Below are 873,002 nucleotides of genomic sequence, written 5' to 3'. Positions count from 1 at the left end.
GAAACTCATATGCTAAGGAGGGAGTTTGTAGGATTCAAAGGTAAATTGAAATTAAACATGATCTTTTGATTTATGGAGCTATATTCTACCTACTATCCACAGTATTACAGGTATAAAAATTGTGTAGAAATTTCCACAAATTTTTTGTGATCACAGTATATCATAATTTCATTATGTTACATTCAGTAGTGTTAATCATGAATTAATATTCATCAGCCAGAAAAAAATACAATACAACACAAAATCATTCATTTATGAAAGAAAGACTGGAACTGTCAAGTTACAACATAAATACTTTACACTCTTTTTGCAGTCCACGTTGCACTGACACGTCAAAAGCTTATGGAAACACCATTTGTATTATCTCAAGAAACTTACTATATGATACATCTTTCAGTCTGTGAAATGAGACACGTAGGGCCACACACTGAGGCAGTAGCGTAGCCAGGATTTCAGTTTGGGGGGGACCCATTCATCCAGAATTTTATTTTGATAGGTGTCCAAACTTCCATAGTTTAGGTGGTGTAGAATACCGAAAAAAGGAAATGGGTGTCCTTGGATCCAAGTAAGAGTGGTGAATTCGTGCGGATTCCGGAAGCTAATAGTAATTTTCTTCTTCTTCTTCTTCTTCTTCTTCTTCTTCTTCTTCCCCCGCTTTTCCCACATCTGTGGGGTCGCGGGTGCGAACTGTGTCGCACATGTGGATTTGGCCCTGTTTTACGGCCGGATGTCCTTCCTGAGCCAACCCTATATAGAGGGATGTAATCAGTGTTGTGTGTTTCTTTGGTGGTTAGTAGTGTAGTATGTTGTCTGAATATAAATATGTTGGGACAAACACCTAATCCCCAGCCAGAAGAATTAATCAGACGCGATTAAAATCCCTGACCCAGCCGGGAATCGAACCCGCGACCGTCTGAACCGAAGGCCTCGACACTGATCATTCAGCCAATGAGTCGGACTCCGTAAGTTAATATTAATGTACATTATATATAAAATGATCAATAAAAGTATATTCGTTAAAACTCCTGGGGTGTCTGGACTTCTTGGACGAACCCCGTCCCCCGCCGTCCCCCGGCTACCTCTGTTACTCCCATCCCAACATAACTTCAGCATTTCATATATTCCGAGTACAAGTGAAATGAATGCAAGAATAAACAGTTTGAGTAAGGAAGCAATATTCTGGTTTAGAATAAATACGGTAATGTTATTATAATAATGGTCATGTGATAAGCAATAAAGAAGTGACATTTTATACAAATAATGCGGCAAAGATATATATACACACACACACGTCGAATACTGGTTTCTCGTCCTTCTTGTCCATGGATAGATGATGAAGGCAAGAGAATGATGGCCCACCGTGACTCGTTATTTCGATATTATAAACAAACCCTAGATGGCACCGACTTCGAATCTAACCGCATCTTAAGAAATCGCACAAAGCAGTTAATCAGAAATTTTAAACAATCTATATATTTTCGGAATTTAGCTAACAATTTAAATTCTAATCGCGCACGGGACCAGCTTAAAGCTCTGGGAATAGGAAAACATCAGCAGAGACAGACAACTCCTGACATTCCATTTGACAAACTGAACGATTACTTTAGTAGAATAAATAATCAACCTACCCAAATTAACCTTACCGACTCACCGCCCTCTCCTCCAGCCAATCCACCATTCACATTTCACAGTGTCACAGAAAATCAGGTTAAAAGGCTTTGTACTCGATTAAATCAAAGACTACAGGTGTAGATGATATTCCTATTACTTTTATACATAACATTATGGGTGCTATCTCGCCTATACTGACGCACATACTGAACTACTGTTTACTAAACGGAACTTTCCCTACTGTCTGGAAAACAGCCAATATTATATCGGTACCGGTACCTAAGAGTTTAGACCCACAATCACCCTCTGACTATCGTCCTATGTCCGTACTCCCTGCGCTTTCGAAAAACTTGGAACGTTTAGTATACGAGGAAGTTCTGGAATACCTAAATAAAAATGCTCTTTTGTACCCTTTACAATCTGGATTTGAGAAGGGTCACAGTACCGCGACAGCACTTTTGAAGGTTACTGAAGACATTAGAAACGCTATGGACAAACGACTGCTCACTATACGTATCCTTCTTGACTTCAGTAGCGCCTTTGACACTATAGTAATTCCGACTATGATAAAGAAAATGGAACTGCTAAATTTCGACCTGGCTGTGCTTAAGGTTTTTAGTTCTTATTTGAGTAACCGTCAACAGCGTGTAACAGTAAACGACAAGGCCTCTAAATGAAAAATGAAACTTAGTGTTGCCCCACAGGGCAGTATTCTACGGCCCCTAATTTTCTGTATTTTTGTCAATGACATACCATTTGTGACAGGAAATAACACACATGACCTCTGTGCTGACGATCTTCAAATATATCGACACTGCAAGACAAGATATTAACAGGAACCTCCGACGACTCAGTGTACTGTATATGCACAACGAAGCTCTCTTATACTAAACTGCAAAAAAAAAAAAAAAAAAACTCAGACAATTATAATTGGATCACGAAAATTACTGCGTTGCTCAAACAATGTCGCAATTCCGCCTATCCTACTGAATCATTCCCTACAGTAAAACGGTTTAAAATCCAGGCGTAATGATGAATGAAGCAGTTGATTGGTCTGATCTCACGAAACAAATACGTAAAAAGATTTTTGGAGTTCTTCACCCTCTTAAACGGCAGAGGAATGTATTTCCAGTTGAGCTACAGGCTAAACGAATACAGACACTCATTCTCCCCATTTTTGATTATTGTGACGTTGTTTTAGTTGACATGACGAGAGAAGAAACACTTAAACTTCAACGAGCACTGAATTCCTGCCTGCGATTTATTTACAATATCGGGTACGATGTTCATATCACCCCGTACTATCAGACTGTCTCATGGCTGATGTCTGATAAACATCGGCAGCTACACACTTTAAAGATGCTGATCAGAGTGGTAGCTGAAAGTCAGCCAATGTATATTTCTTCTAAATTCATCTCTTTATCATCAATTCACAACTTAAATACACGTTCTAGATTCATTCTTTCTATTTCACTGCACAGCACAAATAACATTAATAGATAATTTGTGGTGACTGTTGTCAGATTATGTAATTCCCTGCAAGTTCAGGTCAGAGAAACTAGTTTTTAAAAAATCACGATTTAAGGTCACCTGCCGAGACTAACTGCTGAGGACAGCTGATTGAATGGTTGAAGTATGAATGTGTGCGTTCCTGAGGGTTAGCCATTTTTAAGAGTTTTGAATATTAATTAGTTGTAATATTAATTTAGTAAGTAATTTATTTAAATTTATTTTCAATTATATTAATTTATGTAGTTTTAAATATTTTAAGTATCTCAGTATTTTATTTAAGATTCTGATTAGTATGTGGTTAAGTGTACGAGAGAGCCTGGAGCCCTAACTTCGCCACTGTACTGAAGGCACTAATAAATAAATAAATAAATAAATAAATAAATAAATAAATAAATAAATAAATAAATAAATAAATAAATAAATAAATAATGTAAAGTGTATGGGTATAGATGTTTTGTAAGTTGGTAAAGAAAAATACGCGTTACAACATATGCTATGTAGGGTTTACCTTGTCCTATTAGTTTCCAACGCGGTTAGGGCCACGCAGCTGTGAGCTTGCATCCAGGAGATAGTGGATTCGAACCCCACTGTCGGCAGCCCTGAAAATGTTTTCCCGTGGTTTCCAATTTTCACACCAAGCAAATGCAAGAGTTGTACCTTAATTAAGGCCACGGCCGCTTCCTTCCCACTCCTAAGCCTTTCCTATCCCACCGTCGCCATAAGACCTATCTGTGTCGGTGCGACGTAAAGTAAATTGTTAATTACTTTCCTCGCAAGCCTGGGATACAGAATATAGTAGTATAAAGTTAGATTTTTGTGACGCTAATATTCGTATGTATAATTTTTATTAACGTGTCAGAAACCAACGATACTGAGCTGTTGCCATTTCAACACCGTTTTAAGGGTTACCGATCCAAGCCGGGATTTGAACCTGCGACTCGGACTCAGAAGGACAGAGACACAACCAACTGAGCCACATGAAAAGAAGGTGATTGTAATTATTGTTATAAATAGATGCAGTTAGTATTTATACAAAGGTTTTATGAGGAGCATTTATTAAAGCGTACGTTTTCTTACTGTCCTAAATGCACGAGGCTGGACAGAAGAACTAGCTGGAAGCTAAGGAGCCTTGCAGGGGTGTCGCTTCCTTCTCTATTCACTTTTCCAAACCAAACTCCATAACGTAACAGCCCCGAAAGCGCCATCGCCTACCAAGAAACGGCTGTTAAGCCCGGAGGCCTGCAGATTACGAGGTGTCGTGTGGTCAGCACGACGAATCCTCTCCACCGTTATTCATGGCTTTCTAGACCGGGGCCGCCATCTCATCGTCAGATAGCTCCTCAATTATAAACACGTGGGCTGAGTGTATCTCGAACTAGCCCTCTGATCCAGGTAAAAGTTCTTGACCTGGCCGGGAATCGAACCGGGGCCTCCGGTAAGAGGCAGGCACGCTACCCCTACACCGTGGGGCCGGCTGGTTACTTTTCTGTCTCCTTATTTTCGAATTTTACTTAAGGCATCCTACATTCGATTCCCGGCACTGACAGAGTTAAGAAAGGCATGGGATGGGGAGGATACAACCTTGTTTTGGAGTGCAGTAGAGTTTTCCTTGAGTCTCCCGTAATCGAAATATCTACGGCCTGGAAGGTAGTCACCTTCACGGAGTGTAGTACCAAAGTGGGTCCTTTTTTAAGAAGACAAATTAAATAAAGATTCTACTTCCTCACAAACGAAGAACGATATTATCAATTTTACGAACAGTTTCAATAATGCAGCCGGTGTATGTACAGAAGCTATGATTGTACATGGTAACAATCAAAACCAACAATATCTACTGATGATCCGTCACCGCACTCGGTAGGACCGGCTTTCTTTTTATATCCACCGGGCGAGTTGGTCGTGCGGTTAGGGGCGCACAGCTGTGTGCTTGCATCCGGAAGGTAGTGGGTTCAAACACCACTATCGGCAGCCCTAAAGATGGTTTTCTGTGGTTTCCCATTTCCACACGAGGCAAATGCTGGGGCTGTACCTCTATCAAGGCCACGGCCGCTTCTTCCCACTCTCAGCACTTTCCTTTCCCATCGTCACCTTAAGACCTACGGTGCGACGTAAAGCAAATTCTAAAAAAATAAAAATCTTTTCACAACCCCTTCCAAGGAAGTATCCACACTACTGGACTGGACTTACACCCCACCCACTGAAATTATTTTGTGGGTACGCCACTGCATCCACTCACCATTTAAGGTACAAGGTAAGTGCGAAGAATGGTTGGATACTCAAAATAAGCCACCATAAATGATGCGGTTCTGGCTCAAAAGTGTAAGGAAACGTAAGGGACGGGATGCAGTGTTTTAAGTAGAATCTGTATCAATAGAACGTGACTTCCCATTTTAAAAATGTTTCATGTATCGACTGCGATTCAAGCCTGGGCCGTCCTGATGAGAAGATAGAACCATTGGAACTGAGTTATCACGCCCGCCAATTACAAAATAGTTACCCGCACTTTTGATGGTGCCATTTGAGGTTCTAATCAGTCCCCGGGCATTTGACAAAATATATAGGCCTACCTATCGAACTTAGGCATGACTCCGCGATTGACTTGCTATTTTAAAAGTAACAAAAAACCTTTTTCATAACTTACCGAGGATGCACATAGTGTTGGCTTCTCAGTGACAAAACGGTCCCTCTTCAAAAAAAGTTACTTATATAACACAAAATGAGGAACAAACGTGCGGCTCTCATTCCTCTCACAGTCTTCCCAACGCTGCAACTTAAACACAGCCCATCTCTCAACCACGTTACAACCCGAGGATCCCTAGGACATTGTTGTTTCCTGGAACCGATATTCAAAAGCTGACACGATGTTGTAAGCTTGCAACTGTTTCTGGACGTGGCCCCCCGTTATCTCGGTGGTCACGTTCCGGCCCCCTACTGAGTAATCCCTTGCTAATTGCCCCTTTCTTCATGTCTTGACATTTGCCAACACACGGTTACATTCTCAATACTGAGGCCTCTACAGGGAAATAACCCCGCGCATCACAATCCTAAGTGTCTTCCTTTCATTCAAGCGGTACAAATATGGAGAATTATGTATAGCCCTATTGAGCCCTGCTAGTAGTTTCTTGTCGCTACGTTAACTTAACATTTCGGCGTACGTTTTTAAGTTGTTCGTACCGTACGTAAAACAACGGCTGATCCTCGCTCTAGTTTCAGGAAATATTTTTGGGGGGGGCCGGCCCCACTGCCCCCCCCCCCCTTGGCTACGCCAGTGCACTGAGGAATATTGATATTTGCACTTCTTTTGTATCTGCTAGAGGATGGCAAGTCTCTGGCAGAGTAGTGTTTGAAGAAACGAAGGCATGATAGCACGTACTCTGCTCCTACATATTGCATCAAAACACAATATATCATTCAATCAATCATCTGCACTTAGATAATAAACAATGTCAAGCTACAAAATTGTATGCATTCCATGTATTTACAGTACTTAAAAATGTTCTATTTGATGTGACAGTAAGATATATCTAAATTTCTCCGCTACAAGGAAAAGGATAGTAACAAGAATATGTTTATGGGCTTAAAAGACAAGAAAGCGATTACAGATTCTGTGATTGTTCCCCTCTTGCAACATGCAGGCAGTACAAATAATGCTTCCTTTCAGTCCATCCGCAGGGGAGGAGTTCCAATAAATTGAAAGAAATATGTAGCATCAGGATCTACGTACAATATGGCAGCTGATCCAGCACAAAACAATCCCATGCCACGTCACAAGATAGCTCAACCCATTAAGATCTACATCCAAGGAATTAGTTGCTAATTTATGTATAGTATTATGAACAATATGCTGCTACCTTCCGACATTAGCGCGTGCAAGGGGCTTTACTGTGACCTAGATGAAACGCCAGTCAAAGGCAATGGAAACTCACTTCAAATACAATGCCATTTGTACCTACTGTATATCGAAGGCAGAAATCTGTGTCAGTGGTTGCAGAGTTGGCTAATCCTTGGTCTTACAGCACTGCACTCCGACCGGCCAACCGAATAGAGGAGGGGTGGCCATGGCTCTACACCTCTGCATTTGAGACACAGAAAGAAGCTGTTTCCCCACCACTGGCTGTCCTGAGAATGGTTTTCCTTTTGCCTGCAGTAAGGCGAATGATGGGACAGTTCCTAGTATATGTCAAGGCCACCAAACATCTCGCCTTCACCACAAATCTCCTTGCCTGAGATGATGATGCTTGTTGTTTAAAGGGACCTAACATCTAGGTCATCGGCCCCTAATGGTATGAAATGAGTCAAAATATAATAACAATTTAAAAGTCCAAAATCATCTACTGACCAGGGTTCAAAACACAATGACGAAGAACGAATGGATGGATATGAATTTAGAACAATCAGTGGATCCGACCTGTAATGCCCCACATTCCCAGCAACTAGCATTAAGCAGTAGTATTACTGACCAAGGGACTGCTTCTAAAGCACAATCCTGAATCGATGATACTTGTAGTCTAAAGGGGTCCAAAACCCAGGTCATCAGCCCCTTATAATGGTACTTATCGCTGGGAAAGTAGAACAATATAATCTGAAAACTTACGAACACAGCAAAGAGACTCCATGAAAGAGTATATGACTACATCAGTTGCCTACTAGCACCACCGTCTAGATCCCCTATACTGCCTGCTCTATGCCACTAGTTTAACACAGGAAGGCGCGACCACCAATATTTCTCCAAGTCGCCGTACGAGTGCAGCAGTAGACGCACAATCTTAGCTGTCAGTGAGGGTGTAGCTCTGTGTTATTGGTGCATGAATATCCGTGAAAACCTGTTTATTTCGTACAATGAGTAAACATGTCTGGTCACTTCCGTTCGTACAAGAGATATTTTATGTAGAACTGTGAAATTAATCATGTCATGCTTATAGACGTTTCAAAAGTGATTTTAAGGTGTTGGTACGGTACTTGTTTCTTTCCGTTTGTGCAAGGTATATTTTTCTTAAAAATGAAACTTCAGATTCTTTCCCCGAAATATTCAACTGTTGTGTACCATTTTGCCAAATTCGGCAAGGTGGTTCGCAGCCAGGAAAGATACGACCCCATGGAATACCTTCTAGAAGGGAATTAAGAGAAAAGCGGCTGTCGCCTTTATCTAGGCAAGAAGGCAAGGGCCTCAGATTACACTTGAATCTGTGCCTTTACACCTTATTTCAGAAGGTGATGGAGCCTCCGCGGCTCAGGTGGCAGCGAGCTGGCCTCTCACTTCTGGGATCTGTGGTTCAAATCCCGGTCACTCCATGTGAGATTTGTGCTGAACAAAGCGGAGGTGGGACAGGTTTTTCTCCGGATACTCCGGTTTTCCCTGTCATATTTCATACCAGCAACACTCTCGAATATCATTTCATTTCATCTGCCATTCATTAATCATTGCCCCGGAGGAGTGCGAAAGGCTTCGGCAGCCGGCACAATTCCTATCCTCGCTGCTAGATGGGGGATTCATTCATTCCATTCCCAACCCGGTCGACTGACTGGAAACAGGATGTGGACTTTTTTTTCAGAAGGTGATTAAGGCAGTGGAGGATAGTGGATTCCTTGTGATAAGAATTGTGACGGACAATCACAAAACAAATGTCTTCATGTTTAAACATTTTGGACAACTTCAGATATCCAAACGATAATATTACAATCAAACTAGAAACAGGAAAACAAATCCTAATTGGCGGATACTAAGTTCGCGTTGTTGAAGAGAGGATGGAGTGTGACATTTGTGTCAGCAACATCTCACTGCCTAGAGCTTCGATACCGTTAAATGGAGTTGATTATGCATCAGGACAGAGGAGGAGTTCGATACCCAAAACCTTGTTTTGTTGCTCTGGTGAAGAATCTACAGGAGTTCGTTTAAGCTGTTGTGCCCTATTGTCGAAGTCCTTCAAACGTACGAGCGTAATACGAGGACTTGCGACGTCTTCCCTTTCAGAATACCGGACGAGTCGGCCGTGCGGTTAGGAGCGCGCAGCTGTGAGCTTGCATCCGGGAGATAGTGAGTTCGATCCCCACTGTCGGCAGTCCTGAAGATGGTTTTCCGTGGTTTCCTATTTTCACACCAGGCAAATGCTGGGGCTGTACCTTAATCAAGGCCATGGCCGCTTCCTTCCCATTTCTAGGCTTTTCCTATCCCATCGTCGCCATAAGACCTATCTGCGTAGGTGCGACGTAAAACAAATAGAAGAAAACCATTCAGAATGTGTTTTGTCATAGTGTGAGGTGAAAGAACATCAGCAAACTGTTAGTGATATTATTCTAACCAAGTACGGTACCACTACCTTCGTCCAGGTAAATCCGTAAATTGTGCATGAAGAGGCCAACTGCGACTTCCTGCAGGTAATATTGAAGATATTTAATATTACTGATGTAATTTAAGAGCTTCAGTGAACGTATGACCATACTGCATAGTATTTTGTAGGCTGTCGTCATTAGAATAAGTTTAGAATATTGTGCGTCTGTGTCTGCCATCTAGCGGGGAAATTTTGTCGCAGCGTAGTAGCAAAAAGGCTCGCATAGAGCAGGCAGTATAGGAGGATCGAGACGGCAGTGCCTACGAGATACACAAGGCCGGGAAAGGTGCGCTTGTTTTGAGCATAAAAACCGACTTTGTTCTAGCGCCTGACAATCAGGAGCCAGCATCGGCTAAGTTCGTGCATGATCGTCGTGGCCCGATATTTAGCCACATCCTCCCTCTGTTTGAGTGTTTCAAAACTAAGGATTAACGCTTTCCTCGAGTTGAGTGTATTGTGAACGGAATTGCAGGCTCAGTGATATAATTGGACGCTCACAATGCTATAGCGTGACCATTTTATAATCGGTTCTAATCACTGATCTCTATACATGGATCGCTGATGGCAGGTCTCCGCTGCAGGAGAAAGTACGCCAAGTTGAACGCGCGGTTCGCCATGTTGGCGTACCCATCCTAGAGCTCTCCTTATGGGAAAGCAATGATAATATAGTCAATTTTAAGTCGCAATTAATGGCGCATTGGAATAATTAAAAATATAGAGACATGTTCACTCAAAGCATAAGGACATTGGGATCACTGACACGTCATTCCGAGGTCAGTAAATCTCCGGGATAGCAATAAACATGAGTGTATAATAACGGCCGGCAAATATTAACTTAGGTGCTGAATACATGCAATTAGCGATCGGTAACACAATACGAGTGAAAACCAGTTTCTGGAAACATTGCTGTAAATTGTATACATGTATGCCACGAAATTATGCATTCTTAAAATGATGTACCTATAAACGTAGCTCAATATACAGGCCTAGATTCGACATATCGTAATCGGTGCTTGATAATGAATTTCTGTTTCCTGTTTCCAAGAAATAACGCGCATATTATCAAATTAAAATATCATTGAAGCAAATGTACACATTTATAAAACCAGCAAATATTCAAAACTAGTCAATATATCACATTACCTGTAGCTTAATGTACTATTACAGACCTCTTTAATTAAATTCAGCTAGCAAAGCGATATTGATAGTCATCATCAGAAATATGTAACACCAGTTAAGAGTCCCAAATACCACGAATAGTATAATGGAATAGCCCCAAACACCCACCACACTTTTCCTTCTCCCACCAATCCAGTGTCTGAAACCCATAATTATTACTGATGTAAATAAGGTCTAGAATTCCTCCAGACTTCATTTTCTAAGATTGTTATAAGGTCACGTCAATTATTTCATCGAAACCGTCAGTTTAATTATGAGAAATAAAAAAATATATAAATCTTTACTTGCAGTTAATGTTCAGTAAAATTGAAAACAGTTGGCTGTACATCGCTTCTAAGGTGTACAGTTTGTCCATTTCTATCAAAACAGTCTTCCTCTAAGTGATCCGAGCAGAGAACAGCTGTTTTAGAAGGCTCCCAATTCTCGCGCCTGATACTCCTAATCGATAATCTTAGATGTTCGGGTCTCGAGAAAGGAAACCTACAAAAATTAATTGCCATTTTGCTGCCGGAATATGCGAAATAAGATACAATAAACCTAAAACTCAAAACACTACCCTAGGAAGATTCTTATGTACAGTATAAAACTCCCCGAGCCGGGCTGAGTGGCTCAGACGGTTAAGGCGCTGGCCTTCTAACCCCAACTTGGCAGGTTCGATCCTGGCTCAGTCCGGTGGTATTTGAAGGTGTTCAAATACGACAGCCCCGTGTCGGTAGATTTACTGGCACGTAAAAGAACTCCTGCGGGACTAAATTCCGGCACCTCGGCGTCTCCGAAGACCTTAAAAAAGTAGTTAGTGGGACGTAAAGCAAATAACATTATCATTAAAACTCCCCGATGAAATGATTTCTCCTTCTGCTGATCGGTTCTGTTTGTACATCCATAAGCTGAATACTGCAGTATGTTAATACCCCGTAGAATGTTTCTTCATTCATATTTCAGATAAACACATACATATTTAAATTTAATCTTGTAATTCACAAGCATACTACAAGGCAACGAACCTAAATTCGTAAAATACACTACTATTTACTTTGCAATAACACAGCACAGAACACTCGTGAAACTACAATCAAGAGGCCTGGCGTCACTGAACTAAGCATAAACAAAGCAAGCGCGCTCCTCGTGGTCTATTGCACCATGCGCTCGCTGCCATCTTACGACGCCAGTCATCTTCTATTCGGCTTACTGCTACCCAAGCTACCAGCCATCCAGGTATAGAGATCAGTGGTTCTAATGCAACGTGCTATTTCTAACAGAAAATAAGTGGCTAATATTATTATGAAAGGCATACCTAGTTACAAATATTCATATCATATCGTTATGATGGAGGCCCATATAATATTGTAAGGAGAGCGAGCTGATAAAACATCATTTATTTCATTTGAACTTGTCTTTGCTAGGATGAGACGTCTCTTTCTTACAACTGTATATGGACTGGTCATTTATTTAAACTGGAAAATTATTTATCATAAAAGTAGACTTACCAAATTCGTTCTACTTCTCCAAAAGCGCCGGGAATAGGATTGTTGAAACTCATTTTATTGTTCCTGTCGAACGAACTTTACCACAGTTTCAGCACTTATAGTTTAGTTCGTAATCTTCTTCTTGTTTCCTCCCCTGTGGGTGGGGGCAGTAGAATAACACCCACGGTATCCCCTGCCTGTCGTACGAGGCGACTTAAAGGGGCCTCAGGGGCTCTGAACTTTGGAGCGTGGGTTGGCGACCACGGGGTCCTCAGCTGAGTCCTGGCATTGCTTCCACTTACTTGTGCCAGGCTCCTCACTTTCATCTATCCTATCCGACCTCCCTTGGTCAACTCTTGTTCTTTTCCGACCCCGACGCTATTAGGTTTGCGAGGGCTAGGGAGTTTTTCATTTTCATGCCCTTCGTGGCCCTTGTCTTACTTTGGCCGATATCTTCATTTTTCGAAGTGTCGGATCTCTTCCATTTTTCCCTCTGATTAGTGTTATATAGAGAATGGTTGCCCAGTTGTAATTAAAACAATAATAACCACCACCCGACGCTATTAGGTTTGCGAGGGCTAGGGAGTCTTTCATTTTCACACCCTTCGTGGCCCTTGTCTTTCTTTGACCGATATCTTCATTTTTCGAAGTGTCGGATCCCTTCTATTTTTCCCTCTGATTAGTGTTATATAGAGGATGGTTGCCTAGTTGTACTTCCTCTTAAAACAATAATCACCACCACCTTCTTGTTTTCCTACCGCTTTTCCCACATCTGTGAGGTCGCGGGTGCGAACTGCGTCACATATATATATATGTATGTATGGATGGATGGATTTGGCCCTGTTTTACGGCCGGATGCCCTTCCTGATGCCAGTATCTTAATATCTTGTAAGTTTCAGCCTATTTTTCCCTTCCTTTAATTTCACCAAGTTTTTTCTCCACGCGCAGTCAACATGCCGGAAACAGAAAAGTCGAAACTTGGGAGGAAGCATTACTTTCATCCAGGCATTGTACAACGATGGGGTGGTTGGTAGTGTGGTATGTTGTCTGAATATGAAGAGGAGAGTGTTGGGACGGACGCAAACACCCAGTCCCCGAGCCAGAAGAATTAATCGGAAGCGATTAAAATCCCCGATCCGGCCGGGAAACGAACCCGGGACCCTCTGAACCGAAGGCCAGTACGCTGACCATTCAGCCAACGAGTCGGACAGCTTAGTTCCTAATATCACTTGATATATTTTGCACAGATTCTGTAAATAACTTATTGTTCACACTCAAAATATTAACTAATAAAAATAAGAAAGAAATTTCAATTTATATTAATTGAAATATGAGAAACATATTATCATTGTGGAACAAACTGGGGGAAGATACAACTACATATATTTATACGTGGCTGTGGTATGTAGTTTAGCGGAGTAATAAATTTGCACAGATTATTTCTTGCTTGTCTACAGTAGGTCTTTACAAGGATAAGGCTGTTCTTTGATAATGCCCTTTTTTAGTGGAGAATAGTCTTCTTTGCAGTTGAAAATTTATTCTTTAGAAGAAGATGGCATGTTTCGGGAATGCATACACTACAAGAAAAGAAAGACTCGTGTATAATTATAGAATGTACCGGTAGAACATACTAAACACACGAAGTTACTCATCGCTATTTTAGAATTAAATTTAATGCACTATCTTAATTAATTACTTGTGACGACACGATAGAATTAAATAATACACTAGCTAAATTATTTCAGTCGGAGATTCTCAAAGAATGAAATGTGTGCGGGACTTGTGACGACACGATGCGTTCGGCACTACGAGCCGAGTGACACCGAATGTAACCGATGACGGCTCCTGAGTGTCAGGCGCTAGACTAAAGTTAAAAACCGCCCCCGACCAGGTTCGCAGTACCGCCGCCAGATGTCTCGAAATCGTGCGATAGTTCGAATTTGCTATAGTGCATTAACATATGGAGAAAAGTGTTTTAATATATTTACGTATAGATTTCACTTATTGTTAGTGTTCAAATGAGCCTAAAGTAGATTTCATATATACTATAAACTATGGTATATCGTACTGTAAGTCCAATTCGACAAAGAAAGCAGAACATTGGAGTTTTCAATAGTTTGCTGCCGATCAGTTTTTAAGGAAAAGTGGAGAATTGCTATATCCAGACAGGGGAAAAAATTAGGTTCCCTTTGGTTGCCTGGGACGTCATCCAGAGTCTGTAATTTACATTTTAAAAATTGAGACTTCAGTCTATGGGCTACAGATTCATTAGATCACTTCACTGCCCCCCACTTCCGCATCAAAAGACACTTAAGAATTAAGTCGGCTTTTCGAATGGAGAAACTGGAATAACATCAATCATTAAAGAAAGGCTCGATTACGAAAGCCATGAATTAGACATGCGTGGAGAAAACATTACGATCCCTTATCATAGATGAAATGGCTATCAAGCCAGAGTACACTATAATCGCAATCTTGACCAACAACAGTATTGGAATTACTTGATGAGACGCTCGAATGTAAGCTAACTAATCAATTCGCGATTATTGTATTTTATTTCAGATGTACTATTTTAATAGGCCTAAGATATCTGCAAGTTTCATATTATCTTAGACGCTATTGCCCGGCTTCATGGCTAACTGCTTAGCGTGCTGGCCTTTGGCCACAGAGGACCCGGCTTCGATTCCCGGCAGTGTCAGGAAATGTAACTATAACTGGTTAATTTCCCTGACACGGGGAATGGGTATATGTGTCGTCTTCATCATCATTTCATCCTCATCACGACCCGCAGATCCCCTACGGTGTCAAATCAAAATACCTGCACGTGGCGACCCGAAGTCCTCTGACACATCCCGGCAATAAAAGCCATACGCTACTTCATTTTAAACTCTATTGATATTAAGAATGACACCGTGCCCTTTCTGGGACACCTGTCACTCTGGAGTTGTCTTCCTTGGTCATGGTAGGTGGTTATCTTGTTCGAGTTGCTGAAGAAAATTCCAATTGTGAATCATGCTAGGGACAGATATCCTCGACCACTACTGATAGTGCGCTGATGTGTCTCATTAGGTTGAAAGATCGTGAAGCATTACGCTACCCCTAAAGAAAATTTGTTTATTTTCTGAAAAATATGCTGAATTTTACGCGTCACTCCTTACGTTATCTGGGCAATACGAATTTAGTTTAAAAACCTTAACGTTTTTGTTGTTCCAAAGTTCATTGAGGAATTCAAATGTGACGAGTACTATCAGAGAGCACTGACTGTAATTCTCATTACAAAACTTTTAAAACCAATACTAGACAATGAAGCTCATAAAATTACAGATGCTCTTGACTTGGAAAAGAACTTCAGGACAAAGCATCTAAGTTGGAAGATATTAAAAATTTGAGTGATACGAGCAGTGATCATGATAAGTCATTTTCATGTAGGCCCTGTTGCTATTATTATTTATTGCACTTGACTTCGCCTAAAATAATTCCAAATATAACTTAAATATGCTTTACTTTTCATCCAGTCACTCTAAATCACATTTAGATGGTCCGAACTTCATTATTTGTAGTTTTACGTCCTTTAAAACCAACATGTACGACTAATTGAATGTATTTCACGCGAACAGCATAGCACAATGTCGAGACCTCTAGCGGACGTTCGTAAAAATACTTGCGACCCGCATTTCTATCGGTCCACTTCCCGCCCTAGTATATCTCGTAGGCAACGCTACATCCCACACCGTCGTTGATGCAAACATACGTATTTAAATATTAAATCGTAGGTGCCTTTCGACAAACTACCATTTCATCCAGGGTGAATAAAACTATTTATAGCAGAGACTCCAGAGACTCTACATATCGATTTTCAACCAAGTAAGTTTACCCATTTTTTCATGGGTTAGCTTTGATATGGACTTAACAACAAAAATCAAAATTTATGAAAATATCTGTTAATATAACTGGTATGGTAAAATGTATGACATAAATGATCGTAAATGTAACTCCACATGACTTTAGTTATATAGTATTCATCGACAGGACCACGAATGAAATTGATTTTTGAGAATTGAATTTTACGCCTAGCCCTAAATTACCATTTCTCTCTGTGCAAGTAAAATTATTTATATCCTAGATTGTAGAACATTATTCCCTGATTTTACGTACCGATTTTATTAAATTCTCTTCGGCCATTTTCTAGTGATGACCGTACATACATACATACATACATACATACATACATACATACATACATACATACATACATACATACATACATATTATCTGCGCACTTTTTAGTGATAGATTTTTGTACTCGTTGGAGAAGTAAGAAGGGTTCCGTTAATACTGCCAACGGAATGGAAATGAAATCTGAATTGAATCGATAATATGATCGATCGATATGAATTTTATAAACCTTTATTATTTTAAGCAAACAACTGTGTCACACACACAATATATAATACTATATAACATTTCCCATTGCGAAACGTGTTCCTAGCATGAATTCTATAGTTTGGCTTTGCTGTGTAAACAACAACAGTACGAGTACTTAAAGTGTACGCCAGATGTCGCACAGCGATGATAAGCGATTCTTAGTTTGTGTTTCAAAGGTTGTCAATACGAATCTCGAAGATAACCGAAGTCGACCACTTCAGCACTAGGGTGTAAATCTATCACTAAAAAGTGCGCAGATAATACATACATACATACACATAGACAGACAGAGATGACGGAAAATTAAAAAGTGCATTTACTTGTTACTGTGAAAGCGACCGATGCAGAAATACAATTATTTTTTAATTCCGAGTAATGCACAGACAAATCTCTTATTTTATATGCGGTATATAAAGACTACAGCATGTTGATCATGAAATATTGTTGCACAAATTATATCCGACCGGTTTGGATAATACCTGGATAAACGATCCGAGTTTGTTGAAATTACACATTGTAACAGTAATGGGACATATCACTCTCAGGTGAAAAACATAGACATAGGTATTCCGCACGGTCGTATTTTGGGGCCTGTTCTTTTCTTAACCTAGGTGAATGATCTTCCTCACAATAATGAAGTAGAAACTGCAGTTTTGTATGCTGATGATACAAATATAATTATTAATAATCCTGGCCCTATGTCTATAGAAATCGCAGCAAATGCAGTCCTGTCTAGGTTAGAATCATGGTTCAGGGAAAATAAATAAACATTGAACCTAAAAAAGACCCAATATATGGAATTCAAGGCAACTAACTACCATGACAAAACTGCAAAAAATACAACCTTATAAAATGAAAATGCAATTAAAAATCCGTTGACCACCAAATTGTAGGTGTCCATATATATGAAAAATTAAAATGGGATCATCATATTAAAAAATAGGGAAGTCTCTAGTTCTGTGTGTTTTGCCTTAAGGGTTTTGTCTAATAGTTTTAGTGAAGAATAGGATATTTTCATTCAGTCAACTCTTATGCTATTGGTGTCTGGGGCTGCTACAAATCAAATCTTGATGTTATTTTATATGCTAGCTTCCAAATATAAGATTAAAGATAATTAGTCCCCTCAGTTCATTTATCACAGCTTTAAAAAACCTCCTGGTGACTAGTTGCTTCTATAGTACAGAAGAATACATGATGAAGTGTTGGCAATGATGCAATTACTTGTTAACTTGTAAACGTTCTTAATATCTAGTATATAGCTTTTAAAATGTGCTGTCACATTAATTCTGCACGTATTGTTAACACTACACTCATATATTTCTATTTTGTCTCGTAAATATTGATTATTAATATTATTTATTATTTTTAAAAACTAGGATGTGCTGTCCTTACATTATGGTATTTGGTGTTCTTGTTTTTTCCCTTTTTCTTCTTTTTCAAATAAAATGTTAGTATTAAGAAATCACTCGACAACTGCTACTGTTGGCATATTTAAAAATGTAATTGTACAGTCTATAGAAGCTTCTTCTTCTTCTTCTTCTTCTTCTTCTTCTTCTTCTTCTTCTTCTTCTTCTTCTTCTTCTTCTTCATGAGGCCTCTAAATATTAGCGCGTAATCAGCGTCGACTTCCAAGATCTTTTGCTACCATGTTTTTCCTTCATTCCCACCTAAATATACCTGCTCCCTTCACAAAGCTGCAGGTTGTTCATATTGGGTCTCCTTGGATTTTTTCTCTCTCTTCACCTGGTAGTCCTATAGTGGAGAGTCTGATTCTACCCAGCACCTCAAATTCAAAAAGTATGTGTTCAGCTGATGCCTCTGCTTCATTGCATTTCCTACATGTATTGTCCCTTATTACTCAAATTCTGTGTAGGTGTTTTTTCAGATGGCAGTGTCCTGCCAACAGTCCTACTACACATCTTATATTTTCCCAGCTGAGTTTCAACAGTTCCTTAGTATGCTTCTTGTTTGGTACTTTTATCTGTTCCTTTGCAAGCCTGAATCCTGCATTATTTTTCCAGTTCTCCATTTGTTTCATTTGCACCCATTTTCCTATGTAGTGTCAGGCTTGTCCATAGGAAATCCCGCATACAGGTTCTGGGCCTATAAAATGTGTTTCTACCCCTTTCGTGGCCAGTTTACCTGCTTTTTCATTTCCTTCTATACGGTACCTGCATGCCCTGGTACCCATATTATTTGGCAACGTTGTACTTTGAGACCTTCAGGAGAAGTGAATGGCAATAACAGACAGTTCTCGATATTACCGGACTGCTTCTAATGCCTTAATGGCCGATTGACTTTCCGTAAAAACGAAAATGTTTCTTATTCCTATACTTCATTTTCAGATTTTCTTTCAAGACATGTTGTGATAGCTATCACTTCCGCTTGAAAGACTGTAGTGTGTTTGCCCAGCTCATCTGGATTGATCTCTCAGGTCTTCCCCCGTTGATCCCTCCTCCTGTGCCATCCACAATCTTTTGAGCCATCAGTCCACCATACTATGTCTTCTTCAGCATTCCATTTGTTGATATCCCAGTCTTTGAGTTTTTATCCAGTCAAAATAAAATATAATGTAGCTCAAGTAACACTATCTCAAATAAAAACACAACTTGCACACGAACCATCAGATCAGTTTTTCTGTTTAGGATGTGCGAGATTTTTTATCTTACATCACACACAAGAAGTGAGACTAACAAGCGGCATCCTGAATGAAGCACGTCTGTAACTATCAGGACCAGACAACTTGACAGTGTGAGATATTGTAACGGTTCACTCAGCCAGAAACGTTCGGACGCGTTTGTAATACTATTTCTTTTCATCAATTTTCTCTCATGTATGTTGATCCGGTCATGTATGTGTCGTAATAAGTCACCGAGACGGATCCCTCATCTCCCTTGTATGGACTCTTGAGTACTACTCGCTCATCTTATTATAGACTAGAACCCACAATACCATCTAAACCTTGGTACTTATACCCGTCGGCATGAGCGAGTAGTACTTTGTAACAAAGTCTTTAAAAAGATTTTTCTTAAGCAGGAGCCGAGAACAATGCCACGAAAAGTATTATGGTCTGTAGAATGGAGGCATGGTTTGAGAATCGGGAGTACTTCCATTCTGTGGCAAAGATTGTAGTGCGCAATACATCATTAAAAAATTTAATTCCACATGGTGAGAGCGCTGAGGTAATACCTTCAACATATCATAAGAGATAAAATCAGGTCCAGGAGAAGAAGTATGACTGAGTTGAACTACAGATTCTTAATTCTTTACTCTCAATAGGTTGTAATAGTACAGAAAAGTGAGGAGACGAGCAAGAAGGGTGGGGTGAAATCTGGCACAATATAATCGGGGGTGAGCTAAGTAAGGAAATCTGACAAAATACTCGGTGCTATGACGGTAAGAAAAATGTGATGAGAGGCTCTAGTAAGTGCACGAACGGTATTCCATAAGTGTGATGTGGAAATATGATCATTTAAAGAAATAAACAATTTCCAAGCATATCATCGCCCATTATAAAAGATCTGTCGAGCGTGAGCTATATAACTCTTAAGTCGAAAGAAGTGATACGGAGTGAAAGTTTTCCTGTATATTCGCCTTCTCTTAAGAACGAGCTGGTGACATTCATTATCCCACCACCGTAAACGATGCTGGTGATTTATAGATCGGTAATGAGCTGATTTGAAAGGATGAATATCAAGATAATTGTACAGGATTTGTCATAATTAATGATAATTTAACTCAACAACAGGAAGACTCCACAATTGATGTATAATGAACGAAGTAAAACATTTATTATCAAAATGACGTATTGAACGATTATGGCCAGAGGAGACAGGGAGTGGGGTAGCACGAAGGGGCCGACCAATACCATACGTAATGAGAATGGGATAATGATCACTATTATGCGTATCGGCAAGTGTGCGCCAAGTAGCGACAGATGCATTGTTCGATCGACATAATGATAAATCAACAGCACTCGGTGGTGCTCCTGGAGGTGCTAAACGAGTCGGGGAGTCATCGCTGAGGATAACTAAATCATGATTGTGCGTAGCACGTAGTAAGTGGGAGCCTTGAGCGGTATCGACACTGAACCCCATTGAAAATGGTTTAGATTGAAATCTCCAAGAAAAAGGAGTTTGTGGGCATGTGAAAACATTAAAAAATTGCATCCATTTGATGTGAGTGTTATAAATATGAGGCAGACAATACAGATTAACAATATATGTTTGATGATAATCCCAATAACGTAGGTATTGGGAATGTGGCATTGATTGGGCAAGAGGGTATATAAGCATGGCATGAATAAACAGGGCAACCCCACCGTTACTATTACCATCAAGTCGTTCTATATTAAAATCCTTCAAAGGGAAATCAGTTGCGGGTGAGAATCACGTTTCTTGCAACGCTATTATTTGTGGAGTCGTTTCTTTTAACAAAATCTTTAACTCGTATTGTTTATGGTGGAGACTTCTAACTTTACATTGGAGAATGGGAACCATCATTGCTAAACATGGTATTTACACTATCACGAAGTTGATAGTACGCATGCTTCACATTGGGCTGGTCTCCTAACAACTGATGCAACTGAAACAGTAATTGATTGATACTGCTTTTTAATTGATCGCTGTGAGTGTGAAGAGAAATAGCGGTCATGCGATGGTTTTCTGGATGCGTATATCCAGCCTGCCGTGATGAAGATGCAATAGGATGAACAGCAGATGTAATGAACTGGGGATCCTTTGGCAAGGTTGGTGGTTGAATGATTTGAAGGAATCCAGACCTATCATTGCCAGGTGTTGGAATGGGAGGTTGCTCTTTCACAATAACCTGGGTAAAGTTCCTCTTTGAGGCGTTTCCACGGGTGAAGATATGGTACGTGTGGGGAGTGGGGGAAATTGATGCGCATTATTACAGACGTTAAATTCTGGAGAATGGAGACGAGGGGGAGCTTCGGAAAAGAAAATATTTTCCAAACACATAAGTTTCTTAATGTCAGTTTGTTGTTTATGAATGGGGCACGCAGAGGAACCGGTTGAATGTTCCCCATGGCAATGTGTACACTTGCGGACATTTTCTAGACAATAAATTGTGTTAGGGGGTAGAGAGCAGTTACGACATCGTGAACACGTGGATTGACAATTCTGTTGAGTGTGTCCATAGCGTTGACATTTGGCACACATAATGGGAAAAAATAAATGTGGACACTTCTAAGTATAATTGATAAATAGAAACAAACCTAGGCAATTGTTTGGAGCGAAAGACAATCTTAATGGAGCCGGTGGGCACATGAGTAACCTCACCATCGTGAATTGTCTTTCACGTTAGGCGTTGAACTGATTTGACTTTGACTGGCCTTCTAATATGACGAAGAGTATCAGCTTCCGATAAATCTTTGTCGACACCGCGAATAATGCCAACCCTAAAGATATTCGAACTGGGAATATAGGCTTTTAATTTCTGGGTAGCCAGAAAATGATGCCGCAAGAAAGCATTGGCCTGAAGAGCACTGGCAAATTCAACTTGGATGCGGTTACGCACTTTAGGCATAATCCCCTTTACATGTATATCACTTTCATAAAACATGCGGCCGAGGACCATAGGGTGAAGATTGCCTATATTATTTGATCCATTCCCAGCAACGAATAAAATATATGGACCAGGATGGTTTGCTGGGTAAGTTCAATACCTACGTGAGGAGGTGGTGGAAAATTAGAACCGGTAGACTGCTTGTTACTATTTGGAGGTTGTAAAGAGTCACCTGGAGTAGACCTATTTGACAAGGCAATTTGTAGACCACAAATTTCTTCATGATGGACATTCACATTTGACGCAGGATCCGGCGTCTCATCACCACATTTCCTTACAATACTTCTACAGTTCAACACTAACAATTTTATGTCATCCCTACTTGATTTCCAGTTCCCTGTTCCCTTATCACCGCTCCTTAGGCCATCCCGTTTCCCTGAATGTACCTCCATATTACCCTTCCAAAAATGCCTAACTTATACGTACCGGTACCACTGCGGTTTTAGTGAAGGCCGTCTGAGCGTAGATCCCTATCTCCTACCCACCCATTAGGATCTATAAATGTCACTCCCAGTTCCCACATACCCACTCCATAGTCTCATTTAGATCCCCAATCACCCTCCAGTCAGTATCCCTCCTACACAGTATTCCACTAATAACAATCTCCGCTTTCTTAAACATCACCCGTGCTGCATTTACCAGATCCCACACATCTCCAACTATGTTGCTACTTATATCAGCTTGCCTTCTCCTTCCCGTCCTCCCTCTCTTCTACTTTCCTCAACATCTGCCTCAACCTAATTCCTGGATAACATTGTACTCTGGTTCCCTTTCCTCCACACACTTTCCCCACGTGTCCAACGATGGAATCCCCCATGACCAGAGCCTCAACCCTACCCAACTCATTTGATCCCCTCCCCTCCTGGTCAGTCCCATCTTTCCTGATAGCTGCAGAAGCTACTTCCTCCTCCCTTTTCTCCTTCCATGACCCTGTTCTATCTGTCTTTTCATATCCTCTACTATACTATACTATACTACTACTATACTATAACTCTACTATACTACACCGCTTGCTCGATTCAAGTGCCAAGTACGGCTGTCAACACTACACTGATCTTGTTCGGGTTGACGGATAGTTGTTCTTACCGACACCTGTTCTCCACAAGGTTAAATGATCTTTGCATGAGATCCTGGATAGCACTCATCACCTTACCTCGTACCACATTCACTAGGTCATATGCGTATCGTTGTGTATAAAAACCTTTTTCGTTGAGCATAGCTATGATTTTGTTCACCAGGAGGTTCCATAGCGGAGGAGAAAAACTCTTCTCTGAGCACAGCCTCGGGTGGCCCTAACCGTCAGCGTTTCTCCAAACGGTTGGTTTTATCTTCCTTCCGTTTAACATGGATTTAATCCATTCGACGAAGGTTTTACTCACCTTGCTCTTTTCCAACTTTTTGATCATAGAGTCATAGGTTGTATTGCTGAAGGCTGCTTCTATATCTAGAAATGCCGCCAGTGAAATTTCTTTATATTCTAGGCTTCTCACTAGTTTACAAACCAACTGGTGGAGTGCCTATATGCAAACTGATTTTCATGTAACGTTGAGTTCAGTTGCACCGTTCTTCTGATATATTTATCCAGAATTTTCTCCATCGCTTTCAGCATGAAGGAGGTTAAACATAATGGTCTGCATGCTTTGGCTTGGGCACAATTTGCCCTCCCAGGCTTACGTATGAATACTGCTTTAGCTTGAGGCCGAGAATTTGGCACGTACCCTAAAGAAAGACTTGATCTGAAAAGGGCATTGACGAGTATCTCCCTTACTTCCTGTAGGATTATCTGAAGTATCTCATCTGGTCCCGGAGACTTTATAGGAAGAAACATGTCGATTGTCCATTTTACATGGTTATGTTTTATTATTCTGTTGGCACAGTTCCAGTCTGCTCTTCGAGCTCCGGTCTCTGTTCCAACCGTTTCTTCTTCTGTCATCTCAGCCTCAGGAAAGTGACACATCATTAGTGTCTCCAGCGTGTCCCTGCCCGCCTAAGTAAATGACCCATCTGGTTTCTCCAGTGTCCACACTTGATTTATATGGGTTGTTTCAGAACCTTCTGGAGTCTTGCTGTTTCAGTGTGTTATTCCACTTTATTCCAGAACAGTCCCCAATATTTTCTTTTTGCTTTCCATATCTCTAGGTTATACTCAGTGAGTTTCCTATGACATACGTCCCACATACCAATTCCAGATGATATTCTATACAACATTGGCTGGTTGGTTGGTCCACCACCTTACTTTTTGGTGTTTTTCTTTTCTTTGAGAGGATAGTTTTCATGGAATGTGTCTACAGTGGCCTCTTCTAATAGTCCCACTGCCTCATCCAATTCTTTCTGTTCTCTCACGTTAGTAGGAATGTTTTGTACAGCCTTCCTTGCAACTTCTCTTTACCTGCCCCAGTCAGTTCTTTTAGGGTCTCTGTACATCTCAACCCCACATAGTCTCGCACCTATTGCAAATTGGATGTGCTGGTGGTCTGCCAATGATGGTTCCTCCAGCACCTTCCAGTCTTTAATAAAGTTTGCAATATGCGTAGTGCTTAGTGTAATGTCTATTACATCCCTACGATTTTTATTTATAAATGTAGGCTTGTTTCCGAGGTTTAGTATCGTCAACTCAGTAACAATAATAAACTCTACTAAAGACTCGCCTCGTACATTGCAGATCGTAATGAAATGACGTATGTTTTTTTAGTGCCGGGAGTGTCCGAGGACAAGTTCAACTCGCCAGGTGCAAGTCTTTTGATTTGACACCCGTAGGCGACATTCGCGTCGTGATGAGGATGAAAGGATGATGAAGACGACACACTCACCCAGCACCCGTGCCAGAGAAATTAACCAATGATGGTAAAATTTCTCGACCTGCCCGGAATCGAACCCGGGACTCTTGCGATCAATGGCCAGCTCGCTAACCATTTAGCCATGGAGCCGGACATTGCAGTTCGTGCTGCCCCATGTCGTGTGGTGTTAATTTGCATCTGCTCCATGAACTAAGTGTTCGCCTTTCCTCTTTGCGTTGCAAATTAGGTTCTCAACTCCTTCTGATGTGGGCAGATTGAGTCATTCTATGGAAGCTAAATGAATGAATGAATGAATGCCTTGGAGCTCTAGAGGTGAAGCCGAATACTGGACAGCTTGCGGTTTTCAGCGGGAGAGTTGATAGTATAGTTACCTGCATGGCATGTTTCAAGACCGACTCCAATCCAGAGACTGTAATATAAAAACATGGCGTCCGAAGTAGCCGGATTGCTGGGATTGGGTAACGGGAAAGTATCACGTAGAATAGCGGTAATTTAACATGACAAATATAACATCATAGATAAAACCACTGTTGCATGTACGAAAACGAATCGGCAACGACTACCCATCACATATAATCAAAGATATGTACATTTATTCCACTACCATAAATGGACAACCCCAAACTAAAAAAGGAAGAGCAAGCTGATTGTTTAGAAATTTCACTTAGTCAAATAACATTGTCTCTTAAATTTTAATTCACAGGATCATGGGAAAAGATTATAAAACTGTTTAAATATATTTTAGAACATCATTTTGGGTATTTAAGAATAAATGATGGTGCAAAATTTCTTAGTATGTCAATGTGCATGAGAGCTATGAAAGCATAACTTGTTATCTTTTGCTATGAGAGAATCAAACATTTCAACAAGAAAAGCACAGGGAAGAATATACTGGTAAGGAGGTGGGGCTGAAATAATCCTGGAATGAATCAAGCTGAGGTTTGAAGGTGAATGGAGGTTTTTACGTAAACAAACGTAATGACATTTCCTCATCGTGTATATTTAAGATATTTTTTATCGAAAATCCAGGCATAGCTCCTGCACAGGTAGCTTTATTGAGAGGAAAATCAGACATTTAAGAGAGAAAGATGTTGTGTCAGTATTGCTTGACGAGATTCATGTAAACTCAAAAATCTCATATAAAGCTGTTAAATTAGTAGGACCGGGCGAGTTGGCCGTGCGCGTAGAGGCGCGCGGCTGTGAGCTTGCATCCGGGAGATAGTAGGTTCGAATCCCACTATCGGCAGCCCTGAAAATGGTTTTCCGTGGTTTCCCATTTTCACACCAGGCAAATGCGGGGGCTGTACCTTAATTAAGGCCACGGCCTCTTCCTTCCAACTCCTAGGCCTTCCCTATCCCATCGTCGCCATAAGACCTATCTGTGTCGGTGCGACGTAAAGCCCCTAGCAAAAAAAAATTAGTAGGAATGGCTTAAAATAGCTCAGAATATTATGCAGTGTCTACCATGCAAGTATTTGTGGCTTCATTACTGCATTCTGGTAATAAGATGTAATTGGTCTTTTCCGGTGAAGAATATGAACTGTGAAACACTGCATACAGTCGCACCTAGTGTTACAACACCACAGTATAAGGCCCAACACTACCTTGGTGTCTCCAGAACTTTTCCAAAAGATAGCAGTTGGACAACACTGGATCATTCAAGTAAACAACAGGGGCGTGTTACTTACCTCATAGGTCCAAAGAAGGAGTGTGAAAAACAAACAACTGGGAGTAGAGGCTATATTAATCAAAACAAGAGAATGTACCGACTCTAAAGGAAAAGATCGATTAAAATTTAAAATAATTTTAATGAATCAAGATTTCAATTTGGGTGAACAATGATAATATTTTGGACTTACTATACGATGATTAAACAAAGAGAAGAAAATGACTATTACTTTAAAAAGAAATGATAATATAAGCTGGGTCGACCCTTTGAAAATATAGAAAACAATGTTTTGGATCACAACTTATTCGGCGTTTTAAAAACAATAAGAATTATCAGCAATAAATTAATTGAGTCGCAGTGAATTAACCAACAGTAACTTGAGACTTGTTTCTCCGACATTTCTAGTAAGAATTCAATGAAGTAACGGAACCGTAAATTAAATGTTAACAACGGTTTTAGGTGAAATTAGAAGAAAATACTCAATAAAATTAAGTCATAAGAAAACGGAGGACGCATTTCAATTTATGGGTTAGAATACAGTCGAGATCAGCTTAAATCAGAGTACAATACGTATCGTCATACCGAACCAACGTGATACAATCACCAGCAATCATCTGTTTTCCGTCAACAACTAGGAACTCACATTTATTTAAGACTGTCCCCCAAGGAAACAGGTCACGTGACACGATAAAAGAAAGATAGCTTCAAAATTCTTATTAGATAGTCATCGTCGAAACAACTCTAACTTACTGATTTTCACCAGTGATCCATAAAATAACACTTAACTTGGTGTTACAAGAAAGGTTTTGAAATTAAAAATTTACAATGTACATAAGAAATCCGAGTCCTGTTAAAATGAAACAACCAATTAACGTCAGATAAACGGTTACCGAGCGATCTCAAAATAATTTCACTTGATTACAGTAAATTAAAACACTTTCTCAATTTTAAAAACCTTTTAACAACTCAGTCCTAACGAAGTATCCTTGATATGTTGGATAAATTTCAGTAATAAAATGCAGTCAGGCAGAAACATGTTCAATTACTTACAGTCTTCCAATGAATACATAAAATATAAAAGGCAGCAGAAATCAACCTAGAAATTACCGCCGGTTGGCGAGAAATTCATCCTGGATCGAATATGGACCACATTTTGCCTCTGTTCTTCCTTGTAGTTGAGTTTTTAAATAACTATCTGTGACCAGGTACAAGGGACTTCTTCCACAGACCTCAAACAACTACAAACAAAACAGCATAAAAATATTGTCGTACTCGATCGATAATTCCGCTGGCGACTCAGTAGTTCACTGTACGCTCCCAGATGGCAGGAGAGTGTAGTTCAGATGGGACACACAGTCCGAAAATCAGCGCCCAGCGCTCGTCAACCGTACTGCTAATAGGAAGCTAGCCTCTCACGAATCGTCTACAATGCAATTGCATGTTGAACGGCGTTTTGATAATTTCAAGTTACACATACTCCAAAATACGTAATATATACGCCATACTAGACAGGCATCAGGAGTAGACGTGATGAGTCGCGTGTGCCGGCAGAGCGGGAATGGAGTGAGATCGGTGCGTAGAAGAAGGAAGGCGGGAGTGAAGAGAAAGATGATTGGTGTGGAACAATATCGGTCAGTTATCCGAAGTTGGCAGGGGCGAGGGAAGAAGGAAACAGCCAGAAGTGAAGGAGGTAAAGTGGAATCAAGATTGAAGGGGGAGATGATATTGGCGGCAACGGTGATTATGGTACTGCTAGTTATAGGGGGTGTGGAAGTAAACCCCGGACCGACTCCCAATGGCAACATGAACTGGGAAGATGTGGAGGTAATAAGGAGGGTGGTTAGGGAGATTGTGGAAGAAGTATGCCCATTTGAGCCAATTAAAAATATGATGAAGGAACAAGTGAAAAGAATTTGAGAATATGAGTCGATGGATGCAGGAAAAAACAGACGATACAAGGACCAAAGTAGGAATCAACGAGACAGAAATTGGGTCACTCAAGGAGAAAATAAGGGATATGGAGGAAGAGATGGTGAAGCTGAAGGCTAAAATAGAAAGCAGTTGCCAAGAACGCAGGAAGAAATGCTTATTTATATATGGAGTGCCGGAAGAAAAAAGTGAGGACAAAGTGTTGACAATCTACAAGGTTGTGGAACTCATCCAAAAAAGGATGAAAATTAACTTTAGTGAAGTTGATATAGACAACGTGGAAAGGATAGGTAAAGCACGGGGCGACCGGAAGAAAAAAGTGAGGACAAAGTGTTGACAATCTACAAGGTTGTGGAACTCATCCAAAAAAGGATGAAAATTAACTTTAGTGAAGTTGATATAGACAACGTGGAAAGGATAGGTAAAGCACGGGGCGACAGGCCGATAAAAGTGAAGTTCTTTTAACCCTGATTGCGGAAATAGTGAGAGGCGCGGACAATCTGTGGAGTACAATAATCTGGATTAAAAGAGACATGGGAAGAGAAGAGATGAGGAATATACTGTAAATACCCTAAAAACATTTAGTCCGGGCCATATTTCAAGGGTTAAGAGCTTACATTAAGGGTCAACAACTAGTGGTAACCAATGGCCATTGGACCAGGTTTTGGACAGTGACGAAACTGCGGGATTTGGAAGAGAATATGAAGAGAGAAGAAGAAATGGGTAAGAGAGTGGAAGAAAGGAGAGTTATGGACAGCAGTGTTAGAGAAGACGGACATGGTGATACTAGGGGCCAGACACTGGTATTGAGCCACGTAAATTGGTCCCGAAATCGGAGAGTGATGAATTTGAAAGCATTGGAACAGACCTTGCAGCAAGAAGAAATTAGCAGGACAGAGGGGGACGCGCATACTATCTTCGAAGCGATCGTAGAAGGAGCCAAGGAAGCAGCAATTGAGATGAAGAGGGAAACCAGGGCAATCGTTAAGGAGCTGAGGACGGAGGCCAGTGTGAGGGAAGAAAGGGAGATGCAGGGAGTGAATGTTGGTGGGGAAGCACAAGATGTGCGAAGTGCGCATAAACGAAGTGAAAATACGGCTTGGAGGGAGGAAGCAGAAGCAAGAGGTGCCTTGGCTAAAGGGAGAAGCTTGAGTCTAAAAGAGATGTGGGGTAAGAGGAGTAAATTGGACGAAGGCGTAGTGACAAGAAGTAAAATAACAAACAGCAGCAGTAAGTAAATTGTGTAAGCACATGAGGATAGTGGAGCGTGTGTGTTATTTGTAGCTGAGATAAGAGCTACTAAGTAGTTAAATTAGTAGGCGGTGAAGTGTGTATATTAGTTACTGGCACTGCATTTGGTTTGTATAGTGAGCCGGAGTGGCGACAAACGTATCGAAAATGCAATAGTGTGTTCAGAGTTCTATATTGGAATGAGAGGAGAGATAGTGAATTTAGATGGTATTGGAAGGCTATAATTAAGATGAGTAAGTAAGGAAGAGAGTGATTGTAAAAAATGGGTAGGTTGTAAATAATCACGAGGTTTGGTGATTAAGTTAGTGTGTGGAGATGGATGGTATATGAGCTTATGGTCTAAGTTAATTGTTAGTGAATAAGGTAGTAGAGTGGATGTAAAAGTTGTGATGAGTTAAGTCTGGCGGTTGAAAAGGGAGATGGTGATGTATGGTTGGTGATGTATGGAATGACAAGTGAGATGGTTTCATTTAATTCGGAGAGTGGCCTGAAATTTTAAAAAGAAAATGAGTGTCGAAGAGGTTGGGGACGATATAAATATGTGGTGAACGAATACGACCAGGTGGATAACTTGAGATGGAGGTTGACTAGATAGTAGTATTGTGTGAAGACTGCCAAGAGATTATGTGTATGGAATGGTAAGTGTGTTGGATTAGCTTAATGAGGAGATGGCCCTAAAATTTTGAATGAAACATAGGTTGGTTGAGACTGAAGGAGGAATTGATATATGTTGAAAGAGTAAGACTAGGTGGTATAAGCTGAGGTGGAGGTTGATTGTGAATCTGCGACAATAGTAATGAAACGAAGGAGAACAATTGCACACCGGCACAACAGTGGATGTAACACAAAAGCTGGATTTGCAACTTAAGTAAAGCAACAGAGAGGTCAGTGCCCAGGAAGGTTTGTGCTGAGTTGCGAACCCCGCCGGAAGAGATATGCAGTTTGTTTAAATTACAGATGCCGTCTGCCGACACTATTGTACTCTACACAGTAATATGTTTTTTAGTTTATTATTATCATACTGCCATACTGCCTTCTGCCGTGGCCAATAGAACACCAATAAGGGTTGATCTTGGGCCAGGCGACAGTGTTTATTCTGCCGCATTGCCTTTTTGTTATTATTATTATTATTATTATTATTATTATTATTATTATTATTATTATTATTATTATTATTATTATTATTATTATTATTATTATTATTATTATTATTATTTTGTTCATATGCCTACCTATCTAGAGGCAGTCTTTTCCCTTTCCTTTTGTGACCTGGTCTAGGTCAGACTTGATATATTTCTCACTATTAATGGATCATACAGATATAATGTAGATCTGGAGAAAGAATAAACAAACACTGCATAATCTCACACTTAAGGTTTTAGAATTCATGGTTGAATTAGGTTTTGATGTTGTCTGCTTGATTGCTGATAACCATAGCATCTATAGTGTAACCGTAAAAGCTTAATTTGGCAACTAGCTCTACATAAGACTCGGCCCAGGTTGTGACCGGCCACTATCTGAATGGTTACAGGTGAGAGGGAAGCAAATAAGTATAATGAAGCAATAACTGTTTTTAAAAAAAGTTTATTCATGAAAGAAAATCAGGTTTCAATATCACCTCAATTCTTCAGTTGTAATGGATACCTCTCCCTGGGGTGGAATTGACTCTGATGCATTGTGGGTCAGAAAGTCTACTTATGGTGCCACCATCTTCCGAGCTGGTCTTGAACCTCTGGAAGAACCTGAGTGTCTCGAAGTCCGGATGGTCGAGGAACAACTGTAGTTTTAGTTGTAATGTGGCACTGGACAGGAAATATACCCTAAGTAACTGGCCTGCACAGAGTATATAATGGTTAGTAGTGGTCTATACATTTGACTTCACGGTGGGATCCACTAATAAACATAGTTATTGCTGATGAACTGAACTCAAAATTACATCTGTAAGGTCTCAACCACGGAAATAAATAAGTCACTTTATCAAACTTAAAGATGAAAATTTCGGTGGAATCGTGACGTAGGAAATACAACATTCCACACAGTTCAAGTCCGAATTAGAAACAAATGAAATCAAATAATTTATTCTGGGAGGAATTTACTCCCGCTCTCGATAAATGAAGAAACACTGTCTTTTCTAGAACCATCCTGGGTTCGATACGAAAAATATTAACTATATCAGTTTATTTAACCGCAGTCTTAAGGCTGGAAATAAATCTTAAGTTCAATGGCATTGTTAATTTCAACTACCTGTGTCAGTAGCTTGTAAAAAAACGTATAGTATCACTGTCACTAAATTCAATCACCTGTACTGAATTACGTCTTACTATCGGCACAGGTTTATCACTCGTTAGGACCAAAGACAAAATTATGTACAGTCGAAGTTTCTCGAACGACAAGGTTCTCTCACCATTAGCAGTCAATGTGAAGTTTAAATACTGTCATTCAATTTCTATCATCACTGGTAATTTAAACTTTAAATTACATTTAAGCACTTGGTAACGTAGTATCGTACTAATTCAAATTGCATTGTTCCTGTAAAGAGTTACACGCCTAAATTGTTCGCGTCTTAACTTGTACACAACTCCTATTACCACACGCAAATCACACTGTAATTTTTCTAAGTCTTGGAGATGCGTTCGTAGAATCAAAGTCCACTGATGCGCGAACTTGAACTCCCATCGGAAAGTCGAACTGGCGACGAGCATCATGGTGACAGCAGGACCAACAGCCGATCGACCGGCCTCGATTGTGGTACAAGGTACACTGATCTGACGATTTTTTTTTTTTTTCGGGGGGGCCCCCGAAGCCCGCTCCCCCCGCGTGACCAACGACTCAATCTACTTGGCCTCCGACATGCTATTATTTCTAAGAAGAAGAAAGAGATAGCAGGGAAGAGTGGGAAGTGATACAAGGAGTATCTGCCTGTTTCCATGTCAAACACGCTACCAGGCGATATTGTATTAGGTATATGGTATTGAAGTTTGGTATTGAAGGGTCAGGGAAGAACCACATAGGCAGAAAGAAGAAAGAGCCTACATGTAAAACCTGACATCTTGTGATAGCACATGCAAGGATGTGGGCTGGAAAAAGACCAGAGGTTGTGTTAGTTAGGAACAGGTAACATGCACAAAACATAAACCAATTCCTCGCCATTCCATCGCCTGGGGATCAGTCCGTCTGGGCACTGCTGGGACTAGCGCGGTCCTTGCCGGCTGCGGAGCCATGCGTCAAGTACCACTAGGGCCTGTCGCACGACTCCACCTCCTTGGGGTACCTCGTACCCAGTCTCCGATCCCGGAGAATGAGGCCAAGCCCGCCGAGGCGGGGGCCTCCTGGAATGGGGTGGGTCATGGCGCCGGGCCTCCCTCCTCTCTGCCCGCGCCATGGCCCTGTAGACTGGGCAACTGCGGTGGGAGGCCGGGTGGCCCCCCGCGCAATTGGCGCACACCGGCGCCTCCTTAAGTGTTGCGCAGGCCGTGTAGTGGTGATCACCACCACAGCGGTTGCACTTCACTTGGAGTCCACAGCTAACTTGACGGTGGCCCCACCTCAGACAGCGGAAACACTGCAAGAGCTGCTGAGGGGGACGTTTTACTCTCACCTGACTGCCGCTACCCGCTGAGGTCCTCTCCTGATTGGCTCCTCGGTTGGCTGCTGTCCTGGGAGCAGTCCTGGGTTGCGGCTTGGCGGTCCTCTCCTGGTGAGCCAGCGACGCCTTCTGCTTCCTGGTGCGGCGTCGTCTTCTTCTTCTTCCTCTTCCCGGGGGTTGCTTCTCGGCGGGGGAAGAGGCCTCGTCCTGGTGGCCCTCTTCCCGGCCTGGTGACCCCAGGGTAGTTGGTGGCTTCGCTGCGTCGCCCTCTTCTTCTTTCCCCTGGCTGGCGGTGGCGTCGATCGGTCCCAAGGGTTGCTTCTCGGCGGGGGAAGAGGCCTCGCCCTGGTGGCCCTCCTCCCGGCCTGGTGACCCCGGGGTAGCTGCCGGCTCCTCTGCGTCGCCATCTTCTTCTTTCTCCTGGCTGGCGGCGGCGGTGGCGTCGGTCGGTGCTAACACTCGACTGCATTCCCTGTCCTGGGGGGCGCACATCGAGGTCTGCAACTCGACAGACGTGCAGGCAGGCTGGACTTGGGCAGCAGTCTCAGTACGCCAGGGGGCGTCCTTCTCCACCGCTGTGCTGCTCTCCACCATCACGGGCGCGTTCCTGGTTTGCGCCCGGGTAACAGGCCCTTCCTGGTAGGCCTGCGTCTGCGACCACTTCGCCCTGGTTGTCGCCTTGTTGGTCTGCGTGTACTTAGTGGAGTACAGCTTTCCAACTGGAGTCGCGCCGTCGCGGCGCTCGGGAGCGCCGCCGTCGTCCTCGGTCGTTGGCTCCGTCTGCGAGGCTGCCTCCTGGTAGCCCGAGACGTCCAGGTGCTCCCTGAGTCCTGGTAGCCGGGCAACCTGGAACTGCTGGGACGCGCGCTCCTCGTAGACCCTGAAGCTGGCTGCGTCGTTAGGGCGAATGATAATCGCCCAGGTAGCAACCATAATGCCGATGATCGGCAGGAGTGGCTCTCCGATGTACTCCGCAGTCGCATTCAGGTTGTCGAATACGTGGAGCGTCCCCTGGTGGTCGTCTTCCCCCAGCCGGTTGAACACCACCAGCCCCGGGCGTTCATAGCTGGGGGGATCCATCGTGTCGATCGCGTCTAGTAGCTTCTCGACGGCTCCTTCGTAGTCGTAGTCGACCAGCCTCACTGGTAGGGTCGGCTTCTCCATCCTGGTCCTCCTGAAAATAAAGCTCCTGAAAGAGAAATAGCGAGCACTGAAAAGTGCTCAGCTCTGACAAGCGAAATGCTCGCCTATTTATCCAGTGTTCCCTGGGCGTCGTGAATACCAGTATCTGTCGTATCGTTAAACGGATTTCCATAAAATGTAGGGGTTATAACTATAAAAATCAGGCTATGCAGTGATGTTGTTCATTTTTTAATACCATTAATCTGTCTGAAAGAAATGAATGATGGAAGGAAATGGAACATTCCAACCGACGTAGCACGACTCTGGAACATGTTACTCAGTCGTGACGTTTCACTTCCCCGCTACGCGCAGCTGACATGGCCGCAGGGGAACGAGTTTGGCGGGTAGCATAACTCCGCATTCATCGGGACTTTGAACGAGAACCGTGTTACGGGTATAATAGAAAAATGTTGAGCTTTTATTTGGTAGTAATCACTTGAAACCCCGTATTCAAAATCCAGCAGATCCATGTAAGTCCCTGTTTCTTCTTTTTGACAGTGTACATATTCTCAAGTGTATTAGAAATAATTAGTTGAACAGGTCAGATGAAACATTCATTATACCGAACGTTGATGAGATATTTGCTGTTTTAAGTGAAGTGGTCAATGTTGATGTTGGTACAGAGTCAGTCTGTAAATTTAAAACTACTGAGGTCAATTTTCAGACCTCAAAGAGTTGTTTCACTCAGAGAAGCGATTGTTGTTAAAAATGGATCCAAATATATCTAGAGAGGCTCTGTATCCGACACCAATATAGAGACAAAATGAATCGTTAGCAGTAAAAATCTTTGATGAAAGATAAATATACCAGGAATGAAGAGTCTAGTCCAATTACTGGACCTGATGACAAGAAAATTTCAATCTTTACGTGTTTAAAAACATACATAGACATATGGCACATGTCACAAACAGAAGAAGATTAACAAGCGAAACATATACTGCTTTGACACGCAATTTTACCACAGTGGTAGAACTGTGTAAATATATTTTCAGGAAGTACCGTTGATCTTATGTACTTACTGAAAACTTGCAGACAGACAGTTTAGAGAGAAGATTTGGTGCCTACAGAAGATTAAGTGGTTGCACTTATAATGTTTCTGTGGAACAAATTCTTGAGTCCGAACGAAAGCTCGAAGTGTTAGGAGTATTGAAGATGGGGTCTACAAAACTTGGTGAATTTTCTTTGAAAAACGTTGCCCGTAATGTCCAAAAGAGCAGCCATGACGGAATTATTGATAATTTAGATTCATTAGAAGAACTAGTTCACATCACGGTTCCACTTGAAACACTGTGGATTTTGGTGTGCATTGCTAGCTACACCAGTTTGCAAGTGATTGAAATATTGAGTAACAAGTGTGATGACTGCATTAAAATGTTACAGGGTGAAAATGAATTGCTTGTGGATAGTGACAGTGAAGAGATGATGTATTTTAATCCAGTGAACAAAGGTGGTTTGAAGTGTCCATCATCTATGGGCATGTCCTTGTGTTGTAACATTTTCAGACTTTTCCAGACATTGATTAGTGACAGTTACGAAACAGAATTTCTTAAGTTACACAATCAAAGAGAGGGAGTCGTAGTATTAGAATTTCAGTTAATTAAGTGTAGTGTATGCAACGTTGATGATGAGTGTCAGTGTGGTATGAAATTTAAAACAATGATGATAAAGTGCATTAATGTGATTCAAATGTATTCATCAATAATTATGGTAAAGCCATTGAGGAAAGAAGTGTCTCATAACAACTGGCAAAGTAACTTCAATCCGAAAACTTCAAGAGAAGTACCTGTGATGCTGCAAATGCAGAACCAAGGCAAAAAAGGAAAGCGTTGAATCTTATCAGTAAATGATCCTATTGGAAACGTTTCAGTTTAATTTGTTAAGGATGAAGCCCTATTTTCCAGTATTGACTCGTTCACACTTTTTACATTAGCGCTTAATGAATCCCACAGGAGGTAATCTCTTACTTGAACGTCTGGAATGTGGGTTAGGATATTCTTATCTGTAGTAGGTTCTCTGAACTTGCACACCGTCCTCGTCTATAGAGACGATCCTTGAAATGATTACCGTTTATCACTAAAAATAACATCCTATGAGGACCGGCCCCGTGGTGTAGGGGTAGCATGCCTGCCTCTTACCCGGAGGTCCCGGGTTCGATTCCCGGCCAGGACAGGGATTTTTACCTGGACCTGAGGGCTGGTTCGAGGTCCCCTCAGCCTATGTGATTAGAATTGTGGAGCTATCTGACGGTGAGATAGCGGCCCCGGTCTAGAAAGCCAAGAATAACGGTCGAGAGGATTCGTCGTGCTGACCACACGACACCTCGTAATCTGCAGGCCTATGGGCTGAGCAGCGGTCGCTTGGTAGGCCAAGGCCCTTCAAGGGCTGTAGTGCCATGGGGTTTGTTTGGTTTTATGAGGAATCTCTAATTAAAAATGTTCCGGTATAATAGGCAGACCATTAAATGCTCATCAAGGCGCCTTCCGTAGTTTTTTAAAAATGAGAATAATGATAGCAACTACAATGAATAGTATTACTAAGAAAACACTAGAGATAAAGCAGCTGAAGCAGAAGTGCAGCATGTCATTGAGCTGACTAGGTTGGGGGAGTGATGTAATAAAATGCAGAAGACTTGCAGCTGTTGGGACTCGAGCCAATGAAGGAGTAACAGTTCTGTAATCGCCTCACAATGTATTGTGGAGTTGGAGAAGGCAGAACTTTATGAACGTAAGTTTCAAATTTCATATTCATGGACAAAGTAAGCAAATGTATTTTAAAATATTTAATGTGACTTGATAGAATCTGATGATCTTTTAAGAATGAAGCATGTCATTCTTTGTTTAATAATTTGTTTTCACAGGTATATTATAGTGTAATATTTAGCCTATATTTAACTTGTGTGCTCGACAGATTGAAAAGCTTTTTAAAATGTGTCAGTTTAGCATGTCTCTAATCTTGAGTAGTGTCATTAAAAATAACCTGATGTTCTAATAAATACAACCTTAATTCTATATTTAAAGTACGTCGGGTCTGGTGAATGTGTATTTGTAGAGCATGTTATTTCACTGTCCTGGGTAATTTGTATTTTTCATGTAATATGCCTTTGCTGGCAAGACCTAGTGTTCTCAGTCCACTATGTCTTCCGGTATGGGCTAGAGCAATTTTGCTACTTACATTAACCTGTCTCAATCTCATCCTTGGCCTTGACAACATGATAGTGATGTTGATTCCCATAGGGAACCTGATGGCTTGGCAGGCATCAATTTTTGAAAATGAGACAAAGGCTCTCATAATGCATTGGCACCGCCGGTGGCCTACGCAGTACCTACACGGTATGCACTAGCCATGCGGCTTGGTAAGTGTGCTATTTACTAGGAGATGAGCTCAACTAAGCACACTGGGGCAAAACGCTGGCAACCAGGAATGAGTTAGCTGGAAAATGTATAGTGTCCAATGACGGACCAACAATATTGACCGAGGTATGGGTGATGCTAGTAATACCATTCCTCATGCAGCCAGTCTCTGTCATGGACGGTGTGAATATATTGCTCATAAGGTCAGTCGGTGCGTTCATTTTAGTGAGCTTGGCAGACTGGTACATAATAGTAAATTCTGGCTCAGCGAGGAAAGCAACAGGGAACTACATCACTTTCCGTTTCCCTTGTACGCGTTTTCAGTGACACCTAGGCCACCTCTTACAGCTGATGGTGGAGCTGTTGAGGATCAATGAAATGTCGTATGACTTTTAGTGCTGGGATATCCTAGGACACGTTCGGCTCGCCAGGTGCAGGTCTTTCTACTTGACTCCCGTGTTCGACCTGCCGTTGTGATGAGGATGAAATGATGATGAAGACAACACATACACCCAGCCTCCGTGCTGTGGGAATTAACGAATTAATGTTAAAATCCCCGACCTGGCCGGGAATCGAACCCGGGACCCTCTGAACCGAAGGCCAGTACGCTGACCGTTCAGCCAACGAGTCGGACACATACATACGTGTTGTGTATTGATGTGATTTACCAAATTTTTGGTTTAATTTTGTCATTTTCAAATGTGCTGGCTGTAGGGTTATGTTAGTGAGTCATGTGCATATTTAAAGTAGACTTGGTTGTTGAATTGTTTATTTACTGAGTACGGTATGCTATTTCAGTGCTATGTGTTTTTTCATGTAATGTGTTGCGTGTGCACTGTTGTGTTTTACCAATAAATATTGATTAAATTTTGACATTTTCTAGTGTTGCAGGGTTATGTTACTAAGTTACATGACATTTAAAGTTGCTGAATATCGTATTTGCTAAGCGCAGCGTGTCATTTCACTCTTATGGATGGTGTGTGTGTTTTTGTAATGTGTTGTGCGTGGTTGTTTTACCAACGAATATTAATTACGGCACTTACATTTTGTCATTGTAGGGTTATGAAAGTTGGTCGAATACTCTTTCGATTTTGATATGTTATTTTAAACCGTTTCATGTTTCTAATTGTGAAAATATGATTTATTTCATATTATACTAATTCTTCTTTACGAATATTATGAACGTCATCGGCGTTAATTATATTAGTTAGGAATTAATGCCCAGCTGCGTCCCTCAGCAGACAGTGAGCACAATGTTTCCGCCATGTTGGATTCTGAATTAAGGTCTGATAGGTTGTATTTGGTCTTGGATATTCCAAGGAAATTGTATGCTTTGAACAAATTTCACAGCAATTGAAATGGAACTGTTGAGTACCGCAACAATTACAAAAGTCATGATATCCACCTGTTTTGAAGTTACCTTCTTTGCCCCTTATATTAAGAAATCAAATTACCTACTGGAATGTTAGTGGGACGTAAAACCAATCATATTAACAAATATGGAAGTCCAATACATTCAAATTGGAGAGTCCGCAATGTTAAATGTTATCGCATAACGAATAGAACCACTGGCGTAGTAAGCCTGTCCGCCGCAGCGCAGCGCTGGCTCCGACTTTCGCTTCAAGTTAGCACCAGCGCTTACGAGACTTTTAAACCCTTGCGACCTGTTTTACGTGTTAAAACACCGTAAGAGATCCAGTTAGGTACTATTAAGTTCGACATCTCCACTTAATTTATTGTGCCCAATTATAATTTAGTAAGTCGTCTCCTGTAATAGTCCAGTTTCGACAATGGTATCTTTGTCAGACACACATGGCAACATACATTCAAGATAAAAGTTATCATCTAAAAGTAGGCCTAAACACTACATTTTGGAACCTAAAATAGAATTATTACAACGCGTCAACACACATATACATATAAGCAGCCACATATATTAATCATTCTAAGTTCATTAGAGAAAAAAGGATATCTTAATATATTTCAATAATTCAGGGACAGCAGTAAGACGGCATACAGGTTTTAACAAATCAGAGAAATTATAAACTTATGAGAGAATAACATGTGTAAGAAAAGCTGAGGAGTCATATTCATTCTTTCAATGCTTACCTTTAGTTCGATACCTTTGAAAATTTCCTGGTAGATTTTGATAATTTCCACTATCTAACTTCCTTCCGGAGTTCCTTCATCTTGAAGTATAAACGACACATCATGTAGTGAAAGGTCAGTTTTGGTACAGTCTCCATGACATGTTGTTCATTACACCCCAAGCCTGAAGGTTGAATTGTATTGTTCTCCGTGTTCACAAAGTAATCATGAAACAAGTCATCTCAGAAACCAGAGGGAGATGAGAGATGGGCACTTATTGTATCTTCTACCTAAAGCAAAGACATTAAATAATATCTCTGAGGGTAGCACAAATAGTTTTGTCCCAGTTGAGAGCCATAGTCCCATAAGTTTGTAAAGAGGGCAATTGAATTATTTACTTCTGCTGATGTCCTGATAGCATCAAAACAGAAAGCACACTTCAGAATTCTGGGAACCTGATGTACAATATAACCAGCTAAATAGTAAACCAAAAATTTTTCAACACTAGCGAGGGCACTGAAGGTTGAATTTTCTCCCTGTACTGAAAGACTTTCAGAACAACCTTCAAAAACAATCTTTTCCTCTAAACTTCCCAACACTGATGCTTTTATGTCCCAATTTTCCTTCTAAGTCATCTTTGCCAGAATCTGGTTGACATATGATGTCCCTCCTGCGACGATTACGTAGCTATTGGGTATCCTAACTCTCTTCTGCTTAGCCCACGTTGGCGTTCAAGAAAATCCGCAGCTAACGTCAGAGAACATCTCAGGGATTATGTTATACAAGATTTTTTACGTGATTTCGACTGAGAATTACTTTTCATCTCTCCTTGATTCACGATATATAAATTTAAAGGGCCATTATGCCATAAAGAACCAACTGTAAATTCATATACTAATTATCAAATAAGAGATTACCTTAAATCAATCCTATAACCTACAAATAATAATAATGAATTAAAATCTGAATTACTAATATTTATTCAGAATAAAATATAGTATACTTCAGATAAGTTAAATCTATTATGCAAATATTTTTACTACTTACATTGATATTTCTTTGAAAGTATTATTTCATAATTATTCTCTTGATCTTGCCTTTTTTAGTTCGCAATCATGAAATATTCTATCATCTTCCAAGGATTTGACTTCGTGAATAAAAATCTTTCCTCTCCTTGAAGTCTATTCGGATTGAAACTACTAAAAGAATTTATCCTGTCCTCTCAAAAATTACAATTATAATCTCCTATGCCTCATAATGAAGAATAAAAATTCAATAATTCGTTATGTTGACATTAAGAAAATAAACAATTCAATTAACGTGCTTGAAAGTATAGAAATCATAAAATTAAAATAAAATTCTTTGGGATTATGAAATTCTTAAGGACTACCAAGAATGTTACTTTAAAGAGAAGATATTTCATTCGTCTTTGATGTATGCGAATGAATTATTATTTAAACATACGCAGAATAAGAACGGTTTCACCTCTGTAGCTTTCAATGGCTACCTATCATAATATTTAAATAATATTATCAATCATGACTAGATATATTCAAGATATTTCCTAAGAAATAGGTAAAAATTTCCTAAATAGCTTCGACAAGTTTGTTAACAAGTTGAATTTAAGTCATATCACTTCATAAAATTCAATCATATGAATGTAAGTCGATAAGGAATACCATAGATGAAACTTACTAATTCCTTAATAGTGATAGGCTAACATAATGAAGACACTAAGATCGTATCTGCCATCAATGATCTGCTATTTCAGCTTAAATCAGCTTAAACCTTAAATAAAATATGAAATTCTCTTTGAAATTGCCATCAGAGTCTTAATTATAGGTTACTTGAAATTATTTTTGATGACCATAATCTATTATTAACGTGTAAGTCAATTATCACATTGCCATAAATTCATAATATTGGTTATCCCATATTTTACATCATTACTATCATCTACGAGGTGTGTTCAAAAAAAGACCGAACTTAGTCAATTACGCGCAAACCGCAACATTGAGCGAGTTGTGACTGTGACGGCGCCTAGCGGCAACTTCTGACAACAGACCGCTGCTTTCCGCATTCCATTGCCTGCATTATCAGTTGAGTTAGAGCCTCTGAAGTGATTGCGTGTGTCACATGTTCGTCGAATTGTATAATGAAACAGCTTGAGGAACAACGCGTGTGCGTGAAGTTCTGCTTCAAAGTTGGGAAAACGTTTGTGGAAACATTTGAAATGTTGAAGACCCTAGGCCTGGGCGACCTTCCACATCAACAGACGACCGAAAAAAGCACGAATAAGTCGTTCAAACATCAAGGTGATGCTGATTGTGTTTTTTGATTGGAAAGGCATTGTCCATCACGGGTTTGTACCCCGAGGCCAGACAGTGAACAAAGAACTGTACCAGAATGTTTTAACGCATTTGAGAGATGCTGTGCGAAGGAAGAGGCCTGAACTGTGGGAAAACAAATCCTGGATGTTGCACCATGACAATGCGCCAGCACATGCCTCTCTCTCTCTCGGTCCGCAAAACACCAAATTCCTGTTATGCTCCATCCGCCCTATTCTCCCGACTTGGCTCCAGCAGACTTTTTCTTATTCCCCAAATTGAAACCCACCTTGAAAGGACATCGTTTCCAAGACATTGACGAGATCAAGGAGAATGCGACGAGGCAACTTCGCGCCATCAAAGAAAGTGCAAGAAACGTTGGCAACACGCTGTTGATAGTGCAGGGGACTATTTTGAAGGGGACAGTCTGTGAAATGATGTAAGCTACATAATAAAGTTTTTCTAGCCACAGTTCGGTCTTTTTTTGAACACACCTCGTATTATAACCTTGATCCATATTTGCGTTACTTAATCTTTCATTAAACAATCTTACATAAAATTATTTCCTCATACGTCGTCATATTTATCATATTTCCTCAACTACATTATCCAAGAATATTTCTTATTCATTAATCTCACATTCCTTACCTCATATTTTTATCATAATTTTATATCCCGCATATGCAAATATCATTTAATCAATTCAATGTACCGCTCAACTAACATAACTCCTCAACTCAGTAACTTTAATATTTTATGGATCATCAACTACCATATTCATAGCAATATGTACTTCACATGACAAAGTATCCCCTTATTTAACCTATATTGACTTACGTTTGGCAATATGTTGTCGATATTTATGACCTCGGTAACCTATAACTTGATATGCATCAATATCGTATTTCATATTCATCAAAACACACTATCTTTAGTATAGCTCTTTGAGAATAAATTGAAATATTGTTAGCATAACACTTCATTGACGTACGCATCTTTTCCTACACTAGGATGTGTTTACGTATTTTAGAAGACTACCTATAACCTTCCTTAAAACATCACTATTAGTACACTGGCGTTGAAACTACATATTTAAATCACTTCTCGAAGATATTACAACCTATTCCTTATAAACAACACAATCAATAACTCACTACAATATAATAAAGACATAATTAATTTGTAATATAATTCGTAAAACTTATATTATTCTGCGTGTGTTTTGGGCTGGGATAGTTGTTGCTTCGTCCTTCCTCATGAACGTTCATCTGTGGACTACGGCTCTGTCATCTCCGAGTCTCGGCTGTATGATTAGTATTGTGCCCTTCAATTTTGGTTATATTTTATTCAGAAGTAATATTTTATTATATCAGTGGGTAGAGGCAGTATTGCAACAGCCAGGACGGAAATTTTATCATTTCCGTGTCGTCGAGAGGCGAGGTACTTGGAGCTGGATTTCCCGGTCGAGCAGGCAAGGTGTGAGTTGGGAATTTTTTGTGTCTCCTTCAGTCAGCTGTGTACCACGTGACCAGTGGGGGAGAGCAGGAATGTCGATCGATAAACCCAAGGCCGATTCACGTTTAACTGTATCAGCCAATAAAAAGATAACACCCGCCTGAATGCAAGTGATCAACCAATCCAAAATGATTAAGAAGGCACACCTCTGTCTCGAGACAATTATATTGCGGTATTTCCGAAAGAATTGATTCTTCTGAACTTGGACTCTGACTGCTTCGTTTGCTGCTTTTTGACGTCTTCACTTCACTGGGGAACTTTACTTAGCCGACATCCTTGAATATTAAATACTTGGCAGTTCAGACTAGTTATAAAATCTGTCTACAAATTTTAGAAGAATATCAAAAAGTTACGTATTCCACCCAACTTATTAATCATCGAGTGTGGTTTGAACATATTCTAAGGCTTGTTTGTCAGTGTCAGCTCATTTTACTGGAGAAATAGAAGAGGAAGTCTACTTGGAGTTCGACAATATTTCGAGATGCCAGTACACCTGCAAGCTGAAATCCACCGCTGTTTCCTGTACGTCCTCGCAGCTCCAATGAGTTTCTAAACATGTGAGGCATCTTCAGACATGGAAAGGGACGCAGTTCGATAGTGGGTGACTTTACCAAGTCCTAGGTCATCCGCCAAAATCCAGTCTTCAACATTCACTTGAGTACCATATTTAAAAATTACTTTCTATCTATTTCTGTACACTTACTGTAAACATAGTCCTTTCTTATTCATTTACAGTAACTTCTCGTAGTATTTCAGTAGTTAGAGACTTCATTCCTTCTTTCCGTGGTGCAAGGTAGCTTGTGATGTGTAAATGTGTATTGGATGCTATTAGTTAGTTAGTTTGAGTGAATGTCTTCGAGATTATTCATGACTGTCCCAATTCAGCATAATGGGAGCATTAAAATTAATTTGACCTCTCCGATAATCTATATTTAATTTTAAATGATATTATAATTAATTTGAAGTCAGATGGGACAGTATACAAGTGCATTTCGTTACGTTAGATTTCCCTCAGTGGTACTGCGATATTTTGAAGAGTTTATGACATACTAGAGTCATCTAAAAATTTATCGTACAGTAGCCTACACGGATGTGACCATGCACGGTCAATAATAATAATAATAATAATAATAATAATAATAATAATAATAATAATAATAATAATAATAATAATAATAATAATAATGAAATAGCCGCAAAAACCGGACTTCAAATTTCATTTGAAAAGACGCAGTTTATGGAAGGAACTAAATCAAGATTCGACAATCAACCATTAATCACCAATTGTGGAATAATTTCCCAAGTAGACAAATTCAAGTATCTAGGTGAAATTATTCAGCCAGCAGGGTTAAATCAGGAAGCTAACAAAGAAAGAACTGCTAAACTGCAAAGGGCTTACAAAATCACATGGAACAGATACAACAAGAGATGTATATCAAAAAATGCAAAATTACGACACTACAATACAGTCATCAAACCAGAGGCACTTTATGCATCTGAAACACTGATCATTGGCGGCAGGTCACAAATGAAAAGCATTGAGAAACAAGAGAGGAAAATTCTCAGAAAAATCCTAGGACCAAAGTTCGAAAATGGAATTTGGATGAAAAAGAAACCACATGAAATTTTTCAATTCACAGAAAAAATCACAGATACCATCAGAAAGAGACGACTAAAATTCTACGGACACCTACACAGAATGGATAACAACAGGCTGACAAAGAAAATTCTAAATCTAGCTCTAACCCTGAAAATCCGCAACAATTGGTTAGCAGAAATTCATGAAGATCTACAAGAAATGGGTATTAAGGACGAAACCATTCAAGATAGAATGAAATTTAGAAGCTTAGTAAACAAACATAAATTTGCAGAGAAACCAACAAGAAAAAATACAGGCTGGACAGAAACACGCAGAAAGGAACACAGTGAAAAAATGAAGAGATATTGGGAAGAAAAGAAGAAGAAACATTGTGCAAAATAAGTTCAAACGCGCTCCACAGCTGGGCACAACGAATCAAATAATAATAATAATAATAATAATAATAATAATAATAATAATAATAATAATAATAATAATAATAATAATAATAATTCAACCTTCATTACGGGTTAAAATATTAGTAAGGTCATGGGTGTAAATATTATTTATTCTTGTATAAGATTAATGTGTGCTCAGATTATGTAAATGTGAGCCTGGAACATGGCTGTATCTTGACGGATCATTATTACATTCACTGCACTGTAATATTATTTTGGACTTGGAAATGGATCTATTATTTGAGGATTATTTGTAAATCCATTAATTGAGTCTAATGGGAAGAGAGTATGTTGCCCAACATAATTTCTTCAGATGGAGCACGTATTAATTGAGAGCCATAATATTTAGGGAGTAATAATAGTGTCGCAACTCATGGACCGTAAGCGCGTAGGCTTAATTTTGACCTATGTTATAGGCGTTTTTGGAGGATATTTTTCTGATGATATCTATCATCAGCATTCTCTTGGACATCGTTGTGAACTCAATCTCATCTTTGAAGTGACAATCCTGACTCTATCACATTCCGATTCGTCGCAATGTAATTTAGCCGATACCGTCATCATAAAATTTTCCTTGACTTAGATTAAAATCTAAAATAAAAATCAAGGACTAGTATTCGTGATAAATATTTGTTTAATATTACCGTGTATCCTTGTGTGAGTGTTGTGTGTGATTTATCCATATTTTGTGAATTGTAATATTTTTCATGTCGTCATTTGACGTGATATCCTTTCCGCTGCGTGCGTATTTTTGATCGATTTTGTGTCATTGTGTTGTGGTCATAATTTATTCAGTTATGAACCTGTAGTGAATTTTATTGAAAAATAAGCTAGAATAGGATCTTATTTCTTAAAAAAATGAATAAGTAAGTTCCATGACCGTGGATGGGAATCACTAACTGAGTATTGTTAACCTTACACAACCATTAATTTTGGAGTCAAATTACGCAAATATTGAGGAGAATTATTACAAAATAATTTTATTTTACAATTACTGATAGAAAGTGATAATTCGATTATTAATAATAAATGAATTACAGATGAAGTTAATTTAATTTTCAAAATAATTTTATTTAATTTGAGAAAGGTATTCTCAAAAATTTATTTGATTATTCTACCTAGTCAAAGTAGGCTAATACTTGTTCATATATTTGCAGATTCGCATATCTGCTGTTTTTTCTCAAGAAAGGAAATTCCATTTAATGAGACCAAGAGAGAAGACAATGATCGAAAAAGAGAAACCCCGAGATTTTGTAAAATTTTAATTTATTTGTGGAGAGTGTTAGTTGTAATAAATGTTAAAAACTTACTTTTAGTGTTTCTTTCATTTGTCGCTAGTACTTAAGCTATTCCTGCTCTTAAAAATATTTGCACAGCCTGAAAGCGAACGGTCTACCTCTGAGACTTTCGCTCTCCGGCTGAGCTGCCCGGCAAAAAGGGGGCAGTATTTACGGGACGAGTCGGCCGGATTCCGCCATTCGCCAACCCCATCTCCAGTTTAGCAGGCCTTTATGACGTGTTCAGACATATGCATGAAAAACATATCCAAAGATAACGTCAATTTCGTCGCCTTCTTAGTTACAAAGCCTTCTTGTATTATTACTACGTTTTGAAAGGTAGAATATGACGTCAATAGATTTGCTATAATAGTATCAATGATATTAAATTGTAGCTCAATATCGTCTTATTTAACGTTAAACTGCTTTAAATGTTAGCGTTTTCTTAACGACTTTCCTAGGAAACTCTTGTTAATCTTCAATACAATCCTAGTGTGCGCTCCTTCTGAATATCTCGCTTGAGATCTCGTATATTTGAGATGCACAGCGTTAAAGACTTCGTATTACGATTAGCTTTATCTATTAATTCTAGAATTTTCTTCTTGAAATCCATTGTTTTCTTCTCGTAAATTGTCTCTCGTAATTCACCGTGGCTTATTTAATGCAGTGTTCGATTGTTCTCTCTGTTAATTTTAACATTTTGAAACTAAAGATTCATCTCGTCACGGTCACTTTGATTCCGGTGGTCTGTATCTTTTAACTCGTATTTTCTGCCGTTTGATACACGAAACTTTTAGCGTTATTCACGGCAAATGACGACTATAACATTCCGTTTTAAGTAGTCAGGGCAATGAAAAGGTACACTCTTTTTGATAAAACATTTTTATTGAAACATAAATAGATTGCAACATGTGTAAGTTCAAAGAAATCAACTGTCGAAGGATGGTCTTCACAAGTCAGTGATCGCAAGATGCCAAAATGTCTCTCTAGTGGATAATTAAATTTGACTGTTAATAAATAGTTTAAACCTTGACCCCACAAATAACAATTTTCAGTGAGCTCTGAATAGCAACTCTCAATGATTCTAATGTATTGTTGGAAGCAATGGTACTACCTGAATTATTTAGAATCACAGACATGTCTAGAAAAATTTGATAGTGTTTCGAATCTTTCCTCAAAGCACAGGATGGCATGGTGGAATTTAAAGCATCAGACATATAATTCAACACCTGCATGAATCTTTCAAACACTTCACTGTCTTCTAAACCTGGAATGCCAGTTTCTCTAAAAAAGTAAGGCTTTTTTCATGCTAGTGCTAAATAACTGAAAGGCAAGTTGGGCGTTCCTTCGCTGGAAGGAGGTTGGATGTATATATGCAAAAGTCAATTTACTGCTTGCCCTTACACCAATCAATTTGTGGTATTACATTTTGGTGGTGTCTAGTATTTTCAAACAAGGACAATGGACTCAGATGAAGAGGATTACCGGGTGAGTTGGCCGTAAGGTTAGGGGCACGTTGCTGTGAGCTCGTATCCGGGAGATAGTGGGTTCAAATCCCACTGTCGGCAGTCCTGAAGAAGGTTTTCCATGGTTTCCCATGTTAACACCAGGCAAATGCTGGGGCTGTACCTTAATTAAGGCCACGGTCGCTTCCTTCCAAATCCTGGGCCTTTCCTATCCCATCGTCGCCATAAGACCTATCTGTGTTGGTGCGACGTAAAGCCACTTGCAAAAAGTAAAAAAAGATGAAGAGTATTTGGCCACTATTGCTTCTTGTTATCATTTAGAAAGGCAGTTTTACAGTTATATTGTGCCATTTCACAGTTCCTTATATGAACTGATCGGAACAAAAATGGAGTCCAATATATTAAAATGTCAAAGTTAAAACATCTAGCGTGAATACGAGCTGAAATGATGATCTTTTCATCAGGCATTTACCGAAGGAACCGTACATACAAGCCGGTGGAAAAAGAATGACAAATGGAGATTATTTAATCCTATTATTAAAATGAAGACTTTCATCTGAATAGCATTCTTTCAACTGACCTTCGGGAAGTAGCCTAAGACATAATCGAGTACGGGAACATAGATCAGCTTATCGGAATTAAACATCAAGTATTGACGGAAAGTATAACTCGCGGCAACACGCACGACAGTAGCTGCAGAAGTTAAATCGCTGCACGAAATTAAACGTCCTGTGAAAAGAGCTATTAAGATTGCTACTGCGATACGTCACAACTGGCCTTAGACGATATATATTTACGCGATACTCCCTATTACAAACAGCTGTGAGACTGACCAGCTGACCAGTGCTTTTAAAGAGAAGAAAACATAGAGAATCATTTTTGCTTTCTAAGCGAGATAAATAACCATTACCTATCCCATTCTATTTAAGACGATCTTATTGAGATAAACTGTCCCATAACAAAACCTGCATATCGTAGTCACTCCAAAACAGATATCGACTGTAAGATGACGGCATTGAGTAATATTTTTATTATTCTAATCCACATGCACGAACCACCACCATGATGCTGTAAAAGGAAAAGGCGATACTGCTCAGATGATGGCGGCGTGGAGCGATGTTGATGATCCATGATGGCTAGGAATCAGCTGAGAGAAGCAACTATGTACCCTAATTCCTAAAGGAGAGCCATGGAGCGATGTCCGCATATCCCACCTAGATGCGAGACGGCAGCACGGTTCCATAAGTAAAGTTAAGTCCACTATAAGTCGCAATTGTAAGTAAGAATATTTTTGTTTATTGGCTATGTGTTGTCATAACTTGGTGACAGTGTGAATATGTGCGTAAACGATTATCAAAGTGAGGTTACAGGATGTAGGTATTCTTCTACATTTAATGTCAAGTCCACATGTAGGCGTAGTCAGCCAGTGATAACCGTTCGCAATGTTATCAATGCGATGTGAGAGAAGGTAATTTGTATTTCTATACTTATCAGTGAAGTGCATAGAGTGTGAGATAGATGTTAATACACATATTATGTGAAAATATTACCAAGCTGAGGTAATAAGAGATCGTATATAGGATATGTTTACGGTGAAAATGTGAAATAATATTTCTCAGAATTATGATATGTTTTTAACACTATGACAGTAGTAATAATTTTTGGTAATGTGAGGAGATTATGATGTATATACGTCGTGTTTAATGAAATATGTGCTTATAATGTAAGGAAGTGTTTTCTACGTGAATTATGGAATGATAATTGAGGATTTGGAGTAATTATATAGGATGGTGACCGTTAGTGATGGTCATATTTATTATTCTTCGAGAGGTTGGTCATAGTAGTTTGGTGAGACTACGTTATTGTCAAGTTATACATTCTGAGATAGATTTTGGAAATGTGCTACTTTCATTTCGAAGATATTAACCCGAAATATACTCGAGGTAGCTTAGGATACGATCTCAGCGATATCAGAGTGGGGTAATTATTTACATTTAAGATCATCAAACGAGCCATGATGTTAGCCTGATAATCTAGCCTTCACTGAAATATTTCTAATGATTATAGAGAACTCTCACATATAATAAGTTAATTTCAGATTTTATTTAAGCAGTTCGACACATCACTGGTGACTTAGTTACATATATAAGGATCATTAGTTGAAGATCGTGTCTTCTGACCAAACAGATTTTCTACTTGTGGTATGTTTTTGTAGAAGTTTAGCAAGATATACTCATTAATGCAACTTCTAGCTCAAATACGCACTTTAATAAATTGGTAACCTTGGAATAAGGTGATAGTTTCCTGGAATTTACCACATATGCCATATGATTATGCAATTTTATGTTAAATGTCGCCTTAGAGCGGAGATAGCTTTGCTTATATGGAAGTAAACTCCAAGAAACAAGATGATGCAGATAACATGAAAGCTTACATTAACTATTTAAAGTTATAAGAAATGTGAGATCGATTTTCCATATTCTTTTCTTTGTGTATGGACACATAATATTTAGTGCAGCCCAGGATAAGGTTTTTCGTTAAGCAAGAATGGATTAAATGTTAGCTGACAGAACTTTTAAGTTAATTTGAGGAGCAATTTCGCTCAAGAGGAAGAGATTCCAACCCTTAAAGAAATATTTATCGAACATTCTTAACTGCGTTCTACATTCTCGAGACAACCTCGATCTGAAATATTGTATATAGCAATTAACATAATTTTCTTTTAATCTTTATTTGGTTAGATGCATCTAATGTTTTTGTTGTTATTTAATATATTTTTCTCAGTCAAATACTTTAATTTTATATTGAATTTCTAAATATTTTCCAATATTTAACTTAATTTTCCAATATTTTCATGAGGCCAATAATTTAATGGACCAACATACTTATGGCCTAGGACATTGGTACTCTTTATTAACTCCATGAACCTAACTTTTCTTTTACTACAATTTAGTCTAGTACGAATCTACTGTACTTTTATTATTATTATTATTACTTTATTAATTAATTCCAACGAGCCAACGGCTCATATACAGGAATTGTACAATGCGATTTGTTTAGCGTCTAAAATTAATATGATACATATACATTGGCTGCACATAAATATATAAGTTGTTACAGTGAACGTTACTCTAAATATTTCCTTTACGTTACCATTACACAATGTCTTGTAAAGAGAGTCATCTACTTACTTAGGTACTGATTCCATAGCACTTTCTTTAATTTAATTTTGAAAGAAGACAGATTGGAAACTGATTTTAAATCTCTTGGAAGATGATTATATGATTGAATGGCTGAGAACTTAAAGCTACAGTTGCCATACTTATATGAGTGTATTTGAAAGAGAGCTATGTCACCTGTTTGTCGTGTGTTATAATTATGAATATCTGAATTCAGGGTGTAGTTACTATCGTGCAGGACACTGTTTAGTTTAATTTTGTGAATTAATATTGATGATCTAAAAGCAGTGCACATAGATAGGGGCATAATTTTAATATTAGCGTATAGAACTCGAGTGGGTGTGTCAAAGGGAAGATTATAGATATTTTTGATTGCTCTATTTTGTATTACCATAAGTTCATGAAGGACTGTCTTTCTGCAACGAGACCAAATTACGTTTAGGTATTGTAAGTGACTGTGGATGAGTGAGTAATATACTGTAAGTAGAACTTCCCTACGGACAATATATCTTAATCTTCTCAAAAGCCCAGATACTGGAGCTATCTTTTTTGCAATGTAATCAACATGCTCTACCCAGCTTAAATGTTTATCTATTATTAGACCCAGATATTTAAAGTGATCGACCTCACCTATTTCCGCGTTGTTAATATATATCTTTGAATGATTAATATTTTTTATACTCGGCTTAGTCATAATCATATATTTAGTTTTATTGACGTTCATAGTTAATTTATTGATACTGAGCCACTTGTTTATTGCGATGATATCTTCTTGCATATTTTTGATCACCGAGTCCACTTTGTCACCAGTGTAGAATACATTTGTGTCATCTGCGTAAAGCATAATTTTACCCTTTAAATTTAGAATATTTATATCATTTATGTATATCAGAAACAAGGTAGGGCCCAAAATAGACCCTTGTGGAACCCCACATTTCACCTCCTTGTCCGGGCTCTGATAACCATTGACGGAAACAAATTGCTTTCTTCCGCTAAGGTAGCTGCGGAACCACTCTAATGCAACACCACGAATTCCAGCGTCTTCTAATTTAGATAACAGAATTTCGTGATTTACCGTGTCGAAAGCTTTAGCGAGATCAATAAACAATCCGGCCGCAATCTGGTTACCGTCAACGCTTTCCTGAAGCATCGACACAAGATCAGTAACTGCCAGTTCTGTGCTGGAATTCTCCCTGAAGCCATACTGGGATCGATAAAAAAATCTGTGTTTGTTAAGAAAAGCCATTAGTCTTACCTTTATAATGCTTTCTAATATTTTGGAAATGATGGGTAGTATGGATATAGGTCTATAGTCCCCTGCGTTACTAGTGTTTCCTCCTTTGAAAATCGGGATAACTTTATCAATTTTTAAAGCCTGCGGTACGACCCCAGTTGCCATGGATTCATTAATTAATGTAAGAAGCTTAGTTATGAGCTGTTCATCAAAACTTTTGATCATAGTAGCTGTAATCCCATCTACTCCACAACTTTTTTTACTTTTTAAATTTTTAATTATGCATTTGACTTCCGTGTTATCTGTTGGATATAAGAAAATGGCCTCAAGCTGGCGGTTACTATTCAGATCTATGATATCATGTGTGGTTATCTGTGATGCAAGATTATCGGCTATGCATGTAAAATATTTATTGAATTCGTTAGCAATTTCTTGTTTATCATTAATTACGACATTCCCTATTGACAGAGCTTTGCAAGTTTCTGAGCTGTGCTTTTTGTTATATATAATTTCATTCAAAATTTCCCACGTTTTCTTAGGATTCTTATCATACACGTTTAATTTTTCCGAATAATAATTTGTCTTAAGTTTTCTTTTTAGGAATGTTACTGAATTTCTACATTTAATGTATTCCTCTCTCAAAGGAATATTATCTTTGTGTTGCCCAATCTTAAGTTTAGAGTGGAGAATGTTCCGTCGCTTAACGAGTTTTATCAATTCAGATGTTATCCAAGGAGTTGCCACGTCTACTTTGAATGCGTTTTTCTCCTTTATGGTATGGTGATTGCCTCTATTTGTGTTTTTTTTGGATTTGAGTAATAAGGGAGTTGTACATCTGGTTCATCTTAATATCCTGGGCAGAATGTCTTGCATTCTCTGGCAGGAAATTAGTGTTATTTAAATTAATTTTATCCCTGCATTTTAAGGGTAAAGTAAAAGTGTTGTTTTGGATATAGCTTCTCTTATGTGGCCATACAGTATATGTGATAAGGATGTTATGATCACTTATGTCATTATCTACATTCGAAACAGTGAAATATATTTTATCTGTGTTAACTGCTACATGATCCAGAAGAGTTGATGATTTGTCAGTCGTGCGTGTTGCATAAATCTTGTTACACAGTGTGAACCCATAGCATGAAAGGATATTTATATACTGCTTTTTTAAATGATCTTCAGTAAAAGTGTCAATATTTGTATCACCAATAAAAAACAAGGAGTATTGTTAGTCTGACAAAGGAAATTTTCCAAAGATGTTAAAAATGACGTTGCATTGCCCCTCACAGGATTGTATCCTCCAACCATATGCAGACTATCTGAATTGGAATTACCAGCTAAGATGTCTCCCCAAATCTCAACCCAGATCAAGCTATGTTTCATTTCACATTTTTTAAGAATTTTAAATTTCCACTTTTTATGGATAAATATCCCTGACCCACCACCCCCTTGTGTATCTCTGCGAACAAACAAACATGAGTAGTTACTTAAATTGTAATATTTGGCCTCGTTGTTTTTAACCCATGTTTCGGATATAACCAAGACATCGATTTAACCTAAGATATGGAGCAGTATTTCTAATTCGTCTAGCTTATTTTTAACACTTCTACTGTAAATATGGAGTATTTTTATCTTATTACAGTCAGGAAGAATGTTATTACTATGAATAGCGTAGTCATGCACACACACAAATTTTAATTCCCTACAGTCGTAGGTATTAGTGTAGATAGTGTGGTCCGTCGGTATCGTCCCTGTCGTCATCGCCGTTTTACCACCAAGGCCATCTTGAATGTCCATGGAGATGTCGTTTCTAGTTGCTGCTAATATGGCTTCCATTGTCTTGATAAGATGTCTTGTTCGTTATTTCGGGTTGGAGTTTGTAGATGTCATCTATGCTGGTAATACGCGTAGTCCTTCCACTGTCGTCCTTTTTAACATAAATTTTGCAGTCCTTCGTCCAAACATACTTAAATCCGTGCTGTCGAAGATCCCTTGCCTTTTTGTGGAGATATTTATTCTGGGATGTCAGGTGTTCACTGATATAAATATTCCGTGACTTAGCTTGAATCCCGGCATCTGTGGAGGTCAACGAGCTAGAATAACATAGAGAGGCGGAAGCGCTGCCTGGGTGAAGCTAATAGAACGAAAGTCCGCCATGTTTCCTGTTGTCACACAAGCAAGGGGGCATGGCCTTTAAATGACGAAAAGTGTAGAAAATACGCATTTTAGAATCACTGGGGGAGAATTAAGGACCGTTGCCGATAGCTTGAAGCATTAAAGCGAATACCGCCACTTCATCATATTGCGGCACGAGGCCAACATCACGATCAGTTGATTGTAGGGTAGTTCGAAATCATCGCACAGTGACATACGAATAGGCCTCGAAATCGAAACAAGAGCGTAACCCTGCTTGGCTGTTGTGGTTAAGCGTAAATTAGAATAAAAACGATGGACATAAATATTTATGACAGGAAGCCTTAAAATCATAGGGACCTACAATAGGTTACAACCTCATTCTGTTCATATTTTCAAATTATTGCATCCTCATGAGTACCGTGTTACTTTCTTAATGTGTTTACCCTCCCGGGTTGGTTTTTCCCACGGACTCAGCGACGATTGAATTCCCTGAAGACGGAAGGAAACGGCCTTGGCGTTAAGTTGGGTCGGGGGATACAAATGTGAGGGAGGGCTGCACCTGCTATGCTGAACAGGGGCCTTGTGGGGGGGGGGGGGGGAGAAGGAAGCGGTCGTGGCCTTAAGTTAGGTATCCCGGCATTTGCCTGGATGAGAAGTGGGAAACCACGGAAAATCACTTCGAGGATGGCTGAGGTGGGAGTCGAACCCACTTCTGCTCAGTTGGCCTCCCCAGGCTGATAAAATCCCGTTCCAGCCCTCGTGCCCCTTTTCAAATTTCGTGGCGGAGCCGGGAATCGAACCCGGGCTTCCAGGGGTGGCAGCTGCTCACGCTAACCAGTACACCACAGAGGCGGCCCATGAATACTTTACCACAATTATCGTTTAGTGTAATTAGTTATTATAATATAGGGGGATATCATGTTTCTCCCATTACCATATCATACTGGGATTAATAGCTGAAAGGTAAGCTTGAAAGTTGTCCATTATGAAGTGTGGCATAGTTTTAAAAACCAAGGCAACAGACACCTACAATAAAGGCTGTATACATTTCATTTCATTACAGTAAAATACTGTATTTACCATACTTAGTGTACGTTTGAACGAAATAAGTGTTTTCTTGTGGTTACGTTTTCTTGGTTGGAAATGTACAGAGCATAAGCAACTGAATTGAGTGGGATACCATTTAACTCTTTTCGCCCTCACAACGCATTGTTCCGTTAATTCCTTGTTCTTTAAACGAAATCTGAAACAAAATTCGACAAATAATTACCGAGGCTATCCGTACTTTCGCTAAGTAAACAATAAAATGGATTTAATTACAAACAGAAATTACAAAAAGGAATCTCGGCTATAATTCAGTAATACTTGCTTAAAGTACGATATATCCTTGGTTTTATTACTCCGATTAGAACAACCATACGCTGAGCTTACGGCTGGCATTCTTGAAAGCGAGAATCTATGTTTTCACTTCTTAAAACTTTGGGAATTAAATTCGCATGCACGATCTCCCTCTCACCTCAACATATGCTCTCGCGCCAATTCGCTTTGTTTTGACAACCGTTAACATGGCTGCCCCTTATCAACTTGCTTCAAGCAGGGAGCGCTGATGACAGGCTTACAGCCCCTCTATGTTATTCTAGCTCGTTGGTGGAGGTCAGTCTTGGTTTGCTTCTCTTTGCTGTTAGTATTTCTTATTTCTTCAAACGACTGCAAAATTTTACCAACAGAGGGGGCGGTAGTTCTGTTTTATTCTGAGGAAGTCTGTGGCACGCGTCAATGTCATTGGTGTTTATGTCTACTCCTAGACACTTGGCAACATCTTTCACGATTTGGACAGGCTTCTCATTGATAACCACAGGCAGCCCATGAATTTCTAGGTTATTTATGCGAACATATTGCTGGAGCTCGTTATTTTCAGATCTGAGCCGCTGTATCTCGTTGTTAGTTACTTCACGCTCGTTCTGAAGTGTTTGAACATGGTTTCGCAGAACAGTGATTTCCGTCATAGCTTTGTTGAAATTATCACTCATTTTGATTAGTTCAGCTTTCATTTCGTCAAAACTTGCGGCACAAAACGATACAGACTTTTGAATATCTTTCTGTTCACACTCGATAGATTCAATTTTAGTGAGTCTATTGTTGATTTGGTTAATCACACTAGCCAGGTCCTTGAGGTTAGGACAGTCACTATTGTTTTTGTCGCTAACACACTCGCTGTCGTCACAATCACCACAATACCACTTACTGGTTTTAGAGGAAATTAGTTTTTTAATTTCTCTTCTGTTAAGTTCGACACAAGTTCTATGATAAGACTTACCACAGAGGTCACATATGATAAAGTCCTCTTTAAGTTGAATATTTTCATTGCAGCTCCCGCACACCGACTTCTGTTTAGACGCCATATTTTTTTATTGAATTAGCTATTTGACAGAGGTCGAAACGACTTTAATTTCAAGTAATTTGAATAGGTATAGGAATTCTAAGAACACAACGAGGTTCACTGACCAATATTACCTGAGTTAATGAAGTAAGTTTCTATGACCAAGTGGTACCTCGTGTTCAATCAACCATATTTCTAGGACTTAGCATAGATGGGTCGCTAACTTGGGAGAATCACATCACAATGCTGTGTGATAAAATAACTCCTGCTATTGGTGTACTCAGCCGATTAAAATACAAAGTTTCTCGTGGACTGTTGAAGAGTATTTATCATGCACTAATTGAAAGCCACCTGAATTATATGATTCATATCTGGGCATGTTGCAGTAAAGAACAATTTGAAAAGATCAGTATCTTACAGAAAAGAGCACTGAAAATACTCTTCAACTTACCCACCTTAACACCAACCGTACAGATCTACCAGTATTGTAATGTGCTGTCACTAGATGGTCTTCGTAAAAAAGCTTCAGCTATTATGTTGTATAAATTGAAAAATGGACAAACTCATTCGAACACACTTTGCAACTTGAATTCTGACATACATTCATACAGTACAAGAGGATCTACTAAAATTCACTGTAAATCGTCAAAGTCTACTAAGTATGGCACTAATTCTTTATGGCATTTCTCTGTAAAGTTTTTCAATAGCCTTACTGAGCATATTCGAGAAGCCGCTAACTTACCCATCTTTAAAACCAAGCTTGTTAATTTTCTAAAAGTAAAATGCCAAGCCTATAGAGTACTGATTTAGTATACTATATCACTGCTGTTCATATTTGGTTTCTATCACTAGGATACCTTTTTATTATTATTATTATTATTATTATTATTATTATTATTATTATTATTCATTGTACAGTATATTATACTTTTGTCCTAGAAGCTGATGTTCTAAAATCTCATCTTTGTTGCCAAATGTAATTAATATTATAATTATTCATTGTACAGTATATTATATTTTTGTCCTAGAAGCTGATGTTCTCAAATCTCATCTTTGTTGCCAAATGTAATTATTTGTACTGCACCATTATGAGCCTTGGCTCAGGTGCCTCTTTTGAAATAAAAATAAAAATAAAAAATATTTCTTCGTTGTTCACAGAGTGTGATTAATAAATAATGCATTGTGAAACCTCACACTTCTTTCAATGTCTTCTTAGGATAAGCATTAGTTGTAAGCCTGTATTCTTTTATTTTATTTGCGATTTCTCTGGCGATGTTTATGGTATCTAACTGCTAGCGTGTAGGAGACGTCCTTCGGCGTGTGTTGGTTTACCATAAAATTAACCGGCACTTTCTCTAGCGGGACTCATAGCCCATAAACTTTGATCGGCGAATACCATTTTACAATAAGAGCTAGTCTGGATCTTATGCGTCCTTTCCTGGACGCGGGAACGGCGCAATATTAAAGGCACATTTCCTCCCCTCATCCTGCTCATTGCTTCAAAAGCCAACCACTTTGAAGTATAAACGTCGTCCGCTCCCGCCCCCAATTTTTCTGAACTTTTTACAATTCTCGACTATACCGTACTGGGAGCGGAGTGCCGCTAGTGTTTTTCGATGCACTCGCGGGAACAATTATAGATAATTTCAAGTTCCTGAAAACCGTCGACTTTCTTCGCTTTATCTCTGTATTCCTTTGATGAGACATCCCACAAACAAGGCCTTTCTATTATATCATTAATTAAGTCCGGAGTAATCTCCTTGCTCCGCTCCATTTCTGACTATAAATCTTACTACCGGTACAGTGCAGAGAGAACGACATACGTGCGCGTACGGTATTTGTAGGTTAAAACGAAGAGAATGAGTATTGCGGATTGTTGTAACTATAATCCTACTTCCCGAGAAATACGTTGTTTGTGTCGCTTAGGCTATCTGTTGGAATGGAAACAGCACGAAAGTTGCCGAAGCTGTGCCGACATCTCACGAACAACTTATTGACTTGACATATTTTCCACTTGGAGCGGAAAACACGCCAACATGTTAAAAGTGTTAACCTCAACATTCTGAGTTAACATGCAAAGTCAATTGGAACATACAATCACAATATGCAGTTAAATTGTAACATATTAAATTTAACATGTTGGTGTTAAATTTTAATCAGTGGAGACTGGCCTTTATACACAAGTTCATAAAAGCTATAGTCCACTGTGTCTATATCAAACACGACAGCACGCTTGTCATGGAAATGGTTGCGGATACATTTTAAAATATGGACTGCTTCTGAAAAAGCCCATACATTTCTACTTCCATCAACAGAGTAAGAGAAACAACACTTAACATATCCTTTTTTCGTGATATTTGTAAATGTCTCCAGCTCGGTTTGTTTGATTCGCTGCCATCACATGTGAACCCAACCACTTTACACTCTGCATATTGAAGTTGGATTAAAATTTGTATTAATATTTTTGCCCAAATCTCTCCAGGAGTACAATCTTTACTAGCAAAGACACCAACTAGTTGAATCCAATTCTGTAAAAGAATTACAAACAAAAAACAAGGGCATGGTCAGCCAACACATTACACTGGTCTTCAGATGTTACAGTACCGAGGTCCACAATTCCATCTATGAAAAAAGAGGGCCCATTAAACTGTACATCTTCTCTTAGTTTCAACTCATCAAAATGGCAATCCCTGTCTTTTCATCCTCACCCGTTTCTTCAATGAAGTAGTCTTTAGTGGCATCAAGAGCATTTTTATTTATACCATATGAGAATTTGAAACCGTTGAACAACCTCCTCAAGTGCATCTCAGATGGAAGGGGCAGCAAACCATGTTTGAGGCAGTGTCTATAACACTTGGGTGATTTTAAGTGTAGAAAAAATATATCTAAAAGGAACTCACTGGCATACCTCGTATCTTTGGGATTCTTTTTCTGACATTTTTTCAACATAGTGTCCGCAAATTACTTTTCGTTTCCTAGATGGACCTTCTTTGCACTGACAGGTACATTGTCCTGGAAGTTTCTGTTTAATTATACCAAATTCACTTTGCGGAACAGAAACTTTAACGCTCTCCAACTTAACGTTTTGCTCGCCCTACCCAAGTTCCATTTTAGGTTCCTTAATTGTTGTTTAATTTTAATACTTCAGATTTAGAATTATCGGATTTAGGAGCGTTGGTGAACTGGATAATGCTGATATCACAAAAGGATTCAGAATCAAGAAATTTCGAACATTTGGGGATGTCTTTGCCAGAAGATTATCAGACGATTTTCACTTTCGGGGGATTTTCTTATAGTTACAGTACTAGACAAATACTTAGGGAAGTTAGAAAATATATGTGGAACAGAATAGTCCTTCAATCGCCAGTTGGTTCTTGGGAGAAGTACTTCCTTTCCTTCTATCAAAAATGTGTCAAATTTAGCAATTAGATCTTCTGAAAACTGAGCAACACAGATGTTGGACTTTTTAGTAAGTTCCTTATCCTTCCTTGTTATGGCCCTTTTCCACTTGGTAAAATGTTCCTTATCTTTAGTGGATTTGAAAAACCGTCTTACCTCTTTACAGTCCCTATAGCCTGATCTGCATCTTGGTACAAAAGAGCAAGGTATCTTCTCTACTCACATTAAGCACTCAGTAAAATGTAAGGGCTAAACTGCTGTTTACTTGCATTAAATAACAAGAAAATTATAACCCGATGATAATTTCAACACACGGAAAGAAATTTAATTCCCCTTCACTTAATGCTTCCTTCAATAACATTTCAGGTATTAATAATATGAAGTAATGGTGTAAGCACTTGTATATCAACAAAGGTTTGCACAGAACACCACCAAAACACTCCAACCGATTGAAAACCTTCAGATATCGAACATAAACACACGTGGAGATCATGTATCTTAAGTCGTCTGGAGCGCTGCGTAGCGGAGAATGCCAACCCGATCCGTATTCAACACGTGCTATTGATGGAGAAGAGATAACACTTCTTCTTCTTCTTCTATTCATTATGGTTATAGTACAATAAATTTCAAAATTGTAATCTTATGGGTCTGTAGCATATTGGTTACCGGTATCGCAGTCGTCTTGATATTGAAGGACATGAATTCCGAATCCAACAGGCTTTTTCACCGTACGAAAATAATGTTGTAATTCATACGGGGACATCGTAGGTTGAAGAAGTGCAAGAAATGGTCGGCTTGGATGAGTGGACAGAGAAAAGATGAGAACATAATTTAAAACACTAAAATTTGATATTTTATTCCTTTCCTTTCGGTTTTCCGACTTTAAACTCTGATGAACAACACAAAATAACTGTTGAATAGACAAATGGTGAGCTCATCAGCTCTGATCATAACATCAACTCACAATCAAAATTTTAGTTACAAAATGAGCTTGTAGCTCAGAGTTACACTATTTTCAAAGAGCACCTTTGCTCCACTCAATTTACACTCTAGAAGACTGAGCTCCAACACTTACTACAATCTAGCCTCTAAAAGGCACAATTTTCTTATCAAAACACTAGATAAACCGAGAAAACAGAGTCTACGGGTTTTTCAGCTCGACAGTCTGATCCACAATAGACTATGAGTAAGTAGAATTTAAACAGAGGCAATAAGTGCCCATTCCACGAGATAGCAGCGTGATGTGAGTTCACCTATAAAGTTCGGGAAGATCGGCTGTACCGAAGAGGAAGAAGAAGAAGAAGAAAAATCAAAATAATGCACCAAAACAACTGTTCCTTAATTACAGCTTCTTTTTTCGAAATCTTAATAAAGCGTGCACGTCCTTGAGTTATCTGCCCCTCCGCCGCTTTGTTTAGATGGTCAACGCTTTGTGGCCGTTCTCTTTCTTTTGACGATACCTTCATTCTTCAAAGTGTCGTACCTTTTCCATTTTCCTTCTGATTAGTGTTAATAGAGGCTGGTTAGCCAGTTGTACTTCCTCCTAAAACAATAATCACCAAAACGGAAAGGACAGCGTATTGGCCTTCGGTTCAGAATGCTCCGTGTACGATTCCCGGCTGATTGTGAGTCGGATATCTTAATCGTATGTGTTAATTCTTGTCGCTAGGGGCTACGGGTTTGTGTTCGTATTCATACGCATCTTCAAATACATACAACTCATCACACGACAAACAACCACAGAAGCACGCAATAGTGAATATGTCCCTCCACATAATTTGGCGTAAGGAAAAGCATCCGATCGAAAAACTAGAACCCATATATCTGAGATATGGCCAGAAAAAATAGGAGAGTAGTTGTTAATTATTCCTCCTAGAGTGTGGGTGGATTCTCAAACAAATTCTGCTTTAATTTTTAAGACACAGCGAAATGCACGGTTAGAATAACGATCGTTCGGAGGCTTATGAAGGAGGTATTCCATATTTTAAAACGTATATAAAAATATAGTAAAAAAAATCATTTCCACCTTCATTTCGATTTTTCTCATCCATACTCAACTCCTGCCTTACGCCGATTTCGACTACTTCAATCTAGACCTGAATTTTTTACGTTTTAAAAATTGCGCACTGTGCATATACGTTTTCATTTGTTTCCGGTATTGCTCTTTTTACTAATTTTTTTCTCTTCACAACTGTTTTTTTCACGTCAACTGTTCTAAGAATTGTATAGGAGCATAATTACTTACTCAATTATATTGAATTGTATTATATTTATCTATATACTTACTTTCCCGCAACCAAGGAAAATAACTGGATCGTCAAGCTATTCTCCATTTTACTTTGGCTTTTGAAACCACAGTGCCTGATATTGAATGTGTCGCGCTGATCACCGGGAGCTGGCAAGTTGCTTCAATGAATCTGCTCGTCTTCAACTCCTACACAAATATGGACCTTCGTATGTGTTCGATTGTGATGTGACTTTATGCCTGACAGTGTTTAAATACGGTAACTGGCTTTGAACAGTTCTCCGCTATTCGTAATCATTGTGGGACTTTGCCTAGCGCTGCGTGTGCCTTGCTGCCGCTAAGAGAATTGCGCACTGTTTTTCTTTTGAATGACTTGTATTTTACTTCTTCTAAATTTTACAGTGTCTACCCCAGTTCTTTTCCTTTTCATATTGCCTCTTCTACTGATCCTATGCATTGTTTTCCATTTCTTAATCGGCTGATGATGACCTGGACTAGGGTCGAAACCGGTACCATTTCTAATTATTAAATGAGAATGTAATTCACTACATTTCTTATTCTGTGGTATTGAATAGGTGGAATCTCCTATTCAATTATTTCAATTTTAATGGTGATGACATTCATTGACATTGAAAAGGCATATGACAGTGTCCCCAGGACTAAAGTTTGGGACAGTCTGGAGCAAAAAGGAATCGGACAGGGATTACCGGTAATAAAAATGATCATGGCAATGTACAAGGACTGTTGTAGTTGCGTCCAAACCCAAGTTGGCAGGACAAGTTGGTTCAAAGTAACTAGTGGGTTAAGACGGGGAAGTGTTCTATCGCCAATCCTGTTCACAATAGTAATGGATGACATCATGAGAACACCAAAGCAACATATGGAAGAAGAGAAATGAACATCATGTTATTTGCAGATGATATCGTGATTTGGGGAGACGAGAACATGAAGGTTCAAGAGCAGTTGGATGTGGTGAATGGGAAGATCGAAGAATGTGGATTTAAAATAAGTGTAGAAAAGAGTAAAACTCTGGTTATGACTAGAGGGGAGAAAGAAGAAAAGTTCAGGTTAGACTTACAGATAAGCCCCTGGAATTAGTGGAGACGTTCAAATACCTGGGGAGTGAATTCATGGAGAATGCTCGACTGGATGCTGAGATTAGTAAGAGGATTCAATCTGGAAGCTGTTTCTGTCATGTTATGGGATAAAGATGTGCCAATGGAAGCAAAGGAAACTATGTACAAGATGTATTACTTACGGTAGGTACCCACAACAACTTACGGAGCTGAAACTTGGAAAATGACAAAGAAGGATAAGGGTCGAATACAGGCAGCTAAAATGAAGTTCTTGAGGAGTATGATACAGAAGAGTAGAAGAGACAAAGTAAGGAATGAGAAAATCCGGGAAGATGTTGGAGTGGAAAAATGAATGATAGAACAGAGAAGAGCCGAATAAGATGGTTTGGGCATGTAAAGCGAATGAGTGATGAAGGAATGCCAAAAAAGGTGATGGAAATGCAAATGTAAGGAAGGAGAGGCCGTGGACGACCACAATTGAGATGGAAGGACACAATCCAACGCAGTATTATAGAAAGAAACCTGGACTACGACACAGTGGTGGAAAGACCGAAGAAAGTGGAGAGGAACCATATTTGCCCCTCTTCGGCTACAGTCGGATAAAGGGAAATGATGATGACAAACAAATTAAGAACTTTTGACGGAACATTAAATTAACGTAGCAAGATTCGGTAGGACCATACATAATTCTCCATGTCTGTTCTGCTTGAATGAAAGGAAAGCACTTAGGATTGTGATGTGCAGGGATATTTCCCTGTAGAAGCCTTAATATTGGAAATATAACTGTGTGTTGGCAAATGTCAAGAGATGGGGAAAAGGGCAATTAGCAAGGGATTACTCTGCAGGAGGGCCGAATGTGACTACCGACATAACAGGGGCCACGGTCAAAAACAGTTGCAAGATTACATCATCGTGTCAACTTTTGTAAATCGGTTCCTAGAAACAACAATATCCCAGGGACCCTGGCACAGCGTGGTCGCGATTATCGGATTGTACCTTGGTTGAGAGATGTGCTGTATTTAATTTGCAATATTGGGAAGATGGTGACAGGATTGTGAGCTGCACGTTAGTTCCTCATTTTGTACCATATGAGTGACTCTATTTTGAAGATGGACTGTTTTATTATAAATAAGCCAGAACTATGCACATCCTCGGTAAGTTACGAAAAAAGTTGTTTCTTTTATTCTAACAGCAGCACTAGCATGTAGTAGCAAGACATGATCGCGGATGCGTACCTAAGTTCTACAGGTAGGCCTGTCTGTTTTGTCAAATGCCCGGGGGGTGAATGGAACCTCAAATGGCACCAACTGAAGTGCGGGTAAATATTTTTTAATTGGCGGGCGTGATAACTCAGCTCCAATGGTTCTATCTTCTCATCGAGATGGCGGAGGCTTGAATCGCAGTCGATGCATGCAAAATTTTTAAAATGGGAAGTCACGTTCTATTGATTCATATTCTCTTCAAAACCGTTGATTCCGTCGCTTACCATTCTTTAGTATTCTACAGGGGCGGTGCGTGGTATTGTTGCACTGTTGCACAACTCCCAATGATTTTACATATCATTTGTCCTCTTTTCTTCTACATAATGCTTTAGTTAATACAGCTAACATATATTCTAAAACGTGTTCAAATCAACCATTTTTGATCGCTCGCTGCACTAATGCTTCGTAACTGACCAATGAATGCTGCTGGCTTTGAATTAAACTCAGGGGGTTTGCTTTCCTATTGCAACTCCCTAGTGGACAGCGCGGCGCAATGTACCTCAGCAGGGACGAGCCTAAGCCTGTATAGCATCAGGTAGCATGCTCGCCGGTATCGGTCTCAAGAGAGTTGCACGAGAGTAGCAAGTCCCCTACCGAGAAACCGTTCCAAATGTCCCCGATAGATTGCGACACTCTGCAGAGATTATTTCATTCCTACTTTCTCTCCTCTCGCAAAGATAATTTCATTTCCATTTTTTTAATTTACAATTTTAGCCTTGCGTCGCACTGACGCAGATAAATCTTACGGCGATGATGGAATAGGAAAGGGCTAGGAGTCGGAAGGAAGTGACCGTGGCTTGAGCCACAGTATTTGCCTGGTGTGAACATGGGAAACTGCGGAAAACCATCTTCAGGGCTTTTGGCAGTGGTGTTCGAACCCACTATCCCCTGAATGCAAGTTCACAGTTACGCGACCCTAACTGCGTGGCCAACTTGCTGGGTAATTTATTTTGCATGCCATAATTCTGCACTGATCATAATTTAGTCCTTGTCAATACTTGGTTCAAACACCACAAACGACGGCTTTATACGTGGACTAGACCTGGAGACAATGGAAGGTATCAAATAGACTTCATTATGATTAGGCAGAGATTCAGAAACCAGGTGTTGGATTGCAAAACTTTCCCAGGAGCAGATATGGACTCTACCCACAACTTGTTGGTCATGAAATGCCAACTGAAGCTGAAGAAATTGAAGAAGGGAAAGAATGCAAAAAGATGGGATCTAGACAAGTTGAAAGAAAAGAGCATGAGGGATTGTTTCAAGGAACATGTTGCAAAAGGTCTAAATGAAAAGGCTGAAGGAAACACAATAGAAGAAGAGTGGATAGTCATGAAAAATGAAGTCAGCCGGGCTGCTGAAGAAATGTTAGGAAGGAAGAAAAGATCAACTAAGAATCAGTGGGCAATTCAGGAGATACTAGACCTAATTGATGAACGACGAAAATACAAGAATGCTAGAAATGAAAAGGGCAGAAAAGAATACAGGCAATTAAAGAATAAAGTGGATAGAAAGTGCAAGGTAGCTAAGGAAGTCTGGCTGAAGGAGAAGTGCAGGGATGTCGAAGGTTGTATGGTCCTAGGAAAGGTAAATACTGCATACAGGAAAATCAAGAAAACCTTTGGAGAAAGGAAATCTAGGGGTATGAATATTAAGAGCTCAGATGGAAAGCCACTTCTAGGGAAAGAAGACAAAGCAGAAAGATGGCAGGAACATGTCCAACAGTTGTATCAAGGTGAAGGTGTAGATAATTTGGTTCTGGAACAAGAAGAGGCTGTTGATACTGATGAAAAAAGGGAGACCCAATTTTGAGGTCAGAGTCTGACAGAGCTGTGATAGACCTAAATAGGAACAAGGCACCTGGAATTGATGACATTCCCTCTGAATTTCTGACTGCCTTAGGAGAAACCAGCATGGCAAGGCTATTCCATTTAGTGTGTAAGATGTATGAGACAGGAGAAGTCCCAGCCGATTTTCGGCAGAATGTTGTTATACCTATTCCCAAGCAAGCCGGTGCTGACAAGTGTGAAAACTATTGCACCATTAGTTTAGTATCTCATGCCTGCAAAATTTTAACACGTATTATTTACAGAAGAATGGAAAAACAAGTTGAAGTTCAGTTGGGAGAAGATCAGTTTGGCTTCAGAAGAAATGTAGGAACACGTGAAGCTATCCTGACTTTACGTCTGATCTTAGAGGATCGAATCAAGAAGGACAAGCCCACGTACATGGCATTCGTAGATCTAGAAAAGGCATTCGATAATGTTGATTGGACCAAGCTATTTAAGATTCTGAAGGTGATTGGGACCAGATACCGCGAACGAAGAATTATCTACAATCTGTATAAAAATCAGTCTGCAGTGATAAGAATCGAGGGCTTTGAAAATGAAGCAGCAATCCAGAAAGGAGTGAGGCAAGGCTACAGTTTGTCTCCCCTCCTTTTCAATGTTTACATAGAACAGGCAGTAAACGAAATCAAAGAAAAATTTGGAAAGGGAATCACAATCCAAGGAGAGGAAATCAAAACCTTGAGATTTGCCGATGATATTGTTATTTTATCTGAGACTGCAGAAGATCTCGGGAAGCTGCTGAATGGTATGGATGAAGTCGTGGGTAAGGAGTAAAAGATGAAAATAAATAAGTCCAAAACAAAAGTAACGGAGTGCAGTCGAACGAAGGCAGGTGATGCAGGAAATATTAATTTAGGAGATGAAGTCTTGAAGTAGATAAATGTTGTTACCGGTACTTGGGTAGTAAAATAACTATGACAGAAGTAAGGAGGACATAAACTTAAAATGCAGATTAGCACAAGCAAGGAAGAGCTTTCTTAAGAAAAGAAATTTGCTCACTTCAAACATTGATATAGGGATTAGAAAGATGTTTTTGAAGACTTTCGTGTGGAGCGTGGCATTGTATGGAAGTGAAACATGGACGATAACTAGCTCAGAAAGAAAGAGAATAGGAGCTTTTGAAATGTGGTGTTACAGAAGAATGCTGGTGAGATGGATAGATCGAATCACAAATGAAGAGATACTGAATTGAATTGGCGAGAGGAGATTGATTTGGCTAATTTTGACGAGAAGAAGGGATAGAATGATAGGACACATTTTAAGACACTCAGGACTTGTTCAGTTGGTTTTTGAAGGAAGTGTAGGTGGTAAGAACGGCTGGGGCAGACCAAGGTACGAATATGACAAGCAGATTAGAGCAGATGTAGGATGCAGTAGTTACATAGAAATGGAAAGGTTAGCACAGGATAGGGTGGCATGGAGAGCTGCATCAAACCAGTCTATGGACTGATGACTCAAACACACCAGACCACCCACAATATTACCAACATCTTGCTTCAATGAATAACTGGAAAGCAAATTTTCAATTCACGTGAAGCAAGAGTAACTGTGCCAAGCTGAGTGGCTAGGACGGGTTAAGACACTGGCCTTCTGACTCCGACGTGGCAGGTTCGATGCTGGCTCAGTCCGGTGGTATTTGAAGGTTTTTAAATACATCAGCCTCATGTCGGGAGATTTACTGGCATGTAAATAAACTCCTGCGGGACTCCAAAAACCGTAAAAAAGTAGTTAGTGTGGCGTATAGCCAATGCCATTATTATTAAGAGTAACTGTAGTTATAGTGTATAATTAGCCTCTTATTACCTGGGTTGTAATTGCCAGATAATTCAGTTTTAGTAGGAATGTAGTTCATTACTTAACGATAATAGAGTCTCTTCTTATTTCTGTAAGCTATAAAAATGTGACACTAAAAATTTTGGTGCAACACCCAGCTCCAGATACCACCAGCCATCACTGGTATTCTAGCCATAATCGCATCATTTATGGTGGTGTATTTTGAGTATCCAACCATTCTTTGGACTTACCCTGTACCTTAAACAGTGAGTGGATGCAGTGGTGTACCCAGAAAATAATTTCAGCGGGTGTGGTATAAGTCCAGGCTAGTAGCATGGATACGACGTTTCCTTGAGAGGGGAATATGAAAAGAAAGCCCATCCTACCGAGTGTGGTGACGGATCTTCAATAGATATTGATGGTTTAGATTGTTATCGTGTAATCATATCCAGCAATCGAAATCATAGCTTCCGTACTCTTAACATAAACCGGTTGCATTATTGAAACTGTTCGTAAAATTAATAATATCGTTCTTCGTTTGTGAGGAAGTAGAATCTTAAATTGTCTTCTTAAAAAAGGAACCACTTTGATACCGGCACTGCGCCCTGCAAAGGTTGTAGATAGTATTTCAATTACAGGAGACTCAAGGCCAACTCTACTGCACCCCCATCCCATGCCTTTCTTAACTTTGTCAGTACCGGGAATCAAATTCTAAAATAAGGAGACCTAAAAGTAAACAGCTGGCCCCCACCGTGCGGGTTTTCTTACCTGTTCCCCTATCGGGCATGTCCCAGGTGGCGGATAGGGGAGCCCTCCGGACTTGTCTGGAGGGTCTGAGGGATATAAAATACCCTCTCGCAGACCAAAAACAGGTACTGCCAGAAAAAGTCTTGAGGCATTGTGATTGTTACTAGCCCAAGTCAAGGCTTGGAAGTGGAGGCCTTGCCCACACATTGTAGAGAGGCATCTATGGTTCCTCTACATGGGTGATACGGTGGTTCAGGTGAAGTGGGGCTGGTGACTGAGGTGACGTCCCACTGCGGGGTGCTGGAACCAACACATCACTTTGCTCTACGTAGTCTGGACAAGTCACGGATTGGGAAAAGGGAGATCCCAACCTAGGAGGAAGGCCATGGCTGTGAACTCAGTCATGATAATGCCAAGTGGAGACCACGTGAGTAGGGGAAACAAACCTGGCGAGGTTTGGGCCAGGAGCGGACCGCTAGATGGACGACTGAGGGGCGCAGTCTCTGCTATGGAGAGCCTGAGTTGCGGGAGGACAATGTCTGGCTGTATGCCTCACCAAGGATGGTGAGAACGACACTCAGGACCCTAGAATGGGCAAAGACCCTATGATTTATTGAAATATGGATGCTTATAAAGAACCAATTTCAAAAACATCGACATCAAGGGAAGCCATGGAAGCTCCAGTAGAGCAGATCCGGGATCAAGCCCAAGATGAAATAATGGAGACAGAAGTCCCAATTGGACAGGCTGTCGCCGACTCAAAACAAGAAATGGCAACAGAAACTCCAGTAGACCAGACTGCTACCACAAGCAAACCAGGAACGTCCATAGAGACAGAACTGAAGACTTCTGCATCAAAAATCAACAGATTTCATATCAACAGTCCACCTCGCAACAGTGCATACTACAAGAAAAGGAAGAGAGTGAGGAAGGAAGCCAAAATAGTGGCTGGAACTTGGACGGAGAAGAAGCCAAGGAACAGGGATCGGCGAGAGGCTATCCCTCCAACAACGCCCAAAAAGCCAAGGTCAGGGGATAGTACGCCATCAAGTTTGGCTACAAAACCGCCCGCCAAGAAACAGGAAGAAGAGATGGTCATGTCCTTTTTCAGAAAGACTAACTTCATTCAAGGTGGCAATAATACCTAAAAACTTTCCAGATGGGAAATTGAAGGAGGAAGACGTGAAGGAACTTTCATCTACTCTGATAGCGCAAATGAAACCACTGTCGGACGGATGCCATCCAGGCTTACTTGAGTCTCCAGGGCTGGAAAGTGGAACATTTTTATTGATCTGTGCAAATCCAAAAACTAAAAGCTGGCTGGAACAGACAGTGGCTAATTGCAACCCTTGGAAAGGGGAAAATTTGGAGGTGGCAGAAGTCTAGAAGGTGCTAAATACTACAAAGGTCATCACCAAGTTTCCTCCTCCATTTGACAAAGTGAAGGTTGATGATGTGCTTGTCAGGATACATCAGCATCAGCATGACACCAAGCTTCCGACAAAAGAGTGGAGAGTGCTGAATGCAACAACTACTGATGATACAGGAAGGACAATTGTTTTGGTCCTTAATAAAAGAGATTTTGAAGAGCTCAAGAAACCTAGCATTGGCAAGGATGGTACTGGAAGTTTTACAGGCCAACCTACAACATAAAAAATCAGCTGTGGCCAATTTCGTCAGGAAGTTCAAGTCCAAGTCTATCAATGTGGCTCTTATATAAGAGCCATGGGTAGTTAAGGGCAGAGTAACAGGACTGGCAGAATCTGGAGGTGAGCTAATGTACAATACTACATCGAATATGCCTAGAACATGTTTACTTATGAACAGAAAACTAAATTGCCTTCTGTTGCAGGAACATTGTTCAAAGGACTTAGTGGCAGCCAAGATAAAACTTGGAAATTGGGAAGGTCCCAGAGAAATAACCATAGGCTCTGCATACATCCCGTATGACTCAATTAATCTTCCCCCATCAGAAGAAGTTGAGAACCTAATTTGCAACGCAAAGAGGAAAGGCGAACACCTAGTCCTTGGAGTAGATGCAAATTCACACCACATGGTGTGGGGCAGCACAAATTGCAATGCAAGAGGTGAGACTTTACTAGAGTTTATTATTGTAACTGAGTTGACGATACTAAACCTAGGAAACAAGCCTACATTTATAAATAAAAATCGTAGGGAGGTAATAGACATTACACTAAGCACTACGCATATTGCAAACTTTATTAAAGACTGGAAGGTGCTGGAGAAACCATCATTTTTTTTTTTGCTAGGGGCTTTACGTTGCACCGACACAGATAGGTCTTATGGCGACGATGGGATAGGAAAGGCCTAGGAGTTGGAAGGAAGCGGCCGTGGCCTTAATTAAGGTACAGCCCCAGCATTTGCCTGGTGTGAAAATGGGAAACCACGGAAAACCATCTTCAGGGCTGCCGATAGTGGGATTCGAACCTACTATCTCCCGGATGCAAGCTCACAGCCGCGCGCCTCTACGCGCACGGCCAACTCGCCCGGTGAAACCATCATTAGCAGACCACCAGCACATCCAATTTGCAATAGATGCGAGACTATGTGGGATTGAGATGTACAGAGACCCAAAAAGAATGAACTGGGATAGATACAGAGAAGTTCTAGGGAAGGCTGTACAAAAATTCCAACTAACGTGGGAGGACAAAGAATTGGATGAGGCAGTGAAACTATTAGAAGAGGCCATTATAGACTCATTCCATGACAACTGTCCTCTCAACGAAAAGAAAAACTCCAAAAAAGTAAGATGGTGGAACAACAAACCAGCCAAAATGAAAAAAAAAAGTTTAGGATGTTGTATAGAATATCATCTAAAAATGGTATGTGGGACATATATCATAGGAACTCACTGAGTATAACCTAGAGATACGGAAAGCAAAAAGAAAATCTTGGAGACTGTTCTGTGAGAAAGTGGAATCACACACTAAAACAGCAAGGCTCCAGAAGGTTCTTAAGGCAACCCATATAAATCAGGTGGGGACACTGGAGAAACCAGATGGGTCATTTACTCAGGTGGGGAAGGACACGCTGGAGATTCTAATGGCGTGTCACTTTCCTGAGGCTGAGGAGATGACAGAAGAAGAAACGGTTGAAACAGAGCCTGGAGCTCGAAGAGCAGACTGGAACTGTGCCACGGAATAATAAAACACAACCATATAAAATGGGCAATCGACACGTTTCACCTTATAAAGGCTCCGGAGCCAGATGAGATACTTCCGATACTCCTACAGGAAGGACGGGAGGTACTCGTCAATGCCCTGATGGACCTCTTCAGAGCTAGTCTAGCTTTAGGGTACATGGCGAAATCATGGTCTGAAGCTAAAGCAGTATTCATACCTAAGCCTGGAAGGGGAAATTATGCCCAAACCAAAGCATACAGACCATTATGTTTAACCTCCTTCGTGCCGAAAGCAATGGAGAAAATTCTGGATAAATATATCAGAAGAACGGTGCAACTGACCTCAACGTTACATGAAAATCAGTTTGCATATAGACCTGGCAGATCCACTGAAATAGCACTCCACCAGTTGGTTTGTAAACTAGAGGAAAGCCTAGAATATAAAGAAATTGCACTAGCAGCATTTCTAGATATAGAAGGAGCCTTCAGCAATACAACCTATGACTCTATGATCAAAGCACTGGAAAAGGGCAAGGTGAGTAAAACTGTCGTAAAATGGATTAAATCCATGTTAGATGGAAAGAAGATAAAAGCAACCCTTTTTGAAGAAACGCCGACAGTTAGGGGCACCTGAGGCTGTGCTCAGGGAGGAGTTATTTCGCCTCTGTTGTGGAACCTTGTAGTGAACAAAATCATAGCTATGCTTAACGAACAGGGTTTCTGTACACAAGGATAGACAGATGACCTAGTGATTGTGGTACGAGGTAAGGTGATAAGTGTTATTCAGGACCTCATGCAAAGATCACTCAACCTTGTGGAGAACTGGTGTCGGGAAGAACAACTATCAGTTAACCCGAACAAGATAACTCTGGTCCCTTTTACAAAAAGGAGAAAATGAGAGGGTGTCCCTTTTACACGAAGGAGAAAATTAGAGGGTAAGAGATCACTGAAGCTCTTTGGGCAAGATATATATATATATATATATATATATATATATATATATATATGGAAGAACAGGCACTGCACCTAGGTGTAGTGTTAGATAAAAATCTAACCTGGAATCCACATATAGAAAGGAACATAACCTGGTCTCTAGAGATAAGTCTGTTTATGATCATGTTAATACAGATACAGTGGCTAAACCATTTTAAAATTATTTTTTTGCAAATCTTTGTTTAAAGTAATTAGCTGACATTACATTCTCATTATACACATGCCACCTGAGCCACAGAGGCTCAGAACAAGTACTGTAGAATGTTAAGAGTTTTTTTCCTGAGAAGGTTGTTAAAATAAGAAATATGTTTGATTGGATATTGCTGAACTACAAGAATGCAAGTTGGGGAGAGGGGAGAGGGAGGAGGAACAGAGAAAAAGAGAGATTTGTGAATACACAAGGTTCAACTAAATCACAATTTTTGTAATCATTTTACAGAAGAAAGTGTTGCTGTAAGATTACATTTCTGCAGTTTCCCAACCTTAATATTAAAGTGACTACACAGGGAGAATGTCTCCTTTGTACCAAAATGCAAAAAGGTGGTGAGAAAAATAACAAAGTGAAAATGTACAGACAGATTCAGTACTGTTTTGTACGACAGCTATATGATTCTAAGAAATTAATGTGCATCCAGGCCTGCATCTGAAGATGTTGGAGCAACTGTCAGTAACACTTGTAACCAGGGGCGTATTATCCTTGAATGCAAGGCATTCATTGCATGGGTTATGATAATGCAAAGAACTGTCTGAAGAACGATTTTAGGTTGTTTCAAATCAAATATTAATGATTTCATCTCTCAGAAATTCAAAAGTTACGCCCAACTGTACTAGTTCTGTTGCTTGACTATGTGTGGTGCTGGTGCAGTCTCACAATCTATTCCACTCTAGAAAGAAAGAGATAGAAAATGGAGGAGTTAAGTATGTAAGGCATTCAACCTTAAAAGTGCATTTGATGGCAGACGTAGTTCCGAAACCCTCCGAATGATGTCGCTGCAATTGAAACTTGGTCAGACTTTGTCACCCCATACACGTGCTACCATCTGCCATCTGTTAGAAACTTGGAGAAGGTCGGCATGTCCAAGTTTACATCGAACGGGACCCACAGATTACCTCCCAGCGAGAACCCAATGTGACAAAACTGACCAATGCCACTAGGGTGACTTACCTCCAGTGCTTGAGTTCTGGCTGACTAGCGAGTTCATTCATTGTGTGTTTTGCCATTTAGTGAGTTCATTCTGTGTGTGCTGTTCCTGTGCAATTCATCGTTTTCAGTGTTTTGTTATATTTTATGCATATGTGGTATTAACGATGGACGAGTCTAAAATGGATAATATTGTAAATCTGTTTGAAAAGCCATTTACTGGCTGTTCGTTTGATGAAAAGATTCAAATAGTTAAAGCCGGGAGACCTCTCCGTTCCCTCAAAAAATTTTAAAACAGAAAACAAGAATTATGTTTGCACGTTCAATCCAGAAACTTATCGTAAAACTGTTTGGCTCTGCAGCTCTGAGTCACTAAACAAAATTATCTGTTGGCCTTGCTTATTGTTTGTTGCTGAAAATTCCCCTTGGAACAGCAAGAAACGTGGATATGCAGATCGAAACAATCTGCACACTGCTATTGCGAAGCACGAGAAATCAGATTGTCATATCCACGCATGGATATCCTTAGGTACCTTTGGTAAAACTAGGATAGATTTGCAGTTGGATAAGCAGAAGCAGGAAAATGTTCTAAGGCACAACAAAGCCATTGAGAAAAATAAAGAAATTCTGAAATGGCTGAAATGCTTGATTGTAAGAAATTTTCATTTTTTCTGGTGATTTTGCTGAAAATTAATTCAGTAAATTGATTAAAGTTTATGGAAAATATTTTGATATAGTACTTAAATCCGAATTGAGGGCAATGTTCACTTCTGAACACTTCAAAGATAAGACTGTGGTTCAAATCCAGAAATTCCTATTGACCAGTGGTCTCCACAGCAGTCTTCCCGAGCTTTATAAGTTGTGCACATTGATTACAGCTATTCCCACTACATCATCATCATCTGTAGAACGTTCTTTCTCGGCCCTAAAGCGAATAAAATCTTTTGTCCGCAATTCTCAAAGTCAAAGTCATCTCTCTGCATTAGGAATGATGTCTATAGAGAAGGATCTTCTTGTTGAGATGAAAACACGTGAGGACTTCCATGGTGACATCACCAAGGAATTCTGCAAACAAAATCACAGAGTCGAGTTCACCTACATGTAATTAGGGCGAGTAGTATTGAAATTTACTTAATACATTATGTTACTGCATGGTTACTAATTGCATGCTTCGGTGCATGCCTTCATGTGCAATTTAAGTGGAAGTGTACAAGACCTTTCCATACTGCAGTCTTTGGGCAGATTCTTTAAGGATGCACCTCCTGTAACAATATCTATGCTGGACCAGGCAGGGAACATCACAGCACTTGCTTGATGGGGCTTTTGGAGACACACATGCAATCTTCACAGTGCTCACTAGAGAATTCACAACACAATGCGCATTCTCCTACAAATTAGATAAACTGTAATTAACAAACCGTAGTAATGTATTGGAGTAGGGATGTGCCACTCGATCGCCTGCTCGAGCAGGCTCGAGTGCTGACGTAACGAACTGATGTGTCGAGCTTGGTCGAGCAGCACAAAATACCCTCGTGACGTAGGCGTGCATGCTCTCTAAGCAGAGCGTGTATTGTGACTCGAGCCATACTTCCGTCTTCACTCATTCTCTTTGGTCTTCACATTCCAGCATTACATTGTAGTAGAGTAATTAATGATCATTCTACAGAAGTAGAGACGTACCACAATTCGTAGTGGACGCATCAGTTTATTAAAACCATATATGCCTAAAATACATTTTTAAAAAAACAAATTTAACTGACTGCTCAACATGAAGATGAGCTCTGCATAGTGATATTTGTGGTTTTCCGGTCGTTATTTGATCGTTACTTCAATTTACGGTTCTTCTGATCATTAGATGTATCATTTTAATAACATATTCTTTTCAGTTTTATTATAGTGCTATGATACTAGCAGTATACGAAGACGTGTTTGGTATGACGGGACCTTCGATATTTAAATTGTACCCATTGAATTTATAATTATTTTGCTGCCGGAAAAGGGACAGGAGGGAGAATAGTAATAATAATAATAATAAGAAGAAAAAAATCTGAACAGAACTGAAGTCCAGAGTCCTATATGATATAACTGAACTTTCAGGATTTTTAAAATTACATCTCACAATCTGTAGATATTGCATGTTGTGAAAATGCATCACTGGATACATAGGGCTGGTATTATGTTCTTGTAATTCTAGTGGATTAGTCATTAATAATTCAATATATTTTGATATAAATTTATTTTATTACCATGAACATGCGGTATTTGACATCAAAGAGCAAAGAAGATTGCCACGCAACTTATTTAGTGCAAGGAAATCACTCATAGGTGGCAGGCCATAATCCTGCTCGAGTACTGCTCGACCTGCGTCGAGCTATGACGTCATCAGCTGCTCGAGCTATGCTCAAGCCCATCCCTATATTGGAGCATGCTTCCTCCTTGTGAATGCCACAGTCATCTCCCTGCATTTTTCCATACAGGAGAGATTCAACCTGTATATGAAGAAGAAAGAACTGGAACACTGTAGCCCATGGCTTGGATGTTCGGAACACTTCCTCTGAAGCTTGACAATTTTAGGATTTGAACATTCACCCTTATTTTTATAAGGTAAAATTTTATAGAATGACTAGCAGTTACCCGTGGCTTAGCTCACATGGATTTCGTAATTTGATAAAAGTAATCATATTTTGGAATTGTACTAAGACATTATCTGAAAATCCCTAAAGTATAAAAACTCACCGAAAAACTGAGTTTCGTTAACCCCAGAAACACTTTGTAAACCACGCTTGTGGTGTTACCTTTTTGGGGTAAGACGACTGTGCGACATAGAACTATACATGTGAGAAACGGTCCTCTATCAAGTCAAAAATAAAAGTAAATACACGTTTCTTTATTATTAAAGGTTATTCCAAATACCTATTCCCACATCTGTAACATCTTCAGTTTTTGAGATGTGTAAGTATCCCCATAAAAAGAATTCAACCCCTTTATCAGTTCTTCCCCACCCACACCCCCATCTAAGTGGATTTTCCAAAAACAAAATCATGTTTCTTTATTTTAAAAGGAGATTCCAAAGACCAATTTTCACATCTGTAACACCTTCACTTTTTGAGATATATCCTCCTAAAAAAGCATTCAACTCTTTTTTCACTTCTTTTCACCACATTAAGTGCCTTTTCTGAGAACAAAAATGTACATGTTCCTGTACTTTTAAAGGACTTCCCAAATACGAAGTTTCTTTTCTGTAACATGTTAAGTTTTTGACATATACTCTAGATATACCGGTACTCATTTTAAAAATTCACCCGCTGTTTCAATTCTTTTCAGCCCCTTACGTGGATTTTCGAAAACAAATATAGGTGTTTCATTATGTTTAATGGAGATTCCAAATACCAGTTTACATTTCTATACGTCTGTAACCTTCAGTTCTTGAGATCTATGTATCCTCATAAAAACAAAAAATATGTGCTGCTTCATATTAAAAGGAAATTCAAAATATCAACTTTCACGTCTGTAACAGCTTCAGTTTTAAGATAAAAGTATCTTCATAAAAATAATTCAACTCCTGCTTTACTTATTTTCAACCCCCCCCCCCCCCAAGTTGATTTTCCGAAAACAAAAGAATATGTGTTTCTTTACTTTGAAAAAAGATTCCTAATACAAATGTTCATGCCTGTAACATCTTCAGTTTTTGAGATATAAGTCTCCTTATAAAAAGAATTCCACTCCATTTTCACCCCACTCCTGCCTCTCCCCTCCAAAAATGCGTGTTTCTTTATTTTTAAAGGATATTCCAAATACAAATGTTCACGACTGTAACTTTCAGTTTTTGAGCTATAAGTTTCTCCATGAAAGGAATTCAATTTTTTCACTTCCTTTCACCTTTCAACCCCCACCAAGTGAATTTTTTGAAAAAAAAATACATGTTTATTTATAAAGGATCTTTCAAATACCAATTACCACGACTAACATTTTCAGTTTTGAGGTATACGTAACCTCATAAAAAGAAACTCCTTTTTCACCTCCCTCACCCCCCCCCCCCCAAAAAAAATAAATTTTCCCCAAAAATGCATGTTTATTTTTAAAGGAGATTCCAAATTCCAATTTTTACATCTGTAACATTCAGTTTTTGAAATATAAGTTCCTTCATAAAAAGAATTCAATATTTTTCACTCCCTTTCACACTCCCACTGAAGTGAATTTTCCAAAAACAATAATACTAGTGATGGGCAACGCTCTCGCTCGAGACTCTCGAGACTGACGTCACAGATCTAGAGACTCTCGTGAGTGCAAGCTGTGCGACGTACCAGTAACTATGACTGTAAACTTGATAGTATATCATTGGCAGTTATTGCATGAAATAACTTTCTCATATGAAAACGTGTGAGCCAATACATTTTGTCAAAAGTTTGGAAAAGTACTGCATATTCAACTATGAACCTCTTAATACCATTAACAAAAGTGAAAAACGAATGTCCGTATCTTAATATTTGGTGTGGCCATCTTAGCTGAATAACCCTGCATAATTTGTGAATAACTGTAGATAGGATGTACACCTACTTGGATACTAGAGGCGTGTATTATTCGAAGTTGCGACGGGGAAGATGTGCTTTGCTGCATATGCAACCCCCATTACACGAGTGGAATGTGTAATCTAAAATACCCGATTTTGCTCCAATTCTTTGCTCTAGAGACCGATTCTCATGTGCTGCGGGCTGTGCGACGTCCCAGTAACTAGGAGTGTAAGCTTGATAGTTATCAGCAGTTTTCATACGGAAACGTGTGTGACGATAAATTTTGTCAAAAGCCTAGGAGCACTGCATGTTTAACTATGAGTTCCTTAATACCATTAACGAAAGTGAAGACAGAATGCCAGTATCTTAAACAGTTCACGAGTAATTTCAGGTGGACTTCTTAGCTGAATAACCCGTATAATGTGTTAACTGTTATTAGGATGTAAACCTACCTGGATCCCTCACAATCGTTGGCAGGGTAGCTTCTTGTTATTCAGACCGGGCCAGAGATGTTCCGAGACTATTGCTCCTCATGTATAATATATGTTTTTAAGTGTTGGATCATCCCAGAAGTTTTTCTGCCAACGTATTTTACTTCTTTTGAACAAGCAACACAGAGGCCTGTGCTATGTGACATCTCTCCAAAATAACCGACATCCACGACTTACGTTGCGTTTCGGACATCGTCTTCAAGTTGTCGCGTACAACAAGTACAATTTCACATTGCACCATCATACATTGAAGTACCTAATTATGACGGGAATACTCTAACATTGTAAGGAATTATTACCTTTGTCACCAAAATATCGGTAAACACAAGCAGTGATCACATGTTATTGAATGTGGGGTCTGATAACGATGTACATCTACCTTGAAATAATAACATTAAGTTATTTATTAGACCACCTAATCAATACAAAATCGTCTTGGATGATTTACATAAATTTGTTAGCTAATAATGGGACATGTTTCGCCTTCCCTGAAGGCATCATCAGCCATAGTCTTAACCTTAAATTAAAAATAGGCGTCTAAATAACATGTAGTAATGAAATGAATTTTAAAAATCTTGAAGAGATTTGAAGTAAAATAAAGTTAAAAATAACAATGATGGTTTGAAATTACAATGTGATGAGATACAATAGTGGAAGTATTAACAAAATTAACATTAGAAGGCTGCTAAAATAAGTACAATGGATAAAACAACAGATTGTTATACAACAAGTAGTAAGATTGCATAAAAGTAAAGTTGATAGTCATGGCGGTTATAATTAGACGATGGCGAAAAATCTTATATAATCAAAGTAAAGATTATATAAGATTTTTCGCCATCGTCTAATTATAACCGCCATGACTATCAACTTTACTTTTATGCAATCTTACTACTTGTTGTATAACAATCTGTTGTTTTATCCATTGTACTTATTTTAGCAGCCTTCTAATGTTAATTTTGTTAATACTTCCACTATTGTATCTCATCACATTGTAATTTCAAACCATCATTGTTATTTTTAACTTTATTTTACTTCAAATCTCTTCAAGATTTTTAAAATTCATTTCATTACTACATGTTATTTAGACGCCTATTTTTAATTTAAGGTTAAGACTATGGCTGATGATGCCTTCAGGGAAGGCGAAACATGTCCCATTATTAGCTAACAAATTTATGTAAATCATCCAAGACGATTTTGTATTGATTAGGTGGTCTAATAAATAACTTAATGTTATTATTTCAATCTAATATCATCAATACGGACCAAAAATGATATTTATTACATGTAAGTACATCTACCTGTCGAAAGAATTGGAGCAAAATGAAGCCTTTTAGATTACACATTCCACTCATGCGTAATTGTGGTTGCATATGCAGCAAGGCGCATCTTGCCTCGTTTCGAGTTCGAATAATGCACGCCTCTAGTATCCAGGTACGTGTACCTACAGTAGTCGCAAGGTTCTGTATTTAACCCACTCATTCGTTTACCTACCAGTGTATACAATGCCAGAATGCGTATCCTTTATAATTATGTTAAACTGCGTCAAAATGGACCTCGGTAGAAATGAACGCCCTAGTCGCTTGTTGACACATGTTTACGAAATGGAGAAGGCCCGTGGTTGGCTATTCGCATACTCGGCACAAACAATGTTCAGCTCCAACACCTGTAGGCCTAACGACATTCTGCTTGCTGCACAATGCGGGGTCAACGCTCTTGTGATCTCTCAAAATTTTTCACGGGAAATTGTGCCTGCGCTAGTCTCGAGAAATCCCGAGAAATTTCGAGACCTAGTCTCAGACTGCCCATCACTAAATAATACATGTTTCTTTATTTATAAAGGAGCTTCCAATTACCAATTATCATGACTAACATCTTCAGTTCGAGATATATGTATCCTCATAAAAATAATCCAACTCAGTTTTCATCTGCCCTTTCCCTCCAAGTTGATTTCCCCTCAAAATTGTGTGTTTCATTATGTTCAAAGGAGATTCCAAATACCAATTTTCAAGTTTGTAACATCTTTAGAACTAATTTTTCGATTCTTTCATCATCCCCCCTTAAGTGAATTTTCCAGAAACAAAAGCACATGTTTTTTTTTTATTTTCTAAGGAGATTCCAAATACCAATTTTCATGTACTCGACATCTATAGTTTTTGGCATATAAGTATCCTCATACAAAGAATTAAATTCATTTTTCAATTCTTTCACCCCATCCCTCCTAAGTGGATTTTTCGAAAACAAAAATTCCAAATACCAATTTTCATGCATGTAGCATCTTCAGTTTTTGAAGATATAAGTATCCTCATAAAAGGTATTCAAACCCCTTTTCCCCTTTTTCCACCCCCCTTAATGGGATTTTACAAAAAGAACAAAAATACATGTTTATTTTTAAAGGAGATTCCAAATACCAATTTTTACGTCTGTGAACTTTTAAGTTTTTGAGATACAGATATCCTCATTTAAAATTATCATCCCCCTTTTCACCCCCTTAGTAATGGGATATCCAAAAATCCTTCCTTAGTGAGCACCTACACTTTTATATAAATGTATTCCCAAAATTTCATTTCTTTAAGTCCAATAGTTTTGACTTGGTGATGATGAATCAGTCAGTCAGGAGATATTTTATATATATAGATTTAAGAGCGTGGAAAATAATGCAAATAACAAAAGAAATAAACATCTTTAAATATATAAAATTTAATATAAAACAAAATTAGAAGCCTATGGACATTTATTACAAAGCACTGCTTTTAATACTCTTCAAATAACTAATTCCTCACTGGATTAGCGATTTAGGCACAGTTTACGTACCATCTATATATGCTTTCATGGTTTAAATCTTTGTTATATACAGTATTATAATACATAATACAGAACATCAGCCTGAGAGAATATAAAGAACTCATTAGACAAGTTAAATAAATAAATGTATTTTACAATATAAAACAATACAAATGTTACCGAGGCTAAGAACTTTTGTTTGAGATTCCATTCTTCAGTAAATATAAGGTATTTGATTCCCAAAGGAATGGGCTAATTATCACAGTAGAACACAAGCAAATATTGTACAACTAACCAAACATTTCCTTTCATGGTAAAAATGTAACAGATGTTCAGATTCATGCAGTTAGTAACAGAGTATGGAAAATATAGATTGAGAAAACATCTTGCACATTTCCTTACATTTAACACTGGCACATAGGACATTGTTCTTACTGCCCTGTTCTACCACCAGAAGTGTGGTATTTTGCATGTAATACCATAATTATTGCTAATGTCCTTAGTTTTCTTGCTCAGCCTTCATTTCGACGCAATTTAAAATTACCACTGCGTATTTCCTCCATAAGTGTGTCTATCAAACATGTTTCTTCTACATGTTTACGATTAATGGAAGATTTTGAAATTTTTCTCTTGCTTTCATTTGCTGTTTGGTTGAGCTGTCGTTGCTTTGCACGCTCTTCCTGCTTACGCCGTTGTTCATTTTCCTGGAAAAGAAATGATGAGCGAGTTATACATCACTTCATTTATAGAAAAACAGGAATACAAAATGGAACACACAATATGAGCACAATGACAGAAGAAAGCTGGATAAAGACAGAGAAAGAGAAGCTACAGTGAATAAATGTAAGTGGTAAAAAACTGAGAATGTAGGATAGAGACAAAAAACTAAAGGATCCCAATGTGACAACACAAGTAATTGAACAGAGCTAAGAAATATCAAATCTTATAAACCTTGGAACACATAATATAATAAACACAACATGAGATCAGTGTTTTTCATGCACATTCTTTTTGTTGCTCCCCCTTATGCTTAGTGAACTTCTGTAGCAATTGCATCTAGAATTACAACAAAATCAGTGCATGGTAAAACCTGGTTAATTCGAACCTGAAGGCTCCAGAAAAAAAAATTTAACTCTTACGCTGCAAAATTTCACTTTAGTCGAATTACATCCCCCCTTTCCCCCTTCACTGCGATATTCAACTTTCGTCTACTTCTGAGGAAATTCTCTATTGTTTGCTTTGTTACTATACTTTATTGCCTGAACCAGATGAACAATATTTTGGCAGCACTGTGTTGTCAACAGGTTGCTTACTAGAGGAATTTGATTGGCTATTAACCCCACGCAATTCCTCTACTGTAATACTGTTTTAGAGTGTCACTGTTAGTTCCTGTTGTTTCTATAACCTGCTCGAAGTAGGACTCCAAGAGAAGGTTCAGTAAGGACAAAAAGCACAAACCAAATTGTTCTGTCTGCAGTATATTGCATGCAAATTGTCAAAAACACAGCAAGGGTGGATGTAAGTAGAAGCAGACTACTACTGTCCCAAGAAGCCTGCCCCCCCTCGCTCTGTGTGTTATTGGTTGTTTTGAGAAATACCACACTTAAAAAGTGTGCAGAGCATCATGTGAATGTGCTGTGTAGTGGAACAGTCCCTTTGTTTGTATGTAGGTCTATGTGTAAGTGAAATATTTAACGTGTTACTGTATCTATATATATATAAAATAAGAGTTTTGTCTGTACATTGCTCAGAATTTTAAAAGAATGGTATTTCTGTATCGGTCATGTCCACAGTAACAAGGAAACGCATTCTTTACTCTTCCGTAATTTCTGTCTGTCTGTCTGTCTGTCTGTCTGTCTGTCTGTCTGTCTGTCTGTACAAGCATCACGAGAAAACTTTGTTTGTTGTGATGTGCTTTTTGTCTTCTGTTTCCACTCATCCCCGATAGGTAGGATTACTGCAGCGTACCGAGGTTGTTTTTAAATTTGCTTTACGTCGCACCGACACAGATAGGTCTTATGGAGACGATGGTATAGGAAAACATTTTTTTTTGGGCCCATAGGGCTTACCATGTTTTGTTCTTTGCGTCAAGGGGCTTAAAATGAGCTTTGTCTCGTCCCTATACGACGAATTCGATTTCGCCTATATTAGCCTGTTATTTTTATATTTTTATATCTCCCCCCATCGCCCGCCCCACCCCTCGAATTGTTTTGAAAATAAAATACAGCCCATGTTACTCATAGGCAATGTAGCTTTCTATAGGTGTCTGTAGGTGAAGTAATTTTTAAAATTGGTTCAGTAGTTTTTGAGTCTATCCGTTACAAATATACAAATTTTTCCTCTTTATAATATTAGTACGGTATAGATTAATTATTTCTATACTAATACACTTTGAACATCTTACATATTTATAATCCTAGTGAATAAAAAGTTTGTACAATGAGGGTCACATCCAGTAACCTGCCTTAACTGTTGAAAATTATGACTTTTTTCAGAAATTAACTCCCCTTGAGAAGACCAGCATTTTGTTTTCAGGATCAAGAAGATCCATTTTAATAATTCAGGCCGTGTACTTTTTAATTGAGTCTGTCATTGTTAGAATTCCTTACAATTAAGTAAGAAAAACATTTTTTCAATTATCCCAATACAGATAAAAATGACTGCCTCTTACAATGACCAATTCAATTATATATTTCATTGTAAGGTTTAAAGTCAATGGGTTAGAGATATATCTACCATCAACCGGATGAGTTGTGCATATGCAAACTTTGTGGTAATCCATGAAACATCGTATAATGACATGTAAGTGCAGAGAAATGTGTCTTGACAAAATTCTGTGAAAGTGCTTAAAATTTATGATTATGTACTCTACTTATGCATATTTTGGGAAAATTAAACTAAAATTCCATGGGTAAAGCCCTTGAAGTTTACCAGTTGTTAAACTATCTTCCTTATATCTCATTTCTTAAGTTAGAGGAATTTACTTTTTATACTTACCACTTGAGCCTTCTTTATTTTGTCAAAGAAGTCTGAGAACTGCTTAAAACAATCTTCTGGCTTAAAAGTTACCGGATCTTCACAGAAGTACTGAGCCAATCTCAGTGAAATAGCCTTCACTTTCTCCAACATGTCAACAAGATCCTTCACATCATTCAGAGCATGCTCCAAAAATTCTGAAAGCAGAACAGGATATCTATTGAGAATGAACAGAGGATAAGCAGAGCAGGATGATGATGACTGTAATTATGATAACAATGCTATGCATTTAGTATCACTGGCTATCCATGGCTTACATCATTTAAGCCAGGTCTGAATACTCTAATAAATATTGAATAATTTAGCATACCTGAAAAAAGGGAGCATATTTCAGATGAACTTTCTTTCAACATCAAATTAACATGTTGGACATCTTCCGATAGAGTTTTAACTTCTCCTTCCAGTCCTTCTAAAGATAACCTGAAACATTAAAAGGTGGCTTCTATAAATAATCCGATTAAATATTAAAATTTTAAGTAGCCTGCAAAAGCATGAATGTGACATACTCAAAACAGAAGTGACTTGTACGGAGTATTAAAGTATTTTTGGCACTCGTACTTTATATAAAAGATCATTTTACTCCCTCAGAAGCCAACATAGAACACGACCTTTACATGCTTGAAAGACAGGAAAGTGAAATAAATTAAACTTGTTCCTTTGAGTAGGAATACAACTTTGAACAGGTGGATTACACCTGGATGGACTGCAGAGGTCTCTTGATTAATTCTCTATCAAATCATGCATAGAGATTGATGTACATTTAGATAAGCTCAAGAGTTGGGAAATAATGTAATTACTAAAACAGTAAGTTTGTGTTAAAATTGATTTTTACTCATAATTTACTTCTTGAAATACAATATTGTAATTGTTCTAGTAATCAATATACAGTACATCACACTGAGAGCTAGGTAATGAATCAGTAGCTTTTCCAGTGCTGGATGTGGTGCTTTCTTACCTCTCCAAACACATCAAACTTATCTACTGTATATATATAAAATAACATGTCCTGACTGACTCACTCATCATAGCCAAACCAAAACTACTGCACATAAAGAAATGAAATTTTGGGGATATATTTATAATACAGCATAGGTGCTCACTAAGGAAGGATTCTTGGATATTCTGTTGGTAAGGGGGTAATTTTTAAAAGGAGTATGCCTTAATCTCAAGAAGTTAACAGTTTAAGGATGTGAAAATTGGTATTTGGAATCTCCTTTGAAAATAAAGTAACACATTTTTTGGTTCTTGGAAAATCCACATAGTTGGGGGGTGGTGGGAGGACTGGAAAGTGGTAGAATTATTTTTGTGGGGATATTTATATCTCAGAACCTGAAGATATTACAGATGTGGAAATTGGTATTTGGAATCTCCTTTACAAATAAACAATTTTTTTCGACTTGATACGTACAGTTCTATGTCGCATGTTCCAGCAGCCTGTCATCATAGCCCCGAAAGGCAATGACACAAACGTGGTTTACAAAGAGGTACTGGGATAAATGAAACTCAAATTTTTGGCGAGTTGTATACTTCAGGGATTTTCAGATAATATCTTAGTGCAGTACCGAGGAATGATTACTTTTATCAAATTATAAAATCCATGCGAGCGAAGCCACGGGCAACAGGTAGTCCTATAATATCCATCTCTATTTGGTGCGGACTTAAAATTAAAAACAACTATTCCATTAAGTGTCCCTGTGCACAGCCTTTTCATCAATTGCAAAGATTGATTTTCCCCTAACAGAAGGATGGCATCTATGTTGTCTGCATTTCTGCCAGCAACATACAGAAAAATAAGAATTAGGTATATTCTGTATTATATAATTTGCATTATATACTGGTTAGAGACAATGGCAACTGTATTTCCCTTCCTTCCCAAAGCATGCCTTCTCAATTGACTGGTGAAGTATTCTATAATCGAGACGGTTGTAGAGAGCCTTTTAAACTACTTCTTAGGATTGTGTACATTAAATGAGGAAAGTAACATTTCAAATGGCAGACCATCTCCTGAATTAAAAGACTTAAAAGGCAATCTCACGAGTTTTTGAAAGACATTTTAATGTATTATGGTATACAAAATCATCGTGGCTGTGCGTATATTTTGGTAACATCTTCCAAAATGATAAACACATTTATCTATATAAATAAAATTGTATCTGTTTGTCTGTTTGTCTGTTCCACCATCACGTCGAAACGGCTGGATAGATCTCAACCAAACTTCATATTTAGAGTATACTCATCCCGGGGAAGGTTTAGATACGCATATCATTTTAAAATCTTTGAATACACGGGGGGGTTTATAAGAAAACCAGAATGGTTTTTCCACCATCACGTCGAAACGGCTGGATAGATCTCAACCAAACTTCATATTTAGAGTATACTCCTCCCGGGGAAGGTTTAGATACGCATATCATTTTAAAATCTTTGAATACACGGGGGATTTATAAGAAAACCAGAATGGTTTTTCCACCATCACGTCGAAACGGCTGGATAGATCTCAACCAAACTTCATATTTAGAGTATACTCCTCCCGGGGAAGGTTTAGATACGCATATCATTTTAAAATCTTTGAATACACGGGGGGTTTATAAGAAAAACCAGAATGGTTTTTCCACCATCACAACGAAACGGCTGGATAGATCTCAACCAAACTTCATATTTAGAGTATACTCATCCCGGGGAAGGTTTAGATACGCATATCATTTTAAAATCTTTGAATACACGGGGGGTTTATAAGAAAACCAGAATGGTTTTTCCACCATCACGTCGAAACGGCTGGATAGATCTCAACCAAACTTCATATTTAGAGTATACTCCTCCCGGGGAAGGTTTAGATACGCATATCATTTTAAAATCTTTGAATACACGGGGGATTTATAAGAAAACCAGAATGGTTTTTCCACCATCACGTCGAAACGGCTGGATAGATCTCAACCAAACTTCATATTTAGAGTATACTCCTCCCGGGGAAGGTTTAGATACGCATATCATTTTAAAATCTTTGAATACACGGGGGGTTTATAAGAAAAACCAGAATGGTTTTTCCACCATCACAACGAAACGGCTGGATAGATCTCAACCAAACTTCATATTTAGAGTATACTCATCCCGGGGAAGGTTTAGATACGCATATCATTTTAAAATCTTTGAATACACGGGGGGTTTATAAGAAAACCAGAATGGTTTTTCCACCATCACGTCGAAACGGCTGGATAGATCTCAACCAAACTTCATATTTAGAGTATACTCCTCCCGGGGAAGGTTTAGATACGCATATCATTTTAAAATCTTTGAATGCACGGGGGGTTTATAAGAAAACCAGAATGGATTTTCCACCATCACGTCGAAACGGCTGGATAGATCTCAACCAAACTATATATTTAGAGTATACTCCTCCCGAGGAAGCTTTCGATATGAATATCATTTTAAAATCTTTGAATACACGGGGGGTTTATAGGAAAACCAGAATGGTTTTTCCACCATCACGTCGAAACGGCTGGATAGATCTCAACCAAACTTCATATTTAGAGTATACTCGTCCCGGGGAAGGTTTCGATATGCATATCATTTTAAAATCTTTGAATAGACGGGGGTTTATAGGAAGACAAGAATGGTTTTTCCACCATCACGTCGAAACGGCTGGATAGATCTCAACTAAACTTCGTATTTAGAGTATACTCCTCCCGGGGAAGGTTTTGATATGCATATCATTTTAAAATCTTTGAATACACGGGGGGTTATAGGGAAACCAGAATGGTATTTCCACCATCACGTCGAAACGGCTGGATAGATCTCAACCAAACTTCATATTTAGAGTATACTCCTCCCGGGGAAGGTTTCGATATGCATATCATTTTAAAATCTTTCAATACACGGGGGGTTTATAGGAAAACCGGAATGGTTTTTCCACCATCACGTCGAAACGGCTGGATAGATCTCAACCAGATTTCATATTTAGAATATACTCATTTCGGGGAAGGTTTTGATATGCATATCATTTTAAAATCTTCGAATAGACGGGGGTTTATAGGAAAACCCGAATGGTTTTTCCACCATCACGTCGAAACGGCTGGATAGATCTCAACCAAACTTCATATTTAGAGTATACTCATCCCGGGGAAGGTTTTGATATGCATACCATTTTAAAATCTTTGAATAGACGGGGGGTTTATAGGAAAACCAGAATGGGTGGTTTTCCTCCATTTTCTCTTATACTATTGATTTTCTGTAAACTTCGTTTACCGTACGTTAAACGGCTCTTCATTATAAACAACTTTCGTTTTGTTCATAATTTACCTTACTCTTCACATGACGGAGAAATTTACAATTTTCCGCTGGTATCATGCTCTGCATTGAGTGACCGACAACGAACCTACAGGTTACCATGGCAACGTCTCTGACTGCATGTCAGCAGGGAAGTAACGTATTGCCATTTTCCTCATCATGCTTTTAAATTCGTGGTTGTTCCTTAGGTAGAAGGCAAGAGAGGCGTCAATCGGCCGATCTGCGGGATATTGGCGGAATATCGTTGGATGTTATAACCGCCTTCGAATAGATTAATTAATAACACCATTAGTCATCTTCTTATTATTTGTTTACCTAGGAATCAATGGACCTAAATTTCTCCTCTGTTACCGCTTTATTATATCCATAACTCACACTAGCATAATTTATTGAGAGGCATTTGATTTTCCAATACATTAACTTGGCATTTACATATTTGTCGTTTTCCGGCTGCCCTCAATTATAATCCATTTTCTATTACTTTCAACTTTCTTAACTGTATTATTTCTTCCTTAATTACGCCGTATGTACGCGAGTGCTACAAACTACTGGATGTATTTCCACCAATACTCATATTTAGAATACACCTGTCCTTGATAGGTTTTAGGGCAAATATTGTTTCTAAATCCCTGAACTGACTGGGGGTTTATACGAAACCGATAGTGTGATTTTGCACTTCCACAAAATATACACAACCAATGTTAATTTAAATCTACCTGCCTCGGTAGAAATTAATTTCTAAACCTTTTTTCTCATGTGCATCATTTCAATACGAGGATTAATAAGGGAGATATCATTAATGGACCGTTTTTTTGTACAAGTCCCATCGGACTTAACACACGAGCGGGTGCGTGTAAAGCTTATTCCTTACAACTTGAAAACTACTGAAGATATTCGAACCAAAATTCATATTTAGCATCCACCTGTCCCAAGGTAGGTTTTAAACGTAAATAACATTTCATGTTCCGGAATGGACTGGCGGTTTATGTATGTAGCTGTCACATAATTATCTGAAAAGTACTGCAATGTGAGATGATCTTACCTACAAAAACTTTACCCTGCTCAACGTTTCTAACTCAATCTGACCCAAGAATAGATGAGATATCAAAGGAACAGTCATTTAGGCCACTGAATCCAGCGTCTTATGGTACAATCCTTTGTCGATATGACGTACGTTTAGCAGCAGTTAATCTGTAAATGAAGGTCTTCAATATTGTAAACACGCATATACTTTCGTATGTCGATCTATATATATTAACTGATGTCCATTTGTAGCGATCGAGAAATGGTGTGTCTGCTATTGTAATCAGTACTCTCCACACCGACTTTGACTGGCAGTTGGTATGGTGTCCTTCTCCAACTGCTGTGTAACTGGCAGTAGTAAAGAAGGCCAACCATTGTAATGAATAGTTCACTTCTCGATTTGACTTGCAGAAGGCAAGGGAGCATGCAGTTTTGTTTAAAACTCCCCTACCCGATTGTGTTTGGCAGTAGGCAAGGGTGTCCGCAATTATAAACAAATGTCCTCATCTAAAATGTGACTGGCATTAGGCATAGTGGCCTGCTATTTTGATGGAAACTCACCAACTTGGTGTGACTGGCAGTAAGCTGTCTGGCAGAATAAAAGGGGCCTGACATTATAATGATAACTGCACAACTCAATTTCGACAGATAGTAGGGTAGTTGCCTGCCATTATAATAGAAACTCCTCAACTGTTATCTGTCTGGAAGTAGAAAAGTGGGCTGCCATTGTAAAGAAAACTCCGCAAATCGATTGTTACCGCGCAGTAGGCAATGGGGCCTGCAATTATAATGTAAACTTCCCAACTCGATTGTGAATGGCAGTAGGTAAATGAGCCTGCCGTTATATCACAAATCCGTAACAAACACTTTACATTGGAAACAGCGTATGGGGGACTTCCCCATGTTGTTTATCGGATAACGCTAAGATACATGCAATTTTAAAACAATCTTATTTACTGTATGCACAGTATTTACTTCGATATTCGAATACAATGTTGAATACCATAGCGAAGCACGGGTACATTTGCTAGTTATTTCTATTCTTATAAATCTGTACATAGGGGATTATATTTGGATTATTTCCCCTTTATTTTCTTCTTTCATAAAACGTTAGTAGAATGCTTGAAAGAACTTTTTCTCCTCGACCGTACCAGTTTTGAACAGGAAACACCCAGGAAATTGTCCCCGCCTCCTCCAAACAAGTCTAAGGCTTAATGTTGAGAATTATAAGAACAAATATTTTGTAAAGTAAGTGGCAAATTATTTCAAATTATAGGAATAAAACCAATTTGAAAGTTCCAAGGTATCATTGTATAGTCTCTCTTAGTGATTATAGCCACTTATATCTTGCATGCTAAAAAAGAAACACACAAAAAGTGGTACCTTTCTTCCTGGAAATCTTTGGTATCATTCCAGTCCCATGTGAAAAAATAGTGATTTTCTTAAGACTGGAGTTCAGTGAATTAATTGTAATTTTATTGATTGCTGGTAGAAAAAGTAATTTGTAATTCTAATTAAGTAAAATAATTCTCTGGTAACTGTAATTCATCCCAATCACTTTTTCTTTGTACTTTTCCCATTGCTGTATATACTTGTACAGTATATGTTAATTGTGTTGCCATCTTCCTTTCCTTACAAGGAACCCATATCACTTTGAGGTTAGGAAGGCAACAATGTCCTCAATATCGGAGGCATGACAATGTCTAGCTTGTGTGTGTGTGTGTGTGTGTGTGTGTGTGTGTGTGTGTGTGTGTGTGTGTGTGTAATATTAGCTGCTAATTGAAAAACCCTGTCTACAAGAGAGCAACAGGAAGTTTATCTTTGAGTAGCAAAATGATCTAGAAGACACACATTTCATAAAATGGTCATTGTCAAAGTTAATAAGATGATTGAAGTAGAATGATCCTGTTCCATGAGTAGCACTGATCACTGAAGTTCACACCATATAAATGAAAAGCAAACTCCTCCGGTGTAGTAAACCATTCATGATGAGATGTGTAACCATACTTAAAAAAAAGTGCAGTTAATCACCACAACTATGCAAATTTGTCTGGAATGGTTTTCTTATTTCACCTTACAATAACGTTCACCATCACCACAATTTGAAATATTTATAGTGATCATATCTCAGAGGTAGAAAAAGAGTATACATTCACTACAAGCCTATTCAACTGGCATCAATCAAATTCCCATAGACTATAGAATTGTCAGGTATGGTACTTATTAACTTAATCAATATTCACATTGCTTTTAATATGACACTTTTCATTATCTTCATATTCCTTTTGATACCAAGAGTACTTCATTGAAGAATCAATTTCTTTAAGTACCCTAACTCTTTGTTACCGATGAAACGTTAATGAAATTCCAAATAGTTTAATGTTTCAAATTACATCAGACACTTGATTGATTGTACTACCTCTCTACTTTAAAACTGTCTCTCTTTTGTCCATTGGACGTAAGCTAGAGAAACCAGTCTTCCACATTGTAATGTCTAATAACTGTTGCTGAAAGCTTTTTGTTCTTGCTTGTGACTTGTCTATATATCAATGGTGAGAAGCAATGCTTGTAATTGAAACTGAAAGTTTTCTCCTGTTAAAAAAAAGAGGAGAGGATTTCAAAAGATCTACACAGACAGGTTTATTTTGCATCATAAAGGAGGGTGCATTAAAGGGAAAAAGAGAATGTATGGTTACATTGGGGCATTAAAGGGAAAAAGAGAATGTATGGTTACATTGGGAATATAGAAAAGTTTACTGATGGGTATTTAATGTCCATATAAGCATAAAAAGACCAATTCTCAGTAGTATATAATTACCTTGACAGCTCTTTTAGAGTCTTGAGTTGTTCAGTAAAAGCAAAGGCCTCCTTGTTGCTACCTTCAGCTACTTCAACAGCATAATGCAGAAAAGTGATCCGAGGCTTATTAGCACGTGTATCAAGGAGTTTAGACAAGGTATTCAGTTTGTATCCAGCAGCATTGCCCGCATAGCTACCCTGGAAAATGAAATATATGGGTTTTAAACTGTATGAAAATTTATTACAACCAACACAGAAAAGCATGTATCAAATTAACTGCACTGTCGCATTGTCACTATGATCAACGTTAGTGCCAAGTGTATATACTTATATGACCATCAAGAATAAAAGTTCTCTGTCCTTGTTCATCACTTTGGTCATATGTCACCAGGCAAAGTCCCAAGCCCCCATTCGATTCAGTTTACTAATGCAGTGTTATAACCTGTTATGATTTGAAAACTGACACATACTAAAATTTGAGTCACACTTCGGAAATCTGTCTCCCGCATATGTGTGTCAGAAGGCTTTAAAATGCCAACAGTCATGGACGGATATCTGGGCTTTGAGTTCTGTTGTCACTTTAAAGGTAAATATCATTGGAGGATGATGAGCTTGGATGATCAACATACATATATTTGTTTGTTTGTTTGTTTGTTACTAGGCCCAAAGACTGGTTGAATCCCAGCTCCACTATCAGCTACCATAGACTGCCTAGATGTCATTAAAGGGATGTAATGAAGAATAACAATTTCCCATTGCTTTCCTCACTGAGCCAGAATTTGCTATGCCAAACCCAACAAAATGTGAATTCTAACCAACCCAATGAGTTACACTTTCACAACATTAACAACAGGGTACATATAAACAAAATATTGAAGAAAGAAAGACCAATTTGCTTGGGCTGATCATCTAAGTAAGTCAAAAAGTTTCCAACATTTTGTATTTCATTGGATGCAGATCAAGTACACACTGAACTTGCAAGTGATTGGAATTTGATCAGGAAACCATTGCATCAGCATCATCCGAGATCTTCGATAACAGACCCAAGATGATCGTAAGTTAACATGAGGAGTCTTCTTGGAATGAGAGAGTAGGGTTAGGTACAATCAAGGAATCAAACAATCAGTTCATCTCCAAGACACAAAATAATAAAGTCAGGAGCCTAACAAAAGTGGGAGTTGAGTGACAAAAACCTACTCTTCCATGTCAAGTCTTAACATTTATTAACCAAAAACAGCAAGTGTATTGTAATGGAAACAATTCCCCTGACACTGTCTATCCCCAAATGGTCTATTTTCTTAGGCTTTCTGGTAATAAGTATAAAATCAATCAATCAATCAATCAATCAATCACTACGAATCTGCATTTAGGGCAGTCGCCCAGGTGGCAGATTCCCTATCTGTTGTATTCCTAACCTTTTCTTAAATGCAGCTTATAAATCTCACATTTTATCCCGTATTGACTCAACACAACTAAGGTTAAGTTATAAGTAGGTTCCCACCTTCCAATACTTATCAATTTCTATATAATAGTTTTTATTAATTACATGATATAAACCAGCTTAATCTCTAGGACATGTTTCGTTCCGATTATGGAACATCTTCAGCTAAAAGATTTGACAAAATGGCAAGACAATTAAGACACATGTGATAGTTATTATGATACAATAAAATGTTGAAATTTTAACCCACATGAACGACAAGTCAGTGTCCAAGTGACGAAGTAAAATTGGCGATAAGGTTCTTCTTTATGTTGGAGACTTGTATATTTGTTAATCTTGAAGATAAAATTAGAGATATACAAGATTTTCTTAACGTATAGTTATCAAGGAAACTCTTGATAGAACAACCTCACGGCATAAGGGAGGACATCAAATATGACACGATCAACTATAAGACTCATTTTAATAGTCCAATTGCAACTCAACTTCAACTACGATTGTTTTAACCAACATGAACGAACATTTTATTTTATCATCATAACTATCACATGTGTCTTAATTGTCTTGCCATTTTGTCAAATCTTTTAGCTGAAGATGTTCCATAATCGGAACGAAACATGTCCTAGAGATTAAGCTAGTTTATATCACGTAATTAATAAAAACTATTATATAGAAATTGATAAGTATTGGAAGGTGGGAATCTACTTATAACTTAACCTTAGTTTTCTTAAATGATCACAAAGAAATTGGAAAATTATTGAACATCTCCCTTGGTAAGTTATTCCAATCCCTAACTCCCCTTCCTATAAACGAATATTTGCCCCAATTTGTCCTCTTGAATTCCAACTTTATCTTCATATTGTGATCTTTCCTACTTTTAAAGACACCACCCAAACATTCGTCTATTGATGTCCTCCCACGCCATCTCTCCACTGACAGCTCGGAACATACCACTTAATCAAGCAGCTCGTCTCCTTTCTCCAAGTCTTCCCAGCCCAAACTTTGCAACATTTTTGTAACGCTACTCTTTTGTCGGAAATCACCCAGAACAAATCGAGCTGCTTTTCTTTGGATTTTTTTCCAGTTCTTGAATCAAGTAATCCTGGTGAGGGTCCCATACACTGGAACCATACTCTAGTTGGGGTCTTACCAGAGACTTATATGCCCTCTCCTTTACATCCTTACTACAACCCCTAAATACCCTCATAACCATGTACAGAGATCTGTACCCTTTATTAACAATCAAATTTATGTGATTACCCCAATGAAGGTCTTTTCTCATAAATTAACACCTAGGTACCAGTACTGACAATGATTCCCAAAAGGAACTTTCGCCCCATCAACGCAGTAATTAAAACTGAGAGGACTTTTCCTATTTGTGAAACTCACAACCTGACTTAACCCCATCTATCATCATACCACTGCCCACCGTCCATCTCACAACACTATCGAGGTCACCCTGCAGCCGCTCACAATCTTGTAACTTATTTATTACTCTGTACAGAATAACATCATATGATAACATAATGAATGTAGGCTCTTGTTACTTTATGGGTGTTCTGAAAATAAAACCTAGGCAAAGAAATAGAGTTATAAAGCATTTCAGGGGATCCAGGCTGAAATGCAACAGTAACCAACAGTAATATTTTAGGTATGGGAATAAATGTGTGACCACTGCATCAGTACAGAAGTCTATTGCATCAGAGAGATGGATTGTTAACATTCTATTCAGCTGAATCTAATTTCATTTTAGTAACATCTTGTATTTAGTACCGTATCTGGTACAAGAAGCACCACATTTTAGGAGGATCTTCATTTTTGAGAGAAATCAGTAACAATACCAGTATACAAATTTTGTAACATCTTCATAGAAGTATAATAAGAATAAACATTTCTGTAGAAGAGGAAGTCATAATGTTTTATTTATTTAGCAAAGCATTCACTTTTTAAACATGGGGGTACTCTTAAGCTGGGAAGCAATAATGAAATCATTACGGGCTGAGGAGATATTGATGTAGAAGAACTATGATTGATGAGGAGATGGCTATTATATGAAGACAGCAAAGTGTGAAGATGTGGAGATTGTCCTTATCCTTTGCATATTTTTAATTTTTTTACAATTTGCTTTACGTCGCACCGATGACACAGATAGGTCTTCTGATGACAATGGAATAGGAAAGGGCTAGGAGTGGGAGGGAAGCGTCCATGTACTTAATTAAGGTACAGCCCCAGCATTTGCCTGGTGTGGAAATGGGAAACCACAGAAAACCATCTTCATGGCTGCAGACAGTGGGGTTCGAACCCACCATCTCCCGAATGCAAGCTCACAGCTGCACACCCCTAACCGCATTGGCAACTCTCTTGGTATATCCTTTGCATTTTATTTCTATTTCACCGGGCGAGTTGGCCGTGCGTGTAGAGGCGCGCGGCTGTGAGCTTGCATCCGGGAGATAGTAGGTTCGAATCCCACTATCGGCAGCCCTGAAGATGGTTTTCCGTGGTTTCCCATTTTCACACCAGGCAAATGCTGGGGCTGTACCTTAATTAAGGCCACGGCCGCTCCCTTCCAACTCCTAGGCCTTTCCTATCCCATCGTCGCCATAAGACCTATCTGTGTCGGTGCGACGTAAAGCCGCTAGCAAAAAAAAAAAAAAAAAAAAAAATATTTCTATTTCCCCTTCTTTCTATACTGACTTGCCATTGTGTTTTTGCTGTTGTGTGTTCCTTTCAATGTTTCTATCTTTCTATATATGATGTAACTAGCAAGATACCCGTGCTTCGCTACGGTATTATACTGAAATTTATAATTGAATGCTTATTGTATTAGATATATAATCCGCCGAAATTCGCGATCTGACTCGTTTTCTGCGAGAATCCACCAAAATTCCCGATCTGACTGGTTTTCTATGATTTTACGGCACGTTTCCTCCCACTTTTAAATCTTCCTTTCCAGCAATCGATTTCGTACTTCCCGGGCTAGGCTCAGGTATTCCTCCCGGTCAGTTGAGTCCGTAAATCTTTGCCATCTTTTCCTATAATCATTTTTAATATGGATAAAATCCTTCAGGAGATCCGGCGTGGTGTCATATTGGGTGCCTTGGCGGCACAGAACCCGCGGCCGGACTGCATTCTTAGTCATTACCCGTCCAGGAGCCGTTTCCAGCGCGGTCCGCACATTTGACGACGGTCCGGAATATTATTATTGTTATTATTATTATTATTACTATTATGTGTTGCTGGAATGGCTGATGATAGGGAAAACCTGAGTATCCGGAGAAAAACCTGTCCCGCCACCGTTTTGTCCAGCACGAATGTCACATGGAGTGACCGGGATTTGAACCACGGAACCCAGCTGTGAGAGGCCGGCGCGCTGCCGCCTGAGCAACGGAGGATCCTTATAAGTACATTAATAACAGGTAAAATCAATTGGTCTCACCTCCTTCTACACCCCACCGCCGTTAAGTTTATTTACCGCCACCCCCCCCAAAAAAAATTAAAAGAATGCTTGTTTCTTTATGTTTAAGGGAGATTCCAAACACCAATGTTCACGTCTATTACCTTCAGTTTTGAGATATAAGTATCCCAATAAAAATAATTTACTTTCTGCACTTCATATCACAATACTCCCCCCCCCCCCCCCCAAGTGAATTTTCCCGCAAAAAATACTTGTTTCTTTAATAGTAAAGGATCTTCTTAAATACCAATGATCACGACTAACTTCTTCAGTTTTTGATTTATGTGTCCTCATGAAAGGAATTCAACTCCTTTACACTCCCGCCCTCCAAGATGGTTTCCCCACCAAAACGCGCTTTTCTTTGTTCTTAAAGGAGATCCAAATACGAATTTTCACGTCTGTAACAACTTTAGTTTTTATTAGATGTATGTATTCTCATACAATTAAGCCAATTAATTTTTCAATTCTTCCCCCCCCCCCCCCCCCTTCATTGGATTTTCCGAGAATACGTGTTTCTTTACTTTTAAAGCAGATTGCAAATATCAAATTTCACGTCTGTAACGTCTTCATTTTTGTGATATCAGTAGCCTAATTAAAAGAATTCAACACCATTTTCAGTCACTTTTACCACCCCCCTCCACCCAAGTGGTATTTCCGAAAACTAAAAACACACGTTTCTTTATGTTTAATAGAGATAAAAAATACCTTCACTTCTGTAACATGTTAAGTTTTTTTTAGATATACTGTAAAAATTCTCATTTTAAAATTTCACCCCTTTTGAGTTCCCCTTACGTGGAGTTTCCAAAAACAAATCACCTATGTTTATTTACATTTACAGGAGATTCCAAACACCCACTTTTTACGTCTGTAACATTTTACGTTTCCAAGATATTCTGTAGATGTAGTCTTTCAAAAAATTCACCCCAATTTGTCACTCCTGTTTAACCGCCATTAACTGGATTTCCCAAAAACTAAGAATTACGTGTTTCTTTATTTTTAAAGGAGATCCCATATACACTTTTTCAGTTCTGTAATATCTTTCGTTTCTGAGATATATGTATCCCCATTAAAGGCATTCAACCCATTTTTCACCCCTTTTACACCCCTCCTATTAGGATTTACAGGAAATAAAAAAAATACGTGTTCCTTTATTTTTAGAGGAGATTCTAACTACCAATTTTTACATCTGTAAATTTTAAAGTTTTAAGATGTAGACGCACTCATTTCAAAAAATTCACCCCCCTTTTCACCCCCCAATATTTGGATTGTCCAAAAACGAAAAAAATATGTGTTTCTTTACTTTTAAAGTAGATCCAAAATACCAATTTTCAGGTCTGTAATATCTTCAGGTTCTGAAATATAAGTAGCCTCATTAAAGGCATTCAACCCATTTTTCACCCTTTTACACCCTTCCTATTGGGATTTTCCGAAAACAAATGAATACGTGTTTCTTTATTTTTAAAGGAGATTCTAAATACCAATTTTTACATCTATAAACTTTAAAAGTTTTGAGATATAGATACACTCATTTTAAAATTTCACCCCCCTTTTCACCCCCTTACCGAAGGAATATCCAAAAATCCTCTCTTAGCGAGCACCTACATCATAATGTGAATATATCCCCAAAATTTCATTTCTTTATGTCCAGTAGTTTTGGTTCGGCGATGATGAATCAGTCAGTCAGTCAGGACAAGCTATTTTATATATATAGATAATTTGTTTATATTATTCAACTGTAACAGGAAGCACCTCTTAAATACCATACGATAGCTTATAAGATTGCCTCTTTCTGAAGAACTAAACTGTAGTAGTTTTCCTGAAAATGGGATAACTTCATCCTTAGTGCCCTGTACATACATGCTTTGCTTTATCAATTCTATTTTAGAAAAAAAGGTTTGTGTCAAAAGTAAAATAATCTCTCTATACAGTAAAACCTTGTATTTTGAGAGACTTGGTCTATGAGTGTTATGCAAGACAAGCAAACATTTTTGATGAACTATAACTTTATAAAAGAACATAGTATCGCACTACTGGTAGTACTGATCTGTCTGCCGAGTGCCACGTAACCACAACTAAGTCCACTTCCCTTCAACAGTGGGATTGTGTGTAATCTCCTGTGGTCATGCTCAGTTAGTATGCTTTGCTCATATGGTCAACATCCATACAAACTGTATACTATGACATGTGGATGTTTTAATAAAGCATTTTCTGTTTCGTGTCTAAGGGTAGCAACTTGTTTAGTAACTTGCTAACAGCTATGGGCCCCATGAGGAGAAAATTTGTAAAGGAAGGCAGTAGGAAGGAGATGTTTATGATGAAAGTCAAGAAGGAAATCTAGAAGTATGAACAAACTGTGCGCATACTCTTATCACAAGATTTTACACGAAGTCTACATCAACTACAGTATTTGCACAATATTAAAGAAGGAAGAACCGAAGTGTCTAGATGCAGCAATAGGAGTCATTCAAATATCAAAGCAAAAGCCTTGTGTTCTAGAAGGTACAGGGAAGCTGCTGCTTATCATATGGGTCATTTTTTATCAATACATATTTTTGGGTTCTGGAGCTAATCATCTGAGTTTCAAGTATTTCTTATGGGGAAAATTCTCTTTGATATAATGAGTGTTTTGGATTACAAATAAGTATGCAGAACAAATTATGTTTATGTTTGCAATCCAGGGCTTTATATGGTAATTGAAATACAGTAATCTCTAATACCACCCGCCACCGTATAAGACCCGCACCCTTATTTTGAAAGAACAAAATTTAAAATTACAATATTTACTAACCACATCAAATGATTAGAAAATACAAATAAAAGTACCTACACAAACATTTCCAGAATGATATCCAACAAGTTCATTCATCATCATCATCATCATCATCATCATCATCATCATCATCATTACCAACTTTAGAACTTTCATCACCATCACCTTCCCACAAAATGTTATCGCTGCCATCCATAGCATTAGAAATGCTACATTTCCTGAAGCTCTTCTGTATGAGGTTTCCAGGGATATGATTCCATGCTGTCAAAATCCACGAACACAGGAACTGAACTTCCGGGCGCTGAATGCAACCAGTTGGCGTCAGTGTGTAATTATCAGCCGCCATCCATTCTGTATAGAGCTGTTTCAAGGCTACTTTAAAAGGACGGTTCACGCAGACATCTAGCGGCTGTAGCATAGACGTCATCCCACCCGGAATGACTGCTAGGTCGGTTTTCCCATCCTTGATATGTTTCTTTACAGCGTCTGTTGTATGGCCGCGGTAACTCTCGAGAACAAGCAAGCTCTTTTGTCCCAATAATGCACCAGGGCGACGTTGCTAGACACACTTTACCCAGTCTTCCACAAGTGAAATGTCCATCCAGCCGGATTTCTGAAATCTGACGATAACACCAGCAGGAAGATTTTTAGGAAGAATCTTTCGCTTGAGAATAATGTACGGCGGCAATTGGGTACCGTCGGTGAGAATACACAACATTACCGTACACTGTTGTTTTTCATTACCACCTGTTGTAATGGTAACACTGTTTGCACCCTTTAACATTCAGTCCTGTCCACTGGCATTTCAGAGTAGACTGGCGTCTGATCTGCTTTGCCAATTTGGGAAAGCAAATATGCATTTTCCTTCCACAACCAAATTACGTGACGCTGAAACGACAATAACTTCTCATCATAGGCACCAGGAAGACACTGTGAAATTGAGTTACTCCTTTGTACGCTCAACCCATTTCTTTTATAAAAATTACAAAGCCATCCTCGGCTTGCCTTGAACCTTTCTGATGAAAGTTCCTTTGCAATCTCTAATGCCTTTAGCTGACACACCATATCCCAATTCCCGCTTTTCTGTCACATATTTATGAAGTTTTCTTTCAATTTCTGGGAACTGTACACTCAGTTCACGAAAAGCTCTACGATCACCACTACGTTAATAGCACATTTTTCTTCTGTCTCCAATCACAAATACATGACTCGTCAATATCGTATTTCCTACCAGCGGCACGATTTCCAATAAATTCGGCTTCCCGAACTATTTTCTGTTTCTCACTCGCAGTAAAAGATCGCAAACGCTTTGTGGAATTCATGTTGATACTCCGAGATCGTGCGCGAGACTCGCACCAAGCGCGGAAGTAGCATATACTGAGAGCGGAGAGATTATTGTTGTCAAGCCGCGCTGGGCGGTGATGCCCAATTTATATGCATTCAGAAAGACAAATTTCCCAAAATTTTAAATAAGACCCGCACCCAATTTTGGAAGAGATATTTTCGAAAAAACAGTGCGGGTGGTATTCAAGATTATACGGTATGTGCTTACAAATCTACACCAGTTTTTCATAATAGTGTTCAGGAAAAAATTATCAATCAAACTTACAGCATTAATGAAGTTTCCAAGCTGCAGAATCAGAAGCATAAATTCTTTAAGACCAACGTTTTCCATGAGTTTTTCTGATGTATCTATCACCGACTGTAGTTGTGGTTTCAGTTCTGCTACTCGTGATGGAAACTCTTCTCTCTGTTAAAAATAATAAGCATCATATTGATGAGAAAACGTTAATTTTAGCAATACAGTGTCTGCAATTTAGTTCTTGCAAGGGATTTCAGTTTTATTAAAAATAGCATGCATTTAAAATTCTCTTCAAGGACTCATGTGAAAACCATACATTTTAAGAAGAATGGTATGCTAATTTTATGTTGTGCATATCACTTGAAATCAAAGACTTCTTTAAAATACCAACCAACTATGCCCAAATTTGATCCCTTAACCCTGAACACAAAAGGGGACCCTATTACAACTTCACTAATTGTCTGGACAATACAATATACTGTCAGATTAGCACATCAAATACTGTTCTTCCAAAAATATATTAAACTCTTGCACACTGACTACAGTATGGTATTCCACACACTGAACTAAATAGTATGAACAATGAATACAGAAAAACTCATAAAACACTAAGTGGGCCTGCATATCATCATCATCACCACAAAGTACGAATCTCACGCTTTGTTGTGTTACTCTTATCATCTCTGTTATAAAGATGTGTGTGTTTGGAATGCTTTGTATACTTGGCAACCTGTTATCGGAAGAAGACAAATGGCATTTCCTGTTGAAAATAAACTTACCAGTAACATAGCTTCAACTCGTACTGCAAAGCCTGGAACTTCTGATAGTTTCAAATAGAACTTTTCTGCAGCACCCAGACTGTTTGGATCACCAGGATGAGACTTTATTAGAGCAAGCTGGAAGAGAAATATATTTAGTCAACAGTGTATATGAAGACAGTATGGTACAATTAAGTAACATGAGGGATAAAGATTTGAATGAATTAGTCTTAGAAATGACATACAGGAAGCAATGTATACCAAAAAAATCTCAGAACATACAAAAGCTCTAAAGCTCTATATTTCAGGTGCTAGAAAATCTTAAGTGCTCATTGCATTTAAATATTTTTAAATATCAACAAACTACGCCATAATTTGATCCCTTAACCCTGAACACAGAACAGGACCCTATTACCAACTTCACTAATCATCTGGGCAATACAATATTCTGTCAGATTAGCACATCAAATAAGGGCATAAGAATATGTATGCTTTAGAGCGACAAGGCGGTTCTGAAAATATACCGTAACTGAAAACATTTTGTAATTGTGCCTGAAAATACCAATATGTAATGATGCTGGGCAAATACTGACCTGACATCTTTAAGAACAAGAATTTTTTGATATTATGTGCACAATATTGAACCTTGACTTCAGTTTGAAACACACTGATCTGTGCATTTATTTTTCTCTTCCAAATATTCATTTTAAGAATGTCAATGTTTGAAATGAATGGATAGTCTTATTTGGATGGTGTTATGCATCAACCGGCTATGCGACAATTTTCAAAAAACGGAATGCTAGTACCATCTATTGCCTAAAGAGTTGATCTAACTGCTCGAATACTCATGGAGCTCTGTTTGAATTTAAACAGTTGTAACAGAAGGAAAACTTAAGCGCCACTATCATAAAGCGGGGTTACAAGTTACGCATCAACTATCTATCCGCCTTATTCAAAGAATTGATTCACCAAGTGGTATTTGGCGTTCTGTAACATCCTCCCATATAACACAGGTACAGTATGTAGTACGAGTTATTGCTATAGGACCTGCAGTGCATTATCATTAGTGCATGCTTGTTTTTTACTGTATCACACTGTAAGTGTACAGTTGGTTGTTTGGATTTAATTTCACCAAGCAGTTTAGTAATGCATACAGCAAGGTCATAAGCTTTCATTAATAATTCATTATAAGTCATCCACTAAGGCCTTGAAGTAGGTGTCCTAGCACAGATGGTAAACGTGTACCCAGAAGGATGTTGGTTCAGTTCCTTGTCAGGTAGTCAGAATTTAGGAATGATACTGCCACTTCCTTCTTTTTCTGCTATTTGTTTTGTGAGTTGGACACTTATTTACCTGTAGTATATGTTTCTCTGAAATTGTTTTATAATCAAATAGTAATAGGTATTTGAAGACCTAATATTCTGTTGCTGGTTCTTCGTTATTATTAACAAAATCGCACATAGTGGCACTTAACTTGTTGTTGCATAACTAAATGTTCCATAGCCCTGAGCATCAACAAGTTAACCGCCGCAGTTTGGTGCCTAGCCGCTTGATACGTATCTTCGGTCCACAAACTGCAAATACAGCTAAGTTAAATTTGAGGAAATCAAGGAAAATATTGCACTGAATGAGATTTCTTCTGAATAATCACATTACGCACACCGCATCACATAACTGTACCAATTATTTATTTATTTTTACTAAAATATCCGTTCTAAGATGGTTTTAAATATGAAAACCTTTCAACGAGTTTTGCTCAAAACTAGGATTTGACGCACAGCCGCTTGATGCATAACACTGTTCATTTATGGGGCAGATGGCATCCATCATAGCCAACAAATTGCCATCATTAGACAAGATGTCAAGTCAGTACATTCTGATGGTAGAGCAATTTAATTGCAATTGTAAATCAGCACAAATCACAAATAAAAAGCACAAATAAAGGCCATTTGAATTAAAAGGGCATCAGATAATTGTCTGACCCACTAATGTGTTCAAAATGTGATTTCAGCAAGTATGTAATGCTATCCTATGGTGTACTCATGGATTCTGCACGATCCACGAAGTTAAGAAACACTGGATGTGGCAACCACTTGAATGGATAGCCCATGTGCTGTTGGCTAGAGGAGAGTAAAGAAATAATCACCATGCTACCTATTGAGTAAATTCCAGCTGAGAAGAGAGCCACTGACTAGGTAGCTGCCAACCAGGGTTAGAAGAAGCTCTAGCTTTGCTTTTTATTACACTGAAAATTTTTATTTAACAAATATTTCTGCAACTACCTTTTGCATTGCTTATTAATTTAGATGTTTATTAACAATCCTCTCCCTAATCATATCCGTGCCCAAAAAAAGTTGTAGAGCAACTCTGCCTTGTAAAGTTATCTCATCTACAATTCAATATTGTGCACATAATATCAAAGAATTCTTGTTTTTAATGACATGTCAGTATTTGTCAGACATCATTCCGTACTGGTATTTTCAGGCACAATTACAAAATGTTTTCAGTTATATTTTCAGAACCCCCTTGTTGCTCTAAAGCATGCGTTATTTATATTTATCTATAATGACTCATCAGATCAGATCAGCAAAACGTTCAAAAATTAAAAGAAGTCATAAAAATCTGTAAAGATTCTCACCTCATGTTTTTCTGGCAAAAGCCTCAGAAGATTTCTCAGTTTTTCTGCACCAATGATGTCCCCTTTAGCTTCCCGAATGGAGTCTATTATTTCATCACTGCTTTTCTTGAACTGTTTGAGAAAGATGTTTACGGCAAGGCTACGCTTGCTGTCAAGAAGATTCACTTCTGCCATAGCAATTGGAGCAGGTGCTGACTTTGGTCTTTTAGAGGAAGAATTCTGACAAAATAATTCTTCCATTCTTATGAAGTCCACAGACAATGTTGAAGGTGTTTTTGGTAATTCTCTCCACATTGAGTTATCTGTAAAAAATAAATTTAAAAAATAGGCATACAAAAAGCAGTATAGAATATTTGATATTTTAAGATTCTGAAATATTTCACTGATAACATTCTAGTTTCCAAAGGCTGCTAATAACTGAATTATTCTATTCTTTAGCTGACTAGTGGTGGTAGTTTGATTTGTCCCTCAGCTTCCAAATACCTGCCTTCTGTTAATTTATCAATGCTATATTAAAACAGTATTCACCCAGTAATGTTTATGCTATATTAGACATTGATACTGTTCCCATATCTATTAGCAAGTCAGTATAACAAATTTCCAAGCAATTTTGGAAAATCTATGTATTATCATTAAAAATCAACTATCTAGGCCTACTATATCCTGCCTGGTGGCCATGATCATTTAAAATGTCAAGTCTAATGAACTGACACTGTGGTTAGCTGGTTTAAGTCCCATTGGTGGAAAAAAATGTCACCATCAGAATGTGAGTCAGCAGCTTAGAAGGGGAGGTGGTGTAAATCTAATTACTAAATTGCATGCGAAAAGCCTATGTTCAATTCCAAACCTCTCCACATTGTTCAGACTGAGTGACTGCGTGTAACTTTGCTGATTGAGATTTGTCTATTGAATGGGGACATTATGTCTTAAGCAGTTCCCTTGGAGTTATTCCACGGGAGAAGGCTATGTGCGAACACGAGGTTGCACCATCTCCCTTCCTCCTCCTCCTCCTATACCCAGATGTGTAAGTCAATCATGGTTGTCAAACAGAAAAATCTGCACCAAGCAAGCCAAACATGTTCTCAAACACTCCTGGTACGAAAAGTCACATACTAAATAAATCTATTCAGTCTATAGTAGCAGACTCCCGCTGGCTCCGTCCACAATGTACAATGTACGGTATGGTGTTGTTCATTATTATCCTCATGGATGTATTTGCAAAGTTTTGAGTTAATGAAATAAAGCACATGATCTGCTGTGGTAATAGAATGTAATATTATGTCAACAAAACACTTGAAAATACATCACACAAAGAAATTGAATTAAACGTTCCTTGGAACAACACTATGCGCCGAACTGTTAAAAAGTCTTTCAAAGATTTTTGTAATGGAGAAAAATGTACTCATAACTTTCCTCCGATTCTACCAATTTAAGTAATTATTGCCTCAAAAGAAAGTGCTTGATCCACTGAGTGTTTTTAGGCCAAAATAAACTGCATACCTCAATTAGAACCAAAGATATGATTGCTTCCAAGAGACAAAAAATTGAAAAAGTCAAATAATTTGAGGAAGGCGGAAGTTAAGTGATTTATAGTACCTGATGACAAATCTGTGCACGAATACCTTTCAGTTTAAAAAAATTGAAGGAAATCGACCAGATAGAATGGCCAGACTGACTGACTTTAGTTTTCATACATTTTTTTTAATATACAGATTTAGTTTTAACTCCATACCATTCAGGTATCTGAATACAACTTTCTGAAGAAAAAAAAATTAATATTTTGATCAACTATGCAACGTCTAAAGCAATAACATCATAATAAGGTGAAAATTGTCAAAATTATCTTAATCTTTGTGTTCTTTTAAATCACTTCCTGAAATCTTGGTAATATTAAAAGTGTGACCTAAATAAATTTATGTGAACAGTAAACTAATTCTAAACTGAGATAAATGAACATAAGGTATCTAGACTGTTTCTTGCACAATTTTTTTCTTTTCCTTTTCGAAAATGAAAGTTCATTTCTACTCCTAATAAGGCCTGTAACCAGCCTTATGATTCAGTGGAGGCATAGGGCAACCTATTGCATCAACATACCCACCCAAACAATAATAACAAGGTAACTAAAAGACTTTGTAAAATGGACACCATTTTTAAATCTTAAGAAATTCAGCTTATTACCAGTATGTATGCATATGTCTACTACAATACCAATTAAATTAAAGAATATACAAAAATAATACCATTTTGCAGTAAAATAAGGTTTTTAATGTTGGAGGTCAGACTGATTTATCATTGGAGACAGTATTATTTCAAATAATAATAATAATAATAATAATAATAATAATAATAATAATAATAATAATAATAATAATAATACATACATACATACATACCAAAATACTAAGGAGGTGAGGACACCTAAGATGGAAGTAGATTTACAACAGGTGAAAAGGAGAGGGGATGGTGGGAAAAGGACTGGGACTCGGAGTACGCGTTTTGTAATTTTGTACAAAGCCATAAATACATACAAGTACACTGTATGTTCTTGCATCCAAATCAAGATAATTTAATATATTTCAACTACATAGGGCAAAAATGACACGAGTAAGGTCAATATTTGTCCTAGCCTCCCTCTGGCTAAAGAAAATAAATATCTTAAAATACTTACCAATGACGCTTACAGGTATTTTATTCCAGTTGAGGGTGCGCATCTTTCGGCGAGGCACTGTATTAAATTTATCAAAGCCACTCAAATCAGCAGGTAATGAGCGACGGTTAGGACATGTCATGTATCCTGACACAATTCTCTTTGAAAAGTTCATTGGTTCATCAACTGAAGAAACTCCTGTTCCAGGCATTCCAGGAGGTGGAGGAGGTGGTGTCACGCCAGGCAGACAAGGAGGAGGTGGTGGTGGTGGTGGTAGATTTCCCATACTAGGCATTGGCGGAGGAGGGGGTGCCCCGATACCAGCCATACCAGGCATTGGTGGAGGAGGGGGTGGTGCTGCCAAACCAGCCATACCAGGCATTGGTGGTGGTGGCGGAGGTGGAGGAGGTAATGTCATTCTTTCTGCTCCAGGCATTGGTGGTGGTGGAGGAGGAGGGGGAATAGTTGCACTGATCATACCAGGCATTGGTGGTGGAGGAGGAGGGATCACTGCACTGTTCACAACAGGCATAGGTGGGGGAGGGGGTGGTGGTGGTGGTGGTGGTGGTGAACCATTCAGACTAGGCAATGGTGGTGGTGGTGGTACCGAGCCAGCCATACCAAACATTGATGGTGGAGGAGGAGGTGGTGGTGGTGGTGCTGCTGGTACTAGGGGCACTTGTGGGAGAGGTTCAGTCTTGCCAGAAAGAGGCAAATGTTCAGATAACACTGAATCTCCTGTAGCTGTCCTTGTTGTTTCTGGCAATAGTTGGGAGTGGGAAACACCAGCAGGTACTGTACTTTCATCTGACTGAACAGCCACGTTCACATAACGAATGTCTGTCTGAGTAGCTACACAACATGTTGGTCTTGCTGTATTTATATCGATAGCATATGTATTAACTGGAGTAGGAACAGTCATGCTTTTACTTCTGCGATATCTCCCTCTGTTCCTGTTGTTGCACTGATTCACGCTTGATTGAATGTACGACTTAGATTTTCCAGGCAAGACTTCTGAAGAGACATCCTCCAATGCTTGCCAAATATGGTCCCTAAAGAAAGTACAGTTGACATCAGTTTATATTGAAAACATAGTGCAAACAAAAATTTAAGGGTGAATAAATATTACAACATTTTACAGAAGTGACCTAAGGGATGGAGGGGGTATCACATTCTACTATGACCCTAATTGGTATGATAGCAAAGAAATAAGTTACATACAAAATATTCCCAATAGAGTAAAATATAAGGGGAACAAACAAATCTAAGAATACCTGTATATTTTAAATGCAGGAGGCTGGATAGGTAGATCAGTTATATAAAAAGGGTAGCAATGACGAATAGGAAGGAACCGGAAGGATCAAACAAGTGACATATCAAATAACAAAGACAGGAATATAATCATAGATCGGAAGAGGAAGCAATAGCAAAAGAAGACCAGGATAAACGTAAAAACACAATGAACTTGTTCCTTTCCATGACTTCTACTAACCCACCAAAATCCTTTTTCACCTTCTGTGTCTGTCCTGTGTTCCTACCATTTTACTAGCTGTACTGATATTTACTTTTTGTATCTTCCCTTTTCCTGTGTTTATATAGCTTTATTTTATTCTATACTTCCCACATTAAGACTGATTATATACTGATATGGACTCTCAAGCATTGAAGTCCATGCTTCTGATGAAGCTGGAAAGCATAAAATAGCTGCTTGCTGAGAAGAAACGTAGTGTGAGCAACTGCAAAATGATTTTGATAATGTAGTGAGAAGGACAGTAGGCAATGGTATGATTGTTAGACGGGGTTAAAAGTCAGGTTGTGAGTTTCGCAAATAGGAAAAGTCCTCTCAGTTTTAATTACTGTGTTGATGGGGAGAAACTTCCTTTTGGGGATCATTTTAAGTACCTAGGTGTTAATATAAGAAAAGATCTTCATTGGAGTATCATAAACGTGATTGTAAATAAAGGGTACAGATCTCTGCACATGGTTATGAGGGTATTTAGGGGTTGTAGTAAGGATGTAAAGGAGGGGGCAAATAGGTCTCTGGTAAGACCCCAATTAAAGTATGTTTCTAGTGTATGGGGCCCTCATCAGGATTACTTAATTCAAGAACTGGAAAAAATGCAAAGAAAAGCAGCTCTATTTGTTCTGGGTGATTGCAAACAAAAGAGTAGCATTACAGAAATGTTGCAAAGTTTGGGCTGGAAAGACTTAGGAGAAAGGAGACGAGCTCCTCGACTAAGTGGTATGCGATATAGATGTCGGTTCCCACAGGGTATGCACTAGTCATGCATCTTGGTACGTGTGCTATTTGATGAGCCCAACTTAGCACACTGGGGTAAAACACTGGCAACCAGAAAAGAGTTAGCTGGAAAATGTATAATGTCCAATAACAGACCGTTTATATTGGTAATACAAGTGTATGTTCCAAGCTGTCAGTGGAGAGATGGCATGGAATGATATTAGTAGGCAAATAAGTTTGAGTGGTGTCTTTGAAAGTAGAAAAGATCACAATATGAAGATGAAGTTTGAATTCAAGCAAACATTCATTTATAGGAAGGGGAGTTAAGGATTGGAATAACCTACCAAGGGAGATGTTCAATAAATTTCCAATTTCTTTGCAATCATTTAAGAACAGGCTAGGAAAACAACCCATAAGGAATTTGTCACCTAGGTGACTACCCTAAATGCAGATCAGTAGTGACACGGTTTGATTGATTGATTGATTGATTGATTGATTGATTGATTGATTGATTGATTGATTGATATGGGTGTGAAAGAACTGGGACTGATTAGAAGAGAGTCCATCTCTATGAAAACAGCAGTGGGGGTTGCCCTTGTGTGTTTTCATATTTGTCCTTTTTTCCGTTTCTCTAGCTAGCTCTCCCCACACTGATCTGTCATTGTGTTTATCACATAATGATGTTACATATGTCCAGAAATGCTTTATTTCCATGTTTGATTTCATTTTATACAACTCTACATAGTACATCAGTCAGAGGAAAAGAACGTACCACAATATCACATGAAACTTTTTCTTACAAAGTGCTCTCCATGAGCATTGATACATGCCTCAACTTGCCATTTCGCTGATGTAACCCTGGAATATTGTGTTTTCATGTATCAATGTTAATAGAGGTCATTTTAAACATTTCATGTAAGAAAGAGTTTCACGTTGTATGCTGGTACATTCTATTCCTGCATGTTTCCCATGATTAATCCCTTAAATGAGCATGACATCTAGACGTTTTCATGCTGTGATTGTATGGTGGGTATGATGGCATAAGCCGATTGTAAAATTTTTTGCTTATTTCCCTTGGGAGTGACAGCATATATCTGATGTCTACCGTATTAGTTGATATACTTTCCACAATATCACTCTGTATATTGTATTGTATAGCTATCACAGCCTCTTAAAATGAATTTGTTTTTGCACCTTGCACGATGCTCCCACACAGCCGTTTGTGTCGAGGAGCATGGATTTCAATCGTAAAGTAGATCAGCTTGATTGTACTATATCTAGAGGTGACGGGTGAAGATGAAGTTGGTTTGTTTTCAGCAAGTGATCATGCAAGTAAAGTAAAGTGATTTCAGATTAACCAAATGATGAAGAAGATGTTCAGAATGTAACATCTGCCTCAGTTCGTTGCGAATGGTGCCCCAAGACTAAGAATTTCTTTTACAGGGGTAAATGCGATAAATATAGTTTTAGTGATGTACAGTGTCTAAGAATACACTGTATTTGTAGATGACCTTGTTTCTGCCTGTATCACAAAGATAGCAATCTACAAAACCTGTAATCGTCTGGTTACATAACCACATAAATAATGTTAGTAAGCCATTACCGATTCCGGCCCCACAGTGTAGGCGGCAACGCGTCCGCCTGTCACCCGGCGACCCCGGGTTCGATTCCCGGTCGGGTCAGAGGTTTTTAATTGTAATGATTAATATCCCAGTCCTGGGGACTGGGTGTTTGTGACGTCCTTAATCTTCCTTTCCTCACACACAACATTCCACACTACCGCCATTCCAATTACATGCAGGTTCATACAATATGGTGCCAGTAGCGGCAAAAGATCCACATGGGCCGACACCCCGAACAAATAGCATTTTAAAAAAAGCCATTACTGATGTATAATAATCACTACATTAAACTAATTGTGTATATATTTTTGCAGGAAATATTTAAATATCACAAAGTGGGGAAAACTGTACCGAGGGCAGGTTACACACATGGAGAACTTGGTACCCAGTTAAGAGGTTAATGTACTTTGTAGAATTGTAGAAAACTAGTTCTAACATGGAAATAAAGCATTTCTGGACTCATGTCCATATAACATTTTATTCTTCTATGCGAGAGGAATATGTTCTGAAAGTTTAGATGTAACTTACTGTTACACTCTATGACTTTATTCATCACTTGTTTGTTCCTTTCCATTACTTATTCACTAGTTACTACATTTGTTAAGAGAAAACTTACGATTTCCGGTCTGCTGGGTCTAGCTGAGACAGATTAAGCAGTAACGCATGAAATGACAAGGCTTGTGGCGACTCCATGACCTGAAATAGTAAACCATGCATATTACAAATGAGCTGAATAATAATAATAATAATAATAATAATAATAATAATAATAATAATAATAATAATAATAATAATAATAATAATAATAATAATAATAATAATAACAACAACATTACAATGGGACACTAAAAAGGAGTACCGTACCTTGTAGAAGACAGTTTCAAACAGCTGCTGGTGTGAGAGATGTAACGGACCAAGTTGCTCCTCATCCCCGTGCTGATTTTCATCAAACACAGCTAGTTGTATGTTCAGTTCCTCATCATCATCTTCTCTCAAGGTGCTTAGAAGTGCATTCAGCCCAAGTCCTATGGCACATAAAATGAACAAAATTATAATTTACTTAGGACTTACACATAAATATATTTGTGAAAAGGACTCTTTGTTCTATAATTTGTTTTTGCACCTTGCACGATGCTCCCACACAGCCGTTTGTGTCGAGGAGCATGGATTTCAATCGTAAAGTAGATCAGCTTGATTGTACTATATCTAGAGGTGACGGGTGAAGATGAAGTTGGTTTGTTTTTAGCCGTTGGTGGGGGCAGTAGAATACATCCATTGTATGCTTTGTCATAAGAGGTGACTAAAAGGGGGAGTGTGGGTTCGCAACCACGGTTCTCCTAGTTGAGTCTGGCATTGCATCCAGTTATTTGTGTCGGGCTCCTCACTTTCATCTTTCCTTTCTGACCTCTGTTGGTCAAATCTTGTTCTTTCCAACCCCAAAAGTATTATGTTTACAAGACCTAGGGAGTCCATTTTCATGCCCTTCATGACCTTCCCTTTATTTTATGGATAGTTTCATTTTTCCAAGTATCAGACCTCTCCAATTTTCTATTCTTATTTGTGTTAACAGAAGATGGTTGCCTAGTTGCTCCTCTTGAGACCACAATTAACCACCACTACCACTCTCATACATATTTCAGGGATAGAATTAGTTTCATCACAGTATAGGCAATGTATTCTATAGAATGTGGCCCTGGGAAGAACTGTTGTAAACAATCTCTGGGCATCTGGATAGTGATTCTTATTGTACAATCATGCCAAGCCACACACAGTTCTATGGTCTAAGAGTTTCTACATGAAAAGGTGACTGAAGCATAAGTAGTTCAGGGTACTTTCAAAAACTGTCAAATTATAGATAGTTCATCATACTGATGGCAAAGAATCTCCATTTTAGACTGGTTATGTCCAGTAATCTGACTTTTTTTTTTCCACCTGTACTATTTCAAAACATCTGTTCTGGAAGGGATTACAAGGAAAAGCCTTCAAAACATTTCAAATTCTTCAAGTAAGAAAACAAACCACAATTGACGGCTTTTTTACTGTTTACAATGTGTAGGTTACTGTTCTTTCTCAAAATACAGTGTGCAATGTTATGTTTATTCTCATGGTTTGTAAGAGTTTTTAATTGATGAGTGTATTTTTGAGTTATGACCCTAAATATTACTGGTAGCGTAGGTACATAGAATATTAAATGAAGAGTGAATAAATTAACCTCTTTCAATATGTACACAGTATTATTAATTTGTTTTTGTAAAACCATAAGTCATGTTCTATAAATTGCAATAATCCAGCACCTTTAGGTGCCAAGAGGACCTGATTACCAAAATTTTACTGTACTGTATTTTATTTCTCACAGAAGTCTGTATGAATGGAATGTGGTACTTTATTCTAATTTCCTAAATCCAGAAGCTACAATCTTGTATGAAATAACTCCCATTACCCACAGCTATTAAATTATTTAATTATGTAAAATTATTTATAGTTATTTTATTTCTTACCCAGCAATTCTTTGCGAATTCGGTTGCGTTGGTGTAATTCACTGCAACCCAGAATTAAACAATTGATGAATGCAAGAAGGGTAGTCTTGTACACTATATTGTCAGCATCTCTCAGCTCATTGATTACAACTTCAAATCGGTAACGTAGTCCGTGAGATACCTGTGTAAAAGAAGAAAGCACATGAGTAAAATGATAACAGGCTCCAAAAGGTTGATTATTCCATTATCTAGTACTCCTTACCCAAATAAACCTATATTTCACCTGACCTCCACCCCACTTCCCTCCACAACCTCCAAATACTTTCCCCATTCCACTTATTCTCTTACCACTTTACCGTGCTGTCAGCGGTAATTGAAATTTGACCCTACAGTCTTAAAGTTCAAGTGCAATTACTAGTGAATGCTCACTCATTTCTAAAATCCCAGGGGCTCACAACTAGTGAGACAAGGAGTGACTATCACAGGACTATCAGTATGGCATTCGTTCCACTAACTTAGACCAGGCTCTTTTCTACTATATTTCCTATTCAAACTCTGTATCAACTTTATTCTCTTCCAACCCCAATGACATGAGGTGTGCAAGGTCCAAATAATTTTATTTTCCTGTCTTTCATGACCCTTCTCTTGCTTTAGACAATTCTTTTTTCTTTTTCTTGTTCTTCTGTGGTAAGAACACAGCTGTTTTGACACACAAACAACAATCAAAACGAAACTCCATGGCGACACAGCCTTGATGGACCTTGGTCTACCAACTGACCACTGTTCAACCCGAAGGTCTGCAGGTCATGAGGAGACGCGTGGTCAGCGCGACGAATTCTTTTAGCTGTTACTCCTGGTTTTCTAGACCGCGGCCGCTATATCACCGTCGGATTCAGATAGCTCCTCAATTGTTCTCACGCAGGCTTAGTGGACCTCGAACCAGCCCTCAGATCCACATAAAATTCGCAACCCGGGGCCTCCCGCTAAGAGCCAGACTCAAACCGCGGGGCCGGCAACACAACAATCGCCACAATCAGTCGCTCTCATCCATCTCCAGTTCCCTCCCTCCTCTTCCTGGATCGGTAAATTTATGTCAACACATCTAAAGCAATATTTTACTAATCCCTTAAGGGTTGCCGCATCTCTCGAAAAATCGAGATTGTGCCGAGAAAAGTGTCCCGCCTAAAATTAAATTACGATTTTAAGTCTACCGCGAAAAGTCGAGAGAAGCAAGACATTAAAATAGCCAGTTGACCTTTTCAGCACGATATCGTAAAATCTATATCTATCTATCTATATATATATATATATATATATATTTTAAGAGTGTTGTCTGTACATTGCTCAGAATTTGAAAAGAATGGTATTTCTGTATCGATCATGTCCACAGTAACAAGGAAATGCATTTTTTACTTTACTGTAATTGTCCGTCCGTCCGTCCGTCCGTACACGCATCACGAGAAAACGGCTGAAGAGGATTTAATGAAAATCACTACAATCTAGGCTATAAATTATTCTATTCACGCTGACTGAAATGGTAGTTTAGGGGAAGGCCTTAAATTTAATTATCAAATATTTATGTTAATAGTGGTCGTGTCTTAATGAAAATCGGTATGCAAAGTCGGGGTAATAAGTCGATATCATCTAGGCCATAAATAATTGTATTCACGCTGAGTGAAATGGCAGTTTAGGGGAATGCCTAAAATTTAATTTTCGAATATTTATGTTATTAGTAGTCGTATCTTAATGGGAATCGGTAGACAAAGACGGGAAATATGTCGCTACAATATAGGCTATGCATAATTGTATTCACGCTGAAAAGAATGGTAGTTTAGGGGAACGCCTAAAGTTTAATTTTCAAATATTTATTATATTAGTGGTCGTATCTTCACAAAAATTGGCATTTGAAGTCGGAATAAGTCACTATAATCTAGGCAATCAATAATTTTACTCACAATGAGTGAAATGGTAGTTTAGGGGAAGGCCTGAAATGTAATCTATAGGCCAATATATAAAATAATTTGTCTGTTCATTGCTCAGAATTTGAAAAGAATGGTGTTTCTGTATCGGTCATGTCCACAGTAACAAGGAAATGCATTTTTTTTTTACTTTTCCGTAATTTCTGTCTGTCTGTACACGCATCACGAGAAAACGGCTGAAGAGAATTTAATGAAAATCGGTATGTAAAGTCGGGTGATGAACCACTACAATCTAGACTACAAATTATTTTATTCATGCTGAGTGAAATGGTAGTTTAGGGGAAGGCCTGAAATGTAATTCTCAAATAAGTTATATAGCCTATGTTATTAGTGGTCGTATCGATAAATACTACATATCCAACATAACTAAAGTTATGTTATAAGTTAGTAGTAGTTAAGTTATGTAAGAAGTTATTAAATCTCCGATCACTTATATCTTATACATTGTTACCGAACCGCATATAATCACACAGATATTAATGAATTTGGATTTTTGTTACTAAGTCCATATCACCGCCGAGTCACAAGAAAATGGGTAAACAGAATTTAGTGAAAATCGGTATGTAAAGTCTGAGAATAAGGAACTACAGTCTACGATATAAATAATTCTGTAAGACGCCCTAATATCACAGAGTCGAAAGAAAACTAATGTGAAGGTGTGCAATATAGAAAGCTCAAACTTAATCAACAATAATATTACATTGACCATTGTTTGTTGTGATGTGCTTTTTGTCTTTGTTTCCACTCATCCCCGATAGATAGGATTACTGCAGCGTACCGAGGTTTTTTTAATTTGCTTTACGTCGCACCGACACAGGTAAGTCTTATGGCGACGGTGGGATAGGAAAGGAATAGGGGTGTGAAGGAAGCGGCCTTGGCTTTAATTAAGGTACAGCCTGGTGTGAAAATGGGATACCACGGAATACCATCTTCAGGGATGCCGGCAGTGAGGTTCGAATCCACTATCTCCCGGATGCAAGCTCGCAGCTGCGCGCCCCTAACCACACGGCCAACTCGCCTGGTCGTACCGAGTGTAACAGCCTGCCTGTATATTGGCGGGAAGTAGCTGGGGAGTTAGATAACTTTCTTCTTTAGCATGCCATTCCTCTGGTTCATACATTTTCTAATATTACTGGTACGTAACACACTGGTTCATCATATCATTCGAGCTATTCAATCCCTACTCTGAGGCACTGATTGGAATGAGTAGTGTGCATATTTAACGGAATAATGACAGAGGAGTGTTCACGGCAGTCTGCGACCTGGTTATTCAAGCTCTGGAACTTTGGACTGTTAGATCGGCACCGTAGTACTGTTCGTCGAAAGTGAGAAAGTGCGCGGTTTTTCATTTGATCGAGTATTTTATATGATATCATTGCTTTCAATCGCTACATTCCTACTGACGTTTTTGTAATGACCTCTGTTGAATTCAGTTAGGAAAACCACCAAGTCAGTCTTTCTGAGAATCCCGTAGCGAAGCACGGGTACATCAGCTAGTAAAAAATATACCGTACTAATTTTGCTAGTTTTTCTGAATAAAGTTGTTGTCAGAGTCTGTTTAAGTCAACAATATATCACGAAAACTCTTTAGTTGTTAGAAAATAAGAACCTTTAGAATTGCATATAACAAAGTCAGACGAATACAATCGGTAGGCATGCTGAATAATATAAGAAGTAAAATAGTTTGTTTATGCTTGTACAAGTATTTAAATGCATATCCCAATTTGTTAGATAACATAGCACAGCATGGACTCCATTTTTACTTTCAGCATGAAACAATCCAGTTTGGGGGCTTTGTGAGAATGACTTTGTCGAGTCATTTTCACTTAACTGAAGACATCGAAATGCCCCAAAATAAACCAATACAGCACTGTGTATCAGTAACGAACTGTTTAGGTATACAATTAAATTACGACCTTGTCGTATGACTCGGCATTAGATTTAATTAACCCTATCCGTTTCGGAAAGATGTGTAATGATTAGGAATGAGCATCCAGAATATTACACTGAAGAGCACCTTTCTCTTCTCGTAATCCGATGCAGAGTTAACTATGAAGGAGGGAAAAAAAATTACCACCCACCTATGTACTTAGATAAGAATGAGTCAACTACACAGCCTCACTGAAATTTACGCCATAAAATATTTACGATCAGTACAAAAGATTAATAATAGATTTTATAGGAGACCTACCCAATCTGATCAGGCTATGAAAGCGGACGCGTGTATTTTATCTTTATAGCTTGATATAAAGAAATGTGTCCTTACCTTGAAATGTTGCAAGGCATCCAAAGCAAGACTATGCCCCCGAGGCGAAGCCATACAAACGGCGCAAAGCAGCTCAAACACCTGCAGCTTCACAGTCGTGTTGTGAGATGTCAGAACTGGAACAGACAACACAGTGTGTCACAGTACAGTATTCTTATCTCGTCCATCAGGATGACTAGTCCTTGCTTGCTGATACAAATAGTGTGACCGACCTTAGGTGAGGGCAATACAACACTTCTGCATTGTCCTTAGACGTCAAGAAGAGAAAAAAAAATAGCATTTCTACTCGTGAGAAAAGAAAGAACGGACAATCTTACCTTAGATAAAACACTATTATTGGTTCATATTAGGGGCTCCGTTTTTGTGGGGTGTCATTACTTGCGTGTAAAAAGTAACTTGTGCTGCCCGATGTGGTGGATATCCCCTTCGATTGGGGGCGGTTAAGTACGTCCGTGGTATATCCAGACTGTCGTATGAGGAGACGTATAGTGCAGTGCTCTCGAGTTGGGAGTGTGGATTAAGCGACCACAGCTTTGATATTGCTTCCAATTACTTGGGGCAAGCAACTCACTTTCATCTTTCCTGTCTGACCTCCCTTGGTCGAATCTTGTTCCCTCCCGATCCTGACTGTACTAGGATTTGCGAGGCCTAGGGTCTCATTTTCAAGCCCCATTTGCCCCTCCCCTGTCTTTTTCAGATACCCCCATTCTTCGCACGGTATCCCCTGCCTGTCGTAAGAGACGATTAAAAGGAAGACCAGGGGCTCTCGACTTGGGGAGCGTGGATTAACGACCATGGTTCCGTAAGAGGATATTGACACTGCTTCTACTTAAGTCAGACTCCTCACTTTTATCTTTCCTATCCGACCTCCTTTAGTCAAATCTTGTTCTTTTCCGACCCTGACTGTATTATTACCCTTTGGGTGTGGGGTAGAATAAGATCCACGGTATCCCCTTCCTATCGTAAGAGGCGACTAAAAACGACCCCAGTGGCTCTTAACTTGGGAGCGTGGGTTGGCGACTACAGGGCCCTTGGCTGAGTTCTGGCATTTTTCCACTTGTGCCAGGCTCCTCACTTTCATCTATCCTATCCGACCTCTCTTGGTCATTTCTTGTTTTTTCCAACACCGACGTTACGTTCGCGAGGCCTAGGGAGTACTTCCAGCTGTACTACCTCTTTAAACAATAATCAATCACCACTACCATTGACTGTAGGCCTATTAGATTTGAGAAGTCTAGAGAGTCGTTTTCACGCCCTTCGTGGTCCGTTATTTTACAAATACCTTCATTCTTCTAAGTGTCGAACCTCTTCCTTTTCCCTCTGATCAGTGTTATGAGATGATGGTTGATCGGTTGCACTTCCTCTTAAAACAGTAATCACCACCAGCATTTTCCATTCTTCCTCTGATTACTGTTAAGGGAAGATCGTTGCCCTGATTCACTTCATCTTCAAACAATTATCACCATCACTAACTTTACGATTGGAACAGGCACCAAGACTAACTAGAGGTTCAACACTGAGTTCGCGGGCGTGAAAGACGAGATTGTCACTGGTGCCTAAACAAGGAGATTGTGGTTCAAATTTCAGCCAACTTAAGTGGGATTTTTGAAACGAAAAGTATCGCTGTGGTTCGGATTCCACGTTACACTGAAGGACCCGTGGTTAGACCACGTAGAACTATGAGCCTGCGTGTTTTAACACTGAGCTCCCCTGTGTTGCGAGTTAACAAGCGAAAAATGTTCAAAGGTACGCTCTCTCCATAGGTAAAACAAATTCAAGGGAATGGCTATCTTTTATTTCTCTCTTTTTTGATAAACCTACACTTCTACCACCACTGATGAATATTTGGCTATATTGCCTCGATCTGTATGTTTCGCGAATTCGGAAAATACAGCTTGATATGTTCTTAATGTAGCGAAGTTAAAAATAATTGATTTTTAATAAATTATAAGTATAACCGTTTTTGATACGGTGATTCATGAGAAATTTTAGACAGAAAATATCACAAAGCCCGGGTCCTAACCTCAATGCATGCAGAATTACATCAATTTAGCTCCCTCTGTGGATCAGGGGTAAAAATGGATTATACTATTCAAATAATATGTAAACTCAAGTGAGTAAATCAACAGAATATGTTCCGAAGAGTATAAACAGCTAACAGAAAACAAGTTACCCACACAGACCTGATACTACAATTACGACAGCCACTCTGGAATTCCCTATTCCGCCCTATGACTTGTTTATGATGGCAATTTCCTTCTTCCATTCACTAGCGTTGAATTGTTGCCCGGCTCCTTGGTTGAATGGTCAGCATACTGGGTTCAGGTACGGGCCCTGGGTTCGATTCCTGGTCAGGCCAGGGATTTTAAATGCATCAATCATCATTGATCTGCTGCCCAGGAGATAGATTCTCTATCAATTGTGTATCGAGTCTTTTCTTAAATGCTTTCAAAGAAATTAGAAATTTATCTAACTTTTCCCTTGATAAATTATTCCATTCCCTAATTTCTCTTCCTACAAATGAATATTTGCCCCAGTTTGTCCTCTTGAATTCCAACTTTATCTTCATGTTATCTTTCCTACATTTAAGAGCTCCACTCAAACTCATTCGTCCAATACCATCCCATGCTATTTCTCCACTGACAGCTCGGAACGCCCCCTAAGTCAAGCAGCCCCAGCCAGCATTTACCTGATTTTGAATAATATTCTCAGAGGAAAAAGCTTCTAAATGCAGATCAATGATAATTGATGGAGTTTTCTTATAATCAGTATAAAATATCAAAGTTCTCTTCTTAGATCCTGGGCTGAACCTGGAATTGAACCCAGACCAACTGGACAAGAAGGAAGTATGCTAAATTGTCCTAAACAACTGTTGTTTTTATGTGCGTAATGTATCATACTTCGCGTCATTACAGGGTGGCTAAATTTACCAAAGTAACACCAGGGCATTTCATAAATTTAGACATTAAATAATGGGACAAAACAGGACGTACATATTACAGAATATTATGAACTAAACAACAATGCTTAACTATCGACAATTGTTAGGGAAGGTTTTAATAAGCAATAACTATATAATATACAAACACATGGACATTTTAACTACTGTATCTACAAATGCGAGTTGCTGACTTCAGAATGAGAAACCGTGTATTTTTCTGATGAGTATATTTCTTTCAACAGTTTGAGATTACTTAATTACAGATTAGGAAATTGTTTACATGTAAGATCCTGAAATGTCGTCCTGACAACAACAATATTGCCGTATCGCTTCTATTATCTCATCAGTCCATGGAGAATTTACAATTAAGAAAGTTCATTTGTGCTTGATATAGCGAATGCAAAGCTAACGAACACCTTTATCGATGTATTCCTTGAATACTAGAATATCAGAGAGAATAGAAAAGGAGCAAAATCACTCAAATAGGTGAATAAAATTGTTGGTATGTTTTTAATCGAGAGAAACGGGACAATTTGGCGTCCCGTTAACAAATTGTCGGGATAGTGGAATATATTACGGAAAGAAAAAAAGACAGTCCCTTTACAAACTTAACATCTGGTCATCCTACAGGTTATTATTATTATTATTATTATTATTATTATTATTATTATTATTATTATTATTAAAAGCTACATTTATAGAACGTACCTGATACACTGAAGAGTACTAGCCATGACCCGAAATCAAAATCATCTTTATTGTTTGGTGTTTGCCCTTCTTCATAAGCATGATATTGAAGTACGTACAGATCAGCTAGAATGATACTTCCAGTCTCCTTGTAAATTATTATTGTTTTTCGAAAAGGTTATTCATTTTAACCTCTTACCTGTCTCGAAACCAAAAGGATATGGGATCAATCTGTATTGATATCAACATACGGTATCTGTTCACATTCACTTACAATAAAACGTCACTGATTGCCAATGTCTCATTTCTGATATCTTGGTGAATAACTCATTTCCATAATCAGCTGATTCATTGATGTTGAAATTACGCTCTTTGAATGTAGTGTGTTGATTCATGGTCAAGCGAGAGAGAAGACACAGAAGTGCAAATTGTTACTATGTTCCCATTTCTTTCTTTTTTTTTTTTTTTTTTTTTTTTTTACTTAAAAGTTAATCGGCTCCGATATTTTCGTAACAAATGCAGTACCTGGAACCGGTTGTAAATTATAGAATAATCAGCGGGAAAACACAATGTGTTAATAAAATACTGCTAAAATTGAGAAAATAATATCCACTTGATAACCGCGAAAAATAAAGACACTTAACGACAAAGAGTTCCAGTTGTTCTGACTGTTCTGTTTGGAGGTACAGTATGTTTAACTTGAGTTCCGTGTTCTGCGTGTGTAAATAGCCTAATTACATGCGTTAACACAGTGTTGTGTTAACCAGTGCGAGGAATGGAAAGAAGGCTGCCGCAAAATTATTTCACAGGAGAAATAATAATAAAAAGTCTCAGTGGCGCAGTCTTTCTGTTTCCAAAATAGTGGGTTCGAACCCAATTTAAGTCAGGCTCTTTGAGGCAGTCTTTCCCTTCTAGCACGTTACAAATTTTTTGTCGGACGATATTTCGACAGAAGAGACATTATTATTATTTCTTTTGCTCCCGCTTTTTCCCCACACCTATGGGGTCGTGGGTGTGAATTGCGTCGCACATGCGGATTTGGCCCTGTTTTACGGTCGGATGCCCTTCCTGACGCAACCCTATATGGAGTGATCTAATCACTATTGCGTGTTTCTGTGGTGGTTGGTAGTGTGATATGTTGTCTGAATATGAGGAGGAGAGTGTTGGGACGGACACATACACCCAGTCCCCGACCCAGAAGTATTAATCAGAACCGATTAAAATCCCCGACCCGGCCGGGAATCGAACCCGGGACCCTCGGAACCGAAGGCCAGTGCGCTGACCATTCAGCCAACGAGTCGGACATTATTATTATTATTATTATTACTTCGAATTTACCATTTAATAAAATTACGGCATTATGAATAATTTTTGGTAACACCTCAGATTCTGATTTCTTCCCAGTATTGCCAACTTGTCCCGTTTCTCTCGATTAGAAACATACCAACAATTTTATTCACGTATTTGAGTGATGATTTTGCTCCTTTTCTATTGCACATTAAAGCCCACCTGGTGACCGTGAGCGTTAAGGCGTATAAACGGTCTGACACTCTGGTTAGCCGGTTCGAGTGCCGTTGGTCGAATAAAGTTTCACCATCAGAATGTTGGCCCGGCAGGTTAGGGGAGGTGGTGGTGGTATACAATTTCTAATCACTAGATTGCGTGCCAAAAGCCTGGATTAAATCCCAAACCTCTCCGCAGTGCTCATACGGAGTGAGTGATGCATATAACGCTGTTGATGGCGATTCGTCCGTCGATGGGGACGTTAAGACTTCAGCAGAGTAGACTATGTGCCGGCACCGGGTTTCACCCTCTCCCTTCCTACTATCATATATCACGTCACGTCATTTCATGTCATTAACTCCCCTGATGAGGTTGACGTCACGAAGGGCATACGCTCATAAAAACCCTCCAAGACAGATTCATCTCACCTCATACCCGGCCTAGTAAAGAAACGGGACAAGGGTTGAACAAACCAACATGCGCTGACGCATACCGATTGTACTGTTTATTAATTTCTGATTGTCAAGGTAACATTTTCACTGAATATAATTTCACAAAAGAGAGTCTCCGTGGCTCAGGTGGCAGCGCGTCGACCTCTCACCGCTGGGTTCCGTGGTTCAAATTCTTGTCACTCCATGTCCATGGACAAAGCGGAGGCGGAACAGCTTTTTCTCCGGGTACTAAGGTTTTCCCTGTCATATTTCACTCCAGCAACACTCTGTAATATCATTTCATTTCATCTGTCATTCATTAATCATTGCCCCAGAGGAGTGCGACAGACTTCGGCAGCCGGCACAATTCCTATCCTCGCCGCTAGATGGGGGCGACTGGAAACAGGTTGTGGAGTTTCATTCATAATTTCACAAAGCCTGAACCACGATGGCTGAGGCCATATGATTTTATATAGGCCTATTTATATGCTGAATATACTAAATTAATTTAATTAATTTAGAGGTATTGTAAATTTGGATCAATAATTGTGAAATATCTCAGATATTCTGGGACGTAATCTATATGATCATATTTCCCTTATGTGTGCGTTCTAAGTACAGTGCAGGTTTGATTATCATTGTAACTTGCGGAATCGGTATGTATGTCTTACGGGAATGACATATTGTGAGGAATCCGAAATTCGGGATAGTCAAAAATAAGTATTTACTATCAAGTATGTCAGGGTTCCTTAATAGACGCTCCGAATGAGAAGCAACTGTTTTATCTTATCGCCCGTCCAAAGGTGGTACAAACACACAAGAGTATTCCTGCTGTATTAATGTCACCTTGTTCGCTAATGTCGGAGCAGATCGAAGTTCCAGTGCAGACTCTGCGTGACACGCTTACGACCAATCAGAGAAAGAACCACGAAAATTGCTCGTTCCTCTACCTTTCAATCAGGGTTACGTAACTCCTGAGGGTGGGAAGGCGGTAGAATGCACCCACAGTATCCCTTGCCAGCCGTAAGAGGTGACAAAGAGGGACCCGATGGGCTCTTAGCTGGAAACGTGGGTTGACGATCACGGGGCCCCTAGCCCAGTCTGCCATTGCTTCCACTAGCGCCAGCCTCCTCGCTTTCACCTTTCCTATCCGATCTCGCTCAGTGAACTTCGGACCACGACGGTATTAAGTTTGCGAGGCCAAGACAGTCATTTTTTACGCCTTTCTTTGCCCTTCCCGTTATTTTGTCGATACTTTCATACTTCGAAAGACCATACTACTAATTCTCCCTCTGATTAGTGTGAAGAGAGTTTCACTTCCTTCGAAACAATCACCACCACCACTACTACCAGGTTTAAGTCCCTTCTCAGCCTCAAGAAACTCGTGAAAATAACGTATTAAAAACAGAGTACCAAAAATATTTGAGTAGTATAGAGGGGAGTACTTTCCATATCCTGCCAAAAATCTGTAGCCTTCCATCAATTTCCAAATATATTTATAATTAAAACAGGCGAGAAATGAAGTTAAGGCTGCTCTATAACTTTCCACTCGCAGGAAACAGGAACTCGCAATGCCGCAGATAATTTCGTGGCCGGAGGTCAATTCATTTATAGGAAGAGGAATTAAGGGTTGGAATAATTTATCAAGGGAAATATTCGATAAATTTCCATGCCCTTTGAAATCTGACACCTGGGTGGCAGCCCTAAATGCATATCAACGACAGATAGATAGACTCATTCGAATTACCACAGCAGAGACCTGAAGTAGGAAGCTGTTACGTGGGGCAAACCCTAAATCTAAAAACCACCTTAGCGACTCAGGAATGCGAGAACTAGCTATTGCAGGATTTTGTTTGCACAGCCCGGAACGTTAAATATGATAAAATATAAAAGTCTATATCATGTGAAACAAAATAAATTTTTAAAGTCTTGGGAAACTTAAAATTTTCTATCAGTCGTCTCGTTTCAAATGGCAATAATCCAAATAACATGTTTAACACTAGGATAGTAACCGTAACTTAATTCATTGCTTTAGACTTAAGTTTTCTTGGTCCTATGTATAATCCTAATACACTTGTTTCAAAATCTGGGGTAAAACTGGAAGTCTTTACTTTCGAATTTCGAATTATTCACCGGTATTAACAATAATTATATTGAAAATTGTTACAGAGGTCATTTCCAGCCAACCAGTCAAGAATTTGCTATAAAAAAATAAAAGCATTTTTCAAGTCTGAAATGCTTACGATCATGTTTTTGTTCAAAATCCAGAACAGATATTCACCATACAAACGTAAACTGCCGGTAACTTTAATTCAATTTAACTGTGGTTGTGATGCGACAGTCAAAAGGTGTAATTTAATTACATTTTCTTTATTTCTTTACGATTTGCTTGAACATTAAGAAAGAAAAACTATTTTATTAGTTGGTTAGATGGCTTTACGGTTTAACATTTATCAATGAAACTGCCCATGCAATTCAATCTCAATGTCACAGAAACGTCTACATATTTTAATGAGAATATGGAAGTTCACAATTACGTACAGGCCCATTAATACAGTAGTAGAGACTTTGACGTAACTGAAGTGTTCGTTCTTGTCACTAACCGGAACAGAAATCAGTGACAATATAATGGGCTATTGAAGTTAATTTCATCCAGGATGAAGTATGGAAGAGCCATGTCATAAGAATGCCTCGTAACTAAGGATATACTGCTATAAGAGTGGATGTCAAGAGGACCTCAATTAATGTACTTACGTCAAAGAGCATTTACATCCCATTTGGAGAATTTCATGACCAGCACGATTATTAACTCACGGAACAGACGTTGACTTGGAACTGTTTACACACACCGGCACTATCACGCACTTTCCGCCTTGCACTGCGGCGCACTCGCTGACTCAACAATGTTGGTCTGAGCAACATGTCGAGCAAGCAACTTCAGACTGCGGGCTAAATGTACAGTTTGTCTCGTGCTCGACTTCCTGTGCTCTACGTCATCAACCAATCTCTTGGAAGATGGGGTGGGGGCTGGATAACGGCAGGGTTGAGTATACACTACACTGTATAGTACAGCGTTAACAGCAACACTCCCTTGTTTGACTACCGAGAAGTGCATTGACATGCAGCCAGGAGCCCGTTTATTGATAAAAAATGTCCCGGTGTCCAAAATTTACTCCAAATGTACCGGTAGTTTCCAAATCTACTCCATATTAAATTTGTACTTATAAGTACTAGAAAATGAAGATACAACAGTTGATAAGCTCAGACGTTATTCTGTAGATATTTCACATGAAGATACATACAAGAAAGCTACTGACTCAGCAAAGGCAATATCACCGGATTTTACTCAGAATGAAGGAGACAAGTTTGATGAGTTTTCATGTAAGAAAACAAATAAATAAATAAATAAATAAATAAATAAATAAATAAATAAATAAATAAATAAATGTGAATGTAAAGTTGAAGTGTGGAGTGATTGAAAAAAAAAGTACGACAAATGATGTGAAGGTTTTGTTTGTGGGACTGTGGGACTTGAGAGAGAAAAAAAGTGCGGAAGTGGGGGTGGCTTCAAAATAGTTACGATTTTGAGAAATAGGATTCAGTTTGAGATTACGAACTCCGAAACAAAAGATGTTTTCTTTTTTTACAGTTGGTTTTACGTCGCACCGACAACGATAGGTCTTATGGCGATGATGGGATAGGAAAAGGCTGGGTGTGGGAAGGAAACGGTTGTGCATTAATTAAGGTACAACCCAGCATTTGCCTAGTGTGAAAATGGTAAACCATGGGAAACTACGGAAAACCATCTTCAGGACTACCGACAGTGGGGTTCGAACCCACTATCTCCCTATTGCAAGGTATAGTGTGCGAAGATGGTTAGGATGACTAAGGATAGATCATTTGATACCTCACATTCAAATAACAAAATACTCCGAAACCCAAAAGAAAAAAGGAGAAACATAAGGGAGGAGGTCAAAATTTGAAGTTTATTATTATTATTATTATTATTATTATTATTATTATTATTATTGAAAAATAGGCGCTTTGGCCATCTAAATATTAATTTCGAACCTTCATGTGGGATACCGTTAAATTCTGTAAGCCTGAGCAAAGCCAAACCCAACAAACACGCCACACAGTCATACGAAGGGACGAAAGAGAGTTTAATACTTACTGTTAGCCATCTGACGGGTATACTCTGGTCGGCCAACAATGTATTGTAGTCCAGACGGGGAATTGATGGCCTCTTTGATACAGGCCACGCATTGGGTCTGTGCGAGAGTATCTGCCACAGAACACGTGCCACGACGCTCGCAGAGTCGTTCCAGACTCTCCAGCAGGACGCCCAGACCGTCTCGCTCCAGGAATTCCAGGCGCCATTTCCTGCAACAAACATAGCGTCAACTTCCTGGACCAGCGTTCTCCTTAAACTGCTACTCGAGAATCAAAAAATATTTATACGTCCAAGTTACAGTTTCTCTTTCTACGCTTCAAACAACACTCGCCATGTGATATGAATGAATGAATGAATGAATGAATGAATGAATTAATAAATCAATTAATGAGATTCTTTTCTCTCCCAATTGCGGTTGACCAACTGGGGTGATGTATTTATTTACTGTAATCGTGCACACGTAAATTAGTTGTTTCTAACACCAAATATTGCCGATATTCTAAAAACAAAATGTTAATAAAATAAATAAATAAATAAATAAATAAATAAATAAATAAATAAATTAAATAACTGTACTGGTAAATAAAACTATAAAGATTATAAGGAAGAACCTAGTATCATATCGGGTTATATCTGAGAAAATTTAATTTTAGGAATACATAGTAGGAATCATAAAGCATAACAGTTACATTTCATTTGTCGTCACGCCATTCTTTCTTATCTTTGTATTTCCAGCTCTTGTTTGTATCAAAAGGAAAAAATCAAAATCAATTGCATGTTAAAGATGACATGTGTTTTGCCTTGCCAAAGGTTGTTGCTATTCCACAGATTCATCTTACTACTACAACAGCATTCTCACCCGAATGAACTTTAAAGCTTCCTTTTACAATAATTGTATTTCATTTTTTCATGATAAAGACTAAAGAACATAGATTTTGGTGACGCAAGGACAAGAAAAGGCTAGGGTGGGGAAGATAGCGGCCGTGGCCTTAATTAAGGTACAGCCCCTGATCGGAAAATGAGAAATGAGGGAAAACCAATTTTAGAATTGCCGATGGTGGAATTCGAACCCACTATCTACCGAAAGCAAGCTCACAGCTACGCGAGCCTAAACCACACAGCCAATTCGCTCGTTGGACAATCAGTTTTCAATAAAATAAAGCATAGTCATCGCCTGTAAAATCGTATTTATATGACTATATATTTTTAGGGAGGGGGTCTATAGGTTTCAGCAGATTTTCGAAGGGGTCTATGAAACAAAAAATGGTTAAGAACCTCTGAATTTAAAAAAATGGACCTAGACATAATAGCAAATAAGATCTTGACTCCTTCGTGGACATATCCTTAATAATTAACTGAACTTTGACTTTTGAGGTATTTCCCTACAATTTAAGTCACAAAGCCTAGGATATCTCAAGGATTTCTTTACTACTAGCTACAGTACATGCATTTTATCGTTAAGGCGTGGAAGTCTGTATGATCTAACCCAGTGATTAGCCGGTTCGAATACCGTTGGTGGAAGAAACAAATCAACATCAAAATGTTGGCCGGCAGGGTAGGAGAGGTGGTGGTATACAATTTCTAATCAGTTAGATCTTAGACTGTGAGCCAAAAGCCTGGATTCAATTCCAAACCTCTCCGCAGTGTTCGTATGGAGTGAGGGGGCATACGACGCTGCTGATGGTTGGAATTCAAGAGGACAAACTGGGGCAAATATTCATTTATAGGAAGGGGAGTTAGGGATTGGAATAACTTACCAAGGGAGATGTTCAATAAATTTCCAATTTTTTTGAAATCATTTAGAAAAAGGCTAGGAAAGCAACAGATAGGGAATCTGCCACCTGGGCGACTGCCCTAAATGCAGATCAGTATTGATGATTGATTGTTGGCTGGAGACGTTGCTTTGACCAAACCCCCTGCTATTATTCAACAGGAGTAGGCTATGTGCCAACACCGGGTTTCACCCTCTCCCTACATCATCATCATCATCATCATCACCACCACCATCATCAGACGCGCAGGTTACCCATAGGTGTCAAATAGAAAGACCTGCATCAGGCGAGCCGAATATGTCTTTTGACACTGCCGGTACTAAAAGTCAGGCGATACATAAATTATACTTTTCTTAGATGTATTTTTACACAATTCTCTGATAGTAGGTATACAGTAGTCTATTACATAACGTTGCTATTCTCCTTCATTTATATTTTCTGTTTAATAAACATAATAGAGTGTCTTTGTCTTCTCTTTCTGCCATCTTTTCGTAGATGTGCCACCTCTATATCGTTATTGAATAAAATGCAATAATTTTTCCTTTTATTCTTGCCTTATAAATTTATTCACTCCCATCAACCACCAAATTATAAGACCTTTGTGGGTCCATGTTGTCATTCTTACTTATATAATTATCCCCCTGTGGGTGGGGACAGTAGAATAACACCCACGGTATCCCCTGCCTGTCGTAAGAGGCGACTAAAATGGGCCCTAGGGGCTCTTAACTTGGGAGCGTGGGTTGGCGACCACGAGGCCCTTAGCTGAGTCCTAGCATTGCTTCCACTTACCTGTGCCAGGCTTCTCACTTTCACATATCCTATCCGACCTTTCTTGGTCAACCCTTTTCCGACCCCGACGGTATTAGGTTTTCGAGGCCTAGGGAGGCTTTCATTTTCAAGCATTTTGTGCTCTTTTCTTTCTTTGGCCCATACCTTCATTTTTCGAAGTGTCTGGTCCCTTCCATTGTTTCTCTCTGATTAGTGTTATATAGAGGATGGTTGCTTAGTTGTACTTCCTCTTAAAACAATAATCAACACAACCACCTTACATAATTATATAAATATTTTTTGAATGAATCAACGACTTGCCGTAATTACGGATTGCCACAATGGGCAAAGTAAAGCGCATCAGGATACATACATTTTTATCATATAGGAATATAGCGGCAATGAAGTTTTTTTAAATATTATGGAGTTCCGAACAAATGAGATGTCAGGATGTGTGTAGATCCACGTTCAATGGTATTCATAGGCAGCTAGAACTTCTTCCAGAATTCTGTGAACAAGGCAGGTATTGTGCCACGAGCACTAACTGTTCTCGTGCTGTTGCATTCTGTCCTATCTTTTCCTTAATCATCTATTGATGATGATACTTCTTGTTTAAATGGGCATAACATCTAGGTCATCGGCCCCCCTAGTGGTACGAAATGAGACGAAGTGCAATGACAATTTAAAAGTCCAAAATTCATCCACTGATTACAATTTAAAACGTGATGATGAAGAATGAAAGGATAAATATGAATTTAAAATAATCAGCGGAGCCAACTCACAATACTGAAAGTTAGAAAAACCGAGCTCAATAGCTGCAGTCGCTTAAGTTTGGCCAGTATCCAGTAATCGGGAGATAGTGGGTTCGAACCCCACTGTCGGCAGCCCTGAAGATGGTTTTCCGTGGTTTCCCATTTTCACACCAGGCAAATGCTGGGGCTGTACCTTAATTAAGGCCACGGCCGCTTCCTTCCCATGTCTAGGCCTTTCCTATCCCATCGTCGCCATAAGACATATCTGTGTCGGTGCGACGTAAAGCAAATAGCAAAATAGCAATAGCAGAAAGTTAAAAATAATTCCAAAATCGACACACTTGCTAGAATTAAAAAAGATGACGATGAACAATGGGTCTGACCCGCAATGCCTCACCTTCTCAGAAACTATATTGAAAAATGAGTATTACTGACCAAGGGACTGCTTACAAAGCACAATTCCGAATCGATGATTCTTGTTGTCCAAAGGGGTCCAAAAACCCGGTCAACGGCCCCTCATAATGGTACTTATCGCTAGTAGAGTAGAACCATGGTATTTCTCAAGTTGCGGTACTAATCAAGAGTAGCGTAGACTCACGGTGTTAAAAACGTTATGGTACTACTCACAAGTATTGTACGTCGCACAGGAAACGCAGACCTATGGGGTTTCTCACATAATGGCAACTCTCGTAGGCAACGCAAACCCATGGTGTTCCTCACATGGTAGTACTAATCACGGGTACTGTAAACCCACAGTGAACCCACCTACTGTTGCTACTAATCACAAACCTATTGTGTACCAAACATAGTGGTACTACTCGCGAGGAAAGGCGACCCATGGTTTTCCCCGCGTGATGGTACTAATAACAAGTAGTTTCATGGTTCTAATTTCAATCATCCCTTGGTCGCCCCTTTTAGTCACCTCTTACGACAGGCAGGGGATACCATGAGTGTGTTCTTCGTCTGTGTCCCCCACCCACAGGAGGTTAATCATCTATTAGAGAGTAAATCAAAATGAAACCTTACACTGCACAATACTATTTACAGTACAATAAAGAGTCATGCAAGGTACACGACAGGTTCGACAAGTAGTACAGATCTGTGGGTGATAATCTTTGTCCGAAATTCAAGCGGAAATATTCAGGTTCAGTATTACAAACATCCTCCTTAAGCGGAAATCCCAACTACACTGGAGTGCAAGGACATAAATGGAGAAACTTTCTTAGAATTCCATCCCTAATATATAGACAGGCAGTGTTTGTCAGAATAACGCAAAAGGTTTGATATCAGTACCCGCTCTCAACAACATGATACAGAGCTGAAGTACACTTGCCTGCATCGAGTCACCTAGTTCTCACATGTATTTGGCCCGGGAAAATCCTTTTTCATAACTCCCTGCTAGCTTACGATCCGCTCTTAGTACAGTTCTATATGAATAATTATTACACAAACCAGTACTGACGCCATAGAGGCGCATAGGTTCTAGCTAAGATAAGCAGCAACAAGATCTCTGAATGTGGAATATACAGTACTAAAAAAGATACACATGAATTATGCAAGTACATTCAATAAGTAACAAATTCGGGATTCGAACCTCGGGTCAAATTGTGCGGTGGACTGAGAAAGATTGTGAGACGAAACGAGACGTAGAATCATTTTTAGCAATGAAACAGTAACTGTACACTCGGAGAATAATATAGCGAAGCGCAGGTTTGCAAGCCACAGGTGACGACTGGCTAAAATGGCATGGACCTGGAGTGAAAATGGGAAACTACGGAAAATTATCTTCAGGGCTGCCGACAGTGCGATTCAAACCCACCGTCTCCCGAATGGAAGCTCTGTGTGAAAAAGTCGAAAAACTAACTAATGTAGTTTACTTACAGTATAAAGCCAGGAATAATATTTTTTTAATGTAATCTCTTTGTTTATTGATTACAATCAAAGTAACCCCCTGCGATCAGTAGTTAGTGAGGAGGAGTCGACATAATTAAAATATCGATTGAATGCATCAGTTTTAAAAATTAATCCGTCCCTTTGATGGAGTGCGCAAAATTTCGTCAAATATAACGTCCGGTTTCTTGGCTGAATAGTCATCGTAGTGGCCTTTGGTTCAGAAGGACTCGGGTTCGATTCCCGGCCGGGTCAGCGATTTTAATCTTAAAATGATTAATTCTCTTGGGTCGGGGACTGGTTATTTGTGCTATCCCAGCATCTCACACACCGCGCGCGAGCGCACACACACTGCCTTCCACCGCAATAACACGCAGTTTCACATACGACTATGATAGACCTGCCTCTCACCCGGAGGCCCTGGGTTCGATTGCCGGCCAGGTCAGGAAATTTTACCTGGATCGAAGGACTGGTTCCATTCAGCCTGTCTGATTACAACTGAGGAACTATCTGACAGTGAAATAGTGATTCCGGTCTAGAAAGCCAAGAATAACGGTTAAGAGGATTCGTCGTTCTGATCACGCGGCACCTCGTAATCTGCAGGTGTTCGGGCTGAGCAGCGGTCACTTGGTAAGCCAGGGCCCATCATGGCTGTTGGGCGAAGAGGCAATAGTAGTGTTTATTCACTCATTGCATTATTTACATATTTTTGGGACTTTGTTTGTATACATAGCTCCTCTAATAACACTAATAATTAATACTTAAATTAAACTCTTAACTATCTCTTACACACATTGAATACATTGGTATGTTCGTTTTTCGCATTCATGGCAGATGCCGCCCAACCTCACCGCAGGCTCTGCCTTATAAGGGGCAACACCAAGCTAGCAATATCCACACGAAATTATTATTATTGTTATTATTATTATTATTATTATTATTATTATTATTATTATTATTATTATACCGGATATATATGCATTTCTCGTTAGTATGAGGAATGTGTATAGTTTACAACTAGAAGGGCTCGAAGGGGGAGGCTGCTACTGTACTGGCACAAAAAGCGGCGCCTCAAAACGCCTGAAATACTCCCGTAATTGAGTGTCTGGGCCGCACGCCGGATGTTCGGAAGGGGAACACATTTCTGACATTCTGAGACCATCTCTGTCGTCTTTTTTCATATTTTTTCTGCATTCCCTTAAAAATAGCTGGCGTCTTTATAATGCCTAAGTGTTTGCTTCCACTTCGAGCCCTCGCCAAGGGCAACACATGCCAGGCATATGTCAACCAACAGCAGGTATTTTTATTTGGGATTGCTCCTCTCATTCACAAGTTTGACCCACTCTATTCTTCACATTCGTTCACCAAGCTCCACAACACAGGTTTATAGTGAAGATGTGAACTAATCAGTTATGAAGTACTGTTCGAGTACTGTCGCATGTTTACTAATGTTCATTGTAGGCCCCGTGGTATATGGGTTTGTGTGTTTACCTTTTACCTGGTGCGCTCGGATTCAATTTGCGGTTCGTCCAAGCGTTGAGGAACGGAAAAGTGGGACTCACTAACTACGTGAAGTCAACTGAAGAGCTGATGATGATGGCGTGTGGCCTCCAGAGAGGCCTGGTGCAGGTCTTTTGATTTGACTCCCGTAGGTGAGCTGCGCGTCGTGATGAGGATGAAATGATGATGAAGAGGGCAAATACTCCCAGTCCCCGTGCTTGGGAAAACAACCAATTATGGTTAAAATTCCCGACCCTGCGGGGAATCGAACCCGGGACCCCTGTGACCAAAGGTCAGCACGCTAACCATTTAGCCATGGAGCCGGACAACTGAAGAGCTGAAATAATAACAGGCAGCGGGTACGGTTAAGAAAGCCAGCAATACGGCTAGGGAAGTCCTTCGTAACTGGGTCCATTGCCTCCCATATCTCATCTCACGAGGTTCAGTGAATTCCGTTTCGTTTTTTTAAATAGAAAAATTGCTTTACGTCGCACCGACACAGATAGGTCTTATGGTGACGATGGAATAGAAAAAGGCTAGGATTGGGACGGAAGCGACCGTGGCCTTAATTAAGTTACAGCCTGGTATGAAAATGGGAAACCACGGAAAACCACCATAAATAAATAACAATACTAATGCTATTGGCTTTACGTCTCACTTACTATGTTTTTACGGTTTCGGAGACGCCGAGGTGCCGCAGTTTAGTCCCACAGGAGTTCTTTTACTTGCCAGTAAATCTACCGACATGAGGCTGACGTATTTGAGCATCTTCAAATACCACTGGACTAAGTCAGGATCGAACCTGCCAAGTTGGGGTCAGAAAGCCAGCGCCTCAACCGTCTGAGCCACTCAGCCCGGCTCACGTATTATTCATAATCATAACGGTCCTGTAGATTGTCAAGCATGTTGTTGAACATAGAAGTATGCTGAAAATCGATTTTTCCGGTCAGATGACCCACGACGAATTACGATAGAAGATGCAGTCATTTCTTGTGTCCTTTCGGAAATCAGTGTTCATCATTATTTTCGACAATCTATATAACCGTTATGAAAAATGCGTTGATACGTGTCGATACACGTTAGTTACAGACACAGATAAGTGTTGCCATCATCACCCTGTGTGTTATCATGACGTAAATTGATGTTCAAAGCATGTTTGTAATTGAATACTGTTTGATTTGTCGCATGCTGTAAATAATTACGTCCACCTCCGTAATGTAACGTCTAGCGTTTATTAGCTGCTGACCACGGAGGACAGGGTTTGATTCCCGGTACCGTCAGAGATTTTAGATAGGAGGGCTTACATGCAACTCATCTACATTGGAACTGTGTCTGAAAGGAGCTGAAAGGAAGACATGAGCTTACTTTTCCTTGTTATAAATAATTTAAAATACATTCTACGTAAGTTTACTCTAGCGAAGCGTTGTGTCACTCGATTAGGCGCCTTGGTATAAGAATTTGCCCACAGGCGAGGTCTGTCACCTTCGTCGTGATGACACCGGAATGATTATGAAGTGGAAGTCTGTAGTTTTATGTAAGTACTGACATCACGACCATAGCCACGGGGCGTTAGTTTTACATGGAGTTCGACCCAAAGGGACGTGACTTTCAATTTCAAAAATTCCACGTGGATTGGCAAGGAAACAAGCCATGGCCGCCTTGATAGAAAGCCTGCAACGATGTCGCTCGGTAATCATAACCCCAATTATCAAGACTTTTTGCTCAAGAAATGTTAATATTTACAAAAAGAAAATTTTTTGGTCCTAAAATTCCTGAACATTTAAGATTACACTCTAAAGATTATTCTGGACTTATGTAGACAGTTTTATCTTTTTTTTGCTAGTGATTTAACGTCGCACTAACACAACGAAGGTTTTTCGGCGACGCAAGGATTGGACGATAGCGGCCGTGGCATTAATTACGTGCATGGTATGAAATGGTAAACCACGAAAAACTATCTTCAGGCTGTCGACGGTGGGATTCGAACTACTCATCTCCCGAATACGAGCTTACAGCTATGCGACCCTAACCGCACGGCCAACTCGCTCCGTTGTAGAAGGCAAACATTGCCGAGAAGTGAAAGATGGATGTATTATGACATTAGATGCCCATAGCTATGCAGTCTAAGATTAGGAACTCAAAGTTGAGTCGTTTCATCATGGCACGCGGCTATCTTGGGCGGCTATCCTAATTTTAACCTCCTCCCTGATTAATCCACATTCATTCAAGACAATCTTGGGATAATCTAGCAGCCCTTTTTCCTAATTCAGTACGAACAAAATACACACACTAGCATTGTCTTTAATACTAGTTAGCGGATGAATTCAAGATTATAGAGTAGAGAGGCGATTGTGACCGTCACGTACCCAGCGCATTTAGAAGTTTGAACCAAGTCTCATTGTCTTTTTTGACGTTTACCATGGAAAACTGAAGGAAATTTTCAGCAATTAGGAACATTTATAAATATTCATGTAAATAACAGGTTGTATAGAGAGCCTCCGTGGCTCAGGAGGCAACGCGCCGGCCTCTCACCGCTGGATTCCGTGGTTCAAATCCCAGCTTCTGTACGCGCACTTTTTAGTGATAGATTTTTGTACTCGGTGAGGAGTAAGAAGGGAGCACTGCCGGTTCCGGTAAATACTGCCAACTGAATGGAAATGAAATCTGAATTGAATCGGTAATATGATAGATCGATATGAATTTTCCAACCCTATATTACCTTAACGCCAACAACTGTGTCACACACACACAATATATAATACTATATAATATTTCCCGATGCGAAACGTATTCCTAGCATGAATTCTATAGTTTGGTTTTGCTGTGTAAACAACAACAGTACGAGTACGTAATGTGTACGCCAGATGTCGCACAGCGATGATAAGCGATTCTTAGTTTGTGTTTCATAGGTTGCCAATACGAATCTCGAAGATAAGCGAAGTCGACCGATTCAGCACTAGGGTGTAAATCTATAGCTAAAAAGTGCGCAGATAGTACTCATGTAAGATTTGTGCTGGATAAAGCTGAGGCAGACCAGGTTTTCCTCCGGGTTCTCCAGTTTTCTCCAATATAATTTCATCTGTCATTTATTCATAATTGAATCAGAAGAGTGCTACAGGTTTCGGCAGCCGTCACAGTTCCTATCCTCGCTAAATAGGGAATTCATTCACTCCATTCCTGACCCGGTCAAATGACTGGAAACAGACTGTGGATTTTCATAACAGGCTGTATGCTGACTGACTGACTGACTGACTGACTGACTGACTGACGGACGTGAATAGGACGAACATTTTGATTTAAGAGATACTGTATTTGGAAAGCGCGCCTTCCTGAACAAGAATATATACTATTTAATTCATTTGTAGATGTATGCGAATAAATAAATAAATAAGTAAATAAATAAATAAATAAATAAATAAATAAATAAATAAATAAATTAATTAATTAATTTTACTTGGGTGCGAGAAAACTGTCTCATTGCTGAAAATAGAAAACGACACTGTGCCAATACAAATTATTAATTCTATTTTAAATCATACTGATTAGCACAAAACAATTTTATTGTTTAAACATTATCATGTTGCACTTACGAGGTATCTTTATAAAAGTGCCATAATATAGGAGATACGAGATGGCGTTGCTGGTGCATTTTAAGCTATTATGTTGGATAACTTGTTGCGTTGTACCCGCAGAATGATTCGACAGCTTCGTATAATCAGAATGAAAAAATAATATTTCAGAAAATTTGCAGTACTAGGTCTTGATTCTTAAGTGTTGATATGAACCTCCACTTGCTATGAATACTTTCGGCCTAGACGACATTAGGTTTGAGAGTCCTAGGTAGTCACTCATTTTCATGCCTTTCGTGGCATTTTCCTTTCTTCGAAGACACTCCCAATCTCCTGGCCACAGAGAGCGTGTTCCCGTTTAGATGGCCCACCCCGTCCCTTCAGGATGGGAAATGAAAATTTTCAATAGGATAGGCGTTTCAACGACGCTCTAACTGACAATTCAATTGACGAGGCCACCTCCACACTGGGGCCAAACGCTAGTAATTTCAAGTTTGAAAGACCCCAAAGGGATATAATACGTTCAATTGCGTTGATATAACATCAACTTAATTTATTACATTGCAGTTAAGAAATCTGCTACCTGGGTGACAACCTCGACTGCGGATCAGTGGTTACAGACTGATTCACTGATTAATTGATTAGAGCATCACATTTTGTATATTTCCGAATTTTCGGTCATTCAACTCGATCTTTCTTCTTCCAGGTTCGATGTATCGAGAAGCTACGCAGTCTTTCAAAGATGATAAGCAACCTTGAATTTGATCAATGAGATTATGTCTCAAACATTATCAATCAATAAGCATATGTCAATCTCTTGTGAAATGTTTTAATCATTGCGATGTTCAGCCATTGTCCTAGCCGCTGCACTCACGTATAGTCAAATACAAAGTTCATCACTATTAATTCCGACGGAAAGGTAGGTAGCTTAGTAATTTACATCACAATGAATTGTAGCTCTCATTGTTTCTCAGTTTTACAACTGAGATATCTGGCGACCTTCGTCAGAAGTTCACAAGGACGTCCAGATAGCTCATAATGTTCTCCTCGCAAGTAAACTGAATCAAAGGAGAACTCCCGTTCCACCTCTAACTAATGGTGTTATCAGTAATATCTAAGTCCCATGGAGGAGATCCACTTGAAACCAATTAAGAGAAACATGATATTACACTTAAGATAATCATTACTTACAAAACAGCACTACCCGAAGAGTTCGTAAACACCATTCAGTATTTAAAAAATATAATTTGTTTGCTTTTTGTTTGAGGTTTATGACCTAACTAATTGCTATCATTCAGATGCTGACTTAATCCGGCTCCTTGGCGGAATGGTCAGCGGTTCAGACGGTCCTAGTTTCGATCCCCGATCAGGTTGGGTATTTTAACTGCTTCTGGTTAGTTCTGACTCAGGGATAGGGTATTTGGGTTTGTCTCAATACATTCTTCATATCCACACAAAACACCACACTACACTACCAACCACCACAGAAACATGCCATAGTAAATATATCCCCTGCTCAAAGGGTTACCGTCAGAAAGGGCATTTGGCCGAAAAACAGGGCGAAGTCCACATTGTGCGACACAGTTCACACCCACGACTCCACCAGGATGTGGGAAAATATGAATAAGATAATAATAATAATAATAATAATAATAATAATAATAATAATAATAATAATAATAATAATAATAATGTTATTTGCTTTACGTCCCACTAACTACTTTTTAAGGTCTTCGGAGACGCAGAAGAAGAAGAAGAAGAAGAAGAAGAAGACGCAGTTGACGACTAATAAGGAGTGTCAATAGTGTGCCGGACACTGATTTTATCTAGCTTTTGCGCAGTTGATCTTCTTCCTGGTCTTTTCCCAGTTTATCAGGGCCGGCACTAGACGTACATTTGGCCCAATTTTATGGCAGTATGCTCTTCCTGACGCCATCTCTCATGCGGGGATGCATACATTATAATATGCTTCCCGGCCGGAAATCAAACTCGGACTCTGAACAGAAGGCCACTATGTTGACCATTCAGTGAAGCACCCGGTCTTCTTCTATTATTATTATTATTATTATTATTATTATTATTATTATTATTATTATTATTATTATTATTATTATTACACGTTAAAGAATCAAAGGACATCGTTTGGAACAGCGAGTTTAAAACACTGATCTAAATTAATGTAAATTATTCTAAGAAGCCATTCACAGCTGTGTGGTGCTTTTCATCAAAGGTTCCATGAACAGTTAAGTGGTACGACGCCAGTGACTCATACTCTCAGTTCATCCTCCCACAATCTACATTATCCTAATGGTCACCACAATGGTCAGCTGGATCTATTATGTTCGGAGAACGAGATGCTATGGTAATTCGCTTAGATCATAGGTTTCCTCGTGGAGAAAGAGATCTTGTTGCTTTATCTCAACAACAACCACCACCACCACCACCACCACCACCACATACAAGGAGATGAGGTTTCTAGCCTGAGGATGACCTCATTTACGAATACTTCATCTTAGATGTATTTTGATGTTCATTCAATATGTGAACCTCCAAGTACGACAGCACTGGCATTTATAGGCCTACAGATCATAAAACTAAGTCCCCGGCAGATGTATGTCTTTGTGCGGTCTAATCTCGAAGACTTGCATTTGCCTGGTGTGAAAATGGAAAACCACGGAAAACAATTTTTAGGGTGGGATTCGAACCTACTATCTCCCAAATGCAAGTTCACAGAATCTCGAAGAATACCGAAATAATTTTAATGCGGATTTTGATCAATCACTCAGGGCTGTCGCCCAGGTGGTAGCAGGTTCCTTACCAAATGTTTACTTTTTATTAAGTTATTTCAAAGAAAGTGCGAATAAATCTCCTCTGGTAAATTATTCGAATCCCTAATTCCTACCAAAATTCTATTGTTGGCACCAAATCGCGGAACACCTCCCCTTAAAGAAGCTAGCATGTTTGCCGCTCAATTTATAGCACCACAGCATAACATCAATGACATGTAAGGTAAACTCGGCTAATTTCGCAGTATTAAAGCCTTTGTTGAATTATTTCAGCAAAAATGTTGTAAGAACTTTCCTTCTGTTTGATAACCAGTCAATCGAAATACCTCGATTTGATGGTGTAATCACTGTCGTGTCCAAGTTCATTTTACCAAGTGCTTTAAAAAGTTGGGTATAAAATACAGTGTTCAAGGAGCTCGGGTAATTTCGCGGTAATACTCAAAGTTTTCAAGATCTCCTTTGTTATTTTATTATCTAGTTTAATGTATGCAAGCAACTTGTTACATAAACGCATTAAAATATATTTATATTAGAAAACTATTTATTTGATTATGGATTAATTATAAAATATTTCACTGATTGGAATATTACTAAACGAATTTCTTTATTTTGAAACGTATGAAAGAAATTAAATTTAAAGCAGAATTAAGTTACATGAAACAAAGAATTTTGTCCCCTGAAATTTGACGAAAGGAAAGAATGAATTCACGAATTAATTGACTGATCTCTATATTAATGAGTTCATCTGAATGGGCCTCTGAGCATAAGCAGTATATGAACTCGGTAAAATATGACAATCTCTGTATTTGTCACTTAGTTTGTACATATGTAACAAATAATGTTAACCCGATAATCTTACGCTTACGGTTTTCTACCATTTTAACTGCATTATGAACTTAAACGCTGTTAAGTAACTTGCGACTCACACCCTGCAGATTCACATTACGCGCCACTTAAACTGTTGTCACGGCAGCAAATGGAAACTATTGCTAAGAAATTTAAAACCGGCAAAAGGGTGTTACGAAGAAATAACTTAAGCTAGAACAACAAAATATAAGACCTCAACATAAAGAGAAGAACGTAAAGAAATAATAATCGCACTTTTGCATACACCGATGATATCTGTCTATAAACAGAACACTGCCTCTCGGATAGACCTAATACATAAAAATCTTACAGCAACAGCTGAAGATAGTGCTGTAAATTCCACTAGAATGCGTTGCGTCTGATCATTCCTTTTGAATCATGTTTTGAGAGGTACTGTTATCGATTGGCGTCTTTTTGAAGTTGACATGAATTCACAGCAAAATCATAATACTGCAAAATTAGCCGATTTTGCCTCATATTGTTTATATGTGTTCAGATAAAACACTCCATTCGGACAACGCACTCCCTAGGGTAGTACAAACAGGCGTGGTGGTTGAAATATTAGGGTACCAGGTTTCCTTCTTTTCTTTTTAGGAAGTTAATTTTACGGTTGTCACACTGATACAGACTATGACTTTCGGAGCTGATGTGCATCATATGAGAAGTGAATGATGCCACGTTTCCTCACTTTTCGCTCTGCTGCCGGCATGAGTGTTTTCAGAACGAAGAGCGGTGCTGCATGCAACCTCAATAGCTGACTCCTTTTTAACTTTCAGGCCTGTAAGGTTGGTAGGACTTCCGAATTAGGGAGTGGTGTATCGTGTGTTTGCAAAGATATCATCACTCCCATTGTCTTGTTATCTTCTATTAGCACTGGCGTTGGCTAAATAAGATACAGCGTCATGTTGTTTATTCTGGTGTTCATAGGGATTTTTACTTAACTTGGCTTCTATTTATATTCTACAACAAGCCTGCCGAAGACCGTCTTCCCCGGTTACACAATGAATAGCAGGAGTCTGGCATATACCAGTTTGACAGCGTAAGTTCGGTACTGAAGGACACAGTAGACTAGCGTGCATAAAGTTTCACACGGTACTATAGATCACCATAAATTGTGCAGTGTTATAGGATAATTCTAAATATAAACCAACATTTAGGAAGTATAGTATTTCTTGTTTGTTCTGGCGGGTTAACCATGTTGAAACACCTGAACACGTGAGATCTCCGAAATTAAGCAACAATGGGCGTGGTCACTGCTCGGATGGGTAGCCATACTCTTGGCTAGAGGAGTGGAAAGGAACCAGTCAACCTGTCGCAAGTAAACTCCAGCTCAGGACGCTTTATCAGTGGTCTTACTGGCTTAGCTGTAAGCAATGACTAGGTTGCTAGAAATAAGGCCGCTCTTACATATTAGACGAAACTGTCTTTAGGCCTACATAGGTGTATTTTAAGACCAACTTCGCTACACGGGAGTGAACCCTGGGTGGAGTAAGGGTATCTCATTCATTAGCCGAATGTAACATGCACGTAGCAAAAACGATTGCATGTGCAGATGGCAACAATGGCAGGAGTGAACTCACAACGAGGTGATGAAAGCTAAGTTAGGAATGAACTCTATAAAAGAAGCCTCGGTGGTTGGATCATGTTAGGCGAATGGAAGAGAATAGGTTGCCTATGAGGTTATTTTTTCTAGTTGCTTTACGTCGCACCGACACAGATAGGTCTTATGGCGACGATGGGACAGGAAAGGCATAGGAATGCGAATGGGAACTAAGCGGCTGTGACCTTAATTAAGGTACAGCCCCAGCATTTGCCTGGTGTGAAAATGGGAAACCATGGAAAACCATCTTCAGGGCTGCCGACAGTGGGGTTCGAACCCACTATCTCCCGGATGCGAGCTCACAGCTGCGCGCTCCTAACCGCACGGCCAACTCGCCCGGTGCCTATGAGAATAATGGACGTGGCAATGGAAGGTAAGAGAAATAGAGGGCTACCAAGGTGACGATGGTTAGACTCAGTTTTTAACGATTTAAAGAAAAAAATGTACGGAAGTAAACGAGGCCACAGAGCTACTTGCAAATAAAGAATTGTGGAGGTGGTTAATTAATTCACAGGGGCTTGCAGACTGTATGCTGAAATGCACAGCATTTTATATTCAAGGTGTATACCAAAGAAAAGGCGCCAAATTTCCCTTTGGGAAAATTAAATCATCATAAATATGTCTTTCAATAAATTAAACTCAAATTGATGACGATTAATTTGTTTGCATTTAGTGAATCTGTATGGAATTTGGAAGTCGACAAGTGTAGGATTCAGTGCTCCGGAAGGGGGAAACTGAATAAGGGGCTACGAAACTACCGCGAATGAAATAGATAGTTCCCTAGAGTATGATGAGATAAGGCCTCTTTGATAAAAGAGTCCATTGTATGTCTCTCAGTCATGGCCATCCATCAGTACTTCACATCACAGCCTTCACGGTTGCTAGGTAACATCCCGTCACACATTTTGTACCGCTAATTTCGTGACGCAAATTTTCAGATGAACCCCAGCCATAAGAAATATTTATGTCAGAAATGTATGAATTCGCCTGCCGACACCATGTCCTAAATTCGTACCAGAACCCAGGCTAACTTCTAGTCCACGATGCCGGGCTGAGTGGCTCAGGCGGTTGAGGCTGGCCTTCTGACCCAAACTTGGCAAGTTCGATCCCGACTCAGTCCACTGGTATTCGAAGGTGCTCACATACGTCAACCTCGTGTCGGCAGATTTACTGGCAAGTACTGGGACTAAATTTCGACACTACGGGGTCTTCGAAAAACCGTAAAAGTAATTAGTGAGACGTAAAGCAAATTATTATTATTATTATTATTATTATTATTATTATTATTATTATTTAGTCCACGACGGAAGCCTCCATGGCTCAGGCGGCAGCGCGCCGGCCTCTCACCGCTGGGTTCCGTGGTTCAAATCCCGCTCACTCCATGTGAGATTTGTGCTGGACAAAGCGGAGGCAGGATAGTTTTTCTCCGGGCACTCCAGTTTTCCTATCATCTTTCATTCCAGCAACACTCTCCAATCTCATTTCATTTCATTAATCATTCACTAATCATTGCCCCAGAGGAGTGCGACAGGCCTCGGCAGCCGGCACAATTCCCATCCTCGCCGCTAGAAGGGGGCTTATTCATTCCATTCCTGACCCGGTCAAATGACTGAAAACTTTTTTCTTTTTTTTTGTTATTTCCTTTACGTCGCACCGACACATATGTCTTATGGCGACGATGGGATAGGAAAAGCCTAGGAATTGGAAGGAAGTGGCCGTGACCTTAATTAAGGTACAGCCCCGGCATTTGCCTGGTGTGAAAATGGGAAACCACGTAAAACCAACTTCAGGGCTGCCGGCAGTGGGGTTCGAACCCACTATCTCCCGATTACTGGATACTGGCCGCACTTAAGTGACTGCAGTGACTGAAAACAGGCTGTGGATTTTCAGTCCACGACAATAGCTCTGCATACAACGTTATTACATTGTGTAACGAAAAAGAGAATTTAAGAATTTAATCATGAAAGCTGTCGAGACTTTAAACAAACAGAATAAGAATAGTATGTGCTGGTGTAGCAGTGTGGGTCATCCATACCTGACGCAGTGATTGTGCTTGACGCTGAGTAACAAAACAGGATCAGCATTTCCTACGCCATCACTGTGACCTTGCTCAATTGTTCTGGCGCCTTTGATAGAGTTGGCACATTACAGCAGCGAACTAGCACATCAGTATTATTACCTGGAGTTCAGGTTGGTTTGTTTTTTTCTTAACCGCATACGATGCAGTACCATCTCAATTTAACTATTAAAAAACGAGAGGAGGAACACATTCTTGAAGAAGGGAACTGTTATCCAAAACGCATTCTTCATCTATTGCGGTTGGTGCACTGTTAAAAAGACATATCCAAGTAGCATTCCTGGGGAAGTCTGTCACATGAAATTACTCCGAAATTGATCATGCCCTTCTCTCGTGTATGAATGGCGTAGTTTCCAGTGGAGGAACGTGTTACTTAGGGAATCCATGTCCAGGGTTGAGACACCAAAAGTATACTTATTCCTGTCTTTTCCTGTTAATTCGTACTGAAGCTGCGCGGCTTGCTGGTTAGAAGGCCTATAGTGGTTTGGCTTTTGGTTTTACACCCAGACGACACGAGGTTCAAATTTTGAAAACAATCTTGTATGTTATACTCGTATGATTGCTGACATTGTATTCATAGCCATGGGACCTCCAATTCAACATAGAATCCGACCAAAATAGTACTACTTTCAATTTCAAAACTCCCACATGCAATTTCCGGGATTCGAACTGCGGCCATTTTTGTGGAAACGCACTGACGATGCCATTCGGCAGCCCCAAAAGTGGTTTCCAAAAGGCTCCCTCAGGTTTCCTATTTCCACGTTAGGCTGTACGTTACTTACGGTCACAGTCGCCGCATTCTCAGGTCTATTCCGTCCAATCCCAAAGTAGCTAATAATCCTATCTATGCTAGGATGACTTATGTCGCTAGAAAGTGGGTTCGAACTGTCGACTACCTACTAGATTACAGAGCCTACATCAGCGGTGCAGAGATTCACAAACATTGTTACAGAAGTATGGTTGTGTACCCATCGTGTAGGTTCTACAATCAAGAGGTCGACAATTTAAACTCATTCCGTAATTTAATGCACGATATCATGCTCTTATTAGGTTGGTAGAGACTTCTTGACAAAATATGAGACGCACATCCTTCCCAATAACCGAAGCGTTGTCAAACTGACGCTCCACAGCATCCAAAACTATGCATTTCCGAACATGGGTTCCCTCTTGAAAAAATACCGATACCGTCTTTTTTTTTCAATGTGCTTTACGTCGCCCCGACACAGAAATGTTTTATGGCGTCGATAGGATAGGAAAACGCTAGGAGTGGGAAGGAAGCGGCAGTGCACTTAAGGTACACGCCGGGCGAGTTGGCTGTGCGGTAAGGGGCGCGCAGCTGTGAGCTTGCATCTGGGAGGTAGTGGGCTCGAACCCCACTGTCGGCAGCCCTCAAGATAGTTTTCCGTGGTTTCCCATTTTCACACCAGGCAAATACAGGGACTGTACCTTAATTACGGCCACTTCTTTCCCACTCCTAGGCCTTTCCTATCCCATCGTTGCCATAAGACCTATCTGTGTCCGTGCGACGTAAAATAAATAAATAAATAAATAAATAAATAAATAAATAAATAAATAAATAAATAAATAAATAAAGGTACAACTCCAGTTTTACATTTTCAGCACTCACAAATCTTCTCTAAAATTCATCTCGTTTTGTCAGTAATGCAAGACTCATGTGATACTGTACTCGGTCCAGTGACGTGCCCGTTGCTCACCCCGCTTTCATCTACCAACTGCGATAAACAAACACTAGCACCGCTTTGCAGAAGTGCAATCGTATTTTGAATATTTAATACCTCGCATTTGTGATGAAGAAATGGCCGACGTCCATTTAACGAATTAATGTGCCAACGTGCGAGATCCCATGATGACCGCTCCAAGTGACGATCAGAGTTTAGTGGGGCTTCAGTTGTATAACCAGGTGAACTAAAAAGGATGTATAATATTTATAAGTGTAAAACCCAAGGTTGTAAATTAATTACTACCTCAAGTATTACATAAAGGTAGATTGCAATGCCCTGTCTGAAGCATGTTATTCATAGTTAACTTCAATATAAAAACAGGTGGAATTTCCGCCGGGATGACCTTGCAGATGTGCAAATATATCTTATAATGAGGATAATATACATTTTTATCTCTCCAGACTATGCGAATTATGTGTGAGAGTAGTCTTAATTGTGTTAGCTAGGCTTTAGGATGTGACCAAGAAGACACTCATGGATGAAGAAATATCACTGTAGGCCTGCAGTATAATGCTTTTAAGTTAGTAAAAAAATTATTTATATTATTATTTTACTGTAGGTATATGAAGCATAAGCTTGAACCATCTGAGCCAAAAGTGGGATTTCTGCAGGTCAGTTATGTTATCAAGCTCTAAGAACGGACAGATTGGTCTTGGAAATCGTGTGACTGGAAGTCACTTGTTGGGCATATCTATCTCGCCCCACCATCTCACCACTTGTTGAGTCACCAACGGAACGATATGCTGAACGGTGTACAAACAACAATAACAGAAGAAAGCAAATATCTTCAGCAGACAGCCGTACAAATCTTGGAACAGTTCTCTTATAATAGCTTGCATATACAAAATGAACAGATATGACTGGGCAAACTTACTTAGAATGTAAAAGAATGCTTCGAGGAGCTATTGGCCTACCAAGCGACCGCTGTTCAACCCGAAGTCCTGTAGATTACGAGGTGTCGTATGCTCAGCACGATGAATCCTCTCAGTCGTTACCTTTGCATTCGAGACCGGGTCCGCTAACTCACCGTCAGATAGTTCCTCAACTGTTCTCACTTAAGCTGAGTGGACCTCGAACCAACCCTCAGATACAGGTAAAAATCCCTGCCCCAGCCGGGAATCCCCAAGGTCTACGGGTAAGAGGCAGGAATGCTACCCCTACACTACGAGGACGGCTATTATTATTATTATTATTATTATTATTATTATTAATTATTATTATTATTTACACTTTTGGGACTCTCGTGGTGACGGAAATTTGTCCCACGGGAGCTCTTTTACGTACCGTACGGCGAGTTGGCCGTGCGGTTAGGGGCGCGCAGCTGTGAGCTTGCATCCGGGAGATAGTGGATTCGAAACTCACTGTCGGCAACCCTGAAAATAGTTTTCCGTGGTTTCCCCATTTTCACACCAGGCAAATGCTGGGGCTGTACATTAATTAAGGCTACGGCCACTTCCTCCCCACTCTTAGGCCTATCCTATTGTCGCCATAAGACCTGTGTCAGTACGACTTAAAGCAAAGTGTAAACATAAAACAATCGATCGACACGAAACTGACGTATTTCACCTTTAAATATCAGAATTTTGGCCGGCAGGATAGGACAGGTGATAGGATACCATTTCTGACCACTATATTGCGCGCCAAAAGCATGTATTCAATTACATACTTCTACACAATGTTCATATGGAGTGAGGGCATAGGACGATGTTCATGGCAACTAGTCCGTCGGAAGGAGACGTTAAGCCCTCGGCAGACCACCTGGTGTTACTCGACAGAAATATGTCATCCTCTCCGTACCCCATCATCATTATCATCATCATCATCATTCCACACTCAGACGCACAGGTCGCCTATGGGCGTCAGGATGTTCCCACCAGGCGAGCCGAACATATTCTCGGACATCCCCGCCACTAAAAGCCATACGATAGATAGATAGATATATAAATCGATCACAACTACGAGCCGTACCCTGTGTCACTAGATATCTTTACATGTGGAAATCTGACAAGGAATGCTGAATGGGCTTACTTCCACCTTACGACATCCGTCAGGGTATTTGTATACAAAGGCCGACCTCCACCATTTATCCTCAGCGATAGCTATTTATCTGTTCTGTAAGACTGAATAGCATTCTGAAAGTATCTTTTAGCCTACGTTTTTGTGACGTCTGCTGTAAATTATTCTAAAATTATAAATATTCCTCACTGCAAAATGTTTGCACCTTGCAATGTTCTGGAAATTAAAAAAAAAACAAAAAAAAAAACGGGGGACTGACAGAAATGACAGAAGTGTCGTACTCAATTAGGAATCTGAAATCTCTGCTCTATCTCGCAATTTGTGAGCCTCTGAAGGAAGTGAGGAATCTCCTGCCGTAACATTTTGTAAATAAAATTGGACACATAAAATCGCATGTATCTAATGCATTTTGCATTTGAAATGCCGTCCTCATTTTGTCAATTTTTACAGCTGTTCGAAACAATGGCTACAATCCACTCTACACACAGAAAACTGTTCAGCTTATAATATAAACATTTCTGGTTATTACACGTGAGAAACTATCAAACATTGGCTTTTAACTTCTGTCAAATTTCATCAAATGTATTCGTATTGTTTCCTTTGTAGGATACCTTGCGTCGCAGGAAATATAACGGGAGATTGCATGAGATTAACAGATTTGCTGAGTTCGGAATACAGCAATGCGAATTGCCACGGTGTGAAGTCGACAGGTGTCACCGGAAATCGTATGGCGCCTGCCTGAATGAATGAATGCAATAGCAACAGGCAGGGTGTGTCTTCCTGGGAAGAGTTCGAAGGGACAAAGACATTCCGTCAAGAATAATCAGTTAACGAGCTGATTCAGATAGTAATTCAAAGGAATTTTAATGCCCGGGCTTCGTAGGAGGTTAGTGCTCTTGGGAGGCTGTTTTATCACCGCTAACGCAGTTTTTAAAAGATGACGCAAGTCTTCTTTCTGTGTGTCATCACAATCCTATTAATTAACTGGCTGAAAAGAATGAGATAAACAGACAATCTGCATAAGGAATATGCATCTTTGTTCGGGAGGAAGAAAGCTTCATGGACATAAAGAAAGTGGCGAGGAAGTTACGAGGGTGACTAAGATCCGGCCGGAGTCGTGATGCCATTGAAGTAAATAGGTGCCGGATGTTCGGTACCCAGCGACACTACAAATGAATTAGACGCGACGAATTATTATTAACCTCCGTACAGAGAAGAAAGGTTAGTACCCGTCATCAGAACTTCGCTCGGGGGTTAATATTTGCATTGCATCATCAGTAGACTGAGTGATAGAGATACTACAGTAGAGCGTTGGGTTCGATCCCAGCTCAGTCTGGTGATATTAGAAGACGCTTAAATACACAGCCTTGTGTAGGTAGATTTACCAGCACGTATTACAACTCCAGCACATTTCAGTACTGCAGCGTCTCCGAAAACCGTAAAAGTAGTTAGCGGAACTTTGATGATGATGATGATGATGACGATGACAATATTATTATTATTATTATTATTATTGTCAAGCTCAATGGCTAAATGGTTAGCATGCTGGCCTTGGGTCACATGGGTCCCGCGTTCGATTCCCGGCAGGTTCGGGAATTTCGACCATAATTGGTTAATTCCCCTGACACGGGGACTGGGTGTATGTGTCGTCTTCATCATCATTTCATCCTCATCATGACGCACACATCGCCTATGGGTGTCAAATCAAAAGACCTACATCTGGCGAGCCGAAGTCCTCGGACACATCCCGGCACTAAAATACATATGCCATTTCATTATTATTATTATTATTATTATTATTAATAATAATCTCGATCGATGAGGTGGGTTTCACACTATCAGCAACCCAGAATATTGCTTTCCGTGGTTTTATATTTTCACACCAAGTAAATGCTTGAGCTGTACCTTAAGGCCACGATCGCTTCCTTCCCTTTCCTAGCCCTTTCTTACATCATTGTCGCCGGTAACCTATCTGAGTTGGTGGGACGTTAAACCACTTACCGCTATCATAGGCTACAGCCTTGGAACCTTAACAGCAGGGCATCGCAAAAGATGAGACAGTGTAGTAAACAGTAAATAAAATTAAAAAAAAAACATCGACTAGATTTTAAAAATTGAAATTGTGATAACGGGGCAGGCCAACATATCAAGACCCTTTAATCGCTTTATCTGAAATTACTATGGAAAAACATTAAGCATTTTTTTAGTATTTAAATAAGTTCTTATACCATAACATCGCATATTAACGGGAGTAATTGCCTCACGATTTAGAGATAGAGCGTTGGACTCCTAATCGTAAGATCGTGAGTTCGATTTCCGTCCAAACGGTCGAAATGTGGACAAAAATCTTGGAAGATTGTCATGGTCGTTGGCATGTTGAAGCACCCAGGGTCCATCCGACAATATGAACTGGCCAATATTAGAAACCGTCCAGTGAATTTTCGCTTTCGTTGCTAGATGGCAGTGTAAATGAAATGCTGAAACCGGTACGTAGACCACCTTACTTAAATGCCCACTTCGCAAAAGTATAATTGAAGCCACGTAATAAATAATAATAATAATAATAATAATAATAATAATAATAATAATAATCAGAAGGGTCTAAAACAAAATCTAGCTGGTGGGTTTAAATATTACAAATCCTTAACAGTGCAATGATTCTTTACACCTGACAGTCTGAAGACAATGGAGTGGCACGATGTCAGCGTGACATTTCAGCGTGTCCCTTGGCTCTCATGATGAGGTCCGCTGCCCTGCTTCTCAGTTGACCCCACGAGGCTGAGAGAACCTCGTTCCTGCCCTCGGTCCAGTTTAAAATATTTGGACGATCAGAGAATCGAACCCTGGCCCCTACACAGGACTGACCTCCTCCTAATTTCTTCTACTATAAGAGTGTTGTGTTTATTTCATTGTTATTCCAAAACTCGTCAGAAATCTACTAGAGTTAATGCGACCTTACGCAACAAGAAAAAAGGCCACACTGAAAAAAAATGCTTGCAAGGAATTCACCAACCACGTGCCCTCTTATCTAGTTTGTGTTCTGATAGTAATGATATTAATTTATTCATTAATCGGCAGAGGCGACCACTTTCGAGCACCTGCCTGAGTATTACAAAAGACACCACCAGGAAATATTTATGATGGCGTGACATCGCGATGTGATTTAGTGAGAAAAGTCAAGACTGCAATAAAGTGTTTTGCTCGCTCGTGAGCAGATCGCTGGCGCCGCACGCGACTGAGGGGGTGTGTCACCACAAAGCCAGGGTAACAAAACCTTGACATTGACAGAGTTTGCACGTTTGGAGTATTTACATTATGTCGTACTGAAGAAACTTACTTCAATCTAGTGTCAAGGAAGGCTACTAAAATGCCAACGACACAAATTTCTATCATGTTCAATTGATTTAGTCGAGGAAAAGCCAACACTTTCTAGGATGATAATTACAGAATTTCCCCTAAAGTATTGCATCACCTAAAGAAAACAAAAAAAAAACTTTATGAAAACTTTTAACAAGCTAATGCAAAAGTGGATTATATGATTGTTTATACATTAGCCACGGTTCTCCTCACACGTAGGGATACGTTCTGAACTGCGGTTTAGCGCCTGGGTAGAGGCGCATGTTATTTAACGAGGCCTGTATCAGACCTCTGGGACGATGACAAATGATTATAAAGCATTATTGGAATTAGACTGATGAGTGACACTAAAGGAAATGTCACGTCTTCTCTTCGCCCAGTGCTAACGTCTAGTCCAGTCAGCGAGATCTGAACACGGGATGCTGAGTTGGAAGGTCGACTGCTTTAACCAGCAGTCATTTGATGACATTAAAAACGAAAACAAAAAACACACAGTATACCTATATACTCTTTATAAAAACCATAAAAGCCGCTAAAGAAGGGGGAAGGAACATAATTTTAAAATAATATAAACATAAATTCGTCTTTACTTAGCTCAAATAATCCTAATAAAAATACATCGAAACAGATCTCACAAGTGAGAGTGACTACGAACGCAAGTATACAGCACAATGACAACACACAATATCATCTCCGTATAAGCTACGAAGACCGCTGCAGGACTTTTCCGCTGCCTGTAATCTGGGTACTAAGAGGGATAGAGTGGTCAGTTCTATGCCTGGTAGAATTAACTTGTACGCAATGCGCAGGCTGAGTAAAGGTCATGTACTGTACTGTACTTCTTCAGAGAAGGAAGTCTCGCTTCTAAATGTTCCGACTTCCTAATGGGAAATCGAACCCACATCCTTTCAGGTGAACTGAATATGTCATTATTGCCTCGGATAGGCAGTCCCTTATATTGAAAATAATGGAGTATATATACGGAGAGAGTTACAGGTTTAGAATATTCATTCCGAGCAAGTAACAATACGAGATATTGTCGTATCCTGGGCGGAGGTACAGAAACATCCTCGGTATCCCCTGCTTGTAGTAAGAGCAGCTAAAAGCGGTGACCCTCAGGGGCCCTCTACTTGGGACTGTGAGTTGACTACCACAGTGCCTATAGGTAGTTAGTGGTTTGTCCGTTCCCATGGTTAGTGCTAGAGATGCTGACACTTGACGCGAAACAAATGACTGTTCTCAGAAAGAAGTAGTATTTACATATCTCCAAGAACTGTTAAGAGTTTCTTACTTGTACAAGGTTTCTTTCTTACCCAACCCCATGGTCAACTCTTATTTTCTTCGCAACCCGATGGTGTTAGGTTTGCGAGACATGGAGAGTCTCATTTTCACGCTTTTTGTGACCCTTACCTTTCTTTAACTAATAACTTAATTCCTAGAAAGATCGGAACTCTTTCTTTTCCTTGTGTTGTTACTGTTAAAAGGTAAAGATTGCCCAGTTATACTTCTCCTTAAAACGATAATCACTGCCACCACAACTGTAGATACTAGCATGTATTGTTTGATGTTTCATTTAACGGCTAAGAACACTCTGATCATAGCCGTACATTAATGTTCTGCTGGTGGTTATTCTATAGTTTATTGTCATTCCGACCGACTAAGAAATGGGAAATGCAGAGGCCATAACTTATGAGAAATATGAAAAATATTTTATGGATGATTGACAGTAAATTCAAATCTACATGTCCCCCAAATTAATGGAATGGCAGCTCTCATTGTCAGTGTCTAGAACTCATAACATTATTCTTGGAGATGCTGACACTTGACACGAAACAAATTACTGTTCTCAGAAAGAAAAGGTACTTACATGTCTCCAAGGACCCTTAGAGTCTCACTTTTGCGACGAGCACGAATTTTACTGAAGGTGACAGTCATGTTGAAAAGTGCCGAGATATCCGATGGCTGCACACTACGTTCAACAATGCTATTTCCGACGAGTACAATAGAACTAAAGCGAACAGTTCATCACTAAGAAACCGGCCGTAAGCATCACTGCAAGTACAGTCACACGCACCGTCCGCATCCGCGTAGTAGGACAGCGAGGTAGCAACTGCCACCCGCACTGGCTACAGCAACACATACACCTCTGGCAGGCGGGGAGCGCACACGGTAGATAAAACTGGCGCGTGGGAATAAGATGGAATAAAAATGTGCGACCTTCATGAGATAAACAATCTGTATTATCGCGCCAAAGGTCCACCAATATGATCTTTCCTACAACCAAGTCGGAGAAATGTATTGCTTGTTAAGATATGATTTCCTCATATTTATCAGAGATTTCCGCCCGCAAATAACTTCCCCATAAATGAAGAAGCCTTCGACTGCAATCCCTTACGTTTGTTTTGGATTTATTTATTTTCTTCCTGTGTCCATGCCATTTAGTCATTTCTCTACATCTTCTGCAGAATTGCAGAATCAGATCAGATAATCACCAGCAAATAATAATAATAATAATAATAATAATAATAATAATAATAATAATAATAATAATAATAATAATAATAATAATAATAATAATAATAAAGTCAGTAGGCGATCATATGGCAGTAGGCTTGCATTCGAGAGATAGCGAGTTCGAATTCCACCATCATCAAGCCTTAAGAACCTTTCGGCAATTTTCCCATTTCCATACCAGGAGATCGATCATCACCAGGAATAAATAGTAATGTTCTTCCTAGCATAATATTGTTATTGATTTTACGTCCCACTAAACTTTTTTACGGTTTTCGGAGACGCCGAGGTGCCGGAATGGTGTCCTGCGGGAGTTCTTTGCGTGTCAGTAAATCTACCGACTTGAGGCTGACGTATTTGAACATCTTCAAATTGCACTGGACTGAGCCAGAACCGAACCAGCCAAGATGGGCTCAGAAGGCCAGCGCTCTTCGCTGAGCTACTCATCCCGGCATTTAATCTTCCTAGCATTTAACCCAATTTTCTGGTGTAGGCACTAATTTAGATTAAGCCAATTTTTACGGCTGGATGCCCTTCCTGACACCAATTATATGGAGGAATGTATTCACTATTTGTTTCAGTGGTGGCTGTGATGTATGATGTAAATGAAAATCTAGCCCCAGAGCTGGAGGAATTAACCAGACGCGCCTAGAATCCGAAGCCCGATCGGGAATTGAAACCACGGTCTTATGAACCGAAGGCCACTACGCTAACATTATTATCATCATCATTGGTTAATTCTGGGGCTGGTTGTATGTGCCGTACCGCCTTCATCATTAGAATTCATCTTAAGAATGGCATCATCTTCAAAGACGCGCAACCGGGCTGAGTGGCTCAGACGGTTGAGGCGCTGGCCTTCTGACCCCAACGTGGCAGGTTCGATCCTGGCTCAGTCCGGTGGTATTTGAAGGTGCTCAAATACGTCAGCCTCGTGTCGGTATATTTACTGGCACGTAAAAGAACTCCTGCGGGACTAAATTGCGGCACCTCAGCGTCTCCGAAAACCGTAGAAGAGTAGTTAGTGGGACGTAAAGCAAATAGCATTATTATTATAAAGACGCGCAGGTCGCATATACGGCGTCAACTTGAAAGACCTCTCCGGAGGCCACATAAGTTACATGGTACGCGTTGTGCAGCTACCAGTTTGCATTTGGAAGAGGGTGGGTTTAAATCATACTGTCGGCAAGCCCTTAGGATGGCTTTTCGCAACATCCAAATGCGAGGCGTGTCGAGTTGCGGTCGTGGAGTTACTCCTTGCTAGACGTCCTGCATTCACTAATGAACTGAGGAGGGAAGTGGGGGGGTCGTGTTGGTAAGAAGTGGAAGTCCCTCCTGAGTACTTCTGTTCTCTCTCTTCAGAGCCGTATGTGGATGTGCGACTGTGACTGTGACTGTGACTTTTCGTGAACTGCAGTAAGACAGCGTTCGTGAAGAGGTATAATCTGGAGGTACTGTATATTGTAAAATGTGAGTTAAAACAGCGTTCGTGAAGAGGTAAATGATGATTATGATGCTTGTTGTTTAAAGGGGCCTACCATCTAGGTCATCGGCCCCTAATGGTACGAAATGAGACGAAAATGACTATTTAAAAGTCCAAAATTCATCCAATGACCAGAATTCAAAACGTGACAATGAAGAATGAATGGATGAATATGAATTTAACTCACAACTCACAACATTGTAAGTTAAAAATAATTCCAAAATCGATCCACTGACTAGAATTCAAAAAGACGGCGATGAACAATGATTATGAACTTAAAACAATAAGTGGATACGACCCTCAATGCCCCACCTTCCCAGAAACCATCTTAAAACAACAGTGTTACTGACCAAGGGACTGATTCCAAGCACAAACCTGAATCGATGATGCTTGTTATCTAAAGGGGTCCCTCATAATGGTACTTTTCACGAGTAAAGTAGAACCATGGTATTTCTCTAGAGGTAATAAAAAGTACTAACGCAGACTCACGGTGTTCCACACATCATGGTACTACTCACAAGTAATGTACGTCGCACAGGTAACGCAGACCTATGGTGTTTCTCACATAATGGCGCCACTCATAGGCAACGCAAACCCATGGTGTTCCTCACCTAGGTGTACTAATCACAGTCAATGCAGACCCACGGTGTCGCTCATACAGTGGTACTAATCACAGGTACTGTAAACCCATAATGAACCACTATCTGCCGCTACTAATAACAAACGTATTGTGTACCTAACATAGTGGTACTACTCGCGACCCATGGTGTTCCCCGCATGATGGTACTAATCACAAGTAATTTCATGGTTCTAATTCAATCATCCCTTGGTCGCCGCTTTTAGTCACCTCTTACGACAGGCAGGGGATACCGCGGGTGTATTCTTCGTCTGCGCCCCCCACCCACAGGAGGTGTGAAGAGGTATAATCGAGAGATATGTTGTAAAATGTGAGTTAAAACAGTGTGGTCAAATGTGGTGGTGCACAAATAAGAATAATTCTGCGCACTTATTTAAGAGAGGGGAGAACAATTTTGTGTTATCTGGGTTCGATAATCATGATCCAAGCATCACGATCCACAGACAATTTATTTCGGAGGATATAAAGACAAAGGTATAGGCCTACGACGAAATCTGCGAACTTTCATATTCAAAGAAAAAGGAAATACTGGCAGCTTCGTAATAGATTGCGCATAGTTTGCTGAGTACGGCAAAACGAAACACTGCGGCCGAGAAACGAAGAAATTCACAGGAAATTCACTACACAAACATAAGATACAATCAAGAGGAAAATATCGTTCTTGTAAATGACATGTTTCCTACTACATCAAATTTAACCATTAAAATGTTGTTGACGACACTGTTCATGACAAGCTGTAGCTTGTTACGACGTTGGGCGTAGAGTTAATCAGATGTCTTTTGACAGTGTTTAGAACTAGAACATTTATCTTAGTGTGTCAAAGTGCCTGCTAGCTAAGTATTTGTTGGAGTAACATAATATTTAAATATTGTTATAATCTGTCTTCTGACCGACTAATAGTAGTTCTTTTGGAATCAGAGAGCAACTTCGACGAAACTCGTTTAAGCACACACGGGGCAGGATTCAGCATTGGAAATTGAATTGCTTTTACAGTATTAGCCCTATTAAACACTACAAAATTATTATGACACGATACAACTACTTTATATTGGTAATATACATGGCAAAGGTAGCTATAGAGTAGTTAATCGATCAAAGCTATAACTACCTTGTTCTGAAGAGAAAAAATTTCAGCTCAGAATTGTCTGTCCATATGGAAAGTTTAAAGTACTGTACCTTTGTGAGAGAAGGGAATTGTTACGAACAAAACATTCAAATAATGTTATAAACTCTTTTATCAGCTCTTCACAATTCACGTGGAAAAGAATGGAAATTACGTGTCACTTCCATTATTTTTTCTTTCTTTTTGTCAGTGGTTTAACGTCGCACCAATCCATCGAGGGTTTTCGTAATGATGGGAAATGGCTGGTAGCGGCCGTGGCCTTAATTAAGGTACGCCGGGCTCAGTGGCTCAGGCAGGTGAGGCGCTGGCCTTCTGACCCCTACTTGGTAGGTTCGATCCTGGCTCAGTCCGGTGGTATTTGAAGGCGCTCAAATACGTCAGCCTCGAGTCGGTAGATTATTAATTTATTATACTCGCACGTAAAAGATTTCCCGCGGGACTAAATTCAGGCACCTCGGCGTATCCGAAAATTGTAAAAAAGTAGTTAGTGGGACGTAAAGCAAATAACATTATTGTTTATTAATGTACAGCCACAGCATTTTCCTGGTATGAAAATCCACTTGTATTCTTTATTATTGTGTATTATTTCATTAAGACATATTTTAGCATTTTCAACCGAGTAGAGTAGCTTCGACTAAGAGTAGCCACGGCTTTACAGCTGTGCATTCAGGAGGTGGTGGACTGGTTCCACCGTCGGCTATCCTGAGTATTGTTTTCCGTGGTTTTCTATTCCTCCTACTAAGGTAAAAGCCGGGACAGTTCCTTTTAAATGCCGCGGCAACTCCCCTCTCACCTTCTTCGCACCTCAAATCATCACATCTCCAGGCCTGGGAGAGGGCGTCGTTCTCTAAGAGGCCCGCCGCACCCCATCAGGATACAGAATGAAAGCATTTTAATAGGTGTTGCATTTTCACATAATCAAACGTGTCGCTGTCAAGATTACTGTAAGCGGAAAATGACTTAATTGCAGTTACAATACGATGAGCGCAATACGATCCGTTTACGGGAGGAGAGGGTAACAGATTCTGCCTCAGGCTACTTCTCTTCTTCGCCTTACAGAACTCGCAAGCGCAACTCTGATACACTTGCAGATACAGGGGTTATGCCTTAATTACGACTATGGACGCAATATTCTCAATCCTAAATCCTTCCAGCTTAGCCGGAAACATATAGGGCTGCTATTAGTAGGTACGGCATAAAGCTAAAACACCAGCCGAGGACTGTGTCGAAGCCATGATCGCAGGTTCCTTCGGACACAGACTACGTCGCGGGGGCGTTAGAAGTGGATGCGCCAATTTTGTGTTCATAAAGCTTTTTCGGCTAAACTCGCATCTCGTTAAGAGAATATATATACACGATTTTTCGCGATTTTACGCTCTTTTAACATTCAAAGACCGAACATTACTGCCTACTGGCCATAGGTACGTATTGCAAGGCGCAAATGTACGGTAATGTGATGGGGAGGGCCCAGGGAAAATAAACGATGGTTGGTACGCGTGGATGTTGACAGGGTGGAAGGCGTACCTTTTGTTGTAGGGCTGTTTTGTCATCTATTAAAAATAACCAAAACAAGGCCTCACTGGTATATGTGTTTGATTGGCTGGTGTGCCGTAAAACTGCCTCTGTCCACAACCTCTATCCATTTGCACAGGTGAAAAGTTGTATGTTGCCTGATGGCAACACTATGCTGTTTTTAAATCTTTTTACAACTTGCTTTACGTCGCACCGACACAAATAGGTCTTACGGCGACGATGGGATAGAAAAGACCTAGGAGTGGGAAGGAAACGGCCGTGGCTTTAATTAAGATACACACCGGGCGAGTTGGCCGTGCGGTTAGGGGCACGAAGCTGTGAGCTGGTATCCGGGAGATAGTGGGTTCGAACCCCACTGTCGGCATCCCTGAAGATGTTTTTCCGTGGTTTCCCATTTTCACACCAGGTAAATACTGGGGCTGTACCATAATTTTTTGCTAGTGGCTTTACGTCGCACCGACACAGATAGGTCTTATGGCGACGATGGGATAGGAAAGGCCTAGAAGTTGGAAGGAAGCGGCCGTGGCCTTAATTAAGGCGCAGCCCCAGCATTTGCCTGGTGTGAAAATGGGAAACCGCGGAAAACCATCCTAGGGCTGCCTACAGTGGGATTCGAACCAACTATCTCCCGGATGCAAGCTTACAGCCGCGCGTCCCTAACCGCACGGCCAACTCGCTCGGTGTATACCTTAATTAAGGCCACGGCCGTTTCCTTCCCATTCCTAGGCCTTTCCTGTCCCATCGTCGCCATAAGACCTATATGTGTCTGTGCGACGTAAAGCAATTGGCAAAAAATTACAAAAAATAATAAGATACAGCTCCAGCATTTGCCTGGCGTGAAAATGGGAAACCATCTTCAGGGCTGCCGAGAGTGGAGTTCGAACCCATTATCCCGCGAATGAAAGTTCACAGCTGCGCGCCCTAACCGCACGGCCATGTCACCCGGTACACTATGCAGTAGAGCGTTAAGGATGGTGAAATATTTTTCCACCAATGGGACTCGAACCGGCTAACCACGGTGTCAGACATTTATTTATTTATTTATTTATCGTATGGCTTTTAGTGCCGGGAGTGTCCAAGGAAATGTTTAGCTCACCTGGTGCAGGTCTATCTGACGCCTGTAGGCGACCTGCGCGTCTGTTATGTGGGATGGTAATGAAGTAGGGAGAGGGTGAAACCCGGTGTTGGCACGTGGTCTACTTCTCTCGTATAATACCTGGGGGTCTGCTGAAAGCTTTAAGTCTCCATCCGACGGAGGAATCACTATCAACAGCGTTCACACCGTACGAACAATGCGGAGAAGTTTTCAATTTAATCCAGACTTTTGGCACGCAATGTAGTGATAAGAAATTGTACACCACCACCTCTCCTACCCTGCCGGCCAACATTCTGATGGTGAAAACATGTTCGACCAACAGGACTCGAACCGGCTAAACACGGTGTCAGACCATATAGACTTCAATGCCTTAACGATCATAGCCACCATGCCAACAATTACACAATAACAATGTTTAAGAATGTGGGATAATTGATATGGAAACAAGACTGAGCTTTTCCCCAGTTCGGATTGATGATGATGATGATGATGATAATGATGATTATATTATTTCTCTAGCGTGTGCAGAAATTTTGATTTGACACTTATTTATGTTGACTGTACTCCAATTTCACCGTTCCACTGAGCGAGTTGGCCGCGTGGCGCGGTTGGAATCGCGTAACTGTGAGCTTGCATTCGGGAAATGGTGGGGTTTGAAACCAGTCGTCAGTGATCCTGAAGATTATTTTCCGTGGTTTTCCTTTTTCATACCAGGCTAATTCTGGATCTGTACCTTAATTTACGCCACGGCCACTTCCTTCCCTGCGCTAATCCTTTCTCATCTTTGCGTCGCCTTCCATGTGTTAGTGCGAAGTTAAATTGCTAGGAAAAAGTCACTGTTCCGTTTGTATAAGAGATTTAACAACAGATGCCCTCTGAAATCGACTACCCCTGCCGAGAATGAGCCCTCAATCTTCAGATCCGGAGATCGGCGCTCTACTACTGATCCTCAGTGGGAAGAGATACGGTTCGTATGCCATCTGGTACAGTAAAGCAGAAAATGGAAATTGACAAGCAGGCATCCACATCGCGTCAAAGTTAACAGTACATGTTAAAGTCCATATTATTATTATTATTATTATTATTATTATTATTATTATTATTATTAAATCTGTTGAAAGAAAGATTTATTGCTGACTAAAGTTGAGTCTGTAGTTCGACACGACGAGCCGCGCTCATGTGACATTCTCATTGTCAGTGTGCGAGAGAGAGAGCAACTGAGTAAACAGCAGCCAGTCGCCAGTTGTTGTTGTGTAGATTGCGCGATCGAATTAGTGCCCTCTAACAGTATGTTTACTTTGTGTAATAAGCAAGGAGCAAAGCATCATTCAGTCACTGAAACATAATATCGTAAAAGACGTAGTTTAATCATGGTTATAAATTGCTGGTCATTGAATAAAATGTCCTTCTTTCATTCAACATGTCACAATCGAGCGGAGTGGTCGCGTGTGTTAACGCGCTACGGCTTAGGAGCCAAGCTCTGCATGCGGCAAACGTGTGGGTTCGAACCCCACCGTCCGTCGGCTGTTCTGAGAATGGATTTCTATGGTTTCCCATTTTCACTTCCAGGCAAATGTCGGGACAGTTCCTATTCATCGGCCATAGCCGATTCCTTCGACCTCCTTACTCAATTCCATTCACCATAATTTATTTTATCTTCATTAGCTCCTCAACTGGGGCTGACGTCAGGAAGGGCATCCAGTTGTATAAATATGCCATATAAATTCATCTCACCTCATCCCCGATCTCGTATCAGAAAATTGTATTAAGGTGTAGACAGACAGACATGGCATTATAAATACAATATTGTGTTTCTCTTAATGTGTACTTTTAGCAGTACACAGTATTTTTAAAAGTTTTCAATAAATTAAACGGTTCCGTTTAAATAACTGGTTTTTTCTTTCACTGAACATCCAGTAATTTGACAGATTTCTATATAATCCAACAAAGCCGGTCCCATATGTGTCGGACTAGAGAGATTCTACTGTATCTCTAAATGCCAACAGCCCTCCACCAACGGGTTTTGCAAATGCAGTACCTATTGTAGATAGGAAAATATAGGGATACAAAGTAAAGTTCCGGCATGAAAGATCCAAGGACGAACTGCCGGCTTTTGACAAGCGACCATTTGAAGAGCTGTTACTCCTGATTGATGAGGACACTCATTACGTCATTGGTTTGGAGATCGTGGAACAATGACAGAGAGATCGTAGATCGAGTTCCGGCCAGGGACCAAGTGTGAAAATCAATCCGTCCACGGATGTGGTCGAAGGTTAAATGATATGGGTCATGTTACCTGTGCTCGCTCTGCATACTGAACCAGGTGACTTATTGTGTTTTGTTTATTTGATTTCAGGTAATCGTGGTCAACAGCTCCTCTCACCCGGAGGCACCGGGTTCAATTTTCGGCCAGGTCAGGGATTTTTACCTAGATCTTAGCGGTGATTCGAGGCAGTAGCGTGGTCAGGATCGGGGGGAGGGAGGTTACAAAACGATGATAGAACAAAATGAAGGTGCTTGTACGTGTGTGGTGCGCGCATGTACGAGTGCCATAAGGACACTGGTACTAGTGAATTATGTTGATATTCAGATTGCAGTACACTACAAAATCTTACATTAAAACACAGAACAAGAACAATATGATCAAGGTCAACAGTTTTACAGAGAATGGTATGTTCAGATTACAATCTAAAATCCAACCTTCGAGGCTTCTTAGAAAATGGATTCAAGAGATCTGTTGGTTTTACAATTATGGCTCTGGGAATGTTCAAAAGAGCCAACACACTGAGTCGACTTTCACTTGTTAATCTCAATTTCTGTTTATTTTCTTGTGTTTAAATTCCAAGGGGGTGGGGGTGGGATTTCTAACCCGCAGTAACCTCCCCTCCCCCGGGCTACGCTCCTGGCTCGAGTTCCACTCAGCCTACGTAAGAACAACGAGGATCTTTCTGACACTGAGATAGAGGCTCCGGTCTAGAAAGCTACGAATAACGGCAGGGAGGATACGTCGCGCTAAACACGCGTCACCTAGTAATCTGCAGGCCTTCGGATTGAAGAGAAGTCGGTTGGTAGGACAATGGCCGTCAGGTGTGTAGCGCAGTGTGGTACCTAGTGTTAGAACTCTGTAAAACAAAATTTATGGCAATTAGCGAAAAGAAAATCACCAACGCTGTTACAATCGCGTTGTTGCCAAATATCTTCACTCTTCCACAATGACTTCAATATATCCTAGAATCTAAAAGAGTATGCAGGTGGTTTAGTTCTCGTTAGTGCTTTTACTAACTAGGTTTTTGGGCAACTGTGTCCAAGTCTATTGTAAAGTATTCTGAAACATTTCCGGATGGACAGTCAAGGGAAAGCTTGACAACAAAGTACTAGCACAGTCTAATATATACAGTCGCGAAGCTCTGATGATATTTTTCATCCGACGCGACTACAGCGTTCCAAGCGGCGAGGTAGAGGCAACTTGCTAGCAGACAACAGGGAACGTATTACCACTACAGTCTAAACTGGTCATAACTTCTGAACCATTCATGCAAATAATGTCCTGACAAAGTTATTGTAATCCTTATGAAATTGTGGAGGATGTCAAACAAGTTATTTCGATGAGGAGTTCGAGGATAATAATATCGAAATATTTATTTAATCTTAAGGAGTTACTTTTCTTTACCGCGGACTATAACATAAAATCGCTTCTAGAGGGCAACCGGTTCGAAATAAGTATATACCATCGAGGACTTTTTTTTGTAGAAGTTTCTATGCTCTACAATTCTTACGCTTACACTTGGGGTCTATCGCTGACGGTGCACGCACGTATGCCAAGGAAGCAAGCGACCGACCGACATCGAACCTGCCAAGTGTCAGTGCGACGCAAAAAAAAAAAAAAAAAAAAAAAACTCTGACCAAGAAGGCCAGCGCTCTACCATGGTCGGTCACTTTCTTTCTTGGCTTACGCTGCCTGAACCGTCAACGATAGACCCCAAGTGTAAGCGTACGAATTGTAGAGCATAAAAACCTCTACAAGAAAGTCCGCGACGGTATATACCTATTTCGAACCGGCTGCCCTCTAGAAGCGATTTTACCGAGCTCGATAGCTGCAGTCGCTTAAGTGCGGCCAGTATCCAGCGGGAGATAGTGGGTTCGAGCCCCACTGTCGGCAGCCCTGAAGATCGTTTTCCGTGGTTTCCCATTTTCACACCAGGCAAATGCCGGGGCTGTACCTTAATTAAGGCCACGGCCGGTTCCTTCCACTTCCTAGGCCTTTCCTATCCCATCGTCGCCATAAGACATATCTGTGTCGGTGCGACGTAAAGCAAATAGCAAAAAAGAAGCGATTTTATGTTATAGTCCGCGGTAAAAAACATAACTCCTTAAGATTAAATAAATATTTCGATATTATCCTCGAACTCCTCATGGAAATAACTTGTTTGACCTCCTCCACTATTTCGTAAGGATTACAATAACCTTGTCAGGACATTATTTGCATGAATGGTTCAGAAGTTATGACCATTTTAGACTGTAGTGGTAATACGTTCCCTGTTGTCTGCTAGCAAGTTGCTTTTACCTCGCCGCTAGAGGTGCTAATGTCGCTCCAGCTATCAAGTGGATGAACCTTCCTCTTATTCGAACTTAGCGACTGTATATATTAGACTGTGGTACTACTAAAGCGCAGGTATGCGGCGTTAAAAGCTTGTAGGGATGTTGTGGAACAAAATCAAGTGTTCTGTGCTACAACTCATACGTGCCAGGTTGGTATCAAGAGAGCGCGAGCTTGGCGACGATGCACCTTGGACGGAAACACAATTTCAAATACCTAACGCAAGAATGAGATCCAGATGCGGAAATAAAAACCATAGTCGGAAATGCAATAAGCGTGTTTATAAAAGCGTCCTTAATGAAATGACTGCATACCTTTCAAATATAGGTGACGTATCGCAGAATGTTTAAAATCCTATGAGTGACCATGTCACCAACTCTGTCGTGCTGGCATATCATGAAAGTCTTAATCCATGCAAAGAAGAAAAAGAAGAAGATATCCTCCTCCCCTCCCCCCCATTAAGCCCAATTTTGCGGCCAACCGTGCATGAGGGTGGTATTTAATAATATCGAATATTTCTATGATTGGTGGTGAGGAGGGCGACAGTCTTCGGCAGCCGGCACAATTCCTACCCTCGCCGCTAGATGGCTTCATTCACTCCATTCCTGACCCGGTCAAATGATTGGAAATAGGCTGTGGATTTTCATTTCGAATTGGTGGTGTGCTATGTTGCGAAGATGTGTATTAAGAGATGCATAAACACCAACTCTGCGACACAAGGGAAATAGTCACGGGCGGCAAAAATACTTCGGTCCAGCCGGGAATCGAAGTCGGCGCCTTCTCAACCGAAGATCACAACGCTGACTTTACACCCAAGAACGACGACGACGACGACGACGACGACGACGACTACCTTTTATTATTGCCATTAAGACAATGGTTGAACTTGAATGTTGCATGATTAATAAATTTGTCTTGTTTCTTTTTTTCCGTTTCTCTTCCCAAAATCTCTTCATTCTTTGACTGTGTTCTTGTTTCCTTTGTTCAGTCCATACTTTTTCTGTTTTTTTATTCTCTTTTACTTCACATTTCGCCTTCATAATTTTATTTCTGAATATGTTTCTTTCATTTATTATTGCCTTGTCGATACCTGCTTTTAGTAGATCATCTATTTCTTTCAGCCAAGTGTTTTTCTTTATTGACCTACTAGCTACATCAAAAATCCTCTTTGTGATTATTATTATTATTACATCATTATAGACTGTTATTCCTTTCAGCGTTCAGTCTGCAAACCTCAGAATTTAATAAACACCGCCACAATGTTATGTTTGTAACTAGTTCTGTGGCGTTTTTAGCCCATAACTCTTATCTTTAAATCGTTAGAAACTGAGTATAGCCATCGACGTCTTTGTCTCCCTATACTTCTCTTACCCTCCATAACCACGTCCAATATTCCCCTAGGTACCATATCCTTCTCCATTTCCATTATTATTATTATTATTATTATTATTATTATTATTATTATTATTATTAGTCTATTATTGTTATTTTAGAATTTGCTTCACGTCGTACCGACACATATAGGTCTTATGGCGACAATGGGATAGGAAAAGCTCAGGAGTGGGAAGGAAGTGGCCGTGGCCTTAATTAAGGTACAGCATTTGCCTGGTGTGAAAATGGGAAACCATAGAAAACCATCTTCAGGTCTGCCAATACTGGGGTTCGAACCCACTATCCCCCGGATGCAAGCTGAAAGCTGCGCACCCCTAACCGCACGGCCAACTTGCCCGGTATTATTATTATTATTATTATTATTATTATTATTATTAGTACTGTGTGCCACATATTAGGTAGGTTACGAAAGAAATTTCAGGTAAATAGTGTCCTAGGGCAATATTATAGTTTTTAGACTATGCTTTCTTTAAAAACCAATTTTTTCTGGAGTAGACTATGTTCGTAACCAACATAACATATTAATGTTCATGGTCCTAATAGGTCTGACAGGACAGTTGTTTCTTTCTGAAATAACAAGGTCAGTTATATTATGCAGCAGTTTGCATTCAGTATGACATAAATGCATTTCAAGGCAACGCGTAACATTATGTAAGATATGATTTATTTACCGGCATTGTGAATTATGGCGTAAGATTACTGTCAGACTGCCAACTACAATACTTGTTTGTGTTCAGAGTTCGTTTCAAAATGTATTTATATTTTGTCAGGTTGCTTACAATTAATAATATATTTTTAGTCAGCAGCGCGCGGAGGCCGGTCGGATCATCGACAGTTCTAGTACCGGTTATCACAGTGACGTACGCAATTGGGGGGTGGGGGGGGGGTAATCGTGTTACCCCAACCCCCTCTTAAAAATCGGAATTTAAAAAAAATGAAATATAACTCAATATATAACAAATGTTATGAAATGAATCTCTTTGTTAGTTTCTTACATTCTAAGTACCAAACGCGACCAGAAATAAAAGCACACTAAATAATAATAATAATAATAATAATAATAATAATAATAATAATAATAATAATAATAATAATAATTGTACCGGGAGGTACACCTCAACTCCGCTCATTTAAAAGAAGCGCATTAAGGAACCCTATCTCTCTAACAAAACGTGAAACACCTACGGCATGAAGTTGGGACATTGACCTGAAGATGTCACCAGTGAATTATTGAGTAATGTGTTATTTTGAAGTTGCCTAAACTGACTGGACTTATTTGTTTTGTTTTGGTTTACGTCAAGAAGTTTAGACTTTTCGCCATAGATGTTATTACAAAACTGAGGTAATGCACTCTGGTGCAAAGTAAAATAATTAATGAATTAAGGAAGTTTTGTGTTATTATGGTTTCTCAACTAAATTAACTTTCATTTATTTTTTTATTTCAAGTTTCGCAATACTTCTTTCTCATTCCACCAGTTTTTGAATCTGACCAATCAGGATTTTTCTGTAATTATTTTTCAACCAATCACACATTTCTTGTACCTTTGGAACCTGCCAGTAAAAATGAGAGGGTGTGTCCGAATTTAGTCCAGAACCCTCTCGAACCGTCCTCTCGCATATATAAGCTGCGGCCTTTCAGGCTACCTTGTCTTTGGATAACCGAATTTCTGAGTTTATGTGTGTTAAGACAGGAGGCCAGGCAGTTCATCAGCCCAGGTAATGGCCAACCGTTATATCTCTCTGTAGCTACCTCCGCAGACTTACACGAGGGGAAGGTTTTAATTTCTAACTATGTAACCTCCTGTTTTCTAAAATGTAAACTTTCTTTCGGCTAATGTAAAATTTCATAAAAATCTTAAACCGTGAATCGGGGATAGAGAGTGCGTTACCCTCGCGATTTCCCCTTCAACTTAGTCCGAGGTGACTACGATTTTGTAACTGTTTCTCTTTTCTGTAAAGCGTAATTAACCTTCATTCTAGTCACCTCAATAGCTTGGGATTAGCCTCTGCTTCATCGAGCCGAGAGCCCCATTTAGGGTTTTATATTTAATTTTTTAGCAGCGCAAGTGTACGCCTCCATACATATTGTGCGCGGGCCAGTAATTTAACCTGTTTTTCTTTTCCACGAAGGCCCAGTAGTTTGGGTGCGAGTTACCCCTGTGTACAAGTTGTAAAATTGTAAGTTGGGCCTAGAGAGGCTAGAAATTTGTAAGATTTTTTTATGTAATGTTGCCTTGAGTAGGCTGTAAGAAATTAGGAGCGCAGTCTCCTTCGTTCAAGTTGGAGAGCATGTAAGCTCTTTTCTGAGATTGCTGTAATATTGAGGAGTGCCTTTGGAAGGCCGTATTTGTAACCTTTGGAGCAAGGTGCTCTTGTTTTGGGAGATTTCTCCTTGTCTGTGTAAACACTAATTGGCGATAAAGTTTAGGGGCTTCAAGCCCAAATCTGCTAAATTCTCTAATCTTGGGTTTTCCAGTTCTTGTTTCAAGACTGCTATTTGTACCTGTCTCCTTGTTATTTCACTCAGTGAAAAAATTGTCAAGTTTGTGACTTGAAAAGAAATGCAACCTTTATTTGAAAGGTTTAATTTAATTTTTGATATCGTAGATAGACTCATTCAAGCCCACACCTTCTTTTACCTCTCTCTGAACCACGGAATCTCCGTAACAACAACAACAACAACAATAATAATAATAATAATAATAATAATAATAATAATAATAATAATAATAATGGCGTGTGGCCTCTGGAGACGCCTGGTGCACGTCTTTGAGTTGACGCCCTATAGGGGACCTGCGCGTCTGTGAGGATGAGGCCCTACATACAATGGATTCTAAGGTTGAAGACGGCACGAACACCCAGCCCCTGAGCCATCGGAATTAACCAATGAAGGTTAAAATCCCCGACCCGGTCGGGAATCCAATCCGGAACCCCTTGGAACAAAGGCAAACACGCTAACCATTTAGCCATGAAGCCGGACACCAGGTCAGATGATGAAGTCTCAACACTATTACTGAGGTACAGAAAAATGACGTATGGTGAGGTGTTACACACGCCTTCCGGCTGAACACGAACGATGATTAAGGAGTGTTCCTTGGGCGAAATTGAGGGCGGAAACCCGACCCGCCTCTACTTCACACAGGACGTATTTCACAAGGAAGTCGCCGATATTCGAACACGGGGCGCAGCGATGAAAGGCCAACGTTCTGATACACGGAGCGTTGTCTCAAGAACAATGTATGTATGTGTGTATGTATGAGTAGTCAGCAACCCCCTGTGGGTGGGGACGGTAGAAAAACACCCACGGTATCCCCTGTCCGTCGTAAGAGGCGACTAAAAGGGGCCCCAGGGGCTCTGAACTTTGGGGCGTGGTTTGGCAACCACGGGGCCCTTAGCTCAGTACTACATTGCTTACACTTACTTGTGCCAGGCTCCTCACTTTCATCTATCATATCCGATCTCTCTTTGTCAACTCTTGTTCTTTTCCGACCCCGACGGTATTACGTATGGAGGCCTAGGGAGTCTTATTTTCACGCCCTTCGTGGCCCTTGTCTTCCTTTGGCCGATACCTTCATTTTTCGAAGTGTCGGACCCCTTCCATTTTTCTCTCTCTAATTAATGTTAAATTGAGGATGGTTGCCCAGTTGTACTTCCTCCTAAAAGAATAATCACCACCATCATCATGAGTAGTCAGCACGATTCTGAACAGCTCCACCATCAGCTATCATGGATGTCCTGGGCGTCATTGAAGATTCGTAGAAGGGAAACGAGGAATGAGGTAGTTTCCCGTTGCTTTCCTCACCGAGCCAGAAGTTGCTATTACACATCAGTCTGCCAAGCCCACTGAAATGTACGCACCAGCCGACCCTATGAGCGACATTTTCGTACCATTCATAACGGAGGCTGGGTGCAAAAGAAATAGCTCATATCTCAGTCACTCCCCCCTGTGGGTAGGGGCGGTAGAATAACACCCACGGATCTCCTGCCTGTCGTAAGAAGCGACTAAAATGGTGCCAAGGAGCTCTCAACTTGTGAGCGTTGGTTGGCGACCACGGAGCCCTTAGATGAGTCCTGGCATTGCTTCCACTTACTTGTGCCAGGCTCCTCACTTTCGTCTATCCTATCCGACCTCACTTGGTCAACTCTCATTCTTTTCAGACCCCGAAGGTATTAGAGCATTCGAGGTCTACGGGGTCTTTCATTTTCATGTCCTTCGTGGCCCTCTTCTTTCTTTGGCCGGTACCTTCAATTTTCGAAGTGTCGGATCTCTTACATATTTTCTTTCCGATTAGTGTTATATAGAGGATGGTTGCCTAGTTGTACTTCCTCATAAAACAATTACCACCACCACAATCTCAGTCACTTTCATATTTTCAAAGCTAAGGTTGAGACCGAGACAGTAAAGTGAAAGTAACAAATTTGTATTTCCCCACACCGGACGAAATAGCGCACTCTAACACTAAGTCTCGTCAGCAACGATAAATAAATAAATAAATAAATAAATAAATAAATAAATAAATAAATAAATAAATAAATAAATAAATAAATAAATAAATAAAAGTAATATTAGATTATCCCTGTCCGAGTTGTTTGTTGTCCCTAAAATGAACTCTTCATTGAACGTATATAATATTTTGTTGGGAATACGATTGCAAACACCACTGATAACTCTGATGATAATATCAGACATATGACAACACTATGTTATCGGTCACTGGAAACTAGGAAGACCGCAGCAGTAAGGTCAAATCACTAGAATTGGAGTATGAGTATAGAACGATTAAGCAGTGAATTACACAGTGTTTGTTATCCTTATCTCCCTCTACGTGTTCACATCGGGTAGCTGCCTTTCAAATTTTCATAATTTGTCGAATTGTGTAACAAGTGATCACAGCAAATCGCACCAAACAACACACTGGATTACTCGCAACGAATGCTTCGAGTTTGACGATATGCTCGGGTGAGTAGTTACTTCACTTGTAGCTAAATGGCCTCCTATTCTTTATAAACTCGTTGTTGCAAATCGTCACAAATTGTATTATGAATACTAACCGCTCGACACATGGGCGCCCACAAGGAAGGGGGGGACAAGGGGGGCGCTTCTGCCCCCCCTCCTGGAATTCTAAAAAGGTTGATGTTTAATTGTTTAATATCATACCAGATCTATACCAATATTATAAAGAGGAAAAATTTGTTTGTTTATAACGAATAGATTCAAAAACCACTGAACCGATTTTAAAAATTTCTTCACCTATAGAAAGATACATTGCGTGTGAGTAACATAGGCTATATTTTATTTTCAAAACAATTCGAAGTGGGGGGCACGGAGGGGGAGATATAAAAATAATAGGCTAACATAGGCAAAATATCGAATTTGTCGTATAAGGACAAGACAAAGCTTAATTTAATCCTCTTGATGCAAAGAAAAAATATCTGTAAGCCCTACGGGCCCGAAAACCATGTTTTAGACCCTAAAACCAACCGTTACGGAGATATTGGCACCACACTACCTCTGCTATAGGAATCGGATAAAGTAATGACCTGCCGTAACCATGGCAACGTCTGCTCCAGGATTCTACAGTAGCGAAATTATATACAATAAAACACAAAAACTTTTAAAAATTTATTCACCTATAGAAAGATACATTGCGTGTGAGTAACATAGGCTATATTTTATTTTCAAAACAATTCGAAGTGGGGGGCACGGAGGGGGAGATATAAAAATAATAGGCTAACATAGGCAAAATATCGAATTTGTCGTATAAGGACAAGACAAAGCTTAATTTAATCCTCTTGATTACGTTACAGGCATGAAAATTGATATTTGGAATCCTCTTTAAAAATAAAAGAACACAAATATTCGTTTTCAGAAAATCCACTTAAGGGTGGGGTGAAAGAAAGTGAGGAAGGAGTTGAATTATTTATAGAAGGATACATATATCTCAAAAAAGATGATGTTACAGACTTTAAAATTTGTGCTTGGAATCTCCTTTAAAAATGAACGCACTCTTTTTGGAAAATCCACTTAAGAGGATGAAAAGAATAAAAAAGCGGGTGATTTTTTTAAAAATGAGTATCTTCTTCTTCTATCGCTTTACCCACACCTGTGAGATTGCGGGTGAGAACTGTGTCGCACATGTGGATTAAACCCTGTTTTACGGCTGGATGCCCTTCCTGACGGCAATCGTATGTGTAGGGATGTAATTTATACTTCTATACTAATATTATAAAGAGGAAACATTTGTATATTTGTTTGTAACGGATAGACTCAAAAACTACTGAACCGATGTTAAAAATTACTTCACCTGTAGAAAGCTACATTGCCAGTGAGTAATATGGGCTGTATTTTATTTTCAAAATAATTTGAGGGGGGAGGGACGACGAGGGGAGATATAAAAATATTAAAATAATAGGCTAATATAGGCGAAATCGAATTTGTCGTACAAGGACGAGACAAAGCTCATTTTAAGCCCCTTGACGCAAAGAACAAAACTCGGTAAATCCTTCGGGTTCGAAAACCATGTTTGAAGGCCCTGAAACCAACCGTTATGGAGATATTGGAACCACACTACCCCTGCTCTAGGAATCGGATAAAGAAACGAACGGCCGTAACCATGGCAACGTCAGCTCCAGGATTATACAGCAGCGAGACTATGCATGTACGTTTGGGCATAGCTGCCAACCAAAACTGATACACATATGACTTACTATCTGGAAAAAATAAACTGTTGTGTAAGACGCTCATAGCACTCCTTTGGGCGGGGATGGAAAAGGAGTGAAGTATAAAAATAATAGCCCTGGAGATCTCCGTAGTACAGCGACCAGCGGTTGCCGACGGGCCTCCGCTTTTACGTACTGGCTTAGGTTTCAGCATTTTGCCGAGTCTGTTACCCTTAGTTTAAACTATTTTATATCAAATCATGGAGTAGTAGGATCACTGATGTTATTAGTGCCAATATTTTGGTCCACTTTTACGATCATTGTAACCATGAAACCTATATACTGTACACAATTGTCAAGATGGTGAAAAAATTTCTCAACATTTATACTCAGATTCATTATATGATGTGCGACATGAGTGACAATCCCTGAGAATTATAATTCTCGATAATTATAGTAGTTTCTTTTATTTATCGCGTATTTCCTTGATCATTTGTAATACTTATGAAATGTCGGATCAAACAAATACATTCAATAATATTTATATTTGTGGCACTATCTGGCGAAAGTATACTTACACTAAAGCTGCAGCTTTGTGAAGGGAGCAGGTATATCTAGATGGGAATGAAGGAAAAACATGGTAGCAAAAGATCTTAGAGGTCGACGCTAATTAGGAACTAATATTTAGAGGCCCCATGAAGAAAAGAAGAAGAAGATACACTATAATTTCAAACATGACAAATAATTTCTACGTACTTAAGTAAATACACCAGTGATATAAATATCTAATGAAGTCAGTCACACCGATAGTACGAGTAACTAAAGCCAGTTTCTGATAACCCGTACGAAGAACGGGTACTTCTGCTAGTTATTTCATAAACTGAACTTACTGACAGTCATCTAGCATCTGTTAAAACCGGTAATTTCTGTAAACAATTTAATGTTGCTGACGTTATATTGGTTTTTATATTCAAGAAAATCGTTAATGTGCCCCGCCCCGGTAAAAATCCTGCGGGCGCCCATGCCCTCGACAGAGAGTGAATGTTGAAGAGGTGGGGTTAGTTCGTCGTAGTAAGCGAGACGCAGAACTGGTCTGTGAAACGTTTCTATCGTCAGTATTCAAAACAAATACATAACAAGAGACAGAAGGAATGAATATTCGTTTCTGTTACTTATTTTGCTGTTTTTCGTTTATTTATTTTTAGCCATAGTCACACTGGAACAAGCATCTTACCTTATTAGGCTTTCAAAATGAGGAATTCTCGTAAGTAGTTAATCGTGCACGAAGGCTGACATTTGTTAAGCGGGTTCCTCTTCATGAATTTAAGGTGCTTATTTTTTAAATAAAAACTGCTCACACATATACGTAAACCCGAATATAGCTGCGATTCAGACTACAAATAACCTGAGAAGTGGGCACTTAGATAGTTCAGTACTTAAACAAATAATCAAACTAGTACATGCTTTGTTATTCTCTAACTCTAATCTTACTTTTACTATGTCTATAGTACGAGGATTTACAAAATGCACGAAATGATTTCAGAAGATAGTGTAATCCCTGCACAGCAAATATCGACACTTAAAAGGTATCAGCAGCGGATCCATTAAGTTAAACGAAGTGGTTGGGCGAGAAAGGGTATGTAATGCCGTCTTACTTCCGCTCGTTCATGTTCAGAGGCATGTCTTGCAAGACCATATTTTGCGACCACTGATATAAATAAATGTGCTCGTAATACAATTGCTTTGTTGAAAGCGACCCCAAGGGTTCTCAATTTGGCAGCGTGGGTTGGCGACCAGGGTACTCTCAGCTGAGCGTGGCATTGTTTCCTCTTGTGCTGGACTCCACATTTTCATCTTTCCTACCGACCTATCTTGGTCACCTGCTCCTTTTCTCGCCCACCCACGACGGCATTAGGTTTGCGAGGCCTAACAAGTCTCTCATTTTCAAGCCCTTCATTGCCTTTTACTTTCTTTCGCAAATACCTTCAATCTTGGAAGGATTGGACTCTGGACGACCACGGGGCCCTTAGCTGAGTCCTGGCATTGCTTCCGCTTGTGTCAGGCTCCTCACTTTCATCTATCCTATACGACCTCTCTTGGTCAACTCTTGTTCTTTTCCGACCCCGACGCTATTAGAGCACTCGAGGGCTAGGGAGTCTCATTTTTACACCCTTCGCGGTCCTTGTCTTTCTTTTGCCGATATCTTCATTTTTCGAAGTGTCGGACCCATTCCCCTTCTCTCTCTCTGATTAGTGTTATATAGAGCCTGGTTAGTAGCGGAGAAGTACGCATGCGAAGTTTTTTCCTACTCTCATTTTTGTTAAAGTACCCCGTCTGAAAAAAATCACTACCACCATCAACCTTGCCTTGGATGCAAATGGACTCTAACCATCAGCCACTAATAAAGTATTATCAGGATTTTACTGAAGTTGGTAGCTCTGTACAACAATGCGATTATAAACGAAATGTCAAAAATAAACAAAGTTGTGATGCTTGAGAAATATCCTCACTGATTGAACACTAGGCATTACCATGTTATGTTCAAAGCAGCTGAGTGTGAGTCACCGGATGAGAGATTGGATCGGTACTGTTGCCAGCGCTAACTTGTTGCTACATACACCCTCGTCGTTAAAACTTTATCTGGATCTCAGTATGAGGTATAACATCAGGGAGATGACAGAAAATAGTGAGAGGGGCAACGCTATTATTAGATTGAACATTAAATCTAGCACAATGTTATTGGAAAGAACAACAACAAATAATGTGATGTTAAAATTTTAAACACTCAACTATGCAGGAAAATTATCTTCATATACTTCGTTTTATTTTACATACATACATACATACATACATACACACATAGGGACGCGCTTCCCTTCGGGAGATAGTTACCGAGCTCGGTAGCTGCAGTCGCTTAAGTGCGGCCAGTATCCAATATTCGGGAGATAGTGGGTTCGAACCCCGCTATCGGCAGCCCTGAAGATGGTTTTCTATGGTTTCCCATTTTCACACCAGGCAAATGCTAGAGCTGTACCTTAATCAAGGCCACGGCCGCTTCCTTCACACTCCTAACACTTTCCTATCCTATCGTCGCCGTAAGACCTATCTGTGTCGATGCAATGTAAAGCAACTTGTGTAAAAAAGCTATCACTCACCACTGATCTTCATTTAGAGCTGCCGCCCGGGTGGCAGATTCCCTCTCAGTTGTTACCTAGCATTTTCTTAAATGATTCCAAAAGAGTTGAACACTCATCAAGCATGCGCCTTGATAAATTATTCCATTCCCTAAATCCTCTTCCTGTAAAAAACATTTGCCCCCATTTGTCCACTTGAATTCCAAATTAATATTCATCTTATGTTCTAGCAAATGTACCCGTGATTCGCTACGGTAGCTATTCTACCATGCATACGGATTTCTACGTAAATTACTATACGCGCAGTGAGTAAGATATATTAAATTGCATGTCTCTTAGGGCTACAGAGAAACGAAACAGGGAGGACGCCATCCGTTGTTTCCGGTGTAAGGTGGGCTTTGGGGAAGTTTTAATGATACCTAATGGTAGACCATATTTCCTACTAATATTCACAATCGAGTTCGGGAGTTCCTAGTATACCAGCATGCCCACTTGTAATCTGCGACTCAAAATAGAGACTGAGATTTTACATCATAAATAAAGGTCCTTTTTTAATGACAGTCACAATCGAGCTGGAGAGATCTGATTATAATCGAGAAATGCAGCGCTATATAACGTAAAAAGAATCGAGATAAGAAAAAAAAGTCATAGGCCCAAAGTTGAAGATCTCTAAAAATTGAGCAGCGATTGTGTAATCCGTTCTGTGATACGACTTACCGTTTAACCAGCAGTTGTCCCTAAACGAAGGTCTGCAAGCGTCGTTACAATTGCATCCGTATTTCGATATTTCCCGGGGCCAAAATGTTATAGTCTACATTTGACCAGCTTAGAATATTTCCTCAAAGAAAAGAGTGTCCAGGTTTCGGGATTAGCACTCACATACACACGGAATAATTAAGGAAGAAAGTAATACAGTTAAGAAAGTTGAGAATAATAGAAAATGGGATTATAACTGAGGAGATCCAGATAGGACAAATATGAAAATATCAAGTGGATGTATTGTGAAGATATGACTTATAGAAATAACACGGCGGAAACAGAGAAGCGCAGGGATTCTTAGGTAAACAGATAAAAATATGATTTATGGTGCTATTATATGTCTAAAGAGGCAAGGAAGAAGCAGGAAATTAAAGCGGAAAACAGTAGAAGAAGAATGCAGTAAAAATTATAGCAATTATGCCTTAGTCGTGGTAATATATTGAAGCGCTCCTTTCATCTTCGTGAAGAAATAAGCACATTTACGAACATGAAACAGAAAGAAGTGGTAGAATTTGGGGACGAAACCTGGATGTGATATTTAGCACCACTCACAGATTTAACGTCCGACTCGTTGGCTGAACGGTCAGCGTACTGGCCTTCGGTTCAGAGGGTCTCGGGTTCGATTCCCGGCCGGGTCGGGGATTTTAACCTTAATTGGTTAATCCCTACGGCACGAGCGCTGGGTGTATGTGTTGTCTTCATCATCATTTCATCCTCATCACGACGCGCAGGTCGCCTACGGGAGTCAAATAGAAAGACCTGCACCTTGGCGAGCCGAACCCGTCCTGGGATATCCCGGCACTAAAAGCCATGCGACATTTCATTTCACAGATTTAACGCAACATTTAAATATTTTGAATAAGGGATTACAAGGGAAAGGCGTGTTTTTAAATGAAGTGTATAGTTATGTGTTAGCGTTCCAAAATAAAATGAAATTATTTCGACAGCAATTAGAGAAGGGCACGTTCCCACACTTTTCATGTTTGAGCTTCAAGAAGCGAACTCAAATAGTTCAGTGCCATATGATCGGTTTATTAAGTTGATTGACCTACTGAAGAATGAGTTTGAAACCAGATTTAAAGACCTTTCTCTGAATGGGAGAAAATTAATTTCTTCGAAAATCCATTTGCAGTTGATGTAGGTGATGCATCTGTGCAACTACAGATCGAATTAATTGAACTTCAGTGTTGTTCCCAATTAAGGGACAAGTTCGCGAAAAGAAAACTTATTAACTTTTCCTCAAAGGAGGGTGTGTCCAGGTTTCGGGATTAGCACTCACATACACACGGAGTAATTAAGGAGGAAAGTAATACAGTTAAGAAAGTTGAAATTAATAGAATATAGGATTATAACCGAGGACAGCCATAAAGGACAAATATGTAAATGCCAAGTGGATGTATTTGAAAATAAAATACCACTCAATAGAGGAGAAATTTACGTGCAGGGATTCTTACGTAAACAGATGGGAAGATGACTTATAGTGTTATTACTTAAGCCTAAAAAGGCTAGGCAGAGGCAAGAAACTAAAGCGGAAATTTTTTCAATTTTTTTTACGTCGCACCGACACAGATAGAATTTATGGCGCTAATGGGAGAGGAAATAGCTGGAAGTGGGAAGGAAGCGGCCGTGGCCTTAACTGAGGTACAGCCCCAGCATTTTGACCGGTGTGAAAATGGGAAACCACGGAATACCATCTTCAGGGCTGCCGACAGTGGGGTTCGAAACCACTATCTCCAGAATGCAAGCTCAAACTGCACGGCCTTAACCTCACGAACAATTCGCCCGGTAAAGCGGAAAACTGAAGTTGAATAGAAATACAGTAAAAATTATAGCAAATGCCAGAAAACACTTTACGGTGTGAAATAATGGGCTACACCCCGCAGTACTGTTCAAATATTAACAGCCACTCTTAGTGCTATTCCAGGACAATTGTAACCTCCAACGGTATTCCGCCAATATCCTGCAGAATGGCCGATTGACGTCTCTCTTGCTTTCTACCCAAGGAATAACCACGAGTTTACAGGAATGATGACGAAAATGGCCATACCGTACTTCCCTGCTGGCAAGCAGTTAGAGACGTTGCCATGGTAACCTGTAGGTTCGTTATCGGTCTGTCGGTCACTCAATGCAGAGCATGAAACCCGCAGAAAATAGTAATTTTCTCCGTCATTTGAAGAGTAAGCGAAATGATGTACACAACGAAAGTTGTTTATAATGAAGGGACGTTTCACATACAGTCCAAGGATTTTACAGAAAATCAACAATAAAAGAGAAAATGGAAGAAAACTGTTTTGATTTCCTATAAAAGCCCTGCCTATTCAGAGATTTGTAAACCATATGGATATCATAACCTTCCCCGGGATGAGTATACTCTAAATATGAAGTTTGGTCGAAATATATCCAGCTGCTTCGCCATGATGGTGGAACAAACAGACACACAGGCACGAAAAATAAAAACCACTGATACGGTCTTGAGTTGACCTAAAACGGATAAATATCTGGAAGACTGGCGAAATAAACGAAATTACAAACAGCGGACCCCTACAACTTTATTTATATAGCTAAGCATGGGCACGTTCATAAGTGCAGACCTTTATTTCAAGAGTTAATGCTTTGAAAATGTATGATATATCGACAAACGAATTTTACCAACTGACGCCTCCTTTATTCTTCTACATGGTTGGTCCTATGACATTTGCTCATATCTCCTATATTTATGGGTTGGATTGAGTAAGAATCGTGAGCCTCCGTGGCTCAGGCGGCAGGGCGCCGGCTTCTCACCACTGGATTCCGTGGTTCAAATCCCGGTCAGTCCATGTGAGATTTGTGCTGGAAAAAAGCGAGCGGAGGCGGGACAGGTTTTTCTCCGGGTGCTCCGGTTTTCCCTGTCATAATTCATTCCAGCAACACACTCCAGTATCATTTCATTTCATCTGTCATTCATTAATCATTGCCCCAGAGGAGTGCGACAGGCTTCAGGAGCCGGCACAATTCTTATCGTCACCGCTAGATGGGGGCTTCATTCATTCCATTCCTGACCCGGTTGAATGACTGGAAACAGGCTGTGTATTTTCATTTCATTGAGTAAGAATCATTGAATAGGGTGAAATTTGGTACAGTTTTCACATATTACTTTATTTTTTAATACTCATGTGACAGCTGGAATCATAACATGACTAACATATGGCCATTGGTCGTGCGAAAATGCGTGCCGAATGTGATGATTCTACCTTTCCTATAAGTGTGTCAAGCGATAACATGTACGTGTAAAATAAACAAAATTAACTTGAAATCGATCAATACAGCTCTATTTAACGTATAAGGGATAGAGATACGACAAAAAATCATAGGACCAAAGTTATAGATCTCTCCAAATTGAACGCTGATTGTGCTTACCTGTTTTGTGATACGACTTGCCGTTTAGCCACCTATTATCCCATTAAAATTGCATCCATTTTTCGATATTTTCCACGGCCAAAATTTATATATTTGAACAGCTTGTATTTTTTCCTCAAAGAAAAGTGTGTCCAGATTTCGAGATTAGCACTCGCATACATACGTATAATTAAGGAAGAAAGTAATACAGTTAAGGAAGTTGAATATAGGATTATAACTGAGGACAGCCTAAAAGGACAAATATGTAAATACCAAGTGGATATATTTGAAAATAAAATGCCCCTCAATAAATTGTGATGGTATGAGTTACAGATATAGGAAGGCGGTAACAGAGGAGATATTTAGGTGCAGGGATTCTTAGTTAAGCAAATAAGATGACTTATGGTGTTATTACTTAAGCCTAAAGAAGCAAGGCAAAGGCAAGAAATTATAGCCGAAGACTTTTTTCTTTACAATTTGTTTTACGTCGCACCGACACAGGTAGAATTCATGGCGACAATGGGAGAGGAAAGGACTAGAAGTGGGAAGGAAGCGGCCGTGGCCTTAACTGAGGTACATCCCCAGATTTTGCCCGGTATGAAAATGGGAAACCACGGAATACCATCTTCAGGGCTGCCGAAAATGGGGTTCGAACCCCCTATCTCCCGGATGCAAGCTCACAGCTGCGCGGCCCTAAACACGCAGCCAATTCGCCCGGAATAGCGGAAAACTGAAGTAGAATAGAAATACAGTAAAAATTATAGTAAATGTCAGAAAACGCCTTATGGTGTGAAATAATGGGCTCCAGTCCGTGGTACTGTTCAAATATTAACAACGCCCTTTAGTGCTATTCCAGGACGATTGCAAACTCCAACGGTATTCCGCCAACATCCCGCAGAATGGCCGATTGACGTCTCTCTTGCTTTCTACCCAAGGAACTATCACGAGTTTACAGGAATGATGACGAAAATGGCAATACGTTACTTTCCTGCTGGCAAGCAGTCAGAGATGTTGCCATGGTAACATGTAGGTTCGTTGTCGGTCTGTCGGTCGTTTAATGCAGAGCATGAGACCCGAAGAATATGGTAATTTTCATTTAAAGAGTAAGCGAAATTATGCATATAGCTAAAGTTGTTTATAATGAAGGGACGTTTCACATACCGTCCAAGGATTTTACAGAAAATCAACAATGAAAGAGAAAATTGAAGAAAACTGTTCTTGATTTCCTATAAAATTTGTAAAAGAGATTTGTAAATCATATGTATATCAAAGCTTCCCCGGGATGACTGTACTCTAAATAATATGAAGTTTGGTCGAGGTCTATTCAGCTGTTTCGCCATGATGGTGGAACAAACAGACAGACACGAAAAATACTAACCACTGATACGATCTTGAGTTGACCTAAAACGGATAAATATCTGAAAGGCAAAACAAACGAAATTACAGACAGCGGAGTCCCTACAACTTTATTTATATAGATCTTTCCTACTGTTAATAATTTCACACAAGCTTATTCGTCTACTAATGTCATTCTACGTCGACTCTCCAGTAACAGCCTGGAGCATACCATTTTATTCGAGCAGTTCTTAATACCTACGCACTTACAATGATCCCCATGGGGTACTTTCACCCCATGAGCACAGTGATTAAAACAGAGTTATTTCCTCTTGGTGAATCTTACAACCTGACCTTCTGTCCAATTCTCAACTTTGTTGAAGTCTTTTTACAGTCGCTCACAATTCTGCAACTTATTTATCATTCTATGTAGTATATCATCATTCGCAAAAAGCCTCTTGATGATTTCAGTTCTTTACTCATATTATTTATATGTATAAGAAAACAAAGGTCCAACAATACTACCTTACGAAACTCCTTAACTCTTAATCATTACAGGATCAGATAAGGCTTCCCTTACCGTAATTCTCTGAGTTCTGTTTTCCAGAAGGTAAGCCACCCATTCGATCAATCAATTGTCTAGTTCAGAAGCCCTCAATTTTGTCAATAGTCTCCCATGATCTATCCTATCAAAAGCCTTGGGTAGTTCAATAGTGATACAGCCCATCTGACATCCTGAATCTAAAATAACTGCTGTAACATTCTGAAATTCTGCAGTTTGAGCCTCACTGAAATGATCTTTCCTAAACCCGACCTGCCTTGTATCAAATCAGTCCGTGATTTCGCAAACGTATCTACTATAATCAGAACTAATACGTTGCTAGAGCTCACACGAACACGTGTCAAGCTGACTGGCCTGTAAATTATCTGCTTTATGGTTATCACCCTTTTCTTTGTACAATGGGGCTACTATATAAACACACTACTCATTTGTTACAGCTCCTTCATGCAAAATAGTACTTTAGACATGGTACTGTATTTCAACCCATCGCCCTTAGCATATTCCCAAAATTCTTAGCAATTACATTTGCTGTTTTAGGGCCGGTATTATAATAGAGGTTTAAACTGTTGGTTGAGTTTAAACTTCGGTTTATCTGTTAGTCGCGTATTATAAAACTTAATCTTAAGTTTAACTAGAGATTAATTTTTACTGCCACCCATCTACCAACTGAAGTTTAGGAATGCATAACCTTACAACATGATAAAACGAATGGATTTCGAAGATATTTTTGAGGTGTTTGAAGAAATATTAAGCGATGATGAAGAAGTGGTTCAAATTATTGAACGACCACGGGCACCACGAGTTTTTGGCGCAAGGGCACGTCACTTTCATATATGGAATGAAACAGGGTTTTTAAATAGGTGTAGGCTTACAAAACAGACTCTCTTAACCTTACTTCAGCAAATTGGTGCTAGAATAAAAAATGCAACGAAAGGGTAAGAATATAAAAATGACTTTTTGAACTATTTGAATGTCAAAAGTGTAAATTCTAGAAAATAAAGTAATTTCCTTCTATTTCAGAAATCATGCTGTAGAACCTCTTAGTCAGCTACTAATAACATTGCGGTTTTATGCTTCCGGTAGTATGTTTAATACAATGGAAGATTTCAGAGGGTAAGGCCACTGTTTCACGGACTATATATATTTTTGTACTAATTGCACAAGCAATTCTATTTCGTTACAAGTAAAATTACGTAGGACTACTGTTTTTATCCGCCATTTTCCCTACAAGAGGTAAACAAAACATTATCGATAGTCATCTTTTCTCGTAAGTCACTGCTACCAAGATCGTATATTTCCTTTTTCACCTCAGTTTAACTTAGGCCGGCCATTATAAGACTCAACATCGGTTTAAACACAAGTTACAGTTTAACTCAATCTTCAGTTTAAATCTTAATTGAAATACCGGCCCTTAGCTTTCAACTTTTGTATCTTTTTTGTAAATATCTTCATTATCATAAGCAAATTTCAATAGGTACTTCGGTAGTATTAGTCACCTCCTCTATCTGGACATTATCCTTATGTCCGACTGTCTTCATCATAGAATGTTACGCCTTTCAGCTTCAGCCTGTCAATGTAATTCGATGGTAAGTGCATATTCCTTCTTCCATGTGTCTGCAATAGTCTGGCACACTGACAGCCATACATTCTTGACAAGGGATGCTGTACAGTAGGTGAAAAGTGGGCATTCATTAAAATGCGTTCACGATTATAATGAAGGAACGTTTCACATTCGGTCCACTGATTTTACAGAAAATCAACAATATAAGAGAAAAATAAGAAAACTGTTTTTGATTTCCTATAAACCCCCTGTCTATTCAGAGATTTCTAAACCATATGCATACCAAAACCTTCCCCGGGATGAGTATACTCTAAATATGAAATTTGGTCGAGGTCTAGATACCGAGCGTGGAAGCAATAATAATAATAATAATAATAATAATAATAATAATAATAATAATAATAATAATAATAATAATAATAATAATTTGAATGCTGATGGTGTTTGGAAACGCCTGAGTACAATGATTTTCTGCTGAAATTAGACTCCTTAATCTGCAATAAATCTTCTGATAAGGGTATCTCTCATCTGTAGGCTAAATATCAACAGGCTGTGTCGGAATTCGATCCCATAACCTTGGACACAGGAAGCGTGCGCCTAACTAGCCATGTCCTCACGAGAGAAGGAAAGGTCATGCGGATTTCATGTGCTAGTTACTAGTGCGAATGAAGATAAACGTACGTTAGGTCAGAAATTAATGTGTTTAACCGAAGTGCACAAAATTTTGACCAAGATAGTTCCAGAATAAACCGGAAGCCAACCTTTAAAAAGTCTTCTTCTTTACTATTTGCTTTACGTCATACCGACAGATAGGTCTTATGGCGATGATGGGATAGGAAAGGCCTAGAAGATGAAAGGAAGAAAGGCCTAGAAGATGAAAGGAAAAAAGACCTAGAAGATGAAAGGAAGCGGCCGTGGCCTTGATTAAGGTACAGCCCCAGCATTTGCCTGGTGTGAAAATGGGAAACCAAGGAAAACCATCTTCAGAGCTGCCGACAGTGGGGTTCGAACCCACTATCTCCCGGATGCAAGCTCACAGCTGTGCGACCCTAACCGCACGGCCAATTCGCCCGGTAAAAACATTCCCTTGTGTCCCGTGAAACTCTATTGCATATAAAATGGTATCTGTCCAACGCAAAAACGAAAAGAAATTACCGGTTCCACGAAAGAATATTGCATAGCCTTGGTGGGGAGGGCAATATGGGAAAATCACAACGGTATTGACTTCTGTTTAGCAGAGGGGACTATCCAATGCCTACTGATTTCCCAAAAACATTAGCCAAAGTTTTGTGATTTATTCTCACACATTAAGATACAAGCACATTTTTAACGTGTTTGCTTAGAATACTACCCTCTACCACCAGCTCAAATTACGTACCTTATTTCAATTACACTCTGTATAATGTACACACACCCCGTAACACAAGTGATCGGCTGACACATTTCTAGCTAGTTAATACAAGAAGGTTAATCTACACTCTGCTTTTAGAACGGGTTTAAAAGACAACATTCACTACAAATTGACCTAAATACTGCGTGTCACAAGTGTACTAAAGAGTAAGACAAGAAATATTTTATTAAACGACCATAGCAGGGGATGAGGTATAGAAAAGTTTGGACCGCTGGGATTAGTGGTGCAGATAGGCCCAAGTCGGTGGGTTTGATCCCGACTCAGTCCAATGCTTAATTAAATACATCAGCCTCGTACAGGTACAGTTACCACACGTAAAATAACTTCTGGTGGACAATATTTCCGGCATCTCGGTGTCTCTGAAAACCTTCAAAGTAATTAAGTGGAAAGTAAAACAAATAACGTTATTATCAAAGTTTGGCGCTAATTCTTCCGTACAAGAATCGGCTCACTTTTTGTGTCTGGAAAAGTATATTCAACCACACCAAAATTGGCCGGCAAAGACATATTTGATTGTATACATTCTTGAAACGCGAGAATATTCGTAAACTGTGGATATCCGGTGGCCGAAGAGATGATACTTGGAATCCTACCACCTGCACAATACGTTCATCCTATTTCAAACAAGATAATTTTGAAAGAAATGTCATCTGCGACGGCCAATGTTTGTGCATTTGATGGCATATACTGTATGTCTCCATATTCTTTTGATGCATGCGATAAAGAATAAGATGTGTGTTGCTTTTGGCTATATCATCAGTTTAATCATTTAGGAAGTTGATAATTAACAAAAATCAGATCAAAGAGTAAATATGTACAGTTTAAACTGGTTTTTATGTAATGCGATCGCGTAGGTTTCGATAAGCTCCGGATAAATAGCTCTGTTATTAGGCTATGCTGTTACGAATAAAACAGCGTCTGTTTTATCGAACTAATTACATTCAGGGTGACCAAATTAGTATACACACACGCACAAAATTACATTCAACCATTAATGAACACACTTCACTAATTGCTGTTTGTTTACAAGTCTCTGTCCTCCTTGCAGTGGGCGGCCAGCTAGGTGGCATACCTAGATGGACTATAGTCCTGACTGATAACCCACCTTCATTCACCTTCATTTCGCCTTGCACTCCCAGTCATCCCACACAGCAGCCGCATGCACACAGGCTGACTACAATAAGACACGACCACTGTTCATTGGTTCCACTCCATATAAGTTCAGTAACTCACAGTCAATTCACGTGATCGCTGCACACAGTGAACTACTCAATACGGACACCTGACCAGCGGTCGCATAATAACACCAACTCAACAGTGCTAACCAGTGCTAAAATGCTCCTTACAACAACGACAATTAACCCTGTTCCAATTCTACTCACGCCACCCGTTCCACACACTGACTAGACGTCGGTACACACGCAGTACTCCGCTCGGTACTCCAAGGCAGTACACACGAATATTCCACAACACTCAAATACGACGATACTTCGACACTGATTCTGCTGGGACACCCACCACACCAGCACTGACGACAGCCATCACTACTTCCGTCGTACCCCAACTACTCACTCCCCCCTATTCGCGGCTAGCCTCAGAATATAAAATCCTGATAATGGAGTACTAGAATGTTCGGAGATCGGCTAGAGACGGAACATTCTCGTTTCATGTTCGAAAAGGAACACGGCGAAACCAGACTAAAGCATCATAGAAGGAGAGGCAGCGGCATATCCTCGGGTGTCTGGACATATGCGGTCACGGACATTTGCGGTCATCACAAAATCACGGACATTTGCGGTCAATGAGATAAACTTGTGCCCACTCACAGAAATTCCCCAGTTGTCATAGGAAATTTGCGGTCACTGCAGCAGGGGTGGGCTTCATTAGTTTAATTTCGGAATATCCCCGCTAACCTGCCTGATCTCCTGCTCGCTCCTTTCAGATCAAAATTTTTCTCTCGCAGGCATTATTTAGAGACTGATACCTTCAGACATAAACATAATTCTTTATCTAAACTTCCTGGTGTAATTATTTACTGTGTGTGCTGTAATGGATTTGACAGTTACTAATGAGGCAAATGGTCATATGTACAGAAAGTATAGGGAAAGTCAACATGAAATCGTCACCTGGGTGTGTCTGAAGGAGAACAAGAAGTCATGTCATGTTTTTGGTAACATACAATTCTGTAGATGATAAATAAATATATACTATTCTATTTCCTATCCGGCCTCTCTTGGTCAACTCTTGTTCTCTTTCGACCCCCACGGTACGATGTTTACCAAGCCCAGGCAGTCTTACATTTTCACGTCCTTCGTGGCTTTTCCCTTCTTTTTCCCTAAAGGAGAGTGGGATCTATTCGACTTTTTTCTGGCTAGTTTTAAGGGAGGATGGTGGCACCGTTCTACTTTCTCACAAAAACAGTAATCACCATCATCACGAAAAGGTCCCGTGGCTACCACGATATAAACATTCCTGCGGATATACCCAGCTCGTATATTATATATTTAAACTCGAATACAACACAAAGTGAATTTGTATATACAAACATCAAAGGCTAATTCAAAAAATATGTTTCCAAATTATTTATCGTGGAATAATTAAAGGTAGGCCAGGGTAAAGGACACTGTTTTATTCCGCCCCCGTCCTTCATTTTTAGAAAAACTTAAGTTAATCCATCGTTAATTAATTAACATTTATTTATTTATGGTAGTCTAACGTCACTAACATATTTTTCGGAGAAAATGGGATGGGAAAGAATTAGAAATGCCGGACTCAGTGGCTCTCACGGTTGAGGCGCTGGCCCTCTGGCCCCAACTTGGCAGGTTTGATCCTGCCAACCCACGCTTCCAAGTTGTGAGCCCCTGGAGACCCATTTAGTCACCTCTTACGACAGACAGGGGATACCGTGAATGTACTCTTCGTCTGTGTCCGCTACCCAGAGAGGATCAAAACCTCCAAACTCGAATACATACAATAATTTGGTCGACAGTAATTTATATGTTTTAAAATGCTGATTAGCATCACACTTTATACAGGCTTTGGACTGGTATAATGATTGTATTAAAATCATTTTGGCGTGTTTAAAATCAGCTGTAACTAAGCTTCGTCAATTATTTTTGTCGGATTTAGGTAAGCATCAAGAGCGCCCATACCCGGGGGCAAGGTGGGGCCGCGGCCCCCCTCTAGCTCTCAGGGAAAGGCAAAAATCTAGTGTAGTCACGTGTTTTCCTTTCAAGAAAATGATTTAAAAGTCAGTATTACGTAAAAGCGGAAGTACCGTCCCCCACCAACAGGCAGGGGATACCGTAGGTTATTTTACCGCAGAATACAAATCGCCATTTATCTTCCAAAATATTAAAATTACTACGTACCCCCAGGTCTGGGCCCCACTCTAGAAACTGTCACATGGGCGCCCATGGTAAGCATCGTTATAATTTTGTTCCTTTGTACATGCCTATTTACATTAGGAATACCTGAAGCAGCAAGAAGATTACGCAAGATTTTCTATGTAAGAAATTGCCTTTAAGCAGGACCTGATGTCGCTAGTTTCTTCATATTTCTTAACAGTTCTTTCAATCCTGTCATCATTCTTCACATATTTCGTCTTCCTCCTCTTGCCTTCAAGACTGAGCTCCAGTTTCAGGTACATGCAGTTCATCGCTTCTGCTTCCTTCTTTAAACAAACCACCAAATCGTCGAATCGAGGATGTGGATTTCCAACTAAAGAGTTGATCTTGTGATGCCATCCCTCTACAGCACTTGTTGTTCGATGTCGCTTTTTATAGCAGCTCCACATAGTGATTGGTTTCTCGCTGTTTTCGAGCCATACATGTACAAAACAGTCGAAGAAGCCAGTAAGTTTTTCTATACAAGGAGCATGACAATGTATCGCCAACCATCCCTCACTGACGTCATCTGGCTTCAAAAATGCCAAAGCAGTGCACATTCGGATGTGGAGACGTATATCTTCGTTCTCCTTGTAGTCGCTCGTCAGGCCAAGTTCGTGTACTTTCCTGCACAAACATTGCTTCATGTGAAAAAACCAGCCACTTAACTCTGCTGACGGAAATACTTCTCGTAGGGATGATATCGTAGCTGATTCGAAGTCAATAGTGATTTTTTGAGGATGCTATTGGGGAACCGCTTCCAAGTTGAGGTGAAAGAAACGAATATTTCTTCCTTTTTGTTAGGCAGGAACGCAAAGACGACTGGATAAACGTTACTTTCATCACTCCGGCCTCCAAGGTCTGCGTGAATGGTATATATCTGGGCGAACTGTTTGCTGCAACTCTCGAATGTACCATTCATAAAATAAAATTGCGCATAATGCCTAAGACTTTCTCTACCTTTTTCGGCACTAAAAATTATAATTCTTTCTTCTATGCCGTCGTCAGCTAAACAAAACGGGCTGCCATTATTCATCATTAACGCCTCTTCATTAAGAACTATCTGAGCACTTGTTTTTGGCTCTACTTGAAGTTCGCGTGCACGATTTCGTTGCCGACACATTGGTCTTTTTAAAGTTTCTTGAGCTGGCATGTCAGTGACAAAGTCAGAGCCACTGTTATGCAGATCACCCAGCTCCTGTACATAAATCTGTGATAGTGGAGCCACTTTTTCTCTTGCTCTCTTTCCATTTTGATTTGCTTTTTCACTGAAGGCCGCTTCTTCAGGTGGTCCACGCTGATGAACGACGGTATGAAGTATTTCTTTGCCTCTTGTCCTCAGTCGTCCTTTACACTTGTTCTTCTCCTTCAGACACACCCAGGTGACGATAACAGGTTGACTCTCCCTATACTTTCTGTACATATAACGTTTGTAAAGTGCACGATTTGCCTGATTAGTAACTGTCAACTCCATTACAGCACACAATAGTAAATATAGTACTCACACCAGGACGTTTCGGTGTAGAATGGTGTTTGTGGCTGAAGGTATCAATCTCTAAATAATGCCCGCGAGAGAAAAATGTTGATCTGCAAGGAGCGAGCAGGTGCTCAGGTAGGTTAGCGGGGATACCCCGACATTAAGATTATGAGGCCCACCCCCTGCTGCAGTGACCGCAAATGTCCTATAACAACTGGGGAATTTCTGTGAGTAGGCACAAGTTTATCTCAGTTACCGCAAATGTCCGGCGACCGCAAATGCCCATGACCGCAATTGTCCGGCAATCTATCCTCGGGCCGGCTGGGAGGTCTCCTGTCTGGAACTCTGGATTACTCATCCCTTCGGGGAAATGCCAAAGTGGCAATACATTATATTTTCTGAGTTATATATAACCGGTTTGAACGTATCTCTTATTTATTCAAACATATTTTCGATCTAAAGGTTGAGTTGTACAAACGTGTATTAGCAGTATATAGAGAAGAAACTGATGCTCAAATCATTTGTGAAGCATGCACATCACGGAATCTAGACGAGGTTGGTACTACAGGACAAATTCATTCATACAGAATGGAATGTTCTCTCCTAACTACCGGTTTCCGCAACGGTAGGCTGAGAGCATTCATTTATTTCATTTTCATTCATTAATGAATACTCTCTTCCCAGTTGGTCGCTATCCGTGAATGGGTGAGAAGAGAGTTTGTTCATTCAATTCATTCATTCATTCATTCATTCATTCATTCATTCATTCATGCATGCACGAGAACAAATCATGAGAATATTCAATCACAAATTAATTCATAGTGTATGTTATAATTGTATAAAGACTTGTGACAAAAAAGTAAGCACCAATGCAACTTATGGAGGGTAATTACTTTTTATTGCAAGTTCATTAGTTATTTTTAGGCATATTTGGAATAAACATTGAGAAACCTTTCAGGAGGTATTTATTTTAATTTTCAATTTTATGTTGAAACTTTCACGGACACTTTTGTTTGTTATTTGTCCAATATTAAATAACTCTATTAACATCTAGAACAGAAATAAACAAACACATTTTAGAAAACTACAATTTAGAAATTGGGTGGAAGCAGTAAAGCAGATTTTTTTAAAGTTCCTTTACGTCGCACCGACACAGATAGGTCTAATGGTGACGATGGAACAGGAAAGGGCTAGGAGTGGGAAGGAAGCGTCCGTGACCTTAATTTACGTACAGTCCCAGCATTTGCCTGGCGTGAAAACGGGAAACCACGAAAAAACGAAAGATGTGTGATGAAAATGCACATAGGAGGAATTGTCAGACCAACGACGATAGGCAAATGCTGTGTGCAATTGAAATATAAGAGTAATGGTGAAGCTGCCCTCAGGCAAGTCTGATTGATTTCCGGAAGAGGCGTACATTCTTCATGCACTGAGAGTAGAACAAGGAAAAGAACTGTTTCTTCTTTCACAAGGAAAATAATAAGTAACAATAAAAAAGAATGTGCCGTACATTGTGTTTATCTAGTGGTTTATTGTGCACTTACCTTTATTTTTGTAAGTGGTATTTTCGTACATTCTTCTGAATTAATTACGGTTTAAAGAAATTTTCCAGTAAAAACAAAAAAATGCATCACGATGAGAGAAAGAATGGTCCATAATAGTGTCAGAATTGCGAACGTACGTCTAAAATCTTCATTACAGTAAGTTTTGTTCTCTAAGAAAAAGGAAACTTAATTGTAAATATTTCTGAGTTAAAAGCCGCTCAAAATTGTTCCTCTTGAATTACGCATAATCCAGTTTCTTTTTATTGCGAGTTCATTAGTTACTTTTAGAAATATTTGGAATAAACATTGAGAAAGAAACATTCCAATTTTCAACATTTTAATTTTCAACTTTATGTTCAAACTGTCCGCCTCCGCAGCGTAACGGTTAGTGTTATTAGCTGCCGTCTTCGGGGGCCCGGGTTCGATTCCCGGTAGTGCCGGAAATTTAAGAATGGCAGGAGGGCTGGTATGTGGTTCAAATAGTACACGCAGCTCACCTCCAATGGGGGTGTGCCTAAGAAGAGCTGCACCACCTCGGAATGAGGACACGAGTTTAGTCCGACTCGTTGGCTGAATGGTCGGCGTACTGGCCTTCAGTTCAGAGGGTCCCGGGTTCGATTCCCGGCCGGGTCGGGGGTTTTAACCTTCATTGGTTAATTCCAATGGCCCGGGGGCTGGGTGTTTGTGCTGTCCCCAACATCCCTGCAACCCACACACCACACACAACACTATCCTCCACCACAATAACACGCAGTTACCTACACATGGCAGATGCCGCCCACCCTCATCGGAGGGTCTGCCTTACAAGGGCTGCACTCGGCTAGAAATAGCCACACGAAATTATTATATATATGTTCAAACTTTCAAGGACACTTTTCATATGATAGTGGTTTGTCAGATATTGAGGATCTGAAGTCTAGTAACAAGGAAGCATTGAGACAGAAGACAAGTCAATTAGCAACATCGCTTCATAGACATGTACGGTTCGTTGCTCTGATTTCTGGCTCTAAATCTTGAGATTTCAGCTATTTCTGTTGCAGGACGGGAAGGCAGACTGAATCCCCTTACTGACAGACAATAAGTGAGGTGTACACAAAGGATGGGTACCCGTACCGTCCGTTTCCGGCTCTAAGAAATACCCAAAAACGAAACAGGTCCCACAAGCAACTGATGTAGCAGTAATCATTGTGGAACATCCGTTCTAGAAGTGACAAACAACAATGTGCACATTTATTTAGGTATAGGTTATGCTTTATTCTCGGTGCGCAAATGTGTGGCTACATATAGCCTACAATGGGCTATGTCACCGGTTATTTTTATGAGCGTACTGAGACAACACATTCTACTTGGGATATGTGATAAAACATATGCCGGAGTATATACATAAATATGGAAGTATTGTTCCGCTGTAACGTAGGTAATGCCGTGGTCTGATGTACTAATGACAGGTCTGCCTTGAACTTGCGAGCGATCACGTAGTTGAATCCCACTGGACGACTCAAATTAATTAATCTGTCTTCTGGCAATACTGTAGTATTTAATGGTGTCTGAAAACTACTGTAAGTCTGCACATGATAGTGATTTGTCAGATATTGAGGATCTGAAGTCTAGTAACAAGGAAGCATTCGTTTAGGTGTTGAGTGTAAATTAGCTGAGACAGAAGATGAGTCAATTAGTAACATCGCTACATAGACATGTACGGTTCGTTGCTCTGATATCTGGCTCTAAATCTTGAGATTTCAGCTATTTCTGTTGCAAAATATATTTTGTCATGTTCGTATTAAGATTTTTGCAATTATTTTCTCTCTGCGTTATTTCCCATGCCTTATTTACCATAGGTATGCATGCATAGCTCACAAACTCCTTGAGGCCAAAAACACGCCTTGGGGCACCCATTCTTTACAGTATGTCTATTACATCTCAGAGATGTAATGGTACATAACATGAAATTAGTAGGTCTGTAGTTCCAATTCACAACGGTCTACCTAAATTCTGACTGCTGGGCTTTGAGTTCTAATTACATCAGACGGTAAGCGTGAACAATAAATACACCTGTGTTGTATGGCTGCGACGATAGGAGGTGGTATTGCAACGTCATGTACTTTGATAAATGGAGGGAGATTCTTTCTGTGTGTGGGTGTATGGTGAACGTGCAGGTTCTGGCAGAAAGCTGATGATAGACACGAAGCATTTCTAAAACACCTGTATTGACTGATTTACAATATGTTAATTAATCTAATAGTTATGATAGAGTTTACTGACCATCTGGAGACGTATGGGTAAAACGTTCTGAGTGTGGATGCTTTAGTTTTTGTTTGTTTTTTGGCTAGTGGTTTAACGTCGCACTAACACACTGAAGAGGCCGACGACCTGGATGTTAGGCGCCTTTAAATACCAAGCATCATTATCATAATCATCATCAACAACAACACATTGAAGGTTTTCGGCGAAGGAGGGATGGGAAAGGGCAAAGATGGGGAAGGAAGCGGCCGTGGCCTTAATTAAGGTGCCAGGTGGAAACCACGGAAAACCGTCTTCAGGGCTACCATCTCCAAATGCTTTTGTTACAGCAACGTTTATGTTCATCATACGATAACAATTGTGGTGAAATGTAAAGACATTATCTATTCTCAGAGACTGTGCAAGCTGATGCAGTAATAACACGAGATCTAACGACGAGAAGGAAGGATAGAACTTGAGAATTTTTTATTTTTATTATTCCTTCAATTGATGTATTTTAAGGAAGGATGTATAAAGGACTTGCGCTGTGTATCAAGGGAAGCTCTTCTCTGACTCTTCAGCACTAACATAGAGCTTTAGTTGTGAACTTGAGATGGTAGTTGTACATATGGTATATAGTAACTCATCATACGCTAAATAATTAAATAAAATTAAAAATATGAAAATAGTGCCATTCTGAAATGTTTACTGGGATGCTTTTAAAACTATTTGAGTCGAACCTTCGCAGAAAATCTCTTCGTATCCATCATATTATCTTTTACGATATTTCGATGTAGACTAAAACAAATTATACTGATTTTTTTTTGCTGCTGGTTTAACGTCGCACTAATATATCGAAGGTTTTCGGCGACGCAGAGATGGGAAAGGGTTAGGACTGGGAAGGTAGCGGTCGTGGCCTTAAGGTACAGCCTGGCGTGCAAATAGGTAACCATTATCATTTCATAGCATTTATCAGTCATTAATAAAATCACTTTGAGAGTGGCGACCCCATCGTACTAAATAGCCTATATCTGCTTCATTCATTACATCCCTGACCCGGTCACAGACTAGAAAACAGGTTGTAGGTTTCATATTATATTGGATTACACACAATACTTCAAAGTTTTTGACAGTAAGTCGCTGGCGCTTTGAGCTCAGTAGATCCTTACATAGCGAGTAACTCCTCTTAACATCTACAGAAACCAATGGAGCAGAACTTCTCAGCACTCGTAAAGGCAGTTCAGTCGAAGTTGCAAAGGTTTCCACGTGTTGATTGTTCTTCAAATTTAATTCGAATTTGTCTTTAGCAAATCTCTAACTTCTTCCACTGTTCCTCCTCCATACCTCCTTCTTCGACATGATTTTGTATTGTGAAAAGTACGCTCTGGTCCGGACTGATAAAACACTAAGAGAGTACACAGTAGATAGGTGGAACCGTTAAATTCATTCCAGGACTAACTGAACTTAGTTTAAACTGTCGCAAAATCACTGTTAAAATTTTATTTTGATTTCACAGCTGCAGATTGGCCATTGTTGCTGGAATAGGAATTATTGGTGGTTTATATAAATTATATTTTAATATCCATTCATTGACTAGTGTTGAGTTCTGATAAAGCAAAATGTTATAAATCTGTTCAAGAAAGGAAAACACAAAGTCTAATATTTAAAAAACGAAGACAAATATCGGGTGAAAGGCGCTGAAACATGAAACGGAAGGTAACAGGTGGCAAAATACAGGGTGTTTCTATATTCCCATTACAGACTTAAGGGCTTGCAGTGGGGACCAAGACGGTTAAGTTTAGCATAGGAACTTGTGTCCGGAAACGCACCGTCTTCCGTCTACCCGTAAAAAATCCACCACAGCACATGTTCAAATCTCACGCATTGTCGCCGCCACTGAGTAGAGTATGTACGTCAGTGAACGATCACGTGATGTCTCATACCCCTACAGGTTTGCTGATATTCCGTGCCATTCAGTTGAGTGTGATCCGCACGGAGACGTGTTGTACCTGCTATTTTCGTTCATACTACAGTACAGCAGTAATTCTTTACTACGTACACAGCAGTAAGCTGTACGTACAGCAGTTCATCTGCACCAAAGATTTCGGCAATAGTGGATAGGTCATGGTGGCCCGATTACTTGGCCCGCACGATCACCTGACTTGACACCGCTAGACAACTACGTGCGGGGTCACATGAAAACTTGATTTACGAGACCCCTGTGGAACCCGAGGAAGACCTACTGGCGCGGGTAATGGCTGCGGCGGGTGTAGGAGGACCAGGGATTGGTGACCGTGTGCTGTGATGGTTTTTGTGCGGATAGCGGGAAGACGGTACGTTTCCGGACTCAAGTTCCTATTATAAACTCAACTGTCTTAGTCCCCACTGCAAGTCTTCTAAGTTTGTAATGGGAGTTTAGTAACATCCTGAATAGTAACCTTACAAAAATGTGCAAAAGGAGCAACAAATTGTGTTTATTTCGCTTCATTTCACATTTCCACATACAGATATTAACTTGTCTGTGTGAAAATAGTTATATTTAAAAAAAGATCCTGCACCTTAATATCCTTCTACTACTAACCCCACTGTTGGCAGCCCTGAAGATGGTTTTCCGTGGTTTCCCATTTTCACACCAGGCGAATGCTGGGGATATACCTTAATTAAGGCCGTGGCCGCTTCCTTCCCACTCCTAGCCCTTTCCTGTCCCATCGTTGCCATAAGACCTATCTGTGTCGGTGCGACGTAAAAGCAACTAGCTAAAAAAAAACTAGTAAGACACCCAGCTGAACCAAGCAATCCGTACCATTACAGGTTGCATCCGACCAACGAACACACCCTACATCATATACCACATCTGTCTCTAAGAAGATCACAATCACTGCTCAGCACGGAAGAAAATAGAGAACAGTCCTCACCTCCCTTCCCATTCTGACAGCAGCTTCCCCGGCTAAACGACTGAAATACAGACACTCTTCTGGGCGTACTGTAATTAATCAAGAGGATAGCTTTTTCAATGTATCAAACGCCTGGTGAGAACAATGGGAACAGCAATCCTCGTTACCGTATCATCACATCATTAAATCCCTGCGAGGGCCCAGATGAATTTCCCTTCCCCTTCCCAGACGACAGTGTAGGACGCTAAACAGAGTTAGGACTGGCCAAGGGAGATGTGGAGCTACCCTGTTCAAATGGGGATGGAAGATTGCGGAGAAGAGGAACAGATAAACGACCACATTGCATGCTATTTTCTTGGCCTTGCGCAGCGTGGTTCGACATTCGAAAGAGCTGAAAGCACAAAATATCCGGCTGTTAAACGTAGTATGACCTTAAGAAGAGGTGGTCTTTTTACATCGTACATGAATTGACCTAAAAAGGTAATCACGCAAATCAGCCCAGGAGAACTCCCTAACGGATTACAACAAATAGCCTACAAGCCTTACGGTATATTTCAAATGAATACACGATGTCCAGCTCATTGGCTGAATGGTTAGCGTATTAAACCCCGGTTTAAAGGGCCCCGGGTTCGATTCCGGCCAGGCCTATGATTTTAACAGCAGATTGTTAATGCCTCTGGCTCGTGGACTGGGATTTGTGCTCGTCTTAATAATGCACGTCTCTTCATCTACATACCATTACTGCCAACGATCACGTAACAATGAATGGGTACATCCCTCTATACACAGTAGGATTGGTGTCAGAAAGGGCATCTAGGCGTAAAATTGGGCCAAATACACACCTAATGCCGACCGTAATAAACTGGGAAAATAGTCCAGGAAGAAGAAGAAGAAGAAGGAGAAGGAGAAGGAGAAGAAGAAGGGTAACACCCCAACAGCCAGTGATGCGTTGAGGCGTGACGGAACTTTATCCCCGTAATAGTTCATTTATGTGCCAATAATATTATTTTAATGATTTTTTAACAACTTGCTATACGTCGCACCGTCACAGATAGGTCTTATGGCGATGATGGGATAGGAAAGGCCTAGGAGAGGGGAGGAATCGGCCGTGGCCTTAAGGTACAGTCCCAGCATTTGCCTGGTGTGAAAATGGGAAACCACGGAAAACCATCTTCAGGGCTGCCGAAAACGAGGCTCGAACCCACTATCTCCCGGATACAAGCTCACAGCTTTGACTTTATCTGACATCGAGCCTGCATTGTGGATTCAGAAAACTATTTTTCAGCCTTGGTCAAGAGAGGATTATTGAGAAGAAAAACGTGCCCCAAAATCACCATATCCTATGAGTGGTATCCTGAGTTTTCCTGCTTTGTTACTGAATTACTTGGCGGCACTTTCTTTCCACACCTAGCCCCCGTGAATTGGAAACACATACCCAAGTACACACATACGTGATCAAACGAAACTCAAACTAACGAGGAATTTCCGAGGTCGGGAAACTCGTTGAAAGGTCCTCACAACGTCTAGTTCGCATGCTCAAATATTAGCTGCCAATAGAGGATCTTGTCCACAGTAGAATTATGGAAAGTTCATCTAGTTTGTGAGAAAACAATAGGACGATGATACCTATAGAAGAAAGGAGTTTCGCAGCGATCGAAGAACGATGAAATGAGCACAAGAGTTCACTCCCTCAAAGTGAACTCTTTCTGTGTGGTAAACCATTCAGTACCGATCGAGTGGCTGCACGGTTTTGGTCACGTACCTATCAGGAAATGGTGGGTTCAAACCCCACTGTCGGTAGTTCTGAATATGGTTGTCCGTGGTTTCCCATTTTCACACCAGGCAAATGTCGCAGCTCTACCTTAAGGTCACGGTCACTTTCATCCCATTTCTATCCCTTCCCTATTCCATCGTTGCCATAAGACCTATCTGTGTCGGTGCGACATAAAGCAAATTAAAAAAAACTTTCAATACAGACAGAAATGTGACCGCTCGTAAAGACCGACTATTGAATCATCTCACTGTACACATTTTTTTTTGTTCTGAATGGTTCATGACGGCTCTTAAAATATATCACCGGGAATTTTCAGTAAATTAGCTGGGCATGACAATTCAAAGATAGGCCTACATGTTTCATGCAGACGTACTGAAGGATTACATCACTGTTAGGGGCAGCTACTAAGATTTTTTTTAAAGTCTGCAAAACATTCAGTTGAATTTAATTCTGATTCATTCGAACGACAATTCACGACTTATTTCATGAAAAAAAACCCCACAGAGAGTAGGCACCTTTCCGTGCAATTAAAAACATCTTTGAAACATTACGTCTTCGAAATAAAGCCCTGAAATGAAATTGCATGGTCCACATTCATCAAACTGAGATTATACTGCTGTGCTATAGAGATTTTCTCTCGCCACAAAACTACGCGTAGTGAAATGTCATGGACTTAAAGCAGACTGAGGCATTAGAAAAAAAAATCGAGTCATTTGAAATGTGGATCTCGAGAAGACTACTGAGAAACATTACGACGGATCGGCAAAGTAAGAGAGCTACTGAACACTGTCAACAGCGTAAAATGGAATATTTTGGTCATATGATGCGGAACGAAGAACGATATTGCGTACTATAGCCCGTGATCAAGGTGAAAATAGGGGGTTTTGGAAATAAAACCTGACCACTCGCTCACGGCTGAGCTAAGGCCGGCTGGCCGGTCGGCTTCCCGCACACCTGGGGCCCACCCAGCTATCTGGTTGACTGCCTGTTCTATCAACACTCACAACACACACTAATGGTGTCCTGAAGATCCACAATGTATACAGAAAACTTTTTTTAAAATAGGGAAATCAGAGTTTGGTGTGCGATTAGCGGTACCGAAATGTCATTTTCACCCCGATTTCCAATGAGCTAAGGGAAGAACAACAATCATATTCTTGGTTTCAACAAGATTCCGCAACTACTCATACAGCAGAGTAGTCCATTGATACAATTACGGAAGTGTTTGAAGATAAGAGTGAGTAGTACTGGTTTATGTCCCTCCCGCTCACGATATCTAATAGTCTGTCATTTTTATTGTGGAGTACTCTGAAGGACAAAGTGTACCAAAGAAATCCACGCGCATTGGAGGAACTTAAGAAAAACATCCGAACTTCAATAAGCAACATTACAGTGGCCGAGCTAAATACAGTACAGTAGTGTCAATCGACATGTGTTTGTTTACTCGGTACAATGCCTGTTTAGCTGCGGTAGGACATTTCCAGCATTTGCTGAGGCAAGGATCTAGTTTAGTTTCTTATACCGTAAATGCAAATTTGCAGATTTGAGAAGCGAAGACAGAGTACAGGCTGTCTGTGGCCAGTTGGGTCGCGGATGTGGTGGAAGCCAGTCGGCCGGCTGGCACAGAGTACAGGCCGTCTGTGGCCAGTTGGGTCGCGGATGTGGTGGAAGCCAGTCGGCCGGCTGGCACAGAGTACAGGCTGTCTGTGGCCAGTTGGGTCGCGGATGTGGTGGAAGCCAGTCGGCCGGCTGGCACAGAGTACAGGCCGTCTGTGGCCAGTTGGGTCGCGGATGTGGTGGAAGCCAGTCGGCCGGCTGGCACAGAGTACAGGCTGTCTGTGGCTAGTTGGGTCGCAGATGTGGTGGAAGCCAGTCGGCCGGCTGGCACAGAGTACAGGCCGTCTGTGGCCAGTTGGGTCGCGGATGTGGTGGAAGCCAGTCGGCCGGCTGGCACAGAGTACAGGCTGTCTGTGGCCAGTTGGGTCGCGAATGTGGTGGAAGCCAGTCGGTCGGCTGGCACAGAGTACAGGCTGTCTGTGGCCAGTTGGGTCGCGAATGTGGTGGAAGCCAGTCGGTCGGCTGGCACAGAGTACAGGCTGTCTGTGGCCAGTTGGGTCGCGGATGTGGTGGAAGCCAGTCGGCCGGCTGGCATTGGCTCTGCCGCTTGCGCGCAGTCAAGTTTTATATGGAAAACCCTGTCATTAGGGGAAGAAGCCCAGACCGTCATCGCATTTCATGACTCATTAATCTACGGCAATGGTTCCGACTATCATCCACCGAACTCTCCACGTGAGCAGTCAACAAGAATAGGATCTCCTTGATAATCACTCTAACACCCGGACCGGACAGAGTCATCAATCAGTGTGAAAGATGTTAAAAGAGATGAGTTTCAATACATCATTAACAAAAACCATCCCCCACTCAACCTGGGCATTTTATTTACATTTTGAAAGCATGCGAAATCGGGAAAACCATGACTTTGATGTCAAATTGATTAGCATTATTGGAGTTGTGATAAACAGTGTCTTATCTCGCGTACGTGAGAGAATACACGGATCTGGCATCGGAACCGCACGATTGACCTTGCGATTTGCTTTTATCTTAAGTGATTGCATGATATAAGTGACCGGCAGGTTCAGAGAAGATGATTTGCCAACAAGACAGCTAGACTGAACTCACTGTTTACGGTAAAAAGCACAATCTCAGACAGGTGACCATATTCAGGCGTACAAACTATAATCCAGAAAAAAGTGATTTGGTTTGCTGTGCTGAGTGGCTCTGACGATATAATATTGGGTTTCTGAACCCAAGTTGGCGGAATCGATTCCGGGCTCAAACCAATAGTATTTTATGATGATGATGATGATGATGATGATGATGTCTTTAAAGGGGCCTAACAGCTAGGTCAATGGCCCCTAATGGTACGTGGTGCAACGAAATCAGACGATAATTAAAACTTAAAAAAGTAGCCTATCCACTGACTAAAATATAAAACAAATGATGATGAAAAAATGGTTGTGAATCCAAAACAGTCAGTGGATCCAATTTACAGTCCCTTATTTTCAGAGATGATACTTCTTGTCTAAAGGGGTCCAAAGTCCAGACCACCGGTCCCTCATAACGGTACTAATCATTGGTAAAGCAAAACCGTAGTTTTACTCCTATAGTGGTACTAACCACAGGTAACGCAGACTCATGGTGTTTCTCGCATGGTGGTACTAATCACAGGTAATGCAGACCGATGGTATGTCACACATCATGGCACCACTCAAGGTAACATAGACCCATGGTGTTCCTCACATAGTGGTACTAATCACAGGCCACGTATACTCACGGTGTTCCTCACATAGTGGTACTAATCACAGGCTACGTACACTCACGGTGCTCCTCACATAGTGGTACTAACCACACGCAACGTATACTCACGGTGTTCCTCACATAGTGGTACTAATCACAGGCTACGTATACTCACGGTGTTCCTCACATAGTGCTACTGGAATGAAATGGCGTATGACTTTTAGTGCCGGGAGTGTCCGAGGAAAAGTTCGGCTCGCCAGATGCAGGTCTTTTGATTTGACACCCATAGGCGACCTGCGCGACGTGATGAAGATGAAATGATGAAGACGACACATACAGCCAGCCCCAATGGCAGCGAAATTAACCAATTAAGGTTAAAATTCCTGACCCTGCCGGGAATCGAACCCAGGACCTCTGTGGCCAAAGGCCAGCACGATAACCATTTAGCCATGGAGCCAGACATAATCACGGGTGATGCACAAACCCGTGGTGTTCCTCACATTGTGGTACTAATCACAGGCAAAGTAGACCCATGGTGTTTCTCATATAGTGGTGCAGACACATTCTGAACACAGTGGAACCAATCCATTCGAGCGCACCTATTCCCGCTAAACACCAGACTGTGCAGCCGAGCGCCCGCTCCCCTGCCCCGGTGGGATACATACGATGGTACTAATCGCAGGCAACGCCCAGACTCATGGTGTTTCGCACATAATGGTACTGCTCCTAGGTAACCTAGAGCCATGGTGTTCCTCACGTAAAGGTACTAATCACAAATAGTCTCAACGCTCTAAGTCCATTATACCTTGGTCGCCCCTTTTTGCCGCCCCTTATGGCAGGCAGGGGATACCGTGGGTGTATTATTGGTCTGTGTCCCCCACCCACAGGGGATGGCGGTGGTGGTGATTATTGTTTTAAGAGGAAGTACAACTGGGCAACCATCCTCTATATAACACTAATCCGAGAGAAAAATGGAAGGGGTCCGACACTTCGAAAAATGAAGGTATCGGTCAAAGGAAGACAAGGGCCACGAAGGGCGTGAAAATGAAAGACTCCCTAGCCCTCGCAAACCTAATAGCGTCGGGGTCGGAAAAGAACAAGAGTTGACCAAGAGAGGTCGGAAAGGATAGGTGAAAGTGAGGAGCCTGGCACAAGTAAGTGGAAGCAATGCCAGGACTCAGCTAAGGGCCCCGTGGTCGCCAACCCACGCTCCAAAGTTCAGAGCCCCTGAGGCCCCTTTTAGTCGCCTCTTACGACAGGCAGGGGATACCGTGGGTGTTATTCTACCGCCCCCACCCACAGGGGGACACCCATAAGAGATAGTAGTACTTGAAGATGTCAGTATCGTGTCTGTAGATTTACCTGTACGTAAGAGATATCTTGCATAACACATTCCAACACTCGACGTCTCCTGCGGGATGTGAAAGTAGTTCATGGGACGTAATACGCGTAACATCCGTTTATCTGTTTGAACGGGTCATGGTACCCTGTAGGTACAGATATAAAAATATTTATTTATTTATTTATTTTGTTTTGCATTGGATCGACTGAGAAAGGTATTTTGGCGACGATGGGGTAGGACGAGAATGAAGCCACTATGGCCATAATTGAGGCACAGCCCCAGCATTTGCCTGGTTTGAGTACGGGAAACCACGGAAAACCATCTTCAGAGCTGAAGACAATGGGAGTTCGAACCCACGGAATGCAAGCTTACAGCTACACGCCTCAAACTGCTCATCCAACTCACTCGATATAAAATATTTCCAAGTTAGCCTGTTGTAGGAGGCGACTAACCTTAAAGGGGCTCTCAAACTGGTAGTGCGCGTTGTCGGCCACGGGGCCCTAACCGAGTCTAGCATTGCTTCTATTTACTTTCATCAACCTCCTCGCTTTTATCTTTCCTTTTCGACCTTCACTGAACAACTCTTGTTCTCTTCCGACGGAAGGCCTATTAGGTTTAGAGAGACTTATTTTAATAAATCACAAACAAAAATCGTACTCCACTCAAATTGCTCACTCTTACAGCCCTTCTCTTTATTTTTGCCAGGGACGTAATAGCCGACTGATAATGTCACCGACTTCCCGTAAAGGCGGCCGCGGTTCGAATCGAGGCCAATGCACAAACAATTTTAAATAGGAAGGTACGTTCCTATGGTTACGATTCTCGTATAATAGGAAATCATGTGGGTATGGCCATGGTATTAATAATAATAATAATAATAATAATAATAATAATAATAATAACTTTGCGTCCCACTAACTACTTATACGGTTTTCGGAGACACCGAGGTGCCGGAATTTAGTCTCGGAGGAGTTATTTTACCTGCCAGTAAATCTACCGACACGAGGCTGACTTATTGGAGCACCTTCAAATACCACCGGACTGAGCCAGGATTGAACCTGCCAAGTTGGCGTCAGAAGGCCAGCGTCTCAAAAATCTGAGACACTCAGCCGGCGCGCCGGTAATGGTATCAACTGCCATGTAAAATTACAAACTTGCTTTTCTTTCTTTTTATCGATACCCTCTCAATCTTGGAGGTGTGATAACTCTTCAAATTTTTCTCTGATTAGGGTTAAGGTGGTCGTGGTGGTGGTGGTGGTAATTATTGTTTTAAGACGATGTACAAGTAGGCAACCCTCTTCTACTAACACTAATCAGAAAGTAAATACAAGAGAGCCATAACTTCGGAGAAGTCCGGCCCCGCGGTGTAGGGGGCAACAAGTCCGCCTGTTACCCGGCGGCCCGGGGTTCGATTCCCGGCCTGGCCAGCGGTTTTTAATTGTAAATGATTAATATCACTGGCCTGGGGACTGGCTGTTTGTGTCGTCCTTAATGTTCCTTTTCTCACATTCAGCCAACGGCCGTAGCCGTGTTGAAACACCGGATCCCGTGAGATCTGCGAAGTTAAGCAACATTGGGAGTGGTCAACATTTGTATGGGTTGCCACGCGCTGTTGGTGGGGGTAAGGGAATGGAGGAGCGGAAAGGAACTAGCCACCCAACCGTACGTAAACTCCGGCTCAGGCACACCTCTGCGGGGGTTCGGACCTGCCTTCGGGCAGAATAAACCCTTACCTTACCTCACATTTAACACTTTATTTCCATTATTTCCAAATACACGCAGGTTCACAACATGTGGTGCAAAGTAGGGACAAAAGATCTCCTTAGATCGACACTCCGATTAAATAGTATTTTATAAAATAAAAACTTCCAAGAATAAAGGTATCAGCAAAAGAAAGGGAAAAGCCACGAAGGGCGTGAAAATGAATGACTTCCTAAACGTCGCAACCTAATGCCGTGGGGGTTGGAAGAGAACAAGAGTTAACCAAAGGAGATCAGATAGGAAATATGAAAGTGAGGAGCCTGACATAAGTGGAAGCAATGCCACACTCAGTTAGAGGAGCCGTTGTCGCCAACACAGACTCCCAAGATGAGGGCCCCTTGTCCCCCTTTCAGTCCCCTCTTACGACAGCCAGATGATACCGTGAGGGGTCATTAGGGTTAAGGTGGGATGGTTACCCAGTGGTACGTCCTCTTAAAACAATGATCACCATCGCCACTACCACCTGCCCACCTACGTAACTGTACTTGTTGCCGTCCTCCGGAGGCGGGATTCGATTCCCGACACGGTCAGAAATTTAAAATTTTCAAGAGGGCTTGTATGGGATTAAACTGGTACATAAAGCTCACCTGCATTGGTGAGGGAGCTGCGCCATCTGGGGACGAGGACAAGAATTTACATTACACCACCACCACCACCACCACCACCACCACCACCACCACCACCACCACGAATGGGACATGTACATGAATAATATCGTACTCGTCCACTAGAGACTAATCGAGGCGGTATCTATGCGGAATAGCAGAAAATTAGAATTCAAATTCTTCCCTCCAGTTTGTGCGTCATAGCAGTTATCGTGCTTTGCTAACAATGTCTTTAGATAGTCTCCTATCTCGTTTACTATGGAAGCTGCCTAAGCGACATCAACGTTTATATAAATAACAGTATATTGTTCCGTACACTTGGCATTTTTGCTCCATACTTGTTTTTATCTCCGATTAGGTATATTCAAGTGGAAAATGGGTTTAATTCAAATTTTGTCTGTCTATTCGTTACGACATCGCGGGACTGCAGCTACACAGAAGTTCTCGAAACTACTGCAAGTTCAGGGATAGCCAGGATAAGCACTACTACATATATTATTTGATTACTATACGTATCGTAGCAATATTAAGGTGCCAAAACATGGAATGTCAAATTTCCCCCGTTAATATCAGCAGTATCGAAAAAATATACATATTAAAAAGTGTATAAAATACAGGTTGTACCGAGTGAGTAGGCCGTGAGATTAGGGTCGCGCAGCTGTGAGTTGGCATTCGGGAGAATGTTCGAATCTTACAGTCGGAAGCCCTGAAGATGGTTTTCCATTTTCGTACCAGGCAAATGCCGCGACTTTACCTTAAGGCCACGACCACTGCCTTCCCAATCCTAGCCCTATTCTATCCTTGCATCACCGAAAACCTTCAATGCAAAGTTAAACCACTAGAATAGAAAACCGAACAAGTATCAAAACTCAACAGCATAAGTTCAGGACTATGTGTCATAGAGAGAGAGAGAGAGAGAGAGAGAGAGAGAAAAAAAAATTGTTGGTGGGTGGGTAAGACAACATGGGTCCGGAAATACTTAATTCCTGGGTTGTCCTACCTTTAGCAACGTTAGTGCAACCTGCCTCTCTCAACATTGTTACACTGAATACGTCCGTAACGCCAGATGGAACACACTGTTCACGTATCAGGTGAAATGTTGAAAACGATCTTCTCCTGCCTGAATAGGCCTATAGGCGTCGCTATTTTTCGATTTCTAATGCTGAAGACAACACACACACATACATACATCCAACCCACGAGCCATCGGAATTAACCAATTAAAGTTAAAATCCCCGACCCTGCCGAGACCCCTTGGACCAAAGGCCAGCATGTTAACCATTTAGCCATGGAGCCAGACACCTCGTTTATAAGAGCGACTCATTGCGCAAAGCGCATGCTAGTGACGCCATCACGGAACAGATTACTCGCATGCGACACTGAGCGCGTGCTCGGAATCAAGAACCGATACTCGAGGTTCCAGGCGTCATTCGCGGTTAAAAGTCCAGGGGATTGAAATCAGGAGAGCGTGTTGGTCGAGCAAAGGTAGGACAACTCAGTAATTCTGTATTTCCGGACCCATGTTGTTATAACCTATTTTTCTTCTCTATATAAAAGGAATCCATTCTTTAAAGTTTGCCGCTGAGTTTTGTTACACCCTGTACAATGTCCGATGTGCTATGTTTCATTTGTGTCGGCCGTAGGGAGAATAACAGCTGAGATAACTTCAGAAAACCATCTTCAGCGTTGCCGACAATGGGGTTCGAATCCACTATCTCCCGAATGCAAGCTCACAGCTACGCATGCCTAACCGCACGATTTGATAGGTTGTAGTAAGGATGTAAAGGAGAGGGTATATAAGTCACTGGTAAGACCCCCGTTTAGAGGATGGTTCCTCTGTATGGCACCCACATCAGGGTTACTTGATTCAAGAACTGGGAAATGTCCAAAGGAAATCAGCACGATTTGTTCTGGGCGATTTCAGACAAACTAATAGTGTTACGAACCTTTTTACAATATTTGGGTTGGGAAGACTTGGGAGTAAGGAGACTACTATAGTTGTTCGACTAAGCTGTATGTTCCGGGCTGTCACTGGAGAGGTGATGTGGAAGGACGTTAGTAGACGAATAAGCTTGAATGATTTGGGCCGATGACCTAGATGTTAGGCCCCTTTAAACAAAAAGCAGCAACATCAAGCTTGAATTAAGTTTTTAAGAGTAAGAAATATAATAATAATAATAATAATAATAATAATAATAATAATAATAATAATAATAATAATAATAATAATAAAGAAGTTGGAATTCAGAAGGACTAACCGGGGCAAGTGTTCGTTTAAAGGAAGAGGAATTAGAGACTGGAATAGTTCATCAAGGGAGATTTTCGATGAATTTTCAACTTCTTTAAAATTATTTAAGTAAAAACTAAGTAAACAATAGGGAATCTGGCACCTGGGCGACTGCTCTAAATGCAAATCAGTTGTAAAAAAAAACACAACGAAAACTCTGAGAATGTGAGGAACAAGGAATAATAAGGGGATGGTGGATTCACAAGTCTTCGTCTCAAATGCCGTAACATCGCAGAACCGGAAAGAAACAAAATATGATGACCGACAATATCTCAAGTCTCTAGAACTTACCAACAATATCATTTCTTTACGTCGCACCGACACACATTCGTCTTATGGCGACGATAGGATAAGAAAGAGCTAGCGTGACCTTTCAATTAAGGTACAGCACCACCACCTTCCTGGTGTGACCATGGGAAACTATGGAAAACCATCTTCAGGGTTAACAATAACATTACACTGTTATTGTTCATTGAGGTGTGTTTTGCCCACGGCCGACTGGATCCTTCGCTGCGCTGGAGCTAGCTAGAGCGACGCATCAAGTCAGCGGTAGTTTTGTCGCGTCTGCTGCCACTTATATCCGTTAGATGGTACTACTTTTGGAGTTACAAAATCTATCCCACCAATGACGGGTGAGATATACGAGGGATTTCTTCACATACCGTTGTAGCCGAGTGGCATCACTACTTGACCTTTTAACCGGCCAATGAACGTGGAGTTTTTGAAATTAAATGGTGAATGTTTCTGTGGTTCAGACTCTACATAAAACTGGAGGTCTCGTGGCTATGATCACGATATCAGCTCTAACAACTATAAGATTAATTGCTTGTTTTTTTTCTTTTCAGTCAGTTTCTGTGATTTTTATTAATGTCTAACTTCAATGAATAAATAGTGGTGGGATTATTGGTTAAACAGGTAAAACAATATTGATAAGATGAGGCAGTGGAAAGCCCACTAAAGTAGAACTGGCCAAGAATTTCAGAGAGACAGCTACTAGCTTGCGTTCGGGAGACATGAATGAATGAATGAATGAATGAATGAATTTAATATTCTTCTATCTCAGTCGCGGATGACTAACTGGGGAGAGTGTATTCATTTATTGTAACAATAATACATTCAGATTATTATTATTATTATTATTATTATTATTATTATTATTATTATTAAAGCCTCCGTGGCTTAGGCGGCAGCGCGCCTGCCTCTCATCGCTGGGCTCCGCGGTTCAAATCCCGGTCACTCCATGTGAGATTTGTGCTGGACAAAGCGGAGGCAGGATAGGTTTTTCTCCGGGTACTTCGGTTTTCCCTGTCATCTTTGATTCCAGCAACACACTCCAATATCATTTCATTTCATCTGTCAGTCATTAATCATTGCCTCAGAGGAGTGCGACAGGCTTCGGCAACCGGTACAATTCCTATCCTCGCCGCTAGATGGGGGCTTCATTCATTCCATTCCTGACCCGGTCAAATGACTGGAAACAGGCTGTAGATTTTTTTTATTATTATTATTATTATTATTATTATTATTATTATTATTATTATTATTATTATTATTATTATTAAACGTCCGTGTTCTCCATAAATGAATATCTGAGCTATCTGAGCACCTGGTGATGATTTCAAGAAATGTCCAAGCTAGATTCAAATCCACGACCTTCTAGACTTCACCACTGGTGCTGTTCACTGTTGCCCAAGCAATCTAAATAAATTAGAGTACGCGATGACAAAACCGAACAGTCATACGTTTCAGTGCAACGATGTATTAAACTGGCCTAACGTTCTCAGTAACAAGTATTAATGACAGCGTCGATACAACCTATTGAAACGATATGCCTAAGTATTTTGATGATACTCTGAGAGCGGCTGCCTGGCATGTCACATGCAGTCATGAATACAGACCATCAATATTAAACACGTCAAGATAACGAGATAATTATTTGAGGGATTATAAAGAAGCGGATAAGTAGCTCTTCGCTTTTGTTTCAATTCAACACTGTCACGCTAGTTAAGCGTTTTATTCTCATGACGGACCTTACCCTCTGAAAAAACAGATACAAAATACACCTGTAGAAGTGTATAAAGGCAGAATGAGCAGGTGATAACATTCCAATGTTAGTCTCTCGTTCTGAGAAGAATTAACGGACCAACTTATTAGTGATATCGCGCTTAACAGCTCTAAGTTTTATTGATCTGCTGAATAACTCATTGATTTATGCCAAAACTTAATTTCCTAGAGGGGAACCATATTTTAATTTCACCGACTGCTAATATTCCTTCAAGCTGTTGACTCCTTGGATGTATGGTCAGCGTCACGATCTTTGGTTCACAAACACTTGGGTTCGATTCCCGGCCAGATTTGGTTAATTAATCTGAGTTGGAAACTGGGTGCTTATCTTAATGCACATATATTCATGTTCACACAACACACACTATTATTAAACACATCAGAAATTCACATTAATGAATAAACCCTCCACATAAGGTTGGGCGTCAGGAGAGGCAACCGGTCGTAAAGCATGGTAAACTTTAATTTACACCCACTACCCTCCGTAGTGTGGGCTATGTGGCAGAAGAAAAAGAAAAGCTATTTTGGCACTGACGCAGACTGGCTTTACGGCGACGATGGGATCAGCCAGCGCCAGGACTGGGAAGGATACAACTGCGGCCCAAATTGAAGTACAGCCCCAGCATTTCCTGGTGTGAAAATGAGAAACCACAGAAAACTTATCTTCAGGGATGCCGACAGTAGGGTTCGAACCTGCTCTCTCCAGAATTTGAGTAACAGCTACACGACTCGGACTAGGTAACCAACTTGCTCGGTCTTTCTGGGCTTTTCCAACCGTGAAATTACCTGTGTTTCCCCCAGCCAAATTCAGGTATTTTGTACCAGATGAAGGTATATACCCGGGCTGAGTGGCTCAGGCGGTTGAGGCGCTGGCCTTCTGACCCCAACTTCGCAGATTCGATCCTGGCTCAGTTTCGTGGTATTTGAAGGTACTCCGTACGTCAGCCTCGTGTCGGTAGATTTACTGGTACATAAAAGAACTCCTTTGAGACTAAATTCCGGCACTTCAGAGTCAAAAGTAGTTAGTGGGACGTATAAAACAATATTATTGTTAGGTATCTACCTTCTGTAGTGCACACGCGCTGCGTATGCTTCAGAGGAGTCTCCGTGGCACATTAATACCAGCGTCTTGGCGATGTATAGCTATCTAAATGATAAGCCCAATATCACACTGAGGCGAAACGCTGGTAATTTCACGATTAAACAAGCCTAAAGATTGTTTACTCCATCGGGGTGGCCTATTCAGTGGCATGGCTACTAGCTTCACACCAAGATAGCAGAGGTTCAGATACTACCCAATCCATATAGATGTTTGAAATAAAAAATCACGACGGTTCATTTCAATAATACATCTACTCATACTCCTTTTACTCCTCATCCTCAAGAAGTGGGTCGTCCAGCATAAGAGTTTGAAGATTTCAGCAGTTCATATTATTATTATTATTATTATTATTATTATTATTATTATTATTATTATTATTATTATTATTATTATGTCCGGCTCCATGGCTAAATGGTTAGCTGGCCTTTGGCCACAGGGGTCCCGGATTCGATTCCCGGCAGGTTCGGGAATTTTAACCATAATTGGTTAATTTCGCTGGCACGGGGACTGGGTCTATGTGTCGTTTTCATCATCATTTCATCCTCATCACGACACGCAGGTCGCCTACTGACGTCAAATCGAAAGCCCTGCATCTGGCGAGCCGAACTTGTCCTCGGACACTCCCGGCACTAGAAGCCATACGCCATTTCATTTCATTGTTTCATATTATTATTATTATTATTATTATTATTATTATTATTATTATTATTATTATTATTATTATTTACATTTTATTTTACGCCGCACCGACACACACAGGTCTTACGGCGACGATGGGAAGGAAGCGACCGTGATATTAATTACGGTACAGCCCCAGTATTCGCCTGGTGTGAACATGGGAAACCACGGAAAACCATCTTCAGGGTTCGAACTCAATATCTCCCGAATGCAAGCAGACAGCTACGTGACCCAAACTGCGCAGTCACTTGCCGCATTTATTTTCATTTTGTATTACAAAGTTTATTCTATGCGTAAAGTAGTGGGCTCTATCGGAAGTATTATTTGTTAGTTCTATTGTGTGGTGGTTGTGCTAGAAATGAAACACTAATTCCTCAGGTCATCAACAAGTTATCTTCCCGGAAATCCTCATTTTTCGGCTGATCTGTTGCGCCTTTTGTTTGTCTTACAAAGATATACAGCTCGGATTCAGAAACACTAAGACGTAAACAATATAAATTTTAGATTTCTAGCTGTATTGAACTGAGACATCGATTGTGTGGTTCGGATTTTACGTTAAACTGTAAATCATGTGATTTAAGTTTACACAAACAACTGCGTGCTTACTCGCTTCTTTCCTTGATTATCCAGTTTAAGTTACATTAAAATTGGGTTCATTAGGCCAATAATAATAATAATAATAATAATAATAATAATAATAATAATAATAATAATAATAATAATAGCTTTACGTCACACTAACTACTTATACGGTTTTCGGAGTCGCCGACGTGCCGGAATTTAGTTCCGCCAGGGAGTTCTTTTACGTACGAAAAAACCGAGCTCGATAACTGCAGTCGCTTAAGTGCGGCCAGTATCCAGCATTCGGGAGATGGTGGGTTCAAATCCCACTGTCGGCAGCCCCGAAGATGGTTTTCCGTGGTTTCCCATTTTCAAACCAGGCAATTGCTGGGGGGCTGTACCTTACTTAAGACCACGGTCGCTTCCATCCCACTCATAGCCCTTTCCTGTTCCGTCGTCGCCGTAAGACCTATCTGTCGGTGCGACGTAAAACAACTTGTAAGGAAACTTAAAAATAAAATTTAAAAAACGTACGAGTAAATCTACCGACACGAGGCTCACGTATTTTAGCGCCTTCAAATACCACCGGCCTGAAAATGTATTGAACCATACTGTTCATGGACTAATAGTATAGATTTTAGTATTGGATATTGGGATTACATAAGCCCACCCACGAAGTCATTGTCTTCTAGTATACTTCATAAAAGAGTCCAGAAGAAGCGTTCTTGTGTGAAGAGAGCTAGCTCGTCATTATGAGAAATCTCCAGAACCTCATTAAAGGGAGTTATGTCCCAAGCCAAGCCTCTTAATGAAGATTGGGGACGCTTCCCGGATCCCGGCAAAACTTACCTTAGGAGGGAAGAAAGAATTAAATTAATATCTTTGGTTACGGAAGAGTTGCATTGGATTTGATACAAGAATTTCAACCTGCATAATTTCTGCTTTATTTTGATATGCATTAGGGCTGCAATCATAAATGTATTCGTTAAATAGAGTACTTGACGTGCGTTGTGCGGGAAAACTTCGAGTCGCGGGCGCGCGTATCCTGCACGCGATCAAGCGGCGTGGTTACGCTAAACTGGATTATAAAAACAAGGCCGCCTGGCATATCAGTCTCATTCTTTGACCAGAAGGCTGCTTGAACGAGCCGTCATACTGCGTGTTGGTACTGAGAACAACGCTTTGTCTTCGAGCTGCACATACAACTAGTACTACTGTATCTGCGAGGAAGTAAGTAATCAACTTGAATATTCAGCCGAATTCTTGATTTTACCTGTGATGATATGCTATGGTGAGATGAGGTACTGCTTGTAAGAGACTGATGAACTAGTAGCTTCGTATTTCTGTGAGTTCAAGTTGTCACTGACGTAATGCTAGAATAAATATAGGCTCAGGGTAGTTCTTCAAGCACTACATGTTGTCCGAGTGAAGGGATGAAATAACAGTGACTAAGAGTAGTGAAGAAACTATTGTGTACCAGGTTTAAAATTCTGAACAAGACTTGGTCAATGTAACGTGTGAGACACGATAGTAGTGGAAACAGGCATCGAATTTGGAGTCTGTAATAAATGAATGTGTTTTCAGTTACCCCTGCATCAAGTCAGAACGAGCTTTCACATCATCATTTCGAGGAAGCCACAACCGGAGCTGAAGCCAACACGACAACGGGCATCGATCCAAGAACGTTGGACGTACGTGATCAGCGCGACGTCGAAGGGGACATCTTCCAACCATCTAAGGAGCTGCACGAAGGAGTCACGCAAGAAAGAATGTCTCCAAGTGGTCAACAGTATCTGATGCAAGCGTCGCAGTCTGTCATGATGTGGTAAATTCAGTGGTCCACAGGGAGGGCCGTTCCGTCATGTCATCAATCACATAAGGTCAGAGCTTTCCAATTCTGTTTCAAGCATGTCATTTAAATTTAGATAGGAATAGGGGGGCCGTCAGTCAACAGATTAGTTATGGTAGGAAAATTTCTTGGTAATAAAGAGCTAGGCCTCAAGCTCGAACCCCGTACATTAGGGTAGATGATTGTTTGTAGATTCGTTGTTGGTGTGTTTATATTTCCTTTGATAGTATTCTATTAGCGTACGTGTTATCTTTATGGGTCAGGTCGAACTCCTTTGGTCATAGTAGGTTAGTCTAACAGGCAGGCACTTTTTATTATGTCGCGTTCAGGCATTTGTCTCTGCAGACGTAGATGTGTATAGTTGTGACCAGGATGTAACCCGTAATTCACCTAGCTTCACTGATAGGGCGAGCGAGTCCGAATATTTGAGAGATATGAGCATTATGCATGTAGCTGACTGTATGTATTGATATGAGAAAGCCCAGCACAGTTGAAAGTACACTGACTGACAGAGCAAATGCAACACCAAGAAGGAGTGGTTCGAAAGGGATGAAAGTTGGGGAAAAACAGAGACGGCACGGACGAATAATTGATGTTTATTTCAAACCGATATGCACGTTACACAATGCGCACGGCATCGACTCAGTAGGATGTAGGACCACCGCGAGCGGCGATGCACGCAGAAACACGTCGAGGTACAGAGTCAATAAGAGTGCGGATGGTGTCCTGAGGGATGGTTCTCCATTCTCTGTCAACCATTTGCCACAGTTGGTCGTCCGTACGAGGCTGGGGCAGAGTTTGCAAACGGCGTCCAATGAAATCCCACACGTGTTCGATTGGTGAGAGATCCGGAGAGTACGCTGGCCACGGAAGCATCTGTACACCTCGTAGAGCCTGTTGGGAGATGCGATCAGTGTGTGGGCGGGCATTATCCTGCTGAAACAGAGCATTGGGCAGCCCCTGAAGGTACGGGAGTGCCACCGGCCGCAGCACATGCTGCACGTAGCGGTGGGCATTTAATGTGCCTTGAATACGCACTAGAGGTGACGTGGAATCATACGCAATAGCGCCCCAAACCATGATGCCGCGTTGTCTAGCGGTAGGGCGCTCCACAGTTACTGCCGGATTTGACCTTTCTCCACGCCGACGCCACACTCGTCTGCGGTGACTATCACTGACAGAACAGAAGCGTGACTCATCGGAGAACACGACGTTCCGCCATTCCCTCATCCAAGTCGCTCTAGCCCGGCACCATGCCAGGCGTGCACGTCTATGCTGTGGAGTCAATGGTAGTCTTCTGAGCGGACGCCGGGAGTGCAGGCCTCCTTCAACCAATCGACGGGAAATTGTTCTGGTCGATATTGGAGCAGCCAGGGTGTCTTGCACATGCTGAAGAATGGCGGTTGACGTGGCGTGCGGGGCTGCCACCGCTTGGCGGCGGATGCGCCGATCCTCGCGTGCTGACGTCACTCGGGCTGCGCCTGGACCCCTCGCACGTGCCACATGTCCCTGCGCCAACCATCTTCGCCACAGGCGCTGCACCGTGGACACATCCCTATTGGTATCGGCTGCGATTTGACGAAGCGACCAACCTGCCCTTCTCAGCCCGATCACCATACCCCTCGTAAAGTCGTCTGTCTGCTGGAAATGCCTCCGTTGACGGCGGCCTGGCATTCTTAGCTATACACGTGTCCTGTGGCACACAACAACACGTTCTACAATGACTGTCGGCTGAGAAATCACGGTACGAAGTGGGCCATTCGCCAACGCCGTGTCCCATTTATCGTTCGCTACGTGCGCAGCACAGCGGCGCATTTCACATCATGAGCATACCTCAGTGACGTCAGTCTACCCTGCAATTGGCATAAAGTTCTGACCACTCCTTCTTGGTGTTGCATTTGCTCTGTCAGTCAGTGTATATTGGATGTATTGGATATGCCTTATTATGGCCCTGTGACTATTACTTACAGATTGTGTCATTGTATTATCAAGGTTGAGCCCATGGGAGGCGGAAGTAAGATTTGTGATATTGCTGGTGATATTGAGATGAGGGCGGATAGCCCAGGTGTATTTAAAAGAGTACTTTTAGCAGCCAGGTTACGTGAGGTGTTTTTGAAAGGCGAGCCAGCTGAGCTCGTAAATTATGTGGACTGTCGCTTGTGAAGTGGTCGGAGGGTGAGGGTTGTTGTGCCTGACGTCACAGTCTTGAAACTTGGTTATATTGCCGTCTGCAGCTTGTCGAGTGTGTTAAGGGGAGGAGACGACCTTGATGTTTTGAAAGCAGGGAGAGATTAATTTTTTAATGCTCTATTTGTTCTACATTAATTTTAACACTGGCCCGTTTGATATTGACCCTCTGGATATGTTGGTTGTGTTCTTTTTATATAGTTTGTATATGAATATTATACGCCTTACTCTTCATGGGACCAGGGTTCGTGACCGAGTCAGGACACTGTACATTATGTGGTTATATTTGTTTGCACCGGGGTTCGATGGTACGAGGCATAGTGAAATTTTATGGGAATTATTGTTAGAGATGTATTTCAGCAGATATCCGTTTTCTAGATTTCGTTACTTACACAATTGTAACATGCTTGTTACAGCACAGCTGTTCCGTGAAGGCAGTGAACTGGTTGTCATCGGCTCAACATTATCTTGACCCAAGCATTTTGAAAGCTCTTTCATTTGTAAATAATTTAAATTTTATGTAATAAATCCCTGTTTGTTAAACTTTGAATGCAGCGATGTTTTCTGTTAGATATTTTTTAAATTTTAATTAAGCTGACTCTTACCTGATTAGTCACATATCCTAGTGTTTTATCTTAATGTTGCCCATTGTCCACCCATGTTATCCCTGAGAAGAGCGCTTTGGAACGGCTGAGCGAGGATATGTGTTCAGGTAAGACTATGTGCACAAGCTCACGTTTGTGAGAGTTCTTTCACTACTGTACTCTGGGTTCGAGACCGGCTTTCGCCTGGCCGGAACTTTAGAGTCCTGTAGGGCACAGTATGGTCGGGCAATCAACAGCAAACTGTCTGCAGGCAATACCTGCTAATTAACCGCCTGCTCTGTGTTGGTGTTGCAGGTTGCATATTACTATTGTAAGTGGGACGAGCAGATTAATAATGTTGTCTATTGCCGCGCCGTACTACACGTTAAACAAGCTTTTGGGAAAACTGACAAAAAATTGAAAGAGAGGAGCCTTATAGAAGTAAATGGAAACAAGATCAGATGCAGATACAGTCTTGAGGTCAATACAAGTATGTAGAAAAAAAATCTAGTCCGCGAGAAAATATTCATTTAACAAGTGCACGTAACGTAATTTAGAGCAGCGACTGAATGGAATCAGAGCTAAACATTGGATCCATGGCCTGTGCAGCATTCAAGATATCGTTCCTAGGTATCATCGCGTCACTCGCGTTACAATATGACACTTTTTCGTTACAAAAATTTTCGGATAACCCCTAGCACTGAAACATATTTATGTCAAATGTGGAGTGAAATTTCCCTTCGGGAAAATCAAATCATTATGTATCTCTCGGCCATGATATTCCATCAACGGTTGCTAGGTAACATCGCGTTACACATTTTGTATAGCTAATTTTGGGTGACCTCTGCCATAAGACATAGCCTATTTATGTAAAAAAGAAAACAGGAGAATGAATTTTTTATCTAATTGTTTAATGTTGCAGAAGGTTTTCGGCGATGGAAGGATGGGAAAGAACTAGAACTGGAAAGATAACGGCCTGGCCTTAATTAAGGTACAGTCCAGCATTCGCCTGGTGGGAAAATGGGAAACTAATTTTTTTTTTTTTTTTTTTTTTTACAATTTGCTTTACGTCGCACCGACACAGATAAGTCTTATGGCGACGATGGGATAGGAAAGGCCTAGGAGTGGGAAGGAAGCGGCCGTGGCCTTAATTAAGGTACAGCTCCAGCATTTGCCTGGTGTGAAAATAGGAAACCACGGAAAAACATCTTCAGGGCTGCCGACTGTAGGGTTCGAAACCACTATCTCCCGAATACTGGATACTGGCCGCACTTAAACGACTGCAGCTTTCGAGCTCGGTAAATTGGAAACCACGGAAAACCATCTTCAGGGCTGTCGATGGTAAGATTCGAACCCAGTATCTACCGAATGCAAGCTCACAGCTGCGCGGCCCTAACCGCACGGCCAACTCGTTTCAGTAAACAAAGAGAGATAAGGAAGAAGAACGCCAGCATGAATTTTATCGAATAATTTGCATGCTGTATTCAGTATAGACGATTAAAAAGGGTATGGAAATGAAATAACATAAACGTTACGTTTTGAAGGTGCAATGGAAGAGTACGGCCGGTGGAAGAATTATCAGCATGTTTACTCAGTCTCAGTGTAATTTACATTTGGAACTCTTCGCTTCGCAGTGTAGTTTACATGGTAAGTTATTTTCCGCGTTTTTTTTTTTTCTCAGCAGAAATTCCTATTTTTAAGTGCAGTTTACTACTGCTCATTCTAAAGAAAGTCGGTGTGGTATTTGTAGGAAGCGTCCAGAACGCTCCCAAAATCTGAATATGCTTGTGACCGACATAAGATACTGTACGTTTGGAGAACACTATAACGTAATAGTTTGGTGCTAGGCGGTCAGTTTGTATATAGCTTTCATCATTATCTATGGGAAATAACAGCTGGCCCAAGTGCAAGGTTGCTAGAAAGGACTACTCTGTCCTGAACAGACAAAGTATGTTGACTAGCTCCACAGATAAAGAGAGAGCGCGGGTCAAGGGCACTACACTGGCTCCGTTCTTATCATACAGTTGGGGGAGAGGACTAATATATCGTCATTTAAAAGATCATTAATACAGATGGACGTACTGTGGTAGCCGAAATATTAATCAGCAACATGCGCAGATGATGTCCGATTCCAGTACAGATAGGAGGCATTTAGGGAAATCGTTATTATTTAATTTTACAAGTTTCTTTATGTCGCACTGACACAGCCATATCTTTTGGCGACTATGAGACAGGAAAGGGCTAGGAGTGGGAAGGAAGCGACCCTGGCATTAATTGGGGTACAGGCACTATCTCCCGAATACTGGATACTGGTCGCATTTTAGCGACTGCAACTATCGAACTCGGTGAAATAATATTATTATTATTATTATTATTATTATTATTATTATTATTATTATTATTAACATCATCATAATTTAAATACATCGCAATTAAGACACATCCCGGTGACAGTGTCTGCTTACTGTAGAATAACAATGAAGTTCAATGAAAACGTAAGTTACGTAACAATTACGTGAAAAGGAGCGTGATTAACTCAGTGGCTTCGCTGATGGCTTTTCACCGGACGACCGAGGTTGGAATCACGCTCGATCCCGGGTTGGAATTTTAATCTGAAAAAAATTACGTGGTGTCACGAAGGGCAACCGACCTTAAGCCCCCGATCAAACCCAAAGTGAGCCTGGGTACCTCCAGCACCCCCAAAATTACCTGGGATAAGCTGAAGAAATTTATTCTCTAAAAGAATTACGTGGAAAGAAAATATTAAAAGACATTTCATTATGATGAAAGAAGGCTAATAAATAACAAAATATAACATTAAAATTACAAATTACTCACTAGTAATGCAGCATACTTACAATCAATCGCTGAAGAATATATACGAAATGAAGAGAATAACTTAAAATATTTCATTATAGGTATAATAATTTAAGAACTACGCAGTCACTCAGGAATTTACTCAAAATTAATAAAATATTCCATTACAAGTAGTAGCCTATACCACAGTATAATAGTTACAATGCAGTAGGGTAGATATCCACAGACAAGTTTAATATTTCCAACATCTTAACACTACGTTTCACCGTACATGTAAATATTTGTACATAATATTGATAAAAAATAAATAAATAAATCTGTAGAATGAACGGTACAATGACTTACTGTCAGTTTAACATTGTAGATATAATACCATCACATACATGATAATAATAATAATAATAATAATAATAATAATAATAATAATAATAATAATAATAATAATAATAATTCATTGGGATTTGAGCACGGGGCGCAAAAGTATGAGGTCGCAGCGAAAGCCATTGCGCTACCGAATCGGTTGAACTTTCTACACTCTAAAAGGCACGTAAAGGACGTCGGAAATTTCGACAATCATTTTTCTGAAACGGTCGAGTGTCTACGGATAAGTCGAAACATGTGTTCGCTTATTTCGACCCCTCTTTCTCTGAGCGAAGTTTCTGGCTAATCGCGTTGTTACAATTGGCGTGTTCCCCTCGTTAGTATCGCGGCGTTCTCAGCTCTTATTACGTACGTTGAACTTTCCCTATCTTCGTTAAATGGGCCACTGTGACATCTTGAAGAGAGATAACTATGTACTCAAGGTGCAGACTAATTACAGTTTATCGTGCGCTGTCTCTCTAGGAACACATCCGATATACAGTAAGATGTTAACCTCTTTGGGTATATTGTCATAAAGAGGAAGATCAGATATTCACCAGGACAACGATATAACTTCATGATTATAAGTCCATGTATAGTCATTCAAAAAAAAAAAAAAGAATGAGCGTACCGATACGGTATTATATGGTTTTTGTTGTGATTTTACAAATGGCTTTACGTCGCACCGACACAGATAGGTCTTATGGCGACGATGGGAAGGAAGCGGCCGTGGCCTTAACGTGCAGTCCCAGCATTAGCCTTGTTTGAAAATGGGAAATCACGGAAAGTCATATTCAAGGATGATGAGAAGTTAGTTTTTGATATAAAAAAATCAAAGGCAGTCATTTATATAAGTGAAGGTACATATCTCCCCTAGCGCACCGTTACTGTATTGTCCTACGAAAGAGGCTTGCAGTAGTGTCTCAATGGCGCACTAGCCGTCAGAGTCTTAGAAAGGTGTGGCAATCCAACTGGCGAGACCACTGACGCACTGGGACGGAACGCCGGTAACTTCATGATTGAAAAAGATGAATAGCTTGAGCGTTTTAATATTAACTGATATTAATTAATTAATACTGATTAGAGAAGCGTGCACTCCCGTGTACAGAATTAATGCCTGTCAACATACTTCGGTAATAGAATACACTTTAGATGAGAATGTAAATAGATTAACTAATGGGTTACGAAATAACTCTTCGGTGCTAGCGTAAAGTACGTCTCCCCGTGACCACCACCAAACGCAGGGCGTGGACAGGCTCGGTCACGATGTGAAGCCAATCAAATGAGAATTTAATTGAATTTGTAACAATATATGAAGCAGAGGGGAGTTATTACTATGCTTCTATCAGCAAGTGATATTTAACTGGCACTCAGTTAATTTGCTTCCCTTAAAGACACCCCGCCCGTACTAATCTTTACTTAGCAAAGGGCGTGGTACCTGCTTCCGTACGACTTTTATTTCTAACATTGGGTTGTGGTTCTACATGAAGTAGCAGCATGCACGTAACGAGAAAGGCGCACAAGTTTTGGACGGAAAAGGTGAGAATTTTGATTTTAACCCTCTGGAAGGATACGAGTTCAAAACTCCATCAACCCTTTATACTACATGCCGAGAGAGCTCCCGGCAGTGCAATATCTAGCGTAATATTTCACGGACTTCCTTTCTGGTCGATGGATCACTCCAGCCCAGAGTTTGAAGTAGAATATTTTATGAATAGGGACAGTAAATCTCTTACTTTATAGAACGACATGTGGCACAATATAACCAATTACATTGGTATAGACTCCCGCTGTTCATAAATTAAACAGCAATAAATGTGCAACGCCAAATAACACCAGGACGATATTAAGTTCCCATAATTTAATTTTACCAATTGAGAATTATTAATCATCCTCGTCTTCAATAGCTATTAAACGGTGTCTGAACTAGTGAGAAGCCAACGGCCGTAGCCGCGTTGAAACACCGGATCCCGTGAGATCTCCGAGTTAAGCAACATTGGGCGTGGTCAAGATGTGGATGGGTTACCACGCGCTGTTGGTGGGGGTAAGGGAATGGAGGAGCGGAAAGGAACTGGCCACCCTACCGTACGTAAACTCCGGCTCAGGCACAGATCTGCGGAGGTTCAGACCTGCCTTCGGGCAGAGTACACCCTTACCTAACTAATGAGAAAAAGGATTCGAACCGACATGTGTGGAGGTCACGGTCGTAAGTTTTAACGTAGGATACTTAACGCATTACAGGTATTGTCAAAATAAAGTGTTAACTTAGTAAAATAAAATAAAATAAAATACTTCCATCCGCTAGTTCCGGATCACCTGAAAGTGGGGAGAGAGTATTCATTTGCTAATTGCTTTACATCGCACCGACACAGTTAGGTCTTATGGCGACGACGGGATAGGAAAGACCTAGGAGTGGGAAGGAAGCGGCCGTGGCCTTAATTAAGGTACAGCCCCAGCATTTGCCTGGTGTGAAAATGGGAGACCACGGAAAACCATCTTCAGAGCTGCCGACAGTGGGGCTCGAACCCACTATCTCCCGGATGCAAGGTCACAGCTGCGCGCTCCTAAGCGCACGGCCAACTCGCCCGGTAAAGTATTCATTTACTGCAATCAATTTCTTCCATACACTCGTTAAATGATCCTTCTTACCATTATATTATTATTACTACATTCAATAGTATACTTAAACCTAATCATGTTTAAAGTCATTCCACAAATTATCATCCCTCTTATTTTCCTTTCTTTTTGTCCTAGATGTACAGTGGACTCTGGTTAAAACGACATTGGATAATTCGAAAATTGGATAATTGGAATAAAAGTTTATTCTGCTTGAAACTCCTATTCTAATCAATGCAAAAATATCTTATTTAATTCGAATTTTCGAAGCTTAAATTTGAATGATTCAAAGTCAGTATTTTATAGTAAGTTAATTTTGTAACCGTATCACGAATTGAAACATTCAAATAATTCCCAAGAATTCTCTATTTTTATTGTACTTTCCTAGTCATGACCAGTTAGTTGCCATTGTTAACAGACTTAAACTTTATCCCCGCAACTGCCAGTGAGTGTAGAATCGGCATGGCCTTGACTATCGCTTGTCTACGGGCATCCGCAAATCGCCATCAGAAATCTTCTCTAAACCTTTCTTCTCGCAATGTGTTCAAAATGTCAAAACGTAGTGCATACAGTACAAACAAACACAAATCACTAGCTTTTCTAAGTGAGCAGTGGCATTAGTGCATTGTTACGTGTGCTAAATTCTATTGTGTTACTGACATTTGTATACAGTATATTTTCGTGCGAAAACTTATCTACAGTACAGGACAACATGACAGCTGTTCAGTTACGGTGGAATGCGTAATACTGGAATCATTATTATTTCCAATGAATTTATTTTTTATTTATACAGTACCGGTACTGTACTATATTTTCGTTACAATAGTCATTCTCATTTAATTCGAATTTTGGATAATTCAATTTTTTTCCGATTCCCCTTGGAGTTCGAATTAAAGAGAGTCCACTGTAGTACAATGGTACATATTTTAGGACAAGCATGTACATTACCCTTCATTCTTTTAGTTAGTGCCTTTTTTATTTCCTTTTGCCACATAAAAATACAAAAAGTGATCTCAGTATAATCCACTCCTTGTTTAATAGTTTAACAATTGGTATAGAATGATTTCTTTCTTTCTATTTCTGTTTTATATGCACTACCAAAATATGTAACTACGTGCGTCAGTTTCCCTACACCCTCTTACATTATTTCTCCCCCCCCCCCCCCACAAAAAAAACAAAAAAACAGGGATTTTAGTCATGCTTCCCTCTCTGACCTTTATTTTTAATTATCTACACCATTAGCCACCACACCATACCTCTTCTAAAGCCTTCTCTACCTATTGATATGTTTTATCAAGTTATTGTCCAGCTCCATGGCTAAATGGTTAGCGTGCTGACCTTTGGTCCAGAGGGTCCCGGGTTCGATTCCAGGCCGGGTCGGGAATTTTAGCCTTAATTGATTAATGCCACTGGCTCGGGGTAGATGTGTGTAACGTATGCAGCATTAGAAATCATCCTAGGTAGATCCCTCAACTTCACAGACATGCAGGTCGCCTAATAGCCCATCTACGAGACAAAGACCCGCACCAGGCCTCTCCGGTGGCCATACGCCATTAAAAAATCAAATTAGTATGTGTTTGATATTTTTCATCACTAGGGCAGTAGATGTGCTTTGCTGGGGTTGCGGTTGAGCGGATCTCTCCTCCCGACACTTGGCCGCCTTAATTTTGAGACTCTTCCAAACAGCATTTTGACGCTCGACTTTGGTGGTTTGGGACTCTTTGGAACTTTAACAAGCCGCTCTATCCTCTCGAATGAGTTTTCAATAATTTTGAAGGCATTTATTGCCCATACTTCGTGAGATTTAGCGCAATAAATTTAAAAAAATCCCTTCTTCGCACCACAAATTTTCGTCAAATGTTCATTATTTGATTTGTGGTTTGGTACCTTGTAGAACTCGCCGAGACAAATCAAGCAAAAACAAGCTTGTTCTTGTAGTTTTACGTGACTGATTACATCGTGATAATAGCGACGGGACTTCCAGTTTTACGTCGAATCCAAACTACAAGAACGTGAGTTTTCATTTATAGAATTCCACATGCATTGACCGTGAATGGAACTACGGCCGCCTTGGTGAGAAGCCAGTGAATGCATCACTAGGCTATCACGTCCTTCATGGGATAAATTAAATGACAATTCACACGACGTGTTGCCATACCGGAGTCCAGAGCTACCGTAATTGGTTAGCCGCACGGCACGGTGATCTTTGTACCTCAAAATGGTAACACTATTGCACTACCGTCTTATGTCATGCCAAGGTCAAACTCTCGTTACTAGATACTTTGGTGGTTCTTCTTTAAAACGAGATATTGGACACTGTAGTCACACGAGTTCTATAGAAGTTTATTTCGATGTTAAATTCAAAATAGTTAACGTTACCCAACTCCTCCTTCCATCATAGCTCCAAACTCAGCTGATCTCTTAGCCGGAGATTGACAATTTGCTTTGCATAGGTCGTATGGCGACGATGGATAGGAAAGGCCTAGGAGTGGGAAGGAAGCGGCCGTAGGCTTAATTAAAGTACAATCCTAGCATTTGCCTGGTGTCAAAATGGGAAATCACGGAAAACCATCTTCAGGGCTGCCAGTAGTGGGATTCGAACCCACTGTCTCCCGGATGCAAGTTCACAGCTGCTCGCCCCTAACCGCTCGGCCAACTCGCCCGGTACTAGCCGGAGAATAGGCGTTACTAACTACATAGCCCACCCCACCCTTCAGGTGGGAAATGAAATCATGTAGAGAGAGAGACAGACAGACAGACAAAACCATATATATAGACAGACATTTCCTTAATATTTTTACTCACTATTTCATCGCCAATCATTATTGGTTAGGTAAGTAAATGCAGTACTAGCTAGGACAAATATAAACAGCCGGCCGGCGTAGCTCAGTAATTAAGGCTTCTGTCTTGTAAGAACTTGCGCTTGCTTACAGGTCGAGTCTTGCATAGGGCACGTATGTGTGTGCAGTCGTTCGTTGTAAATCTATTATTTAATAATAATAATAATAATAATAATAATAATAATAATAATAATAATAATAATAATAATAATAATAACCTGGCAAGTTGGCCGTGCGATAGCTATGGCCTTGCATTCGGGAGATTGTGGGTTCGAATGTCGGCTGCTCTGTAGATGGTTTTCCGTGGTCTCCCATTTTCACACCCAGCAAATGCTGGGGGCTGTACCTTAATTAAGGCCATAGCCGCTACCTTCCAAATCCTAGCCCTTTCCCATTCTTGGGTCGCTGTAAATCTTCGATATGCTAATGGGACGTCAAATCACTATAATAATAATAATAATAATAATAATAATAATAATAATAATAATAATAATAATAATAATAATAATAATAATAATAATAATAATAGGTCTGATTTAATAGTCAGAATGTTGTCACTTCAGTTCATGGAGAGGTAGAACGCGTGTCACTGGTTACACATACAAGACTTAAAAATAAAATAGTAATTAACCGTTCTTATCGCTGTTCAGTGGCTTAGGGAGTGAATCTACGACACCAGTTGCACAGAATACAAATGAAACTCTGGTAAGTAACGGTTCCCCTTTAGGAGCACATCAAGTGACGAATGAATAAGCCTAGTGTCCGAGTTAATACATCGTGAGATGAACTGCTCCATTTTTCCCACCGCTCAAAAGTAGTCCGCTCATCTCTTCTCTGACAGACCAAATAAGGTGCTAAAAGTGTCTACTGTGTACTAATTGAATCCTGTTCCAAATATGAAACTAGAGACGCGTCCAGCAATAGGAACCTAGTCTAACTGATTGTTTATAAAATTATACGAACTGTTTGTTTGTTTGTTTGTTTGTTAAGAAGGAAGCCATACTTTCCAGTGAAGACTCAGTTAAATGCAACTTAAAAACTTTTCAGTCTGTTGAACACACAAGTTCAATGTAAATATTGCACTATAACATACCTGTAAAAAACACACTATTAAAGAAGGAATAAAAATACATACTGTTCTGTTAAGAACGAAACATGTCATTCTTTGTTTATTCCTTGTTTATCTATGTTGTCTGTCTGTTAGGTCATCAGCCCAGAGGCTGGTTGGATCCTCAAATAGCACCACCAAAGGTTATGCGGTTATAAGGAAACCCCAAAAACAAATGGCTGCACCAAAATGAGGCGTACTAGGCAAGATGAGGAGTGAGGTAGTTTGCCATTGCTTTCCTCACTGGGTCAGAAAGTACTATTGCAGTACGACCGACCCTATGAGCAGCACCTTTCATAACACTCAGATGCACTAGTCGTGCTCTGAATGTCATTACTCAGCACTACCCATACCCCAGCAACTTCCATATTGTCACAGCCATGGATGATGACTGGGACTTCGGTGGAAGCTACACTTTACTCTGGCCTGTGCTAAGAGATGGATGCAAAAGTACTGTATCCATCAAGAAATGACAGCAGGCAGTTATCTATGTTATAGGGAAATATTTATATTGAACTTATGTGTTCGACAGAATGAACAGCTTTTAAGTTACATAATACCAATTGTTAAATGATTTACTCTACTACACGTTTCAGAGACTTCACCCCATCGTCAGCTGGAGATGCATTGTTGTTCTACTTGATACACAATTGTTTTCAAAGACATTGAAGACAAGGAACTATGTAAATGATGAATTTATTACCTATGTTGGTTCAACTATATAGGCGAGTGTCATCTCAGAATTGTACAGGTGCTGATAAAGCTTAAGATAGTTTTATATCAATGTTCAAATATATCATTGAGCATGTGTTGTGGATCGATTAGTTGACTGTGCTTTCAGCTCATTTTCAATCTTGCATGGGGTCGTAGGATGAGTGGATACTGAAGATCTCCACGAATTCCTAGAGCACACTGGCTTAGTTTGATTAATTAATTCATTCATCCATTCATACATTCATTCATTATAAATTATTGTCCGACTCGTTGGCTGAATGGTCAGCGTACTGGCCTTAGGTTCAGAGGGTCCCGGGTTCGATTCCCGGCCGGATCAGGGATTTTAATCGCTTCTGATACATTCTTCTGGTTCGGGGACTGAGTGTATGTGTCCGTCCCAACATTCTCCCCATCATATTCAGACAACATACCACACCACCAACCACCACAGAAACACACAATAGTGATTACATTCCTCCATATAGGGTTGGCGTCAGGAAGAGCATCCGGCCGTAAAACAGGGCCAAATGCACATGTGCGACGCAGATCTCAATCGCGACCCCACAGGTGTAGGGAAAAGCTGTAGCAAAAGAAAAAGTTTTTTTTGGTAGTTGCTTTACGTCGCACCGACACAGATAGGTCTTATGGCGACGATGGGACAGGAAAGGGCTAGGAGTGGGAAGGAAGCGGCCGTGGCCTTAATTAAGGTACAGCCTGGTGTGAAAATGGGAAACCACGGAAAACCATTTTCAGGGCTGCGACAGTGGGGTTCGAATCTACTATCTCCCGAATACTGGATACTGGCCGCACCTAAGCGACTGCAGCTATCGAGCTCGGTCAAAAGAAAAAGAAGATTAATAATAATACAATACACTGAATACATCTGAGGTATCCCCTGCCTACAGTAAGAGTTGACTAAAACGAGAACCCAAACGGGTGTCAACTTCGGAGCTTGGCATGGCACTCACGGGTTTCCTGTCGTTGCTTCCAATTACTTTTTCCAGGCTCCTCGTTTTCAAATTTCCAATTCGACCTCCCTTGGTCATCTCTTTGTTCTTTTCCGACCCCGGCGGTATCAAGTTTGCGAGGCCTAAGTACATTTCTTTTCATTTTCAGCCCTTCATGGCCCTTTTCTTTCTTTTGCCGATACCTTCATTCTTCGAATGGTCTTCCTTTTTCCCTTTCTGATTATTGTCAAGAGAACACAAACCAAAGATAACGACTGGAACAGCTTTAACCAAAAACACAAAAGAAGTCCATAAATAAAACAGGAAAGAAATACGGGCATATATGACAAAACAAACGCCTCTTTGTACTTACTGTAGTTCTAAATGAGCTTAGGCTTATTCGCAATTAATAATAATAATAAAAGTAATAAATGCAGATTGTGGAATGACATCTGTGGCAAGGCCATAGAACTTAGAATTAGGGCCTGGCAAAACTGGAATTCCCATCAAACTGATCAAAATAGGCACGAATTTATCAAAATCCAGAATCAAACCTCAAAAATCATCATATCCGACAAGCTAAAACATGATCAAAACAGACTGGCAGAAATCGAACAGCTATTTTAAGAAAAACAACACAGGGAACTTCTACAAAGCATTCAGGAATATCAATAAAATTACTAGCCACTTACTTTCTATTTCAAACGTCCGGATGGGACGCTGGAATCAAATAAGGAAAACTGTAAACACTTAGCAAATAATATCAAGGGGATTTTAAACTATGAATACCACAAAGAACAAGTCACCTTTGAAAAACCCACACCAAATCCAGACTCAGATCTCACCACATTAGAACAAGTCAAAAAAAGAATCAGAGAACTGAAATAGTAAAAAAGGACAAGATGGAATAATTGTCGAAGTGCTGAAAGTAGCCTAAGCGGTAACAAACTGGTCCAAATTATTCAAGAAACCTTGCAAGATATATGGCATAGGAACTGGCATATGCCCAAGGATTGGAAATGTGCATCAGTTCATCCACTTCACAAGAAAGGAAACAGATACTAATAATTACGGAAGAATTTCTCTCATCTTAATCATCTATAAAATCTTCTCTAAAGTCCTACTTAATAGATTAGAAAAACCATACCACCTAATTGGAAATTATTAGGCAAGATTATGAAAAGGAAGATCCTGGAAAGAAGAAATCCTAAACCTTAAAACCATGCTACAAATTCATAAAACCAAACAATCAATAATCACCTTCAAAAAGAAAGGCGTAGAACTTCAACATAGACCGACAGGCGCTGTTCAAAACACTAGAAGAATTCTAAGGCGGGAGTAAAACAAGGGAATTGATCAAACTGATTATAACCAATACAGTATCAAAAGTTACATTTTTAGGAGAAATACGTGAATCGTTCGAAATCAGAACCGGTGTTCGACAAGGAGATGGAGTATCCCCACTGCTATTCAATCTAGTTTTGAAAAGTCACTTATGAATGTCGGGGGGGGGGGGGCGAAAGGGATAAATACTGGTAGACCTCTTACTCACCCTGATTGCTTAGCTTTTGCAGAGGACCTTGCAATCCCTTCCACCAACAGACAAGAAGAAATCCAGCCCTTAGAAAAAAAAATAATTAAATACTGGCAAAATCCGGACTCCAAATTCCATTTGAAAAGACGCAGTGTATGTAAGGAAATTCGAAAATCGACCATTAATCGCCAAAATCAAGTATCTAGCCAAACTTATTCAACCAACAGGAATGAGTGAGGGAGATAAAAGGAGAAAAAAAATTGTTAAACTGCAGTGAGCTTACAAAATCACCTGGAACAGATAAAGCAACAATCTATATTTTAAAAAAAATAAAATATTACTACACAGTTATCAAACCAGACGCACTTCGTGCATCCAAAACCTTGGCAATTGGCGCCTGATCACAAATGAAAACATCAAAAATAAGAGAGGAAAAATCTTAGAAAAAGTACAATGTCCAAAATACAGTTTTTAATTTATTTATAATTTTGCTTTATGTCGCACCAACACAGATAGGTCTTACCGCGACGATAGGATAAGAAAGGAAAGGGTTAGGTGCGGGAAGGAATCGGCCCTGGACTTAAGGTACAGCCCCAGCATTTTCCTGGTGTGAAAATGGTAACCACGGAAAACTACCTTCAGGGCTGCCGACAGTAGGATACAAACCCACTATCTCCCGAATGCAAGCTGACAGCTACGTGCCCCAAATCACGCGGCCATTCGCTCGGTGACCAAAATACGAAAATGGAATTTGGATAAAAAGAAACCACAGAAAACTTATCAAATCACACATACAACATTAAAAAAGGCAATTCAAATTCCACTGACACCTACACAGAATGGACAATATAAACCTAACAAAAAACTTCTAAAACCTACCAGTATCCCTGAAAAACCGCAACAATTGGTTAGTGGAAATTAATGAAGCTCTACAAGAAACCATTCAAGCTGGAACAAAATTTAGAGTCTCAGTAAGCAAACAAATGTTCAGAGAAATCTAAACGAAAATATACAGGATGGACAGAAGAACGCAGGAAAGAACTCTATGGACGAAAATAAGAGACATTGTACTTAATTTCTAACGTGCACATTACTTAGACATAACGAATTAGGTATAATAATAATAATAATAATAATAATAATAATAATAATAATAATAATAATAATAATAATAATAATAATAATAATAATAATAATAAGGGCGTTCAATCACCCTTCCTTGAATTTATGGCTTGTTATGTAGACTACGGAATTAGATAATAATAAATAATTTTATTGAATTTACTTCCCACGAACTACTTCTATTGTTTTCGAAAACGCGAGGAATTCCGAAAGAGTTCTTTTATGTGCCGTAAATCTATCGACACGGGCCTGATATATTTGAGCACCTTGAAATATCACGGGACTGAACCAGCACTGAACCTGCCAACTTCGGCTCAGGAAGCTAGTTCCTGAATCACTCATCCCGGCCTTGGAATTAGACAAATGAAAACAGTGTTCTCTGATGCACTATCTGGGACGGATGTGAACAAGCAAGAGCGCCACTGGTATTCAACGTGAGGAATAAATATTGAATCTAATGTAAATGCGTATAATGCATGTTTATTAAGATGTAAAGGTAAAAAAAACTAACAATGCGATTTAAAAATTTTGAAAATTTGTGGATTATTTTTGGAAATACTTTTTTACAATCTGTTTTATGTTACACCGACACAGATAGGTCTTATGGCGACGATGGGATAGGAAAGAGCTAGGAGTGGGAAGGCAGCGACCGTGGGCTTAATTAAGGAACAGCTCCAGCATTTGCCTGGCATGAAAATGGGAAAACACGGAAAACAAACCTCAGGGCTGCCGACAGTGGGGTTCGAACCCGCTATCTCCCAAATGCAAGAATCACAGCTGCGCGCCCCTAACCGCACGGCCAAATCGTTCGGTTGGAAACAATTGATGTTTAAAAAAAGTGTTCGAAAGTGGTCTCTTCTTTTTGACCTAATTCCCAACTATTCAGGGTCCGCTTTAATGAGCAAAGCCCAGTTTTACGGCCGAATGCCCCTCATAACGCCAACCACTGCATGGACGGATTTACTCATTACCGTGTGTTACTGTGTTGGTTGGTAGTGTGTTGTGTTGTATGTAATGAAGACAAGGGTTAAGAAGACTAAAAGCACCCAGCTCCCAAGTCAGAACTAGACGTGGCTAAAATCCCCACCGTGGCCATGATTCGAACCCACAGCCCAATGGATCGAAATCGACTACACTACGTTGGCCATTTAGGTATCGAATTGGACATGTTCAAAAGCGTACATTCATTTGTAAATTCAAACCTTCGGCTTCAAATTAGGAGAAGAGGTACATAGGCCTACATCAAACTTTTCTCGAGATATTAAAAATGAGATAATAAAGCTGGATAATAGATTTACAGGAGTTTGCAAGGTGAACAGATACAGATACTATTACAAAATTATTTACATTTAGTGTAGAAACTAACAGCTTAAGTGGAAGTGCTCAGGAAGGGATCAAGGTCGAAGGCGTTTCATTATCGCAATTTTCATAGTGTTCAATATTCGATAAATAATCACGATGTTTAAGTTATCTGTCGTAATTTAAAAAGTACGATTGGCACATAAATTGATACGCTATCCAGGTGGAGTGTGAACGTGCCAGGCTTGATGGAAAACAAAGGCATAACAGGTAGTGCTACAGGTATTAAAACAGAGTTTGAATACGTTCTAAAGCAGACCTCGTTACCGAATAATAATAATAATAATAATAATAATAATAATAATAATAATAATAATAATAATAATAATGATAATAACAAATGATAATAACAAATGATTATTATGATGCTAATGCTTATTTAAAGGGGCCTAACATCGAGGTCATCGGCCCCTAATGGTACGAGATGAGACGAAATGAAATGACAATTAAAATTCCAAAATTCATTCATTGACCAGAATTCAAAACATGATAATGAAAAATGAATGAATAAATGAATAGGAATTACAATAACCAGCGGATCCAATTTACAATACTGAAAGTTAAAATAATTCCAAAAACCATCCCCTGACTAGAATTTTAAAAAAGACGACGATGAACAATGGTTTTGAACCTAAAACAATCAGTGGATCCGACCCGCAATGCCCCCTCTTCCCATGAAATAACTTAAAACAATGGTATAAACTGAATCAATGGACTGCTTCCAAAGCAAAATCCTAAATCAATGATGCTTGTCGTCTGAAGGGGTCCAAAATCCACAATGCTACTATTCGCTGGCGTTCTTCATGTAGCGGTACTACTCACAGGTAACGCAGATCTATGGTGTTCCTCACATAATGGCACCACTCACAGATAACGCAGACCCATGGTGTTCCTCACATAGCGGTACTACTCACAGGAAACGCACACCCACAGTGTCGCTCATATAGGGTACTAATCACGGCAACGCCCAGATCCGTCGTGTTTCTCATATATTGGTGCTAATCACAAATAACGCAGACTCATGGTGTTCTTCACATAGTGGTACTAATCGTATTCTTCATCTGCATACCCCATCTACAAGGGGTGATAATAATATAATAATGCATGAAGCTGAGCGTATAAACCAGCCTCGGTGGTGGGGTTACGTGAGGCGAATGGTGGAGGAAAAGTTACCTAGGAGGGTAAAAGAGGTAGAGGGAGGCTAAGGTGACGTTGGTTAGACCTGTTTTATAACGGTTCAAAGGTACGAAATGAGGAACACAACGAGGCCATAAAGCTAACTGAAAATTGTGGATGCATTTAGTTAATTCGCAGAGGCTTGTAGACTGAGTGCTGAAATGTTTAACAGTCTATAGAAAGTACTAATATACTGTAGTTACTTGATGAATCAAATTCTTATTATATCCTTGTAATGGTTAAATATCTGTTAGGCTTGTGTCATTGTTAGTCTAAAAGAAGGTTTCAGAGCTTAATTTACGTCCAGAGAAGTAAATAGCAAGTAAATAACTGCCTTAAACGCTGCTGGTCGCTTTTCTTACACAGTTCATTAGCACAGAGTTATTCGAGAGGTGTGCATTAAAGATTATGACAATATTAATATTACTAAAATGGTTTTACGAAAGACCAGTATAGGATAAAGTATAAACAATTGGATGCCCATTCTTCCACACCGGAGTCTGCCCAATTTACTGTATGTAGGGATGTGTACATAAGAAATGTCATTTGATCACTTTAGATTGTAAGATGTTTACAGTGATTTCGGGAAGCACGAGCGCTAAACGTGAGAAGTGTTAGTATCTTTGAGTGTATGATAAGCTTCGGAAGGATTATCTCACGGCCATTACAAGGCAGATAAATAAGTACGCCACCTAATTCCTGAGATAATCGTTCAAGTTTAATCTGACTGTGGGCGAGAGGACTGGTATTTGACTTCCCGATCTGAACTGTGTGTGGAACGTTGAAAAGAAGTACTGAAGTAACGTAACCGAAATTTTAGAATATGGCAAAATTTAATTAGTATACATTTTAAAAGGAAAAATGAAAATGAGAACAAGTTTACAGCACGTTATTTCTTAAAATAAAAAGGACCTTTACTTTGTTCTTTTATGTTGTCTTGATACCAGAGTTCGAAATTTCGACACCTTCTTCAAATAAGCCAGCTATAGGTTAGACTGAGGGTCTCCAGTACTTTGTGCTCTGACAGTTGAAGATTAAACTCGATCCGGTTATCAGAAATACAGATACAAGTATAAAATGTCTTAAGCAAGCCTCTTCTCAGGATTATGTATTAAGCGAGATTTTCCTCCTACGAGTTCAAGGAATAGGAAGAAAGAATTGGAGAATAGTTTTTGTGCTATTTGCACATTACCTGGGACTGTGTGCATATCGTAATGCTAAATTTAATTTTGTATTAAGATGCATTTGTGCACTGAAAGAAGTTAAGATATACTACGAGGTTCAGTTCCAGAAAAAAACTAATCCATATAAATTCAGACCTGGGCTTTCTATCTTAGGACCAAGGAGGTACGCAACAAATTGAAATTTTCGAGGAATTGAATGAATTACTCCTTAATACCCTAAAGTATCATTGCAACGCTCTCTTAATTATTAGAACACACTCTTGAAACAAGAGACTGAAAGTCTTCGCTGGAAACAATATCGTATAGAAAATCACAGGAAGATATTCGGGGTACTAAGCTGCAAATACTTAGAACCATTTTTCTGGCGTTTTGGTACTTTGCTGGAGTCTATGCGTTTCCTGTTCTCTTCATACTGTGTTGGTATGCCTTTTTTATTTCTTGATGCATCCAATATTTTTGCATCTATTTCATGGTACAGGTCAGAGCAAAATGTAACTTTCAACGAAGTCTCGATAGATTGACTACCAAAATGAAGAATATCCGTTTCTGCGATGTACTGTCGCATTGACGAAACCTGGGCACGGGTGTATGAGGTCGAACTAAAGCGCCATTCGAATGAATGACATCGCCCACGATCGTAACGTCAAAAGAAAATTCGACAGGGAGGGTCATGTTGATACCGACATACAACGCTTAAGTGTCAGCATCCAGACGTGGAACTGTCAACAGAGCGTACTATCACAGTTTCCTTGAGCACCGCTTGCGCTTGACTATGTGGAGGATACATCTATATTTCTTGCGGGATAATCCTCCTTGGATGCAATGACTATGCGCATTGCTATGTTGCGGAAGCAGTGACTATCGTGTTGTGCAGGTGGCGTTAGGAAGATTTGGAACATCCTCCATATATACCTGACATGAGTCCTTGCGACTTTAATTTGTTCCCCCGATTGAAAGAATCCCTCCGAGGCATCATGTTTCCTGATATTACATCAGTGCTCCGAGCAGTTGGACGCGCCATCGCTATGATCAACGGAGACCACCTCGTCAACGTCATCCTACAGCTGGCACATTTGGCAGAAGGTCCGCCGGTGATTACATTGAAATTTAAGGGAGGTAATGGAAATTTGCTGATTACTGCAATAAAGTTTGATCAAATCTATGTTGCCACTATTTTATTTACAACCCTCGTAATATCATTTGTTGTCGGCTGTCGAATGGTAAATCTTTTGATCTGATACCACTTGGGCGACTTCCACGTAGTTTTGAACATTCTCACCATTGCTAATAGGTAGCGCTAATGTATTTACAACATGAAGTGGAAGCTATCACACACAAGTCGAAGGACTTCTGCTGAATGAACGCCTAATTTGTGATATAAATTTTCCCGATTTTTATTATCTATCAGATCTTGGCCAGGCGAAATCTGCATTCTTGGACATTACAAGCTAGCTACATGTCACTGGACCACCAGTGCCTTCGGTAGAAAGGGACGTCGAAATTGACACAACTTGTCCATCTCACATCAAATCAATATTTTGCAATGGAGAGCCGCGGCCGTTCGTTCGTTCGTTCGTTCGTCAGTACAGCGCAATGTTTGAATGTTTCTGAGACTTAAAACCCAACGAAGTAGGCTTCGTTCCAGCGATATTTTGAGCTCGGGCAGATGAAGCAACGAGAAACAGGAACAGTTAACATTTCAGGCGAGCTCAGCGGGTTATCAGCAGTAAAATCTTTGAGCTGCTCCGTTACTTCATCCTGTCAACTTGTTAAGTCTTTTCTTATGGCATCCCGTTTAAATCCAGTTAGGATTACCGAGAGATAAATAACGCACTAACTGGTGCCAATTGCTTTCTATAACAGTCGTGAATATTATCAGAAATTTCCAGGTTATACAATTCTTTTTGATATTTATATACTGTAACAGCTTTCAGTTTAATAATAATAATGATAATAATAATAATAATAATATGGCCTCAGATATCGTGTGCAGGCATTTTGATCTGATACCATTTAGTTTCCCTTCACGCTAATTTCAACGTTCCATTTTACTGAACTCTGTTGGACGATGTATGGCTGAGGTTTTTAATTAATTTAACTAATTTTGTCGGACAAACACCAAACGTGTCACCAGAAATTTTTGCACGCCGACATCGTATGCCTTGGAGTGTCAGTGGTTTTCCACCTTTAAAACATCAGATTGCCTCTGTTCTACAAGATATAGGCCTATATTTAATATCCTTTTCAGATTGGTTGTTCGATGCTTGGCTGTAATGGAGCCTTATTGTAACGTCTGCGATGAGCGGGAAGAGAATACACAATTTTGCATGATCTGAGGCACGTTTGTGGTTTTACATGGCTGTTGATACCGTGAGCATAGCCATGAGATGACGAATTTTATGTGCAGTCCGTACCACAGGGACGAGACGCGTTTCAAAACTCTCATATGCATTGGCCGGGATTCGAACCGCGGCTGACTAGGTGATAAGCCAGTGACAATGCTACACGTCCTTCTGAGGTTTGAAATTTATTATTATTATTATTATTATTATTATTATTTAGAATTTGCTTTACGTGGCACCGACACAAATAGGTCTTATGGAGACGATGGGATAGGAAAGAACTAGGAGCGGGAAGGAAGCGACCGTAGCTTTAATTAAAGTACAGCCTCGGCATTTGCCTGGTGTGAAAATGGGAAACCCTGGAAAACCATATTTAGGGCTGCCGACAGTGTGATTCGAACCCACTATCTCCCGAATGGAATCTGACAGCTACGTGCTCAAACCACGCGGCCACTTGCTTGGTCTCTCCATTATTAAAAAGGTACGTTATGAAGACAAGAATCTTATCTGATAAGATTTACAATGTTACTGGTATGTATGAATGTACGCTGACTGAGCAAATGTCATGGGATAGCGGAGCACTGATGCGCAGGTGTGTTGCCTGTGCACCACACGCCCCCTGTGCCAGCGGCAGTTGTATAGGAGACCTTGTGAGCAGTGGCTGTGCATGTGACAGGTGTAACATGGAACGTCGTCGTGAGCTGATACCGTTCGAACGGGGTATGGTGGTCGGTGCCCGACGGATGGGAAGTGCGATTTCGGAAGTGGTGCGGGAATTCGGCTTCACATGATCGACCGTGTCCAGGGTGTATCGTGAATTGTCGAATGTGGGTGTCACCGTCCACAACAGATGAATGACCGGCCGTCCAGCCACCCTCGATGACCGTACCTGCGACATCTGAGACGGATTGTCAATAGTGACAGACGGGCAACCGTGCAACAAATCACGGCTCAATTCAACACAGGCCATGCTAGACACGTCTCCCAGTGGACAATCCGTAGGAACATGGGTTCTATGGGGTATGGGAGCCGGCGCCGCACAGGGGTGCTACTGTTAACCCAACATCATCGGGCACAACGACGCGCATTTGTCGCCAGTCACCAGGGATGGACAGTGGAACAATGGCGTAACGTGATATGGTTGGACGAATCACGATTTCAACTGCACCATGCCGATGGGAGGCACCGTGTATGGCGCAGACCACATGAAGCGATGGATCCCGCCCGCCTCGAAGGTGTGGTCCAGGGCACTGGTGTCTCTGTTATGGTCTGGGGTGCATTTTCCTGGTATGGAATGGGCCCCTTAGTTGTTCTGGAAGAGACTTTGAATGGTACGCGGTATGTTGAGCTGCTCGGAGACAATCTCCACCCATTTTTGGCCTTCTAGCGCCCAGACGGTTCTGCGGTGTTTCAAGATGACAACGCGCCGCCACATCGCTCCCACGTCGCACATGCAGCGGAGGTCCAACGACTACCATGGCCACCCAGGAGCCCCGATATGAACCATATCGAGCATATCTGGGATGTCCTGGAACGCAGGCTCCGTGCCATGGATCCTGCACCCAAGAACAGACCAGCATTTGCGGCCGCTCTGCAAACGATTTGGTGTCAGCTGCGTCCGGAGGACTACCAGGGACTTGTCGACTCACTTCCATGGTGTCTCACTGCATTTCGCAGGGCCAGAGGAGGCCCCACACGCTATTAGGCGACAATCCCATGACAGGAAAGACAGGAAAGCATCAAGAGAGTGAGCCGGATGTCAATTGGAGTGTTCCAGTGCCGTGTGTCCAAAGTACTTCGGTGGTTTGGATGAGTAAAAAGAATGAACTGGACCGATTACGACACTAAAAAAAAAAAGTTTTAATTCTGAAGCTAAATATTTAAGGCAGTTGAATAGGATTTTATATGTATGTATGTTGTTGTTGTTTACAAGTTGCTTTACGTCGCACCGGCACAGATAGGTCTTATGGAAACGCTGGGACAGGAAAGGGCTAGGAGTGGGAAGGAAGCGGCCGTGGCCTTAATTAAGGTACATCCCCAGCATTTTCCTGGTGTGAAAATGGGAAACCACGGAAAATTATTTTCGGGGTTGCCGACATTGGGATTCGAACCCACTATCTCCCGAATACTGGATACGTATATGTTTCTCACACACTATGATTTACGTACTTTGCTATCTTTTTACATGACTTTTGTAAGGGATAACCACTGGTAATGAATTAAGTTTTAAAATAGTAGTAATAACTCCGTATTAAGTGTTTGATATATAAAATTATATTCATCATTTTCCTTTCTACCAAAATATATTCAAAATCTACGAGAGTCCTGAGGACCCAGGTGTACCTTATGCTTTACAATTTTAGGTATACTAATTACGGGTTAATACTTTAAGTTTTTCAAATACTCCAGCCTCTTCTCAATATATTTCTTCTTCTGCTTTTCCTACCGTTTTTCCACACCTATGGGGTCGCGGGTGCGAACTGCGTCGCACATGTGGATTTGGCCCTGTTTTATGGCCGTCGCCCTTCCTGACGCCAACCCTACATGGAGGGATGTAATCACTATTGCGTATTACTGTGGTGATTGGTAGTGTAGTGTGTTGTGTGAATATGAAGAGGAGAGTGTTGGGACGGACACAAACACCCAGTCCTCGAGCCATAAGAATTAATCAGAAGCAATCAAAATCCCCGACCCGGCCGGGAATCGAGCCGGAACCCTCTGAAACGAAGGCCAGTGTGCTGACCATTCAGCCAACGAGTCGGACCCTCTAGCCAAATATATTTACCGGAACTTAAAAGGACTCCAGTAAGCCGGCGTCTCCATAAAAGTGGTCATTAATTGGTTTACATCCCAAATAATAATAGTAATATCGATGTATTAGTTTTAGTTGTTAACATAAGAACTTCTGTTTTATGATTCCAAGCATAAAAATTAATAACTAATCTAAGCTTATCTCACAATTAGATGTTAAAAATGTGTCAGGATGTTCACCTTAATGAACATTTGCATCAATGTTATGGTGGTCTTGGAGCCCATGACGGAGAAAAAGGGAGGAAATCTGCAGCCTTAGAACGCCACACACAGCATCGTACAGTGCAGTGGGTTGCCTATAGGCAGGCGCTCTGCGGAGCACATACAGTAGTTTTGAAAGATAAGAGCAAAATGACTTTCTATTCTAAATGAGGTAGTTTATAATTGTATTATCCGTATTCTACAAACGTAGATGTTGAAAATGATTTCTCCTAACCTGTTACACTGTCTGAATACAGGGTGAGAGAAAAGTACGACGTACAATGTGAAGGATAGTTTTCTGATGTGAACAGGAGAAATAAAATGGATCCGGAAAGGCTTGGTTTCCGACATATTCGACCTTCAGGTTCGATGGTGTGTTTCAGTACGGTTGGTGGAATGATACACGTTCTATTGAAATTCCTGCAATGAAATATTCAAATTATACACCCATGGTCTTGATACAGCCTTTTAATTCATGGAGTTCCGAGGATGCTCCGAAATTCTTTACAAACTACTCTATACAATATGTTGACTTACGGGCTTCATAATTCACCTACAGATGTTTGTCCAGTATCGTTCAGTTCAGCTTTGTCAGATACACGATACACCGTATCAGGGCCCCGAATTTAATTCCAGAAAACTGACGTATTGGAAGGTACTTAGGGTCTATATCGAAAGTGTCTGTTGGATAGCTATATATAGTTAAATAAATAAATAAATAAATAAATAAATAAATAAATAAATAAATAAATAAATAAATAAATAAATAAATAAAATAATAAATAAATAAAATTAATAATACGGTAAAATGTACTCACAAAATAAATAAATAAATAAATAAATAAATAAATAAATAAAATGAATAATACGGTAAAATGTACTCACATTTCACCCTAGACTATTACGGCCTTCAGCGTTCAATCTGCAAGCTTCTGAATTAACTAAATGTGCTCCACAATCCTCTTTTATAACTACATTTGTTGTCTCTATATCCACAATTCGTGTACCCAACTGTCATTGTTCCCATCTACCGGTACCCGTTATTTTACCTACCTTCACATCTCTTATTTCAAAATTGTCAATAACAAATCGTGGGTCTATCCAGCTTTCACTCATAATAAACATCGGGAAAATTTATAAGATATGTTAGGCGTTCATTCGGCAAAAATACTTCGAGTTTTTCTTCTGTCTGCATAGCTTTCCCTCCATGTCGTAAATACACTAGCGCTACTTGTTAGCATGGGTAGAATTTCAAAATCGACATGTAAGTCACCCAAGTGGCATCAGGATGAAAACATTACATTTCAACAGACTAAGATGATGATGATGATGATGATGATGATGATGATGATGATGATAAATACATTGAATAAATGCTGAGGAGATTTACCTTGACAAGAACTTTATTTTGTTATAAGAAGAAATGTCGTTCACTTACTTGGGTGCGCGCTCGATCAGCTTGCGGATAGCAGCGTAGTTCTGGGCAGCGGGAATACACAGCAGTTGAATGCAAAGATCGGGCTCCCAGCGACTCAGATCATGGCCTTGTCGTAAGTCGCGCAGCAGCTGCTGGCTCGAGGTACGGCGAAGTGTTTTGCGGCTCAGTGGAGCTTCGCGAGCCCTGAGGACAGCGCGAGACCACAGCTCTTGAGAGCTCATGGCCCCTGCAACAGAACAACAGCTGTTGTAACATACTAGCAAGAGAGTTTTCTTTTACAATTTGTTTCACGTCGCGCCGACACAGATAGGTCTTGTGGCGACGATGGTACAGGAAAGGGCTAGGAGTGGGAAGAAAGCGGCCGTGGCCTTAATTAAGGTACAGCCAGAGCATTTACCTGGTGTGAACATAGGGAACCACGGAAAACCATATTCAAGTCTGCCGACAGTGGGGTTCGAACCCAACAGAGATTTAAGAAATGATTTGTGTTCTTTGGATGGGGTCCGTAGAATACTTCCATGGTATCCCCCCCAGCGTTGTCAATTCATTTTCCACTACGCCCCTACAGACCACTCAAAATGTCCCTATATCCATTCTCACGGTCTCTAGCAAAGACAAAAAAAGGTAACTATAAGCATACTGTATATATATGAAGTGAGAGATTTTACTACTGGATGCCCTTTCTGACCACAATGTGAAACCCGGTGCCGGCAAATAACCTACTCCTGCCAAATAGCACCAAGGCGTCTGCACAAGGCTTAATGTCTCCATCCGGTGGGCGAATCGTCAACAGCATCATATGCCCTCACTCCACATGAACACTGCGGAGAGGTTTGAAAATGAATCCAGGCTTTTGGCACGCAATATAGCGATTAGAAAATGTACACAAGCACCTCAGCTACCCTGCCGGCCAATATTCTGATGGTAGCGAGTGAGCGAGTGGCTGCGCGGTTTGTGTCTCGTAGCTATGAGCTTGCATTCGGGAGATACTGGGTTCGAACCCCACTGTCGGCAACCCTGAGGATGGTTTTCACTGGTTTCCCTATTTCATGGGAGACAAATACTGGAGCTGTACCTTAAGTAAGGCCACGGCCGCTTCCTTCCATCTCCTGGCCGTTTCTTATTACATCATCGCCATAAGATCTGTCTGTGTCGGTGCGACGTAAGCCCAGTTGTAGTAATAACATTCTGATGGTGAAAAATTATTTCGATCAACGGGACTCGAAACTGCTAACCACGGTATCAGACCATCTAGACCTGACGCCTTAACAACCACGGCTACCAGGCGGGCTAACAATAAGCACGCTCTATAAGAATAAAAATAAGAATTCTATAACAAGCATCTACAGACATTGATGTATATGATGACATATTTACCTTTTTTTTTTTTTTTTTTTTTGCTATTTGTTTAACCTCGTATTAACACATCGAAGGTTTTCGGCGTCGCAAGGGTAGGAGATTGGGAAGGTAGCGGCCGTGGCCTTCATTAAGGTACAGCCCCAGCATTTGCCAGGTGTGAAAATGGGAAACCACGGAAAACCATCTTCAGGGCTGCCGACAGTGGGGTTCGAACCCACCATCTCCCGAATGCAAGCTCACAGCTGCGCGACCCTAACCACACGGCCACTTGCTCCGTGCCTATTTACCAATATAGAAGCTATGCATTATAGGAACCCAAGTTAACATTCATCAGATTCTTATTTTTTTCTTCTTCTTGCCTGGCTTTCCTACGGGCTCTGTTTTGCTACTCAGTACTTTCAAGTTCTCCCCGTAATTCCCTTTTCGTTTACGGCATTGAAACGATCAAAAGAAACTAATTACCGCTATCATATCAGTATTTCATTAAAAAGAACAACTACCGACTGAAAACTTCGTGTGCCATATGAACTGTTTGTCACACTATTCAATAATACAGCGAATTTAATTCACTACTCGATTACATGACTTTAAAATACTGCAGGTGGAAGAAAATGACTGGATTTCTTAGCATACATTTCTGAACATGATGAGATCATGCCACCAACTTATTCAAAAAAAAAACACGGCAGAGAGTTTGTTTTCTCTACGATGAAATGTATTTTATTATTTCATCACCTATTAATTTGTCTTAGTATTTCTCTGAGAACTCCCTACGTTTGAAGTAGATTCAGAAATCCGTCCCTAACTCCCTGCTTTCTGAAGAAATAGACGAAAGACGGTTGGTAGCATTGAGAATAACCTGTCTGTCTTAAAAGGGCACCGCGGGAGCTATCAATTTGGAAATGAGGGATGTGGACAGCTGAGTCTAGCTGAGTTTGGCATAAGTAAGGAGACAAAATGCCAAACTCAACTACGGCCCCATGGTTGCCAAACCACGCCTCCAAATTGAAAAGTCCCTGGTGCCCCGTTTAGTCGCCTCTTACAACATACTGGGTAGACCATGGATATATTCTACCGCTCCCACCCACAGAGGGTCGTTTAGTTTTTAGAGGGGATAATTACTTAGTGGAGCTTTCCTTCAAAAACAATTATCACCACCACCATGACCACCATTAGGAAATAAATTTGTATCCTTAGACGCGCTTCAAGCATCCTGCAATACAAAGCCTATCTAAAAGTCCCTGCACACGACACAATCTGCTGGGTCCGATCTGAAGGGTAGTTGGCGTGGTAAATCGGGTGCTGCTCGCATACGACCCAATCCAGCAGAAGGCTGGCTCGCTCTGCTCTCTAAACACTTGTCATCATCGCTTCTCCACACTGTTAAAAAAAATGCATTGACTGTCACTAGAGTCGATACGAAAGACAAAATATTAGGCTAAAAATGGAACTAGAACCATTCGATTTCAGAAACTTTCTACGAATGGATAGTGACACTTTCAATGAACTGCTCTATATTGTTCCTTTTATGAGTTGCTGTACGTCACACTGACACAGATAGATCTTATGGCGACGATGGGATAGGAAAGAGCTAGAAGTGGGAAAGCGGCCATCATCCACTATTCGGAAGATAGTGGTTTCGAACCCGACTGTCGGCAGTCCTGAAGATTGTTTTCCGTGGTTTCCCATTTTCACACCAGGGAAATGCTGGCGCTGTCCCTTAATTAAGGCCACGGCCGCTTCGTTCCCACTCCTACGCCCTTTACTGTCCCATCGTCACCGAGGGACCTATCTGTGTCGGTGCGACGAAAAGCAACTTGTAAAAAAAAAAAAAAAAAAAAAGGGAAGGAAGTGGCAGTTGCCTAATTAAGGTACAGTCCCAGCATTTTCCGGGCGTGTATACTGGACACTGGCCGCACTTCAGCGACTGCAGCTACCGAGGTCGATGCTTTATATTGAGGCGCCTTTAGAAGAGAAACAAGGCGCTGTAAAGAAAGAAAGAAAGTGTGAGTATTCAAGAGCGATTAATTGTGACTAAGATTTTAGCAACTGGGGCGAGTTACGAAAATCTGCAATATTATTTTTCTCATTTTCTGACATCGTCTATTGTTAACACCAAAATAATGTACACGTTCCAGGCGACCGCGAGGCAACTGATGCCAAATCGGCCCGAATTGCACAACCACCCAAAACACGACCCAACTTACAGGGTCGGGATAGTGACTTGGGAGTAGAGTTGCTAGGTTTCTGAAATGCCAGTAAGGGACAGGTCACGTCGATACGACATAGGCTAACGACATTTACTCAATAAAACACAGAGATATTATTTAATATATAATTACATTGTAGGCACAAACTTTGTTACAGTATTTTTCTGTTTCATTTTCCGCATAAAAAGTTTAAAACCCGTAATTTTCTGTATTTTTACCCTTTTTCAGTAATAATGAATTTCCCTTAATCGCACATTATAATAACACTAGTATGAACTTTCTTACTCTCACCCCCACCACAGTACAACACAAACTGTCAGCTTTAACAATTTCTGTTAAACAAATGAAACTGAACGAATGCAGAGTTTCGTTAATTGTTGCGTTAACATAAACCAGAGCCTCTGTACCTTGCCCCTGCTAGTCCCTCGCTTGGGCTCCGCGCCAGCGGTTCGCTCGCCTACCACACGTTTCGATCATAGTGCAAAATCCCTAGATGAAGAATAATGAACAGATATGCAGGATCAGTAAATGCTACTGTAAATAAATACTTCTAACCACGGTAGAAGTGAGCTGTTTAAGTATGGAAGAAAAGGGCGTCCCGTATGCTGTTGAAACGGGATAGTACTTCCGACATTCAAATACGGAAAATCTCGTTTAATAGGGGACACCTGACAAGCCTAGTTTGGAGATTGTATAGTCACCTCGACCAACCACCCGACATGAGCTATGTCGACCCGACCGGACCCGGGGTCCTAGCAGATCAGGCCCAGCAGATTGTGTCGTGTGTAGGGGCATGAAACTGATTCCAGTGACACTGGCAAGATAAACTGATGATAGGCTACCAGAGTAAATGTGTCAAACTTCGCTTTTCTTTTTTGCACACATTTTACAGACAGGCATCGAGATTTCAGCTACAAAATAGCATTATCCTCTTATGGGGGAAATAATACAATTATAATCATTCCTTCTCAACTCTTATCAGAAGGAGGAAAAGGTAAGAAAATCGTCTCTTCGAAGAATAAAGCTAACAGCGATTGTGATTGATGACATGTCACGAAACAATGGAGGAGCAAAACAGTGTCCGGTCGTCACGGGGAAACGACCGGTACAACAGGCAGTAAATAATAAAGACCGAAACATTAAGACATGACAACCCGGAGAGTAAAATGCTTGGTCCATCAAGTGGACATCATGAAACATGGTAACTGAGTTAAGGGTAAGGGCAATTAAGGGATCGCAGCTAGTCATTATGATTCATATTAAAGGGGAGGTGAGAGAGTGGGGTTTGAGAGGGTTGTCGGAATAAAATATATCGCTAATATATCCATTAATATCAGTTTTTACAACCTGTTTTACGTCGCACCGACACAGATAGGCCTTAAAGCAACGATGGGATAGGAAAGGGCTAGGAGTGGGAAGGAAGCGGCCGTAGCCTTAATTAAGGTACAGCCTGGTGTGAAAATGGGAAACGACGGAAAACCATCTTCAGGACTGCCGACAGTGTGGTTCGAACCCACTATCTCCCGGATGCAAGCTCACAGCTGTGCGTCCCGAACCGCACGGCCAACTCACCCGGTATTAACATTAGTCTATTAGAAATAATGTGTATTATTAATTCTATAGTAACCCTTGGCTGAATGGTCAGCGTTGAGATCTACGGTTCAGAGGGTCCCAGCTTCGATTCCCGGCCGGCTCGAGGAATTTAATCATACATGATTAATTCTGCTGGCTCGGGGACTGGGTATTCGTGTTTGTCCCAACACTTTCCTCTTCATATTCATGATGATGCTAGTTGTTTAAAGGGGCCTAACATCTAAGGTCATCGGCCCCTCTTCATATTCAAACAACACACTACACTACACTACCAACTACCACAGAAAGACACAGTAAAAATCACATACTTCCACATAGGGTTGGCGTCACGCAAGGCAAACACCCGTAAAACAGGGACAAAACAAAATGTGCGGCACATGCCGCACCCGCGACCCCACACTTATGGGAAAAGCGGTAGAAGAAGAAGATTAAGCCTATAGTATTCGTAATTTCATATGTGCAGGCGGTTCGTTTTGTTCAACAAATGATGAAACGAGGTGTCTTAACGCTGGGTGAGACGTAATGGCGAAGGGTAGAAGATGAGGGTGTCGACTTCGTCGGCTTGACTCCGATCTTCAAGATCGGCAAGTACATTTCAACTCAGCCGAGTAAGTCTGTTGAAGGTTTTATGCTTGCGTTACTGAGTGCAATTGTTGATTGAATTGACCTAGATTGATTACTGCCCCGGTTCTTTTGAGTAATATTGCTGCTAGCAGCTGGGCCGTTGCTTTTTTGAATGGAGCTCAAAGTTTGCCGTCATCCTTTTAACAATTCAGTTGTAATTCTTTCTTCATGCGAAGTGATATTACCACGTTAACGAGTGGTACTACAGGCAGTCCGTCTCTGTGGTGTAGTGGTTACTGCGATTAGCTACCACTCCCGCAGGCCCGGGTTCGATTCCCGGCTCTGCCACGGAATTTGAAAAGTGGTACGAGAGGCTGGAACGGGATCCACTTAGCCACGGGAGGTCAACTGAGTAGAGGGAGTTCAGTTCCCACCGCAGCCATCCTCGAAGTGGTTTTCCGTGGTTTCCCACTTCTCCTCCAAGCAAATGCCAGGATGATACGTAACTTACGGCCACGACCGCTTCCTTCCTCTTCGTTGTCTATCCCTTCCAAAATTCCCATCCCTCTACAAGGCCCCTGTGCTGTTACTGGCCCTCCTCCTCAGTTTCATCCCCCGACCCGAAGTCCCACACTCCAGGACACTGTCCTTGAGGCGGTAGAGGTGGGATGCCTCGCCAAGTCCGAGGGATAAACCAACCCTGGACGGTAAAGGGATTAAGGAAGAAATAACAGGCAGTGCGTAATACAAATGAAATTTTAAGACATGATAGTTTTAAAAAAACATAAAATGACATGTTTCGTCCAAACAAGTGGGCATCTTCAGCTTTCTCAAACCATAAAAAAAATCCCATTGGATATGTGTGCGAATTACCAGGAATTGTAACAAAGGTACGGTTGTCGACATATCTGTATACAATACTAGTATATATTTTCAAATGACTTATCTTTGAAATGATTTGTGAGAGCTGAAGATATCAGCATCGTTGGACGAATTATGTCATATAGTGTTTAATTTTTACAACAATCACAATTCCCTTGCTTAGAAAGACACGCCAAATTGTACAGCGCAGGAGAGAAAGGAGAACGAAGATATGCATTACAGTCGAAGATTCATCGCTTCAAAATACGTTTTTAATTCGCCAGACACATTCTCGCGTAGCAATAAGCCCATTAAAATCCATTGTTGGCAAAGAAGACTTATCCCTAGCGAAATGCACACGTAATTCTTCTGTCATAAGATTTTATGTCATAAGATTTTCCGAACTCCAAGAAGTATTTCATCAGATATGAGTCAAGCACGACATAAGAGATAACGGTAAGATTGATCTTATCGCCAGATAACCCTCACATATGACGCATGATAATCACAGACTGTTTGTCTCCATGGTGCGTGGAACGCACTTCTTAACTGATCTAAGTGTTGTAAAGCGACCGCACGTCGGAATGCGTGTGGACCGAAATATTTTACGCTAAGAGAAGATGGCAAAATGCCGCGCTGAGTGGCTCAGACGACAGGTCACTGGTCTTCTCATCCAATGTTGATGGGTTCTACCCCGCTTAGTTCCAACGAATGCGAGATTACATGCGACTAAGAGGACTGCATTGCTATGGATGGCGGCCGCATGTTGGGAGGAGTAATTTTTTTTTTTTTTGCTAGGGCTTTACGTCGCACCGACACAGATAGGTCTTATGGCGACGATGGCATAGGAAAGGGCTAGGACTTGGAAGGAAGCGGCCGTGGCCTTAATTAAGGTACAGCCCCAGCATTTGCCTGGTGTGAAAATGGGAAACCATGGAAAACCATCTTCAGGGTTGTCGATAGTGGGATTCGAACCTACTATCTCCCGGATGCAAGCTCAGCAGCGCGCCTCTACGCGCACGGCCAACTCGCCCGGTTACGAGGAGTAAATCAAAGGCAGTGATAATGGTACTGGACCATAACTCTGAAGATATTGGGATTGCTATCAATGTTTATAGGACCTTTTTTCCCCTTCGTTTGTTGCGTGCTCCCCCCTCGTAAATAGGTACTGGAACCTTTTTCAAAGGCATCATATATTATTATTATTATTATTATTATTATTATTATTATTATTATTATACAAGTTGTTTCACGTCGCATCGGCACAGACAGTTCTTATGGTGACGATAGGACAGGAAAGGGCTAGGAGTGATGAGGAATCGACCGTGGGCTTAATAAGGTACTGGTATGAAAATTGGAAACCACGGAAAATCAGGGCTGTCGACAGTGGGGTTCGGCCCCACCATCTCCCGAATACTGGATACTGGCTGCACTTAAGCGACTGCAGCTATCGAGCTCGGTATTATTATTATTATTATTATTATTATTATTATTATTATTATTATTATTATTATTTTAAATCTTCGGTGGTCCAAACGCTACTCTTTAGAGCCTGTACAATCCGAGTGACTTTAATATCAATTTCAACATTCCATTCCCAACAACTCACTCTAGAATTCACGTCCGCATTCTCCAGGGTTTAGATTCCAGCCGCAGAGGCGCCATAAGAATCATCATAGGAACAACTTAGCTGAGCACCCACACCAGCAAGAAGGAAGAGTATATTTATATATCGTACGTGTGATGACAGAGTTCATTGATGAATACTGATTGTATTCCAGAAATAGTTATTACTCTATTCAAGGCCAAGGAATGTTAACCGAGTGGACTGTTTTAGGACGCTACTCGCGCGAGATGACATCACACCGTTAGCCGCACCCTTCCACCGGTGATATCATCAGTCGAGGAATTTCACTTCATTCACATGGTGCTCACTAATCAAGTCGGAGGTTGAAGCAGATAACGAGCAGTCCTAGCTGAGCGGATGTACGTACACCTTCGACTCTACAGCTCGGTGTCCGGACATTTCGTACCACGGACATTCCGTACCACTTGATTTTTGAGGACATTTCGTACCACCTAGGTCGTTATCTACCTGCGAACCGTTTTCCCGTAATCCCCAAATATTTACGCTAGGACAATCCGTACCACTTGATGTCAAATTGGAACTCCATTTCCACGCCAGCGGGCGTAATGACCCTGACAGACACGCTTTAGAAATCAGAAACAACAATGATTTACAACATTTGCTGAATAAAACTTCTATATTATTTTAATAATTCTCCTTTAAACTGTACTTATCACTTATGTTTACGTAGATATCAAAAGAAAGTCGTTTCTTGAAGTATAAAGCCTGAAACAAAACAATACAATAGAAATATACATCGTGTTCGGGTGCAGTGTTCCTGACGAGCACAAGGATGGATAATATTACTATAAACTACTGCATTATTTCATTATCAAGTAAGTATAATAAAGGAGTCTGATGAACTGACCGATATGGGCTTGAAGGTGACGCGGAAACAGGAAATTGCTGAAAGATGGAAGTAGCTAAGTCCCCGCGAATGGTGAATGCGAGATAAAAATTAACACGTGTACCAATCAGTTCAGTTGCGCCCGACGGAAGGTTAACATTAGCAGTAGGCACATCGTGCGGAGGCTTCTGCGCCAACAGTGGACAATGGATATACAAATGGATTCATTCATTAAGGAATCGTTTTTACTTCGCAGTACTTCCATTCTCTTTCAAACAGTACGGAATGTCCTCTCCTAAATATTTAACTGGCACTTCGCGGGTAATCAGCCGGTCAAGTGGTACCAAATGTCCGGTGGTACGAAATATCCGTGGTACGAAATGTCCTAGAACCCTACAGCTCGGATGTTGAGGTATTTATAGATCAGAATGAAAAGTTACTGAAGCGAGTAACAAATATCCTCCTATGGGTGGGATTGGTAGAATAATGTCCACGGTATCCCCTGCCTGTTATAAGAGGCGACTAAAAAGGTCCCAGGGGTTCGTAATTGGGAGCGTCGGTTCGCGACCACGTGACCCTTAGCTGAATCCAGGTATTGCTTCCATTTACTTGGGCCAGGCTCCTCCCTTCCGTCTATAATATCCGACCTCTCTTGATCAACTCGCTTTTTTCATTCGGCCTTATGTAGCACTGACACAGATAAGTCCTATGGCGACGATAGGCTACGAATGGGAAAGAAGCTACCATGGCCTTAATTAACGTACAGCCCCAACATTTGTCTGGTGTGAAAATGGGATTCTAACCTACTATTTCCCGAATGGAAGGTTGTGGTTACGTGACCCACACCGCGCGGCCGCTTGCTCAGTCCTTGGTTCTTTTTCGATCGCGACGGTTATTAGGACGCAAGGCCTAGGGAGTCATTTATTTTCCACGCCCTTTGTGGCTCTCGTTTTGCTTTTGCAGATACCTTCATTCTTCGAAATGTCAAACATCTTCCATTTTTCTCCTGATTAGTGTTAATAGATCATGGTTACTTCCTCTTAAAACAATAACCATCATCACCACCACACCACACCACTACCTAGGATACGCTAGCTTGGGCAACAGTTCTGCGATGAGATTTGCATAAATATTAGGGGCCCGGACTATTATAACCCCTAGAAGTTATGTTGCTCTCGCTACATTACGGAACAGCGGGCTAGAAGACACTTGGTACTAGTCAAATTACTGTACATTCTAGCGTATTACTGCCTAAACTTACGGGCTCTTCTGATAACCCATTAGGCGAGAACCTGCCGAAATGTCCGACCAAATTCGGCATTAGTATACTCTCCAAACTGCGGTACATTATGCATCGCTCTTTCACCGAGATGTTCCCTGGCTTGGTCAGTGGGTTTTCGGGAGCATCCCTCATTCTCGCAATTTTTTTCTAAATGTTGTTCTCTTCTGTATCTCTTCCTCCTCGACAAATACTTCTGCTAGATCCTTGTGCACCTGTGTAAGCCACCTAGGCTGTTTTCTTTTTGTTACATTTTTCTTGTAGAAGGAGTATTCTGTTGGTTTATCCTTGATTTATCCTTACGTCGAGAAAATGCCAGTTTATTTTTCCTCATCGTCTTGTTTTCGATGGTGTTTTGTTGCTCCTGGTATCATCTCAACCGAAAAGTATGTTGGTTCTAATGCGACTATTTTTGGACCTAAGATTTCTGAAGGAATCTTCTTTATCTCTTTTCAAGGTCTGATTCTGCCACCTTTGTTAGTGTGTCCGCTCCATGAAGGCACTTCGCTCTGACGACTGGGCAAACATGTTTAAAATTTGGTTTGAATGGTAATGGACTTGTGTCATGGCATTGTCTGTAGGCAACCTCCTCACCCTCTCTGTTAATGCATCCTTTTAATTTCCATAGGGAGTGAATATTTCTCCGAGGTATTTGCATTTAAATTTAGTATTATCAGTATTTTTAAATACAATTTTCCTCCATTACTCTTCACACAATCTTTCGCGGAATTTCAGACGTAGGCTACTGATTTTCCCCATTCAGTAGATGTGTCTACAATATTCTACGAAGTAACCTAAACAACAATCACAAATAAAAATATAACAACAATTAGTCCAGTAACTACCCTTTCCCTACCAAACGTCGTACATACAGACCGTTACGGATCTTGGCTTGCTAAGACGACTGCTACCCAACCGAACAGCCTACAGCTGTTGGATTGTCACATGGTAGCTAATTTGATCTCAGGAGATTGAACGATCTTCGTTCTAGTTCTCAGTCCATAATTTAAATCATGATAGTGACCGGGAATGGAGCCCTGAACCACCAGTTAAGATGTAGGCACGCTACCCCTATGCTACGAGACTGGAAAAGAGGTTCAACAGAGAAAATAGTTTGAAAGACATATTGTATCCAACATGCTACATATACCGATACATGTCCATCTGCAAACAGGTGAATCTATAAGAAAAAGAGGTACGGATATGTGTTAAGAGACAAAATGGCTATGAAACTTGGACCAGTCTTAGCATCAAAATCTATCATTCACCAGGTATATTTTTTATTTGTTAGTTAAAACTGAGACATTGATTTTAAAATTCATTTTCCAAACTTCTGGGTAGTTCTAATTGAAGGGAAGATGAAATACCAGAGAAGACATAACAGTAAACAAAAAACACCACCACCACCACCACCACCACCACCACCACCACCACCACGTGCGAAGATTGTACATAACAGGAAAGGTAACTTGTGCGAAAGCATTTTTTTAAAATCAAGTGTTGCCTTTTTTTTTATTCCTACCGACAATTCACTCCAACTCTCTATTTATAGGTAGTCATAAGATAATGATTATAACAACAATAATTTAATTTACAGAGACTTGTAGACTGAATAATGAAAGTCAATCTATAACGATGTATATTGCGATTGTTTAAATGTGTGTACTACATTCTAGGACGTAACCTAAATATCAATTAACAAATAGAATTTAAATAACAATTAGTCCTGTAACTCCACTTTCCCTACCAAATGTCGTACATACAGCCAATAATAATAATAATAATAATAATAATAATAATAATAATAATAATAATAATAATAATAATAATAATATGTGGCTATCTAAACCTAGATCCTCCGCGGAGGGTGGGCGACGTCTGCGGTGTAAGGCACTGCGTGTGTATAGAGAGTTTCAAGAAAAGCGAAAAAATAAATAGGAAATATGGGATGCTGTACTAAACATTCTGAAGTAGGAAACCTAGGGTCCGAGAAGCCAGCTTAACGAACTACGAACTTGCTTAACGTCGCACCGACACAGATCTTATGGCGACGATGGGATAGGAAAGGTCTAGGAACTGGAAGGAAGCGGCCGTGGCCTTAATTAAGGTACAGCTCCAGCATTTGCCCAGTGTGAAAATGTGGAAACCGCGGAAAACCATCTTCAGGGCTGCCGACAGTGGGGTTCGATCCCGTTATCTCCCGAATGCAAACTGATAGCTACGTGACCCAAACCGCGCGGCCACTTGCTTGGTGTACCACTATTTCCGTTTTCTGTATTATTTACAGCCAATGTTTACAAATATTTATTTTATTTAGTTTAAATTATTTCGAGTTATTGTATGCACTACTATGTTTATGAACATTTATTACGTATTTTTTTACATTATTTACGACTGTAATAGTGACAGACTTGTTTAAACCCGTATCACCTTAAGCTGGAATCTCGGAACCTTTCAGAACTGCTCTGTTTAATTTTCGCATACTTTTACCGGAAAGGAACAATGTGTTGTGCGAACTGTAGAGAGATGCAGAGTCTGCAGACACCCAGCGCTTGAAACTTTAGACGTAACCATTCGTTGTTAAGGTCCCATTGCCCTGCCGGGAATAGACCCATCGGACCGAAGGTCAGTGCGCTACCATTCCTCTAAGTACCCAGACCTCTCCGGACGTAACAATGTCATAAAACTCAATTCTTCATGATCGGAACCAGGATTAGTTGCAGCGTGGGTTTGTGTCCGATAAGACCAGTGCTAGCCGCATCAATGCTGACATGGACAGATCCCATTAAGCTTATTGAAGTACGGCAATGGATTATGCTCTACAGCACGACGCATTTACTGCACAACCAGTCAAATTCCAGACCTCATCCTTGGATGGACCATCTAACAGTAGACTTTCAAACCATACGTTTCAATATCAAACCTAACCTAGTGTTGACAGGTAGCATGCTAAGCATGCGAACAAGTGCAAAGTTCCATAAGTTTCTCATCCTCTCAGCTGTCACGTGTTAGAACTAACTGTATGTCAGAGGCGATGCACATTGAGCTAATCATCATGCAAGGTTTGCGGGCTCTAGAGGTACACTTGAGAGATAAATAAATATTAATATAGAAAATGCTGAAGTGTTGGCAGATTTCGTTAATTAATTAACTCAAAATACTGTTAGGTAGCAAGTCTCCGAGCACGTATTGGAGATTCAGAAAGCACATGTGTGGATTGTTTCCGAGCATTACTGTCAAACATCCCGCACTCTCCAAATTTGTTCCTGAAGGGAATTGATTCAGATAGACCTGAGCTCTCTGCTCTAGAAAAATTGTCAAATACGATTTTTTGATTAAAAAAAAGTGGATACCTCTAGCGGAAGTGCTCTAATATCCTTTTCATGATTCGATATACCGTATATCTAGAAGTTATAAGAATCAAGTTCTTTAACATTCTCATCTTATATCGCTCCCATAACTAACATATAATACGTTGCTCGTGCCGTGTGGGGTTAGTTATAGTTTTTACATGCAAAATTAGGAATTTCAGCCAATTCATTAGTTTGCGTGTGAGATGGTTCTCAGGGCAAGAGTTGCAGTCGGTAGTTACCTGCAGTGGTCATGAGAGCCGGTGGTGCTGTCTCCATCTGGTCAGTGGTATCAGGACATCCTGAAGGCTCTGAGAGGGAGCGGCGTAGGCGAGTATTTGGCTCATCCTCCTCCACGGTTGGGGAGAGTGGCCTCTTCCCTGCGGATTTGCCCTGTATTGCTCGGAACATGGATATCTGTTCAGTGCTGTATCTAGATGTCGACTGTTCAATCTCTTTAGCTCTTGAACCCGTAATTTTGGGCTGCATCTCCTCTGGTGATTTCAAGGGCAGGGACAAATCCTCACTGTTAGGCGTTGAACGTCCCTCTGTCTGGATGCCGGGTGAATTGGGTTCACTCGATCCCGTACTGGCGTCTTCGTGCGGCATTAGAGCTCCCTCAAGCTGGAAACAACGAAGTCTTGGTTGGGACTGGTGACAGGAGTTATACGATTATACCCTCTTCATATAAAATAATAATCCTGATCACCAGATAGCCATGGCCAGATTCTCCCAAATTACCCCGTATCACTTAAGAGACGACCAGGAATTGCCCTCTTAAAAGTTTCATTTATATACTAGGATAGGGGTGTCAAATTCAAGATCTATATTGGCATTTTAAGTGGTCCACGAAAAATGGCTTAAGCTTCTGTTAAATTGGCCCATGAACTATCAAACAATCTGCACAACGGAGGCTGTTGTGCAAACTGACTGATCATGTATGGTAGAGTTTGAAGTCTTGCACAATATTGTGCAAGCTGTGGTGTAAATTCAGACGCCTTTAAAATAATGTGTGCAACAGGTGGGCTTGTACAGCTGACAGCAGCGTGTATGACGAGTTTGTAAAGTTTTGCGCGATTAATCCCCAGTCCAGGTGGAGCTATAATACAGCTAACATCATGGCATGAACAAGTTCCAATAGAGAATTTGGGAGAGATATCATTCACGCTTATCGTCTCTTCTGGAGATGGACCAAGCAATAAGTAACGCTTATAATAATCTTAAGGAACGCTAGTTACGATGTGCTTGCAGAGATTTTAAAAGACATTGACGAATATGCTATTAGGTAAATGGTTCAAAAGAAGATTGGATTTAAAATTCACAGCCAATTTTACCAAGTGAGCTGCAATTGCAGTTTAGAACATCAGGTCATCAGAGATACGCCCAGATGAAAGAAAACAATCTAGAAAATAATCTTACAAACAATCTTTGTTTTTGGCGATACAGGGACTTCCATCATTATGGTTTATTTTTATATTAAAGAGGGTGATAATATCAAATCGTTTATCGAAGGTATCTGGACATATACGTTAATAATTGTTATAGTCAAGCGGTTCATTCAGTAAGCAAATGAGCTAAAATCAGCTCTTTCCTAACCAGTCATTCGCCAAGATCCCGTGTCTCCTCCGTTTAACAGTTTTATTCTTCCCGCCCTCAATACAAGCAATTATAATAGCTACACAAGCTGCTTCAGACGACATCACAAGACAGCAGATGACGAGCAAATAATGTTTGTGCAAATCTGTTGCAACAGGTGTGGCCTTGTATAATAATTTGTACAAGTTGTTTGATCGTGTATGGTCAAGCCTGGGCGTGCGATTAAATAGCCACGAAAACGAAAATGTTGCTGGTATTTATTTCATGGTAAATAATCGTATAATTACTCGTAAATTGATTTAATCGAGGCTACTTGAATTCTGTGATGTTTAGAGATAAAAGGATGTGAGAAACTATTCTGGGATCATTCACTCTTAAGTTTAAGGCAAATAGATGGAGAATTTTACAAGTTTTGATCATAATCCATAAAAGACAGTGTTAAGTGTAACTAGTTTAATGTAATAACTTTGTATTTTTAGCTGGGCCATTCACGAAAAATGTCGAAATTCACTTCGCGCAGGTGATCGGTTTAAACAATGTAAAAGACTTCCGTTAAGGGGGGAGACCCAGCTTAACAAAGGAAAAAAGAAGGTTAATATTCATTTGATTGTTAAATATGCTACAATTGTTGTTGACAATTCCTGCACATATCCCAGTGTTGGCATGCTTCCTGGCAACTGGAAGCAACTTCAATAATGTCAGAATTTTAATAATTTTAATATTTTAAAATAAAATGTTCAAAATTTCCCGCCTTTTTAACAATATATCACTGTTTCCCTTATAAATTCCAAGTTTATAAGAATTTTCGTAGTTGTCCATTTTTAAAGTTTGTATAAAACCTCCAGCTACAAAATGAACCTCAATCATTAACATGCACTGTAATTTGGATTTTTTGTTGGGTTTTTATTCCGAGCACCAGAAAATATTAATATTTTTGTAAATAAATATGTTATATAAAATCGAATTTCAAACCCATTGATCTGAATGAGGTACAGATTGTAGTATAACACTATGGGAGGAAACTCTGAAAACTTCATAATTATCCGTGAAACAGTAAGGGAGTTGTGAAGGAAACCGTTAAAAAGGCGGGAAATTTTGAACATTTTATTTTGAAATGTTGTAATTAGAATTTTGACATAGTTGAAGTTGATTCTGATTGCTCTGAAGCATGCCAATACTGGGTTATGTGCAGCATTTGTCAACCACGTTTGTAGCACATGTAACAATTAAATGAATATTGGCCTATTTTCCCTGTGTTAAGCTAGGTCTCCCCCCTTAACTAAGCTCCTTTTCTGGATCAATAGTTGCAATGGTCTCCAAATTCGAGTTCAAACCAAGTAGGCAAAAGTAGTCAGATTTTGGAAGGGTCGTAAATAGTGTATTTAGCACTCGGTATCGTATGATGTCGCCGTGTGAAAGATCTATGGTGATGTATCCGGTGTTTATTCGACAACATTGATTAAAACTCATCCATAGATCGCACAACAGAGCCCTGGTTTCTCTGCCACTTAAAACCAAATGAAATCCCATGCTGCAACATCCCCGGAGGGTCATGACCTATCAAGCGAGCGCTGCTCAGTCCGAAGGCCTGCAGATTACGAGGTATCGTGTGGTCGGCACAACGAATTCTCTCTGCCCTTATCTTTGCTTTCTAGACCGGACCCACTATTTCACCGTCAGATAGCTCCTCAGTTGTAATTACGTAGGCTAAGAAGACCTCGAACCAGCCTTCAGATCCAGATAAAAATCCTTGATCTGGCCAGGAATCGAACCCGGCTTCTCCTTGTAAGAAGCAGGCACGCTACCCTACCATCTGGCAGAGTAAAACGGAACCTCGAAACCACCATGCAGGCAGTCTAAATGGCTTAAAATAAAAATGCCTGCGCGCGGTTGCATATAATAATAATAATAATAATAATAATAATAATAATAATAATAATAATAATAATAATAATAATAATAATACCGGTAATAATTTCTTAACGGCCCTGCAATCGATATGCATAGAGTCGGGATTTTTACACAGTAGTTTTTTGGCTAGTGGCTTTACGTCGCACCGGCACAGATAGGTCTTATGGCGAAAATGTGGAAACCACGGAAAACCATCTTCAGGGATGCCGACAGTGGGATTAGAACCCACTATCTCCCGGATGCAAGCTCACACCCGCGCCCCTAACCGCACGGCCAACTCGCCCGGTTAAACAGTAGTAGGTTAGAATGCGGAATTGGGTAACAGGTACAGTCTACCCTACACAACGGCTATGTCATGAGACATGCATAAACTTTAGGGGTACGGCCCATCAGAACCCCTAGAAATTTATGTTACGGTCAAGGTGTAGGATTTTTGCCACGGAGGAGTTTTAAACAGGTTGGAAGCCAATTACACGGTGTTGTTTTTTTAAACACCCTCAAACGACTAATGATGAACGCCACCGATCTCAGCAGGAACAGAAGTGCAACGACCAATCCACTGCGCCAGTAGTGTCGGCAAAATAGTCCGACGACGTTTATATTATACCTTTATATTAAGATGAAAGGATTTTCAAACATTCGTTAGCTCAATATTGCCGACTGTAGATGACTACTACTACTACAGAATATTTTTTCAAGGCGTACCCTAAAAAATGTTATGCCTTCTCTGAAGCCAAGCAGATATGAAACGGTGCAGGTAATGTATGAAGAAGATGATGGTGTTGGCTGCCGTGGCCTATACCAGAAACTGTCCTGGCATTCATCTTAGATCAGAAGAAAGGAATACCACGGAAAACCACTCTCAGGACAACCGATGCTGGGGACCAACCCCTCTTCATCTCCTGAATGCAGAACTGTAGAGCCACGGTAAAACTGTGGCCACAGGTAAGCTGAACCCTATTCTGCAGATTTATTCCACATACCGATGTTTTAGAGATCGTGATCATTATTTAGCAAGTTTCGAGGTTCACCTGACTCAATGGTGTCCGTCACGCAGGGCGAACTTAAGATAACAGCTTGATGTAACACAATGAAATCATGAGTGTAACACGTCCTTCCTGTGAACGATAAAAGTTTACCTTGATACCCATCATCCGATTCACCTTACTCTCCATCAGATATGATACTCTCTATCAGTTACAAGTTACAACTTTAACGTTTATTTCTATTATCATGGTACGGGACCAGAAGTTTTAAATGAAACCTGATCTACTGGAAAGTGGCTTTTCACAACAAAAAAGCTTTAACAGGGAATCGAACTGCAATCACGACGGGGATAATTTAGTGGTGAAACCACCGAACCATCATCGCAGCATCCTTTCTATTGATTTCTTTTATGACCTTTTGGTGACATTCTTTGAATTCCTTCTTTGATCCGAATCTTCAACTGTACTGGTTACAGGCATGGCTTGTTTTCAGTACTACACCCTAATGATGAACAGGTTCAATTCATAAAGTGTAGTGACCACACAAATTCGGAAGTTGATAACGAATGCGTGTGATATGAGTGATTTTTTTTTTTTTTTTTGCTAGGGGCTTTACGTCGCATGAGTGATTTTAGTAACCATAGTCCGAAAGATTCTGACTTCAGCTATCTAGGAAATTAGTTAGGAAGGGGAGCCGGCCCCACGGTGTAAGGGTAGCGTGCCTGCCTCTTACCCGGAAGTCCGGGGTTCGGAATAATTACCTGGATTTGAGGGCTGGTTGGAGGTGCACTCAGTCTACATGATTACAATTGAGGAGCGCTCTGACGGTGAGATAGCGGCCCCGGTCTAGAAAACCAAGAATAACGGCCGAGATGATTCGACACCTCGTAATATGCAGGGCTCAGAGCTGAGCAGCGGTCTCTTGGTAGGACATGGCCGTTCGGGGCTGTTTGGCCATCGGGTTTAGGTTCTTTTAGTTACGAAGGGGCTAAGTAATATAAGTATGTACATTAAAATCACAAGTTACACACACACACACACACACACACACACACACACACACACGCACACACTCTTTTTTGTGCACTTTCTCGAGAAGGATACTTGTTTTCATAATTTGCTTTACGTCGCACCGACACAGATAGGTCTTTTGGAGACTATGGTATAGGAAAGGAGTAGGAGTGCGAAGCAAACGGCCGTGGCTTCAGAGTACAGCCCCGGTATATTTGCCTGATGTGAAAATGGGAAACTATAGAGAACCATCCTGAGGGCTGCCGACAGTGGCGTTCGAACCCACTATCTCCCAAATGCAAGCTGATACCTACGTGACTCAAACCGTGCAGCGACTTGCTCGGTGAGGATACTTCTTTCGATCCGTGGCGTGGATGGCAGTATGAAAAAACATAAGACACTTTTCGACACGTCGTAGCTAACGCGTATATTTCAGAAACTATACGAACTGGAGGTAAATGACATACGCCATCGTGTAGAAGACAATTACGCACAAGACAACGTCACAATCATGTCCGCTGATGACGTTAGCACAGCGTAGTCGGGAAAAACAAAATGGTGCCGATTGCAGCGCCGTTTTATTTCAACACTGACTCGTTGTCCGAATGGTCAGCATGTGACCTTCTGTTCAGAGACTTCGGAGTTCAACTCCCGATCAGACCGCGAATTGTAATCGTGTCTGGTTAATTCATCTGGCATTCAACTACATACAACACACCACATTGCCAATCACCACAGTGATGCGCAATAGTGAAACATCTCTCCACATAGGGTTGGCGTCAGGAAGGGCATCCGGCCGTAAAACTGGGCTTAACCCACCATCAAACTTACGCGGAAGACCAGGAAAAAGAACATTTTCTCCACTACACGGAAAAGATGAAGGCCATGGATATATCTTTCTGCTTAGAAGATGAGATAGTGAATTTATACCGACAATTCTATGCTTTTTCTGGTAGTGCTAGGGCCTGTACTAGGTTACAGAAGTGTAAAGGTTCAATGAAGTATTTTTCACGAAGAAATGAGTTTGCGTTCTTATAGCAATGCATATAATATTACGCTACTGAACTAATATATAGGGTCTCTCATATAAATCCAGACCGAACGCACGGTGTTTGTACTCCGCGCTACGGCAGCTGCAGTATGGGAGACGCGCGTGTAGATTTTGACCTTACAAGCAGCCTGCACGTGTTCGACCTGGCAAGCATGAGTCGCCAGTCTGAATCTCAGCTGTTAACATGGTGAGATAGTTATCACTGCAACACCGTATTGTCTTATATAAACGTTTCATCTTAATGGTCGTGTGAACAGTCATAAACTCTCACTATTGGTGTGCAGAAAATCCTAATGGTGGTTTTTTTTTTGCTAGTTGCTGTACGTCGCACCGACTCAGATAGGTCTTATGGCGACGGTGGGACAGGGAAGGGCTAGGAGTGGGAAGGAAGCGGCCGTGGCCTTAATTTAGGTACAGCCCCAGCATTTGCCTGGTGTGAAAATGGGAAACCACGGAAAACCATCTTCAGGGCTGCCGACAGTGGGGTTCGAACCTACTATCTCCCGAATACTGGGTACTGGCCGCACTTAAGCGACTGCAGCTATCGAGCTCGGTCCTAATGGTGTTTATGATGCCCCTCATTATGATAGGAAGATTGGTAGACGAGTAGACAACGAACTTTGGTTGCATTGGTTACTAGGTGTCTTTTCTGACCAGGCTAATTCCAGATAGGCCGGTCCCGTGGTGTAGGGGTAGCGTGCCTGCCTCTTACCCGGAGGTCCCGGGTTCGATTCCCGGCCAGGTCAGGGATTTTTACCTGGACCTGAGGGCTGGTTCAAGGTCCATTCAGCCTACGTGATTAGAATTGAGGAACTATCTGAAGGTGAGATAGCGGCCCCGGTCCAGAAAGCCAAGAATAACAGCCGAGAGGATTCGTCGTGCTGACCACACGACACCTCGTAATCTGCAGGCCTTCGGGCTGAGCAGCGGTCGCTTGGTAGACCAAGGCCCTTCAAGGGCTGTAGTGCCATGGGTTTTTAAATTCCAGATAGACCCCTGCCCAAAAATATATCCAATCCCTTGTGGGTGGGGGACGCACACGAAGAATACACTCACGGTATCTCCTGCCTGTCGTAAGAGGCGACTAAAAGGGACGACCAAGCGATGATGGAATTGGAACCATGATATTTCTTGTGATTAGTACCATTAAGTGAGGAACACCCTGGGTCGACGTTACTTGCGTTTAGTACTATTATGTGAGAAACACCCTGGGTATGGGCGTTGCGTGTTATTAGTACAATCGTGTGTTATTAGTACAATCGTGTGTATTCCACCGAAGCGGGAGAGCGGACGCGCGGCATCACGGACTGGCGTCCGTGCGGGAGGAGCTTCCGTTTGCCACGCTGAATTGCGTTGATTCTCCTGTGTTCAAAATGGGTCCTCGTTACCTATGAATAGTCCTACTATATGAGGAGCACCTTGGGTCTGTGTTACCTGTGAGTGGTGCCATTATGTGTGACATACCATGGGTCTACATTATCTGTGATTAGTACCACCATGTGACGAACATCATGAGTCTACATTACCTGTGATTAGTATCACTATAGGAGGAACACCATGGCTCTGCTTTAACAGTGATTAGTACAATTATGAAGTGCTGGCGACCTGGATTTTGGACACATTTGGACAACAAACATCATCTTAGAATATGAGACATTGTGAATTGGATCCACTGATTGGTTGGCATTCATGGTCATTTTTGTTATCATCATTCGTTTTAGATTTTATTCAGTGGATATATTTTGCAGTTTTAAACTATATTTTCATTTCGATGCACCTCGTGCCATTAGGGGCATATGACCTAGCTGTTAGGCACCTTTAAACAACAACAATCATCATCATCATCATCATCATCATCATCATCATCGTCGTCATCATCATCATCATCATCATCATAATGAAATAAATCCATATGAATACTGCCAAAGTTCCTGCACACATTTGCTCAATCCATAGACCTACGGTTATCATTATCGAACTATATTACACAATCAACTCCCATTTTCTTGCAACTGATCTTATCTCAGTTATTTGGGGTCAGTACATTATATGTATTATGCCTATTTCCATGACTCGATGCCTTTCCTGACGCCAACCCTATGCCGAGGGATGTATTCACTATAGCGAGTTCTTATGGTGGTTGTTAGTGTGGTGTGTTTTATGTAAACGGAGATTTGTATCAAGACCAATAGATATAGGAATTAACCCTACCCGTCCGGTATTTGAACCCGTTGCACCCAAGACCGCTACGCAATGACCATCGTTGTAAACAACCATCTCAGTTAGGGTAAGAGAACAATTAGGCAACTTTTAACACCTTTACACGCCACCGTCAGGAATGTTTTTCTCACCGACAAAGTATTCTTACTCTTACACCCACTGGCTGTAGTCCTCCCCACCGCGTCTAGGAGTGTTGACGCAACCAGGTTCCCTGACACATAGCGAACTGTGTTTACATACACGAGGGAATGCCAGCTATGTCTGCATCGCTACTTCCATGGTACAGTCGCGGAAAATACATACGTAACCTTCCTGTTGGGACATCACTAATTATCTGCACGAGGCTGGAAGAAGGGGAGAGCTTGTGAAGTGACGGAGCGACCAGCAGATGAACGAAAACATCTTAATTACCATCTCAAAGCCGGGGACAGACTAATGTGAGGGACCATATTAGAAGACAAGCCCATTCATTCTCTCCAAACAGCAGAGACTTCAGATTCTCTTTCCGTGTGTGGGAAGTAAAGTGGAATGGAAAGTAATTTGAGTAATTGATTGAAGTCTCTTTATTATCCCAGTCCTAAATGTCCGACATTCTTGGAGAAACAATGTACAGCCTGGTCGGAAATTCTTGTTCTAGCTGACTAGATGAAAACACCAGCCTCGAAAATAGTATATTTATTATGCTCTAGCTCGACATTTTTTTCTGCTTTGGTCAAATGGGGCTTCGACACGAAGTTCCACAAATAAATGGTGGAGGAGGTACAACTGGACAATAATTTCCTCTTAATAACAGTAGAATAGAGATAGAATTATAGAAATAATGCATTTAAGATAATAACCAACCATAACCTGCACAATCATGAAGGGAAGCGAAGACAACTGTTTTGGAGTAATGGTAAATTAGTAATACATACTGAGCAATAACTACGGGCTGCCTGGCCGAGGCGGTAAAGGCGTACTCGGTTCGCCCGGAAGGACGTGGGTTCGAATCCCTGTCAGGAAGTCGTAAAATGAGAAATGAGATTTCCACTTCCGGAGGTGCATATGGCCCTGAGGTTCACTCAGCCTACACCAAAATGAGTACCAGGTTAATTCCTGGGGGCAAAGGCGGCAGGGCGTAAAGCTAACCACTCTACCCCATCACGTGCCGAGGTTAACAATGGTGGAAGCCTTTTACCTTCCACTCCTCCGAGGGCATTCATGGCCTGTACGGAGGTGACTTTGCTTTGCTTTACTGCCCTTAGGACCCATTTCAGGCAAGGAACTGAATGTTGGAAACATTAGGTAAATTACATATCATAAAGTATAAGAATATATTCTTTATTTATTCCTATACATTACAATCGTTTGCCTTTTACTACCACTACGAGCGCTAATGTGAGTCAATGCAGACTTTCACTCAAGCCCTTATAACTACATTCGGTGTGGACATTTTTCAAGAAATAAAAAAAAACTTGAGGTATTGAACCAAAGAACACATAACAGAAACAATTATGTAAATAAGTTAATTTTGCTAGGATTTGAATAAAAAAGAAAACGAGTAGTCCGCCTCTGTGGTGTAGTGGTTAGCGTGATTAGCTGCCACCCCCGGAGGTCCGGGTTCGATTCCCGGCTCTGCCTCGAAATTTGAAAAGTGGTACAAGGGCTGGAACGGGGTCCACTCAGCCTCGGGAGGTCAACTGAGTAGAGGTGGGTTCGATTCCCACCTCAACCATCCTGGAAGTGGTTTTCTGTGGTTTCCCACTTCTCCTCCAGGCAAATGCCGGGATGGTACCTAACTTAAGGCCACGGCCGCTTCCATCCCTCTTCCTTGCCTGTCCCATCCAATCTTCCCATCCCTCCACAAGGCCCCTGTTCAGCATAACAGGTGAGGCCGCCTGGGCGAGGTACTGGTCATTCTCCCCAGTTGTATCCCCCGACCCAATGTCTGAAAACTCCAGGCCACTGCCCTTGAGGCAGTAGAGGTGGGATCCCTCGCTGAGTCCGAGGGAAAAACCGACCCTGGAGGATAAACAGATTAAGAAGAAGAAGAAGAAGAAGAAGAAGAAAACGAGTAAGGAAACAAGCGATTTTAGCCTGTTTTCCGGAACAGCATTTAGACCGGAAGTGATTTTCGAATTGTTCTTAGTTTGATAGAGCTATCTAAGACTCATAATTTAAAACCTTTTCGGGTCTTTAGCCCTTCAACTTTCGACACAATTGAGGAAACTGCGTAATTTTACGTTTTTCGTAGTATGGGGACCCGTGCTTTGTTTGCTAAGAAATTTTTTCTACATTAAAATGTCAGGCACCCTATTTTTTAAAAAAAATATTAAAACATTACTTAGCTATTGAAGTATACTGCACTCTTTAGGCGAATTTCGACTGTTTTCAAAAATACGTGTGCAGGTTTATTTATGTTCATTTAAACATATGATGTTTATGCCTAAGTATTTTTGTGACATTGTGAATTCGGTGCAAGTACGGAAATAAAATTAATTTTGAATTAAATAGTGTTCTAATGCCTGCATAAAATTATTAGTTTTGCATTCTCTAAGTGAATCTTGGCTAACTTCAGAAAGATGGTATACCGTACTGTAAGTAGCTTCGTGTTATGTCAGTTTAACATGTATATACCTAAGGAGAGCGTTTGTGATTTATTCAATTATGTATAAATATAGGTACTGGAGGTAACTAAAAAAATAGCTGTCTGGAAGATGTTGATAAGCTGTTAAAAGGTGCAGTCAAAGAAATTATGTCTCTCCCTGATGACTGTCCAGATGGGACGATCTACCCTCCGAAGCATTTCCGAGTGGGAGGCTCGTATAAAAGACTTAAATATCTGCAGCCATCTCCTTCGTGTTAGAAACGATCACCTTCGCGCTGTCAGAGGCACGGCCAGAAAAGTCAGAAAAGATATTGGAGAAACGAATAATCCATTGACTGGTCGCCGAATTCGAAAACTACGGGAACAAATCTTCCACTTGGACACTATACACTTTAATAGGGAAACCCGTTGAAGTTGATGCTGATCCCTAAAGCAAACTTCCGGATAAGTCACCGGAAAGGACTGCCCAACTCTGAATGGGCAAATGCTCTCAAAATGTCGTGCAACATCTCGGTCTTTTGAGCCGTTCCTGGAAGATGTTCTGCACAATCCACTGACATCATCCCAACTGTGGCGAGAATGAAACTCTTAGTCATGTGTTAGGATACTGCCGCAAGGGAGAATTGCTCAGGAAAACCAGTCATGACAGAGTGAGAGCACCTCAGCACCTGCACTGAAAGATTTTAACTGAAGAGTTTATGAAGAAGTGCACTGTATTTCTCCCATGGGGTCCAACACAAGAGTAGATATTGTTGCCATCCACCAGCAGATTCGGACATTTGTTATTGTTGATCCAACTATCCGGTTTGAAAGAGACCTAGTCCTTCCTTGTCGGAGGGTCTGCTCTGCAAGGGTTGCACCAGGCTATCAACAACCACATGATTTTTTTTTTATTAGGTACCATGTACAAGCACTTTCGTTCGACAATATTTAGGAGTATTTAGATTGTTTTCGTCTTAGACGGATTATAAGGCTGAGGAATTGCAAATCTAATATTGTTCATCTGTACTTGTAAATAGTACGGTGATTAGCTCAGTAGCTTAGCTGCTGGCTTCCCACCCGGAAGGCCGAGGTTCTAATCCCGGGTGATCCTGGGTCGAGATTTTCATATCAAGAATCACGTGGCATCAGGAAGGGCATCCGGTCTTAAACCAAAAATGAGCCTAGGAGGCACAGCAGTAATACATACACCAGTAGCGTAGCCAGGATCAACCGATGGGGGCGGAGGGGGTTATAGTTACAAAATGAAGAAAGAGCAAAATGAAGGTGCTTGTGCGTTGCACGAGTGTCGTAAGGACAGTGGTACAAGTGAATTATTTTGATATTCAGATTGCAGTATCGGTACGTTATTAAATCTTACATTGCAATACAGAACAAGAACAATATGATCGAAGTTTTACAATCTAAAATCCAACTTTCGAAGCTTCTTAGAAAACAGATTCAAGGGATCTTTTACAATTATGGCTCTGTGAATGTTCAAAAGAGCCAACACACTGAGTCGACTTTCACTTGTTTATTGTCGTTTTCTGTTTATTTTCTTTTGTAAAAAAAATCAATTGGGGAGGGGTTCTAACCCCGGGTAACCCCCCCCCCTTTTGTGGCAAAAGGTCTACAGAGGACGACACCACGAACAGATATAAAAAATAAAATTAAAAAACCCCTTGGCTACGCCCTTGACATATACACATCTCTATTATATACTGTTGTGCCTTCCAGCGTTCAATCTGCAAGTCTATCCGAACCAACTTTGCGCCTCTACAGTAGTCTATTTGCAAAATCGCTCTGTTGCCTCGTCTAGTCCAGCACTTCACATCATTAAATCATGAAATACTGAGTATCTACCGTCACCTTGATCTTCCTCTGCTCTTGCCCTCCATACACGAGTCCATTATTTCATTTATTTATTTGCTATTTGCATTACGTCGTAGCGACACAGATAGGTCTTATGGCGACGATGGGATAGGAAAGGCCTAGGAATGGGAAGGAAGCGGCCGTGGTCTTAATTAAGGTACAGCCCCAGCATTTGCCTGGAGTGAAAATGGGAAACCTCGGGAAACCATCTTCAGGGCTGCCGACAGTGCGGTTCGAACCCACTATCTCCCGAATGCAAACTCACAGCTGTGCGCCCCTGACCGCACGGCCAACTCGCCCGGTCATTATTTTATTAAGTAATCTATCATCCTCAACCTGCCTCACATCACCCCACCGCCGAGGCCAGTTAACACGTAACTGTTTTTATATATCGAGTTCATTTCTAATTTAGCATTCACTTCCTCTTAGTGAACGCACTGCTGCTATTCTTCCCTCTTTCTGTGCCAGCTATCATTCTCGCTACGTTAATGTCTGCTACATCCAGATATACTGAAGGCTACCACACAAGGAAAGCTAAGATAAGCTGCGTTATGCTAAGTAGTGCCAAGATAAACTGCTGTTTGAAGATGGCTGGATTAATTGAAGAGGAGGTTTTTTATTGGCTGCTGTCGTCGAAGATGAAAAAAAGAGAAAGAAATTGGAAAAAGGAGAAGCATACATGGTGAATTCCATCACTTGATTCAAACACTGTATGGAAATTATGAAGAATTTGGAAGTTACTTTCATCCGGGAAATAGTGGATTCGAATCCAACAGTCGACAGTCCTGAAGATAATTTTCCGTAGTTTCCCATTTCCACACCAGGCAAATGCTGTGACTGTACCTTAATTAAGGTCATGGCCGTTTCCTTCCCACTACCAGGCCGTTCCTACACTATAGTCGGCGTAAGACCTATCTCTGTCGGCGCGACGTAAAGCAAATTGTATTTTTTTAAAATCATTTATGTATGAGAAATAGGCCCTACAATCAATTCCGAAAGTGTCACATATTCCTTGCAAACACTTGTCTTCCCTGGTTACATCTCTATAATAATTTGACGTTACCGAGCTCGATAGCTGCAGTCGCTTAAGTGCGGCCAGTATCCAGTAATCGGGAGATAGTTGGTTCGAGCCCCACTGTCGGCAGCCCTGAAGGTGGTTTTCCGTGGTTTCCCATTTTCACACCAGGCAAATGCCGGGGCTGTACCTTAATTAAGGCCACGGCCGCATCCTTCCACTTCCTAGGCCGTCCCTATCCCATCGTCGCCATAAGACCTACCTGTGTCGGTGCGACGTAAAGCAAGTAGCAAAATAATAATAATAATAATAATAATAATAATAATAATAATAATAATAATAATAATAATAATAATAATAATAATAATAATTTGACGTTATCATTATACAGATAAGGATAAAGATTTTTGCATGTCTTCAGTCAGTCTCTCTTCTTTCCCTCGGTCTTCCATGATAATTAACAAACACACAAACAATAGTTACTATATTGAAGTAATTTATTGAAATCTACAGATGACGACTGTTTGCTAGATGACGAGAAATAACTGATTGTGCGCATTGCAGTCTGTGGGTGTCATTCCATATAACTTCATTGGAGCGATTTTTTTCCTTGGGTTACGTAGCATGGCGTAGCTCAGCTTAGCTTAGCTTTCTGAGCGTGGAGGCCTCGAGTCTACCCAGCTGTCACTTCCGTACAGCAAAGCTGGTCTGGAAACAGAGCGATGCACCGATATTTTCGTCTGAGAGCTCATTTCGTTCACTGCATTAACTTTGCAAAACCTTGCTTCGGTTTCACCTACCGTGCTATACCATTATCCTGGGAGGATGTACATGCTAAGGACTGGAAAAAATCCATTTGTTCCAATTAAGTGTTCCCTTCCGACAGGAATAATATTGTTAGTTCATTTCGGAAATGTAGAGTAAATATGCAAGTGTCCGACTCGTTGTCTGAATGGTCAGCGTACTGGCCTTCTGTTCAGAGGGTCCCGGGCTCGATTCCCGGCAGGGTCGGGGATTTTAACCTTTATTGGTTAATTCCAATGGCCCGGGGGCTGAGTGTTTGTGCTGTCCCCAACATCCCTGCAACTCACACACCACACATTACACTATCCTCCACCACAATAACACGCAGTTACCTACACATGGCAGATGCCGCCCACCCTCATCGAGAGTCTGCCTACAAGGGCTGCACTCGGCTAGAAATAGCCACAGGAAATTATTATTATTATTATTATTATTATTATTATTATTATTATTATTATTATTATTATTATCATAACATGCAACATTACGGAGAATAGGAACAGACCTACAAAGAAAGACTGGTGATATCATGTTTCTTTACTATCTAATCACTGATACTGGCCACTCTGGACTTCGAAATCTAGCAAGAGCACGTCAAATTAACGAGAACTCGCAAGGAACGTGCTCATTGTCATATCATACTACACCTTGCAGAGTTATTACAATAGAAAGTCATTTACGATAGAAGGTAATTTTAATCTCACAGATGAGGAAAGGTCGTGAAAAGTCTCTAAACAAAGAACAGTGCAAGATGACACAGCTGAATGTAAATTCGTGGCCTCATATACTCTTATAGAGACAAACCCTTTGTAGCTTTTAAACCACATACCAATATTAAATCTGACAGACCTGGAAATCCGATACCCTCTTTCTTCGAAGAATTTGGATTCGTACTTTCTCTCTACTCATTAATAATAATGTTATTTCCTTTACGTCCCACTAACTACTTTTACGGTTTTCGGAGACGCCGAGGTGACGGAATTTAGTCCCGCAGCAGTTCTTTTACGTGCCAGTAAATCTACCCACACGAGGCTGACGTATTTGACCACCTTCAAATACCACGAGACTGAGCCAGTATCGAACCTGCCACGTTTGGGTCAGTAGGCCAGCGCCTCAACCGTCTGGGCCACTCAGCCCGGCTCTCTTCTCATTAGTTAATACTGAAAGACTGCTTTTATATTTAGAATGCCAGTATTTTAAATTGTTTTCTTCCAAAATTAGGTCTTAATCTTTATATATTAGAATGGTTAGCGTGCTGGCCTTTGGTTACATAGTCCCGGGTTCGATGCTCGGCATTTTTACCATAATTGGCTAATTACGCTGACACGGGGATGGGTGTATGTGAAGTCTTCATCATCATTACATCCTCATCACGGGCGGCAAATCAAAAGACCTGCACCTGACAAGCCGAACTTGTCCTCGGACACTCCCGGCACTAAAAGCCATACGCCATTTAATTTCATATATTAGAATGTATTAGGAGAATCAGACCTCAAGTGTCTCATCCAGTTCTCGATATTGGCGACCATTATACCGCAGGAAGACCAGGAGCCAATGATCAGGCATCCTGATCTCGAGTTTATTTACAGTACGGTGGCTATTTCGTTTTCGCTCCTCTTCCAGGCAAAAGCACTTGGCTATTCGCACAACTTCGGAGATCTTCGGTGTTTCAACATGACTACACTGTTAGCGAATATATTAAAAATCAAATTACCGAGCTAGTTGGCTATGCGTTTAGGGGCGCGCAGCTGTGATCTAGCATTCGGGAGATAGTGGGTTCGAAACCCATTATCGGCAGGCCTGAATATGATTTTCAGTGGCTTCCTATTTACACACCAGGCAAATGCTGGGGCTGTACCTTAATAAAGGACACTTCCTTCCCACTCCCAGCCCTTTCCTATCCCATCGACGCTGTACGACCTATCTGTGTCGGTGCGAGGTAAAGCAAAGAGTAAAAAATAAAGAACAAAAATTATAGAATTTAAAATATTAATTTATTGTGTAAATGATCTTCCTATTCAATTGATCAATCAATCGCTATTGATCTGCATTTAGGGCAGTCGCCCAGGTGGCAGATTCCCTATCTGTTATTTTCCTAACCTTTTCTTAAACGATTGGAAAGAAATTGGAAATTTATTCAACATCTCCCTTGGTAAATTATTCCAATCCCTAACTCCCCTTCAAAAAAGAATATTTGCCCCAATCTGTTCTCTTGAATTCCAGCTTTATCTTCATACTGTGATATTTCCTACTTTTAAAGACACCACTCGAACTTGATCGTCTATTGATGTTATTCCACGCCATCTCTCCGTTGACAGCTCGGAACATACCACTTAGTCGAGCAGCTCGTCTTTTTTTTCTCCCAAGTCTTCCCAGCCCAAACTTTGCAACATTTTTGTAACGCTACTCTTTTGTCGGAAATCACTCAGAACAAATCGAGCTGCTTTTCTTTGCAATTTTTCCACTTCTTGAATCAAGTAATCCTGGTAAGGGTCCCATACACTTACCAGATACTTATATGCCCTCTCCTTTACATTCTTGACTGTGGTCGCCTTCACTAATGAATAGGTTCAAGTCCCGCTAAGTACTTTTACGGTTTTCGGAGACACCGAGGTCCTCCTCTAGGGACACTATGATCTTGACGTCGGTGCTGTTGGGGCTTGTGTGTTTGTTGATCCCGAGGGCTGTGACAGCTCACGGTTACCCATGCTGGATTGGCCTCAGTGTAGGGTCAGACTAACAAGGTGTCCCCCGAGTTGCCTGAGAGATGTCTGTGCTCTTTGTTCTTCATAATTATTTCTACCCTTCTGTTCTTCTTAAATATCATTCCTCTTTCTGTCTAGCTAGCCTCTCTGCCTCGGGTAGAATATGTTAGTTCGGAGGTTTTATCCTTCCCCAATCACATCCCGTTGTGGGTGGGCGGTAGACTAACACACACGGTATCCTCTGCCTGTGGTAAGAGGCGACTAAAAGACGCTCCAGGCGCTCTGAACTTTGGGGAGTGGGTTGGCGACCACAGGGCCCTTAGCTAAGTCCTGGCATTGCTTCCACTTACTTGTGCCAGGCTCCTCACTTTCATCTACCCTATCCGACCTCCCTTGGTCAACTCTTGTTCTTTTCCGACCCCGACGCTATGAGGTTTCCGTCAGCTAGGGAGTCTCATTTTCACGCCCTTCGTCCTTCTTTGGCCGATACCTTCATTTTTCGAAGTGTCGGAATCCTTCCGTTTTTTCTCTCTGATTAGTGTTATACAGAGGATGGTTGCCTAGTTCTACTTCCCCTTAAAACAGTAGAGTAATCACCACCACCACCAGACACCGAGGTGCCGGAATTAAGTCCCGCAAGAGTTCTTTTACGTGCCAGTATATCTTCCGTCATGATGATGACGTATTTGAGCACCTTCAAATACCACCGGACTGAGCCAGGATCTAACCTGCCAAGTTGAGGTCAGAAGACTAGCGCCTCAGGCCAGCTGAGTAATGAGCGCACCATTCTGCGGAAAGCGGTTGGAGGTTACATTTATATTAGTGCTAAGCGCGTAAAAACGGGTGTGGGTCATTATTATCATCGTATTATGTTTCCCGTGTTTCTATCTTTTTTTAATATTGTGTAGATTTATGATTCATGTTTATGAAAATCCACAGCCTGTTTTCAGTCATTCGACCTGGTCAGGAATGGAATGAATGAAGCCCCCATCTAGCGGCGAGGGTAGGAATTGTGCCGGCTGCCGAAGCCTATCGCACTCCTCTGGGGCAATGATTAATGAATGACAGACGGAATGAAATGATAGTGGAGAGTGTTGCTGGAATGAATTATGACAGGGAAAACCGGAGTACCCGGAGAAAAACCTGTCCCGCCTCCGCTTTGTCCAGCACAAATCTCACGTGGAGTGACCGGGATTTGAACCACGCCTGAGCCACGGAAACTTTCGATTCATGTTTAGCGGGTTTATAGTTTTTTTTTTTTTTTTTTTTTTTTTTTTTTAAGGATTTGCTTTAAGTCGCTTCGACACATATGTCTTATGACGACGATGGATGGGCTAGGGATGGACTTGGACTAGGACTAGGAAGGAAGTGGCCGAAGCCTTAATTAAGATACAGCCCCTGATGCCTGATGTGAAAATGGGAAACCACGGAAAACCATCTTTAGGACTGCCGACAGTGGGCTTCAAACCAATTATCTCCCGAATGCAAGCTCACAACTGCGCGCCCCTAACCGCACGGCCAACTCGCCCCGTAATTCACATTTCATTTTTCGTCATTATCGTAGTTGTAGGGTCTATTGTATGTTTGTTTCTTTTTAACATTGTGCAGGTTTAGTATTCAAATTTAGTAGGTTATAGGTTTCACATTTCATTTTACGTAGTCTTAGAATTCACATTTCGTATTCATTTATTGTTATATTCTTTACAATGTTCCGTTTTTATTTTAGGAATGTTTGCTCAAAAGGCGCTATTTCCATCACAAGAAAGTTGTGAGGAAAGAACGCAAGAAACGTATAAACAGGCACATTGAACGTACCCAAGATCGGGTATGGTACACATTTGTCTGGATTGCGCATGGCATTCAATAGCATTCAACTACTGCAATGATTCTCGACGAAGTACTAATTTTTATGTCCGTCTCCATGGCTAAATGGTTAGCGCGCTGGCCTTTGGTTACACGGGTCCCGCGTTCGATTCCCGGCAGGAATTTTAACCATAATTGGTTAGTTTCGCTGGCACGGGGGCTGGGTGTATTTGTCGTCGTCTTCCATCATGATTTCATCCTCATCACGACGCGCAGGTCGCCTACGGGTGTCAAATCCAATGACCTGCATCTGGCGAACCGAACTTGTACTCGGACAATCCCGGCACTGAAAGCCTTACGCCATATCATTTCATTTCACTATTTTTTTTTTTTGAAGTGGAAATAGCACCTTTTGAACAGACACTCTTCATTTATAGTAAAATCGTTTCTAATATAATAATAATAATAATAATAATAATAATAATAATAATAATAATAATAATAATAATAATAATAATACGAATAAGAAGAATAAGAATAAGAAGAAGAATCATGCTCAAAGGTTGAAAGTAATGGAGAGACCGCCAATTGTCGGTCTCGATGTTACAAGATAATGAGCCTTAGATGGTTTCTGGCTGTTCTACCAACAGTCAGAGAAAATATCAGGCATATTTAGGAAAAGACGTGTGAAATTTTATGGACATATTCACAGAATGAGTAATCAGAGATTGACCAAAATAATTCTGAACCTAGTCCATAAATGAAAGTAAAACAAGTAAAACAATTGGCTGCTCGAAGTTGAAAAGATCAGGAAATAGGCATCACAGACGACATTGTTTTAGACAGATATAAGTTCAGAAAATTAGTCAACAATCACCGTTTTAAACATCATCCAAGCACTATCACCAACAAAACTTGGTCAGAAGATCGCAAGAAAAGCCACAGCGAGAAGATGAAGAGATTTTGGGAGAAGAAAAAGGCAACAACATCAGCTAAATACATTCAATCGTGCTCCTTAGTTCGGCATACCGAGGAATAATGATAATAATATTGGCTTTACGTCCCACAGTTTTGGGAGACGCCGAGATGCCGGAATTTAGTCCCGCAAGAGTTATTTTAAGGTGCCAGTAAATCTACCGACAAGAGGCTGACGTATTTGAGCACCTTCAAATATCACCCGACTGAGCCAGAGTCGAACCTACCAAGTTGGGCTCAGAAAGCCAGCGCCTCAGCCAAACAGGCCGGCTTTCTAATATTTTATTGAGAGAGGTGATGTGACGACCACGGGTCCTGAACTGAGTCCGACGTTGGTGTCACGTACTTGTACCACGATCACCCTGCAATCCTTCCTGTGCGACCTTCCTTCGCCAACTCTTTTTTTTTTTTTTTTTTTTTTTTTTTTCTTTGCGACACCAACGGTATCAGAGCACTCGAGACCTACAGAGACTTTCATTTTTCCGCAGCACTTCCCTTTTCTTTAGCAATACCTTCGTTTCTCGAAGGTTCGGAACTTCTTCCTTTCTTTTTTTCTTCTTTTTTTTTACTGGTTGCTTTACGTCGCACTGACAGAGTTAGGTCCTATGGCGACAATGGGATAGGAAAGGGAAAGTAGCGACCGTGGCCTCAAGATACAGCTCCAGCATTTGCCTGGTGTAAAAAGGGGAAATCATGGAAAACCACCTTCCGGGCTGCCACGGTGAGGTTCGAACCTACTATCTCCCGAATGCTTCCTTCCTCTTTCAAGTCGTTGTATTTAAGTATCCGATTAGAAGGTCGTGAATATTGTCTACAAGAGCGTGTTGTAAGGCGCACACATACTTGCGGGTTGCTCATAAAATCCCTGCGAAGAACGGGTACTTTAGTTAGTATTACCTATACAACTGAAAGGACGTTTGAAATGTATTTTTAGCAGTCACTACTAAATTAGCCGGTTACTTTAGTTCAGCTCTGCGACTGTATTTAGATCGGAGTTGATGAAAAGATTAATGCGTGAAGAAAATAATTGGAGAGTATGCCGTTAGTCTTTCAGAAGTCTGCTGGAATGTCTCTAATTATGTTTACTCAGGCGGAATTTTCTTGGAGATTGTGCCGGCCACGGAGTTCTACTATAGTAGCTGTGGGAGTCAGATGTAATGAAGGTACTACCATTAGTGTGTCTCAAGTGTCTGTATTGGCACTTGTATTTGTACGCAAAAGGACGACACCTACGTTTTAAACGTTATTCTTTTTGATAACAAACTATGCTCCACTGTTTACTGTTTCAAAGATTTTGATCATTCGCTCATCCCAGGGAATAACAAGACAGGTAAAAAAAAAAAAAATAGTTCTCACGGGAAAATCTTTTGTTTGTTTTTAACACTCCAATGCCCGGCTTTTCCGTTTGCCTTTAACGCCCAACAATCAATTTGACCCAAGCTTTAAAATGCTGGTGTAATGATTTTATTGTTTATATCATTTTAAAATTAAATAACTATTATTTATTGGAGATCCAGCCATGTGGGCAACAATGAGTAGCTTCTTCATAAATTACAATCGCAATATATGCTTATTAGAAATCCTATCAAAAAGTCAGCAAATACTGATTTTACGCCCATAAATTGGAGATAAATAGGGAAAAAAGTAAATTACCATGAAGAGAGAGAGAGAGAAAGATGTCTCTTTCAATTTATTTATAATTTTGTACGGTTCGTGAGTCACATACATACATATCCCTCTGTTATGCATTCCATTTCCTCGCATCTAATGCCTTTGTTGACGGAATAAATGCGGCGAAACGAAGTATTTCACAATCAGAGATGCCAACAATAAAACTTAAATCACTTGTAAAGACGTGAGTCAAAATAACTCGCGATGGGCGTTCTAGGTAAACTGCTATTATTTTTTTCGAAAAGTTCAGTATTTATAAACCCAAGATTCTTTAATAATGAAATACTCGAAAAGTGAATAAAAGTCAAGAAAGAAAGTTCTCATAGATCAACTTCAAAAGATAAAAATAAACTCTTCAACTTCAGCTTGGTAAAACTGACCTAGATTGGGCGTTCTAGTGTTAAACAATACGAAATCACCTATTAGCTAAATGTTGTCAAACCATTCTGCATTTTATGAAACAGTTTTTTGAATTAATGGCTTTGGTTTGATTTTGTTTAATCCAAAATATTACTTCAGTTATCTGCTTTGGATGTTGATGAAAGTGACGGGTTCTATATTGATCAGGCATTATTTTCTGATGTGGACCAGTCAGAACCAAAGTACTGGAAGTCACATTTGTGTAATGATAGCTAGTAAGATTTAATAGCTCTATTTTTTTACAACTGACTTTACGTCGCACCAACACAGATAGCTCATATGGTGACGATGAGATGGGAAAGGGTTTCGAACCCACTATCTCCCGTATGCAAGCTCACAGCTGCGCGCTCGTATTCGCGCGACCAACTCGCTCGGTGCTTTTACTTGTAATCAAAAGAACGACACCTATGTATTAAACGTTATTCTTTGGGATAACGTCTTAAGATACTGGCAATGTTCCACTATTTATTGTTTGAAAGGTTTATTTTGATAATTTAATCCTGGAATGCGGTGCGCTCGCTTATGCAAAGAAGACGCATTTAGAAAGGCCTTCCAACAATAAAATAACAGTAAAAATCCTCTCTAATCTAAGAGTGGCTCGTGCAAGGAAAACCGGTTTACACACTCATCGGGAGAGCGGACAATTTAAGTTCGATCCGGAAGCTGCCATATTGTTAAAGTCATTCACCTTAACCAATGGCCGGCTCCTTGGCTGAAAGGCTGCCGTACGGCTTTCGGTTAGAGCGCCCCAGGGTCGATTCTCGGCCGGACCGGGAATTTTAGTCCCATTTGGTTGATTCCTCTAGCAAATCTTAATTTACACTGAACACATCACGCACCAACCACCACAGAAATACACAGAACTGAAACTTCCCTCCGCGTACGGTAGGCGTCGGGAAGGGCATCTGGCCATATAAACTCAATCGGCATTATTGCCGATCCCAAATAAATGGAGAAATGGCCAGAAAAAAAAGAAAGCAATTTTTTCAGAAAATCTGTTTTTTTTTTTTCATTAAATACTCTGTAACGACTGCCTGCTGTCATTTCTTGATGGATACAGTACTTTTGCATCCATCTCTTGGCACAGGCCAGAGTAAAGTGTAGCTTCCACCGAAGTCCCAGTCAACATCCATGGCTGTGACAATATGGAAGCTGCTGGGGTATGGGTAGTGCTGTGTAATGACATTCAGAGCACAACTAGTGCATCTAAGTGTTATGAAAGGTGCTGCTCACAGGGTCAGTCGTGCTGCAATAGTACTTTCTGACCCAGTGAGGAAAGCAATGATAAACTACCTCACTCCTCATCTTGCCTAGTACGCCTCATTTTGGTGCTGCCATTGGTTTTTGGGGTTTCCTTATAACCGCATAGCCTTTGATGGTGCTATTTGAGGATCTAACCAGCCTCTGGGCTGTTGACCTGACAGACAGACACTCTGTAACGTAAACTATTTAGATATTAATTTCCTGTTTTATGATCGACATTATTTGAAAGGTCGTTAAATAAACACAAACATTCATCAATATATCTTAAGAAATATGGAGTTAATATCATTGATTTATTGATGATGTAGTTAACAACCATTAACAACGAGGTCATCTTCACCGTAACTGAAGAAACAAGAAAAGAGTTCTTACCTAAAAAAATTGAGGTTATTAACTACAGATGGGAAAAGATCCACGAAATATTTTTTTGAACGTCCTCAAATCTAAGTACGAGTTGAACAAGAAATGTTAAATAAATAAATAAATAAATAAATAAATAAATAAATTAATAAATAAATAAATAAATAAATAAATACTAATATTATCTAACTGGTACAATTTGCGGCTGGCAAGATCATCCGTGAAATACGGTGTTACTTATTAGCACGTCGTATATAAGTTCTAAAAAGAACCCATTATTAGAAAAATAAATAAAATAAGTTAAAAGTAAGCAAGTACTAAACAAGTGTTAAGTTTTACAGGAAATTTGAATCATGGGGAGGTGAATGATTTCAAAAATGTTTACATGCTCTGGTCGGAATTCTAACCGCGGGTGTCCAGGTGGGAAATCAGTGGCTATGGCACTCTGCTATCACACCCCCTCCTAAATAAAACATTTTATCATGAACTACACACAATACACCACTCAACTCCACTCCACTTTTTGAGAGAGATTTATAATTCTCCAGACCAGGAGGTAGTCGACCCTTTTACTGTATGGACTGCAAATTTCGGCTGCTATGCATGACCAACTTGAACCTATCTACTAAAAGTTTCCATTCCGTATCCTGATGCTGTCCTAAAAGGTGATGCTAAGAGTTGTATTGTGATTTGAGGTTCGGTGAAGACAAGAGCGGAGTAGCCATGGCCTATAAAAGGAACTGTCCCGGCATTTGTCTTAGTGAGGAGAATGGGACACCACGGAAACCATTCTGAGAACAACCGACGGTGGAACCAGCCCACCGTCTCCCGAATGCAGAGCTGTGGCTTTGAATGTGTTCACATAACCTCATTAAGAACGTTTCGTGGAATGCGAAAGCGTCAATAAGTCTCGCAAATACGTTAAAGTGTTTATAGAAATTGGTTCATAACAGAAATATTTATTGTTCGTCATGATCGTGTTTATCAGGTTTAATCAGGTATGTGCTAGATAAGGTGGAAGTCTTCTAGCGAGATATTTCTTACGAGATGAAATCACGATTAATTTTGCTGGTATCACGAATGTAAGCCAGCCACGAACATACACTGCCATCTACTGGTCGCTCTATGAAGTACGACAGAATTATCGGTCTTGACTTCATGGACTTACATCTGTCATAACCTCGGCCCGGATTTTGATGACGTATCATCTTTTTACTCGTGCATCATACACACTGCCTACTTATATATACTGATCACCCCCCCCTCCCCCCAGATTACAGAAATGCATATTTATTAAATAATGTATTCGTCAACTTTGCCATTTTTAACGTTTAGGTCATTTTTAAAGTTTGCCTCATTATTATGTCATTTTCAACAATTTATTACATTTGAAAAAATCATTTTCTTTGTTTTCCGTTATTATTTCCTTATTTTTATGCATATATGTTGGGTAATCAATAGGTGGTGGTGGTGATTATTGTTTTAAGAGGAAGTACAACTAAGCAACCATCTTCTATATAACATCAATCAGAGAGAAAAAAATATTTCGTTATCGATCAAAGAAAGACAAGGGCCACGAAGGGCGTGAAAATGAAAGACTCTCTAGGCCTTGAATGCTGTAATATCGTCGGGGTCGAAAAAGAACAAGAATTTACCTAGGGAGGATAGATGAAAGTGAGGAGTCTGGTGTAAGTAAGAGGAAGCAATTCCAGGACTCAGTTAAGGACCCGTGGTCGCCAACACATGCTCCCAACTTCAGAGCCCCCTGGGGTCGCTTTTAGTCGCCTCTTACGACAGGCAGGGGATACCGTTTGTGTTATTCTACCACCCCCACCCAGAGGGAGTGGATAATCAACATATCTAAACAATCATCCGAACTTTCAATAAACGATAATACTCAGACATCAAAAGGTTAATTTCGAAAACTGTGAAATAAGGTACCCTTCTAAAACGCTTACCCGTAGGCTTCAAAAATCCACATCCCTAGATTGCGATGAGACTTCGCTTCTAATCTGGATATGCTTGCGATGTCAGGTGGAGGTATTATCACTGTAGTAGGTACAAATTCACATTTCAGTCTGGTGTTGGAAGTACTTACATACATACACTGTACATGCTTGTTAGTTCCATTTTGCACCGTGCAAGCTTTATTTATTCGTGTGCGATTCACTTCAAGTACGTCGGAATGCCAAACATAGTCATCTACAGGACCCGGATTTTAAAAAAAAACTGCATATGCGCATACGCAAATGCATATTTTGAAGGTTGGTGCATATTTTGAACGTAAGTGCATAAACAGATATTTTCCTCTTATGTTGTGATCGATTATCTAATATTTCTGAACGAAATAAAAAATCTAATGAACTCTATATGTTGTATATCCACTGGCAACACGAGAAGCCTTTCCCGATCAAGGAAAGTGTTTTCAGTGTCGCAATACAAGCAGGTAGACGGATATACCCTTTTCACAACAGCTATTTCCGCCGGAACCTGTTCTCACAAGATGGGGAACTTTGTTATCCGCAGTATCATTCTACGAGAACTTAACTCAAGTAAAAGATGCAGTTAAAAGTATTTATGATAGTCAGAGCATATGTGTTTGTGAAGCAAAGTGCGCATTTGAATCTGAAACTGTATATAACTGTATATTCATGTGCATTCTTCAACACTTTAGATGGCGATTAAGGTCCTAGAAACTCGCGGTGCACTCCTACACGAATCCCGTCAGTTAATTCAAAACACCATTCGTTCTTTAAATTGTGTCCCTGGTGAAGCTGGAGAAAAAGTTAAAAAGAAACTCAGTGCGGTGTTAGACTCAAACCCAGGACCGAAGAAGATACGTGGAATCAGACAGTCTTTGCCAGAATAATTTTCCGAGCAGTCAGTACCAGTGTACAAGTGTTGCCCAGTTACGGCCGTCGACGTCATTTTCCGCGTATAAATTCATTCTGTCCGACAACAAAGTCACTGACCCCTGAAAACATTGAAAAACAGTTGATAACCTACTGTTTATCAATTTAACACTGAGTTAAAATTAAATAATGCGTTTGGCATGATTATTTTGTTTTATTTTAGTGCATATTTTCGTGCATATTTTTAACAGTTTAAATGCATATGTGCATGCATATTTTTGGAGTTTTTAGTGCATATCAATCCAGGCCCTAGTCATCTAAAGCTGTCCGTTGAAGGAAAATTATTTCACAATACGGCGAGGATATACTTTCTGCAGATGGTTAGATACCTTTCTCAGAAATATGCGAAGTGAAAGGGGCAGTAGATGAAAGATTAATTATTCAGCAACATGTAGGGCCTACGTCGTGGCAAACAAGTGGTATCCAGAATATCAGTGGATAGCGTAATATCCTAATAATGACGATTTATAGACGCTAAGTTATTCCGCTTGTAAGAAATACATTAAAAATACTGGAATTCTCTCAGGTGTTTCTGTACTTATTATTATTATTATTATTATTATTATTATTATTATTATTATTATTATTATTTTGATTAGTTATGCCCAACTAAGGAGCGCGTGTGAAATTTTCTTCTCGTCTTCCCAAAATCTCTTCATCCTTTCTCCGTGCTTCTTTTTGCGTTCTTCCGTCCATCCTGTAGCTAGTCTTTTAGGCTGATTAGCAAATTTCTGTTCGTTTATGAGATTTCTGAATTTTTTCAGTCTTACAAGATTTCTTCATTTATACCAATTTCCTGAAGATCTTTGTTTATTTCTTAAGCCAGTTGCGATTCTTTACAGATACTGCGAGGTGTAGTAGCCACTTTTCTTTGTTAGCCTATTGCTATCCATCCTGATCGGATGACCATAGAATTTTAATCTTTTTCTGATGGTGCCTGTGATTTTTTCTGTTACGTGACAGATTTCCTGTGATTTCCTTTTTATCCAAATACCATTTTCGCATTTAGGTCCTAGAATTTTCCTGAGAGTTTTCCTCTCTTGCTTTTCGATGTTTTTATTTGAGATCTGCCACCAATTATTTATCAGAGTTTCTGATGCATAAAGGACTTCTGGTTTGACAACTGTGTTGTAGTGTCGTAATTTTGCGTTTTGGAATATAGATTTTAGTTGTTGTACCTGCTCCAGACAATTTTGTATGCTTTTTGTAATTTTGTAATTCTTTCCTTGTTTGCTTGTTGATTTATCCCGTTTGGTTGTATAATTTCGCTTCGGTATTTGAATTTATCTTCTTGGGAGATTTTCCCATATCTAGTGATTACAGGATGGTTCTTAAATCATGATTTTGTACCTTCCATATAGGCTACTTTGTCTTTTCATATGAAATTTGCAGACCCGTTCTTGCCGCTATTTCATGAAGTTTTTCTACGGACTGGAGTGCTTCTTGTTTGTTGTTGGAAAGAATTGCCAAGCCATCTGCAAAGGCGAGGCAATCAAGGTGAATTTTGTTTCTGAGAAGTCTACCAGTATTGATTCCTTTCGTTTCATTTTTCCATTCTCGAACCACTTTTTCCAGAACTAGATTGAATAGTAGCGGTGATAATCTATCGCCTTGTTTGACCCCTGTTGTAATTTCGAATGCCTCTGAAATTTCTCCTAAAAATTTAACTTTCGCTGTTGTGCCCGTTAGAGTTTGCTTGATCAATTCCCTTGTTTTTCTGTCGGCTTTAAATTCCTCAATTTTGTTGAATAGGGTCTGTCGGTCTATTGAATAATAAGCTTTTTTTGAAGGCAACGAAGGTAATTATTGTTTGTTTTGTTTTACGAATTTGAAAAATAGTTCTTAGGTTTATGATTTGTTCTGGGCATGATCTTCCTTTTCGAAACCCTGCCCGATATTCTCCAATAAGGTGGTTGGTTTTATTTTTCTAATCTATTCAATAGAGCTTTAGAGAAAAATTTGTAGATGACTGATAGTAAGGAAATCCCTCTGTAATTGTTTATATCCGATTTATCCCCTTTCTTGTGAAATGAGTGAATTAGTGCACGCTTCCAATCTTCTGGAATTTTATCAGCATTCCAAATGTTCTGTCTGATTTCCTGAATTGCGTAAGCCATTTTATCATCATCTATTTTCAGCATTTCAGCAATTATCCCATCTCCTGATGCTGTATTATCTTTTACTTCTTGAATTATTTGCTTGATTCCTTCTAGAGTGAGATGTTCTGAGTCTGGATTTGGTGTAGGTTTCTCAAAAGTTAATTCGTTTTGTGGACTTTCGCAGTTTAATAGACTTTTAAAGTAGTCTGCAGGAAGTTCGCAGTTTTCTTTGTTATTTGTTTCTAATGATCCATCTGGCCGCTTGGTTGTTTTGGAGTTCTTCTTCAAAATTCTTGTAGTAGTTTCTAGAGTTGTTTTTCTGGAAGTCTTGGTCTATTTCCTTCAGACGGGTTTGGTCTTGTTTTCGTTTTTGTGCTCTATTAATTTTGGATGTTTCCTTCTGTACTTTAAGTAAGGAATTCTTGCCATTTGATTTCAGATTTATGAGAGTTCCATATTTGCCATGTTCTAATTCTTAGTTCTATTGATTTGTCACGTGTGTCATTTCACCATCTGTGTTTCCGTTTTCTAGGCGGTGTGTCAATTTTCAGGGATACCTTGCATACTATATTGTTTAGATTATTCCAGTCTGAGGGGACATTTGATGGCAAATTTGCAAGGAAACTATCAGAATTTAATTTGAAAAATTCTGGGTCAATTTTTGGTGTTTTCAGTGTTCTCATTTTCGACCTGTTAGGCTTAAACTTCTCTTTTACTAAGGACAAGTTATGACCTGAATCGATAACTCCTTTTTTGACTTTAATATCTTGACTAATTTTTGGTTTTGCCTGGCGATGGCTACATGATCAATTTGAAATTCGCCTAGATATTGATTGGGGGATCTCCAAGTCATTTTCTTTCTGGACAGGGCCAAGAAGTGTGTTGACAATAGTTTTACATTGAAGAGTTTTCAGAAGTCTATTAATCTTTCCCCATTTCCGTACATTCTGTTATATGATGGATATAGTCGTACTATGCTCCTAAATTCATTTTCTTTACCAATATGTGTGTTCAAGTCTCCTAACAGTATTATGACATGGTGTTTTTGGTATCTTATTTGAAACTTCCTCCAGCAGTTCCCAGAATTCATCTCCTATATGTGGATCTTTCCAATTGTGATTATCTGTGGGAGCATTTGATGGAAAGGAGTGAAATTCTTTGAGATGACGACGTGAAATTGTCAAATTTGTCCAATGTGTCTGTTTGCTGTTTTAATATGCCAGTTTTAAGTAATGTATTGATGTTTAAGTAGCTATGAAGTGTTTTCGCATCGGTGGAAGAGATTTGAGAAACTGGAATTCATTCCCGCATGATGTTCTCGGTCCTCCAGAATCCGATGACAGAGATAAACTAGTAGGCTACTTGTACTAAGGCCTGGGATAATTGTTTTGTCAACTGATATTTCCATCATGCTAACAAGTTGAAGATAGCGGGGAGATCGATCGAAATCGGTCTCAGGGGTACAACTAGCAACCACTGAGCTACTCAATCCACCGAGTGGCAACTGCGGGCGGAATAATAATAATTATTATTATATGGTGATACTTATTCATTCCATTACGAGTTAAAGGTAATGTGAACAGTGCACATATTTATTATTTTGGGTAAATATATTTTCCTTCATAGTTTTGGGTCATTTTCTCGCTTAATTTAAGTCATTTTATGGCATTTTTTAGGTTATTTCACAGGTCTTTCTTCGGCATTCATTACGCCATCCAAATCCGGGCCCTGATCATAACGCTATAGGAAAATTCATAAATATAGATTGGGAGCCCTCATAACACCGGACAGCTGTGACTTGAAACAGAGCTCTGCATTCATAGGCGGTGAGCTGGTACTGCATTCCGACTGACCAACCGAACAGAGGAGCGGTGGCGACGGCTCTACTCTGGCTCAATTCCTCTGCATTCGGGAGACGGAGAGGGGCTGGTCCGTGGTCCAACAGCTCTGCATTCCGACTGACCACCCGAGCAGAGGAGCGGTGAATACAGGGACAGCTCCTAGTTCCTACTACAAGTCACGACCGCCAATCCTCTCACCTTCACCACAAATCCCCTGGCCCGAGAAACTGCGTTACAGTCTAGGATGCCCGCCTCCCCCTTCAGAGGAGGAATGAAAACATTTAGTAGTAGTATCTTCTCTTGACACGGAGTAGAGTAGGCTTCGGCTGAACAGCTGCTAGCTTTGCAACTCTACATTCGGAAGGCGGAGCTGTCCTGAGAGTGATTTTCCATGATCTTTCCATTCTCCTGAACGAAGTTCCTATTTGAGGCCACGGACGCACCCACCTCAGCTTTTCCGAAAAATCTTAAAAGTGCCACAAATCTCCCTTGGCCCGAGAGACGGCGTTACCCTGTCCGAATATGGAATGAAAACTTTTGCCCACCCATCCCATCTTCTCTTGATATAGTATACTACAACCCGCTATTTGTTTTAGTTCGCGCCGACATAAGAGAGGTCTTTACGGAGACGATGGGATGAGGCAGGGCTAAGAATGAGAATGAAGTGACTGTTCCGTAAAGTACAGCCCCAGCATTTGCCTGATGTGAAAATGAGAAACCACGGAATATCTTTAGAGCTGCCGATAGCGGGGTTCGAACCTACTATCTCCCGAATGCAAGCTTACGGCGTAGCTACTCGCTCGGTATTACAATCCGCGCAAGCGCACCAGTTCTGAGCAACGGTTGATGATCAAAGTTTCCAATTGAGCCTGGAATTGCTTCCACTTACTAACGAGGCCTCTCTTTACATCTTTCGTACCCATCTCCCTTCCCGGGCTGCATAGCTCAGACGGTAGAGCGTTGGCCTTCTGACCCAAACTTGGCGGGTTTGATCCCGGCTCAGTCCGGTGGTATTTGAAGGTGCTCAAACACGTCACCTCGTGACTAGGTTTACTGAAATATAAAAGAACTCCTGAGGGACTAAATTCCAGCACCTCGCCTCTCTAAAAACCGTAAAGAATGAGACGTAAAACCAATAATATTATTATAACAATCTCCCTTGGCAAACTCTTGTTCTCTTCCTCGAGGCCCCGATTGGCTAACTTTCACTTTTCACTCAAGAATGATTACGATTCTAACAAGGGAACGCCGCGACTTTCCCGTTTCAAAACGGGCTTTACTTTTCCCTTCGGAATTACCATTAGTTCTACTGGGTTAGGATCTGCGGTCTTAGAACACTATACCATTCATCCACAGAGGAAGCTAATGAGGTCAATTAACACAAAGGGATTACCTTGAAATTCCCATGTGGTACGTGGCAGTTGGACTAGGTAAGAGAAATGGGCAGCGTATCTCAAATAAAATATCCTCTTGACTTTTTTAAGGGAAAAACTTGAGAAAAATATTGATTGTTATGAACCTGTAACCATAACGTTACCTGCATCTGTAGTTGAACTGTAGCGTGCGCTTGAATGAACTCTGCGATGTCATAGGTAAATTAAGCAGCTGAACCTTATTCATCTTTAAGATGAGAGTCAGTTAGGGCGTAGGACCCGCATTTTCCCTTCCCGACTCGAATTCATATGCATAAATATTACCTATGAGATGCAATGCGGGTAAAGTACGGATATTCAATTTATACAAGCAGGTGTTACAAGAAGAATTAGGTGAGGTATTAACCGCAATAAAACGATACTCAGTCGGAATATTCAGAGTGATATGTTTATATCTTCTTCATCCAACGCCCATGTGTGGGGTTGTAGAATAGATCCACAGTATCCCCTGCCTGTCGTAATAGGCAACTAAAAAAGGCGAATTTCCACCAATGCTATCAACTTGGCGGCATGAGTTGGTGACTCGTCTAGTATTGCTTCTACTTATGCCAGGCTCCTAACTTTAATCTTATGTCACCTCCCTTAGTCAACTCTTATTCTCTTAGTGTGTGACCCTTAGGGGCGTTTTTTAAATTTACATGCCATTCGTGGCCCTTCGCTCCCTTTAGTTAATACCCTCCTTCTTAGAAGGACCTTACCACTTCATTAATCACTAGGGCCCGGGTTAAAAAAAAAAAGCATATGCTCATATGCAAATGCATATTTTGAAGGTTAGTGCATATTTGGAACGTAAGTGCATATACAGATACATTTTCCTCTTATGTTGCGATCGATTATCTAATATTTCTGAACGAAATAAAAAATCTAATGAACTCTATATGTTGTATATCCACTGGCAACACGAGAAGCCTTTCCCGATCAAGGAAAGTGTTTTCAGTGTCGCAACACAAGCAGGTAGACGGATATACCCTTTTCACAACAGCTATTTCCGCCGGAACCTGTTCTCACAAGATGGGGAACTTGGTTATCCGCAGTATCATTCTAACAGGAGAACTTAAATCAAGTAAAACATACAGTTAAAAGTATTGATGATAGTCAGAGCATATGTGTTTGTGAAGCAAAGTGCGCATTTGAACCTGAAACTGTATATAAAGATATCATTTTCATTCATGTGCATTATTCAACACTTTAGATGGCGATTAAGGTCCTAGAAACTCGCGGTGCACTCCTACACGAATCCCGTCAGTTAATTCAAAACACCATTAGTTCTTTAAATTGTGTCCCTGGTGAAACTGGCGAAAACGTTAAAAAGAAACTCAGTGCGGTGTTGGACTCAAACCCAGGACTGAAGAAGATACGTGGAATCAGACAGTCTTTGCCACAATAATTTTGCGAGCAGTCAGTGCCAGTGTACTTGTTGCCCAGTTACGGCCGTCGACGTCATTTTCAGCGTGTAAATTCATTCTGTCCGACAACAGAAAGTCACTGACCCCTGAAAACACTGAAAAACAGTTGATAACCTACTGGCATACATCCTACTGTTTATCAATTTAACACCGAGTTAAAATTAAATAATGCGTTTGGCGTGATTATTTTGTTTTATTTTAGTGCATATTTTAAACATTTTAAATGCATATGTGCATGCATATTTTTGGAGTTTTTAGTGCATATCAATCCGGGCCCTATTAATCACCCCTAATTATTATTAAGGGAGGATGTACTTCACATTAAACCCCCAACCTACCCTCAAGTTTTCACTAACACCCATGGTATCCCCTGCCTGTCGTAAGAGGCGACTAAAAGGGGCCCCAGGATCTCTGAAATTTGGAGGGTGGTTTGGCGACTACGGGACCCTTAGCTAAGTCCTGGCATTGCTTCCACTTACTTGTGCCAGGCTCCTCACTTTCATCTATCCTATCCGACCTCCCTTGGCCAACTGTTGTTCTTTTCCGACCCCGACGGTATTACGTATGGAGGCCTAGAGAGTCTTTCATTTTCACGCCCTTCGTAGCCCTTGTCTTTCTTTGGCCGATACCTTCATTTTCCGAAGTGTCGGGCCCCTTCCATTTTTTTTCTCTCTGATTAGTGTTATATAGAGGATGGTTGCCTAGTTGTACTTCCTCTTAAAACGATAATCACCACCACTACCACCTCAAGTTTTCACGACTAAAAAGTGAAGTGACAACGCTGCTTCCAGAAGTTTATAATATTTTCCAAAGGAGAACATTTCTCAGTTATATTCGGTGTCATGTGTAGCATACAGTAGAGCAGTGCGAAGTTGCTAGGTGACTCCACTAGATTGCACTTACATTCACTTCCGCAATAACGCGTAGTAATCTTACTGCCAAACGTACCGCAGCAATAATATATCTTACGTCGTCCCTGTACCAGAATACAGACATGTTTGAAAACTACATCAAGTCCATGACTGTATTTACAACACCATAAATGTGATAATACCTCATTTCTAAGATGGAGAATCAGATGACAGGTATCTGAATAAAGCTTCAACTCCCACCCCCCACTCAGGGCGCTACAGCGCTGACGTGCTTTGGACTTCCAAACAGTAATTATGTGAACTGACAATACACGGGACGAACGTGACTGATATTTATACCAGTGATACCCCTACAGAAGGAGGTGCCTGTATTCGTATCCTCGGCATTAAGTCAGCTACAGTAGTCAGTTCTGTGGCCGACCACCTTTGTCAGCAGTAATTAACTTGGTACTCATTTTTGGTGCAAGCTGAGTGAACCTCAGGGCCAACGTACCTCTCCAGAAGTAGAAATCTCGTTTTTTTTAAGTCGACGTCATGACGGTGAATCAAACCCACATCCTTTCCAGTGAATCGAGGTCTCCTCTACCACCTAGGCAGCCCCTTGGATAACTGTAGGAGTCCTATGACTACTTCCGTTAGTACTGAGTATGTGAGAAAGGGATTAAGTCGCTGCTCAGAGCTCTTCACACAGAATTTCTTTCAATCATACTCTGTGAATAGTGACTGATATGTCGGACGACTCATTGTTGACATACCGGTTCACTGTATCAGTTCTTAGTGACTAATCAACGTTAAATTATACACAACAAAGTATCCGGACTATCGGAAGTAACTGCTTCTGGGATTAGTCACTGAATTCATTTACCGTATAATTCGACGTTCCGTTCGTACCGATTATTTGTACTAAGCTTACTGCTAGAAATATTAATTCGCTTTCTTTACTTCGTGTTATTCGAGCAGAGAAATTTAAAATTAAATTATTATTATTATTATTATTATTATTATTATTATTATTATTATTATTATTATATGGTGACGATGGAATAGGAAAGGGTTAGGAGTGGTTGAGAAGCGATCGTGGCCCTAATTAACGTACAAACACAGCATTCACTTGATGTGAAAATGGGAACCCATGGAAAACCATCTCCAGAGCTACCGACAGTGGGGTTCGAACGCACTATCTCCCGAATGCAAGCTCACAGATGTGCGCCCTAACCGCACGGCCAACTCGCTCGGTGGTATTAAATTAGTTACAGCCCGGAAGTTTAGGCTGTAATAGGCTAGGTGCAAAGTAATTTGGCTAGTAGGAAGTGTCGTTTAACCCGTTCCTTCGTAAGGTAACGCAAGTAACGTAACTTCTAGGAGTTATAACAGTCCAGGCCCCTAATGCTTATGCAAATCTCATAGCAGAACTGATGTCGCTTCAGTAAGTTTACATCCTAACCAATGCATGCCTAAACATCTGGAATATAAATTATTATTATTATCAATATTATTATTATTATTAATCAGGGTCAATTATTAATTTGACCACATGATACCCAAGACCGTGAAAAATGGCGAGCCAAGATTAGAACAGCGGACCCTGCACCAGCGGGAAAACGCTGGGAAGAAGAAAATTAATTATTATAACAGCCTGGAAGTTAGGCAAAATAGCTTTATCTGGGTGGATATATCGAAGGGTCAATACTTGGCTGAATGGTCAGCATTGATGCTTTGGGTTCAGAGGTTCCCGGGTTCGATTCTCGGCCGCGTCGGGGATTTTAATCTTCTGGCTCGGGGACTGGTTGTTCGTGTTTGTCCCAAAAGTCTCCTCTTCATATTCAGATACCACACCACACTACCAACCACCACAGAAACACGCAGTAGTGATTACTAGAGGCCGGGTTATATTTAATTACATATTCTGTTCTCGTATATGTAGCTACAAGAAAAGCTAAGATGTCGGTGAATCACACTAAAAGGACCATTATTCCGGGAGTTTAGAGTCACATATTTTTACATATTTCGATGCATAATAAATATTTTGATAAATATTACATATTTTAAATATTTTGAAGGATATAGCGCATTTGAAAGAAAACACATTTTTTTCCATCTAATTTTATATCGACTAAAGATTTTAAATTAAACACTTGAAAACAGTTTAAAAAGTCAGTACATCTATAACATCTAAAAATAATGTAATAATAAAAGTGAGGTATTCTGTCAAAGAATCGCATCCCTTAGCTGTGTTGACGGTGCAAGTCTTGGGTCTCTCGAGCTCTGTCTTCCGTTGCACAAACTTTATCACATTGTTCTCCTCTCGGATTTAGTGAATGTTCTTTTGTGATCCGCTCGTCAATCCTCGGTTTAATGTCACGTGTCAAAAGCGCCTTTTCTCTTTCTTTCTTTCTTTCTTTCTTTCTTTCTTTCTTTCTTCTTCTTCTTCTTCTTCTTCTTCGGTTATTGCCCAAGATTCAATTCCATAAAGGCCTACACTCCACACAAAAGTCTTCAGAAACATTTTTTTTTTCTAATAAGCATATCTGTGTTTCATGAGATCAAATTTCTCCTCTCTTAATAAGGACTTCCCTTGCTTGAGTGAGTCTACAATTAAATATTTCTTTGCCGGGTAATTTGAAATCCGCGCCAGTGACATCACGTGAAGCTGAAAGGTCTTCTTCTATATATATGAACACCCTAACAAATAGAAGGCAATCGTTGACTGCAGAAAATTTGGAAAAATCTTTAGTTATGAATTACGCCTCCAAATGAAAATTAAAGTTCAATAACATCTGCACTTTTAACTTTTTCCGGTTTTATTTCCTTACATCAAATACAGCTTAGATATTAAGTTACATATGCTTTATTTATTACTTATTTAACTACATATTTTGTCAATTTTAGCTACATATTTATGTACATATTTATCATTTTTATATTATACATAATCCGGGCTCTAGTGATTACATTCCTCCACACAGGGTTGGTGTCAGGAAGGGCGTCCGGCCGTAAAACGCGGGCAGATTCACATGTCTGATGCAGTTCATACTCGCGACCCCACAAGGTGTGGGGGAGGGGGGGAGGGAAACAGTAGAAGATGATATATCAAAGGGCCAAATAAAAATAAACATGTTTCCGTACATTTGAGAAAGATAGGACCAATTATTAGTTTGCCTTTTTTGCCTACTTTAGCTTCCGTTGCCTATCTAAAAGTTTAATGCCTTTCTTGCTTAGTTATATCTATTTTGACCTATTAATTACATATTAAAATTCATCAGATGAAATAAAATATAATTCCAATGTACTGCATTAAAGTCACCCCATGGTATTGGGGTAGTGTGCTTATCTCTTACCCGGAGGCCCCTGGTTCAATTCCCCACCAGGCCAGGGATTTTTACCTTGATCTGAGGGCTAGTCCGAGGTCCACTGAACCTACGTGGTTACAATCGAGGAGTTATCTGTTTGTGAAATTGAGACCCCGGGCTAGAAAGCAAAGAATAGCGGCTGAGTGAATTTGTGGCACTGACCATGCGCCACCTCGTAATCTGCAGGTCTTCGTGTTGAGCAGCAGTCGCTTGGTAGGTCAAGGCCCTTCAGGAGAGGAGGTATTAATAAAAGAGAACAATTTAATTTTAATTTAATAGACGGAAAATAACATTTGCACAAACCATATTTTCTCATAACACGAATCTTTTCTGGACATTCACTCCATAAGCCAACTGGTCGAGAGGGTTGCCGAGTCCCGTACCTGCTATGTAAGATAAAGTACTAAAATGTGATGCAGGTATGTATTAAATAGCTTACATTAAACCATTTTTATTATTTGAGTGCCCATTTTCATCATTTTAAATGACTATTTTCCTTACTTTACTCCATATTTCCTAAATGAAATAATAATAATAATAATAATAATAATAATAATAATAAATTATTATTAGTATTCTTATTCCCTCCTCCAGATTTACAGGCTTTTTTGTAATTAATTACCGCGCTGCTGTTTTCGTGCTTTTAAGTCGATGATCCACTATCAGTGGGCCACTATGAATGACTTTCGAAACAATGAAGTGATCAGTAAACAATTTAACTGAGGACCCGTTAATGTTTTGGCACAGCCTATATTTACACTTTTACCTGTCAAGGGTAACTACTACAGGTTGAGGGGAGAGGAGCAAGTGGCCTTGACCTCAGCCTCCTACACTTGAGCAAGGCCTGGGGCCTTGGCCCACTCCATAACGAACGGATTTCGTCAAGGTACGGGAGCGGAACAGCCGGGACATTCCAACCACAGGTGGGTGTTAAGCGGTCTAGGAAACACGAGCGATAGAACGACTCGCATTGAAAGACTGAGACAATTAAGCCAAATCTTCGTTGCACCGCTATGTGAAATATTTCGCCTCAGAACTTTGTCGGCAAGTTTTTTGTTATCCAAGGTTCTACACAGTGCGAAATACCTCGCAGAATTCTCATCACATGGCGCCTTTCGCCGACGCAACGACGATATGAGGTTTGATATTATGGAACTTTTCATCTAATTCATCTATCATTAATATTTTCTCAGCGATGAAGTTAATTAGCCTCAAATTATCTTTCTATTAAATATCTCTGTAGTTTTAAGGGATAGGGTAGGGCAATGTGAACGGCTGCTTTGATCGACGTCCTTAAAGTATCACAAATAATAATAATAATAATAATAATAATAATAATAATAATAATAAAAATAATAATAATAACTGACTTTCTCGCATACAGTGCACATATTGCCGTTCACAATTATAGAAATATCCGGTAGTGAATACATCTATCGTCATAGAGTTGGCCTCTGGCAGGGCATTCGGTCGTAAAACTGGGTCAAAAATATATCTACATTTAGCAACCCCAGTACTTTGGGAAAAGGCCAGGAAGTAGAAGAGTAGACTAATATTTGTTATATGCACCATTAACTACTTTTGCGGTTTTCTGAGACAATGAGCTGCGCGAATTTTGTCCCGGAGGAGTTCTGCCACGTGCCGGTAAACCAACAGATAAGAGACTGGCATGTTTAAGCACCTTAAAATACCACCTGATTGAGCCGGGATTATAAGGCAAGCGCTTCTACCACACGAGCTTCACAGCCAGACTGTTTCTTTATGCAACAATATTTTTGCGTCTGTCTCTTGGAACAGGCTGGAGTAAAGTAATGTAGCTTGCACTGAATTATCAGTCTCTTGCATTGGGTACCGTGACGTACACCTTCTCTATGCCAAAAATACGGTAACGGCTCACGTAAAAGAAACAGCATAAGAAGTCCGAGAAAGTCGGAACTAACCCAAACTGAAAGAGAGTAGCAGAATTAAATTACTTGCGGTTCGTAAATTGCCTCAGCTACGGTACGTAAATTGCCTCCTGGTTACATAGACTACGGTACGTACATTTCTTCCTGATTACATAGACTACGGTATGTAAATAGCCTCATGTTTACACGGACTACGGCACGTACATTTCTTCCTGATTACATAGACTACGGTACGTACATTTCTTCCTGATTATATAGACTACGGTATGTAAATTGCCTCATGTTTACACGGACTACGGCACGTACATTTCTTCCTGATTACATAGACTACGGTAAGTACATTTCTTCCTGATTATATAGACTACGGTATGTAAATTGCCTCATGTTGACACGGACTGCGGTACGTAAATTGCCTCATGTTTACATAGACTACGGTACGTACATTTCTTCCTGATTATATAGACTACGGTATGTAAATTGCCTCATGTTTACACGGACTACGGCACGTACATTTCTTCCTGATTACATAGACTACGGTACGTACATTTCTTCCTGATTATATAGACTACGGTATGTAAATTGCCTCATGTTTACACGGACTACGGCACGTACATTTCTTCCTGATTACATAGACTACGGTACGTAAATTGCCTCATGTTTACATGGACTACGGTACGTAAATTGCCTCATGTTTACATGGACTACGGTACGTAAATTGCCTCATGTTTACATGGACTACGGTACGTAAATTGCCTCATGTTTACATAGACTACGGTACGTAAATTGCCTCATGTTTACATAGACTACGGTACGTAAATTGCCTCCAGTAGGCCTATGCATTGACTGCGATACGTAAATTGTTTCCTGTTCGCCCGAGAGAGTGAATGCGCTTTACATAAACGGGAATGTAAATAAAGATTACAGATCTCTTGATACGGCTATGAAGGTAATTAGGGGTTTTAGTAAGGATGTAAAGGAGAGGGCGTACAATTCTTTGGTAAGACCACAATTAAAGTATGGTTCCAGATTACTTGATTCGAGACATGAAAAGAATTCAAGGAAAAAAGGCTCGATTTGTTCTGGGTAATTTTCGACAAAATAGTAGGGTAACAAAAATGTTTGCAAAATTTGGGCTGGGAAGACTTGGGAGTAAGGAGACGAGATGATCTAATAAGCGATATGTTCCAAGCTGTCAGTAGAGAGATGGTGTGGAATAAAATTAGTATACGAATAGTGTGAGTGGTATTTTTAAAAGCAGGAAAGATCGCAATTTGAAGATGGAATCAAGGAGGACAAAATGGGGCAAGTATTCGTTTTTAGGAATATGAGTTAAGGATTAGAATAATTTACCAAAGTATGAGTTTGATACATTCCCAAATTCTTTTCAATTATTTCAGAAATAAACTAACTAAACAACTGATAGGGAATCTGCCACCTGGGTAACTGGCCAAAATGCAGATCAGTGATCAATGACCGATTGATTGCCTGAGAGAGTGACCGTGCTTCCTGTTTATAAAAGCTCCACTGTTTGCAGATTTTTCGTTCCGGTTTGCAGTTTCAGAGCTGTCAGTAAAATAGATTTAGAAAAACTTCGTCATTAAATTTAAAATGTGTTTAAATTAAATACAGACTTCTTTCAACAGACATGACTTAAAAAGTAGCCCTTCTGAACGCATCAAGTAATCTGTTCTTTTCCGAAGTGAAAGTATATTTTTATTCTGTAAAAGTAATTATTTGTGCAAAACAGATTTATTCCTTCTATCCAGACTTCTACGCGAGGTATATGTGTGTTGTTCTGTATCTGTGACGAGACAAGTATTTGGATGGCTGGCGTTCAAAAGACTAAAATTTTCTGTGGAATAACTGATGGTGATAGTTCTGCCCACATCATAGGAGGGAAACTGGCGACTCCTGATATGTAGCTGTCCGGAATCTAGTCTGTGAATCCTCTTATTCACAGCATCATTTCGGCGGATAAAGATGATGATGATGCTTTGTTGTTTAAAGGGGCGTACCATATAGGTCATCGGCCTCTATTGATACGAGATGAGAGGACATGGAATAATAATTTAAAATGTAAAATTACCCACTGACTATAATTTAAAAATTGATGATTAAAAAGATTACGAACTTAAAATAATCTGTGGATCTAATTTGCAATGTCTTGCTTTCTTATATAAGGTTGTAAAATTGGATTAAAATGTAATAAAATTAAATAAGGCATTGCCTTTAAATTGAAATATATTTCATTCAAATTAAAAGTTTATAACCGAGCTCGATAGCTGCAGTCGCTTAAGTGCGGCCAGTATCCAGTATTCGGGAGATAGTAGGTTCGAACCCCACTGTCGGCAGACCTGAAAATGGTTTTCCGTGGTTTCCCATTTTCACACCAGGCAAATGCTGGGGCTGTACCTTAATTAAGGCCACGGCCGCTTCCTTCCAACTCCTAGGCCTTTCCTATCCCATCGTCGCCATAAGACCTATCTGTGTCGGTGCGACGTAAAGCAACTAGCAAAAAAATAGAATATAAAGAACATATTAGAAAAACAGAGATAGAAAAAACAGAATTGAAAGAAGAAAGCATGGTTAACAAGATAAAAAAATGGAAAATTCACTATAAAACAGATCACTATCGCTCATAAAACGGATAATGTGGAAGAACAAGGGGCACCGCGTAAGATACACTCAGTGGCAGACTTAAGATTTGACGTACTAGGCAAATGGGAGGTAATTTACGTGGGAAGCATCATATTTAGCAAAACAGGAGACAATGTATGCGCTGAAGAACGAAGTAAACAGCCCCCATCAGCCCATGGCGATGATGGGGTATGATAGGGAAGGAAGCGACCATGGTGTGAAAATGGAAAACCAACTTTAGGGTGACCGACTGTAGACGTTCGAACCCACCCTCTCCCGACTCAACCTTACAGCTACATGATCTAAACCGATATACTTCACACTATTTGTATTTTTGAACTTATATTTTTCTATGTGAGCAGTCATAACTTTTACCGGTAAATCTTCGTTTGGTGAGCGGAAAGATAGCAGAAGGTAATTCTCCGAAAGATGATAGCCACTACTGTAGTCGCTGGAGCCGATACTCGAACCTATCACCGTACACATGACTACGAAGTTCCAAATGTGCTATAGCTACACTGCTTGATATATTCGATTGTGACATTCCAAAGGCGTTGTCTGGAATTTAAATCCAGGCCACCTTACCGAGAGTCAAGTTGCGAGGTTGTTGCTCTAATACACACCTCTTCACAAGGAGATCCGTTCGTTTGTTCGACTTTCCTCATTAACAGGAGGCCCTCTAGAAGGCATGAGCGAGTTTAGGTTCTTAACGAAACAATCGATTGTCACCACATCTAGTCCTGTTAATTTACCACAAGCCTTGTTAAAGCTTTCAATATAATATGAACGGGCAAGAGTAGCTAGCCTACATTGCACTGAAAAATGAAAAACTGCACTGGGAAAAAGTAAGCGGAAAATTACTTACCATATAAATTGTTCTGGTAAGCGGAAAGTCCCAAATGTCAATGAATTGCCCTGATTAAATATGTTGATACATCTTCCATGGACTGTATTTTTACACTTCACATAGGGAACATAATTGCCATTTCACTTCCATACGTATTGATGATAAATGCTACGATATGAAACGAAATGTAATGATAATTGAAATTTTAAAATTTATCCACTGACTAGAATTTAGAAAAATATACCCTAATGAAGAATGGATTTAAACTAATCAGTGGATCTAATTCGCAATGCCTTATTTCCTTATAAAATTATATAAAAATAGGTTGAAATTAAATACGGCAGTTCCTTTGAAATAATATCATATATCATTCGAATTAAAAGTTAAAATAACACTAAAATATACGAAGAGAAACTAAAACAATATTCAATAGAATAAGACGTAGTTAGCAATAATATACAAATTAAAAACTAATAGAAAATACACGTTATATACGCTAAAACACGCCACTATCACTCATTAAACGGATGACGAGGTCTGATGACTGCTTGACTCTTCCATAAGTATTACCTAGAACAATAATTGTTTCGTAAAAGTTATACTCGCTCCTGATTTTCCTTTATATCTTAATTTATTTTCTATTATTTTGCTTTGGAACGTGGTAAGTGCTTTATAAAAAACGTGAAGTGATACATTTGGTTATGCTCATATGAACTGATTTCGTTCTGAAGATATGTTTCTTATTTAACGTACAAGAATATTATTTCCTGTATGCCAATTTTCAGTGCTATTTGTTTTATTATAGATCTCCATCTGAAAAGACATCAACTCTTTCACCAAAATATAAACAAGTAGCTGATAGTAATTAAAGCTTGCATTGGAGAGTGAATTTATTATGATTAAATCTTTGCCCAGTTCTTTTACACAATTTTTTAATTTAATTTTGTGTGGCTATTTCTAGCCGAGTGCAGCCCTTGTAAGGCAGACCCTCCGATGAGGGTGGGCGGCATCTGCCATGGGGAGGTAACTGCGTGTTATTGTGGTGGAGGATAGTGTTATGTGTGGTGTGTGAGTTGCAGGGTTGTTGGGGACAGCACAAACACCCAGCCCCCGGACCAATGGAATTAACCAATGAAGGTTAAAATCCCCGACCCGGCCGGGAATCGAACCCGGGACCCTCTGAACCGAAGGCCAGTACGCTGACCAGCCAACGAGTCGGACTTTTACACAATGACCAAAGGACATAATTATAATTAAAGATGCTGACACCAAACATACGTATGGACTGCACTGAAATACCGATGCAGTCCTGATGGAACAAACCTCACTTGTTTAGACATTGTTCGATTGATTTATGGGCGTTACAGCCTGAACAAAAGTTTTCACAAAATGCGTGGAAAAAAAAATGAACAGTGCTACTTACATCATGTCGTGTTGGTGACGCAGTGCATTTGCATTATGGATTGTAGACCTCCTGTGTAATTTAAAACCATCCTACATCCTCGTTGGAATTTTTGTCGAGATTTGCATTTTGTTAAATCATTAGGTACAATTCGACAACCTGCCGATAAATGAAGAGAAGAAAACATGCAGAGAAGTTTTATTTCGATCCATCATCATCTCCCTCGGTTTTATCATTCCAGCACTCTCCGCCGAAAAATCTTGTCTACATTTGATACTTGATCCCTGAAATTCTGGTCAATCTGCTCCAACCACTCTATCTCGATGTTCCTTTTGGTCTTTACCCTTCCATTTTGAAGTTTGACTCAATTTTTGAGTAGTATTATCCTCCGTATAGCATAACCGCGGTAATTGGAAAATGACCTGTAGCGCAACAGAAGATTGGGAAGAAAGAGAACAATTTTATAAAGACACTGTACCTAAAATACACACATTTGACATTCCATTTTTCAGACGATCGATTATGTTCAATTTATCGTTCCTCAGAGTATGCGACATCACAACACCTGCACCGACCTGAAGACTTAACTGGGAGATTGTCTGACAAACGCTAAAAACAAACACGGCCACTTGTTTGTAAGCGCGGGTGCAGGCAAACAAGTTTATGCGGTTGATGGGTTTGGGGTAGCGGGGAGTTCACCTTAACTTCACCCTGTGTACACAAAACCTTGGCCAAATTGTTCATGTCCCGTTTTGTCTGTGAATAGACAGGCACGCAGTTTCTAAAACTCCAACCAGTCATCCCTTGAAGTTCTGTTTAGCGCAGAATCGGTAACAGCTATAAATTATAATGTAGAATCAATCTATGCACTTCGTTACTACATTTCTTAAAAATAAGTTTATTGATTTTTTTTTTTTTTTTTTTGGATACATACTTCAGAAAATTTATGTTTCTACGTTTTAAATAAAGTCGAACGTGGGGCTATGTCGGGGTATGAAATGTTATTGGTGATATTTTATTTATTAATTGGAAACAAATTTACACATCGTAAAGACCATGAGTTCCAAATCATTTTCCACCACAGGGGCAGCAGACATGCTCGGCTGTGGCTCCGGCAGCGTGGAACACTCCTCTCGACGCTCGGCCGCCCAACTTTGAGACGCTCTCAATAAGCCTCCTGACGTTCAGCATTTTTGATTTTGGATTTTTTGTAATTCTGATTCTCTCGAATACGTTTGAGGTAATTTTGGAGCGATGTATTTTCCATATGACACGAGAATTTACGAAATAAGTAAATTCACAACATGCATCAATATTTTTGGCCAGCTCCATGGCTAAATGGTTAGCGTGCTAGCCTTTGGTGCAAACGGTCCCGGGTTCGATTCCCGGACGGGTCGGAGATTTTAACCTTCACTGGTTAATTCCGATGTCTCGGGGCGAAAAAGGGGCGGGTGTGCGGGCCGTCTTCAGCATTAGAATTCATCACAGGTAAGGCTCCATCCTCAAAGACGTGCAGGTCGCCTACAAGCGTCAACTCGACATACTTGCACCAGGCCTCCCCGGAGTCCGCATAGCCTATATATACTACTTTGTGATGTTAAGTCATATTTTAAAACCTTTATTCACTGAAATAATTAGTTTTGACATTCTCAGTAATACACCACACGATTTGTTTGCGTTTCCTGAAAAACTTGCAAACGTGGATAAGGCAAGTTTGGCTATGGACTGTCTCAATTAAAAGTGGCGAAGTACGCTACAATAATTAAAGAAACAGGAGGCGTAGAAGTTTGACAAGAAAAGTTCGTAGAATAGAGCATGATAAGCTGAGGTCGACAAATTATAAGCATGTTGTATTACATAACTGTCACTTGCTAGTCACTGCACTACCTAAGCGACTTACTTTTGTGAATGACCAGGGAGCAAGTGCTCGGTAATCAATGACATGTGTTGTAGTACAGATAGGTGGTCACGTTATACTTACCAACTTATATGTTATCTGCTGATAACAGATCGCTAATAGTTTGCAAACACAGGAGAAAGTACAACACAAATTACTTAATGACAGGCGGCTATACCTCGCCCTAGCGCTGTCCGTGGAAAATTGGTAACACGCCTTCCAATCAAGCGTTTTATGAAACATATCATTTAAATCGGTTATAATGAACAAGTATAGGTGTTCTGTCAGAAGAAAACAATTATATCTTAGAATCGGTCGTGACTTACCGACTGCTTATTGCAAATGACGTTAATTTGGGTATTTCTGGAGACACGCGAATTTGTTTATATCTAAATAGGTGGGCGCTCCTTGAGCTAACGGCACGAAGACGGGAAGAATCGAGAACAGCTAACCTCTAATAGTTTGTACTGTAAACATTAGATGGCGATATGCGAATTCAAGGCGCAAGCAAAGCCATAGCAATGTACCTAAAAGTATATTATATTTTCGCAATACAATCGCACAGTTCGTTTGTCGATCCTTGTTTATGCTGTATTCCTAAACAAGCTTTTATGTTAATCTGCAGTACTTCGATGAGTACAGGTAGTAGTCAAGAGGAGTATTTAGTTATCACATGTCAAAATAATTATGTTTTATACGCATAACCTAATGAATTAATATAATTAAACGTATTTACATAGAACAAGGCGTTTGTATACAAAATAACTTATTTTTCCATAATCTAATATTTATTTATTTATTTATTTATTTATTTATTTATTTATTTATTTATTTATTTATTTATTCAGGATCAGCAATAGCATAACGCCGAAATATAAAGATGCGAGCTAGGTACAATAGATATTAATCTAAAATGAAAAATATATAAATATTTACAAAGGACACAAATATACACAATAAAACTGTACAATCATAAATAATACATATTTACATAAACAAGCGAATAGAACGAGATATTATGTAAAATAAAACCGTTAAAAGTTTAAATATGTTTAGTTATGCGCCGCGTCGCTAGATGTAACTGACAAAGGGAGGCTATGGCGCATGAGTAATGAAATGGCGTTTGGCTTTCAGTGCCGGGAGTGTCCGAGGAAATGTTCGGCTCGCCAGGTGCAGGTCTTTCCATTTGACTCCCTTAGGCGACCTGCGCGTCATGATGAGGACGAAACGACGACGAAGACGACACATACATCCAGCCCCCGTGCCAGAGAAATTAACCAATGATGGTTAAAATTCCCGACCCTGCCGGGAATCGAACTCGGAACCCCTGTGAACAAAGGCCAGCACGCTAACCATTTTGCCATGGAGCCGGAAAGGCGCATGGGTGACCGATTCGATCCATCTTTGGTACACATGTAGGGCATGACCAGGAATAACAGCTGCAAGTGGCAAGGCGTAATTGATGAAAACTTGCGGTGGCTTATGTGCAAGCTATGTTTGCGAAAAAAGACACCGAGCTCGTGGCGTACCGAGTTCGATAGCTGCAGTCGCTTAAGTGCGGCCAGTATCCAGTATTCGGGAGATAGTGGGTTCGAACCCCACTGTCGGCAGCTCTGAAGATGGTTTTCCGTCGTTTCCTATTTTCACACCAGCCAAATGCTGAGGTTGTACCTTAATTAAGGCCACGGCCGCTTCCTTCCCACTCCTAGACCTTCCCTGTCCCATCGTCGCCATAAGACCTATCTGTGTCGATGCCACGACGTAAAGCAACTAGCAAAAAAATATAAAAAATTTAAAAAAAGCTCGTGGCGTAGCGGCAAGGGCTCCGCTTCGTAAGTACGGGATTGCTGGATCGAATCCCGTCGATAGACGATTTTTTCCAAATATTTTTCAAAACCCTTTTCTCGCCAAAAAAATAGTTTATTGGAACTGATTCGAAAATGAATATTTTTGAAGTCACCTTAATTTGTGAGAGATGTGAAGTGTTCCTGTCTCTCTCTCTCTCTCTCTCTCTCTCTCTCTCTCTCTCTCTCTCACTTAGCACAGGGCAGAACAAGATGAAGTTTCCTCTGAGGTCCCTCTTTCATTTATGGCTGTGCGAATGTGGTAGCTGCTTAGGTCTGGCTGCTATTAGTGAGTAGTGACTTTCAGATGTGAATAACCTTCAATAGCATTTTCTGGCCTAGTGAGGAAAGCAATAGTAAACTACCTCGCTCCCCATTTAGCCTACCTAGTACGCCTCATCATAGTGCCGCTACCAGTTTTGGCGGTCTCCTCAGAACTGCATAACATTGGTGGTATTATTTAACGATCAAACCAATCTTCACGCCAATAAGACAGCTTGGAATGTACCAATGTGCATTTACCAATCTAGCTAATGTAGTAATTTAGACTTTTCAGCAGCGCAACAGTGAGCGGGTGATCAACTTAAATAAATAAATAAATAAATAAATAAATAAATAAATAAATAAATAAATAAATAAATAAATAAATAAATTAAATAAATAAATGTCATATAAAAAATATCCACGGGGTCTTCATTTTAACGTGGAATCCGAACCAAAGATAAATTACCTCGTTTCAAAAAATCACATTCCATCTGCAGGTGGGAGTGGTGGACTATATACATGGTATCTTCTGACTGTCGTAAGAGGCGACTGAAAGAGAATCCTAAAGGCTTTCAACTTGGGGGCGTGGTTTGGCGACTACGGGTCCCCTAGGTGAGTCTGCCATTGTTTCCACTTATGCCATTCTCCCCAGTTTAAATTTACTATCTGACCTCCCTTGGTCAATGGTCAACTCTTCTACCCCCGACGGTATCAGGTTTGCGAGACCTAGGATGTCTTTCACATTCTCGCCCCTTGTGGTCCTACCCGTTCTTTTGACGATATCTTCATTTTTTTCAGGTTCGGAACTCTGTTTGTTTCCAACTGACTACTGTGAAGAGAAAGAAGGTGATTGCCCATTTGTACTTCCTCTTAAAACAATAATCATCACCAAGTAAAACATCATACATGCATTGGCTGGGATTCGAACCTCGACCGTCTTTGCGAATAGCCATTGACTACGCCACTTAGCTTTCATCCCACTCCACTCCCCACAAATTTTGAGCTTTAAAAAAATACAATTTGGCTTTACGTCGCACCGACACAGGTAGGTCTTACGGCGACGATAGGATAGGAAAGGACTAAGAGTGGGAAGGAAGCAGCCGTGGTCTTAATTAAGGTACAGCACCAGCATTTACCTGGTGTGGAAATGGGAAACTACGGGAAACCATCTTCAGGGCTGCCGGCAGTGGGGTTTAAATCCACTATCTCCATAATGCAAGGTTACAACTGCGCGCTCCTAACCGCACGGCAAATTGAGCTTCTAATGGGCGTTTGTATGCACGTATGCATGTAATCATAGCTAGCATCCAGAGTTATCTAATTTGTCATTCTTAGCAACCTAAATAATGGTTTTCTTCTTAGAAGTGATCCAAAAGATCTTAATTCACAGTTATAAGCGGTTTAATTCACTCCTCGAACTACTCTTCAATGAATGATAATTAAAAGAAATAAATACTTAACAATAACATAACTGAAATGAAATGGCGTAAGGCTTTTAGTGCCGGGAGGGTCCGAGGACAAGTTCGGCTCGCCAGACGCAGGTCTTTTAGGTCTTTTGATTTGACGCTCGTAGGTGACCTGCGCGTCGTGGTGAGGATGAAATGATGATGACGACGACACATACACCCAGCCCCCGTGACAGCGAAATTAACCAATTAAGGTTACAATTCCCGACCCTGCCGGGAATCGAACCCGAGACCCCTGTGACCAAAGGCCAGTCCGCTAACCATTTAGCCATGGAGCCGGACAGTAATAACATAACTAATTCCTACGATGTCACGGAAGTGTAATCATCGATTAAAATATATTCCTTTTCCGTAGAAATTCCGATTTTTCAACACTGATGTGAGATCTATTTCAATTTGTTTATATCCCCTTATCTACCAGAAAACCATCGTATTCCCTTTAAGTAAAAACATATTTACATTTAAAAATTGTTTTTTACTCTGATTCACACGAATTTGAAATATATTTAACATTTCGTGGAAATTTTACTCTTGGCTGAAAATTCGCTTTCGGCGTTAAAATATTCAATTGTACATCAAAATAATATATACATGCCACACAAGGTTAAAATATACTTTTACTGTCGCCATAAGACCTATCTGTGTCAGTGCGATGTAAAACAATATATATATATATAAAATCTCGTGAAAATTATCACCCCTCGGCTGAAAGTTCACCTCGGGAGTTAAATTTTTAACTCAACATTAAAATATTAGTTTAATTTCTATCATTCATTCATTTACGTAACAGTTTCTCTCCACACAGGTACCTAGAAGAAATGGCTAAGGAGGTTAGCATATCCTTATATGAACGAAGGATAAAACTAACGATGTTCGTACAAGAAGAGGAAAAAATCAATACACTCGTCGCCTGAAACTGATTATTGTTTGATTTAGGAGTCTGTCGAGTGATTTGAGAAATCTCATTAAGCTCAGTTCTCTGTTGAAATAGTCAAAGGACGATAAGAAACTTTAACCTGTCACTTAATGAAGAACCCCCATCCAAACGTGTCTGGAGGAACTGACAGTGTTATTTTAGTATCCCTTGTAAAAGGCTATAAAGTCTGTAATGAGTGCTCATGTTTACAACAGCATAATAAACACGCTAGCGCCAGCGAATGTATACCAAGTTACAATGTATAGCTACACCCATAAAGGCTTCTCATAACGATACCTCCAAGAAAAGATCTGACAGCAAACGCCTTGATGATACTGCCGAATAAATTAGTTATTTCGTCCACTTCATTAGATCTAAAAATATATCAGGCTATTTTTGAAAGCCATTGATCTTTCCCGAGACCCTTAGTTCCCCTTTACTGTTATTTAAGACATTCCGTCGTTGGCCTTTCTTAGGAAATGACCTTGGATCATCTCACGGATTAAAAAAATTATATCTCAACAGTAACGTTGAAATAAGTTAGCATGCTTTCTTAATAAACTATTATTATTATTATTATTATTATTATTATTATTATTATTATTATTATTATTATTATTATTCAATGTCCCTCTCAAGTCGCCCGGGTGTGGTTAACAAGCCTCCTCCACTCCTTTCTGTCCTTCCACATTTCCTGCTCCATTACTTCCGCCACATCCAATCCAGCTTCTCTAATGTCCTTCCAAATGTGATCCATCCACCTTCTTCTCGGTCTTCCAAATGGTCTCTTTCCCTTAACTCCTCTTTCCAATTTCCCTCTTGCTACCCATTCCTTTCCCATTCTTTTTACATGTCCGAACCATCTCAGTCTTGCTTTCTGTATCTTCTGTACTAACGGTTCTATAGTTAGCACTTCTCTGATTTTAATATTTTGGATTCTAGCTCTTCTTGTCTTTTTAACCGATGTTCTTAAAAATTTATTTTTTACTGCTTGGATCTTACTATCTTGTCTCTTATTATTTACCAGCGTTTCTAGTCCGTATTGTTATTATAACAACAAAAACAACATGGCCACAGCTACCCGGTTACAAGCCTTGTGATGCAGTGCCGTTTTGACTGTACTGCCATCTAGTCGTGAATTTTTTCGAGTTGATACTGAAAGCGCCACCAAAGGTATTTAGAATGCCAACATTTCGTCGTAGCGCCTAGAAAAACCGCTATGTGATGATATTTCAGCTTAGAACCCCGACCAGAAAGGTTCTGTCATCTTAGGTTCACAATTGCATGAACTACGAAATCAACTAATTTCTTTCGTGATTCATGAGTTGCGGGTTAGTATTCTACTCGCTCAACATTGTCACATAGCCGTATTCCAAGGCGCAACGACGAATGTCAAGATTTTGATCCGCTCTCTCAAAAAGTCGATCAAATATAAACGGGATTTTTGTTCCTGAACATCAATAGTTGGTAGGAATGACCCCACGCTTCTGCTACGCTTACATGGGACCCTTAGAAGTGGGGAGAGCGTGCTGTTAGATACGAGGGCAGATCAGAAAATAAGTTGCACTTCCCAGTTATGGCCATTTATTACAACACCTATACAACAGCAACACGACTATAACGACATACACTGTGACGTCACTTTTCCACATAGTTTCGAAGAGACTCCAAAGGTTTCTGCGAACGCACAACCACCTTGTCGATGCCGGATGCATAGAAATTTCCTCCAGCGTTCTGCAACCACTCGGAGATAGCGGCCTTCACCTCCTCATCGGTCTGGAAACGTCGACCACCGAGCTCCGTTTTGAGCTTACCGAACAGATGAAAGTCATATGGCGCTAGGTCGAGACTGTAGGGTGGATGTTGACAGACCTCCCACTTGAAACGCTGCAGCAGTTCCCTCGTTTGGCGGGCCTTGTGAGGTGTTGCGTTATCGTGCAACAAAATCACACCGGCGCTCAATTTCCTCCGGTGCTTCTCTTTAATCGCTTTACGCAACCGGTACAACGATTGACAATACGACGCCACGTTGATCGTCGTTCCTTTCGGCATGAATTCCACGTGCAGCAAACCCTCGATGTCAAAGAACACTGTCGTCATAACCTTACCGGCTGAAGGTTGAACCTTGGCCTTCTTTCGTTGTGGTGATGAGGGGTGCACCCATTCCATTGATGTGCGCTTCGTTCCGGGGGTGAAGTGGTGGACCCACGTTTCGTCGCCTGTGACGATTCGCCGCAGAAACCCGTTGCCGTCTGCGGCATAGCGTTGCAAAAATGCCAGGGAGGATTGGAAACGTTGTCCCTTGTGCTCACCGGTGAGAAGACGTGCGACCCATCTTTGACACAGCTTACGATATCCAAGGCCCTCGTGAACAATGGTGAACACACTGCCTTCGCGATTTCTCTCAGTTTAATGCGCCGGTTCTGTCTAATGATCGCATTCACACTGTTGACCTTTGCACGGGTCCTGGACGTTGCGGGCCTGCCTTCGCGATGGTTGTCCGTGATATTCGTGCGTCCGGCTTCAAATTGCTGACACCACTTTACGTTACCTTGCCGGGAAATGGCCCGCTCCCCATACACAGCACTAATTTCATGATGAATGTCCGTGCATTCTTCCTTTTGGCCCATAGGAATCAGATTGTCGCACGCACCTCGTATTTGGAGTGAACGTCCAGTTGACGCGCCATTGCATTTGGCCGCTATTCACACAATACCAGACGTGACACCACAGCGACCTGGTGAGTAGTGTCTGTCCCTTTCTCCGCTGTGCCCACGTTTGCGACACACAGCGCGCTGCTGCGGCGCGTTAGTGCAACTAACTTTTTGATCCACCTACGTATATCCCGCCGTTTCGTCAGTAACGCTCACGATGTCGGAGCACCCTTCCACTGCGCAACGCATAATTATAAAATAAAATTATAAAATAAATTTCTTGCTCGTCAAGGTGTTACAGCGGCGGAAATTTGCCAGAGATTGACTGCACAGTTTGGTGATCAAACATTGTCAAGGACGCGTGTGTTTGCCTGGCATAAAAAAGTTCAAGAACCGAGCTCGATAGCTGTAATCGCTTAAGTGCGGCCAGTATGCAGTATTCGAGAGATAGTGGGTTCGAACCCCATGGTCGGAAGCCCTGAAGATAGTTTTCCATGGCTTCCCATTTTCACACCAGGCAAATGCTGGGGCTGTACCTTAATTACGGCCACGGCCGCTTCTTTCCCAGTCCTAGCCCTTTCCTGTCCCATCGTCGACATAAGACATCTGTGTCGGTGTGACGTAAAAGCCAATAGCAAACAAAAAAGTTCAAGGAAGGACGAGAACGTTTGGAAAATCAGCAACACGATCGGCGTCCTCCGACCAGAATTATAGACGAAAACATTCGTGCGGTTAAAGCCATTATTAAGGATGATCGACGGACGAGAGTATAAGAAATTGCAGAACAAGTCGGAATCAGTTATGGGAGCTGTCAAGCAATCATCACAAACGACCGTAAAGTGTTTTCCAGACGGGTCCCCATATTGCAGCTCTAACTGTCTCCAAGCTGCAGGAAATGCTCTGTACTACACTTGATCATCCTCCTTACAGCCCGGACTTATCGCCTTGCGATTTCCATTTGTTCGGACCGCTTAAAGAAGTTCTAGAAGGCAACGATTTGAAGATGATGAAAGTGTGGAAGACTTCGTGCACAACTGGCTGGTGACACGACCCTGTTCTTTTTTACGATGAGCGCATCGAAAAGCTCCACATACGCTGGGACAAATGCATTTCCAAAACAGGAAACTATGTCTAAAAATAAATTGTAATTGCCTTGTGTTTTTCAATAAATGAACTTAAATAAAAAAAATAAAATACCCGTTTATTTTTGATCCCCCAGACGTTATCGTAATCCTTGTAATCTCGAATATCTGAACGGTTCAGTTTCCCACTGCTATAAAAACGTACACTTAACGTACTATGGTGATCATGTTTTTAAGGAGAAATGCAACTACAGCAGTTAACCATCTCCTTTTATTGTAATCAGAAGCGAGAAAGTAAGATGTCCACTCGTTCGAAGAATGAAGGTACCGGGAAAAGAAAGGTAAGGGTCGTGAACGGCGTGAAAACCGAAGACGCAATACTTGCAGGCCTGGAAGGGAAGTAGATTTGACCAAGCGAGGTCAGTGAGGATAGATCAAAATGAGGATCCGGGCAAAGAATCAGCTAAGAACCCCGGTACCCAATTCTTCAATTGGAGAGCCACTGGGCTGTACAACCAAAACATCATGCCAAAACGGCACCACATCAGAAGTCTTGTAAACTAGTAGCTGTGGCCATGTTGTTTCTTATGTTACGGTGATAATAATAATAATAATAATAATAATAATAATAATAATAATAATAATAATAATAATAACAATAATAATAATAATAACCACCACAAGCAAAAGATACCATGGAGATATTTTATTCCTCCAGTCACAGGAGGAAGTACATTTAACTAACTTACTAATGGTTTTTCAGAAAGACAGTTCCAGTTCGACTGTTGGCCAATGCAATGTCGGACTTCCGACATGAAAAGTCGCGTCCCAGTGCTTCGGATCAAACATAAAACAGGAGGTCCCGTGGCTATGATCACGATATTATTACTATTAACGTGCACTACAAGTTTTCCTATCTTAACTACTCGGCTTCGGAAAAGTAGGTAGTACATTACATCTATGAAGTTTCCCTTCAACGAGTACAAGATAATATCCGAAAGTAGTTGTAAGGGGCATTACATTTGCCTTTTAGAACAAGCACGCAATTCGTTAGCAGTCGGCGGCGACTCTGAGTGCACCAATAAGAAACTCTATGAGATAAAGTTACAGGATACTGTACCGTACACATTCCGGTGCATTATGTATGCAATTTTTAAGAATAAATGTCCTTTTAACGTATTACTGTTAAAAATGAAATGGTGTATGGCTTTTTATTGCCGGGAGTGTCCGAAGACATGTTCGGCTCGCCAGGTGCAGGGCTTTCGATTTGAAACCCGTAGGCGACCTGCGCGTCGTGATGAGGATGAAATGATGAGGACGACACATACACCCAGCCCCAGTGCTAGCGAAATTAACCAATGATGGTTAAAATTTCCGACCCTTCTGGGACCTGTGACCAAAGGCCAGCACGCTAACCATTTATCCATGGAGCCGGACATTACTGTTAGATACTTCGTCCTACTGAAGATGTGAACGCTAATTGAGTACTGATGAACTGCAAACTATCGAAATACAGTATATTCCAAGAAATTATGTTTTTATTTCAGGACGTATGATAGGGGCAATACATATTAAAAAGTGCAAGTTATGAATCTTCATGTTAAATGACCCTTGCAGGCGATATTTACCACATTTGAAATTTTAGAAGTCTTTGAAAATGGCTCAAAATGCGAAGTTACTACTTCGTGAAATAATTCTTCGGTAACATACTCAAATCTTACAGCAGGTAATCTATTCCGAAAAAAAAAAAAAAAAAAAAAAAAAAAAAAGCAATGGCACATTCCAGTGAAAATGTCCATCTTTAACATTTTGAAGTAGTATCTTAGAAAAAAAGTTGTTTGTGAGGTTCATTTCTGCATAATATTAGCCTCCTCTCTTCAATTCAATTGTCTTAGTTATATTAAATGCTAGATACAGTGTATTTTTCTGAAAGAAAAATTATCGTAGAAATATTAGGAACAACCTTTAATGTTTAGGACCTTCATTTATTTTCAGTTGTGAATGTAATTTTATATAGAATACAATAATAACTGTATTAAGAACTTATTTATTAACGTGTTCTGGGAACATTACTTAAACTTGACCTACTTCCCTATATTAAAATAACATTTTGAAATTCGCTACGGTTTTCTCTTAAAAGCAAGAGACGGACTGCGTCTGCAAAAGGTTGACGGTCTTCCTGTAATTGTATGATAATGAATATTTACGAGTAATTCTTCAGTTTGTGAAACTTGCGTCTTAACTTTATGGAACCCTGCGACAACTCCGCATCAATGGCTTTCATCATGTTATTATACAATGCGTAAGTACAAAGACGCGTACAACTACGAATTGATTTGTTTTTTGCTAGTGGCTTTACATCGCACTGACACAGATAGGTCTTATGGCGACGATGGGATAGGAAAGGCCTAGGAGTTGGAAGGAAGCGGCCGTGGCCTTAATTAAGGTATAGCTCCAGCGAATTGATTCTATTCAGATTGTCTCGTGTTCTTTTTTTATTTTTAATACATAGTAAATATGCATTTACTTCGAAGCTCTATGGTCTACTAACAGCAAACTGAAGTTACGAATTTAGACTGAACAAGTATTATTATTATTATTATTATTATTATTATTATTATTATTATTATTATTATTATTATTATTATTTTTTTATGAGAAATTTCGTACCATATTAGGTTTTATCCGACCAATTATAATTTATCCCTCTATAAATTTTGAACGTCAGCATCTCGTGCTGACCAGCTCACGGTCAACACAGCATTTATCATATATTGCTTTCTAACTTTATCCCCGTCCCTCTTTCCGCATTAGTATAATCTTAGAAATTCAGTGATTTGTCACTTTTTGTACTAATTCTAAACATGTTTATCCTTTTTCATGAATCACGTCAAGCACTTATACCCTTCCACCATCATAACTGTTCTTATTTTTAATTGCTGATTTTATGTATTCGCGATTTTCTGACCGACATCCTCCAAAACGCTGTACCTGTAACTATTGATTGGTTCCCTTGTCGTCTGTTTAATATACACGTTTATAATCAGTAGAGCCGAACCCTTTGCACCAAAGAGCTGTAACAATTTATTGTCTTCAGGTTGAAATTTCCGTTCAACTTCCAACTGAATATGGTCGTTGCACCTAGAAAACCACCATGTGAAATATGTCATCTCAAAACTCTGCCCAAAAATATTCTGATCTAAGGTTGAATATTGTATGAAATGTGTCAAACATTTCTCGTTCTTTGTTGTAGGCTATGTGCTGCGGGTCGGTATTTCTCGGAAAACATCGTACACGGCGATCTTTAAGGCGCAACGGCGATGTACACTCTTCAGTCAGTTTGGATTGAGCCATAACTTTATGTATAGCCACTCAAAAAAAGAAAATATATATATGATTGCATGGTAATGTACCGAAAGTTTCTCGCAAGTACACTTTTCTAAGAAACAATTGAACCTACCGACAATGTTGTTCTGGGTATCCAAATGATTTGCTACATCTTTCTTTCTTTCTTTCTTTCTTTCTTTCTTTCTTTCTTTCTTAATCCGTTTACTCTCCAGGGTTGGTCTTCCGCTCAGACTCAGCGAGGGATCCCACCTCTACCACCTGGAGGGCAATGTCCTGGAGCGTGAGACTTCGGGTCGGGGATACAACCGGGAAGGAGGACGAATACCTCGCCCAGGCGGCCTCAACCACTATGCTGAATAGGGGCCTTGTGGGGGGGGGGAATGGGTGAGGGGGGGGGGGGTTGGAAGGAATAGACAAGGAAGAGGGAAGGAAGCGGCCGTGGCCATCCCGGCATTTGCCTGGAGGAGAAGTGGGAAACAGCGGAAAACCACTCTAAGGATGACTGAAGTGGGAATCAAACCCTCCTCTATTGAGTTGACCTCCCGAAGCTGAGTTCCCAGCCCTCGTACCACTTTTCAAATTTCGTGGAAAAGCCGGGAATAGACCCGGACCTCCGGGGGTGACAGTTAATCGCACTAACCATTAAACCACAGAGGCGGACCTTGTATCTACATATGAGGCGAATTATATTTTGATAGTTAAAATGAATATAATTATTAAATGCGAGAGACACACACTACCATACGTTCATTTTTTGTCAGCAACTATACATTATTTAGCCTCCAGGTTCATAACGTCTTAAGTATTCATCGTCAATTTTACAGAAAAATACGTATGTACTTCATCGGAAGTAGAGACTCTCCCCAGGAAGCTAAACATCTACGTTCTTTAGTTTAAATGGCACGGTAGTGGAAACATCATTGTTTCGCACCAGGGTTCGTGTTTCGGTCAGTGGATGGAAGTTATAAAAAAAGTCACGTTTCTGTGGTTCACTTTACATTTCCGACCAGGGATCTTTGTGGCCGTAATAATATCAATGCTCATGAGGAGTGTTAAACATGCTGTTGTTTTGCTTAAAATTCTTCTACAATAAAATAAAGTTATTGGTTTTACGTCGCACCTATAATAATAATAATAATAATAATAATAATAATAATAATAATAATACCAAGGGCTTGGAATATCATAGTCAACAGAATCGTGTACTTCTAAGTTACGTTCCCAAGACCAGTGGTGGCGATTTTTTTTTTTTTGCTAGTTGCTTTACGTCGCACCGACACAGATAGGTCTTTTGGCGACGATGGGACAGGGAAGGGCTAGGAGTGGGAAGGAAGCGGCCGTGACAGCCCCAGCATTTTCCTGGTGTGAAAATGGGAAACCACAGAAAACCATTTTCAGGGCTGCCGACAGTGGGGTTCGAACCTACTATCTCCCGAATACTGGTGGCGGCGATTGGGGGGGGGGAGGGGAGAAAAAATTACATTATTCCATTTTAGCCACCTGATTTTCGTAGTTTCAGCAGAATGAAGAACCTAACAGTTCTTAAAAAATCGCCTGAAACTAGGAATTATTATTAAAATAACAATTTGTACAATCCCTATTGTTTCTCAGCTAATTCTTTCCTTTTACTTCTTTCATTATTAAGAAAAATACTTAGCGAAAATACGCACAAAATGTCGTTCGTTACGCCACAGCAAGTAGTGGAGACTCGCGCAGCAGCGTGTAGTACGTGCTGTGAGGAAGGGTAGTAGGGGTATATTTTTGCCAAGGTCATGGACACTGACGAGTAATTCAGCCGCTTGCCGCGCGCATTCGTCAGTCTGGCAGTCTCACACAGTAAATGTGCCTGTGAAGTTCTATCTAGTGTGCTACTTTGCTACTGTGTAGTCAAATACAAAATGGCATTTTAATTGTACATTCACGCAGAACTTCTATTTAATTGCAATACATGCGTAATTGTTGTTCCTTTGGTGAATGTTTTATTATGACGGTAGTTACGTTGGTAGACTATCAACTTTTTTTTTTGCTAGTTGTTTAACGTCGTACCGACACTGATAGGTCTTATGTCGACGATGGGACAGGGAAGGGCTAGGAGTGGGAAGGAAGTGGCCGTGGCCTTAATTGAGGTACATCCCCAGCATTTGCCTGGCGTGAAAATGGGAAACTACGGAAAACCATTTTCAGGGCTGCCGACAGTGGGGTTCGAACCTACTCCTACTATCTCCCGAATACTGGATACTGGCCGCACTTAAGCGACTGCAGCTATCGAGCTCGGTAACTATCAACTTTTACGTCTTTCGAAATTCGCACAGGGAGCATCAGATGATGATAATGATGATGATTGACTGATGCTTGTTGTTTAAAGGGGCCTAACATCTAGCTCATCGGCCCCTAATGGTACGAAATGAGGCGAAATGAAATGACAAATTAAACAACCCAAAATCCTCCACTGACCACAATTCAAAACGTGAGGACGAAGAATGAATGGATGGATGGATAGATGGATGGATATGAATTTAAAACGAACAGTGGAACCGACCCACAGTGCCTCACATGCACAGAAGCTGGCTTAACACAATAGTATTACTGACCAAGGGACTGCCTCTTTAGCACAATACTGAAACGATGATGCTTGTAGTCGAAAGGAGTCCAAAATCCAAGTCATCGGCCTCTCATAATGGTACTTATCGCTAGAAAAGTAGAACCATGGTATTTGTCATGTTGCGGTACTAATCAAGAGTAGCGCAAACTCGCGGTATTCCACATGTCTGTCTGTTAGGTCATCAGCCCAGAGGCTGGTTGGATCCTCAAATAGCACCACCAAAAGTTATGCGGTTATAAGGAAACCGCAAAAACCAATGGCAGCACCAAAATGAGGCGCACTAGGCAAGACGAGGAGTGAGGTAGTTTGCCATTGCTTTCCTCACTGGGTCAGAAAGTGCTATTGCAGCACGACTGACCCTATGAGTAACACCTTTCATAACACTCAGATGCACTAGTCGTGCTCTGAATGTCATTACTCTGCACCACCCATACCCCAGCAGCTTCCATATTGTCACAGAAATGGATGAGACTGGGACTTCGGTGAAAGCTACACTTTACTCTGGCCTTTGCCAAGAGATGGATACAAAAGTACTGTATCCATCAAGAAATGGCAGCAGGCAAATATGATGGTACTACTCACAGATAATGAAATTTGCACATGTATTACAGACGTACTGTGTTTCACACATTGTGGCGCCATTGACAGGCAACGCAAACCTATGGTGTTCATCACCTAAGTGTACTAACCACAGGGACTCGTACTATCCCGTGGTGTTCCTCATATAGTGGGTAGTAATCATAGGCAAGCACGAACCATGAGTTCCGTCATCCCATGGTGTCGCTCATATAGTGCTACTAATCACAGGTACTGTAAAAGTCGTCACGCTCTCGTTTGCTACTAATCACAAACCTATTTGTTACCCAACATAGTGGTACTACGCGCAAGGAAAAGCGACCCATGGCGTTCCCCGCGTGGTGGTACTAATCACAAAGAGTTTCATGGTTCTAATGTAATCATCCCTTCGTCACCCCTTTTAGTCGCCATTTATGACAGGCAGGGGATTCCGTGGGTGTATTGTTCATCTGCGTCCCCCACCCACAGGGGGTAGTGTGTTTGGACCGCGAGAGGTATTTTATTTCCCTCAAGTCCGCCGGCAAGCCGGTTAGGACCCCCCCCCCTGTCCGCCACCTGGGACGCGCCACGTGGGAGTATCACCTTTCCCCCTGCTACGCCAGTGTAGTAGGTTCGTGGGGGAGCATCAGAAATTTACCATTTTGTAGCTACTTTTTAAAAATGTTGTTGCCCCTCCCCCCACCCCCACCCCTCCTCTAAAGCCCACAGATCCAGGTACTCATTGTTATCTATAAATTTTTGTCCCCCCACTTCGAATTCTTAATTGCACCTACTGCCCAAGGCTGAGCGTACCCTATTTCAGACGCTGATATTGTAGCAAATACAGCGCAATCTTCGGAACTGACCCTAGTTCAACCAGGCAGGAAGCTACTCTGATAACCGCTAGACCACTGCAGTAGCCTGGAGATTGTCTTTATTGGTTGGTAACTTTTATAAAAATTCGCCTTTACTACTTCGCCCTTTCCCATACAAAATTAGTTATATTTCTGCATGAACCAATATTCAGCATGGACACTGTGTTATAAAAATAAACAGGAGTGACGTAATCTATTCCTAGGAATGAAATGCAGACAGTAGAGGTTTATCTCGTTGAGCGACATCTCGGGCGAGGTCGCCAGGGTCCCGTGATGTGGGGCGCTGATCTCATGGCTCAAGAAAGACGTAGGCGTCAGGTTTCACTAGCCACGCACCAGAGCCTGCCAAATAAAGGACCTTTACCTGATTACTATTTTGAAGGATTGCATTGTGTAAGAAAGGTATTTTGAATATTTTTTCTTATAACTGTTTCACTTCGCACAAACACACTAGAACGCTGGAATGGAGTCCTAGGACTGGGAATTTGGAGGCTTTGGTCTTACGGTACGGCTCCGGCATTTCCCTGATGTGAAGAAGGAAAACCATCTTCAAAGCTGCCTACTGTGGAATTCATACCCATCATTTACCAAATGTAAGCTTATAGCTACCCAGCGTGTACAGTGCAGCCAATTCGCTGTGTTATTTTGAAAATAAATTACAGTAGAACTTCGCTATAGCGAAATCGTTTTCAGCGACACTTCGTCTATAGCGTCAGGTGCTCTTTGTTCTATATTATGAGGAGTTCCTAACTAGCTGACTAAATTTTACAAATATTATATATATAAAACTGCATTTAACTTGAAAATATGAAATTTCTGCATTTAAAATGGAAATTATGAAAATTAACATTCATTAAATAAAATACACACTCGTCGAACCTTGTACTCACACTTACTTGTTACCTGCTTACTTACACATACGTTATTTGAAGGGCGCCAGCTGTCACTCAGTACAGCAATAATAGAATGAGACTCTTGACTATCTCTAGGGTGTGGGGTAATAAGCTTACTTTTGACAACATACCATATAAGTTCTGGGAAAAGGAGATTGGCGTTCGGTTTCCCCATTAATTTTGAGGTTAAGATATTTTACTGTTAATGAAATAAAACTATGAATTCGTTTGATAGAACAAAATATATTCTTTAAATAATATATAAAAAATAGTGAGTCTTGTTGCGATAAAACAGATGAGAATATGAAATTATGACATTGCAACTGAAAGAAACTAGGCATGAATTTGAATTCTTCTTGACCGGACATTTAACAATTTATACGAAATATTTCCCTCACTGATTCACTTGACTGTACCTTCAACACTTTTAGTGTAATTACGACATATTCCTTTGATCTGGTGTTTACTGTAGATGTGTCACGCCTAACGTGGTGATACATCCTTGAGACTGCTTCTTCTCCATATCATCTGACTTCTTTGTAAGTCAATATGGTATGACCTCTTGGCAGGTCCAGGGTTGCCCTCTCTGACTCCTTGGTAAGCCTTGCGTCCGCGTCTTCCACTAAGTGACGGACCAACCATTTGGTCTCACTCTCTCAATGACCAATAATGGCTCACTGAGTCTTCACCATCTCTCGTTCACACTGGTTGACTGACCAACTAAGGCCTCTTGATCTAGTAGACTACTTCACTGTACTGCATCCGTATAACTAATGACTGACGCTACAATATGCACCCACCTTATATAGACGTTGGTTGACACAACTACGTAATCTCCAGAAATAACAATGACATACTCCCACCTACGCGACAAATATGACATACAGTGGTGAAATAGCCCCGCGGCGACCGAGTCCGTGCGCGCATTGCTAAATAAATACGATGACGTAGCCATCGCGGCGATGACTTGGCAGAATCGCCACTAATCTTGCACAATGTCCCAACGTCACACTCAATCTCTGATATATACAACAATTCTCACTGTACAGGTGTTTAATGATAATCTACACATACGTATATATGCATACATCTAAGTGCAATCTTGCAAGCAACAGGCAATTGCAAAATTGAATAAAACGGATAATTACAATAATAGTAACAATATCACAGATAAAATAATAATACTGACATAATAATAATAATAATAATAATAATAATAATAATAATAATAATAATAATAATAATAATAATACAGATAAAATCATACAATAATAAAAATACAGATATCATCTTGTAACGGGATTTGAACCGTTACAATTACCAACATTTTCCTCACAACCAAAGCGTTTATTAGACATACTAAATACGACAAACGTAGGACCTATATGGACCTATATGTGTCTACTTCATTTTAAAAAAAATTGAAACTTATAATAAATATCTTCCGGGCTATTATGCCGTGGTCCACTCCTCTCGTTTCTTCCAGCCGTTTCGACTATTGCTGCGGAGTGGACCACGGGATAACAGCCCGGAAAATTTTTATTATATTGACACCGGCCGTGAAAGCCTTCATACTTTAATTTTTAAACTTAGTTTGGTTTAAGATTTTCCAAGAATGAGACATGTCCGGAAAATAAAGATACAAAGGTCAATATGTCCACCTCTGTGGTGTAGTGGTTACTGTGATTAGCTGCCACCCCCGGAGGCCCGGGTTCGATTCCCGGCTCTGCCACGAAAGTTGAAAAGTGGTAGGAGGGCTGGAACGGGGTTCACTCAGCCTCGAGTGGTCAACTGAGTAGGGAGGGGGGGTTGGTCGATTACCGCCTCAACCATCCTCAAAGTGGTTTTCCGTGGTTTTCCACTTCTCTTCGAGGCAAATGCCGGTATGGTACCTAACTTAGGGTCGTATTCATGAACGAGACTTTGACTTCGACTTAAGTAAGTTCGCTTAGTTGAGTTTCGTGGAAGTCTGTTTCATAGACGAAACTTTTACAAAGTAGACTCTGGCATAAGTAGACTTTGGTAAGTTACGATGTGAGCAATTAGATATGAAGTTGGCAATGAAAACAATGGAAGAGCAGTGCAGCATCTCCCATCACTCAATGCTTTTTCTTAATAAAGGAGTAGAAGAAGAAGAATTCCAGCTGCTGCCTGCGTTATACATCGCATTGGACTCCTAAACTCAACCCAATCCAGTTAATACAGTTCATTTTTATTTCTCGAGGATGGTTGGAAAGAAAAAGTTGCCAGCCTTCAACAACTATGAAAGCGAGGTGTTACTAGAACTAGTGAGAGAGAAGAAAGGTATAGTTGAAAACGAAATGAATAAACTTCATCTCGTGGTTGACTATGCCCTGACAACTGAAACTAAAAATTCCCTTCCTATTACGGAAAACCTCAGCATGGTTGCCACCTGGACTTATTATTGGTACATGGGTGCAATCAATAGCTCCAACCATTCCAGCGAATCGGGGTCTTTCATACACACGACGGGCATTATTTCGACATTCAGCTTCATTTGGGAACGAAACAAACTCTGGTCTCTTTCGGGCAGTCAGGATCGATATTCTCATTATTCTACATACTGAGGACTGGCTTACTCCTCGTAAATCAGCGGTATCAATTTGGAAGTTACCTGAAAACCATGGAAGTGTGAAAGGCTATTGTATTGACCATAAGAATGCATTAATATATACTGATCATTCCTTAACCTAACTAGATAACATGATGAGTAGAAAGTGCAAAAACTTAGTGCTATAGTAACAACTTTACTCCTACCTGTAGCATAATATCTTAACAACAGGGCGAGTTGTCTGTGCGGTTGGGGCGCGCGGTTGTGAGCTTGCATCCGGGAGATAGTGGGTTCGAACCCCACTGTCGGCAGGCCTGAAGATGGTTTTCCGTGGTTTCCCATTTTTATACCAGGCAAATGATCGGACTGTACCTTAATTATGGCCATGGCCGCCTCTTTCCCATTCCTTGGTCTTTCCTATCCCATCGTTGCCATAAGACCTATCTGTGTCGATGTGACGTAAAGCAAATAGCAAAAAAGAAATAATCTTACCGAAATTAGCAACTGTATTATTGGAGGTATGAGTGATCCTCGATTATTAATATATTTCTGAATTCGTCTTCAAACATTGTTAGTGCATCTAATACTGCACGTTTGCCGAATCGATATGTCGTTTTCTGAACTCATTTTCTGTATAAAATTCAATTGGGTTCCGTGCATCTCTTATAATACGCCGAGGATGAGGCATAACGTACTGAATAATTTCCTGGATCTCTTTAATTTGATCTAAAAAATGAAGTACACCAGCAATATCTGCCATTTTATTATTTTTCTGATCTCAGAGTCTACTTAAGTACGGAACATCGGCGACTTGGAAGTAAAGTCTCCATCTAAGTTTACTTACCTCCAAGTAGCGATTATGAAATGGAAATGGCGACTTACCGCCTTCTAAGACTAAGTCTAAGTCAAAGTCTCCTTCATGAATACGACCCTTAAAGCCACGGCCGCTTACTTCCTTCCTTCCTTCCTTCCTTCCTTCCTTCCTTCCTTCCTTAATTCCTTCCTTGTCTATTCCTTCCAAACTTCCCATCCCCCCACAAGGCCCCTGTTCAACATGGCAGGTGAGGCCGCCTGGGCGAGGTACTGGTCCCCACCCAAGTTGTATCCCTCCGACCTAAAGTCTCACGTTCCAGGACACTGTCCTTGAGGCGGTAGAGGTGGGATCCCTCGCTGAGTCCGAGGGAAAAACCAACCCTGGAGGGTAAACGGATTAAGAAAGAAAGAAAGAAAGAAAGAAAGAAAGAAAGGTCAATATACTGTGTCAATATACCGCACATTCAGATAACGTTTATACATGAATTACTGGTACATACTTGACTTTCCAACATTGTCATTATTGTTGTCGTCCAAGGAGTTTCTTTGGATAGAGAAATAAATTAATATCGTCGGGCACAAGATCACAAACGCCTACCGCTCATGTCCTCGTCAAGAAGATCAATCCTGCCTCCAGAGAATTCTTGACAGCACTTTTCATATTCAAATGTTCCAGTGCGCACCAATAGCCGCCACTGAATTATAGGTGGGTGCTCAAATTTTGCGACAGAGCGCACCTCACATTTGGCGGAATTCAGAAACGGCGTAGCCATTTCCAATACGTGTTCCTCGAACAAGACCACTGCCGGATGAACCCGAGGGAAGCGCAAGTATCACAGTCAAAGACTATGTAGCCACAGCACGCATTAAAAATTTACCATTCGTTCTTCTTCTTTATTTTATTTTGATTTTGGCCATTATGGACCGCGAAATAACAGCTTCAGGATATTGGGTATTCATTCATCTTCTTCCACTGTCCTTGATATTCCGCCAGTATTCTTTCATCAACTACATATTTCTATTCTTCGTCCTTCCAGAAACACCACAGCTTTGGATGTTTCCTTTCAACTTACTTTCGGAGACCGCTGAAAACTGATACCACTCTTCTGAATTTTCTCAGATCCTTAATATCTTCTTTTACGCTTTAATCACCGTAGAGAACACGCTTGATTGGCACGAGGACAGCGTATGGACTTCACAGCTGCAGATCAATGCGCCCTCACACAAGAGTATTGCCGAGAAATTCTTCATTCCATTCTGATAAAGCACAGATATAAAAAGAACCTGCGTCATGGCCCAGTGACCTCACTGTTACACTGATATGACAGCTGTCGAACCAAGTGCGCGCACATACACTAATATGGACGGTAAGCAATGACGTGCTTGTTTTCTGAAGAGTTATCACTTTGAATGTGCCGTGGCCTGAACTTACTTGGAACGTTACAGCACTACAAAAACATTTTCTCTGAAATGCGAGAATTTCCCGGCGATCCAACCACAACGTCCCATTGCGCCTTCTATTCCCATCACTGTGCTCCAGTATTTCCACATTGTTCTGAAAAATGAAATGGAGTATGGCTTTTAGTGCCGAGAGTGTCCGAGGACAAGTTTGGCTCGCCAAATGCAGGCCTTTTGCTTTGACACCAGTAGGCGACCTGCATGCCGTGATGGGGATGGAACGATGAGGAAGACTTCACATACACCCAGCCCCCGTGCCAGCGAAATTAACCAATTATGGTTAAAATTCCCGACCCTGCCGGGAATCGAACCCGGAACCCCTCTGACCAAAGGCCAGCACGCTAACCATTTAGCAATGGAGGCGGACTCCACATTGTGCTACTGCTTCATAGGTAGCGCACTAGTGTAGGCACTCCAGTATATAACACACAACTTCGCGAAGATACATACATACATACATACATACATACATACATACATACATACATACATACATACATACATTATCATTAAAGACTGTTATGCCTTTCAGCGTTCAGTCTGCAAGCCTCTGAGAATTTACTATATATATATGAATTGTACCTTAAAATCCTTTTAGAAGAGAGGTGTGTTCATTACGAATGCCAGAGATCCACTAACCCGCCCAAAAATGTGTATTTACTTTTATGACGCAATGAATGTTTTCACGTGCCATTGACCATTAGCCGGCCAGTTTCGAGCACGGCCATTGGCCGATATGACGTCATTCTCATAATTCCTAACTCGCTGCTTCCGTTACCAACCCGCGCACAATAAAAACACACCAAGAAACACACCAAGAAAAATATGTGATGTAGCTGTAACCTATCTTTCCAAATCCAGGCCAAGCTCTGTCATGAGAACACACTCCCTTCGAGAGGCTCTTAAGTCGCAGCGGCGCATACTGCCCGCACGGCAAGAAACAGTAACAGTTCGGAGATCGCTGGCAGGTCATAAAGGACGCTCCTATCGGCAATCCCGTGAACTAAAAATAAAAGAGCATCACCTGCGACGATGAGACAGGAAAGGGCTACGCGTGGAAAGGAAGAGGCCGTAGCCTTAATTAAGGTACAGCCCTAGCACTTGCCTGGTGTGAAAATGGGAAACCACGGAAAACCATCTTCAGGCCTGCCGACAGTAGGATTCGAAACCACTATCTCCCTCGTACAAGCTCACAGCTGCGCGCCCCTAACCACACGGCCTGCTCGCCCGGTGCAATTAAATAGAAGTACGGCATGATTATGCAGTTAAAAATCATTTAGTATTTGAATACACACTAAGAAACTAACAGACACTAAACGAGACTGCCAGAGTGACGGGTGCGCGCGGCAAGCGGGTGAATTATAACTCAGTGTCCACGACCTTGTCAAAAAAGATATACCCCTACTACCCTTCCTCACAGCACATGCAGTCTCCACTACTTGTCGCAGCGCTATACAATTCGGTTAGCCGCGACGAACGGCATTTTGTGCGTATTTCCACCAATAATTATGTTAATAATTAAAGAAAATAAAGGAAATCATTAGCAGATAAGGCAACAAGACTTGTACAAATAGCTTTTTTAAATAATTCCTAGTTCCAGCTGGCTAAAGTGAAAAAAATGTCATGTTTACTCCAAAAAGTTGGGGGAGGGTGCCACTGTCCCTCCTCGCCCACCCCCTAATCACCGCTACTGTTTGTAAACACGCCAAAGGTGCAGAAAAGGAAATTTAATAACTTATTAATTGATACACGTGTAGACATTCCACTCGATAATAGAGCTGGTTGTATGAAACAAAAACTAATACTGTTCGGTGAAATACGTGTGTAGGGGGCATTGGCCTACGTCTGTTTGGAGCTTCGGCTGCATTCCGACCAGGTTGTCCAGATTAAAATAATATCTGTGTACTTGTCGCTGCTGAACACACTATCCATTGCCGATATGCTGACAGCAAATATAGTGCGGCTGTACTATACACCAGCCTAGAAATATGCGGTGGAAAACGATGTTTACTACTGCAAGGGGTGCATTAGACCTGTAACGCTGAGTAACATGCTGCGAGCGACAGGCTGGTTCTTATCTCTTCATATTCTGACGTAACCTACCCACTGGCATTAGTGTGCCTGTGAAAATCAGTTGGTAGATATCCCATTCATCATTTGTGCATGCGGGACATTTGTTAAGTAGAAAGTACGGCGTTCTTGAGCCACCTGGTATATACTGTATAAAAACCCATACAATCTACTTTTTAGTTTTCACTATTATGTGTGTTTACTTGATAGTAAATATAAGTGAATCCCTCCCAGTTGATGTGACAGCCCTCTGACGAACGGGACAGGTAACTCTGATATGTATGTAAATAGTCGAAGTGACCTATAATTCCTTGGAATTTACCGCCATGTATATAATAAAATATATCGGAGAATTATAAGGAAAATATTAGGTCCTCTAAGAATTGCAGAGTTTTGGAAATTAAGAAGTAACAATGAAATTTACCAGAACGTAGAAAACATATCAGAAACAATAAGAAAAAGGAGATCGCTATTTCTTGGACACATTTACAGAATGGATGACAATAGACTAACCAAACGAATCTTCAAGTACCGGTACCTTTGGGAAAAGAAATCAACTACCTCCTGGATTCAAGAAGTCAAGAAAGACCTGGAAAGGAACAACATACGAGAAGAAGAATTATTGGAAAAAAGATTTTTAGGAAGAAAGTCTTACAAATGGAAGGATTCCAAGGGAGGAAGGAAAAGGAAACAGGCACAAAGTGGACTGAAGACAGGAAAAAGAAACACGGTGAAACAATGAAAGAATACTGGAAGAAAAGGAAAGAACTAAGGAGGAACAATTGAAATTGTAACGTGGTCCTTAGAAGGCCGGAACGCAAGAAGAAGAAAATATATCGGTTTCCAATCATTGTATTCAAGTTGACAATTATCGGACTGTCCCTTTGTCAGTCTCAAGAAACAAGTCTCTCGAAAAGCGAAAAATTAAATGTCTATCTCCCCGTACATGCCAAACGAATTGCTGCGATTTAGCAGCGGGCGACTCACAGACAGGCCGTCGGACTAACATTTCTGCCCGGAATCGTCTCAAGATGATAATACAAATTACATGTTTCACGGTACATAACCTCTGATCGTGATTCACTCCTTTCATTTGAGGTTAAACAGTGATCTCGGCACTTTACACTGAGAGGATGTTCGTGCTATTCGAGTTATTTAAGAAGTATAAATGTAAATGTATTCGTGGGAAGTCAATGGAATTATCTGAAATCTCTTCAACAGCTTTATCGAGACTGCTATGGCTTAGCTTGAAGTTTCGTGCCGTCTTCTGTAGGTAATGGATCAAATTCGGTATGCACATTAACGCTTGAGTGTATTGTAGTTTCGGAGAAGCAAAAGGATGTGAGTCTTGACATCAGAAACATTTCTGAAAGACCATTTAAAATAGACATTAAAAGTAGAATGTCATTTCGTCAAAGACAGTTACAATGATTTCTCAGTATGAAGGCTATGTTCAGTTTTGATTGCAGTAACATATTAAAGAGCCATAAGGGGAGATGTCATCGGAGGATATTTCAGAGATAGTTATTTGCTAGTTCGGTTAACCAGACTATCTTACTGATAAACACTTCCTTCCACAGTTGGAACGTGAAAGTACACATAGCGTCGAAAAGGCTCGGACCGACCCCGACAGATCACCAGCAAGGAGGATCATTAGCTAGAGCCCAGATTTTGATGCAGTAATAGGATAGAATGCAAACTTACTGAAGCGAGTAGCAAATATAGTCTACCTCCACAACGGTTATGCTATGGGGTTTGCATAAACATTAGGGGAACGGCCAATCAGAACCTCTATCATTTATGTCACTCTTGCTACATTATGGAAGAGCGAGTGGCCGACACTTCCTACCAACCAAATTAGTTTGCAATCTAACCTGTTACTGCATAAAAATCCGGGCTTTAATCATTATATTCTGCGACAGGCTGTAAACACTCCACGGGCATCGCTGCACACCATCCACAGACATGTTACAGCAGCTGAGGGTACCTAATACGCGACTAGCAGAGTAGGATCGGTCAGCGCGGCGCCCCTTACGACGTCTACCACTACAACTTGAGCATCGCCGAGCACGCTTGAACTTCTGCCTGGAACGGGCTGCATGGCAGCTTGCGGACTGGCGATGATGATGATCAGCGACGAATCAAGATTCTTTATGGATACAGACAACCGCCAAATTCGAGCGTCGAAACGTCTTGGCCAGAGCAGTGATCCACGCTTCTTTGTAAAGCGGTACACGGTCCCATCTAGACGTACATTGTTATGGGGTGCCATTTCCTACGATTTCCGCTCCCCACTGGTGGTGATTAAATGAATCCTAACTTCGTGGCTATATGTCCACAAATACTGGATGGGAAAGGCGTAGGATGGGTAGGTAACGGCCGTGGTCATAATTAAGGTACAGTCTAAACCAGCATTTGCCTGGTGTAAAAATTATGTTCGAAACTGCCGACGGTGAAATTCGAACCCACCATCCCCCGAATGAAAGCCTCACAGTAACGTGACTCATACCGAATATCCAACTCTTAGTGGTGTGATTTTTTAAGGGAATTAGATCTTGCGCTCCGTATCATAATAAAACTGTAGCCGTGTTGAGGAGAGAGAGAGAGAGAGAGAGAGAGAGAGAGAGAGAGAGAGAGTCCGTAATCCCACCCAGAATAAATTAGAACACCACACTGTTTTTACAAAGAAGATATCAATCTATGCTCTTGCCATTTCCGAGTTTTGGTCTATATCCGATGAAGGTTCGGATCTTATATAGCAACTCCTAGGAATGAACTAAAGCAATTTAGTGTAGTTGGTGTGTTTGTACACTAGGAACTTTGGCTACTATGTTTTGCACCGAGCTCGATAGCTGCAGTCGCTTAAGTGCGGCCAGTATCCAGTATCCGGGAGATACCGGGTTCGAACCGCGCTGTCGCCAGCCCTGAAGATGGCTTTCCGTGGTTTTTCATTTTCACACCAGGAAAATGCTGGGGCTGTACCTTAATTAAGGCCACGGCCGCTTCCTAGCAACGCCTAGCCATTTCCTGTTCCATTGTCGCCATAAGACCTATCTGTGTCGGTGCGACGTAAAGCAACTTGTAAAAATATATGTTTCGTTATTGTCTCTAATTAAGTCTTGCCTACTGATCAATTCCACGACCGGTTTCATTCGACTGATTGAGGAAATATCATATCAAGTCTACAAAAGTGACTGGCCAAAAGTCAGTATTTTTACAGGCAGCACAATTTAAAATAAATGACTGCAAGTTATTCCAACATTCCTAAGCAGAAAAAGGGCATTTAGAGCGGGCTCTCGTAAGTGTTCATTGAAGCCATTTCAATAGCGGTAATTTTTTCTAATAACGTATTGATGATGATGATGATGATTATTATTATTATTATAATAATTTTTAAAACTTCTTTGCTGATTTGGCTGAAGGGCCTGTTCTACCACCTACGGGTAAAGTAGCGCTTAACTTGCCCTCCGCGTAAGAAGATATTTCCGTTCGTCCACTCCTGTGTAGCCCCATCGGCAGCATAAATCGTAGTTACCCGGCGCGTAAGTTATCGGTCACTTCGAGGGCCCGATATAAGACATTACCTGCCGGGCAAGTTTTGGAGATGAACATTATTAGCTATATTTTTGGTGACATACAGCTTAAATTAGCTTAGTATGTTGATAAAAACATGATACCGTGACAGTAATACTGTATTGTAGGATTTTGAACATGAAAGCTCTCTTGAGTTGCAACGGTCACACCAGTCTGTCGCATCTACAGCGTCGGGAGATACACATTATAGGCTATGTCAAGCTTTCGCGAAGAAACTTTACAAAATCAACACCTAACTGAAATTCATCTCAAACGAACTTGAATTTTCCAATTTTTATTCGTCAGTTTTCAGACACTAGATGTAAGTTATTATATGTATGTGGGTCACCCTAAGCGTTCTCACAGCGTAAGAGCTAAGGTGCTTGCTTCGTAATATGAGATAAAGGTTCGAGTCCTCATTATGCAGAATATTTTTATTTTCACAATTAGCTGTTGTACTCAACTGCATGCCTCTTTTCATAGTTCGTTTTTATAATATATTTCACTGAAATGTGTAATCACAATATTATGTCTACCACTGTCCGACTCGTTGTCTGAATGGTCAGAGTATTGGCCTTCGGTTCAGAGGGTCCCGGGTTCGATTCCCGGCCGGGTCGGGGATTTTAACCTTCATTGGTTCCAATGGCCCGGGGGCTGGGTGTTTCTGCTGTCCTCAACATCCCTGCAACTCACACACCACACATAACACTATCCTCCACCACTTTAACACGCAGTTACCTACACAAGGCAGATGCCACCCACCCTCATCGGAGGGTCTGCTTTACAAGGGCAAGAAATAGCCATTCGAAATTATTATTATCTCTACTACTATGCTACATATAGAAAGTGATGTTATGATTAATTCTAGTCATCACTGATCTGCATTTAGCACTGTCGCCCAGGTGGCAGATTCCCTATTAATTGTTTAACTAGTCTTCTCGTAAGCGATTTCAAAGAACTTAGAAATATACTGAACATTTCCCTTGATAAACTATTCCATTTCCGAATTCTTCTTCCTGTAAATGGATGTTTATCCCAACTTCTTGTTCATCTAACAATTGTATCTTTTAAAGTTAAGAGTGAAAAACATCACTAAATGGATGCAAGTGGAACTAAACGAGGTCACAAAGCTAGTTGAAAATATAGGATCGTGGAAATAATAAATTCACAGAAGCCTGCAGATAGAATGCTCTATTCTATAAGGAAGATGTGGTTACATACGTATATGGAAGTACGTAAAGAGAGTCGAAAACAACGGCAAGACATGCAAATAAATTTTACACTTGAATTAAGTCCGCCTCTGTGGTGTAGTGGTTAGCGTGATTAGCTGACACCCCCCCCCCCGGAGGCCCGGGTTCGATTCCAGGCTCGGCCACGAAATTTGAAAAGTCAAAAGTGAAAGGTAAACTGAGTGGAGGGGGATTCGATTCCCACCTCAGCCATCCTCGAAGTGGTTTTCCGTGGTTTCCCACTTCTCCTCAGGCAAATGCCGGGATGGTACCTGACTCTACGTTTCCTTCCCTTTTCCTTGCCTGTCCCTTCCAATCTTCCAGTCCCTCTACAAGGCCCCCTGTTCAGCATAGTAGGTGAGGCCGCCTGGGTATGGTACTGGTCCCCTTTCCCAGTTGTATCCCCCGATCCATAGTCTCACGCTCCATGACATCGCCCTTGAGGCGGTAGAGGAGGGATTCCTCAGTCCGATAGAAAATACGACTCTCGAGGGTATATAGATAAGAAAGAAATTTGAATTTAAATTAAGAAGACGAAGAGAACCTGCGTAGCTTCTATTTTGGAGCGAGCGCCTACTACGGAAATACTTTCCGAAACGCTGCCTTACGTGACAGCTTATAACTGGCATAACAACATTACAATCTCGAGATTATAAGCCCAATTAGGTATTGATTTTGAACCTCGTAAATAACCTCACGAAAGCTTGACATAAATCACTGTCCATAACTCTACGGACTCCCCTTACTATTAGGTTTTTTGTGATAATCAGCAAATGCAAGCACAGGAAAACAAGGCAATTGAAATGAGCTTCAAACATGTAACGATAGATAGCACCTCAGTCTAGCCAACCCCCTATATCGCTTTTTTAGCTTCGGGTAGCTACCTAGCGCTTACGCGGAGATGGTAGCACGCAAGTCAAACCAGCTGATTTAGACCCCCGGGTAGTTTACCTCCCGCATAGCTGCCACCTAGTTTACCAGCAGATGGTTGAACCTGCCCAAAACCGAGTGGTGCTTTATTTCTATATATTTCACATTCTCCACGATAATAACGGGATAGAACCTTCTGTCAAGTACTAGGGCAACTATCCAAATTCTAGCCATGATTGTTACAGTTACAGTGAACACACTTCTATAAGAGACGATTCAATACACTCAAATACACGAGGGTGATTGTCTGTACAGACGTTATCCTCTAAAACAACATTACACTGACTGTTGTTAACTTGAGTGCACTTTGACTCTTCTTCTGCCACTCATCCCCGCTGGATATTATTATTACAAAAATATTTAACAAAACCCAACCTGTCCACGACGGTTATAACTAGTAAATTCACTTATAAAATCGCTGGTATTTGGACTGTCTTTATATTGTCCGTGCTCGGTCATTCTCGCACGATATTAATTGTACTTATTTATTTTTTATATTAATTAATTAGTTTATTTATTTGCTGGGCGTTTGACGTCGTACTAACACTTTAGGATTTCCGGTGACGATGGTATATGAAATGGAAGGGAGGAAATCAGCCATGCCTTAATTAGAAAACAGTCCCAGCATCTGCCCTAAGTATAAATGGGAAACCACAGAAAACTATCCCCAGAGCTTCCAACGGTGGGGTTCGAACCAATCATCTCCGCAATGCAGTCTTACAGGTACACGGTTTTTACCACTTTGCCAACACCGTGATCGTTCTCACTCATAGTCACCCATTAATTACCTTCAAACGACAATCTAAAGCAGGGCCTCTCAGGGTGCATGCGCGTGGTGCATGCACTGTGCACGGTGCAAAAGACGACTTGGCTTGGTTGACCAGAGTGCAGACCCCCCACTCCTCGATTTGGAGCAATAGCGCTTACTCTCTCTTTCCTCACGCCTGTCTCGCTCGCTCCGCCTGCCTCCCTCTCCCCCACTTGCGCCGTAGCGCTCCAAATCCGGGCTGAGTTGAGCCGAGTATAGCCGAGTATAGCCGAGCATAGCCGAGTAGCCCAGAGACGAAGCGTTGATCCGAGCCATACCGAGCGGCACCGATGCACAGTGCACGGATCTCTTGCGCCTCGCTCTGCACGCGCGAGATTTTGGGCGTTTGAGAGGCCCTGATCTAAAGACTTCCTCTTGAATACGTAAACTATACGCTACTATATAGTTGTGTGTGAATGTCTTGAGTGAATATGTAGTTCCCAAATGTTTTATACATTACTCTTATGTTATATGAGTCCGACTCCTTGGCTGAATGGTCAACGTACTGGCCTTCGGATGGATTGCCGACCCGGTCGGAGATTTTAATCGCTTCTTAATAATTCTTCTGGCTCGGGGAGTGGGTGTATGTGTCCGTCCCAACGCTCTCCTCATCATAATCAGACAACATACCACACTACCAACCGCCACAGAAACACGCAGTAGTGATTACATCCCTCCATATAGGGTTGGCATCAGGAAGGGCATCCGGCCGTAAAACAGGGCCAAATCCGCATGTGCGACTCAGATCGCACCCGCGACCCCACAGGTGTGGGAAAATGCGGTAGCAAAAGAAGACGACGACTTATGTTATATGAATTTCACATAGAGTAGTTAATATTGAATTATTATGCTCATTTTAGACTTACGATGATCTTTTAGTTTTAGTCTATATTAAGCTATATTATTGCATTTTATATATATATATATATTAAGATTGAACATACTGTATATAATGTATTCAGTATCAAACCGCATAATGTGGTTAAGTGTAAGAGAGGACCAAGAGCCCCAACTTCGCCACAAATAAAGACATCATTAAATATATTAGCAGATCAGAAGTCAGTGAACACGTATGAACTACCATACTCCAAACATTTTCGGCTAAGGGCTTGCTAACATGATTAATTGAAAGAGAGATCATAGTACTCGGTACATTACAAAGCCACTAGTTCGAGAATAGCTTTTTGCAAGGCTAAATCCTATCATTCTTTAATTCCCCACCACAATTCACACGTTAAACACTTTCGTTTCTCAACCTTGGACTGAAAATACCGCTTTTTGTGCATCATCACTATCTTATCCTCCCGCTCTATTCCCAGGCGAGTAAATATTCAATTACAGCTGAAGCGATCGTTGAATGGAAATTAGTACCTAGGTTAAGTAAGAAAGGGTCTTCCCTTGGCTTAGATTTGAAGACGGATCCACCCACTTGCAAGAGTCGTCCAGTATATTCTATCTGTATCGGCGAACTTCTTAGAAGTTTTGCGCCACTTTCTTTTCTGGGAATCGTGACATCTCCATTCTGCATGTTACCTTTAGGACGTCACAGCACTGTGGTCTGTCAACATCCGTTACGAATCGTTTGTTCAACGCAAATAGAACGACAACTTTCCAGTTTTATATATTCGTATTCTCCAAGTGAAAATAGTAGCAGTTCTCTGGTATTCCACGGGTATTCCGCACTCAGTGATACCAGGTAAACCGGATGTTTTCTTTCCGTGAAATACAACCCATAATCCGGATTGTAGACCCTCTAACGCCCATGTAGCTTTGGCTAACAATGGCCACGGCTTTACCGGGCTTTACAGCTGCTCATTCGGGAGGCGGTCGGCTGTCCTGAGCAGTATTGCCAACTTAACTTTTTCCCCGCTAAATCTAGCTTATTTCATCCAACGTGCCTCGTGTGATGTGGCGTTGTGGTTCACCCAGTATGTACGAAGACTTACTCTCTCTCTCTCTCTCTCTCTCTCTCCTATGTTCCCTTTTGTATGATGTAGTAGCAACAGTTAAATCAGCTATGATCACCTATTCATGGTACCTGACTCAACACTAGTCCAGCGGAACATGGAATGTGCCTGTATGATGTAATATTAAGACATCCCTTTCCATCCTTCACTTTTGATGATTATCGAAGGTCATCGGCCCCTAGTTTTAATAATAATAATAATAATAATAATAATAATAATAATAATAATAATAATAATAATAATAATAATAATAATAATAATAATGTTATTTGCTTTACGTCCCACTAACTACTTTTACGGTCTTCGGAGATGCCGAGGTGCCGGAATTTAGTCCCGCAGGAGTTCTTTTTACGTGCCAGTAAATCTACCGACACGAGGCTGTCGTATTTGAGCACCTTCAAATACCACCGGATTGAGCCAGGATCGAACCTGCCAAGTTGGGGTTAGAAGGCCAGCGCCTTAACCGTCTGAGCCACTCGGCCGGGCACCCCTAGTTTTACTATCGCCCGATGACCTCACAAAACATCCTTACTTGTGCCAGGCTCCTCACTTTAATCTATCATATCCCACCTCCCTTGGTCAACTCTTGTTCTTTTCCGACCCGGCGGTATTAGGTCAAGAGGCTTAGGGAGTCTTTCACTTTCGCGCCCTTCGTGGCCATTGTCTTTCTTTGGTAATACCTTCATTTTTCGAAGTGTTGAACCCCTTCCATCCCCCCACCCCGTCCCGATTAGCGTTAATAGAGAATGGCTGCCCAGTTGCACTTCCTGTTAAAACAATAATCATCACGATCTTCACCTGTCAAGATCAGCTCAGTGTACATAATTAAATGTCCATGGTTTTCAGTTATAGTAGATTGCTAATTTAACAAAACAAAGAGTAATTTCATTCCCTACCCGGTGAGCAGTGCTATAAATATTTGGCTTATTTTCTAATCTTTTCTAGTTCTTATTTAGCTTTTTCTAGCTTATACGATATTGGATGATGATCTAGCTTATTAAATGAAAATTGGGTTGGCAACACTGGACTCCTGAGAATGGTTTTCCGTAGTTGTCCATTCTCCTCACTAAGGCGAATGTCGGGACAGTTCCTTTCATAGGCCACGACCGCTCCTCTTTCACGTTCTCCGCATCTCAAATCATCGCAACACACCTCCTGGCTTGAGAGAGGGCACCACCATCTAGGAGGCTCGCCGCACCCCATCAGGTATTTCATAACGTTGTCTAAGACTAAGACTAAGGCAGCTGTCTAAATGAGTAACGCAGTCATTTACTAGAGGTTATGGAGGGACAGTAGTCCGGATCATTGCCTGAATGGTTAGCGTAGTGGCCGAGCCAGGTATTTTAACTGCGAATGGTTTGCTCCTCTGGCTCGGATACTGGGTATTTGTGTTTGTCTGCATATAGGCATCATACAACACATTACACTCCCAACCACCGCAGAAACACGCAAAAGTGAATACATCCCTCCCGTTCCCGTTTGAGTTTTCGTCGGGAAGGGCACTCGACTATAAACAAGCCATACCGGGCGAGTTGGCCGTGCGCGTAGAGGCGCACGGCTGTGAGCTTGCATCCGGGAGATAGTAGGTTCGAATCCCACTATCGGCAGCCCTAAAGATGGTTTTCCGTGGTTTCCCATTTTCACACCAGGCAAATGCTGGGGCTGTACCTTAATTAAGGCCACGGCCGCTTCCTTCCAACTCCTAGGCCTTTCCTATCCCATCGTCGCCATAAGACCTATCTGTGTCGGTGCGACGTAAAGCCCCTAGCAAAAAAAAAAACAAAAAAAAACAAGCCATAACAAGTGTTAAACCTAAGAATATGGGAAAAGAGCTAGGATGATTAATAAATAATAATGTTATTGATTGCACATCCTATTAACTACTTTTACCGTTTTCGGAGACATCGAGGTGCCGGAATTTTGTCAAATAGATGTTTTTAACGTATCAGTAAATTCACTTACACAAAACTGACGTATTTGAGCACCGTAAGTACCACCAGAGTGAGCCAGGATCGAACCCGCCAACTTGAGCCTAGAAGGCTACCGCCTGACCTACTCAGCCTGACATTATTATTATTATTATTATTATTATTATTATTATTATTATTATTATTATTATTTGAAAACCAAGTTCGCGTCATCGGTGATTCGCATTGATTTCCTAGTAATGGTGGGGTGAAGTGAAGGAGCGGGAGGGGGGGGGGGGTAGTACAGAACATACGACCTCTATTTCCAGACCTGGAGGTCAAGATGTGTAGAGCCCTCATTAGCCTCGTAAGTCTGAAGGAGGAACACTGAACCACACCTAACACTCCCATAGATTACTTAAACAGTGAAACGCACGGTTAGTCATTCGCATCGTTTTTGCGAGGTCGAACTCACTTGAAATAGAGAGGCATTCACAAGTTCTTAAATGCAGGAAGCCGTAGAGGTACGCCTGATTCGATTCCTTATGAGAAAGTCGAGAAATTAAGAAGTGAGATATTATCTTCTGGAATGAAGAATATTTGGAAATATAATTAAGAAAACACTTAATATCCTAATTTATTCTGAAGTTGGAACGATTTATTTTATATTACATTATTATTATTATTATTATTATTATTATTATTATTATTATTATTATTATTATTATTATTATTATTATTATTATTATGGAACTTTGTCATATAACGTTTAAGTAGTTTGATTTTATTTCGTAAGAAATAGGCTACAGATAACCAGTTATTCCTTGAAACAAAGTGGTAACATATTCCTTGGGCACGATTTAGCAGTTACAATATATCCTAACTGAATTTGAATGAACTATTTGGCTCAGACAAGTACAACGTAAACCGAGAGCATAATGAGGTGAAGGCAAGGTTTTCCCCGTCACGGGCCATAACTTCGAGTGTTGAGGGTCAGACTAATCACAATGGACGGTACCTACATGACCTGCAACACGATCTATCTGGACTCTACTGAAAACAAGAATATCTGCCTTCTCAATATTAATCAAAGAAGGAAGAGGTAGTTTCGGCTAAAGAAATGAGGAGGTCATCAAGAACAACCAGCATTATAGTATTGCTCCTATGTGCGTCACTTGCATTTTCTCCAAGGCATGGATGACATGGACACGTTGATAAGAGAAAGAAACTTGTTCTAACCCATACCATGAGATGTAATTCATCTTACAGCGACGGATCTGGGTAATAATAATAATAATAATAATGAAAGGATTCTTTCAGTACCTAGACGGATAACTTACGATACATCAATTCACCAAAGAAAAATCCTAGTGTTTTAAGGTCGCATTAACACATCGAAGGTTTTCGACGACGCAAGGATGGGAAAGGGCTAGGATTGGAGAGGAAGCGGCCTGGCCTTACTTAAGGTACACCCTCAGCATTTGCCTGGTGTGAAAAACAGGACATCATGGAAAATCATATTCAGAACTGCCGACAGTGGGGTTCGAACCCACTATGTTCCGAATGCAAGCTCACAGTTACGCGACCCTAAGCGCACGGTCAACTCGCTCAATACCTAGAAACAATCAAACTACCCTCAGTATTAAATCCTGAAGCATAGAAAAATAAAATCTCTCAATTACAGATAACCTATAGAATCACTTGGAAGAGGTCTAATAAAAATGTAAAACTCCGGAACACAAAAGTACACAGTAATCAAATCTCAAGCATTATATGCATGGGAAACCTTAAGCATTGGAGGCGTGTCACTAATTATAGACACCGGGCGAGTTGGCCTTATACCGACGTTAAATTATTTTTTATTTCATACTATGACGCAATTGCCTTCTTTTCGTACTGAAAAGAGTACCATAAGGAAAATGACACTTCACCGTACTTTACTTTCCGCACTCTTACTAAAAATTGTCCCTGATTAATTGAACTCCGCTTCACAGTAATGCAAACACGGATAGTCACATTTTTAATCAGCGGACACCAAACTTAACCTTGCTGAATTGTTTTTCCGCCTGACTGCAGCACTGTGGTTCCGAGCCCATCTACATTCAAAATGTCGTCTCTGCATTCCTACATATTGTCTAGGTTAATCCATTTCCGACAGATAGATCTCGTATATATCACAGTACATTACTATTCGCTATGATGTGAAAATTACGCTCATAGGGTCGATTGGTGCATGCATTTCAGTAGGCTTGGCAGGCTGATATGCAATAGCAACTACTGGCTCGGTGAGGAAAGCAACGAGAAACTACCTCACTCCTCATTTCCCTAGTACGCCTCTTCAGTGACGCCTAGGCTATCTATTGATAGCTTTCAGTGCAACTGTGGAGGATCAAACCAGCCTTCGGGCTAAATACCCAACATACATACAATACTGTTCGCATTACATTCTTTACCCCAGAACCGGAGGATCATGTGTACGACTCTAGTACCATAGTGGACTTTTCACGACTTCAAATATTAATTTTGATGTTTAATTACAACATAACTCCATGTACACACCTTTCATATATTTCACAACAATAAAAAATACATACAACAGAATAAGAAAACGTCACCACATCGATAGTTTGCGTGTCGACGAATCAAAATTATTTCTACTGTACTTAAGTATTTAATTGAATAAATTCACCGTAGCATGAACTATACGCAACAGCCACTAAAATTGTACGTTTATGTTACTCTTTCGAAATTCGTGAACATCTCACTGGTAACGTGGTTGGTGTATACAGAACTATTTTATATTCCCCCGACGATTAATGCATTGCTTTAGCAATACAAACTCAAACAACTAATATTAAACGACAATCCGTAACCGAGTAATAAATATTTGTACGAAAGTGTAAACATATTTTTACCCTATTACGTGTCAAATTATTTTATTTGACAGCTTTCATTGTTACAATTATCAGTGTTTCATTGCATTTCAAAACTTTAAAATGCTTAAGAGCTCGATTTTATTGTTAAACTAATTTTTCATACGGCTTCTGATGTGTTTCTCAGTAATAAAGACCAAACTACGGAAGAGCTATGTGATCTTACCTTCATTTCTGCGTGCCGAAAGTTCAAAACGGTTCAAAAGCAGGCGGATGGATAAGTTTCTGGACGCTGATACACAGTACTCTCGGAAGGTATCTCACTACTGGAAGATTGATTCCTCACAAACTTGGTGTGCTGTGCTAGTGTTATGTGCAATACTGTGCTTGGGGAATAATGTATGAGTCAAGCAAGCTCCACTGTATTTGCTTTGTAATTGCATGCAGAGCAGTTCATTAGGTTTCCTCGTCGGAAAATCTCCTGTTCACGCTGCGATAGTGATTCACCGTAAGGTAAATAGTGAAATTAGCACTGAACATTAAACCAGTGTGTGCACTTCCTGAGACAAAAAAAAAAAAAAAAAAAAAGAGAAAAGAAAAAAAAAGACGGGCTGAAAAGTTTTAGTTACCGAGTACAACTATGGCCGAAAGGAAAGAGCCAATTTTCATAGACATTTCTTGATTAATTAACACACAGAGGTTAATCTACGCTTTACCAATTAGAGGATGCATTTTTATACTTTTAGAACGAATTTGATAACAACATACGTTACAAACTGCCCTAAGAGCTGCTGGTCACTTTGCTAACATAATCAGGTTTATTGGCGAAGTATATAATGAACATATTGACAGTGATCCTTCCGTGCGAGAGATCGCTCAGTTTTTAACTCACGAACTGTACACTACGTACATAACCCTCACTATTCGTATTTTGCTCGTAATAGGGCGCACAGAATTAAACATTCTTCCGTAGCCAGTGTTTGCGTTAAAAATATATTTTCATGAATAGAGTGGAAGCTTTAATATTTTGCTTTCTTTGTGTAGAGTTTCGTGGGAACTCTTTGTGTGTCCTAGCTAGAAGCATGATATTTTTCGTATTAACAATAAACGCGACAAAAGAACATTTAAAATAATTTAAGGTATATTAATGAATCATCTGATTTTGGTTAAGAAAATAGTGATTTTGTTTCAGCGAATTACAGCGATAATGCGAGTTTAAAGTGAAATTTACATATTTCGCCATTAAGTGCCAAACTACAACTGAATTAATGGAAAATAACAAGCTTGAAATTACGTATGTGAAGAGAAATAGAACACAGGGTAAGTATTTCTCTATTCAACAGGATTACCTGTTAGTTTTAGTATTTTATGGTATGGCCATATAGAGTGAAAGGCAAATTTATTATGTAATGTTTATTAGGGCTATATTATAGCTCTAATCAAGATTACATAAGGAATAATGAATAATTATCAATATCGTTTCTATTTATATATGTATCTTGCAGAAAAACTTGTTTCGCCTCCGCTTTATACAGGACAAATCTCACATGGAGTAACTGAGATTTGAACAACAGGAACCCAGCGGTGAGAGGCCGGCGCGATGCCGCCTGAGCCACGGAGGGTTATTCAAATTTGTTCTCTAAGAAATAGTACTGGAAACTTCTTTCTTTACCAGAATGTTCACGTGGCGAAAAGAAAGAGCAACCAACGACACAAAATCATTATTCTTAACACTGTATTAATATAATGGAGCCATGTAAAAAAAAAGAGAAGATCATTGCTAATTCACTCGAAACAATATTAGAAACTTCGTACAATAAATTTCCTTATGCACTACCACTACAAAAATTAGGTGTTTTCTAAGCAGTTTTGCGTTCGTAAAGTAGGCATTTTCTGGACACTGTGAAAAAAAAAAGATTTTATCGATCATGTGCTATAAAGTAACTACATGGCCTACTGGATTACATCACTGCTTTCACAACACGCCCATAAATATCTCCGTGAAACCTCGTCTCCGACCCTTTTAGCGTGTATGATTATTCTGTTACCCTAGACAACTCACGGCCTTCTAAATACCATAGCCGTCTCCTAGTGCTTCAAAAGTCATGTACTGTAATTATGATACATAAGACAAATATAATATCGTAAACGAAGAAATCTCAACGATAAATTCTAATGCGATAACTTATGGATAATTTTAATTCTTTTTAATATGTTTCTTTCCATAGATTTGATATTTTTCTCGTGGTAACATAATTATGTACGTAACTTGTATGGCGTGAAGTATTTTGCACTCCAATAACTTATCATTTCCATTCATGCAAAAGAGGTCCACTTCACCCACTAATTTTGTCTATGCTCTCTAAAACAGTTGCTCTTCGGACTGAAAGATGGTCCTAAAAAATGTACCTCTAGCAGCGAAAACAGAAAAAGTCGTCATACCAACATTTCAGTGATCTCAAACAAAATACGTCATCATACCGTGGGTTCTATCCCGGCTCAGTCCGATGGTATTTAAAGGTGCTCAAGTACATCACTCGCGCGTTGGTGGATTTATCCAACCACAAGAAAAAACTCCTGTGGGGACAAGATTCTGGCTCCTCAGCGTCTCCAAAAACCATAAAAAGTAGTTAGTGAGATGTAAAATTATTATTATTATTATTATTATTATTATTCAACAAATATAAGCGTGGCATATGTGGTTGTCTTGAAACGTGCTTTCTTTTACATGAGCAACGAATAGAGAACATCATTGACTTAATGTAACATTTTATTTTTAAAACAATTTTAAATTGCTAATGTAATTTATAGAGATTTTACTGAATAAAATAGTCTACGGACCAAATACGCAACAGTACAGTATGCAACAAGCCTAATAATGACATGGAAATTATGGAAATTATAAAACTCGCTTCGCTCGTTTTATTAACATGCTCGTGTCTTAACTATTGCCATTATAGGTTTGTTGCATAGTGCACTATTAGCGGACAACACTGAATTCATCCACTTACGTTTTTTTCCGTATTTTATACATAAATAAACATTATTGCACAGAGTGAGATTTAATAATTAATTTATTAAGCAAAATGGACATACATGATATCGTCCCACCTCTAGCAAACTAACGAATCTGCAAATTGTCAAAAATTTAGGAGAGCTGAAAGTAGTTGTGATTACTCATGTCAAATCAATTTTTATAATTAATTACTGGTTTTATGTGTTAGTCATATAGAACGAACTGCAGATGTGAGACTTTGTCAGAGGGTAGACATTATATAAATAATAAAATCTAGACCAAAACTTCAGAACTAAAGATCCCTAGTTTTTCACTTTCGCTAGTTTTCCATAGCGGGGACGATATAATGTAAGATCTACACAAGCATCGCATACATGTAATACACACAGATACGTAACGAGTCCTATAGCCTACATCATTCACAATTTTTCACCAGTCTTTAGCAAAAGCACTGAGAGGATCCGTTCTATTGACAGTTCATTAGGTGGTAACGAGGACAGAGCAAAGTCGGGATACACAATCATCCCTCAGGATCTGGAATCCATTGGTTAAACATGTATTCCAGAAAAACCCATGGATGCCGAAGGGCGTGTAGGTCTACATGTGAGAAACAGAATTCTGTGAAATATTATTGTCTAACATATATTAACAATAACAATAACAACAATATCATCTCTACAACTCTAGCATATTTTAATTCTTCTTCGTATTATTATTATTATTATTATTATTATTATTATTATTATTATTATTATTATTATTATTATTAGTGTAATGTTTTGTCTGGAGTGCAACTTCCTAGCGAGTCAGTAAATATTAACTTACTATAAAAATAGTTTTCTCAAGGCAAATGGCGCTCCGTAACTTAACACACAGTGTTTGTGCAGATGTGAGTGCCGCATGACGTGGTAACATGAGCACAGTCCCTCAATGTCACGGCGCTTGCAATGCGATCCTCCGTCTTGCTTCGTACTTCCCATCAAGTGGCTTGCGATTCACGGAAATGCAATTGCTAGGATTAATTTAGAACACAGAAAGAAATATGAAATTAGACTATGAGCGAGGTAAAACATTACCTCAGGGAAGAATAACAACAAATTAAAATGGGCTCAGGAACATAAAGGCAATAGTAGTTTAAAGGTAGATAATAGAGATGAAATTCTGCAATCACAGCAAGATGTGTCGGATTGAAAGCACGCGTCGATTATAGTGTTTTCAACCCTAGTATATTTTTCATAATACTATATGTTTTTACTGGCGATTTTAACGATGTACCCTAACACATACAAATTTTCTACAATGCTCAGATGGGGAAGGACTTGGACTGGGAAGGAAGTAACCATGGTCTTAATTAAGGCACAGGCCCGGTGCTTCCCGAGAGTGATAACAGGAAACCACAGAAAACATTTTTCACGGCTATCGACGGAGTGGTTCGAACCCACCACCGCAGGAATGTAAGCTTGGCTACAAGATGACTACTTGCTCGATCCCAGAGTATTATTATTATTATTATTATTATTATTATTATTATTATTATTATTATTATTATGAAAGTACTGAGGAACCGGAATTTCACCCCACAGGAGTTACTTTACGTGCTGATAAATCTACCCACACGAGGCTAGCGTATATGAACACCTCCAAATTACACCGGGCTGAGTTGAGATCGAACCCTGTAACTTGGGATCAGAGGCCAGTGCCCTATTATTTGAACCACCCAGCTTGTCCCCAGAATATTCCATATTTCGTCTTATATTCCACCGGTCTTCTGACTCATTTTGTTCTCTAGACATTTTCGTATGCATTAGACATTTCTTGTAGTATCCATTTTTTACCACACAATGCCTCTCATGCTACCAACAATATCACTGGAAATTTGAGAAAATGATTTTTTACAGCTATGAGAAAACCATAATATCTTAATAAAATTGCCTATAGATTGCTTAATGCAAGCAAAACTGAAGTTTCGCGTGACTATCGATACCGTGATCATAGCCATTGGTCTCACGTTTTACGTGGAATCCGAACCACAGGGATGTGAATTTTTCATCAAAAAATACCATATGCATTCGGCCGGATATGAACCGCGGCCAACTTGATGAGAATCCAGTGACAAGGCCTCTCGGCATTTCCCCTGTCGATTGATTCTATGTTTCCATATCCATACCGCACGTTGTGTTTTCACCTCAAAAAGGGCAATTTCAGTGAAAATTGCAATGATGCAAGTACTACCAAAGAAAGAATGTATTTCAACACTTGCACACACACTTGACATGACAGAATGTATAAAATTAAGCTATATACACACCGAGCTCGATAGCTGCGGTCGCTTAAGTGCGGCCAGTATCCAGTATTCGGGAGATAGTGGGTTCGAACCCTACTGTCGGCAGCCCTGAAGATGGTTTTCCGTCGTTTCCCATTTTCACACCAGGCAAATGCTGGGGTTGTATCTTAATTAAGGCCACGGGCGTTTCCTTCCCACTCCTAGACCTTTCCTGTCCCATCGTCGCCATAAGACCTATCTGTGTCGGTGCGACGTAAAGCAACTTGCAAAAGAAAAAAAGAAGCTACATACACTAGAACCTTAATGTTATTAAATCATGGACTTACATTTGGACTTACAGCTCCGGAACTACAATGCTTGACGGCCCATTTGATTGAAGCCATAGAACATGAGAATAAATGTGACACTTGGTAGACCTAAGTGAAATACGTGGAGGCGGAGGGGAGGTTTGTAACCGGCCCCGCGGTGTAGGGGTAGCGCGCCTGTCTCTTACACGGAGGCCCCGGGTTCGATTCTCGACCAGGTCAGGGATTTTTACCTTGATCTGAGGGCTGATTCGAGATCCACTCAGTATACGTGATTATAATTGAGGAGCTATCCGGTCTAGAAACCCAAGAATAACGGCCGAGAGGATTCGTCGTGCTGACCACACGACACTTCGTAATCTGCAAGCCTTCGGGCTGAACAGAGGTCGCTAGGTAGACCAAGGCCCTTCAGGGCTGTAGTGCCATGGGGTTAGGGTTAGGAGGAGATGTTTAAAAAGTGACTAATTTGAGCGATATTATTTGCTTTGCAATTAATAACTCCGGAAACAAAATCTACATGAAAATAGTTGAGATATCCAATTTGATTCAGTAATGATTAAGAGGAGGGTCCCGCAAGGCAGATTTATTGGACATTTGTTTTCTTATATACAGTATATGATCTGACGAAAGAACTGGAATCAGTGATGATGATGATGCTTGTTGTTTAAAGGGGCCTAACATTGAGGTTATCGTCCGACTCGTTGGCTGAATGGTCAGCGTACTGACCTTCGGTTCAGAGGGTCCCGGGGATTTTAACCTTCATTGGTTAATTCCAATGGCCCGGGGGCTGGGTGTTAGTGCTGTTCCCAACATCCCTGCAACTCACACACCACACATAACACTATCCTGCACCACAATAACATGCAGTTACCTACACATGGCAGATGCCGCCCACCCTCATCGGAGGGTCTGCCTTACAAGGGCTGCACTCGGCTAGAAATAGCCACACGAAATTAAATTAAAATCGAGGTCATTGGCCCCTAATGGTACGAAATGAGACGAAATGGAATGACAAAATAAAAGTGCAAAAGCCTCCACTAACCAGAATTCAAAACATGAGGTCGAAGAATGAATGGATGAATATGAATTTAAAACAATCAGTGGATCCGACACGCAATGTTTCGCATTCACAGAAACTGACATTAGACAATAGTCTAGTATTACTGACCAAGGGACTGCGTATATAGCATAATACTAAATCCGTAGAACAAAGGGGTCAACATCCAAGTCATCGGCCTCGCATGATGGCAATTATCGTTGGGAAAGTAGAACCATGGTATTTGTCATGTTGCGGTACTAATCAAAATTGGCTGAGACTCGCGGCATTCCCCACAGTATGGTACTACTCACAGGTAATGAAATTCGCACAGGGAATACAGACCTATGGTGTTTCGCATACTGCGGCGCTATTTAGAGGCAACGCAAACCTATGATGTTCCTCACAAAATTGGTCCAACCACAGGGACCCGCGCTATCCCTGGGTTTTCCTCACATAGTGGGTACCATGGTGTTGCACATATAGGGGTGCGTATCACATGTACTGTAGAAGCCGCCAAAGTACTCTATTGCTACTAATCATAAAACTTATTTGGTACCTAACATAGTGGTACTACGCGCAAGTAAAAGCGACCCATGATGTTTCCCGCGTGATGGTACTAAGCCCAAGTAGTCTCATGGTTCTAATTTGATCATCCCTTGGTCGCCCTTTCAGTCGCCTCTTACGACAAGCAGGGGATACCGTGTGTGCATTCTTCGTCTGCGTGCCCCACTCGCAGGGGGTTGTGTGTTTGGTCCGCGAGAGGTATTTTATTTCCCTCAAGTCCGCCGGCAAGGCGGTTAGGACCCCCCCCCCCCCTATCCACCACCTGGCACGCGCCACGTGGGAGTATCACCACTCCCCCTGAAGGCTTGTCGCGGATGATGTTATATAAATAAGTTACAGGATTGTGAGCGGCTACAAAAAGACCTTAATAATGGTGTGAGCTGGACAGCGGAGATGGTAAACGGAGTGAAAAGTCAAGCCGTAAGTTTCACCATGAGGAAAAGTCCTCTCAGTTCTAAGTAATGTGGTGACAGTAACTAATGGTGATCATTTTAAGTAGTTAAGTGTTAGTATACGGAAATGTCTTCTTCTTCTTTTCCTACCGCTTTTCCCATGCGTGTAGGGTCGCGGGTGCGAATTCCGTCGCATATGTGGATTTGGCCCTATTTTACGGCCGGATGCCCTTCCTGTCGAAAACCCTATTAAGAGGAATGTAATCACTATTACGCGTTTCTGTGGTAGTTGGTAGGGTAGCATGTTGTGTGAATATAAACAGCAGAGTGTCCCCGAGCCAGAATAATTAATCAGAAAAGATTAAAATCCCCGACCCGGCCGAGAATCGAACCCGAGACCTTCTGAACCGAAGGCCAGTACGCTGACCATTCAGCTAACGAATCGGACTATACGGAAATGTCTTCATTGGGGGTAATCAAAAGGGATCGTAAATAACGATTACGGATCTCTTCAAATTCTTACGAGGGTATTTAAAGATTTTAGTAAGGATGTAAAGACTTCTCTCCAGACTCAAAAGTATAAGGAAAATGACACTTTGTGGCATAGTAGCTAATTTTCCGACACTATTATTAGAAATCGTCTTCGATTGGTTGAACTCAAGTTTACACTAATTTCAACACGGATAATCGGAGAGATTATGAATCAGCAAACACCAAGCTAACCCTGTTTGAATTGTTCCTACTCTTGATTGTAGCACTGTGGTTTCGTACACATCTGTTCCAAAACTGCATTCCTAGCTTCAGCAATCTGCCGCCAAGACCGTCCATAAACGCGCATTTTACGCTCCCACGTTGAGAAATCCTGAGGTCCCGCTGTTAGTGGGGTATTGCGAGAGGCAGAGGATACTGTGGGTGTATTTTAGCGCTTCCACCCACAGGAAGTTACCACACACAGTTTCTATCTGTATAAAAAATATAACCATCAGCAGCCATTCTCAATGCGTGTAAAACCACTGATTAGATGCTGTACTTACCAGTTCTTATTTATTAATATACTTTCTATATACACTGACTGACAGAGCAAATGCAACACCAAGAAGGAGTTGTTCGAAAGGGATGAAAGTTGGGGAAAAAACAGAGACGGCACGGACGAATAATTGATGTTTATTTCAAACCGATATGCAGGTTACACAATGCGCACGGCATCGACTCAGTAGGATGTAGGACCACCGCGAGCGGCGATGCACGCAGAAACACGTCGAGGTACAGAGTCAATAAGAGTGCGGATGGTGTCCTGAGGGATGGTTCTCCATTCTCTGTCAACCATTTGCCACAGTTGGTCGTCCGTACGAGGCTGGGGCAGAGTTTGCAAACGGCGTCCAATGAGATCCCACACGTGTTCGATTGGTGAGAAATCCGGAGAGTACGCTGGCCACGGAAGCATCTGTACACCTCGTAGAGCCTGTTGGGAGATGCGAGCAGTGTGTGGGCGAGCATTATCCTGCTGAAACAGAGCACTGGGCAGCCCCTGAAGGTACGGGAGTGCCACCGGCCGCAGCACATGCTGCACGTAGCGGTGCGCATTTAACGTGCCTTGAATACGCACTAGAGGTGACGTGGAATCATACGCAATAGCGCCCCAAACCATGATGCCGCGTTGTCTAGCGGTAGGGCGCTCCACAGTTACTGCCGGATTTGACCTTTCTCCACGCCGACGCCACACTCGTCTGCGGTGACTATCACTGACAGAACAGAAGCGTGACTCATCGGAGAACACGACGTTCCGCCATTCCCTCATCCAAGTCGCTCTAGCCCGGCACCATGCCAGGCGTGCACGTCTATGCTGTGCAGTCAATGGTAGTCTTCTGAGCGGACGCCGGGAGTGCAGGCCTCCTTCAACCAATCGACGGGAAATTGTTCTGGTCGATATTGGAACAGCCAGGGTGTCTTGCACATGCTGAAGAATGGCGGTTGACGTGGCGTGCGGGGCTGCCACCGCTTGGCGGCGGATGCGCCGATCCTCGCGTGCTGACGTCACTCGGGCTGCGCCTGGACCCCTCGCACGTGCCACATGTCCCTGCGCCAACCATCTTCGCCACAGGCGCTGCACCGTGGACACATCCCTATGGGTATCGGCTGCGATTTGACGAAGCGACCAACCTGCCCTTCTCAGCCCGATCACCATACCCCTCGTAAAGTCGTCTGTCTGCTGGTAATGCCTCCGTTGACGGCGGCCTGGCATTCTTAGCTATACACGTGTCCTGTGGCACACGACAACACGTTCTACAATGACTGTCGGCTGAGAAATCACGGTACGAAGTGGGCCATTCGCCAACGCCGTGTCCCATTTATCGTTCGCTACGTGCGCAGCACAGCGGCGCATTTCACATCATGAGCATACCTCAGTGACGTCAGTCTACCCTGCAATTGGCATAAAGTTCTGACCACTCCTTCTTGGTGTTGCATTTGCTCTGTCAGTCAGTGTATATAACTGAAACTGACCAGAAATTGCTACTAAATTTTATTAATAAAATCCGTTAAAAATAGGCTTTATTTTCAGAAGGCCCCAAAACCCTTACAAACTTTTATCAACTATATTCAATTAAAATACAAATAACGACCCCCCTAAAATCCCAAATATTGACGTCATCGCCGACTGTACAAATGTACACTCTGGGGCGCACAGCGCCGAGCACCAACCACCCAACGCTTACTGCGCGCCTTCGGGCTGAGGAGCGGTCGCATGGTAGGTCAAGGCCCTTCAAGGGCTGTAGTGCCATGTTTTTTTTAAAAAAAATCAATGAAACATCGCAATAACTGGCGCGCAACGTCTTATAAGCAATCAGTCAACACCCTATATCTTGCACCACCACCACCACCACCACCACCACCACCACCACCACCACCACCAAAGACTTGAACTGAAAAATCCATCCACAGTATCCCATGCCTGTAATAAGTTCGTATTACCTTTATTCATCCAGGAATGGAGGACCATGTTTACGACTCTGGTAGCTTAGTGGACAGTTCAATGCTTCAAGTAACATTAATATTAATGTTTTATTACCGCATAACCTCTCATATATTTTATAGCTAGGGTTCCGGTGGTCGCTAACCCACGATCGCGGGATAAGATTTCGCTGAGGTCGCGCTTTTAGACTACGGCGACACTTGCGTGATTTGAAGCTGCGTTACTACGAGGTGGGTGGCCACACTTCTGTTTTGTCACGCTGGATTTCTGTGCGTTGTTCGCGCAGCTGGACGACAGTGCTCGCGACCACATTAGCGTGTTTCCTCGGCGTGATTTTATTACTGCGTTGTATATTGTGAAGCAACAAAGCATCGCCGTTGCTCTGCATACGGAAGGAATTCCGTTAAATAATAACACCGTTGTTGCGTTATATGCTGCGATGGTGGTTCGTCGTCGTCGTCAAAGAAAATATTGGAACCATCCAATAATAAGTGACAAGTTATCAAGTGGGCAATTTGTGCTCCCACTCAATCAACTAAAAGACAAAACCCCATGGCACTACAGCCCTTGAAGGGCCTTGGCCTACCAAGCGACCGCTGCTCAGCCTGAAGGCCTGCAGATTACGAGGTGTCGTGTGGTCAGCACGACGAATCCTCTCGGCCGTTATTCTTCGCTTTCTAGACCGGGACCGCTATCTCACCATCAAATAGTTCCTCAATTATTATCACGTAGGCTGAGTGAACCTCGAACCAGCCCTCAGGTCCAGGTAAAAATCCCTGACCTGGCCGGGAATCGAACCCGGGGCCTCCGGGTAAGAGGCAGGCACGTTACCCCTACACCACGGAGCCGGCCAACTAAAAGACAACCAAGAGATTTTTTTAGTTTTACAGAATGTCCGTGAACTCATTTGAAATACTTTTCTGTTTGTTGAAAAATGCTACCAGCAGAAGAAACACGTCTCCCCCAACACAGCGCCCGTTACTGATAACCAAGCATCTTTCTTCATGTCCCTGTTCTTGGTCCTTTGTATCGTAAAGGCACGTGTACTTTTGTACCTCCATAATTATTAAATGCACTGTCTAATTCCATTTTGCAAAGTGAAAGTACAAAGCGAACGCAGATGGACCACGCGCAATATTCAAACAAGAGCAGAATACCGCAGCGTCTTCATTCCGCAAGCGTGGTCAGGCACTGAACGGGAAAACACGTACACAAAATGGACCTTGAAGACGCGCCTTATCTCGTGTTCCGCGGCGGGAAATCACGCTGTGTGTGGCCGGTCCCGTCCGAATTAGTGCTGTGCATTTTTGACGCGAGATTTCACACAGTAACGTAGCGGGAAATCACGCAAGTATGGCCCTGTCCTCAGTGGTCTCTTACAACAGGCAATGGATATTGTGGATGTATTTTACCGCCCCTACCCATAGACACCATTCCCAATGCGTGTAAAACAGTTACGTTGAGTGCGTCGACGGTAAACACGTATGGGCAAAATGAACTTTTTCAGCCGAGCTGCAGCCCGACACAGAAGTTGCAGATACTCATTTTGTAGTATGATTTGGGTGGCGTCATGTCAAAGTTATTTATAATTTTAAAAATGTCAAATTTCCCTATGGGAAAATCAAATGATTATAAATATGTTTTCCATGTCTCCCGGTCATGGCCATCCATCAACGGTCGCTAATTTCTGATGACCACCAGCCATAAGACATAACCTGCACGGTTGCTAGGTAACATTGTCTGACCATCCAGCCATGCCTTACTTCACAGCCTGCACGGTTCCTATGTTGCACTTCCGTCACACATTTTGTTACATACATCGTTACACAAATTTTCGGATGACCCCAGCTCCAAGACATATTTATGTCAACATTTCATTGAAAATAAACTAAATTACCCAAAGTATGGAATAAAATATCGTACACAACAGCGACTAAAGTGATAAGTTACCACTACTACTTTCGAAATTCCTTCAGAGCGTAAAATACTTTCCGAGGCTGTTGCGTAAATAACTATTTCATACTGTGTTAAGTTCATTAATATTATTTAAATAATATTAAAATGGACACATTAGGTACAGTTCAGGGTAGGGTTGGGCAGACCGGAACAGTCAGTTGTTCCGGAACATTAGGAGCTTGAGGTGGAGTGTTTCAGTACAGTGTGCCGGCACACCGGACTGTAACTGCGCAGTAGAGAGAACTTCGCGAGGCAACATGACAGCTCGGCGTCAGCGGGAAAATGCTGCTGTACCGGACGTGCTGTTTGTAGTTATGACCTGCATAAAGCTGCAAGGAACGTGAAGGAACAGTCGGAACACTGAAATTCGCACCCAATAATCACGTTTAAAGGCTGCTTTTACGGTAGGTTAAGATTTTTCCGGTCAATATGGAATGCACATAACACGGTTACAATGGCAGTACAGGTGTTTAAAAGTAACTAATTCAAGGATATCTTCACCAGTGAAATGTATCGGCCTGTATTGTGAGTAATTAGGGCCAGGATAAAACTTCACAGCACGTGAAAAAGTAGGCGGAACTCTTAATTACGCACCCGAAAGATCGTGTCTAAATGTTGATTTTAGGATAAGAATGTTTTCATTCATTCTTAAATAATCCTGTCACAATTACACTGGCAGTAGATGTGTTTACAAATGTCACAACGTTATTTTCACCAATTAAAAATATACTCGCACACTTGAAGAAACATTCGTCAGTACTCTATTTACGTACCGAATATACAAGCGGAACACGAAAATAAAAATTAACCCATACAAGCAAAACATGAAGACAAAAATTAAACACTATATACAAGCGGAACAGGAGATTAAAAATAAAAATAAACAAACAGAACACGAAAATGAAAATTGTGGGATGTTTAAGTTTGAAATGTATTGTCAACGTCCTAAACAGGATCCCGGTGTGACATTATGCAAAGTTTACTGTCTTTTGTACGGTTATATAACTAGGCTTCAATGAAAACACTCTTACAAAACAGTTGAAAACAAAACAGAACAGAACACGTTACGATATTCGCATGTACCGAAGGCCAGTTGCCGGTGCAACAGAACTCACAGAACAAAGAGGATATGACAAAACACGGAGTACTTCAGCACGTGGCGGCATACAGCCGGTATCGACAGTCAGCTAGTAGGCGAAGGGCAGTGCATAGTGGCGCAGCGGACGGGATAGCGAGTCACTATCTCGGTCTCGCTTGAGAATGTTTCGGAACAATTGACACACTGTGTTCCGAAACAGCAGAACACAACTGTGCGCCGGCACAGTGTGCCGAAACAGGGACATAGTGCTCAACCCTAGTTCAGGGCCTATCATTTAAATAGTCGACGTCATTCATGAAAGGATCTATATCATTAAAGAATCAGTCGATAGGTGTATTGACCCTCCCACACGCCGCAGTGTGGCCACTGGTATCTAGGCAACTGCTTTATAGGCACTGAGAATGGTTTCTGATGGTACCTTCTTATACTGGTAAAAGCTGGGCGCACTAAGTAACTACGGCATCCCCTCCCTCTGGAGGCTGTAAAATAGAGCCACAGTATCCCCTGCCTGACGTAAGGGCTCACTAAAAGCGGGACACCAGGAAGTCAGGAAGTCTCAACTTGGGATCGTGAGTTGGCGACCACCTTGAGGCTAGGAGGTCATATGAAAATTCGTGTCGCGAAATTAGCGATACAACATGTGTGACGCGATGTTACCTAGGAACCGTGCAGGCTATGATGTGAAGTATTGATTGAGACTCATACAGTATTTATCTAAGAGGGGTTAGAGTACAGATGTTCGATGTGATCTTGAAGGCTGTGATGTGAAGTATTTATGGATGGCAATGTCTGAGAGACATATAAAAGGCTCTTCTACCACCACACTCTAGATAACTGATAATTTCATTCGTGGTAGTTCCATAGGCATTGAGTCAGTTTCTCCCTTTCAATGCACTGAATCCTACACTTGTCGACTCCAGATTACATACAGAAGTCTCTCGAAAACGAGTCTATAGATGCAAATTAACTAATAGTTCTCGATTTGAGTTTCATTTAACATTTATGTAAATTTGATCTTCCCAAAGGGAAATTTGACACCATTTTTTCTACTGAATAGTGCAAGTCTCCTTGCTTTCATCATTTTTTATCTGACCTTCCTTGGTCAACTCTTCTCTTCCAAACCCGACAGTATTAGATTTGAGAGGCCTCGTGAGTCTTTCATTTTCACGATCTTCCTGGCCCTTCTCTTTATTTACCAGTAGGTTACGTTCATTCTTCGAGGAGCCAATCCCCTTCCGTTTTCCCTTCTGATTAGTCCTAGGGAGGATGATTACCCAGTTTTAATTCCTTTTTAAAACCACCACTGTCATAAACTTCAACTTTCACTTCCATATTATTTTAAGGAACGTTGACATACACAGTTCGACTTAGTATGAAATAAAATAATTTAAAACAAAACCAAAGTATAGACGTTGACGGTGTCGAGAGTAGTCACGCTTGTGCCACACGAACTTTAGCAGTCGAGTTCGAGCCTGGCACAGAAGTCGCAGATACGCATTTTGTAGTATCTCTTCCTTGGAGTCACGTGATCGCGTGATTCCTACTCGATATTGCGACGCAAATCATTCCTTACTTGAACAGTCATGAGAAGAGAATAAAATAGCTCGCCAATTACTTGCCTCTTCCTCTACTAAATGCTTTGCCATTAACGACAAGACATGACGTGTGATGATGCCGGTTTCAGGATGACTTGGAATGGAATTTCCCTCACCACTGGTGTAGTCTAGCCTTACAGACCCAGGTCGCCGCAGATGATGATGGTGAAAATAATAATAATAATAATAATAATAATAATAATAATAATAATAATAATAATAATAATAATTGTAACATCCCCAACGCCTCCGAAATAAAGGTGGCGATTCTCTTATATTTGTAATATGTTTTTTCACGAAAAAATTGAAAAAACCTAAAGAGTTTGAATGTTTTTAACATTTGCAAAAATTGAAATTAAACTATGGTTTCTTCCTGGGAACTTATTATTTTATAAATAATATGTAGTCTAGTGCATCATCATCATCATCATCATCATCATCATCATCATCATCATCATCACCTACTACTGATCTGCATTTGGGGTTGTCACCCAGGTAGCAGATTCCTCATCAATTGTTTACCTAACTTTTTCTTAAGTCATTTCAAAGAAGTTCCTAGTTCCTCCTCCATACAAGAATATTTGTCCCAATTTTTCCTCTTGGATTCCATCTTTATCTTCATATTACAATCTTTCCTACTTATAAAATCTCCATTCAAGCTGACTTATTATGTCTATTAATGCCATTTCAAGCCATCTCTCCACTAATAGCTCGGAATACATCACTTAGTCGAGCACTTCATCTGTCTCCCAAGTCTTTCCAGCGTCGGCAAAGTAGCCAGCCGAGTGGCCTCCTAACTCCAAGTAGGAGACTTATTTTTTACTCTTTTCGGCTTCCTCTCTCCCAACTCACAAAAAAGAAGCAAAACGTTAAAATTGTCGCAAGCATCAGGCAACAAAATTAAATATTTTTCCCCTGTGAATATTTCCTGAATTTCATGATAGATACACATTTGAGAAAAGCACGCCCAAATAGGAAGCACTAAGAGAAAAGCCCTGTTTAACAATACTACATATCGCACAATGAACTTCGTACACATGGCGTTACAGCATCCTCGTTTTATTGTTCTCACTGCCTTCGAGATAAATGCCTAATTAATCCCGTGGCTCTATCGGTCCCGAAAGGTCTTTGGCCTATCAAGCGACTGCTGCTCAGCCCAAAGGCCTTCGGATTATAAGGTGTTCGGTACGACGAATTCTCTCGGTCGTTATTCTTTCCTTTCTAGACCGGGACAGTCATCTCACCGTCAGGTAGTTCCTACATTGTAATCACGAAGGCGGACCTCGAGGCAGCTCATATTCACGTAAAAACCTCTGACCTTATATCGAACTCGGGGGCCTCTAGGTAAGAGACAGGCACGGTACCCCTACACCACAGGGCTGATATCGCCTATAACTATCCGTTTGTTCAGTTCCAGTCAGTCAGTCACTGACCCATATAGCGAACAGATCAGTGGTCGCAGTCAATCGATCAGAATATGTTTTACGGCCGGATACCCTTCCTGACACCAACCTCATTTCAGGAGCTAATGAAGATTAACTGAATGGTGCTGAATGAAACTGGGTAAGGAATCACCTGTGGCCTATGAATAAGAACTACCCCGGCATTTGTCTGGAAGTGAAAATGGGAAACCAAAGAAAACAATTCTCAGGACAGCCGACGATGGGGTTCGAATAGACGCGTCACCCGTGCTTGGCGCCGTAGATGTAGCGCGTTAACACGCGTGTCCACACCGCTCGATAAAAAAATGTTTTTAATCTTAATATACTTCATTAATTTATTTTTAACCTGTTATTCACCACACGAATGCATTACGCGAATAGAGTACAAGGGTATAATTTCGTTAATGGTCATCACTATCGCTAACGTGAAACAAAGATGCAGGAACTCACGGTTTCAACGCCCAACCACTAAACTACGTAAAATACTGAATGGCATTAGTTTATCGCCCACACAAGGATATGATAGCGTCTGATAGCCCTAGCCCATGGACAATTAATCTCAACGAACTAGAAAACTAAAATTAGCGTTTTCATGCTCTCTCCCCCCTCCGCCAAGCTGAAAGCCCCTGGATGTTACCCACTTTAGTCATCCCTTGTCATCCCTTACGTCAGGGAGGGAATACCCTCCCCATCCCCACCCAAAGGGGCGGTATGTGTTTCATATTGTTCATAAACGTTTTATATATTCCACTGTACATTTATTCTATTACTCTTCATGTGCATCTTACATTATTTAAATTTTGAATCCATAATTGTTCATAAAATTATGAATTCCTTTATTCGAATTTTTTGCCCATCCCGACAATCCCTAGTACTAATATATTAGTCCAAATAATAGATTTTCTACTGTTCCGGCAAAATAAAACCAAGGACACTAAAGAGTGCTGTAAAAAATGAGAATCCGCAGGCCTCATCAACCTTTTACTGACCGCGTCGTAAGAGAAGAAGAGTTGACCAAGGGAGGCCGGGGAGGAAAGATGAAAGGCAGGAGGTTGTCACAAGTCACATTCAGATAGGGGCCCACCGAGCTCGATAGCTGCAGTCGCTTAAGTGCGGCCAGTATCCAGTATTCGGGAGATAGTAGGTTCGAACCCCACTGTCGGCAGCCCTGAAAATGGTTTTCCGTGGTTTCCCATTTTCACACCAGGCAAATGCTGGGGCTGTACCTTAATTAAGGCCACGGCCGCTTCCTTCCCACTCCTAGCCCGTCCCTGTCCCATCGTCGCCATAAGACCTATCTGTGTCGGTGCGACATAAAGCAACTAGCAAAAAAAAAAAGATAGGGGCCCAATGGTCACCATTCCATGCTCCCTCTCCATCCGCCAAGTTGATGATTATGATGATGATGATGATGCTTGTTGTTTAAAGAGGCCTAACATCTAGCTCATCGAGCCTTAATGGTACAAAATGTAATGGCAATTTAACAGTTCAAAATCATCCACTGACCAGAATAAAAAATGTGATGAAGAATGAATGGATGGATATGAATTTAAAACAATCAGTAGATCCGACCCAGGAACTATCATAAACAATAGTACTACTGACCAAGGGACTGCTTCTAAAGCACAATCCTGCTGAATAGAGGATGCTTGTTGGCTAAAAGGGTTCAACATCCAGGTCAACGGGCCCTTATAATGGTACTTATCGCTAGTAAAGTAGAACGATGGTATTTCTTATGTTGCGGTACTAATCAAACGTAGCGTAGACTCACGGTGTTCCACATATTATGGTACTACTCACAAGTATTGTACGTCACACAGGTAACGCAGACCTATGGTGTTTCTCACATAATGGCGCCACTCATAAGCAACGCAAACCCATGGTGTTCCTCATCTAGGTGTACTAATCACGGGCGCCGGTATTCTTGTGGTGTTCATCATATAGTGGGTACTAATCACAGGCAACGCCCAGACCCGTAGTGTTTCTCACAATGGTACTAATCACGGGTACTAGAAACCCACAGTGAACCACTCTCTGCTGCTACTAATCACAAAGCTATTGAGTACCTAGCATTGTGGCAGTACTCGGAAGTAAAGGCGACCCATGGTGTTCCCCGCGTGATGGTACTAAGCATAAGTAGTTTCATAGTTCTAATACAATCCCTTGGTCGCCCCTATTAGTCGCCTCTTACGACAGGCAGTGAATACCCCCCACCCATAGGGGGCGGTGTTTAACGCCCTACCTACACAGACGGGTTTCCGGTGGTTCTGAGACAAGGGAAGGCTAGAACTGAGAAGGAAGAGCCCCAGTACAGTCCCAAATTTGCCGGTGGTAAAAATAAGAAACTACGGAAAATCACTTTCATGGTTGCCGGCAGCGGGATAGGAACCCACCATCACTCGAATAGAATTATACTACCCGTATCGCGTAGCCAGTTCGTTCGACATTTAAACATTCTAGTGGAGAAACTTCCAGTGCTGGTCTGATATCCTCGATCTCCTGTTGTCTTTTCCAAGGTTAAGATCCGGTTCTGATACACCAGTTACATTCAATGAACTGACGTAGGAAACTACGGGTAGAAAGCAGCTGAATCACTCATTCCAAGCGCCGTCCTTGAACCAAGACCTAATGATATTAGTTTCCTGTTATGTAACATATCGTCACATTTAATACCAGTTGTTACTTATCGGAGGGACTACTCCGGGAGACACAACCCAAATTACACGCATGGCCCCTGAGAGAAGGATGTACCTGCAGAGGACACAAGGACATGCGTCTGGCAGGTAATTATGAAGGCTTGGATGTTAAGCGAAAGTTATATTTCTTACCTGCGCTTATTTTACCCGAAATCTGAAAAATAATTGAACGATTGGTCCCTGACCTAGTTTAAAGCAAGCTTATGTTGCACATACTGTGAATGCATATTTTTATGGTTTTTGTCATCTTTTTCTCATCATAGTGATATTTCATATTTGATTGAAAATGAAAACACCGAGCTCGATAGCTGCAGTCACTTAAGTTCGGCCTGTATCCAGTATTCGGGAGATAGTAGGTTCGAACCCCACTGTCGGCAGCCCTGAAAATGGTTTTCCGTGGTTTCCCATTTTCACACCAGGCAAATGCTGGGGATGTACCTTAATTAAGGCCACGGCCGCTTCCTTCCCACTCCTAGCCCTTTCCTGTCCCATCATCGCCGTAAGTCCTATCTGTGTTGGTTCGACGTAAAACAACTAGCAAAAAAAAAAAAAAAAAATGAAAACCTACAACCTGTTTTCCAGTCATTGACCGGGTCAGGGATGGAATGAATGAAGCAGATATAGGCTGTTAAAGCGATGGGGTCGCCACTCCCAAAGTGATTTATTAATGACTGATAGATGCTATGAAATGAGAATGGAGATTGTTGCTGGAATGAAAGATGGCAGGGAAAACCGGAGTACCCGGAGAAAAACCTGTCCCGCCTCCGCTTTGTCCAGCACAAATCTCACATGGTGTCACCGGGAGAAGCCGACGCGCTGCCGTCTGAGCCACGGAGGCTCATATTTGATTATGTTTTTAAAATGTTTGTTTTAAATGGGACGTCGTTTTTAACAAGGCATATGTTATATGTGTCCAGTTTCAAACACAGGATTGCAAAATACTGTAGTAGATGGGGTTTTTTCCGTTTCCATAAACAGGTTTAGAAAGACATGATTCCGAGAAAGAGATGCTGTTCGCCTACGCCGATAGATACCAGAAAGCATGACAGCACACGGTTTTTTAAAGGAAAACAGAATGAGAACTGCACCTCAGGGCTGATAATGTATTAAGGTATATAGTTTTAACGTACCTACGGTAGCTCTGTCAGTTTGCATGATTAAACGTGTCAGCTCAGTAGCGTCGATTGGGAATTAGAAGTGGGAGGGGGGAGGGGGGCAGAAAAGTTATGAAAAACAAAATGTACCGGTGCTCTGGGGAATATAGTGCGGGGTAGACATCAAAATTGAAGGAAAACAGCTGCAAAATGATAAGGTTTGGTGCTATCCGAGCGGATTTCGACAGAGAAGTAAAGTTTGGCATCTTAACTCTGATAATAATAGTTTTGTGACATTTTGATTCAATTCTATACAATAAAACTTTCACCGAATGAATAATTACAAATGTGCGCATCTAAGGTTCTGTGCCATCAGATAGTGATCAGATCACGCTTCTACACAATAGAAGCTGTACAATCCTATACAACACATATTTACATAAACAAAGGAAAATACATTTAAATACAAGAGCAGAAACAGGAAAGAACAAGTAGGAAAATTAAGATATATGAGTATTATCATGACAGAAGGGAGGAAACGATACGAAGGTGTCTAGGTTCTGCGTATTCCTACTAATTTTTAAACTGGGTTCGATTCCGACTTCAGTCATCCTCGAAGTGGTTTTCCGTGGTTTTCCACTTCTCCCCCAGGCAAATGCCGGAAGATACTTAATTTAAGGACACGGCCGCTTTCTTCCCTCTTCCCCTTCTAACCGTTCCAATCTTCTCATTCCCTCACAAGGTCCTCGTTCAGCATAGCAGGTGAGGCCACCCACTTGTATACCCCCAACCCAAAGTCTCACGCTCCAGGACACTGCCCTTAAGGCGGTAGAGATAGGATCTCTCGCTGAGTCCGAGGGGGAAAAACCAACCCAGGAGGTTAAACGGATTAAGAAAGAAAGAAAGAAAGAAAGAAAAAAAGAAAGTTTAATATTTACAGAAATCAAAAATAATTATGTAACAGACAACAGGGTTTACATACCATTTCTTTTTTATCATTCCTTGTTTTAGGTGGCTAAAATGGAATAAAAATGAAATTTCTCCAGAAACTGAGAGGGGAGGGGGGCGACCCGCCGCTGCTGTGTCTGCTCTATTATCACTTTTCACTTTTTGGCACGTTTAACGTTAGTAATCCTCTAATACTTACTACCTATTCCTAAAATACTTAAGTCATATTTTACCCTTTTAGGTCATATTTAGCTAGTGTTTGGGGCACATTTGTTTTCGTATTTACTTCTTCAGGTGATAAACTTCAGAACCCTAGTAATTGTCAATGTCTAGCTAAACTTATTTCTACAAAATAATTAAAAATATCCTCACTGGATTGATGTATCATTTAATATGAATCTAGTTTTATTTAAAGGTGTACTAAGTTGCATGAGTATGGGTCATCAGTCCACGGATTGGTCTTTTACAAAGTTATGTGTGCATAATTACTCCAATTTTGACATACTGGATTAAAACCCCCGAAATTCGAAAATCTACTGATATAGAACGCTGTGGATTTCACTACTTCGTCTTATTATTATTATTATTATTATTATTATTATTATTATTATTATTATTATTATTATTATTATTATTATTATCATCCCATAGTGTGTAGCCCTCTTTTATTGTCTGATGCACCTTCCTGACCCAAAACCTATGTGCAGGGGAGCATTCACTACTGCGTGTTTCTGTGGTGGTTGGCAGTATGATGTGTTGTGTGTAAATGAAAAGAAGTGCATTGGGATAAACACAAACACTCAACCCTGAGACAGAGAAATTAAACAGAAGCAGTTAAAGTCCTCACTCCGGCCGGGAATCGAATCCGGAACCCACTGAACTCAAAGCCTCAACGCTCACCATTCAGTCAAAGCCGTGGATTTCACTAATTTGTCAAAATAATTCCATTCTTTACATCGGTAGTAAAGTCATAACAAGTATAAGCGCGCGCGCGCACGTGTGTGTGTGTGTGTGTGTGTGTGTGTGTGAGAGAGAGAGAGAGAGAGAGAGAGAGAGAGAGAGAGAGAGAGAGAGAGAGAGAGAGACAGACTGTCTGACTCTGTATTTCTGTGCATGAGCGATGAACGAATGTGAATGGCCGATGCTATAAAAGGCCATCGATGCTTTTACTCCATAATTTGTTGTAAAACCATTGAAGAATGATGATGTTTATGTCATCAACCCATAGACTGATTTGATGCAGCTCTCCATGCCTGTGTTAAGCTGTCATTTCGACACAACTACTAGATCCTATGTCCGGCTCCATGGCTAAATGGTTAGCGTGCTGAACTTTGGTCACAGGGGTCCCGGGTTCGATTCCAGGCAGGGTCGGGAATTTTAACCATCATTGGTTAATTTCGCTGGCACGGGGGCTGGGCGTATATGTCGTCTTCATCATTTCATCTTTATCGCGACGCGCGGGTCGCCCCGGCACTAAAAGCCATACGCCATTCCATACTATACCCTATATCTACTCTAATATCTCTGTCATATTCATACCTGGGTTTACCCCTACCGTTCTTACCACCTACTCTTCCCTCAAAAACTAACGGAACAAGTCCTAGGTCTCTTAAGATGTGCCCTGTCATTCTATCTCTTCTTCCAGTCAAATTTCGGCACCAGTTCGACTAATTAATTCTTAATTTGTGATTCGGTCTAACCATCTCACCTTGAGCATCCTTCTGTAACACCACATTTTTCAAAAGATTCTATTCTGTTTCTATCTGAGCTAGTTATCGTCCATGTTTCATATCTATAAAACGCCGCGCTCCAGACGAAAGTATGCAAAAACATCTGTCTAATTCCGATATCAGTGTTCGAAGTGAGCAATTTCTTTTCTTAAGAAAGGCCTTCTTTGCTTGTGTTAAAAATGTATATAGGTTAAATTGTTCCTACTATTAATAGATTGAGGCGCTAGTTTGTAAGTAATAATTTGTAAGGAATAACTTTGTTTCATTCTGAACGTTGTTTGGTGTATTATCTGTCTTCATCTTCCGATAGGAATTATAATTTAAAATTATTACTACTAGAATCCTCTCTAAATTGGCAGGAATATTATCAAAATTCCTCTACAAAACGTATATTTTCAGAAGTTTCAGTGGGAACGATCACCCATTTCCATTTGATAAATACAACAATCTCGCTTTGAAAATCATACACTATCTTAAAATATATTTTTGAAAATTCCAATTGTTTCAAAAACTTTGTTTCATTCTGAACGTTGTTTAGTATATTATGCTCGTATGTGCATATTCTATGGCTAAAATGTATATCAGTGATATATGATGCTTGTTGTTTAATGGGGCCTAACATGTAATGTCATCGGCCCTCAGTGATTTGTACGACAGGCACAGTAAATATGTGACACACCGACCAGGTAAATCAACTACCGGCTTGAGGGTTAATTAGTGTTGCCTACCCGTTAGCAAAATAATTGGTCGTTAGAGTAAGGACGTTTATTATTTTAAGGTGGAAAACAGCATGGTTTTCAGCAGGCCACTGCATTTTCTAGAGGTGTAAGTTTTCCGATCTTTCTTAGAATGAGAGCATTGGTCAAATGAATAGAAAGATTATGAAAGGCGGGAAGAAGAAAACTGTCTCATACTATACTTAGCAAACTCAATGCCATTAGAGATGGCGATGGGTCGAAGGGAAATTGTACGGGAAAGGGAAGAGTATAGCATAAGGAAGTCCAAATGTCAGACTCAGCTGGAACACAGTGATTACGCTGTCATGTTCGCAACAAAGATATTCATATCAAACGGAAATTCATGAAATGGCAAAGGACATTAATTATGCGGATTAATTATTTGTGTAATGAAATTGCAGTGGACCTCAGCGGTTCACAATGTAGCTTGTTTGATACAGACCGAGGCAAGTGTTCATATGTGTCAACTACATGTCGCTGGCTTCTACCACGTTCAAGGAACTCCCGTGGAACAAAACTGAGACATCTTAGTGTCTCTTAAAATTTGTAGCGATTGAAGGGGCGTTAAACAAATAAAATCTCAGTTGAAAGCGAGGAGGACCTAGCCACGCGGGTCGTATCCGAGAAGCGCCGGGAATTTTCCAAAGAAAACACGAATCAATGTTGGGTAGATGTGAACTGTGAGACATTTCGAAAATCTGCTCTGATGTACTGTACGTCTGTCATTTTTCATTGTCTGCAGATAAAATGTAAATAAAAAGCAAACAGTGTGGTGGAGAGGTTGGCAGTCGATCTTAAATCTGTATCCCTTAATTATTCCCGTTGGGTCAGAGAGACCCGAGTGAATGTTCTCTTATCACATTGATACATTGTATTATAAAATATCGCCAGCACTATGCAATTTCATCTGCTCTTGAGTTATTTGTCATACTGCAGTAGGGGTCATTATCGACAATCATTTCTTGCCTATCTCCTATTGTTATGAGATTTGACCCGACGCGGCTGTGTGTTCTGCTAGAAGATATAGGCCTACGAAGAAATGACTAGAACATTAGTTAGCGGGTAAACAGATTTTTGTTTAATTTCGCGTGTATGTGTTACGTTATGGTGCGGCTGCATGGTTTAACTGGTTAGCATTCTGGCCTTTACTCCAAGGGTTCCTGAGTTAGAATCCCGCCTGGATCAATGAATTTGACCTCCATTGCTTATTTCCCCCAGCTCGTGATATTTCTCCGCATATCTTTTTTACAAATTTTACTAGATTAAAGCCAAAATGTGTCTTATTCTTAATTTCCCTTGCTTGTTTAAAGATAGTTTCAGTGATACTTGCAAACTAAACTCATGAAATATTAAGTGGAATGAATTTATATGTAATGCAATCTAATACCTGAGTTAAGTCAAAAGGAAGGAGGAGGGGAAGGGGGTTGCATATGATGACTTAACGGAAAATTACCGATAGCTCACTAATAGACAGGACCTTAACTGATATACTAGACGGAAAGGTCTGCCATCCATCATCTAGAGTGTGCACTATAATACCACCACACGAAATTTCAAGGTCAATTTCCCAGGTTTCTCATTGTTAGTTTATTCTAAAAGTAATATCCACTGGAGGCAGTAAGACTCTGGAGAATAACGTAGGAGTATTCACCCAGTAACAAGGTATGCTCTGTTTAAAACTGATTTGCTGAGACTGAAGACATGGCTTCAAATTATTCTACAATGATTGCACAATGCTGGAATGGCCAAGGAAACTTCCTTTTCAATAGATGATGTTTAGTGTGGGCGAGGCTCACAAAGATTAGTTTACAAACAAGTGGGTGTGGTCGCTGAGAGTTAAAGAATAGAATCGAATAGAATAGAATGATCACGAAGCAAACGAGAGAAGAGGATGGAGAGCAGGCGTGTGTGTGTCGTTGACAGGGCAGCCACTTAGCACGTGGATGATTACATTTTTGTCCCTCATGTCCTTCATGATATTCTGATGCACCTTCGGGTTCCCTTTCCAACACATACCCAGCTGTTACTGGCAGCCGGAGACATACGTTGTGTACAATATAACTGCGAATAATACTAAGACTAAAAGTGGTGTAAATATCTAAAGAAACAAGTGTGGTCTTTTCTTTCTGTTTCGCTCTGTTCTAGGCCTTTTCTGTCAATCTACATGTATTTTACCTTGTTGTCCAATTTCTTTCCCTTTTCAGGAACATTTTAATCACTGTACATTGTTGATGGTCAAATGTAAGTAGGACGAATGCCATATTTAAAAAAAAATGCTATTCTGAGGCACAAAGGTTAGCATGCCTCCCGCTGTCAGCGGCTTGTCGTGACGTTCTCGCTGCCTGGTTCCCTGTGGCCCTTCGCAGTTTAGTGTTCTTTTTGAATTACTGCTGTTCTTGATTTGATCTCTTCCTTCCCGCAAAGAAGAAAACATGTATCAGGTTGATATTCAGAAAATACAAACGGATGTAAAAAAAAAACATTAAATCGTTGCCGGGACTATCTCATCAGATACTTTCTACTGTATAGAGTTAAATGGCTTCACACGACTACCACTGATATTTTCCCGCATTTTTTCAGAGTATCGGAAAAAAAGGTATAGAACAAAAAAGATTCTAACATTTTACACAAACATCTCGTAGAGCTGGGGGTCATCCAAAAATTTATGTAACGAAATAGTGTATGTAACAAAAATGAGTGACGTGGTGTTACCTAGCAACAGTACTTTGAGAGCTCTACAGGCCGTGGATCTGTACGTCATGGCCATCCATCAAAACTTCACATCGCAGCCTGCACGGCTGCTAGGAAACACCACGTCACACATTTGATTAAAAGACGTAGTTATGCTATTTATTTTCCCAAAGGCAAACTTTATTAATTTTTGTAATACCGGTAACCTATTTCCAAATAACCTCTCCCACCCGCCATGACACTACAGCCCTGACGAGCCTTGGCCTATCAAGCGACCGCTGCTCAGCCTGAAGGCCTGCAGATTATGATGTGACGCATGGTCAGTGCGACGTATCCTGTCGCCCGTTGTTCTTGGTTTTTGTGACCGGGGTCACCATCTCACCGTCAGATAGCTCCTCATATTGTACTCAGGCAGGCTGAGTGGACCTCGAACCAACCCTCAGGTCCACGTAAAAATCCCTGACCTGGTTGGGAATCGAACCCGGGGCCTCCGGGCAAGAGGCAGGCACGCTTCTCCTAGACAAAACCAACTGTAAAACAGATGCATCGAATTTCAAATTTCAGCAACCTTCTGATAATTTTCTTGAACGACTCACTGCTAAGACCCTACTTACTCTTATCTTTAACTTCTGTACCAGGTTTCATGAAACTCCCATCCATACTTTCCCGAGCTGTGTGTTGGGAACAGAGTGGTCAGTTCTTCCTGACCTCAATGACAAGTGGAGCGTGTAGTTACGGATCGCCGATGAGCATGTGTGCACACACACGAGGTGTTGAGAGATACTGATTACCTACTCTTGATTATTCATTAATACTCGGAAGACTAAGCTGCTTACTTGTTACACTGGCTGCTTTTATCCACTTCAAATTTAACATCGATGCTGTAGAGTTAGTCCTTCTCACTTACAATCAACAGCGCGATAGTGAGTCTCCCTACTGTAGAGGCGGAAAACTATCGATAGTTATCGATATCGACCACTATCGTCTCACATCGATAGTCAGTTGCCTATTATCGATAGTCAACGATAGGTTAACCCCCTTACTGGCTTATTTTTCGCGCTAACAGAAATTGTACAGCTGTTTGCAGTTAACTGGTGAGACAAGGGCGCCCGCAGAATCTTTTCATGGGGAGGGCACATTAACAATTTTCTTGAATATAAAAACCAATATAACGTCAGCAACATTAAATTTATTGTTTACAGAAATTTCCGGTTATAACAGATGTTAGATGACTGTCAGTAAGTTCATTTTATGAAATACTCGGGTATGATATTAAACAATTGAACATCAACTTTTTTTTAGAATCCCATGGGGGGGGGGGGGGGGCACTTTGCCACTATGCCCCCCTTGCGGGCGGCCATGTGGTGAGGAGTTTGTTCGAATTCATAGGTGTGCATTTAAGTATCTCTGTGTACCTACAACTTCAGTGCCTAACAATAGCTGAGTTGATGCTAATACGGGACAAAAAAAAAAGATATGTATAAGTTGTCAGAGATTGTATGTAGGCGAGGGAAGATAAGGCACATTTTAGGTCAAAGACTTCATGAAAGCAACTGAAAACTTTCCTGCCATCTGTTCAGAATGCTGTAAAACATTTTTCCAAAGACTTTACAATACCCGAGAATATGTCGGGCGATCGCAAAATAAACACTGCAGCTGAACGGGAATTTCTCGGGCGGTCACGTTATGGGAAAGCGCGTGCAGTGCGAGAATGTCTCGGACGTGCCAGTGAAGAGATTTATGAGTGATTCCGATCTGAATTTCAGAAGAAATTACATAGCATGAAATAGTTGTGCTTTCTACAGATTGTTTGTGGATTATGTTCAATAATTGTTCTACTGTATTTTCAGGCATAATGATATGATTCGTTCCACTTTTTGAAAACTATCGATTACTATCGATAGTAGAGCTCATAATATCGGAAAATATCGATGGCGATTACTATCGATAGTTTGAGGCCTCTACCCCACTGTATACATTGTACGAGGCGACTACATTACTATATGAAGGATTCAAGAATTTCCAACAATGATTCCCCTCATACTTCAGTCTGAAGGACTCCCTGTATTTCAACAAAAGTACGAACTTCTTATATTTACACCTTCCATATTCTTCTTAGCATGCTTCGTTACTAACAATGTTTCCATCAATGAAAGTCTATCAGCCTTTCTCAATACAACACGGCCCAATTTCGTTCATATCTCCATTGACGGATCCAATACCTCAACAGGCGTGGGTTATACATCCTTTTGTGTTGCATTTTAGGTGTCAAGAAAGCCCCGTCCAGATATGCCTCGAGCTGTTCATTGTTCATTGCACGTTATTTACATTAAAATCAGTCTACGGCCGTATGGGGTTCCACATTTGAACTGAGAAACATAGTTCCTGTTTATTTATATCTACAATACACTTAAGAAAATGGAAATTGCAACACAATGAAGGCATTGGTCGTTTATGTTGATTTTCAAGATATGGAACGATGCCATGTAGGTATGTAAACGATCAGAGTTTCAGACCCATGGGATTGTTGCTACAGGTCTCCCCACGTGATTGGTCGCGGAGGAATCAACTCCAGTATACGGACTCTGGTGTAGCGTAGTTGACTTGCAGTCTGTGCAGTGAAGTGTTCCCCGTCAAACATGCCTCGACGACAGAGAAGAGCACGCTATCAACAACCGTCGCCGTTTGAGAGGGCTCGGATAATTGGGCTGTGTGAGGCTGGATTATCGCTAAGGACTGTCGCTGCACGTGTTGGCCGACAGGCATCTACGGTACAACGTGTATGGCAGCAGTGGTCAAATGAAGGTACCCACACTCGTAGACCTGGCACAGGCCCAGCGCGACAGACAACTGTGAGAGAGGATCGCCGCATCATTCGCATGGCCCGAATGGAACCCCATGCAACGGCAGCGCAAATTCGAGCAGCTGAGGCACCCCACGTTACACAACAAACAGTTGGTAATCGCCTGCGTGCAGCTGGCTTACGAGCCCGTGTCCCTGCAGAAGGTGTTCCATTGACCCCAGAGCAGCGACGTGTAAGGCTGGCCTGGTGTCGAGAAAGATCGACGTGGGTCGACGAATGGCATAGGGCCATCTTTAGTGATGAATCGCGCTTCTGTCTTGCCTGCGGTGATCGCCGGAATCGTGTGCGCCGACGTACCGGGGAGAGGGGCCGCCCAGATCTTATTGTCGAGAGGCACACAGGGCCAACACCAAGCATTATGGTCTGGGGAGCTATTGGCTTTAATGTGAAATCATAATTAGTGCTTGTTGAGGGCACTATGACTGCTCGACAGTACGTTGATAGGGTACTCAATCCAGTGGTTGTCCCTATGATGGCGAACATTGCTAATGGGATGTTTCAGCAGGACAATGCCCGGGTTCACACTGCACGCATCTCCAGAGAAGCTCTCCACGACATCTCAACCTTAGAATGGCCTGCCAGATCCCCGGACCTCAGTCCTATTGAGCATGTGTGCGACATGATGGGTCGACAACTGACCAACCGTCCTCAGCCGGGAACAACTGACCCGTGCAGTGCAGCAAGCATGGGCCACAATTCCTCAGGAAGCGATCCAGGGCCTTATTGACTCCATGCCTCGACGAATTCATCAATGTACAGCAGCTCGTGGTGGGCACATCCTGTATTGATTGTTGTCCAAACTTGCGGTCAGAGGGACCTGAAAGTGTAATCATCGAAGCACAACCGAACACTCGTCCTGCATGTTCAATTGCAGCAATGTAGCACCACTACTTCTGGGTGTTGCAATTTCCATTTTCTTCAGTGTATTTCCACCTCATAGGCCTTAGATATAGAAGCATTCCGCCATACCTAAATTTTATTCAGCGATTTATATTCACGATTATTTTAAGCTGACTCTGCAGTTTATGAACCGTACTTGAATTAAGGTGCAAAAATGTTTTAAAACACAAGCTATTTTATTAGTGTAAATCGCTCACCAAATGTCCACAGGGACATGAATCAACTTGAGAACTGTTATTCAGCATTCAGTATATGTTTGACTCGCAAGTCTTTAACTTGTTCAGTAAGGTTTCATTATGTGCCATTGTTTTTAATAAGGTTAATAAGGTTTTTATATCACGTACAATTCAATATCTATCATTAGTTTTATATAATTTGCCTATTTTCCGATTTCTTTGTACAGCTGAGTATGACGCAAAAATGCGTCGAAACTAGTACTGAATGTAATTAGAATGTTGTAATTACAGCTAAAAACAACATTATTATTGTATTGAATAGGTGGACATTAAAAGTTTAATCATTGTAATTCTCAGTTCAATACGGACAAAAAAATAAATTCTTACGTTAAGAAAGTACACCTCAAGAGACGTCTATCGTTGCTGCAGAAATTTTAGTTATCCACTCAGCCATTAGCTACGGAATTCGTCACTTCCGTAAGATTCTAATACTTTCTGACTCACAATGTGCCCTTCAAAAGCTACACCGAGCTCGATAGCTGCAGTCGCTTGAGTGCGGCCAGTATCCAGCAATCGGGAGATAGTGGGTTCGAGCTCCACTGTCGGCAACCCTGAAGATGGTTTTCCGTGGTTTCCCCATTTTCACACCAGGCAAATGCTGGGGTTGCACCTTAATTAAGGCCACGGCCGCTTCCTTCCAATTCCTAGACCTTTCCTATCCGATCGTCGCCATAAGACCTATCTGTGTCGATGCGACGTAAAGCAAATAGCAAAAGCTACAACATTCACGTTGGGACCTGTCTACTCATCAGAATGTATTAGATATTTTGAACTTAATCTATACTGCCCGAAAAGCAACTCAGGAAGTACTTCTATGGACCGCTCAGTCTGAGCACTAGAAAACGTCACAGCTTGCAAGAGAAAAGCACTATGAAAAAAATCAGTCCACCATCCCGACGCATGTCTGGTTCAAGAAATTCAAACTAACACGAAGACACCTTTCACCTTTAATTAGAATGCGTCTGGGTCATGGATGCTATCCGAGTAATCTCCACAAGATCAAGGTATTGGACATCCCTCACTGCAAAGAAGACCCTGGAGAAATAGCCGACTTGAACCACATCCTACTGCCATGTAAGAAGTACTCCCAACAGCAGAACCATCTATACCCAAGACTTGTACACACTTAAAAAAATAATTAAATGAAAACAATATTGTTTTAAAAGGACAAATCATTCATGTTAATAAGGCCAAGAACAATCTAAAACTAGGTGAAAAATAATATATTAAATATTGTTTAGATATTTAGATAAAGATAGTGAAGTTAACTACCCCACTACCAATCTCGGTGTTTGGTTCTGCCTTTTTTTGCTAGGGGCGTCGACCTATAGAGATTTTGTGCCCCTACGTCCACTATATGGTATGAACCTGCGTGTAATTGGAATTGCGGAAGTGTAGAGTGTTGAACGACACAAACACCCAGTTCCCAGGCCATGGATATTAGTAATTTACAATTAAAAGCCACTGACCCGGTCGGGAATCGAACCCGGGGCCGCCGGGTGAGAGGCGGACGCGTTGCCCCCTACACCGCGGGGCCGGACTGGAAGGGCTATAGTACTTCGCCTATAGCAGTAGAGTAGACCAGGAGTTTTCATTTGCTGTAGTTTTCCCATCGGACCACTTCGGAAAAGTTATAACGATAAGAGGGCCATACTTATTCAATACAAATAGAGTTTTCTCTCTCTCTCTCTCTTGTACTTTGGGTGTTAAAAACAGAAATAATATAGAAATCATTGATATGTTTTTGGTCTTAGAATACAAGAGACCGAGTACACATTCTTTGGTTGTTCTCCTCTTAATATTAGATTAGGAAGTAAGATAACTAACGATGATAAAAGCAAGGACGACATAAAATGCAGACTAGCACAAGCAAGAACGCCCTTTCTCAAATATATATATATATATCTCACTTGAAACATTCATATAGGAATTAGAAGAATGTTTGAAGACTTTCGTCTGAAGCGTGGCATCGTATGGAAGTGAAGCATGGGCGATAACTAGCTCAGAAAATAGAATAGAAGCTTTTGAAATGTGGTGTTACAGAATAATGCTGAGGGTAAGATGGATAGATCGAATAACGAATGAATAGATACTGAATCGAATTGGTGAGAGGAGATCGATTTGGCGAAATTTGACGAGAAGAAGAGATAGAATGATAGGACACATCTTAAGACACCCAGGTATTGTTCAGTTGGTTTTTGGGGGAAGTGCAGGTGGTAAGAACGGTAGGGGTAGACCAAGGTATGAATATGACAAGCAGATTAGAACAGATGTAAGATGCAGCAGTTACGTAGAAATGAAAAGGTTAGCACAGGGCAGGGTAGCATAGACAGCTGTATCAAGCCAGTTTATGGACTGATGACTCAAACAAAATCATTATCAATCAGCCCTATGATGGAGAGGTAGCGTGCTTGTCTCTTTATCCAAGGCCCTGGTTCGTTTTCCGGCCAGTTCAAGGATTTTAGTTCTGGATTGAGGAGTAGAACGGGGCTAACTTGATAAGAGATGTTCTCAACCGCTTAGTTATAGGAAGCCGGTCTCGCGGAGTAAGGGTAGCGTGCCCAGAGACCTCGGCTTCGATTCCCGGCCAAGTCAGGGATTTTTCCCTGGATCTCAGGGCTAGTTTGAGGTCGACTCAGCCTACTTGATTACAATTGAAGAGCTACTGTATCTGACGGTGAGATGGCGCCCCCGGTCTAGAACGCCAAGAATAACGATCGAGAGGATTCGTCGTGCTGACCACACGACAACTCGTAATCTGCAGGCCTTCGGGCTGAGTAGCGGTCGCTTGGTAAGTCATGACCTCTCGGGGCTTTTGCACCATGGGAAGAAAGCACACAGTGAGAAGATGACGCTACTGACCTAGTATACGTAGAAGAATACTGGTTGCCACGGTTACAATGGCGCCGGGAAATTCATTACGCTAATTCTAGATAGACCCCCAGCCCAAGATACGATTTTCTTATACTTCACCTGAATAATGACGTAAATTAATTGGACAATAATTGCTAAATACTGTATGTTTTGCTTGTTAGTAACTTGGCAGGCTGGGGTTCGTACGATGTCAAACAACAACATTATTATTAGCCAGCCCTATAATGGAGAGGTAGTGTGCTTGTCTCTTCTCCCAAGTCCCGGCTCGTTTTCCGGCCAGTTCAAGGATTTTAGTTCTGGACCGAAGAGTAGAACAAGGTTCAACTGATAAGAAATTTAAAGATGTTAGAATGGTTCAGATTTGTATTAATATTGGCCCCAAATGTGAAGAAAATTGCGTTGCATTTAATACCTACTGTAAGTGCGGGTAAACGTATATTTGTGAGTCGCCATTTTCCCCTCATGAGAATTGTTATAGGAAGCCTCTCCCCCCCCCCCCCCGGTCAGATAGCTCCTCAATTGTAATCAAGTAGGCTCCGAGTCGACCTCGAACTAGCCCTCAGATCCAGGTAAAAATCTCTGACCTGGCTGGGAATTGAACCCGAGGTCTCTGGGCACGTTACTCCTACACCGCGGGGCGAGCTTCCTATAACAGTTCTCATGAGGGGAAAATGGAGATTCATAAATATATGTTTACCCGCACATAGGTATTAAATGCAACGCAAATTTCTTCATATTTGGGATCAATATTAACACAAATCTGAACCATTCTAACTTCTTTAAAGCGATCACTCAATACAGATTACTATTTCAGATCAGTTACTTGCAACTGTTTTCAATGCTCTGAGGCAGAATTTGAAAGTATTTTCTTTTTCAGAAAAATGTTATTCCTCAAATTTGAATGGATTTCTTTCTAACTTTTTTCACCTCTTGGAAGAGGGTACTTCAGAAAACTGATGATCAATGGAGAAATGTGCTGCTGTTTTCTCAAACATACGGTAATATTTGTAACAAATCCATAATTTTGTTTGACTCGGTACGGTACTTTTGGAATTCCGTTGTTGGGAGCACTGTTTGAACTCTTCGTTTCAAACGCCGAAACAGGTAAAAGTGTGCCACTGACTGCAGTGTCCGACTCCTTGGCTGAATGGTCAGCGAACTGGCCTTCGGTTCAGAGGGTCCCGGGTTCGATTCCCGACCGGGTCGGGGATTTTGACCATAATTAGTTAATTTCAATGGCTCGGGGGCTGGGTGTGTGTGTGGCGTATTCAACATTAGAAATCATCCTAGGTAGGGCCCTCATCTTCACAGATATGCAGGTTGCCTAATAGGCCGTCTACTAGAAAAAGACCTGCACCAGGCCTTTCCGGAGGCCATACGCCATTATTATTACTGACTGCAGTGTGCAGGTTTTAGATATAATTACTGCATGCATAATTTGAATTAAGAACTCCGAAGGTAGCTTGACTGAAGTTTTCTCTAGTTGTATATGAAGAAAAAAATGTTGCTTACACTAGTTTATCACACCGAAGGAGTTTGCTTATAACTTAGATTGAGTGATCTTGTGTGATATATGCAGTAACTTGTCTGTCGTTCACTGCTCATGGTGTAAGTAAAAAACTTATTTTGATAATTTTGTGAGCTCTAACGATGATAACTATGTGCAACTTTCAAACCCCCTATCACCCACAGGTACAGGTAATCTTCCTAATCGGAACCAGATACTTTTCGAATCACCCGAAGATGAACTTTCCACTGTTCTCTCGTGAACAAGGTTTCCCATCAGCAGCTGATATGTTGCATGTGGACTAAATAATGTGTGGCACGTTCAATGATATCTGTAACACTGGGCTTTGCCGATCTTGAAGAGCTATGACTTCTACATTAGAAATTAAATCCATCGACAAGAACGTTGGTCAGTTAAGTATCTTCCAGTGTATTCCATTATTACTAGGCCAATGACACCAAATGTGATGCTGCGACCGGCAGAAGTGACAGGGCTACTTGAAATTTCCAATGATAGAACGGAAAAAGAAAGTTCCGACCTTTCAGTGGAGAGATTGGTTCAGAACACTTACCCAGAGTGACACTTGCATGTAATCAGCTCCATTCCAAGCGACCTTGAAAATCTCACATATAGGATTGTGACACTTGCCCGGAATAAAGAGAAGCAGTGTAAACCCCAGATTATTAAATTATCTGTACAAAGCAAGGGAGCGTTGTGATTAGATTAGATTTGATCCTAACTCCACTTGCTGCGACATCTGGGACAAAAATATGGAACTGCTCTCCTACAACTGTATTATTTATGATCGAAACTCACCCTTAGCAATTTTTTTTTCTCCTCATAATTCACACAGCGCCAGTAAGTGACATTGTTCTTGTTCCTGTAGTCTATTATACAATAAAGGAAGGTCGAAAACAACGCGAACCGGATATATGAGCGTTAAAGAGTTGGTCGTACTGATAAATAATTCGAAAACAAATCGATATCTCGCGCAGTTGTCAATTTATCAGCTGCTGAAAAGAAGTACAAGATCAAGTCGGTAGTAAGACAAAATCATAGTGGTATCAGTTCGTGAGAAATGACTGGACATTTGGACATGTGTTACCGTCCAGTGTAACCTACAAATCGCGAATTTACAAAGACATGCAAGCAGGTGATAATTTTTTTGAAATTCTCTAAAAAATGTTCCAAAGAAGTACTTGCGACGAAAAGGAAAGGGGGGAAGAAAAAACTGAACTCTATTAGGCGACCTACTGCAAAGTTTTAATAAATTCTGTCGCATAAACACCGAATATTTTATCAGAGAACTCTTACATGTTGACATTCTACGACATGAAGTCCCCAAGTACTGCTGTGTCTGAAGCAGTGATCCTGTAATACAGTGTTCGACATTCCACTGATCCACAGAGGGAAATAAATAAATAAATAAATAAATAAATAAATAAATAAATAAATAAATAAATGTAATCGCCCTTGAATTGTTACAGATTTTAAAATACTCCGAGGCGTCGAAATATCGTGCCACAGTGATTTTTAACGAGCTAAAAGCCAACAATATCGATTTATCACATTCAAATACATTCCACAGTTGCCGAACTCAGATAGGGGATGATGATGATGCTTGTTGTTTAAAGGGGCCTAACATCCAGGTCATCGGCCCGTAACGATACGAAACGAAATGTAATGACAATTTAAAAGTCCAAAATCATCCACTGACCGGAATTCAAAACATGATGGCGATGAATGGATGGATATGAATTTCAATCAATAAGTGGTTGCGACCCGTAATGCCCCACATTCCCAGAAACTAGCGTTAAACAACAGTATTAGTGACCAAGGGACTGCTTCTAAAGCACAATCCTGAATAGAGGATGCTTTTTTTTTTCTATTTGCTTTACATCGCACCGACACAGATAGGTCTTATGACGACGATGGGATGGGAAATGCCTAGGAAGTGGAAGGATGCGGCCGAGGCCTTAATTAAGGTACAGCCCCGGCATTTGCCTGGTGCGAAAATGGGAAACCACGGAAAACCATCTTCAGGGCTGCCGACAGTGGGGCTCGAACCCACGATCTCCCGATTACTGGATACTGGCCGCACTTAAGCGACTGCAGCTATCGAGCTCGGTGCTTGTAGTCTAAAGGGGTCCAAAATCTAGGTCATCAGCCCCTCATAATGGTACTTATCGCTATTAAAGTAGAACCATGGTATTTGTCACGTTGCAGAACTAGACTCGCGGTATTCCACACATTATGGTACTACTCACAGGTAATGTAATGCGCACATGTAACACAGACCTAGGGTGTTTCTCACATTGCGGCGTCATTTACAGGCAACGAAAACCTATGGTGTTCCTCACGTAGGTGTACTAATCATAGCCAAGGCAGACCCATGGTGTCGCTCATAGAGTGGTACTAATCACAGGTACTGTAAAACTCACCCTGATTCACACACTGTCGCTGCTAATCACAAACCTATTGTGTACTTAACATAGTGGTACTACGCACAAGTAAAAGCGACCCATGGTGTTCCCCACGTGGTGGTACTAATTACAAGCAGTCTCATGGTTCTAATTCGATCATCCCTTGTTTGCCCCTTTTAGTCGCCTCTTACGACAGGCAGAGGATACCGTGAGTGTATTTTTCGTCTGCGTCCCCCACCCACAGGGGGATGTGTATGTGGTTCGCGAGAGCTGTTTTATTTCGCTCAAGTCCGCCGGCAAGCCGGTTAGGACACCCTATCCGCCACCTAGGATGCGCCAGTAGGTTCGTGAAACTCAGATAGGATCGAACCCGTTACCTTTAGACGAGGTCTATGAAGAGATGACTGCCCCACTGAGGCTTTTAGTAAATACCTGATAGCTGAAGATGTATTCACCCTGTGAGAATATCTACGAACAATACGGTCTTTTCTTGCAAACGACTTGGGGGGAGGGGGTGAATTTTTTACGAAGGGATTTGTCAGGCTAATATTCCAGCATTTCAGGTAGAATTACCTTGAATTAGAAGGTCCTCGGAAGTAACAATGATACGAATCTCTCGTGCCATTTCCTTGCTTTTAATGTTACGTTGTACCTGGAGGTAAGAAAGGAAACTCCGAGTTAAACTTGCTCATGAAAAGAAAGAACTGCAAACCGAAGTCCTCGGATTGGCCTCGAACCAAAGTCTATCAGCGCTATCGTTTCACGTGCCGACCGCAATTACATCACTGGCCTCCAACCCGGCACTGGTGTGGGTAACATTTATTTTATTTGCCTTGTTCTGCTTGCTGTAGTTAAGGCTATGAAGCCTCCTCTTACACTAATCCAAGATTAACAAATACATGGTCCGACTCGTTGGCTGAACGGTCAGCGTACTGGCCTTCGGTTCAGAGGGTCCCGGGTTCGATTCCCGGCCGGGTCGGGGTTTTTAACCTTAATTGGTTAATTCCAATGGCACGGGGGCTGGGTGTATGTGTTACCTTCATCATCATTTCATCCCCATCATGACGCGCAGGTCGCCTACGGGAGTGAAATAGAAAGACCTGGACCTGGGGAGCCGAACCCGTCCTGGTATATCCCGGCACTAAAAGCCATACGACATTTCATACATTTCAATAAATACATGAAACAAATACAATAATTTACAGTAAGCAGGAAGTAATTTTTAAAATATTCTCTGAAATATCCCAACTAATCAGACAGTAAATATTTCTTATAATGGTTTTTGAAACAGGATCAGGACGTGAGACTCCATAACATGGAGTTCCAGACCCGCGCTGTGCCTACCGTGAAGGAGTGTGTTTTTTTTTTAATTTGCTGTACGTCGCGCCGACACAGATAGGTTTTGTGGCGACGATGGGATAGGAAAGTGGGAAGGAAGCGGCCGTGGCTTTAATTACGGTACAGCCCCAGCATTTGCCAGGTGTGAAAATGGGAAACCACGAAAAACCATATTCAGGGCTGCCGACAGTGGGGTTCGAACTTACTATCTCCCGGCCGACTTGCCTCGGTAGTGGTGGTATCGTTTGGTGGTGTGTGCAGTCAGAAAGTTCCTCTTGTGAGAGCAGGTGTTTAGTTGATGAGTAAGGTTCGGATAAGGAAAAGTCATATTTCTTTCCTGAGGCCACTATACGCGAAAGATAACTGTGAATGATGGGTCCCTGACCCCGCTTAAAGCAATTTTATGTTGCTTATAAATGCATATTTCGGCCATTTTTATTGCTTTGGTAATATTTTGCTAATTTTAGTGATACATATCTGGTCATATTTTGCTCATTTTAGTGATATATATCTGGTCATATTTTGCTCATTTTAGTTATATATATATCTAGTAATATTTTACTCATTTTAGTGATATATATATCTCGTAATATTTTGCTCATTTTAGTGATATATATCTAGTCATGTTTTGCTCATTTAGTGATATATATCTAGTAATATTTTACTCATTTTAGTGATATATATCTGGTAATATTTTGCTCATTTTAGATATATATCTGGTCATATTTTGCTCATTTTAGCGATATATATCTAGTAATATTTTAACTCATTTTAGTGATATATATCTGGTCATATTTTGCTCATTTTAGTGATATATATCTAGTAATATTTCACTCATTTTAGTGATATATATCTAGTCGTATTTTATTCATTTTAGTGACATATGTCTGATCATATTTTGCTCATTTTAGTGATATATATCTGGTAATACTTTGCTCATTTCAGTGATATATATATCTGGTCATATTTTGTTCATTTTAGTGATATATATCTGGTAATATTTTGCTCATTTTTGTGATATATACCTGGTCATATTTTGCTCATTTTAGTGATATATATCTGGTAGTATTTTGCTTATTTTAGTGATACATATCTGGTAATATTTTGCTTTTTAATGATTGGTATCTGGTCATGTTTGTGCATTTTTGTTTAGACTGAGGCACCGTTTTTAACAAGGTAGGTACGTGTTATCTGCGTCGAGTGTCAAACAAAGGATAACACTGAATTTCAAATGACTGAAGTAGATGTATTTTTCTTTCTTTTCCCGAAACAGACAGGTAGCAGGTTTAAAAGACATGATTCCGAAAACAAAATGAGGCGCTGTACGAACGTATGCCGACAGATACTAAAAATAATGCTAATACTTCGTTTTTCTTGTTTTTTTTTTTAAGGAAAACAGAGTGAGAACTGCGTCTCAGGGCTATGATACTGAATGAGTGTGTAAAGTTTTAACGCACCTACGGTAGCTCTATTAGTTTGAATGATTAAATGCGTCAAACTTACTTTATCTTACGATTTTACGAGCACAAATGTTTGTCATCAAGAATTTTAATGAACAATTCACGTCAGTTTTATTGACTATGTGACTTGAAACTTTAACGAAGTTTTCAAATATTTAATTTTGAATATCCTTGAGTATAAAAGTCTATTTTAATTTGTCTTACCTATCTACTAATGTAATTTTTGTATGTGATGTATTGTGTGATGTGTTCTAGCTGATGATGCCCCTTAGAGGAAGAAACATCTACTAGATTTAATAAATGATATATGTACAGAATAGGCGGACCGCTTAAATATAATAGTTACGTTATAGTCAATACGGATTTTTATAAAAAATAAAGCTTTTAAAGCTTGTCACATGTAATACATTGAAGTTGACACAATTTAAGTTTCTACTCTTACTTTACCTTTTAGTACTCGTCCAAATGTTGCACACATGCATTTATATCGCTAGCTTTTTTTTTTTTTTTTTTTTTTTGCTAGAGGCTTTACGTCGCACCGACACAGATAGGTCTTATGGCGACGATGGGATAGGAAAGGCCTAGGAGTTGGAAGGAAGCGGCCGTGGCCTTAATTAAGGTACAGCCCCAGCATTTGCCTGGTGTGAAAATGGGAAACCACGGAAAACCATCTTCAGGGCTGCCGATAGTGGGATTCGAACCTACTATCTCCCGGATGCAAGCTCACAGCCGCGCGCCTCTACGCGCACGGCCAACTCGCCCGGTGCATTTATATCGATGGACGTTTTTTCCTTATCATGTCATCAACAGATAATTCGCAACCGAAGTAGCTACAAGTATAGATTTGTTCTATAATGGCGTAGTTTATTTATTTAGCTTATGGCGTAGTGAATGACAGGAATGGCTGTCATTTTTCAGGTTCTTCATGCATGCGTTTAGTTTTCTATGACTTCTCGCACGCCGACCTCAATGGCACACTTAGTCACCGTTCTTTTGTGTTCCTAAGACAATAGTTTCGATCCTGACTAAGATTGATGGCATTTTATTTGTGACAACTTCGTGTCGTTTGCGTCCTGTACGATCAAGAACTGTGGAACAAAATTTTGACTTCCTGGCGTTTGTTAAAATCAAAATTATTATTATTATTATTATTATTATTATTATTATTATTGTTGTATGTCACACCATCTACTTTTACGATCTTCAGAGACGCCAAAGTGCCGAAATTTTGTTCTGCACGAGTTATTTTACATGCCAGTAAATCGACCGACACGAGGCTGGTGTATGTGAGCACCTTCAAATTACCATCGGACTGGGTCAGGATCGAACGAGGCGACTTGGGCTCAGTAGGCTGGCACTTCCTACCTGCTAAAAGCTTTCATTCCGCACCCTAACGGGCCTTCTAGAGGGTGACACCCTCTCTTACAAGGGGAGGCCACGACGTTCGGATCACAGATTGTCTTCAAGCTTTGTACACTTCTACTAGTACAGTAGTAAGGCGTACTACTTAGGCGTTCTCGAGAAAATCCCAAGAGAAGTTTTCGCGTTGAATACGTACCGATGCGTTGTGATCATGAGCACGAGATGGTGGCGGTCGAGTGGTTAGCGTTCAAGCTGTGTAATCGCTGGATCGAGTCCCGCTCATAGTTCTTTTTCAACACGGGTCATATTATTTCACATACATCACAATTCAGAGGCAATATAATGATAAAATACGTGTATTTGCAATAACTTTTATTGAATTTCCAGTGCTATTTGGCTGTTTACTCATGCATTATCATTACAAACATATGTTTTTCTTTCTTAATTTGTTTACCCTCCAGAGCTGGTTTCCCTCTCAGACTCAGCGAGAGATCCCACCTCTACTGCCTCAAGGGCAGTGTCCTTGAGCGCGAGACTTTGGATCGGGGGATACAACTGGGGAGGAGGACTAGTGGCTTCACCTGGCATGCTGAACAGGGGCCTTGTATGGGGATGGGAAGATTGAACGGAATAGAGAAGGAAAGGGAAGGAAGCTTCCGTAGTCTAAAGTTAGGTACCATCTCGGCATTTGTATGGAGGAGAAGTGGGAAACCACGGAAAACCACTTTTAGGTTGGCTGAGGAGGGAATCAAACCTCCCTCTAGTAATACCTGCCCTTAAAGCAACCATCGCTTGGAAATTGAGTTAAATGCGAAGATAATTACATACTTCATGATGTCACTGCATACTTCATACGTCAATAATAATAATTCAAAATGAAACATCGCAATTTATTTTCGACGCAGTTGTAGCCTGTTTTTAACTGTCCACACTGACATTGTGTCCTGCCCCATGGCTAAGTGGTTAGCATGCTGGCCTTTGGTCACAGGAGTCCCGGGTTCCATTCCCGGCAGGGTCGGGAATTTTAACCATAATTGGTTAAATCTCCTGGCACGGGGACTGGGTGTATGTGCAGTTTTCATCTTCATCACGACGCGTCAAATCAAAAGACCTGCACCAGGCCTCTCCAGAGGCCACACGGCATTTCACTGACATTGTTCTGACGCAGTTCCGATCTTCACCGCTAGGCTGTTACGTTCCAATTTTTTTTTTAAATAGCACTGTAGCGATACCGAGATCAACTGTACAAAGCACACTGAGGAGCTGGAATACTGTTGCCGTGTCTGTGGCCAGTGCCGGCAGACTTATCACAGCTATATCCATTAAGCCTTTCCCTTTTCTAGGTTAACGGTAATGGACACAAACAGAACGATAAGCCCGCACGGCCAGACGAGTGTTACCTGTGGTAAGTCAAACGCTTTACCTCGATAACACGCTGTTTCATATGACAAAAACTCCGAGCAGGGTAGGCTTCGACTTAACAACGGCTAGTTATGGGTAGCTTTGCGGCTCTACACTCGGGAGATGGTGGACTGTTCTCAAAATGGTTTCCCCATTCTCCTGCACTAGGGCAAGTGCCGTGACAGATCCTTTCATAGGCCACAACCGCTACTCCTTCACCTTCTGCGCACCTCCAATTCACCTCTACTAAATCTCCTTGGCCTGGGAGAGAGCGTTACCCTGTAAGAGGCCCGCCGTACCCCTTCAGGGAACGAAATGAAAGCTTGATTTAAAAAATGACAAAAATGGCACAACAATCCGAGATGGCGTTCAACACGCAATACCTGATAAGGTGATACTAAGAGAACACATCATACATCTAATTAAATCTAATGAATGCTGCAGTAAGGTCTGTAGATGTTCGAAGAAATTTTCGACTTGCAAATAAGCTACCATAAGGCTTCCGCGGCCAGTGTCAATTGACAAGTGGTGGTCTATTTTTGGGATGTTGGTCGCGTTGACGTTGTAAAGGGCTACTGATCGGTAGTTGAAACGTCGACCGATATATTTAAAACCTATTGTTGTACCTGTCATTGTTGAGTACCTCTTTACACGTTGCAAAAAATGTATCTTCAAAATCACTTCAGCAATAATGCAATAATGGCAGGAGAAGAGACATAACACGCTTCAACTAACAATAGTCAGGATGCCGTTATTGTTAGTTTCATGGGTTTAGGACACTGTAGGTCACCATCCCCGCGAACGTGAGTGTGTCATGGCTCATAAGCGGAATTCCCGATTGTTATTATTATTATTATTATTATTATTATTATTATTATTATTATTATTATTATTATTATTATTATTATTATTATTATTTGTACCTTTCAGTGTGAAAAATATCAAACCGTTTTGAGCAGATATATCAGTAATGCGTCGTTTTACCAGAAAATGAGTTGACATAAGGAAGGTTCAAGGTATTTTTCGATATTGCCTTCATATATTTTTACGAAAAAAATTGTTGAAATATGTGTAAAAATGACATTTATGAATATTGCAATCATTTGTAGCCTATTTTGTTCCAGTACATTTTGCTCAGTACTTCACCAAACAAATTAAACCGAAGGTGAAATTCTTCATTGTACACCTGGTTCAAGAAATAACGAAATATTAGTAAGAAAATCTAATAGAACAGAGGAACTTATAGATAAGAAAGAAGAAGATGCAAATATCCCGAAAGCAGATCATTGTAAGAAAGCTATTGTTGGCTTTTGCTGGGGTAGTGCTGAATATTGTAGCAAAGGAGCAAAACTATGGGACTGCCATGTCTTAATTTTATTGACAGGAAAAAGAGGGAGAGGTCTGACTGTTGGAAGAACAACGAACAGATGGGTCAAGAAAAGGAATTGAAAAACACCATCTGTCTTACAAGCCCAATACCATCCACGCTGTATGGGAATAATTTGACCAAGAGAGGTCAAACAGAAGCGACTGAGAGAAGTGCCTTTGGCGCTCGTCGCTAACCGTAAGAACCCAATTCTGATGGTACTTACTCTAGTCCTTTCCAATTAGTGGCAGAGCCGGGAATATAGCCAGGCTATAAGCTACTATGTTAACCTCTACGTGCATCACGACATGGATTCTAGGAATAGGCTCTTAACCTATCTTTGTTAATATACGTCATATCATCCTTAAGAAATCGTGTCTCAAGACGCTTACTTGACCTAAATACCCCTGAATGCATTTTAGTAATAGAAATATCATGATTAAAGGTAAATTTTCCATTGTTTAAACCTTACCAGGTATCATGCTTTGCATGTTCCTCCGAATACGCCATGTGATATTCCCTTCAGTCACGTCATCACCTTGCAAGAGCTCCAACAAACCTGCTAATTAGGAGCGTTCTGTAAGTCTAATTGTGTTTTCTAATTATATAAATTCCATATAAAGAATCTCAACACTTGCTTATTTTCTAAGAACAGTGGAGGGGTGGCGGTTACTGTTTTAAGAGAAAGTACAACTGGACTTATTAGAGAGAAAAATGAAAGAGATTTGACAATTCGAAAAAATGAAAATATAAGCAAAAGAAAGGGAAGGGCCACGAAGAGCATGAAAATGAGACTTCCCTGTCCTATTGTGTTATTCTGGTCATAATGTTACAGGCCTCGAAAACGTAACACCGTCGGCGTGGGAAAAGAACAAAAGTTGACCAAGGAAGATCGTATAGGAAAGATGAAGGTGAGAAACATGACAAGTGAACTACGGTCGCTAACCCACGCTCCCAAGTTGAGAGCCCCTTGTCCCCCTTTTAGTTGCCTCTTACGATAGACAGGGGATACCGTGGATGTTATTCTACCGCCCCTAGCCACAGTGCCTTTCGTCCCGCGGGCAGACGGCACGAAAGTGGGACGGCGAGCGATCACTGTATGCGATCACTGTTGCAGCTACGTCACAGGCCGTCATTGTCAATGAACGGTGAACTATTCTCAGAAATTCAGTGAACAGGTAAAGTCACACATTATTATAACACTGTGAAAAATCAAGCATTAAATATGTTGAAGTATGTAAATATGTTTTATTGAATGCATAACATGAATTCTATTTTTCTTAGTGAAAATTCTGCCATTCCCATCCAAGAAATTCTAAATCGTACCTACCACGGTATATTTGTAAGTTGTAATACGGATCTTGTAACGTGTTAGTTTTCTTTGAATGTTTAAATAGAGAAAAATGAAACAATGTCTATTAATATCGAGCGCAGTATAGATCAAACCCGAATATTTTTAAAAGATTCCCCTTGCGATTATAGTGTCTTTAAAAAAATACTATCTTTCAACATTTCATTGATGGTGCGAGGAGAGCTTCGTTGTCACTGTTTAAGTCACTGCTCTTGTCCCGTGCCGATTGCGTTCGCTCTCTCGCGCGTGATGCGTACTGTCTGCATTTCGGAGAACCGAGCCCGGCCGCACTGGGCTAGCCTCAAAGCTGAGCAACTCTTTGCAAGAATATGGTACTCCGGATTGCTTTGGATTCCACTCGGCAAGCGGATGACAAGCAAGTACCAAACACAACCTCTATTGTTAGCAAGAAGCCACGGTGCCCCACAAGGCAAGTCGCTAAACACATTTACCTCGTCTCTCGGGCCAACAGGCGCTATTTTCGGTGTTAAAGGTTATGTCTCAGCTCCTACCGAACAGATGCATATAAAACCAAGTGTAGGGAAATTCTGGGCGTTTTTACTTATTAAAGTAAGCCAAATTAGGCGACTGGCGAATACTGCCAAATTTTATGAAAAGTTCTTGCGCTTATGGAATCTAAGCCGACTGTCAGGCTCAAAAATGATGTATGTCATCTCCCCGCTGTAGGCTATATACTATTGTCAACCTTCTCAAAATAGTTACAAAACTGAATGTACGTACAGACACTACATTATTATTATTATTATTATTATTATTATTATTATTATTAATATTATTATTATTATTATTGTGTCTTCATCTATTCAGTCTTACAACTGGTTTGTCCCTACGACGAGTCTTCTCCAAAATGAATCTACCTTGTACTATTCTTTTAACTTCTTCATAATTTATTAGAACAGAACAACTGAAGAACGTCTTCATAAATGTGTTTCTTGGCAACCCACGAAGGCGTTTTCCAGGTATATTTCCCCCTCATGTATTTCAATTATTTAACCCCCATTTCGCAACCGGCGCTCCAGCTATATTGATATTTTGTTGATTTTATTGATTAGCCGACGCTTCTCAATAACTCACTCAATTACATCCACACTGGTCATCATCTCCACCCAGCTAAATTTTCCCAAACATCGCCAGCCTCACTTCTCAAAGGCTTCTAGCCATTTTATGTCACTTTCGGTCAATGTCCAGGTTTCTACATAACAGATCGCAACTGGCCACACGTAGGACTTCACAAACATTTTCCTTAAAGTGAAGTTGCGTCGACATTTCAGTGACTGTTTGTCGCTGGTTATGCGAATTATTATTAGGTGTTCAGATAAACCGTTGCTTTTTCAAAGCTATCCATTTATGCGATTAAAAATGCCGACTATGGCGGCAGGAGTGGCTACAATAAGCAGGAGTTGTCCTGGGCGTCTACGGCACAACAATTTGTAATGAATTTATATTAAATTATTGTCATACAGAAAATGAAAACTGAAATATGCATCAAGATAGAGGCAACAATAAAATAAACAATAGAAAATGTGTACACGTACAGTAGCATACAAGCATTGTATTTTATTCGGATATTTAATGAGTAATTAAAGACAGGAAAGCTAGTTGTTCAGTCACAACAGCGCATCTAAATGGCCTGAAGCGGTCGTGGAAAATGTCACAATGCGAAAAACCATATTCCCCTCACACACAAATCTTGGTAGATGACTATAGAAAAAAGTAGTTACGGTCATGGTGTCTTATCTCGAAAATGTGCTGACAGGGAATGCCTATAGGGGCATGAATGTGGATCTGTCCCGAGAGATTAGGACAGTCTATTATGCCATTGAGGAGTTTATATAGAACTGACAGATCAGCAGTCATTCCCTTCTCAGGTAGAACTGTCGAAGGGCAAAATTTGCTTCAAACTCAGAAACAGGAATATCCGAAAATGCTGATGAACCTTCGCTGAATGGACTGAATCTGGCCAATATGACCTCGCTGGTAAGGTAGCCATATTCTAGAGTTTGGTGAACTAGAGACTTGTATAAAATAGTTAAAGAAGTATTGCTCATGCCATATTTTGCGGAGCGGAGTATAAAAACAATCATTTGAGAGGCTGTATTACATAACGATGGAATATTTATTTAGATTCCACAATCTTTAATATAGTTGCATCCTTCAGTAGACACTTCAAGTGAGAACGCAGTGAGAATAGGATCAATCTTCCTATCATAAGTAACATATTTAGTTCTATGTTGACTTTCGTATATACATTTTCTGACACCACTGCCCAAGTCGATCAAATGCAATCTGAAGGTTGCAGATGTCATCAACAGAAAATAATTTCATTAAATTATTCCAAATCACACAAAAATTTTAAAAAATATGTCTAAACATTCAGCAATATTATTGAACAAAACCCGTCCCAAATGAGTTTCTGTGGTGTTATTCACCTCGGAAAACGACTAATTCATACACACAAGCGTTACGCAGTCGATGTTGTTATTTGAGCACTTGCGACCTATCATTGGAGCGGCACATTCGAGGACTATCTACTAGGATATCTTGTGTACGCAGCTGGGTGTACAAAAAAAAATCTCGAACATACTTTGAACACTGCACTTTTGTCCCTCGAAGCTAGTCCGTTACATAAAACTCACGCAGTATTTCTCAACCATGCCTATTTTGTGGGATACAACTACCGAGCGAGTGGCTGCATGGCTTGGGTCACGTAGCTGTCAACTTGCATGGGTTCGAACCCCACCATACGCAGCCCTGAACATGGTTTTCCGTGTTTTCCTATTTTCACACCAGGCAAATGCCGGGTCTGTACCTTAATTAAGGCTACGGCCGCTTCCCTCCTACTCCTAGGCCTTTCTTTTCCCATCGTTGCCAAAAGACCCATCTGTTTCGGTGCGACGTAAAGCAAACTGAAAAAAACACAGTTCTGATTGTTTCCGATTTTCAGTGCAATATATTAGCCTAATAGAAAAATCATGCATTGAAAAATGGGACTATGAACACGAAATAGGATAACTACAATGACAGGGAAAGAATGAGTCATACACTGCCGACGTCGCATAGATGGATTCTCTCATCATCAATGAAAATTCACAGCCTGTTTCCAGTCATTCGACCGGGTCAGGAAATGGAATGAAGCCCCATCTAGCGACGAGGATAGGAATTGTGCCGACTGCCGAAGCCTGTCGCACTCCGTCTCGCCTCCGCATTGTCCAGCACAAATTTCACATGGAGTAACCGGGATTTGAACCACGGAACTCAGTGGTGAGAGGTCGGCGCGCTGCCGCCTGAGCCACGGAAGCTCTCTCTCCATCATCAATCTCTGGTCTAAATTAATTTATTCTCAGTCCCTATGAACTCTTCTGATTCCCGCACGATTTCAATACAGAGCGTTAAGCCACTTGCAGCACTTAAATGGCGCTTTATTTACCTAGTTTGTGTAGGTATTATAACAATTTCAATATTTGATGAAGATTGAGAGTTCACAAAACCTTCACTTGAAGATATTACTTGTGTAACGCACCTTTAATAGTTTTAGATTTTAAGAGAAGACATAATAATAATAATAATAATAATAATAATAATAATAATAATAATAATAATAATACCTAAAACCAACAACGACATTTTTAGTTTTTCGGAGACTTCGAAGTGCCGGAATTTTGTCCCACAGGAATTTATTTTACGTGCCAGTAAATCTACCTCCAAGAGGCTCGCTGAGTACTTTTAAGTTCTGAATAGGGATCTAACTATAACTTTATGGAGCGTCATAGACGAAAGTAGTTGTCACTGGCTTCTCTCCGAGATGGTCGCGGTTCGAATACTGGTAAACGTATGTGGGATTTTTTAAACGAAATGTTACGTCTTTTTGTTTCAGAATCCGTGTAAATCTGGAGGTCCCACAGTTATGAACAGCAGGCATATCAAACTACAATATATTAACTACTTCTCTTCCGTATGGAAATATATAATTTTTGATATGGAAAGTTACTATGCTGGTGTCAGGAAAGGCATCCGGCCGTAAAAAAATATGTCATATAAATTCACCTCTCTTCATTTCCAACCCCTTATCAGAAAAGGGAACTAAGGGCCAGATATACACTGACTGACAGAGCAAATGCAACACCAAGAAGGAGTGGTCAGAACTTTATGCCAATTGCAGGGTAGACTGACGTCACTGAGGTATGCTCATGATGTGAAATGCGCCGCTGTGCTGCGCACGTAGCGAACGATAAATGGGACACGGCGTTGGCGAATGGCCCACTTCGTACCGTGATTTCTCAGCCGACAGTCATTGTAGAACGTGTTGTCGTGTGCCACAGGACACGTGTATACGTGTATAGCTAAGAATGCCAGGCCGCCGTCAACGGAGGCATTTCCAGCAGACAGACGACTTTACGAGGAGTATGGTGATCGGGCTGAGAAGGGCAGGTTGGTCGCTTCGTCAAATCGCAGCCGATACCCATAGGGATGTGTCCACGGTGCAGCGCCTGTGGCGAAGATGGTTGGCGCAGGGACATGTGGCACGTGCGAGGGGTCCAGGCGCAGCCCGAGTGACGTCAGCACGCGAGGATCGGCGCATCCGCCGCCAAGCGGTGGCAGCCCCGCACGCCACGTCAACCGCCATTCTTCAGCATGTACAAGACACCCTGGCTGTTCCAATATCGACCAGAACAATTTCCCGTCGATTGGTTGAAGGAGGCCTGCACTCCCGGCGTCCGCTCAGAAGACTACCATTGACTCCACAGCATAGACGTGCACGCCTGGCATGGTGCCGGGCTAGAGCGACTTGGATGAGGGAATGGCGGAACGTCGTGTTCTCCGATGAGTCACGCTTCTGTTCTGTCAGTGACAGTCACCGCAGACGAGTGTGGCGTCGGCGTGGAGAAAGGTCAAATCCGGCAGTAACTGTGGAGCGCCCTACCGCTAGACAACGCGGCATCATGGTTTGGGGCGCTATTGTGTATGATTCCACGTCACCTCTAGTGCGTATTCAAGGCACGTTAAATGCCCACCGCTACGTGCAGCATGTGCTGCGGCCGGTGGCACTCCCGTACCTTCAGGGGCTGCCCAATGCTCTGTTTCAGCAGGATAATGCCCGCCCACACACTGCTCGCATCTCCCAACAGGCTCTACGAGGTGTACAGATGCTTCCGTGGCCAGCGTACTCTCCGAATCTCTCACCAATCGAACACGTGTGGGATCTCATTGGACGCCGTTTGCAAACTCTGCCCCAGCCTCGTACGGACGACCAACTGTGGCAAATGGTTGACAGAGAATGGAGAACCATCCCTCAGGACACCATCCGCACTCTTATTGACTCTGTACCTCGACGTGTTTCTGCGTGCATCGCCGCTCGCGGTGGTCCTACATCCTACTGAGTCGATGCCGTGCGCATTGTGTAACCTGCATATCGGTTTGAAATAATCAATTATTCGTCCGTGCCGTCTCTGTTTTTTCCCCAACTTTCATCCCTTTCGAACCACTCCTTCTTGGTGTTGCATTTGCTCTGTCAGTCAGTGTACATGGAAAGTTGCTATCTGTTTATAATATCATATCGAGATCCGTCAGTATGGCTCTGGGTTGAACCAACTAATGATCTCACATGGTCCAGCTCCCAAGCTAAATAATCAGCGTACTGGCCTTCGGTTCAGATGGCCTCGAGTTCTATTCCCGGCAGGGACAGGGATTTTAACTATGGTTAATTTCTCTGACTCGGGTATTGGTGTTCGTCTCATGTGTTTAAGTTCATATCATCATCGTTTCACAATTAATGTATATAGTTAATAAACATACAGAGCTGGTCTAACAGACCGAATGCTGATATTTTTTAAAAATCCACAACCCGGCCGAGAACACAATCCGGGCACTTCGGACAAAAGGCCAGCGCGCTACCACACAGCCACAGGCTTCTCTTTAAATTTAAACATGTAAACACTAAAAACGTGTTTGCTGTCATATTTTGAATATCTTTGGTCGTTAGTTCTGTAGTGCAAGGTAAATATAATAGTAAGAATTGGAAATGGGGATAGATGCAACAAGACTTAAAGAACAATACTTAAGCATTTCTCCGGAGCGGAAGAGAGAAAATCACGCTCAAAATTATAGCCGCCCAAAATTACTGTCGTCCACAACCGAGCCTCTCGCCTCAAGTGAGAATGGCTGATTTTAAAAGGAAACCAATTTTAAAGCCACTACCTAATCCACGGTATAGACAAATTGAAGTACGCCTACAAACTATAGGCCCTATATTTCCATAAACAAAACTAGAAGTAGCAAGGTTATAGGATATGTTAATTATTCGCTCGTAAGTGTACAGGAATTCAAAATGAAGGGTATCTTAAAAATATCAAAACCGAGCTCGATAGCTGCAGTCGCTTAAGTGCGGCCAGTATTCAGGAGAGAGTAGGTTCGAACCCCACTGTCGGCAGCCCTGAAAATGGTTTTCCGTGGTTTCCCATTTTCACACCAGGAAAATGCTGGGGCTGTACCTTAATTAAGGCCATGGCCGCTTCCTTCCCACTCCTAGCCCTTCCCTGTCCCATCGTCGCCATAAGACCTATCTGTGTCGGCGCGACGTGAAGCAACTAGCAAAAAAAATCAAATATATGGTATGTGCTTGTGTTACATTAGGAAACAGCAAAATAGTCATTTTCTCGATGTTGGGAAAAAACTCATTTTCCCCAACTTCCTCTTATAGACGTCAAAATGAAATCTGACGTTCTGAGAAGGTTAATTGTTTCTTAAACGTTCGCTTATTTCAATATGAACACTGGTAATACGAATATCGAAATTGTCCTCCAATGTACACATCGCACATGAATGAGTTAAGCTTCAGAGTTCAATAACGAGTCTTCGTTTAGCACACTCAATTATGTAAGTTCGTCCATTCAAAATAAAATACTTGAAGATTCCAAATTACCGTCCAGAAACATAAACAAAACTAGTCATCCGAAAAGAACAGTTTCTTCTGACAACTGCTACATTCAGAATTGCGGTCTTTTATCATAAGAAAAACATTATCGATCATAAATAAAACTGACAATCGGCACAGTCTAACTTCACAGAAGGATTTGTGTCACCGTAGGTTTGAGGAAATACAAGACCATTGAAGTTTTATTACAGTGCCAGCTTCCAAGTACGAGCAATTTTCTAATCGGATACGCGAGAACGTGCAGCAAGTGCGATCAGTAATCAGATTTTCACATTTTACCCACCAGTTTCATTTCTTAAAGCTAGCATCATCAATTAGACTAATATTTTCATATAACACTTATTATCTTAAAGGAAATCCATTCTGGATTCATGACAAAAATCTTGTTTTACCAATTATACTGCCGTATGACTTCAGGACTTTTTCGAGAACTTTTAAGCATGCGAGGACGTTTCTGTACTATAAATTTACAATGTGCAACATCGTCTCACTTTCCTCATTATAAAACGACGGCGAAAGTACATACTGCGTTGAACAACGCAATGAAATAGAATACAGTACGAGATAGTTGGAAAGTTACGTGAGGAAGATACATACTTCATGAGTGAAGTGTACGACTTAATTTGAAAAAAAAAATAAACACAATGTTTTCACCTAAGAAATAAATTGCCAGTTCTGGAAAATTGTTGAAATATGGATATATAGGAAATAAACCTGCGCAACGCACGTGTTAAGTTCATATGGCAGTACATAGCCTATTAAGTAACATTAAAGGATACTTAAGCAGTTTATGCGATCCAAGCTCTATTGAAGTTATACCTTGCGTGAATATAAACATAGAAGATAACGGGTCGTAAGTTATGTTAAGAAATCTTAAGGACGTAAACATAAATACATTCGAGATTCAAATTAGTCCGAAATCACTTTTGAAGGTATATTTTCGGTTCTTCAAATTGCATTTTTAAGCCAAATGAACTTTTCTTTGAGAATATTGTACAGTAATTTGTCGATCCTCTTTCCTTGGCGCCATTTGCCCAATGTAAACAAATGAGTTATCGTTGCATAAAAGCAAACATGTGCTGCAGAGCGACTGAAGAATAATAAGAATCTCCAGCCTATTCATCGTAAGGAAGTAGAAGTATTGAACTCACCGAGTTGAGGACTCCTGGTATTAATTTTGCTAGGTACCGGTCTGCAGACCGATACACGCGTCTAGAAACACTGATGCACTGGCACTAGCACGGCTCTACACTCCAGCACTAACAAGTGGCAACTGTTGCTCGCAGCGTGACGGACTGGCTGCCTGCCTACTGGGGCAGTCCCGCACCTCGTGACGTCAGGATGCTACAACAGGGTCAGTTCCGTTGTGTTCTTCGAACTCTCGGCTTCTCCTCCCAGTTTCCTTTTCTCTTTAATTTCACGTTCAACAATGTGCTTTCCAACTATGCTTGTTCACACTGAGAGCCTTGTACCCGTACCTAACTTCTCTGCATAATCTAAACGTAGGCTAATTGTGAAAGGAGATCTTTTATTGATCCGGTTATAATGAAATCAAGTAATTATTATTATTATTATTATTATTATTATTATTATTATTATTATTATTATTATTATTATTATGCTAGTCGCTTTACGTCGCACCGACACAGATAGGTCTTACGGCGATGATGGTACAGGGAAGGGCTGGGAGTGGGAAGGAAGCGGCCGTGGCCTTAATTAAGGTACAGCCCCAGCATTTGCCTGGTGTGAAAATGGGAAACTACGGAAAACAATCTTCAGGGCTGCCGACAGTGGGGTTCGAACCTACTATCTCCCGAATACTGGATACTGGCCGCACTTAAGCGACTGCAGCTATCGAGCTCGGTATTATTATTATTATTATTATTATTATTATTATTATTATTATTATTATTATTATTAAATCTATTCCTAAATTCTGCTCCTTTCAATTGGAGGGTGCTATGAACAAAGCACACAAAAATTCCGAGAGTACTGAAAGATTAATATTTTTAAAAACAAATGAAAAAGAACATTTTTTCTAAATGATCCATTTCCTACTAAGTGCCATACAAATGATTCTTCAGAACTGGAAGTGACCCTCTGAGAGTATATAGAGCCATTCGCTTGATAAACGAATTGTTCATTTTGAAAATGAGATGGAAACTATTTTGTCCCCTTGGATAAATGATCAGCGCAGCGGCCTTCGTTTTTTTTTCGCTAGTTGCTTTACGTCGCACCGCCACAGGTCTTATGGCGACGATGGGATAGGAAAGGCCTAGGAGTTAGAAGGAAGTGGCCGTGGCCTTAATTAAGGTACAGCCCCAGCATTTGCCCGGTGTGAAAATGGGGGCCTTCGGTTTAGAAGGACACATGTTCGATTAACGACAAATGATGATGATGCGTGTTGTTTAAAGCGGACTAACATCTAAGGTCATCGTCCCAAGATTACCGACCAAGCCGGTGATTTTAGCCATTTCTATTTAATTTCTTTGAATCGAAAATTGGGTGCTTGTGTTAATCGTAAGGTTACAGACCTCTTCATATGGTATTTAGGGGTTGTAGTAAGGATGTAAAGGAGAGGGCATGTAAGACCACCATTAGAGTATGGTTCCAGTGTATGAGACCGTCTCCAGGATTACTTGATTCGAGAACTGGAAAAACAATCCAAAGAAAAGCTACTCGTATTGTTCTGGGTGTTTTCTGACAATGACTAGTGTTACCAAAATATAGCAAAGTTTGTGATGGGAAGACTTTGGAGTAAGGAGACGAGATGCTCGACTAAGCAGAATGTTCCGACCGGTCAACTGGCATTAGTAGACGAATGAGTTTTACTGTTCATGAAAACTGAGAAACTGTGGCATGTTTCATTTTATCGGGCATTTCATATGAGTGTTTTTTAAAAAGTAGGGAGAGATCACAATATGAAAATAAAGTTGTAATTAAAGAGAACAAAGTGGGGCAAATATTCGTTTATAGGAAGAGGAGTTAGGGATTGGAATACTTTACCAAGGGAGATGTTCGATAAATTTCCAAATTCTTTGAAATTATTTAAGAAAATACTACCGTCGGTAAAAAAATTGTAGGGAATCTGCCACCTGGGTGACTGCTCTAACAGTAAATCAGTGGTGACTATATTTATTTATTTATTTATTTATTTATTTATTTATTCCGCAGGTATACTTTTCTCAGAAACAATAACCTGCAGATATGCAGTAATATTCGCTGTAGGTATTCACAGGGTTTGTATCGACATGGGAGGTGAATTATATTTCGATAACAATGAAAATTTACCTGATAAAATATTAAATGCGAGGTACCTAAAATACTGTCCGCCTCCGTAGCGTAACGGTTAGTGTTATTAGCTGCCGTCCTCGGGGGCCCGGGTTCGATTCCCGGTTCTGCCAGAAATTTAAGGATGGCAGGAGGGCTGGTACGTGGTTGAAATGGTACATGCAGCTCACCTCCATCGGGGGTGTGCCTGAAAGGAGCTGCACCACCTCGGGATGAGGACACGAGTTTACTTTACCTAAAATACTATGCGCCCATTCTTTTCTTGAACGCCTATACATATCTCCACTGGTAACTCCTAATTACTCATTGCTCCTTATCGTGTGGCATTCCAGGTTGAATGTTTGAATACGAGCACAGCATTTAACATGCCATAATTAAAAATGATATGAAGAAAAATATTTCCCGTAGAATATTAACAGCAGTGGAAATGTATAAGCGGAGATATAGGTACACAGTAAACACAAATATACACATTCAAACCGGTAGACATTTATTTTAAACCATACTATGATTGTTATTCACATTCAACTATGTTCGCTTCCGCGTTCATCTTCTCTTTTGACTTATATTTTTATTCCTGTTAGTCCATGGGTTTCCCGAGGCCTCCTGTTTGTATACAGAGGTATCCTGCAGAAGAACACAGCCACTACCCTCCAAAATTTAAAAATTCCGTTTCATGACGTAATAATAATTTTGTATGGCTATTTCTAGCCGAGTGCAGTCCTTGTAAGGCAGACTCTCCGATGAGGGTGGGCGGCATTTGCCATGTGTAGGTAACTGCGTGTTATTGTGGTGGAGGATAGTGTTGTGTGTGGTGTGTGAGTTACAGGGATGTTGGGCACAGCACAAACACCCAGCCCCCGATCCACTGGAATTAACCAATGAAGGTTAAAATCCCCGACCCGGCCGGGAATCGAACCCGAGACCCTTTGAACCGAAGGCCAGTACGCTGACCATGTAGCCAACGAGTCGGATTGTATGACGTAGAAACAAACCTTATTACAGACCGTGAGAGATCCTCTGCAAATTATACAGCTGAAATCGTATTTTCTGGTTAACGAATTTTCCAGCAAAAGTTAAGTATAATTTCATTATTATAATTATATACTGTTGTCATTGATGCTTTCACGGTCTGTAATTGTAGATATGATAAAGGCTTTTAGGGCTTATGCCGTATCAAGAAAATGATAAATAAGAATTTCGCCTTATTTTCTTGGCACGGCTTCAGTCCAAAAATCCTTTATCATGTCTATAATTATATGCTGTAAGTTATGGTCACCCTCACTGGAGGACGGATGATTTATTTCTAATATATCTGCTCACCTTTTCCTTAATATTTGTCTTACGTCGCATAGGGATAGACAGATTTTTTGTCGACGATGGGATAGGAAACGGGTAGGAGTGGGGAGGAAGCGACTGTAACCTAAATTAAGGGACAACCGAGCACTTTCCTGGTGTGAAAATGGGAAAACCATTTTCAGGGTTGCCGTCAGAGGGGTTCGAACCCACTATCTCCCGAATACAAGCTGACAGCTGCGTGATCCAAAACCGCGCAGTCATCTCATTAAGGGCCTTTTCCTGCCAAGACGACTGCTACCCAGTGGCAAGCATGCTGTCTCTACATCAGAGAGCCGACTTATCTGTAATACAGCAACATGATCACATTCCAAAGCCAATTCCCTGGGACCTAAATTCTTAACAACCCCAGGAATAGTTAGACATTGAGATTTATGAATATCTCTTTCTATATTCTGGCTCATAGTTGTTTCGATTCTAGCTCAGTCCAGTGCTTAAGAACAAACTTCGTATCGCTAGATATACTAACACGTAAGAGTACTCAGGTGGGTTGTAAAAACATTATTATTATTATTATTATTATTATTATTATTATTATTATTATTATTATTATTATTATTATTATTATTATTATTATTATTGTATACTGTACTTCTTAAGGGTGTATTCATTTTGCATGACAGCTGTTAAACTCGCGCTTGACTTCTGTACGTAAAGAGCAAAACAATCTCTCAATAGGGCTTCTGTTATTCGTAACATGGTCACTGGAACGCAAATTTTGTATAGGTTGAGTGAAACCTGGGACCACGTGCTTCTCCATAAGTGGAAGTCCTGTTTCTAAAATTGTCGTCTTCCCGATTGAAAATCGAACCCATGTCCTTCCGGGTGAACCAAGCATGCCTCTACCGTCTCGGATCACCAGCCCCCGCCTTATGTACGGCCAGGAACATAATTGATCCATTGTAGATGCACCTCTCAATTGAGCTAACATCTTGTCCTTCACTTGCTTGAATGTACAGATGCTGGCTCCCATACAAACAGCAGCAGGCAGCATGTTACGAGGTTACAGAAACTATAAGGCACTGGAAGAATACTACCAGTCAGTCGTGCGATTGAAAATATGTCATACACGTCATTTACTAAGTACCTTTTCTATAATTTCCATTCCTTTTAAATCTAATAACTTACGACAAAATGAAGGTAAGTTTGTTTCAAACCTCGAGAATATAAAGTAAACAAGATTCGGTTATTTCTCATTGGCCAGCTATAAACAGATATTGTACCAAAAAATGTCAAGCTGAAGTAGAATATTTAAAATGCAAATTAAAAGCGTTTAAAATTTTACAACATGTGACTTCAAAATTAATGCAGAATTTTTCTGAAATTGATTCAATTTAGAAAGAAAAAGCAGTGGCCGTGGCCTTTAAGCCGCTATTATTAATAGAAGCGTTTGGCTGGAGGCAGACTGAAGCATACTGCATCTTGTGTGCACAGCCAGGAGCAAGTACTGTAGCTGCAAGTGCTCCCCATACTGAACGGCGACTTCTATGCCTCATTTTGTGCAGCACGTTTATGTATGTGATTGAAATTAGGTACACCGTTTATTTGTGATTGAATGTAAGGTAGAAACTAAAATTTGGCAGTACTGAATTAAACCAAGCGAGCTGGCCGTGCGATTTGGGTCGCTTAGCTGTAAGCTTGCATTCGGGAGATGGTGGGTTCGAATCCCACCGTCCGCAGCCCTGAAATAGGTTTTCCGTGGTTTCGCATTTTCACACCAGGCAAATATCAGATTTCCGGCCAGGCCAGGGTATTTTTGCCTGGATCTGAGGGACGGCTCGACCTCCATTCAGCCTACGTGATCATAACAGAAGAGCTATCAGACGTTGAGATAGCGACCCCGGCCTAGAGAGCAAAGAATAACGGCCAAAAGAATTCGTCGTGCCGACCACCCGACACCTCGTAATCTGCAGGCCTTCGGGTTGAGCAATGGTCGCTTGGTTAGGCCGAGGCCCTTCCAGGGTGCTGCACCATGGGATTTGGATTTCACTTTTAAATACATACACACCTGGTGGTTTTAATTAAACTTTCCCTACCTAACTGTCTCTATGTGGAAAACCAGCGGTTATATGAATATGAAAACTAATCCAAACATCGCCAGGAACATGTGGAAGAGAGATAAGGCATAAGAAAGTCCAGTGAAGAACTTTTAATGCGTTACCACATCAGGCAATATGACTGGTTGTTATGGACGTGTCATATATAAGACTACAAAGTGTGCCCGAAATTGTATTTATTACTGCACGGGGCAGACTGAAAGCGTAGGAGATCATGCTGCAAGACTGCGTGAAACATCTCCATGGGTATGCCTGCTACCTGTTAAACCCTGCCTTTCAGGTACGGTGAACCATGAAAATCGTGTAGCCCATAATCTGGAAATTATTCTTACAGAGTTTGATACGCGTACTATAGTTTCCTGTCTAGAGTGGATAACTACGAAATTTAACTGTGACGACCCAATACAGAAGAATATCATTGGAATCACCAGAGGCTAACAATCGTAAAAGCATGGTTACTGAAACAGCTTCTCTCATTTTAGTATCCTCTTTCTCTATGTATGGTACAATCAATTGTACCAGTAGCTCAAAATCATTTGCTAACATTCTTGTGGTGGTGGTAGTGGTGGTGGTGGTGGTTATTGTTTTAAGTAGTAGTATCACTGGACAACCATTCTCTATTAACACTAATCAGAGGGGAAAAATGGAACGGGTCAAACACTTGGAAAAATGAAGGTATCGGCCAAAGAAAGACAAGGGCCACCACGGGCGTGAAAACGAAAGACTCCCAAGGCCTCCACACTCAATACCGCCGTGGTCGGAAAATAACAAGAGTTGACGAAGGGAGGTCGGATAGGGAAGATGAAAGTGAGGAGCCTGGTGCAAGTAAGCGGAAGCAATATCAGGACTCAGCTAAGTACCCCGTGGTCGCCAACCCACACTCCCAAGTTAAGAGCCCTTGGAGGCGTTTGAGATGTGGTGCTGGAGGGGATGAAAGTGAGCTCGCGGACAGCAAAGCTTACAAATGAAGAAATTATAAGAATATATTTTAAAAAAAAGATCTCTACTACCGACAACAAGGAAAATAAAGAGACCATATAGCTGGCCTCTATAGACACAGTAGTTCTATAGTTAATGTAATAGAAGGAATGATTCGGGACAAGAGAGGGAGACCTAGAGTGCAGTACTCTAGACAGATCAGAGATGATGTAAGAGCAGACTCATATGAGGAAAGGAACTAACGGAGAACGAACTGAGAGAAATGGAGGAGAACTGTTGCTAACCAATCTTCGGATTGGGCCGATGACCTTCGATGTTAGGCCCCTTGAAACAACAAGCATCAATCTTCGGATTGAGAATTAAGATTTATTCTGGCCTCGTGATGGGAACTCCGTTTTTTAATCCGATATCTCAATAAATATGACATCCATTGTTTACGATTAGGTTTAGTTCGCTTTCAAGAACTGTAATAGAAGTGGTAGTGATACCCGCAGCTTTGAAGCGATTTAGAAAATATTTTCTTATAGTTCTGCGTGCGCCTGAGGCATGAGGAAATATGCGTGTAACTTTTGCAACTTGAAGCATGCAGTGTTTTATGCAGACAGGCACGAAAAGATGCCCGTCTGAACGCGACTTGAAAGGTACAGCGGCAACATTGGCTGGTGTAAAAATGGGGAAACCTCTGAAAACAACCTTCAGGGTTTCGAACCCACCATCTCCTGAACGCAAGATTTTAGCTATTACCCAGCCAACTCGCTTAATACATGTTATTCCTTAAGTCGGTTCAACGTTGTATGTATAGTCACTCTTGGTATTGAATGTTCCTGGCATTTAACATGTTTATTATTATTATTATTATTATTATTATTATTATTATTATTATTATTATTATTATTATTATTTAATCAATTTACTGTCCAGGGTTATTTTTTTTCCACGGGCTCAGCGAGGGATCCTACCTATACCGTCTCAGGCGCAGTGTCCTGGAGCGTGTCACATTTGGTCGGGGATACAACTGGGAGGAGGACCAGTACCTCATCCAGGCGGCCTCATCTGCTATGCTGAACAAGGGCCTTGTGAGGGGATAGGAATATTAGAAGGAATATGCAAGGATGAGGCAAAGAAGCAACCGTGGCCTTAAGTTAGGTGCCATCCCGGCATTTGCCTGGAAAAGAAGTAGGAAATTACGGAAAACTACTTCGAGGGTGGCTGAGGTGGGAATCGAACCCTCGCTACTCAGCTGACCTCCTGAGGCTGAGTGGAACCCGTTCCAGTCATCGTGCCACTTTTTAAATTTTGTGGCTGAGCCAGGAATCGAACCCGGGCCTGCGGGGGTGGTAGCTAATCACACTAACCACTTTACCACAGAGGTGGACCTTAACTTTATTTAGTATCAAAATATAAGTCACTTTCCTGCCACAGTAAACATTTAATGTATATATAGTGTTAATTGTTTCTGTGAAATGTGTGCTTACGAAGAACTCATCCAATACCATACACTCATTCTGTATTTGAGCGATTGTAAGTCCACGGAAAACCACAGATCAGAGCTTCCTTTCTTGCAAACTGTAAATAAAGATGTTTATGTCATTAAGTCGACATATTCATCATCTTCCAACATCTGTGGTCTATTTCGGGAAATATTACGAAATAGTTTTATACCAACCGCTGGAATTACAGAAATTAAACATGTGATCTAGTACGACGAATGAAGTTTAAAGAAGTATCATTCTTGCTTTTTACGCTGCACTGTATGTTTACTCTTAGTTCCGTTTCCAGATACGGCCTCAGGGATGAAGTGAGATTAAATTATACGCCATGTTTAACGATCGGATGCTGTTCCTGTCTCCAACCTCAGTAGAGGAGCTTATGAATATGAAGAATGATTGTGAGTGAAAGTTGGTAAGGGGGTGGATGGAATCGGTTGTGGCCTATGAATAGAGAGCCCTGCGCGGATATACAAAATATTATCCGCATCCGTTCCGCAACCGCTAGTTGTTATCTGCGGATATTGCAACTGTTCAACTATATTACAACCAAGGTATTGAAACGGACTGATCTATTAACATAATGCAACAGCCCTGATACCTGGCACCAGTCACCCCACAGTGACAAATTTATGAAGAATTTGCTCTTTCGATAACTACGGGCATATTGGGTGGTTTTCTTTCGTAATCTATGTTCCTTCCTTCCATTAATTGCAGACAGGAGCCAGTTAGGCTTAGGTCAGATTTACGGCTTTTCAAAGCTCTCGTTCGAGGGTCGTCTCACCACAATAAACAAAACAATAACTGCATAAAATGTGTGGAAGACTGACTTGTTAACATTTCTATAGTATACCTGAGTAAAAATCAATAAACATAATTATACAGAAATTATCAGCAAAATTATCCGCACTGCCATGCAGTTTGCATCCGCCAAGACACTAACATCGCAAAGAAGGAGCCGTGGCCTTCAGTTGGGTGCCATCCCGGCATTTGCCTGGAAAGGAAGTGGGAAACCACGGACAACCACTTCGAGGATGGCTGAGGTGGGGATCGAACCCCTTCTACTCAGTTGACCTCCCGAGGCTGAGTGGACCCCGTTCCAGCCCTCGTACCAGTTTTCAAATGTCGTGGCTGAGCCAGGAATCGAACCCGGTCCTCCGGGGGAGGATGTTAATCACACTAACCACTTTACTACAGAGTTGGACCATAATTTTATTTATTATCAAAATATAAGTCACCTTTCACCCACAGTAACATTATATATATATATACACCCTGTCAATTTATCCGCGGATATCCGCATCCATGCAGGGTAAAACTGTAGGTAAAAACTGTCCCGGCATTTCCCTGAAAATGAAAATAGGAAAGCACAGAAAACTATTCTAGGAGAGCCGACGGTGGGGCTCGAACTCACTAGTCTCCCGAATGAAGAGCTTAGCTCCATAGCCGTAGCGCGTTACTACTCACGGTCAGTCATCTCTGTGCCCTTTATGCCGCAATGAAACGGAGAAACAAAGGCCACGGGTGAATCTGAGATAAAATCTTAGGCGTGTAAAGAACCTGAAAACAAAATATTCGATAGAGAATGTCCCAAGAGCTCTAAATACGAGTCACTCTCGTTATCAAAAACCATACTTCGTTCACGTGTTTCACGTGCCATTAAATCTTCCAGCACGAGGATAGCGCATTTGAAAAGCGAACTGAGCCGGGATCGAACCTGCGAACTTGGTCTCAGAAAGCCAGCGCTCTACCGACTGAGCCATTCAGTTCAGCAGTTTGTAATTTCACCCAGTCTTCAACAATTATCTCTGTTCAACAGAACTGCGAGTTGTACTACGGTAGTTTGTAAATCCATCATCCATCCACTTGACCAACTGGCTGGCATACTCCAGAGTTTCGGCCAGAAATTTCAGCAATGTTTCCTTTTTTCTAGTGCCTTGACATGAAAGGAAGTTGCCGTCGCCTCACTTAAGGAACAGCCTCAGAATTTGCCTGATGTGAACATTGGAAACAACAGAGGAATATCTCGAAGGCTGATGACTGAAGGTTCGAACCCTCCATCTCCCGATTTCAAACTTACAGCTACGCGGCCCGTACTACCATCCAGCAATGTCTTTGATATTTAAGGGTGCTAAGCTGTGGGAGACTTTTTCTATTAGATTTATTAGAACGGTGATAAATAATTTCCAGGATAAAAGTACTGGTATCCGAGCATCTCTCAACAGTAAATAATAAAATAATGTTATTTGCTGTACGTCTCACTAACTACTTTTGCAGTTTTAGGAGACGACGAAGTGCCGGAATTTTGTCCCACAGGAGTTATTTTACGTGCCAGTAAATCTACCGATACGAGGCTGACGTATTTGAGCACCTTCAAATACCACCGGACTGAGCCAGGATAGCCAAGTTCTTTACCATCCATTAATAAGACACGCCTGAGTGCCAGAATTTTGCCTTTAGACAAGTTATTTGACGCGTAATTAAAACCGACAACATTCACATGTTCTTTACTTGTAGAGTACCAAAACGGCAAAATCATAATTATCATTGGATTCCTTAACATTACTTTCTTGTAATAAATCAGACAATATCATAGGCGTGTCATGAGTTTGACTGTGAGTTATTTTGTAAACCAAGGAATTAGAAAAAGAAATTTGATGTATTCAAGAAGTGGTGTTCACTGGTAGGCAATGCGAGGAGGAAATACGAAGTTATTTGATGGAATACGATGAAATTACACGCAATGCATAGTTGTGCTAAATAGATATAGAAACAAAAATGCAACTTATAAATTTCGAAAATTTGTATTTTTTTGAAAGGTTTACCAGAAAAAAGTTCAAAATTGTTCATTCATTCCTAATATAAACCTTCAGCTTCAAAACTGAAAAAGGGCAGGTAGATATTATATACTGTATTTCTCGAGACAATTGAAAAGATAAACAGTAAGAATTATAAATTTTCAAGTCAAATAGATTGAAAATTTAAGTAAGAGAATCTGCAAGATCGGCTGGCACTCATCGGTTATACTGAGGAACAGTGGCATCGACTTTGGGGAGGCAAGGCGTCTCCCCCCCCACCAAATGATCTTAGGGTGGCAGAGTGCCATTTTGCTGCTGCCCCCACATTCTCCTTCTAGATGTTAAGTCCCCTTAACACGTGGAGTTTGATAGTCTTCCGAGACTGCTAAATCTGCAGAAGTTGGTAGATGGTTTTATATCAAGAAATGAGATAATAAATCGGGAATTCCTTTAGACAACTACATTTCCCAATGGAGACTGTTCAGACGGTAAATCTAGTGGTAGAGCTTTTCACATTTCGCACCATAAAATGCACAATGTATAGTAATAGGACATTTATTAAGAAAATGTATTTATGAAGCAAGTTTTTTTTTTCTTACTTGTGGTTTGATAGCTATGTACATAATACGTTCCTTCAAAATATTTACTGTATTTATGAATCAAGTTCTATGTTTCTGTTTGCTTGTGAATATTATTGAAAACTCCTTTTATTAGGGATGTTTATAGTCGCTTTAACTTCAAGGTCTTATCGCGACTCTTACATATGATTACAGAATAATAATAATAATAATAATAATAATAATAATAATAATAATAATAATAATAATAATAATAATAATGCAATTATAAAAAGTATGAGGAAAATATAAATAATTATCATGCAATTTTGGAGTGCAAGCCAGTGTCCTTGAGGAAGTTGATGGATGACTTGATGACTCAATGCTGGAAAACCCAGTGTCACTTCCATTTCCTTAGGTATGTTGTGGTGATGGCGCCAATGGTGATACCGTTGATATTCGGAGATGACATGCTTGTCAGTGAGAGAGCAGTTGCATTTACTGCAGGTGGGAGGTTGTTTTTCTAAGAGATAGTTGTGGGTAATCTTCGTGTGTCCTATCCTTAGTCGGGAGATTAAGACTTGTTCATATCTGGTGAGGTTTTGGAGGGGATATATTCTCGTAGATATCATTTTAGTTTTTTGGAGGTTGCTAGTGGAAGTTTTAAGCCAGTTCATTTTCCATTGTTCGTGTAGTTTCATTTTGATATAAGCGATGATATGAGAATGTGGCGTGGCAATTTGACGGTCGTTGATTGGAAGACTAGTAGCCTCTTTTGCTGCTTGATCAGCTGATTCGTTGCCTGGCATCCCTCTGATAGATGGTATCCACTTAAAAATGACTTTTTTTTTCAGAAATCTTGATCTTGTGGCACAGCAGTTGAATTTCTTTAACAAGGTGTGTTGTTGATTGATTTTGTATTAAAGTGAACGCACTTTTGGAATCAGAGAATATTATGAATGAGTTATTGTAGCTTGCTTTTGAAATTTGTATCATGGCCTGTTTAAGAGCATACAGTTCACTTGTAAAAACTGTAAAAAGATCTGGTAATCTGTATAGCTTACCACAGTCTTGATATTTCACCGCATAACCATTTCTCTCATTGAATTTCGATCCATCAGTATAAATTGCACTATATGATGAGTATCTATTGCAAATTTCATGAAATAACTGTTGCGATTTCGCTGTGTCAGTTTGAGCTTTAAGATTGTTGTTCAATTCCCAGTTGATTGGAGGCAAATGAGCTTTCCATGGAGGGGTACCTAGGGAGTTGTGTGGAAGTAAAATAGGTGGAAGACTGAGGTTTGCTAGGGAGCTTTACGTCGCACCGACACAGATAGGTCTTATGGCGACGATGGGATAGGAAAGGCATAGGAGTTGGAAGGAAGCGGCCGTGGCCTTAATTAAGGTACAGCCCCAGCATTTGCCTGGTGTGAAAATGGGAAACCACGGAAAACCATTTTCAGGGCTGCCGATAGTGGGATTCGAACCTATCTCCCGGATGCAGACTAAGGTTTAGTTCTTTGAGAAGATTGTATATTCTGATGTTAAAGGGTTGGGGTTGAGATCCAGTTAGTTTTCCTTTATGTTTTTTGAAAATAGGTGAGATTTTAAGTATTGGTTACTTGTGCCAGCTATCTTGAGTGCGAATGTCAGACTCAGCTGTTTACGTCTGATTTCAAGTGGTGGTTCGTTGGCTTCAATCTCGATACTAGCTACTAGCTGTTACCCACGGCTTCGCTCGCGAGGACTTCGTCATTTGATAAAGAATAATTCTTCTTCGGTACTGCATTAAAATGTTATCTGAAAATCCCTAAACAATAAAAACTCACCGAAAAAACTCACCCCAGAACCTCTTTGTTAACCACTTTTGTGGCATTGCCTTTTGGGGCTAAGATGACCAGGCTACTGGCAGAGCTGAATCTGGAACATGCGACATGGAACTCTACATGTAAGAAACAGTTCTCTTTTAAGTCGAAAAAAAAAAGGTTTCTTTATTTCTAAAGGTGATTCCAAATACCAATTTTCACCTCTGTAACTTCTTGGTTTTTGAGATATAAGTATCCTCATAAAGAGAATTCAACTCCTTCTTCACTTACTGTATTTTCGATGTACAGCTTAGTTGATTTTCCGAAAACGAAAAGTACGTGTTTCTTTATTTTTAAAGCAGTTTACAAATGCCAATTTTCACGTCTGTAACATGTTAATTTTATGAGATAAACTGTAGATATACACATTTTAAAAACTACCCCGCTCAGTGGTCAGCGTTGAGGCCTTCGGTTTACAGGGTTCCGGATTCGGTTCCTGGGTAGGTCGAGGATTTTAATCGCGTGTGATTAATTCTTCTGGCTCAGGGACAGGTTGTTTTTGTCCCAACACTCTCCTCTTTATATTCACACAACACAACACATTACCAACCACAACAGGAACACGCAATAGTAATTACATCCCTACAAAGAGGGTTGGCGTCATGAAGGGCATCCAGCCGTAAAATAGGGTCAAATCCACATGTGCGCCACAGTTCTCACCCTCGACCCCACAGGTGTGGGAAAATCGGTAGAAGAAGAAGATACTCATTTTAAATATTTGCCCCTTTTTAATTCTTTTCACCCCTTAAGTGGATTTTCCAAAAGAAACGTGTGTTTATTTGTTTTTAAAGGAGGTACCAAGTACTAATTTTAACGCCTGTAACATTTTCAGTTTCTGAGATATACGTATCCACGACTTCTTGCTCACTTCTTTTCACCCCCTCACCGCTCAAGTGGATTTTCTGAAAACAGAAATTTGTGTTCTTTTATTTTTAAAGGAGATTCCAAATACTCATTTTCATGTCTGCAACAAGTTAGGTTTTCGTGATGTATTGTAGATAATCTCGCTGCTGTAGAATCCTGGAGCTGACGTTGTCATGGTTACGGCAGTTAATTTCTTTATCCGATTCCTAGAGAAAGGTTAGTGTGGTGCCAGTATCTCCATAACGGTTGGTTTTAGGGCCTTAAAACATGGTTTTTGGGCCCGTATGGCTTGCCGAGTTTTGTTGTTTGCGTCAAGGGGCTTAAAGTGAGCTTTGTCTCGTCCTTGTACGACAAATTCGATATTTCGCCTATATTAGCCTATAATTTTTATATCTCCCCTCGTGGACCCCCTCCCTCGAATTTTGAAAATAAAATACAGCCCATGTCCCTCAGGGATAATCAATATTTACATTAGTAAAATAATTTTCAGAATCCAGTAGTTCCTGAGATTACCCATTACATACAAACAAATTTTACCTCTTTATATAGTAGTATATACTGTAGGTAGATGGGGCTGGTGCGATGGGTTCCTAGGGCAATTCGAAGAGCTGAGGATTAGATGGTATCAAGGATCTTGAGAGTAGATGGTCCGGCAGAACAATACACTATACTGCCACAATCCAGTTCGTCTCTTAATAGTGGCTATGTATGTGTTAGGACTTGGTAGTCTGCTCCCCAGTTTTTTGCTGAGAGAATGTTTATGATATTCATTCTCTGACACTCGTCTTTAAGATTTTTAAGGTATGGGGTCCAGGTGAGCTTGTTATCGAATATAAGTTCTAGAATTTTAATAGTTTTAACTGATTCAATTTTATGGTCTTCCATATATTATTCAGGGTTAGGGATGGTATGTTTATTTTTGGAGAAGAGAATACATTTGGTTTTAGTTTTAGAAAATTTGAACCCTGTGGTTTTATTAGAGTTTTGAATATTTACAATTGATTCTTGTAATAGGAGTTGAGACATAGGACTCGTTCAAAAATGTAGGTGAGAAACAAGCTCTATTATTGATCTGTTTTTTTTCTATTTGTTTATGAATATTGTTATTATATAGGAATGTTTGCATTGATAGTTCTTTCTCATTTCACATGCCTGTGTTCATTTTAATCATGTCCTACTGGAATTCGATTTTAGAATCCGGAATATGGAGGTGTACGCCTAATATTCTGCACGCCTGTCGATCCAGCCAATGAGAACAGACGCACTAGTATAGACACCACAGCCGACCGATGAGACAAACATAACAATCAATCAATATTCCAATGTTCCAAGCCACTGAAACTAAATAACAGCAACAACAACAAAAGCTGAACTTTGATGTGGTTTCTCTCCTTCTGAGTATCATAAGAGAATGCTTGCATGTACACGACCATGGCCTATTTTGTGAACGTCAGAATTCTTGTGAAAATGACTGAGGGAAAACACAGAGTATAAGCGAGTTATACGTTAAAACAGTCACATGATCTTGACCCCGAGGAAAACTGGTGTAACTTGCGGTTTCCTGTACCTCTGACGCTTTCATCATTGCAACGCACCAGAGTTCGGCGGAAAGCTTCGTACATGCAAAGGAATTAGCACACACTGCAAAATCTGTTCGTCTAGCCATGATCTACTCTCGGTCACGCAGCCGGTTGGTTCAGCTACAAGAGAGTCGTGCCGGGTTGTAGCAATAGTGCTGGCCGTTCTGGGAAGTCCGGGCGCCGACATACTGAGATAACACCGCCTGATAGCCCCTGCCTTAGGGGAAACAAGTTCATGAATCCTTCTATTTTCTTCATGTTTAAGGTCAACGTATTTTTATTTGTAAATACAAATTTCATAGACACAGGAAATTTGTCAATTAAATGAGTACTTTATCTATTAACGTATCCTATTCCGCAGTAGTTTAGGACTCATATAAAACGAAAAATATTCCATGGTCTTAGCAGCTTGTGTGGCGGCTGCGGCGGTAGTGGTCGTGGGTATTATATTTTTGCTAGTGGTTTAAATTCGCACTGACACATCGAAGGTTGACGGTGTCGCAAGGATGGAAAAGGGCTATGATTGGGAAAGTAGTAACAGTGGTATTAAGGCACAGCCAATAGCGTTCCAATTTAGCCACCTGAAACTAGGAATTATAGAAATTATTTTAAAAAGCAACTCGTACAAGCCCTGTTGCCATATCAGCTAATTCGTTCCTTTATTTTCTTTAATTATTAATAAACACGGGTACTTTTCCTTGTTTGCACATTTTTGCACCCCCCCCCCCCGCCCCTTTCACTTCCAATTCCCAACAGCTCCACCATTTGCCTGGTGTGAAAATAGGAAACCGCGGGAAACCGTATTCAGGGCTGCCGACGGTGAGATTCGAACCCATCACCTCCCGAATGCATGCTCACAGCTAGTGACCCTAACCACATGGTTTTTAGTGCCGGGACATATTAGGCTCTTCTGGTGCAGGTCTTTCTGTTTGACCCCCATGGGCGACCGGTGCGTCTGTATGTGGGATGACTATGGTAATGAGGTAGGAACTGAGTAAAACCCAGTGACGGCACATAGCCTACACCTATTAAATAGCACCAAGGGTTGTGCTCAAAACTTAACGTCGCTATCCGACGGACGAATCACCATCAACAGCATCATATGCTTTTAACACTGCGGAGACGATTGGAATTGAATCCAGGCTTTTGGCACGCAACCTAGTGATTATACATTGCCGTCCGAAGGCTGGTTGGATCATCAACAGCTCTGCCATCAGCTGCCATAGATGGCCTGGGAAACGCTGAAGAGGGTTACAAGGGAAATGAGGAGTGAGGTAGTTTCCCGTTGCTTTTCTCATTAAACCAGAAGTTGATTTTACATTTCAGTCTGCCAAGCCTTCTGAAATGCTCACATCTACCTACCATATGAACGACATTTGTGCACCAGGACTGGCTGTATAAGAAATGGCATTATTACCATCGCTCATACCTCAGTCACTTTCCTATTGTCAAAGTCAAGGATTAGACAGACAGGTCCATGAAAGAAACAAATTTGTTCTAGGTCATACCAGGACAACACTAGGGGCCGAATTCATAGACAGCACTTACACATAAGTGCCCCTTATAAGCCAGGTTTCAATCTCACTTATGATGGAGCAAGATGGAGGATAATGATTTTGCTGAATATATTGCATTTCATTCACAGAATGCTTTCCGTGCACACAGTAGAGATGGAAAATCCTGTCGAAATGTAATGTGACCAACAATTTAATGAAGGTTTCGTTTTAGTAAAGTGAGAGTTATGAATATTCTTGTTCCTTTGATTGAGAGAGTGTACATAACCTCTAGGGGACTCACTATCTCACCATTAATGAAGATATTCTATAGAGATTTTATGCCACCTCTTAATTTCAGGTTATTGTTATTATTATCATTACCATCATCATTACCGGTATTTCGCTTAATTAATTGGAAACGTGTTACAAGTTGATAAGTTATCAAGACTGTAGGCCTACGGAATAGTAAAGAACTGTACTGAGTTTTAAGAAAAATGAACGTGTTGCACTACCACCATTTATTTTAAGGTTAATTTGTGCTAATTATATCAGGTTAGTCAACGAATCGTTTGCAGGATTATATCAGAAGTTTCTGAAATTATGGCATCACACATCAAAACATACTATTTACATTTTATCGGGGAAGTAATTAGGCCTATTACAACGTAACGGCTTCAGATATACTTGTCAAATCATTAAAAGCGTTGTAAGGCTAGATATTCTACATTCGGATGAATGTTTGTATAGGTTCGAGTATCTGGATAACTATAAACACATTAAGAAGAAAGTTAGGCTCCAGGCATTTTCGTAGTTAGCATTGCCCACAAGTTTTTCCCACGTCATTCATATTCTGATGAGAAACAGTGTCCGTCTGCTTGTTCTATATTATGCACAAGTTCTTACAGGTGTCGTCTCAGCTCGATGTTTTGTTATCCATTCTGATAACCAAATGCAATATAGACGACCTTTTAAGCTCAAATATTACGCGCGCTGTCGCGCGATGTCCTTCGATAAACAAAACACAGTAGATCATCTCACTATTCGGTAGCCAGAACTTCACGATCCAGGAAGCATGGGTATAATATACAGTATTGCCAAATCTCCAGTGATATTGTATCAATGAGTGTGCTCTATAAGTGCTGTCTACGAAATGTAAACTCATATAACTGAATACTTATTATAAGTGATCCCTTATTACTTAAGGGTTCCACTTATGTATATGACTATGAATTCGGCCCTAAGTCTCACCATCAAAGGTAGATTGTAACCATGCAGGGTCCATTAGACCTTGACCATGCCCTCAGCAACTTACACAGTGGTGGAGATGCGCGTCTGTGAGGATGAAGCCTACCTATGATGAATTCTACTGATGAAGACGGAACAAACACACACACACACACACACACACACACACACACACACACACACACACACACACACACCTGAACCATCGGAATTAACTAATGAAGGTTAAAATCCCCGACCCGGCCAGGAATCGAACCCGCCGTATCCCCTAGAACAGAGATGGCGAACCTATGCCACGCCTGCCACTAGGTGACACGCGAAAACGACTGTGGCACGTTAGAAATCATACTAACATATTTTAATGTTTTTAACATGTAATAAATATGTCGGAAATCTGGCAACATAGGATATTTTAAAGCTTTAATCAAAGAAGTATGTCTCAATTAATTCTATGGCCATATTTTTTTACAGGTTTTATTAGGTTAAAGCATCCTTATTCTTAAAATTTAAGCGATTTTAAAATGTAATTTTCAGTGATGTTTGCAAAATAAAATTGTAAAATATTCAGCCGACTGAATTTATGTGAAATGCCAACTAATACCTGAAGGAATTCAGGTAATGGGTTTCATAGTGATTTGAAAAGAAAATAACAGATCGCGCACTAGACAGTAATGAGTAATAAACAAGACCTTAACTGACACGCTAGTCGGTAGAGATTTGCCATCCCTGTCCTAGAACAAAGGCCAGCACCTAACCATTTAGCTATGTTAAGAGGAGAAATTTAACGATTGTTCTCTCTGAATTTCAATCGAAACCCCGCTGTGAGGCAAGGATTCGATATATCCACGGTATTCCCTACCTGTCGTAAAACCGACTAAAGAGACCGTCCCACCTCCCGCACAAGGGAGAATGAGTGATAATTACGAGTCTCCTAGATGTGTTCTCTTACTTATGCCTCTCTGCTCACTTTCATATCCGATTTACGACCTTCTTTAATCAACTCTTATTATTCTCTGAATTACAGAATTAGGTTTGCGAGGCCTAGAGCAGACGTCATCAAGTAGTTGCTCTAGGGAGCGAGCGCTACTTGCTCCGCTCGGGACGGCTGGCTGCCTCGTGAGAAGAGAACAACAGACAGGTGGGTTGCATACTGTGGCGGTACTTGCAGTAACCGCACGGACATGTTACCAGATGAACAACAGCAATAATAATAATAATTTGGAGCACGAATCATGCGGAACGAACAGGACACAGATTATAGAGTATAACAGGGCAAGAAAACTATTCACCGACAAAGGAAACATACAGCAGTGTGCAGTATGATCTGAATAAATAAAATTTCACTATTAAGTACCGGTAACTAAAGTTTTGGGATAATTGCATTTATTGAAAGGAAACGTGGCCTTGAAAATCTTGTGGTGTAAGAATAACGTGTATCCCCACTGTCTGTCAGTACGTATTATGTCATGCTCTGTCCGGCACCATGGCTAAATGGTTAGCGTGCTGGCATTTGGTCACAGGGGTCCCGGGTTCGATTCCCGGCAGGGTCGGGAAATTTAACCTTAATTGGTTAATTTCGCTGGCACGGGGGCTGGGTGTATGTGTCGTCTTCATCATCATTTCATCCTCATCACGACGCGCAGGTCACCTACGGGTGTCAAATCAAAAGACCTGCATCTGGCGAGCCGAACATGTCCTCGGACACTCCCGGCACTAAAAGCCATACGCCATTTCCATTTCCATGTCATGCTCTCATGTACTTCTCCTCAATGCTCGCTCAATTACTATCGTTCCTCAACAGCGGGGAGCAAACTGGCTCCGAATTCGTTTCGTTCTGAGTAGACGCTAGCTGGCCTAGGGAATCTATTATTTACATGCTTTCATGGCTGTTCTCTTTCCTTTACCAATGTTTCCACATTCTGCCAGCCTCTTTCTCTTTCCTTCCTATGCTTAGGATTATTTATTTTATTGGCCTTACGCTCCTCTATCTACTCTTTTAGAGACGCCGAAGTGCCGGAAATGTGTCCCACAGCAGTTCTTAAAGGTGCCAGCAGCCACCGAAAAGGATTTGTTGTTGTTGTTGCTGCTGTTAGAGGTTTAACGTCGCACTAACTCGGATAGATTTCCGGTGACGATGGGATAGGAAAGGACTAGGACTGGGAAGAAAGTTGCCGTGGCCTTAATTGAACCTGATATGGAAAAGGGAAACCACGGAAAACTATCTTCAGTACTGCCGATTTTGAGGTTCGAACCTACCATCTCCCAAATGCAAGCTTATAGCTACGCGGTGCATACCACGTAACCAACTCGGTTGATCGAAACGAACTTGCCCCATTCAAACACTCTTATATGCCACCAACTTTGGCCGAGATCAAACCAGTTATCGTGGGAACTGGGGGATAACAGCTAAACAAATACCGCAGTAAGGTCGGCTTCCAATAATGTACATTATAATGTGTCCGATTAATTCCGCTCGGGGACTGGGCGTTTTTCTTAATACATTTTTCATAATTTACATACAACACTATCAACTACTGCAGAAACATTATTATTATTATTATTATTATTATTATTATTATTATTATTATTATTATTATTATTATTATTATTATTATTATTATACAAAGAAAAATCTCAAAATTCAATGGGAAAATTACTCGTTATAGCCACTGAATTACGCTGTAATCTGGGAGAGTGAATGTTACCTTCATACTCAGTGTTTTCTTATGTGTGGCATGATGATGAGTCCGCCACCCACGAAAGATGTAATAATTAAGTTACAAAGTAAGTGGTGACTATAAACTATAGACTATAGAAAGATTAATCTTCCTTAGAAGTATTGTTCTTAAAACATCTCAGAATAATTTATATTCAAATGTATGATGAAATAAAATTTTACGCTGCTCTAGTCCTTGCAAGTGCGCATGCCGTATTGAACTCGTCGGTATATTAATAACACGATTACTTTCCAACTCTCTGCCTGATTTTCTGCAATATTGCACGCCCATCGTGACGCAGCTATCGACTGCAAGTGAATTTCCATTCGAGAAGCCAGTTTGATCTCAAAAATAGCATTACAATGCGATCTCTTCAAAGGGACCGTATTACTCGCTCTCTTGAATCAACCAGACGAGTTGTCTACAGATATATGGTGAGATACTTGTAACTGAAATTCAGGAGAAGGTGGATTCGCCTTGAAAATAGCTTTCCAATGTTCAAAAACAAACCAAATTCATGGTATTACAGCCAATGGGCCATGGCATAATAAGCAAACGCTGCTCCGCCCGAATGCCTGCAGATTACGAGCTGACGCGTAGTCAGCGCGACGGATCCTCTCGGGCGTTATTCTTGGTTTCCTAGGCCGGGGTTTCTATCTCACCCTCAATTGGACCTCAAATCAGCCCTCAAATCAGCCCTCAAATCAGATGCAGATAAAAATTTCTGACCTGGCCACATCAGGGGGAAAAGGCTAAGGCTGGACCTTAATCAACGTTAGTGCCTACTAGCTTTTCAATCTAGCCCTTTCCTCTTCCAAACCAATAATAATAATAATAATAATAATAATAATAATAATAATAATAATAATAATAATAATAATAATAATAATAGGGTGTTTACGTTCCCTCTGCCACACTGGGGAGAAACGCTGGTAATTTCACGACTGATAAAGCCTAAAGAGTTTGAATGTTTTTAATACAAATTGTTTTTACTTCATTTGAAAGCCGGGCCGAGTGGCTCAGACGGTTAAGGCGCTGGCCTTCTAACCCCAACTTGGCAGGTTCGATCCTGGCTCAGTCCGGTGGTATTTAAAGGTGCTCAAATACGACAGCCTCGTGTCGGTAGATTTACTGGCACGTAAAAGAACTCCTGCGGGACTGAATTCCGGCACCTCGGCGTCTCCGAAGACCGTAAAAGTAGTGGGACGTAAATCAAATAGCATTATTATTATTATTCATTTGAAAGTTAGATCGGTTGCAATTACTAAAGCTTTTTGTATCAAGCAGTGTTTATGTATGATGAAGCGTATGTGTCTCCTCTTCCTTTGTACATATCCTTTTCTCTCTCTCCATCCGTGCCTAAGTAGTCTCTCAAATGTTGCCTCAAGTCTTTATTTTCGTTACAAAACTCGTGTAAACCTGTCTTGTTAAAACATTCTACGACATATGCAGGATACCTAGGTGTGAATTCCATGCTAACTTACAGCATATTGTGATTTGCCATGAAGGACACTATAGTACAGTACTGCGACTAATTGAGGTAGGAGAAGAAGAGAGGAATTAGGGACAATGATTACTACTCGTAGTTTTCCATCGCTAGAACGTTATAATCTGCTGCACAGAAACGTGATCTGGAAACGTGAGCTTGTGATCTGACAGTGATAGTAATATTCACGAAATACCGATGCGTACAGTACTCGAGCCTCATTGGCTCAGGCGTCCGACTCGTTGGCTGAACGGTCAGCGTACTGGCCTTCGGTTCTGAGGGTTCCGGGTTCGATTTCCGGCCGGGTCGGGGATTTTAACCTTAATTGGTTAATTCCCATGGCACGGGGACTGGGTGTATGTGTTGTCTTCATCATCATTTCATCCTCATCACAACGCGCAGGTCGCCTACGGGAGTCAAATAGAAAGACCTGCACCTGGTGAGCCGAACCCGTCCTGGGATATCCCGGCACTAAAAGCCATACGATATTTCATATTTCATTGGCTCAGGCGACAGCCTCTCACCGCTGGATTCCGTGGTTCATTTTATCCGTCACTCTATGTGAGATTTGTGCTGGACAAAGCGAAAGAGGGACAGGTACATCTTTCATTCCATCAACACTCTCCGATATCATTTCATCTGTCACCTATTAATCATCGCCCCTGAGGAGTGCGGCAGGCTTCGAATGACTGGAAATAGGCTGTGGATTTTCATTTTCACCGATGCATAGTAACTTATAGCAGACAGTTAGCACCATCTGCGGATCAGTGGTAGAGTGTCAGTCTCCGTATCCCGAGATCGTCGGGTCAATCCCGGCATAGGTAGGCCTAGCTGGACTTTTGAAAGAAGGAAAATAGTGTAGACCATTCGACACTTCTTGTGCCTACGGTGTGGGTATGAAAAAAGATCTCTGGTGGCATATTTGGTGTACACCTGAGAAAATGTATTATGTCTCTGCCATAGATCGCACGACAGAAACCCGCTTCTCTGTCCTCTAGCAGGGGAAAAAGAAACGAAAGTCGAAAGTGGCATGAGGTAGCTTAAATTGCATCAACTCAAAACGCCTGTACACGGTAGCTGAGGCAATATGACTTTTTCTTCTTTTTTTTTTTTGCTACGGGTTTAACGTCACACTAATATATGGAAGATTTTGCGATGACGCAAGTTTGGAAAAGGGCTGTGATTTGGTAGGTAGCGATCGTGGCGTTAATTAATGTACAGCCTAGCATTTGCATGGTCTGAAAAGGGTAAACCACGGAAAACCATCTTCGAGGGCTGCCGATGGTGGGATTAGAACTCCCGAATGCAAGCTCACAGCTATGCGACACTAACCGCACAGCCAACTCGCTCGGTATTATTATTATTATTATTATTATTATTATTATTATTATTATTATTTAATTAAAGCCCAGGTCTATTTCTGGCGTGACAACAGTGTTTATAATGCATTGTATCTTCTGGTACCGTATAGGCTAGAACACATTTGTTACTCTAATTCGTCTGTCTCAGCCTCATTCTTGGCTTCGTCAATACGGAAGCGACTAAAGTATACGCTATGCTAGTAATACCATTCTTTATGCAGCGTGATATCAATAGTGTGAAAATATTTCGCATACGGTCGGTTGGTGTGTGCATTTCAATGGGCTTGGGAGAGTGATATGTAATAGCACATTTTGGTCAATGAGGAACGTAACGGGAAACTATATCACTCCTCATTTCCTAGTACTCCACTTCAGTGTCACTTAGGCTATTTATTACAGTTGACGGCGAAGCTGTTGAGGATCTATCCAGCCTTCGGGTTGAAGACTCAACATACATTTTGTAGTTCACGTCCTCTCGATTGTTGAAGGCCTCATTAGATACCGGAGTGTCAGAATTTTGCACCAATAAGTGTTTATTTAAGGTGCTAGTAAGCTTTAACACTCAATAATAGACTGCGGCGAGATACGATCCTGCAACCTTAGAATGAGTAGCCAGCTTCTCAACCAATCTGTGGTGCTCATCTGATCAGTCTGTCTTGAAATAGGTTCCTCAATTGCGTGCCCCTAACAAAGGGAAGTGTTGGAGTAATGCCTAACATATCAAAGAAACATCTCGATGACCGGGCATTGAACCATAGCATCCTTGAAGTATAATACTTGTGTTTGTTAGAAGTCAAGGTTGCTCAGCATGTTTCTTTTCCTCGGTATTGTATGATGGTTAGAGCCGCCACAAAAACAGAAGCTAACCGTAGGTCCTCAGCAGCACACACGTTAACATGTAGTACTACTTAACCCTCATATCTTGAGCTCTGTTCGGTTGGTTATTCAGGACAGACAGTACCTGAAATTGAATCTATCTCTCCACACAGTAGGATACAAACACTTTTAAAAAATCAAGTAATACTTGTATTATCAAGGTCGTGATTAGCGGAGAGGCTTCGGTGCAGACGTTCCGGTAATAATAATAATAATAATAATAATAATAATAATAATAATGATAATAATAATTTCCTGTGGCTATCGCTAGCCTAGTACAGCCCTTGCAAGACAGACCCTCCGACGAGGGTGGATGGCATCTGCCGGGTATGGCACATCTGCATGTTATTGTGGTGGAGGATAGTGGGGTGCGTGGTGTAGGAGTTTTAGGGATGGTGGGGACAGCACGAACACTCAGTCCCCGAACCAAAGGAATAAACCATTTAACATTAAAATATCTGACTCGGTCTGAAATGGAACCCAGGGCCCTCTGAACCGAAGGTCAGTGCTCTGATCATTCAACCAAGAAGCCGGATAGGCTTTTCGGTGAATGTCGCACATTGGCCCAGTTTAACGGCCAGTTGTCTCCTTCCTGATGCCAACCCTAAGTACTCTAGAGGGATGTACAGTACTGAACTGTTACGAGTTTCTGTGGTGATTGGTGGTGTGCTGTGTAAGGAAAGGGTGGGTATTAAGACAATCACAAGCACCCAGTCCCCGAGCTGAAGGAATGAATTTAGCACGGCCCGGGAATCGATCGTGGAACCCGAATCAGAGAGATTAACTACTACCGCAGGGAATAGATCGTGGAACCCTCTAGACTGAATGCTACGCTGATTATTCAGAGGACGAAGAACCAGGCACTTTGGTATATATGAATATTTTAGTTATATATTTCTCATAAAAGTCTGACTCCTTGGCTGAATGGTCACCGTTGAAGCCTTGGGTTCAGAGGGTCCCGGGTTCGATTCCTGGCCGTGTCGGGGATTTTAGTATCGTGTGATTAATTAATCTCGCTTGGGGACAAGGTGTTAGTGTTTGTCCCAACACTCTCCTCTTCATATTCAAACAAGACCAACCACGACAGAAAGAACGCGATAGTAATTACACCCCCCCATACAGGGTTTTCCATCTGTTGCATGATCTTAATTTTAAAATTTACTAATACATATCTGTTTCAATTTTACAGAAGTTGATCAAGCTTCTTTTGGCATTTTGAAGTTAACAAGCTCACGGGACAAGAGCAGAACATTGACAAACCGGGCTGGTTAATGCTTTGTCTCTTAAACGAGGGATTGTCATGCCTATAATTTTTCTCTGTCTGACTCAAAGGGATATTTACTACTGTTCAAGTTACAGCCACATACTTGTAAATCTCCCGTTGTTTTCTCAAGGAATTCACATTCAGAAATTCTTTTCGTATTAGCTGATAACTTTTATCTGCACTGCCATACTTTCCGTCACTGAAAAGGAGAAGAATTCTAGTTGTCTTTACTACAGATGAAATATATGTATGAACATTGCATTGAAACGGCTAAATATGAAATAACATTTATTTTCAATATTAATATGTACTAAATACGGAAATATGGAAAGAGCATGTAAAATGAATTTGTATAATTTGTATTAAAAATTGAAAATGAAAACCTACAACTTGTTTTCCAGTCATTGACCGGGTCAGGGATGTAATGAATGAAACATATATAGGCTGTTATTACAATGGGGTCGGCACTCCCAAGGTGATTTATTAATGAGTGATAAATGCTATGAAATGATAATGGAGAGTGTTGCTGGAATGAAAGATGACAGGGAAAACCGGAGTACCAGGAGAAAAACCTGTCCCGCCTCCGCTTTGTCCAGCTCAAATCTCACATGGAGTGACCGGGATTTGAACCACGTTATCCAGCGGTGAGAGGCCGACGCGCTGCCGTCTGAGCCACGGAGGCTCCTTATTACAAATTGATCAAGGTAATTTTTAAAACATTATTATTATTATTATTATTATTATTATTATTATTATTATTATTATTATTATTATTATGTAAATACTCGCCATGGCCATAACAAGTAAAGCTATGACACATTTTTGGGATATTCAGTCCTTCAGGGGTAAAATAAGTTGGTAAAGACACAAAAAATAGAAGTTTCGCAGTAGTAAAGTCGCTTGCTTGCTAGCGATCATTTTTCGAAGCAGGATGATTATATTAAGAGATGGAACAACTGGCTTTCCTGTTTCTTGTTTTAAGTTTTATTCTGTTGATTGAAAGTGAATGATTTTACGCGTTTCATAACTAAATAAAATGTGATCAACCATTATTGAAATATATCTCTGGAAAACTGATCGTACCAAATAAATGACTGGTCCTCTGTTACTCAGACTAGAATTTTACATGCGACATTCAATTATACATTGACCGGCAAAATCAATGGATCACTTGAATGTTCAAAGGAAAAATCAGGTAACATTGTGAAACATTTGCTTTATTATTTACATTGATTATTTTCATCAAAAAATATCTAAGTAATGCTATCTGTCTGTTATTGTTACCCTTAGTTACTTAAATACAGTTTTCATGAAAATATCAATATAAATAATAAAACAAAAGTTTCACAATTTAACATGCTTTTTGCTTTAAAAATTCAAGTGATCCATCAATTTTGCTCGTCAGAAAAAGAAGAAAAAGAGGTGTATATTGAACGTCGCACTGACTCAGTCACGTCCTTGATGACGATGGCATAGGAAAGCGTCTGTGGCCTGAATTAAGGCAGAGCTCCAGCATTTTCCTGGTATGAAAATGGGAAACAACGGAAAAGCATTTTCAGGGCTGCCAAGTATTGGGTTCGAACCCATTATCTCACGAATGCAAGCTCACAACTATGTGACTTAAATCACGTAGCTAACTCGCTAGGTCATTCAAATATCTACACTCGCAACGTCTAAGGAAGTTTTGCATCAATTCTTAGTCCGTATACCACATAACCAGTTTTCTCGGGCACAGCAAAGCCAAACAGAGCAAGACAGTCAACGCAATCCTTATCTCCAGACCCGTAACGTACCAGTCTGTTGACAGGTAAGGAAGAAGTCTGGTGGCGCCAGATGTTTTACTGAGTCACAGGCGCCTTGCTACCTACATTCTGTCACAAACTGCACACCCCGTCGCTTTATTTCGGCCTACTGATTGTTTAATGAAACAGCAGACAAAGGAACAGCCAACACAAACTCATTATCTTGCTTCTTCCACTACAACAACAGAAAGGTTCCATTCCGTCCCTGAAGGGGACGGCGGGCCTCCTAGACGGTAACGCCTTCTCCCAGGGCCAGGGAGATTTGTAACGGTGACAGATTTATATTGTATTTACAATTAGCTTAACGTCGCATCGACACAATGGAAAGGAAGCGGCCGTGGCTTTCATTAAGGGACAAACCAGCATTTTCCTGGCGAGAAAATGGGAAACCACGGACAACCATTCTCAGGACAGCCGACGGTGGGGACCAGCCTCTCTCCGTCTTCCGAATACAGGGGAGTAGATCCACGGTAGAGCCGTAGCCACTCCTCCTTTGCTCGGTTGGTCGGTCGAGTACGGACCAGCCGTGACTACTTGTGGGCCGAGACCCACTCTGCATCCGCCGTCCCTGCTTGTTTGCAATACTTGAAGATGTATTTGGTCATCAGAGTTGGGAAATATTCGAGTGAAAGTAATGGAATTACTTGTAACAGTTACTATCTCCCGAATACTGGATACTGGCCGCACTTAAGCGACTGCAGCTATGGAGCTCGGTATATTTTTCCTCTCAAAAGTTAACATATCCTAACTCGCGTTATGTGAAGTAATTGTAATTGTAATTTGACTGATTACTTGTTGAAAAAGTAATTTTTACTTTTAATCGTTACTTCTCACAAATTTTTTTTCACGTACGGTACTTTTCTTGAAATTAATTTGAAATCGATATCCATCGCATCAAGAATTTGGCAACTTTGGAGCCTCAGCACTCCCAGGGCTTCGCGCCAAGCATACAAAGGATACGACGCACATTCGTTCATTTACTCGCATCTTGCTGTGGTTACTGGTTGAGAGTTAGATAATCGTGTACTACGTGCTCGATAATAGAACCAGAATAAACATGTGATAACCAAGGGGGTTAAGGAATTCCATTCCCTCTTTGAATAAATATTTTGAGAATTAGTTAGCCCTGAAAATAATTACAACCCGAATATGATCCGTAAACTTTTCTTGGGATCAATTTCTGAAAGTTGGTTTAGTTTTACTTACCGTACTGACAATAGCCACTTACAGTCGCTGTGCTAAAAAGCACAAAATGAAGTATAACATTTTTCCTTGCAAGTTGCTTTACGTCGCGTCGACACAGATAGGTCTTACGGCGACGATGGGATAGGAAAGGACTAGGAGTGGGAAGGAAGCGGCAGTGGCCTTCATTAAGGTACAGCCCCAGCATTTGCCTGGTGTGACAATGGGAAACTACGGAAAACCATCTTCAGGGCCGCCGACAATGGGGTTCGAACCCACTATCTCCCGAATACTGGATACTGGCCGCACTTAAGCGACTGGAGCTATCGAGCTCGGTATTTTTTTCCTCTCAAAAGTTAGCATATCCCAACTCGCGTTATATGAAGTAATTGTAATTGTAATTTGACTGATTACTTGTTGAAAAAGTAATCAGTACTTGGGTAAAATATTTCTCAGGTAATTGGAATTTATCTCAATTCTTTTATTTTGTAATGTTCCCATAATTCTTCGTCATATGGCAAAATATCTTCCGACTGTTTGAAAAACACTTGTCGTGCTTCCTCTCTTTAGAAATGTTGAATACTGAGCGAGTTGGCTACGTGGCACGTATCGCTGTGATTGATGTTGGTGATTATTGTTTTAAGGGGAAGTAAAACTAGCTTATCATCCAATCTCAGCTATACTTAGATCCGATTCCATGGCTCTGAGTGGTCAATGAATTGGCTTTTGTTCATCGAAAACCTGTGTTCGATTCCCTTGACTCAGGTACTGGGCGTTTGTACTCTCCCCGATATTAATTCAACTCACACATCACACACAGTACTATTCTCCACCAACACGCAGTTTTCTGTACACGGCAGATGCCACCTAGCATCGTCGGACGGCCTGCCTTGCAATTGCTGCACCAGGCTAGCAACAGCCACATGAAATTATCATTATTATTATTATTATTATTATCAGAATAAGAAGAGAAAAATGAATAAACTCGATCCTTCGAAGAATGAAAATATGGGTAAAATATAGAGGAAACGAAGGACATGAAATTCAAAGTCTCTCTTGGTTTCACTAACCTAATACCGTAGATCGCAGCCTGGTAAGAGTAAGTGGAAGTCTCCCTGGACCTCGCAAACCTAGTACCAATGATCACAGTCTGGTAAGAGTAAGTGGAAGTCTCCCTGGACCTCGCAAACCTAGTACCAATGACCACAGCCTGGTAAGAGTAAGTGGAAGTCTCCCTGGACCTCGCAAACCTAGTACCAATGACCACAGCCTGGTAAGAGTAAGTGGAAGTCTCCCTCGACCTCGCAAACCTAGTACCAATGACCACAGCCTGGTAAGAGTAAGTGGAAGTCTCCCTGGACCTCGCAAACCTAGTACCAATGACCACAGCCTGGTAAGAGTAAGTGGAAGTCTCCCTCGACCTCGCAAACCTAGTACCAATGACCACAGCCTGGTAAGAGTAAGTGGAAGTCTCCCTGGACCTCGCAAACCTAGTACCAATGACCACAGGCTGGTAAGAGTAAGTGGAAGTCTCCCTCGACCTCGCAAACCTAGTACCAATGACCACAGGCTGGTAAGAGTAAGTGGAAGTCTCCCTCGACCTCGCAAACCTAGTACCAATGACCACAGGCTGGTAAGAGTAAGTGGAAGTCTCCCTGGACCTCGCAAACCTAGTACCAATGATCACAGCCTGGTAAGAGTAAGTGGAAGTCTCCCTCGACCTCGCAAACCTAGTACCAATGACCACAGCTTGGTAAGAGTAAGTGGAAGTCTCCCTGGACCTCACAAACCTAGTACCAATGATCACAGGCTGGTAAGAGTAAGTGGAAGTCTCTCTGGACCTCGCAAACCTAGTACCAATGATCACAGGCTGGTAAGAGTAAGTGGAAGTCTCCCTCGACCTCGCAAACCTAGTACCAATGACCACAGGCTGGTAAGAGTAAGCGGAAGTCTTCCTCGACCTCGCAAACCTAGTACCAATGACCACAGGCTGGTAAGAGTAAGTGAAGTCTCCCTCGACCTCGCAAACCTAGTACCAATGACCACAGGCTGGTAAGAGTAAGTGGAAGTCTCCCTCGACCTCGCAAACCTAGTACCAATGACCACAGCCTGGTAAGAGTAAGTGGAAGTCTCCCTGGACCTCGCAAACCTAGTACCAATGACCACAGGCTGGTAAGAGTAAGTGGAAGTCTCCCTCGACCTCGCAAACCTAGTACCAATGACCACAGCCTAAGTGGAAGTCTCCCTCGACCTCGCAAACCTAGTACCAATGACCACAGGGTGGTAAGAGTAAGTGGAAGTCTCCCTCGACCTCGCAAACTTAGTACCAATGACCACAGCCTGGTAAAAATAAGTGGAAACAAACAGACTGAGCCAGGATTCCCCTGGTCGCCAATGCACTCTCGCAAGTTGAGAGCCCCTGAGATCCTCCCTTTTAGTCGCCTCATACAACAGGTAGGAAATACCGTTGGTGCAGGCCGTTCTACGTTCCGAACACTCACCGAAAGGAACCCCCAGGTGCTACAAACTTTTACATTCGAATAATATCTTTTTGCTAGTGGCTTTACGTCGCACCGACATAGATAGGTCTTATGGCGACGATGGGATAGGAAAGGCCTAGAAGTTAGAAGGAAGTGGCCGTGACCTTAATTAAGGTACAGCCCCAGCATTTGCCTGGTGTGAAAATGGAAAACCAGGGCCGCCACAGTGGGATTCGAACCCACTATCTCCAGGATGGTTCAAACATCAATCTGACAGTCAGCCGGATGGCCATAGTCTGATACCATGGTTGACCGACTCGAGTTCCGTTGGTGGACACAAAAAAAAAAAAAAAAGAATGTTCACCATCAGAATGTTGCCCGGTATGGTAGGAGAGGAGTCGGTGTAGAATTTATAATCACTACATTGCCTTCCATAAGCCTGGGTTGAATTTCAAAATCTCTCCGTACTGTTCATGTGAAGGGAGGGCATATAACGTTTTTGATAGTGATTCGTCCGTTGGATGGGGATGTTAAGCCTTGAGCAGACCCCTTGAGTTATTCGACAGGAGTAGGCTATATGTCGGTCGACAGCGCGTTTCATACTTCATTATCATCACTCTCTCTCTCTCACACACACACACACACCACACACAGATGCGCAGGTTGCCCATTGGCGTCAGCCAGTAAGACCTAGGGCAGCCCTCTCCGGATGCCACACGACATCATCAATATCTGACTGTTATACATCGTCAGTGATACAGTGGAATACTAATTATAGTTAATCAACATTATATTTGTGTGTAATGACATCATTCGGTAGTGTTAAAACCGCAAGGAAAGAAAACCACAATTCCACGTACCGTAGTGTAAACTATTCCCAAGAGGCCACTCGGATGGTTTCCGTCTTTGGACCATAATCCTGAGGAGGAAACTGTTCTGTATTTTAATATCATTCTCCGTATCATATAGCTCATGAACAGTGGAAGCTGAAAAAGAAGACGTAGACCGCCGGAAATGTGGTCACGATAGCAGAACTTTCCTCGAACACGAGTGTTAAAAATGACATCCTTCATTAGAGGATGGGAAACGTCACGGCAGTCCCCGAAATAAACCCTACGATTTGACGCATCCATCACGAGGCAAGGAGGAACTGACGTACACACTTTTGTAATCATAGGAATGTGTTACGATGCAGCGTATCAACTATAGGTCTACTGATAATGAAAATACAGCAGGAAACGATGTTTTTCCATTTATTATTATTATTATTATTATTATTATTATTATTATTATTATTATCTAACCGCGCGTTGAAATTCCAATTAATGTATTTAATGTATTTATTTATTTATTTATTTATTTATTTATTTATTTATTTATTCCCAGTTAGTACACAAATTCAGGCAAAGTGAAAGCTCTTAATTACGGGATCGGCAACAGTAAACAAAGAAGCTCTTTCAATGAGTTTATCTTGAGACAGGAAAACAAATGGAGCTCGCTGTATAGAAACTGTATAGAACGTGCATTGAGCCAACAGCACCCAGCTGAACTTCGTGTTACTTCCTTTTACTTGTATCAGTCTCCTCACACAAAGTATGAACTCTGTACTATGTTGGGTAAGACTTATTTAGCAATTTCAGATTTGATTGAATATCCCCATTTGTTGGGATACTCGCGAGAATTTTCGCTCACCAAGTATTCCTGCAACCTCACGCCAGGAGCTATCAGCATGCAAGCTTCCTTAGTCTTCTAGTCTTTGAGAATTTTAACATAGATATGTTTTGGGCTGGGGGTCTATCTGGAAGGAGCGTCATCAATAAAGGACAATTTTGCGTGGCGTGGATAGAAAACCGACACCATTCGTAACCAGGCAACCATTGTTCGTCATCTACCTATATTAAGTGTTCGTCATTTTCTTTCTCACGTTATTACCGTGTGGCAAAACTCTGAGTTCTATATGCATTAGTTGCAAATAACGCCGTGTTTTAAACGAGTTTCCATTGTCTTCGACTGGCGTTTTCGTCTACATCACAGCAAAGCCCCTTACACACGCTAACGTCACCGAAGGCAGCAGAATTTTTCTCATATACATATCTTGTGAATATTTAAGGCCATGAAATTGTAGGTATGCTAAATCAGCAAACATTTTATTGGACGTAGTACTTGATAGGTGCGGCTATCTTGTGATATGGCATGGGAAAGTTGTGTGTTGTATACGCTGCCATATTGTTGGACGTAGATGATGTTTTATATTATTTCTTTCAATTTACCGGAACTCTTCATCTACCCTGTGGGTAGAGTGAAAGGGTACATTATCTGTTTGCCCTACTTGTCGTAAGAGCCTACTAAAAGGTTTTTTCGTTAATTTTCAAAATCTCTCGCCATTCCGTCCCAAATGAATTCCTGATTCTAAATATCCCACATACGTTTTTTCTGCTTCCTTAAAATAGTCAATGAGTAAAAACTCATAACGATAACGAAAAATGTTTCTATTGTTATTTCATTTCTTTCGGAACAATTGTCCTTTTTTGAACCCTGCGGAAATCTTAGACCACCAAGTATTCCTGCGCCCTTGTAGGTTAAGGGCTACCCGCATACAAGCTTCAGCTAACAGCTTCCCAGACCGTCTAGTCTTCGAGATATTTTTGACTGGCCAATTTCCTTTCTACGCTTTTTCTATGTATATAGTAGCACCTCACCGCTTGTGTTAGAATTTAGTTCAACCAGTTCCCTTGTGTGGTGAGCTTTAGCACTCGTTCAAGGTGGCTCCTGCACTTGAAGGCCACCAAATGCAACGTGTTGTTTAACAGTTTCTGTACAGTGAGAATGAGACCGTGGGAAACATCCATAAGAGTTAGCAACAATTGTATGGAAATGATGCTGCCAACTGCAATACACTAAGTCGCTGAGCATAGAAACTAACTGATAATAGGAAATACATCAAGATTCAAGATTCCCCTTACAGTGGCAGGCCGCGCCGCACATTGTGTAGCATGTTAACAACATGGTTATGGACAACAAACGTGTAACTGTGTAACCATCTGGGACTTGTGGAAGCAAGTGCAGTGAAACCTGCTTAAACGGCTACCTTCACTTAACGATCACCTCAATAAGGAACGATTTTTCACTGGAACAGATTATTTTCCCCCATAAAGTGTGTATTAATATCCCCTCGTTTAAGCGGTCACTTCACACCGCGGTCAGCGGCCAGACACATTTCACGGACTGACCTGAATGAATCGGCCGGTCGTAACCGCTCCGAATACGTTGTTTATCCCAGAGACAATCATATAGCTGGGAGTTCTACACCCCTCCCCCCTTCCTCGTGGAAATATTACAAAAAAAGAAAGTAAACAATAAACTACAGTAAATAAACATTCCCAGAAATAAGTGTACAACCAACAGACCTGTTGAATCTACTTTCTAAGACGCCTTGCAAGCTGGATTTTAGATCGTAAACTGAACATACCATTCGCTGTAAAAATCGTATTGTTCTTCTTCTGAACTTTAATGTAAGATTTTGCAATCTGCACATCAACATAATTCACTTGTCAGAGTCCTTATAATGACAAGCCATGCATGCGCGCACTACACACGCACCTTCATTGTGTTCTATCGTATTTTTTTAACTATACCTCCACCTTCCCGCCCATCGGCCGATCCTGGTTACGCTACTGGTCATATAGTAATTAAGTTCACCTCTTTCACATCTGGCCATACTGTAGTTTTTCTTTTCTGGGGTACAATACATACTGACGTCCTTCATTCTGTCTTCTCCGTAGCCTGCCAGTAAACAAAGCTGTCAATTACCCGTGACTATGAATAGGGCGACGTGATTGAACAAGCCGACAATATGCGAACTCGTTTAAAGATGTTTTGGGTTGGAATAGTGTTTGAATAAGGTGCACAACTGTAATGCTTATTGGCAATACGGTGAGAATATAGTCTCGTATCTGAATAAACTTTTAGAATCTTTTGAAAAGTGCGCCGCTAAAATGAGACGTGAAAAATAGCACAAAACAAAGCACAAAGAAGGATGTTATTGTAAATCACCTGAATTAAGAAAATATCATTCTACAGTACATTTAAAACCTCCCACTCAATATACAGAACGATACTGTACTCCCATTGTTTAGTATAAGGGTTCTATGTTGTTCTTATCATAATTTACACAAATTGTATAAGGTAGGGCCTATATAACCGTCAGTGCATATGTATGTAACTTTAAATATAATGTAGCCAATCATTTGAAGAAATACCCCGATTCCAAAATTTCGTAATATTAGTTTAACGACCAACTGTACTAACGGCCATTATTCGTAAGAACGACTGCTGGTCTTTTGGGCAGGTTTCGCTGTATGTTAAGAATACTGAAATAGCTGGGGTTGAAAAATATGTACAATTTATTTATTTATTTATTTATTTATTTATTTATTTATTTATTTATTTATTTATTTATTTATTTATTTTGCTGCTTGATTAATATCGCACTAACACATCGAAGGTTTTCGGACGGAGGGAAGAAAGAAAGAAACGAAGGAAGGAAGGGAGGAAGGGAGGAAGGGAGGAAGGAAGGGAAAGGTATCATCCGTGGCCTTATTTAAGTTAAGCCTCGGCATTTGCCTGGTGTGAAAATGGGAAACCACAGAAAGCCATCTTCAGGGCTGCCGACGGCGGAATTCGAACCCAATATCTCCCGAATGCAAGCTCACAGCTGCACGACCCTTAACGCTCGCGGAAATCGTTCTGTTAAAAAAAAGGGTTGCTCCGAGTGGGTTCATAGGATGGACACCCGTCTTACACTTCAGTTTGGTAAACTGAAGGACTCGCTTCGCGGAAAGATTTTTGACGATAAGGACTCCTTCGTGATGGCTGCTGCACAGAGACTTACGCGTCATGCACAATGAAAATTAAACGTAAACATAAAAACTAGTATGCTATGTGGTACCTTTCACAATGGATCACGTAAACATAAACGTTCAGTTAAATGTCAACATACAAGCTTCTGCGCTTAAGAACGTAAAAGCCTGATTAGATGTTCGCAGGTGGCGTCTTTGGATAAAAGGCTGTTTGAAATTTATCAGCAGTGGTGTATACTGAGGGCTACCAACGCTATCAGTGAAGCCCAAACCTCAATTGAGAATTATGAAAGTCTAAAGCACATTTTAATTTCTTGAAAGCAGCGAGAAAAAATGTCGCATGTATTTCTGAGAGCTTGGCATCGGAGACTGATATTGCAGCCCAGACTCTCGCCCCTCTCCCCTCGTCTCGCCAGTGCTGGTATTTAACAACATCCTTGTAGGAAGACACTGCAGGGCTGCTGTTATAGGAGCATTATAGTTTTCTTTTTATTTGTAGATTTGCTCTTTTGTTGGTTGGAATCGAACCCGTGTTCATGGGTCGGACCCCGAAACTGATCTTCCGAGGAAGCTAACTAACCAGTGAACGATGGGTACGACCGATGTAAAATTCAACATTTTTATTTAAACTAACCCCAAGGCGCTACAGCCTCTGAAGGGCCTTGGCCTACCAAGCGACCGCTGCTCAGCTTGAAGGCCTGCAGATTACGAGGTGTCGTATAGTCAGCACGACGATTCCTCTCAGCCGTTATTCTTGGCTTTCTAGACCGTGGCCGCTAACTCACCGTCAGATAGCTCCTCAATTCTAATCACGTAGGCTGAGTGGACCTCGAACCAGCCCTCAAATCCAGGTAAAAATCCCTAACCTGGCCGGGAATTGAACCCAGGGCCTCCGGGTAAGAGGCACGCACCCTAACCCTACACCGCGGGGCCGGCCAACATTTGTACTTACTACTACTACTACTACTACTACTACTACTACTACCAATAATAATAATAATAATAATAATAATAATAATAATAATAATAATAATAATAATAATAATCATAATGGGTCATGGCATCTGTATAGGCTTCAATGAATGGCGAAGACGTCATAAACACCCAGCCCCAAGTCAGGGGATAAACAGTATGAGGGGGTTGATTCTGTAAACTGAACCGGGGCCATCGGACCAAAGGCAAACATTCTACCCATTTAGCCACAAAGCCGGACTTTCATTTGCTAAACATCAGGCTACCATCCCCACTGCATTGGCAGTAGCAGAAGCCAGGGCACTAGCTTGTGAAGCAGCCTTGACAACACAGCAGACTTCGCCGTTGGCTACTGGCTGCAGCTGAAAACGCTGAAGGCTTGACGTTCACGAAACCAACCATCGAAAAGGGGTAACCTAAGTCTAGTGGTAGCCCATGTCTTGATCCCAGCATACGCCACTGTTTATCAGACTCATGCCTGCATGCATGACAAGAAGAACAGACCATACATGCAATGCTGAAACCATCAACTCTACGTAAATTCAGTTGTGGAGGAAAGTAGAAAATGTATTAATGTACGTACATATCGTTATCTGTGTTGTAACCAAGGTTGAAGTTTACAGAACACAACTTTTATTTGCTTCACTTTATGATATTTACACAAATAACTGAAATTTATTTTGAAGCAAAAAGGAATATTGAATCTTGAGAAAAGTCTGTCTTTATACAATATGTACAGGTTTACAGTCTTTATATACACTTCTATCTTGAAAAGATAGTCTTTGTGAATTGACACGTTGATAGTTGAGAACTATCTGGCACACTAACATAAATGTCTTTGAGAGTCCTTGTTTGTTGAAGTGCCTGAATTCCTAAAAAGCAAGTTCAATTGATTGAAGAAATTCCACCTAGCGAAACTAAGGGAGCTTGCATAACTTAGGGAATGAAAATGGCTTGTAAAAGAATTACGGAACATAGGCAGCGGAAACAGGTAAGGGAGCGGTGACCAGAGGTGAAACCTCGTACTTCCAGAAATTCAGTCCACCTGGTCGAAGCACATTTTCAAGAGGAGTAGCCTCCGTGCTCGACGTAGGGTGTATTCTGGAGCTGGACACCGGGGCAAGTGGGCGATTGAGCAGGCAGGGAGCTCCTATTTATAGTACACTCGATGGTCAGGCACGCGCACTGAGGGCTGCGCGTCGAAGCTAGCAGAATGATACACAGGCGCGCGTGCAGCTGGCTTGCGGAGCGAGACGGGAGCGCCGGACATACAACACCCTCCCCTCCTAAATACGCCGGTACGGCGTGAAACGGCGGCGGCGCTGGCGGCGACTGCGATGCTGGGGCGGAGCTGCTGATTTCTCTGTTGTATTGTCCGGAGCTGGAACTGGGCGGAGTGGCGCTGTCTCGTCCTGAAAGGAACCCATTGTTATTAAATGATCTAAAGCTCGTTCAGCAATAGATTTATCAGGTTTAGCAATAGCATCAATAACTGGACAGGGGCGGTAGCGCAGACGTATCTGATCTTGATGGCGGCAGATACGTTTCTCCGTAGTCTGTATCTCGTATAGACGATGACCCAAAGATCTGCAGATGACTCCAGGTATCCAGAGTGGGTTGGATTTGAATGTCCTGGTGTAGACCTTGTCGTTGAGGGAGAACTTCGTTGGTGAGGTCTTATGCTGGGCCGGAAGAGGCTGTAACAGAGAAAGTAAAGTTCTGTGAGGTCGTCCATGGAGCTTCTGTGCAGGAGTGATATTATCAGCGCCGGGTAGAGTTCTGTAGTTGTTTAAGAGTTGGAGCAAGGCTTGGTCTTTAGTTAAGCCTGAAGAGACAGCTTTCTTCATACTTCTTTTAAATGTTTGCACGAAGCGTTCAGCTTCACCATTAGATTGAGGGTGAAAAGGTGGTGCTAGGATATGACGAATGCCATTATGTGTACAAAAGTTCTGAAAAGCAGTAGCTGTAAATTGAGGTCCGTTGTCTGAAATGAGTACTTGCGGTAAACCTTCTGTAGTAAAGATTTTCTGGAGAGCACGAATGGTAGCTTCGGTGGTAGTAGTCGAATGCATATCTACGACATATGGAAAGTTTGACAGTGAATCGATGACTATTAACCACATGGAATTGAGGAAAGGACCTGCGAAATCGATGTGAACTCGTTCCCATGGAGTAGTAGCAGGAGGCCATGAAGCAAGATCAGAAGACGGGGCGTTCTGATTCGTTTGACATTGCTCACAATGACGTATTAGCTTTTCAATGGCGGCATCAATACCGGGCCAGTAGCAGTGTTGACGGGCGAGTTGCTTTGTTCTGGAGATACCCCAATGGCTTTGGTGTAATAATTCGAGAACTTGTTTCTGTAGGCTAAGTGGGATAACCACTCGGAAGATGGTGCCTGCTTCTAGTAATACAACTCCGGCACGAGTCGTGAGACGATGCTGCATACGATGATAAGGTGCCAGGTGGGCAGGAAGTGTGCTCTGAAGAGGCCAACCGTTGCGGATGTAAGTACGTACAGTAGCAAGTGTACTGTCCTTATCCGTAGCTTTAGCTATGCAGGTAGCATCAATAGGAAAACTGGATACAGTATCTTCAAGTTCTATGTCCAACTGAAGACATTCAGATTCTTGAGAATCGAAGGCAGTATCAGGACCAACGGGTAAGCGGGAGAGGGCATCAGCATTACAATGCTGGGATGTGGCTCGATATACAATCTGATAGGAATAATCAGAAAGGAACATGGACCATCTTTGAAGCTTTCGGAGGGAATTCTCTGGGATCTTATTACCAGGATGGAATAAGTGTACGAGAGGCTTATGATCGGTAATGATCAGGAAATGGTTGCCATAGAGATATTCATTGAAACGGCGAATACCAAAGATGATGGCTAAAGCTTCTTTCTCTATCTGTGAGTATCGACGTTGATGGTCATTAAGTGTTTTCGAAGCGAAGGCGATGGGGCGTTCTTGTCCATGACGATCCTTCTGGGAGAGAACGGCACCGACACCGTAGTCTGAAGCGTCAGTAGCTAGCGTGATGATCTTGTCGGGCTGAAAATGAGTGAGTTGTATAGCTTGAATTAAGGCGTTGTTGATTGTTTTCCATGCCTGTTGGCATTGCGGAGTCCACTGAAACTTAACACCTTTTTTACGTAGAGCGTTTAATGGAGCTGCTACTGTAGCGAAGCGGGGAATGAACTTATTATAATAGTTCGCTTTGCCTATGAAGGACTGAAGCTGCTTGAGGTTCTTAGGTGCTGGCATGTTTACTATCGCTGAGACATTCTGTGTACTAGGACGAATTCCATTCTTATCAAGTATATGTCCTAGGTAGTGAACTTGAGGCTGAAAGAAGGTACATTTAGCGAGATTCGCTCGTAGGCCATTGTCTTTCAATTTCTGGAGAAGGAGGCGTAGATTGGTTAGATGTTCCTGATGATCTTTTCCAGTAACAATAATATCATCCAGGTAGTTAGCACAACCGGGAATGGAGGCGGTGAGTTGAGCCAAATAACGCTGAAAAATAGCCGCTGAGGATGAAACACCGAATGGGAGCCGCTGGAGCTGGAGCAGTCCGAGAGGAGTGTTGAGTGTGAGAAATTTCTTAGATTCTTCGTCTAAAAGTAGCTGGAGATATGCTTCTTTAAGATCAACTCGAGAGAAGAATTGTCCACCAGAGAGACGACGGAATAAGTCTTCTGGACGTGGAATAGGAAAGATATCTGTGTCGAGTTGTGCGTTGACTGTAGATCGAAAATCGCCACAAAGTCGAACATTACCATCAGGTTTCTTGATTACCACGAGTGGAGTAGCCCATTGACTAGAAGTAACTGGTACAACAATTCCAGTTTGTATCCATCTTTCTAATTCTTTCGTGACCTGGTCTTGAAGTGCTAGGGGTACTGGACGTGATTTGAGGAAGCGAGGCTTAGCTCCGGATTTCAGCTGTATGTGAGCTGTATAGTCTTTGGCTGTTCCGAGCTGAGAGTCGAAGACTTCAGGAAACTGCGCTAGGAGAGCGGTAACGTCAGAAGTAGGATGCAATGTAGATACGACGTTAATGTTGTCATGTATCTGGAAACCAAATAAGTTAAAGAGATCCATGCCCATAATGTTTGATGCAGTGTAGTTGTTAACTACGAGAAGAGGAATGGCTTTCTGAATTCCTTTATAACTAGCCTGAAGCTTGATTTGACCTTTGATGTCAATTTTCTTCTTGTTAAATGTCACGAGCTGGATGTCAGCTGGAGAGCATGAAGGTGAACCTAATTCGTGGTAGGTAGTCAGGTTAATAATAGAGACAGGTGATCCAGTGTCTAATTGAAAATCGACAGATCGATCAGAGAATGAGAGAGGAATGATGATTTTGTGAGAATCCTTTGTGGGAAGAATAAGATTGATCTGATCAACTTCCATGTCTTGGCGGGGCTGTATATGCTTCCGGCGTGCTGTAGTAGTCTTAGCAGGGCGGAGCGAACTTTGACAGACAGTCTTAATGTGTCCAAGTTTATTACATCGTTCACAAGTAGCTTTGAAAAAACGACAGTCACGACGTTCATGATACTTGAAACAACCTCGGCAGGAAGGCAGGAGTTTCGAGGTGCTTTTAGAAGTGTGCTTCCGTGTAGCATTACGAGAGGGAACCTGGCGAGAATGCTTGGTGGAGAGCGCCTTATCCGTACGGTTCACTGTAGCAGAGGACTTGCGGGCCTGAGGCGAGACTTGTGCAACTTCGTGTGGAGAAGCTATGGCTGCGGCAGTCTTGGTAGTGAGCTCATAAACCGTAGCAATACGCTGGACGTCTTCTAAAGAAGGGTTACTCTGCTTGACAGCGTCAAAACGTATTTTGTCTTCAGGAGTATGTAAAATTATCATGTCCCGAATGAGAGAATCAGTGTAGGATGAACCACAACCGTCCTTGGAGCAGATGAACTGGCAGGGTTTAGCTAGACCACGCAATTCAGTTATCCATTCAGTATGTGTCTGATGGGGTTGCTTTCTGCTCTGAAAAAATTTATAGCGAGCAGCCACTATGTGAGGAGCTTTGGCATAGTGTTCCGTGAGACGGGCCAAGAGCTGCGTGAAGGGCACCTCAGATAAGTGTTCTTCCGGACTTAATTTACGTAGTAATTCACACGTAGCATTGCCAACCGAACTAAGAAATAGTGCGCGGCGGCGTTGATCATCTGTGACAGAATGGCAGATGAAATGCTGTTGTAAACGGGCTAAATAAACTGACCATTCTTCCTTAGCTGGATCAAAAGCAGTGAACGGAGGAATAGCTGATGGCTGTGTAGAGACAGAAATAGCTTGAATAGCCTGAAGTAATGCTGCCTGTTGTTGTTGCATAAACTGTTGTTGTTGCTGCTGTAAGGCTTGGAAGATCGTAGTGAGTTGTTCCGCAGTAGCCATTGCGAGATGCGTGCACGAAAGAGTAAGGTAAGCTGTGTGTCAGAACTGGTTGGAGTGTCGGTGTTGTTCAGCACGTCGCCGTAGAGTTGACAACTGGGCCTGTTGAATTGTAGTGTCGTGGTTACCTCGTTACTATAGAGTTGGCGATTGGGGCTGATGACGTGTAGTTTGTTGCTTTGTACCTCGTCACTATAGAGTTGGCAACTGGGGTCGAAGAATGGTAGTGGTGTGCTTTTTTTTACCTCGTCGCCATAGAGTTGGCGACTGGGGCCGAAGAATTGTAGAGTTGCTTTTTTACCTCGTCGCCATAGAGTTGTGTTGTAACCAAGGTTGAAGTTTACAGAACACAACTTTTATTTGCTTCACTTTATGATATTTACACAAATAACTGAAATTTATTTTGAAGCAAAAAGGAATATTGAATCTTGAGAAAAGTCTGTCTTTATACAATATGTACAGGTTTACAGTCTTTATATACACTTCTATCTTGAAAAGATAGTCTTTGTGAATTGACACGTTGATAGTCGAGAACTATCTGGCACACTAACATAAATGTCTTTGAGAGTCCTTGTTTGTTGAAGTGCCTGAATTCCTAAAAAGCAAGTTCAATTGATTGAAGAAATTCCACCTAGCGAAACTAAGGGAGCTTGCATAACTTAGGGAATGAAAATGGCTTGTAAAAGAATTACGGAACATAGGCAGCGGAAACAGGTAAGGGAGCGGTGACCAGAGGTGAAACCTCGTACTTCCAGAAATTCAGTCCACCTGGTCGAAGCACATTTTCAAGAGGAGTAGCCTCCGTGCTCGACGTAGGGTGTATTCTGGAGCTGGACACCGGGGCAAGTGGGCGATTGAGCAGGCAGGGAGCTCCTATTTATAGTACACTCGATGGTCAGGCACGCGCACTGAGGGCTGCGCGTCGAAGCTAGCAGAATGATACACAGGCGCGCGTGCAGCTGGCTTGCGGAGCGAGACGGGAGCGCCGGACATACAACAATCTGACCACAAGCAACCATTTTAAATCAGCTGACCGAGCTGGACAGCTGCAATCGCTTAAGTGCGGCCAGTGTCCAGTATTCGGGAGATAATAGGTTCGAACTCCATTGTCGGCAGCCCTCAAGATGTTTTTCCGTGGTTTCCCATTTTCATGCCAGGCAAATGCTGGGGCTGTAACCTTAATTAAGGCCACGGCCGCTTCTTTCCGACTCCTAGCCCTTTCCTGTCCCATCGTCGCCATAAGACCTATCTGTATCGGTGCGACGTAAAGCAATACATATATTTTTTAATCAGCTGTTAGCTGTCGAGTATGGACCTTGCATCGGTAGCACACAGTCGTACGTCAGAGACTCAGGCCACTTCATAGAAAAGCTGAAGAACATTCAATTAGAAGCCGAAGACCTGCTTGACAGCTTTGACGTGGTCTCACTCTTCACTAAGGTACCTGTGAATGAGGCCCTGGTCTACATCGCTCAGATTTTTCCCGAGGACATTACCGACCAGTTGGCGTAACATAAATTCTAGGGGTTCTGATGGGCCGTACCCTTTAAGTTTATGCAGGACTCATAACATAGTCGTTGTGTAGGGTAGACTGTACGTGTTACCCATTTCAATAACTTCTCATTCTAACCTACTACTGTCAAAACCGGGCGAGTTGGCCGTGCGGTTAGGGTCGCTCAGTTGTGAGCTTGCATTCGGGGGATAGTGGGTTCGAATCCCACTGCCGGGATTCCGTAGTTTCCCATTCTCACACCAGGCAAGTGCTGGGGCTGTACCTTAATTAAGGCCACGGACGCTTCCTTCCTACTCCTACCCCTTTCCTATCTCATCGTCGCCATAAGACCTATCTGTGTTGGTGCGATGTAAAGCAAATTGTTTATTTTTAAATGTGAATGGGGCCAACCAGACTTTACAGTGCAGACATGCATGTGCTCGTTCCGATAGGGCGCAAGGCAGTTGATAGGGGCGAAGATAGTGTAGAACAGTGACGTTGTATGCCTAAAATATGTAACAATATACTGGAAACACAACAATGGTGCAAAATAAAAATCTACTCTCCATTAGTTTTTGAGTAGAAGAGTTTAAGTATTTGGGAGAACTGATCCAACCCAATGGACTAGACAAGGAGGCAAACAAGGAAAGAGCTAGAAAACTGGAACTGGCCTACAGACTGACACAAAACAGGTACAATAAACGGGCAATATCCTACAAAGTCCCGGTCTAGAAATCCAAGAATAACGGCCGAGAGGATCCGTCGTGCTGATCACACGACACCTCGTAATCTGCAGGCCTTCGGACTGAGCAGCGGTCGCTTGGTAGGCAAAGGCCCCTCAAGGGCTGTAGTGCCATGGGTTTTTTTTATCCTACAAAGCCAAAATTAAGTACCACAACGTTGTTGTAAAACCATAGGGGCTGTACGGTTCAGAATGCCTTATCTCAGAAAAGGGAAACTGAAAGAAATCGAGAAGAAGGAAAGTAAAATTCTGAGGAAAATTCTTGGACCTCAGAAAATGACGGATGGGACATGGAGGAAAATGAGAAATAAGGATCTCTACAAGTATTCCGAAAAGATCACGGACACAATGCGAAAAAGAAGACTGAAATTTTACGGACATCTCGTCAGAATGAATGACAACCGCCTGACCAGAAGTATATTTAAATATATAATTGGATTGAGGAGGGCAACGAAATGGGTGGAGGAGGTTAAGAAGGACGCACACGAAATTAAAATAACACCAGAATTGATCCTCAACAGAAAGAAGTTCAGAACTGGAGTAGATGACCACAAATTCCATGAAGAGCAGCGGAATAACAGGGCCAAATTTGTAATATCTGAGTAGCAGAAACAAAATAAAGAGTGAACGAATGAAGAAGTTCTGGGAAGAGAAAAGAAGAAGACTGGCCAGAAAGCATTAAGTTTCACGCAGTCCACAGTTGGCCAAATTCGGAAGCAAGAAGAAGAAGAAGAAGAAGAAGAAGAAGAAGAAGAAGAAGAAGAAGAAGAAGAAGAAGAAGAAGACGTTTTTGAGTGACCCTAGTACACGATATTTAAAGATATAAAATATGGTATAGCAGTTAATCTATGGTTGGAAATACTGATTGATACTCTGAACCAAAGTGGTGTAATATGTTTCTACTCTTCTACGATTGGAGTGCGACTGTATAAACATCTCACACGTGCTTCGTTTGAAAGATATCAGAGCCAGGTAACATATAATGTCAATACCATCAACAGATTCCACATTGACTTGAGGAAATATACTTGTTTGTTGCTAAACCAAACAAACAGTGTGACAGAAGTTAATGAATAACCAAAACAGAGCGTCCCCGTGCAGTCTATAGAGCACACAAGGCTGCCTTTTAGAATAATCAAATGTAGCGGCGAGCAGTGTAGATTGTCAAATATGGAATAATTATGAGTAGAAAACAGTAACAAATTTGTTAGTGTGCAGCGAATGTTAAAGTGAGAGCAGACAGGAAGAGTTTATCGTCGACACACTAGAATGTCTTGAAGAACTACAGAATGTGTTTATTTTCTCTCATCTCTTTTTATATTTCCTCTCTAACTTATTCTTTCTACAGAAGATGTCTTCCAGAACCTGGACATGTTGAAGAGATAAAACATGTTAATAATTTGTATCATCTATATAATTTATATTAAAAATGAAGTCCCCGGATAGTGTATGTGTGTGAGGGGGCGTGGGTAATCTCAAGAACCACGGAACGGATTATGATGCGGTTTCCGCCATTGCATTGAACAGTGCCATGTTTGTCTTCAGTTTCTCAGGAGCAGTGTACCAATTCAAACTAATATGAAAATGAAAATCCACAGCCTGTTTCCAGTCATTCGACCGGGTCAGGAATGGAATGAATGAAGCTCCATCTAGCGGCGAGGATAGGATTTGTGCCGGCTGCCGAAGCCTGTCGCACTCCTTTGGGGCAATAATTAATGAATGGCAGATGAAATGAAATGATATTGGAGAGTGTTACTGGAATGAAATATGAGAGGGAAACCGGAGTACCCGGAGAAAAACCTGTCCCGCCTCCGCTTTGTCAAGCACAAATCTCGCATGGAGTGACCGGGATTTGAACCACGGAACCCAGCGGTGTGAGGCCGGCGCGCTGCCGCCTGAGCCACGGAGGCTATTCTCAAACTCATATAAACTTTTAAAAATATTAATTAAAGTCAGATCGAGGGAGTTTGGCTGTGTGGTTGTGGTGACGTATCTGTGAGTTTGCATTCGGGAGATGGTGGATTCGAATCCCACCGCCGGTATCCCCGAAGATGATTTTTCCATAATTTCCCCACTTTCACATATAAGGCCAAAACCACTACGTTCCCAAAACTAGCCCTTTCTCATACTTGCGTCGCCAAAATCCTTTGATGTATTATTGCGATGTCAAACCACTAACAAATAATAATAATAATAATAATAATAATAATAATAATAATAATAATAATAATAATAATAATAATAATAATAATAATAATAATAATAATAATAAGCTAGAGCCGGCATATCATCTGACCAAGAACAACATAAGGTGTCTCCCCAAACACTAAACTCAGACACTACCATGCTGTCATCTGTCGGGAAGCCCTGTATGCTTCCAAGTGACTGATCCTTAACGGGAAAAGTCTAGCCGAACTAGAGACCAAAGAAAGAAAGATAGAAAGAAAGAAAGAAAGAAAGAAAGAAAGAAAGAAAGAAAGGTTCTCAGGAAGATAAAAGGGCCAGTCAAACAGAGGGTGAATAGAGGAGGCGATACAATCAGGAGCTCTATAACTACACAGAAAAGATCACGGACGCGGCCAGGAACAACCGTCTGGCCTTCTATGGGTACATATCAAAGATGAATTCTGACAGGGTGACCAATCGTATTCTATCCTACTAGCAGAAGAGAAAGATTAAGACCCCGTGGTTAACGGAAGTGGCTAAAGATCTTCAGGAACTAGGAATAGTTTAAAATGACATCAGCGACTGTTCACCTCTCAGAAGTATTCTGAGACAAAGAAGGATCCAGGACAATCCGCTTCGTGAGAAGACAGGTGCCCTCTGGGCAAAGGAGAGGAAAGAGCAATACAGCCGGAGAATGCGCACATACTGGCAAACATCAAAGCCCACTCCCAGCGAAGAAGTTGACTGTCGTGGTCCTTAGACGTTCTTGTCGAATTAGAGAGAGAAATAATAATAATAATAATAATAATAATAATAATAATAATAATGTACACACAGAACTGAGAGTGATATATTGTAAGATTTTTATTTTATTTTTTACAATTTGCTTTACGTCGCACCGACACAGATAGATCTTATGGCAACGACGGGATAGGAAAGGAACGAAGCGACCGTGGCCTTAATTATGGTACAGCCCCAGTATTTCCTTGTGTGAAAATAAGAAACCATGAAAAACAATATTCAGGGTGCCGACAGCGGGGCTCGAACACACTATCCCCCCCAATGCAAGCCGACAGTTACGTGACCCAAAGTACGCAAGCCGTTCGCTCGGTAGGAATGAATTCGGATGTACGTCGGGAACCGTGACAGTGAATTCGTTCACACGTTGACAATAACTTGATTGAAACTATTGGAAAGTGTGTAAGGCCTCTGAAAATTATCACCATAATTAACTTACATCGGAGACAGAACGAGTTTCTCAACGCTTAAACGAGTAAAAACATTTCTTAGAAATTCACGCCTCCAGGAAAGACTCGGTCCCTTTCAATAGTATCCATAACGAGGAAATTTATTCTGAAATCCCAGACTTAAATATGAGAGTATAATAGAGAAATTTGCTAAAGCTAAAAGGAAAGGCAGATTCCTAGTACAAACATGTGTCTGAATTTAGTTGTCAAATAATATTACAAAGAATATCGGGAGAGTTCCTATTCATAAATCACACTCGATTCCTTCCATCTCCTTACCCATTTTCTTCTGCATGTATAATTTAATCATTAGCTCCTCAACTGAAGTTGGCACCAGGAAGAGCATTTGGTCGTACAACATGGCATATACATTCATCTCACCTCGTCCCGGACCCCGTATCAAGAAACGGGACTAAAGGGTCGAGCATAATATAATATAATAATGCAAAAAAAAAAAGCAAAGTCATCTCCGTACAGTCCATGAAGGCCCTTGGAGGGGGTGGGGACGTAAAGAGTTTCACTATCCGTAACCTCGGCACTATTAGTGGGTTAGAGTGGTTAGCTGTACGCCCGGTCGTCTTTGCCCCAAGGAAATTAACCTGGTCCTCATTTTTTGTGTAGGCCGAGTGAAACTCAGAGCCATGTGCACTTCCGGAAGTGGAATCGAACCCATGTCCTTCCGGAAACCGAGCAGTCATTTACCACCTCGGCCAGGCAGCCCCCAACAATACATAAACACTTATTTGCTAGGGAAACGTGGACAGTCGATTGTTTTGCCTCATACCGCAATTCTTTTTTCAATTGATCTGAGATCTAGGAATCACCTGTAAGCAAGAGCATGTCCTGTAAACCAGTTTCTCAAGGGCGTCGCAGCACTTCCGACCCGACCATCTCCCCTCTGCTAGGCGCAGGTCGTGGCTGAAGGGCAAGCACATGTTAACAACATACGTAGTGGAGTCAGCGACCCGACAAGAACAGTGGAATGCAGGAAATCTCAGTTATGTGATATTTCCAGAAGTATTTCTGCTATCTGGGGGAGGGTTGAATAAAACACAGGACGATTGTTTACGTTCTCTCCAGTCCTTGGCTTAAAGAAAGAAGGCCTATATGCTGAGGAAGTGCCGGATCTAGCTGTTATTTCAAGGAGAGCTTAGTGTAGTGACGGAGGAATTTAATCCGCCTTCAACACAGACAGCTTAGTTGTGTCGACGACGAAACATTTTTTAAAGGTAATATGAGAGTATTTTGTCTCAGGCACAATTTTAAATGTCATCTCTTCTTGTTAAATATGGGTTGTTTAAAAGATTCACTACTTGGCTATGAGACAGTTTTATGACGAGATAAATTAGTGTCTAAGCATTCGTATTAAATAGCGGGAACTGTTGTTCACCCAAACGTGCACGGACAGTTGCAGTGACGTGTCGACTGTTTGGGTTGAAATGTGGTACGACGATCAACTAAGACTTCATAAACGTAATGATAATAGTCATTCTGCCGTAAAAAATAGTATTTTCTTTCTTTCTTTCTTAATCTGTTTACCCTCCAGAGTTGGTTTTTCCCTCGGACTCAGCGAGGTATCCCACCTCTACCGCCTCATGGGCAGTGTCCTGGAGCATGGGACTTTGGGTCGGGGGATAAAACTGGGAAGGAGACCAGTACCTCTCCCAGGCGGCCTCACCTGCTATGCTGAACAGGAGGCTTGTGGGGTGGGGAGATCGGAAGGGATAGGCAAAGAAGAGGGAAGGAATCGGCCGTGGCCCTAAGTTAGGTACGAGGAAAAGTGGAAAATCAGGAAAACCACTTCGAGGTTGGCTGAGGTGGGAATCGAACACTCAATTGACCTCCCGAGGCTGAGTGGACCCCGTTCCAGTCCTCGTACCACTTTTTATATTTCGTGGCAGAGCCGGGAATCTAATCATGCTAACCACTACACCACCAGAGGCGGACAAAAAATAGTATTTACGTACTTAAGCATAGTAATTAGTAATTAGTAATTAGTTGCTGCGATTTTTAACAGAACGTCGTGTGTCAGTTGCATTGAAACTTGCTAGGATTATCAACTTAGACATCAGAATATCGCTACGTAGGCTATCCACATGAAAAGATGAATGATTCTGACCAGAAATCCCGGAGTTTCCTCGTTTGCGCCAATAAAAGATCATATCAATAGCATACACGTTTATATGTTGACAACCAAGATTTCATACTATATATTATGTTAACTTCCTTGTGTCTGCCTCCGAAGCGTAACGGTTGGCACTATTAGCTGCCGTCCTCGGTGGCTCGGGTTCGAGTCCCTGTACTGCCAGAGGGCTGGCAAGTGGTTAAAAACGGTTCATGCTACATCAGATCACCTCTATTGGGGGTGTTCCTGAAAAGAGCTGCACCACTTCAGGACGAAGACACGAGTTTACGTTACTTCCTTGTAAACGATACAGAATTATTAAAACGCTATATTCCAATAACAATTAAGTACAGCCAAACTTTCAGGACACGTTTCTCACTGTAGAAGAAGAAAATACGTTATATGGGTCTGTAAACGATGATGATGATGATGATGATGATGATGATGATTACTGTTGTTGTTTAAAGCGGTCGATATGGGTCATCGGCCACTAAGGTAGGTAAGGAAACGCAATGATGTGATTATCAAAATTCCAAAATCCATCCACTGATTAGAATTTACAAAGACGATAAAAAATGATGGTATGTATGTGTATGTTCAGTCTTTAGCCCTAAGGCTGGTTAGATCCTCAACAGCTCTGCCATCAGCTGTCACAGATGGCCTAGGCACCACTGAAGAGGCGTACTAGGGAAATGAGGAGTGAGGTGGTTTCCCGTTGCTTTCCTCACCGAGCCAGAAGTTGCTATTACATATCAGTCTGCCAAGCCCACTGAAATGCATGCACCAACCGACCCTATGAACAACATTTTCACACCATTCATAGCAGGGACTGGCTGCAGAAGGAATGGCATTACTAGCATCGCTCATACCTCAGTCACTTTCATATTGTCAAAGCCAAGAATAAGACAGAGACAGATCAATTATGAACTTAAAACTATCAGTGGATCGACTCGCAATACCCCTCCTTCCCATAAAATAATTTAAAACAATTATATAAACGGAACAAGGGACGGCTTCCAAAGCAAAATAATATCGATAATGCTTGTTGTCCAAGGCGGTCCAAAATCCATGTCACCGGCCCCTCATAATGGCGCTAATCACTGGTAAAGCAGACCATGGTGTTCCTCATATAATTGCACTACTAACAGGTAACACAGACCCATGGTGTTCCTCACATACTGGTACTCACCACAGGTAATTTAGACCCATGGTGTTCCTCACATAAGTGTACTACTCACAGGTAACACAGACCCATGGCGTTCCTCACATAAAGGTACTGTTGTTGTTTGAGTCATCAGTCCATAGACTGGTTTGATACAGCTCTCCATGCCATCCTATCCTGTGCTAACCTTTTCATTTCAACGTAACTACTGCATCCTACATCTGCTCTAATCTGATTGTCATATTCATACCTTGGTCTACCCCTACCGTTCTTACCACCTACACTTCCTTCAAAACCAACTGAACAAGTCCTGGGTGTCTTAAGATGTGTCCTATCATTCTATCGCTTCTTCTCGTCAAATTTAGCCAAACCGATCTCCTCTCACCAATTCGATTCAGTATCTCTTCATTCGTGATTCGATCTATCCATCTCACCTTCAGCATTCTCCTGTAACACCACATTTCAAAAGCTTCTATTCTCTTTCCTTCTGAGCTAGTTATCGTCCATGTTTCACTTCCATACAACGCCACGCTCCACACGAAAGTCTTCAAAAACATATTTCTAGTTCCTATATCAATATTTGAAGTGAGCAAATTTATTTCCTTAAGAAAGCTCTTCCTTGCTTGTACTAATCTGCATTTTATGTCCTCCTTACTTCTGCCATCGTTAATTATTTTACTACCCAAGTAACAATATTCATCTACTTCCTTTAAGACTTCATTTCCTAATTTAATATTTCCTGCACCACCTGCCTTCATTCGACTGCACTCCATTACTTTTGTTTTGAACATTTATTTTCATCTTGTACTCCTTACCCAAGACTTCGTCCATACCATTCAACAGCTTCTCGAGATCTTCTGCAGTCTCAGATAAAATAACAATATCATTGGCAAATCTCAAGGTTTTGATTTCCTCTCCTTGGATTGTGATTCCCTTCCAAATTCCTCTTTGATTTCCTTTACTGCCTGTTCTATGTAAACAATGAAAAGGAGGGGGGACAAACTTCAGCCTTGCCTCACTCCTTTCTGGATTGCTGCTTCTTTTTCAAAGCCCTCGATTCTTATCACTGCAGACTGATTTTTATACAGATTGTAGATAATTCTTCGTTCTCGGTATCTGATCCCAGTCACCTTCAGAATCTCAAATAGCTTGGTCCAATCAACATTATCGAATGCCTTTTCTAGATCTACGAATGCCATGTACGTGGGCTTGTCCTTCTTGATTCGATCCTCTAAGATAGACGTAAAGTCAGTATTGCTTCACGTGTTCCTACATTTCTTCTGAAGCCAAACTGATCTTCTCCCAACTCAGCTTCAACTTGTTTTTCCATTCTTCTGTAAATAATACGTGTTAAAATTTTGCAGGCATGAGATACTAAACTAATGATGCGATAGTTTTCACACCTGTCAGCACCGGCTTTCTTGGGAATAGGTATAACAACATTTTGCCGAAAATCGGATGGGACTTCTCCTGTCTCATACATCTTACACACTAAATGGAATAACCCTGCCATGCTGGTTTCTCCGAAGGCAGTCAGAAATTCAGAGGGAATGTCATCAATTCCAGGTGCCTTGTTCCTATTTAGGTCGCTCATAGCTCTGTAAAACTCTGACCTCAAAATTGGGTCTCCCATTTCATCAGCATCAACAGCCTCTCCTTGTTCCAGAACCAAATTATCTACATCTTCACCTTGACAACTGTTGGATATGTTCCTGTCATCTCTCTGCTTTGTCTTCTTTTCCTAGCAGTGGCTTTCCATCTGAGCTCTTAACATTCATACACCTAGATTTCTTTTCTCCAAAGGTTTCCTTGATTTTCCTGCATGCAGCATCTACCTTTCCTAGGACCATACAATCTTCGACATCCTTGCACTTCTCCTTCAGCCATTCTTCCTTAGCTACCTTGCACTTTCTATCCACTTCATTCTTTAATCGCCTGTGTTCTTTTCTGCCCTCTTCATTTCTAGCATCATCAATCAGGTCTAGTATCTCCTGAGTTATCCACTGATTCTTAGTTGATCTTTTCTTCCTTCCTAACATTTCTTCAGCAGCCCTGCTGACTTCATTTTTCATTACTGTCCACTCTTCTTCTATAGTGTTTCCTTCAGCCTTTTCATTTAGTCCCTGTGCAACATGTTCCTTGAAACAATCCCTCACGCTCTTTTCTTTCAAGTTGTCTAGTTTTTGCATTCTTTCCTTTCTTCAATTTCTTCAGCTTCAGATGGCACTTCATGACTAACAAGTTGTGGTCAGAGTCCACGTCTGCTCCTGGGAAAGTTTTGCAATCCAACACCTGGTTTCTGAATCTCTGCCTAATCATAATGAAGTCTATTTGATACCTTCCAGTGTCTCCAGCTCTCGTCCACGTATAAAGCCGTCGTTTGTGGTGTTTGAACCAAGTATTGGCAAGGACTAAATTATGATCAGTGCAGAATTCAACCAGCCGACTTCCTCTTTGTTTCCTTTGTCCCAATCCGAATTCTCCTACTCTATTACCTTCTCTTCCTTGGCCTAACACTGCATTCCAGTCTTCCATCACAATTAAATTCTCGTCACCTTTTACATATTGTATTAAATCTTTTCTCTCTTCATATGTTCTTTCGATTTCCTCGTCATCCGCTGAGCTAGTAGGCATATAGACCTGCACTATTGTGGTGGGCATTGGTTTGGTGTCTATCTTGACGACAATAATTCTTTCACTATGCTGGTCGTAGTAGCTTACCCACTGCCCTATTTTCTTATTCATTATTAAACCAACTCCTGCATTTCCTCTGTTTGATTTTGTGTTGATAATTCGGTAGTCGTCTGACCAAAAATCCTGTTCTTCCTGCCAACGTACTTCACTTATACCAACTACATCTAACTTTAGTCTATCCATCTCCCTTTTCAGATTCTCTAACCTACCACAACGATTCAAACTTCTAACATTCCACGCTCCGACTCGCAGAATGTCAGTATCCATCTTCCTGATGATCGCCCCCTCTCGTGTAGTCCCCACCCGGAGATCCGAATGGAGGACTAGTTTACCTCCGGAATATTTTTATCGGGGGGAAGCCATCATCAGTACATCATTCATGCAGAGAAAGCTGCATGTCCTCGGGAATTAGTTACGGCTGTAGTTTCCCGTTGCTTTCAGCCGTGTAGCAGTATCAACACAGCTAAGCCATATTGAGTATTATTACAAGGCCGTATCAGTCAATCATCTAGACTGCCGCCCTTGCAACTACCGAAAGGCTGCTACCCCCCTTTCGATGAACCATTCCTTAGTCTGGTCTCTCAACAGATACCCATCCGATATGGTTGCACCTGCGGCTCGGCTATCTGCTTCATTGGGACACGCAAGCCTCCCCCACTGCGGCAAGGTCACATGGTTCGCAGGGGAGGTAATGGTACTAACCACAGGTAATCTCATGGTTCCAAAACCATCATCCCTCGTTCGCCTCTTTTAGTCGCTTCTTACGACAGGCAGGAGATACCGTGGGTGTATTCTTCGTCTGCGTCCCCCACCCACAGGGGGTGGTCAGGAGAAGTTTTATTTCCATGTTGCAACTCATTTTCTACACTAGGGCCCACGAATTGGAGTCTGACGTTTGGCGCTAACAGCGGGTAAAAGTTGACTAACGCTGCTCGAAAATGATATGTTGCCATAACAACGATCCCAGAAATGCCGCATTTTAGTGATGTTATCGCCACGTGGTTGAGCTTGCTCTCAACAGGTGCTTATACACGAGACGATTATCGGCCGATATGATTGGTCAGATAAATCGTACAGAGTTGTCGGGCGATATTAAGAAATATACATTTCACAGTTTTATTGGCACAAGGCCACAAACGAATACTTTTGTGCGGAATGATTTATCTGCCGAAAGTAATCGCGGAGTGACTTCTCTGCTCGTATGTGGTCATAGTCACAGTTATATCGGTGAATTTGTACGACATATCGCTCATCGCTGGTCGGTTGACTTTACTAACCAACCTGAACAATCTGAACGGGAAGTACAGTTAGCTGTGAGTGAAATGGACAGTGAAGTAGCGGTTGTCGTTATCGCTTTAATGGGATATACAAGTCTAAAAAGAAGAAAACGAACTAAAAATCGTGTAAAGTGGACTAGAACATTGTTGTGTAGAGATGAATTTAATCACACGACGCTATTGAAACACCTAGAAGCCAATGAACTTGACGACTTCAAAAATTATATACGTCTGGATGGATCAACGTTTCGTATGTTACTGAGCTTGGTTGCTGATAAGTCAACCAGGAAAAATACAGTAATGCGTCAACCAATTCCGCCACAAGAGCATCTCGTAGCAACATTGAGGTTTCTCGCCAGTGGACGATACTACAACTATTTACGGTTCGCTCGTGTGTTATCGTGCGGAGTCTTACTGTTTAGCTGCTATTGCTTGAACTTACCGGTTTGTTTCCCGAATATTATTTTTATTAGTTTATTTCTGGCGTTTAATCAGTGACTAGTTGTACAATTTCCCATTGAACAACGTTCAGGAACGTACTGCCAGAGCCATGGGAGTAAGCACAAATACCGTATTACTTGAACGGTCTCAAAGGAGAAATTCACTTCCCCAAAATATAGTTATCTACACCAGGAAAAAAAATCATATTCTGACTAATTGTGTGTTTTTTTCCTTGATGAAGTATCATCTTCCTATGATTGTTTATTCTTGAGGTGTACCGATAACTATCAATATATTCTGTGCTATAAAATAATTTCTTTATGAGTGACTGATGGATGTGTTATGTCATTACTGCATTTTTAAAAATATGTTGTGCATTTGTTGATGTTATTATCGGCAGTTGATTATTTTGTTACTGATTATTGAGATCTGATATTTATTGGCAATGCTGTATTCTCAATTAAATGCTGAAATTATTAGCACAAGCTAGGAACGGTACAAAGTTTATTGAATTCTATTAGATGTACATGTTTTATTTAAAACTAAGCCTGTATTAAAGGATGATACACCCCGGGCGGAGGTAACTATGGCAACGCAGCACACCTTGCAGTTGCTGTTTTCACCGCTCAAATGTCAGACTCCAACTTTTATGGACCCAAATATACAACTCTACATAGTACATTAATCATGGGGAAAACAAAGGAACAGAAAGCACACTGCATTAAACTCTTTTTTTTACATGCAATGTTTAAAATGCCCTCCGTTAGCATTGCTACATCCATCAACCCGTCGCCTACCGAGCTCGATAGCTGCGGCCAGTATCCAGTATTCGGGAGATAGTAGGTTCGAACCCCACTGTCGGCAGCCCTGAAGATGGTTTTCCGTGGTTTCCCATTTTCACACCAGGCAAATGCTGGGGCTGTACCTTAATGAAGGCCATGGCCGCTTCCTTCCTAGTCCTAGCCCTTTCCTGTCCCATCGTCGCCATAAGATATATCTGTGTCGGTGCGACGTAAAGCCAATAGTAACCCGTCGCCGAATCGAATCAAATTCCGGATGTGGAAACTAGTGGACCTATTTTGAAATTTATTTCACCATTTGAAATATATCATCATTCGGGTGAATATAGACTATGTATCATGCCAGAATATGAAATAGTTCCCACAAAAAGCGTGACTGAAGAAATCATTACAGCAATAATAAATCTGAATATTTGTGTGTTTGTCGGTCTGTATATATTCACGTAAAAACTGCTAGATTGATGGAATTGAAATTTGGTAAGATAATAGCTGGTACCTTCGGTAACGTATCGACTACTTACTACCATGTTATCTTGTAAGTGAGGCGTGTGGTGATAGAAAATGGAAAGCAAGACATAGGAATTAAAAGTGAATATGCTACCTAAATGGTTAGTTCTATTGCACATTGGAGCACACCATGTGTACTTAAAATTCAATTTCCCAGGAAAAAATATTAGTTTTCTTCAAATGTCTAATAGTTTCCGATAATTTTTTTTCTGTGTTTTGGCGCATGCTTTATCATCGATCTCTTTGTCTTGGTGTCTTTCACGTAAAAACTACTTGACGGACCGTGCTCAAATTTGGAAAGCCTACAACTGGAACCTTTGGTTAATATATAGACTACGGTACTTACTATCACATTGTATCTGAAGAAGCCGATCAGAGAAGTAAAATGTGAAAAATCCACAGTTCTAGCCATTCAGGCAAGCAACTCAATGTTGAAAACATCCTAGGGATATGAGCTACGAATTTTAGGTAAATGAAATATGATAAAATATGAGAATATTTTCTTTATGTATTCCTAAAACTTACAATCCTTTTCTTAATCATCTTTATCCGATCGATCAGATTAGCAGTTTGCCTTTTTCTACCACTACGAGCGCTAATGTGAGTCAATATATTGTTTCACTTAAGCACCACTACGAGCGCTACAGTGAGTCAATGTAGAGTTTCACGTTAAGCCCTTGTAACTACATTCAGTGTGGTCATTTTCCAAAAAATTAAAAAAAACGCCTGAAGTTATTTATCAAGGAACAAATTACAGAAAGAATTATGTAAATAAGTTAAATGGCTAGGATTTGAATAAAAAAAGAAAACGAGTCAAGAAACAAACGATTTTAGGCTGTTTTCCAGTACTGCATTTAGGCCGGGAGTGATTTTCATTGTTTTAAATATTTTCATAGCGCTATCCAAAACTCACAATTTAAAAAACTTTCCGGGTCCTTTGGCCCGTCAACTTTCGGCATAGTTGAGGAAATTGCTTAATTTTACGTTTTTCGTAGTATGGGGACCCATACAGTACTTTGTCTGCTAAGAAATGTTTTCAACATTAATACGCTTGGGATCCTTAAAAGTGAATAACTTGCCTAAACGGTTAGTCCTATTAAATAATGTAGTCAGAGAGTGTATTTTTGTGACTGACAATAGGCAAAGGGGCCTGCCATTATAATGAAACCCCCTGAACTCGATTGTGACCAGCATTGGGTAAGGGAGCCTTTCATTACAATGAAAACTCCCCAACCCGGACTTCTCATGAGAAACGACGTACTGCGACCTCCTCGTCGTGTTTCTCGGGTAACGTTAAGAGCCATGCAATTTAATAAAATCTTACGACGTGTACACTACTTCACCTAGAATTCTTTGTACAATGTAGAATTTCGTAGCGAATCATGCATCAATACTGGCAGATCGGGGCTAAAATCAATACAAATGAAAACAAAAACGATGGTGGTTTGGTAACTATGACCCTGGCAGAGTACAGTACACGCATGCGCTATACGGCTGTTGATAACGCTGTCTGTGTGTGGCTTTTGGCCAAATAGGTCCTCCACCAATAAAATAATAAAATAAACTTTCTATGACTGGGTATTCAAATAAGTAGAAATTAGTCTGGGGACTTACATCTTGCAGAATACGGTCTCTGATGATTCACTGTATTACCCATTCCTGGTAGGCCTTGATTCTGTTTCACTCACGACGATGTCTCCTACTGATAGGTTACTTGAAAACAGTCAGAAATCTCCACAGCCACTGCACTGCGTGTAAAGTTTGAGAGTAAAGTTTATGTGATGCTATCTCGTATTTGAAGAAGGGCCTTGACTCATTATTGAAGCCATAAAGGAACTTGCGGTTGCTCTGATTGTGGTAACGTAAAGTCGGCACGTGGCTAGCAGCCTCTTCAACCTAGAGATCAGTTCTATGCACCTCCTAAAATTCGTAGAATTCAATTGTGATATGAATACTTTCTATCCCTTTCCCGCCTGAAAACATTCTGTTGATTTTTCTTCTATTTTTAAATACATTTTTGGGGAAGATCTGGAGACGCGGAATAATACTACGGAAATATTACAGCACAATGTTGCTGGTTAGGTGTTTATTGAGGAAGTTTTCCCACACAAAAATGTTAAACTAAAATACAGGGTGGGTCATAAGTCGTTTGACAAAATAACATTTCAGTATCATGTAATTACAACAAATATATTGTTTATACTACATCATAGCATGGAGTAATCTCACAAATGTTAGGTGCTTGCTGCTGGTATCCTTCATTCACAACACATAAGTAAGATCGTTTCAGTACAGAAGCACGTATGGAGTCAGTAATGTCCTGGAATGATATTTTGACGAATTCAGACACAATATATTTCTTTAGATGCTCCAGATGCAGATTTTTATTACACTTCACTGCTCATTATTTTCCACAATAATATATAATGGAGTGTGGCCTCCGGAGAGGCCTGGTGCAGGTATTTTGATTTGACTCCCGTAGGCGACCTGCGCGTCGTGATGAAGATGAAATGATGAAGACTGCACATACACCCAGTCCCCGTGTCAGGGGAATTAACCAATCATGGTTCAAATTCCCGACACTGCCGGAAATCGAACTCCGGACCCCTGCGACTAGAGGCCAGCACGCTAACCATTTAGCCATGGAGCCGGACATAGTCCACATTGAAAAAAGTATATTGAGTTTAGATCTGGGGAACGAACAGGCCTGTGTGTGGTTCCACGTCTACCAATTTATGTACAAAATCATTTCTACAGTTCTTCTTTCGATTTTCCCACAGCTGTGGTGTCCCGGGTGCAAACTGTGTCGTACATATGGATGTGGCCCTGTTTTACGGCCGGATACCCTTCCTGACGCGAACCCTATCTGCAGGCATGTAGCCACTATTGCGTGTTTCTGATGTGGTTAGTAGTGTGATATGTTGTCTGAATATAAAGAGGACAGAGCTGGGAGAAACACAAATACCGAGTCCCCAAGCCAGAAGAATTAATCAGACGCGATTAAAATCTTCGATCCATCCGGATCTGTCATTGCCATTGACATATTATCCCATTCTGACCATCAAAATCTTATAATTATAACGGCGATCACTGAATTATTAGTATAGTACATCGATTTTAATTATGCAAGTTTGAAAAAGGAACGTTACTGAGAAAAATGATTATGCACGGTACTTCACCATAGTCCACCTTTGTGGTGTAGTGTTTAGCGTGATTAGCTGCCACCCCCCCCCCGGAGGCCCGGGTTCGATTCCCGGCTCTGCCACGAAATTTGAAAAGTGGTACGAGGACTGGAACGGGGTCCACTCAGCCTCAGGAGGTCAGCTGAGTAGAGGTGGGTTCAATTCCCACCTCAGCCATCCTACGAGGTTTTCCGTGGTTTCCCACTTCTCCTCTAGGCAAATGCCGGGATGGTACCTAACTTAAGGCTACGGCCGCTTCATTCCCTCTTCCTTGCCTGTCCCTTCCAATCTTTCCACCCCCCCCCCCCCACACGACTCCTGTTCAGCATAGCAGGTGAGGCCGTCTGGGTGAGGTAGTGGTCTTCTTTCCAAGTTGTATCCCTCCGACCCAAAGTCTCACGCTCCAGGACACTGCCCTTGAGGTCGTAGAGATGGGATCGCTCACTGAATCCGAGGAAAAAGCCGACCCTGGAGTGTAAACGAATTAAGAAGGAAAGACTTCACCATAGCGGTCAGGAATGTAGGAAGATCTGCTGAAGGATGCCAAGTTATCAGAGGAACACTTGTCGCATGACCACACAAAAATGGCCTGCAAAGAAACCTGCGACTGTCAAGTTTTGTGTCGTTGAGTACACATACGCCAAATGTTGCATACGTAAAAATGTATGTGGTTTATATGAATGTCTCAATTATAAACACAATCACCAAAATTTCTTTGCTAACAATATTTCTTCTATATCATATTTATTTGTAGAAAAATGCGTAGAAAAGTAAAATAATTCCAGAAAAATATCTCGTGGCCCGGTATAAGTGATAACAGGAACCAGCGGCTGAGAAACACATTTTTAAAGGTGTCTAATAGGGTGTTTAATAAAATATACATTACGTGCACCGGTATACGATACTGCGTGCAGCTTGTGACAGTCCCTATGCCTCCTGAAACACGTTCGAAATAAAGTAACTGAATGTAGCAAAGCCAATTTGGGTCCAGCCAGTACGAAGCCTTCCGAAAGTAGCACGGGTTTATATACAGTGTTAATGCACGGGATCATCAACAAACAACAGTACTTTAGAGGTGAAGCTTCCACGGTGTGTAGAATTATTTAGTTTATTTTCCGGGTTGAATCTTTTCTCCTTAGCTGCTCGGGTTCTGAGACATTCATTCATAATAAATGGCAAAATAATGATTGCCATAACATTTAGGATATCTTAGTTGACTATTCACACCGAAGTTTCATTGAAATCTGTTTTGTCCAATCCGAACAGTTCCCTTGTGAAACGGGATCGAACCCACCAACTTCTACTCAGCATTCCATCGTCTGAGCAACTCAGCCTACCATAGTCAACGATTCTAGAAATGAAAACAGGATGTGTTATCCATTTATAATGTCAGTATTGTTCCACAGAGTATCCTGGGAGTTGGCCTACTTGATAGCCGTCGTCTTCCTGTGTACACATGCATTCATCGTACGAGCCGGTGTGCCAGGTACGGTGCACGACAAATTACTCGATTAATAGTCACGTATCTACTAAAATTATATACGCAGGGAAGTTAATGTGACATGATGATACGTGAAGAACTCCTGTATAGCGAGTTCTTTCTGTTACCGTAAGGGTTTCATATTTTTTATTCATAGAATCTCTCCTCAAATCTTCGGACTCTATTGGCAAATGTGCAATCATATTCCGCTGTGGGTTGGAGCGGTAGAATAACATCCACTGTACACGCTGCCTGTCACAAGAGGCGACTAAAGGGGGCCACAAGTGCTCTTTACATGGGAGCGTGGGTTGGCGACCATGGGGCCCTTAACTGAGTCCTGTAACTGTTTTCATTTACTTGTGCCAAGTTTCTCACTTTCAACTATCCTATCCGACCTCCGTTGTTCAACTCTTCTTCTTGCTCATGATGATGCGTGTGGTTTAAAGGGGCCTAACATCGAGGTCATCGGCCCCTAATGGTACGAAATGTTATGACCATTTAAAATCTAGAATCCTCCTCTGACCAGATTCGAAAATATGAGGGCGAAGAACGAATGGATGGATATGAAGTTAAAACAATCAGTGGATCCGACCCGCAATGCCCCACATTCCCAGAAACTAGCGTTAAATAATAGTATTACTGACCAAGGGATTGCGTCTAAACCATAATACTGAATCGATTATGCTTGTTGTCGAAACGGATCCAAAATCCAGGTCATCGGCCCTTCAAAATGGTACTTATCGCTGAGAAAATAGAACCATGCTATTTGCCATGTTGCGGTACTAATCACAAGTAGCGTACACTCGCGGTATTCCACACATTATGGTACTACACACAGGTAATGAAATTCGCACATGTAACATAGACCTATGGTGTTTGGCACACTGCGGCGCTATTTACAGGCAAAGCAAACCTATGGCGTTCCTCACATAAATGGACTAACCACAAGGACCCGCACTATCCCGTAGTGTTCCTCACATATTGGGTACTAAGCATAGGCAAGGCAGAACCATGGTGTCGCGCATATAGGGGTACGAATCACAAGTACTGTAGAAGCCGGCAACGTACTCTATTGCTACTAATCACAAACCTATTTGGTACCTAACATAGTGGTACTGCGCGCAAGTAAAAGCGACCCATGGTGTTCCCCGCGTGGTGGTAAATATCACAAGTAGTTCCATGGTTCTTATAAAATCATCCCTTGGTCGCTCCTTTTAATCGCCTCTTACGACAGGCAGGGGATACCGTGGGTGTATTCTCTGTCTGCGTCCCCCACCCACAGGGGGGTTGTGTGTTTGGTCCGCGAGAGGTATTGTGTGTTTGGTCCGCGAGAGGTATTGTGTGTTTGGTCCGCGAGAGGTATTTTATTTCCCTCAAGTCCGTCGGCAAGCCGGTTAGGACCCCGCTATCCGCCACCTGGGACGCGCCATGTGGGAGTATCACCTCTCTCCCTGCTACACCAGCGTAGTAGGTTCGTGGACTCTTGTTCTTTTCCGACCCCGACGGCATTAGGTTTGTTAGGGCTAGTGAGTCTTCCATTTTCACGCCCTTCATGGCCCTTGTCTTTCCTTGTCTGATACCACAATTTTTCGAAGAGTCAGATCCCTTCAATTCTTTTTCCCTCCGAGTAGTGTTAACAGAGGATGGTTTCCCAGTTGTAATTCCTCTTAAAACAATAATCACCGCCACCTGTGCATTCATATTCTCTTCGCACTTGCGGTAACTTGCTCTTTTTTTTTTTTTTTTTTTTTGTAAAAAAGAAAAATTAGTGGTAAAGATAACCTACTTGAGCGGTTTCGAATAAATAATTTGGTAGATTCCCTTGTGTATCCCAACACAGGAAATTTTCCAAAAGAGTACGTAATTCCAAAAGAAATTATTTCCAATATTGTAAATAGTTTATAGCCTACTTCGTATGAGAAACCTCCTTTTCCAGAGGAAGTGATGCTAGATAAACTGGAGCTGATTGCTCGATGTACATTCTATATGAGTTCTACACGGTACCTCTTTGATCAGGCCACCAGAGAACTTCGTTTGTCTTCCTCTTGCAAGATGAACGCATAGAAATTGCTTTTTTGTTTCACTATTGCTGACCCATTAATAAGAGCTTTCATTAGGATGGCAGATGAAGTAGATGTTAGGCCCCTTACAACAGCAATTATCTTCAGCTTTCACTCAGCGAGAATTTAAGTTAGTAATTGGGGGAATAAATATATACATTGATTTTTCATTGGGTACTAAGCTAATAATAACATGGCATTCTACTTCATTTTGGCCATTACCACGTACACGTGTTTGATGGTGATGGTTATTTTTTCAAGATGAGGTACAGATAGATGATCATCCCCAACTTCTTATTATTATTATTATTATTATTATTATTATTATTATTATTATTATTATTATTATTATTATTATTATTTCTACGTCCGAGTTTAATCTCTTTGGCAACCTATCCCCTTACATTCTACTCACATTACTCACCCCCGAAGTCAGCTCATATGCAGCGCTTGTTCATTCATCGATGAAATTTATAAATTAGCTCTCTTCACGACAATACCCTCCTGACATGCTATCCATCCCTTTATAGAAGCTGTTTCTTGCGACTTGCATTTTCATCATTTCCATCTTGCACGCCAAACTTTCGTTACTATACACAAAAGTTGACATGAAAACTGAGCAATATGAGTGTAATTTTAGTCTTTGTGAAATAATGGCCTCCCTACAAACTGAGAACTCCCAACTTTAGCATTCTTACAACTTAATTCAATTTTTCTCACAGACACCCCCCCGCCGAGATGTACGTCCTGTAAACTCGAAATGGTAGTTTGATTATATTTCGTATTTCAGTCACCTTTTCCAAGCGACATCTCCTAATCTGCTGTTAATTCCCCTGTTGTCTCAATTCCTGATTCATTATTACAAAATTTATTCTACTTCTTAGTGTAGGTATTACTTTAATCCATACCGAGTGAGTTGGTCGTATGGTTAGAGTCGCGCAGCTGTGACCTTGCATTCGAGAGATAATGGGTTCGAATCCCACAGTCGGAAAATATTTTTCAGAGGTTTCCCATTTTCACATCAAGCAAATGCTGGGGCTGTACCTTAATTAAGGCCATGGCCGCTACCTTTCCAATCCTAGCCCTTTCCCATCCTTCCACCGCCGACAACATGCGATGTGTTCGTGCGACGTTAAAAACAAGTAGCAACTTTAGTCTATGACATAAATTCAGTTGTACTTTGTCATTTCACATAACGGGAAGGTATGTCAGAATACAAGTTTGGTATACGGGTCATCGTCATGCACTTTCTGTGTCTGAAGTTATTTTGAAATTACAGAAAGGGCGACTGCATACTGTACTAGTTGCGGGCAGTAGGCGCTATAATAGACCAGAGTTGCGGGTATACAGCTAAACGTAAACGGTCCGGACTTCATTTAATCCGGACAACCATTTAATAATAATAATAATACATGAATGCAATTACAGTATAAAACTGAGTTATGAGCGCAATGTTGTAAACTACGCAGGAGGAGATCATTGAAAGTGTGGTCTGCAGAAAGCTCTGAAATGAATGAATATGACCAGGATGAAGCAGCCAAAACTTAGTGAAACAAAAGGTCATCTAAACATTGCCATTAAATACATTGAAGATAAAAACGATAAAAATAACCATATCTGAAAATTACGAACATTTGAGGCACCTGCGAGAGTTAATTACAGAATTAAAGAAATTAATATCAAAGGAAACAAAAGATCAGCAGCTTCTTCAAACCAGTAAGCGTGTCAAGTGTGGTCAATGAAGGTGTGTCTTGATTGCCATGTTCTAATTCTGTACTGCACTAGTTGTTCTGTATTTTAATGGCCTAATACTGTATTGCATTACATCTTGTATAGGCCTACTAAATAACATTTGTATTCCTTATATTTAACAAGCTGTATTGTACGTTCTTTTTACTGAATAGAGTGTTTAAATAAATTACCATGGTTCATTTCACAAGTTATTTTGTTTAATCTGGACTTTCATTAATTCGGATAACCTAGAGTCTCAATTCATCCGAATTTATGAAATTCTACTGTAGTTGTGTGCACGACCAATGGCATTCTTTATATTTTCTTTCCTCTTACCCGACGAGGAAGATGATTGTTTCTTAAGTGATGATATAGTCTTTCCACCAGACGACGAAGTTGCACGACAGTTTTCATATTACTTGTTAGAACATTACATCGAGTCTGATTCTGCATTACCACCATCGCTCTGGGGCAGAATTCTCCTGCTCTCTGACACGAACAAACGACCAATGCTTGCGAGAGTTCCCATTGCAAGCATTGGAAATATTTCAGTTGTACGTGATTATGTGTTTACAATATTACGCTAGTAGTAAGTCACTGTATTGTTCAATTTACTGAAAGTCGTAGAGTTAAGGCACTGGAAATACACTAACATGTGAAAACCATGGGATAGTGTCCTATATAGTATCGTGTAGGCCCTCCTCTAGCTTGCCCAAGTGTAGCAGCTGCCGTGGCATCGATTGCACAAGTGGAGCAAACACCTTTGGAGAGATTCTGACCCATGCCGTTTGACTAGCTACCCACAACTTCCTCGTATGAAGGTTCATAGGTGTGAATGGACCACACAACCACGTCCCATACATGCTCGACAGGGTTCATATTAGGCGAACGAGGTGGTTACAGCAGTCGTTGAAACTCTTCAGAATACTTCTCGAACCAGTTCTGGACAACTTGGGCCCGATGAAACGGTGCGCTATCCTGCTGGAATATCGCATCGTTGTAGAGGTACGTGAAGGACTGCAAGTGGTAACAAAGCAGTTCATCGTAGCAGTCACTGGTCAAAGACCTGTTCAGGTGGAACAGCAGATCCAGTCCATCCCACGTGAACACACCCCACTCCATTATGGAGCCTACCACCAGCCTGTATAGTGCCTTGTTGACAACTGGCGTCCATGGCTTCATGGAGCCTGCACCATATCCGAACCCTACCATCAGCTCAAAACTGGAAGAGTGACTCATCGGACCAAACTACATGTCGCCAGTCCTGCAGGGTCCAATTAGCAACGTCACGCGTCCAGGTGAGAACCTGTGCCCGGTGTCGTGGCGCTTAACAAGGGCAATCTGGTAGGTCTTCTGTTCCCATATCCCACGGACGTTACAGAACGCTGCATTGACCTGCTGAATATGCGCTGATATCTCCTGCATTGAATGTGTATGTGATTTGAGCAGATGGGTTCCCGTGGTTTTCCATTTTCACACCAGGCAAATGCTGGGGCTGTACCTCAATTTTTTTGCTAGGGGCTTTACGTCGCACCGACACAGATAGGTTTTATGGCGACGATGGGATAGGAAAGGCCTAGGAGTTGGAAGGAAGCGGCCGTGGCCTTATTTAAGGTACAGCCCCAGCATTTGCCTGGTGTGAAAATGGGAAACCACGGAAAACCACCTTCAGGGCTGCCGATAGTGGGATTCGAACCTACTATCTCCCGGATGCAAGCTCACAGCCGCGCGCCTCTACGCGCACGGCCAACTCGCCCGGTGTACCTCAATTAAGGCCACGGCCGCTTCTTTTCCACTTCCCACTCCTAGCCCTTTTTTATCCCACTGTCGCCAAAAGATCTATCTTTGTCGGTGCGACGTAAAGCAAATTGTATAAAAAACCTAGTACTATAATTCACTCTCGTACCTCGTACTCGGAACTTGTTATTAAAGTACATCTTCCACTATGTGGAAAATACCCATTAAACAGGTCAGCGTCTTATCAGTAAGGAGAGATAAGATTAATTTCTATTTGAAGTTATATGCAAACCAATGGCAAACTGTAATTTTTGTTTAATTTAAGGCACGAATTTTGACCAATCTTGCAGTGAAACAAACATATAGGCCTACTTAATTTCGTGTTTATCTTATCATCATAATTAAGGCTCGCATTTCTATGACACGTCGCATTAATGTCCTGGTCTCTTTTTATAAACTTGAATTAAACGCATGTTTAACTTTCTTTGAACAAGTTGACACTTTTTATTAGTTCTTTAAATACTTGTTTTACAATATTTTACATCACGACTATTTGGCACAAACAATTGTGTAAAGGTGAATTTTTGGTCATATCATCATAACATTAGCCGTTCTCTAAGTATTATTTACATGTTTTGTGCAAGTGTTTTTGTTTGTGTTTAGTTATTTTGTATGTCTGTTCGTAGTAATCTTTTTGTGATTTACTTTTGAAGGTAATGGGTTTCGTGGGCAGTAAGTTATCAAAATAGAAAGACCAAAAATGTTATGAATGTGGCCAGTTTGCTATTGGTCTTCTGAGCAAATTTAGAACATAATTTAATTTCTTTTGCACCGTATTTCCAAGTTCTTATGTCATTTTTTCTGTTTTAGATCATTAGTGCATGCTTATTTCCAGAGTTTTTAGGTCACAGAAATCTGACCTCTAATCATAGCCATCAAGAAGACAAGTAGATCTGAATCATTACTGCACTGTTAATATCTTAAGAGTAATATAATAATTATTAGTCTAAAAGTCTACGATGATTGACATCTGACTCATTTCTGCGTTCAAATACTGAGGATTCCTTCTTGCTTGATCAAGGTAAACGAACTTTATGAGCAAGTACACAGTAAGAATAAGATATTGACAAGTAGTTGGGTTATGACACGCGAGACACGGTACATCAAATATGAATGGCCTCTCTCCCAATACGTGATCCGTCGCTACTAAATTAGTTCCTCCATCTCACGATTTCTCGTCCGATAAGAATGACCAACTCTACGTTTCAGTCGGACATAAGAATTATACTTTGAGATTCAATCAACGAACTGATAATTAAAAGAATAAAACTCAAAAATTAATTTATTATGACCATAATATTGTTTAAAGTAGAATCTTACAAACAAGTAAGTTACGCTGGAATTATAAACCAACATTTTACTTAAACTGTTTAAATACAATCACAAAATAAATGAATCATTCTTTAATATGTGTACACATTTCCTGTAAAACGAATATTTTGAAAATCTTTCATATTGTGAATTAGGGAATGAGTACACACAAATAATAATATTCTTAACCCATTACCTCCTGTGGGTTGGAGCGACTAAAAGAGGACCCCAGTGCCTTTCTACAAAGAGGTGTGGGTTGGTGACCTTAGTCTAGTACGACATTGTTTCCACTTGTGCAATTCTTAATCATACACTCCACTTTTACAATAAAAATTGCCTGTCTTTATTAAGTCAACATTAAACTTCGATACATGTTTCGTCCTTTATCAGGACATATTCAGTCGAAAAATAAAAATACAGACCTTAAAATTTAAACAAGGATATTGAACATATTAAGTATTCAAATTCAGCTCTATTTTCCGACCTCCCTTGGTCAAACCGTGTTCTCTTACGACTCCGGCGTTATTAAGTTTGCAGGGCCTATGGGGTCTTTCATTTTCTCTGCCCTTTCTCTTGCTGATACCTCTCCCATTTTACTTATGATTAGTGTTATGAGGATGCCTGCCCAATAGTACTTCCTCTTGATATAAATAATAATAATAATAATAATAATAATAATAATAATAATAATAATAATAATCACTACCACCACTCTAAACCATGTCAAAGTCTGCCCCGCAGCGTGCATGTAGCGAACCTGCCTCTTACCTGGAGGCAGCAAGTTCGATTCCCGGCCAGGTCAGGGATTTTTACCTGGACCTGAGGGCTGTTCTGGGGTCCACTCAGCCATTTTGAGAACAAATGAGGAGCTACCTGACGGTGAGGTAGTGGTCTCAGTCTAGAAAGGCAAAAAAAGCAGTTCAACGAGTCAACGTGCTGACCGCGCACCTCTTCGTAATCTGCAGGCCTTCGGGCTGTGCAGCGGTCGGTTGGTAGGTCAAGACCTATCAGAGCTGTAGCAACATGGGGTTTGTTTCTTAGTTTAATCCTTTCAAATCCAGTGTTTATTACAATGAACAGTACACAACATTCTATTCTCTTTTCTAACGCCTGATCTCAGTCTACAGTGTTTGGAAAAGCTTGTACTGTACTTCACGAGCTTCCCTATTCCTGCTTTTGGTTACACAGTGCCATCTATCAGGACTTCGATAAAGCAGAAGTAAAAATAAGCAAACGCTTGCAAGTCCCGGTGAAGAGCCAATCCCAATCTCATCGATTTTATCAGCAAAGAAATGTTACTTAATGTTATGAATATCTTCTAATAAACATACGTTATTTACAGCATATATTTAAAAATGGTTAACCGAATGAGTTGGCCGCGCGGTTAGGGTCGCGCAGCTGTAAGCTTGCATTCGGGAGATAGTGGGTTCGAACACAGCTATCGGTACCCCTGAATATAGTTGTCCATGGTTTCCCATTTTCACGTTAGGAAAATGCTGGGACAGTACCTTAATTAAGGCCACGGCTGTTTTCTTCCCACTCCTAGCCCTTCCTATCTCATCGTCGCCATAAGACCTATCTGTGTCGGTGCGACGTAAAGCAAATTATAAAAGAAAAAGATTAAAAATAGAAAAGATCAGGCTGAGTAGCTCAGACACTCAGACCGTAAAGCGCTGACCTTCCGAGTTCAAGCTGGCGGGTTCGATTCTGGCTCAGTCCGGTAGTATTTGAGGGTACTCGAATACATCAGCCTCCTGTCGATAGATTTACCGGCACGTAAAAGAACTCCTGCGGGACAAAATTCTTCGAAAACTGTCAAAGAGTAGTTAGTGGGACGTAAACCATTATTATTATTATTATTATTATTATTATTATTATTATTATTATTATTATTATTATTAAATAAGCCCCTCGGGTGGCCATGGTCGCTAAGGCGTTGAAGTCTTCAGAATGTTGGCCGGCTGAGTATGGGAGGTGGTAGTATACAATTTATAATCACTAGATTACGTGCCAAAAGCCTGGATTAAATTCCAAACCTCTCCGCAGTGCTCATATGGAGTGAGGGCATATGACGCTGCTGATGGTGATTTGTCCGTCGAATGTAGACGTTAAGCCTTGAACAGACCCCTTGGTGTTATTCGACTGGAGTAGGCTATGTGCCGGCACCGGTTTCACCCTCTCCCTTCCCATTATCATATATCACGTCATTCATTTCATCTCATTCTCCGATGAGGTTGACGTTAGGAAGGGCATCCGGTCATAAAAAACCCACCACGACAGATTCATCTCGCGTCATATCCGACCCCGCAGAGAAACAGGGCAAAGGTTGGACAAACATAATTATTATTACAAAATAGAAAAATAAATATTTATTAGACCTGCATGTTGCGCGTGAAAATGTATGTCTAAATGTTAGCTCACAAAAGGCTTACATTTTATAAATAATACCACAACAACAACAACAAAATCACCTCCGAAAAAATGAGTCAATGAACGGAAAAGTACATTTTTAGTATATTAATAATGCAGTTATGATTTATATCTACTTGAACTATCGTGTCTCGCTGCACAAAGGGCATATTTTAAGTTATACATGGGGAAGCGTAAACATTCCCTATAAATTTCGGAGATATCTGTCAACATGATATCTGCCATCTCCAAGGCTTTGTTTGATCTTGTGTGAACATGATACTTGCCTGTTCTCTATTAAGCATATTTCCAACTGATTGACAGCAGTAACAGCTTTCCCCTTAAACGATTACCATTCGTCTTTTATGTTTCATGCAGGATTTCTTTCCTGTAATTGCAATAAAAAAGGAAATGTGCAAGAGTTAATTGTCATTCTCTTAATCATCGTTAACCCTACCATCATACGTTCTATGTCATGCATAGTTGCCTCGGTGGATCTTGGCAATTGGAATGTGTAATGGGATTTCTAAAGTCCCGAAGAGGGAATTCAATTTTTCACACCAATAGAGCATATTACAGATTAGATGTTTACATGGTTTTAAAGCCAGAATTTCGTCTTAGAGCGAACGCCTGAAAAGCCTTACATCTAATAATTGGAAAGTGTGGCATGTTATCACCAGAAAGAGGCACAATAATAGAATATATATATATATATATATATATTTTCGATTTGCTTTACGATGCACCTACACAGATAGGTATTTTGGCGACGATGGGACAGAAAAGAGCTAGGAGTGGGAAGGAATCGACCGTGGTCTTATTTAAAGTACAGTCCCAACATTTGCCTGGTGTGAAATTGAAAAAACACGGAAAACCATCTTCAGTGCTGCAAACAGTGGGGTTCGAACCCTCTATCTTCCGAATGAAAGCTAACAACAACGTGACTCAAACCGCGCAGCTACTCGCTCGGTATGAAGGATTTTTTTACAAACTATAGTTATATGGCAAAAAAGAATCAAAATATGAAATAAACAGTATATTAATGCCGAAATGTATTTGTCCCTAAATAGCTTAGAGCAAGTTTTCATGATTATTTACAAAAGAAGCCTTTATGAAGGTGTATGAAACTTAAATACTTCTACCTCTAGAGATAATAGCAGAGACCGAAACAAACTGTTTTGTTGTTGTTGTTGTTGTGTTTTTTTAATCACCTTTGGTCTGAAACAAATTATTGACTGACAAAATTTCGTTCTTCAAAACCATCAATATTATGTATTCTGTTATTTATTTATTTATTTATTTATTTATTTATTTATTTATTTATTTATTTATTTATTTATTTATTTATTTTTATAATATGCTGTACGTCGCACCGAAACAGACAGGTCTTATGGCGACAGTGGGATAGGAAAGGGCTAGGAGTGGTAAGGAAACGGCCGTGGCCTTTGCCTGATGTGAACATTGGAAACCACGGAAAATCATATTCTGGGCTGCCGACAGTGCGGTTCCAAACCACTATCTCCCGAATTCAAGCTCACAGCTGCGCGCCCCTAACCGCACGACCAACTCGCTCGGTCTCTTAAATATGCCATGACGTCAGAATGCAATATCTGTGCTGTGACAACATGCAGTGCGTTTTCATTCGTTTAGACTCTAAACTTTCGAGCCAGAGCAAGCGAGTGTATGAGATTCCAACCGAATCCTAGGAAGTACTCGTCGCTCGGGTACTTGCAGTTGCGTACACTCTACAACGCATTCATCGAGTCTATATATGTGTACGACAGAGGGACCTGCCTAGGCAAGGCATTAAAGACGAGTTCAGTTGACGTGGAAGTATATTGGTTCGATTCCCCATCCGGAAGGCGAAACATTACGAGACTTCCAATACTGGAGAAGCACACAGCCCTGCAGTTCACTCAACTCACATCAGAAATGGACACCAGGCTAATTCCTGGAAACAAGGGCGACTTTTATGAAATTTACGAAATTCAATAAATAAATTTAATAAAATAATGTTGAACGTAGAGTAATTCAATTTTGAACTTTAGACTCAGGTGAATACGTCCGGACAAAACAAATTTGGAGAAAACGTCTTTGGACGTTCTAGGTTCATAAATTGTGTCGCAATTTCACTGTACTCTCCCCTAGCATTGCAGAAATTGTTATAACAACTATGGTGGCTTCTTAAGCATCATTTACTGTTGGACTAGACACTTCGGACGTTTGTTCTTCCTTCTCTTTATGGTCGCTGTGGCATTTCACAGACAATATCGTCATCTGTTTGCGCCTTCGTAGAACGCAGGCCATTGTCTATTGTTGCATATGTTCCACAGTTCCTGACAACTTCCTCTTCCTCAGTATCCAGTATTCGGGAGATAGTGGGTTTTCCGTGGTTTCCCATTTTCACACCAGGCAAATGCTGGGGCTGTACGTTAGTAAGACCACGGACGGTTCCTTCCCACTCATATCGCTTCCCGGTCCCATCGTCGCCATAAGACCTATCTGTGTCAGTGCGACGTAAGGCAACTTGTAAAATAAAATCGTAACTTCGGAAACCTCTAAACAAGCAGTATTCTACGTCGTAAAGGATCTCTTAAAGGAAAACCAGAATCATGTACTTCAGTAGACTTATTTTTTAATGTGTTGTTTTCATTCTTTACTACATTTTCCTTGATACACAGAAAAATGGTATTTCCGTTTCCGAGTTTGACAGATTCCTCAAAGTAAAGATATTTTTATGTTCCAACATCATTTTCACAGTATCCTAACCTGCTTCCTTTAGACCAATTGCCTGGAGGAGAAGTGGGAAAACACGGAAAACCACTTCCAGGGAATCGAACCCACCTCTACTCAGTTGACCTCCAGAGGCTGAGTTCTAGCCCTCGTACCACTTTTCAAATTTCGTGGTAGAGCCGGGAATCGAACCGGGGCCTCCGGGGGTTGCAGCTAATCGCACTAACCACTACACCACAGAGGCAGACCCCCCATGATCTACCCTGTCAAAATCCGTAGATAGATGAGTCGCGATATAGTCAATTTGACCTCCTGAATTTAAAATGTCTGCTATATCTTGCTGGAATCCTACAAACTGAGCTTCAATGGAATACATTTTCCTAAGCCCGAACTTCCTTCTATTATCATCATTTTCTTCATACAGAAGCCCTACTATAGCAACTCTCCACTCATTTGGTATAGCTCCTTCATGCGAATAGTATTCAAGTAATAAGAACTCCAGATATGGTCCCACTGTATATTGCCTTTAGTATATCCCCAGAAATCTTACCAATTCCATCTGCTTTTCTAGTTTTCAACTTTTTGTATCTTATTGTAATTTTTGTTTTATTTTCGTAAGTAAACTTCACTACTTCGTTAGAATCAGTCACATCCTCTACCTTCTAAACAGCAATCTTCACATACTGCTGAATGAAGGAATGAATGAATTCTGCCTTTTGTAAATCCTCACATATGCACTCTGCTTGTTCATTAATGATTCCTGGAACGTCCTTCTTGGAACCTGTTTCTGCCTTAAGGTCTCTATATCAGTGGCGGCTGGTGGTATCTGAAGCTGGGTGTTGCACCAAAATTTTCAGTGTCACATTTTTATAGCTTACAGAAATAACAAGAGACTCTGTTATCGTTAACTAATGAACTACATTCCTACTAATACTGAAATATATCTCGCAATTTCAACTCAGGAATAATAGGCTAATTATACTCCAATAATAATGTTTTTGGCTTTACGTCCCACTAACAAGTTTTCTACGGTTTTCGGAGACACCGAGGTGCCAGAATTTAGTCTCGCAGGTGTTCTTTTACATTCCAGTAAATCTACTGACACGAGGCTGACGTACCACCTTCAAATACCACCGGACTGAGCCGGGGTCGAACCTGCCACGTTGCGGTCAGAAGGCCAGCGCCTCAACCGTCTTAGCCACTTGGCCTGGCACAGTTACTTTTGCCTCACTTGAATCGAAAATTTGCCCTCCTATTTTTCAATGAAGCAAGATGTTGGTAATACAGTGGGTGGTCTGGTATGGTGTAGAAAATAAATTACCCATCAAGTTGGTCGCGCGGTTAGCGTCGCGTAGCTATGAGCTTGTATTCGGGGCATAGTGAGTTCGAACGCCACTGTCGGAAGCCCTGAAGATGGTTTCCCGCGGTTTCCGATTTACACACCGGACAAATGCTGTGGCTGTACCTTAATTCAAGCCAGGATCACTTCCTTCCAACTCCTAGCCCTTTTCTATCCCATCGTCGCTGTAAGACCTATCTGCGTCGGTGCAACGTAAATAAAATTTGTAAAATTAAAGAATGGAAATGAAATCACCTTTGTCCGCAGAGTGGCGCTATCTAACGGGGACATTTGGAACTGTTTCTCGCTAGGGGACTCGAGCAACTTCCTGAGACCGGCACTGGTAAGCATGCTACCTGATGCTACAGTAGAGGCGGCAAACTATCGATAGTAATCGCCATCGATATTTTCCGATAGTTTGAGCTCTACTATCGATAGTAATCGATAGTTTTCAAAAAGTGGAACGAATGTTATCATTATGCCTGAAAATACAGTAGAACAGTTATTGACCACCATCCACAAAAATATCAGTAGAATAATAATAATTAATGTTATTTGTTTTACGTCCCACTAACTACTTTTTAAGGTCTTCGGAGACGCCGAGGTGCCGGAATTTAGTCCCGCAGGAGTTCTTTTACGTGCCAGTAAATCTACCGACACGGGGCTGTCGTATTTGAGCACCTTCAAATACCACCGGACTGAGCCAGGATCGAACCTGCCAAGTTGGGGTTAGAAGGCCAGCGCCTTAACCGTCTGAGCCACTCAGCCCGGCAATATCAGTAGAAAGCACAACTATTTCATGCTGTGTAATTTCTGAAATTCATATCGGAATCACTCATAAATCTCTTCAGTGGCACGTCCGAGACAATCTCGGGCTGCACGCACTTGCCTATAACGTGACCGCCCGAGAAATTCTCGTTCAGCTGCAGTGCTCATTTTGCGATCGCCCGACATATTTTCGGGTATTGTAATATCTTTGGAAAAATGTTTTACAGCATTCTCAACAGATGGCAGGCGAGTTTTTAGTTGCTTTCATGTAGTCTTTGATTTAAGATATGCCTTATCTTCTCCCGCCTACATACAGTCTTTGACAACTTATAAATCTCATGTTTTGTCCCGTATTGGCATCAACTCAACTAAGGTTAGGCACTGAAGTCGTAGGTACACAGAGATTTTTAAATGCACACCTACAAAGTGGAACAAACTCCTCACCAGTTAACTGGAAACAGCTGTACAATTTCTGTTACAACGAAAAATAAGCCAGTAAGGGGGGGGAGAGACTATCGTTGACTATCGATAATAGGCAACTGACTATCGATGTCAGGCGATAGTGGTCGCTATCGATAACTACCGATAGCACTATCGATAGTTTTCCGCCTCTATGCTACAGTATTAGGCTCGTGGCCCTGCTGAAGTAATGTACAGTATACTGCGCCACGCTGTCCGCTAGGGAGTTGCCGTAGGAAAGCAAACCCCCTGAGTTTGATTCGAAGCCAGCAGCGTTTATTGGTCCGTTACGAAGCATTAGTACAGCGAACAACCAAAGATGGTTGATTTTAACATGTTTTCGAATATATGTTAGGTTTATTAAACTAAAACGATAGAAGAAAAGACGATAAATGAAGTGTAAAATTACTAGGAGTTGTGCAACACTGCAACAATACCACGCACCGCCCCTGCTCTAATATATACCCTTCTATTTTTCACTAGAATTTGTATGACTGCCAACTATGTTTGTCGTCATATTATCCTTAGCTGACTTCTTCACTAGATTCTATTTCCCAGTAAGCTCCTTCCAGTCCGGCCCCGCGGTGTGGAGGGCAACGCGTCCGCCTATCACCCGGCGGCCCCGGGTCCGATTCCCGGCCGTGTCAGGGGTTTTTATTTGTAAATGTAAATGAATTTTAAATTGTAAACACTTTACACTTCCACAATTTCCAAATACACGCAGGCTCATAACATATGGTGCAAAGTAGGTCGACACCCCGAATAAATAGCATTTCTCCTCACTTCTACAACCATTTCTACGGTATCTCAATATGCTTCCAACCTGCATTTCTTAGTCTCCTTACTTCTATGCTGGCCCATGCCGTTCCATCCCATGCACGCGTGCACAGTGCAACTCTGCTCTATACTGCCACAGTCATAAATGAGCCAGAAACTTCAGAGATAGCTACATTTTGTTTTGGTGTGGGTCAAGATATAGATACAAAAATACAGTATTCGTATATTTCCTTGAGGAATTAATTTCCTACTCTGCTATTTCCTGGATCACCTGTCCTCATTCGACTGCATTTATTCATTTTATTTTTGTACTTCCCTAGGAATGTATGTCATTCGCCACCAGTGACAATCGCTTCCAGTTAAAATGTGTAACAATCGCTCCCAGTCCATTAACGGTTTACACCTGCGGGCGACTCACTATCTGGCAAACTGTAAAACAATATATTAAAAAACATTAATAACTATACAAGGTACTACAACATGTATTAGGTTTGAATATTCGTATGCGAATATCGCACTGCATAACAACAGTAAAATGGCGTTATAGAAATTAAGAATCATGGAAGGGATGTATAGATGGAATAAATATTTTGATGATGGAATGACGCTTCATACAAGAACAGGGAGATCAGAGCTTTATTCAAACAGTTCTCAAGAAAGACACTAGATGCCACTGCTCTCTGGCTCGCGGAGCGATCTTGCAACTAAACAGAGAAGTACAGGAGATCGCTGGTGCTTCCACATCATATTATTTTTGCTTCGGTACCAGTACCGAGTTTCTATAATACACACCACTATCGAAGTTAGGGACTTCGCAAGGGATTCAGTGGTAACCAGCTCGGAGTACTTGACATGTGTATGTTGGGTATTCAGCCCGAAGGCTGGTTTGATCCTCTGCAGCTCCGCCAACAGCTGTCATAAATAACCTAGGCGTCACTGAAGAGGCATACTAGGGAAATGAGGAGTGAGGTAGTTTCCCGTTGCTTTCCTCACTGAGCCAGCCGTTGCTATTACATATCAGTCTGCCAAGCCCACTGAAATGCATGCACCAGCCAACCCTATGAGCGATATTTTCACACCATTCATAACAGGGACTGGCTGCGTAAGGAATGGTATTACTAGCATCACTCATACCTCATCACTTTCACATTGTCAAATCCAAGGATGAGACTGAGACAGGTCAATGAAAGTAACAAATTTGATATAGCCCATACCAGAAGACATAGTGCACTATAAACACTACATCTCGCCAGCAAAGGCATTCTTGACATATGTCTGACATAATATATCGTTTGCAATATTGTGGTTTCTGTATGTATTCTACTTGTTTAACATCGCAGGTTGGCTAGAATTGAGAAGGTAGCGACCGTGGCCTTAAGGTACAACCCCAGCATTTTCAGGTGTGAAAATGAGGAAACCACGGAAAACCATTCAGGGCTTCCGACGATAGGATTCGAACCTACTATCTCCCGAATGCAAGCTCACAACTGCGTGACCGAACCGCACAGCCAACTTGCTCGGTTTCTGTATTTCTGTATAGCACATATGTTTTTCTATAATCATTTCCTTTAGAACTGAAAAAAGTAAACCAATATTGTGTGAAAATACGAAAAAATAAGAAGGAAAGTAACTTCAAGATGGTTAGTATGTCACGGAATTGAAATTATTATTATTATTATTATTATTATTATTATTATTATTATTATTATTATTATCTTATAGATAGCATTTTTGAGTTAGAAGAATTTTCCTATGCTTTATCAATTCGTTTCCTTATATAACGTTATCCGAGCCTCCGTGGCTCAGACGGCAGCGCGTCGGCCTCTCACCGCTAGATACCGTGGTTCAAATCCCGGTCCCTCCATGTGAGATTTGTGCTGGACAAAGCGGAGGCGGGACAGGTTTTTCTCCGGGTACTCTCGTTTTCCCTGTCAGCTTTCATTCCAGGAACACACTCTATTATCATTTCATATAATTTATCAGTCATTAATAATCACCTTGGGAGTGGTGACCCCATTGTAATAATAACCTATATATGGTTCATTCATTACATCCCTGACCCGGTCAAAGACTGGATAACAGGTTGTAGGTTTTCATTTTCATATCACGTTATTCATCGCTCGAACAATAACAGTTCGGATGTGATTATGGAACGGAATATGGAACCACATGTGACAGAAAAAGCCCACTCCTTCCCCAGACATTAACAAAACGAAAATTGTAACATGTACTTGTCGTGCTTCTCTTCCCGTCGAATGAAGACTCGGAAAGCAATAGGGACGGACATTATTACTATAATTTTTTCCTCCACATAGAAGCTGCCCGAAGACTAAGAATAGAGTAAATATTAATTTTAAAAAATAGTTTGTAAATAACTCAAAAGAAAGATTGTTCAGTTACATCTACAAATTTAAATAATTCTAAAAAGAAGTTAAAAGCTACACAAGCATTTAAAACATTTATAAGAACTACTTGGGAAATAATTCCTACACAACTTAAAATATAAGTATGATAACACTGTACAGAATGTATTATTACGCAGAGTAGTTATTATGGTTTGATTCTAATAATAATACATACATACATACATACATACATACATACATACATACATACATACATACATACATACATACATACATACATTATCATTATAGACTGTTATGCCTTTCAGCGTTCAGTCTGCAAGCCTCTGAGAATTTACTAAACGTCGCCACAATCCTCGATTTGCAACTAGTGTTGTGGCTTCATTTAGTTCTATACCTCTTATCTTTAAATCGTTAGAAACAGAGTCTAACCATCGTCGTCTTGGTCTCCCTCTACTTCTCTTACCCTCCATAACAGAGTCCATTATTCTCCTAGGTAACCTATCCTCCTCCATTCGCCTCACATGACCCCACCACCGAAGCCGGTTTATGCGTACAGCTTCATCCATCGAGTTCATTCCTAAATTAGCCTTTATCTCCTCATTCTGAGTTCCCTCCTGCCATTGTTCCCACCTGTTTGTACCAGCAATCATTCTTGCTACTTTCATGTCTGTTACTTCTAACTTGTGAATAAGATATCCTGAGTCCACCCAGCTTTCGCTCCCATAAAGCAAAGTTGGTCTGAAAACAGACCGATGTAAAGATAGTTTCGTCTGGGAGCTGACTTCCTTCTTACAGAATACTGCTGATCGCAACTGCGAGCTCACTGCATTAGCTTTACTACACCTTGATTCAATCTCACTTACTATATTACCATCCTGGGAAAACACACAACCTAAATACTTGAAATTATCGACCTGTTCTAGCTTTGTATCACCAATCTGACATTCAATTCTGCTGTATTTCTTACCTACTGACATCAATTTAGTCTTCGAGAGGCTAATTTTCATACCATACTCATTGCACCTATTTTGAAGTTCCAAGATGTTAGACTGCAGGCTTTCGGCACAGTCTGCCATTAAGACCAAGTCGTCAGCATAGGCCAGGCTGCTTACTACATTTCCACCTAACTGAATCCCTCCCTGCCATTTTATACCTTTCAGCATATGATCCATGTAAACTACAAACAGCAAAGGTGAAAGATTACAGCCTTGTCTAACTCCTGTAAGTACCCTGAACCAAGAACTCATTCTACCATCAATTCTCACTGAAGCCCAATTGTCAACATAAATGCCTTTGATTGATTTTAATAATCTACCTTTAATTCCATAGTCCCCCAGTATAGCGAACATCTTTTCCCTCGGTACCCTGTCATATGCTTTCTCTAGATCTACGAAACATAAACACAACTGCCTATTCCTCTCGTAGCATTTTTCAATTACCTGGCGCATACTGAAAATCTGATCCTGACAGCCTCTCTGTGGTCTGAAACCGCACTGGTTTTCATCCAACTTCCTCTCAACGACTGATCGCACCCTCCCTTCCAAGATGCCTGTGAATACTTTGCCTGGTATACTAATCAATGAGATACCTCGATAGTTGTTGCAATCCTTCCTGTTCCCTTGCTTATAGATAGGTGCAATTACTGCTTTTGTCCAATCTGAAGGTACCTTACCAACACTCCACGCTAATTTGACTACTCTATGAAGCCATTTCATCCCTGCCTTCCCACTATACTTCACCATTTCAGGTCTAATTTCATCTATTCCTGCTGCCTTATGACAATGGAGTTTATTTACTATCCTTTCCACTTCCTCAAGCATAATTTCACCAACATCATTTTCCTCCTCCCCATGAGCTTGACTGTTTGCAACACCACCATGATGATTTCCTTTTACATTGAGAAGATGTTCAAAATATTCCCTCCACCTCTCCAGTGATTCCCTGGGATCTGTTATGAGTTCACCTGAATTACTCAAAACACTGTTCATTTCTTTTTCCCCTCCCTTCCTAAGATTCTTTATTACTGTCCAGAAAGGTTTCCCTGCTGCTTGACCTAGCCTTTCCAGGTTATTACCAAAATCTTCCCATGACTTCTTTTTGGATTCAACAACTATTTGTTTCGCTCTGTTTCTTTCATCTACGTACAAATCCCTGTCTGCCTCGGCCCTTGTTTGGAGCCATTTCTGATAAGCCTTCTTTTTACGTTTACAGGCTGCTCTCACTTCATCATTCCACCAAGATGTTCGCCTTTTCCCATCTTTACACACAGTTGTTCCTAGGCATTCCCTTGCTGTTTCTACTACAGCATCCCTGTATGCCACCCATTCACTTTCTATATCCTGAACCTGCTTACTGTTTACTGTTCGAAACTTCTCACTAATCATATCCATGTACTTCTGTCTAATTTCCTCGTCCTGGAGATTTTCTACCCTTATTCGTTTGCAGACAGATTTCACTTTCTCTACCCTAGGCCTAGAGATACTTAGTTCACTACAGATCAGATAATGGTCTGTATCATCGAAAAATCCCCGAAAAACTCGTACATTCCTAACAGATTTCCTGAATTTAAAGTCTGTTAAGATATAGTCTATTATGGATCTGGTACCCCTAGCCTCCCATGTGTAGCGGTGAATAGCCTTATGCTTGAAGAATGTATTCGTAACAGCTAAACCCATACTAGCACAGAAGTCCAGCAAACGCTTCCCATTCCCATTAGCTTCCATATCTTCCCCACATTTACCAATCACCCTTTCGTATCCTTCAGTTCTATTCCCAACTCTCGCATTGAAATCGCCCATTAGCACTATTCTATCCTTGCTGTTCACCCTGACCACGATGTCACTCAATGCTTCATAAAACTTGTCAACTTCATCCTCATCTGCACCCTCACATGGTGAATACACGGACACCATTCTTGTCCTAATTCCTCCCACTGACAAATCTACCCACATCATTCGCTCACTTACGTGCCTAACAGAAACTATGTTGCGTGCAATGGTATTCCTGATAAAGAGCCCTATCCCAGACTCGGCCCTTCCCTTTCTAACACCCGTCAAGTACACTTTATAATCTCCTATCTCTTCCTCCTTATCTCCCCTTACCCGAATATCACTTACTCCTAGCACATCCAGATGCATCCTCTTTGCTGACTCAGCAAGTTCTACCTTCTTTCTTCCATAAGCCCCATTAATATTGATAGCTCCCCATCGAATTCCATTTCGTTCGCCAAGTTGTTTCCAAGGAGTCCCTCGCCTGTCAAATGGGAGTGGGACTCCATTACTCCCATAGGTCCGAGGCTTACTTAAAGTGTTCTGAGCTCGGTAAATTCATGAAGCAGGATGCTGCCCTACTTGCACATAGTCCAAGTGAGGATCTCTCCTCTAACGGGTTATGGACCACCGGTGAATTGTGTAGTCCTAGCCGCCTGAGCACAAGGAGGGCCACGACTCAGAATATGTCCGAGATGCCCACTCCCATTCCATAGCAACTGGTATCCCGACTCTCAGGACCACTTACTAGGCCACTCAGCCGTTGCCCATGGTTCACGAACTAGGACGTGACTACAGTAACCCACAAACATGAACCATTCTAATAATAATAATAATAATAATAATAATAATAATAATAATAATAATAATAATAATAGTTATAGATTTTAAGAGACGTCCAGTGTCCATATTTTGCTCCATTGGAGTTATTCACGGTGCCAGAAACCAACAGCACAGAAGAGAAAAGTGAAGACTGATCCTTTGAGCAATGGAGAACCAGAAACGAAACGGAAGGGCCAGAGAGGGTGTGATATTGTATGACTACCCAGGCTTCCCAAACCTAATATCGTCGGGGTCAGGAGAGAAGAAGGGTTCATTAAGTTAGATCAGATACGAAAGATGAAAGTGAAAAGCCTGGCATAAATAAGTGAACACAATGTCAGACTCAGCTAGGTGTTCCACAGTCGCCAACCCATCTCCCAAGCTGGGAGCCCCTGGGGGCTCTCTTCGTTCGTCATCTCTTATGACAGGCGGGGGATATCGTGTGCACATTATAAGCTCCCACTCGCAGCGGGTGACATCGTCAGAGTTGTCGCATTTTAATGCCCTTAGATGCTGCCGACCTCACCGGGAATCGATCCCTCAACTTGAAATCAGGAGGACAACGACTAGCTGCAACATTGAGGTTGGTTTATTCCTTGTTAGCAAGAAGTTTTTGCCAAATCGTCTACATTTTACAAATACATAATCTCTTTTTTACAACTTGTTTTACGTCGCACCTACACAAATAGGTCTTACGGCGACGATGGGATAGGAAAGAGCTAGGAGTGGGAAGGAAGCGGGCGTGGCCTTAATTAAGGTACAGCCCCAGCATCTGCCTGGTGTGAAAATGGGAAACCACGGAAAACCATCTTCAGGGCTGCCGACAATGGGTTTATATCAAGCTGATACAAATATTATTTTCGAACTGTGAACCGGCGACTGTCATCTAGAATTTTCTGCAACTCGAAGGACAGATAAATTATAATCGTATAATCGGCCTAACTGTAATGGTGATTCCCACCAAGACCGTTTCTTGCATATTGCCCTTCCCAACTTAATTAATTAGACTAATTAAATTATCTCCCGAATTCTGCATAATGGTCGCGCTTAAGCGACTGCAGCTATCGAGCTCGGTGTGTATAATATCTAACAGTTAATTAAAATAATGTCCAAGCATTTCTGTCGGCGTTATGGCTCAGACGGTTGAGGCGCTGGCCTTCTGACCCCAATTTAGCAGGTCGATCCTGGCTTAGTCCGGTGGTATTTGAAAGTACTGAAATACGTCAGGCTCGTTTCGGTAGATTTACTGGCACTTGAAAGAACTCCTGCGGAACAAAATTCTGCCACCTCGCAGTCTCCGAAAATCGTCAAAAGCAGTTAGAGGGACGTAAAATTATTATTATTATTATTATTATTATTATTATTATTATTATTATTATTATTATTATTATTATTATTATTATTATTATTTCAGACCAACTTTGCTTTACGGGAGCGAAAGCTGGGTGGACTCAGGATATCTTATTCATAAGTTAGAAGTAACAGATATGAAAGTAGCGAGAATGATTGCTGGTACAAACAGGTGGGAAAAATGGCAGGAGGGTACTCAGAATGAGGAGATAAAGGCTAATTTAGGAATGAACTCGATGGATGAAGCTGTACGCATAAACCGGCTTCGGTGGTGGGGTCATGTGAGGCGAATGGAGGAGGATAGGTTACCTAGGAGAATAATGGACTCTGTTATGGAGGGTAAGAGAAGTAGAGGGAGACCAAGACGACGATGGTTAGACTCGGTTTCTAACGATTTAAAGATAAGAGGTATAGAACTAAATGAGGCCACAACACTAGTTGCAAATCGAGGATTGTGGCGACGTTTAGTAAATTCTCAGAGGCTTGCAGACTGAACGCTGAAAGGCATAACAGTCTATAATGATAATGTATGTATGTATGTATGTATGTATGTATGTATGTATGTATGTATGTATGTATGTATGTATGTATGTATGTATGTATTATTATTATTATTATTATTATTATTATTATTATTATTATTACTGTCGATTTAATGTAGCTCTTTGATTTTAGAGTTTCGACTCCGTTCATCTCACAGAGGATGGTTGCCTGGTTGTACCTTCCTTTAAAACAATTATCACCACCACTCCGTTAGTTTCTGAGTGAGTGCACGGTGCCTGAAAGCGTGTGTTTATGCAGTGTTCCGTGCGGTGAATTTAATTAGTCTAATCAATTAAGTTGGAAAGGGCAATATGCAAGAAACGGTCTTGGTGGGAATCACCATTACAGTAAGGCCGATTATACGATTATAATTTATCTGTCCTTCGAGTTGCAGAAACTTCTAGATGACAGTCGCCGGTTCACAGTTCGAAAATATTTGTATCAGCTTGATATAAACAGCGGTGAACAGTGCAATGTTAGTGGTTAGAAGAAATTACAATTACTAAACTTTATACATTTTTTTAACTCATTGTTTAAGCTGCCAGCCGCAGGACTCCTACAGGGAGGCTCAGAGTTCAATTGGCGGTCAGGCCAGGGAGTTTAACCTGGATCTGAGGGCTGGTTCGCGGACCATTCAGCCTAGGTGGGAACAATTGAGGAGCTATCCGAAGGTGAGATAGGGAGGGCCGAGAAGATTCGTCACGACGACCACGTGTCACCTTATAAGGGCTTAGAGCTGAGTAGCGGTCGATTGGTAGGTCAAGGTCCATTGGGTCAGGGCTGTAATGACATGGAGTTTGTTTATTTGTTTGTTCGTTCGATCGATCGCTCGTTTGTTTGTTTCAGCTATGATAGGTGACGTACTTCGGCACCGGCTTCTCACCAATTCGACTGCAGTTCGATGATGATGATAATGATGGTGATGATGCGTGTTATTTAAAGGGGCCTAACATCTAGGTCATCGGACCCCAATGGTACGAAATGAGACGAAATGTAATGATAATTCAAAAGTTCAAAATCATCCACTGACCACAATAATAAACGCGATGATGAAGAATGAATGGATCAGGGGCGTATTCTCCTTGAATGCAAGGCATTCATTGCATGCGTTATGATAACACAAAGAACTGTCTGATTTACGATTTTAGGTTGTTTCAGGTCAAATGTTAACGATTTCATCTCTCAGAAGTTCAAAAGGTCCGCGCAACTGTACTAGTTCCGTTGCTTGATTACGCGTGGTGCTGGTGTAGTCTCGCCGTCTACTCCACTCTCGGAAGAAAGAGACAGCAAATGCAGGAGTTAACGACGTAAGGCATTCAATCTTAAAATTGCATTCAGTGGCAGACGTAGTTCTGAAACCCTCCGAACGATGTCGCTGCAATTGAAACTTGGTCAGAATTTGTCACCCCATACCCGTGCTACCCTCTGCCATCTGTTAGCAACTTGGAGAAAGTCGACATGTTTACAGCGAACGGGACACACAGATTACCCCCTAGCGAGAACCCAACGTGACGAAACTGACCAATGCCACTGGGGTGACTTACCTCCAGTGCTTAAGTTGTGGCTAACTAGTGAGTTAATTCATTGTGTGTTTTGCTGATTAGTGAGTTCATTCTGTGTGTGCTGTTCCTGTGCTATTCGTCGTTTTATTATATTTTGCGTAATGTGGTATTAACGATGGATGAGTCTAAAACGGATATAATTGTAAATCAGTTTGAAAAGCCATTTACTGGCCGTTCGTTTGATGAAAAGATGCAAATAGTTAAAGCCGCGAGACCTCTACCTTCCCTCGTAAATTTCTTCTTCTTCTTCTTCTTCTTCTTCTTCTTCTTCTTCTTCTTCTTAATCTGCTTACCCTCCAGGGTTGGCTTTTCCCTCGGACTCAGCGAGGGATCCCTCCTCTACCGCCTCAAGGGCAGTGTCCTGGAGCTTCAGACTCTGGGTCGGGGGATACAACTGGGGAGGATGACCAGTACCTCGCCCAGGCTGCCTCACCTGCTATGCTGAACAGGGGCCTTGCAGGGGATGGGAAGATTGGAAGGGATAGACAAGGAAGAGGGAAGGAAGCGGCCGTGACCTGAAGTTAGGTACCATCCCGGCATTTGCCTGGAGGAGAAGTGGGAAACCACGGAAAACCACTTCGAGGATGGCTGAGGTGGGAATCGAACCCACCTCTACTCAGTTGACCTCCCGAGGCTGAGCGGACCCCGTTCCAGCCCTCGTACCACTTTTCAAATTTCGTGGCAGAGCCGGGAAGCGAACCCGGGCCTCCGGGGGTGGCAGCTAATTACATTAACTACTACACCACACAGGCGGACCCTCGTAAATTTAAAAAGAGAAAACAAGAATTGTGTACGCACGTTCAATTCAGAAACTTACAGTAAAACTGTTTGGCTCGAGTTCACCTACATGTAATTAGGGTGAGTAGAATTGAAATTTACTTAATACATTGTGTTAACTGCATGGTTACTAGTTGCATGCCTCAGTGGAGATTCCAGGATACGCCACTGGAATGGATGTATATGAATTTAAAACAATCAGTGGATCCGACCCAGAAACTATCATAAGCAATAGTATTCCTGACCAAGGGACAGCTTCTAAAGTACAAACCTAAATCGAGGATGCTTACTGTCGAAAGGGGTCCAAAATCCAGGTCAACGACCAGTCATAATAGAACCATGGTATTTGTCATATTGTGCTACTAATTAAAAGCAGCGTAGACTCACGGTTTTCCACACATTATGGTACTACTCACAGCTAATGTAATACGCACAGGTAACGCAGACCTATGGTGTTTTTCACATAATGGCGCCACTCATAGGCAACGCAAACCGATGGTGTTCCTCACCTAGGTGTATTAATCACGAGCGCCGATATTCTCGTGGTGTTACTCACATAGTGGGTACTAATCACAGGCAACGCGGACCTACGGTGTCGCTGATATGGTGATACTGATATGGTGATACTCAGTGGCGTATCCTGGAATCTCCACTGAGGCATGCAACTAGTAACCATGCAGTTAACACAATGTATTAAGTAAATTTCAATTCTACTCACCCTAATTACATGTAGGTGAACTCGAGCCAAACAGTTTTACTGTAAGTTTCTGGATTGAACGTGCGTACACAATTCTTGTTTTCTCTTTTTAAATTTACGAGGGTCCGCCTGTGTGGTGTAGTAGTTAATGTAATTAGCTGCCACCCCCGGAGGCCCGGGTTCGCTTCCCGGCTCTGCCACGAAATTTGAAAAGTGGTACGAGGGCTGGAACGGGGTCCGCTCAGCCTCGGGAGGTCAACTGAGTAGAGGTGGGTTCGATTCCCACCTCAGCCATCCTCGAAGTGGTTTTCCGTGGTTTCCCACTTCTCCTCCAGGCAAATGCCGGGATGGTACCTAACTTCAGGTCACGGCCGCTTCCTTCCCTCTTCCTTGTCTATCCCTTCCAATCTTCCCATCCCCTGCAAGGCCCCTGTTCAGCATAGCAGGTGAGGCAGCCTGGGCGAGGTACTGGTCATCCTCCCCAGTTGTATCCCCCGACCCAGAGTCTGAAGCTCCAGGACACTGCCCTTGAGGCGGTAGAGGAGGGATCCCTCGCTGAGTCCGAGGGAAAAGCCAACCCTGGAGGGTAAGCAGATTAAGAAGAAGAAGAAGAAGAAGAAGAAGAAGAAGAAGAAGAAATTTACGAGGGAAGGTAGAGGTCTCGCGGCTTTAACTATTTGCATCTTTTCATCAAACGAACGGCCAGTAAATGGCTTTTCAAACTGATTTACAATTATATCCGTTTTAGACTCATCCATCGTTAATACCACATTACGCAAAATATAATAAAACGACGAATAGCACAGGAACAGCACACACAGAATGAACTCACTAATCAGCAAAACACACAATGAATTAACTCACTAGTTAGCCACAACTTAAGCACTGGAGGTAAGTCACCCCAGTGGCATTGGTCAGTTTCGTCACGTTGGGTTCTCGCTAGGGGGTAATCTGTGTGTCCCGTTCGCTGTAAACATGTCGACTTTCTCCAAGTTGCTAACAGATGGCAGAGGGTAGCACGGGTATGGGGTGACAAATTCTGACCAAGTTTCAATTGCAGCGACATCGTTCGGAGGGTTTCAGAACTACGTCTGCCACTGAATGCAATTTTAAGATTGAATGCCTTACGTCGTTAACTCCTGCATTTGCTGTCTCTTTCTTCCGAGAGTGGAGTAGACGGCGAGACTACACCAGCACCACACGTAATCAAGCAACGGAACTAGTACAGTTGCGCGGACCTTTTGAACTTCTGAGAGATGAAATCGTTAATATTTGGCCTGAAACAACCTAAAATCGTAAATCAGACAGTTCTTTGTGTTATCATAACGCATGCAATGAATGCCTTGCATTCAAGGAGAATACGCCCCTGGGGCCTGTTCCACAAAAGTATGGTCTTGTACATTACAAGTAAATTCTCTAGTAACTTGTACAAATACCAGAGTTTCTGTTCCACAAAAGAATTTTCTACAGTTGTACTTTACTACTCCATACTTACAAATTACTAGTGAATTTTTATAGGCGTGTTCCACAAAAGTACTAGTACTTGTAACTTACTAGCGAAATGAGAAGAATTCTCTACCAGTGAAAGGACAATAATATATAAATGTACTAGTCCTATTTAAATACGCTTATTTTGGATATATTTTGATAAATATGTGGTCTAGCAGTAGTGATAGTGATGGTGATGAAAATGAAAACTATCGTCTGTACAGGGAAAGAATAAACTTCCAGTTTAACACTGTATTTGAATACAATGAACGTTTTAGGTTAAGCACAATACAAGTGGAAGAACTTTTGATAGATATTGGCCATAGCTTAAAATATCCTACGAACAGAAATAAATCTCTCTCTGCTAAACAACATTTACTAACAACATTACATTGGCTAGGAAATGGTGGTCAGTACCATGGTACTGCAGATATGCTTGGGATGGCAAAATCTTCGGTATGTGGTAGCTGCCATAAATGATATAAAATTTCCTCAAATTGTTTGTTGGCCTGAAAATACTGAAAAAAACATATTCCAAGAAGGACATTCCTGGAATCATTAATGAGCAGAATATCTCTTACGTACGTCCAACTTTTCCCCTCAAAACCTCCATGAGCTTTTCCCAAGTCAAATATTTCCATCCAACCATTTATTTTGTCTTGTTTTTTCAGACTCTCGCTGAATCCACCGAAACGAATATCTTTCCTACCTTCTATTTCCTTCAAAATGAATAACTTTGTTTCTCTTGACATCATTTTAACAATTCATGCAGAGTTTGCAATTTCGTAACAATTAAGTTTGGCGGCCGAATATCGTTATTAGCGGCATCTGATTCCTAATGACAGACCAAGGTAGGTATGTTAGACTCTCGTAGAACATACGCGAGGATCGCGGAAGAACAGAATGGGTGATAATAACGGAGTAATTTCCTATCATCAAAGAAATAAACTGAAAAATAACATCGTAGCATTAAAAAATTCACAGGAATATTAGTTCTTTCAATCTTTGCTGCATAAGTTACAGTAAAATACGATATTACGATAAATGAGGCAAGCATAACCTAATTCAACGAATGGAATACTAGGATAAACAGCTGATTCATGCTATGACGTAGTATGTTTATTGATATGTCGTCACTTGTAAAACTTGTAACAATTCACTGGTAATATACAAGAGACTATCAATCTTTTGTGGAACAGAAATGTACAACTCCATACATTACAAGAACCCACACTAGTAACTTGTAATGTACAAGACCATACTTTTGTGGAATAGGCCCCTGGATACTAACCACAGGCAACGCCCAGACCCGTGGTGTTTCTCACAATGGTACTAATCACGGGTACTGTAAAACCTATAGAGACGCTGTTGCTACTAATCACAAACATATTCAGTACCTAATATAGTGGTACTACTCGTAAGTAAAGGCGACCCATGGTGTTCCCCGCGTGATGGTACTAATCATAAGTAGTTTCATGGTTCTAATAGAATCGTCTCTTGGTCGCCCCTTTTAGACGCCTCTTACGACAGTCAGGGGATACCATGGGTGTATTCTTCGCCTGCGTCCCCCACCCACAGGGGTGCGGTTCGAAGACTAGCCAAAGAATGACAGAAGTTTCTGAAACGAATGTTTACGTCTCTGTAGTGTGGTACTAAGTAGTGACATTCGGAGCACGACCAGCACGTGCTGCAATAACACTTTCTGGCGCAGTGAGGAAAGCAATGACAAACTGCCTCACTTCTCATCTTGCCTAGTACGCGTCATTTTGGCGCCACAATCATTTTTTTTGCGGTTTTCCTTATAACCGCATAACCTTTGGTGGTGCTATTTGAGGATCCAACCAGCCTTTGGGCTGATGACCTAACAGGCAGACAGTTTGAAATGCACATAGAATTGGAGGTTCAGTGGTCGTAATCACGATATCAACAAACACGTGAATCTACAATCTAGTTCTGTTTTTCTTCTGAGTATACAAAAAGTATTGATACAGGAATACAATGTTTCATAGCTTTCTTACCATATCTGAAAGTCCGGCCCTGCGATGTAGGGGGCAACGCGTCCACCTGTCCCCCGGCGGCCACGGGTTCGATTCCCGGCCGGGTCAGGGTTTGTTATTGTAAATGATTAATATCCCTGGCCTGGGGACTGGGTGTTTGTGTCGTCCTTAACGTTCCTTTCCTCACATTCAACACTCTACACTTCCGCAATTCCATTTACACGCAGGTTCATATCATATGGTGCAAGTAGGGGCAAAAGATCTCGATAGGTCGACGCCCCGAACAAATAGCATTTAAAAAAATATCTGAAAACTACTATTGAGTGGTATGATCCGCTTCTTTTTAGTCTCAGCACAATACTTCAGTTCTCAGAATAACAACTCGGCATTCACCTATAGTCAGTTCTACTGCCGAATAGCGGAGATGATTTTGTTAAACGACAGCCCCATCTATAGATCTATAGTAATCTACTTTTGCTACCGCTTTTCCCCCCACACCTGTGGGGTCGCGGGTGTAAACTGTGCAGTACATGTGGATATGGCCCTGTTTACGGCCGGATGCCCTTCCTGACGCCAATCCTTTATGGAGGGATGTAACCACTATTGCCTAGTGTGGTATGTTGTCTGAATATGATGAGGACAGTGTTAGGACGGGCACATACACCCAATCCCCGAGTCAAAAGAATGAATCAGAAGCGATTAAAATCCCCGACCCGGCTGGGAATCGAACCTGGGACCCTCTGAACCGAAGGCCAGTACGCTGACCATTCAGCCAACGAGTCGGGCTATAAATCTATAGTAATCACAATGTTTTTTTTAAAAAAAATCTTCAGATATATCCTTATTTCTTGAAGGAAACGACAAAATATTCGAAGAGTACTTCATGCAATACGTTTATTTAAGAGTGAATAAGAAGACGTCGACTGATATTCTTGTATTGAGGAAGTTCGAGCGATGAAAGTGATGTCTAACAAGCGCCTTAATGTAGAGATTAATTAAGCCTGCTACGCGCTCATAACTCCACGTGCCTGGTACAAGGCGGACTCAGACATCTCCGTGAAGAAGAATCAACAATTTTGTGTCGTTCAAGTCCGTGCCCGGAACAGCTACATGCATGTATTCCTCCCTTATATAGTCTGTCATTATAGCGATTACCCTAAGATGACATACGTATAAATTTCCCTTCGAGACCACTGAACTTCCAGAACCAGATAAGCCTAGTAGGCTAGTTACAATCTCCAAAATGTTAACGGCATAAGACACATAACGGCAGGAAGGACAAATTGACTTCGTAAGTTCTGTTATATACAACTCATTTCTCTTCAACGGTTAAGAGGTCCAGATATTTTATACCGTACGTAGAAAGTGAATTTTTAACACCCAATGCACATATGTTACAATTTAGTCCAAACTCTGTAAGCATGCATTCAGGAGATGTTTGGTTCATATCTCACTGTTGGCAGTCCGGAAAATGGCTTCCCGTGGTTTCCCATTTTGGCACCAGGTAAATGTTGCGCCAGTCGTTTAATTAAGGCCACGGACGATTCCGTATATAAAAGCAACTTTCGCGGGCCCTTTAACTGAAAAAATTTTACACTTTTAGACTGACATTCATGTTTTTCAAATCCCTTAGCACAATTTCCAACACACTGAAATACTGAAGATAATCTGGCAGGAAGATTAGAGGTATCGACACTTGAAATGTGGATGATGGGAAGAATGATTGGAGTAAGCTGTTGATCTACATCTTTATTTTAGTATACTGCACCTTTCAGCGCTCAGTCTGCAAACCTCTGTGAATGAACTAAATGTATCCTCAATCCCAATTTGCAGCTATCTATGTGGCCTCGTGTAATTCAACTATTCTTACCGTGAAGTCATTAGACAGACTCTAATATCGTCGCATTCATCGTCTTCTGCTCCTCTCACCTTTCATGACAAAGTTCATCGATCTCCTAGGTAAACTCTTTTTTCATTCGCCTCATATTACTCCTCCACAGAAGCATTTATTTATTTATTTATTTATTTATTTATTTATTTATTTATTTATTTATTTATTTATTTATTTATTTATTTATTTATTTATTGCGTACAGCCTCATCTATCGAGTTAATTCCAAGTTAAACCTTTATCTCCTCATTGTTAGTAACCTCCTGCTCCCACCTGTTTTATGAGCAATAATTACCACTACTTTCATATCTGATAATAACTTAAACTTCTCTGCAATTGCTATTGATTTTAAGAGACGCGAGGATGTCAGAATTGTCCCGCAAGAATTCTTTAACGTACTGGAAGCCAATGACACGAAGTTATCCGAATTTAACAGCCCCAAATTCCAGCGACCCCAGCTGGGATCGAACCCTCCCTTTTGGAAACCGATTGTTAACGTCTAATTAAATATGCAACCGAATTCAGCGCACAGAGCAAGGTGGAAAGATATTTATTTTACTGATATATTGGTACGTAGCGTTAACCTCTACATGAGCCGACATGAGCGCAGCACGAACGACCTTTGGTGTTCGTAAACAGGTATTAACATATCAGATGTCTTTTGCATGCAGAGCCGATTTAATGTGTCTGTCACACGTTTTCTGCACGTGCCTGTACTAGGACCCACGAGAGATGGCGTCTGGCGTTTAGCGCTAGCAGCGAGTAAAACTTGACTAACGCTGCTCGAAAATGGCCTGTTTCCATGGCAACGATCACAACGATGCCACATTTAAAGGACGCTATCCCCACGTGGCTTGACTTGCTCTCAGTCGCTTTTGTGATATTCGGAGTAGTACTATGTTAGTTTTAATGCTTTACGTGTTTGTTTCCCGAATATTTTTTTTTTGTTGTTAGTTTATTTCTGTTAGTTAATCAGTATATAGTTTACAATCTTTCTAGATTTATTCTTGAACTGTACCGTTAACAATTGGTGTTAGATAATGCAAATGCCAATGTGGGTAGTCTTTTATTCTGTATTATTCCTTATGATTGACTGACGGAAGTAAGATATTTTCTGAGTGCGATTTTTTTATATTTTATGCAATTTTAATGTGATTATCAGCAATTGATGATTCAGTTGTTATTATTATGAAGTCTGATATTTATCTGCAATGACGTGTCCTGTCTTAAATTCTGGAATTATTAACACGACCTTACGAACTGATCAAAGTTTAATGAATTCCATTAGGCCTACATGTTCTATTAAACACTCAGCCTGTATTACAGGATAATGTAATGTCGTATGACTTTTAGTGCCGGGATATCCCAGGACGGGTTCGGCTTGCCAGGTGCAGGTCTTTCTATTTGACTCCCGTAGGCGACCTGCGCGTCATGATGAGGATGAAATTATGATGAAGACAACACATACACCCGGTACCCTCTGACCGTTCAGCCAACGAGGATGATTATATCGCACATGGAAGTAACCACGGCAACGCAGCGCACCTCGTAGTTACTCTTTTCGCCGCTCAAATGTCAGACTCCAACTCACATTGGCCCAAGTACACCAAACTTCCAATTATCCGTACTTAATTCAGCGATTTTAAAAAAAATTAAAAACGAAGCCTGAAGTACTGTACTCAGTTATAATGAGAACGAATGTGTTTGTTTAGAATGCACTAACGTGCATGTGACTCAGTTTTACCGCCGGAAAACGCTACGGACATCATTTCCAACGTCGTCGCCCTTGAAATATTTCCATTCTTTCCCCATTTTATCTTTACATGAATGCCGTTAATGTAGGAGCCAAATGCAAACCATTTCCAATGCCCCTAAAACCGAAAGTAAAAGTTTTCTTCTGGGATGGTTCCCTTCAGAATTCTTGATCGGTGTTGATGCGAAGTGAAAGCATAATTTAAAATAATAATAATAATAATAATAATAATAATAATAATAATAATAATAATAATAATAATAATAATAATAATAATAATGGCTTTTACCGGGCGAGTTGGCCGTGCGCGTAGAGGCGCGCGGCTGTGAGCTTGCATCCGGGAGATAGTAGGTTCGAATCCCACTATCGGCAGCCCTGAAAATGGTTTTCCGTGGTTTCCCATTTTCACACCAGGCAAATGCTGGGGCTGTACCTTAATTAAGGTCGCTTCCTTCCAACTCCTAGGCCTTTCCTATCCCATCGTTGCCATAAGACCTATCTGTGTCGGTGCGACGTAAAGCCCATAGCAAAAAAATGGCTTTTCTGTCCCACTAACTACTTTTACGGTTTTCGGAGACGCCGAGGTGCTGGAATTTAGTCCCACATGAGTTCTTTACGTGCCAGTAAATCCTCCGACACGAGGCTGACATCTTGAACACATCCAAATACCACCGGACTGAGCTAGGATCGAACCTGCCAAAATGGAGTCAGGAGACCAGCGCCTCAACCGCCTGAGCCACTAAGCCTGGCATACTGGAATGCATTGTTGTTCGTACTTTTCTAGCCGCTGTCGACACATCTCAATACTATCCTCTAAAATGAATCATTAACCCTTAATTAGTCGCTCACGGAGATTTCCTCCAAGCCGATTACATTTTGCACGGTACTGAACTTCCCAGTTGAACTGTGGGTCTCCCCATCTCTATACCTTTCTCCTTGTTCATTTGGACTCGTCCTGTCAGCATTTAGGCGTGATCGTGCATCCTGTGTGCGAGTGTGGGATCATTGTTTTGACGAGTGACATCGCCTGGACGTTTCCACCGTGTGCGATTAAGTAAATTACCTTATATGTTAGTGCATATTTTTTTATTTTGGAGGTCGATGACCTTGTTGTTTTGTTCTTCTAAACTTATTTTAGAAAAAATATTACTTCATATTTCATATGATGTGATCGTCGTAGGTACTGGCGAGTCTCACGCATTTCATATCATAAGATCATTCGACATAGTTAAGGTCTACAGTATTCTGGTTTTAGATCAAACTGTGCAAAAATAACCTACAAGTACTTAAAAGGGTTTCTTTTAATTATACCGCAGAATACTGCAAACGAACATGCCAAAACAACATCTCAAAGGACGAAAATGATGTGCATTTTTAACCCCGGAGGTTACCTCCGTGCGCGACTAGTAATGTAATAATTTTCGCGCGACTAGACAAGGGTTAACAATGAATTTTAACTTGTACCACATTTCTTGTCGTGAATGAAAACCAGAAACGGAAAAGAAAAAAGAAAAAAAGAACGATTATTATTTCCTGAAAGCAAGTCATACGAAATGCAGCGTGTTTTTAAATGTAATTTTGTAAATAAGCTGTCAGTTTCCGGCGAGCCAGCACGCGGTTAATATCAGGTACTATCCAATCCACGCCCCTTTATTGGCCCCTAATTCTGCCAAGTATAATGCCGTCTGATTTAAGAAAATCAAATGCTCTCATTCGAGAGTTCAAGAAGATAGAAATGAATCCGCAACTGCCTGTTTTGGATGATATTCCTGTTCTCAAGATAACGAGGCTCAAGTCACGTCATCCATCTTTGCGCGATGCTGTCACATTGGCTGATGGGAATGTTTACCCTTTTAGAAGAATGGAGAAGTCGCTGGAAAGTTGCCACAGACAGTTCCTTACACAACATATTTTCTGGTGAACATCTTCCTGGTGACATCATCTACCGTGTAAGATTTGGACCACTCTTAATCGGGCGAGAACAAATCATGGACGATGCAGGGATGCCCTTTATAAGTGGAAATACATTTCATCGCCAGAGTGCGACTGTGGTGCATCTCGGCAGACGATCCCCCATATTGTAAGTGAATGTACACGACATTCCTACACAGGTAGCCCGAGTGACTTTTTAGAACCAACAGAGGAAGCCATACAGTGGATCACCCAACTGGACATTCTGCTATAAAACATGTTTCTTGTCTGTATGTATGTTCAGTCCGTTAGCGCTAACGCTGGTGGGATCCTCAACAGCTCTGCCATCAGCTGTCATAGATGGCCTAGACATCACTGAAGAGGCGTACTAGTGAAATGAGGAGTGAGATAGTTTCCTGTTGCTTTCCTCACCGAGCCAGAGTTGCTATTACATATCAGTCTGCCAAGCCCACTGAAATGCGTATACCAACCGACCCTATGAGCAACATTTTCACACCATTCGTAGCAGGGACTGGCTGCATAAGGATTGGCATTACTAGCATCGCTCATACCTCAGTCACTTTCATATTGTCAAAGCCAGGGATAAGACAGAGACAGATCAATGAAAGTAACAAAATTGCTCTAGCCTATACCAGAAGACATAGTGCACTGTAAACACTAGGTCCTGCCAGCAAAGGCATTCTTGTCTGTATATATTTGTAAATACTATACACTTGTGTATATATATATATATATATATATATATATATAACTTGTTGCCATACGCCAATAATAATAATAATAATAATAATAATAATAATAATAATAATAATAATGATAATAATAATAATAATAATAATATTATTATTAATCAGCACTTACCATTAACATCAAGGACATTGAGAAAATTGAACGACAGGTACTGAGGAAGATATTCGGGCCCAAGTTTAAAGAAGGTAAATGCATGCGAAAAAGCTCGGAAGAACTCTACGCATTAACTGAGCGATTCACTTCAGTCGCACGCAAACGGCGTATGAAATTTTATGGACATTTAGCTCGAATGGATGACTCACGACTGACTAAGAAAATATTTCTTATTATCAATGGAAACCGACAATCCTCAGCTCGCTGGCTAGTGGATGCACAAAAGGACCTCGCAGAAGTCGCCGTTGATCCAATGGCAACCACAAGGAATACATACAGACAAATTATCAACAGCCATAAATTTACACCCAAGAATCCATCTGAGAAAAGCTTGAAACTCAAAAACTCATGGACACAAGAAAGACGGCAGGCCCATAGTGAAAGGATGAGGAAGTTTTGGGAACATAAGAAGAACAAGAAGATGAAGAATACCAGTGCTATTTAATGGTTCCACGTGCTCCTTAAGGGGCTAAACGAATAAATAATAATACACGTAAATAATACAGTGGGCTTTTAAATGTGATGTGAATTTGTATTATGAATAGACCTACAGAAAATGCGCAGTTTCCAGTAAGAACACGTGTAATTTTGATTATCCGTGTTTTTCGGTTATCCGCGCAGTCTCGGGTCCGCATTAACAAGGATAGTCGAGAATGTGCTGTACCAGAGTCAAAGGCGCTGTTGTAACATTTATTATGCGCCTTTTACGTGTGTGCTTGTGAATCAAAATGGGGAGGTCTTGGAAACATGCTACAAGTGAAGTACAGAACGACGTTCCTGAAGACTACATTGTAGGTGTACCAGGAACCAGGAGAAATATTCGAAAGGACGGATAAAAATGGGTACCTTAAATAAGCAACGTGACAACGTCGCTGCTGGTGTAGAGCAGTGGCTTGGTGCGAACAGGCTGTTTACGTATTACTCATAGTACAGTACGAAGCGAGCCAGGCTTTACTTCGATTTCTGAGTGTTCTATAGAATGGAACAGGCTGATTAGCTATCAGTAACTAAACTCATCAGAGAAGCATTGAGGAAAAAATAAATACCTGTAGGCAGTAAAACCTGAAACGACTTCTTGCTCAACACATTCATCGTTCACCTTCACCTTGATTGGATGCAAGGATATAACCGCGAACAATTGAGCATAAAAACAGAAATGTCTAAATGATAAATCATCTTAACTGCTAATTGATCGCCTACACTGTAATCATTTACTTAATATGCTGCAACAACAGCTGGGACGGCTGGACAAGTGTCAGAAGTATATCCAAAATACCGACTTCTGGCGGTAGTGGTGGTGGTGGTGGTGGTGGTGATCGGAAGGACGTGGGGTTCGATTCCCCTTTAAGGAAATCGAAAACAATAGAAACGAGAATTCTACCTCTGGAGAGGTCTGAAGTTTACTGGTGCTGATCGAGATTATTGGATTAGGAGAAAGTGCAACTGGAGAATCATCATGGCTTAACACTAATCAGAGCAGAAAATGGTAGAGTTCGTAACTTCGAAGAATTAGGATATCGGAGAAAGAAAGGCAAGGGCCACGTAGGGCGTGAAAATGAAAGACTCCAAAGGTATCGCAAACCTAATATCGTCGGAGTAGGAAGAGAACAGGAAGCCGACCCCGCGACTCCGAATTCGATTCTCGGCCAGGTCAGAGATTTTTACATGGAACTGAGCGCTGGTTCGAAGCCCACTCACTCTACGTGAAACGTAACGGTGAGATGACGGCCCTGGTCTAGAAAACCAAGAAAACGGCCGAGAGTATTCGTCGCACTGACCACGCGTCACTTTCGGGCTGAGCAGCGGTCGCTTGGTAGGCCAAGACCCATCAGGACTGTTGCGTCATGGGTTTAGGAAGAGAGCAGGAGTTGACAAAGGCAGAGTCGCATAGAAGAGATGAAAGCAAATAGGTTGGCTGCGGACTCCCAGTCGTCCACGAAACTTTTTCGGAGGTTCTGCAAAAAAACTTTGCATAGGGAGTCATTCTTCCTTCAGAAGGATGTCACATGTGGTAATAATGGCGGAAGCGCATCAGTTATACATTCGTTAGATCGTTGACGGTTCAACTTACAAATTCGTTTATCATCGACAGCCTTTGTGAGTTATTTAACAGTGTAAGACTAAGTTTAAACACAATAACCAAAATCATTTAAGCATGGGTGCCCATATAAAAGTTCAAACATTAAAATAGGTTGGTATGTTGTGTGATGTAGCACAGAAGTCGTGTTCGCGTATCACCTAGTAGCACACGTGCCTGTTGGTGGGGGACGGTACTACCGCTTTTACGTAATACTGACTTTTAAATCATTTTCTTGAAAGGAAAACACGTGACTACACTACATTTTTGCCTTTCCCTGAGAACTAGAGGGAGGCCGAGGCCCCACCTTGCCAACGGTTATGGGCGCCCTTGCGATTTAAGACGTTTTATCTCTAATGGATCGTTGACTTAAACATCAATATAATGCGAATGAATTTAAAGTCCGTGGCATGGGATGTGCATCTTCTATTTCAGTTGTGTCTCAGAATGTTGTATCAAATAAGAAATCAAGGAAATACTGTAATGAATATCTGTGGTATGGACCTGTACCTCAATGGTTTTATTTTTATTTTTACATTCTCTCGAATGAGTGTACCCTCTACACCAGGGATGGCAAACCTTTACCGACTAGCGTGTCAATTAAGGCCTTGTTTATTACCTTTCACTGTCTACTGTGCCATCGGTTAATTTCCTTTAAAATCATAATGCAACCCCTCATTTGACTTAATTTAGATATTAGATTGCATCACATATAAATCTATTCGACCGAATGTTTCATTACTTTGTTTTGCAAACATCACTGAAAAAACATATAAAACATATAAATTTTAAGAATATTTTTAAATATTTCCTAAGAATTAATTGAGATATACTTCTTTATTTAGGGGCTGCCTGGCCGAGGCGGTAAAGGCGTGCTCGGTTCGCCCGGAAGGACGTGGGTTCGAATCCCCGTCAGGAAGTCGTAAAATTTAAGAAACGAGATTTCCACTCCAGGAGGTGCATATGACCCTGAGGTTCAGTCAGCCTACACCAAAAATGAGTACCAGGTTAATTCCTGGGGGTAAAGGCGGCCGGGCGTAAAGCTAACCACTCTACCTCATCACGTGCTGCAGTTAACAATGGTGGAAGCCTTTACTTTCCACTCCTCCAAGGGCCTTCATGGCCTGTACGGAGGTGTCTTTGTCTATATTCTACTTCTTTATTAAAGCGTAATCTTAAAATATGCTATGTTGCTAGGTTTTTGACCTATTTATTACATGTTCAAACATTAAAATATGTTGGTATGTTGTGTGATGTACAAGTCGTGTTCGCGTGTCACCTAGTGGCACACGTGTCATACGATCACTATCCCTGCTCTACACTTTCGTAGGCACCTTGGGATGAGATATCCCGACCATTCTCGTAAATCAAGTGATTTAAGAAATTAAAGTAAAATAATTTAAACAAGAAGAATGTGATCGAAAATCTTGCATCGGGAAGCAGTAATGAAAATTCAACATCCCCTTCATATGAAGTGTTTTCCTTATTGCTAAATGTGGTAAGCCTTACACAACGGGGGAGGAATTGACTTTACCAACTGTAATCTCATGCTGGTTGAATTGCCTGCTGAAGAGATCAGCACTGTTCCCCTCCCAAATAATACAGTTAGCAGAAGTATAGACTAAATATCTACTCATGCTCAAGACCTATTCATTTCATATTGTTTGAATTTTCTTCAATTTAACTGGAATATCACTTATCATATTCACTTAACTTTAACGCTAAAATCTAACTTTTGATGGGTCCGCAAAAAATACTGATTTCTCGATAAAGGGAGTCGTAATAAATTTGAAAACGTTCATATGGACGTGAAATGAGTAAAACACGGAAATATAATTATAGGAACATGTGTGAAACATGTAGGCTATATGATATTTTAACTTCACATTTTGTAGAGAAGAACTAGGCGTCTTACAGGGTGTCTCTTTATAACCATTGCCAATCTTGTGTGGCTTCTAACATGTGCCACGTGACATCCTCTCAGTTGATAAAAACAAGCCTCAGTTTATTAATTATAATCGAAATGTATGCTTTATCATACAGAGGCGAATTGTGTAAAGGTTATGTCAAATTAATCAAATATAATTATATATGTATATAGGTATATTGGATAATAACAGCTAGGATTGGAAATATATTGTAGTTCAAATATATTGTAATAAAGGATAATATTACTGTGAAATCTGTGTGGAATATGTATTTTGGAACGGGTAAATAGTCAACCGTTGTATTTACTAGATGATCCCCACTAGTCCTAAACCCAGCTATTCCTAGCGTACGCTGTGGCGGGAATTGGTGGAGGACTTGCGTGGAGTGGCGAAGGGTGACTTTACAGTAGATCATTCAACGTAAAGTGCTTCGACGGTAAGCAGGCAACTTTAGACATTCTATAGCCGTGATTCGAGAGTCAATATTTTGTATTCAACATTTATAGAAGCTTACTTGGTGACTAGCTAGCCACTTACTGCACTGTATCACGTGGACATCAATTTCTACGAAACGATACACGTACACTACGTCAAGCGAGCAAGCCCAATTCACTTCCAGTATGAAAATGAAAACCTACCAACCTGCTTTCCAGTCATTGACCAGGTCAGGGATGTGATGAATGAAGCAGATATAGGCTGTTATTACGATGGGGTCGCCACTCCCAAAGTGATTTACATTAATGAGTGATAGATGCTATGAAATGAGAATGGAGAGTGTTGCTGGAATGAGAGATGACAGGGAAAACCGGAGTACCCGGAGAAAAACCTGTCCCGCCTCCGCTTTGTCCAGCACAAATCTCACATGGAGTGACCGGGATTTGAACCACGGTATCCAGCGGTGAGAGGCCGACACGCTGCCGTCTGAGCCACGGAGGCTCTTCACTTCCAGTATATGAAGTAGAAATAGTAATGTATATAGTCGCAATTTCTAAATAACAGGATTTTGATGAATTGGGTCGTGGTTTACGCAAATTACTAAAGAAAGTATAAGATGGCCGTGAAAATCTTACAGAATATACAGGGTGGTCGCAAACAACGTGAACCGGATATATGGGCGTTAGAGGGTTGGCCATACTGATAAATACATTGTAAAGAATAATTCGATATTTTGCGTCGTTGATATTTTAACAGTTACTGAAGTTAGTCAATCAGATCACTTCGCGGGCGAAGTCAAATGGGCTTTGGGAATGCGATGGTGCTAAATCTACACGTGGCTTAGAGCCGGCTTGAGAGTACCACTCGAGGAAAAAGGAGGGATTTGAACACAGACCTGCGAGCTGACAAGATCGCGCCTTAAGCCTAATTCACACGGGGATAGTTTAATGGAGCCAAGTACGTGAAACCTCGAAACTTGAAGCCAGTACTTTTAATCAGACGGCGAATGCGCGTGAACTTCAGTGGTTTAATATTGTCATTCACTAGTAACTGTCTGAATTTTCATTCAGTTTATTGAAATGGAGATGGCAAGTGCACAAATACACGCATGCGTACAGCTAATTGACGCATTATTATTGAATGGTTTACAAGTCTGTCTTAAAAAGAAGAATAGGGATTTTTTTAAACAAGTTATTTTACGTCGCTCCGACACAGATAGGTCTTATGGCGACGATGGCTTAGGAAAGGACTAGGAGTGAGAAGGAAGTGGCCGTGGCCTTAATTAAGGTACAGTCTCAGCATTTTCCTGGTGTGAAAATGGTAAACCACCGATAACCATCTTCAGGGCTGCCGACAGTGGGGATGAATTAATAGAAGAGCTTTGCATGGTGCATCTTACAACTTGTTGAACGAACTAGTGGGAGAGGATTTGTTAGCTTAAAGGAACCATAATGTTTCGTGTTGTTCATAAAATAATTCCGATAAACTGCAATATTTGGTTGCATTCCACTTATTATCCCCGGTCTAGAGAGCCAAGAATACCAGCCGTGAAGATTCGTCGTGCTGACCATACCACACCTCGTAATTTGCAGGCAGCGGTCGCTTGGTAGGCCGAGGCCCTTCGGAGATGTTTTAACATGGGATTTGGTTTTGGTTTTATTCCACTTATTATTAGGAGTATTCATTTTTATATTATACCCTATACCAACAAAATACTAAAAATCTCGAGAAAAATGCACGTTCTCTGTTTTCAAGTTGATTTGCCTACAAGTCGGGGTTCAGACGGGGCAACTACAGGAGTCAATTCAGTCACGTGACGGGAAAGTGTACGCAAAAGTTGACGGTTCGGCCACTCAAATTTACTTGCAAGGAAAGTAACAACTTGTCTGTCCTCACATTACGTGGAAAGTTGAAGGAAAGTTGCCTTGACTCCAGTAAACTATCCCCGTCTGAATTAGGCTTTAGCAAGTACGCTAAGGTGACACCGGCTAAAACCCACGGTGTGTTTATTTTTGATGCTGATTTCTCGACATGGCTCTAACCCTCTAAAGCTCATATGTCCGGTTCACGTTGTTTCCGACCACCCTGTGTAAGAAACTAGTGAATAAGCCTGTCTTCGACAGTTACAATTACTGCGATAAATGATGTTAATGTTGCCATTGATGCTTTCACGGCCCGTGCTTATAGACATGACACTGTATAGGCTTTTGGGCTTATGCCGTGTCAAGAAAATAAGGTGAAATTCTTTACGTTTCGCAGAGAACTGTGCTCTGCGTCATCAGAAGAAAATCTCGACTGTCCGCGAGAAAGGCTTCTTAAACAATGACTTTTTGAACTTTAGACGTTATAATAGAAGTGGAAATGGTACGTTCATTCGTCACCAGATGGCTCCCCGAACGTGGCACAGTGCTAGCGCTCGAAGCGGAAGCTGACCGAACCATCAGAAATTGTCATAAGAGGGTCACATAACATGTGTACGTAACATATGACAGTGACAGATGTATGACATTGACACAAGCCTGAAATGAAACATCTGGCGATGAGGCGATGTTAATGTTGCTACTTGTGCTAAAATGACAATACCACCTCGCTGAATGAGATACATTTTGCTGAGAAATAGCTAAACATGTGAAATTTCACCTTGCCCGAATACCTAAAACGAAACATCAACGATCAAAATTTGTTAGATTTCACTCCACAAACACAGTGGCACGAGTTGTATCTCGTGGTTACAGACGGAGATAAAGTCGTTGCATATGCCAGAATGGTGACGATTCATTCACTTCACTGATAAAAGGTACATTCGTCAAACTGTTCAGATATGATGACCATCATTGTATGGCTTTTGTAACGTACATCTGGTGCCAGTTTCAGCCACCTAAACGTTCTCGTTATCTTAAAATTAGTATAGCAGTGCAAGGTGACACAATTGAGCACGGCCGACTTAATGCGTCACTCTAGTTAGCTCAGCGTGTATCTAGTTATCCGTGCTCAGGGATTCGTAGTTCGAACTCATGACGATAAATGGGCTGTGCAAAGCTGTGTATGTCAATAAGATGAAACTTCGCTCAAAGAAACGCATTCTCCCTCAAAAGGGTTCAAAAATCGTGGTCCTGAGAGGTTCGTTGTACTTTTTTTTACAAAGGGGAGTTAACACGCTATATCTGGCGGCAGTTTCAACTGTCGGAACGTTCTCGTTTTCTCAGTATCGCTGTAAAAGACAGATAGAAATAGAGATCTGATATGTTACATTTACGTGAGCAACGTCGATAATGTTGTGAGATGGACAGCAGACAATGGTATGTTGATAAACGGAGTTAAAAGTCAGGTTGTGAGTTTCACAAATAGGGAAAGTTCTCTCAGTTTTAATTACTGCGTTGATAGGGTGAAAATTCCTTTTGGGGATCATTGTAAGTACCTAGGTGTTAATATAAGGAAAGATCTTCATTGGGGTAATCACATACATGGAATTGTAAATAAAGGGTACAGATCTCTGCACATGGTTATGAGGGTATTTAGGAGTTGTATTAAGGATGTAAAGGAGAGGGCATATAAGTCTCTGGTAAGACCCCAACTAGAGTATGGTTCCAGTGTATGGGACCCTCACCAGGATTACCTGATTCAAGAACTAGAAAAAATCCAAAGAAAAGGAGCTCGATTTGTTCTGGGTGATTTCCGACAAAAGAGTAGCGTTACAAAAATGTTGCAATGTTTGGGCTGGGAAGAACTGGGAGAAAGAAGACGAGCTGCTCGACTAAGTGGTATGTTCCGAGCTGTCAGCGGAGAGATGGCATAATGACATTAGAAGACGAATAAGTTTGAGTGGCATCTTTAAAAGTAGGAAAGATCACAATATGAAGATAAAGTTTGAATTCAAGAGGACAAATTGAGGCAAACATTCATTTATAGGAAGGGGAGTTAGGGATTGCAATAACTTACCAAGAGAGATGTTCAATGAATTTCCAATTTCTTTGAAATCATTTAAGAAAAGGCTGGGAAAACAACAGATAGGGAATCTGCCACCTGGGCGACTGCCATAAATGCAGATCAATAGTGGTTGATTGATTGATTGATTGATTGATTGATTGATTGATTGATTGATTGATTGATTGATTGATTGATACGTTTTTGTTGTTTAGTCACTTGATAATCATACTTAACTTCGATGTTTTTTTCCGACAGTGTGTGATACAGACCGTAATTAAACAGTGTTTCCAGTGTGTTCATACGTTATGTATCACATCACGAAACTGTTCCCCCTTTAAGCATTATTTTAAACATTAGATTAATACACTGCCCTCGAAATAGAACACTGGGCTTATTGGCACAAATCTCCACCTCGTTGAGAACTATCTTTTTCACTGAGCGAGTTGGACCGCGCGGTTAGGGTTGCGCAATTGTGTCTTGCATTCGGGAGAAAGTGGGTTCAAATCCCATCGATCGTCGACAGCCCTTCCCATTTTCATACTAGACAACTGCTGGGGCTGAACCTTATTTAAGGTCACGGCCGCTACCTTCCCAGTCCTAGCCCTTTCCCACCATTCAGACGCCGAAAATCTTCTATGTGTTAGTGCGATGTTAAACAAGTAGCAAACAATACCGTTTTTCGTGCTGAAAATAATTTTATATACGATTTGATGAGAACATTTCCACAGTAAAACATCCCTTATAAATCACAGTTATTTCTAGAAAATGTTCACGTAGTTCGATTAGGTAAGAAATTGTCTCCCCAAGGGTTATCTACCAACAATCTGCTTTACGTCGCACCGACACTGATACGTCTTATGGCGACGATGGGATAGGAGAGGCCTAGGAGAGGGAAGGAAGCGGCCGTGGCTTTAATTAAGGTACAGCCCCCAGCATTTGCCTGGTGTGAAAATGGGAAACCACGGAAAACCATCTTCAGGGCTGCCGACAGTGGGATTCGAATTCACTATCTCCCGTATGCAAGCTCACAACTGCGCGCCCCTACCCGCACGGCCAACTCGCCCGGTGGTTATCTACCAGTTATCAATCAGCCACCATCTCCGTTTCTTCAAGAAGTAGGCAACAGGCCCACAGTTCTCTTTCACTAGCTTCCAGATACACATCCCAGAGTACAGCAAGTCTGGTAACACACCACTCTGTGCTAAGCAAAGTCTACACGAGACAGCTAACGCGTTTAACACAAATGTTCAAGTAATGTACAGTAGAACAATAAGCATTGCTATGTAATAATATTATTTCATGGTATTTTGCTCAAAAGAAAAAGAATGAACGCATGGTAACGTATTGTTACGTGCTCAAGCGATCGTCATCCTTGTCGCAGCCCCGTCGGTATTACCTGAAAGGGGATGACTAAGCCAGCTCGGGGAACATCCCAGCCCGCCCGAGGACATGCAACGGCCCTTTCATTATTGTTCCCTTCATCTACAGGTGGGCCGGCACAAGGTTGCACTTGACAAATGTAATTCATGTTGGGACCACTACAAAAATGAAATGTAGAACGTCACCCGTCAGTCAGAACCACCAACCTACTACTTTTTATGTCAGATACAGTTACGCATTTTATGCATGTTAATTCGTATTTAATTCCGTATAGGGCTTATAATCTTTTATTTTCTTACACAAATATGAGCATTTAAAAATATTATAAGGTTTAAGCGAGCCACAAAATAAATACGAACCATTTTCAGTTGATTGTTGTTGGCAATATGGGTATTATAGTGGTGCCATCTATAACTAGCTTGACTACTGTATTGAAGTGTTGCCGTTTTGTCCGTCGCGCTAACACATGGTCAGGTGTGATTCGCGCTTTTATGAAAGTTTGGTTTTCTTTGTGAGATAATAAATTGTTAAATTTGATTTTAACGAATGCACTGCGATGTCACGGAAACGACAACATAGTCATGAACTGCGAAATGATAATCTTTTGTGCCCGGAGTGGCCCTTAATAGTCAAGCATTAGAATTAGTGCCGAGAACTCGTAAGTTTTACGAGAGGGAGAGGAAATTAATTTGTATAGCCGTCTCTCTGTTCCTGCAGATCAAGTTGTGGAACGTATATGTCAAACATTAGGGCTTTCCAAGCGTACTGTTATTCAGACAGGTGTTCGCCTCCAAGAAAAGAAGGAAGAAGGTACTGGGGAACATAGCAGTAGCGGAAACGGGGCTGATAGTGGGGACTTATTTCACAGCACTCCCGGAAAGAAACGAATTAAGTTATCTCCTGTAACAGGAATTCTTTCCAGGCTGATGCAATACCAAAACACGTGTACGATTATTACAGCTCAAAGTCCCTTCTGCCATTGTTATGGACAATATACCTACCACTTCGTAATAATGGATAAGACTCCTACTTCGAGCGCCCGTAAAGAACTGTTAGTGGAACGGCTGCAGTAAAGAAATATAGACTAAATTAGTCGACGAGGTAGCGAAGGAACAAGGCCACAAGGTTACTAGAGTGCCACCGTACCACTGTCACTTCAACCTCATTGAGTTGGTACGGTATGGGGTGAAGTAAAACATTACGTACGCACTAATAACACAAGTCCTTCACAATTACTGAAGTGGAAGGACTGTTCCGGGAGAGTATTGCTCGAATGGATGCGGCTTTGTGGAGGAAGAAAGTTAGCCATGTCGCAACATTCATTAACTCGGCAATGGCAATACATGGCATCATCAGTGACTGTCAGGAGTTAATGATCTGTCTAGACGACGATGACAAGGACAACGAAGGTGACGGTAGTGATGACAGTGATCTGGAGGGTATCGAGTCTCTACCTTTGTGAATCAGGTATGAAAAAAAAGGTTCCTGAATTTTCGTAAATTTTATAGATTTTACTTGAAACCTTTTGTGTTATCACCGGTGTACATTATTCGAACATATATTGGTGTATTTAAAGTGAGATTCTTGTCGGCCGATTTCTTCCGTATTTTCTAAAATCGCGATAATAACATAGTATATGCATCTCGTATCTGTGTGATGGAATATTTTATTGTAAACTTAATCGGTGTGTTGAAAGTTCGATTTTTGTCGGCCGATTTCATTTGTATTGTGTATCATTGCGATGACATTAAAAGCATTTCTCCCATGTTTTTAAGAACTCACGTGTCGTGCAATCAGCTGTTGTTGCGGCGGCAACATTGCTTCGTGCGCCATTGCAGTGTCACTAACATTGTGCGCAGCTGTCATGTGCAATCTTACGCCGGCCCACCTATAGTTTCTCCATGTGATTTCTGGAAGATATGACGGAAAAGTTCGATCTCCAGCCGAACCCTGAATGTTTTAGTGGCCCAACATCGAGGTATAAATACAAGGCCTCTGCGAGCGAGTTGTTGTGGTGTCGGAGAGACCAGTGTGTAGGTGAAAACGACAGAACGAATGACTGTACTGTATGCTCGTGTAATTCTGTAGACTGAGGGTCGCCGTGAGTTAGCGAGGAAAAGTACTATCGTGAGTGCGAGGATAAATGGACCTGTGTTAATGTTCACTGTTGTGAGTATCGTCCTGCTGTTGAATACTGTTGAGCTGTTTAGTTGTTCACTGCTTGGGACTGTGTGTAGTACTGCACTATATGTGGAGTCGAACCAACGGACAGTCGTCGCGTGTTGTATAGCAAGTGGCACTTTGTTCAAATCCAGCTGTCTACGCACCGCGGCTGTAGGAGGTGACTGGACTTTGGGAAAGTGAAAGTAAGGATTATAGCGGTCCTCAGGTATATAATTACAACCGGTATGGACTCCCATGGTGTGTGTACAGAAGAGAGATTTGTAAATAGACTGGTAATTAGTGTGACCAATCATAACTGGTTAGAATTACTTGTGTTTAAATATGTGTGTGTGCATTTATTAGATCATCCTGAAATAAATTAGAGTAATGAAACAGATGGAGTTTTATTCGTAACAGTATGCTCCTTTCATTCATGAAACTCTCAAGTTGGTGGTTAACTGTGACTGGGAGAGAGCATTTTTATTATTTATTTATTTATTTATTTATTTATTTATTTATTTATTTATTTATTTATTTATTTATTTATTTATTTATTTATTTATTTATTTATTTATTTATTTATTTATTTATTTTTCCTACAGGCACTCAGTCCATTCATTCATGCTTTCATTCAGTCATACAAAATTAAATGTTTTCTCCCTAACGGCCCGGTTCCGCAGCGCTAGACCAAGAACATGCATTCAATTAATTTCATTCATTCACTCATTCATCCAATCAGTCACTCATTCATTAATGGATGTTTTCTTCCGAGTTAGTGGCTATCCGTGACTGGATGAGAACAGTGTTTATTCATTCATTCATGCACGAACACGATTCAATCATAAAATCATTCATGCACCATTTCATGCAGTCATTCAATTCATTCATGAAACTCTCTCCCAAACTGGTGGCTATCCGTGACTGGGAGAGAGGATTTGTTTTACTTTTTTATTTCTTTCAGGAACTCAGTCCATGTATTCGTCCATTCATTCTTAATACTCTCCCCCCCCCCCCCTCCAGTTGTGGCTATCCGTGACTGGGTGAGAAGTGGTGTTTATTTATTCATTCAATCATTCATTCATTCATTCATTCATTCATTCACGAACACAACTGTGAAATCATGCATCCTCTAACTCATTCATTCATTCATTAAAATCGATGTTGTAATTGTAGTATTCCGTTAAAGTATGTGTAATAATACATGTAATAAGTTATATTCTATTCTGACGTGTGTTCCTCACATGCAGTATTTTATCAGATTTCATCATAATTATTACCAAAATACAATCCACCTCCCACGTAGATGCATATTCTGCGCATGTCCACAACAAACATTTAGTCTATATATAGGACCAGTTGTTTCTAAGAAAAGTGTACTTTCGAGGAACTTATATAATACCATGCGCTCAATCTTTTCTTATTCTTCCTTGAAGGACTGTATTAACACAGGGACGTAAATCCCACATGCACTATCAACCCAAAATTATCCGGACACCTACCTCGAACTGAAGACAGAGTTTGCTGGTAATAAACTCTCTAACAGTCGGCACTAATATGATGATGGTCCGCCTTTTGCCTTTCCATCAGGTGTCGGAACGTTTCCAATGGAATGGCATCCCATTCTTCCTGAAGAACTGTAGCCGGAGAATGTGCTGATGTTGGACAGTAGGCAATGGTATGATGATACCGGAGTTAAAAGTCAGGTTGTGAGTTTCACAAATAGGAAAAGTCCTCTCAGTTTTAATTACTGCATTGATGGGGTGAAAGTTCATTTCGGGGATCATTGTAAGTACCTAGGTGTTAATGTAAGGAAAGATCTTCATTGGGGCAATCACATAAATATGATTGCAAATAAAGGGTACAGATCTCTGCACATGGTTATGGGGGTATTTAAGGGTTATAGTAAGGTTGTAAAGGAGAGGGCACATAAGTCTCTGGTAAGACCCCAACTAGAGTATGGTTCCAGTGTATGGGACTCTCACCAGGATTACTTGATTCAAGAACTGGAAATAATCCAAAGAAAAGCAGCTCGATTTCTTCTGGGTGAATTCCGCCAAAAGAGTAGCGTTACGAAAATATTACTAAGTATGAGCTGGGAAGACTTGGAAGAAAGAAGCCGAGCTGCTCGACTAAGTGGTATGTTCCGAGTGGAGAGATGGCGTGGAATGACATCAGTAGACTAATGTTTGAGTGGTGTCTTTAAAAGAAGGAAAGATTACAATATGAAGATAAAAAGCTGGAATTTAAGAGGACAAATTGGGGCAAATATTCGTTCTTAGGAAGGGGAGTTAGGTATTGGATAACCTACCAAGGGAGATGTTCAATAAATTTCCATTTTTTTTGTAATCGTTTAAGAAAAGGCTAGGAAAATAATCGATAGGGAATCTTCCACCTGGGCGTCTGCCCTAAATGCAGATCAATATCGGTATTGATTGACTGATTGATTGGAAGGTTGGGTCTGGAACTGTTCTAACTCATTCCACAGGTGCTCTATTGGGTTTAGGTCGGGACTGTGGACAGGTCTGTTCAGTTGTAGAATATTATTCTCCTTAAACCGAACTGATTTTCTACGGCATGCAGCTCGAAAGCATTCATAATGTCCTCCTCCGTTTATAGGGCCATGCTGTTCCACAAGGGGACCGAGACTATGCCACGAGAAACATTCCCATACCACAATACCACTGCCTCCAAACTTCACTGTTGGCACTAAACATACTAAGCATATCAAATCCTCCTATCAGGTTGCTACAATTTATAACGTAATTCATCATTCCAAATTATAGTCACACCTGTTTCCACCATTCCAGGATCCAGTGGCACCTCTTTTCACAGCGCGTAAGGTGGCGCTTTTTATTAAGAGGGGACATGTTTGATTAATGGGCAGTTGCTCGATTATGAAATCCCATTACTTTTAATTCCCAACGCACAGCCAAGGGACTGGCTGTATATTTTGGGTAACACCTTGACATACTCGTGATTCTTTCTTCAGACAACCGACGATTTTCTCGCGCTACCCTCTTTGATATTCGTTGGCCCCTGGGTGTCGTCAGATCACGATTATGTTGCGGTCATATTTTCATGTTTCCGCTTTTACATTGCTAACAGATGATTTGGGTACATTCGTAAGGTTAGAAATATCCCTTACAGATATCTTGCTTATGTGGTAACCAATGATTATCCCATGTTGAAAGTCACTGAGCTCATCTGAGCTACTCGTGTTGCTATTCTCCATAGTCGCACTCAGCAATACAAACCACCTAACCTCCTTTTATACGGCTATAATGCGTCATTTGTTGCTGTTTACTAGTGTACATGGATGTCCGGATACTGGTGATCTGACAGTATACGATGACCGAAAAATGAACCCCGCCACCTTGAAGAGAAGCAAGTGACGAGCTACCACGCTCCTACCTAGAGACGGACGCACTTAAATGCCAATATAGATTACCCCAAGGTTCGATTCTGCAAGCTTAAGTATGGGGAGGGGGGGGGCGTCACCTATAAGATTAATGAAGGTAAATGTCAGAGAAATTAAAGATTTTGTCTTACCCAGTCTACTTTCCATATGAAGCACCATCCGGTTGATATATCTGAAACAGAATGGTGTAGTTGCTGTTGACTGTTGAGAAGAATTTTATACTCGATAACACAAATTAATACGAAACATCACTTAGGTACACACGTGAACGCAGTTCTTTTTAATTTTTTTATTTGCTACTTGCTTTACGTCGCACCGACACAGATAGGTCTTATGGCGACGATGGGACAGGGAAGGGCTTGGAGTGGGAAGGAAGCGGCCGTGGCCTTGATTAAGGTACAGCCCCAGCATTTGCCTGGTGTGAAAATGGAAAACCACGGAAAACCATCTTCAGGGCTGCCGACAGTGGGGTTCGAACCTACTATCTCCCGAATACTGGATACTGCAGCTATCGAGCACGGTGAACGCAGTTCTAGAACAAATGGGGTTGAGAGGTAAAATGTGAAAGAGATGAATGTGACCATACTGACTGCCACTGTGAGTTATACGAGGGTGTATTATTTCAGCCTCCGCTTGTACTGGGTGAGTGGATTATCTGTGAAACGTGAACGCAGCATATCTTGATTGCGAGGACAGCTTTACATCAGCCAACATTTCAGGAAGAGGGGAGCCCTACCTAACGTGATATATATGTTGCAGTGAGGAATGTAGTCCTAAACACGTGTGTTTCTTGGTGAAAGGCAGTCTGCCAGAGAAGCTGAAATGGAAAATAATAGGCCTAATTAATCTTTCTTTTAATGAGTGTCCCGTAACAGACTAGTCAACGGTTTAGCTTTCGGATCCCAGAGTCCTCGGTTCGATTTCTGGCCGAGTCACGGGAGTTCAGTCCTGAACAGTTAATTCCCTTGGCTCTAGAACTGAATGTTTGTGCTGTCTTGAACATTCCTGCAACTCACACACAGCATTACCCTCACACTCATACACGGCAGAAGCCTCCGAGCCTTATCGGAAGATCTGCCTTGTGTGGGCTGCTCTAGGCCAATCCAACACGCGCCACGGTTTCTGTGACGCTACGCCTCTGCCACCAACCCAGTCCGTGGCGAACCAAACCCCAACTGTCCTCGCCTGATATTTACTCCATCCCTCCACCACAGCACGCATGCGAGCGAGACGGAAACAACTGCAGAATGGACGATTATTCAGATTATTGTACTGCTCTTGTAAAGCTATACGATGAATTTAACGATTGGTTTCAAGACATGGTGGATATTACACCTCATTTGGAGGTTTTCGTGACACCTTTTGACACAAATATGTTTGTGTGACGTGACGTAACGCGACAAAATATATAACTGAAGTGACGTCACAAAATGTTTTACTTAGCAACAGTAACCTTGAAAGGTGTACGGGCTGTAGATTTGTATAAATACAGCGTGATTCAGCCGCCCCTTTCCATGTAGTTTTACGCAACCCATAATATTCATCATCATCATCATCTGTTTACCCTCCAGGTTCGGTTTTTCCCTCGGACTGAGCGAGGGATCCCACCTCTACCGCCTCAAGGGCAGTGTCCTGGAGCTTCAGACTCTTGGTCGGGGATACAACTGGGGAGTATGACCAGTACCTCGCCCAGGCGGCCTCACCTGCTATAGTGAACAGGGGCCTAGTAGGGGGATGGGAAGATTGGAAGGGATAGGCAAGGATGAGGGAAGGAAGCGGCCGTGGCCTTAAGATAGGTACCATCCCGGCATTTGCCTGGAGGTGAAGTGGGAAACCACGGAAAACCACTTCGAGGATGGCTGAGGTGGGAATTGAACCCACCTCTACTCAGTTGACCTCCCGAGGCTGAGTGGACCCCGTTCCAGCCCTCGTACCACTTTTCAAATTTCGTGGCAGAGCCGGGAATCGAACCCGGACCTCCGGGGGTGGCAGCTAATCACGCTAACCACTACACCACAGAGGCGGCCTCATAATATTCATTCCGTTCTGAAAACATCTGCCCTGCCGGTATGCTCAGACAACATAACCGGATATCTTGGTATTTACCGCTTCACCATGATAGGACGCCGTAATGTTACACTCGTATTAAACACTGCAAGACATGCGTGTGCCTTCTATATCACATGAATATGATAAGCCGGCGAAACACTAAATTGATATTGCGACCGCAGTTAACCTAATACTTGCTATGAGCTGCCCACTGTGCCGTACGGAACCGTAGTGTAGTTGGCAAAGGCGTGGCGGAGCGGGCTTGCATGTCAAGTAGGAGGTTCGAGTCCGGGGCGGAGATTACAAAATTTTGAAATATTTGTTTAATGCATATCGCACGCAATGTAAGTTCAATACCCGCTTTCATGCAAATTGTGTGTGAATAAATGTGTTTGTGGCCCTAAGAAGCGCCCATTAGTTAGCAGGCCGGACACATGCAGACCGGAAGGAATAAGAACACAAATGCCATAACAATGTTTTACCGCAGCAAATGCTCGATGTGATGACAGTTTTGGTTTATGCACATTCGGTCCCGGTGCCCAATAGATCATCTTGCGTGCTGAAGCATTCCAGGTGTAATTGTTCGGCAGGCATTCGTGATGAGTTGCCGGACCTGGTCAGGATTTTCCGGCGCTTGAGTGTAAACGACGTTCTTCAAATGTCCCCACAAGAAGAAGTCTAACGGCGTTAAATCCGGTGATCTGTCGGCCAAGAAGCAGGGTCTCCTCGTCCTATCCATTTCCCTGGAAGTTCCTCGTTCAGATGATTACGAACGGGCAAAGTCGAATGTGGTAGAGATCTATCGTGTTGCAACCACATCGTCAAACGATCGTGCAAGGGCACATCCTCCAGCAGCAGCGGGAGTTTCTGACGCAGAAAGTGCAGGTAGCGTGGGCCCATCCAATGGCCCTTAAAGAAATAAGATCCAATCAGGCGATCCCCCAAGATTCCACATCAAACTTTCACTCCCCATCGTACCTGATAGGCCGCCTGTCGCACCCAGTGAGGATTGTCCGGACTGCAATAGTGCATATTGTGGAGATTGACGTTCCCATTATTGTGGAAGCGCGATTCGTCCGAGAACAAGATATGCGATACTAATGCTGCGTCATTGTCCAGCCCGCCTAATAGGCATCCACAGAACTCCATTCGAGCTTCGAAATCCCGCCCATGGAGCTCTTGGTGAAGCTCCAGGTGGTATGGGTGAAATTTATGTTCATTCAGTATTCGCCAGACGGGCGGCTGGCTGGTGCTTACCTGTCGTGCAATCACCCCTGTACTGATGTGTGGATTATTACGAATTGTCTCCAGAACGGCCTCTTCTGTTTCACCCGATGTAACGGGCCTATCGCGGACTGGTGGCTGGTTGGAAATCGCGCCTGTTGACCTTAGGCGTCTTTCAACATTACAGAATGTCGTAGCAACCGGGTGTCGTCTGTCGAGATCCCGTTCCTGGTACAGACGTAGTGCCTCGCACGCGTTTTGTCTTGCTTCCCCATAAATGAGGAGCATATCAACGTATTCCTCTGTGGAAAACATGCCGAATGATAGCAGAGATGACAGTACATTCAGGCCCTAACCAGTGGAGTATGCACAGAGCACAAGATGAATAACAGAGTCATTCTACTGTTTGAATATGGCAAACGTGGGCCTGTGTTTACGTATTTAAACATCATACCGACTCAAAAATATTTGAACAATGCAGGATTCGAATCTCCGCTGGCACATTCCGTCGATTGCTAGGCGACCGCCTAACCACATCCGCTACGCTACACTGCTGCAAACATGCTGGTAGTACGACGAGAGCAGAGTACATACGCCATCCGGTTCGGTGTTTAAGATATTAATTACCGCACTGTTACCTAGTTTTATTCATTGATTCCCCTCTTCGTTACACCCGGTCACGAGGCACGACACATTAACATAGTTACATGGTAAAAGGACGTTGCTACATGATTTCAAGGGGTCATGTTTTGCGAACGGATGATATAACACTTCGCTAGGGTTCAGAGTCGTGTGAAAAATGTGCTCACTGAACATTAGTACTATACAGTAAGCCTGCAGGGGAATAGCACCCCTATAATCATGTACGTGTGCTACAGCAAACGATATTGGAAGGGGTTGCTGAATCACACTGTATAGTGTGTTGAAATAGAAGGCACGTAAGATACGTATTGTATTAGCACGTCCAACTAGATCTACACCGCATCAAATTGACCGTGGTAGTACTGACGTTCAGATCGATGGCCTTCCTCTTACGGTACACACTGTAGAACTAATACGTAAATCCACAGCCTCCTGTTTAGGGTACGTATGTTCTTATGGCTGTCGGTCACCTGAAATGAGCAGCCATTGATGTTTTACTTTAACAGTGACCTTGAGAGGTGCACCGGCTGTAGAGTTGTATTAAAAAGAACCTCTGTACCCACCTCTGTGAAATGATGCAAATAAATTGTTCGTTATCAATTTATTTATTTATCAATTTATCAGTTTAATTTATTGAAGGACATATTCATGATCATTAGCTTTTCGCAAAGGGAAAATCTTTAATATCTTCTGACAAGACACCATGTAACAACTTGGGCTGGCTGAACTTCAAATTGACACTGCCATTTACAGGTGGCGACCTCATTAAGTTTTATAAAGAGCCTGAATCAACAGGAATTTCAATGTCTTCATTCACTCGCCCTGCGATCGAGTGCAATCTTTAGTAGTACCTACGTTCGGCAACAATAATTATTTTCCAAAATGAATTTCAACTAACAAGACGAGATTCTGTTTGTCATACTTGCCATTTGAAGAAGCTGTTTTGAGAAGTGATTCATCGAACACTATCACCCCAAACATAGGACAATTAATTGCGTCCGAACACTGGCAAAAGTTAAGTCGATGAACCTTAACAGACGAGAATTTAAATGAGCCTTTAGGGGGCATGATTATACCTCAATCATAGCGTGTAGAACAGAAGTGCTCACGTCGGGCTTTTCGTCCCGCGGGCACACGGCATATAAGAGGGCGCTTGAGGTGGGCCACCGTCAGGATAGGTATGGGCTTCTAGGGAGGTGTAACTGTTGTGGGGGGTAATCACCACTACACGGCCTGCGCAGCACTTAAGGAGGCGCCGGTGTGCGCCAACTGCGCAAGGGGCACGGCCTCTCATCGTAGTTGCCCGGTTTACTGGGGCATGGCCCGGGCAGAGAGGAAGGAGGCTCGAAGTCATGTCCCACCCCCAGTTGAGGAGGCCCCCGCCTTGGTGGGCTTGGCCTCATTCTCCGGGATCGGAGACTCGGCACGAGGGACTCCAAGGGGATCGAGTGGTGCGACAGGCTCTAGTGGCTATTGCCGCATGGCTCGGCAACCGGGAATGCACGAGCTAGTCACGGTAGTGTCCAGAAGGACTGATCCCCTGGATAACTTGACTGGCGAGAATATGGCTTATGAGTTGTACATGGCATATATTCTCAAATTAACGCTACCCTGGAACTTTCCAGAACCATATCCTTGCATGTGCTACACACACCTAGTAAGATTTTAAATGTAGGCTCTTTCTTTTTTCCGCATATGTGGTTTTGTCCTGACCTTAATACCACGCCTTAATACCACCTTACCAATACAAAGTCTGCCTGGTAGCATGCCTGGCATGGAAACTGGCCGATACTTCTGTAGTATTACTTCTCAATCCTCCCTGCTATCTCTTCTTAGAAAATAATAGTATGTCGGAGGCGATATAGATTAGAGTCGATCACCATACGGGGAGTGCGAGCACGGGAAGCCCCCAGGAAAAAAAGGGCCAGCAATCAGTGTGTGCGATTCAGCGACAGCAATAGTATTTAGGGAATAGTGTAATTTTTTAAACTTCCAGTTGATAGAAATCCAAGTAATTTGCAATATAATTTACGTTATAAAAGTTAGTTATTTCTGTTCTGTTTATGTACATTGACCGGATGCAATGAAGAGGTTACCGGCAACACAAAATATTTTTGTACAAAAATTACAATTTTCAGTACTATATTTTAAAAGAGATGTGGCTTTTTTTACATTTTGCTTTATATCGCACCGAAATAGATAGGTCTTACGGCGAAAATGGGTTGGGAAGAGGCAAGAAGTGGGCAGGAAACGACCGTAATGTAAAGCCCCTGGATTTTCCATTCGTAAAAATGGGAAATCACGGAAAACCATCTTCAGGGTTGTCGACAATGGGGTTCGAACCCACTACCTCCCGGATGCAAGCTACGTGACCCAAACTGCGCAGCCACTTCCTCAGAGGGGTGTGCTTTAGAAACATTCCTTACATAAATAATAACGAATAAAGCGTATAAGCTGTGGCTTTTTGTTGTTGTTGTTGTTGTTGTTGGGTTTAAATGATCTGATAACTTATTAACAATCTAATCATGTTTACCGGGAATAACATTACTTAAATAATTTATTTGAAGAAATGCTGCATATCTTTTGCCATTGCAATAGCAATGTTGTTATATTTGGATAGCTAATGTCTGTGTCTTCACTAGAGATGAAACGCACCCGCTATCTAGAGGCTAGCTATTATTATCAGTGGATGTTTGGTAAGTTTTAAAAACCAGTTTCAGAAACTCAATGAACAGTGAAAGTCACATAGCATTATAATACTGTTTAAAATAAAGCATTAAACTTGGTGAGGTACGTAAATATGTTTTACTGAATTAATAAAAGGAACTTAACTTTTCTTTGTGGAAATTCTATCATTTTCATCCAAGTAATAGTAAATCGTAGTTTGCACACTTCAACTCCGGATATTTGTACATTGCAACATGAAACATGTAACCTGTCAGTTTTCTTTGAATGTGTATAGGAAAGTAAAATCATGTATGTTAATGTTTTTAAACTATTTGCTTTACATCGCATCGATATGTAATAGTGTAACCGTTCATCAACATGCCATAGGCATGTTAGGAGGTTTGGTCAATTATAGATGCCGTTTTCCGCGACATTCTGTGACATATAATGTGGTAATTAGCAGTCTACATGCCGAACCGGGATGTGATTTACGATAGCCCAGCCCGAAGGGAGCAGTTTTCTGCGCTGTAACGAGAAAAGGATAGCGCAGTACTGCTGAACCTTGAAATCGCGCTCTCTTTTCGTGTGAGCGATATGGAAGGATGACGCTACGCGTGGAAATGTAGGTTGTCGGAGAGTGGGCTGAGTTAAGGTGTGTTAACCCCTGAGAAATAAATGCCCTCTACTAATTCAACACCGCATTCACTGGTGCCACTTCACCATAATTTACTAAAAAGAGGAAGAAGAAGAAGAACACCTTCATCTGAAATAATTTTTGGAAATTTATGAGTCAGGTCTTAGAACCGATGTATTTAATTTAATGCTAATTGTTGATGCCTATAAATGCAATACTTTAATAGTGGATCGGTAATGACGCCTGTCATACAGTGGTACGCAGAGTAAAGATGACTGCTGAAATCTGACAACGTGTGGAAAAAAGTGGGAGATCTTGCGTGATGAACCATGACGCGTGATTTTCTAAAAGGACGCTTTTGAGATTGTGAATGACCCACTGATCGCTTTAGTTTGATATGCGATCAGTAGAAAGTAGAGGTCACAAGCTATAATTTGAGTGTTTTCACGTCGCTGAAAGATTCCGATTACCGGACCTTCAAATTCAGCAGGGGCATAATTTACCTCCCCCGTGATCATTTTGTCCGGAGGCTATAAGTAGAGCCAGGACTTAGATACAGTATCTCATTGTCATTTGTGTAGCTGCAGTACTAACACGTTAGGGGTGAACTTGGATATCAGTTTATGAAGTGTTGTGTCATAGAAGAAAAACACATCAGTGCAATGTAAAATATCGCGAAATAAGCCGTGTGGTACCAGACAATGTACAGTATTGGTGAATAGAAGCCTTATCTCACCATTCAATATTTCAGATAAGAACAACAGTCAGTTGCGCCTCATGATGCAATAACCAGTGAAAGGGTAAACGCATCAGGTTGTTTAGAGGTAGTGAGACAGTTAATTATATTCAGTAATCAATAATAACCGATCCAAAGCATTTTACGAGTGAGTGACGTTCAGTAAAATTAAAGAATTATTCCTGACAAATTTAGCGTTTGCATACTCCATGGACACTCGTGGTGATAGACTGTGTGATTAATGGGGAAATGAACAGTGATTTCTACAAACTTGCCACTATTTGCATTGATCTATTTAAAGTATCAGTGTATCTTATCAGCAGTAGATCCCTTTGAAAGTACATAAGCAGTGTTTAATAACTGATCTCCCATTTTGCCTGTATGTTCGTGTGTGGTCGTCGAACCCCGATATCTGGAGCCTACAAGAATCGCGCCTAAGTGCCTGCAGTTATTCTACAGGAAACGCCCAGAGACTTAACTAAGAAGACCACAGTTCGAGATATGGATCGTGGTAGTACGATGAGGAACCAAAGACTATCAAAGAGAAGACCGCTCATCACGACGGAGTAAAACCCTAAGAGGTACCTCGAAATGACGGCAAACCATACCCAGCATTTGATAAGTACATATTTGAATATATTAAACCACGAGATTTGCATGCCAGTAGCAATTCTTATTTTTATAAATCTTAGAATGTTATAATTAATAACAATATTAAATGTAGGGAACACTATACGCGTGTGACTGCGAAAATATTTATTAGTTAGGATTTTCAAGTGATTTAAGAATAAGCATTGATATTTAGTAGGTTTATTTGCATGAATTATTATATAGATCCCACAAATTCTTAGTTTATATGAAGCACATATTTGGGAAGAATAGCGATTTAGCTAAACTTATAATTTCTTCGTAATGTTACTATCTGGTAAAGATTTTCATAGTAGTTTGAATATAAACTATATGTTTGCTTCAAGGTGATTCAGGTATTATAGATCCCGTGTGATAATAGATGATCATTGAAGATGTCCCAAACCGAGGTATTTTGCGACTTACATAGATATGCGAGAAGAATTAAATAACCTGTAAGAATGGAGTCTTCTCTGTAAATTAATGGAACGGATTTGAGATACGGTCGTATGATATGGAAGGGTGAAGCTGTAACATGTTATGTTGTTGGAATGGTAAAGGATAATAATAATTATGACTGTTGTGATATATTGAATTGGGCTGAATATATAGCCAAATAATGAATAATAAGAGGTAATGGCTCTCAAATGAATGCGTACTTGAGAACAAGCCGAGATGATATATATATAAAAGAAAGAAAGAAAGAAAGAAAGAAAGAAAGAAAGAAAGAAGATATGATATGACGAGTTCAATGTGTTTTTGTAGCCACGGAGCTGGTCACACAGCTGTTGTCATGATTGACAGTTTTACTACGTGCGACTTAGGGTCGAGGAAGATTCCGTAGTTTCCAGCAAAGCGTAAGGTTTACCAGCGAGATCCTTTTCATTCGCCATAGCAGTCTCAATTCCATTCTAATGATACGTTATAAGTAATGAGGATAATTTTCTGATTTTGCGAAGGATAGATCCCTTCCCGTGTTTATGAATTAAATTAGCTTGTGATTGGAGTTTAAAATTTTTACCTTGGGAGCTGAAGTACTTGAGTTCGACCCATGTTGGAGCGAAGAATTTAACCAGATACTATGGCTTGGTTAGACTAAGCCATGATCTTCGAGATGTATTGTGTGATATATGTTTGATATGTTTTTATGTAATGTGTTTATGTGTTTTATTATTTCCCAAAGTGTTCTGTGGTGATGGGTTCGATTCCAGCGTTGGCTGATTTTTCTTTGAATATAATTTATTAGGTAAACCCAGGATACACGTATGTGTTCAGTGTAAATATATAATTGTTATGGTCAAACGGACCATGTGTTTGATATACGGCGATGCAATCTCGTGTTTTAAAGGAAAAGTACTTATGGGAATTATACTTTCTACAACCATGATAATTAACCAAATGATTTGAGGTATGCCGAGGACCAACTACAACTATGAATAAACTACAAGGACACGAAATCATACTACATATATAATTTTTGCATTATTCTTGACTGTTTCTTGTTCATGTGTTGTAGTATGGTAACATCTCGTGTGATTTTTATCAGTATAATAAAATGTTTAGCAAATAAAATTTTAACGTATATTCTTCTCATTTAATAATATTAGTGTATTCCACTCACATTACAGAATCCTACTTTCGTTATATTTTATGTAGTGCCTATTTTTATTTTTCGAACATGCCATTGCCGTATGCTTTATGAGTTCAGCCGGTGACGAAATGAAAGTAGGGAGGACGAGACTTCAAACCTGGTAAGTGACTTCTGGAGGTTCTCATCCAACTATTCCACCTATACATCTGTTTGTGAAACCAAATTATGTAATAATTGCCCTAAATTACCCAGTATGGGTACAATAGGAAAGGGCTAGGAGTGGGAGGGAAACGACTGTGGCCTTGATTATGGTACAGCCTTTTGTGAAAATGGGAAACAACGGAAAACAATCTTCACAGCTGTCAACAGTGGGTTTCGAACCCATTATCTCTCGAATGCAAGCTGATAATTACGTGCCCAAACCGCGCGGCCACTCACTCGGTTGTCTATTAATATCGAGCGCAATATAAATCAAATCTTCTTACGATTATAGTGTCTTCTTTATGCGTTCTCCAATCAACATTTCGTTGAATGGTGCGAGGAGAGCTTCGTAGTCAATATTGAACGTGACTACTCCTGTCTGGCGCCGATCGTGTTCGTTCTCGTACGCTTAGGGCGTAAGCTGCTCGCATTTCAGACACGCAAGCCCGGCCGAGCAGCTCTGCTCCACACTTGTTGTTTGTTGTTTAAAGGGGTCTAACATTTAAGTCATCGGCCCAGTGTTCCACATTAATACACAGTTCTCTATTCACAGCAGAACCTCCGTTCTTCGTCGGAAGATCTGCCTTGTGAGGGCTGCTCTCGGCCAGGCCAGTCCAACTCGCACTACGGTTGGTGGCAGAGTCGTAATTCCTGAACAATTTTCCTAAAATACTCTTACTAAGATTTCTGCAAAAAGCCTCCGTGGCTCAGACGGCAGCGCGCCGACCTCTCACCGCTGGGTTCCGTGGTTCAAATCCCGGTCACTCCATGTGAGATTTGTGCTGGACAAAGCGGAGGCGGGACAGGTACTTCGGGTACTCCGGTTTTCCCTGTCCCATTTCATTCCAGCAACACTCTCCAGTATCATTTCATTTCATCTGCCATTCAATAATCATTGCCCCAGAGGAGTGCGACAGGCTTCGGCAGGTGGCACAATTCCTATCCTCGCCGCAATATGGGGCTACATTCATTCCACTCCTGTCACGGTCGAATGACTGGACACAGGCTGTGGGGTTTCATTTTCAAGATTTCTGCAAACGGGAATTATCTACCTTTACTTCCGTGCAAGTGGCTTCAGAGTTTATTAAGTTAACAAGTAAGACCATGATTTTATAACACTGGAAATAAGTGGACCTTCATTAGGCTGCCACTCACGTGTCACGAGTTGAATAGCGAATTTATTATACTGGACGGAAGCACACACTCTGCGGCGCACGAAGCCGTCACGATACACTTCGCTTAACAGATAAGCCTAGGCCACACACTTGGCGATGTTCTCCTTGCTAGATCACGCCACAAGTTCCTGCTGATAGAAAAATCGACAAGAAAATCCTTGTGACAGCCCTAAGACTCAATCGACATAGAAATAAATAAATAAATAAATAAATAAATAAATAAATAAATAAATAAATAAATAAATAAATAAATAAATAAATAAATAAATAAATAAATCTTTCAAGAACAATGTGTGCAAGTGAGCGTTGAATATGTATGCGTGCGCGTGTGAGAGTTGTTATGAACTAGTATGGGCTCGGAAGAGTGTGTACACATGGGTATGAGTGAGGGTACGAACGACTGTGTCTTGTTAATCTTATTATGTATGGTATAAATTAAGATCGTCCGCCTCTGTGGTGCAGTGGTTAGCGTGATTAGCTGCCACCCCCGGAGGCCCGGGTTCGATTTCCGGCTCTGCCACGAAATTTGAAAAGTGGTACGAGGGCTGGAACGGGGTCCACTCAGCCTCGGGAGGTCAACTGAGTAGAGGTGGGTTCGATTCCCACCTCAGCCATCCTGGAAGTGGTTTACCGTGGTTTCCCACTTCTCCTCCAGGCGAATGCCGGGATGGTACCTAACTTAAGGCCACGGCCGCTTCCTTCCCTCTTCCTTGCCTATCCCTTCCAATCTTCCCATCCCTCCACAAGGCCCCTGTTCAGCATAGCAGGTGAGGCCGCCTGGGCGAGGTACTGGTCATACTCCCCAGTTGTATCCCCCGACCAAGAGTCTGAAGCTCCAGGACACTGCCTTTGAGGCGGTAGAGGTGGGATCCCTCGCTAAGTCCGAGGGAAAAACCGACCCTGGAGGGTAAACAGATGATGATGATGATGATGATAAATTAAGATCATTATTATTCTAAGAGTACAGTGTTTGGAGTGTAAATATGTACATTTACATATTTATTTATAATTGTCTATACATCTGTAAATATTCTTTTTTTTTTTTTTTTACTAGTTGCTTTACGTCCGCATCGACACAGATAGGTCTTATGGCGACGATGGGATGGGAAAGGGCTAGGAGTGGGAAGGAAGCAGCCGTGGCCTTAATTAAGGTACAGCCCCAGCATTTGCCTGGTGTGAAAATGGGAAACCACGGAAAATCATCTTCAGGGCTGCCGACAGTGGGGTTCGAACGCACTATCTCCCGAATACTGGATACTGGCCGCACTTAAGCGACTGCAGCTATCGAGCTCGGTTGTAAATATTCAGTAGAGTTTATGTGAAAATACATATGTGGGGATGGAGGCACTTCCGTGTATGTGGGGCTTACCCTTTCTCCATTGTACCCTCGTTTGTAAGTGTAAGATTTAAAGGTACCGTAATAATAATAATAATAATAATAATAATAATAATAATAATAATAATAATAATAATAATTGCTTTACGTCCCACTAACTACATTTACAGTTTTCGGAGAGAATCTAATTTTCTCTGTCAGGTTTGAAACCCGATTGGGATCCGGAAGGCACCCTCTACTATTTAAATTTTTTTTAAAATTTAACTCGATGGTCATATCGCTACTTACATTAAATGTATAAATATTAAACAATTTACTATTTTACATAAATAAAAGACTTACATTGAACATACAATCTGTATAAAAACCTTTATACTCGTATTTGGTAATATAAACAAGAATCGGTTTTTAAAAAATTGGAAGGATAGTGAAGGAGAGTCAGTGCCTTTTGCAGCTCATTAGGAATACTGTGGTATTTTCGCTGTTGATTATACAGTTGACATTCAGTTATTATATGCTTGATGGTCAAGGTTGAGTTACCTACACTGCAGATGGGATGTGGCTCTTTTCTTAGAAGATAACTGTGGGTTAGCTTTGAGTGTCGTATCTTCAGTCATGATCTTGCCTGAGTACTGGAACTGGATGTTATTTCATGAAGTTTGTTCGCTATCACTTAGTGGATGTCTCGTAGCTTCTTTCGCTGCCTGATCAGCAGACTCATTACCTTGGATTCCACTGTGTGAAGGTATCCATATTATGGTAAAACGTTTTCCAACGTTCTTGATTTCTTGAAAGAGGAAGAGTTCTAAGAGTTTCTAATCGCAGTTAATGCACTTTCGGAGTCAGAAAAAAATATAAATGAATTGGAATAATTTGTTTGTAAAATCTGTAAAATAGCCTGTTTAAGAGCAAAGAGTTCGTTAGAAATGACAGTGTAGAAATCAGGCAGTCTAAAGAGCATGCTGTGATGAGGGTATATTACGGCACAACCATTCCTTTCGCTGCACTTTGATCCATCGGTATAAATTAGACTGTGTTTTAGGTGTCTACTTCAAATCTCATTGAATAATTGTTAGTCTGAACTTTAGCATTGTTGATTATTTCTAGGTTGATTGTTGGCAGAGTCCTTTTCCAAGGTGGAGGTATAAGAGATTGGTCGGTGTGGTCTACTATTGATCCTTGGGGGAAATAATAATAATAATACTAATACTAATAATAATAATAATAATAATAATAATAATAATAATAATAATAATAATAATAATAATAATAATAATAAAAGAGCCTTCGTGGCTCAGACGGTAGCGTGCCGGCCTCTCACCGCTGGGTTCCGTGGTTCAAATCTCGGTCACTCCATGTGAGATTTGTGCTGGACAAAGCGCAGGCGGGACAGGTATTTCTCCGGGTACTCCGGTTTTCCCTGTCGTATTTCATTCCAGCAACATTCTCCAATATAATTTCATTTCATCTGTCATTCATTAATCATTACCTCAGAGGAGTGCGACAGGCTTCGGCAGCCGGCACAATTCCTATCCTCGCCGCTAGATTGGGGCTTCATTCATTCCATTCCTGACCCGGTCGAATGACTGGAAACAGGCTGTGGATTTTCAATAATAATAATAATAATAATAATAATAATAATAATAATAATAATAATAATAATAATAATGAGTTTCAATTGATTTGCTTTATTTCCGTGTCCGGGAGACACATTCAATTTTCTTTTTCCAGAACTCTGCACCTCGTACCCTCTTCAGGTTGACCACGAGATCTTACTAAGTGCAGGATTCGTTTATCTCTTGGCACGTGAGTGGATGCCCTGGAGACGGGATCTCTTCGCATTCGCATCTCGCGTCTGCAGCGTACCTCCACTTCACAAGATTGTTTGGACAATTGGACACCGGTTTCCTCATCCGGTTGAATGTCCTTCAAGTCCCATACGGTAACTGTGCACACTACTCGTTTCTTCTTTAGGAAGGAAGCCTTCCAGAATTGGTGCCGTTTCCTTCCAGAGTGACACACGCCGGATCTCTGATTTGGTCTGAAGGGCCCCTGTCTTCTTGACAAAGCTCCTGCTAGAAATGAGGCGGCGTGCGGTCACCGATTTGTTGAATATCGTGTGCTTGGGGTCCTTCGCAAGAGAGTGTACATCTGCATTAAAGGCGGTCTCAGGCAACCAGTGACTATGCGGGCAGACAAAACGTATTTTTAACAATTTTGTCTCAAAACCAAAAACCAGCAATTTTCTAGTACGTACGTTAACAACAAGAAAGACGTCGAAGAAATGGGGCTACGGCTAGGAGGTGCCCACAAACAAGACCTTTTCAGAACATGCATCGTGACTTTTGAGACTTTCCGAGATAAGAAATGGACAACTGGTGCATAACGGTCGTACGAACGCCGTGCTCGACACAGCAAGCTAGTAAAAACCAGCTGAATCAGTCGAACAATGAATAAACACCAGAATGTATAATGAAACTTACAAAGGGCTCTACGAAAGTTTTGCAATACGCAAAAACAGTTGGCTGGACACCCCTGTTATGGTGAGGGATGAAAATAGGAGTGAAAACCGGTCTAGAAGACAGCAAGGCGCGACCTTCACGCCGGTTGTTACCAAACAGTGGGAATGAAAGCAAGTTGAGATGTGGTCTAAAGGTGAATATCGCGCAATTATCCGCAACAATTTTGCTCGTGGATTAACTGTTGACCAGTGCCTGGAGGAAATGACTCCTGTGTTGGGGGAATACTGTCCACAACGGACAACAATTTTCTGCTGGTACAAAGAGTTCCAGAGTGGAAATTTTGGGGTTGAAGACGATCCTCGTTCTGGGCGATCGTCTGAATCAGTGACTGAGGAAAACATTGAAGCTGTGAGCAAGAGAGGCGATTGACATAGCGGCAGATAGAAGAGACCCTCCACATCCCTGCACCAGCTATTCATTCAATTCTACACGATCATCTCCATGTTAGAAAGGTTTGTTCCCTTTGGGTGCCCCATTCACTTTCAGAGGAACAACGGGTACATCGAGTGAAATGGTGCCGAAAAATGCTAAAACAGTTTGAAAATGGGACTTCGAATAACGTCAATAGCATCATTAAAGGTGACAAAACTTGGCGTTATTATTACGATGCCCCAACAAAATCCCAGAACAAGGTGTGGCTGTTTGAAGATGAGGGTACTCCTGTGACCGTGCGAAAGTCAAGGTCAGTGAAGAAAAGGATGACTGCAGTATTCTTCACTAAATGGGGTATCCTGAGTCGGGTTGTGCTAGAAGCATAAAGGGCAGTTACTGCGAAGAGGTACAGTGAGACATGTCTCCTAAGGTCATCCAGGCTCCAGCTCCGTCCAAGATCACGGCTCATCACTTGACTCTTGCATCACGACAATGCGCCAGAAAATCGTTCTAATGTAACAATGGATTTTCTTGCCAGATCAGTGTTGAGTGTGCTTGATCACCCTCCATACAGTCCTGATCTTGCCCCATGTGACTTCGCACTCTTCCCAGGAGTGAAGATGAAGCTGAAAGGGCGGCGTTTTGCATCCGACGAGGAGCTTCTGGCAGCATGGGATCAAGAGTGTAAAAATGTAACCGAAGAAAAGTGGCAGAGTTGGCTCAGTGACTGGTTTCGACGTATGGAGAAGTGTATTGAGTGTGGTGGAAATTATTTTGAAAAATCTAAAGCGTTCACTCACATTGCAAAACTTTCCTAGTGCCCTTTGTATCTTGATCACTAGTTGGCCGATTAGCAAATAATAAATGCATGAATTTAAATAATATGAAGCATTTCTCTCTGTCTACCGTTTAATATGCAACAGTGGGAACTCTATGAAACATTATTCCTCTATCTGTTTAACATCTTACTAAAACTTTTCTGCGGTATCGGGGATGAGGAAAAGGACTGAGAAGGTCCATTTAATGACAGATCCGGCATTTATCTATTTCCACAGAAAACCATATTCAGGGTTGTCGATTTTGCGATTCATATCCACCAGCTCCGGAATACAAGTATATTGGCCTGCTGTAAATTGTAATGTTCCTATTTTAGAGCACTTCTGAACTCCTGACTATTTTTTTTTTTTTTTTTTTGCCAATCACACATACCACTTGTATAGGCTAAACATGCTAGAAAGGTTCTAAATTTTACATTTGCTCATAAACATGTCTGCTGATATTTATTGATGGTTGCAGTATGTTTACATATTTTTTCCTATTAGTTTTACGTCACACCGACACAGACAGGTCTTATGGTGACGATGGGATAGAACAGGATGAACAGGATTGGGGAGGAAGCGACCGCGAACTCAATTAAGGTGCAGTCTCTGCATTTGGCTGGTGTGGTCATGGGAAATCAAGGAAAACCATCTCTCTAGGGTTGCCGACGGTGGGATTCCAATGCACCATCTCCTAAATGCAAGCTAATAGTTACACGGCTCAAACCACTTACAACTCACTCGATCTCACAGTCTGATTAGTGGCTATGACGGTAAGCGAGCTACTGTGGCAGGGATGGTGCTGAATAATGATATCCAGAGCATGGTTAGTGTGTCAGGATGTTGAGAAAGCTGTTTCTCTGGCAAGCTACCTCAGTCCTTATCTTGCACAGTACATCTGTCTATAGTCTACTATCGGCGTTTGCGGTTTCCCTAACCGCATAACCGTCGTTGGTGCATCTGATGCAACCGGCTCTAGGCTGTAACACACATTTGTGACAAACTGCATTCTTCACTCGCTTCAGATTTGAAACCCATCCCCGACAGCAAGTTCTGAAGTAGAATTACTTCACTTTTTCTTCCGCACACAATCCAAAGAAGTGCTTCTGTGGATACTTTTGCAATGTATGTTGTTTTTAAAAGTGCTTTCTGAAAGTCCATCTTTATTGTTTAGTGCTAAAACACCTTTTTTTGCCGTCCTGGAGTCAAATCTCTGTTTTAACACACGAAGTCTCTATTTTTTAGAAAATAAATCCAGAAGCTAATGTGACTGTCATCACAAGCCATAGGACAAACAGTTTTGCATGGAATATCAACCAAAGAATGTGTATTTTTATCTCGAAATAAAGCACAAGCATATACAGAGTTTTCGACCGGGGACGTTCTTTGCCGGAAGCTAGCAACGATGCCAATGAGCTATCACTTGCCCTAGTTTTTTAACGATGAACTAGTAGACAGCGAACTAGTTCAAATGTTGGAGGAGACGGTAGGTAACTAGTCTACTAGTGTCTATCGTCGTTAACTTCTACGTCGAGAATCAGGTAACATATTAAATGCATATCCTTCCGGATATGCACCTAGAATTCCAAAGTTGACTTCTTCACGTTTGTATTTACACAACCCATTAGACCGTGAGTTATAATCAGACTGCTACGTTATACACAATGGTGTCTCCTCAAACGTCACAAAAAACACAGGTAATTAATGCTGCTAGACACACTGGTAAACAAGATTAGTAGGACGCTAACTACTGGGAACGTTTGAGGCTACGAAACAGTGAGCTTAGTCTGCAACTGCTTCCATTCAAGTCTCGAGTTTACATGTGGATTCTGTCCTTACTGAATGAAAAAATGAAAACCTACAACCTGTTTTCCAGTCTTTGACCGGGTCAGGGATGTAATGAATGAAACATATATAGGCTATTATTACAATGGGGTCACCATTCCCAAGGTGATTTATTAATGCCTGATAAATGCTATGAAATGATAATGGAGAGTGTTGCTGGAATGAAAGATGACGGGGAAAACTGGAGTACCCGGAGAAAAACCTGTCCCACCTCCGCTTTGTCCAGCACAAATCTCACATGGAGTGACCGGGATTTGAACCACGGTATCCAGCGGTGAGAGGCCGACGCGCTGCCATCTGAGCCACGGAGCAGGACATACATTTTTGTGAAAAGACTTCCTCGTCACAAATGTTAGGATAAAAATAGGCGATATCTAGAAGAGATTCAGAATAGCCCGCCTGGTGGCCACGATCGTAGTTAGCCGGTTCGAGTGAAAAGAATCCCCACCATCAGAATGTTAATCAGCAGGGTAGGAGAGGTGGTAGTGTGCAATTTCTAATCACTCGATCAATTCCAAACCTCTTCATATGGGGTAAGGGCATATGGCGCTGTTGATTTTGATTCGCCCGTGGGATGGGGACGTTGAGGCTTGAGCAACCCCCTTGGTGTCATGAGAGAAAGAGACTATGTGCCGACAACGAGTTTCACCCTCTCCGTTCCTACTATCATAGATCACGTTATTCATTTCATCTCATTAACTCCTCTGATGAGGTTGACGTCAGAAAGGGCATCCGGCCATAAAAACTCGCTAGGAAGATTAATCTCAGTTCACATTCGACCCGTAGAGAAACGAGACAAGGGTTGGACACACACACACACACACACACACACACACACACACTCGAAGATAATAATAATAATAATAATAATAATAATAATAATAATAATAATAATAATAATAATAATAATAATAATAATAATACCGTCTCCTCACTGAAGGTTTACGAGCATTTCTATTTTGCATTTCCCGAATCAGAGCAACCGTATCATGGATGACAAATTACCGTCGAAGGACCCACACCCAGGAAAGGCCACTCCACCGCCCTCAACCACTTTCCGCTTCTGTCTTGCTTTCTACGATCAGTGGTGTCAGGCTGTACATTTTAATATTTAATACCGTACATAACTTTATTTAATTCACATAATCATAGAATTATAGGATTGATGACACACTATAGCATGTAATGTTAATGTTGCCTCTGTTGCCCGTAGACTTGCCAGACGTCCCGTATTATATACTCTCGCAAGGGACGTAGAAAACCACGTATTTCATGTTGTAACTTAAGTTTGAATTTTAAAAATGTATTATTTCATATATAATTAAGTTTTCAAAAACTTAAGCATTTAGATTAAAGTTTACTGACTTTTAAGACATCTATATATGTATAAAAGCAAGTCGGTCTGGAGCGATCTATAGGCCTATATAGGTATAAAAATGAAAATAGACGTGAATTAATGAGGCACTTCCAGAAATCTCAGAAATTTGAAATTTGGTACCGGAGAAGCTAATAATCCCAGCATCCCTAGAAAAATCGAAAATTCTCAAAATTCCCCAAAGGGGGCACACTGGGGCCTTCAAATTTTGAGTTCAGCCATAAGAACGCAGTCGTATAATTTATGCAAAGCGACAACCTATAGGTTTGGTGGGCTTAAAAAATTCGCGAATTTCCTCATTTTTATCCCCCCCCCAAATCAAGATGGTGGCACAATCTGCCAGGCGAGCCACAAAACATAAATTTGGCGAAATTATAGCTTTTAGCCTGTAAGATGAGAAAATTCCAAGATGTTCAAATTTTTCACTTTTTACCCCCCAAAATATCGATTTATAGGGGCAATTTTAATGCTGTGCAGACATTCCTTTTTGAGCTATTTGTTGGCTAAACGGTAAGTCCTATCACAAAACAGAAGGCACAGTCTCTGTTCAATTTGGAGTGATCTACAACTTTGGTCCTATGACTTGTTGTCGTATCTTTCTCCCTTATAATTTAGATTTGGCTGTATTTCTGGATTGTTCAAAAATTTGGTGATTTTTTACACGTATATTTCATTGTTTGACACACTTATAAGAAATATAGAATCATCAAGTTTAGGTGCGCACATTGGCACGATTGGAGGCTATATGTGAACCAAATTTCATTATTTTAGCTTATACATAAGTATGCAAAAAATAATGTAAAGCGTTAAAAATGTACTCCAATTTCACCCTATTCAAAGTTTCGAGCTCAGTTTAACTCATAAATATGGAAGATACGATAAAATGTTTTAGAACCAAACATGTAGAAGGATAAAAGGGGCGTCTAACAGCACAAAGCGATTGTTAATATCATGTACCGTGTAGGAGTAGTGAATCTCGAATTGGAGGTCTGCATTTTAATAAATGTAATGAAATCTCCATTACGGCGTGTAAAGTAATTTATTTAGAAATCCGTATACGATGTAAAAAAAAACCGTAGCGAAGCACGGGCACATTTGCTAGTTGTTAATGTTTCCAAGCTATCTGAAACATATCCAGAATTTAACTGTGGCACATTTTATGAAAATCTTTAAGTATTTCCAGATGGATAAAGGGCACTGAATAGTCAGTACTTTCAATTAACCGGAAAAATTTACTTTTTTTAGCAAACACCTTTCACTGGATATCCCCAGTATGAATACTGTACATTCATTTAATATTTTTTAAGTACTCTTGGTCCATATGCCTATGTAGAGAGTCTTTTGTGTTTTAAACAATAAATAAATAGAATAACAAAAGAAGCAACGCTTGTTTGAATCTGATAAGGAGTGAAATTTAGATCACATTGAATTTTTATTTTACAAGTTACGTTACGTCGCACCGACATAGATAGGTCTTACGGCGACGATGGAACAGGGACGAGCTAGGAGTGGGAAGGAAGCGGCCGTGGCCTTAATTAAGGTACAGCCCCAGCATTTGCCTGGTGTGAAAAATGGGAAACCACGGAAAACCATCTTCAGGGCTGCCGACAGTGGGGTTCGAACCCACTATCTCACGAATACTGGATACTGGCCGCACTTACGCGACTGCAGCTATCGAGCTCGGTGATGTAATTAATGTAAATTTATTGAGCAATGTAAAGAGGATTGAGATTGTTAAGTCTGACTTTCTAACATTGAATAAAATAAATCTATTTAACTGATTTAAACACAGGCAGAACAAGTCAGTGCTTACAACACTACCACTTGTGAAAATCTGGTTTCCTGAAATTTACGTTTGTGAAAGATCAGGGGCAAAAACTGAATCAGTGTTGGGTGATACAGGACTGACCCTAACTGTTTTTTCTCCCCTGATATATACCGCCTGAAAAAAAAAAGAATTGAAGCACCCAGAAGGGGAGGAGGAAACGAAATGAAACTTCACATGTTGAGAGGGTGTGTGATCAGTGATTATAAAATCGAGCCAAATTTACAAAGAACTTGGCAGTACGAACTCACTTATCAGTATGACACTGCACCCCGTCTGGCCTGGATGCATGCACTGATTCGGTTGGGTTGGGAAGGGTGTCATAATGTCGTAGTATCTTCTCCTGAGGCAAGCTGGCCCACAACTGTTGTAACTGGTCCTGAATTATGTACTGGCACTAGGACGGAGTTGACGCCCAAGCTGGTCCCACACATGTTCTATCTGAGACAGATCTGGGGATCTTGGTGGCCACCGGAGTACCTCAACATCACGCACATAGTCCATAGAGACACGGGCCGTGTGTGGACGAGCATTGCACTGTTGAAAAATGGCACCACGATACTGTCGCATGAGAGGTAACACACGAGGACGCAAGATGTCTGTGACGTACAGTTGTGCCATCAGAGTTCCCACAATCACTACCAGCTGTGACCTGAAGTCATACTCGATGGCTCCCCCCACCATGACGTCAGGACTAACACCACTCTGCCTTTCCAGAACATTGGAAGAATGGGACCTCTTCCCATGTCGCCGCCATGCCGCAGACGAGGTCATCCGGTGTAGTGCAGAACAGCGAATCATCGCTGAACACAATGCGAAGCCATTCATCAGCAGTCCATGTCTCCCGGTCACAGCACCCCTTTGTGTTGTGTTAACGACAGTCTACGCATGGGACGGTATTTCCCTAGTCCGGGTGCTGCTAGTCTCCGACCAATGGTGCGGGATGACACAGAATGTTGCAGGGAGTCCATTACTTGTCTCCGATCAATTTTTATATCGTGTCAGAAGCATACATAAGTTTAAAATTAAAGATAAGGAAAAACATAAAACATTATATAAATACTCCAATGGCGAAGAGCCACATTAAACTATGTGAGCCCAAAACCTTGCAACATCAAGTGCATTTGGCTTCGCTTTAACCAGGTCTTCTGTTGTGCAGCTCAATGGGCATGAACTGCATTGCAGCAAATGGGCTGTGGTCTGCTCTTCTCCACATACACACAAGGTACTGTCCACTTCGAAACCCCATTTCTTCTGGTTTACCCTGCACCGCGTAACACCAGAGCGCAGTCTGTTCAGTGCTCTCCAATTCACCCAATCTGTAACATGGCCAGGAGGGAGTTCCTCTTTTGGGGTCATCCATTGACTGATCCTCGTATGTTGACTCCTGACGCGCCATTCTTGAATTCTTGCTTGCTGCGCTGTTCCTGCAAGTGTTTCGGTTACTCTCAAGAAGCTTTTCCTAGACTTAAGCCGCTGGCGTGGTGGCTCATATCCAAACAAAGGGTGGGCTTCCGATGTCAACACCTTTCTCTTTTCTTTCTTGGCTGCCACTTCACGGCGAATATCGGGAGGTGCTATCCCTGCAAGGCAATACACTTTTTCTAAAGGTGTAGGTCTCAAACATCCAGTAATAATGCGGCAGGTTTCGTTGAGTGCTACATCAACTGCTTTGGTATGGCAAGAATTGTACCACACCGGGCATGCGTATTCAGCTGCGGAATAGCAGAGCGAAAGGGCAGATGTCCTCACTGTGTCTGGTTGTGCTCCCCAAGATGATCCAGTTGTCTCCGATCAATGATGCGGGATGACACAGAATGTTGCAGGGAGTCCATTTCTTGTCTCCGATCAATGGCGCGGGGCGACACAGAATGTTGCAGGGAGTCCATTAATTCTCGGATGGCAGGCGCAAATGTGAAGGGTTTACATGTGCTTGGTGCACAATACGGCGACCCTTCCTTGTGGAGGTCAGACGTGGTCGATCGGAAGCTTGAGGACTGGTATGCCTGCCCTCACGTTCCCATGCCGTCCAACATCAGACCACTGCCACATCCGAAAGTCCTACAAATCTGAATATTGCATGAGTCGACCAGCCGGCCAGACCAGACTTGCCCCTTTCAAACACTGTCTCACACGAGTAGACGGCAACTCCGTGTCCTTCGCAGTGATCACTCAACATCTGACGCTGTTCACGCCTCTTATATGCCCTATCAGGCCTGGTAACAACACTAATGCACTCTTGTGGCCGTTCTACCTGTCACAGATAATTACAACTCTAATTATTTACATACCTGCCGATGATGTGTACGTGTACGAAGTTACATTGACATCCGACCATTTCTTCTGCGTGCTTCAATTTTTTGTGAGGCAGTGTATATATCTTTCAAAATCACCAGCACCTTTATATCGAAGTGTCACAAAACAAGTTCATGCCCGTGGCGCCGCGATGAAGGGTCTGGCTAAAAAAAGGGAGGGAACTGAAGTGGGAAATAAATAAAAAGTTGTGAAATATGGAATGTATTCACTAGCAACAGACACGAAATAAAAGCATTAAATAACAATGAATATACAGAGTGCATCAGAACTATACCGACAAAAAAAATCAGGGATGCCCTTTGTGTTTATGTTAAGAACAATGGTGAAGTTTGATTGGTGGAGAAATTTTTTCTTTTCCAGAAAATGAGGTTACTTTGTTATTTGTTATTTCCGGGCGCGCGATTTGCTATGCCAGTGAGCCAGCCGCTTCAGGGAAGAGAAGGGAAGGGAGGGTAAGCGGGCTGTAGGATGGAGAAAGCTATAATGCTCCGCGCGTATGCACATGTTTTCTCGTTCGTTTATTAAACAGCCGTAACAGCACACACAGTACAATAACACACTGTAATGAAGACACACTTGTCAGTCAAGGAATTCACCAGATCGTTTCTCCTCTCGTCTGTTGGTCGCAGGAACGTTATTTATTACTTAACATGCTCGAGGATACAACGCTGCCGCTCCACGATTGTGTATTCCTTCACTCACAATGTTGTTAATGTAATGAAATACTGAATAAAGGAAACAACACGCCCAATGGTTTCATTACAGTAGATGTTCAATATGCCTCACTCCTCCTCCGATGCACAGTTCACAATGGTGTAGTAATGACCTTTGGACTCTGTTCAGGATGTGTGGTGTGTCGCGAATGACCTGAAAAGCTGCCTGTATTCCTGGTACAAGTTTATGTTCTTTTTCTTTACGGGTTCGCATAGTAGTCAATTTATTGCTGAACAAATTGTCCACTGCCTACTGGGGCTGGGAAGCGACTGTGCGAAACGAACTTGTGCATTCGCGCCGAGCATTATCTCTGTCTCCCACTTCCCACTTCCCCTCCCTTCTCTCTCCTCCTCCGAGGCACAGCAACAGGCAGCGGAGCTCTCTGGCATAGCAAACACAGCAAGTTCGTGAATTTGAATCGCGTTACCAGAAATAAAAAGTAACCTCATTTTCTCAAAAAGAAAAAATTTCTTCGCCAATCCGATCGCAGCATCGTTCTTAACATAACACGAAGAGCATCCCTGATTTTTTTTTCTGTATAGTCTTGATACACCCTTTATACACCAGAACTTCGTGTCCATTTTTATTCAATAGAACAGAAATCCAATGTACAAAAGTTACTTCGAAAAACCATTCTATAGGCCCTTTGTATTTCAGGTTAACGCCGAAAACATATCTCAGTTAGTGCGACGTTAAACCACCACTTCAGGTTAATTAAAGAAGTATGCAAATAAGTAACAATTGCAGAAATTATCTGCAATTAATTGAAGTATACAGGGCATATTTTAGTTGATAAAATGTCTTACAAACAATACATTATGACTTCAAATTCTGAAAGTTTCCCCGGACACCCCGGTCACCGCTCCCCCCAGACTGCTCGGAACTGCACCCACCTGCAAGTACTTCTGTAGACGTCTATACATATAAATTTTTTTTTTCCATCTAGCGGCGAGGAAAAGAAGTGTGCTCTAGCTGCCGAAGCCTGTCCCACTCCTCTGGGGCAATGATAAATGCCTGATAGATGAAATTATATTGGAGAGTGTTGTTGGAATGAAAGATGACAGGGAAACCCGGAGTGGAGAAAAACATGCCCCACCTCCACTTTGTCTAGCACAATCTCACATGGAGTGACCGAGATTTGAACCACGTAACCCAGCGGTGAAAGGCCAGTGCGCTGCCGCCTGAGCCACGACGGTTCCATGATATCCTTATATTTTCATATTTAAGGATGATGGCTGAATGGTCAGCGTTCTGGTCTTCGGTTCAGAGGGTCCTGAGTTCGAATTCCGGCCGAGTCGGGGATTTTAATCGCGACTGATTAATTATTCTGGCTCGGGGACTGGCTATTTGTGTTCGTCCCAACACGCTCCAATTCATATTCAGACAACACAGTACACTACTAACCACCACAGAAACACGAAATAGTGAATACATCCCTCCAGATAAGGTGGGCGTCAGGAAGGGCAACCACCCGTAAAACATGGACAATCCACATGTGCTACAGAGTTTGCACACGCGACCCCACAGGTATTGGAAAACCAGAAGAAGAAGAAGAAGAAGTTTAAGGAAGATGGAACGCTGCCTGGTTGGAAGAAAAAGTAGTGGAGAATCGTGCAGATGCTGTAAAAAGAACTCATTGTTACGAAGGTAAGAAACACGTACGTTCCTTCAGTAGTCTTAGGTAGCGAACTTTCAAATTGGAAATAACTTGGTCTAAACCCAGAACTTCATGTGAAGTTGATTGACAGCTGTCGAGGTTAAAGCACGATATTCCACTGGCTATTGAAGCCTTGAAGGTAGAGTATGAGACATCTGGTAAAATATTCGTCATTAACTGATTAATCTGCAATGGCTAGGTTTACCTGGCGACCGAAAACTAATAAGGGAATGCCCACTGCTTTTGTTTAAACGGTGAATTGCTTGCAGAACAGCGTGCAATACAGCATTGAGACCATGCTAGTTCACTAAAACATGCTGTGTTACTGAAAAAGTAGGAATGGTTTCAAATTTGAGATTGGGCAAGTACGGTGAGTGAAATGGTTTAATTCGAATTCGTGGTTAAGCCTATTTTTTTTATCGAACATTCAGGTACGATTTAAGAGAGTTCCACTGTACCCTACTACAGCATTTAATGCCAGACAATTAAGAATAAATTCTTGACGAACGGACGGAAAAATGATAGAAAGCAGGACATGTTCGGCAAATGCTGGGTGTATTGGAACCTTTCTATTATACTGTACGCCTACTTGTGCTATAAAGATACACAGAGTGACAAGATAACTATTAAAATCTTTCGAGTTGCATTTTATATAGATAAACTTTCTAGGGGCTGCCTGGCCGAGGCGGTAAAGGCGTGCTCGGTTCACCCGGAAGGACGTAGGTTCAATTCCCCGTCAGGAAGTCAACAATTTAAGAAACTAGATTTCCACTTCCGGGGGTACATATGCCTCTGAGGTTCACTCAGCCTATACCAAAAATGAGTACCAGATTGATTTCTGGGGGCAAAGACGGCCGGACGTAGAGCTGACCACTCTTGCCCGCCGAGGTTACGGATAATGGAAGATTTTACCTTCCACCGCTCCGAATGCCTTCATGGCCTGTACGGAGATGACTTTGCTATTAAATTTCTAAACAAAACCACAAGCATTTTCTTGATGACGCCCGAAAAACTACTTCGCACAGGAACCGGGTCTGTTGGGACTTTATGAAGCTCTATGTGCGTTGTGCAGAATAGCTTTTACTTATCTACAGTTACGTTTAACCTATTTTTAGCGCTGATTTCAACTACCGTGTCACCACTATATCTACATACTTGTTGACCTGCATACTGTAATTTACTTCCTGGAAAAAGAAGTCTTGCCTTAATTCGATATGGTAGTGATAAAGGAACCCGTCCGTAAGTTCACAACATGGGTGTGGGACGTGGACTGTCCCTGACCATAGTCCATAATAGTTCTTTCACTTAATTCGAAGTCCGACTCGTTGGCTGAATGGTCAGCGTACTGGCCTTCGGTTCAGATAGTCCCGGGTCGATTCCCGACAGGGTTGGGGATTTTAATCTTTATTGGTTAATTCCAATAAATCGGGGGATGGGTGTTTGTGATGTCCCCAGCATCCCTGCAACTCACACACCACACGTAACACTATCCTCCACCACAATAACACGCAGTTACCTACACATGGCAGATGCCGCCCACCTTCACCGAAGGGTCTGCTTTACAAGGCTAGAAATAGCCACACGAAATTATTACTTAATTCGAAACCGGATGGCACTTTCCAGTGCTTAACTGAGTTGTTAATAGGTGACCACTGACAACGGAGGACGTGCGTGCGTTCAATTCCTATCAATTGAGAAAACCCAAAAATACATCACCACTGAATGAACTTTTATTATTATTATTATTATTATTATTATTATTATTATTATTATTATTATTATTATTATTCAGGTCATCTATGGACCACGCTTGAGGACGATATTTATTTTGTGTGTTTCACCGCTTCTACCTTAGCTTTCAGCCGGTATCTTGTCATCCTTTCTTCTGTGTATGGTCTTTTCTTTACTGACTCTCTTGGAAACCTCCGAACCCCTTGATTTGTTATCTGAATCTCTGTCTGCTCTCTCTTCTTCTTTCACCGCAATCTTGGCCAAGTCTACCATTTTGGTAGTAAATAATATTATTTGCTTTACGTCCCACTAACTACATTTACGGTACCGGAATTTAGTCCCGCAAGAGTTCTTTTACGTGCCAGTAAATCTAACGACACGAGGCTGACGTATTTGAGCACCTTCAAATACCACCGGACTGAGCCAGGATCGAACCTGCCAAGTTGGGGTCAGAAGGCCAGCGCCTCAACCGTCTGAGTTACTCAGCCCGGCTTTCACCATTTTGACTATTTTCCGTTGTCTGAAGAACTCAAAGATTCAACTCACAGATTAGCCGGTCCCGGTCCATCTTCATTAAGTGTCCATAGAACCATACGTTACTCTTCTCTTCTTCATCACTTCAACCATTCTTCTATCTTCTGGTACAATTCTTATTGGGTCTAAGTCTTCTCTCCCCATTTTTCATCTAAATTTTCCTGAATATGTCTTTATCTCTTTACAATGTCTACTAATATTTCTGCTGCGAACAAGTATTCGGATTTTACGACTGCAGGTGTCCGTCAACTGAAAAGTCAGTTCCGTTCTTCTCACCTGCTCTTGAACTGCATCTTTTCCCAACTCGTTCTCTTTTTCTCAAGTACTCCAAGTTCTTTACTCTCCCGATCCTTCTTTCAACTCAACAGTTGGGGGCTTCTTTGTTGCTGGTCCTGAGCTGTGTCTTCTCATATAAGACATGTAGTTCAGTCTTTCTTGCTAGGCCTATGTCTAGAGTTCTTCACAAGAGCGGCGAGTGGGAACTAGAAGCGTGGGGAGAGGGCACAAAAGTTTACAGACAAAAAAAAAGTACCGGGGGTCTGGGGGGTACCGAAGTGGGGGAAAGAAAACACATTTGAAAAAAAAAAAAGCTAAAAACCGGTAAGTTTTTTAATGTTCTCTGAGCGAATTACGGCAGAGAAGTAAAGGTTGACAGTATATATATATATTTTGATTCAATACTAGACCTATGCAATATAACTTTCACTAAAGGAACAGTTACAATTAAAGAAAAGTAGGCCTACGGAATGGTTATACATTTGACTAAACACTCAGTATCAGACACAGACACAATGACTGCGTGAGCCTGCCAGGCTGACGAATGCGCGCGGCAACCAGCAACAATATTGTAACAATATACCCCTTCTACACTTCCTCGCAGCACATGCTACACGCTACTGCGCGAGTCTCCACTACTTGCTGTGGCGCTGTACGAATCGGTTAGCCGCGACGCACATTTTGTGCGTATTTCCACGAAGCAATTTTTAAATAATTAAAGAAATTTAAGGTAAGAATTGGGTGAAAAAAAGGCAGGGTTTGCATATTTTTATCATTCCTATAATTCCTAGTTTTAGACGGATAAAATGGAACACAAGCTTATTTTATCCCCCCGCAAAGTGGACGGGAGACTGCCCGCTCTCCTTCCCCCCCCCCCCCCCCCATCACAACCACTGGTTCATCCCGTTTCCTAGCTGTTGCTCAGTCGTTGGTATCAATCAGTATGTCGTCTGCAGAAGCCAAGTAGCCTACCGCAATCATTTCTTATGCTCTCCTCCCGTCGATCAATCCTAAAAGCCTCTTTATGTATTATTATTATTATTTAGTGATGGATTTAAAATATCGTTCATCTGCTAATAGTATTTCTTAATTGCATATCAATGTCCCTCTTCCGCTGAGCGAGTTGGCCATGCGGATTTGGATCGCGCAGCTGTGAGCTTCCACTCGGGAGATAGTGGGTTAGAACCCCACTGTCGGTAGCCTGAAGATGGTATTCCGTGGTTTCCCATTTTCACACCAGGCTGTACCTTAATTAAGGCCACGGTCGCTTCCTTCCCACTCCCAGTGCTTTGCTATCCCATCATAGCCGTAAGACCCATCTGTGCTGGTGCGACGTAAAACATTTTTTTAAAAAACTCCCTCTTTCCTAAGACATTATAGCTCCTGGCCTTGGTCTACCAAGCGATTACTACTCAACCTGAATAACTGCAGATTACGAGATTGTCAGCAAGACGAGTCCTTTTGACCGTTATTCTTGACTTTTTAGACCGGGGCCGCGCTATCTAAATTGTTCTCACCTGGGATGAGTGCATCTCGAACCAGCCCTCAGATCACGGTAATAATCCCTGACCTGGTCGAGAATCGAATCCAGGTCCTCCTCGTTGGAGGCATGCTCGCTATTCCTAGGCCGCGGGGCCAGCTAATTACATGCCAGTATTTTTAAAACTACCAATAATGCTGTAGCCTCGTGGCTCAGACGGCAGCGCATCGGCCTCTCCCCGCTGGGTTTCGTAGTTCAAATCACGGTCACTCCGTGCGAGATTTGTGCTCGACAAAGCGGAGGCGGGACAGGTTTTTCTCCGGGTACTCCGGTTTTTCCTGTCATCTTTCATTCCACTCTCCACTATCATCTCATTTCATCTGTCAGTCATTAATCATTGCCCAAGAGGAGTGCGACAGGCTTCGGCAGCCGGCACAGTTCCTATCCTCATCGCAAGATGGGGGCTTCATTCATTCCATCCCTGATCCGGTCATTGACTGGAAAACACTACCAGTAATGTTCGCGGTCTGGTTATGTTTTCCATCCCTTACCAACCTCTTACTGACATGAGTTTCTATCTTCTCGAGTTCGAGTGAAGCTCACTCTAGGCTGCCAATGTAAGTTCAAATGGTGATTTTCTACTGAGTATTGTTCTATAAACGTTATACATCGTTTTATGATTACGGTGGTAGCACCATTTAGATAATGTCTTCCTTCAATTTGCAACGTGAAGTATTAGTAAATAAACAGAACTTTCTAAAAACCGGAGGAACTTTCCAGGCAAGTCCAGACCCTCTTCAAATGCGTCACTGAGTGCAAGCTTGAAAATACCACGCTCTGATACACCATTATTCCGACATCAGAGAAAAGTAGGTCTCTCGTAAAAGAAGTAAGTCTGCATTGTTATTAGAAAAACATTTACACTAGGAAGGATTAACCGATTTAACGTTCAGAATTGCTAGAAATAATATTCAAGTGAAGATAGGCCTATAACCTTTGCCATAAATATTCAAGGACTGAGTATTTCAGAAACAATTACGTCACAAGTGTTGCACAAGGGTGAATGGAGCCATAGGCTATGTATAATATGAGCATGACTAGCATGTGTGGTATTTGCGCATCTGAATAATAGGTTTTTTGCATGACAATGCGCGACAACATGCTGCTTCGTCGGTCCAAGAATACTTTTTTTTTGCTAGGGGCTTTACGTCGCACCGACACAGATAGGCCTTATGGCGACGATAGGATAGGATAGGATAGGATAGGATAGGATAGGATAGGATAGGATAGGATAGGATAGGCCTGGGAGTTGGAAGGAAGCGGCCGTGGCCTTAATTAAGGTACAGCCCCAGCATTTGCCTGGCGTGAAAATGGGAAACCACGGAAAACCATCTTCAAGGCTGCCGACAGTGGGATTCGAACCCACTATCTCCCGGATGCAAGCTCAGGTCCAAGAATACCTAGCTGAGCATCAAGTGATAGTTAATCCAAATCTCCTGCATTGCCATAATTCTGAATGTCACTGTGCACTTCTTCTTTCCCTGGCTGAAAATAACGCTGAAAGGAAGACACTGCTGTTACCTAGAAGGTTGTCAAGGAGACCTTGCTAATGTATCTCCACCGATTTGATCCATTTTCAGTATACATACCGACCATGGCGAGAACTTTCACCGTTTCAACTTGCAAGCCGCAGTTCCCACCCCCAATTCCGAAAAAATGACATTTTTATATTTTTAGAGTGCTTCACAAGACCAGCATGCAACACATTCTCACAACGAATACGCAACGAATGTTGTTTAATACATAATGCTGTGCATATCTTTAATGTGTTTGTAACGTACAAACTGATCGTTACAACAAATTCAAGAAAAGAATACGGAAGCGAGATTCGATCTGTGAATCATGCACTTACGAAACTGAGATCTTGGTCTTCGCACTGCATGTTCGTTGTTGGAATATGTTTCGTGCTGGTCTTGTGAAACATTATTAAATGTTCAAATACCAGTTTCTCGGAATCGGGTGGGAGTTGCGCCTTGTAATTTGCAACAGTGAAAATGTTCATCATTGCAGGCACGTGTACTGAAAATGGACGCCCCTTCCCGACGCAAACCTAAGTTGAGGAGCTAATGAAGGTGAATGAAATGTGGTAAGGAGATGGAAGGAATCGGCTGTGGCCTATGAATAGGAACTGTCCCGGCACTTACCTGGGAGTGAAAATGAGAAACCATAGAAAACATTTTCAGGACTGCCAACGTTGGGGGTGGGGGTTCGCACCCACGCATCTCCCTAATGCAGAACATCACCGCATAGCCGTAACGCGTTAACACACGCGGCAACTTCGCTCGATTTTGGCATAGATAGCATGTTATCCCAAAAAGGTCAGGACCTAATTTACTAAGATCGAGGGCCCGATTTACCTAGCACATAAGGATTGTAAACTCGCCGGCACTCAGCTTACTGAGACCCATTCCAAGATCAGCTTTCTCATGCTTCTTCCAAATCCTTCCGAAACGTTCGCAGAAGTCTATCTATTGTAGCTCGTACATAGAACATAGGTCTTTAGCCGTTAAGTTACGTATCTTACGCGACGAGTTCAACAAATATAATGGTAACCGTTGATAAATCGCTGTTGAAAAATCTACTACTACTATCACCGTTAATAATAATAATAATAATAATAATAATAATAATAATAATAATAATAATAATAATAATAGAAGCCTCCGTGGCTTAGGCGGCAGCGCGCCGGCCTTTCACCGCTGGGTTCCGTGGTTCAAATCCCGGTCAATCCATGTGAGATTTGTGCTGGACAAAGCGGAGGCGGGACAGGTTTTTCTCCGGGTACTCCGGTTTTCCCTGTCATATTTCATTCCAGCAACATTCTCAAATATCATTTCATTTCATCTTTCATTCATTAATCATTGCCCCAGAGGAGTGCGACAGGCCTCGGCAGGCGGCACAATTTCTATCCTCGCCGCTATATGGGGGCTTCATTCATTCCATTCTTGACCCGGTCAAATGACTGTAAACAGGCTGTGGATTTTCATTTTTCAATAATAATAATAATAATAATAATAATAATAATAATAATAATAATAATAATAATAATAATAATAATGTCGGGCTAAGTGGCTCAGACGGTTGAGGCGCTGGCCTTCTGACGCCAACGTGGCAGGTTCGATCCTGACTCAGTCCGGTGGTATTTGAAGGTGCTCAAATACGTCAGCCTCGTGTCGGTAGATTTACTGGCACGTAAAATAACTTCTGAGGGACTAACTTCCGGCACCTCGGCGTCTCCGAAAACCGTAAAAAGTAGTTAGTGGGACGTAAAGCAAGTAATAATAATAATAATAATAATAATAATAATAATAATAATGCCGGGCTAAGTGACTCAGACGGTTGAGGCGCTGACTTTCTGACCCCAACGTGACAGATTCGATCCTGGCTCAGTCCGGTGGTATTTGAAGGTGCTCAAATACGTCAGCCTTGTGTCGGTAGATGTACTGGCACGTAAAATAACTTCTATGGGACTAAATTCCGGCACCTCGGCGTCTCTAAAAAACGTAAAAAGTAGTTAGTGGGACGTAATCAAATAATAATAATAATAATAATAATAATAATAATAATAATAATAATAATAATAATAATAATAATAATAATAATACGTCTTCAGTTACCGTGTGCAGGAAATTCGTTCTGACGCCATTTAGGTTGGTTGCATGTCCGTTTTACTCTATCAGATGGTGATATATGGCTGAGTTTCAATTCTTTTTTGTCGGATAAACACTAAAACCATCACCAGAGATTTTTTTCATGTCGACATCGTACGATATGAAGTGCCGACTTTCTGAAATCCAACTACCTCTGCCGGGTTCGAACCCGCGATCTTGGAATCCGGAGATCGATACACTCCACAGAGTGAGTCTGAATAACCAATCATTTGAGGATTTTGTTTAAAAAAGGTAGACCACCTAGGGATCCATGTTAGGTCATATGTCAAACTAAAAATGTATAGAAAATTCCTTAGCATATTCATAATCAATATGATTACACATTCCATTCAATAATCCGCAGATGGTCTTTCGATATTAATCTTTAGCGGACTCACAAACTGCCATTACTGCTAGTGCACGTAACTACTGTACTGCAGTCTGCCGCCACGCGGAAGATATGACATTGTGACACGCAACCGACCTCACGTGACGAACAGAGTTCTGGAAGTTGGCTTCCAGCTGAACGCAGGGTGCTCCTGATTCCCCATCACATGAGGCTACTAACTAGAAAGCGAGCTGTGGCGTCAATGAGGCTTCTAACTGAATGCTATATATATATTGCTAGTTGCTTTACGTCGCACGGGCACAGATAGGTCTTATGGCGACGACGGGACAGGAAAGGGCTAGGAGTGGGAAGGAAGGGGCCGTGGCCTTAATTAAGGTACAGCCCAGGAGTCGGAGTGAAATGGACTCAAGAAAGAAAAGACATCCATAGCGCTAGAATGAAGAAATACTGGGCTAAGAGGAAGAAAAGAGCTCACCAGAGTTAAGAACCACGTGGTCTATCGAAGGCCTAAACTAAGAAGAAGAAGAAGAAGAAGAAACGCAAATTGATAACGATTAACTTATTTTCATCTAACGAATTGTTTTCGTGTATGGAATATGGAGTCGACAAGTGTAGGATTCAGTGCATCGAAAGGAGGGAACTGACTCAGGGCCTAAGAAACTATTATGAATAGAGTGTGGTGAGATGAGGCCTCTTTGATAAAAGAGCCTTCTGTATGTCTCTTATTCATAGCTAGCCTTCAGTCACATCACAGTCTGGAAGAGCACATCGATTCTACTCCAATACCCCCTTTGATAATACGTATGTCTCTTAGTCATGGCCATCCATCGGTACTTCACATCACAGCCTGCACGGTCTGTAGCACTGGCCTGTATCATATGTGTTAAAATAAAACTCTCTCCATATTCTGTCTTTAAGTATAACTGAAATATGGGCCTTGGCAGTGCTGGATGAAGGTGTTTGGGGGCCCTGGGCTATTTAAAAATGTGGGGCCCCTTCTTCGTAACATCACGTAAGACTAGCATACTGAAGTCGTTATAGAACTACTTGCACTTAAATTAATGAATAGGGAAGTATTGAAATAGACTACAATTTTTCTCTATTTTTCATGTTAATATTTCATAATGCCAAAACATATTTTACATTTGTCTCATCATCACTATCAAATCGACATACAAAACAGAACTTACGTTTTTAGGCACCACTAGGATATTTTCTATCCATTTTACAAAAACATTACAGTTGTAACTTAAGAATGGTTCAATAATCAAGATTACCGTATGTAAAAATATATCCTACATTATATTTTTCTAACTATAAGAGCGCTCACAGAAAAATTCATTAAATTATCGTGTAATATTATTTTTTCTAAGTTCCAAGGCCCAAATTTCAGTTATCATTAAAGACCAAAAATAGAGTCAGGTTTCATTTTCACACATATGATTCAAACCAGTGCTACAGTCGGACATTTTTTGTTTTTTTTGTTTTTTGCTGGTGGCTTTACGTCGCACCGGCAGAGATAGGTCTTATGGCGACGATGGGATAGGAAAGGCTTAGGAGTTGGAAGGAAGCGGCCGTGGCCTTAATCAAGGTACAGCCCCAGCATCTGCCTGGTATGAACATGGGAAACCACGGAAAACCATCTTCAGGGCTGACGACAGTGGTATTCGAACCCACTTTCTCCCGGATGCAAGCTCAGAGCCGCGCGCCCCTAACCGCACGGCCAACTCGCCGGGTAGGACAATTCTTTTAGGGGGTAGTCTACTGTTAAAAATAATTTACCATTACATCAAAGGAGCATCATTACCGCACAACTAAGACAATTAAATGATGTGAATCCACACTATCACAAACACGGTCGCAGAAAGACGACTCCTCATGTTTATGAGCGCTCAAATAGTGTACTCGTGTCAACCACCCCGCATTTTCAGACCAATCGTCAACACAAAGTTTAAAATGGAAGAATTTCTTTAATGGTAATGATGAAATCTCTTATTTTAGTGGATAAATGTTGCAAACTTTGGGCTGGGAAGACTGTGGAGTAGAGAGACGAGCTACTCGACTAAGCGGTATGTTCTGAGCTGTCATTCGATGTGAAATGATATTAGTAGGCAAATAATATTAGATAAAAGTAGGATATGTCATAATATGAAGATGAAGTTGGAATTCAGTAAAATAATTAAGGTTCAGAATAATTTACTGAGGGATATGTTCGACAAATGTCTAACTTTTTTTGAAATCATGTAAGAAAAGATTAGGTAAGTAACTGATAGGAAATATGGCACTTGGGTGACAGCACTAACTGCAGATCAGCGATGACTGATGGTTTTTGATCCATTTCATTGTATTTTTCATTTTATCCCTATAGACCTCCTTAGTAGAGTACATTCGCTCAGATGCGTGCTGACCGTAGCGGCTAATCCCATTGAGGTCGTGGTATTTGAAGTGTGACATCTCCGTTTCGTTGGCATCCAGTACGTTAAAGAACTCCTGAGGGACAAAAATTCCGACACCCTAGCACAGGGATGACGAGGTTGAATTCTTCCCTTGATTTTTTTTCTTCCTATTTTGCTTAACGTCGCACCGACACAGATATGTCTTATGGCGACGATGGGATAGGAAATGTCTAGGAAGTGGAAGGAAGCGGCCGTGGCCTTAATTAAGGTACAGCCCCCGGCATTTGCTTGGTGTGAAAATGGGAAACCACGGAAAACCATCTTCAGGGCTGCCGACAGTGGGGCTCGAACTCACTCTCTCCCGATTACTGGATACTGGCCGCACTTAAGCGACTGCACCTATCGAGCTCGGTCCCTTGAAATTATGACGTAAAGTGACCGTCAGTAGCACGCGGAGTACCTGTTGTAATGTCTACAACACACAGCCATCGTTAAATATCACCCAGATCTTTTTAAAGTCTTATTACGAAATAACAATGCCAGAGCTTGGCTATGACATGGAAGTATGGCTAGTACGTTCCGACTTTGAAAGACAGTATGTGCTGTTGACATTTGAACACGCAAGTACAGGTAGGCTACATTGCGTGCTGCGTGACGGTCGCTTCAAGTCATAGCTCCAAGGTCGCCATCCCTGTCCTAACATCTTGTAATAATAATAATAATAATAATAATAATAATAATAATAATAATAATAATAATAATTACTCAGGGGGGTATCATAAAAGGAGGACAGGAAACCAAATACAATACGATCATTTTTTGCTGCCTCCTACCTTGTTCACGTATCCAGTCAAACTTGAAGTGTACACAACTTAAGTCCCAACGACCCAACAGAGCCACCACAAGTTGTTTTCACCAAGCCTCTGTATTTATTCAGAGATATCTTATTAAGTGGGGAAAATATAAAATATGGGCATTATCGAAAAGTAGTATATTCCGTTCTGGAAGCAAGGGCGATTGCATTGATGGACGGAGCTATTACATTCATGGGCCATCCCCACATATTAACATATCACTTCGACGAAGGTCGCGTAAATCGATGTGCAGTGCAGGTGGCATAACTAGCTGTGATCTTTTATAATATCTCTCTAAGAGAATAGGAATGACATCTTAGATCAGCAAGGCTATACAGAAGTATTAGATTTGACTTGTTTATCATCAGCAAAGTCATTACTTCTTAAATTACAGTTGAATTAATAATAATAATAATAATAATAATAATAATAAAGCAATATATGCGTATTTACAAAACACACACGGAAGAAGATAACATGAAGACGAAGTTTTTAAAATATATGTTTAAAATGCCCGATAGATAGAAGCAAATACGCAGAACAGGATACCATCATCCATGATGGCAATAAAAAAAAATGTCAGCATAGCGTGACCATATTCAAAGCCTGGCCTTAAATGGCATAACTGACGTAAAAAATGACGGCTGTTTGGGAAGAAGTACCCTAGCTAACAGCAAAAGGACAGCTTGTATCCTCAGATCGAGACCCTGTTCCACACAAGAAGTGTACTCATAAATTGTGAAAGGTGCATCTTGCTACCGTTTCACTAAAGATACTGCATGGACATGGAGTGCTTCCGATAAAAATGGCCATAGCGTCATGCTGCGTAAATTATCAAAATTTGGTTTGTCACCTGAGACACTGAAATTCATTTCTTCATACTTATCAGGCATAATCTCAGTTTATTGTTAAACGTGGAGTTCCTCAGGGCTCAAACCTTGAGTATTTGTTCTTGTTATCAGTGGTTTACCTGAGGTAGCAAAATCTACAAAGTGTTTAATATTAGTTGACAATATAGCGATGTACGGGCGGATTAATGAGAACAATGATGGTGTGAATCTGTATATAGATCTGGATAATTGTTACAAATTGCATAATTAAAGTAGACCATTTTAGATCTCAAAAATGTTCAGTGATCACGTTTTCTCGGAATAAGAAAGTAACTGAGCAGAAAGCTTTCAGGAAGAAGTAATAGAGCAAAGAATTGTATTGTTATACTTAATCCAAAACAAGTTGCTTTATGTCGCACCGTTACAAGATAATAATATCATTCCGTATTGACGGTTTTCAGTTTACAATAGAAACGTTTTTATTACGTCATCCTGTTCAATACATGTATCTATCTTCTGAAGGAGTAATTTTTAATCAAACATGTTTCGGCTCATTTTTGAGCCATCTTCAGTGAAAAAATAGCGAAAGCTACATGAATCGATGTTGAAAGTATCATTAAAACCAATGAGAAAGTGAGAAAGAATATATAAAATCCAAGCGAGACATGATGATACATCTAAAACAAAATCAGGTTGTAGCAAGGTCGGAAACCTCTCAGTATAAACGTTTTGTATTACCACTCTAAAACGAGGACAAAATCACAAATTAAAATGTAAGAACTGTCTATGTTCAATAAGTCACATGTTCATGTAGTCTGGAGAGCTGTCTGGTGAAAATGGGAAACCACGGAAATCCCTTATTTAGGGCTGCCGACAGAGGGGTTCGAACCCACTATCTCCCGAAGTTCACAGCTGCGCGCCCCTAACCACACGACCAACTCGCTCGGTCTTAATTCAAAACCTTCATTTAACAACCACATATATATATATTGTTAATTGCTTTACGTCGCACCGGCACAGATAGGCCTTATGGCGACTATGGGATAGGAAAGGCTTAGGAATGAGAAAGAAGCGGCCGTGGCCTTAATTAAGGGACAGCCCCAGCATTTGCCTGGTGTGAAAATGGGAAACGACGGAAAACCATTTTCAGGGCTGCCGACAGTGGGGTTCGAACCCAATATCTCCCGAATGCAAGCTCACAGCTGCGCGCTCCTAACCGCACGGCCAATTCGTCCGGTAAATAAATTATTTGTATAAGCTATCAGGACTCATTATTCTAAATTCTCGAGAACTTAGGAATGATGAACATAAGATCTTTGTTCCACACTCTACATGTACATGGCATGTACTCATGACTAGGGCCCGGTTTTATATGCACTAAAAAACCTGAAAATATGCATGCAAATATGCACTAAAAAGTTAGAATATATGCACGGAAAACGAGGAAATATGCTCTTAAAAATATGCAATTTTATTCACTTACCTATTTACAGGTATCATTTATTGCAAAAAGAAGCATCACAATAGGTAACTAGTAGTCTTTCAATGTTTTCTGGAGACAAACTATGTCTGTTGTCCGTCAAAATGGAGGCTGAAAATGATCGTTCTACATCAACTGACGTAATTGGACAGTACTTATACATGGGCACCAGCGTTTCGGAGCATACATCTGGCAAGGATACCCTAGTTCCACTCAAGTATTGACTTCTTCTTCTTTTCCTGTCGCTTTTCCCACACCTGTGGGGTCGCGGGTGCGAACTGCGTCGCACATGTGGATTTGGCCCTGTTTTACGGACGGATGCCCTTCCTGACGCCAACCCTCTATGGAGGGATGTAAGCACTATTGCGTGTTTCTGTGGTGGTTGGTAGTGTAGTATGTTGTCTGAATATGATGAGGAGAGTGTTGGGACGGACATATACACCCAGTCCCCGAGCCAGAAGAATTAATCAGAAGCGATTAAAATCCCCGACCCGGCCGGAAATCGAACCCGAGACCCTCTGAACCGAAGGCCAGTACGCTGACCATTCAGCCAACGAGTCGGACCCACTCAAGTATTGACTAATTAACTTAATCTTCTTCAGTCCTGGGTTCGAATTCAACACCTTTTCTAACTTGCATTTAATCTTCTCTCCAATTTCGCCTGGAGCGTAATTCAACGAAAATGCAGCTTTTTCAACGAGATCAAGTGATTCATGGAGGGGAGTACCAGAAGATTCTAAGCTCTCCATGCCTTTTGGAAGTCTAGAAAAATGTGCATGAATGAAATTCACATCTTGATAAACAGTAGCGGTTTCAAACACAACGTTTGCATCACGGACACACGCAATATGTTCATCTTCAAGTTTTGTAACCACTTTTTTTACTTCATTAAAATGTTCCTGATAAAATGATACTGCAGATAACCATGTCCCCCACCAAGTCAGGACAGGTTCAGGTGGCAAAGGAACTTCAGGTAGACAATCTTTGTAGAACTGGACACGAGCTGGTGCTTTCAGAAATAGTTTCTTCCCACATCCAATTAAATTGTTAACAGCTGGAAACTGTGCGCGTATTTCTTCTGCAATGCGGTGTAATCCGTGCGCTAAACAGGTTACGTGTATGAGTTTTGGATAAAATACTTGGAGGGCCTTTGCTGCTTTCAACATATACGAAGCTGCATCTGTGAGCAGTACAACAATTAGTCTCAATTTCAGATGGCCACAATAGTCGCAGAGAATCATTTACAAATCTTGCTACTGTGCTATGGTTGGTTTTCTCTAGTACTTTACAAGCAAGAAGATGTGGCTTACCGGGTTCGTCTGGATGTAATTTACCAACCACAAAATTTGCTATGTAACGGCCACACGAATCCGTTGTCTCATCCACCGATATCCAGACACAGTTCCTTCCGATATCAGAACGGATCAATTCCAGGGTAGATTCATATAGCGGAGGTAGGTAATTTTTCCTAAGAGTTGATTCATCCGGTATTTTTTGATTTACACAATATTTCTCGAGAAATGATCGCAGAACTGGATTGTTTAATTTATTCCATGGAATGTTGCTGCATACGAAAGGCCTGCAAAGATCATTTGAAAATGTATTAAGACTACAGGACTTGGGCTTTACCTGTGTAAGAAGTAGTTGTTGTGGTATGCTGTTCTTCTCCTCCTTTGTTTTAATATGTGCAGTTGTTTTTGAATGCTGTTCAAGCTGAAATTTCTTTTCACATTTCACTTCCTTTGAGCAAACTTGACAGTACACGATGACACCATCTGTTGAATAGTCCCTATTACCCGACACCCACTGATTTAGTAAATCTCTTCTGCTGCTCTTTTCCTTAGGCATTTTTTAAAAACTAACACTTTTAGAAATGAGATGCAGGGCATTAAAATGGAACGTAACTAGTGAACTGAAGATACTTCTGTCCTGACCAAGTGCCCAGCCCCCTGAGATTATTATCTGCTGTGGTAGAGAAAGGAATTCAGGGAAGTCCAGCCTGCCTACCCACACCTATGCTATCTGTTGCCATTGTCAGTTCTGAAAGTAAAGTGCCGTTACACAGACAGTCGAAAATATCAAGTAGCGAGGGATGCACATAAAATAGGCAACTAGCATGGGATGTACAAAACAGATTTATTTTAGTAGTTCTTGTAATTGTCCTTAAATTCAGACATTATATACCGGAATATGCTGTTACGTCTAGAATATGCACTAACCCTCAAAATATGCAATTGCATATGCGCATATGCATTTTTAAAAAATCCGGGCCCTACTCATGACCTACCGTTAAATTTTTAAAACCCTAGCGTACAGTTACAGTACATGTAGAGTCCTCAGTGACTGTTCGGATCACTAATAGCTCCACAATCAGCTGCCAAAGAAAGCATACGCATCATTGAAGCGCCACACAAGGAAAAGGAGGAGTGAGATAGTTTTCTGTTGCTTTCCTCAGCGAGTGCCCTTAGCTTCTAACTCACTGAAATCCACACACCAGCCAACACCGTAAGTGAAAATCACACATCACGTCGAAATTGACTCGCGTACAGCCTAAATGACGTCAAATTAAAATGCCTACACACAATAGCTGAACTCATATAATAATAATAATAATAATAATAATAATAATAATAATAATAATAATAATAATAATAATTTAAAATGTAAGAACAGTCTATGTTCAATAAGTCACATGTTCATGTAGTCTGGAGGGCTGTCTGGTGAAAATGGGAAACCACGGAAATCCCTTATTTCTTGGATTTTAGTGTTTTTAAATATTTGTTATGGAAGTTTGGTATAGCAGTGTCTATTATCCACGAGTCCTTACGCACTTTATCTGTGGCAGTTTTGTTAGCAGCTATTGTCCTGTTAGTGGTGGCTGAAGAATTCCAATATATTTTCTAACTTTCATTTTATCAGTTACAGCTTGTGGCTGGAGTCTGTAATGTGGTTTTGCATCTGTTGCTAGTTTACACGGCCTACATAGTTCTTGGTAGATTATTATTATTATTATTATTTCTTAATATGTTTACCGTCCAGGGTTGGTTTCTCCCTCGAACTCAGCCAGGGATCCCACCTCTACCGCCTCAAGGGCAGTGTCCTGGAGCGTGAGACTTTGGGTCGGGGATACAACTGGGTAGGATGACCAGTACCCCGCCCACGGGGGGGGGGGCTCACCTGCTACGCTGAACAGGGGATTGTGGCGGCATTGGAAGATTGGAAGGGATAGACAAGGAATAGAGGAGGAAGCGGCCGTGGCCTTAAGTTAGGTACCATCCCGACATTTGCCTTGAGGAGAAGTGGAGAACCACGGAAAACCACTTCGAGGATGGCTGAGGAGGGAATTGAACACCTTCCCCTCCCCCCCCCCCTTTTGCTCAGTTGACCTTCCGAGGTTGAGTGGATCCCGTTCCAGCCATCGTACCACTTTTCAAATTTCATGGCAGAGCAGGGAATCGAACCCGGACCTCTGGGGGGGGGAGGAGTTAAACATACTAACCACTATACCACAGAGGCAGATTATTATTATTATTATTATTATTATTATTATTATTATTATTATTATTATTCCCGGTCTAGAAAGCCAAGAATAACGGCCGAAAAGATTCGTCGTGCTGACCACATACTAACACCAAATAATCGGCAGGCCTTGCGGATACGCAGTGGTCGCTTGGTAGGCCATGGCCGTTCGGGAATGTTGCGTCATGAGGTTTGGTTTTGTTTATTATTATTATTATTATTATTATTATTATTATTATTATTATTATTATTATTATTATTATTTTGCTAGTTGCTTTACGTCGCACCGACGCAGATACGTCTTATGGCGACGATGGGACAGGAAAGGGTTAGGAGAGTGGAGTAAGCGGCCGTGGCCTTAATTAAGGTACAGCCCCAGCATTTTCCTGGTGTGAAAATGGGGAAACCACGGAAATCCATTTTCAGGGCTGCCGACAGTGGGGTTCGAACCTACTATCTCCCGAATACTGGATACTGGCCGCACTTAAGCGACTGCAGCTATCGAGCTTGGTATATTATTATTATTATTATTATTATTATTATTATTATTATTATTATTATTATTATTATTATTATTATTATTAACGTACCGCAGGATGGAGATGTACATATTATTCATAAGAGTTCCCCGAAGATCTAAAAAAGTTGCCTGGAGGCTGGAAGGCATATCCAGAATGAAAATGGCTGCTATGGAAGAAGAGTGTGTCTGACGATGTAAGCCATGTGCGTAGTTAAAACATCCACTGTCCGTTACGCAGTATACAGGGAGGGCATCGGTAGCAGAGCGTGACTCCTAAGAGGAAGTCGATTAGCGTAGGTCAAATTTATCTCCCCCATATTTGGAAACGTGACCTTACAGAAATCACAATCCTGCATGATAAAAATAAAAGTATTCTAAAACTCGAATCGTATTGCATCATTTGAAACCGAAGTAATAGATGGTATTAGTGATCACGTAGCTGTTTTTGCCGTACTTAAAAAGACATATGATAGAAAGAAAGGTATTAAAAGTACGACTATCAGGGAGTACCATATGACTGATAAAACAGGCATGACGGGGTTTTTAAAACGTAAATGTGATCGGTGGAAAAAGGTAAATAAAAAATGTAAACAGACACTGGGATAGGTTTAAATCAGTTCTTGAGGAAAGTGAAAACAGGTTTGTACTTTTAAAAATGGTAATCGATGGTAAATACCCACCTTATTATAACAGATAAATAAGGAGGTGCAGGTTGGAAAGAAATAGAGTTAGAAATGGCTGTGGAAGTAAGGAGAAATTGAAGAAACTTACAAGGAAATTGAATCTAGCAAATAAGTCAGCTGAGGATAACATGATGGCAAGCATAATTGGCAGTCATACACATTTTAGTGAAAAATTCAAGGCTATGCATAGGTACTTTAAGGAAGAAACAGGTTCCAAGAAGGACATTCCAGGAATCATTAATGAACAGGACGAGTGTGTACGCGAGGATCTTCAAAAGGCAGAAGTATGCTGTCAGCAGTACGACCCGATGCGTACAGTTCATTTTTGGTACTGTTCCAGAAAATAAAAAGTGGTTCAAGTGAAGTGTTAGCTGGTTCTCTTTTCAGGTGTACGGTGAGAATTAGACGCATGAAGGTTTTTATGTATGGCAATTACATTAAAAGAAGACTGGTTTTAAAATGAGGAAAGCATTGAAAACCATCTTTATGGCTAAAGGCTTTGAAAGCATCATATCTGGAACACATGCTCACAGCCAGACTTTTAATAATGTTCTTAATTTTACGTTACTCTAACTATTTTTACGGTTTCTGGAGACACCGAGATGCCGGAATTTTGTCCCACAGGAGTTCTTTAACGTGCCAGTAAATCCACCAAACGCGAGGCTGACGTATTTGAGCACCTCCAAATACCACTGGACTGAGCCAGGATCGAACCTGCCAAGTTAGGCTCACAAGGATAGCGCTCTGCCCTCAAAGCTACTCAGCCCGTCTACAGCTATTCGACATACAGTCGGACACTAAAGTCTACATACACCCTAAAAATAACACTTCAAGTCAAAATCAATCAAGAAAATATTATGTATTCACTTTCTGTGTCATAAACAGACTAGTTACGAACTGAAAAACAACATATATACTGCATAATTAATAATACTTCATTGTACTGGCATTTTGAGCATACAAATGAAATACCGGCCACATACAAAAGTCAACATACACTGTGATGTTGAGTTTCATGTACGATTTAATATTTTCTATTGTCGCCTTTTGCTTCGTTTACAGCTTCCAAACGTCGTGGCATAGATTCCGCCAACTTTTTGTGTCCATAGATGTAAAGTTACTCCACTCTTTCACTAAGGCCGCTTTCAAATCATTTTTGCTTTTGCTGCTTTCTCCTTTTTATCCTACGCTTTAATTCTCCCCAAAGATATTCAATTGGGTTGAGGTCTGGTGATTGGGGAGGCGAATGCAACTGCTTTGGTACATTGTAAAGTAGCCATTCTTTTACGACAATGGCCGTGTGCCTGGGGTCATTGTTTTGCTGAAACACCCAGCCTGTTCCTAGTCCCAGTTTCTCCGCAGATTGTTTCAAATTCTCTTTTAAGATGGAGAGATACTTCCATTTATCCATAATGTCCTCAATAAATACTAAATTCCCAACCCCAGCTCCAGGCATGCGACCCCACACAAGAATATTTCCTCCACCATGCTTCACGGATGGGAAAAGATATTTCTTCTTCAAACTTTCATTCATTTTTCGCCACACCTTTTGCTTTCCAGCACACTGGAAGATGTCGAACTTACTCTAATCCGTGAAAAGCACTGTATTCCAAAATGTGGAATCTTTACTTCCATGCGGAGTTGCAAATTCTAGGTGCTTCTCTTCATCTACCTTGCTTATGAACGGTTTCTTCCTTGCTGTTCTACTGTCAAACTCATGATTGTGCAGAAGTCTTCGTACTGTGATGGGATCAACAACATTGCCACTAGTATTTGGGACATCTATCGCCAACTCCGTAGCTGTAATTCTGGGATCGGCATTCACTTTTCTAATGATGTGTCGGCGCTCCCTGTTAGATAATTTTGGTGGTCGTTCACATCTCTCTTAGTTTTCCACTGTAAACTTCCTCGATCACTGTAGTTTCTTATTACGGTTTGGACACTTGCATGGCTCCTTCTAACAATTTCCCCAATATTTCGCAGTGAAAAGCCCTTTTTACTGAGCTCAATTATATTTTTCCTCGCCTCCACTGGTATTTGAGATCTTTTTGGATCCATGTTACGCGACCGAATTATGTATCGCAATACACATCTCCTGTATCAACAAACCGCACCACTTCACTGTGTACACGGCAACATGTCTCCTACAACGGACGACAGAGTCGAAGTGTATGTTGACTTCTGCACCACAGTAAACACACACTGTTGCATCTCTCTCGCTTGTAGTGCACGATACTGGTCTGACGACCTTGGTTTATGTTGTTGTCGACGTAGACATGGAGTTGCACGTCCACCTCTGTGCATCCAGGGTTGTACACAACATGCTACAAAATGGGGGTGTATGTAGACTTTTAGTGTCCCACTGTATACCACGTCGCCGATTGACTTGCCAGAAGTACAGATACCGTCACGGCGTTCTATAACTTACCTGTGCATTACTCATCACACTCATCACGTAATGAAGCACAATGCGGTAACTGAGGAATAGGACACCATTCTTTCTACGATAGGTATTCAGTATAATAATAATAATAATAATAATAATAATAATAATAATAATAATAATAATAATAATAATAATAATAATAATAATACGAAGAAGAAGAAGAATGTATGTCCAACCTTTGTCCCGTTTCTCCACGGGGTCGGGTATGAAGTTGAGATGAATCTTCGAAGCGAGTTTTTACGACCGGTTGCCTTTCATGACGTCAGCCTCATCAAACGAGTTAATAAGATGAAATTAATGACGTGACGTATGACAGTAGGAAGGAAGAGGATGAAATCGATGCCGGCACATAGCCTCCTCCTGTCGAATAGGACCAGGGGTCTGCCTAAGGCTTAACGTCACCATCCGACGGGCGAATCGTTTTTGTATAATTTGCTTTACGTGGCACCGACACTGGTAGTTCGTATGGCGATGATGGGATAGGATAGGGCTAGGAGTGGGAAGGAAGCGGCCGTGACCTTAATTGAGATACAGCCCCAGCATTTGCCTGGTGTGAAAGTGGGAAACCACAAAAAATATCTTCATGGCTGCTGACAGTGGGGTTCGAACCCACTGTCTTCCGAATGCAAGCTGGCAGCTACGTAACCCAAACCACGCAGCTACTTGCTCGATAACGGACGAATCACCGTCCAAAAGTCTCACTCCAAATGAACTCTGCAGAGAGGTTTGGAACAGAATCCAGGCTATTGGCACGCAATCTAGTCAACAGAAATTATTTACGACCATCTCTCCTACCCTGTCGGCCAACATTCTGACGGTGAAATTCTTTTCGACCAACAGGACTCGAACCAGCTAACAACGGTGTCAGACCTTATAGCTTTACACCTTAACGACATTGGCCACGAGGCAGGCAAATCCTGAGTAATAATAATAATAATAATAATAATAATAATAATAATAATAATAATAATAATAATAATATTAATAATAATAATAATACCGACCAAGTTGGCTACGCGGTTAAGATCACGTAGCTGTCAGCTTGCGTTCGGGAGGTCGTGGGTTCGAACCCCACCGTTGGTAAACCTAAATATGGTTTTCCGTAGTTTCCCATTTTCACACCAGACAAATGCATCTTAATTAAAGCCACGGTCGCTTCCTTCCCAGCCCTAGCCCTGTCTTTTCCCATCGTCACCATAAGCCCTCTTAATGTCAGTGAAGTTAAACCACTGAAAAAATATATAATAATATGGTATATTTAAATTCAGTGGGTAGGGATGTACAATACATCCACGGTATTCCTTGTCTGTCGTAGAAAGCGACTAAAACATAGACACCCAGAGGCTCTTAACGTCGAAGCATAGGTTGACGACCACGGGATACTTAGCTGTGTCTGACATTGTTTCTGTTTAGTAGCGCCAAGCCACTCACTTTAATATTTCCTGTCCGACCTTTCTTGATCAACTCTTGTTCTCTTCTGAGACCTATGGAGTCTTCCTTTGCTTTTGCCGATACCTTCATTCTTAGGAGAATCGGACATCTTTCTCTTCTGATTAATGTTAAGAAGGGGTAGTTGCCTAGTTATGCTTTAAAACAACAATCACCACCAACAACAACTTGTTTAATGCTCCTTCATATATGAACGGTCTTGAAATACGCCGACCGAGCGAGTTGGCCGTGTCGTTAGGGGCGCGCTGCTGTGAGTTTGCATTTGGAATATAGGGGGTTCGAACCCCACTGTCGGCATCCCTGAAGATGGTTTCCCACTTTCATACCAGGCAAGTGCTGGGACTGTACGTTAATTAAGGCCATTGCCGCTTCCCTCCCACTCCTAGCCCTTTCCTATGCCATCGTCCCCATAAGACCTATCTGTGTCGGTGCAACGTAAAGCCAATTGCTTTTTTTAAATACGCCCAGAATATTACCCTGACCACAGATGCTTAACGTAATAAGTCAGTAAGGGACTTCATCCCACCATCTTGACTACAAGAGGTCGCTGGTTACTACACACTAACATAGGAAGTTTAGCTGGAAGGTCAGTTGTTGGTTTCGCCCCTGAAACATTCGTATCACCGTAGTTGAACCTTTATATGTGCTTGTAATAAAAGGTGAGACTCCTGGCGAAAAACAGTATAAGCCAAGGATGCTTCATTTCACTGACTTCAGTTATGAATTTGGGAAGTTACCTCGTGTCAACTCGCAAAATAATGACGTAGTCCAAGTACTATTCGGCAAACGGTCACAAATTTATTATTTTGTGAGGCGAATCGACGGTAGCCCGAGCGTGCGACTAACGCCACAACTTGGACAGAATTTGCTCCTCAAAACCACAGTCTCATTTCCTCTATTCGGCCGACCAACGATCGTTAAGGACTTCCGAATGTTGCAATTGCGTTACCGCCGCACCTGCCTCTTGTGACGTCACAGAATATTTATTATACCGCTGTATTTAAGTGTGACTTTCTCAACGTATGCAAGTGAGACAAGGACGGAGAACATGACGTCAGCGCCAGGTTAGGCTCACCTATGTTATGTAGGCGAGCAGTTTACTTGTCCAAGCACTGTTTAGTATTTCGATACACATAGTAAATAAAGAAATATTTGAGTATCACATAACATAATCGTATATTATCATTAGAGCCCTGATCTGTACGCGAAATGGATGTACGTTTTCATATATTTAAAGGTATGCAATAATTAATACATATGTTTTATAAATCACGCCTTCATGGACCACTTGACCGGTGTTCGGTAGGCGCATACAAATGCATATTCCGCGGGGAAAAAGGCATATTATTTTAAATGAAAAATGCATATTTTGCTCGTAACTGTCGTATTCCCCGATCTGTCATCGGCTAATTTTAGCAGGCCCTAATTAATAAAATATCTGCAGTCAATTGAGTATTATTTTAAGTAGCATGTGTCTGTGTATTATGCAGATCTATTATCTTCAGAAACTCACGGTATTTACTGTATAAAATTCTGTTTGACAAACTTAGCCGCGTATTAAAAAATCTGGATACGAAACAATTGTCAAATTAGCGAAACGCTGTCTGGTGGAAAAACTGAAATAGAAGAGAGGAATATACCTGTGACATCATGCGATGTAGAAAGGAGATTTTATCATTCCATTTTGCTAGTAACAAACAGGAGATTAATCTGCAGGTTGACTACAATCTCGTGCACATCTTGCTGTGTACTAATCAAGCCACTTATAATTTAATGATTGGGGAATTTTCAGGCAAAGAAATTTTTCAACACTTGGGAAAAGGATTAACGCTGTTTATGACCAGTCATAAAAAAGAAATGCCTGCAAGCTGATTACAGCAAAGGGTGGCAAATATCTGTGCTCAAAAATGAACGAAATAACATCGGTGGTGCATATGTGTGACCACTTACCTAGGAAGTATTAACAAAATAAATCATTTACATTGAAGATTAAACCAGGCAGTATCTGGTACTCGATAGTGAATACTGTCTGTTCGCAAGTTCGCATTGCAATGTGGAAGGGCTTGTTTCAAAAACGAGAACTGCGTTCTTTTAAAGTGATAGGCTTACAGATTTAAATTTCAGTATCATTAAAAGACAAGGGACTTTGTTTCATTTTGGTATTAAAGTATGTCGTACTGAAGATGTTTGCGACGCAAAAACTAGTGATGCATCTACATAAAGTTCACACAGCTGTCTCCAGGATAAGCAAAATGAGGGGAAAACTACCATCACACAGAAGATTACACCATGATTAATTATTAACAATGCTAGTCAAACATATTAACAGTGGAAACGTATTTACGAGTAACTTTGTTGGGATCGGACCCTTGTGTTGCAAAAAGCCAAGCGACGGTCTCTCAAAGGTTAAGAACCGAATCGGTAGAAGATTGTGGCACTCTCTCATCAGAGGTAAACAGCATATGAATGAGTGTACAAGACTGTGAGCCTGCGCCATTCACCAGTAATTGCCATGCGAGACCGTAAACGTTATCACGTAATGAGACAGCAAGCCCAACATTCTACTTCTGTTGTTAATAGGAACCGGCTTGTAAAGACAATCTACACCAAATGCTTTGTAAGTTTGATTTCCAGTTGAGATTTTTTAAAACCTTCCTTGAAATCGCTGTTGAGCGTCTTCTGGTTTGATCAAGACTACGAAACAGTCGGTAAAAGTGGATGTTTTTCTTACTGGTCATCCTATTTTGTTCTATTCAAGTACGACAGAATGTTGATTGATTTTCGATTCCGCTTCTCCCCTTTCCACGTCTCGTATTCCTATAACAGGCCTGGCCAACGTGTCTAGTAAATATTATTGGTTTTACATCCCATCAACTACTTTTGTGGCTTTCAGAGACGCCGAGAAGCCGGAATTTTATCCCACATGAGTTCTTTTACGAGCCGGTAAATCTACCGACACGAGGCTGCCGTATTTGAGCACTTTCGAATACCATCGGATTGAACCAGGATCGAACTTAGCCAACATGTCAATCGCGGTATTATATCGATCGCTATGTTTTGTCGAATATGTTCCTCCCTCACTGAAACAAGACAAAGAACATCATAGGGAAAGTCAACATAATGCATCTCTTGAGAATGAGCTAATAACTCTTCGGTGTGATCTGCTCTTAAAGGCTCGGTCATCACCAGAAAATCTTGGAAATAGATTTACCGAGAGAAATAGAACAATATTAGAAAACGCTCCATTCTTGCTTCCGGTCAACAAATTTGTGTAAATTTGCGTGTTCATGTTTGAAACTAACGAAAACAAAACATCGCTGCAGTTTAACGGATCGACACTTGGAATGGTCTTTGAGACTAACCCTGTCAAATAATACGTCTGATTTTATAGCAGAAGCCTGGTAGATGGCATGAGACTACAATCTTCTCCTTAAAAGTAATTAGTATCTGTAAATATTTTGTTATTTATAGTATCAGTATTTGGTATTAGTTAAAATGCATGAATAAATCTAATCTGATATTCGCATTTGTGGTAGTGAGAAGGGGGTAAATTGATATTGTAGCGCGTGGCTAGTCTAAACAGGGAAAGGTAGATCAGACCATAAAAGAAGGTGTGTACATCTGTTGCGCCCAAAATAATCAAAACAAGTAATCGCATGCATTTGAACCAGTTCATTGTAAGTACGTCAGTTGCGTTCGGAACCCAACAAGTGGCAACACTATCGCCGGACAATGTTTAATGTAGCGCGCCACTTTATTCTGTTCCAATTATTTTATACACTTTAACGAGTGCCAAGTTACTGGTACAATTATTTTAAGACACTTTGACGAGTACTAAGTTATCGGTACAATTATTTTATACATTTCGACGAGCCGTGGTACAATTATTTTAAACTCTTTGACGAGTCTAGAACGATTATTTTAAACAGTATTTTCAACCATAGCCTACTCGTTGATAGCAAACTGCTCCGCGGAGATTCCTAGTATCTACTGTATAAAATGAGAAGGAAAATGATGCTGCATGGAAATTACCACCGAGATCACCTGATGTATTTCCAAATTTGAGCACCGAGCATAACTGATGCGTTTCGATCGCGTATAATTTTATCTTGAACGCAACTGATAAACTCCCGAAATAAGTTGACCAGGCTTTCATATAATAATTACTCAATCCATCCAAAGAATGGACTTCACAGCTGATAATAATGTAATCGCAAGTAAACAGAGGAGACAAAGGTTTCAAGACAAACACATCAACTGCGCCCCAAGTTTCAGACAACACACACAGTTCATAAATCATATAGAATAGCATTGAATTATTATTAATTATAAAATTACAAGGGAACGGATTTCTAGGTACATACATATCTACTTAGCAAACTAAAATTATGTATATTTTGTATTGTATTTACGAATCATATTTTGGGGTTCAGCATATATGTGCCATATTCTTAGTCATTAAAATCACTATAGTCTATACTTCGGCCAAAAGTGTTAAATTTACAGATTGTGCCTGTCCCATAGTTACGTAATTCGGGAAATCCCATTCATCAAGAGTGGGAAAACAGCTGTCTACAACACAAGTGTGAGGAATGACAGAAGTTACATTCAGCACAATTCTTCATGGACCACAATGGTACTCAAAAGGCTCCAAAACTCGCATTTGTCACTTTCTGAAAGGTTCGAAATTGTGAATAATACTGTGTAACAACTGGTTCGTGGTAGAGGTACCGGTAAAGTTGCAAATGTGGCAAAAATGAAGATGGACACTGTACTTTCAAACAAGCCTGGATTTGAAAAAATGGAAAAGGTTGCTGCAATGCTGTATGGAATTAACGATGGACTTAAAAACCCAGTAGACATTGTGAAGTTCAAACATGCCCTTATTACCTCTTCTGATGTCGAACACAGTTTCAGTCAATATAAAGCTGCCCTCAGACAATAGATGATGAATCACTTTCTAGCACTTAAAATACTATTTTGTAATCCATTGTTTTGGTAATAGAGACTGCAATACCGCGTATTCTTCGAAGGTCACATTAAAATGAGAAGTGCAACGTTATGTTTATGTAGGTCTACTTTGTTAACTTCATTGAACTTTAATATTAAATAGAAATTATCGTTTTGTAGTTTCAACTCCATATATCATTTAATATTTCAATACAAAAACTAAATATATATTAAATATTTCATTAACTGTTGTTACATATAAAACCATTCCCTGATAAATTACTAATCATGCTTAGGGAATTGTCCTAATAGGCTGTGCTGTGACATCATAAAGACAGTTTCTAGGAAAACAATACAGAATACCGAGCTCGATAGCTGCAGTCACTTAACTGCGGCCAGTATCCAGTATTCGGGAGATAGTGGGTTCGAACCCCCTCTGTCGGCAGCCTTGAAGATGGTTTTCCAAGGTTTCCCATTTTCACACCAGGCAAATGCTGGGGATGTATCTTAATTAAGGCCACGGCCGCTTCCTTCCCAAATCCTAATCCTTTCCTGTCCCATCGTCGCCATAAGACCTATCTGTGTCGGTGCGTAGTAAAGCAACTTGTAATAAATAAATAATAACAATAAATAATTTCTAAACAACAAAGTAAATAACGCACTCTGGAAACCCCTTCCGGATTTCCAACAAGTGTAAACTGTTATGTCACTGAAATGACCACCGCTCTTCCTAAATCAAGCTATAGCGATAATTTCGGACTTTTCTTCATTTCATTTGGGAGCAATAAATCATTTTCTCTGTTCAGTTATCGTGATATACACAGAACTCAACATACTAAAGGACAGGCGAAATCCATTATTTTCCTAAATATGTCCGTAGCCTAACTGTATGAGACAGATAATCGTATTCCAGAGAGTTCAAACTAGGACGATGTTTTTGTTGCGAAGATTGAATCAAAGGAGGGATGTCTCTCTCAAGTACAGAGAATGGATTAAAGAATAACAACGAGGAACATACGAATAAAGGTTTAGGGGTCAAAAATTGAGAATGACTGAATGCTAAGCAGAAACATAACAGAAGAGCATTGCACTTCTAAGCGCTGTTTGACTCTACTTGGCCTTTCGTACACTGAAAAGTACCCGCTTCCCATTCGTCGAAAAGTGGTGTAACAGCCCTACGCGAAACAGTCTTCATTTTTTTATAAGTACCCGATCGGTTCAGTTCAGTCAAGGGGCAAGATTTGCCCCTGACCCGAGAAACACGCGGGTTCAAATCCCACCGTCAGCTATCCTTAAAATAGTTCTCCATGGTTTCCCATTTCCAACTCCAAGTGTATACCGGGCCAGTACTTCTTTGAAAAGATCACAGTTTCCAATTCCTTACTAAATCCATCCGCAGTTCTCTTCCAGGTTACATGCACGATACGCGGATCCCCCAATTTTTTTAATTTTTTAAATTTTTATTTTATTTTACAAACCCCAGTAGGCTCCCCTCGCTGTTAGGACAGAAGTCGAATAATCTTCCACCGAGTTCAATGATGCCGTACTGGAGTAAAAAAATGAATGTATATGGCCCCTCGAGGATTCAATGCAAATCAAAGGAAAAAGTCACCCTCCTCTCTCAATCCTATGGTTACTGTCTTTATAATGCTGGAGCCTAACCTATAAGGACATACTATTCCTAAGCCAGACAAATACTTTATAACATTACACTTGATAAACTGTACTTATTTCTTCCTGGACAATTGAATATCATGAATGTTGAAGGTTATCGGAGAGGTTATGACTCTCACATCATAGAGTGAAGGTCATTCTGGGATGTATGAGAGAATGAATGACATTACCTGCGGCTGATGTGTAGATACCAGCGAGCCATTTCACGACAGTCCACACGACGTGGCCTAATTTGCGCCCCGGTACTGCGATCACTTCACGAAGCATGGTGCATGGTACTAGGAACCAAACAATACTGAACTGAGGCGATCGAAACAACAGCAGGCAGCGGGCAAACTCTGCGTCACTCAGTGTTCACGGCGCGGCGGTCAGGCTAACACAGAGCAGTCGACCGCAGGCACTACCGTTCACTCATTCCCACACATCAACTACTGCCGGCATCTCTCCGGTCATCTCCCTCTGTTAGCTTTTACCTTACACTTCTTCTTAATTCATTATGCCCAACTAAGAAGGGCGTTTGAACTTATTCAACAGCGTGTTTCTTCTTTTCTTCTCAACATCTCTTCATTCGTTAACCGAGTTCCCTTTGCCGGTGTGAGTAGCTCTGACGGTAGAGCGCTGGCTTTCTGAACTCAAGTTGGCGCGTTCGATCCCGGCTCAGCCCGGTGAGATTTGAAGGTGCTTAAATACGCCAGCCTCGTGTCGATAGATAAAATAACTCACGCGGGACATTATTCCGACACCTATGCATCTTCGAAAACAGTAAAATTAGTTAGTGGGACACAAAACCAAAATTGTTATTATTGTTTTTATGTCGTCCGACTCATTCGCTGAATGGTCAGCGTTGAGGCCTTCGGTTCAGAGGGTCTCGGGCTCGATTCCCCGCCAGGTCGGAGATTTTAATCGCATCTGATTAGTTCATCTGGCTCGGGGACTGGGTGTTTGTTTTTGTCCCAAAACTTTTCTGTTCATCTTCAGAGAACACACAACACTATCAACCACTACAGAAACACGTAATAGTAATTACATCCCTCCATATAGGGTTGGCGTCAGGAAGGGCATCCGGCCGTAAAACAGGACCAAATTCACATTTGCAACTCAGTTCGCACCCGCGAACCCACACATATGGGACAAGCGGTAGAAGAATAAGTTATTGTTTTCTACGTTCCACTAACAACTTTGAACGGTTTTCGGAGACTCCGAGGTGCCGGAACTTTGCTCCTCAGGAGTCCTTTTACGTGCCAATAAATATATCGACACAATGCTGACGTATTTGAGCACCTTCAAATATCACCGGACTGAGCCAGGATCGAACCAGCCAAGTTATTATTATTATTATTATTATTATTATTATTATTATTATTATTATTATTATTATTATTATTAGATGCGTAAAAGACCAGAAAACTGATCACGCATAGCTCACTTAGAAGTTGTGCATTTCCTTCTTTGCCAGGCAGCCTTCAATTTTTCTCTCATCGTGGTTCTTCGTTCTTCTGTCCACTTAGCTCCTGTCTTCTTCTTGTGGTTTCTCTCTGACTCTACTTCCCACTTGTTGATTTTCGTTCTGTAGCAGGTTCGGTCAGCGATGTCGGCCACTTTGATTCCTGATTATTATTATTATTATTATTATTATTATTATTATTATTATTATTATTATTATTATTATTATTATTATTATTATTATTATTAGGTGTTTCCTTTTTCGTTGTCTATCCTGTATATTTTCGTTTAGGTTTCTCTGCAAATTGATGTTTGTTTGCTAGAATTCTAAACTTTGTTCTATCTTGAATGCATTGTTTCTCCGGTAGTACCGATTTCTTGTATTCGTTTATTTTCACTAACCAACTGTGGATTTTCGGAGATAGTGCGAGGTTTAGACGTGTCTTTATCAGCCTGTTGGCTTCACGGCTAAATGGTTAGCGTGCTGGCCTTTGGTCACAGGGGTCCCGGGTTCGATTCCCGGCAGGGTCGGGAATTTTAACCGTAATTGGTTAATTCCCCTCGCACGGGGCTGGGTGTATGTGTCGTCTTCATCATCATTTCATCCTCATCACGACGCGCAGATCGCCTACGGGAGTCAAATCGAAAGACCTGCACCTGACAAGCCGAACATGTCCTCGGACACTCTCGGCACTAAAAGCCATACGCCATTTCATTTCATTACCCTGTTGTTATTCGTTCTGTCCGTAGAATTTTAATTGCTTTTTTTTTTTTTTTTTTCAAATTGCACTGTATATGCGTATTCTGAGATGTGATGAACTTTCCTGTGGTTTCATTTTCGCCTTTTCGTCCTAGGAGTTTTTCTGATAAATTTCCTCTTTCGTTTTTCGACTTTAAAAAAATATGTGACCTGCTGTCAGTTATCAGGGTTTCTTCTTCTTCCTCTTTCGTTACGGCTTCTGTAAGACCACGGGTAGCTTTGTCGTGGTTCTGCGTTTTCTTCTTCCAGAACTTCTTCATCCTTTCTCTCCTTCCCTCTCGTTTATCAGCTGAGATTTTCAGTATCCTCTTCTCTTGTCTCCACCATTGGTGCTTCTCTACCCTGTTCCTGTAGATTTCTCTGTCCTTGAGCTCCGACATATTGGTTGGTGTCTATTTACTTCTCCAGTTCTCTGTCCCTTCCACCTTAATCCCCATCACAGTTCAGTCCTTCCGAAGTACCAATAACCCACTTGGTTCCATTCTTTCCTCTCGTCCTAACAGTTGTCTCCCAAACTCTTCTGGTTATTCTCAGAATTTCCATCGTGATAACATATCCAGCAAATCTTGCACTTTTTCCGTCGTACTTTTTTATTATTTCCTATTAGTTTATCAATTACTTAGGATGTGTACCACACGTGAATTAAGACCAATTTCACGCCCAGATGTCCTTCCTAACACCAACCCCATATGGAGGGAGGTATTCACTATTACGCTTTCCTGTGGTGGTTAGTAGTGTGCTGTGTTAATATAAAGAGGAACAGTTTGGGACAAACACAGACAGCCAGTCCCAGAGCCGTAGGAATTAACCATACATAGTTAAAATCTCCAGCCCCGCCGAGAATCGAAGTCGGGGCCTTTTGAACCGAAGGCCAGTAGGCTGAACATTCAGCCAAGAAGCCGGACAATTTATTATTATTATTATTATTATTATTATTATTATTATTATTATTATTATTATTATTATTATTATTATTATTATTATCCTACCGCTTTTCCCACACCTGTGTGGTCGCGGGAGCGAACTGCGTCGCACGTGGGGATTTGGTCCTGTTTTACGGAAGGATGCCCTTCCTGACGCCAACTCTATATGGAGGGATGTAATCACTATAGCGTGTTTCTGTGGTGGTTGGTAGTATGGTATGTTGTCTGAATATGATGAGGAGAGTGTTGGGACGAACATATACACCCAGTCCCCGAGCCAGAAGAATTAATCAGAAGCGATTAAAATCCTCGACCCGGCCGGGAATCGAACCCGGGACCCTCTGAAGCGAAGGTCAGTACCGTGACCACTCAGCCAAAGAGCCGGACTTTTATTATTATTATTATTATTATTATTATTATTATTATTATTATTATTATTATTATTATTATTATTTCTCCAATACGTATAGTAACTCTACTGCACAATAAAATATGTTAGAATTATAACTTGAACATAAATAATTATTGTCAATTCTCGAAATGGTTAATGTCTTTGAAAATGTGACTTAAACAAATAATAAAAGCAGAAGTACAACGTTATCTAAAAAAAAAAACCCGAGCTCGATAGCTGCAGTCGCTTAAGTGCGACCAGTATCCAATATTCGGGAGATAGTGGGTTCGAACCCCACTGTCGGCAGCCCTGAAAATGGTTTTCCGTGGTTTCCCATTTTCATACCAGGCAAATGCTGGGGCTGTGCCTTAATTAAGGCCACGGCCGCTTCCTTCCCACTCCTAGCCCTTCCCTGTCCCATCGTCGCCATAAGATCTGTCTGAGTCGGGGCGACGTAAAGCAACTAGAAAAAAAAAAACGTTATCTAAAGAATATGTCTGAAAGAGTTGTAGAAGTGTTATAGTCCAGTCAAGATGTACATCCGTGCTTGCAAAAGGTCCGGTCGTTCTGAATTCCCCATATGTTGTTAGGACCTAAACCAATATTTAAAAACCAGATTTGCAATTTCTAAAGTGCTGTGCGAGCGGCGGTGTACCAAAAAAACCATAAAATTTTCGGACTTTTTTCAGGTTTTGCTCAATATCTCAGTGAAGGAAGAGTTTGGCCGGTATCGTCACTCTATATACTTTTAAAGTAGACTAACTTTGATACAATCTGAGATCAAAGGGAGCTCTATAAAGCCATTGGTTCCCAAGATACAGTTCTTCGAAAATAGGCAATTTTTTCCAAAAAGTGAAATTTTTCGAAATGGTCACATATTTTGTGAAATATATTCTAAAATACGCATCCCACGTCAAATATTATATGAAATGAAGTTATAGAAAATTTAACTAGCTTTCATTTGAGATCAGACTGGTACCTATAGGTCCAGCTGTTCTCGCAAAAATGGCAGATAACCCAAAACAGTCATAAGTGGGTTTTGGGGGAATGCAAACATACTGTTCTTAGGTTTTTTATGGTTTTATTTATCAAACAGTTAAATTTTTTATTGTTAAAAATTGTTTGATGAAAAAAAAGATAATATACCCATCGGGAATTACGTCATCATCAAACATTGTTATACGGCATATAGGCCTACGTGCATATTAAAATGCTTGTAAGAACATCATGGTACCTACTACAAGGACAAATTATATTTACACAAAAAAAACCATATAAATAATGCAGATATTGCGTTTTTTCGGCCCCGTGGTGTACTGGTAGCGTGCCTGCCTCTCGCCTGGAGGACCCGGGTTCGATTCCCAGCCTGATCACGGATTTTTCTCTCGACCTGAGGGCTGGTTCGTGGTCAATTCAGCCTACGTGATTAGAATTGAGGAGCTATATGACGGTGAGATGGCGGCCTCGGTCTCGAAAGCTCAGAATAACCACCGAGAGGATGCGTCGTGCTGACCACACGACCTCTCGTAATCTGCAGGCCTTCGGGCTGAGCAGCGGTCTCTGGGCAGGCCAAGGCCCTTTCCAGGGCGTTAAGTGCCGTGGCTTTTCTAGGTATTGTGTTTTGGTTGTCAAATCATGCCTTTCTTTTTATCTTAGATGTCTCGGGCTTGGACTCGCATGAAGATGGTGTCTCTATGGTTGTGATGGACGCTGGGAGAGGCGCCCAGTCTATAGTCGGGTCATCTTCATCGTCCGAGCATTTCAGCTCCACATCCGGGACGTTAATGCACAATTAGCCACCGCATGACTGACAGAGGACTGAGCAGTGGAGCGCAGTCTTTCTGCACGAGCAGCTCCCAGACCACTCTTTCTTGCATTTACATGAAATTTTTCGCAGAAGGGCAGGAAGTGCGGAATCCATGGTAGTGGGAATGGGGGAGAGTCCCTGAGAAGACAGTTTCCACCCCCAATCAGTGGGATTCAAGTTGACTCCCCACCACTTCTGCACTTGGAGGTAGCACCTTGCTGCATGGTGGCCTGCGGCATCTTCCGTCGGTAGCAAACGGGCGAGGTTTATGCTCGTTGAAGTGACAAACGTCTTTTACCTCGGGAAATACAAAGTATCCCTCGCGATGTCACCTCCATAAAGAGCCACAAAGCACTTGATGCCTGCTTCTCTCATGGCTTGTGGGGTGGAGTCTGGCCGAAGGAAGACCTCCAATTGCTCAGCAAGTGGTTTACTCTTGCTCTGGAGTGTGGTGAGGGGGTATCGTACCCGGTAAATGCGTGGGTGAATAGTACCATCCCTGATGATCGCTGGGAGTCCTGGTGGTTGTAGGAGGTCGTAGAGTAGTGACAGCAACGAGCTTCGCCCTTCGTGCTCCTCTGAATATATATGTTTTTCTCTTCAGCGCCTAAACCATTGAGAAGAACGAGCAGGTCGACGTCTTCTGCAACTATGACGACTCAGTCGGCTACTGCTCTTTTTGAAAGCGCCGTCATGACGATCTCTCGATCCGCATCTTCTTCGGCAACAGCCACTTCTACTCACTCCTTCTGAAAGGCGTCACAGATAAGAGTTATTAGGCGTCTCTTGTTGTTCACATTGTGCAATACATTCTCTTGAGCAATTCGAATTACTGTGGATTCATCGAACGTCAATTCGTAGCTGGAATGAGCTGCGTAGCGCCGGAGTCGTTCCGCTGTTTTGGTGCTTTTTTTTGGTAGCATCTTCGGGATAGCCATCAGAAACAATGGAGACGTCCTTCCCAAAGTGGTTACGGACGTAGGTGGTATAACGCGCCAAAAGTACTCGAACTGTGCTCTTCCGCTGCCACACGACCTTGTGCAAGAGGCAACCACCATCCAAAACGACGGGAGTGCTGGCATCCATCGGCGTGTGTCTGAAAAGAAGAGTGAAGGCAGAGTACAGAGTGGATTTTGTGCCCTTGCACATCCCCTGTTCATTGAGCAGACACATCGGGAACGGGGCCAACTAATACTTGAAGTCATCCTTTATATCCTCAGGACCTGTCAGTAAACCAATACTGATAGAAATCAAACTGTCAGTTTTGGGAAATGGAGGGTGGAAAGCAAACCAGTTTTTGAGTTTTTCCACATCACTGTTATCTCGGACGATTCGAGAAGGTCTCATGTCTACATGCTGCTCTCCAGTAGGATATGAGATGCTGCAAAACCTTTCAAGTTCTTCACATATGGTCACCATAAACACCATTCCTGTTGTCAACCTTGCCAGCACACTGTCGGAGATTCTCCTTCCTTGGGTCAACCTACCGTAGGTCTTCATAGATCGCATAAGCTTCTGTTCAATTGTTAGGCCTTACAACAACCCAGAACAAAACTTGTCAGACAGGCGAATGGTGAATGAATCTCTTGTGAACAGTGTACGAATGAAGGTTCCAATAAAAAGAAAACCATAAAAAGACGTGAGAATAGTTTATTTGCATTTCCCTCCAAAACCCACTTATGACTGTTTTTGGTTATCTGCCGTTTTTGAGAGAACTGCTGGGCCTACAGGTACCAGTCGGGTCTCAAATGAAAGCTAACTAAATTTACTACAACGTCATTTCGTACAATATTTGACGTGGGATGCGTATTTTTGAAGATATTTCTCAAAATAAGTGACCATTTCGAAAAATTTCACTTTTTGGAAAAAATTGCCTATCTTTGAATAACTGTATCTTATCAACCAATGGCTGTATAGAGCTCGTTCTGGTCTCAAATTGTAGCAAATTTAGTCTACTTTAAATATTCATGGAGTAACTGTACTGGTCTGACCCTTTCTTCACCGAGATATTGAGCAAAACCTGAAAAAAGTCTGAAAATTTCATGGTTTGTTGGGTACACCGCCGCTCGCACAGCACTTTGGAAATTGCGAATCTGTTTTTCAAATATTGGTTTAGGTCCTAACAACATATACAAAATTCAGAACGACCCGACCTTTTGCAAGCACGACTCCCTTTTCATGTTTAACTTGACTGGACTATTAGTGCCACAGCAATTTAGATGAGTTGTAAAAATCCGTCCCTTCCCATCGTGCAATGTTCAATAAAGTAAAACCCCTGTGGGTGGGGGACGCAGACGAAGAATACACCCACAGTATCTCCTGCCTGTCATAAAAGGCGACTAAAAGGGTAACAATCCCTGCGGGTGGGGGACGCAGATGCAGAATACACCCCCGGTATCCCCTGCCTGTCATAAGGGGCGACCAAGAGCGGTGATCTAGGCGCGGACTTGGACTGTGTTTTGGTATCATGCGTTGTACCCCCTGTGGATGGAAGGGGCTCGATACATTCACACGTAATCCTTGCCTGTCGTAGAAGGCGACTAAAAGGGTCATGTGGCCATCGGTCCCCTCTTTACCTGATTTTTTGGAGGGTTATTTGTAGACCGATTCTAAATTCTTGATGTGCGTTCTGCTCGGAGATGGGCCTCTTACGTGTGCGATTACGCTCGAAAGCCCGCTGGTGACCCCGGGAAGCCTTCGGGTGGGAGCGCCATGTACCCATGCAGTAGTATCCGCCTGACAACACAGGTCCCCGCACAGCCGAATGCCAGGACATATTATTATTAATTATTTACTATTATTGTTCTCTATATTTATTACTCTGTACACGCTGTGGGGTACAATACCTGCTACGACCAGGTGGATATTCCCTTGGCTGCTTGGTTCGGCTACAGAGGCCTCTGATCGGAGTGGGTGGCATTCGGGGAAAATGATTTCGGGCATGGCGTCGAAACAACTTCCACCTGTCACGGATAGTTTGCTACCCAAGTCTTTAACATTTGATTCCCTAATAAGGGGAGCAACCCCTGGGAACAAGCGCAGCATATTAGTTTGGGTTCCAGCTTCCCTAGGCTCCTCGTTGCTACCACAGAACCGATGGACAAGATTTCAAGCTGGTCAAATCGATCCTTTCCAGTCGACACATAGAAGGCGTATACGGCGAACTTGAGGATCTTAAGAAAATGCACAATGGTCGTTTGCTTCCTAAGGCGAACACTGCGCTCCAAGCAGATCGGTTGCTTAAGTGCGAGTACTTTGGCGAAACCCCGTCAAAGTGGAAAAGCACAAAATCTTGAATCTGGTTCGTGGAGTTATCTTCCACCGTGATCTCGTTCTAAACACTGACGATGAATTGATGGAAGACATGAAGCACCGTGGCAGGACAGACGTCCGGCGTATCGCGCGCAAAGTCAACGGTGAAGACGATGCCACGGGTGGGTTCATAGTCTCCTTCAAACTGTCAGTGTTGCCAGAGAAAGTCAAGGTTACAGCCTATCGTTGCGATGTGAGGCCGCACATCCCTCCTCCTATGCGATGCTATCAGTGCCAGAGATTCTGACACATGGTATTTCGTTGTTCGAATCAATCTATGTGTGGTACGTGTGGAAGAGAAGCTGATGGCGCGGAAGAGTACTCAACTCCATATAGGTGCGCTAATTGCCCTGGTCTTCATTCTCCTCGGGATCGGAACTGTCCGGTATACCTGAATGAGAACAAAATCCAGGAGATCAAGACCATGGATGGTCTTTCCTACCAGGAAGCGCGCCGTAAGTTGAATGCCCCGGCCAAGATAGGTGTACTAGACTTCAGCATGATAGCACTGTCTCACCTAGATTCGTCATCTACAATTGGAACACCTTCCCAGAAGATCGCTGCGTCCAAGGCGGCAGTTGCTCCTGTGAGCTACACCGCAAAGAGAAAAAGCTCGAAGGCGGGTTCATCCCGCAATCTTCCACCTCTCTTACGAATGGGGTCTCAAGCCCTCCACCCGGAGGGTCTGAGTCTGCGCCAGTAGATTTTTCTCCTGGAAAACCTGCGCGCTCCCCTCGTAGGAAGAAACCTTGCCCCCAGAATACGTCGAAGAAGTTCAAGGTGTGCATCACCTCGTCTGGTAATAATAATAATAATTTCGTGTGGCTATTTCTAGCCGAGTGCAGCCCTTGTAAGGCAGACCCTCCGATGACGGTGGGCGGCATCTGCCATGTGTAGGTAACTGCGTGTTATTGTGGTGGAGGATAGTGTTATGTGTGAGTTGCAGGGATGTTGGTAACAGCACAAACACCCAGCCCCCGGGCCGTTGGAATTAACCAATGAAGGTTAAAAACCCCGACCCGGCCGGGAATCGAACCCGGGACCCTCTGAACCGAAGGCCAGTACGCTGACCATTCAGCCAACGAGTCGGACACCTCGTCTGGTGACGAGGTGATACACATGGAGCATTTATCTCCATCTTCGGATGGGGATAGAATGTACGTTAAGTAGCATCTCGCTGCTTCTAACCTAAACCTCAGAAGTACACACCCACACTATGGCACTGTTACAATGGAATTGTAACGGTTTTGATAGGCATCTTGCTGAACTACGCCAGCTCATTAGTGAGTCTTCGGCGAGTATAGTCTGTATTCAGGAAGCAGCCATTGTAATTGGTTCCTCTCTGACTATCTTTTGAAACATATATAAAACTACATTTAAATTGAAAAATATAAAAATATCTGCTTTTAAAATGGAAAATGTGAAAATTAATATTCATTAAATAAAATACACAATCGTCGGACCTTGTACTCACACATACTTCTTACCTGCTTACTTACACATACGTTATTTGATGGGCGCCAGCTACCGCTCAGTGCAGCAATAATAGAATGAGAATCTTGACTATCTCTAGGGTGTGGGGTAATAAGCTTACTTTTGACAACATACCGTATAAGTTCTAGGAAAAGGAGATTGGCGTTCGGTTTCCCCATTCAATTTTAGGTTAAGAAATTTTACTGTACAAATGAAACGAAAGATTAATTTGATAGAACAAAATATATTCTTGAAATTGTATATTAAAAATAGTAAGTCTTGTTGAGATAAAACAGATGTGAATATGAAATTATGACATTGCAACTAAAAGAAACTAGGCATGAATTTGAATTCTTCTTGACCGGACATTTAACAATTTATACGGAATATATCCTTCACTGTTTCACTTGACTGTACCTTCAACACTTTGAGTGTAATTACGACGTTTTCCTTAGATCTGGTGTTTACTGTAGATGTGTCACGTCTAATTTGGTGATGTATCCATGTAACTGCTTCCTCTCCATATCATATGACCTCTTTGTAAGTCTGTATGGTATAACTTCTTTGCAAGTGTGTCCTTCTATGACTCCATCAGTTCACCATCCACTTCTTCTCTCTTCACCTTCCGTTTAACTATTGACTCCCGTTAACTGACTGAGGCCACTCCATCTTCGTTCACTTAATGGCCAACTGTGCCTCTCCTTCCAGTAGAATAATGACTGACGCTAAAATATGCAGCCACCTTTTATAGACGTTAGGTTGACGGACCTACGTAATCTCCAGAAATAGCAATAATCTACTCCCACCTCGAGACAGATATTACACACAATGGTGAAATAGCCCGGAGCGGCCAGTAGGTCTCTCCCATCAGTGAGCGCACCGCTAAATGAGCACGATGACGTAGCAATGACTTGGCAGTAACGCCAGCAGTATTGTACAATGTAGCAATGTCACATCCAACATCTGATATATAACAATTCTCACTGTACATGTCTTGAGTGTTATTCTACACACACGTATATATGCATACATTTAACTACAATCATGCAAGCGACAAGCATTGCAGAATAGAATTGAACAAGAATGATAATACAATAATAGTAATCTCACAGATAATATAATAATACGGACATAATAATACTAATACTAATACTAATACTAATACTAATACTAATACTTCATTATGATTAGGCAGAGATTCAGAAACCAGGTGTTGGATTGCAAAACTTTCCCAGGAGCAGACGTGGACTCTGACCACAACTTGTTGGTCATGAAATGCCATCTGAAGTTGAAGAAATTGAAGAAAGGAAAGAATGCAAAAAGATGGGATCTAGACAAGTTGAAAGAAAAGAGTGTGATGGATCGTTTCAAGGAACATGTTGCACAAGGACTAAATGAAAAGGCCGAAAGAAACACAGTAGAGGAAGAGTGGAGAGTCATGAAAAATGAAGTCAGTAGGGCTGCTGAAGAAATGTTAGGAAGGAAGAAAAGATCAACTAAGAATCAGTGGATAACTCAGGAGATACTAGACCTGATTGATGAACGACGAAAATACAAGCATGCTAGAAATGAAGAGGGCAGAAAAGAATACAGGCGATTAAAGAATCAAGTGGATAGAAAGTGCAAGGTAGCTAAGGAAGAATGGCTGAAGGAGAAGTGCAAGGATGTCGAAGGCTGTATGGTCCTGGGAAAGGTAGATGCTGCATACAGGAAAATCAAGGAAACCTTTGGAGAAAGGAAATCTAGGTGCATGAATATTAAGAGCTCAGATGGAAAGCCACTTCTAGGGAAAGAAGACAAAGCAGAAAGATGGCAGGAGCATATCCAACAGTTGTATCAAGGTAACGATGTAGATAATTTGGTTCTGGAACATGAAGAGGCTGTTGATGCTGATGAAATGGGAGACCCAATTTTGAGGTCAGAGTTTGACAGAGCTGTGAGTGACCTAAATAGGAACAAGGCACCTGGAATTGATGATATTCCCTCTGAATTACTGACTGCCTTAGGAGAAACCAGCATGGTAAGGTTATTTCATTTAGTGTGCAAGATGTATGAGACAGGAGAAGTCCCATCCGATTTTCGGCAGAGTGTTGTTATACCTATTCCCAAGAAAGCCGGTGCTGACAGGTGTGAAAACTACCGCACTATTAGTTTAGTATCTCATGCCTGCAAAATTTTAACACGTATTATTTACAGAAGAATGGAAAAACAAGTTGAAGCTGAGTTGGGGGAAGATCAATTTCGCTTCAGAAGAAATGTAGGAACACGTGAAGCAATCCTGACTTTACGTCTGATCTTAGAGGATCGAATCAAGAAGGACAAGCCCACGTACATGGCATTCGTAGATCTAGAAAAGGCATTCGATAATGTTGATTGGACCAGGCTGTTTATGATTCTGAAGATGATAGGGATCAGATACCGAGAACGAAGAATTATCTACAACCTGTATAAAAATCAGTCTGCAGTGATAAGAATCGAGGGCTTTGAAAAAGAAGCAGCAATCCAGAAAGGAGTGAGGCAAGGCTGCAGTTTGTCCCCTCTCCTTTTCAATGTTTACATAGAACAGGCAGTAAAGGAAATCAAAGAGAAATTTGGAAAGGGAATCACAGTCCAAGGAGAGGAAATCAAAACCTTGAGATTTGCCGATGATATTGTTATTTTATCTGAGACTGCAGAAGATCTCGAGAAGTTGCTGAATGGTATGGATGAAGTCTTAGGTAAGGAGTACAAGATGAAAATAAATAAGTCCAAAACAAAAGTAATGGAGTGCAGTCGAACGAAGGCAGGTGATGTAGGAAATATTAGATTAGGAAACGAAGTCTTAAAGGAAGTAGATGAATATTGTTACTTGGGTAGTAAAATAACCAACGATGGCAGAAGTAAGGAGGACATAAAATGCAGACTAGCACAAGCAAGGAAGAGCTTTCTTAAGAAAAGAAATTTGCTCACTTCAAACATTGATATCGGAATTAGAAAGATGTTTCTGAAGACTTTTGTGTGGAGCGTGGCATTGTATGGAAGTGAAACATGGACGATAACTAGCTCAGAAAGAAAGAGAATAGAAGCTTTTGAAATGTGGTGTTATAGAAGAATACTGAAGGTGAGATGGATAGATCGAATCACGAATGAAGAGATACTGAATCGAATTGGTGAGAGGAGAGCGATTTGGCTAAATTTGACGAGAAGAAGAGATAGAATGATAGGACACATCTTAAGACACCCAGGACTTGTTCGGTTGGTTTTTGAAGGAAGTGTAGGTGGCAAGAACGGTAGGGGTAGACCAAGGTATGAATATGACAAACAGATTAGAGCAGATGTAGGATGCAATAGTTACGTAGAAATGAAAAGGTTAGCACATGATAGGGTGGCATGGAGAGCTGCATCAAACCAGTCTATGGACTGATGACTCAAACAACAACAACAATACTAATACTAATAATAATAATAATAATAATAATAATAATAATAATAATAATAATAATAATAATAATAATAATAATAATAATAATAATACAGATATCACCTTGTAACGGGATTTGAACCGTTACAGTACACACTCACACTATGGCACTGTTACAATGGAATTGTAACGGTTTTGACAGGCATCTTGCTGAGCTACGCCAGCTCATTAGTGAGTATTCGGCGAGTATAGTCTGCATTCAGGAAGCAACCTGAGACCAGGTCATCATGCGGTCTTTAGACATTTTCGACTATACTCGATAGAGCAACATTATGCTAACCGGCCTTCCGGTGGAGTTGGCATTTTTGTCCGTTCTGATATCTACAGCGAAGAGGTTCCACTAAGAACCCCACTGGAGGCTGTAGCAGTTTGCGTTTCGTGGCCTGTCATAGCAAGTGTGTGTAATATTTATTTTCCACCAGGCCAGCCTCTTAACATAAACGATATCACTGATCTTATAGATCAGCTTCCATCTCCATTCCTGTTATTGGGAGATTTTAACGCCAATCACCCAATATGGGGCTCTGAAAAGCCTTGCCCCAGGGGGAGGGAGTTGGTAACATTAGTAAGAGACCTGGATTTCTGTATTTGAATACAGGTGAAAGAACTCATTTCAGTGTACCTTACGGCACATACTCTCGCATAGACGTTAGTCTATGAGCCGAACGTTGGTTCCGCTGTTTCGGTGGAATACACACGATGATCTCTGTGACAGTTACAATTTTTCCAATTGTTCTTACTTTGTTGAAACAGAAATCCGTCGAGGCTCCTCCTCGATGGACTCTTAAACATGCCGACTGGCCAAAGTTCACATCACTAGATGTTTTTAACGACACCGGGTGAGTTGGCCGTGCGGTTAGGAGCGCGCAGCTGTGAGCTTGCATCCGCGAGATAGTGGGTTCGAATCCCACTGTCGGCAGCCCTGAAGATGGTTTTCCGTGGTTTCCCATTTTCACACCAAGCAAATGCTGGGATGTACCTTAATTAAGGCCACGGCCGCTTCCATTCCTAGGCCTTTCCTCTCCCATCGTCGCCATAAGACCTATCTGTGTCGGTGCGACGTAAAAGCAAAATAGCAAAAAGAAACTTTAACGACGGCGATATAACTTACATAACACAAGTTCTTCTTGCTGCTGCTGAGGAGTCATTCCATCGTTTTCACGGACTCGTCGCCGAAAACTCGTTCCTTGGTGGAACGAAGAAATTGCAGCAGCTATCAAAGAACGCCGTCGCGCTCATAAACGGTATCTTAGGCAGCCTAATGTGGCCAACTTGTTAACATTTAGAAACCTCCGTGCTAAGGCGCGGTTCTTATTCGGCAGAGTAAGAAAGCTTCGTGGGAGAGATATGTGTCGTCTATGCTTTCACATACACCGTCATCTCATGTGTGGACTAAACTTCGACGTGGATCATCTTCAGCACCGGCAATTTCCATTGCAGGCAGAATCGTCACTGAACCACTCTCGATTGCTAATCATCTAGCCAGTCATTTCGCGGATGTATCTGGCTCCGGGTATTACCATCGTGATTTCCTCACTCTCAAGCGGGACGCAGAACGTCATCACCTCGGTTTTGCCACGAATGCTTCAGAGGACTATAGCGAGCCCTTTACGGAGTAGGAACTCCGCAGCGCCTTGGCGCTTTGCGAGGGCAGGTCTCCCAGACCAGACAATGTCCATAACCAGATGTTGAAACATATTAGTGAGGATAGTCTGTTATATCTCCTCCGAATCTGAATAGAGGGTGAGTTTCCGTCTCAGTGGCGAGAGGGCATAGTCATTCCTGTCCTCAAGCCTGACAAAAATCCTAAATATGCATGAAGTTGCAAACCTATTTGTCTTACTAACTGTTTGTATAAGCTATTTGAGAGGATGGTAAATCGCCGACTTGCGTTGTGTCTGGAGAAAAAAGGACATTTGTTCGAGTACCAGTGTGGTTTTCGAGCCGCTCGCTAGACCACTGACCACTTGGTGCGCCTGGAGAGTTCTATCCAGGATGCATTTATCCGAAAACAGCATTTGGTGGCTGTGACGTAGAAAAGGTCTATGGTATCCCTTCAGTCCTGCATCAGTGGAGATTCCGAGGTAACTTGCCGGTATTTATTGCGATTTTCCCCTCCTTCTATTCCGTGTCCGAATAGGGAGGGCATATTCGCAATACCATGGAGTCCCACAGGGATCGGTTCTTAGTGTCACTCTGTTCGCGATTGCCATAAACGGTATCGTCGCTGCTGGTGGTTCAGCAGTAATATCGTCGCTATATGTGGACGATTTTGCTCTGCATGATAGCTCGCACAATATGTCAGTCGCAGAGTGACAATTACAGCAAGTTATTACGAGAGTGGAACAGTGGTCTTTAGAACATGGCTTTCGGTTTTCAACCGCAAAGACCTCTGTTGTACACTTTTGCCGGAAGCGCACTCTTCACTCGCATCCTGAGTTTTATTTAGGGAATGTCGCTCTTCCCGGAGTTGACATATGCCGATTTATTGGGCTCATTTTCGATAGCAAATTATCGTGGGAGCCACTCGTGCGGCAGTTAAAAGTGCAATGCACTAAGAAGTTGGGGGGCTGACCGCACGGAGCTCCTACGATTTTATAGGGCACATATTGTATCCAGGTTAGACTACGGCAGTGCAGCATATGGATCAGCAAGGCAAAGCGTCCATGCGAAACTGAATAGCATCCACCACAGCGGGGTTAGGTTGGCAACGGGAGCTTTTCGTATAAGCCCCATTGCTAGCCTGCTTGCTGAATCTGCCTTTACACCTGAGGAGCCAGCAAATGCTTCTGTCATATGCCGCAAATTTGCTACAGATGCCACTTCACCCAAGCTATCTTTGTGTATTCCACAATGGAAACCGTCGGTTGTACGCTGCTTATCCTCGAGCAACGCGACTGGTCCTGCGAGATGACGAGCAGTCAGCAGACCACGTCATCCGTTTGATGAGGGATAGTGGTTTGTTTTATCGCATCAAATACAGTAGAGATAATACGCGACACTGAGCGAGATATCGAGGGACAGCTTCTGGAACTCACTCTAGCGGATAGACCTGAACAGTACTGATTCTCTCATAAGAGCACGTGTATTTTTGTGTGAAGTTTTTGGTGTTATTTATGCGTTTTCAGTGAGTTGACATAAATAAATAGTAGTGTGTGTTATTCCTTGATATCTCCTCTCATCATGAGGGGAAAGGTATGTGCTGTGTTTGGCTGCAGTAATTACGAAGTAGAGAAAAGTGCGCGGTCGTTCTTCAGGTTCCCTCGTGACAAGAACATGTAAGTAATATTGTGTTTCCATATATATTCTTCCAGTGACAGAGATTTTTATAGTACTTCATAATCTTCTGACCTGCTCGACCCATATTTTAACTGGCATAAAATGCAATACGCATATTTTATTGTATAGTGCAGCAGTTTAACCTTCAATACTAATATGTTGTTGTAGGTGTGATCTGTGGGTTTTGAAATGTCACAGAAGTGATTGGATAAGGTGTACAAGAAAGAAGGGACGTTACGCTTATATAAGAATTATAAGATCTGTTCAGATCATTTCCAGGCCAGCGACTTTAGAAATCCTCGACTATACAGCCAAGGGTATGCTACATATTTACCCTAATTGTACGTAAATATTCCTCAAAGCATGACTAACGACAACATTTTCATACTTTTCTTTCTTTTATCCCTCTTCTCAGATTAAAGCCGGGATTTTATAGATTTTCTTTCTGTTAGTAGGCTTCATGTTAAGAGGAAAATTGTCCGGCTTTTAATTGTTAATTCATTGCATCATATGTGTAAGGAATGTGCCGATGTTTTTATTGACAAGTGTCTTAATGTGATGATACAATGTTTTTAATTGAGAAAAAAAGACAAATCCAACCGTAAAAGTTCAGGCAGGAATGCTAAAGCTAAAAAAGTAATGCATAAATGAAAGATCAAGCCATTTCACAGCAGCTCATTTCATATCTTGTTTATGTGTCTAATTTCAGTCTTTGAATAATAACCTTTTAAATAATTCTTCATTCATTTATCCAGAATTGCTTTGGCAACTTCGAAGTTAATATCTCAATAACACTTTCTTTCTAGACGTAATTTATTTATCCATTTCCGTTTATACATTTCCATTGATATTTGAATTTAGCGCGATTTATTCAGGTCAAGTCACTAGGAGCGCCACCGTCGAATTGTCTCCCATTTTAGTAAGGCGAAATCCGTAAGTGTCGCGTATTATCTCTACTGTATTTGGTCGCATATAAACGTAGAGTTTAGTATTAGTCTTTGTATTATTGTTCAGTACGTTTTGTTGATTTGACTCTGTTTTAGTTTGTGTCTGTGTATTTGAATGTTTTTAAAATAGTTATTTGTATGATATATTATTGCATTTTAAGGCAATGTCTTATTCTACCATACTCTATCATCTATCACTTACCGAAAATAAGGCATTGCGAATTAGACCCACTGATTTTTTAAAAATTCACAATCATTGTTCATCTTCATTTGTTTTAAATTCCAGTCAGTGGATACATTTTACAATTTTAATTATCATATCATGTCGTCCATCTCGTACCTTTCAGGGCCGATGACCTTAGATGTTAGGCCCCTTTAAACAACAAACATCATAATCAACATCAACAATCAAGTAACAAGTCGAGATCTTCACATTTACACAGGTAGTCGTCTGGTAACGGTATGTGAAATCTCAGGAAGTAACCCAGAGAATGCCCATGTCCACTGAAAAACTGAGTTAAGATGTACGCTGACACGAACAATTTTTACTTCCGAAGATATTGGAAAAAATATACTTCCAGTCCCACTGCTTGTCCAAAGGATAGTCCAATCATTTAGCATTTCCTTCTGGAATTCTCTTTTTATTGTTGCGACAGAAATTACATTAAAAACTGTATTCTTCAATTGAGCGCGCGGATCGGCGGTAGCAGTGTAGGCTTCAGCCTACAAGCAGTGCCGGATTAAGGTGTTTGGGGGCCCTGGGCTATTTAAAAATGTGGGGCCCCTTCTTCGTAACATCACGTAAGACTAGCACACTGAAGTTGTTTTAGAACTACTTCCACTTAAATTGAATAGGGAAGACTACAATTTTTCTCTATTTTTCATGTTAATATTTCATAATGCCAAAACATTTTTGTCTCATCATCACTATAAAATCGACATACAAAACAGATCTTACGTTTCTTGGCACCACTAGGACATATCTATCCATTTTACAAGAACATCACAGTTGTAACTTACGAATGGTTCAATAATCAGAGGTGAACTGGAAGTTCTCTTCCAGATGCAAAGATATAGTATAGCATGCGCATTCCACCATGCTTCCCCTGTCCCCTCCCGCTCACTTCCTAGACATCTTCCCCGCTTCCTCTCTGACCGTACTCGCAAGCTGCCAGATTTAAATTTTCGTCAACAATAACCTTTACAATAATTACAGTGCGTAAGTAGTGAGGATTCGTGTCTTCGGACGGTAACTGATTCTAGCAGTAATGAAATATTAACGCCGACAGCTGATAAGAAGGACGGAAGAGTGCGTGTTCGATATTTTGCGAGCGTAAATATTCATATACATCCACGAAGGTGGAGCAGCAGGTCTTTTTACACAATTTTAGGTTCGGCCAAGGGCCGGGGCCCCTTGGCACGCGGGGCCCGGGGCTGCAGCCCCTTTAGCCCCCCCCGTTAATCCGGCCCTGCCTACAAGTGACCACTACAGGTCCGTGGTCCGACAGCTCTGTACTCCGGCCGCCAAACCGAACAGATGACGAGTGGCCACGGCTGGACCGTGGCACTAAACACCTGCAATCGGGAGACGGAGAGGGGCTGTCCTGAGAATGCTTTTTTGCGGTTTTCCATTCTCCTGCTATAAGGCGGATTGCCGGCACACTTCCTAGTGTACGCCACGGCCATTTACTTCACAAAAATAAATCTCCCTATCATAAGAGTCGGCGTTGCCGTCTAGGAAGCCCACCGTCCCCTTCAGGAACGGAGTGTGGGTAGATTGAGCGCGCTGCATGTTTGGCAAGCTGATCAGCTCGTTCCATTCCCTCCATGCCCATATGACCTTCAACCCATGGTGTACATATATGTAGGGCACTGTGCGAAATTGTTCTCCTAATGTTACAGACAATTGGCTGACAACTATATTCATACTGAACTTCTTTAATAGCCCTAGCACAACTTGAAGTGATGTCTGGCTCAGTTACGGCTTTCTGGTTGCCAGTATCCGGGACCCAAGTTTAGAGCCACCGAGGGGGTTTATTTGTTAGCTAGAGTAGAAGTTGAAAGGAGAGGCAGGATCCAGTGATATGCAGTGGCAGAGGTAACGATTCCCACAGTACACAAGTCGCCATTTTTATTGCTGAAACTGTTCACAAATCCTGTAATTTTCATTAAAGAACTTTAAATCGAAGTAAGTGACTGGGTAGATTAAGCAACAACATTACTGTTTTTAGTGTGTGAACAATATTTCACAAAGTGTTCGTGTTTTAAACTTTTGTTCGTACGTCGCTCATTGTACAGAGATCCTTTCCGAATTCTAAGTTCGTTGTGGTACCAACAACCTTCTGAAGCTCTGATTGCAATTCAAGCACACCAGAAAGCAAAGCCGATTTCTTTTAAAAATTATTCAAGTAATAAACAGAAAAACATGGAAATTAAAAACGTCGCTAGAGTTTCATGTTTCCATGTTTTCGCCAAGATACAAATTGCGTTACATGAAGCACAACTCCGCTACAATTGGCAGCACTAAACTGGGGAAACGACCTTGTGATCCTCTAATATTTGCGCGGTAGGCGTCATCTTGGTAAGCCTGACTAGTTATGAAATCAGGAAATTTAATTATGTTTTTTTTTTTTTTTTGCTAAGGGCTTTACGTCGCACCGACACAGATAGGTCTTATGGCGACGATGGGATAGGAAAGGCCTAGGAGTTGGAAGGAAGCGGCCGTGGCCTTAATTAAGGTACAGCCCCAGCATTTGCCTGGTGTGAAAATGGAATTTAATTATGACAAAATAGTAAATTTTAATCAACTTTTCATCTTTAACAAGTAAAATTACCCACTTAGATATTAACAAATTAAATTGGTTAGTTAGAGCGAGTTGGCCGCGCGGTTAGGGGCGTGTAGATGTGAGTTTACATTCGGGAGATGGTGGATTCGAATCCCACCGCCGGCAGCCCTGAAGATGGTTTTCCGAGGTTTCTCATTTTCACATCAGGCAAATGCTGGGACTGTAACTTAATTATGGTCATGGTCGCTATCTTCCATTTCCCATCCTTGCGTCGCTGGGAACCTTCGATGTGTTAGTGCGAAAAAAATTGGTTGATATCGATATATTTTGTATGTTGCATGGTCGCTTTCCGCTGCTTTCCTCACCGAGCCCGAAGTTGCTATTACATATCAGTCTGCCAAGCCCACTGAAATACTCTCACCTGCTCTCACCAATCGATCATATGAACGAAATTTTCAGACCGTTCATAACAGAGACTGTCTTCACCAGCATCACTCATACCTCAGTCAATTCCATATTGTCAAATCCAAGTATGAGACTGGGACAGGTCAATGAACGTAACCAATTTGTTCTAGCCTACAACAGAGACACAGTGCGTTGTAAACACTAGGTCCCACCAGCAAAGGCATACCCAGTAGACAGAGCTAGTTAATTTAATTAATTAATACATTAACATACATGCATCTTAATTAAATGCTGTAATGCCTTTCTGCGTTCAGCCTGCAAACTTCAGTCAATTAACCAAGCGTCTGCACAACACTCTCTTTGCAACTAACTTTGTGAGCTTATTTAGTTCAATCAATCAATTAAATTCAATTCAATCAATCAATCAATCAACCAATCAATCAATCAATCACCAGTGATCTGCATTTAGAGCTGTCGCCCAGTTGGTTAGTTACTCTTTTCTTAAATGATTTCAGAGAAGTTGGAAATTTGTCAAACAATCCCCTTAGCAAATTACGCCTCTACGGCGTGGTAGTTAGTGTGATTATCTGCTATCCCTGGAGGCCCGGTTTCGATTCCCGACTCTGCCACGAAATTTGAAAAATGGTACGAGGGCAGGAACGGGGTCCACTCAACCTCGGGAGGTCAACTGAGTAGAGGGGGTTTCGAATCCCACATCAGCCATCGTGGAAATGGTTTTCCGTGGTTTCCACACTTCTCTTCCAGGCAAATGTCAGGATGGCACGTAACTTAAGGCCACGGCCGCTTTCTTCGCCCTTAATTGTCTGTCCTTTCAGATCTTCCCATCCCCCACAAGGACGCTGTTCAGCATAGCAAGTGAGACTGCCTGAGCGAGGTACTGGTCATCCTCCACCGTTGTATCCCAGACCCAAAGTCTCACGCTCCAGGACACTGTCCTTGAGGCGGTAGAGGTGGGATCCCTCGCAGTCCGAGGAGAAAATCAACCCTGGAGGGTAAACGGATTAAGAGAGAAAGAAAGAAAGAAAGAAAGAAAGAAAGAAAGAAAGAAAGAAAGAAATTACTCCAATTCCCAATTCCTCTCCTTATAAACAAATATCTACCCCAATTTTTACTCTTGAATTCCAACTTTCTCTTCATATTATAAACTTTCCTACTTTTAAAACCTCCATTCAAACTTATTCGTCAACCCTCCACTGACAGCTCGTCTCTTTACTTTCAAGTCTTCCCAGCGGAAGGTTTGCATCATTTTCGTAACAATAGCCTTTTATCGGAAAGCTTCCAGAACAAATCGTGCTGCTTTCCTTTGGATCTTTTCCAGTTCTCGTATCAAGTAATCCTAGTGAGGGTCCCCCATGACCATATGAAGAGATCTGTAACATTTATTTACAACCTCGCGACCCAATGAAGATCTAATAATACTGTTATTGGTTTCATGTCCCAGTATCTGCTTTTGCGATCTTCGAAGACGCCGAGGTGCGGGAATTTAGTCTCGCAGGAGTTCTTTTACGTGCCGGTACCGTCACGAGGAGGACGTATTTGAGCACCTTCAAATACCACCAGACTGAACCAGGATCGAACTTGCTAAGTTGGGGCCAAAAGGCCAGTGCCTTAACCGTCCGTGGCACTCAGCCCGGTCAATAAAGATCTTTCAGTGATCCCTATGAGATAATTTCACTCCATCAACACAGTATTAAGAAATGAAAAGATTTTTCCTTTTGGTGAAACTTACAACCACCATATCATAATACGATGCTGTTGGCTGTCCACCTCGCAATACTGTCGAGGCAAGGTTAAATTTAGGAATGAATTAGATGAATGAAACAGTGCATATGAACTGGCTTTTTATTCTAACATTATTATAAACTGAGTATAGCAAGAGTCACCTTGGTCTTCCTCTGCTCCTCTTACCCTCCATTACTGAATCCGTTATTATCCTAGGTAACCTATCCCCCTCCATTCATCTCATATGACCTCAACATCGAAGTAAGTTCATGCTCACTGTTTCATTCATCCATTTCATTCCTAAATTAACCCTTATCTCATCACTGCCAGTATCTTCTTGTCATCGTTTCCCGGCTTCTACCAGCAATCATGTCTGTTATTTCCAGCTTATGAATACAAATATTCTGAACCACCCAGCTTTCTCTCTCGTACAGTAGAGTCGGTCTGAAAACATATCGATGTCAGAGAACTCACTTCTTTCTCACAGAATGCCGTTGATCACAATTGCGAGATCACTGTATTTGTATTTTTACATCGTGATTCGATTTTACTTATCACATTATTATTAGGGGGGAAAAAAGATATACATGCCAGGCTGAGAGGCGCAGACCGCTGAGCGCTGGCTTTCTGATCTCAGCAGGACCCCAATTAGAGTATGGTTTCAATGTATGGGACCCACACCAGGATTATTTGATACGAGAAGCGGAAAAGATGCAAAGGAAAATAACATGATTTGTTATGCGTGATTTCCGACAAAAGCTGGCCCCACGTTCTACTGGTAGCGTGCCTGCCTCTTACCCGGGGGCCCGGGTTCGATTCCTGGCTCTGCCACGAAATTTCGAAAGTGGTGCGAGGGCTCCAACGGAGTCCACTCAACCTCGGGAGGTAAACTGAGTAGATGGGGGTTCGAATCCCACCTCAGGCATACTCGAAGTGGTTTTCCGTGGTTTCCCCACTTCTCCTCCAGACAAATGCCAGGATGGTACCTAACTTAAGGCCACGGCCGCTTCCTTGTCTCTTCCTTGTCTCTCCCTCCCAATCTTCCCGTCCCCCAACAAGGCCCCTGTTCAGCTTAGCAGGTGAAGCTACTGGTCAGGGTAATGGTCCTCCTTCCCAGTTGTATTCCACGACCCAAAGTCTCACGCTCCAGGTCACTGCCGTTGAGGCGGTAGAGGTTGGATCCCTCGATGTGTCCCGAGGAAAACTAACGCTGGAGGGTAAACGGATTAGGAAAGAAAAAGAATATATATTTTATTTTCTCTTTGCAGACTTATATTACAACTACAAAATTATGGATTATAATTTGGAACCTGGTCGTCCTCGTCCACTACTTCTGCATTTTGCATAACACAATTGGTTATACATCCCTGATGGCCTTATGCCTTTTGCTGTCTAACATTTAATTTAAATCAACCCCGTGAAATGAGCCATTTGGTTGTAACAACATTACAGACGAATTTACGATCCAACATTTTGTATTCAAACTAGTAAAATCTTTTACAAGAGACAGCATAATGTGCATTCCTTTTATCACACAAAGTCTATAACAGGAAATGTTGTAAAATGATCTTCCATTACACTACCATATATTTCATGAAAAATATATGTTTAAAATAATCTTCGACACATGTCTTTGATAGTGCAATGCCTTGCCTTGTCGTCAACATTCACTTTTCTCCAGTGTTGCATGTCGGACTGTTGAAATAATTGCCTGCGACCAACTGTGTATGCGACAGAAATGAGACCCGTATAGTTCCATTTATAAAATAAAATAATACATTTGGTATCGTTGCATCGAAGCTTATTAAAATAAATACTGTAGGGTCTCGCACGTGCCCCTTATTGTTTTTTGCTATTTATTTTACGTCGTACCAACACAAGAAGATCTTATGGCGACGATGGTGTACGATAGGGCGAGGACTGGGAAGGAAGCGACAATGGCCTTCATTAATATACAGCCCCAGCATTCGCCTGATGTGAAAAATGGGAAACCACCATCTTCAGGGCTGCCGGCAGTTGGATTCGAACGCACTATCTCTCGAATGCAACTCTGACAGCCCCGCATTGTTATTCCCCTAGGTGAAAACCACCTATCGCTATATTAAACTAGTTAGAATATATTTTAGATGAAAAGCTTATTTGTTGGGCCACCTTGTATATGTCACTCATAATAATAAGAAGAAGGAGAAGAAGAAGAAGAAGAATAAGAAGAAGAAAAGGAACGACACTCTCGAAGGTTGAAGGAAATTTGGAAGCAAAAGGAAATCGAACACAATGAAAAGTAACCAACGTTAATTCATCGTACCCTCCAAATGGGTTATTCGAAATAATAATAATAATAATAATAATAATAATAATAATAATAATAATAATAATAATAATAATAATATAAAGCTATCGAGGTGAACGTTGATATTCGTCGGCAGAGACAATAGAGAGACAATAGAAATCAGCTGGACCGAGCTCGATAGCAGCAGTCGCTTAAGTGCGGCCGGTATCCAGTAATCGGGAGATAATGGGTTCGAGCCCCACTGTCGGTAGCCCTGAAGATGGTTTTTCGTGGTTTCCCATTTTCACACCAGGCAAATACCGGGGCTGTACCTTAATTAAGGCCACGGCCGCTTCCTTCCAATTCCTAGGCCTTTCTTACCCCATCGTCGCCATAAGACATACCTGTGTCGGTGCGACGTAAAGAAAAAAAAAAATCAGCTGGGACTATCGGAATCATCTATACTTGACACTTTCTAAGGTAAAGGCATGACCGAATCCTAAATGAATAAAAGAGAGTATAATTCAAATGTGACCTTTTGATAAGAAATATGTGTGTGTGTGTGTGTGTGTGTGTGTGTGTGTGTGTGAGAGAGAGAGAGAGAGAGAGAGAGAGCGAGAGAAAGAGAGAGTACAATTCAAATGTGACCTTTTGATAAGATGATGTAGAGACTCCTGCTCCAATCTTACCAGATGTAAGCACGCAACACGGCGCGGTGGTTTGCATCATCACTTGTTTTGTACTGTTTTAGTTATGATGTAGATCATGCTCAGTCACACCCAGGCAACCCACACACTGAAACTGCCTGAAAAAAGAAAAGTCAGTAGAGACACTCCGGACAACTAACTTACATTAAACAGTAAACATTCTCTCTTTTAACGGTCGATGAAGTGAGAAAGCTCATAATGCAGAGCAATGGTAACCAAATTGCTTATGCATGGCGCTCCTTTTGAAACAATTCATTTTATCTTCATGTTTAGCTTTTACTCTTCTTCTTTTGAACTAAATGTACTAAGATTTATTATTATTATTATTATTATTATTATTATTATTATTATTATTATTATTATTATTATTATTATTATTATTATTATTATTATTATTATTATTTGCTACTTGCTTTACGTCGCACCGACACAGATAGGCCTTATGGCGACGATGGGACAGGGAAGGGCTAGGAGTGGGAACGAAGCGGCCGTGGCCTTAATTAAGGTACAGCCTGGTGTGAAAATGGGAAACCACGGAAAACCATCTTCAGGGCTGCCGACAGTGGGGTTCGAACCCACTATCTTCCGAATACTGGATACTGGCCGCACTTAAGCGACTGCAGCTATCGAGCTCGGTGTGTACTAAGATTTGCTAATAAGGGAGATCATGGAATATTCTATATAATAATAATAATAATAATAATAATAATAATAATAATAATAATAATAATAATAATAATAATAATAATTGTTACCGTGGTTTGGTGGATTAGCAGAGGTGAAAGAAGGTGCTGGGATGAATAGGTCTCAATATACGAAATTAAAGTTAATTTAAAATTTAACAAGGTTATATTATCTTTTTAAGATCAAGAAATAACAAATATAACAGGTACTCAGTAGCCTAGCAACAAATCGAGAATGTACAATTACAGTGTTACAGGATTTGGGCTCCGAGAGCCAGACACATAATTCTTGAGCAATTAGCCCAACTTTAGCCAGATACCAGGTTTGACAAAGGGGCAGAAAACCCAATCATGCCCAGGAGCTCTTGCTCCCTATTACTCAGTAAAGCCTGCTCGAGGCACACAGAAATCAAAATTTTAAGAAAGAGCAACCCGCTCTTAAAGTTCAAGCCTATCAAAGGCCACACCAAACTCCACCTTCAAGCTGACCTCCAAGCACACGAAAACAGGGGTAAAAATACCCAACCTACTGAGACCTATTAAGTAAAGAAACAGGTCAATTACATGGCCTCCAAAATACCAACTTGAGAGGAGGCGAAACAGCACTCCTAATACACTTTATTAAAACCTACTTGGCACTAGGCCGCATATGCAAGGGCTAATCCCATACTAAAGAGGTGACACGATAGGAAAACTTATTACATTACGAAACGAAGAAAAATGGTTGAGAAAACGTAGTCACCTCAAAAACAATATGAAAGGGAGCTCGAGAGGGTTAGGCACTCTCTATCCCAATTTGTAGTTTAAGGAGATAGAATTTATGCCAAGAGTCTATTACATTTTAGATGGAATTTTACATGGTAAAAGGTATCGAACCTGCCCCGAGAGTTAAACTGCTGAGCTAGCAAGAAAAGAAGTTATTAAAAGGCTATTACCTTATTGCTGAACTGCTGCCCGAAGAAAGAGGCGCTTCCCGCCCCCTGCTACATAATTGCACTAAGAGAGATGTTACTGAAGTGGCGCAGAGACCCGAAAATCAGCAGTTTATATACCCTCGCGGAACATTCGAGACCTTTCATGAATGATAACACCCGCCCACAAGCATTTTATTGGACGGCCAAAACATTACAAGTCAAAACTGAAGAAGACATCTAGGATTGGTGGAAAATTAATTACAAAAATTACTCATTGGTCGAATTCAAAACTGGCGGAAAGAGAAGGGTTATACAGCCAACCTAAACAATGACTGAAAGAAATTTAACAAAGAACAAACTTATGCATACTAAAATTCTTCAAAAAAAAGTTCTTTCACTTCGCACTAGGGTGCACCGTTGTATTTCTTCAGTAGTGCCATCTAGAAGAGAATGTTCACACTTCTCACTACAGAGAAAACAAAAATAAATCGAAAAAGACACAGTTCAGAACTCTTCAAAATTTACAGATAGGGACATCTTCTGATAACCTTTAGAATTAACATGGTTGTTAGAGTTCAGGCTTCCTACAGTAGAGGAGTTTCAACTGACGCAAAGTTTGAATTAGCGGCGCGGAGGTGTACCGCCTGGTACAATAATAATAATAATAATAATAATAATAATAATAATAATAATAATAATAATAATAATAATAATAATAATAATAATCTTTGGCTAGTGGTTTAACGCAACACCTAGATTATAAGACCTAATAACAGCGTGGTGACGTCACGCTAAGGAGGCGGTGGCAATGCAGAGAAACGCGGAACATGGTTAAACACAGGCATGATTTTATTAATTTTTTTCCAATGGAATAATTTATTTACTGACAAATAGCGTTTCAAATTTAAAATATATTAAATTATACTGTCGTTATTACCGTACTTTAGTGACTCTGCCATTAAAGAAAAACGGCAAACAGTTGTAAAACACGACAGCATTTTGCAATGTTAACTTAGTTAGGCTAAATTGCAGGATGTTACAAACATATTTCAATTTAAATAGGCATTACATGATCTTAAAAGCAAACTAGCACGTATAATATTAGCATAGGCCTAACATCTAAGTTGATGTAGCATCACTGGCAGTATTTGCACATGAGCCTACAATGTTTCCTTCCTTGAAGTTCATGTATGGTTTAATGAGAATTTCACCTACCATCGATGTTACCAATTTGTCATTCTGTTCGAAACCTTGAACTTTATGTTTTATGTATTCCAGAAATTATGTAAGCTTCTGTCCTAATATTGGACTACCATTCAGACTGGAGCCTACTCTTTTAAAATTATTGACATGTGGTAACATTAAATTGCTACGGTACTATGTTTCATAAATTTGTAAAAATCGCACGGCTTGGCCTTGCTCAGCCCGAAGGCCTGCAGATTACGATGGGTCTTGTGTTCGGCAGGACGAATCCTCTCAGCCGTTATTCTTGGCTTTCTAGACCTGGGTCGCTATCTCACCGTCAGACAGCTCGCAAATGTAATCACGCAGGCTGAGTGGACCTCGAACCAGCCCTCAAATAGAGGTAAAAATCCCTGACTTGGGAATGGAACCCGGGTAAGAGGCAAGCATTATATCCCTTCACCACGGGGTCGGACATAAATTCGTAAACATGAGGAGATATCAGACAGAAGGTTGAACAAATAACAAGAAAATCATACATATACTCCTTTATGAACTAAGAAATGTTTTAACTATGACTATTAAATTAACTGTGGGGACATCATCCTCGGTGTTCAATTCACCAACTAGGACTAGAATTAACTTATTTCTTGAATCTTTCTACACATTGTTACACTCATTCCTTGTGATGCAGCTATGATGTTTTGTAACTAAAGAATATAGCCTACCGCATTTGTATTAGTAATTTTGTCCACATATACTGTATATTAGAAATATTTTATACTTTAATAAAACCCGTTTAGAATAAAGTCCATGTCCTATAAGATGATTGCATATGCTATGCAGTATGGTTGCCTTGGTGTATCGACGTACAGAAAAAATACTTACGTTCCCTTCATCACAGTACAACAACCATCAGGTAACAACATGTTTATTGTATTTTTCAGCTGTGTAAGATTGTGGATTGAAATTCTGTGTATGAGACATGTACTATCTTCAATGGCTCTATTTATTGCTCCCCTTTCTATTCTACATTTTTGCCTGGTTCTTCTCTTCATCTGCCAGAATGTGACTATAAATATGATGGGCAGTTGGGAAAGATATAAGCCACTGCAGTCTCTGACAGTCATGATCTTGGAAGAGGAATAGTTAACGTTTTTCCTGAGGATCAGTACCAGTTACTTCCCATAAAATATCACCGACTTTGAAATGTCTGTGGCATACCTGTAAAATAATGTATCACCGTGAGCGAAATTCGTGCATTTACAGAGTGAATCGGCCTACACCAACAGCTCTTGTAGGTGATATGTTTTAATGCGTATAATAATAATATTTAAAAAAATACCGTTGAAATAATGTATCCCATGATTGTGAGCTAACATAACCTTATATCATTGAAGAGTAAATATGCCTACAAATCACCAGCTGTTGCGTGTAGTTAAATACTCATTATGATTGTGTGAGAATGTAATAATAATAATAGTTACTCACCATTGAGTTATTAGTAAATCTGTAGTCTTGTATTGGAATTGCACGTAAACATATCTGCCGCATAACCTCGTCTTTCGTAAACTTAATGCATGCACTTCGTTATCACTGTCGGAATTCTCCTTACAGTTGAGTACGCAACACATCAGTAGCATTACGTACAACGGTACTGGCGATTGGCACCATTAAACGAATTAAAACTCTTATAATTTCAGTGTTACATGGCCAAACTCATTGCTGTGTTCTTCTTCTTCTTCTTATTCTTGAAAGGTGTGGTTGGACTCATGTGTTATCGTCCAGTCACGAAAACATTAATTACTTCAACACTGACACATGTATCACTCGTATTGTACGTTAAAAATGTAATTGATAGAAAAACATACCATAGGAGTCACACAAGAAACGATGATGACATATAAGACAGAGATTAAAGTGATTTATATCCCACCAAAATTATGATAAACATTTTGCAATGGAAGAGTGAGCATAAAGAGAATGTCAGAGGATTATAATACAATATGTGCATCATCAAGAAAATGAATTATGCTGTTAACAAGAGCAGGAGTTAGAGAGGATAATAAACACGAAATACTTGTGGGGAAGGGGATGCCCATGTTAAGAAAAGAGGATAGGAAGCGTTGGCGGGGAACATCAAAAGCAGGACATTGTAACAGGAGGTGATTACTGTCAGTATCAGACAAGCCACAAGCACAGGAAGTTGGGGGAGGAAGATGAAAACGATTTTTATATTGGGGAGTAAGGGCATGATTAAAACGTAGACGTATAATAGATGTGATATGGCGCCGAGAGTACGTACCATAATAAAACTACGGTTTAGGAGGAATAACAGGTTGTAATTGATGATAAAAACGTCCCTTATCTCGTGACGTTTCATTCCAATCGGACTGCCAATTTCGATATGCTATATCCCGCACTTCATGAATGAGATCAGAAGGGGGATCGCAAGAAAAAGAGGGGGAGATTGTTGTGATGCTCGTTTAGCTGCCTGATCAGCAGTCTCATTCCCCATGATACCAGAGTGACTGGGAACCCAAACTAGAGTTATATAAACACCAGAACGAGTAAGGATATATAAGAGATACTTAACGCTATATAAGTACCAATTAGGGGAAGAAAGAGGCGAGCATAAGGCATGCAGAACATTTTGTGCATCCGTGAAAATCGTAACCTTATCATAAGCATGTGACCTGATGGTAATGAGGGCTTGTCGAATAGCAAACAATTCGGCGGTAAAAACAGAAAAGGCAGAAGGGAGGGAAAACTCAGAGAGAGTATACGGTTGGGGGATATAAAAGGCTGCTCCAACGCCGTGTGCTGATTTTGATCCGTCAGTATAAATACTTACTTCCCTTATGTAGAGGGAAAGTCGAATACGTTTAGTTGCAAGAGGGGAAAGAGGAGTAGAATGTGTTAGACAAGAAAATGATTCAGAAGAAGATATAATTACTTGAGGACAAAAGGACTGACTGTCATAAGGGATAGAGTATAAAGGCAATGTGGGTAAACGGAGGAGCTCAACTTCTCTTGGTATAAGAGAACGAAATGCGGTATATAAAGCAGGGACACGGTTTCCACGGGGAGATTTGGAAGTATAATAAGAATGTAAAAGTCGTAGCTTGGGGATAAGCTGAGACCGGGTGACAGTAAAATGTTTGAGGACATACTTAGCAGCTATGGTCTGTCGCCGAATCTTTAAAGGCTGTTCACCGGCTTCTACTAATAAGGCGTTGGTTGGTGTAGTTTTAAGTGCTCCTAAACTCATTGCTGTGTTATTACTGAAAAGGTTCAAGCTTGCCTCCCGATGCTGACGTCACAGTATATTCCCAGAACAGTCGTGAGGCCTTATATATCTAGGAGGTGTTGATTAGAGTGCTCTTTTATTTTCCTTCAAATTATTGATCAGGATGACCAACACTCTAACGCTCAAATACCAGTTCACGTTGTTTCCAACCACCCTATGCATACTAGCTGTATTTACCCGTCGTTGACGCGACAATCACCTAGATGTGCATGATTGCACTTTTGTCCACCCTTCATATTTCCTTCCATATTTTGAGGAACATTAGTGGGCATGCCTCTTCCTATCAATGGCTTGTCGTGATGTAGTCCCTTCCTCGCTCTCTGTCGCACTTTACACTTTCATATTGATTTAGTTTTTTGCATTATTGATAATGTTGATTTGATCTCTTCCTTCCCATACAAAAGAAAGCCAAATATTGGGTTAATATTCAAAGAATACTAACAGATGTATAAAGCCTTTAAAACGTTGCCGAAACGAACTCCAAGGCAAATATCTTTACAGCCTGTAGAGTTAGTTACCGGCTGTTGTACTTAACATTTCACTCAACTGCCACTGATATTTCCCTTACTTTTAGTTGTATCGGAAAATGGTATAAGTTAGAACAAGAAGTCGCCATGAGCTATTTTCGTAAGAGAGATACATAGAGTTTTATGCTTTAGGCCCCTTCTGAAGCATCCACTGCGCCTGATTTTTTTGAGCAGCTTATAGCTAAGATCATACTCGACCTTATTCTAAACTTAAATATCAAGCTTAATTCAAATTCACCCATCCACCTTTCCGTAAGAGACACAGACAAACACTAAACTCAACTCCACATAGGTCTTTACAATGATGCCAGTGTTTTTATCAGAATAGCATATTAACCGACTGGAATGTCGCGTTTAAAAGCAAAGCTATCACATAAAATGCTCGATCAAATGAAAAACGGCACAGTTTCTCATTTTTCATGAACATTACTATGCTGGATATTCTAAACTTAAGAAAATGGAAATTGCAACACCATGGAGGCATTGGTCGTTTGTGTTGATTTTCAAGATATGGAAGGATGCCATGTAGGTATGTAAACGATCAAAGTTTCAGACCCATTGGATTGTTGCTATAGGTCTCCCCTCGTGATTGGTCGCGGAGGAATCAACTCCAGTATACGGACTCTGGTGTAGCGTAGTTGACTTGCAGTCTGTGCAGTGAAGTGTTCCCCGTCAAACATGCCTCGACGACAGAGAAGAGCACGCTATCAACAACTGTCGCCGTTTGAGAAGGCTCGGATAATTGGGCTGTGTGAGGCTGGATTATCGCTAAGGATTGTCGCTGCACGTGTTGGCCGACAGGCATCTACGGTACTACGTGTATGGCAGCAGTGGTCAAATGAGGGTACCCACTCTCGTAGACCTGGCACAGGCCCAGCGCGACAGACAACTGTGAGAGAGGATCGCCGCATCATTCGGATGGCCCGGATGGAACCCCATGCAACAGCAGCGCAAATTCGAGCAGCTGTGGCACCCCACGTTACACAACAAACAGTTGGTAATTGCCTGCGTGCAGCTGGCTTACGAGCCCGTGTCCCTGCAGAAGGTGTTCCATTGACCCCACAACTGCGACGTGTAAGGCTGGCCTGGTATCGAGAAAGATCGATGTGGGTCGACGAATGTCATAGGGTCGTCTTCAGTGATGAATCGCGCTTCTGTCTTGCCCGCAGTGATCGCCGGAATCGTGTGCGCCGACGTACCGGGGATAGTTGCCACCCAGCTCTTACTGTCGAGAGGTACACAGGTCCAACACCAAGCATTATGGTCTGGGGAGCTATTGGCTTTAATGTAAAATTACAATTAGTGCTTGTTGAAGGCACTATGACTGATCGACAGTACGTTGATAGGGTACTCAATCCAGTAGTTGTCCCTATGATGGCGAACATTGCTAATGGGATGTTTCAGCAGGACAATGCCCGGGTTCACACTGCATGCATCTCCAGAGAAGCTCTCCACGACATCTCAACCTTAGAATGGCCCGCCATATCCCCGGACCTCAGTCCTATTGAGCATGTGTGGGACATAATGGGTCGACAACTGGCCAACCGTCCTCAGCCACCCACAACTCTGGAACAACTGACCCGTGCAGTGCAGCAAGCATGGGCCACAATTCCTCAGGAAGCGATCCAGGGCCTTACTGACTCCATGCCTCGACGAATTCATCAATGTATTGCAGCTCGTGGTGGGCACATCCTGTATTGATTGTTGTCCAAACTTGCGGTCAGAGGGGCCTGAAAGTGTAATCTTCGAATCACAACCGAACACTCGTCCTGCATGTTCAATTGCAGCAATGTAGCACCACTCCTTCTGGGTGTTGCAATTTCCATTTTGTTCAGTGTAATAATCCAAGTTCCAGAGTTGGCATGACCCGGACGCAGACGCCGGTGAATGCTACTCTGCCGTTTTCCGTTAAGTGTGCACGCTCCCCATTTCTATCAGTGCTTCTTAGCAGGGATCGAATAGCTGGAATACTACGAGGGCCAGTGTGTCACGTACTAGTAGTTATCGGAACTAGAAGAATGGCACGCTAAAAAATAAAGTTATCCAAATCCCCAGCTACTTCCTGCAAAAAATTCAGGCAGGCTGTTCTAGCGGACACCAGCACTAATGCCATCTATCCGAGATGAGTGGTAGCAGAAGAGACAAAGCACATCACAATTAACAATAATAATATAATTTTATTATATGGTCTTTCGATATTGTAGGCTTTCTTTCTACTCTGTGATGTTGGAGCATCCAATGCAAAGGGAGTCCTTTCTCCTTTCATGACGTCCCATCACGAATTTTTTTTCTCATTTTGGTAGTAATACAATTTTCCTTACCCTTACGAGCTGATGACCACGTGGTTTCTATCACCTTAAGACAATCACGACCAACGCCAGTTAACACGAATGAGCAATATTTCCAAGTCAGCGATGCTCGGTGTTGACATGGACTAAGCAATCAGCCAGTACTGTACGGTAAAGCTGTATAAGACTTAAATTATCGGGAATTTTATCCTGTATAATTTTTGTTGTGTTGTATTTATCGATACGACCACCAATGTATGTACAGTATGTCCAGCCCTTGTCCCGTTTCTTTACGGGCTCGGACATGAAAACACAGATATTTTAAAATTAAATGTTAGTTAGGTATTCCCCTAACCTTTTCACCCAGCGTAAATAAAATGAATTATAGCCTAAACTGTAGTTTATAACATTATATAACGATTTTTGCCCCCATCTAGCGGCGATGATAGGAATTGTGCTGGCTGCCGGAGCCTGTCGCACTCCTCTGGGGCAATGATTAATGAATGATTAATGAAATGAAATGATATTGGAGAGTGTTGCTCGAATGAAAGATGACAGGGAAAACCGGAGTACCCGGAGAAAAACCTGTGCCGCCTCAGCTTTGTCCAGCACAAATCTCACATGGCGTGACCGGGATTTGAACCACGGAACCAAGCGGGGAGAGGCCGGCGCGCTGCCGCCTGAGCCGGTCGAATGACTGAAATCAGGCTGTGGATTTTCATATAACGATTTTTTATTAAATTCCGTTCAGCCATTTTCTCATGGCTTGGAGTTGATATGGACTAAGCAACAAGACTCTAAATCATGATTATCTCCCTCATCATAGCCGATAACGATTCTAAGCAGGCCTACACCTTCATCTGATTTCACATTACTGAGGAATCAGTTCTTACTAAAGTGATAAAGATTTAAAATCTGTAATTATGAAATTAAAATCGAGATTTGTATGTAGAAGACTGAGGTATGAGTGATGCTAGTAATACCATTGCTTATGCAGCCAGTCCCTGTTATGAATGGTGTGAAGATATCGCTCATAGGGTCAGTTGGTGCCTGCATTTCAGTGGGCTTGGCAGACTGATATGTAATAGCAGCGGCTGGCTCGGTTAGGAAAGCAACGGGAAACTACCTCACTCCTCATTTCCCTAGTACGTATCTTCAATGGCGCCTAGGCTATTTATGACAGCTGTTGGCGGAGCTGCAGAGGATCAAACCAGCCTTCGGGCTGAATACCCAACATGCACAACATGTATGTAGAAAGTCAAATAAAGTTAATTTTTCGTTCCGATTACAATTCCTAAAAAAAAAAAAAAAAAAAAAAAAAAAAAAAAAAAAAAAAAAAAAAAAAAAAAACACCGAATATGCAACCTATAATTTCGTCCTTTGTCGACGTTTAAACTCGAGTACTGATAGTGATGCCGTGTGGCGCATTCGATGATAACAACAGCATAGTGTTTTCTCGACCTCGAAGTAGGACGGATTCAGTGTAATTTTCTGATCTCATATGGTACGGTGCATGTCTTTTAATAGACAAATCAAAGCCGATAAGCAGGCAAACTCTTTCCGAAACTATTATTAGTTATTTCATAATTACCGTTTTTACAGATAATTATATTACAACTTCTGAACTTATTTGTACATTATTTATAGTCCTCAAGGAACTTACTTTTAGCTATCAGGATATTAAAAAATATTTTATTATGATAAGATTACGCAAAGCTCCGTTGGACAGAGTTCAGAAAACTATTCTTTCCGTTCATCAGCAGCTTAAGACAGATTTAGAAGACATTAAATTAATCAGATAACCAGACTATCAACAATGTTGAAATATAACTGGCATGAAATATTGCTGTCAGATAATGGCAAATATTCGAAATATGTAGGCATTTTAACACCTTATCAGTATTTTTAGCGTCAATGACATCATCATTTTAAATATTCCCATCTCGTCGATGAACGTCACACAGCACTGTCATGATGGGAACCGTCAGCAAGTTAAGAGTACTTTCACGACAATCGTCATTAAGACAATGAGTGCTTCGTGTAATGGCCTTCGGTTCAGAGCGGTATCCGCCTCATAATATTATGTTCGCGGCTTCAATCCTGGGCGAGATTATAAATTTTTTAAGGGTGGACAAAAATCTCTCTCTTTTAGGTCATTACTGGACTGGTATGTGGCAGTAGCGTAGCCGAGATCGTCCGATAGGGGGGAGCGGAGCGGTGTAGTTACAAAATGATAGTAGAACACAATGAAGGTGCATGCATGACTTGTCATTATAAAGACTCCGATAGAAGTGCCCCGTATTTAACATTCTTGCCTCATATAGTTTATTATCAATATAATTACAGTAGAAGTCCTCTAAGGCGAGTACGCAATATAACGAGAACCCCTTTATAACGTTAGTTTTTGTGTTCCTTCAAAATCCCTATATTAAAATGTGTATTATACTTCGGGGTTACAAAGAGAGCCTTATCACTGACGCATACGTTATTACGAGCGATTTTACCAATATGTATGCACCCAGCCATTATATTGCATGCCATCGATCATCTTCGGTATCCTTTCCTTCCTATGTCCACTAGCAAGCTCTCTCGTCGACATTCGAAAGCGATATTAGAATCGATTAGTGGAGCCTCCGTGGCACAGGCGGCAGCGCGCAGGCCTTTCACAGCTGGATTCCGTGGTTCAAATCCCGGCCACTCCATGTGAGATTTGTGCTGGACAAAGCGGAGGTGGGACATGTTTTCCTCCGGCTGCTCCGGTTTACCCTGTCATAATTCATTCCAGCAACACACTCCAATATTTCATCTGTCATTCATTAATCATTGCCCCAGAGTGGTGTGACAGGCTTCGGCAGCCGGCACAATTCCTATCCTCGCCACTAGATGGCGGCTTCATTCATTCCATTCATGACCCGGTCGAATGACTAGAAACAGGCTGTGGAATTTCATTAGAGTCGATTAGTAATACCCGTCGTCAAGACCAACTAAAATATTATCGGACCTGAATGCATATATCGATACATGACAAAAATGGCTGCCACGTTGGGCTACATCAAATACAGTAGAGACAATACGCGACACTATTAGAGCTCTCTCTAGAGGGTAGACCTGAGAACTACTGATTCTGTCGTAAGAGCACGTGTATTAGTGCGTGAATTTTTTGGTGTTATTTATGCGTTTTCAGTGAGTTGACATAATTAAATAGTAGCGTGTGTCATTCCTTGATATCTCCTCTCAACATGAGGGGAAAGGTATGTGCTGTGTTTGGCTGCAGTAACTATGAAGTAGAGAAGAATGCGCAGTCTTTCGCTACCCTCGTGACAAGAAAATGTAAGTAATATTGTGTTTGTATATATTGTAACTATTTTGCTGATAATAAATAAAATCATGAATAAAAATATATAAATAAAATTACTCAAAAACTTAATAAAATTAATAAGCATAATTAACCGAAATGTCCGTAGTATGGGCGCCAGAGTTCACCAGAATGGATCCCTTCAATTTAGATAAGAGCATGATAAACTTTATATCCCAGGGCGTGTACATAATGCTGCGTACTGGTACATCTGCTGCAGGCCTTACCTAACCTCCTGTAAACGACTAATTAGGTAGGAACTGCACCTAGGTTCATCAATAACACTGATTCTAAAATAGCTAACTATATTCTGAACAAATTCCGTGCATGAGCACCTCATCAACATACAACATTATACATATAATACACACATAAAATATTGCTGGAAGACTCCATATTTACAACAACAATAATAATAATGAAAACAGTGGGAAAACGAAAGCGAGAACTAAGTTACCATTTGTAAATAGTCCGATGAACAATGTACATGTATGAAGATAAATACCCTTCACTGTCTCTATATCAATTCGACTTACCGATTCTCATAATCGGCAGTTATCACATCACACAGATACTGTACCTTGTACTACTGTGTTCACATATTTTAACACTTGTAAAGATATATACACACGTCTGTCGATCCTCAACATAAATTATGGAAAGTCTGAGATAGCTCTCACCAACATATAATGCTAGGCCGCCACAAGTGCTACAATACTTAATGCGCAAGCACTCTCCACAATCAGCCACTTTCCACGAACATAACAAGACCACGCTCCACGAACGTTTGAAGTCCAGTCCATTGCAGCTGTGTCACTCCAGTACCGTGTATCAGTACCACTTGCTTCCCGTACAGTGTGTCAGTTGTCGTTCCTTCATACAGTGTTACTGCTTATAGTTGTAGTAGTTACATTACAATCACCTCTACAATCACCCTTACAATGTCTCTGGTTGCCGCCCTATGATCAACCTTTATAGACATCAACATCCCCCTCCTCTCAGAGGATACGTCTGGATTGGTGCTTGCCAGCCAATCATGAGTAAACCTCTTCTTTCTCCCAAGTTATAAACAAACACTCGGGAGTTTTACATGAATCATCAAATTTCCCTGGTACAACAACAAGCTCATCTCATCAGGCTGGGATATATACATGACTAATGGAATTTCCTGACACAAGTACATCAACAAACACTGGGGTAGCCAGATGACTCATTCAAATTACCAGAGTTATTAAAGCAATGTTTTCCCACTCGTGCAAAACAAATTACTCATACCTACATATGTGGATATCTTCCAGCTTACCAATATAAATGGCAAAATATATAAATGAAATAATAATAATAATAATAATAATAATAATAATAATAATAATAATAATAAATCGAATACTGACAATAATATCTCTAACTTCTACATATAATTCGGGGGTGTGATATATGTACTATCACAATATATTCTTCCAGCGACAAAGATATTTTTACAGTATTTCATCATTTTCTGACATGATCGACTCATGTTTTAACTGGCTTAAAATATAATACGCATATTTTATTGTATAGTGCAGCAGTTAACCTCCAATACCGATGTGTTGTTGTAGGTGTGATCTGTGGGTTTTGAAATGTCACAGAAGTGATTTGGATATAAGGTGTACAAAAAAGAAGGGACGTTACGCTTATATAAGAATTATAAGATCTGTTCTGATCATTTCCAGGCCAGCGACTTTAGAAACCCTCGACTATACAGCCAAGGGTATGTTACATTTTTACTCTAATTGTTCGTAAATATTCCTCAAAGCATCACTATCGACAACATTTTCATACTTTTCTTTCTTTTATCCCTCTTCTCAGATTAAAGCCGGGATTTTATAGATTTTCTTTCTGTTAGTAGGCTTCATGTTAAGAGGAAAATTGTCCAGCTTTTAAATGTTAATTCATTGCATCATGTGTGTAAGGAATGTGCCGATATTTTTATTGAAAGTGTCTTCATGTGATGATACATTGTTTTTCAAATGAGAAAAAAGACAAATCTAACCCTAAAAGTTCAGGCTGGATGGCTAAAGCAAGAAAAGTAATGCATAAATGAAAGATCAAGCCATTTCACAGCAGTCCATTTCACATCTTGTTTATATGTATAATTTCAGTCTTTAAATAATAACCTTTTAAATAATTCCTCATTCATTTATCCAGAATTGCTTTAGCAACTTCGAAGTTAATATCTCAATAATATTTTCTTTCAGGATGTAATTTATTTATCCATTCTCGTATATGCATTTCCATTGATATTTGAATTTAGCGCGACTTTTCAGGTCAAGTCACTAGGAGCGCCACCGTCAAATTGTCTCCCATTTTAACAAGGCTAAATCCGTAAGTGTCGCGTATTGTCTCTACTGTCTTTGGCTACACGTTGGCCGCCGTGTGGGACCATGTTTTGCATTCAGTTTGTTTTAAACAGCGCATTTGTGTGGGGGGTTGAGGTTATATTGCGACTGGAATCTGCGATTTAATTATCCACTGAATATTTTTGTGTGCTAAATAGTGTTGCAGTGTCCTTTTATCAGTTCTTTGATTAATTATCTAGATATTTTTCATGTGTTAGTGATGTTTTTAGTATTTTGAGGATATTTCAGTAAGTGGTGTGAAAGTGACAACATTACAGATTTTACCTCATTCATCTGTGAAGTTCAGAAGAAATTCGTTAAACCATTCACTGTAATAGTAAAGGAAGATGTGTTGTTTGTGAAGGTGGATGATGAGTTATTTATTAACGTTCCATCAGTGAGTTTTAAAGTTTCATTTTCATCTGTAGTTCAAGTGTTTCACAAAAATGTGTGTTTGCCTGCAGAGCATTTTAGGTTTATATTGGAGTGTGGTGCTTGTGAAGACCTGAAATGTGACAGAACGACAAAGTTTGACAATTTGATAAGTCATCTCACAACTTATTCTGATGATAATATTGGTCTCACTGATAAAATTTCTCTTTGGGTGAAACTTTTGAAAAAATGCACTTGAATTAGACTGTGAGTTTAATCCAGAGAGAACTAGAAAAATAAAATTTGTTCTGGAACAGTTAGAGCTCTCTATAACTAATCAAATAAGATACTCTCCAGAACTACTGATATGGGCTGTGGCATTCTCATATTAGGCCTATACCAAAAATTGATAAGACACTTGCTGTTTTAAGTAAAGTGGTCAATGTTGATGTTGGTACAGAGTCAGTCTGTAAATTTACAACTACTAAGGCCATATTTTCACACCTTAAAGAACTGCTTCATTCAGAGAAGAGATCGTTGCTAAAAAGTGGCTCCAAATTTATCTAGGAAGGCTCAGTATCCAACAACCATAGAGACAGATTGTATCATTAGCAGAAAAGTCTTTGATTATAAGAATGTTGCTGGTTTGGAATTGCTTTAAAGTCAAGGTCTGGATGTTTCTGATGGCACAGTCCAGGTTTTGAAATTCATTCAAAAGTGGTGGTCAGTTTGTAATGTACAGCATCCCATGAAAGGTACATATACTAGAAATGAAGATGCTAGTCCAATTACTGGTCCTGATGACATGAAACTTTCATTCCTTACATGTTTAAAAACATACCTACATAGACTTGTGACACATGTCCTAAACAGAAGGAAGATTGACACACACACACACACACACACACACACACACACACACACACACACACACACACACACACACACACACACACACACTTACCACAGTGATAGGACTGTGTAAATATATTTTCAATAAGTACCACTGGTCTTATGGCTTATTGCCAAATTGCAGGCAGATAGTTTAGAGGGAAGATTTGGTGTCTACAGGAGATTGAGTGGTTGCACGTATAATGCTTCTGTGGAGCAAATACTTGAGTCTGAAAGAAAGCTGAAAGGATTAGGTGTATTGAAGGTGAGGTATTTGCTCGTAATGGTTATAATAATAGCCATGATGGAATTATTGATAATTAAGATGCATTACAGCCTGCCTGCATTAGAAGTAGAGGTTCATATCACAGTTCCTCTTGAAACACTGTCGATTTTGGTCTGCATTGCTAGCTTCACCAGTTTACAAGTGATTGAAATGTTATGTAAAACATGTGATGTCTGCGTTGAAATGTTGCAGGTTGAAAATGAACTGCTTGTGAATAGTGACAGGGAAATGATGATGTATCTCAATCTAGTGAAGAGAGGTGGTTTCAAGTGTCGATCATTGATAGTCATGTCCTTGTGTTGTAACGTGTTCAGACTTTTCCAAGTGTTAATTAGTAACAGTTACGAAAACAACGATTAAAATGTGCATTAAGGTGTTAGCAAATGTTTTTATCAATAATTATGATTTTCTTATAAATATGCCTTTAATTGAATATTTCAAGAAGGACTAGGCTGGTGAATGCGTATTTGTTGCGAATGTTTTTCATTGTCCTGTGTAATTTGTGTTTTTCTTATAATATGTTGTCTATTGATGTGATTTACCAACGAATGTTGGTTTAATTTTTTCATTTTTCAGGTGTACTGGCTGTAGGGTTATGTTAGTGAGTCATGTGCATATTTAAAGTACAGTAGTCTAGATTGCTGAATTTCTTATTTACTGAGGACTGTATGCCATTTCAATGTTATGGGTGGTTTTCTTGAAATGTGTTGTGTGTGCATTGTTGTGTTTTACCAAAGAAGTTTGGTTAAAATTTTGTCATTTTTAAGTGCATGGGGTGTATATAGTGTTATGTTAGCGAGTCATGCGCATATATAAAGTAGTCTTGCTTACTGAGTGTCGTATTTACTGAGTATGATTTGTCATTTCACTGTTATGGATGATTTGTGTTTTTCTTATACTGTGTTATTGTTGTTTTACCAACGAATATTAGTTACTTACATTTTGTCACTGTCAAATGAACTGGTGTAGGGTTATGTTAGCTGGTCGATACTTCTTTTGATTCTGGTATATTATTTTAAACCGTTTCGTGTTTTCTAGCCATGGAAAAATGATTTATATTTCATATACTAATTCTTGTTTACGAAGATTATAACGTTATCGGCGTTATGCCCAGCTGCGTCCCACAGCAGACAGTGAGCCCAATGTTTCCGTCATGGTGGTTTCTGCATTAATGTCAAATACACTGTAGAGACAAGACCGACTCCAATCCTCAGACCGTAATATAAAAAAACATGGCGGCCGAATTAGCCGGGTTGCTGGTATTGGCTAACACGAAAATTTCACGTACAAATTATATAAACGGCGGTAAATTAACACGATAAATGTAACATCATAGGGAAAATCACTTTTACACGTATGAAAACGCTACGCCAACAAGAATCACATATAATCTACTAGAAAAGAGACCAACAAATTTCACTTCGTCAAATAATGCTTTTTCTTAGATTTCACTTCACTTCGCTAGATATATGAAAATACATGATAAAACTGTTAAAATGATAATTTTAACAACATTTTGAATGTTTCAAAAAATTCTTTCTTTCTTTGTTTCTTAATCTGCTTACCCTACAGGGTTGGTTTTCCCTCGGACTCAGCGAGGGATCCCACCTCTACCGGCTCAATGGCAGTGTCCTGGAGCGTGAGGCACTGGGTCGTGGGATACAACTGGGGGGATGATCAGTACCTCGCCCAGGCGTCCTCACCTGCTATGCTGAACAGGGGCCTTGGTGGAGGATGGGAAGATTGGAAGGGATAGACAAGGAAAGGGGAAGGAAGTGGCCGTGGCCTTAAGTTAGGTACCATCCCGGCATTTGCCTGGAGGAGAAGTGGGAATCCACGGAAAACCACTTCCAGGATGACTGAGGGGGAAATCGAACCCACCTCTACTCAATTGATCTCCCGAGACTGAGTGGACCCCGTTCCAGCCTTCGTACCACTTTTCAAATTTCGTGGCAGAGCCGGGAATCGAACCTTGGCCTCCGGGGGTGGCAGCTAATCACACTAACCACTACACCACAGAGGCGGACTCGAAATAAATTAAGGTACGAAATTCTTCGATTTATTCGCTCTCATGAGAACTGTGAAACACAATTTGTTGCGTTAGTTTTGAAGTGGTGGACAATTTCTTAAATTCAGCACCCAACGAATAGGAAGTACGCCCGAAATAATAATGTTATTGGCTTTACGTCCCACTAACTACATTTGTTACGGTTTTCGGAGACGCCGAAGTGCCGAAATTTAGTCCTGCCGTAGTTCTTTTAGATGCCAGTAAATCTCCCGACACGAGGCTGACGTATTTGAGTATCTTCAAATATCACCGGACTGAGCCACGATCGAATCTGCCAAGTTGGGGTCAGAAGGCCAGCGCTTTACCTCAGCCCAAGTACACCCGAAATGAGTATCTTAACCCAATGAACGGCCCTGGTAATGTTAACATAGTGTTGACATATGGCATAACAGCACTTCACACAATGATAGTAACCTTAGTAATGAAACGTTCAGACCAGGGGCGAAGCGTCAGGGGAGACAGGGTAGACAGCGTGTACCCTTAACATTTTGTGAAAAAAATATTGTCTAGTTAATTAAATTACTTTTTAGAACATTAAATATTTCCAGATTCGTGACATTATTGTATTCCCCGCTTTACTTATTTTCGTCTCACTTCGGCAATGCTAAGGCTCGCGTTAGTTACACGAAGCACGTAGGCGAAAGTAGACGCTGTCCATTCTGTGTATTTTCCCTTTGATTTTCAAAGCTTTCAAATAGAGCAACACTAACGCTATCTGTAGGTGCTGACTGTGGAACTATGACTTTCCTATAGCGAGATGTCTCCGCCCAGTAGACAGACTTACCAGCGTCTCCTCTTGCTCTCATTGGCTAGTATTTGGATCTCTCTTATAAAGGTGCTCTTATTGGCTACCATCTTAGACATGCTTTTAATGTTATTAATTTGAATTTACTTTATTATAAGACATGTCTAAAAATAAATTAATAATATTTAAATACGAAGTATAGTAAACTTACACCTAATAAATGAATGATAGTATCAAAACCCTTCAAGTACGTGCATTTCCTTGCCCGCCAATATTAGTTGCGGTATTATAACCCCAATAACTATTGGCTTCCAGTCTTAATAAGGTACTCCAGAGTACGCATACGGAAAAAAATTGCTTAACTTGATGCTGTTTATTCCGTTAAAGTCAGTTTCTAGTGAACGCGCTTTGAGTGCATTCAAATGAATTAAAACGTTTTTAAGGAATTGGATGAGCAACCAGACTGTCTAACTTGGGAACTCTAGCTATAGAGAAGAAATTTCTGTGGAATCTTAGCAAGACGCCTGACTTCAAGACGAGAGTAATAGATATATTTGCCGAAATGAAGGACAGGCGGATTAAACTCATTTACAAGAATATTGTTTAAGGTGACTTGTACGAACAACTATTTATTTGTTATTTCTCTTATTAAATCTACATAACAATGAAATATATTGCTATTTGTATTCTAAAAGTATGTTATCTGACAACTCCCGCGGCCTATTTCGTCTATATTTAAAAATAAAGCAAATGCACGTAGGGTTATAGGTTGTTATAGTGTTTGTCTTATTTTCAGAGTAATTAATATAATAATGAATACAGATGTATGCGTCGAAAACAAAATTCCATATAATAATATGATTAAAACAGTTTAAATAAAAGAAATCTCTGTCTACCCCCTTACTTAGTTCACGCTTCGCCACTGGTTCAGACACTAAAGATATAATAGATTTTTACCCATTAAAGAACATGAGTGCAAAAACTCTATTTGACTAAACATTGATATTTAACCACATGCACGAGCTTCAGTTCTGCGCAGTCTGCTTGATAACAGATAACCACAACATGAATTGGATGGTTGTTGCCAGTGTAAAACCCTACGTTACAAACCGAGCTAATCCCTCTAAGTCACTATTTCTTCTGTGTAACAGTATACAGATTGCTCCAACTGTCACACTTATAAGTTTTGTTATACTCCAAGATCCAGCCAAACATTTCCGCAAGCAAAGCACATATTATTGTAAAATAAACTTGCATCTAAATCACTCGACACTTTGAAGCACATAGACTCTGACGGAATAACACAATATCAATTATATTTTATCTAAATTAAATTTTTCGAGGAACATGAATAGTTTGGAAGTAGAGAAATGGGTTCCTTAACCTCAGACTTATTCTCAAAATTATGTATGCACGCAACAGTTTTGTCGTGGACTTCAAAATAATCACGATGTATATTCCTAATCCATTTCTATCTTAATGTTCTATTCCGTAGGAAACTTAAGAATAGTTGTATGAGAGGCATTGCCATAGTTAGACTAAAACCTGGTTCACCTAGTGCTCTCATGTTCTGGGTAAAAACACGATCAAAACAAGCATATTCTCACATTACTGCGTATAATTACAGATCGTATGTGTCCACTGAAATGAAATGTCGGGTTACGTGAATGATGTTGATCCACGAAATAACACTGTAATATCTGTCACAAATGGAAGATAGTAATTGCTTTGAGATTTTATTTGAGTAAATCAATGATTACCTTTCGTTTGTGACAAATATTACAGTGATATTTCGTGGATCAACATCATTTACGTAACCGAAATGTCGTATGGCGTTTAGCGCCGGGACATCCCAGGGCGGGTTCGGCTCGCCAAGTGCAGGTCTTTCTATTTGACTCCCGTAGGCGACCTGCGCGTCGTGATGAGGATGAAATGATGATGAAGACAACACATATACCCAGCCCCCGTGCCATTGGAATTAACCAATTAAGGTTAAAATCCCCGACCCAGCTGGGAATCGAACCCGAGACACCCTGAACCAGTACGCTGATCGTTCAGCCAACGAGTCGGACATGTGTCCACTGATTCATATAAATACACTCGCACACTTATATTCTACAAAGAAAATAACATTTAATGTCAAGTTTCATAAAATTACACAGATTACGTACCATAACAACAAACCAAAACAAACCCAGATTTTCAACAATTCCGGCTACTCGATTCGCCATCTTTGAACGATCGAGAGTAGCATTAGGGTCTGAGGATTGGAGTCGGTCTTGGTAGAGAATACGTGACACTTTGCGAGATATCGCAAGACATTGATTGCCAGCGCACCTAACTGGGCGACCTTAAAACAGAGTGTAGTAAAAATACAGTAGAGACAATACGCGACACTTACGGATTTAGCCTTGTTAAAATGGGAGACATTTCGATGGTGGCGTCCCTAGTGACTTGACCTGAAAAGTGGCGCTAAATTCAAATATCAATGGAAATACATATCCGAAAATGGATAAATAAATTACGTCTAGAAAGAAAGTATTATTGAGATATTAACTTCGAAGTTGCTAAATCAATTCTGGATAAATGAATGAAGAATTATTTAAAAAGTTATTATTTAAAGACTGAAATTAGACATATAAACAAGATGTGAAGTGGACTGCTATGAAATGGGTTGATCTTTCATTTATGCATTACTTTTTTTGCTTTAGCATTCCTGCCTGAACTTTTACGGTTAGAGTTGTCTTTTTCTCATTTGAAAAACAATGTATCATCACATGAAGACACTTTCAATAAAAATATCGGCATATTCCTTACACACATGATGCAATGAATTAATATTTAAAAGCTGGACAATTTTCCTCTTAACATGAAGCCTACTAACGGAAAGAAAATCTATAAAATCCCGGCTTTAATCTGAGAAGAGGGATAAAAGAAAGAAAAGTATGAAAATGTTGTCGATAGTGATGCTTTGAGGAATATTTACGAACAATTAGAGTAAAAATGTAACATACCCTTGGCTGTATAGTCGAGGATTTCTAAAGTCGCTGGCCTGGAAATGATCTGAACAGATCTTATAATTCTTATATAAGCGTAACGTCCCTTCTTTTTTGTACACCTTATATCCAAATCACTTCTGTGACATTTCAAAACCCACAGATCACACCTACAACAACACATCGGTATTGGAGGTTAACTGCTGCACTATACAATAAAATATGCGTATTATATTTTAAGCAGTGGCGGCTCGTTTGGGAGGCGCTAAGGCGCGCGCCCCCCACGGGGTTCCATTAATTTCGGGAATTTTAATCTTAAATGTTAACAAGGGAAATATGTTTCTATAAGATTATTATCAAGGGCGCGAGTGGTACTGTACTGCGGCCCGATGCGCTGCTGGCCCCGCGCAGGAGGGCGCTCTCTCATAGCGGACCAAATACTCCGAGTCTCGCTTGACTGGCCTTGACGGGGCCAATCAGAGGCGTAGTAGAGATGTGCTGTTCTACGGAGATTCCGGCGCGTTTCTGCCGCGACCTATTGTTGCAGCCAACCTACCCGAAACATTGGTGATCTGATTTCTATTTAATAGGGGTCAGTTTATGCCATTTCTCTCCTAAAACTAGGAACTATTTTACTGAGGCACTTACCTGAGTTAAATGTGCCGGTATATATTTTAAATTGTCTTGTAATTTTTAGGATTATTAACTAACGAAACGAGTAACTACTGTAACTACTGTACTGTCTCCTCGCACTTGACTCATGTTGGCCATACTCACTGGAGAGCATGATGTTTAACTTTGTGTTGATGAATGATCTCGTGAGGTGACTGTGACAAGGTGAAATTAGGAGAAAGGTTGTGATTTATATATGTAGGCGTAGTGTTATGTTTGCACTTCGTACGGTATGATTACCGTCGAACATATTTAAGTACTAACGTTTTCTTCTCTTTCTATCGAGAAGAAAGTAGAACTGGAGGAGTGTTTTAGGCCGACAGCAGACTTCTTGTTGAAAAAACCGGAGACCAAGAAAAATGAAAATAGGGCTTTCCAAAGACAAATTAATTCTCCTGACGTATATAACAAGAACTCGCGGATATGTGGAAGTGATATCTCAGAAACCTTTTACTGCTTTCCTTGCCTGCTATTCTCCCATTCTAGGAAAGGAGATAAATGGGTCACCACAGGGGTGATATCAATAGTACCATGGACTCTGAAATGCTTGGTGAAGTCAATGTCGTGTCTTGTTTAAGTGATCACTACAGTGAAACTATTCGTAAACATAACTCGATCGTGGACAAGAACAGGCAATTATTATTATTATTATTATTATTATTATTATTATTATTATTATTATTATTATTATTATTATATTATTATATAATTATTATTCAATAATTCAATAATAATAATAATAATAATAATAATAATAATAATAATAATGTATGAATGTTCAGTGGTGGTGGTGGTGGTGGTGGTGATTATTGTTTTAAGAGGAAGTAGACTAGGCAACCATCCTCTATATAACACTAAGCAGAGGGAAAATGGAGGGGTTCCGACACTTCGAAAAATGAAGATATCGGTCAAAGAAAGACAAGGGCCACGAAGGGCGTGAAAATGAAAGACTCCCTAGCCCTCGCAAACCTAATAGCGTCGGGGTCGGAAAAGAACAAGAGTTGACCAAGAGAGTTCAGACAGGATAGATGAAAGTGAGGAGCCTGGCACAAGTAAGTGGAAGCAATGCCAGGACTCAGCTGAGGACCCCGTGGTCGCCAACCCACGCTCCAAAGTTCGGAGCCCTTGGGGCCCCTTTTAGTCGTCTCTTACGACAGGCAGGGGATATCGTGGGTGTTATTCTACCGCCCCCACCCACAGGGGGATGTATGTTCAGTCTTCAGCCCTAAGGCTGGTTGGATTCTCAACAGCTCTGCCATCAGCTGTCATAGATGGCCTAGGCATCACTGAAGAGGCATACTAGGGAAATGAGGAGTGAGGTAGTTTCCCGTTGCTTTCCTCACCGAGCCAGAAGTTGCTGTTACATGTCAGTCTGTCACGCCCACTGAAATGCATGCACCAACCGACCCTATGAGCAACATTTTCACACCATTCATAGCAGGGACTGACTGCAGAAGGAATGGCATTACTAGCATCGCTCATACCTCAGTCACTTTCATATTGTCAAATCCAAGGATAAGACAGAGACAGATCAATGAAAGTAACAAAATTGCTCTAGCCCATACCAGGAGACATAGTGCACTGTAAACACTAGGTCCTGCCAGTAAAGGCATATAATAATAATAATAATAATAATAATAATAATAATAATAATAATAATAATAATAATAATAATAATAATAATCACAACAATTGCATACGCATTGCACCGTATAGTGTTCGAAGTGTGTATCTTGATAACATGGTTTGAAGAACTTGAGATATTTGTGGAATTATGAAACTAAGGTGCGCCCCCCACTGCTGATATCCACGAGCCGCCACTGAATTTTTAAGCCAGTTAAAACATGAGTCGAGCAGGTCAGAAAATGATGAAATACTACAAAAATATCTTTGTCACTGGAAGACTATATATGCAAACACAATATTACTTACATTTTCTTGTCACGAGTGTAGCGAAAGAAAGACCGCGCATTCTTCTCTACTTCATAGTTACTGCAGCCAAACACAGCACATACCTTTCCCCTCATGTTGAGAGGAGATATCAAGGAATGACACACGCTACTATTTAATTATGTCAACTCACTAAAAACGCATAAATAACACCAAAAACTTCACACATAAATAAACGTGCTCGTATGGCAGAATCAGTAGTTCTCAGGTCTACACGCTAGAGAGAGCTCCAATAGCTGTCCCTCGATATCTCGCTGAGTGTCGCGTATTGTCTCTCCTGTATTTGGTGTAGTAGTACACGGCCAACGTGATCTGTCGCTCTAGCTAGCTCCTTACCGGCCTTGACAATCGGCCCCACGCACTGTAATCGGAGTATTTACACAGCTCGACATGTGGCGCTGGCAGCCTATCTATTTGCGGTAGAAATGCACACTCCTTTATGGAAAAGATATTGACTTTGATTGCCGATTTATCGTAATTTAGTTATGGAGAATGTTACATAGGTTAATACTGTTAAAATGATTAATCTTAAAGGTTAGTTTCGTTTATATGTGCCAAAATAACGTCGTGAAATGAAACTGCGGAGAGATGGAATAGTCCAGCTGACGTTCTGATATTGACTCTGATTGCCGAGTTATCTTCTTTTAGGGAATAAAGGAGTATGTTACATTGACTAATACTGTTAAAATGATTAATCCTAAAGGCTACTCCCCTTGATATGTGCCAAAATAACGTCGTGAAATGAAACTGCGGAGAGATGGAGTAGTCCTCATAGCATTTAGATACATAGCAGAACATACCACAATACTTTTGTCTTTTGATGTTAACCTTGAGATTAAGAGTCATTGTTCATATTAGAGTTTTAAAATTCTTCAAGTGCTGCTCTCAGGAGGGGCTGCCTGGCCGAGGCGGTTAAGGTGTGCTCGGTTCGCCCGGAAGGACGTGGGTTAGAATCCCCGTTCGGAAGTCGTAAAATTTAAGAAACGAGATTTCCACTTCCGGAGCTGCATATGGCCCTGAGGTTCACTCACCCTACACCAAAAATGAGTACCAGGTTAATTCCTGGAGGCAAAGGCGGCCGAGCGTAGAGCTAACCACTCTACGCCATCACGTGCCGAGGTTAACAATGGTGGAAGCCTTAACCTTCCACTCCTCCAAGGGCCTTCGTGGTCTGTACGGAGGTGGCTTTGTTTTGTTGCTCTCAGGGAAAGCGCTGGACAAAACATAAAAATCCAATTTTTTCTATATTCGTTGTATGGATAACATAAGTATTTTGACTCAAACATGTTTAAATTTTAATTTCAATGTATATATAACTTAGTTTCAGATTACATTTCATTCATATCTTTCACTAGAATTTTAAATACCGGGCGAGTTGGCCGTGCTGTTAGGGGTACGCAGCTGTGAGCTTGCATCTGGGAAATAGTGGGTTCGAACCCCACTGTCGGCAGCCCTGAAGATGGTTTTCCGTGGTTTCCCATTTTCACATCAGGCTGTACCTTAATTAAGGCCACGGCCGATTCCTTCCCACTCCTAGCCATTCCCTATCGCACCGTCGTCATAAGACCTATCTGTATCAGTGCGACGTAAAACAAATAGCAAGAAAAGAAGAAGAATTTTAAACAAAAATTCAGTGAGAGAAAAGTATTTTGAGTAAATACATTGTAAACTGTTCATTGCTCAGGTAACAACACTTCATACTTTGGCTTTACCATCATAACATTAATGGTTCTTACTTGTCAGTGTTTAAATGTTAAAGCTTCAGATTATCTTGGATAAAAAAATGTGTTGTGTTGCTGTCATATGGCAAATACGACTCCTCCTAAAGGATTACTCAATAAAAAAATAGGGGTAAAAATACCCGAGTAGCGTGATTAGCTACCACACCCGGAGGCCTAGGGTCGATTCCTGGCTCTGCCACGAAATTTCAAAAGTGGTACGAGGGCTGGAACGGGATCCACTCAGCCTTGGGAGGTCAACTGAGTAGAGGAGGGAATCGATTCCCACCTCAGCCATCATCGAAGTTGTTTCCCATAGTTTCCCACTTCTCCTCCAGGCAAATGTGGGGATGGTACCTAACTTAAGGCCACGGCCGCTTCCTTCCCTCTTCCTTGTCTATCCCTTCCAATCTTCCCATCCCCAACACAAGGCCCCTGTTTATCATAGCAGCTGCGGCCGCCTAGGCGAGGTACTGGTCATCTTTCACAGTTGTATCCCCCGACCCGAAGTCTCACGCTCCAGGACACTACCCTTGAAGTGGAAGAGCCCATCCCTCGCTGAGTCCGAGGGAAAATCCAACCCTGGAGGGATAAACATATTAAGAAAGATAAATACCCCAAATAGAAACGGAAAACTAAAATGAAAGTGCTAATTGCTTTGAGCCACTCCGTAGTTTTGTCCTGGTCTACAGTGAATTCGTGAAATGATAGTGTCCCTTTGCTCTTTTTTCCCGTTCGAAATACAAAAAGGCACACAGTAATACATATTCGAATATTTCCAAACACAGTTGAAGAAAAGCAAATCTTGTTTAGGACGAAGTTACAGCGAGAAAACACTTTGAGCCACTCATTACATTTGTTCTTGTTTGCAGAAAATTTCTGCTCGAAGTACAAAAAGGTGCACAATAATGTCACAAATTCCAAGAGTTGTAAACACAATTTAAAAAATATAATCACCACACTACACGATACAAATTAAACTCACTAGCGCATTACTATCAGCTCTCAATATGAAGCCAACAAGCATCTTATTGCGAACACATTGCCAACATTTATGACAGCAAAACAATATAAATAAAACTGGAAATGTGGCAATTTGCGGTATACAGCTTCCTGTCAGTGAGTAGGAGGCCAGCGCTCCAGAGACATTATGGTGAAACTTCCCAATTACAGCTTTATGCTGGGCTTCACAAGCGATTGCCGAGGCCGGTATAAGGAGCGCAGCGAGGGATCCAGTCGGCCGTGAGTAGTAATACCAATCAGCTTATGAAGTGTGAAATTTTGATTTTGATTTGCGTTAAGAAGACGATTTCCGGGAAGTAATTTATCTGATGACAAAAGTTTTTGGAATTACAATCGTACAAGCACTGAACCATGTTTGGTAAGGTTTGTGCTGTTTTTGGCTGGAATAACTTTGAACGTGTTCAGCTATAGAAACCTTTCCTCCGCTTTCCTCGAGACAAAACAAGTAAATTCCAATATTTAAAATATTAGTGTACACATCACACTAGGTTTAACATTTAGTTGTCAACTATTCTTATCTTATATTAATTAAATGAAGAATATTAAAACACAAAATACATAAACAAAAGTACTTTTTTTCTACCGCTTTTCCCAGATCTGTGGAGTCGTGGGTGCGAGCCGTGTCGAACATGTGAAGTTGGCCCTATTTTACTACCGAATGTCCATCCTAACACCAACCCTGTATGGAGGGAAAAGCCTATTTTGTTCTTGAAAACATAATTTAAAATGAAGTTGTACTTGCACGTTTCATGTATATATAATGTTAGAAACTGTGGTTCTCTAGTGCGCGAAAGTGCCTGAATTGGCGTTAGAATCTATATTTGCCTATATTCCTATAATTTCTATTTTCATCCCTATTTTTATTCTCTGGGAACCACGTGACCTTGCCGCGGTGGGGAGGCTTGCGTGTCCCAATGATGCAGATAGCCGAGCCGCAGGTGCAACCATAACGGATGGGTATCTGTTGAGAGACCAGACTAACGAATGGTTCATCGAAAGTGGGGTAGCAGCCTTTCGGTAGTCGCAAGGGCGGCAGTCTAGATGATTGACTGATACGGCCTTGTAATAATACTCAACATGGCTCAGCTGTGTTGATACTGCTACACGGCTGAAAGCAACGGGAAGCTACAGCCGTAACTACCTCCCGAGGACATGCAGCTCTCTCTGTATGAATGATGTACTGACGATGGCTTCCTCCCGGGCAAAATATTCCGGAGGTAAACTAGCCCCCCATTCGGATCTCTGGGTGGGGACTACACGAGAGGGGGCGATCATCAGGAAGATGGATACTGACATTCTGCGAGTCGGAGCGTGGAATGTTAGAAGTTTGAATCGTTGTGGTAGGTTAGAGAATCTGAAAAGGAAGATGGATAGACTAAAGTTAGATGTAGTTGGTATAAGTGAAGTACGTTGCCAGTGAGAACAGGATTTTTGGTCAGGCGACTACCGAATTATCAACTCAAAATCAAACAGGGGAAATGCAGGAGTTGGTTTAATAATGAATAAGAAAATAGGGCAGCGGGTAAGCTACTACAACCAGCATAGTGAAAGAATTATTGTCGTCAAGATAGACACCAAACCAATGCACACCACAATAGTGCAGGTCTATATGCCTACTAGTTCAGCGGATGATGAAGAAATCGAAAGAATATATGAGGAGATAGAAGATTTAATACAATATGTAAAAGGTGACGAGAATCTAATTGTGATGGGAGACTGGAATGCAGTGGTAGGCCAAGGATGAGAAGGTAGTACAGTAGGAGAATTTGGATTGGGACAAAGGAACGAAAGAGGAAGTCGGCTGGTTGAATTCTGCACTGATCGTAATTTAGTCCTTGCCAATACTTGGTTCACACACCACAAGCGCCGGCTGTATACATGGACGAGACCTGGAAACACTGGAAGGTATCAAATAGACTTAATTATGATTAGGCAGAGATTCAGAAACCAAGTGTTGGATTGCAAAACTTTCCCAGGAGTAGACGTGGACTCTGACCACAACTTGTTGGTCATGAAATGCCATCTGAAGTTGAAGAAATTGAAGAAAGGAAAGAATGCAAAAAGATGGGATCTAGACAAGTTGAACGAAAAGAGTGTGAGGGATTGTTTCAAGGAACATGTTGCACAAGGACTAAATGAAAAGGCTGAAGGAAACACTATAGAGGAAGAGTGGAGAGTAATGAAAAATACAGTCAATAGGGCTGCTGAAGAAACGTTAGGAAGGAAGAAAATATCAACTAAGGATCAGTGGATAATTCAGGAGATACTAGACCTGATTGATGAACGACGAAAATACAAGAATGCTAGAAATGAAGAGGGCAGAAAAGAATACAGGCGATTAAAGAATCAAGTGGATAGAAAGTGCAAGGTAGCTAAGGAAGAATGGCTGAAGGAGAAGTGCAAGGATGTCGAGGGCTGTATGGTCCTGGGAAAGGTAGATGCTGCATACAGGAAAATCAAGGAAACCTTTGGAGAAAGGAAATCTAGGTGCATGAATATTAAGAGCTCAGATGGAAAGCCACTTCTAGGGAAAGAAGACAAAGCAGAAAGATGGCAGGAGCATATCCAACAGTTGTATCAAGGTAAAGATGTAGAGAATTTGGTTCTGGAACATGAAGAGGCTGTTGACGCTGATGAAATGGGAGACCCAATTTTGAGGTCAGAGTTTGACAGAGCTGTGAGTGACCTAAATAGGAACAAGGCACCTGGAATTGATGATATTCCCTCTGAATTACTGACTGCCTTAGGAGAAACCAGCATGGCAAGGTTATTTCATTTAGTGTGCAAGATGTATGAGATCTTAGATCTTAGAGGATCGAATCATGAAGGACAAGCCCACGTACATGGCATCCGTAGATCTAGAAAAGGCATTCGATAAAGTTGATTGGACCAAGCTATTTATGATTCTGAAGATGATAGGGATCAGATACCGAGAACGAAGATAAGTATATACAATCTGTATAAAAATCAGTCTGCAGTGATAAGAATTGAGGGCTTTGAAAAAGAAGCAGCAATCCAGAAAGGAGTGAGGCAAGGCTGCAGTTTGTCCCCTCTCCTTTTCAATGTTTACGTAGAACAGGCAGTAAAGGAAATCAAAGAGGAATTTGGAAAGGGAGTCACAGTCCAAGGAGAGGAAATCAAAACCTTGAGATTTGCCGATGATATTGTTATTTTATCTGAGACTGCAGAAGATCTCGAGAATTTGCTGAATGGTATGGATGAAGTCTTGGGTAAGGAGTACAAGATGAAAATAAATAAGTCCAAAACAAAAGTAATGGAGTGCAGTCGAACGAAGGCAGGTGATGTAGGAAATATTAGATTAGGACATGAAGTCTTAAAGGAAGTAGATGAATATTGTTACTTGGGTAGTAAAATAACTAACGATGGCAGAAGTAAGGAGGACATAAAATGCAGACTAGCACAAGCAAGGAAGAGCTTTCTTAAGAAGAGAAATTTGCTCACTTCAAACATTGATATCGGAATTCGCAAGATGTTTTTGAAGACTTTCGTGTGGAGCATGGCATTGTATGGGAGTGAAACATGGACGATAACTAGCTCAGAAAGAAAGAGAATAGAAGCTTTTGAAACGTGGTGTTACAGAAGAATGCTGAAGGTGAGATGGATAGATCGAACCACGAATGAAGAGATACTGAATCGAATTGGTGAGAGGAGATCGATTTGGCTAAATTTGACGAGAAGAAGAGATAGAATGATAGGACACATCTTTAGGCACCCAGGACTTGTTCAGTTGGTTTTTGAAGGAAGTGTATCTGGTAAGAACGGTAGGGGTAGACCAAGGTATGAATATGACAAGCAGATTAGAGCTGATGTAGGATGCAATAATTACGTAGAAATGAAAAGGTTAGCACAGGACAGGGTGGCATGGAGGGCTGCATCAAACCAGTCTATTGACTGATTACTCAAACACACATCCCTAAATCGGTTAACATGCTTTTAATATATTCAGAGAAAATACAATATTTGTTAACTCTTTTTTCAGTATCTTAAACAAAATCTTAAAATCGGAAAGCTTTAAACCACACACCCCGGAAAGCCTTAAGAACCTCCCGCAGCGAACACTCCCGTAGTCTGTCACGAGGCTGGAGACAGTATCCACTGAAAACCTCCATTTCATTCTGTGAGAACATTTCGGTATTCCCGGTGTATCAGGACACTTCCGTTGTTGGGAATGCACTTTGAAAACGATAAAACACGGGTACAATTCCACAATAATCGAACACATTTATTTTAATACACCTATATACATGGAAGCCATCTTGCGAACAACAAAAATGATACCAAACTAACTTGAAGTGTGTTTCTTTGCTTATTTCAAAGCTCTCGTAAACAAATCTCAGGAGTAACAAGAATCAAAGAGGTTACACTAACTGATCTCACACAACATCCTCCCACCTACGTCAAATGAATGTTAACATGAATTGACTTACAGCCTTTATGCACAAATTGCCACTTTCGTAAAATAGTCCTGAAACAATTACAAAATGATAAAATTCAATAATATAAACACAAATAAATATGTTAATTGACACATATCACAAATTTAACTTTTCTGGCTTGTGAATCAATCGTCCTAGACGAGTTATTTTCACTGTCTGCTTTGAAACTTGAGGACCATCTTCAGCAGGAGTAGAAGAGTCACATGCTCCGGCCTCGTGATTATCCTTTATATTTTCCTCACTTGGAACAAAGTCTTTCCTTAGGTGGTTTCGGATTTCCTGGGTATCCTCAGGTGGTTGAAACTCGAGTTCTAGTGGGTATATTCTTTGAACTGGCCTTATAAGCTCGCCTAAAGCATTGACGACACGAACTACTCTAACATTGCCATCCTTTCCCTTAACAAGCTCGACAACTCGTCCCAATGGCCAATCCATTCTTCTAGTGTCATCATTGCCAACCAAAACAATTTCTCCCAGTTTGAGATCATGTGGCTTATCCTTGCTGGCGAATAACTTCAACTGACCTAAATACTCAGTACGAAATCTTTCTCTAAGATTCTTTTTCAACTGAAGGCGATACTGCAGTCTTTTCCGAAGATCAATTGCTTCGAACAGGTCATACTCAGGTACTCCTACTTCTTCTATGTCGTGTAGAAACATGTTTGGAGTTAGAGCAGCCAGATCTGATGGCTTGTCAGACAAATAGGTTAATGGCCGAGAATTTATGACGGTTTCGCAGTCACAGAGGATTGTCTGCATCTCTTCATAGTTGACAGATGATCGACCAAGCACTCGACGGAGAAGAGTTTTGAGCATTCCTACTAGTCGTTCCCACCAACCTCCCCACCATGGCGAAGCTGGAGGATTAAAACGCCAATCTATCTTCCGCGCTGAACTGTATTGTGAGATTGCATTCCAGTCCAGTTTGTGACAGGAGTTCTTAAACCCAACAAAATTTGTTCCCTGGTCACTGTAGACAATGACATGTCTTCCTTGTTTGCTGCAGAAACGTCTGAAAGCTTGTATAAAGCTATCTGTTGATAACGAAGATACCAGTTCCAATCGAACTGCACGGTAAACTCCACAAGTGAATAAGCAAACCCATGCCTTCTTCGAGGTTCCATCATCGGCTTTGATGTAGAGAGGACCAGCAAAATCAACTCCAGTAACTTCAAAAACTCTTGCGTCAAGCACTCTACTCTCAGGTAAAGGTGAAGGATGAGCTGCCAACTTCTTTGAACTATGACGTTTACAAATCATGCAGGAGTTAATAACAGCTCTAATTGTTTGTCTACTTCCTAAAATCCAATACTGTTGCCTCAGAATTGACAAAAGCATCTGCGTACCAGCATGACAGTTGCTAAGATGGGCATCCATAATCAGTCGCTGATCGACTGGGTGATCAGACTTTGGGAGCACAATGGGATGACAAAAGTCCCTGACATCATCCCGGTTTGATATCTTGGTCATCAAACGAATCAATCCCTGTTCGTCAACAAACGGAAGTAAGCTCTTTAGTTTGGAATTGAAAACATCTATGAACACTTCCTCCTGCACCCACCGTAAAATCTTCCTTTCTGCCGTGACAAATTCCTCACTTGTCAGGTCACAATGTATGCGTTGAAGTTTGCTGATGCGACAGTTGGTCAGAAAGCGGAACATCCAGCCTACCATCCTTACAATTTTCTTGTACTAAGAAAAGTGTTGGTAATACCAATCTTTACCGATGTCTTCTGAATTACTTGATATCAATGAAACGACATTCTTCCTTCTCTCCGAATTTATCTCTTCCTCATTATAAGAAAAGTCAGTTTGTGGCCAGCAGTCTGGATTTTCTCTCAACCAACCAGGGCCTTCCCACCAACGGCATTGTATCAACTTCTTCACAGAACATCCGCGTGATGGAAGATCTGATGGGTTTTCTTTTCCAGGAACATGTCGCCATTCGCAACCAACTGACAGTTCTCGTATCTCTTTAATCCGGTTCATGACAAAAGCATCCCATGCTTCACTTCGCTGAATCCAAGCGAGAACAGTTGAAGCATCTGTCCAAAAAATTGCCTTAATATCGGGAATACAATAAACCTTTACAATCGATGCATATAATCTCGTTGCTATTGAAGCTGCTAAAAGTTCTAACCTGGGAATGGTCAATCCCTTGCCTGATTTTCCAGTTGGTGCAACTCTTGACTTGGCAGCCACCAAGTGAACACTCACTTCACCCCCTTGCTCAACACGCAGGAATACAGCTGCTGCATATGATGTCTGACAGGCATCAGAAAAAATGTGAAGTGTCCAGGAGTCGTCTGGGCTGTTGCAGTTAGACAACCAACGTGGAATCTTGACTTGAGCTAAAAGAGGAACTTCTTCAAGCCAACTCAAGAATTTCATTTTGATCTCTTCATTGACTTCTTCATCCCATGTCAAACCTTCTCTCCAAGTTTGTTGAAGCAACAATTTTGGTATTAATGCTACACTACATGTGACACCCACCGGATCAAAAATTCTATGGACAGCACTCAAAATAACTTTCTTTGTTATTTTCTCGAAGCTAATAGAAAGAAGGTTATCTATGTTGATTGCTAGGAAATCGTCGGACTTGTTCCATAGGAGTCCTAACACATTGGTAGGTCCGGAAACATCATTACTTCCGGTCAACTCCCACCCTCGAAGACAAAATTGCCGTTCCCTCTTGACACCTGAAGCTACATCAATAAACTGTTTAGCTTGTTCTTCATCGTCCAAACTGGCAAGGCAATTATCAACATAGAAGCTATGGGTAAGAAGTTCCACAAATGACTTGGGCCATGGTGACTTCCCTTCCTCACACAGTACTAATGTATTTTCAAGGTAAAGTTTGATGCATGATTCTAATAGAAAAGGACTTGGAGAGACTCCAAATACAACACGACAATGTCTGTATGTCTTGAGACTTCCGTTTCTGTCTAATCACAAGAATCTCAAAAAATTTCTGTCTCTCTCACGAATGCTGATCTGGAGAAAAGCTCTTCTTATGTCTCCAACAACTTCCACCTTCTTCAGTCGGAAACGAGCCAACACGGAAGGTATTTTCTCAATTAAATTAGGGCCTTTCTCAAGACATTGATTGAGGCTGGGCTGTTTATCTTCTTTAGACGAGGCATCGAACACGGGGCGCACTGTGTTGTTGATCCAGGTCTCACAACGTGACGATGAGGCAAATAGTGGTAATGAACATCCATTTCCTGAGGAGGCACTTCTTCTATCACCCCTTCCCTCAGCCAATCATCTAGTACTTCCTGATAAGCATCATAGTAACCTTCAGTCTTCAATCTCTTAACAGTAGACATCAGTCTCTTCAGTGATAATTGGTAATTATCAGGCAGTGGAGGATGGTTCTCAACCCATGGGAGGTGAACTTCAAACCGCTCTTCTTCATTGACTGATACTGTATCAAGGAAATGTTGCTGTGTAGTAGACTCAATCTCAGATCTGCTGCGTTTCTCAGATGGATCGCTAATCCCTAAAGTATCTAGAGTCCACAAATCTGTGATGGTGGCTTCTCTTGTTAGCATAGCAGTCACCACCATAGCCATACTTTCCTCATTCCTATGTTCTGAAGGTACTTTGCCCATTAAAATCCATCCCAAACGAGTTTCCATGGCCACTAGTCCAGTACTTAGTATCTTGTGGCCTCCTGTAAACAATTTACCTGCAACATCAGCTCCAATTAATATTTCTATTGGTCCATAAGATTCGATGTCACTCAAAACAATGTTCTGACTGCTTAGTTCTTCAATCCAAGGACCTTGCTGTACTGAAGGTATGGCACCACAAATTCTTGTTTGGTCTAATGCTTCAAAGTGACAGTTGTAGCTACCATCCAGACTAGAGAGATAAATAGTGTACACACAATGATGGTATACTCCAGTGGTTGTACCTCCAAATAGCGAGTGTTGGATATTTTCCTGTCTGCCAGTTTGATATCCCATTTCCGTGGCTGTACTCTTCAAAATGTAGGAACGTTGTGATGCTGAATCAATTAATGCTCTTACAGTCCGCTCAACTCCTTGGCCCCGAACCTTGACAACTAGTGTTTGCATCAGCACCCCACAATGGTTCGACAAACTAGCTAAAGCTTCATCTTTCTGGACTTGCGCACTAGAAGCCATCTTGTCTCCTGTTGAGTTCGGTCTCTCTACGGCTGAGTCTACCTGGGTTTGTGGCAACTTATCACACATAACCACAAAGTGTCCTCGACTACAAATGATGCACCTAGGCCTATTTCTACATTTCTTCGCTGGATGTCCGACCTTGAGACAAGAAAAACAGCATCTTTTAGTCTCAAGTGCAAGACGACGTTCTTGCAAAGTCATCTTCTGGGCCTTAATACAGTCTTGAGACTTGTGATTAGACGAACAAAAGACACACCCTGCTGTTTCTCTACCAGATGCAGTAAGGAGACCTGCTGCTGTGGGAATGTTCTCATTCGGATTAGTGGTGTAATTCAAGCTCTTTTCCTTCTTCTTTGGACCTCCCTTGACAGCTACCGAAGACAAAACACCAAACCCTGACATAGCCAAAGTAATCTTCTGTTCCTGTTCTACTTCACATCTAAGAAATTGCATCAAACTGTCTAAACGATTCTTGGAATTCACACTCTGGTCACCGACACTAGCCCCCCCTGGTTCAACAGCTGAATTTGAAGAAGACTGGCCAATGAGCGCGATTGAAGAAGTTCTCTCCCAACTTCTTAGAATGTCCTCAGGCAAACATGACTCTACTAGTGGTAAAAGCATGGAATTACACTTGTCCGTTGTGACACCTAAGGTTCCTAGGGCTCCTATATGGCTCTGAAGCTTATCATAGAGGGATGATAAACACACCTTATTAGGGCTCACAGCATTCTGTAAGATTAAACTTAACAACTTCCTAATGTACACTTCTACCAGCAAATCATCCTTCCCATAGCGTGCTTTGAGACTTGATATTGCTTTACAGTAATTTTCTCCGGTAGCAGGAAAGCTCTCAACTAAATCTCTTGCTCTGGATCCAGAAGTGGTGGCCTGTATGAGGTATTGGAATTTCTCACTAGGGTCTAAAAGAGGGTCCTCATCAATTTTCTTAAATTGTGACCAGAAAGGAAGCCAATCTTTTATTTCACCTCCGAACTTTTTCAATTCCAACAAAGGCAGTTTGTATGAACGCTTAACTTGGAGTGACGAGTTAGAATTAACTGATACTGCAGTAGCTTCTGAGTTCCGGTCTTCATTTAATAATTTCGTAACAACAGCCTTAACCTTATAAAATTTGAACTTATACTCGTCAGCCATACTGATTTCTTTGTCTAACTCGTCATCCCTAACCTCCACGTTCTCAATCATATTAGTGAAGATAAGAGTATCCATACCTGTTAATTCATGAAATTTTGTTTCTAATAGATCCATATGTGCACTAATACTTTCCGTATCTTTCTCCGGCATCTGTAGTAACGCGTCGAGCTCATTGTAGATCTTGGTTATTGATCGCCGTAATACCGCTCTTGATTTCTTTGTCACAGCTATATTCACTTCCATGCTTGAAATACTACGTATGAAACTGTTTATATGATTATATAACTGTCTAATGTCCTGTCGCGGTCGCCAAATGTTGGGAATGCACTTTGAAAACGATAAAACACGGGTACAATTCCACAATAATCGAACACATTTATTTTAATACATATATATACATGGAAGCCATCTTGCAACAACAAAAATGATACCAAACTAACTTGAAGTGTGTTTCTTTGCTTATTTCAAAGCTCTCGTAAACAAATCTCAGAAGTAACAAGAATCAAAGAGGTTACACTAACTGATCTCACACAACATCCGTATTCTCCCATACTAAACAGGGAGACTTGTTGACAGTGGCGCACCTAGCGGCCCGACCTTAAACATCAGGCGGCAAGATTGAAACTACAAATGTTACAGGTCAAAACTGATAGAAATAATTATTTTGCTTTGTTCTACTATGAAAGTTGAATGTTTATACCGATAGAAAAAATCGATTATAATAATTTCGTTTTATCTGAATCCTTGGCTTAATGGTCAGCGTTGAGGCCTTCTGCTCCAATCACGAATTAGATTCCCGGCGGGATCGAGGATTTTGATAGCGTCTAATTAATTCTTCTGGCTCGGGGAATCAGTGTTTATGTTTGTTCCAACACTTTCCTCTTCATATTCAGACAACACACAACACTTCCAACCACCACAGAAACGTGCAATAATGATTACTAGACATCGAAATTTTAGGTACTAAAATGTTATTTAGCTGCCTAAATTAGGCTCTCAAATAGGTTCTAAAATATTTTTAGGCGGCTTCAATTTTACGTGTTTTAATAAGCTTCAGTTAAAATACCGTGTTTATTTTGCTAATTTCATAATAACTCGTTAGGGAGAAATATAAAACAAGTTTCCCTCACCTCTTTGCTGCAAACGTCACAGAATATAATTTTACCATCCGATGTGAAATGGAGAAAATCATGTAACCACTTTTGAATTAAAGACGACTTGGAACCTCACACTATCGGCTAGTTCACACACGGAACACACGGGAATACCGAAATATTCTCACAGTATGAAATGGATTTTTTTTGCCCGGAGGACAATGGATACTGTCTCCTGCTACAGGGGTGTTCGCTGTGGGAGGTTCTTCAGGTTTTCCGGGGAGTATGGTTCCGATTTTAAGATTTTGTTTAAGATACTGAAGACGAGTCAGCAAATAGTTTTATTTTCTCGGAATATATTAAAAGCACTTTATCCGACTTAGGGATAAAAATAGGGACTATAGGAATACAGTATAGGCAAATATAGGTTCTAACGTCAGTTCAGGCATTTTTAGACACAATATATGACCGCAGTTTCTATATTTATAAATGCATGAAACGTGTAAATACAGCTTCATTTTAAGTTCTCTCTTCAAGAACAAAATAGGCTTTACTCTAAAATCAGAGGTCTAGTGATTACATCCCTCTAATATAGGCTTGGCGCCAGGAAGGGAATCCGGCCGTAAAATAGGGCTAAATCCACATGTGCGACATAGTTCGTACCCGCGAATCCACAGATCTGGGAAAAGTCGTAGAAGAAGATTAATTTTTTTCATATAATTATATTTTTTTTTAACTTTCTTCATGTAATGCATCTATGATATGAATACTTGTTGACAACTAAATGTTAAACCTAATGTGATTTATACACTAATATTGGAATTTACTTACAATGTTTTGTCTCGAGGAAAGCGGAAGAAAGATTTCTATACCTGAATAAGTTCAAAGTTATTGCAGCTAAAAACAGCACAAAGCTTATGAAACATGGTTCAATGCTTGTATGACTGTAAATCCAAAAAACTGTTATCGGATAAGTTAAATTTCCACGAATAATAATAATTTCGTATGGCTATTACTAGCCGAGTGCAGTCCTTGTAAGGCAGACCCTCCGATGAGGGTGGGCGGCATCTGCCATGTGTAGGTAACTGCGTGTTATTGTGGTGGAGGATAGTGTTATGTGTGGTGTGTGAGTTGCAGGAATCTTGGAGACAGCACAAACACCCAGTCCCCGGGCCATTGGAATTAACCAATGAAGGTTAAAATCCCCGACCCGGCCGGGAATCGAACCCTGGACCCTCTGAACAGAAGGCCAGTGCGCTGACCATTCAGCCAACTAGTCGGACAATTTTCACGAAAATAATCTTCTTAACGCCAATCGAAGACCAAAATTTCACACTATATCAGCTGATCGGTATTACTACTGAGCTCAGTTTCAAGGCCGTTCCGCTAGGTGTGCTGGCAATCTATGTCTTGCGATATCTTTAAGTGTTACGTATTCTCTATAGTGTATTTGGTAATACCCGTTGACAGCTGTTCCTTGAAGAAAGAAATAAAGAAGAGAACATGCTTTCGTAAGAAATCGTAAATAACGTGGTCTATAGCGTGATGTGAGTATAATGGTGTGTCACTAACAGAGACGAAAACGCGTTGCTTCTGCGCAGGTGACGTCACGCGGAGAGCACTGCGAGAAACTGGCTCTGCGGCTACATGGCTTGTCGCTGTTGTATTTCTAGTGTATTAACCATGCGTTATGTATGAAATACGTGCCGTATATAATTTGAAGCTCTTTTATTCTTTTCATTAATCTGCACGGATCACACTTTTGAAAATGCCGGGCTGTGGAGTAGCAGACTGTTTAAGCTACTACAGGAAAACCAAGGATCATACACAAAGTATTTTTCATTCCCGAAAAATGAACATCTTGCCAGACTGTGGGAAAACGCTTGTCGGCGCAGTGATAAATTTAGTGTGAAACAGTACGTATTTATAATACACGATAAATTATTATATTCTTTATTCGATGCATGTCGTGTTAATACAAGGTATGTTATTACGTTATTACTTTAGGTCGAGTTTGCTCGCTTTATTTCACTGTGACGTGCTTTGAAATCCCTTTATGACAACAACATCTAAATTATCAGAATAAAAGCAGCCGTGATTTAAAACCGGATGTATGAGACTATACCACTAGGAGGAAACATATTAACTCCTAATAGTGGGTTGAGAGGGGAAAAACAGAGAAATCGACATAAAGATGTAGCTGAACTTCTAAGATCGCCAGCTGCTGATTTCAACAGGTGAGTGAAGAAACACAATAAATATATGCTTAAATGTTATATAACATTCCATTTTTTCGACTGAAAGAATAAATAACTCGAAGATGAAACTGAAGAGAAGGTGGACTATAACGGAGAAAATGGAACTAACGAGTTGGATGATTTGAGAAGAAAGATCCTACTGTTGGAAAGAGAAAATGGTGACTTAAGGAAAAATATGAACAGCTATTGAAGAATGAATGGGAATTAATACAACAGCTAAAAAAGGCAAATGTCATTTCTGAGATAATTTCTTCAATGTTCGAACATACTTTTATTCTCCAGGGCAAATAAAATTTTTAATGACCCGTGAAAATAAAATCAAGTCCGCCTCTGTGGTGTAGTGGTTAGTGTAATTAGCTGCGCCCCCCACCCCCGGAGTTCCGGGTTCAATTCCCGGCTCTGCCACGAAATTTGAAAAGTGGTACGAGGGCTGGAACGGGGTCCACTCAGCCTCAAGAGGTCAAATGATTAGAGGTGGGTTCGATTCCCACCTCAGCCATCCTGGAAGTGGTTTTCCGTGGTTTCCCACTTCTCCTCAAGGCAAATGCCGGGATTGTACCTAACTTAAGGCCACGGCCGCATCGTTCTCTCTCCCTTGTCTATCCCTTCCAAACTTCCCATCCCCCCACAAGGCCCCTATTCAGCATAGCAGGTGAGGCCGCCAGGGCGACGTACTGGTCATCCTCCCCAGTTGTATCTCCCGACCCAATGTCTCACGCTCCAGGACACTGCCCTTGAGGCGGAAGAGGTGGGATCCCTCGCTCAGTCCGAGAGAAAAAACCAATCCTGGAGGGTAAACAGGTTAAGAAAGAAAGAAAGGTACAACTGTTCGGCAGCCACAAACAAACAAACAAACAAACAAACAAACAAACAAACAAACAAACAAACAAACAAACAAACAAACAAACAAACAAACAAACAAACAAACAAACAAACAAGCAAACAAACAAACTGGCTCCAATGTGTCTCAAGAGGAAATTTAATTAGACCCAGTTACGAGTTACTGAAAGTTACAAATATAATGGAGAAAGAATTTAATGACCTTCACGGTAATTATCTTTGCATGGAACCCTACATATTTGACAAACTAACAGAGAGAACCATGAAGCCATTACCACCAACGGTGAAAATTCCTCGAGAAGTGAGTTTAACCTTAGCGCGCACAAGATCTTGTATTCGCTTGAAACAGTTAAACAGGAAGAAAATTAGATAAATGTCCAAAAAAATGTCAAACATTATAAACTGCTAGAGCTACCGTATAACGCTTATGTGTAAGGCATTCATTACATAAATGTAAGAGTAAAATACTTATAATATTAATGACATAATAATAAACTGACTGTAGTTATATATTAGTGGTCTCTCAATTGTAAAAGAATACATTTTGAACGATGCGCTCTCTTCACAGAGCGAGAAATGCTAGCGCCTTCCTTGCTTTGCTACCAGCGTGACGTCACTGCGGTAGGCTGGATGCGCACTGACACACCACTATACTTGCATCATGGTCTATAGCAGTTATGATCTGGTTAGAAATAAAGGCTAAGTAAACGATCGCTTAATCGTAATACTCTACACTGAAATTTAGTATGAATGCAATGCACCACTAATCACTGATTTCAGAGGATGGTTAATATTTCCTCGTGACTGGTTACATTTCGGAGAGGCTATTACCATGTAATTTTATAGCGAGACGTTATCAATTTTCTACTGGCGCTTGAAATATGTTTTCATGATACATATAGTACGGCCAAGTTAAGTTAGGTGACGCTGTTTGAACAACACTAGCCAACATGATTTTGCGGTAAAATAGAAAATATGTAATTCTTATGGAAATCGCTGCCCTGATTCCGAAAATGATGCTATTTTTTTCCTATCACGTCTAGTTTTGACGCAATTCAGTGCTTTAGTATCTGCATGAATTCGTAAGATGTAATGTTGAGAGATGTTCTCGCGCAACATTTTTTAAATACAATTATGTGATTTGATTTGTTATTGTTTGCATTTTATTATAGGTTTATTGCTGTCTAAATTTTCATTTTGTAGTTGGGGGTTTCCTGGTAAATTCATAACAAACTCCCCCAGATACGCAATAGACCGCGAGGTATGTAGGATTGAAGATAAGACAGTTGAGCGTTTGTCTTTCATCTTAGACCACTTAAATAAACAGACGTGTTAAAAGCCCCAGCCCTTATGCAATGTTTATGATGGACTGATAAAGCAGTTTCCTTGCAAAGATAACAGTCCGAAAGTATTATATTCACGAAGATGAACTTGTATTTTGTACGGTTGTTTCAAATCTTCTACGTCAATTGGGAGAGAAAGCGTATGATCCTAGTAACTGGCGTGTTTTTATTGACTCTTCCAAAAGAAGTTTAAAGACTGTTTTGCTTCATAATCAAAATTTTCTGGCAACTGTACTACTTGCACACTCCACAAAAATGTCTGAAACATACGAGACCTTAAAGCTGGTGCTTGAAAAATTAAATATCACGAGCATTGGTGGCAAATTTGCGGTGATTTGAAGATCAGTGGATTGTTGCCGGGACAACAAAAAGGCTATACAAAATTTTCCTGTTTCCTATGCGAATGGAATAGCAGGGCATGGGATAAACATTGGGATACAATGAATTGGCCAGAAAGGAATTAGTTACAACCAGGATCCAAAAATGTCTTGAATGTTAGTCTTATTGACCGTGAAAAAATTCTACTTCCACCCTTGCACATCAAATTAGAATTGATGAAACAGTATGTCAAGGCATTAGATAAAAGTAGCCTATGCTTCCAATATTTATCCACTAAATTTCCCTCATTATCAGATGAATCAAAGAAGGCGTATTTGAAGGACCACAGATTCGTAAACTGATGAAGGAAAAAAATTTCACGGACACGATGACCAAAATTAAGAAAGAGGCATGGAACGCATTCAAAGACGTAGTGACTAAATTCCCTGGCAATATTAAGGACCCTCAGTACAAAGAAATTGTAAGGAAAATGTTGGTAAAGTTTAAGGAACTCAGTTGTAATATGAGCCTTAAGCTTCATTTCTTAGCTTCGCATCTGGATAATTTCCCTCCAAATTTAGGAGCTGTCAGTGAAGAACAAAATGAAAAGTTTCACCAGAATCTCAAAGATGCAGAACGATGCCATCAGGGACGTTGGGATGTGAATATGATGGCCGATTACTGTTGGTCGATTGCACGAGACGACCCTTCTAGAGATCATTCGGGAACTTCAAAAACCAGGAAATTCCACGGAAAACGGGAAAAGACGGAGGTGTTAAACTAACCTGCACATAATGTAAGTAAAAAAACTATGCATGTTTAACCATGTAATTTTTATTCAAGGTACGGTTATATTAATTTAAAAGAAACTGTACAGCCGAAACTAAATAGGCGCTTTATGTTTCAGTTTCACGAATTTCAATATACATTAAAAATATAATACAAACCATCTACTTGCTTACAACGCAGCATTTATGTGTATTTAATGCATGCAAAATATGATTACGTTTTGCAAGCTGAAATTTACATTAATACATCAAATTTAATCAATACTAAGTATCAACAATTTTACGTAAGAACAAAATAACATTTTGTAAAATTGCCACTAAACCAGACGTGATACGCCAAAACTATTTTTTTTCTCGAATGCTGCGTTAAGAAATTCATAAAACCCACCTATTTTAGTTTCTACCGCACAAAAAAGTTTTTTTGCAGGCTAGTGTAAGAGAACAAACATTTGCCACAAAATGCCATTGATAATCAAACAGTACAGTTTTCTCCCCATGTACACCTGCGAGTTTTCTCGTCGACTTTCGAAAGCGATGTCGGAGTCGATTAGTAATAGCCGTTGACTGCTGTTCTCTAAAAGAGAAATTAAAAATGAAACAGGATAACACGTTTTCGTAATACATGCGTAAATGACGTGGCCGATAGCAGTTGTCAACTCGTTAGAAATAAAGGCTGAAGTAAAACGATCGCTTAATTTTAATGTTATATGCTGAAATTAAGTAAGAATGAGATTCATCACAACATATGACAGAGTAGGCTACATCACTGATTTCAGAGGGTAGTTTATATTTTCTTGCGTCTAGTTAAATTTCGGAATATTCCCATGTAAATTCGTAGCAAGGTGGTCATAATTTCTCTGCGTGCGCTAGAAATGTTTTCATGTGCATATACAGATAGGTTAGGTGCGCTGTTTGAAGAAGAAAACTGAAATGTTTGCCACAGATGCCTCTGGAGTGATATTGTAATTTTTTAGAATGAAATTAAACATGAACTTTCACGTAGTATCGGATTTCGAAAAATAACAAACGAGCAAGCCGTAGTGTGGATACCATCCGCGAACAAACTGATTGTCGTTTCATACCAGTTTTTTTTGCTAGTTGCTTTACGTCGCACCAACACAGACAGGTCTTATGGCGACGATGGGACAGGAAAGGGCTAGGAGTGAGAAGAAAGCGACCGTGGCCTTAATTAAGGTACAGCCCCAGCATTTGCCTGGTGTGAAAATGGGACACCACGGAAAACCATCTTCAGGGCTGCCGACAGTGAGGTTCGAACCTACTATCTCCCAAATACTGGCTACTGGCCGCACTTAAGCGACTGCAGCTATCGAGCTCGGTTATACCAGTTTTAATGTGTATGGGTTCCCCTCCCCCGACTAAAAAACGGATATAACGACACTCCGTTATAACGAGTAATTTTTCAATAACGAATTCTCGCTATAACGGACTTCTACTGTAGCCTATATGGTGAATAAGGAGATACAAAGTTTCAGTCAAAATGGCACTTAAAGATAAAAATTTCATTGTTCCGTATTGAAAAGTATCAGTTAAATTGAAATAATAAATGCGGTAGTTCAACCTATTCAATACAAGTAAATAAGAGATGTAGAGATTACATTCTTATTTAATTAGAAGTGGAAATGGTACCGGTTTCGACCCCAGTCTGGGTCATCATCAGCCGATTATAACTCGAAAAACAATGCATAAGTAAGAAAGAAGTTAACGGTCAAGTCCACACAACATCAGTTGAAGAGGCGATATAACAATGACGGGGGTAGGCACTGTACAATTCAGACGAAGTGGAATGTAAGTCACTGATCAAGAAAAACTAAATTAACATGAACCCAGGCCTACCCACTGCCAAAGCCCTCTCAAAAATTCATAAAACTAACATTCCCATCCGTCCAATAATCAATTAAAGACCCAGTCCCTTATACAATACTTCTAAATTCATCCAAACATTTTTACTAAAAAAACTTTCGGTTTTTATCCAACAAATCTATCAAAAACACTTCTGAATTAATCGACAAATTAAAGAACTTTGACATCCAACCAAACTTTTCTCTCCATTCTTTTGACATCGTAAACATGTACCCTAGTATCCCAATTTCCAAATTATTCCCCATAATAAACAACAACTTAAACAAATTCAGTTATCTGAGTAAACTAGAAATTCAAGACTTCATGTCAATCTTAAATTTGGTTCTCAACAATAATTATTTTACCTTTGACAACACCATTTATCAACAAGATGGTTTAGCTATGGGCTCACCAGCTTCAGGCATTCTAGCTGAAATTTCCCTCGACTTCTTAGAAAACACAAAAATTAATAATAATAATAATACTAATAATAATAATTTCTCTAATCCTCTTTTGGGCCAGATATGTCGATGACACATTAGTAATTTTAAACGAAGAATCAACCAACGCAGCCTTTACACTTCTTCTCCTCAACAACATTGACTCTAACATTAAATTCACCCTCGAATCAGAACATAACAAAACTCTTAATTTTCTAGACTTAACCATTACTAGACATCCTTCTTCTTTATCTTACAAAATTTTCAGAAAACCAACCCAAACTGCAACCACAATACGATAAGATTCTTCGCACCCTCAAGCACATAAACGTGCTACTTACAACAGCCTACTTTTCCGTGCCTTCAACACCCCTATGTCTAAAATAGATTTAAATAATGAATTAAACACCATCCGTAACATCGCTAAATTCAATGGCTATAACAACTCCTTCATAAACCGTATCATCAACAAATTCAAACACCGTCCTAAAACTACTTTAACTAAAGACAAAACCAAACCCACTGCATTTTCCACTTTCACTTTCACTCAAGAAGCTTATAAAATAACTAATGTTCTTAAAAAACATAACATGAAAATTTCCTTTAGAACCAATAACAGAAACTTTGATATATTACACAACTCTAAATCACTAAATAAATCTAATGCTTTTTCAAAATCTGGAGTATACAGATTCAAATGTAACAACTGCAGCTCCTCGTACATCGGTCAAACTGGCCGCAACTTCAACATCAGATACTCCGAACATATCAACGCCATTAAATACAACAGATTCTCCGCCATAGGACAACACATACATGACTCCAAGCACAATTTCACCAATATTGAAAAAGATATGAAAATACTTAAAATCATTAACAAAGGCCCCCTCTTAAACACTACTGAAAATTGTTTTATTCACCTTGACCAATACTTCAACCCCAATTTCAACTTAAAGGACATTTCTGAAAAACCCAACATCTTATTTGACTTCCTAATTCTTCTTCTCAAAAATTCTAAATTTCAAAACCTGAATTCAATTTTCCATGCCTTACAAAGTTTCTACCCACATTTTCTACCTCCAGTAACCCACCCTAAACTACCCCTCCTTCATCCCTATCTTATCCTTTCTCACCACCTTTTAACTTTAAACCCTTTTAATCTTTTCTTATCCACTAATCTTCTTTCTTTATTAACTTATCCTATTTTTCTTTTCACCTCTAAAAAAAAGCTACATTGCCACCTTCATTTTGGACCCTCACTTTCAAATTTAAACTCATGCCTTGCGTCCGCCAACTTTGACTACTTCAATCACGACCTGAATTTTCTTTTACAGTATATTCAAGAAATAGCGTACTGTGCATACACGTTTTCATTTGTTTCCGGTATTGCGCCTTTTACCATTTTTTCTCTATTCACTATTGTTTTTTCACGTCAACTGTTCTAAAAATCTTCAAGATCATAATTACATATTCAGTTATATTGAATCGTATTATAAGTATATATATATGTATATAGGTACATTTTCGTGAACTAAGTAAATACTTGATCATTAATCTATCCTTCAATCTCCGTCAGCGTATGAAACTACAGCACTTGACGTTGTGAACACCGCGCCGATCTTCTGGAGCTTGCAAGTTACTTCGGTTGAGCTGCTCGTCTTCGGCTTCTTCATGACTTTAGATCTTCATATTTGGATTGTGTTGTGACTTTGTGCCTGACGGTGTATGCTGTCTGGCTCATTTAACTGTTCTCTGCTTTTCGTGAACATTATGAGACAGTGCCAAACATTGCGTGTGCCGTGCTGATGCTCGGAAGATTACGCATTACTTCTTTTAAGTGACTTACATTCCACTTCGTCTGAATTTTACAGTGCCTACCCCCGTCATTTTTATATCGCCTCTTCAACTGATATTGTGTGGACTTGACCGTTAACTTCTTTCTTACTTATGTATTGTTTTTCGAGTTATAATCGGCTGATGATGACCCAGACTGGGGTCGAAACCGGTACCATTTCCACTTTTAATTAAATAAGAATGTAATCTCTACATCTCTTATTTACTTGTATTGAACAGGTTGAACTACCATATTTATTATTTCAATTTAACTGTTAAAACTGGCACTTAAGCGAGAGGGTAGCCAAAATTTACGTGGCAGCTAACGTGTTAATACCAACTAAATAAATGGATACACAGCAGTACAGACACAGTAACACAGATCATCAGTGTTCACTATCCTCGTTTCAGATTTAGGGACAGACAATTAAAGAAGAAGAAACATCATAAGCATAGGTTTGAAGACATCATTACAGGATCCTTATGTCAATGTGGGACTAAGACTTCAAACATACATTAGACTCTCGTTAATCTGACCCTCAATAGCCCAGCCATTCAGTAATATGGATTTTAGCCATGGCATTAAATAATCAGAGATGAGTGTGTTATGAATCACTACCAACAGCAGTCCTACAGCTATTAACTGGGTGCCGACAATGTGTAAACTGTTTTATTTGAAACTGTAGCTTCAGTTACAGTATGGTATCATGCTTCAGGAAAGGAAGGACATTATGTTAGATCTAGAGCAGAAACTGAAAATTTGTAATAAGTTGAGCTGAGGTTCTTTGCAGAATCATTGTTACCGAATACAATGTCGAATATGCAACTGTTTATGATATTAAAACAGGTGAGGCTTTATAATATGATCTGCAGAACCACCAGAATGAAAGATATACAGCAATCTAGTGATCCCATCCTTCATATTAAGTGTTGTTATTGAGCCAAAGATAGACACCCATTCAAATACTGATAATCCGGCAACTCTGTTTAGATCTGTGAACGACAGAATATTAGGAGAGCATACTTACCTCCAGCTTTTTTCCGATAGGTGGCTAAGAGTCGCCCATTAGGTTCTATATGAACTGCACGCCTTGCAACATGTCTGGCTTATTCGCGTGCATTGGAAGAGCGTGTTGCTGAGACCATACAGTTAGTAAATAATACACGAGGTAGTACCAGCACCACTGTCAGAGAGAGAATCACTGCAGCGAGCAGAGCATCTTCAAATTTTAGCTGTTTGGGCAAAAGCTTGCTTTGCTGTACTTATCAATGTAAATAGAGAACTTTTAAAACTGCGTGAATATTGATATGGTTTAAAATTCTTACATGTCAACATTCTCAGATACTACAGTATACTCGTGATACCACTGTCCAGCAGAAAGAAAACCTAAAAACCTTAAATATAGAAGAAATGCGTTATAAAAAGGACATTGTTCAGTTGCAATTAAATCACAAAAAATCAATTTACAGTTCATGTTAAGTCTTCAAGCAACATACTCTAAGATTAGTGGTACGTATTTTTCTCTATCTTTTGTGTAAATGGCTGAGACTTTAGGCATAATTCTATCCAACAACCAAAAGCATTTTCTCTCGTACGAAGCGAATGAGCGAGTGTTTAGGCCTAAAAGCCTAGGCGAGTTTATGAGTCAAAGTAAGCAAATTATTGCCATCGCTGTTTTTAAACACATATTTTACTAACTCTATGGCTGAGACGTCCCAATTCTCGGAATCAATGACACTTTCTCCCCAAACGCGACTGTAAATCACACCATCTCCTCTTTTGGACTATCACCCTCTTTGGGACAACCTATTCTTGCTGGATGTGAAAGGAAAGATCTGGCTTGACAATTTGTATTGAAATATTACTACTCCGGGTTGGTACCTTGCTATTAGATAACATTGTGGACGAGAATTATTTCAAGGATTTAAACTTACCTCTTTTGACAAAGATCTTTTACTCTTCATGATACAGCTGGAAAGATGAGACAAGGCGTAAAATGAATTGATCAGTAACTGAATGAACATTCTACAAGAAATCATGAATATGTTTCTCCATAATCGTAGTAAATCGGAGTTAGGTAGTAATGAAAATGAAAACAGGAACGTTAATACCATCGGATGATGATCCCCCTCCATTAAGAAAGCCAGTTCCCAAAGATGTATGCAGGTCTCATAACCTCTGTAAATAGGATTGTGTCGATTCTAAATCAACATTTTTTCTTTTTATGAGCGGAAAGGCTTTTCTTTTTGTAACATTTGAACTGTTGTTTTTTTGCACAAGTCAGTTATTTATATCGATGTCCCCCAATATCAGGGTCTTACAAATTGAGATGTATGTTTACCTGTATTTTTTCTGTACATTTTCACGAACTTCAAATCTGATAGGATATGGAGTAAGGTGTTTCTGTGGGGTTGGAGGATGTATGCACACGAGCTCAGCTGGCACTTCCTGTATGCATGCAATATGAATTTAGATTTGTCTATTACAATGGACAGGGCACGTTACAGAGCAGAACCACCAACATAATTCAGCATGAGCCGCCACTGTATCAAAATGAAAGGAAATTGCACTTGACAGTACATGAGTCAAATGGACAGTGAGTTTGGAAAATGAAAGGTTATTTAAAAGAGTGAGAAGATCAATATGATGCATGTTTACAGATGGTTTATATAGCACCAAAGGGAAGGAATGCCTATCACTGTACTAATTTTTTTTTTCCTACATTAAATTTTTCTTAAATGCATGAATTCTACATTGTAGCACTGGATTTAATAATAATTAATAATAAGTATTCAAGTAAATTTCTCAGACACTCATTAATTTGGCACCCCTCTGGGCAAGGAAGGAGTAGATTAGCAAGAGTCTATTGTATATTTATATCTAATAGGTATATCAAGTTAAACTGAGGCTGAGAAAATAAAACATGATTTAACTTACCAAGTGGTTGAAGACTTGTTATATGCAAGTTAAGAGAAGGGTCAGTAAATAAGATTAATCGGTTAAAATTCAAAACACACAGCATTTATTCTACCATTCAGTATGTACAATTTATAAACACAACTCATTTTGGCAGGAAAGTAGCTTCTACCTTCAAAAAAAAAAAAAGTTTAGAAATAAAAAGGAATTGTGGGTGTACATATAATTAATATTCATAGATTTTCTTATCTTCATGGAAGGGAACACAAGTTACGTCTGCACGTGTGAATGTTGGAATCATTCTCCTTGAATGGCACGTTACATTTTAGTAATTTGCATAATGTTTTAACCTGAAACAAAGAGAGGTATTATCAATATTAATTCTGGTAACAGAAAACAATATCAAACAAGGGAAAGGGAATCTGAAACTGCCATTTTTAACACATGACATTTTGCACACACAGCATGAGTCAGGTAAAATGGGTTAACATGGAAGCCATTATTCTTCAGCAGCACGTCGGCCTCTCACCGATGGATACCGTGGTTCAAATCCCAGTCACTCCATGTGAGATTTGTGCTGGATAAAGCAGAGGCGGGACAGGTTTTTCTCCGGGTACTCCGGTTTTCCCTGTCATCTTTCATTCCAGCAACATTCTCCATTCTCATTTCATAGCATCTATCAGTCATTAATAAATCACTTTGGGAGTGGCAACCCCAACGTACTAATAGGCTATATATGCTTCATTCATTACATCTCTGACCCGGTCAATGACTGGAAAACAGGTTGTAGGTTTTCAGTCTGTCAATACAGTCAGTATAACACTTAGACCTATAACATACTTGAAATAATAAAAAAAAAACACATTTAGTAATAAATAATGACATGTTTCAGTCTACAAGAACTCCTCATATTCTATCAAATCAATTTTTACAATGCATGTATAATATTGTTTACATTCCGTCATTACATCAAGGATTGTCAATTGGCGATGTTATGAACAAGTGTAACTTTTTTTCGTTGCTAGGGGCTTTACGTCGCCCCGACACAGATAGGTCTTTTGGCGACGATGGGATAGGAAAGGCCTAGGAGTTGGAAGGAAGCGGCCGTGGCCTTAATTAAGGTACAGCCCCAGCATTTGCCTGGAGTGAAAATGGGAAACCATGGAAAACCATTTTCAGGGCTGCCGATAGTCGGATTCGAACCTACTATCTCCCGGATGCAAGCTCACAGTCGCGCGCATCTACGCGCACGGCCAACTCGCCCGGTAACAAGTGTAACAAAGTATTTGAATGCAGAAGTCTGTTATTGAGACTTTGGTGAATTTGAAAAAAAAGTTTTCTGTACTTATAATGCATTCATTTTATAATACATGTAAAGACAAATGATAGCCATGTAGTACTTCCACGCTCTCTCTCTCCCGAACAGGACTGGCGGGTGGGTAGGTAAAGTGTGTTAGCTCCAGAAATACTACTTTTGAGATAAATGAATTCTGAAGTTTGAGGAGTTCCCTAAAATCACCATATATGTGTACTTCCCTTTTGGTGGTTTAGTGGCGCTTGTTGTAGTAATATTATGCTTATATTAAAATATGCGGATGCCAATCTTAATTTAAAATGTTAAAATAGACTTAACTTTAAGAGACTGCAGTGAATAATTGGGACTTAATGCATTTTACACACCCAAGTTTTCATGTACAAGTGTGTTTTTTCATAATAAGCAGTATGACATTATTTTTGCCAATGTTTATTTTTCTGTTTTTTAGGACAATGAAAATACAATAGCAAAAAAGTAAACATTTCAACTTGTTTGATGATGGAAAAATAAAACAATAACTGATTCTAAGTACAGTAGAAGTCCGTTATAGCGAGAATTCATAACAGCGAAAAAATTGCTTGCAATAACGGATTGTCGTTATATCCGATTTTTGTATAAAAGTCGGAAAACCCTTCATGATCTTTAAATCGGTATGAAACGGCAATGAGTTTGTTCAAAACTTGCGTTTCCGCAGATAATATCCACACTACGGCTTACTTGTTTGTTATTTTTCGTAATCCGATACTACGTGAAAGTGTATGTTTAATTTCATTCTGAAAAAAATATAGTTCTCTATTTCTCCGAATCCAAGATGAACCCCACTTTTTCCTTCAAAAAATTTAAAACAAGCTCAAAAAGACGTTTGTAAAATCATACAGGCCTACGCATTTTAGACTATTTTTAGACACCGAACATTGACTTTTGTCACGCCGTATTTCTTTTCTGGAGGCTGCACAATTTTTCTTTATTTCCGCGGGTTTAAGGACCATTAACTTAATATTGGCATCATAATACCGAAGAGAACTCGTTGAAAATTTTCCGGCAATACCTATTCCATGCGTCTCTACAATACAACGATCCATCAGGAAATTATTCTTGCTGTCTATAAAACTGTTACTTTTACGCAGCATCAGATATAACCGGCTACCGCTACACGTACGTCTCGCTTGTCGGGTGCGGCCAAATTCAACGGCTAGCGACGTATAGGCCTAATCACGAACGTTGAAAGTCAACGAACGAGTTTATTGCGCCACGGTATGGCCAACCGCCCTTGCATTTTTCGTGCACATACCTCACAATTTCATCATAGACTTCTTTAAAGCGTCCTTGTCGCGGACCATTGAATGCATTTTTTGTACAGTACGCATTGTTTCTTCATTTTTCTTTTGTCTTCACGCTAACGCAATATTGGCTTTAGTTAGGCCTATGCCGTATTTTCTTGCGGCTGCACAATTATTCTACATTTCCGAGTGTTTAATAAACATTAACTTAAACTAGGCATCATAATATCGACTAGATCCCGTTGAAAATTTACCGGCAATACCTTTTCCACTTATCTTTACAATACGATTATCCATCACGAAAATTTTCCTGCTGTCTATAAACCTTAATTTTACTAAGCGTCAAGTGCAATAGACGCGTTATGACTCTGCCACTGAGTAGCCATGGCTTTTCTAAGAATTCGAAGGGTAGCATGTTTTGATGCCATTCTGCAGATTTGAGAAACACATAGGCACTGCACACTGTACAACCGGTAGCGAAGTGTAGTAAAGAGGCGGTCGTTTATTGCTAGAGTTCTGCGCGCGTGTGAAAAGAAGCAGCGTGATTACCGCGGTAGTTGCCAGTGGTATCCATTTTAGGCCGCGAATGCAACAACCCTTGAGTTTTCGCATGAGATTCTGCGAAAAAATGTCTTGGATTCGGAGAAATACGGTATCACTCCAGAGATTTCTGTGGCTAACACCTCAGCTTTCTTCTTCAAACAGCGTCACCCAACCTAACCGTATATGTAGCCTATCATGAAAACATATTTGAAACGCATGTAGAGAAATAACCTCCTCGCGAAAATTTTACATGTTAATAACCGTAACTAGACGCAAGAAGATATGAAATATCCTCTGAAATCAGTGATGTACTCTGCCATATCTTGAGGTGTATGACATTCTTACGTAATTTCCGTATATAACATTAAAATTAAGATATCCTTTATCTTTATTTTTACAAGTTAACAACTGCTATCGGCCACGTCATTTACGCATTTATTACGAAAACGTGTTATCCTCTTTCATTTTGAATTTTCTTTAGAGAACAGCAGTCGATGGGTATTACTAATCAACTCCAACATCGCCTTTGAATGTCAACGAAAGAGCTCGCAAATGCACAAAGTGAGAAAACTATGCCGTGCCGAAGACGATCGATCGCATTTTGTTGCAAACGTTTCAGTTTTCTTATTCAAACAGCGTCACGTATCCTAACTTAACCGTACTATACGTATGATAAAAACACACTTCAAGCGCCGGTAGAGAAATTATACCTTTCTCGCTATAAATTTTCATAATAGCCTTTCCGTAATTTAACCAGACGCGACAAAATACAAACTAACCAATGAAATCAATTAAGCACTCTGCCATATCTCGAGGTGTATCCAGTTCTTACTTAATTGCAGTATTTAGCCCCAAAATTAAGCAGTCGTTTAGTTAGCCTTAATTGTTAACGAGTTAACAACCGTTATCGGACACGTTAAGCACTTATTACGAAAATATGTTTTCATTTCGAATTTTCTTTACGGAACAGCTGTCGACGGATATTACTAATCGACTCCGACATCGCCTTCGAATGTCGACGAGAGAAATCGCTAGTGCACAAAGCGAGGAAACGATGCCGAAGGTAATCGATCGTATGCAATATCATCGCTGGGGTGCATAAATATCGGTAACGGAAAAATCGCGAGCGCTTAATCGCTCGTAATAACGGATGCGCCAGTGATAGGGTTCTCGCTGTAACCGAAGGACGATGCACAGTTTAATATAGGAATTTTGAAGGGACAGAAAGTCGTCGCTATAATGGAATTCTCGTTATATGCCATACTCGTTATAGCGGACTTCTACTGTACTTGAAATTAAATATACAGCTGTAACTTATATAAGATGCAAATTATACTTAAGTCAGTGTGATACAATAATGTTGGTTTTATCATAAAAATGACACATTTCTCTTTTAGTTCTAGAAAATAAAACAGAACATCTGAAGTAACTTTAAAATAAACTGTACATAGATAGGAGACAAAGTTGTTTTAATAATGATACTTAGTTCAGTTTAAGCCAGGTGCCATACAGATTATTTTTTGTTTCTCATTTTACAGCAGTGTATGATTATTGTAGTCTGCATCCAAAGCTAATGCTGTGGTTTGCTCATCTTCTTTTGCATCTAAAACTGTGTCTGGATAAACTTCTTGGACAGTTGCACTTATAGCGAGCGCCTGATAGAAAGGATGGAAAACAGGTGACACAAACATCCACCAAATCCTTTTTCTTCGACAAAGAGATTGGTAAAATTGCATTGTATGCCCTCGGTGGAGTAAGTGTACTGTTTTTTCCCAATCCTTAGGAAACTTACTTCTTGAAATTCCCCCTCATCCAGGGTAGTCTTGTAGAAAAGGATGCCCAATTTATCCTCCTTGTAATGTAGCCACTTGACTTCTCTCCAGTTCAGATGGTCACCATTATTATTAACCCATCAATGTTGCAGAGGGCCTTTCAATAGTGAGGCCAAGTCAAGGAAGTCATTTCCTTGCATTTCTTTGACTATGAATGGCATCTTCTTTGCAGCCTGTCTCATCAGTTGTGCCCAGTCATGTGGGTATTCAATATTACCTTTAAACTTACTCTTGAATTTTTCAATAATACTGTGATCAGTAACACTTTACATATACGTATGACCAGGCACCAGGAATTTGTGGTCAAGTCTCCAGGGTGGGTGAATCCTATAGCACAGCCATGCACATTGCTGTGACATGAGTGTTTTTATTTTGTCCCCACATGTATAGGAAAATACTGTTACATGCTTGACTTCTGCCTTAACATTATTCATTAAAAAATAATACAGACAGGAACCGACATCATTCGCACCTCTGCCTCCAATGCCTTCATGCCATACAAAGCAGTACCCTTAGTCATCATCTCAGTCATGTATCGTTAAAGTGAAAGTCCACAGTTGCCTCTTAAAGAAAGCTACTGAACTTTGTTTTTTGGTTTTTTTTTTTTGCTAGGGGCTTTACGTCGCACCGACACAGATAGGTCTTATGGTGACGATGGAATAGGAAAGGCCTAGGAGTTGGAAGGAAGCGGCCGTGGCCTTAAGGGAAACCACGGAAAACCATCTTCAGGGCTGCCGATAGTGGATTCGAACCTACTATCTCCCGGATGCAAGCTCACGACTGAACTTTGTAAAACTGGTGTAGAAAGGCACTGCTGCATGTCGAATGTCATGTTTTTCCTGGATGAAACATGCTTGCTTATTTCCTTGTCAGTGGCTTTAACTTTGTAAGCTATTTCTGCTTGCCTCTGGTGATCTTCAAGCTGTTGCTTGATATTCTCATTCTCTTCTGCAACTTGAGAGGCTAGCATCAGTTTATCACAGGTGATGCAAGTATCGTTATGAGGTTTCTTTATTGAGAGGTTTAACTTATGAAATTTCCCTTCAAAGATGCGCTGACTTACAGGTCGTCCAACACACTTTTCTTTGTACTCTTTGCAGAGTCCAGCAAGTGTAACGTATGATGGCAGATATTTTTTGCTAAGTATATTTTCTTGCATAGTGACTTCCGTATGTTGGGAGAGTGTCAAGGAACTTTCTCACATTATTCAGAACCTCGAGCAATATTTTTTGAGGTGGAGAATTCGATCCTCGGTGATCATCATCAATAATACTAGCCAAGTTTGAACGTTTATCCTGCTGCACTGTTTCAATGAACCTTGGCGTTTCTGCAAACAGTGTCATAAAGCATGATTTGCATACTCTGTTAAGTTCACCATGAACTTCAACGTGGTAATGTAGTGTTACTTGTCTGAAGTGGTGTTTCAGGGCATCTTCACTAATTCTAGTACTCTTTTTAGGCACTATTTCCAGTTAACTGCCAATATAAGCCATTCTTTTGTTGAAGTCTTCCAGTTCCCAGTACTTTTTAAATAAACTTTCTCAATCTTCTTCAGAGAGGGATAGTTTTACTTTACATTGATTTTTGCACAATTTGAGCGGTTACATTTTGCGTTCCTTCACTACTTTCCCTGTTTTTGTTACAAATTCATTTCCTTTATTTCTTTATTTCCTTTCAGCCCTTTCTTTTCTTGTGTCCCCTTTCATCCTACGAATTGTCGGGTACCCTCTTTTTGACCTATGTCTTAAATTTCCACATGCATTCTCACAAAACTCTCCTACAGTTTGCACCACAGAAGGTTAATTATTTGATACAGTTGTACCTTGCATATTTTTCTTTAATGGAATTTTGGTAAAAACAGCTGGGTCAGTTTTGGTACAAGCATTCCTTAGTCTTTTCCCAGGCTGTGATTGTAGTTCAATGATGGAATCAAAGAAATCAGATGATGACGATGCATTGGAAGTCTGGGTTGGGTTCAGAACATCTTTCAACTCAACAGGAATGCTAGTTGCTTTACGTAGCACTGACACAGATAGGTCTTATGGTGACGACGGGACAGGAAAGGGCTAGGAGTGGGAAGGAATCGGCCGTGGCCTTAAGGTACAGCCCCAGCATTTGCCTGGTGTGAAAATGGGAAACCACAGAAAACCATTTTCAGGGCTGCCGACAGTGGGGTTCGAACCTACTATCTCCCGAATACTGGATACTGGCCGCACTTAAGCGACTGCAGCTATCGAGCTCGGTCAACAGGGATGGAAGGCGCTTGCTTGACTCTAGAAAATATAAGAGATTGTTAGAAAATCAGTTGTCGTCCAACGCATTTCTTTGTCATAAATGCACAGAAGTAAAAATTAAGGATTACTATCGGTATCACTGGATTATCAATAAAGCTCCCAGTCAAATAACTAATAGGTAAACAGCCATTCTGTTATAGGCCATAAAGTTATTATTATTATTATTTATTTTCCACCAATTGTAGGTACAATTTATGGATGGTGAATGGAGAAAGGGCATAGCCCCACATACACGAAAGTGCCCCCCCTCACCACTTAAAATTACAATATTCAAATATACAATTACATTCTACATAGTGTGCTTCTATACAGTTACCGTATTTAAGGCATATTTACATACTACTCACAAGACATGGTCAACATTCAATTCGACACACACACACACACACACACACACACACACACACACACACACACACACACACACACACACACACACACACACACACACACACACACACACTCTCTCTCTCTCTCTCTCTCTCTCATCCCCACATATACTTTAGCTAGGCCGGCTCACTCATACCCACATACAGTAGTCTCACTCACTCGCGATCACAAACTTTCATCCGTCCTCTCACTCATACTGAGAATTCACACGGTAGAAAAATTATATTATGTACGGAAGGTTTCATTATATATACATCCTTTTTACCTCTTTACAAAATTTCTCTGGAGGTAGTTCTTTCATCTGTGGTGGGAGTTCATTCCACAGCCGAGCAGAATGATTAAAGAAGCCACTTTGATATGATACTGTTCTTGCAAATGGAGGGAAAAGGGACACACCTCGACCTCTTTGAGCGGAACGATAGTTCAGCTATAAGCGGTTGAAAGGGTTTATATGAATGTTACCTGCGAGGGATTTTCTCAGGAAAGCAATATCTATTTGTTTACAGAGGGATGTTATGGAGGGCAGTGACCTTGCTGTATTTAAATGACCGTGTTGAGTAATTAGTCGTTCTGCTCGGTGTTGAACTCTCGCTAGTTACGTCATGTTCTCCACTGTAGTAGGGTGCCAGGAAGGAAGCCCGTACAACAGTATTGGCCGTACTAATGACAAATAGGCTGTCTGAACTGCTTTCTTCCTGGCTCCCAGTAGAGATCTGCGGATGAATCCCAGGACTCTGTATGCTTTGCACCGTACTTCCTCTACATGCTTGTTCCATATTAAATTGCTGCAAATGTGAATGCCAAGCAATTTTATTGAGGGTGCAGGGCATCAAGTTTTTACCACATAGTGAAATTTGGTGTTGTAACTGTGATCTTGCTCTCGTTAAGCATATATATTTACATTTCTGTACATTTATAGTCATTCTATTTATTTGGCACTGAGAGCCACATTATCCAGGTGACTAAGGTTTGTTCTGACCTGGCCCCACTGAACACAACGCTCTACGTCCGACCTACCAGGAATGATCGAAACCATGCCAGCAGATATGGACATGTCTGAGAGAAAATATTGTATGTGCTCCATTTTGGAGGGGAGTAGGCAATCATACAGGAACACCGGAAGAACAATTAGAACAGCTGCAGTTCATGCATGCGAAATGTCAGACAAGGTCAAAACACCAAGATAGTGTTTCTCCGTAGTCTGAGAGAAGAATCCGAGAACGTGTGTCATGTCTTTGTCTACAAGTTACAACGTGCACTTGAAGTCGATTGAGTGAATAAGTGAGTTAGTTTGTGTTAAAATGGCAAGTGGCAGTGATGTTCGGAGGCGAAAATGTGTGAACCATCCCAACTATTTCTGTTATATATGTGGCTAGTATATAATTAAAGGCCAGAAGCAAAATATTATGCCATTTATAAGAAGGCCTGTACTTGGCATATTTTAACATGAAGTTAGGTGATCAGGACAAGAATTTCGCACCCCATATTGTGTGTAAAACGGGCGTAGAAAACCTGCAGCAATGGTACAATGGGTTGCTGCCGTCAATGCCATTCGGAATCGCAATGGCTTGGCGGGAAGAAATAATTTTGACAAATGTTATTTTTTTGTATATAAAGTGTCAGAGTTCAACATAAAAAACAAAAAGCACATTGTGTATCCCTGCCTTCCATCTGCCATAACCCCCGTACCACATGAATCCGATATTCCTGCCTCAAAACCACCAACACAGTTACCACAGAGTGTGTCATCTTCAAGGGCGGAGGATGGTGATGAAGATACCCTTGTACTGGATGTTGAGGATAAAACTCTACTTCTTTATAGTAAGTGTGACTTAAATGATTCAGTGCATGACCTAGGCCTCACTAAAGAAAAGAGTGAACTTTTAGGATCAAGACTAAAAGAGAGAAATTTTTTACTTCCTGGGACAGATTCATATTGTTACAGAAATCGAGAGGAAGAATTCCTGCAGATTTTTGTCCAGGAAGACGAACTTGTGTTTTGCTGTGATATCCCTGGCTTGATTCATCTTCTTGGAACTACTTACCAAGCAAAGGACTGGCGTCTATTTATTGATACCAGTAAAAGAAGTCTGAAAGGTGTTCTGCCCAACAGAAATAAACTTGCTTCAGTGCTAGTCGCCTATTCACCATCTATTTGTGAAAACTATCACAATTTATCTATGGTGTTGCAGAAACTGAACTACAATGAACACAGATGGTTACTGTGCTGTGATTTAAAAGTGTGCGGTATCATATCTGGGCAGCAAGGAGGATATACAAAGTTCCCGTGTTTCCTGTGTGAGTGGGACTCTCGGGACAGGGATAGTCACTGGTTAGTGTCCCAGTGGCCCAAGAGGAAACAGTTTGGGTCTGGAGGAAAAAACATTGTACATCGTCCATTAATTGATCCTCAAAGTGTGTTATTGCCCCCTTTACATATTAAATTGGAAATTATGAAGCAGTACGTGAAGAGTATGGATAGAGGCAGTCCCTGCTTTCGGTACCTCTGTTATAAATTTCCAGGACTGTTGGATGCCAAATTAAGGAAGGTGTTTTTAATGGCCCCCAAATTTGGAAGCTTATGAAGGATCTCACATTCAGTACGACAATGAACGAAACACAGCTTCAGGCATGGGAATCATTCAAGGATGTTTGTAGCAAATTCCTGGGTAATGTTAAGATGTGAAAAACATGCTGACCAACTTCCAGAAATTGGGTTGCCGCATGAGCTTAAAATTACATTTCCTGCACAGTCATCTGGATTATTTTCCTGCAAATTTAGGAACATTCAGCAAGGAACATAGCGAGCGGTTCCATCAGGATATAAAAGAAATGGAACAAAGGTATCAGGGGCAATGGGACGTCTACCTGATGTCAGATTACTGTTGGTGTCTAGTGCGAGGTAATACTACTGAGGAACATAAACGCAAATCAACACAGCGTTCATTCACATCGAAGTGCAGGAAACAATAGTGTTCTTGTAGTGAAATTCATACATTCTAGCAATGAACATGTTACTTTTTGGTATATTCATTGCAGTTTGATCATGTCCCATTAAAATGACATATATCCTCTATTATGGTGTTTTCTATCAAAATTACAACAATATGTCAAATTTGGATTTCAAATGGCAAAAAAATTGTATGTGATAGGCAAATACGGTTTACGTATTTGAAATCAGCACTCCTAAATTAGGGTAAATCACCTCTTCAACCTTTCGCCGGAGAGATTTTTTTTTTTTCCCCCCTGCAGGCTGGTGTAATTTTTCACACTTCTTCGTATTAATATCACCAATTTACAATCACTGACAAGTTTACAAAACAGTAACAATGTTATACATATAAACGCATGGTAAAAAGAGATGTGATAGAAACGGAGGATGTTCTTGCAGAACGAAACATAATGTAATATTATAATAATGATATCAGATTATTCTATGCAGAACTTGGCCAGTGTATCCTCTATTTTCATATCTTAACACATAATATCTTTTGCTACTTGCTTTTACGTCGCAGCGACACAGATAGGTCTTATGGCGACGATGGGAGAGGGAAGGGATAGGAGTGGGAAGGAAGCGGCCATGGCCTTAATTAAGGTACAGCCCCAGCATTTGCCTGGTGTGAAAATTGGAAACCACATAATATCTATCGAATGTCACACCACACAGTGTGCCCACACAGTCTGGTCCTGGATTGTGGAGTTCTTTCAGTCTGCATATCTTATGGTGAAATCGGTTTACTGCTAGCCGGGTCATAAGATGTGCAACTCGTAGTTGGGCTTCTTCCAGTCTTCTGAGGTCATGGGAAGTCTAGCCAAATTGCCATTTTCTTCTGTCACAGTTCGTTCAGCACTTTGTTGTAGCTTGATGTAGAAGACAGAGGCAGTTACAGGCAAGGCTCCTCTAAGAGAAACGGTTCCCTAGTTAGCTCATATATTCTGCGTGAAGGCGCGTACTTAGAAAGGCCAGATGCTTTTTTGAGATACACTCCTTTCACTTTTTCTAGCTTTCTCAGGCTGTTGATGCTGAGATGTTCCTATACGAGTTCTAGGCTGCAGGTAGCTACAGGTAGTACTTTTACATAGAAAAATTTTATTGCTGACGCCACAGATATATACATCTTTGACATCATGTATCGTTTTGACTGCTTGAGTCTCTGATATGTTGGCTAAAGGCATTTCCCTTGCATTGCAGAGTTATGCCTAAATATTGTAAACTATTGACTTTAGTCAGTGTTCTGTTATTGAACACAATCTTATATCCTGCAGCTGGTCTTCCTCCTCTTCGACAAGTCATTTAGTTTTAAGTCATTTTCTCCTGCCCATTTAGCTAGTCTGTTGAAATTGGCTTCCAGCGCTTCGCAGGAGGGTGCAGTCACTGACATGTCATCAGTGTACATGCACAGACTTGCCTCGCCTTGAAGGATGTGCATCACATCTGATGTGGCAATTAAAAAGAGGAATGGAATCAGGGGGGTCACCTTGTGAGACTCCAGTCGTTTGATCTATTTGCACTACTTTGGATGCACTGTCCTGGATGCATGTGTTAGAATATTATTTTATAATATCTGATATGTAACAATCCTCCCCAATGAGATTTCCTAGTTTAATTATGAGGATTTTCCTGTTCACAGTATCTAATGCTTTGGAGAAGTCAAATCAAAAGACCGCATCTGGTGAGCCGAACTTGTCCTCGGACACTCCCAGCACTAAAAGCCATACACCATTTCATTTCAACAAATGGCGAGTTTCATTACTACGGAGCTCCAGTACTACTTTGGTAAGTGATGAGGCAACCATAACTTCCATTATAAAAATTATGCAAAGCAGTATAACATTCCTACAAAAATAGAAACTGCTAGTTAAGACAGCTGGCATGTAATTACTGCTAACACAAGGAGCATGTCAGTCCAAACCAATGCCAACTACTGCCGAAGTGTTCTTGCGTTCACGATGGTGGCGAGTGTAAACTCCGCGTAATTCATAACTGAACAATGTAACCAGAAAACAATGTTTATATTTCATTGGTCGTAAACCTAACAATTCACCATTACACATTTGTTTTAGAAGGAAAATGAATTGCAATAATACGCTGTTACTTTTATACGCCTCAGAGGGAAAAGTCTTCATATTTGCTTTCTTGAGTTTTTCACTCCTTTTAGTGCTCATTTCCAGAAATGTTAAATACAGCTTTCACACAGTACATACACAACGTAACATGCTCACATATGCAAAGGTGGTTCCATATCCCTGTTGGGTAGCTTTAATTGGATATTCAGGAGTACATTTTCCCATAAAAGGGGAGTAAGCCTGCTCTATCTCGCCCATGTTAATTTTCCAATTTTCAGGTACCATTTTCTTAAAACTGAGCAAAGATATGAACTTGAAACTCCTACCAATTTTAGCATAACATTCCTTGACAAGAATAAGAAGCAGTTTTTGAAAATATTTATTAGTCGCTCGGATATGATTTTTTCCCCCGAAGTCATGTTTTAAAAAAAATTCCCTTAAATCACCATATTTTGAAAAATATACAATTTATAGAAAATTGACTTCTTATTTTTGTAGCTCTGCAATGTAAGAACAAGTTGTAGAAATTTAATTCCTATAGCATTAATAGAGTAGGAAAAATCTGTACCAAGAATTAGAAAAATATTGAACCGAGAAAAATGACTTCAAAGTTTTGCAACAGAAATCTTACTTTTAAAACTGTCCTGCTCCATACTACTCATTCTCCTCATCCTCTCCTTCGTCTTCTTCTTTCTTCTTGAACACTTCTCATTTTCTTTCTGCTTTATTTATGCAAGTGGTATAGATTCAGTCTTTGTAACCATAACCTCACCGACATCTTCCTTCTCTGAGAAACCAGTCCGGTAGTTTCCAGAAAATTTGCGCTTATCAGACTTCTTTATTCAAACCATACTTGGTCAGTGGAGATATGGCGTGGAATGACATCAGTAGATGAATAAGTTTGAGTGGTGTCTTTAAAAGTAGTTAAGATCACAATATGAAGATAAAGTTGGAATACAAGAGAACAAATTGGGGAAAATATTCGTTTATAGGAAGGGGAGTTAGGGATTGGAATAACTTACCAAGGCAAATGTTCAATAAATTTCCAATTTCTTTGCAATCATTAAATAAAAAGCTAGGAAAACAACGAATAAGGAATCTGCCACCTGGGCGACTGCCCTAAATGCAGATCAGTAGTGAATGATTGATTGCTATATAACATTCACAAGTGATTATTAGAAACACTACAATAGTCTCTTCCCTTCTCAGAATGCCAATACAACTGGCAAAAGCACAATACTTCAGCACAACAAAACATGGAGGAATTTTTCCTGCTATAGGCTAGACAGACCACATGTCTTTCAATTGTCTGCAAATGCTACCAGTATTATGGACGAAACATTCTCCTTCAAGTATTGGGTGCTGTCAGAAAGATAGGTGAAGTATATTGTCCATTAGTTTCACTTGAGTCGTTGACAGTATAGAAGGGGGGTGGCTACAAAATATCACATTTGAGAGTTGACTGAAATTTAAGTATTAAAAATGAGTTTGTACTTTCTTTCTTTTGGCATAATGTTAATAATATATCAAAGATGCAAAAATGACCAATAACTCAATTTTGATTTTTCGGCCCAATTTTGGCTTCCTCCCTTTAACATGTTCTCTTTCCCTGTCCCCTGCAGAAATGTCTAAACAAGATTTTACTGTACCGTTATCTCTGCAGATCTCTGCATGAGCCCTTTGGTAACAGCAGTCAAAGTGAAAGCAGATTTTCAATATATTGAATTGTTCACAAGTTACCTGATATGACAACAGACTCACTTTGTATATCACAATTTTATATAAAAGCAAAGAGAAGTTTTTTTTTTTTTTTTTTTGTATGTCTTTCCAAATATACCTTGGATACTAAATTGTCCTAGTAAGTCTGGTGAGGGTTATCTACTACAGGATGGAGAACATACAGTCAGTGACTCAACGCCGAGCATTGGGTGGTGGTAAATAACTTGCATCTCTAAATAGGCCAACAGCTTTGGGTAGAGTAGCTCCTTTAGATGTTGCCCTGTCCCGTATGAAATGGGAAACCATGGAAAATCATTTCTAGGGATGCCAGCAGTGAGGTGTGAACTCAACATCCCAAGAATTATAGTAAACACAACCCAAACTAGAAAGACAACTTGCTCAGTAGGAAAACAAACCCACAGGAAACATTTTTCTTCACCACAATATAATACAGTAGAACCCCTATTTAAAGTTTTCACAGGGACCTGATTATTTTAACATTAAATGGGGATTTACCTTAAATCGAGGTTTCAGTAGAAAGCACACATTTTCCAGAGATCTTTATCTGTATTAACATAAATATATTGTACTATCACACATTATTTACACAGGGACAGCATGAAATGAAATGGCGTATGGCATGGCTTTTAGTGCTGGGGAGTGTCTGAGGACATGTTCGGCTCGGCAGGTGCAGGTCTTTTGATCTGACTCCCGTAGGCGACCTGCGCGTTGTGATGAGAATGACATGATAAAGACGACACATACACCCAGCCCCTGTATCAACGGAATTAACCAATCATGGTTAAAATTCCCGATCCTGCCAGGATCCTGGGACCCTTGTGATCAAAGGCCAGCACGCTAACCATTTAGCCATGGAGAGTGACAGCAATAAAACAAGGAGATATCTACCGTACACACTGTACTGTAGCGACACCTTTGTACTGTTTGTGCTGAAGATTACTCTTGTGTTAAACTGCCACTGCTATCTAAGCAGGAGACCTGTATTGCACCATAACAAGCTTTGGCTCAGATTGTTCTTTGAAAATAAATTTAATGAAATAAATAAATGCCTGGTATTCCCTAACAAATTTGTTCCTTTGCATTATTATCAGATAATTGACCTATGTTATTTACTGAATCCAAATGAATAATTGCTGAAGGAACACACATAAGGAAATATGTTTGCTAGATGATGGATCATTATCTCATACATGCATCTTCAATGTACACTGTTACACCTTTTAGCATTCAGTCTGCAAGCCTCTTTGAATTAACTAAGTGCTTCCATGATCCTCTATTTGTAACAGCTCTGTAGCTGCTTCTACACTGACCAGCAAAATTTATGGATCACTTGAATTTTTGAAACAAAAAGAAAATAATGTTAAATCGTGAAATATTTGTTTTAATATTTACAATGATTATTTTCATGAAAAACATATGCAAGTAAATAAGGGTAGTAATAACAAATAACATTACTCACAAAATTTAAGTAATTAATTTAAATAAAGTAAATAAGGGTAGCAATAACACACAGATAACATTACTTGCACATTTTTAAAAATGAAAATGATAAATGTAAATAATAAAACAAATGTTTCACAATTTAACGTGTTTTATTCCCTTAGAAAATGCAAGTGATCCATTAATTTTGCCGGTCAGTGTGGTTGCACACCTCTTAAAATTTTGTTTCCCTCTATGTCTCTTAGTTGGTTAAGAAAGTGTTCTCGAAGTTATTTAGGAATATGTTTACTATTATTCCTGATAATGGTGAGCCCATGGTTAACCCTTCCTTTTGACAGATTTTTGTCTGTGAATGCAAACCTGCCTTGGTTTAAGGTTGTTTTCATAACATTATACATGATTTTCCATAAAAGTCAGGAAAGATACCGAACTCGCACAACAACCCATTAATATCAGGATTTTTTTTTTTTGCTATTTGTTTTACATCGCACTGACACAGATAGGTCCTGTGGCGATGATGGGACAGGAAGAGGCTAGAAGTGGGAAGGAAGCGGGCATGGCGTCCATTAGGGTACAACCTCAGCATTTGCCTGGTGTGAAAATGGGAAACCACGTAAAACCATCTTCAGGGCTGCCGACAGTGGGGTTCGAACCCATTATCTCCCAGATGCAAGCTCACAGCAGCGCGCCCCTAACAGCACAGCCAACTCGCCCGGTAAAATCGGTATTAAAGAGCAATAAGTTTGTTTAAACATTTTCGCAGATGTTTACCAAGTAGCACCTTACTCATTAGCACGTATTTTCTAATTACAATAGTCTGAACCTGCATATTCAGCTTCGTTCTTAAAAACTGTAATGGCATCACTCCAGAGGCTTGTGGCAAACATTTCCATTTTCTTACTTCAAATGGCATCACCTAACCTAGGTTTACCGCTCACGTATTATGAAAACATATTTCAAGCTCCCTGTAGAATAATGACAATATTTTCACTATAAATTTACATGGGAACAGCCATTCTGAAATTTAACAAGATGCGAAAGTTCATATCCTGACATTTTATGCACATCACTGTATCTTGAGAAGGAGAAGTATCACATTCTTAATTTACTTTCAAAATTAAGCAATTACTTTATTTCTAATAACCGATTTCATTGCACTTACTGCGAAAACATTGTATCCCTATGTTTGATTACACCAGTCAGAGTTGTGAGGAGAGTTCAGGCACACTCAAGAAAAATAGACTCACTCGCGCATAGCAAGGAATTGATACGGAAGATGATCAATCGCATTCAATATAAATGCTGGAGTAGAGTGTATGTATATTGATAATGAGTAAAAACTAACACGCCCGAATTTGCCCGTAATAATGGATGAATCAGAAAAACGATTATCATTGTAACCGAAGAATACTGCACAGATTAATATAGGCAGACATGCCAACTTTCAAAAGTGAAAAATGAGGAGAAATTTCGCAGAGAATCGTGACGTATTACGACACACCACTGATGGCAGAACAAGTACAAATTCATTATAATTCAATACATTAACAATTCTATTTGCCCATATATATTTTTTTCATCATTTACATGTGAATACTAAATACTGGACATACATGAACTGTAGGAACATGTGACTTCTCATCCTTCAACATGGTGATCACATTACGACTAATTGTTGTTCAACACACCAGTAGCTGACTTAGCCCTCTTCAGAAACTTGGAACTAAATTTTTGCTCAAAGCACTTGCCTTGCTGAACTGATTTCAAGGTTAAAAGTTTCTCCAAAGTTTGTTCAGACAGCAAGGATCTGAACTGTGTTTTTGTCTTTGTGAGTCTGCTAAAAGTCCTTTCACATTCTGCATTGCTATGTGGAATTGATAAAATAGCAAGCATCACCTGAGAGAGTCTGTCATATTTAAGTACACCATCAGCTGATTTCATCTGACCTACCAATGCCCATTGAACATCAATTCTTCCTTTTGCCAGGTCTGTTTCTTTGAGCTGAAAGTTACAGAACTGGGAGTGCAGAAGATCCGTTTCTTTATCCAAATGTTCCGTTTCACTAGTCAAAATGTTTGGACACTTGTTAATGAATACTCTAAGGCTAGAAAATGATGCCTTACTCATAGCAGAAATATTTGCAACTTCTGCATTAATTAAAACTTCATCTTTGAATGGAAATTTGTGTACCATGTAGTCACACGATGAAGAGAAACACCTTCTAACAGACTTAAAGAATATGCACTTTTCCTCAGACTTCAAGGTGTTCACTAAAACAAACACAGAGTTCCCTATCATCAGATCACAATCAACCTTTTGATTTGCTGGAGTATGATAATCTACATCAAGGAGAGAGGAGGATCTTTTAATAACGTCTGGTTTCACAAACCTTAATAATAATGATATTTGCTTTACATCCCACAACCTACTTTTTTTTTTTTTTTTTTTAACGGTTTTCGGAGACGCCAAGGTGCCGGAATTTAGTCCCTCAGGAGTTCTTTTACGTGCCAGTAAATTTACCGACACGAGGCTGACGTATTTGAGCACCTTCAAATACCACCGGACTGAGCCAGGATCGAACCTGCCAAGTTGGGGTCAGAAGGCCAGCGCCTTAACCGTCTGAGCCACTCAGCCAGGCTCACAAACCTTGCCATCACATCCTTCAATAGTTCCTCCAAAACTGACCTCAATAAGTGGATGTGCAGCATACCTGACTGAAGAGCTACGTTTGGATTCTCAAAGATATCCATAAAACTTGAGAGAAAAAGGCAAAAAGATTTATGTAAATTTGATGAAAGGAACATCAAAAGTCGTTCTTCACGTGACAATGCATGGCATAAGTAGTTTCATTTTTTTTTTTTTTTTTAAGTGAAACTGATGACTGAGTTTTCCTTTTAACTGAGGAGTGAGGTGAAATGTTATGAGAATCCTTAACGTTTTCAGACAAACAAGACACATCTGCACTTAAACTGTGCTTAGGAATTTTGTAAGTCTTCAAAGTTCCCATCTGAGAATCCTTACTCACAATTTCGCTCCTGAATAATGTAACCGAAGGGTCCCACTGAAGCATAATCCTATCTCAACACCTTCTTAGTGATAACCATCGAGTAGGCACATGCTTCAGAATTTTCCTGATCTCTGTTTTGTGTAAAGTCTGAAAATTCTCTGAACTTTTCTTTCCTCTTTGCACTCTTTTCCAGATAATAAAATATATCAATTATACTTTCATCCACATTTACGGACAAGCACGCCGCACCCTTCTCGGCAGCAAGATTAATTAGGTGACAAGAGCAGCCTACGATGATTGTTACTATTTTCCCGCTTCAAACATCCTGCCATACCATTCTTTAATCCTACCATTACTGGAGCATTATCAGCACCAAGAGCTAGGCAGTTTTTTAATGGAATCCAGAATTCCCAAAAAGTTGAGAGCAAAAGATAGGCAATGTTAGGTCCAGTAGCATCCCCTTCCAAATTAGGCACAGAGAGTAGACAACTCTGAATTTCATTGAGTTCAGGCCTAAAAAATGTTACAGCAATGGGATATATATATAAACACAGCAAAACACAAGGAGAATTTAACTAGCAAACTCGCAAATAAAAAGCCTGTTCAGAAACAACTATCAGAGTGTTTAGGAAGTAGGATTAGTGAATTTTCTTACGATTTGTGCCAAGCATTTTTGGCTGCTGATATTCCCTTGTATAAAATTAATAACCCCTCATTAAAACATTTTCTTGCCAAATACACTCGACAACATGTGCCTGAAACAAGTACATTGCGTAAGACTTACGTAGGACGTTGTTACAATAACGTATTGTCAAATTTACAAATTGAATTAGCGGATCAGTTTGTGTGGTTTTCTATTGATGAAACCACTGATTCTGAAGGCCGATTTATTGCTAATGTAATTGTGGGCGCCTTAAATAAGGAGCAAAAGATTATACCACATCTTCTTAATGTGTGTGAATTTCCGGCCACACTAACAATGTAACTGTAACGCAGTGTGTGATGGACTCATTGAAATTATTATGGCCATCTGGAATCAAATACGACCAGCTACTTTTATTTGTTACCGATACAGGTACTTATATGGTAAAATCAGGACAAACACTGGAAGGAATTTTTCCTAACTTAATTCATATAGCTTGTTTGGCACATGCTCTTAATCGCATTGCTGAGACAAGACGCAAATCTTTCCCATTGGTAGATCGATTTGCAGCCTGTTCAAAGAAATTTTTTGTTAAATCTCCTTCAAGAGTCAAGTTGTTTAGATCAACAGCACCCAATATCCCACTTCCTCCTGCACCAGTGTTCACACGATGGGGAACTCGGCTGGATGCAGCTTTGTATTATGCTCAGAACATAGAAGTATTCAAAAAAGGTTGTTAATGAATTGGACTCAAATGAAGCTGCATCAATACAAACAGTGCAAAATATTCTGTCAGGCATTGAGTTAGAAGAGACTTGTTTTTATAAATGCCCATTTTTCTTTTTTGCTAACCACCATAACGTCACTGGAAGCTGTAGAATCTCCTTTAAAGGAAATACTTATTGTTTTCGAAAAAACAACATCCAATCTAAATCTGTTCCTGGTAGTATAGGACAAAAAGTGAAAGAAAAAATAAATTATGTAACTTCAAAAAATCCTGGTTATAAACAGTTGTGCGATATTCAAGATATTCTCAAAGGAAAACCGTCTGTCACACCAAGAGACTTGCCTCCTCCTGTAGAGCAGTTATCATCATTTAAATATGCCCCAATAACATTTTGTGATGTGGAAAGAAGTTTTTCACGTTACAAAAGTGTTTTTCGAGACAACAGACGATATATTTCAGTAGAAAATTTGTGCAAAGTGATGGTCTGAACTGCAATTCATCATTCAGCATTCATAGCGGGACCACTTCTGCTTCAACCTCCAAGAAACAAATGTAAGTTTATTATTATTATTATTATTAATACTAACCTGACTTGTCTACTGCCATTTTTTCATTTTAATAGTGCATATTTATTGGTATATTTTCAAGTTTTTAAGAGCATATTTGTATGCATATTTCTTAGTTTTTTAGGGCATGAACTTCCGAGCCTTAGTAATGAACTTTCATCGGGCTGACTGCAAATGGTAGCTTGGTCCTTGCTTTTGATTTCCCACTGTTTTTATTGTTGTTGTTGTTGTTGTTGTAAATATGGAGTTTTCCAGCAGTATTTTGTGAGTGTATTTTATATATATTTTGATGAGGTGCTCAAGCATGAATGTCATTTAGAATATAGTTAGTTATTTTAGAATCAGTGGAGTTATTGATGAACCTACACGCAGTTCCTACCTATTTAGTAGTTTTCAGAAGGTTTGGTAAGGTCTGAAGCAGATGTACCAGTACACAGCTTTATATATACCCCCTGGGAGAGAGAATTATCATGCTTTATTCAAATTTGAGAGATCCAATCTGGTGAACTCTGGCACCCATACTACGGACATTTCGAATAATTATTCTTATTAATTTATTTCAATTATTTTATTTATTCAGATATATAATAATATTAAATAGTACTTACATGTATATTGGTTCAATGGTACAGGATAATGCAGGCATTTATAAAGATGACATCAGAAAGATAAAGGCTGGACAAAACGGTGGGCAGGTGCTTTATGTGACAGGTATGAGGGCAAGATAGGCCTATTCAAAATAGTGGTTCGTCCAGCTGCTGAATATTGGGCAATCAAAAAGAAGGATACAGAAACTGTATGTTACTGTAATGGGTTCGGGAAGTAAAAAAACAAAAAAAGAGGGTAGGCTCGATTCATTAAAGATCTGGAGAGATCACAAATTCCCAAACAGAAGATAACCGGGGAGAGCAACCAGAAAAACAGACTCCAGTTAACTGGGAATAGGCTAGGAAGAAGATAGTTGTTTCAAAGTATGATCCATAATGGCCACCTGATTGAATACTCTAGCTTCAATTAACTCCATCACTCACTCAAAATCTCGTAATGTACCAGCATAAGTGTTACAATTAAAGTGAAGATATGTCATATAATTACTTTACCTGTATAATAGAGCCATTCCTTTATTATTTCCTACAGTCAAAAATCCACTGTTTGTTGAAAAATCAAGGCACTGAGGACGATGTATTTTTGCTTGAAACCCTGGAAAGTTTGCATAGACATTCATAGATGGAAAATGCACCTGAAAGAAAAATAAAATATATTCTTTAAGGAAAAGCCCGTGAAAATTATATTAACATAAAATAATGCACAGTAATGGTTAAAGAAAATTGCATCTGTTACGTTGTGTCTCGAAATACCGTTATGTGACAATGTTGAGGGAAGAAATGCTGACCCGTCGCACACGCATCACTTAGAACAAAAATTCATTGATATAGCTCATGCAATACTGAACCTTACTTGATGGAACCTTTCTGGTCAGATTTCTAAGCTGAAATATTATCACACAGCAATTTTTGTAGGTGCAACAACGGTATTACTTTTCTTTTTCTTTTTCCAAACACGTTACCTCTTTTCATTCTTTTGTTGAATATCATTGCTGGCAAGTGCAGTAAATATTCTTCTCAAATAAACAAGATAAAGCTATAGCTAAACAAGTCCTAATCATTCATATCTATAAGTGCATGGAATGGTAGGCACATATCAGAACGCATTAGGATGGATGACCTTCCCTGTGATAAATAGCTTCATTCTATCACTGTTGTCAAAGCTGGAACACATAAGTGCAAAAGCTCGCAAGCTTGTAGTTTTTATGACTGTAGATATTATAATTACAGCCACAGGACCTCCTGATTTATGTGGAATCTGATCCACAGGGATGTGAATTCATTTCAAAAATTCAACACGCATTGTCTGGGATTTGAACTGCAGCAGCCAGTGACAATGCCACTAGGCTATCACACCATGAGGCAATCTGTACTGGAGTTCTCCCAACCTGCATAGGTCGCCTGTCATTGTTAAGTACTGGCCAGCAAGAGAATGTAAGCACAATGTAGATTCATTGATATTACAAGCATCTTTAGGCTTGTATCTCTTTTAAAAATTTGAGGATGGTTGTCTAGTTGTACTTCTACAAAATTATCACCACCAGCCCACTCTTTTAAACATTTGTGCAAGAACAATAAGTCAATTACTGACAACATTTCATTTACATTTGTTGACTTGCTGGAAATTTTCTAGCTTTGAAACCATTTATCTGAACTCTGCTACATGAAAAGTTACCGATACCTTACTTTAAAGTCTAATAAGGATGTCATACATTTCAACATAGACCAGAGTGTAGAGATCCTTGTAGCCTATTTATGGCAAACCCTTTGAAAATAGTAGTTTCTAGAATTCTATATTTTAAGATTGGCAAAATGTATGCCCTCAACAGAGAAGTTATTCTTTATAATTACTCGCTTTACTGTGTCCTCAGTCTCAGAAATTGTTAACCCGCTCGGTGGGCGATGCGGCGAGATCTGCTGCTACAAGTCGCCTGCTCGGTGGGGATGTATCCACTGATTCTAATTATTTTTTTTTTTCCCAGTAGCCTGCCTGCAGAGGTTTATTTCTTTTTTCAGCAGCATGTTCTGGATGAGTCTGCCCTCTGATGTGAATTTTTTTCAGTTTTGTACTTCCAATACCAATGCATCATCTACGAGGTGCATCATACGGATCGCAACTTACCTCTGGGCCAACAATGATGATGATGCTTGTTGTTTAAAGGGGCCTAACATCGAGGTCATCGGCCCCTAATGGTATGAAAGGGCATTACAACAAAAACTTCAAAATCATCCACTGACCAAAATAAAGAAAATGTCATTAAGAATGAATGGACGGACATGAAAAAAAAAAGAAAAAAAAAAAAACAAACAAACAAAAAACAGTGGATCCAACTCAAAAAAAGATCATATATAGTAGTATTACTGACCAAGGGACCACTTATAAAGCGAAATCTTGAATCGAGTATGCTTGATATCTAAAGAGGTTCAAAATCCAGGTCTAAGGCCCCTCAAAATGGTACTTATCGCTAGTACAGTAGAACCATGGTATTTGGCATGTTGGGGTACTAATCAAAAGTAGCGAAGACTCACGGTGTTCCACACAAGATGGTACTACTCACAAGTATTGTACTTCGTACATGTAACGCAGACCTATGGTGTTTGTCACACAACGGCGCCACTCAGAGCCAACGCAAACCGATGAGTTTCCTCACCTAGGTGTACTAGTCACGAGTGCCGGTCCCACGGGCCTCGTGGTGTTCCTCACATAGTGGGTACTAATCACAGACAACGCAGACCCACGGTGTCGCTCATATAGTGGTAAAACTCACAAGCAACGCCCAGACCCATGGCGTTTCTCACAATGGTACTAAGCACGGGTACTGGAAACCCACTGGGGAACCACTCTCTGCTGCTACTAATCACAAACCTATTGTGTACCAAATATAGTGGTACTACTCATATGTTATTCTCAGTTCAATATGGACCAACAACATGAAATTTATAACCCTTAATAACTACTCGTAAGTAAAGGCGACCAATGGTCTTCCCCGCGTGATGGTACTAATCAACAGTAGTTTCATGGTTCTAATACCAGCATCCCTTGGTCGCCCCTTTTAGTCGCCGCTCACGACAGGCAGGGGATACCGCGGGTGTATTCTACATGTGCGTTCCCCACCCGCAGGGGGTAGTGTGTTTGGTCCGCGAGAGGTATTTTATTTCCCTCAAGTCTGCCGGCAAGCCGGTTAGGACCCCCCTATCTGCCACCTGGGACACGCCACATGGGAGTATCACCTCTCCCCCTGCTACGCCAGCGTAGTAGGTTCGTGGTGCGCCAAGAATGACCTAAAGCCTATTAGCCTCATCACCTTATCGTCCCTTGGATGCAATACTATTGTGATAGAAGGGATTTCTGAAGATTATGATACTAAACAGACCTCTGATGACAAATCCTGAGTCTTGAGTTCTTCTTTCATGACAGAAGTGTGTTTTTACTGTGAGTTACACAGCACTTATTATCATAAACATGTGTTCCGGAATACAGGCACAACTCATGATTTCCTTCTAAACTGCAGAGACCAGGGTTCTATTCGATTCTTTTTTCTTAATTTTTTTCCGCTAAAATGTCTAAAAGGAATTACTGGCCCCCATAGTCACAGGATGATGATTTACGAGCCATGATAAACAAAATGCTGGAATGTAGTGGGGAGGATAGTGATCATTAGGGCTCGGATTTCCATGATGGGAATATATTTTTTGGTAAGACTGGTAAGTTCCTGAAATATATATAAATGCTTGTTATGAAAGAAGTAATAGAATGATAGTTCTTTGTTAAGTTATATTTATGCATAAATGGTCATTTCTATGTGATAGAGCCAGAACTTCAACATAGTAAATGGTCATATTCGTCATATTTTCACTCTTTCAGGTAGTAAAGACCTTTTCTCATTCAGTTTATTTCTTCCGTGTTCAATTGAGTTATTGTATTTCTCAGAATTACAAATCTCATTTTGTTTCCTGGAAAATGGTAAGAACCTACCTTCCTCTCCCATTTCTGTGGAATTCACAATATGGACTTTACCCTTGCGCAACAGTGAGCAGGTAGCTACTTAACCCTGTCCTTCATAATCTGGTGTGCCTCAGAGGTTATTGAATCTTCTTGAAGTTGGAGTGTGTTTTCTGTGTAGTATAGTTCAGAAAAAATGACTAAGTGAAGCAAAGTATTCAAGTAAAATTACAACAGTTCGTGTCTCAATATGGTGAGAAAGTGTTCATGAGGGATGGTAAAATACTGTGTAGTGGAACCTCAATTATTCATTCCCGGAAAGTAAGTTTTCCCAGGTTATACGTTCAAATTACATGGTTCTGCGAGCATCTTAATTAAATCACGTTGTAAAAATCCTGCATTATCTGCTCCTCGAAGAAACAATTTCCCAGATCAACCGTCCAGAAATTTCAGTCCCATCAACGCTAAATCCTTGATCAAGCATTTTTACTTACAGATCTTGGCGTTAACGACCCGTCATTGCGATAATTAGAGCAAGTACTGTACCGGAAAAACGATTGGCGGTAAACTTGCATAAGGAACAATCTTAGCATCGCATTCAGGTGGTATTGTTTAGAGAAGCCTCGGAAATCATAAAGTAGAGTGGCCACGTCAATTGGAAGGAGACAGAGCACATTTCAACAGCTGTACATGAAGACTGAATGAGTTTCCTCAAATGTTCGTACTTGTAAAACGTCCACATCATGTCCAGGGTTAGATGTTTATATTTTTACTTTTCTCGATTGTATCGCCAAACAGGTTTTCGGCACTTCCCTCAGGGCACTGGGCTTTCAGGCAGGAATCGAAACTGCTCCTTCTTAACACAAATATAGTTTAAAGTACACGATCATGTTATCAAGACCAGAACAGATGTTGCACCTTAGATACCGGTACGTAAAGCCATGGGAGGTCTTGGGATTGCCTATTACTGTTTTGGTTCTAATATAAGACCGGGAATTTTATGTTTTTGTTTAAATTGTCATAAAAATCTCAGCCATTTTATCTGAGCATGTTTAATTTTTAAAGCTTTATCATTTCCCACTCGTACTGACTTGTACGGCAAACGTGCTTTCCAGCTAAGCTCTAGGTCATGAATAACCATAATTTCTGAAGTTTTGATAATATTTTTTCTCTTTCCAATTTGATTGTGATTAGTGACAGGCAGAATTGAATATAATGTATTCGCGAACTTTTGAAAATCGATACTTGCATTCAAAACCATATTTTCGCGTTCATCATAACCTGTAAATGTCAATGAAGGCCTAATTTACGGGATACAAAATTTCCAGAAACTGACTATGAATAGTACAGGCCTTCGGGCTGAGCAGCAGTCGCGTGGCAGGCAAAGGCCTACTGAGGCTGTACTTTGGTTTGGTCTGGTTTAGGAGTGTTTGTAAGATTAAAATTATACATACCGGTATTTCATTTTTGTAACGTTTAGCCATATTGTTGATGGTTTTCATTCATTTCCGGATTTTCCGTTTTCCTGTGTTGTACGTTTTTTTTCATGGTCCCTCCAAAAACGGAGATTCGAGGTTCTACTGTATTGTAAACTGTGCGATGTAAAAGTAACTGCGGAGAAGACATTTAACATACAACAGAATGTGGCAACAGAAAAACACAAATGTGGAGTACAATGAATCGAAAATGGAAAGACAATACAGCAAACGCACCTAGGAGAATCTCGCCAATCTAATTCACCATTTTGTGGAGAACTTTGTACAGCCTTTCTTTGTGCTGACATTCCCTTAAATAAGCTGAATCATCCAAAATTTTGTGAATTCTTCCACTTGAAGAAAGGACTACATCAGCCAAAGCTACGAAAAACTATGCAAGAAATCAGACAACTGGTTGCAAATAAGAAAATTTGGTTTTCAATTGATGGAACTAGAAATTCTATAGGAAGGTATATTGCGAATGTCATTGTGGGGAATTTAAGAGAAGATGGTCCAGGTGAAACGTTTCTAATAAACTGTGAACATTAAGAAAAAGTCAATTTTCTACCATTAGTAAACGTTTGACGGATCTATGTATGCCATATGGACCAAAGGCGTTCAACAAGACAATGTACTGCTCTTCGTAATGGATGCTGCGCCTTATATGGTGGAAGCTGCCAAATCACTAAAGGCATTATACAGTAAAATGGTGTAAGTGACTTGTTTAGCTCACGCCTTACACAAAATTGCAGAAGACATTCGTAGTCAATTCAGTGAGGTGTGTCAAGAAGGTCTTCTTGAAAGCCCCTTCACGTGTTGCATGATTTAAGTTGCTAGCTCCAGACATTCCCTTGGCCACCTTCTCCCATTTTGATAAGATGGGGATCCTGGATTATATCCTGCAACTTTTACTGCCGGAACTTCAACATTGTGAAAAGTATCATTGATTCTTTTGATAGCAGTGAAGCCGCTTCAATTGGACTAGCCCAGGAATTAATGTCTAATTCTGACATTTCAGGTCAACTTTCATACATCAAATCAAATTTTGGTTTTCTTCCTGCTACTATAACTGCTTTGGAGCAATCGGAAATGCCACTAGCGAAGCAGATAGAACTAGTGAAAATAACTGAATAAATTTAATGTTGTTTGTGGTAAAGTGGGGCAAGAAATATCAAAGAAAATGGAAAAGATGTTAGAAAAAAGCGAAGGGTATCACACATTGTGTTCTATTTTAATGATTTTGTTGGGCGAAAGTTTTCTCTTAATCATTTAGAATTAGATTCAAATGATAGTGACCATTTCAAATATGCTCCTCGTGTCAGCTGAAGTAGACAAAGTTTTTGAAAAGGCTTTCTTGGCGGAAAATAGGAAATCTTTTTTAATATGAAAATTTGCATAAGGTATTCATTGTATATTGCAACTCAGGGCTCATAACTGAAAATACAGAAACATGTGAAAATAATCGCAGCAAATTAATAAGAACCATACTACAATATGAAATTGCATATTTTAACTTCTCTTGTGCATTTTATTCATAAATAAATGGTTTGTTGTCATAAACTGACGCATTAATTGATTTTACAACTGGTATTTTACCTCAAATATAGTACTGTTAGGTCATATTTTTCTATGTTATTGTGCATATTTTGGTAAATTTTAGGTCATAAGAGCATTTTTTTCTGTGCACATTATGGTGATTTTTAGGTCATAAAAATCCTAGCCCTAGTGATCATAGTAAATTTAAGTTCTGCCAAAGTGGAATTTGTAAGTGATGGGAATTTACATGGAACAAATACAGCATACTTGAATGTATAAGGTTCGGGCCCAGCTGATGCGAATGAGCAGCAGTCGCGAAAGAGACAACAAGTATTCAAATCCAGTTCAAGTAGCGATTATGACAGTGACAGTAGTGACAATAATACTGATAATATTCCAGCCAGTGCAACTTCGTCAACTTTGTCTGAATGTTTTCATACTATAAATATAATATATTGATATTCTGGGACTGTTTATCAGTTTCCACAACCATAAAGTTGAATGGCTAAACTTCCCTGACCGGGCGAGTTGGCCGTGCGCGTAGAGGCGCGCGGCTGTGAGCTTGCATCCGGGAGATAGTAGGTTCGAATCCCACTATCGGCAGCCCTGAAGATGGTTTTCCGTGGTTTCCCATTTTCACACCAGGCAAATGCTGGGGCTGTACCGTAATTAAGGCCACAGCCGCTTCCTTCCAACTCCCAGGCCTTTCCTATCCCATCGTCGCCATAAGACCTATCTGTGTCGGTGCGACGTAAAGCCCCTAGCAAAAAAACAAAACTTCCCTGATTACCTGGTTATAATACACAAATCATTTCAATGAATGCAATGGCAGATATGTTGATGATAATGAATGCCACTGAAAGCTCCTATAAATTTCATGTAAGTTCTTCCTATGAAGTATCAAAAAATGATTTACAACATATTATAAAAGTATCAGGAGTTACAAGAGTGAGTATCACAAATATATGAAGCTCAGTGCTGATCATTTATAATGATAAACAGGGTTGTTTACTTACAAGTTTCAAAGCATTATCTTTGTCATCAGAAGCCATAGCCAAAATCTCAGATGCTTTATTATACTTGAGGGAAGTAATAGCCGTGGTTAGATTCAGCAGTATTTTAACCGGCTGCGGCACTGAGTTGGAGACCAAATCTGAAGTTTCGAACACATTGACCACTCCAGAACGTGAGCCAGTGGCAAGGTATTGGCCATTAGGGGAGATTGCTAGACTGGAGCCAACGATACAACCATCATCCACAAACCGATGAACACAACTACGGGTAGTCATGTCCCACACGTACACCTCTCCACCATCTAGAATATAAAATAACACAAAAATTTAATCTGGAATATACTATAATATACAATGGGAGTCTATTTATTTATTTATACAGTGATCACAAACCACAAAAGCAGTTACACAGAGAAATGCACACCAACTTAAAAGAATGTCTACAAAATAATCAGTGACCTTATTTGGATTGTTTTCAACAAATCATATACTGAGAAAACTCATCAAATTAAGGGTCTTACTAACAAAAAGTCCTTATACAGTTGTTTAACACTTGTTTAGTTATACAGTGAATAAACCCTGTATAAGCGTTTTAAGATTTTCTTACTAATAAACGTGATATGCGCATTGTATTACTATACAGCCCGTATACACTCGTTCTAAGTCCTAGGAATCTCTTCCTGTAGTTCAATGACATATTTCACACGTTCACTGCCTTTATGATCGCTTCTGCTGGTTATCTACGAGCAAAACTTTCCAGAAAATCGCGCAGTAGCACGGCGTATCGAAAAGGCAGTGGCAACACAAACTGAGACAGCGGAATATTGTATTGGCTTATATTGATATCAACGTCAATATTTCTTCAGCTTGCGTGTGAAATCAATGAACGCCATGAAAGAAATGGAAAAGCTTAAGAAAAGGTCAAGAGCTCCTAACTGGGATAGTACGGAAAAGGTAAGCAATTTTAACTGAATTGGCGAGTTGAAAAGTGTACACATTCCAAAATCCTTACTTTTCAAGAGAAAGGAAAAACTGTTTTGTGGCAAAAAGAAAGGTTTGATCAAAAAAGTTTCTGTTAGGCATTTATACATCATATATCTGCGAATTTAACTACAAAGTATGGAAATCATATTACGTACGGTTTTCAAGTTATACCATTTTTTATGTCAAGAAATATTTTCCTTTTTATTCTCAAATTTGAGAAAGATCTTTGTAGAGGCAGATAATGTATAATAAACTTGTAATTTCAAAAGTCTATTAAGCAGCAACACATTATTACAGAAAAATACGCCCAACCATCATTTCTTTTATAGTTATTCATTGTCCTGGTCATCAGCTCCTGCCGTTGGCCAAGTGTGGCACTCCTCATAGAAATGTAGAGTATATACTGGTCTGGGATATACTTGACAAGCTTTAAAAGATCACTTATTTTGCTGGCCTTAACAGGCACCTCAAAGGAATACACAAAAGCCAAAAAGAAAAGGTGCTTGAAGGTTAGTTGGACTACACCATCGATGAACTCAAATGTTCATTCTTTGGTTTACCATGGTATAATGCTAATTCCCTCTTCCTCTGAAAACTGCGCCATACATCTTTTTCTGTAACTACAATGAGGGCCAGTTTTCTTGGCTTCAGCCAATAAGCATTTTCTGGTTACAACTCCTTGCCCCTACACGTGGATTTTTTTTTTTTTTTTTTTTTTTTTTTTTCCCCCATTTCTCTAGCATGTTGGTCTTTATTTACCTTACCATTCTTTCCTTGTGGTTCTGCATATTCACTGTCTGACTCAGACATCACCAGGCACTCACTATAACAGATTTTTAAGTATGGAGATACAAAATGCTGTGTACGGCTCATAACATGCTTAATAGTTTGTTAACATTAATGTCAACAACAACGCACTATTGCTTCGTACCACAGAACTGATCTGCGCTGAGAGCTGGTGCAGCGTTGAGTTGGAAAGGGGACTTATTCCAGGAATGTATCCCTTCTTCCACTCAATGAAGATTCTCGCTTACTGAAAACACTGTTTACTGCATTGGAATGTGTACCCTTTCCAACGCTAAACTAGAGAGTTATAACTATTACAGCAAAAGTTGGCAGCAACCGTATTTCATGCCTGTGAGTGATATGCGAAGAAAATCATGTGTTTTCTTTTCTTTGCAGAATTTGTTGAAAGAAATTATTAGGGATTATGTATCAATTATAGAATCCAAGAGGACAGATACAAACACCAATAAATCCAAGATCGCTGCATGGAACACAGTTTATAAGAGGTGAGGATTAAAATATTTTTTTAAATATGTGTACAAAATGTCCCAGGAGGAAATGCCAGTATGAACTCTATTGTCATAAGCATTTACCGTATTATGTTACTGTTGTGTCTGAATCTTTTTCATTGTAATTGTTAACATTTTAATATCTGCTCTGTTTTATTTGAAGATTTATGGAGCTCAATCAGCGAGAAAGGTGTCGGCCCGAATTGAAGCAGCAGTGGTGTTGCATAAAGCTAGAATCCTGTCAGAACATCGCCAAGCTGTATTCCAAACAGGGGGTGGGCCGAAACCTCCCAGTCCGTGTAAAGATGTTACTGATGTGGTGGAAATGATACCTCTGGAGTTTGAAGAGTATACAAATGAGTTTAACAGCAACGCCACTTTTCCTGAGGTAGGCTACTTCCTACATTTCTTTCTCAATTTTCTCAACAGATCTCACTAATTTTACTTAATACTATTACAATTACTTTGCAGGTCGAAGTAGTAGTGGACTGGGAGGGAGATTCTTCCCATGCTCCTGATCTCCCCAGGGGCGAAAAGGCACTGGAGGTTGCTTGTGAGGACATAAGTAATGACAAGACAAGCAGCGTAGAGAAAAGCACCCCCATCAACCCCATCCATTGAAAAAGAAACGCCACCGCCTGTGGAACGTAAGGGAAGATTCAAGAGAAAGAGGCAGCTACTAAATGTAAGTGTGCGGGAAAAACAAAGCAAAAGCTTCTTAGTATTTCGAGCATGGATTGAGAAATTAGCACTACAGTAAGCAATGTCGCGGATTAGTTTTACTACCTTGTAGGCTATATGGACCATTTGTAGTCTCCTTTGCTGGTTGCTCTTTTCTCTTTCCATGTGTGATTTACTTCATATTAAGTAGGTAAGACTTTGTGTCATATGGACAGGTTGTCTCTTCGCTTGTAAAATGTCAGGAGCACTCTGAGAAATGTTTCACTTTTGGGAGTTCGTGTGCAATTGTCATGAATGGGCACATTTTTATAAATATATAGAAACAAAAAAAATAATTTTATGCTGAGTTATATGCATTTCATAGTTTTTTATTTAACATATGGTGTTTATAATCTTCAATTATGATACAAGTAAAATACATATAAACGAAACATTACAGTTTAACATCTAGGGGATTAAGCCAGGACAAGGCTAGAGGAGAAGTCCTCACTAGGTTGTTCCAGTCACCCTCACACTGCCGATTTGAGCATTCTTGGATTATGTAGGGAAATGTTTGCTCTTGGGCTCCACAATCACACTGTGGGAATCAAGTGTGTCCACTTACGGAGTATTGCACTACATCATCTTCCATAGCCTGTTCGCGCACGATTCTGTCGGCACCATTGTAACTCTTTGTGGTCGAGTTTCTGGAAGAGGTTGAGTCGGGACTTCTAATCGGAGGATCTGGGCGTCTGGGATCGGGCATTCACATCTTCCACATTTTCATCTTGAATGGTTCCAACTGTTAAAGAACTTCATTAGTCCAAAATGGCTTCCTGGATTTTAGACATCATTTGGGAGGGTTACCGGTATTGAATATTGAATAAATTGGCAGGTGCCTGAAGCCGAGAGAATTGTACTTCCTCCGTTCACATGCAGCTGCTTACTGTTTTCTGAGCTACTGCGGAGGTATATTGGCCAGCACATTCAGCCAGGTCACAGGTGTTGACCTTATGGTGCTTGTTATGATCATGGTCTCATTGATTTGTGTATTGACTTTGCTAACGTGGGGACTTCTGTACTATACTGGTAAGCAGTAATCGGCAGCAGAGTACAGTAATGCCGTTCCTACTGTGCGGAATGTGATGGCTTCAGCATGCCAAGTTGTAACTGCCAGTTTTTTAATCATATTGTTCCTCACCTTAAGTTTCCTACCAGTCGTTATGTATGTGATCAAGAATTATTCGTAGGTATTTGGGGTGTCTTACACAAAGAGTCTGCATGCTCGTCATTCCTACCATTATAAGCATAACTGTCCTCTACATTTAAAAATCAAGACGAGACAATTATATGGATTTTAATTTTGAATAATCACTGATGATAGAACTAAGGTTCACCGGGCGAGTTGGCCGCGCAGTTAGGAGTGCGCGGCTGTGAGCTTGCATCCGGGAGATAGTGGGTTTGAACCCCACTGCCGGCAGCCCTGAAGATGGTTTTCTGTGGTTTTCCATTTTCACACCAGGCAAATGCTGGGGTTGTACCCTAATTAAGGCCGCGGACGCTTCCTTCCCACTCCTAGTCCCTTCCTGTCCCATCGTCGCTATAAGACCTGTCTGTGTCGGTGCGACATAAAACCACTTGCAAAAAAAAAAATATATATATATATAATATCCACTTCGAAGTAATGAGCCAACTGTGAGTGGATTAATTTCTGATTTTAAGACACTGATGGTAATGTTTATAACATCATTTATTATAATGACAGAATATAATTCATAACATCGCAATATATGTACTTTATTATATCGCGTTTCACGGTATAACTTTACATAAGGCTCGCCAGGATAAATAACATGGTAATCATGGCTGACGGTGGGCGAATGGACTCTGCCATTGTTTGAAGATTACGCCAATGAAATGTCGTTCCCAGAATTCAAGGCAGAACAACCTGCTGTCTTGAATTATGAATTATGGGAGTGACGTTTCATAGAGTAAATCTTCAGCCAATGGCAGAAGCCATTCATGCCACAGTCAGCCATGATTTAACAATCTTGGAATAGCGCAACTTATGATGTAATACGAATAAGAAATAGAGGCCTAAAGCCGCTTCGCGGCTTCTAACCACTGACCGCACTTAAGCGACTGCAGCTATCGAGCTCGGTGTTTATGTAGTTAGAATGATCTGTAGGCTGTCAGTAAGTATATATTTTGAACTTATTTGGGAATTCCTCTATGTTTTTCAATGATTTGAAACCTCTTACAGCTTGTAATTACTCAGCTTGACTCGGCCTCAGTTTGCGTCACGAGAAGTGACACTGTGTGGCACGGAAGAATGATAGGTCGCAGTTTGAATGAAAATGAAGTAACTGAAGTTCTGAATAAATCACACCAAACAGAACTACAAAGGAAAGATGATCTTTATCCCTATTAAGTGAAGAGAGATCTGCTGCACAGCAGAAAGGAACGTGCATGGCGCGTGTGAGACCAAGTGATGGACGATGAAACCCCTCAAAATACATGGCCTCTTTGTCATGAACTGATCTTCCCATTAACTTGGGATTTGAGTTAAATGAATACATATTTGAATTAATGTTTCACATTTCGATGATGATGATGATTGTTGTTTAAAGGGACCTAACATCTAGGTCACTGGCCCCTAATGGTACGAAACGAGATAAAATGTAATGACAATTTAAAAGTCCAAAATTCATCTAATGACCAAAATTCAAAAAATGAAGATGATGAATGAATGAATGGATGAAGATGAATTTAAAATAATCAGCAGATACAACTCACAATACTGAAAGTTAAAAACATTCCAAAAACAATCCACTGACTAGAATTCAAAAAGACGACGATGAACAATGATTATGAACATTAAACAATCAGTGGATCCGACCTGCCATGCCTCACCTTCCCAGAAACTATCTTAAAACAATAGTATTTCTGACCAAGGGACTGCTTCCAAAGCACAATCCTAAATCGATGATGCCTCTTGTCTAAAAGAGTCCAAAATCCAGGTCAACAGACCCTCATAATGGTACTTATTGCTAGTAAAGTAGAACCATGGTATTTCTCATGTTGCGGTACTTATCAAAAGTAGCGTAGACTCACGGTGTTCCACACATTATGGTACTACTCACAAGTAACGTACGTCACATAGGAAATGCAGACCTATGGTGTTCTCACATAATAGCGCCACTCATAGGCAATGCAAACCAAGGGTGTTCTTCACCTAGGTGTACTAATCACGGGCGCTGGAATTCCCGTGGTGCTTTTCACATAGTGGGTACTAATCACAGGCAACGCAGACACACGGTGTCGCTCATATAGCGGTACTAATCACAGGCAACGCCCAGACCTGTGGCGTTTCTCACATAATGGTACTGATCACAGGCAACGTAAACCCATGTTGTTCTGCATATAGTGGTACTAATCACGGGTACTGTAAAACCCATACTTTTGCAAATACTACCTCAAGCTGTTCATAAATATCTTCTACTTCATCATCATGGGGGACTGGAATGCTGTGGTAGGTGAGGGTAGAGCTGGTAACTGTGAGGGAAAGTATGGAAACAGAAATGAAAGGGGTGACAGGTTAATTGAATTCTGCAAAAGTCATATATTGGTGATTGTAAATACAGACAGAATGATAGTGGCATTCTTGTTTTGGCGAGGGTTATTTCAAGATGTAATGAAAAATAATGTATTGTTGCCTCGGAGATTTTATGTGATAAAATGTGAGACATCATGAACCTACTACGCTGGCATAGCAGAGGGAGAGGTGATAGTTCCAGGTGGCGGATAGGGGGGTCCTAACAGGCTTGCCGGCGGACTTGAGCGAAATAAAATAGCTCTCGCGGACGAAATACTCAACCCCCTGTAGGTGGGGGATGCAGACTCCATCTTTAGTGTGATCATTATAATTCTTTCATTAAATCCCTATATGCTTTGGACTTGTGCTAGTTTTCATTTTAATACGAAAATAACAACTCCCATTCCTTTCATATCTCCAGTAACTTTTTTAGGTTACAATAAATACCGTATATACTCGCATATTAAGCCCCCCCCTTTTTTTTCCATATTCACAGCCATAAAAAGTAAGTGGGGGGTCCAATATGTGATAACCTCAAATTCTGTGCCCTGAACACATGACTTCTAGGCAATAAATTGTACATGTAAACATTCAACACTATTCTTTAAAAAACCTATGAATGTATTCTGAGTTTTACTGGCTATTTTTGTTGGAAGGCAGTATTTCTAAATTTAAAAAGAATAAATACCGGTAGTGAACACATGACTTTTAAGCCTACATATAAAGTAAATATAGGCAGTTTTAGTTACTCTTGTATCATGACATTCGTTTTATCTCCTTAACTCCTCTGATGAGATTGACGTCAGGAAAGGCATCCGGTCTTAAAAACTTGCTACAAAGATTCATCTCTCTTCATACTCGACCCCGTAGAGGAAAGGGATAAGGGTATCATATTATGCAATATTAATACAAAAGAACATAATGGCAATCATTTGTGTCTGTCAGTTAAGCAATAGGCCTACCACACAGTAAACCTCATTTGAATTGTGCCGTCAACTTCCCTGCTACCGACGTGTCTTCATTCCAAATGATGTCATCTTCACGGCAATGGAGAGTATTCGACATCCCTTCTTTTTGAAACTTAAAAAATAGTTTAGTTCCCAACTATAGAATCCAAACAGTGAGAATCTATTCAAAATGGTTTCTGGAGATGGTCTCTTATTCACAGTTGGTGTATGTATAGCAGAAGCCATCCCTTCAAAATAAACCCGCGCTGTAATAAGCGTGCCAACCCACCAGCTGATAACTATTGTATGTTACGAGTTGTACTTCCGAATGTAATACATAGTGACTGGAAGCATCCTTTGGATAACTGCGGCTACTGAAAGCCAGACCTTTATTTTTTTAAGTATATGTCATCTTGTTCTCGACACTTAACAGCTGTAAATGAGATAAGAGAGACAGCACTGTTTAGGTTAGGTATACTTCTAAGTGCCTGGATAGTGTAGAAGTTCCACAACGGAAAGAATAAAAATAAATAACAGGAAAGCTTGTCACATTTATGGATATCTACAGGTGTGGCGGTAATGTGTTTTATTACCATAATGTTGAATTTTGCATGTTCGTTGTCTCCATATTTTTTTTAATTAACACATAGCATGTTCTGTTTGGTGTCTCCGAAAATCATAAATGTAGTTAGTGGGGACGTAAAATCAATTACATTTTTATTATTTAGGTACGTTGGCCAGTAAAACAACCGTTATGATTGGATTGCTTTTATGCGTTTTAAACTTACTTCTCCCCAAAGATTACGTAGGTTATACTGGCCCGAGTTTGAGATATTAAATGATCACTTTGTTAATGATCTCACGTGCTATATCAATAGCAACAACCATGAATATTTCTTAACTAAAGTGAACTCCTTTCCTCATCCCGAGGTAGTGCAGTCCCCAATGGAGGGGAGCTGCATGTACCATTTTTACCGCGTATCAACCTTCCTACCATTCTTAAATCTCTGGCAGTACAGTACGGGGAATTGAACTCAGGCTCCCGAGAACGGCAGTTAATTGTGCTAACCATGACGTTGGCAGACATTCTTAGCTACAAAAAACATATAGCATGACTGATGCGTGCTTTAATTGCACAGGTCGGACACGAAACTATTCACCTGTTTGTACGACGTCATCACAGCAGCAGTAGGCCTACCCTATGGAGGCAACATTTCTTAACCACGAAACACAGATGTACCGCGTGACTTTGACACGTTTTCATTGCGCAGTTCGTAAGGACATAACTATTCACAAATTTGTGTGATGTCATCGGAGCTGCAGTAAAGCTTGCACTTGCTCCGGAGCGAAATCATTGTTCTTCTCTGACAAATTATGTTGGGGGGGGTTGTCCTGTACACAGGATTAATTTTTTTCATTTTCTTTGTCCCAAAAAGCCAGGGGGTGGGGGTGGGGGGTGTAAAAGCCGTCTCCACTGATTAACATTTAACAACATGTAAAATGTTAACTGGTTACACCATCAACATGTTAAATGTTAAGTGTTAAATACTGTTTCATTTAACATTGTGTCCACACTTTATAAACATGTTAAACTTGACTTCCTTTGTTTATATACAGGTAGTTCATCATATCAATTTGTGGTAATACATTTAGATGGTGTCTTTTAGTATTTTCAAACAAGGACAATGGACTCAGATGAAGAGGATTTGGCCTTTGTTATTGCCACTATTGCTTCTTGTTATGATTTAGAAATGCAGTTTTATTAGGCACATTTCACCCCCTCATCCTGCTCATTGCTTCAAAAGCAAACTACCGAGCTCGATAGCTGCAGTGAGGCCAGTATCCAGTATTCGGGAGATAGTGGGTTCGAACCCCACTGTCGGCAGCCCTGAAGATGGTTTTCCGTGGTTTCCCATTTTCATACCAGGCAAATGCTGGGGCTGTACCTTAATTAAGGCTACGGGCGCTTCCTTCCCACTCCTAACCCTTTCTTGTCCCATCGTCACCATAAGACCTATCTATGTCGGTGCAACGTTAAGCAACTTGTTAAAAAAAATTTAAAAAGAAAAAAAAAGCACTTTGAAGTATAAACTTTGTCCGCTCCCGCCCCGAACTTTTCTGAACTTTTTGTAATTCTCGACTGTACTGGGAGCGGAAGGACGCTAGGTTTCTTCGATGCACTCGCGGGAACAATTATAGATAATTCAGGGTTCCCGAAAACTGTCGGCTTTCTTCGCTTTATCTCTGTATTCCTTTGATGAGACATCCCATAAACATTGCCTTTCTATTATATCATTAATTAAGTCCAAAGTAATTTCCTTGCTCCACTCCATTTCCTGACTATAAATTTTAGTATAGTGCAGAGGAGAAAGACACACGTGCGCATACTGTATTTGTAGCTTATAACAAAGAGAACGAGTGTTGCGGAGTGTTGTAACTATAATCCTACTTCACGAGAAGCATGTCGTTTGGGTCGTTTAGGCTATCTGTTGGCATGGAAACAGCACAGAAGTTGCCGAAGCTGTGCCGACATCTCACGAACAACGAATTGACTTGACATGTTTTCCACTTGGAATGGAAAACACACCAACATGTTAAAAGTATTAACCTCAACACTCTGAGTTAACATGCAAAGTCAATTGGAAGACACAAACACAATATACATATCAAGTGTAACATGTTAAATTTAACATGTTGGTGTTAATGTTAATCAGTGGAGACCGGTCATAATACACAAGGGGTGTCTAATACACAAGTAAATACGGTAAGTACAGAATATGTGGAAACCTTTTAGCTCTTGTTTTACATTATTTTACATTACTTTTTGAAATGTCTGCCTCCGTAGCGTAACGGTTAGATTTATTAGCTGCCGTCCTCGGGGGCCCGGGTTCGATTCCCGGTACTGTCAGAAATTTAAGACAGGCAGGAGGGCTGGTATGTGGTTGAAATGGTACATGCAGCTCACCTCCAATGGGGGTGTGTCTGAAAATAGCTGCGCCACCTCGGGATGAGGACATTACTTTGTGAAATTATTTCAAGTGAAATGTTTGTACCAAAGCCAGTATACTAAAGGAATGAAGAATGGATAAGTCAATCTTCAATGGCATGAATGCAAAATTTGAGGGAATTATCTGCATTGGTTTTTATTTAACACATGTTTCTGTGTGACAGGTACGCTCAAACTATGGGCGAGCATATTAAATCTGATTCCACAGTCAACAACGTGGCCATTTATTGTGACTTGAGTGGGTAAATGTAATATACTATGCCGAACAACTACCAAAGGTGTTCCTTGAAAGATGGGTTTACCTGCGTCTCTACTTGGCAATAAAAAAGAATCCTTATCTATTAAATGCACAATACGTTCTCACTTATTCAAATGCAGTTATGTAACACAACTAAATCACATTTTAAAAATGGAAGCACATGAAGTTTATGTGTTAACGGATCAAAATGGTGTCCACACATCGGGCGGAGTTTTGGGTTTACTGGATGTATTTTAATGTTGTGGGACAGAGGTTATGTATAGTTTGAATGAGTATTACTGAAACTGGAATGCTGACATTTTTTCGTGGTTAAATGTTTTATCAGCTAGAGTAATACATACAAATTTGGTCACAGTAGCCACTGATTTGAAAAACCAATACACTCCAACGAATGTGCAAATTCTTATAAATATCTTCTAGTTGCTAGTCAAAGTTTTCGAACAAGAGGTTAGGGAAGTTCTTTGGCTGTAACTCTGAATATAGCAAGAGAAGTTATATAAACAACTACAAAATCCAATATAAAACATCTCTCCGTGACTTTAAGAAACACAAATACTACAAAATACCACATTTCACAATAAAGGTTGTTAAAAAAGGCAATATAAAAACCATTTCAATCCTTAAAACAACATGAGAATCTTGAAACATGAATAAAAAGTTGGAGCTCAGGCAACTGTAGTAATTGGTCACTTCACAGCCTTCTATACATAAGTATACTAGCTATAGAAAAATTACATACACATTTCAGCAGTTGGAAGACTAAGCTAGTTGATAAGGAAACCTACAATTATTTAGTAATATGCTCACTGCATTTTAATCACTACAATAATGTAAATTCTGTCACTAAGTAAATGGAGCTGTACCAATCTCTGACATCTGATTATTTTGGCCACAGTAATGGTCCACTGAACGACTCACAATTATTTAACTGAGCAGGCATTTCTTTTCATACACACCGGGCGAGTTAGCTGTGCGGTTAGGAGCGTGCAGCTGTGAGCTCGCATCCGGGAGATAGTGGGTTCAAACCCCACTGTCGGCAGCCCTGAAGATGGTTTTCCGTGGTTTCCCATTTTCACACTAGGCAAATGCTGGGGCTGTACGTTAATTAAGGCCACGACCACTTCCTTCCCATTCCCAGGCCTTTCCTGTCCCATCATCGCCATAAGACCTATCTGTGTCGGTGCGGCGTAAAGCAAAATAGCAAATAGCTCTTTTCACACAGACAATACATTTCTTCCACCATAATCAAACAAAATATATAGATTTTGACACTGTTTCATCTAATTTAATTTTAACCTATTAATTGAAGAGTGAATCTCAAAATCCAAACACGAAAGAGGAAAACACTTCAATAAGGCCAATTGGACAACCATAAAAGAGCATAACTTTTACCAATGAAACGTAACTTTGTATCCTGAATCCTACTTTAACCACTTACAGTGCGTCTGGCAAGAAGAGACTCTTTCTGCCCTCTTTTCAAACAGTTGCCACGTAATGGGTCAGGGGAAGGGAAAAGAACTCATAGTTCCAAAATTTGGTAAATGTTGGCATGGCTTGGATGCCACCAGATTGTGTATGTTAGCACAGTTTTATTCATTAATTCTCAATGCCCAACCATAAATGGCCTTAAACTTCAGGCAGGATGTCTTTCTACTAACAAAACACACTACAAGGTTCATGTAGCTGATATCTGGAATGTCCTAAGCACTTAATTAGGTAGAAGTGAAAATTTCTAAGCATTTAAGTAAAGAAATTGATCCATCTGAGTGTCCCTCATTTATATCCATTACTTTCAGCCAACATTTCCAGACTAAAATTCTGCTCACATGCAGCTGGGCTGGTTTAGAACTACAATAGACTCCTGCTAATCCGAACTATGAGGGGGGATCACATATAAACAGGATTTTATTTTTTATTTCAATTCATTTATTGAAAAACCAAGGCAATTACAAATTATTTTTCCACATAGTTTCCTGCTTTGGAAATGCATTTGTCCCAGCATATGGGCAGCCTTTTGATGCCCTCATCGTAAAAAGAACAGGGTAGTGTCACCAGCCAGTTGTGCACGAAGTCTTCCACACTCTCACCATCTTCAAATCGTTGCCCTCTTACAGCTTCTTTAAGCAGTCTGAACAAATGGAATCGCAGGGCAATAAGTCAGGGCTGTAAGGAGGATAATGAAGTATAGTTCAGTGCATTTCCTGTAGCTTGGGGACAGTTAGAGCTGCAGGATGGGGCCGCGCATTGTTGTGGAGGAGGACGAACTGTCGAATCTGTTGGTCTCATCTTTTGCGGTGATATGCAGCCCTTGCCTTGTTCAACAGCTCACAGTAGTAAGCAGTATGGATTGCGTGTCACACATGCAAAAAATCAAACAGCAAAATGCCTCGCCAATCGAAAAAAAAACTGTTGCAAGAACCTTGCCAGTTGACAGTCAAGTCTTGGCTTTCACTAGTGCTGCCTCCCCTTTCCTCCTTACTGGCTTGTTTGGATTTGGGAGTGTAGTGGTGGACCCATGTTTCATCGCAGGTGATGATCTGACTCAAAAATGCATCACCTTCTTCCACAAACCTTGCCTGACAGACCTCCAAAAATCTCAATTTCAGATTTTTGGTCAAAAACTCATCTGCAACACACTTTCCGGAACTGTAGGTCATTTGTGATGATTGCTTGATGGCTCCCGTGACCGAATCTGACTTGTTCTGCAATTTCTGACACTCTCGCTCATCGATAGTCGTCATTAATGTCTTTAACCACACAAATGTTTTCATCTGTAATGCTGGTCCGAGGCCGGCGATCGTGTTGCTGATTTTCACACGTTCTCATCCTCCGTTGAACTATTTTTATGCCAGGCAAACACACACATCCTTGATAACGTTTGATCACCAAACTGTGCAGTCAATCTCTGGTAAATTTCCGCCACTGTAACTCCTTCACGAGTTTTATAATTATGCATTGCGCAGTGGAGGGGTGCACCTGTTGCTCCGACATCGTAAACGTTACTGACGAAATGACGGGAAATATCTAACAGCACGCTCTCCCCACTCCTAACAGTCCCGCCTAAGCATAGCAGAAGCATGGGACCAGCCCTACCAACGGTTGATGTTCAGGAACCAAAATCCTGTTTATATTTGATCGACCTTCGTAATTGCGATTGGGGTCCGTTAGGATTGGCAAATTTTCAGATTATCAGAATTTTCATCCAATATCCAACATTGCGCCACAGCTAAGAAGATTGGTGTGTAATAACCAAATTGGAATTACTGACTTCGAAAGAGATGATTAGTAACTGTTATTTGCTTTTAAAATATTAATTTCTGTGTATCCAAACACTATTAAACCCAATTAACTTTATTACATTATTTCACTTTCATTTCTTCCTCAAAATACTCACAACACACAGTGCATTATTATTTTATAATGATTTCAAACCTGAATATAAAAAATAATTTTTGTTCACAAGTGCTATTTTCATTTCATTCTAAATTCAGTACTTTAAAAACTCTAGTTCAGATTAACCGAGTTTTTGGATTATTGGGGTTTGGATTAGCAGTTCTCTTGTGTAAAATGTGCTTTCATGAAGGGAATATAAAGTGGGACTAGCGTATAACAAAGAAGAACTGAAACATAACATCTGTACAAGACTGGTAAAATTCCTTGATAAGAGCTTTCAGAATGTTTAGGAGCTTTGAGCTCTGATTATGAGAATTAGGACACCATTTCAAGTATCTTTTGTGAAGAAAAATTTGCTGCTTTTTGATAGTACGATCACACTGAGGGCAAGTCTGTACAAAAAAAGCCATTTGCTGTATTACCTAGATGGAGAGCTTGCTAGAGAGGTCCATGTTGTTGGTTAACATGGCAAAATGACAGAAAATATTACAATTGTAATATGAACTCATCTTTTCAGCTTAGCACGCAGAAGAACATAAAACTTATACTTAAATAAAATATCGGGTGATAGAGCAATATACCCTCTTACCGCCATGAGAGAACATTTTTGAGCCATCTGCATTAAAGCATACGGTGGAGACTTCCCCATTCATCTTTAATGAACCAACACATTCATTACTACGAGCAGTAAGGAGATAAATGTTCCCAAATCTGCCACATACTGCTATGAGCCGTCCATCAGGTGACATTTCAAAATTCTATAAAATGAATACAAAGCAGTATATTAGAAAATTTCCAGAATTCAACATGATTCACAAGTGAAAGAAGTAGTATTCTACAACTAGCACAAACTTATTTTGTATTTTCCTCAATTTGAGGTAGGATGGATGCAAGTTCCATGTTAAATTAGGACTTCTATACACTTCTGTGTTAAGCTTTCTGTTTAATAACCATAAAAAATTCAGCCACAGGGACACTACCTGGTTCTGTCTTGTAAGATGCAATAGATATCATTTGCAAGAAAAACTGATACAGTGAACCCTGGATTCAACAAAAACCTGTCCTTAAGGAATACACAAAATATCATCATTTTCTTGGTCATCTGGAAAAAAAAAAAAAAAAAAAAAAAAAAAAAAAAAAAAAAAAAAAAAAAAAAAAAAAAAAAAAAAAAAACACAAGGAAACTGTTTGGGTTGGTCCAGACAGATTTCAATGGAACTTGGGTGAAGTGATACATTAGCATATCCTAAATTTAAAGTTAATAATCATTTTGGCTTAAAATCAATGGCAGTATTACAAATAACTGCTGAAAAATATCAGGGCAACTCAGAGCAGTTAGCTGATGGCAATGATGTGTATGAACTGTAGAAATATACCAGTAGTTCTATTTTACACAGACTTTACACAGAAAATGAGAATTTGACAACATGAACATAATTTCATGCTCTACAAAAATACTTTACTAATACGATATATAAAAAAAAAAAATATATATATATTTTCTAGTGGCTTTACGTCGCACCGACACGGATAGGTCTTATGGCGAAGATAGGATAGGAAAGGGCTAGGAGTTGGAAGGAAACAGCCGTGGCCTTAAGGTACAGCCCCAGCATTTGCTTGGTGTGAAACCATGAAAAACCATCTTCAGGGCTGCTGACAGTGTGATTCAAACCCACTATCTCCCGGATGCAAGCTCACAGCCGTGCGCCCCTAACCGCACGGCCAACTCGCCCGATATATCAAAATGTTAGGGTATTAATACTTCTGTATCATTCAAAATGGAAACAAAAATATTATGTAATATATAGTGTTAGGAAGATTATGACCTAAGGAAGTACAAAATATGCAAGCAAATATGCCCAAAAACTAGCTAAATATTATGACCTAAAAGAAGGTAAAATATGTCTTAAGCATTTTTGGGATAGGTAACAAGTATTAAAATATTACTAAAATTAAACACGCCAAAAGTTATTAGCGATAATACAGCAGAGATATTTGAATATGAGAATTAACAGAGCTACAGTAGGTACCGGTACATTAAAACTTCATACATTCCTTCAGTATCACAGCCCTGAGGTATAGTTCTCATTCTGTTTTCCTAAAAAACGAAACTCAAAAAACTAAGAAACAAAATGTAAGCATACTTTTTGTACCTTTCGGAGCACGTTCGTACAGAATTGCATTGCAAACTATCACCCTCATTATCCATATCGATGTGACATACAACCGAAATAAATAAATCAATGATTCCACCTAATTGATACAATTTATTTGCCCTAGACAAACTAAAAAATGTAGAACATATTTCATCTAATGACTAGACATCATTAGTTACATCACGTTTAGGTGTAATATTTACAAGAAGTAAGGACATATTCATTTCTTCTTAATCCTAAAAATACATTTTTAAAAACTTTAAAATAAATAACATAGCTCAAACTAAAGGAATGTGTTGTGGAAAGAGGCAGGGGAGGGGGGAGTGGGAATGGGTGAACTATCACATTTCGGGTTAAAGATTTTTTTTTAACAGTTAAAATGGCTTATAACTCCAAGCTGAGAGCTTGCAGAGGACATGTGTTTGTGATGAGTGTTTTTCAAATCTTTACTTGTCTTACAACGAATTTCATGCTTGCTTCATTTTATCTATATTCATGGCTTGCCTTAACTTTGATTTTGACTGATTATGGTCTCTGGTAAGATTGAAACTAGTTTCAACAAATATATGTAACTTTTTTTAAGGTTACAACAAACAGTACTGAATAGGTCGAAACCTTTAGCTTTTGTTTTATTATCTTGAAAAGTTAGCCGTATAATCGATCTTAAAACGTTACTCCCCGTTGCGTCTCCCTATCCAAGGTGAGTAGCATGACGCGCAGAAGGCACTGTCAGCTAACGGTGATGTATTGGATATTGTGAATAGAAGAGTTATGAGAGTCAAAAACTTCCGATTTTGAAGAATTATTTTGTGTCAGTGGTGATAGTAACATGACAAATCCGAGAAAAGTGACAGCAAATCAGAAAATTCTGATGGTGATAGTGATGTCTCCAATATTGAAGTGCCGGGTGCTAAAAGCACTACCCTTTCTTATCGACTGATTTTCTGGCATATTGAAACTGATTGGGGTTTGATCTGAATATCCTATTTGGAGAAGCTAATATTTGTTCACTTTCTGCTTCCCAATCATGAAGCAATGAAAATCTACAACATTTTGGTTGATCATTTGGCATTCTTTGGTATGATGTTTTTCATCGAAGAGAAGGTCCTTTTCTCTTCATAAAATGAATCATCCAGCCTCACCTAATCTTAAAATCCAAAAAGCGGCACATCCATTGTTGTGTAATGTAATCACATACTTCTACAGATCCTTATGTACTTGAGGAAATTTTACTTTTTTCTGGGCCATGAAATGTGTTGCGAAACTCACCGGTTGCTTTATTGTGGTGCCGGTATTAGAATCCTACGTGCAGCGCGGCTTGTATCCTGTTCTCACCGGCAGAGCGGGCCAGATGACCAGCTGACACTCCACGTCACCGCTCGAGACCCTATATAAGCGAGTGGGCCGGGGGAGAAGGAATCAGTCGTGCAACGGCTAGCTATACCTTACTTCATAAGTGCAGAGGATGCTCTGTATAAGCAGCTTACTGAACAGGTGGACTAAAGCTAGCTCATGAGATTTCTACCTCTACACACGCTGACATCTCTCCAAACTTTACATTCTCAAATCTTCAGCTCTTGAATGAATCCTTCGATTATGCAACATTTCTCCCTCCGCAAGTCTTCATTTAGTTTTGTACTGGCAACATGTAAATATTGTATATATCTCAAGCGTTGTAGTAATCTGTTTATGTGACAAACCGTTCGTTCTATGAAAAGACATTATTCAGCAGAAGCTGGACTTTGAGTTAAATGTGCAAATGGCACATATTTCACAATACTAATCACTGCAATTCTCCTATTAATAAAATTTTGTTTTGTGTGTGTGAAATAACTCTCTTAATACACAACATGCTTGAACTGCAGTTTTTTTGTTTTCACCGGTTTTTCAGCTTAGAGTTCAGATGTTGTGATGCTGTTTTCCCTGCCCTTCTGCATGGTTTCAAAGGCTCAACGCTCAGCTTTTTGCTGGAGAGGCGGACTGCAGCGTTCAAAGTGTATTTGTACAGAAGAATGTTTCAAATATCCTGAGTAGAAAGGAAAACCAATTATGAGGTTAAGTAAGGAAAAAGAGCTTCTAACAACCATCAAGGAGCAGAAGCTCAGGTACATCGGGCATATCATGAGAGGTGAACGATATGAACTACTCTAATTCATCAAGGCGAAAAACTGAAGGACAAAGATCTGTGGGAAGACAGAGGAATTCCTGGCTCGAAGACTTGTGCCGCTGGTATGGACAAACTTCTATGGAAATCTTTCAAGCCACTGTTCCACAAGTAATCACAATCAATAGGACAGTCTCTTCGTAGGGAGATGGCATCTTAAGCAGAAGAAGACGAAATAGCACATGTTGTACTTGGACACTGTATACTAGTGGTCTGCTGCCTATTCCTATGTATTTCAGTGCAACTGATCAACACAAGTTTATATGATGCAATATTACTTGAATACTTGCTCACAGTGTTTAAACCATGTTTAGATCACAGACCATGTGTGTACCTGAAACACTCATAAAATAAAAAAATTTAAGTTTCCAGAAGGAAACCATAATTTAGTTTCATCGATTGCAAATATTAAAAACACTTAAGCTCTTTAGGTCTTTACAATTGTGAAATTACCAGCGGTTTGCCCCAGTGTAGCAATGGGCTCATCAGTTGGATTGCTACACATTTCCAAGAGCCTGGCAGCTAATGTGCCAATGAGACACCACTACAAGCCTCCTATGTAGGACAATGCAATGATGGTGCACTAGGAGAAGCACGTGCTTTCACTTGTATTGGTGTCTCAACGGTGCATTAGCCGTCAGCGTCTTGGAAAGGTGTAGCAATCCAAATGATGAGCCCATTGCTACACTGGGGCGAAACACTGGTAATTTCATGACTGAAAAGGCCTAAGGAGGTTAAATGTTTTTACTCATAAAATATGTTTGTGCCAGACTGTGTTACCAGTCAGGTCTGTGCCAATTCATTCACTGAACTAGTGCAGTAGCACTTCCAAATCGGTGACAACAGGAAGTTGTGCGGTATTTAGAATGCCAGGTTTCACCATATGAAGGATACTACTTGACATCTTTGTTTCAAAACTCATCCACAACAGCGTCATGAATCATTGAAAAAGTGGGTGTGTCAAATACACTAACATTTCTTTCCCCTCACTTCGAACAAAAAAATTTGGCATTGGCTCTTTTGTATCACCTTCGAAAAATCACATCCCAAACACACAATTTTCACTCGCAAAGGGGTTCCACTGGTGGTTTACAAATCTAGCCTGTTGGAGTAAGGTCATGCACACTTTCCGCCATCTAGATGATATTTAATACATGAAGGCTTATTTGTAACATGAAAACATCTACGAATATTTATTTATCTGGCATGTCTACTTGCGTATTGAAATTTTATCTATCATTATCGCCCATTGTTTGGAACTGCTGTCTGATTGTGGAATCTACCATGCATATGTAATTTAAAAACTGTATCTCAAATTATTATGTCTTTGCTGGACCCTTCTGATTCACTCGATTGTCGATCGATAGTGGCGCGCTTGCGCAGTGAGAACTTTGAATGATGGGAGCTGTCTCGCTTCCGCCTCCTCTTGTGAGCGAGGAACCAGTTAGTTGTGTGGCATCGTCCAAACATGGCTGCGAATGCCCATGTCTGTAAGAAGACATCTTAGAGTGTGTGGAAAATGCAGCGGGACACTCCTGGTTGATCTGAGAGGAAGCTAGGGCTAGACCCTTTGTTCTTTTTTGTATATATTTGTGAGCTCCAACCTATATTTAACTTAGTGTAGGAAGAAAACTTTGTTTGTGTGTTAACCATTTATCGGCATGGCAGTTATACAAGTAATGTAAGTTCCAATATTGGATACCCCACACAAGTACTGGAAATTATAACTAATTCTGGTGATCTTGTACGGCCATGGATTAAAAGTGAGTGATCTTATCGTGGATTTGACCTACATTGTAACACACCCTTTTGGTAACGTCGGTTGACTAATTAAAAACTGTAAACGTGTAAACAAAAGTTTCCTGTATCGGTTATGGACTAAATTCATAAAAGCAATGTAACTAAATTACGTGGGAATTTGGAATTGCTAGTTATGCATCTAAGAGGTTGTATTTTGTGTGATTTGTTGAAACTTATTGTCTTGTCGTTCGTGCTTGATTGTCAACTCATTCTTCGCAATTATTATTATTATTATTATTATTATTTAATTTTGATGTGTATTTTCCTTCCTAATTTTCTTCGTTGTTTGGATTTGCCTTCTAACTGTGTTGCTATTGGTTTGCTGGCTGACTATTTGTACGAGATCGTTATTTGCATTGTTCGGGACTTTATTAAATGACACCTCATGTATGCATCTTAGCGTTATCCAAAGCCCCCTCCATTCTAAATTATCTAAGCTGTTGGCACACTGTTTAACAAATGGTAAATGTAATTTCGTACTATCACCCATGGGAGTAAAAATTATTTTTAATATTATTATTATGATTTCTAATAAGGTCGAGTCTGTGAAAAATTGAAATTTGCTGGTCGACATTTAATTTAATATATGTCACTCTCTTTACGTTTTCTTGTCACATACTACCCATTGTTTGGGGTCCTTGCATTTGTTTATTATTACATAATGTGTCATCTCATCTTATCTGATGGACACGTTTTAATTTTGGTGGCTTTGATGACTATTATGGGATGTTGGCTTGGCGTCGGTAACGACTAGCTTCTGTTGTGTGCTTCCGTGTTCTGTTATTATGTGTGGAACGTTTATATTATTTTTTCCCTTGATATACTTGATTTAGTTGGGATAGCTTTCTGCCATAATTTTATGGCAATTTAATCTTTAATATTTGTATAATATTTATTCAGGGTTGGAGCCACAAACTTCTTTGTATGTGTGTCCTTGTGTGTGACTTGTAATTATTTGTGTAGGAAGTGTAGTAAATTTCAATTTTAAATAGTGTTAGTAGTTGCGGGCCCATATACTAATTATCTAGAGCTTATCGTTCAAATATATATATAATATATTGGTTGTAACCGATTTTTCTTTTAATATTTTAATCTTTCTACACCTTAAGTAAACATTATTTACAATATTATTTAACAATATGAGTTTTAAGTCTTCCAATATGTGATTATTTGAAGAAGCCTATGTTGATATCAGCTTCATTTATCCCAATTTAAAATTCATGATGAAATGGATGGTGTTATGCATCACTTGACCAAGCGCCAAAAGTAGATTTTGAGATATTGACACAAATGCAAAATCCTTTGTATTAATTCATATTTCCTGTTAAAAATGAGGTATTATATACCAAAATGAAGATAAAAACATAAATTTTCTTCTTAATGTATTCAATTTAGCGATATTTGAAGTGTATCGTCGTAATATGAGATAATGGTGCTTGGTCACTTGATGCTTTATTGCGCTTACATTAGTTTTTGTTTTGCATCACTTGACCAACAAATAAAATTGTCATTTAGTGATCGATTTGACTTTTAAAAATTCAGTGCAGTGTAAAATATGGTACTTGTTAACTAATTTTATTGTTTATTTAAGTACAGGATTAAATTATACATAACAGCATACAACATGACAGAAAAAACATGAATTTTAGAATATACAGTAGTATAGATATTACACTGCTAGATCATAGTATTAAGGCATCATAAACACTCAGTTTCTCCAAGTGTAATATAATGCAGGATTTTAAGAATTTTTGAGTTCAAAATCCATATTTCCAGAATGAAATCCATCTATATCATCATCTATTCCAGGATCGCTGAACAAGCCCTTATAGAAAGACATAGCATCATTGAGAATTTAGCCCTGTGAGAGAGCGCAGGCCGTTCAGTTTCGCTTCTGAAACTTGTTTACCATTTGGCCATAAGAGTGAGCAGACCATGCAGACCATTTTGAAGCCGTGATCAACTGAAGATTTCTTAATGCTCACTTCAACAGTGTGTTCTGCATCAAAATGCATTTTGAAGAAAATGCTAAAGTTTTATCTTTCTTCAACTCTATTTCTCTCACATGCAGCCGGTTTATCTTCTCACTGTTTGTGTCTGTCCTAATGTTTACAATGTGCCTCTCCAGATGAACTGTACTATGAAAATACGGTCCGGTCATTCTGTGCACCACAAGCAGGTTCTTCTTTCGGCACATCTTCATTACATTTATGTAGTCTTCGGTGGTATAGAGGCGCTGCTGAAATTTGAAAGCACGTTCTACATCTCCAAAGTCACTGTCGTTAGGGAGGAAGCTATGGCATGGAAATATTTGTGTAATCTTTTCAATGGTAGGGTGTTGTTCCAAAATTGTTTTCAGAAGTAGAACAATCCTTATATTACGATTCTTGCCTTCGCAATAATCTGACCACAGTATGACTTCTTTGGCTTTGTGCACGTTTTCCATGAGATGCTTGTACAAGCAGGATCCAACCTCCTGAGCCCCACGTCCTGCTTTTCCTTCCAACCAGACAAAACGATGACCTTTATTATCTTTCCCACTATGAATCCCTAAGTTATATACCCACAACTGGCACTGTAAAAAACCACATTTGTGGGAATACGGAACAATGGCAGTGTTTTTTCAAGGTCAAAACAAAACGTTTCCAGTTTTTCATCCAACTTCGATTTTTCCATATCGAAGGATTTTAGGTTCTGGGCGTATGTCACAGGGAAGAAAATCTGTGCGGGAATCTTCTACGCGGGAATCTACATTTAGCATCACACGACCAAGCGACTGCCAGCTTGTCGTGTGGTCATTTGATGCGTAATTCAGACTAAGAAATGGTGATTGGTCACTTGATGCAAAACTTCAATTTAATGATTGAGAGGTTGGCGTTTGGTCAAAATTCATTTCCCGCGAAATTATATTGAGAATAAAAGTCAGAACAATAACCTATGTGCAGTTTACACCTTTAGCTACCAGATGGTGCAATAATCTAAAAAAATCAATTTTGGCGCTTGGTCAATTGATGCATAACACCATCCACATATTGTTCCACATTTTAGTTTTCTGTGTGTTTTAGTTTTTAAAATACTGTATATATATATATATATATATATATATATATTTAACTGTACATAAATATTATAAAATTTAATATTTAATTTATTAAGTAAAATTCTTTAATTTAATTTTAATCTTGCTTCTTATTTTGTAGCTAGTAATATTGACCTGGCAACCTTTCAAGCGCTAATTTTAAGATCCAGCCCTTTATCCTCCATATTTTGGGCCCTCCACGTGTTGTATTTGTGCTACTGCCCTCATGGTAAGTAATGTGTTTTATCTTCATTTTGCCTTTTATGTATTTGCATTGTATTTTGTGCTACTGCCCTCATGGTAAGTAATGTGTTTTATCTTCATTTTGCCTTTTATGTATTTGCATTGTTATGTCTGTGTTCATCTTAATGGGGTTGCATTATTAATAGGCTATCGTGAGATTTGAAATTATCTGTTCGCGGTGAACTCGCACCATATTTCATTGTCAATGTGTGTATGTTTTTTCATGTTAAATAACGAAAGAATGGAGACAAAAAATCAACATGGAAAAGATAACAGTGTAGAAAATACGGAACACTCTTTTAGGAGTGGAGTACTGAGTACTCTTTTCTTCTTTCTAAAAAAAAAAAAGGCATAACAAAAGAGTCCTGTTAATCCAAACCCCATTAATCCAAAAGTCCGGTTAATCCGAACTGAAGTATTCAATTTTTTAAAAAAAATTCTCCTAATGGAAATGAAAGAACATATTGTAGAATGAAGATTTACTTGCATTTTATTAATCATATTTTACTAGAATAACTTAATGTAAACATAATTACACATCATAAACCATCAACACTGGTCGTTTATCTTTAAAAAGTCTGTTAGTTTCTTTTGCCGTATTGATTGGAACCCACTCGAAGATGCAGTGTTAAACCAGCATCTCATAAACATCACATCAGTGGGTGTAGCAGCGGAGTGTTGCTCGATGTAGCGTACAGCAAGGTCTAGGGCGGCCGTGGCATCTGAATATGACACAAGTTGCTCACTGTGGTCCTCTTCGTTGTCACTCTGTTCCTCATCAACTCCAGATTCTTTCTCCCCCATAGCTACAATTTCTTGGTCTGTTTATAATTGATGATATTCGGTTTCCATCCCTGCTAATGTCATTTTCATTGTCGTTTTCTCCTCTACGGGTTCTTAACTACCCTACTGTAATTATATACAGTATTTTATTAATGTAACTGCTAAAGAATGGACATTTCAAATTACAGTATGTACTGTACTGTATTGTAGAAACTATTTTCCTCAGACTGTTGAGGCGCTGGTCTTCTGACCCCAACTTGGCAGGTTTGATCCTAGCTCAGTCTGGTGGTATTTGAAGGTGCTCAAATACATCAGCCTCGTGTAATTAGATTTACTGGCACGTAAAGGAACTCCTGAGGGAGAAAATCCCGGCACCTAAGCATCTCCGGAAACCGTAAAAGTAGTTAGCGGGACGTAAAAACAATAACATTATTATTAGAAAATGTTTTCTGTTTAATCCGAAAATTTTGTAATCTGAACAGACTCTGGTCCCAATTAGTTCGGATTAACGAGACTCTACTGCATTATGAAAGGAATAAATATTTTCACTTACCCTTTTCATGTCTAACAGCTACAAATTTACAATGTGAGGCTTTTTTAAAAGATACAAATAGTAGTAGTTTAAAGGGCAACACAACAGAATTTTAGATTCTGTGGATTTACTAAAAATGAGATAAAAGCATAACAGAAATACAAAGAAAATTGAGTTAGATAGATAGCTCTTTGTAAGTTACATGTCATTTTTAAATGCCCTGTATTCTAAATACCAAAAATATTTCAAAGCTACCCATTTTCTTAAAAATCCGTACCATCTGAAACTAACTTTGATTACATTTACCTCAAATGCATTCCAATATTTGAGTAATTATATTGTAATTGTAACATTTTATGGCCAACAAAGGACCACTCCAGTCAATTACACAAACAAAATGTAGCTTTCCTATGCTTTCAACATTTCTTCATCCTCTCAGATGCCAACAACCTTTCTTCAGTTGAGAACACCACATTCTGTTCTTGAGATCATTTAGTGATATTCAAAGTTCATTAACATCATTCTTAATTTCTGCGATCCATTTAATCCTGGTATTGATATTCCATAATTTTTCTATTAATTTTAGTTTCCGCTATTCTAATAAGATGTTAAAAAAACGAGATGTGCTTCTCTCTAATTGTGCACAATACTGCTTTGATTTCCTGTGTTATTTGAAGCTATCCTCCAATGGCCATTAACTTGATACTGTTTATTTATACATGTTCTAATTACTCAGTACAACAGTGAATTGCTCTCAGACACAAAATATATCAATTACCATGTTTCCAGACATGCTGATCATGAAAATAACATTAGTTTTATCGTATCAACTAACATTGCTGAGATATTTGTATTGCACCCTATAGAGGGACTGTTACTTTCTTCACGAGCGTAAGGCACTATTGTCTCCCTGTCTGGGCAACTTTTTTATTATACCTCTCGGTTTTATTACTCTAAAAGAATGTTACCTATTCTATTAATATGAAAGAAACATATGATAGAATAGAAACAATTCTTAAGGTTCTTTACTGCACTGCACATTTTGTGAATTAGTACTTTCACTGAATATTACTACTCAACACAGTTCATAGAATTTACAAGTTCCACAGTTCATAACAAAAGAAATAAAGAAAGAATAAATGAAATGATTGTCGTTCGATGCACTTGTCGACGTAACTCAAGTTAATAGAATATCACAGTTCATAATGAAAGAAGAAGATTAACACAGTTCAACACAAATGAAATGACTGTCATTCCATGCACTGTCCTAGTGCACCAAGCCTACTTAGCAAGCACAGTTCAAAAACCTCTAGTCTATTGACACCAAGCAACAGTCTCATGAAAATACATTGTTATTAAAGCACAGATTTTACTAAATAAATTGTCACTAAGGCACAGTCTTGTGAACCTAAATTCTGTAATTAAAGCACAGTTTTCAAAATAACTTCTGTCACTAAGGCACAGTCTTGTTGCGAAAGACTGACATGAATCACATGGTCTTGCTTGTAACTGAACTATCACTTCCCTGAATATGAACTATATACAACACTGGTGGCAGATTTGGCAAGTTTTTAACACCTTTTTCCTAATGCTACACTTTCTCTTGATGACCACCCTCTAATTTCATAATGATTATGCTTATCTCGACTGTCTCACTCACACAGAAAACAACATTTTGTGAATCCTGACTGCATTCCTGTTAGCATACCTATCACTTTTAGATCGGTCAGTAACTTACTAGCAGTGCTGAAAACATGTTCAGTGAAACAACCAAAAAAAAAAAAAAAAAAAAAAAAAAATTAAAAATAAAACATCTTACCCTGGACATAATGTTGACCTTTTAGAAGTATGAATATTTGATGAAACCAGTAAGCTAGTGACCGACAAACCTTCTTAAACAACAAAAGGGACTAATCACCTCGCAGCCAACATAAGGGAGTTCAACCTGATTTGATTCTGCTTATTCACATTAAAAGATTAGTTGAATTTCCCACTTGGAGCTCATGATAACAGATTGCCAACTCTTATTGAAAAAAACTGTTCCTAATTATAAGCATTCAAATGCCACCGTGTGAAGATTGTCATGATCTCAAACATAGTAACTCACTGCAACATTTCCATTTCACACACCTCATATGTATCTCAGCAATTTTATAGTTACCACTTGTTTTTAATAGACACAATCTAGTCTTACTCACCGGTTTAAAATTGTTAAAATTACTGTAGTTTTTATTAATGTAATATTAGACCTTATGGAACATTTTATATTATATGAACTGCGTACTGGGCCCTGACCTATCTTTGGTTTAAGTCCTGATGATGCTTACTAAGTATAAGTGAAACATGTCCTAGTTCTAACATCTGTATAACGGTTATACCCTAAATATAAGGATTGTTATATATTGGAAAGATGGTTTAATTTAAGTTGTACCTTCTATATAACAAAATCTTATACGATAATATTAAAATAGTGTATTTGTGTTAAGAAGGAGCAATTTCGATTCCTGCCTGAAAGCCCAGCGACTATAGTGCCCCGAGGGAAGTAATGAAAACATGTTCAGCAATACAATCGAAAAAAAATAAATTAAAATAAACATCTAACCCTGGACAAAATGTTTACAAGTATGAATATTTGATGAAACTTGTTTAGTCTTCAAATAGAGCTGTCAAAATGCACTCTGTCTCCTTCCAATTGTTGTGGCCACACTCTGCTTTACGATTTCCAAGGATTCTCTAAACAATACCACCCGAATGCGATGCTAATATGGTCCCTTATGAAAGTTCACGCTGATCACTTTTCCAGTACAGTATTTGCTCTAATTATCGCAATGACAAGATGTTTACGCCAAGATCCATTGGTAGGCTGCAGCCGTCCTTTCATGAGATACAGTTTCTTGATTTAGCGTTGATGGGACTGAAATTTCTGGACAGATGATCCGGGAAATCCTTCTGTCAAGGAACAGATAATACAGGATTTTTACAACGTTATTTAATTCGAATCCTCGCAGGACCATGTAATATGAATGAATAATCCGGGAACGGATAATTGAGGTTCCGCTGCATTTCGTTTCTTGTCATATGTCGTAACTCCAATATTTGAGTGGAATCATTCTGGTTTCCCAGTACGAAAAAAATTCAAAGTGACTCAATCTACTAGGAAAGTGACAGTGTTCTGGGACATGTTTTGTGTGTTATTGGCAGACTCTGCTGAACATGGGACCACTGTAAATGCTGCAGCCTACATTAAAACTTTGGTTTTTCATTTAGATTATAATTTCACCTAAATACTTAAATCTATCAACAATTTTGATTTCAGTGTTCATCAATATTAATAGGGAACATGCATGATCCGGGGTTTTAATTAAAAATATGCTAATCTGATTCAAAATTTCATGCAGAATTCAAAAATGTGATCAGAATGTACAAATAATAACTCCAAACGTGATAAAAATCTACGAAAATGTCACGTCACGCAAGCACGCGATCTCATTGGTCTGACGTCATCGTACAGGTTGACTGAATTAGCAGACGAAATAACACAGCGTGCTGTGAGAAGCAGGATACACTTCGCGTGTTTCTACTTTACGTTAGTGTCTAGTATGGTTAAATTCGAGGTCTATACATTGGATAATAATCTGAGTGGTATATTTTAGACTTAAAATGAATCCTGCGCAGACAGTGAGGCAGAAAACTTATAAATGGTGTAGAGTTCCGATGTGCAATAGCACATCGCATACCATACCAAACAAATTGTTTATAAATGTTCCAAAGACGCTAAAACTAGGAAGAAATGGATTTTGGCGAGCCGGAGAAATGCTGGTGATATATCGGAAAAGTTTACAGTTTATATATATATATATTTTTTTTTAATATTTTAACGTAAGATGAATTTGTTTGAATTTTCAAATCACTTTTCCATGTCAGCTGTTCTAGTGGTAAAACTTTAAATTGTAATGTATAATGCTTTATTTAAATGCTTCAATTACGTCTTGGACACGAGGCTGACGTATTTGAGCACCTTCAACTACCACCGGACTGAACCAAGTTGGGGTCAGAAGGCCAGCACCTCAACAGTCTGAACCACTCAGCCCGACTTGTGAAGATATATTTATCTTTATCATGTTTAACTTTTTCCCTCCACAAAGATATTTAATTCTCTTTCATGGGCCCTGGAAGTGGGTAGGCCAGTTGTCCCATTTTTTGGGAATGATAGATTATAGCCCTATAGTACTATGATCTTTCTTTCTTTCTTTCCTTCTTTCTTTCTTTCTTTCTTTCTTAATCAGTTTATCCTTCAGGGTTGGTTTTCTCTCGGACTCAGCGAGGGATTTCACCTCTACCACTTCAAGGGCAGTGTCCTGAAACGTTGAGACTTTGAGTATGGTGATGAAACTGGTGAGGAGGGCCATTACCTCGCCCAGGCGGCCTCACCTGTTATGCTCAACAGGGGCCTTGTTGGAGGATGGGAGGATCGGAAGGGATAGACAAGGAAGAGGGAAGGAAACGGCCGTGGCCTTAGGTGCCTGGAGGAGAAGTAGGAAAATACGAAAAACCACTTCGAGGATGGCTGAGGTGGGATTCGAAACCCTTCTACTCAGTTGACCTCCCGAGGCTGAGTAGACCCCGTTCCAGTCCTCGTACTATTTGTTTTCAACTTTCATGGCAGAGCCGGGAATCGAAACCGGGCCTCCGGGAGTGGCACACATTAACCACTACACCACAGAAGCGGACTAGTACTATAATGCTACCTATATGTTTATGTTAGTGCTGAAATCCGATTTCTTACTTTACTAATGCTGAAAGCCCGAAAATGTAATGTTATTCTTTAATAGGGGAATCAGTCTAGAAGGAAATGTTGAAAGTGATGTGATCTCTATCCAGGTTCGTTGTTATCCTAATACTATGGGTTACAGTACATTCCACGTATATAAAAGACGCCACTTACAAACTTGCTTGTTATCCGCGAATTTCGGCGGCCACAAAAGTCACATTTTTCAAGAATGATGACATCTACACAGGGTAGATTTTCTGACTGTGCTGTTTCGAACCTTTCTTCTGTCATTTCGAAGTTACTCGCGATCATGAATAATAAACAATCGGCTTTTAGCAACGGCTGATGCACAACGGCTGGTAGAGCTCCATGCGGTACTGGATCGTGACGTCACAGCGCGCCGCTTACGTCAGAGGCCGTTTCACTCGCCTTGCGGAAAGGCACTATTAAACATTTTTTTAATGGTAGAAAACAAGGCAACATACCACAATGTAATACGTTTACGTACTATTTCATTGGTGTACTTTTCAAAAAAAATATTTTTGAAAATTATGCATGTTCCCAATTTAATTCAACTGGTGGATCTGTTAACACGATTTCAGGTTTTTAAAAAGAAAAGAAATTCTAAGACCTATTATCAGTGCTATTTCCTGCAGAGGTCTGATTTGATGCTCAGTTTCCTGCATATTGTTGCATAATAATTCGAGGTTATCAGTAGGGGACAGATTTCTATGACAAGTCATATTTTTTCCCTTAAGATTATATCCTATAGTCTTGTATTTTCAACACGTTTCCAAGCATGATAATCAAAATTAAACAGGTTTTATCAGGCATATAAATGCATATTTAGGCTTTCTTAAGTTTTATGGCATATTTTGAACAAAATATCATTATAATGGCACATTTTGATAATTTTCATTTGAATTTCGTTTTATAAAAATCAGAACAAGCACTAGAAATTATTTTTCAGGATAGACTGGAATATACTACTGAAGAACCATTCTAAAGTAGTGTATGGAATGTTTCTAACAGGTAGGAGCTATTGTTTGCTAGCTGGGTCAATTCCTGGAAACCGGACTATTGTTTACATGGAAGCAGAGGTAATTCTGCAGTTATTTGTCATTGTTCTTATCTCTCTCCTTCGCCCTTCCCTCTTCCACCTTCAACACACTGAATGACCTTGGTCATTAGGGAGCTTCAGTCATTCAGTTCCTTTCAATATGCCTAACACTAAAGTCTCAATTTGTGTGAAGTAACGAAGTTTTGTTCGCGAGTTCGGTGAAAACATATTCAGTACGGATGGAGTGATATTATTCTGTAAATTATGTGAGGTAAAAGTTACTGCCAAAAAACGCTTCTCTGTGCAACAACACTGTAATCCTGTAAAACATAAGAATTGTGTAACTAGATATTCTGCACTAAAAAAAAAAGGCAACGTCTGCTATTCGAAACCCCGACATCAAGTTCACAGTGTTCACAATTTTCACAAGATTTCTGCAAGATGATGTTTTCATCTAATATTCCTTTAAAGAAACTTAACAGCCGAAGCTTCAGACAGTATCTTGAAAAATGTACAAAGCATCCTGCTCCCAACGAATCTACTCTCAGGAAGGACTATCTGACCCCTTGTTATGAAGAGATGTTGGATGTAATAAGGCGTGGCGTGGGAGACAGTAAGATATGGGTTTCAATAGATGAGACCACAGATGTGGATGGAAAATATGTAGCAAATGTGATCGTTGGCATGCTGAAGGAAGACCGGCATGGACATACGTTCCTCCTGACGTGAAGTGCTAGAGAAGACAAGCCATTCCAGCATTGCAGTTCTCTTCGACAATTCAATGAATCTGTTGTGGCCAAACGGGGCAAAGAGAGAGCACATTTTTCTATTTGTAACTGACGCTGCTCAGTATATGGTGAAGGCAGCCAAGGGACTTAAAATGCTATACCCGAAAATGATACATGTGACATACCTTGCACATGCCTTGCATAGGGCAGCTGAAGAAGTTAGAAGTAGCTATCCTGAAGTTGATAAATTAATATAGAACTGTAAGAAAGTGTTTGTCAAAGCTCCACTTCGTGTTCAGAAATTTCAAGGAGAAGCACCTTCACTACCCCTACCTCCCAAGCCAGTTATAATGCGATGGGGGACTTGGCTTGATGCCGCAGTGTACTACTGCAACAACTTAGATGTCTTGGAGAAGATCGTGAAGTCTTTTGATCCTGCAGAATCGTCCTCCGTAAAACCACTCAAGATTTATTTTCAAGCACTACATTAAAAGCAGACCTGGCTTACATAAAGTCCAATTTTAATTCTTTACCTGGAGCAATCACGCAACTGGAAGTTTCAGCTGCAGAACTAAGCGATGCACTGGATATTGTAAAGTGCATAGAACAGGAATTAAAACATGCGAAAGGAACAATAGCATCTAGGGTGTGTAGAAAATTAGAAAATGTACTGGAAAAAAATACCGGACCTGTGTACCTGCGTGGAATAAGTGACATTCTTTGTGGAAACCCTTCATCTGCAGATTTCCAGGAATTCTATTAAAGTACACTCCCGTTACATCATGTGATGTCGAAAGAAGTTTTCTCGCTATAAGACGAAACTCGGCGACAACAGGAGGGGATTCTCATTCAACAGTTTTAAGATGCATGTGGTCATAAATTGCAACAATTCTGATAATGGAGACTAGATCATGTATGAAAGTACATTCAAATAACATATGTTTTGTGTATAAATTAAAACATTGAATATTGAACAGTGAAAGTAACTGTAGTGTTTATGTCTTCCACAGAGTCCGTCCTTGCCTAGGAGTATGCAGTGTAACCTTAACAAGTTCATGAAATATTCATCATTTAGGCTGATTTTGGGTTAAAGATTTCGAAGAATTAAAAATTTTAAACTCTAAATTAATTGCAGCCTGTAGCAATCGTATAAAATGTTTCTATGTAATGTAGATGCTATTCATTAAGTCAATATTTTGAATTTTATAGGTCATAAATGCATACATATTTCATACATTTTTAGGTCATAGAAATCTGCCCCCTAGTTATCAGCAAAACCCCAAACAATTTTAACTAATTTTTTGTTTAGAACTCCCAATTTTTATGTTTTTGGGATTCTCTCTGAATCATTCTCTCATTCCATATTCTAACACACAGTCAAACAGAAAAGGTGACAAACAGACACCTTGTCTTAAACCAGTTTTAATCATGAATAGTCTCCTCTAAACCTAACTACTGATTTAGTAACAGTTAAAGTTAAGTTCTATAAGTTTCATTAGTTTTGGATGGAGTCCAAAATTCCTTTAAATTTTTAATATTGCAGGCCTATGTATGCAGTCATATGCCTTCTTAAAATCTACAAATGTAAATGAAATAGGCTTATTTCGTTTCTTGTAATACAAGGTGCGTTCCATAAATAATGCAACCAAATTCATAAAAAATCATTTATTGAATATATTTGAATAAAAAATCAAAAATCATCAAAATAGCACCCTCTTGCATCGATACACTTCTGGAGGCAGTGTTTCCATGCCTGGAAGGCCTTTACCGGAATGTCCTGTAGAGCGGATGTAACATGAGCCTGGATTCTTTCAATTGCGTCCCAATGTTTTCCTTTCATGACTCCTTTTAACCGAGGAAACAAGAAAAAAAGTCAGCGGGAGCCAGGTCAGAACTGTAGTGAGGCTGGGGAACCAATGGGGTGTTGTTCCTGGCCAGGAAGTCGTTGACAATGAAGGCGCTGTGACTCGGCGTGTTGTCATGATGAACTTTCCACGTGTCCTTGATGTCGCTTCGGCAGAGCGAGACCCTCCTTTTCAGTTAAAATGCGGAAAACGGTTGTTTCTGCCATGTTTAGAGTTTGTGCTGTCAACTGAAGGCTCAGCCGCCTGTCAGAGTTCAAACAATCGCGCACACGCGTCACATTTTCGTCAACTCATGAGGTTGATGGCCGTCCACTGCGAGGTTCGTCGGTGATCTCCTCTCGGCCCACCATGAACGACTTGTGCCATCGGAAAACTTGTGATTTGGACAAGCAATCAGTTCCAAAGGCCTGCTGAAGTAATGGAAACGTTTCGGTGGCGGACTTCCCAAGTTTAACGCAAAATTTGATAGCGTACCGTTGCTCTACAGAACGATCCATTGTGCCGTGTTACATGAACTCAAAACGGGCTTGACGGAAACGCGCGTCTTGACTCTCCAGCAGCTTGCTGCTGAATGAGACAAAGAGCATTTGAAGCTAACACCCCCCTCCACCTAGCCCAGCAGGTTAGAACACACTGCGGTGTACAGTTGCGTCAGAAAACAATTGGTCGCATTACTTATGGAACGCACGTTGTATGCCGTAACTCCAATATTTGAGTACTTATATATTAAAATAAAAAATATTAAATATTACGGAAATTTGAATATGGGCATACTGATCATTCTTTCTTTATGCGATGTTTAGTAAATGCCCTTCTAGGATTCTTTTTGATTGCAACATTTTTGGTCAGTCTAGCCTGACTTCAACCTTACTTATTTCTTCCTCTATCCATTCCTTTTCCATCTTGATTTTTGGTTTCCATTCTTTCTTTATTCATTAAAAACCTACAGACAATGACAATGAAATATTATGGTGCAAGTTCACCATGAAGAGACGATTACAAATATTACGAAAGTCAATTTAACATGTTCAATGCGGATCACGCGCTGGGTGCGTGACGCTACTTTGTAAGCAGATGCGGAACACGCACCTAGCGCGTCATGCGACGGTTGCTAGGAAATGTAAATTACAGGTTTACCGCATGGTAAGAAAGGCTCTAATTGTCATCCCGCACATCGTGTAAGTCCAGTCTACTAGCAGATTCATCTGTAGCCATATTTGTGCATGCGTATTCCGTTTCCCGTGTATTTCCTCTCCAGAGTTGTCGCCATACGTCATCATTCATTTATGGGATCTTTGAGCGGCAAGACCACTTTAGTGCGAGCTAAGACACTGCATTTTCTGTTTATTAATTCATCAAGAGAATTACGAGTGGTTTCGTTTTTGAAATAAATAAATTCCACTACTGCAATATGTTCAGTAAATGAACTGAACTTGTAATTGTCGTTTATTCTTGCATCAGATATGTGTATAACTTCTAATTGTTATTTATTACTCATCACATTTATAAGTAACTTGAAAGAACATGCAGTAATCATTTTATTTACATTTTTTTCTGATAGCCGACAATGTGGTTCCTTCAACATCACGAGACCTACCCAATTAGCCAAAGTATTTCATTTTTTTTGTCAAATTCTGTAATAGAGAAGTGTAAATATGAATATATTTATGTCTGTAACATACTTTATGCATTTGCTTGCTATCCGCGGTAAATAATGCACAGTAATATACCAACGCGCGTGGCACGTGATCCGTCTGGTGACAAGTATAACTTCTCGATTTCAACCACCGTGCGGGTCACGCACCAGGCGCGTGAGTGGGATAAGTCCACGAGTTCGATAGAACTCGTCCTACCAACGTACAAAACTTCGATAATTACAACTTTTAAAGAGTCCCACACAAATATTTTGCTCAGGTTGGCGGGTATGTCACGCTCTGCTAATACGCAGTGAGCGTGTTAAAAATACCATCCTGTATTAAGTATCATCAACAGTGTTCTCCCCAGAAATTTTTGTCAGTCGGGTGGCAGGAATGAGTAGCTGGACGGGGAATACTACGTAACACTTAAATATGAAAAATGAAAAAAAAGGCATTAACAATAACATCAGACAGGTAAACATTAACTGCAAAACTGAGCTATTTTAGTGTTATCACGAACAGGACATAACAGAGTAGTCTGAACTTCTAGTGTTCTAATGCTCATGTAACAGCAGGCTTAGGCCTACTACTTGTTTGCTGTGGACATGTGGACTACCATACGGATTTGTGACTTCATGTGGAATAGAGGGCACACATGCGATTCCACGCTAATCCAAGCTAAACATTTGATCTCCGATGTAATTGATGCAATTATGCTGACAATAATGATTTATCATTTAAATTAACATTTTTACAGTTTTTACTTTTTAATTTGGAGCACCCAATGATTCAAATATGTCTTAATATTATGTAACTAGAACATATCTAGGTTATATTGGCCAGGCAGTCTGTAAAAACGACAGGGTGGTGCGCACATTGAAAAGGTCCTAGGGAGAACACTAATCTAGATTCTACGTTTTTTGTTTTTTTGTTTTTTGTTTCTTCACTGCCACCATGGTTAAAGTTTAAGCCTTTCCTTATAAATACACAGCAGAATGCCAAGTTACTTGGCAAGTAACCTGCACAAAAAGACAATTAAATTAGCCTTGAGTTATCAGGCATTAGCCAAGAGTGAACCAGAATTAGAAAATAAGAACTGAAAAGAAAAAGAAAAAACACACACACAAAGCTACTAAAACATTTGGGAAAATCATACTGAAATACCTTCATGTTAGTAATCTCCAGTCCCTGGTTGGTAGCAATACGTAGGCTTTTTCCAGCCATCATATCATAGCGGAAGTAATGGCTGTGGTGTTGTGAACCCACCAGGAACTGTTCTCCATCAACTGTGAACCTTGCACAGCGAATAGGAAATCGCTCAAACTGGATGGACTGAAGTTTTGAATTGCTGTGGCCATCAACCTACAAAGTAAAGTAAAGTAATTTCAGCAGTACACTGTGATCTTACATAGCAGTGTTATCCATTATCCCCATTTTATACTTTCTCAATAGCAGTTGAAAAGACTTAGCATGAACCAAAACACCAATCTCAAGAACTGTTACAAAAATGTTTGATTCGCAATTCACTATAATTCTTCATTACCAGTTTTTCCCACCTTTAAACTTCATCCATTTCCTTAAAAGTAAACCACAACTATTTTAATAATGTAAGAGTGGTTTGATAAAATTTTACTGTTTCTCTATTGATGAAATGGTACTTGTGTTCATCAGATGGTTCACTTAGCAAAGAAATTTGGGACATGCTCAGAATAAAAACTCTCATGTTAAACCCATACAAACCTTCAACTTAGTACACTCAGCACCACATGAAAAGCTGTAACGTAACTTTGTCTCTATAAGTATTGGAAAGGAACAAACAAGTATCAATTCAAGCTACTTCTTTACATAATGACCTGCCTTTATGTTTTTTTTTTTTGTTCCTCCTATCTACAAATGACTTGAACTGACACTGGTCTGTTCCTTTCCAATACTTGTATTATCCTGTTCGGATCTTTTTCTTCTTTTGTGTTTGTCCCATGTTCCTAATATTTTACCACTTGTACTTTTCTTATGTTCCTTCCATTTTCCCGTACTTCGGCTTTCTTAAACTACACTTCCCACATCACAAGTGAAGATTTGTCAAGCTGGCCCCTCAGTGGGTGCCCTCCTGATTGATTATTGGAAGCAGAAACAAGCTCATCGGGGGCTGAGAAGAGATAGACTGGTACTGATGAGGAGAGAATTTTTCTATTTGTTGACGGAAGTGTATGAAGATATGGAGGTCTGTTGTCCTTTTCTGTTTTCATGTTTTGTCCTTTCCTCTGCATTCTGTTGTTCTCTTTTCACACACTGACCTGCCATTATGCCTGTCCTATTTTGTGTTCCTTTCTTGTTCTTTCCTCTCTGTAATGGAGACTTGAAAGTTGTCTCATTCTGATGCTTCTTCTGGCAAAATAATATCTCTTAATCATCCAGTATACTGTCACGCTGAAGGACGAACTTTCCCTACTATGATGCATCAGATGGAAACATATTACAAACCTCATTCAGTTAGCGTTATAACAAGCACAAATTCATTATACTGGCATTGTGTACATCTTGAATTATCCATATATTTCCTCTTACTATTAAAAAAAAAATTAAAGTGTGACGAGTGGCACTAAACAATGCCACAGAAAACAATACGGGGTGGTGGTGATCGATGTTTTAAGAGGAAGTACAAATGGGCAACCATCCTCTATTAACACGTCTAATCAGAGAGAAAAAATGGGACTCACACTTCAATAAATAAAAGTATCAGCCAAAGAAAGACAAAGGCCATGAAGGGCATGAAAATGAAATTCTCCCTAGCCCTCGAATGATCTAACACCATTAGGGTCGGAAAAGAACAAGAGTTGACCAAGGGAATTGGATAATATGGATGAAAGTGAGGAGCCTGGTACAAGTAAGTGGAAGCAATGCCAGGACTCACCTAAGCACCCCGTGGTCACCAACCCATCCTCCCAAGTTAACAGCCCCTGGGCGTGGAGCACAATAGAGGACTGTGGAGGTGCACAGTTAATTAACACTGTGTTCCAGTCAAGGTTCAATTGAATCGATTATTTCAGAAACCAGTCAAGCGCCAAGTCTGTCATGTTTGGGAAAATGAAAAAAACTGTCTAGCATCAGAAAAAAAATGTTATAATAGGGGTTTTAATATTTTAGCTTGAAAGTATTCTATCTTTTAATACTTTCTATCTAAGGAAAATTATTTTGTGCTTATTAATTTTGCTGTAAAAAATCCAAAAAATGTTTCACTTAAACTGGTTTCTGAAATAAACGAGTGTTGCAAACATATTTTTATGGGATAATTCTTGAATTTTGATAGGATTTTGTCATAAAACCCATATTTGAGGAAATAGAAAATATTTTAATAGGTTTAGACTACAAATATAATTATTAAAAGGATGAAATCAGCAATGCCTGCTCATCAGGACAGGAGATAACCAATCCTCATAAATAAACTCCACAGCACATTCTGTCTCTGTAGTAGGCCATTGTAAAATGCTGTCATAAAAGTGTTCATATCCCATCATATCTTCTTGATATTGATGGGCACCTAAAACAAACAGTAACAAAGAATAATGTAGGGCTCAGACCAGGTACTTCCTTGCCTGAGTAAGAAATATAAACTTCTCCTTTTACCCTTGCATTCCGAATAATATTACGCATGTGAGTTTGCTTGTCTACCACTCCTCGTTTCCTTTTAGACACAGGTTCGTCTTCTGAACTTTCAGACATATCACTACGATTATAAAACACTGCACTAAACAAAAGAAACACTTATTCAATCAGTTGTTCACAAAACTACGAACATGGCGATTCCAGAAATACTACAATAACAATAAAAACAGCTGAACAGCTGGCTATTCTGGATTCAGAGCAGCAGTGCCAGCTGGCAAGATGAGGCACATCACAAAATGTACTGTACCAGCAGTTTACTGCAGAAACCAGCCAAGCGGTGTCACTTAACTGGTTTCTGAACTAAATACGAAATTCAACGTAAAGCCTAACCATTATAGAAGAAGGTTTCTTGACTGGTTTCAGCACCAAAATGTACGTATACCCTCTTAGTAACATATTTTGCCATTAAGTCATTTTTTCATTTTTTGGCACTTGACTGCTTTTTGAAATAATCAATTCAATTGTCCTATGCTGTTCTTCACACAGTCCATCCACCGTAATCTTGGTCTTTCCTGTCATCTGTTTCTCCAGTGCTTGTCTTAGCAGTCTTTCATCCGGCTGACATGTACAAACAATCTCAATCTGTTCCGTTCCAGTTTGTCATTTAACTCTTTTGGAATGTCTTGTTTTCTCACACTATCCCTCCTTGTCTCCTGTACCATACTCATCAGGAATTTCATTTCAGCTGCCTGTACTCTACTCTCATCTCCCTGAGTCATAGTCCAGGATTCTGCTGCATATATCATTATAGGTAAGTTGTATCCCTTGTATTTAGCCTTCAATGGTATATCTTTATTCCATATTCATCTCCATACCTGGTGGTAAAAGGCACCCCCCAGTTGTATCCTATTCCATATCCAGTCTTCCATTTTCTGTCAGTTCACTTCCCAAGTATTTGAAGTGCTCTATTACTTCCAGTTCCTCGTCTCCAATTTAGATAGCTCCTTTTGCTTTTTCCACTTCCTCTACGTAGGACCACTGTCCTCCTCTTCTCCACGTTGATCTTCAATCCCCATTGTTCAGTCCTATTCAGTACAGCGTCATCTAGGCAGCCTGCCTACCAACTTTTCACATTTTGCTCTTGCTGCTATCTAGCAAAAACATGGAATGGCAGATTTTTGATCGCCCTTCTAAAATAGACTACCTCTGCCAGGACTGAACCCACAAATATAGGATCATGAGTAAGACACACTAAGACTGATCCAGTTTAAAATGGAGATGTAGTATAATGGTTTTACATCAATCACCACCACTTGTTTTAAGAGGAAGTACAACTGGACAACCATCCTCTATTAACACTAATCAGAGAGAACAAGAGATGACCAAAGGAGGTCGGATAGGATAGATGAAAGTGAAGAGCCTGGCACAAGTAAGTGGAAACAATGGCATGATTCAGCTGACGGCCCCATGGTCGCCAACCCACGCTCCCAAGAACCCCTTTTTATTCACCTCTTCCGGCAGGTTGGGGATACGTGGGTGTTATTATACAGCCTCCGCCCACAGGGGTAGACCTACTCAGCTTGGCATAATGAAGATGTATGTACTTACCCTAACTTCTTCCCATTGGATCAACACAACTTTCCTCTATAGCCACTAGTTCTAGATTTTCTTTTCTCTCTTTCCTTTTTTTTCTATCCTTTGCACACATTTTCTCTCCTCCAAGGCTTATCGTATCTCCATCTTTCCACTTCTCATACCCGACGGTTTTACTACCAACAACCTCCTACTTCCATCTTTTGCCATTCCATCGTACACACTCTGATCTTTATACATTCACTATCCAGCCCCATTCTTGTGTGACTTTCAAATTCTACCAACAACAGATTTCTAACCATGCTTTCTTCAAACTCTCCAAATTACAACATCACACTGAATTCATGTCTACATCTCAGCCTCTGTCCTCGAGGACAAAGTCTTAAATTTCTTCTGCTTCCCCAACTGCCATACGACAACCTACTCTCACTTTCTGCTACCAAACTTCCATAAACCTCACCAAACTCATCCTCTCACAAGAGACTGCCCTAATGCACCACCACCTCACTTGTCTTCTCCCATTCATCAGAATTTCACTCCTTACCTCAGTTGAAAACCTAGCACCCTTTTCCTGTCATATGTACGCCATTCTTCACATACCCTAACTCTTGTAAAACCTTCAATTATTATGTTTAATATATTTTAATTATCTTTTAATAAATGCTAAGAAAAACTATATCCTGTAAATATGTATTGTACATTGTATAATCTCAAATACATATTGTGAACACGTCTAACCTCAAAATCTGTGTAGTACAAATCTGTAAAAAAAAACTCTCTGTAATATTCGTATATTGGGTATAATACACTACCATTATGATGCATATGGAGGTCTCTGGAAACTTACTGTAATGATTAGGGAGCGGATTTTTATGTAATTACATTTTTTTGTGTAAGTTTTAATGCAAGTTACAAAGTTCATTATTCCTATTGTGCATCCCCAAGTATAAAAACTTAATCTTATTTCACATGTTCAGTCTTCAGCCCTAAGGCTGGTTGGATCCTCAACAGCTCTGCCATCAGCTGTCATAGATGGCCTAGACATCACTGAAGAGGTGTACTAGGGAAATGAGGAGTGAGGTAGTTTCCCGTTGCTTTCCTCACCTAGCCAGAAGTTGCTATTACATATCAGTCTGCCAATCCCACTGAAATGCATGCACCAACCGACCCTATGAGCAACATTTTCACACCATTCATAGCAGGGACTGGCTGCAAAAGGAATGACATTACTAGCATCGCTCATACCTCAGTCACTTTCATATTGTCAAAGCCAAGGATAAGACAGAGACAGATCAATGAAAGTAACAAAATTGCTCTAGCCCATACCAGAAGACATAGGGCACTGTAAACACTAGGTTCTGCCAGCAAAGGCATTTATTTCACATAAAAACACATATTTTCACATTTAAAAAATGTAAATACATATTTTAAGAAAATCTATAATAAGCACACAAATCGGCAATATTTGTTAACCAATAAAATTTTTAATGCTTCTGTGTTATAAAGTAATGCTCATATTTTCATTTTACGATTACGGTATTGTTTTTAACAGTGTATTTAACGTCATGTATCTGAATGTTTCGGCTATTTATAGCCTTCCCTCCAGAAGTTTTAAAACTTTCTGGTCACTGGCTACATTGTTACATTTAGACAGCGATTTGATTTGCTGCACAAGATGTTTCCTTGCATAATGTCATTTCAACTCGCTTTTATGAGCCAGCCCGCTCGGGTTTTGTTTATAGAATGTCAGCGAAAGGCAATCACGGAAAGATAAGGTGATGTAATACCATTACATCATGGGAGACTGGGAAGAATATTGCCCCACCATTAGGTAGTGGGATTTCATCACTCCTAAGAGTAAGGTTAGCTGTTCGGGTCCATATATCATTCCCGTGGTCGTGTGATTTTGTATGGATTTCTAAGAAATATTTCCTTTAGTGTCCGCTGCTATTCTTTTTATTGAAACAGTGATTCGCTGTAAATGCGTGTGACGTAACCTGCAAAATAATGCAAAAAGAGAAGTAGAGTACAAGGTCGCGTCTTCAACAATATGTAGTGGAATTTAAAAGCATTTTTCTACCGATGGAAAAGTATTATTTTGCCAACCGTGTGGTAAAACATTTGTCTGGAAATAAGTGTTGTGCACAAGATCAGCTGTTTGAACTAACTGACCCTGATATTATTGGTTTTGTAAATGCTAACGAAAATGAGGATGATGAACAAGAAGAACGACGCATTGCAGAAGAAAAGGAGAAAACGATGACTCACAGTGAAGGATTATCGTTGATGGCGGGATCTCACAGCAAGAAAACGTGAATCAGCAGGCAAGTAGACATTGTTGACAAGATTCTTTTTCGTAAGACATTTAAAATGTTTTCGTTCAATACTGCATGTACTGTACAATTGAACTGATAAGTCAATAAATAGATTACTGTAAAACATAGTAATACAGTATAGCCTTCCTGTTTGTTTCAGTTCATTTTCAAAGATTTTCTGTATTATCCAACATTTTCGGTGATCCGACGTACTCCAGGTCCTGTTTAGGTTGGATAATCGAGACTCTACTGTATATATTATATTAGAATAAGGCATTCTTGTATAATTAGTTTTTAGTAATGTTTTTATTATGTACAATCGCTATTAAGCAGGTTCACCAACAGCTGATGTTGACCTATTTACAGGTCGAAACCGGTACAGTTTTAATTTAAATAATACTAAACATTTTGTAAAATAAAGTATTGATTAGATGAAGAACTCACCCTTCATACTTGTGTGCTTAAATTATCAATACGGACAATGAAGCTGATAGATTCTTTCGACCGACAAAGGATTCACGACAGTCATCATGATCCACCAAGATTATGAACATGATGCCCTACGACATCTCTCCAACACAACCAAGACCCCAAACATGATCAGAATCTTAATTTATCCAACCATATCAACCTCCAGAGATTACGAGGGTCAATCTGAATCCTCTACAATTCTCCTCATCCTAAACCAGCCTGAATTCCCAAGTTACATATCGTTGTTGCCGGGACAAGACCTCCTATGTGAAATATTTTAGCTTAGAACTTTGGCCGGTAAGGTTCCGTCATCTAAGGTGCAATATTGTGTGAATATAGTCAAGGCATTCTCGCTCTTCATAATGTATGTGCTACGGGTCAGTATATCTCAAAAAATATTATCACATAGGAGGTTTTGTCCCGGCAACGACTATATGCTTCCCAAGATACATAATGCCAATAATCCATGATGCTCCATTGTTTCCAGCCAAAGATCTTTCACAGAATCCATTTCAGCACTGGTTGACCAACATCTTTAACCCTTCCTCATTCCCGTAACTCTTACATCCATGATACTGGTCATATTCTAGAACGTCCAATCTTTCCAAACCCCTGCCCTCAGACTGCCTTCTAGTTTCTATTGATGCCACTTTGCTACAAACCAACATCCCTCGTGTGGACAGACTTAGGCCCATTGAATTCTTCTTGAACACGCAACAACCCAATGCCCCGCCCCATACTTCCTTCCCTACCTACCTCACACAACACATCCTAACCCACAACTTCAACATCAAGGCAAAATTATTCCAACCAGATTCGCGGTGCTGCTGTGGGCAACAGGATAGCCCGAAAAGCCCCATCCTATGCCAACCTCTTCATAGGGAAACTTGAGAATAATTTCCTTGCCACCAGAACTCTCCAGTCCCTAGTCTGGCAGAGGTTCACAGACAATATCTCTCTACTGTGGCACCATGAAGCAAGCCTACTCGACTCATTCCTGCACCGCCTAAAGTCTAATTACAGTGTCCATTTCACATGGTAGATCTCACCCACTTCTCTCACTTTCCTTGATGTTGACCACCTCCAGGATGACAGAATCGACATCAGCAGTATCCCCATTACAACAGTTTTCACCCATATCACACAAAACAATCTCTACCTTACCAACCGGGGCAACCTCTAATGCTGATCAATGCCTCCTACAACAACAACAACAACAACAACAACAACCTAAGTGAGGCCTTTACTGCTAAGGGTTACCCCACCCAATTGACAGGCCGCTAGATCTTCGGGACACGAACTCTGTCTCCCTAAGAAACTTAACCTCATACCCTTCGTAACACAAAATCACATTTTAAAGCAAGCATTCATTCTCATCCTCACCCTACACCAATGATCTTCCAACAAGCCCCACAGTCACATTCAGGTGCCCACCTAACCTCAAAAACATACTCCCTATGAACTATACCAACCTCTACCTCCTTCTGGCTCTTTCCCCTGTAAACTAAGCCACTGTACGACCTGCACACCAAGCATCATCGGCAGCAGCACTGACAACACGGCTTAACCCATACAAACAGGTCAGACTGAACTACTTCTGTGCAGATCCTGTCTAGCTTTTTAAGTTAACTACCAACACAACAGCCAAACGAATATGCAGCCACAGAAGAACCTGCAGAACACCTAATATGGATCTTCATGTCCCAATTCACACCTGGTACCTATAAATCACATTTGATAACTGTTTCACATTCAAAGTCCTCATTTAGCCCAACATGTCATCCTCTTATCTTTAGAGATTCCGAAGTTGGACATCAACTGGTGCTCCAATGTAGGGAAGCACTCGACCTGAACATTAGATAACCACTCCTTTTTTCCATTATCTTTTTCTGTCTCCCCACCCCCTTTACCTCATAGAGTCGACTTGTCAACAATGACTACTATCATTATCGTCACATTAAATTGTACTGAAAGAAGGCTGCAGCCGAAAATTTTGGACCCATGTTCTTTTATGCATGCTTACACAGTAAGTCACCGTTCTCAATCTCCTTCATAGATTCATATGTAACATAAATAAGTGTATCGCAATCCTTTTGAGTTCAGTTCAAGTTACCCAGTTTTTTAATCATTAACCAAATCCTATAGTGTGAACATTTTACACCATTTGTATGTTCATATTCATGTTCATATCGTAATTAATAAGATATTCTACGAGTGCGGAATAGTACAATCAAATAGTCTGGCTCCTTGGATGAATGGTCAGCATAGTGCTCTTTAGATAAGATGGCCCCAGGTACAATTCCTGGCCAGGTCAGAGATTTTAACCCTAAAATGATTAATTCCCTTGGCTCGGGGACTGTGTGTTTGTGCTGTCCCCAACATCCCTGCAACTCATACACCACACACAACTCTATCTCCACTATAAAAATTTGCAGATTCCCATACATGGCAGATGCAGCCCACTCTCATTAGAGGGTCTGACTTCCAAGGTTTACACCAGGCTAGAAATAGCCACATGAGATCATTATTAAATACTGTATTAGTAATTATATTTGAGAATCCACTAAGAACTTACTATACCATGGTGTTATTCCAAAAATGCTGTTCTCAACCACATATTTTCTGTGCAATTTCAGCGGTTCATTTACCTTCCATATTCATATTTCCAAATATTATAAAACTTTCTCTAATGTCAACAAAGACAAATATCTAGTAAGTACCTGAAAGAGTGAAGCTACTCCAGAAAGGCCAGCTACCAGCGACACAGTGGCGTTCGGGTGGAACTGTACCGTCTTGATTACTGGTCCTTCAGTGTATGTTTCACGGTTCAAATCATTCACTCTCTTTATTTCTAATATGCCTTTGTTAAGCACTGATGATTTCTTGGAGAGGAAGTTGCCACAGTGCTATGGAGAAAAATTAATATTTTTCACAATTTTGATCCTAAAGATGAACATCTAACACATAACTTCCCAGAAATCAAACAGTTTACCTGTAATAGTTCATCATCTGAATCATCATCTGAATCACTAGGTTTATCCTTCCTATCCAACTGTGCCCACTTTGGGGTTCCTACAATATCTTCAAATTTTCTCTTCAAAAGATGGGTGTAACTTTGAGATGATGTTCCAGGGAAGGTCATATGACGTTCTTGTTGACTGGAAAGAGCTGCTTTTATACTGAAAAACAGAACAATCAAGAAGAAGACTGTAAAATATGAATGCTGTATTTACTTCTGTAAAAAACTGTCCATGATTTATGCACCTGTTCATATCAACAACACTCAATGATTTGTTCTCGATGTATTTTGAAATATACAGTTACATATGCACAGACTCAGATATAGAGCAGAGAAAAGTAAATTTTACTACCCAATGCAATATGCAACGAGTTGAAAAAAATAAAGACTCTTCAGGAAACCTTTATGTCTAGATAAGCAGTCATTGGATCAGAAGGGTTTTGTGGTTATGTCTAAAAGAAAGGATAAGATGGATGGCTATAAAAACACAAAACATGAAGCAGTCAGTGGACGTTTGAATACCTTTCAGCAGTTCTTGGAAACATTAAACATATTTTGAAGCAGAATATCTTCTTCTGTTCTGTACGAAAAGTTTGAACCAGCCACTGTGGTATTTCTTTTATGCAGGCTTTCAGTAAAAATCAGAGGATATGGGAATGTTGATTATAACCTCTTGATCAGAAAGTTTGTAGATTTGGTTATTAAGCATTTAAAGTACAGTAGAGTATTGTGTGTGACTACATACAAAAACCGCTGACAGTGGGATGATTAGCCAATGTAACCTATATCGGCGCCCTGTGGTGGTGGCGCAGTTAAACTCTTAGAGTGATGACACTAGTTTTACTCATTATGGTAATTTATACTCAACTTTAATGCAACAAGGTCGTCTTTACATGCCAGGTAAAATGGAAACAAATAACACAGCTGGACTGAAACTACAAAACGGATACAGTACTAACTTTCTGCATCTTGGAGCATATGTTGATACTTTCCTCAACAAATGTATGTTTGAAAAGCAGTAGATTTGTTTTTTGAATATTTTTTATATTTTTCTTGTGGATCAATACCTTTTATTTTTCATTTTTCTTGTGAATGATTATCTTGCATGCAGTCCTGAAGAGTCTACAGAATGACTGCAGTTCAATGTGTGAAGACAAGTCTATAACACCAATAAGTACCTCAAGAGCTTCAAGAACATTTGGCAGCTTTGAATTAAGACTAGAGTAGTTCACCCTCTTCCTCATCCACACTTCTTGTCTGCAGTGATAGGAGACAGGACATTATGAGTGATCGCTTCTTCAGCAACTTGAGCATTTGTGAGGAATTGTAATACTGAAGAAAACACGCACACCCTGTCCCCGAGCCAGAGGAATTAACCAATGAAGGTCAAAATCCTCAAAACAGCCAAGAATCAAACCCAAGACCCATTGGACAAAAGGCCAGCACATTAACCATTAAGCCATACAGCCAGACATTATGAAAAGTCTCGACTGTAGTACAGGAGCCAATTCAGAACCCTCGACTATCAAAAGCTAACATGTATTATTTTCTCTTTTCTTTTCCGAATGGTTTTCCAGAAATATATCTTGCAGCATTGCCAGCACAGAATTTTCATCAGTAAATGGTGAATTACAAAAATACAGCCACCAATGATGCAGTAGACTGTTATTATGGCAATTCTAAGAAAAATGAACAAAGAACTATGGAATATGATATACTTTAATGAAATAGAATTCACCTCTTTGAGGAGCTATGACGATATGATGGGGAAATCTGGGCTGTAATACACAAAAGCTATTACTATAATGCCTCCAGCAACTGTTAATTGTAGCAAACAACCATTTTAATGTAACAGCACAGGTATTATTTTCCCTTAGTTCAAAATTATACTTACAGATAATGTTCTACGATACGGTAAATCAAAATTAGACTTCAGTATCATATTTATGATTGTCCATCAAATCATGCACACAAAGTGTCTGTGAATAGTTTTTTACAACTGAACATATCTATCCGTTCCCAGAAACAATGTTTTCCCGGATTATTCGTTCAGATGATGTGGTCCTGTGAACATCCTAACTGAATCACGTTTTTTTTTTAAATTCTGCAATATCCATACTTACACACATACATACATACATACATATATTATCATTATAGACTGTTATGCCTTTCAGCGTTCAGTTTGCAAGCCTCTGTGAATTTACTGAACGTCGCCACAATCCTCGATTTGCAACTAGTGTTGTGGCCTCATTTAGTTCTATACCTCTTATCTTTAAATCGTTAGAAACCGAGTCTAACCTTCATCGTCTTGGTCTACCTCTACTTCTCTTACCCTCCATAGCAGAGTCCATTATTCTCCGAGGTAACCTATCCTCCTCCATTCGCTTCACATGACCACACCACTGAAGCCAGTTTATGCGTACAGCTTCATCCATCGAGTTCATTCCTAACTTAGCCTTTATCTCCTCATTCCGAGTACCCTCCTGCCATTGTTCCCACCTGTTTGTACCAGCAATCATTCTTGCTACTTTTATGTCTGTTACTTCTAACTTATGAATAAGATATCCTGAGTCCACCCAGCTTTCGCTCCCGTAAAGCAAAGTTGGTCTGAAAACACCGATGTAAAGATAGTTTCGTCTGGGAGCTCACTTCCTTCTTACAGAATACTGTTGATCGCAACTGTGAGCTCACTGCATTAGCTTTATGACACCTTGATTCAATCTCACTTACTAGCCTATATTACCATCCTGGGAGAACACACAACCTAAATACTTGAAATTATCGACCTGTTCTAGCTTTATATCACCAATCTGGCATTCAATTCTGTTGAATCTCTTACCTACTGACATCAATTTAGTCTTCAAGAGGCTAATTTTCATACCATACTCATTGCACCTATTTTCAAGTTCCAAGATATTAGACTGCAGGCTTTCGGCACAATCTGCCATTAAGACCAAGTCGTCAGCATAGGCCAGACTGCTTACTACATTTCCACCTAACTGAATCCCTCCCTGCAATTTTATACCTTTCAGCAGATGATCCATGTAAACTACGAACAGTAAAGGTGAAAGATTACAGCCTTGTCTAACCCCTGTAAGTACCCTGAACCAAGAACTCATTCTACCATCAATTCTCACTGAAGCCCAATTGTCAACATAAATACCTTTGATTGATTTTAATAATCTACCCTTAATTCCATAGTCCCCCAGTATGGCGAACATCTTTGCCCTCGGTACCCTGTCATATGCTTTCTCTAGATCTACGAAACATAAACACAACTGCCTATTCCTCTCGTAGCATATTTCAATTACCTGGCGCATACTGAAAATCTGATCCTGACAGCCTCTCTGTGGTCTGAAACCACACTGGTTTTCATCCAACTTCCTCTCAATGACTGATCGCACCCTCCCTTCCAAGATGCTAGTGAATACTTTGCCTGGTATACTAATCAATGAGATACCTCGATAGTTGTTGCAATCCTTCCTGTTCCCTTGCTTATAGATAGGTGCAATGACTGCTTTTGCCCAATCTGAAGGTACCTTACCAACACTCCATGCTAATTTTACTACTCTATGCAGCCATTTCATCCCTGCCTTCCCACTATACTTCACCATTTCAGGTCTAATTTCATCTATTCCTGCTGCCTTATGACAATGGAGTTTATTTACCATCCTTTCCACACCTCAAGCACAATTTCACCAACATCATTTTCCTCCTCCCCATGAGCTTGGCTGTTCACAACACCACCAGGATGATTTCCTTTTACATTGAGAAGATGTTCAAAATATTCCCTCCACCTCTCCAGTGATTCCCTGGGATCTACTATGAGTTCACCTGAATTACTCAACCATTCCTCAAAGAAACTATTTCCCGCATCAACCACCCAGAAATTTCGGTCCCATCAATGCTAAATCCTCAATCAATTTTCAAGACAGTCAGAGTTGACTGTAATGCATTTGAAAACTTTTGAGAGTTGATACTTGCACTCAAAACCATACTGTCAAGTACAAAATAACGTAACCTTTAAAACCTGTAAAAATTGAGCAGGTCTAATGGTAATTAATGCAGTACAAGACTTACAAAAGCTCACGACTTGAGATATTCTTACCGTTGGGGTTGGTCACAGCTTACTTCTGAGTAAGTGGGACAAAGTAATTACAAAACATAGTTTCTCTGCACTTTTACATATTTTGACTTATTACTTAAAGTGAACTTTTCATACTTGCTAAGTTTTCAATGACTGAGAATCTCCTGATTGTATTCTCGTGACTCGAACAGATGCTGCGCCTTACATACATAAAGGCATGGAAGTTCTTGGGATATTACCATGTTGGTCCAAATATAAGATAGGGGTGTGTGTGTACATTTTTTTTTTTTAATTCCCTTAAACGACAACCAAACTTGGTGCATATATGAATTACTATTTAGAGAAAAATATTGTGAGGGTAAGACACCCCAAGGGGAGGGACTGAAATGTAAATCTGTATGTTTGAAAATGACCAATGTGACCAATGTCTGGCCAATTAATCTGTTATGGTAATAGAGTAAACCATACAGCCAATGTCTCCACACCGAGTGTTGGGCGACGGTAAATAGCCTGACCCACTATAAGGACCAACGGCTAAGGACGGAGGAGTCCTTATAGAAAGGAAATTGGCCCTCAGTGGAGGAAATGCCACTGAAACCCCGTATCAGCTGTAGCGTCTGTACTCCAGAGGAGCGGCTACAAAAGGCGTCTGTTCTCCATGTTAGGAGCGCCCTACAAGTTTCGGCTGGCAGTAGCTCTAAAATGCCTTTGGGAGTGGCGAACCCATTGTAATAAAAGCGTATATGATGACAAGTGTACTGAACCTCAGAAAATGCTAGGGCGTTCCCCACAAACGACGTGCAATTCTTGTGATGCTGGGAGAAATGTGAGAAATGGGCGACCAGCAACCAAATGCATCAAGATAACAACCATCAATGTAGTGACACTAACAGGGAAAGTGGAAGAAATTGTAGATTTTATGGTTGACAAAGATATATAGCATTGCTGGGAATCAGTGAAACCAAATGGAAAGGAAGAGGTGAGAGGAAACTAAAGAAAGGATACACCTTATACTATAGTGGAGGAAGAGAAGCCAAAAATGGTATAGGTCTCATAATTAGAAAAGACCTAAAGGAATACCAAGAAATGGTGGAAAACAAATGATAGGTTGATTAAGGTCAGAGTGAGACTTGAAACTGGTGTTAAAGGTATAATTTAAGGGTATGCTCCACAAACAGGAAATACAAATATGGATCTAGAGGAATACCTTGAATATCTGGAAGGCCATATACAGCAGAAACAAGTTGTGATCATAGCAGACATGAATGCCCAAGTAGGTCAGGAAAGAAAAGGAGATGAGGAGTTCATTTGGATATGGGAAGAGAAACAAGCCAGGAGATATTTTGGTAGACTTTTGTAGAAGAAATGAGCTGATCAGTGGTAACACATGGTTTTGAAAGAAAAAGAGTCAGAAGATAACAAGAGATAGTTGGGATAACAAAATAAAAACTCTGATAGATTACGTACATGTTTCGTCCCCTAAGGGACATCATCAGCTATAATAAATTAACATTAATATATCAGAATACAAAATAGATATTATTGAAATTGGCAAGACATATTTTAAAAAAATTGATATATGGTATGACATTTAAAATATTATTTTGGCAAATTTTGTTAAAATTATAAGTCATATGATCGATAAACACAGTATAATTGTCCATTAAACTCTTGATAATATTCTTGGGAATAACAGTTGTGTTTTATAATTATTATTAGAAATGAAGCAGAAATGGTTCAGAAGAGGCAGGCCCACACTTGACCCAATATTTACATCGCATCAAATGATGGAAAGGTATTGGGAATATGGAAAAGACATGGTAGTAACGTTTCTAGATACTGGAAAGGCATATAACAGTGCCCCGAGGAATTTGGTACGGAAAACATTGACAGAGGCACATATTGGGAATGAAACAATGTAGATGGTAATAGCATTGTATCAAAATTACAAAAGCTGAGTTAGAACCAAAGTGGGTCAAACTGAATGGTTCAGAGTTGAGTTAGGCTTAACTCACTGCGGACCATGGACGGCGTAAGACGTTTAAGCTTGCTCCTATGATGCGGGCCGTGGACGGCGTAAGACGGTTTCATGTTCTGCGTGAAGCAATGCTATTTATATTCGTCATCCGTACATTCTTACACCTTAGTCAGCGTTACTGGTTGTAACAGGAAGTTGGTTGACCTTGTTGAGATAACCCTCGTGTTGAGTGGGCTCATGTTTATCTCAGCAGTTTTAGCTGGAAAATCTGAGCACTTTCTCGCGCGTCAAGTCGGTACTTGAGATTCCAATGCAGTGCGTGTCGTTCTTACCGAGTGTAGTATAATGGCTTATAAAACAAAGTTTCTTACGGAAGATTAATTATTAGATATTGTTCACAATGATGATTCTGGTGATGAACTTATTCCTGAAATAGACTCAGATAGTGAAAGGGAGAGTGATGAGGAAATTCCGATTCCCGAATGCGATAGGCCTATAGAGGAAAGTGAAGTGCCCGATACATATCATCCTAGTTATTGTCCACCTGTTCCACCATTTACAGGGAATTCAGGGCTAAATGTTCAAATAGAAAATGAGCAGGATATTATGAGTTACGTGAGTATTTTCATGAATGACGAATTTTATCAGTATGTGTGTGAGCAGACGAATCTATACGCGAGTCAAGTGATACGTGCGGCGCCCCGGCCTTTCACAAAGAATTCGATTATGCAATCCTGGAAACCGACTGATGTCTCCAAGTTGAAAAAGTTTTTAGGCTTGATGTTCATCATAGGTATAGTCCAAAAGCCTGATATAAAAATGTACTGGACCGAAGACCCCGTGTTTCCGACTCCGATATTTTCTAAAACAATGTCCCGAACACGCTTCCTTCATATTCTTTCATTTCTTCACTTCAGTGACAGTAACCATTATGCCGATAGTACAGATAGGCTGTATAAAATTCGACCTATTTTGGAAATATTGAACAATAAATTTTCAACCGTATACACTCCAGGCAAAAAGATTGCATTGGATGAGGGGATGCTAGCTTGGCGAGGGCGTTTGAAATTTCGAGTCTACAATCCTGGAAAACTTACTAAGTACGGCATTTTAGTCAGGATGGTGTGCGAGTCTAGTTCAGGGTATATTTGCACTCTCAAAATTTATGATGGAAGTGGAATTTCACTCAGAGACACAGTGTTGGAATTACTGAATCCCTACCTTGACCAGGGGTATGTGGTATATATGGACAATTTTTATAACAGTGTAGGTTTGGCTAAGGAGTTGCGTGAGCGCAACACTACTGTTTGTGGAACAATACGGCAAAACAGGGGGGTCCCTAAAGAAGTCAGGGAACGACAGAAAAGTCTGAAGAGAGGAGAAATGACTTTTATTAGAAATGGTGAGGTTCTTCTTCTTTCATGGATGGACAAGAGGGTCATAACAATGATTTCAACAATGCATTCAGCAGAAATGACGGAAGTACCAAAAGGTAGATTTGGAAAACCTCCAATGAAGCCGGAATGTATTGTTGATTATAACTCACACATGCATGGCGTGGATATTGCTGATCAGTACCTTGCAATGTATCCATTCATGAGGAAAACAGTGAATTGGCCCAAAAAGGTTTTCTTTTTTATTTTACAATGTGCCCTCTTCAATGCATTTAGGCTTCATCAAAAGAACAGTAGAAACAAATCCCTCTCATTTCTCTTATTCATGCAAACAGTCTGTAGATATCTGATACAAGATACGCAAATAATTCAATCAGTATCTCCAGTTCCTTCTGAATCATCTTCATCAAGTATGAACACCTCTAAATCCCCACCCCCACGACGAGCACCAACAAAGGACCCAGTTTTCCGGCTTGATGGAAAAAGGAAGCAACATGTTCTTGTTAAATTTTCTCCTGTAAAAAGTAAGAGCACCCCCTCAAGAAAGTGTAGAGTGTGCACAAGAAATAAAGTTAGAAGTGAAACAATATGGTACTGCAATAAGTGTGGTGTTCCTCTCCACCCTGGAACCTGTGATACCCGATATCACACCCTCAGTATCTACTAGAGGTAAGCACAAAGTATCATGTTTCTAACAGTTATAGTTCAGGAGTAATGGTAAATTTTATTAAGTGATGCATGTTAAGAGGGCCTGGCATGAAAATGGCTGGTCCAGGCATTGAAGTGTCCCGCTGAGAAGCTGGTACTGAACATGTTAAGACAGGGAAGTGTATTGTCTCCCTTACTCTTCATTATCATCATGGATAGAACTCTACATAATATTAAGAAGATGATGGGCGAGCAAGTAAAGTCTATGCTCTTTGCTGATGACATTGTAGTTGGGAGAGATAATGAGAAGGAAGTATAGACACAAGTTGATTTATGGAATGAAGAGACAAGAAATTTTAGAATGAAGATTAGTACTGCAAAAAGTAAGACTTTGATCATGACAAGAGGTAACAAAAAATCCAGGGGAGTGATAAAAATAGGAAATGAACCTCTTAATTTTGTGAAAAATTTTAAATATTTGGGCAGTGTGATATCACAAGATGGAAATTTGGATGGAGAAATTGATTTAATACAGCAGTCTGCAATTTTCTACCAGTGTGTGAGAGACATTGTATGGAACAAAGATGTGCCAATGAACTGCAAGAAGGTTTTATACTCGTCCTATTATAAACCTATACTGACCTACGCTTCAGCAGCCTGGACATTAAATAAGTGAAACCAAAGTAAGATACAAGCAGCTGAAATGAGGTTCTTGAGAAGCATGCAGGGAAAGACAAGACGAGATAGAATACGAAATGAGGAAATAAGGAGAAGCGTGGGAGTGTGTAGGCTAAACTTCAAGAAGAGACTATATAGCAAAGCTAAAATGGTTTGGACACATGATGAGAATGCCAGGAGAAAGAAAACCTAAGAAAACATTCATGGATACAGTGACTGGAAAGAGGCCTAGGGGACGTCCTAGAATGAGATGGAGCTCTGTTGTGGGCTGTATTGCAAAAAAAGGAGTCGAGAGCAATTAAGTACTAGAAGAGGAACGGTGGAAAGATCGAGTAAGGTGGACGGCTTTGGCACACTACCCTACCCAGAGAGAATCTGGTATCTGGATGAAGAAGAAAAAGAGGAGTAGAGGTGAGGAGGGGTGACATGTAAAATGAATCAAAAAGGACCAATATTACTGTCAAATCCATAGTTTTCAGGGTTGCTGAGATGAATAGTGAAAACGGATGCCATTTAAAATACCATAAGATACAAGCAGCATGATATCACAAGATAGAAATATGGATGGAGAAATTGATTTAAGAATACAGCAGTCTGCAAGTTTCTACCAGTGTGTGAGACACATTGTATGGAACAATAACAAGGGATGCCTCTGCCGGCATGGGGGATGAGAAAGGTTGATATAGAAAATGTCCAAAATGACCGATATTAATGCTGAATCTGCAGTTTTTGAGGTCACTAGGTTGATTGGTGACAGTCCCAGTGACAGTTGGAATCATGTTCATCATATTTATAGCATGGCAGTTTGCATTAACTTCGGTATTTGTTCTATTAATGGGTTTTTGAATCCTACTTTGTCGTTCAGGTTTTTATCCCTATTGAAGTGTTTGTCTAGGTGGATATGTATGTTCTCCAGCTCATTCATTAATTTTCCTTTATAAACCTTTCTGATTATTTAAAAATCTTTTTCTATTGTAGTAAAACGGTGTCCTTTTTCTTGCATATGATTACTCATAGTGGAAAATTTGTTAGGTTTAGCAGCATTTACGCAGCATTTACGTGTTGTAAATATCTTGTTATAAAACTTCTGCCAGTTTGGCCACCATAAGAAAAACCACAATCCGAGCAAATCAGCTTATAGATTCCTGAACTTTGCTATTTGTTGTGTGAATTTACACTATTATGGTTGAAAAATATATTTCTATTTGTATTTTGTGTTCTAAATGCAATATTAATTTGCCATTCTTTGATCGGATTCGTGATTTGATATACTGCTGCTTTGGTGAATGTAAATGTTGCAAATTTTGGTTTTTCAGTTTTGACCGGAATAAGGTTAGTGGCCAGTTTTGATTTCACTCTTAATAATTTTGTTAGCATCTATTTTATAACCACTGACAGAAACTAAGTCCTTTATAAATTTAATTTCTTTCTTTAAACTATTATCAGAGAGTGGCATTTTGAAGGCTCTGTATATCAGACTAAAAAATGCACCTTGTTTCTGTGATTTTGGGTGTAGGGAATCTTTTTTGATAGCTACTGGAACGTAAGATGGCTTTCTATAAATCTGAAAGTCAAATTTATTTTCTGTTTGTGTTATTGTAATATCTAAAAAGTTTAACAAATGATTATTTTCTTCCTTCTTAGTGAATTTTACTCTTTGGTCTAGGTTATTTAAGAAGTTTAATATACTGTTACTGTCATTAAGTTTGCTATCTACTATAACAAAGGTACCAGCTACGTATCGCAACAACAAACATAGTCCTTTTATGATTGTTTTTATTTTATTGTGCTCTAGATGATCCGTGTAAATATTGGCTAAAATTCCAGACGTGGGGTCTCCCATCCCCAAACACATCTGTTAGTCAATTTTATTGTTGAATGTGAAATAAATGTTGTTTAAAACAAAATTTAATAGATTTATAAACTCTTCTCTTTTGCATGTACTAAACTTGCCCCGTTTGGTTATTTTAGACTTGATGATTTCAACGGTTTCTTTAATAGGTACGCTTGGATACATATTGGTTATATCATAGGAGCACATCCTGTGATGCGACTGTAAGCTGAAACTATTCAATTTTTTGCAAAATTCAATTGAACTACTGATCATAGAATCCCTGTTAAATTTGTAATGTTTCTTTAAAAATTGATGTAAGAATTTTGAGATTTTATAAGTAGGACTTCCTCTACTATTGATTATAGGTCTAACAGGCATATTTGCTTTATGGATTTTAGGTAGAGCTTTAGCCGTTGGTAATTTGGGATTCATATTGATCATTTTTTGATACTCTTGTTCGTTAATTAGAAAAGTGGAATTTTTAAGTATATTCTTTAGGTTCTTCTGAATTTTATTTATAGGGACTTTGTTAGTTATCACATTATTATCCGAAAATGCTTCTGTTTTGCTAATGTAATCGTGTTTGTTTAAAAGAACTGTAGTTTCACCTTTGTCTGCTTTAGTTACTATTACATTGCTATTCTTAATTTTGGTTCTTCAACTACTGATTATTTTAGATAGATTAGAATCTGAATTGTTAATTAATTCTTCAACTAAGGTAGGAAACTTCTTTTTGATATCACACCTAGTATCATTTTGGCAAACCGTAAGTATACGTTCTAGAACAATGTTACCAATTTAACCTTGTAAGAATATTTATAGCTGAAGATGTTCAAAATACGAACGAAACATGTCCTATGTTAAGCAATAAAATAAGGATGAGATCCTAATTTTATAATTGCTTTTAATGTATTGAATAGGTGGAAATCAAAGTTTCATTGTTCTCCTTTTAACAGACTTTCAATACGGAAAAATGAGGATAGTCTCTTGTAATACGATTATGTTATCGAGACCAGAACAGATGTTGCACCTTACATACATAAAGCCATGGGAGATTTTGGGATTGCCTATTACTGTTTTCGTCTTAATATAAGACTGGGAATGTCAAGTTTTTGTGTTAACATATTATAAAAACTGCAGCCGTTTTATTTGCGCACGTTACATTTTAAAAATTTCGTATAATTTCGCACTCATACCGACTTGTACAGCGAGCACGCTTTCCAGCGAGCTCAAGGTCACGAATAATCGTAATTTTGGAACTGTTAATGATATTTTTTCTCTTTCCAATTTGATTGTGATTAGTGTCGGGCAGAATTGAATATAATGCATTCGAGAACTTGAGAATCGATACTTATATTCAAAACCATAGTCTCAAGTTCAACATAACCTTTAAAAGCCGATGTAGACCTAATTTACGTGCTATAAAATTTCCATAAACTGACTATGAACAGTATATCGGTGCCCAAATTACAATGGAAGATAAAGAAGAAAAGTTTTCGCCATCATGTTGGGCGCTTTGGTATCTAATGTGCTTTATTTTATTAGATTAGGGAACTGAAAACTACTTGTGGTGGATTGTTGTTTGGCTTAGCGTTACGGGTATTAGATTTTTCGAAGAGTTTGGCTGATAAAAGTTGTTGAACTGAAAGAAGTTTTCAGAGGAAACTGACGAAGTTTCCCCGGTAAAACTGAATGTAAAGTTTTGAGATTTTAAAATCTCGTACCAGTAATTAATGTTTGAAGCCGGCCCCGCGGTCTAACTTGCCTGCCTCTCACCCGGAGGGCCCGGGTTCGATTACCAGCCAGGTCAGGCATTTTTGCCTGGATATGAGGGCTAGTTCCAGGCTCACTCATTCTACGATTACCTTTAACCGAGGAGCTATTTAATGGCGAGATGGCGACCCCGGTCTAGAGAGACAGAAATAACGGCTGAGAGGATTCGTCACACTGACCCTGCGTCACCTCGTAATCTGCAGGCCTTCGCACCAAGGGCGGCTGTTTGATAGGCGGAAGACCCATTGGGGCTATAGTTTGGTTTGGATTAGGGGTGTTTGTAAGATTATAAGCTTACATATTTCATTTTTGTAATGTTTAGCCAAATTGTTGATGGTTCATTCGTTCCCGGATTTTCCGTTTTCCCGTGTTGTATGTTTTTTTTTTCTGTGGTCCCATCAAAAACAGAGAATCAAGGTTCCACTGTAATTCATTCCCGAATTTTCTGTTTTCCCGTATTGTAGGTTTTTGTCCATCATCCCTCCAAATATGGAGAATCAAGGTTCAACCGCAATTAAAAACCTTTTATTCTTTTGTTAGCAGTACTTTTTCTGAGTTCAATAAACTTGACAATTACTATTTGGGTTTCAAATACAGTAATTCCCAAGGAGGAAAAAAATAATATTCTGTTCTTATATAAAAAGGCTAGTGTTCACGATAAGGCAGTTACTGATAACCAGACTGTATGCCACATGCAAATGCAAGCAACTGCAGACAAAAATAAGAGTAAATCAGCTTGTAACAGTGTGGAAGTCAGTTCTCCTTCTTGTTCTGTGAAAAGATAATATGCAGACATCAAAACATCATTTCCTTTTAAAAGTATCTTCAACAAACATTGGTTATGGCTGTTATAAGACGGTACAACTAATCTCGCAGCATGCACATGTGAACACATATCATCCTATAAAAAGAAATCCTTTTTGTATAACAGGAGAAAAGCGCACTGTAAAAATGTGACCAGTGGAAAGGCAAAGGAATGTGTGGAATAAACAAATAAAAAGGGAGAATAATATCTATAACTTCAATTAATCATATTTGTGACAAATAAATTTAGTGGCAACCATAGTATTTAGGGTGATTACTGTCTTCAGACTTCAAATTTCATGCCCTAGTACACATGTAATATTCATTTACTCAGTGCTCAATAGTAGTATCTCCTGAGAGAGCAATGAACAGAACATACCTTATTTCCTGATCATCATCGTCATGCCACACAGGAATCCTCTTAGGTGAGCCCAGCGTATCTGAGAGTAGAGCGTCTGATGCCGGACTAGCATCTCCCTCATCAACACCAGAGTCTTCCGATTCAGTATTCTGGGTTACCATCCTTAATCCTTCATCAGAATCCCAGCGGGAATCAAGATGTTCCAGCACTTCCGATGCATCTCCAAACACAAGTTTTTCCAGTCTGAAATTTAAAATAATTTCAAGTATTACCAAATATTACCTGGATCTGAGAATGATAAACTGACATGTAACTGGTGTGATCACAATAAAAATGAACAGAGATATGGAAAAACCTATAAGTTTAAAAGGGAGGGAATGTCAAGATCATATAGCAGACTGTTTAACCAACCTAAACAACTATGAGTACTGGAAAGGAGCAAGCAAGTGTCAAATCAAGTCGTATAAAGATAAACTAGTAGTAGTAGTAGGAGTAGTAGTAGTAGTAGTAGTAGTAGCAGCAGCAGCAGCAGCAGCAGCAGCAGCATGTTTGGCAAGGACACAGTGAAAAGACATAAGGTCTTCTAATAGTGCTCTCTCCTGAACGAGCAGTATTGAGGCACACAAACAATGTACGAACTCACCTTGTAACAGGAAAGAGGTCGTGAACGGCTGGAAGCATGGCAGACATAACACAGCATTCAATGCAATGACAATAACAGTATCCTCAATCATCAAATCAAGAAGTTTTATTTTAAGGAATTTGTATTTTTGGAAGTCCACTGTTCAGTGGAAGAGGTTTTGGCACACCACCTATTTGATGTCTAGCAGATACGATGCACTGACTCAGACATGACGACAATGGGATAGGACAAGGCTATGACTTGGAAGGAAGCTCTTAAAAATTAAGGTAAAAAACTTGGATGATAGGTTCCAGCTCATAAGCACTACGCTTGAAAAGCATGTTACTTCGTGAGCGAGTGCCTATCGTAAGACATCGTCTTAAATTGTGTACTCTTCTGTTTTGTGTAAAAATCATAGAGTCATTATGGCTGAGTATAAGTTTACTACTGCAAAACTTGTGTTTATTTACAATTTATATGTTTTAACTCAGTGAACCTGCCACGTCCACACACGATTTCAAGAAAAATTTCTGGGTGTAAAAGTTCCAGGCAGCACAACAATCCATACTCTTTATAAATTTCAGGCTACAGGAAGGGTTCAGCTGAAGAAATCAGAGAGACAGGGTACAACTCTCACGGACGAAAAATTCGATGACACTGAACATTTTGAAAGTTCTAAAAAAAAATTTTTTTTAAAAGGGGGGGGGGGGGCAGAGGGGGAGAAAGAAAAGGCACCTTTCACTACTAAGAATTTTGTATGGCTCTGTGCAAAAGACTACTAAATTGTTACAGTAAAAACCATATAAAATAAGTGTGGCACATGTTTTTCAACATGATACATTTTTTGCTAGTGGATTCTGGAGAAATTTGAGGGATGACAAGAGATGGATTGATGAGGAGAGAGCGCCTATATACTGTATTTGAAGACGGCAATATATGAAGATGTGGAGATTTGTCCTTGTCGTCCTTGTGCAGGGGTGGCCGGTTCTGATGTGTTATTGTGCTATAGAATACTGTTAATGCTGTGAACCAACTGATCACTTAAATAATAATAATTACAATTATTTCAATGACATTGATGCTCAATATCTGTATTCTGTAAAACAAATGTATGATTAGATTCAATTTCCAGGTAGTTTGCCACACACGATGACTCTGCACTACTCACATTACTGAATATTGTAGCCATCTGCAGCCCCAAGAAGCAGCCAGTGGCAGGTGAAACAATGTTCTGTGCATGTGGACCCCCCACCCTCTTGTAAGCATGAGCCTGGCTCCAAAAAGCGTTCTTGGAACTATCTCAATCTATAGCCACACATCAGTCTGAGGCTGCTTGCATAGCAAAGGTGTTCTCTGTTCAAGTTACGAAGTATTTTTGATTTGTGCAACATTTCTGCATACTGTAGAATTCAGTTGACAGTTTAATTAACAATCCCTTCTTCAAAAGAGATTTGAAGAAAAACTGAAGTGAAATTATTAAGAAAACCAATACGAAACTGCCCCATGATGATGCAATTCTGGGTAACCAATGATTACCTGCCCTTATGCTTGCCATGCAATTTTGTGATGCTGCTTGACAGCAGCTAACCTGGGGTTTATGCCCCCAGATCGCCTTCCTTTGCCGTGGAAATGACATTCAGTGTTGATTAATTCAAGTTTTGTCATCTATTGAACACGAATGTGCTGCTATGCTCTGTCCCTTGACCTATAATCAGGAATTATGCAGCTGGCAACCCTTCATTGCAAATATGAAAGCCCAAGTGAGCAACTAGCATGTTGGACCTATGTTATACAGGACTTAATACAGTATAGCACAGAGACCTCACTAATAAGACAGGAGGGTAAAATCCAGGCAGTGAGATGAAATTTTTAAGAAGTATAACAGAAAAAGACAAGAAAGAAAAAAAAAAGGGTAAAAAATGTGTATGTCTGGAAGGAAATTGACACAGAAAAGCTTTCAGACAATGGACAGAAATAAACCAAGATAGTTTGGACACGATTCAAGAATGGAAGAGGGAAGAATTCCGAAGCAGATGATCGAGTCCAGGATTGAAGGAAGAACAAGAGGTAGACCCACGTGGCTGGACTCGATCAAGAACAACATAATAAAGAACCTGGTTTGGAACACAATTTAGGAACAAGAATGGTGGTTGTGTGGAGGGAGACGGAAAGGAGCCATTAATGTCCTGACCCGCTGGAGCTTGAAAAGGAAAACTGGATGATGCACAATAACCACTGAAATGTTGATGATGATGATGCTTGTTGTTTAAAGGGGCCTAACATCGAAGGTCATCGGCCCCCCACTGAAATGTGACTTAGATTTCTTGTTTAAGAATATGCCATATCTTTTACATCGCACTGACACTATTTATTTAAGAATATGCAGTACAGGAAGAACAGTTGATTAGATTCAATTTCCAGGTAGTTTGCTGCAGGCAACAACTCTGCACTACTCACATTACTGAATGTTGTCGCCACCTGCAGCCCCAAGAAGCAGCCAGTGGCAGGTGAAACAATGTTCTGTGCATGTGGCCCCCACCCTCTCGTAAGCATGAGCCTGGCTCCAAAAAGCATTCTTGGAGCTATCTCAATCTATAGCCACACATCAGTCTGAGGCTGCTTGCGTAGCAAAGTGTTCTTTGTTCAAGTTACTTACAAAGTATTTTTGATCTCTGCAACAATTCTGCATATAGGGCGTTTAGCGTACTGACGAGCAGAACAGTTGTTGCTTTGTGTCAGCAGAGTTCAGTAGCAGGGATACAACCCTACAACAGTATCATGAAGTGTTTCCAAGAAGGTTGTCACCAGCTTTATGAAGGTACTGTAGATGCTGAATCTGTTGGCCTTTATTGTTCACACATTTTTGGCACTTCTACACCAATTTTTTCATTATGGAGGTGCAATTAACCCTGGACAGGTGGTGCTCATTGATGTAACGTGAGAGGTGGCGTGGGGTACTTTCTGACCACTATGATTGAACTTGCTCTAATAACAAAATTACAGTACTTATTTTTGTGGATCAGATATTGATGTAGGTCTATTAGGTTTATGAACTCAATAGCATATGTTATCAAAAATAAATGTATATATCAAATACTGATTAGCTTTACAACATATGCACGTTATAAAAGTAAAAACTTGTCATGCACAGTAATAATCATTATTAAACACCTAATCTTGATTCAGCTAACAGCCTCAGATTCTGCTAAGTAATGCTATTCCTGCAGTAAAACCCTGCTGGAAATAATTATCCTCTTTGTGACAATCCATCACATCATGATAATTTGTTTGTGAGAATAATCTCCTCTGACACTTTCAGTTCCCAGTTTGGTACATATTACAATAAGTTGCAACATATTATCATTCGTGGAAAAAATGCTTCAAGCTTCTTCAGGCGATGATGCTCGTCTTGCTGCAAGTATCACTTCCGGTAAATGAGTGTAATGTTGTGGGTTCGAGTAGGTAAGTTTTTAGGAGGAGAAATTTTCCTGCTATGGTCAAAAACCCTTGAGAAATGTAAATCTTCATCACTAATATTTGCTACTTCTTCATTAGCATTGTCCCATATCATTGTTAGAGTCTACTACTTCTAATTCATCTTCTCTCTAACTAAAACTTTTTCCTCTTTCACAGACTGTAAAAGAGATGACATCCTTGCCTCATACTCTTCCTAACTCATTTCAGTGATAAGGAATTGACAATGAATTCCTAAAATGATTACACAAGTGACTCACTGGGTACACTGTTGTACTTCCGATGAACAGGACTGATGGCGCGGGGTCTAAGGAGTCGCTTTTTACGCCGCTTTATTTAAACCTAGGAATTTCATTTTTGTCCGTATTGAACTGAGAAAGGATGATAGGAAAACTTAAAACGGTCCACCTTTCCAATACAAAAATGTTATAGTTTATTTATAACATGTATTTGTACTTGGAACTAGTTTCAACGCTGATTTGCGTCATCATCAGCCAAAATGTGGGAATAGGCAAGCATTTAGGCATTTATATTACACAAGGCATTACATTAAACAATACACATCTCACAAGGAGATAAAAACAGGGACGAGTATAGAAACAAATGAATCGTTGAGAAAACAAAAGTTATACATATTAAAAATAACCTTAACCACACATCTTGCAGTGCGAAAGTGTTCTTCTTGAATGATTCCTGAATATAAAATACACGTGCACACATTTCTGAAGAGCCAGCAGGCAGGACAAAGTAAAGTGAAACCTTAAGAGTTCTCATTTTTCTATGTTCTGACTAACTAATGAAGTCTCCCTTGAGTTCCTGATAAACATACACAACAGGAAATTCTCCTTCACTCTCAACAATAGCTATAAAGACCAACGGTAAAATTTCATTTTAAATATTGTGCAGAGACGTGAAAGCATGATTTTGAACATGATATAACTCCTTCATATAACCCAGTTTTTTTACACAAGGTGTTACATTAAATAATACACATCTTACGAGGAGATAAAAACAGGGACGAATGTAGAAACACATGCATCGTTGAGAAAGCAAAGTTATACATATTAAAAATAAGCTTAACCACACAACTTGCAGTGCGAAAATATTTGCCTTGAATGATTCCTGAATACAAAACGCACGCGCACACACTTCTAAAGAGCCAGCAGGCGGGGAAAAAATAAGGTGGAACCTTTAGAGTTGTTCTGAGAAGAGTTCATCATTCTTTCTATGATCTGACTAACTAATGAAGTCTCCCTTGAGTTCTTGATAAACATACACAACAGGAAATTAAACAATACACATCTTACAAGGAGATGAAAACAGGGAAAGTTATACATATTAAAAATAACCTTAACCACACATCTTGTAGTGCGAAAATATTCGTCTTGAATAATTCCTGAATACAAAACACACGCGCACACATTTCTGAAGAGCTAGCAGGCAGGAAAAAGTAAGGTGAAACCTTAAGAGTTCTTCTGAGAAGAGTTCATCATTCTTTCTATGTTCCAACTAACTAGTGAAGTCTCCCTTGAGTTCCTGATAAACATACACAACAGGAAATTCTCCTTAACTCTCAACAATAGCTATAAAAGACCAACGGTAAATTGTATTTTAAATACTGTGCAGAGATGTGAAAGCATGATCTTGAACATGATATAACTTCTTCATTTAACCACATTTGAAAGTCTCTCTCTATATTACATAGCTTCATTAACACACCATTCTGTAGATGCACAAAATAATCTTGTAATCTTCACAGGTCCGGTATTCAGCTCGACAAGAATATAAAATAGGTATTAAGGAATACGTTGTTGAGGAGATAAAAACAGGGACGAATGTAGAAACAAATGCATCGTTGAGAAAGCAAAAATTATACAAACTCTCAACAACGTATTCCTTAATACCTATTTTATATTCTTGTCGAGCTGAATACCGGACCTGTGAAGATTACAAGATTATTTTGTGCATCTACAGAATGGTGTGTTAATGAAGCTATGTAATATAGAGAGAGACTTTCAAATGTGGTTAAATGAAGAAGTTATATCATGTTCAAGATCATGCTTTCACATCTCTGCACAGTATTTAAAATACAATTTACCGTTGGTCTTTTATAGCTATTGTTGAGAGTTAAGGAGAATTTCCTGTTGTGTATGTTTATCAGGAACTCAAGGGAGACTTCACTAGTTAGTCGGAACATAGAAAGAATGATGAACTCTTCCCAGAAGAACTCTTAAGGTTTCACCTTACTTTTTCCTGCCTGCTGGCTCTTTAGAAATGTGTGCGCGTGCGTCTTGTATTCAGGAATCACTCAAGGCAAATATTTTCGCACTGCAAGTTGTGTGGTTAAGCTTATTTTTAATATGTATAATTTTTGCTTTCTCAACGATGCATTTGTTTCTACATTCGTCCCTGTTTTTATCTCCTCGTAAGATGTGTATTGTTTAATGTAACACCTTGTGTAAAAATTGGGTTAAATGAAGGAGTTATATTATATTCAAGATCATGCTTTCACGTCTCTGCACAATATTTAAAATGAAATTTACCGTTGGTCTTTATAGCTATTGTTGAGAGTGAAGGAGAATTTCCTGTTGTGTATGTTTATCAGGAACTCAAGGGAGACTTCATTAGTTAGTCGGAACATAGAAAAAATGATGAACTCTTCTCAGAAGAACTCTTAAGGTTTCACTTTACTTTTTCCTGCCTGCTGGCTCTTCAGAAATGTGTGCGCGTGTGTTTTGTATTCAGGAATCATTCAAGACGAATATTTTCGCACTGCAAGTTGTGTGGTTAAGCTTATTTTTAATATGTATAATTTTTGCTTTCTCAACGATGCATTTGTTTCTACATTCGTCCCTGTTTTTATCTCCTCGTAAGATGTGTATTGTTTAATGTAACACCTTGTGTAAAAATTGGGTTAAATGAAGGAGTTATATTATATTCAAGATCATGCTTTCACGTCTCTGCACAATATTTAAAATGAAATTTACCGTTGGTCTTTATAGCTATTGTTGAGAGTGAAGGAGAATTTCCTGTTGTGTATGTTTATCAGGAACTCAAGGGAGACTTCATTAGTTAGTCGGAACATAGAAAAAATGATGAACTCTTCTCAGAAGAACTCTTAAGGTTTCACTTTACTTTTTCCTGCCTGCTGGCTCTTCAGAAATGTGTGCGCGTGTGTTTTGTATTCAGGAATCATTCAAGACGAATATTTTCGCACTACAAGATGTGTGGTTAAGGTTATTTTTAATATGTATAACTTTCCCTGTTTTCATCTCCTTGTAAGATGTGTATTGTTTAATTTCCTGTTGTGTATGTTTATCAAGAACTCAAGGGAGACTTCATTAGTTAGTCAGATCAGAGAAAGAATGGTGAACTCTTCTCAGAAGAACTCTTAAGGTTTCACCTTATTTTTTCCCCGCCTGCTGGCTCTTTAGAAGTGTGTGCGCGCGTGCGTTTTGTATTCAGGAATCATTCAAGGCAAATATTTTCGCACTGCAAGTTGTGTGGTTAAGCTTATTTTTAATATGTATAACTTTGCTTTCTCAACGATGCATGTGTTTCTACATTCGTCCCTGTTTTTATCTCCTCGTAAGATGTGTATTATTTAATGTAACACCTTGTGTAAAAAAACTGGGTTATATGAAGGAGTTATATCATGTTCAAAATCATGCTTTCACGTCTCTGCACAATATTTAAAATGAAATTTTACCGTTGGTCTTTATAGCTATTGTTGAGAGTGAAGGAGAATTTCCTGTTTTGTATGTTTATCAGGAACTCAAGGGAGACTTCATTAGTTAGTCAGAACATAGAAAAATGAGAACTCTTAAGGTTTCACTTTACTTTGTCCTGCCTGCTGGCTCTTCAGAAATGTGTGCACGTGTATTTTATATTCAGGAATCATTCAAGAAGAACACTTTCGCACTGCAAGATGTGTGGTTAAGGTTATTTTTAATATGTATAACTTTTGTTTTCTCAACGATTCATTTGTTTCTATACTCGTCCCTGTTTTTATCTCCTTGTAAGATGTGTATTGTTTAATGTAACGCCTTGTGTAATATAAATGCCTAAATGCTTGCCTATTCCCACATTTTGGCTGATGATGACGCAAATCAGCGTTGAAACTAGTTCCAAGTACAAATACATGTTATAAATAAACTATAACATTTTTGTATTGAAAAGGTGGACCGTTTTAAGTTTTCCTATCATCCTTTTACGCCGCTTGACAATAATCCCTCTTTCTAACATGAAGATCCTTCACTACAATGCCACTGACCTCAGACAAATGGCAAGGAATGTGGGGAGAGGTATGTGGCAGCTAAGACCTGTAAGTTTAAAAATAAGCACAATCTAACAAAATAAATTTGCACCAGGTCACAAAATACCCCGCGCCACCACTCGCGGGTTAATGAACAAAATCAGGTTTTTCAAGGGCCAGTGGCAGCTGATGACAAAAATTAATATGATTCATCCCTGTCTCATCATGACCTTTCCGAAGCCGTACCAAAACCAATGCAATGTAGAATTTTTAACCTGTTGGTTGTGCTTCAGTTTTGTATCATGATAAACAAGGCCTAATTTAGTGGCTTTACCCTTCCAACAGAACTAAGGTCCAACACATTATGAATATGCTTTACAATACCTATACTATCTGCACACTTTTTAGTGATAGATTTACACCCTAGTGCTGCAGTGGTCAACTTCGGTTATCTTCGAGATTCGTATTGGCAACCTTTGAAACACAAACTAAGAATCGCTTATCATCGCTGTGCGACATCTGGCGTACACTTTACGTACTCGTACCGTTGTTGTTTACACAGCAAAGCCAAACTATAGAATTCATGCTAGGAGCACGCTTCGCAACGGGAAATGTTATATAGTATTATATATTGTGTGTGTGACACAGTTGTTTGCTTAAAATAATTAAGGTTTATAAAATTCATATCGATCGATCATATTATCGATTCAATTCAGATTTCATTTCCATTCAGTTGGCAGTATTAACGGAACCCTTCTTACTTCTCCAACGAGTACAAAAATCTATCACTAAAAAGTGCGCATACTTTATGTTTATCACCGCGTTAAGGTGTGCTAAACCGGTCACTCCTGTTGTGGAAATTGACAAGAGTAAATATGGTAAATCACAAAGTACCATCAAAGCAGGCACATTGCAGAACAGTGGTGAGGTGGAAAGGGTTAACCACAAATGTTGTTCCTGTGGAAAAACATGACAAGGAGACTTGTGAAGGAGTGATACTGCCAAGAACGATGACTGTTTCTGATTGCAGAAAGCAATACGATTGCTTGGAGGATGAAGCATGTCTCCATCTCTACATAATCCACGTAAAGCCCCTTAAAAAAAAAAAAAAAAAAAAAAAAAAAAGTAATTTGTGAACCGCAGGAAGAGTGGGCATGTGAAAACAGAAGGGTGATGCATAACGATAGGCCATCTGTGCACACACAAAATATAGGAGATTGGAGGTGGTACATAAAACATGGAACCAATTTCATCCTAACACAAGGGCGCCCATCCCGGGGGAGCAAAGAACCACTTTATAGGCTACCTCACGGAATTTCTATTCCTTCAGATAGAGGAATACACTACTTTTTCAAGGCTGCCAGTGAACTATATCCTCCTCTGCATTAATGTACATTTGTGTGTTCACCACTGATTACAATTTACTTATCTAGTAGTTGGCAACTTTTTTTTTTTTTATTTTTTTTTTTACAATTTGCTTTACGTTGCGCCAACACAGATAGGTCTTATGGCGACGACGGGACAGGAAGAGCCCAGGAGTGGGAAGGGAGCAGCCATGGTCTTAATTAAGGTACAGCAACAGCATTTGCCTGGTGAGAAAATGGGAAACCATGGAAAACCATCTTCAAAGCTGCTAACAGTGGGGTTCAAACCCAAAATCTCCCAAATGCAAGCTCACAGCATCACACCCCTAACTGATGGCCAACATGCCCGGTAGGCATCGTTTGTAAGGAAAATAATTCCACGATTGAAAACGCCTAAAGAGCTTGAATGTGTTTTGGCATTTGCAATCGGTGAAATTGAATTGTGGTTTCCTTCTAGGAACATTATTTTTGATTAAATATATTGTTACATGCTAGCCCTCTTGTAGCTCCATTCAGTATTTCCTCGAAAGGATTAGTGAATAAGACCAGGACTTCCCAACCAGCCTGGAGGACATGGCCGGCCTCTCCCCGTTTGTTATCTTCATCTGGTTCCCCCATGCGCTTTCTGGAATGGGAAAAGTGAAACTTCCCTCTCTAGCCACATCGCGAATATTCCAGTACCTTATCACCAGGATATAAAAAGGAGGCTACACGCAAAGTGAGTCAGTGTTGGAGTTCAATATTTGGACTGAGGTGGCAGTACTGTTGGCTGCCCCCATTGTCCCACCAGTGTCAGAGCGGAGTACGATGTGAGTACTGTCTGAAAATAGGCCTACTGACTAAAGTACTGTAAGTGTACCGATGTGGAGTGAGCGAATAGAGCTTGACGGCAGTAGTGCTGGTTGTCGTCTGTGCCCCACCAGAGTCAGAGTATCGTCGTATACTCAACAGACTACAAGCTGTGTACTGCCTTAGATTAGTGTGTGTGTCCTACCGTGGACATCAGACCGTCATGGAGTCAGCGTGTGGTATATCTGTTGTGAGTGCAACCGAAACCGTACTAGTGTTCATTGTTTGAGTAGTATTGCCCTGCTGGTTAGCACTGTTCAGCCATTGCTGTTTAGTTGTCAGTGTTAAGTACTGTGCAGAGATGAGAAGAATGCAAGAATGAGGAATGTGGCCTACAAGCACGAACTTCCTGTTCTGCCCAGACAGATTAGCTCTTATCTGCTACACAAAATCATTGACTCACACTTTGCAGTTTGCTGGATTACAACTGACAAAAGTGAAGAGCTGCCAGTAGAAGATAATATAAAGTCGCCTGGGTAGTAGCGAAGTTGCTGTGGTAACCATTGCGTCACTGGCTCTGCTGGTGAAAACCCCTTCGCCCCGTGCCTCAACGGGCATGTGCATTCTTCTGATCTCCCAACAATAGTTGACTGTGTGAATTACAGGACTTCCTCTGGAGTCAAGCCAAAGTATAGTCATGCGTTGGGGGGGGGGGGTCAGCCGCACGGGTTCTTATCTGTCCACCTGTCGCTTGTGTGCAGGGTGACTGGACTTGCGAGCAAAACTGAAAGTTTTTATTTTTTTTATTTGCTAGGGGCTTTATGTCGCATTGACACAGAAAAAAAACTGAAAGTAAGACGAGATGGAGGTGGTGGTGATTGTTTTAAGAGGAAGTACAACTATACAACCATCCTCTATATAAAACTAATCAGAAGGACAAAATGGAAAGGATCCAACACTACAAAAAATGAAGGTATCGGCCAAAGGAAGACAAAGGCCACGAAGGGCATAAAAGACTCCCTAGGTCTCCAGTGCTCTTATACTGTCGGGGTCAGAAAAGAACAAGAGCTGACCAAGGCAGGTCGGATAGCATAGATGGCAGTGATGAGCCCAGCACAAGTAAGTGGAAGCAATGCCAGGACTCAGCTCAGGGCCCCGTGGTCGCCAGCCCACGCTCCAAAGTTCAGAACTACTGGGGCCCCTTTTAGTTGCCTCTTACAACAGGCAGGGGATATGGTGGGTGCTATTCTACTGCCCCCACGCACAGGGGGAAAGTAAGACGAGCCTGTCAATAAAGATTATAGCCGTTTCAGGTAATACCAACGTGCTGAACCACCTGCTATGTAAAGAGGACAGAGATATGTAAACAGGCAGCAGTTAATACGTAAAGTCATTCATGGTTGAATAGAATTTTATGTGTGTGTGTGTGCACGCACGTGTGTGAGTGTGTGTACAGTATGTATGTGTGCATTTATTGGTTCATCCTGAAATAAATAATAAAGTTTTATAGCAGCCAATGGCCATATATAAATTGTTCTACTCTTTAATATATTCATGTAAGGTCTTTTCTCTTTTGCTACACTTATAGATAATCTGGGACAAATTATCAACATCAGACCTAACTACCCTTGAAAAAGTGAAAGCTATCGTTCTGAAAAGAATATTAGGTAACCTATTTCTAAGACATCTCCATCTAGACTAGCTTATGAGTTAGCTCAGGAGTCTTTCCTTATCGAGGACCTTGGATATCTTTCTGTACCATCGACACCTCAAGCCATTGCTCACCTAAATCCGAGGTTAAGAAAAAGAGAAGAAATCTGGCTGGAGTTCTACATGACGGATGCTATGACAAGCAAAGACTGGATGGGCCCAAATAAGAACATGCGCAGTGCTATCAACAGGCTGGCTGTACACGGATTTCATCATAAGCTATGTGTAAAAGAGATATATCACGAACCAAGCGATGAATGCATGTGCAAATTATGTGGGAAAATATGTGAATCGATATCCTGAAATAAATTAAGAGCTATAAAACAGATGGTGTTTCATTCATAATAATATGGTGATGAATTTGTGTATGATGTCAGATTATTAATATGCTCACAGTATATACACCAGGAGAAGCATAAGGAGTTGACCTTTATTTAGATATGTTCGTGGTGTTAATTCATCATCAATGGTCAGCTTATAGTGAACACGGCACGCCATGTGAGGCTTAGGAAAATTAGGCTTCAGTTAGAAGTGCCTACTATCCGCACACTTTATCTTGGTGCATTTACATCCTAGTGCTGAATCGGTCGACCTCGGCGATCTTCGAGATTCATACTGGCAACCTTTGAAACACAAACTATGAATCGCTTAAGCATCGTTGTGCGACATCTGGCGTAAACTTTACGTACTGGTACTGTTGTTGTTTACACATCAAAGTCAAAGTATAAAATTCATACTAGGAACAAGATTCGCATCGAGAGATATGTTTTATAATGTTATATAATGTGTATGTGACATAGTTGTTGGCTTAAGATGATAACGGTTTAGAAATTTCATATCGATCGATCATATTCTCGATTCAATTCCGATTACATTTTCATTCAGTTGGCAGCACCAGGCAGCACTATCGATACCGGAACAGCTCCCTCCTTACTCCTCACCCCGTACACAAATGCATCAAGATAAAGTGTGTGGACAGTACTTGTTAGTTAAGGTTATGTTCTTGAGGGTGAAAGATTATACAAGTCAGCTTGCTACATACTGAATAAAGTATCATATGATCTACATTTACTGATATAATATAAATATACAGAGTGAAGTGAGCTATAAGGGGTTAGCCATCATTCCAGTGTGTACATTTAAATTTCACCCCTGGTGAATCATAGTGCAGTCTACCTGTTCCCTCTGTGGCATAGTCTCCTACAGTTCCACCCAAAATGAAAACTAAGGCTTAATATAGGGCTAAATCTTTTATAAATAGAACAATATCTTACCTGGCCTGCTCCTCGTCCATATCAACTTTCTCCATAGAATCGGCACTATAAACAGTCCTCCTTTTAAATTTCCTCCGCTGGCTTGAATCTCCGTCATCACTGTGACTTTCATCAATTTTTCGTTTTTTACTTTCTTTCTTACTTTTTCGTGGTGATCGAATCATTTTTAAACCACTTAGGAAAGAATGAGAAGAAAACCCAACACTTCCTGAAAATAAAATAAAAAACATTCAACAAAAAACGCCTTCACGATCATGCCTTAAACGTCCTGTTAGTCTACCAAGTAGAATATCATAACAGTTATTACAGCGGGATCCTCCTCAGATCCTAAAATTTAAAACATATTAAAACATTAAATCATCAAATTACTGCCTTTAGCAAACGCAATACTAGAAATCCACTGGTATATACTTCGGAATTTCTCCTATGACTGTTCAAAACTTTCCTCAAAATACAAACAAAATCAATAACAATGTTTACCTTCCAAAATGACAAATATCTGTTATATATTCACAGGTTATGAACTGCTGTACAAGTAGACACTACAGAACTCACAACATAGTAGGATACGAGTAAAACAAAACACTACACTTCCACTGTACATTTTTCGGCAAAGATGTTGCAATTTACATTATTTAATGGTGCCAAATTTCCCTCTGTGCGATCAATTTAGTGAATTTAATCGGAGGTATGTTTATAGTTGGTATATGGTGGTATGCGTTTGTATATTAGATTTAATGGTAATATGTGTTTTGGAGATGTGTTTATAGTTGCGAAGAATTAATTTATAAGAGGGTGATTATTCATAAAAGGGTGGTTGAAGGCAAGTAGTAGAATTTTAGTGTGGAGGTCAATTATGAGCAAATTGCATCGAAGAATATTTAGTTGGTGAGTTGAAGAATGTGAATTATGTGGTGCGTGTTTTTCTTATTGCGTAAGTGAGTGTGGAGTTGGAACTGTAAGCAGAACAGTAAGAGAGGTAGGCACAGCTCAGCAGATTGAGTAAGTGCAGTGGAGACTTTAGGTGAATATAATATGCAAATGGGAAATAATTTAAATGGTAACAGGACTGTCCTGAGTAAGCAGTTAAGTCAGTGCACTCAGTGGGAAGCGTGGTCTTGCCAGGGTTTGTTAGGAATGGTATTGTATTGCCAGACTGGCATACTCAGCCAAAGTAAATCTGGGACAAGATCGGATGATTCCTGCAGTAGCCATGCACCTTAGTGCAGTTTTATATCTATATGTTACGTAACCTAAGCAGGCTGCGTAACATTTCCTAGTTAACTGGTCAGCACCAGGCTTCCCCAGTAGTCAGCACTGCTGGGAGGAGTTACTACTACTATCCTCACAGTTGTAAACGAGCTAGCGAAGCGAGAGGTTGTATTGTTCAGTGAATGCTAAGTGAGAAATATGAATATCGCTATAGAGCAATATCGCGCGGCCATAGGTCGATGGCACGGGCGAGTGAAATGTGTGTGTACGCCAAGTGATAAGTTGCATCTACGGAAATCTGCGCTCGAGGGAGCTATGATGGTGGCAGCAGTGGAGGCAATTCTTCTCATAATAGGAGGCATAGAAGTGAACCCTGGACCAACGGGATCATTGAACTGGGAGGACATAGAAAAGATTAGGAAAATAGTCAAAGATGCCTGCCAGATTGAGCAAAAGAGGGAGCTAATTCGCGAGTTGAGAAATAATATGACAGAAATGAAAGACTCTATACAAGAAGAGATAAGAATTATGACAGAAAAGGTGGTGGAAATCTCTAGGGAAATATAATTATTGAAGTAAAAAATGTAGGTGATTGAAGGAGAAATGAATAAATTAAAGTGGCAACAGAAAATGACTATCCAGAACGCAAAGAGGAAAAATATTTTCATATACGGTACGGCATTCCGGAGAACGAAAAGGAGGATTTGAATGATCTAACGAGTAAAGTGTTGGATATTATAAATAATCATACAAAGATAAATTGTAAAGAAGAAATTGATAAAAATCTATAGGCTAGGGAGAGTCAAAGGGAAATGACCTATTAAAGTTAAGTTGATTTCGGCTCTGAAGGCGAACAAAATTATCCTCAATGGGAAGAACTTGAAAGGAGAAAGGATTAGGTATGAAGAGATATGGATAAAGAGACAGTCATGGAACAGAGAGTCTTGCTATTTCACCTAGTAAAAGCTAGGAACTATGGACTAAAAGAATACAAAAGAGGCAAACGTCTTATAGTAGGTGACAGTAACTGGTCGCGTATCTGGTCAATTGCACAGCTACGGGAAATGAATAGACAGTTGAGTTCATCACACCAGAAAATGCAACGGTCTGTAGAGGAAGGAATGTGCCAGTCAGCTGCCGGTGCCGTGGCTGATAACGTACAATCTGATGACAACAGCGACCTTCATACTCTACAGAAGAACACACGAATGCAGAGTGACGAGCACATAGTAGAGGATGGACAACCAGCTGACTGTCGAGTCGACACGAATACAGGAAGCAGCGGCCCATCTGATGACAGAACCAAGACTTTGGCCGGGAAAGGTAAATCCTTGAGTGTAATAGACTTCTGGGTTAGAAAGGGCAAAGGACAGAAAGACAATTTAGACAAAGAAATAATTACTTCACCAGAGTGTAGTATTCTAGAACTGGTGAAAAAGAGAATAACTAGAAGTAAGACAAGCAACTCGTGCGAGGGTAAAAGTAAGAAATAGCTAGAATGGAATATTGGTATGGTCAACATTGAAGGTTTTTGGAACAAGTAGGAAATGAACAGGTGAAATTGTTAACGGCAGAAATGCATATCATTACCTATGTTGAGAGTTGGATAGCACTGGGATATGAAGTACATATTGAAGGTTTTAAAACGTATAGCAAGGCAAGTGGCAGGAATGCTCGTAAAGGCAGATATCCCGGTGGTATACTAACCTTGATAAGAGAAGAAGTAAAGGAGAAGATTGAAATAATAGAAACAGATATTGAAGAAATACTTTGGGTGAAAACAAGGGTAAAACAGAAGAGGGATGTTAATCTATGTTTCGGTTTTGTATACAATCCTCCCGAGGGATCGACATTGGCAAACAAGGAATTCCCACAGAGTTAGCACTAGAAGTAAACAGATTAATCAAAATACATGAGGACATAGGTATTGTAATAATGGGGGAATTCAATGCGAGGATTGCAGACTTAAAACCAGTTTATTGTAAAGAGGCTAAGGAAATAATAATTGTAAAAAGAATTAGTCAAGATAAAGTTTGCAATAACTAAGGCGAAAAACTACTAGAATTATGTGGAATAGAAGAAATTTATATTTTAAATGGGTGGTGGCCAGGAGATGAGAGGTGTAATTTAACGTTTATAACAGAAATGGGTGGTAGTGCAATTGATCTACAATACCTATGTTCTAAGGAGGCATTACCACTCATTAAGAGGACAAATGTTGAAGGTTGGGGAGAATCGCATCACTTACTCATAAATATCGTAAGCACCGAAGAGAATAGTGGGGGGAATTATGTAAGTAATATTAAAGGGAGGTCAGTGACAAAATATATATGGAGAGAAGACCTTAGCACAGAATTCAAGGAATATTTCGAAGGTAGGTTCTTTGAAATTATTAAGACAGGAATAAAGTCCGCGATGGAAGATAATAAAACAGACGAGGCGATAAAGCTAATAGAAAACTCAATACTGATGGCAGGACATAAAATGCAGGCTCGGGAGATGAGAATACAAAGCGACAGTGGGTGGTACAATGAAGAATGCAGACAAAAATATCAGAAGTAATGAAAGCACTAGACACATTCAGAAAAATAGGCGGGCATGAACCAAGAACTGCATTCTGTAGCAAAAGAAAAGAGTATAAGGAATTATTGGTAAGAACTAAACATTTGTGGCAGAAGAAACAGAATGACAACTTAAAGAGAGATGCTCTGAATAATAATACTAAGAAAGTATGGCATAGAATAAATCAAATTTTTAAAGATTGAAAAAATATAACTCAGGTAAATATAAGCCATAGAGAATGGATAGAATACTTTAGTAAATTATTAAGTGGTGAATATAGTTGGAAACAGGATGTACAGAAGATGGGAATCTCGAGATGATTGGAGTGCACTCTGTCCGATTTAGATTAGGAAATTTCAGCTGACGAAGTAAAGGAAATATTAGAAGGAGGGTGGAAAGGGAAATCAGGAGTAATTTCAGGTATAAACAATGAACTCTGGAAGGAAGCAAGCAAAAATAGCCTTATCCTAGCAAGTATAGTCAAAATATTTAACAAGATCTTCGAGGGAGCAAGAATCCCTAAATCATGGCAAGAAGGTAACATCTGTCCTGTATACAGGAAACGTGGAGAGGGGTCTAACCTAAGTAAGTATAGAGGGATTACGTTGCTAGATTCTTCAAGTAAGATATACACAGTGATATTGGCATAAAGATTAATGAATTGGGCGGAGGAATACTCGATCCTGTCGAGATAACAAGCAGGATTCAGAAAGAGAATGAGGACTAGTGACAATATAATTGTAGTTAAAACAAAAATAGATAAATATATTAAGAAGAAAAGAGGCAAGTTGTACATTACTGTAATCGATCTAGAAAAAGCTTTTGATTCAGTGAGTAGAAAAATTGTCGTCCCCAAGTTGGGGCAGATTAGAGTATCGGCTAAAATTATAAGAGCAATTGATAATATATATTCGGAATTTAAAGGTACTGTCAAAGTTAAAAATGGTTTAATAGTGGGAGAGATAACTTCTAAAGTGGTTCTTAAACAGGGGTGTAAACTGTCCCCCATATTATAGTTTATTAACGATATTTTCCACTGGAAAGAATTTGAGAAGGAGCTTATCCATTTCTCGAGTATCAAGATATTCCAGGCCTAATCTTTGCGGACGATATCATTCTACTCGCATTAACACCCAACAAGATGCAAAATAGTATTAATGAGGTAGAGAACTACTGTAAAGAGTGGAATTTAAAGGTTAACCCGCAGAAAACCAGAGTAATTGTTTGTAAAAGGGGTGTCAAGGTTTCTAAGAGAGAACGGTGGTGGATGGGTAAGACAAAGTTAGAAGTGGTTAAAAAAAATCGAATACTTAGGGATGATTATAAGTAGTAATGGTAGTTGGTCTGACCAAATAAAAAGATAAAAAATTAGGGGAATAAGTGCCTTGGCTAGTATCAAAATATTAGAGAAAAAATGCCTAACGTAGAATACAAAATTCAGGAAAACATATTTAATGCAATAGTTAAAGCTAAGGTATTGTATGGATCAGAAATTTGGGAGAATAGATCAGAAAATTGTAGCATTAGATGTAATCGTTAGCAAATTTGCCAAAATAATTATGGGACTACCAAACTGTACTGCAAACAGTGGAGTAAGAATGATATGTGAAGGGGTGAGTATACGGGTTGATATTGCAAAACGAATAATCAAGTATGGATGAGATTAAAGACGGGGGGAGGTGGTGAAATATTAGGCTTAGCCTGTCAGCACCAAATGTAACATCTAAACGAAGGCTACTGGGTGGATGGGATGAATAAGCTTCTAGAGTACATAGGATTGGGATCATAATGGGTAAGTAATATTTCAAGGGATGACAGAAGATTGCATAAGAAAGTAGTTCAAAGAGAAAGACAAACAATTAGGGCAGAATGCAACAACAAGAGAACACTAATAGAATTTTGTAAAATAAGTGAGAATATGACTATAAGTACACAAATGTTAACAAAAAGGGAAACGAGAGGAATAATCTGATGGTTGATGGGAGTGTATAAAATAAAGCTTTAAGAGAAAAAAATGACGAAAATAAATGTATTTTATGTAATTCAGATATGGAAGTGGCACATTTGATTAATGACTGCAAAGAAACAAGAAACGGTAGAGAGAAATACATAGAAAGAAAGAGTTGGATAAAATTCTAAATGAACATGAACTATACACACTTTCAAGTCTATTAAACAGAGAATGGAAGAAACCGGAAAAAAAATTATTTAATATCATTAGAGGTATTTGGGAAAAATGTAAAGAATAGAGACAATTACATGTAGTTAAGGAAGAGGTGTCCTGGACTGTACAACTTAGTTAAAATACAGGAAATAACTCATAAGGATAAGGTTGAATACAAATTTTAAAATCTTTGAATGTTTGTGTATCTTGCTTTCGGTTCTTGGTTTGTTGGCTTGGAGTACGTTCAAATTTAACTACATGTAATGATTTAGATTACAATAAACGAATACGCTCTACACAATTGGTGGTCATCCGTAACTGGGAGAGAAGTGTATTCATTCATTCCTTCATACTATTATCCTTTTAGTCCATAATTATTATAGTATCGTGAGCATCATCGCGAGCCCTGGCAATCACCGTACATCTGGTTTGCACCAGATTCATGCGCGCAGTGGACAATGTCTTGTGGACCCACTCTGTTACGGTGAGCAGCCTCGAAGTACCAGGCCTCGCCGGGCGGTGGTCACTGCGGGAGGAGTCCACTATACTGATCACAGCTGCACAGTACTCATACCAGTAGATTAGATTTATTCACAAGGGCCAACGGCACTCCTGTAGAGTGTCGACTGTTGGCCATTTATTCTCAATTTATTATCAATTTTGTTCAATTTCTATATAGTTTTGTTGGCTCAGGCTATTATGGATTTGAAGTCTGTATTGGGCGAATGACTGTATGGTTCAATAAATCCACTACTTGTTCTGTATGATACTCTACTGAGAGTTTATATTGACAGCGAGAAAAGCAGAACCATTTATTGAAATCCTAAACTGAAAAATGAACTAAAATCCCTATTGTCGAGGAGAGTTTTGAGGTCAGTTGTTCAGAAAATTAAAAATGATCGATTTTTCTATTTGACTGGATACGTCCAAGAATATAAGTATGGTTGATCATGCAAATGTCGTGGTTAGATACGCAGAATTCGATGCAGGAATATCAATAAATATTCACGAATCTTTTATTGGATTTAATGAAGTGGAAGACCAAAAAAGGGAAGTCCTTCGAAAATAACATTTTGGAAATAGTGGAAAACAATCAGTTGGATCTAAATAAATGTCGTAGTCATGGATATGATGGCGCGGCTAATATGAGTTGCCAATATCAGGTACTGCAAGCGCGAATCCAGGAAATAATACGGAGAGCTGTTTGTGTGCATTGCATGGCTCACAACTTAAATTTAGTTTTAAATTATTCTGTTAGTGACATCTCACCTATTAGACATTTTTATACATCCGTGCATGAAAGATGCAGGGGTAAAAAAGTAGAAATAATTCAGTAGCCAGCCCCTTTTTATCAGGAGCCAGCTTATTTTTTGCAAATAAACATAAAAAACAGGTTAGACTAGGATAAAGCTACGTATTGTTTTTGAAATGTGTCTCTAAGTAGTCTAGTCTATTAATTCATATAAGAATGGAATAGGAACAATTTATATTTTAAGAAATACTAACCCAAACAGTCACCAGTCGTCTTCAAGGTCAGCGTCTTTTGAAATTATACTACATGTGCCTCGTACCACTCGCTCAGTACGTATTCTACGTTGTTCTTCTCAATTTGAAAGTGTTTTGAAAAGTGATTGGCAAGAAGTTGTATTTCTCTGTTGCCATAATTTTCTAATTGTTTTGCTGAAGGCCAGGAATATGTGTCAAAAACACCAGTGGCACTTTGAATATCTTCATTTTGAAGAAATGTGTCTTTCAGAAAGTTAACCCAACTTGCCAAAATATGTTCCTTGTCGCTCTTGAAATTCTTATCCGACATACCTGATAACTGTATTCCACTGAAAACTCCTGAAAGTGTTGTAGCAGAAATACATTTTTCTTCCATTGGGTCTTTGGTGTTCTGAAGTTGCTGCAATGAATTAATTGCATAATTTACATGCACTCTCATCTGACTTAAAATCAGATCATGCCTCTGAAATACAAGTGAAAATCTTTTGAATATATTCAGATAATCATAGAAGAAGTGAATTGTGATGACAAATTTGAAGTCATTAATCTTCTTTAGAAGACCTTTAGCCGTGATTCCTTCTTCAGATTTCCTTTCAGAAATATTCTCTAAATGCACCACTAGGCATTCCTAGTCTTTGACAACTGCATGCAAAGCATTTAATTTGCTTGCTACGCATTTAACTTGGTGTAAGTACTGCAATTTAGATATTTCACATTCCAGTAACTCCGAAATTTTCTTCAGTTCGCGAAGTCGTTTTGGCGAATGTCGATAAAACTTGTATAGTTTCCTGAGTGTGGAATAAATTCATCAACGATTTTAAATTTCACATTTTTCAGTGAGTGAAGAACGGTGGGTTGGAGTTGATATGCAACACAATGAACGTTTACCAAGTTCTCAAGTTTTTCAGAATTTTTGTTACCAAACCATTACGAACACCAATCATACAGGGTGCTCCATCAGTCCCTATACCGATTAGTTTTGTACTTGTGCACTGGCGTAGCCAGGGGGGGGCCCAAGGGGGCCGGGCCCCCCCAAAATATTTCCTGAAACTAGAGCGAGGATTAGCCGTTGTTTTACGTACGGTACGAACAACTTAAAAACGTACGCCGAAATGTTAAATTAACGTAGCGACAAGAATCTATTAGTAGGGTTCAATAGGGACATACATAATTCTCCATATTTGTACTGCTTGAATGAAAGGAAGACACTTAGGATTGTGATGCGCGAGGATATTTCCCTGTAGAGGCCTCAGTATTGGGAATGAAACCGTGTATTGACAAATGTCAAGACATGAAGAAAGGGCCAATTAGCAAGGGATTACTCAGTAGGGGGCCGGAACGTGACCACCGAGATAACGGGGGCCACGTCCAGAAACAGCTGCAAGCTTATAACATCGTGTCAACTTTTGCAGATCGGTTCCAGGAAACAACAATGTCCTAGGGATCCTCGGGTTGCACCGTGGTTGAGAGATGTACTGTGTTTGAGTTGCAGCGTTGGGAAGACTGTGACAGGATTGTGATCTGCACGTTAGTTCCTCATTTTGTGCCATATAAGTAACATTTTTTGAAGGGGGACCGTTTTGTCACTGAAAAGCCAACACTATGTGCATCCTCGGTAAGTTATGAAAAAGTTTTTTTTTTTAATTCTTACAGTGCCAAGACAATCGCGGATGCGTGCCTAAGTTCGATAGGTAGGCCTATATATTTTGTCAAATGCCCGGGGACTGATTGGAACCTCAAATGAAACCATCAAAAGTGCGGGTAAATACTTTGTAATTGGCGGGCGTGATAACTCAGTTCCAATGCTTCTATCTTCTCATCAGGACGGCCCAGGCTTGAATCGCAGTCGATGCATGAAACATTTTTAAAATGGGTAGTCACGTTCTATTGATACGGATTCTACTTAAAACACTAGATCCCGTCCCTTACCTTTCTTTATACTTTTGAGCCAGAACCGCATCATTTATGGTGGTGTATTTTGAGTACCCAACCATTCTTCGGACTTACCTTGTACCTTAAATGGTGAGTGGATGCAGTGGCGTACCCACAAAATAATTTCAGTAGGTGGGGTGTAAGTCCAGGCCAGTAGTGTGGATACAACTTTTCCTTGGAAGGGGTTGTGAAAATATTTTTTATTCTTTAATTAGAATTTGCTTTACGTCGCACCGTAGGTCGTCAATGGCGACGATGGGAAAGGAAAGGGCTGAGAGTGGAAAGAAGCGGCCGTGGCCTTAATTAAGGCACAGCCCCAGCATTTGCCTGGTGTGAAAATGGGAAACCACAGAAAACCATATTTAGGGCTGCCGACAGGGGTGTTTGAACCCACTATCTCCCGGATGCAAGCACACAGCTGAGCGCTCCTAACTGCACGGCCAACTCGCCCGGTGAATATGAAAAGAAAGCCGGTCCTACCGAGTGCGGTGACGGATCTTCAGTAGATATTGTTGGTTTTGATTGTTACCATGTACAATCATAGCTTTTGTACTCTTAACATAAACCGGCTGCATTATTGAAACTGTTCGTAAAATTGATAATATCGTTCTTCGTTTGTGAGGAAGTAGAATCTTCATTTAATTTGTCTTCTTAAAAAAAAGGAACCACTTTGGTACTACACCCCGTGAAGGTGACTACCTTCCAGGCCGTATATATTTCGATTACGAGAGACTCAAGGAAAACTCTACTGCACCCAAAAACAAGGCTGTATCCTCCCCATCCCATGCCTTTCTTAACTCTGTCAGTGCCGGAAATCGAATGCAGGATGTCTTAATTGAAATTCGAAAATAAGGAGACCTAAAAGTACCAGCCGGCCCCACAGTGTACGGGTAGCGTGCCTGCCTCTTACCGGAGGCCCCGCGTTCTATTCCCGGCCAGGTCAGGGACTTTTACTTGGATCTGAGGGCTGGTTCGAGGTACACTCAGCCCATGTGTTTATAATTGAGGAGCTATCTGACGGTGAGATGGCGGCCCCGGTCTAGAAAGCCAGGAATAACAGCGGAGAGGATTCGTCGTGCTGACCACACAACACCTCGTAATCTGCAGGCCTCCGGGCTGAACAGCCGTCGCTTGGTAGGCGATGGCGCTTCGGGGCTGTTACGTCATGGAGTTTGATTTGGAAAAGTGAACAGAGAAGGAAGCGACACCCCTGCAAGGCTCCTTAGCTTCCAGCTAGTTCTTCTGCCCGGCCTCGTGCGTTTAGGAGAGTAAAAAAACGTACGCCTTAATAAATGCTCCTCATAAAACATTTGTAAAAATACTAGCTGCATCTATTTATAACAATAATCACAAACGCCTCCTTTTCATGTGGCTCAGTTGGTTGAGTCGCTGTCCTTCTGAGTCTGAGTTCGCAGATTCAAATCCCGGATTGGATCGGTAACCCTTAAAACGGTGTTGAAATGGCAACAGATCAGTGTCGTTGATTTCTGGCACGTTAATAAAAATTATAGATACGAATATTAGCGTTACGAAGCTCTAACTTTATACTACTATATTCTGTATCCCAGACTTGCGTGGAAAAGTAATTAACAATTTACTTCACGTCACACCGACATAGATAGGTCTTATGGCGACGTCGGGATAGGAAATGCCTAGGAGTGGGAAGGAAGCGGCCGTGGCCTTAATTAAGGTACGGCCCCAGCATTTTCTTGGTGTGAAAATGGGAAACCACGGGAAAACATTTTCAGGGCTGCCGACAGTGGGGTTCGAATCCACTATCTCCCGGATGCAAGCTCACAGCTGCGTGGCCCTAACCGCGTTGGAAATTAACAGGACAAGGTAAACCCTACATAGCATTTGTTGTAACGTGTATTTTTCTTTACCAGCTAACAAAATATCTATACCCATACGCTTTACATTATTTATTTATTTATTTATTTATTTATTTATTTATTTATTTATTTATTTATTTATTTATTTATTTATTTATTTATTTATTTATTTATTTATTTATTTATTTATTTATTTATTAGTGCCTTCGGTACAGTGGCGAAGTTACGGCTCCAGGCCCTCTAGTGCACTTAACCACATACTAATCAAAATCTTAAATAAAATACTGAGATTCTTAAAATAGTTAAAACTACATAAATTAATAGAATTTAAAATAAATTTAAATAAATTACGTACTAAATTAATATTAGAACTAATTAATATTAAAAACTCTTAAACATGGCTAATCCTCAGGAACGCACACATTCATACTTCAACCATTCAGTCAGCTGTCCTCAGCAGGTAGTCTCGGCAGGTGACCTTAAATCGTGATTTAAAAAAGCTAGTTTCTCTGACCTGAACTGGCAGGGAATTCCATAATCTGGCGACAGTCAACACAAATGATCTAATAATTTTATTTGTGCGGTGCAGTGGAATAAAAGGAATGAATCTAGAACGTGTATTTAAGTTGTGAAATGATGATAAAAAGATGAATTTAGAAGAAATATACATTGGCTGACTTTCAGCTACCACTCTGATCACCATCGTTAAAGTGTGTAGCTGCCGACGTTTATCAGACATCAGCCATGAGACAGCCTGATAGTATGGGGTGATATGAACATCGTACCCGATATTGTAAATAAATCGCAATCAGGAATTCAGTGCTCGTTGAAGTTTAAGTGTTTCTTCTCTCATCATGTCAACTAAAACAACGTCACAATAATCAAGAATAGGGAGAATGAGTGTCTGTATTAGTTTGGCCTGTAGCTCAAATGGAAATACATTCCTCTGTCGTTTAAGAGGGTGAAGAACTCCAAAAATCTTTTTACGTATTTCTTTCGTTTGATCAGACCAATCAACTGTTATACGCCGGGATTTTTAACCGTTTTACTGTAGGGAATAATGTTACCATTCAGTAGGATAGGCGGGATTGCGACATTGTTTGAGAAGCTCAGTAATTTTCGTGATCCAATTATAATTGTCTGAGTTTTTTTGCAGTTTAGTATAAGAGAGCTTCGTTGTGCATATACACTGAGTCGTCGGAGGTCCCTGTTAATATCTTGTCTTGCAGTGTCGATATAGCCTATTTAAAGATCGTCAGCACAGAGGTCAGAATACTGCCCGGTGGGGCAACACTAAGTTTCATTTTCCATTTAGAGGCCTTGTCGTTTACTGTTACACGCTGTTGACGGTTACTCAAATAAGAACTAAAAACCTTAAGTGCAGCCAGGTCGAAATTTAGCAGTTCCATTTTCTGTATCATAGTCGGAATTAGTACAGTGTCAAAGGCGCTACTGAAGTCAAGAAGGATACGTATAGTGAGCAGTCGTTTGTACATAGCGTTTCTAATGTCTTCGGTAACCTTCAAAAGTGCTGTCGCGGTACTGTGACCCTTCTCAAATCCAGATTGCAAAGGGTCCAAAAGAGCATTTTTATTTAGGTATTCCAGAACTTCCTCGTATACTAAACGTTCAAAGTCTTTAGAAAGCACAGGGAGTACGGACATATGACGATAGTCAGAGGGTGATTGTGGATCTAAACTCTTAGGTACCGATATAATATTGGCTGTTTTCCATACAGTAGGGAAAGTTCCGTTTAGTAAACAGTAGATCAGTATGTGCGACAGTATAGGCGAGATAACACCCATAATGTTATGTATAAAAGTAATAGGAATATCATATACACCTGTAGTCTTTGATTTAATCGAGTACAAAGCATTTTAACCTGATTTTCTGTGACACTGTGAAATGTGAATGGCGGATTGGCTGGAGGGGAGGGCGGTGAGTCGGTGCAGTTAATTTGGGTAGGTTGAATATTTATTCTACTAAAGTAATCGTTCAGTTCGTCAAGTGGAATGTCAGGAGTTGTCTGTCTCTGTTGATGTTTTCCTATTCCCAGAGCTCTAAGTTGGTCCCATGCGTGATTAGAATTTAAGTTGTTAGCTAAAATCCGAAAATATATGCATTTTTAAGATTTCTGATTAATTGCTTTGTGTGATTTCTTAAGATGCGGTTAGATTCGAAGTCTGTGTCATCTAGGGTTTGTTTATAATGTCGAAATAACGAGTCACGGTGGGCCATCATTCTCTTGCCTTCATCATCTAGCCATGGACAAGAAGGACGAGAAACCTGTATTCGACGCGTGTGTATTGTGTGTGTATCTTTGCCGCATTATTTGTATAAAATGTCACTTCTTTATTGCTTATCACATGCCCATTATTATTATAACATTACCGTATTTGTTCTAAACCAGAATATTGCATCCTTACTCAAAGTGTTTATTCTTGCATTCATTTCACTTCTACGCGGAATATATGAAATGCTGCAGTTATGTTGGGATGGGAGTAACAGAGATAGCTGGGGGACCGGGGGGTTGTCGTCCAAGGAGTCCAGACACCCCAGGAGTTTTAACGAAAGTTCTTTTATTGAGCATTTTATATATAATGTGCATTAATATTAGCTTCCGGAGTCCGACTCATTGGCTGAATGATCAGTGTTGAGGCCTTCGGTTCAGACGGTTCCGGGTTCGATTCCCGGCTGGGTCGGGGATTTTAATCGCGTCTGAATAATTCTTCTGGCTGGGAGTGGGTGTTTGTCCCAACATATTCATATTCAGACATCATACTACATTACCAACCACCAAATAAACACACAACACTGATTACATCCCTCTATATAGGGTTGGCATCGGGAAGGACATCCGGCCGTAAAACAGGGCCAAATCCACATGTGCGACACATTTCGCACCCGCGACCCCACAGATGTGGGAAAAGTGGGGAAGAAGAAGGAAATTACTATTAGCTTCCGGAATCCGCACGAATCCACCACTCTTACTTGGATCCAAGGACACTCATTTCCTTTTTCGGTATTCTACACCACCTAAACTATGGAAGTTTGGACACCTATCAAAATAAAATTCTGGATGAATGCCCCCCCCCCCAAACTGAAATCCTGGCTACACTACTGTACTTGTGAAGAGTTCTCCAAGCTCTAACTGAAGCAATTCTATTTCCAGAGCTTCCATATAGCAATCACATGTTTCATCCTCCAATGACACAATAGAAAGAAATGTCTCCTTCACCTTATTTTCTTTAAAAAACGAACGTAAAGTATGAGCTCCTCATCATCAGATTTATCTGTTGATCGATCGAGTAAGATACTGACATATGAACTTTTCTTAATTTCACATACCAAATCTTCAAGAAGATCTGAGAAAATGTATGAAATAAATTCTCTGCATTGTTTATCATTCACATACTTCTCTGAATCAATAACATTCAACTTGCTCAACAATGCAACCAAACCTTCAAAATCAGTGTAGGGTCTGTTATTTTTCGCAATACGATAAGATGCCATGAACAATGCGTTCATATACTGTAACATATTAGCATCCATTTTTCTTTACGCACTTAGCCAAAGGTGCACATTCGGGATTTTTATTTTAACTTTCAGCCTCCTGACACTTCGAGTGAGGATAGGATTTTTCGTGTTTTTTATAAGTTTTCAGTTTAAATGGTCCTGAAAATCTGGATGCAACTATTGAATTTTGGTCGGCAATACTAGGAAATTTACTGGACAATTCACACTTCGAAATACTTCTTCATAGCGCAGCCACGACAGTAATTCAAGCTACGATAGCTGAAATTTCCGTTTGCCTGACAATTGAAATTTCGACGTATTTTTAATGTTTGGCTTATCATTGTTCTGAACACCATAAATTTCACTCTGGTAATTGTCGTCTTGAACACTACAATTGGCACTTCCATCAAGTGTTTTCTCACATTCACTCGCTTCTGTATCACTTTGTGTTACATTTACGAAGAAATCTGTAAGAGTACACTGTTTTTTACTCGCATCAGTCAATTTGTGCGGCTTTGTTCGCTTCATTTTGCCAATTTTCTGAAGTATAACAAAGAAACGTAAAACACGTAACAGACTACAATAAATCACCTGCGTTAAATGGCTTCAGAGTTCGCGGGCTTCGATGTCTGATGCAACGCTGCCAATTTTCCACCACCGCAGAGGAATGAAAATAACCTTATTATTTTCTAAATTGCAAACCGTTCAATACAAATATGCTGTAATTAAATTAAAAGTGAAAATAATGTTCAGTGAAAATACAAGAATTGATAAAACGTCATTCCGCACGTTTAGAAAAAAATTAATTTCACGGGAATTTATCAGGTTTAGGAACGGCTAGGTTGGCTATTCTAGTCACTTTGTTCTAGCGCCTGACATTCAGGTGCCGTCATCGGTTAAAATCGCGCATTATCGTCGTGGCAGGATATTTATACACCCCCTCCCTTTGCTTGACCTTTTCGAAACTAAGGTTTTCCACATTCCTCGAGCTCAGAGTATTAAGGAGTATTGTGAACATAATCACAGGCTCAAGCTCACAATGCTACTGCGTTCCCAGTTTATTATCAGTTCTAATGCTACTTCGTACACATGCATCATTTCTAACATCCTAAACAGAAAATAAGTGGCTAATATTATTATAAAAGGCATACATCTACTTACAAATATTCACATTATCATATCGTTATGATGGAAGCCCATATAATATTGTAGATGCAGAAGTTACCTGTAAATATCACTGCTTCACTTGAATGTTTAAACTTAAAATTACGATTCAATTTTCTATAATTAAAGCATGTACAACACATGTTGAGCACACCAAGTTATTCATGACTACTTTAGAATTAAATAATACAGTAGCTTCATTAAGAATTTCACCCAAGAATTTTCAAAAATGAAATAAAGTCCTCGTTTTAACAAACTTCATCTGACTACCGCAAGCTACAGATTGAGAGAAAGCATATTTTTGCGCGGGATCTTCGTGAAAACATACACTACAAAAAAGGAAAGAAAGCCTAGTCCGTCTATAATTAAAGGATGTACTGGTAGAACATACTGGGCGCAGGAAGTTATTCATGACTCTTTTTTAATTCAATAATACAGAAATGTAATCATTCCATTTCCTAGATTCTCAAATAATCGAAGGTGAGCGGAACTTTTGACGACACGATGCGTTGGACTCTATGAGCCGAGTAACAATGAATATAGCTGATGACGGGTCCTGAGTGTCAGTCGCTAGACGGAAGTCGGCTAGACACGGGAACGAAGGCGGTAATGTGATGTTCGTGGGATTATTTAACGTAGTAGTTCTCTGCATTTCTCCATATGTCCATAGGAAAGGCTACTTGTTTGACGGGTTACAACGATGTCTCTCATGATCGCGAGGCAGCTCCTTGCGCAGAACTGAAACGTCAAGTTCCAAAGTACGAAGCGCCAATTACAGAATTTCAAGACTGCTGAAAGCAGTGAAAATATTTATTGCACATATTAGGATATATGAGCTACAGTAAACACGAGAAACACCATAAATTACGACTTGTTACTTTACAAAGTGGTGGGGACGTACATGTAAGGGAACTCCGGATTTCGGAAAATAAACTTTAAAATCGAATTTTAAAATTAAGGCGCCAGATAAAAAATTTCAGGTGCCATGGCGACTGGGTGCCCGGTATTTTTCGACCCCTGGAAATATGTGTGCTTTCAGCGAAAGTTTTTTTTTTAAATTAATTTATTGGCTTTAGGTGCCAGACCAAACAGCCAGCTAGAACAGCGAAAGTTTACCGCGCTGGCAAATCTGGACAATGCACTTAACAATGAAACAGTCAAAAGAACACTAGAAAACGTTATAGATGGTCTTCGTGGTGTTACATTTTGTTCGATTTGAAAAATGGTTTTGTGCAAACAATGAAGTGCATTGAAAATATAATTGTTGCTTGTGTTCTAGTGCAAAATATTACAGGCAATTAATATTATTTCGAAATATTGGCTAGATAAATCCATTGACATTCCGACAGCTATTTTAATGTTGAAAAAAGGTTCCGAAAAATATTTGAAAATTGAGATTAAATATTACGAATGTTGTTTTATAGGAAGCGAAGAAAATTGGAAATTCCTGGAAAATAGACCCAGTTTGCAAACAAAAACCGATAACATCATGCTAAAATGATCTTTGAAGATTTGGTAATGATGAAAGAATTCAAAACCCAGAAGAAAGCTTCCGAATGTTTGTGTTTAACCGGTGCCTGGTTATAATAATCCAACAACTTTTAGTACGCTATGAATGCATGCAGAAAGATGGCAGAAACATATCCAATAGTTGAATCAAGGTAAAGAAGTAGATGATATGCTTCTGGAACAAGAAGAGCCTGTTGATGTTGATGAAATGGGAGACGGAATTTTGAGGTCAGAGTTTGACAGAACTGTGAGAGATCTAAATAGGAACAAGGCATTGGAATAGATGACATTTCCTCGGAATTATTGACTGCTTTAGGAGAAACCAGCATGGCAATGCTATTCCATTTAGTGAGTAAGATGTATGAGATGGGAGAAGTACCATATGATTTTCGGCAAAATGTTGTTATACCTATTCCCAATAAAGCCAGTGCTGACAAATTTCAACATTTTTATACTCGCACTACATGGATTTTCTTGAAGAAATGGAGCTTAGTCTACTGATGCAATTTAAGGTTTTTGTCAAGTGCGAATAATTTATCACGATGCTACACCAATAACCCCTAACTGTTGAGTATCTACTGAGTAAAACATCAAAAAATATAACGTGGCGGCAACCATGATTAAAAACTGATACTCCTACTGTCCGGAAAGGCCCGCTAAATGCTTGATCCACCACGAGCCGCGCCACAACTCGGTACATTATGCAAGTTGTAGATGGAGAAATTCTAGAAGGGAAGCTATTCTCTAAAGTCTTTGCTATAATGACTTACTGATTTGAGAAATTTCAACTTATCTGAGTCAAATACAAATTGTAAGACATGAGCCATTGTAGTCTATACAATTTTTGAATGGATTTTCCTTCACGATAGGCCTATTATATTCTGAGAGTACAGTATTGATTTAAGCCTATGGGTAAGTTTTGTTCCGCTTGAGACAGAAAATGTGATTAAAGATATTTTCTCCCATAAATACACACAAATCACTGGACAGGTAACAAGATTGTTGCTCTCAGTTCATTCAGTCTCGAAATCAGGATCTCCATTAAATCCATCTATGTCATCCAAGATGTCAGAATCTGCTTGAAGGTACTGGTAAAATTGTTTGGTATCTGAAGGTATTAAGTGCATCAGCGAACCAAAGTCTCTTAGTTTGGCTTCAGAGATAGGTGTTCCTTTTGGCCACAAAGGTATTAATGCCTGGTGAAAGGGAACTCCACTTTCCCGTGGTCGTCCCTGTCTTGACTTATTTAGATTTACTTCCTGAGATTCACCATCAAATTCTAGAGAATGATTTTCAGACGCAACCTTCTTAGCAAGCTGCATTGGTAGCATTGTCCTTCTCCTTACATTTGGAAGTACTTGATACATCGCTGAACTTCGTCACTTGATAAACCACTCAATGTATCACTACGTAAAAATGTCAGCACTATCGAAAACGCGGGCTCCCTCGCTGTCATCCGCGGGCGTTTTGTCGCTTAGGTTTTCTGTTTACTAACAATTAGCGGCCTCTTGTAATGCAGTGGGGAATTTTTTATAAATTATTCAAGCCTTCAACTACAAGATGGCGCTAAAATCTCAATTTTCGTCAAATGGCGCTTAGTCTACTGATGCATAACGGCATCCAAATAGCCTTCAGAAGAAATGCAGGAACACGTGAAGCAATACTGACTTTAGGTCTGATCTTAGAGGATCGAATTCAGAAGGACAATCCCACGTACATGGCGTTCGTTGGTCTAGAAAAGGCCTCCGATAGTGTTGATTGGACCAAGTTATTTAAGATTCTGAAGATGATTGGGATCAGTTACCGAGAACGAAGAATTATCTACAATCTGTATCAAAATCAGTCTGCAGTGATAAGAATAGAGAGCTTTGAAAAAGAAGAAGCAATCCACAAAGGAGTGAGGCAAGGCTGCAGTCTGTACCCTCCTTTTCAATGTTTACATAATGCAGGCACTAAAGGGAATAACAATCCAAACAGCGGAAATCAAAAACTTGAGATTTGCTTATGATATTATTTTATCTGAGACTGCAGAAAATCTCGAGAAATTGCTGAATGCTATGGACGAAGTCTTGGGTAAGGAGTACAACATTACAATAAATAAGTTCAAAACAAAAGTAATGGAGTGCAGTCGAACGGAGGCAGGTGATGTAGTTAATATTAGATTAGGAAACTAAGTCTTAAAGGAAGAAGATGAATATTGTTACTTGGGTAGTAAAATAACTAAAGATGGCAGAAGTAAGGAGGACATAAAATGCAGACTAGCACAAGTAAGGAAGAGCTTTTTTAAGTAAAGAAATTTGCTTACTTCAATCATTGGCTTTTGGAACGTGGTGTCATAGAAAATTGCTGAAGGTGAGATGGATAGATCGAATCACGAATGAAGAGATACTGATTCGAATTGGTCAGGAGAGATCGATTTGGCTAAATTTGAAGAGAAGAAGGGATAGAATGATAGGATGCATCTTAAGACACCCAGGACTTGTTCAGTTGGTTTTTGAAGGAAACGTTGGCGGTAAGAACGGTAGAGGTAGACCAAGGTATGAATATGACGAGCAGATTATTGCAGATGTATGTTGCGATAGGCCTAGTTACGTAGAAATGGAAATGTTAGCACAGGAGAGTATGGCAAGGAGAGATGCATCTAACAAGTCTATGGACCTATGTCTCAAACAGCAACACTTGGATGCATGGAGGGTATATCAGCTAAATTTTCGCTACTGCAGCTAAAAGAACTCATCGGTTTAGGGGAGAGGAAATTATGATAAAGGCAAATAAACTTTGGGAATATTATCCCGCCGATATATCTCCTACGCTTTCTGGACAATTATGAGATTCTAATCTATTATGTTGGGAAAAATTCGTGCTCTTTCAGCAGTAAACGACCGGCTGAAATTCTGGTGTTAGAAAACTAGGTCATTGCTAGTAGTACCCCTGATTTTTGTACAGCGCTGCAACTTTATGCCATTTTACAGGTCACAACAGCATACGTCGAAAGATCATTCAGGAATCTAACATACCGGTATATATACAAATATACCAACGGAGTACAATGTCACAGGGAAGGTTATATTCATTGGCTTTGTTTTCCGTTGAAAGTGATGAAACCAGAATATTATTAGTGTGGAAAATGTGGTTAACGTGGTTCTTTCAACGAAAGAAGGACGCTGCGAAAAATTATGATGGATGCCACTTCTGGTGAGTTTCAGTTTTAGTATGTAATGATGCAGTGATTAATGTATGACGGATCATTCTCGCATTATCTCAGAATTTGAAGATGGGACCCCGAAATATTATTTTTCGTGGGGTCATTTTTATTTACACCACTGGCTGAGAGTTATACTCCCCTTAACTGAAATGAGACCTCCCTTTGCTGAATTTTTTATTACATTAATGTATCTTGCTCTGCCATAGCCGGTTACCGCAGCCGCCCGTGGTTTCCTGTTTATCACTGCGGTATATTTTCTTTCCCTTCGGATTTCAGTGTTCTCTTCTGAGATTTTTTCCCTGCAAAGGTGTGAACTGTTGCGGCTCCCGCAATGGTGCCAATGAATTTGGTTGTAGCTTGTTGCAAGCCCCGGAAAATAATAAAGTTTCCTTTTTATTGCAACTTGTTGAGTATAAACCTCACATCTTATTGATCCCATCGAATGATTCTGTCCAAAATGTAGACAGGTTACTTAACTTTGTTGGCAGCCTTGCATATCGTGGTTGAGGGCACATTTGCCACAGCATGGGGCTGCTGGCACTGCAGTTAACCCCAGTATGCCCATACCGCCGGCGATGGTTGCAAAGTAATCGGACTGTAAAGAAATACCTGGACATCTAGTATTACATTTAATATACACATCGGGACAATGTTAGGCCTCTTTAAACAACAAGCAAACAATATACACATCGATACTGAGAGCATCTGTGCTATAAATGTGACATTTACTGTATTGGTGGTACGCATTCTATTCGCCTTTTTTTTTGTCGTTCGCCTGTTCAAACGCTGTGCCACTTTAATCGGCAATATCGATTGAACAAGTTGCTTTATTTCGTCATTTTAAAGGCTGTTATCCACACCGCGTATAAGTCCCACTCTATAAATGTTAGACGAGGCGATATATGCGCTAAGATTGCTTTCCACCCGCATATAGTGAGTTACACTGCGAGTAACGTCACGGGCTTCTTTCGGGCGTGGTTCTATATAAGAACGAACTTTTCTTCATATCCAAATTGTATTTTGACTCGCTTTGTTCCCTTTCGACTGGATTCCATCCATTTTTCTTCCAAAGGAAAGGCGGCCTAAGGCCGTAGGATGTAAATGACCAACATTCTTGTCATCACTGGACTCCACATTTACCATATATGGACCAGTGTGCCTACTGGAATACGTTTCAGGAATCTGGGAGACGATAGGGTGCTTGCTCAGATACTCATCCACTGGGGAACCCGAGGTATTATTCAATATTGCAACCTCTTCTTCAATATCATTGTTAAATACAGACTTTAAGTTTCCACCCCACTGTCAAATGCCAAACTCTCGCATAACTACCATACACTCCGCGCACGACACACTGTGACAAACAACACACAACGATGTCAAGTACGTGACTTCGACTGACCACGGATTATATAAGGTCCTTCGTCCACCGGTGCAACACAATGCAACCGAACTTGTGCATGTATGGAACAAACGACCAACGGCGATTACTGGCGAATGCCGTTCCAACCCAATTTAATTTTCATTCACATTTACAAACAAAGAAAATGGAGCGCCCACCACAAAGGAAACGTAACCAAGATAAGTCACCTATTTCGCACAAACGTACACCAATTATGGTAAATACAGTATTTTACTGCTATTTGTGAAATTTATGCAGCCTTTATTGTACATGCAGTTTCCTTGGTATTTAAAACTAGGCTACACTTCATAATGGACAACTTTCAAGGTTACCTTTCAGCTAGTAATCCCAGTATGATATGGTAATGGTAAAACATGATATGCCTCCTATATTAGAATAAATAACTAGCTGTAGTACCAGGCCTTGCCGGATTGGTTTTTGAATGTTTATTTTTAAGATTAGTATTAAGAGTTAGTTATGTGCGAAGTGAATTTTTATAGAATTCCTCTTTGGGATATTGATTGTTAACATATATTATGAAGCTTTAGAGTTATTCAGGTGTGTTTGATTTCAAGTTTTCGATTACTTAATCATCAAGTAAAACTTTATCTTTGTGGAAGCACGAATTGACTGGGAAGTATTTGATCCTTTCAAAAAATTAATAAGGGATAACTACATGTATGTATTAGTCGCCCTATAGATATGATCTGCACGATTTCAACTCTCTTCGAGACTGTCACCAATCAGCCTTGTGACTCCAAAAGCAGTCGATTCAACAATATCGGTCATTTTAGACTATTTAATATCAAACACCATTTTTCCTCCCTTCTCAGTGGAGGCTGAACGTGGACTTAAACGGTATTCAGAGCGCCATAATTCATCACAGCGTCACATAAACATTGGATTAGACTTTAATATCGGTTATTTTCTATTATTTCCATATGCCACTCCTCCCATTCCCCACCCCCAGCGGGGGTTGGTATGTTTTATCTCCATAGTACTATTCTTCCAGATGGTAAGTCATATGTGTACCAAGATTCGTTGAGAACTATTCTGAAACATACCCACATACACCCATATGTAAGACTTAACCATGGAGAGTATCAGAGTTCAACAACGCAACCTCGTAAACGTTGGTATTCGACATTAATATCCGTCATTTTCGTTTATTTTCATATTTCACCTCCTCCGCTAGGAGTGCTAGGGATGTTTTACCAAACAGTATTTTTTTAGATAGTAAGAAATATGTCTACCAATTTTGTATGAGGGCTTTGTTGGAAGAAAAATTATACATCCGTAATTTCGGTCGTTTTGGGCAATTTCCTTTTCATCCCTTCTCATCTCCATGCCGATGGGGCTGAAGATGAACTTCAGCGACGTCCGGAGTGTCACTATTCTTTTTAACGACCACGAAAACTATGAATTCGACACTATTTTCGATTATTTTTACATCTCAGCCCCTCCTACAACACCCCTAGGGGTGCTAGGGTTACCATACCTCCCCGCAGTTTGTCTCCTGGAAGTAAGTCATAATTGTGCCATGTGTGAAATCTCTCCCGCAGTCCAGAGAAGTATGAATTCAAGACTAATATAGGTCGTTTTTAGTTATAATTATATTTCTCCCCCTTCATAAGGGCTTCTAGGGGTGCCTTGCCCCCACAGCACTTTTTCCAGATAGTCGGTAGTATTTTTACCAAGTTTAGTTGACACATATGCTGGAACAACATATAAACATCCAAAATATATGGTCATTTGGACATTTTTATTTCTTCGTCCCTTCTCACGCCGCTGCCGATTGGAGCTTAACTTGGACTTAAACGACATCCGTGTGTCACTATTCATCTCAGCGACCACAGAAACTATGGATTCGACACAATTTTTAGATTATTTTCATGTGTCACTCCCCCTCGCCCCCCACCCCAGAGGGTGCTGAATATGGACTTCAGAAAACTCGGTGTGTAACTATTCATCTCAGTTACCCCGAAAACTGTGGATTCAAAATTATTTTCGACTATTTTACACCTCTCCCCTTCATCGACCTCTACCTGTAAGGGATAAAAATTCCGGAGAGTCATTATTCGTCTCAATGCCCCCGAGAACTATGGCTTCGATACTATTGTCGATTATTTTTAGATCTCACTCCCCCCTCGCCCCATCCCAAAGGGGCTGAAATTGGACTTCAAAAAATCCATAGTGTCACTATTCATCTCAGCGACCCCGAAAACTATGGATTCAGAACGATTTACAATTATTTGTATATCTCACTCCCCCTCGCCTCCACTCTAAGCGGGGCTGAAATCGGACTTTAACAAATCCGAAGTGTCGCTATTCATCTCAGCGACCCAGAGAACGGTGGATTTGACACTATTTTTGATTATATTTATCTCACTCCCACCCTCGCCCCCACTTCAAAGGGGGATGAACTTGGATTCAAAAAAGTCCGCAATTAAACCATTCACCTCAGCGGCCGCGAAAGCTATGGTTTCAACACTATTTTCGATTATTTTCATATCACCCACTTCGACCCCTTTCTGTAAGTGATAAAAAGTCCGGAGTGACACTATTCATCTCAGCGACCCCGAGAACAATGAATTCGACATTATTTTCGATTATTTTTATATCTCACACGCCCCCGCCCCAAACGGGTCTAAAACTGGAATTTAAAAATCCAGAGTGTCACTGTTGATCCCAGCGACCCCAAAAGCAATGGAATAAAGACTATCTTCGATTATTTTTATACCTCCCCCTCCACCCCCACCCCTAAGGGATACAAAATCCTCTGTATCACTATTCAATCACGGCGACCCCGAGACCTATGGATTCGACGCTACTTTCGATTTTTTTTAAATCTCACTTCCTCTCCCCCACACCAAAGGGGGCTGATCATGTACTTTCAAATATCCGGCGTGTCACTATTCATCGCAGCGACCACGAATATGGATTCCATACTATTATCGATTGTTTTATAAATCAACGCCTCGCCCCCCTCTCGCATTTAAGGGTGCTTGTGGTGTCTTTGTCCCACGGAGTTTGTCTTCTGATACTAAGTCACAAGTGTACCAAGTTTGGTTGAAATCGCTCCAGTGGTTTAGGAGATGTAATACATAAATATCCACATACAATGACATTGATGTATATAGATCTATAAATAGATTACATAGACTCGCCTTTGCTCGTTGGGAAGCCCCAGTTGCTCTTCGTTAGGAGTGGGCGATTACTCGTGTCATTCCACTCTTGATATTCTATATGTTTCACAGTTTCTTAAATATTTTACAAATCTAATAGACGGCTACATTCTTCAAACTGCGCAGACCTATCAAAGTTGGTCCTATTGAAAGTACGTCTCGATCACGGCATTTTGGATTGCTATTTTCAAATAACAGCCATGGTCATTCATGAAGCTCCTAGCAAGGGATGGTACTTTATAAACCATGGTGACGTGTTCCCATCCTCTATATACAGCATTTCTTAACGGACTATCAGGATATAGCGTAAGCTGCTGTCGCCTAGCAACAATTTGTCCATCAAGTCGATTCAGTCTTGGTGCGGCTTTGCAATTTAATAAAATTACATAAAATTACTAATAATAAAGCTACCTATCCGATTTCGTTCAAACCACTTCATAATCCTTCTCAGATGTCATAATAACAAACTGTGAAAATTTCAGCTAAATTTCAGCGAAGTTTCTGAGTCAATTAATTTCAAATATACCAACATCCAATTATATATATATATTACATTAACCAATTATAGTGATACAGTACACTGGGCCGCCTGTGTAGTGTAGTGGTTAGCGTGGGTAGCTGCCACCCCCCGAAAGCCCGGGTTCGATTCCCGGCTCTGTCACGAAATTTGAAAAGGCGTACGAGTGCTAGAACGGGGTCCTCTCATCCTTAGGAAGTCAACTGAGTGGAGGTGGGTTCGACTCCCATCTCAGCCATTCTCGGAGTGATTTTCCGTGGTTTCCCACTTCTCCTCCAGGAAAATGCCGGGATGGTACCTAACTTAAGGTCCTACCACTTCCTTCCCTACCGGGCGAGTTTGGTGCGGGAGATAGTGGGATCGAATTCCATTGTCGGTAGCCCTGTAGGTGGTTTTTATTCGTTTCCCATTTTCACACCAGGCAAATGCTGGGGCTGTACCTTAATTAAGGCCACGGCCGCTTCCTTCCCCCTCCTAGGCCTTCCCTATCCCATCGTCGCCATAAAACCTATATGGGACGGTGCGACGTAGATCAAAATAGCAAAACAAAAAAGGTTCCTTCCCTCTTCCTTGTGTATCCCTTCCAATCTTCCCATTCCCCCCACAAAGTTCCTGTTCAGCATAGCTGGTGTGGCAGCCTGGGCGAGGTACTGGCCCTCCTTCCAGTTGTATCCTCGGACCGAGAGCCTCACGCTCCAGAACACTGCCCTTGAGGTGGTAGAGGTGGGTTCCCTCGCCGAGTCCGTGGGAGAAACCAACCCTGGAGGTTAAACAGATTAAGAAAGAAATACAGTACTCATGGGGATACAATAATTTTTAAAATACGAACAGAATGAGCTTGTAACCTATTGTAGGTCCCTATAATTTTGTGGCGTTCTGCCATAAATATTTATGTCCACGGTTTTTATTGTAATTTACGCTTAACCACAACTTTTTAATTTTAATTTCGTGTGGCTATTTCTTGCCGATTGCCGCCCTTGTAAGGCAGATCCTTCGATGAGTGTGGGCGACATCTGCCCCGTGTAGGTAACTGCGTGTTATTTTGGTGTAGGATAGTTATATTGTGGTGTGTGAGTTGCAGGGATATTGGGGACAGCACAAACACCCAGCTCCCGGGCCATTGGATTAACCAATGAAGGTTAAAATCTCCGACCCGGCCGGGAATAGAACCCGAGACCTCTCTGAACCGAAGTCCAGTACGCTGACCATTCAGTCAACAAGTCAGACTTAACCACAACTGCCAAGCAGGGTAACGCTCTTGCTCCGATTTCGAGCCCTATTCGTATGTCACTAAGCGATGATTACGAACTACCCTACAATCAACTGATCGTGATGTTGGGGTCGTGCCGCAATAGGATGAAGTGGTGACATTCGCAGACTATGTTTCTTAATGCTTTATGCTTTCGGCTACGGTCTTTAATTCTCCCGCAGTGATTCTAAAATGCGTTGACCAGTCACAAAGCCTCAAGCAAATACAGTAGAGACCAACGAGCTAGAATAACATAGAGGGGCTGTATACATGACATCAGCGCTCCCTGCTTGAAGCAAGTTGATAAGGGGCAGCCATGTTAACGGTTGTCAAAACAAAGCGAATTGGCGCGAGAGCATATGTTGAGGTGACAGGGAGATCGTGCATGCCAATTTAATTCCCTAAGTTTTAAGAAGTGAAAAGATAGATTCTCGCTTTCAAGAATGCCAGCCGTAAGCTCAGAGTATGGTTGTACTAATCGGAGTAATAAAACCAAGGATATATCGTACTTTAAATATTACTGAATTATAGCCGAGATTCCTTTTTGTAATTTCTGTTTGTAATTAAATCCATTTTATTGTTTACTTAGCGAAAGTACGGATAGCCACGGTAATTATTTGTCGAATTTTGTTTCAGATTTCGTTTAAAGAACAAGGAATTAACTGAACAATACGTTGTGAGGGCGAAAAGAGATCACTCAGTTCAGTTGCTTATTCTCTGTACATTTCCAGCCCTATTTAATTTTCATTCACATTTACAAATAAAGGAAATGGAACGCCCACCACCAAGAAAACGTAACCACAAAAAATCACTTATTTCGTTCAAACGTACACCAAGTATGATAAATACAGCATTTTACTGCTATTTTTGAAATGTATACAGCCTTTATTGTAGATGTGTGTTGCCTTGGTTTTTAAAACTACGCCACACTTCATAATGGACAACTTTCAAGCTAGTAATAATAAATAATTACACTAAACGATTATTGTGGTAAAGTATTCATGGGCCGCCTCTGTGGTGCACTGGTTAGCGTGAGCAGCTGCCACCCCTGGAAGCCCGGGTTCGATTTTCATCTCCGCCACCAAATTTGAAAAGGGGCACGAGGGCTGCAACGGGATGCTATCAGCCTGGGGAGGTCAACTGAGTAGAAGTGGGTTCGATTCCCACCTCAGCCATCCTCGAAGTGATTTTCCGTGGTTTCCCACTTCTCCTCCAGGCAAATGCCGGGATGGTACCTAACTTAAGGCCACGGCCGCTTCCTTCTCCACCCACAAGGCCCCTGTTCAGCATAGCAGGTGCAGCCCTCCCTCACAGTTGTATCCCCCGACCCAATGTCTCACGCTCCAGAACACTGTCCTTGAGGTGGTAGAGGTGGGATCCGTCGCTGAGTCCGTGGGAAAAACCAACCCGGGAGGGTAAACAGATTAAGAAAGGAACACAGTACTCATGAGGATGCAATAATTTTAAAAATATTAACAGAATGAGGTTGTAACCTATTATAGGTCCCTGTTTCCTGTCATAAATATTTATGCCCATCGTTTTTATTCTAATTTACGCTTAACCACAACAGCCAAGCAGGGTAAGGCTCTTGTTCCGATTTCGAGGCCTATTCGTATGTCACTGTGCGATGATTTCGAACTACCCTACACTCAACTGATCGTGATGTTGGCCTCGTGCCGCAATATGACGATGTGGCGGTATTCGCTTTCATGCTTCAAGCTTTCGGCCACGGACTTTAATTCTCCCCCAGCGATTCTAAAATGCGCATTTTCTACACTTTTCGTCATTTAAAGGCCATGCCCCCTTGCTTGTGTGACAACAGGAAACATGGCGGACGTTCGTTCTATTAGGTTCACCCAGGCAGCGCTTCCGCCTCTCTATGTTATTCTAGCTCGTTGGTAGAGACATTACGCGAGACTGAGCGAGATATCGAGGGACAGCTATTGGAGCTCTCCCTAGCGAGTAGACCTGAAAACTACTGATTCTCTCATAAGAGCACGTGTATTTGTGTGTGAAGTTTTTGGTGTTATTTATACGTTTTCACTGAGTTGACATAATTAAATAGTTGCGTGTGTCATTCCTTGATATCTTCTCTCAACATGAGGGGAAAGGTATGTGCTGTGTTTGGCTGCAGTATTTACGAAGTAGAGAAAAATGCGCGCTCGTTCTTCAGGTTCCCTCGTGACAAGAACATGTAAGTAATATTGTGTTTGCATATATATTCTTCCAGTGACAGAGATTTTTATAGTACTTCATAATCTTCTGACCTGCTCGACCCATGCTTTAACGGGATTAAAATATAATACGCATATTTTATTGTATAGTGCAGCAATTAACCTTCAAAACCTATGTGTTGTTGTAGGTGTGATCTGTGGGTTTTAAATTGTCACAGAAGCGATTTGGATAAAGTGTACAAGAAAGAAGGGACGTTACGCTTGTATAAGAATTAAAAGATCTGTTCAGATCATTTCCAGGCCAGCGACTTTAAAATTCCTCGACTATACAGCCAAGAGTATGTTACATTTTTACTCTAATTGTACGTAAATATTCCTCAAAGCATGACTAACGACAACATTTTCATACTTTTCTTTCTTTTATCCCTCTTCTCAGATTAAAGCCGGGATTTTATAGATTTTCTTTCTGTTAATAGGCTTCATGTTAAGAGGAAAATTGTCCAGCTTTTAAATGTTAATTCATTGCATCATGTGTGTAAGGAATGTGCCGATATTTTTATTGACAAGACGTGTCTTAATGTGATGATACAATGTTTCTTAAATGAGAAAAAAGACAAATCTAACCGTAAAAGTTCAGGCAGGAATGCTAAAGCAAGAAAGGAATGCATAAATAAAAGATCAACCCATTTCACAGCAGTCCATTTCACATCTTGTTTATATGCCTAATTTCAGTCTTTAAATAATAACCTTTTGAATAATTCTTCATTCATTTATACAGAATTGCTTTAGCAACTTCGAAGTTAATATCTCAATAATACTTTCTTTCTAGACGCAATTTATTTATCCATTTTTGTATATGCATTTCCATTGCTATTTGAATTTAGCGCGACTTTTCGGTTTAAGTCACTATGAGCGCTACCGTCTAATAGGGAACATGCATGATCCGGGGTTTTAATTAAAAATATGCTAATCTGATTCAAAATTTCATGCAGAATTCAAAAATGTGATCAGAATGTACAAATAATAACTCCAAACATGATAAAAATCTACGAAAATGTCACGTCACGCAAGTACGCGATCTCATTGGTCTGACGTCATCGTACAGGTTGACTGAATTAGCAGACGAAATAACACATAGTGTGCTGTGAGAAGCAGGATACACTTCGCGTATTTCTACTTTATGTTAATGTCTGGTATGGTTAAATTCGAGGTCTATACATTGGATAATAATCTGAGTGGTATATTTTAGACTTAAAATGAATCCTGCACAGACAGTGAGGCTGAAAACTTATAAATGGTGTATAGTTCCGATGTGCAATAGCACATCGCATACCATCCCAAACAAATTGTTTATAAATGTTCCAAAAACGCTAAAACTAGGGAGAAATGGATTTTGGCGAGCCGGAGAAATGCTGGTGATATATCGGAAAAGTCTACAGTTTATTTTTTTGAAGATTTTAACGTAAGTTGAATTTGTTTGAATTTTCAAATCACTTTTCCATGTCAGCTGTTCTAGTGGTAAAACTTTAAATTTTAATGTATGATGCTTTATTTAAATGCTTCAATTACATCTTGGAATATGAAAGTAATAAACAGTGCATTAAATAATGTTGATTATTAAAGTATTCTCCAAACCTAACCTATGTTTTGGGTGATCCATGTCAAGATAATAAATCAAAGGGATTATGAACCATTTTGACAGCTCTAATTCTACCAATATATCTTGGCATGGGACAGTTATGTATGTCTTTATTGAAGAACTTAATTGGTAAAGAAATTTAGGCTATATCTAAATACTCTATAATGTAACAAAGAATAGGCGTGTACATCATGAAAGGAAACAACGTGAATTTAACAAATGTATAACTCTACACAAAACCAATGCTTGTCTGTTGGGGTCTTATAAGTTAACAATGCTCAATTATAATAATTATCATAATATTAATGAAATAAATAACATAATTGCACACAGGTGAAAATAGTGATGTAGGTGTTTAAAATATTATCCAACTTAGCCTAAGTTTTAGGTTATACAAGCCAAGTCAATAAACCGAAGGGTAAAAATACCGCGCGAGTTGGCCGTGCGGTTAGGAGCACGCAGCTGTGAGCTCGCATCCGGGAGATAGTGGGTTTTGAACCCCACTGCCGGCAGCCCTGAAGATGGTTTTCCGTGGTTTCCCATTTTCACACCAGGCAAATGCTGAGGCTGTACCTAAGGCCACGGCCGCTTTGTTCCCATTCCTAGGCCTTTCCTGTCCCATCGGCGCCATAAGACCTATATGTGACGGTGTGACGTAAAGCAAACAGCAAAAAAAAAAAAAAAAAAAAATGTAAAAGTCACAGCACTTTTCTTTCCTGATATGCTCAGCTTCTTAAAAGCCAAATGTAATTAATGTTATTGGCTTCACGCCCCGCTAACTAATTCTACGATTTTTGGGAGACGCCGATGTGCAGGAATTTAGTCCTGCAGGAGTTCTTTTACGTGCCAGTAAATCTACCGACACGAGGCTGACGTATTTGAGCACCTTCAACTACCACCGGACTGAACCAGGTTCGAACCTGCCAAGTTGGGGTCAGAAGGCCAGCACCTCAACCGTCTGAACCACTCAGCCCGACTTGTGAAAACAAGATGAAGTCATATTTATCTTTATCATGTTTAATTTTTTCCCTCCACAAAGATATTTAATTCTCTTTCATGGGCCCCGGAAGTGGGTAGGCCAGTTGTCCCAACCATAAATATTTTTTTTTGGGAATGATAGATTATAGCCCTATAGTACTATGATCTTTCTTTCTTTCCTTCCTTCTTTCTTTCTTTCTTTCTTAATCAGTTTATCCTTCAGGGTTTGTTTTCTCTCGGACTCAGCGAGGGATTTCACCTTTACCACTTCAAGGGCAGTGTCCTGGAACGCGAGACTTTGAGTATGGTGATGCAACTGATGAGGAGGGCCATTACCTCGCCCAGGCGGCCTCACCTGTTATGCTCAACAGGGGCCTTGTTGGAGGATGGGAGGATCGGAAGGGATAGACAAGGAAGAGGGAAGGAAACGGCCGTGGCCTTAGGTGCCTGGAGGAGAAGTAGGAAAATACGAAAAACCACTTCGAGGATGGCTGAGGTGGGATTCGAAACCGTTCTACTCAGTTGACCTCCCGAGGCTGAGTAGAGCCTGTTCCAGCCCTCGTACTATTTGTTTTCAACTTTCATGGCAGAGCCGGGAATCGAAACCGGGCCTCCGGTAGTGGCACACATTAACCACTACACCACAGAAGCGGACTAGTACTATAATGCTACCTATATGTTTATGTTAGTGCTGAAATCCGATTTCTTACTTTACTAATGCTGAAAGCCCGAAAATGTAATGTTATTCTTTAATAGGGGAATCAGTCTAGAAGGAAATGTTGAAAGTGATGTGATATCTATCCAGGTTCGTTGTTATCCTAATACTATGGGTTACAGTACATTGCACGTATATAAAAGACGCCACTTACAAACTTGCTTGTTATCCGCGAATTTCTGCGGCCACAAAAGTCACATTTTTCAAGAATGATGACATCTACACATGGTAGATTGTCTGACTGTGCTGTTTTGAACGTTTCTTTTGTCATTTCGAAGTTATTCGCGATCACGAATAACAAACAATCGGCTTTTAGCAACGGTTGATGCACAACGGCTGGTAGAGCTGGATGCGGTACTGGATCGTGACGTCACAGCGCGCCGCTTACGTCAGAGGCCGTTTCACTCGCCTTGCGGAAAGGCACTATTAAATATTTTTTTAATGGTAGAAAACAAGGCAACATACCACAATGCAATACGTTTACGTACTATTTCATTGGTGTACTTTTCAAAAAAAATATTTTTGAAAATGATGCATGTTCCCAATTGTCTCCCATTTTATCAAGGCTAAATCCGTAAGTGTCGCGTATTGTCTCTACTGTATTTGCCTCAAGTCATCACAGAATATAAACGTTAGGTATACCGGACTACACCACAGAGTTTATATCGCCAAGGAGACATGGTACAGGGGATGCGAGTAACGTCGTTGCTTCTTTCTCGTCTTGGTTTTATGCAAGACCAACTCCAATACTCAGACCACAATGCAAAAAACATGGCTGCCGTACCGGGCCAAAGGTGACGATAAACCTAATAATATTCGTAATTAATTTGTAGTACGAAAATATTTATCCATGGTTATCAAACACGCAATATTTGAAACATAAAATAACAGTGGTAATTTAAATTGCGCTTTATCTATGAGAGTGTGTCACGTATAGCGGACTTTGAAAGCTTTATAACAAACAGTAAGTTATAAGTACGATTTCATTTAAATGCAAACACACATTCAAGAAAATTACAGACTAGGCTAAGTAGCATAACACCAAAAAAATCAGTTTTCCTTCTCTTAACACTAGCACAACATACCAATTAGGTCATTATTTACCCTTCACCAAAATATTGCAGACGAACAAAACTAGTAGTGCACACTTCCAACCAACGAATTACAGACTAAGCAACATAAAAGAACCAGTTTTCCTCCTAAAGCATGAACACTAACACGACATATTCATTAGCTCGATATTCACCCTTCACCAAAATATTGCAGTCGAACAAAACTAGTAGTGCACACTTCCAACAAACAAATTACAGACTAAGCAACATAACACCAAGCAATGAAAAAAATCAGTTTTCCTCCTAACTTATTAACACTAACACGAAATACCCGTTAGCTCGCTATTCACCCTTCACCAAAATATCGCAGTCGAACAAAACTAGTAGTGCACACATCCAGCATACAATTTAGGCCTACAGACTAAGCAACATAACACCAAGCAAAGAAAAAAATCAGTTTTCCTCCTAACTTATTAACACTAACACGAAATACCCGTTAGCTCGCTATTCACCCTTCACCAAAATATCGCAGTCGAACAAAACTAGTAGTGCACACTTCCAACAAACAAATTACAGACTAAGCAACATAACACCAAGGAAAGAAAAAATCAGTTTTCCTCCTAACTTATTAACACTAACACGAAATACCCGTTAGCTCGCTATTCACCCTTCACCAAAATATCGCAGTCGAACAAAACTAGTAGTGCACACATCCAGCATACAATTTAGGCCTACAGACTAAGAAACATAACACCAAGCAAAGAAAAAAATCAGTTTTCCTCCTAACTTATTCACACTAACACAACATACCCCTTACCTCATTATACACCATTCACCAAAATATTGCAGTCGAAACAAAACTAGTAGTGCACACATTCAACATACAAATTAGGCCTACAGGCTAGACGATTTACTGTAACACCAAGCAAAGAAAAATTCAGTTTTTCTCCTAAATTATTAACACTAACACAACATACCCATTAGCTCGTTATTCACCCTTCACCAAAATATTGCAGTCGAACAGAACTAGTAATTCAGACACACAACAAACAAATTACAGACTAAACAACATAGCACCAAGCACAGAAGAAATCAGTTTTCCTTCTAACTTATGAACACTCACACAACATACCCATTAGCTCATTATTCACCCTTCACCAAAATATTGCATTCAAAGAAAACTTGTAGTGCACACATCCAACGTACAAAATAGGCCTACAGACTAAGCAACATTACACCAAGCAAAGAAAAAAATAAGTTTTCTCCTAACATCGTAAATTAATAACACTAACGCAACATCCCCATTAGCTCATTATACACCCTTCACCAAAATATTACAGTTTAACAAAACTAGCACTGTGCATATCCAACAAACAAATTTAAAGAAAGATTCTACACAAAAAATTAACATTAGTTAATGATTCAAAATTAATTAATGTATTACCTTAATGTTACTTGTTGCTGAGTTTCAGTTTCCTCTTGGCACCCTGCATTTCAAGTTTCTTGGCAATTTCTTAGGAGATTTTGTTTTTATTTAAGACCTTTGTGTAATTGTTAATAAATATATTGGCCAGAATTTTAACACACTTCTTCATAATTCTGGTCAAAGGAACACCACACTTGAATACATCATTCGCATTATCAACACTACTTTCAAAGCCTTCAACTCCTAAAGCAACTATTGCATCCCTTTCGTTTTCTAATTTTGAAAATTCTGCTTCATAAGCACTACTTATGAGGACCTGAAAGAGTATGAATATTTTACAACACATAGAAACCATGATCGGTGATGGGCACTTCAAGCCACCTCCGTTTAACTGCCTAAAATATGAGAGCATTTGGTCAACATCACAGTGTTTCACCATTTCTTCTTCGAAATGTAGCATCTCAACCAGTGTTGTCAACTTATATTTTCAAGTTCCGCTAAATACTACTAAATATCCGCTAAAATTCCGCCAAGAAATCCGGTCTCAAATAATAATAATAATAATAATAATAATAATAATAATAATAATAATAATAATAATAATAATAATAATAATAATAATAATAATAATAATAATAATAATTAAATGTCTGCACTCACCTGATCTGTGAGTTTCACTGGTATTAAGCCCCTGCATGCGAGCCAGCGAGGTAAGGGCAGGTTTACACGGGTAGAGTAGCGAGGCGAGTAGAGTAGATAGTAGAGTAGCCACGTTACTCTACTCTACCACTGTCTGGTAGAGTTGACACTCGTATCGTTCATACGGAAGTAGAGTCATACGGTAGAGTAGAGTAGTAGCACCACGTCAAGACGCAAGCACATCGTAACGAAGAGTTTAAAGACATTTGCAAACATATTAATGCAAGAGATTAATGAGGCGTTAGAAGAAGCAAATGAGGAAAGAAGGGAATGGGTAAGAGGCTGGATTAGGAGAGATATACTCGGGGCATCAACATTAATTCTGAGAGAATTTGCGACAGAGTATAAAGAAGAATACAGAAAGTGTATGAGATTGACGCCTGATAACTTTCAGACACTGTTAGATGCTATAACACCGCAAATTCAAAGACACGACACAGTGATGAGAGATGCAATAACACCGAGATTTAAGCTTGAGGTGACTCCGAAGTTCTTGGCCACTGATAATAGCCATCAATACACAATAAATCATGCTGGCGTAGGCCTAATTTGTAGTAGCTTCTTTGCCATAAAAACCCCGATTACTGATTTATTTATATAATTTGTTTGTTCGTTGCTTGTACGGCCTAAGTGTAGAGCTTAAGCTTCAAGACCTGACATTGTACTGCAACAATAATTATTTTGGATATTCCAAACAAAATATGAAGATTATTCTATTTGTTGTGGACATTACTGTTATTGCTTAAAATTTATGGCATTGGCAAGTGATATGTAGAAGATCCCTATGTATGTTATTAATATGATAAAAGTACACAGTCCTGCATCACTGTTTAACAGAAACACGTCGAGACACATGATGAACACGCTGTGTAACACTGAAACTTGAGAAACCTTCATTTAAAGGGACAATCCAGCTGACACTTGTTTATATTTGTTGTTGCATCTTCGAAACTATTATAGGGTTACGTATTTTTAAAATCCTTCTTCCATCGAAAAGATGGAGGTCTGTTCTCCATTATAGGACAATACACCTGCAGGTGTATCATAGGTATACTTCCCCTTAATATCACTCAGCTATAATGTTACGTTGTGGATGAATAGTATTCTTCTTTCTTTCTTAATCTGTTTACACTCCAGGGTTAGTTTTTCCCTCGGACTCAGCGAGGGATCGCACCTCTACCGCCTTAAGGGCAGTGTCCTGGAGAGTGAGACATTGGGTCGGGGGATACAACTGGTGAGGATGACCAATATCTCTCCCAGGCGGCCTCATCCGCTATGCTGAACAGGGGCCTTGGTGGGGATGGGAAGATTGGAAGGGATAGTCAAGGAAGAGGGAAGGAAGCGGCCGTGGCCTTATGTTAGGTATCATCCCGGCATTTGCCTGGAGGAGAAGCGGGAAACCACCGAAAACCGCTTCCAGGATGGCTGAGGTGGGAATCGAACCCACTTCTACTGAGCTGACCTTCAGAGCCTGAGTGGACCCCGTTCCAGCCCTAGTACTGTCCCCATATGCCACCAAAATCTGGTTTTGCTCCGACTTTTGCTCAGTACCTCGGGGGTGACCGGTTCACGCCCTCTCTCAAACGTCTGACTAATTGTGCTAGGCTAAGATTTCGGGGAACATATACTTCCACTGACAGACATAAGTAAGGTTGGAGCTATGCTAAAATAATGGCAACATTTGGTAAATTTATTCTAATTTATTCAAAAGAAAATCAAAGCAGTTAATTAGACAAAACATACTATAATTGCGACCAAAACTCATGACATAAAACGAATAGAATTGCACTCAAATTCATCTCTCAAATGTCTGGAATTCAATATTTATGTGCACTCAAAACTACGAACATAACTAACCGTCAAATATTTGATCACTTAGCCGAAGGATTTGCTTATTTCTCATCACGATGTGCCTATCCTTGATGAGTCCCTATCCACCTCGCGCAGATGTTTTAGGAGAACACTACAATTTAACCTAATCTACAATTACTGTACATCCTGAGTGAATCGTTATCTTATCAACTACACACGCAGCATCAAATAAACATGAATTTTAACCCTCGCGTGCATTTCATATACCACACACAATTATTTACAGAGCAATGAATCACAACACAACTTAAAACATATCAACACACACAGACACTTAAGAATATAATGTCACTCCGTTATAGCGAATACACTCTCACGTACTCTCTCATTCAACATTAAGCAGATCTCCATTCATGCCGATAAAAATTGATAATCATGGCAGAAACTAAACAACCTACTTCAATCTGACGTCCTTGCAGTTGTTTCCTGATCTAAAATACTCGGTTATGGAAATCAATAATCTATACTCGTGAGTAGTGCGATGCAAATATTATCATCCCATAGGCCTCTGCAAATCTGACACTCCTTGGGATCCATCTACATACATTCGCGGTCCAGCCGGCATATAACATCAGCTGACAGCGATTACCAATACCACACATCTCCCGGGACGGGAATTCAAATGCGTTCACTTCGCAGGGCACTGGCCTGCACATACACCTGGAGAACGACGCTCCGTAATAGCGCACATGTCGTCCCAAGGCTTGTCCACACTCTCATACCATCTTACCTTAATGGCCTCTTTGAAAATCGCTATCTTATTATTTAATTGTCAAATGCGCACTCTCAATCGCATTGCCTAACTGCAGATGACGTTGATTTAACTAACAAACAAAACTCTATGCATTTCAGTCATCATGTTAACTTCAACCACGCTCAACACTCACAATGATACTAATCTCCATCTCATATTAACTGCATCCGATAATTCTTGAAATAACCTGCCCTTATCAACCGCACAATCGTTACATTTCCTATCCGTGATCAATAAACTAACTAGATAATTATAGCCATGATACAATGCATTATTAATAAATTCCTCTAAACAACGTTGACTCTGAAATACTAAACACATAATAATCACTTCTATATCTGAATCGACCCTTTCATACTAACACAAATACATTCATGCGTATTACCGTGTATGCATGCATTACAACCAACCTTCTCTGCGGCTTGACATTATATTCGGTCCCATGCATGTCTCTGCTTTTATCCCTTGACTCTCATGACATTTAAATATTTAATTCCCTGTCTATACATGTATAATTTATCTCAAGTGGTCCCCATGCCTTTTAACTAAACAACCCGTCATAACACAAGTTGAAATGAAATGAAATGAAACGAAACCACTCAGTTTACCATTCTTCACAAATTCCTATCCTTTACTGTACCGTAAGCTACGGTTTTCCAAATCTGTATAATAACAAAATCCTAGTGTCTAATATTTACAAAATAAAACGTTCCCTCTAAAACATCTATGTGAGTTTTTACATGCTAAAAGAACTTGTTTTACTCATCCTTCGGCTGTCATCTCTCCTCCAGCGTAGGGTATCATTCCCTACTGCTCCTACTCCATCATGATGCCATCGCTGGATCCCATTGGATCACCGGCTCCTTGGATGCTGGGCTGGATCATGACGTCGCCAGTTCTGGATACGACACTGCTACTGCTGTTGTCCCTCGCTGATATGACTGGACTTGTACTGGTGGCGCGAATAGCTGGTAACCTCGTGACAGTCTGTAACGTCACTCGGACCTTATTTATTATTTATCCCTTGACTAAAGGAGTTATTAATCATTAAGAATGGCTATCGTGATCTATTTTATATTGGTGGATTGTGTTTCTACCACAATTTCCTACTGTTTTTCTAATGTTTTTTTCTTCACTAGCGAACACCGTTCGCGGATGCCCGTCAGAAACTCCCGAACTTCAGTTTCGTTTCTGTACAACGGCGGCCTTCGATACTCGGACGCACACGTTATATGCCTCACTCATATCAATCATACTGATATATCGTCCACACCTGTTTACTGCTTCTAATGCCTCGCAATTACACCGTGTCCCTTCTGCATTATCTTTACACGAGCTGCGCGTATACTTCAAAATTGTTTTCATATTTGACTGATCTTAAAATGACACTCTCCGTCCAACATAAAATAATTCTACGTTTGCTTCTGAAATTAAGTTCGAGAATAGTTCAAAACTCGATTAAGCCTGAGTCAGTAACTGTCTTCGGCGGACGCAACGCACGCATGAATTAACATTGCAGATCTTAAGAAAATGAGATTGACAATCAGAATTTCAATGTGACTACATTTAGAATGTCTCAGAATACTAACAGAACGTTTCCACTGATACCAACTGAATCTCTCTGCCAATTCGAACTGAAAGCCTCTTCTCACATGAACACAAATGAATGACTGTCCTCCGTACTTAGGTTCTGTCCTTTTTTATAACTCTCTCAGCCATCGTATTCATAAATTCCCCTCTATCCGGCTTCTATGCGTCCTCCAATCACATCCATTTTCGTTGTGTTTATCCCATCTTATTGGTTGATTACTCTGGCGATGGTATCCCCATCCATCTTCGAGTTCCACTCTCCACATTATTTCCGCTTGTACCATATATTTTCCAAGATTTACCGCCTCCATTCATCCATGGGTTGTGTGTGTCAAATAGTTTAATTTTCTTCATAGTGCAGTTTTACAATCTTTATCCGGCCCGTCTTAAATCACTTAAAGAAACCCTTCTTGACACAACACTCCTTTCAAGAACTCCCTCTTTCTTTGAATTTCTATAACATTGCCTTCTCTGCTAGAGTAAACCCTGTATTTCCATTGTCTTGGCGTTTTTTAAAGAAAACTTGCACTGACCCTCAAGTTTTATAGCGACATTGTCTATGTCCAACAAACCTTCAACTTTCTACTGTTGACCGTCACTGGTCAGGCCCTTCGAAATCCTTGGGTTTCATTGCTCTCAACTACAGCACGTATCTTTTACAATTATTCTCCTCACATTCCTCAATATCTATAAATTTAGCTTTTCATGAGCGCGCCGGCAAGGGCTCAGTACCACTTTTCAAATTTCGTGACAGAGTCGGGAATCGTACCCGGGGCTCCGGGAGTGGCAGCTAATCACCCCAACACCACCACAGAGGCGGACGGCTTTTAGTATTACCTTCCAAATTATACTTTACTAAACCATTCAAGAGAGGGAGTGTAGATGTCTGCGGCACCATCTCCAGACTTCTTGGATTTACGAATTTTCATCAGTGCTTGGTTGTAGGTACCGTACATCGTATTTTTTAAAAAAAATCTGTTTAAGTTCCATAAAAGCAAAACCCTCTTTACCAATTTTCGCAATCAAGTCCTTTTTCGCCGCCCGTCTCATATTTAAGTGTCTGTAAATAATGCTATTTATGCTCCATAAACATTATTTTTCGCGGTACAGTTCTACAAATTTGCATGTTTCTTCTTCCGTACACTTAATTTAGCCGCCAAATAAACCCACAAAAATGCTCAGTTTACTCAACGGAATACCGTCAGTACACACATGAAAATAGGCGAATGACGCGCCAACTGAAAAATCGAGCGTCCTCGGCCTTCTCCGCCAGCTCTCGGAGTTCGGTTCCGGTGGAAGGATAGTGGTAGAGTTACTTTACCACAAGGGAAACCCACTCTACTCTACTGCGTACTAGCTACTCTACTCTACTTGCTACTCTCCGAGCCGTTTACACGATGCTAGTAGCTCTAATATCTACTCTACTCGCCTCGCTACTCTACCCGTGTAAACCAGCCTTAAAACTTGTAGGCGTTTTGGTGCCGGGTGCAAACCTAAAGGGCCACACACAGAACAGGCCAGTTCATTAAACGGTCTGCCTTCATATCATTAATATAAATGCTACTCTCTCACAGTTTCATTATCTGTCGTCATTCGTCAACTAAGAGATGAGTAACCTTTCGCCACGCATTACAAATTTATGCTACCATGATCCCATAACATCAAATCCAAGTAACATGTTTTCCTCACGAGACTGCTACCTCCTGATAAGAAATACGGAATAGCTTGGAGACAGACTGGAGTACAAATTTAAAAAAAGTAAAATGGATAAAACACTAAATTCTGCTACAATTAATCTAGAATTCCGCCAAAAAATACCCTTGTCCGCTAAATGATATAATTCTCCGCCGACAGTCTTCTAATTCCGCCAAATTTAGCGGAAAATCCACCAAGTTGGCAACGCTGATCTCAACACAATCAGCACAGTTGTTATACTTCTTAAGCATCTTAATAACGCATGCTAATCGAAAATATGTACATTACATTACATTCTAAAACGACACTAATAATATTAACAATAATACACGAACACAAAGATAAACAAACACATAACCTATACGTGAACACGTGTAAACAGGAGATAATCTATACTTAGTTTATTAAACTTCCAGAAAAAAAACGAACGACTCCTATACTTACTTGTCACTATTTGAAAGCTATTAAACGCTGCCACAAAAGCAGACCAGATATACTTCAGTCGAAAAGATTACTTTAAACTGACATTCACGATCACACTGAATTCATTTATGGCCTGCGCTCACCGCCATCTTCCCAATAATCGAAACCTGCCTTGAGGTCTGAGTATTGGAGTTGGTCTTGGTTTTATGTATATTATATGCCTCTAGTATTCTCCCTCAGGGATTTAGAACCAACACCTCTATCACTACAGATTTCGATTACTTCTGTTGAAGTTCTAGAGGCTATTGCAGTAGCACAACATTTAATACTTGAAGACTGTTCATCATTCAAGTATATCTTCAATGTTTTTCCAGCTGTCAGTGCCATCTAATAAGTCGCTGCTACGTGCAACTGATACCACCTCACACTGATGGATGTTAGAAGAGAGATCCTTCATATGATCACCATATGAAAGATATAACACGACATATGAAAGACGGAGGAATGCAAGGATGCTTAACATGCAAAGTGTTGACAACACTGGGTCGCCGTCCTTCTGGCCAAAAGACGTCACAGTGCGAAGATAACGATTTCGCTCCTAACAAAATCACGGGGTCTCGCCCAACAGAGGATAATAAAATGGGTACCAGCCAAAAGCTGACCGTCCTACTATGGAACGTCGGAAGATTGAGAAGTGTAGCAAAGATCTCTACTAATCAAGTACTTTTCACAAATGATATAGTTATCCTAATAGAAACTTATCTAACTGAACCTATGGACGTTCCGTGCTACCAAATACAGTAAAGACAATACTCGATACTCAGCGAGATATCGAGGGACAGCTATTAGAGCTCTCTCTAGCGGATTAACCAGATAACTACTGATTTTGTCATAAGAGCATGTGTATTTCTGTGTGAAGTTTTAGTATTATTTATGGGTTTTCAGTGAGTTGACATAATTAAATAGTAGCGTGTGTCATTCCTTGATATCTCCTCTCAACATGAGGGGAAAGGTATGTGCTGTGTTTGGCTGCAGTAACTATGAAGTAGAGAAGAATGCGCGGTCTTTCTTCCGTTTGCCTCATGACAAGAAAATGTAAGCAATATTGTGTTTGCATATATATTCTTCCTGTGACAAAGATATTTTTATAGTATTTCATAACCTTCTGACCTACTCGACCCATATTTTAACTGGCTTAAAATATAATACGCATATTTTATTGTACAGTGCAGCAGTTAACCTTCAATACCGATGGGTTGCTGTAGGTGTGATCTGTGAGTTTGATTTAATTCAGGAAAATACATATGCATATGAGTATGGCAGGTTGTGTTCCAAGTTACCCCATTTGAAATGCCGTAATGCGTGTCAAGCACTGAAGAAAATATGGGTGATTTAAGAAATGTACATATTTTGTTGAAACAATATGATGATGCAAATTTGCTTTACCCTAATGTAATGGCATTATCGCAAGTATTGCTTATAGGAAAAAATTGAATGTTTTTGAAGCTAAATTTATAGATTTTCTTTATGTTAGTAGACTTCAAGTAAAAAGGAAAATTGTCCAGCTCTTAAATGTAAATTCATTGAATAATGTGTGTAAGGAATGTGCCGATATTTTTGTTGACAAGTGTTTTAATATGACGATACAATGCATTTAAATGAGAAAAAGAAAAATCTAGCCGTGAACGTTCAGGCAGGAATTCTAAAGTCAAAAAAGTAATGCATAAATGAAAGATCAAGCCCCTTCACAGCAGTCCATTTCACATCTTGATTATATGTCTAATTTCAGTCTTTAAATAATAACCTGTTAAATAATTAAATAATTTATCCGGAATTGCTTTAGCAACTTTGAAGTTAATATCTTAGTAGTACTTTCTTTCTAGAAGTAATTTATTTATCCATTTCCATATATAAATCCATTGATATTTGAATTTAGCGTGACTTTTCAGGTCAAGCCACTAAGAGCGCCACTTGCGAATTGTCTCTCATTTTAACAAGGCTAAATCCGGAAATGTCGCGTATTGTCTCTACTGTATTTGGTTCTACTATGGAGTACACGCTCTGGCAACCCAAAAGCAGGAAGGCGACCCTCAGGGAGTATCTCCTGTCTTTATAACAACAAAATGGGCAAAGTAACAAAAACACACATAGAGGGCAACATGGTTATTGTTTTCACAACAAATATCACAATCGTAGTACTTTACATACAGCCGCAATCATCAACGGAAGTTGCGTTTGAGTCAGTTGCCCGAGCAAATCTCTCTAATAGAATCTGAAGAAAATGTTATAATTGCTGGGGATCCAAACTGCAGGCTAGACAAGCCAGACCATATAAGCGAGTTAATCTTTAGTCTAATGACAGAATAGAATTTGAAACTAGTAAACAGCAAAGACTTCCTAACGTACTTTGCGCACAATGGTGCAAGTGCCATGGATCTATTGTTTATCAAGGAAAGATCACTAAGCTCTATATCACAAGGAGGACACTGGTCGTCGGCTAACACACCGATCAGTAAGCACATTCCCATTAAGACATGCATTGAAATTAAATCAACAGTAAGGAAACACAAAATACCAACACGGCACCCACACTGGCGAGAAAAATCGCTGAAAACAGGGCGGAGAACTTACGGAAGGGTGCGGAGGATGCGATAAACCGCTTTAAAACAAATAACCTCAATCTGGCTGTGAAAACCGTAGAAGACAGCATTAGGTCAGTCACCAGCCTCTATAAGAAAAGAAAAGCGAATCCATGGTTTGACAGGGAATGCTATGAACTAACACTGCAAGCCCTCCATAAATCGATACATAACGGAGAAACAAAGGACATTAAAGAAAACTCAATGAAACGGAAAATGTACAAACTCACTCTAAAAGAAAAAAAACGGCATCACCAGGAACAAGAAGCAGAAAAATTAGCTGAAGAGGAGAACAGAGACACGTTCGTTTTCTTACAACGGAACAAAGTACAGCAAACCACGAAAATACAAATAGGCGTGTGGAAAAACCATTTCAATAACATCCTCAACCTGAAGTGCACCGCTCCAACCACAAGTGTATCAACACGAACAGGAAGTCAACCAATCCCAGTAACGACTCATGAGGTGAAACAAGCCATGTCAAAATCCAAAAGCAGGAAAGCTGCTGGTCCTGATGGGATCTACAATGAACTTATCAAGGACACCGAAGACGTACTTCCAGAAGTGTGGACTGAGTTATTTAACGCGTATCTAGACAGCGCACAAATATTTGAATCTTGGAGGAGGTCCATGAAGAAAATAATATATAAAGGAAATGGAGACAACATGGACCCAAACTTATTTAGAGGCATCGCCCTAGAAAACAATGCTTTCATGATCGTTATGAGAATAATCACGGACCGATTAGTGAGGGAAACGGACCATCTCCTCTCGGAACGTCAGTACGGCTTCAGAAAACATCGCTCGACACTGCAGGCAATAAAGAACCTAATAAGTGAAATAGAACAGGCTTTAAGATTTCCAAAAGAAAATACTACGCAGTATTCATCGACCCTAAACAGAAAAGTAGTGATTGAGAAACTAGCACAGCATTACATGGAAGACTACTGGCAAAAATGAGTGCTAGTGGACTAGAAAAAAGAGTGACTGAATGGGTGGCTATATTTCTAGTATATAGAACTCAGAGAATTAGAGTAGGCGAAGCTTTTTCTGACCGTGTAATAATTAAGAAGGGAATTTCTCAAGGCAGTATTATTGGACCTTTATGTTTTCTTATATATATCAATGGCATATGTAAAGAAGTCTAATCACAGAAAAGGCTGTTTGCAGATGATGTTATTCTCTACAGAGTAATAAATAAGTTACAAGATTGTGAGCGGCAGCAGGGTGTCGTAAGACAGGTATCCTAATTGTGATAAAACCTTCAATACTCGTATTTTGAAGGTTTACATTGAGCCGAAAATATTACGTTATTATATTTATGTTTCGTGTCCATGGACGTATGACTTGCATATGCTTATCCTGGTTAACATAGCAACGGATGTACGGACACACAGACTTCCAATATGGCGTCAAGGAACAGCACAATTAGATCTCTGATGTGAAACATGTATAAATTCTATGTAGATGGTTTAGAGAGCGATTGTTTTCTCTCGAGAGGTGTGACTGTTTTTTTCTCCTTCTGACAGGATAAGTTTCGTAGTGATAATAAAGTTGTTTTAGAAATACGTAAAAGTGTTCTCGTGTGATATTTTTATTGCGTAAAATAGAAAATCGCATATAGAGAACGATAAATTGGCGACCGTGACAGGACTTCGGAAACTTAACGATGAAAATTGATCAAATGACCGTAGTGATTTTACGAAAGGCACTGATATCCAGAGGGTTACCGATGGCTGGGAGCAGGTCGGAACTACAAGAGAGACTACGCCAGGATCTGATAGAAAATGAAGACCCAGGTAGTTTCGATTTTGAAGTCGTCTCGGAGAAGGAAGCCAACGACCGGATGCTTACGCAACTAACTACTTTGATTGGGACACAATCTGAAAAACTCGAAGGAAATATCGAGGCCCAGGCTCAGGAGATAAAAGGCCGAATCGATTCCTTGGTAAGAGATCTGAAAGAGGATATTACAAAAATTAATGATAAAATCAACAACGTAGAATTAGATGTAGACAAAGTAGTAAATGATATGCATACCTTGGAAAACAAAGTTGAAGAAAAGATTGGGGAAATCGAGCGGGAATCCAACCAGTTTAAAACCGAAGTAGGCCAGAAACTTACGAAGTTTGAATCTGAGGTTAAGAGAAAAATTTCAACCCTGGAAGAAAACATTTCCGTAGAGAGTGGTCAACCTAACAGAGGTAAGGACCTTTCCCTTGGGATACCGGTCGATCCCAGAGTAATCAGAGATAGCCTACCGGAATTTCATGGGAGATTGGAAGTGTGTCCTAAAGTATTCCTAAAGACATCAGAATCTCTACTAGGTAGGAAAAATGTACCTACGGAGATATACTTACAAACTGTCAGTCAACAACTAAAAGCATCAGCAGGGACTTGGTGGCAGAATATAAAAGGGCTCAGCCTAGACTGGGAGGAATTTAAGAAGGAATTCGTCCAGAGATTTGACTCAGAGTCTGTCCAAGCGTCGGTCCAAAAGAAGTTCCTTACTGAAACGCAACCCAGTGGGATGAGAGCAGGAGCTTTCATAATTCAAAAACTCCAACTATTTAAACGAGTCCATGAAAAAGAAAATATTGATAGGAGCGTTCCTTATACAATGGAGCTGCTACATGATAAGGTACGATCACTTGTTAAAGTGGCACAACCAAAAACATTTAAAGAGCTCCGTCACATCGTAGCAAAACTGGACGAGGGAACCAGTTACCATTCCTCGAGAACGAAAATCTCAACAGCGGAGGTACCCAAGAAATGTTACCGTTGCGGGCAGATCAGGCATTTTAAGGGACAATGTCCGGAAAACTAGCTTGGGACCGTTCGAGCTGGGGGGAAGGACGGTTCGGGAATGAAGCAGTCCCAGATACATGACACCTGGCTGGAAGGTAAATATATTGGTCAAATTTGTAGTGATGAGCCTAGTTCACTCCACCCGGCTATTAATTTGACGATTGATGATAAGCCGGTAATCGCTATCCCTGATACTCAAGCTTCACACTCGTTTGTGAGCATGAATGTGGCTAAATTTTTAGAACCTAACCGTCCTGATAAGGTGGAAACAGTCAGGGGGGCAGTTCGCCGCACACATTATCAGATTGATGGTTGTACTTTCCTTCGAGCCAAATGCTCCCCTGAAGTCATAGACATACCAGTGAAGGTTATCAAGGATTTGATACCTGACATAATCTTAAGACTAGACTTCTTAACTAAATATGGGGTAGTGATAGATTACACAGCTAATGAAATATTCCTTGGTAATAGGAAAAGATGTAGACTGGCATGGGTTGAAAATAAAGCTCTCGAGTCACAAACAGTAGAACCCAAGGTATGGGCGGAACTGAAAACAGGACCGTTGAAGGTGGAGGAGAAGGAAGGTCTTGAGAAGTTACTGAATAAGTTCCCGGAGGTCATCACTGATAAAATCGGGTTTACTACAACGGTAAAACATAAAATAACATGCAAGGATAATAAACCAGTCAAACAAAGGCACTACCCACTGAAACCAGATAAGCGAAAATTTGTAATAAGAAAGTTCCAGGAAATGGAGAACCAAGGTTTGATTGAACCTTCGGTGTCAGGACGGGCTTCTCCGATAGTATTACCTAAGAAAAAAGTGGAGATTACCGACTGTTTGTAGATCTGCGTCAAGTTAATAACAATACTACATCAGATGCTTACCCAATGCCGGATGTACGCCAACTGATAAAGCAAGTGAGTGGGGCAAAGGTCTTCAGTACCCTCGATTTGAACTCTGGCTACTGGCAAGTCGAAGTCGAAGAAGAATCTCGACCGATGACTGCTTTTTCTACCCCAAGAGGACTTTATCAATTCAGAGTCTTGCCATTTGGTCTTAAGAATGCTCCAGCCACCTGTATGCGTCTGATGGACGAAGTCTTATCAGGATACACAGGGGAATTCTGTCAGGTTTATTTGGATGACATCCTCATATATAGCAAGACATTTTCGGACCATTTGGAACACCTAGCTAGAATATTAGAAAGACTGAGGATCCACGGACTTACTTGCCAAGTCAAGAATTGTCAATTCGCATCAAACTCGGTTGAGTACTTAGGTCATGTAGTGACGGACAGGGGATTAGAGAGACAAATTGAGAAGAATAGGGCCATTCAGGAACAAGAAAGACCTCGAACGAAACGCCAGGTACGTCAATTTTTAGGCCTCTGCGTGTGGTACACTAGTTCTGTGCCGCATATTGAGACGAAAGCTGCTCCGTTAACCGACCTCCTCAACAAGAACATACTATTTAAATGGACTCAGAGGGAAGAAACAGCCTTCCAGGAGATAAAAAGCGCTATTTGTGATGCTCCAAGTCTCGCCTATCTGGATGCAAACCGGGAAGTCTGCTTACAGACGGATGCGAGTGACGTCGGTCTTGGGGCTATACTGTTCCACGAGAAAGAAGGAGGAAGCAAGGATATAATTGAGTATGCCAGTAAGAAACTTTCTGCTTCCGAGAGAAACTATTGTACAGCCGAGAAGGAAGCATTAGCAGTGGTGTGGGCTGTCGGGAAGTTTAGATGTTACCTAGAGGGAAGGAAGTTCAGGCTATTTACGGATAACTCTTCACTTCAGTGGTTGAACCAAGTATCTGGATCGAAGTCCAAACTCATGCGATGGGCCTTGATCCTTGCCGACTTTGACTTCGAGATTTGTCACGTTCCTGGGGTGACCAATCAAGCGGCGGATAGCCTATCAAGAAATCCTGAGGACGGGCAGGTATCAGCGACGAATTTATTAGAGAGAGAGAGATCCCTCTGCCCACTAAGAGGCCTCAAACCGATCATGTGCCTCTTGCTATCCATCGAAGGAATAGTGAGATCGATTTGGAATTAATAAGGAAATGGCAAACTGAGGACATGTCCTGTAACCGAATGAAATCCTGGATCAGCAAACGCAGCACTAATCGTCAATCTGTCCCAGTTCAGTTTAAGATGTGCTATAAGAACTTCCGACTCGAAGACGGCATACTCAAATACACTTCACATCTGCCTGGATCTTCCCCGGTCATCGTCATCCCGAAGTCGCAAACCACGAGGATTTTGAATAAATATCATGATGATCCAGAAGCAGGGCATCCTGGTCAAGAGGAAACATATTCTTCGATTCGGCGACGTTTCTTCTGGATACACATGCGTCAAGAAATTAAGAGCTACGTCCAAGCATGTGATATCTGTGCTCGCACTAAGGCGAACAATCAGAAGGCGAGTACCAGCATGAGAGGACGCCGACCCCATCAACCTTGGGAGGTACTCGCTATTGACCTTATGGGACCCTACCCTAGGACATCGCGGGGAAAAACGGGAATAATCATGGTGACTGACCTATTCACCAGATGGGTGGAAGCATTCGCCATCCACGAAGCTACATCGGGACGTATCATACACCTCTTAAGGACAGAAGTCTTCAGTCGTTATGGATATCCTCGGTGTATACTCATAGACAATGGTAGTCAATTCACTTCGAGACAGTGGTTGCAAACTTTGTCAGAATGGGGAATCGAACACTGGACGACACCGATCTACCACCCACAAGCGAATCCAATCGAACGGAGAAATCAGGAGCTGAAGAAGACGAATTCATTTGGTTGACAAAGAACATACCAAGTGGGACCAACACCTACATGAGTCCCTTTTGGCCATCAGACAGCGGATTAATCGCGTCACAGGTTTCTCGCCCGCAGAACTTTTTCTTGGACGTCCAATTAAGAGAACCGGCGACTGGGACTTCATCCATAGGCGAGAGGAGGAACCGGAGGGTCTTGATACGTGGTGTGTGCATAACCAGCAGCGAATGCAACAGGCGCATAGCCAAGCCGAAGAGCGTTCCAGGAGAGAAGCCGAGAACAACGATACACCGGAAGAAACGGAGCTCAGACCGGGAACACTAGTTCTTCGTCGAAACCATCCCCTCAGCAACAAGCCTCAAAAGTTCCACGCTGGGATTGCCCCAAAATGGCTCGGACCTTTTGAGGTGGAGAAAAAGTTGGGAAATGGCGTGTATCTTCTGAAAACTATGCCGCCGACGAAGGTGTAACGTCAGAATTAAAGGTATTACCTCGACCCCTAACAGAAGGCGGAGGGACCGGCGAGTGGGATCTCTCTAAAGGACCCCCAGAAGGACACGGACTCCAGAGAGGATCAACATGTGTCGGCACCGACCTTGGAGGATGAGAGAACTGAAGACATGGAGATCGGGATCTCAAGGTATAATACTTAAGACCTAGAAACAGAAAGGTCTAGGATAGGTATTGAAGGTTTTAGGGGTGAATATGACATAAGCAGACCTTGCAGCGAATGCGTATAAATCAACGTCAATAGCAACGCATTCTAGAGGAAACTGGAGAGTTCCGGCATACACTGTCTGATAGAATGAAGTTCTGTGCCATTTGTAAGCTCAATTACAAGCAGCCAAATCAACACACGTGACTTCTGAGGATCATGAGAATACGGTGAAATTCTTGAATCCGTATTGCCGGGTGCGTAAACAAAGATTCAATACACTAATGTCTTATGAACATCATCTGTGTTCCTTGATCACATCAAGTTCAAGGCTCTCTTGGCCGATAAATCCAAGAGTGACGTGAAGAGAGCGGTGGAAAAGATGATGAAAAGGAGCGCAACCTTGTGAACTTTATGATTCTGATTCAGTTAGTTCTGTGGTAGTAAGGAAGGGAAAAGCGGAGGAGATGGAAAAGCCGATAAGAAAGCCGGGGGAGAAGAAGAGAAGGAAATCGCACCCAAATCTTAAGACAAACTGAAACCATAAGTGCTGAATATGCCCGGAAGGTGGGGATGTATTACTATGATTTGTGTCATACCTACTTGTCATGGTATGAAGAACAAGAGAAAGTTAATTGTCGTAGGACAGGTATCCTAATTATGACAAAACCTTCAATACTGGTATTTTGAAGGTTTACATTGAGCCGAAAGTATAACGTTATTATATTGATGTTTCGTGTCCATGGACGTATAACGTGCATATGCTTATCCTGGTTAACATAGCAACGGACGTACGGACACACAGACTTCCAATATGGCGTCAAGGAACAGCACCATTAGATCTCTGATGTGAAACATGTATACATTCTATGTAGATGGTTTAGAGAGCGATTGTTTTCTCTCGAGAGGTAGGATTGTTTTTTTCTTCTTCTGACAGGATAAGTTTCGTAGTGATAATAAAGTTGTTTTAGAAATACGTAAAAGTGTTCTCGTGTGATATTTTTATTGCGTAAAATAGAAAATCGCATATAGAGAACGATGATAATGTTATTCTGTACAGAGTAATAAATAAGTTACAAGATTGTGAGCAACTGCAACGTGACCTCGAAAATGTTGTGAGATGGACAGCAGGCAATGGTATGTTGATAAACGGGGTTAAAAGTCAGGTTGTGAGTTTCACAAATAGGAAAAGTCCTCTCAGTTTTAATTACTGCGTTGATGGGGTGAAAGTTCCTTTTAGGGATCATTGTAAGTATCTAGGTGTTAATATAAGGAAAGATCTTCATTGGGGTGATCACATAAATGGGATTGTAAATAAAGGGTACAGATCTCTGCACATGGTTATGAGGGTGTTTAGGGGTTGTAGTAAGGATGTAAAGGAGAGGGCATATAAGTTTCTGGTAAGACCCCAGCTAGAGTATGGTTCCAGTGTATGGGACCCTCACCAGGATTACGTGATTCAAGAATTGGAAAAAATCCAAATAAAAGCAGCTCGATTTTTTCTGGGTGATTTCCAACAAAAGAGTAGCGTTACAAAAATGTTGCAAAGCTTGGGCTGGGAAGATTTGGGAGAAAGGAGACGAGCTGCTCGATTAAATGGTTTGTTCCAAGCTGTCAGAGGAGAGATGGCGTGGGAGGATATCAGTAGACGAATACGTTTGAATGGTGTCTTTAAAGGTAGGAAACATCACAATATGAAGATAAAGTTGGAATTCAAGAGGACAAATTGGGGCAAATATTCATTTATAGGAAGGGGAGTTAGGGATTGGAATGGCATACCAAGGGAAATGTTCAATAATTTTCCAATTTCTTTGCGTTCATTTAAGAAAAGGCTAGGAAAACAACAGTTAGGGAATCTGCCACCTGGGCGACTGCCCGAAATGCAGATCAGTAGTGACTGATTGATTGATTGATTGACTTCTGAAGTACATCCTAGAATACAACATAGTTAAGTGATAGCACCTCTTTCCCAAGATATTTACCAGACCAATGGAGTAATGCAGGGATACCCAATTAGTTCAATACTATTCAACATTGCAATTGCAGACGCATCTAAAATAGCAGAATTCAGTTAAACAGTATCACAAAACATATATTCTGACGACATGGTAATTGGGTCATCCAACCTGGAAGACCTTCAGAAAGTAGTGAACAAGCTGGAAACATGGGCAGAAGAAAATGATCTGCAGATAAATGAATCTAAGACAGTAATGATGATCTTCAGAAAAGGAGGAAGAGCTATAACAAAGGACAAAATTAAATTTCAGAACAGAGACCTAAACATAGCAAATTACTTCAAATACCTTGGAATAACCTTACAAACGATAATCAACTCCTACATAATGCACACAAAGGAAATGGCAACAATAACCATCAAAGCGATATACAGAATTAAAGACCTCAAAAAACTACCTTTAAAAACAGCAACAGAGCTATTTCATGCTGCAATAAGCCCAATTGCCACCTACGGCATTGAAATTATTTGGGAAAAGTTATCCGTGGCTGACCTTAGGTCTCTAGTGAAAACAATAGCCAGATTTCTAATGCGAGTATTATGTGTGCCTAAGTACACGAAATCCAGATTAGTGCACGAACTTTGTAAAGAGCCATTCTATATTGAGGATCTGAGAATCAATCTAGTTCTGCCATTCACAAGACAAAGCGCAGAGATAATTGAAGAGAGAAGAATAAAACGAGCCCAAATGCCACCGACGCCATGCTGGAGCGAAAATGAACAGAAGCGAACTACGAACAGCGAAATATAGTTACAAGGATGGCAGTCCATTGCTTCCAACATAAGCTGTCTGTGATTAAGCGATTCCATGAGGTGAATGGCGAGAGTGTGTGCTCTCTATATGAAGAAGTGTGTGATCGCTACCACATACTTAAATGCAAAAAAGAAAAAGCTCAAACAACGAGTACAGTAAAGTCAAATAAGTATTAAACTCTTTGCACATTTGTGCGCATAGCACTTATTAAATATGTGCCTCTAGTGTTATTCTTTGGAAGCTAAAAATTTTCATTTAAAGTGTCCACCAGTTCGCGCTGGTTACCGGTGGTGAGTAGACGTGTGTTTCTAGGTGCTAACATTTTACTGTGCGTGGTGTGAACGTCGTTTTCGGACTTGGTGTAGAGTTTACTTTTTTCTCTCTCTTAATTGGGAGTGGTAAGAAAGTTTTGTAATTGTTTATGTGTTGATTTCCTACCTCACTACTGGCCTCATGACGGAGTCAAGTGGGAGAGACAGTATGGAGGAGGAGACTGTTGTAGTTGACAGTCGAGAAATACCAATGGAGAACACTATTGTGCTTAATGATAAAACCTTACAGAAACCTAATTCTGCTCTACCTACTAATACCGGTTCCTTTGTTCTAAAATCTGAAGTGCTGACATACGATGCCCGTCATACTGGTACATATAATTTTTTTGTGGAAGCCGTTGACGACAGCAGAAAATTGGGTAATATACATCCAATGGCCCTTGGAAAAAAAATTTACGACCGGAAATTTGAGGGTGTTTCCCTAATCTCTCGTAGAGGTAGACACTGAATACAGATTGACTTTCAGACCCGAACCCAGGCCAATAAGATCCTAACTAGGCCTAATCCTATTTTAAAGGAACAACATCTAAAAGCTTTTTTCCCTCGGCGTCTCTCTTTAAAGTTGGAGTGATCCGATGGGTAGATAGGGATTTGACCAAAGATGAAATCTGCAATTTCGCTGACACGTCTGTACCAATAGTCGGAGCTCAGCGGATGAAGAGACGCGCCATGGAGGACGGAAAGGTCACATATATTCCCACAGGCAACATTAAGTTCACGTTTCGTAGCCAGACGCTACCTTCCTTAATTTCGATTTATAGGGTTCGAATCCCTGTTGAACCTTTTGTGTTTCAACCTACTATTTGTCGTAAATGTCAACGCTATGGTCATACAAGGAAAAACTGCAGAGCTCAAAACCCTAGATGTGCCAATTGCGCCCTCAATCACGAAACCCAAGAATGTACGGATTCTCGTAGGCAATGTATAAACTGTTCGGGGGAACATTCAGTGGGGTCCCTTCACTGGTCCGAACATAAACGCCAAAAGAAATGAAGAGAAAGCAGGCTATGGAAGTCCCTACTTTAAACTCTGATTCCTTTCTCACACCTGTAGAAAATCGATTCGGCCCACTCTTGTCCCTCCAACAATTTCCTCCTCTCCAGCGAACTTCTCCAATTCTTCAACCACCACCGTCCCGTAAAAGAAAATTCACGGCGGTTGTTACATCGCCTCCGCCTCGACATGATCGTATACCAGGTTACGATGTACAAGGCCATCGTGCTATTCTACAAATGCCTTCCTCTTCCACGAGTGCAATACCTTCCATGTCTTCTGTCTCTGGGAAGAGCTTACAGGTTCCTCCCAGGCGGGTTGATTCTAATGATCCTTAGTCCCAAGAACGAGTCCGGGACTCGACCCCGATAATTGCAACAATTACAACTATTTCGGATATAGTATCTGCTTATGCTAGGGCAGCGGAAACTATTCTAAATGGTCAGGAGGAAGTACTGGCAAGGCTCAATTCATTAGCAATCTCTGTCTCCCCTCATGATGATTCTACAGTGGAACGCACGCAGTGTCGTACATAAAAGACACGAACTATTTTTACTGAATGATTCATACCACCCTCATGTAGTTTTGCTTAGTGAAACTTGGTTGGCTCCAGCCAAACAATTTCACATACCAAACTATACTTGCATTCGCCATGACAACTATGGTTACGATGGGGCTTGTATTTTGGTATCTAACGAACTACAATTCTCTTCTCGACACCTTTGCATTATAGAATACCGGGTACACAGGTGGTCGCCATTGTGGTTGATAACATACATTTTATTTGTATTGTATTGTTATTGATTATTGTCGCTCCTCATATTCAAATATTGCATTGTTGGCTACAGTCGTGAACAAAGGGTGTAGTGTAGTCAACTAAATATAAATAAAAATCAGCTGACCTTGTATTTCATTCATTTGTACTTCTGAGTAGGGAGTTAGTATCCGTAATTTATATTTCGCTCCCTCGATCTTTCAGTATTTATGAGCGGTTAGCTAATAATAATAAAGTTCATATATCCCAGTAATTGCAGTTCAAGTCCCTGAAGTAGTAGTAGTAGTAGTAGTAGTTTTGATAGAAATATTTGAGAAATTATTGTAAACAACCTCGTATTTTTCAGCAGGCCTAATTAAGGACACTTTTTTTTCGTCCCGTGGAGTAGGGAAAATAATAGTAATCCACCAGCTGTAATATCACATAACCGCATTTCAGTAGAATTGTAGTGAAGATAAGGTATAATATAGTAGATAGTATCTGCCAGTTGTATTCGTGTTTTTCTTCGTGTACGGCAAACATTTTGATACTTAAGCATTTAACCAAAAGCAGTGTAGTGTAGTGTAGATACATTGTAGTATAGATACAGTAGGCCTACATTTAGATAGTGCCGTATCTTGCCTGCTATATTCATGTGTTATCTTTCGTGTGTATCTATTAGACCGTAATACTAATAATAATTTGTCTAAGCATTTAGCTTCGTTGGTAATCGTTGAGTACAGTAGTTCTTGCAAATTTCATTTCTGTTGTGCTTAGTAGTGACATACGGTACGGTACCGGTATCGTAATTAGGACACGTCTGAAAGTAGTTTAAAAATTACTGTAGTGTACTGTACAATAGTATACGAGTAATATCTTTTAGAATTGAGTGTGCTTATTTTATTATTGTAAAATATTTGTGTAGTACTGGTGTAGTAGAGGTATCCGTAGAAACTCTTACTAAAATACAGTTGTTGTAATTAGGATAGGCTTAATTGCAGTTTGGAATTGTGTAGTTCTTGTGTATTAATTTAGATATTCAGTAATTAACAGCAGTTTTTATCCTGTTAGGGGTTGTAGAATTAAAAAAATAGAACACGACTAAGTAGTATTGTAGTGTAGTCGTATATTAATTACCTTATTGTTGTGTACTATCCCAGACAATATATCCCTTCGTTCATTTATTTTTATCAAATAAGTTATTTTATTTTTTAATTTATTCCCCCCCCCGTAAAGAATGGCTAAGGAGCGCGAGTGTACTTATTGTGGGTGTGGTGAGGCATTGAGGGGTATGAGGGAGGAGTTGGAAAGTTTGAGGGAGATAATTAGGATTCTCACAGAAGACAGGAAGGAAGATAGGACTCCCTCAAACAATGTACAGGTTACAGTAGGTGTACAAGAGGGAGGGGAAGGAAAGGGAGGAGTTGTAGAAGACAGGTGGTCTAATGTTCTAAGGGGAAGGAGATTGCAGGCTAAGGGCTCTATTCAGGATCAGAATTCAGGACAGGTGTCTGTGCGAAATCGGTACGAGTCACTCCAGGTAGAACAACAGAGGGAAGATGAGGGACAGGGAACTGTTGCTGAGATGCGTGGAAGTAGGAGGAAGGGAAAAGGTAGGAAAGGAAAATGTAGAGTAGAGGATAGGAAAAGACAGGTGGAACAGGGTCATGGGAAGGAGAAAAGGGAGGAGGAAGTAGCTTCTGCAGCAGTGATAATAGATAGGGCTGACCAGGAGGGGAAGGGATCAGATGAGGTGGGTAGGGTTGAGGCTCTGGTCATGAGGGATTCCATCGTTAGACACGTGGGGAAAGTGTGTGGAGGAAAAGGAACCAGGGTAGAATGTTATCCAGGATTAAGGTTGAGGCTGATGTTGAGGAAAGTAGAAGAGAGGGAGGAGGGGAAGGAGAAGGTGGTAGTGTTTCACGTTGGTATCAACAACGTAAGGCAAGCTGATATAAGTACCAACATAGTTGGAGATGTGTGGAATCAGGTAAATGCAGCACGGGTGAGGTTTAAGAAAGCGGAGATTGTTATTAATGGACTACTGTGTAGGAGGGATACTGACTGGAGGGTGATTGGGGATTTAAATGAGACTATGGAGTGGGTATGTGGGAAACTGGGAGTGAAATTTCTAGATCCTAATGGGTGAGTAGGAGATAGGGATCTGCGCTCAGATGGCCTTCATTTAAACCGCAGTGGTACATATAAGTTAGGAAATTTGTTTGGAAGGGTAATACGGAGGTACATTCAGGGAAACGGGATGGCCTAGGGAGCGGTGATAAGGGAACAGGGAACTGGAAATCAAGTAGGGATGACATAAAATTGTTAGTGTTGAACTGTAGAAGTATTGTAAAGTAAGGAATAGAATTTAGTAATTTAATAGATATATATTTAGCAGATATTGTAATAGGAGTTGAATCATGGCTGAGAAATGATATAATGGATGCAGAAATTTTCTCACGGCACTGGAGTGTGTATCGTAGAGATAGGATAGGAATGGTGGGAGGGGGAGTGTTCATTCTGGTGAAAGAAGAATTTGTAAGCTACGAAAAAGTTAAAGATGAGACACATGAAATTCTAGGTGTAAGACTCATTTCTAAAGATAATAGGCAACTTGACATATTTGGAGTGTACAGATCGGGAAAGGGTAGCACTGACGCGGATTCGGATTTATTTGATAGGATAGTCAGCTATGTGGGAAACGAGATGGAAAGAAATGTGATTGTAGCGGGAGATCTGAATTTGCCAGATGTAAATTGGGAAGGACATGCGAACGACAGGAAGCATGACCAACAAATGGCAAATAAGTTAATATGGGAAGGACAGCTGATTCAGAAAGTGATGGAACCAACCAGAGGGAAAAATATCCTGGATGTCGTGCTGATAAAACCAGATGAGCTCTATAGGGAAACTGAAGTAATAGATGGTATTAGTGATCATGAAGCTGTTTTTGTCGTAGTTAAAAATAAATGTGATAGAAAGGAAGGTCTTAAAAGTAGGACTGTTAGGCAATACCATATGGCTGATAAAGGAGGCATGAGGCAGGTTCTAAAAAGTAACTATGATCGGTGGAAAACGGTAAATAAAAATGTAAACAGACTCTGGGAAGTATTCAGTCAGCAGTATGTAAAGATTGTTGGTTTCAAGGATAATGTCGAGATAGAGGGGGAGACTAAGGCTAAGGAAGTAATAAAATTTACATATGATAACAATGACATTTACAATAAGATACAAAAGTTGCAAACTAGAAAAGCGGCTGGAATTGATCAGATTTCTGGGGATATACTAAAGACAATGGGTTGGGATATAGTACCATATCTGTAGTACTTATTTGATTATTGTTTGGTCGGAGGAGCTATACCAGATGAATGGAGAGTTGCTATAGTAGCCCCGGTGTATAAAGGAAAGGGTGATAGACATAAAGCTGAAAATTACAGGCCAGTAAGTTTGACATGCATTGTATGTAAGCTTTGGGAAGACATTCTTTCTGATTACATTAGACATGTTTGTGAAATCAATAACTGGTTCGATAGAAGGCAATTCGGTTTTAGGAAAGATTATTCCACTGAAGCTCAACTTGTAGGATTCCAGCAAGATATAGCAGATATCTTGGATTCTGGAGGTCAAATGGACTGTATCGCGATTGACCTGTGTAAAGCATTTGATAGGGTGGATCATGGGAGACTACTGGCAAAAATGAGTGCAATTTGACTAGACAAAAGAGTGACAGAATGGGTTGCTATATTTCTAGAAAATAGATCTCAGAGAATTAGAGTAGGAGAATTTTTGTCTGACCCTGTAATAGTTGAGAGGGGAGTTCCTCAGGGCAGTGTTATCGGACCTTTATGTTTTCTTATATATATAAATGATATGAGTAAAGGAGTGGAGTCGGAGGTAAGGCTTTTTGCGGATGATGTTATTCTCTATAGAGTGATAAATAAGTTACAATATTGTGAGCAACTGCAACGTGACCTCGAAAATGTTGTGAGATGGACAGCAGGCAATGGTATGTTGATAAACGGGGTTAAAAGTCAGGTTGTGAGTTTCACAAATAGGAAAAGTCCTCTCAGTTTTAATTACTGCGTTGATGGGGTGAAAGTTCCTTTTGGGGATCATTGTAAGTATCTAGGTGTTAATATAAGGAAAGATCTTCATTGGGGTGATCACATAAATGGGATTGTAAATAAAGGGTACAGATCTCTGCACATGGTTATGAGGGTGTTTAGGGGTTGTAGTAAGGATGTAAAGGAGAGGGCATATAAGTCTCTGGTAAGACCCCAACTAGAGTATGGTTCCAGTGTATGGGACCCTCACCAGGATTACCTGATTCAAGAACTGGAAAAATCCAAAGAAAAGCAGCTCGATTTGTTCTGAGTGATTTCCGACAAAAGAGTAGCGTTACAAAAATGTTGCAATGTTTGGGTTGGGAAGAATTGAGAAAAAGAAGAAGAGCTGCTCGACTAAGTGGTATGTTCCGAGATGTCAGCGGAGAGATGGCGTGGAATTACATTAGTAGACGAATAAGTTTGAATGGCTTTTATAAAAGTAGGAAAGATCACAATATGAAGATAAAGTTGGAATTCAAGAGGACAAACTGGGGCAAATATTCAGTTATTGAAGGGGAGTTAGGGATTGGAATAACTTACCAAGGGAGATGTTCAATAAATTTCCAATTTCTTTGAAATCATTTCGGAAAAGGCTAGGAAAGCAACAGATAGGGAATCTGCCACCTGGGCGACTGCCCTAAATGCAAATCAGTATTGATTGATTGATTGATTGATTGATATTTCTCTCTACTGTCCACCGAAAATCCAAGGCACATATTCGAATTGGGCGATTTTTTCTCGCAACTTTCGCGCCCCTTTATCCTCGGGGGTGATCTTAAGGGGCACCATCAGTGGTGGAGATGCGAGGTCTCGTGCCCTAAAGGGAACAAAATGGCTAAAATTGCGGCCTTAGGTCATTTGCGAATTTTGAACGACGGCTCACCTACTCGAGTGACGTCTCCTCTTGTAAATAAGAGTGCTGTCGTTTTAACCATCTGTACTAGCGATCTGGCACACAGAATCGAATGGGAGGTAGTCAAGGACACACATTCGAGTGATCATTTCCCCATCTTTATTGGGTTTGCTGACAGTCGACCAGCCGCCCTCCCCCCCCCCCCGCCGCTTAAGGTGAGTAGGCGCATGTTCTCCTTCAATACACTCCAGTTTCAACAGTTTTTGTCTCAAAAATTATCTGCTTTTGACGGTCATTAGATGCCCTATAATACCTTGACATCAATTCTCACTGAATATTTAGTTCTATACCATTCGAAACAGCCTCATTTCCGACCCAAAATTATTCATTATGCTCGCTGGTGGGATACTGAGTGTGCGGCTTTAATAGCGAAACGGAAGGCAGCACTTCTCTCCTTTCGCCGTTTTGGAACGTTTCAAGCGTACTTACACTATAAAGTACTGGTTACCCAAACTAAAAAGGTATTTAACGACAAACGACGCCTGGCTTGGAAAGCCTTCATTTCCTCTCTAAATAGACAGTCATCGTCCAAACATATTTGGCGAGCAGTTGCCGGCCTATCCAACCGTCTTATTAGTACTCCATCTACTGTACACTTCAACATGGAGGCTCTTTTACGCTTCTTTCAACAACTTACTCCGGATTTTGTAGCTCCACACTTTATTTTATGTAGCTCCAATAAATTTTCTTCGCTCATTAGCCCTGTTGATATCAAAGAATTAAATCTGGCCATCAATACATCCCATACTTCGAACCCTGGACGGGATGATATCTCGTATTCCATACTAAAGCAACTCCCTCCCTTGGCTCGCCAGAAATTACTGCAGATATTCAACCGTTGCCTTGAGGCGGCTCAAGTCCCTTCCACTTGAAAAGAATATTTTTGGTCCCCCTGTTGGAACTAGGGAAAAACCATGTACTGCCCGACAATTATAGGAGCATATCCGTATGCCTTCGAAAAGTTTTCCAAAAAATTCTTCTTGAACGTCTAAAATGGTCTCTAAACTTTATAATTTGATGCCCAAATGTCAATTTTCCTTCCTACCGGGTCGCTAGGCCACTGATGCCATTAACCTTTTGGAAAATGACACCAACCTCGCACGCTGTCGGAAAGAACCCTTACTGGCTATCTTTTTGATCTACGTGGAGCTTATGATAATGTTGACCTCCAAGTGCTATTCCAAAATTTGCTCCGTTATAACTTCCCGACCCTTTTCGTTAATCTTCTCTTGAACATGCTGATGCACAGAACCCTTCACTTAAAACATTTTTCTAATATTCAGGCCGGTATGACGTCTACGGGCCTCCCTCAAGGAGACATTCTCATTTTTATTTTATTTACACTTTATTCGATGTCCCTAGAGAAAATTATAACCCGCAGTGCACGCATGATATAATTCGCCGATGATCTATTGATATATCTTAGTCTCCCATCACTTGAAGCTATTTACACGTTATTACATTCGACGCTTTTTAATTTTGCTACTTGGCTTCACGATCAATTAGAAGTGGCTTACGATAAATGTCGAGCGGTTCTTTTCTCTTGGTCCCAGCGTACTGATCACCCGCCTATACGATTCCAAGGTTGTTCGATCCCGATCGTCCAGTCGACTAAATACCTAGGTATTTACCTCGACAGGAAATTATTATGGCGCTCTCACGTTAAACATCTTGTGGGAAAGTCTCTTCCAAAGAAAACTGTATTTTTTGCCCTACGACAGAGATGTTGGGAATCGGATCCCAATTCTATGCTCCTGTTATATCGCAATATTATTCGCTCAACCTTGGATTATGGCTCGGGGTTCATAGACACGGCGGCCACGCAAGAGCTTGCTCAATTGGATTCGCATCAGGTTCAATTTATTAAACTTTGTATTGGGGCTCTGCAATCGTCCTCCAATAATACAACATTGGTCGAGGCTGTGGAATTCCCCTTGCATCTGAGGAGAAAATTGCTTGCCTCCAAGTTTATTCTAAGGACTCTCTCTTACCTCCCATCCAATCCTCCCTAAATTATCATTACTAGTACTTTACTATCAAGTACCCCACTATGCCGTTACCCAGCACTTGCCTTGGCATATTATTACGTTAATTCCCTTCGCACTTCCATTATTCGTACCCCGTTCACAACTAATTACATTCTTCCCTATCAAGCAAATTATTATGTCCCTGCTCTGATTTTACCAACATTAGGTGGTTCTCAACCCATTGGACCGGCCCGGACACACGTTGCTAGGAAATATGTCCGTCTAGCTTTATCCCAGGATTTTCATTCTCTTTCACCAATATTCTATACTGACGGGTCGAAAACTCGCACCCCTCCAGGTGTGGGGGTGGCCTTTTTGTCACCCGAGTTACAGGTTTCCAAACAATTTTCACTTCCATCGGAGACAACTATTTTCACGGCGGAGGCTTTTGCAATCCGTCAAGCCTTACTATACATCAAGTATTCGCATCTAGATAGTGCCTACATTGCATCCGATTCCCTAAGTGAGCTCCAAGCCTTAAATAATTCCAGTTTGTGATCCACTTGGAATATTCAAAATCTTCGTAAAATCTGTTTCGATCTACACCAACTAGGTAAAAGGATTACCTTACTTTGGGTTCCGGGTCATTCAAACATTATAGGTAATGAACAGGTGGATGCCGTTGCTCAAGCGGCAGCTCAAGGTCAGGGTGTTGCGTACCACTTGGCGTTACCCTTCACTGATTATTGGAGTGATTGCCGAGAAAAGATAAGACAGTTATGGCAGGATGAGTGGAGCCACCCCTCGTGTCGTACAGGGCGGAGTTTGTTTACGATCCTTCCGTATGTCCCACGCTTTCCGAGGTTTACTAAACATTATTATACTAGACGTCACATGATATTATCCGTTTGCGGCTAAATCATATGCGCACGCCTGATCAATTATTGCGTATGAAGTTGGTGGAGTCTAACCTCTGTAAATGTCTTACTTCGGTTGGTAAAATTAATCACATTGTGTTTCAGTGTCCGTTGCTCGAATTTAGTAGGCGAAAATGGTTACAGCCGTTTTTCCTTAAACAATTCGCGTTACCCACCCAATTGTCATGTTGGATACTCAGTCCCGCTCCCAATACGGTCTAGCTTTATCGAATTTCCTTTCTGACACCAACACTTTTCTTTAATTTCTGTCCCTTTGTCACTTCCTTATGTGTTCAATCAATCAATCAATCAATCAATCAATCAATCAATCAATCAATCAATCAATCAATCAATCAATCAATCAATCAATCAATACTGATCTGCATTTAGGGCAGTCGCCCAGGTGGCAGATTCCCTATCTGTTGTTTTTCTGGCCTTTTCTTAAATGATCGCAAAGAAATTGGAAAATTATTGAACATTTCCCCTGGTAAGTTATTCCAATCCCTAACTCCCCTTCTTATAAACGAATATTTGCCCCAATTTGTCCTCTTGAATTCCAACTTTATCTTCATATTGTGATCTTTCCTACTTTTAAAGACACCACTCAAACTTATTCGTCTACTGATGTCCTCCCACGCCATCTCTCCACTGACAGCTCGGAACATACCACTTAAGGGAACACTATAGTGAAATTTCTAAGGTATAACTCCTCAGATATAGTAACACAACTAACTTTCAACATTGTACCTATACAACTTTTTGAGTAGGACGTTTTTTACTTTCCTTTTACCAGCATTGTTAAAAAAGTCCCTTGCATCACATTATTTTTCCATTTGACACCAAATTTTGCACAAATATGCTGTATAATTATGCCAACAAACATCAGTATCAGAATATGTTGTTTGAGAAATATATTGGCCTGTAGAATTTTAAAAAAATGTAATGTTTAAAATTGTATAAATAATATATGTACACACAAAATTTGGTAGGTCAAAAAATAATTGAATCACCTTAAACATGAAAATGCACACTGACATTTATGCACCAACTATCTAACTACTACTGTGTAAAATTTCACCTACATCAGACAAAACTTGCATGATAACGGATTATTTTCCTGAAAGAAATCATGAATATTTTGCTAGCCCAGAAAATACAAAATAAAAATCTATGCAACTTTTTTCACTTTAGATCTGTCCTGTACAATATGTATGCCCTTCAGACTTCTTTCTTCTCTCCTCCCGTGATATTTTCATCAACTTATTCTTTTTTCTTTAGCACTTTGCTTTCAACTGAGCTCCTTTTTCTGCTTTGCTGTATGTGCCTTTGGTCTCGACTGATATCCACAGCAGAAGTTGGTACTGGCTTCCCTCTGGTGAACTGAAGGACTTCAAAGTGTTCTAATACACCCCATATCGAACTCACTTACAGCACTCACAATACAAAGCTGAAGTTTATTCCTAGTAACAAATAGTTCTTTTGGACATTTATACCAAAGAACACTGTGAAGGCTCTCATTTGGATTTTGTGTCTTCCATTTTGTGCACCATTGTATAAGTGCATCTGATGCAAGTCTCTGATATGTTGGCATTATTTCTATACAGAATACATCAGCTATTCAATTCTTAGATTACATTTAAATCCAAATGAGAGAGACGTAGGAAAGAAATTATTTCTTAGCAGCAACTGGAGGAGCGTGTCCAGTAGTTAAATGCTAGCGCAGCGCCATTTAAAAGAGGCGCTGTAGGCTTTAAAATTGCGGCATTTAAAAAAAGGATTTTTCGAAAGAATACACACCAGGGTATTTGTTAGAGTTCTAAACCCAATTTTGATATTTTCTTCGAAGTTCATGAAATTTCACTATAGTGTCCCCTTAATCGAGCAGCTCGTCTCCTTTCTCCCAAGTCTCCCCAGCCCAAACTTTGCAACATTTTTGTAACGCTACTCTTTTGTCGGAAATCACCCAGGACAAATCGAGCTGATTTTCTTTGGATTTTTTACAGTTCTTGAATCAAGTAATCCTGGCGAGGGTCGCCATACTCTAGTTGGAGTCTTACCAGAGACTTATATGCCCTCTCCTTTACATCCTTACTACAACCCCTAAATACTCTCATAACCATGTGCAGAGAGACGTACCCTTTATTAACAATCATATTTATGTGAATACCCCAATGAAGGTCTTTTCTTATATTAACACCTAGGTACTTACAATGATCCCCAAAAGGAACTTTCACCCCACCAACGCAGTAATTAAAACTGAGAGGACTTTTCCTATCTGTGAAACTCACAACCTGACTTTTAACCCCGTTTATCATCATACCATTGTCCACTGTCCATCTCACAACACTATCGAGGTCACCCTGCAGCCGCTCACAATCTTGTAACTTATTCATTACTCTGTACAAAATAACATCATCTGCAAACAGCCTTATCTCTGATTACACTTCTTTACACATGCCATTGATACATATAAGAAAAGATACAGGTCCAATAATACTGCCTTGAGGAATTCCCTTCTTTATTATTACAGGGTCAGATAAAGCTTCGCCTACTCTAATTCTCTGAGTTCTATTTTCTAGAAATACAGCCACCCATTCAGTCACTCTTTTTTCTAGTCTAATAGCACTCATTTTTGCCAGTAGTCTTCCATGATCTACCCTATCAAATGCCTTAGATAGGTCAATCGCAATACAGTCCATTTGGCCTCCCGAATCCAGGATATCTGCTATATCTTGCTGAAAACCTACAAGCTGAACTTCAGTAGAATAACCTTTCCTAAATCCAAGCGGCCTGCTGTCAAACCAATTATTAATTTCACAAACATGTCTTAGATAATCAGAAAGAATACTTTCCCAAAGCTTACATGTAATGCATATCAAACTGACTGGCCTGTAATTTTCAGCTTTATGTCTATCACCCTTTCCTTTATACACAGGGGCTACTATAGCAACTCTCCATTCATTTGGCATAGCTCCTTCAACCAAACAATAATCGAATAAGTACCCACTGTCTTTAGTATATCCCCGGAAATCTTATCAATTCCAGCTGCTTTTCTAGTTTTCAACTTTTGTACCTTACTGTAAATGTCATTGTTATTATAGGTAAATTTTAATACTTCTTTAGTATTACTCACCTCCCCCATCTGGACATTATCCTCGTAACCAACAATCTTTACATACTGCTGACTGAATAATTCTGCCTTTTGAAGTTCCTCACATACACACTCCCCTTCTTCATTACTGATTCCTGGAATGTCCTCCTTTGAAACTGTTTCTGCCGTAAAGTACCTATACATATCTTTCCATTTTTCACTAAAATTTGTATGACCCCCAATTATGCTTGCCATCATGTTATCCATAGCTGACTTCTTTGCTAGATTCAATTTCCTAGTAAGTTCCTTCAATTTCTCCTTACTTCCATAACCATTTCTAACTCTATATCGTTCCATCCTGCACCTCCTTCTTAGTCTCTTTACTTCTCTGTTGTAATATAGTGGGTCTTTACCATTCCTTACCACCTTTAAAGGTAAAAATCCATTTTCACATTCCTCAACAATTGCTTTAAACCCATCCCAGAGTCTGTTTACATTTTTACCATTTTCCAGCGATCATAGTTACTTTTTAAAAACTCTCTCATGCCTGTTTCCTCAGTCATATGGTACTGCCTAATAGTCCTAATTTTAATACCTTCTTTCCTTTCACATTTATTTTTTAACTACGACAAAAACAGCTTCGTGATCACTAATACCATCTCTTACTTCGGTTTATGTATATAGCTCATCTGGTTTTATCAGCACCACATCCAAAATGTTCTTCCCTCTAGTTGATTCCATCACTTTCTGAATCAGGTGCCCTTCCCATATTAACTTATTTGCCATTTGTTGTTGATGCTTCCTGTCGTTCGCATTACGTTCCCAATTGACATTTGGTAAATTGAGATCACCCGTTACAATCACGTTCCTTTCCTTATCGTTTGCCACATAGCTGATTATCTTAACAAATAATTCTGAATAAGCGTCAGCGCTACCCTATCCTGGTTTGTACACTCCAAAGACATCAAGTTGCCTATTATCTTTAGAGATGAGCCTTACACCCAGAATTTAATGTTTTTCAGTCTTAACTTTTCGTAGCTTACAAATACTTCTTTCACCAGAATGAATACGCCCCCTCCTACCATTCCTATTCTATCTCTACTATACACACTCCAGTTCCGTGAGAATATTTCTGCATCCATTATATCATTTCTCAGCCATGATTCAACTCCTATTACAATATCTGGTAAGTATATATCTATTAAATTAATTCGATTCCTTTGTTTACAATGCTTCTACAGTTGATACTAACATTTTTATGTCATCCCTACTTGATTTCCAGTTCCCTGCTCGCTTAACTCCGCTGCCTAGGCCTCCCCGTTTTCCTGAATCAAATACAGTAGAGATGTATTTGCCTGAATGTACCTGAATGTGTTGACCCGGTCATGTGCGTGTGGTAGAAGTTCGCCAAGGATGGTTCGTTCTGACGTGAAGCTTTTTACCTTATTCTATTTCTGTGTGTTGTAGATTAGTAGTTGAATTCTTAGCCTTCTTTTAAATTTTCTCTCTTGCTTTTTCGCCTCCTCCATATTTTGAGTTTTATTATAGGACCTGTGACTGTGTACACCGCTATCAAGTCAAGTCCATCAAATTATCAAGACAAGACAAGGAAAGACAGGACAAGTGTAGAGCTGGGAACGGTAGGAGCGGAGCGGAGCAGTTGTTTTCGCTCGTCCTCCGGAGACCTCCGGTGGTCCTCCGATTGAATTCACGGGCGGCAAATTCAAATGCTTTAATGTGGGCAATGTTGTAACGGTGATCTTAGGAGGAATTACAATTTAAATTTCATTACTAATTCCACAGATGCATGTGTTCCCCCCCACGTTTGCCATTCAAATGCTGTAGTCGTTTCAAGATCGCCGCATTATCTGTTACGCTATGAACACCAGATTTTGATCTGCTGACATTCAGTTTGCAATAGGTGCACGTGGATAGAATACTGTAGATTGAATATTGGCACATATTATACCATTGCAAATGCAATTACAATTTTATTAATAGTAAAACAGTTTAAGCAATAAGTATATTCCAGTGCATGTAAACATGTATTATATACGATGCTCTTACATTGTGTTATACGTGTAGCTCATTTATTACGGAAGAGTACGTCCGGCTCCATGACTAAATGGTTACCGTGCTGGCCTTTGGTCGCAGGGGTCCCAGGTTCGATTCCCGGCAGGATCGGGAATTTTAATTTTAATTGGTTAATTTCGCTGGTACTGGAGCTGGGTGTATGTGTCGTCTTCATAATCATTTCATCCTCATCACGACGCGCAGGTCGCCTAAGAGTGTCAAATCAAAAGACCTACATCTGGTGAGCCGAACTTGTCCTCGGACACTCCCGGCACTAAAAGCCATACGCCATTTCATTTTTTAATGAAGAGTACGAACTGATTGGTATTGGTTATATGCTGTACCGGGCTGAGTAGTTCAGACGGTAAAGCTCTGGCCTTCTGAGCTCAAGTCTGCGGTTTCAATTCCGACTTTGCTCGGCGGTACTTGAAGATGCTGACATACGAAAGTCGCATGTCGGCAGGTGTACCGGCACATGAAAGAACTCCTGTGGGACAAAATACCGGCACCTTAACTTCGCAGAAAACCACAGAAGTGGTTATGGGGATACAACAACAATAATAATAATAATAATAATAATAATAATAATAATAATAATAATAATAATAATAATAACCTTTCTATCAATTTACCCTCCAGGGTTGGGTGTTCCCTCGTTCGCAGAGAGGGTACCACCTATACCGCCTCAAGGACAGTGTCCTGGAGCGTGAGACTTTCGGTCGGGGATACTTTTTGTTTTGTTTTACATCGCACCGACACAGATAGGTCTCATGGCGACGATGGGATATGGAAGGTCTGGAAGTGGGTAGGAAGCGCCCGTGGCCTTAACTAAGGTACATCCCCAGCATATGCCTGGTGTGAAAATTGGAAAGCACGGAAAACCAACTTCAGGGCTGCCGACAGTGGGATTCGAACCCACTATCTCCCGGTTGAAAGTGGGTTCGGACCCCACTGTCGGCAGCCCTGAAGATGGTTTTACGTCGTTTTCCATTTTCACGTCTAGAAATTGCCCTCCTTAATAGTTCCTATCACATCGTCGCCATTAGACGGCATGACGTAAAGCAAATTGTTACAAAAGTAATCGACAAATGAAACACGAACGATAAATGAGAATGTATATATTTCATATATTCGCCTTCGTCATACGTATAAAGCAGTATTTACTATGTCGCTACCACACCCGTTGCGCACCACGGATGGAACGGCAAGGGAGCACGCATTCAGTACTGTTCCTCCGTCCTCCGCTCGCCGACCGAACCAGCGATTGGTTTCCAAGCAACGGTGTACTACCAAAGAATACCGGAGGGAGCGCTGCACTCGCACTACCAATTGCAATCATAGGAGCAACTGCTCCGTTCCCAGCTCTACGTCCAATGACGAACCGATGCAATCTCAGATGAAACTGTGGAACATGATATAGCTAAGACGAAGACAGACTGCCTAGAGCTGAGAACGGTAGGCGCGGAGCGGAGCAATTGTTTTCGCTCTTCCTCTGGAGACCTCCGATAGTCCTCCGATTGATTTCACTGGCGGAAAATTCAAATACTTTAATGTGGGCAATGTAGTAATGGTGATCTTGGGTGAAATTACAATTTAGGCTTCAGTATCAATTCCACAGATGCATGTGTCTTTCTACGTTTGTCATTCAAATGCTGCAGTCGTTTCAAGATTGCCTCATTCTTTTGTTACGCTGTGAATAACAGATTTTGATCTGTTGAAATTCAATTTGCGTCCCCGCCTCTGTGGTGTATTGGTTAGTGTGATTAGCTGCTACCCCCGGAGGCCCGGGTTCGACTCCCGGGTCTGCCACGAAATGTGAAAAGTGGTACGAGGGCTGGAACGGGGTCCGCCCAGCCTCGGGAGGTCAACTGAGTAGAGGTGTGTTCGATTCCCACCTCAGCCATCCTGGACGTGGTTTCCCAGTTTGCCTCCAGGCAAATGCCGGGATGATACCTAAGTTAAGGCCACGACCGCTTCCTTCCCTTCCGATCTTCCCATCCCCGCGTAATGCCCCTGTTCAGCATAGCAGGTGAGGCCGCCTGGCGAGGTACTGGCCATCCTCCTCAGTTGTATCCTCCGACCCAGAGTCTGAAGCTCCAGGACACTGCCCTTGAGGCGGTAGAGGTGGGATCCCTTGATGAGTCCGAGGGAAAAACCAACCCTGGAGGGTAAGCAGATTAAGAAAGAAAGCTCATTTATTACTGAAGAGAATGAAGTGATTGGAATTGTTTATATATTGTACCGGGCTGAGTAGTTCAGTCGGTAGAGCGCTGGCTAGTGACTGGGACGGAGCGGTGCAGTTGTGACGTCATCATCCGGTTGTACCGAGTAAACTACCGAGTGAATGTACTGTAGCGGCATGACAACGTAAAGGTATTTCACCCGTATATTCAATGCCCTTTTATCTCAACATAACTGTTTCGCTTAATACAGCAATGTTGTTTTCTTCTGCTGAAGCCGACTACCACGCGTCGCGTATATGCGGCCGCAAAATGTGCATTTTGCTAATGTTTATCATCGGTAATTTCAAAGAAATGCCATGCATCAGACGGCCTTCGTGGCATTTGTGTTACAAATTTATTAAATGCCTTTAAATATTCTAAAACACGAATACCATCTAAAAACGGGATTAAATATCAAACCAATACCACGATTATTTTCTAATATACTTTGCATTACCTACACAGCACAACAAGCAGAGGAAATATAGACGCAAATTTAATACGCACAGACTGAATACAGGTACAATACACTTACAAGGGGAGGCCATGACGTTCGGATCACGGACTACCTTCCAACTTTGTACACATTTAGTAGTCCATTAGGACAACATAATGTGCAAGTAGTACGGCGTACTACTAAGGCGTTCTCGAGAAAATCGCAAGATAACTTTTCACGTCGAATATGTACCGGTGCTTTGGGTTCACGAACACGAAACGGCGGTGATCGAGTGGTTAGCGTTCAAGCTACGAAAGCGCTGGTTCACTGGATCGAGTCCCGCTTCTCGCGTTGTTTTTCAACACTGCTTATTTTCTTCAAAATGCTATTGTTCGAGGCGTCGACCCATGTGGATCTTTTGCCCCTACAGGCACCATATTTTATGAACCTGCGTGTAATTGGAATGGCGGTAGTGTGGAATGTTGTGTGTGAGGAAAGGAAGATTAAGGACGTCCCCAACCAGTCCCCAACACCGCTGGGACGTACGAGAGTACGTATTAGTGCTGGGGACGGAGCGGAGCGGAGCAGTTGTTGTGACGTCATCACCCGGTAGTACCGAGTGAACTACCGAGTTAATGTCCTGACGCGGGACGTTTAAACACGTTATAGGTATGGCACTGCGAAGGTATTGCATCCCCCTATTAATACCCTTCTCTCACAACGTAACAAATGTAAATAACTGCATATATATTCACTATAATTGTTATATACGTAAATGCTAAGGAGTATGAGGTAGTATGTAGAATAAATGTTAGTAACTCGTATAGTTAACTCATTCGAATAGTGAAACAAAGTATGGCGCATACCTACCGAAAGGGTTTGTATACAAGGAGATTGGAAGTTAACAGAAAAGTAATGTATTAACAATTATTTCGTAAGTTCATGTGATACGGTGCACTGTTAATGAGAAGAATAACCCAAATATAAAGAATCTTATAAGAATATAATGAAAAACACTGACATAATTTCATCTACAGGATGACAAAGGTAATTACGTAAATGAACGTTGACTGGAATGTCCTTCTTTGCAAATGTGATTACAAAACATATCTGACAACATACTACTACACGTCCCAATGCCAAACAGCTATCAGTAGAATGCTTCTATAAGTACAGTTATTATATTATATTATATTATATTATATTATATTATATTATATTATATTATATTATATTATATTTGATGTGCCACCACCCGTCGCGTATGTGCGGCCACAAAATTTGCATTTTGCGTGTTTCCTATTATCAGTGATGTCAAAAAACTGCCAGGCATCCGACAGTTTTCGTGGCATTTGTGCAACAACGTTCTGTAAAAATTTCTTTAAATTCCTTTAAATGTTCTAAAAATATAACTACTAAGTTATGTACGAATATGTTTAAATATCACACTAACACCACAAATCTAACAGACTTTACATTATCTACAAAACATAACAAGTGTAGAAAATATATACGTTCATTCGAAACACACAGAGTGAATGCAGGTACTTTCGTACGTGTGTTGTGCGCTACACTGTGCTCAGGTCCTCCGCGAGTACTCACAGTTGTAAGCGGAGGGGATCGGTGGTGCGCTCTACCGCTACACCCGGATTACTCATCGGTATTACTAGCTCCGTCCCCACCTCTAGTACGTATAGTCTGTCATATATATTACACTTCAAAGGTAATATAATGAAAAAGGTCTATTCTATTTGCATGGACTTTTATCGGAAATATATATATATAATTAAACGTTAACGATAAATGCTAATGTATATGTTTCATATATTCGCCTTCTTCATACTTATAAAGCAGTATTTACTACGTCGCTACCACATCCGTTGCGCTCCACTACTGGAAGTGCAAGCGAGCACAGATTCAGTACTGTTGCTCCGTCCTCCGCTCGACGTCCGAAACCACCGATTGGTTTCCAAGCAACAGTTGACTACCGGAGAATACCGGAGGGAGCGCTGCACTCGCACTACCGATTGCAATCATAGGAGCAACAGCTCCGTTCCCAGCTCTAGACAAGTGTCCATGTCTACCGTGTACGCAGTCAATGCACAGTGCTTAGTCCAAGGCTGTTATTAGCACCCGGTAGACAACAGATCTCTTTCACTTTGTCTGTGGAAGCCGTTGGGTGTCGTATGGTTATTTGTACTATTTTAGCATTTTTTTCTTTATTTTCTAAATCCATGGCGGCTGCTAGGGAACGTACGTTTATTATGGTTAAGCCCGATGGAGTTCAACGAGGACTCGTGGGTAAAATTATAAAAAAGTTCGAGGCTAAGGGATTTAAACTTGTCGCCATGAAATTTATGTGGGTGAGTATGAATGCAGTTAAAAATTTAAGAAACCACGTGGCTGAACTCGTGGATTGAAATTTTGACGCTTGTTTTTTACTTTTCTGCTGCTTGTTCTAGGCGTCTGAAGATCATCTTAAGAAGCACTATTCTGATCTAAGTGCGAGACCGTTCTTCCCTGGCCTTGTCAAATACATGGCATCTGGACCCGTCGTGCCTATGGTAAGACTGCTTTTGCTCTTTCTGCTACAAGTAGTTCCATTGAGTGAGATGTTATTACAAAGTCATTCGCAGATTTTAAGATTATTAGGATGTCTGAATAGTAAGGCCTTACTGCTGTTCTGCCGTGGTTGAAGTTTACATTTTGGAAATGGAAGCGAGGTGAATAACCCCCCACTAGTCGATTTCGAAGTTTCTTTCGTTACTATAGCAACCATCTTTACATCTCGACTTTTTAACTAGCAAATTAGCTATGTTCTGTCAAATTATTCACTTCGAAAGTCGTAACTTAATACTCATCCTGCACAAAGTGATTAGACTAATACTGAACCGTTCTACTGTATCTCTTATTATCTTTAAACTCTGCACGTATGCACACTCGTAGAGGACTGTTGAAATTACATTCGTTCTTTGACGCATACATTTTTCAGCATTATTCTGCAACTATGCTAGGTCCTTTTCACGTCTAATCTGTTAATGTTTTCTAATTTATTAAATTGATACTGAAAGGAAAGTGTTCCTACTGTAACACATTTTTCAGCATTACATACTTTTGGAAGATGAGGGATAGAAATCTTATCTCATATTACAAAAGATAAGGAATCCAGTATGGTGCGACTTGCACAAAATAATATGCCACATAAGGTTGCCAACTTAGGCGGGGCTAGTGACAAGATCATTTATCTGTATATGTTGGAGCTGCAAAGCGGCCCACAGGCTCTAGTATACCATGACAATATTGGTTAGTGACAAGGCTGTAATTGTTCCATAAATGGGCTGGTATGGTGCGGCTCGGACGATATCGCACACATTACACAAACGACACGGTGTGCCTCAGACGATGTAAAAGATGTTGCATGAACATGGCCTGGGTCAGATGACTTCTAACGCAGCAACACAAGGTTGCCAACCCACAAATATCTTGACCATTGGTCTGGATAGTTTAGGTCTGGCTAGTTACAGGGGGCTGGGTGCGAACAAAGGTTAGATCCGCGAAGTGGCCTCCAGGTCTCTAGTATCCTGCGTGACAACACCATTGGTCTGGAGTGGTTTGGTCTGGCTAGCAACGAAACCATTGGTTAGGTCTGGTTAGTGACAAAACCATTGGTCTGGATTATAGAAAAGTCCCTCAACTTACGTTTATCTACACACTTTTCATGACAGATTGATCAAAAATATACCTTAATTACGGTGGACGATACAATACAATTTCACCAAAAGTGGTAACCCTATGGCCACTGATCATGCGACCTCTGGCGGGAACTAATTACATAGACTTCTTCACAGCCGATTACAGGTGGGCAATAGGAACAAAGATAATGGTAGCATCTCGTTCTTTCATACTGCCTCACTTTCAATTCTCCTATATAAGTAAAAATACTTTTTGCAGTGAGATAATAGGTTTCTAGCAAGCCTAGATGAAGGATCACCTCTGCTACTTCAGGTGTTAAAATACATTTTTCAATCATTCCTACAGAAGCTGCACCGGCAAGACCATTGGTCTGACTAAAAAAAAAAGCGAATCCCACTCCTGTGCTTAATCTGTTCGCATAATTGTTACACAATGACAGTTAAAAACTTGACAGTTTGTTTCCACAGAATGTGGGTATGATTGTAAATCTTCCGCCGAGCCTTAGCGAAAGATACAGCATTGTGCAACTCTGTTGATGACACCACACTACACTAGGCTGCCAACTTAGAAACTTAGGTTCTGCTAGTTGCAAGACCATTGGGCTGGATTGGTTAGGTCCAGCTAGTGATAAAATCATTGGGAGACCGCAGGTTAAGGCCGCGAAGCAGCCGACAGGCTTCTAGCATCCTCTGGAGTTCTACTAAAATATGACTAAAAGGTCTGAATTGGCAGAATGTAACGTTATGGGCATATGCCGAGATTGACAGTCTTAATCGCGTACCTATCAACCCTTCCGATTTACCCAGAAACTTTCTATTTTTTAACTCTTCTGGTTTTCAGATTTATTTGTACTTTTTCCTATTTTTGACCAATATAACGCCCAGTACAGTCAATACTCTTCCCCTAGGATAAATTCTGATGTGCAATTTATGAAACCTCATTTTCAAGCATATTTATTTGATGCTTTATGAGGCGATTTTATCATCAGTCATCTTCGTGTATCGTATTTCCCGCTCAGTACAGCAGCGTGTGCAATGAACATTTCACACTAATGCTAAATATTATTACAAGAAACTGTTAGAATTACTACTGGTCCCACGGTTTAGGGGTAGCGTGCGTGCCTCTTACTCGGAGGCCCCGGGTTTGATTCCTGGCCAAGTCAGGAATTTTTTACCTGGTTCTGAGGGCTGGTTTGAGGTCCACTCAGCCTACGTGATTTCAATTGAGGAGGTATATGACGGTGAGATGGTGGCCTCGGTATAGAAAGCAAAGAATAGCGGTTGAGAGAATTCGTCGTGTTGACCATTAGACTCCTCTTAATCTGCAGGCCTTTGAGCTGAGCAGTGGTTGTGGTAGGTCATGGCCTTTCGAGGTTGTTACGCTATGGTTAGAATTACCATTTTTGTATTTTATTGAAATAGTATTATATTATGTCATAATTAGAGACTAAAATTATAGGCACTAAAAACAAGTACTAATAAAAAGTCCTTATACAGTTGTTTTAACACTTCTATAGTTATACAGTGAATAAACCCTGTATAAGCATTGTATATTTTTCTTATAAACATGGTATACGCATTGTATTGCTGTACAGCATGTATACTCTCGTTCCAAGTCATAGTAATTTCTTCCTGCAGTTCACCGACATATTTTGCACATTCACCTCCTTTATGATCGCTTCTGCTGGTTATCTACGAGCAAAACTTTCCGGAAAGTCGCACAGTAGCATGGCATCAAATTAATTTAAAAAGCCACCTAATTGATACTTCATAGCATGGCATATCGAAAAGGCAGTGCCAACACAGTGAGATAGCTGGAAATCTGCTTATATTGATATCAACATTTCTTCAGCTTGCTTGTGTAATGAATGCCACGAAAGAAATGGAAAAGCTTAAGAAAAGATCAAGAGCTCCCAACTGGGATAGTATGGAAAACTTAAGCAATTGAAAAGGGTACACATTCCAAAATCCTTACTTTTCGGAGAAAGGAAAAACTGTTTTGTAGCTAAAAGAAAGTTTGATCAAAAAAGTTTTTATTAGGTATTTATACATCATATATCTGCGTTTTCAGCTACAAAGTATCAAAATCATATTACATACGGTTTTCAAGTTATATCATTTTTTATGTCATGGAATATGTCCCTTTTTATACTCTAATTTGAGAAAGATCTTTGTAGAGGCAGATAATGTATAACTCGCAATTTCAAAAGTCTATTAAGCAGTAACACATTATTACACAAAAATAAGCCCAACCATCACTTCTTTTATAGACATGATACTGTATAGGCTTTTGGGATTATGCCGTGTCAAGAAAATAGGTGAAATTCTTTACGGTTCGCAAAGAACTGTGCCCTGTGTCATCAGAAGAGCCCCTGTTGGTGTAGAAGTATTTAATACATCTATTAGGATGTTTAATTCCCTTGTGAACGTTTCTATCGGTTTGCTGTCTTCAAATCCCTCTGAGTTTATTTTTCTAAAGAACTTTATGCCATTTGCAACAGAATTACTAAATAACTGAAAAGAAAGTCTTTCGTTCATGCGTTGAAATGAAGAGGGGTCTATATGTGCAGACGTTAGCTTGTGGCAGTTATCCATTTCAAAAACTTGTTGATAGAATTTAAAATCCACAACTTAATTATTGTAATATACTTGCCTTTTGTCGTGAAAATTATTTCTGTTTCACTTAATTATATGTACAGCATCTGAAAAGGCCCAAAGTCTCCTACTAGAATCAAAAGGATTAGAAATAGAGCATATGACCTTCCCATCTTTTCCATTTATTCCTAAACATTTTGCACCTTTTTATTAGACTGACTTCCGTCTGAGGTGAAACCTGTAATTCTGGCGCCAATTTGCTCCAATTGTAAGACCCCCTGGATTAAAATTCGTGACAAAATATCACCAGGTGTGGAATTTCGGCTTGCATACACAGCAACCGGTTGAACTCAATTATGCAATAGGGGCACAAACATGAACACTTAACGCATGATTTGAGAGTTTATTTTCCCCGTGTTCTTGGGTGTGCTCTCCTAAATTTACGAATCCATCAACTTTTAATGAGTTGGTGTTAAACTGAACCTCTTCTCTCAGTTTAACTTAGTCATATATTAGAATTCCCGTCAGATTGTTTTCACTCTTCTCATCGCAGAAATAGTTCTCAATAGCACTAATGGCATGGGTGTTCACCCTGTAAGGGCACTTTAAGACCTTTAACTAATTTTTGCAGTTGAGTCTCCTAAGGAAGGGGAAGCATGTCATGCCTTAAACAGTGTCTGTAGCCCTTAGGTGATTTAATTTTAAATAAGAGACTATCTAAAAGGAATTCATTATCATATCTCATCCCTTTCTTATTTCTTAGCTGACATTTTTTTAGCATGGTGTCAATGGTACACCTTTTGCTTTCTGTTTAATGTCGGCTCACTTGAATAATTTGGCTGTAATTTGGAATCTCTTAGTTGTCTTTCTAGCAACAAAATCTTAGCATTGCCTATTTTCAATTTATTACAGAGACATTACGTCCCTGTCTCATTAGTTTGTTTCTAAGTGAGGGTATGATGCGCAAAGGTATCACCCAAATATCACTATAAAATTTGTCACAAATGGAACATAATAATTGCTTTTACACATATCAAGTGAAAAATCCCTGGCAAATTAAGAAATACCGTCGTTATTTGAGAAATTTGAAAACATACTTAAGGCTTGTAGACAGGACTGGTTTATGTCATACTACGCTGCTGGTGCCGTCTTTTGTTATTTTCTTCAGGTCCAGGGCTAGCACCGTGGAATGGGAGTGCTATGTCTGTAGATTCTCATTATCTTTGGCCAGTACAAACAGCAAAATGGAGGTCAAAAGAAAAATAGCATGATCCCTGGACCAATAAATATTTTTATTTCTGTTCGAAAGAAAGTAGCTCGATCCCTGGACCAATAAATCACTAGTCCACTGAATTTTTCTTATGTACATTGGCCATACCATTTTGTCGCCTATTAAATATAGCATATCGCGATACAATTCATGAAATGATGTCATTGACAAGTGAAGAATGAAACGAAAGCAAAGAACTTCAGTGAACACAGATATCACACACGGAATTGTTCAAAGTGTAAGACAAAAGACATACGTGTGTCACTATGAGCGCAACACCTAATGTACTTGTAAAGTGGTAAAGTACGTATTAATATTCTCCAAAAAACATATTTCTTAATTTGCCAGGGATTTTTCACTTGATATGTGTAAAAGTAATTATGATGTTCCATTTGTGACAAATTTTATAGTGATATTTAGGTGATACCAATGCGCACTATACCCCTAAGTGAACTTATTGTCTTTTTAGCTGTGTGAGAATCTTTCATTTCTTTTAGCACACTCAGAAAAAGCATCGAAATTTAATTCGCGGTGAGGCCTGTGTGGTTTCTTGAACCTCCCTCCGTCTTCGGAGGCTGTCTTTTACGGGGTGATTTTCGTTTGTTTCGTGAGCTATTGTGGCAAAATGGGAAATATATGAAAGACAGCGCCATTTTTCAGTTTCCATCTATCTCTAGGAATTTCTACCTGTTCACCTTGTGTTACAAATTAATCTGATATAACAATAAATTCATCAGAAAAATGTGAATCGCACACAACACTTATCAGAAAGCTTTTTGTCCTTTCTGGGAATTGCCTTTTCCCATTTTGAAAATTCTGCTTCATTTTTAGGTGGTTTGAAGAAGTGTTGACCTTTCGTAGTGTAGTAGTCAGACTTGCTTCCTGGAATGAAGCAAGTAGGCATTTTTTCCTCATTGGTATTTTTGTTAAGTTTTATAAACTGAGCACTATATTTACACTAAATAAAAGAATACCATCACCAAATCATACACCTTTCACTTTCACTTAACAATAATGCATGACAATTAAGTTTTTGCCTTCACAGCACAACACTACCAAACATAACCATCCCTCAGATAGCAACGGTGCTGCCCCCTAGCGGATGGTTCATCAGTCCTTATGCTAGCCAACAGGGAACAGCTTAAGAGCTCACACTTTCTCTTCTACTCGTTATGGTATAATCATGCATTTGTTTCATAAAAAAAGGAAAAAAGACTATTAGAGGTGATGTTTCTAGAAGTACAAAACTTTGTGTATGTTGGGTATTCATCCCAAAGACTGGTTTGATCCTCTACAGCTCCACCAACAGCTGTCATAGATAGCCTACGTGTCACTGAAGAGGCATACTAGGTAAATTTGGAGTGAGGTAGTTACCCATTGCTTTTCTCATTGAGCCAGAAGTTGCGGTAAAACTTTACTTCCCGCAGCCCAACGTTTATAACATTATAGGGAAGTGAAAATAATGTAAATCTTACTTGGAATTCCTTTTAGAGGAGAGATGTGTTCATTGCCATGTCTAGGAACCTACCAGCCCGCCCCGAGAAATATATTTACTTTTATAACCTAATAAAGAGCAGTAGCCGCCATCGTCCATGGCTCAAGTAGTTTCTTGCATTCTCATTGGTCATGGTGAACGGAATGTGACGTCATTGCCATCAATGCTGATAAATACATTGCGTTACCAAATCTTACTTGGAATTCCTTTTAGAGGAGAGATGTGTTCATTGCCATGTCTAGGAACCCACCAGCCCGCCCCGAGAAATATATTTACTTTTATAACCTAATAAAGAGCAGTAGCCGCCATCGTCCACGGCTCAAGTAGTTTCTTGCATTCTCATTGGTCATGGTGAACGGAATGTGACGTCATTGCCATCAATGCTGATAAATACATTGCGTTACCAACCCCGGCTGAATAAAAGCACAAACAGAAAAACACCATGTAAAATTACAATGCGGCTTTAACCGTCCGGACCAATGGTCTTGTCCAGGTCTTATCCTAACCGTCCGCACGGCAAGAACCAGTCCAGAGCAATCGTGTTTCCACATGAAACTAGAGGCGTAGGGCCGCTTCGCGGCTTCTAACCGTCCAGACCAATGGCCTTGTCCACGGCTAGAATCCTAACCGTCCAGACCAATCGTCTTGTCCACGGCAAGAATCCTAACCGTCCAGACTAATCGTCTTGCCACCAGCTATCGAAGCACCTCACTCATTAGTTCCTCCGTACAGAGGTTGGCAGCTCTGAGCATGGCTTCACAACATCCTTCCCGAGAAGGCCGCGAGCGTGTAAACAAACGACAGTCGTTCCGCGCGCAGCTGAATGTAGCGAGTGCTGGGCTGCGAGAAGTAAAGCATTGATGAAGTTGCTATTACATATGTCTGCCAACCCCAATGAAATGCATGCACCAACTGACCCTATGAGCAATATTTTCACACCATTCATAATGGGCTGGCTGCATAAGGAACGGTATTACTGGAATTGCTCTTACCTTGGTCACTTTCATATTGTCAAAGCCAAGGATGAAACTGAGACAGGTCAATGAAAATAAATTTATTTTAACCCATACCAGAAGAGCCTCTGTGGCTCAGGCAGCAGCGCGCCGGCCTCTCACCGCTGAGTTCTGTGGTTCAAATCCCGGTCACTCCATTTGAGATTTGTGCTGGACAAAGCGGAGGCGGGAAAGGTTTTTCTCTGGGTACTCCGGTTTTCCCTGTCATAATTAATTCCAGCAACACTCTCCAATATCATTTCATTCCATCTGCCATTCATTAATCATTGCCCCAGAGGAGTGCAACAGGCTTCGGCAGCCGGCACAATTTCTATCCTCGCCGCTAGATGGGGGCTTCATTCATTCCATTCCTGACCTGGTCGAATGACCGGAAACAAGCTGTGGATTTTCATTTTCACCAGAAAACATAGTGCACCGTAAACATTACATTCTGCCAGCAAATGCATTTTGTGTGGGAAGGCTTATGATAGACTGTATGTCCTAAGTAGCTGTCCAGTTTCTTTCTTACTAGAACATCCAAGAAAGGAAGGCATCTGTCCAACTCCATCTCCATAGTGAATTTAATTGTAGGATTTGCTGCTTTAAGTGGTTCAGAAATAGATGAAGTTTCTCAGGACCTTCTGTCCAGACCACAAATATATAAACATACCTCCACCAGATCATAGGTTTGACGAGCGCTGAACCAATAGCATCCTCCTGAAAATGCTCCATAAAAAAATTAGCCACTACGGGCAAAAGTGGACTTCCCATAGCCACTCCTTCAGTCTGTTTGTAAAAATTCCCACCCCACAAGAAATAGCTGGAGGTCGTGCAGTGGTAAAATAGCTTAGTAATGTCCTCAGGTAAGAGATGTTCAATGAGACATGACCGAGTTAATCGGCACTTCAGTGAACAAGGACTCCACATCGAAACTCACCAAAAGTGCATTAGGTTGAAGGGTTATGGTTGACAACTTGACGAAATACCAAGAGTCTCTAACGTTATTCAGTACGTCCTGTGTGTGGCTGAAGCAATTTGCTTGGGTATTTAGCCAGAGCATACGTAGGAGAACCTATCGCACTAAAAATGGATCTTAGGAAGTCCATATAATCTAGGTGGCACTGCGTCCCTCAGGGACAGATGTTTAGCCTCCTCCTTTGGAATTGAAGATTGCCTTAAGAGCTTCATGGTGGCATTGGACACACGAGTGGTAGGGTCACATGTGCTCAGTCTGTAAATAGGCTCTGACAGTATAGCAGAGATCTTATTCTTATACTCACCAGTGTCCATAACCACCGTTGCATTACACTTATCAGCTGAGAGAATGGAGAGTTCAGAATCATCTTTTAAGTTCTTTTAGAGCTCGCCTCTTGTTAAATTGAGTGCGGGTAAAACAGCGGACCTTATGAGTCTCTCACATTTGTCTTAATTCCTAAACGTCAGAAGCCTTTCTCGTGAAAAGTCAAGATTTTTTTCTGAAGACGCAAAGTTCTCTGCAAAACTTAAAGAATTTCACCTTATTTTCTTGACACGGCATAAGCCCAAAAGCCTATATCATAAGTACGGGCCATGAAAGCATCAATGGAAAGCGTTAATGTTGCTAATTTGCTCTTGGATGTTCTGAAAAGATAAGACTTTCCGTTGGCAAACTGTATAGCTTTCAGTGCAGATAATGCTCCTATGCTGGGAAGAAAAAATGGTGTTGCTGCTGAACTAAGAGAGCAGTGCGAAAACATTATTATGGGATGCCCATGCCATTTGGCTGCTATGAAAGGTGCAGATTCCCTTCCTGTCAAAATTGATGAGATGCTGATTGATATTTTTTAGACAAAAGCTTGAAGAGCAAAGATCTCAATGTATCAGGCTTTGTACCAAAGTTAGAAAAATATTAAAGCATGTGTGTACATGCTGGGTATCCTTGGGGAAATGTTTGACAAAGATTCTTTCACAGTGAGAGCCACTGCAGAGGTAAAACGGTCCAATGGCACAGACATATCTCTGAAGTATTTCCAAATTCCCAAGCTAAGGGCACAAGAAGATACAGAAATGGAACGTGATCCTTGTGTCAGTAGGGTAGATTACAAGATCAAGCTTCTGTTATTTCTGGAAAAAGGAAGCTGGAGAGTAGTACTAGTTCATCTTCATCTGTGAAGAAAATAAAGGAGCCTAGTTGCAGTGCCAATATTTCACGAGAGGAGAGACTTTCTTTTTCTGTCTTCAAACTTTAATAAAGCATTTTGCTTGTTTTTGGCATTTATCATCCCTACTTTTGAGAAAACTAATGAAGTTCTTCAGTCTCAAGCACATTGCATTCATGTCCTAAGATCCATGCCGGCTGATATGTTGAAGGACATTCCATGTAGATTTAAGCCAGTGGTCATAAAAAAATATCCTACAGTTTAGAAATGGTCTCTCACATGAGAGAGAATCAGAAAGCTGATGATTATTTAGTAATTGGCTACTCAACATCTTGTACTGTAGAAAATCTGGCACCTGAGAAGAAAAACTCGCTTGAGAACGGTTGGCTGTTGAGAGAGCTCTTGCATTATTGTAGTGATAAAGTAGTGAAAACCTATTGAAATAGCTAAATTTTGTGTATATCTGATTCATTTAGTGCTGTTTATATAGTGGTGTTTAGTGCTTGTTGGTAGAAATTGAGAGTAGTGATATTTATTTAAATTTTGTAACAAGTAATTCAGTTGGTCTTCAGTAAATTACGTTTTCTAGGTTAAGTAGGCTAGCTAGGTGTACCTTGCTTCGAATTTAGGTTTTAGGAAATACTTTAGGTAATAATATTAACTTTAAAAATATTTGTAAATATCTGTAGGTTCGTTGGTTATACTTACAAAGGCAGATTATCATAAGGAATAGTACCGTAACTTCTGCAGCAACTTCACCGGTATTTCATATAGATATCCGTTCAAACTATTACGAAGGTAATAATTTACTACATTAAAAAACACAATACGCCTGTAAACTTCCATTTAAAAAGAAGTTAGAGAGATTACACGGTGTAGTTAACAGTCGTATTGTTATTGATTATTGTCGCTCCTCATATTGAAATATTGTATTGTTGGCTACAGTCGTGAACAAAGGCTGTAGTGTAGTCAAGTAAATATAAATAAAAATCAGCTGACCTTGTATTCCATTCATTTGTACTTCTGAGTAGGTAGTTAAAGTATCCGTAATTTATATTTCGCTCCCTCGATCTTTCAGTATTTATGAGCGGTTAGCTAAAAATAAATAAAGTTCATATATCCCAGTAAATTGCAGTTCAAGTCCCTGGAGTAGTAGTAGTTTTGATAAAAATATTTGAGAAATTACTGTAGACAACCTCGTATTTTTCAGTAGGCCTAATTAAGGACACTTTTATTCTCCGTCCCGTGGAGTAGGGAAAATAATAGTAATCCACCAGCTGTAATAATCACATAACCACATTTCAGTAGAATTGTAGTGAAGACAAGGTATAATATATTAGATTAGTATCTTGCCAGTTATATTCGTGTTTTTCTTCGTGTACGGCAATCCTTTCTATACTTAAGCATTTAACCAAACGCAGTGTAGTGTAGATACATTGTAGTATAGATACAGTACATTTAGATAGTGCCGTATCCTGCCTGCTATATTCGTGTGTTATTTTTCGTGTGTATCTATTAGACCGTAATACTAATAATAATTTGTCTAAGCATTTAGCTTTGTTGGTAATCTTTGAGTACAGTAGTTCTTGCAAATTTCATTTCTGTTGTGCTTAGTTTAGTGACATACGGTTCGGTACCGGTATCGTAATTAGGATACGTCTGAAAGTAGTTTAAAATTACTGTAGTGTACTGTACAGTAGTATATGAGTAATATCCTATTAGAATTTAGTGTGATTATTTTATTATTGTAAAATATTTGTGTAGTACTGGTGTAGTAGAGGTATCAGTAGAAACTCTTACTAAAATAGTGTTGTAATTAGAATAGGCTTAATTGCAGTTTGGAATTGTGTAGTTCTTGTGTAGGCTATTTCTTTCGATATTCAGTAATTAACAGCATTTTTTATCCTGTCAGGGGTTATAGCATTAAAAAAAATAGAGCACGACTAAGTAATATTGTAGTGTAGTCGTATATTAATTACCTTATTGTTGTGTACTATCCCAGACAATACATCACTCGGTTCATTTATTTTTTGCAAATAAGTTATTTTATTTTTAATTTAATTTTTTCCCCATAAAGAATGGCTAAGGAGCGCGAGTGTACTTACTGTGGGTGTAGCGAGGCATTGAGGGGTATGAGGGAGGAGTTGGAAAGTTTGAGGGAGATAATTAGAATTCTCACAGAAGACAGGAAGGAAGATAGGACTCCCTCAAGCAATGTACAGGTTACAGTAGGTGTACAAGAAGGAGGGGAAGGAAAGGGAGGAGTTGTAGAAGACAGGTGGTCTAATGTTCTAAGGGGAAGGAGATTGCAGGCTAAGGGCTCTATTCAGGATAAGAATTCAGGACAGGTGTCTGTGCGAAATTGGTACGAGTCACTCCAGGTAGAACAACAGAGGGAAGATGAGGGACAGGGAACTGTTGGTGAGATGTGTGGAAGTAGGAGGAAGGGAAAGGGTAGGAAAGGAAAACGTAGAGTAGAGGATAGGAAAAGACAGGTGGAACAAGGTCATGGGAAGGAGAAAAGGGAGGAGGAAGTAACTTCTGCAGCTATCAGGAAAGATAGGGCTGACCAGGAGGGGAGGGGATCAAATGAGGTGGGTAGGGTTGAGGCTCTGGTCATGGGGGATTCCATCGTTAGACACGTGGGGAAAGTGTGTGGAGGAAAGGGTACCAGGGTAGAGTGTTATCCAGGAATTAGGTTGAGGCAGATGTCGAGGAAAGTAGAAGAGAGGGAGGAGGGGAAGGAGAAGGTGGTAGTGTTTCACGTTGGTACCAACAACGTAAGGCAAGCTGATATAAGTACCAACATAGTTGGAGATGTGTGGGATCTGGTAAATGCAGCACGGGTGAGGTTTAAGAAAGCGGAGATTGTTATTAGTGGAATACTGTGTAGGAGGGATACTGACTGGAGGGTGACTGGGGATTTAAATGAGACTATGGAGTGGGTATGTGGGAAACTGGGAGTGAAATTTCTAGATCCTAATGGGTGGGTAGGAGATAGGGATCTGCGCTCAGATGGCCTTCATTTAAACCGCAGTGGTACATATAAGTTAAGAAATTTGTTTGGAAGGGTAATACGGAGGTACATTCAGGGAAACGGGATGGCCTAGGGAGCGGTGATAAGGGAACAGGGAACTGGAAATCAAGTAGGGATGACATAAAATTGTTAGTGTTGAACTGTAGAAGTATTGTAAGGAAAGGAATGGAATTAAGTAATTTAATAGATATATATTTACCAGATATTGTAATAGGAGTTGAATCATGGCTGAGAAATGATATAATGGATGCAGAAATTTTCTCACGGCACTGGAGTGTGTATCGTAGAGATAGGATAGGAATGGTGGGAGGGGGAGTGTTCATTCTGGTGAAAGAAGAATTTGTAAGCTACGAAAAAGTTAAAGATGAGACACATGAAATTCTAGGTGTAAGACTCATTTCTAAAGATAATAGGCAACTTGATATATTTGGAGTGTACAGATCGGGAAAGGGTAGCACTGACACGGATTCGGAATTATTTGATAGGATAGTCAGCTATATGGGGAAACGAGATGGAAAGAAATGTGATTGTAGCGGGAGATCTGAATTTGCCAGATGTAAATTGGGAAGGACATGCGAACGACAGGAAGCATGACCAACAAATGGCAAATAAGTTAATATGGGAAGGACAGCTGATTCAGAAAGTGATGGAACCAACCAGAGGGAAAAATATCCTGGATGTCGTGCTGATAAAACCAGATGAGCTCTATAGGGAAAATGAAGTAATAGATGGTATTAGTGATCATGAAGCTGTTTTTGTCGTAGTTAAAAATAATTGTGATAGAAAGGAAGGTCTTAAAAGTAGGACTGTTAGGCAGTACCATATGGCTGATAAAGCAGGTATGAGGCAGTTTCTAAAATGTAACTATGATCGGTGGAAAACGGTAAATAAAAATGTAAACAGACTCTGGGATGGGTTTAAAGAAATTGTTGAGGAATGCGAAAACATGTTTGTACCATTAAGGGTGGTAAGGAATGGTAAAGACCCACCTTATTATAATAGAGAAATAAAGAGACTAAGAAGGAGGTGCAGACTGGAAAGAAATAGTTAGAAATGGCTGTGGAAGTAAGGAGAAATTGAAGGAACTTACTATAAAATTGAATCTAGCAAAGAAGGCAGCTAAGGATAACATGATGGCAAGCATAATTGGCAGTCATACGAATTTTAGTGAAAAATGGAAGGGTATGTATAGGTATTTTAAGGCAGAAACAGGTTCCAAGAAGGACATTCCAGGAATAATTAATGAACAAGGGGAGTGCGTATGCGAGGATCTTCAAAAGGCAGAAGTATTCAGTCAGCAGTATGTAAAGATTGTTGGTTACAAGGAAAATGTCGAGATAGAGGAGGAGACTAAGGCCAAAGAAGTAATAAAATTTACATATGATAACAATGACATTTACAATAAGATACAAAAGTTGAAAACTAGAAAAGCGGCTGGAATTGGTCAGATTTCTGGGGTTATACTAAAGACAATGGGTTGGGATATAGTACCATATCTGAAGTACTTATTTGATTATTGTTTGGTCGGAGGAGCTATACCAGATGAATGGAGAGTTGCTATAGTAGCCCCTGTGTATAAAGGAAAGGGTGATAGGCATAAAGCTGAAAATTACAGGCCAGTAAGTTTGACATGCATTGTATGTAAGCTTTGGGAAGGCATTCTTTCTGATTATATTAGACATGTTTGCGAAATTAATAACTGGTTCGATAGAAGGCAATTCGGTTTTAGGAAAGGTTATTCCACTGAAGCTCAACTTGTAGGATTCCAGCAAGATATAGCAGATATCTTGGATTCTGGAGGTCAAATGGACTGTATCGCGATTGACCTGTGTAAAGCATTTGATAGGGTGGATCATGGGAGACTACTGGCAAAAATGAGTGCAATTGGACTAGACAAAAGAGTGACTGAATGGGTTGCTGTATTTCTAGAAAATAGATCTCAGAATTAGGGTAGGTGAAGCCTTTATCTGACCCTGTAATAATTAAGAGGGGAATTCCTCAAGGCAGTATTATCGGACCTTTGTTTTCTTATATATATAAATGATATGAGTAAAGGAGTGGAATCTGAGGTAAGGCTTTTTGCGGATGATGTTATTCTCTATAGAGTGATAAATAAGTTACAAGATTGTGAGCAACTGCAGCGTGACCTCAAATGTTGTGAGATGGACAGCAGGCAATGGTATGATGATAAACGGGGTTAAAAGTCAGGTTGTGAGTTTCACAGATAGGAAAAGTCCTCTCAGTTTTAATTACTGCGTTGATGGGGTGAAAGTTCCTTTTGGGGATCATTGTAAGTATCTAGGTGTTAATATAAGGAAAGATCTTCATTGGGGTAATCACATAAATGGGATTGTAAATAAAGGGTACAGATCTCTGCACATGGTTATGAGGGTGTTTAGGGATTGTAGTAAGGATGTAAAGGAGAGGGCATGTAAGTCTCTGGTAAGACCCCAACTAGAGTATGGTTCCAGTGTATGGGACCCTCACCAGGATTACCTGATTCAAGAACTAGAAAAAATCCAAAGAAAAGCAGCTCGATTTGTTCTGGGTGATTTCCGACAAAAGAGTAGCGTTACAAAAATGTTGCTATGTTTGGGTTGGGAAGAATTGAGAGAAAGAAGAGCTGTTCGACTAAGTGGTATGTTCCGAGCTGTCAGCGGAGAGTTGGCGTGGAATGACATTAGTAGACGAATAAGTTTGAATGGCGTTTATAAAAGTAGGAAAGATCACAATATGAAGATAAAGTTGGAATTCAAGAGGACAAACTGGGGCAAATATTCATTTATAGGAAGGGGAGTTAGGGATTGGAATAACTTACCAAGGGAGACGTTCAATAAATTTCCAATTTCTTTGAAATCATTTCGGAAAAGGCTAGGAAAGCAACAGATAGGGAATCTGCCACCTGGGCGACTGCCCTAAATGCAGATCAGTATTGATTGATTGAAACTTTTATTTGGACATCAGGAACTATTTTATCACAGTCTGTGATTATATTATTCATAAATTTAATTTAATTTGAATTGTGAAGTTTTGGTTAATGCTCAAGTAGCTAATTCTTTGCAGACTTACCGGTATTTTGTTTCTAATTTTCCTGTTATATTGCCCGTGAAAGATGACCAAGAAGCTATGGATGCGTTACAGTGTCAGTTTTGTGCTCTCCAAGTGGAGGATTTACCATGTCTTTGTGCAGGAAGAAAAAGTAGGTTGTTCTTGGTCTACTATAGGGGATATACGAAGTGAATATGGGTGATTCAAATATGATAGAATAGCAAAAGTAATGCTCTCAATATTGGCAATCCCACACAGCATTGCCGAATGTGAAAGATTCTTCAGCCAGGTAAAGAAGACGAGGACAATTCCGATCATCTGTGAAAGACTAAAATCTCAGTAAACTATTGGTGGTCCAATCAAGTCTGAGTGGCAAGTGTTATGAGCAGCAGTATGGGAGTGCATTTTTGAAGAAGGCAAAGTTAGCTGCCAGTTCAATGCTAAACTAGTAAACACAGCAGTCTCTGTTACCTACATTTGTATATTTTTCACCATTTGGTAAGTTGTAGTCAGTTCTTTACTTATCTAATGCCCAGTTTCTGGAATGGTGAGATATCTTGCCGATAGCTATTGCTTTGTTACAGCTGTCGACTCTATAGATCTTCGCTGCGTTGCACATCAGAATAACAGCTAACTTATCGAACTGTCAACTATTGGCCCATTGATCAAGTTCCATAAATACACACTAGATGCCACCCCTCGTACTGCTTTGTTTTTGTGCATTAGATTTGTTCCCTAGATTGCCAGGCGCATGCGCACAAGTAATGCATCGTATTTGCGCTTTCTGTGCAGCTCCTATTATCCCTTCTTTGCCATGCAGCGAGAAATTGGTATTCGATAGTTCTTCCAGACGTTGGTGACAGTTTCGTAGTGTTTAAGGACTGTCAGAAGAATTTGACATTGTTTGAGGATATCTAATGAAATATGCACACCAGTAGCACTTGTCACGCGCGATCCTGCTTGCACTGAGCCTTATAAGTATACCGTACCGGTATCTCTTCCCTGTTATTCCAAAATATGAACATTGTTTGACCACAGTGTAACGATATATATTGGGTAATTAACATAATTATATAACCTGTTAGTTCCTTGTAATGTTATATGGTTAATTAAAAACAATCCCACGATAACAGTACCGGTATATGCTCACTGTCAATGCAAGTAGGCCTACTAGGATAAATGTGTAATTATGTTACACTCAGTTACTAGTACCAGTGCTTTTATGGACACGAATGCAGTCACAGATACAAATATGTCTTTTTTTTTTGTTTTTTTTTTTTGTTTTTTTTTTTTGTTTTGCTAGTTGCTTTACGTCGCACCGACACAGATATGTCTTATGGCAATGACGGGATAGGAAAGGTCTAGGAATGGGAAGGAAGCGGCCGTGGCCTTAATTAAGGTACAGCCCCGGCATTTGCCTGGTGTGAAAATGGGAAACCACGGAAAACCATCTCAGGACTGCCGACAGTGGGGCTCGAACCCACTATCTCCCGATTACTGGATACTGGCCGCACTTAAGCGACTGCAGCTATCGAGCTCGGTAATATGACTTAAAGGGTATCGTAATTAATATTTGATCAACAGGGTACAATGGAAAATCATTTGTCACAGGACGCAAATTGTCGCTTGTAACCTCTACCAAACCTATGCCAGTATATTTGTTTAGTCTCAATCTGTGTTTGAATTCGTTTTCACTGTACTTCATTAGAACACCAGACCGACGATGGTATAATCGTGGTCGTTCTACAATGTTGACCATTTCTACAATTTCTTCGTCGGAAGAAGATGAGATAGCCATAGAAAATTTTAACAAACACAATGTTAGTTGCTGTTACCGAAGTACTGCGCACGCGCCACCCGGTCAACAAATAGATATCTCCTGGTCAGGGCCCTCTAAGTTAGCAAGCGATTTATCGAACCGATAGATGTATCTTACGTTCGTGCAACGCCAAAACACGAGTTAACCATTCGATACCCCTATTGGTTCGAGATCTCACGTTCCAGAAACCGGGCATAAATGTTACTATTCATATGTACGTGTCATAAATGAGAATGATGAGGTACATTTTCTTGTAACCATTTTTATGTTTTCTTAGTTTAAGATTTTAAATTTAATGGTCAGTTCGCATTCTAACTAGATATGTATGCCTTTTATCTTGTCCTTTTTTTACCGAGACCGTAGCGCAATATACTTTATAAAATCCAAGAATTAAAAAATCTTCCTATTTTTGATTTCTTAAAGTTGGCAGGTATGTAATCAGTTTTAATTTTTTTCCCATAAGTAAAAATGGTAATACAGTGGAACCTCGGATTGCGAGTAACTTGGTCTACAAGTGTTTTGCAAAACGAGCATTTATTTTAAATAAATTGTGACTTGATAAGCGAGTGAGGTTTTGCAATACGAGCGTCACGTGTACATACGTTTCCACCTCCCCCTGCCACTCTCTTTCCTGGGAAAGTGTGAGTAATCATTTCCCGCGCTGGACTTCAATTGGCGTGCCTCGCTTGCATAGTAAACACCGTACGAGTGTATGTTTTGTTTCTGTCATCTGTGATATAACTGTTCTGCAACGATGGGCCCTGCGAACGAAAAGAAGGTTAAAAAGGAATTCGGTCGGAAGAAGGAGACGATTACATTGGATGAATCTGTTCAATGACAATGCAATGTCACATTTTCATGAAATCCTCAAAAAGAGGCAAAAGCAACAGTCATTGGACAGATTCCTCGTTAAAGTTGCACAATAAGAAAACACTTCCAATGAGCCAACCGATAGCGGTGATTCCGTTAGTGAAATTCGTGCTACACAGTAACTCTTCTCATGTTATCTCTAGTCTCCCTCACACCAACGATTCTATTGTAAGGTAAAGTGCAGTTTGTTTTACGTTATATTTTGTTTTAGAAATGTTATGCGAATAAATGTGTTTGTTGTGGACGAATCATCCGAGTTTCAATAGTTTCTTATGGAAAAATTTGCTTTGATATACGAGCGATTTGGATTACGAGCATGTTGCCGGAACGAATTATGCTCGCAGTCCAAGGTTCCACTGTACTTTGGTTCCTAGTTCACAACATATAAATTATAGCTCCAACATAGCGGCAGGTCTGACAACCTCTCAATGTACTGAACAGGCTTGCCAATGTCAGCACATGGTACATAGATATTGAATAGCAGGAGAGATGAAAGATAAGTTAGAACTACAAAATGTCCTTTCTTGCTGGGTGGAGCGTGTGCACTGCAGCTATAGGAAAGTGTCTTGAATGAGATGTGTTTTGCAAGATTTGCCTGGAACCCTGGCAAAATGTGTGTTATTGATTAGTCACTTACCTTTATTAGAATGGGGGATACGGTGTGCTGGCTGCGAGAACAAACTAGAGGAGCTGCCATGTCCGTTTCAAACTGCGCTTTTCTTATTTCGTATTTTCACTAAATTGGTAACACTGTGGTCACACATCATGCAAGCTCTATTGAAGATGGTGAGAACATTGTAGCAAAAATATACTCTGCATAACCCAAGGTTTGTAACATTATAAGGAAGTAGAAATTCCTATTAGAGAGACGAGTTAATTGCAATGTCCCGGAACCCACCAGTCTGGCCCCAGAAGTACATTTTATAACCTAATAAAGAGCAGTGCACGGCATTCTCCATTGCTGAAGTAGCTACATACATTGCTGATGTAAAATGGGATGCGACTTCATTCCCGTCAGTGATGATAATTATATTGTTACCAACCCTGGAAGAATAAAAGCAGAAATAACCTTTCCACCACTAGCCCACATAGAATGAACTATCACCCTAAGCCAAACTGGCAGGAGATTAGTGGCTCCTTTGGGCCCACACTCCCTTTGAGAGGCTTCTATCTATGGCCATGGCGCATACTGTCTGCACGGTAAGGAAAAAAATTTGTAATTCCTCTTTAGCGAATTAGGGCTTACCTTAGTTCCTAACTAGACAGGTTGGCAGCCTTGTCGACCATCCGACCACATCCTCTGCAAGAAGTAAACAGACGACAGTTATTCCGCGCATAAATGTTGGCGATGAAATTTGTGACTCATGGGGTTCACAGGATATATTAACCTTTTGACGAGTGTGCATGGCATATGCCATGCAATAATGCCGGCTGCATCAGAGTACGTATTTGACCGGTAAATAACCTCTGGGGAGTAAGGCATTTAAAAAAAAAGTTAAAAGAAAAAATTTATTGCAACTTTGAGACACACGAAAAGACATTCTGGATTGAGAAAACGGTCATTTCAAAACTTTTAAAATATATCTATCACCTTCACTAATATCTCTATTTAGTTCATCTATAATATCATCACTTGTGTCCAGAAACTCCATAGCATCACTTGTAATTTACAAAAGAAGAAACATTCACAGTTATATTTACGAAAACCAAAAATATTTATATCTACGAAGAGCACAAACATCTATCCACATCGGCAGCAGTCGTAACACTGCTATAACCTGTAGGCTAACAGCGCGCCAAACTCTTCCGTCAAAGACCCCTATCATACAGAACTAGGATTTGTACAGCGACACTATTTGAATAACGGAAAAAGTTCCAAAAAATGCCATCAGGTGTCATATTACGTCAGTAAGCAGTTATGTTCTTAGTACTAGCCTAAAACGACAAATGCTGTGCTCCCTCCTGTGGGACCAAACAGCAAATGCCGTGTGCACTCTTTTGACTGTCCTTAGGTGCACTCGTCAACAGGTTAAAGTGACTGGAAACTTTCTTTTTCTTTGTTCTTCAGGCTTAGCCAGGCCTGTCACCTAAGATTTTTATCAATGATGCATTTTATGTGGATTGTTACATTTTAGAATGTTTAGAAATTTTAAATGTAAGTATATGTTACTGGTGATTGAATTTAATTCTGAAAAGTAATTTGTGGTTATATACACTTTGGTTTTATCATATTAATTGAATTGTGAATCATCAGCACTGGTTTTAAAAATGGTTTTGTCATTTTATGATAACTGAATAACACACATGCTAAATATCTAGGAGTCACTTTGGTGAGACATTTTTCTGTAAAGTTGCCAAACTAAGGCTGGTATTCACCAACGTAACAGCTTTTATCTTGGTTTAAAGCTAAGAAAACTGAGATAAGTTACATTTATATTTGCCAACAACATTATCTCAGATAACTGTTATTATCTTGGTTTAAAATTTTGGTAAAAATTGACACTTTGAGATAAGATTTTTCTAAAGTTATAAGTAAATGGAAATTAATGAAATCTTACTTGGAATGCCTCTCAGAGGAGAGATGTGATCATTGCGATGTCCAGGAACCCACCATCCCACCCCCAGAAATACATTTACTTTTATAACCGGATGAAGAGCATTACATGCCATTTTCATTGCTGAAGTAGCTACTTGCATTCCTATTGGCCAATGTAAAATGGTACTTGATCTCATTCCTGTCAATTATAATAGTCTTATTCCATTACCAACCCCAGCACAATAAAAGCACAAGTAAATGTAACATGTTAAGGAACCAATGGTGTTTCCACAGAAAAGTAGAGGCTTAAGGGTGCTTTGTGGCTCTAACCTGGGGGCTTGCCCCCAGACCCACTTTGCTTGTCCCTGTATCAGTGGTCTTGTCCAGGTCCTATTCTAACTGTCCACACGGCAAGAATCAGTCCAGACCAATGTTGTAACAATAATCACCACCACCCATTAGTTCATAAGGGAAGGCGTTCGGGAGCATTGTGCAGTACATGACAGCATCCTTCCCGAAAAGGCTGCGAGAAGTAACGACAGTCGTTCCGCACGTGTGAAAGTCTTTGTCTCAAGGGAGCAAGTATTGATAAAATTTTACCGGAGAAAGGTTGTCTGGTAAAACAGGAAATCTAAGATAACGGCCTTTCAAAACGACAGCCCATAGAAGTCGGGAATATTTAACTGAAAGAAAAAATCAGAGCGACAAGGATTATAACCAAGGTTATGCAATAAAACTTCCCAGGTGGATAAAAATAATGAGCTACATACTTTGAAGACTACAATGACACTGATTTTGACACATTTTGGTTTACCGAAAGCTTTGAGGATGGCAGTACCCATGATCAGACATAATGTGGAATTCCCAACACATAGATAGGCCTGAGATGAATTCTTGATTATAGCTTATATCTCACTTTCTGCCACCAAATTCAATAACAATTTGTTCTTTAGGAAAGCCATATTAAGCTTCCTTTGTTTCTGGTCAATAGCAAACATAATTTGATAAATTATTTGCAAACCCCGAGTGAAATCAAAACTTATTTATATTTTGATAGTGGTGGCAGCACGTAGTCATTTGTTTTCCGCGAGTTAGCATGAGAAATTTTAAGGTTCAGAGATAATAAATTCCGTGGTGAATACAGAAGTGAGAGTTATATGAGAGAGTTACATTATCAGAGTTTTGAAAATATAAGATAGCAAAAGTAACTGATGTTGGTGAATACGGGCCTAAGAAGTAAAGATAACATACTTTGCAAATAGAGCAACACTCACAGGGGCTAGTCTGTGGACTTGTGTTGGTTTACTGACAAGGAGAAGCCATTGATATTCAGACTTTGGAACGTTGATCTATAGAAGAAATAAAATAAAATGTGTCTGAGGGTTTGTGCCATTTGGTCCTTGTTTAACGAGAAAGTAACCCTTTATATTTTAACTTTCTAGGCCTACATACTTGTTGGCAGCTAGTGTGAGATACTTGTACCACTGGTCTAGCAATCAGTATCCCTTACTTCATGTGGGTGTGTCTATTTTGTTATTCTTTTATCAGATATTGACTTAGTGCATGTGAACTAAGAAATGTGCAGATTAAATAGCCTATAAGCTGTATCAGACTAGTACTATCATCCCTTTTTGCCACTCATGGCTAGACAAACATTTACTTTTACTGTTATTATTATGTTTATAATCACTGTTACAGTTGGGGTGAGATATGGAGAAAGAGTTAAACTGTTCATATTGGTAGAAATTCAGTATGTGCACCATAAGTTTATTAGCATCATAAGGGATTTTGAAATGTTAGTCTTATGTGGAATACCTTGTAGAGGAGAGAGGTGTTCACTGCGACAACCAGGGACCCACCTGTCGGCCCCCAGAAGTAAATTTACTTTTATAACTTAATATAATTTATCACATGCAATTATTCATTGCTTTGGCGTGCTGTAGAATTTCCATTGGCTGAGATACAATCAGATATGGTGTCATTCCCAGCAATCAAGTGAAATGCATTCCCGTACCAATCTACGCACAATAGAAATGCAACTAAATGCAATCTGTAACGAAACAATGTACAATACACACCAATAGGTTTGTCACTAGCAGGCATGATAAATTACTTCAGTTTTTTTTAATGCGCTGCTCTCACCATATGGAATGCTAGAGGCCTAACAGCCACTTCGCTGCCCTAATCTGAGGCCCCCTTTGCTTGAGGTCCAGTGGTTTTGTCACTAACCGGACCTAACCAATCCTGACAAATGGCTTTGTCACTAGTCGTCACAAGTTCAACAGTTGACAGCCTCGTACACCGCTCGATCACGTCGACAGTGAGAAGTCTTCAAGATAGAAATAAATGACAGTGCAATTGTGCATAGATATCTGTGCTGAAAAAGTGTTGCAGTAACTGAACTTCTCCCTTCACATTTAACGCACAGACTGTGGTACAAACCATCGCATACATCTATTTATTTTTGACTTCGATCAACCTCCCAAAGTTTGAATGGAACCAGTGACACCATACCTGTGGCCTCTCCTTGCGAATGGTAGTTTTGTGCTCCAATATGGCTAACTGCTTTCCTATTAAAAGGATTGATACCAAGTTAAATTATAAACTGCCCTATTTGTTGATTTGGCATTGCGATCCATTCCTCCATGCTTGTTTAAAGTCTTACTCATTTTGCAACCAACAGTTGTATAATAGGGAATTTTACAGTAATACATAGTACTGCTTAATTTGCTTGATTGCAAGCAGCTTTGTTCAGTCGAAATTTCAGTATATGCCGACTTTGTTACAGACATATAGGTTGCCCACGGCTGTCAACTCTAGAGACAATACACCATTATCATTATTACTACTAAGTTTACACTTTCCAGCATTTTCCTTATAATTGAGAATATCTTCCATATCTTTTTATTTTTACAGTTTGCCTTAACTAGTCTGGTTCTTTAATTCTACATGAACATTTCTTTTTCTTACTTCACATCCTGAAAGTTAATTCATATTAAAATTTATGACTACTGTAAAAGGTCCTGACCTCAAAACGGTGACACTTGACACTTACAGAATATACAGTATTTTTTTGGGAGTTACAACTAAAATATTGATGCTTCTATAATCTAGACATCAAATATTTCAACATAGCCTTTTTTTCTTCAAGGTATGGGAGGGACTGAATGTAGTCAAGACTGGCCGCCAGATGCTTGGTGCTACTGATCCCAAGGATTCTGCACCTGGAACAATCAGAGGAGATTTGTGCATCCAAGTCGGCAGGTACATAGTCTTTCACAGTAGGTTCACTGATGAAATACAGTTGTGTAAAATATGCTCTCTAGTCTGTAACATCTTGTCATTTTCAGGAATATTATTCATGGATCTGATTCCGTTGAGTCTGCGCAGAAAGAAATTGATCTGTGGTTCGAGCCCAAGGAAGTAATTGCATGGAGACCTGCAGCTGAAGCGTGGGTGTATGAAGATTAAATTCCTTTCCAACACAATTCCATTCCATCATGTACTTGTGATTGACACATGAAGACTCATTGCATAAAGTATTCCATTTTAGCTTTAATACTCAACACTGTTAAAGCATTGTTCTGTCCTGCATCACAGAATAAAGTTTTGTAAAAGCCTCCTGGTACTGAATTTTTAAAATTATTCCTCTCCTGTTCACATAAAAAAACAATTTAGGTAATAAGTAGTCTATATTCATTTCTGTATCGAGATAGAACACACTTCTGATGGTCTTAGTTATGTCTTCGTTCATATCCACTGTGTTGTGTTACCTGAATCTCTTGGAAGCCAGGGAACTGTAAGTCAGTTGAAAGCTAACCTTGAGTAGCAAAGTTGTAGGCATGTGCAATAAATGGCTCGGTAGTCTGCCTTTGCCACATCTGTATATTATGCTTGGCTCTGAAGCAAGAGTTTAGGTTAATTTGCCCTGTTAATACTACAGGGATTATATTTCATCAAGAGGGCAAGAAATTGAGGAAATAAATACTTCTGATACTAAATATTCCCATGTCTTTGGCAAATGCTTTAACAAGCAGTCATTTTGGAATTCTCACTCGAATCTCTAGTCCTTCAGTCGAAGATTTGAACATTGTAGTGTACCGTACACACACTCGGCCTGCATAATATGTTGTAATCATTTTTCACAAAGCTCAGAGCTCTAGCTGCTTTAAAGGATGACATATGACATTCTTTTTGTTTATCTGTCAACATGCTTGATATTTTTCCTTGTGAATACTGCATATTGGATCTTCTTTGTTTATAATAGTGTTAATTTGTAAAAAGAAATGAAATAGAACATCATCCAGTTTAGGAACTCTTCAAAAACTGACTCTGGCCTTCAAAGTCTTAAGCTTTTATGTTGGATGAAATACTGAGGGCTGAATTCATAATAATAATATGTATTACAAGCTGGTAATTTCTCAACTGTTCTATAGAATAACATAAATTATTACTGTGAAGTTGCCCTGTCAAACTGTGACCGTCAAACATAGGCAGTAATTATTGTTATGAACATTGGTGACAAGACACTTTGTACCCTTTCTCCCCAAACTGCTTCCATGTAAATATATATATATATATAAACTTTATAATTTGCTAAGATTTTCTAATAGAGAGCGTCATTGATTCTTCGGACCACCACTGCTGGACACTACTAAAATACCCTGTGGTTTTACGCATTGGTGCCGACTCCTGTGCCTATAAATAAGTTAATATAACCCCCTTTTGACTCCATATATTAATGGACACTGTTTCTCAACGAAATTTTTGTAACAGTTACCAAGGTTTCTGATAATGTAAAGTCAATCATATGGACCACTGCTGCTGGACACTCAAAATACCCCGTGGTCTTACCTATTAGTGCAAGTCACTTATCTTTCCCTTAAACTGCCCTCTGCCCCATGTTAATATATTAAGTCATCCTTTGTAGGACATATCCTAACATTTAACACTGTTATTCTTCACAACTGATAATTTACAGCCAACGGATGATAGATATATTATCTATATCATTGAACATTGTTTTTCTCTTGACTTTCCCACTGTAATATGTCAATATTATATCATAGTATTTACAATTTAATTACAAATCAGGTACCTGATTTATGCCTTGAGGTAGTACGACTGATGATGCCCTCAAAGGACGAAACCTGTCTCATGGAAATATTGATAAATTCCTAAATGTTTAAAATTTCTAATGTATTGAATAGTTGACATAATAAACTAGTTAGCATACTACATACCACTTGGTTGAGCAGCTCATCTTTTTTCTCTCATTTCTTCCCAGCCCAAACTCTTTTGTAACACTACTCTTTTGTCGGAAATCGCCCAGAACAAATCGAGCTGCTTTTCTTTGGATTTTTTCCAGTTCTTGAATCAAGTAATTCTGGTGAGGGTCCCATACACTGGAACCATACTCTAGTTGGGGTCTTACCAGAGACTTAAATGCCCTCTCCTTTGCATCCTTACTACAACCCCTAAACACCCTCATAACCATGTGCAGAGATCTGTACCCTTTATTTACAATCCCATTTATGTGATTATCCCAATGAAGATCTTCCCTTTATTAATACCTAAGTACTTACAATGATACCCAAAAGGAACTTTCACCCCATCAATGCAGTAATTAAAACTGAGAGGACTTTTCCTATTTGTGAAACTCACAACCTGACTTTTAACCCCGTTTATCACATACCATTGCCTGCTGTCCATCTCACAACATTATCGAGGTCTCATTGCACTTGCTCACAATCTTGTAACTTATTTATTACCCTATAGAGAATATCATCTGCAAACAGCCTTACCTCTGATTCCACTTGTTTACTCGTATCATTTATATATACTATGTGCCCTATGCTGCTTTTGATTCCCGTCAGGCAAACGCCGAGTTCGAACCACGAACATTATAGTGACCAATACGCCCACAAAAGGATGTATTTTGGCACAAAGCTTACCTTACGATGCGTATCCACATTCTGCAGCTCAGTAGAACATGTATCAGGGTATAAACGAGGGCAAAATTAGGTAAGATAGGTGGATACGAAATAGTGCAGAGTAAGAGAAAATCCTCAAAAAAAAAAAAAAAAAAAAATCTAACAGAAAACTTCGCTGCATTCAAAGTTATTACATAAAATAAACTATTTACAAATACAAGAACTTTCCAAATATAACTGGGGTAAATATAATGTTGAGCCGACGACTACCAGTTCACTGCCTTCGCGAAACAGCAAGGCTGTAACAAGCATGGGATAATGGAGTAAAGAAAAAACGGATATCTGCATAAATACACGGCTAACAGTAACCTCCTAATCATAAAATTACTATGCCTCGGAGCATCGAACCCTGGAGCTAACAAATATAAACGCACTATGTACAGTGCTCTGACCCGGTCCCTGGTCCAGCAAAGAGCAAGGCATCCAATAACCACATACAAAAACTAATAGGAACACAACTCCCTCATCCAAGGGCCAACATATAACGGGCAAGACGTTTAAAATGAAGCAGAACAAACAGAAATGAAATCTCTACAAGCAGCATAACATCAAGGTCATCCTTCCCCTCAAAACACTCGACAAACCGCAGACAGCTATGTTGCCGAGTTCCAAGACTGGAACGTCAGACACTACACCCCTCTCCACCGGTTCGCACTAGACAGGCGGCGGCCCTTCTTATTTACGAGTAACTCGGCTGACTGCAAGGAAAGTTTCGCTTTCATCGTACCTCACATAATTTAGCTTCAATAGCGCTCTCTTAATTACACATGGGCTACACGCCATCGTATCATTGTCGCAAACAATACAACATAATCTCATTTCCGCCACCACTGGGCTCATCCATAAGTATACAAGGGCACAATCCAGTGCGCAATAATCACATAGCCATAATAAGGCATCTCAAATGCATCTAACACATTCTTAATCTGTGCTGGGGCTTTCTCCATATCGATACACAGTCAGCTACAGGCATAATGCCCAAATTTCTCAAACATAAGGACACGCCCACCCTGTCACGTTAAGCTAGGTGAGTTTAAGGGGGTAAATCCTGATCTCCAATACACTACATCCGACCGCAAAGAAATATGCCCTGACGCTGCACTATAAACAGTATCTGTCTGTCTGACATCACTAACATGACCAAGAGAATCCAACATGACCCATGGAGACAACAAGTACACATACATAATGCTACCGAATAGAAATGTAATCACACCAACAAGGAATCTACTACCTACGCTAATATACTGGGTTCGAGCCTGGGGCATAGCTATACTTTACAAAGAATTTTCCTGATATAAATTTACATGTTGGCTGACGGCCAACCTTGTTCCCATCTTGACGTTAAATTACATGCTTATTACAAATTGGAAAGCTCTGACCTTAAGTGATCGATGACCATGACGGAGCGGCTCCCCATATGGACCACTGGAATTACCACATCATGATAGACTGTGACGCTGGCAGCAGATACAGGCGGACGACTGGAGACATTCTAGCTGGCGAGAACATTTCTTGCAGCTTCTTAGATGGTTGGAAGATGTCCCCTTCGACGTCGTGCTGAGCAGGTTCGCCAGATGTTCCCGGGTCGATTCCCGATGTCGTGCCGGCTTCAGCTCTCGTTATTGCTTCCTCGCTATGAGTGTTAGAAGCTCGTACTGGGTTGATGTAGGGGCAATTTCTCCCAGATTCAATAGTGCTAGGTGTGTGTGAGCAGCTCGAAGATAAGACATTGTTCTCGATACCAACTCGCAGCGTGACGACCTCGTTAAAGCAGCCTTACAGTCAAAGAATGAGGCTGACGTGCCAGGCGGTCCTGCATTTATAATCAGGCTAGCGTTACCACGCCCGCTTGGTTGCGTATGGGATAACCCGCGCCCGCGGCTCGGAAGTTCTCCCGCACAAAGAGCGTCAAGTACCACACTTAACGTATGCACTTATAATTACAGCCATGTTGTATATCAAAATTTAGCGGAAATTATGCAGGTTGCAATTCTCTTATCCGATCCAATGCATCTCTTCCGTAGCCAGAGATATTAAATTAATTCCTTCTTCCCTCCAAATTATGGCTTGGCCGCGACCTGGTGCGCGTTCCTGCTCTTAATTAAGAAGCTTTGCGTGGGCAATAAATTCCTTTTATGAGTCTCGGGAATTTTTCATAATGATGCTGCAGCTATCTTCCCACGGGAAATGCTTCCTCAGGAATCTCTTATGAAATACACTATTATACAATGACTTCCATGGTGATCACAAGTAATCCCAATATCTAGTGTTAAAATCCAGACTATTGGCACATGAACTGTATGGTTCAGTATATATAAGAAAACAGAAAGGTCCAATAATACTGCCTTGAGGAATTCCCTTCTTAATTATTACAGGGTCAGATAAAGCTTCGCCTACGCTAACCCATTCAGTCACACTCTTGTCTAGTCCAATTGCACTCATTTTTGCCAGTAGTCTCCCAATGATCCACCCTATCAAATGCTTTAGACAGGTCAATCACGATAGTCCATTTGACCTCCTGAATCCAAGATATCTGCTCTATCTTCAAGATGAGATTCAATGGAATAACCTTTCCTAAAACCGAACTGCCTTCTATCGAACCAGTTATTAATTTTACAAACATGTCTAATATGATCAGAAGGAATGCCTTCCCAAAGCTTACATGCGATGCATGTCAAACTTACTGGCCTGTAATTTTTGGCTTTGTCTATCACCCTTTCCTTTATACACAGGGGGTACTACAGCAACTCTCCATTCATTTGGTATAGCTCCTTCAACCAAACAATAATCAAATAAGTACCCATTGTCTTTAGTATATCCCCAGAAATCTTATCAATTCCAGCCGCTTTTCTTTTCAACTTTTGTATCTTATTGTAAATGTCATTGTTATCATATGTAAATTTTAATACTTCTTTAGCATTATCCTTGTAACCAACAATCTTTACATACTGCTGACTGAATACTTCTGCCTTTTGAAGATCCTCACATACACACTCCCCTTGTTCATTAATTATTTCTGGAATGTCCTTCTTGGAACCTGTTTTTGCCTTAAAATACCTATTCATACCCTATTTTTCACTAATATTTGTATGACTGCCAATTATGCTTGCCATCATGTTATCCCCAGCTGCCTTCATAATAATAACAATAACCTGAAATTAAAACCTGGCATAAAATCTGAAAAAGATATCTTCATTAATGGTGAGATAGTGAGTCCTCTAGAGGTTATGTACACTCTCTCAATCAAAGGAACAAGAATATTCATGACTCTCGCTTTACTAAAACGAAACCTTCTTTAAATTGTTGGTGACATTACGTTTCAACATGATTTTCCATCTCTCCTGTATGCACGGAAAGCATTTTCTGATTGAAATGAAACATATTCAGCAAAATCATTATTTTCCATCTTGCTGTCACATAAGTGTGTGTGGGAGGTCCACTTATAGCAATAAGTGGAACACTTATGTAGGTAATATGAAATGAAACCTGGCTTATATGGGGCACTTATGTATAAGTGCTGTCTATGAATTCGGCCCTGAGCTATTAAAAATACAGTAGTAGTACTAGTACGTTATAGCGAGAAATCATGACAGTGAAAAATTTATTTGCTATATCAGACTCTTTATATCAGATTTTTCGTAAATGTCAGGGGAAAAAAAGGCCCACATAAAAATCTGCATATTACAGCAATCAGTTTTGAACAAATTTTAATTTTTGCAGACTCGATCCACATTGCAGCTTACTCGTTAGTTATTTTTCGAATGCTGAAACTATGTTCAATTTAATTGTGATAAATTGTTGTATCATTCCAGGGGCTTTTGTGGCAAACTTTTCAATTTCCTTATTCAAATAGCATTACCTAATGATATATGTATTATGAAAACGTATTTCAAGTGCCAGTAGAGAAATTATAACCTTGCCATCAATTTATATGGGAATAGCCTTTCCAAAACTTAACCAGATTAAACAATTAAAAAAAACCCCCTCTGAAATCAGTTATGCACTATATCTTAAGGTGAATCATATTCTTACTTAATTTCAGTATATAACATTGAAGTTAAGCGATAGTTTACTTCAGCATTTATTATGATAACATGATCTCTCTTGTATTTGAGGATGGTTGCCTAGTTGTACTTCTCTTAAAACAATAATCGCCATCACAATCTTTAATTTTTTAATGTTCTTTACAGAACATGTCGAGAGCCGATGGGCATCTCATATTTCAAGCACCAGTAGAGAAATGTTAACCTTTACTCTATAAATTCACATGAGAATAACCTTTCTGAAATCTGTGAATCACATTCCTACTTAATTTCAGTATATAGTGTGCCATGTGTTTTAGGCAATTCCCCTTATTTATTATTATTATTATTAGCTATGTTCGGCCTTTTACGGATTATGATTTATAAATGTGTCACTAACTAGCACCTTCTTTCGACGTTGATTTTCTCCCTTCGTCCTGCCGCCGCGCTGCTATGGCAACGTGCCTCCCCGCTTTTCCAGCCAATTGGGCTGGCCTTCCTCCCCTCCCTCCCGTCTGCCGCTCGCTTGTCGAGCTACGGACGGAGGTGAGGGACTTGACTTGCCTGATAGCCAGCAGCGGCAGATGTACTCGGTGCCTTGAGTTGCGGCGGGTAGTCCGTTTGGGTTGCGAAGCCTGTCTTATCCATGGTGTGCAGGTAAGCTCTTCTACTAGATAAAACTGATGTACTAGCGCGGGCTAGAACGAAGGGAGGATCTCACTATTGGGATTCCGAAATATTTAGTCCTACGACATGAGTGTAACCCAGTGCCTTTTAATGTTATTGTATACGGGCAGGCACCTTGAAAATTAGCTGCCACCTCCATCGTCATTGGTTAAGGATAATAGATTCTCTGCTATTGTATGTACTGAGTGCTTTTGAACGGAGGGCAGTTTGAATGGTTGAATTTTGTTTTTAATGTTCTGGTTCAATGTCCAGTATGAATGTACTTAGTTCACAGCCTGAGGCTGTCTTGAGATTTAAACTATATTGTACGTGTTAACACGCTAAAAGGAAAACCCACTAAGGGGATTTGTATTGAAAATAAATGTGGTTATTTGCTAAAAGGAATGTTAGCTTGAAACAGGCCCGTGCGCTTTTTCCTTCATTCCTTCCCCTGTGGGGATGTTTGTAAACCTACGCAGCGGTACGTATAGCATTAGAAATAAGCGATCGTTTACTTCAACTTTTATTTCTAATGAGTTAATAACTGGTATCAGCCATGTTATTTATGCATTTATTACAATAATGTGATCTTTTCTTTTCATTTCATTTTTTCTTTACAGAACACCATTTGAGTCAGAGTATTATTATATTAATAGACTTTGAAATTGCCTTTGAATGCTGATGAAAGCGCTCGCTAGTACACATAGCGAGGAAACTATACTGATCATTCAATATAATCCCTGGAGTGCATATAGATAACTGAAAAAATAGCTCACGGATAATTTCTCATAACGAATGCATCAGTGATAGGGTTCTTGCAGTAACCAAATGATAATACATAGTTTAATCTAGGAATTTCAAGGGACAGGTAAAAAACCTCTTTATAACTGGATTCTTGTTATAGTGGATTTATACTGTAGTGCCGTTATTCCTATGAGTTATACTACCTTTCTTTTTTAATTAAAAAATAGTATTTGTAAAATTATAGCTATATTTCCAAAAAAGAAATAACTGAACACAGTTTTAAGCTACAAATACAGTCTGCAGAGTTAGTTTTAAGCTACGAATACAGTTTGCAGAGTTGAAGTGCTAGTAGGTGATGCTTTACTGCCATGAAATATCTCATTCCAGAATCAGCAAACAGCACGTGATATTCCCAAGCAGTTTCACAACCAAATACTTACCACACCCAATGTTGCTTAATTGGTGATCGGGTGAGAACCAGTGTATTCAACATTTATTTTCTGGGACATTTGTAAAATACTACTAGGCCCATGACTTTCTGTTGGCAGCCATAAATGTGCACCAAAAATATTACATTCCATAAATTATTAGCAGAAGTGTGTAGATCTGTCCCGTTCACCGTAAATGAAAGGCTCAGGCTCAAATGAAATTACTGCCTGCGCTATCAATCTAGTGGGTCGCCTGGGGTAAATCAGGACTTCTACAGTGTTTCTTCCCGCTTGTACAGATGAACTATAAAAAATTCTCGGATCTCTTGAGAAGTAAAATATGAAGTCCACTTCGGCTTTGTACAGTCAGCTGGACGAGTTTTGGAACATGGCCTGTAGTTCTTGCTGATTGTGTTGGTTGTTCTCGCTCTGCCTTCTCTTCCTGTGACATGCACTTGCAGCACTAAGAAATTATAAGCATAGTGTAGTGGGTCAACTTTAGGCTACAAACTTCAGGTCCAGCCCCTTTGGGCCAAGGGGTCCCAGGTGTGATTCCTGGCCGGGTCAAGAATTTTAGCATGCAATGGTTAATTCCGATGGTACGGGGGCTAGGTGTATGTGCCATCTTCAGCATTAGAATTCATGATAGGTAGGACTCCATTTTCATAAGACGCACAGGCTGCGTCAACTCAGAACACCTGCACCAGGCCTCTCCGAAGGCCACATGCCATTACTATCATAACGGGTAAGAATTCAATCCCGTCATGAATGATTTTGTTCCTAGTGAAGCAGTGATCACATCAGGCAATGAACACACCAAGTTCGGCAGAGCCAATTTTGATGCTAAATACTTCCGTCCATTCTGACGTACATTATTGAAGCATCGAGAGCAACTGGCTCTTGCCCTTTAAGACAATTGTAGTGTTCGTGAGGCAGTGATTTGGTGTGGTATTTTGCCTAGGGTTAGTTAGAAATGGATACAGTGTGTCTGGGGACAATGGACGTCTACTGGACGCTGGTTTCTACAAGGAACAAAACAGGTTAGTTGGAAATTCACAGGAGAACCCACTTGTTCTAAAACTCAGCAGTGCTCCTGCAGACGACCAATTTTCCTGGCTGTCCATACAGGGTCTGTAAACGATTGAGAAGCCATACTCCACTGCAGAAAAGGTGCCTCCAAGGAGTATCTCCAATGAATAGATAGTTTGGTGCACCTTTCCGGAGATGGAGTTAAATTGTAATTGGGATCATGTGATCTCTGCTAAAACTTACTTCAGTTTGATGGAGGTTGGGCCACTTCATGTTTACAGGCCACAGGGAGCCAGATATGACAAAAGATACATAGCAGTGTGTTCCCGCAGTGACCACCTGTCATGTTGGGGGTGGATATAGTCTGCTGGGGCTGGAGTGGTTTATCAAACAGACGAGTCTCGCTCTGGACCAATACTTGTATAGTCTGCAGAATATTATGCTTCTGAGCGAGAGTGTGTGCTATCCAGATGGAGTAGTACCATTCGTGCAAGACAACTTCCCAATCTACACGAGCAGTTGTGTTCAGGACGGCATTGAACTCTGTTGGGTCCCTCGAGCTCCAGACTTGAACCACATTGAACATGCGTTGGCAAAGTGGAAATGCTATAAATAAACATCTGCCTTGCCCTCCCAGTACGTTTCAGCCAGAATTTGAATTTGTCTGCACAAAAGGAACTTTACAAATTGGAATGTTATGAGCAGGGCGTGTATTTTGATGACGTATAAAATGCCCCCCAAAACTTGAGAAAATTACCAAAAATTAAAAAATTACCTAAACACTTAAAAAGGACCTAAATCAAACAAATTCATTTTAAAAATTTGAAAACATTACCTTAAAATAAATTAACAGCTATAATCTTCAATGCAGTAAATGACCATGTCCATATGAGGAGGATTCTCTAACATGAACGAACGGCGGTTGTCAGCGAGGACATTGTACAATGAGAAGCTTCTTTCCACTTCTACAGAGATTGTAGGAGTATGAACAGCGACAAGTCATTGGACGTCAGTTCCTCTTGTATCTCCACAGTTTCAAAACTATCCCCCGAAGGTGCTTAACTATCGTTCAAAAAGTTTTGTATCCTGGATTTTTGTCTAATATGTTTCTAAATTTCCTTAAGACCTCACCAATATCACCAGTCATGCTATTCAATGTAGCTTCAACTTTCTTAACCAGAGTTACAGCTTTTTCCAGTGCAATGTTCCTTTCTTGAAGACTTTGTATGGCAGATGGTTAAATGACCAAAGATTAACTTGATACACGTTAATTTTTCCTCTAATTCATCGTTAAATATTGGATTACCTCATTCGCTCTAGCGTTTTTCTGCGTCAGGTGTAGAAATGAAATAAAATGAAATGGCGTATGGCTTTTAGTGCCGGAGTGTCTGAGGACAAGTTCGGCTCGCCAGGTGCAGGTGTAATAGACTGATATAAACAATATCCTTTAACCCATGGGTAAATAATGCAAGTATTGAGCTCGAATTATTATTTTTATGATTATTATTATGATGACTTGTGATGTACATCCACTTATTAGTATTATTTACTATTGCGTTATTTGTGAGGTTATGTCATGAAACCTGCTATGTACATATATTTATATGAGTTTAGTTAATGTAAGAACCTATAATTAATAGTATATAATTTATTATTACCTGTATATATTGTAATCGTTATAGCGTCCGCCATGCCAACTGGCAGTGGACCCAGCCTGGCACCGTATAGGCCCACCCCTTACGCTTCAATCGCGCCAATCACAGGCAGCGCTTAAAGTGCTAGGCCATCCCCACTCGCTTCCGCCCGTGATCCCGTAACAGAGGAGTATGGAAATGACTCCACGCTTAATCTGGAGTGTTGCATCTCGCGAGATTCCTGGATCCATTGAGCATCCGGACTATTCTAAAAGGGCCAGCGGAGATATATAAGAGAGGAACATCCTGCCTGGAGTCAGTGAGAGTTAGTGAGTGAGAGCGAGATTGAGTTCGCTGGACGCAGTCAGTGATGGCCTGGGAGAGTGCAGTCTGATGGAGTATCTGCCTGTTGGAGCCGAGGACTCGTTCCTGTTTCCCTTACGTCGTGTGAGTATGAGTCCCTTGGGGCCGGCTGCTGGAGAAGAACCTTGGATATTCTGGAGCAGCGCGAACGGAACACTGGGTGCTGACGTGTGCAGACTGCGAACGGGGTTCGACGGATTGAGTGAACAGCCGATACTATCCCGACCTGCAAGACTGACGTGTAGGCTGTGGACCGTGACAGCGCTAACGAGTGTGACTGAGTGGCTGAGAGAGTGTACTGTAAATAATCAATGACACACTGTGTGTGTGTATATGTCATTGTAGATGGGACATGAGAAACTAAGAGAGAGAGCGCGAACCGCATACTTGTGCAAGTTGTAAGCTTGGCTGTCGTGTGTGTGTGTAAATCTGTAATTGTAGTGCTTAGTTAATAAATCTTAGAAATTGGACGCTACCAAGTTCTGTACTCATTTATTTATTTATCTACCCCGCCAACACGTTGCAACTGGCGTCAGAAGTGGGATGGACAAGTGTGATAAACTAGTGGATAAACTCTTACGTTAAAACTGGCGTCAGAACCGACTAGCTGGTAGCGAATTTTGTAGTCTACAGAAATTTCTACTAGCGAAATGAATTCTGAACAGCTTCAGATTTTTCTAAGCAAGGCGAACTCGTTAGTGAACTGAGGTCTGAACGGAGTTCTAACACGGACCGACTGAAAACAGATTTAAGTGAACGGAACAGTGAGCAGGTAAAGTCGGAAAATGAAGTGCGCTCTCTCGGAAAAGAGGTTGACAATGACGATGTGCAGGACGAACAGCAGTCCGAAGAGAAACTCGCGGGTGTAGAGTCCGGAGTTCGAGTCCCAGCGGTGGAAGTGAGTGCCCTGTGTGCGAAAACGATGACTGTGGAAATGCGAATGAATCCTGCTAGCAGCGACGGCGGCTCCGCCATCGTGAAGTTGGAAACTCCACGGGACGACGGGATTACTCCCAAGAGAACATACCGGACCCAGTTCGAGACCGGATCGACGTCCAAGAAGAGTGCCGAATATCCGATTGCTGGACTACGTATACAGAAGATGACAGTACAACGCAGTCCCCAGCCAAGTTCGACTTACGAGGAGGTTGTGGGAGTGCTCGATGTGCGCTGCGGTGTCCAGCAACTGGGAGCCACCTACCGAGTCCAGCTGCAGGAGGAGACTCAGCGCACCGATATAACGCCGCGGGAATTCGACGCCAAGATCGAGCGACTAGGTGGCGTGATTGCGGAAAAGTTATCCCGAGGTGACACCAAGCTTGAGGCGGCTGACGCCTGTGAAAAACTATGTGGCGCTGAGATCCGTCCAAGGAGGATGATCGGCAGGAAACAGAACTACGAAGAGGCTCTGACGATGGCCCATGAGACAGAGGCAGCGACTGCAACGGAACTGCTGGAGGGATCCCTACTAGGAGACGGAGCACCAATGGAAGATGAAGCGATGACCAACGAACGAGGATGCCACCTAACGAGGACACTTGTTCCGGTACGAACATCAAATTCCGCACCCTGGAAGAAGAGGAAATTAAGCAGGGCTAAATCTGGGATGAGCAAAGCAGTCCTGGGCATCACACCAGAGGACTACGAAGGCGCTCAAGCCCCGAAAGTAGACGCGGCTGTGGACGAAAGGAAAACCACCAAAGTTCCGGCTGCCTCGCGAGGACTTGCTGATAGTTATCAACGTGAACGAGGACACCGTCAACCAGACCCAGTGGATCCCCCATGGGAGGGTGGTGGCCAACCAAACAAACCGTATTGCAGCGTATCGTGGAGCAGCTCGGGACGAGCAGCCTTAAGGAGGGGGCAATGTAATGGTTATAGCATCCACCATGCCATCTGGCAGTGGACCCAGCCCGGCACCGTATAGGCCCACCCCTTAAGCTTCAATCGCGCCAATCACAGGCAGCACTTAAGTTTTAGGCCATCCCCACTCGCTTCCGCCCGTGGTCCCGTACCAGAGGAGTATGGAAATGACCCCATGATTAATCTGGAGTGTTCCATCTCGCGAGTTTCCTGGATCCATCGAGCATCCGGACTATTCTAGAAGGGCCAACGCAGATATATAAGAGAGGAACACCCTGCCTGGAGTCAGTGAGAGTTAGTGAGTGAGTGAGTGAGTGAGAGCGAGATTGAGTTTGCTGGAGTGCAGTCAGTGATGGCCTGGGAGAGTGCAGCCTGATGGAGCTGAGGACTCGTTCCTGTTTCCCTGACGTCGTGTGTGTGCGAGTCCCTTGGGGCCAGCTGCTGGAGAAGAACCTTGGGTGTTATGGAGCAGCGCGAAGCAAACACTGGGTGCAGACTGTGAACGGGGTTCGACGGATTGAGTAAATGGCAGATACTATCCCGACTTGCGAGACTGACGTGTAGGCTGTGGGCTGTGACCGCTAACGAGTGTGACTGAGTGGCTGAGAGAGTGTACTGTAAATAATCGATGACTGTGTGTGTGTGTGTCATTGTAGATGGGACATGAGAAACTAAGAGAGAGAGCGCGAACTGTGTACTTGTGCAAGCTGTAAGCTCGGCTGTTGTGTGTGTGTGTGTGTGTGTGTGTGTGTGTGTGTGTGTGTGTGTGTGTAAATCTGTAATTGTAGTGCTTAGTTAATAAATCTTAGAAATTGGATGCTACCAGGTTCTGTACTAATTTATTTATTTATCTACCCCGCCACCATGTTACAATATGATGTGTAATCCACTACAGTATTTAGCAACACATTGTAATATCCAGAATATCACTAGGTAAGACAAGAACTATGTAGAATATTCTTTACATTATCTCTGGGCTTTAGGCACTCTAGAAATTACTACAAGATATGACATCCTTCTAGAAGCCTGGCCAGGCAACCTATATAAAGAGACGGTCTCGGTGGTGAACAGGAGTTGTGTTGTGTTTAAGGCCGACATGCTAATGTAAGCACTCGGCAGTCGAACTGTTTCAAGGTTGCAGTGCTTAGTGATAGGCAGTTGTTAAAAATGGTAGTTTGTTGATGTTTTGGGAGTGAAGTACTCTGTGACAGCAGTGATTAAGGTGTTGCGTGTTAATGTGTAAATAATTAGTTCTAAATAAATAAGTGTAGGCCTACCAATTAATAGCATTTTGTGTGCATCTTTGTGGCTAACATCACAGGTCTTTTGAATTAACGCCCATAGGCCATCCATGATGATGAAGACAACACATACACACAGCCCCCGTGCCAGCCGAATTAACCAATTATGGTTAGATTTCCCAACCCTGCTGGGAATTGAACCTGGAACCCCTGTAACCAAAAGCCAGCACACTAACCATTTAGCCCTGGAGCTGGATTTCACTGTTTGAAAATGCTCACACAAATAAAAACAAGCTTCTAGCCAAGAGCCCCAAAGTGCTCTTATTGGTTGTGGAGATAATGGAACACCAGGAGAATAGTATTTGAAATTTTCTCTGCGTGAGGGTGATTTGATGAATATCTTCTTAGTATTTGAAATTTTCTCTGTATGAGGGTGATTTGATGAATATCTTCGTAGTATTTGAAATAAGTGAATCCACTTGCAGAAAATGTGATCTCACTTCTGCCACTCTGCAAACCATGCACCAAATAGGTTGCATGCATCATTTGTGGATAAAAGGCCTTGATTGATTTTGCCGCTTTAACCATATATAGGGCGGCATCAGTGATAAAAAGCAGCAAGTCCTCATGCTGAATCCTATCGGCCCACAGCAATGACACTGAATTGGCGAACAGAGTCCAAATTCTGTAGAACTTCAGAAGCCAACAAAAATATTTTGCCTGGTACATCGAGCTCGAGTGTTCTCCCCTATACATTTGCTACGTACCGACCTTCACTGTTGGTTCTTTTGTCAATGGAAACTTAGATTTTCTGTGACGTACTCTCTAATATTTCACATAGCACAAAATAATATAATTCTTTCTTAAAGTTGTTTCGTCCGGTAAAGAACGTCTCGTATGATGTTTAAGGAATCTTTTCAGCTTTGGGTTGTTCAACTTTTTGAATGGAATATTTGTAGACACTATCATGTCGCACAACTCCTTGCAAAACTCTGATGATGTATCCACTTTTTTCCCTATACTCTGGGAAAGTAGCATTTGTGACTTTTTTCATTCTTTGGAATTTTCAACAGTTTGCTTATGTTTCTCGCACCTGATATGCTGTTGCACCGTGAATCATTCCTCAGCTGCTACCTTAATTTCACAAAGCTTACAGTATAATACAGAACCATCAGCTGCAAAAACTTCATCGCCAAAATCACTAACTATGTTTTTTAATCCAGTAGCATCACCAAGCTTCACTTTTGACATTACTGTAATCAGTAAGGAATGCATAGTTAACTAAAATGGGAAAAAATGCACTAACGAACGCATCAAAATCAACTCGTTCACTGAATGGTAGCGAGAACATGTAGCTATGATGCAAGCCAGGTCTCTTATACAGAGAGAAAGGGAATTCCCCTCTGATGTCATGCAATCCAGAGACCATGTGATGGGAAGAGATGATGTACTTTACTGTGCTTTGAGTCATTAAAAATTGCCACAAACTTAAAAGAAAATGACCTATAAAGGTCTGAAATGTAAAGAAAAAGGCCTAAAACTTTGACCAAGAAATGGCCTTAAAACTTTGCATTTCTGTAATAAGAAACTTGTACACAGGATTTATATCTTAGTGTCTTTATGTCATCAAAATGCACGCCCTGGTTATGAGCCTTTAAAGCAGTCTATATGCAGTTGTATATAGCTTCTGCAGTCTCATGAAATTCTTCCATAAAATCAATTACCGGTAGCTTCTTTTTTAAATTTTACATACACCACTCTCACTATGTAATGGTCCACCTGCATAACGTAATGGGGGGTGGGGAGGTTCGATTCCCGGTACTGCCAGAAATTCAAGATTGGCTGGAGGGCTGGTATGTGGTTAAATAGATACATGCAGCTCATTTCCACTAGGGGTGTGCCTGAAAAGAGCTGCACCACATGAGGACAATGATACTAACTTTACAGTATAATGAAAAGTGTAGGCACATTGGATAAAAGAATTGTTTCCTTTATTTGATGGATGGTACTTTCAGGGAAAAAGAAATGCCGTATTGAGATCCACAATGACCTGCCTAATACATTTTTCACTAAAGCCTCAGCTTTACTTCTACCACACACAATGTGTGTACCTATGTTGGAATCTTCAGATAGATAATGGGCCAACTTGTTCGGTAATCAAGTGTTATTAGGATTGGTTATATTTTATATTGTCTTGGAAGTTCTGCTAATGCAATCTGAAAATGAATTAAATTGTTAAAAGGTCAAGTATATTAAACAGGAAGAGTATCTCAATAGTTTACTTTATTAAATATATATTACATATGAAATATACCAAAGAAATATTGATATTCAAATCATAATTATCCATACTCTTTCTTCTTCTGAAGTATTTCTTTATTGACCTGCATTTGCAAATACTTCATTGTGTCTATGATACGTTCTACAGCTGTGCTGCAACACATCACTCCATTCCCCACGAGCAAGCAGAAATTACATTTTTGCAGTATTTACACTGCTTTGTGTTTATTTTCACATTTTCTTAAATCATCATCTGATAACCACTGTTTCAAAAACATACATCATTTTTTCCATTTCTTTCTATTGCCTGTTTCTGTTTTATGTTACTATCCAAAATTATAAAGCTAATTGTATGATGTCAACTCCACAAATATTACAGTTGAACTGACTAACATGGTTTATTTTATTGCAGGTGTTGGTGCTAGGCGATGCCGATATTCATGCATTCAACAACCAGACATGTTAATTTGAAGTATGGTAATTGAAGTATTTAAAAATAAAGCAAAAATTGTATGATGAACTCCCACAAATGTGGATAGTGCAAATATGTTTAAAAACTTTTATTAAATAAATAAGGAAACACAATAAAAAAATTAATACACAAGTCACTTGACTTGTTAAGAGCTAAACACTTCTAGCACACTTGCAGAAGACCTTACTGAATTCAGGCCTGGTACATCCAGTCGCCTTCCAAAAATGCACAGGTACGATGGCCACTAAGACCAATTGTGTGTACCATTGGTTCTGTGACCCACCAGTTAGCCCGCTATATTTCATCACTGTTACAGACAGAAAAAGGAAAGATTGAGAACATCACTTTAAAGATTCAAAACACTTCTTATAGAAGTTATGTGAGCTACGGGAGGATGAAGGTGACATCCGGGTAACCTTCGATGTTCCGTCACTTTTTACGAATATACCAGTAGAAGAAACGCTTGCCTGAGGTCTTGAGCAATCTGTTTAAAACTTACTTCTACTACAAATGGGATTATTACGAACAGCTGCAAGCAACAATGGGGCCAAAAGTTGCAAACATTTTTATCGAGCACCGAATTTGCTGCATTAACTACAGCACCACCGGAATCTAAGTTGTTCTATCATTACATAGAAGACACCTTTTCGGTCTGGCCACATGGAAGAGAAACATTAAATGAATTTCTGAAGTACCTAAATTCCATTAACAGGAAGATAAAGTTCACAATGGAAATATAAAATGAAGACAAATTACCTTTTCTTGATAGGCTAGTGTACAAGAAAATATGATGGTACACTAGGCCATGCAATATACAAGAAAACTATACATTCTGAAAGGTAAAGTCCTCACATCACCACCCTTACCAAAAAGCAGCTTTCGCACATTATTTACTAGGGTGAATAACTTCACAGACGCTGTTAACCGCACACTGACAGCATCCATGAAGAAAAACGGCTATACATCAGGACACATAGCACGAGCTATAAAGCTCAAGGAGCCTAACAGTTTTCACCACAGACCAGAAGCTCAAATCCCTGTTTCGACCAGTCAAAGAAAAATCACTTCTTGAAACATCTGGCATCTATGAAGTTCCATGTGGTTATGGTCGCTCACATATTGGCATGACAAAAAAAAAAAAAAAAAAAAAAAAAAAGGCTTGTTAGCACTTTAGATCAGTCAAGAATGTCACTCTTTCATCTTCCACAGAAAATGCAATGAGCCAGTGTGCCATAGCAGAACACTTCTACAGTATAGACCATCAAATCCTCTTAACCATACAAGGGTCATCGCACCTGTAAAAGTCTACTCTGCTCAAACTGTAGGGGAAGCCATAGAGATAGAAGTGTGCCCAAAAAACTTTAACAGGGAAGATGGCCTTAAGCATTTTTTTCAAAATGGCACCCGGTAATGACGACGTAGTGTTTTATCCTCCGAGTAAATTAACCGTAAAATGTGACGAAAAGTGCGGAGAATGTCGAAGATTAGTGAAAAATGGAATGTTGTGTGATTCATGTGATCGATGGTGGCATTATAAGTGCGAAAATTGCCCTAGAGACGTAAAAACTAATGAAAATGTTGACTGGATTTGTGAGCAGTGTGTTCGTAATGTTGTAGTTGGTGACGGCGTTGACGATGAAGCACCGAAAACAATCGATGAGGAATATAAAAGTGCATTAGAAATTATAAACATTCTAAAAAAGGACAATGAGACTCTTAAAGTTGAAAATCAAGAATTAAAAGAATGCGATCGCTAGAATTTGGGACTGACCATTCTTCGAGTGATATACCGGTACCAGTAACAAACTCGAGCAAGTGGTGTCAAGTAGTTCGTGGATGGCCGGCTAAGAAGAAATCTACTACTGAATTTCCGGAAATAAACACCAGAAATAGGTTTTCTGAGTTTAAAATTTAGGCCTAGAATTCAGATTCAAGACCCAGTTAGGCCTAAATCAGCAAAGGTAGCTGTGTTTGGTGATAGCCAAGGAAGGGGAATTGCGAGAGTGATTGACGAGAATATAGCAGCAACCGGAGAAATATATCCAGGAGCTTCTATCAGCAGTGTCCTGGAAAATGTAGAAGAAGCAACTAGGAACTTCGGGAGCGGCGATGCAGTGCTTATCATCAGTGGGACGAACAACGTAGCTCACGACGACGCCAAGAATGTAAGATCACAACTTAAACATACACTAGGGAAGCTGACCCACACTAACGTCTTTGTAGTGAACATGCCCCACAGGCATGATTTGAGTAGAGACTCGTGTGTGAACATTGAAGTGGACAAGGTCAATACAGATATTGTTCAAATTTATAAACATTTTCAGAATACTCAGGTTATTGAGTGCAGCAGTTTTGAGAGATACTGTTATACAAAACATGGCCTCCATCTAAAGAATTCAGGTAAACAAAAGATAGCAAATATTGTTCTAGATTTTATTAATCTTAATATATGTACAGTAAAAAAGGCAACTCCCTTGAGTTATAATACTGACCAGGAAAACTAATAGAAAGAGCCAGCTGTACTTCAAGCTGGCTCAGTCAACTAGAAAATGAAACTCAGGATAGTAAGGAATTTCAAGTTACCCAATTGCAACAGTCAAGTTTTAGGGAGGAAGGGGGTCTGAGATTGCTCTTGGTAAACTGTCAAAGTGTAGTAAATAAACAATTAAAATTCGGTACATTGATGGAATCTTATGAGACTGATGTGGTGATAGGAGTGGAATCGTGGTTGAGAGAAGGGGTGGGTAATAGAGAAGTATTTCCACAAGGGTACACAGTCTATCGTAGAGACCGAGGAGATAGAAAGGGAGGGGGGAGTTTTTATTCTGGTGAAGGAAACTTATTGTTCACATGAATGGTTTACCGATGAAAGGGATGAAATATTAGGGATAAAATTAGTTTGTGATAATATGAAGGAGGTGGAAATTATAGGAACATACAGGCCTGGAAGAGAGGAAAGAGACATGGAAATATTTGAGAAAATAATAGATTATACTCATAAAAACAATAATAATGATATGGTAATAATTGGGGGAGATCTAAATTTGCCTGACGTTGAATGGAATGGAGCTGCAAGTGAAGCTCATGAACAGGAACTGGCAAATAAGTCAATTTGGGAGGGAGGATTTACACAAGTAGTACAAGAACCGACTCGTCTCAATAACTTACTAGATGTATTCTTGGTTAAACCATGGGAAATTGTTGATAAAACTGAGGTAATTGAAGGAATAGGAGACCATAAGGCTGTAATAATGGATGTAGGACTCGTACCAAAAAGGCTTACTAAGAGGGTTACACATGACAAGAAATTGTACAGAAAAACTAAAGTTGATGAATTTGGGACTTACCTTAAATCACAATTCAGTTGTTGGATAAGTGAAGCGAGTGTAACGTGGATACACTTTGGGATAAGCTGCCTCTGTGGATCAGCGGTAGAGTGTCGGCCTCCGGATCCCAAGATAGCGGGTTCAAACCCGGCAGAGGTAGTCGGATTTTTGAAGGGCGGAAAAAAGTCCATTCGACACTCCATGTCGTATGATGTCGACATGTAAAAGATCTCTGGTGACACATTTGGTGTTTACCCGACAAAATTAATTAAATCTCAGCCATAGACGCCCAAGAGAGTTTCGGTTTACTCGGTCTGCCATCTAGTGGGGGCCTAGAGTAAAACGGAACGTCGAAATTGACGAGCAGACAGCCAGATGGCGTCAAATTGAAATGTCTGCACACGGTAGCTGAGGCCATACGATTATTATTATTATTATTACTACATTGGGATAAATTTAAAGGAATCATTTGGGAAGGAGAGAAGAGATTTGTACCTGTTAAGAAGGGTAAAATGACCTCAGACCCTGTTTATTATACAAGGGAAATAAGAAAATAAAAAAGAAAATGTAGAATAAGAAACAGGAAAATCAAAGAGGGTAGGGAGAGTAGAGAAACTAGAAAACAGCTAATGAGGGAACTGAAGAGAGTGAAAAAGGAAGCAAAAGAGAATTATATGAATGGCATACTTCAAGAGGGTAATGACCACAAAGGGAAGTGGAAAAAGCTGTATTCATATATCAGGAATCAAAAAGGAATCCAAATTCCTACAATGGTGGGAGAAGGGGGTGAACACTATTTAACAGATACTGAGAAAGCAAACCTATTTAGTAGGGGATTCAGTAGATGATTGTCAGGAGTTGGAAACCGAAACAGAAGATAGAGAGGGAGAGACACAGAGGGAAACAAGAAGCTTCTCATTCACAAATGAAGATATTTTCAGAGAAATCCAACTGCTTCTGCAAGGAAAAGCAGCAGGAAGTGATCAAATTACTGGGGAGGTGATAAAGACAATGGGGTGGTACATAGTGCCTTATTTAAGATTTCTCTTTGACTATGTCGTAAATAATAGTGTAATACCAAAGGAATGGAAGGAATCTATAATAATACCAATTTATAAAGGAAAGGATGATAAAAGGAAACCAGAGAACTACAGACCAATCAGCCTGACCAGTATAGTTTGTAAAATACTGGAGAGTTTAATATCAAAGTACATCAGAGGGATATGTGATGATAAAAATTGGTTCATGAGGAGCCAGTATGGATTTAGAAAGAAATTTTCTTGTGAGGCACAACTGGTGGGATTTCAGCAGGACATATCAGATCAATTGGATTCAGGAGGCCAGTTAGATTGCATAGCCATAGATCTTTCCAAAGCCTTTGATAGAGTGGAACATGGAATATTATTAAAGAAATTGGAGGGAATAGGATTGGACGTAAGGGTTACACGTTGGGTAAAAACATTTCTAAATACAAGGGTTCAGAAAGTCAAAGTAGGAATTAACGTATCGCAGGAAGAGAAAGTTTGGAAGGGAATTGCACAGGGTAGTATAATCGGTCCGTTACTTTTCTTAATATACGTAAATGATTTAGGGAACAATATAACATCAAAAATAAGATTGTATGCAGATGACATAATTGTTTATAGGGAAATAAATACCATTGAGGAATGTTCAGAATTACAAAGGGACCTTGAGAGTATCCAACAATGGGTTGAAGAGAATAACATGAAGGTTAATGGAGGCAAATCAACTGTTACAACATTTACAAACAGGAGTTTTAAAACTGAATTTGAATATACTTTGGATGGGGTAGTTATCCCAAAAGATGGCAAGTGCAAATACTTAGGTGTGAGATTTGAAAGTAATTTGCACTGGAAGGGTCATGTGGATGACATTGTTGGGAAAGCATACAGATCGTTACATGTCATAATGAGGCTACTTAAAGGATGCAACAAAGAATTAAAAGAGAAAAGTTACTTAAGTATGGTTCGTCCATTATTGGAATATGCAAACAGTGTTTGGGATCCTCACCAAGAATACCTAATAAAAGAAATAGATAGTGTGCAGAGGAAAGCAGCAAGATTTGTAACGGGATTTCAGGAGAAAGAGTAGTGTATCAGAAATGTTAAAGGAACTTGGGTGGGAAACTTTAAGTAAGAAAAGGGAGAAAACTAGACTTATAGGATTATATAGAGCCTATACAAGAGAAGAAGCATGGGGAGATATCCGTGAGAGGCTTCAGTTGGAAAATAATTATATCAGCAGGACTGACCACAAATATAAAAGAAGGAATTTTAGCAGAAGTGATTGGGGTAAATTTTCATTCATTGGGAAGGGTGTGAAGGAGTGGAACAGTTTACCAGGGGTAGTGTTTGATGCTTTTCCAAAATCTGTACAGATATTCAAGAAGAGAATAAACAGCAACAGAGAAAATAAATGAAGTGTTAGAGGGCATTCGACCAGTGCAGGTTATCGTAAATAAAAAAATGTGTGTGAATAAATTAATTCCATCCCCTGGTCTAAGGAGTTTGGACAGCCAAAGTAGGGGACTGCCTGTAGGGGTGAAGTACAGTGGGGACTTTGAGGGCCCTGGGACCGCTACGGTAGCTGTGAAGGCCCTTCAGTACTCTGAAAAGTGGTGGCAAAAGGGGCTCTGGTTAAGACGCAGCAGGTTGTTATCCTATGTAGGTTCCAGAATGGGTAAAAAAAAAAAAAAATTAAATAAATAAATGCAATGTAAATATTAATCTTATACCAGTTGTATAGTATCATTTGAAGTAATTCCACATACTGTATATCAGTTGACTATATTTGTAAGTAGTACAGGAGATATTATAAGTAGAATTTTGTAAACAATATAAATTTATTAAGGATGAGCTGTGTGTTTAACAGAAAACATTGTTAGCGTAAATTGTATAATATTGTATTATAGGAAAATTTTCTTCTCTTGTTAATTTAATATATAGTGCTTGACAATAATGTATTTTAGTGTACCATTTGCCACCGAGGTAGACACCTCATTTGCAAATAAAGAGATTTTGATTTGAAATACATAGAGAGTCTGTACTTCAGAAATGCATATGTAACACCACCATGGCACAGCGCGATGCACTCCAGAAACTGTCGGCAGAGAGCGATGAGTCAGTAACTTCCCTCAACCAGCACAGCGCGACGACCTGAGTCCAGTCAGTAGGGGGTGTGTGTGTGTGTGAACTTTCCTCTTTTTTTTTTTTTTTTTGCGTTGCACCGACATAGATAGGTCTCAATAATAATGTAAGAGAATTTATTGGACTCCAACCTATTCAATACATTACAGGGTGTTAACATTTTTAGTTAAACATCGTTAAAATGGAGATATGTTTCGCCCTCCTTGTGGGACATCATCAGTCATGTCAAAGCACCTCAAAATTAAACCAGACGTCTGGTTGGAAATTATTTGTAACAGATAGGTCTTACGGCGACGATGGGACAGGAAAGGGCTAGGAGTGGGAAGGAAACGGCCGTGGCCTTAATTAAGGTACAGCCCCAGCATTTGCCTGGTGTGAAAATGGGAAACCACGGAAAACCATTTTCAGGGCTGCCGACAGTGGGGTTCGAACCTACTATCTCCCGAATACTGGATACTGGCCGCACTTAAGCGACTGCAGCTATTGAGCTTGGTAACTTTCCTCTTAAAAACGGTTAACAGTCTATTTCTGTGTACCAGCGATACAAATATATACCATGTCCTGATCAAGGTTTTACTTGCCTTTTGATGCCATGTTGGAAAAAGAAGCAATCTAATTGGTTTAGACGACACCGTGTTGCTGATTATGTTTATTGCTTACAGCATGTAGATTTGTTTGTGTGGGTATGCTTCTGACATCTTAGCTTTCATTGTGATTGAGGCTTCAGTATGGTTTTGTTTAAATATTTCGTTACTACTTAGTTTACAATCTATTTAAATTCTTTCATGATAGTAATTAGTGTAGTGATTTGTTACATTTACCATTATATTGTAACATTCTATTCAGTTATTAACAAATGATATTTAACGCAGATATAATATTGCGCAACATGACACCAACTGTAAGGGCGTGATGTTATATAGATTGCGGGAACTCAGAAGGTGATTCCCTAGGTTATGCACAAGTGAGAAAGGATATATGTGGAAGGGAGAAAGAAGATAAGAATTTGTTTGGGGAAGCACCATGCCACCCTAACAATAATTTTAAGCGGGAGCAGTCAGGTTCACCACATCACGGGAATTGAGCGATATCCCCTCTATCTGAAGGTTTTCCAGGATAATAAAAGGATGGAAATTATCTCCAGAATTTTATTAAGCCAACGATACGTTTAATGCTGTTAACAAATAATTAGATTAATAACTATGTAGTAAGCTGACCACCGTGGGAAACTGTTTAGTGGCTGCATTCCAAACTCAAGTGGTTTCCAGGGGCTTTCCCTGGCGTCGCGTGGCTTTTTGCCTCCTATAAGAGCTGAGAGATGTGGAAGGAGGGGATTCATTCAACGATAAGACCGCTCCCCGTGTGTGTCGCGCGTCTGCTTGTATTTACGCCAGAAACCTTTGTTTAGGACAAAGACTGTGAATAATAAGTGCAGTTGCGATAACTTTGATTCAGTGGATTGGAGATCTATAAACTTTCCGGTAGTAATTCAAGTGTATGATAATATTTCGATGCTTTGCAGTGAGGTCGCGAGTGCCTAATTAATTGACGGTAAAGAATGCCATATTTGTAGAGTTCATTATGAAGCGGTAAGGGTGAAGTTTGCGAAGTGCAGAAGAAGCACTAATAATAAACCAAAGCAATTGGTATTATTCCGGCTAGACATATGAGACTGGATCAGTTGAGCATGAAATAGTAACTATTGCCTTGAATGACTCAATGTTGGTTTCAAATTTGAGGTCGCAGATAGCCAGTACTGATCTCCATTTCAAAAGTGAATAAAATATATCGGGAGATGGTATGCTGTGAATAAATTAGATATTTCATTCTAGTAAAGACCTGTGACGTGTGCAAAAGATGTGTGTTACGACCTTCCGGCCACAACCACAAGAAGACGACCAACGAGCCATCCTCACAGAAGAAGACATCATGAATGAGCTACACATGGAGACTGGACCTAGAGGATCAACCCAGGACCATACCACTACTATGATGGCTTAAGCAGGCGCAGTTCAACCCGGTTGGAGAGATGAAGAGGTCTCCAAAATGATAGATAAGTGAACCATACTCATAGGCATGTGTTGGGATCGGGGTTGTTGCGCAGAAATATAGTGATTAAATTTGTATATATTAGTAAGGGATGTGATTACAGCCTATCAGGCTATTTATTAAGATGGTCTCATATATTCAAATGTAAGGCATATGTATAATTTTTTTTGTAGCAAACAATTATATAAAGTAGGTTATGTGATAGGAAGAAGTGCATAGTATTACGGGAGCTTGTTTGTGTGTATTAGATTAGTAGTGTCTGGCGTCGGATGTAATTTACTTGTAATTAAGGGTTACTCAGAATTGTGTCTCATTTCTCTCTATTGGGAAGGATATATATATTTGCGTAACATGGTGTGCATGCGGCCTGAATTGGGTTCTTTTTTTTATGCCTGTATTTATTTAATCGACCATGGATGAAATTAAACCACATCGTAGGCTGTGTCATAAAAATTTGTGACTCCGTCTTACTATGACAAGCTGGGGCTTGAAACTTAGACCTGAAGGTTACAAGGAACACGTCATAGGGATTGACGGTGATGAATTTATGGGAATAATAGGGCAAAATACTTTATATGATACGAATGAGGCCCATAATGGTCTGTTAGTTGAATTGGATAGATAGAATGTGAAGTGATTCCTCACTTGTTATGTGGCCATTGGTTGGTCAAGTGCAGATGAGAATAAAAGCCTTTTTGTGAAGTGAGTTTTGAGTGCACGGAAATTAGGCCAAGGGGCCGCTGGCTGCCGTGTTGACTTTTTTTTTGTAGCAAGGGGAGACTTTACCGGCGAGACGAGAGGAGGTCATCGTCCCAGTCCTACACAGCGGGGAGTTTGCGGCCATTTTTAAAAGCCATGCTTGTAAAGGATTCCTTTCTTTTCAGGCAAAGAAGTATTTATGACAGCGATTCTTTCTTTTGGTTTTTTTTTACTTGTTAATATAGATGAGTATTATACACAGGACGTCTTGACTCTAAGGAATTAGTAGTATTAGGTTTATTTTAGTATTCATTTGTAACAGATGGAGTTGCTATTTGTGTATGTGTACATCTTCAATATGTGAGGGAACCCATTGTAATAGCTTTATTTCTGCGAGGCAGTTCTGATCCTAGCATTATGTCTTATATTTATAGGTCCGATAGTTATTCCTTAAGGAGGAATACAAGTTTGGTTCACAGATCTATTCTTCGGCAACGAGTCATCACTGTATGTAACTTGGTAAATTATGAATATGCGCTTTGATGGCAGTCGTCTTTGCACTATGAGTGCGTTCCAGTGTAAATATGATGTTGTGATAACAAAATTCTTGTTTAGTTGATTAATCGAATATGTTTTGTCTAGTAAAATATGAATCATAACTGAGTTCCTCATTTCGTAATTTGTGGTAATAAAGTAATTTCCTAACCCCCATACTCTCGTCACCAGAACCCATTAATCGACCGTCTGCCGATTGCAGCTAGGCTAGTGCAGTTAGTAACAGGTAAGCAGGTAAGTTCGATCATGCATTGTTGTTAATGCCCTGTAGTGTATAATATATTCTATAAGAATTTTAGTGAGATTGAGTAATTTTAGTTTATTTGATTGTGCTAAGATTTTGTTTTTGCATTCCTTGCTGGGATATAGTTATACAATATATCAATTGTTAGATCTTCATTATTGATTTGTTTTCTGTAGGTTGGCATCACAGTTTCTGCATTTACATTACTAGAGTTAAGGGATTAGTGCGAGTATTTGAAGTGTATTTTTCGCAGGAGCTCGAACTATGTTCAATGACAGGCCTCGATTTTGCTTGTTTCTGAAGCTCCTTCTGCGAAGAAGGTAAGAGAGGTGCCTCCTCATCAGTTACGAGAATTTGTTATTGCACTGCATGATTACTTTGAGCTAATGGTGGTCCACTTTTGCCAGTAGACAAAGTGTTTGAACGGACGTGTGTTGCTGTAAATATTAGTTGTACTACATTTGAACATTTTTAAGGAGATATATGAAAAAGAGGAACAGTTTAGACCTGGAAATCCACTGGAAACACCAGGGAAGAAGCGACAAGACAAGAAGTGTTTATGATTATAAGACCGGGTAAGTTGGCCGTACGGTCAGGGGCACACGGCTGTGAGTTTGCATCTAAGAGATTTGAATCCCACTGTTGGCAGCCCTGAAGATGGTTTTCCGTGGTTTCCCATTTTTACACCAGGCAAATGCTGGGGCTGTATCTTAATTCAGGCCACGGCCGCTTCCTTCCAACTCTTAGGCCTTTCCTATCCCATCATCGCCATAAGACCTATCTGTGTCGGTGTGACGTAAAGCCACTAGCAAAAAAAAATTAGGAAGATCCAGTAAGACATCAAGTTTGTGACCATCTACACTTCTTTACAAGTTGAATTTTTTAATGGAAGTTTTTCATCCCTCTGGGTATTGATGAAGAGTATTGGTAACCCATAATAATAAAACCTTACAGTTTAAGAAAGGTAGAAAATCCAATATATCAAGCCATAAGTGAACATGTGACAGCTGAGAGGTGGACACAAACAGTTAATCACTTGAAGGAAGTTATTCAGAAAGCCTGGGAAAATGAAGGAATTGTGGATGATACAATGGAGAAGTTCATCTCTGGACAATGGAGACTCACCAGATGGCTCCAAAATTGACATGGGGTAAAATGAGGTATATTACTGCATACTTTTTTCTTTTTCTCCACCCCGCTCTCTCTGCATGTCGTTTCTTGTAATTGTGTGTTGGATCGACAGCCTTGATATTCATAATTAATTATCTTCATTTCCCTGTTGATGCATAACTTTCATGTAAGACATTAAACAATGGATGTTCCACCAATCAATACCTTAATAGGTACAATTTATACAAATTTAATAAATAAGTACTGGTTTTGATTTCCTTGGAATCATCCTTAGCTTATACAGTACAGTAAATAAGAATAAATTAAGATTAAAACACACATTACCAAAGATATGCCTAAAAATAAGATTGATTTAACCTCATAAAAGTGTGTGTCTTATAAACACATAAAATAGCTTTCTTGAAGTAGGAATTATCTGGATGAGTGTGTGTGCACAAATCATGAAATTAAAGACTATCTTAAAATGTCTAACGTGTGCTTGAACGGAATTTGTGGAATTGTCTGCGGGGGTTAATGACGTTTATTTGTCATCCTGTGTGGTCGTATAGTTATTGCAAAACCGTTGTTAGAGTAGATACACTGCTTGCCATTGAGCTTTCATGAAAGTTAAAACATACCACTGATTTAGTACATTAAAATGTTATATATTGAGGGCAATTGAACAGTTGTTTAGAGTTAATATACGTCTTGAAGGGTTACAGAGGTTGGAATTGCCTATTTGACAATTGTCAACCTGACAGCGTGTTGCGGAGTTGAGGGAACATCCTAGTTATCTTGTTTGTTGACTGTACGTAGATATTATGAGTCTGAGTCTTATGATGGTATGGCTGTAGTTGTGTAGGTCTTGAGTGTGTGAAGAAGAATGATCTGTAGAGAAAAGAAAAGGAAAAAGTAAGAGGTCTGACGTATAATATGTGTGTAACCTAAACTTGTTGGGCAGTACTTACTCCCTTGCTCCCCACTCTTGTGATCACGCCACCTATCGTCTTGTGTTTGTGTGGAGCTTGCTGTTGAGTGACGTCCGCTGAAGGATCTGAGGAGGACTGGTAACTTTTCTGGATTGGCTGTGATGTAGTAGGTATGACAGAGGACGTTAATGAGTTTTCCTCCCTAAATATATCTTTAAAACGGGGGGTGGGGAGGATGATCTCATACAGGACATTTACCTTTTTACCTTCTCGTTGGACTCATTAAGATTGTGCCTGGAATTTGCTCGTTGGTCCAAAGATATGTAGTATATTTCAGTGATATTGAGCAAAGGTCCATTCTTCATAGTTGCAATGATTTGCAGGTCTTTATGTATGTTGGAAAAATTGTGATTAGATTCAGACATGTGTGACGCTGTGGCCAAATATCTATTATGTTTTGCCTCATTAATGTGTTCAGTGTATCTAGTATTGAAGTTCCTCCCTATCTGACCTATATAACTCGCCAGCCATGATTGGCACTGTACTCTGTATATTCCTGAATGGCCAAATTTTGTCAGATTTGTTAATTGTACCAAAATTGTGGAAGTGGAAGAGATTGTTATTAATTGTTTTGAAGATTATTTTTACCCCATATTTCTTGAAAATATTAGTTATTTGACATACTGTATCACTGCTACAGGTGAAATTTGAATAATTATCCTTTTGTTTTTTATCTTTGGCCAGAGTGGTTTTTGGTTTGTGTTGAATCTTATTTATCATTCGGTCGATGAAACTTCTAATACAGCCATTTTCTTGGACTATGGCTCTAATATTATCCCTTTCTTTGTTTATTTTGGAACAAGATAGAGGTATGTTGAACACCCTATGAACCAAGCTGTAGAAAGAGGCTTTCTTATGAGAACTGGTATGAGCTGAAGTTTGTTTAATAGTATTCTTGGCTTGTGTAGGTTTTCTGAATGTATCATATAATAGGTGATCTTGGTTTCTTGTGACTGTTAAGCCTAGAAAGTTCAGAGATTGCTTAGATTCTGCTTCTAATGTACTGTAAATTGTATGTGGTGTTCAGCTTAGTCAGCTCATTGAGTATAGTTAGGTTGTTGGTATGCCTTTCATCTAGGATAGTGAAGGTGTCATTGTTGTATCTAGACCAGTGAAAAATAGGGTCTATTCAGACCAAAGATAAGAAACAAAAGTATAATTATTCAACTTTCAACTTAAGCAATGATACAGTATATCAAGTAACTACCATTGTCAAGAAAAGCCTTCAGGACAATTAATAACAATTTCTTTCATTTCCACAATTTGGGTACAATTAACAAATCTGACAAATTTGGCAACTCAGGAATATATAGAATAGAGTGCCAATCACGACTAGCAAGTTATATATGTCAGACAGGGAGGAACTTCAATACTAGATACAATGAACACAATTATGTGGCAAAACATAATAGATATTCGGCCATAGCATCACACATGTCTGAATTTAATCATAACTTTTCCAACATAAATAAGGACCTACAAATCATTGAAACTATGGAGAAGGGACGTTTACTCAATATCACAGAAATTTACTACATATCTTTGGACCAACTAGCAAATTCCAGTCACAGTCTTAGTGAGTCCATCGAGAAGGTAAATGTCCTTTACGAGGTCATCCACCGCACCCCCTCATTTTAAAGACATATTTAGGGAGGACAGCCCATCAATGTATTACTCCCCTGCTCTCTGTCACACCTACTACATCACAGCCAATCCGGAATAAGTTACCGCTTCCTCCTCAGATCCTTCAGGTGACATCACTCAACAACAAGCTCCACACAAACAAAGACGATCAGTGCACTTTTAACTTACCTAGTGGCATGATCACGAGAGCAAGGAGTAAGGGAATAAGTACTGCTCAACAAGTTTCAGTTGGACACATATTATATGTCAGACTTCTTACTTTTTCCTTTTCTTTTCTCTACAGATCATCTTTCATCACACACTCAAGACCTATTCAACAACGGCCATACCATCATAAGACTCATAATGTCTATGTGCTGGCTTTTCTCCTTAACCCTTTGAGGCACAGAACTATTTTTTTCAAATTTCGAAAGGAAAATTGGCAATTATATATACAAGTCAAAGAAACTAATATTTCTATTAAAAAAAAAAAAAATTCAGCAAAATATACAAAATTATGGGGTTCCATTTCAGACCACTGTGCCTGTAGGTCACTACTTAACAGTACGAGTGTTTTACTCAAATTACACAAACTTTTACATAAGACACAATGTACAGTATGTTCAGTCTTCACTAAATAAACAATCACTGATAGAAAGGGAGAAAACAGTTCCTGTCAGATAGAAGGCACAAACTGACTCCACATGTCATTCATGACCATGTTGTCATGTGAGGTGCCTTCTTCGTACTGCAGTATCCACAGCGTTTTGAAGAGCCATGTATTGGTAAGTGTTTTGCTTCAGACTTTCTTTTTTTCTGCTGCCACTTGAGGTTTAAAACTTACAGTTTAGGATTGGTAAATGGGCCAGGAGAGTCTTTGAAACTAACTTCCTACTAGGCCAGAGACAACATTTCTAAGAAAATCTAGGGGGGCCGATGACCTTTGATGTTAGGCCCCTTTAAACAAGCATCATCATCATCATCATCATCATCATCATCATCATCATCATCTAAGAAAATCCTTCAGAGGGAATTCTTATTGCAGTGATTTTTGCTCCAGTTACCTCC

At 40.4% G+C, this 873,002-nt stretch overlaps 3 protein-coding genes across 11 annotated transcripts; 1 reads left to right on the top strand and 2 right to left on the bottom strand.

Moving 5' to 3' along the window:
* Positions 1–82,812: 82,812 nt before the first annotated feature.
* LOC136857189 (inverted formin-2) lies at positions 82,813–589,296 on the bottom strand. 9 transcript variants are annotated; one of them, XM_067135641.2, is made up of 17 exons: positions 589,245–589,296; positions 508,482–508,522; positions 257,644–258,025; positions 243,712–243,937; positions 129,669–129,877; positions 119,933–120,048; positions 115,709–115,868; positions 114,075–114,235; positions 113,827–113,906; positions 109,371–110,401; positions 106,703–107,004; positions 104,086–104,202; positions 103,334–103,474; positions 94,079–94,257; positions 86,267–86,376; positions 85,918–86,093; positions 82,813–83,624 (listed from the first exon to the last, which is right to left on the bottom strand). In XM_067135641.2, exons 1-17 carry the CDS (start codon positions 589,282–589,284, stop codon positions 83,433–83,435), a joined length of 3,663 nt encoding a protein of 1,220 aa, XP_066991742.2. In that variant the 5' UTR covers positions 589,285–589,296; the 3' UTR covers positions 82,813–83,432. The 9 variants fall into 9 exon arrangements, with proteins under 9 accessions (XP_066991742.2, XP_066991741.2, XP_066991746.2 ...); XM_067135640.2 differs by lacking the exon at positions 589,245–589,296 and adding an exon at positions 563,728–563,945; XM_067135645.2 differs by lacking the exons at positions 257,644–258,025; positions 589,245–589,296 and adding an exon at positions 563,728–563,919.
* Positions 589,297–640,163: 50,867 nt separating this feature from the next.
* Positions 640,164–743,118, bottom strand: wcd (U3 small nucleolar RNA-associated protein 18 homolog wicked). The gene is made up of 10 exons (XM_067135639.2): positions 742,983–743,118; positions 742,503–742,710; positions 729,033–729,257; positions 715,428–715,614; positions 715,156–715,341; positions 705,618–705,815; positions 684,226–684,394; positions 669,500–669,798; positions 662,025–662,164; positions 640,164–640,430 (listed from the first exon to the last, which is right to left on the bottom strand). The coding sequence occupies exons 2-10, from the start codon at positions 742,664–742,666 to the stop codon at positions 640,406–640,408; spliced, it is 1,593 nt and encodes a 530-aa protein (XP_066991740.2). The 5' UTR covers positions 742,667–742,710; positions 742,983–743,118; the 3' UTR covers positions 640,164–640,405.
* A 72,973-nt stretch (positions 743,119–816,091) lies between these two features.
* Positions 816,092–841,056, top strand: awd (nucleoside diphosphate kinase). Its single transcript, XM_067135638.1, has 4 exons — positions 816,092–816,305; positions 816,405–816,506; positions 840,586–840,698; positions 840,785–841,056. The coding sequence occupies exons 1-4, from the start codon at positions 816,129–816,131 to the stop codon at positions 840,903–840,905; spliced, it is 513 nt and encodes a 170-aa protein (XP_066991739.1). The 5' UTR covers positions 816,092–816,128; the 3' UTR covers positions 840,906–841,056.
* The last annotated feature ends 31,946 nt before the right edge of the window (positions 841,057–873,002 follow it).

The sequence above is a fragment of the Anabrus simplex genome, chromosome 1 (genome assembly GCF_040414725.1).
Source record: "Anabrus simplex isolate iqAnaSimp1 chromosome 1, ASM4041472v1, whole genome shotgun sequence".
Taxonomy (NCBI): domain Eukaryota; kingdom Metazoa; phylum Arthropoda; class Insecta; order Orthoptera; family Tettigoniidae; genus Anabrus; species Anabrus simplex.
Note: the sequence above shows the minus strand (reverse complement) of the source record. Positions and strands in the feature narration are given on the sequence as shown.

What these genes read in the sequence shown, in the direction of transcription:
- LOC136857189 (XM_067135640.2), bottom strand. Translation starts at nt 563,824, where the DNA reads ATGCTTCGTGAAGTGATCGCAGTACCGGGGCGCAAATTAGGCCACGTC. An exon ending in TTGAAACTGTCTTCTACAAG is followed by an intron (nt 113,907 to 114,074) that starts GTACGGTACTCC and finishes TTACTATTTCAG; the next exon opens with GTCATGGAGTCGCCACAAGC. An exon ending in AATATGCTCCCTTTTTTCAG is followed by an intron (nt 86,094 to 86,266) that starts GTATGCTAAATT and finishes TTCTGCTTTCAG; the next exon opens with AATTTTTGGAGCATGCTCTG.
- wcd (XM_067135639.2), bottom strand. Translation starts at nt 742,666, where the DNA reads ATGATTCGATCACCACGAAAAAGTAAGAAAGAAAGTAAAAAACGAAAA. An exon ending in TGGAGATTACTAACATGAAG is followed by an intron (nt 684,395 to 705,617) that starts GTATTTCAGTAT and finishes TTCATTTTATAG; the next exon opens with AATTTTGAAATGTCACCTGA. An exon ending in AAGATAATGCTTTGAAACTT is followed by an intron (nt 662,165 to 669,499) that starts GTAAGTAAACAA and finishes TTTTTCTTTCAG; the next exon opens with GTGCATTTTCCATCTATGAA.
- awd (XM_067135638.1), top strand. Translation starts at nt 816,129, where the DNA reads ATGGTTATTTGTACTATTTTAGCATTTTTTTCTTTATTTTCTAAATCC. An exon ending in CTGGACCCGTCGTGCCTATG is followed by an intron (nt 816,507 to 840,585) that starts GTAAGACTGCTT and finishes TTTTTCTTCAAG; the next exon opens with GTATGGGAGGGACTGAATGT. An exon ending in TTGTGCATCCAAGTCGGCAG is followed by an intron (nt 840,699 to 840,784) that starts GTACATAGTCTT and finishes TGTCATTTTCAG; the next exon opens with GAATATTATTCATGGATCTG.